This window comes from Heterodontus francisci, chromosome 3, assembly GCF_036365525.1.
Source record: "Heterodontus francisci isolate sHetFra1 chromosome 3, sHetFra1.hap1, whole genome shotgun sequence".
Classification (NCBI taxonomy): domain Eukaryota; kingdom Metazoa; phylum Chordata; class Chondrichthyes; order Heterodontiformes; family Heterodontidae; genus Heterodontus; species Heterodontus francisci.
In genome coordinates this window covers 81,428,004-82,581,436 of record NC_090373.1, presented here as the reverse complement: position 1 = coordinate 82,581,436, position 1,153,433 = coordinate 81,428,004, and the positions used below count along the sequence as shown (strand labels likewise).

Genomic DNA, 1,153,433 nt, shown 5'->3' with positions numbered 1-1,153,433 from the left:
CGTATACAAAATTTCCCATCTACACATAATGTACATTTTTTCAGGTTTCTTGAAGGGAAAAGAAATAACATGTTAATATATAATGTCTTCCATAATCTCAGGACATCCTAAAGTGCTTCACAAGTACTTTTGAAGCGTAGCTAATTTTCTACAGCACGGTCCTGTAAACAGCAATGAAATAAGTGACCAGTTTGTTTTAGTGATACTGGTTGAGTGATAAATGTAGGTCAGGACACTTTCCCTGCTCATGTTCAAATTGTGCCATGGCGCATTACATCCGCCTGAGAGGGCAGACAAGAAAGGTGGTACCTCTACAGCATTTCCTCAGTACTGCACTGAACAGTAAGCCTGCATTATGTAATCAAGCCACTGGTTCAGATTCAGAAGTGAGAATGCTTGAACTGAACTAAGGCTGGCAGTAGCTCCACTGAAGCTTTTGTCTAACCAGCAGGGATGATCATGTACGTTTCTAGATCATGGTGATCCATTTGTGCTTCCTTTGCTAATGTACTTCAGATTCAGAATTGCTTGTCCCTTTAAAAAGAAACATGAAACATAATATGAATGGTGGTTCCATTTTCCATTTTTATCATAACATTTGTCTGCCATCTGTAACTGAGTAATAGTAAACTGAGCTGTTTACTGTTTGTTTTGAAATTTGTATTTTCTTTATTTTCTGCCAATTTCCTCCTTGCTGAAGGTAGTTTTGAAGGTTAGGTAATATTCCCTGACTGCTTATCATCCTCTCGTACCTTAACCCAATGTTCAATGGCTATCCTTTATATGTGAACTAGAATAATAAATATCAGCAGCCAATTTGATTATGAGGGGCCAAAACGCCATCTGGAGTGCTCCAATATTGGATGTTTGCCAAAGAAGATTGATTTGGTTCCAACTTCCCATCACCAGGCATATTAGCTTTAATCACCTTTACTCTAAAGAAGCCCCAGTTGCCTCTCCTTCCCTTCTCTCAGGAGGATTGTCACTGGTTGTTCCTTGGAAAGCATGGGTTTAAGCCCTGGCTAGATTATCACAGCAGATCCCACTGACTTCTGATGATCAGCATGGTGAACAAACCAACTCACCATAACATTTGTGAGTGAATTACTACCGACTTCTGACTATAGGATAGACACATACCATATCCGTAAAGCACTGAGTCCACCAGTGGGCGATGATGAGCATCAGCAGTACTTTCTTGCCTATCTGCAACCCAACCCATGAGCGCATGATCTCAAACCAAGCCTTATAATCAGGCATTCCAGCAGCTATCGTGGCAAGTTTTTGTCTTATTTGTCCATGGGATGTGGGAATCGCAGGCAATGCCAGCATTTGTTCCCAACCCTAATTGCCCTTGAGAAGGTGGTGATGAAACAATTTCTTGAACCACTGCAGTCAGTGTGGTGTAGGTACACCCACAGTGCTGTTAAGAGGGAGTTCCAGGATTTTGACCAAATGGGCTGAATTTTACCAGCCCCTCGACGCCATGGGACGTGGCGGGGAGGCCCATAAGATGCCCGTGGGAGTGGCCCACCACGACCCATAACGCCAAGAAGGCCCCGCTGGATATTAGCGGTGGCGGCGAGGCCTCGGTGCAGCGCCCCCCCCCCCCCCACCACCACTTGGTGGCAGGGTCTTCATTGAAATATTTAAATGAGCATTAATAAAATTCAAATTAACTTATCTGCCGACGGTGGCCATCCCACACCAATTTTACAGCCAACCAGCCGCGTCTCATGCGCCTTCAGAACTCAGTTGGGGTTCCGAGGCGAGACACTGGTGGGGAGGGGGGAGGAGTAAAATTATCAGGGTGGGGGAGCAGGGAAAACACTCTTTATTGGCTGTGGAGATGGTGGGAAAGGATTGAAGGGCAAATGTGAGAAGGCTGGGGGGGGATGCTCGGGTGGGGAGTAAAGTAAGTTTTCTGAACATAGGGCAATGAAAAGACCATTGGGGGGTTGGGAAAGGGCCTCCATCTTCTAAATATTTATTAAAAGCAAATGAAATCCAATATCCCTATAAAAATGTAAATTTTTGCTAAGGGCTTGAAGCCCTTTAAAAGCCGGATGCCATTGCCGGGGACACGGTGGCCGCCCCCTTTATGTCATCGGGGGTGGCCGCTCTGCCGCCTCCATTTAAATCAGCCGAGGAGCACGGCATGCTAATAAAATTCAGCCCAATGACTATGAAGGAACGGCAATATATTTCCAAGTCAAGATGGTGTTTGGCTTGGAGGGTCCTTCCAAGTGGTGGTGTTCTCATGCACCTGCTGCCCTTGTCCATCTGGGAAAGAGATCACAGGCTTGGGATCTATTGAAAAGGAGCTTGAGTGAGTTGCTGCAGTGCATCTTGTAGATGGTACATTCTGCAGCCACTGTGCGCCATTGGTGAAGGGAGAGAATGCTTAAGGTGGTGGCTGGGGTGCCAATCAAATAGACTGCTTTGTCTTGGATGGTGTTGAGCTTCTTGAGTGTTGCTGGAGCTGCAGTCATCCAGGCAAGTGGAGAGTATTTCATCTCACTCAGAACCTGTGACTTGTAGATGGTGGACAGGCTTTGGGGAATCAGGTAGTGAGTCATGCTGCAGAATAACCAGTCTCTGACCTGCTCTTGGAGGCACAGTATTTATGTCATAGAGTCATAGAGTTATACAGCACAGAAACAGGCCCTTTAGCCCATTGTGTCTGTGCTGGCCATCAAGCACCTAACTATTCTAGTCCCATTTTCCAGCACTTGGCCCGTAGCCTTGTATGCTGTGGCGTTTCAAGTGCTCATCTAAATACTTCTTAAATGTTGTGAGGGTTTCTGCCTCTACCACCACTTCAGGCAGTGTATTCCAGATTCCAACCACCCTCTGGGTGAAAAAATTTTTCCTCAAATCCCCTCTAAACCTCTTGTCCCTTACCTTAAATCTATGCTCCCTGGTTATTGACCCCTCTGCTAGGGAAAAAGTTTCTTCCTATCTAACCTATCAATGCCCCTCATAATTTTGTATACCTCAATCATGTCCCCCCTCATCCTTTCCTGTTCTAAGGAAAACAACCCTTGACTATCCAGTCTCTCTTCATAGTTGAAATGCTCCAGCCCAGGCAACATTCTGGTGAATCTCTTTTGCACCCTCTCAGTGCAGTCACATCCTTCCTATAGTGTGGTGACCAGAACTGTACACAGTACTCCAGCTGTGGCCTAACTAGCGTTTTAAACAGCTCCATCATAACCTCCCTGCTCTTATATTCTATGCCTATGCTAATAAAGGCAAGTATCCCATATGCCTTCTTAACTACCTTATCTACCTGTGCCTTTAGTAATCTATGGACAAGTACACCAAGGTCCCTCTGGCCTTCTGTACTTCCTAGGTTCATACCGTCCATTGTATATTCCCTTGCCTTGTTAGTGCTCCCAAAATGGATCACCTCACACTTCTCAGGATTAAATTCCATTTGTCACTGCTCCGCCCATCTTACCAGCCCAACTATATCGTCCTGTAATCTAAGGCTTTCCTCCTCATTATTTACGACGCTACCAATTTTCGTGTCATCTGCGAACTTACTGATGATACCTCCTGTATTCACGTCTAAATCATTAATGTACACTACAAACAGCAAGGGTCCTAGCATAGATCCCTGTGGTACACCACTGGTCACCGGTTTCCACTCGCAAAAACAACCCTCGACCATTACCCTCTGTTTCCTGCCACCAAGCCAATTTTGGATCCAATTTGCCAAATTGCCCTGGATCCCATGGGGATCTCCCATGTGGGACCTTATCAAAAGCCTTACTGAAGTCCATGTAGACTACATTTTACCTCATCTACACATCTAGTCACCTCCTTGAAAAATTCAATCAAGTTCGTTAGACACAGTCTCCCCCCCTGACAAAGCCGTGCTGACTATCCCTGATAGCCCAAGTGGAGATTAATCCTGTTCCTCAGAATTTTTTCCAATAGTTTCCCAACCACTGATGTTAAAGGCACCAGCCTGTAATTACCTGGTCTATCCCTGCTACCCTTCTTGAATAATGGTACCACATTCACTGTCCTCCAGTCCTGTGGCACCTCTCCCGTGGCCAGAGAGGATCTGAAATTTTGTGTCAGAGCCCCTGCTATCACCTCCCGTGCCTCACACAACATCTCATCTGGGCCTGGGGATTTATGCACTTTTAAGCCTGCTAAAACCCTAATATGTTCAAGTATATCGCAATTCCCCTCCCTGATCTCGACACTTACATCGGCGCTCTCCACAGTGAAAACAGATGAAAAGTAATCACTTAAAACCTCACCTATGTCCTCCGGCTCCACACACAGATTGCCACTTTGGTCCCTAATGGGCCCGGCTCTTTCCCTGGTTATCCGTTTACCCTTAATATACTTATGAAACGCCTTAGGATTTTCCTTTATATTGACCACCAATGTTTTTTCATGTCCCCTCTTCGCTCTCCTAATTACTTTTTTAAGTACCCCCTTACACTTTCTATACTCCTGTAGGGCCTCCGCTGTTTTCAGTGCTCCGAATCTGCCATAAGCCTCCTTTTTTTTCCTGATCCAATACTCTATATCCCTTGACTTCCAGGGTTCCCTGGACTTGATGGTCCTACCCTTCACCTTAATGGGTACATGTTGGCTCTGAACCCTCACTATTTCCTCTTTGAATGACTCCCACTGGCCTGATGTAAACTTTCCTAAAAGTAGCTGCTCCCAGTCCACTTTGGCCAGATTCTGTTTTATCATATTGAAATCGGCCTTCCCCCAATTTAGTACCTTTATTTCTGGCCCGCTTTGGCCTTTTCCATAACTACCTGAAATCTTAGAGTTATGGTCACTATCCCTGAAATGCTCCCCCACTGATACTTCTACCACATGTCCAGCTTCATTCCCTAGGATTAGATCCAGTACTGCCCCTTCTCTTGTAGGACTTTCTATGTACTGGCTCAAAAAACTCTCCTCTATGCATTTTAAGAATTCCTCCCCCTTTAAGCCTTTTGCACAAAGACTATTCCAGTTGATATTAGGTAAGTTGAAATCCCCGACTATTATTACCCTATTATTTTTACACCTCTCTGAGATTTGCCGACATATCTGTTCCTCTATCTCTCCCTGCCTGTTTGGAGGCCTGTCGTAAACGCCCAGCCAAGTGATTGCCTCCCTTTTGTTCTTAAGTTCTACCCATATGGCCTCATTTGAGGAACCTTCTAAGATATCATCCCTCCTTACTGCAGTAATTGACTCCTTGATCAACAGTGCAATGCCACATCCTCTTTTATCCCCTCTCCTATCACACCTGAAGATTCTATTCCCTGGAATATTGAGTTGCCAGTCCTGCCCCTCCCTCAGCCATGTCTCTGTGATAGCAATAATATCATAATCCCATGTGCTAATCAATGCCCTCAATTCATCTGCCTTATTAGTAAGACTCCTTGCATTAAAGTATATGCAATCCAGCCTTGCCTTTTTCACTTGTGCCTTAACAGGTCTACATTTGCTCTGCCTTCCAGACTGACTCAGTTTCTCTTCTATATTTGGCTGTGCCTCACCCCCTACAGTACCTGCACCCTGTATCCCATCCCCCTTCCAAATTAGTTTAAAGCACCCCCCCCCCCCCCCTGCCAACAGCACTAGCAAACCTCCCAGCAAGGATGTTCTTCCCATTCCAGTTCAGGTGCAACCCGTCTAACTTGTACAGGTCCCACCTTTGCCAGAAACAGACCCAGTGATCCAGGAACCTAAAGCCCTCCCTCCTGCACCATCTCCTCAGCCACGCATTCATCCGCTCTATCCTCCTATTCCTGTACTCGCTAACACATGGCACAGGGAGTAATCCAGGGATTACAACTTTTGAGGTCCTGCTTTTTAATCTGCTACCTAGCTCCCTAAATTCTTGTTGCAGGACCTCATCCCTCTTTCTACCTAGGTCGTTGGTACCAATGTATATCACGACCTCTGACTGCTCACCTTTCCCCTTCAGAATGTGCTGCAGCTGCTCTGTGATATCCTTGACCCTAGCACCAGGGAGGCAACATACCATCCTGGAGTCTCGTTTGCAGCCACAGAAACGCCTATCTGCACCCCTTACAATAGAATCCCCTATCACTATATCTCTTCCTCCCCTTTTCCTCCCCCGCTGTGCAGCAGAGCCCTCCGTGGTGCCACGAACTTGGCTATTGCTGCTTTCCCCTGGGAGGTCATTTCCCCCCCCCCCCCCCCCCCCCAACAGTATCCAAAGCGGTATATCTGTTTGAGAGGGGGATGGGCACAGGGGACTCCTGCACTACCTGCTTTCGCCTACTACTCCACCTGGTGGTCACCCATCCCTTTTCTGCCTGTGCAGCCTTTACCTGCGGTGTGACCACCACGCTAAACGTGCTATCCACAATGTTCTCAGCATCGTGGATGCTCCACAGTGAATCCACCCGCAGCTCCAGCTCCGTAATGCGGGTAGCCAGTAGCTACAGCTGGATGCGTTTCCTGCGCACATGGTTGTCCCACATAGCGCAGGAGGAGCATATCACGGGACTGAGCTCTCCTATCATGACTAGTTTAGATTAATTAGTTACACCCTTAATTCAAAAATACTAATTACACTAGGGGCCTTGTTCTACCCACTGCAATCTAAAGTTCTTAATAAGTTACACTGAATTAAAAAACTTTAGTAGTACTCACCTTATCACTAGAGGTTTTTTTCAACAAAAAAAACTTTCCCTTTTTTTAAAGCTATTTAAATGCACTAACAGCTGCTACTCACCCAATGGGGAGGCGGTGGTTGCTCTGGGGACATGGGTTCGAATCCCACCACAGCAGAAGGTGGAATTTGAATTCAATTAATAAATCTGGAATTTAAAGCTAGTCTAATGATGGCCATGAAACCATTGTCAATTGTAGTAAAAACCCATCTGGTTCACTAATGTCCTTTAAGGAAGGAAATCTGCTGTCCTTACCTGGTCTGGCCCACATGTGACTCCAGATCCACAGCAATGTGGTTGACTCTTACATGCCCTCGAAATGGCCTAGCAAGCCACTCAGTTCAAGGGCAATTAGGGATGGGCAATAAATGCTGGCCTGGCCTGCGACGCCCACATCCCATGAATGAATAAAAAAAATAAATCACCTTGCAGATTTCCCGTGATGTCACTAAGTTTTTTTTTTCGAGTCTCAGCACGCGCCTAGAGGGAGAGCAGGTCCGCCAGCCGCCACCGCTCCTGTCTTCAGGTCAGTGAGGGCCTCAAGCCCCGCGCTCTCTTTTCCAGCTGGTCCAGTTAAGTGTCTGGTCAATGGCGACCCTCAGGATGTTGATGGGGGATTCAGCTATGGTAATGCCGTTGAATGTCAAGGGAGGTTATTAGACCCTCTCTTGTTGGTGATAGTCATTGCCTGACACTTGTGTGGTGCAAATGTTATTTGCCACTCACCAGCTGAAGCTCAAATGTTGTCCAGGTCTTGTTGCATGTGACCACAGACTGCTTCATTATCTGAGGAGTTAGGAGTTGCATATGGAACTGAACACAGTGCAATCATCAGCAAACATCCCCATTTCTGACCTTATGTTGGAGGGTATGTCACTGATGAAGCAGTTGTAGATGGTTGAGCTTAGGGCACGATCTTGAGGAGCAAAGCATCAATATCCTGGGGCTGAGATGATTGACCTACAACAACCACAACCATCTTTCTTTGTACTAGGCATGACTTCAGCCAGTGGAGAGTTTCCCCCTGATTCCCATTGACTTCAATTTTACAAGGGCTCCTTGATACCACACTTGGTCAAATGTTGCCTTGATGTCAAGGGCACCTCTCTCACCTCTCCTCTGGAATTCAGCTCCTTTGTCCATGGTTGAACCAAGGTTGTAATGAATTTTGGAGCCATTTGGTCCTGACAGATTCCAAACTGAGTATCGGTGAGCAGGTTATTTAGAGATACAGCACTGAAACAGGCCCTTCGGCCCACCGTTATTGCTGAGTAAGTGCTGCTTGATAATACTGTCAATGACACCTTCCATCACTTTGCTGATGATTAAGAGTGGATTGATGGGTGAAAGTTGGCCAGATTGAATCTCTCCTGCAATTTGTTGACAGAACATAACCAGGCGATTTTCCACATTGTCTGGTATATGCTAGTGTTGTAGCTGTGATGAAATGATTAGGAAAAATGCATGGTTGTTCTGGAGCACAAGTCTTAATTAATAAAATAGGATGTTGTCAGGATCCAAAGCCTTTGCTTTATATAGTGCACTCAGCCATTTCTTGAGTGAATCGAATTGGCTGAAGACTGGCCTCTGTGATGGCTCCATACCTCATAATAGCCTTGGTCCAAACATGGACAAAGGAGCTGAATTCAAGAGGTCAGGTGAGAGTGACTGCCCTTGACATCAGGGGGAGCTTGAGATGGATCATCCAGTCTGCACTTCTGACTGAAGATGGTTGTAAACAGTTCAGCTTTGTCTTTTGCACTCACATGCTGTGCAGTGCCATCACTGAGGATGGGGATGATCATGCAGCCTCCTCCTCCTCCTGTTAGCAGTTTAATTGTCCACCATCATTCACAATTTGATGTGGCAGGACTACAGATTTTTGATCTGATCCATTGGTTGTGGGATTGCTTAGCTCTATCTATCACATGCTTCTTTTTTTAGGATACATGTAGTCCTGCATTGTAGATTCACCACGCTGGCGCCTCATTTTTAGGTATGCCTGGTGCTGCTCCTGGTATGCTCTGCTACACTCCTCATTCAACTAGGGTTGGCCTCCTGGCTTGATGGTAGTGGCAGAGTGAAGGATATACTGGGCCATGAGATTATAGATTGTGGTTGAATACAATTCTGCTGCCAATGATGGCCCACAGCATCTCATGGATTCCCAGTTTTGCGCTGGCAGATCTGTTCTGAATCAATCCCATTTCACGTGGTGGCAATGCCACACAACACGACTGCCAGTGTCCTCAGTGTGAAGGCAGGGCTCTTTCTCCACAAAGACTGTGCAGTGGTCATTCCTACCAATGGATAGATGCATCTGCAACAGATTGATGAGAATAAGGCCAAGTAGGTTTTTTTTTCATGTTGGTTCTCTCACCACCTGCCACAAGCCCTATCTGGTAGATAGGTCATTCAGGACTTGCCCAGCTCTGTCACCTGAGCCACTGTCCAGGATGGACATTGAAGTCCCCCACGCAGAGTACATTCTATGCCCTTGCCACCCTCCGTGCTTATTCCCACTGATGTTCAACATGGATAAGTACTAATTCGTCAGCTGAGGGAGAGCGTAGCTAGTAGTCAGCAAGAGGTTTCCTTGCCCATATTTGATTTGATCCCATGAGACTTCTTGGGGTCGGTACTCAATGTTGAAGACTCCCAGGGTCACTCCCTCCCAAATGCATACCACTATGCCACCAGCTCTGGTGGGTCTGTCCTGCTAGTGAGACAGGGCATACACAGGCATGGTGATGGAGGAGTCTGGGACATTGTCTGATAGGTATGATTCAATGCATGTGGGACGTACCAATTTTGGCACAATTCCCCAAATGTTAGTAAGGGTTGACTGGGTGTGTCTTTGTCATGTCTAATGCCTAGGCCAAAGTCTGGTTTTATTCTTATTGTTTCCTGTAGTGCTTTGATAGAATTGAATGGCTTGCTAAGCCATTTGAAAGGGTAGTTAAGAGTCAGCCACATTTCTGAGAGTCTGGAGTCACATGTAGGCCAGACGGGGTAAGGCAGATTTCCTTTCCTAAAGGGCTTAAAGTGAACCAGATGGGTTTTTACAACAATCAACAATGGTTTCATGGCCACCACTAGACTAATTTTTAATTCCAGATTTCTTTTTATTTAATTAACTGAATTTAAATTCCCCAGCTGCCATCGTAGGATTTGAGCTTGTGTTTCTGGATTATTCAGATTACTAGTCCAGTAACATAACCACTATGCTACCATTCCCTTTTTCATGAAAAAGATAGCACAGCCATATCTGTACCTCATGTGGTAGTTGCATTGTTCCTGATATCGATGTTGCGTATTTTGCCAATTATCCAAGTTTTAATCGCTTCAGTTCTCCCTCACACCTCCCACATCCCTCCAAAAAATATGTCCAGATAAACTCGTGCTGGAATTTATGTCGATCAAACTTTACATGCTTATGAGACAATTAAGTTTCAGCACAATAAAGAAACTGCAATACATTAGATTTGTCAATGTAAATTATTATAAGTGGGATAAACCTCCACCTTTGGAATGAGCACTTGCTGTTTACCCTTTCTGGTACATTATCCAAATCAGATGCGTTCATACAGTGCAAGCTCAATTTTGCTATTGAAACCTTATTAACTGGATTGTTTATCAAGTTCTAATACATACTGTAAACCCTTCAGAATTAAATGACATAGTGGGAGATATTCTCCTTGGTACAATAGGTGTAGCGAAATTGTAAATGTGTTCTTTTTAAAACACTGTTACAACTTAGCGACACTACCACAAAGGAGGAAGATTTCTCCACCGGTCCCTTTCCAGTTGCTGAATCAACAATGAAAAATGCTTAACTCTAGCAATCACTTTGCAAATTTAATGGTTTGTATTCAACAAATTAAACGTATCTCAGCACAAAATCTACTTGAAGAAACATGAGAACTGTTGTCCTGGTTTGATTAGCTGGCTACTTGTTCAATGTGACTAAGCAGGGCTGTTTTCACTGTATTGGCAACTGCCATCTATCACAAAGTACTGTCACTTACCTGTCCTGTTTTTTCAGCAGATGAAGGGTGTGAGGATGAGGAAGAGGCAGAGAAACTGCAGAATGGAAAAGAAAGGAGTAAGTACATAAAAAACAGAATTGGGCTGTGCTTGAGGCTTTTCCATGAATAATGGTTTTAAAATGCTTTATTAACTTGATGTTTTGTGGAAATTTTGACATTCACTATCTACACTAATGAGCAGGCTCCTACAGGGAATGATAACTAATGCCTCAGAATATCTGGACTGGTTGGTTGAAATTGACCACAGAAATTATCAGCACAGAAAGAGGCCATCCAGCCTAAAGCGTGGCTACCCGACCCAAACTCGACCAGACCTGATGACATGTGTTGGGTTCAGGTCGGGTCGGGTCTCTCTTCCGGGTCCAAAATTCAGGCTCAGGTTGGGTCAGGCTGGGCTGGGCGTGGACAGTGCTGCCTTGCTCCGGGAAGTAATCTTCAAATGAACATTCAGGATGTCAAGGTGGGAAACGTGCAGTGCTCTGAAATCTGCACTATTTTTCCTGTTTGAAAACCTATCTCGGTAGCCCCCAAGTGGCTGCTGTGCTCTTATTACTGACACCCTCACATGAAAATCGAGGTGCTGGCCTCATAAGTTTCTTTCACCAGATATTTCATTTAGCCCATTTTAGTGCATGTGTGTGTGTTTTCTTTTTAAATTGAGCAGTTCTCTGTCCTTTCAAAGCCAGTGAGAGAGCACCAAATCGAGGAGACGAAAGAAACAGCTACAAGTTCCGACATAAAGCACCCGAATGAAATTAACCCAACCCTATACACTCTGAAATCTATCAAGTCCGGGAGAAACTGACAAGCCCAGAGAAGATACCAGTAACTGCACTAAGAACAGAAACATCAACTGAGCTCTTGCTTTAATCTATACTTGGTGACCAGTGATCCAATGCAGGTGCCAGTTTAGTTTAGTTTAGAGATACAGCACTGAAACAGGCCCTTCGGCCCACCGAGTCTGTGCCGACCATCAACCACCCATATATACTAATCCTACAGTTTTCCCATATTCCTACCACATCCCCACCTGTCTCTATATTTCCCTACCACCTACCTATACTAGGGGCAATTTATAATGGCCAATTTACCTACCAACCTGCAAGTCTTTTGGCTTGTGGGAGGAAACCGGAGCCCCCGGAGAAAACCCACGCAGACACAGGGAGAACTTGCAAACTCCACACAGGCAGTATCCAGAATTGAACCCGGGTCGCTGGAGCTGTGAGGCTGCGGTGCTAACCACTGCGCCACTGTGTCGTTGATGTGGCCGTGTTCAGTTAACATCATAAAGTTTAAAAAAAACAACAAACACTGATTTCAAACAGGTGAAGGCACCGTGACCCTGAGCACTTGCAGGGAAAAAAGGTATCCACTTCAGGAAATCATGCAATGTAACAAACAAGCTTCTGAACTGTATCAAGTTCTGATGTCATTAACAAAAAAACTCTCCGGGGAGAACTCCGATTGGGAAATTTAATCTCTCTATTTCCAGATAATTTTAAATCCTTGTGGGTCAAGTATAGATTAAAGCAAGAGCTCAGTTGATGTTTCTGTACTTACTGCAGTTACTGGTATCTTCCACGGGCTTGTCCATTTCTCCTGGACTTGATAGATTTCAGAGTGTAAGGGGTTGGCTTAATTTCACTCGGGTGCTTTATGTCGGAACTTGTAGCTGTTTCTTTCCCCTCCTTTCCCCCCCCCCGCCCCCACTCTTCTCACCTCTGATTAAAGCCTGGCTACCCGACCAATGTGTTGGGCTCGGGTCGGACATTTAAAAAAATTAAAAGACTCGGGCTCGGTTCGGGTTAGCTGTTGTCGGGTCAGGTTTTAATTTTATTAAATTAATCCAGCCAATATTGTCTGTGCCAAATCTTTGCCGGAGCATGAGTGCAAAAGCCAAATGTTGAAGTCTTTGCAATCATCTTCAACCAGAAGTGCCGAGCGTATGATCTAACTCAGCCTCCTCCTGAAGTCCCCACCATCACAGAAGCCAGTCTTCAGCCAATTGATTCACTCCACATGCACAGGATACAGCAAAGGATATGGGCCGCAGCAGCATCCTGGCTGTAGTACTGAAGACTTGTGCTGCAGAACTAGCTGAGCCCCTAGCTAAGCTGTTCCAGTACAGCGACAACGCTGACATCTACCCAACAAAGTGGAAAATTGCCTATGTGTGTCCTGTCCACAAAAAGCAAGACAAATCCAATCCGGCCAATTATTCTACCCTCAATCATCAGCAAAGTGATGGAAGGAGTCGTCGGCAGTGCTAACAAGCAGCACGTACTCAGCAATAATCTGCTCACCAATGTTCAGTTAGGGTTCCACAAGGCGCACTTGGCTCCAGATCACATAAGAGCTGAATTCCAGAGGTGAGGTGAGAGTGACTGCCCTTGACATCAAGGCCGCATTTGACTGACAATGGAATCAAGGAACCCCAGTAAAATTAAGGTTATTGGGAATTGGGGATAAAATGTTCCACTGGCTGGAGTCATATCTAGAACAAAGGAAGATGGTTGTGATTATTGGAAGCCAATCACCTCAGACCCAGGGCATCATTGTGTTTCTCAGGGCAGTGCCCTACACCTAACTATCTTCAGCTGCTTCCCTCCATTGTAAGGTCAGAAGTGGAGATATTCAGTATTCAGTTCCATTCGCAACTCTTCAAAAACTGAAGCAGTCCCTGCCCACATGCAACAAGACCTGGACAACTTTCAAGCTTTGGCTGATAAGTAGCAAGTAACATTTGCACCACAAAAGTACCAGGCAATATCTGTTGTCAAGAAGAGACTCTAAACACCTCCCTTTGCCATTCAATAGCATTACCATTGCCAAATCCCCCATGTCAACATTACCATTGGCCAGAAACAGAACTGGAACAGCCATATAAATACTGTACTAAAACAGCAGATTAGATGCTCGGTATTTAGCGGCGATTCCCCAAAGCCTGTTCACCATCTACAAGGCACAAATCAGGAGTGTGATGGAATACTCTCCACTTGCCTGGATGAGTGCAGTTCCAACAACACTCAAGAAGATCGACACAATCTAGGAAAAAGCAGCCCACTTGATTGGCACCCCATCCGCCACCTTAAGCACTCAATCTCTCCACAACCATGGATTCAGAGTGTATCATCTACAAGATGCTTTGCAGCAACTCACCCAAGACTTCTTCAACACCACCTCCCAAATGGAGACCTCCACCACCTAGAAGAAAAAGGGCAGCAGGTGCATCAGAACACCACCACTTGAATATTACCCTCCAAGTTGCACACTATCCTGGCTTGGAAATATATTGTAGTTCCTTCATTATCGCTGTGCCAAAATCTTGAAATTCCCTCCCTTATAGAACTATGGGAGCTCTTTTCTTTTATGGGATGTGAGTGTTGCTGATCCCTAATTTCCCTTGAAAAGGTGGTGGTGAGATGCCTTCTTGAATTGCTGCAGTCCTTGTGAGGTAGGTACACCCACAGGGCTGTTAGGAAGGGAGTTCCAGGATTTTGACCCAATGACAGAGAACGAACGGCGATATAGTTCCAAGTCATGATGGTGTGTGGCTTGGAGGAGAACTTGGTGTTCCCATGCAACTGCTGCCCTTGTCCTTCTAGGTGGTAGAGATCATGGGTTTGGAAGATGCTGTCTAAGGAGCCTTGGTGCGTTGCTGCAGTGCATCTTGTAGATGGTACACACTGCTGCCACTGTGCTTTGTTGGTGGCACCCCATCCACAAGCAATCAAGTGGGCTGCCTTGTCCTGGATGGTGTCGAGCTTTTTGAGTATTGTTGGCGCTGCACTCAGCCAGGTAAGTGGAGAGTATCCCATCACTTGTGCCTTGTAGATGGTGAACAGGCTTTGGAGAGTCAGGAGGTGAGTTACTTGCCGCAGAATTCCAAGCCTCTGACCTGCTTTTCTAGCCACAGTATTTATATGGATGGTCCAGCTAAGTTTACGATCAATGGTAACCCCCAGGATGTTGATGCTTCTTTACCACATGGACTGCAACTGTTCAAGACGATGGTTCACCTCCACTTCTCACGGGCAATTAGGGATGGGCAATAAATGCTGTCATTGCCAGCGATGCTTACATCAGATGAATGAATGAAAAAATTCCAAAATAATCCAATTACTTTGCTCTGTTCCCATAGCCCTGTGTTTCTCTACTTCAGATGATCATCTAATTTTGTTTTAAAGGTGCAATGGTCTCTACCTCAATTGATCTCTGTGGCAAAATATTCCTTGCTCTAGTTCTCTGCATAAAGAATTTTCATCTAAATGTTCTCCACACTCTTCGAGACAATTTTAAATGAATGACCCTTTTTCATTGACTTCCCAATCAGAGTAAATACTCTTTCCCTAAACATCCTATCAAAATTCAGAATTAAAACAAAATTACATCTCCCCTTAATCTTACCTGTGCCAATGTAAATAGTCCCCACATCTCTCCTAACAAAAGTTTCTTATCTTTGGTATCATCCTACGGGTGCTATGCTATACATGCTCTGTGGATTTAATGGAGTGCAGACTGCACATAAGAAACAAACTGTGGCCTAAACATTGTCTCCTAGAAATTTGTGACCTTTTTGCACTTATACTCGAAGCCCCTATTTATACGTCACAAAATGCTACTATATTTTTTGTGGCCTGATTTATCTGCATTCACATTTTCTAGGAATTTATAGACTAGAAATTTGAGTACACCACAACCATTTTTAAGACCTAAAACGGGCACCAACGGGTCCACTATGGCTGCTTCACGTCCACCTGTTCCACACCAGAAGTGTGCTGCTTGCCATATTGGTTTGAGCAGATGTCTGGGGTATGAGCTGGAATGATTCAGGAAGCTTCTTTATAATATTTCACCTATGCTGGCTGTAGGACTCGTTTGTGAAATTAGTCTGCCCCAGTGCCTGAGTCATTATATTCTCAAGCAGCACTTACCTTGCCTGGACTGTTTCCAAGGAGTTCTGCAGTGCATCATGCCCATGTTTCCATGTTTATGTGCTGCATGCTGTAGAACTTTTTTCTACTGAGGGACCAGCCTTTACTTTTACCTGGGCACCAATAAATGGAGGAGGAGGAAGAGCAGGAGCAGCATCGACTACGTTTGCCTTCAACTGCCAAACCTCTCAGAGAGCTACTCATCCAAAAGCAGTTCACCTGAATCATCCCTCCCATTCCCAATACAACAGCCTTGCTATCTTTATTACCATTGTTTTTACTACACTACCTGCTTGCCTTCCTTCAGTTCAGCCTCACGTGTCTTGCCCTTAACTGACCGCACGATTAACACCAACACCAAATCCAGAAAGCAGAAATTTTATTCAAACTCACTTTATAATTGAATAACTGTCAACTGGAATAATCAAGAATCACCCTGTGCAACCCCACATGCCTTTCTTGTGTGCTCGACCACCTATCCTTGTGCTTCCAGGAGGTATTCCACATGGTATATCCCCAGTGGCTATCTTTGGGAGGTGGAAGGCTGCTAAGCTACCATTGAGGGTACTTCAGAAGATTGTGGTGGGTGAACTCAAGCAGCTCTGGCTGTCTGAAGTGTCCAGCGATATCTCTACATTGGCTGGGCAGTCTAGTCCAGCTGGTAGTGTGGCACTAGCAAGAACACTGACGGAGTGAATGCGTGGGGAAACAGGCATGCTGTCATCCTGAGAGAGGACAGCAGGTGCCTCCCCCATGGACCCGAGGCTACCCTCCTGGGACAAAGACTCACAATTCCTACTGCTGTGTGAGAACAGAGTGTAAGAATGATGTGATTCTCTGCAAGCCCCTATCACTATTGGCTCCTGCAGCTAAGTTGACAGCTGTCTGAGTTTCTGTTTGTAGTAGAGTCAGCTGCCAATAAAGGTTCCATCATGGTGGCCCGCTTGTTGTTGAGGCTAGGGGCATTCCTGGAATTCTGTAGACTGCAGACAGGCTGCCCATAGTGGAGTGATTAAAATTGGGAATGCTGAAAAGGCCAGATTTGATCAATATCCAGGCACTTTGTAGGGCTGAAGGGTATTACGGATTTACAGATATAGAGAGAGGCCATGGAGGGATTTGAAAACAAGGGTGAGAATCTTAAAACTGAGGTGTTGCTTGACCAGGAGCCACTGTAGATCAGCGAGCACAAGTAAGATGGGTGAGTGGGACTGAGGGCAAGTTAGGACATGGCAGCAGAGTTTTGAATAACCTCAAGTTTGTGGAGGGTATAACATGGGAGGTGAGCAAGGAGCACATTGGAACAATCAAGTCTAGAGGTAACCAAGACGTGGCTGATGGTTTCCGCAACAGATAAGCTGAGGCAAGGACAGGAGAAACATAGAAAATAGGAGCAGGAGTAGGCCATTCGGCCCTTTGGGCCTGCTTAGCCATTCAAAAAAGATCATGGCTGATCGTCTAATTCAGTACCCTGTTCCCGCTTTCTCCCCATATCCCTTGATCCTTTTGGCATTAAGAAATATATCTATCTCCTTCTTGAATATATTTAATGACTTGGCCTCCACTGCCTTCTGCGGTAGAGAATTCCACAGGTTCACCACCTTCTGAGTGAAGAAATTTCACCTCATCTTGGTTCTAAATGGCATACCCCAATTCCTGAGACTGTGACCCCTGGTTCTGGACTCCCCAGCCATCGGGAACATCCTCCCTGCGTCTAGCCTGTCTTGTCCTGTTAGAATTTTATAGGTTTCTATGAAATCCCCTCTCACTCTTCTAAACCTTAGTGAATATAGGCCTAGTCGACCCAATCTCTCCTCATACGTCAATCCTGCCATCCCAGGAATCAGCCTAGTAAATCTTCTTTGGACTCCCTCCAAGGCAAGAACATCCTTCCTCAGGTAAGGAGACCAAAACTGCACGCAATACTGCAGATGTGGTCTCACCAAGGCCCTGTATAACTGCAGTAAGATATCCTTGCTCCTGTACTCAAATCCTCTTGCAATGAAGGCCAACATACCATTCGCCTTCCTAATTGCTTGCTTTCATCGACTGGTGTACAAGGACACCCAGGTCTCATTGCACCTCCCCCTTTCCCAATCTATCAACATTCAGATAATAATCTGTCTTTCTGTTTTTACAACCAAAATGGATAACCTCACATTTATCCACGTTATACTGCATCTGCCATGCAACTTGTCCAAATCACATTGGAGCCTCTTTGCATCCACCTCACAGCTCACTGTCACCGCCCCCCCCCCCCCCCCCACCCAAGCTTTATGTTGTCTGCAAACTTGTAAATGTTGCATTTAGTTCCCTCACCCAAGGTGAATAGCTGGAACCCAAGCACTGATCCCTGCAGTACCCCACTAATCGCTGCCTGCCACCTGGAAAAAGACCCGTTTATTCCTAATCTCTGTTTCCTGTCTGTTGACCAATTCTCAATCCATACCAGTATATTATCCCCAATCCCATGTACTTTAATTTTGCACACTAACCTCTTATGTGGGACCTTGTCAAAAGCCTTCTGAAAATCCAAATACACCACATACATTGGTTCTCCCTTATCTATTTTACAAGTTACATCCTCAAAAAACTCCAGTAGATTTGTTAAGCAGGACTTCCCTTTTGTAAACCCATGCTGACTTTGCCCAATCCCGTTTATGCTTTCTAGGTGTACTGCTATCACATCCTTTATAATAGACTCTAGCATTTTACCCACAACTGATATAAGGCTAACTAGTTTGTAGTTCCCTGTTTTTTTTCTCCCTCCTTTTTTCAATAGTGGGGTTACATTTGCCACCCTCCAATCTGTAGGAACTGCTCCAGAGTCTCTAGAATTTTTGAAGATGATCACCAATGCATCCACTATTTCCGGGGCCACTTCCTTTAGTACTCTGGGATGTAGATTATCAAGCCCTGGGGATTTGTCAGCCTTTAACCCCATTAATTTCCCTAGCACTATTTGTTTACTAATACTGATATCCTTCAGTTCCTCCCTCTCATTAGACCTTTGTTTCCCTAACATTTCTGGGAGGTTATTTGTGTCCTCCTCTGTGAAGACAGAACTAAAATATGTGTTTAATTGTTCTGCCATTTCTTTGTTCCCCATTATAATTTCCCCTGTTTCTGACTGTAAGGGACCTACATTTGTCTTCACTAATCTTTTTCTCATCACACATTTATCGAAGCTTTTACAGTCAATTTTTATGGTTCCCGCAAGTTTACTCTCAAACTCAGACAGAATAGGAACATGGAGAAGGTTAATTTGGTGACAACAGCAGAACCACGCCGTAATAGACAAAGCAACCAGTTGCAACGTATTCAGCAGGTATCATCAGTTATTTTATGACAGTAAAGTTTCACTGAATTGACCTGCAATATAATCTCTCACCCTCCAAAATGTCAGCCCATCTTTTTGCTCCATTTGTTTCTGCAACTTTGAGAACTTCACAATAGAATTTCAATTCTCCTGAATTTCTCAAAGATTTTTCTCCATTGTTTTTAGAATCTTCTCTTGTTCCCTGAGATCTCTGATTAGGCACTGCAGTTTTGCAGTGAAAATCTGGTGACTGAGTTACAGGCAAATCTGTTCAATCAGATTTCCCAGAAGCAAGTTAATGGGAATCTACCTCTGTTCCTGAGTGACAGGTGCTCTGCCTGATCCACTTCCCCAAGTGCTTCTCAACAGGCCAGAAACTGGCCAATCGGCACCGCTGGAAGGCTGGGCTTATGGAGATTATTTCATTTGAAAAAGGATTGCACTCAGAACGTGCTTGTTCAGATTACATTTTTTTTAAATTGGTGATGATCCTTGTCCTTCTGACAAGGTGACCCCTCAAAACCATTTTGTGGACCCCGAGTTGAGAATTCCTGCTCTAAGGTACACGTGATGCCATTTACTTAGTGGGTGCTTTCTATCTTCAGATCTTATGATGTTGCATCCTCAGGAAGGCCATCCTCCTCTTCCTGCACTGGCACAGGGGCATTGACATTTTAAGCACTTGAAATGAAAGAAAGGGACAAGGGTTAGCTTTTAGTTTGAAGGGTGAGCAGAAAGAGATGAGTGACTGCTCAAAGCAGCTGCAGTTTGTCAAACAGTGTGTGTAAGGTGAGACAGAAGTAAGAAAGGAAAAAGAGAATACAGTATTAAGAGATCCTGTGCAATATCCCTTTCATCATTGCCACTTGCTGGTGGTGCAGGATTTAGATTTGCAAATCACAGATACCCAAGGAAGAGGGTCGAGCTCATAACATGATTATAAAATAGTTTATTCAGCAATAGTTTAAATATAATGTATATCTAGAAGCAGCAGTTTAAGTACAATGATGCATAAGCTAGATAGACAGAAAACACATACGACGCATAACAGATTGAATGGATTACTGATCCCAGATCATACAGTGGGAGAGTGCGGTATTGCCAGTCTCCCCAACAGATGAGGCAAGCGGGGTGTTGGTGGTCTGTTCAGTCCTCAGGGTGTTCAGTTTTCTTGAGCTAACCAAAGTGTGAGGTTGGAGCCAGCATAGAACCACCTCGAGAAGCTCTTTTTCGTCCGATGATGACTAAAGTTTTCCCTCCCGAGCACCTGTTTATGTACTTTATTTCGAGTGGCTGGTGAGTGTTCCATGTCAATCACTTGTTCGATTCCAATTGCCCAATCATCAAGGGACAGGTACTCAAAGTAAATACCTCCCCTGCCTATCACTGTGGCCTCCCAAAGTCACTTTTCGCTTTATTTCGTGCTTGGTATAGTTTGTAAACTTCTGCCAGACACTTGTCTAGAGAGAGGACAAGGCTCCATCTTATCAGCTTTAGGAATATCTTGTTTCAGAGCCTGTGCTAGAGTCATTCCCTTGGCAGAGATAACAAGCCTACGCTGTCCTATCTGCCTGCTACAGAGTCTTTCTTAATAAGAGATAGAGGTATTATCGGATGCAATTAATTTCTTACTGTTTTATAAGGTTATTGGACAACCATTTCTCTCAGATCTCCCCCAACCCCCATTGGGAAGGAAATATCCTTATTGTCTTCTCACAATTGCCCCCTGACTAGCATAGTTACTTCTAAGCTGCCACCAAGAATAAAAGTAAAAGCTTTTCCAGTAAAATAGATTGGCGCTCCCCAGATCATCTCACTCAATTCTAAATTATTGACATGTCATAAATGCATATGGTTCAAACAAAAGATTATGCGTAGACTTAAAAGTACGTTAATTTTACTCCCTCTGACAGGTACCAATCTATCCTGATTAAAATCAGTTTCTCTATGGAGTATGTGTCAATGCCTTGATGTTTTAAAATGTCTCAATCTACTGGCCATATTAACCATTTCATATTGTCTGAGACCCGTCCTTCAGTGCAGATTTCCCATGCATTTCAGCATGTTAGTTACTTCATGTGCAACAAATCACATCTGCACACTTACACCGGTATCTCAGTATCATGCCACATGTTCCATCCAATACAAACCATTCTTGAACTTTCAGGTAATCTTATCAAAAGATCAAAGGGGTGTCTGTCTGAAGACCTTTGCTTATCTTCCCCTGCATGGTCCCAATGTTTCAGGTAGTGGCCAGACTACCAAATGCAAATTTTAGTAATCTACTTGTCAAATGCCTTCTAAAAATCCATAAACTGTATTCCCTTTATACGGTCAGTTGGTTCTTAAAAAAGCTTTTAAACTATTGAAACAGACCATGGGCTGCATTTCATTCTGGCGACAGGGATCCCAGCAGCGGGCTGGTCGGCTGGGGGAGACCCTCCGTCGGACCCCTGAAGCCATTTCACAGTGGGCAGGCAATTAATTACCCATCATTGGGGACACCAGCCCTTTAAGGGATGAGTTCCAACCTCCAGAGCTGCTGGCCAGTCGGAAGGCCAACAGCTCTGCAGTACTGGTAGCACCACTGGGAGCAGTGGCAACTGTCGGTACTGTAGGAGGCCCTGCAGTCCCAAACAAGAAGGAGACCTTGGGACAAGTAAGTGGGATTGGGGTCTAAGAGGCCATTCAGGCAGGCCCTGGTGACGGGGTGGAGGAGGGGGTTGGTGAGGATGGGGGGGGTGCGGGTGTCTTCCCACTGGGGCAGCAGTCACTGCCAGGGAGCCCCTGCGGGGTCCCTGGATTGCCCTCAAAGGAGGGACACCCCAACCCCGCTAGGAGGCTGCCTGGCTTCACCTGGTGGCATCTCCCCACAGCGGCGGACCCCTCTGCCTACCAAAAAATTCAGGTGGAGGCAGGAAGAGGCCCTTAAGTAGCGGTTAATTGGCCATGTAAGAGCCTCATTTGCCCTGGGGCAGGAAGGCCATCCTCAGCCTTCTTCTTCCCCGACAAAATCGGGCAACATCGGGACTGGTGCCCCCTGCCATTTTGCCTGCCTGCACCCCCTCCTCTGAGGCCACCTCCAAGGGCAGATAAAATTCTGCTCCGTCTTTATGCAGTCCTTGCTGCTATCCTTGACCGTAGAATCATAGAACCTTATAGCCCATTTGGCCCATCGTGTATGTGCCAGTTCTTTATTGAGCTGTCGAATTTAGTCCCACACCCCAACTTTTTCCCCATTACCCTGCAGATTAGTCCTCTTCAAGTACATGCCGAATTATCACATGCAGTTCTAAATGTTGACTAATTTGATCCCAAATTATGGATTCTGTAAGCGATTGACCAGAAATTATGTCAATTCACCAAATTTATTGGTTCACTACAGATCTTGTTTCCTAAAAACCAATCAATTAAATTATGTATACATCAGTTTCATGAATGTGCAGTAATGCTTTTGTGGTTTTTAAGACAAAAATGTTTATTTGCAGTTGTGCATCTGTTTGGGGGAATGTGTTTATTTATTCATGCGCTTTAACAAAGTCCTGTTACTGTATTTTCTCAAAGTCATACCTATTTATTTATAAATTTTCTCAATGGTGCAGAATCAAAATCCAAAATGGTTCAAATATATTTTTCAGTGTAAGTTCCGAATAGTAAAGTAATAACACTCAGTACAAAATGAAATAAAATCAACTTCAAATGTTGCTGTTGATACCAGGCATGTGTGTTTTTGATAGGCTCCATCATCATACATGTCCAGGCTGCTAATGCCTACATTTGTAGGAACCCTTACTCTTGTTTTATGTTGCTTAGTTCTCTTGATCATTAATCATCAAGTTCCTTACTTGATCTCACTTCATTAGAATTCTCAATTTATTTTCTCATAATGTGGGGTGCATTTCTTTTGGGCCTCCTTATCTCGAGAGACAATGGATACGCGCCTGGAGGTGGTCAGTGGTTTGTGAAGCAGCGCCTGTAGCAATAAGAGGCAACCACAGAAGAGGTGAAAACCATTAAAGGTGCAAACGGGCTAAAAACTGAGGATGAGCACACGATAGTAAATATTCTGAATGTCTACTTTCTCTAAGTATTCACAAGGAAGGCATGAGCAACACGCTGTCTCCAAATAAAGATATCACAAATATCATCTATCACTGCACTATAAATGAGACAGGCTAAAAGGGTTCAAAACAAATAAATCCCCAAGGATAGGTAGTATTTATTCAAGAGTGCTGAGAGCAACAAGGGTTCATCTGCTTGAGATGTGAGCAGCTCTCTTTATAATATCACTTAAACTGGGATCAGTCAGAAAGCGTTTGTGATGAGAATATGTTTCAACGAGGTTGAACTTGTGCCTTTATATTACTTGGGTCTGTAAATGACCTGCAACAAGGGAGATAGGATTTTCATGTAAGCTGGTGCAGAGTTGATCAGCTTCCTGAACAGAATAAGGAAACTTGTCTGAGAGAGAGAGAGATCTTAACCATACAGAGTTTTGTTAAAATGCTTTATCTTGTTGCAGGTTAAAGTGGCATACAGAAGGTGTGAAATAACTCAAGTAAGTAAGTTAATCATTCCCGGTAATTGTCTTTATTTTCAATAAAGTTATATGTCATAAGTTATAATAGTTAAAATGAAAGAACAGTTGTCAGTTATTAACTTCATTTGGTTTGTGACTGCAAATAGACTTTAAAACTGGCTACAGACATTGAATTCTGTTTCTGTAGACACAGGTATACAATTTAGATGTCAAGGCATATTTTCACACAGGCTTTTATCCTCACACATTTTTATCAACATACTATATATGATTTATGTTAAGTCTATATTGATGATATTCCACAGTTCAAGCAGATCTCTTATCAGCCTAATTTTGTCCTTTTTTTCGTAACAGTTTACTCTGATGTCCTTTGTTTGACTCCTTACTGACCTGTGATTCTTTAGGTACCTTCTGGTATCTTCCCCAATCATCATTATTCACGTCTGAGTCTTCAAAATTACTGGCCTATGAATTTGGCCACACAGCTCCTGTTTTTTGAGCACTAACTGGCCTGCTTAATCTCCCAGTATGATGGAAAGGAAGCATGTGTGCATTTCTGTCTGACAGTATGCTACCCGGGAAAGGAATAAAATAAACTTCCGGCACCCACGACTGAAAACAGGCATTAGGCTCTTTGCATATGCAAATAAAGGACCTAACACTTGTTTGATGCCGCATTTCTAGATTGGTTCCCCCTGAGGTGGCTTGTGCTAGCACCAGCTGCACTCAGTAAAACCAGACCTTGATCCCACAAGATAAACTTTTCACATTTATTTACCTGAACATGGAGCTGGGAGAAGCAGGAGTGCTCCTTCCAACCTCATGTTTAACAAAAGCTAACCACTGCTCCAAACTCCTGACCTCCTCTCCTCCCGACAGCTTCAACCCTAACACCCGATCAGCCCCCGACCCCAGCTTCTCTTCCGACCCATGGCCTCTGATCCCTCTCACCACTTGCCCCACCCTACTAACCTTGAAAATGGTCTCCGATTCTGAACACCTCCACTCCCCGCGCTCGCCCTGGTTTCACTTATCTGAAAGCCATGGTGACATCAGCAGCAGCACGATCTTGGTCTCCTCTTTGCTGGCTAGGTGTTCGCACCATGTTAGTTCCATTCTAATGAGGCCCAAGGCTCATTATCAGGGGCCTCACCATTCAGGCACAGGGCACATGCAAAATTGCAGCTCACCAAGTTTCTAGCCATTTTCTTCGGGGTCGTTACAGCCAAGAGGAATCTTATCCTCGCTTACTGTCCAAGTTAACACATTTCCAGCATCACTGAGGAATGAGCCAGATCCCTATCTTGGAGAACTGAGGTGAATTCACCCTTACCACCATCACCCTGGCTGAAATGATCTAACTCAGTTCAGAATGGGAATCTAACATGGAGCTTTCCTGGTATATAGGACTCAGGTACTCACTGGATAAACTCAACATTTGAGCATCATTTAAACGTTTGAGATTTACTTAACTATGTCCAATGTCATGTTTTAACTATCCTGGATGACAATTCCATAGTTGTATTAATCCATTTTTACTATTGTATTATCACATAGCAACTGACAAATGCATTTTTTTTTTACTTGGCTTCTTCTCCCCACTATTATATATTGCAGGCACAGTGACTATACAAAGAAACCAATCATACTTGACTTTTGTTCATCCATTTGAACCACACTTCTTTCAGCTGTTGAAGACACCATTATGTGAATGTAAAAGAAAACAAAAACAGAAACAGCCTTTTGCTGAGAAATAAAATTTCTTGTTCTGCTCATTGAAGGGCTTTGGCACAGGAACACATTCATACTTGTCTTCTAGATCTGTGCATGCTTTATTTTCATCTTGAGCAAATCCTTACTGTTTTCATCGTTATAAATTTGTTGTAAAAACCTTGATATTGTTTTTGTTATGTATAAAAATGAAAGCTTTGTCAACTCAGTGTTGGCAACTTAAGTAAATTAACTACTGAAACAGTGGTATTAATATTGTGTCTTTTGCTGCTATAATTTTCATATCTGTCCTCTGACAATTTATACTCTGAATTTGCCCTTTAACGCTTGGTATGCAAGATGGGTAAACACATTGTTTTAATTTAAGAATGATGCAGGCAGATATTAAGGGAATTCTTTTGAGCATTAACTAAGCCAACTGACTATGTTTACCTCCACAGTGTTGCCCTGCCATCTCGTAATTTCTGAGATTTGGGTTCAAATCCATTTCTATGATAATTGCATCCTTCCATTGATGTCCTAATCCATTACTCAGTGAAATTCAACCCTAAGCATGCAACTTCCTGAATTTGTTTGTTTCTGTGCTCAGAGACTGAGAATGGAGGATGCAGAGTGTGCAAGTACCAGACTTGGAAAATGCTAAAATTACTTGCTGTTCATGAGTAATTCTTTTCACTTGTCTAAACTAAAATAAGTGATTTGGACGTAATACCCAAACTGCACCTTGAACAAAACAGTGACTAAAATAGGTTAGAAACGCAAAAGGCCCTGTTATGCAGCAAGCATGGTAAGAGCGAAATGGAGAAATTCTCCTGAGAAACATAAATAAATGCGAAAATGTTATTTGGACCATCAAGTCCACTCCCACAGGCATGGACTCTCTCCAACTATTGTAATCCATTGAAAAAAGGGTACTCTCTCTCTGCCAAAGGTAAATCCAGCAATACTCCTGAATATTTAGCTAGCCTTGCATGTTGTTTTATTTATTTATAATCTGTTCCCTTCCTTAGCGTGACATTTCCATGGTGTCTTCCCTTCAAAGAACAATGTTTCACATGGTATCAGATTTTTCTGTATGTACTTGTTCTTATCACAGTGAGTCCCATTCCAAGCCTGGTGTTCGTTCAGGTTATTTGTAAAGCTGTAATCGCGAGATTATTTGAAGCTTTATCTGGGAGTCCATTCCACAGATTCATAACTTTGTAGGGAAAAATGTCTTTTAATCTCAAATTTTGATTGAGACTTGTTAATCTGCTTCTCATACTCTCAAATTCTGTGCTCATAGTCCAGATTAAATAATGTGCTGACTTCTGTGTTTGATTTGCAAGTTCACAAAATTAGTTTCTTTTTAAGTTCATAACAGCAGGAGAGAAACTAGCTCCAGACTAGTCAGCAAGAAGGTCTGGTACATACTGCTGGGATGAGCAGTTTACTAAGGCTGAAGTTGAATTTTTTGGAGAAACTTCTCGACACCCACATTGCCACTGAACTGCATCTTAACCAATCAACACTATGTGATAGATTGCACTGATTACCCAGGACCCAGAAATGTGGGATCTTTTGCATTGTTTGTGTTTGAAATGCCCAATCAAATGGCTGAATTTCTCAATTTTCCCTTTCTGATTTTACCTGCACTACCTCTTCACCATCTTTCCCAACTCTACTTCTGCCTCTGTAGTTAGACTCTTTGTCCGATATCCAATTGTGGATGAGCAGCAATTTCATCAGAAAGATGAAGACCATCAACTGCGGCCTTTGCAGCCAGTTCCAACCTGTTCCTGGCCACTGTTTCAGGCTAAAACCTGAACTGAGACTCTGATTCATGTCAGTTCCGAAGAAGGGTCACTGACCCGAAACGTTAACTCTGCTTCTCTTTTCGCAGATGCTGCCAGACCTGCTGAGTGGCTCCAGCATTTCTTGTTTTTATCTCTGATTCATGTACTGTCCATCACAAAACATTTGCTTCTTCCCTTCCTGAGGCAATTTTTTTTTTATTCATTCATTCGTGGGATGTGGGCATCGCTGGCTTGGCCAGCATTTATTGGCCATCCCTAATTTCCCTTGGGAAGGTAGTGGTGAGCTGCCTTCTTGAACCGCTGCAGTCCATGTGGTGTAGCTATACCCAGAGTGCTGTTTGGAAGGGAGTTCTAGGATTTTGACCCAGCGACAGTGAAGGAACGGCGATATAGTTCCAAGTCGAGATGGTGTGTGGCTTGGAGGGGAACCTGCACGTGATGGTGTTCCCATGCATCTGCTGCCCTTGTCCTTCTAGGCGGTGGAGATCGTGGGTTTGGAAGGTGCTGTCGAAGGCACCTTGGTGAGTTGCTGCAGTGCATCTTGTAGATGGTACACACCGCTACCACTGTGCGTCGGTGGTGAGGGGAGTGAATGTTGAACATGCTGGATGGGGTGCTAATGAAGCGAGCTGCTTTGTCCGGGATGGTGTCGAGCTTCTTGAGTGTTGTTGGAGCTGCACCCATCCAGGCAAGTGGAGAGTATTCCATCACACTCCTGACTTGTGCCTTGTTGGTGGTGAACAGGCTTTGGGGAATCAGGAGGTGAGTTACTTGTTGCAGAATTCCCAGCCTTTGATCTGCTTTTGAGCCACAGCATTTATGTGGCTGGTCCAGTTCAGTTTCTGGTCAACGGTGACCCCCAGGATGTTGATAGTGGGGGATTCACTGGTGGTAATGCCATTGAACATCAAAGGGAGCTGGTTAGATTCTCTGTTGTTTGAGATGGTCATTGCCTGGCACTTGTGTGGCGCAAATGTTACTTGCCACTTATCAGCCCAAACCCGGATGTTGTCCAGGTCTTGCTGCATCTGGACATGGGCTGTTTCAGTATCTGAGGAGTCACAAATGGTGTTGAACATTCTGCAATCATCAGCGAACATACCCATTTCTGACCTGATAGTGGAGGGAAGGTCATTGATGAAGCAGCTGAAGATGGTTGGGCCGAGGACAATACCCTGAGGAACTCCTGAAGTGATGTCCTGGGACTGAGGTGATTGACCTCCAGCAACCACAACCATCTTCCTTTGTGCTTGGTATGACTCCAACCAGCAGAGAGTTTTCCCCAATTCCCACTGACTCCAGTTTTGCTTGGGCTCCTTGATGCGATACTTGGTCAAATGTTGCCTTGATGTCAAGGGCAGTCACTCTCCCTCACCTCTTGAGTTCAGTTCTTTTGTCCATGTTTGAGCCAAGGCTGTAATGAGGTCAGGAGCTGAGTGGCCCTGGTGGAACCCAAACTGAGAGAGTCAGTGAGCAAGTTATTGCTGAGCAGGTGCCGCTTGATAGCACTGTTGACGACCCCTTCCATCGCTTTGCTGATGATCGAGAGTAGACTGAAAGGGCGGTAATTGGTCGGGTTGGATTTGTCCTGCTTTTCACGTGCAGGACATACCTGGACAATTTTCCACATTGCCGGGTATATGTTAGTGTTGTTGCTGTACTGGAACAGCTTGGCTTGTTCTGGAGCATAGGTCTTCAGTACTACTGCCAGATTGTTGTCAGGGCCCATAGCCTTTGCAGTATCCAATGCCTTCAGCCATTTCTTGATATCGTGAAGTGAATCGGATTGGCTGGAGACTGGCATCTGTGGCGCTGGGGACTTCAGGAGGAGGCCAAGATGGATCATTCACTCGGCACTTCTGGCTGAAGATAGATGTAAATGCTTCAGCTTTTTTTTTTGCACTGATGTGCTCGGCTCCCCCATCATTGAGGATGGGGATATTTGTGGAGCCACCTCCTCCAGTTAGTTGTTTAATTGTCCACCACCATTCATGGCTGGATGTGGTAGGACAGCAGAGCTTAGATCTGATCCGTTGGTTGTGGGATTGCTTAGTCCTGTCTCTCGCATGCTGCTTATTCTGTTCGGCATGCAAGTAGTCCTGTGTTGTAGCTTCACCAGGCTGACACCTCATTTTTAGGTATGCGTGGTGCTGCTCCTGGCATGCCCTCCTGCACTCTTCATTGAACCAGGGTTGGTCCCCCAGCTTGATGATAATGATAGAGTGGGGGATATGCTGGGCCATGAGGTTTCAGATTGTGGTTGAATACAATTCTGCTGCTGCTGATGGCCCACAGCATCTCATGGATGCCCCGTTTTGAGTTGTTAGATCTGTTCGAAATCTATCCCATTTAGCATGGTGGTAATGAACAACAGATGCCCCTCTACGTTGCTTTCATTGATCTCACCAAAGCCTTTGACCTCATCAGCAGACGTGGTCTCTTCAGTATACTAGAAAAGATCGGATGTCCACCAAAGCTACTAAATATCATCACCTCATTTTATGACCATATGAAAGGCACAATTCAGCATAGCAGCGTCTCATCAGACCCCTTTCCTGTCCTGAGTGGCGTGAAACAGGGCTGTGTTCTGGCACCTACACTGTTTGGGATCATCTTCTCCCTGCTGCTCTCACATGCGTTCAAGTCTTCAGAAGAAGGAATTTTCCTCCACAGTTGTTCAACCTTGCCCGTCGAACAGCGAAGACCAAAGTACGGAAAGTCCTCATCAGGAAACCCCTCTTTGCTGACGATGCTGCATTAACATCCCACACTGAAGAGTGTCTTCAGAGACTCATCGACAGGATTGCGGCTGCCTGCAACAAATTTGGCCTAACCGTCAGCCTCAAGAAAACGAACATCATGGGACAGGACGTCAGAAATGCTCCATCCATCAATATCGGCGACCACGCTCTGGAAGTGGTTCAAGAGTTCACCTACCTAGGCTCAACTATCACCAGTAACCTGTCTCTCGATGCAGAAATCAACAAGCGCATGGGAAAGGCTTCCACTGCTATGTCCAGACTGGCCAACGGAGTATGGGAAAATAGCGCACTGACACGGAACACAAAAGTCCAAGTGTATCAAGCATGTGTCCTCAGTACCCTGCTCTATGGCAGCGAGGCCTGGACAACGTATGTCAGCCAAGAGCGACGTCTCAATTCATTCCATCTTCGCTACCTCCGGAGAATCGTTGGCATCAGGTGGCAGGACCGTATCTCCAACACAGAAGTCTTTGAGGTGGCCAACATCCCCAGCATATACACCCTACTGAGCCAGCGGCGCTTGAAATGGCTTGGCCAAGTGAGCCACATGGAAGATGGCAGGATCCCCAAGGACACATTGTACAGCGAGCTCGTCACTGGTATCAGACCCACCGGCCGTCCATGTCTTCGCTTTAAAGACATCTGCAAATGCGACATGAAGTCCTGTGACATTGATCACAAGTCGTGGGAGTCAGTTGCCAGCGATTGCCAGAGCTGGCGGGCAGCCATAAAGGCGGGACTAAAGTGTGGCAAGTCGAAGAGACTTGGCAGTTGGCAGGAAAAAAGACAGAAGCGCAAGGGGAGAGCCAACTGTGTAACAGCCCCGACAACTAATTTTGTCTGTAGCACCTGTGGAAGAGTCTGTCACTCTAGAATTGGCTTTTATAGCCACTCCAGGCGCTGCTTCACAAACCACTGACCACCTCCAGGCGCTTATCCATTGTCTCTCCAGACAAGGAGGCCAAAGAAGAAGAAGAAGAATGCCACACAACACGATAGTGGGTATCCTCAATATGCAGTGGTCACACCTACCAATACTGTCATGGACAGATACATCTGGCTCAGGTAGATTTGTGAGGACGAGGTCAAGTAGGTTTTTCCCTCTTGTTAGTTCCCTCACTATCTACCGCAGACCGAGTCTAGCAGCTATGTCCCTTCAGACTTGGCCAGCCTAACCAGTAGTGGTGCTACCGAGCCACTCTTGGTGATGGGCATTGAAATTCCCCACCCAGAGTACATTCTGTGCCCTTGCCGTCTTCAGTGCTTCTTCCAACTGGTGTTCAACATGAAGAGGTACTGTCATCAGCTGATGGAGTGTGGTAAGTGGTAATCAGCAGGAGGTTTCCTTGCCCATGTTTGACCTCACTGTCTCCAGAGTCAATGTTTTGGACTTGCAGGGAAACTCCATCCCAACTGTATACCACTGTGCAGCCACCTCTGGTAGGTCTGTCCTGCCGGTGGGAGGGTACATACCCAGGGATGGTGGTGTCAGGGACATTGTATGTAAGGTATGATTCCATGAGTATGACTATGTCAGTCTCTTGCTTGACTAGTCTGTGGGACAGCTCTCCCAATTTTGGCACAAGCCCCCAGATGTTAGGAGGACTTTGCAGGGTTGACAGGGCTGGGTTTGTGATTGTAATTTCCAGTGCCAAGGTCAATGCCAGGTGGTCTGTCCAGTTTCATTCCTTTTCTTACACTTTGTAGCAGCTTGGTACAACTGAGTGGCTTGCTAGGCCATTCAGAGGGCATTTAAGAGTCAACCATATTGATGTGGGTCTGGAGTTACAGATGAGGACGGCAGATTTCCTTCCCTAAAGGACGTTAGTGAACCAGATGGGTTTTTACAACAGTCGACAATGGTTTCATGGGTCACCATTAGACTAACTTTTAATTCCAGATTTATTAATTGAATTTAAATTTCACCATCTGCTGTGGTGTGATTCAAACCCATGTCCTCAGAGCATTAGCCTGGGCCTCTGGGTTACTAGTCCAGTGATATCATTACACCACCGCCTCCCCCTTCCTGCTATTGAAACCCTTATCCATGCCTTTGTCACCTCCAAACTCAAATGCTTTAACATTCACTTGACTGGCCTTCCAATTTTCACTTTCTATAAACTTCAGCTCATCTAAAATGCTGCTGCCCAAATTCTATTTCACACCATGTCCTTATCACCCCTGTTCTTGCTGACCAATTGACCTATGTTGGCTCCCAGTCACCAAACGTCTCCAATTTAAATTTATATTCCTTGTTTCTCCTGCAGCCCTATAACCACCACCCCATCCACACACACACACCCGCCTCGAACTCTCTCTTCAGACTGTGCCATTTTATGCATCCCTCCTTTCCTTCACTCCGCCATTGAGGGCTATGCCTTTAGCTGTTTAGGCCCCTTGCCTTGAAGTTCCCTCCCTAAAACACTCCCTCTCTTCCTTTAAGACCCTCATTAAAACCCACCTCTTTGACCAAGTTTTTGGTAAGCCATCCCTAATATTTTATTGTCTGGTGTGTATTTTTGTCCAATTACACCTCTGTGAAACCTCTTGGGCCATTTTTCTATGTTAGCGGCACTATATAAATACAATTGTTCTCAATCTAAAGCATCTGACTTGATTTGGCCACCAATGTACAGTTCCCATACCATCAGGTAAGCTCACTGTCAATGGCAGTGGTGCTTTCTGCTTTTCACCCAATACAGCGTAACAAATGCTCCAACTTTAATGATCACTTAAGAAATATGGAATATTAAAAACCAAGTGCATTCCAAGGGCTGAAGGTTGTCAGGACAGGTTGAAGGAAGCATGATAAATGTTACTGTACTCTCAAACCTGCATGATTTATTGTTGAAGGGTTCTTATCTCTTTCAGATGCTTTCTACTATTTAGCTAAGACAGAGGGGCTTTAAAAACACAAGCAGAGTAGGCAGTGCTGTAGTTAGTTCAGTATTGTTAATAGAAAATGAATAATTTTAGAGGGATTCATATATTTTAAATCAGCTAGAAAATCTGTATAATAGTATTGTTATAAGTGAGGTCACTCTTCACATTGGAATCAACCACATTGTATATTATGTTGCTCTAAGTTAATTTGTACAGTATCTTAAATGTCTTACAAGTTTGAATTCGTGGTGCCTGACTATGGTTTAGCTAGTCTTGTGCAACCCACACTTGCCATCTGTGAAAGGTGTCTTAATGTTATGCTTTATTACATTACAATGTGAATTGGATATTTTCCCCCAATCGCAAAGAACTAATCCTAATGCAAAACAGAAACAGCGTTAAAGAACCAGAGCATTGTCTTCAAAGAAAAAAATGGATAAATTTGATTTTATTTTTAGAATTGATCGTCTTCAATTTCCTATTTATTATGTTGTGGTGCTGATCTTGTGCTGCAAAAAGTACTGAGTCCTTATCCTTGGTTCAATCATAAATAAAACTGAATTGTGTATTTGAAAGCAAGTGCTTCATAGAGTTTAATGTGTGAAAGAGTGGCATCAATGCCAAATTTGAAGCAGGGAAGTAGATAGAGGTCCATTTTAAGTCCTCAGTGTCACAAGCCCTGGGATTTAGGTTCCACTTTACACTAGCAGTTTAAAAAAAACACTAGGATAATACTTTACAATACTTTATTCCTCAAGTGTCGACCTGTAAAAATGTTTAAAGCAATTATTTAGAAGTTATGGTATTTTTCACCAGAAATGGTGCTTCCCTGTTTATAAAGTTTAAATATAGCATTACAGCCTTTTGCTTCTTCCAAAGACATGGCAGGGGCAGGATAAGATCAGAGTTTGAATTCTGAGTTTGCTTTTCTGGTGATAAAAATTCATTAAAATTTAATAAATTGTGCATCCATATCATAAGACATAAAAGTACAGAACAAATTGGCTTCTTTTGGGTTGTGTAGAAATTTCTAAAATGTAAACCAATCATAAACAGGACAAGGAATGGGAGCCCTGTGAAAACATGGATTTGAAAATTCTTCATGGTTTATTTACTAAAATGGAAAAACACAGGTTGTTCTGAAGCTATCAACATTTCGAACAAAATCTCAGGATTTCAACCTTTTTTTAAAAAAAAAGCCATTTAAGAATGCTCCTTTCAGGTAAATACTCAATGAGGATGTTTATGTAAAACAGGTGTGGTACCATATTAATACTGACCTTAATTTGCTGTGTGGGCCTCCTGTTTTTAGAAAAAGAAATTTCCTCAAATACTTGCTCCAAAGATTCTGTCTAATAGACATTCAATATTGATGCTGCTGTCAAGCCTACAACATCACTGTAGTACTCTTTGTGTTCTGTTTAAAACAAATATTCGGATCAGATATGTTTGTTTTAGCCCTGGCCCAGTGCTGAGCTGGAGTGATCTTATTCAAAGTCTAAAAACTAGCAAAATTCAGAAATGCAGTGATTGCACACAACCAAATTACGCAGAATATATCGAATCTGCAGCACAGAAATACACCATTCATACCAACTGGTCTATACTGGCATTTATGGTCCATATGTGCCTCCTCCCACTCTAATTTCCTCTCCCCATCCTTCACTTTTCATCTATTCCCTTCTCCCTAATGTAGGCATCAAGCCACTCTTCAATGCACCTACGCTATCTGCTTGACTCGCTCCATGTAGCAGCAAGTTCCACATTCATTGTGTTCAGAAATTCCTCTTAAATTCTTTATTTGATCTGTTAGTCTTATATTAACTTATATATTTTCATCCTTGTTCTGGACTTATTTTCCCACATCCACCATCCCACCTCCAAGCTGAAGTTTGTTATTGGGTTCAAGTTCTTAATGTTTCAAGTAAATGGTTATCAAGCTATTAAGTGCCACATTTCTTGTTCGGCCATGTGCCAGCTGAAACCTATCCTTGCTGCTTCAGTAGCCTGTGTTCATGAGGTGCAGACTTGTATAAATTTGTTACTGGTTTGTTTTTGGCATTACATGTGTGTTTCTAACCCTGCAGATATTCTTTGAATGATTGAAGATTTGTAGTTTTACATTGGCTGGCATCTTTTATTTTGCAATATCATTTCAAAGAACTGTTGCTGTTTCATTAAGAAAAAGACTAAGAGACTAGAAGTGCTAAGTGTCCTGTCTATTCAAGGTTACAAGAAACCATAGAAGCTATTCAATTCCCAGCAGTGGAATACAGGGAGTAATCAAGTCTGAGAATCCAGATGATGTCATCACTGATGACAATGAAGCTTAATTGGCTGGGCATCAGCTGCGGAATAAGTGGAAACTTGCCTTGCCTCTTATTTTAATGATCGAAATTATTTTAAAAACAGAAACTTACTCAACCCTGCAATTGACAACTTCTAATAAAAAAATCACAAGATTATGAAAAGCAAGGCAGTTTTCTTTTGGGCCTCCTTATCTCGAGAGACAATGGATACGCGCCTGGAGGTGGTCAGTGGTTTGTGAAGCAGCGCCTGGAGTGGCTATAAAGGCCAATTCTGGAGTGACAGGCTCTTCCACAGGTGCTGCAGAGAAATTTGTTTGTTGGGGCTGTTGCACAGTTGGCTCTCCCCTTGCGCCTCTGTCTTTTTTCCTGCCAACTACTAAGTCTCTTCGACTCGCCACAATTTAGCCCTGTCTTTATGGCTGCCCGCCAGCTCTGGCAGTAATAAGTTAAAAACAGTGCAGTTGATTCTGTTTCGTCATCCTTGCATATCTTAGTGATTAAATTTCCACATTACACTCGAGAGTTCTGAAAAGTTTCTGTTGCCTGTTAATCAGCAACTATCTTGTAAGGCAGTGGCATTTTGTTCTTCATTCAGGGTATGTGCGCATCACTGGCAAGGCCAGCATTTATTATCCATCCCTAATTGCTTTTGAGAATGTGGTGGGGAGTTGCCTTCTTGAACCCCTGCTGTTCGTGTTGTGTGGGTAGACCCACAGTGCTGTTGGGGAGGGAGTTCCAGGATTTTGGCCCAGCAACAGTGAAGGAACGGCGATATAGTTCCAAGTTCATGGGCGGCGCAGTGGTTAGCACCGCAGCCTCACAGCTCCAGCGACCCAGGTTCAATTCTGGGTACTGCCTGTGCGGAGTTTGCAAGTTCTCCCTGTGACCGCGTGGGTTTTCGCCGGGTGCTCCAGTTTCCTCCCACAGCCAAAAGACTTGCAGGTGATGGGTAAATTGGCCATTGTAAATTGCCCGTAGTGTAGGTAGGTGGTAGGGAATATGGGATTACTGTAGGGTTAGTATAAATGGGTGGTTGTTGGTCGGCACAGACTCGGTGGGCCGAAGGGCCTGTTTCAGTGCTGTATCTCTAAATAAAAAAAATAAAAAAGTCAGAATGATATGCAACTTGGAGGGAACTTGCAGGTGATGGTGTTCCCACGCATCTGCTGTCCTCGTTCTTCTGGATGATGAAGATTGTGGGTTTGGAAGATGCTGTTGAAGGAGCCTTGATGAGTTGCTGTAGTACATCTTGTAGATGGTACACACTACAGTCAAGGTGTGCCTGTGGTGGCAGGAGTGAATGTTTAAGGTGTCAATCAAGTGGACTGTTTTGTCTTGGATGGTGTCGAGTTTCTTGAGTGTTGTTGGAGCTGCACTCATCCAGCTAAGTGGAGAGTATTCCATCACAATCCTGACTTATGACTTGTAAGTCAGATGGTGGTCAGGCATTGAGGAAGCAGGAATGTGAGTCACTCACCGCAGAATTCCCAACCTCTGACCTACTTTGGTAGTCACAGTATTTATGTGTCTGATTCCGTTAATTGTCTCAGGCCCATGCATTGACTGTTGAATTATTTTTGGAATCAAAAGAAGTTGAAGTCATTTTTGTGGACACTAAATCTTTGGTAAGTGCAAGATCTATCATTATAATGTGGCATTATTTCATTTGGTTTATGATGTTGTGTAGAACTGGTTAGAAAGGAGTGAGCTACACTGCATATTAGTAATCCTATCCAGTAACATGCAGTGATTGGTTTGGTTCTGTAATAATACTTGCATTTATATAGTCCCTTAACACACTGAAATGTCTTGAAGCACTTCCCACAATGAATTACTTTTGTTAAGCATATGATTTGTTAGTCTAACATGGAAAGAATCATAGAATGGTTAAAGTACAGAAGGAGCCCATACTGCCCTTCGTGTCCATGCCAGCTCTCTGCAACAGCTAGTCCCACTCCTCACCCTTTTCCCACAGTCCTGCTATTTTTTTCTCTTCAGATAATTATCCAATTCCCTTTGAAAGCCAAGATTGACTTGCCTCCACCACACTCTCAGGCAGTGCATTCCAGATCCTAAATACACACTGTATAAAAACTTTTTCCTCATGTTGCCTTTGTTTTTTTTGCCATTCACCTTAAATTGGTGTCCTCTGGTTCTCGACCCTTCTGCTGATGGGAACAGTTTCTCCCTATCTACTCTTTTCAAACCCCTCATGATTTTGAACACTTCTATCAAATCTCCTCTCAATCTTCTCTTCTCCAAGGAGAACAGCCCCGGCTTTTCCAATCTATCCACATAACTGAAGTACCTCATCCCTGGAGCCATTCCTGTAAATCTTTTCTGCACTCTCGCTAAAGCCTTTCCTAAAGTTTGGTGCCCAGAATTGGACACAATACTCCAGTTGAGGCCAAACCAGTGTTTTCTACAGGTTCACCATAACTTTCTTGGTTTTGTGCTCTATTCCTCTATTTATAAAGCCCAGTATTCCATATGCCTTATTAACCACTTTCTCAGTCTGCCCTGCCACCCTCAAAGATCTGTGCACATCCATCCCCAGGTCCCTCTGCTCCTGCACCCCTTTTAGAATTGTATCCTTTTTTTATATTGTCTCCTCATTCTTCCTACCAAAATGTATCACTTCACACTTCTCTGCATTAAATTTCATTTGCCACATGTCCACCCATTCCACTAGCCTGTCTATGTCCTCTTGAAGTCTATTGCTGTCACCCTCACAGTTCACAATACATCCAGGTTTTAAGTCAACTGCAAATTTTGAAATTGTGGGCTGGATTTTAAGGAGCTGTCGATGTTGGGATCCTGAAGATGGCTCCGGATGAGGCCCACTACGGACCTCGACGCTGACAGAGCCCAGCCCGATCCTCTCGGCAGCGGCAAGGCAACGTGGTGCCCCCTGCTGCTTGGTGAAGGGACCACAATCAGCATGTGCAAATTCATAAAATTAATAGATTTACATATACTTATGTCTAATCTTGATGGCCCGCCACGATCTTCGGCCTAGCGGCCGGCACTCCTGCGCCTTCAGATCTCTGTCCGGGGAAACGAGGCACCATGCTGGTGGGGAGTGGGGAGGAGGTAAGTTTATCAGTGTGCGGGTTGTAGGGAATGGGGTCAAATACACGTAATGGGCATAGGGGATGGTGGGAAGAGTTGTACTTTAAACTTTGTGCAGTTGGGGGTGGGGAAGGTCAGATGGTAAAGAGAAGTGTTTTTTGGGGGGGAAGGGCAAATAGTTAATGTAATTGATATTGGGGGGGGAGTTGGGAGAGGGGCAAAAGAAATACATTGAATAAAATTAAATAAATATGTCTTTAAATATTTAAATAAGCCAGTCGGGCTGACTGCTCTTTAAAAATGGCGTCAGCACCTGTGCACAGGCAGTTGACACCATTGACGAGGACTTGGGATTGCCCACGCAGGCGGGCTGCCATTTTTGGAGCTCCAGCCCTGTGTCCTGCACACCCAAGTTTAGGTCATTAATATAGATCAAGAAAAGCAGTGGTCCTTGTTCCAACCCATGGGGAACATCACTGTATAGCTTCCTCCAGTACGATAAACAACCATTCACCATTACTATCTGTTTCCTGCCACTTAGCCAACTTCCTATTCATGCTGCCACTTTCCCTTTTATTTCATGGGCTTTAACTTTGCTGACAGGCCTGTCAGGTGGCACTTTATCAAGTGCCTTTTGGATGTTCCTGTACACCACGTCAACCGCATTACCCTCACTAACCTCTCTGTAACTTCATCAAAAAACTCAATCAAGTTAGTTAAACATGATTTACTTTTAAAAAATCTGGGCTGGCTTTCCTTAATTAATCGACAACTGTCCAAGTGACTGTTACTTTTGTCCTGGATTATCATGTCTAAAAGTTTTCCCCCTACCGCAGCTAAACTGACTGACCTTTAGTTGCTGGGCTTATCCTTGCACCATTTATTGAACAAGGGTGTAACATTTGCAATTTTGAATTCCTTTGGCACTATCCCAGTATCTAAGAGGAATTGGAATATTATGGCCAGCGCCCCCACAGTATCCATCCTTACTTCCCTCAGGATCCTTGGATGCATGTCATCCGATCCTGGAGATTCATCAGCTTTAAGTACAGCCAACCTTTCTAATATCACCTCTTCATCAATTTTTAGCACATCCAGTGTCTCAACTGTGTCCTCTTTCACTATGATTTTCGCAGCAGCATCTTCTTCCTTGGTAAAGACAGATGCAAAGTACTCATTTAATACCTCAGCCATGCTCTGCCTCCATGCATAAATCTCCTTTTTGGCCCTTACTTGGCCCCACCCCTCCTTTTACTACTTTTTTTACTATTTATATGCCTAGAAGACTATTGGATTCCTTTTTCTTTGTTGCTATTCTCTTCTCATACCCTCATTTTTTTCTCTCATTACTTTTTTCACTACCCCTCTGAATTTTCTATATTCAGCCTGGTTCTCACCTGTATTATTAACCTGACATCTGTCATCTACACGCTCTTTCATCTTGCATCTTGCATGTTGCATGTTGTGGGTTTGGGTGTAAATGAGACTATGAAGATCTCTCATCGAAAGACTACAAGTTTTTGGTACAGTGGATAGAGAAAGGAGGGAATGGAGCAGACAGTAAAATTCAAATATCCTTGCTAATTAATGCTAAAATCTTGTAAATGCAGAAATGTTCATTTTCTTCTAACTTTGCATTTGTTGCATGAGAAGGTGATGGCAAGCTGCCTTCTTGAACCACTGTATTCCATCTAGTGTGGGTACACCCACAGTGCTGTACGGCTGGGAGTTCAAGGATTTTGATGCAGCAACAGGGAAGGAACAAAGTTCCAAGGAGAATAACTCCAGCTTCTCCAACCTAATCTTGTAGCTAAATTCCCCCATCCCTTAAGGCATTCTGGTAAATCTCCTTTGCATTTTCTCAAGGAACTTCATATCCTTCCGAAGGTGGAGTGACCAGAACTGGACACAGTACTCTAATTGTGGCCAAACCAGAGCTTTATAAAGGTTCAGTATTACTTCCCTGCTCTTGTATTCAATACCTCTATTTATGAAGCTAAAGATCCCATATGCTCTGCTTAAATACTCTCAATATGTCCTGCCTCCTTCAAAGATCAATGTACATGAACCTCCAGGTCCCTCTGTTCCTGCACGCTCTTTATCGCTGTGCCATTAAGTCCATATTGTCTTCCCCTATCCCTTCTGCCAAAATGCATCACCTCACACTTCTCTGTCTTAAATTTCATCTGCCAATTGTCTGCCCATTCTGCCGGCCTATCTATGTCCTGTTGCAGTCAATTGGTATCATCCTCACTGTCTGCCAAATTTTAGAATTTTACTCTATTTCAAGATCCAAGTCATTTATATATATGTTCAAAAAAATTAATGATCCCAGCACTGACCCTTGGGAAACAACAGTGTGTACCATCCTCTGGTCTGAAAAACAACCATTTACCATGGCTCACTCTTTTTTGTCCTTAAGCCAATTTTTTTTATCCAAGCTGACAATGACCCTCCAATTCCATGAGCCTCGATTTTGGTTAGCAGCCTTTTATGTGGTACTTTGTTAAATGCTTTCTTAAAATCCATAAAGGCAACATTCACTGCATTCCCTTCATCAACCTTCTCTGATACTTCATCAAAAAATTCAATTTGATTGGTCAAGCCTGATCTGCCTTTTACAAATCCATGCTGGCTCTCCTTAATTAACTGAAACCGCTCCAAGAGCATGATTTTTTTCCCTGACTATTGTTTCCAAAGCCTTACCCAGCAGAGATATTAAACTGACTGGCCTGTAGTTACCAGGAATGTCATTTAACCCTTTCTTGAATAAGGGTGTCATATTTGCTACTTTCCAATCCTCTGGCACCTCCCCCGTATATAGGGAGGATTGAAAGATTATGACAAGCCCTTTCGCTTTCTCCACTCTTACTTCCTTTAGCAACTTTGGATGCAAGCCATCCAGACCAGGCGACTTATCCACTCTAAGCATAGCCAGCCTTTGTATTCCATCCTGCCTATCAATTTTCACCTCATTCATCTCTGCTTCTGCCGATATTTTGTCAGCATCCTTTTCTTTAGTAAACACTGATACAAAGTACTCATTAGGTATTCTAGTCTTGCCCTGCACCTGTAAGCATATATCACTCTCTTTATCCCTAATAGGACCCATCCCACCTCTTGCTACCCGTTTACTATCTACATGCCAGTAGAAGATTTTGGGGTTCCTTTTGATGTTGACTGCCATTCTATTCTCATTCTCATTCTCTCTTTGCCAGTCTTAGTTTCCTCTTCACTTCCCCTCTCAACTTATTGTAATTGGCCTGGTTGCTTCTTGAAGAATTCACTTGGCAGGCATCATAAACCCTCTTTTTTTTTTTGTTTCATCATATTCTCTGTCTCCCTCAATGTGCAAGGTGTCCTGGCTTTGGTTCCCCTGCCTTTCCTCCTTGTTGGAATATACGTAGCCTGTACATGAAACCTCTCCTCCTTAAAGATCATCCCGTGTTCAGTGACAGTTTTTCCTGTCAATCATTGTTTCCATTTACCCTGGCTAGATCCCCTTGAAGTTCGCCCTCTTCCAATTTAGAAGTTCTAAATTGGTTTCTTCCTTGCTCTTCTCCATTACTAATTTAAACCTATGGTCACTCTTACCCAGTTGTTCCCCCACAGACACTTGGTCCACTTGGCCCACCTCATTCCCAATAGTAACAACAATCGGGAGAAAAAAATCAACATTCCACAGCACCATATCCAGCAATGCCTCCATCCTATTTGGACTGAGAACATACAGGTCAAGGAAGTTCTCCTGAAGACTTTTCATAAATTCCTCCCTCTCTTTTCCCTTTACTCTAACATTATTCCCATCGATACTTGGGTAATTAAAGTCCCCGAATATCACCACTCGATAGTTCTTGCTCATCTCTGTGTTTTCCATACAGATTTGCTCCTCTATCTCTCACTATTTGGAGGCCTCTGCAATATCCCCAGTAGTGTGATCATCCCCTTTTTGCCTCTCAACTCTAACAAAATGGATTCTGTCCTTGCCCCCTCAAGGAGTTCCTGTCTTTCCAACAGTACAATGTCTTCCCTAATCAGTACAGCCACCCCACCCCCAACACCTTGATTCCTTGAATATTAAGCGACCAGCCCTCACTATTTTTAAGCCATGTTTCCATTATTGCCATTACATCATACTCCCATACCGCTATTTGTGCTTGTGGCTCACCAACTTTATTCACCACACTTTGTGCATTCACGTATGTGCATTGTAAACCTGTCTTTGTATTCCTCATAGTCCTTCGTAGTCTGCTCCTATCTTGTATGGAGCTACTCCCTCCCCGAGTACTATCCAACATACTCACTTTGTGCCCCTTATTCCTCATTTCTACTTTTATATGCAGGTGCCCATCCCCTTGCCAATTTAGTTTAAATCCTCCCCAACCACAATAGTGAACCTCCCCACGAGGATATTGGTCCCAGTCCTGTTGAGGTGTAACCCATCCCTTTTGAATAGGTGTCTCCTGCCCCAGAACTGGTCCCAATGTCCCAAGAATCTGAAGCCCTCCCTCCTGCACCATGCCTCAAGCCACACATTGCTCCTCCCTCTCTTCCTATTTCTGCTTTCACTAGTGCATGGCACTGGAAGTAATCCAGAGATGACTGCCTTCAAGGTCCTACTTTTTAACTTAATTCCTAGCGTCTGAAAATCCAATCATAGGAATTCCATCCCTGCCCTCTCCTATGTTGCTGGTACCAACATGTACCACAACTTCTGGCTCACTCTCTTCCCCCTGCAGAATATTCTGCATCCTCTCCATAATGTCCTTTTACTCTGGCACGAGGAAAGCATCACACCCCATGTGGTCCTCACGATGACGGTTACAGAAATATCTGTCTTTCCCTCAAATGATGGAATCTCCAATAACGACTGCATTTCTACTCTTTGCTGTTCCCTCCGTTATAGTCCCTTGCACATTCGTGCAATGGTCTGGACTGCACTCTTTCAAGGTGTGGCCACTCCCATTGCTCTCCAGTGCTGCGTACCAGTTTGAGTGTGTCACACACCCTGAAGACTCCTGCACTTCCTGCCTCTTCCTACTCTTCTGGATAGGCACCCATCTACTATCCTGAACTTTTAATGCCTGTGGGGTGACCATCTCCTGAAGCATACAATCTAGGAAATTCTCATCCTTCCTGATGCCCTGCAGTGACTCCAACTGCCCCTCAAGCTCAGAAATCCTGAGCTCAACTCAAGCAGCTGGAGACACTTCCGACACACGTGGTCCCCCAAGACACTTGAAGTGTCCCGAAATTCCCACATGGTGTAGGAATTGCAAGTGTTACAGTCAAGTGAGGAGGGGTCGAAGGGCTTCCCTCTTTTCCTTGTCCTCGTTTGACCACAACAGGTTTAATTCTTTCTTAAAGTGAATGTACTGGCCAATTCAGTAGGTGTTTGATTGGTTGTTGTTATGATCACAACAAGAACCAATTGGACAGGTTTTCTTGAGTTAACAAAGAAAGAGGTTAACTTTATTGTACCTAAACCAAACTAATAAAAATAATAAACAATGCTCCAAATTTCATACACACACACACATACACACACACACACTCTAGAGGTTTATACACACATAAATAGGTTACAGAGTGGGGAATGGTAGATTGGTTGAATTAGAGTCCATAAAAAAGTATACAGTCTGAGGAGTTTGCTGATTCAGCTGGCATTCTAGCTGAATGCAGTGGTCCTGAGGCTTTTAGTTTGAAGAGGTAGATGACTGGTTTGGTGAGTCACTTGGCAATAGCGATGTGGATGATTTCCTCCAATGGGGTTTCTGATTGTAGCTGTAGTATGCAAAGGTGGTCAGTCAGCAAGCAGAATTTGAAAGCTTCCAAACTGGAATGGAGAGAGAGAGAGAGCGAGAAGGGGGACGCCCACTTAGGATCTGCTCATGTCAGAGTACAGTTGCTTCTCTGCTGCAGAGAAAACACCAGCTTAAAACCACAGATGGAGAGGGGCTTGTCACATGATGGTCACTCTGATTCAAACATAGCAGTTAGCAGTATTTCTCTGCTTGCTGAAAGAACAGGTAGTTCCTTTAAACTTCCTGGGTCTTTTTAGCTTGTCTTTTAAAAATGTCTTTAAAAAATATAAAAATTCAGATCTCCAATCTGAAAATTATCTGAAAAGAAAATTATCACTGAACAAAGCACAATGGCGTAACACAAGCAACAGGTCTCATCTAAAAAATCTCGATTGCCTCTTTTAGATCTGAGTCACTACCTTGGATGAATTATTAATTTTAATTAATGCCTCTAGACCTGCTCTGTGCTCATACTCTTATAAATTCACATACTTACCCTGATTGAAATGTTATTCATTTGATTAACTAGCTAAGCTGTAAATTTAATAAAGTACTTTATAGATTCCTGGTCCCAGTTTAAACCACTGCCCTAGTTTGGAGAGAAAAAAACCCTTAAAATTCACCAACCAATCACCCACCTGTTGTTCTGTGATGTTGCCCCTTGCTTTTTTTTGGAAAACACCATGTAAGGTCTGCGCTCTTCCCCCATTCTGATTTATCAGCCACCGCTATTGTTGCCTCCAATCCGGATATGCCGTCTGAAAAATGTATCTAATTGCCTGACTTAATCAAGGTGCATGTCTTTGCTTTATTTCTGAACCTAGGTGTTGAAGTAGAAGCCTTAAAATTCCTGGCAGGCCACGGCATTGCTAGAAGTGATGTGAGCAGGATTTCCACCTGCCAGGCAGCCCTAGCACTGGCCCCATCCGAGGGACAGGGTCATTATAAACAGGGAATAATACCTACCTCATTTACAGTGCTCCCTGGGCATCTGCCTCCGAGGGCCCAGAATTTCAAAGTGGCACCTTGCCACTCCATTAGGGGGTCTTGATTTTAATGACGCTATATAAATGCAAGTTGTTGTATTTGTGTTGACAGGTCCTTCTGCTGAAGCGTAAATTTCTGAGAGAATTAATGTTTCTTTTGGTTGCTGTTAGGAGACCACTAGCTGGGCCCCCTTCTTCACATTGAGGATACCCTCCATCGTACTGTGTGGTACTTCCACCATGCTAAATGGGATAGATTTCGAACAGATCAAGCAATGCAAAACTGGGCATATCCTCCACTCTACCATTACCATCAAGCTGGGAGACCAACCCTGGTTCAATGAAGAGTGCAGGAGGGCATGCCAGGAGCATGTGCAAGCAGCATGTGATGGACAAAGCTGAGCGATCCCATAAGCAACGGATGAGAATTAAGCTGTGCAGTGCTGCCATGTCCAGCCGTGAATGGTGGTGGGCAATTAAACAACTGACTGGAGGAGGTGGCTCCACAAATATCCCCATCCTCAATGATGGGGGAGCCCAGTACATGAATGCAAAAGATAAGGCTGAAGCATTTGCAGCACTCTTCAGCCAGAAGTGCTGAGTTGATGATCCATCTTGGCCTCATCCTGAAGTCTCCAGCATCACATGCCAGACTTCAACCAATTCGATTCACTCCATGTGATATCAAGAAACGACTGAAGGCACTGGATACTGCAAAGGCTATGGGCCCTGACAATATTCCGGCAATAGTACTGAAGACCCATGCTCCAGAACTTGCCGCGTTCCCTAGCCAAGCTGTTCCAGGACAGCTTCAACACTGGCATCTACCTGACAATGTGGAAATTGCCCAGGTATGTCCTGTACACAAAAAGCTGGACAAATCCACTCGGCCAATTACTGCCCTATGAGTCTACTCAATCATCAGTAAAATGATGGAAGGTGTCATCGACTGTGCTATCAAGCAGCACTTGCTTAGCATTAAGCTGCTGAGTGACGCTCAGTTTGTGTTCCGCCAGGGCCACTCAGCTCCTGACCTCATTACAGCCTTGGTTCAAACATGGACAAAAGAGCTGAACTCAGGAGGTGAGGTGAGAGTGACTGCCCTTGACATCAAGGCAGCATTTGACCGAGTATGGCATCAAGGAGCCCTAGCAAAGCTGGAGTCAATGGGAATCAGGGAAAACTCTCCACTGGCTGAAGTCATACCTAGCACAAAGGAAGATTGTGGTTGTTGGAGGTCAATCATCTGAGCTCCAGGACATCACTGCAGGAGTTCCTCAGGGTAGGATCCTAGGCCCAACCATCTTCAGCTGCTTCAGCAATGACCTTCCTTCATTCATAAGGTCAGAAGTGGGGATGTTCACTGATGGTTGCACAATGTTCAGCACCATTCATGACTCCTCAGATACTGAAGCAGTCTGTGTAGAAATGCAGCAAGACCTGGACTCCAGGCTTGGGCTGATAAGTGGCAAGTAACGTTCGCGCCAGACAAGTGCCGGGCAATGACCATCTCCAACAAGAGAGAATCTAACCATCTCCCCTTGACATTCAATGGCATTACCATCGCTGAAACCCCACTATCAATATTCTGGTTACCATTGACCAGAAACTGAACTGGAGGAGCCATATAAATACCATGGCTACAAGAATAGGTCAAAGGCTGGGAATCCTGCGGTGAGTAACTCACCCCCTGACTCACCAAAGCCTGTCCACCATCGACGAGGCACAAGTCAGGAGTGTGATGGAACACTCTCCACTTGCCTGGATGGGTGCAGCTCCAGCAACACTCAAGAAGCTTGACACCATCCAGGACAAAGCAGTCCGCTTGATTGGCACTCCCTACACAACCGACGCACAGTGGCAGCAGTGCATACATGTAGAAGATGTACTGCAGCAATGCACCGAGGCTCCTTAGACAGTACCTTCCAAATCCATGACCTCTACCACCTAGAAGGACAAGGGCAACAAATGCATGGGAACACCACCAGATGCAAGTTCCCCTCCAAGCCACACACCATCCTGACTTGAACAATATCGCCGTTCCTTCACTGACAATGGGTCAAGACCCTGGAACTCCCTTCCTAACAGCACTGTGGGTGTACCTACCTCACATGGACTGCAGCGGTTCAAGAAGGCAGCTCACACCACCTTCTCAAGGGCAATTAGGGATGGGCAATAAACGCCGGCCTAGCCAGCAATGCCACATTCCATGAATGAATTTTTTAAAAGTATGCAATGCTGGCAAGTAATGTATGTACAAGAAGCGTTCATCCACCCCATACATATTCGGCTGACATTGCAAAAGGGACGGCCACCTGGCATAACTGGGTCCTGCCCAATAAATAAATTCAGGTCCCTTGCTCAGTGGTTTCAGGGCTCAGTTGCTTTTTATTCTTAATCTTGGCTCAATAACCCAGTTTAGGTGGGGAAACATTGGAGTAATTTTGATCTCCATTGTATTCGCAATAATCTGGCAGATCGTCCACTCAAGTTTCATTCCATTGATTTCAATACAATGAAATGCAGCCTAATTCTACAAAGAGTAGGTGATTTGCTCCACCAGATTACCATCTAGAGGTTGTGATGAAAATGTTTCCTGTTGAATTTTGGCGACGAAGACAGCAATCCTATCAGGAGTCCAGCCATCTCGTTGGGAGAGTTCTTAAAATTTTAATCTGTAAAACAATTAGATGCAGTGGTAATTTTCTTGGACACATTGTGGAGAAAAAGAATAGTTATAATATGGTCTTATCATTTAAAGGACATAGAGACAACAATAAATATTACGAATGGAGACGGCATATCCCTTGCCATAAATAGTAAGTACTTATCATTTGATGTAGCCTTAGCTGCTTTTGAGTTTCTTCTCCTTTTAACAACTGGTCCATTATAGGTTTAATGTTCCATGCTTCAGAAAATCATCCAATAGAAAAGAACACTGGCACCATTGTATGAGCAAAAGCTCCAACCCCATGAAGCCATACTCATGTTTTTATAGTGAGAACCATCCATTACAAAGCATTGAATTGTGTAATAAATGACATCAAACATCACCCTGTTGCAGACAATGATTTTGTTCAACTGTTATTTATTTTGAATCTCAATTTTAATTCATTGACTACTAAAGTTTTGGAAGCTATTGCTGATCTGTGTATTAAAAACACAGCTTTGACACTTGCATCAGTGAATTTCTGAATAATTACTGTTTTAAAGAAAATGGAACTTAATATGCAGCAGTTTAAATGTGCAGAAAATGCACATCAGTGCAGGATATCACCTTGATTAATAACGGTTAATTTCACTATCAGATACAAACATAAAAGGTCAAAATTGGAAAACAGAACTCCAGTTTTCATATAGAACTGTCTGGAATTAAGCTTGATGAGCTGGAAATTAAGAAGAATGTGGACTACAAACCACTTAATGGAATACTAGTTAATAGGTTTAGTAATTCTGCCATTATTCTTAATTCCAGTATGGTTACTTAATAGCTGTCAATCATTAATCCTTTCACTTAAACCAAAGCAGCATTTTAGAACGGAATGAATTACTTCTTCAGCTGTACTAGTTGATGCCCTTAATTAGAGTTTGCAGTTTATGCTCAGGGCTGCTACAGGAAACTCTTGAGACATTTCAGATCCTGTGAGTTGTTCAATTTGCTCTTTGGCAGCCTTTAGAATGGTTCTGCATCCTTAGAATGTAAAGGTTGTATCGGATTTTTGAATTGGAATTGCAGTTAAGTATTGTGGGTAATTATATTGCACACACCTGCACACATCAATAGCTTTTTAACTGCGTTCTGAGAACTATTATCACTTTGGGGGGGGGAGGGAATACTCACCTTTCACCCAAATTATCCATAGGATCAGTGGATGCTGGTTATCTACATGGCATTATATATATCTGTTAAAAAGAAAGAAAAAAATTTGGAAGATGAACAGAATGTTGCACCAGCTTTGTAGAATTTATTTCACTTGTGACAGTAATATCCTCATTCAGTTTATTGTTGCACTGGTGACTTCTTAGTTCCTTCTACTTGTGATTTGTGAATTTCTCATTCTCTTGGAAGTTCTGACAAGTGAATTTTGGGCTGCTTAAGTTTGTGGTTGGTGGATTCATGGTCTCTTGCACTTGTGGTTGGTGGTTTCTAGGTCTCTTGCACTTGTAGTCTATTTTCAATCATTTGTATTTATGACTCATGGATTCTGAGATTGTTGCAGTTCTGACCAGAGAATTCTGTCTCTGTTACACTTGCGAATTCTTTTCATCTTTTTACATAGGTAATGAATATTTACCAGTATGTAGCTATTAAGTAAGCACATTTGTGCCATACCTGAAATTAATTTCCACATTTTATTCTGTGGATTCAGAAAAAAAAATTCTGACAGCAAAATATTGTACTTCTTGACTTCACGTAATCTCTTAAGTAGCTAAATTTAAATGCTACTATTACAAAAAAAACCACTAGAACAAATTAAGTAAGGCAATTTAAATTTAGCAGCAGATCTTCAAGCAAGGAAAAGGTTATTTTGTTTTTCACTTGTACTGGGAAATCAGATTGATCACTTTGATGTCTAAAATTGGTGTAAACCCATGTAAAACAACTGGAAGCTGAAATATCAATGCACATCCTGCACATCAGGACCTGAGCATCATTGAATGATGTGCATGACCTTTGTTAATGTCGCATTGCATGAGATTTTGTGTCACAGGAAAAACTTTCACTTTTCCAGTGCAATGTATGTTATGCATTAAATAAGAAACCAAACAACTCCACTGCAAAAGAATGGCTTCTCATGTCATGTCTACTGTGTGTCACATCACACCACTCTTAGTTGCATATTGATACAAAATGCCAGCAGTGCTAGATTGTTAGCTATCACTGTTTCACCATTTTGTCTTTGGGGAATAGAAAATGCAGGAGCCATATGCTGCGTGAGCTACTAAAATGAGTAGCTGTTAAACTTCGTAAACCTCAAACTAGTCTTACTTGCCTACTTGAATAACAGTTTCATAACTAACTGGATCTTAACTATAGAACTGTGTTACAACCAGGTGAGAAAGGTATCTAGGGATTCTTTACTGTCTTCACCTGGTCTTATTGTAACAGGGTTTGATTTTAAAACCATGTTTTGAGCTCCCCCTTGGTGAATCTTTGTTCACCACTTTCCAATTATAAGGCAAAGAAATGAGCACACTGGGTTTTCTTAGGTTTAAAGAAGAAAAGTGAAATTTATTTAAACTTAAACTCTAATTCGGGTAACGCCTACAGATATACAACGGGTTCATGCAAGCATGCACACGTGTTACACACATGCAAATAGGGACAGAAAAGAGCAGAAGAAAAATAGAGAGGTTTGAGGCAATCAGAAGAGTTTCTTGTTTACTGTGCTTCGAGCTCACTGTCGTCCCTTTGCAAGTATTCTTGCTTTTCATTGGGGCCCAGTATTCTTCTTAAACCTTGTTCACTGCAGGAGACTTTTCTCTCATGGGGTTCCTGAGTCTTCAATGGGTCTTCAGTTCTGTGAGAAAGAGATGAGAGCAGACAGGAGAGAGATCTTCTCAGTCCAGGAGCAAAGAGCTTTCTGAGTTTCAAGCACTCTGTGGCAAGTTCAAATTCAAACAGCTAGTTAGTCATGTGACTAAACTGGCCTCACCAGGTCTTCTGTATATTGGAAAAGCAGGGACTGGATCCTTTGTTCCAACTCTGTCTGCCAGTATCCAAAAAAGGTCTTTCCAGCAAGGGACCTGGCAATTCCTTGTGACAGGCCCTCTTCCCAGCACCAATTTTAAGTGTTAATGTTCATGTGGTGAAATAATGTGTGCCTCATTGTTGTGAAGTTGCCTGCATGACAACTGTCTTTGGGGACCATACAAAAGCATATTATTAAGATGAGTGTATAGAAATGGAAGATGATTTTCCTATTGGTGAATGTGCCGTCAATGATGTATGTTAAATCAGACAGTGTTATCGTGAAGGAATGGCAGTACTTCATAGCTGATGCAACAATACTTTTACCATTCGACCTGTCACCTATGAGCACCAACTTCCTATCCTCAAGCAAAACAGTGTCTCCTTTTAATTATTACCTCCAAATAAATGGTGGTTAAAACACACAAATCAGAAAGAAGTCAGTTCTGTTTTTTAAAAACTCATACAAATATCCACACATTGGCACTCAAAAGCCATTTATGGCATGTGTTAGGCTGAAGTCAATGCCACATCATGCTGCTATGTGCTGAGTGCTCACCGTATGAAATTTGGTTTGCCGAGTTGTCTTGTATTTGTCTGCAATTAATAGAAAGTAAAAGCAATCAGTAACTTCCAAGTATTTATCTGAAGGAATGCTTTCCCTTTCTGTGTAGAAAGCTGTGTATTTTGGAATCCTATCCACGCCCAATAAATATTGTATTTTAATTAACTAATGATATTGTTGTCTCATTCACTTGAAATGGTTAAGCTACAACTCGGCTTGTTGTATTGCGCATCGTCTAAGTTATTCTGATTTTTTTCTACCTCATGTCTCAAATGTATTATGTCAGCATTCTGTTTTGCTGTTTTCTGTATTTCGTAAATTCTTTGAAGCTCAAATTTAATACATACCAAGATTTTGGGGTACAGAAGTAAACTGTTAAGTGCAACTGAATGGAACTAAACACATATTTTCAGCATATTTAATTTTACTTCATGAATTTTACTTGCATTCGGTTGCATTTAATAGTCTGACATTTTCCAGACTGTCTGTTCTGGTTGAGTGGTGTGGGTTAGGAGTTACCTTGCTGAAGATGTCCATAACACACTTGTCTACATTTAGGAATACATTGAGTCCGTGAAGGTAGCCACTTTAATAAATGAGGCTAATTTGTAAAAATTACATGTGAAGTGCCAAAGAACTTGGTTCTGTTTGTTTTCATATATCAGGCTAAGGAATGGTGCGCACCATAATTATAAGTGTAATTATAAAAATACTTGTCTGGAATCATTACTTATTTATCTTAATGATAAAAGCCTCAGATTGTGGAATATGAAAACTCCAGCACTGTGGAAGGGTAAGACTGAAGTGAGCTGTGCCACTGTAGGAAGGCATGGAGTGGATACCAAGCACTTTCCTATAGGAGGAAGGGAATCAGTCTAGGCCACTCTCATGCACCTCCTAGTGGTTGTCTTAAATATTGCTGGGGATTAGCAACAGATCACCAACACTTGTCCAATAGTGTGGGAAGTCACAGGTTGCTTTTTTCTCCTTTGTATTCCTAACGAGTGAACAAATGCAAGTATTTGTATTCCTAACGAGTGAACAAGTGGGCTGCTGAATTTTGCATTCTTATTTTGTAAGCATTTCTGTTGAACAACTAAGGATCCAGCGAGCCCCTTCCAGATCGACTTTTCAATACTTCTGTCACGAGACTAAGTGGCAGCAGCAATTGCATAACAACTGGAATTGCTGCTTCATCTAACAGCTCTTCACTCTGCAACATCTGGATTAAAGTGAAAATGCAGAAAAGTCAGCAACCAAGCAAGACTACGTCAAGATATCACAATATACATCTCTCCAGATCATCTCAATGCATGCACCCTGGTAAGCCTTTCTGAAATTCAAAAAAAATTGTGTCAATGTTTTGTAGAAACAATATTCATGCCAGGAAGCAGCAACTTACATGAAATATACCATTCCAGTAACAGCCAATGGAGCTTCTAAGTGCCACAATCCATAAGGAGTCGATCAGTCAATCTGATATTGTTCTTAGGTGACTATGAAAGCAGTTTAACAATATTGTTCTGGTCAATCACAACTCAAAAATTGCTCTGCCCAAAACGTAGTAAATATTAAAAGAAACCTGCATGCAGTAGTTTCATATGCTATGCAATGGTACAATTTAAATTATGTATAATTTCAATATTTTACTGCAGAATTCCCAGCCTCTGACCACCTGTTTGTAGCCACGGTATTTATGTGGCTGGTCCAGTTCAGTTTCTGGTCAATGGTGACCCACAGGATGTTGACAGTGGGGGATTCAGCGATGGTAATGCCATTGAACATAAAGGGGAGATTCTGTTTTGTTTGAGATGATCATTGCCTGGCACTTGTGTATTATTTGCCACTTATCAGCTCAAGCCTGGATGGTGTCCAGGTTTGCTGCATCTGGAGATGGGCTGCTTCAGTATCTGAGGAGCAGTGAATGGTGCTGAGCATTGTTCAATCATCAGTGAACATCCCCACTTCTGATCTTTCGATAGAGGGAAGGTCATTGATGAAGCAGCTGAAGATGGTTGGGCCTAGGACACTACCCTGAGGAACTCCTGCAGTGATGTCCTGGGGCTGAGATGATTGACCTCCAACAACCTCAACCATCTTTCTTTGTGCTAGGTATGACTCCAACCAATAGAGAGCTTCCCCCCGATTCCCATTGACTTGTTTTGCTAGGGCTCCTTGATGCCATACTTGGTCAAATGCTGCCTTGATGTCAAGGGCTGTAAATCTTACCTTACCTCTGGAGTTTAGCTCTTTTGTCCATGTTTGGACCAATGTTGTAATGAGGTCAGGAGCTGAGTGGCCCTGGTAGAACCCAAACTGAGCGTCACTAAGCAGGTTATTGCTGAATAAGTGCCGCTTTCCGTACTGTCTACGACCCCTTCCATCACTTTACTGATGATCGAGAGTAGACTGTTATGGCGGTAATTGGCCGGGCTGGATTTGTCCTGCTTTTTGTGTACAGGACATACTTGGGCAATTTTCCACATTACCAGGTAGATGCCACACCTTAAACATAACCTTAAAGCAGACAATTTGTCTTTAAATTCTCCTCTCAATATACTTCCTCACATTTTGTTTGGCTGTTGCCAGGAGGATATTTAACAGGCCTTCGCCCTCTTTCTATGATGATCTTTATGGTTTCTTTAAATCTACAAATCTTTGAGTCTCAATCCTTTAAGGTAAGGTATAATATCACTTTCATAGAAATGAATGTGCTTTATGAAGTCCAGTGCATGCTGCGCAGCGTTAAATGACTCAGAAATCTCTTTAGAGGTTACCCAGCATGTAATCATGGATCCAGTTTGTGAAGTTGACACATTTGTCTGGAAAGACTGAGAGTAATGGCAAATGCTACAAGTGATATGCCATGGCAGTAGCCCACCCACTGCACAAATCCAATCAGGCTGCTGTCATCCAGCCAAAGACAGTTAATTACATTACAGTTCTAGTTGAATTATCTGATATTTGTGAGGTTGGACAGCCAAGTTTAGAAAAGAAAGGGCTCGACTTTAAACGCCTGCACCCAATGAGAATGTGCAGAAATTCAAATAGGGGCAGTGTATTTACCTCCCTGTTTGCACTACACTCTCACTATCCACTATTTTAACTCTTGGGTTTCAGAAGGCATCTGAGGTCCCCATCACGGGCAGACAAGGGTGTTGTAAATATTCAAAAGCGAGAACCCAATGGAACCATTGGAACCTGTGAAAATTTAACCCCAAGCAGTGCACAGCACCAGGGAAGTTGAGTATGGCTGACATGAAATGGATCCAGAGCCAGAAAAGGCCCAGCAAGTTAATTATTTTCCAATTTAGACTGGTTTCCTTGTGGGATAGGAGGAGTAGGAGTGCCGCTTTGGGATCTATAACAAAACTTTTGCCTTCTCTGCCCCAGGTTTCCCCCCACCATCGACTGTAATCGGCTGCTATTTTTGTGGCAAAATCGTTCTCATACATACAATTCCTAAATGCACAAGTGGACAATGCAAAATTCTACCTTATTCTGTACTGTGGCAGAAAAAGAGAAGCAACTTGCATTTGTATAGCACCCTTCACAATTTCAGGATGCACCAAAGTATTTCATAGCCAATTAAGTACTATTAAAGTGGACTCTCTGTTGTAGGAAACTTGGCAGACAATTTTGTGCATGAAGATCCCACAAACAGCCATAACATTAATTGCCAGATAATGTTTTTAGGTGTTTTTGATTGAGAATAAATGTTAACGAGGCCACCAGGAGAACTCCTCTGCTCCTCTTCAAATAGTGCCATGGGATGCGAGCAAACAGATAATTAGTTTAACATCTCATCTGATATATGACACTTCCGACAGTGCAGCACTCCCCCAGCCTGGGTTACGTGCTCAAGTCTTTGGAATGGGTTTGACCTCATGGCTGCCTGACTCAAAGACAAGAGAGCTAAAACCATCACTAATATAGCTATAATTAAAGTAAAAAAACAGCATAGCTGGCACCATAAAGTCAGTCAAAAAAAAAAATCATGCCCTGTTAAGGAACATTATCTCATTGCAGAGATCCAATTATAGCTACTTGATTGAGATGGAGAAACATTTACATTGTAAGTCAAGTTTGAGTATATGTAATATATTTTTCTGTAAAAGAATATATGGAACGTTTCAATACACATCCGAGCTGCCTACAGATGAGATTTACTTTGTGTCATTTGTTTCCATATTTGAAGCTGACTATGCAACATGTGCAAAAAGTTACAAACAAGTAAAAGTTATGAACTTAAAACTGATTGCTTGTGCTGACTTCCATGTCATGTGTTTTATTTTCTTCTAGTTATAATTTGTATCTGTTCATAATTACCCTGACACTGATCAAAGTATATCTCAATCCTTAATCCAAAATTACATCAGTGTTTTGCAGAATATAGTATCCTGTACTTCAGGATACTGTTTGAATAGTCGAGGCATCTGAAATGCATTATCAAGATGCCGAAAGTCCTCTCAATCACCCACTGAGTGAAATAGTGCATAGTTTCATCTGTGTTCAGGAGTCTAAAGATCGGAAACTAAAATCAGAAGTAAGAATACTGTATGTGGAAGAAAAATAAAATACAAACTAGTTTACAGAAGTTAATAAGTATTTAATAGATTACTTGTATGTCATTTGAAGCCTTTTTATCATTGTCCTTTGCCTAATTCAGCAATTTTATATCTAAAGAGGAACTACTTAAACTGTCAGAAAAATGGCAAAACTCATTGATTTTCATTACTGTGACATCAAAGAACATGCAAATCTCTAAGATGAATTGCAAATGTCTTCCTTCTCTGAAGATATTCTAATGGCTACTGTATTGCCAATAGTATCACGAACAAATCATGTAATCATTTGACATGCTGCCATTGCTACATTTCTTATGTTAAAGGTACTATGCTGGATCAACTTCTGACCAATCACCTTGGGGTATTATCTCGCAGGGTGTGAGTGCTTCCTGACTTTCTCTTATCATCTTTCATTGGTAAATATCTGAGCAGATGTGTGTGAGTTGAACTTGCAGTGAGCATACTGCCTTTTACAGGCTTTGCAAAGCAGTTATAGGAATTTTGAAATGAAATTAAATATTTCTCCACAGATGGAGAATTGCACCAGAAAGATCTTTGGAAAATAATCCATGAGGATGAAATGTGTACAAACATTTTTGGAATTGTAGGAAAAGCAACTCTAGAGTTTTCAAAATATCACAGACTTGAAACTTTGCAACGCATAATAAAATGATGGTGATACTGTCAAACATTAGAAGTTTTGAAAATTAGTTTTTTTGGGGTAGAGTTTACATTGTAGACAAAATTGGGAAATAGTGCCCAAAATGCATTTAAAATTGCACTCGTTAGGTTATACTTCAAGTTTCTGCTAAAATCATTTTAATAATAAAAAACATAACATTTTCCAGGAACCAGTGCAATCGGGAAGCATAACAGAATAATTATTTTCTTCCCATTATAGAGTGTTCTTTGATGTACTTAAGAATGGTAACCTGGTGCAGTTGTGTTAATACAGTTGAGAATATGTTTATGACCAGAAGGAAAGCATTATTAATAAGTTATCTGCCTGTGAGTAACCAGATTTAAAATCACTAAAAAATGACTTAAAACTGTACCATTTAGAAGTTTCATTGGTGCACATTAGTCAGTTTATTTGTAAATTAAATATTTTTTCCTATGAAAAACTTTTAAAACTTGCCTACTTTGAGAACAATTTGAAGAGCCTTTCCTAACCAGTGCAATCAGAGGAATCTCTCAATTTTGATTTGGTGACATGGCCAGTTTTGTACGCAGGGCCTGATTCAGGTCAATTAAATCTTGAACCTGCATAAAAGTTTGCAGAAAACATGTGCGCAAGTGGTTTTGGGTGTAACTCACTTACATCTCAACTTTCCTGATTCTTGGCTCTGGTTCAGGCACTTGGGTCAGAACCTGGCTACAAAACTAGTAGAAACTCTACCCTTTAATGCCTAGCCATAAAATAATTGGTTAATATGTTGCTGCAGTTGTTTTATAAATGTAGATGACTTTAGCCCCTCAAAGTCTAAAATGTTTATATCACTTCCAGAAAATAAATATCACTTCATCAATAAACCAGAAATATAGATTCTTCCAAATCCCTGTTGAAAATTGGACCATACTGATTTATAAACAGCTACTGGTTTATGCAGGAGTCAGAAGCACATTTCCACTGCTGTCAGAGTGAATGTAATTCAAATCATACCTGTTGGACTTTATTTGTATTAAGATGATATTCTAGTTATCAAGGATTCACTAGGAATTATCTGAGAATAATCTGGGCATGTTGCTGAACTAGAATTTAAAGGTTAAAGGACTTAAGTCATCTAAAGGATGACCCCATTCTACAATTTTCAACATGGAACCAGCCATAAAACCTGTCATGAATTTTCTGATAACTATAGATTTTAAATTCTCTCAGTGGTTTCTGTAAGAAATAACTTTACACATTTATATGAAATTCGCCTGTGTGCTATTTCAAAGCATTGGTTTATTAGTTTAATTTGAATGGGTGAATGAATATGTTACAGTAGCACACATTAAGGTACTCACTGTAGATGACGAACACAAATTGAACGCTGATATTCTTGATCAGTAACAGAATCAGAGCACTACACTTTGAACTGTTTTAAAAATTGTAAATTTACAGTGGACTCCATACCTACTATTACTTTGAATATCCTTCATTAAAAAGTATCCCAAGTCGAAGAGTGGCCATCTAAATGTTTATAATTGAACTTCAAAACAAATTAAAAATATATCATTTTTATTTTCTCAGTTTAAAGAAATGGCCAAGACCCACCTAAGATCAGTCAATTGATAGAAATATGGTTCTATGGCATCAAAGGTCCAGAAAATAAAATTCCAGTTTGAGACTAAAAGTTCATGGTCAAATTTATGTTCTAATGATGTATAACAGCAAATAAAACTTGCTGTTTCATTGTAAAAATGCAAAGGCATTGACTATACAGTTCAATTATAATTTTTTTATTTGAGTTGCATGTGTGAGTAATGTTTTTTTAAATTTTGAAAGCTACTTTTCAGTTAATAAATTAACTAATATTTTTACATCAGTTAATCTTTTAACAGAAATAAACTGTATGCGGCAGGTTATATGAACCCACCAATCTTATGATTTCAATGCACAGTGGATTGAAGGCATCAACACGTATCGCGTGTAACAGCTATGTTTACTAAGTAGTATCACAGATTCCACTCTTAATTGACCATAGACAACCTCATCAATGGATTTGGCAGGATTTGCTCAGTGTAAACAGTCTGTTAAATTCATTTTATACAAGTTGATGTCCATCCATGATCTATAAAGAATAGAAACTATTTGGACAGCTGGCAGTCAAGCTACTGGCTGTCTGCTTTTACTGGCTTGTTGAAAAAATCCATACTTGAGGTCTCTTCAGTCATTGCCAGGAGTTGTACCTTAGTAGATCCACACACTATACATTTTATTTCATAATGCACACTAGTAATATAAATAATGTGAACATTAAAAGTATGTTAAAGAATCAAATAGGTATAACTGAAACTATGGCCAAAATTTTGTGGAGGTGGCAGAAGTCATGCTGCTGGGGCCAAGTGCAGGGGGAGGAGGGCAGCCCTGCTTTAGTGGGCGGCAGGGCCTGGGGCTGCATTTTGCTGGTGGCAGAGAATTAAGTAGCTGCCGCTGCAGCTGCCATCCTACTAAGGATGGCTGCCCAGCCCCAAGAGCTGCTGACCCAATCAGAGGGAGACCTGGTGCCTACAGCAGGTCGGAGCAAAAAAATGTTTCTGAAAATCACACGACTGAGTACTGGAGGGGAAACCCCTCAGAGGAAATCGTGGGGGCTGTCTTCCCTGCCCGCGGTCCCTTCTTTCTTCAGTGAAACGTTTCTCCCCCTCCCCCCCCCCCCCCCCCCCAACCCCAACCCCGGACTGTCATTGAGAGGCTGCCTCCATTCAGCTTAGCTGGTAGCCTCCTCACGCGGCAGGAGGGTTGACCTTCCGTTGGCAAGATGACAACAGCACCATAAAATAGCCTTTAATTATGGAAATTGGTTGCCTGCCTCCTCATCACTAAAATGCCCCGATGGTGGAGCCGGTCTGATGAGGCTCCCCATGATTTTACCGGCGCCTCCTGCCTCCCAGACCGCTGCTTGTCCAACACCCAGTCCTGGATAAGCATATGTTTCGTCGAACTAAATATTGGGAAGAAAGAAGTCATTATTGTCACACTGCACCCCTATCCCCACAACAAAGTCCATTCCCTAGCTATCGACCCCATCATTCTACTTGGTCACTGAGGCTGAACCAGACCATTCACAACATTGCTGTCCTATTTACCCCAAGATGAGCATCCAACCACATATACATTCCATTACTACTTCCTGTTCAAATAGTTATCGAAATCCCTTTTACTAACTTGAGTAGTCTGATCTGTTCCAAGTTTTGTTAGTGATCTGCAGCAAAGCCCTGGCACACTTCCCTAAGTTCCTAATGGTGGCATCATCAGTGAAACTCAAATGCCATTATCATGCCTATTTTTGTCAAATCTGTTATTTTGAACTGAAAGAACTGATCTGGGACAGGGTGACATATGGATACTATTCTGCCTGTACAGTCATTGGCAATCAGTAAGCTGATTAGTTGTATTTTTTTTCTCTGTGTATAGGCACCATTCATGTCTGTGCTCTGGGTAGGATGTGTTGATTTATTTCCTTAATATTTCATCCAGTGTGCAAAGCTAATGGAATTCCCCTCCTTTGTTTGTGGAGTACTGCACTGCTTCTCATAGTGTGATTGTGGTATGGTCCCTCTGTTAGCTTTTTTCAATCTAGCTGCACCTCTGTAATGCAACAACACAAACACTGTGTAAGGATTTGATTTACTAATAGCCCTAAAGTCAATGTTTGGCATCATGGAAGAGCTAAATATAAGCTTAACTCTCACGGGTTGATTGAATTTGTTCTGATGCAAGCAAATAGAATGAGACAGCCAAAAAGTTGTGAGCTACAGAGATGTAAGTGAATTGATAGAGTGTGGGGCATGTAATAAACTCTTGTGGTTTAGAAAGTTAACTGCACTATTCTTTGTCTGTAATATTTTTGTGTTTGTTTCATTGCTATATTCACCAATAAACAAAGCAATGGAGTCTAAATTGGACAGTCCCTCCAAAACAGGCGGAACTCACAATGCATGATTACCCCATGCCTATTCAATGTGATGCAGGCAGCATGCCAACTTCATGGTGCATACTCATTACCATGATTGCAGTGCACAGATAGCAGTAATCATGCTATTGAGTGGCTGCATATCTCAACAGGCTGCCCAAAATCGTAGAGGATTGCACAATTTAAAGCTAGCCTTCACTACTTAAAGGCAACCTGCCCCTTTTAAAGGGGAGGTGCACTGTGGCTGCAGCAAGTGGTGGAAGTGCTTGTACAAGTTATTCTGGTGTGAAAATAAACTAAATAATAGAACAACATGGCAGATAGCATGCTCCAAGGTTCTTGGATGCTGCATTGGAGGCCTTGGTGGAGTCGGTGGAAAGGATGAGAGAAGTGTTATATACAGAAGTTACAACATGGAAGTAGGCCATTCAGCTCAACCAGTCCATGTTGGCATTTACTCTTCATGTGATCAGATAGTCCTAATCACATCTATCCACCTAGATGCCATATTCCCATCATTCAGGAGTCGAGCCTTGAGGACCTGGAAGCAGTGACCTCAGACAAGTTGTGAAAATCAGTGAATTCATTTTCAAATGCCATATCCCACCAGATACACCACCATCCTCAAACACTGATCAATGTACCAAACCCCATCACTCACCTACCGACAATCTGTAGCAATTAGGCCTCATACCTGACATTTCTATGCTCCACTGAACCCTCACAGACTTTGCATTGCTGCAACCCACAGCTCACAGCTTGCACACATAGCCAGCTATTCAACCATGACAGCCACGTCACCTAAAGAGATTTCACCACACTCACTGACACACTTGCCTCTCTCTTGCAGGACATGCTGATGCACAAGTGAAGGCAGCAGAACCTAACTAACGGTGGACAGGCACACCTGCATGTTCTAACCCCCATGGAAATGGTGCTTGCCATCATTGGAATGGTAATCTGGGAGGCAGTGGCCAGTGGTGGGTCTGAAACCATAGAAAATGATGGTCTCCTCAAACCCAGTTCTCCTCCTCACATCCCACTTCCCTCACATCCCACTTCCCTCACATCCCACATTCTCTTCTGATTTTCACGCTGCAGATGGTGTAAGCATGTACCACTTGCAAGATGCCATTCCCCACCCCACCACCACCACCACAACCTAGCCTCTGCCTTTCTCTTTTCAGATATCCAAGAACTGTCACATGGCCAGGCAGTGGTGGAAGAGCCACAAGTGGAAGAGCAATAACACACTGATGATGAAGAAACATTGTCACTTGATTTAATGCTCACAAGCTACCAGTTCAGACCTGACACTGAGCGTACCTTCGAGGATAGCATAGAGGCAGGATCAGCACATGGTGAGATACCAGGCATGAGTGGCCGGCAGACAGCACAGGGGTCTAGGATTTCAAAGGTTCCAGCTCACCAGAGGGTGAGATCGTACATGAATTCTGATGCAGATGAGCACTTTGATGGTGCAGGCTTCAGAAGAAAGCTAATGGGTCTGCACAGTGAAATGCTTGGTGCATTGGCAGGCCTACCAGAAAGCCTGCATGCAATGTCAAGAAGCAATGAGGAGTCTGGCACTGGCTTTGCACAGGGCTATAGGCAGACCTTGGAATTCATCCGTTCCAGCATGAAAGTGGTGATCCACTCCATTTGCACATTTTTGGATCCAACTGTGAATTAGCATCTGATGCCCAATACCTCTGCTTCCATTGCAGCACAAGCAGCAGCCACCCAATGTCTCAGTGCTGCTGTCGAAGCTCAAACTGCAAGCTCAGCTTTCTGCACGCAATCGCAGACTGCTGCCATCATAATTGCGGATAACAGCATTCAAAGGAGTTTGCAGGATGTCACAGCGGTCCAACAATCTGCCCTCCAGCAGACTACGAGGAGTGCTGAGGTGTTGCCCAGGGGAGTGACAGTGGTTCCTTACGGTGTGAACCGGCTGTTCTCTCTCAGCGTTCAACTTCACACCACTGCCACTTTGCCTGTGGCCCTGCTGTTGCATGTTAGCCATACAGACCATATTGTTGCCGTAATAAAACCTGCAAGTGCTGGAAATACTCAGCAGGTCAGGCAACATCTGTGGAGAGAGCAGCAGAGTTAACGTTTCAGGCCTGGACCTTTCATCAAAAATGGCAAAGGTAAAAAAAGTATTAGGTTTTAAGCAAGTGAAGGGGAGGTTGATGGTGGTGAGGAAGAGAACAAAAGAGAAGGTGTGTGATAGGGCAGAGGGCAGGAGAGATTAAATAACAAAGATGTTATGGTACAAAGGCAAAGAGTGTTAATGGTTGTGGTGAAAGACAAAGCATTAGTCCAGAGAGAGTGTTAATGGCAAAGTAATGAGCAGCTCTGTCCAAAAGCACAACATGAAAAATCAGACACATGGTTAAAAATAAAATAAAATCATTTTAAAAAATACATTTTTGAACTCAATATTGAGTCCGCAAGGCTCTAGAGTGCCTAATCGAAAGATGAGGTGCTACACCTTGAGCTTGCATTGATGTTCACAGGAACACTGCAGCAGGACAAGGACAGAAATGTGGGCATGAGAGCAGACTGCTGCCGCCTATGCCAAGATTTTGCAGTCCAAACCTGGGCCTTCTCGGCCAAGAGTTGCTTGAGGTTTTCCTCCAGGTCCATCTGCAGTCTTCCTCACTGAAAGTCAGCAGCCTTCCACCAACCATGCAGCAGTCACTGGGGGTAACACTGTGTCGGAGCACGAGGACAGGCAAAGGGAAATAGAAGACAGGCAGTAAGGGACTGCACAAGTGTGATTAGTATACATTTGTATGCAATCGTGCATACTTTATCGGCATATTTAGCATGCTTAGATTTATAAATTTGGCTTGGAACGTTTATTTCATATTGGCTTTAATATTTGTATTGTAGCCAATTGGACGCTGTGATGTTGAGTGATGGAGTGAAGTTGAGGTGTGGGACCATTGGTGAGTGGGGAATTGGGGTTGTATTTACTGGTATCACAGTCCAGTGATTTGTTCACAGGCAACATGGCCAAAAAGGAGCTGTCAAGGTTGCCTTGTGAGTCAGTACTGGCTCAGTTAATAGCACTCTTGTCTCTAAGTCAAGAAGGTTGTGGATTCAAATCCCACTCCAGGACTTGAGCACAAAACTCAAGGCTGACGCTCCAGTGCAGTACTGAGGGAGTGCTGCACTGTCGGAGGTGCTGTCTTTAGTTGAGACATTAAACTGAGGCCCTCTTAATTGGACATAAAAGATCTCACCACACTATTTCAAAGAAGAGCAGGGAGTTATCCCTAGTCTTCAAGCCAATATTTATCCCTCAATCAACAATACAAAAACATATTCTCTAGTCATTATCACATTGCTGTTTGTGGGAATTTGCTGTGTAAATTGGCTGCAGCATTTCCTACATTATAGCAGAGTATTTCATTGTCTGTAAAGCACTTTGACTTGTCCAGTGGTCATGAAAGGTGCTATTTAAATGCAAGTCTTTTTTTTTTCTCTGTCCTCCTCCGACTGCTGCTCACTGTACAGCTGGTGGCAAGTGCTGTGTCCTCATGATGGCGAGGTTGTGCAGCATGCAGCAGACCAGCATGAATCTTGACACCTGCTATGTCGAGTACTACAGGGCTCCTCCAGAACAGTCCAGGCAGCAGAAGCGTCATTTCAGCATGCCAATGGTCTGCTCTATTGCATTTTATGTGACAGCATGGTTTTTATTGTATGAATGCTGCACCCACGTGCATGGGTTTCGCACCAGAGTCTAGCCATGTCATTCGTGGATAGCCCTTGTCACCCAGTGTCCACCCTTTGGTTTGCTGTGGTGATTCAAATGTAGCTGGCACAGCGGACAGCCACAGAATGAAGGCATCATGACTGCTGCCAACATACCGGGCATTGACCTGAATAATTCTCTGTCTATGGTCACACAATAGCTGGATATTGAGGGGGTGGAATCCTTTTCGGTTGCAGAGTTGACATGTGGCACTTGCCGAACAATGTCCCCATGGGGATGCCCACATTCCTCAGGCAGTCGTGTGCTCACTGCCTGCTGGCCTCCAGCAAGGGAGAATAAAATGTAGAGAGCCTCAGTGACATTCCTTTTGCAACAGTGGATGGCAAATTGCGAGATTTTGCACATATCTCCAACTCCAGCTTGGAAGGAGCCTGATGTTTAAAAGTTCATGGCCATGGTCATCAGCACAGCCAATGGCACTGCGTTTCTCAGCCGGCTCTGCAGTTGTAGTTGTGGCTGCACCAGGTGGCAGAATTCAGTGAAACTGTTCCTCACTGCGTTTCAGGTCGATGAATTGCTTCCTGAACATCTAGGGAGGATATCACCTCCTGGTGACAGCTCTTCTCCCCGTCCTCCTCCTCGCTCTTCTAGCATTCTCCAAGTCATGCTGCATTCCAAGGGGAATGCCTACCAGTGCATTCATGTCTGGGAGCAACGAGTTTGTACAGAATCCTTGAAGTCAGGACAAAGTCCTTCAGCACCTGCCACACCACTCCCTGTAGACTTTAGCTACTTTAAAGAACTTTAGAAAGTTCTTAGCAACGATCTTAGCAACAGCCAGTAGAAATCAATCAGCAACTAACCTGTAAGTAGTAGATGATCCCTTTAAATACCACTGGTCAGGTTGTTGGGGGAGGATGTCCTTCAGGCTACTGAATGCATGTTCAGCCATGTGTGATTAAGAGATGGTACTAGCTGGAGCATTGAGCTCCAAAATGGCGGTGGGCATCAACTCAACGTTGCATGTTGAATCACATCATGATGCGCCTACTCTACATACTCCCAGCAGACACTCACTGCCCATGCTAATACCCTCACCAATATGGCATCTGGTGCAACTCTCAGTAGAAGTATGCACACATGCCATGGATGCCATTTTGGACCTCTGAGGGCACTTGTAGCATGCAAAAAGTGGGTGATGTGGATCCAAATTTTTGCGCCAAAGTCTTCTCAAACAAATAAATTTAATAGCAGCCTTTACTTGGTAAAATCCCATGCAATTGCACATGGTCTGCTATCAAAATTTTTCTTATTCTATGCCTTTTTTATGTCCTTATTGCCTTAAAATTATGCAAGAGAATAATTGTTTCAAAGATCTCACACATTGTAATAAGTCATTACCACTTGCAGCCATTTGCCAGCACAGTCAGGTTCACCACATTGTAAAATTAATGGCCAATTTTTTTTAGAAATTTGTAGCTGACATCTTATCTGGCAACAAAGATTTTGCATTAATTAAAGGACTCTATAAAACTAAACAAAGAGACAGAAATTTGAAATAATGTCAAAAGTTAACAACACAGCAACATTAAAATTTTCAATATTAAATTTAGCTTGAGATTTGAAAGAGTTTGTAAATTATTGAAAATCGTCCTGTTGAACTTGGACCTTATTTTTACAGTATTTTCACAGTTTTTTTATATTGACTTATAATTCACACGTCATCTTTTCAATGAAGCTTAATTATAGTTTAGACATAATCACTATCACTTACGTTGTGTTGATACTTAATTCTGATAATCTGGACTGTATGAGAAAGTCTGGATAATCTTAACTTATCTGGTGGCAGATGGGCACTGAACTTTCAGAAGATGTTTGCCTAACTTTCACAATACTGAAAGATTAATTCTGCACTCAGCTACCAAGGGATAGAGTGTGAAAAGCTGCAACTGATCTTCTGATTAAAGTAACAGTTTTTGATCTCAATTTCCAACACTTAACCCTCAAAGGGGCGTAAAATTGAGTGGGAGGGGGGCGTTCCCAACCCCCACTCGCGCCCGCTAAAATTTTATGTGGGGCGGCAGTGGCAAGAAACAGTCTGCTAGCCCCAGGCCAATCAAGACCCTAAAGTGGCCAATTAGCTGGCACTTAAGAGCCTTCTCCTGCCGCCGTGGGTATTTTACCCTCGGCGGCCGGACGGTTGAAGCCTCGAACCCTGCCTGGTAAAACCAGGCGGCCGCCTTGCGGATTTGAGGGGTGCCCATCCTGATCAGGCACCCTGTGCCCCAGGGAGGATCACCCCCAATGCCTCAACCACCCCCAACAAGCAACACTAACCCCCCGCCCCCCCGCACCCTAACCAATCCCCCTTGCCTCACCGGGTCCTGGCCAATTGTCCCTGGCAAGACCCTAAAAACCTACCTGCCTTCCGAGGCCATCCTTCACCTTCCTTGTGATGGCTGGGTGTAGTCCCAGCAGTAGCCACCACTCCTGGTCTGCTGATTGGCTGGCAGCTCCATTAGGTGGGACTTCCTGCCTCAAGGATTTGAAGTCCCACCCAAGACCAATTGAGGGCCTGGGGAGCGAAAAATCCCGGTCTGGCTCCCCAAGCCTGGTGGAGGCAGGCTAATCACCAACATTTTGACCAGTGGGCGCGGCCTCCCACCCAACAAAGAATTCCAGCCATGGTCTCACCAAAGCCCTGTACAATTTTAGCAAGACTTCTTTATGCGTGTACTCCAATCCCCTTGCAATAAAGACCAACATGCCATTTGCCTTCCTAATTGCTTGCTGTACCTGCATGGTAACTTTTTGCATTCTTTGTACGAGCACACCCAAGTCTCTTTGAACAGCAACACTTACAAGTTTAACACTTTTTAAAATATACTCTGATTTTCTATTTTCACAACCAAAGTGAATAACTTCACACGTCCCTACGTTATACTCCATCTGCCATCTTATTGCCCACTCACTTAACCTGTCTATATCTCTTTGCAGCCTTTCTGTGTCCTCCCCACAGCTTACCTTTCCACTTACTTTTGTATCATCAGCAAACTTCAGCTAAGTCATTAATATAGATTCTAAAAGCTGAGGCCCCAGCACTGATCCTTGCAGCACTCCACTATTCACTGCCTGCTAACTTGAAAATGCCTCGTTTATGCCCACTCTTTGCTTCCTGTCTGTTAACCAATCCTCTATCCATGTTAATATATTACCCCCAATTCCACGAGCCCTTACCTTGCCTACTAAACTTCTGTGTCATACCTTATCAAATGCCTTTTGGAAATCCAGGTATACTACATCTACTGGTTCCCCTTTCTCTACCCTACTAGTTACATCCTCAAATAACTCTAATAAATTTGACAAACAGGATTTCCCTTTAGTAAAACCAATTTGACTTGTTCTAAACATACTATGCTTTTTTTAAGTGCATTGTTAAGACTTCCTTAATAATAGATACCAGCATTTTCCCAATGACTGATGTGAAGCTAACTGGCCTGTATTTCATTGTTTTCTCTCTCCCACCTTTCTTGAAAAGCAGTGTAACATTTGCCAACTTCCAATCCCAAATCTAAGGAATTTTGGAAAATCATAACTAGCGCGTCCACTATCTCTGCAGCTCTTTTCAAACCTGAGGGTGTAGGCCATCAGGTCCCTGGGATTTATCAGATTTTATTCCCTTAAATTTTTCTAATACTTTTCTCGGCTGATATGAATTTCCTTAATTTCCTCACTCTTTTCAGCCCCTAGGTTACTGTCTATTTCTGGTATGAAACTTATGTCTTCTATTGTGAAGACACACAAAATATTTGTTCAATGCCTCTGCCATTTCCTCAGTCCCCATGATACTTTCTCCTGTCTTTGCTGCTAAGGGACCAACTTTTACTTTAGCTACTCTGTTCCTTTTTATATACTTAGAAAAGCTCTTACAATCTTTTTATATTGCTGGCTAATTTACTGTCATTCTATTTTTTCCACTTTTATCAACTTTTTTTGGTTTCTAAAACATTCCCAATCCTCAGACTCGCTACAGTTTTTTGCAACATTGTAAGCCGCCTCTTTTATTTTAATGGTATCCTTAACTTCCTGAGTAAGCCACGGATGGGTCTTTCTTGTTGAGTTTTTGTCTTTCAATGGAATGTATTTTTGTTGAATATTTTGAATTGTTTCTTTCAATGTTTCCTAATGTTCATTTACTGCCATACATTTTAGTCTATTTACCCAATTAACCTAAGCCTGTTCTCCCCTCATTTATTTGTTCATTGGATAGGTATCGCTGGCAAGGCCAGTGTTTATTGACTTGAGAAGGTGGCGGTGGGCCAGCACCAACTGCTGGAATGAAATCCTGCTCTGACTTTTCCCTGGATAGATTCTATATTAATATGGTTTAAGTAGTCTCAACCCAATGCCCTGGGCTGAATTTTATGAGCCCTCTGGCGTCGGGGGTTGTGGTGGGGAGGCCTGGAAAATTCTTCTGGGTGAGGCACACCGCGACCCCCAATACCAAGAAGGCCATGCCGCATTTTACCAGTGGCAGCGTGGCCTCAGTGTGCACCCCCTCCCCCCACCACCTCCCCCCCACACCCCCCCCCCCCCCCCCCCACACTGCCGCTTGCTGGCAGTGCCTTCATTTCAATATTAAAAGTATGTTAAAAACATTCAAATGAACGTGACAGATGGAATATAATGTGGAAAAATGTGAGGTTATCCACTTTGGTAGGAGGAGCAGATGTGCAGAGTATTTCTTAAATGGTAAGAGATTAGAAAGTGCAGATGTACCAAGGGACCTGGGTGTCCCTGTCAATAAGTCACTGAAAGCTAACATGTAGGTGCAGCAAGCAATTAAGAAGGCTAATGGTATGTTAGCTGTTATCGCAAGAGATTTGAGTACAGGAGTAGTGAAGTCTTGCTTCAATTGTATAGAACCTTGGTTAGACCGCATTTGGAATACTGTGTGCAGTTTTGGTCCCCTTACCTTAGGAAGGATATTATTGACATAGATGGAGTGCAACAAAGATTCACCAGACTTGTTCCTGGATGGCAGGACTGTCCTATGAAGAGAGATTGGAGAAACTGGGCCTATATTCTCTCGAGTTTCGAAGAATGAGAGGTGATCTCATTGAAACCTACAAAATACTGAAAGGGACAGAGAGAGTAGATGCAGGTAAGATGTTTCCTCTGGTTGGGGAATCTAGAACCAGGGGACACACTTTCAAAATAAGGGGGAAGCCACTTAGGACAGAGATGAAGAGAAATTTCTTTACTCAGAGGGTTGTGAATCTTTGGAATTCTCTACCCCAGAGGTCTGTGGAAGCTCAGTCATGAAGTATGTTTAAAGCAGAGATTGACAAATTTCTAAATACAAATGACATAAAGGGATATGAGGATAGTGTGGGGAAAAAGGCATTGAAGCGGATGATCAGCCATGATCATATTGAATGGTGAGGCAGGCTTGATGGGCTGAATGGCCAACTCCTGCTCCTATGTTCCTATGAACCCACACAGATATTCTAGTTGCCGGCCAGAACTCCCGCACCTTCGGAACACTGGTGGGGAGGGGGGAGCAGTGAAATCGTCGGGTCAGGAGGGGTGTGGGAGTGGGGAAAACCTCTCCAATTGGTTGTGGGGATGGTGGGAAGGGGTTGAGGGTCAAATGTTCTGAAGGTGGAGGGGTTAAAGTTCAGCATTTTCAAAAGTGCTTTTTTTGGGGGAAATGTCAATTTACGAAATGAGAACTCAGTGGGGGGAGGGTGGGAAGAGGGGAATCAAAGATAAATAAAATTTTCTGCACTTTCTACCAAAACAGCACCTTTAAACATGTAAATGAATGTGAAGGGCCTGAAGTCCTTTAAAAATGGCGTTGGCCCCTGTATAGTGATGCCAGATGCCACTGCCTGGGACAGAGCACCCGCCCCCTCTGTCATCGGGGCCAGCCACTCTACCTCCTCCATTTAAATGAGCCCCTGCGTGAAATATCGCGGGGGGTCAGCAATGGCGGATCGGGGCGAGCGGACCGCCGAGAACAGAACCCACCACCGCGATTTGCAGCACACTCATAATATTCAGCACACAGTGTGCAGGGATCCACAGCACAAAACTGGTTCTAATTGGCAATCTCATTAAAAGAGAGCAAGTTTCCAGGTGTCATCTTTTAATAACCTTATTGTAAAAACTGTTTGTCAAGCTGCTCAACTTAACTAACATTCAGAAGGGAAGATTCAAATAGGTTTTTCCAAGAGTAGTGTAATATTCCATTTGGGAAACAATACCACGAAATCAGAGCTCAAATTTGATAATCATATTTTAATGCTGTGACATGTAAGATGCAAACATTTTAACCTCATATGCAATTAACTATCCGCTGATCTCAGATGTACTCATTAGAAACCTGAAAAATACGCCTCATGGAAGAGCAGATTTGCAAGCAAATTGCAGAAAAATGCAAGAACTACAGAGTAGTGATAATGGAGGATTTAAATTATTCTCTCAGAATCACAGAATTGTTATAGTGCAAAAGGAGGCCATTCAGCCCATTGTGTCCGTACTGGCTCTCTGAGAGAGCAATTCCATCAGTTCCATTCTAATATAGACTGAGAAAGTAACAGTGTAAAGGGCAAAGAAAGGAAGGAGTGTTTGAAATGTGTACAAGAGAACTTTCTTGCTGAGTATGCTTCCATCCCAGTGAGGAAGGAAGCAGTGCTGGAACTAGCTCTGGGGAAATGAAATGGGGTAAGTGGAGCATGTGTCATTGAGACAGCATTTGGGAAACAGTGATCACCATATGATTAGGTTTAGAGTAGTTATGGAAAGAGACAAGGAAAAATCAAATGTGAAAATATTTAACTGGAGGAGGGCTAATTTCAATGAGTTGAGAAGGGATCTGGCTAAGGTGGACTGGAATTAAAGTTTGGCAGGTAAAACCGAAAATGAGCAATGGGGAGGGCCTTCAAAAGAGGAGATAGTTTGGGGAACAGACTAGACACATTCCCACAAGGGGAAAGGAAGCACATCAAAAAACTAGAGTTCTCTGGATGACTAAAGATGTGGAGAGTAGTATGAAAGGAAGCTTATGATGAATTCTGTGTTCATAATTTAGTAGAGAACTGATCTGAATCCAAAAAGTACAGGGGTACAACTTGTGGTATTCATTAGTAGCAGAGTTTTGTTGTAGTAGGAGGGTTTACTTTTAATAGCAGGGTATATATTTTAATAGATAGAGGAATGGCAGAGCTGCTGCAACCTCTGGAGTGCACATCCTGCGCTATATGGGAACTCCAGGGCACTTCATGGGTCCTTGATAACCATATGTGTACGAAGTGTTCAGTTGCAGCCGCTTGAGCTCCAGGTCTCAGAACTTGAGCAGCAGGTTGCGTCACTGCTGTGCATCCATGAGGCTGAGAGCAATGTGGATAGCACGTTTATAGATGTGGTCACCCTGCAGTTTAAGAGTTTGTAGGAAGAGAGGGAATGGGTGACCACCAAACAATCAGAGAGAGAGCAGGGGACCAGCGATCAATGTAAAAGAGCAGCAGCAGAGAGTGAGAAAGAGAGAGCGGGACCAGCGAGCAGTGGAAAAGAGCAGCAGCAGAGAGAGAGAGCAAGCAGGACCAGAAAGCAGTTTAAAAGAGTGGTGGCAGAGGGAGAGAGCAGGCCCACTGAGCAGTGTAAAAGAGTTAGCCTAGCCAGCTCAGGCCACCAGAGCGAACCGATCTCATTTTGAGGAGAAAAAAAATCAAAGTGTGACAATACCAATACTGTCGTAGACAGATGCATCTGTAACAGGCAGATTGGCGAAGACAAGGTCAAGTATGTTTTTCCCTCTTGTTGGTTCCCTCATGTCCTTTACGACAAGGAAAAATCAAATGTGAAAATATTTTGACCGAGTATGGTATCAAGGAGCCCTAGCAAAACTGGAGTCATACCTAGCGCAAAGGAAGATGGTTATGGTTGTTGGAGGTCCATCATCTCAGCTCTAAGACATCACTGCAAGGGTTCCTTAGGGTAGTGTTCTAGGTCCAACCATCTTCAACTGCTTCATCAATGACCTTCCTTCAATCATAAGGTCAGAAGTGGGGATGATTGCACAATGTTCAGCACCATTCGTGACTCCTCAAATACTGAAGCAGTCTACATAGAAATGCGTCAAGACCTGGATATCCAGGCTTGGGCTGATAAGTGGCAAGTAACATTCGCGCCACACATGTGCCAGGCAATGACTATCTCAAACAAGAGAGAATCTAACCATCTCCCCTTGACATTCGATGGCATTACGATCACTGAAAACCCCACGATCAACATCCTGGGGGTTACCATTGACCAAAAACTGAACTGGAGTAGCCATATAAATACCGTGTCTACAAGAGCAGGTCAGAGACTAGGAATCCTGCAGTGAGTAACTCATCTCCTGACTTCCCAATGCCTGTCTACCATCAACAAGGCACAAGTCAGGAGTGTGATGGAATACTCTTCACTTGCCTGGATGGGTGCAGCTCCAACAACACTCGAAGCTCGACACCATCCAAGACAAAGCAGCCCACTTGATTGGCACCCCATTCACAAATGCTCACTCCCTCCACCACCAACACACAGTGGCAGCAGTCTGTACCATATACAAAGTGCACTGCAGCAAAGCACCAAGGCTCCTTCGACAGCACCTTCCAAACCCACGACTACTACCACCTAGAAGGACAAGGGCAGCAGTTGCATGGGAACACCACCACCTGCAAGTTCTCCTCCAAACCACACGCCATCCTGACTTGGAACTACATCACCATTCCTTCACTGTCGCTGGGTCAAAATCCTGGAACTCCCTTCCTAACAGCACTGTGGTTGTACCTACCCCACATGGACTGCAGCGGTTCAAGAAGGAGGCTCACCACCACCTTCTCAAGGGCAATTAGGGATGGGCAATGAATGCTGGCCTCGCCAGCAATGCCCACAATAACTTTTTTAAAAATCACAGGAAAACAGGTAGTTGAATGGTTGGTGAGTTTTTTATCGTTTATCTTTCAAAACTCGGGTACTTTTACTAGTTGTAAAGTTTTATTTACTAATACTAGTTATGCTTAATAGATTGGCTGAATATTTCCCATTCATTAATTCAGTAAATAATTAATTCCTTATTTAACACAAAATCAGGATGACAGGGCAGGTGATGTGTTGCGGCTGCAGTATATGGGAGCTGGTGGACACCAGTGTGATCCATGGCAACCGAGTCTACAGTCGGTGTCTACAGCTAAAGGAGCTTCGGCTCAGAGTCAGTGAGCTGGTGGTCGAGCTACAGACACTGCGATGCATCAGGGAGGGGGATAGTTACCTGGACACTTTGTTCCAGAAGGCAGCCATACCCCATAGGATAGGGTCTTCTGATTTGGTCAGGGACCGGAGGATGTGACTGTGAGCGAGGCAGGTAAGGGGATCGAGAAGGCAGAAGTGGAGGAGGCTCAGCCCTTGGAATTGTCCAACTGGTTTGAGTTTCTTTCAGCTTGTATGAGTGAGAGCGAGGACTGCGGGGTGGATGAACAAATTGACCATGGCTCTGTGGTACAGGAAGCCATTTAGGCGGGGAGAGTAAATAGGAATGTAGTAGTAATAGGGACAGTAGAGTCAGGGGGATAGATATCGTTCTCTGCAGCCAACAAGGAAAGTCCAGAAGGCTGTGTTGTCTGCCCGTTGCCAGGGTTCAGGACATCTGCTCAGGACTGGAGAGGAACTTGCAGTGGGAGGGGGAGGATTCAGTTATCGTGGTCTTCGTGGGTACCAATGACATAGATAGGACTAGGAAAGAGGTTCTGCATAGGGAGTATGAGCAGCTAGGGGTTAAATTAGAAAGCAGGACCTCAAAGGTAATAATCTCCAGGTTATTACTGAGCCACAAGGAAATTGGCATTGGGTGAATGAGATTAGACCGTTAAATGCATGGATCAAAGATTAGTGTGGGAGAAATGGGTTTTGATTCATGGGGCATTGGCACCAGTACTGGCGAAAGTGGGAGTGTACCGTTGGGACGGTCCACACCTGACAAGTGTTCTGGCAAGTCATATAACTAGGGAAGTAGAGAGGGCATTAAACTAAATAGTGGGGGTGAGGGATCAAGTGAGGGAAGATGTGATAATTTAAAGAGAGAGGAGAAGGCAAGAGAGCAAGATAGCAGTAAAGACAATGATAATCAGGGTGTGATAGGAAGTGACAGTGCATACAAGCTCAAGAGTGAGCCAGCAGATAAGACTAGAGGTTGTCAACTAACAGCGTGGGCGGGGGTGGTTTGGGAGAGGTGAGATTTAGAAATCCAAATATCGGAGCAGTATAGCATTGTTGGTAGACAAGCAGAATGGGACAGGAAGGGACAGAGTTTAACAGAAATTGTACATCAGAAAATAAAGTCATTGCAGGGAATAGAAGCAAAAAAATGAAATTATAGGTTCTATTTCTGAATGCATGAAGCATCTGCAATAAGATAGATAAACTAGTGGCACAAATAGAGGTGCAAGATTTAGATCTAATCACCATCACAGAGACGTGGTTACATGGTGATCAAGGTTAGGAAATATTCCAGGGTGCACAATATTTCGGAAAATAGCAAAGGAGGACGGGTAGTACTGATGGTAAAGGATGACATAAGGGTATTAGTGAGAAAGGATCTGCCTCAGAAGATCATGAAGTAGCATCAGTAAGGGTGGAAATAAGGAAAAGTAACAAACAGAATACACTGGTGGGAGTAGTTTGTAGGCCCCCGAACAGTAGTTATACCATTGGACAGAACATTGGAGCTTGTAACAAAGGCAATGTAATAACTGTGGGGGTTGTTAATCTTCATCTCGACTGGGACAATGAAATTGGCATGAGTGGTCCAGAAGATGAGTTTATAGAATGTTTTTGGGACAGTTTCTTGGAGCAATACTTGTGGAGCCAAATAGGGATAAAGCTATCTTAGATGTAGTATTGTGAAATGAAGCAGGGTTAATAAACAATGTCATAGTAAAAGATCCACTGGGAAACAGTGATCATAATATCATGGAATTCATAAGTTTGAAAGTGACATGCTCCAATCACAAACAAGAGTCTTAAACTAAGGTGCTGTCTAAGGAGCCTTGGTGAGTTGCTGCAGTGCATCTTGTAGATGGTACACACTGCTGCCACTGTGCATCGCTGGTGGAGGGAGTGAATGTTGAAGGTGGTGGATAGGGTGCCGATCAAACGGGCTGCTTTGACCTGAATGGTGTCAAGCTTCTTGAGTGTTGTCAGAGCTCCACCCATCCAGGCAAGTGGAGAGTATTCCATCACACTTCTGATTTGTGCCATGTAGATGCTACACAGGTTTTGAGGAGACAGGAGGTGAGTTACTCGCCATAGAATTTCCAGCCTCCTTTCTGTGCCATAAATGACGATGACGCCTTGACTCATATCCTCTGTCTGAGTTCTGTCAGACCACTACACTGAGACATTGAGTGGCTTCCACCTGTGCTGCAGTGGAAGCTGAGACACCAACCACCAGATGCTGCATCACAGGTGGTTCTGCCAATGCTGTCATGGAGTTAGTCACCACTTCCACATTGGGAAGGTTGCGCTCCAAACCCTGCTCAATGCCCTCTGCCATGCCAGAGCTGGATTCCACCATGCTCTTTTACAGTGACAGGAGGCTGGCTATCAGGCCAGACAATGCACCAAGCATCTGGCTGTGCATGTTCATCAGCATTCTCCTTTATGCTGCCCCAGAGGTCCTCATCTGAGTCCCCTATGGCAGAACCCGTCTGCGACCTCACCTTTCAGTGAGCTGGCACACAAGGTATCCTTACCCACTGGCATGGCTGCAGCTCACACGTGCCCAATGACTCACCACATGTGGATCCCAATACTATACTAACTGAGAAAGTTTGCACAATGCCAGTATCTGAGCTGAGGGCTGCAAGTGTCAGATCAAGTGATGGGGCTTCTTCATCAATGATGTGCTGTTGCTCTACCTCTTCCTCCTTAGGCGACTGTGGATAGGCAGGTGACAGTTCTTGGGCATCTGAAAGCAGAAAATCAGAAAGGGAAGGTTGGGTAGAGGCAAGGGGGTTGGGGTGAGAAGCAAAAGGTCCATGGTCACATCATCTGCAGCTTGCTCGTCATGCCAGATAGCAAGATGAGGGTGAGGTGGGAGTTGAGAAGGGACATAAGTAGGGCCCTACCAAATTCATGGCTGTAAAAAATGTGTCACGGACCACAAAATCTCAGGTCCTCTGTAAAATCAGCCATTTTACATTTTATTCATTGACACAAGGCTCAACTTGCTGATTGCTGGGCATGTTGCGAACATCATGTGTTTTATTGATTGACACAAGGCTCATCTTGTCTATTAATAGATGAGGGAGGGCTTCCAATGCAGTTTTGAGCATTAGCAGACAAGTGAGAATGCCAAAATGAGCAAATCGAAAATGGCTACAACCATTACTGCAGCATATCAAATGAAAGAATTTGGAAGACAAATTCTGCATGCCGATGGTGGTATAATGTTTTGTAGAAGCTTCAACGTTTCATTGAATCACACACAGCAGGCAACAGTTCAGCACGGCTTAGAGTCCAAAAACCATCACAGCAGAAAAAGAGCATCCGACACCGCACTGCCGGAAAACAAACATGCAAACAAACAAACAACGATTTCATCTCTTTTTCAGAAGTTGACAGACAGCTCAGAAAATCATCAGTTGGTTACAATGGAACTTGTGGATGCTTTTGCAAGTGCACACATACCATTGGATAAACCTGATCACCCAAAGCTGTGGGTATTCATTCAACAAAATGTGCAAAATGTTGGTTGCTTGCCAAGTGCAAACAAACTACGACAGGACTACCTACCAAAGGTTTTTGCTACACATTGTGGGCAGGTGAAGTCTCAGATTAACGCGTTTGAGTCTCCGTGCTCATATTCAGCCCCTGACTTAGTGAGTAAAGAATGTGACCTGTTTATAGTCAGCTTTTTACAATAGTTTTTGAATATACACTAAATGCCATTTGAAACCAGAAACCTCACTTGTCTTTTTTGTTTTAAATAGATCATTTTCATGGTTTGTCGCAACACCATGAAATTTACAGTTTAAATTCATGAAATCATAAAATTCACGATTCTTAAAATGCCGTGACTGTGAAATTTGTAAAATTTGACTCTGAATTGGTAGGGCCCTAGGCCGAGGGCAGGAACATCCCATCATCCTGAATATTCTCAGTGATGCTGGGTGCCACGGGCTATGTTGCGGAGAACTATTTCCTCCCGGAAGCAGTGGGAGGTGGGTGTGAGGCAAGTATCATTGGACGTTTCGTGAGGTTAAGGTGGAGCATCTGAATGGTAGGCATGAGTGATGTGTATTAGGGACTGCTGATAGGTGAGTGATGGAGGTGTGGTGCATTGAGCAGTGTGAGAGTTGGTGGTGTGGTGGGTTTGAGATGTCATCTGAAGATGCATTCACTTACCTAGACCATCCGTGTGAGGTCATTTAACTTCTTACAGTACTACTGCCAGGTTCTCGGGGTCAGACTCTGGGGAATAATCTCCCTGGCCACTTGCTCCCATTCCCTTCAGAGGGTGATCCTCCTCCCCACTTTCAGAATGTGACCTCTCTCTTCCTGTCGACCTCCAGCACTGCATCCATGAAGCTAGGCTGGTGCTCTATTTGTCAGTACAGGCAGTCAGCAGCAACTCCCTTCTACTGAGTGCAGTTCACCTTTAAGAGGAACAGGCTGACTGCACCATGTGCTATCAGTGCACACAGCTGGGCCACCCGCTGAACACTCAGCCATCCAGCAGTGCAGGCTCCGCTTGGCCCAACGCTACAATCATTTAAGGAAAAGGCAATGCAAACAATGTCCCCTCTAAGCTGCGCACTGCGAGGCAACCTGAAAGGTCCTGCGCAGGCCTAGCACAAATTAGTCCCTTTAAGTTACCACGCAAGCGCAATTGCGCAAAAAAAATTAATGGGACCGCACACTTAAACAAATTGCCTGTGCACTCTTTAAAAAAAAAATTAGATGGTTCGTTGAGCACGAACTTGCCTGCTGCCTGCCTCAATGGGAATGGCCACGGGCAGATCGCGAATTTGGCTCCGGGACCAAAACAAGTGCCAACAAATTTTTGAGTCCTGAATGTTAGCTTTATAGAATGGATCATGTGGCTGGGTGTAATTATGTTCTTCTGGCTGTGGACTGTGCAATAGTATCATGAGTATTTTTATGCCATAGACTAATTACTCAAACAAATAACCTCGCAGTTGGAAATAGCATTCAACTCTGCAGGAAGAGAATGGTTGAGAATGAAGGAGTCGTGTTTATTCTTGGTAATGTGCATTGATATGTACAGTCCATTGTGCATTGTAAACCATTTGTATGTTGAATAGAAGTCTTTGCAATTTATGTGCACCATTAAACCAAATGTGGGCACCCTGACCTGCACAACTGCAGTCAATCATACTCAATCTTAGGGAAGGCTTGTTGCTTAGAATTGTTGCAGTTTTTCCAATAGCTGATCTACACCTCTGTGTAAATGTCTGAAACTTCTTTGAAATAGCCCTTGCTTATCTCTTGAATCCAAACTAGCATAGTTCTTTGGCTACAGATTGACAAACTACCTACTTGAGTAATTGCCATCTTGGAGAGCTTTGATCTCCTTGGACATTACTATCTTGGTTGTCTTAAGATATAGCTCTGTATACCCCCTGCCTAGGAATAAGCCTTTTCATGAGTTCTCCAGTTGTGTGCTCCAATGTACGATTTGTTCTGTTCCTCAGGAAGGATAATAACAGCAAACTCGCTTCGGCAGCACATATACTAAAATTGGAACGATACAGAGAAGATTAGCATGGCCCCTGCGCAAGGGTGACACGCAAATTCGTGAAGCGTTCCATATTTAAAAAAAAAACTCCATGTTGTTGTTGCCCTTTTGCATCCTAGCTAAATATTCGTCCTGCACCCATGCCAAACTTAATACATGTGTGCAGGCCTCTTAAGTATTTAGAAACTGTGGCATAGTTGCATTTAAATGATCTGCTTAACAATTAATTGCAGTTTTCTCAAAATGCTCAAGAAATATTATAAACATAGGTCATAAACAAGTAACCTTTCTCTCCACCTGAACAACTATTTGATGGCATGTTGCACTGCCAATTCTAAGTGTCATCAAAACAACTACGATCTAAAAACATGCCATAAAATGGTTCAAAGGATGGCTAATTTGAAAGAAAGACAGACTTGCTTTAATACAGTGCCTATCATGACCTCAGGATGTTTCAAAGCACTTTATAGCCAATGAAATATTTTTGGAGTATCGACTTTATTGTTATGTAGGAAATGTGGCAGTCAATTTGTACACAGCAAACTCCCACACAGGGATGCAATAAAGACCAAAAAAATCTGTTTTTAATGATGTTGGTCAAGGGATGAGTCTTGGCCAGGACACCAGGGAAAATGTTCCCTGCTCTTCTTTGAAATAGTGCCATGGGATCTTTTACATCCACCTGAGAGGGCAGATAGGCCTTGATTTAGCGTTTCATCTGAAAGACAGGCACCTCCAATTGTGCAGCATTCCCTCAGTTGTGCACTGTGGTCTCAGCCGAGATTTTGTACTCAAGTCTCCTGAGTGGGACTTGAACCCACAACCTTCTTGACTCAGAAGTAAGGCCTTTAAGATGCTCCTTAAAACCTAGCTATTTAATCAAGCTTTTGATCACCTGTCCTAATATCTCTTTACGTGGCTTGGCATCAAATTTTGTTTGATAACCACTCCTGTGAATCACTTTGGGATGTTTCAGTACATTAAAAGTGCTATATGAATGCAAGTTGTTGTTGTTACCATAGAGCCATGGAAGTGCATAATGTCACAAGGAATGTTGTTCTGAGATTGGGGCTATGCTACGTTGCTGGAAGTTAATAAACATTTATCAAAAAGTAAATTTAAAATATTAATGCTTTAGGTTGCTAATGTACATATATCCAGAATTTGGTTTGCATCTTTTTAAAATTTTAACATTTTTCTTTTGCACTCACTGATATTTCAATACTGTTTAATGGAACATTTTTTCATGTTTTCAACAGGGAATCAACATCAAACACTACTACATTAGGCAGAGCTTGTGATAAATGCAGAGAAAAGGTTCTTTTGTGTTCCCTTGATGATTTTCTCTAACACTTAGCTCAAGAAAGCAGAAATCAAGCCTTTAGGCTATATCTGAGCCTCCCTATCTGGGGTATGGAGCCGCCAGTCTCCATCTCACTATCTGCATCTCCCTGGGTATTTCGGCTGCCGGGTGAGCGATTCTCCCCAAGCTTTACTCTGGTGCATCCTGTTGTATGATTGCCTTTAAGAGTGATGTCCTTTTAAGATCTTGTGTGAGGCAAGGGAGGAGATAGCAGGGGCTTTGACACAAATTTTCAGATCCTCTCTGGCCACAGGAGAGGTGCCAGAGAACTGGAGGACAGCGAATGTGGTACCATTATTCAAGATGGGTAGCAAGGATAAACCAGGTAATTACAGGTTGGTGAGTCTAACATCAGTGGTGGGTAACTATTGGAAAAAAGTCTGAGGGACAGGATTAATCTCCACTTGGAGAGGCAGGGAAGAATCAGTGATAGTCAGCATGGCTTTGTCAGGGGGAGATCGTGTCTGACTAACTTGATTGAATATTTTGAGGAGGTGATTAGATGTGTAGATGAGGGTAAAGTGTAGTCTGCATGGACTTCAGTAAGGCTTTTGATAAGGTCCCACGTGGGAGACTGGTCAAGAAGGTAAGAGCCCATGAGATCCAGGGCAATTTGGCAAATTGGATCCAAAATTGGCTTGGTGGCAGGAAACAGAGGGTAATGATCGAGGGTTGTTTTTGCTAGTGGAAGCCTGTGACCAGTGGTATACTGCAGGGATCGTGCTGGGACCCTTGCTGTTTGTAGTGTACATTAATGATTTAGACATGAAGTTAGGAGGTATGATAAGTAAGTTTGCAGATGACACGAAAATTGGTGGTGTCATAAATAGTGAGGAGGAAAGTCTTAGATTGCAGGACGATATAGATGGGCTGGTCAGATGGGCAGAGCTGTAGCAAATGGAATTTAATCCTGAGAAGTGTGAGGTGATGCATTTTGGGAGGACTAACAAGGCAAGGGAATATACAATGGATGGTAGGACCCTAGGAAGTACAGAGTGTTAGAGGGACCTTGGTGTACTTGTCGATAGATCACTGAAGGCAGCAGCACAGGTAGATAAGGTGGTTAGGAAGGCATATAGGATACTTGCCTTTATTAGCTGAGGCATAGAATATAAGAGCAGGGAGGTTATGATGGAGCTGTATAAAATGCTAGTTAGGCCACAGCTGGAGTACTGTGTACAGTTCTGGGCACCACACTATAGGAAGGATGTGATTGCACTGGAGAGGGTGCAGGGGAGATTCACCAGGATATTGCCTGGGCTGAAGCATTTCAGCTATGAAGAGAGACTGAAAAGGCTAGGCTTGTTTTTCTTCGAACAGAGAAGGATGAGGGGGGACATGATTGAGGTATACAAAATTATGAGGGGCATTGATAGGTTAGATAGGAAGAGACTTTTCCCTTAGCGGAGGTGTCAATAACCAGGGGGCATAGATTTAAGGTAAGGGGCAGGAGGTTTAGAGGGGATTTGAGGAAATGTTTTTCCACCCAGAGGGTGGTTGGAATCTGGAATACACTGCCTGAAATTGTGGTAGAGGCAGGAACCCTCACAACATTTAAGAAGTATTTAGATGAGCACTTGAAACACCATAGCATACAAGGCTATTGGCCACGTGCTGGAAAATGGGACTAGAATAGTTAGGTGCTTGATGGCCGGCACAGACACGATAGGCCGAAGGGCCTGTTTCTGTGCTATATGACTCTATTACTCTATCTTAGTATGCTAATGAGTTAAGTACCAGGATGCAGTCAGGTGACTACAGGTCAGAGTCACTCTGCAACTGTAACACCTAGATGAAGGTTGTGTAAGTAGTTAGCTTCATCAGCTCTGTACTGTACATACTAGCTTAGCTGTAATAAACCTGTTTTGAGATCTTCAATCAACTGCACGCAATGCATCTCATTTATGTTGCATCAGACAACATAAAAGAATTCATTATATGGTGGCAGCTGTGGTGAGAAGGCAAAGTATAAACTAAAAGACAATAGGGAACACAGCTTTAAAAACTACCTTCCTACAGTTAAGAGAGAAAGTTTAAAAAAAAATTCTGGCCCAAACAGGGAAAGAAGAAAACCTTTACCTCAAGCTGTAGAAGACAGAACACTGAACAACAGGCTGCAAATCAATCACTGCGATTGGGTCAATCATTGTCCCGACAGTCCAAGACTCCCCATTGAAAAAATGCTTTGAGGTGCTTGCAAAGTTGATTTTTTTTTTTAAAGGCTCAGTAAAAGGAAAAAAAACTGGGAAAACCCAATCCCTATTTCAGGCTGATAGATTGTTTTCAAAGGATCCCCTCTAAGTCTGATCGAAGTTGGCACCACAGGAGGTGCCCGACAGCAAAAAGCGTCAGACTCCTCCATTCAAGCAGCTTGCAGTTAAAGCTTTTTTTAAAAAATCATCAAAGCACTTGAGCGTGAATACCTTTCATTCACTCAGCCAAAGTGTAAAAAACTCATAAAACCACTCAAGTGTGAAGAATTGCCTATTGAACAGCTGTATAAACAAACTCTAGCAGAGAAAAACTAAACACGTGAAATGCTTATTGCTCAGCTGTGTAAACAGACAGACTAGAGTGCTGGAAGCTCAGTAAATGGACAAGCACTGCTAAATACCTGCTCCTGTCAATCAAAGCAGCCAAGAGAGTTTTTAAAGGGAAAGCAGTACAGAATCATAGAGCATCTTAAAGCAAGTTTTAAAGCACCTGTGGAAGAGCCTGTCACTCTAGAATTGGCCTTTATAGCCACTCCAGGCGCTGCTCCACACACCACTGACCACCTCCAGGCGCTTACCCATTGTCTCTCCAGATAAGGAGGCCAAAGATAAGGGTCTGGGAAACTCTCTTCAATATGTATCTCTCAACTTAAAGAAACACAGAGAGGGGGTTCTTGTAGTTGTATACAGAATGCTACATGAGATGATTTATTAACTTTCATATATTTATTAAAGAATTTAACTTGCAATACACTTTTAAGTGAATAAGTATACTATAATATCAAAGATTACTAAGAGATGTAAAACATAACCTTGTTTTAGTTTAGAGATACAGCACTGAAACAGGCCCTTCGGCCCACCGAGTCTGTGCCGACCATCAACCACCCATTTATACTAATCGTACACTAATCCCATATTCCTACCACATCCCCACCTGTCCCTCTTTTTCCCAGAAAAAGAACAACAGAAAGATGGATACCAAATTTCCCAGCATGAACTGGAAAGCCATGGATACCCTATCCAAGTTCCAGCTGTTTCAACAAAGAATGAAATTATGCTTTATATAGAAAAGACAGCAATGAATATACTCTGCAATCAGGAAATGGCCATAATTGTAACTTGCTCTGGTTTAAGTTGAAGAATATTTTTTTAAAAGTGGTTACACTGATTAAAATGCATTTTATCATAGGGTTAGCTATCCATGGGACTTCTGAATAAAAATTCTGCTGAATAGATAAGAACCTAGGAACTTTCAGTCAGTTATTGAATTATACTAATTAAACCATGAATAGATATTTAATTCGACAAAATGCTGCAAATAAATTTTACAATATTATTGTTCTCGATTGGCTATGGGTCAGTGCATGCAAGAGTGAGAGCAAGTGTACAAAGTGAGAGTGCAGAAAATGAAGTCATGTTCATTATCTTTTATTTGTATCTTGCTTTGATGATGGTTTCCAAGGTATCTGTTGTGATATTGCTTTAATACTAATTAACATGCTACTGAATATGTAAATAGTTTGGTATACATCATCGTAGGAAGTGATGCAAGTTAACATTTGATATAATAGTTGGAGCAGTGTTAGTCAGCAGAATCCTGTTATTATTCAATAACAAACCTATTTTAGTTTACCAATCATTGTTATGGAGTTTGGTACGTTTATGTTAAGAGCCAATAACACAATATGGTGGCAGTGATGCAGATTTGTGCAATGTGTTAGCAGCGTTGTTCGAGGTAGTGGCAGTGATCACAAGAGTGAACAATGGGAAAAGCCATAAAAGCCTGGGACAATACTGAAAAAAGTTGAAAGAAACACTGGTCGTGAGATTTTGGACTGGATTCGAAAATCCATCTACCACCCTGTGACATGGTGTAGCTGGCTCTATTCTGTCAACAAAAGTCATTTACAATTGTATTGCATACTATTTTGCTTGATAGCTAGCTAATATAGTTGTGCTGCTCTCCATTGATGTTTGTATGCTTAGCTACTTTATCTATAGGGAGAAATGTGTTTTAAATTGGACTGTTTTGATGGCATTAGATTGACTTTATAGACAAATTAATTGCCCCCATGTCTGTGGCTGAGTCAATAATTTTGTCAAATATCCGTGGTGCTACATGCCGGTTGCCTATCCTTGGTTATTCTTCAATAAAGAACACTTCATTTAGTTGCCTAATCATTGTTATAATGTTTGGTACATTTGCGTTAAGAGCCAATAACACAACACCAGAAAATGGTTAAGCAGTGGAAAGAAATGAGAAGCAACTGACTGTCCTGTTCATCACCTCCCACATCATAAAGTTTTATATTGGACACAGCACTTCCTTGTGAATTTTCCTGTTAATCATTTTGAAGTTACGAAGATGAGATTGACTGCCTGTGTTTAAAAACACCCAAGAATTCAAGACATAATCATAAAAATCTATTTGAAGAACATTAAATCTATTGTGCTGCAGTGACACTGTAGGGAAACAACAGAATGGGATATATAGTGGGAAATTTATGAGGTTTGGTTTGCATCTTGCGATACAGATTGCGTTGCAGACATGGAAATTTACAATTACTTCCACCATGTCCTGGAGGACAGAGAGGACTGATAATTTGAAAGAATTGTTTTCCAAATCAAGGTGCAAAACTAAATATATACCTGGTTTCAATTTGTATAATTTTTGGATTTCCATTATGTTTCGGTTTATAAGATCTATAAACCTGCTGGACTCCTCAGACACAATCATTAAATTTGAAAATTACAAAAATTACCTATAATTGACTTAGACTACCAAAGGTATTAGCAATGTTAATGGATATAAAAACAAGAAATGCTGGAATCACTCAGCAGGTCTGGCAGCATCTGTGGAAAGAGAAGCAGAGTTAAAGTTTCGGGTCAGTGACCCTTCTTCGGAACTCCTTTTCTGACATATGAAAATAAATACGATGAGGCCTTGGGTACCACCAGAATCGTGGTTGAATAGATTCTCCCGTCCTGTTTCCGTTTCCTGTTAGGTAAGCAGAAATCCTGCACTACAGTACAGAAAGGCTTTCAAGAATTACAGTGGTTTGCTGCATCCTTCATAATATGGCCATTACAAAGAGATTGGACGTACCAAGCAGCAAAACTGAAGAGGAAGAGTGGTCCAATATTTTCTTTATCTGCAAGCATATTTGTAATAATTAATTCAGTAGCTACTATACTGTTAGCTAGGAAATCCAAGGGTGAATGGTAGTCTTGAATGATACAGTTGAATGTCTCCAGTTTCTTGGCACAATGGGAAAACTTGCTGGGAACAAATGTTTGCCCAAGCTCTTTAATTGCATCACCCGTAAAGTTGAGCAGAAGAGTCAAGGACAGCCATGGAAACATATGTATATCAGACTTTAGGCCTTGTGAGTGATGTTAGTTGAACTTTGAGCCGGTAAGAGATGCAAAAACCACCAAAATGAATCAGTACATTGTGTAAACACTGTGAACTGCTGCTGAGGAATAAATACTACTCTTCAGCATATGTCCTATGTTGAAATGATGCATCAACGTTCATAATTTATTGTCCCTTTTCTCTTGCGTTTGTTCATCACAAGTACTGTGCTTGAATGAGTAACAGCGCACAAATGGGACATTGGAGCAACTCTTTACTGTTTACAAAGCAGGCTTATACACAACTACTGCCAAACCATTTCAAGCCATATAAAGATCAGCAACAACCACAATGGATATTTACTTACCACTTTTTTTTTCAATGCATTTCATCTGTTCATAATAAAGTTTCATTGCCTTAGAACACTCATTCTGTTACTTGATGCATATAAAATTACACAAACCACATTGCACCAAATTAAACAAAGCTTTATTTCAAAGAAATAAAGAATATTTCTACCCTGCCCGTTAATTTATGAAAGCCAGCCAGCCAGTAGCAGCAGGCTCAGCAGTAGGTAACAGAGAACTTCTGTTTTCAACACTAAACATCTTTAAAGTATATATTGTAGAAAAAAGGAAATACCCTTGAAGAAAGGAAGGCTGTACCTCAGTGAGCTCTGATTCATTCTTCATCATCATCAGAACTCTTCAATTGAGCTGTGATTTTATAATTTCCTCCCGGATATCAATTGCAATTATGTGTGTACAAGTTTCTCAAGGAAGCATCTTCCTGCTTTTTTTCATCCGTACCCTAAAGCTAAATTCATAAATTGCCTTTCAGTTGCACAGCATGATCTTCCAAACAATCTGTAATTAGATCAATTAGCCGATACATTTCTTGGCTTAAATATTAACCAAAGAAGAAACATGTTTTGATCCTGAGGCAACTGAGGTCAGAGGATTCTGTCTTCATGGGACAGGGTGTGGGTGTGGGGCTAGGGCAATAGGAGGAAAACAAATGCTTGGTAAGTCTTCTCTTTGTTTATGAAGTTGAAACTGAAACATGGCAATTGCAACAGGTGATATGTGGTCATTGTCTGAAATCTGACAAATCCCCTCTCTCACCCTATGAAAACCCAGACCATTCCCCGGACTGTATCCTGGCAAAGGATGATGACACAAACTTTAGGCAATTCATCCACATCGGCAAAATTTCTTCTGTCTACAAACAAGCTCAAACCTAGGACCATAACCAAAAACAACACTTTGCACTCAGCATTTGCCCAACCAAGCCAGCAATTCTAATGTTAATAATGTATTTAAGTAAATATCCTGTGTATAAATGTTTAAAAGACAAAGCATGATATAAAATATAAATCCTATCGAAAAGCATCAACCCATTACTTAAGAGTTATAACTAACTAATATGGCACATAGCTTTTGTGTTGTATTCAGACTAATTGTGGTTAATCTACACTTCCTTTGGTGAAGATCAACTAATTGAGCAGAAAGCGATGATCAAATCTGGGGCCATTTTAGTTTATATGAGTAGTTAACTTTATTAGACTACTTTAATTTTCTAACAATGTACACCCTTCAAATAATGAGAAAAGCTTTACCATGAAATATTCCTTCAAAGGAAAAAATAAATAGGGAGAGTATTTTTCACATCAAGTATTCATCCCATTGTGGTAAGAAAGAATACATTATTCAAAACTTCACCCTTTTGTAAACAGATTTTTAAAATTGTTCGTTATCCTACCTATGAACATTCTCCAGTTTGGATCTCAACAGTCAGCAATCATTTGCAATAAGACCTGACAGCAAGTCGCTCCAAATAGAATGCTGATTTCTATACAGCCATTGATTCCAAAAGGAAGATACATTACATAGTATACAAATAGGCCATTTGGACCAACAGTCCGTGCTGGTTGTTTGCTCCACACAAGCCTCCTCCCACCCCTCTTCACCTAATTCCATCACATATTCTTCTATTCCTTTCTCTCTCATGCTTCCCCTTGAATACATATATGCTATCCGCTTCAACTACTCTCTGTGGGAGTGCGTTACACATTCTAACCATTCTCTAGGTAAAGATGTTTCTCCTGAATTCCGTTTTGGATTTATTAATGACTATCTTATATTTATGGGCCCTAGTTCTGGTCTGTCCTGCAAGTAGAAACACTTTCTCTATGTCTACCCTATCAAACCCTTTCATAATCCTACAGACCTCTATCAGGTCACCCTCAAGCTTTGTTTTTCCAGGGAAAAGAGCCCCAGTTTGCTCAATCTTTCCTGACAGGTATAACCTGAGTTGAAAAACTGAAGTATGATCAGAGGGAAGTATTGTCCAGTTAGCTTCTGCCCAGTAATTAAACTAAGCAGTCTTCTGTTATGACCTGTTCCCAGCCTACCTAAAACTGATAATATTTAATTGGACATGATCTTGTTTGCAGGAAGAACATAATGCTTCAAAAGACAAGAATTTAATGTGCCACTGGCCCTACAACCCTTCTAATCTGATGATTTAAGTTAGCAGATACAACTGGCTTGGTTCCTAAGTTTTTGAGTCTAATCACAGATTTTCCATTTCATATTTTAGATCAGCTTCTTAACAAATCATTACACTGGCTGCTTGAAATAAACATGGCAAAATATAAAGCAGTAACAGAGCAGTCAAAGAAGATATGAAAACCTAAATATATTAATAGGACTGAAACTGAGGCTTAACATTAAATAAGAAATATATGAAATGGTTACAATTTGGTCTCTTTCCACCATTTGTTTCTTGTACAAACAGCTTGATAATAGCTTCTGTTAGCAGGCCATCTCTCCTGTGAACTGAAACCCAACTCTTTTCTCTCTGTCATTCTGAGTTAGCATAACCCATATTGAACAACCCAATTACATACATACGAACATACAAATTAGGAGCTGGAGTAGGCCACTCGGCCCCTCGAGCCTGCTCTGCCATTCAATAAGATCATGGCTGATCTGATTGTAACCTCAACTCCGATAACCTTTCACCCCCTTGCTTATCAAGAATCTATCTCTGTCCGCCTTAAAAATATTCAAAGACTCTGCTTCCACCGCATTTTGAGGAAGAGAATTCTAAAGACTCACGACCCTCAGAGAGAAACAATTTCTCCTTATCTCAGTCTTAAATGGGTGACCCTTTATTTTTAAACAGAAAATTGCTTACTGGAGAACATGTAGATGCTCTCTATCTCCTAAGAATTCTGAAGACACAAGTAGACCATTATGTACTGACTAAACTTTGGCAAACTTATTTACAAAGAAAATTTGATTCACGCAACCATAGAGGCAATAATATTGAAATACCCAATAGGTGTATTTAAGAACTGGGAGCCATTCATAAGCAGTTAGTGCACCCTTTTCAGAATACTGTTTTCATTTTTTTCGTTTCTTAGATGAGAACAATTTCCTAAGGTGAATCAGAAGTCCAACAATATGTTAAATCTTTATACTCTTGGTAAGTAATGCAACAATAGCCTGTTCCAGTTCTGTTTCCCTACTTGCATTCATACAGCACCACATGACAACATATGGAAATTAGGTATCTGTCTGAATGCTGCATTTATTAACATTTTAAACGCACTGCACTTTCGGCAAAGGAACCCTTAATTGCTAATATACAATCAAAGACCCTATCTGATTCTTCCAGATGAACTGTGGTTGGTCCATTACTTGGAAACAACCTCCACTTAAACCCTAATTATTTAAACGAATGACAGACATTCTCATCTTTGTCAACAAGGGATGATTGAAACATTCCCTCCTTAACAACCCTAGTAGAAGTAACAATTTTGGCATAAATGAAGAGTAGGCCCACAAAGGCTAAAAACAATAAATCACCAGAATATTTTCCCTCAAGTGCTAAGAGAGCCAAAGAATGAGATTTGTGAGTGTTGATGGTTATTATGAGCAAATGGATCAGTGCTGGAAAGGTATAACCAGAATAGAAGTAAGCTACTTAGGGGCACATTTTCAAAAAGGTTGCTGAAACAGACATTCACCAGCCTCACCAATGCCAAGTAAAGTAATAGAATTGATTAGGAGTAAACTGAGATGATAAGAACCAAGATCAGCATTGCCTTAGAAGGGGATGATCCTGTCGACAACGTCTTTGATAGATTGTGGTAAACCCTGGAATATTGCATATTTAGGGGTGATTTCATATGTTGTATGCATCAGGTAACTTGTGGGCGAAGTCTCTGATGACATCGGCAGATGGCCTGATCAATTTTCATTGTAAGACCTCATTTAAATTCAACGGATAATTCAATATTTAGAAGGGTGTGAAATCTAGTGGGCTTGCTGCTACTTCAAGTAAGCCTGCAGCCTTTAAAGTGGAGGTGCAGTTTTCAAAAGGAGTCACTGACAAGCACATTACTGAGGCAGCATGACATTCCATTTTCATTGCAATACTGCCCTGTTTGTAGGTGTAAATCGGTGTAGTGCCTTAAATATTTGTCCCTGAGACTATCAAAAGACATTGAACAATGTTCCATGTGAAAGGCTACTGGTTAAAGTCCACGCTGTGGAGATTCAGAGTAAAACTTGTGAATAGATAAGAAATGTAGAAGACAATGGTTACTCATTAGAGGAGTTATGCCAGGATACTAGGGAGATTGGGATGTCCCGGGCCCTGTTGAGATAACTACATTTTTACATTTACATCAAGACTTTAATTCAGAAGCTCAATTTGGGCGGCGCAGTGGTTAGCGCCGCAGCCTCACAGCTCCAGCGACCCGGGTTCAATTCCGGGTACTGCCTGTGTGGAGTTTGCAAGTTCTCCCTGTGTTTGCGTGGGTTTCCTCCGGGTGCTCCGGTTTCCTCCCACATGCCAAAGACTTGCAGGTTGATAGGTAAATTGGCCATTAGCAATTGCCCCTAGTATAGGTAGGTGGTAGGGAAATATAGGGACAGGTGGGGATGTGGTCGGAATATGGAATTAGTGTAGGATTAGAATAAATGGGTGGTTGATGGTCGGCACAGACTCGGTGGGCCGAAGGGCCTGTTTCAGTGCTGTATCTCTAAACTAAACTAAACTAAATTTGGCTAAATTTGTATATGATACAAAAATAGAAGGGACAGTGGCATCAAAGGAAGCAACCTAAAAATTACAGAATGACTTATCAAAATGTCAAGAACTATAGGTAGGAAAATGGGAAACACACATACTCCATGATGATGTTGAAATAGCTAAGAATGAAGTTCAAAGAGACCTAGGAGTCTTGGTAAACCCACTGTTTAACATATCCAACCAATATTGAGCAGCAATCAGATTCACCAGGATGATCTCTGAGTTAAATTTCTGACATTACAACAGTGACGACAAACTCAAAAGTACTTCATTGGCTGTACAGCACTTTAGGACATCCTGTGGTCATGAAAAATGCTATATAAATGCAAGTCTTTCTCTGTTTCTTTTCTGAAGGATTAAATTATGAGGACAGGTTGCATAGAAGAGGCTTCTATTCCCTTGAATGAAGTAGATTATATGGGGTGACCAAATTGAGGTGTTTAAGATGATGAAAGAAGTTGATAGGGTAGATAGAGAGAAACTATTTCTTCTTACTGGAGTTATGACCAGGTGAGAGGGGTCTAGGGGTTCCTTCTCAGCCTTTGCCTGGTTAACCGTAATAGGGTTTAATTTTTTAAAACACTGTGTTTTTAGCTCCCCCTTAGTGAATTCTTGTTCACCGCTTTCTAATTGTAAGGCAAAGAAATCAATTCAGACAGGGCTTTCTTAGATTTTAAACAAGAAAGGTAGAAGTTTATTAATTTTAAACTCAAATCCAGTTACCGAATACGAATATGCAATGCGACCACACGAGCATGCATATGCAATAAACACACACACAGATAGAGACAGAAAAGAATAAAGGGGAAAGGTTTGAGGCAATAGATGGGTTTCTATTTTACTGTCTTTTGAGTTTGCTGTAAAGTCTTTGGTTGCCGGTCGGACTTGCAATTAGTTGGGGCCCAGTGCATGCTTCAACTTGTTTCGAGGTCAGAATCTTTTCTCTCTTGAGGTTTACATGTCTTCCGTGGGTCTGGTGGCTCGGGAGAAAGTGAGAGAGAGAGAGAGAGAGAGAGGCTTCCTTGCTCCAGCTTCAACAGCCATCTGCCTCTTTCTCTGGTACAATTCAAAAACCCCAGGTTGCCCAGCAGGTTAGTCATGTGACTAGCTGGTTTGACGACTTCTGTTTGTGGATTCTCCCATCTTAGCAGTCATCCTGGAATGTGAGCGTCCTCACCTTGAACTGGGTTAACTGGACCAAGGAATAGTCCATTGTCTCTCAAAGCACTGTATGTTAGTATGCAAATGTTTTTCCAGCCAAGTGTCTGGTGATTTTATTTTAACAAGTCCTTTCTTCACTCCAGCAATGGTTTAAAATCATTGTTCATATGACAAAATTACGATGCTGCTTTCTTGGCAGGTGGGGGTCTGCATGACACTGGGGAGTCCAAAACAAGGGGGCATGACAAAATTAAACCTGGGCTGTTCAGGGATAAAGTCAGGTAGCACTTCTTCACACAAAAGAGGAATGGAAATCTGGAACTCTCCCCAAAACGCTGAGAGGCTAGGTCAATTAAAAATGTTAAAACTGAGATTGATAGATTTTTGTTAGACTAAGGTATTAAGGATTACGGAATCAAAGCAGGTAGATGGAATTAAGCTACAGATCAGCCACAATCTAATTGAATGGCAGGGCAGGCTTGAGGGGCTGGCTGGCCTACTCTGGTTCCAATGTTCTTAACTAAGCCAACAGAATGTTGAGTTACATAGTCCAGACATAAGGTCAAGATTCTGCTCCTGATCGCTATCCAGTGAACTGCTGGAAAGTATTTGTGTGTAGACATCAAGTGACAGCATTTGTGACATTCCCTTTCTCTCATCAACAGAATAGCCTATTGATACTGATGACCTTGTCTCACCCATGAAGAATGACCACGTGCAAGGTTCCAGAGGTCTGCTGCAACCTGTGGAATTGTAGTCCAAGGTGAGACCCCAGTCTCAGCCTCTGCTCTGCTCTTGTAGCCATGGTGTTGTTATGGTTGGTCCAGCTAAACTTCTGGTCAGTGGTGATTTCCCAAGATGCTGGGGAACTCAATGATGGTGGTGCCCTTGGAAGGTAAGGGAATGTGATTGATCCTTTTTCTAATTGGAGATGGGTAATTTTCTGACACTTACAAATTGCAAATTTTATCTGCCACTTGTAATCCCAAGCCTAAATGGTGTCCAAGCCCTGCTGTAGGCTGACATGGGCTACTTCATTAGCAGAGGAGTTTTGAATGCAGATGAACGGTGTAGAATCTTCAGTGTGCAGCTCCAGTCCTAATATGGTGGAAGGAAGGTCATTAATGAAGCAGCTTGGGCTGAGGACACTGTTTGAAGGAACTCCTGAAGAGATATCTTGTGATGGAGATGATTGCCTTCTGACATAGGAACATAGGACTAGGAGTAGACCATTCATCCCATCGAGCCGGCTCTGCCATTCAATCAGATCACGGTTGATCATCTACCTCAACGCTACTTCCCTGTGCTATCTCCATATCCTTTGATGCCATTAGTCTCCAGATATCTATTGATTTGAACATGCTCAATCATTGAGCTTCTACAGCACTCTGTGGTAGAGAATTCCAAAGATTCACTACTCTCTGAGTGAAGAAATTCCTCATCTTAGTCTTAAATGGCCTATCCCTTATTCTGAGATTATGTCCTCTGGTTCTAGACTCATCAGCCAGGGGAAACATCCTATCTACATCCACCCTGTCACGCCCTGTAAGAATTTGATAAGTTTCAATGAGGTCAGCTCTCATTCTTCGAAACTGTAGAGGATACAGGCCCAGTTTCCTCAATCTGTCCTCGTAAGACAATGGTGCCATCCCAGGGTATAGTCTGGTGGACCTCCATTGCACTCCCTCTATGGCAAGTATACCCTTCCTTAGATAAGGAGACTAAAACTGTACACAATGCTCCAGGTGTGGTCTCACCAAGGCTCTATACACTTGCAGCAAGACAACATAACTTCTGTACTCAAATCCCCTTGTGATGAATGCCACCACACCATTTGCCTTCCTTATTGATTGTTGTACCTGTATGCTAGCTTATAGTGACTCATGAACGTGGACACCCTTTGGACATCAACACTTCCCAACCTCTCACCATTTAAGAAATATTCTGTCTTTCTGTTTTTTCTACCAAAGTAGTTAACTTCAAACTTATTCATATTATATTCCATCTGCCATGTTATTGCCCATTCACTTAGCCTGTCCAAGTTCGCTGAAGCCTCCTTGCATCTTCCTCAATCATCTTCGATGGGAAGGTGATGGTGTAGTAGTATTGTCACTGAACTAGTAACCCAACGACCCAGGGTATTTCTCTGGGGACATGGGTTCGAATCTCACTATTGTCACAAAAACCCATCTGGTTCACTCATGTCCTTTAGAGAAGGAAATCTGCTGCCCTTACTGGGTCTGACATACATGTGACTCCAGACCCATAGTAACGTGGTTGACTCTTAAAATGCTCTCTGAAATGGCCTAGCAAGCCACTCAGTAGTACCTAACTGCTAAAAAGTTGATAAGGAATGAAACCGGATGGACTACCCAGCATCGACCGAAGCACCGGAAATGACAACAGCAAACCCAGCTCTATTGACCCTGCAAAGTACTCTTTACTTACATCTGGGAGCTTGTGCCAAAGTTGGGAGAGCTGTCCCACAGACTCGTCAAGCAACAGCCTGACATAGTCATACTCATCGAATCATACCTTACAATGTCCCAGACACGACCATCACCATCCCTGGGTATGTCCTGTCCCACCAGCAGGACAGACCCAGCAAAGGTGGCAGCACAGTGGTATACAGGCAGGAGGGAGTTGCCTTGGGAGTCCTCAACATCAACTCCGGACCCCATGAAGTCTCATGGCATCAAGTCAAACATGGGCAAGGAAACCTCCTGCTCATTGCCACCTACCGCTCCCCCCACCCCACCTCATCTGATGACTCAGTACTCCTCCATGTTGAACACCACTTGGAGGAAGCACTGAAGGTGGCAAGGGCACAAAATGTACTCTGGGTGGGGGACTTCAATGTCCATCACCAAGAGTGGCTTGGTAGCACGACTACTGTCTGAGTCCTAAAGGACAAAGCTGCTAGACTGGGTCTGTGGCAGGTGGTGAGGGAACCAAAAAGAGAGAAAAACATACTTGAACCCATCCTCACCAATCTGCCTGCCGCAGATACATCTGTCCATGACAGTATTGGTAGAGTGACCACCGCACAGTCCTTGTGGAGACCAAGTCCCATCTTCACATTGAGGATACCCCCAACGCCATTGTGTTGTGTGGCACTACCACCATGCTAAAAGGGATAGATTTTGAACAGATCTAGCAATGCAAGCCTGTGCATCCATGAGGCGCTGTGGGCCATCAGCAGCAGCAGAATTGTACTCAACCACAATCTGTAACCTCATGAACTGGCATATCCCCCACTCTACCATTACCATCAAGCCAGGAAACCAATCCTGGTTCAATGAAGTGTGCAGAAGGGCATGCCAGGAGCAGCACCTCAAAATGTGATGTCAACCTGGTGAAGCTACAACCCATGACTATTTGCATGGCAAACAACGGAAGCAGCATGCGATAGACAGAGCGAAGCGATCCCATAACCAACGGATCAGATTTAAGTTCTGCAATCCTGCCACATACAATCGTGAATGGTGGTGGACAATTAAACAACTAACAGTAGGAGGTGGCTCCACAAATATCCTCATCTTCAATGATGGGGGAGCCCAGCACATCAGTGTGAAAAAGGAGGCTGAAGCATTTGTAACGATCTTCAGCCAGAAGTGCCAAGTGGATGATCCATCTCGGCCTCCTCCTGAAGTCCCTAGTGTCACAGATGCCAGTCTTCAGCCAATTCGATTCACTCCGTGTGATATCAAGAAACGACTGAAGGATACTGCATAGGCCAAAGGCTATGGGCCCTGACAACATTCCAGCCATAGTACTGAAGACCTGTGCTCCAGGACCTGCTGCACCCCTAGCCAAGCTGTTCCAGTACAGCTACAACACTGACATCTACCCGACAATGTGGAAAATTGGCCAGGTATGTCCTGTACACAAAAAGCAGGACATATCCAACCCGTCCAATTACCGCCCCAGCAGTCTACTCTCGATCATCAGTAAAGTGATGGAAGGTGTCATTGACAGTGCTATCAAGCGGCACTTGCTTAACAATAACCTGCTGAGTGACACTCAGTTTGTGTTCCGCCAGGGCCACTCAGCTCCTGACCTCATTACAGCCTTGGTTCAAACATGGGCAAAAGAGCTGAACTCAAGAGGTGAGGTGAGATTGACTACCCTTGACACCAAGGCAGCATTTGACCGAGTATGGTATCAAGGAGCGCTAGCAAAACTGGAGTCAATGGGAAGCAGGGGAAAACCCTCCGCTGGTTGGATCGTACCTAGTGCAAAGGAAGATGGTTGTGGTTGTTGGAGATCAATCATCTGAGCTCCAGGACATCACTGCAGGATTTCCTCAGCCCAACCATTGTCAACTGCTTCATCAATGACCTTCCTTCAATCATAAGATCAGAAGTGGAGATGTTCACTGATTATTGCACAATGTTCAGCATCATTCGCGACTCATCAGATACTGAAGCAGTCTGTGTAGAAATGCAGCAAGATCTGGACAATATCCAGGCTTGGGCTGATAAGTGGCAAATAACATTCGCGCCACACAAGTGCCAGGAAATTACCATCTCCAACAACAGAGAATCTAACAATCACCCCTTGCCATTCAATGGCATTACCATCACTGAATCCCCCACTATCAACATCCTGGGGGTTACAATTGACCAGAAACTGAATTGGAGTAGCCATATAAATACAATGGCTACAAGAGCAGGTCAGAGGCTAGGAATCCTGTGGCAAGTAACTCACCTCCTGACTCCTCAAAGCCTGTCCACCATCTACAAGGCACAAGTCAGGAGTGTGATGGAATACTCTCCACTTGCCTGGATGTGTGCAACTCCAACAACACTCAAGAAGCTCGACACCATCCAGGACAAAGCAGCCCGCTTCATTGGCACCCCGTCCACAAACATTCACTCCCTCCACCACTTGCACACAGTGGCAGCAGTGTGTACCATCTACAAAATGCACTGCAGCAATGCACCAAGGCTACTCAGGTTGCACCTTCCAAATCTGCGACCTCTACCACCTAGAAGGAGAAGGGCAGCAGATGCATGGGAACACCACCACCTGCAAATTCCGCTCCAAGCCACACACCATCCTGACTTGGAACTATATCGCCGTTCCCTCACTGTCACTGGGTCAATATCCTGGAACTCCCTTCCTAATAGCACTGTGGGTGTACTTACCTCCCATGGACTGCAGCAGTTCAAGAAGGCAGCTCACTGCCACCTTCTCATGGGCAATTAGGGATGGGCAATAACTGCTGGCCCGGTCAGCAAAGCCCACATCCCATGAAACAAATGTTTCTCTATTGTCCCCGTATCAGGGCTCCTCAGTTGCATCAAGCTTTGATGTGTACAGCAGCTAGTACAGAGACTCTCCTCTGGCATTCAGCTCATGTCCGTGTCTGAAACAAGGCTGACATCAAGTTTTGAATTGTGCTATTCTGACAGAACCGAAACTGCTAATTGCCCATTGATGACACTTTTGTTGACTCTTTCAATAACTTTGTTTATTGGAAGGAAGCTGATAGGCTGGTAAGTGACTGGGTTTTTTTGTGGATATGACATACCTGAGCAATCTACCACATTGTCAGATGGACATCTGTGTCATATTTGCATAAGGGATTAGCTCACTCTGTTGCACATTTCTTCACTGAAGCCAGCATTTTGCCAGGGTACATAGCCTTTGCTGTGTTGCGTGCACTCAACCACTGCTTAATGTCACATGGAGTGAACTGAATTGGCTGGACACTGGTACTAATAATGGTGGGGATTTCAGGAACAAACCATTTAGGAAGATCTATTTGACACTTCTGTGAGAAACTAAGCTGAACTGTTTGCAAATATCTTTAGCTGCTCACATGGTGGTGAGTTCTTTTGCTTCGTTGCCTGATTGTTCATTGCCATTCTCATTGGATGTGGTATGGCTATACAGCTTTGCTTTAATCACTTGGTCGTAGGACCACTTAGCTTAGTTTTAGATCATGTTGCTCTTAGTACTCAGTATGCAGGTACCCCGTGTAATAGGTACTCAATGCAATGATAGCACTGCAGCCTCGTAACACAGGTAACTGAATCTACCAATGGTGCTCTACAGAGTTTAAAATAATTTTCAACCACTCAGTTTAGAAAGCTGGATCTCAGTGACAACCACTTCAGATTTAAGACCAGATTGTTCTTAAAATAAGATTTGGAGTAAGTAAGGCATTTTTAATCAGAAAATTCAAAACAATAAGGAGTTGGAGTTTCAAAAGAGTTTGGGACTTGTTTTACTTAAGTGGATGTTGATAGTAATTAGAGGAGTTTACTCTATCTTTTGGAACTTGGACATTGGGATTAAGATAAGAATGCACACCTGCCTAATTGGCTTAATGGGTAAATGTACCACCTGGTGTGCTGCTGAGCAATTTAGACCAGTTGTTACTAGTCTGGGATCTCAGTCAGAGCAGCAATATAAATGGCACAATTAGCCTCACTTTTCTGAGTTGGAGGCAGAGTTTCTGCTCCCGAGTGCTTTGTTGTGACTCCGTTCCATCCTCTGCCCCCCTAAATTAAAAATGGTGGTATGAGTGTTGAATATGGATAAGATCTGGCTTGACTATAATTATATAGCCTGTCAAAACTTAATGTGAAAAATGGCCATTTGTCAGGTTCCATCAAAAGACATTCAGTACCAGTTTAGGTTCAGACGTGAAGGATAGCTATTGCTACCTGTAGAACTACCCTTTAGGAGAGTCAGCAGAAAGGAGAAAAATGGAAGAAGGGTGAAGTAACAATACAAACCCTGAATAATAAGAGATAAAGTCACACCAAACAACACAGTTTATTGTGGAATTGCAGAGACATAGTATTATAGTTTTAATGTTTTTGTAGTCGAGCATATTTTGGAGTTGAGCCCATTCTGAAATAAAAAGTAAAAGCCCAGATGGAATTCCAGACTTAACAGATACCACCTGTGAATCTACTCACTTTGATAGTGTGTTTTAATTCTTTTTGCATCTGTAATTGGATAAAGTGACATTCCTGGGTGCAGCTAATGAAGGTCAGACATTTTTATTATAATACTAGAGTTCAAGCATTGTTATTTTATGCTCATTAAAAATGTAGGACGCTAACCGGAAATAATTTTTAAAAGAATTGACAACTTTTTCGACAGGATGATTATTGGTGTGGACTGCATGTGGCAAATATTTTAGATTATAAAATTTGACAACTATTTAAAGCAGAAAAAGAACCATCCAAAAAATGGCACTTCTGACAGTACTCCATCAGTCTGGCAGTGAAGTATTAGCCTAGAATATGTGCTGCATTCTATAATGGGGCTGAAGGCCACAATGCTCTACCTCAGTGGTATGGGTGCTACCAACTTGGGGAGTTGAGGTTATGATTGATTTCAATTTTGAAAGTAATGCTTTTGTGAATTAACAATAAGTATTGAAATTGAGTTTTAGCTATTTTAATGGTGGTAAGAGTTCCTTTGAAACTCATTTAGGGCATGACAGCCTGTTCAGTATGTTTGAAATGCAAAAAAAAAGTTTCCAATTTGTTTCACATCAGTGTAACTCTCTGGTGTTGACATTTATCTGACATGCCCTTTTAATATATTCATGTAGAATTCCTTAAAGGGGATTTTACGTCTTTGCCTTAAGCAACTTATCAATGTGCTAGTTCAAGATTTTTTTTTTGAAATATTGGCAAATGTTTTGGTCACCTACAACCCTTGGATGCAATGATGGTTTCCATTTACACCACAAATCAGTTTATGCAAAAACATTTGCCAACATTAATTCAAATCCAAGCTGTATTGAAGACCCCCATTGGGCCATTATTTGAATCCCAGAGGTGAACGAACAATGTAAGCCACTGTTGCTAAATCTCCAGAAATTATTCAATTTTCTTGTAAGCTTTATACAGAATAAAAAAAGCATTTCTTTAAAATTGTGTGAGAGGGTGTATATCATCTACAATTAAATCCAGATGTGTTGACATTCTTTTTTCAAAACTATCTGTTCAAATATTTGCTCCTATCCAGTACAGTAATTAATCAATGGTTAAGCTGACACTTGTTTACCTCAATTTTAAAAGAGGTGTTCAGGGCAAGTCTTGTACTGAAAGGTATTGAACAACAATGAACAATATATAGTGCCTTTAACAGAGTAAAACATCTCAAGGCACTTCACAAGTGAGCTATCGCACAAAATTTGACACTGAGCCACGTAAGGAGATTTTGGGAAGATGACCAAAAGCTTGATCAGAGGTGAGTTTTAAGGAGCATCTTAAAGGAGTGAAGAGCAGTAGAGAGGTGCAGAAGTTTAGGGAGAGAATGCCCAAAGCTTGGGGTCTCATCAATTGAAGGCACAGCTGCCAATAGTGGAGTGATTAAAATCAAGAGATGTGCAAGAGGATGGAATTGGTGGAGTGCAGAGCTCTGAGGATTGTAGGGCTGGAGAAGGAGGGGTAAGGCCATGAAGGATTTGAAAACAAGGATGAGAATTTTAAACTCGAGGCATTTCTGAACTTGGAGCCATTGTAAGTCAGTGAGTACAGGTTTGATGGGTGAATGGGACGGTGTGAGTTAGGATACAGGCAGCAGGTTTTGGATGAGCTCGAGATTACAAAGGTTGGAAGATGGGAGTTTGGCCAGGAGAGCATTGGGAATAGTTGAGGCTCGAGGTAACATCAGCATGGATGAGGGCTTGAGCAGCAGGGATGGAATTGGGAAATGTTAGAGATGGAAGTAAGCAGTCTTGGTGATGGCACGGAGATTTGGTTAGAAGTTCATCTCATGGTCAAATATGATATCGAGATTGCCAGCAGTCTGGTTCAGCCTCTCAGTTTCCAGGGAGAGAGATGGAATCAGAGGTTAGGAAATTGACTTTGTGGCAAGGACCAAAGACAATGGCTTCAGTTTTCCCAATATTTATTTGGAAGAAATTTCTGCTCATCCAACACTGGATGTCGGGTAAGCAGCTTGACAACTTAGAGACAGTGGAGGGGTCGAGAGAGTTGGTGGTGAGATAGAGCTGGATGTGTTCAGCATACGTGTGGAACCTCACTTTGCGCTTTTGGATGATGTCACTAAGGGGCAGTATGTAGATGAGAAATCGGAAGGATCCAAGGATAGATCCTTGGGGGGCACTCCAGAAGTAAGAGTGGGATGAGGAGCCATTGCTCTCTAGCTATGACTGACAGCTAAGAATGGAACCAGATGAGTGCAGTCCTGCCCAGCTTGATGATGGAGACGTATTGTAGGAGGATGGTATGATAGATTGTGTCAAAGGCTGCAGACAGGTCAAGAAGGGTAAGGAGGGATAGATCATCATCATTTTCACAATCATATGGGATGTCATTTCTTTCTTAGAGTCAATTCGGTACTGTTGCAGGGATGGAAACCTCATTGGAGAGAGTCACACATGCAGTTCTGGGAAAGGTGGGCACAGTTTGGGAGGAGAGAGGATTACTTAGGGTATATTGCTCAAAACAGGCCATTTTCTCCATGCAGTGTTTAAGCTCCACTCAAGCCGCCTCCCATCTTTCCTCATTTAAATCTCTCATCATAACCCTCTATTCCCTTCTCCTTCATGCTTGTCCAGCTTCCTATTTAAATGCATCTCAACTATTTGCTTCAACCACTTACTGAATGAATTCCATATTCTCAGCACCCTTTCTTTGGGTAAGGAAGTTTCTTCTGAATTCCCTATGGAATTTCTTGGTGACTATCTTATATTGATGGCCTCTAGTTATTCTCTACCCAGTAGAGTGGATACAAACAGAATGATTCCACTTATCAAAATCTTTCATAATTTTAAAGACCTCAGCCTTTTTTCAAGAGAAAAGAGACCCAGCATGTTCGTCCTTTCCTGATATGTATACCCACACATTTCTGGTACCATCCTTGTAAATCTTTTCTGCACCCTCTCCAGTGCCACTATATCCTTTCTATAATATGGTGACCAGAACTGCATGCAGTACTCTGTGTGGTCTAACCAAGGTTCGATATGGGTTTAGCATAACTTCCCTACTTTTCAATTCTATCCCTCTAGAAATACAGCCGAGTGCTTAGTTTGCTTTTATTTATGGCCTTGCTAACCCGTGGCACAACTTCTATTGATTGGTGTATTTGTACTCCGAGATCCCATTGTTCCTCTACACTACCTAGACTCCCACCTTGCACGTAATAAGTTACCTCCTTATTCTTCCTACCAAAATGTACTGCCTCACATTTATCTGTGTTGAACTTCATTTGCTAATTATCTGGCCATTCTGCAAGTTTATTAACGTCCGTGTGTAACTTATTGTAGTCCTCAATATTGACCATTCCCCTGCCAATTTGGTTCCATCCACAAATTTAGAATTTCTTTCGTTGACTCCAAAGTCCAAATCATTGATATACCTTGGTCCCAGTGCTGATCCCTGTGAAATACCATTTCTCAACTTCTGCCACTCTGAATAACAACCCTTTACTCCCACTCTCTGCTTTCTATCTTGAAACCATCCCGCAATCCATTCTGCCACTTGTCCCTAACTCTGCATTCTCTGATCTTATTCATTAGTCTATTATGGGGCACCTTATTGAATACCTTTGGAAAGTCCAGATAAATTGTATCCACTGCATTACCATTGTCTGTTCTATCTGTTACCTCCTCAAACATTTCAAAAGGTTTTCCCTTTTGAAATCCATGCTGACTATTCATTATTTTTCTTTTCTAGATATTCTATTCTCTTTAGCAGAGATTCCATTATTTTTCCTATCACTGATAAGCTGATTAGTCTATAATTCCCTGGGCATGTTCTGTTTCTCCCCCCCAACCCTTAAATAGAGGAGTTACATTAGCTATCCACCAGTCCTCTGGCACTACACCTTTTACTAAAATTAATATGTATAGTAATGCCTCTGCTATATCTTCCCGAGATTCTTTTAAAATGCATGGATGCAATCTATTTGGACCAGGGGTTTTATCCTCTGAGTGTTCAAGGACTTTGGAGAGGTTGGAGATGGGACAGTAGTTTGCAAGGTCAGAATGGTCAAGGGTTTTTTTTTAAAGGAGGGGGGAGGGATCAGTGCTTTTGGAACGAGAACAGGTAACAATATCCATTAACATGGCCAGGAAGGAAAGTTGAGTGGTCAGTGGTTTAGTGGGAATTGCGCTGAGGGAGCAGAAGGTGGGTCTAATGAACAAAGGAAGATAGAAGAGAAACTAGATAAAGATGTGAGTTCAGGGCTAAGGCGGTTGGGGGGGCAGGTGGTGCAGATGGGATGTGTGTTGGTGGTGGCGAGCCTGGGGGGATGTTTGTCCCTTTGGATTAGGGGAAGGCAGGGATGTGGGAGAGGCAGCTGAATGTCACTAAGATTGAAACCATCCAAAGACATGAATGAGTTCCTTGCAATTATAGTTGGAGGTGAGGGGAGCGGGGTTTAAGAAGACAGTTTGCAGTAGAGAAACAAAGCCAATAGTTATCTTTGCATTCCTGGATTATCCTGGAATAGTGAGCAGTGTTGTCAGACAAGAGCAGGACCTGATAGTGCTTTGTGGTCCAGCCAGAACTGACAGTGAACGGCTGAACCAGTTATCTGCCATCTCCATTCGAGTCTGTGTCCCTTGGACTTGGGAGCAGAGATGAGGACTGTACTGGGGGAACGGCCAGGGTGAGAAAGAGTAAAGGGGTCTAGGGGAATCAAAGGTGCAGGTGAGGGTGTGGTTGAATAGATCAGTAGCTCATAAATGTCACAGTGAATGGAGGTTCAAAGGCTAGACAGTTGGGATTATGAAAGTGCAGTTGTAAGTGAATTGGTAGAGCTTTTCCCAGGGGGGGATACAGAAGGAAATCTGGTTGGGAGGGGGAAGGGGAATGTGGGTGGAAGCAATAGAAGGAAGTGATCGGAGATGGCCTCATTCGTGATTGACACGATAGGAGTGGTGAAGCCACATGAGATGGCAAACTCAATTTTATTCCAAAAGCAGACTGTACTCTTCATTTACAAACTACAAACAAAATTATAGGAGAACACATTTTTCAATGTACTTACTAATTTCCATAGTGGTAAAATGAAAAGGTGGCAACCAATCATTGTGCACTTTTAGCCATTCTCAGAAACTAATGTTTGTTAGTTCATTGAAACGTAGGAACAAGAGTTGGCAATTCAGCCCTCAAATCTGTACTACCATTCAATTGGATCATGGCTGTTCTGTGCCTTGGTTCTGAAAGCCTTAATATCCTTCCCTAACAAAAATCTTACAGTTTTGAAATTTTCATTTGACACAGCATCAACAACATTTTGGGAGAGAGGAATCCAGATTTCCACTAGCCTTTGTGTGGGGGCAAAGTGTTTCCTGATATGACCACTGGTCACTAGCTCAAATCTTAACGATATGCCCCCTTGTTCTGAGGACCCCACCAGAGGAAATAATTTCCTCTACACCATCAATTCCTTTTTAATTGTCTTAAACAGCTCAATTAGGTCATTCCTTAATCTTCTATACACAACACAGTTCAACTGTGAATTGTGTGATTTATTATGTGATTTATGTGATAACGTGCACTTGAGGAAGTTCGTTTTTTTTTACAAATGTCTGTGTGTGCATCAGGCATCCACAATTTCTTGTTCAAGAACTTAGGCACAGTCATCCAGTTTCCAAAAATTTCCAGGAGTGTTTTCTGCTTCCTGCTCATGAATGCAATCTTATGGGTACCAGTTTAGATCCTATGGATTTTGTAACAACTGTATATAATGTAAATAATGGCAATGAACAAAATAGTATAGATCTTGGATGGTGTGAAAAGCAATACAAAAGTAAAATTTTAAAATCATCAGCTAATATAATACAATGATAGACTCTAAATAGCAAAGCGCAAGTGCATATAAAACACGACAGGAGTAACTGAATAGAATGCAGCAGCGAATTGTGCAGTCACTAAAATAATAAAATCCCAGAGACAATAATGAGATGCAAACAGTCTGTAAGATAGATATATCTGAGGCAGAGATGTATAATTGGGTAGAATATTATAAATAAGACTGAATAGAACAATTCAATGCAACAGTTGCAATGAGAAGCTTTTTTTAATGTCTGATGCAACATAAATGAGACGTGTGGAGTTCAGGTAGATAAAGATCTCAGAACAGGTTTATTAAACAGCTAACAACTATATACAGCACAGAGCTAACTATTTGCAGGTCTTGCCTCTTGGTGTTACTGTAGCGGGGTCAGACTGGCTTGTAGTCACATGACATGTCCTGGTACTTAGCTCATTAGCATACTAAGATCACAAAGGCAATCACGCAACAACAGTAACCATATAATACAAAATGATAATTACTGGAAATGCACAGGTCAGTCAGCATTGTAAAAGGAAAAGACCAGTTAATGTTCTGGGTGTAAGACCCCATCCTCTCTCTTTCTTGAATCAGTGCTTCTAACTTCCATTCCACTCCTCATGACTAATTTAATTTGCACAGTCGAAGAAAACAGTTCTGTTAAGAAATATTTTATGTTGTCGATTAGTAAATGCTGCAACTGTATGTTATTCTATGAGTAGAATGTAAACAAATTGATGTTGTTCCACAGTGATTGAAATTTGTTTTAATTCTAAAAGACAAAACCAAGTGAGAACAATTACCAAAATGAAAACAGCAATGAGTCCCAGCTTTCTTGCAACTCCTGTTACAAAATTTAATCTTTGCTGTGTTAATTTCAGAAGATTTGTGGTGCCATCAGAACATGTGTGACCAACTAAAATGAGCTACATTCCTTAATTGAAATTGGTGGTCGTAGGATTGCTGCTGCTGTGATTCCACTGGTACTAATATGCTCATTAGGCAAATGTGTATTCGCATCAGTATTCGTTCTTTTGCTGGCCTTGCTTTTTATAGACTGGGCTTGTTGAGCAGATGACGATTGTCACCCCCCCAGCTGTCTGACTCATTTATCAATCTCTTACTCAAATTCTTTCTCAGAATCTCAAAGCTGTGAAATCACCTAACTTCCCTCATGATGTTTTAGTATTGCTCATGACTGATGATGGTGTTACTGCCTGCTGACACATGAGCCTCACAGAACCAAAATAAACTTGCTGGATTTCATCAGTGGCTTGGAAGAGCTTGGTTTTACTTAGTCCAACATAAATGCTGTTTCAGTTTTCCCTTCCTCCTGCAGGCTGTTAAAGCCAACACTTGACATTACATAATCACTATTTCCTGATTTATGCAGTTTTCTCTCCATACAACTGGGAACACCCAACTCTACCTTGCCATTACTTCTCCATGGGTGCTACTGCAACTGCATTGTCAATTTGTCCGACATCCAGTCTTAAAGGAGTTATAATTTCCTCTGGTTCAACATTGACAAGGCCAAAGCCATTGTCCAAACTCAGTATAGTCACCACAGATTCCATCCCTTCCCTGGCCACTGTCTTGGATTGAGCCAGAATGTTTGCAATTTCAGTGGCCTATTTAACCCTGAGTAGAGTTTCCAATCCCATATCTTCATCATAAAGACTATCTCTAACATCACCTATCTCAGCCCATCTGATATCAAAGTCATCATCCATGCTTTTGTTACCTCCAGACTCTACTATCTCAATGCTTCCCTGGGCAGGTTCCCATTCTCCGCCCTCCATAAACTTCAGCTCATCCAAAACTCTGCTGTCTGTGTCCTATCCCACATCAACCTCTGCTCACCTACGGCTTGGAGGGGAACTTGCAGGTGGTGGTGTTTCCATGCATCTGCTGCCCTTGTCCTTCTAGGTGGTAGAGGTTGCGGGTTTGGAAGGTGCTGTCAAAGGAGCCTTGGTGCGTTGCTGCAGTGCGTCTTGTAGATGGTACACACTGCTACAACTGTGTGTCAGTAGTGAAGGGAGTGACTGTTGAAGGTGGTGGATGGGGTAACAATCAAGCGGGTTGCTTTGTCCTGGATGGTGCCGAGCTTCTTGAGTGTCATTGAAGCTGCACCCATCCAGGCAAGTGCAGAGTATTGTGTCACACTCTTGACTTGTACCTTGTAGATGATGGACAGGCACTGGGGAGTCAGAAAGTGTGTTATTTGCCACAGAATCCCCAGCATCTGACCTGCTCTTGTAGCCATGGCATTTGTGTGGCTGGTCCAGTTCAGTTTCTGGTTAACGGTAACCCCAGAATGTTGATAGTGAGGATTCAGCGATGGTAATGCCATTGAACATCATCAAGGGGAGATGGTTAGATTCTCTCGTTGGGGGTAGTTAGTCACAGCCTGGCACTTGTGTGGCGCAAATGTCGCAAATGTTACTTGCCACTTATCAGCCCAAGCCTGGATGTTGTTCAGGTCTTGCTGCATCTGGACATGTACTGCTTCAGTAGCTGAGGAGTCGCGAATGGTGCTGAACATTGTGCAATCATCAGCAAACATCCCCACTTCTAACCTTATGATGGAGGAAGGTCATTGATGAAGCAGCTGAAGATGGTTGGGCAGAGGTCACCACTCTGAGGAACTTCTGCAGTGATGTCCTGGGCTGAGATGACTGACCTCCAACAACCATCTTCCTTTGTGTCAGGTATGAGTCCAACTTTCTGCTGTGGTGGGATTCGAACCCATATCCCCAGAGAAATACCCTGGGTCTCTGGGTTACTAGTCCAGTGACAATACCACTATGCCACCGCCTCCCCATCGTGAAGAAAGAGATGAACTGGGTGTTTCTCTCTTGGCAGGCTGACCTCCAACTAACTCAACAGTCCACAACCCAACCAGAAAGCCAAAACAATATCCCAAAAGCAACCTCCTGATCATCATAAATCTTGACATGTCACTTCTCTTGTAAACATCTTCCCCAAGTCACCAAGGTTTCTGTTGTTTATTGAGCTTAAGGCATACGACTTCCAGTAAAGGTTGTTTTCAAGCAAGACCTCTCAGTGACACTTTTTTTGAAAAAAACACATCCATAGAATCTTTTCAGTTTTAAACACAAGTCCACAAAATTAAAAAATGGAAGCACTTTCATAACACTCCTCAATTTTTACCCTATCCATTGCCTCTACTCTGTCTGTCTTTACTGATATTTCATCAGATTCCTCTTCCTTAATAAACAGTGATACGAGGTGCTCATTAAGTATTCTAGCTTTGCCCTATACCTCCAAGAGTATATTACCCTCTTTATCCCTAATAGATCCCACTCCACCTCTTACTACCCTTTATGTTGACTACCATTCTATTCTCATATTCTCTCTTTGCTGGTGTTATTTTCCTCATCACCTGCCCTCTCAACTTATTGTAAATTCTTCTTGGCTTTCTGCAAATCAGCAATCACCTAAATGCTACCCCAGAAGCTGGATCCTGAGATAGACCAGCTGCTGACATGGCCCTGCATAATTTTTGCCATATGTAGACGTCAGAGGATGTAGATGGGAACGGCAATTCACGTTGTCATCCTGAGAAAGCACCACCAGCTGTTCTCATGGTGACTGATTTGTGTGAAAGCACATCTGTAATGGACAGGTATCTAAAGCCACTAATTGTACCTGCATCATACAGCTACATTAGATGGGAAGATGACAATGGTCAGAATGCATGTAATGATGTGAGTGAAGGAACATTTCAGGTGAAGACTAGATTAAAGTTGAACCCTTTTCCATAATAGGCTTGTGTGGGAAGCAATACAACCCTTTAACACAGTGTGAGGAGGAGGTAATTGTAATTACCAGACATAATTAGTACTGTACTAATATATAATGGTGCATTCTCCACTGAGAAAGATGATTAAACTTTGAGGGGAATTGCTTTCATTGTACTGGAATGGTAGAGCCAGTAATGATAGGAGTCATCTCTTCCTTCCTTTCTTCCTATACAGCTGTTGAGGCCCTGTGATTTATATTACAAAGGAGAACCCTCCTTCTCTGTTTGAATTCCTGCTGGTGATTTTTTTTGTGTGGCTCATCTGAGAAACATGCCATCTCTGCTTTCTTCCACTCATTACAAACAATTTTTGCTAAGCTTGGTTACTGCAACAAAGATTGCCTCTTGAAGTTTCTATAAGCCTTCAAATTCTATAGCAGCAACTGGTTTCTACCCACTAACTAATGAGCTCCCAAACAACTGTTCACAACACGATGATCTTTATCACAATGTGGACATGTGATCAAGTCCAGAAATATATGTGCAACCAACACCCTAAAGGGTGGGTAGGTAGGTACATTACCCAAGATCCTGGACTTGTTGGGAATATGCCCAATTAATTCCTTGTATCAGTCAAAAGAATTTTTTAAAGGGAAAGAAGCAAACTTAAAATGAGAAGACAGTTTTGCTACTCGTGCAGATCACGGACATACAAGTTCAGTGCCTTTGGGAGGACCTGAGAGCCCATCACTGCCCTGCACTTGATGGGTTGAAAGAGAAGAAAATAAGAAGCAATGAAAACAGAAGTTGCTAAATGAAAATCAAGTAAGTCCTTTTTTAATTCATAAGTTAGTTCAAAGATGTACATAAATCAGACAGGTAGTGATGATATAAATCTCCTGATCCTTTTTCTTTGTTCATAGAATGTGGGCATTACTGGCAAGGCCAGCATTTGTTACCGATCCCTAATTGCCCTTGAGTAGGTAGTGGTGAGCTGCCTTCTTGAACTGCTGTAGTTGGTGTGGTGCAGGTACACCCATCGTGGTGTTCAGGAGAAAGTTCCAGGATTTTGAGCCAATGGCGATGAAGCAACAGTGATTATATTTCCAAGTCAGGAGGCTATGTGACTTAATAGAATCATAGAATTGTTTACAGCAAAGAAGGAGGCCATTCAGCCCATCATATTTGTGCTAGCTCTCCAAGAGCAAATCAGCTAGGCCCAGTCCACAGCCCTTTACCTGTAGTCCTGCAGATTTTTTCACATAGGTGCTTATCGAATTCCCTTTTGAAGGCCAGGATTGGATCTGCCTCCACTGCATTTAGGCAGTGCATTACAGACCCTAACCACTCCGTGTGTAAAAAAATAAATAAATAAAGTTTTTCAACATGTTGTCATTGGCTCTTTTGCCATTCACTTTATATTGGTGTCCTCTGGTTCTCGTCCCTTTCAGCGATGGGAGTTGGAGGAGATTTTGTAAGTGATGGTGTTCCTGTGTGCCTGCTGCTCTTGTCCTACGAGGCGTCAAAGGTTGTGTGTTTGGCAGTTGCTGTCGGAGAAGCCTTGGTGACTTGCAACAGTGCACCTTGCTGATGGTACTCACTGCAGCCATTATATGCTGATGGTGGAGGGAGTAAACGTTTAAATGCTAACTAGGGTACCAGTCAAATGGGCTGCTTTGTCTTGGATGGTATTGAGCTTCTTGACTGTTGTTGGAGCTGCACTCATCCAGGCAAGTGGAGAGGATTCCATCACACTCCTGATGTGTGCCTTCTAGATGGTAGACAGACTTTAGGAAGTCAGGAGGTCACTTGCCTCAGCATATCCAGCCTCTGAGCTGCTCTTGTAGACAGTGTTTATTTGGCTGATCCAGTTAAGTTTCTGGTCAATAGTGACCTCCAGCATGTTACTGGTGGGGGATTCAGTGATAGTAGTGTTGTTGAATATCAAGAGGTGTTTAGACTCTTATCTCGAGGTAAAAAATCTCTAATAAGATAGATGAACTAGTGGCACTAGAGGTAAATGATCTAGATCGAATTGCCATTACCAAGACATGGTTACAAGGAGATCAAGATTAGGAAATGAATATTCCATGGTACACAATATTTTGGAGAGACAGACAGAATGGCAAAAGAGGAGGGGTAGCCCTGATAGTAAAGGATGACATAAGGACATGAATAAGAAGGGATCTAGCCTCAGAAGATCATGAAGTAGAGTCAGTTTGGGTGAAAATTATGAATAGCAGGAGTCAGAAAACGCTGGTGGAAGTAGTTTACAGGCCCCCTAACAGTAGTTATGTTATTGGACAGAACATTAAACAGGAAATTATTGGAGCTTGTAAAAAAAAAAAGTCATGTATTAATTGTGGAGCCTTTAATCTGCATATAGACTGGGACAATCAAATTGGGAACAGTGGTCTAGAAGATGAGTTTGTAGAATGTTTTCAGGACAATTTCTTGGAGCAATACATTGTAGAACCGACTAGGGATAACGTTATCTTAGATCTCGTATTGTGTAACGAAGCAGGATTAATAAGCAATGTCATAGTAAAAGATCCACTGGGAAATAGTGATCATAATACCATTGAATTTCATGTTAAGTTTGAAAGTGACACATTTCAATCACAAACAAGAATCTTAAACTTAAAGCCAATTGCGAAGGTATGAGGGGAGAATTGGGTAAGTAGACTGGAAGGTATGGTGGTAAATGAACAGTGGGAAATATTTAAACGAACAATTCAAAGGGTTCAACAAAATAATAATCTGTTCAAAAACAAAAACTTGTGAAGAAAGATCCATCCTTAGCTCACTCAGGAAGTTAAGGAGAGTATTAGACTAAAAGAAGAGGTTTACAATGTTGCAAAAAGTTGTAGCAAGTCTGAGGATTGCGTGTGTTTTAGAAACCAGCAAAAGGCCACCAAAAAGTTGATAAGGGAAAAAAATAGAATGAGAGTAAACTAGCCAGCAATATAAAAACAGATTGTACAAATTTTTATAAGTATATAGAAAGGAAGAGAGTAGTTAAAGTAGACATTGGTCTCTTAGAGGCAGAGACAGGAGAAATCATCATGGGGAATGAGGAAACGGCAGAGGCATTGAACAAATATTTTGTCTGTCTTCACAGTAGAAGACACAAGTTCCATACCAGAAATAGACAGTAATCTGGAGGCTAAAAAGAGTGAGAAAATTAGGAAATTGATATCAGCTGAGAGAAAGTATTGGAGAAACTTGGTCTAAAATCTGACAAGTCCCCTGGGCCAGATGGCTCACATCCTAGGGTTCTAAAAGGGACAGCTACAGAGATGGTGGATGCGCTGACTATGGTTTTCCAGAATTCCCTAGACTCAAGAATGGTCCCGTCAGATTGGAAGTTGGCAAATGTTACATTGCTTTTCAAGAAAGGGGGTAGAGAGAAAACTGGGAACTACAGGCTAGTTAGCCTAACATCAGTCATTGGGAAGATGCTGGAAACTATTAATAAAAAAGTCTTAATGTTGCAGTTGGAAAAGCATAGTAGTATTACAACAAGTCAGCATGGTTTTACTAAAGGGAAATCCTGTTTGACAAATTTATTAGAGTTTTTTGCGGATGGAACAAGTAGGATAAATAAAGGGGAACCAGTAGATGTTGTATACCTGGATTTTCAAAAGGTATTCGATAAAGTGCCACATAAAAGATTGATGGGCAAGATAAACGACTCATGGTGTTGGGGGTAATATGTTAGCATGGATAGAGGATTGGTAACCGACAGGAAGTAGAGAGTGGGCATAAAGGGGTATTTTCAAGTTGGCAGGCAGTGAATAATGGGGTCCTGCAAGGATCAGTGCTGGGGCCTCAGCTATTTACACTCTGTCTCTTCATCAAGGTCATTAATACAGAGAGTAATGCATCTAAGTTTGCTGATGATACAAAGCTCAGTGGAAAGGTAAGATGTGGGGAGGACATAAAGAGGTTGCAAAGAGATATAGACAGGCGAAGTGAGTGGGCAACAAGATGGCAAGTGGAGTATAATGTCGGGAAGTGTGAAGTTGTTCACTTTGGTCATCAAAATAGAAAAGCAGAATATTTTTGAAAGGTGTGAAACTGCTGAGTGTTGATATTCAGAGAGACTTGGGGGTACTCGTACAAGAAACGCACAAAGTTAACATGCAGGTGCAGCAGTCTATTAGGAAAGCAAATGGCATGTTGGCCTTTATTGCAAGGGGATTGGAGTACAGGAATAAAGAAGTCTTACTAAAATTGTACAGGGCTTTGGTGAGACCGCAGCTGGAACACTGTGCAGTTTTGGTCTCCATATTCAAGAAAGGATATACTTGCACTGAAGGCGGTGCAGTGAAGATTTACTAAATTAGTCCCTAGGATGAGGGGCTGAGTAAATTGGGCCTATATTCTCTTGAGTTTAGAAGAATGAGAGGCAATCTAATTGAGACATACAAGATTCTGAAAGGGTAGAAGCTGAGAGATTGTTTCCACTGGTCGGGGAATTTAGAACGCGGGGGCACAGTCTCAAGATAAGGGGCCAATCATTCAGGACTGAGATGAGGAGAAATTACTACACTCAAAGGGTTGCAAATCAAATGTACCTAACACTGATTGGTAAACTAAACAAAGGGCTCTTTATTGAATAATAACAGGATTCCAGGAGAGCTCTTCAATACATATGCTACCTGCTGACGAACACTGCTCCAACTACTGTATCACGTTAACTTGCATCACTTCCTGTGATGTATACTAAACTCTCCACATATTCAGTGGTATGTTAATCAGTTTTAAAGCAATATCACAACATCCTCTTTCCTTAAATAACTTATAACTTTCATTTTCTACATAGAAAGTTATGTAATAGGATAATTGTGAGCAGTATTTTATGACTGAGGTGGGAGGAGTGCACTGATTATTCTAGTTCCACTTCTCCACAGGTCACAACATAGATTTAAATTTTCCCACTTACCAATACAGTCAGTCACATACTCTCCTTTTTCCCAGAATAACACACACTCACCAGGTTTCTTTAATGAACAACAAAATTATAAAACAAGGCTTAAGTAATAAAGAAAAGCATAAAGACATAGATTGAAATTTCAAAGTTCCCTTTTTACCTTTGCACACAAATACGCATACAATGGTTAACTGGAAAAATAAAAGGGATTTTTGTTCAGAGCTCTGTTACAGACAAAAAACACTTGGGCTGAATACTTGCTCATTCTTGAAGAAAACAGCAGATCTGTTGTATTCCACAATTGGCATACAGTCTAGCCTCTGAGTACATGTAGACAGGTCACAGGGAGCTTTTAGAACAGTTCTTTTCAGGTGGCATTGAGAATTAATTTAGCAGGCTTTTTCTTCAAAGACAGGAGACAAGATGAGTTGACACAGTAGATTTATCAGTATCTTTTAGAGAGGTGCTGAGCTGGGTTGTGGTCTTCTCTCCTGCCTTGGGAATTCTCTTTTTCTGCAGGCTTGACTCTTTAAACATTCAGCAAGAATTTGGTCTCTTCCTCTGTGACACATATTCAGCGGGCTTTTTAAAGAGATAGAATAGGCTGGGCTGAGCTGGGGTTCTGTCCTGATACGGAGTGCATGACTGACATTTCTGCAGACCTTCCCCACTTACCAGGGTTTCTGTTCTATTTTTAACCTGTCATGTGACAACCAGTAAACGTTGTTGCCAAACCAGTTCTTTGTGTCCTCTTGATGACTCTCTTGGGGGAAAAAAACTGGTCCAACATTTCTTCAGTTGGACTATGAATTCCTCAAAAAATATTTTTAACAAAAACAATAAGGACTTTCATAACAATTTACACATGTATGGACTCTCATTAATTATTCAAGTGTCTCTGAAAATTACAGGTGATCTGACTCGACCTGATCGGGTAACAGTGAAACTTTACTGAGATCTGGAATTGTCAATTCTTTTCTCTTGACTCGCAGGTCTAGACTGACAATTATCTTGTACTTGACTGTTGTACGTGTCATCTTCCTTATCTCCACTCTCAGAACCTGAATGTGAACATGTTCTTGATGCTACAGGAGTATTAGTTATGATGCTGCTGGATAACACACTCAGCTGACATCTATTCCTCCTCAACATTGCTCCATTCAGAGTGGTTACCTTGTCTGAGCGTGGTTCAGTGCAGATCCTTGACACTTCCGCAGGGAACCATGTCTTATCTTGTGGGTGGATTATTCTGACCTTCCTTCCGACATGCAGAGGAGGTAGCTCTATGGCTGCATATTGTTCATGTGTGATTTTCATTTTCTCTTGCCTTGCCAATAATTTATCTTGGACTGACGATGATCCGATTAGATTATGACTCGGAAGAGTTGTCCTGACTTGCCTTCTGAACTTACCTGGGAGTCGGAGAGGCAGCGGAACTGTGTGAAGCAGACCAGCGTGGGAGGATGTGAATAGGAACCAAAACTCGAGGCCCACACTAACTTGGGAATCAGAGAGGTAACGGACCTGTATGGAAGCAGACCGGAGTGGGAGGATAGAAATTAGGGCTGTGGCTCGAGGCTCACGCTTACCTGGGAGTTGGAGAGGCACACCAGTCAGCTGCTTAGAATTGGCATGCACTGGGTTTGAAGGAAGAATGATTTTTTAAAAAAAAAGCAAACAGTGACATAACAGCAACATTAAGTTAATTGGTAAGTATCTACTGTAAGGGTCTGTGTGCAGATAGCTAGATTAATTCATTACTTTTCAGAAAGGTGTGTAAATAGCTGGAATATAGAATAATGTAAAAGCTGGTGAGTTTGCTTTTTTAGTTTAAGCACAAAGACTTATTGTATTACCAAGATTAGGTAAGTACAGCAAGTGCTGGTGAGTTGGGGCATTAATTTTAAAAACTAACAATAATTAACTTAATTAATGAAAACACATTAAGGATGGCAGGGCTGATGATGTGCTGCAGCTGCAATATGTGGGAGCTGGTGGAAGCCAGGGTGATCCACGGCAAATATGTCTGAAATAAGTGTCTGCAACTGAAGGAGCTTCGGCTCGGAGTCAGTGAGCTGGAGACTGAGCTACAGGCACTGCGATGCATCATAAGAACTAGGAGGAGTAGGAAATTCAGCCCCTCTGGCCTGCTCCGCCATTCAATACGATCATGCCTGATCTCATCTCGGCCTCAACTCTACTTTCCTGCCCATTCTCCATAACCCTTCAACCCTTTACTAATTAAAAATCTGTCTATCTCCTTAAATTTTCTTAATGTCCCAGCATCCACCACACTCTGGGGTAGTGAATTCCACAGACTCACGACCCTTTGAGAGAAGTAATTTCTCCTCATCTCTGTTTTAAATCTGCTACCCCTTATCCTAAAACTATGACTTCTCGTTCTAGATTGCCCCACAAGAGGAAACATCCTCTCTACGTCTACTTTGTCAATCCCCTTAATCATCTATATACCTCAATTAGATCTCCTCTCATTCTTCTAAACTCTCGACAGTAAAGGCCAAAACTGCTCAATCTCTCTTCATAAGACAAACCCCTCATCCCTGGAATCAATCTAGCAAACCTCCTCTGAACTAGCTCCAATGCAACTACATCCCTCTTCACAGGGACCAAAACTGTACACAATACTCCAGGTACGGTCTCACTAATGCCTTGTACAGTTGCAGCAACACTTCCCTACTTTTATACTCTTCCTTTAGCAATAAATGCCAAAATTCTATTTGCCTTCCTTATTATCTGCTGCACCTACAAACTAGTTTTCTGCGATTCATGCACGAGGACACCCAGATCCCTCTGCATCGAAGCACTCTTAGGTTTCTCTCCATTTAGATAATTTGCCTTTCTATTCTGACCAAAATGGATAACCTCACACTTATCCACGTTAAACTCCATCTGCCAGATTTTGGCCCATTCACCGAACCTATCCATATCCATTTGTAAATTTCTTATTTATTTATTGCAATGTACTATCCCACCTATTTTAGTGTCATCTGCAAATTTGGCTATAGTAGCTTCTATCCCTGCATCCAAGTCGTTCATATAAATTGTAAATAGTTGGGGCCCGAGGACCAAACACTGTGGCACCCCACTAGTTACATCTTGCCAACCAGAAAAGGACCCATTTATCCTGACTGGCGAACCAACAGAAAACAATCCTCTATCCAAGCTAATAAATTGCCCCAACTCCATGTGATCTTACCTTGTGTATGAACCTTTTGTGCAAAATCAGGGAGGGGAAAAGTTACCTGGAAACTTTGTTCCAGAAGGCAGTCACATCGCAAAGGATAGGGTTGTCTGATTTTGGTCAGGCACACGAGACTGCGACTGCGAGTGAGGCAGGTAAGGAGATCGAGAAGGCAGAAGTGGAGGAGCCTCAGCCCTTGCAATTGTCCAACAGGTTTGAGGTTCTTTCAGTTTATATGGATGAGAGCGAGGGCTGCAGGGTGGATGAGCAAACTGACCATGGCACCGTGATGCAGGAAGCCATTCAAGTAGGGAAATAAGCAGAGAAATGTAGTGGCAATAGGAGATAGCATAGTCAGAGGGATAGATGCAATTCTCTGTGGCCAAGAGCGAGAGTCCAGAAGGCAGTGTTGTCTGCCCAGTCCCAGGGTCCGGGACATCTGCTCTGGGCTGGAGAGGAACTTGCAATGGAAGGGGCAGGATCCAGTTGTCATGGTTCATGTGAGTACCAATGACATAGATAGAACTAGAAAAGAGGTTCTGCATGGGAAGCATGAACAGCTAGGGGCTAAATTAAAAAGCAGAACCTCAAAGGTAATAATCTCTGGATTATTACCTGAGCCACGAGCAAATTGGTGTAGGGTAAATAAGATTAGATAGTTAAATGCATGGCTGAATGATTGGTGTGGGAGTAATGGGAAGGCGATGGCGTAGTGGTATTATCACTGGACTAGTAACCCAGAGACCCAGGGTATTGATCTGGAGACATGGGTTCGAATCCCACCACAGCAGAAGGGGAATTTTAATTTAATTAATAAATCTGGAATTAAAAGCTAGTCTAATGATGGCCATGAAACCATTGTCAATTGTTGTAAAAACCCATCTGGTTCACGAATGTCCTTTAGGGAAGGAAATCTGCTGTCCTTACCTGGTCTCGCCTACATGTGACTCCAGACCCACAGCAATGTGGTTAACTCTTACATGACCTCTGAAGTGGCCTAGCAAGCCACTCAGTTGTACCTAACCGCTACGAAGTCAATGAAAAGGAATGAAACCGGACGGACCACCCGGCATTGACCTAGACACTGAAACGACAAAGGCAAACCCAGTCCTGTCGACTCTGCAAAGTCCTCCTCATTAACATCTGGGGGCTTGTGCCAAAGTTGGGAGAGCTGTCCCACAGACTAGTCAAGCAACAGCCTGACATAGTCATTCTCACGGAATCATACCTTAAAATGTCCCAGACACTGCAATCACTATCCCTGGGTATGTCCTGTCCCACCGGACCTGGAAAATATCCAGGTTTGGGCTGATAAGTGGCAAGTAACATTTGCGCCACACAAGTGCCAGGCAATGACCATCTCTAACGAGAGAATCTAACCATCTCCCCTTGACATTCAATGGCATTACCATCGCTGAATCCCCCATTATCAACATCCTAGGGGCTGCCGTTGACCAGAAACAGAACTGGAGTAGTCATATAAATACCGTGGCTACAAGATCAGGTCAGAGGCGAGGAATCCTGCGACAAGTAACTCACCTCCTGATTCCCCAAAGTCTGTCCACCATCTACAAAGCACAAGTCAGGAGTGTGATGAAATACTCTCCACTTGCCTGGATGGATGCAGCTCCAACACCACTCAAGAAGCTCGACACCATCCAGAACAAAGCAGCCTGCTTGATTGGCACACCATCCACAAACATTCACTCCCGCCACCACTGACACAATTTGGCAGCAATGAGTACCATCTAACAAGATGCACTGCAGCAATGCACCAAGGCTCCTTCGACAGCACCTTCCAAACCCGCGACCTCTACCTCCTCGAAGGACAAGAGCAGCAGATGCATGGGAACACCACCACCTTCAAGTTCCCGTCCAAGTCACACACCATCCTGACTTGGAACTATATCGCCGTTCCTTCACTGTCGCTGGGTCAAAATCCTGGAACTCCCTTTCTAACAGCACTGTGGGTGTACCTACCCCACATGGACTGCAGCTGTTCAAGAAAGCAGCTCACCGCCACCTTCTCAAGGGCAATTAAGGATGGGCAATAAATGTTGGCATAGCCAGTGACACCCACATCCCATGAATGAATAAAAAAAAATGGGTTTTGATTCTTGGGACACTGGCAGTACTGGGGAAAGTGAGAGCTGTACCATTGGGATGCTCTTCATCTGAACCATGCTGGGCCCAGTGTTCTGGCAAGTTTGTATAACTAGGGCAGTAGAGAGGGCTTCAAGCTACATAGTAGGGGTGAGGGATCATGTGAGAAGATAGGTTAAATTTAAGAGAGAGGACAAGGCAAGATAGCAATAAGGGAAATAACAATCAGAACATGGCAGGGGGGAACAGAATGTACAAAATTAAGAGTGTGTCAGCAGCTAAGGCTCGAGGTTGCATAATTATTAAAAAGATAAAACTGAAAGCTCTGTATTTGTGCATAGCATTCATAATATAAGAAATGAATTGATAACTCAAACAGGAAGCAATATGTATGATCTGATAATCATTACAGAGACATGGCTGCAAGATGACAAAGACTGGGACCTGAATATTCAAAGGTACATGACGTTTCGGAAGGACGTGAAACTAGGAAAAGGTGGAGGGGTAGCTCTGTTAATTAAGGATGACCGGATAATAGAGAGGGGTGACCTTAGTTCAAAAATTCAAGATGTAGCATCAGTTTGGGTAGAGATAAAAAATATTAAAGTTAGGAAGTCACTTGTGGGAGTATTTTATAGACCCCCTAATAGCAACCACACAATAGGATGGGGTATACAGGAAGAAATAATGGGGGCTTGTGAGAAAGGAAAGGCAATAATAATGGATGATTCCAATCCATATCTAGATTGGATGAGTCAGATTGGCAAAGGTAGACTGGATGATGAGTTCATAGTGTTTTCAGGACAGTTTCTTAAAGCAGCACATTCTAAAACCACCCAGAGAGCAGGCTATTCTAGATCTGGTAATGTGTAGTGAGACAGGTTTAATAGGATTAATAATGACCTCGTAGTAAAGGTGCCCCTAGGTAGCAGTGATCACAACATGATTGAATTTCGCATTCAGTTTGAGGGTGAGAAATGTGGATCGAAGACTAGTGTTTTAAATAAGGGTAGTTATGAGGGGTTGAAGTCAGAGCTGGCTAAAGTAAACTGGGAAAGTAGGTTAAGGGATAAATCAGTTAAAGATGCAGTGGCAGACATTTAAGGAGATATTTCATAACACTCTAAAGATACATTCCAGTGAAAGAGAAAGACAATCCCGGGGAAGGATGCACCATCCATGGCCAACTAAGAAAGTTAAAGATGGTATGAAATTGAAAGAAAAAACATACAATTCAGCAAAAAGTAGTGGCAGGTCAGAAGATTGGACAGAACATATTAAAGCAAAGAATGACTAAAAGAATAATGAGAGAAATTAGAGGATGAGAGAAAGCTAGCTAGAAATATAAAAACTGATGGTGAGTTTCTACAGGTATTGAAAAAGGAAAAGAGTAAGTAAAGTGAGTGTTGATCCTTTCGAGAGTCTGGGGAGTTAATAATGGAAAGTAAAGAAATAGTGGAGGAATTGAACAAATGGTTTGCATCTGTCTTCACTGTAGAGCATACAAATGACATCCAAAAATAATTGTGATTCAAGAGTTGAAAGGGAGGGAGGAACTTAAAACAATTACCATTACTAAGGAAAGGATACTGAGAAAATTTAGAACTAAAAGCTGACAAGTCCCCAGGTCCTGATGGACTTCATCCTTGGGTCTGAGAAACATAGAAAAAAAGGAGCAGGAGTCGGCCATTTGGCCCTTCAAGCCTGCACCGCCATTCAATACGACCATGGCTGATCATCCAAACTTAGTACCCTGTTCCTGCTTTCTCCCCATATCCCTTGGTCCCTTTAGCTCTAAGAACTATATCTAACTTTTAAAAGAAGTGGCTGCTGAAATAGTGGATGCATTGGTTTTAATTTTCCAAAATTCCCCAGATTCTGGAAAGGTGCCATCAGATTGGAAACTAGCGAATGTAGCTTCACTGTTCAAGAAAGGAGGAAGACAGAAAGCAGGAAACTACAGGTCTGTTAGCTTAACATCTTTAACAGGGAAAATGATGGAATCTATTAAGGAGGTTATAGCAGGTCATTTAGAAAATCTCAAGGCAGAGTCAGCATGATTTTGTGAAAGGAAAATAGTGTTTAATTTATTGGAGTTCTTTGAGGAAGTAACTAGTAATGTGGATAAACGGGAACCTGTGGATGTGGTGTACTTGGGTTTCCAGAAGGCACTTGACAAGGTGCCACATCAAAGGTTATTAAACAAAATAAGAGCCCATGGTATGGTGGGTAACAGAAACTAGCATGGATAGAGGATTGATTAGCTAACAGGAAGCAAAGAGTAGGCATAAATGGGTCATTTTTGGATTGGGAGCTGTAACTAGTGGAGTGTTACAAGGATCAGTGCTGGGGCCTCAACTATTTACAATCTATACCAATGACTTGGATGAAGGGACAGAATGTATGGTTGCTAAATTCACTGAAGACACAAAGATAGGTAGAAAAGTAAATTGTGAAGAGGACATAAGGAGTCTACAAAAGGATATAGATAGGTTAAGTGAGTGGGCAAAGATTTGGCAGATGGAGTAGAATGTGGGAAAGTGTGAACTTGTCCACTTTGGCAGGAAGAATAAAAAAGCAATCTTTATTTAAATGGAGAGAGATTGCAGAACTCTGAGATGCAGAAGGATCTGAGTGTCCTAGTACACGAAACGCAAAAAGTTAGTATGCAGTGATTAAGACGACAAATGCAACGTTGTCACTTATTGCAAAGGGAATGGAAGAGAAAAAGTAAAGATGTTTTGCTACAGTTGTACAGGACATTGGTGAGACCACATCTAGAGTATTGTGTACAGTTTTGGTCTCCTTACTTAAGAAAGGATATAATTGCATTGGAAGCAATTCAGAGAAGGTTCACTCGACTGATTCCTGGGATGAGAAGGTTATCTTGTGAGGAAAGGTTGGACAGGTTGGGTCTGTATTAATTTGAGTTTAGAAGGATGAGAGGTGATCTTATTGAAACATGTAAGATCCCGAGGAGACTTGACATGGTTCATGGTGAAAGGATGTTTCCCCTTGTGGGAAAGAATAAAACTAGGGGACACAGTTTTAAAAATAAGGGTTCTCCCATTTAGGACAGAAATGAGGAGAAATTTTTTCTCTGAGGGTCGTGAGTCTGTGGAACTCTCTTCCCCAGTGAGAGGTGAAGGCAGTCATTGAATGTTTTTAAGGCAGAGTAGACAGATTCTTGACAAACGAGGGAGTCAAAGGGTATCGGGGGTAGGCAGGAAAGTGGATTTGAGTCCACAAGCAGATCAGCCATGATCTTATGAAATGGCAGAGCAGGCTCGAGGGGCTAAATGGCCTACTCCTGCTCCTAGTTTGTATGAACATGATCTCTGCTGGGATGGTAATCCCGTATCCAGTGGTGGTGCTTGCAGGTGCTACATTACGATTTAAATTAAAAACAGTAAGTGCTGGAAATGCACAGGAGGTCTGGCAGCATCTGTGGAGACAGAAACGGAGTTAACAGAACTTCTGATGAAAGGTCATAAACCTGAAATGTTAACTTTGTTTCTTTCTCCAAAGATGCTGCCAGATCCGTGTTTTTTCAGCACTTCGTGTTTTTATTTAAAATTTCCAGCATTCGCAGTATTTTGCTTTTATTGCTATTTGAATGTCTTGATTGCCCACCTTGCATTTCAAGATTTGTGACTTTACCATCAGCATCATCCTTTCTGCTAGTCTCTTAGACCTCGGATAGTGTGGAGATGACAATGTAATTTATAGCCCACTTTGCGTACATGTCCTAGAATGGCTTACTGGTGTATTGTGGACCGTTAGCCAACGCTATCTCCTCCAGAGAACCAAAAAGACTGAAAACAGCAGTCATTGGGTTTCCTGTACCAATGTACTTGATGGGCTGGATTTTATGCCCCCTGGAGCAGGGTCAAAGGCGAGAGGGCATGGAGAATCATGAAGGATGGTGGGGGCCGATGGCCTATCGCCAAGTTGTCCAGAGGCCAATTGAGGCCCTTAAGTGGACTATTAACGGCCAATTAAGGGCTGCTTCCTGCTGGGATCTTGCAAGCGGCAGTTGGTGCATTGCCACGTGGGGAGGGTGCCTTGGAACACGAGGTGCACTCCCTGCGGCCTTGTGGGGGTTTGCCTCCACTGTGGACAATGGAGGACCCCTGCCAGGAACAACTTGACCCCTCTCCCCCTGGAATGCACAACCACTCTTCCGAACTGACGCCAGTGACCCCGCCTCACCTACCTGAGATGCAGCCTTCCAGTACTGGGCCAGTTGAAGGCCTCTGCAGTACTGGCAGTGGCCACCACTCTCTGTGGCATTGCTGATTCAGCTGAGTTGCCGACCCTCTGTTTGGGCGGCAGTTCTTCGAGACAGGATCCCCATCATTAAAGGGACAGGGATCCAGGCTTGGGAAACTTTGATTTAAAATTTAAAAAAAGGATTGCTCTGGGACAGCACGAAAAAGCAAAGGCAGGCTTTCGCCATCGTTTTGTGCCGCGCTGGGAACCCCACCTGCAATGCAAAATCCTGACCAATGTATTCCTCAGTTGGCAAATGATAGGAAATTTGGAGAAGTAGTTGGCCATAAGTAAGAAGCCATCACCTCTGACAGTAAATAATTCAGTAGCTGTTCTTGATGTCACCATGGAAGTGATGGAACATAGTGAGGATGGAGTGGCACTCTGTGTTGACTCGGCTGATGTTCCTGACGTGCATTGAACATCCTAATTGCCTGTTATATGTCATTATTGTTCCCTGGCCAATAAACTGTCTCACATGCACGTTGCCTTGATCTTTCAATGCCGATATGATTTTGATGCAATTGGGTAAGGATGTCTTAAGTCATACCATGTCTTGATGAAGCGGTTTTGGTATCAATACTTGTCTGCCTTTGAAAATGACTTAATATCCCTAATTCATCACAATATGGCCAAAAGGGTCTGTGGGAACCTCTTGCATTGTATCTGGCCATCCACTGATGAGCTGCCATAATGCTCTGAGGACAGGTCTCTGGAACTCACTTCGTGGAGCTCTTTGTATTTGTTCTGTCCAAATCGTATTAAATCAGTGTTGTACAGATCTTCTAGTTCCACATCTACTTTGTCCACTTGGACATCCAACAGTATACTTTCTGTCGTCTTGGGGTTGGGTAGCCAGCTCAATGTGTCAGACGTAACCATGAGGTTTTCAGGTTGGTGTCGGACCTCACAATCGTACCCCGTACTTTGATTAACAATTGTTGGAGTCGATGTGATGCAGTGGTGAGTGGTTTTTGCCAAATCATTGCCAACGACTTGTGATCAGTCTCGACAAAGTGTTCACTGAATAGATACATATGGAATCTAGTGATACTGAACACTAATGCCAGTCTTTCTCATTCTATGTTCTAATATTTCATCTGAGTGAGTGACAAACATTTCAAACTGAATGCAATTGGTTGACCTTCCTGTAACAGGCATGTTCCAACACCCTACTGAAGCATCTATTTCAAGTGTAGTTTCTTTCCTTGGGACATAATATTGTAAACATGCTTCTGCTGAAAATGTTTTAAAGAATTAAACACCTGCTGATGATCTTCATGTTACAAGAATGGTGTATCTTTCTTGAGAAGTTCATGCAGTGATGATGCTTTCTCAGACATTCGAGATATATGGTGCTAAGAAGTTAAACATGCCCAAACACCTCTGTAAATCTTTATCTTGAGGAGTAGGCATTGATTGTACATCCTCAACTTTACTGGGATCCAGTCATATTCCAGTGTCAGAACGGATTGAACCAAAGAATTTACTATGGCTCACATTGATAGCACATTTTATGCTATTAAACACGAGACCTTTTCTTCTAGCCGTCTCCATTAGAATGTGAAGATTCTTGTCATGCTCTTCCTTGTTACTTCCCATGACAGCTGTGTCATCCACAATGCAAACAAATCCAGGAACACTCTTGATAAGGTGATCCATATGCAGACAGAATGGTAACTGTAGAAAGCAAAACCTCCCAAATGGTGTTCTACATGTGGTTAGTTCCTGTGAATCCTCGGAAAGATGCACTGACCAATACCCATGTTTTGCATCCAACGTCGAAGAACTTGGCTCTAGCAAAGGTTGGGTTGAACCTCGAGTAGGAATCTTCTGTGGACACCTTTTGAGTGCTTGATGTAATCTTCTGGGATCCAAGCATACTCTGACAGTACTATCTTTCTTAATTACAGTGGTTAATCAATGTGCTTCTAAACACGGTGCATAATCCCTTGTTGTTCCATTGCGTCAAACTCAGCCTTTAATTTTCCCTTCTTGTGGACACTGCACTTCCATGGAGATCTATGGAGAGACCTGCATCGTCTTTCAGGTAAAGAACGGCATCTCCTATAAACTGTCCGCAGTGTCAAATCTATCCGTGTACTTGTGTTGCAGATATTGACTAGAGTCAATGGGGTCACATTTGTCTCGGTTATCTAGCATTGGTGCTTTACTGATCTTGTGAATCACCATGATCTGGAGTTCACTGTATGCTGGTAGTCCAGCTACCACTGGACCAGTGGTTTCAAAAACATAGAATACTTGTGGCAACCAGGCAGAACTTCCATATCTGCACTTCAATGCCAATGCTATGCTCTTGTTGGTTGTAGCATAGACTCCCACTTCGCTAGGAACATGACTGAGTATTCACAGTGGTAAAATGTTGGCACTTGCCCCTGTGTCTATCTTCAGTTGTAACTTGTGACAATGAAGGAACAGCTACAGAGTTCCAAGTCAGGATGGTGTGCGACTTGGGGAACTTGCAGGTGGTGATGTTCCTATACGCTTGTCCTTATAGCTGGTGGAGGTCACAGGTTTGGAAGGTGCTGCTGAGGAAGCCTTGGTGAGTTGCTGCAGTGCATCTTGTAGACGGTAGATACTGTGTGCCAGTGATGTGACATTCCAGTGGCACACAAGAAGTATGTGGATATATATTTTAGGTGAGATGTTTGTTGGGATGACTTTCCTTTTATTTTCGTCCCTCATTTTTCTTTGCAGTACAAGTGACCATGAACCATAGAGGTAGTGAGTGTTCTGTCATGCGATAACACCCCATAAACAAATTCCCACAGTTTTTTGTGCTGTAACCCAACTTTCTATCATTTTCTCTACTCTCTGGCTGTTTAGCACATTTTAAATTGCCAATATCCAGCCTTTCTCAGATTTTAGCTGGTTACCGTAATAGCTGCTTGTACAGTCGGCACCCACTCCGCTTACAAGCACTTTAATTCAAACTCTAATTTTAAACAATGCTGCTGAGTTGATCTCTTGCCAAGTGTATATGCAGCTATTACAGTGACCAGCTGGAAACTTCCTTTGCTTGTGTGCGCTAAAAGAGCCAGAAAAGCATGTCAAAACTTGCTGATTAAAATTAATTTCTTAAGATTAACGTGCTGGTGAAGAGAAAAAAAAGACAAAACGTTTTGCTGGGGCTACAGGTGGTTCCGGACAGGACGGGGAGTAATGAGCTTGAAGTAGGTTCTTACCGAAACAGCTTGGTTCAAATCATTGAAGTTATTCAAAATACTGCCAAGTAACTAGGTTACTATTTTAAAAATAAGGGGTCACCCATTTAACAGACAGGAGGTGAAACTTTTTCTCTCAGGGTCGTGAGTCTTTGGAATTCTCTTCCTCAAAAGGCGGTGGAAGCAGAGCCTTTAAATATTTTTAAGGCAGAGGTAGATAGATTCTTGATAATCAAGGGGGTGAAAGGTTATCAGGAGGTAGATGGGAATGTGAAGTTCAAGTTATAATCAGATCAGCCATGGTCTTATTGAATGGCAGAGCAGGCTCGAGGGGCCAAGTGGCCTACTCCTGCTAGTTCATATGCAAGTTCTAAGAGCAATACTACAGGCATTTACCTGCTCAATCATCTCTGACCATTGGACCTGTTACCAGTTGATGGCAGATGCTTTCTTGTGCTGAGCCTCTACAAGGACTTCTGTGGGATTTCTGAAAATTTGCTGGGGGGGGTGGGGGGGCATTGGGTGCAGTGGAGGCCTTGCATAACTGGTATTAACTGTGATATGTCTGAAGTTTGAAGTGTCAAGCATGAAGCACAGGCAAAGTGTAACTCCTGTTTAGAGGTGTGGGCTGCCTTTAAACGGTGTTAATTCCACTGCACTGCCCCCCCCCCCACCACCCCCTACAATCATGAGTAAGTTACCAAAGCCAGTGCGAATAACACCGAGCTCACACATCATAAATAAGTGAAGCACAAGCCTCACACATTGTAGATATCCTGCCCACTTCATGCCCTTTCTCGGCTTGTTGTGAAAATTTCCCCCATAGAGTTTAAATTAATCTGCATACAGCTCAGATATAAAAGTTTGATTTCTGCACAGTTACTTTTTTATAAAATCATTTTCAATGAGGCAAAATCTACTATTTTGAATGAAACTTTCCTTTTAAGACAGTCTTATTTCTTCAGGAAAACTGTCTTAATGTCATGCATTTAGTAAATAGTGATTGTGCTTCTGAAATACATTTAAAATGCTCAACTGAAACATATAAAGCATATTTCTGGAGAAATTCCTCAACTAATTAAAAGGTGAGTTTTTTTTTTAGACAGATGGTTGGATTGCAGAATATGCAGTGTAAACTAGCACGACCTAAGATGACCGACCAAGGAGAAGCACAGCTGAGTGAACAAAGATTGTATCCCCAGTACAATAAATAATAGTGGATTGTTGTACAGTAAGGGGTTAGAGTGAGGGACTCTGATGAGAAGTTCTATGAAACATGTCCTAGTTGTTCAACTTCTAGAGAATGGATAAAGATTGTAAATACTGAACATCATTTAGCATTTAGTGAAAATCAGACAGAATTGGCCTCTTTTAACTGAACAAATGTTTTGTGACTTGATCAAAATTGAATCAAACAGACCTAAATACAACTGTACATCAGAAACACATCTAGGAATTACTGTAGCTAATCTAATTAATGTCACTCTACTTTCTACTTAATCTGCTTGCAAAGGAATGACACATCTGCAAAAATAGTGGGCAAAAGAATGTCATACAGATGTCTTAAGAGTTCATCCACCAGTATCACCAACCATAATTTCTGGATTCATGTGTTACTCTTATTCCTCCACCAAACTGCACATACCATGAAAATCAATAATGTCCCAAATGCACAATACTTCATGTTCTATTCCAGAAAGCGAGTTGGTGAAGGACAGTACTGGAGCCAACCTTTACTCAGTCTAACATTCATTACAGGTATACACCTCCTAACTCAACCACAAGAACACCAGAAATAGGAGCAGGAGTAGACTATATGGCCCATCGAGCCTGCTCTGCCATTTAGTACAATCATGGCTGATCTTAGGATTCATATCCATTTTCCCGCCTGTTTGCTATGCCCCAGGAGAGACCAAAAATCTGTCTATCCCAGCCTTAAGTGTATTCAACAATGGAGCATCCACAACTCTCTGGGATAGAGAATTCCAAAGATTCACAACCCTTTGAGTGAAGTAATTTCTCCTCATCTCAGTCCTAAATGATCAGCCCCTTATCCTGAGACTGTGCTCCCATGTTTAAGATTCCCTGACCAGCAAAAATAATCTCAGTATCTACCCTAGTCAGCCCCTTTAGAATATTATGTTTCAATGAGATCACCTCTCATTCTTCTGAACTCTTATATGTGACTTCAGACCCACAGCAATGTGGTTGACCCTTAAAAGCCATTCAGTTGTATCTAACCACTACGATGTCAATAAGGAATGAAACTGCATGGACCACCCGACATCAAACGAGGCACTGGAAATGACCACAGCAAACCCAATCCTGTCAACCCTGCCAAGTCCTCTTAACATCTGGGGGCTTGTGCCAAAATTGGGAGAGCTGTCCCACAGACTAGTCAAGCAACAGCCTGACATAGTCATGCTCATGGAATCATACCTTACAGACAGTCCCAGGCACCGCCATCACCATCCCAAGGAATGTCCTGTCCCACCGTCAGGACAGACCCAACAGAAGTGGCGACACAGTGGTATACAGTCGGGAGGGAGTTGCCCTACTGATTACCACCTACCACCCTCTCTCAGCTGATGAACCGGTACTACTCCATGTTGAACAGCACTTGGAGGAAGCACTGAGGGTGGCAAGGGCGCAGAATGTACTCTGGGTGGCAAGAGTGGCTCAGTAGCACAACTACTGTCCGAGCTGGCCGAGTCCTAAAGGACATGGCTACTAGACTGGGTCTGTGGCAGGTGGTGAGGGAACCAACAAGAGGGAAAAACATACTTGACCTCGTCTTCACCAATCTGCTGGCCGCAGATGCATCTGTCCATGATAGTATTGGTTGGAGTGGCCACTGCACAGTCTTTGTGGGGACTAAGTCCTACCTTCAAATTGAGGATATCCTCCACAGTGTTGTGTGGCAGTATCACCTTGCTAAATGGGATAGATTTCGAACAGATCTAGCAATGTAAAACTGGGCATCCAGGAGGCGCTATGAGCCATCAGCAGCAGCAGAATTGTACTCAACCAATCTGTAACCTCATGGCACAACATATCCCCCAGTCGACCATTACCATCAAGCCAGGAGACCAACCGTGATTCAATGACCAGTGCAGGAGGGCATACCAGAAGCAGCATCAGACATACCTCAAATTGAGGTGTCAACCGGGTGAAGCTTCAGCCCAGGACCAATTGTGTGCCAAATTGCATAAGCAGCATGCAATAGACCGAGCTAAGCGATTCCATAACTAACGGATCAGATCGAAGCTCTGCAGTCCTGCCACATCCAGGCGTGAATGGTGAAAAATTAAACAACTAACTGGAGGAGGTGGTTCCACAAGTATCCCCATCCTCAATGATGGGGGAGCCCAGCACATCAGCGCACAAGATAAGACTAAAGCATTTGCAACAATCTTCAGTCAGAAGTGCCAAGTTGATGATCCATCTCTGCCTCCTCCAGAAGTCCCCAGCATCACAGATCCCAGTCTTCAGCCAATTCGTTTCACTCCGCGTGATATCAAGAAACGACTGAAGGCACTGGATACTGCAAAGGCTATGGGCCCCGACAACACTCCGGCAATAGTACTGAAGACCTGTGCTCCAGAACTTGTTCCATCCTTAGCCAAGCTGTTCCACTACAGCTACAACACTGGCATCTACTCGGCAATGTGGAAAATTGCCCACGTATGTCCTGTACACAAAATGCAGGACAAGCCCAACCTGGCCAATTACTGCCCCAGCAGTCTGATCTCAATCATCAGTGAAGTGATGAAAGGTATCATCGACAGTGCTATCAAGCAGCACTTCATTACAGCTTTGGTTCAAACATGGACAGAAAAAGCTGAACTCAAGAGGTGAGATGAGAGTGACTGCCCTTGACATCAAGGTAGCATTTGACTGAGTATAGTATCAAGGAGCCCTAGCAAAACTGGAGTCAATGGGAATCGGGGAAAACTCTCTGTTGGTTGGAGTCGTACCTAGTGCAAAGGAAGATGGATGTGGTTGTTGGAGGTCAATCATCTGACTCCAGGACATCACTGCAGGAGTTCCTCAGGATAGTGTCCTAGGCCCAACCACCTTCAGTTGCTTCAGCAATAACCTTCCTTCAATCACAAGGTCAGAAATGGGGATGTTCGCTGATTGCGCAATGTTCAGCACCATTCGTGACTGACGTAGTTTGTGCAGAAATGCAGCAAGACCTGGACAATATCCGGACTTGGGCTGATAAGTGGCAAGTAACATTCACGCCACACAAGTGGCGGCCAATGACCATCTCCAATAAGAGAGAATCTAACCATCTCCCCTTGACATTCAGTGTCATCACCATTGCTGAACCCCCACTATCAACATCCTGGGGGTTACCATTGACCAGAAACTGGAGTAGCTATATAAATAACGTGGCTACAAGAGCAGGTCAGAGACTAGGAATCCTGCGGCGAGTAACTCGCCTCCTGACTCCCCAAAGCCTGTCCACCATCTACAAGGCACAAGTCAGGAGTGTGATGGAATACTCTCCACTTGCCTGGATGGGTGCAGCTCCAACAACACTCAAGAAGCTTAACACCATCCAGAACAAAGCAGCCCACTTGATTGGCACACCATTCACAAACATTCACTCCACCACTGATGCACAGTGGCAGCAGTGTGTAACATCTATAAGATGCACTGCAGCAAACCACCAAGGCTCCTTTTGCAGCACTTTCCAAAGCCGCAACCTCTACCACCTAGAAGGATAAGGGCAGCAAATGCATGGGAACGCCACCAGCTGCGAGTTCCCCTCCAAGCCACACATCATCCTGACTTGGAACTTCATGGCCGTTCCTTCACTGTCACTGGGTCAAAATCCTGGAACTCCCTTCCTAACAGCACTGTGTGTTTACCTACCCCACATGGACTGCAGCGGTTCAAGAAGACAGCTCACCTTTTCGAGGGCAATTCGGGAAGGGCAATAAATGCTGGCATAGCCAGCGACGGCCATATCCCATGAATAAAAAAAAAATCCTTTTGATATATTTATAAAAGCTCTTGCCATCGATTTTTATGCTACTGGCTAGTTTACTCTACTACTTTTTCCTTTTTTTTAAATCAACTTTTTGGTGGCCCCTTGCTCTAAAACACTCCCAGTCCTCAGACTTGCTACTCTCATGATTTCAGTAAGTGCCTCTTTATATGTGCTTAAGTGAAACCTCAATTAATGCCCTCCACCTACATATAATTAAACACAATTGATACCCAATTAAGACCACGTACTAATTCCTTCTCACTGATGACTGTTATCAGTCACTTACTATTTAATCTATACTTAAGGCTACAGATTGTTCTGGTCAAAATCAAGTCTGTACATCCTCTTGGCCATGATATCAAGACCTGTCAAGTAGTCCAGTTCTTCCAAATCAGTACTCTCAGCTTCACTAGAATTCAAAACCTATTGCTGCCGATTCTTCCTTAGACACCACCAGCTCTTTTTGAAAGAGATTTCAGTTTTCATAATACTGTAAAATAATAGAATGGTAGAGCATGTTACAACTGCGATGGGAGCAATGCACTGTCAATTTAATCCCGTCATTCTACGGGTCGCAGCATATTATTAGGCTTTCATACCCAGTTGGAAAACAGACAAATTCAACACTCTGGTAACCCCAGAATAAAACAGACCAAACCAGGTATCTTTAGACAACAAATTAACTGTGCATTAAAAAAACTAAATCTTAAACACTATTAAGATAAACCTATGTCTAAAGACCTGATAACTTCTTATTTTAACCATCTCCTGCATTGTCTCACACACACTCAAAAACTAACTGTTAACTGGTTTTAAAAGTGGAGTTTTTAAAATTAGCTATCTCTTAAGAATAAATAAAATAAGTACGTTTTTGTAAGTTACGTACCTGATGGATGAGATTCTAATGTAGAAGTAGTCAAAGGTCACTCAAAGTCTTCACGTGGATTTGATGAAAATAGTCCTTCTGTAGATAGGCATTCAATCCTTCGGCTGCAGCAAGCATTAAACAGTTCTTTGAACAATGAGTGCAGCAATACAAACCGTTTCTTGAAAAAAAGGCTTTTCTTTACTCAGAATTAATTTGGCTTGTAGCTCTTTGGACAATAAAACAGCTCCTTTTTTCTTCAGTATGCCTCGCTGGGAAGTCTCTCAAACTAACTTGTTTCTGCCAGTTCCGCACACAGCCAAGTGGAAACATTATCATGTGACCCCTCTCTCGCCTGCTGATGCCAAGGGTAATAAAAATGCAGCTGCTGCACAGTGTCTCAGAAATTCCAGAACCTTCTACCTTAAAGGTGCACTGTTTTTAATAGTCTTAAAGGCACACACTGCTTTTTTAAATCTGAGGAGAAAAATGATTAAAAGTTCATGACACATGGGAAGAGGCCATTCAGCCCATCGTGTCTGTGCTGGCTCTTTGAGCTAACCAGTTAGTTCCACTCCCCTGCTTTTTTCCCCACAGCCCATCAAATTTTTCATTATCAAGTATCTATCCAATTCCTTGTGAAAATTCTGATTGAAAGGATGGTGGAAGCAGATTCAGGCAGTGCATTCCAGGTCATCATAACTCATTGCAAAGAAAAAAATGGCCCATGGTTCATTTGCCAGACTAACCCTTTCAAACTGCACAACAGCTTCTTCAGATAAATTGAGACCAAACCAAACAAGGAAATATTAGGAGGTGTGGCTAACATTTTGGTCAAAGAGGTGGGTTTTAAAGAGGAACTGAAGGTGGGGAGCCTAAAGGGACGAAATTCAAGAACTCAAGAATTCATTCTGCATGAGTGACCCTGAGCTTCAGGTCCCCTGTCATTTTAATTCTCCATCCCCACTCCCACGAAGACCCTTCTGTCGTCAGCCTCTTCTAATGAAGTTGATGAAACAGCCCCTGATCTTTCGATCAGGCATTTCTCTCCTTCCGGATTCAACATTGAGTTAAACAATTTCAGATCATAACCACTGCTTTATTCATCCAGCAACTACTGGTAATTGTTCTGCTGTTGCCATTTACAGTTCCTGTGGACACAATTTTTGTTTCTTTACTTGTCCAATTACCACCCACTTTTGCCTTGCACCATCATCTCTTTAATCATTTATGCCTTCCATCTTTATAACAGATCATTTTATTCTTTCCTCCCCTCCCACTTTCCCTGCCTCTGTACTTGTTTAAAACCTGTTACATTTCAAACCTTTTCCATGTCTGATGAAAGGCCTTCCACCTGAAAAATTAACTGTTTCTCCACTGATGCTGCCTGATCTCTGAATTATTTCCAGAATTTTCTGCTTTTATTTCATATGCAGACTAGTAAAATAGGCAGAAATGTGGTGGATAAAATTTAACACAGGGGAGTGTGAAGAAGAATGGAGAGGCAATATGAACTGAATATTCCTGCATCTTTAAAATTTACCAGAGACTCGGTGGTGTATGCACACAAATCTTTGAAAGCAGCAGGACAAGTTGAGAAGACTGATAAAACATTTGGGAGCTTTGGCTTTATCAATAGAGGCATAGAGTACAAAAGCAAGGATGTTGTGCTTTATTAAACACTGGTCAAACCTCAGTTGGAATATTGTGTTGAATTCTAGGCACCATACTTTAGGAAGGTTGTCCGGGTCTAAGGGTGCCTTATTGGAGATGTTGCCAGTGATGAGCGAAACTGGAAAATCTGAGGTTGCTGTCCTGATTGCAATGAAGGTTAAGAGGAGATTTGACTCTGTACAACATTACGACCGCTCAGGACAAAGCCCCCAATCAAAATATGATTCTCATCATGGTGGGAGCACTGTCAATTCAGTCCCGTCGCTGCACAGGTCGCATCATATTTCTTTAAGCTTTCCAAATCGAAGAAAGCAGCAACCAAATTGAACAATCTAGTAACCCCGTATGAAGCGAACCAAACCAGATATCTTTAGATATCAACAAGTTAACTATTTACTAAAAAAAACTAAATATCTTAAATGCTACTAAGATAAACCAATATCGAAAGACCTTTATAACTTATTTAAAGATCTATCTCCCGCATTCGCATACATATACTCAAACTAACAGTAGTTTGGTTTTTAATTAGCTGCCCAGAAAAAAACCAAAAAAAACAATAAAGTCTTTGCAGATTATGCTTCCGACGAATGGTCTTCTAATACAACACAAAGTTCACTTGCAGTCTTCTGAGGCCTGATGAACCCAAAGATCCTTCCAAAGATAGGAATTCAGCAGTTTAGTTCAGCAGTTCTAGCATGAAACTCTTTTTTTCCAGCGATGAATACAGCACATCAATAATTTGTTATAAAAGAATAAAAACCTTTTTTTCTTATTTCTTTAAGGAATTAATTTGGCTGGAAGCTTTGTAGAATTTTGAGAGAGAAACTACACAGGGTTTAAATTGACTTACAGAACTCCCCTATTTCCTTCACTTGCTGGAACAGTCTGTCGATGGAACAAACCAGTTTTTACCAGCTAGTTTCAAAGTCAAAATGGATATATTGAATTTCTGTTCTCTCTCTCTGTATCGTTGTTGCCTGGCAACCAGAATGCACTTTGGCTCACTGACTCTGGAGCTTGCTGCCTTAAAGAAGTACTGATCTTTTACAGCCTTAAAGGCACATCGCAATATTTCCTGAGGAGAGAAAAAAAACACAAGACCATTACAAGAAAATCAAATGGTTTTGATAGAGTAAATAAGGAGAAACTGTTTCTAGTGGCAGAAGGGTCAGTAATCAGAGGACACAGACTGAAGACACAAAAGAACCAGAGGTGATATGAGGAAACATTTTTTCAGACAATTAGTTGTTGTGATCTTGAATGTTTTTCTTGAAAGAGTGATGGAAATAAATTCTACAATAGCATTTAAAAGCAAATTGGATAAATACTTGATGGGAAATGCTTACAGGGTGATGGAGAAAGAGCAGGGAAGTGGTATTAATTGGATGACTTTACCAAAGAGCCAGCACAGGCATGATGGGCAAAATGGCCTCCTACTGTGCTATATCATTGTGATTATTCCTAAAATAATCTAACAAAACTCCAGGATATCAATCTAGCATCACAAACTGTTGAATCCGATTTGTCAAATGTCAGATCTTGTTGCATTAAGAGGAATAGCACTAACTTTAACTAGTATAGTGTTGGGCTGAAGCATAAAGGGCTTCCTTCCTCTTCACTAAGTGTGTGTGTTGCAAATAATGAACAGTTTACTTCATTCTATAAAAAGACAATTTCTAGCACCATTGCATCCCTTTCTGAATGTGCATTTCTGACATAAATCTGAAAGATAAACTATAAAATGTCAGTGGCTAACAGATTTTATTGTAAAGTCATATACTATATTCTATATTGTAGCCCATGGGATTAAAGCGTGGCAGTTAGATATGAAAATAGCTAAGAGACAGAAAGCAGAGGATAGTGCTGAATGGTTGTATTTTGGACTAGAAGGATAGTAGTGTCCCCCAGGGGTCAGTGTAGGGACCACTGCACTTTTGATGTATATTTAAGATATGAGGGGCCAAATTCGATTGCCCCCGATAACAGGTGCAGAGATCATGTTGCACAATTAACCCATACCCATTCTTCAGGATGCATGCGGTTACATTGCTCAGTGTTGTTGAAAGGCCACCAACTAGTGGGAAGGACGTGGAGGAACAAATCTGCAAGGAAATTACAGAGAGGTGAAAAAATTATAGGGTAGTTATAATGGGGGAATTTAATTATCCAAAAATATACTGGGATAGTAGTAGTGTAAAGGGCAGTGAGGGGCAAGAGTTCCTAGTGTGTGTTCAGGAAAATTTTCCACAGCAGTATGTTTCTACTCCAAAAAAGAAAGGAGTCACTGCTAGACCTGATTCTTGGGAATGAGATGGGCCAAATTGATCAAGTATCTGTAGGAGATTATTTAGGAGACAGTGATCATTGTATTATAAGTTTTAGGATGACTATAGAAAAGGACAAAGGACAATCCAGAATGAGAATGATTAACGGGGGAAGGCCAACTTCAATGGGTTAAGAATGCAGCTGGGGTGAATAAATTGGAGTCATAGGTTGGCAGAAAAAACGGCAGCTGAACAATGGGCTATCTTCAAAGAAGAGATAGTTTGGGCACAATCAAGGTACGTTCCCTCAAAGGGGAAAGGTAGGGTAAACAAATCCAGAGCTCCCTGGATGACGAGGTAGAGATTCAGATAAAGAAGAATAAGTGTGCTTGTGATGGATGTCAAGTAGAAAATACCATTGAGAATCAGGCTGATTATAGAAGGTCCAGAGAGGAAGTGAAAAAGCAAATAAGAGAAGCAAAGAGAGAGCATGAAAAGAGACTGGCAGGTAGCATTAAAGGAAATTCCAAAGTTTTCTATAGACATATAAATAGTAAAAGTGTGGTAAAAGGAGGAGTTGGGATTTATACATGGAGGCAGAGGGCATAGTTGAGGTATTAAATGAAAAATTTGCATTTGTCTTTACGAAGGAAGATGCAGCAACCCAGGCAATGGTGAAAGAGAAGGTAATACAGACACTAGAAGGGTTTAAAATTGATAAGGAGGAGATATTAGATAGGTTGTCAGTACTTAAAGTGGATAAAGCACCAGGACCAAATGAGATGCATCCAAGGATACTGAGGGAAGTGAGGGTGGAAATCACGGAGGCACTGGTCATAATTTTTCAGTCTTCCTTTGACCTGGGGTGGTGCCAGAGGACTGGAGATTGCAAACGTTACACCCTTATTCAAAAAAGGGTGTAAAGATAAGCCCGCAACTGCAGGCCAGTCAGTTTAACTTCGGTGGTGGGGCAACTTCTAGAAAGAATAATTTGGGGTGAAATTAATAGTCACATGGACAAATTCGGGTTAATTAATGAAAGCTAGCATGGATTTCTTAAGGGAAAATCATGTTTAACTAATTTGCTGAAGTTTCTTTGAGGAGGCAACAGAGTGGGTTGATGAGGGCAATGTAGTTGATGTACATGGACTTTCAAAAGGCCACACAACAGACCTGTGAGCAAAGTTATAGCTCATGGAATAGCAGGGATGGTAGCAATATGGATACAGAATTGGCTGAATGACAGGAAACAAAGAATAGTGGTTAATGGATGCTTTTCGGGCTGGAGGAAGGTTTGTAGTGGAGTTCCCCAGGGGTCAGTGTTGGGACCCTTGCTTTTCCTGATATATACTAATGACTTAGACCTTAGGGCACAATTTCAAAGTTTGCAGATGATTGGAAGCTTGGAAGCATTGTAAACTCTGAGGAGGATGGTGTAGAATTTCAAAAGGACATAGACAAGTTGGTGGAATGGATGGATAAGTGGCAGATGAAGTTCAATGCAGAGAAATGTGAAGTGCTTCATTTTGGTAGGAATAACAAGGAGAGACAAGATAAAATAAAGGGAACACTCAAAAGGGGGAGCAGGAGCAAAGGGACCTGTGTGTATATGTGCATAAGTCATTGAAGGTGGCAGGACAGGTTGAGAAAGCGGTTAATGAAGCATACAGTATCTTGCGCTTTATTAATAGGGGCAGAGAGTATGAGAGCAAGGAAGTTGTATTGAACTTACATAAGACACTAATTTGGCCTCAGCTGGACTATTGCATCCAGATCTAGGCGCCACACTTGAGAAAAGATCTGACTGCATTGGAGAGAGTGCAGAAAAGATCCACGAGAATGGTTCAAGGGATGAAGAACTTCAGTTATGAAGATAGATTGGAGAAGTTAAGATTGTTTTCCTTGGAGAACAGAAGGCTGAGAGGTGATTTGATGAAGATATTCAAAATCATGAAGGGTCTGCACCGAGTAGATGGACAGAAATTGTTCCCAATCGTCAAAGGATCAAGAACAAGAGGACATAGATTTAAAGTAATGGGTAAGAGAAGCAAAAGCGACATGAGGAGAAACTTTTTCACGCAGCGAGTGGCTAAGGTCTGGAATGCGCTAAGTTCAGTGGAGGAAGGTTCAACTGAAGCATACAGAAGGGAATTAGACTGTTTAATGAAAAGGAAGACTGTGCAGGGTTATGGGGAGAAAGCAGGGGAATGGCACTAAGTGAATTGCAGTTTCGGAGAGTCAGTGCAGACACGATAGGCCGAATGGCCGCCTTCTGTGCTGTAACAATTCTATGATTCTGAGCACGAGAACTTTGTGCTGCCTGTTCATTTACTTGATTGTGGCATTTAGCCAGTGCAAGTGTGCTGTTGAGTGGCTGCATACCTGAGCAGGTGGTGCAAAATCATGAGAGTCTAGCACAAGTTTAAGATAGCCACCATTACTTAAAGTCAGCTTGTCCCTGTTAAAGGGCAGGTGCTGAATGTTATTATAAATGCAAGTTTGACCTGAGAAAGACATAAGAATGGCACAACATGGCAGAGAGCATGTTCCAAGGTTCTTCAAAACAGCACTGGATGCCTTAGTGCAGATCGTGGACCGGAGGAGAGAGGCCTTCTATCCACAAGGGACCAGGAGGCCTTCCAGACAGATGCTGTGACAACAGTGGGAGCAGATAGCTGTCACAGTCAATGCCAACAGTGTAGTCCCAAAGATTTCCACAAGAAGTTCAATCACTACAGTGTCCAAAGCCAGTGAATGCATCTTTGAATGTCTTTGACAGAGTGTGACATTAAGGTGCCCCAGCCAAATTGATGTCAATGGGAATCCGGAGGGTGTGTGGGGAGTGTGGAAACTGGCTGGAGTTATAACTAGCAGAAAAGAAGATGGTTGTGATTGTTGGAGGCCAAATATCTCAGCCCCAGCACATCGCTGCAGGAGTTTCTCAGGGTAGTGTCCTAAGCCCAAACATCTTCAGTTGTTTCATCAATTAACCTTCCTGCCAAAATGTCAGAAATGGAGTTGTTTGCCGAAGATTGTAGCGTGTTCATGTCCATTCAGATCTCCCCACATACTGAAGCAGTCTATGTCTGCATGCAGCAAGACCTGGACAACATTCAGACTTGGGCTGATAAATGGCAAGTAACATTCATGCCAAGCAAGTGCCAGCCAGTGACCATCTCCAACAAAAGAGAATCTAACCATCTCCCTTTTGACAGTCAATGGCATTACCATCATCAAATCCCCCACCATCAATGTCCTGGGTGTTACCATAGACCAGAAACTTAACTGGAGCAACTACAAGAGCAGGTCAGAGGTGAGGAATTTTGCGGCGAATAACTCACCACCTGACACCCCAAAGCCTGTTCACCATCTACAAGACACAAGTTAGGAGTGTGGATGAGTGCAGCTCCAACAGCTCTCAAGAAGCTCAATACCATCCAGGACAAAGCAGACCCCATGATTGGTACCCCAGCCAGCTGTTTAAATGTTCCCTCCCTCCACCACTGATGCACAGTGGCAGCAATGTGTACCATCTACTAGATACACTGCAGTAACACACCAAGGCTCCTTTGACAGCACCTTCCAAACCCATGACCTCTATTGCCTATAAGGACAAGGGCAGCAAACGCATGGGAACACCACAACCTGCAAGTTCCCCTCCAAATCACACACCATCCTGACTTGGAACTACATTGCCATTCCTTCACTGTCACGATCAAAATCCTGGAACTCCTTCCTGAACAGCATTGTGGGTGTACCTACCCAACACGGACTGCAATAATTCAAGAAGGCAGCTCACCACCCCCTTCTCAAGGGCAATTGGGGATGGCCAATTAATTGCTGGCCTCTTCAGCATCGCCAACAGCCCATGAGCAAATAAAAAGAACAAAATGCCATACCCCCTCCCCCCAGGCTCTCACTGCTTAATTCATCTCCACCCCCTTTCACTCCCTTACCAACAATCGCAATCAACTACATTCACATCACCCTTACACAATTAGCACTGCTGCAAGCCTCATACCCACATCTCTCAGCCTGCACGCACTGCCAGCTATTCAGCCATTGCAACAGCATCATCCAAATACATTCAACTACATTCAACTGTATTCACTGACATAATTCACCCCCCTCGCAGGATAAGGTGATGTGCAACCGGAGGCAGCAGCACCTAACCGGCAGCAGATAGGCGTAACTGCCTGTTTTCACCCCGATGGAGGAAATGGTGCTTGCCATCATTGGAGTTGCCATTACTGAGGCCGTGGCCAGGAATGGGGCTGAAACCATTGAAGATGATATACCCATACCTAATCCTCCTTCTCACATCCCATGTCCCCCTCATCCCACAATCTCTTCTGATTTACAAGTGTAGGTGGTTTAAGCATGCTCCTCTTTTTTTTTTCATCCCCCTCACTGCAACTGTACCCTTGTGACTTTCTCCTTTCAGATACCCAAGAACAGACACCAGGCCAGCCAGTGGTGCAGGAGCAAGAAATGGAAGAAGAGGAGACTGATAATGAAGAAACACTCATACTTAGGACAGAATTTTATCAAGCCACTTGGAACATGTTCAGATGAGGGGTGGTCGTAAATGGGAGCGGAAAGCATTGGGTCAGCAGTCCAAAAACTTTACATCACTTCCAGATCTTACTAACGGTGGCAACCATGGAGGAACAAAGAAACATAGAAGCAGGAGTAGGCCATTCAGCCCATTGAGCCTGCCCCAACAATTCAATTAAATTATGGCTGATGATCTACCTCAATGCCACTTTCCCATGCTCTCCCCATATCTCTTGGTGTCATTTGTATCCAGATACCTATTGAATTCTGTCTTGAACATGCTCAATGATTGAGCTTCCACAGCCCTCTGGGGTGGAGAATTCCAAAGATTCACCACCCTCTGAGTGAAGAAATTCCTCCTCATCTCAGTCTTAAATGGCCTACCTCCTCTTCTGAGACTGTGTCCCCCCTGGATCTAGACTCACCAGCCGGGGAAAAACATCCTATCTCACCAACCCTGTCACGCCCTGTAAGAATTTTGTAAATTTCAATGAGATCACCTATCATTCTTCGAAATTCTAGAGAATGCAGCCTAAGTTTCCTCAATCTCTCCACAATAAGACAATCCCACCATCCCAGGGATTAGTCTGGTGAGCCTCCTTTGCACTCCCTCTTTGGCAAGTATATCTTTCCTTGGAAAAGGACACCAAAACTGTACACAATACTCCAGGTGCAGCCTCACCCAAGGTCTGTACAATTGCAGCAAGACTTCTTTACTCCTGTACTCAAAACCCCTTGCAATGAAGGCCAATATACCATCTGCCTTCCTAATTGCTTGCTGCATCTGCATGCTAGCTTTTAGTGACACATGAACAAGGACACCCAGGTCCCTTTGGACATCAACACTTCCCAACATCTCGCCATTTAAGAAACACTCTGCCCTTCTGTTCTTTTGTACCAAAGTGGATAACTTCACACTTATGCACATTATATTCCATCTACCATGTTCTTGCCCATTCACTTAACCTGTCCAAGTCCCCTTGAAGCCTCCTTGCATCCTCCTCACAACTTACGTTCCCACCTAGTTTTGTGTCATCAGCAAATTTGGAAAAATTCCATTTTGTCCCCATATCCAAGTTATTGATATAGATAGTGAACAGCTGTGGCCCAAGCACTGATCCTTGCAGTACCCCACTAGTAACAGCCTGCCATCCTGAGAATGAGCTTTTTATTCCTACTCTCTGCTTTCTGTCTGTTAACTAATTCCCATTCCGTACCAGTATATTACCCCAAATCCCACGTTCTCTTATTTTGTTTACTAGCTTACTTTGTGGGACCTTATCAAAAGCCTTCTGAAAATCCAAATACACCGCATCCACTGGTTCTCCTTTATCTATGCTACAAGTAACATCCTCAAAAAACTCCAACAGGTTTGTCAACCAAACTTAATGTACTTAATATTTGTGATAAGGATGAAGGCTGCAGGGAGGGAAGTCAGAATTCTAACCAAGGCACTGGGGCAGAAAGCAGTCCAAGGGAGAAAGGAGCAGCTGAGAAAGGTTGCAGGTTATCGGTTGTTTGATAATTACTGGGATAGATAGCGCCCTCTGCAGTTATGACTGAGAGCCCAGAAGAGAGTGTTGCCTACCTCATGCAAAAGTAAACTTTATCTCTCAATAATGGGAGAGAAACTTGGAAAGGGAGGCAGAAGGTCCAGTTATGATCCATGTTGGGACCAATCACATAGAAAAGAACAGTGAGGAGGTCTTACAAAGGGACTATCAGAATTTAGGAACTAAATTTAACACTTTTTTTTTAAAAAAAAGAACCTCACAGGTGGTTAGAAAGGAAATAGTGCCAGAGAATGGGGACAACTAATAATCCTATATTTAAAAAGGGAGATGAAACAAGTCTAGGCAACTATAGACCCAATTTGCTCAACATCACTAACAGGAAAGATAACGGAACCTTTACTCAAAAATGTAGTCGAAAAATATCTAGAAATAGAAAATATCCTAGAATAGTCAGCATGGATTTCAAAAGGGAAGGTCATGATTGACTAACCTGTCTGGAATCAGAGAAATCTATGGCACAGAAGGAGGACATTTGGTCCATTGTGTTCTTGCCAGCCCAAAAAAAGTTATCCAGCCTAATCCCACTTTCTAGCTCTTGGTCTGTAGCTCTGTGGGTATGGAACTGCAATTGCATATCCAAATACTTAATAAATGTGCTGAGGGTTCTACCTCTACCACCCTCTCCGGTAGTGAGATCCAGATCCCCTCAACTGTCTTGGTTAAAAAAAAAAAACTCAACTCCCCTCTAAACCTCTTACCAGTTGCTTTAAATGTATGCACCCTGGTTATTGACTTCCCTGCTAAGGGAAATAGGGCCTTCCTATCCACTCTATCCAGGCCCCTCATAATTTTATATACCTCAACGAAATCTCCCCTAAGCCTCCTCTATTCCAAAGAAAACAAACCCAGCTGATCCAATATTTCCTCATAGCTAAAATTCTCCAGTCCTGGCCTAATATCCTGGTAAATCTCCTTTATAATCTCTCGTGCAATCACATCCTCCTTGTAAGGCACTGACCAGAACTGTACCCTGTAATCTAGCTGTGGCCCAGCTAGTGTTTTATACAGTTCGAGGATAACCTCCCTCCTTTTATACTGTATGCCTCAGCTAATAAAGCAAAGTGTCCCATACACCACCTTAATCACCTTATCTACCTGTCCAGCTACCTTTCGGGATTTGTAGACATGTCTTAGCCTCCAAGGGGTCTGTAACGAATCCGTTGCTAAGGATCACCACTTGCATATCATCATCATGAAGCAGGTGAAGGATGATGATGAATTTTGGAGGACATCCATACTTACAGAATCTTCCACAATGCCTCACGATTTAGAGTCGAAGACCTTTGTCAAGTCAAAAAACGCAATGTATAGAGATCAATGTTGAAGCTGTGAAGGATCCTATCCAAAGAGATCGATTCCAACAATGCCTTAGGAAAAAACTTTCAAACTTCAGTCAAGAACAGAAGAGTGTCCACAGAGCTTGGGGTGTCCTTAAATCCAATATCATCAATGCCTGCAAAAATATACTTGGATTTTCTGTCAGGGAACATCAGAACTGGTTTGATGAAAATGATCAGGATATCAATGAACTGATTGATCACAAGTGCATGATTTTCTGTGCATGGAGGACTGACCCAAACTCAAAGTAAAAGAAACTGTCTTACCAACAAGCAAAGGCAGAGGTATAAAGGAGCACCCGCAACATGAACAGATGGTGGGCAGACAAGGCAAAGAAAATTCAACATCTCGCTGACATGAATGAAATCCGTGGCTTCTTCACTGCCACAAAGACCATTTATGGCCCAAATACTCAAGGACCAGCTCTTCTGAGGCCTAAGGATGAGGGAGATTGGATCAAGAAAAGGGAAGCTGTCAACGCCTGTTGGGAGCATTTTGAAGATCTTTCCAATCCAGAATTTATTGTTGATAGTGTTTTCAACTCCATCCCACAACATCCAGTTAGAGACGAGCTCAGAACTCCACCAATGCCTATGGAGGTGATGAAAGCCATCGCACAAATGAATAACAATGAAGCGGCAGGTGGTGATGGAATCCCCGCTGAAATCTTTAAGCAGGGAGGAGAGGAACTAACATTACAGCTCCACGCCCTCATCCTACAGATCTGGAATGGAGAGGAAGTCCCAAATGATGTCAAGGACACCATGATTATGACAATCTTCAAGGGGAAAGGGGATAAATTCAACTGTGGAAATTACAGAGGAATCTCCCTGCTCTCCATTGCAGGAAAGATCATTACAAAAACCCTTCAGAACTGACTCCTTACTCTTGCTGAAGAGCTACTCCCCAAATCTCAATGTGGGCTTCAGCCATCAAGAGGCACTGCTGACATGATTTTCACAGCTCGCCAACTACAAGAAAAATGTAGTTAATACAAGCGAAGAGTGCAACCATATACAAAAACATTTAATAAACTTGCAGAATGGGTATTTAATTGGAAAATTAATTTCAATGTAAATGAGTGTAATGTGGTGCATTTTCGTAGGAAGAATAAGGTTGCTACATACTGCTTGAATAATAGTCTGAATGGGGTAGAGGAGCAGAGGGAACTAGTGAGACAGAAACACAAATCACTAAAAGTAGTGATGCAAGTTAATAAGGCCATTTAAAAAAAAAAGCAAGCCAAGCACTGGGGTTCATTAACAGAAGGATAGAACTGAACAGCAGAGAAGGTGCAAAAAAGATTCAAAAGGATGATACCAGAAAGGAAAGAATATACTTATCAAGAAAGGCTAAAAAAGCAGGGGCTCTCTTTAGAAAAGAGGCAGTTGACCTGATTAAGGTCTTTAAAATAACAAAAGGGTTTCGTTGAACAGATTTGTTGGACATCTGGGAGAGTCAAGGGTTAATAAACAAGGTTTGCAGGGTCCCATTGACTGCACACACGTTACTTTGTGTGTGCCTCATGTCAACTCTGCCATATACCTGAAGTGAAAGGGGTTCCACTCCCTCATATGCAGCTGGTGTGTAACCATAGGCAGAACATCACGCAGCCTGATGCCCAGGATCCTGCAGCAGTCATGATCCATTCATTTGGCAGTATTCCTCCATGCCAGCTGTATTTCAACTACCAAAGGGTGGCTCCTGCACGACTAGGGCTATTTGATGCCAACGTGGCTCATGACCCAGTCCACAACCCGTGCACAACAGGCACACAAGAGCCATGCTGCCACAATAAATCTGAAAGCAGATGGCATGCTCAAGCAATGATTCCACTGGCTGGACTGCTCCAGAGGAGCCCTGCAGTACACCGCTGAGCCAGTATCAAGAATTGCCATGGCATGCTGCATGCTACACAACTTTGCATCATGAGGGATCAGCTACCAATCCCACACTTTTCACCTTCCCTATGTCACTGACCATCATGTCAACCTATTGTCCACAATGCAAAAATAAGAACCAACACAGGGCGGCACAGTGGCGCAGTGGTTAGCACCGCAGCCTCACAGCTCCAGCGACCCGGGTTCAATTCTGGGTACTGCCTGTGTGGAGTTTGCAAGTTCTCCCTGTGTCTGCGTGGGTTTCCTCCGGGTGCTCCGGTTTCCTCCCACATGCCAAAGACTTGCAGGTTGATGGGTAAATTGGCCATTATAAATTGCCCCTAGTATAGGTAGGTGGTTGGGAAATATAGGGACAGTTGGGGATGTGGTAGGAATATGGGATTAGTATAAATGGGTGGTTGATGGTTGGCACAGACTCGGTGGGCCGAAGGACCTGTTTCAGTGCTGTATCACTAAACTAAAGTACATATTCCTTGAAATTTATAAATTAATGCATGCCATATTGCATACAAAAATAAACTAATCACTCTTGTACAATCCCTTGGTGCCTCTTCCGGTGCCTTTGTTTGTCCCAATGCTCCTGTGAGGTGCCATCCCCCAGTGACTGCAGCATGGCTGGTGGAAGACTGCCAACTTTCAGTGTAGGAAACTGCAGATGGCCTTGGAGGAAGACATTGACCAGCTCAGGGCCCAGAAGGCACTGTTTCAGACTGCACCATCTCAATGTGAGTGGCAGCAGCCCCCTGGACTGGCTGATCGGCAAAAGCAAGGGCACTGGCATCATGGCAGGTATGTGAGCATGAATGCTGTCCTCCGGAGACAGGACAGCAGAGTCGAGCTCCATGGAGTCATGGCCACTCTCCTGAGGCGGCGCTCAGCAATCCCAGTAATCTGCTGGAGAACAGATTGTTGAACTGCTGTGATACCCTGGACGGCCCTTTGAACACTGGTATCCACAGCCATGATGGCAGCTGTCTGAGCTTCCATTGCAGCACCCTGATGTTGGGTGGCTGCTGCTTGTCCTGTAATGGAAGTTGAGACATCGGGATCATCTGATGCTGCATCATGGTTGGTTCCACGGTTTATTGATGGAGTTGGCCACCACTTCCATGCTGGAAATGATGAGCTCCGTGCTCTGTGCAAAGCCCTGTGCCCCAAGTTGGTGCCAGAATCCTCCATGCTCCTTGATATTGAACACAGACTTTCTGGTAGGCTTCCCAATGTACTGAGCATTTTGGTGTGTATGCCTATCAGTCCTTTTCTGCAGCCCGGCCAATCAAAAGGCTCATCTGAATCCTCTGCAGCAGAAGCCATGTGCAACCTTGCCCTCTGGAGAATTGGCCCCCGTGCTCTACTTTCTCCCTGCCCTGGCTGCAGCTCACTTGTGCTCAGTGTCTTACCACATGCGGATCTCTCCTCTATGCCATCCTCTAAATTACGCATCTGAGATGGTGACTGCGGCTGTGAAATCGAGTGACATTGCGTCGTCGACTTCGCTATCTTCCTGCTCTTCCTGGGCACGATGCAGTACTTGTGTATCTGAAATGAGAAAAGGATCCCACCAAAACTCGAGGATACAGGACATCTTTCTTCCTTTCCACCAAACCTGTACTCTCCCATGGTCAGCCATTCTTCTGTCTTTCCCTGGGCAGATTCATTTGCAGAATGAGTTCCAGCACCTGCTCCAGCCACAATGCGTCTCCTTTTAAGTAGTGCTGGTTAGCTTTAAGTAATGCAGGCTAGCTTTAAGTAGTGTACGTTAGTAATGATGTTGGGTCCCCTGCTGATACCTGCAGCCAATGAACTGTGTGGGGGAGCATTCGCTGTATGCAGAAATCATTATAATTAGTAAGCAGCACAAAATTGGCATGTTGCCTACATTCCACTCAACGGGTGCAGATTAATTGCGGGGGCTAACCAATTTAACCGCTGTCCTGTCACAAAAATAGGAATAGATTGCCTGTCTCCTTTCTGACCTGAGAAAGTTTGTGAAAGCCTAAACAGGAAGAGGGGGGAAAAAAGGCCAGAAAGTTTTTTTTTTTCTTTAATTTGCCATTTTCTGTTGATGGAAAAAGTGCTGCTTGTTTGGGAAGGGAAAATTTCTTCCCAAAATATCACTGATACATGTGCGTTTCTACTGGAGTTATATTAATTCCCCATAAGTTTGCAAACATGAAATTTGAAAAAGCTAGACATTTCTTCATGAAACAAAGCTACGATTGAAGGCAATGGTTCATACTGGGATACCATTCCACAGTTCTGATGAAAGGTCACAGTCCTGAAACATTAACTCTGTTTCTCTCTCCACAGATGCTGCCAGACCTGCTGAGTATTTCCAGCACTTTCTGTTTTTATTATCGCTAGTCTTTATGTTTGACTTCAGTTTTCATAGGCTCATCTGCGATGTCCTCTACAGTCAAAGTAGCCTATCACATCCATGTGTGTTTTCCAGCAGGATTCACTGAATAGTAATTGGGAGCAAGAATACTGGCTGACTATTCTAGAGCACAATGGTAGCATTGACTGGGCTGAGGTAAGCTAACTCAGTTGGGCCCAAAGATTGATTTTGGAATCATCTTTTTCATACATTAAAAAGAACATTTACCCATTGAGCTGTTGGGGGAGCAGTTTATAATATTGTTTGGAAAATGTCTCTTCTGACAGATTTGAATACTGTACTGAAAAAGACTGAAGATATGTTTGATACTCGGATTAAGAAAACCAAACTCCTGCACTTCCTTGTCTATGGCATACTTACTATTGCATTCATCTATCTCTATGGATTTGATTAAATAAAAGTTAGATTGTTTTAATACAGTAGCATGTTCATCAATTTCCAGGAGGAATTTAGTTTGCCAGCTAGACTATATGATTTGTCAGTTTTAATGATCCCCTTTGGACACTTTTGACAAATACCTTAATATTGTCATTCTATTTTGTTTGACCTCTGAAGGATTGGCTAGTTAGCAATGGTTTAGGTGCAAGATCTTCAGTTTCAGTAAGAGTACAATTGTCCAAGGCTAAGCCCTTGGCTCCTCAGAAGACCAGACTGCTGGCCTTCTCCACATACCTCGGTCCAGCAAGATTAGGTCCAATTTTCCCATGTGTCTATAAGGAAAACTTAACAGGGCAAACTTAACAATTAAAAGAAACATTTCTGACCAGTCTGTAAACAGTGTAATTGTGAAATCTATACTATCCATGTGGCACAAGCTAAGATCACCATGTATGAGATCAATGAGTACATTTACTTTTGATTAGAAATTTTCTAGGCCCTTAGCTGAGAATAGAAAACAGGACACTGCAGTTTCTCTTTTTTTCAGAATGTGAACACCTGAGGAGGTAAATACTTATACAGTAAATTCTGCAGTTACTATCTATTTTTTAATGTAAAAGTGTACTGTTAACACACTTTCAGATTAGATGAAGGAATAAAAGGGATCACAAAGCAGACTTGGATAAGAATATGCTTTGGCCATTTGACCTCACCCTTTCAGAATTCCAAACCTACCATATTCCCATTACTCCATTCTAAAATGAGTCCAGAGTCTTTTTTCAACCACCCTTCCTGGCAACCTGTTCCAGCTGTTACCCACCTACTATGGAAAGAAACACTTCCTGATGTTTGTTGTAAACTTTCCCTTGTCAACCCTGAACCAGTGTTGTCTTGCCCTGCTATTCTGTTGTATATGAAAGTCTTGTTTTGTGCTCATTTTCTTTATCCTATTAACTTTATAAAGTTTCCTATGAGATGTTACCTTTTGAGGTTGAAGACCCCTAAAGTTGTGTTTTATTGCCTTCCCTTCTAACACTGGCGATCTGTTCTTTTAGCTTTCCTCTGCATTTGCATTAGGACCTGGACGGTCCTTTATGTCACTAGTGGAACTGTGCACAGAACTAGTTAGAATAAAATACTGCTTCAGCATGACTCCTGGGAATTGAAATGTAAATAGTTTCACACTAATGATAAACATCCTGTTCATTTTTTTTTATTGTTACTTCACACTGTTTTAACGTGCTGGGTGAAAGTCAAGTGCCAGCTTGGCTAAGTTGGTAACATACTTGTATGTGAGTCAGAAGGTTGTGAGTACAAACTACACTCCAGAAATTGAGCACATAATCTAGCCTGCCACTTCAATATGGTAGTAAGGGAATACTTCAGTGCTGTTTTTGAAACATTAAACCAAGGTAATCTTTAGAAGAACGGCAGAGAGTTCTCCCATTACCTAGCTAACATTCAACCATCAAGCAACACGGCCAAAACAAATTAAATTGTCATTCATTGCATTGCTGTTTATGGGATGTCGCTGTGCAAAAATTGGCTTTTGTGTTTGCCTACAAAAACAACAGAAATTTAGTAATTTTGGAACATGCTGAGGATGTGAAAGAAACTATATAAACACAAGTCTGTCTTATTCTTTTAATATTCTTGGGTCTTGTTCAAACTGGCAAATTCTATCCTTTGTGCTACCAAGTGTCATTTTGACTCATTTGGTCGCACTCTTGCCTCTGAATTACATGTTGTGGGTTCACGCCAGGACTTGAACATCAAATCTAGATGGACATTCCAATGCAGGACTGAGGGAGAGCTGCATTTTCAGGGGTGTTAGCTCTGATAAGATGTGAAACTTAGAGGTGCTTGTTTTGATTTGTTGAAACATCACAACAGAGAGTTCTCCCTGGTTTTCAGCTGCTATTCCTCCCTCAAATTACTCTGTCATTCATCTGATTTTCTGTTTGTGGGACCCTATTATGTATAAAATTGGCTGCTACAACAACAGCTTGCATTTATATAGCACCTTTAATGTAGAAAAATGTCCCAAGGAGCATTAGCAAACAAAATGTGATACCAGGCCTCATCAGGATTTTGACCAAGCGACAGCGATATAGTTTCAAGTCAGGATGATGTGCGATTTGGAGGGGAACTTGCACGTGGTGGTGTTCCCATGCATCTGCTGCCTTTGTCCTTCTGGGTGATAGAGGTCATGGGTTTGGCAGGTACTATCTAAGGAGCCTTGGTGCTTGCTGCAGTGCATCTTGTAGATGGTACACACTACTGCCACTCTGCGTTGGTGGGAGTGAATGGCATCCCAACCACAAACAGTCAAGAAAACTGCTTTGTCCTGCTTCTTGAGTGTTGTTGGAGCTGCACCCATCCAGGCAAGTGGAGAGTATGCCATCACACTCCTGACTTGTGCCTTGTAGATGGTGGACAGGCTTTGGGGAGTCAGGAGATGAGTTACTCGCTGCGAATTCCGAGCCTCTGACCTGCTTTTGTAGCCACAGTATTTATATGGCTACTCCAGTTCAGTTTCTGGTCAGAAGCCCCTAGGATGTTGATATGAGAGATTCAGTGATCAGAATGCCATTGGATGTCAAGGTTGGATTCTCTCTTGTTTGAGATAGTCATTGCCAGGCACTTGTGTGGTGCGAATGTTAATTGCCACTTATCAGTCCAAGCCTGGATATTGTTCACGTCTTGCTGCATTTCTACACGGACTACTTCAGTATCTGAGGAGTTGCGAATGGTGCACAACATTGTGCAATCATCAGCAAACATCCCCACTTCTGACCTTATGATTGAAGGAAGATCGTTGATGAAGCAGCTGGAGTTGGTTAGGCCTAGGACACTACCCTGAGGAACTCCTACAGTGATGTCCTGGAGCTCAGATGATTGAGCTCCAACAACCATAACCATCTTGCTTTGCGCGAAGTATGACTCTAACTAGCGGAGAGTTTTCCCCTGTTTCCCATTGACTCCAGTTTTGCTCAGGCTCCTTGATGCCATACTCGGTCAAATGCTGCCTTGATGTCAAGAGCAGTCACTCTCACCTCACCTCTTGAGTTCAGCTCTTTTGTCCATGTTTGAACCAAGGCTGTAATGAGGTCAGGAACTGAGTGGCCCTGGCGGAACCCAAACTGAGCATCACTGAGTAGGTTATTGCTGAGCAAGTGCCACTTGATGGCACTGTTGATGACACCTTCCATCACTTTACTGATGATTGAGAGTAGGCCGATGGGGCGATAATTGGCCAGATTAGATTTGTCCTGCTTTTTGTATACAGGACATATCTCGGCAATTTCCACATTGCAGGGTAGATGCCAGTGTTGTAGTTATACTGGAACAGCTTGGCTAGGGGCATGTCAAGTTCTGGAGCACAGGTCTTCAGTACTATTACTTCAGTACTCATATTGTCAGGACCCATAGACTTTGCAGTATCCATTGCCTTCAGTCATTTCTTGATATCACGTGGAGTGAATCGAATTGGCTAAAGACTGGCATCTGTGATGCTGGGGACTTCAGGAGGAGGCCGAGATGAATCATCCACTTGGAACTTTTGGCTGAAGATTGTTGCAACTGCTTCAGCCTTATCTTTTGCACTGATGTGCTGGGCTCCCCCATCATTGAGGATGGGGATATTTGTGGAGCCACTTACTCCAGTTATTTGTTTCATTGTCCACCACCATTCACGACTGGATGTGGCAGGACTGCAGAGCTTAGATCTGATCTGTTGGTTGTGGGATTGCTTAGTTGTGTCTATTGCATGCTGCTTACACTGTTTGGCATGCAAGTAGCTCTGGGTTGTAGCTTCACCACATTGACACCTCATTTTGAGGTTTGCCTGGTGCTGCTCCTGGCATGCCCTCCTGCACTCTTCATTGAACCAGGCTTGATCCCCTGGCTTGATGGTAAAGTGGGGGATATGCTGGATCATGAGGTTACAGATTGTGGTTGAGTACAATTCTGGTTGCAGAGATGGCTAAGGGCGAGGCCATGGAGGAATTTGAAAACAAGGATGAGAATTTTAAAATCGAGGGGTTGCCAATTTGGCAACCCCATGTAGTATAGCGAGCATAGGGGTGTTAGGTGAACAGGTCTTGGTGTGAGTAAGGGTACAGGCAGTAGTTTACAGAGGGTGCAAGACAGGAGGCCAACCAGAGAACATTGGAATAATTGAGTCTTGAGGTAAGAAAGGCATGGATGAGTACAGGAGCTGAGACCTGGGGCAGATATATTTACTTATATAACAATGCCTGTCCCTCAATAATAATTTAATAGTTGTGAAGACTTCAGGGATGTCCTGAAGACATGATATAATGCAAGTTCATTCATTCGTTCTTTACCCATAATAGAAACACAATCTTTTTATTTCCATTCTGTATTTTATTTCCAATATATCGTTGTCCATATTGAAATGCATTAGCCACTGATCAGCTTTTGGCATGTCTTTGCTACAAGTCCATAAATCATCGAGTTTGGTGTGTTACAACCAAGGCGGGAGGAGTGCACTGTTTATTCTAGTCCTATTTCTCCACAGGTCACAGCATATATTTCAATTTTCCCACCTACCGATACAGTCAATCATATACTCTCTTTTTCCAGAATTAAACACACCAACCAGTTTTTTTTTAATAAACAACAAAATTATCAGTTTATTATAAACCAAGTCCTAACCAATAATGAAGTAAAACATACACACATTGAAATATTAAAGCCCATTTTATCCTAGCCAACACACACACACATACGTGTACACACACCAATTAACTGGGAAAAAATAGAACCATAAAAAAGTTACGGCACAGAAGGAGGCCATTCAGCCTATCGTGTCTGTGCCGGCTATATAAAAAAAAAACTAGCCGCCCAATCTAATCTCACCTTGCAGCACCTGGTTCGTTGCCTTGCTGGGTACAGCACTTCAGGTGCATGTCCAGGTACCTTTTTAAAGGGATTTTTGTTTACTGCTGTTGCAAAGAAATAGAAGGAATTTTTTAAAACCCTTAGGCTGAAAAGAAGGTATGGAAAGATGTCCTTTGTTTTGGGTAGGTGTCCCAAATGCGTGTCGACACCTGTCAATGGAATCTTCCTAGAGCAGTTCTTTCCAGGCAATGTTGATCAGTTTGGGTAGGCTTTCCAATAGATGCAGCTACAGAGGCTCCAAATAGGTCTTAAAGCAGGAATGCAGCAACAAAGGTTTCTTTCAAACATGCAGGGTTTCTTCAAATACAGGAGGAAGTAGGAAACTGCCACACTTGATGCAGGGTTTATTTTCAAGAGAGAGAAGTGAGTTGTTCTTCTGTTGCAGGCAAAACACCAACTGGCTTTTTTAACAGTTCAAATTGAAACTGAAAACATTCCAGAAGTTATGTCTCCTTGGCCCGTCATTCCTTTGTCAACATCTCCCCAAGTAAAAACAACCCCTGCTGGGTTATTTGAAAACAAGTGCCTTCCAGTAACTGTTTACAGCTCAAACTCAGTCCAAACCTTCTGGTGACCTTTTTTTTAAAAAAAACGCCCAAAGTTCCGGCATCTATGGAATCCTTTTCAGTTTTAAAACACAAATTCTCAAAATAAAAAAAAAAAATGGAAACCTTCTTAACAGGTGAAATCTCTTAATTTGGTTACCTTGCACTGAAGCTGTGAATGTCGGTCATATACTCGAATAGGGGAGATCCCAGCAGAGGCCCCTAAGGCAATCCACACAATACCTCCCTCTATTTTGACTTATCTATTTATGGCTGCCCTCTATCTTTACTTTAGCTCCCCAATGTTCAATGAAACTATTTTATACATATCTTGCCATATTAACTCTGAACCAAAATATTAAACAACTTAATGTTTTGAAAGCTTTGGATATTGGTGGCTAAAAGGAAATATTGATAGGCAGATGGCTCTTCAAAAAAAACTATTCATCTGATTTCCACAGTGATTGATCTCTCCAAAATATTCATTCTGGTAAGATTCTTCCTGATAACTCTTCTATACTAGCAATGTGTGGTCAAAAAAAAAAGGTTTGGGTAACCAGTGATGTGAAGCAAAAAATAATGTGCTTTACTAATGTGCGTGCCCAAATATCTTGTGTGCGCATTTACCACTGTTAATAATGATAACTATTGCTAATTAGTATAAGTTTCTGTTTTTCCACATACAATTAAGTACAGCTGTTCCCCAAAGACTCATGTTGACTGAAGCAGCAGTTAAGCAAATTGGGAGTAGACTACAATAAATTAGAATATAGTTTGCTATATATTTGAAATATTTTCTCTTTTTCACAATTGAAACAAAGTTAATTCTCCCCACTTTTGTACAGATTGTTATTTATAAGCATATTATAATTTTTCTTTAAAATAATTTGTTGAGTCACACTAATTATACTTCACGATGATGTAATGACTGTGCATCAAATATCGCATACAATATTTTATATTTTAAAACTACCAATTAAAGAGGCACTAACTATTTGTAGATATATTGTAATTGTACAATATTTAGTAAAAGGCACAAGGCATGTTATCCACATGTATTCTGGAAATGAGAAACCTGAGAGGGAGAAAAATACTCTAGAAATTCAAAATGCAGGCACTGCCTGGCCTTGTGGCTTAAGCTGCTGCATTTCTTTATTTTTAAACATGAAATACTAAATTGTGCCATTTTTACTTAATAAGGATTTTTAGGAGGAAAAGAATGAAACTCTGCTGCATATTTTCCAAGGCTTAAAATACTTAATTACACAGCAGACTTGATGCCAGAATGGCCTCCTTCTGTGATGTACTATTCAATGATTCTGTGATAAGTTCTATAATCCATCTCAATGCTATATGCTTCTCAACTTGGTTATCAGCCCACATGATTATTTCAACAAAGCACACTCCATAGGGTTACCCTCTAACTGAAATAGCACATCCAAAGCTACCCTTGCAATCTTGTCAGACTGTTGAAGACCGATAACATCTTTGAGCTCTATGAAGAACTGTGGCTGTTCTGAGCCAGTATAGTTAGCAGAGTTACTGCAAAATTGATCAACATTTTGTATCTCATTTCTGTACCCTGCTTCAGTGTAATTCTGGATCTGCAAATTTTTCAACAAAGTGAGAACAGTGATTTAATTTTTTTTCCAGTGTTTTTTCCTTCCTTCCCTGCTCCCATTTTGAAGAATTAAGTAATGTTTTAAAAAATACCATGAAGCTAAAATGCAACTGATCAAATGGGGGTTTGTGGCTTTCAGCCCTGTCACTCTCTGATTTTTTCCATATTAAATAGGAATGGGCTGTGATGCATGAATAAACAGGTCAGCAACTCAGGAACAAGAGCATGCCTGAACTCATTCACAGTATACTATGGGTTAAAATTACTTGCATAAGAGGATCCCAGTGTTTCTGTTTGCCTGTGCCAAAACATATCACAATAATAACTTTTTATTGCCTTTCCCGATATACATGTACATAGTACGAAAGTGAACTTGAGCTCTGTGGGCCATAAATAAAATGGATGGGCGTTGACAGTCCCCTCGTAGCATTTGCCGATACTGACTCAGCAGTTCTGAGCCTCAACCATTAGAGATCACTGTTTGTATCGCTTTGTCTGCTCCATGGTAACCATGGCAATAAATCATTTCTCTCCAATTCCACCTCTCTTGTATGTATGCAGAAAGGCAAACCTGTCATAATTGGTGGTCTTGTCTCCAGCACAGTGTGTCAGCTGAGCTTTTCATCACAATGGGTTTCTCACAGATTGCCTGATTTAGGTTATTTCTTTATCCTTCTTTTCCAGTTACTGTGTTTAGCTGGAAATAAAGTTAACAAAGCTACTCTACATCTTTCACCAAAATGTCACAATTACGTGAGATACGATATAAAGGCCTTGCCAGTGTACTGCAATAGAACATTTCACCTCTGGGGACTGGTTTCAATGCCAGTCTAGACAGAGGAAATAAAGATTTTTTTTCTTTCTGATAGCTGTTAACTAGAATGTAGCTGTCTTGATCCATTTTCTCTGAATCTGCAACTAACTAGGCAGTTAACAGTTTAAAGGACGTGAGTGTCAAACAATAGGGTTCAAGTTGTGTGCGAGATGAGGAATAGATTTGAAATAGTTTTCATGTTGTATGAGATTCTGACCATGCTAAAGCAACAGACAAGTCAAGATGTTAATTACTCAAATGAAATGAGTTGCGTAATGAAGGGCAGGAATAACTAATTAACCTTATTCACCCAATAAATTAAATACCTTACAGTTTTAAAAATATTTTTTCCCCTCTATCCTCCATTTGTTTTAATTTTCTGTCCTGCGTATCATTTTTCTACTGCGAGGGGTAGGTGAATGGCTTTTTTTCCACCAGAATGTGAATGATCACTGTGATTAAATGCGCCAAGTAAGTAGCACGAAGTCCAGTTCGACACAGTGCTTAAATCAGAAATTTGGTGAGTGTGGGAATTCGACGCAGTGAGGGAAGAAACTAGTGTTGTAAACTTAAATAAAGGCAATCACAAGGGTATGAAGACAGAGTTGACTAAAGTGGACTGGGAAAACAAGTTAAAAGGTAAGATAGTAGAGGGGCAGTGGCAGACATTTAAGGACATATTTCATAACTCTCAACAAAGATATATTCCATTGAGAAAAAGAGACTCAATGGTCAGGATTTTATGCAGGCGACAGGGGTCTCGACATCTGGAAAAACGCGCTGAGAACCCCACGTCGCCTCTTCCCCAGAAGGCCTGCCGAATCTAGTACTTGTTGACAGTGATGGGCTTTCCATGGGATCAAGAACCCCAGCGCTGGAAGTCCTGCCCTTGGAGAGCTGCCAGCCAATCAGAAATCAGCTTTTTCACTGTGCAGCACCACTGCGGAGGCGGCGGCTGCTGCTGCTGGAGGAGTGCCTACTGAAGGCCCAAGCGCAGCACTGGACCCAGGTCATGTGGTAGGTCAGGGCGGGAGAGGTCTTGTGAGGTGGGGGTCGGAGGGCAGGGGGTGACTCTCAGTGGCATGCCCCTCCTTCCTAATGCCAGGTCCCTCATTCAGGCACGAAGTACCTTTGAATGAGGGACACCCCCCCCCCCCCCCACCCCACCACCACCTGGAGCCAGGAAGTAGCCAGCAAGGTTTTTCATGCCGTGCTTCCTGTGCACAATAGGGCCACCCACCACGTGGCTAATTGCAGCGACTGTGGGATGAGGCCTTTAATTGGCCATTAATTGCCCAGTTAAGAATTGCAGTTGGCAGTGGGGCGAGAAGGCCATTCACCACCACCCCACCCCACCATCCCATCCAATTTTTATGCTCTCCTCACCTCCAAATCTTCCACAGGGGATGGGGAATAGCATAAAATTCCCCCCTATGAAAAGGATGCACCATCTGTGACTAACTAAGGATGTTCAGGATGGTATCAAATTGGTGTGCAAAGAAAAGGTGTGCAATGCTACAAAGAGTAGTGGTAGGTCAGAAGATAGAGAAAACTTTAGAAACCAGTGAAGGATGGCTTAAAAAAGGGAGAAATTAGAGTAAGAGAATAAACCAGCAAGACATTTTTAAAAAGAACAGTAAAAGCTTATATAAAAAGGAAGAGAGTAGTTTAAGTAAGCATCAGTCCCTTAGAGAATGAGATTGGGAAATTAATAATGGGAAGCAAGGAAATGGTAGAGACTTTGAACAAGTATTTTGTATCTGTCTTCATAGTAGAATACACAAAGAGCATCCCAAGAATAGTAGAAAATCAAGAGGCAAAAGGGAGGGAGGAACTTAAAACAATCAGTGCCATTAGAGAAAAAACATTAGGAAAACTAATGGGATTGAAGGTTGACAAGTCCCCTGGACCTGATGGCCTGTATCCTATGGTCTTAAAAGAAGTTGGTGCAGAGGTAGTGGATGGATTGGTTATAATCTTGCAAAATTCCCTAGATCGTGGAAAGATCCCAGCAGATTGGAAAACTGCAAATGTAAACACCTCTATTCAAGACTGGAGCAAGACAGAAAGCAGGAAAGTATAGGCCAGTTAGCTCAACATCTGTCATTGGGAAAATGCTGGAATCCATTCTTAAGGCAGTAGTAGCAGGACATTTAGAAAATCATAATGCGATCAGGCAGAGTCAATGTGGTTTTGAGAAAGAAAAATCATGTTTGACAAATTTATTAGAGTTCTTTGAGGATGTAACAAGCAGGATGGATAAAGGGGAACCAGTAAATGTAGTGTATTTGGATTTCCAAAGGGCATTCGATCAGGTGCCACATAAAAGGTTACTGCACAAGGTAAGAGCTCATGGTGTTGGGGGTAATATATTAGCATGGATAGAGGGTTGGCTAACTAACAAGAAACAGAGTTGGGACAAGTGGGTCATTTTCTGGTTGGCAAACTGCAACTAGTGGGGTGCCACAGGGATCAGTGCTGGGGCCTCAACTATTTATAATCGATATTAATGACTTGGATGAAGGGGCAGAGTGTATTATAGCCAAATTTGATGACGATCCAAAGATATGTAAGAAAGCAAATAAAAACTAAGTGCTGGAAATACTTAGGTCAGGCAGCATCTTTGGAGAGAGAAATAGAGTTAATGTTTCAGCTCAATGACCTTTCATCAGAAAGCAAGTTGTGAGGAGGACACAAAGTGCCTGCAAAGAGCCAAAGATAGGTTAGGTGAGTGGACAAAAATTTAACAGATGGAGTATAATGTGGGAAAATGTGAGGTTGTCCACTTTGGTGGGAAGAGTAGAAAAGCGGAATATTATTTAAATGGAGATAGACTGCAGAATGCTACAGTGCAAAGGGATCTGAATGTACTCGTGCATGAATCATAAAAAATCAGCATGCAGGTACAGCAACTAATTAGGAAGGCAAATAGAGTGTTGGCCTTTATTGCAAGGGGGATGAAATATAAAAGTAGGGAAGTCTTGCTACAAATGTACAGGGTGTTGGTGAGACCACATCTAGAGTACTGCGTATAGTTTTGGTCTCCTTATTTAAGGAGAGATATACTTGCATCAGGAGCAGTTCAGAGAAGGTTCACTAGGTTGGTTCCTGGATTGAAGGGGTTGTCTTATCAGGAAAGGTTGAGCAGGTTGGGCCTATGCTCATTGGAGTTTAGAAAAATGAGAGGTGATCTTATCGAAACATGTAAGATTCTGAGGGAGCTTGACAGGGTAGATGCTGAGAGGATGTTTTCCCTCCTAGAGAAATCTAGAACGCGGGGGCACAGTTTCAGAATTAGGGGTCTCCCATTTAAGATGGAGATGAGGAGGGATTTCTTCTGAGGGTCGTTAATCTTTGGAATTCTCTACCCCAGAGAGCAGTGGATGCTGAATGAAACAGATTTTTGATCTACAGGGGAGTGAAGGGTTCTGGGGGCAGGCAGAAAAGTGGAGTTAAGGCCATGATCAAATCAGCTATGATCTTAATGAATGGTGGAGCTGACTCAAGGGGCCGAATGTGAGGCAGCTTCTTTAATCCATTCAGCATCTCTCCTAATGGCTCAGCTCAGATCAGTAATTTACCACTTGGCGAATGGACAAAGAGACAGAGACTTACATTTATATAGCACTTTACACAACCAATGGATGTTTCAAAGTGCTTTTCAGCCAAAGAAGTACTTTTGAAGTGTAGTCACTGTTGTAATGTTGAAAACACCAACAAATAGTAATGTGATAATGACCAGATAATCTGTTTTAGTGATGTTGATTGAGGGATAAATATTTGCCTGGGCACCGGGGATAATTCCCTGCTCCTCTTCAAAATAGAGGCATGGGATCTTTTACACCCACCTGAGAGGGTATTCGGGGCTTCCAAAAGATAGTACCCTCATCAGTACTACACTGGAGTGTAAGCCTAGATATTTGTGCTCAAGCCCACAAGGAGTGGGACTTGAACCCAGAATCTTCTAACTCAGAGGTGAAAGTGCTACCAACTGAGCCATGGCTGACACTGGGGATCTCAAAGGAGAGATTGAGGCATGGAATTCCAGAGCAGAGAGTCTAGGCAGCTACAAGCACACTGCTAATGGTGGAGTGAAGGGATGGGGTGATGCACAAGAGGTCAGAGGCAGAAAGGGTTTTTTTGTTGGGGGGTGGGGTAGGGGAGGAAGTGGAGTAATTGTAGGTTACAGAGAGAGTCAGTTCATGGCCATGGTCAATTTAAGTACAAGAATGAGAATTTCATTGAAATATCAGGAGCCAATGTAGATCAGAAAAAGCTGGGATGAGGGAGCTGCAGGACATGGTGCAGGACAGGATATGGGCAGTAAAGTTTTGGATGAGATGAAGGCAATGATGGATGGGAGGACTGTCAGGATAGCATTAGAGTAGTCTAAATGTGAGAAATGCATGGATGAGGCTTTAAGTAGCAGCTGTGCTGTTAATTGTATATTAATTGTGTTTAATTGTATGTATGTAGTGGCATGAACTGGGAATTTGCTTGCACCCCTAGAAATAGATACAGACAAACTGTGTTGGCGGGTTAGAAGATGCATGTTTGTAATATGTAACTCCCAATAAATGCTTATTAAAGTGTATAAAGATTGGCTCCAGTTCTATCCTTCACTAACTAGCTTTCTGGAATCGAACATGGTAGCAGAGAATGGTTGTCTAAGAATGAAGGTTGAAAGCTTTTGGATTCGTTTTTCAGACAGTAACCTACAATTTCAGTAGCCATTATGAAAAATGGCAGAAAACAAGTGTGAATAGTTTGGGTATGATTACTCTCCAATTTCTTGGTGTCTGAATCATATTATCAGTGAAAGAATGAAGTGGATATGTGAACACGAGTCACAACCCTACCAAAGAGAAAACAGGGTATGGCCTTAGCATTGTGGCTTCCTAGAAGAAGTAAACAAAAAAAAAGTAAAATCAGAAGTAAAATATTTTGAGAGCTGGATGCCTGTCAGTTGGATAGTGATGAAGGTTTGTACCTTCTATTAGAGTTCTTGGATCAAATTTACATCATGATCTGTAAAATGCCTAGAAGAATGATAAAGTTTAATAGCTTTCAAAAAACAGATGGTCATTCCATGGAGGGGATCAGTCATAGGGTTGTCAACTCTGGACATATTCCTGAAGTTTTCTCACCTCTAACTCCCAGTCAAAGAACTTGTTCTTCTCCATCTCTGATAAGCTAATAAATGAAAAAGTTCAAAGAAAATGAAGAAAAAAACTTTTCTAACTTTTATGGTTTTTTTTGTTTTCATGGATTGTTGCAACAACGTTTTCAATTCCTGGAAAACTCTAGGGCAATTCTGAAGGGTTGGCCACCATAATGAGTAAAGCAGCAATTCAGCATTTAAAGCAGGAGGTCAGTGTGTATTACATAGGTAAAGACTATTAATAAAACAATTCTTAGTAAAACCATACCTAGCTAGTGACGTCCTGTGGAGTACATTGGTGATGGAGCTTTTACTTGAAAGTAATCAAAGCCACTGTTCAATACAATGTTGGCCAATTCATGCTCAGTAAGATCCTCATCTCATACCTTGAATAAACAAACCTTTTTATTGGTTTCTTGTATAGAGATGAGGAAAAGTTTTAAATTTAAAAGTACTCCTAAAAGTGTATTTACTAAATTATATTTATGCTTCCTTTCAAATTACATTTGTTTAGCATTTGCTTCACATGAGGATGAGAAAACCTTAGAAAAACAAAGCAAAGCTGTTTTATTGGCTACTATCCACAGGACAAAAAGCATTTGACAAATCTTTATTACAATGAAGAGACCCCACCTGGAAAACGAACCCTTTTTTTCAGTTGCTGCTGGAATTGCTGTTTACTTCCAGCATTTCTCCTTTTTTATTTGACAAATGTCTTGTTTTGAGCAAAGCAAAGAGCCACATGTGAGGTGCAAGTGGCATGAAGCATTTTGCATGCAAAGATTTGCAAATACCTTAACGATTATGGCATTTTAAAAGATACACCAGTGGCAACATTAATAAAAACCCACAAGGAATAAATGTTCTTTAAATGGGTTTGCCAAATCTGTAAGTCCAATTTTTTTAAATTGCTAAACACAAAAGATTGTAACAGCTGTAAACCAGAGTAGCTGGCTTGTGAATAGTTTTTAAAGGGAAAAGACAGACCAGGACTAACGATACTCACTCCAGTGCATGCACTCCAATCTTTATAGTGCTAAATGGGAGAACATAGAACTCCACAAAGGAGAACTGGAAACAAGGATATGATACAACGTAATCTATTTAAGCACATCGCACATTAGAGGGGAGATGAGAAAAGATTTTTTCACCCAGAGGGTGATAGGGGTCTAAAACTTACTGCCTGTAAGGGTAGTAGAGGTAGAAACCCTTAACTCATTTAAAACGTGTCTGGATATGCACCTCAGGTGCCATAACCTGAAGGGCTACAGACCAAAGGCTGGAAGGTGGGATTAGACTGAGTGGCTCGTTTTCTGGTTGGCACAGACATGATGGGCCAAGTGGCCTATTTCTGTGATGTAAACTTTCTATGATTCTATAAACACATTCAGTATTTGAGTCTAGGGACAGAAACTTAAAAGCTGTAGCAGATATTATCTTTTAACGAGTGTTATGACCGTGGTGTGAGAAGTGCACTGTCTTTTCTAGTTCCACTTCTCTGCAGGTCACAACATATATCTAAATGTTTACCCGGTTACCAATATGGTCAATCATATACTCTACTCTTTATTCCAGAATAAAACACACCAACCAGGTTTCTTTAATAAACAACAAAATTATCAGTTTATTATAAAACGGTACTTCTCCAGTAACAAAGCAAAGCATTAACACACAGATTGAAATATGAAAGTCCCCTTTTAAAATCCCACACACACAGACACCCAAAAAAATAAAGAAATTCTCTCTGCAGAGCTCTGTTACAAAAAGAAGACAGATAAAATTTTGACCAAATACTTGCTATTTCTTGAAGAAAAAAGAGAAGCTATGGAAGGATGTCAGTTGTCCCTTTTGGTCTGGGTATACAGGGACGGGTCACTGGGATCTTCACAGACGAGTTCATTCTGTAGATGTCGAGAAATAGTCAGGTAGGCTTTTCAGGAGAAATGCAGCGTCAGGGGCTTGCGCTATCACACTCTGGTTTCGCTGTTTTTTTTTCAGTGACAGGAGGGATGTGGAGCTGACATACTGGACCTCTTAGAGAGGTGCAGGAAAAATGAGCTGGGTTTCCTTCTTAGCAGGTTGATCGTCACCTGCTTTTCAAACACTGTCCACACCCCAACTGAACCAAATGATTTCTCAGAAGCGAAACCACAAACAGCCAGTCAGAGCCTCCTGGCCCTCGTAAATCTTAACATGTCACTTCTCTTCAAACATCTTCCCCAGGTCACCAAGGTTTCTGTTGCTTATTTATCATAAGGCATGTGACATCCAGTAAAGGTTGTTTTCAAACACAACGTCTCCGTGTCCTTCAGGTGAACTGTCAACAACAAAACAAAGTCTTGCATCTATGAAATCTTCAGCCTTCCAAAAATTAAATCCATTTCCACCATTTAAATATAAGTGTTCAAAAAAATTACAGAAAATGGAAGCACTTTCATATCAAGAGGATAAATATTGTGGGAGAAAATTAAATACAATAGTCTTCCTAGTAGATAAATTAGGGATCAGTTTAAAGGTAATAACTTTACTTGTTTTGCCAATCTGAGTTTCAGACTCTAGAAACTGCATCATCCCTTTTTTTTTTGGATGCTGATCAGGAGGTATCCAAGTCATGAAATTGATCTACAGTGCTCCCTATGGAGCTGCTACTGACCTGTCCTATAAGTAACATCAGCTGACCAGTTCCCATGCTGAGGCAAAGTTTGTTTCCACAATAAAATAAACTGGAGGCAAGTCAGATGATTATACTCGCATCTTCCGGGAAGCTGGATGAAGTGGTGTACTGGCAGAAACCTAGGAGTGGGCTACCTATATATCTGCTGTAATGTTGTGGGATTCTTTATTTTTTTTCATCAAAGAGAGGATTTTGGATTGAGGAATGGTGCTGTAAAAGAAAATTCATTTGCTCAGTTTTAAAGAGAAAGGCTGCAGACATTGAATATATGTATTGAAGCAACACATCATTTTCCAATCCTTTCTGGCATCAGGTGTGGTGCTGGAGGACTGCTAACATACCATTATTTAGAAAAGGATAGCCTGAGTAATTACAGGCCAGTCAGCCTAACCTTGAAGGTGGACAAATTATTGGAGGAAATTCTGAGCGACAGTATGAGTCATCATTTAGAGAGCGATGGATTAACCAAGGACAATAAGCATGGATTTGTCAAGGGAAGGTCATGTCAGACAAACATGATTGAAATTTTTTGAGGAGGTAACAAGGAGGGTCGATGATGGTGGTTTTTTTTTATTATTCATTCATGGGATGTGGACGTCGCTGGCCAGGCCAGCATTTATTGCCCATCTCTAATTGCCCTTGAGAAGGTGGTGGTGAGCTGCCTTCTTGAACTGCTGCAGTCCATGTGGGGTAGGTACACCCACCGTGCTGTTAGGAAGGAAGTTCCAGGATTTTGACCCAGCGATAGTGAAGGAACGGTGATATACCTGCAAGTCTGGATGGTGTGTGGCTTGGAGGGGAACTTGCAGGTGATGGTGTTCCCATGCATTTGTTGTCCTTGTCCTTCTAGGTGGTAGAGGTCGCAGGTTTGGAAGGTGCTGTCGAAGGAGCCTTGGTGAATTTATGCATTGCATCTCGTAGATGGTACACACTGGTGCCACTGTATGTCGGTTGTGAAGGGAGTGAATGTTGAACATGCTGGATGGGGTCCAAATCAAGCAGGCTGCTTTGTCCTGGATGGTGTCGAGCTTCTTGACTGTTGTTGGATCTGCACCCATCCAGGCAAGTGGAGAGTATTCCATCACACTCCTGACTTGTGCCTTGTAGATGGTGGATAGGCTTTGGGCATCAGGAGGTGAGTTATTCGCCACAGAATTCCCAGCCTCTGACCTGCTTTTTGTAGCCACAGTATTTATGTGGCTGGTCTAGTTCAGTTTCTGGTCAACGGTGACCCACAGGATGTTGATAGTGGGGGATTCAGCAATGGTAATGCCATTGAACATCAAAGGGAGATTCTATTTTGTTTGAGATGGTCATTGCCTGGCACTTGTGTGACACAAATATTACTTGTCACTTATCAGCTCAAGCCTGGATGTTGTCCAGGTTTGCTGCATCTGGATATGGGCTGCTTCAGTATCTGGCGAGCAGTGAATGGTACTGAACATTGTGCAATCATCAGTGAACATCCCCACTTCTGATCTTCTGATGGAGGGAAGGTCATTGATGAAGCAGCTGAAGATAGTTGGGCCTAGGACACTACCCTGAGGAACTCCTGCAGTGATATCCTGGAGCTGAGATGATTCACCTCCAACAACCACAACCATCTTTCTTTGTGCTAGATATGACTCCAACCAACAGAGAGCTTCCCCCCCGATTCCCATTGACTCGTTTTGCTCGGGCACCTTGATGCCGTACTCGGTCAAATGCTGCCTTGATGTCAAGGGCTGTAAATCTCACCTCACCTCTGGAGTTTAGCTCTTTTGTCCATGTTTGGACCAATGTTGTGATGAGGTGGCCCTGGTAGAACCCAAAATGAGCATCATTGAGCAAGTGCTGCTTGATAGTACGGTCTATGACACCTTCCAACACTTTACTGATGATCGAGAGTAGACTGTTATGGCGGTAATTGGCCGGGTTGGATTTGTCCTTTTTGTGTACAGGACATACTTGTATAACTTTTCACATTACCGGGTAGATGCCACATCTTGTGAGAAAGGAATCCCCAGACATGGGCTGTTTTAGTTGCAAGAAAAAATACATTGTTAACTACCATGCTCAAATCACTGGATGGCTGTCATGTGAAAGCACCCCCCCCCTCCCCCATAACTCCCCAATCTGTGTGTTTTAAGCTGGTGTTTCTCTGTAGCAGGCTGACGAGCATCAGGACTCTGACAAGTGCAGACCTAAGTGGGGTCCCTCCATTCTCTCTTTCTCTCCATTCCAGCTTGCATGTTGCTGACTCTCTGCAAACTCCAGCTGCAACCAAAGACCCCTTGGAGGAAATCATCCTCATCACTGTCTCCAAGAGACCCACTGAATCAACCATCGATCTCTTCAACCCGGAAGCTTCATGACCACCGAATATAGCTAGAAGCCAGCTGAATCACCAAATTCCACAGACTGTATATCCCCTTTTTCTCGGGCCTCTAATTTGACCAATCTACCCTTTCCCACTCTGAAACCTATTTGTGTGTGTGAGAGAGAACCTGAAATGTGTGTGGGTGAAAATTGGGGCATAGTTTATTCTTATTCTTAGATCAGTTTAAGTACTGTCATACAGGCCCCCACCTGCCAAGCATGAGACACATTAATTCCGCCACACGGACATTAAATTTCAAACTGTTGCTAAATTGCCAGATCTTGGCTGGAAATACATTTGCTGATTAACAGACAGTGTTTGGAAGGACAAAGCAGCCATTCCCTGACACATTCAACCCACAATGGACTTTTGATCACCAGACATTGAAGAGGGGTGGGGAAGGGGGGGAAGCTCACATTACAGGTTGACTGCTAAGATGGCCGAGTACACAAACCGACATGGTCAAACCAGCTAGTCACATGACTAACCTGCTGGGCAAACCTGAGTTTTTTGAATTTGTACAAACAGTTTTGGCAGAAAGCAAAATGCTCCTGGACTGAGAAGATCTCTCCTGGCTGACTCACCACTGCCTCTCCTGTCTGTCTGCTCCCATCTCTTTCTCACAAGCCTCTGAATCCACTGAAGACACATGAACCCCAAGAGAAAAAAGTCTCCGACAGCAAACAAGGTTTAAGAAGAATACTGGGCCCCAACGAAAAGCAAGATCTACCTACAATCAAGGACTCTACAGTGAGCTCGAAGAACTGTAACAAAAACTCTTCAGATATTGCATTAAACTTTTCCACTTTATTTTTCTTCTCTTTTCTGTCTCCATTTGCATATGTGTATCATGGATGCATGCTAGTGTGGGTGCGTCATGTATCCATAGGCGTCAACCACAGAGTTTATATTTAATAAATTTTAACTTCTTTAAAACTAAGCCTGTTTGTGCTGGTTACCTTGCCTTATAATTGGAAAGCAGTGAACAAGGATTCACCAAGGGAGAACTAAAAGGGGGTGTGTTTAAAATTAAACCCTGTTACAGTAAGACCAGGTGAAGGCTGAAAGGGAACCGTAAACCTCTTTCTCACCTGATCGTAACAGTACAATAAAGCTAACCTCTTTCTTTGTTAAACTCAAGAAAACCTGCCCAATTGGTTCTTTTTATGTTCATAACACATAAATAATCAAATACTCCCTGAATTGGCCAGTACATCTGCTTTAAAATAGAATTAAACCCTGTGGCGGTCAAAGAAGGAGAGAGACAAGAGGGGAGCCCTTTGACCCCTCCTCACCTGACCATAACGCCATTCAGCTTGAAAGTGGCAGATGATCTTGTTAAAAGGGAAGAGCGGTAACCAGTTTTATTGTTGGGTCTATTGGTTACAGGGAGGAAATCATGATTTTGGCCTTCCCCTGGCTGGGACTGGTTTTAAACTAGGCACTGAGAAACATAAGTCTAAGATTGGAAATTAGTGATCAAAAGTGCAGGAAGTCAGTTTTTGTAGTTAGAAGTAGCCTGAAAAGAAGTTGTCCGTTTCAAAAAATGAAGTAGGTTGGTCTACAAAACGGACCGGGCAGGTGGTTTGTTACATTTTTCTATGTTTGAGAAGAGAAGTGAGATTGAGCTCAAGCTGTGAAATTTGCTTTGACTGTTACTCTATGTTTTCTTGCTGTATGTGAAATAGTTCAACGTTCAACAATCTGTATTGCTTCATTTTACTGAGGACTTCTCGGTCCACTTCCAAAGAGATTGGCGAAACACCCTTGACAGTGAATGCAAAAGGCATGACATTTATTTCTGAATGCATTTGCGATCCTACTCTTACATAATGGCATGACTAGATATTGGGCAGCATGGGCACATACATAATTGTTTGATGCTTGGGCCACTTATGGGAGTGACCAATGGTGCTGTAATCAAGAGAACGTCTAAGGCAGATACTAAGGCTGCAACACCAGTTCACATATCGTGTGGTATGGAAGAATTTAAAAAGATGAGAAAAAAAACTTCAAAATGAAAAGGAAAGGCGTTTTTAAATGGGAAGGGCAATATCAAACAAAACGTAATTTTTTTAAATCATGACAAATAGCAAGTAAATGTTGTATTTTATAATTGCTGTATTTTGTTTTTTTACTTGAAAGTACAATATTAACCATGTCTCAACTCTTTTGCTTAATAACTCAAGAATTCTACAGCCCTGACATCTTCTATAACTTGACAGTGCAAATGTCCTGACTCTGATATTTGTAAATCCTCCTTTTCCTCTTGGGTCTGATGTGAATTGGTTGCATGGGATTGTAATTTCATACTGCTTTGGGGCAGAGGGGAGTGTAATTACCAAAGAGATCAAATTTAATTTGAATCAATGAAGTCTGAATCACACCTGATCCCTTGTGTAAACAAGCAAGGCTGCCTCTTTAAATCCAGCTGTGGACTGTTGTACCTTTAAACAAAGTGACTAGTTCTATTCCACTCCTTACGTTCTCTTTATTCACTTTCAACACTAACACTTTTACACCTCATCACCTCATTAGCAGCTCTGTTTAAATAGTATTACCTCTCACACCAAGGAACAAGTACTAATCCGATGTTAACATCTCAGCAGTAGATTGTCCAGAGCCCTAGGGAATGTTTAATGGCCTCTGCCCTCTGTGTTCAAATCAGTAGGGGGTTGTTTGTTTCTTTCGTTGTGCTCATCCATTCATTACAATTAACCCTTTGAAACACTCCTATTGAATTAATGGGTCACCGGGGGCCTCTGCACAGAAAAACTGAGTAACCACTTGAGGACCATGTACAATTTATTGAAGTGACAGAGACCAACCACTTCAGTGATATGCGGCACAAGTTCGAATGATGTATGATGGTATATTTCACAATGATTAATGCCTTTGTGGTAGGTGACCACACTTGTATTAGTAAGGTGCCTCTTCATCAAGAATCTCTACCTTGCTGGCTAGAAAATCCTGCGTAAATTAGCATTGGCATTAACGGTGCTTTATCATGAAGCAAAAGTTTCATCGAAGGTTCTATTCAACAGCAGAATCACCCAGTAATTAACAGGTACACTTAAAATTTACGTGTGTCTACTTAGTCAGTCTCCTGTGGTTTTGCACATGTGTGGGATGGGGACAGAGTGAGGGATTATATTTGTGATTTTACTACCTGGGTGATAGTCTGGTGGAGGGGGTTGCCCACCTGTTGTAGATTTTCAATCCATGGAATGAAAATTGCGTGGCTTCTGCAAAGGTCAGGCAATCTGCTCCCCCAGATTTCTGCCAGGCAGCGGAATTAAAAACTACCTCTAAGGAGTGGAAACTAAATCTGGTTTTCTGGCTGCTGAAGTGGGCAAGATTGCATTGACTTAATTCAGTCAAAAAGGAATGCTGATTCATACTCACCTGGTTTGCACTGCCACCAAAGTCCAGTTTCACCCTCATGTTATCCAGCTCAGATTGCAAGGTGATGATATTGTTAATCCCCCAGGTTGTGCTATTGTATCATTAAATATTGGGCAGTACGAACACAAGATGAATGTAAGACTCTCACATGAGTGTCCACGATCACTGTACTTGAAAGAATATCTAAGGCAGACCAGAAACTTGTAACAATGACATTGGAAATTGCTTGACCTTGTTTGTGTGCTCTTTAAAAGAATTTCCATCTAAGCTGCTGGGAGCTGTATAGAAGTATTAAAAAAATAACAGGACAAATACCACTTCATTGAAGTGAAGCCCCGATGCATTTGTCACTCAGCTGTGACTGCTTCACACTCTGGACAAGTTTGTATTTCATGTTTCCTTTACTCCACCTTTCTTCTCTGAAAGCAGGTGTGTTGAAGCAGGAAGGAGGTGGAGGATCATTGAGAACTTTTTTTAAAATGGTAGCCGTTCACTGTCACCTACAGATTTGACTCAATTTTCATACAGATTTTGGTATGTTCAGCCACAACAACACAACCATAAAGTAATTTTTTTAATTTCCCAGCCTTCGATCTAAAGCTATTAGTTTACCTATATTTATTTTTCTTTTCAAACGCATTTAATTATGTAGACCTAGTGCTGAATTGTTCATTATTCATAGTATCTTTTGTGTGTGTTTTGAAAAGATGATTAGTAGTATTTTCCAACAAGAAAGGAACTGGTTAGACTATTTGAATCGCAGTTTTGTGAACGCAAGATAATTTGTTTAATGGATCATTTGACTTGGACTATTTGAAGTTTTAATTTAAAAGAAAAATGCAATAATAATTGAAATAAGCCTGAAAATACTGTACTGGGAATAGAAAGCAAATCTATCAGGATCTGCAAAGGGAAAAGGTAGGTTAATTATTTCAGGAAGAGCTGGCTTTCTGTCTGGAAATATTAACTGACTTATAAGTATTGCCTGGATCAAACGTTATGGTTAAATGGCTCATTTGGGTTACCCATAGCAGATTTTTTTTGATGATCCATCAGATGTTGCAATTCGTATTATTATTTATGTTCCAAATGTTTGAGGCAGACAGTAATGAAAATTGTTTGCGTTTAAGCTGATGTAAACTATTGGAATTTGCAGTGGCAGCAGCTCCACAAGAAATAGGTTTAGTTTTTAGATGTTGCATGATTTATGGAAACTTGATAGTATTGACTTCGTTGATCTCAGCTGGAACCTGTTAAAATTGCCATCTGTGTCCATAGGCCAAGCAAGGGAAATATCAGCCATGGTTCCTACTTCTGATGGCTGGCCATTGCTTCCCCACTAGGAAGGGCATATGTGAATATTGGGTGAGGACAGTATAGGATTTGACTGTAATACCTGTCAGCAACGACTGTTAAATTCACACATGAATGAGATGAACCTCTGGGACACTGCTGTGTAACAGTATGCCAGCATAAGCCACTGCCTTCAGGTGAGAGAAAATTGAAACAAAAAAAATGAAACTAGATCATTCATGTCATTCTATAGCATGATTTGTGTTACAGCTGTATGCTGTTCTGTTTCTAAAGCAAATTCCTTGAAGCTGTCCATTTGCTGCTTCTGTTAAATTTTATGACACCTTTTGTTATGATATGGTTTGCAAACTAATTGTTGGATCCTGGCTGAAAGACAATGGAATGGAAAACTGGGTGTGCAGCGAATTCTGATGGGACCCATTGAAATGAAAATCTCTCTCTGCTGTCAATAAGTGTGTAATATTAAATTAGTTTGATAGTATTAGGCAAATTTCTCAAAGGCATAGGCATACGTTCACATAAAAAGTCGTAATTCTGTATGCCTTGGTCAAAATAATTATTCAGAGGAATAATAAGAATGTTATTTATGGAAAATAGAAACCTCCATGCTGGCGCAGCAGGGTGCGCAATTCAGAATTTTTTTTGTAATATGTGTTGCTTAATCAGATTAAATATTTTTACTCTGCAAATGACCCATGTTGCATCTGACTTTGGAATATGTGTTACATGGAAAGTAATTGCTAAAAGATCATGGAGCACTTATAATACCAGAATGCTACACCTATTCTTTTATGAGGGTAAAAATTCCACAAATCATAAGTTTTAATGGTGAATTCTGAATAATTTTCTTTGAAGTGAAAGGATACCTGCTGCAGTGGTCTCTTCGGTCACATGCCATAATTTTAAGTTCAGTCAGAAGTAATTCCAGGATGATTTGTACAGTGCAGACAGCAAGGTGGCTATGTCCACATTTTTATTAACAGAAAATGCTGGGAATACTCAGCAGGTCTGGCAACATCTGTGGAGAGGGAAACAGAGTTAACGTTTCAGCTCAGTGACCTTTCATCAGAAACAGATTGATTCACAGCCACATTGAGAAAAAGGCTCATACTCTGATAATAGACTAGTTGCCAAGACACCACATACCACTGTAAATTATAAAGACTGTCCTACGCACTTATCTATTATAAACAAAGCTTGCAGAACAGAGGCAAAGGCCAAAGAGATTATAAGCTTGGTAAATACCCCAAAAAAGTAGCCTCAGCTGAATGTGCAACCTGCCTGTTACATAGGTACAGGCCAAGGTTGTATTTGTATGTAAGCATGGAACCTGCTTTCCCCCTGCAAAGCAGCACTTTCCTGGGATGATCAGGAGCCAAGTGGATGTCCTTGGTTGGTTGCTTCACACCTTGGAAACACGGGATATGTGGGTTTATTATTTGCATGTCATTGTTATTTAACACTGTAGTACAGTTATATAAAATCTAATACCGTTAATCAATGTAAGAAAGCTTGTAGTTATAAAAATCACTAGAGGGCGAATCATGAGTAGAGTTATTGTCTCTGGACTAACAACCCTTTGTTGCAACAGTAACCATGGAGTAAATTCTCCAACACCATCAAGTGTTGGTCTTTAAAAATCAATGGTGCCAAAGGGGTGAGTTGATTCTGAATTAGGTATTTCATGAACCCTCATGTGTATTATTGATAACATTTACTTTAAAATAGCCCATGAATTCAGTAATTTAATTCAATATCATCATACCTAGAGGGACTCCTCCAAGAAGCTGGAGTCATAACTCACAACAAAAGTTTTACATTTCCCATGGGGTTAGGAAGAGTTTATAGTTTAATGCCTTTTTACATGAGCTTTCTGCTCAATAAGGTACTGTTGCCAGGATCAAGGATGTCACTGAGTCATTGCAGAGCACTCTGAGGCAGTTTGGGTTGGGGGGGGTGGGGGTGCATGGGGGCGTAGTTGGTGAACAGCCAGAGATGGTGGCCCATATCATACCAACGACATAAGAACGAAGGATGGGATCCTGCAGATTTTATGGAGCTAGGAAGGAGACTAGCAAGCTGGACCTCAAAAGTGGCAATCTCCGGATTACTCCTGGTGCCACATGCTAGTCAGTATAGAAATAAGAAGATAGAGCAGATGAATACATGGCTGGAGAAACAATGCAGGAGCAAGGGCTTTAGATTCGTCACGTATTGGGACTGGTTCTAGGAAAGGCGGGACCTATACAAGCCAGACAGGCAGCACCTGAACAGAATTGGGACCAATGTCCTGGTGAGGCTGTTTGCTAGTGCTGTTGGGGAGGGTTTAAAATAACTTAAAACAGGGATGGAAACAAGGATGTAGTATTAGAAAGGAGGATCAAGGGCAGGAAATTTACCGGCATGCTGTGGGTCCCACTGCTGGAAGCAAATGCAGGTCCGAAGCCCGTGCGGGTAATGGCGGGACCGTGGAGGGGATTTTACCGGCGGCAGCCAACTAAGAGGCATTTGTCGAGACTGCCGCCCAATTGAGGAAGACAGCCTGCATCTCCGAGTTGCCAATCAGAGGACCGGCAGCGGCACTCATAGAGGTGACCGCTGCTGGTGCTGCAAGGGGAAGGAGAGGACACCTCAATATTGAGAAACTCTTGAAGAGCCAGTAAAATGTTTTTTTAATGTATCGGGGACAGGCAGGCAGGCCCTGGCGATCAGAGGGGTGAACCTCCAGCAGTGGCATGGCTGCCCCTGTGGCTCCATTGTCGCTGGGTGGCCGCTCTGTGGAGCATGAAGTCTCTGGGAAGGAAGGCCTCTCGCCCTTTCGGGAGGCTCCTGCAGGCTGCCTTGTTGTACCTGGCGGGTCTCCCCATGTGTCAGGGAACTGTTCAGATGCTGGAAAAATCCTGGCATTGTGGTAAATTGGCCAGTAGGCCAATTAATTCCCTTAATTAGCCGGTTGGCAGGTGGCCGAGCCATTGCCATTTCTGCCTTGATATTCCATGGTTCCCCCTCGCAACACCAGAAATAAAGGTACTGAATTGGGGAAAGACTGATATGAGTAACATAAAATAGGATCTGGCCAAAGTAGACTGGGAGCAACTACGTATAGAAAGTCTACATCAGACCAGTGGGAGTCATTCAAAGAGGAAATAGTGAGAGGTCAGGGCCAACATGTACCCGTAAAGGTGAAGGGTAGGACCAACAAGTCCAGGGAACCCTGGATGTCAAGGGATACAGAGGATTGGATCAGGAAAAAAAGGAGGCTTATGGCAGATTCAGAACGCTGAAAACAGCGGAGGCCCTAGAGGAGTGTAGAAAGTGTAGGAGGTACTGAAAAAAAGTAATCAGCAGAGCGAAGAGGGGACGTGAAAAAGCACTGGTGGGCAAGATAAAGGAAAATCCTAAGGCATTTTATAAGTATATTAAGGGCAAGAGGATAAGCAGGGAAAGAGTAGGGCCCATTAGGGACCAAAGTGGCAATCTGTGTTTGGAGCTGGAAGATATAGGTGAGGTTTTAAATGATTACTTTTCATCTGTGTTCACTATGGAGAAGGAGGAAGTAGGTGTAGAGATCAGGGAGGAGAATTGTGATATATTTGAACACATTAGTATTGAAAGGGAGGAAGTATTAGCTGTTTTGGCGGGCTTAAAAGTGGATAAATCCCCAGGCGCAGATGAGATGTATCCCAAACTGTTACGTCAGACAAGGGAGGAGATAGCAGGGGCTCTGACACAAATTTTCAAATCCTCTCTGGCCACAGGAGAGTCATAGAGAGGTACCAGAGGACTGGAGGACAGCGCATGTGGTACCATTATTCAAGAAGGGTAGCAGGGATAAACCAGGTAATTACAGGCCGGTGAGTCTAACATCAGTGGCAGGGAAACTATTGGAAAAAATTCTGAGGGACAGGATTAATCTCCACTTGGAGAGGCAGGGATTAATCAGGGACAGTCAGCATGACTCAGTCAGGGGGAGATCGTGTCTAACTAACTTGATTGAATTTTTTCAAGGAAGTGACTAGATGTGTAGATGAGGGTAAAGCAGTTGATGTAGTCTACATGGACTTCAGTAAGGCTTTTGATAAGGTCCCGCATGGGAGATTGGTTAAGAAAGTAAAAGCCCTTGGGATCCAGGGCAATTTGACAAATTGGATCCAAAATTGGCTTAGAGCCAGGAGGCAGAGGGCAGATGGTCGAGGGTTGTTTCTCAGAGTGGAGGCCTGTGACCAGTGGTGTACCGCAGGGATTGGTGCTGGGACCCTTCCTGTTTGTAGTGTACATTAATGATTTGGACGTGAATATAGGAGGTAAGATCAGTAAGTTCGCAGATGACACGAATATTGGCGGTGTCTATTTTATTTTATTTATTTATTTAGAGATACAGCACTGAAACAGGCCCTTCGGCCCACCGAGGCTGTGCCAACCAACAACCACCCATTTATACTAATCCTACATTAACTCCATATTCTCTACCACATCCCCACCATTCTCCTACCACTAGGGGCAATTTACAATGGCCAATTTACCTATCAACCTGAAAGTCTTTGGCTGTGGGAGGAAACCGGAGCACCCAGCAGAAACCCATGCAGACACGGAGAACTTGCAAACTCCGCACAGGCAGTACCCAGAACTGAACCCGGGTCGCTGGAGCTGTGAGGCTGCGGTCGAACCACTGCGCCAAGGTGCCGCCCACTGTGTCGTAAATAGTGAGGAGGAAAGTCTTAGATTACAGGACAATATGGATGGACTAGTCGGATGGGCAGAGCAGTGACAAATGGAATTTAATCCTGAGAAGTGTGAGGTGATGCATGTTGGGAGGACTAACAAGGCAAGGGAATATACAATGGGCGGTAGGACTCTAGGAAGTACAGAAGGTCAGAGTGACCTTGGTCTACTTGTCCATAGATCACTGAAGACAGCAGCACAGGTAGATAAAGTGGTTAGGAAGGCATATGGGATACTTGCCTTTATTAGCCGACGCATAAAATATAAGAGCAGGGAGGTTATGATGGAGCTGTATAAAACGCTTGTTAGGCCACAGCTGGAATACTGTGTACAGTTCTGGGCACCACACTATAGGAAGGATGTGATTGCACTGGAGAGGGTGCAGAGGAGATTCACCACGATGTTGCCTGGGCTGGAGCGTTTCAGCTATGAAGAGAGACTGAAAAGGCTAGGGTTGTTTTCCTCAGAGCAGAGAAGGCTGAGGGGGGATATAATTGAGGTATACAAAATTATGAGGGGCATTGATAGATTAGATAGGAAGAAACTTTTTCCCTTAGTAGAGGGGTCAATAACCAGGAGGCATAGATTTAAGGTAAGGGGCAGGAGGTTTAGAGGGGATTTGAGGAAAACATTTTTCACCCAGAGGGTGGTTGGAATCTGGAACACACTGCCTGAAGAGGTGGTAGAGGCAGGAACCCTCAACATTTAAGAAGTATTTAGATGAGCACTGGAAATGCCATAGCGTACGGGCCAAGTGCTGGAAAATGGGATTAGGATAGGTAGGTGCTTGATGGCCAGCACAGACACGATGGGCCAAAGGGCCTGTTTCAGTGCTGTATGACTCTAACACCTTCTGCCATCATTTTATCCTCCCTCTTGCCTTCCAGCCCTTTTCTCAGAGGGCTGTTAAATTCAGCCCAAGGTGTGTAAACAATTGGAGAGACAGATAGCACTACAGTAAGAAATAGTAAGGTGGGGTCAGACTAAGAGGGAATGCAATTAGGTTTACAGTACATGTAGGTAACCCCACAAAGCGGGATAAATCAGATTGCTGAGATGTAAGCACAGATAGCCATGTGGAAATATGATGCCCTGGTGATAAGAGAGACATGGCTCAAAAAAGGGCAGGACTGGGTACCAAATATTCCTGGATACCAAGGTGTTCAGGAAAGATAGGGAAGGCAAAAAAGAAGACGGGGTGGCAGTATTGATTTCGGGAGCATATTAGTTCAATAACAGAATCTATTTGGTTAGAGGTACCATATACACTACTGGTTGTATTTTATAGGCCACCAACTGGTGGGAAAGATATAGAGGAACAAATTTGCAGGGAAATTGCAGAGGGGTGAAAAACTATAGAGTGGTGATAATGGAGGACTTTATTTATCCCAAAATAGATGGGATAGTAATAGTGTAAAGGGTAGAAAGGGGAAGAGTTTTTGAAGTGTGTTTAGAAGAATTTTCTTGATGTGTCCCAACAAGGAATGAAGCATTGCTGGATCTGGTTCTAGGGACTGAGGTGGGTCAAGTGGATCAAGTCTCCGTATGGGAACATTTAGGGAACAGTGATCATAGCATCTTAAGATTTTGGATGGCTATATGGAAAAGGACAAGAAGAAATCTAGAGTGAAAATATGTAATTGAAGGAGGGCCAATTTCAGTGAGGTGAGAACAGATCAGGCACAAGTAAACTGGAATTAAAGATTGGCAGGCAAAACTAACAGAATAATGGCAAAATACTGCGGATGCTGGAAATCTGAAACAAAAACAAGAAATGCTGGATTCACTCAGCAGGTCTGGCAGCATCTGTGGAAAGAGAAGCAGAGTTAACGTTTCGGGTCAGTGACCCTTCTTCGGAACTGACAAATATTAGAAAAGTCACAGGTTATAAGCAAGTGAGGTGGGGGTGGGGCAAGAGATAACAAAGGAGAAGGTGCAGATTGGACCAGGCCACATAGCTGACCAAAAAGTCACGGAGCAAAGGCAAACAATATGTTAATGGTGTGTTGAAAGACAAAGCATTAGAGATCAGTGTATTCACACCTAATCTGTACTAATGCTTTGTCTTTCAACACACCATTAACATATTGTTTGCCTTTGCTCCGTGACCTTTTGGTCAGCTATGTGGCCTGGTCCAATCTGCACCTTCTCCTTTGTTATCTCTTGCCCCACCCCCACCTCACTTGCTTATAATCTGTGACTTTTCTAATATTTGTCAGTTCCGAAGAAGGGTCACTGACCGAAACGTTAACTCTGCTTCTCTTTCCACAGATGTTGCCAGACCTGCTGAGTGATTCCAGCATTTCTTGTTTTTGTAACAGAATAATGGGCTGCCTTTAAAGATGAGATATTTCAGGTAGGGTCAAGGTACATTCCCACAAGGGGTAAAGACAGGACAAAGCCAGAGCTCCCTGGATGACGAAAGAGATAGAGAGTAAGATGAAGCATAAAAAGTATCCATATGACAGATGTCGGGTTGATAATACAAGTGAGAACCAGGCTGAATATAGAAAGTTCAGAAGGAAAGTGAAAACGGAAATCCGAGAGGCACAGAGTATAAGAGACTTGACAGCTAACATAAAAGGGATTCTAAAAGTCTTCTATTGGCATATAAATAGTAAAAGGGCAGTAAGAGCAGGGGTGGGGCTGATTATGGACCAAAAAGGGGATCTATGCATGGAGGCAGTGGGCATGGCTGAGGTACTAAATGAGTACTTTGCCTCTGTCTTTATCAAGAAGATGATGCTGCCCAAGTCATAGTGAAAGAGGAGGTCGTTGAGATACTAGATAGGCTTACAATTGATAAAGAGAAGGTATTAGAAAGGCTGAAATAAAAACAAGAAATGCTGGAAATACTCGACAGGTCTGGCAGCATCTGTGGAGAGAGAAGCAGAGTTAAACGTTTAACTCTGCTTCTCTCTCCACAGATGCTGCCAGACCTGTTGAGTATTTCCAGCATTTCTTGTTTTTATTTCAGATTTCCAGCATCCGCAGTATTTTGCTTTTGTATTAGAAAGGCTGTCTGACTTAAAGTTGATAGGTCACCAGGACTGGATGGGATGCATCTGATGATACTGAGGGAAGTAAGGGTGGTAATTGTGGAGACACTGGCCATAATCTTCAGCTAAAGGTCTGCAAAGGAAACCCGACCCGAGCCCAAATGCCGGACCCAGAAGTCCGACCCAACCCGACCCGGACCTGATGCATGTCGTCGGGTCCCATCGGGGTAAATGGGTAAAGGCCTGCTACCCAACCCGACCCCGATGACATGTGTTGGGTTTGAGTCGGGTCGGACTTCCGGCTTTTGGGCTCAGGTCGGGTTTCTTTTGCAGACCTTTACTTCCAATCCTCCTTTGATATCGGGATGGTGGCAGATAATTGGAGAATAAAAATCTTATACCCTTCTTCAAAAAAAAGAGTGCAAGGATAAACCCAGCAACTACAGGCCAGTCAGTTTAACCTTGGTGGTAGGAAAGCTTTTAGAAATGATGATTTTCTCCCAGACTGACTGACTTGGACAAGCATGGATTAATTAAAGAAAGCCAGCACAAATCTGTTAAAAGGCAAATCGTGTTAAACTAACTTGGTTGAGTTTTTTGATGAGGTTGATGTGGTATACATGGACTTCCAAAAGGCATTTGATAAAGTGCCACATAATAGGCTTGCCAGCAAAGTTGAAGGCCATGGAATAAAAGGGATTGTGACAGCATGGATGTGAAGTTGACTGAGTGACAGGAAACAGGGAGTTGTTTTTCAGTCTGGAGAAAGGTATACAGTATGGTTCCCCAGTGGTTGGTCCTTGGACCACTAGTCAAAAGCACGAGGTGATAGCCAAAGTTCTAATTTTTGCATTCCGTACACCATCAACATTCTGTCGAGGTTGTAATTATGCTGAAGTTTTTACTTTTCACTTTTTGTGATGTATGTTAATGACTTTGACTTGGGTGTGCAGGACACAACTTCAAAATTTGCAGATGACACAAAACTTGGACATATTGTGAACTGTGAGGAGGATAGTGATAAACTTCAAGAGGAGATAGACAGGCTGGTGGAATGGGCAGACAAGTGGCAGATGAAATTTAATGCAGAGAAGTATGAAGTGATACATTTTGGTACAAAGAAAAAGAAAAAGCAATAAAAAATAAAGGATACCATTCTCAAGGGGGTGCAGGACCAGAGGGATCTGGGGGTTTTTGTGCACAAATTGTTGAAGGTGCCAGGGCAGGTTGAGAATGCGGTTAATAAAGCATCCAGAATCCTGGGCTTTCAGACAGAGTACAAAAGCAAGGAAGTTATGATGATTAATTTATATGTAAAACACTCGTTTTGCCTCAACTGAAGCCTTGTGTCCAATTCTGGGCACCACACTTTAGGAAAAATGTGAAGGCAGTAGAGAGAGTGCAGAAAAGATTTACGAGGATGGTTCCAGGTATAAGGGACTTCAGTTACATGGATGCATTGAAGAAGCTCGGATTGTTCTCCTTTAAGAGACAGTTGAGAGGAGATTTGATAGAGGTATTCAAAATCACGAGGGGTCTACAGAGAGTAGATAGGGAGGGAAGAGTTGAGAACCAGAGAACACTGATTTAAGGTGAATGGGAAAAGAACCAACAGTAACGTGAGGAAAAACATTTTTATGCAGTGAGTGGTTAGGATCTGGAATGCACTGCCTGAGAATGTTATGGAGACAGATCCAATCATGGCTTTTAAAATTGCCAGGGCTACGGGGAAAGGACAGGGGAATGGGACGAGCTATATTGCTGTTGCAGAGAGCTGGTGGGGACACAGTGGGCTAAACTTCTGTGCTGTGACCATTCTATGGTTCTATGAAGATGTTCATGCCAGGAGCAGAACATTTTCCATTTTAGCATTCAGCATTCCCAAGTCAGGTATAACAAACTTAAATGCAGAGTAAAGCTTCGTTCTGTCCAATGATGAGCCTTGGCTGCAATCTCAGAAGAAGACTCCCTACTGCACAAGTGTGAAAGTTTGTATTTCTCACACCGTCCATCCAATGTCTTCTTTCGGGGCTGATTTTGTGCTGCAGGACTATACCCACTAGAAACTGGGTTGTGATAATCCAAAACTACAACAGAAAATAGTAGAAACACTTATTGAATGTACAAAGAACAAATAGACTGTTCATCAGAACTGGAAAAACCTTCAGAAGAACAGCATAGAACAAAAACAATGGAATAAAGGCAACGAGAAATAAATAAAACACATTTATGCATATGAAAGAAGTATTAGAATGACCCGAAAACTACTTAAAAGTAGGAAATAGTTGAACTGCTGAATTAATATTAGCATGGAACAAGAGGAGAGAAGCCTAATAAATTAAAGATGTGTAAGAAACAGCAACTCACATTTATGTACCAACTTTAACATGGTAAATTGTCCCAAGGTGCCTCACAGGAGCATTATCGAACAATATTTGGCAATGAGCCGCATAAGGCAATGTTAGGACAGGTGGTCAAAGGCTTGGCCAAATAGGTAGGTTTTAAGAAGTGTCTTGAAGGAGGAGGTAGAGAGGCTTAGGGAGGGAATTCTAGAGCTTAGGAACTGGGACGCTGAAGGCACTGTCAATAAATGGTACAGCAATTAAAATCGGGGATGCTCAAGAGGCCAGAATTGGGGATCTCAAAGGGTTGCAGGTCCAGAGGAGGTTACAGAGATGGGAAGTGAGATGCCATTGGGGATTTGAAAACAAGGATGAGAGTTTTAAAATCAAAGCGTTGCAGACCGGCAACCAGTGTAGGCCACTGAAAAGCCCAGATAATGGGCTGGATTTTGTGCTGGAGGCGGGGCTCCCGGCCCTGGGCTGAAAAGGCATGGGGAAATCCGCCACTACCTTTTCGTGCCCCCCGCCCCCAGCAACACCCACAACATGAACACCCCCCTCCCCCAGGCCCGGAGTGATACTCCAGTATTTTTAAATTAAAGTTTCAGGAGACTGAATCCCTGTCCCTTTTAAAGACTGGGATCCCACCTCCAGGAGCCGTTGAACAATCAGAGGGCCAGCAGCTCAGCAGTATCGGCAGTGCCACCAGGAGCAGTGGCCACTGCCAGTACTTCAGAGGCCTTGGACCCAAACCCAGCGCTGGAACCCCAGACCAGAGGTACGTGAGGCGGGGCCAGTCCAGAAGGTCCCCAGTGAGGGGGAGTGGGGATTGGTTGTGCAGTCCAGTGGGAGGCAGGTCCCAGAGGTAAAGTTCCTAGTGGAGGTCCTCCATGGGCCACAAATTGCCCATGAAGTAGGGATGACACCCCCCCCCCACCAAGCCCACAGGGAGGGCGCCGCATGTTTCAAGGCATCCTCCCCACACGGCAGAGCCTCCCCAAGCCACTGGTAAGATCCCAGCGGCGCCAGGAAGAGGCCCTTAATTGGCCATTAATGGGCGACTTAAGGGCCTCAATTGGCCTCTGGGCAGGAAGGCCATCGTAAGCCTATCCCACCCCCCAGGAAGATCACTTGCGACGGGGAGGCAATGGGCCCTCTGCCACCCCTCCCCCCACCACTTGCCGCCGCCTGTCGCAATGTTCTGTGCCTCCGCAAACCGCCCCCCCTCACCCCAACTCGGGGCCACACAAAATCCAGCCCAATCTGTGGATAGCTGAGGCAGGGGGGCACGGAATATCTTCTTCAGCTGTTGCTAGGGACCTTTTATGTTTACCAGAACAGGCAGAGAGGGCCTTGGTTTAACAGTAACTCTGAGAAACATCTCCAACAATGTAACACTCCCTCAGTATTGCACTGAAATGACATCCGAGATTACGTGCTCAAGTCCTAGAGTGGGGATAAACCCATGACCTTCCAACTCTGAGGGGTAAGTGCAGCCACTGAACCAAACTGACATCTCTATGGAAACTCCTATCTCCGTAAGCCAACTGTTTCATTTTTTCCATCTCATGCACTGTCACTCTTATTTTGGCGCTCGGAACAAGTTCAGAATAATTAGGCTTTCCTTGGCTGATGATATGTTTTTTTTAAAAGTCTTTTTTTTTCAGGCAATCAAAGCCAAGACTTGAAAGATTCTTTCTGGTTTGACTCACTTTTGAAGTGGAGGCGGTCCTGAATTATGTGTCATGTGGTGAGCCCTGGACCTGCCAAGTGCTTGAAGCAAGCTCAGACATGGCAGTGCAAGGGTTAATACATTTGTTCTTTGTTTAAGTATACCCTTGGTTATGAGGGTAAACACCTTGTTTTCAAGTTTTGTTTCCAGGTGTATTTGTGTGTTTTTTGTTGTTGTAATCAAATAAAGAAATTTAGAGAAGCATTGTTACTGATCTAAAGCAAATGCATAAGGTCATTATTAAATAATTGAAAAATAATGAAATTCTGAGTAATCTTGGGGCTATAAAGAGAGGAATGAGTGAGATTACAAAATTTGGATACTTGTTGGTTTTCGGTGGATGTAGTTTGTGATCGTGCATTGTATCTAATGTAAACTGAATAACCAGCTGAAATGCCATCAAAATTTATAGAGATTATTGCAAGCTGAAGCCATTTCTATTTAGGATTTGGAATTGTAATAGAAATGAGCTGTGCTTATTTTGATATTGCAGTGTAGAACTGTTGGGTAAAAGGATGGAGTATTTTAATGCTGACAACTATGGGGCCAACTTTCAGAAGCAATGCAATCCTGAACAGGCAGTCACAATTACCAGAGTAGTTGTGAATGCAATTTATTTTAAGCATGAGACTTGGAGGAATTATTTTTAAAAATCCACAATGGGTTTGACATTCAAAATCTATTGCATCACTTCCTCTTTTAAGATGTATCTGGACAGATACATGAATGGGCAGGAAGCAAAGAGATACAGACCCTTAGAAAGTAGGCGACATATTTAGATAGAGGATCTGGATCGGCGCAGGCTTGGAGGGTCGAAGGGCCTGTTCCTGTGCTGTAATTTTCTTTGTTCTTTGTTCATGCATAAAAGGTTGAAGAAGAGAAGGGTGTGGTATATAAAGTTTATGTTGACTCATACATACATTCAAGTTAAAGGAGCAGGTCATGTGCAAACATAAGTGAGCTTGCATTTAACAAATGATCTGTATGAGAAATTCCAAGAAGATCTTCACATTTCTACAGATTTTGCCACCCTGTAATCAAATAAGTTGCTGGTGCTTGCTGTCTATGCTCACGTGTGAAGAATGCTCACTTCCAAGAACAGTGAAAAAACATGCATTTATATAGCAGCTTTCACAACTTCAGGACATCCCTTTAGTTAATGAAGTACTTCTGATGTGTAGTCACTGCTGTAATGTAGAGAAATACAGCAGCCAATATGCACGTAACAAGTTCAATCAAACAGCAATGTGATAATGACCATTTTTTAAAATGATGGTTGAGCGATAAATATTGTCTAAGCTGTGTCTGGAAGAATGTTCATTTTCCTCCTCAAATGGTCGTGGTCATAGAATATTTTGCATCCATTTGATGATGCCTTGGTTTAAGATCCCATCCAAAAGACAGCACCTCTGATAGTGCTGAACTTGTACAGTTCTGCATTGAGCTGTCAGAGTAGATTGTGTGTTCAAGTCTCTGGAGTGACACATGAATGTATAACCTTTTGACTTAGCCGAAAGTGCTTCCACTGAGCTAAGGATGAGACGTGGATGAAATGGAAAACTATCTGTGGCCCATAATGTGACACCGGCTAATAATTAGGAATAACAAGAGACTCTTTTTGCACAAAGGGTAATGATTTGTGGAAAAAATGAAGAAAGGCCATTGCAATGGACAGAATAAATGGGTTCAAGAGCTTATTAGATACATTTCTGAAGAGAGAAAAGATTGAGGGTAAGCAGGAGTTTGGATGGATTGATCTAACAAAAAGGATGGGTCTTTTCCTTAAAATGTTTATGCCTATACACAGCAACAGTCACCACAGCCTATTTTCCCATCCCTAAGAAAGTTGCACCAGTGCGCTGTCACCTTCGTGCTTGCAGAAGTCTCAAACTGTTCACCAAGTTGGATCTTCCTGGGTAAGCTTCATTACATATTCACTATAAGCTCCTGGCTTGAATTCGACTTCAGCGAGACTGCAGAGGGTAGGAAATACCATGCAGCTTTAGGTGTTAAAGGTTGTAGCTGCACAATGGAGAAGAAAAGAGTGGAGTGTTGGTATTTGTTTGCAACAAAAAAAATGGCTAATCATTTTCACAGAATGCCTCCATTTCCAAATGAAGCTGTGGGTCTGCTGCTACATAAAGTGAACAAAAGAATAGTTAACCTATTTGATACAGGAAAGCCTCCTGGATTGCAAGGCAGGAGGCGGCACAAGAAAGCCTATTTTCTGAACATCAAATAGCTTCTTCTTATGCGCAAAATGTTTGGTATTGCACTACACTGTTGTTATAACTGAGGTGGGAGTAATGCACTGTCAATTCAGTCCCACTACTCCACAGGTCACAGCATATTATTAATGTTTCCCAGATACCAGAAAATAGCCAAATCAATCACTTTATTAACCCCCAGAATAAAACACACCAAACCAGGTATCTTTAAACAACAACAAATTAACTATTTATTAATAAACTAAATCTTCAAGCAATACTAAGATAAATCTATGTCTGAAAAGACTTTATAACTTCTTATTCCTCCGAACCCTCATGAACACACACATACATTCAAAAACGAATGGTTAACCGTTTTTCTAAGTTTTACATTAGAGCTCTTTCTTAGGAATAATAAAACAACTGGGTTGTAAGTCCTGGTTAGTTAGTTTCCTGGATCAGTGAGGTGTCCTAGATTCGAAGAGTCAGATGCCACTCGAAGTTTCCAGACAAGCTGATAAACAGTCTGTAATGGATAGGCATCCAAGATACTTTGGCTGCAGCAGGCATCATGCAGCTCTTTCAACAAAGCGCATAATAACAGGTCTATTTAGATTTTAAAAACAGCCATCTATCAGGAGTAACTTTACTGTGAATTCCAGAAACACAAAAGACAACAGAAAGTCACTCCTGAGGCAGAGACATCTTCGAGACAGAGTAAAAAGGAATTTGCTACCTCGCTCAATGCAAAGTTTCCTTGCCGGGGGTCTTTACCACTTTAGGTGACACACAGCCTGTAAGCCAATGTAGATTTTCTGCTGAGAGAGAGACAAATTTTTCCTTCAAGGAGAGTACGCTGCGCTGGTCTGCCAGATCAGACTTGTTCTAGCCAGTCTTTACACACAGTCAAACTGATGCAATATGGCACGCAAACTCTCTCTCTTGCTGTTGCCAAAGAAACAGGCTTGCAGCTCGCACACACTGTTCCCAGAGGGACAAACAACTCTCAGTCTTAAAGGCACACAGACCCCCTTTAGTTTTTAAACAACAAATAAAACACTCCCAAGACACAGTAAACAATGATAACTTGTGTCACTCACGTACACACCAGAAATAGTATGGGAATACAGTACATATTCATGATGTCTTTTAGTGGAAACCACATGCTAATGGGCTGCAATTCAGACTAAATTGCTAATTTGGGGTGATTGTAAGAAATTATACCGTTTCCAAAATAAATTAGCAGAGGAACCTAGAAAATACTGATGTAGGCCGGCCAATCAACCCCCGGAATCTGTTCCACCATTCAATTGGATTGTAGCTAATCTTAACTACATTTACCTGCCTTTGTTACATCCCTTAAAATCCTCGACTAACAAAAATCTATTAATCTCAGTTTTGAAACTTCCAATTAACCTAGCCTCAACAGCTTTTTAGGGGGAGTTCCAGATTTCCACTACGCATTGTGTGGAGTGTTTCGTGACATCACTCCTGAAAAGCCTATCTCTAATTTAAATGGGATGTCCCCTTGTTCTGGACTGTCCCACCAGAGGAAATTGTTTCTCTCTATTGACCCCATCAACACCTTTGATCACCCTGAACACCTCAATTAGATCATTCCTTAATCTTCTATACTCCCGGAAATACACATCTATTCTTTGCAACCTGTCCTCATAATTTAACTCCCTTTATCCCCTCCAAGGTTACTATATCCTTCATGATCTGCAGTGCCCAAATCTGAATGCAGCACTCCAGATGCAGTCTGATACGAGCTTTATAGAACTAACATAACTACCACCCCTGTACAAATCTGTACTTAACCATTCCAAAACAATAGAATGACTAAAGTCTCAGCAGTTGTCTTCAGTAAGTTTTGAACATGAGTCCATGATGAACAGCTTCTTTTGGGAAATGAACCTCTGAGATGTCATGAGCCACCAACAGATAAAGCAATAGAGCATAATTTTTTTTAAAAAACTGAAGAGTGTGAGACACTAGTTTGGCTATTTGTCTCTTTTTGTTTTAATTCCAAGCTGGCATAAAGGTATCCTTCACAACTAAGCAAAAATGTCCGAGCTTGAATTGCTTCTTGTAGTGACATGTCCAAAATGAGGAGAATTTACAAATGTAAGTAACTTTCAGTAACACAAAAAACTGACTAAACATGACTTGATTTGTTCAGACTTGGATTCAAGAAAAGTTCTGTATTTTCCTGTTCTGGCTGAAAAATGAATTATTTTTTTTAAATGCAATTGACGGTTGTGGTTGAGCTTGTACTCCATTCCAGTATAACTGAGGTGGCTGCCACAGTGGGAGGGGGGCAGAATTTTGTGTGCACCTAACTGCACGCAGGGCACTGAAATTTTATATTTGTCATTAATAAGCAATGCTTTGAGACTGAGGTGTATATTTTGCTTCACCTACTGCCTCAAACTAAGACTAAGGCTCCCTTTCTAAAGCATTCCAGTGCCTTGGGCAAGCCACAAATGCATAAAAAAATATCAAATATGAAATTTCATAGGAATTGAAATAGGCCTAGGATTTATTGGCAAAGTATATAAACAATTAATTAAGAAATTTATATTGCCCACACTTAAACAAAATTGAAAATAAAACAGGGACAAGAGATGGGGTGGAGAGAATATAGAATGTGGTATATAGTTAAACATGTTACATAGGGGCCATTATATCACTGAAGCAGATGGCCCTGAAATTCTCGGGGAGGCTTTGTGGGCATTGATCTCGTTATATATTGGAGGAACCTGTAAAAAAGGACAGACACCAAAATGGCCAGATCACGTGTTTTAATTATGTCACTTGGCACTGGCCTTGCTCATAACATAGGAATACAGTACACTGCTTCCCCCTTTTAAAAAAAAATAAACTATTTACAAGCACACTGACTTAACTTCCAAAACAAGCAAATCTTTGAGAACATGCACACTTGGCAGAATAACAGCTGACTCTTTTTCTTTAAACGATATCTATAAATCAAGTTTAACAACTGGTTTATGAAGTCTTCCTGATCTTCTCACTGGTTTTTTGTGCATAGTCAGGTTTTGGACTGTCCGGTTTTAGTTCAGGACTTGTAGAAGATCTTGTTTCTTTTTCTGAAACTGGTATTTCAGACACTAAAGTCTGAAATGGTTTACACTCTGGCAAAAGCTCGCTATCATGTAGTTCATAGTTAAGTTTTGGATCATTCCTCACTGGGATCTTGTAATCTACATAGAGTCTTCAAAGTGGTTGAGTTGCCCATGGCTTTGGTAGTAAAGGAGTTTTTGGCAGCTTAATCCTGCAGTTTTGACAAATGGTACATTTGCTAACCAGTGATTCCAGATCACCGTCTAGACCAGGCCAATAAACAAAACCTCTGGCTATGGATTTCATGCTAACTATACCAATGTGTGCAGTACGACGTTCTACCAGAACCTTGTCTCTCAAAGAACTAGATACCACCACTCTCTGACCCCATGTAATGCATCCCTACTCACATGACAACTCATTAAGTTGATTGTGAAAAGGTTTCAGTTCCTTGTCTGCACACCAGTCAAACTTTGTCCAACCATTCAAAGTAGGCTCTTTTTAAAACTAGATCTTTGAGTTTCAGCTGCAATTTCAGTTGCAGTGATTGGAAAGTCCTCATCCACAACTCCTATTGTGAAGATTGCACCTTCACCGTCTACTTTAGAGTTTTTATGCAGCAAACGTGACAGTGCATCAGCTATAGCATTGTCCTTTGAACTACGATATTCAATGTTGTAGTCATACTGTGCGAGAAGTACAGCCCACCACTCCATCCTTGATGCTGCTATTATCAGTATTACAGACCTTGGACCCAGAAAAGCTATTAGAGGTTTATGATCTGTAAGTAGCATAAAGTTTCTGCCCATCAAAAACTGGTGAAACTTTTTGATTCTGAAAATGATTTCGAGCGCTTCCTTTTCTACCTGCGCGTAGTTACGTTCAAACTTGGTCAGGGTACGTGACACGAATACTATGGGCTTCTCTTGATCATCATTCATGACATAACTGATCACTGCTTCAACTCCATAGTTTGAAACATCACATGCTAACTTCAGGTCACAATTTGTGTTGTAATAAACAAATAGTACATCACAGATCAAGCTTCTCCCACATGCATCATAAACATCTTGTGTTTTACACCATTCCCATTTCACATCTTTCTTCAACAATACATGTAGTGGAGCTAACACCATTGCAAGCTCAGGCAGAAATCACAAGTAGTATTGGACCATGCCGAGAAAAGATCTAAGCTCAGACCCATCTTTTGGCTTTGGAGATTGACGATTGCCTCTATCTTCTCTTTCACTGGTATTAGTCCTTTTTCATTGATTTTCAAGCCAAGGTACACTAGCTCAGATTGCACAAAAGCACACTTGATCTTTTTCAACTTCACATCATTGAGTCTTTTTAACACTTCGTCCAACACTTGGAGATTCTCTTCTTCTGTTGTGGTCACGATCAACACATCATCCTGATTGCACAATCAGCATGATACTCCTTGCAAAATCTTATCCCTTGTAACTTGGAAGATTTTTGGAGAAGACTCCACACCATAGGGCAGCTTTGTGTAGGAGTATAACCCATGTGTGTGTTTATTGTGAGATACTGCTGACTCTCTCAGTCTACATTAAGCGGTACAGAAGCATGTAACAAATCCAACTTTGTGAATAGCTTGGATCTTGCTAACTCTGCATGCAAATCTTGAGAAGTTAGTAGTGGATATGGCTTATCGGCCACTGCCTGGTTGATTGTGACTTTGTAGTCCCGCATAGTCTCATGGTTTTGTCTGACTTGGACATTATTACAATTGGGGTTGTGTGATTAGTTTCACTCGCACACCATTTCTCTTTAGCTTCTTTAGGTCCTCTTTAACCTGAGAGCATAAGGAACCAGCCTAGCCTTGCAATACACTGGATTTGCATCAGGCCTGATTCGGATGTGCGCTTTCACACAGATTATACCTTCATATCTATCCTCAAATGTTCCTGTAACTATTCAATAGCTGATCAAGCTTCTCAGTTGCCTCAACTTGGAAAACATGCTTCCAGTCTAACTTCAGCTTCTGAAGCCAGTCTTTGCCCATTAATGTTGATTTGTTGGCAAATCTCACTACAACAATGGGTAACTTGTACTTAAATTGAACATTGCACTCCATTTGTCCGCATGCTTCCAACACCTCACCAGACTATGTCTTCAACTGAACTGTGCTCTTCAGAGGTATGCTGCTGAATTTGCTCTCATACGTGTCTATACTCATAATTGAACAATCTGCAGTCATATCGATGCGCATGTTGATGTACAGTTGATCTACCAACACCTTTGTACAAAAGTCTCTCACTTGAGTGATTGTTAGTAGCATAAATGCTGCACAACCCTAGCTTAGGCACTCTGGATTCACTTCAAGATTGTGAACTCCACCCTTGTTCTTCTTTGGCCTCCTTATCTTGAGAGACAATGGATAAGCGCCTGGAGGTGGTCAGTGGTTTGTGAAGCAGCGCCTGGAGTGCCCTTGTTACACCGTTACTTTCTATTACTACTAGAAAGAGTTCTCTTTCCTGCTTTTGCCTTTGCTTGGCAAACAGTTGCAATATGGCCTATCTTTTGGCAATGAAAGCATTTGGCATTTCTATACTGACAAATCTGTGCCGTGCAGTTGCCCTTCCAATGATAACAATTCGCTAAACTTTTATCAACAATATTTATCTGATCTGGTGCCCCTGCTTTAGACTCAGCAGAAACCTTCTGACAGTGGACAGAAGCTGTACTCATCACTTACATAGGATGAAATTCCTGAGCATTCTTTGATGCCATCTCCATGCTAGAAGCAATCTTACACACTAACTCAAATGTAAGATTTTGTGTGTTTAGTAGCTTTGACTGGATTCTTTCATCAATCAATCCAGACACGAATCTATCTCATAATGCACGGTCTAAGAATGTACCAAAGTTGCAATGTAGTGACAAATTCTTCACTGCTACAATGTATTTGCCAAACGTTACGCTACTTCTCCAGTTTCTGGTTCCAAATTTGTAACTTTCTGCTATCTCTAGTGGTTTAGGATTAAAATCTTCCTCCAACTTGGTGACAATTATTTTGAACGGTACATCTTTTGCCTCATTGGAAGCAAGAAAGTTTGTTAGCGTGCCATACACTTCCAAACCAATCTCTGTTAGGAAAATTGCTTTCCTGTGTTCATGCATTATTCTGAGTCTGGGCCTCTTGACTTTCACCTTCGAGTTGTAATATATTCTTAGCTCTGAAGAACATGTCCATTCTTTCACTGTATGAACTGAATAGATCTCGAGCTCTATCATACATTCTTAGCCTTCCGATGTATCCTGTGGGCGCAGCCATTTTGTCCCATTTTCAAATGTAACAGTGGCCCAGTAATCACTTTACTGTGGCTGTCTGTAACACTGATACAGAAGCTAAGTCAGCCTAATCAGAACAATCTCAGCAAAGCTAGTGTAGTCGGTAGGTGCGTCGATGGACATTGGGAACCTGAAGAATCCAATGAGGCTCAACATAATCTACTGGAAAATTTTAACCATCTGAGCAGTTAGCTAACTGGGAGCTAGTTCATTTTGTTCATTATGGTCTCCACTGCCGTTTAAAGTGGGAATTGTTTTGCAGCAATCCCATTTTGTCACCAAAATCTGTTACATATTAGGAAGAACCTATGTAGAAGGACAGACACCAAGATGGCCAGAACACAAAGAACAGTACAGCACAGGAACAGGCCATTCGGCCTTCCAAGCCTGCGCCAATCTTGATGCCTGCCTAAACTAAAACCTTCTGCATTTCCGGGGTCCGTATCCCTCTATTCCCATCCTATTCATATATTTGTCAAGATGCCTCTTAAACGTCTCTATGGTACCTGCTTCCACCACCTCCCCCGGCAACAAGTTCCAGGCATTCACCACCCTCTGTGTAAAGAACTTGCCTCGCACATCCCCTCTAAACTTTGCCCCTCTCACCTCAAACCTATGTCCCCTAGTAAATGACTCTTCCACCCTGGGAAAAAGCTTCTGACTATCCACTCTGTCCATGCCGCTTATAAATTTGTAAACCTCGATCATGTCGCCCCTCCACCTCCGTCGTTCCAGTGAAAACAATCCGAGTTTATCCAACCTCTCCTCATAGCTAATGCCCTCCAGACCAGGCAACATCCTGGTAAACCTCTTCTGTACCCTCTCCAAAGCCTCCACGTCCTTCTGGTAGTGTGGCGACCAGAATTGCACGCAATATTCTAAGTGTGGCCTAACTAAAGTTCTGTACAGCTGCAGCATGACTTGCCTATTTTTATACTCGATGCCCCGACCGATGAAGGCAAGCATGCTGTATGCCTTCTTGACTACCTTATCCACTTGCGTTGCCACTTTCAGTGACCTGTGGCCCTGTCCGCCCAGATCACTCTGCCTGTCAATACTCCTAAGGGTTCTGCCATTTACTGTATACTTCCCACCTGCATTAGACGTTCCAAAATGCATTACCTCACATTTGTCTGAATTAAACTCCATCTGCCATTTCTCCGCCCAAGTCTCCAACTGATCTATATCCTGCTGTATCCTCTGACAATCCTCATCACTGTCCGCAACTTCACCAACCTTTGTGTCGTCCGCAAACCTACTAATCAGATCAGCTACATTTTCCTCCAAATCATTTATATATACTACAAACAGCAAAGGTCCCAGCACTGATCCCTGTGGAACACCACTAGTCACATCCCTCCATTCAGAAAAGCACCCTTCCACTGCTACCCTCTGTCTTCCATGACTGAGCCAGTTCTGTATCCATCTTGCCAGCTCACCTCTGATCCCATGTGACTTCACCTTTTGTATCAGTCTGCCATGAGGGACCTTGTCAAAGGCTTTACTGAAGTCCATATAGATAACATCCACTACCCTTCCTTCATCAATCATCTTTGTCACTTCCTCAAAAAACTCAATCAAATTAGTAAGACATGACCTCCCCTTCACAAAACCATGCTGCCTCTCGCTAATAAGTCTGTTTGTTTCCAAATGGGAGTAAATCCTGTCCCGAAGAATCCTCTCTAATAATTTCCCTACCACTGACGTAAGGTTCGCCGGCCTATAATTTCCTGGATTATCCTTGCTACCCTTCTTAAACAAAGGAACAACATTGGCTATTCTCCAGTCCTCTGGGACCTCACCTGTAGCCAATGAGGATGCAAAGATTTCTGTCAAGGCCCCTGCAATTTCTTCTCTTGCCTCCCTCAGTATTCTGGGGTAGATCCCATCAGGCCCTGGGGACTTATCGATCTTAATGCTTTGCAAGACACCCAACACCACCTCCTTTTTGATAATGAGATGACTGAGACTATCTACACTCCCTTCCCTATGCTCATCATCCACCAAGTCCTTCTCCTTGGTGAATATTGATGCAAAGTACTCATTTAGTACCTCGCCCATTTCCTCTAGCTCCCCACATAGATTCCCTTCTCTGTCCTTGAGTGGGCCAACCCTTTCCCTGGTTACCCTCTTGCTCTTTATATATGTATAAAAAGCCTTGGGATTTTCCTTAACCTGTTTGCCAATGACTTCTCATAACCCCTTTTAGCCCTCCTGACTCCTTGCTTAAGTTCCTTCCTACTGTCTTTATATTCCTCAAGGGATTCGTCTGTTCCTAGCCTTCCAGCCCTTACAAATGCTTCCTTTTTCTTTTTGACGAGGCTCACAATATCCCACGTTATCCAAGGTTCCCGAAACTTGCCAAACTTATCCTTCTTCCTCACAGGAACATGCTGGTCCTGGATTCTAATTAGCTGACATTTGAAAGACTCCCACATGTCAGATGTTGATTTACCCTCAAACAGCCGCCCCCAATCTAAATTCTTCCGTTCCTGCCTAATATTGTTATAATTAGCCTTCCCCCAATTTAGCACCTTCACCCGAGGACTACTCTTATCCTTATCCACAAGTACCTTAAAACTTATGGAATTATGGTCACTGTTCCCGAAATGCTCCCCTACTGAAACTTAGACCACCTGGCCGGGCTTGTTCCCCAATACCAAGTCCAGTACGGCCCCTTCCCTAGTTGGACTATCTACGTATTGTTTCAAGAAGCCCTCCTGGATGCTCCTCACAAATTCTGCCCCATCCAAGCCCCTAGCACTAAGTGAGTCCCAGTCAATATAGGGGAAGTTAAAAGCACCCACCACTACAACCCTGTTACCTTTACATCTTTCCAAAATCTGTCTACATATCTGCTCCTCTACCTCCCGCTGGCTGTTGGGAGGTCTGTAGTATACTCCCAACATCGTGACTGCACCCTTCCTATTCCTGAGCTCCACCCATATTGCCTCGCTGCATGACCCCTCTGAGGTGTCCTCCCGCAGTACAGCTGTGATATTCTCCTTAACCAGTAATGCAACTCCCCCACCCCTTTTACATCCCCCTCTATCCCGCCTGAAGCTTCTAAATCCTGGAACATTTAGCTGCCAATCCTGTCCTTCCGTCAACCAAGTCTCTGTAATAGCAACAACATCATAGTTCCAAGTACTAATCCAAGCTCTAAGTTCATCTGCCTTACCTGTTCTACTTCTTGCATTGAAACAAATGCACTTCAGACCACCAGTCCCGCTGTTCTCCGCAACATCTCCCTGCCTGCTCTTCCTCTTAGTCTTACTGGCCTTATTTACTAGTTCCCCTTCATTTATTTTATTTGCTGTCCTACTGCTCTGGTTCCCACCCCTCTGCCACACTAGTTTAAACCCTCCCATGTTTAATAATGTCATCTCACACTGGGCACGCTCATTACATAGAAATACATTTCAGATATGGGTAGAGCAGAACTTCTATCAACACACTTGCAACATGGCTAACCTTGTACAAAATCATGGAGACTGTCCAATTTAAATATGGTAAATTAGTGCAAAACTAGGATTCCTGTCCAAGTTATGGTCTTGGTGGGGGCAGGACGAGGCTGGGGAATTTGGTGCAGGACCTATTACTTTGCCAGCAGGCCCACAGGATACTGAGATTCAAAAGAAAAAGTTTAAAAAGGATTTTCCTGTTACAATCTTCTGCTAGTTGTTGCAGTGTAGTTGCTCACTCTACAATTGATTGCATTGCCAAAAAAGGCCTTTCCATTTTTAAACTCTCACCGCCCTTCATAGCCAAAGCAACATTGGGCACCAGAGGCTGATAGGTATTCAGTTCCATTAAAGGATAGCCATGGGAAAACACATCAAATATTTTTCTCAGTTACGTTAGAATATAATTCTTGTTATAATTTGTGATATTATGGGCCCCACACCAAAGTGTTTGGATTTCCAAAGGTGCCAAACTGTGCTGGGTCCAGTCTCCAGGACAAATTCCCTTACCCCCCACCCCACTCTCTGCCATTGCCCTGGAAAACTTCCTCCCAGACACAGGAATTTTGGTCCCAGTTTGGTCTTCTTATTTTTCCATTTTCATCATGAGGCATAAGGATTTTTAAAAACTATTTACAGCCAAAATGTAGTCCGAAGCTTAACTTGTTAGAAATTGTGCAAGTTTTGTCAGTAGTTTAGAAAGTTTGATGGCGTGTCAAGCTACACAAGAACAAACATAGACTGTGTTATTTGTTCAGTATGTGTCTGGCAGCCGGTTATTTTAGAATGCGATCGATAGTTATTCAAAATTCAGAGAATCCTGTTGATAGTTTCTGGGGATATGATATTTTAAGAGTTGGGTTGGAACTCCCAAAAGGAGGATAGTATTACACAGTATTTACAGCACAGAAACAGGCCATTTGGCCCAACAGCTCCATGCTAGCATTTGTGCTTCACATGAGCCTTGTCCTACCTTTCTTTATCGAATCCCATCAACATATTCCTCTCTTTCTTTTCCCCCAGGGTACCTTGACACCAATTTGGACCTGTTTATCTCACTTCACCTTAAAAGCATCTATGCTCATCAACTAAACTACTCCATGTGGCAGCAAATTCCACATTCTAAAACTGGATAAAGAAGTTTTTCCTGAGTTCCATATTGGAGTTATTAGTCACTAACTTGTATTTATGGCCTCTAATTCTAGTCTCCCTACCATGTGGAAACATCTCAAGATATATGCTTGAAATTTCCATGGGGTTGTCTGGTGGTAGATGGCCAGAAGCTCCCCTGTTCAGTATATCTGACTAAAAACAGTCTCTGTGGGAGATGAGAAGATCTCTTCTGGAAATCTGGATGATGCTCAGACCAGCACAACTCCTGGCAAGAAGAAGAAAAACACTTCCTAAGTCATTTACAAAAGAATAGCTGAACACTTCTGTTATGACTTTTTACCATTTTCTTTTTGTGCAGAAAGATGGAAAAAAACTATCTTGTAAAATCTATGTGTTACATTGTCATTACTTATCACCTTGATTTTTGTGTAATAGTTTCAATATAATACAAGATCTGGCGTTGTGATGCTCTACCACTTATCAAAAATAGGAGAAAACCCCAATAGAGGCAAATGATAATGCCAGGAGGAACAAGGAATTAACATTACTATTCTGGGCACATTAACAAAAGATTACCTACATACTGAGGCTAGCGATGATACGCTTGAGACTCACTAAAAAACATAATCTAAAACAGGGGTTCTCAACCTTTTTGCTTCTGAGACCCACCTCCAACATTATAAAAATTCCACCAGCCCCATAACACAAGTTTCTTTTTTGTATAAGTATTAGTTATCCATCTAAACAAAGAGCTGGCACAGACACAGTGGGCTGACTGGCCTCTTTCTGTGGTTCTATGATTCTATGAAAATGATCCATCATTTTGTCTTCAGGCAGTCCCTCAGGAATGAGGATGACTTTCTTTCACTCCAGGGTTGTGTGGTCCTTAGGTGACTGAATAGTCTTTTGATAAGGTCCCAGATAAGAGGTTAGTGTGCAAACTTAAAGCACCATGGGATTGGGGGTAATATACTGGCATGGATTGAGAATTGGTTGACAAACAGGAAACAGAGGTTAGGAATAAACAATTCTTCTGCTGGGTGGCAGGCAGTGACTAGTGGGGTATCGCAGGGGTCAGTGCTTGGGCTCCAGCTGGTCACTACATATTAATGACTTGGGTGAGGGAACTAAATGTAACATTTCCAAGTTTGCAGACGACACAAAGCGAGGGGGGAATGTGAGCTGTGAGGAGGATGCAAAGAGGCTCCAATGTAATTTGGACAAGTTGGATGAGTGGGCAAATGCATGCCAGATGCAGTATAACGTGGGTAATGTGAGGTTATCCACTTTGGTTGTAAAAACAGATAGGCAGATTATTATCTGATTGGTGATAGATTGGGAAAGGGGCAAGTGCAATGAGACCTAGGTGGCTTTGTACACCAGTCACTGAAAGCAAGCATTCAGGTGCAGCAAGCAGTTAGGAAGGTGAATGGTATGTTGGCCTTCATTGCAAGAGGATTTGAGTACAGGAGTAAGGATGTCTGACTGCAGTTATACAGGGCCTTGGTGAGACCATATCTGGAGTATTGTATGCAGTTTTGGTCTCCTTATCTGAGGAAGAATGGTCTTGCCATGGAGGGAGTACAAAGAAGATTTACTAGGCTGATTCCTTGGATGGCAGGATTGATGTATGAGCCGAGATTGGGTTGACTAGGCCTATATTCACAAGAGTTTAAAAGAATAAGAGGGGAGCTCATAGAAACCTATAAAATTCTAACAGGACTAGACAGGCTAGATGCAGGGAGGCTGTTCCTGATGGCTGGGGAGTCCAGAACCATGGGTCACAGTCTCAGGGTATGCCATTTAGAACCGAGATGAGCAATTTCTTCACTCAGAGGGTGGTGAAACTGTGGAATTCTCTACCGCAGAAGGCAGTGGAGGCCAAGTCATTAAATATATTCAAGAAGGAGATAGATATATTTCTAAATACCAAAGGGATCAAGGGATATGGGGAGAAAGCGGGAGCAGGGTACTAAATTAGACGATCAGCCATGATTTATTTTGAATGGCGGAGCAGATCCGAAGGGCCGAATGGCCTACTCCTTCTCCTATTTTCTATGTTTCTTTGGATCCATTCAACGACTCTCGGAAGACCGCCATTATTAACAATGAGACCAGTAGACTCAATGTGGACATGGCAGCACGTCAGGAGACACGTCTCCCTGCAAGCGGATCTCGAAGAGAGCAAGACTATACCTTCTACTGGCAGGGTAGGGATCCTGCAGAACCAAGACAGCATGGAGTGGGCTTCACCATCAGAAACTCTTTGCTCAGCATGATAGAGCCACCTTCAAATGGCTTGGAATGCATACAGTCCATCCAACTGCTTGCCGCCTCTGGCCCAGTACACCTACTCAGCATCTATGCTCCAACACTCTGCTCCCCACCTGAAGTTAAAGACCAGTTCTACGAGGAACTCCATAATATCACTAGTAGCATTCCTAATACCGAACATTTGTTCCTGCTGGGGTTGGGGTCAACCATGACCCATGGTCCTCCTGCCTTGGGCGCTATGACATTGGAAGGATGAATGAGAATGGACAGAGACTGCTGGAGTTGCGTACCTATCACAACCGTTGCATCACCAACTCATTCTTTCATACTAAACCCTGTCACCAGATTTCATGGAGACACGCAAGATCATGTCGTTGGCACCAGCTGGATCTCATCATCACAAGACGAGCTTCTATAAACAGTGTCCAAATCACACACAGCTTCCACAGTGCGGACTGCGACACCGACCACTCCCTGGTGTGCAGCAAAGTTGGACTCAAACCAAAGAAGCAGAAGGGCCGCCCACACATCAGCGCAACAGAATTTCTTATCCACAGCTGTTAGATAAGTTTCTAAATTCACTTGAAAAAGCCCTTCAAAACACTCCTGCAAGGGATGCAGAGATGAAGTGGGCCCAGATCAGAGACACCATCTATGACTCAGCAATGACCACCTTTGGAAAACGTGAGAAGCAGAATGCAGACTGATTTCAATCTCACTTTGAAGAGCTGGAACCTGTCATAGCCGCTAAGCGCACTGCACTGTTGAACTACAAGAAAGCCCCCAGCGAGTTAACATCCGTAGCACTTAAAGCAGCCAGAAGCGCTGCACAAAGAACAGCCAGGCGCTGCGCAAATGATTCCTGACAACACCTATGCAGTCGTATTCAGCTGTCCTCTGACATCGGAAACATCAGAGGAATGTATGACGGCATTAAGAGAGCTTTTGGGCCAACGATCAAGAAGATCGCCCCCTCAAGTCTAAATCAGGGGAAATGATCACTGACCAACGTAAGCAAATGGACCGCTGGGTGGAGCACTACCTAGAACTGTACTCCAGGGAAAATGTTGTCACTGATACCGGCTTCAATGCAGCCCAGTCTCTGCCAGTCATGGATGAGCTGGACGAACAGCCAACAAAATCGCAACTCAGTGATGCCATTGATTCTCTAGCCATTGGAAAAGCCCCTGGAAAGGACGGCATTACCCCTGAAATAATCAAGAATGCCAAGCCTGCTATACTCTCAGCACTCCATGAACTGCTTTGCCTGTGCTGGGATGAGGGAGCAGTACCACAGGACATGCACGATGCCAATATCATCACCCTACAAGAGTGACCCCAGTGACTGCAAGAACTACCGTGGAATCTCCCTGCTCAGCATAGTGGGGAAAGTCTTCGCTCGAGTCATTTTAAACAGACTCCAGAAGCTGGCTGAGCGTGTTTACCCTGAGGCACAGTGGGGCTTTCGAGCAGAGAGATCCACCATTGACATGCTGTTCTCCCTTCACCAGCTATAGGAGAAATGCCGCGAACAACAGATGCCCCTCTACGTTGCTTTCATAGATCTCACCAAAGCCTTTGACCTTGTCAGCAGACGTAGTCTCTTCAGACTAATAGCAAAGATCGGATGACCACCAAACCTACTAAGTATCATCACCTCATTCAGTGACAATATGAAAGGCACACTTCAGCATAGCGCTGCCTCATACCCCTTTCCTATCCTGAGTGGCGTGAAATAGGGCTGTGTTCTTGCACCTACACTGTTTGGGATCTTCTTCTCACTGCTGCTCTCACATGCGTTCAAGTCTTCAGAAGAAGGAATTTTCCTCCACGCAAGATCAGATGGCAGGTTGTTCATCCTTGCCCGTCTTAGAGCAAAGACCAAAGTATGGAAGGTCGTCATCAGGGAACTCCTCTTTGCTGACGATGCTGCATTAACATCCCACACAGAAAAGTGTCTGCAGAGACTCATCGACAGGATTGCGGCTGCCTGCAACGAATTTGGCCTAACCATCAGCCTCAAGAAAACGAACATCATGGGACAGGACGTCAGAAATGCTCCATCCATCAATATCAGCGACCATGCTCTGGAAGTGGTTCAAGAGTTCACCTGCCTAGGCTCAACAATCACCAGTAACCTGTCTCTCGATGCAGAAATCAACAAGCGCATGGGAAAGGTGTCCGCTGCTATGTCCAGACTGGCCAAGAGGGTGTGGGTAAATGGCACACTGACACAGAACACAAAAGTCCAAGTGTTTCAAGCCTGTGTCCTCAGTACCTTGCTCTACGGCAGCGAGGCCTAGACAACATATGTCAGCCAAGAGCGACGTCTCAACTCATTCCATCTTCCCTGCCTCCGGAGATTCCTTGGCATCAGGTGGCAGGACTGTATCTCCAACACAGAGGACCTCGAGGCAGCCAACATCCCAAGCATATACACCCTACTGAGCCAGTGGCGCTTGAGATGGCTTGGCCATGTGAGCCACATGGAAGATGGCAGGATCCCTAAGGACACATTGTACAGCGAGCTCGTCACTGGTATCAGACCCACCGGCCGTCCATGTTTCTACTTTAAAGACATCTGCAAAAGCGACATGAAGTCCTGGGACCTTGACCACAAGTCATGGGAGTCAGTTGCCAGTGATCGCCAGAGCTGGCGGGCAGCCATAAAGGTGGGGCTAAAGAGTGGCGAGTCGAAGAGACTTCGCAGTTGGCAGGAAAAAAGACAGAAGCGCAAGGAGAGAGCCAACTGTGTAACAGCCCCGACAACCAATTTTATCTGCAGCACCTGTGGAAGAGTCTGTCACTCTAGAATTGGCCTTAATAGCCACTCCAGGCCTGCCGAAGGGCCTGTTTCAGTGCTGTATCTCTAAATAAAATCAAGACAGACACAAAGTAATTATTTAGTCTCGCTGCCATTTCCTCATTCTCCACCACAAACTCTCCTGTCTCTGCCTGCAATGGACCCACATTCGTCCTTGCTAACTGTTTCTTTTCACATACCTAAAGAAGCTTTTACAGTCTGCCTTTATGTTTTTAGCTAGTTTACATTCATAATCTCTTTTCCCTTTCTTTATCAGTTTCTTGGTCCTCCTTTGTTTGACTCTAAATTGCTCCCAATCCTTGGTCTTTCGACTTTTTCTGGCGACCTTATAAGCCACTTTCTTTGACCTAATGCAATCCTTAACTTCTTTTGTTAGCCACTGATGATGCATCTTTCTTGTTGGGTTTTTGTATCTCAGAGGAATGTATATTTGTTGTTAACCATGTAATACTTCTTTAAATACTAGCCATTGCCTGTCTACCATCAAATCTTTGAATGTATTTTCCCAATCCACCATAACCAACTTGCCTCTCATACCCTCATAGTTTCCTTTGTTCAGATTTAAGACCTCAGTTTCAGAATCTACTATATCTCTTTCAAACTTAATGTAGAATTCTGTCATATTGTGGTGACTATTTCCTATTGGCTCCTTTACAGCAAGGCTGTTAATTAGCCCTTGCTCATTGCATAATACTAAATCTAAAATAGCCTGATCCCCAGTTGGTTCCTCAACATACTGCTCCAGAAACCCATTTTATACACACTCCAGGAATTCATCCTCCACAGCATTTGTGCTAATTAGGTTTGCCCAATCTAGATGGAAATTGAAGTTGCCCATTATTACTGTATTGCCCATGCTAATTTCCTTATTTATACTGTGCCCAACATTACCATTACAGTTTGGTGGCCTATAAACAATTCCCACTAATGTTTGCTGCTACTTTCCACCCAAACTAATTCTACATCTTGCTCAAAGAACAAAGAAAATTACAGCACAGGAACAGGCCCTTCGGCCCTCCAAGCCTGCGCCAATCCAGATCCTCTATCTAAACATGTCGCCTATTTTCTAAGGGTCTGTATCTCTTTGCTTCCTGCCCATTCATGTATCTGTCTAGATACATCTTAAAAGATGCTATCGTGCCCGCGTCTACCACCTCCGCTGGCAACGCGTTCGAGGCACCCACCACCCTCTGCGTAAAGAACTTTCCACACATATCCCCCCTAAACTTTTCCCCTCTCACTTTGAACTCGTGACCCCTAGTAATTGAATCCCCCACTCTGGGGGAAAAAGCTTCTTGCTATCCACCCTGTCTATACCTCTCATGATTTTGTACACCTCAATCAGGTTTCCCCTCAACCTTCGTCTTTCTAATGAAAATAATCCGAATCTACTCAACCTCTCTTCATAGCTAGCGCCCTCCATACCAGGCAACATCCTGGTGAACCTCCTCTGCACCCTCTCCAAAGCATCTACGTCCTTTTGGTAATGTGGCGACCAGAACTGCACGCAGTATTCCAAATGTGGCCGAACCAAAGTCTTATACAACTGTAACATGACCTGCCAACCCTTGTACTCAATACCCCGTCCGATGAAGGAAAGCATGTCGTATGCCTTCTTGACCACTCTATTGACCTGCGTTGCCACCTTCAGGGAATAATGGACCTGAACACCCAAATCTCTCTGTACATCAATTTTCCCCAGGACTTTTCCATTTCCTGTATAGTTCACTCTTGAATTGGATCTTCCAGAATGCATCACCTCGCATTTGCCCTGATTGAACTCCATCTGCCATTTCTCTGCCCAACTCTCCAATCTATCTATATTCTGCTGTATTCTCTGACAGTCCCCTTCACTATCTGCTACTCCACCAATCTTGGTGTCGTCTGCAAACTTGCTAATCAGACCACCTATACTTTCCTCCAAATCATTTATGTATATCACAAACAACAGTGGTCCCAGCACGGATCCCTGTGGAACACCACTGGTCACACGTCTCCATTTTGAGAAACTCCCTTCCACTGCTACTCTCTGTCTCCTGTTGCCCAGCCAGTTCTTTATCCATCTAGCTAGTACACCCTGGACCCCATGCAACTTCACTTTCTCCATCAGCCTACCATGGGGAACCTTATCAAACGCCTTACTGAAGTGCATGTATATGACATCTACAGCCCTTCCCTCATCAATCAACTTTGTCACTTCCTCAAAGAATTCTATTAAGTTGGTAAGACATGACCTTCCCTGCACAAAGCCATGTTGCCTATCACTGATAAGCCCATTTTCTTCCAAATGGGAATAGATCCTATCCCTCAGTATCTTCTCCAGAAGCTTCCCTACCACTGACGTCAGGCTCACCAGTCTATAATTGCCTGGATTATCCCTGCTACCCTTCTTTAACAAGGGGACAACATTAGCAATTCTACAGTCCTCCGGGACCTCACCCGTGTTTAAGGATGGTGCAAAGATATCTGTTAAGGCCCCAGCTATTTCCTCTCTCGCTTCCCTCAGTAACCTGGGATAGATCCCATCCGGACCTGGGGACTTGTCCACCTTAATGCCTTTTAGAATACCCAACACTTCCTCCCTCCTTATGCCGACTTGACCTAGAGTAATCAAACATCTGTCCCTAACCTCAACATCCGTCATGTCCCTCTCCTTGGTGAATACCGATGTAAAGTACTCGTTTAGAATCTCACCTATTTTCTCTGACTCCACGCATAACTTTCCTCCTTTATCCTTGAGTGGGCCAATCCTTTCTCTAGTTACCCTTTTGCTCCTTATATATGAATAAAAGGCTTTGGGATTTTTCCTTAACCCTGTTTGCTAAAGATATTTCATGACCCCTTTTAGCCCTCTTAATTCCTCTTTTCAGATTGGTCCTACATTCCCGATATTCTTTCAAAGCTTCGTCTTTCTTCAGCCTCCTAGACCTTATGTATGCTTCCTTTTTCCTCTTAGCTAGTCTCACAATTTCACCTGTCATCCATGGTTCCCTAATCTTGCCATTTCTATCCCTCATTTTCACAGGAACATGTCTCTCCTGCACGCTAATCAACCTCTCTTTAAAAGCCTCCCACATATCAAATGTGGATTTACCTTCAAACAGCTGCTCCCAATCTACATTCCCCAGCTCCTGCCGAATTTTGGTATAGTTGGCCTTCCCCCAATTTAGCACTCTTCCTTTAGGACCACTCTCGTCTTTGTCCATGAGTATTTTAAAACTTACGGAATTGTGATCACTATTCCCAAAGTAGTCCCCTACTGAAACTTCAACCACCTGGCCGGGCTCATTCCCCAACACCAGGTCCAGTATGGCCCCTTCCTGAGTTGGACAATTTACAAACTGCTCTAGAAAACCCTCCTGGATGCTCCTTACAAATTCTGCTCCATCAAGACCTCTAACACTAAGTGAATCCCAGTCAATGTTGGGAAAATTAAAATCTCCTATCACCACCACCCTGTTGCTTCTACATCTTTCCATAATCTGTTTACATATTTGTACCTCTATCTCACGCTCGCTGTTGGGAGGCCTGTAGTACAGCCCCAACATTGTTACCGCACCCTTCCTATTTCTGAGTTCTGCCCATATTGCCTCACTGCTCGAGTCCACCATAGTGCCCTCCTTCAGCACAGCTGTGATATCCTCTTTGACCAGTAATGCAACTCCTCCACCCCTTTTACCTGCCTCTCTATCCCGCCTGAAGCATCGATATCCTGGGATATTTAGTTGCCAATCATGCCCTTCCCTCAACCAAGTCTCAGTAATAGCAATAACATCATACTCCCAGGTACTAATCCAAGCCCTAAGTTCATCTGCCTTACCTACTACACTTCTTGCATTAAAACAAATGCACCTCAGACCACCAGTCCCTTTGCGTTCATCATCTGCTCCCTGTCTACTCTTTCCCTTAGTCACGCTGACTTCATTATCTAGTTCCTTACAGGCTTTAGTTACTACCTCCTTACTGTCCACTGACCTCCTCATTTGGTTCCCATCCCCCTGCCACATTAGTTTAAACCCTCCCCAACAGCGTTAGCAAACGCACCCCCAAGGACATTGGTTCTAGTCCGGCCCAGGTGTTGACCGTCCAATTTGTAATTGTCCCACTTCCCCCAGAACCGGTCCCAATGTCCCAAAAATCTGAACCCCTCCCTCCTGCACCATCTCTCAAGTCACGCATTCATCCTGACTATTCTTTCATTTCTACTCTGACTATCACATGGCACTGGTAGCAATCCTGAGATTACTACCTCTGAGGTCCTACTTTTTAACTTGGCTCCTAACTCCCTAAATTCTGCTTGTAGGACCTCATCCTGTTTTTTACCTATATCATTGGTGCCTATGTGCACAACGACAACTGGCTGTTCACCCTCCCCTTTCAGAATGTTCTGCAGCCAATCTGAGACATCCCTGGCCCGTGCAGCTGGGAGGCAACATACCATTCGGGAGTCTCGTTTTCGACCACAGAACCGCCTATCTACTCCCCTTACAATCGAATCCCCTATGACTATAGCCCTTCCACTCTTTTTCCCGCCCTTCCGAACAGCAGAGCCAGCCACGGTGCCATGAACCTGGCTACTGCTGCCTTCCCCTGGTGAGCCATCTCCCTCAACAGTATCCAAAACGGTATACCTGTTTTGGAGGGAGATGACCGCAGGGGATACCTGCACTGCCTTCCTGCTCTTTCTCTGCCTTTTGGTCACCCATTCCCTTTCTCCCTCAGCAATCCTAATCTGCGGTGTGACCAATTCACGAAACGTGCTATCCACGACCTCCTCAGCATCGCGCATGCTCCAAAGTGAGTCCATCCGCAGCTCCAGAGCCGTCATGCGGTCTAACAAGAGCTGCAGCTGGACACACTTCCAGCACGTGAGGGAGTCAGGGACATCAGCCGTGTCCCTGAGCTCCCACATTGAGCAAGAGGAGCATCACACGGGTCTGAGATCTCCTGCCATTTTTAATCTTAAGCTTAACTTAGTCTTAACTTGGATAAATGAAAAAGGAACGAAAAGTTTTTACCAATCACATGAAAAAAAATAAATAGAAAAAGTCTCACCTTATCTGCACACCACCGAGTCCTTTTATTTTGGTTAGAGGAGGAGGGCGGGTGGGAGACACTACAGGTGTAGTGTCTTGGGTTCAGCTGCTGCCCAAATATATAGGACTTACTTACCCAGCTGCCACCTCGCTCTCCCTGTCGCCGCCGCTGCTCCTTCGATTTGAGATCCTATCTCACTAATGTAGTGATCTCGTCCCTTATTACAGGCGCCAATCAACCTCCTTTTCCCCTCAGTCTATCCCTCCTAAATGACGAATATCATATTCAGTTCCCAGTCCTGGTCACCCTGTAACCACGTTTCTGTAATGGCAATTAAGTCATACTCATTTATTTGTGCCTTCAAATCATCTACCTTGTTGTGAATGCTGTGTGCATTCAAATAGAGTGCCTTAAATTTTTACTTAACATTATTCCTCATTCTGTTCCTATTTGATGTTTGCCTTCGCCTCGTCTGCCTTCCAAGTTCACTTACTACTTCTCTACTTCCTGTTACCAGTTTTGCTTCTCTCCAATCTGAACTCCTCTTAGGTTCCCAACCTCCTGCCAATTTAGTGCACCGCTTTCAAAATATTTACGTGCCGCAGTCACCTTGAGGGCAACTGCCATGAGGTTCTCATCAAAACCACGTGGTTACAGATCCCGCTGAATGATCCCACAAATCTCAGTGACCATTTCACGTGACATCCTTAGATGTCTTTGGCATTGCCTCTCTGATATCTGAAGGTAATTAGTCCTTGTCCTGAGGATGCATTGGCGCGCCAGCTCCCATCTTCTATGATGCCTTTCCTGGAGGGCTTCATTCTGAGCCATCTCCTCCCTCTCTTGTGCTGCCTGCTGCTGGTGTTGTGGCCTCAGCCACTGAGCAGCAAGAGCCCTTCTCAGTTGCATCCTCTGCTCTTGTTCCCAAGGCAGCAAGAATATTGGGTGTATGAGACCCATATCATTGCTACTTTATAACTGTTTGAATGGGACAAGAATTAAACCTAATCCGTGTTTGCACACAATGCTCAACCATTGAACTCATGAACAGATAGGTTGCATATGCCTCCCATTGTGCACAGCCGCAACTCCACCCACCCAACACTGGCCTCCTCCCACTTTGATCTGCAACCCTGGCATGTCCACATGATTTATTGTTTCATTTGGAAAAATGGTGCGCATCAGATTTGAGGCAAGTTCCTTCATCTTTCACACACCTCCTGCCACCTTCCAGTCTGTACCCATCTGACCCATCCAACATTACTTTGAACCTCCCTTGAACCTCCTTCCATTACCCTGGAATGCATCATTATTGATGTCTACATGCCATCTCTCCCTGTTGTGCCGACACCTGCCAACATCAATATGCCCACTCTCACCCTAGATCTTCCAGTTATCCCCAATCCCAGTCACCAAATCCCGTGTCCCGCCCTACGATTCCTTCCAATACCCAACCATGACTCTTGACCTGCAGCACCCCCCCCCACCGAATCCCACAGCCCCCTGTGACTGTGACCGTTCCTTCCGCCTGCCAGCACCCTGAGTTCGCCCCAGAGGACCCCGACGTTGACAGTACTCACCCTCCCTTTAGGCCCATCATGCACCTCACATACATTATCTGCTCCAACCACCTCCCCCACATCACCACCAGCACCACTGACTCCACACCCTGAATGCTCAACCACTCCCTCCTCTTCACCTCCAGGCACCCAATACCCCACCCTTTGCCCTCCCTGGCTTCCCTCCTCCTCACTTTCAGGTACCTGATAACCCACCCTCAGTCTTCCCTAGTTTCACAACTCTGCAACTCCAGGCACTGATACCCCACCCTCTGCAATCCCGCCCCCAGCCCAAAAAGAATCACCCTTGCTGGTCCCGAGCCTGGCGCCAAACATCCATTCCAATATTGCTCTTCTGTTGTGCCAAAAAGGTTAAGAAAGAAAACCACTGACCTCAGGCACAACTGCACAAAAAGGTGCATACCACTTTTAAACAAACGTGAACCATTCCGTGCGCCCCTGACTGAATCTGGCAGATAGGACTTTATTTCAATTAATTATAAGGTAATGAGTATTTATGGTATGCAAATGTATTTTAGAATTAGAATTAGAACATTACAGCGCAGTACAGGCCCTTCGGCTCTCGATGTTGCGCCGGCCTGTGAAACCATCTGACCTACACTATTCCATTTTCATCCATATGTCTATCCGATGACCACTTAAATGCCCTTAAAGTTGGCGAGTCTACTACTGTTGCAGGCAGGGCGTTCCACGCCCCTACTACTCTCTGAGTAAAGAAACTACCTCTGACATCTGTCCTATATCTATCACCCCTCAACTTAAAGCTATGTCCCCTCGTGTTTGCCATCACCATCCGAGGAAAAAGACTCTCACTATCCACCCTATCCAACCCTCTGATTATCTTATATGTCTCTATTAAGTCACCTCTCCTCCTCCTTCTCTCCAACGAAAACAACCTCAAGTCCCTCAGCCTTTCCTCGTAAGACCTTCCCTCCATCCCAGGCAACATCCTAGTAAATCTCCTCTGCACCCTTTCCATAACTTCCACATCCTTCCGATAATGCGGTGACCAGAACTGCACGCAATACTCCAGGTGTGGTCTCACCAGAGTTTTGTACAGCTGCAGCATGACCTCGTGGCTCCGAAACTCGATCCCCCTACTAATAAAAGCTAACACACCATATGCCTTCTTAACAGCCCTATTAACCTGGGTAGCAACCTTCAGGGATTTATGCACCTGGACACCAAGATCTCTCTGTTCATCTACACTACCAAGAATCTTCCCATTAGCCCAGTACTCTGCATTCCTGTTACTCCTTCCAAAGTGAATCACCTCGCACATTTCCGCATTAAACTCCATTTGCCATCTCTCAGCCCAGCTCTGCAGCCTATCTATGTCCCTCTGTACCCTACAACATCCTTCGGCACTATCCACAACTCCACCGACCTTCGTGTCATCCGCAAATTTACTAACCCACCCTTCTACACCCTCTTCCAGGTCATTTATAAAAATGACAAACAGCAGTGGCCCCAAAACAGATCCTTGCGGTACACCACTAGTAACTAAACTCCAGGATGAACATTTGCCATCAACCACCACCCTCTGTCTTCTTTCAGCTAGCCAATTTCTGATCCAAAGCTCTAAATCACCTTCAACCCCATACTTCCGTATTTTCTGCAATAGCCTACCATGGGGAACCTTATCAAACGCCTTACTGAAATCCATATACACCACATCCACTGCTTTACCCTCGGGGCGGCACAGTGGCGCAGTGGTTAGCACCGCAGCCTCACAGCTCCAGGGACCTGGGTTCAATTCCGGGTACTGCCTGTGTGGAGTTTGCAAGTTCTCCCTGTGTTTGCGTGGGTTTCCTCCGGGTGCTCCGGTTTCCTCCCACATGCCAAAGACTTGCTGGTTGATAGGTTAATTGGCCATTATAAAATTGCCCCTAGTATAGGTAGGTGGTAGGGAAATATAGGGACAGGTGGGGATGTGGTAGGAATATGGAATTAGTGTAGGATTAGTATAAATGGGTGGTTGATGGTCGGCACAGACTCGGTGGGCCGAAGGGCCTGTTTCAGTGCTGTATCTCTAAACTAAAAACTAAACTAAACCCTCATCCACCTGTTTGGTCACCTTCTCGAAAAACTCAATAAGGTTTGTGAGGCACGACCTAATCGTCACAAAACCGTGCTGACTTTCGCTAATGAACTTATTCTTTTCAAGATGATTATAAACCCTGTCTCTTATAACCTTTTCCAACATTTTACCCACAACCGAAGTAAGGCTCACAGGTCTATAATTACCAGGGCTGTCTCTACTCCCCTTCTTGAACAAGGGGACAACATTTGCTATTCTCCAGTCTTCCGGCACTATTCCTGTCGACAATGATGACATAAAGATCAAGGACAAAGGCTCTGCAATCTCCTCCCTAGCTTCCCAGAGAATCCTAGGATAAATCCCATCTGGCCCAGGGGACTTATCTATTTTCACACTTTCCAAAATTGATAACACCTCCTCCTTGTGAACCTCAATCCCATCTAGCCTAGTAGCCTGAATCTCAGTATTCTCCTCGACAACATTTTCTTTCTCTACTGTAAATACTGACGCAAAATATTCATTTAACACTTCCCCTACCTATTAAAAGTTGGAAACAAAAACAAGAAATGCTGGATTCACTCAGCAGGTCTGGCAGCATCTGTGGAAAGAGAAGCAGAGTTAACGTTTCGGGTCAGTGACCCTTCTTCGGAACTGACAAATATTAGAAAAGTCACAGATTATAAACAAGTGAGGTGGGGGTTGGGCAAGAGATAACAAAGGAGAAGGTGCAGATTGGACCAGGCCACATAGCTGACCAAAAGGTCACGGAGCAAAGGCAAACAATATGTTAATGGTGTGTTGAAAGACAAAGCATTAGTACAGATTAGGTGTGAATATACTGAATATTGAACATCAGCAAGTGCAAACCTGAAGAGAAACAACCTGAAAAAAACAGTGGGTGAGCAAACTGAACAAACTAAGATGAACTGAAATAAATACAAAAAAAGATTGTAAAAAATGTAAAAAGGAATGCCAAAAAAAAAAGGAAGAAAAAATAACTAAAAATGAAAGTAAAGTGGGGGGCTGTCATGCTCTGAAATTATTGAACTCAATGTTCAGACCGGCAGGCTGTAGTGTGCCTAATCGGTAGATGAGATGCTGTTCCTCGAGCTTGCGTTGATGTTCACTGGAACACTGCAGCAATCCCAGGACAGAGATGTGAGCATGAGAGCAGGGGGGAGTGTTGAAATGGCAAGCAACCGGAAGCTCAGGGTCCTGCTTGCGGACTGAGCGGAGATGTTCCGCAAAGCGGTCACCCAGTCTGCGCTTGGTCTCCCCAATGTAGAGGAGACCACACTGTGAGCAGCGAATACAGTATACTACATTGAAAGAAGTACAAGTAAATCGCTGCTTCACCTGAAAGGAGTGTTTGGGGCCTGGGATAGTGAGGAGAGAGGAGGTAAAGGGGCAGGTATTACACCTCCTGCGATTGCAAGGGAAGGTGCCCTGGGACGGGGACGAGGTGGTGGGGGTAATGGAGGAGTGGACCAGGGTGTCGCGGAGGGAACGATCCCTTCGGAATGCTGACAGGGGAAGGGAGGGGAAGATGCGACTGGTAGTGGCATCACGCTGGAGGTGGCGAAAATGGCGGAGGATGATCCTTTGGATATGGAGGCTGGTGGGATGAAAAGTGAGGACAAGGGGAACCCTGTCACGGTTCTGGGAGGGAGGGGAAGGGGTGAGGGTAGAGGTGCGGGGAATGGGTCGGACACGGTTGAGGGCCCTGTCAACCACAGTGGGGGGAAATCCTCGGTTGAGGAAAAAGGAGGTCATATCAGAAGCACCGTCATGGAAGGTAGCATCATCAGAGCAGATGCGTCGGAGACGGAGAAACTGGGAGAATGGAATGGAGTCCTTACAGGAGGTAGGGTGTGAAGAAGTGTAGTCGAGGTAGCTGTGGGAGTCAGTGGGCTTATAATGGATATTGGTAGACAACCTATCCCCAGAGATGGAGACAGAGAAGTCGAGGAAGGGAAGGGAAGTGTCAGAGATGGACCATGTAAAGGTGAGAGAAGTTGGAACCCACCATAGTATGATGTGAGGCCCAACACGCCAAAAAATGCCACTAATTTAATCTCTAAAATTGAATCCACCATCGGAAAATCGAAATATCATCTCCTGCCTAATTAAGTCACCCCACCGCCATGAAAGCCGCTCTTGCAGGCCCCATAAAACTCCCCTCCAATGTTTTCATGTGTGCCATATTTAGGACAGGTGGAAAAATCTGCCTCATGTTTGTTAAACTGAGTTGAAGGCTGGGTACCCCAGTAATAAAGGGATTATGTTTTAATACACAGTCACCCATGTCACCTTCAGGTTTATTTAAACTCGAGTGACATGAAGAAAACAGTCTGTTTTCCCCACTGTTTCACATAATTCTTTTCTGAGTGCTAAGTTGATAAAGGACTTTTTAAAAAAAATCATTGAGCAAAAAGGAAAATGGCTCCTGGAAAAATGTAGCTGGCCTGGCAGCTAAATGTGTAGAAGTTTGAGCAAGCACTGTACTGAAAACATAAAAAGATTAATTATGTGTATGTTGTAGACATTGGCACAAGGTAAATTACATTGCATGTATCTCTTCACAGAACCTACTTTGATACAGGATTGAAAAATAATATATTTGGATATACATTGTTTCAAAGCATAGTATGGGATTGCTTGCTACCACATGAAAGAGGAAATAAAAGGTTGAGAAAGGATATAATCGCACATATTGTCCCTCATTGAAAGCAATGGGAGTACAACAAAGCAGGAAATCATCTTGTCCTGCACTATTGTCCGCTTATGCTTCCATTGTTTTCAGTTGAACAAAGAAGCTACCATAATAAGCCCTACATCTCATTTGGAAAAAGGTGTTGCCTTTAAAATGATCAAAAATGCTTTCAAAAATATGTTAAAATGTTAACTGGGTATATTCTATAAAGAATAAAAGCTATGTTGGAGTCTTTTGTAAAGTTGCAACACAATCAAAGGATTCAGGTCATGCCACAAACATAAGTTCGACTGCTCATAAAAGTGCTCTGAACCCTGAGATTGTGTTAAGCTCCTGCAGTATATGGTCCTAAATATTTTTATTCATATCGTATATTTTATATTTTATTTCAACTGGTTAAAAGCCCAATTTTCCATGTTGTATTTGAAAAGTTTTAATCAAATGTATTGTATTGCACTGGAGTTAATTAACAACAATGAGAGTGACTGGCAGTCCCCAACCCTGGCTGGCTCAATTGCTAAACTTTTTGGCCAGTTTGGAACTGAGCATTATAGATCAGGGAGGTCACAGATTTGATCCCTGCTGAGTTAACCGGTCTAAGTAGGAGGGGTGCTACAATTTACATCCTTTTCCCTGGGTTTGGAAGGTGAATAATCGATTAGTGTTTAGTGCACATATGGGCTGTTAGATGAGGTCAGCTTTGAGCATGGTCATCAGGCCCTTATTAATGGAATAGCCCACTGACACTCAGTGGCAGCGCTCACACATGAAGAATACTATCTTCGGTGGGGAATGGGAGAAGGGTGCATTTCTGTGGAACCATACCCCAACATGAATTAGTACCTACAGGAAAGGAGGGGGAAAGCTGCAGGGGATAACAATTGCTGTGTTATACAACTAGAATGGGAGTGGATGTATTTATGATGCAAGCAGCATGTGACAGAGAAAGATTGTCATGCCAGAACAGGGTGATGATAGCATCGGCTAAAAAAATGTTTATTCTATAGAAAAATAATGCTAGCTTTATAACTTAGGTTATATTGCTTTTCTACTGAAATGGTGTCGGCCCGATTCAGAAGATCTGCAAAGAGTTAAAAGGGGTAAAAATTGATAATCATTGCTCCTTTTAAAGGCAAAATACAGGATAAAAAGGGTTATTTTAAGGCTGCAATGGCCCACATCCAATCTGCATTATGGATGCCATGATATTGGTAAAAGCAGCTTTGGATGTGTCATGGTGAGCTCCCAGGCATGGGCCTCTTGCTACTGAGAGGCCTAATGCCCATTTTTGGAACATTCTACCAAATAAGCTGCAGTGCCTGTTCAAGTTTTTCTTTCATAGATGCAGCCTAGTAAGTAGTCCTAATCAAAAAGCTTGATGTGGACTCCAGAGCACTCATGAGCGCCACTGACCATTTCCTTTCCCCTCTCACCCTCACCCCAACTTCCCCCCGTCGCCCCAAGAGACCTGAGGGCTGTCAATGAGGCATGTATCAGAAATTTGATCTTGTTTAAATGGGTGACCAAAGGCGATGGCAATGACAGCTTACTTACATTAAATTATATGAAGCTTAAGGCTGAATTTCAGATGTGCTTTGGGCCTCCCAGTTTAGGCATGCTCTGTCTGTGAGCCATTGGGTATGTGCCTGGAAACAGCTAATTTCTACCTTTTAGTATGTCTATTCTGCAGTATTTTTAAAGACAAAGAAGTAAGTTTATGGTAGAATTGCCAGTTCAGATCCCGAGGGGTCAATTTTCACTTTTGGGTAGCCAGTCAATTTCCCATATCCAAGATGAAGAGGTGGCCATGATTTTGAGCCACCAGCCTCCTTAACACAGGTGCAGGAACTAAGAGCATCCTGATGCAACTCACTGGATTAAGGCTTCCAGATATTGGGCCACCTGGCTGTCAACAATTAAGTGCAGGAAGTTGTGGAGGTTGGGGGTGGTGAGATTCATGATCACAGAGAGTGAGGGTCCCCAGGTAGCATCACCCAGATTATTTTTGTGGGAAATTTTTGTTTCTCCAGGCCCCCACAAAAATAATTTCAAACTTAACTTGTTTGGGCCTCTTCTCCTCTGTCACTGGTGGAAATGGTCGAAATGGGCAGTGCTCCAACCAGTTCTGACCTAATTTTGCAATTGGGGTCCTCGAATTCCATGTTAAAAGGGCCTATTGCCTGAGACGGGCAGTTGTTTAGGTCACCCACTGGTAGGGCCCTTTTAAAATGTCGCCAGCCTCTTCAGTGTTAAGATTACAAACTGCATTTCAAGTCTATTACCCATTAAAGCCAGGTGATAGAAGTCAGATTGACCCCATATTGTTCAAAGCCTCAAGATTTTCAGTAAAACTTCCCATGCTCTGTCCAGCAATTTCCATAATCTGATTTTTGGAACACTGGATAGGAACCTTCCAGGATTTGATCTAAGTCATTCAACTATGCAAACATTAGTTAGAAAATACTTACTTAGTCAACTTCTGTCACTAACAATTACACTTGGGTAAGTCCTCAGGGGCTGTGATTTGTTTACTTTGATGACCAGAACTCAGAATTAAAATTAACTGGTATATTCTGTAACAAAAAGAAATAATAAAACAAAATGTATCTGCATAGCTGTTAATGTTGTGCCCTGAGCTAAAATTAATTAATTTTCCATAGCCTACAGTTTATTATGATATTCCATATATTTAATATTTTATAATGTCATCTCGGGACCATAGGCAAATAATGGAAGAATCCATCTCCAACTGATCCTTAAGGCTGTAGCTTGAAATCATATGTTAACACGAGAGTTATGATATTGTTTAACATGGAGATATCCCAGTAAAATATCAGCTTTTAAACTAGAATTTGTAAAATATAATACATTTGTGAAAAACATTGACCAGAATTTTCTGGTTCTGTACCAGCCAGCCTGCAATTTCTGCCCATTAAAATCAATAGGTGTAAAGTTACAGGCTGGTGAGCAAAGAAGCAGAAAATTTCCGTCATTGCATCACAAATTTCGAGATTACTATTGGTTGTAGTTACAGATGAAAACCTAACCCATTTGTATGGCATTCTTCTGTTTGCAGCTTTAACAGCGGTACTAGGTTAATGTTGCCAATAAAACAACAAACAGAAATACATTGGCCCTGATTCTTATGGGGAGGGTGCAAGGGAGTGCATTAACAAGAAGGAGAAACCCAGCAATGCTAGGGATTGGGAGATTTGCCGAATTTAACAGCAGGACCTCATTTACAAATTTGGTCATCCATTTCCTGCCTGGCGACAAACCAAACTGACAGACTGGGAAAGCCAGCAGCTGGAGACCACAGCCTTGTGAACGGACCTTGGAATTTGGGAAACATTGGGGGTTGGAAGTGGGGTGTTGGGGTAGGACGGATATCACAGATTTGGATGATAGGGGCACGGGGTGGGATCGATCGTGATGAAGAGGAGAGGCCGTGATTGGCAGAAGGTTTGCTTAAGGGGCTGGGGGGTGCACTCCTGCTCCCTCTGGCCCACAGGGAATGCTCTAAATAGCTTTACTGTTGCATCCCGATGCTCCCATATATTTTGCTGCTAGATTTACCGAGCCCTGGAATACCCAGCCAGCTGCTGTTAAATTTAAATCAGACTCCCGATAGCACTGTGTGCACTGTGTAGGATTTATCTATTATAATGAAGCCTCTTCGGGATGGGACTCATGTACACCTCACAACACACGCTGCAAAATGGCTGCAGATTCACACACAGTGTTCCCTGATTTTGTTTTTAAATTTTAACTCTAAACCCTCTCCTGCCCATGATTAGGGGGGTTAATATTGTCCCCATTGCCTTTTGCGGTTATAATCAGTAGCAGTAATTTTATCTTATACTGCCTTTGCAATTACTGGTGCAAAGACTCTGTACAGGAAACAAATCCTTTACATGTAATCAATCTGCAGAATTTGTGTTTTATAAATGGAAGGTGAATCACATATCGAAATAAAAATGAGAAACATATGATCATAAATTGGACTGAGAATGCAAAGTGAGAAATTCTGAGTGGATTTTGGGTGAAAATTTGTTCATGTTAAATAGGCATGGAGTATGTTTTTACATTGTAAATCAGTTGGGTGACAATTACAAAATCACTTCAAATTCTAGTTTACTGCTACTTGGAGTTTATGTTGGATATTTAACTCTGTTTCAGTGTTACTAACTACTCTGTAGGCAGATCTCTCTTCCCTAATGAACTGGCGTATGTCCAATATCTAAGTAAACAATAGTAAGACCTAGAAATTGAACAAGGAACCCTTGTCACTGTATTCTGGCTTACTGAAATGTATAATGTGCCATCACATATTTCTTCATCTCGTCAGTAGGCAGTCTCTATTAGACTGAGACTCAAATTTGAAACCAAGATAATTTAATGAACCAAGAGCAGGTAAATAAGTCACAGTAATTATGAACACTATCATTTAAAATATTTTTTAAAAAGATGTTTCTCTACCCATAAATTGAACCTTCACATCACTTGTTCACTTCTAATGTAGCTAGAAAATATCACAGTCACTGATTTAGTGTAAACATGTCAGAGTGATAGAGATTGATAGATTTTTGTTCACCAGAGGTATTAAAGGATATGGGGCAAAGGACATGGGGAGTTAGGTTGCACATCAGCCATGATCTGATTGAATAGCAGAACAGGCTCAAGGGGCTAAATGGCCTACTCCTGTTTCTATGTTCCTAAGTGATAGGTTAGGCTGAGGTAACAGCACACCAAAACCCAAAAGGTGGCCCTGGCTATACTACCATCCATTAGAGGACTGAAGCCATCATTGACTTTGACAACTGTGGATTTATGAAAAGAAGCAATCAGGCTGGTTGGCTTGGTTCCTTGCTCTGTGCCAGATAAGTTGACTGAGCTATTTCAAGATCCTGTCAAGCCATGGCAAAACAAAATACATTAACAAACTATCTTCTTTCATTGCGAAGGTTGAACACCATTTTGCAGTATTCAAACACTGAGGGTGTTTGCTTACGCCATGAATGGATGAAAAAAATATAAAATTGCTTTCATGTGTTCTTTCATTTGCAACTTGCAAAGATATTTTTAATTTTTATAGTGATTTTTTATTGCAAAGATCAAGTATCTTCTAATGTGTTTCAATGTGCAAGTTGTGTTTTCAGTTGCCAGCAATACGGTCTAACAACTCTCTAAAATGGCAGGATTGGATACAATGAACTAGTTGTCTTAGTAACTCACTTGTAAAGCAAGGAGGTTTCCAATTTCTAATATAGGCTTCTGATGTTAGAAATAGTGAAGCTGCTGTGAATATCTCAGAAAGATTTGTGAGGCTACAGAATGCACCACCAGAGTTAGTAATTGAAGTAATAAGCAAAGGAATAATAAAAAAAAAAGTAAAGACCATGTTGGCTGAAAGAAAAAGGGATAGTGGGTCATTTGAACAGGGTGGGCTCATGGCATTAGGACGACTGCTCATGTGAAGGATAAATAGCACAACAGAATAGGTGGGTTGAATGATCTGTTTGTGTTCTATCAGGTAAACTCAGTTAAAAGTTAAAATGTGTGTGAATGGGGGGAAGAATCAAATGAAAGTAAACCATGCTGTAATTGATGATTATTGAGGGACCTATGAACAGGTTGCCAACCGGTCAATCTCCGAGCTGGCACTAATCAGAAAATTTTAGTTTTCTTTGTTCATCCACATTTTAGTATCTTGCATTACTATTACTGCAATACTATTATTGATCATCATTGCAAATGATGGTTTAATGAGGACAAGGTTGATGGGGTAGTCAAGCTTCAGGTGCTAATAGGATACGGACAATCAAATCTTGAACAAGCTGGGGTTTAGGGATGATGAGAGGCTAGTGAGGAAAGTATTGGAATGCTTGAGTCTGGAAGTGACAAAGACCTGCATGATAATTTCACCACTGATGGACTGTGTTAAGCACAGAGGTAGATAATGTTATGGAGATTGAAGTAGGGATAGGTTTTGTGATGAATACTGTCCATATCCACATTAAATTGTATCTGTTATCTGTCTGTTGATTCTATTAATTTGTGTGTCTTCCTGATGTCTTTTCAGTCCTCCTCAATGCTTGTCAAGCCTCCAACTTCTTCTGTCATCATTAAATGTTGTGCTTGTGCTCTGTATACTTGAGTAACAATCTATGTATACCAAAAACAAAAAAGTGGGCCCAGCGCAGACCCTTGGCATACACCATTTCCAAACCTGCTGCAGTCTAAGCAACACCCATTTACCCCAATGTTTTATATAATATAAAAGCAAGAAATGCTGGAAATACTCAGCAGGTCTGGCAGCATTTGTGGAAAGAGAAGCAGAGTTAACGTTTCGGGTCAGTGACCCTTCTTCGGAACTGGTAAATATTAGAAATGTCAAAGGTTATAAGCAAGTGAGGCGGGGGTGGGGCAAGAGGCAGTATTTTGCTTTTACCCTAATGTTTTGTTTCTTGTCTGTCAAACACGTTCCCATCCATGCTACTACATTATCTTTAATACCACAAATCTGAATTTTTTGAACAACCCTTCTGAAATGCTGCTATTCACACCGATGACCACAAGGGTTGGAAAGCATGTTGCTGTAAAAACTGAGCTTTGTTATAAAGTATATTAACAGATTCATTGTTTATATAAAGCTACAACAGTGCTCTATGGAGAACACATGTTATGAAGTGAATACAATTGAAATTTTGTCCAATCACTGCTTTTTTGATCAGCTTTGTGACTAACACAAATGGAAACACACCATCATGCTTAAGAGTCTTCAAACCAAATTGCTAAGATCCACAAAGATAAAAGCCAAGAGTTTAATCTAACCTGCATGCAGGACCTTCAATGGAGAGTAAAATTTGATGCAGTGTAAAATGAACACGTTGGGTGGGATGGGCTTAAATCAAGGCTAGAGTTTCTGTTTGCCTGATGGAGGGTGAAAACACTCTCCCTGTAAGGAAACTCTCGCTTGCCTAAAGCCAAAAAACTTGGATATAGTTTGAAAATAGCCATCAATTAGGGATCTAACTGTGCACAGAGATACTGCTGGAGCTTTAACAACTAGAACTGTGCAGCTTATAGCACAGATGAGCTCCTCTTCTTCAGCCAGGTCCAGTGCACCATTGGCACATTGGCTCACAGGGTTATCTGGAATTGAATAGAAAAAATTCAGCACCCAGTAACAGGTACATCCCCTTAGGTCTCGATAATAAGACAAGCTGGCTGGTCAATCATCAACACTTCCCAGAACAGGTAACACTGCCGCAGAGATTTGACTTGATTCCAATTTTCCTTTACCAAGCATACCTTGGAGCCAATTCAATTCAATCCTACTTACCTTAAATTACTCTGTGCTGCTAAAGTATTTGTAGAGTGTACCATAGTATTAAAGTAATTGCTTATTAATTATCCACTCCACCACAGAATTATTGTGCACAACTTCTCCAACATATGTCAGTGCATTATATTTCATGTGTATGTATTTCATTGCCCAGACCACACTGATGCAATGCAGTATGTTGTCTAGAGCATGTCTATTCTCAAAGTCCCTTACCTAATTCAGATAGAATAGCAGGTACTGTGTTTTCTTTTCCAGACAAGGTACAAAGACAAAAAGACTTTCATATGAAAGGAAGTCTGGCTCATTTCAACTTTTTTTAAGCAGTACAATGCCCTCCTCCAATATACAGTGAAGCACATACTGGTTTTAATGTACAATTATATATGATATCAAACACCAATGCCTCTGCACACTCAAGGGGGAATGCAATACAAAACTACATCCAAACAGACTGTCTGTGTGAGACCTGATTAATAACATATAGCATAGGATAGGAAAGAAAACAGCTAGATAGAATAACAGTTTATTTTTTCATTAATGCTATGGTTATTTTTCTGGTTTACTATTCAATTTTTGACAAAGATATCTCATCCTGCCATGGCAAGTTAAAGTAATATGATTTATAACCTTGCAATACTGGAAGCTATGCCAGGTACAGTGTTGTGCAATTAAAACCAGCCTCTGTCAACTTTCATGCTGTCAACTTCCATTGGTTGCATTGCAGCTCAAAACAAAAATCATGAACTTAGTGCATAGAATAGCCCTCCTAGTAAAATACTTTTTGTTCCTTTATAGCACCTAAATTCTTCATGTTTCCTAATAGTTCAGTTTAGCCTTACTTATACAGTCCTTTTCGATCCCACTTGGCTTCATTACTTGAAGCACCAGAGATAGCTAACAAACCATACATTTTTAAAGTTCTTTCCCTTTTCTTTCCAATACCCTCCATTATCTATACCTCCCCTGATCACCACCACCACCCCCCCACTAACCCCCCACCGAAAATGCTCAGTTACCAAAGATGCTGATTATTTTTCACCAGAGTAAATTCCAACAGCTGAATTTGTGAAGATGCATCATAACTTTGCTATCTACATCAAAATGGAGCTCTTCAATTTCCACAACTCTGAAAGCAATTCACTGTTCTGAAGAAAGTTATTCCAACTTGGGAAGTATGGTCCAAAGTATCCTGTTGTTCACTGACCTTGGCCTGAATTCTTGTTTCCTGTTACTACTGACAGGAACACTTTAACATGTTGTCATGATGATTTCCTTGCTTTATGTTTAACTTTTTTCTTATTTATCCTGGGGTTCTATGGGGTACCTGCAGTGGATTAAATAGAGTCGAGTCCATCCAGCAGAAAGCATGTGATAATTTGATCCATACCAATATTATATCCTTCTTCGATATTATTCTCATTTTCCTGCCTTGCCTTTTTTCGGCACTGCTGAAGGGGACTGATCAGTTGTTGGTATCTGATCTCCAGGTGGTACAACCCCACAAAATTAAACTAGTGGAAAGTTTGTAAATGGGATATAAATCAATACATTGCATCAGTAAATATAAATCTAATTAAGTTTCAATATTTTAAAATCATTTGTCTTTTCTTTAGAGCACCATTATTTTTTTTCAATCACTGTCCTTCCAGTATCTCAAATATCTGTTAAACTAGTACACAGTTGCTTTGTGTGGTTGAAAGGATGACGAATATTTTTAGTAAATGAACAGCCCATTTAAAATGTTATTTTTGTTTGCTGCTGCTGCTTGTAGCTACTCCTACCAGGAGATCTGCTGTCATGATATGTCACGCTTGTCTATCTTGCACCATCCTCAGATACCCACTGTAGCTTGTCTGCAACTGCTCTGTGATTTCTGTGATCCAATTACACCTAGGTCCACCCCTCTTTCTGCTGCCTTCCACTTTGCTCTCCAGAAGAAATCTCTGTAGCTTTTCAGCTCTGATCAAATAGCCGAAATACTGACATTTTCTTTTCTGGATGTCAATTTTAGAGTTCTTTTTGCTCTTGCAAATTCAAACACCTCTTCATTTATCTTATGGTCTGTATAAGGAATTTTAAGCATATGTCATAGCATCCATATTTCAAAGGCCTCTGTTTTATTCCACAGATCTTTACTTATTGTCCAGGTTTCTGAGACATACAGGAAACTGAATAGAATGTAGCATCTTATGAACTTTTTCCCTTGTTAAAAGCTTGAGCTTTCTTGTTTTTAACACATTGTTCATCTTTATAAAATTACTTCTAGCTATCTCTGTCCTTCTTCTGACTTCGGCATTGCATCTACCATCTTCTGTTATCATTTGTCCTAAATAGACAAACTTATCTACTCGTTCCAGTGTAACACCATCCACTTCAATCTTCATTCTGTTTTCTTCTAATGTATTCCATCTAACTATCATTGATTTTGTCTTTTGGATCTTTTCATACTCAATCCATACTCAATCCACCTTTAGATTTTACCATATCTACGATATTTTGTAGGGCCTCTTCTGATTCTGCAAGTTAGTGATGTGTTGTCAGCGTACCACAAGTTTGTTATGTTCTTACCACCATTTTTTACACCTGGAAGTACATCTAATTCTCTGAATATTTGTTCTGTGCACAGATTGAATAATTTTGGTGACAGCACACAGCCTTGTCATACTCCTATCTTCACTTGAAACAGATCCTATTGTCCATCTTTTAGCCTGATGCTTGCTATTTGGTCCCAATATAGGCTCTGGATAAATCTCACATCTTTACTGCCAATGCCACATTTCAGCAACATGTCTATTAGCTTTTGTTTACTGATACATAAATGCTAATCTACTTGAATTTAATGTTGGCTCTGTGTGACAACCCCTGAGGTTTGTTAATTACAAGTCTTGCTAATGTTTTTGTGAATTCTGCACCGAATGATTGCTGTTTCCTGAAGGTTTTCCTGGAAAAACCAACAGTTTGTGAAACTGCTTCTAGTCACAAAGTCTTTTCAAACTGGTTCAATCTGCACACTGTGGGAAATTACAATCAAGGAGCATTAAAGCCAGGATTTTGTGATCGGGGTAAAGTAACGGCGTTCACTGTTGATCTCTGGCACAGACTTCCCCTTTCCTGACAGCAGTTTAAATCTGGCACCAAGTCAAGGGAATCTCCATGCATGCAGCTGCAGTGATGTCTGTCAGCAAGGTAAACAGCCAATCATCTTGAAGTATTCTCACGGACAGCAAACCAGGAAGTTAAGAGCACTGAATCCCTTTACATTTAATTTAAAATTTCAGATAGTGGAATAAATGATTATGATTGGATTAAGATAGGAGCTAAACTAAAGAGCAATAAACTTTAAAAATAAGTGGTATTTTATGCCATCATAGAGTAATTTGACATTCTACAAATATAAATTAGCTTTGCAGGGCCAGTAAGGGTATTTAGCAGTAATTATGAGGTTAATATAGTGTCAAAAAAAACACTTACACCTTATTCAACAAGGTGTAACTTTTTCAAGGGCTTTTACAGTGAAACTAAAATACCAAAAGCACCAAAAGCTCGGAGATACAGAGAGAAGCAGCAGGAGAGGAGAGGATTTAAAAAGCACGCCAAAACCTGGTGACTTGGAAAGAATCAACGGGAAAGGAGAGGATTTAAAAAGTGTACCAAAAGCTCGGAGATTTGGAGAGAAGTGTCAGGAGAGGAGAGGATTTAAAAAGTGTGGCAAAACCTGGTGACTCGGAAAGAATCAGTGGGAGAGGAGAGGATTTAGAGTGCTCGGAGTTCGGAGAAGAAGCTAGCTGTTTGGTGAGTACCTGGTAAGTGGTTACGATCTATTCTAATCCTATGGTTTAAAATAATACAGGAACTGGTGGTAAGGTTAATAAAGTATATCAAAAAAGAAAAATATATAATTGAATAATATATAATTAAATAGTTAATTAAAACACATTAAGGATGGCAGGGCAGGTGATTTGTCATGGCTGCAGCATGTGGCAGCTCCTGGATGCCAGTGCGATCCAGGGCAAACGCGTCTGCAGTAAGTGTTTGCGGCTCGAGGAGGTTCGGCTCAGAGTCATTGAACTGGAGGCCAAGCTGCAGATACTGCGACACATCAGGGAGGGGGACACATCCTTAGAATGGGGTCTTCTGATTTGGTCAGTGGTCAGGGACAGGAGAGTGTGGCTGCATCTGAGGCAGGTAAGGGGACCCAGAGGGCAGAAGTGCAGAAGCCTCAGCCTTTGCAATTGTCCAAAAGGTATGAGGTTCTTTCAGCTTGTTTGGATGAGAGTGGGGGCTGCAGGATGGACAAGCTAACTGACCATGGCACCGTGGTACAGGAAACCATTCAAGAGGGGGGGCAAAAAGGAATGTAGTGGTAGTAGGGAACAGTATAGTGAGGAAGATTGACACTGGTCTCTGCAGCAAAGAACGAGAGTCCAGAAGGCTGTGTTGCTTGCCCGGTGCTAGGGTTTGGGACATCTGTTTAGGGATGAAGAGGAACTTAGAGTGGGAGGGGAGGATCCAGTCATCGTGGTTCATGTAGGTACCAATGACATAGGCAGGACAAGGAAGGCGGTTCTGCATAGTCTGTATGAGGAGCTAGGCACCAAATTAAAAAGCAGAACTTCAAAGGTAATAATCTCTAGATTATTACCTGAGCCACATACAAATTGGAATAGAGCAAATAAGATTAGAAATTAATGCATGGCTCAAAGACTGGTATGGTAGAAGTGGGTTCCGGTGCGTGGGTCACTGGTACCAGTACTGGGGAAAGTGGGGGCTGTACCATTGGGACGGTCTACACGTGAACCGTGCTGGGGCTGGTGTTCTAGTGAGCTGCATAACTAGAGATGTAGAGTGGGGTCAAGGGATCAAAGTTGGGAAGCTGTGGTAAATCAAAGAGTAGAGACAAGGCAAGAGAGAAAGGTATAACATGAGAAATGATAAACAGACTGTGACAGGAAGGGATCAAAAGTCAAATAAGAGTAAATCAGCAGTCAAGGCTAGATGTTACAAAAATAATAAAAGGACAAAACTAAAGGCTCTGTATCTGAATGCACATAGCATTCGAAACAAAGTAGACGAAGTGACAGTGCAAATAGAAATAATAAAGTACCATCTGATAGCCGTTACAGAGACATGGCTGCTGGTTGACATAGATTGGGACCTGAATATTGAAGGGTACATGGCACTTAGGAAGGACAGGAAGCTAGGAAATGGTGGCGGGGTGGCTCTGCTAATTAATGATGGTATTAGCACATTAGAGAGGGATGGCCAAAGTACAGGAAACCAGGATGTAGAAGCAGTTTGGATAGAGATGAGAAATGATAAAGGCAAGAAGTCACTTGTGGGAGTGGTGTACAGGCCCCCTAATGGTAATCACATGGTAGGACAAAGTATAAAGGAAGAAATAATGCGTGCTTGTCAGAAAGGTACGGCAATAATCATGGGGGATTTTAATCTACATATAAATTGGAAAAATCAAATGGGCAAACGTAGCCTAGATGAGGAGTTCATAAAATGCTTTCAGGATAGTTTCTTAGAACAGCATGTTCAGGAGCCCACCACAGAGCTGGTTATACTAGACCTGGTGTTGTGCAACACGATAGGATTACTTGATGACCTCATAGTGGAGGCGCCCCCTCGGTAGCAACGATCATAATGCGATTGAATTTTACCTTCAGTTTGAGGGACAGAAGAATGTGTTCGAGACTAGTATTTTAAATTTAAATAAGGGCAATTGTGAGGGCATGAAAGCAGAGCTAGCTAAAGTGAACTGGTAAAGTAGGTTAAGGGATAGGTCAAAAGAGATGCAGTAGTAGACGTTTAAGGGGATATTTCAGAATGCACAGAATAGATACATTTCAACAAGAAAGAAAAATTCCAAGGGGGAGGACCCACTATCCGTGGTTAACTAAAAAAAATTAAAGATAGTATCAGCTTAAAGAAAAAGTATATAATTGTGCAAAGATGGGTAGAAGGTCAGGCAATTGGACAGAATATAAAGAACAGCAAGAATGACTAAAAGATTGATAATGAGGGAAAAATTAGAGTACAAGAGAAAGTTAGCTAGAAATATAAAAACAGATAGAAGAGTTTCTATAGATATTTTAAAAGAAAAAAAGTTAACAAACTGAACATTGGTTCTAGAGAAAGTGAGTCCAGGGAATTAATAAGGGAAAATAAGGAGATGGAAGATGAATTGAACAGGTATTTTGCATCGATCTTAACTATAGAGGATACAAGTAACATCCCAGAAATAGCTGTAAATCAGGAAATGGAAAGGAGGGAGGAACTCCAGAAAATTACAATCACCAGGTAAGTGGTACTGAGCAAATTGTTGGAGCTGCGGACTGACAAGTCCCTGGGTCCTGATGAACTTCATGCTTAGTGATTAAGTGGCTAGTGAGATAGTTGATACATTGGTTTTAACTTTCCTAAATTCCCTAGATTCAGGGAAGATTCCACTTGATTGGAAAATAGCAAATGTACCTCCTTTATTCAAAAAGGGAGGGAGACAGAAATCAGGAAACTACCAGCCAGTTAGCTTAACATCTGTCTTAGGGAAAATATGAGAAGCTATTATTAAAGACGTTACAGCTGGGCATGTGGAAAAATTCAAGGTAATCAGGCAGAGTCAATATGGTTTTGTGAAAGGGAAACCATGTTTAACCAATTTATTGGAGTTTTTTGAAGAAGTAACATTTGCTATAGATAAAGGAGAACTGGTAGATGTGAAGTGATTTATGACTTTAACTCCTTATATGGACTAAACCAAATCAAGAGTACATCACCATGAATCTCCTTTAATCAAGTTCAAACCAAACAAATTCTCATAGACACTTATTTGGGTCCAAAGAATTGTACTAGCTTTCCCTCAAAGAAAGAAAACCAACAGAGAATATTACCATCTTTTGGATAGCCTATGTTTAATAATTATGGCTAAATCATAAATATCCCAGATATTACAAGGGTCTGGGAACTGTCTTCAATACATACCTCTCTGCTTAAAGAGACACAGAGAGGGGGTTCTTTGTAATTGTAAACAGAATGCTACATGAGACAATTTATTAAGTTTTATACATTTATTAAAGAATTTAACATGCAATACACTTCTAAGTGGATAAGTATATCACAATATCAAATATTACTAAAAGATGTAACATATAATCTTATTTCTAACATAGAATCCAAAAGTCTAACCTACTAATGTTACAGCAAAATCTCTTAGAAAATCCAGAATATCCACCAAAATTTAAAGTAAATATTTTACCTTTAATTCCCCGTAGTTGAGAAGCAGTGTTTAGGATTCAACACTTCTAATTTTTTGCTTCAGAACCTCTCATGTTTATACTGTTTCTGAAGTGTCATCTGACTTTTAGCATATAGATGTTACATTCCAGTGTCTGTTTTTCTTGCTTTTTAAAATCCATATCTTTAACTGCCATCTCTGCTTAATGTTTTACTGGAATTCTCTTGCTCTTGAAGTTGAGCATTTATCTGGATTTCCCAACTTGTTCCTGGTTCGTAAAAGGGACCTTGAAATTTTTAACTCTCCCTTCTTAAAGGGGAATGTCAGTGAGTCTTGTAAACCTGCCTATTTATTCGATCTTTAATTCTAAAAGGTATAATGTTTTAACTATTTTTAAATTCTACCTAATTAAGCCTATTATACCTACAATTCCATCACAGATGTACTGTCCTTAGATTTCCAGAAGGCATTTGATAAGGTGCCACATCAAAGGTTATTGCAGAAAATAAAAGCTCATAGTGTGGGGGGGGGGGCAGGGTAACATATTGGCATGGATAGAAGATTGGCTAGCTAACAGAAAACAGCGAGTAGGCATAAATGGGTCATTTTCTGGTTGTCAAAATGTGGTGTGCTTCAGGGATCTGTGCTGGGGCCTCAAATTTTTACAATTTATATAAATGGATGAAGGGACCGAAGGTATGGTTGCTAAATTTGTTTATGACACGAAGATATGTAGGAAAGTAAGTTGTGAAGAGGACATAAGGAGGCTACAAAGGGATATAGATAGGTTAAGTGAGTGGGCAAAGATCTGGCAAATGGAGTATAACGTGGAAAAAATGTGAAATTGTCCACTTTGGCAGGAAGAATAAAAAGAAGCATATTATCTAAATGGTGAGAGATTGCAGAGCTCTGATCTGCAGAGGGATCTGGGTGTCATAATGCATGAATTGCAAAAGGTTAGTTTGCAGGTACAACACGTAATTAGGAAAGCTAATGGAGTGTTATCATTTATTGTGAGGGGAATTGAATCCAAAGTAAGGGAGGTTATGCTTCAGTTATATAGGGCTTTGGTGAGACCATATCTGGAGTGCTGTGTATAGCATTGATCTCCTTATTTAAGGAAGGATGTAAATGCATTAAAAGCAGTTCAGAGAAGGTTTACTCGACAAATACCTGTAATGTGTGGGTAGTCTTATGAGGAAAGGTGGGACAGGCTAGGCTTGTATCTACTGGAGTTTAGGAGAGTAAGAGGTGACTTGATTGAAATATAAGATTCTGAAAGGTCTTGACAGGGTAGAAGTGGAAAGAATGTTTCCCCTTGTGGGAGAATCTAGAACTAGAGGTCACTACTTAAAAAATAAGGGGTCACCCATTGAAGGCAGAGATGAGGAGAAATTTTTCCTCTCAGAGGGTCATGAGTCTTTGGAACTCTCTTCCTCAAAAGGCAGTGGAAGCAGATTCTTTGAATATTTTTAAGGCAGAGGTAGCTAGATTCTTGTTAAGGAAGGGGGTGAAAGGTTATCGATGGTAGGCGGGAATGTGGAGTCGGTTACAAACAAATCAGTCATGATCTTATTGAATGGCGAGTGGCTTACTCCTGCTCCTAACTTGCATGTTCATTGTATGTAACATCTGATGAGATGCCAGAGGCTATGCGCAGACATGAACGTACAATGAAGGAATCCATCCATGCCCTATGAGCTGCCATGTCTCAGGCATGTGAGCGCATGGCTTTCGCCATCAAGAAGTTCGCGACTCTCATGGACAGCCAGATCCTACAGATGCACACAGACCTGCACACCATTGCCTTGGCCATGAGCTCAATGCAGCAGTGGCAAGGTGAGAGAAGGATGAGGTGGCTGGAGTCTTCTCCAGGGAGATTCAAGTGAGCCTTGAAAGGGAGGAAGAGAGGCTGACGTCCACATTTGGGGGCTCCCCTCGGGGTATTCGGTGTGGACCCCGGCTCCTCAGCCCCTATACCAGTGAGCCCAGCTCCAGTGCTGTGATGTCTGAGGAGAGTCCTGCATGTGTGCAGGAAACCCTCAGACAGCTCGGGCCCTCCAGGCCTCAGGTAGCCAAAGGACAGCCGCCGAAGCCATCACAGGCCAAGGGGCAGCCTGATCAGCAGCCTGCCTCCAGCCCCTCATGGAAACACTCAAACATAAAAAGAAAATCATCTAGAGACACTTGGGATTTCACGGGTGTTTGAAATTTGACATGTAATGCATCATATAAAGATCTTTTGCTCTTGCAATTAAACTTCATTGTGTGAAAATGATTATTCCATCATGCATTAATTGCGAGCTATTTACATCCCCCTTCCCCCTTGGTGGATACCAATGTAGGCACAACCCTTATTTGAATAGGCTCTCCCAAGGGCCACAGTGCATGATCCAGCACCAGACACTGAGCACGAATAAAAAGGAGGCGACAGCATGCACTGAGGTGAGTCTTTATTGTTTTCACTGAGTGGCCATCATGGTGGCTGGAAGCGGGTAAGTATGAGATTGTCTCTTGCCTTCTTGGCCTGTCACACAATCTGCTTGGCCTCCGGTGCAAGGGCTTCAACATCCAGAGCTGCCTGCTCATCACCCTCCTCCGCATCCTCCTCTTCAGTGGAAGAATGTTATTCGATCATGTCCTCGTCATGCAAGACCTCCCCCCTCTGTAGTGCTAGATTGTGCAGAGCGCAGCAGACCACCAAGATACCCGAGATCCTCACTGAGACAGACTCAGGGCTCCGCCGGATCGATCCAAGCACCAGAATCTCATCTTCAGCAGCCCAGTGGCCTGCTCGATGGTCGCAACTGTTATACCTCTCCTCCGCTGCATTGCAAGTATTCCTCATAGGCACCAGTAGCCAGGTCTTCAATGGGTAGCCCTTGTCCCTGAGAATCCACCCCTGAAGGCGATCGGGGGGCCTGAAAATCTGTAGCACCTGGGACTGTCAAAATACATGGGCATCATGGCTGCTTCCAGGGATATGGGCAACATACCTGCAGGAAATGCTTTTGGTGATCGCAGACCAGTTGCATGTTGATTGAATGGAAGCCCTTCCTATTGATTAAGGTGGCTGGCTGGTCCACTGGAGCCTTGATGGCCACATGAATGCAATCTATCACACCTTGCACCTGGGGAAATCCAGCGATGGCCCCAAATCTGATGGTACTCTCAGTCTGACTGTCAGGATTGGTCCAGTAGTGCACACAGTCACCAGCCCTCTTGAACAGGGCATTGGTCACCTTGTTGATCCAGTGGTGGGCTGTTGCCTGGGAAACCCCAGACATGTCCCTGGTAGATCCTTGGAAAGAGATGGGGCATAGAAGTTGAGTGCAATGGTGATCATCAGGGCCACGGGCATTGGGTGTTCACCAAAGCTTGCGGGTTGCAACTGGTCCTGCACATAAGTTGGTGACAGTCTCTCTGGAGAGCTGCAGTCTTTGGTGGCACTATCACTTGGACATTTAGAGGTAGCTAAATTGAGCCCAGTACACACACTGGCATGGGTAGGCCCTCCTTGGTGTAGCTGGCAGCTGCCACTCTCCTATTGGTGCTTCACAGGTGGGCACAGTTACATCCTGGCCCTCCCTCCCTTTGAGCCACTGCTGAGCAGCACAGGGATCCACAAAGACAGGGTTATCGAACTCATGCCAACTGATTAGTAGCCCTCTAGAGCACTGTCCTTGCAGAAATGAACTTGCCTTGGACCCTTTCACTTTGCTACTCCCCTCAGATTATGCACCAATGCCCCTCAGTGTCCACCCTTGCAGATAGCCCAGCACCCAAGATATAGCATAAAAACAAGAAATGCTGGAAATACTCAGCAGGTCTGGCAGCATCTGTGGAGAGAGAAGCAGAGTTAATGTTTCAGGTCAGTGACCCTTCTTCAGAACTGGCTTTTATCCAAGATATAGCAATCGGGCAGAGAGCCCAATACTATGCCCACCCGACCCTTGCACCCAAGATATACCCCAGCCAACCAGAGAGCGCAGCACCACTGACCAACAATAGCCTCCGCTCCCCTCCTTTCCCTTATCCACTGCTCCTATGGCCGCCTCCTGCAGTGTCACTGAGGCCTCTTCTCAGTGTCACCAACTTTAAAAGGCTGGGGATCAAAAGCCACGTGATCCCCGTAAGCTGTTGACAAAATTGAAAATGCCCCATAAAATCACGATCACTTGCTTGCAAATGTATTGAAACGAACTGTTCAGCATTTTAAATGGCAGTTCCGCCGTGTCAGCTTTCCCGCCACTGACAAAATCCAGAATCAATATTATGACGTCGGGTTTCCAGGCAAGCCCAATTTTTCATCCCCCCACCCCCCCCACCCACCTCCCCAACCTTGCCCCACGTCTCCACTGCTGCTCCTTTTGGCTGCGTAAACTCAGCCCTAACTGTGTGTAAGGATCATTCACACAATGAAGAAAATTTATATTAGCTGCTTTTTCATAATGTGATTGGAATTTCTGAGCAATAATTCAGCTCCACTACATCCATTTGGAACAATGAGGCACCAATTTTGAAAATTAAGCAGTCCTCTGCCTGGTGCCACATTGCTTTCTGTTCTTCCCTCCCTTCCCATACAAAAGTTGCGCCAGCACTGCAAGGGCAGCCAGTATCCTTGACTGACATGCTAGAGCCTGAAATTCCAGCTCTGGCTCCTGCTCTCCCTGGCAGTCCCAGCAAGTCATAAGTGATATCCTCAGAAAAATATTCAGATGATCTGATCTCATGTTGTTGAGTGAGGTAAGCTTTACATAGAAAACATGGAAACAAGCCATTCAGTCAAATATCTGCATTTTGTAGGACCTTGAAAATTGACCACATAAATATACTGAGTGCATCTGGAAAGTAATCCGATGATTGATATAATGAAACACTACATAAATGCAAGTTCAGTGCTTTTTATTCTTACATTTATTCTTATCTTTCTTCTTAATGCTGGATTTATATTATGTGCTGTCAAATTAAGTTATTTGTAATGCAGTGTTTTTATTAAAATAGAAGTTAGTTTGAAATCAAGCTGTACTTTCACACTCCCTTGTGTAATATTTTGCGCAATTTTAGTCATCATTTATTAAGCGACATGATCATATTTTTTATTTGCATTGGAACTTGGAAAATTGAATTTAATTTTATTACGACATTCTGGTTGGTTGTTGTAGCATTTAAAATCATTTTATGAGATCGTGATCTACATATTCTTCTTTTGAGGCTGGCAGCATGTATTTATTTAATATAAAAATAAGAAATGCTGGAAATACTCAGCAGGTCTGGCAGCATCTGTGGAGAGAGAAGCAGAGTTTCCAGCATCCGCAGTATTTTGCTTTTATTTTGTGTATTTATTTAATCCTGATGAAACCATTTTTGAATTTTATAAACTGTTTGACTAAAATATTGTGCTGTGATTTAGAAAGTGGTCATTGCTGTCTCCTTGATTTCACTTTGTACCTTTGTTGCCTTTACTGCCGCCAGTTTTCAGCATCATATCTGTTAATGTACATTAACATAAGCAAAGTGTCTTTAGAATAGATTTAAACAGTTCCAACTAACTAGTCATTGGTACATTTAATTTCCCACCAATAGAAAACAAATACATGTGTTAGAATTGTCGTGTTGCCTGGATGATATGTGAATGAACTTATCATACATAACATGTCTTAAAACTCTCAAGTCAGAAGATTTCCCTATAATATTTTTGGGACAACAACTTTCACTTATGAAGCATCATTCATGTACAAAATACCCCAAAGTGCTTTACAGAGAAATACAAGGAACAAATACCAGGAGAAAGCCTTCACTTAGCTTTGTAAACCGAAGTCAAAAAGATATTTAAAGGAGAACAGAGGAGTAAAGAGATGTAGAAAAACAAATTGAACAAAATTATTTTTATAGTCAATAAAAAGGAATTTGTAAGCTTGTGTGTGTGCCTTCAAATTTACTGTAGAGAACGGTGAAACTATTTTTGATTGTGTAAGATTTGAGTCTGCACTTGTCCTCTTGGCAAACGAACAGCAATTTAAAATCAATTAAAAAAGAACCTGAGCAGGAGTTATGCCACTGGTTAATGAAGGATGGAGACCTCTGCCTCACACTGGGATAATTAATGCACATCCAAACACGGAGCATGTCTAAATGCTTTCCCAATACTTTCACATATGGAAGTACTGTTGCATAGCTTTTCCTGATGTGTTCGTTTCTCAGCTGCGACATTCTAAGCCTCTTGAAGGCAATGGAATGAAAGTCAAGAGAGATGTGAAATGATCTGTCTATTTGCTATCCCCTATTTTACACTATCACCCAAAGTCAAAATTAGCCAAAACTTTTAAATGTGTGGATAGATGAAAAAGAAAAAAAATCGAGAAGTTTTTTTTACTGTTTGCTGGATGTAAATTTGTTGAAGGTGTTATTAATGAGTTGAACTCATAATAACCCCATGGGCAGTATTTTATGCTCTCCCTTTGGCAGGTTTGGAGGCGGGTAAGGCATTTAATTGGGTGGAATAGTGGTGGGAGGGACCCCGTCACTTTCCCGCCTCCATGCCAATTAGGTCCATGGCAGGAAGGCCCGTGGATGGAAGGCCTGTGGAAAAAAATGGCAACCCGCACACATGGGCCACACTTCGCGGGGCCGCCACAATTCCGAATGCGGCGGCTCATTTACATAGCCGCAACACCCGCCCACCCTATGACGTGGAGGGGGCAGGCTAAACAAAGCCATAAACGGCGTCAGCTGATGACTGATCAGATGTTGCCGCTATATTTAAATGGCAGCCAGCCCTGCATTACTTACAAAGGTGAACTCTAACCATTTTGTCTCCTGCTGCACACTGCCGAATCCAGAGAAACATCTTGACAACATCCCTGCGACTTTGAAAGATGTCGAGGTGTGATCTAGGATGGCCCCACAATTCAGCGATGCCTCCCTGCTCAGTCTCCTCCAGGCTGTGCAGACAAGGCGGGAGGTCCTGTTCCTCAGCGATGGCAAGAAGAGGCCCTCCCGCCTGACCAGCAAAGCCTAGATGGAGATTGAAGAGGAGGTAAGCTGTTGTGGGGTCCGCCGCGACTGGGTCCAGTGCCACAAGAGGATGAACAATCTCATTCGCTCGGCAAAGGTAAGTGGCACTTTTTTTGGGGTCTCATCTGACCCAGGTTTGCCCATACAGAGTGGCACATGGATACCACTGCCATTGTCAAACACAGGGAGTCCGGGCAGGGAGGATTGATGCCACATGGGTGTCTGCATGTATGAAAGAGTCAATCCCTCATTTGCACCCCAGAGCATAGCACCTACATGACAGGCTGAATCTGTCTGACACACTGTCACCCACCTTTTGTTGTAGCATCCCTGTTGTGCAAAGCGTCATGTGGTTGTATGTCAATGTTTAACATCTGCATCCTTGCTCTTCCTTGCAAAGTGTGTGTACAATGCGAGGGAGTCCTCCAGGACTGGAGGAGGGGTGCCAGATCTCCAACCACTGACCCAGGCTGAGCAGGAGGCCCTCAAACTACATGGTGGTCATGGAGGACATCCAATTTCAGAAGTGGAGCTAGGCTTCCTGGGTGAACATACATCTCTTTGACAAACGCAATTATTCTCAGAAATATTTTGTTGTTGGACGTTATGCTGTCATGTTAGTCTCCTCTTTAAAGACGTCTGCAAACGCGACATGAAGTCCTGTGACGTTGATCACAAGTCGTGGGAGTCAGTTGCCAGCGATCGCCAGAGCTGGCGGGCAACCATAAAGGCGGGGCTAAAGCGTGGCGAGTCAAAGAGACTTAGCAGTTGGCAGAAAAAAAGACAGAAGCGCGAGGAGAGAGCCAACTGTGTAACAGCCCCGACAACCAATTTTATCTGCAGCACCTGTGGAAGAGTCTGTCACTCTAGAATTGGCCTTTATAGCCACTCCAGGTGCTGCTTCACAAACCACTGACCACCTCCAGGCGCTTACCCTTCATCTCTTGAGACAAGGAGGCCAGAGATGGAGATGGTTAGTGATATGTACACCAGTGAAACTAAAACTGTGCTCTTCACATTGTATCTTACAGGGCGATGCTCCGAGGTGGCATCGGAGGCCCTGGAGAGTGCCAGCACCTCTGAGGAGGAGACAATTTCAAAGGCAGCAGTGTCCCATGACACTCCCGCACCTTCCACCAGCGCAGAGACACTCACCTCGGTGGGAATGCGTTCAGCTCTAGAATCTGGGTCACAAGTTGGTGAGAGCACCACATACCTGCCCGAGTAGCTGGCTGAGGCTGAGACAGCCAAGGCCTCTGACAGTCGGAGGACTGGGGGCAGCCAGGCCTATGCTGAGCCCCAGGTTGATGATGACCCTCTGGTGTCGACAGCACAGGGCATGCTGGAGTTGCAGGGAGAGGTAAGGCAACATCTGGCGGAGATGCCACAGGCCATGCGCAGCCATGAGCGGACGATGGGGGAGTCCATCCAAGCCATGACTGCTGCCATGTCCCAAGCAAATAAGCGCATGGCTTCCTCCATGGAAAGGCTGGTGGCCCTCATGGACAGCCTCATCCCACAGATGCAGGCTGACCTGCAAACCATCGCCTCGGTATGTGCTGCATGCAGCAGTGGCTAGGCGAGAGAGAGACCAGGGGCCTGGACGCTGTCTCTGCACCTGGTCCTTCTCAGATGAGCAGTGAGGTTCCCACGAGCCTTGAGAGGGAGGAGAGTCATCCATCCATATATGGGGTCTCCCCTCAAAGCGATTCGAATGTGGACGCCAGCTCCTCAGCCCCACCACCGGTGAGTCCAGCTCCAGCAGCCACAATGTCTGAAGAGAGCCCTGAACTGGTGCAGGAGGCCCTCAGGCAGCTCGGGCCCTCCAGGTCTCGTGCGCCCAGAGGATGGTCGCCCAAGTCATCCAAAGCCAAATGGCGTCCTGATCAGCAGCCTGCCTCCAGGCAAGCTGCTAGCACAGAGGTTGCACAGAGAAAGACCACCCACAAGCGGCTCTTGATGACACAAAGACACATATGGGTTATCATGGGTGCAAAGTATATGTTTTGTTAACTTCTCATTAAATGTGTTTCTCTAACAGGTGTCTCCTTTCTACTGTGTTAATGACGCATGCCAGCATGTGCCGACCATGTCTCCTCCCATTACATCATTGACCTGGAGCAATGCCAATGTATGGACAAACATCATCACCATGCCCATATGCTGCGTTCCATCATCGCATATATGGTATGGTATGACATCGCCCATACTGCACAGGTACAGTCACATGGACAATTGCTCAGTCATCTGCTGCCAGTAATAGTAGTGACACAGATGTCACAGATGTAGGAGACTGCCTACCAGATGCAGCACGGTGATGTGTGACGTGGGGAGCATATTCTGCACCTCAGTGATAGTGAAAGCGCTCAGCAATAAGGCGTTGCCGAGCATCCCTTGCTCTTTGCTCGCCCTGTCTGCGATGCCTCCATGATCTCCATCCTACCATGCGCCTATGCTGCTGCACCTCATCATCATCCCAGCATGTCTCCTGCTCCTGTCTCCACTTTTCCTGCAAGGCCTCCCCCCTCAGTATTGCAAAGTTGTGCAGAGTACATCACACAGCATCAATGCGCCCTACCCTTTCCAGTGAGTACTGTGGGGCCCCACCTGACCCATGCAGGCAGCGGATGCACATCTTCAGCAGGCCAATGGCCTGCTCGATGGTAGCTTGTGTTGTGCCCTGGCAGGTGTTGTATCTCTCTTCTGCATCACTGTTGGGGTTTCTCACCGACATCAGGAGCCATGTCTGCAAGGGGTCGTCCTTGTCCCCAAGAAGTCACCCCTGGATTTGAGACGGTGCAGTGAAGAGCAATGGCACCTGGGATCAGCGCCGGATGAATGAGTCATGGCAGCTGCCTGGAAAATGGACACACACTTGCATGAAGCATTTCCTGTGGTCAAATACCAGCTGCAGGTTGAGTCAGAAGAAGCCCTTTCTATTCAGGAATGTGGCTGGTTGTCTAACTGGAGCCTTGATGGCCACATGCGTGCAGTCGATAACCCCTTGCACCTGTGGGATTCCCGCGATGGCCCCAAATCCAACAGCCCTTTGGGGCTGACTCTCAGGGTCTGTGCCGAAGCACACACCAGCCCTCCTGTACAAGGCATCGGTGACTCCCTGATACAACTGTGCACTGCTGACTGTGAAATGCCACAGAGGTCGCAGGTGGGTCCCTGGAATGATGTGGAGGCACAGAAGCCAAGAGCTGCAGTGACTTTGAGGGCTACAGGCATGGGGTGTCCAACAAACCCCAACGGCTGCAGCTCATCATTCAGCAGGGCACAGAGATGCGTCACCGCCTCTCTGGACATCCGCAGCCGCCTTTGACACTGGCGCTCCAACATGTGCAGGTATGCCAAGCGGGGCCTGTAGACCCGCTGTCTTCTCAGGCTGCTGCTGCTCCCTTCCATGTGTCTGCCTGTTGGTTCGGCCTCCTGCAGGTATGCTCCTCACGGCACTTGGATCAAGAGGTACAAGATGGGCCAGCCCCATCTGAACACTGCATGTGAGCTCGATGCCTTCAGTGGATCGATGGCACCTATCAGGCCAGACGGTGACGTACGTTGGTGCTTCAGCTGCGTTCCATCATCGCATATATGGTATGGTATGACATCGCGCATACTGGCTTTGCACGAAAGCGGGGCAGCATGAACACGGTCATATTACTGACGGTGCGAGGATGCAACCATCGGACACATGACCTTCGACCCCATACCACTGTTTGCCCACACCCCCCACAGAAGGAGTCATGGAGTGATATTGCTCCCCCCTCCCTCAAACAGCGTTAGCCGATTGCAGGGTGAGCCCCCTTCACCCCCACGCCAAACGTTAGCCTGCTCAGAGTGACCCCCTTTATGGTAGAAGGGCATGGGGTCCCTCCCTGATTTCATGCAGAGTTATGTTCCGGTCATTAGAGACCCCAACCCACCTCCCTGATTTCATGCAGAGATATGTCCCTGTTGTCGGAGACCCTCACCCATCTTCGTCTACTCCGAGGACTGATGCTTCATTGCCGCGGGCTTTTCACGGACATGAACGTGAAGGCCCGTGAGTGCCACCACGTCCGAACCAAGATCGCAACCTGGTGCCTGAATCGCTGCAGCCTGCATGGGAAGTATCCATTTACATATTTTAATGCGGGTCCTGTCGCCGAGCGGCCGGGAAGTGGGGGGTGGGGTGCTGTCTTGGGGTTTCGCCGGCGCCATCGATCTTCATGCCCACCCCCGCCCCCGGTGTCGGAGACCCTATAACATCCAGCTCATTGTTTTTTAGTTTAAATTTAAGAAAAATTGGTTGAAGGGCTGACACTTCATTACCGCAGGCTTTTCACGGACGTGAACGCGAAGGCACGGAAATGCCACCACGTCTGAATGAAGATCGCAATCTGGTGCCTGAATCGCTGCAGCTTGCACATTAATGGGTGGTAGGTATCCAGTTACATATTTTAATGCAGGTCCTGTCGCCGAGCGGCACATCAGCCACAAGTGAAGCAAATGTTGGCCCCACAGAAAGGTCTTTGAATGACTGTAAGAACCTAGGAATAAGATAAAGCATGAATGCTGAAAGGACCACTCAGTTATTGCCAGTTCTGGTGAAGTATATCTTTCTCTTTTCAAATGCTGAATAACCATTTATAGCAATGTCCTTTTTTATTTGATAGTACTAGAAGTTGTGGAAACTAATAACTGTCATTTGCTGAATTATTGATGGAGTGTTCATTTAGTTATTATAAATGTGAAGATGCTTATATCTAAATTGAATAGGCTGCTCCCTTCCTCCAATGTCTGACCAGACAAAATGTCTGCATTCTGCAATTATTATTTCTGTTGCAACCAAGTGAAAAAGAGATCTGGGGTTCCTTTTCAGCCTTCACCTGGTCTTACTGTAACAGGGATTTGTTTTAAACACACTGTGTTTCAGCTCCCCCTTGGTGAATCCTTGTTCACCGCTTTCCAATTACAAGGCAAAGAAATAAGCACAAGCAGGCTTTCTTAGGTTTAAAGAAGAAAAGTGAAATTTATTAAAACTTAAACTTAAATTTTAATTTGGTTAACGCCCACAGATGAATGCCACGCCCCACACGAGCATGCATATGCGATACGTGAAAGTAGAGACAGAAAAGAGCAGAAGAAAAATAGTGGAAAGGTTTGAGACAATCTCTAAAGAGGTTTTTTTGTTACTGTGCTTTGAGCTCACTGCAGTCCTTGCTTGTAGGTAGATCTTGCTTTTCGTTGGGGCTCAGTATTCTTCTTAAACCTTGTTCACTGTCGGAGACTTTTCTCTCTTGGGGTTCATGTGTTTTCAATGGGTCTTCAGTTCCATGAGAAAGAGATGGAAGCAGGCAGGTGAGGCTGCGGCAAGCCAGCCAGGAGAGGTCTTGTCAGTCCAGGAGCAGACAGCTTTCTGTCTTCAAAAATTCTGTGGCAAGTTCAAATTCAAAAAACTCAGGTTGCCCAGCAGGTTAGTCATGTGACTAGGGGTGTGTGACCATGTCCGTTTGTGTATTCGGCCATCTTAGCAGTCAACCTGTCAAGCTCCTCCATCCTCAACGTTCGGTAATAAAAAGTCCATTGTGGATTGAATGTGTCAGGAAATGGTCTTTTGTCCCTTTTCAGCACTCTGTAATTATGCAAATGTCTTTCAAGTCAAGGGTCTGGTCTTTTTTTTAAAGCAAGTTCTTTCTTTACTCCAGTAACAGTTTAAAAATCAATGTTCATGTGGTGAAATTAATGTGCCTCATTCTTGGCAGGTGGGGGCCTGCATGACATATCATTTCCTATGAACAGATCATGTTTTTAAAATCCATACAGTCATTCCCCTATGGTGTTGCACGTGGCAAGTCGGAGAATATGGTCACTTTTTTAAACATCTGATTTCGTTGTGTTATGAATTCACTTGATTTTCTTGTCTTCTGGTTCCATCTCCTGTTTTGTCTTTCTTCTCTGCTGCTTCTCTCCTCTTAACTCGTTTTTTTCTTTCTTTCCATTTGGCTGGAGGGTGTGGTGGAGTGGAGAGAGGAGCCACAAATGGTTAACGATTGTGGGTTATGTGGAAAATAAGACCCTCAGTGACTCTCTTTCCACCCCACCCCCATGCTTTCATTGTATTTGATACCCATTGCATTCTCTTTACTACCAATCCCTCACTCACATCACTATCTCTTCCTCTTTAAATGATTCATTCAACCTCTGGATCCTCCCACTCCTTTTGAACAAAGAACAAAGATCAAAGAACAGTGCAACATAGGAACAGGCCATTCGGCCCTCCAAATGTGCGCCAATCTTTATGCCTGCCTAAACTAAAACCTTCTGCACTTCCGGGGTCCGTATCCCTCTATTCCCATCCTATTCATGTATTTGTCAAGATGCCTCTTAAACGTCTCTATGGTACCTGCTTCCACCACCTCCCCTGGCAACAAGTTCCAGGCACTCACCACCCTCTGTGTAAAGAACTTGCCTCGCACATCCCCTTTAAACTTTGCCCCTCTCACCTTAAACCTATGTCCCCTAGTAACTGACTCTTCCACCCTGGGAAAAAGCTTCTGACTATCCACTCTGTCCATGCCGCTTATAAATTTGTAAACCTCTATCATGTCGCCCCTCCACCTCCGTCATTCCAGTGAAAACAATCAGAGTTTTTCCAACCTCTCCTCATAGCTAATGCCCTCCAGACCAGGCAACATCCTGGTAAACCTCTTCTGTACCCTCTCCAAAGCCTCCACGTCCTTCTGGTAGTGAGGCGACCAGAATTGCACGCAATATTCTAAGTGTGGCCTAACTAAAGTTCTGTACAGCTGCAGCATGACTTGCCTATTTTTATACTCTATGCCCCGACCGATGAAGGCAAGCATGCCGTATGCCTTCTTGACTAACTTATCCACCTGCGTTGCCACTTTCAATGACCTGTGGAACTGTACGCCCAGATCTCTCTGCCTGTCAATACTCCTAAGGGTTCTGCCATTTACTGTATACTTCCCACCTGCATTAGACCTTCCAAAATGCATTACCTCACATTTGTCCGAATTAAACTCCATCTGCCATTTCTCCGTCCAAGTCTCCAACCGATCTATATCCTGCTGTATCCTCTGACAATCCTCATCACTGTCCGCAACTCCACCAACCTTTGTGTCGTCCGCCAACTTACTAATCAGACCAGCTACATTTTCCTCCAAATCATTTATATATACTACAAACAGCAAAGGTCCCAGCACTGATCCCTGCGGAACACCACTAGTCACATCCCTCCATTCAGAAAAGCACCCTTCCACTGCTACCCTCTGTCTTCTATGACCGAGCTAGTTCTGTAGCCATCTTGCCAGCTCCCCTCTGATCCCATGTGACTTCACCTTTTGTATCAGTCTGCCATGAGGGAGCTTGTCAAAGGCTTTACTGAAGTCCATATAGATAACATCCACTGCCCTTCCTTCAACAATCATCTTTGTCACTTCCTCAAAAAACTCAACTCAAATTCGTGAGACACGACCTCCCCTTCACAAAACCATGCTGCCTCTCGCTAATAAGTCCATTTGTTTCCAAATGGGAGTAAATCCTTCCCCGAAGAATCCTCTCTAATAATTTCCCTACCACTGGCGTAAGGCTCACCGGCCTATAATTTCCTGGATTATCCTTGCTACCCTTCTTAAACAAAGGAACAACATTGGCTATTCTCCAGTCCTCTGGGACCTCACCTGTAGCCAATGAGGATGCAAAGATTTCTGTCAAGGCCCCAGCGACTTCTTCCCTTGCCTCCATCAGTATTCTGGGGTAGATCCCATCAGGCCCTGGGGACTTATCTACCTTCATGCTTTGCAAGACACCCAACACCCCCTCCTTTTTGATAATGAGATGACTGAGACTATCTACACTCCCTTCCCTAGGCTCATCATCCACCAAGTCCTTCTCCTTAGTGAATATTGATGCAACGTACTCATTTAGTACCTCGCTCATTTCCTCTAGCTCCACACATAGATTCCCTTCTCTGTTCTTGAGTGGGCCAACCCTTTCCCTGGTTACCCTCTTGCTCTTCATATACGTATAAAAAGCCTTGGGATTTTCCTTAATCCTGTTTGCCAATGACTTCTCATAACCCCTTTTAGCCCTCCTGACTCCTTGCTTAAGTTCCTTCCTACTGTCTTTATATTCCTCAAGGGATTCGTCTGTTCCTAGCCTTCCAGCCCTTACGAATGCTTCCTTTTTCTTTTTGACGAGGCTCACAATATCCCGCGTTATCCAAGGTTCCCGAAACTTGCCAAACTTATCTTCCTGACAGGAACATGCTGGTCCTGGATTCTAATCAACTGACATTTTGCCAAAATGTCACTCAACTGACACCTCACCCTCCATCCATTCTCCCCCATTCCCTCAACCAGTCAGTGGGTTGGGATGGGTGTATTCAGGTATGAATGTTATTTTGCTGTGCCATCTAGAAATCACTGCTCAGAGGGTTGTAGGTTTTATGGGACGTTTGTGATTTTGCTATGGATCCACTGATTACTACTCATGGAAATGGGGAATGTTTGGGATTGATTAGTTTTTTTATGTGATCCTAGAATTACTGTTCTAGGGGAGTGGTTGTTCAGCATTCAATGTTCTATGCAGTGTAGGGTCTGCTAGTGAGTGAAGTGGGAGGTGTTCAGGATTATATGTTACTATGCTGAGGGACTCAGGATTTACTATTCAGTGGTGAGATAGGGTTCTCTCTGCCTTGAACTTCAAAGTTGAGGGTTAATGTGGGTTAGGTTTACTCTTAATTTTCACCCAGTGGGTGTAGCAAGGTTCTACTTTGCAGGTGGAGGAGGGATCAATTTCAACAGACTTTGGAGTTTTGGGGAATAATTTCTGGTCCTTGTGGGAAGGGTTGGAAAACAAGCTTCAAATGTAGCTTTATACCTTGTTGCCTCCACTTCCTTATTGTTGTGCGTCTCCCTCGTAATCAATACCTCCTTTGCTTTGCATGTCCTGTCTCATTGCTAAGTGCTTTGGCACAGTCTTCCATCTTCGCTCATGTTTCCCTGAGAGCTACAATAGCTTTTTCGGTGGATGTTATTCTTGCTTTCATTATTTCTCATTTGTTAAGCTGATTTTATAAACTTAACAGATATAGTCTGAGCAACATGCATTGTTTTGACAACTTTCATTTCACTCATTGGGAATGTTAGCATAGTGGTTATGTTATGGAATTAGTAATTCAGAGTCCTGCATTAATAATCGTGAGACATACGAACAACATACAAACATCTGAATTCGGAGCAGGAGTAGGCTACTCGGCCCCTCGAGCCTGCTGCACCATTCAATACAATCATGGCTGATCTGATTGTAATCTCAACTCCAGATTCCTGCCTACTTCCGATAAGCTTTCACCCCTTGCTTATCAAGAATCTGTCTACCTCTGCCTTAAAAATATTCAAAGACTCTGCCTCCACCGCCTATTGAGGAAGAGAGTTCCAAAGACACAGGACACACTGAAAGAAAAAAATTCTCCTCATCTCTGTCTTAAATAGGCGACCCCTTATTTTTAAACAGTGACCCCTGGTTCTAGATTCTCCCACAAGAGGAAACATCCTTTCCACATCCATCCTGTCAAGCCCCCTCAGAATCTTATATGTTTCAATCAAGTCGCCTCTTACTCTCCTAAACTCCAGTGGATACAGGCCTAGCCTGTCCAACCTTTCCTCATAAGACAACCCACCCATTCCAGGTACTAGTCGAGTAAACCTTCTCTGAACTGCTTCCAACACATTTATATCCTTCCTTAAATAAGGAGACAATACATTACACAGTACTCCAGATGTGGTCTCACCAATGCCCTGGATAGCTGAAGCTACTGGATTGTTGTCAAGCCCCATGTGGTTCCTTGATTTTCTTTCAGGGAAGGAAATCTGACACCCCAACCTCATCTTGCCTATATGTAACTCCAGATCCATAGCAATGTGTTTTGATTCTTAACTGCCCTGTGAAATGGCTGAGCAAGCCACTCAGTTGTCAAGAAGACACCTCACCACAACCTTCTCAAGGGCAATTAGGAATAGGCAATAAATGTTGGCCATTATTGATACTAGCTTTTTATTTCGGATTTATTTAATTAACTGAATTTACATTCCCCAGCTGCCAGGGTGAGATTTGTCTGCATACAATGGGTCCCCCATCCCTTGCAGTGGCACACTAACAATGCAATGCAGCTATGGCAAGTCAGCATGGATACCACAACCATTCTACCTTGTCGACACGAGTGGACCAGCAGTGGCTAGACTATCAGCGTGTGAGAACCTCAACATAGTGACCATCCATGAGGTCACCAAAGTACCCATTACAGCAGAAGAGACCAAGGGTACCCACATTGAGTCAGTCCACAACCTACAACAAATGTACCCGGACAGATTTGACGCGATAGGAGATTTCAAATGTGATGCCGTACTGCACCTCAGAGAGGATGCAATTCCATCAAATGACAACCCCCCCGCACCAGAAAGTGCAACGTGCACATACAAGAAAAGCTTAAGCGCGAGTTAGATGACATGGAATGCAATGGCATCACACAGACTGGTGCAGCTCAATTACATGCGTACTGAAGAAGGATGGAGCAATCAGGGTATGGGGTATGTCTAGATCTGAGGCATCTAAACCTCTCCCTAAAGAGATGCCCCCACAAGATTCTGACAGTAGAAGAATTGAATCCCAAGTTCACAGGAGCCAAATTCTTCTCCAAGTTGGATGCTAAACATGGATATTGGTCAATACACCTAGCGAAGGAATTTCAAGAAGTCACCACCTTCAGAACACTATTTGGAAAATATTGCTTCCAGAGACTACCCTTCGGCTTATCTGTCAGTCAAGATCTGTTTCAGTAGCATATGGTCAGAATTATAGAAAACGTACCTGGCTGCATCTGCATTGCTGATGACATTGCGGTAATGGGCAAAACCAAAGAAGAACATGATTGAAATCTCCATTCAATGATGGCAGCAGCTCATTGCGAAGGGCTCGCTTTTAACAGCAAGAAGTGCTCGGTGAATGTGAGTCAGATCAATCTTGTTGGGTCCATCTCTTCAGGTCATGGAATCCATCCTGACTCAGGCAAAATCGAAGATGTAAGGCATATGCCTACCCCACAAGACAAGGAAGACCTCCAGAGATGTCTTGGATTTTTCAACTTTTTGGCACCACACATTACAAATTTTTATGACAAAGCGTCATCACTGAGAGAACTCCTAAAGAAAGATGTACTATTTGTATGGCAGGAGGACCATCAGCATATGTTTGAGTCTTTCAAACAGGCATTGTCAGCAGAAACCTGTACCATATGGTACTACAACCCAAGGAAGAAGACAATCCTGGAAGCTGACACCTCATAGAAAGGGCTAGGAGCGTGCGTCCTACAGGATGGCAAGCCAATTGCATTTGGGTCCAAATGTTTATCCTCAGCACAGTCCAATTACTCAAACATAGAGCATTGAACACTTGCTCTGGTGTTTGGAATCACAAGGTTCCACACCTACCAGTTCGGCAAGCAGTTCATGGTGGAAACTGACCAGAAACCACTGGAGATGATCTGGTGCAAACCATCGACAAGTGCACCAGCTCGACTACAGTGGCTCTTAGTGAAAGTACAGGGGTACAACTTTGATGTATGCTACAACCCAGATGCCAACAAGATCACCTCGGATACACTGAGCAGATTGCCAAACCTGAACAGGAATGAAGAAGTTCCATTGGATCTACAAGTGGACAGCATGGACATCAAGATGGAAGATGTGCTCAAAGTCAATTTATTGCATTTTGGTCAGCACAAATGTGACCAACTACAATCAGAAACAGCAAGTGACCCACAGCTGAAGGCACTGTGGAGAGTCACCATAGAAGGTTGACACGGTAAAGGAGATACCAGAAACCTCAGATGCTTTTGACCTTAGAGATGAACTGAGTATCTCAAGAGGCGTCACCCTCAAGGGAAAGCAAGTGATTGTGCCCAAATATCTCCAACAAGACATCTTGTTACAACGTCAGCAAGGCCATATGGGCATAGAGCGAACAGGATGACTAGCACGAGACACTGTTTATTGGTCAGGCTTAAGCAGTGACATCGAGAGGTTAATGAGGATGTGCAAGGCATGCCAGAGCCACTAGCCACAACAACGCAAAGAATCTCTACACTCATGAGATTCCGTCAGTCTAAAATCTACACTGACTTGTTTTCTGTTAATGGAGACGACGTAATCTTAGTCACTGATTATTTCTTCGAATTTCCAATTATCCGATTGGTAAAAGACACTTCAAGCGCAGTCGCCACAGATACATTGGGCTGCATTTTACCAGCTTGCCGCCAATCTCTAAACTAAATTAAAACATTTAATAAAAGAGTCAAGTCCCTCCCCCACCCCAATGAATAAACAATTTATTAATTTCCCTCTCTCACCCCCCCAAAGTACTTACCATGTGATCCCGACCTCCCCCCCCCCCCCACCCCACAAAGTTTATGAACTTTTACCTTCAAACCCTTCTCACCATCCCCTCCACCAATCGCAATAGTCTTCCCTGCTCCCCCCACCCCCAACGCTGAAAACTTACCTGCTCCTCCCCCCACCCAACCAGTGTTCCACCTCCACGGGTATCCCGGCAACCTACCTGAATATCGGGAGCGAGTAGGCTATTCATTCATTGATTTGCATTAATTTAAATATGTAGATCCTGCTCCTGTTGCCGAGTGGTGGGGGGGCCGCCACAAGGCTTCACCGCCGCCGGTAATATGGGGTGGGGTCCTCCCAGTGTCGAGGCCCCTGGCGGGCCTATTCCGGAGGCATTTTCCGAGCCCCCACTGCCACGACCCCCAACATCAGGGGGCCAGTAAAATTCAGCCGATTGAGTGTCATATTCGGTCCATTCGGTGCACCTGAAGAAATCATTTCTGACAATGGGCCACACAGTGCAGGCAAACCTTTCAGGGATATGTGCACCAAATGGGGCGTAAAACTTGTGACGTCCTCACCACATTACCCTAGATCTAATGGTCTTGCTGAGCGAATGGTCAAGTCACTTCTCCTGAAGAGCAGGACAACAAAACAAGATTTTCATGTTGCCATGCTCCACCTCAGAGTTACACCTCTGGATATGGGCTTACAGTCACCAACAGAGATCATGTTTGGCAGACAAGTGCAGACCACTCTGCCAAGCCATCATCTGTCCAAATTCTCCAAGATGCAGGAGACATTGCTCAAAAAACAGGGTAGAATGAAGATGATGCATGACCAACACACAGGGCCGAAACTACCTCAGCTACACATAGCAGAAAAGGTCAGGGTCATACACCCCACAATGAGAACATGTTTATCCACAGAGGTATCCAAAATTTGCAGTGAGTCTAGGTCCTCTGAGATCACAACACCTAGCAGAACGGTGTTGAGAAGGAACCGTAGCCAACTAAGAGAAGTGTGCAATACCTCAATTGCGCACAGTGGACTCGAAAGAACGCACTCCGACGATGAGGGTGTGACGGAACAACAGGACAACAACCACAGAGTGACAACATGCCTGCAAACCTAAAAAAAACCAAGGATGACATCCGCTGAAGGTTATAACATAACCAGATCTGGAAGAGTTGTCAAACCACCGAAACGATATGTGGACTATTAAGCTTCTGCATGTGTAAAGTTCATAATCTCTATCCATGTATAAATAATTTTGATGTTACCTAATTTTATGTGTTTTTACTTTTAGCATATGAGGCTTATCTTTGGAAAGAAGAGGGATATTGTTGTATAATTGCCTTTAGGAGTGAAGTTCCTTTAAGATCTTAGTATGCTAATGAGCCAAGTACCAGGACACAGTCATGTGACTCAAAGCCAGAGTCACTCTGCAACTGTAACACCCAGAGTAAGGTTCTGTAAATAGTTTTCTCTGTACTGTACATACTTGTTAGCTGTTAATAAACCCGTTTGAGATCTTCAACCAACTGGATTCCATGCATACCATTTTTTTGCATCAGGCAACATAAAAGAACTCATTACATTCAGACTGCACATTTTTGAGATTTATTAGATTTGCTGGATGCTCAGTTATTGATTATATTCAAGGGTCAGATCGACAGATCTTGGAATTGTAGAATATCAAGGGATATGGTGAACGGGTGGGAAAGTGGAGTTGAGGGCAAAGATTAGTCATGATTTTATTGAATGGCAGAGCAGGCAACAATTGCAAGTATTTTCAGAAAAAAGTACATTGAGATAATTACAGGTACAGTTTGGGGCTGTTACTTAACATCAAGTGGTGCCTCATTATTGGTGATTGGTCACATAATGTTATGTTCACAATGCCACCTAAAAGTGATGAATCTTTGGAATCTTGAACCTACTCTCAATTTTTAATATATATAATGGAGAGGAGTAGCATGACAGCAAGATCAAAACTATGACTATGATGTCATCCATTTTTGTCGCTCCAAAATAATGCAATGACTGCATTTTGATCCTCGGGTAGGCAGAGTGATCAAAATGCTCGGCCAGTGTCATTGGCGTGAAGCTCAAAAGCATTTTGATGTTCAGGCCTTACTTAAATTCAATTGGCAAGCTGCCTGTGTATTTCCATTGCTGGCAGTCAGCTCACCACTTTGGGAGGGTGGAAAATCTGGCAGGGCAACCATGGAACTTCGGCATTCAGCCACACATCCGAGGCGAGAGCTGGACAGATTCAAAGGGGAGGAAGGGCTAATGGAAGATATTAGTAGTGGTGATGAGGATTTTGCAAATGGAACAGGGAAGCAATTAAGGTCACCCAATTAAGGCTGAAAATTTGCACATCCATAATTTTTTTATATTTCCAGACCTGCTTCCAATAGTCTCTTTAAAGTGATGCTGGCACTGGCTGCCTTCTGCTCTATACAGCGCATGTTTAGTGGGCAGGTTTACCTGAGTGGGCACCTCACTGATGACAACCAAAATGGCATCAGGGACATAACTATATCATAGACCACCTAACTGGCATAGATTCATGAGTCTTCTACCTGTTTCTGATGGGAATGCTGACTACCTAAATCCAGGTCCTCTCAGCAATGACAGTGGGCGGGCCTCAGTTGGGAAGTTGGAGGTAAGCTAATATTACCTATTTCGTCTCACTACCACCTTAAGCACACTGAAAAACATGGGCAGAAGAAAACCAAAAATCGAGGCTGATGTAGCTACATGCATATGTAAGAACACAAAAAGGAGCCAGGAGTAGGCAAAATGGTCCCTTGAGCCTGCTCTGCCATTCAGTAAAACTCCACTTTCCCGCCCGATCACCATATCCCTTGATATTCTACAATTCCAAGAATCTGTCGATCTCACCCTTGAATATAATCAACGACTGAGCATCCACAGCTCTCTGGGGTAGTGAATTCCAAAGATTTGCAACCCTTTCAGTGAAGACATTCCTCCTTATCTCAATCCTAAATAGCCGATCCCTTATCCTGAGTCTAAAGGCCCCTAGTTCTCAAATCTCTAGCCAGGAAAACAGCCTCTCAGCCCTGTCAAGCCCTCTCAGAATCTTATATGCTTCAATGAGATCATCTCTCATTCTTCTAAACTCCAGAGAGTATAAACCCTTTCTATTCAATCTCTCCTTATTGGACACCATCTCATCTGAGGTATGAGTCTAGTGAATTTTTGTTGCACTGCCTTTAAGGCAAATATATCCTGAGTACAGAGACCAAAACTGTGCATAGTTCTCCAAATGTCGTCTCACCAAAGCCCTTATAATTGCAGCTTCCTTACTCTTGTACTTCAACCCACTTGCAATAAAGACCAACATAGCATTTGCCTTTCTAATAGCTTGCTGTCCTTGCATGTTAACTTTCTGTGTTTTGTGTACAAAGACACCCAAATCCCTCTGAGCACCAATATTTCATATTTTCTCACCAAATAAAATATATATTTTTTTCTATTCTGAACAAAATGAATAACCTCTCATTTTCCCACATTCCATTCCATCTGCCACTTTCTTGCCCACTCAGTTAACCTATCTATATTTCTTTCATAGACTCCTTGAGCAGAATTTTCACCCCCATATGTGGGTGAGTACAGAGGCAGGCGGGCACGACAATTTGCACTACCGGCCGGCATGCTGATTTTCAGGCACTATCCCGCCCCTGAGCCGTTTTCCCAGAGGTGGGATCAGGGTCAGAAGGGCTACCCGCCAACAAGCGGTGGGCAGCAATTGAGGTGAGTAATTGGGCTAATAAGGCCAGTTGTCAGAGGCCAACTGGAATTTTCTGCAGGACCCCCTGAGTCTCTCTACCTGGAGGCAGCTTTCCAGCAGCAGACCGGAAGGGTGGGAGTGGGGGCCAGTACTCCAGGCAGGCTTTGAGGCCCTCCCTATCTGGCCACAACTGCAACAGCAGGCCACCCTGTGGAGGGTTTTCTTCTCCACAAATGTGGCCCAGCAGCTGTGGCTGTTTTTTTCAGCTTATAATTTTAAAAGTTGCTGAGAGGGCACCTCAAGATGGAGTCACTATTGGCCCTCCACCTTCGAGAGCCCGCCTGCTGAACTTAATTGGATGTTGAGCCTGCCCTCTAGCCACTACTTTGCCAATTCGGGGAAAATCACTGCCGTGACTCTTTCCCACACAGTGCAGGGTCGGGACCCCATATTTGACCCTGACGTCGGGATCCCAACACAAAATCCTGCTCCTTGTCTCCTCTTTACAACTTAATTTCCCACTGAGCTTTGCATCATCAGCAAACTTAAATACATTACACTGAGTCCCTTTATCAAGGTCATTGATCTGGATTCTCAGGTGGTAATCAAGGCAAAACTGTCAGCATTCGCAATCATTACTCCACTGAAACTGACAGCAACTTCAACAGTCCACACAGAATAACACAGAAATTCAAAAGTTGCTGTCAGTGATTCTATACTTCTCCAGAGGGTGTGTTGTTGAGGTTCCCCAGATGGCAATCAATGGGAAAACTATGAATTAAGAAGAACTTCCACTTTTACGCTGTTAGTCTCCCAATAAAAACCCTTGAAAAAGCTGCACCTTGTTGAATGAGGTGTAACTGGGTTTTTGAAGGTGTAATAATTTTATAATTACAACTAAACATGCTTAGAGGCCCTGAAGAGCTAATTTTATATATTTGTGGAATGTTAAATTTCTCCATTATGATAAAATTCCACATATTTTTACATTTTTACAAAATTTTATTTATTTTAGCTTCTATCTAAATATAATCATTCATTTCACGATCTGAACATTTAAATTAAAAGTGAAGGATAAAAATGCTTTTACCTTTCTAGTTTGCTGTCTGAGAATACTTCAATGTGATTGGCTGCTTACCCTGCTTGCTAACATCACTGCTGCTGCACACCAAGACATCCCCTTGATTTGCCGCCAGATTTAAACTGACGTCAGTAAAGGGGAAGATCATGCATTAGAGATCACTATATCTTTCTGGGCAACTTTCTCTGAGGTCAGTGGCAAGCCCTGTTGCATCTCTGCTGACTGCAAAATCCAGACTATTATTATAGATTGTAAATATCTGACGCCCAAGCACTGATCCTTGCAGCACCACACTAGTAACAGCCTGCCAACCTGAAAATGACTTGTTTATTCCTACTCTCTGTTTCCTGGCCTACAACATCCAATGTCTCCTTAATCTACTCTGCTAGCCACATCCTCTGCCTAATCACATTATTATTTTCTAAGTGCTCTGTTACCACTTCTTTGATAATGGATTCCACCATTTTTCTAATGGCTGATGTCAGACTAACAGGCCTGTAATTCCATGTTTTCTCTTCTTCCTTTCTTGAATAGCGGTGTTGTATTTGTTACATTCCAATTCACTGGGACCATTCCAGAATCTAGGCAATTTTGGAAAATCACAACCAATACATCCACTATCTCTGGAGTCACTTCTTTTAAAACTCACAGGCCATCAGGTGCAGGGATGTGTCTGCATTTAGTCCCATACAGTGTAGAAAGAGATCCCACATCTAGAACTCTGACTGTGACTTCAATAGGAAGGCTAAAGGGAAGCATCTAAATATACACTTATTTTATTTAGTCAGATAAAATTTTCAACCCATAATTGTAAAGGGGTATTTGTTTGAAAAATGGTACCGAGATAGTGATTCCTCTTTGGAGCTTCAATATTATAGCACTGAGTACTATGATGCTTATACAGGCACAGATAGTGCCTCATTGCAAATACATTTCGTGAAGGCAATTCAAAGCCAAGCATTTCGCTGCTGGCAAGGAAGATCAGTGGGTGGGTCAACCAAAACAGTTCTCATGCTCTTTGAGCTAGTTACAGAGCCCTGAGAATAGATTGTCTGCCCACACTTCAATTACATTATGTTATATGGCCTAGGGAGACCTTACTTTATAAATAAAATCAGTTAATTTATTGTGGTAGGTTCGCCAAAAGATAATTGCATCTCATGTCAAAAGCTTTTATGTACCAGAGTGTATTTTAATGTGAGTTGTGAGTGTTCTTGCTGTAAAACTTCAAGATTTTCTGATTATGATTCTTGCAGAATATGTATGCAGCTACAAAATGACCATCTGTAATGAATCATGTTTTTTTATGTTGAATACACCTTGGAATTATATAACATGTTAAATTATTAATTTAATACTAAAGTCAGACTATAGTGTATGACCCCCTATGGTTTGTGCTAAAATAAGGGACAGAGAACTAATTAAAGCAGGATCTGAGCGTCAAGTGCATTCATCTGAGCGTCAAGTGCTTGAGGTCCCTTATCGCTTACCGAAGTTATTAATGCACAATTGAAATATTTTTAAATAAAACATTTGTGTGCTTTCTTTTCTGATAATTAAGATTTGAATTTGTTTTTAGAAACTAACTTTGATACTCAGTTTATATCTGTCAACAGGAGTAGGGAATAATATTTGCTTTGAACCTTTTATGTTGACTTTGTGAATTTAAAATTGGTTCTTCAATCCTTCAGCACAAATTAATGACAGGCTGGCTGATTCAAATCTTGGATTCTGCTCAATTACGTATTAATTCGGTTATAATGAATGTTCCGGCATGTTTCCTGCTGGAATAGGCAATAGAGCTGATTAAAGCACAAGCTGTAGCAGAATGCTTTAATCAGCTCATGTTCCCTTGTTGCAACATAAAACAGACGAGAAAGTTCATTATTAACTGTAAAAAAAAATTGTATAACTACATTACACAGAAGGAGGTCATTTGGCCCTTCACTCCTTTGCCAGTTCTCTGAAAAACCTATCCACTATATTCCCATTCCTATGCCCTTTTTCCTTGTAAAAGTCATTTCTGATAGGACATGGAACATTAACGACTCTGCATAAAAGAAAATACTTGTCTTTGACAAACCTGTGCTGGCTGTCCTTAATTAAACCATGGGCTGAATCTTATACGGGTCTCGATGTTGGGATCCATGGTGGGGGTGGGGGGGCATGAAGATTGCCCCGGATGAGGCCTGCCACCAACCTCGACGCCGGCAGGGCCCATCCCCATCTTGACGGTAGTGGCGAGGCTTTGTGGTGCGATGTGACTGTCATTTAAATATTCAGATTAATTTACTTAACTGTATTAATGAAGTTCCCATCGCAGCCTGATGTTTCGCTGCTATCTTATTCCCTGTGGCCGGCACTGCCGGGCCTTCGAATCTCCATCCAGGGAATCGAGGCGCACAACCTGTGGGGAGGAGGGAAGTTTGTCAGAGCGGGGTCTGGGAGCGGGGTCAAACTTACTTGATTATTCTAAGGGGTGATGGGAAGGGGTAAAGGTAAAAGGTTCTGAACATTGCAGGTGGGGGAAAGTTATATATTCAAAACTCTGGAACAGTTCCAACGGATTGGAGGGTAGCTAATGTAACCCCACCAGTTAAAAAAGGAAGTAGAGAGAAAACCGGGAATTATAGACCAGTTAGCCTGACATCAGTAGTGGTGAAAATGCTAGAGTCCATTATAAAAGATGTAATAGCAGAGCACTTGGAAAACATTGACAGGATCGGACAAAGTTAACATGGACTTACGAAAGGGAAATCATGCTTGACAAATCTACTGGAAATTTTTGAGAATGTAACTAGTAGAATAGATAAGGGAGAACCAATGGATGTGGTGTATTTGGACTTTTAGAAGGCTTTCAATAAGGTCCCACATAAGAGATTAGCATGCAAAATTAAAGCACATGGGATTGGGGGTAACGTACTGACATGGATAGAGAAGCAGACAGGAAACAAACAGCAGGAATAAACGGGTCTTTTTCCGAGTGGCAGGCAGTGACTAATGGGGTACCACAGGGATCAGTGCTAGGACCCCAGCTATTCACAATATATATTAATGATACAGATGAGGGAATTAAATGTAATATATCCAAGTTTGCAGAAAACACAAAGCTGGGTGGGAGTGTGAGCTGTGAGGAGGATGCAGAGAAGCTCCAGTGTGATTTGGACAGGTTGAGTGAGAGGGCAAATACATGGCAGATGCAGTATAATGTGGATAAATGTGAGGTTATCCACTTTGGTGGCAAAAACAGAAAGGCAGATTATTATCTGAAGGGCGATAGATTGGGAAAGGGTAGGTGCAACGAGAGTAGGTGTCCTTGTGCACCAGCCGCTGAAAGTAAGCATGCAGGTGCAGCAGGCAGTTACGAAGGAAAATGGTATAAAAACAAGAAATGCAGGAAATACTCAGCAGGTCTGGCAGCATCTGTGGAGAGAGAAGCAGAGTTAACTTTTCAGGTCAGTGACCCTTCTTCAGAACTGGCAAATATTAGAAATGTAAAAGGTTATAAGCAAGTAAAGCAGGGGTGGGGCAAGAGATAACAAAGGAGAAGGTGTAGATAGGACAAGGTCACAGAATAGCTGACCAGAAGGTCGTGGAGCAAAGGCAAACAAGATGTTAATGGTGTGTTGAAAGACAAAGCATTAGTACAGATAGGGTGTGAAGAGACTGAAAATTGAACAGCCGCAAGTACAAACATAAAAAATAAACAGTGGGTAAGCAAACTGAACAAACAAAGATAAAATAAAATAAAATAAACACAAAAAACATTTTTTAAAAGGAAGAAGAAAAAATAACTAAAAATAAAAGTGAAATGGGGGGCCCGTCATGCTCTGAAATTATTGAACTCAGTGTTTACTTGTGGATAAGGATAAGAGTAGTCCTCGGGTGAAGGTGCTAAATTGGGGGAAGGCTAATTATAACAATATTAGGCAGGAACTGAAGAATTTAGATTGGGGCGGCTGTTTGAGGGTAAATCAACATCTGACATGTGGGAGTCTTTCAAACGGCAGTTGATTAGAATCCAGGACCAGCATGTTCCTGTCAGGAAGAAAGATAAGTTTGGCAATTTTCGGGAACTTTGGATAACGCGGGATATTGTGAGCCACGTCAAAAAGAAAAAGGAAGCATTCGTAAGGGCTGGAAGGCTAGGAACAGACGAATCTCTTGAGGAATATAAAGACAGTAGGAAGGAACTTAAGCAAGGAGTCAGGAGGGCTAAAAGGGGTTATGAGAAGTCATTGGCAAACAGGATTAAGGAAAATCCCAAGGCTTTTTATACGTATATAAAGAGCAAGAGGGTAACCAGGGAAAGGGTTGGCCCACTCAAGGACAGAGAAGGGAATCTATGTGTGGAGCCAGAGGAAATGGGCGAGGTACTAAATGAGTACTTTGCATCAATATTCACCAAGGAGAAGGACTTGGTGGATGATGAGCCTAGGGAAGGGAGTGTAGATAGTCTCAGTCATCTCATTATCAAAAAGGAGGAGGTGTTGGGTGTCTTGCAAAGCATTAAGGTAGATAAGTCCCCAGGGCCTGATGGGATCTACCCCAGAATACTGAGGGGGGCAAGGGAAGAAATTGCTGGGGCCTTGACAGAAATCTTTGCATCCTCATTGACTACAGGTGAGGTCCCAGAGGACTGGAGAATAGCCAATGTTGTTCCTTTGTTTAAGAAGGGTAGCAAGGATAATCCAGGAAATTATAGGCCGGTGAGCCTTACGCCAGTGGCAGGGAAATTATTAGAGAGGATTCTTCGGGAAAGGATTTACTCCCATTTGGAAACAAATGGACTAATTAGCGAGAGGCAGCATGGTTTTGTGAAGGGGAGGTCATGTCTCACTAATTTGAGTTGAGTTTTTTGAGGAAGTGACGAAGATGATTGATGAAGGAAGGGCAGTGGATGTTATCTATATGGACTTCAGTAAAGCCTTTGACAAGCTCCCTCATGGCAGACTGATACAAAAGGTGTAGTGACATGGGATCAGAGGGGAGCTGGCAAGATGGATACCGAACTGGCTCGGTCACAGAAGACAGAGGGTAGCAGTGGAAGGGTGCTTTTCTGAATGGAGGGATGTGACTAGTGGTGTTCCGCAGGGATCAGTGCTGGGACCTTTGCTGTTTGTAGTATATATAAATGATTTGGAGGAAAATGTAGCTGGTCTGATTAGTAAGTTTGCGGACGACACAAAGGTTGGTGGAGTTGCAGACAGTGATGAGGATTGTCAGAGGATACAGCAGGATATAGATCGGTTGGAGACTTGGGCGGAGAAATGGCAGATGGAGTTTAATCCGGACAAATGTGAGGTAATGCATTTTAGAAGGTCTAATGCAGGTGGGACGTATACAGTAAATGGCAGAACCCTTAGGAGTATTGACAGGCAGAGAGATCTGGGCGTACAGGTCCACAGGTCACTGAAAGTGGCAACACAGGTGGATAAGGTAGTCAAGAAGGCATACGGCATGCTTGCCTTCATCGGTCGGGGCATAGAGTATAAAAATAGGCAAGTCATGCTGCAGCTGTACAGAACTTTAGTTAGGCCACACTTAGAATATTGCGTGCAATTCTGGTCGCCACACTACCAGAAGGACGTGGAGGCTTTGGAAAGTGTACAGAAGAGGTTTACCAGGATGTTGCCTGGTCTGGAGGGCATTAGCTATGAGGAGAGGTTGGATAAACCCGGATTGTTCTCACTGGAACGACGGAGGTGGAGGGGCGACATGATAGAGGTTTACAAATTTATAAGCGGCATGGACAGAGTGGATAGTCAGAAGCTTTTTCCCAAGGTGGAAGAGTCAGTTACTAGGGGACATAGGTTTAAGGTGCGAGGGGCAAAGTTTAGAGGGGATGTGCGAGGCAAGTTCTTTACACAGAGGGTGGTGAGTGCCTGGAACTTATTGCCGGGGGAGGTGGTGGAAGCAGATACGATAGCGACGTTTAAGAGGCATCTTGACAAATATATGAATAGGATGGGAATAGAGGGATACGGACCCCGGAAGTACAGAAGGTTTTAGTTTAGGCAGGCATCAAGATCGGCGCAGGCTTGGAGGGCCGACTGGCCTGTTCCTGTGCTGTACTGTTCTTTGTTCTTTGTTTTGTTCTTTGTTTAGTCTGGCAGGCTGCAGTGTGCCTAATCGGTAAATGAGATGCTGTTCCTCGAGCTTGCGTTGATGCTCGCTGGAACACTGCAACAATCCCAGGACAGAGATGTGAGCATGAGAGCAGGGTGGAGTGTTGAAATGGCAAGCAACCGGAAACTTGGGGTCCTGCTTGCGGACTGAGCGGAGGTGTTCTGCAATGCGGTCACCCAGTCTGCGTTTGTTCTCCCCAATGTAGAGGAGACCACATTGTGAGCTGCAAATACAGTATACAACATTGAAAGCAGTACAAGTAAGTCGCTGCTTCACCTGAAAGGAGTTTTTGGGGCCTGGGATAGTGAGGAGAGAGGAGGTAAATGGGCAGGTATTACACCTCCTGCGATTGCAGGGGAAGGTGCCATGGGAAGGGGACGAGGTGGTGGGGTAATGGAGGAGTGGACCAGGGTGTCACAGAGGGAACAATCCCTTTGGAATGCTGACAGGGGAAGGGAGGGGAAGGTGCGTTTGGTCGTGGAATCACGCTGGATGTGGTGGAAATGGTGTAGGATGATCCTTTGGATATGGAGGCTGATGGAGTGGAAAGTGAGGACAAGGGGAACCCTGTCACAGTTTTGGGTGGGAGGGGAAGGGGTGAGGGGAGAGGTGCGGGAAATGGGCCGGACACGGTTGAGGGGCCTGTCGACCACAGTGGGGGGAATCCTCGGTTGAGGAAAAAGGAAGACATATCTGAAGCACTGTCATGGAAGTAGCATCATCAGAGCAGATGAGTTGGAGGCAGAGAAACAGGGAGAATGGAATGGAGTCCTTACATGAGGCAGGGTGTGAAGAAGTGTAGTCGAGGCAGCTGTGGGTCGGTGGGCTTATAATGGATATTAGTAGACAGCCTATCCTCAGAGATGGAGATAGAGACGTCAAGGAAGGAAAGGGAAGTGTCGGAGATGGACCATGTAAAGGTGAGAGAAGGGTGGAAATTGGAAGCAAAATTGATAACATTTTCCATTTTGGGGCGGGAGCAGGAAACTGCATCGATACAGTCATCAATGTACCGGAAAAAGAGTTGGGGGAGGGGTCCTGAGTCGGACTGGAACAAGTCCACAGATGCTGCCAGACCTGCTTTTTTTCCAGCATTTCTTGTTTTTATTTCAGTTTTCCAGCATCTGCAGTATTTTGCTTTTATTAAGGCAAATGGTATGTTGGCCTTCATCGCGAGAGGATTCGAGTACAGGAGCAAGGATGGCTTGCTGCAAATATACAAGGCCTTGGTGAGACCACATCTGGAATATTGCATGCAGTTTTGGTCTCCTTATCTGAGGAAGAATGTTCTTGCTGTGGAGGGAGTGCAGTGAAGGTTCACCAGACTGATTCCTGGGATGGCAGGACTGACGTATGAAGAGAGATTGGGTCGATTAGGCTTGTATTCGCTAGAATTCAGAAAAATGAGAGGGGATCTCATAGAAACCTACAAAATTCTAACAGGACAGGACAGACTAGATGCAGGAAGGACGTCCCCAAGGACGGGAGAGTCCAGGACCGGGGTTCACAGCCATTTAGGACTGAGATGAGGAGAGATTTCTTCACCCAGAGAGTGGTGAACCTGTGGAATTCTCTACCATGGAAAGCAGTTGAGGCCAAATCATTAAATATATTCAAGAAAGAGTTAGATATAGTTCTTAGGGCTAATGGGATCAAGGGATACGGGGAGAAAGTGGGAACAGGGTACTGAGTTTGGATGATCAGCCATGATTGTGTTGAATGGCGGAGCAGGCTCGAAGGGCCGAATGGCCTACTCCTGCTCCTATTTTTTTATGTTTCTATGTTTCGATGTTAGTATTTTGGGGGGGAATGGGCAGGAATGACATGTAATGCTATTGGGGGTGGGACAGGGGCTGGAAAGATTTTTTAAATTATTCTTAATAATTTTAAATTCATAGTTCCCTTAAAAATTTAAATTGTCAGTTAGGGCTCTAAGCCCTTTAAAAATGGTGCCCGCACCTGTGCAGTGGCGCCGGACGCCATTGCTGGGGATGGCTCACTCGACTCCTCCAAGCCATCGAGGGGACGGTCCGCCCGGCCATGTTAATGAGGCGCTGCATTTAAGATGGCGGTGGCTCCGCAGAATGAAAGCCGGGCGTGCGGTTCGCCATCTTTTATGGCCACAGCCGCACTTGGCGGCGGCAACATAAAATCCAGCACCATGTTTTTATAAGTGAGTGTTAACTTTTCTCTGTATTATGTACCAATATTAGGCTGGCTGGTAATATATAAATGCAATTTTTAAAATACTGAATTCAGTTCGCATTGTAATGAAAATTATGCTATTCCAGTTCTCCCCAATGTTCCTTCCAAATTTTCTTTGAGTACAGCCTGCTTATTCCAATGCGTGGTACCTTTAAATTTTCTGTGCGGCTCTGCACGCTCAATGTCTTACATGGAATAAACTTGTGAATGCCCAGCGCGATACCTTCCAAATTGCTGCCCATTTGTACATGTGCACAGCTTAGACGAAACATTGATTCTTACTAATATAAAACTAAATTCACGGGCCTCTTATTGCTAATTCTTACCAACCTGTAAATTTAATAACTGAAAGAGTCAGATTTTACAAATTCATGCTTTTATGGCATGAAACTCCATGCCAAGTGTGTAAATATGTGAACTGTATTGTAATTTCATCTTTAAGTAGATCCAGCTCTCTGCCTAAAGAAACTGAACTGGCATATTTGATGATTTGTTTCATATATCAAATTTATTTTAACAATATCAAATAAGTAAGTGAGTAATCTTAGGGAAAAGAATTTAGAAGAGCTGGCTGGCAGAGTTGCATCGCACACTGTGTTCTGGGCAGCACAGTGGCGCAGTGGTTAGCACCGCAGCCTCACAGCTCCAGCGACCCGGGTTCAATTCTGGGTACTGCCTGCGTGGAGTTTGCAAGTTCTCCCTGTGTCTGCGTGGGTTTCCTCCTGGTGCTCCGGTTTCCTTCCACATGCCAAAGACTTGCAGGTTGATAGGTAAATTGGCCATTATAAATTGCCCCTAGTATAGGTAGGTGGTAGGGAAATATAGGGACAGGTGGGGATGTGGTAGGAATATGGAATTAGTGTAGGATTAGTATAAATGGGTGGTTGATGGTCGGCACAGACTCGGTGGGCCGAAGGGCCTGTTTCAGTGCTGTATCTCTAAACTAAACTAAACTAAACTGTGCTGTCAGTTATGGAACATGGATTCAAGTCTAGGTTAAACAGATAGAGTCATAGAGTCGTACAGCATAGAAACAGGCCCTTGGACCCACCGCGTCCATGCCGGCCATAATGCCTATCTATACTAATCCCACCTGCCTGCATTAATTCCATATCCCTCTATGCCTTGCTCATTCAAGTACCTGTCCAGATGCCTCTTAAATGTTGCTACTGTTCCTGCCTCCACCACCTCCTCTGGCAGCTCATTCCAGATACCCACTATTCTTTGTGTGAAAAATTTACCACTTTGATCCCCTTTAAACCTCCTCCCTCTCACCTTAAATCTATGCCCTCTGGTTTTAGTCACCCCTACCATGGGAAACAGACTCTGGCTATCTACCCTATCTATGCCTCTCATCATTTTATATACTTCTATCATGTCCCCACTTTCTGGTGACTGAAATATCCTAGAAAAAATAGCTGGTATAGTCACAAATAAATTCCTCCTGTTTGTAAATCCAAAGTTGAAAAAATGCCTGCAGTTCAAAACTGAATTAGTAATCTCATTCAAAGATCAGCAGGTTGAGTGGTCTGGAAATAGACATATGGGACTGCAGCAGTTCCATGTTCTCACATCGTTATTTTTATACTTTAATGTAACAGGAAGCTGCTGCTAATTCTCAAATTGTGCATTATCCTGAATGTTCTGCCCCCAACCATTATCACCAGGATGGTTTTCGGCATGGCCATCCCACTGCTGATCTTAATGCCTATGCCATGCATCTCTGAATCGCTGAGACTGCACTTGAACATTGTGGTGAATCATCTGTCAGTACCTTGGATATTACCAAAGCATTTGGCAGGGCCCATCACTGTGTCCTTCTAAACAAGGTCTCAGCTAAACGTTTTCATTCAAATTTCTCTGGTTATGCTCACCATCATGGCTTATCCTCTGACTCATCTTCCTTTAACTGAGGGATTCCCCAGAACATGATACTCTCTAATTCTGTTCTTTTTCATGTAGATGACGCACCCCACTTACCATCTGATCCTACACAATCGTTCACTGATTAATACATTTTAATAGTTATTAATTTCCTTCAGACTACATGCCTTCACTACTCACAATCTCCATTCCAGCTGCACTGCAATTACTGAATCACTTGTGAAGAAACCACATCTGCCAAATGGAAACATATCAATTTTGTCATATGGAACACTATTTGAACTTTTACTGGACATTGAACATAACTTGTTTAAAAAGATCACACTGTTGAATGGTTGAAAGCATGGCTACACATTTGCATTCTGAGAGACAGTTGCATAGAGAGACAATGGGAGTGCTCCCTGATTCAATTAGCGAGATGGTGATGATGAAAAGACATTGAGAGCCATTGTCTGTGTCAGACCCAGCATTCCACCCCTGCCCCACCCACCCCCACGGTGTCTGGTAAACTTTGAAGAATCAGCAACCCTTGCAGGCGATGCTGTTTAAAACAAAGAGCTGGTTCCATGACTAACCTGCTGGCCAACCTGGGAATTGATTGAATTGTGCCTTACAGAAAGGTTTGGGGCAGACAGCAATCGAACTTCAAGAAAAAAGCACTGCTCTCTCCCTGTCTCTTTCTCTCCAGCAAGGTTCCAGGACCCATGGAAGCAACTTAAGCCTCAAGGCAGAAGACCCCTGTAGCCTCTGTACCAGCGAAACAAGTTTGATAGTGTGTACTGAGCCCCAACGAGAACTGCAAGACTTAACTCCAATCAAGGTCTTTACATCCAAACCAAAGACAATAACTGAATTCCATTTACTACTCCAACTGCCCCCCTAATTCTTTCTCCTACTCTGAATCTATTTGTGTGTGTGTTTATTGCCTATGCATGTTAGCGTGTTTGCATCACGTATTTTTAGTAACTTTAACTAAGTTAGAGTGTTAAGGTTAATAAACTTACATCTTTCCTGCTTAAACCTAAGAAAGCCTATCTGATTGGTTCCGTTACAATTACAATTAGAGAGCAGTGAGTAAGTACTCACTGAGGTGAAGCTAAAACAATGTGTTTTAAAAATTAAACCCTATTACGGCCAAACCAGGAAAGGGGCCAGAGGGGAGCCTAAGACCCCTTCCTCACCCGGTCATAACACATTATGTATTCATGCTTTCCATGCCATTTGATGTGGCAGCAAAAATGCTACTGTTCCAATTTGTTTCTTTCCCCCAACACTTTTCTTGTGTTCTCGGCTGGACTACAATTTCCACAATTAGACAATCTATTATGCACTACAACATACTTCTTTATAATCTGCTTGATATAGATTAGTGTAGCCCAGGTTTAACAATTAACAATTACTGAGGATTATGTGGAACATGTATCACGTTCTCCCATCATTTCAGAAGGCGGACCAACAATGCATTGGTGGATCATTGTGTAAAGGTTAAACTACTTGGTTAGGTTCATGTATAGATTAAATAATATGCATCGACAAAAAGACTTATCAAAATATTAATGCAATTAGCATATTTAGTCTTACTGTTAACAAACAAGAAAAAGTCCAAAATCCTAGCTCCTTTTCTCTGACACTACTTTTATCATAGCTGGTTATTAGAATATGGAATGCTTAGCTATAACTGAAACAGAGAATATAACATCATTTAAAAGGGAATTGAATAAGTATTATCCACAGATGAATATAAAAGGATATGGGGAAAGAACAGAGAAATAGGATAGCAGTAATTATCTCCAGTTGAAGAGCTGGAACTAAGACAGCCACAATGAAACTAATGGATTTCTTCTGTGCTGCAGCTTTTCTAATTCTATTAAAGAATTGATAATTTTATTGATTTGGGTTCAAAGCTTACTGGGGCTCTGATACAGACAAATGGCCTCTGGACAGCTTTCACATACTCCATCAGAAGCACTTGGGCTTCACCTTGAGGTTACCATAAACTAGAAAGTTTATGTTTTTCATTCTTCAAAGATTTTGGGGGTAGCTTTCAACTTCAGCGGAAGCAGAAAATGGCATTATTGGATTAGCTGCACGTATATACATCATGTTCGAGTTTGAAAAGAGAACTGGGTGGCCATTCCAATATCACCAGTTTGCTGCCTCTTGCTGAAGTTGAAAGTCGTCCCCATTGTTTCTCCTTTTAACAGTCCAGCCAATGGCCTTTAATGGTGTCAACCTTAATTGTTCCTTATTCATTAAAGTGCTTAACTTCACTACTTGCTGTGATCACTAATGGATTTTTTTTTCCATTGTTGATGTTGTCTCCATGATTTTTATTATGTGCAAAGGTTTTCACAACAATTTCTAACTGTCCATAAATCCCAAGTTATTTCAAAACTTGAATACTGCTCCTAAATCAGGTAAGTCTGGTCTGGATATTTGGAAAAATTTGTCATCCATTAGTTCATCATCCTATTCTCACTTCTCGCCTTCAACCCCTCTCCACAGCAACTGTTATTTTTGTTCTCTCATTCCTTATCTGAACTTTCTTTTCCTGTTCCTCTTAAGATGTGAATATGTTGACAAACACAGATGAAGATGATGAGCACCTTAGCTGAGGAATGTTGAAAGAACAAGTTTGCAAAAAGGACTATAGAATAACAGTGGCATGTTTAAAAAAAAACATTCCATTAAAAAAGAAACTGCAAGTAGTTTTAGGATTTCATAGATAAATAGAGGTTAGAAACAAATTAAAACTAAAGAGGGCCAATGAAAACACTGAAGGAGAATATGAGAAAATAAGAGGATAAGAGCCAGTTGAGGAAAGCTAAAAGGGAGAATGAGGAAAATCTTTCAAAAGGACTGTGAAGATTTGAATGTATATAATTAACAAGAGAATTGTTAAAAGTGAGATAGTTTCCTTGCAAAAAGATTTACAGATGACTGTCAAAAAATGGCAGCGATATTTAATAAGGATTTTGCATTGACCCTGACTATAGAGAAGGATATTGCAGAAGAGGGGAATCCTGAAGTGTTGGACAGTAAAATAAGTGACACTATGATAGGTAAAAGGAAAATTTTAGAAAGCAATTACTATGAAGCACAATAGAATTTCAGCACAAGAAGGACAATCTCCATCTTCCCAGGACTACTAGGGATTGGCAAGAAATGCAGCCTTACTAGTGTCACTTACATCATGAAACAAATGAAAACAAGCATGCAGAATACCCCTGCAGGGTTCCGAAGAAGGGTCACTGACCCGAAACGTTAACTCTGCTTCTCTCTCCACAGATGTTGCCAGACCTGCTGAGTATTTCCAGCATTTCTTGTTTTTTTTCAGATTTCCAGCATCCGCAGTATTTTGCTTTTATTATTATGCAGAATACCCCAGTCATTCTGTTCATTTTCTCTGAGCCATAGTGCAAAATCCAATCCCCCCCCCCCCACCTCACCACCCCCCTACAACCCCCACCAAAGAGTTGTCCCAGCATCAAAAAAATGTAATACCCAGAAGATCTGTTCAGCAATTCTCCTAGTCCTCCTTGTGCCTTGTAATTGGTGTTGACTTGGATCTGAAGATTAAGTTGGCAGAGTTGCAACAAATAAGCAAGACCTCCCATGAGCACAAACTGTGCATGTGCTGGAAATGCAACTGTATATTTTTAGTTAGACACCATCTAAAGTAAATGCATTCCACCTAATATTATCAAGAGGAAGGGTGGACAATTCTGCCAAATAGAGAAGGTGCTATAATTCAACAGTAAAACTCACTAGCTAATTAAAACAACACAAATTCTCCATGCAAACCAGGTGCAATATCTGTGCTCATTGACAGATGTCCCATTGGACTTAAAAATTATTGTTGATGACGTGAGTTGGCAGTACACCAAATACCACAAGTCTAAGGTAAAATTAAGAGCAAGAGCCAACTGCCCCCAGCAGACACTGAAATAGGAACTAACCTTTGTTCACCTATGAAGATTTGAAACGGACATGGGACAGAATTTTACCTTTTGGGTTTAGGACTTGGACGCGGGGTCAAATGGGGGTCACTACCCTGCACTGTGTGGGACATGGTCACCTGGCAGTGATGTTCCCCAAATTGGCTAATTAGTGGCCAGAGGGCAGACTCACGTCGGAAGGTGGGCTCTCGAAGCTGGAGGACTAATAGGAGGCCCCCCAGCTTGGAAGGAGATGAAGCCTGCAGCTCACATAAGAGAGAGAGAGGCACCCTCGTTCCAACTTTTTAAACTTGCAATTTTAAAAATGGCATCAGCAGCCAGGCCACTGTTGTGGAGGGAGAACTCTTCCACAGAGCAGCCTGCGGCCGCAGCTAAAACCAGACTGGTGGAAGGGCCTCAAAGTCTACCTGGAGTGCTGGCCCCCCCGGTCTGCTGCTGGGAGGCTATCTCCAGATGCTGGCCTGGTCCCTGACCTTTCGCGGTGGTGTTGGGGAGGGTGGGTTGAAGCTGACTGGAAAATTCCAGTCGACCTCTGACAAATAGCCATTAAGTATCCTCAATTGGCGACCCGCCGCTTGGATGTGGATAGCCCTTCAGTCACCAATCCCGCCTCTGGAAATATGGCCCAGTAGTCGGATGGTACTGGAAAACCGACACGTCGGTTGGCAGTGCAAATTTTCACAAACCCTGTCTCCATGCTTGCCCTATCAGGGCTTGAAAATCCTGCCCATGATTGCTCAGAATGAATGCATAGCATATACCAGATGGTTCACCTGAAAACACAGTGTCACTTTCCACTTGCACACTGACAACACACAGTTCTACTTCACCACCTTGTTGACCCCTTGACTGTTTCTAAGTTGTCAGACAGCTTGTCTGACATCCAGTACTGGATAAGCAGAAATTTCCTCCAATTAAATATTGAGAAGACTGAAGCCATTGTCTTCGGTCCCCGCAACTAACTCCATTCCCGTAGCCACTGATTTCATCCCTCTCCCTGGCAACTGCTTGAGGCTGAACTCTTGGCAACTTGGTGTCATATTCGACCCCCGAGATGAACTTCCGACCACATATCGATGCCATCAATAAAACTGCCTATTTCCACCTCTATAAAATCACCCAACTCCAGCCTAGCCTCAGCTCATCTGATGCTGAAACTCAGTGCAAATGGATAGGTTTTGAGTGCGTGAAAATCTCGCCCCACAACTTTTGGAAACAATATAAGTCAAAATACATTAATAAGTAGTAATTCTGTGACATCAAACTTGGAGTTTAAAAATTTGCAGAAGGAAGGGGATGTTTCACAGGTTTAAGATTCTGGGAAAGAATGAGGTCAACTTTATTGAGTAGAGAGAGAGAGCGAGAGGAAAAGTGGGGATCATCTCCAAAGCTATGGCCTTTTGTTCTATCTGCTCCATCAGTGCAGGAGAGCTATTGTAGCAGGATACCTTGATGTGAGAAAAACGTTTTAGTCTTGGGTACACCTCTCTCAACCCCACCTTTGTTTCTAAATTGTCAGTATGCTTACCTGACATCCACTACTGAAAGAGCAGAAATTTTCTCCAACTAAATATTGGAAAGACTGAAGCCGTTGCCTTTGATCCCTACCACAAACTCTGCTCCATAACCACCGACTCCATCAATCCCCCGGTGACTGTTTGAAGCTGATCCAGACTGTTTGCAGCCTTGCTGTCATATTTGACCTCGAGATGAGCTATCATAATTTCACCCGACTCACAACTGCCTTAGTTCATCTGCTACTGAAACCCTCATGCATGCATTTGTTACCTCCAGACTTGACTATTCCAGTGCATTCCTGATCGGCCTCCCACATTCTACCCTCTAAACTTGAAATCATCCAAAAATCTGACAAATGTGTCCTAAGGCACATCAAGTCCCATTCACCCATCACTCCTGTGTTCTCTGACCTACATTGGCTCCCGGTTAAGCAATGCCTTGACTTTAAAATTCTCATCCTTGTTTTCAAACCCCTCCACACCCTCACCCCTCCCTATCTCTGTAATCTCCTCCAGCTCCATCACTCTCTGAGACATCTGTGCTCCTCTAATTCTGGCCTCTTGAGCATCCCCTATTTTAATTTCTCCAGCATTGGTGGCTGTGCCTTCAGCTGACAAGGCCCGAAGTCTTGGAATTCCCTCCTGAAACCTCTCCACCTCTCTACCTTGCTTTCCTCATTTTAAGATGCTCCTTAAAACCTGCCTGTTTGAGCAAGCTTTTGATCATCTGTCCTAATAATCTCCTTATGTGGCTTGGTGTCATATTTTTCTTTATAATGCTCCTGTGAAGTGCCTTGAGATGGTTTACTACGTTAAAGGCAGTATATCAATGCAAGTTATTGATGAGTTAACATGCATGATTCTCATATTAGCATCACATACCATTTGAACATTCATGGAAAAGTCTGCATTACATTTGGAAATATGATGGAAAGAGACCATCTGGTCCATCAAGCCGGCCCAATCCAAGCAGAGTACAGCCACATAAAACATTGACATACGGTACTTCCTTAATTATACAAACTTCTGGGAGATGCAAAAAAACTGAAGCCAATTTAGGAAACATTCTCTCGGGAATTCCTCCTTGACTCACTCAGGCAATTGGGCAAAGTTCCAGGAAACCGTGGTAACCCGTAAATCGTTCTACTCTGGGTGGTTGAGAATCATTGACACACTCCCTCAAAAATGTTTTCACAATTTATTTCTCTTTGGACATTTCTTTATTCTGGATTATTCTCCATTACATAAGCTGTTTTAAAGTCAACAGAATACTGGCTGTGTATGTTTATCTAGGTACAAACACACCAGATTCCCTTTTCAGTACTTGGTCTATGCTTCGTGCTAAAACCTGCAGTAAATACTTACTTCATGCATTTTTGTCTAATTTGCAATTATTATTCTATGTGCTAAATTATGATGTATTCTCACAATTAAAAATAAAATTTAATGGGAATTATAAACTCAAAGATACAAATTTATTTTTGCCATGTGCCAGCATAGACCCAGATGTGATAAGCTCTGACAAATACTGGCTTCATGTATTTTTGCCTAATCTCTAATTATCAGCGTATGCAGCAAATTATGTTTTAATGCTGGCACAAACCTTTCTGGTGTTGATAATGGTGGTTGAATGAGCATCACAAAGCCAATAATTACCAGGCTACCCTTCAATTATATTATTTGTGTATTAAATACCGACAAAGCCTGAACAGACTTGAATAAGACATCTAATGGTTGTAACTGTAAATATTAATTTAATAAACAGTTATGAAGGTGCAAGATTGTACCTCAGATAAACAATTTTCAGAGCTGACGTTTAGGATTACAGTTATAGGTCAGCAACTCTTAACTCAAACCAGAGGCGAAATTTCCATCAAGAGAAGTAAGGTTTCTGCTACAGACTAAATGAAAAATTAGTGTTCCTTTCTTTTTTGTTCATTCAAGGCAGAATAAATGCAGATAATGTATGGTAGATATTGTGCATTGTTTCATATTAATAACTTTAGATGATCATGTTTATTCAATTAATAATTTTTTTTAAATGTACATAGAATTCTTTTGTCCATAGGAAATTACAAGGCAGTAATCTAATGACATCACAAGTCAAGAAGACAGAACTGTCTTTTGAATATCATTAAAAACTGGCATTGAATTATGTCCAACTGTTAAAAACGTCATTGCAAATCCTTTGCCCTCCATAAGATGCTGCTGTCTGCTCTACATAGTGGTGGTTTCACACATTTTGAGGCACAAACTTTTTAAATGTTGGCACTGCAAACTTTAAAGACAGCATGTATTTTTGTTAAAGGATCCTTCAGAAGGTTTGCCAGCTTTAAGATTTTTTTACTTCGTATTTCTACATTGTCGCTTGAAGGTAAGATCAAGACTGTTACCCTATTTATTCAGTACATTTTATGCCGACAGCCAACAGGTACTGACATGTCCTAAATTCTTCTGCATTTCAAAACCATAAAAAGCTCTGATATTCTTTGTGGATTTGAGCTGCAGAAGAAAATAGTTATATAATCACAATTTTGCCTCTGCAAAGTATATGTTTAAACCATCATCAAAACTTTACCTCCTATTAAACAAAAATATAGGTCATAAACTAAGTCTTCCATGCCAGTAATTTGCACAGGTGCAGCTTTATCAATACTTGAATGGAGCAGGTGGAGCTGAAGTAGGTTTCACAGGATTGAGGAAATTGTTGTTTGTTTCAATGATAGCACATGCATTTTCATTCAAAATGTATATAGTTGGATTAGTTCATCTTGTATATCTTCAACTTGCCTGAAATAATATCAAATATTTTGGCAGCTGTTAAGATATTTCACACTACAATATCCAAAAGAAACAGGCAGGTGAATCCAGATTAGGACATTGATAATGGATGAAAAGTGGTTAGAGCTTTTCATCCTGTTACCTCTATCATCAGCGATGACCTGTGGTACTATGGTACTAATAGTCTGTGCTGCATGGAACAAGGACATATTTTATAACTTTAGTAACTTTAGTCTGTGTTGCAGAATACTTGGAAACAATATCGAGACCCTGAGCATCTGATGAAACAATTGGGTAACCTCATAAATGTTATTAGTGATAGGTTATTCTACACATGATCTTATAGTTCAGGTAACTTATGAACAATGCTTTTGCGACCTACTGCAAAATCAATAAGTATCTATCTGAAAGACAGCACTTCCAGTAATGCCATGCTCTCTCAATACTGAACTGAACTGTTGGTTAGAAATTAGAATGAACATATATTTAGTAGTCAGCCTGAAATAGGTAAAAGAATAGATTACTGCTGTAAATTTCATTTTACTAGAAACTGCTTAAGGTTTTGTTTCTCTATAAACAAATCTAGTGGAATGACTATTCTTAGGTGGTGACAGCTGTACCTACCCGGAACGGAGTTATGATCCAACGAGGCCGCTGCAATAGTGGGAGAGCAACTGGGTAGATACTTAAAACAAAAACCCATACTACAAAACTGTGTTGGACATTTCATTTAACCTTGCCTAAATAAGATGCTTGCTGAAATACGTAAGTTAATCAGTGTGTGGAAACAGAATAGAAGTTACTTTAGTGAACAACCTGATAGTTCAACAGCCAGATAAGGAATTAGACCACTTAGAATGGATAGCCTTATGAACAGCACAAATAAAATGTATTAGACCAATATGAAAAATGGAGCCCCTGAAAGTTAGTCCAGGGATGAGATGGAAGGGAGTTATAAAACCAGTCATGGGAAAGAACCTAGGATGAGAAAAGGAAAGGATGATGTCAGGGCCTGATTGATCAAGGACAGAAGGTAAGTGCAAAGGCTCAATAAGTTAATGGCAGGTGGATAACATTAAAGGTGGACTTTTGCCAATGATTAAGACAAAGAACTTGACATTTCATTGGGTATTTCAAAATAATAAAGTAAAATCTTTATAGGGCAATAAGGTCTGTCAATAATCCATCCAGGTCCACCCCTGAAGAAGGATATAAAGTAAAAGACTTTAGGAGGCCTCAGTGCAGCAGGCGGTGAAGACAATCTCTTAACGGTAAGTCCATGCTAACAGTCTTACAGAGTTTGAGAAGTCATGAAGACGTGAGTCACTGTGAAGAAAAGCGAAAGAAGGATGAAAGAGCTGTTCACGCGTACCAGCCGACCTGCCTGACCTGGACCGGTACTTGCTATTTGTCATAGTTGTATGTTTTTGCTGTATAACTAGTGTGTTATATTCCATCTTAAACTCTGACTAAACGCAACATACCCACCACATTGGTTGCAATTGATCCTGATTGATTAGATATTGATAACATCATCTTTCAAGGATTAAAATTATTACAGTTCCCTACATTATATGCTCAATTTCTAGAGTTGGGCTTGAACCCGACCTTCTGACTCAGAAGTGGGAGTTCTGCCAACAAAGCTATGCTGATACTCAAAATGACTCAGTATAATGCAAACAATCAGATCCAAATTATAGACAGGCTTAGAAATCAGAAGAGGGAGAGGCTACCCTCGACATCCTCGCAAACAAAAACATGGAAGGATTAGATGATGAGGTCATTCAGCCTCAAGCTCATGGCTAATACCATCCCATTCATGTTTTGTCTCCCCTTATATTCGCTGCCACACAGGCAGGCACAGAACGTCGCAAACAGTACATTGCAGCTAAGCTCTGCTTCATGGTATCTGTTGCAGCTCACATTCTAATATTTGTTTTTTTTCTCTGCCTTTGTAGGCCCGGAAGAGCAACCTGTCAGCATTGGCACTGGCCCACAACAAACCAGCATCATCTCATCAGTGTTTACAAACAGCTATACACATCATGGAAGGTGCAGTTAGGTGAGATTGAAGAGCAAGTCAGTGCCCAGGTAAGGCATTGGGGGTGCAGGGAAGAAGCAGAAGCCAACTGCTCAGATGACTATGTAAATGTCATCTATTGTACCCTCGACAGTCATCTCGGCATCCAGACAAAATACAAGGCTCTCATGCTACTGGAAGCTTTCCCTGAGATGGGTGATCAAATAATTTGCCCTGGCAAACAAGGCACCATCAACACTTAGAATCCCCACCATCAACATTTTGTAGCTTAATTGGAACAGCCATATCAACAGCATAGTTATAAGAGCAGGGCAGAGACTGGGTACTTTATAACAATTGGCTCACATTCTGACCCCTCAAAGCTTCTCCATCATCTACAGGACTCAAGTTAGGAATGTGTTGGGGGAGTACTCACGACTGACCTGGATGGGTACAACCATAACAAGATTCTAGATGTGCAAAAACATCCTGGACAGAACAAGCAATTAATCAGCACCCCTGCCAGTGATTTCAGGACAATGCTTGTCCTTAGCTATGAAAACGCCATCACCCGAGAACTTCTATGCTGCCAGAGCATTCAGTGACATATGCCAAATCTGCTCATTTACATTGCACTGACCCGATCACCCAAAAAATCCACGAACGGCCTCCCGGCCGCAACTTCAAAGCGCCCGCGGGAGATGGCTCGGAGAGCATCTGCAGCGCACTGTCGGCAATGCTGCATGCCTTTATTTAAACCACTGGAAAAAAAACCCTTAGTGAATGCAATCACCTCTGTAAGTCTGCCAAAAGATGCTTCATCTCCTGAAGGACGTGGATGAGCTTTCCAGACGTCGATGGTGGGCACTAAGGACCTTATTACCTGCACCCGCTTTCCCCCCCCCCTTTTCCCCCCTTCCCCTTCCCTGCTCCACCCTCTAAGCTCACCCCCCAACAACCCCGTCCCAGCCCGCCCCCCCCTCGCACCATCTTCCCCCCACACCCCCTTCCCCTGCACCCCCCACCCCCTTACAGCCCCCTTCCCAGCTCCCCCTCGCACCTCCCCTCCCTCCACCCCTCCCCCTCGCATCCCCTCCTCCCACAGGCACCATCCTACACCTGTGTAGGGGCCCTAACAACCCCACTGCCTTGTGGGCGTCTCGGGAGAGACCAAGGCTAAGGGAGTAAACCCTAACATATAATCCGTAGGCGGTCATGTGTCACCTTTGGCATGTTTCCGACAGTTCCTGCAGCCATACCAGTGCCAAACATCGTGCTCTGCGCTCCTTTGGACCCCACCAGAAAGGCCAAGAGGGGGGTTTTGACGACTGGGCAACTCTCAACCTCCATAAACTTGCCCAGGCATGCGCCATGGAGAGGTCACTCCATAGTTGCCTCATAGCGACTGACACAACACGGAAGGCAGCAGTTACGGGTTATAAGTCCAGATAAATTGGCGTAGAAACTGGGTGCCACGGGTTGCCTTTGTCGGTGGGAGAGGTCATCACACCTCACTGGACAGCTACTGCCCGGGCAGCCCCCGGTCAATAAGGTTCTGTCCCGCCACAGTCTACCTGCTTCAATGGGTGCTTGGAGCTCAGGGTCATTGCCCGAAAGGTGGACTGATACACCGCACCAAACAACACGAAAAAAGGAAAGAAGGTACCAGCCCTTCGCTTTGCAAGCTGGAACGTCAGAACTATGTGTCCTGGCCTGTCGGAAGATCTTACACAAATCAACGATTCTCGGAAGACTGCCATCATTAACAACGAGCTCAGTAGACTCAATGTAGACATTGCAGCACTTCAGGAGACACCCCTCTCCGCGAGTGGATCTCTAGCAGAGTAAGACTACACCTTCTTCTGGCAGGGCAGGGATCCTGAAGAACCAAGACAGCATGGAGTGGGCTTCGCCATCAGAAACTCCTTGCTCAGCATGATAGAGCCTCCCTCAAATGGCTCAGAACGCATACTGTCCATCCGACTGCTCGCCACCTCTGGTCCAGTACACCTACTCAGCATCTATGCTCCAACACTCTGCTCCCCTCCTGAAGCTAAAGACCAGTTCTACGAGCAACTCCATAACATCATTAGCAGCATCCCCAACACCGAACACCTATTCCTGCTGGGGGACTTTAATGCCAGGGTTGGGGCCGACCATGACTCATGGCCCTCCTGCCTTGGGCGCTATGGCGTTGGAAGGATGAATGAGAATGGGCAGAGACTGCTTGAGTTGTGTACCTATCATAACCTCTGCATCACCAACTCGTTCTTTCACACTAAACCCTGTCATCAGGTTTCATGGAGGCACCCAAGATCGCGTCGTTGGCACCAGCTAGACCTCATTGTCACAAGGCGAGCCGCCTTAAACAGTGTTCAAATCACACGCAGCTTCCACAGTGCGGACTGCGACACCGACCACTCCCTGGTGTGCAGCAAGGTTAGACTCAAACCAAAGAAGTTGCATCATTCCAAGCAGAAGGGCCACCCGCGCATCAACACTAGCAGAATTTCTCATCCACAGCTGTTACAAAAATTTCTAAGTTCACTTGTAACAGCCCTTCAAAACACTCCCACAGGGGATGCTGAGACCAAGTGGGCCCACATCAGAGACGCCATCTATGAGTCAGCTTTGACCACCTACGGCAAAAGTGCGAAGAGAAATGCAGACTGGTTTCAATCTCATAATGAAGAGCTGGAACCTGTCATAGCCGCTAAGTGCATTGCACTGTTGAACTACAAGAAAGCCCCCAGCGATTTAACATCCGCAGCACTTAAAGCAGCCAGAAGCACTGCACAAAGAACAGCAAGGCGCTGCGCAAACGACTACTGGCAACACCTATGCAGTCATATTCAGCTGGCCTCAGACACCGGAAACATCAGAGGAATGTATGATGGCATGAAGAGAGCTCTTGGGTCAACCATCAAGAAGATCGCCCCCCTCAAATCTAAATCAGGGGACATAATCACTGACCAACACAAACAAATGGACCGCTGGGTTGAGCACTACCTAGAACTGTACTCCAGGGAGAATGCTGTCACTGAGACTGCCCTCAATGCAAACCAGCCTCTACCAGTCATGGATGAGCTGGACATACAGCCAACAAAATCAGAACTCAGTGATGCCAATGATTCTCTAGCCAGTGGAAAAGCCCCTGGGAAGGACAGCATTACCCCTGAAATAATCAAGAGTGCCAAGCCTGCTATACTCTCAGCACTACATGAACTGCTTTGCCTGTGCTGGGACGAGGGAGCAGTACCCCAGGACATGCGCGATGCCAATATCATCACCCTCTATAAAAACAAAGGTGACCGCGGTGACTGCAACAACTACCGTGGAATCTCCCTGCTCAGCATAGTGGGGAAAGTCTTTGCTCGAGTCGCTCTGAACCGGCTCCAGAAGCTGGCCGAGCGCGTCTACCCTGAGGCACAGTGTGGCTTTCGTGCAGAGAGATCGACCGTTGACATGCTGTTCTCCATTCGTCAGATACAGGAGAAATGCCGTGAACAACAGATGCCCCTCTACATTGCTTTCATTGATCTCACCAAAGCCTTTGACCTCGTCAGCAGACGTGGTCTCTTCAGACTACTAGAAAAGATTGGATGCTCACCAAAGCTACTAAGTATCATCACCTCATTCCATGACAATATGAAAGGCACAATTCAACATGGTGGCTCCTCCTCAGACCCCTTTCCTATCCTGAGTGGCGTGAAACAGGGCTGTGTTCTCGCACCCACACTTTTTGGGATTTTCTTCTCCCTGCTGCTTTCACATGCGTTCAAGTCCTCTGAAGAAGGAACTTTCGTCCACACAAGATCAGGGGGCAGGTTGTTCAACCTTGCCCGTCTAAGAGCGAAGTCCAAAGTATGGAAAGTCCTCATCAGGGAACTCCTCTTTGCTGACGATGCTGCTTTAAGATCTCACACTGAAGAGTGCCTGCAGAGTCTCATCGACAGGTTTGCGGCTGCCTGCAATGAATTTGGCCTAACCATCAGCCTCAAGAAAACAATCATCATGGGGCAGGATGTCAGAAATGCTCCATCCATCAATATTGGCGACCACGCTCTGGAAGTGGTTCAAGAGTTCACCTACCTAGGCTCAACTATCACCAGTAACCTGTCTCTAGATGCAGAAATCAACAAGCGCATGGGAAAGGCTTCCACTGCTATGTCCAGACTGGCCAAGAGAGTGTGGGAAAATGGCACACTGACACGGAACACAAAAGTCCGAGTGTATCAGGCCTGTGTCCTCAGTACCTTGCACTGTGGCAGCGAGGCCTGGACAACGTATGTCAGTCAAGAGCGACGTCTCAATTTATTCCATCTTCGCTGCCTCCGGAGAATACTTGGCATCAGGTGGCAGGACCGTATCTCCAACACAGAAGTCCTCAAGTCGGCCAACATCCCCAGCTTGTACACACTACTGAGTCAGCGGCGCTTGAGATGGCTTGGCCATGTGAGCCGCATGGAAGATGGCAGGATCCCCAAAGACACATTGTACAGCGAGCTCGCCACTGGTATCAGATCCACCGGCCGTCCATGTCTCCGCTATAAAGACGTCTGCAAACGCGACATGAAATCCTGTGCCAGAGCTGGCGGGCAGCCATAAAGACGGGGCTAAAATGTGGCAAGTCGAAGAGACTTAGTAGTTGGCAGGAAAAAAGTCAGAGGCGCAAGGGGAGAGCCAACTGTGTAACAGCCCCGACAAACAAATTTCTCTGCAGCACCTGTGGAAAAGCCTGTCACTCTAGAATTGGCCTTTATAGCCACTCCAGGCGCTGCTTCACAAACCACTGACCACCTCCAGGCGCGTATCCATTGTCTCTCGAGATAAGGAGGCCCAAAGAAGCTATGTCTAGCAAGTGTTCTTTTAATTTGTTCACTGGATGTGGGCATTGCTGTCAAATTTGCATCTCCCATGTAATTTGCATCACGACACCACTGCTGTTTCCTTAATCGCACTGTATTCTCTAGGGGGCAGGTGGCTGTGCTGGTACTTAGCAGACTTGGTGATTGTGACACAGTACTGTATGGTCTGGGGTTCCTCAGGGACACTGACTGTGCCAACACTCTTCCTCCATTCCTGAAAAATATAAGAGAAACAAGATAGCAATGTGCTACCTCAATTAACTACTTTCATTGTATGATGCTTTTTGTGATGTTATTCAAATTCACTGTGTGCCTGTGTGATAGCATGAATATTATAGTGCTCGCCATACATTTGAGGAAGCCTCTGACTTCATGGTTCCCCAGTGTCTTGATATGTGCCCACCCAATTACTCAATGTTTGCCTTCCTGAATGGGATCAGGTGCTTAATGTTTTTGTTCTCCATTGCTACAGACCTGCTACCATTTTGCCCTGCAAAGAGCACAGGTGATGTCATGTGGCTGACCAGCTTCAAGACAATTTTACTTACGACAAATCAAATGGCAATCATCTTGCTGGGTTGAGATACAGGCATTCTTTGTATCAAGCCCTTTTACAAATCACTGTTGTACACATGCGAACATACAAACATATGAATTCAGAGCTGGAGTAGGCCACTCGGCCCCTCGAGCCTGCTCTGCCATTCAATAAGATCATGGCTGATCTGATTGTAACCTCGACTCTACATTCCCGCCTACCCCTGATAACCTTTCACCCACTTCTTCATCAAGAATCTACCGACCTCTGCCTTAAAAATATTCAATGATTCTGCTTCCACTGCATTTTGAGGAAAAGAATTCCAAAGACTCACGACCCTCTGAGAGAAAAAATTTCTCCTCATCTCTGCCTTAAGTGGGTGACCCCTTATTTTAAAAATAGGTGACCCCTAGTCCTAGATTCTCCAACAAGGGGAAACATCCTTTCCACATTCACATGTCAAGACTCCTCAGGATCTTATATACTTCAACCAAGTCGCCTCTTACTCTCCTAAACTCCAGCGGATACAAGTCTAGCCTGTCCAACCTTTCCTCATAAGACAACCCACCCATTCCAGGTATTAGTCTAGTAAACCTTCCCTGAACTGCTTCCATAAGTTAATGTGTGCACTCGCTCAATGTCCTGGATTTTGTGGTCAGTGGGGAAGTAATGGCACTCAACTCTGACCTTGAAGAAAGCTGCTCACAATGACCTAGCGATTATATGTCACACGGCTTTCACTTTTCGGACATTAATTTCATTCCAGTATCAATCAAAGGGGATCTTTGGCATCCAGCAACAGTGATGCCATCAAGCAGGCTAAGCAGCCAATCATATTGAAGAATTATCAGACAGCAAATGAGGAAGCAAAAAGCACTGGTTATTCTTTACTTTTTAACCATTTTACAGAGAACAAAGAACAGTACAGCACAGGAACAGGCCAGTCGGCCCTCCAAGCCTGCGCCGATCTTGATGCCTGACTAAACTAAAACCTTCTGCACTTCCGGGGTCCATATCCCTCTATTCCCATCCTTTTCATGTATTTGTCAAGATGCCTCTTAAACATCTCCATGGTACCTGCTTCCACCACCTCCCCCGGCAACAAGTTCCAGGCACTCACCACCCTCTGTGTAAAGAACTTGCCTCGCACATCCCCTCTAAACTTTGCCCCTCTCACCTTAAACCTATGTGCCCTAGTAACTGACTCTTCCACCCTGGGAAAAAGCTTCTGACTATCCACTCTGTCCATGCCACTTATAACTTTGTAAACCTCTATCATGTCGCCCCTTCACCTCCGTCGTTCCAGTGAAAACAATCCGAGTTTATCCAACCTCTCCTCATAGCTAATGCCCTCCAGACCAGGCAACATCCTGGTAAACCTCTTCTGTACACTCTCCAAAGCCTCCACGTCCTTCTGGTAGTGTGGTGACCAGAATTGCACACAATATTCTAAGTGTGGCCTAACTAAAGTTCTGTACAGCTGCAGCATGACTTACCAATTTTTATACTCTATGCCCCGACCGATGAAGGCAAGCATGCCGTATGCCTTCTTGACTACCTTATCCACCTGTGTTGCCACTTTCAGTGACCTGTGGACCTGTACGCCCAGATCTCTCTGCCTGTCAATACTCCTAAGGGTTCTGCCATTTACTGTATACGTCCCACCTGCATTAGACCTTCCAAAATGCATTACCTCACATTTGTCCGGATTAAACTCCATTGCCATTTCTCCGCCCAATTCTCCAACCGATCTATATCCTGCTGTATCCTCTGACAATCCTCATCATTATCCGCAACTCCACCAACCTTTGTGTCGTCCGCCAACTTACTAATCAGACCAGCTACATTTTCCTCCAAATCATTTATATATACTACAAACAGCAAAGGTCCCAGCACTGATCCCTGCGGAACACCACTAGTCACATCCCTCCATTCAGAAAAACACCCATCCACTGTTACCCTCTGTTTTCTGTGACTGAGCCAGTTCTGTATCCATCTTGCCAGCTCACCTCTGATCCCGTGTGACTTTACCTTTTGCACCAGTCTGCCATGCGGGACCTTGTCAAAGGCTTTACTGAAGTCCATATAGACAACATCCACCACCCTTCCCTCATCAATCATCTTCGTCACTTCCTCAAAAAACTCAATCAAATTAGTAAGACACGACCTCCCCTTCACAAAACCATGCTGTCTCTTGCTAATTATCCTTGCTACCCTTCTTAAACAAAGGAACAACATTGGCTATTCTCCAGTCCTCTGGGACGTCACCTGTAACCAATGAGGATGCAAAGATTTCTGTCAAGGCCCCAGCAATTTCTTCCCTTGCCTCCCTCAGTATTCTGGGGTAGATCCCATCAGGCCCTGGGGATTTATCTACCTTAATGCTTTGCAAGACACCCAACACCTCCTCATTTTTGATAATGAGATGACTGAGACTTTCTACACTCCCTTCCCTAGGCTCATCATCCACCAAGTCCTTCTCCTTAGTGAATACTGATGCAAAGTACTCATTTAGTACCTCGCCCATTTCCTCTGGCTTCTCACATAGATTCCCTTCTCTGTCCTTGAGTGGGCCAACCCTTTCCCTGGTTACCCTCTTGCTCTTTATATACGTATAAAAAGCCTTGGGATTTTCCTTAATCCTGTTTGCCAATGACTTTTCATAACCCCTTTTAGCCCTCCTGACTCCTTGCTTAAGTTCCTTCCTACTGTCTTTATATTCCTCAAGGGATTCGTCTGTTCCTAGCCTTCCAGCCCTTACGAATGCTTCCTTTTTCTTTTTGACGAGGCTCACAATATCCCGCATTATCCAAAGTTCCCGAAACTTGCCAAACTTATCCTTCTTCCTCACAGGAACATGCTGGTCCTGGATTCTAATCAACTGACGTTTGAAAGACTCCCACATGTCAGATGTTGATTTACCCTCAAATAGCCGCCCCCAATCTAAATAACAAAATAAAGGATGGGAAATACACATGGGATTAAGATAGAAGCTGAAATATCATAAAGTCCAAAGTTTCCAGATTTTTAAATTTTTTCACAATGGAGAAATTTGACATTTCACAAATACAAAATAAGTCTTATAATTGTTCAGCAGTATTTGTAACTTATACGATTGAAAGCTCAGTTACAGCTCATTCAACAAGTTACAACATTTTCAAGGATGTTCATAGTGAGACAAATAGAATAAATAGTGGAAGTTCATGTCAAATCAAGTGATTTCTAATATTTCCATCTGTGAGGAATTCAGCAACATACTCTGAAGGAGCAAAGAAATTCAGAAGTTGGAAATCCAGACATTGCTGTCAGTGCTTCTGTGTTTAACTGTGCATGTATGGATGCCAGAAGTTGCTGTCAGTTTCATAGCTGTAATGATGCCGAATGTAAACAGTTTCGCCATCATTACTACTGCAAAACCCGGCACATTATATCTTTCCCATATACTGGTGTTTTCCTTCGCCAATAAGTATTCATTATCCTGCTTCTGTCATGCCAATACTCCTCTTACTGATTAGCATGATTCTGCAGAAGAGGATTTAAAGTTTGTCAGAGCAAACTTTCTTAAGATTTATTTTTTCAGATACCTGTCGTACATCTAGTAGTAATTTTGTTTTGTCTCACCAGATTTCTTCAGCTTTAACATCTTTTGGCTTACATCCTTCCAGGTCCAGTAGGTTTGGGAGACATGAATGACCTGTTCTTATTTTTCCTCCCATACCAGTTGCAGCGAGTTCTTCTAAGGAGATTGGGCAGACCCTGTCATAATTTTTTTTGTATTCCCATCTTCCCTTCATCCACCACAAAAGTGTTGCTAGCCCCTGGCCATTAACCCTCCTTTTCTCTATCATGTGGTCTTCTTAATACAGGGAAATTACAATGGTCTGCTGTGTATGACTGAAGGGGGTGAAACAGCTCCTTTGCTCTGTTAACTGATTGTGCTGTTCCATTGGATAGTCTGGTGTGGAGGTTGGGGGCTGGGGGTTATAGTAAATGATTTACTGCTGCTCAAGAAAACAGTTGAAATTCTAGGTTAACAAACATACTCTAAAAACTTAAACAATCCTCAGTTAACCCTTGAAGTGTTGTGAAAGCACTCACTATATTCATATCCTGAAAGATGTAGCTGTCAGTTCTTTCAAATAATCATGCCATATACGCTTCACAAACCTTCAGTAAAAAAGTACCATTTGCAAACAGAAACAATTTCAGTTCCATTCCTTTTGAGACAACTTACGGACTGCTTGGCGACTGACAAGTGGACCAGCGATGATATGAGATCATTATACAGGCACTCTACCTAATACATCTGTGTAGTGTTAAGGGGAAATCTCAACATTACATCACTTCAAATAGAAAGTCCCTTTTCATTCTGTGAAAAGAATCTTTTTCCAGGTAGATTGCTTTAATGGTCCTGAACTTTCCTCACTGCGATTAATGATGTGTTTTGTATAATTAACCTGCCCTTCACAAAACTCACCTTATATTAGTGTACCAAACTGGTTGAAATCAGTTTGCTGTATTTTCAAGATAATTAGAACTTGTAATGCTTGCTTTCCAAATGATCTTTATCTTTGTTTGGAAGGACAAAGTTCAGAGCCAATTTCATTGTTAGCAGAAGATATGCATTATTAACTTGATCTGATTATCCCCTTATAAAGCACGGAACTCAATCCATCAACCCCATAGGATTTATTGTTGGGCACTTATTTCTTCTATGAAAAGTGAATGTACTAAATCTTCCACCATTGTATTACTAGCATTAATAATTTAACATTGTTAAGCAAATTATTGCTTTCGGAGGTATTTTTACCAATTAAGTACAAAATGTCTTTAAAGATGCAGGGTGGGAAATTGGAATTGTTTGTGCCCATTTTGGGGTGCTACGAGTGCCCTTGGAGCTCCAAAATGGCCTCCTGGGACATGTGTACATACTTGAGTCATGTCTGGCACCATATTGGTAGGATGTGATTGTGCGTGCAGTGAACATCCACCAGAAGTATGTAGAGCAGGCAGATTATGTTGTTGTTATGGATGGGTGGGAAATAGCATAGCTGGTTTCTACTGATCACCTCCCAACTGACCACAGATAGTGTTTTTGTTTAAATTAGTGTTTCAGTCCCTGTGTTTTGTTGGCCAAATAAACAGACAGTGACAGATTTCCTCATGGGTTTAAACAGACGTTTAAATATTTATTGAACAATAATCACCCAAAATGTTCACAACAACACCCATGCACATATTCACTCTCATGCACACTCAAGAAAAGATAGATAGAAGGTAAAGGGTAAGAGGCGTTAAGAGTTCAAGGTGTAAAGGTCTGCTGTTTCCAGGAAAAAAACTGTGGGATCCTCTTGGAAGGTAAGTTTTAAAGTTTCTGGCCTGTTTGCTGGTCGTCTTGCCCTTGCTGGGTTGCTGAAGTCTCCTAGCAGTCAACACTTCAGTTTGAAGATGGTGTTGGTATTTCTTAGTTCAATTTTCATAGATGGAGGAGTTGTTCAAAAAGCATTCTCTTATTTCTTAGCTGCAGTTGGTTGTCAACTTGTCTCATCAGGGTTCAACTGTCTTAGCTGGAATTGATCTCTCTCTCAGCCTTGTGCTGGAATTCAAGATGGCTTTCGATGTTCTCTCTGTGGCTGGAGGTCTCAAACTGATGTTCTGATGTCTTGGTAACCGATGACTTAATGACTCTCTTTATTCTCCAAAAATGTTACTTTTAAAGATAAATTCATCAAGTGTTAGTTATGCCCATGTGACTTTAGGCTTTGGTACCTGAGGGGCTATACAATGGCTTCTGATTTTAGCCTACTTTGATAAGATGAGGGATGTTCACACTTTATTGTAGGGATTGCAGCTGGAGACGGTGCATCTGCTAAGGCTTTTGTTTTAACTCACTTTGTGGATAGCACACATCCATGTGTGATGAGCTGTTTAATTTCAATGTAGATGGTGTTAATGAGTTTCAGATCTAGCAGACATGGATGTATATTTCAGTGCAGGAGAAAATGTGTCATGTGATTTTGTCCTCCATCTTGTTGAAGGCAAGTGTACTAGTCTTTTTAAATTGTTCTTTTTTTTTATAACTCTTTGGTTTATTTTGTATTTCCATCGCTGCACTTCCCTTTAGCGTGCAATGCTGATTTGATGCCAGCGGTGCCATTTTGGAGCTCAACAGTTCAGGTAACACCCTCCCTAAACTTCACAAAGCTGAACATATGTTCAGCATCAGGAAGCACCCCACAAGTGCTATTTAAAGAAATCATCAACTACTTAGAGGTTAGTTACTGGTTGATTCCTTCTGGCAGTTGCTTCGATTCTACAAATGCTCAGTTCTTTCTACAGTTGTTTAAAGTTGCCATAGTCTGTAGGGAGAGGTGTTGCAGCAGGTGAAGGACATTTTGCTGATTTTAAGACAAAGCCAGTTACTCCCAGACTTTGGTGGAGAATGCTTACTTCCTCTTGGAATACAGTATAACTTAGAGGAGGAACAGAGGCCTTGCAGAGCAGGACAAGATACTGGAAGAGGGAGAAGGAGGGGGAGAACGGCTCTCAGCAGGAGATCATTTCCACCCAGGGTGTTCAGGGAGCAACTCTCCTACCCAAACCTCAGCAAAGAATAGTGTGTGAGACGTCCACGCTTCAGTAAGGACATCCTTGCTGAAATCTGCCACCTGCTGCAGCCACAACTGCAACCTCAGGGCAGTGCAAGGACTGCATTGTTAGTAGCTGTGAAGGTGACATATCAATGAACCTTTACGCATCTAGCTTGTTCTGGGATGGTGCTGGAGATATTTGCAACATCTTGCAGTTTGCTGTCAACTGTTGCATAAGGGAAGTCACTGATGCTCTCTACTCAATGAGAGCTAACAACATTTTATTCTCTCTTGCCAGAGACAAGCAGGTGGAGCCAGCACATTTCTTCTCTTTTAATTGCAGGATTCCCCAGGGTGTCATTGACTGCAAATACATCACTTAGTCGGCACCGCCTGCCAACTCTGCCCTAAACCAAATAGGATTCCACTTCCTCAATGTCCAGCTGGTGTGTCATTATATGCAAAGAAGGTCAATGCCTGGTATCTTGGCAGCTGTTGTGATGCCTTCATTCTACAGCAGTCGGCTGTGTCATCTGCATTTGAATGATCATGGCAAACCAAACACTGGCTGCTGGGCAGCAAGGGCTATCTGCTGAAGACATAGCTGATTATTCTGGTGCACAACCCACGCCCATGTGGGCAGCATGCATAAATGAAAGTCATGCAGCCACACAAAATATGATAGAACAGACCATTGATCTGCTGAAACAACAGTTCCGCTGCCTGGACTACTCTGGAGGAGCCCTGCACTACTCAGCAGATCAGGCATCAAGATTCATAGTTGTCTGCTGCATGCTGCACAACCTCATCATCATGCGGGGACATCCCTCGCCACCAGTTGTACAGCAAGCAGCTGAGAAGCAGAAGCATGAGGAGGAGGAGAAAGAGGGAGACAGCATCTCAGACAGGACCATTCTGCCTCAGCTGACCATGAAGAACTCGTTCGAGTGCGATACCAGTAACTGCAACTCCAACTCACATTCACCAACAGTTCCACACCTTCGGCTGGACTTTACCAGCCCCTCGACATCGGGGGTCATGGCAGGGGAGCCCAGAAAATGCCTCCGGGATAGGCCTGCCATGGGCCTCGATGCCAGGAAGGCCCCGCCCCATATTACCAGCGTCGGTGAGGCCTCGTGGCAGCCCCCTCGCCACTTGGCGGCAGGAGCAGGATTTAAATATATTAATTAATAAATTAATTACCTACCTGCTCCCGTCGGCCATCCCACTGCTATATTCCAGTCTGCCGCGCCTATGGATCTCCAACCAGAGATCCGATACGGGACACCAGTTGGGAGGGGGGAGGAGGTAAGTTTCCAGAGCCAGAGGGTGGGGGAGTGGGGAAAACTATTGCGATTGGTGGAGGGGCTGATGGGAAAGTTAATAAAGTTCGGGGAGGGGGAAAGGTCGGTATCGCAAGGTAAGTTGGGGGGAGAGAGCAATCAATAAAGTGTTTCATCACTGGGGGGTAGGAGAGGGGCTTGAATCATTTATTAAATTTTTCAAATTAAATTTCTAATGATTGTTCCCTTAAAATGTAAATTAAATGTAAGGGCTTGAAGCCCTTTAAAAGTGACACCGGTGCCTGCGCAGTGGCGCCGGACGCCGTTGCTGGGACCAAAGCACCCGCCTCCTCCACATCATCTGGTGGAGGGCACCCTGTCCATGTAAATGAGCCACGATGCAAAATATTGCGGCGGCTCTGCGGAGTACATCTTGCACATGTGCCCTGCCGTTTTTGAAGCTCGCCGCTGGAAAAATTCAGCCCCTTATCTTCCCTCTGTTACTGACCATCACAGTGTCCACTTGGCTGTAGCACAAAAATAAAAGCCACCACAAAATAAAAATACAAACCAAATATATAAATGAAATCACACTATATTGCATATAAACGCCAACTAATCATCCTTGTGAATTCGTTTAGTGCCCGACATCCATGTGCCTTTTCCTGTCCTAGTGTTCTGATACAGTGATACACCAGTGGCTGCAGCATGACTGGTGGAAAGCTGCTGACTTTCAGTGGAGGAGATTGCAGATGATCTTGGAGGAGCAGCTCTAAGCCCAGCTTCAGATTGCATCACCTCGGCATGGGTGGCAGCAGTCTCGGCTGGCTGGTTGGTTTATAGGCGACAGAGAAGGCACTGGTGGAGTGGAAGGGGTGGGTGGACAAATGCTATCTTCCTGAGAGAGGACAGAAAGTTTGTGCTCCATGGAGCCACTTTCACTCTATGGGGGCGGCGCCTCAGCAATGCTAGTAACCTGTTGGAGGACAGATTGCTGGACTTCTGTGATATCTTACAAACCCCTTTAAATACTGTATTCCACAGCCATGAGGGCAGCAGTCTGTGCTTGCATGACAGTAGTCCACTGCAACCCTCAGATGTTGATGGCTTGTGCTTGTGCTGCAATGGAATCTGAGACATCGGCCACTGGGCCCTGCATCATGATCCACAAGTGTGCAAATGGAGTTGGCCAACACTTCCATGCTGGAAAGGACGGGCTTCAGGCTGTGCACAAAACGCTGTGCCAACTTGGTTGGGGACTTCTCCATATTCCTTGACATTGACTGCAGGCTTTCTGACAGGCTTCTCAATGCAGCCAGCACTTTGTTGTGCATACCCATCATCAGTGTTCTTGTGTAGGCTGCCCCATCAAAGTGCTCATCTGAGTCCTCTCGTGCGACATCCGTGTGTGACCTTGCCTTCTGGTGGGCTGTAACCAATTTTCCCTCTAAGCTGTGTGGCCACATGGCCGCAGGATCCTTGGGGATCCTGCCATTTTCCATGCGGTTCACATGGCCAAGCCATCTCAAGCGCCACTGGCTCAGTAGGGTGTATATGCTGGGGATGTTGGCCGCCGCGAGGACTTCTGCGTTGGAGATACGGTCCTGCCACCAAGGATTCACCAGACGCAGCAAAGATGGAATGAATTGAGACGTCGCTCTTGGCTGACATATGTTGTCCAGCAAGGTACTGAGGACAGAGGCTTGAAACACTCGGACTTTTTTGTTCCGTGTCAGTGCGCCATTTTCCCACAGTCTCTTGGCCAGTCTGCCCTTGTAAACTGATGGTAACGTGTTGACTAATATAACCATTATATGCCACATTTTCTAACTACCTTTAGTATACTAAGCCTTTAGCAAAAATTAATCATATTTTAAATTCAGCAGATTGGTTGGACTTCAGGAATTATTTTTAACTATTACTTTCTCTAGTCATGGGATTATGACTTTATCCAGTGTAACTGAAGTTCGTTTAATATGATTCAGATCTTAATTCATCCTTTCTCTGTGTTACCCTTTTTAAATTGTTAATTATTTACCTGAAATCCTGTGGAATATCTTGAATTGTAGAAATGTTTAAAACTGTTCTAGATCATGCTTCTTGCAGATCAATCCCTGAACAGGTGGCATAATTTTAGTCCCAAAGTAAAAGGTTTCAGATTTGACTGTAATAAATGATTTTGATTGTGTAAGACATAGCCTTTTCTAGCAGTTGTTACAGTGTTGTGTTCTATTGTGATGGCAGCTGCTGATGCACGGGTTACTGCTGCAACAGCAATGCCTAAGTAATTCCAGCCGCTCAGTGCCTGGGAAGATTTTTTTTTACAAGCCTCCAATTTCACATGCAGCTCCCTCCTCTCCTCCATTGTCAAAGCTGCTGCCAAGATGTTTCAATTCCTCTTTCACACCATCACTTCTTTCTGCTCACCAATTCTTAACTCTCTGTGAAGTCCAAGTCCATCCAACAACAGCAACAACATAGATTATAACTTAATACAATGTCCCAAGGCACTTCACAGGAGCATTATTAAACAAAATATGACACCAAGCCACAGAAGGAGATATTAGGATAGATGACCAAAAGCTTGGTCAAAGAGGTAAGTTATAAGGAGTGTCTTAAGGACAAAAGCAAGGTGGAGAAGCAGAGAAGTTTAGGGAGGGAATTCCAACGCTTAGGGCCTAGGCAGCTGAAGGCATGGCCACCAATAGTGGAACAATTCATATCATGGATGCTCAAGAAGCCAGAATTAGAAGAGCACAGATATCTTGGAGGGTTATGAAGCTAGAGCAGATTACAGAGAAAGGAAGGGGCGAAGCCATAGAGGGGTTTGAAAACAAGGTTGAGAATTTTAAAATTGAGGCGTTGCTTAACCAGGAGCCAATGTGGGTCAGTGAGCACAAGGATGATGGGTGAATGGGACTTGGTGTGATGTTCCCGATGGTGGGGGAGTCCAGAACCAGGGGTCATAGTCTAAGGATACGGGGTAAACCTTTCAGGACTGAGATGAGGAGAAATTTCTTCACCCAGAGAGTGGTGAGCCTGTGGAATTCGCTACCACAGAAAGCAGTTGAGGCCAAAACATTGTATGTTTTCAAGAAGGAGTTACATTATAGCTCTTGAGTCTAAAGGGATCAAAGGGTGTGGGGCAAAAGTGGGAACAGGCTACTGAGTTGGATGATCAGCCATGATCATAATGAATGGTGGAGCAGGCTCGAAGGGCTGAATGGCCTACTCCTACTGCTATTTTCTATGTTTCTATGAGTTATTTATTATTTTTATTATTTAGAAATACAGCACTGAAACAGGCCCTTCGGCCCACCAAGTCTGTGCCGACCAACAACCACCCATTTATACTAACCCTACAGTAATCCCATATTCCCTATCACCTCCCTACACTAGGGGCAATTTACAACGGCCAATTTACCGGTCAGCGGGATTTTGGATGATGTCAAGTTTACAGAGTGTAAAATGCGGAAGCTGGCCAGGAGTGTGTTGGAATAGTCAATTTTGTAGGTAACAAATGCATGCATGAGGGTTTCAGCAGTAGATGCGCTGAGGCAGTTGTGATTTGGGCAATGTTACGGAAGCTCCTCTCAGAGCCAAATATGACAGCAAGGTTGCAAACAGTCTGGTTCAGCTTCAAACAGTCGCTAGGGAGATGCATGGAGTCAGTGGTTACAGAGCAGAGTTTGTGGTGGGGATCAAACACAACGGCTTCGGTTTTTCCAATATTTAGTTGGAGGAAATTTTTGCTCATTCAGTAGTGGATGTCAGGTAAGCATACTGACAATTTAGAAGCAATGGTGGGGTCGAGAGAGGTGCGCCCAAGACTAAAACATTTTTCTCACATCAAGGTATCCTGCTACAATAGCTCTCCTGCACTTATGGAACAGATAGAACAAAATGATCCCCATTTTTCCTCTAGCTCTCTCTTTCTTCTCAATAAAGTTTAACTCATTCTTTCCCAGAATCTTATACCTGTGAAACATCTCCTTCCTTCTGCAAGTTTTTAAACCCCAAGCTTGATGTCACAGAATTACTACTTCTTAATGTATTTGGTCTTATATATTTTCCAAAAGTTGTGGGGTGAGATTTTAAAGCACTCAAAACCTATCCATTTGCACTGAGTTAAAATTGGGCCCGTTTTGTCTGCACAATGGATTTTAACACTTTGCCTTGGTTTTTCAGCCAAATAAAACTGTAATTATATTTCCCAGCACTGACAATTGATAATCTCAAATATTCCTTCCCAATCAAAGTAAATTACCTGTCTTGGATACATGCATGGCTGTGGTAGGCCACTACAGTAGGAAGGTCCAAGGATCAGTCCCTGGCGCTGAGTTGACTGACCTCAGCCAGAGCAGTAATGTGAATATAACAACTATCTTTGTGATCCTATACATGAGAAGATTAAAAACTCTTCACTGCTCTCCAGTGACGCCTGCTGAAGTGGCTCTCAGGTGTAGCCAGTGTCATTTTCAGCTGGGATGTTTTTCATGGTCAAATAACCTGCCAACATTCAGGCCTAAACTTTACCAATTGTATAAAGCCTTGGTGAGACCGCACCTTGAGTATTGTGTACAGTTTTGGTCTCCTTACCTAAGGAAAGATATACTTGCCATAAACAGAGTGCAACAAAGGTTCCCCAAACTAATTCCTGGGATGGAGGGATTGTCCTATGAGGAAAGATGAAATAAGCAGCCTTTATTCTCTGCAGTTTAGAAGAATGACAGGTGATCTCATTCAAACATACAAAGTTCTTGTAGGGCTAGACACGGTATATGCAGGAAGGATGCTTCCCCTGGCTGGGTACACGAGAACCAGAGGACACAGTATCAGAATAATGGGCAGGTCATTTAGGACTGAGATGAAGAGGAATTCTCTGCCCCAGAGGCTGTGGAGGCTCAGTCATTGAGTATGTTCAAGACTGAGATCGATAGATTTCTACACATTAAAAACATCAAGCGTTATGGAGATAGTTCAGGAAAATGGTGTTGAAGTAGCAGATCAGCCACGACCTCATTGAATGACGAAGTGGGCTCAAAGGGCTGAATGGCCTACTCCTGCTCCAATTTCTTATGCTCTTTTTTTCTTATGTATTTAGGTGGATGAACCAATCTCAGGGTGAAATCTGAGTTGGTGGCATGCACGCACGGGCAGGTAGTGGGACTTCCTTGGCAATTTTATGAGTGTCATGCTAGGCACCCACCTGCCAAGAATGAGGTACATTAATTTTGTCATGAACATTGATTTTAAACTGTTACTGGAGTGAAGAAAGGACTTGTTAAACAGATCAGCCGTGGCTGGAAAAGACATTGGCATATTAACAGTGTTCAGAAGGACAAAGCAGCCTTTCCCTGACATTCAACCCACAATGGACTTTTGATCACCCGACATTGAAGGTGGGGAAGCTCGCATTCCAGGCTAATTGCTAAGACGGCCAAAAACACAAACGGACATGGTCAAACCAACTCGTCACATGACTAACCTGCTGGGCAAACCTGAGTTTTTTGAATTTGTACAAACAGTTTGGGCAGAAAGCAGAATGCTCCTGGACTGAGAAGATCTCTCCTGGCTGGCTTGCCACAGCCTCTCCTGTATGCCTGCTCCCATGTCTTTCTCGCAAGCCTCTAAATCCATTGAAGATACATGAACCCCAAGAGAGAAAAGTCTCCTACAGCGAACAAGGTTAAAGATGAATACTGGGCCCCAACAAAAAGCAAGATCTACCTACAACCAAGAACCCTACAGTGAGCTTGAAGAACCATAACAAAAACTCTTCAGATATTGCCTCAAACTTTGCCACTTTATTTTTCTTCTGCTCTTTTCTGTCTCTATTTGCATGTGTGTTTTAGGTATGCATGCTAGTGTGGGGCGCGGCGTGTATCCATAGGCACTTGCCAAATTAGAGTTTAAATTCAAGTTTAATAAATTTCAACTTTTCTTCTTTAAACCTAAGAAGGCCTGTTTGTGCTGGTTTCTTTGCCTTAAAATTGGAAAGCGGTGAACAAGGATTCACCAAGGGGAGCTAAAAACACGGTGTGTTTAAAATTAAACCCTGTTACAGTAAGACCAGGTGAAGGCTGAAAGGGAGCCCTAGACCCCTTTCTCACTTGGTCATAACAAAAATTTGGGTGCTAGTGTCTGGAATTGACCCACAGCCAAACGAGAGAAATTGGAAGTGGAAGCCAAATTGTTCCCAAGCAAAAAAAAAAGCAAGATTTCAATACAGGTTTTCTTATGGTTGTGTGTGCTTGAATACAAACACATCTGCAACTGAAGCTAGTAGCTCTCCAAGCCAGGGTGACATAACTTGGGATAAGTTAAAAGCACTGTCTATGGAGGAGTTGAGGAATTTGGCTGAGCAGTGTGGGATCACTGTATGTGGAAAGGCTAGGAAGTCTGAACTCATAAGGCTAGTGGCCAAATATTTTTCCCTTGAATCTGAAGAAGCAGAAACAGGGTTAGAAGCAACTCCAACAGTGTATTGTTAGCAAAGATACAATTGGAACAGAAGAAACTTGAATTTGAGGAGAGAGAGAGAGAGAAAGACGGGAGAGGGAGAGAGAAAGAATATTCTGGAAGGACTGCGAAGAGAGAGAGTTGAAGTGGCTTGAGTTAACTAGGAAGCGACAGAGTAACCCCAGTGAAAGCATGGCTAATATGGAGGAGCATAATTCAGGGCTGGGTACACAATTGTTAAAACTAGCTCAACTATTCCCAAAATTCATGAGGAGGATGTAGAAGAATTTTTGTGTCCTTTGCGAAACTGGCAAGGCAGCTAAAATGGCCAGCTGAGACCTGGCCTCTTTCACTACAAAGCAAGCTAACTGGAAAAGCCCATGAGGTTTATTCCATGTTGCCAGATGAGAGTTCATCAAATTATGAACTGAGCAAAAATGCTATCCCTGGGACACTCCAGCAGAGGGCTGGTAGACTGTAAGGGATCCCCGCCAAGAACAAAAGGGGACAGGCAGGCACATGGCTCGCAAAAGTTTAGACAGGGAAGGGGAAAAAGTGACCAAGAGGGCAGGTTAAAGGAAGTCCAGGAGGAATTCCGGATGAAAACCCCGACTGTCCAGTCAGCCAACCCAGAAAAATGTGAAAAGCTAGACCCCACATCCTCCTATGCATATGCAGACACGAGAAGCACCCCACCAGAGTTGCTGGCAGTATTTACAGGAACCTGCAGAGACAAAGAAAGACTTCTAGGGAGCAGAGAAACCATGAGGGTAATGCTTCACCTAGTCAAAGTGCCACAGGGGAGTGCAGTAGAGTCTGCACAAATACCTGCAGGCAGGAGTGTCCTCTGGGACAAAGGGGAGATTAGCAAAGAATCCTCCCCCACAGTCAGAACCAAAGAGAAACCACCCATCCCCCTTTTCAGACCTTAACAGGAACAAAGACCCTAGGCAGCCATGGAAATGGGCAAATGGAAGAGAAATTTCCCAAAACAAAAAGAACCACATGTTAATTGGGATACCAAAAAGTGGGCAATTAAAGCAGCACTGGCACCAAGAGAAGACAGGCTGTAATAAGTTTTAGGATTTATGAATGAATGGGAATGAATGAGAGAAATGCATGTTTCTTTCTGTATCTTACATTTTACTCTCGACCCTTTTAATGAAATGCGCCTTTTCTCAAATCACATTTCATTCCGCTGGATGTGGTGATGTCATGCTAGGCCACACCTGCCAAGAATGAGGCACATCAATTTTGTCATGAACATTGATTTTAAACTGTTACTGGAGTGAAGAAAGGACTTGTTAAACAGATCAGCCGTGGCTGGAAAAGACATTGGCATATTAACAGACAGTGTTTGGAAGGACAAAACAGGCATTCCCTGACATTCAACACACAATGGACTTTTGATCACCAGACGTTGAAATTGGGGAAGCTCACATTCTAGGTTGATTGCTAAGACGGCCGAATACACAAAAGGACGTGGTCAAACCAGCTAGTCACATGACTAACCTGAGTTTTCTGAATTTATACAAACAGTTTGGGCAGAAAGCAGAATGCTCCTGGACTGAGATCTCTGCTGGCTGGCTCGCCATAGCCTCTCCTGTCTGCCTGCTCCCTTCTCTTTCCCACAAGCCTCTGATTCCACTGAAGACACATGAACCCTGAGAGAGAAAAGTCTCCTGCAGTGAACAAGGTTTAAGAAGAATACTAGGCCCCAACGAAAAGCACGATCTACCGAAAACCAAAGACTCTACAGTGAGCTTGAAGAACCGTATCAAAAACTCTTCAGATATTGCCTCAAACTTTTTCACTTTATTTTTCTTCTACTCTTTTCTGTCTCTATTTGCATGTGTGTAGCATGTATGCATTGCTGGCATGAGGCGCGGCATGTATCCGTAGGCATTAACCAAATTAGAGTTTAAATTCAAGTTTAATAAATTGCAACTTTTCTTCTTTAAACCTAAGAAAGCCCCTTTGTGCTGGTTTCTTTGCCTTATAATTGAAAAGCGGTGAACAAGGATTCACCAAGGGGGAGCTAAAAACAAGGTGTTTTTAAAATTAAACCCTGTTATAGTCAGACCAGGTGAAGGCTGAAAGGGAGCCCTAGACCTCTTTCTCACCTGGTTATAACAATGAGGAAGAGCCAATTAAAGGCTGGCAGGTGAGAGAGCCGGCCAATTCAGGGTAGCGTGTGGGTCATAGTACAGGCAGCTCACACTCTGGCGCATTTCTAAACGTACATGTGCAGTATTCAGGCATGCTGCAGACACAGGCAAAAAAGAGGGGGTTACAGCAACAGAGGCATGCAGGAATGACTTCAGCACGAGGAAGGTTCACTCCATGATTCAGCAATGCCTCCCTGGAGAAAGCGGGAACAGGTTACTGAGTTGGATGATCAGCCATGATCATAATGAATAGCGGAGCAGGCTTGAAGGGCCAATTTTCTATATTTCTATAGAGATGCCCCTGCAAGCAGTAAAAGAAAGGAGAAATGTCCTGATTTCAGCAGATGGAAGGAGGAGGAGGAGGAGTCCAGCAAGCCTAACCAAGGCAGGGCTGGAGGTGGAAGATATGGACAGCAGTAAAGAGGTCATTGCAAGAACCTGGATCCCCATTAACTAAATAGTACTTTGTAAGTAGCTGATACGCCAGATTACAAAGAAAGGTATTTTCTTTACTTATTAAAATACTTGAAAACCTCACACCACACTTATGCGTTACACAGTCCTTTTAAATAGCGAAATCCTTTGCGATTAAAAGTCCCAAACTCCTCCCAATAGCAATGGGCTGGATCTGCCAGACCTTTTCAAAAATCTATGTTTTCTTCGCTCACTTCTCCGAGCACTTCTGACCTGGCCGACCGTGAATAAGGCAATTTCAGGTGATCCTGCTGGTCTTCTACTTCTCCGTAAGCTTCAACTTTCAAAACAGGTTCAAGTATTCGCAGCTTTTCTCTGTCTCAGGCTTCTAAGAGCAGGTATTCCCTCTCTCTTTCTCTTTCTCGAGGCCACCACTGCTGGTTGTCTTCCTTATAGCCTGTTTCAGTCTGCAACCGCTGGGTTCCCTTCTTACAGCCTACCTTGAGGCCATAACCACTGGTTTCCTCTCTTACAGCCTCTGCCTTTAGAAAATCTGTTACATTTATCTGGACTCAAAAGTCAATAAGCTTAATATCCTGCTCCAATATGCAAAGTCCCAGGTGTTAACAGCTGCTTGGTACATTTGCATCTTCAAAATCGACTCCTTGTTTTATGACCCGAAAGTTTGGGAGGGTGAAACCCATTGTTCTTTGGGCGTGAGCCCTGCAGTCTCATTTTTTTCAAAAAAAGTCTTTGATCTGTGTTCTCTGTTGTACTGGTATCCAAGACATCAGTCTTGTCCTTTTGCAGAGTGGATGCGAGGTCACCTGACTTTCCAGACTCCATCTTAAACTTTTTTTTTAAAAATCACAATTTTTAAAACATAATCACGTTACAAAGTCCAGTGTTCGTAACACCTCACCCTAAAAATAGAAAATTAATTGTCATAGTAATGATTTTTCTTACAATATAATCACATATAACCTTGTAAACATTTCCTTTATTAACATTTTACACTTTACAGAGGTAATAACAATATTTTATAGTTCTGCATTATTAGCCTCCATTATACCCTTTATTTAAATTCTGAACAGAGCATCGGCAATTACGTTGCTCTTCCCTGCAACATGTACAATCCTTAGAGTTTTTTATTCTTTCATGGGATGTGGGCATCGATGGCTAGGCTAGCATTTAATGTTCACCCCTAATTGCCCTTGAGAAGGTGGTGGTGAACTGCCTTCTTGAACCGCTGCAGGAAGGGAATCCCAGGATTTTGACCCAGTGACAGTAAAGGAATGACGATATAATTCCAAGTCAGGATGGTGTGTGGCTTGGAGGGGAACTTTCAGGTGGTGGTGTTCCCATGCATCTGCTGCCCTTGTCGTTCCAGGTGGTAGAGGTCGCGGGTTTGGAAGGTGCTGTTGAAGGAGCCTTGGTGAGTTGCTGCAGTGTATCTTGTAGATGGTGCACACTGCTGCCACCATGCATGGAGGGAGTGAATGTTGAAGGTGGTGGATGTGGTTCCAGTCAAGCTGCTTTGTCCTGGATGGTGTCGAGCTTCTTGAGTGTTGTTGGAACCATCCAGGCAAGTGGAGTGTATTCCATCACACTCCTGACTTGTGCCTTGTAGATGGTGGACAGGCTTTGGGGAGTCAGAAGGTGAATTACTTGCCACAGAATTCCCAGCCTCTAACCTGCTTTTGTAGCCACAGTATTTATATGGTTGGTCCTGTTCAGTTTATGGTCAATGGTAACACCCAGGATGTTGTCAGGGCCCATAGCTTTTGCAGTATCCAGTGCCTTCAGCCATTTCTTGATAACACATGGAGTGAATTGAATTGACTGAGGTAAATGGTTGTAACATTAAACTCCACTGAAATAATCTGGTTTTAGAAATGTTAATGGATTATGATCAGTGTAAACTGCTATTTACCCTTGGCCATTATTGACATATACTTCACAATGTTGAAGGGCTACTATGAGACCTAAAGCCTCCTTTTAAATAGTGGAGTACTTCTTCTGGTACTTATTGTGTTTTTTTAGAAAAATAACTGACTGGTCAGTCGTTTGATACCAGTATCATCATCCTGGATTAACACTGTTCCTATTCCTACATCACTGTCATCAACAGTCCCTTTAAAGGGCTTGCCAAAATTCAGTGCCACTAGAATGGGTTCATTTATTAAAATGGCCTTTAACTTTTCAAAAGCCATTTTACAGGGTCTGTCCACTGAATCTTTACAAACATTTTAAATAAATTTGTCAGTGGAATTACTACTGTTCTGGAGTTAGAACCCACACATTCCACAGTATCTCTCATTTTGTCTTGGGGACTGGAAAGTCTAGTATTACCTGAACTTTAGCTTCCCGAGGCAACACTTGACCTTGACCCACTACATGCCCTAAACAGCTGACCTTAGCCCTAGCAAACTCACTCTTCGCTAAGTTTACTACCAAATTGGCTCTCTCTAATCTGTCGAACAGAGCCTTTAAGTGTTTTTCATGGTCTTCCCAGGTGTTACTGTATACCAACAGATCACCAAGGTAAGCAATGCAATTGCTCAGTCCAGCAATCACCTGGTTGGTCAATCTTTGAAATGTGGCCAGTGCATTTTTCATACCAAACGGCTTAACCTTACACTGAAATAGACCATCTGGGGTCACAAAGCAGAAATGTCTTTAACTTGATCGGTCAGGGGGACTTGTCAATATCCTTTCAGCGAGTCAATTTTGCTAATCAAGACTGAATTTCCCACTCTGTCAATACAATCCTCATGGCATGGGATTGGGCTAGAGTCTGTTTTAATTACTGTATTGACGTTCCGATAATCAATACAAAATCTTTTGAAGCCATTCGGTTTTGGTACAAGCACCACTGGTGAACTCCAGCTACTTTGACTAGGTTAAATTATATTGTTCTTTAGCACATACATTGAACCTCCTCTCTGACCTGAGCCAATTTATCAGGATTGAGTCAATACAGGTTCTGTTTAATGGGTGTAGCTGCCCCCACATCATCCCCATGAATAGTCAAAGGAGTTCAATCTGGCTTATCTGCACATATGGCTTTAAACTCTTTTAATATTTCAGTTATATCCCTTTTATGCTGTTCAGAAAGATAGTGTCGAACTTATCTAGATTTCCTAATGCTTCTGTATTTGCCACTTTCACCACAGGGGTTGAATCTGAGAGTTCTCAGTCTCGGCCCCTTCCTCCAGTTTTTCAAAAGTAACACAATCTTTAACCTCCTCCTCTGTCATTTATCATACATTTACTGGCTGGCAAGATTCACGGTCATAGTATATTTACAACATATTCACGTGACACACCCTTTGACTTTTCTGTTTGTCTGGGGTACTAACCAAATAGTTCACCTCACTGAGTTTCCTCTTAATGAAGTAAGGTCCACTGAAACTAGCTTTCAATGGTTCCCCAGGCAAAGGCAACAAAAATAACACCTTGTCTCTAGGCTGTAAACTGTCCCTTAGCTGTTCTATCTGATTGGTTTTTCATCATTTGCTGAGAAATCTTGAGATGTTCTTTGCAGACCTCACAAACTTTTGTGAGTCTCTCTCAAAATTATGACACATAATCTAAGAGCGTAGTCTCCTCTTCCTGTGCTAAAAAATCTCTCTGGCAAATAATAAAAATGATATCCTGTTATCCAAATCATGAGGACACTCAGAACAATAAACCTTTATCAGCCTCTTTAGGGTTTGGTGATACCTTTCCAAAGCACCTTGTGACTGTGGGTGATAAGCGGACGATTTGAGTTGTCTCAGTCCCAAATTACTCATGACCTCTTGAAATGCCCCTGACATGAAAATTGGTCTCTGGTCTGACTAAATTTCTTTTGGTGATCCATATATAGTGAAAAACTGAATTAATCCTTCAATCACAACTTTCTCTGTGGTCTTTTGCAAAGGTATTGACTCTGGAAATGTTGTGAGCAAATCCATGATAGTTAGGAGAACCTTGTGAACTGAGTTAGTTGTGGTAAGGGTCTGACACAATCCACAAGAACTCTACTGAATGGTTCGTCAAAAGCAGATCAATGGAGCTGGCTTAATCGAAGGCTGTGGCTTCCTGACTACCTGACATTTATGGTAAGTTCTGCAAATGTAACCACATCTCTATGCAAGTATGACCAATAGAAATGCATTCTTATCCTGGGCTGAGCCTTTTGATTACCCACATGACTTACCATTGGGATCTCATGGGCAATTCTCAAAATTTCACTATGGTAACTTGGGGGAACAACAACCTGATGAACTACAACCTAATCCTCATCAGCAGGCCCTTGAGGAGGGTCTCCACTTTCTCATTAGAATGTCATTCTTAACATAATAGCACTCAGGGACCTTTTCAGCTTCTGCTTCAGAACACACCATTTGAGACAAATCTCTTAAGTCAGGGTCTGCCTGCTGTATCTCAATCAAAGATGATCTGCTAAACAATTTACCATTGTTAGCCTTGGAGCCTCTTTCACCAACATCTCCCTCCAAATCCTTGACAAATGTCTTCGGCAACCAAACATCCGAATTGTCCTCCACAACAACGTATCTTGTTTAATCTTATGAGCCTGGAATCTTGTCACTGCACAATCTGGGAATCTTACAGGAAATTTCTCCTGCAAAACTTTAGTTTCAGCAACCTGAAATGGCTTTTCTGAAACTACTGGAGACACCAATACCTTATCCACAGCTAAGTCATTCCCTAGCAACAAATCCACCCCTTCAATATGCAAATCTGGGACGATTCCCACTGTTACCAGACCAAAGACTAAGTCACATTGCAAATTAACCTTACGCAATGGAACAGATAAAACACCCCCCTCAATCCCCCACCCCATGACTTTTGCATTCAGAGCACTATTTGTTACCAACAATTACTGAGTTACCACTGTATCTCTAAGCAGTACAATTAGCTTGCCTGTCTCATCTGACAAATATGGGGGTCACTGTACCCCTGAGCACAAAGATTCTATACCCTTCAGGGACCTGACCTAACTCATTAGCAAACAATGGAAAACACTTCCGTTTACTAGCCAACATCGCCACTGGATTGTCAACAGTGCCACCTATTGGGGCATCCTCAGGACTTGCTTTTGGTAAACATACCCTTGCCCATAAACTTCCAGCATTCTGATTTTGCATGCTCTTTTTTATTACTAAAATAACACTTTTGTCCTGTTGATTCAATCCTAGTCTCCTGACTATCTTTTTTAACACTCTGAGGATGCCTGTATCCTTTCTTTCAATAAAACTGAATCTCTTCTCATTATCCACTTTCCTATCTTTCAAATTTCTCTGAAAGTTTCCAAACTGGGGCCTGTAACTACTTTTTTAACCACTCTTATGGGTCAATTCGTAATCATCCGCCATTTCTGTGGCATTCATTATTTAATCAACTTCATGTTCTTCTAGGTGGGACCTTATTCCTGAAGGGATACAGTTTTTTAAATTCCTCCATTAGGATTACTTCCCTAAGGCTTTCAAAGTCTTGTTCAAATATTCATGAACCAATAAAAATAATCAAATATAACTTCCTTCTCTCTAGCAAATTCCATAAATGTCTGGCCTTGTTTCTTTCTTAAATTCCTGAGTTTTTCCCTGTAGACCTCTGGTACCAACTCATAAGCTTTGAGTACTTCAGTTTTAACCACTTCATAATCACTTGACTGTCCCTCCGAAAGTGTTGAATATACCTCTAATGCTTTTCCCACTAACACACTTTGCAATAAAATTGCTCAACTTTCCTTTGGCCATTGCAACTTCATAGTAATTTTTTCAAAGGACTCAAAATACATTTCAACTCCTTCCTCACTGAATTTAGACACTACTCCTTGCCAAATCAAAACCAGGAGTTAAATCAGATACATCCTCAAACCTTCCTGTCACTCCCTGTCCATGTAACCTAAGCTTTACATTGTCCAGTTCAAACTTCCTGGCTTCCCTTTCTCTCTGTAACTCTTTCTTTTCCTTTCTCTTCCCTTTCATGTGCAAGCTTGCTCATCTCAAGTTGTAATTGTTTTGCTCTTTCCTTTCCTTCCCTTTCCAATCTCAGCTTCTCAGCTCAATTTTGGCTAGTTCCAGTTGAACACTAGCAGAAACATCCTCTTCTTTTACCAGCTTCAAGCAAGGAATGAATCCTTGGATTATCTCCGCTTTCCTATCCCCTGGGCTGCTATCGTGGCCAAATCAACATTTCTTAACTGTTGCAATATACTGAGAGTCAAATCGTCTCTCTTAAATTCTTGTACATTAATGGTACTCTTGTTGATTTCCCACTGAACGAACCAAAGTAAATGTGAAATTTTAAATAACAACAGGAAGTGCTGGAAATACTCAGCGGGTCTGGCAGTATCTATGGAGAGAGAAACAGAGTTAATGTTTCAGGTCTGTGACCTTTCATCAGAACTGGCAAAGGTTAGAAATGTAATTAGCTTTAAGCAAGTGAAAGGGGGGATGGGGGAAGAAGAAAGAAAGGAAAGATCTGTGATAGGGTGGAGGGCAGGAGAGATTAAATGACTGATGACAGGGAACAAAAAGCAAAGGAAGTAGTAATAGCCATAGTAAAAGATAAAATATTCATCCAGAGAGAGTGTTAATGGCAGAAATGTGAAATCTTGTTTGTTTCAAACTCTAGGAAATTCCAGAAAATCCATGTTACAGACTCTGAATTCATATCCTTGACATGAGCCCCCAATTTGTTACAACCTCAGTGAAACCGTTAACGTTAAAATATGAGATACGAACCCCCAGACCAATTTAAAGAATTACACAATATTTCATGTTTTAAGACTTTTATTATCACATCTAAACTAAAGGAAATCACCATTACCTAAATAGTCATTTGTAAGTAACTGATACACCAGATTACAAAGAAAGGTATTTTCTTTACTTATTAAAATACATCAAAACCTCACACGACACTTATACATTACACAGTACTTTTTGATGGGGAAATCCTTTGCCGTTAAAAGTCTCAAACTCCTCCCAGTTGCAATGGGTTGGATCTCCCAGACTTTTTCAAAAATCAATGTCCTCTTTGCTCACTTCAAGCACTTCCGACCTGGACAACCATGAATAAGGCAATTTCAGTTGATACGGCTGGTCTTCTATTTCTCCGCAAGCTTCAACTTTCAAAACAGGTTCAAGTCTTCGCAGACTTTCACTGTATCAGGCTTCCGAGAGCAGGTGTTCCCTCTCTCTCTCTCTTGAGGCTGCCACTACTGGTTGTCTTCCTTACAGCCTGCTCTCAAGCTGCAGCCACTGGGTTTCCTTCTTACAGCTTGCCTTGAGGCTGTAACCATTGGTTTTCTCTCTTATAGCCTCTGCCTTCAGAAAATCTGTGAAATTTATCTGGACTCAAAAGTCAATAGCTTATTGTCCTGTTCCAATAAGTAAAGTCCAGAAGTCTGGTTTCATGAACCACCTGGGCCTTCCATTGTTCCCAGGTGTTAACAACTGCTTGGTACATTTGCATCTTCAGAATCACTGATTCCTTGCCTTATGGCCTGAAAGTCTGGGAAGACGATACGCATTGTTCTTTAGGTGTTAGCCTGCAGTCGCTTTTTTTTTTAAAAAGGGTCTTCGATCTGTGTTCTCTGTTGTCCTGGTAACCAGGACTCCTGTCTTGTCTTTTGCAGAGTGGATGTGAGTTCACCAGACCTTCCAGACTCCAACTTAAACTTTTAAAAATCACAATTTTTAAAATATATCATGTTACAAAGTCTAGTGTTCATAACAGCCTGAAAGGCTGAGGAGGGGCAGGCTGAAGGCAATTGGGCTCCTCTCAAGGCGCTTTGATCGCTGAAGGCGGATCTTCAATTATGACAGCAACGTTGCCGTAAGCGAGCACATAAATGCATGGACTAGCACTTGGGGTTTCAATGGGCGATACTTATTTCTTAATTGCAGAAACCTTTAATGTCTTATGAGAGATAAAGTTCTTGACATTCAATGTGTAATGACTCGTTTATTTATTTTTGTACAACAGTTGGCAGTGACCTGATGTGGAATCAAATACATGAACGGTCTGTAACGGTGAGTTCCTCATGGGTACCTGTGTTGACAGAAGTCCTTGATATCTAGTGCTGATGGCTGCAAAGAGATGGTAAAGGCCTCCAATGAGAGGTCAACAAGGCCACCTCTGGAAGAGAACTTCTTGATTCAGTGGCCCCTTGCACGTCCTTATGAAAAGTGTCTGTGATCAGAGCATCTCCCTGCCACGCATGCCACTGTCCTGAGCTAGAACCCATGGTACCATCTTCATCAATTGTTGAGGCGCCTTCTGCTAATCCTCATCCTCTGAGGATGTGGCTCACTCAGTGACCTCCTCTGGCTCCAGCGTTACTTCCCTCTGGAGCGCCAGGTTGTGCAATGCACAGCAAACAACAATGATGTGAGATAGAGGATGCATATTGCAGGGCTCCCCCAGATCTATTGAAGCATCTAAACCTCATCTTTAAAAGGGAAGTCAATAGCCTGCTGGATAGTGGCCCTTGTAGTCATATGGCAGCAGTTGTATTTGTCCTGCCTGCATGTTGGAGTTGTACACATGGGTCAGAAACCATGTCTTCAGTCGATACCCCTTGTCTCCCAGTATCCAACCATGAAAGCATTTAGGTGGCCTGAAGAGCTGAGGCAAATGAGACTAACTAAGGATGTAGGGGTCATGGCGGCTTTTTGGAAACCTCCTGCAGTATCCAATTACAGTGTTCACAGCTGACTTAAACAATTAGGCAGTAGAACACCTGTTCCCAAAGGCACCCAGCTGCTCTGAGGGAGCCTTGATGGCCACATGAGTACAGTCAATGACCCCCTGCACCTGGGGAAATCCAGCCATGGCACCAAAGCCAACTGCCCTCTCAGCCTGTCTGGTCTGATCGGCATTGGGCAGCCCGATGGTACATGGCATTTGTGGCCTCTTTTATGCGATGGGCCGCTGACTGAGAGATGCCACCTAGATCTCCAGCCGATCCCTGGAAGAAGCCACAGGTGCAAATGTGCCGATGCCAACTTAAGGCAAAAGGCATTTGGTGTCCACCACTTCCCATTGGCATCAACTCCTGCTCTAGCATACCGTACGGCTCTGCCACCACCTCCTTGGAGATGTAGACATTGATGCTCGGTCATCTTCATGATGCTGAGCCTCTAATGGTACACCTTTGAGCTGGGTAGCACCTTCTGCAACCATGGGGCAGCCCTCTTGCCCCTATGTGCCCTCCTTGTCCATGTAGAATAGCTTCCTCAACCCGCTGGAGCTTCCCTGGCTGCTGCACAGGCACTCCATGTGTCTGCATCACCATCTTTATGTCACTCTCTTCCTCATTTGAGGAGTCAAAGTCTGAAAGCATTGACCCTTTAAACAGATGAAGCCTCCACTGCGATGAGCCTCTCAAGAACCTTGTCCTTCCTCCAGTGGCTGCTGTGGACCTGGGAGACATCCTTCGCCAAGCAGCACTTCACTTTGGCCCCAGCCTCTGCAGTGCCACCAAACTTGACTGCGTCGCTTCTTCAAGATACAATCTGCAGACAGCTTCATAGTTTGGCTGCCAGATCCCTCCACAACTCAACTCCCACTCAGATCTTGCCTCCTTTGAGTAGGTGAGCCTCTGAGCCTCCGTGCATTCCATGGGCCGTTCATAAATTCAGAAAATACTTGTTCATTGGCTGTTTAATGATCATAATTACCTGCCCTCTGTTAATATGTCTGCCACTAATCTGTCCCACCACCCACAACTTGTAAAGTTGCTCAGCAATGGGACAATGTCAGGAAGCCAGCCTGACTCAGGCCCCACATCCTTTTAAGGTCCCCGCCGCCTCTGTTCCCACAGCCTCGGGGCTGATCAAATTCTACCCAAGTGTCTGGGCTCATACAACTGAAATGAGGGCGGTTAGCACCCTCAGGAGAAGGGGAGACAAAAAGAGAGAAAACGTGCAATTTTTTTTATTCCTTTAATATGTTGATGCCATTTTTATTGGATTTTATCAACCAGGTGAATTCCATCTTCTTTTACGCTATTTTCTGCATCTCTTATGTTTTTGTCATTCTGTTTCTGTACCTATAGTGGATAGGATTTCCTCTGGTCATTATGTATGTTGATATTATAAATACAGTCAGGAAGAGACCAATTGTTTTAGGTTGCATTTATAATTTTTCTAGAAATACTGAAGAGGAAATCTTTATAAGTAGACTTACCACATTACTACACGTAGTGACCAAAATCCTATAGCAGCAAGGTGGATACAAAATTGGCTCAGTGGCAGAAAACAAAGGGTAATTGTTGACGGGTGTTTTGGCGACTGGAGGGCTGTTTCCAATGGCGTTCTGGGTCCCCTGCTTTTTGTGGTATATATTAACAATTTGGACATAAATGTATGGGGCATGATCAAGAAGTTTGCAGACGACACAAAGATTGGCCATGTGGTCGATAGCGAGGAGGATAGCTGTAGGCTGCAGGAAGATATTGATGGTCTGGTCAGATGGGCAGAAAAGTGGCAAATGGAATTCAACCTGGAGAAGTGTGAGGTGATGCATTTGGGGAGGTCAAACAAGGCAAAGGAATACACAATTAATGGGGAAAATACTGAGAAGTGTAGAGGAAGTGAGGGACCTTGGAGTGAATGTGCACAGATCCCTGAAGGTAGTAGGACAGGTCGATAAGGTGGTTAAGAAGGCAGTAGGAATCATTTCCATTATTAGCTGAGGTATAGAATACAAGAGCAGGGCAGTTATGCTGGAACTGTATAACTCATTGGTTAAGCCACAACTTGAGTACTGTGTGCCGTTCTACTCACCTCATTACAGAAAGAATGTAAATGTACTAGAGATGGTACAGAGGAGATTTACGAGGATGCTGCCAGGACTGGAAAAATGCAGCTATGAGGAAAGATTGGATCGGCTGAGTTTGTTCTCCTTGGAACAGAGAAGGCTGAGGGGAAATCTGATTGAAATGTACAACATTTTGAGGGGCCTGGATAGCGTGGAGGTGAAGGGTCTATTCACCTTAGCAAAGAGGTCAGTAATGAGGGGCATAGATTTAAAGTGATTGATAGAAAAACTAGAAGAGAGATGAGGAAAAACTTTTTCACCCAGAGGATGGTGATGATCTGGAATTCACTGCCTGAAAAGGTAGTTGAGGCAGAGACCCTCAACTCATTCAAAACGAGTCTGGATATGCACCTCAAGTGCCGTAATCTGCAGGGCCATGGAACAAAGGCTGGAAGGTGGGATTAGAATAGGTGGATCGTTTCTCGGCCGCCACAGACACGATGGGCCAAGTGGCCTCTTTCTGTGCCTTAAACTTACTATGATTCTATAACTTCAAGAAATGAATTCATCCTTCCTCATTCTATCTCCTCTACTTCATGGCATTTTCTGTATTGCAAAAATTGTTTATGATCTTTAAACACATACCCACCTCTCTCAAGTACCCCCAATGTAGGTTTAATTCACCCTCCACCTACTTCATTCATACGACTCACTTCTTCTTCTTTGGCCTCCTTGTCTTGAAAGACAATGGATAAGCGTCTGTCGTTTGTGAAGCAGCGCCTGGAGTGGCTATAAAGGCCAATTCTAGAGTGACAGACTCTTCCACAGGTGCTGCAGATAAAATTGGTTGTTGGGGCTGTTACACAGTTGGCTCTCCCCTTGCGCTTCTGTCTTTTTTTCTGCCAACTGTTAAGTCTCTTCGACTCGCCACACTTTAGCCCTGTCTTTATGGCTGCCCGCCAGCTCTGGCGATTGCTGGCAACTGACTCCCACGACTTGTGATCAATGTCACAGGACTTCATGTCGCATTTGCAGACGTCTTTAAAGCGGAGACATGGACGGCCGGTGGATCTGATATCAGTGATGAGCTCGCTGTACAATGTGTCCTTGGGGATCCTGCCATCTTCCATGCGGCTCACGTGGCCAAGCCATCTCAAGCGCCGCTGACTCAGTAGTGTGTATAAGCAGGGGATGTTGGCCGCCTCGAGGACTTCTGTGTTGGAGATACGGTCCTGCCACCTGATGCCAAGGATTCTCTGGAGGCAGCGAAGATGGAATGAATTGAGATGTCGCTGTTGGCTGACATACGTTGTCCAGGCCTCGCTGCCGTAGAGCAAGGTACTGAGGACACAGGCTTGACACACTCGGACTTTTGTGTTCCGTGTCAGTGCGCCATTTTCCCACATTCTCTTGGCCAGTCTGGACATAGCAGTGGAAGCCTTTCCCATGCGCTTGTTGATTTCTGCATCTAGAGACAGGTTACTGGTGATAGTTGAGCCTAGGTAGGTGAACTTTTGAACCACTTCCAGAGCGTGGTCGTCAATATTGATGGATGGAGCATTTCTGACGTCCTGTCCCATAATGTTCGTTTTCTTGAGGCTGATGGTTAGGCCAAATTCATTGCAGGCAGCCACAAACCTGTCGATGCAGACACTCTTCTGTGTGGGATGTTAATGCAGCATCGTCAGCAAAGAGGAGTTCCCTGATGAGGACTTTCCGTACTTTGGTCTTCGCTCTTAGACGGGCAAGTTTGAACAACCTGCCACCTGATCTTGTGTGGAGGAAAATTCCTGCTTCTGAAGACTTGAACGCATGTGAGAGCAGCAGGGAGAAGAAAATCCCAAACAGTGTGGGTGCGAGAACACAGCCCTGTTTCACGCCACTCAGGATAGGAAAGGGGTCTGATGAGGCGCCGCTATGCTGAATTCTGCCTTTCATATTGTCATGGAATGAAGTGATGATACTTAATAGCTTTGGTGGACATCCGATCTTATCTAGTAGGCTGAAGAGACCATGGCTGCTGACGAGGTCAAAGGCTTTGGTGAGATCAATGAAAGCAACAGAGGGGCATCTGTTGTGCACAGCATTTCTCCTGTAGCTGTCGAAGGGAGAACAGCATGTCAATGATGGATCTCTCTGCTCGAAAGCCACACTGTGCCTCAGGGTAGACACGCTCAGCCAGCTTCTGGAGCCTGTTTAAAGCAACTCGAGCGAAGACTTTCCCCACTATGCTGAGCAGGGAGATTCCACGGTAGTTGTTGCAGTCACTGCGGTCACCCTTGTTCTTATGGAGGGTGATGATATTGGCATCGCGCATGTCCTGTGGTACTGCTCCCTCGTCCAAGCACAGGCAAAGCAGTTCGTAGAGTGCTGAAAGTATAGCAGGCTTGGCAGTCTTGATTATTTCAGGGGTAATGCTGTCCTTCCCAGGGGCTTTTCCGCTGGCTGGAGAATCAATGGCATCATTGAGTTCCGATTTTGTTGGCTGTACGTCCAGCTCGTCCAATACTGGCAGAGACTGGGCTGCATTGAGGGCGGTCTCAGTGATAACATTTACCCTGGTGTATAGTTCTAGGTAGTGCTCCACCCAGCGGTCCATTTGCTTGCATTGGTCAGTGATTGTGTCCCCTGATTTAGATTTGAGGGGGGCGAACTTCTTGATGGTTGGCCCAAAAGCTCTCTTAATGCCATCATACATTCCTCTGATATTTCCGGTGTCAGAGGCCAGCTGAATATGACTGCATAGGTGTTGCCAGTAGTCACTTGCGCAGCACCTGGCTGTTCTTGGTGCAGCGCTTCTGGCTGCTTTAAGTGCTACGGATGTTAACTCACTGGGGGCTTTCTTGTAGTTCAGCAGTGCAATGCGCTTAGCAGCTATGACAGGTTCCAGCTCTTCAAAGTGAGATTGAAACCAGTCTACATTCCGCTTCACACGTTTGCCATAGGTGGTCATTGCTAGTCATAGATGGCGTCTCTGATGTGGGTCCACCTGGTCTCTGCATCCCCTGTAGTAGTGTTTTGAAGGGCTTTTTCAAGCAAATTTTGAAACCTATGTACTCACTATCCTGAAAATAAATACTTGTTAATCAAATGTATCAAGATAATATTTTTCTTTCTTGGTGCTTAATACATACCTTATCCAGCAATCTGAAGTATATTAGGATTATATATCTGTATTTTATTTATATGTAAAGTATATGTACACAACATCCTTTGGTATGTTTTTATCTATTTTCTATTTGCCATATTTCCATTTCTATTCCAATAGGTTAAACATAATATTGTAGGTAAGTACAAAGTTTACAAATCTACTGTCAGACATAACCAAAGAAAAATCATCAATGTATTTCCTGCTTCCAGATTATTGTCTGATCTCTGTTCTTTCTTATATTCTTATGTAGTATTTACATGGGTATTTTATAGTTACTTGCTACATAAACGCCAAAGCTCTGCAAGGGAAAACCACCTAGAGACACTTGGGGGTTCACAGGTGTTTGAAATTTGACATCTGCTGCATCATATAAAGATCTTTTGTTCTTGCAATTAAACGTCATTGTGTAAAAGTGATTATTCCATCATGCATTAATTGTGAGCTATTTACATCCCCCTTCCTCCTTGGTGGATGCCAATGTAGGCACAGCCCTGAATAGGCTCTCGCATTGGCCACAGTGTGTGAGTCAGCTGGGCACTAGGCACAGAACACAAATAAAGAGGTGACAGACTGCCTGCATTGAGGTGAATCTTTATTATTTTCACTCTGAGTGGCCATCATGGTGGCTGGAAGTGGGTAAGTATGAAATTGTCTCTTGCCTCCTTGGCCTGTCACTCAGTCTGCCTGGCCTCCGCTGCAAGGGCTTCAATATCCAGTGCCACTTGCTCCTCCCCCTCCTCTGCATCCTCCTCATCAGTGGAGGAGTGTCCTTCAATCATGTCCTCATCATGCAAGACCTCGCCCCTCTCCTGTGCTAGAGCACAGCAGACCACAACGATACACAAGACCCTTTCTAGAGCATACTGCAGGGCTCCACCGGATCGATCTAGGTAGCAGAATCTCATCTTCAGCAGCCCAGTTGTCTGCTTGATGGTCGCTTGAGTGGAGCCATGGCAGGTGTTGTACCTCTCCTCTGCTGCATTGCGAGGATTCCTCACAGTCGTGAGTAACCATGTCTTCAATGGGCAACCCTTGTCCCTAAGGATCCATCCCTGAAGGCAAATGGTAGGCTTGAAAAGCTGTGGCATCTGGGACTGTTGAAGTATGTTGGCGTTATGGCTGCTTCCTGGGAAGCAGGCACATACATGCAGGAAATGCTTTTGGTGGTCGCAGACCAGTTGCATGTTGATTGAATGGAAGCCCTTCCTATTGATTAAGGTGGCTGGCTGGTCCATTGGAGCTTTGATGGCCACATGGGTGCAATCTATCACACCGTGCACCTAGGGAAATCCAGCGATGGCCCTCTCAGCCTGACTGTTGGGGTCGGTCCAGTAGCGTACATAATCACCAACCCTCTTGAACAGGGCATTGGTCACCTCCCTGATGCAGTGGAGTGCTGCTGCCTGGGAGACCCCAACCACGTCCCCAGTGGATTCTTGGAATGATCCAGATGCATTAAAGTTTAGTGCCACTGTGAGCTTCAGAGCTACTGGCATAGGGAGACCCCCAAATCCCATAGGTTGTAACTCATCCTGCAGCACGGTGCATAGGTCGGTGATGGCCTCCATGGAGAAGGCATAGTTTTCGTTGACAATGCCGCTCAGGTATTTGAAGGTAGCTGATTCAAGTCCAGTACACTCTCTGACGCAGGTGGGTCCTTCTTGGCAAGGCCGGCTGCTGCTGCTCTCATCATGGAGCTTCACGGGCAGACGCAAAAGCCTGTTGTCCCTCCCTTCGTCAGAGACGCCGCATCACACCACGGGGGTCCAGAAATACAGGGTGTATGAGACCCATGCCGGTTGATCAGTGGGCCTCCAGAGCACTATCAATACAGAGACGATCCTGCCTTGGCAGCTATGCTTTTGCTACTTCTCCCAGCATACTCCCTGATGGCCCTCAGTGCCCACTCTTGCTGATAGCTGATCCTCTTACTCAGCCATATGAGCACTCAACCCTTTCCCCCAACAGTTTGGACACCAAATACAGCCACCCATAACCAAGCCCCCCTCCCTTGCAGACCACCCAAGACCCTATTCAGCTGGCACTTCCCCCCAGGACCATGACCCCCTTGCAGACCACCTCAGACCACAAGCCCCCCTTGCAGACCGCACAGCGCTGAAGGCCAATAATGGCCTCTGCTCCCCCACTTCCCCTAAGCAATGTTCATCATGGCTGCCTGCCCATCACAGCATTGAGGCCTTGCTTTGGTACCACTGGCTTAAAACGGCCAGGAATCCGGAGGCATGTGAGGGCCACCAATCGTCCACTTAATTCTAAGACCCCATTGAATTGCAATGAATCTTTTGCTAACGTAGTAAAACAAAGTGCTCAGCAGTTTAAACTGCATTCCTGTTGCGTCAGAGTGGCTAAGCCGCCTTGGTGCTTTCCCACCATTGATTAAATCTGGAACTAACATCACAACATCGGATTTCCGGGCGGATGCATCCAACGTGATTCTGTGGCTCCCCCATGGCCCCATTGCCGCTCCAAACGGCCGCACTAAATTCAGCCCATTGCTAGTTATTTAAGCATGACTGCCAGTTCTCACAGCTTGTACACACTGTTAACTATACAAATATATGAATTAGGAGCAGGACTAGGCCATTCGGCCCCATGAACCTGCTCCAACATTTGATAAGATCAGGACTGATCTGAATGTGGCCTCAACTCCACTTTCCTGCCTGCCCCCCGCAAATACTATTGAACCATTACAGCCACATCACCTTAGCAGATTGTACCGCATTCACTGACAGACCTCCCTCTCTTTTGCATGCCAAAATCAGAGGCAGCAGGAGCTAACTGGTGGTGGTCAAATGCACCTGTATTTCCTCACCCCCCCATGGAGGAGATGGTGCCCAGTGGTAGATCTGAAACAATAGATGTCGGTAACCCCATATCTAATCCTCCTCCTCACATCCCACATTCTTTGTCATCCCACAATCTCTTCTGGTTTATAAGCTGCAGATGGTGCAAGCATGTATTTATTGTTTTCGCCCCTCCCCTCAACACAACCCGGCCCATGTGCTTTTCTCTTTTCAGATACCGAAGAACTGCTACCTGGCCAGGCAATGGTAGAAGAGCAACAGGCCAGTGATGATGAAGAAAACCATCCTTCGATCTCACATTCACAGCCACCAGCTCTGATTCTGGCACTGCACATAATTTAGAGGATAGCTTCGAGGTGACAGCTGCACGTGGTGAGATACAAGGCATGAGTGGCCTGGAGCCCAGGCAGCAGGCAAATGTTGTACAGGTGCAAGCTCACCAGTGGGTGAGATCGCAAATGAGTTCTGCTGCAGAGGATTCAGTTAAGCACTTTGAAAGGGTGGACTACAGAAGAAGCCTGATCGGTATGCACAATGAAATGCTTGGCCCATTGGCAGGCCTGCCAGAAAGCCTGCATGCAATTTCAAGAAGCATGGAGGAGGCCAGCACAAATTTTACACAGGGCTTGGCTCAGAGCTTGGACCCCATCCTTCCCAGCATGGAAGTGGTGGTCAACTCCATTAGCACATCAGTGGGCCCAACCATGATGCAGCATCTGATGAGCAATGTCTTGGCTTCCATTGCAGCACAAGCAGAAGCGACCCAATGAATGGGTGCTGCAGTGGAAGCTCAGATTTGTCATGCAAGATTAGCTTGCTGCCTTGGAAGCTCATACTACTGCCATTATGGCTGTGGATTGGAGGATTGCAGTGTTCAAAGGAACTTGCAGGGTGCCACAGCAATCCAGCAATCTGTCCTGCAACAGATTACATAGGATGTCTGAGGTGCCACCCCAGTGGAATGGCCATGGCTCCACAAAGCACAAACCCGCTCTCCTCACTTAGGATGACAGTATTCATGCTGTCACTACTGCCGCTCCGCAAGAGCCCTTGCTTTTGCGTGTCAGTCAGTTGTCACGTGTGCAAGTTGTAAGTGTTGACGTTCAAAGAGACTTGAGTGTGCTTGTACAAGGAATGCAGAAAGTTAACAAGCAGGTACAACCAGCAGTTAGAAAGGCAAATGGTATGTTGGCCTTTATTGCAAGGGGATTGGAGTACAGGAATAAGGAAGTATTGCTACAATTGTACAGGGTTTGGTGAGACCACATCTGGAATAATGTCTGCAGTTTTGGTCTCCAAATTTAAGAAAGGATATACTTGCATTGGAGGCGGTATAGCGAAGGTTCACTAGATTGGTTGCTGGAATGAGGGAGTTGTCCTATGATGAAAGACTAAATAAATTGGGCCCGTATTCTCTGGAGCTCAGAAGAATGAGAGGTGATCTCATTGAAACATATAAGATTCTAAAGGGGCTGGATAGGGTAGGCACTGAGAGATTATTTCTGCTGTTTGGGGAATCTAAAACACGGGGACACAGTCTCAGGATAAGGGGCTGATCGTTTAGGACTGAGATGAGGAGAAATTACTTCTCTCAAAGGGTTGTGAATCTTTGGAATTCTCTACCCCAGAAGGTTGTGAATGCTCCATCATTGAATACATTTAAGTCTGGGATAGACAGATTTTTGGTCTCAGGGAATCAAGGGGTATGGTGAGCAGGTGGGAAAGTGGAATTGAATCCTAAGATCAACCATGATTGTTTTGAATGGCGGAGCAGGCTCGATGGGCCATATGGTCCACTCCTGCTCCTATTTCTTGTGTTCTAGACTCCTGCCGCCCATGCAGAGATGGTGTAATCTTCTAGGAGCTTCTAGGCCCAGAGTTGCTCGAGGTCATTCTGCAAGGCCCTCTGCACTTTAGGTCAGCAGCTTCCAACAGCCATGCTGCAGCCACTGGGGTAGCACTGCACAGGAGTACTAGACCAAAGGCACTTGTAAGACAGGTACTAAGGGAATGCGAAAGTTTATTCCATAAAGATTAGTTTATGTTTGTATGTTATAAGGCATGATTTACTTTGTAAATTTGGTTTGGAATATTCATTTTGTGTTTTTGTTTCATTTTTGTATTGTTGCCAGGTAGATGTTGTGATGGTCAGTGACAGAGAGATGGCAAGGTGTGTTGGTGAATGAGGAATTGGGGTTGTTTAGGGGTATCACAGTATTATGAGTTGTTCATGGACAGCCCAGTCAGAATGGGCCTGTGTAGGTTGCCTCCTCCATTTCTCTTCATCATCCTCCTCCTCCTCCTTGTGCCCCTCAGCTGTTCATCATACAGCTTATGCTGGCGAGGTGGGGCAGCATGTAGCTGACCACCATGAATCTTGACACCCACACTCCCAAGTACTGCAGGGTTTCCCCCAGAGTGGTTCAGACAGCGGAATTTTTGTTTCAGTATGCCAACGGTCTGCTGTATCACATTGCGTGTGTCAGCATGGCTTTTATTATGTGCATTCTGTGCATGTGTTTGTGGGTTCTGCACCAAAATCATGAGCCCTGGCATCAGTGGAGAGCCCTTGTCATCCAATAGCTACCCTGTAGTTTGTCATGGTGCTCAAATGCAGATGGCACAGTGCACTGATACAGAATAAGGGCATCATGACTGCTGCCAGGATACCAGACATTGCTTGCGGTCACACAACAGCTGGACGCTGAACAAGTGGAATCCCTTTTACTTCTGGTACCTCTCAGAGCTGACATGCAGCACCTGCAAACTGATGTATGTGCAGTCAATGGCACCCTGCAATCCTTGCGAAGCCTGCAATCCTTGCGAAGTCACGTATTTGTTCTGCCTGCTTGTCTCTGACAAGAGAAAATGAAATGTAGTCAGCTGTCTTTGAATACAGAGCCGCAGCCTTACGCAACAGTGGAGGAAAATTGCAAGATGTTGCAAATATCTCTAGTTCTAGCCTGGAAGGAGCCAGCTGCATAAAAGTTAATGGCCACAGTCATCTAGCAATGTGGTCGTTGTCCTACGTGAGGTTGAAGTTATGGCTGCAGCAAATGGCAGATTTCAGTCAGGACATCCTTACTGTTTCGCAGCCATCTCATACAGTGTTCCTCACTGATATTCAGGTAAAATTGCTCCCTAAACTCCCTGGGTGTTTATGGCCTCCTTCTGAGAGCCCTTCACTCCCTCCTCCTCTTCCCTCTTCTTGCAGTTTGTCCTGCACTTCATGCCCTCTGCTCATTTTCCCAGTCATGCTGTATTCCAAGAGAAATCCCTATTACTCCACCCATATCTTGGAGTCAGGACCAAGTCCTTCAGCACCTGCCACACCACTCCCTATAGACTTCAGCAACTTTAAAGGGCTCCAGAAAGCACCAAACATTTATACAATCATAGCAGCAGCCAGTCAAAATCAACCAGCAACTAACCTGTAAGTAGTTGATGATCCCATTATAGAGCACTGGCGGAGAATCTTTCAGGCTGCTAAACACGTGATCAGCCATGTGTGATTAACAGAGGGCATTAGCTAGAACATTGTGGTCCAAAATAGTAGCACTGGCACCAATTCAGTATTACATGCTGAATGACATAATGATTTGCCTACTCTGCATACTTCTAGCAGGTGCCCACGAAACATGTGCTAACACCTGCAATAATATGGCATCCAGCACAACTCGCACCAGAAGTCTGCAAGTGCACTGCAGACGCCATTTTGGAGCTTTAAGGACACTCGTGACCCCCCAAATGGGTGCCACATATCTGAATTGTGTGTCCTAAGCATCAGAAAACTTTTTCTGGCTTTTAATCAATATTCCTGATTTGTGAATGCAGGTTATTTCACTTAACATGAACTGAGTCCATAGGAACAGATATTGTCCAATTACAGAATGAAGAATTATTCATCAAGCTGTGATTTTACTTCTATTGATGAGTGATGCATTTTTTTGAAAATAAAGCTAGTATCACTGCAAATTAGCTTTCTTAACCAAACTCAAGAAAACATGACTGTCCAACTATCTGTGATGAGCTTTGCAGATTCGAGATGCAATTAAGAAGGTATTTTAGGATGGGACCTGACATCCACTTGCTTTGAACTTGATGTCACAGGATGACATCACGCAATAGAGTTTCCATCAGTGCAGTCTCTGGTGCTCCCAACATACTGTACATTTGTATGGATCAGACAAACCATATTTTCAAATTGGTGAAAATGTGACCCACCAAATTCAGAAAGGCTGGTTTTCTTACAGCTGCTGGTTGCAAAGTGATTGACTTCTGTAAACAAAGTAGCCTTGCTGGAAATGGAACCTTTTTTAAAAGTTTCTTTTTTTTCATCTGGACCTGCTCACACACAGCCCACGAGGCTTTTGCATTTTGTAATTTTCACCCTTGCCCGCCAAGCAGGTAAGCACAGTTACATATTATTGGCATAAGCATCTGCCCACTTAAGTTGCCTTACCTCAGGTACTCCAACTGTGCCAGTCATAGGGGAAGTCCTGTTCTGCTGCTGAAATGGCAAAAAAAAAATTAGGATTCCAGATTTTCAGGGGGTTTTTAAATTAGGAAACAACAAGGTGCAAATACTTTAATTACATCTCCAGTCTGTTCATGTAATTTTACCTGTTTCCTGTTAGTTGAACTTTCAATCTAATTAACCTCTTGTAAATGATATTTTCAAATATGACAGTTTGACAGGATCCCAGATGAAACAAGAATTCAGTAGGAATTTGAGATTTAAATCCCAATAATCCCCTATGCTACTGAACCAACTAGAACAGCTTCCTTTTTTTTAAAAAAGCGACACAATCTGAAATTATCGAGAATTGCACAGCATGACTGTTGTATTAATTGGAACTGATTCTGTACTAATCAACAAATACACTGATCACCTCTTTTTTTCTTGTGGTGTCCTTTGTTATATATTACCCAGAAGATTTTCAATGGTTTATGTGCCAGTGTAGTATACTGAGTTTTTAAAAAAATCAGTACGTTTTGTAAAATGCTCTAAACAATTAGAGCATTGCAATTAACCAGACAGTGCCAATATGAAAGTTTGATTTTAGATTTTCCCTCTCTGGCAAATACTCAAATCAAAACAGTAACTATCTCTTTCTGACATATATGCAGACCAGGACCTTTGCATGTGTTCATTTCACCTCTAAAATTACGAAGATGTGGGGCTGTTCTTATTTTTATTTAGAACGATCCACTTCACGTGTTCTAAAGCCTGTCAAGTATGTACACTTTCGGGTGAAACCTCTCCTTACTCCGCGATAATGGACTGCAGCCTGTTTTGTCATTGTGGGTCAATCCTTCAATAGTTGAGGCCATATTCTAGCCCGCTTGCTTTCAAAGGGGCATCATTAAATAGGAAGAAAATGTACGCAGAGTTCTCTACACATGACGCAATGTAGAGAACCAAAATTTAAAAAAAACTCGTACATTTATGTATCTGAATTCGTACAGAAAGACCACCAAGAAATCCATATGGTCATAAGGAAGCATACGAATCAGTTAGACCTTCAAGTTAAACTGCACCGTGCGCTGCTTTAAAAACGCCCTTTCCCCCTCATCCATTGGAGTTTATGTTAATTTTACAATGAATCTACAGAGGGGCTCGCCTCAGCCGTCAGTGAAACCTGAACAACAAAGGCTGGAGCTGAAGGTAACAGAAAGGGCTGGGGATTTTCCACAACGCCATTTTCTACAATGTGATCCGGCTTTGCAAATCAGGCCAGAGCAGGTTCCGAGGTTTGCAACAAAAATAAATCAAAGGGCGGAGCAGGGAGAAAATTACAAGAAAAGGGGAATGGTGACTCCATCTCACCGGGATGGTGCTCACCGAATAGGGCGGCACAAAATAGTGGGAATCTGGGCTTTCCGAAAGCGACACGTAATTCCCCCGTGATGATCAAATATGCAAAAATAAATGCTTAAAAAAATAAAAGCTGGGGGTTGGGGGCAAGACAAGCCTAATGATTTATGGAGCAAGGGTGGTTGGAATTTGACTAATCCTCCCCTTCCCTGGCCCCGGATTATCTGCAAATTTCTGAAATTGGGAAGTCGCAGGTAAAAAAAATAAAATAAATATTAATGTTAAATGACACGTCATATGCAGATTGGGTCCTGGGTGAAAGCAGTACTTGGCCCCGGGGATGCTGACGTCCCCTGTCAGCTTGAGAAACCCAAACGCCAGATCAACCACCCAGGCGTTTTCATTTACTGCGGCAATTTTTTTTTACGGGGCTTGGCGGAGAATCGCTCGTTGGTTGTTTTCTGGTTAAAGAAGCAAAAGCATGACGCAGTTTTTTTTTAGAAAAGACTGATGCAATGTTTTGCTTCTTGCTATTTTAGATCAGCCACTGCAGAACTTTTACGTTTAAACAAAAATGATGAAAATGGCCTCACATGAAAATTTATATTTTTTGTGACTTTTTTGTAGTGAAGGGGAAACTGACAGTGCTTCTTATCTGGATCAGCTGTTAAAAGTTAACGCGCCAACCTTCATTTTAGGGCAAATTTCCTCAGGTTAATCTTGCTGTGAACGGTTATTCGGAAACATAATGTTGCACATTACTTCCCATCCTGAAATCAGTTGACAACACCTGACCTTGACCTTTGGGTGGGGCAGGTGATAAATACATGATCTTCAGCCAACTGGTCGCAGTCATTTATTTGTGTGGCTATTACAGTCGCTGTCTGCTACTAAATTGTTGTCCAATTCTACGTAAAGAAAGGTGAAAGTAGGGGACTGGATTAAACTTTAATCCTCAAATTGGATTTTTTAAATAACAGAAATGCAACTGGATTGTTCTCCGTTAACATTTGCCCTTTTCCAAAGTGATCGCCAGGTGATTGGAGTTATCAAACCAAAAGTTTAAATGCTACGTACGAATAGATCGAAGATTGCGACAAATGCAAACTAAAATTCAAGATTCAAAATTCATTGTTTGGAAATGACCCAAGAGGCAATGACGATCAGCCAAGGAAACCACTGCACATCTGCAGGGCCCTAAAGGCGGTTCGTGGTTAGGTGCCCGTGCTTAGTTCCAGTTCTCACACCACGAAGGAAAGACATGTAAATCCGAGAGATGTTTTATGTTTCCATTGCGCATTTTGTAAAGAATTTTAAACGGATACATCAGGGATAGCAATGACTATGTAAACAAGGTTAGTTACGTTTGCAGGGAGCTTTTTTACATTAGCGCTGTTTAGGTTAAGCCATTATGTGGTCATAACCTGATTTCATGTTGTCTTTGGTAAGAGCCTTGAAGAAAGGAAAAGTTTTTGGCTTTCAAATACCCACGCAAGGGTAAGCCAGATAGTACAATAAAATTAAATCTGGCAACATATAGATTCTGAATCCCTAATAGGCAGATTCAGGCAACCTTTTCCTTTTACGATCTATGCTACATCACTCCTGGGAGTTAGATTGCAATTGATAGGCAGATGGGATCGATTTCTTTGAAGAGTTTTACAACGTTAAAGGCGCTACTAACATGCACGTTGTTATTGTTATTTGTATCCTTCCCTATAAAGTGCTTGCAATGAGTGCGAGTGCACAGTAGAAATTCGCTTCAAGGTACGGGAGAATGCTTCTTTGGGAATCAGCAGTTGACGGGTGCTCTTTTCGGATTGATTTCGAGAGCGATCACGCGATATACTTCAATGCTGAAAGAGCGCCCCCTAATTTGGAAACGTTGCATCACAGCGTATTCCTCTCAGCTGACATGAAATATGTAATACTGTCACTGAGTGAACAGTGGGAAAACGTCTCATTCCCCCAGCACTGACGTCCCTCATCTTGATTAACTCATATTCATGTCTGTTCCCAAGAGAATACGTTGCGGATGCAACGCTGCATTGCATCGGGTTTGATTGTTAGTCTATGAGCACCGTAATTGAATTGACTGCTGTTTGACTATGGAATGCATATTGAGGTCATGCTTTTGAATAAATGTTTTTTTATTTGCCGGATATTTCAGATGAATTACACTCTAATCGGCATTTATGCAGTCTTGATGGAATCATATCACCGACGATGTCCTGATGCAAATTGCCAAGTCACAAGTTTGTTTTTTCACACAGTAAGCACAGTTTTAGCCCCTATGCTATACACAACACTGACTATAACCAACTTCTTGTGTCTAACCCGACTTATCACACGTAGTGATATATGGAAAAAAATGAAAATTGCATTGTCCAAATGAAAGGTAGTTCCAAATTGTGTTTTGACAATCTAGTTTTCACACGTGTCAAATACCAAGACACACCTGTGTTAAATCAGAGATATTCAGTGCAGGCATCATGTTTATGTTTGCTGGGGTTCCAAACATGCAATATGTTGGTGCAGGATTTCTCACAACTTTTAAACTAGCCGTGTCCCCCATCAGATAAGACATGGTAAATATGTAAGTTTGTAATATTGTACAAATGTTACTCATTCTCTTTTAGGTCACATGCACATTTGAGATTGAGGGTGTTAATTTTGTACACTGACGATCCGCCATGATTTTTGATTATTCCTGCTCTCAGTGTTAATATGTAAACGTGTCTACATGCACGCTTTGCTACTTACGACTGTACAAATGCGTTGGTGCTAAGTGTCCCCTAGAACTGAGTGTTAATACAAATGTATGTAACATTTTCTGATTTGTTCACTATTTTTGCAAACATAGCATTATAGAACACAACTTAATGTTGTCCAATGGGGAAAAACATAATTGCAAATTTTACAGTGAACAAAGTGTTTAGTTTTATTTGATACTTAGCGACTAGAATATTGGATTAAATATACACCACTTGGATGAAGTAAACTTAACACACGAACTGTCTCTGAAACTTACACCCTTGAAGTATTTGTTTCTAAAACAAAAATCACATTAGTGAAGTTTCCATGCTTGCAAACTTTAGAAATGCTTTCTTGAGATTGTAATAAATGGAGACACAGTCTAGTGATGAGGTCATACAATCTACCTGGAATTAAGACCTGCAACCAAAATTTAGAACGGTAATTCCGTAACCAGTGACTAAAGTCTATTACTGTAAATACGCGATCATTTATGATTGTAATATATACTTTCAGAATTACAATCTTGTTAGTTTCACAAACGTCTGCAACCGTAATCTTTGGATTTAGGGAGTGTTTTCAAAAGAGGCCTGTCACCTGAGTGGTTTTCTTTAAAGCTAGTCTCAAAAAATTGCAGCTGACTGCATTACCCTGTGTTTTGGGGAAAACTGGTGCAGAGGTCTTTACGTTTGCTTTGATAGACGTCAAAAAACGATCCAGGATTTCCTTTGCAACAGGGGTTTAATGGAATTTTTGAGATTGTTCAAAAGACACTAATGGCTGCGCTTCTCAAAAATTGTCCATAAGCCAGGGAGTAATTAATTTCAGCCAAAACATAGCAGGATTCACCAGTTAATCACAAGTTAACGCAGATTTTAGTTTAAATGGTTGTGAAATTTGATAGTTGTTATGCAGACACACAAACGTGTGCAGAAGGTTTATAAACCACATATTGGTTATTCTAAAGTTTATTAAAGTTAAGTTCCAAGGTGTGGAATTAATCGTACTAAAAAGCAAAAAGTAATTAGTGATAAATCTTCATATTTTCTTTGTGATACTTTGGCCAAGCGTTTTAAAAACTATATTTAATTGATTTTGAATTAATGTGAAATGATTTTATGGTGTCAACAGATAGTCTTGATTTAAACTATTTTACTGTCCTAGTATTTAATATCTTTCAACAAGAAATACATAAATTACTATGAAATTTATTTGTGATTTCGATTCGAGTTTCCATATGGTAATGCTATGATTTCTGTGGTAATCGTAAAATTAAGATTAGTTATTGAAGACACTTTGTAATAAACCCATAACATCGCAAAATATGAAATTGTTGTATAATTTGCTGTTTATCTCACTAATTTTGAAATTCGGCCTTCCTAAAAGTGCTGGCAGTAAATATTCTGTCACCAGTTAAGTTAGTGGAAATAATCACATTGGAGGATTGGCATCGTGTGGAAGCGAATGAGTGCCGTTAAATCAAAAGATGTCTGAAATCGTGCCGAGCCACGATGGCAGATAGTTATATTCCATGCGCCTACCTCGAATTGGAGTTCCATTACAGAAGCTCAGATAAAGAGCTCAAAATTACACGAGACTCCCATACGAAGTTTGTAATAACGAGGCTTGGATGCACTTTAAAAAAAAAGTTGCTGACTTCAAGTTATATTGGTCGCAAAGATTGGTAGAAAAAATTGACGTGTTAAGGGTGTAAATTGAGCCGTGAGTATAATCAAATACGTTATGCAGGAGGTGGATTATACTTTGCAGATACCTGCAATTTAATTCAAAACAATATGAAGAATGTCTTGGACACACGTTAGTTATTGCATGTTCAGTCACTTAAGCAGGTGACATCGGCAAGTTTGTTGGGATTCACTGTTTACTGGACCCTGGGAAGAGGTACAAGAGTGAAAGAGCCGTGTTGAGCATGTCGGGCTTTAGGACTCCGCGGAAGCCAGGCTGTACCCGGTAGGACTCTGCAGTAAGTGTAGAGGACCTCAAGGAGGCCGCGCCGGCTGGGGAGGACGCTGGAAGAATCAGCCGAGGGAAAGGTCCAGGCCTGGATTGGCAACGGGTAATTTACACTCGGATCACTATGAAACTCATCAGCTAATCAATATATTTTCCGATCGTCAACTTTTCGAACGGCGGTTGCAAACCTAGAAGCAGTAAAAGATGGTGATGTTTTTCCTTTAATGGGGGCTGAAGTAGGGCTGGGGGGGTGCGGGGAGAGGTTCCATCAGAGCTCTCTGCAGATGTGTCCTCCTATACATTTTAACGATTGTTCACTTTCACCGTGAACTTGGGAGGTTTTAATGGGGGAGAGCTGCGTCTTCCGATTAAACGAAGGTGGTGGTTAAAAGCTGAAATATTCTGTTCAGTGTAATCTGGCCATGTCTGTGTGTGATTTTTTTTTTAAAGGCTTACATCGAACAAAAATGTAGCTAAGCCTTGGTACGTGTTAGTATTCACTGCAGCTAAAGCTAGTTTATCATCTGAAGCTTGGCTGTCTTCCAAACTCCACTTCTATAGTCAGTCTCTGGCACTTCCATTGCTCGCTTTCTGATAGCGCCGGGAAACCAAAATGGCATCAAATTCTCCATCCGTGTAGCTCATTTGGAGAATTTTGTTTTCTAACTGTGCAATAGTAAATGATCCCCCGAGAATTATTTAATGTGCGTGTGAAATCACGAAAGATCGTACCTTGCCCCACCTGCACGCAAATCTGGGGCTGATATATGTAAACTATTTGCTTCCTTTAGTAAATACATTTTTACATTAGCCGCCTCTACTAAACATGTCACCGTGTGTTTTATTTTCTGCTTCTCAAGTGTCACTGTGATCTGTGGCAAAGTATGGTAGTTGTCACTTATATATGTTACATAATCAAGTCCTAACATCTTCAGTGTATCCCGTTATCATAGGTATCAGCATCTTGGGATTTCTATGCTTCCGTTTACTTTTAAAGTTGCCACATTTAAGTCGATGAATTTCTTGCAATTGTATATCTGCTGCACTATAAACATGTAGATAAACCTGTTTGAAGCAGCCAGCAGTAATTGACCTTCATAATGGTGGCACATGGATAATTTTGGGGATGTCACTTTGTGAATGCACCTTTATGTGGTTATTTGTAGTGAAACGGTCTATGAAGGTTAACCTGAAGTTTAAAGGCAGCAGACGCCATGTTAGCGAGCTATTCCCAATGATTCTAGATGAAGGACTGGGGGGGGGGAGTTAAAGCAATGGAAGGCTCCAGAAAACCTCGCTCACTGCCAAGTACAACATCACACATGGCAAATGCATGTAGGATTTTCCATAGCAACAGGTGCTCAGTCCCTTATTTTGACGGGGCGTTATTTTTTTTTCATCCTCCATCGCTGCTGTTATTGTACGACTGATAGACAGTAATCAGTTCTAGTACAGTCAGACTAGCTGAGGTCACCGTTTCTGAGTCAAAACACGGAGCAAAGCTCTAATTATCAATCAGATCACACTCGGTATTTCGAGGAAACAGGCCATATTCTCGGTCTTTTTTTAAAACAATGACGTATGGGACTTCATACACATGCTAAAATATGTTGTTTCCCAATCAATTTCAGTTTATATTATTTTGCATCAGATGTGTCAACCTACGGGCCAAGGTCAAACACTTTTATTCTGGCTGTTCTTTTGAATGGCACGGATCAACACAAAAAAACGAGTCGTTTCAGAGAACATTTAATCCAGTAATGTAGTACGTAACACACAATATGATAGGCACATCGGATATTTCAATGCGATCTGGAAGTATCACTCGAGTTTATTGTATATCCAATTGTTTCCACATGTATGAAGATTAGTTTCCATCAAGGATCGAGCGAAAGAGATTTTTTTTAAATGTTGGATGAGAGATTCTTGCCAGTGAGGTATCTAGCAAACGGGGATCTGGGCTGATTTGAGGTGTTGCTGACATACTTGACGAAGATGAAGGGAAAATGAAAAATGCTGACCGAGCAGAACGTGAAAATGAAAAGCTGCTAACAAAATAAAAAAAAAGATGCATTTTAATTTGTAGAAAAGGGGTCTCTCTCTCTCCTCTGGCCAAAGCGAGTAAAGCAACAAAATGCGCATTTTGGCACCATGTCAAAACCGCCATGTTATAACACAGAGAAAGAGAGGAGAGGGAAAAACTCATTCAATATAATTGTGATCTGTGACGGATATTTTTAAGAGGAGGCATATATGACAATAATGCCCGACTAGTTGTCCAACTGTGGGCGAGCTGACGATTAGTGACGATCAGCAGGGGAGATATATACGATGCTAAATGTGAAAATGGTTGTCAACAACTGTCCAGCTCCTAACTGCTCCACTGCCTGGAACGGTTATCATTTTCGCTAAGGTGGCAAGAACCCCGGACTGCTAAATAATTGAAGACATTAAGAAATCGAGCCTGGATTTGACTGTTCCAAAATCATAAATTGTTTTTATTTTGCTTTTTGCAGACAAGGAAAAGCTGAAGGACAGAAGACACCACTCCGCTTTATTATATATAAAATCTAGTAATCTATTATTTCTGATCCCATGATGCCGTCCAATACCAACACAAACCCTGCCCTGGAAGAAGGAGTTGACACACAGATGGTAAGAAATGATCCTTTCAGATTTTAGCACTTTATTCTTTGCATTTCTTTGTTTTGTTCCGTGACAGGGTCGGCAGGAGCGGGACTCGATCGTCGCCAAGCCTCGGCCACCTTAGGGCCACAATCTGACATCCGTCTCCTGTTCCCTCCGGCTTTCCCCCCTGAATTCTTACTCTGGCTCAGCTCTGGGATCTTGCTGATTGGGGCTGCTTTTCTTTTGCTGCTGAACTGCCATGCGTTGCATTCTGGGATTGTCGCATAGCGTAGGCAAAAGTCAGTGCAAACTTTGAACTCTTTGCACACAGGGTGTAGCCCGCACTGCCATCCATCCCCGCCCGCACCCCGCCAGCGTTCCCTCCATCCCTACCCGCATTCGCTCCATCCCCCGCCCGCTTGCCCGCCCACAATCCAAATCAGCTCAGTGCTCCACTCCCGCCACTCGGCGATAGCCGAGGGAGGAGTGCGCTTGGTGCTCGTGGGGTCTTATTTAAGTAGTCTTTTTTAGTCAGACCACCTCACTCCAAACATCACCGTGCTGCATCAAGTTGACATCAAGGTCAAGTGGTTTAAGGTCATGGTAAACACGGCCAGGCTGCACCCAGTTCACGAACCTCTCACCTCGCCCGTTTGAAGGGAGAGTGGGTCACATTTGCAGTGTGAAGTACAATTGGCTCTTGACTTGATGGAAGGTCACTTTAATCGACTGCCGGCCTACAGCAGCTGGCCGGTTGTTATGGGTCCGTTACGCAATTGCTAGAAACTTCTGCTGTCGCCTCCGCCGATTTAAAGCAGATTTAAAAAGTGGTGCAAGAATCATCTGCTCCAACTTGCTGATCATCTTGACGGAGGTTTGGCAGGGAACTACCACCCCTGAAAGCAATGATTCTTTGATGCAGGTTTTAAAACTTTCAAGAAAATGGGCCTGGGAAATATTAGACCCAAGATGTTGTAATTCAGTGGGCCCATTGAGAGCTGTTTACAATCGAGGTGTTCTTGTTCTCGTCATCGACGTGTTAGCAATATTAATCCAGATGGCTGTATTCAAAATAAACCAATCTGGAATTCTGCACTCAATGCAAAATGGGTTTGTTAGTACTGAAGTCCTTTTGTAAAGATAAATATTAATTTTAAACAAGAAATGCAAACAGTATATTTTCCTAGATTTAAATATTGGAACAAATTACCAGTATCTTTTTTTTAAATGGCTTTAGTTCCCCCAAATTGTCTTCATCTGAGTTACTCCCTTCACCATAGAGTTAGGTTCATCTATGCCTTGAATTTTTTTCTGCCATTAAAGTTAGTCAACACAGGTTTGCTTGTGGCAGGGTGAGTAAATGGTGAGCATTTCTAACCACTGGTATAGTGCACTTCACTTCTATAAGGCTCAATACAATGAAAAGGACTGAAGGTACACCTCATTTAATAGTGTCACCTGAGTCTAAATAACTGACAGTACTGGGCCTTTGTTGGCAGTAAGTTCTTGTCGAGCTCTCAAAACTGTCAATTAAACAATAACTTTTAACTAAAAATAAAAAAAAATACCACTTTTAGTAATTTTCCTTCTCTCTTAAATACCTGTGCACCACAAATCATTCCTTCAGATGGTGCCACTCTCAAACCAGCCACTGAAAGGTAGGTTGGAACCTTACCAAATCCATGACTGAAAGTGCGATCCCAGGCAGGATTTTACCAGCGGTGGCCAATTATGAGACCATTTCCGGGACTGCCATCCAATTGAGGATGGCGGCCCGCCTCCCAGAGCTGCTGGCCCAATCAGAGGGCTGGCAGCTTGGCAGCACCACTGATAGAGACAGCTGCTGTTGAGGCTGCAGGGAGAGGAAGAGGGCGCCTCCATATTGTGGTGCCCTCAAAGGCCAGGTGAGTTTCTTTTTACTGTGTTGGGGCCAGGCAGGCCCTAGTGGTCAGAGGGGTGAACCCTCCAACAGCAATGTTGGAGCAGTGGGGATGGCCATTGCTATTGGGGGGGGGGGCAGCTCTTCGTGGGCTATGGCCATTAAGGAAGGCCCCCTCCCCGGGAACCCACTGGGAGACTGCCACGGTTTACCTGTGGTCTCCCTGCATTATGGAGGCTCATCCCAATGTCGGTAAAATGTCAAGGGGTGAGAAGTAGCCATAATTGGCCAATTAATTGATTTAATTGGCTGGCTGTCTTTGGTTGGCAGGTGGTTGTGCTGCTAACATTCCCACTGTTGAGAATATCCCTGGGCGGTGGGACAAAGTCATGCTCCCCTCTAAATGCCTTCTGCCGCCATTTTACAAGGCCTCTGGCCTCCCAGCCTGTCTCCAGAGGGCTGGTAAAATTCAGCCCGTAGCTAAGACTAGCGTGGGTCACCTCATGACCTGATTTTCCCTCCCTTGTGTGCAAGTGCCTTCTCTCAGCTCAGTATCTTTCCTTGTTAACCTGCACACAATTGGAAGTTCACTGAGCAGGTGCCAAGCTGAGTATTTTCATTGTCAAATCATCTTGGTGCACTAACAGCTTATTCCATTGACCAAGCTTTAATGGTATTCAGTCTTAAAATAAACCCTTTGTAGAGTATAATCTTACCAGAAGGAGGGAAGACCTGAAGTTGGAGAGTTTCTCGGGTGGCCAGCATGCTCTAGAGGGAGGCTGGACTTTGCATGCGATAGTGCCAGGATGAGGCGATCAAGAGCCAGCAGGTGGAGGAGGCGGTCAATTAAAGAAGGCAGGCGGGCCTTCCACCTTGCTGGCCCAATCAGAGGGCTGGCAGTTCTGCAGTCTTGGCAGCGCCACGGAAGGTGAAATGTGAGGGTGTCTCCATTTTGAGATGCCCTCGCAGGGGTGACAGAGAGTTCTTATTGCCGAGGCTAACAGGCAGGCTCCGACGGAAGGAAACCCCTCAAGTGGTGTCGGGCTTGCGGGGTGGCATTTGCCATTGGCGGCCCCCTCCTTAGGCCATGGAGCCTCTTGCTCCAATGGCCTCCCCAGGAAGCCGATGGGAGGCTGCCTCCCTACAGCTGATTGGCTCAATTTATAGATACTGTACAAAATATATTACTCCACAAAGGAACTGAATGTGTTTTACATTATTGGTAACCTCTATTGGAAAATATGAGCGTAATTTACTTGGATACCGTGTAAATTGATTACTTTTGCTATCTTTATGGAATTTGCCTAGTCCCAAGGTTTAAAACTGAACAAAGTGGAAGAATCCCAATCTAAAGTGAGACATTGCTCCACTAGCCCCATTTACAAACTGTCTCTATTCCCTGCTTGCCTGTCTCTTTTTTGACTCCTCAGCCTCACAGGCTTTCCCTTTTTTTTTCATCTGTCCATCTATATTTCTCTATCTGAATACTTTACCTCACAGGTTGTTCCTGTTTCTCTGACTCCATGAACTCCTTCTGTCTGTATTTCATAGGACTATAATTCTTTTTGTAAATATATGCCTTCAATCATGCCCCTTTGTAACTGTCATCCTGGTTACCATAAAGGAATCATCTATCTTACACACAATGCTTATCAACATAAATGCATGTGCATTAGCTTGATTGCTGCTGCTATTGTGACACTACAGTTACAGCTGTTGCTGCTCCCACCTTTATCACAGTCCCATATTACACAGAATTAAAATGTTTCTCTTTATTTCAAATGTGTTAAAATGACTGATAACTGTCAAAATAAGCAGTTTTATTTTGTGCCACCTACACTGAATCAACTCTTGAGGGAACTAATTTAATATGCAAGTCATTCAACACTGATACAGCCATTGTGATACAGAGGCAGATGATCAGGGCAGCTCGATAGCAGATGCAGTACAACAAAGTAAAGATGTTGGATACAGTTTCAAATTCTTTTAGAATTTTCTGTCAAATATGTTGTACTTTAAATGTAATTGAGGTTATGCTGAAAATAGCACAAGTCATTACATTCAATGAAATGGCTACTGCATTACTCAGCATGACTATTTGGCTTATCTGCACAAATCAAATATAGAATTCTACAGTAGTTGTCAACAATTTTTGCTACTCGTATTAGTATTTTAGCCTTTGCTGTCGTAGTCCACTACTTGCACCCGTATGTAAGTACATTAGTTGAGTTTGAGTTGTCACACAGATGGTTAGGAGTGGATCAATTTGTCACAAACTGATAACATAGATCCTCAGTAAATGTCATAGATCCTCCAATACAAAAGCAAAATGATTATTTCCAATACTGCCAGACTTGCTGAGTATTTGCAGGATTTTCTGTTTTATATCATAGATCCTCCATGCTTGTTTGGAGTTGCTTTTGCATTAGAAAATGTATTTGAGTTCTTACTGGAAACCAAATGGGTGCAAAGTCAAATAGACTCATCACAGATTTCATATACATTCCCATGATATTTGCACTGAACTTAATGGTACTGATGTAATAATTGTTGCGAGCTGGTAACATGGATGCTTAGTAAAAGTTGTAGCCGCTGCATGCTTGTTTGATCCCTCATGTGTAATTCCCAGCATTTGAATGTTTATTCCCTGTAGGCATTTTACAAAGTTTATTTTAATTTGGGTAAAGTTGGGTGCCAGTGTAGAAGATGTTTTTTGTCAGAAGCGAAAACCTTTGATTTTGCTAAAAGTAAGAGCATTGTTTATCAAAGTATTGCAATTATGACTTGTACTAATGGTGCCAAGGTATTTTCAAAGTAACATGCCTTTACCTAGAGCAACAAGCAGAATTCTAGATAGAAATTGTATTGGGAACACAAATTGCAAGACTCTGGCTTTTTGGGCTCACGTTTGGGTGAAGTTTCAGAATAGCAGTTTATGGTTAGTCTTTCCTGCAAATTTATCAGCTTCGAAACTTGCTAACCAAAGACGTAAATAATTTGTGCAAAAATTCTAACTTCAGTTGTACTCAATTGTGATTTGTAACATTGTATTGAAACCACACTAATGCAGAGTGAAGCAGACACAAATAATTAAAGTTGTAGCCAGTGGCTATGAAATAATGTAGATCTTGACAAACATTATCTCTTTAAAGTTGTATTACTTTGTACTGCCAATAAGATACAAAATGAAGCAATTATAGTTTTAATAGATTTTACTCAGACTTTTTAATTTTCCAGAGAGTATTACAAATTGTACAACTATCACATTCCTTTGGCAGGTTTGCCATCTTTGGGAAAAGATATATATTTCATGGAGTTGAGTTCTCCAGTAGTGCCAATTAGCAGTTTATCTCACCCAGCAGGTTGACCATATCTCCATAACAACCAGCATGTTAGCGTCAAATGCAGCTGGCTGACTACTAAATTTAGTACTAAGCTTGACCTCAGATGTCTTCGGATCACTGTGTCTTGTATCGCTTTAATTTTATTTTTAAGGCAGAACCAGCAAGGTGAAGGAAAGTTGATTGACCAACTGGTGCGGTAGTTATCTAAAACATATATTATAAATATAAATCACACAAAATTAAAATAAAATAAGAATTAAAGCAGCTTTGAAGGACAGGAGTGCAAAATTACTCATTGTCATAAATGGTTAGTCATCTGTTGTTCTTTGACTATTAAATTCCTTTTCTGAGTTCGAGATAAAAGTACATTATTGGATCAAAATCGTGGGAAAGCTATCTTGCATCTAGTCCATAGCATTCAGTATTGATACTGGTGCAAAAATGGGAGAGCAGGAGTGTTCTCCCAGTGTCTTGCCCAACATTTATTTCTCAAATATTACAACCAAAAACACATTTTCCTAGTCCCCCAGAGGTGGGTTAGGAGGCAGGACTGGGAGCAAAGTTGTAAAATAGCACATTGGGTTGGCCATCCAAAGGGTTCCCGCCTCCGAGGTGGTGGGGTCAATATGGCAAAAACTACCTGCCCGGCAGTGGTGGGTAGCCAATTAGGCCCATTAATGGGCCAATTGGAGGGAAAGGTGATGGCACCGCCAGGATCTTACCAATGGCGGACTGCACCGCCCCCCCCCCCCCCCTTACTGAGGCTGGAGCCTGGCATTTAACTGGAGGTGGCCTTCCGGCGGCAGGCTGAGTACCATTGATGCCTCCTTTCAATGTGCATAAACCTACTAGGATCTGACAGCCACAGCTGTGGCCATAAACCATCCTGTGGAGGAGCTTTCCCTCCACAATGGTGTCATCTCAGGTGTGGCCAGGTGTGTTTTTTCATTCTTTCTCAATGCTGCAGAGAAAACCTCCATTTTAAGGTGCCCTCGTGCTCTGCCGACCTCAGCAGCACCCACCGCTCTTGGTGGGGCTGCCAGCCAGACATTGCTGTAGGCCCTCCTATTGGGCCTCCGACTTCCCTGGTCCGCCTGCCATCATTAATTGGACGAGGCTCCCAGAGGTGGCTTTGTAATTGGTCACCTCAGGGAAGATTGCAACCGACGTCCATCATGGCCATTTCTTGGCTCCGACCTGGAATTGAGACCAATGTCAGGAACGTGACCCAACTGGGAAATTTCAGCCCTTTATCTGATCATTATCTCATCACTGTTTGTAGGACCTTGCTATCTGCAAATTGGCTGCTGCGTTTTCTTACATTACTACAACGACCACATTTTAAAAGTACTTTATTGGCTGCAAACACTTTGGGATGTCATGAAGTTGTGGAGGTCTTTTTTATAAGTGCAAAATTTTTTGATTGTTAATCAATTGTGGCTGAAAGGTAATATTTTAACCAATATTTTCTTTGTTTGAAATATCTTTTTTCCCGCAAGTAATGGGATAAATTATCATTGACTTCAAAGAGGTTCTTCATAACAGGTGATGTGGACAAATACTAACATTGCATTTGATACCTCCTCAGTTCGTATTGGCTGTTCAGGAGTTTTGCAGCAGAGGATATTGTTTTACTATAGTCACTGATGCATTTGATTTTTGTTGAAGTAATATCATTCACCTGGCCAGGCATCTAAATTCCCCTTAGTGATCATATAGTAAATCACTTGGTCTCACTTGACAATGGTTATGGCATTCTGTTCTAACTCTACAAATACATTCTCTCTTCCCCTCCCCAAGGTATTTGGACATTGTTAACTACTCTTCCTGTACCTTGAAGACTTTTCATATTTGATATGCTATCTTTAATGATAGATCATCTTTGCATCAAATGAATTTTTGGCAATTCGTGCAGTTAGTAGTGAATTAGTCAGCGACCATCTTTGCTGCAGTTTAGAGAATGTAGAAATTTTCTGATAAGTTATTTGCTTCTGGTACCCCTGTAACTACTCCATTAGTATCTTGCTTCACTAGTTTCTCCAACAGATAAATAAGCAAGCATTTGCGATCTGGTAAAATAGCATATGTAAAACTGGTCAACATTGAACTGTAATATAAAAGTGTCTGAAGATTTTATTATGAATAAGGTGATATGGTATCACTTAAGTTAGGATGTCACAATTAATGTCAGACAATTATCCTCTGTGCTATCACATTGTTACGACCAGGTGAGAAAGGTGTCTAGGGGTCTTTCTCACCCTTCACCTGGTCTTATTGTAACAGGGTTTTGTTCTTAAACACACTGAGTTTTGAGCTCCATCTTGGTAAATCCTTGTTCACCGCTTTCCAATTATAAGGCAAAGAAATGAAAACAAACAGGCTTTCATAGGTTTAAAGAAGAAAAGTGAAATTTATTAAAACTTAAACTCTAATTTGGTTAACGCTGATGCATACACGCTGTGCCCACACTAGCATGCATATGCGATTTGTACATGCAAATAGAGACAGAAAAGAGTAGAAGAAAAATAGTAGAGAGGTTTGAGGCAATCTCTGAAGAGGGGTTTTTGTTTACTGTGCTTTGAGCTCGCTGTAGTCCTTGCTTGTAGGTCGATCTTGCTTTTTGTTGGGGCCCAGTATTCTTCTTAAACCTTGTTCACTGTAGGAGACTTTTCTCTCTTGGGGTTCATATGTCTTCAATGGTTTTCAGTTCCGTGAGAAAGAGATGAGACCAGACAGGAGAGAGATGTTCTTAGTCCAGGAGCAAAGAGCTTTTGTCTTAAAGCACTGTTTTTCCAATTTAAAACTCCTCTAGTTGGCCAGCAGGTGGTCACGTGACCGACTGTTTTGACCAGGTCTCTTTTGTGTATTGGGGAGCAGGGACTGGTTCCCTCGTTCCAACACTGTTTGCTAATATACAACAAATGTCTTTCCAGTCAGGGGCTTGGCAACCCTTTGTAATAGGCCTTCTTTTCTTCCCAGCAGCAATTTTTAAATTTAATGTCCATGTGGTGAAATTAATGTGCCTCATTTTTGGTGTGTGGGGGCCTGCATGACACGCATTAAGGCTGCCATTGACTTTATTAGCTCATTTTAGTTCCTGCTCATTATTAGATAGAGGATCTGGATCAGCGCAGGCTTGGAGGGCCGAAGGGCCTGTTCCTGTGCTGTAATTTTCTTTGTTCTTGTTCTTTGTTCTATTACCCTCCTCAGTTAAATTCACTGGCACTACAACTTAAGAGAAATTTTCAGTGTATCAAGTAGAGTAAGAAATGCATCCCATTGCTCAAGTTTCAGTGCTGCAGTTTATAACTTCATCCAAATTCGTTGGTGTATTACAAGCCTCTTGCCAACTTGCAGCTATCACCTTGTAAGGTAGAAATCTGTAAATTACTAGAAAACAAATACTTAGCTTGAAATTGTCTACCCATAGATCCTAAGTTACGAATGATAAAATTACCTTAGGCCATGTATCATGTAGCACTGCTTTCATCTCAACCACCTCCATGGAAATTTGTTACCTCAAAGAACTTGTCATAATATTTCAGATTTACCATGAATACTTGAAATTGTTCCTCAAACTGCCCTCAAATTGCAAAAGCTGGCCAAAGAAAATCATTGATTTTCAACTGTATTTACACCTCTTGTTCCCCTGCAGATAGATTTAATGAAAAATCCAGGACTAGATGGAACATTTTTGTTTTAATCTTCCAAAACTCAAAGTACATCTGTATATATAAAAAATGCCTTGCATCTACCAAGCATTCTGTTCATCACACTTTCGGCATCACACTTTTTCATAAGCACATTTTTCAGCAAACCTGATAGACTCAGATTCCATATTCAGAAAATAACATTGAATCATAACTAATGTACTGATCATATGTAGCCAAAATGGGGAGATAAACTTCCAATGACAAGCTACTAAGGATGTATGAATACAACCAATTTAGTAACAAAACTACCAATCTTAAAAGAAAGCGAACCAGTGAAATCTTTGAAAATATTTTTCAAGAACCATTTTTGGCTACCATAATTTGTTTCTCCATCAAGCTTTGGACTTACTTTTGGAAAGAATGTTTTCAACATAATAGTGAATGAATTTACAAGGAAATGATTAATAGAATAAAATAATAGAATTCTCCATGTTCACAATGCCAATTTTCCATTGGAGGCCTTTGCCCGTCTCAGGAGCCTGTCTTTTGTTCATAGATGCTTTCGGACCCATTATTCTAAGCTGAATAGACTCAATAATGTAGCAGCTTACAGCTCCTAGCATTCTTTGAACCTGCAGCTCCCAGATGTTTTATGGTTGATGGCAAGACTTGCTATTCACTGAGCATGGCAGATCTTGTTTATAAGCCCTATGCACTATTCCAGTCATATGTATCAAAAATTAATGAAGATTAGAACGCCAAAGGAAATTATTTTATCAGCAATGAAGGGAACCAGAATTCATACTTTTTGCATAAAACTTTGAAACAAGGTATAATATGAACGTTTAAACTTTTTGCTGAGGTAACTTGAAAAGCAATATATAGTGTACATTAGCTGATCTACAGAAACTATGGTTCACAAGTGCAGCAAGGAGAACAGCTGATGAGTGGGAAGGATTAGGCAGGACAACTCGGAGTGTCTTTATGTCACATAGTGCATTCTAAATACCTACCAGCTGCATTTCTTGTATTTATGTTTACCTCAGAACTTAAACAACCAGGAGCACTTAATTATTTATATGAACAATACCTATCACACGGTCTTGGAAAACATGGATGGCAGATTTATCTATTTTGCCAGCATGTGGAGAAACCACTGGGCAGTCAGCAAGGATTTTACACCAAAGCTAGCTAGTGCAGTTGTTGGATGTGGCTCACTGCGTGGAATTGGAGTTATGAGTGCATCACATTCAGTCCAGTGGTGTACATTAAGGGTTTTTATTTCCTCCACATGCTGATGGATTGCAATTCCCAGATTTCATTGTATAACTACTTCATCCTCTGCCAGTCAAAAGTATCTGGTTTATTTAAACAAGATCGACAACTACAAAGTTATCTTTTGGTGGATTACAGCAGTCCAAAACTATGCATCATGGTCTTGTTACACAAATGCTAGCAGAATATATATACAACCAAGCACAAAAAGCGGATTGATCAGAGGATGCTTTCCAGTAGGCTAGGAAAAGTGTTCAAATTCTTTGTGGTACTCTCCAGAAGCTCACCAGTCAGGGTCCACCCACCTAGATATCAACAAGTTAGGGTCCCAGGCTCAAGCAATGAATGACAAAGCACTTCCAACAGCCTGCACTGCCAGTAATTGGAAATGTAGTTTCTATTTTGTTCTTATTTCAGAAAGGACGGTTTATCTTTCCAGTGCAATTGCAGTCAACTGGTTCTTCCCATTTAATGAATTCTGAATTATTTGCCACTTGATCAGTGCCCTTTTTTGCATATATTTACATTTTGATGGACATTTCCTATTTTAATCAATGATTACACTTGAAAAAGTAACTCATTTGCTTTTGGATATCCTGAGGTTATGAAAAGTGCTCTAAATGCAAGTTCTTTCTTTATCTGCTATCTAAAAGGGTCACATGTTTTATGAAACCTTGTTTACAGACATTCTATTAGTGCTTCTGTGTGTATACTTGTTTTGCTCTACTAGACTCATATTTCTCATCACTAGTTTCTTAGGTGTTTCTACCTTTTACAATCCTCTTGTAGCTATACCACAGGAGGAAGAAGTCATATCCTACTAGGGATTTATAATCGTGGGGAGAGATTAGTAGCACTCGCTAATGTCCTTACATCAGAGTAATAAATATATAACCCATTGCCATGGTGGGTTCAATATATTCAATGTGCCCTCGTTGGATGTGTGATTTGAGATGTTTTAGGAAACAAGATCCTGGGTCTGATATATCAAGCTTTGATCTGTCATGTTCTTTTGTTGTTCCAGATGACTACCTGTCTGGCTTAATTTTCACCAATGTGCATTTGTGTTCACCATAGATGATGGATAAACCTTATGTCAAAATAAAGCCCTGAGTACTTCAAATTGATGTGTCAATGGAGGTGAAATTCTGCATCTCACAAATTTGGGCCTCTACCTGACCTAATGCCTATTACTCTTAATTACATTTGCTTAATTTAAATTATCTGACAATTCCAAATTTTTAACACTAAGTTTCCATTTTGTTGTGTAATGTTTAATTGAAATTATTGAATAAATTAATTTTTAGTGCAAAAATGGCTTTGAAGCATTGGAGTAGAGATTAGCTTTCACCAGTGGATGGAAATCTGGCTGCAGCAATTTATATCACCTAGTTTGTTATACATCCTGTCACATGTTCCCTTCTATTGACTTCATTGGAAAGGAAAATCAGGCAGGTGTATGATAGGCAGTCGATTCCCTATAGCCAGTTTTACTCGTAGCAGTGAAAGTTACAATCTACTCTTATGTGTTGTCAAATATATTTCTTAAACAGGTAAGAATGATGCACTTTGCTCTTGGAACCTCCTTGCTGCCTGTTGTGCATAAGTTTAATTGACAGCTTTGAACTAATTATAACACATTGTCAATTATCAGAGTTTACTACCTTAATTAGACACAAACAAGGCCTTCACTCCAGTAGAAACTAGCAGTTTGAGGAAAAGCAGCACACAGGTAAATCTTATTGCATAAGATATATTGATGAAGAAGATAGAAATGTTCAGCTGTGGTAAACGTCCCCCATCAGCCCTACTCCTACCACCAATCCATATTCATGAAAGCAAGCCAAGGAGAAGATCATTAGCTGGTTCAAAATCATATGCAGTACCCATAACAGTTGGCAAGAGGTCAGGAAGAGATTTAATGGTATTAAGGAAAATCGAGAAGAAAATATCGCTTTCAATCAACAAGCATAAAAGGTTAGAGGTGGCGCTGACAATAGCCAAAAAAAAGTTACTGTAAATTCTGGAGAGAATAAAAAAGGCGACATCAATTTATTAGCCAGGACGTCTGGTCTTTCTGTCCATCTATGCCTACGTAACCTATCAGGTAAGGAATTTAGGGGGAAAGTTTACCAGGCCCATGGAGGAGAGGGGGCAAGCAGAATTAGAGAACCATTCGTCGGGCTGGTTTGCCGACGTGTTGCTGCCTCTTAATGCTGTTCCCAGGAACGGGCTGAGTGCGAAGTCGGAAATCCATGTGTTAGTGGCGGGAAACCAACTAAGGTCATTTAGGATGCAATTATCAGCAATTTACTGAGGGCAATGGCATTTTATCAGTGGCATACGAGACCCCTGCTGTCAGCAGCAAGTCAACTCACAGGAGACGAACGCACAGCAGGAGATTGGAGCGCCATGACTATAAAATGCAATCTACCTGTTAAAAGCGAATATTGACAAGTCTGAGGTCATCCGCAGGCAGAGGCTTGCAATTTCATTATTATCTCCTGGAGACTGCTGTAACAAATAGAGCTGGTGGATAGGAAGTGGTTGCTGTTGCTCCCAGCCTTTTTACGCCTGCATTTTGTCCAGCCCTCTCATGACCTACTTGCATCAACAGCAGTCTCACTGAACGCACAGTGAAGGCTGCCGACCCTGCAATTGCACATGCTGAATTGACCCCCACCACCTCAACCCACTTGTCGTCCCTAATTGGACAGTGATCCCGGAGGCACCCTCTTAATTGGACCCCTCCCGGAGGATTGGACTGTTGCTGTGGCAGTTGGGTTCACAACCTGAAAATGGTCCCGCCTTCAAGAAAAAAAACCACGTTGGGAAAATTCACCCCTTATTCTTTGATCCTGCTGAGCATGAGTCATCTCACACTGCACATGCTGTCATGCACATATAGTTGTAACTGTTGCAATGCACCAACGACCTGGGATAGTACGTGTTGAGAGTCATACTAATCCTGTGTGTGTACTGGCTACCCTCTCCTCTTCCTGTCCTCCACCTCTGCCTGGTGAACTGCATAGTACTCACCAATAATTTCAAGACCCATTCTCTTGAATAGAAAGCTTCTTTGTGCCACTCACTTCTCTCACTTCTGTGGTGGTAGTTTGATACTTTTCCCTTTGTTGAAGTTATCAACTCCATTTCTCACCTGGAGTAAATTACTCATTTTACAATTTGAATCTGCATATTGCAGCACAAATTATCATTATGTTAATAAAAATTACTATTTTTCTTTTTGAATACCTTTTTGGAAAGATCAGACCAATGATAAAGATCCATTGATATGAAGAACCATCCTTTGGTATGGCCTCCTGATATTTCGCTACTCATTTATGTTTACTTTATTTTTGCTAAAATTAGTGAGTGGAAGTGCAGACACTTTGTGATATCTCTTCTAAACAAGCTGCACCTTCCAGCCATCAGAGCACACTTGCATCACCTACCACACGGGAAGACAGTAAGATAGGGGGAACAGGCTTGAGGGGTTGAATGGCCCACTCCCTGTACCTATGTTTCTATGTAACCAAGATTAATATACAAGGCAGCAGCACAGAGACCGAGCTAACTGCATCTCCACAACTTGGTGAGGCACCAGCACAGGAGTGAACACAGCCAGGAATAGGTAGCATCTCCACTAGCTGAATGTGTTTTGGAGATGCCACAAAGGTGATAGACCTGCGATCAAATAGAGGGACTGGCATGAACAGAATCATTAGCCCAAAGTTTCAAACTGAAGGTAGAATACTAATGCTCAATTGATTAGAATGGGAATATCCATTTTAATGACCTCCATTATGAGGACCTCCACCAATGACATTCACAAACAGTTGCCTAAATATTGATTCAGGAACTGAGCAACAGAGAGCCATTACTGCAACAGATTATCTGATCATTATCACATTGCTGTTTGTGGGGGCTTGCTCTGTGTGAATTGGCTGTGTGAAGGGACACTAATCCCTTCCATAATTCCTTGTAAACAGTCTGAAGTTTTATTGTTGGAGAACCAACTTTTCTGATTGGTGGCTGTACCACTGGTGCAGTTATCAGAAAGGTGGTACATAGCCTACTACCAAAGGCAAATATGCAGAAGAAGAACTATATGGTTTACACAGGACAAAACCATGAACTATATACAGTACGTGCATATTGCCCTGATGCAAAACGTGTTTATAGATCAGTTTCTATGCTCGTGTTCCCTCTATTACATGTATTTATAATTGAGCACAGAGCAATTGTAAGTTCACTTATTTGGAACATTTGCTGGCATGACAAAAGGAAAAAATAGGCTTAGCCATGCTGATGTTTTTGTACCTTGTAAACTACAATCCTGTCTCTAATACTTTCTTTGGATGATAGGTTATTTTGATGCATGAGTTTGTATGGCCTGGCATGAGCTGGGCCAGTATATGGTGTTGATTGTTGGAGCACGGAATTTTTTTGCTGAAAATTTTGCCAACTACACTGACTGGAACATTCCATCGGTCCTATTCATTTGAAAGGATGCTGGTAACTATCAAAGAACATCCTTCAAAGTTGCTGTATTGCTGCTGATTTGACAAATATTTCATCCACTTCGTGCTAGCTGTTTGCTGAACTTTTGAGTGATAGGTCTGTAGGCTTGTAAGTATGAGGAAATTGCAATGGGGTCCATTTAAATTAATCAATTCTCAGTTAATGAGTCACTGGTGACATTGGATATCATTTCCTCCATGATGGATTGAAGTGCAGCCAATCATTAGTCCAACATGCATGCCAGAGAGGGAGTTGTGCATTTCAGGCTTAGAATCATCATCCAGTGCCAGTGCCACTGTGAATTTTTGACTGTTGCTTAAATGTTGCTACCTTGCTGACCTCTGTGTCTGCCCTCTCCTCTGATAATACCTCAACCTTTGAACAACAGCTCTTCTTTCTAGATCACCACTGACCAATGGAAAGGCCAGACCATTCAAGCCAGGTAAGTGCTGGAACATTGTCTAACTCAATACTGGCAAAATTGAAGCCATCCTGTTTGACTCTGATGAGAAACTCTATATATTTTAGCCTCATTCCATTTTCATCCCCAGTTATCTCGTAAGGTTGAAGAATTTTCAATGTCCTCTTTGATCCTGAGTTGAGTTGAAATTTCATATCTAGTCGGTAATCAAGACTGCTTCCTTCCATTTTTGGATCATCACCTCCTCTTTGCAGAAGTGACTCAGCCTTACCTAAAACTCTGACACCCACATCATAACCCATACCATATCTCATTCAGCTCTCACTGTTATCTCTAGCTATCTCTACTCGTTCCCAGGCTGATTACAACATTGTTCTCATTTACAGATCCATAATGGTCTTTCACCAACTTTCCTCTGCATACTAACTTTTTGTGATTCATGCATTAGGACACTCAGATCCCTCTGCATCTCAGAGCTCTGCAATTTCTCACCATTTAGATAATATGCTTCTTTTTTATTGTTCCTGCCAAAATGGGCAATTTCACATTTTCCCACATTATACTCCATTTGCCAGATCTTTGCCCACTCACTTAACCTATCTATATCCCTTTGCAGCTTCTTTATGTCCTCTTTACAACCTACTTATCTTTGTGTCATCAGCAAATTTAGCAACCAGACCTTCAGTCCCTTCATCCAAGTCATTTATATAAGTTGTAAAAAGTTGAAGCCCCAGCACTGATCCCTGAGGCACACTACTCGTTACATCTTGCCAACCAGAAAATTATCCATTTATACCTACTCTCTATTTACTGTTAGCTAACCAATCTTCTATTCATGCCAAAATGTAATCCCCTACACCATGAGCTTTTATTTTCCGCAATAACTAAGATGATTCTCAGTGAATTAGAGACAGTAATCTAAGCTTATGGTTCAACTTTCAGTTGCTGAACAGACAATGAGTTTTGCTTTTGTAGTTAACAATATCATCCCAGCCTCCTCTAAATGGACCTCTGCTTAATAATGCACTAAACAACCACCCAGTATCTCAATGTATGTGTTGCTATGAACAGGGCTGTAGGTTGGTAAGTCCATTGATCATTGTTGTAAACCATCTGACTAATCATGAAAACCATACTGAATAGTTTATTCATACAAAACCTAGCACTTCCAAAAATATCATACTGTAGCACAATCACATGGGGCTGGATTTTGAAAGCCTGTTGGGAGCATAAGTAGATGCATACACGATTTGAAGATTACATTCTCGGAGGCTGGCACTGGCTCCTGCCACCTTTTGAATGCAAAACGATTTTTAAAGGGATGCCTGGAGAGAGGGAACAGGAAATCTGAATGCCTCCAATTGATCGCCTGTTGAGCTCATTGTGGAGCTCACTTAAAGGCTGGTCAGGAACAGTTTGTGAGTTTCAAATGCAGGGCACGGGGAAAACGCCATGTCTGGAACATGGCAGGGTGTAGAATAAATGAACAATGCGGAGGTCCATGAGGGCTATGAGAAGGGCTGATTAACATGATGCAGAGGTCCAAAATAAAGCTCAGCTGCTTCAAAAGTTCCACAGAGTAGCCATTGCTAAAGCTGTAAGACTTGTTTTTCTCAGTGGTTAGTGGTGGGAATCTGGAGATGGATGTAAGCCCATTGACATCACTTGGACAGCTGGGGTTGGCAGGGGAAGGCCTGGTGAACGAACAAACCCCAGATGAGGGAGTTTAGATGGGAACAGGCTACTCTGGCATTGGACAGAGCAGCTAGGATGAACTTCAGCAGATGCAACATCCAAGACAGCAGGAGGCTAGAGGAGCACAGCGGGGGGGCCGCAAGGGGATGAAGGTGCTATCCAACACATCAGGTCTACTGCCCAAGAGTCAGCTACCTGTAAATGACAGACCGACAGCCATAGGAGGCTGCGCCTACCCAGGACATTTGTGCTCTGATCCGCAGTGAGCGGAGGCCTCATGACCCCCATGGCAGTCCCTTACCTGCAGCCATCAAGGTCACCATCGCGTTGAATTTTTATGCACCGGGTTGTTCCAGGGATCAACGGTGGACTTAGGTGGCATCTCCCAATTGACAGCTCATCACACCATCAAGCAGGTCACGATGCTGTATTCAGGAGGTGGGCCTGCCCAGGCACAGAGGGCTTTGCTGCCATCGATAGGTTCCCTCCGATCCAGGGGGTCATCGATTGCACCCACGTAGGCATCAAGGCACCGACGGACCAGCTAGTCAGATTGCTGAACAGAAAGGTTTACCACTCATTGAATGTCCAGTTAGTCTGTGACCACAGGAAGTGAATTTTGCAGGTCTGTGCCCAGTTCCCAGGCAGCTGTCATGGCTCCTTCATCTTGCGAGAGTCCCAGGTGCTACACTGCTTCAAGTCCACATCCAGACTTCGTGGGTGGCTGCTGGGTAAAAGGGTTATCCCCTGAGCAGCTGGCTCCCGATGCCCATCCAAAACCTTGACACGGATTGGGAGAGACGCTGCAACCAGAGCCATCTACTGACACAGACCTGCAGTGAACAGGCCATTGGCGTCTTGAAGATGCACTTCCGTCGCCTTGACCAGTCAGGTGGTGTCCTCCACTACGAGCCATCCAGAGTGTCCCATATCGTCATCTGCTGCATCTGCACGACATGACAATGCAAAGAGGCCTGGAGCTTGATGAAGAGAAGCTGGACCGCCACTCCACCTCGGAGGAGGACTGGGAGGAGGAAGAAGAGGAAGGAAGAGGAGGATGAAGGGCTCTCTCAAGAGGTGGCTGGCAACCAGGCAGTGGAAGATGCCGGGTGATGCTGTCTCAGACTTCAGGGTGAACTGCAGGCTGGCATGGCAGCAAGGGCCACACTGATTCAGCAGCGCTTTACTAGATTGTCCCTGAACCCTTGCAGCTGATGACACCAAAACTCACCTTCCCGCCTAGAGAACTACCAGACCACTATGACCCATAACTGCGAGGTCCCATTGCCAGCTAACATTATCCAACATCACAAAACATGGGCACATAACATTCCCAGCACCCAACGTCCCTCCACCTGCCCCACTATGGTACATCCCCCTTCTGAGATGAAACATCAATAACACATATCAGAGTGATAACATGAACAGGTGATATTGTGATGATAACAAAAAACCAGACAAATATGCAGAACAGTACCCGGTGACCCATTTAGTGAAGTCAGCAGCGTGTCCCCATTTCTTTCCCTAATACTTATATGGGTGCTCCCTCTGTTGCAGAGGATGAGGTGGAGGCTGTCTGCTCCTTTGTCTCTGCCTCTGGCTAAGATGACTGGTGAAAGTATGAGTTCTCAGGAGGATGCAAAGACAGTTCAAGGGGATTTGGAGAGGCTGTGAGTGGGCAAAAATTTGGCACATGAAATATAATGTGGAGAAATGTGAGGTTATCCACTTTGGTAGGAAAATGAGAAATACAGAGTGTTTCTATAATGATGAGAGGCTGGGAAGTGTTGAATTTCAAAGGGACTTGGGTGTCTTTGTTCATGAGTCACTGAAAGCTAACGTGCAGGTACAGCAATCAATTAAGAAGACAAATGGTATGTTGGCCTTCATTACAAAAGGATTTGAGTGTAGGAATAAAGATGTCTTACTGCAATTATATAGAGCCTTGGTGAGACCGCACCTGGAGTATTGTGTGCAGCTTTGGTCTCCTTACCTAAGGAAAGATATACTTGCCATAAAGGGAGTACAACTAAGGTTCACCAAACTAATTCCTGGGATGGACGGATTGTCCTTTGAGAAAAGATTAAATAGACTGGATCTTTATTCTCTGGAGGTTAGAAGAATAAGTGGTGATCTCATTCAAACATACAAAATTCTTACAGGGCTTGAAAGGATAGGTGCAGGAAGGATGCTTCCCCTGGCCGAGGGGGCGGGGGGGGGGGAGGTGGTGTGGTCTAGAACCAGGGGACACAGTCTCAGAATAAGGGGCAGGCCATTTAGAGATGAGGAGGAATTTCTTCACTCAGAGGGTGGTGAATCTTTGGAATTCTCTACCCCAGAGGCTGTGGAGGCTCAGTTGTTGCGTATGTTCAAGACTGAGATCGATAGATTTCTACATATTAAAAACATCAAGGGCTACGGGGATAGTGTTGAAGTAGAAGATCAGCCATGATCTCATTGAATGGCGGAGTAGGCTCGACGGGCTGAATGGCCTACTCCTGCTCCTATCTCTCATGTTCTTATGCTGCATGGATAGAGGTGGCCACAGCACTCATCAGCCAAGGACTCAGCAGGAAGACTTGGGTCCAGTGTAGGAAGAGGTTCAATAAGCTCTTGTGGTCTGGTAAGGTGAGTAACCAGCAGCACCCAGTTCATTGGATACCACTCTCAAAGCACCAGAATGCAAGCGAGCTGCCCTCACAGAATGTCCATAGTTCTCTCTAACACTGTCAGTTCAAGTGAACAGTCGCAACACTGTGATGGCAGCCATACTCCCATACTTCTCCATTGCCTGCCCATGGCTCTTCAAGGCCTCAGGGAACTCCGACTAACAGGAACTTATCTGCCTCTGGTTCTCGAGGAAGACCCTCCTTGTTTGTGACACCCGAGGCCCAGCATCTTTACCCAATGAAACATCGTAGTGTCTGTCCTCCGTCCTCTGAGGAAGATTGCCCACAGCTGACTCTACCTCACCCTCCTCCTCACACGTGATATGAGGTTCACCCAGTGCTCCCCTTTCTACACTAATTTGGGCCCAAAATGAGGTGAGTGTATCTGTGATGGTGGAAGGTGCCGAGGTATGATGTGATGGTGCTGGTTCCTTGGAGTTTTCCCCCGCCGAGGATGGCGGCACTGATTGGGCAGGTGTACCCAGCCTCCCCTCTGCAACTGGCCCTGTGTGAAACACAAGAAAATGGAAATGAGGACTCTTCCTACTCAACAGGTGCCCCAGCACAACCATCCCTCAGATGACAGCGATCTAAGATCCACAACTCGCATTGGCCAGGAGTCTCTTCCATGTCCATCTCAAGAAAGAGCCATCCAATGGCCCTGATGCTCACGGCCTCCGATCTCTTATTGAACCTCTTCCTACACTGGACCCAAGTCTTCCTGCTGAGTCCTTGGCTGCTGAGTTCTGTGGCCACCTCTGTCCAAGCCCTGTTGGTCTCTCTGGGTGGGTTTCTCCTTCCTGAAGCTGGGAAGAACATCTCTCTCCTCCCTGCAGCTGCATCCATCAATGCCTCAAGCGTGTCATCAGAAAAACATGGTGTTGCCTGGGGGCGCATGCCTATGCCAACGCTGGCCATCCGATCTCCCTGCTGCTGCGTCCTGACAGCAATGGCAAGTCCCTTCATGGCTGCCGCTTGCCTTTTAAAATTGCCTTCTGTAATCTGGCCCCACCTCCAGGATGCTTGTGCCGGATCTGCCCCTGGGCCAGTTAGGCCCTTTTACATTTGAAAATTTTGTTGCATCACTGATGCTGGTGCAGTGCGGGGTTGGGACCTGGAAATGTTCCGGGTGTCGGGTTCTTGACCCTGGAACGAAAATTCGGGCCATGATGTCATACATCAGCAGTTTCAGCAACATTATTAACTTTAAAACTTTTTCACCTACTTTGTTCCATCTCTGCTGTGCACATATTCTGATGTACAATGGTAAGAAATATTGAAATAAATATAGTTAAAAGAAAAAGTACCTTTTGTGAACATCAAAAATAGCTTTCAGTGAACTGAATACAATAGTTTAGCATGAATCTTTGTACTTAAATTCATGAACCAGAACCAACACAGCTCAAATCAATTGCTGCTTTGCCAACATCCATTTTTCCAAGTATACAGTACCTTGAAAACAATTGAAACATAATTTACACTTCCACAACTTTATAAGGTCAGTCCAACATTTTTCCCAAAGAAACATAATTAGAAAAGAAAGCAAATGAAATAGTTTGAGTCTGCCAGACTAATTTTGACCATTAGAAACCAGTTAATGCTTTGTTTGTGAATACATGCATGGTAGTGGTGTACCTGATTCGATACAGCTTTATTGTTTACTTAGTCCAGTTGACTGAAGCTTAAAAAGGCGATTTCAGATTTGGAATCATGCCAGTTGGTTTGAATGGACTGTCTACGCCTTATTTTGGCCAGATTTCTACAGCTGCTTGAAAAAGGTAAAAGATTGATTGTCAAATGCACAGACTGGGAAACAATCTTCAGACAATTTCCAGCATTCTGTTGTTGATTATCTTTGGATGTCGTACTTTTTTGTGTGAGTTGTATTTAAAGTCACGTTACAGTGAAAAATTATATTTTTCTTGTGCTTTTAAACATTGCTTGCATGAGTCAGAAGTACATTTTCATTCATTTAATTGCAAATTAAAATTGGGCAGTTTCTATGATGGTCAGCCAATCCACAATGCCAATTTTATGCCCAGCAGTAAATTCAAAATCTATCTCACTATCTCTTTTGATCGCAAGTGAAATTCCCATTTCTCCTTCATTGCTAAAGGCGCATATTTTTTCACACTAAACATTTCTCCGCTGAACTCTCTACAAAGTTCAAGTCTATCCAAGTGGGGTCGGGGACTAAACAGGACTGTCCTTTCAGAGTGAAATCTTCTCAGTCCTGCAGAGCAAGTTTGAAGGCAGGACCGGGAGAAAATTCACATGTCTGAGCGTCAGGTCATCAGACTAACGCATTCGCACCTCTGGGCAGCAGCGGCGGGTGGCCAATTTGAGTAATTAACTGCTTATTTGTGGGCTGATGGGGGATGCCACCGCGATGGGCCTCCCACTGAGGCCAAAGCTCAGCAGGTGCCTGGAGGTGGCTAGCCTCTTGCTCTTGCCCCCCCACCCCACCTCGCTGGAGCAGCATTGATCAGCGGGCCACAGCTATGACAGCTGGCCATCCTATGGAGGGGTTTCCACTCCACAGTCGTGGCCTGGCAGCTGAGGCCAGAGTTTATTTTTTTTAAATTCAAGCCTCTTCAGAAGGCGCCTCAAGATGGAGGCGCCCTCATGGTCCTCATCCTGGAGCAGCAGCACACACCTCTGTCTTTACAAGGCTGCAAGCTCTCTGACTGGGTCTACAGCCTCAGCCACAGGAACCCACCCACTATCCTTAATTGAACAGTGAACCCGGAGGCAGCAAATTAGGAGGTCGCAGCCAAAAGATCACGCCAGCAGGCATGTTGCCATCAAGTGCGGGGTTGGGATCTGGACATGTTTCCGCCTCTTGATTATTTTTTTAATGGGGATAAGATTCTGCCCTCAAAGAGCCAGCATAGACATGATTGACTGAATGGCCTCCTTCTGTGCATCTCTGCAGATTAGACCCCAATTGTAAGAACCTTAAACTTAGCAGTATATTAATTATTGTAAATCCAGAAGACCCGTGCTTCTGAATTTCTATGATTCCATGAGTTTATGAAGAATTTTATGTAAAAAAGGCTATTACGTGTTTCCTTTCTCATCTTTTAACCTCCAGCTTCACTATTTTCATTGCAGACTTTCTCAGCTGCCTCTATTCTTGTGACTATCATCAATATTCTTTGAACTTTGCAGTCTTGTTCTATCTAAGCTGTAAATGTGCCATCCAGGCACTCTTTTCTTTACATTTGAACTTTGTTGAAATTAACACTTACCACACTTTAACTCATTCCTTCCCAAGACCTGAGAACTGTGGAACTCCTTACCTCCCTTAATCGCCTTTTCTCTCCAAATTGCTTGCTTTTAAGACTCAAGGTTAGTGTCACCCACTCATTACTGTCTAATTGATATTGTCCCTGCTATTTTTTTGATATTGGTGGCGCCTTGAAGTATAGGCTTTGGTCTTTAGCCTTGCCTTCTCAGTTTACCCATTCGCAAAAGTGGAAAAGTATTTAAGTGTAAATATTCACCATTCAATCAAAGTATCCAGTTAGTCTGAAGCTACTATTCACGCTGCTAATTTAATGTAACGCGATGCGTCTCAAGACCATTTGAATACAAGTCAGAAAAAGCTATTCCAATCTTGTGTAGATTGGCTGCTTTTGGAATACTAGGATATATTTTGCAAGACGTACTTGCAACATGGAGCCATACTGGCTGAGTGTACAGAGCATTAACTTTGAGTACATCTTTTCTGGCATGGAAGTGATGGCCAATGCTGCTCGCACACTTTGGACTCAACCATGATGCAGTGTCAGATGATGTCCAATGCTGCAGCTTCCATTGCAGTAAAAGCAGCAGCCACCCAGCGTCCAAGTGCTGCAGTGGAAGCTCAGACTGGTCCTGTCATGACTGGATTACAGTGTGATAAAGGGCTTGCAGGGTATCAACTAGTCCAGCAATCTGTTCTCCAGCGGATAATTAGCATTGCTGAGGCATCATCCCAGTAGAATGGCACTAGCTCCATGGAGCACGAATCCGCTGTCCACTCTCAGGGAAACCGCATTTGTCCTCCCAACACTGCAATTCTGCCAGTGCCTTTGTTGTTGCTTGTCAGCGAGCCAGCCCAGACTGCTGCCCCATATGCTGAGATGGTGCAGTTCGCAACTGTGGCTTCTAGGCTCAGAGCTGCTTGAGGTCACCTTCCCATGTCATCTGAAGTCTCCTTCACTGAAAGTCAGTGACCTTCCACCAACCATGCCACAGCCACTAGAGTCATACTGCATAGGAGCACGAGGACAGTCAAAGGCACACAGAAGACAAGCAGGAAGGGAATGGACAAGGCTGATTAATTGAGTTTTGTATTCAATATGTCATGATTTCATTTAAAACTTTAGTTTGGAATGCATAATTTGTAGTGGCTTTTATTTTTGCTTTCTGTCCAAGGGAATGCTGTGATGGCCAGTGACAGAGGGAAGGTAGAGTTTGGTGAATGTGGAATTGGGGTTGCGTTTACTGATATTGCACTTGGATAAGTTCTTCACAGACAGCCTGGGTAGAAAAAGGCTGTCTATGTTACCCCTCTTCCTCTTCCTCCTCATGTCCTCACCCTCAGCTGCTCACCGTATAGCTAATGGCAAGGTCTGTCCCCTCACAATGGTGAGGTTGTGCAGCATACCGCAGGCCATAACGAATCTCAACACCCATTCTGCCATGTACTGCAGGGGTCCTCAAGAACAGTCCAGCAGTAGAAGCCTTGATTCAGCAGACCAGTGGTCTGCTCTATCACATTTTGTGTGGCAGCATGACTTTCACATTCACTCCCTCCACCACCAATGCACAGCAACAGCATGTGTACCATCTACAAGATGCATTGCAGCAACTCAGCAAGACTCCCTCAACAATACCTTCCAAACCTGTGACCTCTACCAACCAGAAGGACAAGGGCAGCAGATGCATGGGAACACCACCACCTGCAAGTTCCCATCCAAGCCACACACCATCCTGACTTGAAACTATATCACCATTCCTTCACTGTTGCTGGGTCAAAGTCCTGGAACTCCCTTCCTAACAGCACGGTTGGCGTACCTATACTCCAAAGACTGCAGTGGTTGAAGAAGGCAGCTCACCACCTTCTCAAGGGCAATTGTGGATGGGCAAGAAATGCTGGCCTAGCCAGCAATGCCCACATCCTGTGAATGAATAAAAAAAATGACTTTCATTGTATGCATGCTGCTCATGTGCACATGGATTGCACAATGGGGTCATGAGCCACATTGCCAGTTGATAGCCCTTCTCACCGAGTATCCACCCTTTGTTTTGCTGTGGTGGCTAAATGCAACTGTCACAGTGGACTGCTGTAGAATGAAGGCATTGTGACTGGGCTTTGACCTGCCTTTGGTCACACACCAGCTGGATGTTCATGGAGTAAAATCCCTGTCAGGTCTGATATAGGGCAGAGTTGAATAATGGCGCCTGCAAATCCACCTGCGTGTAGTCAATGGCACCCTACACCATGGGGAAGCTTGAAATAATAGTGAAGCCACATGCTGTCTCCACCTGCTTGTCTCTGGCAAGAAAGACTGAAATGTATTTAGCTCTCATTGAATAGAGAGTCTCAGTGATATCCCTGACACAACAGTGCAAAACTAACTGCGAGGTGCTACAAATATCTCCAGCTCCAGCTTGGAAGGTACCAGACACAGTAAAGTTCATTGCTATGCTCACCTTCACAGCCACTGGCAATGCGGTCCTTGTCCTGCTCTGAGGTTGCAGTTGTGGCTCTGGCTGCAGCAGGTGGCAGATTTCGCTGAGGTCATTCCTACTGAAGCACAGATATCTCGCACACTGAGTTTCAGGTAAGAGAATTGCTCCCTAAACACCATAGTTGAATATGGCCCCCTGTTGAGATCCCTTCTCCCCTCCTCCTCCTGCTTCTCCTCTTCCCTCTTCTAGCAGCTTCCAGCAGCCTCTCCTGCTCTGCATGACCTCTGTTCCTTCTCCAAGTCATGCTATATTCCAAGAGGCATGCCAACTACTACACCCATGTCTAGGAGCAACTGATTCTGTGCAGAAGTTGCAAAGTCAGCACCTCCCAAACCTCTTCGTGTAGACTTTTGCAACTTGAAACAACTGTAGAAAGCACCAAACACTTGTAGAATTGAAGCAATAGCCAGAAGAAATCAATCTGTAAATAGTTGATGATCCCTTTATGACGCAGTTGATGTTGACGGGGGAATCCTTCCTGCTGCTGAATACAAGTTTAGCTGTGCGAGGTTAAGAGAGGGCGTTAGCTGGAGCATTGAGCTCCCAATTGATTGGTGTCAAATATGCATTGCGGGCTGATTGACTGCAAGAGCTGCCTGCTTTGCATACTTCTGGCAGCTGTTCACTGCATGCACAGTAATGCCCTCACCAGTATGGTATCTGGCACAATATGCCCACAAGACTCCATTTTGGAGCTCCAAGGGCACCTGTAACACCCAAAAACGTTGCAAATGAGCCCAATTTATCAACATTTGATTTTTTTTGCACTTATTAGCTAATTTCCTGTTTTTATTGCTCCAATACTTCATATCTCTGTATTCAGCTGATTTTCTTTTTTACATTGTAAGGCTTTCATCGTCATTCCTTTCCCTACACAGTTTTATCTGCAATTGTAACTTTACTTGCAGCAAATAAGGTGCTCAGGATGGGAATTCTTTTGGGGTTCCAATGGTGTTCCAGGATTTGGAGGAAGAAGATAAATTCACATCGAGTGCATATTGAAAGGCACAAGTGTGATTTTACCTTTGCTGTTATGTACACATCTTTCCTTACTCCAGGATTTTCAGCTGCACCTGGTCATCACAGATGGGACTTGTGTTTGCCACCTCTGCTTCAAAGGTAAGCTGCTACTGAACTATGCCATATCCTTGAGGCAAGTCTGCAGAGAAGTTTGCAGCAACAGTGGTCCCAGCCATAGCTCTGAAGGTCACCACTGCATTATGCTTTTATATGGCTGCATCCTTCCAGCCATCACAGAGCACATAAGTCAGATCTGCTATCTGGTCATCAGTTGTTGCATCAAGCAAGTGATGGAGGCCATGTTTGCAAGGGGCAGCACCATCAGCAGTTTTCCTGTAGGGAAGAGGGCTCAGCTCAACAAGGTGCAGAGGTTATCCTTGGTGGTAGGAGTCCTGGCATCACACAGAAATATTGAAAGTGAATTGTAAGTCTCTGCAGCTGAAGTTCGTTTTACTCTACCCAAGAATGTACTTTAATGTAACCAGTGTTGTAGTTCCAATAACAACTATACTTATTTTCTCTCTGGTTAAAATTGCCAATCAGCAGCTTTATGACATGGAACTGCATCCACTAGAAAAGGGACCTGAACAGGTTTTACATGAGTTCTCTACAACCAAAATAGAGAGGCTTTCTACCGATCAAAATCAATGCCAAAGAGTCTGTGTAAGCACAGAATGCAATGGGGTAGATTTTCAACGCGGTTTATCAGCAATGGCAGAATTATGCCTTGGCAGCAAGATGAAAATCTACCTCAATAGCACAAGTTGGTCTTTTCCGGCCACAACATTATGCCATTTGGTGCTTGGCTCATATATATTTCCCTCTTAGCATCTTGTTAACTGTAAGTTTGTGTCTATTTCCCTGTTAAGGCCTTGTTTACAGCATTAAATATTGGCATGCCCATATTATTGTTATTATACCATCTTTTTCAGTTAGATTCGAAACTTCGTCCTCGCCAAGAATGGCCACTGTTCGAACCTGTGTCGCCTTGTCTATGACTACACAAGCGGCCATGTTTGCATTTTTTTCTGGATGAAACAAGGATGCAGTCTTTTAAATATTATAACATCATGGCAGATTGCCTAAAAATGGTTACAGATGTATCTAAGCAGACTGGCAATGAGTGAAATATGACTTGAAGCAGATGCCAACCTGGATCTCATCAAAGTTATGAAGCCACCTACAACAGTCCAGTATAACAAGGATAGATTTTGCAAATTTCCACTCCTAATGCAGAGATCTATGTGCCACAAATACACATCAAGAATTCAGGTGCAGGTTCAGCAGAGGATTAATTTTAATGGATGGAAAATGCTGTGGAGCATGCTGACTGCTGCTCCCAACTTCCTGATATGCACTCCCAGCATGCGATATTCTATTCCGGGAGCACAAATTCATAATTGCTACCCTTTAATCCCAGCCCAGGAAATGTAGCATCATCTGTGTAACACAAGTAGTAGTTTATGCTATAAGCCAAAGGAGTAAAGTCTTCTAATACATTCATATCTCGCTGTCATTTTGTAACATGTTTTCACCAATATGTTGAATTTAATATTATTTGAACCTCAAAGCCTGAAATTCATGTCATTTAATGCCAAGCTATTATAACTGCCTACCAGTACACATTTAGGGTATTAGCTCAAATGGTAGAGCGCTTGCTTAGCATGTGTGAGGTAGTGGGATCGATGCCCACATTTTCCAATTGCTTTGTTTGACTCTATTAAGAAGTATTTAGATGAGCACTTGAAACGCCATAGCATTCAAAGCTACGGGTCAAGTGATGGAAAATGGGACTAGAATAGTTAGGTTGAAGATGGGCCGAAGGGCCTGTTTCTGTGCTCTATGACTCGATAGTAACTATTACTCTGAATAGTCCATGAGCAAAGATGACTTCATAATCACAAGTAGCTCATACTTGGAGTGAGTTATGAAAGTCCTGGTCAAGAGTGAATTCATCCTCTGTTTTTCATTGTGTATCTCATTTGTAATGTAATTATAAAAAGTAACAAAATCTCTTTTTGAAATATTTTGATTATAGTTTAGTGAAGAATGCTCTGATTCTCCCCATGGTCTCATGAAGTGACTTTTCATGGCTGTGTGGCCAATGTATTGGCATTTCCTATTTTTCCCAGATTTTTTCTTCTTTAGGCTTTTGAGTCATTGACTAAATCAAAGGCTGAAGGATTCAATCAGCTGTATGAAATTATGAAAATAATTTGTATTTTGGGCTCCAACATTTTTTAAACCATATCATCACTTGACAGCTTTTCAGTATTGTGTTGCCAAGAGCTGAAGAGGGCATCCCAATCAGCAAGTTATTCAGTGGCTATTGTGGTCACATGAGCAGTATAAATTACAGAATGACATCACAAACAGACTTCTGATGATCAGTGGCTTTTTCATCATGTGTTTCAATTGATTAAGCACCTGTATCTCAGTAAATTGCTTGATCGTAGAATTCAGAACTCAGTAATCACCTTTATTTTATTCATTTTTGTATTTTTTCATAATACGTAACATGAATGCACCCAATAGCTCAATAGGTAGATGTACCACCAGCTGGTGGTATGATACTGAACTGTAAAGGCATGGAAGGTCCCAGGTTCAATCCCTGGTCTGTGGTCATTTGGCTGGTCTCACCTGGGATGGCACTAATGGTATGGGTTGCTTTCATCATCCTGGAACTAGGGAGGAGAAAGTCAGTTTGAATTCAAGCTCCTGATTGCTATCCTGTGGTCCATCCTGGAAAGTGCATGCATATGTGAGAAGAGAATCGAGCTTGCCTCTGATAGCTTCTCATACTTGAACAGCTTGGCACACTTTACTACCTAGGCTCACACATGAAGAGCAGCCACTTTGACAAAGTAGAGGCCCTGTGGACATGTAACCAACATTGGTCAGTACCATCAGCAGGAAAGGGAGGGGGGCTAGGAGAAAAGAAATTAAAACGATTAGTCAGAAAGCTATTGAAATGAGAGATTTCACAGACTGTAGCTTTAGTACTTATCTGATAAACAAAAGTTGTTTATTGTTATGTCCAACATTTATCATTTCAAGGTCTAAACTTTACGTAACATTCAATCGAAAAACAGTCAAGCAAATTTAATATCAAGAATGGAACACAGAATTATTAATAATCCTAACCTTTCATTTGAAATTATGCATTACAGATTTAGACTGACAAAAAAGCATTTTTTACAGAGATCTTGTTTTCATTTGCTGCAGTTATTAGAAACAATTCCCTCTCTATTCATGTGTTAGTGGTCACCCATATCAGATCTCAGCTGGAATTTTCCAGGCCCTTTGGGGACAAACTGGGAGGCAGGAGGGCTGGCAAAATGGTGGAGGGAGGTGTTGGGAGGGGAGCCCGATGTCTTCACACTGCAATGCCATATTGCCAGTGGCGGGAAAGTTGGCAGTGTGGTCCCCAACCCGGTGGCCAATTAAGCCACTTTAAGTGGCTAATTGAGGGCCATTTTCCACTTCCACGGGCATTTTGCTCACATCGGGAATGCCCGCCACCATAGGGGGAGACCACCCAGTGAAATCTGAGGGCCTCTTAGTGGGCTCTGCGTGGGCCCTTCCTTTTATTGGCACTCCATGACCCATGGAGGCCCCATCCCCAACGCCCCCGGCGGCAATGGCCACCCCCATTCCTAAAGCCCAGGACCCCCACCCCCCGATCGCCATGGCCTCCCTGCCTGGCGCCAACTTCCCCCAACAGAATTTACCCCTCTTCAAAGGTGCCCCACCATTGACGTGCCCTAGAGGTGGCGCTGCTGAGCTGCTGGCGCTCTGGGCCGGCAGTTCTTGGGAGAGGTCGCCATCCTTAATTGAACGGCGGCCACCTAATTGGCCACCGCCGGCAAAATGTTGCTCTGGGTACCACACCCACCAAAGCAGAGTCGCCCATTGCATTTGGCCCCCGGCAGTGGGACATCTGCCCTCTTCACAAGATTCAACGCCTTATTTTTCTGCTAAATTGCAGTCTTTTCAAACCTTATTCTTTTAGTCATTAAATTTCCTCATGCGATCTAAAAGAGATAATCTCCTTTGTTATAATTGCAAAGTTAATAATTACAAAAATTACTAAATTTCCATTGCTTGATAAGAGTATTTTGTAGTGATTCCATTACTGTACCCTGAAATACTGAGGTGGCTAAATAACGTGACCATCTGTAAAGAGCAATTGCAAAGGCATTTGCGTTCCTTTCCTATATCTTAGTAAATATATCAAGTATTTTCAATCCTGCAATGTAATCTGTGGAATAGATTGAGTCTATAATTTAAACTAAGTGATTTGTCCAGTCATTTGTGTCACATTATTCATTTATTTTGTTTATGATTTTGACCATTTATTTTAAATTCTGAATTGGAATTATTTTGAATTATCAGTAAAATATGCATTTCAATTACCAGTTTACCTTTGCCATGCAGCTTAAAAAGGGACTCCTGAATGCTCTTAAAAAGGGAAAGGTTAAGCTCTTCATTACTAAGTTTTTCATTGCACGCCAAATCTCCAGATATTAACATCTGTCCATATGTTTTGTGATTAAGACTAGTTGATTTCATGTGGTATTGCTCACATTTTTTTAATATATAAAAGATCTTTCTCTTCCTGCAATTAGCTCATTTTTTTTCTACTCTCTAATTCATTCAATATCCATCTCTCTGTCTTTCTGTTTTGCTTCAACGCTGTGTCTTTTTTCTCTCTCTCCTTCCCTTCCCCCTTTCATTCTGGCATTTTGTCAATATTTGTCTATTTTCCTCATTCTTTTTCTTAGCCTTTGTGTAAGATGCTTTTTCATGTCTCTTAATCTTTAATCAATGACATATGCTTTACAAATACGTTCAAAAAAATTTCTTATTTGAAAAGCAGGATACTCTTGAAGATATTAACTAATATGTACCAAATTGGTGTTGGGCACTGGGATGAGGGAGAGACTGTCTAGGAACTATTGGAGTGTACATCAACGAGAAATAAAGTGTTGGTGCCTGACTGGCCAGGTTACATGTAGCTGAGAAGCTGGGTCTGGGAGAAAGTGCAGGGAGCACAGTTTGGCACATGGAAGAGAATAGGAAGAGGGAGCTAAGTCTTGGATGAACAGGAGGAAGTTCTAATACTTAGAAGTACTCATGGGGAGGGAGTTTCAAACATAGAAACATTCGGCCCTTCAAGCCTGCTCTGCCATTCATTATGATCATGGCTGATCATCCAACTCAGTAACCTGTTCCCGCTTTCGCCCAATATCCTTTGATCCCTTTAAACCCAAGAGCTATATCTAACTCCTTCTTGAAAACATACGATGTTTTGGTCTCAACTGCTTTCTGTAGTAGCGAATTCCACAGGTTCACCACTCTCTGGGTGAAGAAATTTCTCCTCATCTCAGTCCTGAATGGTTTACCCCGTATCCTTAGACTATAACCCCTGGTTCTGGACTCCCCCACCATCAGGAACATCCTTCCTGCATCTACCCTGTCAAGTCCTGTTAGAATTTTATAGGAGCAGAACATAGGAGCACTGCTGGACCTGGGCAGTGGTAGCACCAGGATGTGCCTGAAACAATTGGTGGGGGAAAGGGGAAGGTTTGTGGGTCTGTTAAGTATTTAGGGAAGCTGAAGTTTGGGAGCACCATGACTGGAGGCAGTCATGAACTTCAAATACTCCACCCATGTACTTGAAGACTGCATTGTGGAAGCAGTGGGGTGTTACTGAAGCCTGAGATGACTTGTGGACTTCTGGGATCATTGTGAGGGGCTTGCATCTGGGAAAGGGTCAGGGAGGAGAGGGGTTTTAGGGTGTGAGGCTGGCCTCAGTGTTTCCTAGGTGCGGTGAAGAGGAAACCCTCCTCCCTTTCTCCTCTAACCTCACTTCATGCCTGGTTTGTGTTCCTTGATTTGATTGATCCATCATAGCCTGGTAGCTTGAGCCATTCATATAAAAACTGTGATGACAGCAAGTAGAAATATTTCTCCCTTTTATTCCTTGTTTAAGATCATTGTTATCAATGTATTAGTCATCACTTTGGGAGACCCATACAGAATTCTGATTGACAAAATAAGCTATGTGCAATTCATATTGATTTAGCACATCGCACATTTTCTCCACCTTGTCAAATGTATTTTCTGCATCAGAAGAAATGGCATCAATTGATGTTACATAGAATTATGTAGAATATATAGCACCGAAACAGGACATTCAGCCCAAGCAGTCCGTGCCAGCATTTATGCCCCACTTCAGCCTCCTGACATCCTTCCTCATCGAACTATATCAGCTAACTCTCTATTCCATTCTGATTCATACGCTTATCTAACTACCCCTTAAATCCATCCATACTATTGGCCTCAGCTAATCTGCATTCTCACCACTCTCTGTGTAAAGAGATTTCTTCTGAATTCCCTAGTGGAGAGGAGCTGGGTGGCTTTGATACCCGAGTGACAGACCCTGGCAGACGGAAGGTTTAGGCCTGGATTATTACTCAGCCCTGCAATAGCCGTTATCAAAAGGGACTGGGCTATATCATTTTCCTTGTTCGTAGTTAGTTGGAGTTTGCTCAGGTTAATAGATATTCAGCTAAGAGATTCAAACCTCCCTCCCCACCCTTCACCCATTTAAAACCACACTCCGAGGTCCTGCTGCACCTGTGATTATCAGCTCTAACGCCTTGCAGGTAAAAATCCATGCAAGCAAATAGCCAAAATTCTCATACAGCTGGTCCCTGCCGCTTTAAGGATCGGAAAGGCGGGACCATCAGCGTACACTCCATTGAGGTGCGCTGCAGCTTCTCGGTTCTGGTGAAAGTGTGATCGCCAGCAGTTGCAGTGCTGTTGCGGCCCTCAATGACGGCTAACGCCTCAGGGTTCGTAGCTATTGGGAAATGAAAATCCGGGCCAATGATTCTTTAAATGAAAGGTTTAAAGAGAATTGAGTGGTGCAGCCGGGTTAGCACACTGTTCTTTAAACTCTGCAATCTGGGTTTAAATCAATTCAGCTGGACTGCTGGGATGAAAACTGTCTGGTGGTAAAACTGATTGATTGAAATGATGAAAATAATTGTTTGATCTGTACTGTCCTAAACTATGTACGTTAAAAAAAGGTCCTCATGTTGTTTAAATTTACAGGAATCCATTTAAAAGAATTTTGTTAAGGTTTAACTGTGAGTTTTGAGGTCCAGTGGGCACTGCTCTCATTGCAGTTTTAAATGGTTTCATTGAATCATTAATAAACTTTAGTTTATAGGCCTTTGAGTACTTCCCATGCATAAATGTTCAGTTTACCTCAAATGTGTGTTCATTGTGGGCTGAATTTTAAGGGAATGATGTACATGGGTGGGGGAGGACATAAAATTGGAAGTCCGCATCATGGCATTCCATCCTGATTTTGTCCATGGCAGCAAACATGGAGGGCGGAGATCGACGGCGACACGGCGGGCAGGTAACTAAGCTAGTTAGACGGCCAATTGAAAGCGATTTTTTTTTTTTTTTGGTGTCAGATGCAATTTTATAAACACCCCACAGGGCACATGGGGGCTTCAGAGACTCACCTCCTTGAAGGAGGTGACATCGAGGTGGCAGATCATGCCTACCTGGAAGGGGAGGCTATTGGAAAGGCAAACATTGAGGGCCTGGAGGGGCCACAAAGGGAGGGCTGGGCTTAGCATGTCAGGAGTGAGGGGAAAGTTGGCTGCTGTGCAGGAGGGCCAATTCAAGAAAACAACAAGCATGTGACACCTCAGCAAGGGTCACAAGTGTGGGCATCAAGAAGGGGACACTGGCAGGAGAAGACTGCCTTTAAAGGAGAGGCCACTTATCATGGGCCTCATTCACCTAGGCTTCGGGGACCCCATCGAAGACGAAGTGCATCTGAGCAGGAGGGAGGGCCAGGCACCCTCAGCGGCACTGCAACGAACAATGAGCCCACAGGAGGGACCTCAGCGGCCTCTGGACGTGGCAGAAGGACGAAGAGGAGAGTGAGAGGGAGGTGGCTGGTGCAGAAGGAGGTACCCTGTAGAAAGAGTGTATAGATCGAGGCTAAACTACCTGCAGATATCCGAGAGGCAGTGCCAGTGAAGGCTACAGCTCTCCAGTGAGGCTGTCAATAACCTGTGTGCAATGAGCTGTGCCCCCAGAGACTCAGTGGCAATCCAATGCCTGTGGCTCTGAAGATTACCGTGGCACTGAACTTCTATGCCACTGGATCGGTCCAGGGATCCACAGGGGACTTTTGTGGAATCTTGCAGTCCGTGGCACATCGGTGCCTCAAGGAGGTCAGCAATGATCTGCTCAGGAGGGCCAGAGATTATGTGCACTTCCGCATGGATCCCAACTCAGAAGCTGAGCCAGCCATTGGATTTGGGGCCACCTCTGATTCCCCCAGGTGCAGGGGGTTATTGACTGCACTCTTGTGACCATCAAGGCTCTGGAACACCACCCAGCAGCCTTCATCAACAGGAAAGGCTTCCATCCCTAAATGTACAATTGGTATGCGATCTCCGTAAACCAGTCCTGTAGGTTTGTGCACGCTTCCCAGGAAGTTGCCACAATGCCTACATTTTGAGTCGTCCCAGGTTCCTGAACTTTTCCACCCTCCCTCCAGCCTTCAGGCATGGATCCTTGAAGTCAAGGGCTGCTCACTGAGGACATGGCTGCTGATGTCTGTGAGGAACCCACAGATTGATGCAGAGGAGAGATACAATGCCTGCCATGGGACAATGCGAGCTACCATTGAGCAGGCCATTGGTCTGCTGAAGATGAGATTCAGGTTCCTAGATTGGTCCGGGAGAGCACTTAAGTATGCCCTGGCGACCGTCTCCTGTATCATTGTGGTTTTCTGTGTGCTTCAAAACCTTGCCCTGCAGAGGGAGGAGATGATGAGCAATGAGGAAAGTGAGGAGCGGACTGCCTTCTCAGATGATGAGGATGTGGAGTGGGAAGATGGGTAAGCTAGGCCAGATGACATTGGACATGAGAGATGCGCAAGGGAGACTCATGATGCCCTTATACATTCATGTTTCATTTGATCCTTTATGGCTATTGTACCTTATCCAATAAAGAGCTTCCTTTATGCAGCCATCTTTAACCATTCCTTCCTTAATGATGCATTATCTTATTGAATAATTGCGTAGAGCTGATCTGGTGAGGCTCTAGAGTTGAGCCCTCACAGCATCAGCGATTGTCTCCAGATTCTTACTAGAGGCTGGAATGCAGTGAAGGATCAAGCCCTTGATGGAGGAAAAAGGGAGCGAGTCCATGCCTAGCAGTAAAGATTTATTTAGAGTCTCAATGGAGGCAGACAGTGTAATGATAGACAAAATGATCACCCTTGAAAACCTAGTGATTCTAAGTGCACTTGTTAATTCATTTACGTGAACCCCTACACAGTGCAGCCCCTGCGCTGTCAGCGAAGGTGGAGGCTGCCTGCTGACCTTAGTGCCCCGTGGCTGCGGATGACCTTGGCGGCCATCCTCAGGATGCCTTGGGCCTGGAGAGCCCCGGTATGCTGTGGGCCTCCTGCACAGAAGCAGTACCGCCCTCTATCGGCTGGGATGTTGGATGAACTGGCGACACTGGCAGAGGGAGAGAGGAGCTGCTGTACACAACAGGAGCACCCTGAGAGGAGCACCCAGCTGCAGGGGACAGCCACTGCTCCTCCCTATCAAGGCAGACTTCTGCCTCCCTGCTGACCTGAGAGGACAGAGGACCTAGTGGTGACTTAAGGTCCCCTGTCCCCCTCTCGCCTTGCCACTGCTGCCTTGCGCCCATTGTCAGGACGAGGGTATGGAGATCTGCATGAATATCTAGCAAACACTGAGTGTGGCTGTCCATTAGATCCGCCAACCTCCCAATGGAGGAGGCCACTCATGCACCCAGTCAGAGACAATGTTGAGGTCAATGCCTGAAGACTTGGATAGTTTCCTCCATCGACTGCGTTAGGGCATGCATCACCTCTGACATCTCTGCCAGATGTTGTCGCACCTCTGGCTGCAGCTCCTGCATTTCCCTTGTAGCTGCCGAAACAAGAGACAAGTCATGAGCCTGGGCCTGGTCTCCCACAGTCCTCCGACTGTCAGGCCTGGGCTGTCACCGCCTCCGACAGCTGCTCAGATGCGTGTGTGCTGTGCTCACCAGATTCTGTGCCCATATCTAAACACTCTCTCAAATCCACCAAGGTGCATTTATCTGCGCTGGTGGAGGGTGGAAGAGTGTGAGGTGCTGATGGACCCACTGAAGCTCCTTCCTCCCCTCAGAGGTGGCAGGATCCGCAGTATTTTCCACTGGTGTTTGATTTGGCACAACTTGACCTGTATAACATAACAAAGACATGGAAGGGTCAAGGGCCTGCCATTCCTCCATTGTAGACACCCCTTCAATGCAGATTTATTTTTTATTAGTTCATGGGATGTGGGCATCGCTGGCTAGACCAGCATTTATTGCCCATCCCTAATTGCCCTTGAACATTTCAGAGGGCATTTTAAGAGTCAACCACATTGCTGTGGATCTGGAGTCACATGTAGGCCAGACCAGGTAAGGATGGCAGATTTCCTTCCCTAAAGGACATTAGTGAACCAGATGGGTTTTTACAACAATTGACAGTGGTTTCATGGTCACACCAGACTAGCTTTTTTTTAAATTCCAGATTTTATTAATTGAATTCAAATTTCACCGTCTGCTGTGGTGGGATTCGAACCCATGTCCCCAGAGCATTAGCCTGGGCCTTTGGGCTGCCAGTCCAGTGACATTACCACTACGCTACCGCCTACCCCCCCAGCTTGGCTCCATCATTGCAGACACACAAGTGCCAGTCAATGGCCATTTCAAACAATAGTGAACCTAACCATCTCCCCTTAATGTACAATGCCATTACCTTCGCTGAATCCGCCTCAATCAACATCCTGGGGGTTGTCAATGACCAAAAACTGAACTGGAGTAGCCATATAAATACTGTGGCTACAAGAGCAGGTCAGAGACTGGGAATTCTGAGGTGAGTTACTCGCTTCCTGACTCCCCAATGCCTGTCCACCATCTGCAAGGCACAAGTCAGGAGTGTGATGGAATACTCTCCACTTGCCTGGATGGGTGCAGCTCCAATAACACTCAAGAAGCTCAACACCATCCAGGACAAAGCGGCCCACTTTATTGGCACCCCATCCATCACCCTCAACTTTCACTCCCTCCACCACTGTCGCACAGAGGCAGCAGGATGAAGGGATTAAATGAGACTCACTTTCACAGCCGGATGAGGTTATTGAGCCGCTTGCGGCACTGTATCCATGTGCGCCTGGTTACGTCATGGCTGCTGACCTCCTCAGCGATCTGAAGCCAGGCCTGCTTGGTTTGGCTTGCCTGTCTCCTCCTCCCATCCCTTGGGAACAAGATGCCTCTCCTCTCCCTGACAGCCTGTAGTAGCACCTGGAGGGAGGCAGCAGGAAAGCGTGGGGACGCACAGGGTCTCCTGTCAGCCATCTCTAATCATCTGATGTCACCTCCTCCTCTGCCAGGCCTTCCCAATGCAGAGTTCAATGCAGGGCTGGCAGCCTCCCTCTGGGCCCAACTCCGACCACACAATTGGTCAGAGTTCATGGCTCATTAGTCTTAATTGGCTGGCTGCCGCTGAATTGCATGTTTCCGGCCGCTCCATCTCCCAACATGCCTTGTGCCCAACTCCGTGCCCAATGGCGGGACTGGCCTTCAATGAAAAGCAAGAATTATCTGTAAAAGGACTGCAGTGAGCTCGAAGCACAGTAACAAGAAACTCTTCTGATACTTCCTCAAACCTCTCCATTTTATTTTTCTGCTCTTTTCTGTCTCTATTTGCATGTGCGTATCACGTATGCATGTTAGCGTGGGGCGCGGCGTGTACCCATAGGTGTTAACCGAATTAGAGTTTAAGTTTAAGGTTTAATAAATTTCACGTTTCTTCTTTCAACCTAAGAAAGCCTGTTGATGCTCATTTCTTTGCCTTATAATTGGAAAGTGGTGAACAAGTGTGTTGAAAATTAAACCCTGTTTCAAGATTCAGCCATATGTTTAACATCTGCTTTGGATAGGTAGCATTGACCTTTAGTAACTGATACATGAAACCTTTTTTCTTTTGAAAAGATGCTGATGTCTTCAAGTATAACTTCTTATTTAAAAAGAAATCAACACTTCCTTCATCAAAGAATTCTTGCTATACTGAGATAGAAAGTGATGCTAGTAAGTCTGTCTGGTCAGTTTTAGCAAAATGAATTTACTATGTGTGTTGCCTTGTGACATTTTCATATTGTTGGAATGCTGGCGATTATGCTGCTTTCTTTCCTATTAATTTATAAGGGAAGTAGTGTGGTCTTCTGATCATATTTTGATTTCGAAGTATAAGTTCTTAATAAATCTTTCTGAAAGTGTTTAGGTACTGATTTATTTTGTTGGAGTCTTCATTTTAATTTGAACTTGTAAGTTGTGTTGTCAGAAGTGATGGGATGTCACTTCCTTGTTCGGGCAGAGCAGTTATATCTAGAATTGCCAAAACAATATTTTTAGACCAGCAAAAGACACATGGATTCTGAACTTCTGGAAAGAGCATTCATTTGCAGCCATTTATCAACTTTTTATAGTACTGTTGTTTATTATGAGCATTCAAATCTAAACAGATGCTCTAAGTGTGATCAAACTGTTTGGACTTTTATAGAAAACTGGGCTGTGTTTTCCTCTTCTCAAACACAAAATGTAAATAAAGCATTGGGATTAATTTCCAGAGGAATAGAATTGAAAAACAACGAAGTTATGTTAAACTTACATAGAACCTTGGTTAGACCACTTTAGCAGTGCTGTGCACAGTTCTGTTTTCCATATTTCAAAATGGATATGGAGAAGGTTCAGAAAAGATTTATATGGATAATTCCAGAACTGAGCGACTATAACTATCAAGAAAAACTGAGCAGGATGGGGCTCTTTTCTCGAGTAAAGCGAAGGCTGAGAGGTCTTCAAAATTAAGAAGGGGTTTGATAGAGTAGACATAGAGAAGATTTTTAATTTGTGAGGGAGACCAAAGCTATGAATGTGTGATGGTCACCAATAAATCTAATAAGCAACTCAGGAGAACCTTGTTTAATCAAAGAATGTTTAGACTGTGGAATTTGCTAACACATGGAATAGCTGAGGTGAATAGCATAGCTGCATTTAAGGGGAAGCTAGATAAGTACATGAAGAAGAAAGGAATAGAAGGATATGCTGATGGGATTAGATCAAGTGGAGTGGTAGGAGGTTCATGTGGAGCTTTAACTCCAGTATGGACCAGTTGGGGAAAATGGCCAGTTTCTGTCCTGTAAATTCTATATCGGCTATAGTTCCACTGTTCAACCTATATCTTTTGAGGAGCTAGCAATCCATCCTGCTTCTCTTTCAAAGGACATTGCTACATTTGATTGCCATAGGATAACTGGACATTAGGCTCAATGCAATGTGCTTATGTTGGACGGGCTTAAAATGTGCACAACATTCTTCCTGTTGCCTCTGTCAACATTGTGGATATTTTACTGCTATATGCCTTCATTTGGCATTGTTGGTGGTAGAATTACTAGCATTGTCTTTTGTTAACCTTTAATTGCCACGTGAAAAATGGTGCAAAAAAAGAGACATACTACTTAAGCAAGGACTGCTATTTTAGAAATAGTTAAGCTGAACATTCTGCACTGAAGGCACTGAGCAGTGAAAATGCTGAGAGTTGAGACAAAGTGCTGAAAATTCATTCTTAATCTTTCCCTCTGTGCATTAGTTTTAATAATTCAAAAAAAGTTAAACACAACTACCTGGATGGACCATGTGGTTTTCCAGCCGGACGTTCGTGGAACCTCTGGAGGAACAGTTTAAATGGCAAAAAGCAATTGTTATGCCATTTCTTGCGAGGTTTTGCCAATCTCCTGCTGCAGTTACAACAGGGGTTTGATAGAAACCTGTGGAAATTCAGGGCCAATGGTTTTATGGATTTGTTATAATTAAAAGAGAGGGGAAAATACTTTGCAGTCAGCCTAAAAAAAATGTGAACACGTGATCGCAATATGTATGTCAACTACCAAGACAACTTATTTAATTTGAGCTTTCTTGTTGAAAAGCTAAGTATGGTGGAAAACATTTTTGTCTCATTACTCCTGGAAAAAGGCCCTATAAGATCTTTTCCTGAAGTATTCCTTCCACTGTTCTGGAAGTCTAGTTTCAAGTACCTCATTCTGCTTAGGAAATGCTTTTGGTGAGACTAGTTAGAAAGTTCACTTAAATAATTCTTCTAATATCCTTGAAGATACCAGCATTTACTGTACTCTTGGACATTCCTAACCTATATGTGAGTGATCCCCTCATGCCCCAAATTCTCCAAATATTCTTCAGAATCTGTCAGTTCAAATCTTCTAATTGTGTATGGGCTATTAAGAAGCAAAACATAGAGTTTGTGGAAAAGAATTCCATATTGAAACATAGCTTTTATTTATCGTCTGTCTCAGATCACTTTCCCCAATGCTTCTTATGCCTTTTATGTCATCTTATGCAGATGAACAAAAGTCTTCTCGTCTTGTTTAATGCCTGCGGCTTCTGTTGTGTTTTGGTCCGCATTGTTATTTATGAATGAGATGTTGTGGGAGCTCTGGACATAACTGGCAAGGAGCCCATATCCATCAGCTGTCTGATAGAAAGTCATCAACATGAAATGTTAACTCTTTTTCTCTCCCCACAGATGCTGAGACCTGCTGAGTATTTCCAATATTTTCTGTTCTTATTTCAGATTTCCAACATCTGCAGTATTTTGCAGTGTTTCCATCAGGTATGGTTTGTGTAAAAATTATGATGATAGTCTTGGTGACTTGAAAGTTGGTTTCAGGATCAATAGAAAATTGTTAAAACAGTCGAACTTGCACCAGGAATACAGTGCTGATTGTACATTCAAAAGACAAATTGCAAGAGATGTTGAAGAAGGCAAGTTAGACAAATTTGTAATATAGATTGACAATAAAACATAAGATAAAGTATATGGTAAGGGAGCTTCCAGAAATTTAGCATGAACAATATCGATATAATGAGTAAAACAAAAGTGTTGAAGCAGTGAAAAGGTTTAATGAAGGCTAATGATTATAAAATAAGTTTCCAACAATTTGAAGTTGTTTGTGTACAATCATGAAGTCAAGCTGATGATAAGAAGTAGAGTGCTTGAGGCACATTTACATTCCAATTTTGGCATGAATGTGAAGCATTTTTAGCTTCACCACGACAGTAAACTTGTGTAGTATAAAACTGCTTGTTAGATCTGACCTAACCCTGGACCAGTGTTCCCTCTAATTTTTTTTGTTATTGTGCATGGCCCGTTCATTTCATTGCACAATACCTTTAGGTTTTTTTTACGTGGGCTGCACATATGTATTATTTTAAATTGCACAGCTTATGAGCAGCCTGCATGGTATCTTCCAGTTTCCATGCATGCATCTGAGAGGGAACATTGCTCTGGACCAAAGTGAAATGAGACTCCCCCACGCCCCCTCTACTTTAGTGACATCATCTGAAAACACATCAGGTTCGACATGTTCGCTGATGAACCCATCTCTCCTTCGTCATCACCTCTCTCAACCCGTCCACTGTATCTGATTTGTCACGTTGCTTCTTTGACACCCAGTACTGGGAAGACCAAAGCCAATGGCTTCAGTCCTTGCCATAAAGTTTGTTTCCGAGCAATTCCTCTACTTGGCAGCAGTCTGAGGCTGAACAAGACTTGCTAGCATATTTCACCTTGAGATGAGCTTCCCACCACGTATCCATTCCCTCATATGACCATACGAATTAGGAGCAAAAGTAGGCCATTCGGCCTTTCGAGCCTGCTCCATCATTTAATAAGATCATGGCTCATCTGCTTGTGTTTTGAACTCCACACTCCCATCTACCCCCAATAACCCTTGATTCCCTTGCCTAACAAGAATCTATCTACCTCCGCCTTAAAAATATCCAATGACCCCGCCTCCATCACCTTCTTAGGCAGAGAGTTCCAAAGTCGCACAACCCTCTGAGAGAAAAAATTTCTCCTCATCTCTGACCTAAAAGGGCGACCCCTAATTTTAAAACAGTGCCCCCTAGTTCTGGACTCACCCACAAGAGGAAACATCCTCTCCACATGCACCTTGTCAAGACTGTTCAGGATTTTATAAACTTCAATCAAGTCTCCTCTCACTCTTCTGAGCTCCAGTGAAAACCAGCCCAGTCTGTCCAACCTTTCCTCATAAGGCAACCCACTCATTCCAGGTATCAATCTAGTAAACCTCCTCTGAACCGCCTCCAATGCATTGACATCCTTCTTTAAATAAGGAGACCAAAACTGAACACAGTATTCGAGATGCGGTCTCACCAATGCCCTGTACAACTGAAGCATAACATTCTTACTTCTACTTTCAATTCCTCTTGAAAGAATAGCATTCCATTAGCCTTCTTTATTACTTGCTGTACCTGCATACTAACTTTTTGTGACTCATGCACTAGAACACCAAGATCTCTCTGCACTTCGGAATTCTGCAGTCATTCTCCATTTAAGTAATGCTCTGCTTTTTATTCTTCCTGCCAAAGTAAAGAACTTTACATTTCCCATATTATACTCCATCTGCCAGATTTTTGCCCAATCACTCAACCTATCTACATTGGTCTGCAACCTCCTTATGTCCTGTTCACAACATACCTTCCTACCCATCTTTGTGCCATCTGCAAATTTAGCTACCATGCCATCGCTCCTTTCATCCCAGTCATTGATATAAATTGTAAAAAGTTGAGGTCCCAGCACAGACCCCTGCAGGACTCCACTTGTCACATCCTGCCAATCAGAAAAGGACCCATTTGTGCATATTCTCTGTTTTCTGCCAGCCAGCCAATCTTCTATCCATGATAATATGTTACCCCCTACACCATGAGCTCCTACTTTGCACAATAACCTTTTATGTGGCACCTTGTCAAATGCCTTCTGAAAATCCAAGTACAGTACATCAATGGACTCCCCTTTATCCACAGCACATGTCACTCCTTCAAAGAACTCCAACAAATTCAGAGAAGGGAAGAGTTACCTGGACACTGTTTCAGGAGACAGTCACACCCCTTAGATTAACTACCTTGAATTCGGCCAGTGGTCAGGGACAGGAGGGTGCGACTATGAATGAGGCAGGTAGAGGGATCCAGGAGGTAGTGTTTCAGGAGCCTCATCCCTTGTCCTGCTCCAACAGGTTCGAGATTCTTGCTCCCTGTGTAGCCGAGAGCAGAGACTGTAGGGAGGATGAGCAAACTGACCACAGCACCGTGGTACAGGGAGCCATTCAAGTGGGGGGAGAAAAGTGAAATATAGTCGTATCGGGGATAGTATAATTAGGGGCATAGACACTGTTCTCTGTGGCCAGGATCGAGAATCCCGAAGGTTGTGTTGCCTACCTGGTACCAGGGTTCAGGATATCTCATCTGGGCTGTAGAGGAACTTGGAGTGGGAGGGGAAAGATCCAGATGTCGTGTTCCACGTAGGTACCAACAATACAGGTAGAACGAGGATAGAGGTTCTGCTGAGGGAATATGAGCAGCTAGGGGCTAAATTAAAAAGCATAACCGAAAAGGTAATAATCTCAGGATTACTACCTGAGCCACGAGCAAATTGGCACAGGGTGAATAAGATTAAAGAGGTAAATGCATGGCTCAAAGATTGGTGCGGGAGGAATGGGTTCGAATTCATGGGACATTGGCACCAGTACTAGGGAAGGAGGGAGCTGTTCCGATGGGACAGGTTCCACCTGAATCGTGCTGGGACCAGAGTCCTGGCGAATCGCATAACTAGGGCTGCAGATAGGGCTTTAAACTAAATAGTGGGGGGCAGGGTTCAGTTGCATGGAAAACTAGGAAGTCAAAGCTAAAGGAGAAGGTAGCAGTGCAGGTTAGTGATGAGGCTGATTGTTACCAGAATATAAATGGTAGGGACAGCATGTCATATTGCACCAAGGAATTGTACAATAGTAGGGAAGTTTGATAATAGAACAAACTTAAAGGCTTTGTATCTGAATGTAAGAAGCATTTGGAATAAAATTAATAAGTTAACAGTGCAAATAGAGACGAATGGGTATGATTTAGTGGCGATTACTGATGCGTGGTTGCAGGGAAACCAGATTTGGGAATTGAATATCCAAGGGTACTCAGTATTTCGGAAGGGTAGGCAGGAAGGAAAAGGAGGTGGTGTAGCTTTGTTAGTGAAGGAAGAGATGAGTGCTGTAGTGAGAAATGTTATTGGCACTGGAGATCAAGACGTAGAATCAGTCTGGGTAGAAATAAGAAATAACAAGGGAAAGAAGACCCTGGTGGGAGTAATCTTTCGGTCTCCAAACAGTAGTTCTGCAGTGGGCACAACATATACTAGGAAATACTGGAGGACACTAGTACCATCCCAATAGTAACAAGTAATGCAGAGGTTATAGGAAGGGAGGAACTTAGAACAATCATCATCACTAGGGAAAAAGTGCTGAGCAAACTATTGGGATTGAAGGCAGACAAGTCTCCAGGGCCTGATGGGCTACATCCTAGGGTCTTAAAGGAAGTGGCAGCTGAGATAGTGGATCCATTGGTTATAATATTCCAAAATTCCCTGGATGTGGGAAAGGTTCCAGTGGATTGGAAAAATGCTAAGAAACACTGTTATTCAAAAAAGGAGGGAAGCAGAAAGTAGGAAACTATAGACCAGTTAGTTTAACATCTTCTCCTTCTTCTTTGGCTTCCTTGTCTCGAGAGACAATGGGTAAGCTCCTGGAGGTGGTCAGTGGTTTGTGGAGCAGCACCTGGAGTGGCTATAAAGGCCAATACTAGAGTGACAAACTCTTCCACAGGTGCTGCAGATAAAATTGGTTGTTGGGGCTGTTACACAGTTGGCTCTCCCCTTGCGCTTCTGTCTTTTTTCATGCCAACTGCTAAGTCTCTTCGACTCGCCACACTTTAGCTCCGCCTTTATGGCTGCCCGCCAGCTCTGGCGATCACTGGCAACTGACTCCCACGACTTGTGATCAATGTCACAGGACTTCATGTCGCGTTTGCAGATGTCTTTAAAGCGGAGACATGGACGGCCGGTGGGTTTGATACCAGTGGTGAGCTCGTCCTTGGGGATCCTGCCATCTTCCATGCGGCTCACATGGCCAAGTCATCTCAAGCGCCGCTGGCTCAGTAGGGTGTATATGCTGGGGATGTTGGCCGCCTCGAGGACTTCTGTGTTCAAGATACGGTCCTGCCACCTGATGCCAAGGATTCTCCGGAGGCAGCGAAGATGGAATGAATTGAGACGTCGCTCTTGGCTGACATACGTTGTCCAGGCCTCGCTGCCGTAGAGCAAGGTACTGAAGACACAGGCTTGATACACTCGGACTTTTGTGTTCCGTGTCAGTGTGCCATTTTCCCACACTCTCTTGGCCAGTCTGGTCATAGCAGTGGAAGCCTTTCCCATGCGCTTATTGATTTCTGCATCGAGAGACAGGTTACTGGTGTTTGTTGAGCCTAGGTAGGTGAACTCTTGAACCACTTCCAGAGCGTGGTTACCGATATTGATGGATGGAGCATTTCTGATGTCCTGTCCCATGATGTTCGTTTTCTTGAGGCTGATGGTTAGGCCAAATTCATTGCAGGCAGCCGCAAACCTGTCGATGAGACTCTGCAGACACTCTTCAGTGTGAGATGTTAATGCAGCATCGTCAGCAAAGAGGAGTTCCCTGATGAGGACTTTCCGTACTTTGGTCTTCGCTCTTAGACGGGCAAGGTTGAACAACCTGTCATCTGATCTTGTGTGGAGAAAAATTCCTTCTTCTGAAGACTTGAACGCATGTGAGAGCAGCAGGGTGAAGAAGATCACAAACTGTGTAGGTGCGAGCACACAGCCCTGTTTCACACCACTCAGGATAGGAAAGGAGTCCGAGGAGGCGCCGCTTTGCTGAATTGTGCCTTTCATATTGTCGTGGAATGAGGTGATGATACTTAGTAGCTTTGGTGAACATCCGATCTTTTCTAGTAGTCTGAAGAGACCACGTCTGCTGACTAGGTCAAAGGCTTTGGTGAGATCAATGAAAGCAATGTAGAGGGGCGTCTGTTGTTCGCGGCATTTCTCCTGTAGCTGACGAAGGGAGAACAGCATGTCAGTGGTGGATCTCTCTGCTCGAAAGCCACACTGTGCCTCAGGGTAGACACGCTCGGCCAGCTTCTGTTTAAAGCGACTCAAGCGAAGACTTTCCCCACTCTGCTGAGCAGGGAGATTCCACGGTAGTTGTTGCAGTCACATCTGTCATTGGGAAATTGTTGGAATCCATTATTAAGGAAGTAATAACAGGACATTTAGAAAGTCAAAATGCAATCCATCAGAGTCAGCATGGTTTTATGTAGGGTAAGTCATGTTTGACTAATTTGCTAGAGTTCTTTGAAGATGTAACAAGTAAAGTGGATAATGGGGATCCTGCAGATGTAGTATATCTGGACTTCCAGAAGGCATTTGATAAGGTGCCGCACAAAAGGTTAATATACAAGGTAAGATCACATGGGTTAGGGGCAATTTATTAGCTTGGATAGAGGATTAGCTAACCAACAGAATACAGAGTCGGGATAAATGCGTCCTTTTCTGGTTGGCAAGATATAACTAGTGGGGTGCCACAGGGTTCAGTCCTCGGGCCCCAAATATTTACAATCCATATTAATGACTTGGATGCAAAGATAGAAGGTACTATAGCCAGATTTGCAGATGACACTAAAATAGGTGGGATAGTAAGTTGCAATAAAGAAATAAGAAATTTACAAATGGATATGGATAGGTTAGGTGAATGGGTCAAAATTTAGCAGGTGGAGTTTAACATGGATAAGTGTGAGATTATCCATTTTGGTCGGAAGAATAGAAAGAGAAATTATTATCTAAATGGAGAGAAACTTCAGAGTGCTTCGGTGCAGAGGGATCTCGGTGTCCTCGTGCATGAATCACAGAAAACTAGTGTGCAGGTACAGCAGGTGATAAGGAAGGCAAAAGGAATTTTGGCATTTATTGCTAAAGGAATAGAGTATAAAAGTAGGGAAGTGTTGCTGCAACTGTACAAGGCATTAGTGAGACCGCACCTGGAGTGTTGCGTACAGTTTTGGTCCCCTTAGTTGAGGAGGGATGTAGTTGCATTGGAGGCAGTTCAGAGGAGGTTCACTAGATTGATTCCAGAGATGGGGGTTTTGTCTTATGAAGAGAGATTGAGCAGTTTAGACCTTTATTCTCTAGAGTTTAGAAGAATGAGAGGAGATCTAATTGAGGTATATAAGATGATTAAGGGGATTGACAAAGTAGACGTAGAGAGGATGTTTCCTCTTGTGGGGCAATCTAGAACAAGAGATCATAGTTTTAGGATAAGGGGTAGCAGATTTAAAACAGAGATGAGGAGAAATTACTTCTCTCAAAGGGTCGTGAGTCTGTGGAATTCACTACCCCAGAGTGCGGTGGATGCCGGAACATTGAGTAAATTTAAGGAGGAGATAAAAAGATTTTTAATTAGTGAAGGGTTGAAGGGTTATGGAGAACGGGCAGGAAAGTGGAGTTGACGCCGAGATGAGATCAGCCGTGATCGTATTGATTGGCGGAGCAGGCTCTAGGGTCTGAATTGCCTATTCCTGCTCCTAGTTCTTATGTTCTTATAAATTGGTTAAACATGATTTCCCTTTCACAAAACCATGCCGACTATTCTCAGTTATCTTGAGTTTTTCTAAGTGCCCAGCTACAGCCTCCTTAATGATCGATTCTAACACCTTTCTCACGACAGATGTCAAGCGAACTGGCCTATAGTTATCTGTTTTCTGCCTCCAGCCCCCGACCCCCCCCCCCACTTGAATAGAGGGGTTATATTTACTTCTTTCCAGTCTGATGGAACCTTTCCAGAATCTAGCGAACTTTCAAAAATTAACACCTAACTCATCTACTACCTCATTAGCCAACTCTTTAAGACCTCATTTAAGACCGCCTTCTTCCAAAACCGTAACATCACCTGACTCTGCACCGCCTCAGTTCATCTGCTGAAACCCTCATCCGTGCCTTTGTTAGACTTGCCTATTCCAATGCACTCTTGACATCTTGCACACCACATAAAATTGAGCTCGTCCAAAACTATGCTGCCTGTATCCTAACTAGCACCAAGCCATTTTTTTTCATTCGTTCATGGAGTGTGGGTGTTGCTGGCTAGGCCAGCATTTATTGCCTATCCCTAATTGTCCTTGAGATGATGGTGGTACACCGCCTTCTTGAACTGCTGTAGTCCATGTAGTGTAGATACACCAATAGTGCTGTTAGGAAGGGAGTTCCAGGATTTTGACCCAGTGACAGTGAAGGAACGGCGATATCATTCCAAGTCAGGATGGTGTGTGGTTTGGTGGTGTTCCCATGCATCTGCTGCCCTTGTCCTTCTAGGTGGTACAGGTCGTGGGGAAAATGTCAGAAGCTATTATTAAAGATGTTATAGAAGGGCATTTAGAAAAATTCAAGGTAATCAGGCAGAGTCAACATGGTTTTGTCAAAGGGAAATCATGTTTAACCAACTTATTGGAGTTCTTTGAGGGAGTTACATGTGCTGTGGATAAAGGGGAACCGGTGGATGTATTGTACTTAGATTTCTGGAAGGCATTTGATAAGGTGCCACATCAAAGGTTATTGCAGAAAATTAAAGCTCATGGTGTAGGGGATTACATATTGACATGGATAGAAGATTGGTTAGCTAACAGGGAATAGAGAGTAAGCATAAATGGGCCATTTTCTGGTTGTCAAGAGTGGTGTGCCACAGGATCAGTGCTGGGGCCTCAACTTTTTTCAATTTATATAAATGACTTAAATGAAGGGACCTAAGGTATGGTTGCTAAATTTGCTGATGACACAAAGATCGGTCGGAAAATAACTTGTGAAGAGGACATAAGGAGGCTACAAAGGGATATAGATAGGTTAAGTGAGTGGGCAAAGACCTGGCAAATGGAGTATAATGTGGGAAAGTGTGAAATTGTCCACTTTGGCAGGAAGAATGAATAAGAAGCATATTATCTAAATGGTGACAGATTGCAGAGCTCTGAAATGCAGAGAGATCTGGGTATCCTAGTGCATGAATCGCAAAAGGTTAGTATTCAGGTCCAGCTAATTAGGAAAGCTAATAGAATGTTATCATTTATTGTGAGGGGAATTGAATACAAAAGTAGTGAGGTTATACTTCAGCTATAAAGGGCATTGGTGAGACCACATCTGAAGTACTGCGTGTAGTATGGGTCTCCTTATTTAAGGAAGGATGTAAATGCGTTGGAGGCAGTACAGAGGATTTACTTGACTAATACCTGGAATGGGCGGACTGTCTTTTACGGAAAAATTGGACAGGCTACTTGACTTCAATCAAGGTGACTTGATTGAATCATATAAGATCCTGAGGGGTCTTGACAGGGAGGATGTGGAAAGGATGTTTCCCCTTGTGGGAGAATCTCAAACTAGGAGTCACTGTTTAAAAATAAGGGGTCGCCCATTTAAGACAGAGATGAGGAGAAATTTTTTCTCTGAGGGTCATGAGTCTTTGGAATTCTCTTCCTCAAAAAGCAGTGGAAGCAGAGTCTTTGAATATTTTTAAGGCAGAGGTAGATAGATTCTTGAAAAGCAAGGGGGTGGAAGGTTATCGGGGTAGGTGGAAATGTGGAGTAATCAGTTTAGCCATGAACTTATTGAATGGCGGAGCAGGTTCGAAGGGCCGAGTGGCCTACTCCTGCTCCTATTGGTATGTTCTTATGTTTGGAAGGTGCTTTCGAAGGAGCCTTGGTGAGTTGCTGCGGTGCATCTTGTAGATGGTACACACTGCTGCCACTGTGTGTTGGTGGTGAAGGGAGTGAATGTTGAAGGTGGTGGATGGGGTGCCAATCAAGCAGGCTGATTTGTCCTGGATGATGCCGAGCTTCTTGAGTGTTGTTGGCGCTGCATTCATCCAGGCAAGAAGACAGTATTCCATCATACTTCTGACTTGTGCCTTGCAGATGGTGGACAGGCACTGGGGAGTCAGGAGGTGAGTTACTCATCGCATAATTCCCGGCCTCTGGCCTGCTCTTTTAGCCACTGTACTCATATGGCTGGTCCTGTTCAGTTTCTGGTCAGTGGTAACCCCCAGGAGGTTGATAGTGGAGGGTTCAGCAATGATAATGCCATTGAATATCAAGGGATGGTTGCATTCTCTCTTGGAGAGTCATTTTCTGGCACTTATATGGCATGAATGTAACTGGCCACTTATCAGCTCAATCCTGAATGTTGTCCAGGTCTTGCTGCATCTGGACACAGACTGCTTCAGTATCTGAGGAAGCGCAAATGGTGCTGAACATTGTGCAATCATCAGTGAACATCCTCATTTCTGACCTTATTATTGAGGCATGTAGCTGAAGATGTTTGGGCCTAGGACACGACCCTGACGAACTTCACCAATTATGTCCTGGACTGAGATGATTGAACTCCAACAACCACTACCATCTTCCTTTGTGCTAGGTATGACTCCCCTGATTCCCATTGACTGCAGTTTTGCTAGAGCTCTATGATGCTCGGTCAAATGCTGCCTTGATGTCAAAAGCAGTCATTCTCACCTCTTGAGTTCAGCTCTTTTGTCCATGTTTGGACCAAGGCTGTAATGAAGTCAGGAGCTGAGTGGCCCTGGCAGAATCCAAACTGAGCATCAGTGCGCAGGTTATTGCTGAGTAAGTGCACTGTCGACACCTTTCATCATTTTACTGATGATTGAGAGTAGACTGATGGGGAGGTTATTGGCAGGGTGGAATTTGTCCTGCTTTTTGTGTACAGGACATAGCTGGGCAAATTTCCACACTGTCGGGTGGATGCCAGTGTTGTAATTGTACTGAAGCAGCTTGGCTAGGGGCGCGGCCAGTTGTGGAGCACAGGTCTTCAGTACTATTGCTGGAATGTTGATAGGGCCCATAGCTTTTGCAGTATCCAGTGCCTTCAGCCATTTCTTGATATCATGTGGAGTGAATCGAATTAGCTGAAGTCAGGCATCTGTAATACTAGGGACCTCAGGAGGAGGCCAATATGAATCATCCACTCGGCACTTCTGGCTGAAGATGGTTGCAAATGCTTCAGCCTTATCTTTCACACTGATGTGCTGGGCTCCCCCATCATTGAGGATGGGGATATTTGAGGAGCCACCTCCTCCTGTTAGTTTAATTGTCCACCACCATTCATAACTGGATGTGGCAGGACTGCAGAGTTTAGATCTGATCCGTTGGTTGTGGGATCGCTTGGCGCTGTCTATTGCATGCTGCTTCTGCTGTTTGGCATGCATGGAGTCCTGTGTTGTAGCTTCACCAGGTTGACACCTCATTTTGAGGTATGCCTGGTGCTGCTTCTGGCATGCCCTCTTACACTCTTCATTGAATCAGTGTTGATCCCCCGGCCTGATGGTCATGGCAGAGTGGGGGATATGCCGGACTTCGAGATTACAGATTGTGATGGAGTGCACTTTTGCTGCTGCTGATGGCTTACAGCGCCTCACGGATGCCCTGTTTTGAGTTGCTGGATCTGTTCGAAATCTATCCCATGTGGCACAGTGGTAGTGTCAGACAACAGGATGGTGGGTATCCTCAATGTGAAGACAGGACTTTGTCTCCACAAGGATTGTGTGATGGTCACTCCTACCAATACAGTCATGGACAGATGCATCTGCGACAGGTAGATTAGTGAGGATGAGGTAAAGTAGTTTTTTCCCTCTCGTTGGCTGCCTCACCTCCTGCCACAGATCCAGTCTAGCAGCTATGTCCTTTAGGACTCGGCCATCTCGGTCAGTAGTGGTGCTATCGCGCACTGTTGGTGATGGACATTGAAGTCCCCCACCCACAGTACATCCTGTGCCCTGACCACCCTCAGTGCTTTTTCCAAGTGGTGTTCAACATAGAGAAATACTGATTCATCAGCTCGAGAGGGCAGTAGGTGGTAATCAGCAGGAAGTTTCTGCGCCCATGTTTGACCTGATGCTGTGAGACTTCCTGGGGTCCGGAGTCAGTGTTGAGGACCCCAGGGCAACGCCCTCCTGACTGTTTACCACTGTGCAGCCACCACTCGTGAGTATGTCTTGTCCCATCGATGGTGATAGGGCGTCTGGGAAATTGTCTGCAAGGTATGATTCCGTGAGTATGACTATGTCAGGCTTTTGCTTGACTAGTTTGTGGAACAGCCCTCCCAATTTGGACACAAGCCGCCATATGTTAGAAAGGACGACTTTGCAGGGTCGACAGGGCTGGGTGTGCCATTGTCGTTTCCGGTGCCCAGGTCGATGGCGGGTGGTCTGTCCGGCTTCACTCCTTTTAGACTTTTCTCTCGTAGTTTGGTTCACTAATGTCCTTTAGGGAAGGAAATCTGCTGTCCTTATCTGGTCTGGCCTACATGTGACTCCAGACCCAGAGCAATGTAGTTGACTCTTACATGCTCTCTGAAATGACCTAGCAAGCCACTCAGTTGTATCTAACTGCTGCAAAGTCAATAAAAAGGAATGAAACCGGACGGACCACCCGGCATCAACCTAGGCACTGGAAACGACAACAGCAAGCCCAGCTCTGTCGACCCTGCAAAGTCCTCCTTACTAACATCTGGGGTCTTGTGCCAAAGTTGGGAGAGCTGTCCCACAGACTAGTCAAGCAACAGCCTGACATAGTCATACTCACGGAATCATACCTTACAGACAATGTCCCAGACACTGCCATCACCATCCCCGGGTATGTCCTGTCCCACCGGCAGGACAGACCCAGCAGAGGTGGTGGCACAGTGGTATACAGTAGGGAGGGAGTTGCCCTGGGAGTCCTCAACATCGACTCCAGACCCCATGAAGTCTCATGGCATCAGATCAAACATGGGCAAGGAAACCTCCTGCTGATTACCACCTACCACCCTCCCTCAGCTGATGAGTCAGTACTCCTCCATGTTGAACAGCACTTGGAGGAAGCACTGAGGGTGGCGAGGGCACAAAATGTACTCTGGGTGGGGGACTTCAATGTCCATCACCAAGAGTGGCTCGGTAGCACCACTACTGACCGAGCTGGCTGAGTCCTAAAGGACATAGCTGCGAGACTGGGTATGCGACAGGTGGTGAGGGGAAAACATACTTGACCTCGTCCTCACCAATCTGCCTGCCGCAGATGTATCTGTCCATGATAGCATTGGTAGGAGTGACCACTGCACAGTCCTTGTGGAGACGAAGTCCCGCCATCACATTGAGGATACTCTCCATCGTGTTGTGTGGCACTACCACCGTCCTAAATGGGATAGATTTCGAACAGATCTAGCAATGCAAAACTGGGCAACCATGAGGCGCTGTGGGCCATCAGCAGCAGCAGAATTGTACTCAACCACAATCTGTAACCTCATGGCCTGGCATATCCCCCACTCTACCATTACCATCAAGCCAGGAGACCAACCCTGGTTCAATGAAGACTGCAGGAGGGCATGCCAGGAGCAGCACCAGGCATACCTCAAAATGAGGGGTCAACCTGGTGAAGCGACAGCACAGGACTATCTGTGTGCCAAACTGCATAAGCAGTATGCGATAGACAGAGCTAAGCGATCCCATAACCAACAGAACAGATCTAAGTTCTGCAGTCCTGCCACATCCAGCTGTGAATGGTGGTGGACAATTAAACAACTAACTGGAGGAGGTGGCTTCACAAATATCCCCATCCTCAATGATGGGGGAGCCCAGCACATCAGTGCGAAAGATAAGGCTGAAGCATTTGAAACAATCTTCAGCCAGAAGTGCCGAGTTGATGATCCATCTCGGCCTCCTCCTGAAGTCCCCAGCATCACAGATGCCAGACTTCAGCCAATTCGATTCACTCCGCGTGATATCAAGAAACGACTGAAGGCACTGGATATTGCAAAAGCTATGAGCCCTGACAATATTCCGGCAATAGTACTGAAGACCTGTGCTCCAGAACTTGCTGCGCCCCTAGCCAAGCTGTTCCAGTACAGCTACAACACTGGCATCTATCCTGCACTGTGGAAAATTGCCCAGGTATGACCTCTACACAAAAAGCAGGACAAGTCCAACCCTGCCAATTACCGCCCCATCAGCCTACTCTCAATCATCAGTAAAGTGATGGAAGGTGTCATCAACAGTGCCATAAAGCGGCACTTGCTTCGCAATAACCTGCTCAGTGATGCTCAGTTTGGGTTCCGCCGGGGCCACTCAGCTCCTGACCTCATTACAGCCTTGGTTCAAACATAGACAAAAGAGCTGAACTCGAGGTGAGGTGAGAGTGACTGCCCTTGACATCAAGGCAGCATTTGACCGAGTATGGCATCAGGAGCCCTAGCAAAACTGAGGTCAATCGGAATCAGGGGGAAAACCCTCCGCTGGCTTGAGTCATACCTCGCGCAAAGGAAGATGGTTGTGGTTGTTGGAGGCCAGGACATCACTGCAGGAGTTCCTCAGGGTAGTGTCCTAGGCCCAACCATCTGCAGCTGCTTCATCAATGACCTTCCTTCATTCATAAGGTCAGAAGTGGGGATGTTCGCTGATGATTGCACAATGTTCAGCACCATTCGTGACTACTCAGATACTGAAGCAGTCCGTGTAGAAATGCAGCAAGACTTGAACAATATCCAGGCTTGGGCTGATAAGTGGCAAGTAACATTCGCGCCATACAAGTGCCAGGCAATGACCATCCTCAACAAGAGAGAATCAAACCATCTCCCCTTGACATTCAGTGGCATTACCATTGCTGAATCCTCCACTATCAACACCCTAGGGGCTACCATTGACCAGAAACTGAACTGGAGTAGCCATATAAATAACGTTGCTACAAGAGCAGATCAGAAGCTAGGAATCCTGAGGTGAGTAGCACACCTCCTGACTCCCCAAAGCCTGTCCACCATCTACAAGGCACAAGTCAGGAGTGTGATGGAATACTCTCCATTTGCCTGGATGGGTGCAGCTCCAACAACACTCAAGAAGCTCGACACCATCCAGGACAAAGCGGCCCGCTTGATTGGCACCCCATCTACAAACATTCATTCCCTCCACCACCGACGCACAGTGGCAGCAGTGTACACAATCTACAAGATGCACTGCAGCAATGCACCAAGGCTCCTTAGACAGCACCTTCCAAACCCGCGACCTCTACCAACTGGAAGGACAAGGGCAGAAAATGCATGGGAACATCACCACCTGCAAGTTCCCCTCCAAGTCACACACCATCCTGACTTGGAACTATATCACCGTTCCTTCACTGTCGCTGGGTCAAAATCCTGGAATTCCCTTCCTAACAGCACTATGGGTGTACCTACCCCAAATGGACTGCAGTGGTTCAAGAAGGCAGCTCACCACCACCTCAAGGGCAATTCGGGATGGGAAATAAATGCAGCCTGGCCAGCGATGCCCACATCCCATGAATGAATTTTAAAAAAACTGAGTCACTTGCTGGGCCATTTCAGAGGGTAGTTAAGAGTCAGCCACATTGCTGTAGGTCTGGAGTCATATGTAGGCCAGACCAGGTAAGGATGGCAGGTTTCCTTCCCTGAAGGACATTAGTGAACCAGATGGGGTTTTACTACAATCGACAATATTTTCAAGGTCACCATTACTGAAACTAGCTTTGTCCACCCTTTACCCCTGGTTTCCAATCCAGCAATACCCCCATTTTCAAATTCTCATCCTTGTTTTCAAATCCCTTTGTGGTCTCACCCTCCCTATCTTGGTAACCTCTTCCAGCCCTGCAACCCTGCAAGATATTTACACTCCTCCAATTCTGGGCTCATGCCCATCCCTGATTTTAATCACTCCACCATTGGTAGCTGAGCCTTAAATTGCCTAGGCCCTAAGCTCCAGAATTCCCTCCCTACACATCCATCTCGCTACTTCTCTTTCCTTCTTTAATATGCTCCTTTTAACCTATCTCGTTGACCAAGCTTTTGGGCATCTGTTCTAATAGCTCCGTAAGTGGCTCAGTGTCAAATTTTGTTTGATAACTCTCCTGTGAATCACCTAGGGATATTTTTATGTGTTGAACCCACTATACAAAGGCGGATTGTTGTTGTTCCCTCCAGAGTCAAGTCATCCCTGACTATATTGAGGTAGAGCTATAACAGTCATCTTGCTCGTGGTGTAAATCCAGCCAGAGTGTTTTATCTGCTCAACAGCATTGTAGAGATGTGAAAAACGGGCCTTGAAGTAAGAAGGCTACTGGGGAGGGGGGGAGCGGGGGCGGGGGGGGGATTTGAGTTATGGCGCTACAGAAATATATTGAAAATCAGTTGAGTGAGGAAAATGACTAATTGGAAGATTTTTGAACTGAAATGGTGAGAAGTGGTACACTATGAGCAATATTGTTGGAGTTGTTTCTGCCTGGAAAAATTGAAAATAGATTAAGAGGCAGGCAACAAAGAAAATGGCTGGATGATGCTGTGTTTGTCAAATCCATCACATCAGGGATATTATAACATTTTTGTTCAGCAGAGATCAAAACGTATTGAGTGCACTGTTAATCAAACTTTAAAGCAGAGAACATACATACAGTATGTAAGCAATTCAGATGGATGTTTAATAAAGTTACTAAAACTTATCTATTGAGCAATTATTGAATTGAATTGGGTTTTCACTTGCTTGTTCTTTATGGCTCTCAGAATTTACTGAATGTATATTTTGGTTCCCATTTTCACTTGTTCAGGTTCCACTGTTCTAGGAGCAGCAGGTTCATTAGAAAATCTGTGTTTACTTGAGTATATGCTTTTCAGTCCAGCGGGTAGAGTTTGCTAAAGAAGCTTCAGTTTCTAATTTTCTTGCATGAACTGTTGTTATAGAATAATTTTACAAACTAGTTCTTTGTATTGGCCACTTTTGTTCCTGTTGTCATAGCGCATGTGTCAGATTTGGTCAGTTTTGTCTCCATACTTGTCAGTATCAGTTTGACTCAATTGATCCCATCCATGCTGCTGAATCAGATGGTTGTGGGTTTTTCCCTTTCACTCCATGGCTCGACCACATAATCTCAGTTGACATGTCTGTGCAGGACCGAGGGAGTGCAGCATTGTCAGAGGTGCCATCTTTTGGATATAATATTAAGTTGGGTCCTAATTTGGTGTAAAGATAAATCCCATGGCACTATTTGTACAAGAGCAGGGTGTTATCCTGACTAATATTCTGTCTAAATCACTAAAACCAATTTAATAGGTCATTCATCTCATTTTCCGTTTGTGGGATCTTGCTGTGTGCTCATTTGCTATCAGGTTTGCTTACTTAACAACAGTTCTTCCACCTCAAAAGTAATTGGTTGGTGGTGAAAAACTTGGGGATGCTCTGAAGAAATGATATGGCACTATATAAATCCAAATTGTCTCTGTAATAAATCTTAGAGAATCACATAACTGGAGATTATTTTCTTTGCGATTCTAGGATTACAATCTGATTTTTTAATAGCATAAATATTTATGATGTTTGTTTTAAGTCACATGAAAATATAGATCCTTTGAACATAGTCTTGATCTTCTGTCAAATTTGTGCACATCTGGGGTCGTGTAGAAGAAAGATTCTTATTTAGCTGTATCAGTTCATGATTAGTTCAATGATATTGAAGGGCAGGTACAGTGGCGCAGTGGTTAGCAGCGCAGCCTCACAGCTCCAGGGACCCGGGTTCGATTCCGGGTACTGCCTGTGTGGAGTTTGCAAGTTCTCCCTGTGTCTGCGTGGGTTTTCTCCGGGTGCTCCGGTTTCCTCGCACAAGCCAAAAGACTTGCAGGTTGATAGGTAAATTGGCCATTATAAATTGTCACTAGTATAGGTAGGTGGTAGGGAAATATAGGGACAGGTGGGGATGTTTGGTAGGAATATGGGATTAGTGTAGGATTAGTATAAATGGGTGGTTGATGTTCGGCACAGACTCGGTGGGCCGAGGGGCCTGTTTCAGTGCTGTATCTCTAATCTAATCTAATCTAATATTAGAAGGTAATTTGGACTTGTTGATGCAGTGAATTAGAACATGTCTCAACACCTTGGAGGCTTTGGGTTTAAATACAGCCCTAAGTAATTGGACTAACATGCTCTCTTTGCAAAGTGTGAAATTGTGAAATAAGTTTGAGCAGTCTCAACCCGATTCCTTAGTATAGGAATGCAGTACATTTCATTGTGCACTATTTTTATGCAGCTGCTAGCTCCTAGATAAACACAGGAATGTAATATGTGCAAAATAAGCAATCAAACATGAAACTTAATTGACTGGAAAAGTTCCCTTTGCTTCTCTTTAGTTGCATGAAACATTACTGGAAGTAATATAACCCATGGATAGGACTAAATCATATTCTACTCTTGTGTTACACATTTAACTGTAGTTTAGTAAAGTTTCTTGCTCAATTAAAACTATCTGAAGTCATAAATGTAACTTTTCGATCCAAAATGCATTCACTTATTTGCCGATTAACCATTGTATTGGCTTTAATCAGTGGTTTGATTGATTAATCAATAGTTTCCTTAAGGGAACTGCTTCTAGGTGTGTTGGGAGAATTCAGTTCTTAAGTTACTTTGCTGGCAAGGCTCTTCTGACTTGAATAGTTGTATTGGGACGTAACATAACTGAATGTCACTTTCTCTTATTCCATACTCTGCTAACAAGTTCCATCTGCCATCTGAATTGGCAAATATTCTAGCAAATCAAAACAGCACAGTTTGATAAGCACTTCATGCAAGAAAATGAAAACTGTACATCAGAGTATTTTTAACTCAATGGTCACCTACATTTGAATTTGCCAGAAAGTTTTGTCTTTGTGCAGAAAAGTAATATTTTAGGCCAAAATTACCAAGAATTTAATACTTCAGCCTTGCCAAGAGGACACTAAAAAGAGAAAAGGTAACTCACATCGCATCATAGAAAATACTAGGGCAGTCTCAGTGCCCCTACAATGCAAAATAAGAAATAGTCTGAGGTTAATTATTTTACTGCAAACCAAGTTTTTGCAACTCACAGTGGGAAACCATGGAACATCTAGTTTATTGCACTGCTTCCCTTCAGGTATCCTCTGTACAAAATTATGTTGTTGGCCTCCTCGTGTGCAGTATGATTTCTTCTAAATTTATCATCTTTGGCCATTGAAAAACTCCTTTGCCTGCTGGGTGCACGGAGCCAGAAGAAGACTACCCACCAAGATGGAGTGAGCCCTGTGGCGTGGATTTTCCCTTTCCCAATGTCATTTTGAATCTGGCACTAAATCAAGGGGGTCTCCTGGTGTTCAGCAACAATGATGCTATCAAGCAGGGTAAGCAGCCAATCACATTGAAGTATGCTCACAGACAGCAAACCTAAGTAGCCAACCGCATTGTAGTATTCTCACAAACAGTAAACCAGGAAGTAAAATGCACTGAATTTCACTTGAATTAAAATTTTGCAGAGTGAAGTAATTGAATGGACATAGACTTGGGATTAAGATCGAAGCTGAAATATAATAAACATTTTTTAAAAAAAGAACATTTATTATTTCAAAAGTGAATATTTTTATCTTAATTGTGAAATTTGACATTCCACAAATATAAATTTAGCTTTTCAGAGTCAGTGAGGGTGTTTAACAGTAGTTATGAAGTTAGTATGCCATTAAAAACTGAGTTGCACCTCATTCAACAAGATTTATATTTTTGAGTGTTTTTACAGAAAGATCAGTAGCATAAAAGGGCAAGCTCTCATCAGTTCAATGATTTCTACTTGAGTCTGCAGGGACCTCAATAGCACACCCTATGGTGAAGTATAGAATCACTGACAACAGTCTCTGGATTTCTGTGTTATTTTGTGCATGTGCAGACTCCAGAAGTTGCTGTCAGTTTCAGAGTTTCGATAGGCCAAATAGCAGTTTCTTGCCCTTGCCCTTTTTTGTATTCTTAATATGTGGATTAACTGAATTGAGTGTTTCTAGTGTTGTACAGGTCATTGTACAATAGTACAGTCCTCTAAAGTCTACCATCTACTGGCTTCTGCAACCTGGATGGCAATTCGACTGACTGGATTGCGTTTTATCGAACCTGCCTGATTTCATTCAGTGATTTCAACGGAATGAAAGTAGGACAAGTTCTATAAAGGGTAGCAATCTGCATGCCGGTTGCCTGAGTTTACACTGTTAAAACTGGCTCCTTTTTCCTCATTACTTTTCATGGGTCTCAATATGGGAGATGCTTTTTGCAGTATCAATGCAAGTAGCCAGTATTTTGACATTGCTCTCTTGCAATCTGAACACAAGCATTAATGTGAAAGTGCCTTCAGATGAAGAGCCTTGGCCTGTATATGGTGTTTCCCAATCTTAATTTGTTGAGGTATTATACTATTAAATTATATGATTTGATATCTATAGCCCAATTGGATTGCCCAGTTTTTATCTTTAGATAATTATCTTTCATTTCTGTTATCAAATCTTCATATAATATAATAGAATTCCACAAAATGCGGTTAGCCATTAATTATTAATGTAACTTCAAAAATAATCCTCCATTGCAATATAAACAAAGATATTGAATGATAGATACGTTGGAGTGTGTTGTTGGAGTGTGTTGCAAGACCAAGAGCCTAATGGGGAAGTCATAAGTTGCAAGAGTGCAATTTTATAAATATGGAACCACAGGATTAGACATGATCCTTTAACTGACTTCATAGTGTCTGTTACTATTGGCAGAAATCCTCCCATATTAAAGGTGCCCTGACACTTCAGCGAAAAGTACCAACATTTTCAAAATGAGAATGTTGAAGGTAAACTATGACACACTAGCCTCAATTCTCCAAGTTACTCTCCTGTCTGACAAGGCTCTGTTCTGGAATCATAGCTGCACTGAATTTTACCTGTTGGACACGTATAGGAATATTGAACTTTTAAGTGAATAGAAGTTACCCGTGCGTAACAACAGATGGTGCACTCCAAGAGTAATTAATTGTGTCAATGAGGTTGGAAATATTTTGATGACATGATAAGGTGTTACATAAATAGATGCCTTTCAAACACATATCTTTTCTTTTGTATTAACCTCTTTTATCCAATATGTATCATTTCTACATAGGTGGATCTCAAAAGGGCCGCTTAACTCAAGGTCAACACATTTGCTCAGGATGTGTCACTAATGATGTGCTGCAAGCGCCAGTACTGCAGTGTTGGACATCAGCAGCAAGTGAAGGACCACGAGCTTGGGGAAGGGCACCAGACATGAATCGTAGGGGGAACAGCACTTGGATGATGGAGATGGGGGCAAGAGGCAGTGGTGGCTGGTTATTTTTCAATAATACAGATTCCCATTCGGTCCACAATCCAAGTGGGTACTGTGTGGCTAGAGTGCTACTCGGGTGCTGCAACTGCATTAGAGGGCCATTGCCTAATTTAAATGAATAGCAGGGACCTAATGAGCCTAGCACAGCGCTGCAGCTTAAGCGCTTCAGTTGTCTACGTCATAGATCTCCTCCCAAATTCTTTTTGATCTCGACAGTTGCTAATGTAGTAACAGCAGTTACTAAACTTAAATCTGTTTGTAAGTAATAGTGAACCACCTGCATAAAAGTTCAATGCCAGGAATATAATAATGTATTCTCTTCTCACTTCTGATTTTCTCCTCAAGGCTCTGACATCCTTCTAGTTACTGACTTATTTCCAATTTCTCATTCTTTCCTAATTCTGACTCTACCCTCTTATTTGCTTTGTTCTCCACTCTTTCCTCTCCATGTAACCCATCCCTTCATATAACTCACCTTACTTCGTAATCTCTTCGCACTACTGATTCTCTGCTCTAGCACCTGACATCTCAGTTAACACTCTCTTGCTCTTGATTATTGTCAGCTTTTGTCTTTGCTGAGGGACATGAATAAGCATTACTATTATTTTAAAAGTTGTTTCAGGGCAAATAGAAGCAAAGCAGTGTGTACTATCTATAAGATGCACTGCAACAACTCACCAAGTCTCCTTCGACAACACCTTCTAAACCCACGACCGCTACCACCTAGAAGGACAAGAGCAGCAGATGCATGGGAACACCAGCACCTGCAAGATCCCCTCCAAACCACACACCATTCTGACTTGGAACTATATCGCCGCTCCTTCACTGTCGCTGGGTCAAAATCCTGGAACTCCCTTCCTAACAGCACTGTGGGTGTACCTACCCAACATGGACTGCAGCGGTTCAAGAAGGTGGCTCATCACCACCTTCTCAAGGGCAATTAGGGATGGGCAATAAATGCTGACCTAGCCAGCGACAGCCATTGCCCATGAATGAATTTTTTAGAAAGACAGAAACTAAGAATGAGCCTAACTTAAATGATGAAAGGTCATTGTCCTGAAACGTTAACTCTGTTTCTCGCTCCACAGATACTGCCTGACCTGCTGAGTATTTCCAGCATTTTCTGCTTTTATTTCAGATTTCCAGCATCTGCAGTATTTTACTTTTGAATGAGCCTAACCGATTGAATGCAACCGGTAGAGAGGGAGACAGTCATTTCAGCTGCATTTATAAAACATGGATACATTTGGAACAAGTAAAGTTGTCATTTGAACTAGTTAGCTGGGCCTCTTCCAGTAATTCCGTGTGCAGGACCAAATGGAATCAGTGCAAATACATTAATAATCCATGCTCTTTTATAATTTCCATATGGTACCTCATGGTTTACTTTACTTTGGCCAACAATTATATACTATGAAGTTTTAAACCTTTACTGGCCAGTTTTATTGGTTGAGACGTGACTGAATTTAATTTGGAGTGCTTTCTTAAACTTATCTGTGCATTACTTGGGGAATCACAAATACCTGAAAGTGAGCTAACAAAGTGTAATCTAATCGACAGGTGCTAAACATATCATAAACTATAAGATCAAAACTTGATTACCTTCTGTCAACAAAACCGCACAGATTAGATTACAGCACAGCCTGATAACTCTTATAAATGAAAAAAATTATCCTTTTTACTCCTGTTGTCAGGATGGCTTGCAGTTGGCAGTGTGCACCTTAAGATTTGACGACATTCATAAAACAAGATGTATTACACAAAAGTTGACCAGCATACAGTGTATTTTGTATGTATCACTGTTAATTATTTTACAGCTTTACTAAAATATTTGATTAATATGTATTTCATTCATAAAATATTATGTGGGTGTGACATTTCATTGTTTATATTCAAACAGTAAAGATAGCAATACAAACAGAAGTCCAGGTTAATGCCATCTGGAGTGCCATCTGTTTCATACAAAACCTATATTTAGGTTTAGAGAGTGGGTGAAGTAGTAGTTGTTACTGTTTTGGTGAATGTTCCAATGTGTTTTGCAGCTCAGTTGAGCATTCCAGAGTCTCTGTGCATTGCTGCCTGGGTTTCACAGGTGCATCTGATATTCCTTTCTGATATTATTGTAAATTTCTTGCAATATAATTTGCAGTAGATTTACAGAGGCATTCTGTGTGTGGTATATGCCATACTTAGGGCTGACCAATGAGCAATTTATTAGTGGATTAATTATATTTGTTATAAGGTTTCAAGTAAAATTATTCAGTGCACCAGAATCCTTAGTGTTCAATTTATTGACAGTGTTTCATTGATTAATAGAATTTGCAGCACAAAAACTGGCTGCAGGCGTTACTACTTTTAGTAATTTGTGTATCTATACATCTCAATCACATTGCTCCTGTACCACATTTAGACTTTTGCATTCCAAACAATATGTGGCCGACTTATTCTTCCTTCCAAAATGTAACATCCTACATTTATCTGTATTGAAATTAATTTACAATTATACGCCCATTTTGCAAGTTTACTCATGGCCCAGATTTTGCAGTTGTATTGATGGCGAGACTGTCAGTGCTTTCCCTCTTAACTCTGTGAAACTGTCAGCTACTTCTGGCGTCTACACATGTGAAGTTAAATGTAGAAATGCAGAAGTTGCTATCATTGATTCCCCACTGCTCCACAGAGTGCATTGTTGAAGTCCTCACAGATGGAAATCAATTAGAAATCACTGATTTGACATGATCTTCCACTTTGTACTATTATTATAGATTATACAGAGATACAGCACTGAAACAGGCCCTTAGGCCCACCGAGTCTGTGCTGGCCAACAACCACCCATTTATACTAATCCTACATTAATCCCATATTCCCTACCACATCCCCACCATTCTCCTACCACCTACCTACTACACTAGGGGCAATTTACAATGGCCAATTTACCTATCAAGCTGCAAGTCTTTGGCTGTGGGAGGAAACCGGAGCACCCGGCGGAAACCCACGCGGTCACAGGGAGAACTTGCAAACTCTGCACAGGCAGTACCCAGACCTGAACGCGGGTCGCTGGAGCTGTGAGGCTGTGGTGCCAACCACTGTGCCGCCCCAAAATCTTGCTGCAAAAACCTTTGAAAACATTTATGTCTTGTTGACTGAGGTGTAACTGGGTTTTTAATAGCGCACTGAGTCATAGCTACTGTTGAACAACCATTCTGGTCCTGAAATCTAATTTTATATTTGTGGAATGTCAAATTTCTCCATTCATGCTAAAAATTTCATAGATTTTTAAAATACTACAACAAATTGAAGTTTCTTTGTTATTTCAATTTCCACTTTAATCCCATGTTTATGTGCCAATAGTTATTTTGCTTTTTAAAAAAATTATCTAAAAGTGAATGATGACAGATCTGCTTGTGATTTCCTGTTTTGTATCTGTGAGAATTTTCAATGTGATTTTGGTGACTTAGCCTGCTTGATGACATCACTGTTGCCGGAAGCCAGAGAATGCCTATAGCTGGCACCAGAATGAAATTAATGCCAGGAAAGTGATATCCACCCCGCAGAGCTTATTAGATCCTTATGGGCAGCTTTCTTAGAGGTCACTGGTGAGCGCTGTCACTTCGCCTCAAAACCCTGACCATGGTCGTCTTGTGTTTAACACAATTATTATAAAAAATAATAAATATTTTGTTGAACGAATGATTGCATATGTGATAATGTGCTTGGCAATGGAATGGCAACTGAGTGGTGCATGTAGCTTAGGGGCAGTGTGCACAACTACGGGGCAGCATACATGATTCTGACTGTGAAGCAGCTTGTGTAGCTGCAAGGTAATCGGCATGGCTTGAACATGTTTCATATGTGGTCCAGTGAGGAACAGTTTCAAATTATTGATTTAATTAGCCATAGCACAGTGGCTCAGTGGTTAGCACCGCAGCCTCACAGCTCCAGCGACCCGGGTTCAATTCTGGGTACTGCCTGTGTGAAGTTTGCAAGTTCTCCCTGTGTCTGCGTGGGTTTTCGCCGGGTGCTCCGGTTTCCTCCCACCACCAAAAGACTTGCAGGTTGATAGGTAAATTGGCTATTATAAATTGCCCCTAGTATAGGTAGGTGGTAGGGAAATATAGGGACAGGTGGGGATGTGGTAGGAATATGGGATTAGTGTAGGATTAGTATAAATGGGTGGTTGATGGTCGGCACAGACTCGGTGGGCCGAAGGGCCTGTTTCAGTGCTGTATCTCTAAATAAATAAATAAAAATAAATAAATATACATTTGACTAGTGACAGGGACTGACCCCATGGATCGGAGAGAGTGGGGATAAAGTATCAATTTTTTAAAAAGGGCAGCATTTCAGAATTAGATAATTATAGACCCATTAGCTTAACTTCAGTTATTGGAAAGTCATGAGAAGGAATGATAAGAGATCCCTATTTGATCACCTGGACTGGGTAGGCAGTTATCAGAGACTCACAGTATGGCTTTTGGAAAGGAAAATCATGTCTCAAAAACTTGCTTGAACTATTTAACGAGGTAACCAGGTTCATGATAAAGATAACTCTGTCAACATTATATATTTGGACTTTTAGAAAGCGCCTTGTCGAAAGCTGAACAATAGATGACTTTCCAAAATGGAGTCGTAGTTCTTGGGCATATGGAAGGATACGGAAGGACTGGGTTGTAGGGAGGGGAGGGGAGGGGGAAAACAAAAGGTGCATGCGCACACCATGTGCAGATCGTAAACTAGAAGAGATTGTGGGATGAAGGGGAAGTGGGATGTGAGAAGGAGGATTTGGTATGAGGATACTGTCATCTTCCTGTGGCCACGGCCTCAGCTATGGCCGCTCCAGTGATAGTCCCCTCCATGGGGGTAAGGACATGCAGTTGTGCCTGTCACCTGCTAGTTAGGTGTTGCTGCTGCCTCCGGTTGTGTGCCACCTTGTCCTGCAAGAGAGAGGGAAGTGTGTCACTGAGTGTGGTGCAATGTGTTTGGGTGATGTGTCTGTCTTGGTTGAATAGCTGGCAGTATTTGCAAGCTGTGAGATCTTCTAAGTGTGTGAAGGTGAGGTGAAGTTTTGAATGTTAGGTATGATTTGTAATTGACAGAGATTGTTGGTAGTTGACTGATGGGGGAGTGGTGCATTGAGCAGTGTGCGAGGCTGGTGTTGCAGTTGGTGGTATATGGCATTTGAAGGTAGATTTACTGATCTTGACCACCTGTGTGAGGTCATTGAACATTTTGTGGCACTGCATCCAGGTCCTCGGGCTTGACGCCTAGCATTTACTGCCAATGCTATCTGTTCCCACTGCCTTCGCAAAGTTTGTCTGGAGGGCCTCCTGGCCCCTCGTGGACATCTCTCTTCTTCTCCACCTCCTGCAACAAGGCCTCCAGTGCAGTGTTGGAAAATCTCTGCCCGCTCTATTGTGTTATTATTCAGTGCTGCCCATGTCAAAATCTGTTCTAGAATGACTTCTAGCTCTTGCTGCAGCCACAATGCACTACTCCTTTCAGAGGTGCAGGCTAACTTTAAATCATGCTAGCCTCTCACAATTTCGTCCACCTGATCAACCACTAAACAGCATCTGAGCATTGGCTGCAAGCTGCAATTATTTAAATTAGCAGGCAGCACAAAGTTTGTGTGCTGCCTGTATTGGAAGCAACGGTCACAGGATAATCCTGCATTGTGATTCCCGCAACCGTTTTTGGGCCCTCATCAGTTTTGCAGCCAAGGTTTCTAATTTTAAAGTGTTACTGCAGTAGTTCATTGGAGCAGCTTCAACTTTTTACTGTTCAAAAAGTACTTTCTGGTCTCACTAAAAGTAAACAAATAAGTACAAGTGTGAAATTAAACCCTTGAAACAATAGTTTCAGATCCATCCTGAAGTTTTGGCTCAAAAGAATGTCCTAGAGACCTGCTATTTGTGTCGCTCTAACCTAGCTGTTTTTATTGATAATACACACAACAGGCATGCAGAAATGATACATCAGGTTTTTGTGAACCTGTAAAACAATTTAAAGCCACCAAAACCTGTTACAACAGAAAAACTTTGAGAATGATTCTTAAGGTTGTCTAATTGAGGATTTCTTTTGAGGAGTTGCTATGACTTTATTAATGCCTAAAGAACACCTGAATGAGTTTTTTGACATACCCAGATCGAGTGGGGTGACGCCAGCTTCGGTTCCAATTTCAAGGAGACTGAAAAAGCAACAACTTTATGAACACTGAGGAACTTGATGATCATGTATTGATTAATAAAGCCAAAACCCACCTGTCCAGGAGAGTTTACCCTGTAAAGCTTACATTTTCAGTCAGCGCACATAGAAGTGCAGAGAAAGAGCTTGTGTATTTGTAGCAGCTGATACCACGGGTAAAATGTACTCACTTCAGTATTCTGTGAAACCATAGGCAAACTATATTTTGATTCTAACAGACATCTAAACTATAGATAAAACTTTATTAGTTGGATTTCAAGTCTTCCTCTCAGGCAGTCCCTCGAGAACAAGGATGACTTTCTTCCGCTCCAGAGTTATCGGTCCTTAGGTGACTGAAAAGTCTAATTCTGGATCCGCACACTCTACCACAGGTGGGGCAGATGATGTTTGATGAGGAAGGATGTTCCCGATGGTGTGGGAGTCCAGAACCAGGGGTCATAGTCTAAGGATACGGGGTAAACCTTTCAGGACTGAGATGAGGAGAAATTTCTTCACCCAGAGAGTGGTGAGCCTGTGGAATTCGCTACCACAGAAAGCAGTTGAGACCAAAACATTGTATGTTTTCAAGAAGGAGTTAGATATAGCTCTTGGGTCTAAAGGAATCAAAGGGTATGGGGCGAAAGCAGGAACAGGTTACTGAGTTGGATGATCAGCCCTGATCATAATGAATGGCGGAGCAGGCTTGAAGGGCCGAATGGCCTACTCCTGCTGCTATTTTCTATGTTTTTATGAGGCGTGTGAATGGGATGCTCGAATTTCTGAACACTCCTTCTGCTGTTTGCAGTTGGTCGCTGCCTGGGCATGTCGATGTTATTTGAACTGGCTGGCACCGTCGTGGATGCTTCTTCTCCATTTTGGGCGGTCTCTGGCAAGAGATTCTCACGAATCAGTGGAGATGTCACATTTTTTCAGGGAGGCTTTCCTTTGCCCTCCTGATAACCTCTTGCTGTGACAGAGCTCAGAGTAGAAACCTTGTTTTGGGAGTCTTGTGTCAGGCATGTAGACAATGTCTGCCCAACATAACTAACTAGCCGTGACCAGTGTCTTAATACTGGGGATGTTGGCCTGATATCGGATGCTGATATTGGAGCACCTGTCCTGCCACTGAATTTGCAGGATCTTGCGGAGGCACCATTGGTGATATCTCTCCAGAGCTTTGAGATGTCTGCTGTACAGTGTCCATGTTTCTGACGCATACAGGAGGGCAGGTAACATTGCGGCCCTGTAGACCATGAGCTTGGTGCAAGTTTGACAACATCAAGCATTCTTTTTCTCAGATGACTGAAGACTGCGCTGGCACACTGGAGGCAATGCTGAGTTTCATCATAGATGTCTTCCCTTGCTGAAAGAGGCTCCCAAGGTATGAGAAGTGATCCACATTGTCCAGTGGTTTGCTGTGGATCTTGATAGTTGCGGGGGCTGTGTTGTGCTGCAGGAGCAGGCTGGTAAAGGACCTTTGTCTTCGTGATGTTTAGCTTAAGGCCCCCCATTCTTTCATACGCCTCTATGAATGCATCAACAAGGGTTTGAAGTTCGGCTTCTGAGTATGCACATTCGCAAGCGTTGTCAGTGTACTGCAGCTCAATGACAGAGATTGGGGTGACCTTGGTTCTGGACTGGAGGTGATGTAGGTTAAATAGTTTCCAGCTCGACCTGTAGAGTAGATCTACACACGCGGGGAGCTTCATGGAGAGGAAGTGGAGTGTTGTGGTGAGGAAGATGGAAAAGAGCGTTGGTGCGATGACACAGCCTTGCTTAACCCCAGTTTTCACTCGAATTGGGTCAGTGGCAGATCCGTTGGCAAGGATTATAGCTTGCATGTCATAGTGCAGTAGGCGGAGGATGGTGACGAATTTCTTCAGGCAGCCAAATTTGAGGAGGATGTTCCATAATCCCTCTCAGTTGATAGAGTCAGAGGCCTTTGTGAGGTCAAGGAAGGCCATGTTTAAAGGTTGCTGTTGCTCCCTACATTTTTCTTGGAGTTGTCTTGCTGTGAAGATCATGTCCACTGTGCCTCTTGATGGACAGAATCCACATTGTGATTCCGGTAGGAGCTCTTCAGCCACCGGGAGGAGGTGGTTGAGAAGAACTCTTGCGATGACCTTCCCTGTGGCAGACAGCAGGGATACCCCTCTGTTGTTACCGCAGTTGGTCTTATTGCCTTTTTTGAAGATGGTCACAGTTACGGCGTCTCAGAAATCCCCTGGCATGCTCTCCTCCTTCCAGATGAGGGAAATGAGACTATGTATTTCTGTCAAGAGTGCCTCTCCGCCGTATTTTAGAATTTCGGTGGGAATTCCATCAACGTTTTTTAGCTGTCGGATGGCCTTTTCAATCTCATGTTGGGCTGGGAACATGCTGAGGTTGTGGCAGGTAGCATGCTGTGGAATGTGGTAGAGGGCGCTCGTATCAAGGACTGAGTTGCGATTGAGGAGATCTTTGAAGTGCTCCTTCCAATGAGAGCTGACTGCCTCTCTGTCCTTGATCAAAGCCGCTCCATTCTTTGCTCTCAGTTGGGTCCTAGGGTGCTTAGGCCATAAATGGTCTTGACCGCGTTGAAGAAACCACAGATGTCATGGCTGTCAGTGAGCTGCTGTACTTTCTGTGCTCTTTCAGCCCACCAGCTGTTCTTTAGTTGACAGGTTTTTTTGTTGAGCCTCGTCCTTCAATTGTCTGTATACTTGCTTTTTTTCCCTCGAATTTTGGTGGTGCTTCCAGTTCAGGAACACCTTGCGCTTGCAATTTAGTAGCTCCTGGATCTCCTGGTTGTTCTCGTCAAACCAGTCTTGATGTTTCTTGGTTGAGAAACCAAGAGTATTTTCACTTCGGATTTCAAGTACTGTCTGATTTAATGATATAAAATTTCATAATTCAAATTTAGTTTGCATAAAGCCCATCATTTACTTTGGTAGAGTGTGTAATTGTTAAATATATGGAGTAATTTCCTTTGACTTACTGTCCATATATTTTAGAATTAGTTTTCAGACTTCTCAATAACAATAAGGAGCTTTGATCATCAAGCGCACATTTCAAAAATTCCAGTTAACACTGCATGTGATTTTTTAAAAATTACTTTAGATGGTTGGAGAATCATGTGCCATGAGGCAGAATTTCCAACAACTGGCAAGGCTTCTCACTGAAAGCACAATGTCAGAAAATGAATACTTTCAGCTAGCTAGCTGCGTGTTTACATTCTCTTCTGAGGAAGGACTGAACTTATTTCCACAGCTTTTGTGTAATTATACAATATGACATTGTCATTCAACACCTTGAAATTCAGAGTATAGATGATCCTTCATCTGCTCAAGCTATTTATACATTATCTTCTTCTTCTTCTTAGGCAGTCCCTTGGGAACGAGGATGACTTTCTTCCACTCCAGGGTTGTGGGTCCTTAGGTGACTGAATAGTCCAATTCTGGATCTGCACACTCTGCCACAGGTGGGGAAGGTGGTGTTTGGTGAGGCGAGTGAATGGGATTCTCGAAATTCCGAACGCTCCTTCCGCTGTTTGCAGTTGGTCGCTGCCTGGGCATGTCGATGTTATTCGAACTGGCTGGCACCGTCGTGGATGCTTCTTCTCCATTTTTGGGCGGTCTCTGGCAAGAGATTCCCACGAATTGGTGGAGATGTCACATTTTTTTCATGGAGGCTTTAAGGACATCCTTGTTAGTGTTTCCTCTGCCCTCCTGGTAACCTCTTGCCGTGACAGAGCTCGAAGTACAAAGTTTGTTTTGGGAGCCTTGTGTCAGACGTGCAGACGATGCGGCCCGCCCAGCGTAACTGACTAACCATAACCAGTGTCTCGATACTGGGGATGTTGGCCTGAGAGAGGACACTGATGTTGGAGCACCTGTCCTGCCACTGAATTTGCAGGATCTTGCAGAAGTATGCAAGAACTGGGCCCAAATATTATTGAATTCAATGAAATCAGTTAAATACATGTAAATGCAAATCATTGAAATGCTGAATTTAAGACATGTTGCAATTTAACACTGCAGGCTATGTGCAAAATCAGTGGAGGTGATGTTTCAGCTCAGAGGTAGGCATCAGTTTTGTGAGGGGACAGGGCAGGTGAGAGAACTTTTCCCATTCTCTAGGGAAAAGTGACAGACACAAAACTTAAGCAGTGAATTTATTCTGTGTTTATGTATTTGGCTGTGAGAGTTAACTGATTAGCAAACTGTGTGTTGATGCCATTTAATGCTTTAGTTTTAATGAAAAACTAGTTTATTTTCACTTACGTTCTGAAAATCCCTCTTTAACACGGAGTTTGCTTTCATTGGAATTGTGGGAAGATATGTACATTTTCGGTCTTGTTGCTGGGGTTTCTTTAAAGGGCATACCAGGAAAGTATTCCTAAAGATTTATTTGACATTGAAATAATAACAATGTTGAATTCACAATAGTTAATTGGAATTTAACAAGCATGTAATCATTGCTGCAGAAATTTTACAGAATTGCATTAATTATACTTTTTCTAATATATTCTCCTCTTTTCATGTTTTCCTTGGCTATGACATCTAGTCTATATTAATATCCATACATTATTAGGTTTGTCCTTTTATGATTGTGTGCAGTAAAGAATTTTTGATGAACATGAGCAAAATGTATCCATAACGTACCTTTGTCAAGCTGTCTGAGAGTGTTGCGAATGTCTGGTGGTGTCATGACCTTACATATTTCTTTAAAAGTCTTACTGGCCATGAAATTTTTCAGACCATTATCCCTGCAGTTGCCACTGGTTTGTGCCCAATGGTGCCCTGCGGCACTTCTTTCTTCTTCTTCTTTTGGGCCTCCTTATCTCGAGAGACAATGGATACGCGCCTGGAGGTGGTCAGTGGTTTGTGAAGCAGCGCCTGGAGTGGCTATAAAGGCCAATTCTGGAGTGACAGGCTGTTCCACAGGTGCTGCAGAGAAATTTGTTTGTTGGGGCTGTTGCACAGTCGGCTCTCCCCTTGCGCCTCTGTCTTTTTTCCTGCCAACTACTAAGTCTCTTCGACTGGCCCCACCATAATGTGCAAGGTCAGTGGGAGGGTACCTCAGTTGCACAGGTCACTCAATCACTTGGGGTGCTTCTCTATTTTTTCCCCAAAAATAATCTTTATTTATAAAATTTGAAAAAATACATTACAGTTCAAATTTGGTATTACATAAAGTGCAAAACAGATCAATTTCTTTCAATACAGTACATGAGGTACCTCATTGTATTTGTCATTACAGGTTATATTTACAATAGACATTTACATTTCATGTCACATATTCTCTGGTGCATACAGCCCGAGGGGTTTTACCGGGGTTCCAGCCACTCAGTATACTATGGTGGAAGGGTCTTACACAGTGGCCTTTCCCCAATGAACCTTTGCGACGGCTGCCCCAAACTTTAGTGCGCCCCTCAGCACATAGTCTTGGACCTTGGAATGTGCCAGCCTGCAACACTGAGTCGTTGACAGCTCTTTGCACTGGAAGACCAGCAGGTTTCAGGCAAACCAAAGTGCGTCTTTCACCGAGTTGGTGGTCCTCCAGCATCTCTGCTTCCCAACTGCCCATACCTGCTTGAAACTCTGGTGCTCTCCCATCCATGAGGGGAAGGGTTGGCCAAGTCCCCCAATCCCTTGAATCCCACCCGTGGGGCCCACACATTGACCTGGGGAAGTTTTATAGCTCTACTCAGCATATTGGCCAACACTATAATGCCCGGGATGTGAACAACTGGTTTAAGGAGACCATGCCCTCGCTCTTCCCCTGACATCATTTGCCTTGTAAGGGCAGTCAAAGATTCTATCCCATACAAGACAGTCAGGAAACTCCAAGAAATGACAAAGATCTAATATAACTGGGACTCTATCGGCCTCCACCTGAGGAATCTCTGGAAAGTGTATCTAATTGCAGTTGTGGCCTCCTTTCAGAATGTAGTCAGAACTATGTCCATACCTTATGCATTTATTTATTATTGCTAGATTCACAAACTTTCAGGTTCACATGCAAGAAAATTATATTTAAGCGGCTCTACATAGCTAATTACTGTCTTATTGCTGTCATTTATAGGAAATTATGTTAAACATTTTTAAGATTCAAAGAAACCCCATTGCAAACAATTGTAAAATAAAATCATCTTACTGCACGTTAATAAAAATTAACCATCAATTAAAGAAAAGTCATCAAGTTTCAGAAACCAGAAATTTGTGTGAAATGCGAGAGATAAATGCAGTTTTAACAATTTATTTCGAGAGTATTGTGATATGGAATGTAATAGATATCAATTAATCCTTCTAAGGACTATGTTAACATAATTTCACCAAATCTAGAACCAGTTTGCCTACATAGGAACTATGACACTACAAAGTAATTCATTGTGAAATGTTTCTGTGAGATTTGATAAGGTGTCATATAATTACAAGTCTTTTCTTTCAGGTTATAATTCATTAGTTTGCGCAAAGAACAATAGACTAGAAATGTCTACATTTTTCTTTTTATTTCTACTTTCAATTAATCATCTTTGGAAAGTTATACTTTTGAAGACATGCAACACCTCAAACTTAATTTAATTAAATGCATTGTGCAAAATGGCAGATGGTGTTGAGAATAATCTTCAATTGTTCACTTTTATAAAGCTGCCGCAACAGTTTGTTGTTCATAAAACATCAAAGCAGCCACAGTTTGTTTGCCTTTGCTGGAAATAAACATTCTCCTATCAGCAGACCAAAGTGCTACAGGAAGCATGGATTTATGTTCTGTCTACTTGTGAAAGGTAATGGGGTCGCTTTTAACTCCCAGGTGGGAATGCAGCCTAGCGAGTGGTTGGCACCTCCAGGAGTGACAGTGGGGAGGCTCAGACAATTTTAACGGTTGAGTCTCATTGACATGCCACTGGCCAACGTCCTGAACCAAAGCAGGTGGGAAGTCAGTGGAAAGCGGCTACTCAGCCATTAAAATCAGGCAGCAGGAGATCGCTGCTGGGAACCAGAAGGAAAAGTTCCTGGCAGTAAGGTAAGTGCTAAGGAGGGGATAAGATTGAGGAGGGGGAGGACTGCAGTGGAGGCCCAAGTTTTCCTTGTGACCCAGAGGAGCACTCACTTCTCCAGGCCTGCAAGGAAACTACAAACATTTAAAAATAACTTAACCATGCTGGGCCTCTTGTGGTCCTGGATCCACTACCTAACATGTTTGCCCTGGGGGGTAGCCACCATGTAGATTGCTGGAGATTGGAATCAGGCGCCAGTGAGTTCTGATGAAAGATCACATACATAAATGTGATGCTAATTTAAAATGGAAGAAAGTAAAAATCTGTAAAGACCAACAGGAAAGCACAATATGCTCTTTGTAACCTTGGAAATTAATGCTCTTTTGTTAAGCTGTGATATGTTTCACCCTAAGGAAATCAACTCACTTTTTCCAGATATTGAAAACTGAATTTTTCACAGTTTGTAATATTTATTTCTGGAATGATCTTTAAATTCACAGGTTTTAAAAAGACTCATAAAAATACAAAATTATTTTAAAGGCCTATAAGTCTACAAAACACAATGCATTCATGAGCTGATTGATCATGTATGGTTTGGGTATGGCTTTGTGGGTCAGAGACTAGTTGGGGAAAATAAATGTTTATTTTTTTGAAGAGTAAATGACCATTCAGCATATAAACATTTCATCCAGAAACTGAACTGGAGTAGCCATATAAATACCGTGGCTACAAGAGCAGGTCAGAGGCTAGGAATCCTGAGACGAGTAACTCGCCTCCTGACTCCCCAAAGCCTGTCCACCATCTACAAGGCACAAGTCAGGAGTGTGATGGAATACTCTCCACTTGCCTGGATGGGTGCAGCTCCAACAACACTCAAGAAGCTCGACACCATCCAGGATAAAGCAGCCCGCTTGATTGGCACACCATCCACAAATAATCACTCCTTCCACCACCAACGCACAGTGGCAGCAGTGTGTACCATCTACAAGATGCACTGCAGCACTGCACCAAGGCTCCTTAGACAGCACCTTCCAAACCCGCAACCTCTACCAACTACAAGGACAAGAGCAGCAAATGCATGGGAAAACCACCACCTGCAAGTTCCCCTCCAAGTCGCACACCATCCTGACTTGGAACTATATTGCAGTTCCTTCACTGTCGCTGCGTCAAAATCCTGGAACTCCCTTCCTAACAGCACTGTGGGTGTACCAACACCACGTGGACTGCAGCGGTTCAAGAAGGCAGCTCACCACCACCTTCTCAAGGGCAATTAGGGATGGGCTATAAATGCTGGCCTAGCCAGTGACACCCACATCCCATGAATGAATTAAAAAAAATCTTTTCAATTGGCTCTCTCACCCATCTACACAATACCCACGCCTTATGGGACCAGGGCACGTATAATCAATGGAGCTTTAAATTAAACTCAATCCCATTTTATTAATGTAAATAACAAAACTATACTCTATTTTTTTCAGGATATTAGATCAGCTTGATTCAGTGGTGCCACTGTCACCTCTATGTCAAAATGCAGTAGGTTCAAGCCCCACTCCCAGACTCCCAGTCTGGGCTAACACTTCAATGCAGTACTGAGAGAGTACTTTGTTGGTGGTGCTGTCTTTTGGTTGAATCATTAAAATGAGGGCCCATCTGTTTAATTAGGTAGACATAAAAGATTCCATGTCATGTTCAAAGAAGGGATAGGTGGTGGGCGGGTGGTGGGCTGGGAATCCCGATGGTGGTCAAGCGCAGCAGATGGTTTTCATGGGTTCTGATGATGGGAGTGGGGAATAGCAGACAGATCACAGTGGAGTGGTTTACTAGCTAGCATGTTGTGCCTGGAGGAACCACTCCTGCCCATCCTTGCCCACAGGCAGTGCTTTAAAGACACTTCCCTTATGGATTCATCTCCTCTTGCCTTCTTTCAGCTGCTGAGTTTCCTGAAGCCGCGGAAACCTGACCACCTATGGTTAAAGATAAATAAAGGCGGCAGACAGCCTTATTATACTATTTAAATAACCAACCTGCTTCCTGCCCCTCCCTCATTTCCATTAAACCAGAGATAGGTGGGTTCGACTTTTTGCATTTTAACTTCTGATACAGCCCCAACCCTCCCTTTTGAGGGAGTTAAAATTCAGCTGATTGTCTGTACCATGTTTTCCCACACATGTGACTCTGCTTCATAAAAGTAATATATCGTCTGTGAAGCATTTTGGGATGGTCTGAGCAATTTATTTCTTTCTGTTTCTCTTTATCATACAAAGCTTTATGTTACTGCATAGTTGTTATTTATAAGTATTCATCTCTTAAGCAGATGGCCTCAAAACAGGGCGCCTCTCCCACTGTTTGAATCTCTCTAATCTGGTTTCCAACCGGTTTAAGGCATCAACATATCCTGCTCAAAGTCACAAGGACTTTGTCCTTTATTGTATTCCTCTTGGCCTCTCCACCACAATCAACATGTTGACAATTCCATTTTCCTCCTCTACCTCTCAGTCACAATCCATTTCCTTGTCACTCTGCTCTCCTGATTCTATTCATATCTATTACATCTCTTCAGATGGTTTCTCCTTATATGCTCAATCACTTCTTGCATGTCTCAAGTCTTCATCCTTGGTCCCCCTTCTTTTTAATTGCCACTACTGTAGACATCAGGCACAAATATGGGGCAGCTACTGCTAACGTCACCAAAATACCCAGCAGAGCCATTGATTCTGTGTTGCTGCTGGATCATTAGACTGCCTGTCTGATATCAAGTCCTGGGTTAGTCTTATCTTCCAGCAGCTCAACGCTGGTAAACTGAAATCCTCCTGCTTAAATTTTGTTGGTACCTACGGCCCTCTGGCATCAACTTCCCTTATTGCCCGCAAACTGAGCCCCATGGTGTGCAACATTGGCTTTTTCTTCAAACCTGAACTGAGCTTTCTATCTCATGTTTGACCCATCACCAAGACCTCTTTCTTTCATTTACAGTATAATGTCACTTATGTCCATAGCTCACTACTGCCATATTGAAAGCTTAATCCACACCATCATCTTGAGGACTAGGTTCTTATTTGCACCACCCACTGAACTTTCTGCTTCATGCTTTATAAACTTTAGCTAATCCACAAGTGGAGCCCTCTCTATACAAAGTTGCATACACCCTTGAACCAGCTGTAGTGAGTTGGTGTCTCCCAACAAATTAACTTCAAGCTCCTTCTCTAGGTGGGCAGTCTTCTCCAGTTATACATGTCAACCTGCATCCTCTATTCCTCAAACTCTGAACTGCTGCTTGTTCCTTAACTCTCCACTCTACCATCAAAGGCTGGCCTTCTAGCCACTATCCTTTGGAACTCTCAAAACCACTTTGCATTGCTACCTCTATGTGTCTCCAAAGAATTCTAAAGAATATCTTTTACTATGGCCTTAGTATTCCACCCCCTCCCCCACCCCCCATTCACCCACACTTCCAATTTTTTATTCCTGCTTGGTGTCCACTGTCCTTTAAAATTCACTCTGAGATGTTCTTTTATATAAGGAACACCCTATAAGCTTGGTGTAGGTGAGATACCCTAGTAGTCCATTTACAGTATCATTTAGAGATGAATGCTCACATCCACCACCGTAACAGAAAAATGTTCATATCTTGGAAGAAATTCTGTCAGAATTAACAGGTTGCCAAAAAATTTAATGAATTACGGAGAAGAAAATGTTAATCAAAGATAACTTCAACTGTCCATGAGAGTGCGTAATGAAAATGGCAAATCAAAGATTTTTGCCCTGCTGATCATTCTAATAACCTGGCACATCATCGTTTATTAAAAAAATCATATGGTTGTCTGTACCTTGTTTTTATGATACAGAATGATGAGCAGCCCGAGAAAAATAGAAACAAGGAGAAAAGACGAGGCAGGCCAGGGAGAAAACGCAAGCAAACAATGGTAAGCACAGATCCTATTGTTAAATGTCCCATGATGTTCAAATACAGTGAGTCCTCTGGTTGCTGGTGGGGATGCACTTTTGGAATGCCAACATTCTAATAAGAACATGAATTGATTGGCTGCCTTTGTTCCCCTCAACTGATCCCTTTTTTAAACAGTCTTTGTTCCAGTGACTGTTTTATGTTTAGCTCTTTCTTCATAACGCAATCCAGTTGTTGGTTGATCGACTGCCTCAAATGGCCAGGCACCAGGACACAGAATTTGAAAGGGATCATTCCATATGGCCCTTGGAAGCTTTTCTTTCCCAGATCTATATTTAATTTTTTAAGATGTTGCGAGCTTGTTTCTCTCATTCCTTCCAATTTTTCCCATTAGCCCCACACCACTTTTTGAATTAAGTTTCAGCAGCAAGCATTTTCCAGTCTAGTGCTGAAAGGCCATTGCAATGTCCCAATTATGTGTTTTAATCTAAACCAAAAAGTAGCACATCTACTTCACCAACTTGGGGGATATTTCCTCATTGTTCTCCATGCAACAAAATCATAACGCAATTCTTTTTAAGTACATTTATAACTTTGTTACACATAGCGCACAGAGGAAACCTACCCATTCTTTTCAAGTTTTCCATTCCGCACACCAGCAAGTCATTTTGGCATATGAATATGGCTGCCAGTTTAACACTAATTAGTGCAGAAGAATAGGTTGTGGAGCTATTCCTATTAGGAACCAGGTTGATACTATCCAAATGCTTTTCTTTTGAGGTTACTGCTCAGAGAGGGCAGACATTTCAGCTGAGTAAACACAATCCCAGAGATTTTCAAACTCATTGCACCATCTATTTGCATAATTTTGTATTACAATTATATTTTAGAGATACACAAGAGACATATCACTATTTCTTGTTTCGGGGAGACATTTAATGTTATACATCAATTATTTATATTTAAGATTGGAAATGCTACCTATGGAAATCATCAGAGCTTAAAATAGTCATATGACTAAACTTCAGTGCCTTCAATATATAGTTACAGTTACAATAGCAGCTGGCAGTACCCAGCACTTGTTATTGTTGTCCATACGTGTGTTGAGTCAATCTTCCTCGAGACCGTTCTGCACATTTATAAAAATGTTGAATGATCCTGAAAGTTAACTAAATGCATTTATTATTTCCAAATTCTAATTACTTATTTTCCCAGAGACAACCAGGCACTTTAGTGTTAGCGTTTGTGTCCAAATAAATGATTTGGCCAGCATCTCAACAGCAATACCTGAACATTATAGTTAAAAGCAGAATGCTACTTGCATAGAAATTGCGCTTTGTTCAACTGTGCCCATCATACTTAATAGTACCCTAAGCACTGCAGCAGACTTTGAAGAGTGTATATACATAAATACATATTTTATGGAATATAAATTTAATTCACTTTCTAAATAGCTTCTCAGAGTTAATGTCAGTAATTTAATCATTGCTTACATTGTGCTTTATTTTGCATTGTGCCAGCAGTCACATAGGTGATAAATTTCAGAAGTTCTTGGGCCGCCTTTAGATACTTTAAGAAGAAAAAAAAGTGTGCTTGAGAAAAAAGGTTAAAAACATTTTGGCTGAAACATCACACATTTCAAACTCTAAACAGCTTTCCATTTTACACAGATGCTGCCTGACCTGCTAAGTGTTTCTAGCATTTTCAGTTTTCCTTTTTACTTCACGGGATTTCAGAGTCCTGCTCTTGTCATATTTGCCATCCTAGTAGCTTGGAATACTTTTGTGCATGTTTATTCAGATTATTTATCTGGTGAGTTAAAAGCCATAACCATCCTTCTGTAAAAGCTGACTTGCATCAGTTATCTAGGATTATCTTCCAAACTCAGTCTGAAAGAATGCATGCAATGATTAAATCAACTATACCTTATATTCAGATACAGATTTATGATAGCCATAATATTTTGGGCTTTGAGTTGGCTTAGCGCTTTGCTCAGGATCATTAAATTAAACTGGAAAACAGTTTTGATGTTTGGAAAGTAGTATCCTTTCTTGTTAGGAACCAGTTATACAGTTGGTCAGCGCTGCCAAGCTGCAACTTTAGCAAAGAAGTCACTCAACTGCTACATACTTAGTCAGACAGTAGCATTTGGACAAGTAGGCAATTACCCACAAAAGTCATTCAGATGTGAATTATCTCTTGTTTCAGTAACTTGCCTTATCAGTTTTAGTGGGGTATAAATGCAAAAAAAAATGAATGGGACTTAATGTTCCAAATTGCTTGAGTCCTACGAACACCTCATAATTATGAAAATATATTTGTTATTGCAGAAGAAAAGGTAAGAGTTTCTTTTTAACTTTCATGTTTCATGAGAGTGTGGTATAGATGAAGTGTTTTTCTGCATCTGATAAAAGGTTGAGCAAGGGAGAAGATGGAAGGGAAAAGCCAGGTTGGGAATTCAGAGAATTTTAAGTGGCTCTGATTTATGCTAACAATTCATCAGTTGCTTCCTTCAATCCATGTTTTAGCTCAGTGCTGCACAAGCACTTCATGAAATAACCATACATACATACAAACGTACACAACATTGGATGGGAAAAGACCAGCTGCTCTGTTGAACCTAGACAGCCCAAAATCTTTGAACCTTTGTTAATATCCAAAACTTCTCATTTGTGGTATAATTGTGATGAGTTTTTTCTGAACATTTTCCATTATTTTACTATATTTGCTGTAATTGGGTGCCCAAAACTACATGTATTATTCCAATGTGGCCGAACCAATGTCTCACAGAAATACAACATTATTTATTTGTTTTTATGTTTGTATAAAACCCAGAATCTCATTTGCCATTTTATAGGCTTTTCTACCCATACTTCCACCTTGAAAGATCTGTGTTTCTCCATTCTTGACCTTTACCATTTAGGGGACACTTCCTTTCACTGTTCTTTTCTCCCCACCCCTCCCACCCCCAAATAAACGACTTCACATCTCCTTGTATCCAACTACACCTGACCATTCACTAATCTGTCTATGTCTTCTTGCAGTCAATGCATTCCTCCTCAGTTGGCCGTAATTCCTAAATTGAGTAAGATTGTCAAACATTCAATATCATTCCTCTTCTGCCCAGGTAGAAATAACTTGTATAAGTAGAACATTAAATTGCAGCACCATTCTTTACAAACATACAAACAATGATGGATAGGAGAAGACCCTCTAGACCAGGGTGTCCAGACCTTTCACGTGAGGGGCCACAATACAATTTTTGTCCGACATAGGAGCTGGTGAACAAATTTTGGAAAGATAACGGCATGAGAAATTTATCTTCCTATTAATCAAAACAACAAAAAATGTGTATTTTTGTGAACAAGCTTTAAATGAGAAGACTAATTTATTAACTTACTTTCTCGTCACTATGTTGAACACTGATTTAGTGAGATACCTGGCATTGTTTTTGCTTGTCCAAGTAGTCAGTGTCTGCCTGCACACTTGATGTAGCGATGCGGAGTATTTGGATTGATGTCCATCTATCAGGAGTGATCGTGATCTCTTTCTCTCGCCTCTCTCGCCCCCCTCCCTGTGTCTCTTTCTCTTCCCTTTATTTCTCTCCCTTCTCTCTCTTCCCCTCTCTCTCTTTCCCCCCTCTCTCTTCCCCCTCTCTTTCTTCCCTCGCTCTCACTGAGACTCTTTCCCTTCTTTCTCGCTCCCCTCTCTGTGTATATCTCACTCCTCCCTCTCTCTCTCCCCTCTTTGTCTATCTCTCTCCTCTCTATCTCCCCTCCATGTGTCTCCCCATTGTATCTGTCTCTCTCCCCCCCTCTTTCCCCCCCCTCTTTCCCCCCCCTCTTTCCCCCCTCTCTCTCCCCCCCTCTTTCCCCCTCTCTCTCCCCCCCCTCTTTCCCCCTCTCCCCCCCTCTTTCTCCCCTCTCTCTCTCCCCTTTCTCTCTTCACCCCCTCCCCTCTCTCTCTCTCCCCTCTCACTGTCTCTCTCCCTTCTCTCTTCACTCTGTCTCTATCTCTCTTCCCTCCTTCTCCCCATCCCCTCTCCCGCTCCTTGGGCTGGTGCAGGTTTAAAGGATTACCTGACTCTCTCTCTCCGTGCTTCCTCAGTGCTGCTCCACCCCCGCCTCTGACTGTCTACCTCCTGCTCTCCCGTCGGCTTCGCCCTCACAGCAGCCATTCCCATTCACTTGCTCACTCCCTGAACTGCCTGAAAACAGCAGGGGCTACCTACCCCAGTGCACTGTGAAACGCCAATCAGCGCACACCCAACCTGAACAGCTGTCAGTCACAGACAGTGACCAATCAGAGACAGGTGTCTGCCATCCGTCAGATGCAGGTCTCGCCTACCCTTTCGCCTGATATACGCTTGAATAGGAGAGCCATCAATCAAAGCCAAGCAATGCCCCTCCTCCAATAGCTATTGGCCATTCCCAGTGATCCTGCCGTCAATCAAAGCCGAGCCACGTGCAGCCCTTTGTCAGTCACACAGGATTGGCAGGCCGGATTCTGGCTCACGGGCGGCATGTTGGATAACTGTGCTTTAGTTCAGCTAGCCAGTCCCACACAATTGTGATGACTTGTGTATCATAATATATACACTTTCCACCCACCCAAAATCCACATGATTTCCAGGGAGAGACAAAAAAATCAGTTAAAAAGACAGGTCAGTCGGGAGAATAATATCTGATAAATTCCTTTGCGATCCATCTAGGTGATCAAAGCTAGTGCAGGCGATCACACTGGCCCTGAATTCATTTATGCAACATCTACTGTAACACATTTCTGAATAGTGCCAACTATCTGTTGTGCTGAAATGTAACATAACTTTGTACTGTTAATGAATGCCCCTGACATTGCTGCTTAAACTGCCAAAGTTCCATTTGCTTTGCAAGAGTTTATTTAGGGGACAGGTATTGGTGCTACAGCATTAAAGCCTTTAAACTGCACTGTGGGATTGTTATAAACAGATATATTCATGTGAAATTTCTTCCCCTGCTGTTTTAACAGAGGTATTATATTATTTCAAATAAACAGATTAAGGTCTCTATTAAAATAGTGCAAACTATTTCATACAAGTGCTTTTAGCATTTGTGCACAACTGTTGCAAAGCACAATTACAGAGCCTGATTTTAAAAAGAGTTTCCACTTTATGTCAATTGACGAAGTGAACGATGCACATTCTTCAACCTAAGTACACCAGGCATTGAACATATGAGGGGCAATTTAATGATCTGGAGCTTGCAGAGGGAAACAGCGCTCACAAGGAATATACATTGGGAAATTACACAAGGAATGCAGCCAGCAATCTTCCATCCATTAATTTTAACAGATGGAATATCAGAGCATTCCTGTCTCCAATTTCTAAGATAATATTCCTGTCAACACAGCTTCCCACTGAACCGATTGCATTCAGTAGCAGTGAATACAGATAAATATTCTTATTCCACAGTTAGATCTTACTATCTAGGTCACATGAGCTATTTAAGCTTTCCGTCTCCTATCGAAACTCAGGAGACTTTTGAAAAATGTGAAAAGAACATTGAGTGTGATTTGAAGTTTCCAGGTCTGGTTTTTTGCTTGTCTTTTCTCTTTCCCACTTTAATCATTCTGAAATCTCTTAACAATCTCTTTTAACTATTTTGTGATGGCCTTTCCAGTGTATTTTAACTGCCTAATGTTGAAAATCTAAATTGTCTCTACAAACAATATTCTCTGTGAATGTGATCATTATGCATTATCCCTCCTTTTCCTCCTTGACCTCTCTGACCACACCATCCTCCACCAATTCCTCACTACAGGGGTGGGATTGTCCTTTGTTTTTATTCTTATCTATCTGATCATTGTCACAGCATCTCGACCAATGGTCTCCCCTCCTCCCCCCCCACACTATCACCTCAGGAGTTCCTCAAAGAGCTATCGTTGGTTCCATCCACTTCCTAATCTACATGGTGCCCCTTGGAAGTTTTATCTGCATATATGGGAGCAGCTTCCATATGTAAACAGGTGACATCCAGCTCTACCTCGCCACCACATCTCAGCCCTTCACTGACTCTGTGATGTCAGAGCGCTTGAACGACATTCAGTCTTGGATGAGCTGCACTTTCATTCAGCTAAATATTGGGAAAACCCTGCTTCCTCTCCATCACTACGACTGCCTACTTCTATCTGCCTCACGTCGCCCCGAACTTGTCCGGTCTGCTGCAGAAATCCTCATGTCTTTGTCAACTCCAAACCCACCAAACCAGTGCTCTCCTGGCAGGCTTTCAATCATAGAGTCATAGAGTTATACAGCACAGAAATAGGCCCTTCGGCCCATCATGTCCATGCCAGCCATAAGCACCTATCTATTCTAATCCCATTTTCCAGCACTTGGCCCGTAACCTTGTATGCTATGGCATTTCAAGTGCTCATCTAAATACTTCTTAAATGTTGTGAGGGTTCCTGCCTCTACCACCTCTTCAGGCAGTGTATTCCAGAATCCAACCACCCTCTGGGTGAAAGTTTTTTCCCTGAAATCCCCTCTAAACCTCCTGCCCCTTACCTTAAATCTATTATCCCTGGTTATTGACCCCTCCGCTTAGGGAAAAAGTTTCTTCCTATCTAACCTATCAATGCCCCTCATAATTTTGTAAAAACATCCTGCACGAAGTTTAGCTATTTCAGAACTTTGGGGCTAAATTTTCTGAGCCATTCGGGGTCAGGCTGGGAGGCAGGAGGGCTGGCAATATGGTGGGGTAAGTCATCAGGAGGGGATCCGACATCTTCGCACCGCTATAGCACATTGCCATCGGCAGGGAGGTCAATGGCTCAGCCATTTGCCAGGCTGCCAAATGAACCACATAAGTGGTCAATTCATGACCACTTCCCAACCACCACCTCCGCCCACCCCACCCCACCCCACCACCAGGAATTTTGCCTGTGTCGAGAGAACCTGCCGCCAGATGGCGAAACCATCACCTAAACCCTAGCGTCCTCGCCGTGGATTCCCAGGGGGTGGCGGGACCCTCCTTTATGGGCACTCGCTGGCCCACAGAGGGACCCCTCACCGGCAATGGACAACCCCCCTCCCTCCCCGCGGCAATGACAGCATGGGGTGCACTGTGATGCAACCCTCTGATCACGCCAGGAATTGCCTGCCTGCCTGACCCCAGCTTCCCTACAATAAAAAACACCTTCTCTTCGAGGGCGCCCACCATTGAGGCGCCCTCTCCCTGGTGATGCAGCCTCAGCAGTGGTGCTGCTAGAGGGCTCTTGGGGTGGGCTGGCATCCTCAATTGGACAGTGGCCCCAGCAGCAGCCTGTTAAATGGCCCCCACCGGCAAAATGCCGCCCCAGGGTATCGCTGCCGGCCAAAGTGGGGGCGGCTCCCACTTGCAGCCCCAGTGGCAAGACTTCACCGTGCAGATTTTGCCCTTGATGTCTGTATCCTATCTGGCATAAGGTCCACTTGTTCATCATTCTATCCTTGCTGATCTACATTGTGTTCTTGTCCCCCAACATTTCAAATTATCATCCTTATGTTTAAATCCCTCCATGGTCTTGCCCCTCTCTAAATCTGTAACCCCTTCCAATGCTATAACCCCACATCACCACAGACTCTATTCTTCTGACCTTAGTTTCTTGTGGATCCCACCTTCCTTCACCCCACCATTGGTGGCTTTAGCTCCCATGGATCCACATTTTGGAATAAACTTCCTAAACCCCTCTTCTTTTAAGACCCTTCACAAAACCAATATTTTTTTCCTCCTAATACCACCAGTGTCTCAGCAAATATTTGTTTCTTTACATCGCTGTGAAGCATCTTGGGATGTTTCTGTATAGCCTGACATAAACATGTTTTTATTGTCGATTAAATAGTCTGCCATTCAGCCATTTCATTGCCTGTCTTCGCCGCTGCCTCAGCTCATCTGCTGCTAAAACCCTCATCCATAACACTGTTACCTCTAGACTTGACTGTTCCAATGCTCTCCTTCCTGTCTCCCATGTTCTACCCCCATAAACGTGAGCTCATCCAAAACTCTGCTGCCCGTGTCCTAACTCATACCAAGTCCCATTCACCCATCGGGCTGAATTTTACACTGCCCCAGCGAGTCATTTGGTGGCATGGGGGCGGCGTAAAATTGAGCAGGAGGCTCCGGGAGCCCTACCCGCCCTGCCTCTGCCTCTGGTCGACTTTACAGTGGTTGGGCGTGGGAGGGAAATGGCCCGCCCACACGAGGCCAACCAAGATCCTTAAGTACCCACTTAATAGCCACTTAAGGGCCCCGCACCCACCTCCACGGGTATTTTACCCATGGCAACCGGGCGTTCTGGGGACGTGAAAGGCTGTCCTGCGATAGCTGCCGGCCTTTCCACGCCCCGGGGGGGTGCATGCCAGTCGGGCACAGGGTACCTGATTGCAACCCACCCACGGGTCCCAAGACGCCACCCCTTCCCCCAAACTACCAATCCAGCCTCACCAGGGAAGGATCGATTCCCCCTGGTGAGACATGCCCAACTCACTTACTCTCCAGGGTCCATGGCGTCGGCTGGGCTGCAGTCCCAGCAGTGGCCGCCGCTCCTGTTGGCGCTGCTAGGACTAAGAGCTGCTGGCCCGCTGATTGGCTGGCAGCTCACTGAGGTGGGACCTCCTCCCTCAAGTGGGTGGAAGTCCCGCCTCGGGACAGTTAAAGCCTGGGGATCCGTAAAATACGGGACAGATGCCCAGGCTAGGCGGTAGCGGGCTCGCCACCGACTTTCACAGAATGCGAATTCCCGTCCGTCCAAGGTAAAATTCAGCCCATCACCTCTGCACTTGCTGACTATATTAGCTCCCAGTCCAGCAATGACTTGATCTTAACATTCTCATCCTTGCTTTCAAATCCCTCTATGGCCTTGTCCTTCCCTATCTCTAATTTCCTCCAGCCTTTTAATCCTCCGAGATCTCTCCACTCCTCCAATTCTGGCCTCTTGCGCATCCTGATTCAGCTGCCAAGGCCATAAGCTTTGCAATTCCCTTCCTTAAATCTCTCAACCTCTGACTGCTCCTTTGAGATGCCCCTTAAAGCCTCCCTCTTTGACCAAGCTTCTGGTCATCGGTCCTAATATCTCCTTATGTGGATTGGTGTCAGATTTTGTTTGATAATGCACCTTTTTACGATATTAAAGGAGCATTATAGTTTGGTGTTACTGGGTAAATTTATTCATACTTCTCACCACGAGACTTTACAGAATATTTTGCGTGGACACAAGTGATTCATATGGATGACCTTGTTCAAGCAGCAATCTTCAAAACAGGCTCTGTGAAGTCAGATCCATAGGCTTTTCATCAGAGGCCCTCCTGGCCTTTTTTTATTAATTCATGGGATGAGGGTATCGCTGGCTAGCCCAGCATTTATTGCCCATCCCGAATCCAGGATTTTGACTCAGCAACGGTGAAGGAACGACGATATAGTTCCAAGTCAGGATGGTGTGTGGCTTGGAGGGGAACTTGCAGGTGGTGGTGTTCCCATGTATTTGCTGCCCTTGGCCTTCTGATTGGTAGAGGTCGTGGGTTTGGAAGGTGTTGTCTAAGCAGCCTTTGTGCGTTACTGCAGTGCATCTTGTAGATGGTATGCAGTGCTGTCACTGTGCATCGGTGGTGGAGGGATTGAATGTTGAAGGTAGTGGATGTGGTGCCAGTCAAGCAGGCTGCTTTGTCCTGGATGGTGTCGAGCTTCTTGAGTATTGTTGGAGCTGCACCCATCCAGGCAAGTGGAGAGTATTCCATCACACTCCTGACTTGTGCCTTGTAGATGGTGGACAGGCTTTGGGGAGTCAGGAGGTGAATTACTCGCCACAGGGTTCCGAGCCTCTGACCTGCTCTTGTAGCCATGGTATTTATATGGCTACTCCAGTTCAGTTTCTGGTCAATGGTAGCCCCTAGGATGTTGGGGGATTCAGTGATGGTAATGCCATTGAAGGTCAAGGGGAGATGGTTAGATTCTCTCTTGTTGGAGATGGTCATTGCCTGGCACTTGAGTGGTGCGAATCTTACTTGCCACTTAGCCCAAGCCTGGATATTGTCCAGGTCTTCCTGCATTTCTGTACAGACTGCTTCAGTATCTGAGGAGTCACGAATGGTGCTGAATGTCCCCACTTCTGACCTTATGATTGAAGGAAGGTCATTGATGAAGCAGCTGAAGATGGTTGGACCTAGGACACTATCCTGAGGAACTCCTGCAGTGATGTCCTGGAGCTCAGATTATTGACCAACAACAACCACAACCATCTTCCTTTGCACTAGTTATTACTCCAATCTGCGCAGAGTTCTCCCCCTGATTCCCATTGACTTCAGTTTTGCTAGGGCTCCTTGATGCCATATTCAGTCAAATGCTGCCTTGATGTCAAGGGAAATCACTCTCACCTCACCTCTTGAGTTCAGCTCTTTTGTCCATGTTTGAACCAAGGCTGTAATGAGGTCAGGAGCTGAGTGGCCCTGGCGGAACCCCAACTGAGCGTCACTGAGCAGCTTATTGCTAAGCAAGTGCCACTTGATGGCACTGTTGGTGATACCTTCCATCACTTTACTGATGATTGAGAGTAGACTGATGGGGTGGTAATTGACCCGGTTGGACTTGTCCTGCTTTTTGTGTAGAGGACATACCTGGGCAATTTTCCACATTACCGGATAGAGGCCAGTGTTGTAGCTGTACTGGAACAGCTTGGCTATGGGCGCGGAAAGTTCTGGAGCACACGTCCTCAGTACTATTGCCAGGATATTGTCAGGGCTCGTAGCCTTTGCAGTATCCAGTGCCCTCAGTCATTTTTTGAAATCTCATGGAGAGAATTGAATTGGCTGAAGACTGGCATCTGTGATGCTGGGGACTTCAGGAGGAGGCTGAGATGGATCATCAACTCGGCAGTTCTGGCTGAAGATTGTTGCAAATGCTTCAGCCTTATCTTTCACACCGATGTGCAGGGCTCCCCCATCATTGATGATTGGGCACCTTTTCTTTTAGTTGTCTCCACTCGTTCCTTATTGGTTACACCCAACAATTCATCCAGTAGTACGTTCTCAGGCATGTGTAGCTGGGCTGTTGCTTTGTAAAAGTAGAATAGAGTAATACCAGGTTTGATAAGGTACACCTTGCTTGGGACCCAAGCTGCACTGTCACTTTTCTCTTGTGGTCTCTGAAAAAAAGAACCTTTTAAGCTCTACTTTCGTTATAATGTACTGTGTGTAAGATTACTGGAGGCAAAGGTATGTCTGTGTGTCAATGACTGAGCATGTGAGGGAACTAGATGCAGGAAGAAAAAGATGGTACATGGCATGAGTTTGAAGGAGGCCTCCAACTTCAGCATCATCTACTCCCATGATGCTCTCCTGCTCAGTAGTATTCAGAGTAGCCTCCTCAAAAGGAGTCAAGGGCTTTAACTAGCAGGTGAGGGCCAGACAAAATGGTATGGAGTGGTGTCGGGTGGCATGCCGAAAGATGTCCTGCCCCGTGCCATTTTGTCCGATGCAGGTACCTTGGTGGACGGGAAGTCTGCTGGGAGGCCAGTGAAGCCACTGACATGGCCCATTAAGAGCAACTTGAGGGTCGCCTCCCGCTTCTGGCATTTAGCCAACGTTGGAGGGGCCCGCCAACATGTGGAGACACTGCCAGGTGAGACCTGGTGGCCTCCTACCAGGCTCAGGGGGTCCCTCCTCTGGGGGAAATCCATGGCGCATGGAGGCCCCCCCCCACCCCCCCCCCCCCCCCCCCCCCCAGAGGCAATAGCTGCCCCCCACCCCCCCAAGGGAGACCCTCATAGCCCTCACCAACTTCCCCCTCACTCCCTTGCCAGGGTCTGCCTGACTGGCCCCAGCAAAACTGACTCGACTTACCTCAATCCCAGGACCTCCTCCATCTTCACTGCTCCAAGCCTTCTGCAGTACCAGCAGTGGCCACTGCTCCCAGTGCCATTGTTGGGACTGCTGAGCTGCTGGCATAGCCCTCTGATGAGCCAGCAGCTCTTCGGGGCCAGATCTTGTCCCTTAAAGGGGATGGCATCCCTGGTGGCAGGCAGTTAATTGCCTGCCTGCTGTTGAATTTGGCCAGGGATTCGATAAAGGGCTGAGATGGATCACTCCCCCTGCCCACTTTCCGGCCTGTCACCAGGACCCCTGTTGCTGAATTAAAATACAGCCCATAGAGTCACAAAGCTTTTCCTCCTCTAGGTCATCAAGTCTGACATCAAAAAACATACATCATGCAACTAGCCTGTTTTATAATGAGTTCTTGTGTAGAAACATAGGAGCAGGAGTAGGCCATTTAGCCCTTTGAGCCTGCACCGCCATTCAACATGATCATGGCTGATCATCCAAACTCAGTACCCTGTTCCTGCTTTCTCCCTGTATTCCTTGATCCCATTAGCCCTAAGAACTATATCTAACTCTTTCTTGAATATATTTAATGATTTGGCCTCAACTGCTTTCCATGGTAGAGAATTCCACAGGTTCACCACTCTCTGGGTGAAGAAATCTCTCCTCTTCTCAGTCAAGCACCTTGAAAGAATTTTGATGCTCACAGTTTGATTCATATTCAAGCTTATTGGAGGTTAATTTGGATAACCAAGAAAAGCTGCGCAAAGATCACGATGCACAATTAACCTGCACCCGTTCAATGTAATGCAGGCTGCATGCCGATTTTGTGCTGCCTGCTTATTTGAATGACTGCTATGTGCAACCTGTACTAAATGCACTGTTCATAGGCTGCACGCATCAGCAGGCAGCCCAGAATTGTAACTTCCTAGCACTATTTAAAGCTAGTCTGCACTACTTAAAGGGGAGGGGCATTGTGGCTGGAGCAGGTGTTGGCAGTCATGCAGGCACTGAATCCTGCCCTGGGAAACAGTGAAGAATGGCATAACATGGGAGAGAGCGGGCTGCAAGCTTTTTGGATGCTGCACTGGAGGCTTCAGTGGAGGGGGTGGAAAGATGTCCTGTTCCTTATGCTTAAAAGGCAGTGGGAGCAGATGGCCGTGGCGGTCAATGCCTGGAGTCAAGCCGTGGAGACCTGGAAACAGTGCTGCAAGAAGTGAAATGACCTCACACAAGTGACCAAGGTCAGTGAATGCATCTTCAAATGCCATATCCGATCAACTGCACCACTAGCCACAGACCCTGCTCAATTCACCACACCCCATCATTCACCTACCAGCAATCTCTATCAATGTTCCCTTTTAAATTTTGTTGTGCGCGGCCAGTTTGTTCAATACATGGTGGATTAAAATTTTTTGCTGAGCTGTGAAAGCTTGTTACTGTGTGGTACCTTCCAGGCAGCTGTATGGCTGTGCATGTGCACAGCTTAGCAGAAACATTGATCAAGATTCATACCTATTATTTATATGCTTCACTTCACCCTCATGCATTTTGTACTGATTAGATTGGAGAAGTTGGGACTGTTTTCCTTAGAGAAGAAAAGGCTGAGAGGAGATTTGATAGGGGTATTCAAAATCATGAAGGGTCTGGACAGAGTAGATAGGGAGAAACTGTTCTCACTCGTAAAAGAATCGAGAAAGAGAGGGCACAGATTTAAAGTAATTGGGAGAGGAAGCAAAAGTGACAAGAGGAAAATCTTTTTCGCACAGCGAGTGGTTAAGGTCTGGAATGTGCTGCCTGAGAACATGGTGCAGCATTCAAAAGGGAATTAGACTGTTATCTGAAAAGGGGGAATGTGCAGGGCTGTGGGGAAAAGGTGGGGGAATGGCGCCAGATGAATTGCTCATACATAGAGCTGGTGCAGACAGGATGGGCTGAATGGCCTCCTTCTGTGCTGTAATTCTGAGCACTGTGGCAAGCCTGACACTTACATCTCACATCTTGTACATACTGCCAGCTGTTCAACCATGACAGCTACATCAACCAAACAAACTGAGACCATGGCCAATGGTGATGCTGAAACCATCGATGATAGTATCCTCATACCTATCTCTGCTTCTCACATCCCAGGCTGAAATTTTCCACAAGGGAAGAAGTCCCACTGCTGGGACCGAAAGCGGGAGCCGACCCTGTGCTGCCGGCTGGAATTTTACTGGCAGCAGCCTCTTAATTGGCTGCGGGCAGGACTGGTGATGAATTGAGAATGGTGGCCCGCCTCCCAGAGCTGCTGGCCCAATCAGAGTGCCAGCAGTTGGGCAGCCTTGGCAGTGCTACTGATGGAGGTAGCCACTGCTGAGGCTGCAAGATGAAGGAGAGTGCACCTCTTTGGCGACACGCCCTCGAAGACAAGTTTTTCTTTCAGCAAGCAAGCATCAAGCAGCCGGCCACAGCGATCGGGTGGGGTGGGTGGTGCACCTTCAAGTGGCAGCGCCATAGCCACAGGGGTGGCCATTGACACCAGGGGGCCCTTCTGTGTGCCATGGAGCGACTATATAGGATGCAAGGATGCCCCACCCCCCCACCCCCCGTCGCAGCCGGAACCCGCTGGGAGGCTACCAGGGTTACCTGGAGATCAGCCACCACCCGCCCCCCCCCCCCCGCCCCCGAAAGTAGCCTCTCCCTACATCGGTAAAATGGCAAGGGGGCCAGGAGGTGGCCCTTAATTGGCTGCCCGGTGGGCGGGCGTGCCACTGAGTTTTCCACCATTGGTAATATGCCATGGTGGTGGGAAGACATCGGGCTCCCATTCTGCTGTCTTCTGTCACCATTTACTCCCACCTCCTAGCCTGTCTCCAGAGGGCTGGTAAAATTCAGGCCCCCACTCATCTCATCCCACACTCTCTTCTGATTCACAAGCTGCAGATGGTGTAAGCACGCACCTCTAACTTCCCTTGCATACTGCATCACAGCTTTACCTTGTTCCTTTTCCCTTTCAGATACCCAAAAGCTGCAAACTGGCCAGGTCATGGACAAACACCAAGAAGAGAGTGATGATGAAGACACAGCACTGTCACTTGATTTCACACTTGCAGCCATGAGCTTAGAAACTGACGCTGCTCATAATTTAGAGGATAGTTTCGAGGCAGGATCTATGCATGGTGAGACATCGAGCATGACTGGGCTGCAGCCAGGGCAAGGAGCAAGGATAACATAGGTGTCAGCTCAACAGAGGGCAAGATCACGCATGCTTTCTGCTGCAGAGGACTCGGATGAGGACTTCGATGGGGCAGCCTACAGAAAAACACTCATGGGTGTAGATGACAAAATGCTTGGTACATGGAAAAACCTGCCAGAAAGCCTGCAGTCAATGTCAAGAAGCATGGAAAAATACAGTACTAATTTAGCACAGGGTTTTGTGCAGAGCTTAAAGCCCATCCTTTCCAACATGGAAATGGTGTCCAACTCTGTTCACACATTGTGGGCCCAACCAGGATGCAGCGTCTGATGGCTGATGTCGCAGCTTCCACTGCAGCACAAGCAGCAGCCACCCAACGACTGAGTGCTGCAGTGGAAGCTCGGACTGCTGTCATGCAAGGTCAACTTGCTGCCATCATAGCCTAGGATTACAGTGTACAAAGAGGCTTGCAAGGTGTCACTGCAATCCAGCAATCTGTCTTGCAACAGATTACTAGGATTCTTGAGGTGCGGCCCTGGGGGAGTGGCAGTGACTCCATTGGAGTACAAACCTGCTATCCTCGCTCAGGAAGACAGCATTCTTTCTCCCACCTGCAGACACTCAGGCAACAACAAAGGCACTGGCAATCAGCCAACCAGCCCAGACTGCTGCCTCCCATGCCAACATGGTGCAGTCCGCAGCCAGGCTTTCTAGGCCCAGAGTTGCTCCAGGTCATCCTGCAAAGTCCTCCACTGAAATTCAGCAGCCTTCCACCAGCAGTGCAGCAGCTACTGGGCTCAGACTGTGTAGGAACACTAGGAGAGGTAAAGGCACATGGAAGACAGACACTAAGGGAATGCACAAGAGTGATTAGTTGCCTTTCATATGCAATATGGCATGATTTCATTCATAAATTTGGTTTGGAATCTTCATTTTGTGGTGACTTTTATTTCTGCATTGTGGTCTGGTGGATGCTGTGATGGTCAGTGACACGGGAAGGTAAGGAGTTGGTGAATGGAGAGTTGGGGTTGCATTTACAGGTATCGCACTCCGATACGTTCTTCAGGCAGAAAGGAGCTGTCCAGTTTGCCTCCTCCCTTCCTCCTCCTCCTCTTCCTGCTCCTCCTTCTGCTCTTACTCCTCCTCTTCCTGCTACTTAGCTGCTCACCATATAGCTGGTGGCGACGCTGTGAACTCATGATGGTGAGATTGTGCAGCATGTAGTACACAACCATGAATCTTGACACCCATTCTGCCGAATACTGTAGGGCTCCTCCAGAACAAGATGTTGTTTCCACCCACCAGTGGTCTACTGTATGACATTTTGTGTGGCAGAATGACTTTGATTGTATGTATGCTGCCCACATGTGTGTGGATTGGGCACTGGAGTCATCAGCCATGTCTTCAGTGGATAAGCCTTATTGCCTAGTAACCACCCTTTGGATTGACATGGTGGCTCAAATTTAGATGGCACAGTGGATTGCAGCAGAATGAAGGCATCATGACTGCTGCCAGGATATCGGGTATTGACCTACACAATTTGCTGCCTATGATCACATACCACCAGGACGTTGAGGGCATGGAATCCCTTTCAATTCGGCTGTAGGCCAGCATAGCGATGTTTGTGGAGTCAGTGGCACTCTGCACCATGTGGAAACCTGCAATCCTAGAGGATCTGTAAGCTCATTCCACCTGTTGCTCTCTGCCACGAGGCAATGAAACATCATTAACTCTCACTGAATAGGAAGCCTTAGTGGATGGCAGACTGCAAGATATTGCGAATATCTCTAGCTCCAGACTGGAAGGAGCCAGATGCATAAAAGTTCATCACCATGGTCACCTTCACACCACTGTCAAGGCAGTCCCTGCTCTGAGGTTGCAGTTGTGACTGCAGTATGTGACACATTTCAGTGAGGATGTCCTTTCTGATGCACAGACGTGTCTCACGTTTTCCTCACTGACGTTGAGAGAGAACTGCTGCCTGAACGCCCTGCGTGGATATGGCCTCCTGCTCCTTTCTCCCCCACTTGCTCCTCCCTTTTCCAATAAGTTTTCCTGCTCTGTGTGCCCTCTGCTCATTCTCCCTGTCATGCTATATTCCAAGGGGAATGCCTACTAGTGCACCCATGTCTGGGAGGAATTGATTTGTTGCAGAAGCCTTGAAATCAGCAAGAAGTTCTTCAGCTTCTGCCACACCTCGCCTTGTAGACTTTTCAATTTGAGGCAACTATAGAATGCACCAAACACTTGTAAAATCGAAGCAATAGCCAAAAATACAGGAACTAGCAGCAACTAACCTGTAAGTAGCTGATGATCCCTTTATATCGTGCTGGTGGGCATTCTCTTTTCTGCTGCTGAATGCATGTTCAACTATGCAGGGTTAAGAGAGGGGGTTAGATGAAGCCTTGCATCAAATCAATATTGCAGGCGGACTGATGTCATGATCTGCCTGCTCTGCATACTTCCAGCTGATGTTCACTGCTCATCACTAACATCCTCACCAATACAGTGTCCTTTGCAGTTCGCTCCACTAGCGTGTGTGCATGATGCGGATGCCATTTTGGAGTTCTATTGACGCTCGTATCGTCCAGAAAATGGGCACTAAATGAGCCCAATTTCTCACCCATTGTAGTTCTCCCATACTGCAGCATAGATACATATGATAAACACTCAATAGCCTGATTCTCTAATGACAGTAATGCATGGCTGAGCTTTTTGCTTTTGATTATCATAAGTCAGCACAAGATGATTTACAGTTTTTGAGGATACACTTTGTGGCATCCATACTTAACCTTAGATGTTTGACAAGCAAACTTTGATTTCTTGAGGTCAGTCATCTTTTTGCTTACACCTCTTCAGGCCTCCTGGATTCTTGAGTCTATATTTACCTTATCTGGTATTTATTCTTCAGTCTGTTGCATGGAGCCCTCTGGGCAGAATGCCCACTCCTTACAGTCTATGCATGACTACTTCAACCATTGGCTTCCCAAGATCAGCATCTGTAAAGAGAAAAGACAAGTTTTGGGTGTGTACCCTTCAGCAGAAAATCAGATTCTGATAAAGAGCTGTACATTGGAAATATCCTAACTGTTTTTTGTAAATGTCATAGTGAACCTAGATTTTTTGTTGTAATTTCAAAACACTGGCTGTTCTCCAAGAAAATAGGCACTGACAATTCAGTGACATCAATGTCATAATGCCTGAATGTTACTTTAAATATGAAACTCCTGATCTCCTTGTTCCTTTGAAATAACATACCATTCTATTCTTGAGATGATTTTCAAAATGGTGATGTAATCAGTAACCTGTCCCTTGAGAGAATTACCGTTTATACTTGAAGATTACTGTAGTGTTAATAGACCAGATTCTCTTACTTCTATTGGTAATATACCTGCTGTGCATTGCTTTCTGGGTGTATATACCTTACACGCCTAGTAATATGAGATTGTAGGCTTTGGAAATTTTTAACTGCTCCCCAAGTTTATCCAGGGAGTAAATGAGTGATACAGGCCAGGAAGGTTGAAGGTTTTAATCCCTGGTCTGTGCTGAGTTAGCTGATCTCAGCAGAGACACAGTATGGATGCTATAATTAGCCTCAATTCTATAAATTGGGAGTTAGGTTTGGCCAAGGTTTTTGCTTTTGCTTGTTATCAATTGTCCCACCTTGAAGCATGCATATGCGCATGTCAGATGAGGTCAGAAGCTGTCTTGGCTGTGATGCTGCTGCAGTCGATCAGCCTGTGAGCACTCACTGTAAGACTTACAGATAAGTAACAGCCATTTACTCACAGTTCTGGAGGAATGCAAGATCTCATGGAACTGTATCCAACAAGGAGTCTACACTTCATGACAGGAGGGAGAGGGAAAAAAGTAAATATATTTCACATTGAAGCCAGGCTTATTGGTTCATAAGGATGTTTGTCTAGGAGCTGTCTTTTGAAGAGAAGAGTATGAGCAGCATTGTATTATTTGCAGTAAGCAAGTGTGTATTTTGGATCAAAAAGAGTTTCAAAAGTTGAGTTTAAGATGAGTATTACAGAGAATAAAATATATAATCTGAGGCATTGGGCTTCACCACTAAAAACAATGACAGCTTATTAATGATGATTTACTCATTGAATCATTTTAATATACTGTGATATTGGTGAAATAGCTGCAATTATAAAATGTAATAATAATGGAATTTTCTTTAAAAACAAAATGTCAAGGCTTTGTCATTGTGTTTGAATTCACAATTGGGAAAAAGTCTCAACCTTGTTATTGGCTTGTAAGCACTTTGGAGAAATTAATCTTTTGTGTGGCAAAATTATTGTTTTTACGAACAGTTCTTTCTCAGACATGTAAAAAGCTAATCGGATTCAAAGGCAAATAATTACAGTGTTTCTAATTTACCATCATTAACAAACAAATTAAATGCATAAAACAAAAGCAAAGTACTGCAGATGCTGGAAATCTGAATTAAGAACAGAAAATGCTGGAAATACTGAGCAGGTCAGGCAGCATCTGTGGAGAGAGAAACAAAGGTAATGTTTAGGTCAATTACCTTTCATCAGAACTGGAAAAGGTTATAAATATACAGGTGTTAAGCAAGTACCGAGGGAGAGAAAGCAGGTAGGGGAGGAAAGAAAAAAAGGAGGGCCTGTGATAGGAGTGATTTAATGACAAAAGGGATGATGGTGCAAGGCAAAAGGTGTGGGACATGGGACAAGTAAAGAAACAAAAGATGGATCTAGAGAAGTTGTAAATCATGAGAATCATGATCCGTACCTGCTATCTGAAATAATGGGAGTAGTGGTTATGATCTGAAAATGTTAAGCTCGATATTGAGTTGGGAAGTTTGTAAAGTGGCTAATTGAAAGACAAGTTGCTGTTACTCGAGCTTCCGTTGAGCTTTATTGGAACAGTATAGGAGGCAGAGGTCAGAGTAGGAGTTGGATGGAGAATTAAAATGGCAAGTCATAAATGTTCTATTCCAGAAAGCCAGTTGGTAAAGGACAGAACTGAAGCCTATCTTTACACACTTGTATATTTATTTACATAGTTACACATTACAAGTATACACCGCCTAACCCAACAACCACGGTTTTATTCTGTGTCTATTTTTATAGGGGTCTCAGGTGAATCCCCAGTTGATGTCCACCTGCATTACAATTAAATACAGTTAATATACAATTAACAATATACTTCTGTTTCCATTTTCTTGCCAACATTACAAAAACAGTCAGGTAAGTATTGAATTCTGCAAATCCCTGACACAACAAGCTCTCCCAATTTTCAACAGTTCTGACAAAAAGTCATCGACCTGAAAGATTACCTGGAATTTAACCGACAAGAGTGAAGTCACTGTCAGGACAGAAAGTGGGTCCCAAACCCAGGTGGGTGGACATTGGGACACCGGTGCAATTTTACCAGCAGTGGCCAAGTAAGAGGCTGCTGACGGGACTGCCATTTAATTAAGGACGGCAGCCCACCTCTCTCAGCTGTCAGTCCAATCAGAAGGCCGGCAGCATGGCAGCCTCGGCAACGCAACTGATCGAGGTGGCCACTGCTGAGGCTGAAGGGAGAAGGAGAGGACGCCTCCATTTTGTGGCACCCTTGAAGGGTAGGTAGGGTAAGCCCCAGTGATCAGAGGGGTGAACCCTCCAACAGCGGTGTCAGAGCAGCAGGGGTGGCAATTGCCACCAAGGGGCCTCTCCATGGGCCATGAGTCACCCGGAAAGGAAAGCCCCCCCCCACTCCCAGGAACCCATGGTTTACCTAGTGGTCTCCCTACGCGACAGGGACCCATCCTGATGCAAGTAAAATGCCAGTGAGGACGTAAAGTAGCCATTAATAGGCTGCTGCCCTTCTCGCTTCTGGGAATATCCGTGGTGGCGAGAAGATGTTGGGCTTTCGTCCAGACACCTTCCGCCACCACTTTTCCAGCCCTCCCACTTCCAAGCCCGTCTCCAGAGTGCTGGTAAAATTTAGGCCATTAATTCTGTTTCTCTGTCCACAGGTGCTGACTATTTGCTGAGTATTTCCAGCATTACTGTTTTTTTTAATTTTTTTCCCAATTGAAATACGTTTTAGAATACACATGTAGAGACTTGCTTATCAAACAAAAATATTAAGTGACGAGTTCTATGCTTAGACTTGAGAGGCAGTTTATTTTTTGGTATGTTTTTGTGTCATCAATTGTTAATTTTTTAAATGACTATTTTAATTCAGAGGGAGGGTGGGTGAGGGAGGCACTTTCTATTACTGAGATGTGATGCAGCTATCCTGAAGAAGGTTTATCATTTGCCTGATAAACTGCAGGAACTTCAGTCGACTGAGATCTGTGCCATTAGACACAAGTTGGAAAGGCTTCAATAGGATAAATCAAGTTGGTAAAGTCTGAACTCTGAAGAGTTTCATGCTGAGGCAATGAAGGTTTAAACTGTAATAAGAAAATCCTTAGATTGAGGGAAAAGGGGAAGAAAATTAAAGGTGTAATAAGAATTGGGTTGGAATGTCAGATTCATAAATTACATTTTACAAAGTTAGTCTTAAAAATTACATCGTAGTTTATACCGAATACCGAGCAGTAACTTGTTGATTCTGCATTCTCTACTCCTATAAAAGTGTGTAAGCTATCCTTCCAAACTCCATTTAGAATACGGTAGGATTTTAGAACATTAGGGAGGGGGCGATTTGAGCTTCAGAGGTGGCCAAGATGGGGTCTTGACCTGCAATGCCAGTTTAGCCCATCTTTAGCGCAAGGTACCATCTTGGTATAGAGGAGTTGAAATGTGAGCCAAGAATGGCCACCCTGTGGAACATTAAAGGTCTGATTGACAATTAAATTGCCTGCTGGCGTTCATTTAAAGAGGCTGCATGATATTTTCGTGGCCAGTGCTTTAATTAATGACCTTTCTGAACAGCGACCAACTGAACAGGAGTAAGCAAGTCGTTGCTGAGGATTTCGAGGACTACTTAAAGCCATGCTCATCTTTCACTGTTCACATGCTGCTAAAGATCTGAAGAGGACTTTTGAGACATATTGCGAGACGTTCTGGGACAATTTCACCAACATTCTATCAATTCTCTCTTAAGGCTTTCACCTTAAGAGGGTGAGTACTGTGCTACGCTACCTCCTTCTCTTCTTTGGCCTCCTTGTCTCGAGAGTCAATGGGTAAGTGCCTGGAGGTGGTCAGTGGTTTGTGAAGCAGCGCCTGGAGTGGATATAAAGGCCAATTCTAGAGTGACAGACTCTTCCACAGGCGCTGCAGATAAAATTGTTTCTCGGAGCTGTTACACAGTTGGCTCTCCCCTTGCGCTTCTGTCTTTTTTCCTGCCAACTGCTAAGTCTCTTCGACTCGCCACACTTTAGCCCCACCTTTATGGCTGCCCGCCAGCTCTGGCGATCACTGGTAACTGACTCCCACCACTTGTGATCAATGTCACAGGACTTCATGTCATGTTTGCAGACGTCTTTAAAGCGGAGACATGGACGGCCGGTGGGTCTGTACCAGTGACGAGCTCGCTGTACAATGTATCCTTGGGGATTCTGCCATCTTCCATGCGGCTCACATGGCCAAGCTATCTCAAGCGCTGCTGGCTCAGTAGGGTATATATGCTGGGGATGTTGGCCACCTCGAGGACTTCTGTGTTGGATGCCAAGGATTCTCCGGAGGTAGTGAAGACGGAATGAATTGAGACGTCGCTCTTGGCTGACGTACGTTGTCCAGGCCTCGCTGCCGTAGAGCAAGGTACTGAAGACACAGGCTTGATACACTCGGACTTTTGTGTTCTGTGTCAGTGTGCCATTTTCCCACACTCTCTTGGCCAGTCTGGACATAGCAGTGGAAGCCTTTCCCATGCACTTGTTGATTTTTGCATCGAGAGACAGGTTACTGGTGATAGTTGAGCCTAGGTAGGTGAACTCTCGAACCATTTCCAGAGCGTGGTTGCCGACGTGGGGCACAGTGGCACAGTGGTTAGCACCGCAGCCTCACAGCTCCAGTGACCTGGGTTCGATTCTGGGTACTGCCTGTGTGGAGTTTGCAAGTTCTCCCTATGACCGTGTGGGTTTCCGCCGGGTGCTCCGGTTTCCTCCCACAGCCAAAGACTTGCAGGTTGATAGGTAAATTGGCCATTGTAAATTGCCCCCAGAATAGGTAGGTGGTAGGGGAATATAAGGACAGGTGGGGATGTGGTAGGAATATGGGATTAGTGTAGGATTAGTATAAGTGGGTGGTTGATGGTCGGCACAGACTCGGTGGGCCGAAGGCCCTGTTTCAGTGCTGTATCTCTAAATAAATAAAATAAATAAATTCATTGCAGGCAGCCACAATCCTGTCGGAGTCTCTGCAGACACTCTTTAGTGTGAGATGTTAATGCAGCATCGTCAGCAAAGAGGAGTTCCCTGATGAGGACTTTCCGTACTTTGGTCTTCGCTCTTACACGGGCAAGGTTGAACAACCTGCCATCTGATCTTGTGTGGAGGAAAATTCCTTCTTCTGAAGACTTGAACGCATGTGAGAGCAGCAGGGAGAAGAAGATCCCAAACAGTTTAGGTTCAGGAACACAGCCCTGTTTCACACCACTCAGGATAGGAAAGGGGTCTGATGAGGCACTGCTGTGCTGAATTGTGCCTTTCATATTGTCATGGAATGAGGTGATGATACTTAGTAGCTTTGGTGGACATCCGATCTTTGCTAGTAGTCACAGTCTGCACTGTGGAAGCTGCGCGTGATTTGAACACTGTTTAAAGAGCTCGCCTTGTGATGATGAGATCCAGCTGGTGCCAACGACGTGATCTTGGGTGCCTCCAAGAAACCTGGTGACAGAGTTTAGTATGAAAGAATGAGTTGGTGATGCAGAGGTTATGATGGGTACACAACTCAAGCAGTCTCTGTCCATTCTCATTCATCTCATACGCTACCTTATTGGACACCTTATAGGAGTCACTGGGAAAAAGGAGTGTTTGATAATGGGCATCTTGCTAGGGATCCTCCTTTGTCTGCAGGAAGCAAGGGAGGAGGACATGAGGCTAGGCAGAGCAGCAGCAGCTACTGCAGATGAGAGGGACAGGGGATGAGGTGGACTCATTCATTCCTCCAGGCCCCCCTCCTGTGGGTACAGAACATCTGTCTGGATGTGCTCCACCAGGACCTCCAATGCCTCAGAACTTGCGCACATTTTCTCTTGATCCCTGAGCTATCCTGAAACATTCATTGTGTGTCAGCCATGGCACTCCACACCTACAGTGGAAGTGGATCCATGGAAGCTCCGTATACTATTCCACAAAAATTGCTTCTAATTAGCGCTTGAGTGCTAAATCTGAAGGTGTCAGTTTTAGCATCTCCAGGCAAGTTTACATCATGGTAATCTGCAGTTAGCCCCCAAATTGCGGGCTAAAACCAGACTTCCAAACAAGGTGTTCAGTAAGGTGGAGTAGCACAGCACTTACTCTTTTTGGTGAGGTCATCAAGAGAACTTTGGAGTAAATGTTGCTTGAGTGTTGTTCAAGTCTTGACAGAGTGTCCCAGAAAGTCTCTCGATGTGTTTCAGAGGTCCTCTTCACAGCTCCAGCCCAATGACCATGAAATGGTGAGCATCCCTTTAAGAGGTGAGTACTCCTTTAAGTAGTGCTTGAAATCAACAGCTGATCACTGTTAGGAGACACCGTTAGTTTCTTTCGTTCTTGATGGGATGTGAGCGTCACTGGCAAGGCCAGCATTTATTGCCCTTCCCTAATTGCCCTTGAGAAAATGGTGGTGACTGCCACCTTGAACTGTTGCAGTCCATGTGGTCCAGGTACACCCACAGTGCTGATGGGAGGGAGTTCCAGGTTTTTGACCCAGCGACAGTGAAGGAATGATATATTTCCAAGTCAGGATGGTGTGTGACTTGGAGGAAAACTTGCAGGTGGCAGTGCCACTCCAAGTAGCTGAAGCTCTCGCCATCAAAAAATGCCATGCAGCTTACTAAATGAGCACTAGCAGACATTTTAAGTAGCAATGAGCTGTTTAACACGCTTTTGGGTGGCAATTTCTAGCACTGGCTTCAACCTGTTTACCAAGATGGGCTAAACTGGCATTTCAGCTTAAGACCTTATCTTGGCCACCTCTTTATCTCATTAGCACCTAAAGTATTTGGCAAAAATCACCTCACAAGTCTAACCTGCTCACAGAAGCTCGCCAAGGTAAATTTCATCAGACGTCTATATTTGTTCCAGTTATCTCTGCTTGCTTTTTGATATGCCAGTGGGGCTACAAGAACATTCAGTATTGAGACAAACTTTGCTGCCACAAAACATTGCTGACTCACAATTTCAAGCCTTTTTTTCAATCAGGGGCTTAGGGAAATCTGCATTAATCTGGCAAAAAGTACACATATATGCTCGAGCAATGTAAATTGCACTAGGCTGCTGTGCTGATGCTTCTAGCAGCACAAGGGATGTAGTGAGAAATTAAATGATCTCCTGGCTTTAGAAAGTGTGTGCTGGAAATTGTCTGTACAGCAGATTGTACATTTCAAACCATTTTGACAGATTTATAATCTAATCATTTTGAAAAAGAAAAACACTATTTTTCATATTTCTGTGGGAACAAAACTCACCATAGACCATAGGTTGACTTGGTCAAGGTAAGTTGTTAGATTTATAATGGACACAGGTTTGCTGATATGCTTATGAATTATATCTTACTGACCTCTCATCTTTTGAAGCAGTATATTTGCCTCTTCACATTACCTTAGTTATGTTGATTTAATGAACATTTGTGTTTAAGGGATGAGAAAGGTTTGAGTAAATTGTGCATTGTGAGAATTTCAAACTATGACGACAGTCATGTGTTTACATCCAACTTTCATCTCAGCACAGATGAAGTACATCTTGAATCATTCCCAGAATCTTCTCAATTCTGCTATTAACAAGTTAACTGTTTTGTGACACTACACATTTGCAGTTTGTTAATCTTTCATACCTTTTTAAAAATTCATCAATGGCACTTTAATAAGATAATGTGAAGTGTAATGCAAATGAAATATTTTGGGTGTGGCACCAGGATTATGATTGATGTCCATTTTTAAGTCTGTTGTCCATGTCTGTTGCAGATTCCATTGTCTCTAGCTCAGAATTGGCAGTTGTCCAGAAAGCAGAGCATATTTTCTTTCATTTATACATAACCAGAGTTACTCATCCCAGTGAAGCTTTGTATTAAAGCACAGTAGATGCAATACAGTAAACTCAATTCACATGTTACTGAGGTTACACAGGATTGCCAGAAAGCTTTATTCAGAGCCTGAGATATTTTTTAATCTGGAAAATTGAAAATCTCCCTAATCCTGAGATTTGCTTGCAAAATGAAATTTAAATATAATTCTTGTGAAAATCACATTTTAAGTAGTCTGACCATTTTCGTGCTGTATTTATCTTGTCGTCTTGGCAGCAGTAGCAGCCTGATTTCAGTGGCAGTGCTGTAAGGTAAATGATATTTTTCAGCCTCATTAGGTTAGAGAGGGAAAATTGGTCAGGGTCCTAATCTCTAATCACTATGCATCAAATGGATAGCCATCAGATATGGACAGGACCAGGCATGGCTTTAATGTTTCACATGGTCAATCAGTTGGCAATGCTAACTGACCAACCTTACAACTGATCAGTGGCTACTTGCAAAAGATACTACAAAGTTTCCAGCACCTATATCCTAGCATGAGCCATTCTTTAATAAGAAAATGACAAAAGACATTTTGTCAGAGGAGAAAAAAATGGAAGGAGAAGGTTAGACCTAACAAAGCATATAACTGCAATTGTGTTTTGGTCATGCCTTGCACCTCCAAGACACCAGCACCAGAGACTAGTGTAGTATAAGGACCTGAAAGGGTTAATGTTGGAGACAATGAGTGCAACCCCTCCCACTGTAGGGATGATGATGGAACAGTCACATGGTATTGGGCTTTGGGAAGAAGAGAGTAGCAGCATGAAGGATGTTAGCTAGAGAGGATTGAGGAGAGCGTAAATAGAGATGTGTAAATAATGAGTTCTTAATTGACTTTATCCAGACTCCGAGACTTTATTAAGAACACCCTAACAACACTACTACCACAACAACACACAACTAGTAGCACATAGTTTCTTCACTGCAATTCCGTATCCACTAGGTTGAAGGACATGCAGAATGCATGGTTGGTGGGACAGTGGAGGGATTTTAACCTAACCTGCCAGTGGGAAGATGACAGGATTAGTTCTGCTGCCTGTTTTACAACCTGCCCAATTTTACTCTCCATTGAAGTAAATGGGTGTAAAATGGGTGGCCAAACTGATCCTGTCAACTTCTTACGAGGCAGGTTAAGATAAAATAACCCCCAGTAATTCCTGTTTCAGAGCAACACCAGCAGAGGCCTAGAGGTATTTGCCTTGTTTGCTGGGAAGTGACGTACAGCTGACAGTGGCAGGGGGAAAGGAAGCTAGGAAACTACAAAAATAAATTTACAAAGAGGGGGGACAAAAAGATCCTCAGTCACACTCCTGACGCTGGATTCCTGATTAGAACGGAAATCATTTTCTCTCCAGTAAGCGGATAGTAACCTTCAAGAGTATCGTGCAGCAGGTGAAACAGACATGGAATTCTTTCATTAACTTTCCATTGAGACTAGTGATTGTTACTATTCAAAGCATCTTTGAAGGAAAAATTTAATGCACACAAAGTCCAAACTGTCATATTTTCTCTATAAACAGACTCATGACTAAATATTTTTTTTTTATGAGTCAAGAGTTGATTGACAGAATATCATACAATTACCAAGTCCTCTAGCTGTCGAGCCAGTAGGTTTGGGCATATCACAGACATGTTTTGGTATAATCCTTGAGATCATATTTCACAGAGGTCCACTGACCTCAATTTAATAACAAAAGAAACCCTCAAAGGTATTTGTAGTTCTTAACTAGGCAATTGACATGGATCAGCTGAAAAATGTAATCCAAACAAGCTGGGACCACTCCAAATACACCCTGACAACCTCAGGGTTATGAATTACAGCACATTTTCACCATGCAAAATCAGGCCCAAGTATTCAATGAATTATTTTAGTCATCAGTACAATAATGGATGCTCACAATGGCACTGAATCTCCTCAAGGATTCTGTTGGGCTCACAACATAATTCCAATTTTGTTAATTTTAAGTTATAAAATTTTAAATTTGAACCTTTGGTGAATCCAAAGGGTATGCATGTGCAGCATGACTTAAGTTTTAAAAAAAACTAATTAAACCATTAATGAAATGTGAGTGAGTGGAGGCAGCATATTTTAATTTTTTTATTGCTAATGGTGATTGTACCAGAATATCATGACTCCGAAAATCCATGAGATTTGACTGCACTCCCATTGTACCTTTAATGGGAGTCCAGTAGAACCCACTGGAAAATTGTGATGGGGATGGGGCAGGGGGATCCTTTCGGCCTTTGAAGGGCAGAACCACTGCTGTCCCCTTACTTGGGAAATGGTACCAAGAAGGCAGCCATGAGGGTGATCCAGGTCAGATATGAATGGGCAGAATTTATTTTTGAAAAAAAATCGAGTTGGCCTCTTTTTACAAGGGATCAAGGGAATGTTGCATGGTGTTGTGCGGTGGACTGCAAAGGCAGTCAGATGCCAAACTTTCTGACTGCAAGGGGCAAATGGACACCATTCCACTGTGTTAGCGTCAGGTAAATCTGGTCCTCCATAAACCTGGCAGGGCCAGCCATCAGATGCGATCCCAGCGTGCTGTGGATTTTTGGGGCCCAATTATTTATTTAGCTTAGAAAATGCTGACCTCAAAGTTTATGCGCTCAATTTTTTTTTATGTGAGTGCTGCCCGCCAAGTAGGTAAAGGTAGAAAAAGAGGCACCCAAGGCTTGTGCCTGAAACAGATGTTGGGCCCTTTGCATAACCTAGCCCACAAGGATACTACAAAAAATTACAAGTAATTTAGCTTGCTGGGTTTCAACTGGTCCTGGAGCCTCTTCCCGACAAGCTTGGCCTGTTGGGGAAGACATCAGGAGGCTAGTTGTTGCATCTCCTGCTCCATTTTAACTGTTTCCCCGCACAGTTTTCTTCGGATAGGGAAAGTTTAAATACCACCCTTACTTCTCTCTGCTTCTTTGTTCTTCTAGGTCCTGTGGGGAGAAAAAGGCAAAGAAATGTGCTGATTTTTCTGCTATCTGTACTATCTTGCCAATGTGCTATTTAGTATTGAATGAGGAAAGTAGACTCTGGGTCAAAGTAACTGGAATTAATTTACAGGGGTCTTCTTACTAGAGTATCTACATGAACACTGAGTAGCATGAGGTACAGACTCGTGACATCACTTCCTGTGATGCTGCTTAAGGTCTATATCCATAATCTACCCAGCAACAGCGTATGTACGCTATACTACATCTCCCCTCAAGTCTCTGAGTTCATTCATAAGGTCTGTAATGCTGTGGGGATCTCACAATTCTGCCATAGCATGTCCTTATTTCACTTGTTTGGGGAATTGAGTCTTTCGGTGGTTCTTCACTTTCCTGTGGGTGAGTGGAACTATCAGATGACTCATTTTCTCTGTCTTCACTGTCGTCTGGGTAATCTATTGTTGTTTGTGTCACCGGTTCATCAGCTCTCTCTGGTAGCTGATTCTCTTGATCTTTCATCAATTCTTTATTCGAATGTGCCACTAGCAAAAATCTTCTATTTCTCCTTATTCATCCTTGGTCTGTCTGGATTATGTATGGCTGAGGATATGGTGATTTCTCCATCACTTCCCCATATTGACCCTGGTCTTTAATGCAAACCAAATCTCCAGGTCATAGGTCTGTTTGATTCTTTGCTCTGTAAAGCCTATTTGATTCTCCATCTTAGATGACCTTTTTTTCTCTTCTCTCTCCCTCACCCTTTCCCAGTTCTCAGCACCAACTCATGGCTGAAGGGTTCTTGGGAGTGTGGGTAGTTGTGTCTTCAGCCTCCTACCTATTAACAACTCACATGGAGCCAGCCCCTTCTGGAATGGTGTTGATCAGTAATTTAACAGTGCTAGCTGAAAATCCTCATTCTTTTTAGTAGCAGTTTCATGGTTCAAACACCTGTCTGCTTCTCCATTGCCCTGGGGGTACCTTAGAGAACTTGTAAAATAGGAAAACTCATACATTTCTGTGAACTGCTGGAAGGCCACATTTGCAAATTGTGGACCATTACCAGAGATCACTATGTCTGGAATCCCATGTGTGGTGAAAATCTCTTTGAGTGACTTTATTATGGCTTCAGAACTCTGGCCATATATTGGTTTGTCTTCAACCCATCTAGAGTAATAATCCATGACAATGAGGAAAATCTTCCATCTATATTCAAAAAAGTCCATTCCTAGGTGCTTCCATGGCCTGGACGGAAACAAAGACGACATCAGTGGCTCTCTGGAGTCCTGTCTGGTTGTAGCACCTATAATGCAATTGGAGATCATGTCTTCAATCTCCTTGGAAATCCCAGGCCACCATAGTGAGTTCCTTGCTCTTGCTGGACACTTGGTGATTCCTAAGTGCCCTTGGTGTAGTTTCTCTAAGACTTCTAATCTTAAAGCCCTCAGAATAACCAGTCTTTCGCCGTGAACTAGTAAGTTGTCGATAATAGTAAGATGGCTTCGTTACTCATAATACTTTCTCAGGATTAAGTTATTCGGCATGTATTCTGGCCAACTTTCTTGGCAGAACTGCCTTACTTTTTCGCAGACTTCGTCCTCTTTCTGTAGGTTTCTAATTTGGCGTAACCTTTGAGTAGTTGCCTGCAAATCTTTGGTTATAGCTAAAGCAAAGACTTCCACTTCCTCCAGGTATGAGACATCTCCCAGTTCTGGTAGATAGTTTGATGCTCTCGATAATGCCTCAGCTGTCACCTAATGTTTCCCTGGGACATATTCAGTTGTTGTGTCACATCTTATAAGTTGTAGTTGACTTTTCTGTACCCTTGGGGGTAATTTTGCTAACTCCTTTGAATTAAGCAACGTCACTAGCAGCTTGTGGGGTCATTTTCGATCTTGACCTTGAGGCCCAGTACATAGCCCGAAAACTTTGCGCAAGCCCATGTTGCTGTTAATGCTTCCTTTTCAATCACTGCGTACTTTCGTTCTGTCTCTGACAGTGAACGAGAAGCAAAGTTCACAGGCCTGCACCGTTCATCTTTTAAAATTTGGAACAGGACTGTACCTAATCCTGTCGATGCATTTCCTGCAATAATGGTCACTAGCTCCGGATCATAATGTGCCAAAACCTCTGGTGAAGTCAACATTTCTTTGATCTTCTCGAAAGAATTTTTCTGGCCGTCTCCCCAGCACCAGGCATTGCTGCTCTTTAGCAGTTGTCACAGAGGCTCATTAATAGTTGCTCGATTTGGTCGGAATTTCCCTACCTGGTTAACCATACCCATGCTGTAGATCTGTTATATTCTTTGACTCTGGGAAATCTTTTCTTGCCTTCGTCTTCTTTGGATCTATTGTGAATCCAGATCCATCAACTATGTGGCCAATTGACCTCACTGTCAACTATGAGAATACACACTTCTCATTTAATGTGAGCCCTGCCTCTTGTACTCTGTGTAATACTGCTCTTACCCTTGTGTCGTACTTATTTTGGTTTGCTGCATGAATCAGAACATCATCCATGTCGCAGATAATACCCTCCAAGCCTTCTAGGATTGTTGACATTGTCCGCCGGAATATCTCTGGTGCTTACGCAATACCAAATGGCAATCTGTTGAAGCAAAATCTGCCGAAGTGGTTAACAATTTAGACACCTCATCTAAAGCTAACTGCCAGAATCCGCTATTTCTGTCCAACTTTGTGAATATGGAGCTTTTTCCCAATTTGGCAAGGCTGTCGCGAGTTCGCCATCGGGTGAATTTCTCTCTCCACCGCTTTATTGAGTTGTGTAAGGTCCACACAAATCCTAATAGACCTGTTTGGTTTCCTTATTGGGATCATCCCAGAGCACTACCTAGTGGGTTTAGTTACTGCGGAGATGACTCCTTGGTTTAGCATGGCATCAGTTTCCTTCTTTGCGCAGCTAGGAGTAGACCTTTCTGGGTGTGAACAAGCATACCGGTTCTGCCTCTTTATTGAGGGCAATATAGTACTCTGTTTTTAATTTCCATAAGTCCTCGAATAGTTTGGGCAATTCCGCACTAAAATCACTGAGCTGTCTCTCCTGTCCCTTAATCTCTTCCACTCTGCATACCAGCGTTAAGGCTAGGCACACTTTTATATTAAGGAGCAAACAAGCTTGGTTCCTAATTATATATAGGGTTTCTGGGATCGTGTTGTTTCTGTGTGTTAAGGTTGTCTATATTTCTCCTAGAACCTGCAACTGAATTCCTCCTGGCCCGTATAATTTTTTGTTGGCTTTCCTAAGCCTTTCTTTCCTCAGCCAAGGTGTTTGATCAGACAGGATACGCTGCTCCCGTATCTAATTTAAAAGTAGTTTTATGTTCTTCCACTAGAATTTCTGCTTCCCAGCAATCTTCAGTTTTTCCCCTGTAAATGTCCTAGGAAGGGAATATTAATTGTTTGACCCACCTTTATTTCCTGTCTTCTTTTTCCAGTCTTCAGCATTTGTTTTCTGCTGCAACAGAGTTGCTGAAAATGCCCCTTTCTCTTGCACCAGAAACATTCAGCTTCCCGGGCTGGGCAATTTTCCCGTCGGTTCCAATCCCAGCCATACCTCCTGCAATTCAGTGTTGTTGCCGGTCTTACCCGCCTTTCAGGTTTTCTGGCGCCATTTCTCTGTTTTCTCAACAGACCAGACTGATTCCAGAATTTGGGGCTGGATTCTCCTGATTCCCCCCCAAACTAGCAGTCGATTACTCTTTTGTACTTCTGTCTTTCTGCTCAATAAAAGGGCTTTTTTCAAAGTCAGATTTCCGTTTGAAGCTAACCTGACAACGCTTCGACTATAACCCAACTATTCTGTCCTGAATCAGTTCCTTCGCAGACACCCATAGAAACCATAGAAAAGTTACGGCACAGAAGGAGGCCATTCAGCCCATTGTTTCTGCACCAGCTGAAAGAAAACTAGCTGGTCAATCTATTCCCACCATCCAGCACCTGGTCCATAGCCTCCCGTAGTTACAATCCTCTGCTACTTTATACTCTTTCTTTTTTTTTCTTACAGGTCATTAATAAACGAAGTGATACTTTCACTGACTTTTTGAGTTTGCCTGTTGAACTTAGCTCATTCCACGGTTGCATTTTTCCTGATCTGTAGGTAACCTTCGAATGCTTTGATCACCTTGCCGTATGGGGTTTCTTTTTCGTTGATCCGCAGAGTAGTCGGTATATTGTCCGCATTGTCTCCCATGCGTAAAGCAAAATGCTGACCTGTTCTTTGTCTGATCGTGCTGTCTAACTTGATGCAGAACGGTACCTGTCAAATCTTCGAATCCATCTCGGCCATGCTTCAGCCTGGTTGGGCCCCACCGCTCATTTCAAAGCTTTCTGGTAATGGTATCAATTTTTCCATGTTTTTTCAAAGTCTTCAATCGCTTCTGCTTTCTTATGCTGGGAAAGTCGTTTTTCCCGCTGCCAACATGTACTATCATATCAATGTGCTATTAGTATTGAATGAAGAAAGTAGACTTTGGGTCAGAGTAACAGGAGTTTATTTACAGGGGTCTTCTTACAAGGCTATCTACATGAAAACTGAGTTAAAGCCTGGCTTGCTGAACCGAACCCGACCAAACCCGATACATGTATCGGGTTTGGGTCGGGTCGGGTCCGTATTCTACGTCCAGCATTCGAGCTCGTGTCAGGTCGGGCTGAACTGTACTGTTTTGTTTTGTTTTGTTTCCGTTTTAATCTACATTTGATCTAATATGTTGGTTATTTTCGGATCGGGTTGGGCATTTAAAAAAAATTAAAGCACTCGGGCCCGGATCGGGTTTGGGTTGGCTGTTGTTGGGCCGGGCCCGGGTCGGGTTTTAATTTTATACCTGAACCAGGCTTTACACTGAGCAGCATGAGGTACATCTTGTGATGATGCTTAAGGTCTATATACATAATCTATCCAGCAACAGCATATGTACATTATACTACACTATCCACTTTTTTCTTATTGTCTGCTGTTTTGAGCCTTACCCCAGAGCATGAATGTCAGAAGACACTTTTTTTTGTTGATCTTTGATCATTAGCACTTTCTCTGCACAAACCAGCTACAGATGCAAGCTGCACCAAGTTCCATTCACCCATCACCCCTGTGCTTGATGACCTGGCTCCCTGTTGAGTAACACCTCAATTCTAAAATCTCTGATCTAAGATCTCTGCACTCCTCCAATTCTGGGCTTTTGTGCATCCCTGATTTTAATTGCTGCACAATTGATGGCTGTGCCTTCAGCTGCTTAGGCTTTAAGCTCTGGAATTCCCTCCCTAAATCTCTCTGTCTCTTCTGCTCCTTTAAGGCACTCCTTAAAACCTCTTTCACTAAGCTTTTGGCTACCTACGGTCTGTCCTACATTGGGGAGGCCAAACGCAGATTGGGTGACTGCTTTATGCCACACCTCGATTCAGTCCGCAAGCATGACCCCCAAGCTTCTGGTCACCTGTCATTTTATTTCTCCACCTTGCTATCATGCTGACCCCTCTGTTTTTGGCCTCCTGCACTGTTCCAATGAAGCTCAACGTAAGCTTGAGGAACAGCACCTCGTCTTTCGATTAGGCACTTTACAATCTTCCAGACTCAACAGTGAGTTCAACAATTTCAGACGCTAACCTTTTCCCCCATTTTGTTTCCTTTTTTCTTTGCAGGTTTTGGTTTTACACTTGTTTTTCTCTTTTTGTTTTTGGATGGCAGCTGTTCATTATCTTATCATTCACACCTCCTCCAGACACATCTTTTGTTTCTTTGCTTGTCCCATTACCACTCCCTTCGGCCCTGCACTACCAACTCTTTTGTCATTTAACCTCTCCTGTCTTTCACCGTATCTCAGAACTTCCCTTTTGTTCTTTTTCATCCTCACCCCTCTCACTTGCTTAAAACCTGTTACATTTCCAACTTTTCCTGGTTTTGATGAAAGGGCACAGACCTGAAATGTTGTGCTTTCCCCTGCGGCGGGTTTGGAGGCTGGAAAAGCATAACATTGGGTGGGATGGTTGTGGGGGGTGGTGCAGGGGTTTTTTGCCACCATCCTGTTTCCGACAAAGTTTAGTCCGGGGCAGGAAGGCCTGTGAACGTCCTTCCAGCCCTGCCACCAATTGAGGCCCTTAACTGGGCATTTAACCCCAATCAAGGGCCTCACGCTGCCGCAGCCACAATTGGCCATGTGGCAGGCAGCCCTTGCTGCCCACCACCAACCCCCTTGACCCCCACCCCATGAGACCCCTCCCGCCCTGACCTACCTGAGGCCTGGGTCCAGCGGTGCTCCTTGGCCTCCAGTAGGTGCCCCTCCTGCAGCAGCCACCACCTGATCGGTCGGCAGCTCTCCAAAGGTGGGACTTCCGACAACAGGGTCCTTGATCCTGTGGAAAGCCCGCTCTGTCCACTTAAGTGCCTGATTGGCACTAGATTCGGTGGGCCTTCCAGAGAAGAGGCAACACGGGGATCTCGGTGTTGCTTTTTCAGGACGTCGAGACCTCCACTGCCAGGATAAAAATCCCCTTCCAACTCTGTTTCTCTCTCCACAGATGCTGCCAGACCTGTTGAGTATTTCCAGCATTTTCTGTTTTTAATTCTGAAAGAGAAAGAATGGTGTGACTAATTATTAGAACTGCAGGCTCTGATGAAGGATTACCGACTGAAAAGTTAACAATGTTTACCCTGCCTTGTATTTCCCTTTTCTTTCCTGCATTTTGTTTCATCTTTCAAGCGTTCTCATTTTTTTCTTTGTAATTTTCTATGTGTTATATGCAGCAAAGTGATGTCACTGCAGTGTCTTGCTATCTTGCCTGCTGGAAACTCTCAGAGCTGCAGAGAGAGATGGCATGGAAGAGTGTTACGTCAGGATGCTGACATGAGTGATGTCACAGTGCCCTGATCAAATCAAGTGCACTGACCCCATAGACACAAAAGCTACTACTGTCTTCTTTATTATTTACACACTGGGCACAAAGGCTTTCAGAAAAGCAATTGCCTCTGTGTAACTTCTTTGTCAACAGCATACCGGCACAGCATAGTACAAGCTTGCTCTTTCCAGTAATTCTGATCTCCAATGACTGCTTTCTTTGGCCAGGTGCACAGCAGGTTTATAGCCTGTTAAGCACTGAGACAGCCTGAATCCTTTCTGGCAGCTAATCACATTCTAATCCTTACACCATTATTTATCAATGTTTCAGAGGGTAACGCCATCGCACAGGCTCATCAAATTGCCCGAACATTTACAACATCAATAAAAGGGAAAATTGACCAGAAGATAGAAGGAACTGTGTTGAAAGCAGTTTCTAGCTATTTCTTCACATTGATTATTTTAACACAATACATTCCTGTTACCTAAACACTTCTGCATCTTCCTTGCCCTCCAAGATTCTCAGATGCCAAAATATTTTCAGATTCCCACTTTAGTTTTTGTCTTCAATGTGATCACCAAGTGTGAAAGAAGTGTATAGTACAGAGAGAAACAATAATGTCAACCTACAAAAGGCCTCAGAGCATTCTTTTCTTTGATGCAGTTATTCTTTATTTGAGCCACTAATATCTGTCAGCCTGTCCAAAACACCTTTTAGATGCCAAAAGGACAATGAAAAACAAATAATAGCATCTGTATTTTATATATTGCTAAACCAGGAGAGAGACTGTTAGTGAACTGCAGATTTTATTGCAGTCTTTAATCTTTTTTCAATTTATTTTTGATTTTTCCTTTCTTTGATTTATTTTAATTAGTTTAGATTTCTCTTCTTTTTCCTTTGTTTTCTCATTTAATTTTTGCTGTTATGTCAGGTCTCTTTTTAGCTTTTCTCCACAATTTCCTCTCACTTTCTTAACTCTTCACATTTTTACCTTATGTAATTTAGTTTCTTTATTGTTTATATTGCATCACCCTTTCAGCCATTTTCTCTTGCCACATAATAATTTGCATCAATGTAGTGTCTTTAACAGAGTGAAACGTCTGAAGGTGCTTTGCAGCAGGGTATTCAGACAAAAATTGACACTGAACCAAAGAAGGATACATTTTTTCAGTGCAGAGTTTGATAGATTTATCATTCTGTGCTCAGCAGTAGTTTCTTTCATTGCCTGTGCCAGTGATCAGTTCTGATCAGTTGGGTTTCGTATTTCTCTTCCATCCTTTGAAGCATTGCACAAAAGGCCAACATGGTGACTCAATGGCAGATAACTGGAAAGAGGCTCAAACAGGGACATATAAAGGTTTTTTTTTGTTCATGGAGTTGGGTGGCACTGGCAAGGCCAGCATTTATTGCCCATCCCTAATTGCCCTTGGGAAACAGGTGGTGAGCCGTATTCTTGAACCGCTGCAGTTCATGTGGTGCTGATACACCCACAGTGCTGTTAGGGAGGAAGTTCTAAGATTTTGATCCATAGATAGTGAAGGTCATAGCTGGTGCTCAGGGCTGGGTAGTGTGTCTGATTTTTTTATTTGATCTTTTTGTAGCGGTTTGATACAACTGAGAGGCTTGCTAGGCCATTTCAGAGGATAGTTAAGAGACAACCACATTACTGTGGGTCTGGAGTCACATGTACACATTGCCAGACTGGATAAGGACAGCAGATTTCCTTCCCTACATGTGAGGCATTCATAAAGAAAATAGCCAACGAGGACTGTCTGTGAGTCAAAATGACTATCTGTCCATCCTTTTCAAAATAGATTTGCTGAAGTGTTTTGACAAGAAACTAAGGAATATAATTTTCCTTAAGTTTAATCTTTATCAGGTATATTTGGATTGTCATTTTCTGGCATCGTCGTATCATGTATGCCATATTTTCTGATTGATTTGAAATTCAAGTGACGTTTTGTGATGAACCGATGATGTAAATGTAACCTTTCAGTACTGAAAGCTTATCCAAATTTCAAGATACAGACTTTGACTTATTTAACACTGAGCTGCAAATGAACTGTTCGGTAGCTTGACACTGCACTAGGTATTGGATAATTAGAATGCACTGTGTGTATATGCAAGAGAGCTGAAAGCAAATCCAAGACAAATATTGATGCTTAACTAAACTTAATTGAACAAAGTGAGAATTGACTATCATTGAAGATTTAGGGTAATAGTGGAGTTCTCCATTTTTATCAAAAACCTGAACTCTACCCACAAAATAAATTAAAAACCCTGAAGTTTGACCAAGCTTCACTTTTACCATTGCTCGTGAGTTAGTGTGATCAGCCACACCTATTCAGTGGCAATATTGTGCGCATATCTTTCCTCACACACCAGGCTTTCACCGAAAAATGGAAAAATAAGACATCAACAAAGTGCTATAGATGTTTCCACCAGTTTATAACCACAATTCCAAAACTGAAAATTGATTTTGCATCTGCACAAAATAGCAATCACGTAGAAAGTGATCCTGAAGAAACATGCAAGTATAAGGAATAATCTTGGCTACAAGGCTTTTGAATTCAGTGGTTATAATATGCAGTTGTTCACTGTGTAGTGAACTGAGTTAGTCAGATAGTTGCTGTAGTGAGTGTTAGTCCACAGTGTGTTCCAAATTGCTTGTGGTGTGTTGTACGACATAAAATAAAGTGTAGAATGGTTCCCCCAGGCCACTCATAAAACCCGGGTGGGTATACATTCATTCGAATACTTATTTTTAAAGCAGCTGTTTGTGTGTTGCAATGTGTCTGTTCTTTTAAACACTTGTAAAAGATCATAGACGCTGAGAACGTTTAAGAAGGGCTCCAGGAACATGCATTATTGCCTCACGTTTTACCAGCTGTCATCGGAAGTAAGCATTTAACGAGAGCTGCTGTTATAACAAGTTGTACCTTTACAATTGCACCAAGAACCAATTCACAAAGGAAAGTAAAGATGTTTATAGAGGTCTTAAACTTTTGTTGGTGTTACTGTTTAGGAAAGGGAATCTGTTCATTTACTTGACCACATTTTGCAGGGCAGTTGACTAAGAATCAAATGTTTTGAAATAACAGGACACAACAAGGCAATATTTTGGAGTTCCAGAACTAACGTAGGCACATTTTTGCCATCAGATTGGCAACCCAGTACTCTGCATCTCCCTTTCACATATGTAATCCATGGCCCCAGCCATGATCAGCATCTGTTACTTCCTGTATTGCTTTTATTAATAGAGTCCACGTGACCTGTTTAGAAACCAGAACTCTCATGTGTAAAACTGAGGTCTGTGGGGAAAGGGGTGAAGAGAGGAGCTAGTAAAGATACCGTTTTACAGAAGATGTATGACTCAACATGGCTTTCCTGTTCCAGAATAAGTGTTAATGAAGACATTATCCTTCCTACCAGAGTGCAGATTCAGTAACTATTTCAAGATGAGAATGCTACCACATTGTTACTTTATTGGAGGAAGGAAACTTTAACCCTTGTCTGACAGTCACTTAAGTGTGAGGCTAGTTTGATAGGCACTTTGTGGCTCTTTTTTTGGCCATTTTTGGGCCCAGATTCAGTGCTGCTCTAGCAGTGTGAGCCCACATAGAGAGAGCTGAGGCCAGTCCGAAATTAAGTTTCGGACTTCATCTCAATATTCCAAGCGAGCTGTCGGTGCCTATCAATGATCTCCACCGGCAGTTTGCATCTCTGCATTTTTTGAAGTGAAGAAAGCTTCATTTACTTCTTGCATCTTGTTTGTTATATGTTTCCTGAAAATGAATTGGACAATGCTGTCCAGCATATGGCTGGTGAGAAAAACTTTCATACTTGTATGAAGTCAGTTTTATTGTAAATAGCAGTGGAGAACCACACAGACAATAGATTTACAAAATGTGCCTTTCAAATTTGGGTAATTCCTGCTTCCCCATTTAGCCTGTGAATGAAAAACATGAGACAAATCTGATTGATAAAACATCCCAGCACATGGTGAAAAGAGAACAGAAAGTTTTTTAAAAAAAAGCCTATCCTGTAGCAGATGACATGAGAAAATTTGCATTTTTTGCTATGAAATGTCAAAGCTTTTATGACCATGCTCTAGCTTTCAGACAGCATCAGGGACTTAAAAAAAAAACTGTGATCCTTACCAAATCAACTGAGCCTATGGCTTAAATCAGCCAAGTGCCTCCAGCAACTTCGCAGACTACAGGGAGCAAAACTAATTCAAAAAGCAAGAACGTAAAAAAGATCAATGGAATAACCAGAAATGCTTTGCACCAATTGTATGCCGGGTGAATAGTTCTCCTTTGAATGTTTAATAGATCTATTTTTAAAACCAGTATTTCAAAAAGGTTCATGTTATAGTTTGGCCTTATGGCTAAATTTTTGTAACAGTGCATTTTTGAACCTTTGATTTAGCCAGTACAATGTATATTTTTACCTGCATAACTGTTCGATTAAAATGTTGCATGTATCTTTTTAAAAAACATTTCATTCACAAAGTTAGGCTTTAATGAAACAAATTAATCTTATTACTGTTACAAGATTATGATTAAAAAATATTGCTGCATAAAGTGGGAAGGTCTATATCAGATCCAGGTAATCTCCATTCATCTGTCCAACAATTAATATAAAATTTTCACTGTAATAACTCACTTTGTTAAACAAAATTAGTAAATTACAGCAGACAGTTGAATATTTTTTTGTTCTCTGTGTGGGAAACTATCTATGGTTCCAGCTTTGTCATCAAAATAATTTAGTCCAATGAATAATGTATGTCTTGCCGTCATGGCAGTGAACTACAAACCTATATTGTGTACAGGTGTAGATATATTACTTCGCTATAAACAAAAATGTCTGCACTACACCCCAGATATAACAACAGAAGGTAAGTTTTGCAAATTTGCTCTCAAGGCACATAGCTTTGCATGCCAGGAAAGCATAAGGGGAATTCAGGCATGGAAGTCAACAGGCTTTACAAGATTTTCCAACCATTAATTTTAATGGCTAGAGAATCCTGTGGGAACTGCTGACCTCTGCACTTCAACTTTTGATATACACTCTGGGTGAAGGGACCATGAATTTCTAATGTTTGCCATATAATGTTGCAATAGAGAGTGCATGTGGTGCAAATAAATGTCAAATTTGAAAAGTGGCCAATTGATCGGTATAAGGAAGGTTGATAGCATTCAGAAAAATGAGGATCAATAAAGGAGATGAGCAAATTAACTTTTGTGTGAATAATTGAAAGGCAATGTTTATTAGAACAATAACATCTACAAAAGGAGTAGTAGTTGGGGAAGAGGAAAATAATGCAAGTGTCATTACTGGCCAATCTTCACTCAATGTGTTGCTTTTATTATCAAGGTTGGCAAAAAAAATTGGGATGCACCAAAAGAACATTTGATCATAAAACAATGTATTTGAATCGTGTAGAAATTCGATGATTTTAAATTTTTGGTATTGCATTTAGTTTTGGGTATTCACATTCGATATTTAGCATCCTAGAGCTCCACGTGTAATTATTCTGCTACATTTTTCTGTTGATACAAAACAGTTTTGCATGTGCATCAATGAGAAAAGTAGCAGCATAAACTCAGGTATTGGGTGCCAATCTGACACCCAAATACATCAATGTCAAGTCTCTAAGAGGTGCCCATATGACTTCATGTTTAGACCAGAGCCTGTTGTGAAGCTGCATTTCAAAAATGCCCAACTCCCAGAAACTTCTAAAACTTTTTGTATGGAATGTTTTGCAAGTTAGCAGAAAAGGGGCCAGGCCACCCACTCTCCTCTAGCATTAAAATGAGCTGTTGAGGAAGAGCTCCTTTGTCACTCTGCATACTGTGCTGTACGACAAGTGTCACCAACTATGTGTCAGGTTGTTGGATGCAGTATGACTAGGAGGAAAGACTGAAAGGATCAAAAAGACTGATAAAGATATGATCTAGGTGTTTAGAATACTGAGAAGAATAGCTAATATTGATGTAAGCAAGCTATTACAATTTGATTAAGAGTCTAGAACCAAAGGGCACATGTCCATCATTAACAACGTACAAGACCACCACAGAAATCAGGTGACACCAACACATGTACGATCACCAGAGATAATCAACCACTTACCTAACAATTACTTCTTAAGATGCATACATACAAGCAAGGACAAGTTGATTTGATTTAGAGATACAGCACTGAAACAGGCCCTTCGGCCCACCGAGTCTGTGCCGACCATCAACCACCCATTTATACTAATCCTACAGTAATCCCATATTCCTACCACATCCCCACCTATCCCTATACTTCCCTATCAATAACCTATACTAGGGCCAATTTACCTATCAACCTGCAAGTCTTTGGCATGTGGGAGGAAACCGGAGCACCCGGAGGAAACCCACGCAGACACAGGGAGAACTTGCAAACTCCACACAGGCAGTACCCAGAATTGAACCCGGGTCGCTGGAGCTGTGAGGCTGCGGTGCTAACCACTGCGCCAATGTGCCGCCCCAAGTTGTTTTAGTTCATGGCTGAGCAGGTAGATCAAGCACTTTTCAGTGGCAGACCACTGTACCTTGGGGTAGAGATAAAATTGTAAGGATCAATTTTGATATGGTCGAAGTACATCTTTTGTCTCAGTTCATAGTTCTAATTATGCAACCATCTTGCTGTGAGCATTGTTATCATGGTGAGATAGAACAGCTGTGGTACGAGGGGAAGCAGGTTAATGATACATGTCAGAGAAATGAAGCAGCTTCTCTGTGCATCTGAGCTGTGGTAAACAGTATTAAGAGTGCTTGAAGTGGATAGTTCCATTTCTGAGCATTCGTATCCTTCATATTTATGAGCATAAATCAAAAATATAAATTGAAAAAGAAAAAAATCAGGAATAGTTTATAAGTAAGTTAATTTTAAACACTACAACAACTTGAGTTTATCTAAAATAAAAGAAAAATACTGCGGATGCTGGAAATCTGAAACAAAAACAAGAAATGCTGGAATCACTCAGCAGGTCTGGCAGCATCTGTGGAAAGAGAAGCAGAGTTAACGTTTCGGGTCAGTGACCCTTCTTCGGAACTGACAAATATTAGAAAAGTCACAGATTATAAACAAGTGAGGTGGGGGTTGGGCAAGAGATAACAAAGGAGAAGGTGCAGATTGGACCAGGCCACATAGCTGACCAAAAGGTCACGGAGCAAAGGCAAACAATATGTTAATGGTGTGTTGAAAGACAAAGCATTAGTACAGATTAGGTGTGAATATACTGAATATTGAACATCAGCAAGTGCAAACCTGAAGAAAAACGAGGGGAAGCAGGTTAATGATACATGTCAGAGAAATGAAGCAGCTTCTCTGTGCATCTGAGCTGTGGTAAACAGTATTAAGAGTGCTGTTGTTGAATCAGGTTGTTTTTCTTCAGGTTTGCACTTGCTGATGTTCAATATTCAGTATATTCACACCTAATCTGTACTAATGCTTTGTCTTTCAACACACCATTAACATATTGTTTGCCTTTGCTCCGTGACCTTTTGGTCAGCTATGTGGCCTGGTCCAATCTGCACCTTCTCCTTTGTTATCTCTTGCCCAACCCCCACCTCACTTGTTTATAATCTGTGACTTTTCTAATATTTGTCAGTTCCGAAGAAGGGTCACTGACCCGAAACGTTAACTCTGCTTCTCTTTCCACAGATGCTGCCAGACCTGCTGAGTGAATCCAGCATTTCTTGTTTTTGTTTGAGTTTATCTAGTACCTTTCACATAGTAAAACTTCCCAAGGTGCTTCACAGCAGCATTATTGAACAAAATTTGTCACCAAGCCTCATAAAGAAATATTAGGACAGGTAACCAAAAGCTGGGTCAAAGGAGTTGGTTTTATGGAGCGTCTTCAAGGAGGAGAGAGAGGGAGAGGTTTAGGGAGGGAATTCCAAAACATAGGGCCTAGGCAGCTGAAGGCATGGTCACCAGTGGTGGTGCAATTAAAATCGGGGATCGCAATTGGCCAAGAATTGGAGAAGTGCAGACATCTTGGAGGATTGAAGGACTGGAGAAGATTACAGGGATAGGAAATGGCAAGGCCATGGAAGGATGTGAACCAAATGAAAATTTAAATACAAAGCACACTACAAATTTGATGATGTGACTTTCTCATCATATTCAGATCATTCACAACTCCTCGGATACTGAAGCAGTTTGTGTATATATGCAAAAAGACCTAGACAACATCCAGCCTTGGACTGATAAGTGGCAAGTAACATTAGTTAATGGCCATCTCGAACAAGAGAGAATCTAACCATTTCCCCTTGACGTTCAATGGCATCATCATCGCTGAATTCCCCACTATCAACATCCTGGGGGTCACTATTGATCAGAAACTGAACTGGACCAGCCACATAAATGCTGTGGCTACAAGATTCGGTCAGAGGCTGGGAAATCTGCTGTGAGTAATTCACCTTCTGACTCTCCATTGCCTCTCCACCATCTATAAGGCACAAAGTCAGGAGTGTGATGGAATACTCTCCACTTGCCTGGATGGGTGCAGCTCCAACAACACTCAAGAAGCTCAACACCATCCAGGACAAAACAGCCCACTTGATTGGCCCCCCATCCACAAACATTCACTCTCTTCACCACTAACGCACAGTGGCAGCAGTGTGTACCATCTACAAGATGCACTGCAGCAACTCACCAAGGGTCCTTCGACAGCACTTTCCAAACTTGCGACCTCTACCACCTAGAAGGACAAGAGCAGCAGAAGCATGGGAACATCACCACCTGCAAGTTCCCCTCCAAGTCACATACCATCCTGACGTGGAACTATATCACCGTTCCTTCACTGTCGTTGGGTCAAAATCCTGGAACTCCCTTTCTAACAGCACTGTGGATGTACCTACATCCCAAGGACTGCAGCGGTTCAAGAAGGCAGCTCACCACCACCTTCTCAAGGGCGATTAGGGATGGGCAATAAATGCTGGCCATGCCAGTGATGCCCACATCCCATGAATGCATAAAAAAAATCTGTGAAATGTGGGCATCTTGGGCATTTAGGGGTCAATATAAATCCCTCAACAACGGGTGGGTGAGACTCAGGTGTGTGAGGGGGCGGGGGGTTAAAAATTTAAATTTGCGAAGACCAAAACAAAATTTAAAAGGAGTATTTGTTGTATTGTCCTGAGTGATAAATGCTAATTCCTTACATGTGGATGAGCACATATTCAGTAATATCATTCATAACACAAAATGTTTATTTACATCACAAATCTTGACAATTGTGTGTATACATCATATTGTACAGTTCCTCATTTTTTTTCTCCCCAAAAGAGACAGTGAGCTTTTAAATTATGGGTTTCAAAAGACTGCTTCCTAGAACTATGTTTTCCTCCTACAGTGGAGCAAGAACATTACAGCAACATTTGCAAGAGATTCCATTTGGGGTACATTGGTGCCATTGGATTTGCTCTGAAAGCCGACTATTCACAACCCAGTGATTTGTTGCCATTTCTTTCAGTATTGCTGCAGCTTATGTGCAAAAAAGAACAGGATACTTAGTGAAGACGGAGAAGAAAAAAAGACACAAGTACTGTTAACTCATTAAAAGAAATGAATACAAGAGGCTCTTGTGTTCTGTCCTGCCACAATATAGACAAAAACTGCAATTCCTGGAAATATAAACCAAAACAGAAAATGCTGGAAACACTCAGCAGGTCAGTTAGCCTTAGGGGAGGGAACAGACAAGTCGATGTTTCAGGTATAATACCTTTGTGGGAACTGCACTATACCCACTAAATTGAACAGGAGAAGTTAATGATCATCCATCACATTAATTAAACACAAAATACAATTTTTAAAAATTGTCTGACACTTGGGCTTATGTTGACACTATGATTTGATAATCTGTATTTGCAAGCATTGGCGCCAGCAAGTGTTAATAGCACAAGGCACTTTGGATGTGTAAATTGAATTGATAGTGCCCATTGTTTGGACACTGCGCTGAGGATGCGTGCGTGTGCACACTTCTGCTGGATGTCATCTTGGTAAAGGACAAACAACAGGCATCCTTTACCAGCATCCGAAGTAGACTTTATTCATCTCCATATGCAAATAAGGGAATAGCGCCTCTTGCTGGTCCATGCTGTAACTTTGATTTACCCTGAGACAGCCAGTGCCAGTACTGCTTGCCTCCAGGAAAACCAATGCTAAACACCACATAAGTAAAAAAAAGTATTTACCATAATGAATGCTGCTCCTGGTCCTGAGATAGCCAGCCTCCAGGATACCCAAATTTCCCCCTGCCACCAACTGTGACCATCTAACCCTCGACCCCAACAGCACACCTGACGCCCCCCCCAACGTATTTCCGAGATCTGCAATCTTCCCACTCGACCACCCAACAGTATTCCCCCAGGTCCGCAATCTTCCTACCAGACACCCAACAGTAGTCCTGAAGATTGTGGTTTTCCTACCCGATTCCCAACACTATTCCCGAGGTTTGTAATCTTCCTACCTGACCCCCCAATAGTGTTCCCGAGGTCTACCCGATCCAAACAGTATTCCCGAGGTTTGTAATCTTCCTACCTGACCCCCCAATAGTGTTCCCGAGGTCTACCCGATCCAAACAGTATTCCCGAGGTCTGTGATCTTCCTACCTGATCAACCAGCAGTATTCCCGAGGTCCGCAATCTTCCTACCTGACCATCTAACAGTGTTGCCGAGGTCTGCGATCTTCGTATCCAGCCACCCAACATTGTTCCCAAGGTCTGCAAGCTTCCTACCCAATCCCCAACAATATTCCCAAGATATGCAATTTTCATACCCGACCACCCAATAGTATTCCTGAGATGTGCGATCTTCCTACCCAATTCCCAACATGTGTTTCCGACGTCTGCAATCTTCCTACCAAATCCCCAACAGTGTTTCCGACATCTGCAATCTTCCTACCAAATCCCCAACAGCGTTCCCGACATCTGCAATCTTCCTACCCAATCCCCAACAGTATTCCTGACATCTGCGATCTTCCTACCAAATCCCCAACAGTGTTTCCGAGGTCTGGGATCTTCCTACCCGATCCCCAACAATGTTCCTGACATCTGCGCTCTTCCTACCCGATCCCTAACAGTATTCTCGAAATCTGCGATCTTCCTACCGAATCCCCACCAGTATTCCCGAGGTCTGGGATCTCCCTACCCGAACACCCAACAGTATTCCCGAGGTCTGTAATCTTCCTATCTGATCCCCAAAGTTTTCCCAAGGTCTGTGATCTTCCTACCCAAACCCTAATAGTATTCCGAAGGTCTGCGTTCTTCCTGCCCAATTCCCAGCAGTGTTCCCGAGATCTGTGATCTTCCTAGCCGACACACCAACAGTATTCCCGAAACAAAAACAAGAAATGCTGGAATCACTCAGCAAGTCTGGCAGCATCTGTGGAAAGAGAAGCAGAGTTAACGTTTCGGGTCAGTGACCCTTCTTCGGAACTGACAAATATTAGAAAAGTCACAGATTATAAACAAGTGAGGTGGGGGTGGGGCAAGAGATAACAAAGGAGAAGGTGCAGATTGGACCAGGCCACATAGCTGACCAAAAGGTCACGGAGCAAAGGCAAACAATATGTTAATGGTGTGTTGAAAGACAAAGCATTAGTACAGATTAGGTGTGAATACACTGAATATTGAACAGCAGCAAGTGCAAACCTGAAGAAAAACAACCTGAAAAAAACAGTGGGTAAGCAAACTGAACAAACTAAGATGAAATGAAATAAATGCAAAAAAAGATTGTAAAAAATGTAAAAAGGAATGTAAAAAAAAGGAAGAAAAAATAACTAAAAATGAAAGTAAAATGGGGGGCTGTCATGCTCTGAAATTATTGAACTCAATGTTCAGTCCGGCAGGCTGTAGTGTGCCTAATCGGTAGATGAGATGCTGTTCCTCGAGCTTGCGTTGATGTTCACTGGAACACTGCAGCAATCCCAGGACAGAGATGTGAGCATGAGAGCAGGGGGGAGTGTTGAAATAGCAAGCAACCGGAAGCTCAGGGTCCTGCTTGCGGACTGAGAGGAGATGTTCCGCAAAGCGGTCACCCAGTCTGCGCTTGGTCTCCCCAATGTAGAGGAGACCACACTGTGAGCAGCGAATACAGTATACTACATTGAAAGAAGTACAAGTAAATCGCTGCTTCACCTGAAAGGAGTGTTTGGGGCCTGGGATAGTGAGGAGAGAGGAGGTAAATGGGCAGTTATTACACCTCCTGCGATTGCAGGGGAAGGTGCCCTGTGACGGGGACGAGGTGGTGGGGGTAATGGAGGAGTGGACCAGGGTGTCGCGGAGGGAACGATTCCTTCGGAATGCTGACAGGGGAAGGGAGGGGAAGATGCGACTGGTAGTGGCATCACGCTGGAGGTGGTGAAAATGGCGGAGGATGATCCTTTGGATATGGAGGCTGGTGGGATGAAAAGTGAGGACAAGGGGAACCCTGTCACGGTTCTGGGAGGGAGGGGAAGGGGTGAGGGTAGAGGTGCGGGGGATGGGTCGGACACGGTTGAGGGCCCTGTCAACCACAGTGGGGGGAAATCCTCGCTTGAGGAAAAAGGAGGTCATATCAGAAGCACCGTCACGGAAGGTAGCATCATCAGAGCAGATGCGTCGGAGACGGAGAAACTGGGAGAATGGAATGGAGTCCTTACAGGAGGTAGGGTGTGAAGAAGTGTAGTCGAGGTAGCTGTGGGAGTCAGTGGGCTTATAATGGATATTGGTAGACAACCTATCCCCAGAGATGGAGACAGAGAAGTTGAGGAAGGGAAGGGAAGTGTCAGAGATGGACCATGTAAAGGTGAGAGAAGGGTGGAAATTGGAAGCAAAGTTGATAAAGTTTTCTAGTTCGGGGCGGGAGCAGGAAACGGCACCGATACAGTCATCAATGTACCGGAAAAGGAGTTGGGGGAGGGGTCCTGAGTAGGACTGGAACAAAGAATGCTCGACATATCCCACAAAAAGACAGGCATAACTAGGACCCATGCGGGTACCCATAGCGACACCTTTTACTTGAAGGAAGTGCGTGGAGTTGAAGGAGAAGTTGTTCAATGTGAGAACAAGTTCAGCCAGGCGGAGGAGGGTGGTGGTGGATGGGGTCGAGGCCCAACCAGTCCCCATCCACCACCACCCTCCTCCGCCTGGCTGAACTTGTTCTCACATTGAACAACTTCTCCTTCAACTCCACGCACTTCCTTCAAGTAAAAGGTGTCGCTATGGGTACCCGCATGGGTCCTAGTTATGCCTGTCTTTTTGTGGGATATGTCGAGCATTCTTTGTTCCAGTCCTACTCAGGACCCCTCCCCCAACTCTTTTTCCGGTACATTGATGACTGTATCGGTGCCGTTTCCTGCTCCCGCCCCGAACTAGAAAACTTTATCAACTTTGCTTCCAATTTCCACCCTTCTCTCACCTTTACATGGTCCATCTCTGACACTTCCCTTCCCTTCCTCGACTTCTCTGTCTCCATCTCTGGGGATAGGTTGTCTACCAATATCCATTATAAGCCCACTGACTCCCACAGCTACCTCGACTACACTTCTTCACACCCTACCTCCTGTAAGGACTCCATTCCATTCTCCCAGTTTCTCCGACGCATCTGCTCTGATGATGCTACCTTCCATGACGGTGCTTCTGATATGACCTCCTTTTTCCTCAACCGAGGATTTCCCCCCACTGTGGTTGACAGGGCCCTCAACCGTGTCCGACCCATCCCCCGCACCTCTACCCTCACCCCTTCCCCTCCCTCCCAGAACCGTGACAGGGTTCCCCTTGTCCTCACTTTTATCCCACCAGCCTCCATATCCAAAGGATCATCCTCCGCCATTTTCGCCACCTCCAGCGTGATGCCACTACCAGTCGCATCTTCCCCTCCCTTCCCCTGTCAGCATTCCGAAGGGATCGTTCCCTCCGCGACACCCTGGTCCACTCCTCCATTACCCCCACCACCTCGTCCCCGTCCCAGGGCACCTTCCCCTGCAATCGCAGGAGGTGTAATACCTGCCCATTTACCTCCTCTCTCCTCACTATCCCAGGCCCCAAACACTCCTTTCAGGTGAAGCAGCGATTTACTTGTACTTCTTTCAATGTAGTATACTGTATTCGCTGCTCACAGTGTGGTCTCCTCTACATTGGGGAGACCAAGCGCAGACTGGGTGACCGCTTTGCGGAACATCTCCTCTCAGTCCGCAAGCAGGACCCTGAGCTTCCGGTTGCTTGCCATTTCAACACTCCCCCCTGCTCTCATGCTCACATCTCTGTCCTGGGATTGCTGCAGTGTTCCAGTGAACATCAACGCAAGCTCGAGGAACAGCATCTCATCTACCGATTAGGCACACTACAGCCTGCCGGACTGAACATTGAGTTCAATAATTTCAGAGCATGACAGCCCCCCATTTTACTTTCATTTATAGTTATTTTTTCTTCCTTTTTTTTACATTCCTTTTTACATTTTTTACAATTTTTTTTGCGTTTATTTCATTTCATCTTAGTTTGTTCAGTTTGCTTACCCACTGTTTTTTTCAGGTTGTTTTTCTTCAGGTTTGCACTTGCTGCTGTTCAATATTCAGTGTATTCACACCTAATCTGTACTAATGCTTTGTCCTTCAACACACCATTAACATATTGTTTGCCTTTGCTCCGTGACCTTTTGGTCAGCTATGTGGCCTGGTCCAATCTGCACCTTCTCCTTTGTTATCTCTTGCCCCACCCCCACCTCACTTGTTTATAATCTGTGACTTTTCTAATATTTGTCAGTTCCGAAGAAGGGTTACTGACCCGAAACGTTAACTCTGCTTCTCTTTCCACAGATGCTGCCAGACCTGCTGAGTGATTCCAGCATTTCTTGTTTTTGTTTCAGATTTCCAGCATCCGCAGTATTTTGCTTTTATAACAGTATTCCCGAGGTCTGTGACCTTCCTACTCGATCATCGAACAGTATTCCTGAGGTCTGCGATCTTCCTACCGAATTGCCAACAGTATTCCTGAGATCTGCGATCTTCCTACCTGATCCTCAACAGTATTCCCGAGATCTGCGATCTTCCTATCCGACACACCAACAGTATTTCCATGGTCTACATTCTTCCTACCCGATCCCCAACAGTATTCCCAAGGTCTGCGAACTTCCTACCCGACCATCAATAGTATTCCTGAGGTCTGTAATCTTCCTATCCGACACCCCAAAAGTATTCCCAAGGTCTGCGATCTTCCTACCCAATCCCAACAGTATTCCCGAGGTCTGCGATCTTCGTACCAGATCCCCAACACTGTTTCCGAGGTCTGTGATCTTCCTACCCAACCATCCAACAGTGTTTCCTATATCTGCGATCTTCGTACCCGTCCCCAACAGTATGCCCGAGGTCTGGGATCTTCCTACCCGATCCCCAACAGTATTCCCGAGGTCTGGGATCTTCCTACCCGATCCCCAACAGTATTCGTGAGGTCTGCAATGCTTTTACCCAACCCCCAACAGCACTTCAAGCTCTACAATCTTCCTACCCATCCCCGCAGACAGAACCCCTGAGATCTGTGATCTTCCTGCCTTATCCTCGACAGCACTCCTGACCCTCCTGACAGTATTCCTGATTGTCCTGTCCAATTACTCATTGAGCCCCGATCACAAACTCCAAGATTCACTGTTCCCTCTCGACCCTACTATCAAATCTACGATCTGTTACCTGGAAATTGGAGTACTAACCTGTGCAGGCTTCTGCCACAGGGCCATCTGCATTATGATGAGGTCCGAGACCCAAAATCCGGAGCTCCACAGACCTCCCCATTTAAGTGTGGGCTGTTAATGCTGTATGGATAAATCACCTAAAAATAGGTGCGCCTGCATTTCTAGTCCTTTGGCATCTGTGTATTTTGCTCGGAAGAAGCTTTTGTCACACTCCAAGGCAATGTACTCTGTTTGTCATTAACTTCAGCTTATCAGACAGGGATGGAATGTCACAGATGATGGGGATTTAGGCCAGATGAGGGAAAGGGGTTTATTAAAGAAGAAAAATTATAAAGACTGATTTAATTGTAAATGGCTTGATTGCAAGTTGAGACATCTAAGATGGATTTCCTCCAATGAGCCTAGTTTGCTTACATTTCTTTTTGTGTCTGGAGATGGCTGAAAATTATAGGTAGTGTAAATTTACATTAGAAACATAGCACACAATATAATGTGTGAACAACAAGGGGCATCAGGTCAAACAGCTGTTCACTGAATAAAAAAGCATTAGATCCTGTTTCCATAACTACTTGGCAAATAGGGAGAATGTTGTAGTGTTAGTAGCACTTTACTAGACATGAAAAGAAAGCATTCTTCTCTATTAACCTTGTGCAAATTAATGTGCATGTGGTTAGTCAGAATTCTCCCAATGTGGTATTCTTCTAGTTGACTGCTCAGAAGGAACTGGAGGGTGGTGAAATTGGTCTTCGCCAGTAGTTTACTCACAGTGAATCGGCAGCCTGTTTTATACGGTGCTTGATTTTCTTTTGATTAACTTTAATGGAAAAGAAAATTAGACACTCTGTAAACTGTAAGACCAATTTCACCCCCTATGTGTGTATATTATTAGGGGCAAAGGTAGGAATGGGCAATGTGCCTTTGGTTCTTCACACTATGAACTGCTGATTGTACTAATTTCTTGAAGAATGAGTTGATGATCTCAGGGAAGCATGGGGATCAGTAATCCTAGGCTGCCCTCATGTATTCTGGAGCAGTTGACTCTTGGCATAAAACTGCGAAAAGCAGGTTTCCAGACTGTCCTGTTGACTAGGGATAGTGCTTTAATTAGGGAAAATCTATCATAAGTTACATTAAAAAAGAGCATTCAGATGAATCCAGACTTGGGACTCAGAATCCAAAGGTTTAGATACATTAAATTTTGGTTATTAAATATGTTGCAAAACCATCAAGAAAAGCATCCACTAAACCGCTATGGATTTAGGCATATTCCCTCAAGAACTGAGAGCTTGGAGGCTTACCCACAACTAAATTACGAGGGAAACTATATATTCTGTGCTCCCAACCCCCCAACTTGTCCTCAAGAGGTCAAACTCAGAGCTAACCCCAGACTACCAAGGAATTTTATATATATGCTAGAGCACATGGGCATTTATTAACATTTATGAAAAACTGAGAAATGATCACATAAATTTAATCATGCCGGCGAAACAGTCATAAAAATGGGTACTATAATGACAAATACCTGGAGTGCACAGACTCATCACTGTATTTTTAAAAATTATTTCATTTGCATTTTTTTAAATAAAGGTCTTCCAGCACCACACAACTGCTCTTTTCTCTGACAGTTTGGTTTACATTGTGTAATGGAGGCAATTCAGTGGCCCCTAACTGCATTTAAACTTAATTTTGTATTATTACTGTAGTTAAGTCACCATGATCAACCTGAGCTGCAAAAGTTATCCTGGATAATATCAACGTAAAAGCATCACTATAATACTGTTTAGAAAAAAGGACCTCAAACCACATGATTATAGTACTATAGTACACAGTGCACAGTGGCTTTGCTGATGACTGCAATCAACTACATATTTATCACATATATGACAAGCATTACAGACCTACTAATTATTACCACAGTTATACTCATGGCAGCCACAGCTGGCCAATAACAACAAAGCTGCAAGAAAATTATTATAATAATCACATATATCATGTAATTGCACCATTAACCTTTATTTAAACTTCTAAGTAACCACTTGGAGACAGTTAATAATTTTGCTGAATAAACGAAGTGATTTTTCATGGCTGTTACTGTTGGAATTTGGAGAGCACTAACCTCAGGGGAAAGTGATATTGAGTATTGTATAAGTGAAGGTGTGTCATGACAAGTGTGAAATACCTAGACCATATTTGGTTGTTATGCAAATTTGACTTGAAATTGTTTCAGTAATTGCTTTGTGGAGGCCGTTATATGATAATTAACAATAGTGCTCAACAGACATATGGCTGATATTAAAAATTTCAAGGCTTGATTTTAATCCAGCCTGCCTGGTGGGCGAGTTAAAATCAAGAGTTTGAACTTCCTGCCCCATTCGCAACACAGGCCCTTTTTACTGGTGATTTTCTGGCTTTGGGACGGCCACCTGCCCTAGATATGCAGGGGCCTAATCACAAAGGCAAATTTGCCATCATTGTGGTGTGCTTTGTGATTTTAACTCTGGATGTGGCCTGCACAGACACGGATACGCCAGCAAAAACTGACAGCAAGTGGGACTGTGGCCAGAAGATGCCACATTAGTCTTTTTTTTTGGATTTTTAAAAAAGTTCCTTGTGGGACACGAGGAGCAGAAGTGTTCTTCCTGCCCTACAAGTAGACCGTGGGCCTCCCCAGCCCAGGGCTTCCCTCCCCATGCTCAATTGCCTAGCTTAGGACTGTAGGCCTGCGGCCATATGATTTCCTACCGACACCTGCTGGCCTGTCAGTCATCCCTGCCAAATTCAGATAGAGTCCATGAGCAAACATTAAAATGAGGCCAGCTTCAGACCCCGCATTCCTTTCCCAGGTTAAAATCGGGGCTATAGTGACAGTAGTCAGCAAGATAAATACGGGCATGCATATAATTAGTTTACGTGCAAACTTGTAATAAGGTGGCCAATTAGCTGCATCGCAGGAGTCTAACCCAGTATTTTAATATGACTCACAGAGGGCTTTCTTAACAGTTTAAATTTGTTGGTCAAATTATCTGGGAAAGGAAAAAACTATTTGGGTAAGGGTTTGAGTAAGAACTATTCCTGCTATTAGCATCTGGCTCAAACCATTAACTCTGGGAATTTAAATTGCTCTTTTGTCCATTCTTCCAATGATTATGGGAAAATAGGAGAAAAGTATAAAATTTATGCTAAAATTCCACATGTATAATTAAAGTTTTTGCATCTGTTGCACCTTTGTAACATTATAGTTTTTTAACAGTCACATGTCCATTAGGGAACAATTGAAATTGACCCATGTATTTGATGAACTAAATGCAAATCAATCAAAAATTACATTAATGCACTAAACTATTAAGAAGAGTTTTCAACCAGCCAGCAACCGGCCGAAACGCAACACAATTGTTGAAACAGTTTTACTCCAACTTCTTTTGGTTACTATGTTGCTTTTTGAGCCAATGACTTATAATAATAAGCACATAAAAATCAAATAATTCTCTTAACATATCATTAAACATGCCCATATTATTTTATTTTATTTTAGAAATCCCAATAACAATTTTCCTCTGCATAGGTCTTCTCCTTTCTCTGGCACCGGGCCAGCTGCGTTCAAGATAACCGTGTCTACATGCGGCCTAACCAGCAGTCCTTAAAGGGACCGCTGGAGGCCGCCACCATAAAGGTAAGTTTTTGAAAAAATACTTACCTGAATGTGAAGCTGGGAGGAGAAGGAGGGCTCCACCTGGCTCCACAGCAGTCCTGTAGACCATTGCCGGCCCCAGCTCGGCCCCCTCCCAATCATTCCCCTAGCCTTCCCAGTCGCTCACCCTCTCTCTCGATCAACCCATTCCTTCCCTCTCCACCCACTTCCCAGGATCTACCTGAGGGCCGCTGCTGGGGAGGGGGCCAGCCCAACTTTGTCCTTGTGAAACTGGCGAGCTGCCTCTGGACACCCAGTTGGTGTCCGCAACTCGCTGATGAGACTCGTGTCTCAATTTTGGGTGGGCCATGTGACAGATGTCACTGGAATCGCTCAGTTGTGTTACAATTAGTAACGCATTGCCATGCATATTTTCTATACAGTTCAACCTGTAGAATAATATGTTTGTTCTTTGGCCATAAACATGTGTATGTGTGTGTGTGTGTGTGTGTGTGTTATCCTCTGTGTTTGGGTAATGACAAAAGTCATCATCTGTGGACATTTCTATCCACCATATTATGCTATGTATACACTAATCATACAATCAAGTTACCTTATGGCTTGTGGTGAGACAAGAGATTGTGCCTTTGGTCTGGATGATCTGAAGTAAGTACCCAAGAATAATCTCAGGCAGAGAGTGAACGAGGCTGCAGATTTCTGAAGTGATTGAGTGGTTTGGTACAAATAAAATAATTTGGGTTGTGATCAGCTTGGCCTTGTTACTCAGTGAGCCATCCTTTGGTAACGTATAGCCTGGCTCAAACGTCAGCAAACCCTCCTGGACTTTTCTGACAAGCTATCCGTACTGCACTGAATATTCTGCTGAATAGGAGGGGGATTTTCCAGTATTGGCATCAAATTAGACTTAATGAGGTATATAGTAATTATTAGGCACAAAAGCGTTGGAATTTAAACAATCTCTCAGAAGAAAATTTGTTCACCACACCTCTCACCTTCTGAAAAAGTTAATAATAGTTGACTCTGTTTTGCTGAACAGTTGAAAAAGGGTTCTTTTTCAGTCCTTATCTGCTAGAGGAAAATTGATCTTCTGAATAATTTGATCGAATTAGATTGTTCTAGTATACATAATGGAAAGAACATAAATGTTGCTGAACTGCTTGATATTGCTGTTTCATTGTGTAAAGGCACTTCCTGATCTTAATAATACTGTGCAGATTTATTTTTAATATCTACTGACTGCATGAATGTGTTATTGTTGTCTGAATATTCTTTAATATTTATTAACATAGTCTGTCTTTTTTTGTGCCTTGGTTCATACCATCTGATAAAGTATTAGATTTGATTAGCAGACAATAAGACGTCATGCATAATGAGCATGAGCCAAAGCTTTTGTTTTAAATACAGTGAACAATTGATTAAATATAGATATTTATCTTAATATTTTAAAGACATTAATCATATTTTAATTTAATAGAAATGGTTCTTTGTCTTTAATGTTTTCAATTGTAATCAGAATTTGACCTTGGAGTTTTAGGTTGGGCATGCTTTATGTATCAATAAATAATTTAAGCAGAATATGCACTAAGTATGAATCAATTTAAAAAGTTACTTTTGAAAGCATTGTTTTCATCAAAATACACATCAAATAACTAAAAACAAAAAAGCACCTCATATTCTGTTCACCCTATTTATATAAGTAATCATTATTACTACAAAAAACTCATAAAATGTGAGCAACTCTCATCCCCTTGAGGTCTGGCTGCTGCAGTCTCCTTAATGTTGATTCTTAATTCCCAGACATACAGAACAATCCTACAGTAAGGCTCCACGCTCAAGTTGGAGGTAATTCTCCCAGTCAATGGTTCCTCTTTGATGACAGTTGTATAGAAATGTGGCTGAGTTTTTGACCAAAATTGAAAATTCATATGATGTGAAGTATGTTCTTTAAGTATTTGAAATAGCATTGGGAAAGCAAAGTTGGTCAAGATTTATCCCTCAATCAACTCCCCCAGAGCCAGGTTAACTGGCCATTCAGATCATTTGTTGTTTCCATTTGCTGGACCTTGCTATACACAAATTGTGTGCAGTGTTGCCAAAAAGCAGTAGTAATTGCACTTCAAAATTAATTAATTAAGTGTAGAATACTTTGGGATATCCGAAGAATGCAAAAGGTACTATATAAACGCAAGTTCCTTTCCCTTTCGACCAGTAAGGGCATAAAATTTAAGGATGGGCAGTCACTTTGTACAGCTGAGAGAGCTACAATGAGATTTCTTCAGCCAAGATTCAAACTTAATTGTCAGTGTGTCGCTGTACAGTCAAAGTTTTCTTGATTTGATAAATGCTATTCCTATCTTCCTGTTCATAACATACATAGGACAAAGAATTTGAGGTAATGATGCCACATGTGTTAATGTTTTGTGTGAACATTATCACATACCAGGAGCACAAAGAAGATTGTTACCAGCACAAAGAATGACTGAAAACAGAATGGCAATCCTAACTAGCACTAAAATAAAAATTCTGTTCGAAATGACAGGCTGCAGAAGCGTTAACTGAGTTTATAATCTAATCTAATAAAGTTTCCAAATGGCAGTTATATAATGCTTAAACTTTGTGATTGCAGTTTACAGTGGCATCTGAATCATTTAATCAGATTAGAGCCTTGCAATCATTAGCAGCTATCTAATATTAATACCACTCAGATTGAATTTTAAAGGAATAATAATTTTATTTGCTGTTGTGAGTGGTAGAATCACTAATGGTGCGATTCTACCACCAATAATCTGGCAATAAAAGAATCTGTAATAAAAAAAAGTATCCTACAAAATAATTCTCCAACAACCTTAATAGGCTTGCCAATTTAAACGGAACAACCAGCAGATTGCAACTGTGAATTCCTAACTACTGGCAGCCAAACATCTTTCCACAGGCTTGTCACGTGATAGTTGTGAACATGTTGTAGACAGTTATTATTACATCTGTTACTTTCATCTGAAAGAAGCTGGCTTATGTGCTTGATGGAGGTACTAAGAAAAATTAATTCTACTTCAGAAGTAAGTTCTGGAGGAATAGGGTTATAGTGTTCACTTATTTCACAATAAAATGTTCTATATTTTTTAGGAAAACATTATGGAACTTTCGCAATAATGGAAATAATAGGCCATTTGGTTAAAGAATTAATAAATATTTTTGCATTTCATTTTGTTCTAGTTCACTTATGGAAGTTTCTTGACTGTAATTTCCAGAAATGTGACATAGGATAAATTGCAAGTTCTGTGTTTCCAGATTGAAAAAACAAGCGCAACCCATACAACGATGAGTACTGACAGAGTGGCAGATTGATGGTGTCTCACTCGTGTGTATCTGCACGCACTCTCACACGCTCACTTAAGTCACACACTCATACAAACACACTTACACCAGGCTGAATTTAGTGAGCCTGCCAATGGATATGGGCGCTGGTCCCATTTGTGACATGGGCAGCCACCTCACCGTGATCCCCAGCTGGCAGCCATTTTACATAATGGAGGCGCGGGGCCCCTCCCAAACACGCTGTGGGGGCGGGAGACGTCCAATGACACTAGAGCAGGTACTGGCACCATATTTAAGCCCTGCCAGCCCTGCTTGCATTGATATATTGCAATCACTTGCTGCTGGCTGCTCAAAAATGTGACTCATTCTGTATTGACTCTGGACCCCCGCAACCCCCCGAGGTGGACCCCGCAGGATGGCCAAGCCAAGACATTGGGTGGCCCCATGGTTTAGTGATGCCTTCCACCAGATTTTCCTCCAGGCTGCAAGGGAAGGGCGGTTGGCCCTCTTCCCCAGTGATGGCAAGAAGAAGTCCTCCCGCCTGACCAAGCAAGCCTGGATGGAGATCGCTAAGGAGGACAGCAGCCGTGGGGTCACCCCCTGCCTCCCCTCCCCCCCCAGCCAGCAGAACTGGGTACAGTGCCGCAAGATGGTCAACGACATCCTTCGTTCTGCCAAGGTGAGTGCTCTACACCTCTCTTTTAGAGATTGCAAGTGGCTACACAGGAGGAAATGGGGCATGGGGAGGGTGGCACTACAACGGCTATGGCAGAGAGGTTTCAGCATCAACTCATCCTGAGCTGCATGGCTGCCTATCGGTCGCAGGCTACCTTCTTTCACAGCTCACCCCATCAACGCACTCTCCCCGCCCCCCCCCCACCGCCCCTTAACTCTCCTGAGAGCAGATGATAGCATGAGCTATATGTGAAGCCCAGTAGGGAATGAGGCGCTGACACCAACAGCACTGTCATGTTGCTCTCTCTGTGAAGTATGAATTTCTCCATCTTTCCTCTTGCAAGACAAGAACACCCACAAGAGGAGGGAGACTGTCCGAACTGGCGGAGGCATTCTGGATCTTTGGCCTCTCACCACAGCCGAGGAAGAGGTGTTAGAATTGGCAGGGACCCAGGGCAGCTGCACCATATCAGATGGAGAGACTGGAGTCTCCACGGAAAAGAGTGAGGATTGGCTTCCATCGACATACAGTTCACTTCTGGAGACCCACATCACATATGGTTGGCATGACGACATCTGCACAGCTTAACCCACACATGTTTTTGTTCTCTTATGCAGGTTGGCGACCGCAGGAGACTCCGCCAGAAGGGGGACAGCTGCCAACCTCTGAGGAGGAGGAGCACTCAGAGGAAGCACCATCCCATGATTCTCCTACACCCTCCACCAGTGCAGATATTTTCACCTCGATGGGTTTCCGTTAGGTTGTAGAATCGGGGTCACAAGTTGGTGAGAGCACCTTATACATGCCCAAGCAGTTGGCTGAGGCTGAGACAGCCAAGGAGGAGAACTGTGGGTGGCTAGACCCATGCTGAGCCTCTGGTGTCGACAGCACAGGGCATGCTGCAGTTGCAGAGAGAGGTAAGGCAACATCTGGCAGAGATGCCAGAGGCCATCCGCAGCCATGAGCGGACGATGGAGGAGTCTATCCATGCCATGAGTGCTGCCATGTCTCAGGCATGTGAGCAACTGGTTTCCTCCATTTAGAGGTTGGTGACCCTCATGGAGAGCCAGATCCCACTGATGTGCGCAGACCTGCACATCATCGACGTGGCCAGGAGCTTGTCGCAGCAGTGGCAAGGCGAGAGAAGGGCATGGTGCCTGGAGTCTTCTCCAGCTCCTCGTCCTTCTCTCATAGGCTGGGAGGTTCAGGTGAGCCTTGAAAGGGAGGAGGAGGAGATACTGGCCTCCACAGCTGGGGGTTCCTCTCAGGGCACTCCAAGTGTGGACAGTAGCTCCTCAGCCCCTCCTCCAGCAGCCACAATTCCAGAGGAGAGCCCTGCAACTGTGCAGGAAACCCTCAGACAGCCGGGGCCCTCCAGGACTCAGGCAGCCAGAGAACGGCTGCTGAAGTCTTACGAGGCCAAGGGGCACCCTGATCAGCAGCCTGCCTCCATCCAAACTGCTAGCACTAGCACTAGGATGACACCTCGTAGAAGCACTCATAAACGTAAAAAGAGAAACACCGAGAGATACTTGGGGATTCATGGGTGTTTGACATTTGACATGTGATGTTTCATATAAAGTTCTTTTGTTCAATCCATTAACGTTCATTGTGTAAAAGTGATTATTCTATCATGCCTTAATTGTTTGCTGTTGACTTCACCCTTCCCCCTTAGTAGAATGTCAATGTAAACACAGCCCTCACGGGCACTCGTGCGTGTTTCAGCTGGGCGCTAGGCACGGAACACAAATGGAAAGAAGGCGACAGACTACATGCGTTGAGGTCAGTCTTTATTGGATTCTCTGTGAGCAGACATCAGGGTGGCTGGCAGCGGGTAATTATGAGATTGTCTCTTGCCTCCTTGGTACGTCACTCAATCTGCCTGGTCTACGGTGCAAGGGCTTCAATGTCCAGTGCTGCTTACTCCTCTCCCCCCTCTGTGTCCTCCTCGTCAGTGAAGAAGTGTTGCTCGGGCATCTCATTGTCATGCAAGGCCTCCCCCTCTACAGTGCTAGATTGTGCTGAGCACAGCAGACCACCATGATTTGCAAAACTCTTGCAGGGGCATACTGCAAAGCTCCACCAGATCAATCTAGGCAACGGAATCCCATCTTCAGCAGCCCAATGGCCTGCTCGATGGTTGCTAGGGTGGAGCCATGACAAGTGTTTTACCTCTCCTCCGCTGCATTGCAAGTGTTCCTCACAGGCGTGAGCAGCCATGTCTTCAATGGGTAGCCTTTGTCCCCGAGAATCCATCCCGGAAGGTGACCGGGGGGGCCTGAAAAGCTGTGGCACCTGGGATTGTCGAAGTATGTAGGCATCGTGGCTGCTTCCCAGAAACGGGCATACATCTGCAGGAAACACTTTTGGTGGTCGCAGATCAGTTGAACGTTGATGGAATGGAAGCCCTTCCTGTTGAAGGTAGCTGGCTGGTCCCTTGGGGCCTTGATGGCCACATGTGTGCAATCTATAACAGCTTGCACCTGGGGGAATCCAGCAATGGCCCCGAATCCGATGGCCTTCTCTGGCAGACTGTCACGGTTGGTCTGGTAGCGCACATGGTCACCGGCCCTCTTGAACAGGGCATTGATCACCTCCTTGATGCAACAGTGGGCTGTTGCCTGGGAGACCCCATACATGGCCCCAGTGAACCCTTGGAATGAGCCAGAGGTGTAAACGTTTAGTGCCACAGTGATCTTCAGGGCCACAGTCATAGGGTGACCCCCAAATCCCATAAGTCGCAACTTGTCCTGCAGCAGGGTGCATAAGTCAGTAACAGCCTCTCTGGAGAGCCATAGTCCATGCTGACGTTTAGAGGTAGCTGATTTGAGCCTGGTACACTCTCTGGTGCAGTTGGACCCTTCTTGGCATGGCTGGCTGCTGCTGCTCCTGTCGTGGAGCTTCATGGGCAGGCACAGCTGCCTCCTGGCACTCCCTCCATCGGATCACGGGGGTCCATAAAAGCAGGGTGTATGAGACCCATGCCAGATGATCAGTGGTCCTACAGAGCACTGTCGAGGCAGAGACGACCCTGCCATGGCAAGTGAGGTTTTGCCAATTCTCCCAACAGACTGCCTTATGGCCCTCAGTGTCCACCCTTGCTGATGGCCAACCTTCTCATCCAGCAATATTGGCATACACACATCTTACCCAACAGTTTGTTCACCAGATACAGCCACCCAAACCTATGCATCCCCCTTGGAGAGCCCCAGAGACCCAACCCCCCCCCCCCCCCCTTGCAAAGCCCCAAAGGCCTGGACCCCCTTGCAGAGTCCCTCAGACCCTGACCCCCCTTACAGAGTGCACAGCTCGATAGTCTGAAAATGGTCTCCACACCCACCTCTCCCCCTATGCAGTGCTGTCATGGCTGCCTCCCTGTCGCAGCACTGAAGTCTCAGCTCGGTGCCACCAGCTTTCAACGGTCATGAACCTGAAAGCACGTGAGTGCTGCCTGCTGTCCACTTAATCCAAAGTCCCCCATTAAATCATGATGAATGATATGCTAATCTATTGGAAACAAGTGTTCTACAATTTAAAATACATTCCCATCACGTCATGGCATCAATTCAACCTTCGGGCTTTCCCGCCGCTGACTAAATTTGGAACTGACGTCATGATGACGGATTTCTGGGTGGATGCTTCCGACCTGATTCTCCACCTGCTCCCCCTCCCCCCCCCCCCCACCTCCCCCCGCCATGCTGCCATTGCAACTTCAAAAGGCCGCACAAACTACTGCCCACAGACACCATTCATCCTTTATCAGTCAAACATTAGCAGGGGAACTAATATCAGTACGATAAAATAGCAAAGAGCTCTCACCACTGGTGGCATTTACAATGGTCAAGATTGACATAGATTGCAAATCCATTCAAATAGATGGAGCTGCCTTTGTTTAGCAATGACATAATTTGTGGCCTCAAGGGCTGGCTCTATCATTGTAATTTAGTTTAAAATAGAATTAACACTGAGGGCAGAATTTGCTACTTCAGTTGGGACCTAAAATGGGTGATATTAGATTGGCCACCCATTATGCACCCTGCAATGAAAAGGAAAATTGGACAGGGTGGATAACGGGCGGGGTGTATAATGGACATACCATCCAATGTTGCCCATTTTATGTTTTCACCAAAGTTAAAAGTTCGGGAGTGGGATTTCTAATTTTGTGCTTGTATCAGATGTCATATTCTGAATGAAAATGTTTTAACAAAATTGACTGATTTGTCATCCCAATGAGTGATAGTGAGCAGACTTTCAAATCCAAAATGATCTTGATTTTAAGAATATTACATAGCAACAGCTTGTATTTATAGAGTGCCTTTAATGTAATAAAAAGTCCCAAGGCACTTCACATTAGCGTTATAGAACAGAATTTGACACTGAGCCGCATAAAGAGATATTAGGGCAGAGGACCAAAAGCTTGGTCAAAGAGATAGATTTTAAGGAGCCTCTAAAAGGAGGAGAGAAAGGTGGAGAAATAGAGAGGTTTTGGGCCTTGGCAGCTGAAGGCACAGCCATCAATGTTGGACCAATTAAAATCAGGGATGCTCAAGAGACAGCATTAAAGAGACACAGATATCACGTAGGGTTGTGGGGCTGCTCTGATCACATATCCATGCGATCAATAAGACCGCCTATTTTCACCTCTGGAGCACCACCAGCTCCGCCCCTGTTTTAGCTTGTCTGCGGAAACCCTCATTCATCCTTTGTTACAGCTACACTTAACTATTCCAACATACTCTTGGGCGGTCTGTCACATTCTACCCTTCATAAACTTGAGGTCATCCAAAACTGTGCTGCTGTGTCCTTACTCGTGCCAAATCCCATTCACCCATTATTCCTGTGCTCGATGACCTACATTTGCTCCCAGTTATGTAATGACTCAATTTTTAAAATTCTCATTCTTGTTTTCAAATTCCTCCATGGCCAATCCCCTCCCTATCTGAAGCAAAGCATGTAGATATTTTCAGAATAGGACTTAGCACTGTCCCACTGAATAACACAAATTGGAGTCGAATCTGACTCATAAAAAGTAAAAATCATCATCGTACAAGGAACTGGGAAGTAGAAACTTTCCAAATTTACCAGATATCTAACAATTAGATACCCACTGCAAGCTATCAAAGAAAGAGTTGTTGAGAACACAGCCCTCTCCATAACCATCATGGAAGCCTACCTAAAACAAATACCCCTTGCAATTGAAAAAAACGGAGACTCAGAGATCTTCATTCTGCTGCATGCGCCATTACACTGACCACAAAGTAAGTGGATGTTTGGTGCAGTGCATTTTTTCTCCCAAATTAGGAAAAAAACAGATAGCAAGATGTAAAGCCATTCCTCCTACATCTTTACAAAAATAATAGCAAGTTAACCATATAGCCTAGCCCCCAAACCACAGGGAACTAGACAACCTGCAATGAAGTTCCTGCTTCTGATGCCAAATAGGACGAATAATTCATAGGTAGTTGCTCAAAAGCCTTGAAGTGCAACAGAACAGGCTCATACAACAACCACAACCTTAATGCATAACTCTCAGTTGCTTCCATTAGCTGGCAAACACAAAAATATAGAGGTCCACAACATTTCATCCATAACTGCCAATGTCATTTGTGCACAGATTTAGGGGGAAAATATATACACACATATAATATATATTTTTGTGTTCATATGCCATTCATGAATGTTGATTTCTTTTGCTAAAAAAAAGGTCCATCTATACTAGTTAAACTGGCTAAAATTCGCAGATATAGTAATTTTCTTCAATTCTGATTTCAAAAATATTGTTCATGTAATTCAATAAATACCAGTCCCACATACAGGAAGGATCTGATGAAGCCTAACTTGCTAACAAGAATTGATAGCATCAACTAATTTGAATTATCCAGTAAATTACTCCTTTCACACATGTCACCAGTTTAACACTTAATTTTATTCCAGAGGAACATATCCAAGCCTAGCTTTTCCAGTTTTGGTTTAGTTTTTGTTGCCATGGTTATTTCTAGATTTTAGATCTTCAAATAGAAGTCTCCTATTTTCATCTAATGTTCTGTGGTCAACTCATTAGTATAACTTCAGATTCAGGTTTGGACAACAACAACTTATATTTGTATAGCACCTTTAATGTAATAAAAGGTCCCAAGGTGCTTCACAGGAGCATTCTAAAACAAAATATGACATCAAGCCACCTAAAGAGGTATTAGGTCAGATGCCCAAAAGCTTGGTCACCGAAGTAGGTTTTAAGGAGCGTTTTAAAGGCGAAAAGAGAGGCAGAGAGGTATAGGGAGGTTATTCCAGAGCTTAGGGCCTAGGAACTGAAGGTGCGGCCACCAGTGGTGGAGCAATTACAATTAGGAATGCTCAAGAGGCCAGAATTAGAGGAATGCAGATATCCCAGAGGGTTGTGGTGCTGGAGTAGATTACAGAGGTAGGGAGGGGTGAGGCCATGAAGGGATTTAAAAACAAGGATGAGAATTTTAGAATGAAGATGTTGCTTGACTGGGAATGAATGTAGGTCAGTGAGCACAAATGATAGGTGAACGGAACTTGGTGTGAGTTAAGACACAGGCAGCAGAGTTTTGGATGACCTCAAGTTTACGCAGGGTAGAATGTGGGAGACCAGCCAGGAGTGCACTGAAATAGTCAAGTCTAGAGGTAACGAAGGCATGAATGAGGATTTCAGTAGCAGATCAGCTGAGGCAGCGGTGAAGTTGGGCAATGTTACAGAGGTGGAAATAGGTGGTCTTTGTGATGGCATGAATTTGAGGTCGGAAGCTCATCTCAGGGTCAGATGTGATACCAAAGTTGCAAACAGTCTAGTTTAATCTCAGACTGTTGCCAGGGAGAGGGATGGAATCGATAGCTAGGGAGTTTGCAATGGGAACCATAAACAATGGCTTCAGTCTTCCCAATATTTAATTGAAAGAAATTCATGCCCACCTAGTATCGGATGTTGGATAAACAGTCTGATAATTTTCCAACAGTGGAGAGATTGAGAGAGGTGGTGGTGAGGTAGAGCTGGGTGTCATCAGCATATTTGTGAAAACGAACGCTGTAGTTTTGGATGATGTTGCCAAGGGGCAACATGTAGATGAAAAATAGAAGGGGGCCAGGGATAGATCCTTGGCAGACACCAGAGGTAACGATGCAGGAGCAGGAAGAGAAGCCATTGCAGGTGATACTCTGGCTACAATTAGATAGATAAGAATGGAACCAGGTGAGAGCAGTCCCACTCAGCTGGATGAAAGTGGCGAGGGGTTGGAGGGTGATGTGGTCAACAGTGTCAAAGGCTGCAGACAGGTTGAGAAGGACGAGGAGGGAAAGTTTACCTTGGTCACAGTCACATTGGATGTCATTTGTGGCTTTGATGAGAGCTCTTTGGGTACCGTGGCAGGGCGAAAACCCGGTTGGAGAGATTCAAACATGGAGTTCCGGACATGTCTAAACAGCACACCAGCAGTATCAGCAGAAATTTGTGCATATATGAAATTTTAAATGATGGTAGGGGATGGCGGGGCATGTCACAGCAGAGTGTCAAGAATACTGAAAGTTTTGGAGCTGGCAAGCCCATAGGCAGCCTTGCCAAGGCCGAAGGAGCAGGGAACTTTAAGAGAAACAGGCAAAAGTGAAGGTGAGTCTGTAAGCTAGTGGCAGAGCAACCCAGCAGCCAAACCCCCTACTTGATGACTGCTGAGTAGAAGTGTTGCTGTATGAGGTAGTTGTGAGGATGGTGTGACATTTTTTTATGACATTGATTCTTCACCCCCTTTGTGTTGCATGGGGTTTCCCAGAACAGGTGCGAGCTTTGTAATCAAATGGAATTGAGGTGTAGTGACGCCACCATGCCTTCTACCTTGTTATCACTTGGCGGAGGCCTAAATGAAGCAAGCCAGCAGGCTGACTGTCTACAGTACACTGCACAGTGATATTAGTGTGCCTGACTGCTTATATCCACCTCCTTCAGATGAGGGGACCGGAAACACGGAGGGCTCAAAAATGTATCTTTCCCTTTAACCGAACCAGCTGAAGGATCATTGGGACTGGAGGCCTATTGATTGCTATTTGTGGACAGCAGCCAGAGGTTGCCTTTACTCCCTGGTTTCTGGTTGAAAGTTCCTGTGAAGGCAGATGATCTGAACCCAGAATTGCACTCTGGCTTAGGTCAGGTCAGGCCCAGGTGAGTGCATTTTGGGTGCACTCTGCCTGACTTGTGCCACAGCTTAAAGAACACGATAAACAACCAAGTGTCTTGGTAAAATACATGGCTATTGATCGCAAGGTATTACTTAGAAGAGTATATTTTATCAACATTAGATGACTCCAAACATAGGAATCTCTATTTTGTGCACATTTATTTTCTCACTCAGTTTAGTCACCCTTTTCACACTGACATAATTTTCACTAAATTTCAGTTCATTAAAAAATAATCCTACTTGGGCCATTATATTCAGTATTTTTAATGTAGGCAACAGGCTGTAAAATTGTCCAGATTGATTGATAGTGAATTAGTGAACTCATCCATTTCCAAGTAAGCAGGTCCAGTATCAGATTTAGTTAACACAAATAAAATGGATAGATATATTCAATATTTCCCAGCAATTTCTGCTCACCATGACCTCAGACTAGTATCAGCTGACTGATAAGAGAAGTAGAAGTTGAATGGTTTAGTGACCAGCATGAACTTCCATGGTGTGATGAAGGATATTTTGAGTATAATTATGTTTAAATATAGAAATTTGACTAATCGAAGGTAATAGTTTTTAATCAAGCACAGGATTTGATAAGAAACATTTGAATGTTGTTTAACATTCTCTGCAGGTGAGATTATTGAGAGCTTCTGGATGAGCAAGAAGGAATTCTGAAATCAAAGTCAGGAAGAGATCCATGTTGTGTTCATCTTCTACTGGAGAGTAAATGGAGGGAATGAAATCATGAGAAAGAAAGTATAATTACATAAATATTTAGATTAAGAAATACAATGAAATTAATGAAATCTCCAGTTGAAAATATCAGCTATGAGGGGGGAGGGAACAAAGATTTTAATATAAAATGTGTGTTCTGATGGCTGAGTGAACTGGAAACTCCCATAGACCCAGTGGTCTCAAATCATGTAGAAGCTGGTTTCATCTGTGGTCTACAGTGTAACTAATATCGTAAGGCCTTGTTTCCCCGACTCGTGCTGAAAACAGGAAGTGGGGGTGGTTTCTGTAAATGACAGAAGAATGCATATTTGAAATTGACAGGAAATGCAGAACTACTTTGAAGTGTAGGAAAAAAAGGCAGCAAAGAAGTGTGCACCTTTTGCATCATCTTCAGGGAATTGTCTTTATCGGTGAAAATATTTGGGCTTCTGTTCCGTATAATGGTATGTCAGACCTAACTATTGAGCTTATTTTAGTTACTATGAGCACTTTTAATGTATGTTTTTCCTGATACAGAATTTTAACTAAAACTCTGTCAGTAGTAGTGCTACTGCGAGCTTTAACCATCTCTCTGGTTTCTAACACTTCCATTCTTAAAACAGTTAAGGTCAGGCCTGATACCTTTTGCAAAATGTAAGAAAGCCACTGCTTGACCAGTGAAGGCACATTAAAATATTTAAATTTTCAAACCAATTACCAGTCATGCTGAAATCTAACGTATTCAGACTCAAGCTGGATGGCTGAGGCCCAATTGAATTGGAAATGTATATATATATGTGTGTATTTGTGTGTGCGTATGCACGTGTTCAGCACAAGCACTGAACGCTGATCAGATGCACACACTTCTCTCTTTTGACTATCTCATTGAAGGCTAAGATTACATTGATGATTTAACTTGTGTTTTTTTTCATTAAGCTGAGAATGGAAAGGTTATTATAGGCAGCACAATACTTGTACAGGACAGCATGTGTGCAGTTACTATGTGATAGAAAATGTGTGTATTATGAAAGCTGGAAAGAGGTTTAAGTGGCACCATGTGAAGATTTACCTAGTTTTGAACACAAGAAAAGAATTACCAATCTGCATTGGAGTGTGAAGAAAGGTAGCCTTGGTCCATTTTATTGTAAACTTCAAAATGTTGAATACATTTACTTATTGTATTACAGATATATTAAAAACGAAATCATATTGAGTGTTTATTACAAGTGGCAGTGATAACAGTATGTATTTTTATGTGGCTGAGATTATTTTCACTGTTTCCAATCTAACACCTCACTGCAATGAGAGTAAATTGAGAATGTGAATTGTGTCATCCTAGTCCATTGTTATTCCACTGACTTCAGAAATTATTTTATTTTCCTACTAGTTTGTGTTTGTTTTATGCTTTCTGGTTGTTCCCAACTAGGAGGGTAGTCTGACAGGCTGCGCTAGGCCTCTTCTAATATCACTCTCAACCAGTTGTTAGGAGATGCAGAAGAGTGGTGTGGGTGGTCTTGTTCTCCGATTTTGTTTTACAGCTCTACTTTCTAACATGTGCCCCAAGCACACCCTCCCCAACCCCCAGATGATGATATTAGGAATTCTATGTAGGAAGAATCATTGTGGACAATTAACCTCTCATTATGCATTTATTAACTTATCATGGTACCAGTGCATGCTTCCACTGGGGTGACTATGCAAGAATGTATTAAGTTCAGTCTAAAAAATGATCTTTTGAATAACTGAGATGTCGAAACGTAGCATCATAGAATAATACAGCACAGAAAGAGGCCATTCGATCTATCCGGTTTGTGCAGGTTCTTTCGAAAAGCATCCCAGTTCGTTCCAGTCCCTTGCTCATTCCCCATATCCTTGTAATATTTTTTCCCCGTCAAGTATTTATCCAGTTCTGCTTTGAAGGCTGGTATTGAATCTGTATCCACCACCCTAACAGGCAGTGCATTCTAAATCCTAACCACTCGCTATGTAAAAAAAGATTTTCCAATTACAGGATTCTTTTGCCAATCACCTTAAATCTATGCCCTCTGATTATTGGAAACAGTTTCTCTTTATTTACTCTGTCTAAACCCTTAATGATTTCAAACACCTCTACCAAATCTCCTCTTAACCTTAGTGCCATAGAGTTATACAGCACAGAAACAGACCCTTCGACCCATCGTGTCTGTGCCGGCCATCAAGCACCTAACTATTCTAATCCCATTTTCCAGCACTTGGCCCATAGCCTTGTATGTTATGGCATTTCAAGTGCTCACCTAAATACTTCTTAAATGTTGTGAGGGTTCCTGCCTGTACTACCCCTTCAGTCAGAGTGTTCCAGATTCCAACCACCCTCTGGGTGAAAAGTTTCTTCCTCAAAATCCCCTCTAAACGTCCTGCCCCTTACATTAAATCTATGGCCCCTCCACTGAGTGAAAAAGTTTCTTCCTATCTAACCTATCAATGCCCCTGATAAATTTGTATACCTCAATCAGGTCTCCCTCAGCCTTCTCTGCTGTAAGGAAAACAACCCTAGCTCCAGCCCAGGCAACATCCTGGTGAGGTTCCTCTGCCCCCTCTCCAGTGCAATCACATCCTTCCTATAATGTGGTGACCAGAACTATACACAGTACTCCAGCTGTGGCCAAACTAGCATTTTATACAGCTCCATTATAACCTCCCTGCTCTTATATTCTGTGCCTCGGCTAATAAAGGCAAGTATCCCATAAGCCTTCCTAACCACCTTATCTACCTGTGCTGCTGCCTTCAGTGATCTATGGACAAGTACACCAAGGTCCCTCTGACCTTGTGTATTTCCTAGGGTCCTACCATCCATTGTCTATTCCCTTGCCTTGTTAGTCTTCCCAAAATGCATCAGCTCACACTTCTCAGGATTAAATTCCATTTGCCACAGCTCCTCCCATCTTAACAGCCCATCTATATCATTCTGTAATCTAAGGCTTTCCTCCTCACTATTTACGACACCACCAATTTCCGTGTCATCTGCGAACTTACTGATCATACCTCCTATATTCACGTCTAAATTATCAATGTACACTACAAACAGCAAGGGTCCCAGCACTGATCCCTATGGTACACCACTGGTCACAGGCTTGCACTCGCAAAGACAACCCTAGACCATTACTCTCTGCCTCCTGCCACGAAGCCAATTTTGGATCCAATTTGCCAAATTACCCTGGATCCCATGGGCTCTTACCTTCTTAACCAATCTCCCGGGAGATTGCGGGACCTTATCAAAAGCCTTACTGACCTCCATGTAGACTACATCTACTGCTTTACCCTCATCGACACATCTAGTCACCGTCTCGAAAAATTCAATCAAGTTAGTTAGACATGATCTCCCCCTGACAAAGCCATGCTGACTTTCCCTGGTTAATCCCTGCTTCTCCGAGTGGAGATTAATCCTGTCCCTCAGAATTTTTTCCAATAGTTTCCCAACCACTGATGTTAGACTCACCGGCCTGTAATTACCTGGTTTATCCTTGCTACCCGTCTTGAATAATTGTACCACATTCACTGTCCTCCAGTCCTCTGGTACGTCTCCTGTGGTCAGAGAGGATTTGAATATTTGTGTCAGAGCCCCTGCTATCTCCTCCCTTGCCTCACATAACAGCCTGGGATACATCTCATCTGGGCCTGGGGATTTATACACTTTTAAGCCCACTAAAACAGCTAATACTTCCTCCCTTTCAATGATAATATGTTCATGTATATCACAGTCCACTTCCCTGATCTCTACACTTGCATCGTCTTTCTCCATAGTGAACACAGATGAAAAGTAATCATTTAAAACTATGCCCTCCGGCTCCACACACAGATTACCACTTTGGTCCCTAATGGGCCCTACTCTTTCCCTGGTTATCCTCTTGCCCTTAATATACTTATAAAACACCTTAGGATTTTCCTTTATCTTTCCCGCCAGTGTTTTTTCATGTCCCTTCTTCGCTCTCCTGATTACTTTTTTAAGTGCCCCCTACACTTTCTATACTCCTCTAGTGCCTCCGCTGTTTTCAGCACTCTGAATCTGCCATAAGCCTCCTTTTTTTCCTGATCCAATCCTCTATATCCCATGACATCCAGGGTTCCTTGGACTTGTTGGTTCTACCCTTCAGCTTAACGGGTACATGTTGGCCCTGAACTCTCACTATTTCCTATTTAAAAGACTCCCACTGGTCTGATTGAGACTTATCTCCAAGTAACTGCAACCAGTCTACTTTGGCTAAATCCTGTTTTATTGTATTGAATTCGGCCTTTCCCCAATTCAGTACCTTCATTTATGGTCCATCTTTGTCCTTTTCCATAACTACCTTAAATCTTACAGAGTTATGGTCACAATCACCGAAATGCTCCCCCACTGACACTTCTACCACTTGTCCGGCTTCATTCCCTAGGATTAGGTCCAGTACTGCCCCTTCTCTTGTAGGACTTTCCACATACTGGCTCAAAAAGCTCTCCTGTATGCATTTTAAGAATTCCGCCCCCTTTAAGCCTTTTGCATTAAGAATATCCCAGTTGATATTGGGGAAGTTTAAATCTCCTACTATTATTACCCTATTATTTTTACACCTCTCTGAGATTTGCTACATATCTGCTCCTCTATCTCTCCCTGACTGTTTGGAGGCCTGTAGTACACTCCCAGCCAAGTGATTGTCCCCTTTTTGTTTTTAAGTTCTACCCATATGGCCTCATTTGAGGAATCTTCGAAGATATCATCCCTCCTTACTGCAGTAATTGACTCCTTGATCAACAGTGCAATGTCACCTCTTTTATCCCCTCCCCTGTCACGCCTGAAGATTCTATACCCTGGAATATTGAGCTGCCAGTCCTGCCCCTCCCTCAACCATGTCTCTGTGATAGCAATAATATCATAATCCCATGTGCTAATCAACACCCTCAATTCATCTGCCTTATTAGTAAGACCTTCTCTGCTCTAAGGAGAACAACTTCGGCTTCTCCAGTCTGTCCATGTAACTATAATCCTACAATTCTGTACACTATCCAAAGCCTTTCTAAAGTGTCATGCCCAAAATCAGACACAATACTCCAGCTCGGGCTGGACCAGTGTTTTATGCAGGTTTAACATATCTTCCTGGCTTTTGTACTCTATCCTTTGACTTATATAGCTCAGGATCCCATATGCTTTATTAACTGCTTGTTACCCTGTCCTGCTACTTTGAAAGATCTGTGCACAAGCACCCCAGATGTCTCTGCTCTTGCACCCCCTTTAAAATTGTGCTGTTTAACTTGTATTGTCTCTCCTCATTCTTGCTACCAAAATGTATAATAGAACACTTCTCTGCATTGAATTTCATCTGCCATGTATCCATTAATTTCACCAACCTGTCAGCGTCCTCTTGAAGTCCATCACACACTTTCTCACTGTTTACTACACTTCTAAGTTTTGTGACATTGACAAATTTTGAAATTGTGACCATAGCCCAAGTCCATCGATGGTATTGCAGTTTTCCACTCCTAAGAAAGACCTATGGAAATGCTGGTGCATCACCAAACAATATTAACACAGTGTCATTGTAACACACTTATTACTTCTACAGCCCACTTTGGGGGCAGTAAATTGGTGAGTTAGATTGTCTTGTTATAGAGCCCACCTGATTTTCATTTCCATTGAAGGTGAAAATGATGTCCTACATTTTTTAATGCTGTGACTAAGAATTTTCAGAGAACTATATTTTAAAATATTTGTATTTAATATTTTTCTTCCTTTGTAGATTCCTTAGCTTCACACAATGTTGAAGAGATAGTTAGAATGTTGATTGGCACCCAGTATCGATGCGCAAAGGGCAGAATGGTGACTAACCTTAGGGCTGGGGTAAGAGGATAGTGCCCAGTAGCAGCACTGATAGGACAGGATAGTGATCAGAGTCAGTACAGATAAGATGGATGAGAGACCATGACTGGAATTTTACAGCCACCCCCAACGAGTGGGCTGATGGCAGGGAGTGGCGGCGGGGGCATAAAATTGAATGGGAGGCGAGGGGCCTTTCGCGACCTCCTCCTGCCCTCTCTGCAATTTTATGCAGGGTGGCGGCGGTGAGAAATGGCCCACCCGGCCAGGACAATCAAGGCCCGTTAATGGCCAATTAACTGCCACTTAAGGGCCTTCTGCCACGGTGGGTATTTTACCCTTGGTGGGCGGATGGCAAAGTTCCTAAGAACACTGCCAGGTAAAAGCTGGCGGCCTTCTTGCGGGCTGGGCAGGGCACTCCTGATCGGGCACCCTGTGCCCAATGGAGGGCTGCCCTTGAAGTCCCATCTGCCTTCACTGGACAACACTCATCCCTCCCCCCCCACCACCCCCCAACCTATGTGCCTTGCCTCACAGGGGCCCAGCCGATTGTCCCCGGCGAAGCTCCAGAAACTTACCTTTATTCCGGGACTGTCCATCACCTTGTGTGTGATGGATAGGTATAGTCCCAGCACTGGCCATTGCTCCTGGTGGCGCTGCAGGGACTAAGAGTTTCTGGCCCGTTGATTGGGCTGGCAGCTCTATTAAGTGGGACCTCCTGCCACAAGGAGGTGGAAGTCACCCCTAAGACCAGTTTAGGGCCTTGGGAGTAAAAAATCCCGACGTGGCTTCCCAGGCCTGGCGGAGGCGGGCTCGCCCCCGGCTTTTCGGCTGGTGGGCAGCGCCTCCTGCCCAATGTAAAATTCTGGCCTATTTTCAACAAAGATAGGACAGGATAGCGAACAGTGTCAGTACAGATAAGGTAGACTAGAGAACAGTTTTAACACAGATAAGGTAGGATAGTGACCAATGTCAGTGGGATGGCAGAATAGTAACCAAAATTAGTGTTGTGAGGAAAGGAAGGCAATTGGTGTTAGTGCAGTGCACCTCGGTTTCAACTGGGAATCAACATGGAGAAACAAGGATGCTAATCTGGATCAGGAGTTGCCCAGTGCTCTGGAAATCCCAGGTTTCCTCATTTTGCTTTCAACCAAATCAACAGTTCAAGATCAATATATAAATATAATAAATGTCTGCTCTGGACTAGCAAAGACTGAAGAGGGATACCCACCAGTTCTGTGTACATCAACACACTAGCAGGGCCTCAGATCATGTTGTACATGGTCTATCAACCAGAAATGGACAGCACTGTCATGCAAAGTTTCAGATGCGAACCCACTAGTAGAACAAAGATCAAATGCATATTGTAATTCACACCCCACAGATTGACAAGGAAATTGGGTGTAAATCACTAAGATTGCCACAGAAAATGCCACAAACCACTAAAATCACCACAAAAATGTCAATAAAGCACTAAACTTAAACCAATTACCAAACTGATGAAAATTGGTGCAGGAGTTGCATAGACACAAACCAACCTTTCAAAGTAATAGCCAGAGCAAGTAGCCATCGGCCATCATGGAAACATTTTAATACAACACAAAGTAGTCTGTCCATGTGTGGCACTGAGGATGATTTACAAAGGGGCAGACAGTTTGAAGCACAGCCAGATAGGCCCAATTTAGCATTTTTTTTCTTAATTGCTTGTTTTAGATTTGCTTCTCAGTCATTATTCCTGCTGTAGGCTCTTGACAGCTGAAAAAAAGGCATTGCCTTCATGAAGAACGTGGCTGGCAATGTCTTTGAGCAGGAAGAAGAACCATATGATTTTTGTTACATTAAGACTTTATGATTAACATAATATGTTTCCGTGTTATTCACAGAAATTAAATTGCCGGTTTATAAACAAAAGACAACAGATTCATCAAATGCTTCATAAATATGACACTCTTTAACTTAGCAGTAGATTTGTCTGGTCACCTGATTGAATGGATGCAATTGACATTTCTAACCAAATAGTACTTACTTAGCTATCTGATTAGATATTTAGAATGTAACAGTGAGATTTACCAACCTGTAGTTAATTATTCTTTCTTAACCAAAATTAATTCTTTCCAGTTAGTAACTTGCAAAAGCCATATTTAATAAAACAACCAATAGTTGGAGTTTTAAACATGCAATGATATGAATAATAACTCAAACTACAGAAGCAGTTCACATGTCAATAGCTACATGAAAATATCATCCTTGGCCATGCACAATACCTCAACAGTGGCATCAAAGAGCTCAGAAATTTTGACAAGTGGAGCAAAAACGATCAGAGAGAAATAAGATGGACTCTTGCCAATCTACAAGTGCTATTCACTCTCATTGTGTGTATGCCTTTCATCCACTTTTTAATTTTGTAAATCTTAGTACTTCTATACACTCCCTTTCTTGTCTATGTGTTACAGATCAAGTACTTTCAACATTTTCAGAAGCCAATAATGAACCATTTGTCTTGTATGAAGAATGGTTATCTTGGTGAAGTATTGGACAGGGTGATGCTTCTGGAATTTACCTCTGCATAAGCCATCTTCTTCAGGACAGAAGGGGAAAATATTGGTCTGGAGGGAACTGCGGGGAGGAGAGTGGGAAATGTTCATAATACCGGAGAATCATTAAATTAGGAACACATTTTAGTATAAATTAACCACACCAGAGTAGGTTTTCAAGGTAGTTCCTATTTAATATAGATGTTATTCAGCATTATCATAGATCTGTATACACTTTCTGAGGTTACCATATTTCCATTGCGTTCTGAATGATTTCCATTACTCGTTGTTCCACTGGTGGTTTTCTGAGTGATTTTTGTTTTCCTAGCTTGGCAACATGTAAATATTGATATTAATACAAGTGTATTTTTTCCAACATTACTTGAAGACCTAAGAATGAGAAGGGTTGTACACTTTGGCCTGGATTTTTGCTGACTTGACCGCCAGGAGGGAGTGGGTCAGAAAGTCGCAGGGAACCCGGAATCGGGATTCTCCTGCATGCTGCACAGTTTTAACTCCCAAGCATGTGTATGACGTCATTGAGCAGCTCCATGCCCGAATGTCAACCTGGCGGGCTCGATCTTGGAAGTGGGGGATGATCTGGGGGCAGGAGGGTCGATCCTGGGGAGGTAGGTGGGGGCAGAGGAGGGTCAGTCAGGATGGAGGTGGGGGGGGTGTGTGCAATCGTGGGAGCTGGCTGTGGGGGAGTTGGAGGCTGCTGTGGTGGGTGGGGGAGGGGTGTCAGTGGCCTGGGAGGTGGGGAGTTGATGGCCAGGGTGGATCAATCACTGAGGGTGCATTGGTTAGGTGGCTTCGATTGGGGGTGGATCGGCAGCCTGGGGGCAAGGTTGGAAACTTTGGAGTTGTGGGGGAATCAGAGGCCTTGTGGAAAAGGTCATGTGGGGTGGACCGCAAAGGTACCCAAACTCGGGGGTTCCTCAGGCAGGCATGCTAGTTTCTGGAAGTAGGTCTAAAGGTTTACATACTCCTGGATCCCCAAGTCATCACCTGGATGCAGCTGCCGGGTTCCTTGAGGCTCGCAGCCTCATTATCATATTTAAAGTCTCAACCCGCATTCTTGGAGTAGGTTGGTCTCCTGCCCATCTTCCTGCCTCAGTTAAAGCCGGAAGTGGGCGGATTGGAGGCAGATTTGGGTCGGGAATATAATTTTTAAGATTTTAACCCCCCACCACCTGATCCAAACCTGCTTTATCTTTTGGTTAAAATTCCCCTGGTTATCTCTCTGTCCGCTCGGTAACTCACCTGTCATGTGACAACAAGTTTAAAAAGTTCTCAGGTAACCCATTGAATCACCTGAGCACTTTATCCAATTACTGGAAATCTGCTTAATATGATGATAAAAGAGATGCTCCTGTCCATGATCTGCTCACATTAAAACACTAAGCACCAAGAGCATAAACCTAAGTCTGCAGCGTTCTCTTCTGATGACCAGAGTGTTATTTGTAGTCTTCAGCCTTCTAGCATGGTTCTGACCAGCTGTACTTCACTCTTACATGATGAACTCTGTTGTTCACTGGCTGTATTACAATGTTGAAATGAATAATTTTGTGATCTATAGATCAGCTTATTGCAGGATCAGCCAGTTAAGTCATAATTTTAATTTACACAAGACAACATAGTAATAAATGAAGTGGTGGAATTAGTCAACAACGGATTTTTTTCCTGTTTCCAAGTTGTGGGCAATTAAATAAATGGCAGCAGGTATCATTCGAGGCTTCAAGTGGTGATAATGTCATGCTTTCCATGCAGTTAATCGCTGTTCAATGTGTTAGACAAAATTTCTGATATTGGTGCAGACTCAAGATTAGTTGTCACTTCTTGAACAATTCATTATCAACTAAATATCAAAGTAAGTTAGACAATCACAAGTTGCATTTGGGTTCACCAGACCACTCCAGTCAGCAACATCAGCATGTTTAACATCTTTCTGTTTATGTAACATTCCCATTGGGTCATTGTTACTGGAATACAATATTGAAAAAATGTAGGTTTATTCAAAAAATGCATAGCTCTATTCTGATGGCATGCACATTGTGATGGTTTGATTAACTGCAAAATGATGGCTGATTCTGACCAACACATTTCTGATTTGTTTGTAATGGGAGGAGGGAGGAAAGGAGGGAGAGAGAAGACAGGGAACTACCAGCCAGTGAGTCTAACATCAGTCATTGGTAAAATGCTGGATTCTATTATTAAGAAAGTCTTAACAATGCACTTAGAAAAGCATAGTATGATAGAATGGTTTTGCTAAAGGGAAATCCTGTCTGACAAATTTATTGAGATTTTTGAGGCTCTAACTAGTAGGGTAGATAAAGGGGAACCAGTAGACGTAGTTTACCTGGATTTCCAAAAGGCATTCAATAAGGTGCCACACAAAAGGTTAATAGGCAAGATAAGGGCTAATGGAGTTGGGGGTATTATGGATAGATGATTAATTAATGGACAGGAAGCAAAGAGTGGGCATAAACAGGGCATTTTCACATTGGCAGGCAGTAAATAGTGGAGTGCTGCAGGGATCAGTGCTGGGGCCTCGTCTGTTTACATATTAATGACTTAGATGAAGAAACAGAGAATAATGCATCTAAGTTTGCCGATGATACAAAGGTAGGTGGAAAGGTAAGCTGTAGGGAGGACCCAGTGAGGCTGCAAAGAGATATAGACAGGTTAAGTGAGTGGGCAACAAGATGGCAAATGGAGTATAATGTAGGGAGTGTGAAGTTATTCACTTTGGTTGCAAGAATAGAAAAGCAGAATATTTTTTGAAAAGTGTGAAACTTGTAAGTGTTGCTACTCAAAGAGACTTGGGGGTTCTTGTACAAGGAACACAAAGTTAGCATGCAGGTACAGCAAGCAATTAGGAAGGCAAATGACATGTTGGCCTTTATTGCAAGGGGATTAGAGTACAGGAATAAGGAAGTCTTGCTACAATTGTACAGGGTTTTGGTGATTACACATCTGGATATTGTGTGCAGTCTTGGTTTCCACATTTAAGGTGTCATGAAGACCCCCACCTTCCAAGAATGAGGCATATTAATTTCATCATAAGAACATCAATTTTAAACTGTTGCTGGAGTAAAGAGATGACTTGTTTAAAGAGATCAGCAGTGGCTGGAAAAACATTTGCATACTAAGAGACAGTGTCTGGAGACACAAAACAATTGCTCACTGATTCAATTAACAGAGATTGGTGAAGTACACCACCACCCCTTCCCCCCCACCCCACCCCCACTACAGAGAGCTTTGAAATCCACAAGTGCAGGAGTTTGTTTAAACAGTTAGTCACATGACTAACCTGCTGGTCAACTTGGAGTTTTGAATTGTGCTCACAGGACAGTTTGAAGATAGACTGCAGATTGCAACTGAACCTAGAACAAGAGAGCCTCTCTCCTGGCTGGCTCTCTCTCTCGTAAGCTTCCGGACCCAATGAAGTCGCTTAAACCTCAAGAAAGAAGACTCCTACATCAAAACAAGTTAAAGCATGCACTGGGCTCCAACGAACAGCAAGACTTACCAGCAACCAAGACTCCACATCGAACTCTAAGGACTGTAATTACAACCCAGCTATTGCCTCAAGCATTTTCCCCTTTATTCTTTCTACTTTTTCTGTCTCTACCTGTGTGTGTGTTTATTGCATTTGCATGCTAGCGTGGTCGCATTGCATACTCGTAGTCATTAACCGAATTAGAGTTTAAGGTTAATAAACTTTCAGCTTTCTTGTTTAAACCTAAGAAAACCTGTCTGATTGATTTCTTTGCCTTGCAATTGGAAAGCGGTGAACAAGGATTCACTGAGTGGGGTGGGGGGAGCTGAAACACGGTGCTTTTAAAATTAAACCTTGCTACAGTTAAACTAGGCAAAGGCTGAGAGGGAGCCCCTAGACCCCTTTCTCACCTGGTCATAACAAAGGATATACTTGCATGGGAGGCCATACAGCAAAGGTTCACTAAATTGGTCCCTGGGATGAGAAGATTGTTCTTTGATGAGAGGCTGAGTAAATTGGACCGATATTCTCTGGAATTTAGAAGAATGAAAGGTGATCTCATTAAAACACATAAGATTCTGAAGGGGCTGTATAGGGTAGACACTGAGAGATTGTTTCCACTGGTTGAGGAATCTAAAACACAGAGACACAGTTTCAGGATAAGGGGCCAATCATGTAGGACTGAGATGAGGAGAAATTACTTCACTCAAAGGTTTGTGAATCTTTGGAATTCTCTACCCCAGTGGGTTGCGGATGCTCCATCATTGAATACATTTAAGGCTGGGATAAACAGATTTTTGGTCTCTCAGAGAATCAAGGGATTTAGCAAGCAGGCAGGAAAGTGGAGTTGAGGTCTAAGATCAGCCATGATTGTTTTGAATGGCGGAGCAGGCTCGATGGGCTATATGGTGTATTTCTGCTCCTATTTCTTGTGTCCTGGTCTTGTGTTCTTGTGAGATGTCATTTTCTTGGGAATCGTTGTACTCATTAAGGCAAGTGACGTTCATGCTGAAGAATGGGTTCCCCATTCCAAGGAAGAGTGCCAAGATCAAATATTCCCAAGTCAGGCATTGCTTAGTTAGAAGTAGAGAAACGTTCCCTCTAATCTGCCACAACAACATGTTCAGCAACAACCTCAAAAGATCACTCTTGTTGCACCAATATGATAATTTTTCCTTTCCCACACTAGTTATTTTTGTGGAGTCTGCCTGGTGTGGGCCCAAATCCGCTATGCTTATTTTTCGAAACACTGACTCTTTATTGCAAGAAAAGTGTTTTGTTGTTGAAAGTGGTTGACAGTTACTATGTCATAACTGAAATGGCTGCATGATCCTTATTACCAAAGAAATACCCATGGTTCCCCCTTTACTGTCTGGATGAATACATTGCAACTGAACTGTGGCTGACTGGTAGCACTTTCACACCTGGGTTAGAAGGTTGTGGGTTCACTCCAGAGACTTAAGCACATAATCCAGGCTGGCACTGCAGTGCAGCACCAAGGGAATGCTGCACTGTCAGAGGTTTTGTCTTTCAGACAAGATGTTAAACTGAGGGACTGTCTGCCCTCTCAGGTGGAGTTAAAAGATTTCAAAGCAGTGTTCCAAAGAAGAGCAAGGGGGTTGTCCCCATTGTTCAGTGTTTATCCCTCAACAAATATACTGGTCATTAACACATTCTTGTTTTGGGAATTTTGCTGTACTCAGATTGGATGCCACATTACCTGCATTATAACAGTGACAGCTCTTCACAAGTACTTGCATTGGCTGCAAAGTACTTTGGGACATATTGAGGTCCTGAACTTTAACTTTCCCTTCAACTTTCCCTTCCTTTACGATAGGCTGACAGCATATATTTTCAGGAAAAAAATCAAATAACCAAACTTTATCAGTTGAGATTGTAAGTTGGCACTAGTATTTTTGTGAAAGACAGGATAAATCATTTAATTCTCAGTAGTTTCTTAAAACATGGCTTTGATTCCGTGTTTAGAGCTTTTTGATATCTTGTTTTGCATGTCGCAGGGCTGGTGTAAACTCAGCCCTCAGTTACTATGTCATAACTGGACTTTTAACTCCAATCTCTAAAGAAATCACGATACTAACAATATGATGTCCCAAGTGACTAGTATACTGATAGGATTAGATAATGTAGCGTAAAAGGAGTCTTGTGTGGAGCATAAACACTGACATAGACCAGTTGGGCCTAATGGCCTGTTTCTATGCTGTAAATTCTATGTAATAACATATGACCTTTAAAATAATGAAGTTCTTCGGATACAACATGGTTTCCTGTCTGTGAAAGGGACTTAAGAGACGAGATAGTGTTTGACCTTTCTATATAACTTGATATCAGCTTGTGCAGAATTTGGTGTAGAATTTTGAGCTTTAAACTTAATGACTTCCTCAGATCTTTCCAAATAACAACTTGTAGCAACATCAGGATCTTGGTGTTGTGGCAGGATAGTCAGCAGAATTATCAGATCCAGAACGATGGTTAACAATCAACCTTGTCCCCTAATTTAAGATGCTGCCTTTAACTGTTGGTGTTCACAATGACTGCAATTGTAGCCAAATTGGGTATAAAACACCTAAAACACAGCGGACCGCTGACGCATTACTTCAAACTGCGGCATTGTGGATTGTACTGGCCTTCTTGAGGAGTGATATCATTCCCTGTTTTAGGGTGTAAGCGACGATATTTTGATAATGCGCTTCCAGCCAAGGAGAAGATGATGCATGACTCCACAGGTTACAAGAAAATGGCCAAAATATTCTGGGTGTTCCTTTTCAAATTCACAATCCTCATGTGTGAGTGTAAGGGCATTTACAATGATTTGTATTAGTACCCCACGTTACCTTGTTGCTGATCGCCAAATCAGTGGTGTACAGTTCTGATATGCTGAATAGACATGTGATCATCTCCAAAGCTACACACAGTAGGTTCTATTTCAGTAACTTGCTGCACATTATGATACTTTCACTGGCTGTATTTTTGTGGTCATTTCATTTGATTTTATGCAAAAGCCTACAATTCAATGATTAGCACTACTAGGAAGTGATTTTGTTTCCTGTGTGCACAAGATCATTTGCCCTTTGCTGGAAAATCATCAGTGTGGGTTCATTTCCACCACAGTACATGATTCAAGGGGTTTCATCTTGGCATGATACAATTTATATTTGACGGTTATCTGATTTCTAGTGACTTGTAGTTTAGTTTCCAACATTCACCTAGATTATGTGCTCTTGGTGCTTGAATAAACTCTTCTAATGTTTGCTCATTCTTGGCAGGGCAAAATTTTAGATGAACATCCTTCTATAATCTTGGTTTTAGTTTCATGACCTCCATCAGTAAAGTTACATTTTGCTGCTTATTGATATAAACATGTGAAAATAGCATCTATAGATTCATTATTATATTGTTCAACCTATTGAAATATGATTAATTCACATGTTGTATTTACTTGGGTGTGAAATGATTAGCTGGGATTTTAGTGCCTTATCCTAGCCTGCATCATTTCTGCCTGACTGTTGAATCTGTCTTGCAACTATAATTGAAAATCAAAGCCCTTTTAAACATATATTAAAACCTGTCATAGCACACTAAAACTATCGCACCACCTTCTCTCACCTTGAAGGGACTGAAGTGCTTGTTGTATAGGTTGAATATAGGTATCTGTTATCCTGGTAAAATATTACCGAGATTGTTACTTGTTACTGTATTTGTTACCGAGACTCGTATAATCTTGGGATACACTGCATCTATTAATCTACATCCACAGGAGCCTACATAGTTCAGAGATCAGGGCTGAAGTATGAGGGGCTGTGGTGTGGGGACTGTCATCAAAAGAAGGTGACAGAGACAGCCATGTGGATGCCTCAAACTTCAAAATGAAAAAGCCCATGAGGCCTTCATATTTGTTGTTGGGAGAGAAAAGTGGAAACAGAAGGAAGGGATTGAAGGCCATTAAGAAAAGGAGTTTGGCATCCTAAATGAGCTAAATGGGATAGATGTTGAATAGATTTCGCAGCTCAAAACAGGGCATCCATGAGGCACGGTGGGCCATTGGCAGCAGCAGAATTGTATTCAACCACAATCTGTAACCTCATGGCCTGACATTACCCTCACTCTACCATTACCATCAAGCCAGGTGATCAACCTTGGTTCAATGAGGACTGCAGGAGAGCATGCCAGGAGCAACACCAGGCATACCTAAAAATGAGGTGTCAACCTGGTGAAGCTACAACACAGGACTACCTGCATGCTAAACAGCAGAAGCAGCATGCAATAGAGCGAAGTGATCCCACAACCAATGGATCAGATCTAGCTCTGCAGTCCTGCCACATCCAGTTGTGAATAGTGCTGGACAATTAAACAACTAACCAGAGGAAGAGGCTCCACAAACGTCCCCATCCTTAATGATGGGGGAGCCCATTGGACAAATCCAATCTGGCCAATTACTGCCACATCAGTCTACTCTAAGTCATCAGCAAAGTGATGGAAGGTGTCGTTGACAGTTTTATCAAGTAGTACTTAAACAGTAACAACTTGCTCGCTGATGCTCAGTTTCGGTTCCGCTAGGGTCACTTGGCTCCAAACCTCATTACAGGCTTGGTCCAAACATGGACAAATGAGCTCCATTCAAGAGCTGAGATTGACTACCCTTGATATCAAGGCAGCATTTGACCGAGTATTGCCCGAGTGGTTAACAGTGAGGTGGAGTGTCTTAGGTTACAGGAAGATATAGATGGGATGGTCAAATGGGCAGAAAAGTGGCAGATGGAATTTAACCCTGAAAAGTGTGCGGCGTTACACTTTGGAAGGAGTAATGTGACATGGAAGTATTCAATGAATGGCCTGACACTGGGAAGTTCCGAGGAACAAAGGGACCTTGGCGTGTTTGTCCATAGATCTCTGAAGGCAGAAGGGCAGGTTAATAGGGTGGTGAAAATCAAGGCATAGATTACAAAAACAGGGAGGTCATGTTGGAGTTGTACAGAACTTTGGTAAGGCCACAGCTGGAGTAGTGTGTGCAATTCTGGTCGCCACATTATAGGAAGGATGTGATTGCATTGGAGGGGGTGCAGAGACTATTCACCAGGATGTTGCCTGGGATGGAACATTTAAGCTATGAAGAGAGGTTGGATAGGCTTGAGTTGTTTTCGCTGGAGCAGAGAAGACTGAGGGGTGACCTGATCGAGGTGTACAAGATTATGAGGGGCATGGACAGGGTGGATAGGGAGCAGCTGTTCCCCTTAGTTGAAGGGTCAGTTACGAGGGGACACAAGTTTAAGGTGAGGGGTGGGAGGTTTAAGGGGGATTTGAGGAAGAACCTTTTTACCCAGAGGGTGGTGACTGTCTGGAATGCCCTGCCTGGGAGGGTGGTAGAGGCAGGTTGCCTCACATCCTTTAAAAAGTACCTGGATGAGCACTTGGTACGTCATAACATTCAAGGCTATGGGCCAAGTGCTGGCAAATGGGATTAGGTAGACAGGTCAGGTGTCTTTAATGCATCGGTGCAGACTCGATGGGCCGAAGGGCCTCTTCTGCACTGTATTATTCTGTGATTCTGTGATTCAAGGAGCCCGAGCAAAACTGGAGTTAATGGGAATCAGAGGGAAAAACTTTCCATTGGCTGGAGTCACAAAGGAAGATGGTTGTGGTTGTTGGAGGCCAATCATCTCAGCCCCAGGACATTACTGCAGGAGTCCCTCAGGGTAGTGTCCTAGGCCCAGCCATCTTCAGCTACTTCATCAATGACTTTTCCTCCATCATAAAGTCAGAGGTGGGGATAAAAGCAAAGTACTTTGGATGCTGGAAATCTGAAATAAAAACAGAAAGTGCTGGAAATATTCAGCAGGTCTGGCAGCATCTGTGGACAGAGAAACAAAGTTAACATTTCAAGTCAGATATGACTTGATTATTGCCCAAAATACAGTGTCCAACATTAGATGTGATTCCGCGATTGGACAGCATTTGCTAAATAGTCCTCAGTGTGATAAGAATTACGCTAACAATCAATTTAAGATTGTCAGTAGGGCTCGCAGTGTGGTGCATTTGCGCGTATTGGAAGTTACATATATTAATACATGCGGCCATGTTCTTTGCAGACAGAAAGAACATGTACACACATTGTGCCTGTTTTAGCTAAACAAAATAAATGACAGCCATTCACTGGTTCATTCCTCAAGGAAATGCCGTGACCAATCAGAATCAAACTGCCTGGTTTAAATTTCAAACAATGCTTGGCAGTTAACTGTCAGTCACCATTAACTGGTGAATTCTCCATGGCAATGCCTCTACCAATCAGAGTTCACTTGCCAATCAGCACTCTTTTCTCATACAGTATTAAGTTGTTGCTTTCCCTTACATTGGTATTCTTTCAGATTGTCCTGATGAGTGCAAGACGAAAAGCTCCAACATGTCTCTATTTTCAGCAATACTCAAGTTCTGTACTAGCAAACAATTATTTCAGATATGATTCTTCAAAACCCAATTATTTCAAAAGTGGTGATGTTTGCTGATGATAATTGTAATGTTCAGTATCATTTGCAACTTCTCAGATACTGGAGCAGTTGTGCCCATATGCAGCAAGACCTGGACAACCTTCAGGCTTGGGCTGATAAGTGGCAAGTAACATTTGTATCACAAAACTGTCAGGCAATGACTCTCTCTAACAAGAGAGATTCTAACCATCTCCCTTTGATGTTCAATGGCATTACCATCACTGAATCCTCCACTATCAACATCCTCGTGGGGGTGTGGGGGGCAGGGGTGGTTACCATTGACCAGAAACCTAACTGGACCAGCCACATAAATACTGTGGCTACAAGAGCAGATGTGAGGCTGTGTATTCTGTGGTGAGTAACTCACCTTCTGACTCCTCAAAGCCTGTCTACCATCTACAAGTCAGGAGTGCATTGGAATACTCTCCACTTGCCTGGATGAGCGCAGTTAACCAACACTCAAAAAGGACGACACCATCCAGGACAAAGCAGTCCACTCGATCGGCCCCCATCCACCACCTTAAACATTCCCTCCCTCCATTATTCATGCAGAGTGTACCATCTACAAGATGCACTGCAGCAACTCGACAAGTCTCCTTTGGCAGCACTTCTAAACCTACAACCTCTACCACATAGAAGAACAAGGGCAGCTGACACATGGGAACACCACCACCTTCAAGTTCCCCTCCAAAGCGCACACCATCCTGACTTGGAAATATATCACTGCTCCTTCATTGTCACTGGGTCATAATCCTGGAACTCTCTCCCTAATAGCACTGTCGGTGTACCTACATCACATGGACAACCGTGGTTCCAGAAGGTGACTCACCACCACAACCTCAACGGCAATTAGAACCTAAGAAATAGGAGCAGGAATTGACTGTATGGCCCCCCGAGCCTGCTCTGCCATTCAGTATAATCATGGCTGATCTTCTGCCTCATCTCCACTTTCTTGCCTGCTTCATATATCCCTCGATTCCCTGAGAGACCAAAAATCTGTCTCTCTCAGCCTTAAATATATTCAACAATGGAGTATCCACGACCCTTGGTGATAGAGAATTTCAAAGTTTCACAACCCTTTGAGTGAAGAAGTTTCTCCCCATCTCATCCCTAAATGATCAGCCCCTTATCCTGAGACTGTGTCCCTGTGATCTAGATTCCCCAGCCAGTGGAAACAACCTCTCAGTGTCTACCCTGTCAAACCCTGCAGAATCGTGTATGTTTCAGTGAGATCACTTCTCAATCTTCTAAACTCCAGAAAGAAAAGCTCAATTTACTCAGCCTCTCGTTGTAGGACAAACTGCTCATCCCAGGAAACAATCTAGTGAATCTTCGCTGTACCGCCTCCAATGCAAGTATATCCTTCCTTCAATATAGAGACAAAACCTGCACACTGTATTCCAGATGTGGTCTCACCAAAACCCTGTACAATTGTACTAAGACTTACTTATTCTTGTACTCCAAAGTCCTTGCAATAAAGGCCAATATGCCATTTTCCTTCCTAATTGCTTGCTGTACCTGCATGCAAACCTTTTGTTTTCCTTGCGCTAGTACACCCAAATCTCTCTGAACATCAACATTTACAAGTATCACGCCTTTAAAAAAAATTCTGCTTTTCTGTTCTTACTGCCAAAGTGAATAACGTCACACTTCACCACTTTATACTTCATATGCCATCTTGTTGCCCATTCAGTTAACCTGTCTATATCCCTGCAGTTTTTTTGTCTCCTTCCCACCTAGCTTTGTATCTTGAGCAAACTTAGATACATTACTCTCAGTCTGTTCGTCTAAATCATTAATGTAGATTGTAAAGAGCTGAGGCCCCAGCACTGATCCTTGTGGCACTCCACTAGTTACAGCCTGCCAACTTGAAAATGCCCCGTTTATCCCTACTCTCTGCTTCCTGTTTGTTCACCAATCCTCTCTCCATGCTAATGTATTACCCCCAACTCCATGTGCCCTTATCTTGTGTATTAGCCTTATGTGCGGCATCTTATGCCTTTTGGAAATCCAATTATACTACATCTACTGGTTCCCTTTATCTACCATACTAGTTACATGCTCAAAAAACTCGAATAAATTAGACAAACATTATTTCCCTTTCATAAATCTGTGTTGACTTTGGGTATTGGGTGTTAAGTATGGAAACAAATGGTGGCATTGCTAGCTCACACCCCATGACCGAATATTTAAAAAATCTGATGAATAATGTTGAAATATTTACCATGAGAATTTGGCCATGGAGAGCGAGTCATGCGGCTGGATTTTGTTCCCAGCCTGACGTCGGGTTCTGTGATGGGGGAGGGGGGCTGAATTGGAGCGGCAGCGGCCACCATGGAACCTGATGCTGGGATTTCCAGGTCGGATCTTCCTGGGGGTGGGAACAGCCGCCGTCGGCCTTCTCACTCAGAGGCCAATTGAGGCCCTAAATCGCCTATTGACAGCCAATTAAGGGCCTCTTCCCACGGCTGCTGGGATCAGCTGTAGCTTCTGCCATGCGGGGAGGATGCCTTGGAAAATTAGGCGCCCTCCGTGGGTGGGGGATCCTTCATGGGCAATTTGTGGCCAATGGAGGACAGCCCCCCGGCAACCACTGTACCCTCCGGGACGCCCCTCTCCTTGGACCGAACGCCCACCCCTCCCTTGCTGGGGCCTTCCGGACGAGCTCCAGCGACCCTGCCTCCCCTACCTCGAGTCCAGGGGTCCAGCACTGGGCCTGGGTCTGAAGCCTCTGCAGTACCGGCAGTGGCCACCGCTGTTGGTGGTTCTGCAGATACTGTTGTGCAGCTCTGATTGGTCAGCAGCTCTTGGAGGCGAGATTCCTGTCCCTGTTAAGTGTTTGAAGGGATGGGGATCTTGCCTCCTTAAACATTGATCCCAAAATACCAGTGGATTGCTCTGAGGTCAGAAAAAATGCAGAGGTGGGATTCCCCCCATCTTTTCAGCCTGGTGCTGGGAGCCTGTCTCCTGCATAAAATGCAGCCCATGGTTTTGTTAAAGTTGGTTGCATCTGTTTGGGTGCTGCACAATTTGCCATCCCTTCACCAGATGTGCATGCCAGTGGTCCTCAGGCTTAAAAGTGGTGATTGTTTGAAAGTGGAATGGTATGACTGGGAGGGCCTTAGAGGCAAAAGTAAAATGAGATGTTGAGTAGGTCAACAGTGACAGCGTTGTCCTGGTGGGTGGAGGGCTGGAGGAGAGGAAGTTAAGAGTTTAAAAAAAAGTGTTTGAGAGTGAGCTGGAGGGAGTAGTTTTGTTCACATCTGGTAAATGTTGGTGGAGGGTTTAAACTTGGATGGAGTGATTAAAGCCTGGTTCGGGTATAAAATTAAAATGAACCCACGCCCGACCCGACCTGACACGAATACCGTTCATCCGTTCTGGCAGCAGGCTATTCCTGCAGCTGGAGTTGTGGGGAATCATGGGTAAGCCTGATCCCGTGACTTCCCGGAAGCAGCACTGTCCAGCCCGACCCGACCCGAGCCCGAATGTTGGACTCCGAATTTCAACCCGTCCCGAACCCAGCACATGTAGTCGGGTCTAGTTGGGTTCGGGTCGGGTAGCCAGGCTTTCGGAGAGATGTGGATGTTGGTGGAAATAAAGAAGTGATCAGTGATTGAATGAACAGCAGTGCCAAGGCGTTGTGTGTTGACAAGAATGTGAGTTTGACCATGGATGTGGTTGGGAAATTTATTCATAGGCTTAGGTTACAGGAGTGCAGATAAACCAGAGCAGAATGGATAAGGATAATTTAGCTTACAGTTGAACTCATGGAAGAAGAGGGAACACTCAGTTGCAAAGGTTAAATGAGGAGCAAAGGAAGGAAATTACAGTAATGAAACTGCCAAAGGATTTGTGAGGGTGGTAAACAATAAAGAGTCTGAAAGAGAAGTGGGAAATAAGTTACTCAAAGGAAGATTAGGTGCAAAAGGAGTAAAGGAACTGGTCAAAGTGAAAGCTGTGGACGATTGTGGCTTAGACTGCCACTGGCAGTGCAGTCCCTCTGCTAGTGGTTGCCTGCAGATGTATTTGCAGAATCTGTTGTGCTGTGGAAGCTGTTTAGAAGAGGACCTTTGTTTACTGAGTGTTTAGTGAAAGACCTATTTTCTCACATGCTTTGGAGAAGGAATCGACAATGATCTGGAGCTCAGTTTCAGAGCGAGGGCACACTCAAGTATCTGCATACTGAAGCTCGACAACTGAGGTTGGAGTGATTTTGGGTTTGGATTGAAGGCAGTGTAAGCTGAACAGTTTCCTGTTTGTCTGTGGATTATTGTCCATGCCTGTGGGTAGTTTGCTGGAGGTGAGGCGTAGCATCGCAGCAAGGAAAATGGAGAAGAGGGTTGGTGTGATGACACAGCCTTGTTTGACCCCGGTCTTAACTGAGGTGGGGTCTGTGGTGGTTCCGTTGGTCAGGATCACAGCTTGCATGTCCAACAACACTCAAGAAGCTCGACACCATCTAGGACAAAGCAGCCCACTTGATTGGCACAAACATTCACTCCCTCCACCACCAATGCACAGTGGCAGCAGTGTGTACCATCTACAAGATGTACTGCAGCAACACACCAAGGCTACTCAAGGCAGCACCTTGCAAACCTGCAAACTCTATCAACTAGAAGGACAAGGTCAGCAGATGCATGGGAACACCACCACCTGCAAGTTCCCGTGCAAGCCACACACCATCCTGACTTATATCGCCATTCCTTCACTGTCGCAGGGTCAAAATCCTAGAACTCCCTTCCTAACAGCACTGTGGGTATACCTACCCCACATGGACTGCAGCGGTTCAAGAAGGCAGCTCACCACCACCTTCTGAAGGGCAATTAGGGATGGGTAATAAATGCTGACCTTGCCAGCGATGCCCACATCCCAGAAACGAATAAAAAAAGTCTGCACATCACGCATTGGACTTAGCAGCCATCTCAGAACCCACTGAACCGGAGTGGAAGCAATTCATTATTGATCTTGAGGGACTGCCTAAGAAGAAGGATTTGCAGAAGATGGAACAGCCTTTCTGCTGACCTTGAGCCTGCAAAAGCAGTTCTCAAACAATGTCATGCAGCTGGGCCAGGGGCTTGTAAAGGTAGTTGCTTCAGTGCTGATAGATATGGACAGTCTGCCTCACATGCATTCAAGTTAGTCACCTTTGTCCTTCTGGCATGAAATTCAAAAAGAGAAATGTAAGATGCAAATTTTTCAATACCTTTCAATAACTTGCAGTGAGTGGTAGGGAACAGCTTGTTTTACATAAAAGCAGAAAATGCTGAAAATACTGAGCAGGTTGGGTGGTATCTGTGGAGAGGGTAACAGTTAATATTTCAAGTCTGATGTGTATATCATTGGGACCAATGTACAACTTCAGGTGCAGCACTGTGCATGTTCCCAATATTTTACCCTATAGTCTGAAAGCTTTTAAGTGGTGTTGATCAGTCAGAGGTGGGTTTGTTAAGCCTAATTACATTTTTGTTGGTTATATTCCTCTGTCCTTAACTGAAGATGGTGACATTTTAGGATAACTTCCAAACTAAATATGTGACTATGCATTGACTAAAAATGCTAGAATCAACATTGAGAAAAAACAAATGTTATTACTGGAAGATGAACTTTCAGAGATTCTTCATAGTAACCTTTGACAAATGTGAAGATCACCTCTGCCTTCTGAAAGGTTTATTCTCATTGTCCTCTCACTTAAAATGTATTGAAAACTGTATGTGCAATGAAGAAACTTTAAAAAAGGATGATACCACTAATAAATTTTGTTTAAACAGCATGATCAACTTCAGAAAATGTTTCTCAGTTCAATAATGTGGGAGTTTTAACTGAAAATGCAATATTTAATTTTTAAAAATTGTATCTCTATCATTTCATCTATTCACGTGAGGGTGACTTAGCATCACAAAGTATCATTTCAAAAGATCCAACCTTGGGCTGCTTCCCATTATGATTCTCGCACCAGGAAATAGCTGTTGCTTGACTAACAGTGTGGTCTTTATTTTATAGTTTTGTTTAAATTTCTTCACATGAAGGCAATGCCTCACAGAAGAAAGGAAAAGGAGTAGGTTAACAGTGGAAGTAGAAGTATTTGCATAAGCGGTATTTTCAAATTATACCAAGAACTGCTACTTGAGAGGGCTTTCAAAACCTCCCACTAGTATTGGACATGAATATTTAGAAATAACATCTAGAAAAGGGACTTTTAACTTAAAAGTTTTACAGATGCTGTAAAATGACAAAGTATTTGCAAATTCCCAATGTCAAAACTAGAAAACCAAGGCTCCTGCCCAGGCCTCAGTGAGAAGATTCACCATGCTGTATATTATTGATCCATGGTTTGTGTTGATTTAGTTGATGTGAACTGGGATTGAGATTGGTGACAGGGACACTTCACTTAGCATTCTTATGCTAAGATGGAGAAAAAAAAAAACAATTCAGCGTTTCCATGTTGCTACTGCTCAGAAATATGGGCTAGAATTTTACGCCACCCCGACGAGCCAGATGGTGGTGGGGGGGGGGGGGGGGGGGGTGGGGGGGTTGGTGGTGGCATAAAATGAAGTGGGAGGCTCCAGGAGGCGTTCCCGACTTGCTCCCGCCTCCGCCCCACTTTATGTAATGGGGGGGGGAGCAAAAAACGGGCCGCCCACTCAAGCCAATCAATGCCCTTAAGTTGCCAATTAACAGCCACTTAAGGGCCTTTGCCCATCTCCACACAGATTTTACGTGTGGCAAGCAGGCGTACTGGAGCCGGGAAAGGCCGTCCGGTAAAAGCTGGCAGCTTCTCAGTGCCCCGGGGTGGGCCCTGACAATCGGGCACAGGGTGCCCAATTGAGGGCTGCCCCCGCTTCCCCAACCACCCCCAGGAACCAAGACTCCCCCCTTTCCCCCAAATGACCACCGTTGCCTCGCCGGGGCCCGAATGATTACCCCCAGCGCGGCAACTAAAACTCACCTTGGTTCCCGGCTCCCAGGCATCCTCTTTGGTCAGCTGGGCTGCAGCTCAGTGAGGCGGGACTTCCTCCCTCAAGTGGGTGGAAGTCCCACCTCGGAACAATTAAAGCCTGGGGACCCGTAAAATGTGAGTCAGACCCCCAAGCGAGGCGGAAGCGAGTTTTATGTTGGTGGCCCGTCCGCCCAACGTAAAATCCAGCCCATGATGTGTGAGCATCTGTTGAGGAAAGGGGGGATGTTTTGCTCTGACGCTTCCTGCATTCAAATAGTCCACTGATCCTGTGGCCCTGATTTTGAAGTGGCAACATGAATGTTTATGCACGAGCCTCAAAACGGGTGATGCACCGCGAACAATGGAGATGTCAAAGCCAGACATCAAGACCACATCCACTAGCTGGCTGATGGACAGGGGCAGGTGGCTAGAGGCTGTGGCTGGGGATCCCTGAGAACAATCCCTGTAGTCAGATAAATGGTGGGGGCTATCATGGTTGTGGGGGGAGCACAGGGAAAAGGAGAGCTGGAGCAGAATTCTATTCATTCTGGCTCAAAAGGAAACTTAAAAGAAGTTTAAAAACGTAGCTGCCTGGCCTTTTCTAGCCCATGATGCCCCTCTGGAATGTTTGGCCTGACGGGACATTCGTTGCTGCTCTCTTGCTCAGGCCTGTGAATAATAAAGCATGTTTAAATAACGACTCCACTGCTTTCATGCTGCCTTCTGCTTTGGCTGCTCAAAAGAGCAGGTTAATATCAGGAAGGCAGTGGGATCCAAGGGGGGCAAGTCACTGTCCATGTTTTAACTGCTGAGACATACTGAAACAAGATAGCTGATGGCTGCCACGTGTGTAACTAATATTGGAGCAGCGGTTACTGCTTTCAGGGAAGAGGGAGAAGGAAGAGGAAAGTAAAGGAGAATTTTTTCTTTTAAAAAGCAAACAGAAAACAGATAAACCTTATAGCAGAAGAAGGAAGTGTTCACTTTGACTCAGCAGTCTGTATTTCATTTTTATTCCTAAGTCTGGAACACTTCTAGAGGGTTCGTGCAAGTGTTTCAGAAGTATTCCCCTTCTGAAAATTTGTTCATCAAATATAATAAAATATAATTTTTACTCTTTTCAATTACTTTACTTTTACATTATAGACTTCTTGCAAGGCACCTTTTAGCTGTCAGTGTTGCCTGTCAGTGAATGGATCTTGTCATCACACACTTGGCAGTGTTAATGAGGAATAACAAATATGTCTTTTACTAGTTTTACAGGTGAAGGCTTACTCAATTGGTCAGGAGTGATTAGTAACAACAGAGAGCATGGATTTTTAATTCACCTTGAGCATCTCATTGTCTGTCAAAGGCACAGCACACAAAGTTTTATCAAAAAGTGTGTATGAAGCATAATTTACCAGACAAAGCAGCACAAGTGATAATTTAATTTCCAGATAATCTCTAATTTTCTTTAATCTACTGTGATGTTAAGATAGTCCATAAACACCTGCACAGAAAAATCCCATCCTAAGGCTGGCGTAGTAATTTGCAAAGGTGAACACTGTCTGGTTCATATGCGTGTGTCCCTGGATAATGGGTTACTAATACACAACAGAAACAACTTGCATTTATATAGCGTTTTTAATGTAGTAAAATATGCCAAGGTGCTTCTCAGGAACCTTGTCAAACTGAGCCACATAAGGAGATATTAGAGCAGATGGCTGAAATCTTGGTCAAAGAGGTGGGCTTTAGGAAGTGTCTTAAAGGAGGAAAGAGAGATAGAGAAGCATAAATGTTTAGGGAGCGAATTCCAGAGCTGAGGCCCTAGGCAGCTGAAGACGTGGCTATCAGTGGTGGAGCAATTAAAATCAGGGATACACAAGAAGCCAGAATGGGAGGATTGCAGATTATCTTGGAGGGTTGTAGGGCTGGAGGTGGTGTGAGAGAGGGGTGAGGCCATGGAGGGATTTGAAAAGAAGGATGAGAATTTTAAAATCGAGACATTGCTTAATTGGGAGCCAGTTTAGGTCAGCGCACACAGGGTTGATGGGTGAATGGGCTTGGTATGAGTTAAGATTCAGGCAGCAGAGTTTTGGATGAATTGAAGTTTACAGAGGATGGGACGCTGACCAGGAGAGCATAGAATAGTTGCATCCGCAACAATAGATGACAAATGCATGGATGAGGATTTTAGCAGCAGATGGGCTGAGGCAAAGACTGGGGGTGATACAGTGGTGGAAGTAGATGGTCTTGTGAAGGAGTGGATATTGGATTGGATCTTTAAATTGGGATTAGATTGGACACTGAGGTTGCCAATAGTCTGGTTCAACACAAGACAGTGACCTAGGAAGTGATGGAATAGGTGGCAAGAATGCAAAGTTAGTGGCAGGGGCTGAAGGTCATGGCTTCAGTCTTCCTTTTGTTTAACTGGAGGAAACTGCAGCTCATCCAAGAATGGATATCGAACGACCAGCCTGATGAGACAAAGGCAATGGAAAGGGTGAGGGAGGTAGTTGATAGAGTTGGGTGCCATCAGCGAACATGTGGAGGCTGACTCTTAAGTTTTCGGATGATTTGCCATGGTGCAGCACGTAGATAAGAAATAGGAGAGGGCAAAGAATAGATCCTTCTGGCACTCCAGAGGTAACAGTGCATGGGCAAGAAAAGGAGCCATTTGTGGAGATACTGTGGGTCTTATTGGATAGGTAAGAGTGGAAACAAATGAAGTTGACCACACTGAACTGAGAACGGAGAAGAGACATTGGAGGATGATGGTGTGATTGATAATGTTGAAAGCAGTTGAGAGGTTTAGGAGAGAAGATATATCATGATTGCTTTTACAGAGGATGTAACTTGGGACCTTGGTTAAGGCCATGTTGGTGCAATCACAACAGCAGAAACCTGATTCAAGAAATTCAAACACGGTGGGCATGCACTTGGTGACAACGTAGAGTGATTGATTGCAAGGGCAGAGGAGTCAAGGGTGTTTTCTTTGAGAGGTGATGGTGGTTGTTTTGAAAGGGTTGCTAAATATTTTAAATTAAAGACAATAGCAGCTCCCCTGCTCTCAGGTTTTCGCTAGGCTTTGCTACAGAAATAAATCAATTGTTCCCGTTGCCCTGATGGTGCAAAATTGATGGCAGGATGGGAACAATGGCACTGCAATCTAGAAAGACACGTTTAGGTGGTGTACTATGTACTTTCAAAACGATGCATCAACATAACTCAAAGCAACCCCAAGTGGGAAAATGTGGGTATTTACAAATTAATGAACCCCAGTAATTATTCAGTCAGATCTGAACAGCACTGTCATTTACAAGTGTAAACATTTTTTCATCAATAAAATGAAGTGAATATAGCACTTTATTTTGGAGTACATCCAAATATCATGACTCGGATTTTGTGGTTGTAATGACAGCGAAACTGTCACAATTTCCTGACATTACAACTATGAAATTGACAGCAACTTCTGGCGTCTGCACATATGCAGTTAAATTCTGAAGTTGCTGTCAGTGACTCCCCACTCTTCCACAGGTTTCATTGTTAAGGTCTTGCGAATGGAGATCTTAGATATGGCTTGATTTGACATGAAATTCCATTTTATAAGCTACCAGGCTTGCTATAAAAATCTTTGGAAAAGTGTTGACTTGTTCAGTGAGGTTTTTAGCAGTGCACTATGTCATAAGTGCTGCTGAACAACCTCTGTGACCCTGAAAAGCCAAATTTCTCCATTATGATAAAAATCCATAGATTTATAAATAATTATTTTTTAAATATGTTTATGATTTTTCAGCTTCTATCCTAATCTTACGTGTATGTCACAATCTTTATTTTGCTGTCTGTAAAATGATTAAAAAGTGAAGGATAATCAGTGCTTTTTACTTCCTGGTTTGCTGTCTGTGAGAATTCAGCAATGTGGTTGGCTGCTTAGCCTGCTTGGTGACATCACTGTTGCTGGCTGCTAAAGATCCCCTACAGCTGACTCTGGAACTAAATTAATATCAAGAATGGTGAAACATATGCCACACAGATTGTTAGATTTTTGTGGGCAGCTTTTTTTGAGGTCAGTGGTGAGTGCTGTCACTCCCTCACTGGCTGCAAAATCCAGGTCCATGCTTTAAAATAAGTTTTTTCTTATGTTGTGACCTCGGCCTGAGAGACGGAACAGTAAATAAATTGGGCTGCTTCAGTGCTTGCCATAGTGTTATGATTTTATCATGTATGTTGGTTTCTGGAGTATTTCACAGACTCCAGCTATGGTCCTTGATTAGACACTGCTCTAGTCTAGAGTTTGACCACTTGCTTTGGAAAGGTCTCATTGGAGGTGGCAACGTCAATTCAGAAAGCAGTTTGCTGCCATATATGATGATTTTAGTTATAAGGATAGATTTTACAAATTTGAGCTTTACAGGGTTTAAATTGTACCCTGGGGCAAAGTGTGAATTCAGAATAACTATCCTGCAAAGTAACAAGTCAAAAGGCAGTGTCAAGTCACTTTTACATTCATGTAGTATGGTGCTACCCAACTTTGGCATGATTGGTTAAGATTTTTTTAAGTCACTAAAATCCTAACGGTTGGTAAGACAAACCAAATAGTAAAATCATAATAACCCAAATCAGTGCTTAAGTCTCTTGAAACTACATGGAAATGTCTCTCTTCCCTCTCATTGTTTAGTTTAGTTTAGTGATACAGCACTGAAACAGGTCCTTTGGCCCACCGAGTCTGTGCCGACCATCAACCACCCATTTATACTAATCCTACACGAATTCCATATTCCTACCACATCCCCACCTATCTCTATATTTCCCTACCACCTATCTATACTAGGGGCAATTTATAATGGCCTACCAACCTGCAAGTTTTTGGCATGTGGGAGGAAACTGGAGCACCCGGAGGAAACTCACGCAGACACAGGGAGAACTTGCAAACTCCGCACAGGCAGTACCCGGATTTGAACCCAGGTCACTGGAGCTGTGAGGCTGCGGTGCTAACCACTGCGCCACTGTGCCGGTTGATCAGATCAGCACCAGTAAAAACCATTCACATAGGGGCAGATTTTGGTGTGAAAATAAGCTTCACCATTATTTATGCACTAACCAGACAGTGACTGCATATGTGCAGTTAAATGAGAAAATCTGGAAGTTGCTCTCGAAGATACGGAACTCCTCTGTAAACTGCATGAAAACACCATCTTGCCATCTGGCTCCCTATTCAAATGTACTGAACAGCGTTGATGGGCCAGTACTGCCATTATATATAAGGACTAAACTTACCACAATGAGTTAACTGGTCATGCCAGTCTACCCTTTCAACAGCATGGTGAGTCTCAATTATTGCCAAGCAACCTCCAATTAACTTTAACAAATGTGGCGCTGCAGTCCTTCAAATTTTAATTATTGTTGAAGATTTTTAAAGGAAAAATAAAGAAAATTGAAGTATAATAAAATGAAATATTCTTAAAATTTTTCTTCCTGCCTTTTATCTTTCTCTCTCAATGCAATCTTTCTTTCCCACTCTTTGGGCTGGATTTTATAGAGGCCTTGATGTTGGGATCCGTGGAGGGGAGGCATGAAGATTACCCCAGATGAGGCCCACCCGGGACCTCGATCCTGAGGGTTCTTGACAGGGTGGATGTGGAAAGGATGTTTCCCCTTGTGGGAGAATCTCAAACTAGGGGTCACTGTTTAAAAATAAGGGGTCACCCATTTAAGACAGAGAAGAGGAGACATTTTTGCTCTCAGAGGGTCGTTCGTCTTTCGAGTCAGAGAGAGATACAGCACTGAAACAGGCCCTTTGGCCCACCAAGTCTGTGCCGACCATCAACCACCCATTTATATTAATCCTACATCAATCCCATATTCCCTACCACATCCCCACCTTCCCTCAATTCTCCTACCACTGACCTACACTGGGGGCAATTTACAATGGCCTATATACCTATTTACCAAGTCTTTGGCTGTGGGAGGAAACCGGAGCACCCGGCGGAAACCCACGTGGTCACAGGGAGAATTTGTAAAGTCCGCACAGGCAGTACCCAGAACTGAACCCAGGTCGCTGGAGCTGTGAGGCTGCGGTGCTAACCACTTTGGAATTCTCTTCCTCAAAAGGCGGTGGAAGCAAAGTCTTTGAATATTTTTAAGACAGAGGTAGATAGATTCTTGATAAGCAAGGGGGTGAAAGGTTATCGGGGTAGGTGGAAATGTGGAGTAATCAGTTCAGGCGTGAACTTATTGAATGGCAGAGCAGGCTCGAGGGGTCGAGTGGCCTACTCCTGCTCCTAATTGGTGTGTCTGACGCTGACAGGGCCCGTCCCGATATTGTCGGGGGTGACAGGGCCTCATGGGGGCACCACACCCCCCCCCCCGCCCCCGCCCCCGCCCCCGCCGCTTGGTGACAGGGCCGTGATTTACATATTTAAATTAATTTACATACCTACATGAATAACTTTCCTATCACCTCCTGAAGTGTCGCCACGATCTTCATCCTGGCAGCCAGCACTGCCGCGCCTTCGGATCCCCGTCCGGGGAAACGAGATGCAATACTGGTGAGGAGGAAGGGGGAGGAGATCGATTTCTCAGTGCAGGAGGGGGGTGGACGGAGTGAAATGAATGTCACGGGTGTAGGGGATGGTGGGAAGGATTATAGTTTAAAGTTTGTGCAGTTAGGGGGAAGGTCAGATAGTAAAGATAAGTGTTTTGGGGGGAGAAGGGCAAATATTTAATTTAATTGTTATGGGGGGGGTGGTTGGGAGAGAGGTAAAAGAGTGGTATTTATTTTTTGAATGCCATTTCTCTTTAAATATTTAAATTTACTGGTAGGGCTGACAGCTCTTTAAAAATGGCGTCAACGCCTGCGCGCAGGCAGCTGATGCCATTGCCGAGAATGGACAGTCTTCCCCCTCCACGTGACTGGGTGGGGGGGAGGGGAGGGGGGGGGGGGGGTTGCGGCCTGCCCTGGCTATTTAAATGAGCCGCTGTGCTTGGAATCAACATTTTTTTCGTCCGCTGCTGATTTTGGTGGCGGGCCTATAGAATTCAGCCCTTTCTTTAACTTTCTGGGCCTGATTTGACATTGAATTAAATATTATAACTTACACTTCCTGGTTCACTCAGCTGCTATTAAATTGTTCTTTAATCTGATTGGTTAAGGAGATCCACAGTTGCTTTCCCTGTTCACACTGTTCTCAGATGCACTGTGGAAGGTGCCAGGCCATTTGACAGCAATTTGCAGATCAAAACCGCATGGACACTTCGCACAAGTTTAACAACCGACAGGTTCTGTTCATCACTGCACACAGCAAATTCTGACACATTGGACTAAATTTTATGTGCACAGCGGGCGAGAAAAACAGCGGCCCGTCCGTGTGGGCTGCGTGTCGCGGATCCGCCACAATCTTCCATGTGATGGCTCATTTAAATAGCTGGGGCGAGCCGCCCACCCCGATCAAGTGGAGGGGACGGTCTGTCAGTCCCCGACAATGGCGTCAGCTGCCTGTATGCAGGCGCTGGCGCCACTTTTAAAGGGCTGTCAGCCTACCAGGAAATTTAAATATTTAAAGGTGAAGTGAATAAAAATAAATAAATAGATTTATTTTGCCCCTCTCCCACTCCCCCAATAACAATTAAATTAATTATTTGCCCTTCCCACCCCAAAATACTTACCTTTACCACTTTACCATCTGACCTCCCCCCCACCCCACCCGCACAAACTGTACATGTTCAACTCCAACCCTTCCCACCATCCCCTACACCCATGATGTTAATTTGACCCTGTTCCCCCCCCCTCCCCGCACTGATAAACCTTACTCCTCTCCACTCCCCACCAGTGTGGCGCCTAGTTTCCCAGGACGGGAATCCAAAGGCGCGGGAGTGCCGGCCACCGGGCCAAAGATTGCAGCAGGATATCAGGGTCATCAGTTCATTCATTTTAATTTATTTAAATATTCAAATTGAGGTCCCATTGCCAAGTGGTGGGGGGGCCGCCACAAGGCCTCACTGCCGCCAGTAATATCGGGCTGGGCCCTCCTGGCGTCGTGGTGTGTGGAGGCCCTCTCCCGGAGGCATCTTCAGGCCTCCTCTCCACCACGGAACCCGCACCCGGGCAGAACAAAATCCAGCCCATTATCTTTTCATTAGATTCAAAATGCTTAATCAGATGACTGGATTTTTGACTGTTTAGATATATACATGTACACTAAAGGATCCAAATTTTCACAAGCTTAGGATCAAACAGTGAACATGTACATGTATACTAGTTGAGTTGTTACATAGTATTGACCATTAGGTTTATAAACATACTTTCCTCCCCTATCAAAGCAACAGAATTTAGAACCGTTGACGTTCATAGCTCTTTGGTAGAGCAGCCCAAAATTAATCCCACTGTCCTGCTCTACTCTATAACTCGATATCCATCTTTGCCTCAAATGCTCCTTCATATTTTCCTTAAAAGATGCAGTGGTCTCTGATTCAACTGTTGTCATTGGCAAAGCATTTCATGTTCCAACAAAGCTTTGCTTAAAATGTCTCCAACCTTCTCTTGTCACTCTTAATGACAATTTTAAATTAATGACCCCTTTCCACTGACTCCCCAACCAGAGAAAACAGTGTTTCCCTATTCAACCAGTCAAAACTAGGGATGATCAATAAAAATGGCCTTGCCAGCATTACCCACATCATAGGAACAAAAAAGATCCTTCACAATTGGCAGCATTTTCACCATCAGATCCTTAGAGATCCACCTTACAACCTACACTGCATCAAAAGAGTGTCAAGAACTGGACAGCCCCATTTTAGGATTAGATTAGAACATTAAAAAAGATAAAAATATTTTGAGTAATGATTATTGTTGTGATGGCAGCTTGCAAATAACCTGCCATCGATTTCAGAACACATAATATGACATTGTGCATGTGTGGAGCAGCCAGTCAAGGTGCAGTCAACCTGAGTTAATAGAGTTCCAATCTAGGTATCTGTGAACAAACTGATGCATTTGTGTTCAGACCTGGTATAATTGAACTGCTTTTAGTGTTGGTAGATTCTAAACATTTACACATTTTAGTCCATGATCAACAAAAATTCAGCCTTTTCATTATATTTCCTTTGGTATTTTTACATCATTTGGAAAATTGCAACAGTGTTAACTGTGATGGGTTTTTTATGATTTGAATGAAATATGAAATTACTAAATGGAAATATCTGTGGTTTTAAAATCACTCCACCCACATTATAGTGTACTACTTCAGCATGAAGTGTTTTATACATTTAAATAAAGTTGTAAGAAACTTCCAGCAACAGAATATAAAATGTAATATTGAGATCCCAAGGTGCATTAGCCTTTTATATAGCTAACAGGTTTAGAATAGGGTGCAATTAAAAAAAAACATGTTCTGTGGGGGAGGGTTTAAGCTAATTTGGCAGGTGGAGAGGTGCCAGGGTAAAGCATTAGAGAAGAGAAACAAAGTGCACAGAGGACTGGGCGAGATAAACACCATTAGAATAAAGATTAATTCAGAAATACGAGGGACCAGAAGGTGCTGGGTGGTGGGGGGAACAGGTAGAAATGTAAGGCAGATGAATACGTATTTAGAATGCATGTGCTTAAATGTCTGGAGCGGGGTAACTAATGTTGGTGAACTGCAGGCACAAGTTACCACCTGGGATTGTGATATAGTGGCAATAATGAAGACCTGGCTCAAGCAGATGAGGAATAGGCACTTCATATTCCTGGCTGCTTGTATACAGGAAAGATAGAGAAGGACAAATGGAGAGGTGTGACAGCATTGCTCAAATATATCCAAAAGTTATAGCATTAGAAATGGATACTGTGCCTGAAGATTCAAAGGCAGACTCTATTTGGTTGGAATTAAGGTACAGCAGAGGAACTATTATGCTGCTGGGTGTGTACTATAGGTCACCAACTAGTGGAAGGAAGATGGAGGAACAAATTTTCAGGCAGGTTGTAGAAAGATGCAAGAACTACAGAGTAGTGATAATGTGAGACTTCAATTATTCTAATATAGACTGGGAAAATTGCAGTGTAAATGGCAAAGAAAGGGAGAAATTCCTGAAATATGTACATGAGAACTTTATTGATCAGTATGGTTTCCAGCCCAACAAAAAAGGAAGCAATTCTGGAACTAGTTCTGGGGAATGAAGTGGAGCAAGTGGAGCATGTATCATTGAGAAGCATCTGGGAAACAGTGATCACGATATATTTGGTTTAGAGTAGTTATGGAAAAGGACTAGGAAAAATCAACTGTGAAAATACTCAACTAGAGGAGGGCTAATTTCGGTGAGTTGAAAAGGGATCTAGCCCAGGTGGATTGGAATCAAAGTTCAGGAGATAAAATGGTACATGAGCAATGGGAGTCGCAAAGAAGAGATAGTTAAGGTACAGACTGGACTCATTCCCATGTGGTAGAAAGGTAGGCCGTGCAAAGTTAGAGCATCTTGGATGACTAATGGTATAGAGATTACAATGATACAGGCAAAGGAAACTTTATCATAAATGTCAGGTTCATAATTCAGTAGAGAACCAAGCTGAATACAAAAGGTACAGGGGAGAATTGAAAAAGGAAAAAAGTTATGTCGTATCCAAGGGGAATATCTACTACTGCACTTCTATATAATATTCATAAGAATATGTGGGTGAGGCCTACTTTTCTATAAAACACCATTGTTCATAAGGCTGCTAAATTGGGTAGAATCTAATTCTGCAGCTAATTAGTTTTAAGTAAGACAGTTGTCTAAAAAACCTAACTTGAGTAATGATATTTCTCTCCAAACTATTCTTTGCCTTTAAATTCTCAATTACTGCTTCAAAAAAGGAACAATTCTTTTCCTCAGCAAAAAGCAAAATCAGGCTAAGTTTGCTTTTCTTCTAAGTCTGTATGAGTTGTGTCATAACTCGCATTTCATAATTCTAGACAGATAATAAGCTACAAAATAACATTTGGCCAGTTGGAAGGAGGGTTGTGAAGCATGTGCCAAAAGCAGTTTGGAATATAGGTCAGGAGGTCTGGAATTTCATGCACATCTGTAAATATAGCTTTCAACATCTGTTTAGTAAACCTCGATCAATGGTGTGGAGGTTTAGAGTTCTGGGAAGCTTCGAAACTTGGGAAGCCTAAAAACATTAGGTTTAATAGTCTTCTGTATTTTCCTTCATACATTTCGTGCCATAACAGGTGCAGCTGACTGTAATAGTCTTCTTACTAACAAGATTAAAAAGGAACCTTTAAACCTCTCACTATCTTGGATAACCACTCTAATTAAACTGTGAAGCCTAGTGGAATAATGTGCCCTTTGCTTGCCCAGCTGACTAATTAGAAGAGCAGCTGACTTTTTAACACTCGTGGGCACATGCAGCTCAAAATATGTCACCGTGTCTTTCTTCATAATTCCATTCTGCCACTGTCTGAGGAGTTTATGTTCCAGTTACATCTTAAGATGGCAGAAGCTATTCTGAAAGACTGGACATGTAAGAATGTATGTTTGGCCTGATGAGGCCTGTTTCGCTAGCTGTAAGCACTATCTATTGATTCAGATTCAAACCAATTCAACAGCCCAGCCTGTAGAAGAAAAATACAAAAACATGCTGATCCAAAAAAGCACATTTGGTCTTTTTGGCTCAGAACTGTGTTTTGCCTTTGAATGTTTAATTTTGTGCCTTAAACAGAAAATTGTGGGCCTGATTTTATTCAAGCGACGGGGATCCTGGCGGTGGGCCGGAAGGCTGCTGGGCGGGGGTGGGTGGTGGTGGGGGTAAGGGTGGTGGGAGAACCGGCCTAGGCTCTCTGTAGGACCTCCGTTGCTATTCCACAGTGGGCAGCCAATTAGCTGCCCGCCATTGGGGACGTCATCCCTTTAAGGGATGAGCTCCCACCTCCAAAGCTACCGACCAAGCAGAGCCACCAGAGCGGTAGCCACTACCGGTATGGCAGGAGGCCCTGCAGTACCGAAGAAGGAGAAGACCCCAAGACAGGTAAGTGGGGTCGGAAAATCTTCACTGCCCTCTAAAATACCTCAAGGGAAAGTCTTTTTGAACCACTGCATTCCATGTGGTAAAGGTACGTCCACAATACTGTTAGGTAGGGAGTTCCAGGATATTAACCCAGCAACGATGAAGGAATGGCAATGTATTTTCCAAGTCAGGATGGTGTGTGGCTTGGAGAGGAACTTGCAAGAGGTGGTGTTCCCATGCGCCTGCTGCCCTGGTGCTTCTGTCCGATAGAGGTTGCAGGTTTGGGAGGTGCTGTCAAATAAGCGTTGGTGAGTTGCTGCAGGGCATCTTGTAGCCGTAGTGCACAAGTGGTGGAGAGTGTGAATGTTTAAGGAGGTGGATGCGGTGCTTTATCCTGGATGGTGTTGAGCCTCTTGAGCATTGTTGGAGCTGCACTCATCCAGGTGAGTAGAGTATTCCATCACACTGCTGACTTGTGCCTTGTAGATGGTGGAAAGGCTTTGGGGAGTCAGGAGGTGCGTTAATCGCCACAGAATTCCCAGCTTCTGACCTGCTCTTGTAGTCACAGTCTATTTATGGCCGGTCCAGTTCAGTTTTTGGTCAATGGTAGCCCCTAAGATGTTGATAGTGGGAGATTTATCGATTGTAATGCCATTGTGGCGAGTCGAAGAGACTTAGTAGTTGGCGGGAAAAAAGACAGAGGCGCAAGGGGAGAGCCAACTGTGCAACAGCCCCAACAAACAAATTTCTCTGCAGCACCTGTGGAAGAGCCTGTCACTCCAGAATTGGCCTTTATAGCCACTCCAGGCGCTGCTTCACAAACCACTGACCACCTCCAGGCGCGTATCCATTGTCTCTCGAGATAAGGAGGCCCAAAAGAATGCCATTGAATGTCAAGGGAAGATGGTTAGATTCTCTCTTGTTTGGGATGGTCATTGCCTGACACTTGTGTGGCGCCAATGTTACTTGCCACTTATCAGCCCAAGCCTAGATATTGTCAGGTCTTGCTGCATTTCTACATGGACGACTTCAGTATCTGAGGAGTCATGAATGCTGCTGAACATTGTGCAATCAGTGAACATCCCCACTTCTGATCTTATGATGGAGGGAACGTCATTGATGAAGCAGCTGCAGATGTTTGGGTCTAGGACACTACCCTAAGGAACTTCTGCAGCAGTATCCTGGGGCTGAGATGATTGACCTCCAACAACCACAACCATCTTGCTTTGCACTAGATATGACTCCAGCCAGTGGAGAGTTTTCCTGCTGATTCCTATTGACTGCACTTTTACTAGGGCTTCTTGACCACATTTGGTCAACTGCTACCTTGATGTCAAGGGCAGTCACTCTCACCTCACCTCTTGAGATGAGCTCTTTTGTCCATGTTTGAACCACAGGCCCAGTCTGGCAGCTATGTTCTTCAAGACCGGGATCTGTAGCTGAGGGGTCCTGGTAGAATCCAAACTGAACATCGGTGTGAAGGTTATTGCTGAGTAAATGCCACTTAATAGCACTGTCAATGACACCTTCCATCAGTTTGCTGATGATTGAGAGTAGACTGATGTAATTGGCTGGATTGGATTTGTTCTATTTTTTGATGGTAATGGTAGAGCATGGATATGCTGGGCAATGAAGTTGCAGATTGTGGTGGAGTATAATTCTCCTGCTGCTGCTGGCCCACAGCACCTCATGGTTCCCAGTTTTGAGCTGCTAGATATTTTCTGAATCTATCCCATATGGAACAGTAGTAGTGCCACACCACAGAATGGAGGGTGTCCTCAGTATGAAAAGGGATTTTTGTCTCCACAAGGAGCTGAATTTTAAGGGACCCCGAGACGGTTTCGGAGGTGGGAGGGGCCACAGAATTGCGACGGAAGGCGGGGGCGGAGGGCCCGTTGCCTCCCTGTCGCATTACAGTTTTGTTGGGGGGGCGGGATAGGCCGATGACAGCCTTCCCGCCCAGAGGCTAATTGAGGCCCTTAAGTGGCCTATTAATCGCCAATTAAGGGCCTCTTTTTGGGATTTAATCAGTGGTGGAGGGCGCCACCGCTACATCGGGAGGTCACCCACACAAATGAGGTCTCCTTCCTGTCAGCTTGAGGGGGTGGCAATCTGTGGCCCACAGAGGGCCCCTGTGGGAAAAACCTGCAACTCCCTGAAGCACCCCCCCCCCCCCCCCCCACTCCCACCAATGCACTTAACACCCACCCTCCCTCTCACCGGTGCCTTCTGGACTGGCCCCGGCGACTCTTAACTTGAGGTCTGAGTCTCCAGCACTGGGCCTGTGTCCGAGGCCTTTTCAGTACTGGCAGTAGCCACCGCTCCCGGTGGTGCTGCCGATACTGCTGAGCTGCCAGCCCTGTGATTGGCCAGCAGCTCTTGGAAGTGGGATCACCGTCTTTCAGTCGCGTCGGGGGGCTCCAGCTGGCCGAGGCGGGATTCTGCCCACCTTTTCGGCTTGGCATCGGGCGCACCCCATGGGCACAAAATCCAGCCCAGACTGTCCAGTGGTCACTCCTCCTAATACTAATAGATGGCTGCAGGTAGATTGGTGAGGATGAGGTCAAGTAGGTTTTTCCCACGTGTCAGTTTTCTCACCACCTGCCACAGGCCCAGTCTGGCAGCTATGTTCTTCAAGACTTGGCCAATTCAGTCAGTAATGGTGCCACTGAGCCACTTTTGGTGATATACACCCAGAGTATATTCTGTCCTTGCTATCCTCAATGCTTCTTGCAAATGGTGTTCAACATGGAGGAGTAGAGTCATAGAGTCGTACAGCATAGAAACAGGCCCTTCAGCCCACTGCGTCCATGCCGACCATAATGCCTATCTGTACTAATTCCACCTGCCTGCATTAATTCCATATCCCTCTATGCCTTGCACATTCAAGTACCTTTCCAGATGCCTCTTAAATGCCTCTTAAATTTCACGAGGTGAAACATCCTCTCAGCATCTACCATGACAAGCCCCCCTAAGAATCTTACATGTTTTAATAAGATCACCTCTCATTTTTCTAAACTCCAATGAGTATAGGCCCAACCTGCTCAAACTTTCCTCATAATACAAAAACCTTTCATCCCAGGAATCAGCCAAGTGAACCTTCTTTGAACTGCTTCCAATGCTAGTATATCTCTCCTTAAGTAAGGAGACCAAAACTGTACACAGTACTCTAAGTGCAGTCTCACCGACAACCCTTACAGTTGTAGCAAGACTTCCCTACTTTTATATTCCATCCCCCTTGCAATAATGGACAGCACTCCATTTGTCTTCCTAATTACTTGCTGTACCTGCATACTAACTTTTTGTGGTTGATGTACAAGGATACGCAAATCCCTCTGTACCACAGCATTCTGCTGTCTCTCTTCATTTAAATAATAGACTGCTTTTCTGTTCTTCCCACCAAAGTGGACAACCTCACATTTTCCCACATTGTACTTCTGCCAAATTTTTGCCTACTCACTTAACATATCTATATCTCTTTGCAGACAATTTTTGTTTTCCTCACAACTTGCTTTCCTACCTATCTTTGTATTGTCCGCAAATTTGGCGACAATACACTCGGTCCCTTCATCCAAGTTATTAATATAGATTGTAAATAGTTGAAACCTCAGCACGGATCCTATCCTAAAGGTACAACTCCCACTTTCCCCAGTACTGGTGCCAGTGCCCCATGAATTCAAACTCATTTCTCCCACACCAATCTTTGAGCCATGCGTTTAACTCTCTGATCTTATTTACCCTACACCAATTTGCTTGTGGCTCAGGTAGTAATTCATAGATTATTAGTGAATCTGCTTTTTAATTAGCCCTTAGCTGCTCATACTCCCTCAACAGAACCTCTTTCTTAGTCCTACCTATGTTGTTGGTACCCACATGGACCATGCCAGCTGGATCCTTCCCCTCCCATTCCAAGTTCATCTCCAGCCTCAAGGAGATGTCCCTAACCCTGGCACCAGGCAGGCAACATAGCCTTTGGGACTCATGCTTTAGGCTGCAGAGAACTGTATCTATCTCTCTAACCATACTGTCCTCTACTACAGCTACATTCCTTTTTACTCCCCCCACTTAACTGGCCCCCTGCACCATGGTGCCATATCAGTTTGCTCATCCTCCCTGTAGCCCCTGCTTCCTTCCTCACAAGCTGAAAGAACCTCAAACCTGTTGACAAGTGCAAGGCTTTGTCCAGTGCTACCTTCTGGATCCCCATTCCTGCCTCACTCATCGTCACGCCCTCCTGTCCCTGAGATTAGCCCAAATCTGAAGTACCTAGCCTAAGGGGTGTGACTGCCTTCTGGAACAAAGTGTCCGGGTAACTTTCTCCCTCCATCATGCATCGAAGCTTGGACTCCAGCTCATCAACTCTAAGCCGAAGTTCCTTGAGCTGCTGACACTTACTGCAGATGTGATTACAGTGGATCACACTGGTGTCTAGACGCCTGTTACCCGACCCGAACCCGACGGGACCCGACAACATGTGTCGGGTTCAGGTTGGGTCGGGCCCATCTTCAGGGTACAGCTTTCAGGCTCGGGTCAGGTTGTGCCAGACACACATGGTAATTACTCTGCTGGTATGTATTGAAATTAAAAAACTTACCTGAGCTGGGAGTCTGGGACGAAACTGAGTCTGCGTAGTGAGCGAGTGACATCACTGTGACATCATCACGCATGCGCTGCAGCTTCTTGTAGGTTTGGTGTCAGGAAGTTAAGCAAACGGATGGTCGGGTCGAGTCGGGGTGGGTTCGGGTCAGGTCGGGCTCAGGGCAAAATCGGAGGGACTCGGGCCGGGTTGGGCTCGGGTCCGCTGTGGTTCGTTCGGGTTCAGGTAAGGTCGGGTTCTTTTTTCCTGACCTGAGCAGACCTCTACTGGTGTCCACCAGCTTCCACATGCTACAGCTTCAACATATCACCTGCCCTGCCATCTCTATTAAGTTTTATTTAACTAATTAGTTTTCGAGGTCAGATTCACACCCTGCATAACTGCTCGCACCTGGTCCAGCCACAATGCACCTTCCCTTTAAGAGATGCAAGTGAGCTTTAACTAGAGCTAGCAAGTTAAAATTTCAGTGCCTTGCTGATGTATACAACCAAAGAACCGAGTAGGTAGTGCTGTCTGCATGTAGTATTCATTCAAATTAGCAGATGGCATGAAGATTGCGTTCTGCCTACATTACATTAAATGCACGTGGGTTCATCGCGCATTGTGATTCCCATGCTCTTTTTTTGGAGTCTATCCAATTTAGCCCCCACTATTCCAGCCAGCTTCAAAGTGTAATCAAAGGTAAGCTTAAAAGGTGGGGTTATGTGCATTTTGTAGATATTGTTTTAATTTGATGAATGAGGAACCTTGTGGTAGCTTTTTCATTTGGCTGCTCGACATTATATTTCCTGTTTAACAGTCACGTGCTCCGACAGAGAAACTAAAACTAATTCAAGTGTGAGTGTTTTTTTTGTTCGTCTGCACAGAGTATTCAAAATGATCAAAAATGGTAACTTTTACTTACTGCAAAGAAAATAACCATCAACACGACTGATGTTTCTGTTTTATTAATGTTAAAAATTACCCAGTTTACTACATAGCTTCACCCAGTAGTTAAGCAGTGTGCACTTGCTATGCAAGAGTGGTGAGAGTTGAATATGCTTCATATTTAACCCGTTTCCTGACAGCCTGTCTGAGATTGAGGGCTTGTTATGTGAAGAACTTCAAACAAAAGCCACCATTGTCCTGCTGTGTAATGCAGTGCCCTCTACCTGGACTGATCATGTAGATTTTATGAGAACTGAAAATAAAGATAAAGATCAATATTCTGTTGTCGTACTGTCATCACCTTTAAATTTAGATCAAAGACCTTGAACATTACAACAAAGCTGGAAGATTTAAAAGCCTTGTTATGTGAGTTTGCTTGTTGGAATATAATTAGCCATAAAACTGCAGTTGGAGTATGCTGAATTCAGCAGTACTTTTCATAGTAAGTTTGGAATGTAAATGAGTCTAATTTATTCCATTTTGATCCAGAGACCTAAACAGCTAAGTTTGTTAAATTGAATTAACCCTATACTGAAGGCAAGTTTTCCTATGATCAACTGAAAAAAAATTTTTCTACTCAGATCACTCAATTTAACAGGATTGCCATATTTGCTGCAGCAAAATGGAATAAGATTGCATGGCAGTCTGCACCATTCCACCTTTGACTGCCAGTTAATAGATTATTCCCTGGACATCTACTAGGCATCTTCTTTACATTTGCATTCAAACCTGAGGAAGTGTTGTAGCTTTGGATTCACCAAATGCATTTCTATATTGTCATGTGATTTGTTTTTAGAACCAGCGTGAAAGCAAAGTATGGCAGAATTGTGGTTGTGGTGGCATTAACACGTGTATTTGAAAAATGTACTGAACTCATTCTAAAAAATGTGGTTAAGTGGTTAACCTTAGAAGCCCTGGATTTTAATTTAGATGTCAGACACTGACTCTTGGGAAACTTGAGGAGTAGTTCCATGATTAGTAGCCCAGATATATCCTTTGGTTACACAGGTTCCTGCCTCTCAATTACAAACAGAAACCACCAAGTCAATTGTCCAGGGGAAGCTTAGTCTCTGTGGCACATCTTTATTGCAAGAAGAGAACAGATCTACTAAATGTTGAAAACTTGTTTGCTCCCCGCTCCGCCCCACACACCCAGTGTGTCTCCCATTGTGCGCAAGCAGCTACCATCAGTCAGGACAGGCTTTTTCAATGCTAAAATAAAAGCAAAATACTGTGGATGCTGGAAATCTGAAATAAAAACAGAAAATGCTGGATACTCAGAAGGTTTGGCAGCATCTGTGGAGAGAGAAACAGAGTTAACACTTCAGGTCTGTGACCTTTGCCAGTTGTGATGCAAGGTTGCAGACCTGAAATATTAACTCTGTTTCTCTCTCCACAAATGCTGCCGGACCTGCAGAATATTTCCAGCACTTCCTGTTCTTATTTATCAATACTAAATTTTTTTTCCATGCTAAGTGGCCACCGCAAATTAAAGAGAGCAGCTTGGGTAGAGGCGCATAATTGACAATCAAAGATTCCCTCAAATACTTTTGATTGAAGTTCAGAATGCTTCAATACAACCTGCCCAATGCTTCAGTGTTCACCTTTTATCAAAAAAAAACCTTAAGTGCATGCATGAGGATTCATATATATGCAGGGTACATCTTCTGTGATCTTGAGAAAAGTCTTAAGTGTCAGAAAGCTTAGTTGCAATGCAATGTTATCTTATACCAAACTTTCATGAAGTTGAATTTCTATTTTTAGTAAGTCTGCAAAACTATTGCAGTCTGTGATCTGGCTGAACATTCCTGATAAGTATTGAAGTTGTAATATCACAGCTACATGGATAATTGTTTTGAAGTAGTAAATCGCCCAAATAAAATGTGGTCTGAATTTGAGTGTTCTGACATAAGGATTTTATCCAAATAAACATTTGTATCCTGACCATGCTGACATATTAGGTGTGAAGAAGACTTTATGACACTCATCAAATAGCAAAAGGATATTGACCATTATGAAGTCGATATTGAAAGCTAACTGTCTACAGGAAGCAGACGCTTTTTTTGGCAATCACTAATAAATAATTTGGACTAGAAGTCTCCCTCAGATCATCAGACTAAAAAACAGCTCTAGTGTTCCAAAGGTGACCTCATGCTGCAGAATTTTTTTTCACTACTCCATTCCATTCTCTTTTCATGCTTCCTATTTGTCTCTATCTGGGTTATTACATTACTGCAGCAGATGAGTATGCCGTGGACTCCAGACAGTTTCTATTTCTGGTCGATTGGAGGCCATAGGGAGCTTAATTAGTTGCTGCCACGCCCCCAACTACACCTCTTGTGTCATGTTCCACCACCACAGGATATCCTTTCTAGCAACGTAGCCAAGAAGCAACGCAAAATATCCGAAGCACAATGTGTAGATTCAAGGGTCAGACTGTACTAGGAATGAAAGCCATGATCGCGGGGTTGCCAAGTTAGTGTCTTAACCTCTGTGCTACTTGGCTGCTGATAGTTGATTTCTGATGGTTGCCTCTTTGAATCAGATCTTATATTTATTGTTGTACTAATTAAATTTAATTACCGACAAATTCAATTTTACATTTTTATGCAATTCAACGTATTCAGCCACATATGTTATTAATATGCTAATGATTCAATACTACTGACAAACAAATGTCCTGTTCTTAAAAGATGAGGCCTAGAAGGATCGCTAGGTACTAGAGGTAACATAGCTGTGGAGATCGAGAATACCCATGAGCATTCAACTTGTAAAATGTTAGAGAGACTGCGAATGCCTGGAACACCCACCCCCAGCCCAGTCGTGTGAGATCTAGTATGTCTGTTTAACTTAACTTCCGTATGGCAAATGGAGTATAATGTAGGGAAGTGTGAAGTTGTTCACTTTAGTCGTAAAAATAGAAAAGCAGAATATTTTTTAAAAGTTGTAAAACAGTTAAGTGTTGATGTTCAGAGAGACTTGGGGGTACTTGTACAAGGAAAGCATAAAGTTGACGTGCAGGTGCAGCAGGCCATTAGGAAGGCAATTTTTAAAAAATTCATTCATGGGATGTGGGCGTCGTGACCAGGCCAGTATTTATTACCCATCCCTAATTGCCCTTGAGAAGGTGGTGAGCTGCCTTCTTGAACCGCTGCAGTCCAAGTGAGGTAGGTACACCCACAGTGCAGTTAGGAAGGGAGTTCCAGGATTTTGACCCAGCGACAGTGAAGGAACGGCGGTATAGTTTCAAGTCAGGATGTTGTGTGACTTGGAGGGGAACTTGCAGGTGGTGGTGTTCCCATGCATTTGCTGCCCTTGTCCTTCTAGTTGATAGATGTTGTGGGTTTGGAAGGTGCTGTCTAAGGAGCCTTGGTGCGTTGCTGCAGTGCATCTTGTAGATGGTACGCACTGCTGCCACTGTGCGTCGGTGGTGGAGGGAGTGAATGTTTGTAAATGGGGTGCCAGTCAAGTGGGTTGCTTTGTCCTGCAAGGTGTCAAGCTTCTTGAGTGTTGTTGAAGCTGCACCCATTCAGGCAAGTGGAGAGTATTCCATCACAGTCCTGACTTGTGCCTTGTAGATGGTGGATAGGCTTTGGGGAGTCAGGAGGTGAGTTACTCGCCTCAGGATTCCTACCCTCTGACCTGCTCTTGTAGCCACGGTATTTATATGGCTACTCCAGTTCAGTTTCTGGTCAATGGTAGCCCCTAGGATGTTGATAGTGGGGGATTCAGCTATGGTAATGCCATTGAATGTCAAGGGGAGATGGTTAGATTCTCTCTTGTTGGAGATGGCCATTGCCTGGCACTTGTGTGGCGTGAATGTTACCACTTATCAGCCCAAGTCTGGATATTGTCCGGGTCTTGCTGCATTTCTACAGGGACTGCTTCAGTATCTGAGGAGTCACGCTTGGTGCTGAACATTGTGCAATCATCAGTGAACATCCCCACTTCTGACCTTATGATTGAAGGAAGGTCATTGATGAAGCAGCTGAAGATGGTTGGGCCTAGGACACTACCCTGAGGAACTCCTGCAGTGATGTCCTGGAGCTCAGATGATTGACCTCCAACAACCACAATCATCTTCCTTTGCACTAGGCATGACTCCAACCAGCGGAGAGTTTTCCCTCTGATTCCCATTGACCTCAGTTTTGCTAGGGCTCCTTGATGCCACACTCGGTCAAATGCTGCCTTGAAGTCAAGGGCAGTCACTCTCACCTCACCTCTTGAGTTCAGCTCTTTTGTCCGTGTTTGAACCAAGGCTGTAATGAGGTCAGGAGCAGAGTGGCCCTGGCGGAACCCAGGGCATGTTGGCCTTCATTGCAAGGGGATTGACGTACAGGAATAAAGAAGTCTTACTAAAATTGTACAGGACTTTGGTGAGACCTCACCTGGAATACTATTTGCAGTTTTGGTCTCCACATTTAAGAAAAGATATACTTGCACTGGAGATGGTACAGCAAAGATTTACTAAATTGGTCCCTGGGATGAGGGGCTTGTCCTATGATGAGAGGCTGAGTAAATTGGGCCTCTATTCTCTGGAGTTTAGAAGAATGAGAGATGATCTAATTGAGACATACATGATTCGGAAAGGGCTTGATAGGGTAGAAGCTGAGAGATTGTTTCCGCTGGTCGGGGAATTTAGAACACGGGGGCACAGTCTTAGGATAAGGGGCCAATCATTCAGGACTGAGATGAGGAGAAATTACTACACTCAAAGAGTTGTGAATCTTTGGAATTCTCTACCCCAAAGGATTGTAGGTGATGCTGCATCGTTTGAATACATTTAAGGCTGGGATAGATAGATTTTTGGTATCTCAGGGAATCAAGGGATGAGGAGTAGACAGGAAAGTGGAATTGAAGCCCAAGATCAGCCATGATTGTATTGAATGGTGGAGCAGGCTCGATGGACCATAAGGTCTACTTCTGCTCCTATTTCTTGTGTTCTGATGTGATTTTCTCATGCAGCAGTTTAATGTGTGGCAATGACAGTAACAAGCATGCATTTCACATGATATGATGTGATGCTGATGGTGCCCAGCAACACATCCTTGCATACAGTAGAGTGCAGGTCACAGTGAGCTGCACAGGCTCGAATGCTCCATTCACTGCTCACTATTTTGCAGTGAAATAAATCGGCCAACTTTGTGGAGATTGAGTTCCATCACAAACCTCATTGTAATTGAAAAACTGTTAATTGGTCCCACACTAGATTTCACATTGTTCTACCAGTTCCTCCTTCATAGTGGAGCTTGCCCTTATAAGATAAACATTTTATTATTTTGCTGATCAGAGTTGCTTCTTAATGTTGTACAGCTGTTTCCATTTTTGGTTGCAATATTTAATTATTTTTCAGTGGAAATTTAGTTCATTCTGCATTTTCCTTTGCATATGAATTCCTGTTGTTTTATACCATACATTTTTGCATTTCAAGATTTTTATTTGCAACTTTTTTCAGTACATCAATCTTGCTTGCGGTTGTAACTTTATTTGCAGCACTCAAAGTTCTCAAGTTTGTGGGGGGAGGAATAATGTGGTGAAATGTTGCTTTTGCACAATTGGTTTGAATATAGGTGCAGGGTATAACTATATTATTTTGTGAGTACTTACTTATTAGCTTGTTTAGGTGCAGTAAAGGTGTTCCTTTAAAAGAGTGATAAGAATAATCTGTTGTATTGGTTTTATGGTTGTGGAACTTTTCAGAGCAAGATGGTATAATGCAATTGATTTATTTGTTTAATAAGTCAACAGTTAATTGGCTGACATTAATTGACTTCTATTTAATGCATTCTAATTTTAGTGCTGTGAAATTATTGCTTTAAGCATTGTTTTTACTATGTTTTTGGAGGGCTTGAAATCAGCTGCATCATACATGGAGTTTGGGCCTGGAGTGGGCAGGGAGGTACATGCGGGCTGACAATGGGCTGGGGTGTATTTTTGGAGTCAGGAGTAATCCTGCTTCTTCTGACCAATAATAAAAATAAATGATTTTGGGCTGTTTTTGAGTGGCTTCCATGTGTCCCTTCAGGGAACTGCTGGTAAGGCCCCTTGGAGTTATAGAAGAATCATAGAATGGTTACAGCACAGAAGGAGGCCATTTGGCCCATTGCATCCATGCCAACTCCCTGCAAGAGCAATTCAGTTAATTCCACTCCCTGGTGCTTTCTGGTAGCCTTGCAATTTTTTTTTCCGTTCAGGTGCTTATCCAATGCCCTTTTGAAAGTGACAATTGAATCTTTCTCCACCATCCACCATCAGGCAGTGCATTCCAGATTCTAACCACTCACTGTGTAAAAAAAAAAATTCCCTCGAGATGTCACCTTTGGTTCTTTTGCCAATCACTTTAAATCTGTGTCCTCTGGTTCTTGACCCTTCTGTCAAAGGGAATGGTTTCTTCCTATCAATTCTGTCCCTTCCCATGATTTTGAACACTTCTATCAAATCTCCTCTCAACGTTCTCTTCTCTTAAGGAGAACAACTCCAGCTTTGCCAATTTATCCATGTAACCGAAGTCCCTCATTCCCGGAACCATTCCCATAAATCTTTTCTGCTCGCTCTCTAAAGCTTCACTTTCTGTCTAAACTGCAGTGCCCAGAAGTGGACACAATGCTCCACTTGAAACCAAACCAGTGTTTTATAGAGGTTCATCATAGCTTCCTTGCTTTTGTTCTCTATGCCTCTATTTATAAAGCCCAGGATCCTGTATGCCTTGATAACCACTTTCTCAACCTGTCCTGCCATCTTCAACGACTTGTGCACATATACCCCCAGATCTGTCTGTTCCTGCAACCTCTTCAGAAATTTATATTCGTTTATATTGCCTCTCCTCATTCTTCCGACCAAAATATATCACTTTGCACTTCTCTGCATTAAATTGCATCTGCCACATGTCTGCCCATTCCATCAGCTTGTCTATGTCCTCTTGAAGTCTATCACTATCCTCCTCACAGTTCACAATACTTCCAAGTTCAGTGTCATCCACAAATTTTGAAATTGTGCCCTGTACACCCAGTTCTAAGTCATTGATATAGATTAAGAAAAAGAGTGATCAGAATACCGACCCCTGGAAACACTACTTTATACCTTCCTCCAGTCCAAAAAACAGCCGTTCACCACGACTGTCTGTTTCCTGTCACTCAGCCAACTTCAAATCCATGCTGCACTTTCCCTTTTATTCTATGGGCTTTAACTTTGCTGACAGACCTATTAGATGGCACTTTTTCAGATGCATTTTGAAACTCACAATACCCTCACTTACCTCATCACAAAACTCAATCATGTTAGTTAAACATGTAACCGTGTGGTTGATGGTCGGCACAGACTCGGTGGGCCGAAGGGCCTGTTTCAGTGCTGTATCTCTAAATAAATAAATAAATAAATGATTTGCCTTTAACAAATCTGTGCAGGCTTTCCTTAATTAATTCACACTTATCCAAGTGACTGCTAATTTTGTCCCGGATTATTGTTTCTAAAAGTTTTCCTATCACTGAGGTTAAACTGACTCGTCTGTAGTTGCTTGATTTATCCTTTCACCTTTTTTGAACAAGGATGTAACATTTGCAATTCTCTAATCCACTGGCACCACACCTGTATCTAAGGAGGATTGGAAGATAATGGCCAGTACTTCCACAATTTCCAACTTTACTTCCCTCCGCATCCTCGGATGCATCCCATTCGGTCCTGTGTCATCTTATTGAACCATTTCAGCATGACAAATGATCGTATTGTAGAAACTTGAAACACAATTCAGTATCGCAGTGATGGACTTCCAAATTGTCAGCCTCAGCTATGCAAATGATTGTCCTTGATGCAGTTAAAATTGTGATTCTTGACATATTTCATCAAAATACACACCTGTAAAAAGCTGCTTTGGGTATAATGTAGACATTTTTTTGCATTTATGGTTCATTCAGTCATTTTGTTTCCTGCTCAGGATGTTGCATTGATTCACTTATTCCATTTTATGTTGTGCACTTTGCCCCTTTATGTTCTGCTTGGTTTTTTAAGCTGCTATATTTATACTGTTCACGTGCTGCCAGCTACAACTAAACACTTAAACTCATCAGAATTTTTAAAGACTGCTGGCCGGTATAATTTTTTTTAAGTGAGTCTTCTCAATTGCCATTGGTATTCCTGGAATCTGTAAATGCCAGTGTGGTCTTAGAGGTTTTGATCTGAATACCTATGGTTGAGAATACCAAAAGCGCCAAGTTGTAACTATTCTCCATTCAGCCTTCGGCTTCAATGATTGTCTCACATGTTTCTGTCATTGAGCGATGGGGGAAGGTTAAATTGGATAGCTCCCCTCAAAATGGGTGCAGAGATCGCAATGCATGATTAACCTGCACCCGTTCAATCTAATGCAGGCAGCATGTGAATGTCATGCTCCCTGCTCATTTTGAGTGATTGCTGTGTGAAGCCAGTGCTAACTGCACTGGTCATTGGTTGCATGCATCAACAGGGGACCCAAAATCGTAATTTGCTAGCATGACTTTGAGCTAGTCTGAACTATTTAGAGCTAGCCTGCACCTCCTAAAGGGTGAGATGCACTGTGAGTGGAGCAGGTGCTGGCAGTCATGTAGGAAATAACTTTGGCCTGTGTAAGCAGGCCTTTGTACTTTCCTCCTCTCCCCACACCACAGCCTTACTGTCGTCCCTTTTCCCTTTTGGATATCGAAGAGCTGCAACCTGGCCAGACAGTGGAGGAACACCTAGAAGTGACTGATTATGAAGACACAGCACTGTCACTTGATTTCACACTTGCAGCTATTAGCTCAGATACTGACATTACACGTATCTCAGAGGGTAGATCAGAGGCGGAATCTGCACATGGTGAGACACCAGGCACGAGTGGACTGCAGCCAGGGCAGTGCTGAGCAGGGAGCAAGGGCTACACAGGTGCTAGCTTGCTGGAGGGCAAAGCCACCAGTGGGTTTGGCTGAAGAGGACTCAACGAGCACTTTAGTGGGGCAGCCGAGAGAAGGACACTGACATGTATGCATCAAAATGGTTGATGCATCGTGAAGCCTTTCGGAAAGCCAGAGCAGTCCAGCACCACCTTGGCGCTGGGCTTTGCACAGAACATGGAGCCCATTATTTCCAACTTCCACCCCATTCTTACACTTGTGGACAAAACCATGATGGCCAATGTCACAGCTTCCATTGTGGCACAAGCTGCAGCCACCTAATGTCTGAGTACTGCAGTGGAAGCTCAGAATGAAGTCACACAAAGTCAGCTTGCTGCCATCATTGCTGTGGATTATGTTATTACATTGTGCAAAAGGTCATACAGGGTGTCACAGCAGTCCAGCAATCTGTCCTCCAACAGATTACTAGGATTGCTGAGGTGCCATCCCAGGACAGTGGCAGTGGCTCTTTGGAGCTCCAGCATTCGTGCTCCCACCACTGCCATTCTGCCAAGGCCCTGGCTGTCATCAGTCAGCCAGCCAGTCCAGACTGCTGCTGCCCATGCCAAGATGGTGCAGTCCGCAGCAGGGCCATCAAGGCCCAGAGCTGCTTGAGGTTTTCAAGGCCATCTGCAGTCCCCCAGTGAAAGTCAGTAGTCTTCCATCAATCATGCTACAGCCATTAGGGTAGCACTACATAGCACTAGGACATTTAAAGGCACAAGGAAAACAGGCAATAAGGGAATGCAGAGATATGATTAGTTAACTTTTGTTTGCAATATAGCATGACTAGAGTTAGATTAGGGCCAATCAAGGATAGTAGTGGGAAGTTGTGTGTGGAATCAGAGGAGATAGGGGAAGTGTTAAATGAATATTTTGCGTCAGTATTTACAGTAGAGAAAGAAAATGTTGTTGAGGAGAATACTGAGATTCAGGCTACTAGGCTAGATGGGATTGAGGTTCACAAGGAGGAGGTGTTATCAATTTTGGAAAGTGTGAAAATAGATAAGTCCCCTGGGCCAGATGGGATTTACCCTAGGATTCGCTGGGAAGCTAGGGAGGAGATTGCAGAGCCTTTGTCCTTGATCTTTATGTCGTCATTGTCGACAGGAATAGTGCCGGAAGACTGGAGGATAGCAAATGTTGTCCCCTTGTTCAAGAAGGGGAGTAGAGACAGCCCTGGTAATTATAGACCTGTGAGCCTTACTTCAGTTGTGGGTAAAATGTTGGAAAAGGTTATAAGAGACAGGATTTATAATCATCTTGAAAAGAATAAGTTCATTTGCGATAGTCAGCACGGTTTTGTGACGGGTAGGTTGTGCCTCACAAACCTTATTGAGTTTTTCGAGAAGGTGACCAAACAGGTGGATGAGGGTAAAGCAGTGGATGTGGTGTATATGGATTTCAGTAAGGCGTTTGATAAGGTTCCCCACGGTAGGCTATTGCAAAAAATACGCAAGTATGGGGTTGAAGGTGATTTAGAGCTTTGGATCAGAAATTGGCTAGCTGAAAGAAGACAGAGGGTGGTGGTTGATGGCAAATGTTCATCCTGGAGTTTAGTTACTAGTGGTGTACCGCAAGGATCTGTTTTGGGGCCACTGCTGTTTGTCATTTTTATAAATGACCTGGAAGAGGGTGTAGAAGGGTGAGTTAGTAAATTTGCAGATGACACGAAGGTCGGTGGAGTTGTGGATAGTGCCGAAGGATGTTGTAGGTTACAGAGGGACATAGATAGGCTGCAGAGCTGGGCTGAGAGATGGCAAATGGAGTTTAATGCGGAAAAGTGCGAGGTGATTCACTTTGGAAGGAGTAACAGGAATGCAGAGTACTGGGCTAATAGGAAGATTCTTGGTAGTGTAGATGAACAGAGAGATCTTGGTGTCCAGGTGCATAAATCCCTGAAGGTTGCTACCCAGGTTAATAGGGCTGTTAAGAAGGCATATGGTGTGTTAGCTTTTATTAGTGGGGGGATCGAGTTTCGGAGCCACGAGGTCATGCTGCAGCTGTACAAAACTCTGGTGAGACCGCACCTGGAGTATTGCGTGCAGTTCTGGTCACCGCATTATAGGAAGGATGTGGAAGCTATGGAAAGGGTGCAGAGGAGATTTACTAGGATGTTGCCTGGTATGGAGGGAAGGTCTTACGAGGAAAGGCTGAGGGACTTGAGGTTGTTTTCGTTGGAGAGAAGGAGGAGGAGAGGTGACTTAATAGAGACATATAAGATAATCAGAGGGTTAGATAGAGTGGATAGTGAGCGTCTTTTTCCTCGGATGGTGATGGCAAACACGAGGGGACATAGCTTTAAGTTGAGGGGTGATAGATATAGGACAGATGTCAGAGGTAGTTTCTTTACTCAGAGAGTAGTAAGGGCGTGGAACGCCCTGCCTGCAGCAGTAGTAGATTCGCCAACTTTAAGGGCATTTAAGTGGTCATTGGATAGACATATGGATGAAAATGAAATAGTGTAGGTCAGATGGTTTCACAGGTTGGCGCAACATCGAGGGCCGAAGGGCTTGTACTGCGCTGTAATGTTCTAATTCTAAAAAAAAAAGTTCACTTATGAATTTGGTTAGGAATGGTTATTTTGTGGTGGGTATTATTTTTGCACTGTGACCAAGTGGATGCTGTGATGGTTAGTGACAGAGGGAACAGAAAGTTTGGGACTGTTGGTGAATGGGGAATTGGGGTTGTGTTTACTGGTATTGCACTCAGATGAGTTCTTCACAGACAGTCCAGGCGGAAAGGGCCTGTCTGGGTTGCCTCCTCTCTTCCTCTTCCTCCTCATGCTTCTGCTTCTCACTGCTTGCTGTATAACTGGTGGTGAGGGCTGTACCCACATGAAGAGCTGGATTTTCTTCTCCCCCAGGTGTTGAGGTTCATGGCGGGTGGGGGTGGGCCTGAATATGCCTCCGGGAGAGGGCCACCATGCACCCTGACGCCGGGAGGGCCTGGCCCGATATTACCAGTGGCAGCGAGGCCTCGTGGCGGCCTGCCCACCGCTTGGCGACGAGACCTCCATTTGAATATTTAAACAAATTAAAATTAATGATACTCATGCTGCCGCCTGATCTCCTGCTGCGATCTTCAGCCTGGTGGCCGGCACTCCCATGCCTTCGGATCCCCGTCCAGGGAAATGGGACGCAACACTGGTGGGGAAGGGGGAGGAGGTAAGTTTATCAGTGTGGAGGGTGGAATGGGGTCAAAGTAATGTCATGGATGTAGGGGATGGTGGGAAGGGTTGGAGGTTAAAGTCTGTGCAGTTTAGGGGGGGAAAGGTCAGATGGACAAGGTAAGTATTTTGGGGGGAGGAAAGGGCAAATAATTAATTTTATTGCTGATGGGAGAGGGGCAGAAGAAATGTCATTTTTTAAAATTTACCGTACGTCTAAATATTTAAACTTCCTGGTAGGGCTGACAGCCCTTTAAAAATGGCATCAGCGCCTGAGCAATGCTGGGGATGGGAAGCCCACCCTCTCCATGTGATCGGGGAGGCCTCGGCTATTTAAATAAGCCACTGCATGGAAAATTTCGGCGGCTCCCCAACATGCGGCCCGCACAGGTGAGCCGACGTTTTTTTTGCGTCTGCTGCTGATGGCGCAGAAGATTCAGCCCGATGGCATGGTTGTGCATCATGCAGCAGACAACTATGAATCTTGACGCCAACGCTGCCGGGTATGCGGGGCTCATCCAGAGTGGTCTCGGCAGCTGAAGTATTGTTTCAGCCTGCCAATGGTCTGTTCTATCATATTTTCTGTGGATTGCGCACCAGAGTCATCAACCATGTCGTTACCGGATAGCCCTTGTTGCCCAGTAACCACCCTTTGGTTTGTTGTTGTGGCTCAAATGCGACTGGCACAGAGGGCTGTTGCAGAATGAACGCATTGTGACTGCTGCCAAGATACTGGGCATTGATTCACTGCCTATAGTCCACACACCAGCTGGACGTTGAAGGAGTAAAGTTCCCTTTAGTTATGGTATAAGGCAGAATTAACATGATGTCCCCACAAAGTAATGTGTGTGCAGTCTGTGGCACCCTGCATCATGGGGAAACCTGCAATCCTAATTAAGTTGCTTGCTTGCTCTACCTGCAGCTCTTTTGGCAAAAGGGAATTAAATGTAGTTAGTTCTCATTGAATAGAGAATCTCAGTGACCGTTTAGACAACTGTGGATAACCTTCGAGATGTTGCAAATTTCTCCTGCTCCAGCCTGGAAGGAGCTAAGTGCATAAACGTTCATCACCACAGTCACCGCCACAGTCACTGGCAATATAGTCCCTGCTCTGAGATTGCAGTTGTGGCTGCAGCAGGTGGTAAATTTCACGCATTGTCTCAGACATTATTCCTCACTGAGTTTCAGGTCAGGAAATTGTTCCCTGAACACTCTGAGTGGATATGACCTCCTACTGAGAGCCCTTCTCTCCCTCCTCCTCCTCCCTTTGACAACATCTTGTCCTACTCTGCATGACCTTTGTTTCTTCAAGACTTGCTGTATTCCAAGAGCACTACATATCAGTGCACCCATATCTGGGAGCAAGTGGTTTGAGTAGAAGCCTTGAAGTCAGCAACAAGTCCTTCATCATCTGTCACACAAATCCCTGTAGATGTTTGCAACATGAACCAGTTATAGAAAGCACCAAACACTTGTAGAATTATAGTGACAGGCAGAAGTAATTGACTAGGAACTAATGATGATCCCTATAAAAAGACCTCTAATAAAGATCTAAAATCTCTGGCATGGATTTCCCCTTTCCTGATGTCAGTTTGAATCTGGCGACAAGTCAAGTGGTGTCAGGCGCCCAGGAACAGTGACATCTCAAGCAGGGTAAGCAACCAATCGCATTGACGTATTCTCACAGACCGCAAACCAGGAATTAAAATGCACTGAATGTTTCACTTTTATTTTTGTCCTTGGTAAAATTTTCATTAAATCATTGGGATATACACATAGAACTAAGTTAGAAGCTGAAATATCTTAAACAAGCTTAAAAGTATTTTAAAAATGTAATGTTTTTATCATAATTGAGAAATTTAATATTCCACAAATGATGGTTTTTCAGCCCAGTGAGGCTGTTCAACAATAATTCAAACTTTGTATGCTGTTAAAAACCCAGCTACAACAACAACTTACATTTATATAGCACATTTAATGTAATAAAAGGTTTAAAGACCCTTAACTAGACCAACATCAATAAAACAACATTTTTGACATTTTTTGACACTGAGCCATAGAAGGAGAAATCAGAAAATGTGACCTAAGGCTCAATCAAAGAGGTATGTTTTCAGGAGCATCTTAAAAGAAGGAAGCGAAGTAGAGATGTGGAAAGGTTTAAGGAGAGAATTCCAGAGCTTAGGGCCAGGGCAGCTGAAAGCATAGCTGCCAATGACCAAGCAATTAAAATCAGGAATGCACAGACGGCCTGAATTGAAGGAGAGCAGAAACCTCAATTCTCATTCAACAAGGTGTAATTTTTTCAGGGGATTTTACAGTGAGACTAATTGTGTAAAAGTGGAAGTTCTGATCAGTACAGTGATTTCTTCTTGATTATGGACTGGGGGACTTCAACAGCACACCCTGTGGAGAAGCATAGAATCACTGACAGCAGTTTTTGGATTTCTGCATTTAACTGCACATGTGCAAACTCCAGAAATTGCTGTCCGTTTCAGAGGAGTAATGACGGCCGTTTCGCCATCATTACTACCAGAAATTCTGGGCCATCGTTAACATAAAAGGCACTGCAAAACAGGATGAAGATAACAGTATCCAAAAAATTATGCAAATAACATATTCAAGCATACACAGGTAATTTACCTAACAATCGCATACAAAAGGCCTCAATTTTGAGGTCAGCAGCACAGGAACACTGCCTGCTGCTGACCTCGCAAAAAGCTGCACACAAAATTTTAGTGGGCTCAAAGCTCAGGCTTCCTCTATTCCGAAGTCACTTTGAATTTGTGCCCTCCACAGGGAATCCAGCAAAAGAGCAGGCAGCAGGCAGGCTGATAGGCCAATCAGATTGAAGAATTCTCCCAGACGCCAACGCTGGATGTAAAAAGCAGAGAATATAAATCTCATTTAAATAATTGTAAAGAAAATGGAATAAAGATTGGAACATACATATGGGGTTAAGGGAGAAATGTAAATATCAGAACACAAATTTAATTTTAAAAACATATCTACACTTTTAAATGTGCTTCTGAGGGAATGGAACTCCACACTTGTAAGATCAGTTTTTCAGGGCCAGAGAGGCTATTCAGCAGTAATTATGATGTAGTATGCCATTAATAACTCAGTTATACCTGATTGAGCCAGACATAATTTTTTCATCGATTCTTAGTGAGTAAAGTGTGTAAGTAGTTGAACTTCATAACAAATCTATGATTTCTAAATGATTCCATCAGTGTTGACTGCAACAGTGCACTCCATATAGAAGCAGGGTATCACTGACGGCAACTTTTGAATTTCTATATTTAATTGTGCTTCTGTTCTGCCAGAAGTTGGTGTCAGTTTTGCATGGTAATAACGGCAAGTTTAAACATTATTACTGCAAATTCTAGGTCATTAATATAGTTGGGCACAATTGCATAAGAAAATAATTTTAAAATTAGACAAGAATTCATCAATTACAGCAAATTTGTGAAAACAATATAAAAGTGATGCTTCAAGTGGTATTTAAAAACACACCTGCACGTACATTTAAAAACAGCAGGATAGTAAGAATGATATCTTAGAACTGTAGAAACGCATGCACATGAATGACTCAACAGATAAATTCATCTTCTTGATGTAGTCCCAAGCTGCAGACACCAGAAGGGTCCGTGGTTTGATCCCACGTTTATGTGAATAACCTGATTTCAGGAAGGGCATTAATGTTTGTGCTGCTGATTGGTCATTGAACTTGGGTTAAAGAAGTGTCCCATTCTTTATTCTTATCTAGCTGCTTGGGCATCAAGTGATTCTGTTGGTGCTAATGTTTTAAAAAGTTGAAAAGCCTGGTGATCCTCAATGTCTAGACTTCTGAAGAATGGTCACAGTGAGGTACGAGAGGGCAGGAAGCTACAAAAGAGCAGTTGCTTCTGTTAGTTTGTACCTTACAATGACTTGATGCCTTTAAGAGGGGGGAAGAGGAGAGGATTTCTCTTAATTAAACTGTTAAATTGTGATGTAAACCCTATCAGTTCCAGTACTTTTCTAGATTTATTATAAGTATATAAATGATAATTATAAAACTTCATACGTTATTGATGTATTAAACGCACAGAGACATTTAAAGGTTTCAAGTCAGCACTTTCCGAAACTCTGTTAAAAACAGCCCAATCAAGCCTATTGTGCCTTGCACTTCCAACAGAATTATTACAACATTTTTATTTCTGGAGAGCAAAAAATCTGAAATTAAAACAGAAAACATGGTATTTATGTCCCTATAGTCCTGCAAATGTTTCCTTTCCAAGTATATATCCAATTTCCTTTTGAATGTCACTATTGAATCTGGTGACATTGCTGTTCCTGGCAATTTTATTCCAGATCATGACAATTCGTAATAAAAATTCTCATCTCCACTCTGGTTCTTTTGCCAATTATCCTGAACCAGTGTGCTCTGATTACCATCCCTCCTGCCAGTGTAAGCAGTTTGTCCCTACTTGCTCTTTTGAAACCTTTCATAATTTTGAACACATCTATTAAAACTCTGCAACCTTCACTGCTCGATGGAGAGCAAATCCCAGTTTCTCCTGTCTGTCTGCATATCTGTCCTTCATCCCTAGTACCATTATAGTAAACCTCCTCTGCACCTTCTCCAAGGCCATGACAGCTTTCCAAAAATGCGGTGCCCAGAATTAGACACAATACTCCAGATGATCAGTGATTTATAAAGGTTTTGCATAACTTCCTTGCTTTATACTCTAGCTAAAATGGTCAGCTGTGAGTATTTATGTAGGAGTATTCAGACTGACTGACAGGTGCCAGTTCTTCTGATATCAAATAGAAACTCTGTTCAGAAGGGTTAAATAGCCTGAGAAAGTGTGTGAAGCTGTTTCAGAGCTTTCTGCAGTTTTAACATGAAGCTTTGGATTCATGTTTTGTCTTAAACAAACATGTAGTTTCACAGATTTCTATACAACATTGCTCAGTGTAGCAATGTGCTGTCAGGGCAATTAGCCAGGTTGGCTTAGCTGAGCTGTAGCTAGTTTGATTAATACACATGGCTGTTTGTACAGAAGGTATCAGTGTAGAAACAGACAGAATAAAACTGCATTGAATTTTAGTTTATATACTGAACGAAAGTTTTGATATGTGTAGATCTCTGCAATGTACTTACACTGATTACAGTAGCAGTCAATATCTCCTTTCTTAAAATGGTATTTATGCAGGAATATTATGATTGGCTGTTAGACATAGGATTTGCCTTGGTTGCTGCTGAGGTAGGGGAGAAAAGGAAATCACAATTTTAAGACTTAATAGACGTAGAGTCAGCAATAGGCTTCAAGTTGTAGACCTTTTTTGGTTTGCACACTTCTGGGTTGAAATTGTAATGGGTGATACTAGTTGAAATTTGTGATTTTAATGAAGTTTCTCACCTATATAACTGGTTACTAATATTACCCATTTGTGTTTTGGGTAGACCACTCTAAGTTGAAATGACCCTAACCCATTAAACTAAGAGCTAGAACTAAGTATTTGAAGTTGTAGGAATCTGACACCCCAGTTATACGCTGTTTAGATTTCAGCTTGAACTTGAAACTGACCGAATCTGTCTGTAAATGCATTGATTTCATGCCAATATATAGTAGTAAATAAATATTGGTGTAAAGAGCGGATTATTTCATATCAGTGGAGAATCGGCACACCGTATTAAAACGTTCTCTCCCATTGCATCCACGACCTTCGCCTACCACACACAATAACTACACTGGTGTTAGTTTAATGTACACATGTTGGCAATGTACGTGCACGTGCTAGCAGAAAAACAAAAGCATGCGTTGTTAACGAGCCAATTTTATTCCCTTCCAATGTGTGGAACTACTACACCAAGCTTACACTATTGAGTATAACCACAGTAATAGTCAATGGTACAGATGGAATCTTGGCTCAGTTCTAAAATTGTGGTCAGGCTAGTTTGAATTTCTTGCAGAACAGAGAATGCTGCCAAAATGAATGAAGCACTTATCTAGGTCAGTTGAACTGGGCACGTTAGCTTTAGTTTGATTTTTAAACCATGATTACCACCTGGTTTTACTTTGTACCAAATTCATAGTACATCTTGGTGCTTTTTGTTACCATCTGGAGTCTACTAATAAAAACAAATATTTTGTGTTCTTGTATTTTCCTTCTCCCATCTATATATATATAATGTGACTTTCTCCTGCTACAAAGAAAAAATAAGTCATCTACTTAAGTATCTGATGCCTCATAGTGAATGCTATCAATTAAATCAGTTTTTCTGGTAATAGGATCGTTTACCTTCCTTCCCAGGCTTATGCCTTTACAGTATTTGTAGACCATGTTCCAGGGCACAATTATGGGCATTGGAGTGAGTGAAAAAAATCCAGTCCCCCCATATATGAGTCAGATCAGTTGGAGAGAGTGTTGTCATATTATGTGGGTACATCCTTCGGGTAAATAACTCACGCAGGGTACTGGTTGCCAGGGTAGTTGGTACATTGTTCTTTCCTCAAAGAGTAGGCTCCTAGAACTTAATGGAGACCATAAAGAAGATGCAGTAAAATTAATAATAAGGGAAAGCACTCCATCCATTAGAGAGGATAGTTGAAAAAATATTTCTCTGTATTTGTGGTCTACATCCCTGCTATTGTTGCAGATACTCAGGGATTATCTTTTCATCACCAATGGCACAGGGGATCCTGTAAACCATCTACTAGAAGGGAGAGTACTTCTCAAAAAAATTATACCTAATTTAAGTGGAGAATATGCATTACTGTCACTGTCTGGTCTATTCAACAAATGCTTCTGAAATCATGTCGTCTGTGCTAGCCACTCTTTTGACAGTACTGTCTAGCACCACAAGACAGACAGAACTCGGTATTGGCACTCAAGCCAGAGGCAAGAAGCAAACTTTTTGTAACTGCAGGAGAAAGCACAGTGAACACGTGAAGGTTCCAGCTCAGTGTCTCTTTATTCCACTGGCACAAACCATGAAGATACACTCGTGAAGACTAAAACTTATCTTAGAGAAACAAACTCATTACAGTGGACGACCTTTGCTTGTCCCCCGAAGCAGGAAAACTGTTGAGAGTTTAACTCATTGTTTAGAATCAGCAGTGTTGCAGTCTTGTTTATTAAACTGTGGGATGCAGGAATGTTCCACTTCAGCAGGAGTACAGGTTTGTGATCCTGAACCTTTCTCTCTTGACCTCTTAATCTTCACAAGGGGTTTTTAGACTTGAATACTGTACTTGAAGCACCACCAGAACAAAGTTGAGAGCAAGCGCACTGGTGGCCCTCCTGGTGCTAGTTCCACTTGAACCCCTGAGCCACAGATTACCTTGATATCCAGATCACCAGAGGCCTATTCAGCATCTCAGGGCTTCTCTATCTCTGGGGCTTTCATACTCCCTAGCTAGTCCTCCATGACCCTTGGTAGCTGGATGCACACTGCAATTCCCCTTGCTGGCACCATTTCCCACAGACTTTAGGCTGACTCTTTCTGACTCTTTCTTCTCCAGCCCATGCCTTATGCCTGTGGCTCTCTGACTCCGCTCCGAACTCGCCAAAGATACTGCTGCACTTCCCGAATGGACGTCTGGGTGCCGAAAACTGCCCCAACCTGACGCTCTCCACTGCCACCTACTAGCCCAGAGGTGCGCACCCTAAGGAGAATGTCCGGTGAAGCAGAAGCTGTTCCAAACGCCAAAGAAATACTTGCTCATCAGTTCACAGCAGCTGACGAGGAGACAGCGTGACCCTCCTGCTACATTTTCAAGGACTCCCAGAAAACACTGAAGCAATTTGGGTTTAAAGAAATGCCTGTGATATACTTGGCTTGCCTTAATATTAAAGTGCAGAAGGGTTGGAAGATGCTGTCTCCAACACATGTTAGATGTAATGGAGATTCTACCGGTGGAAGTATACTGCTGTGTGTTAAATATGGAACAAGATTTTTAATTGCCTCTTTCCAAAACTATTGAATATTTGCAGCTGAACAGATGGTTTCCTATATTTTCCGTGTAAACAGCTAGCTCATTTCTGTAGCACAGCCCTCACTCAAATTATTGAAATAACAATGGAATATATACGGGTTAAGTACTTTTTCACGAAATCCTCTCAAGATTTTAGATCAGGAAATACATGTATTCAGACCTTTGCATTTGTCATCGTGTGAAGCTGGAGCTCTTACTACTTCCAGGCCATAGAAACATATGCATATCACATGGGACCGCTGAGCCAAGGTTCACTGCTAGACCTTGGAAATTTGACCAGTGATAAGGCTCAGCATTGCCCTGCTAGGGAAATTGAATTTATTGCCTAACTACAACATGAGAGATAAGACACAAACTTGCAAATAGACTATCAAAGATTTATGACTCATTTTCTCCCTCTCCCGACCCCACTTTCTCATTAGATTCAGATGCACATTGACCATTAAATTACTAGTGGAACACTACAACTTAAAAGAATGGACCTTTGCTGCTGTGCTGAATCCATATATACTATCTGACAGTATATATTTACAGAGGGACAGTTTGCCACCTTGATTATAAATGTCACTATAGTATGACAAGAAAACTTATGTCATACACAACATGCCAAAGTTTATATTTCTCTGCTTGTGTTTTGCTTTTCTCTCAGTACTTAATAATAGTCAGTCTTATTTCCTGTGGTGATACTGTCCTCTGTCCTGCCTAATCTGCCACTGATTGTTCAGCAGATTACTCTGCTCAGGACTTTCCTCTGTCACTAGGGTCTGTCTTCTGTGCAACCAAAACTTTGGGTTAAATCGTAACTCCCAAAAGCGGGTGCGCTGGGGTCAGGTCAGAAGTGAAAATGCAAGAAATCTGGAACAAGTACCAAACCTGCCTTGAGCCACTACACTTTCGACTTAACGCAGGCTGGATGAGGGGTGGGGGACCAATTACTCGTGGGAAGCTGTTTGACCATTTAAATATTATAATGTCTGCCTTCATTTTGACAGCCTTTCTGTTTTCAACTTCAGATGGGTGGGTTTCCCAGCCCTTGGGATACTCGGCAACTGAAAGAAGATGAGGTGGGCTGAATCCATGAGTAAGTGCCGTTACAACACTGCTTGTGGGCCAGGAGGAGTAGGGGTTTTTACTTTAGGCCCAACAAGCTACGCAGTAACCTACCCCTTCCTGCACGAACTGTCTACTCCTCCCTGATCAGACCCCCTGACCACCATTGGAACCCCTGATCACCATCCTGACCCCACCCAGACCACCAATGCACCCACCACACCTCCCGGGAATTCAGGCCCTGATCGATCGATGCTTTTTGGAAGCAGACCTCCAGCCATTAGACCTTCAGCCAGTCAGTCAGGCTCTCTGTGGGCAGGAATCCAAAGAAAAAAATTTAAGGGAGCCCTGCTGTTAACTTCTGCAGGGCATTCTGGGTTTTACAGACCTCAGCAGTTCCCTGCTGCCATCCCACCACACCAACCCCTCTCCGCACAGAGCTTTCTTCCAGGCTAAAATCCTGGCCGTCTCACTTCTGCTTTTACCCCATACTTTCCTGTTAATGGTTCCCAAGGACCCCATGCAACTTGACTGGTAACTCAAAGCTGCAATTTTATGTCATATGTATTGCTTTGCGAAGTTTAATGTGTGTATTTTGTGCCAGTGTTGCATCAAAAAAAACTTATTTTCCCATATAAGGTATATCATATGTAGATAGAAATGTTCTCCCTCTGTGTGCATGCACAGTCATTTCTTTTAAAGGATAGGTTCAACCTAGGGCAAATTACGTAAAATTTGGGTATTGATGAATCGGTTCAAAATGATGTGTCATTTCAGCTTCTCCATATGGTTCACCACTCATTACTGTAGTAGTATAGGTTTTAGTGTAATCCTGTGTGACAGTTTCAAATCCTGGTTGACTGCGAACTGAATACCCACTCGTCATATTACCTTGCACCTCAGGCAGTCACCAGAAGGAAATCAAGTGGGCTGTACTGCAGAGTGTGGTGGGATGTGGGGATTATTTCTATGCAGTATGATGGAATTTGTTACTGGCAGGAATGTTCTCACCGACATGGAACAGACTTGTTGGGGATGGGAAATAACACACCGATTAAATTTGCCAGCTCCACCCTGATTGAGAGAAGTGCTCTGTTTTCCATAAATGAGAAATGGCTAGGATAATTTACTCTTTCATAGAATGTGTGAGAAGTATAATTTAAATGCTCAATTTTATGTAAGTGGGATTATAATGAATCTGCTTATGAAATTCTGTTTTTGACACACAGATTGTGCAATTTGCCCACCATGTCTATGTATAATGGGCATTATTGTCAGGACTTTCAGCAAGTTATGTATTTTTGATTGCAGATATTTGAAATTGAAAGTGGGTACTGCATTGGGTGGTCCTTCCTCCTTGAGTTTTCTAGAGATACAAGACTTGAATGAATGGAGATACAAGAGCAATTTGATGGCCATTCAAGGCATTATCTATGGAGTTTCGTTTACATTTGCTAAGAGACCAAAGAGAATCCCAATCACAAACTCAGGTTCACCAGGAAGGCAGTAATTATGTTGTAATCTGACCTGCATCCTTGACCAAAGGAGTGGTGATCCTAGTGATATTTAAGGTCACCACCTTGTATGCTTCCAGCTCATTCTAAGCCAAAAGAGCTGTGCAATACACAATGCCTCAAGCAGGTTCCTGATACTATGTTCAGCAGGGAAAACTTCTTCTTCATTTTCCTGATGGAGGAACAACTGCAGAATGATGAGGCAGTGTGATTCTACAAAGTCCAAGGGCTAGTGTTGGTATTCTCATGGTGCTAAGGCTCATGATCAAAATGCTACAGTTTTCACGAACCATGCTGCTTTCATGCCAATAGTGTCCAGTTAGTCAGTGACCAGCAACACAGGATTTTACAAGTCATTGCCTACTTCCCAGATTGCTCTCGACTTTGTTTTATTTTAAGGCAATCCTCTGTGCCTAATTTATGTGAAAGGAAGGAAGGCTTGAAGAATGGTGCCTAGGGTACCAAGGCTACCCTCTGCAGCCCTGGACTTTGAAATCCTTGCCAGAGTCACAACTAGAAGGTAAACTCAGATGCGGCAAGACCAGCGAAGCCATGAAGCTACCAGTACAACAATAGAACATATACTTTGTTTCTTGAAGCACCACTTCAGATGTCTTTACTGATCAGGGTGGCCTTACAGTTCAGTACAGTGCTGCCAAACGCTTGAAGAGCATTGAACCATAGAATCATAGGTTACGGCACAGAAACTGGCCATTCAGCACATCGTTTTTACGCTGGCTGAAAAAACTAGCCACCCGTTCTAATCCTACCTTCCAGCACCTGGTCTGTAGCCTTGCAGGTTACAGCACTTCAGGTGCATGTCCGGGTGCCTTTTAAATGAGCTGAGGGTTTCTGCCTTCACCACCGATCTGGGCAGTGAATTTTAGACACCCACCACCCTCTGGGTGAAAAAGCTTTTCCTCATGTCCCCTCTAATCCTTCTACCAGTCACCTTAAATCTGTGCCTCCTGGTGATTGACCTCACTGCTAGAGGAAACAGGTCCTTCCTGTCTATCCGGACCCCTCATAATTTTGTACACCTCAATTAAGTCACCCCTCAGCCTCCTCGTTCTAAGGAAAACAACCCTAGCTGATCCAAACTTTCCACATAGCTGCAATTTTCAAGCCCTGGCGACATTCCTATAAATCTCCTCTCTCTCCAGAGCAATTATGTCCTTCCTGTAATGTGGTGTGTTTGCTGCATGTTGCATAACTTCCTAACTCATGACCCCTAATGATGGAAAAGGATGCCTAACTGCAGGTAAAGCTAGATCAGGACACTGAAACAGCTTTCCAGCCTGGAAGAGTTGTACACAAACTCTCATCGTGAGACATACCTGAGTGGCTCAGCCTCCTATTTGAATAATCATCTGTCCCCATGTGCATTATGCAGTGACCCAATACACTATTTACAACATTATTCTCTGCACTACCTCATCTATCATAGATGCCCATTGTTTGATCTATTGCTACCTTACTTTGCACCCTCAAAAGTAAACTCTCCAAAGTTGAAATCAACTTAAACCAGTAATACATTTTTATTTGTTTCCCTCAGTGACAGAATATGGGTGTGTCTTTGAAAACCTCATTACTTTATCTGGGTGCTCCTCCAGTGCATGGAGTAAGTGGGGTAGTTGTCTTTGGGAGCTGGTTAGAATTGAGATGGTCCTGTACTACCTCCTGCTAAGTTGTGAGATGGCCCAACTGGTGTGCCACATCTGTCATTTGAGCAGGGGTAGGGCTAGATGAGCCAGTTAGGTAACATCAACAACTTGCATTTATATGGCAGTGTTACCTGCGCCAACTCAATTACATCTCTGCTATTGGACACCTCTTCATCAAGTCCAATGATCTGCATGAGACCTCAGGATAGCAATGACGTTAGTGAAATCCTGCTTTACGGACTTTTCCATCTGATTTTGCAGTAATTTGCAGCCAGACAAGACGCCTGTTGTACATTTAAGCTCAAGGTCTCCTTAGCGGCCTGATGAGGATTCATGAGAGGTATTCCCACTGTGCTTTGAACTTCTGCCACAGAGACTCAGCTACAAATGTTGACACACATTTCTTGTTGATTTATAGTGACATTGTACTACCCCGCACTGCCCTGTAAAAACAGGGCCATAGAAATTGATATGCATCTATATGATAAAGGGGAAAAAACGGATTAACTCTTGAGGTGTAGGCCCATTGTCAGAACTATACTTCTGAAAAATCTGCATTTGATTTGCTTGCAATATAGACATTTTTCCCTTTCAAAGGCTGGCAAAAGCAAACATAAATTACATCTTATGCTGGGTGAAATAAAGCATTATATAAAAGTATGAAATTCCATTCCTACTGAATTAGATACAGAATTGTATGTGCGGGTCTGAGGTAGTTAATTCATGACACAACACGTCATTGTAGCCCCTGAGGGAAGTGGTTAAACCGGACAAGTGAATTTGTTTCGGCCTCCAACCACTATAATCATTTCTTTCAGAAAATTTATTGCAAAATGACATTTCTCTCAGTGGAGCCAGACATTTTATGGCCTTGCTTTATAGTGCCACCAGTTAACCTTTAAATGCCCAGGTTACAATGCTGGTAATAATTTATTTGCTGAACAGTCTAGTGGGGCTATTTATTACAAAGGTGAAAAGGAGAATGAAGAGTCCTGATTGACATTTCATAAATGGATGCATTGCAATATTTATAGTTAATATTGCTATGGACTGAATGTTTAGATACTTGTGTAATAAAATGGGAAAAAGCTATAGGCAAAAAATAACTCATTGTTAATATGTCTTGGAGTTTGGGCTGCTTTGATGAAATGGGCTCAAATTTTGCTGGGAAAATAATGGTGAGTTCACAACGCACACTGTTGTTTATATACAAATCGGCCAGCAAGATCAGGCTACAAAAAGATATGTATTGAGTTGCAAATCACCATAACTTGCTGGCCAATTTACACTACTCCGCCATTAGCCTTGCACAAACAGCAGTTTGCCCTCAACCTCCCCATTACTTTTAGAATTTACTGGATATGCACATTAAACTCGAAGCAGAAAGTTAGATGTGATATTAAACTGTGCGATACCCTTTTCACAACATGACGGGCTGGATTTTATGATCTACGGCAGGCTCAAAAAATGGCGGCCCGCACGCCAAATAGCCGCCGTGATCTTAAGTGTGGTGGCTCATTTAAATAGCCTGGGCGGCCCCCCGACCCCCAATCAACTGGAGGGGGCAGGTTGTCCATCACAGGCAATGGTGTCAGCTGGCACCATTTTTAAAGGGCAGCCAGACCTGCCAGTATATTTAAATTTTTAAAGAAATATCCTCCCAACAGTAAATAAATACATTTCTTATGCTCCTTTCCCACCCACCAATAACAATTACAATAGCTATTTGCCTTCCCCTGCCCCAACACACTTACCTTTGACATCTGACCTTCCCCCCCCCCACCCCCACCCCACCCAAACTGCACAAGGTTTAAGGTTTAACCCTTCCCACCAACCCCGTCCCCTCCCCTCCGACACTGATAAACTTCCCTCCTCCCCCCCTTCCCACCAGTATTGCGCCTTGTTTCCCCGGACGGGGATCTGAAGGCATGGGAGCGCCGGGTGCCGCGCCAAAGATCAGTGGGCCATCAAGTTCTCAGGTAAGTGTATTTAAATGTATCTATTTTATTGATTTGAATATGTTAATGGTGGTCCTGTCGCCCAGCGGCAGGGGGGGCCACCATGGAGCCTCGCCGCCGCCGGAAGGATCAGGCCGGGCCCCTGCCACCATCGAAGCCTCTGGTGGGCCTTATCTGGAGCCATCTTCAGGTGCCCCTGCACCCCCCCCCACCCCCACCCCTGCCACAAATCGCGACATCGGGGGCTTGTTAATATCCAGCCCGATAAATGTTAATGCAAAGCCAATCAACCTATTTGGCCCAAAAAGGGAAGTTTAAACTTTAGAGTCATATTTCTGCATGCAGTAGATTCTTGTTAGAAACTTAATTTTTTTTTAAAACTTCAGTTTTACTTTTTGTCTTTTTTCCCTCTTTCTTAATCCAATTTTTCTTTCCTTCTCTTTCTGTACCTGATTTTGCCTCTAATCCACCCTCCTTTTCCATTGTTCCTCTGTTTCAGTTTCAATCTTTAAAACTTACTGGTGAATAATGGAACAAACAATGTATCTCCTAAACCAAAGTCCCAGATGTCCCATTGCCCTTGTTATCAGTCTCTACTTCCAGAAACTTACAAAAGTTTTCCAAGCTGCAGGGTACAGGAAAATGAGTAACGAAAGCGAATTTCCCTGCTCCAGCAAAATCTAGGCAATTATATTTTTCTGTACGTATTGATGGGAACAGCAAAATACCTGCCTGCTAGTCAGATGGCATTTAGTTTAAGAATAGAGTTTTCTGCCATTCAAGATTGTCTGTCTGCTTTTATAAAGTTGTGAGTTTTGTCAGTTATTTTTCCATTAGTACTGTATCCCTGAGGAAAGAATAGAACTGAAACAGAAAATGGGCCTCTTCTCTCCACCAAGTGAACATCCTCTTGCCAGATCCATGTCACAGAGTTGCTTACGGCACAGAAGGAGGCCAATTGGCCCATCAAGTCCATTCCAGTGTTACTGTAATATCCTGGAATTCCCTTCCTGACACCATTGTGGGAGCACCATCACAGAAAGACTGTACTGGTTCACCATCTTCTCAGGATAACTGCAGATGGGCAATGAAAGTGGCCATATATTGAGGACAAACTCAAATCATCCTTTTTGCTCAAAAAAATTATGTCATTCAATAATAATTCTAGCCAAAATTACATACCCACTAAATACACTATGATGTAAAGCAATGGAATGAACTGCGGCAAAGGTCCTTCTAAGTGAGAAGGGATGGTGGCAGGAGTGGATTTTTGAAGAAATAAAGAGAAGCAAAATTGGGCTATAAAGTTTTAATAAGTATCAGTAGATGCCAACAGTGAAGCTGGTTTGTTATTGTCGATCTGTGTCTACTGATGGCTTTATTCAAACTCACATGATTCTGCCACGAGAAGGAAAGATTTATTCATTTACAAAAATAGTTCTAACATTTTGAGTATTTCTGCCAGTCTGCCCAAGGCACATTCCATTCTCCAGATGAGAGAGTGAGCCAGCTATCTGTTCCCAGGACTCTGCCAGCACTAGGCTCCAGGAGCTATGTGTGAGAGCCATAATTTGCCTTTACTTTTCCCATTCTACTAGTAGGAATGCATTTTGTTTCCCTGAGGATCTGTCTGAGATTCAAAACTCACTTGGTGGGCTAAAAACAGAAAATGCTGGAAATATTCAGCAGGTCAGGCAGCATCTGTGGAGAGAGAAACAGGATTAATGTTTCATATCTATGACCTTTATATCCACAAGGCAGTGCATGCCAGTGTTATGCCACTGTCCCACCTTAAATGAACTGTCTTGTTAGCAGCCAGTCTCTTTGCTATTTTAGGAAACAACTTGTTACATTATTTATATAACTGAAACTACAGAAAGCCAAGAGGAGAATCGAAAGTTGAGGGGTGAAATCAAAAAGGAAATTAGGAAAGCAAAGAGAGGACATGAAAGAATATTGGCAAGCAAAATCAAGGAGAACCCAAAGATGTTTTATCAATACATTATGAGGACGAGGATAACGAAGGAAAGAGTAGGGCCCATAAAAGACCAAAAAGGTAACCTATGTGTGAGTATGGTTCTTAATGAATGTCTGTCTTCACAAAAGAGGGGGACGATGCAGACATTGTAGTTAAGAAGGAGGAGTGTGAAGTATTGGATGTGATAAACATAGGGAGAGCAAAAATATTCAGGGGATTAGCATTCTTGAAAGTGGATAAATCACCAGGGCCGGATGAAATGTACCCTAGGCTGTGAAAAGAAGCCAGGAAGGAAATAGAGAGTCTGTCCATCATTTTCCAGTCCTCACTAGATACAGGTATGGTGCTGGAAGATTGGGGATCTGCTAACGTTGTACCTTTGTTTCAAGGGAGTGAGGAATAGACCGAATAATTACAGGCCAGCCAGTCTAACCTCAGTAGTGGGCAAATTATTGGAATTAATTCTGAGAGACAGGATAAACTGTCACTTAGAAAAGCATGGATTAATCAAGGATAGGCATCATGGATTTGTCAAGGGTAGGTTGTATCTAACTTGATTGAATTTTTTTGAGGAAGTAACAAGGAGGATTGATGAGGCTAGTGTAGTTGTGTGGTCTGCATGGATTTTAGCAAGGCTTTTGACAAGGTGCCACATGGCGGACTGGTTAAAAAAATAAAAGCCAATGGGATTCAGGGAAATGTAGCTAGGTGGATACTAACTGTCTCAGTGGCAGGAAACAGAGTAATTGTTGAGGGTGTTTTTGCGACTGGAAGGCTGTTTCCAGTGGCATTCCACAGGGCTCAATACTGGGTCTCTTGCTTTTTGTGGTATATGTTAATGATTTGGATGTAAATGTAAGGGGAACAATCAAGAAGTTTGCAGGTGACACAAAAATTGGCTGCGTGGTTGATAGCGAGGAGGATAGCTGCAGACTGCAGGACGATATCAATGGACTGGTCGGGTGGGCAGAAATGTGGCAAATGGAATTTAACCCAGAGAAGTGTGAGGTGATGCATTTGGGGAGGTCAAACAAGGCAAATGAATACACAATAAATGGGAGAATACTGAGAGGTGCAGAGGAAGTGAGGGACCTTGGAGTGAATGCCCACAGATCCCTGAAGGTAGCAGGATAGGTAGATAAGGTGGTTAAGACGGCATATGGAATACTTTCCTTTATTAGCTGAGGCATAGAATATAAGAGCAGGGAGGTTATGTTGGAACTGTATAAAACAGTAGTTAGGCCACAACTTGAGTACTGTGTGCAGTTCTGGTCACCTCATTACAGAGAGGATATAATTGTACTGGAGAGGGTACATAGGAGATTTACGAGGATGTTGCCAGGACAGGACAATTGCAGCTCTGATGAAAGACTGGATAGGCTGGGGTTGTTCTCCTTGGAACAGAGAAGGCTGAAGGGAGATTTGTTTGAGGTGTACAAAATTGTGAGGGGCCTGGATAGAGTGGATAGGAAGGGCCTATTTACCTTAGCAAAGGGATCAGTGACTAGGGGGCATAGATTTAACATGATTGGTGGAAGGATTAGAGGGTAGATGAGGAAAAGAATTTTCACCCAGAGGGTTTTGGGGTTCTGGAACTCACCGCCTGAAAGGGTGATAGAGGCAGAAACACTCAGCTCATCTAAAAGGTGCCTGGGTGTGCACCACAAGTGCCGTAACCTGCAAGGCTATGGACCAAATGCTAGAAAGTGGGCTTAGGCTGGGTGGCTCTTTTTTTTTCAGCTGGCACAGACACGATGGGCTAAGTGGCCTCTTTCTGTGCCATCAACTTTCTATGATTCTTTTGGACCTGCAGCATGAGACTACCATCAAGAGTTTGCAGTTGAAGGCCAAGGTATGGTGACTGCTCTCCTTGATGTCGCTCTCTCACCAAAGCTGAATAGATTTTGAAAAATTAGTGTGCATAGGACAAAGGGGAGACAAGCTGCTATAATTCTATGAAGATTTGGTTACACTTCTTTTCAGAACCCTGCTGGATTGATCCTTAGGAAAGCATTGAGGATGGTAATGAATAATGTAACATTAAATTGGTCTAGTGCCTGTCTGCAAGGCATGGGGAAGATATGCTCTCCATATAGTATATATTTTTTGAAATAGCTTCTTTGTGTTTCATCCAAATGCATAATGTTATCACTTCTGTTACAATTTGTTTGACGTAAAGTAGAACAAACTCATCATGACCTAGAACGCCTGCTGAGAATTGATTTTGTGAAAAGGTGGTTGAAATTTATTTTTTGCCCAACCTTAAAGTTAAAACCTTATTTACCAGAGCAGTAGGTCTAAATGTACAGGGTGTTCAGAGAAGCGTTTCCACTATGAGGGGCCATAAAAGGACAACAGTTACTGCAAAAGGCTACAGTGCAACTCTGCACAGACAGTAAATGCACATTTCTCTCGAGTTGAACATCATGAATAACATAGCACCAGTGTACTAGTGTGATGTGTGTGTGTGTGTGCAGGTGTTCAAACACACAGGGTGATATTCCCATTTTTAGCTCAGATTTACACCCTCTGCATATTTGTAGGCAAAAGGCTCTACCTAGTGCCTTTGTGCCATTTTGCAGGAGGTAACCTAATCATTATATTCCGTCCCTGACTCAGATCAGACTCACCAGTTGACTAGAACTGAATAAGTAAAATTCCAATTTTATTATATAGTATACAGGAATTTTTGTTGTTGTTTTGCCAATCACCTTTCACAATTCCACCCATTTTTTTTTCCTGTGTAAAAATGTAAGTTAATGTTGAGGTTTGTCATTGTGAACTGAGTGAAGTGTGAATTTGTGTCTGAGGTTCTGCAAACACATTATTGTTTACTTTTGGGGGATGTGATAGCTCCACTGACTCCTGCATATGCAGTAAAAGTGATATTGCACTGCCATTTTGTTTGTATATTGGAATAAAAATTGTGAACCTCCAGGCTCCAATGGTTCCAATGTTCTTGAGGTTATTTTTATTCCTAGTTAAAAAAAAACACTTCACACCTGATTGGAAGTGGCACCTTTGAAACAGTTGTGTTGTGTGAAGTAATTTCTTTCTAGGGCAACAATGCTTTAATGTGCTGGAATGCTTTGAATATTTGAAGGTAAAATGGTTAATATTAAATTCAGCAATGTGCAATTTGTGCTGCTATACCAAATGCACTCGAATAGATTTGTCACAGACATGTGGGTCAAGAAATTATGGCACTCAAGGATTCGATATGGTGGGTGGTGTGTGCACGTTCATTCCACCTTGGAAGTGTGCCACCCACCATATTGGTAAAAGATCTGCATAAACATCCAGGGCTCACACCTCAATCAAGCGTTAGGCCCTTTGCATGTGCAATTATGAAGACTAACTCCTGTTTGAGGTATCCTCTGCAAAATTGTCTGTGACTGGCCACAGCATGCATCATACATGCTACGGTAATTATTCTTAACCCGTTGGCAGCCAAGCCAGCTATTCTAAGGGGCCGCTGGAGGCTGCCTCTGGAAAGGTAAGTCTTAATTTTTTTTTTACTTGCCTTAATGTGAATCGCCTTCCAAATCAGTATTAAATTAATGGACCACTGCTGGCTACCCCTCCCTCCACCTCCCAATTGCCTCCCCCACTTCTGGACTTTGCTTAGTACCTCCAGACAATTTTGGTGTCGCCTGGGACCTGCGAACTGTCTCTGGAGTCGCGCGGGTACCTGAAACTGAGGCTGGTGAACCAATTTCCTGTGGTCCTGCCACCGACCTCATTAAGCATATGCGGCATGCACAGCACAGGGCACAATCCAATTTCTAGGCGATAGAATTCTTTTCTGTGCAACTGACACTGCTCAAGCTGCAAAAACTAGATCTCAGTGGAAAGTAAGGTTAGAATTCGTCTGGTTTGCAAGTAGAACAACAATTATAAGTGGGTTTGTAAAAATTTCCTCTGAGTATTTGAAGCAAAGTCATGAACAACTTCTAGCAGAGCTAATTGACCAAACCAGTATACATAGAAACCAGACAGATTCTAATACCAGTTCTTTTTTAAGCATGATCTTCAACGTGTATTGTATGAGGAATTCATAAGGGTCTACTTCACAAGTTACAGTTCACAGCATTGACAAGAAAACCTCTACATGGTCATAGAGTCATTTATAGCATAAAAGGAGGCCATTCGGCCCATCGAGTGCATCTGTGACATATTTTATTAAAGCAGGTCCTAAGCCACAATGTGAATTGACTGATAAGCGGTCATATTTAAAATTAGAATTTCCATTTTAATTTCTAGTTCACCAGCACCAACTTTTATTAAAGACCATTAAATAGTAGGGATGGTGCAGGTAAATCGAAATATGATGCTGAACTATGCAATATTTTTTTATTTAATTTGTGGCAGACATTTGGCCTAAAGATTGTGGCAGACGAATGCTATTGAATTTACCTGGTACAACTCTAATATGAACATAAGAAAGCATGGAACAAGAAACGCATATTTATCCTATCGTGCCTCCTGTTCCCAAAGATCATTGTCATGCAGGCCCCCACTTGCCAAAAATGAAGCATATTAATTTTGTCATATGAACATTGATTTTAAACTTGCTGGGAAGAAGAGAAGACCTGTTACAAGGGTTGACAGACACTTAGCTGAAAGAAATTTGCCTACTAACAGACAGTTAGAAAAAGGACCATTCCCTGACACATTCAACTCAAAATGGATTTGATCACCAGACATTGAAGGTGTAAGGAAGAGCATTCCAGAGACGGCTAAGGTGATACAATCCACATAAGTCAGGACTGGTTAAACCAGCTGGTCACGTGACTAACTGGCTGGTCCAGGGTTTTTTGAACTAGCTACAGAGTTTTTGAACTCAAAGACTGTTTGCTGCTCTTGTCTGCTCCCATCTTTTTCTCACAAGCCTCTGAACCCACTGAGGACCCATGAACTTCAAGAGAGAAAAGTCTCCTACATCGAACAAGGTTTAAGAAGAATACTGGGCCCCAACGAAAAGCAAGACCTACCTACAATCAAGGACTTTACAGCAAGCTCAAAGAACAATAACCAAAACCATCTTTAGATATTGCCTCAAACTTTTTCACTTTATTTCTTCTGCTCTTTTCTGTCTGTATCTGCATGTGTGTATCGCATATGCATGCTAGTGTGGGCACATCGCGTATCCGTAGGCGTTAACCGAATTAGAGTTTAAGTTTAATAAAGTTCAACCTTTTTTCATTAAACCTAAGAAAACCTGTTTTGGCTAGTTTCTTTGCCTTATTATTGGAAGTTAGTGAACAAGGATTCACTAAAGGGGAGTTAAAAAAAATGGTGTGTTTAAAATTAAGCACTGTTATGGTAAGACCAGGTGAAGACTGAGAGGGAAACCGAGACACCTTTCTCACCTGGTAGTAACACCATAAATAATCATGTGCTCAAGGGAAAGATTTGTCCGTGTATAATCCCAAATTTAGAATGGTATTCAAGTTAAAATTCCTGAATATTAGTCCATGTCCCAGCCACAGTGAGTTCACAGCCTTGGCTGTCAGCCAGAATAACGTGGAGAATTGAACAGAAACAAACCTCAGTGAAGGAAAACTATTTTGGTCATTAATTCCTTAACAATGGAGTGGTACTAAATACATATCCAGAATAAGTCAGCTAGCCATTCAGATGGTTATCATCATATTAAAAAACAAAACAGTGCATATGGATGGTAACCTTAACCCATATCCAGTCAGTCTTATCTACAAAACAAATGTATTGCTATGAATCCCTATTTGTACCCCACACCAAATTTAAAATGGGGCCTCCTGTTATAAAGTTGATGTATATTAATCGGAGAATAACAAATTTTCAGAATTCACTGTTGGGGGGGATGACCTATCCTGGGAAAGCAGCAACAGCCAGGTCTGTGGCACCAAGGAGGGCTCTGCTGCACAGCAGGGGAGAAATAGGAGTGGAAGACCTATAGCGAAAGGTGGTTTCTATCGTAAGGGGCACATATAGGCGTTCCTGTGGCCGCAAACGTGACTCCAGGATGGTATGTTGCCTCCCTGGTGCTAGGGTCAAGGATGTCATGGAGTGGCTGCAGGACATTCTGAAGGGGGAGAGTGAGTAGCTAGAGGTTGTGGTACACATTGGTACCAATGACGTAGGTAGAAAAAGGGATGAGGTCCTGCAACAAGAATTTAGGAAGCTAGGTAGCAGATTAAAAAGCAGGACCTCAAAGGTTGTAATCTCTGGATTACTCCCGGTGCCACATGCTAGTGAGTTTAGAAATAGCAGGATACAGCAGATGAATGCTTGGCTGAGGAGATGGTGCAGGAGGGAGGGCTTTAGTTTCCTGGATCACTGGGTCTGTTTCTGGCAAAGGTGGGACCTGTACAAGTTGGACGGGTTGCACCTGAACCGGAATGGGACAAGCATCCTTGCTGGGAGATTTGCTAGTTCTGTTGGGGGGGGCGAGGGTTAAACTAATTTGGCTGGGGGATGGGATACAGAGTGGTGGTACAGTAGGGGGTCATATAGAACAGAAAGTGAGTCTGCCTGGAAGGCAGAGCAAATACAGACCTGGTAAGGCACAAGGGAAAAATGCAAGGTTGGATTGCATCTATTTCAATGCAAGGAGTCTTACTAATAAAGCAGATGAATTGAGGGCATTGATTAGCACATGGGATTATGATATTATTGCTATCACAGAGACATGGTTGAGGGAGGGACAGGACTGGCAGCTCAATATTCCAGGATAGAGAATCTTCAGGCGCGACAAGGGAGGGGATAGAAGAGGAGGTGGCATTGCACTGTTGATCAAGGAGTCAATTACTGCAGTAAGGAGGGATGATATCTTAGAAGGTTCCTCAAATGAGGCCATTTGGGTGGAACTTACAAACTAAAAGGGAGCAATCACTTGGTTGGATGTCTACTACAGGCCTCCAAACAGTCAGGAAGAGATAGAGGAGCAGATATGTAGGCAAATCTCTGAGAGGTGTTAAAATAATAGGGTAATAGTAGTAGGAGATTTCAACTTCCCCAATATTAACTGGGATAGTCTTAGTGCAAAAGGCTTAAAAGGGGCAGAATTCTTAAAATGCATACAGGAGAGCTTTTTGAGCCAGTATGTAGAAAGTCCTACAAGGGAAGGGTGTGTACTGGGCCTAATCATGGGAATGAAGTCAGACAAGTGGTAGAAGTGTCAGTGGGGGAGCATTTCGGGGATAGTGACCATAACTCTGTAAGATTTAAGGTAGTTATGGAAAAGGACAAAGAGAAACCAGAAATAAAGGGACTGAATTAGGGGAAGGCCGATTTCAATATGATAAAACAGGATCTGGCCAAAGTGGACTAGGAGTAGCTACTGGTAGGAAAGTCTACATCACATCAGTGGGAGTCATTCAAAAAGGAAATAGTGAGAGTCCAGAGCCAACATGGAACCGTTAAGGTGAAGGGTAGGACTAACAGGCCCAGGGAACCCTGGATGTCAAGGGATGTAGAGCATTGGATCAGGAAAAAAAGGAGGCTTACGGCAGATCCCAAGCACTGAAAACAGCGGAGGCAGTAGAGGAGAATAGAAAGTGTAGGGTGTCTCTTAAAAAAGTAATTAGGAGAGCGAAGAGGGGGCATGAAAAAACACTGGCAGGCAAGATAAAGGAAAATCCCAAGGCTTTTTTTCAATATGTTAAGGGTAAGAGGATAACCAGGGAAAGAGTAAGGCCCATTAGGGACCAATGTGGCAATCTTTGTGTGGAGCCGGAGGACATAGGTGAGGTTTTAAATGATTACTTTTCATAGGTGTTCACTGTGTAGTAGGACAATGTAGGTGTAGAGATCAGGGAGGGGCATTGTGATATATTTGAACATATTGTCATTGAAAGGGAGGAAATATTTGCTGTCTTAGCGGGCTTGAAGGTGGATAAATCCTCCGGCCCAGATGAGATGTATCCCAGGCTGTTATGTGAGGCAAGGGAGGAGGTAGCAGGGACTTTGACACAAATTTTCAAATCCTCTCAGGCCACAGGAGAGGCACCAGAAGACTGGAAGACAGCGAATGTGGTACCATTATTCAAGAAGGGTAGTAGGGATAAATCAGATAATTACAGGCAGGTGAGTCTAACATCAGTGGTTGGGAAAATATTGGAAAAAATTCTGAGGGACAGGATTAATCTCCATTTGGAGAGGCAGGGATTAATCAGGGATAGTCAGCATGGCTTTGTCTGGGGGAGACCGTGTCAGACTAACTTGATTGAATTTTTCGAGGAGGTGACTAGATGTGTAGATGAGGGTAAAGCAGTAGATGTAGTAGACATGGATTTCAGAAGGCTTTTGATAAGGTCCCGCATGGGAGATTGGTTAAGAAGGTAAGAGCCCATGGGATCCATGGCAATTTGGCAAATTGGATCCAAAATTGGCTTCGTGGCAGGAGGCAGAGGGTAATGGTCGAGGGCTGTTTTTGCAATTGGAAGCCTGTGACCAGTGGTGTACCACAGGGATCAGTGTTATGACCCTTGCTGTTTGTAGTGTACATTAATGATTTAGACGTGAATATAGGAGGTATGATCAGTAAGTTCGCAGATGACACGAAAATTGGTGGTGTTGTAAATAATGAGGAGGAAATCCTTGCTTTGCAGGGAGGTATAGATGGGCTGGTAAGATTGGTGGAGCAGTGGCAAATGGAATTTAATCCTGAAAAGTGTGAGATAATGCATTTTGGGAGGACTAACAAGGCAAGGGAATACACAATGGATGGTAGGACCCTAGTGACCTTGGTGTACTTGTCCATAGATCACTGAAGTAGATATGGTGGTTAGGAAGGCATATGGGATACTTGCCTTTATTAGCTGAGGCATAGAATATAAGAGCAGTGAGGTTATGTTGGAGCTGTATAAAACGTTAGTTCGGCCACAACTGGAGTACTGTGTACAGTTCTGGGCACCACGCTATTGGAAGGATGGTGATTGCACTGGAGAGGGTGCAGAGGAGACTCACCAGGATGTTGCCTGGGCTGGAGCATTTCAGCTATGAAGAGAGATTGAAAAGGCTAGGGTTGTTTTCCTTGGAGCAGAGAAGGCTGAGGGGGGACATGATTGAGGTGTACAAGATTATGAGGGGCATTGATAGGTTAGATAGGAGGAAACATTTTCCCTTAGCGGAGGAGTCAAGAACCAGGGGGCATAGATTTAGGGTAAGGAACAGGAGGTTTAGGGGAGATTTGAGGAAACCTTTTTTCACCCAGAGGGTGGTTGGAATCTGGAACGCACTGCCTGAAAAGATGGTGGAGGCAGGAACCCTCAACATTTAAGAAGTATTTAGATGACCACTTGAAACGCCATAGCATACAGGGCTATGGGCCAAGTGCAGGAATATGGGATTAGAATAGTTGGGTGCTGTATGGCCGGCACAGACACGATGGGCCGAAGGGCTTGTTTCTATGCTGTATAACTCTATGACTCTATTGGGAGCAGTTTAGAATTCAGCAAAGGAGGACAAACGGTTTGATTAAGAAGGGGAAAATAGAGTATGAGAGTAAGCTTGCAAAGAACATAAAAACTGACTGTAAAATCTTCTATAGATGTGTGAAGAGAAAAAGATTAGTGAAGACAAATGTGGGTCCCTTACAGTCAGAAACGGGGGAATTTCTAATGTGGAGCAAAGAAATAGCAGACCAATTAAATACATACTTTGGTTCTGTCTTCACAAAGGAGGACACAAATTACCTCCCAGAAATGTTGGGGAACATAGGGTCTAGTGAGAAGGAGGAGCGGTATGAAATCAGTATTAGTAGGGAAATGGTGTTAGGGAAATTGACGGGATTCAAGGCTGATAAATCCCCAGGGACTGATAATCCCAGAGTACTTAAGGAAGTGGCCCTAGAAATAGTAGATGCATTGCTGGTCATTTTTCAAAATTCTGTAGACTCTGGACGGATTGGAGGGTAGCTAATGTAACCCCACTATTTAAAAAAGGAGGTAGAGAGAAAACAGGGAATTATAGCCTGACATCAGTAGTGGGAAAAGTGCTACAGTCCATTCTAAAAGATGTAATAGCAGAGCACTTGGAAAACAATGACAGGATTAGACAAAGTCAACATGGATTTACGAAAGGGAAATCATGCTTGACAAATCTACTGGAATTTTTTGAGGCTGTTACTAGTAGAATAGATAAGGGAGAACCAGTGGATGTGGTGTATTTGGATTTTCAGAAGGCTTTCGATAAGGTCCCACATAAGAGATTAGCGTGCAAAATTAAAGCACCTGGGACTGGGGGTAAGGTACTGACATGGTTAGAGAACTGGTTGGCAGACAGGAAACAAAGAGTAGGAATAAACGGGTATTTTTCCGAGTGGCAGTAAGTGACTAGTGGGGTACCGCAAGGATCATTGCTAGGACCCCAGCTATTCACAATATATATTAATGATATATTTGAGGGAATTAATAGATAGATTGGGAATGGGGGAGGTGCAGCGAGACCTGGGAGTCCTTGTGCACCAGTTGCTGAAAGTAAGCATGCAGGTGCAGCAGGCAGTTAAGAAGGCAAATGGTCTGTTGGCTTTCATTGTGAGAGGATTCGAGTACAGGAGCAAGGATGTCTTGCTGCAATTATACAAGGCCTTGGTGAGACCACATGTGGAATATTGTGTGCAGTTTTGGTCTCCTTATTTGAGGAAGGATGTTCTTGCTATGGAGGGAGTGCACCGAAGGTTCACCAGACAGATTCCTGGGATGGCAGGACTGACGTCTGAAGAGTGATTGAGTCGATTAGGCTTGTATTCGCTAGGGTTTAGAAGAATGAGAGGGAATCTCATAGAAACCTACAAAATTCTAACAGAACTGGACAGACGAGATGTAGGAAGGATGTTCCCGATGGCGGGTGAGTCCAGGACCAGGGGTCACAGTCTAAGGATAAGGGGTAAGCCATTTAGGACTGAGATGAGGAGAGATTTCTTTACCCAGAGAGTGGTGAACCTATGGAATTCTCTACCACGGAAAGTAGTTGAAGGCAAATCATTAAATATATTCAAGAAAGAGTTAGATATAGTTCTTAGGGTTAAACGGATCAAGGGATATGGGAAGAAAGCTGGAAAAGGGTACTGAGTTTGGATGATCAGCCATGATCGTATTGAATGGCAGTGCAGGCTCAAAGGGCCGAATGGCCTACTCCTGCTCCTGTGTTTCTATGAATGGTCATCTCATTGACCCTGACACTATGACTTGTGTTCCATAGCCACATGCAGCTCTAGAGAGCTTGTTTCTCATTGGTAGTTTATCAAATCAGTTGACTCACTTATTGTTTGGGGTATGATTTTGTCCAAAGCGAGCATGAACATAGCCTCATTGGAGCGGTGGTGGTGGGGGGGAGCCTGGGAAAATGATTTGAGGGAGAGGGTACTTTCGGGGGAGATGTGCCACAGTTTTTAAAGCTTTAAAGTTCTCAAATGAGAATGCCTGCATGAAAAGTAAATGAGGATTATCCACGGAACTTCTGTGTTCTTTGGACATGTCCTGTTATTCAGAAATACTAAGGATGTACTTTGAAGTGGATAACAGCAATTGCAGCAGTCACAAGTGATGTCCTCAAGGCTTAAGCACATTTGTCACTCAAATCATTTATCCAGACCCTCATTCCCCAACCTCAAGATGTTCATCCTTGTGGATAAAATCATGCCGTACAATGAGTGAATCAATTGATTTGATAAACTACCACCAAGAAACAACTGCTTTACTCAATGTTCTGTTTAACTGATCCCAAACATTCATGACTATGAGCTGAATTTTGTTAGCGAATATCAAGTCCCGCTGCCGTGGCCGAAAGCAGGAGGTGATGCTGTGCCAACGGGCAGCAGGACCCTGGGGCAACAATTTACCAGCAGAGGCCAATTAAGAGGCTGGTGCCTGGGCCGCCGTCCATTTGGCCACCAGGGATTGGGCACTTAACTGGCTTAACTGGCCATCCAGCGGGTGGTCAAGTTACTGAGGTTCCTGCCACTGGTAATATGCCATGGTGGTGGGAAGACGTCGGACTCCCCTCCCAACACCTTCCCCACCATATTACCAGCCCTCTCACCTCCCAGCCCATTGCCATCGGTCTGGTGAAATTCAGCCCTTTGTCTCCTCCTTGATTTCCCCACCTCCATGTGCTAAACTTATTTTGTTGTTTGCAATTAGGGCTGGATCTCGGCGGTGAGGGGAAAAAATACCAGCCTGCCTGCGCCGCCTGCACGCTAAAGAGCTGCCACGATCTTTAAACGCGGCGGCTCATTTTAAATAGTCAGGGCGGCCCGCACCCAATCCCATGGAGCGGGTGGGCTGTCTGTCCCCAGCAATACGTCAGCTGCCTGTGCACAGGTGCAGATGCCGTTTTTAAAGGGCAGCCAGCCTTGCTGGGATATTTACATTTTTAGAGAGCTATCCCACAGAATTAATTAAATAAAGTTCCGCTGGGAGGATCGGGCCAGGCCCTGCTGGCGTTGAGATCCGTGGCGGGCCTCATCCGGAGCCATCTTCAGCCTCCCCACCCCAGCCACGGATCACGACATCGAGGGCTCCTTAAAATCCAGGCCTTACTCTGTACTCTCGAGCTACAGGACCGATGGGGCAGTCTTGGGTGACAGTACTGTCAAGGATGATCCAATTTAATTAATCTGTTTTTCTAGCTGCGGTACTAAAAATTACAGAATGTTCGAACTAGTTTTTCTATGACCAGTGGATAGTGATGAATATTGATTTTATATCTCTACAGCTTTACTCAGGAATGTAAAGTAACTTGCATTTGTACATTTTATCTTTTACATTCTTTTATCATGGATTTATTTCCATCTGTTATTTTTAGGAAAGAATTTTAGTTTAGCTTAAATATACTTTAATGTCATCAATGTGTTCCTGTTTTAAAATAGATGTTTCAATTGTTCACTTACTAATGATACCAAATTTTTACCAAGTAAAACTCAAAGAAAAACTAGTACTCAATCTCACTGCCTCTTCCAAAGTTTGAAATGTGTTAAACTTAAGACAGCAATTTATTTGTGTCATGCCAGGCCCCCATCTGCCAAGAATGTGGCACATTAATTTTGTCGTGAACATTGATTTTAAACAGTTACTGGAGTGAAGAAGACTTGTTAAACAGATCAGCCGTGGCTGGAAAAGATATTTGCATATTAACAGACAGTGCGTGGACGGACAAAGCAGCCATTCCCTGACATTCAACCCACAATGGACTTTTGATCACCAGATGTTGAAGGTGGGGGAGCTCGCATTCCAGGTTGACTAAGGTGGCCGAATACACAAATGGACATGGTCAAACCAGCTAGTCACATGACTAACCTGCTGGGCAACTTGAGTTTCTTGAATTTGTACAAACAGTTTGGGCAGAAAGCTGTTTGCTCCTGGACTGAGAAAATCTCTCTCCTGTCTGCTCCCATCTCTTTCTCACAAGCCTCTAAGTCCACTGAAGACACATGAACCCCAAGAGAGAAAAGTTTCCTATAGCAAACAAGGTTTAAGAAGAATACTGGACCCCAGCGAAAAGGAAGATCTACCTACAATCAAGGACTCTATAGTGAGCTCCAAGAGCCGTAACAACAACTCTTCAGATATTGCCTCAAACCTTTCCATTTTATTTTTCTGCTCTCTTCTGTCTCTATTTGCATGTGTGTATCGCGTATGCATGCCAGTATGGGGCGTGGCATGTATCCGTAGGCATTAACTGAATTAGAATTTAAGTTTCATAAATTTCAGCTTTTCTTCTTTAACCTTAAGAAAGCCTGTTTGTACTGGTTTCTTTGCCTTGTACTTGGAAAGCAGTGAACAAGGATTCACCAAGGGAAGCTAAAAACACCGTGTGTTTAAAATTAAACCCTGTTCCAGTAAGACCAGGTGAAGGCTGAAAGGGAGCCCTGGACCTCTTTCTCACCTGGTCGTTACATTTGTTAGAGTAAATGTTCTGCTTTTCTCCCAAAGTTGCCAGCCAACGCAAAAACATACAGTGACGTTGGTCTAAACAACCTGATGCAATAATAAATTTGATCCCAATTTTACCATGTTTAACAATTTCTCCACACTGCTGCCTTGAATATCCAAAATAAATACAAACAGTGCCAGTTCCTGAATATCTCCAAGACTTTTTCAATGTGAATACATTCTGCATTGGTAGCAAAAAGCAATACTATATTAAAAAGAATACTGTGAAAATGGTTGGACCATGCTAGAACAGCTTTAAAACAACCTAGCCCATTGCTTTGTACTCTCATCCTCTGTTGGTGATCTGGAAACTTGCAAATATTTGGATTATGTGAAATCATGTACTCTCTCTTCTATGAAGAAAATGCCACATAGTCCAAGCATTTTATTTGAAGAATGGGATGAGGGATTTTAGTTACAAGGTTAGGTTGGAAAAGCTGGAGCAAAGAAAATTGAAGGGAGATTTAATAGAGGTGGACAAGATTATGACATGCTTAGGTAAGTTAGATAAGGAAAAACTGTCCCCAGTTACTAATGGTACAAGGACTAGGGGACACAGATTGACAGTTTGGGCAAGAGATGCAAGGGGAATTTGAAGAAAAGCTTTTTTACACAGCAAGTGGTAGTGACCTGGAACTCGCTGCCCATGTGGGTGATAGAAGCAGAGATGAATGATTTCAAAAGGAAATTAGATGGGTACTTGAAGGAAATAAACTTGCAGGGCTATGGGGATCAAATGGGGGAGTGGGACTGACTGGATTGCTCTGCCATGAGCTGATATGGACTCAGTGGGCTGAATGGTCTCCTTCTATGCCTTAAGTGACTCTGTGACTCTATAACTTGATTACTGTTAATTCAGTTATGTTTCTTCAATGTAGGTGGACATCAATGAAGCTTCTAGTGAAATGGTGGCAGCTCCAAAGTGCCAGTCTTCCCAGGAGTCATCAGCACAGGTGCACAATGGAGATGTGGAAAGTAACCAGCAAAACATGGGGAACTCCCAGCAGTTTGGAGAAAGGAGTGTTCCTGAAAATGGTGACCGTGGAAAATCTGCCCTTGAGGCTCAGAACTTAAAAGATCAAGAGTCCAATGAAGAAAGCACAAGTCTGGATGGAGATATTGAAATAGATTTGGAGATGGAGAATGGATGTTATACCCCAAAAGATGGACTGGATTCTGAAAAGGGAGAAATTGAGAAGGTACCATCTGCTCTCAGAAAGAAATACAAAAAGCGACAACTTGAAGCTGCTGAAAAAGGTTTGAAAACTTTTTAATAAATCTATATCCTTACATCTTAAGTATTGCAACCAGAGCTCAAAATTAGCTATGGCTCAGATACCCTATATAAAATCATACCTGAAAAAGTCACAAACAGCTCAAGTTTTTGGGGTTTCTTAGATCGTTTTTATTAAGTTATTTCCAATTGAAAGGTCTGCCCCCATTGCCTCAGTGTAACCTGGAACAGGGCTTCTAAAACAAGCATTAAACTTTCTAAAGCAAAATTGTTTTTGAGACAAAAATCTGAGCCTGAATATACTCACATGGAGAACTGATGCGACTGAGTTACGCTTAATGTTTGGGAAAATAATGTTTATACAGTTAAGTAATTCTTTTGAAAAACTAACTCTCGAAAGTCTGTGTTGTTGCTACTAGAATTAGCAATGAATAACTGGGATTAGTTTTTGTTTTCATCGTAATTGTTCATCCCAGAACCAACAATCATCAGGCACAGTCTCTAGATAAACTATTATAGCTAACTTGTAAGGTGGACCACAATAGTATGTTTTTGTAGTACAGTGTCATCAGGACCCATTGATTTAAAAGGCTCTCACTGTCAGCCATGCACGATACAAAATATGTTTCTGCCTTACATAGAACAAGATTGTGCTAATGTATATTCATTGCTTGTCAAACATTTTCTGGGAACGGAATATATTACATATCTGAAAAACAGATCTGTTATGGCTTAGTGCAAGTTGTTATGCATTGTCCTTTAACTTTAACCAAGGTTCTTTTTCACCTAAAAGTTTACTAGTATACCTTCAACTACTTTACGACAGGGAGGAGTTTGGTCTAGTAAAACTCCCTCACTATTGGAAGCAATGCAGGAAAGCTCCTTTACACAAATTGAGACATAACATTTCTCAGTAAGCAAATGTGAATAATGGTAACCCACGAAACAACAATCAGTACATCATAAGAAGGAAATATCCTGCCTGACCAAACACATTAATTTTCTTGGCGAAAGTGACATCCCAAGTGGTCTGTGTAAAATGACATGGATCACTTGGACTGCCAGAAAATCTTTAACAAAGTTATTTACACAAGACATATAAGCATAAGCTGATAGGAATTCAAAACAGACAAAAAGGTCAAGAAATTAGCTGAAGGAAAGAATGATGATAATACACTGGGCAGGTGCAGTCGAATCTGATGAGGCAACCAAGGACCTAAAGAATGAGCTGGCAATAAAAATCTGCAAGTGGACGGCATAGTCATTTAAAATTCAGTCCTAATTGGAAGAAAAAATTGGCAATATGCATGGGGATAATTTGGATCCGTGCAGAATCACAGCTATTTTGAGGCTCAGGACACCAGTGAGTTGTGTACCGTGAATGGGTGTCCCACTACAGCTCACTGTTCACCAGTGGAGGATCCTGAGCCAATCGCTAGGCAGATTGGCCCAACAGGGAAAGGATCGCAAAAACTGGGTGAGCACAGGATGGCAAGCCTCCAATGTTAGTCACCAAGACAGAAGGGAGACACTCGAGAGTGGAAATGCTGTAGAAAATAGCTACCAAGAGTGATCTCTAGTGTCCTGAAAGATTGGAGAAATCTGGGCTCTTCCTCCTTGAAAGATGACTGAGGGTGATCTTATAGAAATATATGATGGTACATGATAAAATTGCCTACCACTGGGACATACACTTGTAACCAGTACCTTGCTGAACACCAAGAGTGCAAGGAAGAGAATAACTGCATAATTACTTTTTTCCACCTTAATTATATTATCTAAATATGAAAAGATGAAGTTTCCACATTTGATTAAATTCCATTACTGTATGGGACCAGAAACAAGTTGGCCTTTGACAATGATACTTTAATACAACCCCATGGAAAACAAAATCGAAGAAAGTATAACTGTCTCACTTCTGGTAAGATTCTTTCTGCTTGGACAAAGTCACAAAAATAATGGCGATGAAATTCCTCCTGCTGATAATTTCACCCCATGCAGAGGCTGTGGTGCCAAAATATTTTCCTGAATGACAGGCATTGTGTGATATTCAATTTTAGATTAATAGGTTAAGAACTTGGCTTTAGGTATACATTTCATTAGAGTCACACCCATAGACAAAAATTTAAGTAAATTTGTGTGACTGACTGGGAATTTTAATTCCTGGAAGCAACCTTTAGACGAGTGATGTAATACCTTTAGAGATTTCCACTACTAGCAGTTTAATTCAGTAATTGTATTATAGTTTGGTGTGGAAATTTATTTACATTTAAACAAAAGAAGCAGAGTAACCCTGTGTGAAATGAAATGTTTTTTGGATTCAGAGTATATAAGTGTTGGCAGTGTGCACAATGTTCATCTTAGCCATTCCCCAGATTTATGTCAGTTAAGAGCTAAATGTTGAGATTGGATTGGTCACTATGAAACGAATAGTTTTTAAAATTCATTCTCAGGATATGGGCATCGCTAGTAAGGCAGGCATTTATTGACCATCCATGGTTGTCCTGAGGAGCTGATTGTGAACTACCTTCTTGAACTGCTACAGTCTATGTGGTGAAGGTCCTCCCACAATGCTGTTAGATAGGGAATTCTAGGATTTTGACCCAGTGTTAATAAAGGAACAATATATGTCCAAGTTAAGATGGTCACTTTCATCTCACCTCTGGAGTTCAGCTCTTGTGTCCATATATAGTTCGGAGCTGAGTAGTGCTGGCAGATCTTCAATTGAGCATCGGTGAGTAGGTTATTGGTGAGCATGTCGATAGCACTATCGATGACTCCTTCCATTACTTGGCTGATGATTGGAAGCATGTTCATAGGATGATAATTGTACCTGAGGATTTCTTTTAATTTTTTAATTTTCATGGAGACATATATATATATCGCTTTTATTTCCAGCTCCAGCTGAGCAGTGCCAATTGTGTCTATTGCACCAGTGATATAGGGAATGTAATGAGTTCTTTATGTTCTCTGATGCAACATAAAAGAGACGCATGGAGTCCAGTTGGTTGAAGATCTCAAAACAGATTTATTGGAGCTAAATTATTATATACGGTACAGAGCAAACTATTGACAGAACCTTACTTTGGGCATTACAGTTGCAGAGTGACCCTGACTTCAAGTCACATGACTACATCCTGGTACTTCACTTATTAGCATAGAAAGATCTTAAAGGGACATCACTCTTAAAGGCTATCATACAACAGGGAAAGGGCACATACAGGCAGGAGCTGGCAGCCCTGACAGGAGAGCAGCAGAGTCATGTTAGAAATTCATTTGTGGGTGTCAATTTTAAGGGTTCCAAAATTATGCCAATTACCTGGTGGTGCCATTTCCCATGTTCAGCAGTGGGAGCACATTGAAGAAATTGAGAGCCCACAAAATACGAGTGCTGCATTGAAGACACTTTTTCAGGCATTTTGGAGATTGTTTTCTGAAAGGGAAATGCCATTATCAGTATAGCAGAAGCAATTTAGTATAACAGTAGCTTTATTTTGTTATAGTACTTTTTTACTGCAATTGCCACCAATTTCATTTGTGGCCTATTATTTGCAGTTTTTCAATTTATTTTCAACCTTTTTTTTAAAGCAGTGTCTTGTGTCCACCTCAATTTAAATTGACAGAACCACCGAAATGAAGCTCGGTCTCCTGCTAGGTATCGCTCTTTATTTGCTGGTTTTGGAGGACAAAAGAGTGGACGTGAGAAGGCAGCTTCCTGCTCCAGCCGTTACCATACCACCTACAGACCAAGGCGCACAAATACCTATGCATGTCTGAGAAGATCTGCCATCATCAGTCATCATCATTCAATAGGAAGGTAGACAGTGAAATATTAGGAGGGTAAAAGCAGCTACCAGGATCATGGTCTAACATGCTGTTGAAATGTTAGAACAAAGACTCACGTGCTTGACCAGTTTAGGAGTTGGTGGGGGTGAGGGGAGGTGAGGAAGGTGTTGATCTCAAAAGAAGACACTGAGAACAAGTGAAAGGGGGAACTATAATGGCTGCTGCAGAGTTTTAGTGCATGCCTCCTGGAATGAAGGTGATCCACTACTTCCTTGGTCTGGATCATGAGATGGCCCTGGAACTCCTGGCAGCACATCTAAAACTGTGATGGCTGCCTGGAACATCGAATGTCATCTGTAGCACCTCTAGAGTAAATCTTCCAGAATTGTGCCCTCAAAAAGAACAGTCCTGATCTGTCCCTTCTTGCTTCCATCCTCAAATGGTAACATGACTTTAGGTTTGTTAATTTGCATCCCTGTTTTAACTGCACTCAGCAGCTTTTTAAACAGCTGGTGATTGGTCAGATTACCGCCGCACGTGCACAGTGTGCTCCTGCCACATTTGCCAACTTGTAGAATGGAGTACGGTAATTATTAAAATAAACTGATGACACAGTATCAGAGACGACCAGCTTGCTATGCTACTTGACCACTACCTGTGCCATGCATTGAGGTTCCATTAGCACTGTGGCAGGTGCACATAATTGGCCTTAATTCACAATTCATGTAAGAATCAACAGCTCAGAACTGGAAACTATTCAATTAGTAGACACATAGTATACTTTAAATTGGCAAATTGTTGGTGAATGAATCACAAATAGTGATTGTACTGACAACAATATAAAATAAGGGATATTGCTGTTGTAAATGGACATTGTGCCTGATTAAGACAGTGAGTAGCTGAACCACACAGACTGGGAAACTCACAGCTTTTGATTCCAAGTCTACACCAAGTTAACTAATCCCAGTCGGTCCCAGGGGCTTTGTATTGCTAATTGCTGTTCAGCAGCCTTTGCTGGAAGTGTACACACATTGACATCATGTGAGCACAGGATTGGGCTCAGCTGTAATACCCACAGAGTCAAATAGGCTGTCAAACTTTACTGTCTCGGCTACAAAATGAAGATATGCTGTTTGCAGTGAAACTATCCCAGCAAGGAGTCAATGCCTTCAAGAAAAGGAGAGAAAATTGACAAGGAAAAGCCAGAAAAAAGTGCATTCTTTTCAAAACTGCTTGCCAAATCTTCTATGCCTATTTGTAAAACACTGCTGCATGATTATACAGTGAAAAATAATGCAAGGGTGTTTCAGTAGTTCTCCCTTCCCATGACAAAGACAGTTCCCTTTAAAGACTTAGTGTTGCTGTGTTTTATGGATACTTCTGATTTCTGAATGCTCATAAATAATGATTTTGCCTGGTGCTACCCTAATTTTGAAGGCAAGTTACACATCAGTGACAATAGATAAGCCAGACTAAGATACATTGCAGTTCGTTGCTAATTATTGTGCAGAAACCAATCATATGAAACCAACTGATCTCTTTTTAGAAATAAATGCTGGTAAGTATAAAGAAAACTCACAATAATGATAGGCAGTAATACTACAAAGGGAGAATGTTTCCAATTGGCATACTGCTAGTAACATGAGTTACATCAGGAGTCTGTCTACCCTCAATAGAGAATAACATGTGTTCCAAATCTTTCCATTCTCACCTCGTCTTTTATCACTAGTGGCAAGAAGGTATCGTTTAGGTTTCGTAGAGGATGTGTGCTCGTCTTCGTGAGGGTAGAGCAACAATTTAGTATGAAAGTGCTGAAACTATATGAGTGAGGTCAGGTTAATGCCATCTCATTTGCAGTTATGTTATATTTACCTGCCACTGTGAACTTGGGATGAACTCCCAACATTTACCATAGAGACCAGTACAATTATACCGGCCTGAGTAGATTGTAGACATATTGTGTCAGCTCCAGTGGCTTGACTTAAACTGGAGCAGAAAATGCACTTGCAACCACATTTTTGAAGGATCTGAGGACCATTTCCAGGGAAATTATATGTGATAGTGCTATGCTACTGATTTAGTGCCAGATTTATACCAGTAATTGCACAAACCTGCCACAAAAAATTTGTATTATAACAATATAATTGATGCAGTTTTAGATGTTTCTCTCTTCGTGGAGCAGCAACCCATGGCCTAGATAACTTCAGATAGCCACAAGGCATGCACCTGCTCTAAATGGTAGCCTGCAGCAATTTTTTAAAAAGTTGATTGGAAAATTAAGGCTCATCATATTTTGAATTTCATTTTTAAACCCTGAAAGTCTTCTTCAGAAGCTTATGCCTCCACAACAGTTTGGGCTGATAAGTGGCAAGTAACATTCACGCCACACAAGTGCCAGGCAATGACCATCTCAAACAAGAGAGAATCTAACCATCTCCACTTGACATTCAAGGGCATTACCATTGCTGAATCCCCTGCTATCGACATCCTGAGGGTTACCATTGACCAGAAACTGAACTGAACCAGTCACATAAATACTGTGGCTACAAGAGCAGGTCAGAGGCTAGGAATTTTGCAGTGAGTAACTCACCTCCCGTCTCCCCAATGCCTGTCCATTTACAAGGCACAAGTCAGGAGTGTCATGGATGCTCTGCACTTGCACGGATAGTGCAGCTCCTACAACATTCAAGAAGCTCGACACCATCCAGGATAAAACAGCCCAATTGATTGGCACCCCATCCACCACCTTCAACATTCACTCACTTCACCACTGACATACAGTGACAGCAGTGTGTACCATCTACAAGATGCACTGCAGCAACTCACCAGGGCTGTTTTGAACAGCACCTTCTAAACCTCTGACCTCTACCACCTAGAAGGACAAGGGCAGCAGATGCATGGGAACACCAGCACCTGCATGTTCCCCTCCAAGCCACCATCCTAACTTGGAACTATATCGCCGTTTCTTCATTGTTGCTGAGTGAAAATCCTGGAACTCCCTCCCTAACAGCACTGTGGATGTACCTACCCCACATGGACTGCAGTGGTTCAAGAAGGTGACTCACCACCACCTTGTCATGGGCAGTTAGGGATGGGCAATAAATGCTGGCCTCGCCAGCGATGCCAAATCCCATGAATTAATAAAGAAAAAGTCATGTGCAGATACTCCGGGAGGATGCTGAAACTGGGAAACTAAGATACATAATGAAAATTATTAAAACTCAATGCCAGAGGGAAAGTTAACATTTCTTAGAGCAGCAGTTTTATTATTAGGTTGCAAAATTCAATTGCCAAACAATGGGAGAGAGAAGGAAAGGAAGAAAATAATGATAATATGTCATATCATGGATATATTATTAATGAATCAGATTATGATTCAGGCTTTGTCCCAAGACTTTTTACTTGTGTTCACAACAGAAAGGTAATTTCCATAAGCATACCAAGTGTCTAATGAACTGAAAAGCATATAATTATTTACGCCATGAATGTGAAATAATGCCAGTCATATAGTCATAGAGTTATGCATCATAGAAACAGGCCCATTGTGTCTGTGCCAGCCATCAAGCACCTAACTATTCTAATCCCATTTTCCAGCACTTCGCCCGTAGTCTTGTAAGCTATGGCATTTCAAGTTCTCATCTAAGTATTTCTTAAATGTTGTGAGGGTTCCTGCCTCTACCACCTCCTTCAGGCAGTGCGTTCCCGATTCCAACCACCCTCTGGGTGAAAATATTTTTCCTCAAATCCCCTCTAAACATCCTGCACCTTACTTTAAATCTATGTGCCCTGGTTATTGACACCTCCACTAAGGGAAAACGTTTCTTCCTATCTAATCTATCAATGCCCCTCATAATTTTGTTTACCTCAATCATGTCCCCCCTCAGCCTTCTCTGCTCTAAGGAAAACAACCCTAGCCTTTTCAATCTCTCTTCATAGCTGAAACTCTCCAGCCCAGGCAACATCCTGGTGAATCTCCTATGCACCTTCTCCAGTGCAATCACATCCTTCCTATAGTGTGGTGCTCAGAACTGTATACAGTACTCCAGCTATGGCCTAACTAGCGTTTTATACAGCTCCATCATAACCTCCCTGCTCTTATATTCTATGCCTCAGCTAATAAAGACAAGTATCCCATATGCCTTCTAAAAATTGTTCGTGTATTGACAATTATCTTTTATTTATGATATACACTAGGCAATAAATGGGATACTTAACATGTTCCGCTGTCAACTCCAAAAGTCTATATATATAGATATATAAATAGAGAAAGATATTTTGCAATAATTTATGATTTATGCTGAGATTCTCACACCTCAAACTGAGATCCTAACGACACCACAATCAGCTTGAAAGACAAGTGGAAATTCGGTGTGACGTGTGCATGCTCCAGCAATTCTAGTTAAGTGTAGATGCAGTTTGCTAGAGAAGGTACAGGTTAATCCCTGAATGAGAGTAGGGAATCCTCCAGATATTAATTCCTACCACAGGAAACTGCACTTGGAGCTGTAGTTCATTCACTAGAATAAACTGGCACTGGCGATGCTTAGTACAGAATGTGCCAATTGGCATGTTCAAACTCCTAATGGCTCCCAAAGGAATGTACATTGGAAAATCAAACTACTCTCACTCAGCAAGACTTGCATCTAGATTTTTATGCCTTGTATTAATGAATAAGAAAGCTTTTCCAAAAATATCAATGCTTGCCAAATTGTGTACCTCTTAATCCCTGTCATATTTGTCACATCTTGGACATGTTAGAAAGCACTCTTCTCTGCAACGTTTGGGCATAAAAATGACATCAGAACCATTTCACTGTGAGATTATCCGGGGATTCATTTCTGCAAATTTAATCTTAAACCTATTTTCACAGCCGAGTTATCAACTAAGATGCAAAATACAAAGGTTTTGGTTCTCTATTGCTGGACAACCAAATTAAAAGTGAGTGCCCATTTTCTCCTAAACGTTTTACGTTTTTACCAATGTACAGTTAGCATCATGACTGAAAAAATGCTCAAAATTACTTGAATTTTTTGATAAACATTGCCTTTAGTGATTTCTAATAAACTCATTTAAAACATTTTGAAGTCCATTAATGTCTTTTGTGGCAGTTCAAAAATTCTTCTAAAGGCAGTTGTTGTTCGTACAATGCTAATGTGCATCATTTCCTCAAGGTTGGAAAATGAACATTCTTGTTGTGCAAATAGAAGATATTGGGAAGAATTGGTGGTTTACTGGAAAATAAACCACTGAATGGTGTTAAGCAGATATAGTGAGAGTGAGTGATACCCACTGACTGATTTGCTGTTCCATTCTTTACCAACTCCAAATATATATCTTCTTGAATCCACATTAAGGCTTATTTGATAATTTCATTGAAGTTACTTTTCAAAGAGAAACAGCCTAATTGGGTAGATTTCCTACTTGTTAACGGGATGTAAAACTGGTATTGCGGATTGGCCGCCCATTATAGAAACTTCCAATTTTTTTGTTACCTTTCTAAAGCTTCCTATTATTTTACCCCTCTCCATTAGTTCCCACCCACCCTCCACCCCTCACCCCCACTCCAATTTTCTGTCTCTTTGGAGTCCATCTTCTCTTATCTGTCCTGTAAAATATACCCTTGAATGTGGTTCTGGAAAGATCAGATTATTTGCTGAAAAGCTGGATAGGTGAGGTTGATCTAATAGGCCTTGTTGGTCCTCATGGCCTTTCTTCTTCCTAAAATAAAAATCTTTTGTTTAAAGTAGCTAGAGATAGATGTTGTAACAAAGATTTCAAAATTATAGATAAAAAGGAAAACATCTGCAAATGCTGGAATTCTGAAATAAAAACAACTGTTCCATCAACATCCATAAAAAGAAAATACAGATTAATGTTTCTGATGTGGATCATTTCAAAATTGTAAATACTGGAAAATATCAGCCGGACGCTTTAAAAGCTGCCCTTAGGAAGCATTAAATTGGCACAAACAAGGAGAGAGAAGGCTCCAAGTCTTTCAGAAACTGCACTGGAGGCCTCGGTAGAGGAGGTGGAAAGGAGAACATATGTCCTGTATCTGCAGGGGGCCAGTAGGCCCTCCAGACACATGTTCAGGAGGTAGTGAAAGCAGATAGCCATCGAGGTCAATGCCAGGAGTCAAGCCCCAAGGGCTTCGATGTAGTGCTACGAGAAATTCCATGACTTCACACGAGTGGTCAAGGTCAGTGAAAGCATCTTCAAATGTTATATTCTACCAGTTGCACCACTGGCCTCAGACATTGGTCAATTTACCATACCCTCATCACTCATCTACCAGCAATCTCTATCAATCAGGACTCATACCTGATATTCATGTACTCCACCCCACCCTCACATTCCGAGCATTGCTGTAAGTCTCACATCCACATCTCATTGCTTGTATATACTGCCAGCTATTCAACCATGGCAGCCACATCAGCCAAGCAGATTGCATGACACTCACTGACACACTTCCCTCTCTCTTGCAGGACAAGGTGGCACATAACCGGAGACAGCAGGATAACTGTAGGGGGATAGATGCATCTCCCATGGAGGAGATAATACTGGCCCTTATTGGGGCATCCATTGCTGAGGTTGTGGCCAGTGGCAGGGCTGAAACCATAGAAGATGATGATATCCTCTAACATAACCCTCCTTCTCAAATCCCAATTTCCCCTCATCTTACACTCTCTTTTGACATACAAGGTGCAGATGGTGTAAACATGTACCTCTTACTTTCCCCACCTCCCCGCACCACAACTTGACCAGTGTGCCTTTCTCCTTTCAAATATACAAGATGTGCAACCTGGCCAGGCAGTGGAGGACCAGCAAGAAGACAGTGATGATGAAAATGCATCATCACTCGATTTCACACTCTGATCCATACAGGATAGCATACAAGCAGGATCTGCCCATTTTATGACACTGGGCACGAATGGCCTGCTGCCAGGGCAGGGGGAAAAGATGGCACAGATACCAGCTTGCTGGAGGCTGAGGTTGCATACAAGTTCTGCTGCAAAAGACTCAGATGAACACTTTAGGGCAGCCTGCAGAACAATGTTGATGCACAACAAAATGTTTGGTCCATTGGGAAACCTGCCAGAAAGCCAGCGGTCAATGTCACAGTACATGGAGGAGTCCAGCACCAACTTGGCACATGGCCTTGCACAGAGCTTGCCCTGCTCTGAGGCTGCAGTTGTGGCTGCAGCAGGTAGCAGATTTCATTGAGGATGTCCTCACTGAAGCGTAGCCAACTCACAAATTGTGCCTCAGCTTGCAATGCTGATTTAAGCCAGAGCTGCCATTTTAGAGTTCAGTGCTCCAGCTAACACCCTCTCTTAACTTTGCACGGCTGAACACACATTCAGCATGGGAAATTTCTCCTCGGCACCCTAGGTGGCTATGGCCTCCTGTTGAGAGCCCTTCTCCCCTGATCTTCCTCCAGCTTCTTTCAGCAGCTCGTCTTGCTCTGTGTAGCCTTTGCAAGTCATGTTGCATTCCAAGGGGAATGCCTACTAGTGCATCCATGTCTGGGAGCAAACGATTGTGTCCAGAAACCTTGAAGTCAGCAAAAAGTCCTTCAGCACTGCCACAGTACTCCCTGTACACCTTTGTAACTTCAAACAATACAAACTATACAAAGTACTAAACACTTGTAGCACCAACAGCCGAAAGGAATCAACCAGCAACTAAACTATAAGTAGAACATAAGAACATCATAAATAGAAGCTGGAACATGCCATTTGGCCCTTCGAGCCTGTTGTGACATTCAGCAAGGTCATGGCTGATCTTCTACCTCAACTCCGCCTTTCCGCACTATCCCTATATTTCTTAATTCCTTGAGTACCTGTCTTGAATATACTCAACGTCTGAACATCCACAGCTCTCTGGGATAGAGAATTTCTCCTTATCTCAGTCCTAACTGGCTGACCCCTTAGATTCCCTAGCCAGGGAAACATTTTCTCAGCATCTACCCTGTCAAACCCCTTAAGAATCTTATATGGTTCAATTAGATCACCTCTTATTCTAAACCCCAGGGAATATAAACCTAGTCTACTCAATCTCTCCCCTTTTGGACAATCCCCTCATCCCAGGTAAAATAAAAGCAAAATACTGCAGATGCTGGAAATCTGAAATAGAAACAAGAAATGCGGGAAATACTCAGCAGGTCTGGCAGCATCTGTGGAGACAGAAGCAGAGTTAACCTTTCATGTCAGTGACCCTTCTTCAGAACTAGTAAACCTCTGTTGCACTCTCGAGAGAGCAAGTATGTCTTTCGTTCGATAAAGAGACCAAAACTGTACACAGTACTCCAGGTGTGGCCTCACCAATACCCTGTATAATTGTAGTAAGACTTCTTTACTCTTATTCTCCAATCCCTTTGTAACAACAGCTAATGTACCATTTGCCTTCATAATTGCTTGCTGTCCCTGCATGTTAACTTTCTGTGATTCATGTACAAGGACGCCCAGGTCCCTCTGAATGTAAACATTTCCCAGTCTCTCTCCATTCAAAAAAATGCTGCTTTTTTATTCCTACCAATGTGGATAATTTTACATTTCACCACGTTTTATTTCATCTACCATGTTCTTGCCCACTCGCCCAACCAGTCTATATCCCTCTGCAGCCCCTTTGCGTCCTCCTCACTAGTAGCTTAGTATAGTCACCAAACTTGGATGCGTTACATTTATTCCCCTCATCTAAATCATTAATATAGTTTGTAAATAGTTGAGGCCCAAGTACTGATCCATGCGGTACACCACTAGTTATAGCCTGCCAACCTGAAATGTCCTGTTTATTCCTGTGCTCTGTTTTCTGTCCATTAACCAATTCACAATCCATGCTAATAAATCACCCTCCATTCCATGAGTTATATAATAACCTCTTGTGTGGCACCTTATCGAATGCTTTTTTGAAAATCCAAATACATTCCATCCACTGATTTCATCCTATTCATTACATCCTCAAAAAATTCTCAACAGATTGTCAAAAGTGATTTCCCTTTCATAAATCTGTGTTGACTCTGCTTAATCATCTTATAATTTTCTAAGTGCCCTGTTACCACATCCCTAATAATAGATTCTAGCAGTTTACCTAATACTGATATTAGGGTAACTGGCCTATAGTTCCCCATTTTTTCTCTCTCCCTGCTTTCTTAGGGGTTATGTTGATTACCTTCCAATCCTTGGGAATTGTTGTCGAATCTAAGGAATTCTGGAAGATCAAAACCAGTGCATCCACTATTTCTGCAGCTACATCTTTTAAAACCTTAGGATGCAGGTCATCAGGTCCAGGGAATTTGTTGTCACTTAGTGCCATTAATTTCTCCAGTAATGTTTCTTTACTGATACTGATTTCTTTAAGTTCCTCATTCTCAATTCTCAACCCTTGATTCCCCATTATTTCTGGAATGTTTCTTATGTCTTCTACCGTGAAGACAGATGCAAAGTATTTGTTTAATGTCTCTGCCATTTCCTTATTCCCCATTATAATTTCACCTGTCTGTGCCTCTAATGGGCAGAACTCTTCCTATTTAAATACCTATAAAAATGTTTACAATTTGTTTTTATGTGCCTTGCTAGTAAACTCATATTCTCTTTTCCTTTATTTATCTCTTGGTCCTTCTTTGCTGAACTCCCAACCCTCAGGCTTACTGCTATTTTTGGCAACACTACAAGCCTCTCCATGGGCTGAATGGCCTCCTTCTATGCTGTAAATGACTCCATGAATCTATGACTCTTCCTTTGATCTAATACTATCTTTAACTCCTCTTGTGAGCCACAGTTGGACCACTTTTTCTGTGGTGTTTTTGTGCCTTTAAAGGAATGTATATTTGGTGCAAACGAAGTGTTAATTCTTTAAATGCTAGCCATTTCTTGTCTACCATCATAGCTTTTAATGTAGCTTCCCAATCTACCTTAGCCAACTCACCTCATGTACAGAGGTAGATTGCTTTGTTTAGATTTAAGACCCTAGTTCCATCCTTAACTAAATCACTTTCAAACTCAATATGAAATTCCACATTTTATGGTCAATCTTCTTTTGATGCTACTTTACTACAAGGTTATTCATTAACCCTTTCTCATTGCACAATACTCGATCTAAAATATCTTGTTCCTTAGATGGTTCCTCGACAAACTGATCCAGAAAAATATCTTGCACACATTCCATGAACTTGTCCTTCACACTATTACTGCAAATTTGGTTTGCCCAGTCTATATGAAGATTACAATCCCCCATGAATACTGTATTACTCTTATTACATGTGTCTTTAATTTCCAGATTTATACTCTACACTACAACTGTTGTTAGGGGAGATAGAAACAATCCCACCAATGTTTTCAGCCCCTTGCTGTTTCTTTGCTCCACCCCAACTGATTCTACTTCTTGATTTTCTGAACCAGGATCCTTTTTCTCTACTGTCTTTATCTCATCTTTAATTATCAGGGCTATCCCTCCTACTTTTCCCTTTTGCCTGTCTCTTCTAAAAGATAAGTATACTGGAATATTTAGTTTCCAAGTAGTTGATGGTCCCTTTTTAAATAGCACTTCCTGCTACTGAATGCTTGTTCAGCTGTGCAAGGTTAAGAAAGATGTTAGCTGGAGCATGGCGCTCCAAAATGGCAGTGCTAGCATAAATCAGCATTGCATTCTGATTAATGTTATGATCTGCCTACTCTGCATATTTCTGGCAACCGCTCACTGCACTCGCTAATATAGCATCCGGCGCATCTCACAGTAGAAATGTGCATGTGTGCAGTGGAGGTGATTTTGGAGCTCTAAGGGCACTTAATTAGCCCAAAAAGCATGGGCAATTAATTGCAATTTCTCACTCCACATTTTAAATTCATTGCACAAACTTTTATTTAACACAAAAATATGACGTTCTTCTATAACAATAAGCATGAGACTTCATCCTGTCCAATAGTCAAGTAACCATTGTACCTACGGAAATGACTGTGTTTGGATATGGGCGCTTGAAAGCCGAAAGCTAGTAGTCATACAGGTATGATTCACTGGACTTCAGACAATATGGAATATCTGTAAACATAAGAGTGTATTGTGAATGCCGCTTTCAGAGATATAAGTTTCATAAAATTATCCAATAATGTTTTGCAGTGTTACTTTTTTTCTGAGAAAATGCTGAATCTTTTATAAAAGCAAAATACTGCGGATGCTGGAAATCTGAAATAAAAACGAGAAATGCTGGAAATACTTAGCAGGTCTGGCTCCACAGATGCTGCCAGACCTGCTGAGTATTTCCTGAATCTTTTATATTCCCTCAAAGCTATTGGAGGGATGTTTTGAGTTTTTTGGGGGTAACAAAAATTTAGAATATTAGAACAAGTGCTTTATTGAATGCGCTATGCAGCGATGAAGCATGTTATTAAAGAATAAAGAATTCACAGGGAAATTTCCACGTATAAAGTTTGAATGACACATTAAGGATGATATATTGAATGTCAAAGAGGAAAATGAGCATTGGCCTCAAGGAAGTCAAAATTATTCTGATTGTAATGTTTCCATCAGACTTTGTAGTTATCTTTCAGGTCTCTCCTGATAGCTAAAGGAAATCGGGATATGCCGTTTTGGTTAAAATTTCTGTAATTATTTCTTCTTGGGGAACTATTTTTTTCTCCTTTCAATGTCACATTCCCCATGTACCAAACCTCAACTGAAGACATTTAAATAACCTGCACTCAGGCTTCTGTGACTGTTGCTCCACAGAACATCTCGAGAATCAGCTGCTTTACAATATACATAATTAAGAAACTCTCTGAATCCCTGTGTCACTAAACTTGATATTATTAGTTCAGCAGCAACCAACAACAGCAGCTGCACAGGCAGCAAGCTTTTCTTAATTGTCGACTTGCTGATATTACAGGACATTATCGACGCATGCAGCCAACATTGTCTATCGAAATAGGAAGAACTATTATTATCATGAATTTGCAAATAGCATATGAAGAAAATAATGATGAATAGTTCCAAGGTGGTACGTATAATGCCTATGTTCTGGGACAATCAGCTGTGACACCAAGTGAGAAAGTGAGCCTTTGGCTTAGTGATAGCATTTATTCCTGAGTCAGAAAGTGCAGACCTTAAAACCTGCTCCAGTTAGTCGTAGTATGTGATTTTACAATTACAAAACTACGATTTTATTTATTCTCTTTAGTTTTTACAGCGAACCACATATGTTATGTTGGGTTTACTTTCGGACATGAAATAAAAGAATGATAGGTTTTAGGGTATAGTAAAAATGAAGTCAATTTATGCAGTTCAGTAAATTTAAGTAAAGTAAATTTAAGTAAAGTTAATTCATATGCCATTAATCCAGGTAATCCTTTGCCTGCCTCTGTGGTCAGCACAGCAATAGATGTTATTGTGAATATAGAATGCACTGGAAATATTGTGCATTGTAAATGGTTACATTTCATGAAATAACATGATGGGCTAAAATTGGATGGCTCAGCACCCAGTTTTCAGGCACAAACCGAGCACTTAAGCAAGCAATATGCCAGGTGCAATCATTAAATGCCTAAAGTTGGTGAAGGCCAATAAAGAGGTATCCAGGACCCATGCCTGAAACAGGCATTAGCCCCTTTGCATATGTGAGTGGAAACCTGTTTGAGGCTGTCAATGAAAAATTGGGCTGCCCTTTACAAAGTCAGTGATGGACAACGTGCTGTACATGTGGCCTAACCAGCGGTCTTTAAAGGGATAGGTCAACTCGGATTATAGCACTAATAGATACCAAATATATTAATAAAAAAAGTACTCAAACATAAGTAGCATTATCACTCTAAAAATAAGCCTGTATAGTTGGAAAAATAAGTAATTAGAAATAGCCATAAGTTTCAAATAAATTAAACACATCTGCTCACGTTAGCTTCACTTATATTCCCTCACCCTCTCCATTCTTTATTAATAGCTTTGGGTTGTGGTTTTATTATTTAGTGCCAGCAAAAAATAAGCTACCTGTTATCCACTGCAATCTTCCATCCTAGTGCTTCTGATATGTCTCCCTTCTTCACAACTGAGGATTTGCCCCCTCACAGGGCTCTCGACTGTGTCCATTCTATTTCATGCACTTCTGCTCTCACACCTTCCCCACCCTCCCAGAACCACGATAGGGTTCCCTTTGTCTGCACTTTCCACTCCACCAGCCTCCATATTTCCGCCACCTCCAGCGTGATGCCGCCACCAAACACATCTTCCCCTCTCCTCCCCTTTCAGAATTCCAAAGGGACTGTTCCCTCCACAACACCTTCGCCACTCCTCAGTCACCCCCCCAACACCCCCCGCTTTCATATGGCACGTTTCCATATAAGCGTAGGAGATGAAACACCTGCCCTTTTACCTCTTCCCAGCCCACTGTCCAAGGCCCAAGATGCTCCTTCCAAGTGAAATAGTGATTTACTTGTACTTAGTTCAATTTAGTACACTGTATTTGCTGTTCATGATGCTGTTGAATGTAAAGGAGACCACAGTCCCCCATTATCAACATCCTGGGGGTTACCATTGAGCAGAAACTGAACTGGAGTAGCCATATAAATACTGTGGCTACAAGAGCAAGTCAGAGGCTAGCAATTCTGCGGCGAGTAACTCACCTCCTGTTTCCGCAAAGCCTGTCCACCATCTACAAGACACAAGTCAGGAGTGTGATGGAATAATCTCCACTTGCCTGGATGGGTGCAGCTCCAACAACACTCAAGAAGTTCGACACCATCCAGGACAAAGCAGCCCGCTTGATTGGCACCCCATCTACAATCATTCGCTCCCTCCACCACCGACACACAGTGGCAGCAGTGTGCACCATCTACAAGATGCACTGCAGCAACGCACAAAGGCTCCTTGGACAGCACCTTCCAAACCCGCAACCTCTACCAACTAGAAGGACAAGGGCAGCAGGTGCATGGGAACACCACCACCTGCAAGTTCCCCTCCAAGTCACACACCATCCTGACTTGGAACTATATCGCCGTTCTTTCACTGCCGCTGGGTCAAAATCCTGGAACACCCTTCCTAACAGCTCTGTGGGTATATCTACCCCACGTGGACTGCAGCGGTTCAAGAAGGCAGTTCACCACCACCTTCTCAAGGGCAATTAGGGATGGGCAATAAATGCTGGCCTGGCCAGCGACGCCCACATCCCCATGAACGAATGAAAAAAAAAACACAAACTGGGTGACCACTATGTGGAACACCTGCGTTCAGTTCGCAACCGTAACCCCGAGCTTCATTTGCCTGTCATTTTAATTTCCCACCTTGTTCACACTCTGACCTTTCTGTCCTTGGCCTGTTACAGAGTTCCGATGAAGCTTGATGCAAGCTCGTGGAACAGCACCTCATCTTCCGAATGGGCACTGTACAGTCTTCTGGACTCAACATTGAGTTCAACAATTTTAGATCATAACCTCTTCCCCCATTTGTCCGTGCTTGTTTTTTTTTCTCTTGATCCTCTCTTATTTCCTTTTCTTGGCATTCTGACGGCATACCTGCCATTCACATCTCCTCCAGATGCATCTTTTGTTTCTGTTTCATGAAACCATTTGTCATTTATTCTCTCCTGTCCTCCACCCTATCACAGACCTTTTTCTTTTTTGTTCTTATTTTCCCTCTCCACCCTTTCAGTTGCTCAAAACCCATTACAATTCCAACTTTTCCCAGTTCTGATTAAAGGTCACAGACCTGAAACGTTAACTCTGTTTCCATCTCCACAGATGCTGCCAGACCTCCTGAGTATTTTCAGCATTTTCTGTTTTTATTTCAGATTTCCAGCATCTACAGTATTTTGCTTTTGTAATGGCAAATCCAAATTACCATTGTTTCACTAAGGTTGTACCACCACTATAGACAGGAATGCATTGAGAAAGGAACACTCCTCACCGCTAATTATATTTGCCAAAAAACTGTTCTTTTCTTGCTGATTTGAAGTAGTGTTTGAACTTTGCATTTCCTTGTTATCTGGCTGACTGAATGTTTAAAAAGCTGTTAAACCTTTTATTAGGCTATGTTTCTTGTGTTATTGATTTACAGAGTGTCACAATGAAGAACACTACTGCATAACTAAATGTTTAGATTTATGGGGACTGATTTTAACTACCTCTGCCTGCAGTAAATTGAATGGCATTGATCTGAAAATGGCGTTGGGTCACTTATCGCTTCATTTGCGCTGACACTCTGGCCTCTGCCACCTTGAGTAGCGTCCTCAGGATAGCTGGAGCTGCTGCCTGTTTCAGGTTCGAGGCCCCTTGTAATCTTCAAATTGAATTCCTATGATGCACATGGGACCCCAATTGCAATTTTAGGTGCAAATAGTTGGATCGTGCACTGCCAACATCCTGCTGATGTGCACCAGTATTGTGTAGCCTAACCAGCAGTCCTTAAAAAGGCTACTGTAGACACTCAAAAATGGTTGGAAGAAATATTTAATGTTATGTGGGACCAGGGTGGACTCTAACTTGCAGCTTAGTGCACTTGGGGGGGGGACTGATTTCTTGATCCTCCATAACCAGCGATCTGCCTCACTGGCTGCATGCAAAGGAGGCCTGAGCTGCAAAATAGCTTGCACCTCACAGGGTTTACAACAGGTGGGCAATGGGTACACTCCAACTGCCCGCTATGTGCCAAAAATTAAAATCAGCCCCACCATAATCATCTGGCCACTTCATTCAAAGCTGTTCATAGGTCTTTAATAAATTAGTTCATTTTTTTTCAAACTTGGTTGAGTGATAATGGAATAAAAGCAACATCTCTAAACTTGGAATATTTCTTACAAAGTCAGTGGAAGCAGATGTCTTTTTTCCTACATTAATTAGCCTTATCAGTGCACAAGCATTATACACCCTTACGTGCCAACCATTTGTGCTTTAACAGATTCCCAACATTCCGCCTGCTTTCTGCATTGTCTGTGGTTTCACTTTAGAATCACCATAAAACCAGGTCTGAGCTGTTGCACCTTACAAGTTTGGGTTTTTTACACTTCCGAGTATGCTATGCATCATATCACAGTTTATGTGTGGAAGCATATGGTTCCTTGAGATGGCTCATGTATTTGGTGGTAACTGGAAAAGGACATGAGGTCCATCAATTCCATTGCTTTTTCACCTACCATAGCCAGCAATGCATTCTCTCCCTGCAAACATTGTCTTTCAAACACTTTTAGATTAACTGCTTCAATTGCCTCCCTTCCCTGGTAATTAAATTCTCAACTCTTGGGGAAGATTTTCATATTGAAGCATATATGTCAACTCTGCCTGTAATTTACGCAGTTAGTGTTTGAGCCTTGTGACTGCACTGCAATTTAAAATCAGTATGGAGCTGGGGCTGAGATGTCTTCACTGAAATTTCTGGGTTCTGAACTCTGGTGTTATTCGTCTCTCACTGCGGCTCCGATAAAATGCCAAGGCACCCATTGTTTCTTGAGGTGACTTCCATACTCAGCAAGATAGCTGGAAGTGAAGATTGATTTTGGACTTCTGTGGCATGGCTGTAGGTAAGGTAGGGCTCGGGCTGAAAAGTTCAGTGCCTGATTTTATCAGCTTTAATAGTGAAGAGGAAGTTACAGATTGATATAAAAATGCATTTTAGGCTCTGGATTCTTGGCACACGTAATGTTTGTACAGGCGTGGAGTCTGTCTCAGCTGCTTTGAGTGGATGATATTGGCAGGCAGTCAAAGGCAGAGAGAGAGACAAAACAGGCAAAGATGAAGTTCTTCCAAATGCTCAAATATTTGGACGTGGGAACAACAGCTTCAAGGTGTGGTAGAGGAGGCCTCGGATACGCAGCTGGTGGTGTCATCTGAGCACTAGTACAGAAAGCAGGCAAGGTCACAGGTGAGAGCCAAAACAGTGCCTGCAACAGACTGCCTCCTGCCGAGGAACAGTTCCCAGCTGCAGGGAGATGGCTATTTCCCCACCAGGCAAAGCTTATTCCTGGGCATTGAGCACAGGCTGGTGGGGTGAAGAAGGAGTTTCCCCTGCTAACATGCCACACCCATTCAGTCCTGTCAGTAAGAAATACTTAACCAAACAAAATAGTTTTCTATCAATATTTAATTAGACTGGCTGCAAATTGTAACAAAGTAATTGAAGGGGAACAATAGATCTCGTATATATATTTTTAATTGCTTGTTCTTCAGGTTAATGGTGATTTTCCTTTAAGGTGTTTTATTTTGGAAAATACTGGCTTAATTAAAACTTTATTAATGCTTTTAATATTTTACACATCTACTTTTGTAGAAATACAATTTAATTCCCACTTATTTATTCGTAGTAACGTTTCTGCTCTGGAAGACTAGGGAGAGGGATTTCAAAGGTGGAGTAGGAGTAAATTGGCTGGTCGATTGTAGGCATCAAACTGTTGGAAAAATCACCAAATACAGTGTAAGAAGACTAAACTTTCTGGGGATGGATGGACTCGAACTCATTTGGAAAGTGAATCTTGGCCTAGGAATTCCATTCTATTCTGGACTTGAAAGCAAATCAGTCTCTGTGTGAGATGTGTAAAGCATCCTTGACACTTCCTTGGAGTCTCAACAAATACTAGAAGGGGAAAAAAAACTTGTATTTATATCAGGTCTTTTATGGCCTCAGGACATCCCGAAAGGCATCATAGACAATACTTTAGCAGTGTTGATATCGTTGTAATGTAAGGAAAAAAAATTACTGTTAGCTCACTGGAATCCCAATGTATCTCTGCAATATATCTCTTGTTGTTTTCTGAATTCTCAGTATAATTTCTGTACAACACTCAGAGTGAGCACTGTATCATGTCCCTGCTAGCTCAAGGGGTCTCAGTCGGAGTTCTGTAGCACACCCCTGCTTGTTTGTTGGATTCTCAGCATGAGTTCTGTATAATATCCCTGTCAACCATCTAAAGTCTCAGCATGAGCTCTGTAGAACATTCTAGGGGCACATGATAGTGAACTCCTTAATTCCCTTGTTGAATAACCTGATCAACATAAGTCAGGAATTTTAAATACTGCATCAGGATTGCAAATGTTTGTAAGATTTGGAGTCGATTCATATTTTTTGTCCTTTCCTCATGACCTCTGAAAGCATAAATCATGTGTTCTTGTTTATTTTTGTGTACCACAAAATCTGGTGCAAGTTGGGCTTTCAGACAGGTTTTTCTAACCTGTAAACCTGAGATGGACATTGCACAAGTCCAGCGTTTCTCCAGTGTGATGAGTATGCAGATGTACATTGAACAATAAAACAAAGAAGTACTCTTTCTACTCAGAGACATTTACAAATTGCACCTGAATTAAGTTGTAAAAACAATTTAATTACACAGTTTACGATAAAAAGGGAATTTGAAGCAAAAAAGAGGTTTCACTAAAAGACAGGAAAATGTGTTTTTATTTCTAATTGACCTTATAGAATATTGTTGATATTCAATCATGAGGGAGTTTGAAGAAAGGCAAAAGGCATAGTTCTGGCATCTCAGATTGTACTACAGTGGGCCACAATGATTCTGTTAAGGATGTAGGTCATTATAGAAAGGACTGTGTAATGTAATTAAGGCTCTGGCTATAGCATCCATGGATTTATTCCAAAGCAAACTGAAATCATTTAGAGCTTGTATTTATACTGTATGATAAACTGCAATGTTAATGTTGGTTGTACACCCAAGAGAGATGCCATTTTAACCTGTTTATTTTTGAATGTTATAGTCATTTCTAATGATTGTGTATGATGATCTGAAATGTTAACTTCACGAAATGTGTGGCCAAGTTATTGCCTTCTCTGTCCGTTGTTCCAATTTTGAGATTTAATCGTTATTTACAGTAACATATTGAAAGAACTCTGCAGAAGCTTAAAACCACTTACCCAGAACTCTCCTCCTCCCTCCTCCTGAAGCCTTGGAAAAGTGTTTTCAAAGAAGCTATAATTGTATGAAACATGAGTTCAACTTTCATGCTAAAAACTGAGATGCTAGTCAAGAATATTTTCAAATCACGGCACTTTTATTTTATATCGCCTGAAGAAAGGGTCTTTTGTTATTTAAAGGTTGTCTGTGTTACCGCTGTGTACATTTCTTCACAGTTGTCAGTCCAATAAAGAATGGTAGCTTTAATATAGCTATTCATCAAATCCTTTCTGACTTTTTTTTCTTAACAACACCAGTATTTTCAGAGATCTTTCAGCCTATTTCTGAAATCTGGGTTATATAACATAAAAGGTTTTATTTTAAACTGTGCTCACAATTTGTTCTGTCAAGAAAAATCAAAATCCATGAATTTTCAGTTTGGCACAGGAACATAAATACAACCTGTGCCAATGCAAATCTGCTTTCAGATTGTCTTATTGACATGAAGTGCTTTTTCCATGTGGTGTACTTTCCTTGTCTGGAACTTTGTCCTGGTTGGAAGGTTTTTCTCTGCATGCGAGTTTGGCTCAGACAACAATAATGAGGATCTGTTTCAATGGTAGTTGTGAAGCAAGTATTTTGAGCGTTAAACTGAAGCTGAAAAATGCGTCTTAGAACAACAAATTTCTAAAAGGAAGGACAACATAAAAGTGGTGGACTTATAAAGAATAGCTTTATGCAAGCTGGTGCTTTTTCTGTTGGAGAAGCAGAGGAAATTGTGAAGACTGAGGAGATGTCCTTCAAGATCAACTGTGGTGTAATTTCCTGACCATGTCAAAGAAATATAGAAACATAGTAAATAGAAGCAGTAAATTAGGCCCTTCGAGCCTGCTCCGCCATTCAATACGATCATGGCTGATCATCCAAACTCAGTACCCTGTTCCCGCTTTCTCCCCATATCCCTTGATCCCTTTAACCCTAAGAACTATATCTAACTCTTTCTTGAATATATTTAATGATTTGGCCTCAACTGCTTTCCGTGGTAGAGAATTCCACAGGTTCACCACTCTCTGGGTGAAGAAATCTCTCCTCATCTCAGTCTTAAATGGCTTACCCCTTATCCTTAGACTGTGACCCCTGGTCCTGTACTCCCCCTGCCATCGGGAACATCCTTCCTGCATCTAGTCTGCCCAGTCTTGTTAGAATTTTGTAGGTTTCTATGAGATCACCTCTCATTCTTCTAAACACTAATGAATACAAGCCTAATCGACCCAATCTCTCTTCATATCTCAGTCCTGCCATCCCAGGAATCTGTCTGGTGAACCTTCACTGCACTCCCTCCATAGCAAGAACATAAGGAGATAAGGAGACCAAAACTGCACAAAATACTCAAGGTGTGGTCTCATCCAGGCCTTGTATAATTGCAGCAAGACATCCTTGCTCCTGTACTCGAATCCTCTCGCTATGAAGGCCAACATACCATTTGCCATCTTAACTGCCTGCTGCACCTGCATGCTTACTTTCAGCGACTGGTGGACAAGGACACCCAGGTCTTGCTGCACCTCCCCCTTTCCCAATCTATCACTGTTCAGATAATCTCCCTTCCTATTTTTGCCACCAAAGTGGATAACCTCACATTTATCCACATTATATTGCATCTGCCATATATTTACCCACTCACTCAACCTGTCCAAATCACACTGGAGTTTCTCTGCATCCTCCTCACAGATCACACTCCCACCCTGCAAACTTGGATATATTACATTTAATTCCCTCAAATATATCATTAATATATATTATGAATAGCTGGGGTCCTAGCACTGATCCCGGCGGTACCCCACAAGTCACTGCCTGCCACTCGGAAAAAGATCCTTTTATTTCCTACTCTTTGTTTTCTGTCTGCCAACCAGTTCTCTATCCATGTCAGTACCTTACCCCTAATCCCATGTGCTTTAATTTTGCATGCTAATCTCTCATGTGGGACCTTATCGAAAGTCTTCTGAAAGTCCAAATACACCACATCCACTGGTTCTCCCTTATCTATTCTACTAGTTACATCCACGAAAAATTTCAACAGATTTGTCAAACATGATTACTCTTTCGTAAATCCATGTTGAGTTTGTCTAATCCTGTCACTGTTTTCCAAGTGCTCTGCTATTACATATTTTATAATAACTCTAGCATTTTCCCCACTACTGATGTCAGGCTAACCAGTCTATAATTCTCTGTTTTCTCTCTACCTCCTTTTTTAAGTAGTGGGATTATATTAGCTACCCTCCAATCCGTTGGAACTGTTCCAGAGTCTATAGAATTTTGAAAAATGACCAGCAATACATCTACTATTTCTAGGGCCACTTCCTTAAGTACTCTGGGATGTAGGTTATCACGCCCTGGGGATTTATCAGCCTTGAATCCCGTCAATTTCCCTAACACCATTTCCCTACTAATGCTGATTTCATACAGTTCTTCCTTCTCACTAGACCCTATGTTCCCCAACATTTCTGGGAGGTAATTTGTGTCCTCTTTTGTGAAGACAGAACCAAAGTATGTATTTAATTGGTCTGCCATTTCTTTGTTCCCCATTATATATTCCCCCGTTTCTGACTGTAAGGAACCCACATTTCTCTTCACTAATCTTTTTTTCTTCACATATCTACAGAAGCTTTTACAGTCAGTTTTTATGTTCTCTGCAAGCTTACTTTAATATTCTATTTTCCCCTTCTTAATCAATCCCTTTGTCCTCCTTTGCTGAATTCTAAACTGCTCCCAATCTTCAAGTTTGCTGCTTGTTCTGGCCATTTTATATTTCTCCTCCTTGGATCTAATACTAGCCTTCATTTCTTTTGTAAGCCACGGTTGAGCCACCTTTCCTGTTTTATTTTTGCGCTAGACAGGAATAAACAATCGTTGTAATTCATCCATACGCTCTTTAAATACTAGCCATTGGCGATCCACTGTCAACCCTTTAAGTAACGTTACCCAATCTATCATAGCTAACTTGCACCTCATACCTTCATAGTTTCCTTTATTTAGATTCAGGACCCTAGTCTCGGAATCAGCTCTCTCACTCTCCATCTTAATGAAGAATTCTTCATCATGTTATGGTCGCTCTTCCCCAAGGGACCCTGCACAACAAGATTGTTAACTAATCCTTTCTCATTACACAATACCCAGTCTAGGATGGCCTGTTCTCTAGTTGGTTCCTCAACGTATTGGTCCAAAAAAAACACACGCACTCCAGGAATTCCTCCTCTACAGTATTATTGCTAATTTGATTTGCCCAATCCAAATATAGATTAAACTCACCCATAATTACAGTTAGACCCTTATTGCATGCGTCTCTAATTTCCTGCTTAATGCCATCCTCTACATCACTGCTGTTTGGGGGTCTATATACAACCCCCACCAACGTTTTCAGCCCGTTGGTGTTTCTTAGCTCCACCCATACAGATTCCACATCAGGATCCTTCCTCACTAATGTATTGATTTCCTCTTTTACTAACAACGCTACTCCGCCTTGTTTCCCTTTTTGCCTGTCCTTCCTAAATATTGAATACCCTTGGATGTTCAGTTCCTATCCTTGGTCACCCTGCAGCCATGTCTCCGTAATCGCAACTATATCGTATCCATTTACATCTATTTGCACGTTTAATTCGCCTACCTTATTGCGAATACTCCATGCATTGAGACACAATGTATTTGACTTGTCTTTTTAACATTCTTAGTCATCTTAGCATTATTTCACACAATGGCCCTATTTGTTTCTTGCCCTTGATTTCTATGCCTTCCACTTTTGCCATTTTGTTTCCTGTCTTTTGTTTCTACCTTTGCTTCCTCCTCCTCATTCTCCTTGCTCAGGTTCCCATCCCCCTGCCATTCTAGTTTAAATCCTCCCCAACAGCACTAGCAAACGCCCCCACGAGTACATTGGTTCCGGTCCTGCCTGGGTGTAACCCGTTCCGCTTGTACAGGTCCCACCTTCCCCAGAACGGGTCCCGATGTCCCAAGAATCAAAATCTCTCCCTCCTCCACCATTTCTCCAGTCACGCATTTATCTGGTCTATTCTCCTGTACCTATACTCACTAAAACATGGCACAGGAAGTAATCCTGAGATTACTACCTTTTGAGGTCCTGCTTTTTAATTTAGCTCCTATCTCCTTAAATTCATCTTGCAGGACCTCATCTCTTTTTTTTCTACCTATGTCGTTGGTACCGACATGTACCACGTCCACTGGCTGTTCACCCTCCCCCTTCCGAATGTCCTGCAGCCGCTCCGAGACACCCTTGACCCTAGCATCAGGGAGGCAACATACCATCCTGGAGTCTCGTTTGCAGCCACAGAAATGCCTGTCTGTTCCCCTTACAATTGAATCTCCTATCACTTTGGCTCTACAAGTCTTTTTCCTCCCCTCCTGTGCAGCAGAGCCATCCGTGGTGCCATGAACTTGGCTGTTGCTGCTTTCCCCTGGGAGGCCAACCCCCCCAACAGTATTCAAAGTGATATATCTGTTAGAGAGGGGGATGGCCACAGGGCACTCTTGCACTACCTGCCTGCACCTACTACTCCGCCTGGTGGTCACCCATCCCTTTTCTGCCTGTGCAGTCATTACTTGCGGTGTGACCACATCGCTAAACATGCTATCCATGACGTCCTCAGCATCACGGATGCTCCACAGTGAATCCATCGGCAGCTCCAGCTGCGCAATACGGTCAGCCAGTAGCTGCAGCTGGACACACTTCCTGCACTCATGGCACGGGGCTGAGCTCTCCTACCATGATCTACCCTTAGATTAAGCTCCTTCGTTACTCTCTTTAATTTAGAGTACTAATTACGCTAAGGACCTTATTCCACTCCAAATACTACCTACTACAATCTAAAGTCCCTACCTTTACTTTTACTTCAGCCACTGAAGTTGTAAAAAAGGGTAGAAATACCCACCTGTTCCTACTTACCAATCAGCTGCCTCCCCTTGCAACGCGTCACTTTCTGAACTGTGACATTAGTCGTGGAACTCTCTCGCTGTCCCTGTGAGAGTGTGTGAGAGTATACCTCTTTTAAGTCACTGGAACTCCCGCTTGCCGGTGCGCCTCAATCTCACTCTTTCCCAGGTGTCTCGCAGCCTCTTTTAAGCTGCTGGAACTCCTGCTCGCCGGTGCTTGTCCCCTCGCATGTCCGCCTCGCTCGCCATAGGTAGTTCTGTATTCTATTTAGTTATTGCCAATTAGATGTATAATTTGGGTGTCGATGGCAATTGCAAGTGAACTTCAGAGGCAAAACTGCTTGATTCATTGAATAACATGGCAATCTAAATTCTTGGGCATTATTCTTGCTTTCAGCCAGACACATATTGCTGGTCGCATGGTTTGCTGCTCATGTTTCCCAAACTCCACAGTGGTTGATCATTCTGTTCTATATAATTACTATTCTGAATTAAACTTTTCCATATCTTTTAAGTTACATACCTCAATTAGATGCCTCCTTTCCAGACTTAAAAGCCCAGGGCAGAATTTTTGGAGGCTGACAGGCACAAAAATTCGCACCATCGGCCAGCGTGCTGCTTTGCCTTCACCATCCCACCCCCCAGGCAATTTTGACAGAGGCGGGATCAGAATTGCCAGGGCTACCCACTCAAAGTGGCAAGTAACCAATTAAGGATAGTTAAAAGCCAAATAAGTCAGTCTGCAGGAATTCCCCACCCCCTGCCCCATCGAGGTGTCGGGTTCTAGGACAACTGCCTGGAGTCGGCCTCCCAGCAGCAGACTGGGGGGCCAGCTCTCCAGGCAGGCTTTGAGGACCTCCCCCTCCACAGTGGTGGCCCAGCTGCTGAGGGCATTTTGAAATTTAAAAGTTTAATAAGTTGGAGAAAGGGCGCCTCAAGATGGAGGTGTCCTCTCTCTCACTCTCACTCTCTCGCTCTCTCACTTTCTAACCTGAACTGCAGGCTGCAGCTTCTTCCATGCTGGAGAGCCTCCTAATAGCCCGACATCGTTAATTAGATGGTGAGCCCAACCTCTGGACAATAATTGACCAATTTGTGGAAAATCACCGTCGGGTAACTATTTACCTCAGAGTGCGGGATTGTGACCCCATTAGACTAAAATCCTGCCCTCAGTTTCTGCTGTTTTTCCTCATAATCCAGACTACCAACACTAAGGATACACCTCATGGTTTTTCACTGCAATGCCTCCAGTGCTCAAATGGTCTTCTTTGTTTCTTGACAGCCAAACTGGACATAATGGGCTGGATTTTACAGCCTCCCTCACCCCGACATCTGCTGCTGGGAGGCTAGGCTTGTATCCACTGGAGTTTAGAAGAGTAAGAGGCGACTTGATTGAAACATATAAAGTTCTGAGGGGTCTTGACAGGGTGGATGTGGAAAGGATATTTCCTCTTGTGGGAGCATTTAGAACTAGGGGTCACTATTTAAAAATAAGGGGCCACCCATTTAAGACAGATGAGGAGAATTTTTTTCTCTCAGAGGGTTGTGAGTCTTCGGAACTCTTCCTCAAAAGGCCGTGGAAGCAGAGCCTTTAAATATTTTTAAAGCAGAGGTAGATAGATTCTTGATAAGCAAGGGGGTGGAAGGTTATTGGGGTAGGTTTGGAATGGAGTTGAGGTTACAATCAGATCAGCCATGATCTTGTTGACTGGTGGAGCAGGCTCAAGGGGCTGAGTGGCCTACTCCTGCTCCTAATTCGTATGTTAGTATGTAAAAGTAGAGGCTTACAATGTTGCCAAAAAGAATAGTAAGCATGAGGATTTGGGAGGGTTTTACAAATCAGCAAATAATGGCCAAGGAATTGATGAAGAGGGAGAAAATAGAATAGAAAATGCAATTTCACTAACAAGAAATATAAAAACAGATTGTAAGAGCTTATTGAAGTATGTAAAAAGGATGAGATTAGGAAAAGTAAACATAGATCCCTTAGAGACAGAGACAGGAAAAATTATAATGGGGAATGGGAAATGGCAGAGACGTGAACAACTATTTTGGACCTGTCTTCACAGTGGAGGACACAAAGAGCAATTGTTGGGATCCAAGGATCCAGTGAGAGTGAGGAACTTAAAATAATTAATATTAATAAAGAAAGAGCACTGGAGAAAAGAATGGGAATGAAAGCTGACAAATCTCCTAGACCTGACGGTCTACATCCCAGAGTTTTAAAAGAGGTGGCCGCAGGGATAGTGGATACATGGGTTTTGATCTTCCAGAATCCTAGATTTTAGAACTAACCACGTGGATTGGGAGGTAGAAAATGTTAACACTGCTGTTCAAGAAAGGAGGGAGAGAGAAAACATGGAACTATAAACCAGTAGCAAGGGAAATGCTAGATCTATTGTTAAGGAAGTGGTAACAGGGCACTTGGAAATTCATGGTTTTAGGAAAGGGAAATCTTATTTTACAAATCAATTAGAGAGGACGTAAATAGCTGGCTGGATGAGGGTGCACCAGTGGATGTAGTGTATTTGGATTTTCAGAAGGCATTTGATAAGGTGCCACACAATAGGTTGTTACACAAGATTGGAGTTCATGGATTGGGGGTGATATATTAGCATAGATTGAGGATTGGTTAACGGACAGAAAACAGAGAGTAGGTCATTCTTGGGATGGCAGGATGTAACTAGTGGAGTGCTGTAAGGATCAGTGCTTGGGTCTCAGCTAGTTACAATATCAGTGATTTAGATGAGGGAACCAAGTATATATGTATCCAAGTTTGCTGACAATGCAAAACTAGATGGGAAAGTAAGCTGTGAGGAAGTATGCAAAGGGATAGAGGCTGGTTAAGTGATTCAGAAATAACGTGGCAGATGAAGTTTAATGTGGGGATGTTTGAAATTATCCACTTTGTTGGAAGAATGGAAAAGCAGAATATTTTATTAAAAGGTGAGAGACTAGTAAAAATGTGCTGGTATTCACAGAGGTTTGGGTGTCTTGGTACACAAATCACAGAAAGTTAATAAGAAGGTACAGCAAACAATTCGGCAAATGGCATGTTAACCTTCCTTGCAAGGGGGGTTGAAGTAGAAGAGTAAAAAAGTCTTGCTGCAATTGTGGTGATTCTACACTTTGGAGTTCTCTGTACAGTAATGGTCTCCTTACCTAAGGAAGGATATATTTGCCTTAGAGGGGGGGTGCAACAAAGGGTCATTAGATTGATTCCTGGGATGAGAGAGCTGAAACTATGAGGAGAGATTAATTAGAATGGGCCTAGATTCTCTGGAGTTTAGAAGAATGAGAGGTGATCTCATTGAAACGTATAAAATTCTTAGAAGGCTTAACAGGGTAGGTGCTGAGAGGCTGTTTCCCTTGGCTGGAGAGTCTAGAACTGGGGGTTGTAGCACTATATTTAGCACTGAGATGAGGAGAAATCTCATCACTTACAGGGTTGTGAATCTTTGGAATTCTGTACCCCCAGGAGCTGTGGATTGAGATAGATTTTAGGGCACGAAGGGAATCAATGTTATTTTTTTCTTATATCTCGGAAGGTTAAATTCCGGAGCTGTGGATTGAGATAGATTTTAGGGCACGAAGGGAATCAATGTTATTTTTTTCTTATATCTCAGAAGGTTAAATTCCGCTCAATGAAAGATGAGAAAATGTCAGTTTTTCTCTGTTAATAACAACCCATGAACAAAACTGTAGTTTAGAAATTGCAAATTTCAAAGTTGCCCATTTATGTAATTTCCTTAGATTTTCATTACAGGAAAAATTGTATTACTTTTCTTCATAAAAAGAGTAATTTGGGTTCAATAAAAACTATTGGTTGCATTAATTTCAGTCATTTGTTCTTTGGATCAATGTAACAGCTAGTTTCCAAGTTAATGGTAGTTCTGAGTGATATTACAGTAAGCACTTCAAACTGGGCCTGAATGTGGCATTCTATCCATAGAGGTCAAAGTTCAGAACAACCAAGCTGCTTTCCCTCACTGGCTAATGACTGCCCTTTAAAACTAAATTATTTCTACTCAAAAAAAAAACACAGCTAAAATAACCACCTGGTTAATAGAGTAAATACTGCAGTAAAAATTGGCTCTGATTTCTTGACCTAAGGTTAATATTTTCCAGATATTGAACTAGGAGTACAAGAGCTTGTTATTGACGAAAGGCTGCCATAGAACCATAGAAATATTAGGGCACAGAAAGAGGCCATTCAGCCCATCGTGTCTGCACGGCTGAAAAAACTAGCTGCCCAATCTAATCCCACCTTCCAGCACCTGGTCCGTAGCCTTGCAGGTTACAGCGCTTCAGGTGCATGTCCAGGTACCTTTTAAATGAGTTGAGGGTTTCTGCCTCCCCCACCGTTCCTGGCAGTGAATTCCAGACACCCACCACCTGCTGGGTGAAAAAGCTTTTCCTGATGTCCCCTTTAATCCTTCTACCATTCACCTTAAGTCTGTGCTCCCAGTAATTGACCTCTCCGCTAGGGGAAACCGGTCCTTCCTGTCTACTTTATCTAGGCCCCTCATAATTTTGTTCACCTCAATTAAATCACCCCTCAGCCTCCTCAGTTCTAAGGAAAACAACCCTAGCTGATCCAATCTTTCCTCATAGCTGCAAATTTCAAGCCCTGGCAATATTCTTGTAAATCTCCTCTGTACTCTCTCCAGAGCAATTATGTCCTTCCTGTAATGTGAACAGAACTGCACGCAATATTCCAACTGTGGCCTAACCAGTGCTTTACTCAGTTCCAGCATTACATCCCTACTTTTGTATCCTATACCTTGGCCAATAAAGGAAAGCATTCCATATGCCATCTTCACCACTCTATATACCTGTCCTTCCACCTTCAGGGACCTGTGGACATGCACACCACGGTCTCTCACTTCTTCTATCCCTCTCAATATCCTCCCATTTATTGTGTATTCCTTTGCTTTGTTTGCCCTCCCCAAATGCATTACCTCACACTTCTCTGGGTTGAATTCCATTTGCCACTTTTCTGCCCACTCAACCAAATCATTGATATCATTCTGGAGTCTACAGCCATCCTCTTCACTATCAACTACACGGCCAATTTTTGTGGCATCAGCAGATTTCCCAATCATGCTTCCCACATTTAAGTCCAAATCATTAATATATACCACAAACAGCAAGGGATCCAACACTGAGCCCTGTGGAACACCACTGGAAACAGCTTTCCATTCTCAAAATCATCTGTCGACCACTGCCCTTTGTTTCCTATTACTGAGCCAATTTTGGATCCAACTTGCCACATTCCCCTGTATCTCATGGGCTTTCATTTTACTGACCAGTCTGCCATATGGGACCTTGTCAGATGCCTTATTAAAATCCATGTAGACCACATACACTGCACTACCCTCATCAATCCTTCTTGTTACTTCCTCAAAAAACTCAATCAAGTTAGTAAGACATGACCTTCCCTGAACAAATCCATGCTGACTATCCCTGATTAATCCATGCCTTTCTAAGTGGCAGTTTATCCTGTCTCTCAGAATTCATTCAGACTGACCGGCCTATAATTATTTGGCCTATCCCTCACACCCTTTTTAAACAATGGTATAACGTTCGCAGACCTACAATCCTCTGGCACCTCACCTGTATCCAGTGAAGATTTGAAGATGATCCTCAGTGTATCCGCTATTTCCTCCCTGGCTTCCTTTAACAACCTCAGATGCAATCCATCCGGCCCTGGTGATTTATCCACTTCCAATGATGCCATTCTCTCTGGTACTTCCTCTCTCATTATGCTTATCATATCTAATATTTCACACTCCTTCTCTTTTACTACAATGTCTGCATCATCCCTCTCCTTTGTGAAGACAGAGATAAAAGAACTGATCAAGAACCCTGCCCACATCTTCAGCATCCACACATAAGTTCCCTTCTACATCTCTGATAGGCCCTACCCTTTCCTTAGTTATCCTCTGGCTCTTAATGTACTGACAAAACATCTTTGGGTTTTCATTGATTATACCTGCCAATAATTTTTCATGTCGTCTCTTTGCTCTTCTGATTTCCTTTTATACTTCATCCCGGCGCTAATGAGGCTAATGATGTTATAATCTCCCTGCCTTTTTTCTTCACTCATTCATTTTTGGACATCATAATGACTAACCGTACGATACAAACACACTGCATGGGCATCTAGCTTGATGGAAGCCCCTGATCACTTACCATCTGGTACAAATCTGAGTCATACAAATCAAGAAAGCCTCAGATTGATCTAAGCTACGTTAACTGATCTTGGTTGGGCAACAGTGGAAGAGTTAGGAACGGGATGCAACAAAGGGTCATTAGATTGATTCCTGGGATGAGAGAGCTGAAACTATGAGGAGAGATTAATTAGAATGGGCCTAGCTTCCCTGGAGTTTAGAAGAATGAGAGGTGATCTCATTGAAACATATAAAATTCATAGAGGGCTTAACAGGTAGGTGCTGAGAGGCTGTTTCCCTTGGCTGGAGAGTCTAGAACTAGGCATAATAGCACTATATTTAGCACTGAGATGAGGAGAAATGTCTTCACTTAGAGGGTTGTGAATCTTTGGAATTCTGTACCCAGGAGCTGTGGATGCTCAGTTGATGAGTATTCAACATTGAGATAGATTTTTGGGCACTAAAGGAATCAAAGTTATTATCTTATATCTAGGAAGGTTAAATTCCTCTCAGTGAAAGATGGGAAAATGTCAGGGATTCTGCTCTTGATCACCATTCAGTGACCCTGCTGGAAACTTCATATGCAAAGGTCAGCTAAAAATAGTTTCAGGTATGTCTTTATTGTTCCCTACAGTTAAGTAATCTGCTGATAATATCAAGCCTGACATATGAAGAATTGCCACTTAGATTAGGGACTGGAGGACTGAGGGGAAATGGTGCAAAAGGCCAACAGGTAAAAGCGGCGTCACAGTGGCAGCAGTGTGTACCATCTACAAGATGTATTGCAGCAATGCACCAAGACTCCTTCGACAGCACTTGCCAAACCCGCGACCTCTACCACCTACAAGGACAAGGGCAGCAGATGCATGGGAACATCGCCACCTGCAAGTTCCCCTCCAAGCCCACACCATCCTGACTTGGAACTATATCGCCATTCCTTCAATGTCGCTGGGTGAAAATCCTGGAACTCCCTTCCTAACAGCACTGTAGGTGTACCTATCTCAAATGGATTGCGGAGGTTCAAGAAGACCACCACCTTCTTGAGGGCAATTAGGGTTGGGCAATAATGCTGTCCTAGCCAGTGATGCCCACCTCTCATGAATGAATAAAAAAAGGCAGTGAGCGTGATCAGTCAGAGCGTGAGCTGAATATGGAACACTGAGAAAGAAATTCAAAAGTGGCGGCACTGTCGTGGCAGGAGCAGATTGTATCTCAATCTTTCAGACTTCAGTTTCTATGAAAGAAAGAATCGCAGAGCTGGGAGGTAAGGAAACTCGGAGCTGTGAGAATTTGGGGGTGGAGCAGCAGAGCGGTGGGAGAGCGACATGGGCTAATGTGTACAGAATTAGGAAGATAGTGCAGATGAATGCATTGCTTGAGACATGGTGCAGGAGGGAGGGCTTTAGATTCCTGGGGCACTGGAACCAGTTCCGGGGATATGGGGCCTGTACAAGCCAGACGGGTTGCGTCTCAACAGAGCCGGGACCAATATTGTCATGGGGAAATTTGCTGATACTTTTGGGGAGAGCTGAAACTAATTTGGCAGGGGGATGAGAACCTGAACGTAGATTTAGAAGGGAGAGAAGCAAAGTTGGAAATGGATAGCAGAAAATGTGTAAGCAAGTGTGGAAGGCAGAGGAAACAAAGGTGAGAAAATAGACAACAAAGAAATTTGACTGTGTTTAATGATACTACAATGCACGAGTCTAGTGAATAAGGCAGATGAGCTGTGGGCACAGATAGACACTTAGAATTATGATATCTTAGCTATTAACTGAAACATGGCTGAACATGGCAGCTCAACAGTACTGGTTACAGGGTTTTCAGATGGGATAGAGAGGGGGATAAAAAAGGAGGGGGGTCGCAATATTGGTTAAAGAAACGATTACAGCTATAAGAAGGGTTGATATGCTAGAAGAATCATCAAATGAAGGCACTTCAATTGAACTGAAGAACCAAAAAAGGACAACTACACACTGGGTGTGTAAATAAAGAGCCCCAAACAGTCAGAGGGAGGTAGAAGAGCAAACAGTTAGGCAAATTTCTGAGAAGTGCAAAATCAATAGGGCAGTAATAGTAGGGGACTTCAATGACCCTGATATTAACTGGGACAGAATCAGTGTAAAAAGTATAGAGGACACAGGATTCTTTAAATGCTTTCAGGAGAACCTTTTCAGCCAGTATGTACAAGCTCAACACGAGATGGGCAGTTCTCGAAGGGCTGTCAGTGGGAGAGCATTTTGGTGGTAGTGATCATAATTCAGTTAAATTTAGCATAGTTATGAAAAAGGACAAAGAAAGACCATGAATTAAAGCTCTCACCTGGGGAAAGGCCAATTTTACTAAGCTGAGATGTCATTTATCAAAAGTGAACTGGAAACGGTTATTCAAAGGCAATTCAATATCAGAGCAAATGGGAGGCGTTCAAGGAAGAGATAGTGAGGGTTCAGAGCAAAGATATTCCCACAAAGAAAAAGGGTAGGACTCCCAAATCTAGAGCCCCTTTGATATCAAAGAGCATACAGGATAGGATAAGGCAAAAAAGGGAAGTTTATGCCAGATACCGAGAGCTCAATACTACAGAAAGCCTAGCGAAGTATAGAAAGTGCTGGGGTAAAATGAAAAAGGAAATTAGGAAAGCAAAGAGAGGGCATGAAAAAATGTTGGCAAGTAAAATCAAGGAAAAAGTGGAGGTGTAAGAGATGGGCATGATACTTAATGAATATTTTGTGTCTGTCTTCACAAAAGAGGGTGGAAATGCAGACATTGTAGTTAAGGAGGAAGAGTTTGAAATACTGGATGGGATAAACATAGTGAAAGAAGAAATACCAAGGGGTTTAGCATCTTTAAAGTTGATAAATCGCCAAGCTTGGACAAAATGTATCCCAGCCTGTTGAGCAAAGCAAGGGAGAAAATAGCTACAGGCATGGTGCCAGAGGACAAGAGGACTGCTAACGTACAGTTGTTTAAAAAGGGGGAAAGGGATAGACCAAGTAATTACAGGCCAGTTAGCCAAACCTTGTTTGTGGACAAATTAAAAGAAAAAATTCTAAGAGACAGTATTTATTTTCATTTCGAAAGGCATGGACAGTCAGCATGGATTTGTGAAGGGAAGGTCATGTCTGACTAACTTGAATGAATTTTTGAGGCTGTAACGAGGAAGGTCCATGAGGGTAGGCTTTAGACAAAGGTGCACATGGCAGACTGGTCAGAAAAATAAAAGCCAATGGGATCCAAGAGAAAGTGGAAAGTTGGATCTAAAATTAGCTCAGTGGCAGGGAGGATTGGTTAATGGTCAATGGGTGTTTTAGACTGGAAGCGGTTTTCTGTGTGGTTCTGCAGAACTCATTATTATTATTATGTTTTTTGTGGTACATATCAATGATTTAGACTTAAATGCAGGAGGCATGATTAAGACTTTTGCAGATAATACAAAAATTGTTCATGTGGTTGGTTGCGAGGAAGAAAGCTAGAGACTGCAGGAAGATATCAATGGACTGGTCAGGCAGGCAGAAAACTGACAAATGGAATTCAATCCGGAGAAGTGTGAGATGCAGCATTTGGAGAGGACAAGCAAGGTAAGGGAGTACACAATAAAGGGTACGATACTGAGAAGTGCAGAGGAGCCGAGGGACCTTAGAGTATGTGTCCACAGATCCCTGAAGGTAGTAGGACAGGTAGATAAGGTGGTTAAGAAGAAATATGAGACACTTTCCTTTATTAACAGAGGCATCGAACATAAGAGCAGGAAGGTTATGCTAGAACTATATATAACACTAGTTAGGCCACAGCTAGAGTACTGTACACAGTTCTGGACACGTTGCAGGAAAGATGTGATTGTACAAAGGTGATTTACAAGGATGTTGCTAGGACTGGAAAATTTGGATAGACTGGGGTTGTTTTCTTTGGAACGGAGGAGGCTGAGGTGTATAAGATTATGAGGGGCTGAGATAAAGTGAAAAGGAAGGACCTATTTCGCTTAGAAGAGAGGTCAATAACCAGGGTACATAGATTTAAAGTAATTTATAGAAGGATTAGAGGGGAGTTGAGCCATCATTTCATCCCGAGGGTGGTGGGGGTCTGGACCTCACTGTCTGAAAGGGTGGTAGGGGCAGAAACTCTTATTGCATTTAAAAAGTACTTGGATATGCACTTGAAGTGCCGTAACCTAGAACGGACCAAGAGCTGGAAAGTGGGATAAGGCTTGATAACTCTTTTTCAGCCAGCACAGAGACAATGAACCAATTGGCCTCCTTCTGTGCCATAAATTTCTGTAATTCTATGATCCTACGACTGCTGTGTCAGTCTAATTGAAGTTGAACATTAAACAATACTGACAGCTGAAGGGAGGAAATGCAGGGAGAAAAGTTTGTAATTTTTTTTGATTCTTTCATGGGATGTGGGCGTCATTGCTAGGTCAGCATTTATTGCCCATCTATAATTGCCCTTAAGAAGGTCGTGGTGAGCTGCCTTCTTGAACCGCTGCAGTCCATGTGCGGTAGGTACACCCACAGTGCTGTTAGGAAGGGAGTTCCCGGATTTTGTCCCAGCGACAGTGAAGGAACGGCGATATAGTTCCAAGTCAGGATGGTGTGTGACCTGGAGGGGAACTTGCAGGTGGTGGTGCTCCCATGCATTTGCTGCCCTTGTCTTTCTAGTTGGTAGAGGTCACAGGTTTGGAAGCTGCTGTCTGAGGAGCCTTGGTGCGTTGCTGCAGTGCATCTTGTAGATGGTACACACTGCTGCCACTGTGTGTCGGTGGTAGAGGGAGTGAATGTTTGTGGATGGGGTGCCAATCAAGGGGCTGCTTTGTCCTGGATGGTGTCGAGCATCTTGAGTGTTGTTGGAGCTGCACCCATCCAGGCAAGTGGAGAGTATTCCATTACACTCCTGACTTGTGCCTTATAGATGGTGGACAGGCTTTGGGGAGTCAGGAGGTGAGTTACTCACTGCAGGAATTCTAGCCTCTGACCTGCTCTTGTCACCACAATATTTATATGGCTACTCCAGTTCAGTTTCTGGTCAATGGTAACCCCTAGGATGTTGATAGTGGGGGATTCAGCTATGGTAATGCCATTGAATGTCAAGGGGAGATGGTTAGATTCTCTCTTGTTGGAGATGGTCATTGCCTGGCACTTGTATGGCGCGAATGTTACTTGCCACTTATCAGCCTAAGCCTGGATATTGTCCAGGTCTTGCTGCATTTCTACACGGACTGCTTCAGTATCTGAGGAATTGCGAATGGTGCTGAACATTGTGCAATCATCAGCGAACATCTCCACTTCTGACCTTATGATTGAAGGAAGGTCATTGATGAAGCAGCTGAAGATGGTTGGGCCTAGGACACTACCCTGAGGAACTCCTGCACTGATGTCCTGGACATCATCTCAGATGATTGACCTCCAACAACCAAAACCATCTTCCTTTGCGTTAGGTATGACTCCAACTAGCGGAGAGTTTTCCTCCTGATTCCCATTGACTTCAGTTTTGCTAGGGCTCCTTGATGCCATACTCAGTCAAATGCTGCCTTGATGTCAAGGACAGTTCACTCTCACCTCACCTCGAGTTCAGCTCTTTAGTCCATGTTTGAACCAAGGCTGTAATGAGGTCAGGAGCTGAGTGTCCCTGGCAGAACCCAAACTGAGTATCACTGAGCCGGTTATTGCTAAGCAAGTGCCGCTTGATGGCACTGTTGATGACACCTTCCATCACTTTACTGATGATTGAGTGCAGGCTGATGGGGCGGTAATTGGCCGGGTTGGACTTGTCCTGCTTTTTGTGTACAGGACATACCTAGGCAATTTTCCACATTGCTGGGTAGATGCCAGTGTTGTAGCTGTACTGGAACAGCTTGGCTAGGGGCGCGGCAAGTTCTGGAGCACAGGTCTTCATACTATTGCCGGAATATTGTCAGGGCCGATGCTTTTGCAGTATCCAGTGCCTTCAGTCGTTTCTTGATATCACGCGGAGTGAATCAAATTGGCTGAAGTTTGGCATCTGTGATGCTGGGGACTTCAGGAGGAGGCCGAGATGGATCATCAACTCAGCACTTCTGACTGAAAATTGTTGCAAATGCTTCAGCCTTATCTTTTGCACTGATGTGCTGGGCTCCCTCATCATTGAGGATGGGGATATTTGTGGAGCCACCTCCTCCAGTTAGTTGTTTAATTGTCCACCACCAGTCACGGCTGGATGTGGCAGGATTGCAGAGCTTAGATCTGATCCATAGGTTATGGGATCGCTTAGCTCTGTCTATTGCATGCTGGTTATGCAGTTTGGCACGCAGATAGTCCTGTGTTGTAGCTTCACCAGGTTGACACCTCATTTTGAGGTATGCCTGGTGCTGCTCCTGGCATGCCCTCCTGCACTCTTCGTTGAACCAGGGTTGGTCTCCTGGCTTGATGGTAACGGTATAGTGGGGGATATGCTGAGCCATGAGGTTACAGATTGTAATTGTAATTCTAACCATTGTACCCTCCCGTACATCAGCATTTTTTACTGGCAAGATACACTTTTGCTGAGACTTAACATCATCCTACAGGCAATGTGGATCACAATAGCCATTATATGTTCTTCAAAATATTTATGTTGGATTTTGACACAACAATTAATTTAGATGTTTTAAGATATAAATTCATTGAAAGTTACAATTTGCTTTATCTGCTGAATCATTGATGCTTCACAAATGGCAACAGCCATTTTCCAATGACAACCATGGCCCATTTTCTAACCTATTTAAAAAAATTAGAAGGCTGGTTGATATATACTAATTCCCATAATTTTAGCTTAATCCCATAACACACCATTCTAAAATAGATATGTTATAATCAGGTTGACGAAAATTAGTAATTACTACTTAGTTATGTTTCAGTAGATATGTTGAATTTCTTGTTTTTATTTGAGGCAAAAATAGTCACCACAGGAAGTCCCACTGTTTTACTTTAAGTAGAGATACTTCCAGTTTCTCAAAAATGCAAGGAAATACATTGAATAACCTATCAACAGAAATTTTCTTTGAAAGAAGAATGCTAAGTTGGATTATGTTATAAAACCTTTCTCACGACCTTTAGTAGACATCAACAAGAGAGCTTTATCTTTTTCATCTGGACAGGATTTGATTCTAGGGCCAAGAATTGTAATCCAAGCCACTCAATCATACAATAACTACCTTATAGTGTCGGCATGCAGGCCCCTCACCAGTATTCAGAATTGACTAACACCCACAACTCAGGATAGAAGGCAAAATATCAATCAGAATGATTCCAAAATGTACAGACTGGATTGCCATCCACTCCTCCAGGTCTTTTCACTGAAACAAAGTTTGTTGCGGTTGCCATACTGTCACATTTATGCTTCTGCAGGACCATTGTAAGCATCAAAAACTGTGCTTGTGACCAGCATCTCAGGAGATAACAATATTCTTCAAATAAAAATAGACAGAAAACCATCTACTACTAACGTAGAGTAAATATTGTTTAGTACAGATACCCCCTATCAAGTTAGTAACCAGTTTCCCATTGTATACTTGTTCCCTTATAATGAATAATCTCTTCCTTACCACAAATTTACAATGAAGTTTCGTAAGCATTTTCCTCACAGTTGAAACATGAACAGGATATTTAATCAGAAGCAATTAGCACCTGAGATGAACAGTGAAGAGCAAAGCTCCCACCTCTCTGGAAGTTAAGTAAGCAATAGGGGCCATACAAAGCTGTAAAGCCTCAGAAGTGATGTAGTCCCCACAGATTTACGCAAAAACCGGGCACCAGAATCGGCCTCTTTCTAAATCAGATGCTTCAGCATGTGATTTGCATCAGCACATTTCCAAGCAGGTAGGAAGAAGTAAATATCTTGATTAGCTACAAGAAAGACATGACCCATTTAACTGTGAACCTGGAGATCCATTTCCTTGTTAAACTGTAATGCCAAAATCCCAGCAGTTTGCCTAAACTATCTAGTTTTTAAATCAACACAAAGGCAGGCAAATCTTTGTCCACAGGAGACACTCAGTAGACTATGTCCAGTATCTCCACATCGTCCTATATTACAGTTTTTCACTTCGATACTGGAAAAGCATTTAATGAATAAATTGGTCGACCTGAAGAATGTGCCTGAAAGGAATCTGCTTCAGGGTAAGATTCAAAGTTATTGCAATAGCCACTAGTGCCGTAATATTTACCTTACTGGGAACCCAACAGACATGCCTATTGTCCTCTTTGCCCTTACCATAGTACCATGTACAATTGAAATTCGCTCCAACCACAAGAATACTATATCAAGTGCTGAGCACAAAATTTCACTGTGAGCTAATGACATCCACCACAATACCTCAGATTCCCTCAAATGTAATACCGCTATTCAAGAAAGGAGGAAGAGAGAAAACAGGGAACTACAGGCCAGTTAGTCTGACATCAGCCATTGGGCAAATGCTGGAAACTGTTATGAAGGAAGTCTTAACAAAGCACTTAGAAAACCATAGTTCGATCAGATAAAGTCAACATGGTTTTACAAAAGGGAAATTGTATTTGACAAATTTATTAGAGTATTTTGAGCATGTAACTAGTAGGGTAGAAAAAGGGGAACCAGTAGATGTAGCATAATTGGATTTCCAAAAAGCATTCAATAAGGTGCCACACAACAGATTAATATGCAATATCGAAATGCTCATGGAGTTGGGGGTAATATATAAGCATGAATGGAGGATTGGTTAACAGACAGGAAACAAAGAGTACGGGTAAACGGGGCATTTTCAAGGTAGCAGGCTGTAACTAGTGGAATGCCGCAAGGATCAGTGTTGGGACTGTTTACAATCAATATTAATAACTTAGATAAAGAGACCGAGAGTAATGTATGCAAGTTTTCTGACGATGCAAAGTTGGATGAAAATGTAAGCTGTGAGGAGGACACAAAAGGGCAGGATTTTGCCATAGCAGTGGAGGTCCCGTTATTGGGGTGGTTTTTGGGTGGCCGGCACACTCGAGTGAGATATGGGACTTCCCTTGTGATATTGCCAGGACGAGGCAATTAAGAGGTGGCAGGTGGGGGAGGTGGCCAACTAAGGATAGCAGGCGGGCCTTCCACTCTGTTGGCCCAATCAGAGGGCTGGCAGCACTGGGGCCTCTGCAGCGCCACTGAGAGAGATGGTGGCTGATGAAGGAGTGAGGAGAACACCAGGGCACTTCCATTTTGAAGTGCCCTCAGATGCGTGAGCACTAAATGAATTTTTACATGAGCCAAGCAGGCAGGACCCGAAGAAGGGAGGGGAAACCCTTCCAGTGGCAGCATTGGGGCCGTGGGGGTGTCATTTGCTGCCAGTTGTCCTATCCATGTGCAATGGAGCCTCTGACCCCAATGGCCACCTATCCCCCCCTATGCAGTTGGAAGCCACCCAATGTGGCGGGAGTGTGGGGGGGGGGAATCACTGGCAAAATGCCAGCAGCTCAGGAAAATTGCCCTTAATTGGGCCATTAATCATTCGAATTAGCTGCCCGCTTCCGTTCCGCCGGCAGCCGAGCTGCTGCCGTTCCAGCCGCTGGGAAACTACCCCGGCAGCGGGACTGCGTAGGGGAGCTTTCCCGATGTGGCTCCTCAGTATTTTAGCGGTTCCCCGCCTCCATTCACGCCACCCAGAGGCCAATAAAATTCTGCCGAAAGAGGCTGCAAAGACATATAGACAGGCTAAGTGAGTGGCAGATGGAGTATAATGTGGAGAAGTGTGAGGTTATTCACTTTGGTAATAAGAATAGAAAATCAGAACAATTTTTAAAAGGCGTGAAACTTTTAAATGCTCATGTTCAGAAAGACTTGGGTGTACTCTTCCAAGAAACACAGAAAGTTAACTTGCAGGTACACCAAGTAATTAGGAAGGCAAATGGCACGCTGCCTTTATGGCAAGAAGTATAAGAATAAGGAAATCGTGCTACAGTTGCATTGGGCTTTGGTGAGACCACACCTGGAATACTGTGTGCAGTTTTGGTCACCATATATAAGGAAGGATACACTTGCCTTGGAGGCAGTACTTCAAAGGTTCACTAGATTGCTGGAGAAAGAAACAGAGTCAATGTGTCAATTCAATGACCTTGCTTTGGAGTTCTGATGAAAGACCATAAACCTGAAGCGTTAACTCTGTTTCTCTCTCGACAGATGTTGCCTGACCTGCTGAGTATTTTCAGCATTTTCTGTTTTTATTTCAGATTTCTAGCACCTGGAGTATATGCGGGCGCACAATCTCAGGATAAGGGGTTGATTATTTAGGACTGAGATGGGGAGAAATTTCTTCACTGAAAGGGTTGTGAATCTTTGGAATTCTCTACTCCAGATGGTTGTGGATGCTCCATCGTTAAGTATATTTAAGTTTGAGATAGACAGATTTTTAGTCTCTCAGGGAATCAAAGGATATAAAGAACAGATGGGAAAGTGGAGTTCATGCAGAAGAACTGCCATGATGGTATTGAATGGCAGAGCAGGCTAGATGGGCCATATGGTCGACTCCTGCTCCTATTTCTTATGTTCTCACTTCAATCACCAACTACATCAAAATATTACACAAAAGCACAGCTATATTATTATACACAACAGAAAATGCTGGAAATGCTCAGTCGGTCAGACAGCAGTTGTGGAGAGTGAAACAGAGGTCAGAGTTTTCCCCTCAGCGGTCGGGAGCCGTCCGCCGACCGAAAAGTCGGTGGCGATCCCGCCTCCGCCTGGCCTGGAGATCCACTGCTTTTTACGGTACCCAGGCCCTTAATTAGTCTGAGGCGGGACTTCCAGCTCATTGAGGCTGGACGTCCCGCTGAATGGAGCTGCCGGTCAATCAGCAGGCTGGCGGCTCTCTGTCCCTGCAGCATCACCGGCAGCGGTGGCCACTGCTGGGACTGCAACCCAGCTGAAGACAGAAGATGTTGGGGAGCCCTGGCAAACCAGTAGGTTTTTGGGGCCTCGCCGGGGGCAATCCGTTGAGCATCGTCAAGGCAAGGGTGGTCGATTGGGAGGACGGAGGGCGTGTTGGGCGTTGGGGGGGGGGGGGGGGGTTTGAGGCATCGGGAGTAGCCCTCTGTTGGTCACAGGGTGTCTGTTCAGGAGGGCATCCCCCCAGGCTGTCAGAAAGCCACCTACTTTTAACAGGTGGTTTTTCTCAGGCCTGGGCCACCCGCCAGCCAAGGGTAAAATCCCCGTGGCAGCGGGCGGAGGCCCTTAAGTGGCCGTTAACTGGCCACTTAGGGCCTTGATTGGCCTGGGGCAGGCGGGCTGGTTTTTACCACTGCAGTCCTGCGTAAAATGTCATCGGAGACAGGAGGGGGTCGGGAACGGCCCCCTGAGCCTCCTGCTCCATTTTACACTCCCCCACCACCACCCCCACCCCCCCAACCCAGCCACCATCACGCTCTTTGGAGGGGGGGATGTAAAATTCTGGCCAGAATTAACATTTCAGGTTAGGTCATTGACCTTTCATCAGAACTGGAAAAGGTTAGGGATGTAATAGGTTTTAAACAAGTACAGAGACAGGGAAAGGGGGGGGTGGGAAGAAAGAACAAAAGGAAAGGTCTGTGATAGGGTGGAAGGTGGAAGTGATTAAGTGACAAAAGGAATGATAGTACAAGGCAAAGGGGGATGGTAATGGTTCAAGAAAAGAAACAAAAGGTAGGTTGAGAGAAGGTGTTATTGGCAACAGCAGAACCATTACCAGCAGTGGTTATGATCTAAAATTGTTGAGCTCACTGTTTAGTCTGGAAGGTTGTAAGATATCTAAACGATAGATGAGGTACTGTTCCTTGAGCTTCTGTTGAGCTTCATTGGATCAGTTTAGGAGGCCAAGGACAGAAAGGTCAGAATTGGAGCGGAGCAGAGAATTAAAAGGAGGGCTGAAAACACTCCTTCTAGGTGCAACATGATTTACTTGTACTTCTTTCATTTAGGTATATTGTATTCACTGTGCATGTTGCAGTCTCCTATCCATTAGACAATCACTTTGCTGAGCATCTCCATTCAGTGCGCAAGCATCCAATCATTTGCCATTTCAGTGCTCCGCCTCATTCCCACTCTGACCTCTCTATCCTTGGGTTCTTACTCTATTCCACTGAGGAAAAGCATTTCATCTTTTGATTAGGCACTTTAAAACCTCAATAGCAAGTTCAAAAATTTGATCATTATCACTGCTGGTATTTTTTCAGACAGCAGTTTCTGGTAATGATTCTGCTGTTGCCCATTACAGTTTCTTTAGATCCATCTTTTATTTCTTTATTTCTCCTGTTACCACCACTTTTGCCTTGCACCATCATCCCTTTTGTCATTTAACCACTCCCGCCTTCCACCCTAACACAGACCTCTTTTGTTCTGTCCTCCCCTCCCCCTTTCCCTGTCTCTGTATTTGCTTTAAACATCTGTATGGTTTCCAATTTTGGTGAAAGGTCCCTGGGATAGCACTAGGTAGGGGCACTAGGACAGGCAAAGGCACACAAAAGATAGGCACTAAGGGAATAGACAGAGTTGATTAGATGACTTTTGTGTGCAATATGGCTTGATTTGATTTATAAATTTGGTTTGGGAGATTCAGAGAGAAGCAGCGGGAGAGGAGAGGATTTAAAAAGTGTGCCAAAACTCGGAGATTTGGAGAGAAGCAGCGGGAGAGGAGCGGGAGGTTCGGAGGTAAATCAAAAATTAAAAAGTGGTGTCACAATCAACAAAGAGAAAGGGGAAAAGAAAGCAGCCAGTGAGTATACCGGTAAGCATTTTATTTAATCTAAGTTAATCAAATATTAAATCAGACTACATCGATTCATCAGTATAAAACTAAAAACTAAGGCGGATTTTATAATTTCCCATATATAGTGGGAGTGAGACCAGCAGGGGGAGTGTATTGGGTCAAATTAGGAGCTGGGAATTTTTTTTTCAATGGGGTGATGTAACAGTAAATGTTGTAATAAGAGTATAAACACAGAGCAGGACCAAAGGTATTAATTACAATTGATTATTTATACAAGCTACTAAATAGATTGTTTAAAAAGGGAATAGAGGTTTTTAGATCAGATCATGGATGGGCAGCTGCAACATGTTGCTTGCAATTCCTGTGCTATGTGGGAACTTCAGGACACTTCATGTGTCTTGGGTGATCACGTGTGTAGGAAGTGTCTCCAGCTGCTTCAGCATGAGCTCAGGATTTCCGAGCTTGACGGGCAACTGCGATCACTGCGGAGCATCAGGGAGCAGGAGAGTTTCCTGAATCGCACATTCCAGGAAGTGGTCACCCCACAGGCAGAAGGAGTTCATGATAGTAGGTGGGTGGCCATCCGGAAGAGTAAGAAGAGGCAGGCAGTGCAGGATTCTTTGGGGTGTGTGCCACTCTCAAACCGGTACTCAGCATTGGAGACTGCTGAGAGTGACAACTCCTTGAAGGAGTGCAGTCCAAATCTTGGCACCAATGGGCAAGGGAGTGTACTGGACAGAGCAGCAAAGTGCAGAAATACAGTTGTTCTAGGTGATTCCATAGTCGGGGGACACATAGGCATTTCTGTAACTTTTATTGTGAGTCCCACATGGTGTGTTGCCTCCCATGTGCCAGGATAAAGGACATCACTGAAAGGGTGCAGGACATTCTGCAGGGGGAATGGAGTAAGCCAGAAGTTGTGGTGCATGTTTGTACCAATGAAATAGGAAGGGCGGGTATTGAGATCCTACAGTCAGATCTTCAGGAGCTAGGGAAGAAATTAGAGAGCAGGATCTCAAAAGTAGTAATCTCTGAATTAATTTCAGTGCCATGTGCTAGAGAGAGTAGAAATAGGAAGATAGGGAGGATCAATGCATGGCTTGAGGCATGGTCCAGAAGGGAGGGCTTCAGATTCCTGGGGCATTGGGACCAGGTATGGGACAGGAGGCACCTATTCAAAAGGGATAGGTTGCACCTCAACAAGACTGGGACCAATGTCCTCGCAAGGAGGTTCATTAGTGGTTGGGGAAGATTTAAACTAAATTGGCAGGGGATGGTCTCCAGCATATAGAGTGAGAGTGTTAGATATTACTACCAAGGTGCATTGAATACTGGGAGAGATAAATAGCGCTAGAGTAGGGAATAGTAAGTTATTAAGTGGGGGCAAAGTAAGGGAGGAAGTAATAAAGTCTAAATCAGGGTTAATGTGCATGTGTGTGAATGCATGGAGTGTAGTTAATAAAACTGGTGAGTTACAGGTGCAGATTGACATGTGGAAATATGATGTCGTGGTTATAACAGAAACCTGGCTCAAAGAAGGGCAGAACTGGGTGTTAAATACTCCTGGATTTAAGGTGTTCAGGAAAGATAGAAAAGGAAGACAAAGGAGAAGAGTGATTGTATTGATTAAGGAGAGTATTACAGCGCTTGAGAGACATGATATCCCAGAGAGGTCAAGGACAGAATCTATTTGGCTAGAGCTAAGGAACAAAAAAGGTGAAATTATATTGCCCGATAGGCCACCAACTAGTGGAAAGGACCTAGAGGAACAAATTTGCAGAGAGATGCAAGAATTATAAAGTAGTTATAATGGGGGACTTTAATTATCTGAATATAGACTGGGATTGTAGTAGTGTAAAGGGTAGAGAGGGGCAAGAGTTCCGAGAGTGTGTTCAGGAAAATTTTCTACAGCAGTATGTTTCCAGTCCAATGCGAAAGGAGGCACTGCTGGGCCTGGTTCTTGGGAATGAGGTGGGTCAAGTGGATCAAGTGTCAGTAGAACAACATTTAGGGGACAGTGATCATTGTGTCATAAGGTTTAGGTTGGCTTTGGGAAAGGACAAAAAACAATCTAGAGTAAGAATAATTACCTGAGGGAAAGCCAACTTCAGTGGGGTAAGAATGGATCTGGGCCGAATAAATTGGAATCAAAGGTTGGCAGGAAAAACCATAGCTGAACAAAGGGCTACCTTCAAAGAAGAGATAGTTCGGGCACAGTCAAGGTATATTCCCTCGAAGGGGAAAGGTAGGGTAAACCAATCCAGAGCTCCCTGGATGACAAACGAGTTAAAGATGAAGATGAAGAAAAAAAAGTGTGCTTATGACAGATGTCGGGTAGATAATACAATGGGGAACCAGACGGAATATAGAAGGTTCAGAGGGGAAGTGAAAAAGCAAATAAGAAAAGCAAAGAGAGAGCATGAAAAGAGACTGGCAGCCAACAAAAGGGAATCCCAAAGTCTACTATGGGCATATAAAGAGTAAAAGGGTGATAAAAAGGGTTAATGCCGAAGACAGTGAGAGCAACCCATACCACTGTAAGAGTGATGGTGTCATAGTCGCATGAGGTTGGACTGGAGAGAAGAGAGAGGAGCACAAAGATTGCTAGCTTAGGAGGCTTGATGAGTGTCTATATAGTATTATGTAAATAATGAACAGTTCTTAGTTGACCTTATCCTGAGTCTGAGACTTTCTCCAGAATACTACTAAATATAACAACAATGCCCAACAGTAAAAGGTAGAGTAGGGCTAATTAGCTATTAAAAGTGGGATTTGCTCATGGAGGCAGGAGGAATAGCTGAGGTATTGAATGAATACGTTGCATCTGTCTTTACCAAGGAAGAAGAAGCTACCCAGGCCATGGTTAAAGAGGAGGTAATTAATACACTAAAAGAATTTAAAATTGATAAGGAGCAGGTATTAGATAGGCTGTCTAAACTTAAAGTTGATAAAGCATGAGGACTGGATGAGATGCATCCAAGGATACTGAGGGAAGTGAGAGTGGAAATTGCGGAGGCACTGGCCATAATTTTCCAGTCTTCCTTAGACTCAGGTGTGGTGCCAGAGGACTGGGGAATTGCAAATGTTACACCTTTGTTCAAAAAAGGGTGTAAAGATAAGACCAGCAACTACAGGCCAGTCAGTTTAACTTCGGTGTTGGGGAAATGTCTAGAAATAATAATTCGGGACAAAATTAATAGTCACATGGACAAATGCAGGTTAATTAAGGAAAGCCAGCATGAAAATCATGTTTAACTAACTTGCTGGAGTTTTTTGAAGAGGTAACCAAGAGGGTTGATGAGGGTAATTATGTTGATGTGGAGTATATTGACTTCCAAAAGACATTTGATACAGTGCCACACAACAGACTTGTGAACAAAGTTATAGCTCATTTAATAAAAGGGACAGCAGCAACATGGATACAAAATTGGCTGAGTGACAGGAAACAGAGACTAGTTGTTAATGGATGTTTTTCACGCTGGAGGAAGGTTTGTAGTGGAGTTTCCCAGGGGTCAGTGTTGAGACCCTTGCTTTTCCTAATATATATTAATGACTTAGACCTTGGTGTACAGAACACAATTTCAAAATTTGTGGATGATACAAAACTTGGAAGCATTGTGAACAGTGAGAAGGATAGTATAGAACTTCAAAAGGACATAGACAAGCAGTGGAATGGATGGACATGTGGTAGATGAAGTTCAATGCGGAGAAATGTGAAGTGATTAATTTTAGTGGGAAGTACATGGAGAGACACTGTAAAATAAAGGGTACAATTCTAAAGGGATTGCAGAAACAGAAGGACCTGGGTGTATATGTGCATAGTCAGTGAAGGTGGCAGGACAGGTTGCGAGAGCAGTTAATAAAGCATGCAGTATCCTAGGTTTTATTAATAGTGACAGAGAGTACAAGAGCAAGGAGGTTATGCAGAACTTGTATAAGTCACTAGATTAGCCTCAGCTGGAGTATTGTGTCAGTCCTGGACACCGCATTTAAGAAAAGATGTGAAGGCATTGGAGAGAGTGCTGAATAGATTCATGAGAATGGTTCCAGGGATGAGGAACTTCATTTCTGAAGATAGATTGGAGAAGTTGGGACTGATTGCCTTGTAGAAGAGAAGGCTGAGAGGAGATTTGATAGAGTTGTTCTGGTAGAGGGGCCTGGACAGAGTGGATAGGGGGAAACTGTTCGCACTCGTGAAAGGATCAAGAATGAGAAGGCACAAATTTAAAGTGATTGGTAAAAGAAATAATGGTGACATGAGGAAAAACATTTTCATGCAGCGCGTGGTTAGGATCTAGAATGCACGACCAGTGAGTGCAGTAGAGGCAGGTTCAATCGAGGCATTCAAAAGGGAGTTATATAGTTACCTGAAAAGGAAGAATGTACAGAGTTACAGAGAGAAGGCGGGGAATAGCACTAAGTGAATTGCTCACTCGGAGAGCTGGTGCAGACATGATGGGCTGAAGGGCCTCCTTCTGTGATTCTTTGAATGTTTATTTTTTGGAGGGTTTTATATTTGTGGCCAGGTGGGCATGGTGATGCTCAGTAACAAAAGAAAGGTAAGCTATGAGACTGTTGGTGAATGGGGAAGTGGGGTTGCAGTTACTGGTATCACACTCGGACGAGTTCTGCCCGGGCAGAAAGGGGCTGTCTAGGTTGCCACTACCTTTCCTCGTCTTCCTCCTCCTCTTGCTTCTTCTCCTCAGGCTGCTGCTTCTCAGTTGCTCTTCATATAGCTGGTGACAGGGGCTGACCCCTCATCATGGTGAGATGGTGCAGCATGTAGTAGACCACCACGAATTAAGCTCTGCCAAGTACTGCAGGTCTGCTCCTGAACGGTCCAAGCAGCGGAAGTGTTGTTTCAGTAGGCCTGCTTTATCACATTTTGTGCGGCAGCATGGCTTTCATTATTTGCATGCTGAGCATGCCTGCATGGGTTGCTACGTCACCAGACGATAGCCTGATATGGCCCAGTAGCCACATTTTGGTTTATCATGGTGGCTCAAATGCAGCTGACACAACGGACTGCCAAGAATGAAGGCATCATGATTGTTGCCAGAACACTGGGCATTGACCTACCTGATACTCTGCATATGGTCACTCACTGGCTCCACTTCAGTTCCATTATAGGGCAGAGCTGAAATGCATCGCCTGCAAAGTGATGTGCAGGCAATCAGTGGCATCCGGCACCATTAGGGAAGCCTGCAATCCTGGTGAAGCAGCGTGCTGTCTCCACCTGCTTGGTTCTGGCAAAAGAGAAAGAAATGCAGTTAGCTCTCATTCAATAGAATACCTCAGAGACCTTGCTTACGCAACAGTGCACGGCAAACTGCAAGATGTTGCAAATATCTCCAGCTTGAGCCTGGAAGGAGCCAGACTCATAAATGTTCGTCACTACAGTCACCTTCAGAGCCACTGGCAATGTGGGCCTTGTTCTGCTCTGAGGTTGCAGATGTGGTTGCAGCAGGTGGCAGATTTCAGTGAGGGCGTCCTTGCAGAAATGCAGAGGTCTCACACATTGTTCCTTTTTAGGTTCAGGTGAGAGAATTGCTCCCTGAACACCTTTGGCAGACATGGCCTTCTGCTGAGAGACCTTCTGTCCACCTCCTCGTCCCTGTTAAGCACATGAGAACGTAAGAAATAGGAGCAGGAGTAGGTAATTTAGCCCCTCGAGTCTGCTCTACCATTCAGTAAGATCATGGCTGATCTTCAGCCTTGACTGCACCTTCCTGCACCAACTGTATATCCCTTGCTTCTCAGTATCCAGACATTTATCAACCTCTGTCTTGAATGTACTCAATGGCAGAGCATTCACAGCCCTCTGGAATAGAGAATTCCAAAGATTCACAACCTTTTAAGTGACAAAATTTCTCCTCATTTCAGTCTGAAATGGCAGACCACTTATTCTGAGACTGTAACCCCCAATTCTAGACTCCCCAGCCAGTGAAAATATCCTCCCAGCATCTACCCTGTCAACCCCGTAGAATTTTATGTCTTTCAATGAGAACACCTCTTGTTTGGTTGGCCTAGACATAATGGGCTGAATGGCCTCCTTTTGTACTGTACATCTTTCTATGTTTTCTATGTTTCATTCTTTTAAACTCTAGGGTATATAGGCTTAGTCTATTCAAGTGCTTCCAACAGCCTGTCCTGCTCTCTGTGGCCTCTACTCATTTTCCCAGGCATGCTGTATTCAAAGAGGAAGGCCTGCTAGTGCACCCGTGTCTGCGAACAAAATGTTTGTGCAGAAGCCTTGAAGTCAGCAAAATTTCCTTGAGCATCTGCCAGACCACTCCCTGTAGACTTTTGCAACTTTAAACAACAATAGAAACCAGCAAACACCAGAAGAAATCAACCAGCACCTAACATGTATGTAGTTGATGATCCCTTTAAATAATGCTGGTGAATGTCCTTCCTGCTGCTGGATACAATGTTCAACTGTCAAATATTGAGAGGGCGTTAGCGGAGCGTTGAGCTCTGAAATGACACCCCGATGTCATATCAATGTTGGACGCTGATTGATGTCATGATCTGCCTGCTCTGCATACTTCCAACATTCACTATGCATGTGGCAGAAATATGGCGTCTGGTACGAAGCATCCCACAAGTATGCAAACGTATCACAGACACCATTTTGGAGCTCCAAGAGTGTTCAAAATGCCCAGAAATGGGGTGCTAACAAGTGCACTTTCTTACCAGCTATGTCCTAGACAGCAGTTCTTAAAAAAAATTGCAGGTTTGGGTGCTTATTCTGCTCTGACCGGTTTTAGGACTATCGTGATTAATGTAAAGAGTGCCACCTGAAGGAGCAGAACATACTGATTACTGTTTTAGAAAGCTATTGCGCTTTTCTGAAAAACACAGTACATTATAATTTATTTTTAAAATGTTTGTACATTTAAAAATATGATGGGATCGGACAGTTAAATAGAAATCAAGGTTTTCTGTCCATTGCATTGTGAGCAGCACATATTGGAAGCTGTATGTGGAAGCTATGCATGAAATTTGATTGAAGATATCACTAAAGGCTTTGTTAACTACATTTATTTGCATTAATCATACCATGACTGTCATTATTGTCAGGTTTCATCACAGCTTACCGAGTGTTCCAAGTTTTAGTATTACAGTTGGCTGATGCGACAGTGAGAGTCAGAGCCTAGAATTGTTTAATGTTGTAGCCATATGGAATAAACAGGTAGCCAACAATTGAAAGTCAGAAGAGTACTATTAATGCGCAAAACCTGCCTGATGCATTTTTCAGGAGGACCAGTAACTGGGCGAGCAGGTCAAAGGCTGCTTAAATACGTAAATTGAGAATCTCACTGGGTGTAGGATCACGACTGAAATTTTCAAGCATGAAAAGGTGCAGCATACACCATGCAGGATCTGCCATTTTACCAAGGGCTGAGCGGCCTAACCCGCTGTCCTTAAATGGTCCACTGGAGCCTCTCAAGAAATGTCCCAGGAATTGTATTTTTATTTTTTTGGTGGATGCAGGAGCAAAACAAGTATCCTGCGCACCCCCCCCCCCCCCAAAAATTCCAGCCCCCTGCCAGCCTGTTCAAGGATATCTGCCACCCCTCCCGGGTAGTATATGAGCTGACTGATCTAGCAGATTTACTGTTCTCTCACAACTGGTAAGCTGCAGCTGGTTATCTGCTTGTTGCCCATAGCTTGCCAGCAGCATATAAAATGGCTTGGGCTTCATGCCAGTATAAATTGTCTGCAGACTTGTCACTTCGCCAATTTTGCACCTGTTTCTTTAATATCACTCAATGAATTTAGCTCAGTAAAATGCCAGTAAACTCTCAGTCAATTGTGTTAAGTCAGAAGAAATGACATGCATGTAGTTGATGATCCCTTTAAATAATGCTGGTAAAGGTCCTTCCTGCTGCTGAATAAGTGTTCAACTGTTGAATGTTGAGAGAGCGTTAGCTGGAGTGTTGAGCTCTGAAATGGCACCCCTGATGTCAAATCAACGTTGGACATTGATTGATGTCATGATCTGCCTACTCTGCATAATACCATACATACATGTTTTTTCACTGCTCGGACAGGTGAAGAAAAGATATTTTAAGGAAATTGTGTACTATATCCTCATACATTGTCATGTATCCTTGAATAATGATTGCCTAAAATGTTGCCACATAAATGATTTTCCTGTGAATGATCTATCAATGGATTGATTTTATCCTCCGGGCTCACTCCCTCAAAAGAAAATTACTGAAAATGCTCAAAGTCAAAAAGAAAATTGCCATCGGTAAAGAGAACCAAACAGGTTAATGATTCTGTGCAGAACCTTCAACAGAACTTGAAACTGGAAAATAAGCAAGCTGCTATATCAAACTGAAGATAATGAAGGGGTGAAGGGATAGAGGAAAACATGTAAAGCATCAGGAATACTGACATCTGTCCCAGAGAGGAGTTAATGGATTTAATGGTCTGCAAAAAAATAGGTTCCCTTAAACAGCCAGAGGTGAAAACTGGTGAATGAGATTCAAAGTAGGCTTATTAACTCTGTGTAATCTTCTTACAATATATAGGTGAGAATCAGATAAAGGTTATGCCACAACAAACTTTACAGCTTTCACACCAGATGCACATAATTGAAGTGGAGCTGGTGTGGCTCACCTACTTGGTATATACAAACCTGGCAATCTTCCCTCATTCAGAGAGAATCTCATCCACGAGACTTGCAGTCTCACACCCCAGTAATGTGGCACAAGAAAGAAAATAATCTGGACTACTGGCGGCTCTGCAGGCATTTGGGAGATCCCGATACCAAACAAAGCTTTCTGAAGACATCAATCATTAATACCAGATTCATTTTCAGTTATCAAGTTGCTTCAAAAGATAATTGTAAAGCTAGGAAAGGCAGTTCCTTTCATAGAAAACTCTACAGACTTGCCAGAATAATCCTCAAAACTAATGTGGTTAAACATGGTCACAGATTTTTCATAGGTTCCATCCCATTTCATTCTTATTACTGTAACCTGAGACTTGGGGAATGTTAAAGTACCTTTTGTGTAAGCCAGCTGTGAACTATGACCATGCTTCTGACTTTAATTAAAGAAAGCAGCTGGCAATTTAAACAGTCATGTGCCTGTCATGAGTTTTAATTAAGCCTGCACAATACTGTAGGAAATTGTTTAAGCATTAGCACAACAGTGCAGTTGACTTTTATTTTTGATTTACACTGGGTATATTTAACCCAGGTAACCCAGTGAGACACATCTTTTATCTCTGAGGCTACGGGTCCTGTGTCTTGTCAAGCATGCCATTTTCTACCTATTATTAATTAACCGTTCAGGCTTTCAGTGTACAGAACAGTTTCCATCACTTTACGTGAAACAGTATTTGGTCATTCTTCACTTAGAATCACTGAAGTGGCTCATCATTGTGAGATGGTCTTAAGGCTTCACATAGAATCATAGAAGAGTTACAGCACAGAAGGAGGCCATTCAGTCCATCATGTCTATGTCAACTCTGTGCAAGTGCAACTCAGCTAGTTCCAGTTAAAGCTGAGAAAAATCCATTTATATTAATATTGGGAAAGCACTGGCACTGACAAGAATCATCTCACCACCATTCTAATGCTTCTGGGCAGAGTGCAGTTCACACATTTAAGCACACATAAACTGAGCACAGTTTTGCTCAAGCATAGAGTAGTCCAGAACTGGCAGTATAATTCACTGCTTCTTAAAAAAACAGAAAATCTATTTGTATCAGTAACAACACCGTCAATTTACATTAAAAAACATGAGGATTTAACAGAAAGCATATGGAGAACAGATGTTCATCCAGGAAAGAAATGATTAGAAAAAGATGGCTAAAAGCTTGATAGAAGAGATGGGTGTTGATGTTTTCAAATTCTTCAAATGGAGAGAGAAGGACAAGACAAGACCTCACCTGTTTCAGCCAAAAAGGTCGAGCCTTCAGTTTGCTACTGCCCCTTTAAGCTCCTTTGCTGCCTCTTTGGAGCTGCAACTCCATTGGGATCTTCCCACACCACACTGGCAAACTCCCTCTAGCTGGTGTGATTCCCACTGGGAGCTGCCATGCAGATGTAAAACAAAACAAAAAACAAGCATTTATGTAATGCCTTTAAGGTAGGAAAATCTGTCAAGGCATATCGTAGAAGCGTACACCAAGCCAAAAGCTAGATTAGGAGGTGTACCTAAAAGCTTAGTGGAGAGAGGTTTAGGGATTTATGGAGGGAATTCCAGAGAGTGGGACACATGTGGCTACCAATGGTGGACTAAAGAAGAGGGGCATTCACAACTCGAGTTAGCGAAATGGAGAAGATTTAAGAATAAACGAGATTGCAGCGATAGCAACAAATGAAACCTTAGAGGGCTTTAAACATGACTAGGAGGATTTTAACTTTGAGGTATTGGTGACAAGGAGCCTGTATATTTTGGGTGACGTCTTCATTAGGTTCAACAGAGTTTTTGATAAGTTGGAGATTTTGGAGGGTGGAGAATGGGAAGCCAGCAAGAAAAGAGTTACAGTCGTTGAGCCTGAAGATGATGAATATATGCATAATGGTTTTAGCAGCTGAAGAAGGGGCAGAGTCAGTTGATGTTGTGGAGGCTTATGGGAATAGTCCTGTAATGCACAGGGTTTTAAATCTCAAGCAATCAATGTGTACACTAGCACTCAGAAGAGCCGATATAGGACACTGAGGAACAGACTGCCACAGGGTTCTTCCCCAATACCGTTGTTATTCAACATTTATGCCAGTGATCTGCCCAGAACAGAGGCCTGTACCTTCGTATATGCTGATGACAATGCCTTGGCCACACAAAATAAGAATCTGTCTGCCGCTGAGGGGACCCTGACCAGCGATTTATCCAGGATGGAGCCCTACTTCCATCGATGTCGGCTTCGGCCAGTCCAGCAAAAAAAACCATCACATCGACATTCCACCTCCACACCGTAAAGCAAACTGAACTCTGAAAGTCTTTTTTTTGCAGAGGTAAACCGTGCCAAAAACCCCTCCTATTTAGGAGTCACTCTCGATTGCACCCTGCCATATAGACAGCATCTCCAGATTCTCAGAAAGGGTAGGGTCAGGCTGACCCAGAAACTTGCTGATCCATATGGGGAGCAGATGCTCAAACCCTTTGTAGGACAGCACTTTCTACACCAGTGTACTGTTGATGTTCAGTTGAACTCTACCATGAGAATTATCACCAATATGCTTTTATTGACACCAACACCTTGACTGCCTGAGCTTGCAAACATTGCACCACCAGATCTACACTGCGAATATGCAGCCTCCAGAGAATACAACTGTTACATCAGCAAAGACTTGCCAATCCAGACCGACTTGACCAACCTACCACCAACCTGTCCTAAATCCAGGTCATTTTGGACCATTGCCGAAGCTCTTCAGTGATTTTCCCTCAGCCTTGGTGATCGATGGCGTAATGCTTAGAAGAACTGCGACATACCAAACAGATTCCTTATAGAGGAGCCTACTGTACAGTCAGAAGGATCAAACTTTCCTCTGAAACAATGGACAACCATCAATCACCTCAGCACTAGTCATGGTATAAGCTGCCATCGTCTCCATGAATGGAAGATTAAAGCATCCCCATCATATGTCTCCGGAGCTCCAAATCAGACCCTGGACCGCATCATTGAACACTACCAACAGAGCAAACTTGTAGGTAGCCTACAAGATATCCACGCCATTACACCACAAGCTTTGGCTGGATATCAGACTTAGACACTGATATTTGGTTTGTTTTTTCCTACTGTTATATGAAAGAAGATGTCTCAAGATCAACTCAAGGTTGAACAGACTGAGTTATGAGCAGTCCGGTTCAGCCTATGAAAGTAACTTGGGAGTGGGATAGAATTAGTGGAAATGAATTGCTATTTGTGGGGGGAGCAAAAGATGATGGGTGAAAAATTGGGCTCATTTTTTAGGCTTATGAGTGCCCTTAGAGCTCCAAACTGGCACCTGCAGTGCACGTACACTGGTGAAGCGAATTGTGCCAAATGCTATATTGGTGAGGGCGTGAATGTGCGTTCAGTGAATGTCTTCCAGAAGTATGCAGAGCAGACAGATAGTGACATCAATCGGCGTGCAATGCTGATTTGATGTCAGCAGTGCCATTTTGGAGCTCAGAGCTCCAGCCAATGCCCTCTTTTAAATTTTGACAACCGAGCATGCGAACAGCAGCAGGAAAGAACCCCCCTGCCCCCACTCACTTCTCTGCCCCTGCCAACAGCTCTATTTAAAGGTATCATCAACTACTTACAGGTTAGTTGCTGGTTGATTCCTTCTGGTTGCTGCAATTCCACTAAGGTTTGATGCTTTCTATATTTGTTTCAAGTTGCAGAAGTCTACCAAGAGAGGTTTGACAGATGCTGAAGGACTTTTTGCTGATTTTACAGCTTCTGCACAAGCCAGTTGCTCCCGGACATGGGTGTGCGAGTAAGAATTCCCATTGGAATACAGCATGATTTTCAGAATGAACAGAGGCCATGCAGAGCAGGACAAGCTGCTGGAAGAGGATGAGGGGGAGAAGAGCTTTCAGCAGGAGGCTATATCTGCTCCTACCAGAACACAAGATGTAGGAGCAGGAGTAGACCATATATCCCATCGAGCCTGCTCTGCCATTCAAAACAATCATGGCTGATCTTAGGATTCAACTCCACTTACCCGCACTCTCGTCCTATCCCTTGATTCCCTCAGACACCAAAAAATGTCTGTCGCAATCTTAAAAGTATTCAAGGATGGAGCATCCACCGCCCTCTGGGGTAGAGAATTCCAAAGATTCACAACCCTTTGAGTGAAATAATTTCTCCTTATCCCTGTCCCAAATGATCGGCCCCTTATCCTGAAACTGTGCCCCCGTGTTTTAGATTCCCTGACCAGCGGAAATAATCTCTCAGTGTCTACCCTTCCAGCCCCTTCAGAATCTTATGTTTCAATGAGATCACCTCTCATTCTTCTAAACTCCGGAGAATACAGGCCCAATTTACTCAGCCTCTCATCATAGGACAACGCGCTCATCCCCAGGACCAATCTAGTGAACCTTCGCTGCACCACCTCCAATGCAAGTATATCCAAGCTCAACACCATCAGGACAAAGCAGCCCGCTTGATTGGCACCCCATCTACAAACATTCACTCCCTCCACCACCGACGCACAGTGGCAGCAGTGTGTACCATCTACAAGATGCACTGCAGCAACTCACTAACGCTCCTTAGACAGCACCTTCGAAACCTGCGACCTCTACCAACTAGAAGGACAAGGGCAGCAAATGCATGGGAACACCACCACCTGAAAGTTCCCCTCCAGGTCACACACCATCCTGACTTGGAACTATATCGCCGTTCCTTCACTGTCACTGAGTCAAAATCCTGGAACTCCCTTCCTAACAGCACTGTGGGTGTACCTACCCCACATGGACTGCAGTGGTTCAAGAAGGCAGCTCACCACCACCTTCTCAAGGGCAATTAGGGATGGGTAATAAATGCTGGCCTGGCCAGCGACGCTCACATCCCATGAATGAATTTTTAAAAAACATTTCTTAAATGTGGAGACCAAAACTGCACACAGTATTCCAGATGTGGTCTCACCAAAACCCTGTACAATTGTAGCAATACTTCCTTATTCCTGTACTCCAATCTGCTTGCAATAAAGGCCAACATTCTATTTGCCTTGCTAATTGCTTGATGTACCTGGATGTTAACTTTGTGTTTCTTGTACAAGCACACCCAAGTCTCTTTGAACATCATGATTTACAAGGGCGGCACAGTGGCGCAGTGGTTAGCACCGCAGCCTCACAGCTCCAGCGACCAAGGTTCAATTGTGGGTACTGCCTGTGCGGAGTTTGCAAGTTCTCCCTGCGGCCGCGTAGGTTTTCGCCAGGTGCTCTGGTTTCCTCCCACGGCCAAAGACTTGCAGGTTGATAGGTAAATTGGCCATTATAAATTGCCCTTAGTATAGGTAGGTGGTAGGAGAATATAGGGACAGGTGGGGATGTGGTAGGAATATGGGATTAGTGTAGAATTAGTATAAATGGGTGGTTGATGGTCGGCACAGACTCGGTGGGCCGAAGGGCCTGTTTCAGTGCTGTATCTCTAAATAAATAAAAAATAAGTTTCACACCTTTTAAAAAATATTCTGCTTTTCTATTCTTATAACCAAAGTGAACAACTTCACATTTCCCTACATTATAATCCATCTGCCACCTTGTTGCCCACTCATTTAATCTGTCTATATCTCTTTGCAGCCTCTCTGTGTACCCCCACAGCTTACCTTTCCACTTACCTTTGTATCATCAGCAAACTTAGATACATTATTCTCTGTCTCTTCATCTAAGTCATTAATATAGATTTTAAATAGCTGAGGCCCCAGCACTGATCCTTGCGGCACTTCACTATTCGCTGCCTGCTAACTTGAAAATGCCCTGTTTATGCCCACTCGTTGTTTCCTGTCCATCAACCATTCATCTATCCATGCTAATTTATTATCCTCAACTGCATGAGCCCTTATCTTGCCTATTAACCTTTTGTGTGGCACCTTATCGAATGCCTTTTGGAAATCCAGGTATTCAAATCTACTGGTTCTCCTTTGTCTACCCTACTAGTTACATCCTCAAAAAACATTAATAAGTGTATCAAACAGGATTTCCTTTTAGTAAAACCATGTTAACTTGTTCAAACCATTTTGACTTGTTCAGCAAGGAACAGTGTGAGATGTCTGCGTTTCAGTATGGACATCCTCACTGAGCTCTGCCACCTGCCAGAGCCTCAGAGTAGGACAAGGACTATATTGCCTGTGGACTGTGAAGATGACATGGCAATAAATCTTTATGCATCTGGCTCCTTCAACATCTCAGAATTTGCTGTCCACTGTTGCATAAGAGATGTCACTGAGGTTCTCTATTTAGGGAGGACAAACTACATTTTATTCTTTCTTGCCAAAGACAACCTGGTGGAGCGAGCACGTGGCTTCAGTAGGATTGCAAGTGTCCCAATGGTGCAAGGTGCCAGTGACTGCACACAGATTGATTTGCGGGCGCTGCATGTCAACCCTGTCCTATACCAGAATTGAAAGTAATTCCACTCCCTCAACGTTCAGCTGATGTATGATCATGGGAAGCAAATCATTCAGGTCAATGCCCAGTATCCTAGAAGCAGTCATGATGTCTCTATTGTGAGGCAGTCCACCTGCCACAACAACAAACCTGAGCTACTGGGCGACAAGGGCTATTGGCTCATGACATGGATGATGACTTCGGTATGCAATCCACATGCACATTTGCAGCATGTATCCAATGAAAGCCATGCTGTGACATGAAATGTGATAGAACAGACTATTGATGTGCTGCAGCAATGCTTCCGCTGCCTGGACCACTTTGGAGGGATGTTGCAGTACTTGGAAGAGCGGGAGTCAAGATTTGTGGTGGTCTGCTACATTCTGCACAACCTTGCCATTATGAGGGGAGAGCCTTTACCACCAGTTATATGGTTAGCAGCTGAGGAGCAGGAACTTGAGGAAGAGGAAGGAAGAAGGCCACCTCGACAGCCCTTTTCTGTCCAGGATCTTCATGAAGAACTCATCCGAATTCAATATCTGTAACTTCAACATCAATTACCCATGCATTAACCATCCCACACCTTATCTTCCCCCTGATACTGAACAGCACAGTGTCGCTTGGCCACAATGCAAAAATAAAACACTCCAAACAAAACTTAACAAATGAAATCATTCCATAATCGCATACAAAAGTCAACGATTCACATTTGTGCATTCCCTCACTGCCTGTCTTCCGTGTGCCTTTGCCTATCCTAGTGCACCTGTGTAGTGCTATCCCAGTGGCTGCAAATGGTTGGTGGAAGGCTGCTGACTTTCAGTGGAGGAAAGTGCAGATGGCCATGGAGATTGACCTCGAGCAGCTCAGGAACTAGAAAGCCCAGCTTGGACTGTACCATCCTGGTATGGGTGGCAGCAGTCTGCTCTGGCTGGCTAATAGGCAACAGCAAGGGCACTGATGAAGTGGCAGAGGTGGGAGGATGACTGCTGTCTTCCTGAGAGAGGACAGTGGGGGGTTTGTGCTCCATGGAGCCACTGCCACTCCCCCAGGGCAGCGCCTCAGCATATTTCTGTATGGCTGTGACACCCTGCAAGCACTATTGCACACTTAAATCCACAGCCATGGTGGCAGCAGTCTAAGCTTCCACTGCAGCACATTGGGTGGCTGTTGCTTATGCTGCAATGACAGCTGCAACACTGGCCATCAGACGTTGGAACATGGTTGGATCTATAAGTATGCAAATTGAGTTGGCCAACACTTCCATGCTGGAAATTATGGGCTTCAGGCTCTGTGCAAAGCCCTGTGCCAAGATGGTGTTGGACTCCTCCATGCTCCTTGGGATTGGCTGCAAGCTTTGTGGCAGTCTTCCCAGTGCAACAAGCATTTTGTTGTATATACCCATCATCATTCTTCTCCAGGCTGCCTCATCTAAGTTCTCATCTGGGTCCTCTGAAGCAGAACACCTGTGCAACCTTGTCCTCCAGTGAGCTGGGACCTGTGCTATGCTTACCCCCTGCCCTGACTGCAGCCCACTCATTCGCAGTGTCTCACCATGTGCAGATCCCACCTCTGATTTAACCTGTAACATATGCAGAGTGTCAGTATCTGAGCTAGTGGCTGCGAGTGTGAAATCAAGTGATGATGCTGTGTCTTTATCATCACTCTCTTCTTGGTGTTCCTCCAATGCCTGGCCAGGTTGCATCTCTTGCATATCTGAAAGGGAAAAGATGCTGTGGTGTGGGGAGAGTGGGAAACTAAAAGGTGCATGAAGACATGAACTGCATGCAGCCTGTAAATCAGGAGAGATCCTGCGATGAGGGAAAAGTGAGATGTGAGAAAGGTTAGGTATGAGGAGACTGCTGGCCAAGGCCTCAGCAGCGGCCATCCCAATAATGGCCAGCATTCTTTCCTCCGTGGGAGTTGAAGATGCAGGTGTGCCTGTGTATCTCCAGTTAGCTCCTGTTGCTTCTGGTGGTGCAACACCATGTCCCACAAAGCAGAGGGAAGTGTGTCAGTGAGTGTTATGCAATCTGTTTGGCTGATGTGGCTGTCATGGTTGAATAGTTGGGAGTGTGTGCAAGCTGTGAGATGTGGGTGTGAGGCTTGCAGCAGTGCAAGTGTGTGAGGGTGAGATGAAGTGTATTATTGTTCGGAATGAGTCCTGACTTGATAGAGATTGTTGGTAGGTGAGTGATAAGGGGTGTGGTGACTTGAGCAGAGTCCAAGGCTAGTGGTGTAGTTGGTAGGAAGTAGCATTTGAAGATGCATACACTGACCTTGACCACGTGTGAGCTCATTGAGATTCTTGCAGCACTGCATCCAGGTCCTCAGGGCTTGAAAGCTGGCATTGACCTCCACAGCCATCTGCTACCACTATCTTTTGAGTATGTGTCTTTCCTCCTTTCCACCTCCTCTGCCAAGACCTCCAGTGGAGTGTCTGAAAACCTTGGAGCCTGCTCTCTCCCTGTTGGGCTGTTCTTCACTGTTTCCCATGTCAGATTCTCTTCAACCACGACACCCAGCACCTGTTCCAGCTACAATGCACCTCCCCTTTAAGAAATAAAAGCAAAATACTGCGGATGCTGGAAATCTGAAACAAAAACAAGAAATGCTGGAATCACTCAGCAGGTCTGGCCGCATCTGTGGAAAGAGAAGCAGAGTTAACGTTTCGGGTCAGTGACCCTTTCGGAAGAAGGGTCACTGACCCGAAACGTTAACTCTGCTTCTCTTTCCACAGATGCTGCCAGACCTGCTGAGTGATTCCAGCATTTCTTGTTTTTGTCCCCTTTAAGAAATGCAGACTAGTTTTAAGGAATACAGGCTGACCTCAAGTTGTGCCAGCCCCTCATGATATTGGCCCCCTGCTGATACATCAAGCCAATGAACAATGTGGTTAGCTGTTCAGCTATGCAAGGTTAGGAGAGGGTGTCATCTGGAGCGTTGTGCTCAAAAATAGCAGCACTGGCGTCAAATCAGCATTGCATGCTAATTGACATCAGGATCTGTCTACTGTGCGTACTTCCAGTGGCAGTTCACCGCACACATGCTAACACTCTGACCAACATGGTGTCTGGCATGATGCATCCCACAAGTATGTGTGCGTGCCGCGGACAACATTTTGGAGCTCTAAGGGCACTTGTAATGCCCATGAAAAGGGTGCTAACAAGCCCAATTTCTTGCCCAAAGTCTTCTGTTCAATTGATAAAGCTTTTCTGGCAGAATGTCATTTTAAAAAGCCTTTTGTAAACAGAGACAATGACTTGTAGGATATTTTCCACAAGGGACTGAACTCAAATCCAATATACTGTAACAATAGAACAGTTGCACAATGTAACTCAAGTGGACACTATCTAATATAAAAGATTGTGGAGGACTTTTCATAATAGTCGATTCAGTGCACAGAGAGATATCAATTTCATTGATGGAATAATGGCCATATTTTGGAGAGAATATTGAAGTTTGTAAGTTTGGTTGATGAACAGGTTCTCAAACTGTACTTTAATTCACAAATTCAGAAATAAACCACCCACCCAGTCATGTCATGTCTTTGTATTTTAACTGAATTTCTTAATTCTGAAGAAAGTTGCATTGGAGCATGCAAACTGTTGCACTTGAATATGAGGGAATTACTATGCAGTGTTAACTTTCTTCAGCAAATGGCCCCACCCTGCATCCTGAGCATCATGTCGAAGTTATAATCTGCAGGATGAGGAGAAGCCTGAATGAGCAACAGATGGGATGTCAGCAAATGGATCGTTTCCAATTTCAAAGTATTCACTTCTGTCATTACTGTGGTTCTTCCTAGTCAAAAATTTAATGAACAGCAAGTCTGTCCTAAAGTTTCATGCTTTCCCTTTTGATCATTTTCCCCCCCAACCTCCACATAATTCTGCATAAATTGTTCCTGTTTAACTTTTAACAAGAAAAAAAAATGCATTGTTTTTAACTTTTTGGAGTACTCCTTACAGCAGTGCTAAAAAAGATGAAAAGGCAGTTACAAATTTTGCCCGGATGGCATAAATTTTTTCTCAGTTTTTCACTTTTGACGAAATTTGCGAACAAAGGGATGTTTCCTAGTGTGACATTGCAATGATACAGCATGGATTGAAAATACTGAGATGTTACCATTAAGATATAAACAAAAAATGCAGTTTACATGGTAATGCCCACAATAGAAACAGTTTGGAATTTAATATTGCTGTTAGATCACTCGTTACTCCATGAATAGAAGAAATTCCACAATAAAATATAATTGAATCAGAAAATGTTGAGTACTTATTATTTTATAGCTGTCAAATCTGATCTTAAGATCTCAGTTAAAGCGCCATTATATGGGGATCAAAAAGGAGAAGTCTGTAATGATTGGAACATAAGAAAGCATGGAAAAGAAAAGACCACTTAACACACCAAGCTCAGTGTTCCTGCAGACTATTTTGGGTACTGACAACTCGTGAAAGGCTGATAGCTGTTCATGGAGCCAGCCCATCATGTCACGCCAGCTTTTTGCTGGAAAAATCCAAAACTACTTTACTGCCCCGCTTGCTTCCCATAGCTCTGTTTCTTCCTTTGTTTCAAACTGTTATCTATCATGCACTCTACCCAGCTGAATTGTCTGAGCAAATTCTTCCGTATAAATGCCCCTGATGCTCAAACTTCTGCATCAGCTTTAAACTCTGGCCTGTTGTCCTCCAGAAAACATTTGTCCAACAACAATTTGCATTTTATATAGCGCCTTTAACATAGTAAAATGTCCCATAGCCCTTCACAGGAACATTATCAAACAAAATTTGACATGGCCCACATAAGGACTTATCAGGACAGATGACCAAAAGCTTGGTCAAAGACAGAGGATTCAAGGAGCGTTTTACAAGGAGCAGAGAGAGGTAGAGAAGGTGGAGAGATTTAAGGAAGGAATTACAGAATTTTGGGCCCAGGCAACTGTAGGCACGGCCGCCAATGGTTGAGCGATGAAAATCTGGGAGGCGCAAGAGGCCAGAATTGGAGAACAGAGATCTTGCAGGGTTCAAGGGCTGGAGGAGGTGACAGAGATAGGGATGGGTGAGGCCATGAAGGGATTTGAAAACAAGGATAAGAATTTTAAAATCGAAATGTTGCCAGACTGAGAGCCAATGTTGGTCATTGAGCACAGGGACTATGAGTGAATGGGATTTGGTGTGAGTTAGTCTATGCGCAGCAGAGTTTTGGGTAAACTTACTCCTGATATACACTTATGCTGCTCCTTTCTGAAGGAGCTAATCAATTTAGCCTCAGTTACTTTTTGCTGGGTGTCTCTTCCATGGAATCTACTGATTTACGGGAATAAATGTTTCTTGCAATCTTTTAAAAAAACAGAATTTGCATTTCTACAGCATCTTATCTCTGAATTCTCCCAGTGTTTCACAAATACAATTAATGCTGCCAAAAACTGTTGAAATTGTCAGTCATCTTGTTGCTATTTGAATATTATTGATGCACAGCAGTTGCTATGCTTGCCTGATAGCAAAAGCCGTTGTATTTCAAAGTATTGCAAAAGGTGTCGAGAGACATTTCAATGCTAGATAAGGACAAGTATTGTTGACTTTTCAGGATTTATGACACTTCGGGCTCAATCTTCTACCTTTAGGCTCTAAGTGTGAGTCAGGACCATTTCCATGTCCAGAACCCATTCTGCCTGTCAGGGCACCCATCTGTGAAATTTTCCCAGATGCAGCAAATTAAGAGGCTGCCTCCGGGTCCACCATTTGTTAAAGACAGCACGCAGGTATCCTGAGGCTGCAGGCCCAAATCAGAGGACCTGCAGTCTTGGAAGGACAGGTGCTACCACTATCGAAGGGGGAACATGAGGGCGCCTCCATCTTGAGCTGCCCTCTGAAGAAGTTAGATCTCAATAAAAAAAAATCTCTGGCCACTTCTGTGACGCCACCCCTGATGGCTGTGGCTCAGATGGGGGAGTTAAAACAGGAGGCCTCACAGGCACCACCACCCGCCCCCCCCCCGCCACAGGCCACCTGCTGGCAAGCTCCTGCCAGGCTTGGCTGTGGTGGCAGCAAAGTGTTTTTGAATAACACAACAATGTCAAGGCTACACATCTCATTGGTCCATCTAGTCCATTTTTCTGCATTTGCAGCAGTTGTAACTGATGTTTCATTTCTTTTCAAAATACTTGTCCACTTTCACCTTGAAGAAATTTAAACTTAACCCAAAAATATCCCATAATAAAATGCTCAACCAGCCCCCTCAGTGAAGTCTAGAAAGTTACTAACATCATATTGTACAAATTGCCCACCTCCCATGTTATTGTGCAATTATAAATAATGATAAAAATAGCTATTTATAAACAAAGAGGATTATATTTATTTGATTTACTCTGGGGAAAATAAGGAGAAACTCTTTTTAAGATCAAATAACATTTTCATCTTTTCTGACAAAGTTTCTTGCGCATGCTTTTATTCACCCAATCCATTATTTTTACAAATGGTTTCACTTGAAACTCTAGAAAGTAAAATATTGATCACAGGCAAAGAACTTCCAGGGTGCAGTGAATATCAGAAAATCAGGTGGGTTAGAGTGCACAACTGTGAAGGATTCACCTTTCGTTATGTTGATGCACTATGCTTGGGCACAGACCCTGGAAAAATTCCCCTCATATATTTCATTGTATGTTCATTGTGTTGGAGGATTAATTTTTTTTCACAAGATTAGCTTGTATAGCGATTGACTTTGCAGTTAACAGGCATGACACAGGGGTCGGCAATGTGTCCGTACACGGCCACCAGTGTCTGTGGTAAAAGATTTTGAGGACTGTGACTGGTAATTTCAGGGATGAGCAATTTCCCATTGGCTTCTTTCTGATCAGAGCAGCTATAAAAACAATCGTACTGTCAGTTTCACAGCTGACAGGTGCTGAGAGTAGGAAGAGCACTTCCGAATTTTGGACAGCTTCAGGGTTTTCTGGCGGATTCCGATTTTATTTTTTAAAAGCCTGCCAGAAGACCCTGAATCTGCCCGAAGTTCGGAAACCACTGTTCCCGCTCAACTGTCAGAGGTGGGGGGTGGGGGGCGGCAGAGAGAGAGGGGGCAGAGAGAGTGAGGGGAGGGGAGATATATATAGAGAGAGAACACAAGAAATAGGAGTAGAAGTAGACCATATGGCCCATTGAGCCTGCTCTGCCACTCAGTACGATCATGGCTGATCTTGGGCTTCAGTTCCTTTTTCCTACCGCTCCTCACATCCCTTGATTCCCTGTGAGACTTAAAAATCTATCTATCCCAGCCTTAAATGTATTCAACGATGGAGCATCCACAACCCTCTGGGGTACAGAATTCCAAAGATTCACAACCGTTTTAGTGTAGCAATTTCTCCTCATCTCAGTCCTGAATGATTGGCCTCTTATCCTGAGACTGTGCCCCTGTATTCTGGATCCTCTGACCAGTCAAGTCAATTTCCCAGCTTCTACCCTATCAAGCCCTTTCAGAATCTTGTATGTCTCAATTAGATCGCCTCTCATTCTTCTAAACTCAAGAGAATACAGGCCCAATTTACTCAGCCTGTCATCATAGGACAACCCCATCATCCCAGGGACCAATTTAGGAAGTCTTTGCTGCACCGCCTCCAGTGCAAGTATATCCTTTCTTAAATGTGGAGACCAAAACTGCAAATAGTATTCCAGGTGCGGTCTCACCAAACCCCTGTACAATTTTAGTAAGACTTCTTTATTCCTGTACTCCAATCCCTTTGCAATGAAGGCCTACATGCCATTTGCTTTCCTAATAGCCTGCTGCACCTGCATGTTAACTTTGTGCGTTCCTTGTACGAGTACCCCCAAGTCTCTCTGAACATCAACACTTACCAGTTTCACACCTTTTAAAAAATATTCTGCTGTTCTATTTTTTGACCAACGTGAAAAACTTCACACTTCCTGACATTATACTCCATTTGCCATCTTATTGCCCACTCACTTAGCCTGTTTATATCTCTTTGCAGCCTCTCTATGTCGTCCCTGCATCTTACCTTTCCACTGAGCTTTGTATCATCAGCAAACTTAGATACATTACTCTCTGTCTCTTCATCCAGGTCATTAATATAGAGTGTAAATAGCTAATGCCCAGCACTGATCCTTGCGGCACTCCACTATTCACTGCCTGCTAACTTGAAAATGCCCCATTTATGCCCACTCTCTGCTTCCTGTCTGTTAACCAATCCTCTATCCACGCTAATATATTACTCCCAACACTATAAGCCCTTAGCTTGCCTATTAATCGTTTATGTGGCAACTTATCGAATACCTTTTGGAAATCCAGGTATACTACATCTACTGATTCCCCTTTATCTACCCTACTGGTTACACCCTCAAAAACTCTAATAAATTTGTCAAACAGGATCTCCCTTTAGTAAAACCATGCTGACTGATTCTAATCAGACTCCTAGGAAGTTATTGGAAAATGAAGGTGACAAAGGTGTAGATGAAAGTTTTAGCAGGAGTAAAAGGAAGGGACAGAGCTGGGTGATGTGGCACAAGGGTCTTGAAACTAAATGTAATGTTACCACCAAATTAAGATCAGCTAGCCTAGCACAGTTGAGAATCTAACCTGAAACTTTTCTGTTCTGAATGGCACATCTACTCATTGGAGAAACTCACTGAGCCACTAAAAGAGCCCTTCCCATTTAAATAAGCGATCCCCAGAAACCTAGCAGAACATGTTTTCGACAACTGATTATTTTTTTCTGTAAAGAGACCTCAAAAACCATGTGAAATCATCAGAGTCCAGCAGCAGCTGCTATTCAGATTCTGTATAATACTATCACTAGCAGACCGAGACTAGCAGTCTCCAGCATCCCCTCTTCTGGCGGTGGAAATTACTATTAGTACACTCATTAGCCCCTTACTGAAAGCATCATGTTGTCTCATAATATATTACAGCTTTAAGTGTCTGTTGACTGGCAGATAATATGGAACTCAGTTGCTCCTCTACAAGTATATACCCTTTCGTCCACCGCCCACGTTCAACAAATTAGATTCAACTCTTTACTACTGACCTTGTGAGGTTTAAGGTTATCATGCTTGCAAAAGCAGGTTAAAGGTATGTGCATGTTGCGCAGGCAGCCTACAACTGTAACTCAAAGTAATGTGCACTGAGCATTTGGGTCTATCCATTTATTAGCTGAAGGAATGCAGGAATGAGAGGCCTAGATTGGGACCTTAGGAGAGGATTGCAGTTTGTTGGAACAGTGCCAATGCAACAGAAGGCCTGCTATTGCTGAATTAGAAAGTTTCATATTAGTGTAAAGTAAATGTGCTGGCGGGATCCTAAAGCAGTGCAAGATATTTATCGAGTCAGTCCTGTGACAGTCTCAAAAATCAGTCTGTATCTCGTGATATCTTGTGATGTTGTTTTTCTTGTGGGATTTAAATACATAAAATGGTAATCAAACGCAATACATATGTCAATAACAAGTATCCTGCTATGTAGTCTTACAGCTGACATTAAAAATAACAGGGGTTCCTCTGACTGTGCCAAAGATAATGGAACTCTGCCTTCACATAGATTAAGTTACTTTGAAGTGCATTGACTGTTGATATTTAGGTAAATGGAACTGTCAGTTTGTGCACAGAAAGATCCTACAAGCAGCAATAAAGTGAATGACCAGTTAATTTTTTTGGATGGTACATGGAGACAGCATTGTTGGACAGGACCTTAGGAGAGCTGGTTCTTCTTTGATTAGAGGTTCTAATTTTGCTTGAACTACTGGAACAGGAAGACTGGACCTTGGTTTAACATCTCATCGGAAGGAATGTACCTCCGACAGCAGTTTTTCAGTCCGACACTGAAATGACTGCTTAGATCATGTGATTGGAGCTTGATTTCCCCACCTTTTAACTCAGAGGTGAAAGTATTGTCAACTGAGTAAGGGAAAAGTGCATATGTACATATATGATATGCAAGAAAAAGAAGTGGATGGTTGAACCTAATTATATATTTGTCAGAGTTTTTCATTATTATGTTTTGATGCAGTTATCCCTTTGCCACCTTTATTGAGGTATATTTCACTGTGGGCATGGCTGGCAATATTATATTGATACTCATTCCTAGTTGCCCGAGGAGTGATAGTGGGTGTTTACTTTGAACCATTGCAGTCCATATGGTTATAGTGCTCCCACAATGTTGTAAGGTCAGGAATTTGAGGATTTTGACCCAGCAACAGTGAAGGAATGGTGATATATATTTTTGCGTCAGCATGTGGTGTGTGGCTTGAAAGGGAACTTGGAGGTGATGATGTTCCCATGATGTTGCCTCTCTTGTCCATCTTTGTGGTCGAGGTAGAGGTCACAGGGCTGGTAGGTGCTGTAAAAGTAAGTAAGCTCGATGAATTGCTACAGTGCATCCGGCAGATAGTAGATATAGCAGCCACAATGTGCTGGCGGTGGAGAGGCTGGAATTGGCCTGGAATTTCTTCCGAGCTTCTCCCACTCTACTGCTGTAACTTCCCCAGAAGATAGGTTGAGTGATTGGGCAAAAATCTGGCAGATAGAGTATAATGTGGGAAACTGTGAAGTTGTTCACTTTGGCAGGAAGAATAAAAAAAAAGCAGAGTATTACTTAAATGGAGAACGACTGCAGAATTCCAGGGTGCAGAGGGATCTAGGTGTTCTAGTGCATGAGTCATAAAAAGTTAGTATGCAGGTACAGCAAGTAATAAAGAAGGCTCATGGAATGCTATCCTTTATTATGAGAGGAATTGAAAATAGAAGTAAGGCTGTTATGCTTCAGTTATACAAGGCATTGGTGAGACCATATCTCAAATATTGTGTTCAGTTTTGGTCTCCTTATTTAAGGAAGGATGTAAATGCGATGGAGGCAGTTCAGAGGAGGTTTATTAGATTGATACCTGGAATGAGCGGGTTGTCTTATGAGGAAAGGTTGAACAAACTGGGCTTCTTGTCACTGGAGTTTAGAATAGTGAGGGGAGACTTGATTGAAGTATATAAGATCCTGAATGGTCTTGACAAAGTGGATGTGGAGAGGATGTTTCCTCTTGTGGGTGAGTCCAGAACAAGGGGGCATTGTTTTAAAATTAGGGGTTGCCCTTTTAGGACAGAGATGAGGAGAAATTATTTCTCCCAGAGGGTTGTGCAACTTTGGAACTATCTGCCTCAGAAGGTGGTGGAGGCTGGGTCATTTGAATATTTTTAAGGTGGAGGTAGATTTATTCCTGTCAGGCAAGGGAATCAAAGGTTATTCGGGGGTGATTGGAGTGTGGAATTCGAAGCACAAACAGATCAGCCATGATCTTATTGAATGGCGGAGCAAGCTTGAGGGGCCGAGTGGCCTACTTCTGCTTTTAATTCGTATGTTTGTGAGTGTGGAAGAAACCTGGTTAATCTTCTGATTAATGGTGATCACCAGAATGTTGATGGTGGAGGTTTCCATTACTGTTGCTATTGAAAGTCAGGGAAGGTGGTTGGGCCTTTTTTGTTCGAGACTTATGCAGCATGAATGTTGCCTGACACTTGTTAGTCCAAGCATGGATTTTGTCCAGGTCCTACTGTAGGCCGGCACTGGCTGCTTCATTATTGGAAAAAGTTGTGAATGGAGCTGAATACTGTAGAATCACTGGCAAACAGCTTATTCCAGACCTTATGACATAGCAAAGTTAATTGGTGAAGCAGCTGAAGACGGTTCTGCCAAGGAACTCAGAACTTTAGCACTGCCTTGCATGAATCCTGTGTGCATCTCAATATTGCAAAAAATAATTGCAGTCCAACAGCTCTTGAGGCCCAGCATATAGGTAGGAGACTGCAATTTCACAAAAAAAAAACCCAAGATGGTTAGCAGGCCTGAAGAAATGTAAAGTATAAGAGAACTCATGGACATGTGCAGAGGGGTAAATTTTAGTCAACAAGATCGGTTTGTCGTATATTTAGGAATTCTGTTTCAGTGTATGAAACACATGCAGGACTCATGTCAGTGCACTAAGGGAATGCCTCTGATATGTAATAAATAAAGCACACATGCGGGATGGGTTGGAGGTCAGTGGAACTCCCAGAGAAGTGACATAAATGACTGAACATGGCAAGAGATTTGGATATGAGATTCAACAGTCAAATATTTAATGTGCTAGACCTCTAAATCTAATGTTCGTTCATTTCAAGTATAGTGACACAATCCTACAATATCACTCCAATCCAGTGATCTACGTTCTAAAGCAATTGGGGTAAGCCTAATAAAATAGAAACCTAGGTCACAAAATTTGGCTCCATAGCTCCGGTAGTTTTGGTGTTTTGATGCTCTATGGGTTTCAAAATGGTGTCTGTGCCACTTCTGCTCACTTCCAGTGTGGGTTGTACTGAACACCACCTTGGTGGGATGTTAGCACATGCGTTATGTGCATTCACTGGAAGTATGCTGAGGAGGCAGATTGTGACATCAGTCAAACTGCTCGTCGATGGCAGAGGAGGAGGGGGTGAATGCTCTCAGCAGGAGGCCTTACCCACCTAGGGACATCCAGGACTTATTTTCTTACCTCCAACTAAACCAGGAGCAATGTATTCAGTTGTGTGTTGTGCAATTCAAGAAGGAGGTGGTCACAGAACTCTGCCATTTCTTGGAATCAGACCTGCAGCCTCAGAGCAGGGGGAGGACTGTGCTGCCAGTGGCTGTGAAGATGACCGTGGTCCTGAATTTCTTATTGTGGGGATCATTCCAGATGGAGCAGGTGACATATCTAATATCTATCAGTCCACCGTCCATTGCTGCATCAGAGAGATGACAGTGGCTCTGTATGCCATGAGAGGGGGCTTCATTATGTTCCTTATGAACAGAGAGAAGCAGGTGGAGCATGCATGTGGCTTTGCCAGGACAATGGGCTTCCCCATGTTGCCGGGTGCCAATGACTGCACACACGTGGCTTTTTAGGTGATGCATCTCAATGGTGAGATGTACCGAAAACGCAAAGGTTACCACTTACTGAATGTGTAGTTGGTGTGCAACCACACTCAGCACATCATGCTGGTGAACGCCTGCTATCCTGGCAGTAGACAAGATGTATTTAGTCCACTGTTGCAACCATTTTTCAGCCATCATGTCCAGTTGCTGGGTGGCTGCTGGACAACAAGGGCTATCCACTCTATACCTAGCTAGCGACTCGCCTCTACAACCCAACTACATGTGGTCAATATTCATATGAGAGCCATGCTGCCACGAGAAACACCATCCAGCAGACGTTTGGGGTGATGAAACAATAGATTTACCGTCTTTGCTGCTGTGGAGGAGCTCTTCACTACTTTCTGGAGAGGGTGTCCCAATTCGTGGTGGCCTGTTGCATCTTTCACAATCTGGCCATCATGAGGGCACCGCCCTTGCCACCAGGGATTCAGCAAGCATCTCAGGAGGAGGAGTACAAAGAGGAGGAGGAAGGGAGGAGGGAGCTGGCACATCCACATTCCAGACAGACTGTCCATGAATGCAACATTAAACTCTGGTTCCCTTGAATACAACCCCAGATCCCCACTGGACAACAGTCACACACCTTACCATCCCTCAGTCATGGGCCATCACATCATCCTTTTGGCCACAATCCTGAAATAAATGCCAGCACAAAACAACCGTTCCATACCAACTTTATTCAACACACCAGCCAGAATTCTATATAATACTCAAGCCTTTTGCATTCCCTCAGTGCCTGTCGTCCGTGTGCCTTTGCCTGTCCTAGTGCTCCAACGCCGTGCTACTCCAGTGGCTGCAGCATGGCTGGCAGAAGGCTGCTGACTTTCAGTAGGGTAGACTGCATATGTCCTTGCAGGACACATGGAGCTGCTCTGGTCCTAGAAGGCTCAGCTTCAGACTGCACCATCTCAGCATATGCAACAGGCTGACCTGGCTGACTGACAGGCAACAGCAAGGGTACTGGTGGAGTGGCAGTATTGGGAGGATGAAAGCGAGCCAATGTTGTTCCTTTGTTTAAGAAGGGTAGCAAGGATAATCCAGGAAATTATAGGCCGGTGAGCCTTACGTCAGTGGTAGGGAAATTATTAGAGAGGATTCTTCGGGACAGGATTTACTCCCATTTGGAAACAAATGAACTTATTAGCGAGAGGCAGCATGGTTTTGTGAAGGGGAGGTCGTGCTTAACTAACTTGATTGACTTTTTTGAGGAAGTGACGAAGATGATTGATGAAGGAAGGGCAGTGGATGTTGTCTACATGGACTTCAGTAAAGCCTATGACAAGGTCCCTCATGGCAGACTGGTACAAAAGGTGAAGTCACACGGGATCAGAGGTGATCTGGCAAGATGGATACAGAACTGGCTCGGTCATAGAAGACAGAGGGTAGCAGTGGAACGGTGCTTTTCTGAATGGAGGGTGACTAGTGGTGTTCCACAGGGATCAGTGCTGGGACCTTTGCTGTTTGTAGTATATATAAATGATTTGGAGGAAAATGTAGCTGGTCTGATTAGTAAGTTTGCGGACAACACAAAGGTTGGTGGAGTTGTGGATAGTGATGAGGATTGTCAGAGGATACAGCAGGATATAGATCGGTTGGAGACTTGGGCGGAGAAGTGGCAGATGGAGTTTAATCCGGACAAATGTGAGGTAATGCATTTTGGAAGATCTAATGCAGGTCGGAAGTATACAGTAAATGGCAGAACCCTTAGGAGTATTGACAGGCAGAGAAGTCTGGGCGTACAGGTCCACAGGTCACTGAAAGTGGCAACGCAGGTGGATAAGGTAGTCAAGAAGGCATACGGCATGCTTGCCTTCATCAGTCGGGGCATAGAGTATAAAAATTGGCAAGTCATGCTGCAGCTGTACAGAACCTTAGTTAGGCCACACTTAGAATATTGCGTGCAATTCTGATCGCCACACTACCAGAAGGATGTGGAGGCTTTGGAGAGGGTACAGAAGAGGTTTACCAGGATGTTGCCTGGCCTGGAGGGTATTAGCTATGAGGAGAGGCTGGATAAACTCGGATTGTTTTCACTGGAACGACGGAGGTGAAGGGGCGACATGATAGAGGTTTACAAAGTTATGAGTGGCATGGACAGAGTGGATAGTCAGAAGCTTTTTCCCAGGGTGGAAGAGTCAGTTACTAGGGGACATAGATTTAAGGTGCGAGGGGCAAAGTTTAGAGGGGATGTGCAAGGCAAGTTCTTTACACAGAGGGTGGTGAGTGCCTGGAACTTGCTGCCGGGGGAGATGGTGGAAGCAGGTACGATAGCGACGTTTAAGAGGCATCTTGACAAATACATGAAAATAGGATGGGAATAGAGGGATACGGACCCCGGAAATGCAGAAGGTTTTAGTTTAGACAGGCATCAAGATCGGTGCAGGCTTGGAGGGCCGAATGGCCTGTTCTTGTGCTGTACTGTTCTTTGTTCTGTTTTCTTATAGTAAACGTCTTTAAAGCTAAGGTAGATATCTTTTTGAACAATAAAGGAATTAAGGGATACGGTGGGAGCGCGGGTAAGTGGATCTGAGTCCACGAAAAGATCAGCCATGATCTTATTGAATGGCGGAGCAGGCTCGAGGGGCTGGACGGCCTACTCCTGCTCCTAGTTCTTATGATCTTCTTCGACAGGACTGCAGGTCTGTGTTCTACAGAGCCACTACCACAGCCCCTGGGCCAGGACCTTAACAATCCAAGTAATTTTGGAGGACAAAGTGCTGGACTACAATGACGCCTGAACAGCCCCTTTGAGCACTGGTATCCGCAGCCATGATGGCAGCAGTCTGAGCATGCACGGCACCAAGCTGGGCTTGCATGGCAACAAGCTAAGATTTCATGACCTCATTTGAGCTTCCAGTGCAGCACTCAGACTTTGGGTGGCTTCTACTTGTGTTGCATTGGAAGCCAAGACATTGGCCATCAGATGCTGAATCCTGGTCAGAGCCACAAGTGCTCTCGTGGAATTTGTCACTGCTTCCATGCTGAAAAGGATGGGCTCCAAACTCTGTCCAAAGCTTTGTGCCAAGTTGGATCAGGACTCCTCCATGCTCCTTGACATTGACTGCGGGCTTTCTGGCAGGTCTGCCAATGCACCAAGCATTTCTGTGTGCATGCCCATCAGCCTTTTTCGATATGCTGCCCCCTCGATGTACTCATCTTAGTCGTCTGTAGCAGAACTCATCTGCAACTTCACTCTCCATGGAGCTGGCACCTGCATTATCCTTTGCTCCTGCCCTGGCTGCAGCCCTTGTGCCTGGTGACTCACCATGTACAGATCCCGCTTCTACACTATCCACTAAAATTCCAGTATCTGAGCTGGTGGCTGCGAGTGTGAGGTCGAGTGATGGTCTTTCTTCCTCATCAGTATCTTGTTCCTTGAACACTTCATCATACCAAACCACTGCCTGGCCAGGTGACAGTCCTGAAAGAAGAACAGCAGAAGGATAGGATTGAGGTGAAGGAAGGGGAGGAAATCAAGAGGTGCATCTGACACCATCTGTAACTTGTAAATCAGAAGAGGTTGTTGACTGAGGGATGGCCGGGGGCGCGGTTTGCTGGGTGCAATGTGAGAAGGTGGATCAGGTAGGATCATGTTGCCGTCCTTGGTGATTTCAGCCCCGCCACTGGCCATGGCCTCAGTCATTGTCATGGCAATGATTTCCAACACTGTCCCTTCCAATGGGTGAGGCTGTGCAGCTATGCATGGCCCTCACTGGTTGGTTGCTGCTGCCTCTGATTGTGTGCCACCTTGTTCTGCATGAGAGTGGGAAGTGTGTCAGTGAGTGTGGTGCAATGTTTTTGGGTGATATGTCTGTCATAGCTTAGCTGGCAGTGTCTGCAAGTAGTGAGTGTGAGGTTTGCAGCAGTGCCAAGTGTGAGGGTGAGTTGAAGCTATGAATGTGAGGTGTGAGTCGTGGTTGATGGAGATTGTTGGTAGGTGAAGCGGGTATGGTGAATGGAGCAGTGTATGAGGCTAGATTTGTAGTTGATAGGATATGGCATGTGAAAATGCTTTCACTGACCTTGACCACTCATGTGAGGTCATTAAACTTCTTGCAGCACTGCATCCAGGTCCTCAAGGCTGGACAACAGGTATTGGTGGCAATGGCTACCTGTTTCCACGGCCATCTTAGTATCTGCCTTCAGGACCTTATGGGCCCCTTGATGGAAGAGGCCCTCTCTACTCCTGTGCACCTCCTGCACCAAGGCCTCCAGTGCTGCATCAATGAACTTGAACACATTCTCTGGCCTGTTGCACCATTTTTCACATTTCTGTCTGGTCTCCAACTCCTCTTTCACAATTTCCAGCCCCTGTTGCAACTAGAATACAATTCGCCTTTAAGAGATGCAGGCTGAATTTAAGTACGACCTCAGGCCCCTGCAACATCGCTGGGCTGCACACGACAACCATCATAACTAGCAGGCAGCATGAAGATTGCATGCTGCCTGCAAAACTTTGAACATGCGCGGGTTAATCATGCATCACGATTCCCGTGCCCAATTTCAGGAGCTATCCAATTTAGCCTCCCGAGAGATTTACAGGAATGGAAATTAAGATTCGCCTGGTTAGTCCCAGAGTTAGGAAATTGATCCCGCAATACCCCTTACACCACTTTATCAAATCTTTGTCAGATATTTATCAAACTCTGTCTTGAATTTGCTGATAGAATCAATTTCCACTGCCTTCTTTGGCAATCCATTTCATACTGCCTCTGAGTGATTAAATGTAAACTGATTTTAATCCCCTCCACCCTTTCTCTGACTTTGAGTTGTTGCAGAATCTGTGATTATGTGAAACATATCCCAGTAATTTCAGCAGGTATTTTTCTGAATGTCCACTGTAACTTCAACGGAAACCCTGGGAAAAGGTGGATATAGACATTTATCTGGGAAATACTATCCCATTGGCATTGTCTGTAACTTGTAGGATCTTGAATATTTCAATAAAAACACGCCTGAGCAGTGTAAACATTCCCAGCTAGTGCAGCCTATCCTCAAAATTCAAGTATCCAAGCCTTGTTTATCAATTTAGTTGCCCTTAGCTCATAGAATCATAGAAATTTACAGCACAGAAGAAGGGCATTCGGCCCATCATGTCTGCGCCAGCTGACAAGTAGCCATCCAACCTAATCCCACTTTCCAGCACTTGGTCCATAGCCTTGTAGGTTACGGCACTTCAAGTACTTTGTAAATTTTATGAGGGTTTCTGCCTTGACCACCCTTTCAAACTCTCCAATGCCTGGATGTCTGGTAACCAGAGTTGTACATAGTGCTACATGCGAGGCTAGACTCACACTCTGTACAAACTCAGTCACTTCCTCAGATTTGTGCTCTGCTCCTCTGCCCATACTGCCACGATCTTATTTGCTGTTATAGGTTCAGCACAAATGAATTGTCTTTTTTAATTCAGTTACTCGGCTCTATATTGTTTTCAAGAAACAGTTAATCATTTGTATTATTATGTTAGAGCATTTGCGTGTCTATGTACCAAAAAAGATTGTGCTGAGACATGCCTAGTGGTGCCGTTAATTGAAGGAATCTGCTTTACATTTGACGGGGGATGAATTATGACTTGAATTAAGGTTGATGTGCATAAAAGACTATAACAATAACTTAAATGGCTCAGGAAGAGTACTTTGGCAGGGGAAAGAAATGTTGACAGTTAATCTTACAGATTTACTTACAAGCAGTTCTTTTGTGTGTTCCAGTCACTTCATGAACTAATAATGACCAAGGTTTTGCCTACAATTTATATCTGGTAGACAAACGTCTGAACAATATTGCGGGTGTGAGGAGAAAGTAGTATGTGATTTAATTTTGAGACAGTGAATGCCAGTTGTGAAAAATGCTGACAAATGCAAATGATCCCTTAAATTATCCCCAGTTATTGACTAAAACTTGGTCCACTGAACCAAGATTGCATTTGCCTAAAATTGCAGAATTATTCGTTGGAACTAGGTTGAATTTCCTCAGTTCACCAATAGATTATTAAATGAAGTAATGGAATTTTTGAGGAGAGGCAGAAGAAGAGGTACAGTTGAAGAAGAGGTACAATCAAGGAGCAATCAAGATAAATAACATTAGATTTTTCACCTTCGCAAGATGGAAAACTTCAGTGCTGTGAGCCACTACCTGCAGCAGCCCAGCTGTGACCTGACTGAACCCACTACAAATGATGCCCCTAGATTCAAGTGTTAGGCAGTCATGCTAGGGATTTTTCCTGGAGGAGTTCTTGTGGACCTGTTTCCTGCCTCTCACTTCAGGGGTACTGAACAGGAACAATGCACCTGAAGTGTACTGCACCTGGAAATGCATGGAAGCAATCCTAGCAGTTATTGCACCCACAGTGCCCTCCTGGACAAGCCCCAGCAGAGTTTGTGGGGCCAGTGAGAGAGGACATCTAATTTGCATGGAGTTGGTGGGCACCTGCATCATCATAGTGGATTTTGGGCATCAGTCACATGGTCCTGGAAAGTCTGTCACTTGATGACCATCAGGGGGCTCTCAGACCCTCCTCAGAGACCCAGTAGTTTCCTCCACAGCTCCCTATGTCAGGATTAGATCCATAATTTAAAAAAAAAATGTACGCACATTTTGAAGTTCAGACTGCACGCCTGGTTAGGTCCACTTCCAAACTCTGCCACCACTCCCCCTCCCCCTCCCCCAGAATGAGCCCCCTTCAATCAGTCTAGAGGGTGCATGCCTCTTGTCACAGGCATACTGGCCTCCAGTGTTATGTTGGGTGCCTTACAGGCTGGGGTAACAGCAGCTCCAGTTTATGGAGGCCCCAGAGCCAGCCTGGGCCTGCTTCCTCTGTAAAGGGCAGGCATAGACTCCAACCCCGCACAAGGCTGAGCCAAAATTCTAACTAAAGTTGGGACTTGCCATATCTGGGCCTCTGCTTTTTTTCCCCAAGTTGTTCTGCTGGATTCTTGTTGGAGGTACAGTGGGAGTCCAGAGGAAAGTCAGAGGTGATTTGACCCAGACATGAACAACTAATGCCCACTCATAATATTTATGATGTCACCTGAACTTTTTAGATTCAATTACTGCCATGTGTCACGCTCCTTGAATCCAGGTAGCTATTAATATTGTTACTAGATTCGTGTGAACCGCCAAAACCTACTGATTTTGTGCTTGATATATTAGATATTACAGAAATCTATGGTAAGATTGTAATATAACAGTTCCCTGCAAACTGTGCTGCAATATCTCAACAATTCTGACACCATATGCATTAGTTTAGGAAAGTGCTAATGTTGTATTTGTGGAATTGCCCATGTTATAGTTACATGTGTTTGAATCACAGCCAGAATGAAACCAACTCCTGAGCTGCGCCTGGTTTATATTGGCACTAATTCAGCACTCATGCCTCAAGTGGTTTATTATTATTCACATTTAAGGTCAGATTGCGACCACTGTTGGAGCCCTATTGTGCAATATAATCATGATATAAATAGCTGGCTTAGAAACAAAGGAGATCCATCTCTCTCTTAGCAACAAATATTAAAAAAGGCAACAAAGTCATCACTGTGTCTGGCAAATTACAGAGCTGAGGCGAATTCGAAAAAGGCAGCACAGGAGAACATTGCCCATTCTAACTATAATATAGTGACTCAGATGCCTAGACATTGGATCACCTGATACTGGTGCAGCACACCCGCTATATGTGCCTAAAGAGACTAATAGCATGACCATGGCAAATTGGTCCACCGGTCTTCTTTATTGATCACGGGTGAGCTGTATCCACCAGTCACGGCCCCAGAGGCAACTCACCAGTTGTAGGAGGACAGCAGATCGACCAGCTGGGCCGTCAGTTGAGGAACTATTGTGAGCTTGGGTGGAAAGCACGAGGGCCAGGGCAAATGCCAGCAGAGGCTAACACTAGCACTCCAACTGCTCCAGCTCTACATTCAGATAAGTATATTCATTTAAAAATGTACCTTTTTGGTGGCAGCCTTTTAATGTTAGGCTGCATGAAGATCTGGTAATTTAAATCACAGCAGACCCAATGTTTGCTGCATTCAGAATGAGAAGAAAGATTTGCTATTATATAGTGCCTTTCACGACCTCAGGACGTCCCAAGGCACATTACAGCCAATTAGCTATGTTTGCAGTATAGTCACTGTTGTAATACACTGTTGTCCAATTAGAAAGAAAAACTCCAAGGGGACGATCCACCATCTGTGGTTAACTAAAAAAGTTAAAGATAGTATCAAACTTAAAGAAAAAGCATATAATTGCGCAAAGATGGGTAGCAGGTCAGAAGGTTGGACAGAATATAAAAAACAGCAAAGAATGACTAAAAGATTAATAAGGAATAAAAATTTAGAGTACGAGAGAAAGCTAGCTACAAATATAAAAACAGATAGTAAGAGTTTCTATAGATATTTAATAAAGAAAAGAGTTAACAAAGTGAGCGTTGGTCCTATAGAAAGTGAGTCTGGGGAATTAATAATGGAAAATAAGGAGATGGCAGATGAATTGAACAGGTATTTTGCATCAATCTTCACTTGAGAGGATACAATAAACATCCCAGAATTAGCTGTAAATCAGGAAATGGAAGGGAGGGAGGAACTCAAGAAAATTACAATCACTAGGGATGTGATATTGAACAAATTGTTGGAGCTGCGGGCTGACAAGTCCCCCGGTCCTGATGGACTTCATCCTAGGGTGTTAAAAAGAAGTGGCTAGTGAGATAGTTGATACATTAAGTTTTAATTTTCCAAAATTTTCAAGATTCGGGTTAGTTTCCATTGGATTGGAAAATAGCGAATGGAACTCCTTTTTTCAAAAAGGGAGGGGGACAGAAAGCAGGAAACTGCAGGCTAGTTAGCTTAACATCTGTCTTAGGGAAAATGTTAGAAGCGATTATTAAAGACGTTATGGCAGGGCATTAGAAAAATTCAAGGTAGTCAGGCAGAGTCAACGTGGTTTTACGAAAGGCAAATCATGTTTAACCTATTGGAGTTATGTGAGGGAGTTACATGTGCTGTGGATAAAGGGGAATTAGTGGATGTATTGTACTTAGATTTCCAGAAGGCATTTGATGAGGCGCCACATCAAAGGTTATTTCGGAAAATAAAAGCTCATGGTGTAGGGGTAATATATTGGCATCGATAAAAGATTGGTTAGTTAACAAAAAACAGAGAGCAGGCATAAATGGGTAATTTTCTGGTTGGCAAGACATAACGAGTGGTGTGCCACAGGATTCATTGCTGGGACTTTTTACAATTTATATAAATGACTTGGATGAAGGGACCGAAGGTATGGTTGCTAAATTTGCTGAGACACAAAGATAGGTAGGAAAGTAAGTTGTGACGAGGACATAAGGAGGCTACAAAGGGATATAGATAGGTTAAATCTGTGGGCAAAGATCTAGCAAATGGAGTATAATGTGGGAAAATGTGAAATTATCCATTTTGATGGGAGGAATAAAAAAGAAGCATATTATCTAAATGGTGAGAGATTGCAGAGCTCTGAGATGTAGAGGGATCTGGGTGTCCTCGTGCATGAATCGCAAAAGGTTAGTATGCAGGTACAGCAAGTAATTAGGAAAGCTAATAGAATGTTCTCATTTATTGCGAGAGGGATTAAAGACAAAAGTAGGAAGGTTATGCTTCAGTTATACAGGGCATTGGTGAGACCACATCTGGAGTGCTGTGTACAGTATTGATCTCCTTATTTAAGGAAGGATGTTAATGCATTGGAAGCAGTTCAGAGAAGATTTACTAGATTAATACCTGGAATGGGCAGGTTGCCTTATGAAGAAAGGTTGGACACGCTAAGCTTGTATCCACTGGAGTTTAGAAGAGTAAGAGGTGACTTGATTGAAACATATAAGATCCTGAGGGGTCTTGACAGGGTGGATGTGGAAAGGATGTTTCCTTTTGTGGGAGAATCTAGAATTAGGGATCACTGTTTAAAAATAAGGGGTCACCCATTTAAGACAGAGATGAGGAGAAATTTTTTCTCTCAGAGGGTTGTGAGTCTTTGGAACTCTCTTCCTCAAAAGGCAGTAGAAGCAGAGTCTTTGAATATTTTTAAGGCCGAGGTAGATAGATTCTTGATAATCAGGAGGTGAAAGGTTATTGGAGGTAGACGGGAATGTGGAGTTGAGGTTACAATCAGAACAGCCATGATCTTGTTGAATGGTGGAGCAGGCTCGAGGGACCGAGTGGCCTACTCCTGCTTCTAATTCGTATGTTCGTATGTAATGTAGGAAACATGACAGCCACTTTGCACACAGCAAGTTCCCATAAACAGCCATATGATAATGGCCAGATAATCTTTATTAGTGATGTTGATTGTGGGATAAATATTGGCTGGAACACCGGGGATAATTCTCCTGCTGTTCTTCGAAATAGTGCCATGGGATCTTTTACCTTAGAGAGCAGTCTGAGCCTAATGGCTCAGTTTAATGGCTCATCTGAAAGATGGTCCTCTGGCAGTGTTGCATTTCTTCCATACTGCACTGAAGTGTCAACTTTGATTATTGGGCTCAAGTCTCTGGACTGGGACTTGAACTCACAACCTTCTGACTCAGAAGCAAAAGTACAGAAAAGAAGCTCAGTATCATGAATCTGATGAATATCAGCCCCCCTCCATGATTGCTTACCTGAGCCTTTCTTCTTTTGCTAGATCCAGAACAGAACTTATGCTGTCAGTTGGTGAGAGTTGCATTGGGCCTTACAAGGGTGTAATTAGAGGTATTCCTCAGGTAACACAGGAAATCCCCAGACATGTTTCTCCTCTTCCACCTCTCCAATGTGATATTGGAATGGGAAGGGAAAGATAGGTGAGAAAAAGAGGACTGCACCTCATGTCAACTGTATGTGGTGGCTCAGGAAAGAAAGATCCTGCTTTTGGAAATATCTGTGATAGCTTAAGTGCCGAATGTGGAAATACTGCATGACACATGTTGCACTGGTTGCTAGCTCAACTCATTCTCTGCGCGTGATGTGCAGTACCACATCCTCGAGTGGCAACAGGACATGGATATAGGTTTTCCCTCATCCTGTGCACATTTGCTCCCTTGCATTATGTGCTAGCTTGCCCTGCAAGAAAGAGATGCTCCCAGCACTATTGTGTTCGTGGTGAGCTAGTGAAATATTTTGAGGATGTGCATGTCATTTTTTTATAAGGGGAAAGGTGCCAGAGTTGTGGGGACCTGAGGGAAGAAATAGTGAGGAGATTAGCAGGTTTGTGAGTGGCAGAAGGAGTTGTCGTGAAATGTGATTCAGCGAGTGAAGGGAATTGGGGGAAAGAAAGATTGTGAGTAATGGTGCTACAAGTGGTGCAGAACTTAGGAGAGTAACACAAGATCTGACTCTATCTTAGCAACCCAGCTCAGATCATTGAACATCTTGTGGCATTGCAGCCATGTACTGGGTACCACCTGCTTGGACACTTGTCTGGAGACTGTTTGGCCTCTCTGCTGAGAACAGCACCTCACGCCTGTGATGGATAGCCTCCAACAGGACCCCCTGCTGTAGCATCTGAGAACCAGAGGACAATTCATAGCATCAAGCCTCGGTATGTTTGAAGTATCCATGGCAGAATCCAGGATTCAGCCAAAGTGCACCTCTCCTCTAAGAGTTGCACGGTTCCTTTTAAATAACACCATAGTCACGGCATATTCAGGGGACCGATGAGGCAAGCTGCCAGTGCACAGCTTGATTACTGCTGGCACTCAGACTATTCAATGTTACTGAGGGATGGGGACCAGTTTCTTCGCTTAACGCACCCACATGTTCAGGCGCAGTGCCAATTCGATGCCCAAAAAGTCGTGGACCAATGCAATCCAACTGCTACATGTAATTCCCTGAAAGTATGAGCACAGCTCGAAAGCAATAAAAAATACCTATAGAATTCTGGGATTTATAGATTTGGTGCAAAGTGTACAAGAACAAAGAGACTATGGTAAACTTGTACGACACAGTGGTTAGACTATATTTACAGTCCTGTTTGCAATTTTAGCCAGACTAAAAAGCTCGTCTAATGATGACCATCAAACCGTTGTCGGTTGTTGTAAAAACCCATCTGGTTCACTAATGTCCTTTAGGGAAGGAAATCTGCCGTCCTTACCTGGTCTGGCCTACATATGACTCCAGATCCACAGCAATGTGGTTGACTCTTAACTGCCCTCTGAAATGGCCGAGCAAGCCATTCAGTTCAAGGGCAATTAGGGATGGGCAATAAATGCTAGCCTAGCCAGCGATGCCCACATCCCATGAATGAATAAAACATGCACTTAATGCAGAGGGGGAGGAGTAGGAAAATTCACTGTGACTTGAATTTTGCGAGTCGATAGGAAATAAAATTGAGTCGGCGGTAAAACATGCAGCAGCTTCCAATCCTGTCAGTTTCATGCCAGGCAGTAAAGGTTAAAATTATGCCCACATGATAACCTTAACAAGTTACCTCATTTCTACTGTTTTCTGTTTTGTTCATTGGCATATACCCAATACCTTGGGATGATTTTTCACCACAAGTAATGCTGGTGGATATGCTGAAGTCTTGTTATTTAAAAAAATAAGGCAGTGTTACGGACAGATGAGCGATGATATGGATGTTTCCCCCTTTTCTCCTCTCACTGAACAAAGACAGCTTTTTTTTTAAAGAAAAAGTTTTAAACCCTGAGTGCTTTAATTATCAAGAACCAAGGCAGGTTTTCTTGTAAGTGTAAAGAAAGATGAATGTTTATTATACAACACTCGAAATATTTGCAACAACACCCAGTCTCAGAATCATACAGATACAAACCCACTCTCACACTCATGCAGATACAAACACACTCAAGAAAAGATAGAGATTATTAAAGATAACATGCATTAGGTGTGATGATTTTAAAGAGTCTTCTGTTAAACTTGCTTTTCCCCGGGATGAAGACTTGAAACGGTGGAGGCCTGTAATCTTTTCCCTTGTTCACTGAAGAAAGACCTGTGAGGTTCAGAAAGATGGATGCATTGTTGCAGACAGTTCTTGTTATATTCCAGCCAAAGGTCAATGGCAAAGTCCCAGCACAATTTTTCAGGTAGGGAGTGCAAGGCCAAACTCCATCACTGCCTACATTTAGTTCAAAGCAGCGTCCTATCTCTTCAATGGCAGAGATAGATCTCCTTTGTAGCCCAGAATATACCTTTATTAAAGCTCCTTATCAGAAACCGAGTTTATGTCAAGTGACTGTAGTTTCTCTTTCCATTGTCCTCATAAATGGTTTCTGATGCTGAGGCCATTGTCAGGCAATGGAGTCTGGGTCTCATTCTTCCTCCTCTCATCTTGATAAAGTAGGGCTTTTCACACCCATTCTTTGGATTTTGAACTTGGAGTCACTACTGTTAACCAAATCAGTTGGAGAGAAGCAGCCATCACCACAGAAAAAGTCATTTACATTTATTGATTTCTCAGGGATGTGTCCAGAAAGGTTGTTTGTATTTTAATGACTTCTCCAAGAATTGTTCAGACATGAAAATTAGCTCAGGGTTCTTGTAGTTCTGTGTGTATTGGCAGGTAAGGGAGAGTCACAAAAAAATTTGTTCATTTCGGGTTTACTGCATAAGTTAATTTTACAGTTCATAAGTTCGGGTTGCGAGGGCGTGACAGCAGGAATATAATGCTGTGTTCTTCACTGGCCTGAACAATCTGTTTTTATCCCTTTTTAGCTTCTGTAAGCTCTTATAGTGGTACAGATTGAAACTTCAAGCCTCCCACAAAATTCCAGGCCTTCCAACTGGCTTGTATTTTTAAAGTCAGAATCACCCTTAGATCTGAACAGCCACCCTCTCACCCACATTTTAATTATGCGCACACACTTACTTTATTATTTAATTTTTATTTAGAGGTACAGCACTGAAACAGGCCCTTCGGCCCACCGAGTCTGTGCTGACCAACAACCACCCATTTATACTAACCCTACAGTAATCCCATATTCCCTACCACCTACCTACGCTCAGGGCAATTTACAACAGCCAATTTACCTATCACCTGCAAGTCTATGGCTGTGGGAGGAAACTGGAGCACCCCTCGGTCACAGGGAGAACTTGCAAACTCCGCACAGGCAGTACCCAGAATTGAACCCGGGTCCCTGGAGCTGTGAGGCTGCTGTGCTAACCACTGCGCCACTGTGCCGCCCTATTGGTATATTTTGTATCAAGTTGAATAACCAAAGAGTTTATAGTAACTATTACAATTTGCCAAGGCTCCTTCAGTAGCACCTCCCAAACCTGCAACCTCTACCACTTAGAAGGACAAGAGCAGCAGGAGCTCTACCACCATCTCCAAGTACACACCATCCTGACTTGGAAATATATCATACCTTCATTGTTGCTTGGTCAAAATCCTGAAACTCTCAACCTAACAGTACTGTGGGAGTACCTTCACCAGATGGACTGCAGTAGTTCAAGGAGACGGCTCACCACCACCTTCTCAAGGGCAGTTAAGGGTGTAAAATAAATGCTGATATTGGCAGTGATGGCCACATCCCATAAAAGAATAAAAAAACTTACTGTGGGAACAGCTATGATCACAAATTATTGATTCATGATCATGACTCACACACACATGGGGCTGGATTTTGTTCCCACCTAACATTGGGTTCCGAGGCGGTGGGGGGGGGCGGGGTGCGGGCACCGAAGAATCGGAGTGGCAGCAGCCGCCATAGCGCCCGACCCTGGGATTGCAGGGCCTGATCTTCCCAGTGGGGGGTAGCTCCGTGGTGGTGCCTCCGCTGCTCTGCGATGGGACCCGAGTTAGCATGTTTAAGTTACCTTTCTGCAATCATTTATACGGAATTCCCCACGATCCTACCAGCCGTTTCCAATCTTGAGCTCGATGTGTGGTATTCATGTGCCTTCACTTTCCCGTCCTTGAAAAACTGGCGCCACCGAGGCGAGAGTCCTTGGTGCCTGCAAACGTTGGTAAGTAATGCCCTGCTGTTATTCTTTTCTGTAGCAAACTTGGACATTTGCAGTGAAGTGAAATCACCAGAAATGAGGGGGTTGGAACTCTGCATCCATTTTCCATGTATCAGCAAGGGGAGGGGGAGGGGGTCTATTCTGCATTTGTCTGTCGGCAAGGGGAGGGTAAGGGGGTCTATTCTGCATTTGTCTATCGGGAAGGGGAAGGGGTCTACTTTGTATTTGGATAAACAATTTTGGGGGGACAACTGGGAACTGTACAGGTTGCTATTGTCGGTGGTCCAGTGCAGGCAAATGAAATGATTTGCTCGCACCTATCTAAAGTTTGATCACGAAGGTCATGCCATAGCATAGACCTCATGCTGGAACACTGCTAAAGCAGGAATTAACACAAATCTCTGCCCAGATAGGTGAGAGTGACCTTTTGGAGGAACTCAAAGTGACTAGGAGCATAGAGATGGGTGTGATCCACACTGTGTTCCTGAATCCCCTTGCCGTGATGAGGCATCTCTGCCGCAGACAGGCCCAAGAGACAGGTGCGGCCCACAAGGAACCTCCCAGATGTGAGCAGCAGCAGCCACCGAGGTACAGAGTCGCCCACACACTCCAGCAAGTCTATAGGACTGGCATGACATACCTCCTGATGTCTGAGCGCCGTGTCAAAGATGACTGCAGATGACCAGAGAGGTAGTCACACAGCTGCGTGCACTGCTGAATAATGACCTGCAACTAATGGGCTTTGGTGGTCACCCTGTGCCTGTGGCCCTCAAAGTGGGGTCTCTCAATCTGCAGTGCACCGCTGCATACAGGAGGTTACTGATGCTTTGTACAGGAGGGCTAGGGACTATGCCCATTTCAGGATGGACCCTGAGAGTCAGGTCGAAATGGCCGTTGGATTTGGGGCCATTGCTCGATTCCCACATGTGCAGGGTGTCATCGACTGCACGCATGTGGTCATCAAGGCACCCACGGAACAATCATCTGTGTACCTAAACAAAAAGGGCTTTCAATTCGTCAATGTCCAACAAGTGCAACCACAGGATGCACTTCCCAGGCAGCTGCTATAACTCGTTCATACTGTACCAGTCCCAGGTGCCACTGCTGTTCACTCTCCCTGCTCAACTTCAGGTGTGGCTTCATGGGGATAAGGGCTATCCCTTGGTGACATGGCTTCTGATGCCATGAGGAACCCCAGTAACGAGGCTGAAGAGTGCTACAACTCCTGCCATGGTTCCACCTGAGCTACTATTGAGCAGGCCATTGGCATGCTGAAGATGTGCGTCCGCTGCCTCGATAGATCTGGTGGAGCCCTACAGTACGCACCAGACAGGGTTGGGCGCATTGTTATTGTCTGCTGCAGTCTGCCCAACATGGCAGTCCAGAGTGGGGGAGACCTTGCAGGATGTTGAGGTATGGGAGCAGGACACATCTTCTGACGATGAGGACAGAGAGGACAGAACAACTACTCATGGGAGCACAGAGAACAGTAAGGGAGGGCAGATATGGTGAGCAGCAAGCAAGGGAGGCAAGGCAATATCTGATAACTTGAGTGCTTCCACAATCCCTGAAGTTCAACACATGTTCCTCAGAGTACAAACCACCATCCTGCAGCTCGTCTGAGGTTTTCTGCCTCAGTAACCTCCGTCTCTCCAGCATGACTGGCAGCAGCTAACTGAGCCATTGCCCAAGTCACTTAATCCGTGCAGTGTCACATCATGCACGTCGGCATGACAAGGATGTTATTGTTTACGTGGCAGTTCTGTCAGGCTTGTAATGGAAAGACATATAATCAGTTCATTCAGACAATGAAGGCTGATGATTGTCGGACAACACATTTAATCAGACATGACATGACATAGTCATCTCACCTGTGAATGCCCATATGTGTCAAGGTGTCTTTTTAAAAGGTTTGCGGGTACTCCTTCACGGTGCGACCTCTGTGCTGGCAGCTGGATTGGAGGCAGGTTGCTGATTAGGCTGCCCTTGGCTTGGGATGACTTTAGCAGTCGTCCTCTGAGCACTTGAGACCTGGAGGGCCCCAGATGCTTGAGGGTCTCCTGCACCAGTGCAGGGCTGTCCTCTGTTGTCGCGGCGGCTGGAGCTGGACTCACTGATGGAGAGGCTGAGGAGCCGGTGTCCACACTCGAATCACCCTGAGAAGAGACCCCAGATGTGGAGCACAGCCTCTCCTCCTCCTTCTCAAGGCTCGTTGGAACCTCCCCGCTCTCCGGAGAAGGACCAGGAGCGGAGGCGGGGTGCCTGACCTGAGGCTGCTGTCACAGACTGAAGAAGAGGTGCTGGAGCTAGCTGGTAGACAAGGAGCACTCTCCATGCTCCTGGTCCTCCTCTCGCCCAGCCACTGCTGCGTTGTAGTCATGCCAGAGGTGAGGGTTTGCAGGTGATTGAGCATCTGTGGAATGTGACTCACCAAGAAGTTCACCATCCTGTCCATGAAGGAAGCCATGTGTTCATATGCCTGGGATATGGCAGCACTTTGTCTTGGATGGCTCCCTCACCATCCACTAAAGGCTGCGCATGGCCTCTGGCATCTCTGCCAGATGTTTAGTTTAGTTTAGTTTAGAGATACAGCACTGAAACAGGCCCTTCGGCCCACCGAGTCTGTGCCGACCATCAACCACCCTTTTATACTAATCCTACACTAATCCCATATTCCTATCACATCCCCACCTGTCCCTATATATTTCCCTACCACCTACCTATACTAGGGGCAATTTATAATGGCCAATTTACCTATCAACCTGCAAGTCTTTGGCATGTGGGAGGAAACCGGAGCACCCGGAGGAAACCCACGCAGACACAGGGAGAACTTGCAAACTCCGCACAGGCAGTACCCGGAATCAAACCCGGGTCCCTGGAGCTGTGAGGCTGCGGTGCTAACCACTGCGCCACTGTGCCGCCCTGCAGCCTGGGCTCAGCATGGGCCTGGACACAGGCACTTCTCCGACTGTCAGTGGCCTCAGCTGCCTCAACCTCAGCCAGCTGCTCGGGCGCGTGTGTGGTGCTCTCACCAGCTTGTGACCCTGATTCTAATGCCAATTGGATCCCACCCAGATGAAAGTATCTGCGCTGGTGGAAGGTGCAGGGGACATGTTGCTCATCTTCAGAGGTGGTCCCCATTTTCTCAGTCCCTGGGGACATTGGCGAGCGTCGCCCTGAAAGATACAATGAGAAGAACAGACATTTAGGTGTTGTGGCACACATGTCACAATGATGGCAGCATAAGAGATGAAATTTTGAATCATTCTGTGTTTGGCAGTAATCACTCTCATCACCTGGACCCCGAGCTCCACATCCGAAATAACACATGCTCCTTGTCTCCTGGATAGCTCCAGCACCTCTTCTTCAATCTGTGACAGCGGCCTCAGGTCAAACACCCCACCTCTGGTCCTGGGTGCCTCCCTGCTGTTGTGTTCCCTGTTCTGAAAGAGCATGGGTGCAGATATAGAACATTGGCAAATGTCAACATCACGGCTGTACCAACATAGGTGCTTCATCAACACCTGGGGATGCTAGATCTGGCATACAGACTCACCCTGTCATGGGTCTGATGTGCTCTCAGGTACTAACAAGGGGGACTTGATTCACATATGCAGCCAGTCATGTGCCATCAACCCTCACTGATCTCTCTGTCTCTGAAATGGCAGTGGCACCCATGTGGCATACCATGTAGAGACAACCAGATCACACCGAGCAATTTGGAAACGTGCCAGTTACCTTGGCTGAATGAAGGAGGATATTCACCCTCTTATGACACTGCACTCAGTCTCATCAGGTGACCCCACGGCTGTTCACCTCCTCTATAATATCCGTCCAGGCTTTCTTGGTCAGGCAGAAGGACCTCTTCTTGCCATCGCTGGCGAAAAGGATCTCCCCCGTTCTCTTGCAGCCTGGAGGAGAATAAGCAGGGAGGCATCACTGAACCATGGGGCCGCCTTTGCTCGGACCTTAGCAATCACACAAAGGTTGGTCAGTGGGGCCGCTCGCTGAGTTTGGGATTTGCTCAACAGTGCGTCTGACTGCAATGATGCTCCTGCATCAGGTGGCGCCGTTCACGGCATCGCCGAGACTGCCCCCGCCATGTGATTGTGGGGATAGCCGCCACGAATATGCAAAATGGCCACCCGCCACATAATCGCAGCGGCACGAGTCCCTTGGGGGACAACTGCCATGTTCCGCACCTGCCGCCGCTCCCGGCGGGAATACAAATTTCAGCCCATGGTTTTACCCTGCCCTTATTCCCACTAGTTACATTGTCAACCATTTAAGCAATAAAGAGCATTGGTCCTCTGCAATTCACAAAATAGATAGAGGAAACCTGCTAAATTCCATGGGAACCACTGCACATAATTTAAAAAGAGTAAAGAGAAGGATATATCTCTGAGTTCCATGTGTGTCTCAGATCATATCTGAGGTCATCTAGACTTCAAAGGTTCTTGGATCCTGAAGCAGTCAATGATTTTATGGCTGATTTGACCTCGCCTCATGCCTTAAGCATTTGGATGAGTCTTCATCGTCCTAAGTGTACTCAGGCTGGAAGTTCTAAAATAAGTTTAGAGACTCATATGTCCATCGCTCCTTCTCAAATATTTAACCATAGTGTGACCATAGTATGCATTTTCATTTGAAAGAAAATTCCTCAATTGTCATTTTGCCCTGTCCATTTCATCCCAGTTTCCTTTCTTTTGGAAACGTAAAACCTACACATCAGAATTTAGCATAATTTTTTTTCTGATGAGAGCAAATACTTAAAAGGATGTCTATTTATTCCAGACCTGATTCACATTTTTTCACAGAATGAGTATGGCCAATAGGTAGAGGTGAGAACCCTTCTTGTTTTGTGACTTGACAGTGAAAGGTTTGAAGATAATCACCTCGCCCATTGAACAGACCAACAAACTGAGGCAAAGGTATTTCTTTATACCTGGAATTGTGTGTGGCAATTTAGACTATATCCCAAAAATAAAGAAAAAACAATTGTCTTGCATTTTGAGCACTAATAGTATCTTAGGTGTGTGGTAGCAGGCTTTATTTTATAATGGGAATATGGTGAGAAGGCAGTATGTTTTTGTTAAGTCTCAACACATAGGGATTATTTTCTTTCCTAATATTAGTTGAGAATCTGCCACAGAATGCTTTGATAAACTTTGATGACTATTTTTAAAATCTAATCACATTTTATCCAGCCTTTAACATAACATTAATATTGTGAACATTTTATCAAAATATGTAAACATAGACAATTATCAAGCTCTTGCCACTGAAGTATTACCATTCCAGACTGATTGATATTTAGTTATGCTTAGTTAATATCAAAAATAATAATTCCAAGGCAAGCGTTGGACACAATGAAGCGTTCATCTGTACTGAATTGAAAGATAATTGTGATATTACTTAAAGAAAAAAAAGGTCTTGCATTTATATAGTGCCTTAAACAAGCTCAGGACATCCCAAAGCGCTTTATAGCTCATGAAATATTGTTGAAGTGTACTGACTTTGGTAATGAAACATGGCGGCCAATTTATACAGCAAGGTCTCCCAAACAGCCATGTGATAATGATCAGGTTACCCATTTTACTGATGTTGGTTGAGAGAGCACCATTGGCTATGTTATATTGTTATGTTATCCCAAAATGATTTAGGAACTATATTGTTCATGTGTATGTATACATGTATATCCAGAATATCACATCAACCACAACTGCACTACAGTCTGTGTACCAAACACATTGTATCATTCTGCCACACGGGTAGAGATGTTTAAAATACAAGAGTTGCAAGCTTCAGTATCTTTGTTAAAAAGTGTGATTATTTCGGAGCTCAGGGAGCCACAAGACATAACACGTTGGCAACAAGGTGTTTATGAGTAGAACTCAAACCCTATGAGCTATGTAAATGCTGAATTTGATTGTGAAAGAAAACGAGTTGGCCTCCGCAGCAGTGAACACACAGTTCCAGCCCATGATGAATTGGGAGGCTGACGTGTAGTGGTGGCCTTGGAAAGGTTGAAGCAAAAGTGCAAACTGACATTCAGTAGTTTTCTGAAAGGCATTAGTGAGGAGGAAAAGGTCAGCTACATGCTTTTCTGGATGGGAGAGAAAGGATTAGATCTTTTCAATAACTGGGGAATGAATGACGATGACAATAAAAACCTAGAAGAGATTTTTGAGAAATTCAGAACACATCTTCAACCAAAGTCAACCATAAAATTCCACTATTATGAATTTCAGAGCCTGAGACAGGAACCAGGTGAGCCTGTTGACAATTTCTTAATGAGATTGAGAAATGTAGCTAGCAAATGTAAATTCAAGGACACAGATGAAAGGCTGATAGAGCAGCTCATCTGCACACCTTGATGTACAAAAAGCTCGAATTGGAAAGGACAAGCTGACAATATCACAGACTGTAGATACTGCCAGAGCACATGAAGCCATAAGTAGACATATGAAGATGCTGATTATTCAAAAGCTAGTCTTCAGTTAAGTCAAGGGAAAAGAAGCAAGGTTGATGCAGTGAAACAGTAACAAAGGAATACACACCAGACAGCGAGAAAGATTTGCAAGAGATGTGGATGTCTACATGGGTTCACAGACAGAAAGAAATGTGCTGCAAACAGATCAAACTGCAGAGCTTATGGAAAGCCAATCGCTGGGAGAACAGACCTACAAGAACAATCTGTATAGAGCACCAGAAGATTACAGAGGTTACTCTTGAGGCTGTAAAGTTACGATCTCACTCTGAAATACACGCCAGGAAGAGAAATGGTGCTGGTGGATACCTATCTCATCTGTCACATCATGAGAAACATGAGACAAAAGATCTAGGTGTAAAGATACATCACCTCATGAACATGACACCACAGAAATTGAGTCAAATCAGAGATGAGACCAGTAGAGACAAAAGAGTTACAGATGCTCTCTCAGCTAGTGATCCAAGGATGGCCAGATAAGATGCAGCAAACACAGCCAGCGATACGGCAGTACTGGTCTATCAGAGATGACATCTCACTGGAAGATGGTGTTCTGCTAGACACATGAAGGTCACATCGGAATGGAGAAATGTAAGCTCAGAGCTGGGTCAGCTGTGTACTGTAAAGGCATCTACAAAGACATTGAAAGAATGGTACCTACATACAGTGTATGCCAGAAATATAGAAATACACAGCCGAAAGAGGAGACGATGGTTAGTGAGGTACCACTCAGACCATGGCATAGTATGGGAGCTGACTTATTTATGTATAACCAAGATTGGTATCTTATAGAAGCAGACTATTACTCAAAGTTCCCATTCATCAGAAAGGGAAAAGATTTGAGAGCTACAACAATCAGCACAGCAGGACAGGACCTGTTTGCTGAGCAAGTAATTCTAAAAAGGGGGATATGTGATAATGGAAGTTAATTTACCACGAGAGAGTTTAAGGAGTTTGCTAAACAGTATGAATTCAACATCATAATTTCATCACCACATTATCCAAGAGAACACTTTTATAGAAAGACACATGCGGATGGTCAAGAAGACCCTCATAAAATGCCAAGAGACAAGGGAAGACCCAAACCTTGCCTTATTGTCACTCCAAGTTGCACCGCTCAAGGCCGATATGAAATCTCCTGCTGAAAATACAAGACAACTCTGCTGAGCAAGATACATCCTCCAAATGACCATGAGGAAGTAAGATGACAAATTACAGGTAGATGGCACTTCAGTAAACATGCCAATTCATTGCCTGGGTTGTTGAGAGGACAAATTGTTCATGTACAGGACCCAATCTCGAAAACCTGGAACCGAACAAAGATTGTTGGTAAAGCTGAGTCTCCAAGATCATACATCGTCAAGATTGAAACTATAAGCAAATGAGAAGGAACAGTGTCTATATTTGGTCTAAACCAGAAGTGGCAAAGCAGAAAAGATCATCAGCAACATCACCAACAAGCAGTGCAACATTAGCAGCATCATCAGCAAGTGGCACAACATCAAGCACAACTTCTACAACTTCAGGAGCAACACACATAACATTGCTAGTACAGCACGACAACTCATCACAGTGATGTTGACAATAAAATCTATGAGCTGAAGGCACAACTTCTTAGTACTGGAACAATATTGTGAATAATGCTTTGAAAGAAAATGAGCTAGTGATAAGTTTTAAGGTGTTCAGAATTATAAGCTTGATTGTAAAAGTTGATTGTAAATTTTCTTTCGTAGACAGAGAAAAAAAAACTTGGAAAAATTATGCTGATAGTAAAAGGCATAGCTTTTTCTTTTGAAAGAGGGATGTTATTTTGTTATATTATCCCAAACTTATTTTGGAACTATATTGTTCATGCTTATGTATACATGTGTATCCATAATACCATATCAATCACTACTGCAGTATAGTCTGTGTACCAAATGTATTGAGAAACTTTTTATGTTGCCTGATGCAACATAAATGAGATGTGTGGAGTTCAGTTGATTGAAGATCTCAAATAGGTTTATTAACAGCTAACAAGTATATACTGTACAGAACTATCCATTTACAGGACTTGCCTCTTGGTGTTACAGTTACAGAGTGACGCTGGCTTCGAGTCACATGACTGTGTCCTGGCACCTAGCTCATTAGCATACGAAGATCTTAAAGGGACAACACTCTTAAAGGCAATCACACAACATCCCCCCCCCCTTTCCAAAGATAAGTCTTGTATGCTAAGAGCAAAAACATATAAAATTAGATAACATCAAGACTATTTACACAGGTATACAGATTATGAACTTTACAAATATGGAGGCTCAAAAGTCCATATATTGTCTCGATGGTTTGACAATTCTTGCTCGGGGAATTTGCATCTCATTTGTTGCTGTTCTTTCTGAAGTTTCTCCCTCTCTGCATTCAGTTTCTATTGCTCTGCCTTCAGCCTGCGAACATATTCTGTTGCTTTTCTCAAGATAACCACTTTTGGGGCTTTGTCATTCTTGGAAAGTTTCAGCACCTCATCTCGAAGAGCCAACAGACAATGCTTCAACTCATTCCTCCTCTGCCTCTTCAGGACATTGCATGTCCTTTGCCTCTCCTCATCCTCTGCACCTGAAGGCCTGGGCTCAAGCTCAAGGATTTGTTGGGGGAAGAGTACTTGGTCTCATGGAGATACCTGTCCATTCTGGCTTGTTGTGGTGCTGGCAGTTCTGTAGAGAGCAGAAGTGAAGGCGCGGCATAGATGTGCTGTTGCTGCGTTTCCAGACTGTACGGTTTGATGCTGGTTAGAATTCGCGAGCGGGTTCCGGTCCTTGGAGATTTCCCCTTGGTAATGCTCTCATGGATAGTTATGATTTTGAGGTCCTTACACGTTGGTAGTCCTGCCACTGCTAGTCCGCTCGTGAAAACTAGGTAGAATGTTTGTGGTTTCCATGCCGACTTGCCATAGCTGCATTGTAGTGTTAGTGTGGCACTGCAAGGGATGGGTGACCCATTTTATGCAGATAACTTGGCAGTTGTTGGTTGTATCATTGAACTCCAACAACTCCAGTACATATCTTTGAGGATTCGGACTGGGAGGATATTTACACTAGCGCCGGTGTCAATCTTGAGCTTGAGTGCATGTTTGTCAGCTTTCTTTGAGCAGATGATGTTAATAGTGGCGAAAGCTTCCAGTTGTTGAACTTCATCAACGTGATGTGTCAGATTCACAATGTGGAATGCCTGTTTTTCTTCTGTCTGAGAACTACTTCTCTCTGAGCCTTGTCTCAGGTCTGCTTTGTTGTGGACTTTGTGTATCAGCTTGTGTTTATACAGGTCTCCAGCACTTTCCTTGCTGTTGTTGCCCTTTTATCTGTTCATTTGCATGTGACTGTGATATCTGGCTGCATCTTTGGAGCCAGAATTCCTGGATAGGTGGGCCCAGTGTCCTTTTGCACCACATGCCTTGCACAGGCCATGAAATGCAGGACAACGTCGCCGTGAGTGGGACCAACCACACTTATCACACAGCATGCTTTCCCTTTTTGACCTGGTTATGGTGCTGATACTTCTGACTGCACAGAAGCTCAGCTTCTGAGAAATCCTGGAAGGTGGAGAAATGCTGGAAGGTGGGATTAGAATTGGTGGAACGTTTTTCTGCTGGCACAGACATGATGGGCCAAGTGAACTCTTTCTGTGTCGTTAACTTTATATGATTCTATGATTCTATGAAATTGCATTCGCTGCCCTTGCTATGGCATCTGCTGATGAACTGATCTATCAATTCCTGTGGCTGTTGCCTAGAGGACATCAATTGCAGGTGGTGAATTCAAAAATTCACTCTCAGTTGGAGCTGATCTTCCAGCACTTTCCATATCTATGTTGGATCTTTCGGGTTCTGTTCAGATAATCCAGAGGTATTGATTCTGTGCAATCCCTCATTTCCAGTCACTATCATTACTTTTACAACCTGTTTTTCTGGTTCTACAATTACTTGGTCTGTAAAGCATAATTGCATTTTCTGTTGGAACAATTTGAACTCGGATAGGATATTCAAGGTTTTCCAGTTCACTTTGGGAAAATTGGTATCCATGTTCCTGCTGTTCCCTTGCTTTAAAAATTACTTTAAGACTTGGTTGTATGACTCTGTACTGTCTTCCCTTTAAGAAACTCTCTTGGCTGCTTTGATTGACAGGAGCAGGTGTTTGTAAGTACTTTCTATTTTTTCTAAATTCCGGCAATCTAGTCTGTTTGTTTATACAGTTGTGCAATAGGTATTTCAAGGGTTTTTTTTCTTAAAGTTTGTTTATGCAGCTGTTCAGTAGGCAATTTTTCAAGCTTGAGTGGTTTGAGTTTTTTTTAACTCATATTACATGCTCCAATTCCAACCCAGGTCCAGTTGCTATGTCACAGTTGCACCATAACTAACTGATATGCCACCATCAGTCTCTTGGAACAGTAACCTGATGGCAGATGCATTGTGGCAAAGAAATTCTGAACTGAGATTTCGAACAGATGGGGAGTGTAATATTTTGTGCCACCTTCTGCAGCAATGGCGTTCCATCAGTTTTATGCTGTATCCTGTAAGTTGCTGAATATTTAGCATTAACGCAAGGAAAATCTCTTAGTTTTCATGTTGAAAGATTTGTGTAATAATTTTTTAAAAATCAATGGGGGTAGAAATAGCTTTGCATTGCGCCTCTTTCTTAGGCATAAAATGGGGTAAAGCTACCAAATTAGCAGTGGAACAGCCTGCTAAATTTATGGGGGCCTTGACCAATCATTATACCCCTTAAATAGCGAAATTAGGAGCCAAATACCGGTTGAAGGAACTCATTGAGAAATTAGTTAGTGATAACGCTCAGGATTCTTCAGTGGACCTTGCACCTGCCAACTCATGGTAAACTAAAATATTAAATGAAAAATAGTGGTCAACTAAATTCATAGGTGATGCAATCAGTTAAGGACCACTCCTGGTGAGGCAAATGGCGCAACATTGATCTCTTTGCCTGGGTGAGCTGCCTGTGGAAGTATGACCAGCACCTGCAGTATGCGGATGAGGCCTGGGGAGAAACTTCCATTGATCCTTAGGCCTCTTTATTTATTTTTCATGGCTTGTGGACATTGCTGGCTAGGCCAGCATTTATTGCCCATCCCTAATTGGTCTTGGGAAGGTGGTGGTGAACTGTCTTTTTGATCGGCTGCAGTCCATGTGGGGTGGGTACACCCACAGTGCTGTTAGGAAGGGAGTTCCAGGATTTTTACCCAGCGACAGTGAAGGAACGGTGACATAATTCCAAGTCAGAATGGTGTGTGACTTGGAGGGAAACTTGCAGATGGTGGTGTTCCCATGCATTTGCTGCCCTTGTCCTTCTAGGTGGTAGAGGTCGCAGGTTTGGAAGGCGCTGTCTAAGGACCCTCGGTGCATTGCTGCAGTGCATCTTGTAGGTGGTACACACTACTGCCACTGTGCACCGGTGGTAGATGGAATGAATGTTTGTGGATAGGGTGCCAATCAAGCAGACTGCTTTGTCCTGGATGGTGTCGAGCTTCTTGAGTGTTGTTGGAGTTGCACCCGTCCAGGCAAGTGGAGAGTATTCCAACATACTCCTGACTTGTGCCTTGTAGATAGTGGGCAGGCTTTGGGGAGTCAGGAGGTCAGTTACACACCACAGGATTCCTAGCCTCTGACCTAATCTGGTAGCCACGGTATTTATATAGCTACGGCCGTTTCTGGTCAATGGTAACCCCCAGGATGTTGATAGTGGGGGATTCAGCAATTGTAATGCCATTGAATGTCAAGGGGAGATGGTTAGATTCTCTCTTGTTTGATATGGTCATGGCCCGCCACTTGTGTGGCGCGAATGTTACTTGCCACTTATCAGCCCAAGCCTGGATATTGTCCAGGTCTTGCTACATTTCTACACGGATTGCTTCAGTATCTGAGGAATCGCGAATGGTGCTGATCATTGTGCAATCATCAGTAAACATCCTCACTTCTGACTTTATGATTGAAGGAATGTCGTTGATGAAGCAGCTGAAGATGTTTGGGACTACCCTAGGACATTACCCTGAGGAACTCCTGCAGTGACATTCTGGAGCTGAGATGATTGACCTACAACAATTACAACCATCTTCCTTTGTGCTAGATATGACTCCAACCAGCTGAAAGTTGTCCTCCTGATTCCCATTGACTTCAGTTTTGCTCGGGCTTCTTGATGCCATACTCAGTCAAATGCTGCCTTGATGTCAAGGGCTGTCACTCTCACCTCATCTCTTGAGTTCAGCTCTTTTGTCCATGTTTGAATCAAGGCTGTAATGAGGTCAGGAGCTGAGTGGCCCTGGTGGAACCGAAATTGAACATCACTGAGCAGGTTATTGCTAAGCAAGTGCCGCTTGATAGCACTGTTGACAACACCTTCCATCACTTTACTAATGATTGAGAGTAGACTGATGGGTCGGTAATTGGCCAGGTTTGACTTGTCCGGCTTTTTATGTACAGGACATACCTGGGCAATTTCCCCATTGCCAGGTAGATACCAGTGTTGCAGCTGTACTGGAACAGCTTGGCTAGGGGCACGGCAAGTTCTGGAGCACAGGTCTTCAGTACTATTTCCGGAATATTGTCAGGGCCCATAGCCTTTGCAGTATCCAGTGCCTTCAGTCGTTTCTTGATATCATGCGGAGTGAATCGAATTGGCTGAAGACTGGCATCTGTGATGCTGGGGACTTCAGGAGGAGGCCGAGATGGATCATCAACTCGGCACTTATGGCTGAGGATTGTTGCAAATGCTTCAGCCTTATCTTTTGTGGTGTGTAAGTATTTACTTTTCCTGGAGCCTCACTCAACAGAACAAGCAGGCATATAAGTCTGTCTGCCTTATTTGTGGTATTATCAATTTTCTGCTCATTAATTTTAATAGCTGGAAAATTGGGAGTGCTATAAATTGGCCATAATGACCTTCATTCCCAATTCTCCAATCTTTATAGGGGTCTCGAAAGTTGCACTTTCAGGGCTTGTATGTATCTTCAACATACCTCTTATTAGTATTACATGTCCAATTGTCATTTTCCAGTAAGTACTTGGTGAAGAATGGATAATTTAGTCAACCTGCTTTGTTACTGCTTCGATGCACAATTCAGAAATAGAAAGCATTTGTTGAGTTTACACATTGATAAAGTATTCTGGAGGAGAGCTGTTTTAATTCTCTCCACATAAAACAGTGAGTTAACATGTACTGTAACAGAATTCACTGGCACCACTGGGCCGACTTTGGACATCATTATATTTTCAATCTCTCAAGTAAATATATTATGGTGGATAGTTTTCAAAGTTTCTGAAAAAGTTAACATTTTAATAAGCAGAGTAGCCCTGAAAAATCAATGCACATACTGACATGCAGAAATATTATGAACAGCCTAATTGTGATTGAAGTCTTTTTCTTGGCTGAGACAAGAAGCTTTCCATTTGTTTCCTGTCACTTAAAATGGCATTGAAGAAGTGTGGATCAGTAAAAGAAGGCAGGTACAATTTCAAACTATTTGCCCTGATAACATCTTTGAACACTGCTGACTGCTTCCTTCACCTCATGGGAAAAAAAATACCTTGTAAACTTTCAAGAGGCCTGGATTATATGTCCCTTGTGGCCATTTTCCATGTATGTCCATTTGTAACCTACACCATATGCTGAAAAAAGGATGTCATTCAGAGTTATAATCTATAAATACCTGACAGAGAAAAAAGGAAATACACATACACGGTAACATTTAAAATAGAATCGAGAGCCAGAGAGACTTTGATGCGCAGATAAAAAAGATTGTTAAAAGTGGCAGCATAATTGATAAAGGTTATAAAAAGGCAAATTTAATCCTTGGTTTTGCATATAGCAACTTAGAATACAGAGGCAAGGAAATAATGTTGAATTTGTACAAGACCATAGCTATACTGCAGTTATAGTATTGTGTACAGTTTTGTGCACTTCATTATGGGAAGAACATAAAGGCAATGGAAAAGGTTTAACATAGATTCACTTGGAGAGGGGTCTGCAACCTGCAGCTCTGGAGCCACATGCAGCTCTTTTTAACATTTTATTTATGGCTCCCAACCTTTTCCAGTTGGATCACATTGTTACGACCAGGTGAAAAAGGTGTCTCGGGGCCTTTTGCTGTCTTCACCTGGTCTTATAGTAACAGGCTTTAATTTTAAACACACTGTGTTTTGAGCTCCCGCTTTGGTGAATCCTTGTTCAAGGCAAAGAAATGAGCACACCAGGTTTTCTTTAGGTTTAAAGAAGAAAAGTGAAATTTATTAAACCTTAGACTTAAACTCTAATCCGGTTAACGGCTTTGAATATAAGACGTGCCCACACTAGCATGCACACGATGTACACATGCAAATAGGGAGAGAAAAGAACAGAAGAAAAATAAAACGGAGAAGTTTGAAGCAGTCTCTAAAAGGGGGTGTCTTGTTACTGTTTCTGTGCTTCCAGCTCACCGTAGAGTCCTTGATTGTAGACAGCTCTTACTTTTCGTTGGGGCCCAGTATTCTCCTTAAATCTTGTTCACTGTAGGAGACTTTTCTCTCTTGGGGTTCATATGTCTTCAATGGTTTCCAAAGCTGGTGAGAACGAGATGAGCGCAGACAGGAGAGTGATGTTCTCAGTCCAGGAGCTAACAGCCTTCTGATTTCAAATTCCTTGTTGGACGTTCAAATTCAAAAAACTCCAACAGTCAGTTAGTCATGTGAACAAACTGGCCCGACCATGTCTATTTGTGTATTCGGCCATCTTAGTAGTTAAGCTGGAATGCTTCAATGTCTGGTTATCAAAAGTCCATTGTGGATTAAATTGGAGCAAGGAATAGCTCCTTTGTCCTTTGAAGTACTTGTCTGTGGATATGCTAATGTCCCTCTCCAGCCAAAGTCTCCAATTGTTTTTTTAAAGCAAGTTCTTTCTTCACCATCAGCAGTTTAAAATCAGTGTTCATGTGGCGAAATTAATTTTCCGCATTCTTGGCAGGTGGGGGCTTGCCTGACAACATTAACATGAAAAAAGCCTAAAGAAATTAAGTCAAGAAAAGTAAGAGCCATGTTTTTATTGTGGGGATTAAAAAATGAATCATTATGCTGCACCTTACAGTTTCAAATGATTACTTTGATGAAAAACAACATCATGTTCTAAATAAACCTGTTTTAGTGGCATAGCCACACTGTGGTTGTAGGTCATGCCATCAGTTTGAGGAACAGGTTTTACAGTTGCGACCATTATTGTTTGCAATATAGCTGAGACAATAAATTATTTGCAATGTGCTATTAGAAACTTTTTTATCATGAGAATCAATAGCCAAAAAAACTGTCTTAATTCTATGCATCTTAAGTTAAAGTTTGTTTTAAAGATGACCTTACTGACAAAATTATGGTTAAAAAGGCAAAAAATGTGTTAATTCAGAGTTAGGTCTATTTTGATGTTAATTTGTTTTCTATTGATACATAAGTTCAGTACATATTTATTGTAGAGTGCATAATTTGCATATATCAGAGACATTTGGCAATTTGTTAAGTATTTGGTTTAGAAATACGAAAATTTCGTCTTTCTGCTCCTAATAGTTTTTATTTCCAACCAACTTTTTAAAAAAGGCTCTTCAGGTAAAAATGGTTGCTGTCCCCTGCACTAGGATATTGCTGGGGATGAGAGATGTGAGAAGTTGAGGTTTTTTCGATGAAACTAAGAATGTTAAGGGATGACCTGATGGAGTTATGAGAATTAAGGTAAACAGTGATAGATTATTCCTACTGGATAGTGAGATGGTAACAAAAGAGCACAAATTTAAGTAATTTCAGCAAAAAAGAAATTCAAAATGAAGTTGAAGAAATATGCTTACACAGAGGGTCGTTAAAAAGGAGATTGTGATAAAAACCACACCTGCCAAGAATGAGGCATATCAATTTTGTTATATGGAACATAAATTTTAAACTCTTACTGGACTGAAAATATGGTGGCACCTGCATTCTAAAAGGACAGTGGCTGGAAACATTTGCATTCTAAGAGACAGTTGCCTGGAGAAGACAATGGGACTGCTCCCTGGTTCAGTTAACTAAATTGATTTTGATCACGAGACATTGAATGTGTGAAAGTCAGCATTCCAGCCCCCAACTGAGGATGTCTACTAAGATTGAAAAAACCCACAAAACCTCACCAGGCAGGTTGTCCCGAAAAAAAGCTAGTCACATGACTGGCCTGCTGGCCCCGGTTTGGTTTGAATTGTGTTCACAGAATAGTTTGAAGTCAGACAACAACTGAACTTGAAGAGAGAACATCTCCCTCTCTCTTTCACATGAAAAGAAGAAACTGCAACTGGATTTCAAGAAGACAGAAAACGATCGAAACAAGTTTCAAAGTGTGTACTGGGCCCCAACGAGACAGCAAGATCAAACTGCAATCAAAGATTTTATATCAAACTCAAAAGACAGTAAATGAACTCCAGCTATTGCTTCAAACCTTTCCCCTTGATTCTTTCTCCTTTTCTGTCTCTATCTGCGTGTGTGTTTATCGCTTATGCATGCTAACATGGTGGCATCATGTATTTTAGTGGTTTTAACTGAATTAGAGTTCTAAGGTTAACAAACTTACACCTTTCTTGTTTAAATCTTAGAAAACCTGTCTGGTTGATTTCTTTGCCATTACAATTGGAGAGCAGTAAACAAGAATTCACTGAAGGGAAGCTAAAAACACGGTGTTTAAAAAAGTAAATCCTGTTATGGCTGAACCAGGGAAAGGCTGAGAGGGAAACCCTGGTTCCCTTTCTCACCTGGTTGTGATAAAATGCTTACTCAGAACACTTTCTAAGGATGGTTCCTAACCAATACGAATTGGAGATTTTTGATTGATATGTTTGATAGCAGATTGGAAAATAATTGACAGTTTCAGACTATAGCTTGGAATTGTTCAGAATTAAGTAAGCGTCCTTTTCTCCCTCTTTAAAGATGGTTTTGCATTTGTGACATGGGCCAGAATTTTCTGGGCCCTTTGAGGTCAGGGTCGGAGGCAGGAAGGCTGAAAAAATGGCATGGAAGGTGTTTGGGACGTGCCTGATGCCTTCCCATCACCATATAATTTTGCAGTTGACGGGAAAGATGGTAGATGGCCTGCCTGGCGGAACCCAATTGAGCCACGTAAGTGGCCAATTGAGTGATTCTTCCTGCCTCCGCTGACATTTTACCAGCAGTAGGGGCCCTCCGCCGCATGGGCAGACTGCCAGGTAAACTCTGGTGGCCTCCCAGCAAGCTCGGCGAAAGGGGAAGGCCCGCCTTTTTGGGCACTCTTTGGCCCACCGGGTGCCCATCAGGGCCTGCCTGACTGGCCCCCAAACCCCACATACCTGGTTATGAGGGCACATGTCCATTGATGAGCCCCCATCCTCCAGGTGCAACTCCTGCAGTGGCCACCACTCCCAATGGCATTGCTGAGGCTACTGAGCTGCCAGCCGCTGATTGGGCTGGCAGCCGTTGAGGGCGGGCTGCCGTACTTAATTGAATGGCAGGCCCGACAGCAGACATGCCTGCATGGGGTGGAGTTTCCTCTTTGGGCCCAATCAGCGAGCTGGGTGCAAACTGCACCCATTTTGAGAAGTTTTGTTTGAGCTTCCAATCAAATGCATTTGCAAGTCGCCGAATGCAAAATCTGCCATGAAGCAAGGTAATCTGGCACTGTATTAAAACATTTTTTTCAAAAATCTGTTTAAAAAATATATTCCTTAATTTATTTAAGAATGGCAACTTGGTGCAGTTTAATTAATACAGCTCAAAATAAGCTAATCACATTAAATAAACATTTTTAATCACAGTGTCAAACCACCACTTGTGAGTACCCGATTTTAAATTAAAAGTTACATTCAAAAGCTTTTAAATGGTGCTGTTTAGTGTACTTGTGCCCCCCCCCCCCAAAAACTTAATTCTAAGTCAGCGTAAAAGATCATGGAAATGCGATTTGTGCTGAATGTAATTTGCGCTTAAAATTCCACAATCTTTTGCATAGGTTACGCTGATTTCGGGCAACAATGCAACTGAATGTAAACTCTACTCCATTATTTTTAATGTATTAAAAACTGATGTCCTGTGGGTTTTAACAGGATGAGGCCTTATAAGAACAAAGATGTTATGTTATGTTTTATATTGTGTAGTTATGTTAAATGATGTTGTGTCATGTCCTCAGGGCAATAAAAGGCCATCACGCCCATTTGTCCTCACCCCTCTTCATACCAGACTAATTCCCATATCCCAATCTTTCACTCTGCCTCACTCACTTCCTGGAATAGGCAAAAAACACAGAAACCAATAGCCAACTCAGGAGAATGGTGTCAATAATTCCTAACTTATCCCATAAAAGGTGATCAGGGGTGAGAGAGTAATATTTATCCTGAGCACAGATATTATCATCACAGCCACATCGAGAATCACTCGAGGAAGGTCCCAAGGTTTGGAAGTAGAGGCAATCCAAAAGAAAAACACTTTCATTGTAACAGTCAGCACTGAATTTTCATTTGATAGCACTAACTAAAAAAAACTAAAACATTTTTTTCTGCCACTCACATTTCATTAGTAAACGTTCTGCATGGTTTTCACAGTTCAGTCCGAGTAGTGTAATTCCATGTGAGCAGCTTGATTGCAACTCCCATGTCTGCCAAACAGAATTTTGCCCCAGGAGGTGAAAATCCCTGGTCCTCTCCAGCACATTGTCATGTGACATGAGTTGCTGTGGTGCACTTTTCATATTCTAATTCATAAGAGTTGGGCATCTCTTACAAATACAGAACTTGTCCACAGCAGCTGGAAAACCCCTAAAAGGCCAAGCGGCATTTTCAATCCCAGCCCAGATGGCAACAAAAACAACAACAACTTTTATTCATAGAACCCCTTTAATGTAATTAAATGTCCCAAGCCCCAAATGAAGAACAGGCTTATATGGGGGAAAATTCTTGCCTGCATTTTTGCTAATCCTTACAGATGCCTGACCCATTGTGGGCTAATAGCTTAAGATGTAAGACTTTTAAAGTGTGATGTATTTTGAAAAAAATTATTAATGGTTCTTGGGGCGTGGATGACAATAGCAGAGCTGCACTTATTTCCTATCGCAACTTGCCCTGGGATGGTAGTAGTCGGCATTCTCTTCAAACTGCTGCAGCCCTTGTGGTTGTGGTGTTCTGATGTAGGTGATAGGTAATGAATTCCAGGATTTTAACTGAGCAGCAATGAGGGAGTGGTGGTGTAACTCCACGCTGGGATGGTGTGTGACTTGGAGGGGAACCTGGAATTGATGGAGTTTTCATAATATGAATGCTGTGGTCCTTCTTGGTGGTAGAGGACAAGGAGCTTGGAGGAGCTATTGAAGTAACCTTGGTGAGTTGCCGCTTTGTATCCCATGGTGCACACAGCAGCAACTGCCTGCCAATGCATATTTTCAGGTCTGATGCCTTTGAAAGGCATAATATCGATGGATGGATGCTTTTAATTGTAAAGAATACAGATAGAGGGCCATTAGAACAATTTTACTTTCGCTGCTCAGCCCAGTCTTCCTGCCCTCTCTACCCTTGGCATTTGGTCTAAGCTCAGTAGTAAACGAGTAGGACAAAATATTTTTACAAGTCTTAAATATAATCTGATGGGCAAAATCACATACCCAATATTATTTTGCCCTTAAGATAAATGCAATACACAGTAGAATTTTCCAAATGTTGATTTCAACATGTTAAATCAATATATGTTCATAGTGCAAATATGTAAAAAGTAGTAGGCCAGATGATTTAGATTTCATTTAAAGACTATTCCTGACTGCTGAGTGGAAAAGTCAGAGCTGGGGGGCAAATTTTAACCTTACCTGCTGGCATACACCAGGCAGGTGGGCAGTTAAAATTTCCTGGTTTACTTACTCACCAGAAAGCCGCCCAGAGTCTGCCTGTTCTGGTTGTGATGTGGACTGTCAGCTCATTAATGTGGCAGTTAAAGTCCCCGTGGCCTCATATTGCCGCATGGTTGGTTGGAAGCTAATGGGAACAATCACTTTATGCCAAAAAACTGCTGGGACTTAAATTCCTCCCTGAAGTCTTCAAATCCCACTCTTTTTGGGTTATTGTGGGTTAAATAAAGTTCTTTTAATGACCAGGTTTCCAAGCAATGAATTTCTTTAACCAATAAATCCTAATTCCATATCTTTGATCTTGGGAATTCTGTAATTACCATCTCTGTTTGATAGTATGTAAAGTATTTGAAAAATACTTATGTCTTCCTGCATTGATATTGCGCTGAGATAGATTGTTGTACAGCTGTTTGGTTTGGCATGAGAGTTTTTGTGCAGATTTGCTAATGGAATGGGTTGAAAGGCCTTCATGGAATAGATCATAGATATAAAATATCCTTCTTTATTGGTCACCTGTACGTTTCCTCTTTAACATCATTTATCTATGAGCTGCTAGACTGAAAGTCTTTCCTGTGTGGTGAAAGTAAACCAGCATTTAATTCAAAATAAAGCTCTGCAATTTAATATTCATTGTTAACTAAAACCTGCCCAACATTCTTCCACAGTGATTAGGAAGTACATATTTTAAAGTGGCATAGTCTTTGTGGGAAAAGCATCTTGCCAAATACTTGGATGATCTCATGTAATCCACACCAAAGCTTGATCATGACAAAAATAAAACGTCTCTATTCTCTCCACCCAAACTCAGAACCTCTTCAAAATGGTTGGGTTTGACTGTGAAAATGGATGGATTTCCATGTTTTGTTTGGTTATTATGGTCATATCAGTTGGAATGGCATCATGTTTGGGCTTTCCTCAGTTGTCCACCTGCACAAGTAGGAATGTAAATCATAACACCTTTCCAAGCTTATAAATAGCATTTACTAACTTGGCAGCAAAACAGCAATTAACTTTTGAAAGTAGGTGGTAATGCTAGGTATCTAATTTTGGAATCAGCACATAATAACAGGTTTTGATTTTTTTTTGGCACGAGAATTTAACGAAATAGAAAGTGAAAACCCTAAAGCTATATTTATAAATGAAGGTTTCCCTGGGTCTGTGCCCAGCCATTCTCGATTACCTTGGTGTTGTGGATACCAGAAAACAGTGAACTTTTCTGTAAAGATACCCCTTAGTTTTCCACCCATTTAAATTATTTGCATAGTTGCTCCACTATGAAATGTATTTACTGTAAACCAATCAAACAAGGCGATAATTACATTTAAGGTATTTAGTTTTTAAATCTTATTAGGATTGTTTACTGAAATTATAAGGACAACAATTTTTATATCAAAAGGAAATCTTTGGTATATATGTTTCATAACTGTCTTAATAAATTCAGTTCAGGTCTTTTCTGACTGCAGTAGAATGGAGATAGAGGTTGGACTCTGTGAATAGCCAAGTCCAAATACAAGCTTTTCCTTCTAGTGCGTGTTCCATGTGACAAGAATTACCAAGTTATTGAGATATATTATTATTTGGAAATGGACTTAAAGTACTGGTGATAAATTGAGTATTCATTTATTGTAATCTAGGAAATTTGCTGTCTTTGCCTTTGTTTCTTTTTAATTTATTCGTAGTTTGTAGCCAGAGATAATCATCAGCCAGAATGTTAGTTGTCCAACAATTGGAGAGGCCGTGGGAATACCAGACAACAGATTTAATTTTCAGTGAGCTCATTGGCACGGTAATGGGTTTACTATTTACTTCCAGGCATGCTGTATAATCAGATATGTTGTACATAAGATCCTGCTTCGATTCATGAGCAGCAAAGGCTTGCTTATGGGATTGGCCTTTTGCACTTGGCTCAAGAAAAGCATATGTGGTGAAAGCCCAAATTGTAACGATTTGTATAACAAAGATCAGCATTGTTACATAACACTAAATCCTTAACTACTCATCAAGTATGAATATGAATGCATTTTATTATTTTGATGATTGCTTTCTAACCTCATCAGTGACTTACTGTTAGTTAATACTGTTAGTTTAGTGGATGGTCTCAAAATGATGGATGGCATCCTGCCAGTCCTATGGGATTGGCTTTGGAGGTTGGGGTCTGGGAAAATTTTGAAAAAGATTGGCAGTGGCTGGTAGCTAATTAGCCCAATTAAGGTCCCATTTCGGGGCAAGTTTCAGATGCCGATGATCTTTTCCCGGTGTTGGACTGGTCCCCACTGAGTCCGGAGGCTGGCAGCAACTTGGAGGCAGCTCCTGGTGCCTCCTGTCACTGGCCCAATGAGTGAGCCGCAAGAAGGTAAAGGCTGCAGACTTGGCCATAACCATTTCCGTGGAGGGGTTTCCCTTCCAAACTGATAGTCCTAAGAGCTGTGGGACTTCCTTATTTTAAAATTTTTTAGCAGGTTTCTGAGAGCTCCTCCATTTGGAGGCATCTACGCACTACTCTGCCTGCCTCAGCAGCACCCGCCTCTCCCAGTGGGGCTGCCATCTGTCCTGTGCTGCAGGCACTCCTATTGGTCTCCCAGTTCGGGAACATGGGCTTAATTGGATGGCGAACGTGGAGGCAACCTGTTAATTGGCCGCCTCCCAAAAGATTGCACTGGACGGCACACTCCAGAAGCGAGTGGGGTCAGGACCCGCAATTGGTCCCGACGCCTGAAAATTTTTAATGTTCTAAAATTCTGCCAGTGTCACCTGTAGAGGAACAAATAGCGAAGACAAGCACAGTGGTTACCACCGCAGCCTCACAGCTCCAGTGACCTGGGTTCAAATCCGGGTACTGCCTGTGCGGAGTTTGCAAGTTCTCCCTGTGTCTGCGTGGGTTTCCTCCGGGTGCTCCGGTTTCCTCCCACATGCCAAAGACTTGCAGGTTGATAGGTGAATTGGCCATTATAAATTGTCACTAGTATAGGTAGGTGGTAGGGAAATATAGGGACAGGTGGGGATGTGGTAGGAATATGGAATTAGTGTAGGATTAGTACAAATGGGTGGTTGATGGTCGGCACAGACTCGGTGGGCTGAAGGGCCTGTTTCAGTGCTGTATCTCTAAACTAAGCTAAACAATGATACTCCACAACATCGCCTAACTATGGCATTGCTAAAACAATAATCCTACCTTTACCCCCACCTGATTTATATGCTAGTCCACAAAAATTAAGCATCTCATGAACTGATAATCATTTTATGGGATCTGCATGTAAATAGGTCAATTAAAGGATTGAAAATGAAAGTACAAGCTATTCCTCTAATGTTACTGACACACAATTGTGTCATTTTGCTTCTCAGCTTCTTACTGCTGGAAAATAATTCAGCCACTGACTACATCCAGAGCCAGTATGCAATCAGATCAGCATTATGAAATTAACAAATGGCCTGAAATGAGTTCAAGTGCTGCACTGTTGTGTTTGAAGGACAATCAGATTTACATATACAAATGAAGTGTGATTGAATTATCCATAGCAATCAATGTTTAAAATTACCCGAATGCTCAACCATCCAGTTCCCCGACTCCTTTAAAGCAAAACTTCAGCAATTTTTAAAAGGAATCTGAATCTATCAAGCCCTGAATTTATCAAAGCTTAGTATTGCCTCAACTTGAGTCCACTGGATTAGCTCAGATTTCTGGCCCAGACTTTGTCAGTACATGAAAAACTGGTGATGTGTTATTTCTGGTACCACACCACAAGCAAAGTACACTGATACCACCATGATTCAAGGTCATGTAATCAGAACACAGGAGGTAAGGCAGATAAAAATATTTATTCTATACACATGGGCTGAATATTATAAGCTTGCCGCTGTTCTCAGCAGCAAGCTTGAAAGAAGGCGCAAGCGCGACTTGTGCACCGCTGAGCCCCTGCAATATTTCGCGCGGTGGCTCGTTTAAATGGAGGGGGCGGAATGTCCGCCCTCGATGACATAGAGGGGGCGGCCTCTCCGTGCCCAGCAATGGCATCCGGTGCCACCGCGCAGGTGCGGCGCTCTTTTTAAGGGGCTTCAAGCCCTTCAGGTAAATTTAAATTTTTAAAGGTCCCGCCACACTGATATTAGAAATAAAATTTTATTTTAACTATGCATACCCTCTCCCACCCCCACTGAGTTCTCAATAAATAAAATTACCTGTCCCCCGAGAAAACCACTTTTTAATATGTCAAATTTTCAACCCCCAACTTCAGCACCTTTAACCCTCAATCTCTTCTCACCATCCCCACAAGCAATCAGAGTGGTTTTCCCCGCGTCCCCCCGCCCTTCAGATTTCACTCCTCCCCTCTCCCCACCAGCATCACACCTCAGACCTCCGTATGGCGATCCAAAGGCGCAGGCATGGGCCGGAATATCAGCAAGGATGGCAAGTCTTTATTCATTACATGTAATGATTAGCATATGCAGATAAAGGCTGCACCGCCGAGCGGCGGTGGGGGGGCCACACCGAGGCCTCATCACCGCCGGTAAAATATAGCGGGGCCTTCCCGGCGTCAGGGGTCATGGTGGGTCTCTCCTGGAAGAATTTTCCGGGCACCCCCCCGCCACGACCCCCGACTTCGGAGGGCTGGTAAAATTCAGCCCATGGTTTTTGTTTGAACCAGACAGACAAGCATAGCAAAAAAAATGAATATGGAATACAATTGAAGAACTCACTGAAGTGGTTCTAGTAGACTGACTACATGGTGAAATTGTAAACAAAAAACGATAAAAATTTTGCTGTAAAATTCATTTTTTCTTGCATGGCTTTGTGTTTTTTTATCTTCTATCTTTTATGCATTTCTTTCCTTTTACACCCCCCCCTCTACCCCCCCCCCCCCCCCCCCCAACCACGCACACACATATTGAGGGCTTTTTTGGCTTTCCACCGTTCCTTTAAGATTATTTTGTTTTTTTCTTGTTTTTGTGTTGCTTATGGATCTGATGAAAGAGGAGTTACAACAGGAGTTTACACTTTAGAATGGCAATTGAGCCATTTATCCTGGGACGAAGGGTCCCTGGTGATATCTGCAGTTCAATCATTAAAACAGTTTGAGAGTATTACGGTTCAAAGAAATAGCAGCACTAGAGGAGCAGCTAAGAAAGAAGTTCAGCTGCAGAGACAGAACATATTACCAAAGGAGATTTACTGCAGATAGGAGTCTGAAAATGAAAAGCACAAAAAGTCAAAAGTCAAGGATCATCTGAGGTAAGATCCACTACCAACAATAGTGTTAGCTGGAATTAGCCCTTGGCAATGGCAGACATTAGGCCTAGCCTTGGCCAGCTCAGTGGCGTGAACCTAGGCCAGGGATCTGCAACCTTTTTTTTTACCTGAAGAGCAGATTCTAAAAATAACCTAAAATAAAAATGATTGAGAGCCACAAAATGAAAATTCAGCATTTCTGAATTAAATACTTAGTAAATTGCCAGATGTTGCTGCGAGAATGCATAATTTGCACATATAAATAAAATACACATGTTGAATTTATGTATCAATCGAAAGAAAATTTTTAATCAAAATGGACCTAAATCTGAATTATCGTGTTTTTTTGACTTTTTAAAAAAATAATTTTGTCAGTAGAGTCATCTTTAAAATAAACTTTAAGATGCGTAGAGCTAAGAACATTTTTTCAGCTATTGATGCACGTGATTCAAAAAAAGCTTCTAATAACAGTTTCAGAATTTTTTATCATCTCAGCTATATTCGAAACAATAATGGTTGCAACCATAAAACCTATTCCTTGAATCAAAGGCATTATCTATAACGAGGGCCCGACCAAATTCAGGATCAAAATTTTACAAATTTCACGGTGATAACATTTTAAGAATTGTGAATTTTACGATTTCACATATTTAAATTGTAAATTTCATGGTGTTGCAACAAACCATGAAAATGATCTAGTTAAAACAAAAAAAAAGACAAAGGAGGTTTCTAGTTTCAAATGGCATTTATTGTATGCTCAAAAACTATTGTAAAAAGCTGACTATAAACAGGTCATGTTCTTTACTCACTGAAGTCAGTGGTTGGATGTGAGCATGGAATAACCTGTAGCTATCTCTCCCTTCATACCCTGTTTCTGCGCTGTGAACACCTATCTGTGGTTAGACACAGCTCTCTCTGCTTTCACAGAGTTTGTTGGAATTGTGCTCACAATCTGGAGCAAAAACCTTCGGTCAGTAATTCTGTCGTAGTTGATTTGCACTTGGAAAGTGACCACTATTTTCACATTACGTTGAATGAATACCCACAGCTTTGGGTGAACAAGTTTTTCTAATGGTGGTGTGGCATGAGCAAAGGCATCCACAAGTTCCTTTGTAACTAGCTGATGATTTTCTGAGCTCTCTGTTGACTTCTTAAGAAGAGATGAATTTGTTGCTTGTTTTTTTGCATGTTTGTTTTCCAGCAGGATGCTCTCTTTCTGCTACGATGGCTTTCGGATTCTAAGACGTGCTGAACTGTTGCCTGCAGCGTGTGATTCAAAGAAACATTGCAGCTTCTACAAAACAGTATACCACCATCAGCATGCAGAATTTGGCTTCCAAATTCTTTCACTCGATGTGCTGCAATAATGGTTGTGACCGTTTTTGATTTGCTCGTTCTGGCATTCTCAGTTGTCTTAACACTTGAGACTGCTGCTCTCAAAACCGCACCGGAAACCCTCTCTCATCCATCAATCAGCAAGGTGAGCCTTGTGTCAATCAGTAATATGCGTGATGTTTGCAACTTGCCCAGCTATCGGCAAGTTCACAAGAACACGAGAAATAGGAGCAGGAGTAGACCATATGGCCCATTGAGCCTGCTCCACCATTCAAAACAATCATGGCTGATCTTGGGCTTTAACTTCACTTTCCCACCTGCTCGCCATACCCCTTGATTCCCTGAGAGACAAAAATCTGTTGATCCCAACCTTAGGTTTAATCCGGACAAATGTGAGGTAATGCATTTTGGAAGATCTAATACAGGTGGGAAGTATACAGTAAATGGCAGAACCCTTAGGAGTATTGACAGGCAGAGAGATCTGGGCGTACAGATCCACAGGTCACTGAAAGTGGCAACGCAGGTGGATAAGGTAGTCAAGAAGGCATACGGCATGCTTGCCTTCATTGGTCGGGGCATAGAGTATAAAAATTGGCAAGTCATGCTGCAGCTGTACAGAATTTTAGTTAGTGCAATTCTGGTTGCCACACTACCAGAAGGACGTGGAGGCTTTGGAGAGTGTACAGAAGAGGTTTACCAGGATGTTGCCTGGTCTGGAGGGCATTAGCTGTGAGGAGAGGCTGGATAAACTCAGATTGTTTTCACTGAAACAACGGAAGTGGAGGGGCGACATGATAGAGGTTTACAAAGTTATGAGTGGCCTGGACAGAGTGGATAGTCAGAAGCTTTTCCCAGGGTGGAAGAGTCAGTTACTAGGGGACATAGGTTTAAGGTGCGAGGGGCAAAGTTTAGAGGGGATGTGCAAGGCATGTTCTTTACACAGAGGGTGGTGAGTGCCTGGAACTTGCTGCCGGGGGAGGTGGTGGAAGCAGGTACGATAGCGACGTTTAAGAGGCATCTTGACAAATGCATGAATAGGATGGGAATAGAGGGATACGGTCCCCGGAAGTGCAGAAGGTTTTAGTTTAGACAGGCATCAACATCGGCGCAGGCTTGGAGGGCCGAATGGCCTGTTCCTGCGCTGAACTGTTCTTTGTTCTTTGTTAAATGTATTCAGTGATGGAGCATCCACAACCCTCTGGGGTAGAGAATTCCAAAGATTCACAACCCTTTGAGTGAAGTAATTTCTCCTCATCTCAGTCTGAAATGATCGGTCCCTTATCCTGAGATTGTGCCCGTGTTTAGATTCCCTGACCAGCGGAAACAATGGCAGGAACTTTACCTTGAGAAATCAGGGGTTCTCTGAGGCGGGTGGAGCATAAAATAGTGGGTGATGATGTCGGATCGGGTCCCCAATATCATGACGCCAGAACGCCACTTTATGCTCATCGGACGGCAGGCATGATGGGAACTCTGCTCGCCATCTGATTAAAGCCACCTAAAGGCCAAGTGTGATAATTAAAAAGACAATAGACTGCAATTTTACGTCCCTGCGCCATTGTACGGTATGCTCACAGGCCACACGGGGCAGGGGCGGGGCGCTCAGAGACTCGGCAGGTTTAAATGAGCGTCAACGATTTTCCCAATGAGTGCGTTTGAGGTACTTGCTTTTGTGATTTGTGTGTCTTTAAGCAAACATTGCATTTTAAGTTCTGGTCTGATATTGCTGGGTCGCCGGGCTCACTTGAGCAAGTGATACTCCTGGCATGGCCATAGCTGGTGCGATTTCTACCAGGGGATGAGATTGCCTTTCCTCACAGTAATCAATTCAAAGCTCCCCCCATTACAGTTTTTGCACACTGCTGTCATGGACATTGTCCATTCTGGAGGAGGGTCCTGCTGCGAGGAAGAGAACCAGAGAAGGAGGGACAGGCAGGCCAGCGGCCAAGAACATCTGCAACCGGCTGGCCACCTGAAGGTGCAGCCTGGTGATGGGGAGGGGCAGACAGTCACAGAGTGGACCGGACACAAAATCTGCGAGCAGATGAGGCTACCCAGTAGGCAGGGTGTACCGGCAGCAGTTGAGCTTCCTACAGATGTCTTGAGTGCCAGTGTCTTAGAAGACTGTGTCTGTCTCGAGAGACTGTGACATCTCATGTGAAATGATGGCAGCAGAGGTCAGCTCCAACTGTGTGGGTGGCCATCCAATGCTGATGGCTCTCAAGGTCACAGTCGCTCTTAACTTATATGCATCAGGCTCATTCCAGGCTTCCACAGGAGACATGTGTGGTATCTCCCAATCATCTGCACGTCACTGCATAAAGGTAGTAACTGATGCCGTATTCAGGAGGGCCAACCAGTACATCCAGTTTAAAACCGATGTGAACCGTCAGGCTGCGAGAGGCAGAAGCTTCAGTGCCAGGGCCGGATTCCCCATGGCCCAAGGAGTCATTGGCTGTACTCATGTGGCCATCAGAGTTCCAGCAGGCCAGCCGGAAGGGATTTCCCTCGTTCAATGTCCAACTTCTCTGTGACCATTGCAAAAGTATATTGCAGGTGTGTGCTCGCTACCCTGGCAGCAGTCACGATGCATTCATTCTCCCACACTTCCAGGTGACACAACTTTTCAACTCCCCTGAGTGCTTGCAAGTATGGATACTTAGCGACAGGGGTTATCCGCTGAAGAGAGGGCTGATGGCATCTGTGAGGAACCCACAGACTGAGGCTGAGGCACGTTACAATATGAGCCATGCAATGGCCAGAGCCACCATTGAGCAGACCATCGGTCTCCTGAAGGTGAAATTTAGGTGCCTGAAGATTACACTTCAGTATCCATCAGCAAGAGTCTCTCGGATTGTGGTTGTCTGCTGCACCTTCCATAACCTGGTACTGCAGAGGGGGGAGGCCCTGGCTGCTGAGGACATGGTAGATCATGAAGCATCCTCAGACGAAAAGGGTGAAGGGTTTGATGAAGAGGAGGTGCAGCCACCTGTACGTCCTGGGGAAGCACTTGGAGGTTCTCAGGAATTGGGTGCCAGGGACGCTCAGGAATCTCTATAACCCGGGCGTTTCTCCTGACCTGCAGTTCATCAGCCATCTAGTCTGGCATTGATGGACATGTAAATCTCACTGTAGGCATTCATATCTTCTGGAACCCCATAACCAATCACCCATCAGCGCTTAGCACATTGGTGATGGTCCATCTTTTCATCTCACACACCATGGTTCACGGCTGCAACCCCCCCCCCCCAAATCTCCATATCACACAAATAAATATCGCTGTGTACATCATCACTTAATTGAGACATTCATAAGCAAAAAGAGAAATTTAACAAAGCTTATGTGAGCTTATCAAATATTAACTTAAATCAAACTTACACCAGTGAAACCAAAGTGCTGTTACAGTGATTTCTTAAATCTTTTCTGAGTGCTCCTACATATCGATCCCCCTTCGCCACCAGCTATGGTGGAGGCAGGTGGCTGATCAGGCTGCCCCGTGGCTTGGGATGACCTTGGCAGCCGTCCTCTGGCTGCTTAAGGCTGTGAGGGCCCTGGCATATTGAGGTGCAACTGAGGAGTCTCAGGAGCACCCTCTGTCATCCTGGCAATTTGAGGCACCAGTGTCACTGGCAAAAGGGCAGAGGAGCCGCAGTCTGCAACAGGAGCGCCCTGAGAGGAGCCCCCAGGTGCAGACTGCTGCTGCTCCTCTGCCAACATGAGTCACATTTGGGCCTCTCTGCTGACCTGAGAAGGATGGGAACCTGGAGGATACTCCAGGTGCCCCGTCCTCCTCTCGCATTGACACTGATGCATAGAGCTCACTGACAATGTGATGGTGTGCAGGTTTGCACGTATCTCCAGCAGCCACTTGTTGGTCTGCTGGAGCTGGCTCTCCATAAGAGCCTCCAATCTCTTAATGGAGAAAGCTAGACACACAGACGAGAGGGACATGGCAGCACTCATGGCCTGGATGGACTCCTCCACCATCCGAGCCAGTGCACGCATACCCTCCGATAACTCAACCAGTTCTTCACACACCTCACGCTGCACCTGCAGCACCTGACACCCAGCAGACGACTCCAGAGACTCATCATCAACCTGGAACTTAGCACTGGCCTGGTCTCCCACAGTTTTCCAAGTATCAGAGGCCTCGGCCAAAACTGACTCTGACAGCTGGTCTGGCCCTCGTGCGGAGCTAGAACCAGGTTGTGACCACGTATCTGTACGTGCAGTTTGCCCAACCGAGGTGATTGTATTTGAGCTGGTGATCAGTGCAGGGCGAGGATGTGTCACTGCACCCTCTGAGGTCACCTCCTCCTCCTCCTGCTCCTCAGAGGTGGACAGACGTCCCCCGGAGATGTCGCTTGGCAATATTTAGGATTCACCTGCGGCAGAAAACAGAAAGATCACGTCTATGTGACATTCTGGACTGAAGGACATGTCTTTGACTGCAGTTTGGCCACGTATCTGTGACTTTTAATGTGCAACCAACCTTCATGATAGTTTGCTGCTCCCTCTGCCCCCCACCCCCCACCCGCCATGCCCATAATCTGAAGAACTCACGCTACTTGCCAAGTGCTCCAGCCTCACTGTCTGCAACTGACAGGCCTCCGTGCTCACCAGCCAGTAGCAGTGCCTCCTCCTCCACAGCTTTAAGAATGGCCAGCATGGGAACGCCACCAGCAGTCCGTGTCCTTTCTCAGGCACTCTGGGCCCTCTTCTCCTGTAGAGACACATGAGAATCATTTCAGTTATTGGACCTGAAAGACCACTTGCTCATCGCTCTTGCTGCATGCTGCCTGTGGGGCCATTGTCACACATGTGTTAGACTGGCACACATCTGCACCCTTGTGTGAGTCAGATGTGCCAAGCACATGCCCCATGACAGAGCTGCAGCCATTCACTCCATCTGGAAGGCTTCCACTTTCCAACATCAACATCTGTATGCCCACCCGTCTGGGTACAAAGTAACAAGGAATGAAGTTTGCCATTCCCTGGCAGAGCTGAGAAGGTCGTTGACCCACTTGCAGCACTGCATCCATGTTCTCCTCACAGCCCCATGGCCGTTGACCTCCTCTGCAACCTCCATCCGGACCTTCTTGGTGATCTGGGGAGGTCTCCTCCTTCTGTCCTGTGGGAAGAGGACCTCCAGCCTTTCTTCATTCACCTGGAGGATGACATGCAGAGAGTTGTAGGTGAACCGAGGGGCTACCTGGGTTGTCCTCTCTGTCATGGCCACAAGTTGGTACTGGTCCTCCAAAAGGATCTGGTGGGTTGCCAGTACAGTCTAAAGCAAGTTCAGTTATGAACAAATTGGTTCAGACTGTCCTTCCTTCTGCTTCCTGTTGTTCATATTTTCCTCCGAGCCTACAGTATTCTCAGAACCACTGAAGGTGCTGGCAGCCCTTTAAACTGGCTGTCAGCAACTTCTTCTGGCTCTTGCCCCGCCCCCGCCGACGCCAACCTCCCTGCCTAGGCGCACCTTTTTTGTCAAAAGTCTGCTGGCAAGCCGCTAATTGGATAGTTAGCGCGTGATTGCAGCGGCAGCTGAGGTCAGAGCGGGAGCGCCTTTGCCACCCGTGTCCACTTCCTGGACCAGGTCCCACAAAATTCTGGCTAATCTCTCAGTGTCTACCCTATCCAGCCCCTTCAGAATCTTGTATGTTTCAATGAGATCGTCTCTTATTCTTCTAAACTCCAGAGAATACAGGCCCAATTTACTCAGCCACTCATTAAAGGACAACCCCCTCATCCCAGGGACCTATCTAGTGAACCTTCGCTGTACCACCTCCAATGCAAGTATATCCTTTCTTAAATGTGGAGACCAAAACTTCACACAGTACTCCAGATGTGGTCTCACCAAAACCCTGTACAATTGAAGCAAGGCTTCCTTATTCCTGTACTCCAATCCCCTTGCAATAAAGGCCAACATTCCATTTGCCTTGCTAATTGATTGCTGTACCTGGGTGCTAACATACTGCGTTCCTTGTAGAAGCTCACCCAAGTCTATTTGAACATTGACACTTACAAGTTTCACACCTTTTAAAAAATATTCAGCATTTCTATTCTGACCAAAGTGAATAACTTCACATTTCTCAACATTATACTCCATCTGCCATCATGTTGCCCTCTCACTTAGCCTGTCTATTACTCTTTGCAGCCACTCTGTGTCCTCCCACCTACCTTTGTATCTTCAGCAAATTTAGATACATTACTCTCTGTCTCTCCATCTAAGTCATTAATATAGATTGTAAATAGCAGAGGCCCAAGCACGGATCCTTTCAGCAGTCCACCATTCTCTGCCTGCCAACTTGAAAATGCCCCGCTTATGCCTACTCTTTGCTTCCTGTCCATTATCCTGTCCTGTCCTCTATCCATGCTAATATATTACTCCCAACTCCATTAGCCCTTATCTTGCTTATTAACCTTTTGTGTGGCACCTTATCGAATGCTTTTTTGAAATCCAAGTATACTACATCAATTGGTTCCTGTTTATCTACCCTGGGTATCCATGAGGTGCTGTGGGCCATCAGCAGCAGCAGAATTGTACTCAACCACAATCTGTGACCTCATGGACTGGCATGTCCCCCACTCTACTGTTACGATCAAGCCAGGTGACCAACCCTGGTTCAATGAAGAGTGCAGGAGGGCATGCCAGGAGTAGCACCAGGCATACCTCAAAATGAGGTGTCAACCTGTTGAAGCTACAACAGAGGACTACTTGCGTGCCAAACTGCGTAAGCAGTATGCGATAGACAGAGCTAAGCGATCCCATAACCGACGGATCAGATCTAAGCTCTGCAGTCCTGCCACATCTAGCCGTGAACGGTGGTGGATAATTAAACAACTAACTGGAGGAGGTGGCTCCACAACTATCCCCATCCTCAATTATGGGGGAGCCCAGCACATCAGCGCGAAAGATAAGGCTGAAGCATTTGCAACAATCTTCAGCCAGAAGTGCCGAGTTGATGATCCATCTCCTCCTGAAGATCCCCAGCATCACAGATGCCAGACTTTAGCCAATTCGATTCACTCCACATGATATCAAAAAACGACTGAAGGCATAGGATACTGCAAGGGCTATGAGCCCTGACAATATTCCGGCAATGGTACTGAAGACCTGTGCTCCAGAACCTTCTGCACCCCGAGCCAAGCTATTCCAGTACATCTACAACACTGGCTTCTACCCTGCAATGTGGAAAATTGACCAGGTATGTCCTGTACACAAAAAGCAGGAAATGTCCAACCTGGCCAATTACCGCCCAATCAGCCTACTCTCAATCATCAGTAAAGTGATGGAAGGTGTCATCAATGGTGCCAACAAGCAGCACTTGCTTAGCAATAACCTGCTCAGTTTGGGCTCCTGACCTCATTACAGCCTTGGTTCAAACATGGACAAAAGAGCTGAACTCGAGGTGAGTTGAGAGTGACTGCCCTTGACATCAAGGCAGCATTTGACCGAGTATGGCATCAAGGAGCCCTAGCAAAACTGAAGTCAATGGGAATCAGGAGGAAAACTCTCCACTGGTTGGAGTCATACCTAGCACAAAGGAAGATGGTTGTGTTTGTTGGAGGTCAATCTTCTGAGCTCCAGAAAGAACATCACTGCAGGAGTTCCTCAGGGTAGTGTCCTAGGCCCAACCATCTTCAGCTGTTTCATCAGTGACCTTCCTTCAATCATTAGGTCAGAAGTGGAGATGTTTGCTGATGATTGCACAATGTTCAGCACCATTCGCGACTCCTCAGATACTGAAGCAGTCTGTGTAGAAATGCAGCAAGACCTGGACAATATCCAGGCTTGGGCTGATAAGTGGTAAGTAACATTCATGCCACACAAGTGCCAGGCAATGACCATCTCCAACAAGAGAGAATCTAACCATCTCCCCTTGACATTCAATGGCATTACCATCGCTGAATCCCCCTCTATCAACATCCTAGGGGCTACCATTGACCAGAAACTGAACTGGAGTAGTTATATAAATACTGTGGCTACAAGAGCAGGTCAGAAGCTAGGAATCCTGTGGCGAGTAACTCATCTCCTGACTCCCCAAAGCCTGTCCACAAGGCACAAGTCAGGAGTGTGATGGAATACTCTCCACTTGCCTGGATGGGTGCAGCTCCAATAACACTCAAGAAGCTCAACACCATCCAGGGCAAAGCAGCCCGCTTGATTGGCACCCCATCTACAAACGTTCACTCCCTCCACCACTTACACACAGTGGCAGCAGTGTGTACCATCTACAAGATGCACTCACTAAGGCTCCTTAGACAGCACCTTCCAAATCCACGACCTCTCCCAACTAGAGGGACAAGGGCAGCAAATGCATGGGAACACCACCACCTGCAAGTTCCCCTCCAAGCCACACACCATCCTGACTTGGAACTATGTCGCCGTTCCTTCACTGTTGCTATGTCAAGATCCTGGAGCTCCCTTCCTAACAGCACTGTGGGTGTACCTACCTCACATGGACTGCAGTGGTTCAAGAAGGCAGCTCACCACCACCTTCTCAAGGTCAATTAGGGATGGGCAATAAATGGTGGCCTGGCCAGCGACACCCACATCTCATGAATGAATAAAAAAATACCCTTCTAGTTAGACCCTAAAAAAATTCTAATAAAGTCGTCAAACAGGAGTTCCCTTTAGTAAAACCATGTTAACTTGTTCTAACCCTACTATGCTTTTCTAAGTTTATTGTTAAGACTTCCTCAATAATAGATTCCAACATTTCCCAATGACTAATGTTAGGCTAACTGTCCTGTAGTCCCCTGTTTTCTCTCTCCCTCCTTTCTTGAAAAGCAATGTAACATTTGCCAGCTTCCAATCTGATGGGACTGTTCCTGAATCTAAGGAATTTTGTCATTCATAGCTACTGTATCCACTACCTCTGCAGCTATCTCTTTTAGAATCCTAGGGTGTAGGCCATCAGGTCCCAGGGATTTGTAGGATTTTAGTTTCTTATGCTTCTCCAATACTCCTTCTCTGCTGATATTAATTTCCTCACTCTTTTTAGCCGCTCGGTTACTGCCCATTTCTGATTTGAAACTTATGTCTTCTACTGTGAATACAGACACACAATATTTGCTCAATGCCTCTTCTATTTCCTCATTCCCCATGATAATTTCTCCTATCTCTGCTTCTCTGGGACCAACATTTACTTTAGCTGCTGTCTTCCTTTTTATGTACCTATAAAAAAGTTCTTACAATTTGTTTTTATATAACTAGCTAGTTTATTCTCATATTCTATTTTTTCCTTTTTTATCAACTTTTTGGTGGCCCTTTGCTGATTTCTTAAATACTCCCGATCCTCAGACTCTTTTTTGCAACATTGTAACCCTCTTCATTTAATCTAATACTATTTTAACTTCCTAAGTGAGCCACGGATGGGTCTTTCTTGCTGAGTTTTTGTTTTTCAAAGGAATGTATTTTTGTTGAATATTTTGAATTGTTCCTTTAAATGTTTTCCAGTGTTCATTTACCGTCATATCTTTTAGTCTCTTTGCCCAGTTTACATGCCTTCGTAATTGGTTTTGTTTAAGCTTAAGCTTCTTGTTTGTGATTGGAGTAGGTCACTTTCAAACTTAACATGAAATTCAATGGTATTGTGATCGCTATTTCCCAGTGGATCTTTTACTATGACATTACTAATTAACCCTGCTTCATTGCACAGTAGTAGATCTAAGATGGCTTTATCCCTTGTCGGTTCTACAACAGATTATCCAAGAAACTGTCCCGAAAACATTCTACAAACTCATCTTCTAGACCACTCCTGTCAATTTCATTGTCCCAGTCTATATGAAGATCAAAGTCCCCCACAATTATTACATTGCCTTTGTTACATGCTCCAATAGTTTCTTGTTTAATGCTCTGTCCAACGGTGTAACTACTGTTAGGGGGCCTATAAACTACTCCCACCAGTGTTTTCTGATTCTTGCAATTCCTTATTTCCACCCATACTGATTCTATTTCATGATCTTTTGAAGCCGGATCCTTTCTCACTTGTCATCCTTTATTATCAAGGCTACCCCTCCTCCTTTGCCATTCTGTCTGTCTTTGAGATATTGTGTACCCTGAAATATGTATTTCCCAACCTTGATCACCTTGTAACCATGTCTCTGTAATGGTGATTGGATCTAAATCATTTACCTCTATTTGTGCCACTAGTTCATCTATCTTATTGCAGATGTTTTGCACATTCAGATAAAGAACCTTTAATTTCATTTTTTTACTTCTATTCCCTGCAATTTCCTTATTCGCTGATGTACAATTTTTGTTAAACTCTCTGTCCCTTCCTGTCCCATTCTGCATGCCTTTGCCCACAACACTATACTGTTCTGATGCCACAACCTTTCTCTTCCGATTTCTAAATCTCCCTACACCTGAACCCTCCAGCACCCCCATTAGATCACAACTTTTAGCCTTATCTGTTGGTGCACTTTTAAGTTTATATGCTCTGTCCCTTCTTGCAACACTCTGATTATCATTATCCTTATTGCTATCTTGCTCTCTTGCCTTCTCCTCTCTCTTTAAATTATCACATCTTCCCTACCTTGATCCCTCACCCCCACTATTTAGTTTAAAGCCCTCTCTATTGCCCTAGTTATACAACTCGCCAGAACACTGGTCTCAGCATGGTTCAGGTGTAGACCGTACCAACGGTATAGCTCCCACTTTCCCCAGTACTGGTGCCAGTGCCCCATGAATCGAAATCCATTTCTTCCACACCAATCTTTGAGCCATGCATTTAACTCTCTAATCTTATTTACCCCATGCCAATTGGCTTGTGGCACAGGCAACAATCCAGAGATTATAACCTTTGAGGTTCTATGTTTTAATATCTCCCCTAGCTGTTCATACTCCCTGCAGAACCTCGTTCCTAGTCCTATGTATGTCGTTGGTACCCACATGGATCATGACAACTGGATGCTTCACTGCCACAGCAAATTCCCCTCCAGCCCTGAGCAGATATCCTGAACCCTGGCACCAGGCAGGCAATACAGCCTTTTGGACTCTCTCGGCTGCTGAGAACTGTGTCTATCCCCCTGACTATACTGTCTCTTAGTACCACTATATTCCTATTTACTCCCCCTACTTGAATGGCTTCCTGTACCACGGTGCCCTGGTCAATTCATTCATGTTGCAATCAATAAATCAGTAAAAATCAGTGAGATTCGCACAATGGCCGATTTCACGGAGGACCTGAGATTTCACGGTCTGTGACGCATTTTTCATGGCAATGAATTTGGTAGGGTACTATTTGTGTCCATGATGTAACTCTACCACTCGAACAGGTTTATTTAGAGAACCATGATTTTTTTGTTAAAATAATCATTTGAAATTGTAAAGTGTAGCAGAATGATTCACCTTTTATACCCACAATAAAAACATGGCTCTTTTCTTAACTTTTTTTGGGCTTTCATGATGTTAATGTGATCCAACTGGAAACGTTTGGGAGCTGCAAATGAGATGTCTGCGGCTCCAGAACCGTAGATTGCAAACCCCTGACCTGGGAAAAAGCAACCAGAAATGCTCTTTGCAGAATGAAAGAGCACAGATTGATCCGTGGTAAACGTTTAATTGATTCTGGGAACAATCATGTAATTTCCATGGGTCAGTCAAAATACTCGATAAGAAATGAAGGCATAGGCCACATGATTTCTACATACCAATCACAAGATAATTATATATGCAGAAGGTCACTCAACCCACTAGAGTTCCCATGCCACCCCTGCTTCCTGTCATATCCAGTTTCTGAAATAATTTCGAAACCTTTTCCTTCAAAACACAGATTGAACACTCTGTGTGAACAAAAATTTCCTGATCATCCTAGAGATACCTTTTATTAATTTGAAAATGTGTCTCCTAGTTCTACTTCTGCAATTCAATGTAGAGTAATATTCAGGGTTAGCTTTTTCTAAAGCTCCTACCATCCCATGAACCTCAATTGAATCACTTCTGAGTTACCTCCTTTCTTGGGTGAAAACTCAGTTTATTCAGTTTTTCTTCACAATGCAGCCCTGGGGATCAGCCTAGTGGCTCTTCTCTGCATTGCCTCTAGCATTTGAATGTCTCTATTATTTCTTGGTGATCTAAAATGGATGCAATATTCAAGCTTTGGTCTACTCATCTACAAATTATAAAATTTGATCATTACCTCCTCTAACTTCTATTCTACTATTTTGGCTATGGATCTATATCTTATTGGCTTTGTTAATTGCAGCTGTGCCTTGGTTGGACATACTTAGTGTGGAATCCACACAGACTCATAAGTCTGTTTCAACTTTGTCTTTATCTATTTGAACACCATTCATGAAGTAATTGTTGTTTATTTTTTTTCTTCCTATGTGTAGCACTACACGTTTTCATTAAATTTCATCTGCCACTGTTCTGTCCATTTGGATATTTTGCCCAAATTTATTCTGCCTCCTCCAGGTCTAGTGCTTCTCCTAGTTTGGTTTCAGCTGCAAATTTGACCACTTTGGATTGTGTTATGCTCACAGAGGGAACAGTGCTGAAATATGAAATGAACTGGAGGAATTATGAAATAAAAGCCAACTGTTGAAATGAAATACAAACAAGTGGACACATTTGTGCCACAGACAAACTGGAGTAGAGGTCAGGTGACCCCCTCCTGTACTGTCAATAAACATGTTTGTTGAAGACGAATCCATTATCCATGTCTGAGTTAGCTTTGGGGAAAGCACATTGAAGTGGAAAACAGCCCATTCCATGCTAACAACACCTGTCTGCAGGAATGAAGCTAACAAAGACTTCTGCAGACAGACTGATTCCAAAGCCAAGGCCAAAATAACACCTATTTATCAGAATGGACCAGATTCAGAAGCCATCATGTAGCAATGGTTTCCATATCCTAGAACATTGTATGAATCTCCCCAGGGGAGAGAGCCCTTAGGCACCTGACAAGCACACCAACCTGGCATTTTCTACCTTAAAAGGTATCTCTCTGGAGAGAGAGGGGGAGAACAGCCAGAGAAGGTCTTTTCCAGCCAGAACAGCTGTGAGACAGTTCAAGCTAAGTAGGAACCCTGCTGATAACACCTTTTGACTACTGCAGCAGAGAAATTGCAAGGTGACTTTGGAACTTCCCATCTATGAAAATGAACCTGAATTTCCACCATTGGATTGAGGCTTAACTACAAGAAGCCTGCGATGCTTCATCCTTTTGAAGACAAAGAACATTCATGCCTGCAGTGCTCAAAGATTTCCTCCCAAAAAGCTTTTACAGTTTTTCTTAAAACAATGAACATTTTTACAGCAATTGCACTCTAATTGCATGCTATCCCCTTCTCTCTATCTTCTATGTGTGTGTGTGCATGTGTGTGTGTGTAAGTGAGAATGCGTGAGTGGGTGAAGTCATGAATATTTTTCAGCTATTGGGTAAAAATATTTATCTTTTTTAACCGATGAGAAAATCTGTCGTTTGTCTATTTATTTGACCCCTAAAACTTTCGGGGACCAAAACATTATTTTTAAAACACTATCTGCGGTCTGTTGAGAGGTGAAAAGTGGAAGTCACCCGCACCACTTCCCACCTGTCTATAACAACTGAGTTTCCAACTGCAGAACATTTGTGTAATTTAGAAACAGTAATACTCCCAGCTGACCCTCACAACATTTAAGAAGTATTTGGACGAGCACTTGAAACGCCATAACATACAAGGCTACGGGCCAAGTGCTGGAAAATGGGATTAGAATAGATAGGTGCTTGATGGCCGACATGGACACGATGGGCCAGAGGGCCTGTTTCTGTGCTGTATATCTCTGACTCTATGAACTCTGGGACACTGCATCTATTGCTCCTTCCACTCCAACATAACTCCTCTAATGAGTACTTATTGTTTATTGTCTGTCATCCATTCCCACGGTTTACCCTGAATTGCCATAACTTGCAGTTTAATCAGTATCTTTACAAGAAGTTAATTCAACCATAAAGATGAACTTCACCCTCCTTAGATCACTAAATTTTTGAGTATGATAAAAATTACTTTGCTGTCAGTGTTTCAGCTGCCTTAACTTTTTGTGGCATTAAACTTCATCAAAAACCTTTTCAAAGTTGAGGAACACCACATCATAGGGCCTATCACAGCCCACTTGGGTTGTCACTTTCTCAAAGAGATCAAGGGGGTTGATCAAGCAGGGTTGTCTCCTTTTGAATCCATGCTAACAGCTATTAACTAGATTGTTGTTATTACAGATCATCCTCAAGTTTATTCCTGATAATCAATGCATCACCCTATTAATGTTTTGTTAAATTTTTTACATTCATCCCAATTGACCACATCTACTACCTTGCAGCAGGATTGGCTCAGGATATTTTATTTCTTTAACTCACTTTTAATATGTATATTAATCCGTTTAGCATCACATTTGCCTACTCTTTTATTAGTTTTGAGAATGTATTTGTACTGCTTGTTTAACATTGTAACCCAGAATTCCCTTAGGCATTCTCCCAAATGATTGCCACAACTTCTGTGAAAGGTCAGCTGAAACCCTGTTTACACACCTATCCAGACATTCTGCTGATCTTCTGCTGAAGTGGCAGTGGCCAATTGGGAGATCTCCCCCCCACCACTCCCCGCCCCCCTCACTCTTCCAAGGAAATTCACAGTGTAGATCTTAAAAGATGTTCCTCCTGCCTTGTACTGAATGTCCCCAGTTTATTTTTTTTAGTTGCTCCCTCATTTTGTCAAATTTTTGTCCTTTTACAGTTATGTAGTTGGCTTCTTTTCTTCAATATTTCTGATTACAGGAAAATTTTAACTTTATCACTTTATGGTTGTTGTCCCCTAGGAGTGGGGGTGGGGGTTTGGGGGGATGGTGGCACAATATCCAAATTTTGTACATTTTCTGAGTTAGTGAATTCATTCAAGAATATCAGGTCAAGATGAGCATTGCCTCTTGTGAATTCTTTGATGCACTGGATCAAAAAACAGACATGCTTTACACCTACCAATTCTGATTCCAAGCTACTGAGATCTTTCCAGTTTATATGAGGTCATTTGAAAGTCATCCATTACCTTCCTGTTTGCACACACCCTTTCATCCTCACAGAGCAAATTGTCTCGATCTCTAGAGGGTGAGACATCATGAATAGGTCCATCAGATGACCAGAAGAAACTCTGAATGTATTTAATTGTTTAGATTGAAAAATGCCGATTCATGTAAATTCAAGTAAAATTTAGAAATAGATTGCTCAGCCTTGTGGAAGATCTAGAATTAATATACTTCTGCACCATCAAAAATCTAATTCCATGAACTAAATATACCTGAGGTAATGTCATTAAATCTCTTACAAAGCAGACATGGTTGCTTGATATTAAAGGTGCATTTCGCTTCTAGTCAAATTTTAGGCTTGCTAATTGTTAGTTAATATTTGAAATTTTTGTCAGCTGAAAAATAAATGCAGAACAGAGGAGAAAACGTTCCATTGAATGTACTCTTTTAATTTTTTAAGTGCCTAAGGGAGTTATAAAACCAGCATCTTTGTGTCGATGTACTTAACTGTGTATGACATGTCATCAGCACTGCAGAATGGAACATCTTTAACTTCCAGCAAACACCTTCCCATCCCATACAATCAGATCCTTTCAGCTGAGAGAGCCAGATACAATCAACAACAGCATGTCCTTCATTTCCATTACACATGCTTTTCTCTAACCAATACAGTTAAATGAATGCTAATTAAACAGCAGAATTTGTTTTTGGATTGTGGTTAACTTTTGTAATTGTTTTTAGAAGGAGTCCATAATTGTGAACCTGGTCGTTTGGAAGGAATTAGAATGAGCTAGCTGAGCTTAAGACGTTAATATGTCATTAACTTAAGAGCACAGTCATACGGAACAATGTAAAAGACACTAAGACTTTCTTTGGTAGGATTTTTCCTTTGTGTTACTTCTTTGACTAGTGTTGTATGCCCCCCTGAGCAGAATTTTTTATTCCTTGGTGGGATGTGAGCATCACAATCAAGGCTAGCATTTATTACCCATCCCTAATTGCCCTTGAGAAGATGGTGGTGACCCATCTTCTTGAAATGCTGCAGTTCATACGGTGTAGGTACACCCACGGTACTGTTAGGGAGGGAGTTCCAGGATTTTGATCCAGTGACAGTGAAGGAGCAGCGGTATAGTTGTAAGTCAGGATGCTGTATGACCTGGAGGGGAACTTGCAGGTGGTGTTGTTCCCATGCAAATGCAGCCCTTGTCCTTCTTGGTAGTAGTGGTTGTGGGTTTGGAAGATGCTGTCGAAGAAGTCTGGACAGGTTGCTGTGGCGCATCTTGTAGATGGTATACACTGCAGCCACTGTGCGCCAGTGGTGGAGAGAGTGAATGTTTAAGGTAGTGGTTAGGATGCTGATCAAGTGGGGTTGCTTTGTCCTGGATGGCGTCGAGCTTCTTGAGTTTTGTTGGAGCTGCACTCATCTAGGTAAGTGGAGAGTATTCCATCACACACCTGACTAGTGCCTTGTGGACAGGCTTTGGGGAGTCAGGACCTCAGTTTAGCATTTCATCTGAAAGATAGCATCACCATTTGTGTAGCCTAGATGCACTTCTGGCTCATGATCAACCTTTGTTGAACCATTCACTGGAAAACAGGCAGAAAACTGGAGCTTAGCAGGAGGCTTGAGAGATTTGAAACTATCTTCCTGGTTTGTTGGCATCAAGAACTTTTGGCTGCTGCTGTCCTCAGACCCTTGCACATGCTCTGGTCCATGGGTGTCTTGGCAGATTTATTCAATTACCCTTCTGCTGGAGCTTTCAACACTTACATAAAATGCAATATGAGGCAGAAGGCTGGGAATACCCCCTTCTGCCTCATCAGTATTGTAATACTGGGCTTGTGCCAACTTCACGAGCTGGTCTACTAACATAATTTGAGGAAGCCCCAGGGAATTAGTGGGTCCCATTATGTCAGGTCTCTGTTCCCTTATCCTTCTTGCTGCACCTGGAAACTAAATATTCCCCAGCAAGGAAATTGAAAATTGACCTTCATGGATTCAACTGAGAAGGCCACTTCTAAAGAAAGCAGTTCAGTAATATAAATATGGCATGAGCCTCAGAATCCTGAAGAGGAAAACGTCATCGATCCAGTCAGACAAGATTCAAACCAAGTTCTGTAACTGCAAGTATAGCTGCAATATTTTTCTGGAGAATTTCAAGTGTCATTTTCAGCTTTATATTGAATCCAAGTTAAATTTAGGGAGAATGTTGTGGGGGAATAAACTTTGATCTGCTAATAGTTGGCTCTTTGACTGCTTCCTTCAGAAACACTCTCTGGTACAGCAAATGAATACATTTACCAATACATCAAAAAGTGCACGAGGGTAGTCACTATCGATGTATGGTATATTTTCACAGGTTAACTGTCAATTTCTTCAGCAACTCTAATGTGATACTTTGCGACTAAGGTTGTTGCTGTAATTTTAGCATGTGCTACTTTGGTGCAGTAATTTGATAACATCCAATCATTGTACCTATATGTCTGAAATGTGATTGTTACTTTTTAGACAGCTGAAAGTTAAAAATTTGTTCAGTTGCTTGAGATGTCAGATAATGGGTTCACTATTCTCAGAATAGTTAATGTGAGCGTTCCCATCACTTTACTAGTGGTTATCATGTAATTTGATGATTTACTCAATGTTACTTACAAATTAAGGCACTTAAGAATTCTTTGAGGGTAAGACTTGTCTTTGAATTTCCTTATATGAATATTTTTGAATTTTAATAACGGTTTTGGATCAGAGCCATCCTTAGCTGAGATAACACCTAGCCTTAACCTCTTCTCCACTGCACTACTGAGATTAGTGAAGCATCTCTCAGCCAGAAAGAAACTTGGTAACAAACAACTTATAAAGCAGGGTTGTCCAACCTTTGCGGGCAGAGGGCCGCATTGCGATTCTTGCTCAGCCTGGGAGCCCGGTGAGCAAATTTCGAAAGATAAAGGCATTAAAAATTTATCTTACTCATAAAAACAACAACAAATGTGCATTTTTGTGAAGAAGCTTTAAATGAGAAGACTAATTTATTGACTTACTTTCTCGTCACTATATTGAGAACTGATTTAGTGACATACCTGGCATTGTTTTTGCTTTAATAAGTAGTCAACCTCTGCCCGCACACTTGATGCAGTGATGCAGAGTATTCTGGATAGATGTCCACCATTCAGGAGAGACCTTGATCTCTCTTCCCCCTCTCCCTGCGCTGTGTCTGTGTGTGTGTGTGTGTCTCCTCCCTTCCCTCCCCCCTCCCCTTTATGACGAGGGGACACAGATTGAAAGTTTTGTGCAAAAGATGCAGGGGGAATATGAGGAAGCATTTTTTTATGCAGCAGGTGGTAATGACCTGGAACTCACTGTCCACAAGGGTGGTGGAAGTGGAGACAATCAATGACTTCAATAGGAAGTTGGATGGCAGCTGAGAGAAATAGACTTGCAGGGCTACGGGGATTGAGCCAGGCAGTGGGACTGACTGCATAGCTCTGTGGAGAATCTAAAGCAATTTGTAATCCATTTGCAAAACTATTAGATTCAGACTTTATGGTACTTCCGAAGTTGGAAATTCCTTGAGTAAGTCACAGAATTTTAAAATTCATTGGTCATTAATTTTAATGAGCCATATTGAAGTCTGGATACAAACATACTTAATGTTTTATTTAACAGTATAAAATAGAGAATGAGATTGAAAATTAAACTAGGACTACAGAGGCAAATACTGAGCATAATGTGGGTAGTGGTGAGGAAACAACTCATGATTGGCCTGTAAAGACCTATGGCACTGACAGCAACCTTAAGAAGTGTGCAGCTTCTGAGGTTTGTGTCACTCCAGTCCAGCGCATCAGCTGTTGGCTTTGAAATGTGAAATATAGAGGACAGTACATAACAGTAGAGCTTGTCCTGGCTAAAGGCCTGCTCGGGTCTGCAAATGAGACCCGACCCAAGCCGACAGAACCCCGTCTGACCCCGACCCACGAGCCAATGCAAGTCCTTCCATTTTTTCCCATGCCCGACCCGACCTGACCATCAGTTAACCGACCTTCCGTTTTTCACTTTGTTCCTTACCTTCACAAGCTTAAATAAACCGTAACAACACCCCCTTTAAAGTCCAAAAAGTAAATTAACATTAGAGTCACTTACCTGAGGTGGTGATAGAGTGTGTCCGATCCGGCCCGACCCGACCTGAGCCCGAATGCCGGAACCGGAAGTGCGACCCGACCCGACCTGGGGCAGGTCGGAATGTATGCCTGCAAAGGAAGGCACCCAATTCTCCATCCAATTCAATTAGTAAAAGGAAAGTGAAGTGAGTTCCTTTGCACGTATGTGCTCTGACCCACCGATTTTCTGATATTCACTGCACTCAACTGATCCAGTTGGCCTGAATGGAGCCGCAAAAAAATCTCCCCTCGTTGTATTTTTATTCATTCATGGGATGTGGGCATCGCTGGCCAGGCCAGCATTTATTGCCCATTCCTAATTGCCCTTGAGAAGGTGGTGGTGAGCTGCCTTCTTGAACCGCTGCAGTCCATGTGGGGTAGGTACACCCACAGTGCTGTTAGGAAGAGAGTTCCAGGATTTTGACCCAGCGACAGTGAAAGAACGGCGATATAGTTCCAGGTCAGGATGGTGTGTGACTTGGAGGGGAACTTGCAGGTGGTGGTGTTCCCATGCATTTGCTGCCCTTGTCCTTCTAGTTGGTAGAGATCACGGATTTGGAAGGTGTTGTCTAAGGAGCCTTGGTGCATTGTTGCAGTGCATCTTGTAGATGGTACACACTGCTGCCACTGTGGGTCAGTGGTGAAGGGAGTGAATGTTTGTAGATGGGGTGCCAATCAAGCGGGCTGCTTTGTCCTGGATGGTGTCGAGCTTCTGAGTGTTGTTGGAGCTGCACCCATCCAGGCAAGTGGAGAGTATTCCATCACATGCCTGACTTGTGCCCTGTAGATGGTGGACAGGCCCCGGGGAGTCAGGAGGTGAGCCACTCGCTGCAGGATTCCTAGCTTCTGACCTGCTCTTGTAGCCACAGTATTTATATGGCTACTCCAGTTCAGTTTCTGGTCAATGGTAGCCCCTAGGATGTTGATAGTGGGGGATTCAGCTATGGTAATGCCATTGAATGTCAAAGGGAGATGGTTAGATTCTCTCTTGTTGGAGATGGTCATTGCCTGGCACTTGTGTGGCATGAATGTTACTTGCCATTTATCAGCCCAAGCCTAGATATTGTCCAGGTCTTGCTGCATTTCTACACGGATTGGTTCAGTATCTGAGGAGTCGCGAATGGTGCTGAACATTGTGCAATCATAAGCGAACATCTCCACTTCTGACCTAATGATTGAAGGAAGGTCATTGATGAAGCAGCTGAAGATGGTTGGGCCGAGGACACTGCCCTGAGGAACTCCTGCAGTGATGTCCTGGACATCATCTCAGATGATTGACCTCCAACAACCAAAACCATCTTCCTTTGCGCTAGGTATGACTCCAGCCAGCGGAGTGTTTTCCCCCTGATTCCCATTAACCTCAGTTTTGCTAGGGCTCCTTGATGCCATACTCGGTCAAATGCTGCCTTGATGTCAAGGGCAGTCACTCTCACCTCACCTCTTGAGTTCAGCACTTTTGTCCATGTTTGAACCAAGGCTGTAATGAGGTCAGGAGCTGAGTGGCCCTGGTGGAACCCAAACTGAACGTCATTGAGCATGTTATTTCTAAGCAAGTGCTGCTTGATGGCACTGTTGATGACACCTTCCATTACTTTACTGATGATTGAGAGGAGGTTGATGGGGTGGTAATTGACCCGGTTCGACTTGTCCTGCTTTTTGTCTACAGGACATACCTGGGCAATTTCCACATTGCAGGGTAGATGCCAGTGTTGTAGCTGTACTGGAGCAGCTTGGCTAGGGGTGCGGCAAGTTCGGGAGCACAGGTCTTCAGTACTATTGCCGGAATATTGTGAGGGCCCATAGCTTTTGCAGTATCCAGTGTCTTCAGTCGTTTCTTGATATCATGCGGAGTGAATCGAATTGACTGAAGTCTGGCATCTGTGATGCTGGGCACTTCAGGAGGAGGCCGAGCTGGATGATCAACTTGGCACCTCTGGCTGAAGATTGTTGCAAATGCTTCAGCCTTATCTTTTGCACTGATGGGTTGGACTCCCCCATCATTGAGGATGGGGATATTTGTTGAGCCACCTGCTCCAGTTAGTTGTTTAATTGTCCACCACCATTCACAGCTGGATGTGGCAGGACTGCAGAACTTAAATCTGATCCGTTGGTTATGGGATCGCTTAGCTCTGTCTATCGCATGCTGCTTATGCAGTTTGGCACGCAGATAGTCCTGTGTTGTAGCTTCACCAGGTTGACACCTCATTTTGAGGTATACCTGTGCTGCTCCTGGCATGCCCTCCAGAACTCTTCATTGAGCCAGGGTTGGTATCCTGGTTTGATGGTAATGGTAGAGTGGGGGGCTTGACGGGCCATGAGGTTACAGATTGTGGTTGAGTACAATTCTGCTGCTGCTGATGGCCCACAGCATCTCATGGATGCCCAGTTTTGCATTGCTAGATCTGTTAGAAATCTATCCCATTTAGCATGGTGGTAGAGCCACACAACATGAAGGAGTTGTGTGGAGTCCTTAATGTGAAGGCGGGACTTTGTCTCCACAACGACTGTGCGGTGATCACTCCTACCAATACTGTCATGGACAGATGCATCTGCGGCAGGTAGATTGGTGAGGACGAGGTCAAGTATGTTTTCCCCTCTTGTTGGTTCCCTCACCACCTGCCGCAGACCCAGTTTAGCAGCTATGTCCTTTAGGACTCCGCCAGCTCGGTCAGTAGTAGTGCTACCGAGCCACTCTTGGTGTTGGACACTGAAGTCCCCCACCCAGAGTACATTCTGTGCCCTTGCCACCCTCAGTGCTTCCTCCAAGTGCTGTTCAACATAGAGGAGTACTGACTCATCAGCTGAGGGAGGGCAGTAGGTGGTAATCAGCAGGAGGTTTCCTTGATCATATTTGATCTGATGCCATGAGACTTCATGGGGTCCAGAATGGAATTTGAGGACTCCCAGGGCAACTCCCTCCCAACTGTATACCACTATGCCACCACCTCTGCTGGGTCTGTCCTGTCGGTGGGACAGGACATACCCGGGGATGGTAATGGCAGTGTCTGGGACATTGTCTGTTAGGTATGATTCCGTGAGTATGACTATGTCAGGCTGTTGCTTGACTCGTCTGTGAGACAGCTCTCCCAACTTTGGCACAAGCCCCCAGATGTTAGTGAGGAGGACTTTGTAGGGTCGATAGGGCTGGGTTTGCCGTTGTCGTTTCCGGTGCCTAGGTCGATGCCGGGTGGTCCGTCCGGTTTCATTCCTTTTTATTGACTTCGTCGTGGTTAGATACAACTGAGTGGCTTGCTAGGCCATTTGAGAGGGCATATAAGAGTCAACCACATTGCTGTGGGTCTGGAGTCACATGTAGGCCAGACCAGGTAAGGACAGCAGATTTCCTTCCCTAAAGGACATTAGTGAACCAGATGGGTTTTTACAACAATTGACAATGGTTTCATGGCCATCATTAGACCACCATCATCCACCCACACTTCCCTCAGTATCCTTGGATGCATCTCATCTGGTCCTGGTGCTTTATCCACTTTAAGTACAGGCAGCCAATCTAATACTTCTTCATTTATCAATTTTAAACCCCTCTGGTGTCTGACTTACCTCCTCTTTCAACATTACTTGGGTTGCATCTTCTTCCTTGGTAAGACAGATGCAAAGTATTCATGTAATACCTTAGCTATGCCCTCTGCCTTCATGTGTAAATCCCCTAATCCTCTTTCTAGTCGCTAATCGGCCCCACTCCTCCTTTTACCACCCTTTTACTATTTATATGCCAAGAGAAAACTTTGGGATTTCCTTTAATGCTAGCTGCCAGTCTCTTTTCATGCTCTCTCTTTGCTTCTCTTATTTGTTTTTTCACTTCTCCTCTGGACCTTCTATATTCAGCCTGGTTCTCAATCGTATTTTCTACCGGGCATCTGTCATAAGCAGACTTTTTCTTCTTTATCTTAATCTCTACCTCTTTTGTGATCCAGGGAGCTCTGAATTTGTTTGCCTTACTTTTCCCTTTCGAGGGACTATACCTTGACTGTGCCTGAACTATCACTTCTTTTGAAGGTAGCCGATTGTTCATTTACCAGTTTTCCTACCATCTTTTGACTCCAATTTATTCTTCCCTGCTCCATTCTTACCACATTGAAGTTAGCCTTCCCCCAGTTAATTTTTCTTACCCTTGATTAAAGTATTGCTCAGGTCAGGAAAACGAACCCGACCCAAACCTGACCAAACCACAGCGGAGCCGAACCGGACCCGGCCCGAGCCTCTCCGATTTTTCCTTGAGCTCGGCCCTGACTCGACCCAACCCGAGCCCGACCTGGACTCGGCCCGACCTGACCTGAGCCCGAAAGCCAGATCCAGAAGAGGGGCCCAACCCAACCCGAACCCGACACGTCATCGAGCTCGGGTCGAGTAGCAGGCCTTTACCCTCCTCTTTGTCCTTTTCCATAGTCAGCCTAAACCTTATGACACGATGATCACTATTCCCTAAATACTCTCCTACTGATACTTGATCCACTTGGCCCACCTCATTCCCAAGAATGAGGTCTAGCAGTGCTTCCTTTCTCATTGGGCTAGCAGCATACTGCTGTAGAAAATTTTCCTGAACACACTCTAGGAATACTTGCCCCTCACTGCCCTTTACACTACTATTATCCTCGTCTATGTTTGGATAATTAAAGTCCCCCATTATAACTACCCTATGATTTTTGCACCTTTCTGTAATTTCCTTGCAAATTTGTTCCTCCATGTCCTTCCCACTAGCTGGTGGCCTGTCGACAACACCGAACAATGGAACCGCACCTTTTTTGTTCTTAGCTCTAGCCAGATTGATTCTGTCTTTATTCCCCATGGGACATCCTTTTTCTCCAGCACTGCAATGCTCTCCTTAATCAATACTGGCACTCCTTTTTTTCTCTTTCCTATATTTCCTGAACACCTTGTATCCAAAATTATTTAAAACCCAGTCCTGCCCTTCTTTGAGCCAGGTCTCTGTTATAGACAAAACATTATATTTCCACATGGTAATCTGCGCCTGTATCTCACCAGTCTTATTAACCACACTATGTGCATTCACATACGTGCACATTAACCCTGATTCAGACTTTATTACTTTATCCATTACTCTGACCCCACCTAATAACGTACTATTCCCTACTCTTGTGCTATCTATCTCCCCCAGTATTCTGTGCATCTTGGTATTCCTCTCTAACACTTGCTCCTGGTTCCCATACCCCAGACAAGTTACCAGTTTTGCTTTCCTGCAATCTGAGCTCCCTCTCAGGTTCCCATCCTCCTGACAATTTAGTTTAAACCTTCCCCAACAGCACTAGCAAACCCCCCGCGAGCATATTTGTCCCAGTCCTGCTAAGATGTAACTCATCCATCTTGTACAGGTCCCACCTGCCCCAGAACCGGTCCCAATGTCTCAGAAATCTGATGCCCTCCCTCTGATACCAGTTCTCAAGCCACGTGTTCAATCGCTTAATTCTCCTATTCCTATGGTCACTCGCACGTAGGACCGGGGGTAATCCTGAGATTTTCCTGCTTTTGAGGTCTTGCTTTGTAATCACCTTCCTAGCTCCCTATAATCTGCTTTCAGGACCTCGGCCTATGTCATTGGTACCGATGTGGACCATGACCTCCGGCTGTTTACACTCCAGGGACCCGGGTTTAATTCTGGGTACTGCCTGTGCGGAGTTTGCAAGTTCTCCCTGTGACCGCGTGGGTTTTTCGTCGGGTGCTTCGGTTTCCTCCCACAGCCAAAGACTTGCGGGTTGATCGGTAAATTGGCCATTGTAAATTGCCCCTAGTGTAGGTAGGTGGTAGGGAATATGGGATTACTGCAAGGTTAGTATAAATGGGTGGTTGTTGATCGGAACAGACTCGGTGGGCCAAAGGTCCTGTTTCAGTACTGTATCTCTAAATAAAAAAATAAGAACGTCCTGCAGTCGCTCTGTGACATAGATAATAGATTGGTCTTTGACATCCATTTGGCGGTTCTTGAAACAGGACTTCAGCTTTGTTAGCAGGACATTGTTCACATCTGTGGGTCTTTCTGGCTCCACAGCGCTGGCAGGGTTTCACGGCGTCTTGCTCCTTTCCCCCTGAGTGGATCTTCTTGTCTGCAGTGTGCTTTTCCGTCTTGAGCTTCAGGAACTGTACTGTCATCGGATTCTTTTCTCTTCAGCCTGCCGGATGGCTCTATTTTGTCTTCTGACGTCTGCCTGTTGCACCATCTGAATCATTTTCTCAAGAGTGAGGTCATCTTTTGACTCTGAGAGATTTGATAAAGACTCGTCAGCTATTCCCAGTATTATTCAGTCCCTGATCAACTCGGACTTCAATTCTCCATAGTCACATCCCTCAGCCAATCTGTTCAAATCAGCAATGAAACTGTCCACTGATTTGCCCTGCTTCTGGATCCTTTTATTAAGCTTTGCTCTTTCCAGGATCTTATTGCTTCTTAAATTAAAGTATTTGTCGAAGGCATATAACACATCATCAGACTTGTCTGAAGCCTCATTTATGCCTTGTCTTATGATCACGTCATCAGCAATTGCACCCATGGAGTGTAGTTTAGTTTAGTTTAGAGATACAGCACTGAAACAGGCCCTTCGGCCCACCGAGTCTGTGCCAACCATGAACCACCCATTTATACTAATCCTACACTAATTCCATATTCCTACCACATCCCCACCTGTCCCTATATTTCCCTACCACCTACCTATACTCGGGGCAATTTATAATTGACTTGCAGGTTGGTAGGTAAATTGCCCCGAGTATAGGTAGGTGGTAGGGAAATATAGGGACAGGTGGGGATGTGGTAGGAATATGGGATTAGTGTAGGATTAGTATAAATGGGTGGTTGATGGTCGGCACAGACTCGGTGGGCCGAATGGCCTGTTTCAGTGCTGAATCTCTAAACTAAACTAAACTAATGGCCAATTTACCTATCAACCTGCAAGCCTTTGGCATGTGGGAGGAAACCGGAGCACCCGGAGGAAACCCACGCAGACACATGGAAAACTTGCAAACTCCACACAGGCAGTACCTAGAATTGAACCCGGGTCACTGGAGCTGTGAGGCTGCAGTGCTAACCACTGTGCCGCCTTTTACTCTGTAGTAGAGTATTTACTTGCTATGCTTCCGATTTGGTGTATAGCTGAGAAGTTATTCTAAATCTTCGAAATCTTTTTCTCCACATCCGCCAATTCTGTATCTGATTGAATCCTTCTGAATTCTGGAAGCTTTCAGGCCTTGTGTATGTCAAATACATTTTTCCTAACTCTTCAGGATTTCTCTTTCTTTTCAGAAATTTTTCTTTACTTTAATGGAGTTGTTGCTGCTCTTTTTGGAGGTTTCCCGTTCCTTTCAGGATTTCATGCGCTTTTCTAAGGTTTCGCGCTCTTTTCAGGTGTTTCCGCACTTTTTCTCTGCAGTCTGTTCCAGTATTGGCCACCAACTTCGGATTCGCTCTCGCACGGGATTGACTTTTTTCCCTGTCTCGCCTGCCCAATGCGCCGTTAAACAATAAATGCACCTTTTCCAAAAGGTTTCTCACCCGATCCCTGACCATTGCTTGGTACTATGACTCACAGCCTAATTGCTGAACCTGGTTTCTGCTCGTAGACCACCACGCTTCTGTGGTGCAGCCTGAATGCCTGCACAGCTGACTCACCTACTGTCCATCTCTTCCTTTGGCCATAGAGCAGCTCTGAAGCTCTTTGCAGTCTGCCTTCGAGATCTGCCATCTGCTTGGCAATACTATATGAGGTGAGGTCTTTCAATAGTTTCTGGGTGTTCTCACCATTGCCGCCATATTGTATATTGTTGTTAGCATAGTTCGAGCATTGTTTACAGATGTCTCGAAGTTTTTGTACGGCTAAATAGTAACTCGTTAATTTTATATACATAACTATTTACATTCTGATTAAGCATGTCCAGCTAGCACCTCTCATGATGCTTCTAGCTTCTTCCAAGCCTAATACCCATGTGACTATTACATTATCACGACAGTGGGAGGGGTTACTCTCACTGTCTCAAACATTAATCGTTTCAGACCCTTATACTACACTTATCACTAGAATAAATCAGGTATTTAGAAAGTAAAATCTTCCCCCTCTCCAAGAAAATTAGTTACTTGGCATATATCCAGAGGGATTGGGGCCAATTTTCTGGTTGCTGAGCAGGTTCTCACTGATGTGGTATGTGTGAGCATAGGCAAGGAAATTAGGCTTCAACACAATCCCTGCCCGATTTACACTGAAACAGTTTTTCCCTCTGGCACTTTGATTCGATCCTAAAATGTTCTTGCATGAACTGTGCAAGATCTTACTTAAGGCCTGGAAATTATGTAAATGTGAATAAAGTACCCCGTGGCAAGATTTTCTGTTTTGCCTCCCTGGAATTCTCTGTGTTGGACTAGCCTGTATAAAATAGTTGATGAATTGGAGGCTTGTTATAGAATCATAGAGTCGTACAGCATAGAAACAGGCCTTCGGCCCGCTGCGTCCATGCCGACCATAATGCCTATCTATACTAATCCCACCTGCTTGCATTAATTCCATATCCCTCTATGCCTTGCTCATTCAAGTACCTGTCCAGATGCCTCTTAAATGTTGCTACTGTTCCTGCCTCCAGCACCTCCTCAGGCAGCTCATTTCCAGATACCCACTATTCTTTGTGTGAAAATTTTACCCCTGTTCTGGCCTTCAGGAGATGACTTCTTTTGGCTGTTGTGGAACTTTTTGTCCTGGAATTTACGTTGCTACTGTTTTGCTTTGTGCATTAGTTCTGCTATCTTTTTTGTTTGCCTATCTTGAACCACTTCTGAATTTCTGACAAATGCAATTATTGTTGCAGTAGTCAAATTTTAGAATATAGGTTTCTACCCCTCTAAGTAATTTTGAGGTGAAGCGTGAGGATCTAAGGAGGGATGAGAGGCAGCTATGTTTACACCAGAGGTGAATTGCCCGCACCTGGCCTTACCAAATATAGTTTTATCTGCATATCCAGGAATGTCTGAGGAAATCAGACTTTACAGGTGCCAATTCACCAGGGAAGCAGTGGCAGAATGTCATAGCCTCAAGCCTCAATTGCAGTCAAGATTAACCACACGGACAGCTCTGCCACTGGCTGTAAAGGTGACTACAGCACTGAACATTAATGCCTTCAGATCATTTCAAGCCAGCACAGGGGCTGTGTGTCAAATCAATCAGCAGTGCACTGGTGTATACAATAGAACTGACAGATGTGTTGTCCACCGGAGCTAATTCATTCCTGTTTTCTCACATAAGGCAATCACTATCATGAAAGAGGACTGCATTTTTTTCATGTGGCAGTATTCCACAAATTGTAGGCATTATTGATAGCACTCATGCCCATCCAGACCCCTGCACTGAATAGGAAAGCTTTCAAGTGCTTAAAGGGCGTCCTTTGCATGGATTTTCAGGTGGACTATGACCATCTGCACAAGAGCGTAGAAATTAAAGCCTATTTCCCTTGCAGTAGTCATGATATATTCATTTCAATGCATTTGCTGAACTTTATTTGAAGCTGAAGAGAGACGGATAATCAAGTGTATGAAAAATTTAAATCCAGAATATTGCATGAAATTAAGTTACAGAAGTTGAACAAGGAGTTTCAAGATAAATTTACAGGGCACAATTTCAAAATTTGCGGATGACACAGAACTTGGAAAAATTGTGAACCGTGAGAAGGACTGGTTGAAAAAGTGGTTAATAAAGCATACGAGATCCTGGGCTTGATAAATAGGGGCAATAAGTACAAAAACAAGGAAATTAGGATAAACAAAACAGAAAATGCCAGAAATACTCAACAGGTCAGGCAGCATCTGTGGAGAGAAAAACAGAGTTAATGTTTCGGGTCTGTGACCTTTCATTAGAATAAAAGAGGATAGCATCGGTTTTACCAACATTTAGCTGGAGCACGTTGTGTCTTATCCAGCTTCTAAAGTGAAACAGACAGTGGGAAATAGTGATGGCTTTGGAGCTGATGGAGCAGGCAAAGAGGTTGCGCTGAGAAACATTCATGTACATGTAGAAGTTGATATCATGCTTCTAGTCAACATTGCCAGAGGCTAGCATGTAAATACTGAGGAGGAATGATGAGGTAAACCACATGTAACCATGGGGACATGGGAAGAGAAGCTTTTAGAGAAGTTTAAAGGGTATCTTTGTGAGTCTGTACTTGCAGCATGGAACTTTGTTAGATGAGAGTGTGGATTGAAGTATCAACCCTATCGTTACCGCTCGACTAACAGATGGGAGTGGAGTCATGAGGTAGTAGTGCCATAAAGGTAGAGTGTGGAGGAGAGACATTCAAGGAGGACAAAGTGGTCAATGGTATTAATGGCAGCTGACAGGTTAAAAAGGTTAAGGAAGGAAGGAAGCGAGCTGCAAACACAGTTCCACAGGATATTATTTATGATTTAGTGCAATGGGATGGTAGTGCTTTGAGTGAACTGGAAGCCCGATTTGAGGGGCTTAATTATGAAATGTCGGAAAAGGTAGGAATATAATTGGAAGGTCTCCACATGTTCCAGGGCTCTGGAAAGAAATGAATGGTTAAAATCTGCCCGAAAGTGTGGTGGAAGCAGATTCAATCGAGGCGTTCAAAAGTGAATTGGATAATTATCTAAAGAGAAAAAAATTGCAGGGCTATGGGAATAGGTGGTTGAGTGGGATTAGGTGAGTTGCTCTTGCAGAGAGCCACATGAACATTATGGGTTGAATGGCCTCTTTCTGTGCTGTAACAATTCTATGATACTATAATTCTATTTTATGAATAACAGCAGCATAAATTTGTATAGCACCTTTAACATAGAAAAAGGACCCAAAGTGCATCACAGTGGCGTAAGGAAAGAATGAACAGCAAGCCAAAGAAAGAGATATTAGGATAAAAGAAAAATGCTGCAGATGCTGGAAATCTGGAATAAAAACAAGAAATGCTAGAAATACTCAGCAGGTCTGGCAACATCTGTGGAGAGAGAAGCAGAGTTAACGTTTCAGGTCCGTGACCCTTCTTCAGAACTGGCAGATATTAGAAATGTAATAGGTTTTAAGCATGTAAAGCGGGGGTGGGGCAAGAGATAAAAAAAGAGGTGTTGATAGGACAAGGTCACAGAGAATAACCGACCAGAAGGTTATGAAGCAAAGGCAAATGGTATGTTAATGGTGTGCTGAAAGACAAAGTGTTAGTACAGAAAGGGTGTTAATTGACAGAAAAATGAAGAGCCCTGGCCTCAAGCACAAACATGAAAAAACACAGTGGGTAGGCACCGTAGAAACAAACTAAGCGAACCAAAACAAAATAAACAAATCAAAACGTAAAAAGAAAAAATAAGTAAAAATAAAAAGGGGGGGCCCGTCATGCTCTGAAATGATTGAACTCAGTGTTCAGTCCGGCAGGCTGTAGCGTGCCTAATCGGTAAATGAGGTGCTGATCCTCGAGCTTACGTTGATGTTCACTGGAACACTGCAGCAATCCCAGGACAGAGATATGAGCATGAGAGCAGGAGTTGGGGAGGGGGGTGTTGAAATTGCCTGCAACCGGAAGCTCGATGTCATGCTTTTGGATTATTATTAAATAATTAATATAATTATTATTATTAAAGATAAGGTGACCTAATGCTTGATAAATGAGGTGGATTCTTAAGATGGTTTTAAAAGAAGATAGGTAAGTGGAATGACAGAGGGTTTCAGGGAAGGAATTCCAGAGCATGTGGTATATATGGCTGACAGTCCGGCTGCCAATGGCGGGGCAGTGGCAGGAGATGATGTGTAGAAGTTCAGAGTCAAAGGAACAAAATGTTCAGGGGTGGGAACATAGTAGGGCTGGAGAAGAGATAGGGAGGGTCAAGGCCATGAAGGGATTTAATCACAAGAAAGAGACTTTTAAATTGGATGTGCTTGGGAGCCAGGAGCCAATACATGTCAGAAATGAGAATGCTGGTGGGTGAAAGGGATTTGATGCAAGTTAGGAGAGTTTTGGATGAGCTTCCAAAAAGTGGGAAAAAAATGGCCGACCAGGAGATCATTGGAATACTCAGGTCTGGAGGTGACTAGGACATGTATGTGAGTTTCAGCCACAGTTGGGCTAAGGTGAGCCACGTTCTTCACAGGAAGAGTGATCAACACCTGGAATGGACAGTCAGCTAATTTGACCTTTGCCAGTGAACCATCAGGGAATAAGGACAGACCTATGGTCGAAAGCCAGTCAATCATAAGGGACTCCAAATAGACCAGGGATCGGTGCCTTTGTCCAATAAAATATCAAGGGATCAAGACAGATCAGTGGAGGCAGAAACCTTGGAATTACTTAAAGAGTTGTTTTTATATAGCACCTTTCATGGCCACCAGATGTCTTAAAGCACTTAACAGCCAATTGAAGTACTTTTTGAAGTGTAGTCACTGTTGTAATGCAGGAAATGCGGCAGCCAATTTGCGCCCAGCAAGCTCCCACGAACAGCAATGTGATAATGACCAGATAAGTTGTTTTTTTGTGATGTTGGTTGAGGGATAAATATTGGCCTGGGCACCAGTGATAACTCCCCTGCTCTTCTCCAAAACAGTGCCATGGGATCTTTTACATCCACCTGAGCAAGCAGATGGGGCCTCGGTTTAACATCTCATCTGAAAGATGGCACCACCAACAGTTCAGTACTCCCTCAGTACTGCACTGGGCACCGGAGTGTCAGCCATGATTTTTGTGCTTAAGCCCTGGAGTGAGACTTGAACCCAGAACCTTGTGACTCAGAGACGAGAGTGCTACCAACTGAGCACAGTTTTTGTCTAGATGGATGAACTCAGATGGGATAAATGGCTTTTCTCATCAATAAGTATCTTTGGCTATTGAGGACAAATATTCATCCCTGGATCATGACTATATTAAGACAGACTACAATATGAAGTGAACAGTGATATCAAGAGTCACACGTGGCCATCAGGATATTTGTGCAGCATGTTATCTGTCTGTTGAAGCCGTGCTTCAGCTTTCGGGACAGAATCTGGGAATATACTGCAGTCTGAGTCAACCAGAGTGCCAAAGAATATACTAATCTGCTGCAGGTTACATAACTTCACTGCACAGCGAGGCCTTCCAAAGGAACAGGTGGACAAGGAGAACCAGATGAACCAGCAGCAAAGCGGGATACTGTTGTTATGTAGATGAACAACTTAAGAGCTGTTAACTTGTGAAAATAACCCATTCAGTATGGTATATGCTGACTCAGTTCTGTCACTGAAAGGGAAAACAGCATATTCTTAACTCATTAGGCAGTGGAGGGAACGGGGCTTGATGCCTATCCAGGAGAGAAATAAAAATGATCTTGACAAGTCCTGAAAGAGACAGCTTGACATGGATGAATGGAAGGCCTTATCTTATTCCTATTTCTTAAGTGCTTAGACTGTAAATTGGATAGAAAAGCACCCAATGTTGCTCTTAAAAGTCTACGCGGAAAATCGGGTACCTATTTTGCAAAAGAAAATTCAGATTTTGTCAGTTTTCACTCAAAATCTATATTTTACTATTTTCACAAAATAAACCAAAATATTTCAAGTAATTTTTTTGGCAGTGGTTCCGCATTGATGATATTAAAAAAATTATATCAAAACTTCAAAAAAATATTTACTGTTGCTTTAAGAAGGTTACAGTGTAATTTTAGATAAAATCAATGAGAGCTCAGAGAGCTGCTAAAGTCTAGAGACCATGTATATACAGACCCTTGTTTGCACTGTACTAACAGCTGTGCTGCTGTATTTCTCTTGGATGGAATCCAGGCAATAGGTAGGACTCCTATCAGCATTACAAAGTACAAAGCAGGAAATGGAGGGTGAGTTTTCTAGTATACAGCACCACTTTGTGCAGTAGAAACTTCATGAATTTTCACTACTGACTGAAAATACATTCTCTGCAGCAATAATACTTTCAATTATGTATCATTGAATTAATGCTTAGCTGACCCTTTAATTATCTCGCTGCATTCTGTTGTTTTAGAGATGTTGAGGGGAAAATATCACATACAGAACTGTATGTAACTCAATTTCAATGATCTTAGACAATAAATAAACCTATCATTTTTATCATTATCAACAGCACTGTAGAAATTGAGCCATGAGTTAATAAAGAAAACAGAAGGAGAAGATGTAGAGTTGGGGGCAGGTAATGTTTCAGCAATGAATAAAAGCTTTCTTGCTCGTGGAATGGAGGAAGCTGAGCTTGAGGTTAAGTTTTAAGGTTTTACACCTCTGGGCAGCTGGTGAGGTTGTCGGAATCAAGACTAGAGGTGCATAGGTGTTTGTGGGAGCCAAAGAGGATAGCATCAGTTTTACCAACATTTAGCTGGAGCACGTTGTGTCTCATCCAGTTCTTAAAGTGAAACAGACAGTGGGAAATAGTGATGGCTTTGGAGCTGATGGAGCAGGCAAAGAGGTTGCACTGAGAAACATTCATGTACATGTAGAAGTTGATATCATGCTTCTAGTCAACATTGCCAGAGGCTAGCATGTAAATACTGAGGAGGAATGATGAGGTAAATCACATGTAACCATGGGAACATGGGAAGAGAAGCTTTTAGAAAAGTTTAAAGGGTATCTTTGTGAGTCTCTACTTGCAGCATGGAACTTTGTTAGATGAGAGTGTGGATTGAAGTATCAACCCTATCGTTACCCCTCGACTAACAGATGGGAGTGGAGTCATGAGGTAGTAGTGCCATAAAGGTAGAGTGTGGAGGAGAGACATTCAAGGAGGACAAAGTGGTCAATGGTATTAATGGCAGCTGACAGGTTAAAAAGGTTAAGGAAGGAAGGAAGCGAGCTGCAAACACAGTTCCACAGGATATTATTTATGATTTTGCTCAGTGAGATTGTAGTGCTTTGAGTGAACTGGAAGCCCGATTTGAGGGGCTTAATCATGAAATGACAGAAAAAATAGGAATGTAATTGCAAGGTCTCCACATGTTCCAGGCCTCTGGAAAGAAATGAATGGTTAGTGATGTAGTGGAACAAGTAACTTAATGATTATGTGCTTCCAGAAAGAATATAGCCCCGACACTCAGACCTCCACTCCCTTTCAAAGATAACTCCTCTCTGGGAGCGCAGGATCAGTGAACTTATCTAAAATATAATTTGGAGCAGCAAGCTGTGGAAGCACACAAAAAATTGTTACTATTATGTATATAAGTGAGAAAATCAGGAGTTACCAAGCATTGAGTACTATTGTGTAAATTGTAAATCCCACAATATTATGTGAATCACAGTTTTCTCTAAATCTAGATTATTGAATCTGGAAATTGAGTTTGTGCAATGATTGCATACTGGTAAACTAGGGAAAAATATATTGTAGCAAAACATATAGTTAAATATAATCTTCAAATAAACACTGTATGCAGCCTAATCCCACTTCATGATATGGTATGAACTATGTAGCAACCACCTCAGCAGCAACCAATGTGTCAGTGGTTATCTTAAATGCAGAGATTAGAATCTAAGTATATGCTTGGTGTAAAGTAACCATTCCTTGGGAATGTATAACATAATCCTGGGATTCAGATGATAAGTATAAACTCTTCTGAACAATTATACAATTTGTACCCCTACAATTCTTTTAACTGTCCAGCTTATAATGCAGTCCTGTATACTTGCTGTTTGCTACCATTAGAAAGAACCATTTATTGTTTATGCAAATTAGGAATGCCTTCCATAATTTTTGCAAGAGTGTAATATTCTCACCTGCTTCCTTTAAAATCTTGGGATGGAAACCATCTGGTCCTGGGGATGTGTCACTCATTAATGTCATTGGGCTGGATTTTAAAGCCCCTCCGCCATTGGGAACGTTGGCGGGGGGCAATGAAGATCGGTGTGGCGGAGATCCACTCCCGACCCCGATGCGACAGGCCCCATGCCAATCTTGGCAGCGGCGACAAGTCTTGTGGTTGCCGCTCGGTGACGGGACCCCCATTTAAATATGTAAACTAATTTATATACCTGATTTAATGAGGGTCCCGTCATCTCCTTGATCGCTGCACTGATCTTCATTCAGGCAGCCGACAATGCAATGCCTTCGAATCCCCGTTCGGGGAAATGTGGCGCGACACCTGTGGGGAGGGGGGAGGAGGATTGTTTCTTTGTACAGGAGTGGGGAAGTGGGGTGACATCGCTGCAGATTGGTCAGGGGGGAGTGATGGGAAGGGGTAAAGGGCAAAGGTGCCAATCTTTGATGGGGGTGGGGGGGAATGTCAAATTCTTAATCAACAAATTCCGGGAGGGGGAAAAGGGCAGGGATATTTAGAAATGCCATTGCGGGGTGTGGTGGGAAAATGAATTTAATGGTAATTTAATTCTTTTTTTTTAGTCATTGAACTGACCTAGCCCTTTAATTTTAAAATCTCCATTAAGGGCTGGAAGCCCTTTAAAAATGGCGCTGGTATCTAAGCATTGGCGCCGGACGCCATTGCCTGCGATGGCTCGCCCGCCCCCTCCATGTGATCACGGGGGGCGGGCGCCATGGCCATGCAAATGAGCTGCTGTGTTTGAAATCGTTATGGCTCTGTGACGTGGTGCCTGTGCGGGTGGGGTGCATTTTTTTACATCAGCCGCCTACTTCAACAGCGGACTCTTAAAATGCAGCCCATTATTTTCTTCATTACTGTTGTTTGCTTGCACTAATTTTGGTGTCCTTGATTCATTATTCGTTTCCTTGGTATGTATGACATGCTGACCTCTTCCTCAACAGTAAATACTGATGTAAAGTAATTATTCAACATGTCTGCCATTTCCTTATTTTCGTTGACAATATCACCATTATCAGTTTTCAAGGGTCCCACATTGCTTCTGACCATTCTGTTTTTACTAAATATAATTGTAAAACTATTTTGTGTTGATTTTGATATCCCTTGCAAGTTTCTTTTCACGCTCCCTTTTTGTAGCTCATACTATCTGTTTTGTCACCGTTAGCTGTTCTTTGCATATTTCACATTTGCCAGCATCTGTGCTATTTTTTGCACTTTTGTATGCTTTTTCTTTTAGTTTTATATTGTCTCTTATGTCTTTAGTCATCCATGGCTTTTTTTTTGCCAAGTAGCGCTTTTGCCCCTCGGGTATAAACTGCTTTTGTATCACGTTAACTTCTTTTTTGAACACTCCCCCCCATTGATCCTCTGTCATTTTACCTATTAACAAATTTGCTCAGTTTACTGTGGGCAGTCTTTGTCTCATCGCATTGAAGTTAGCCTCACCTAAATCTAAAATCTTAGGATCTGTTTTGATCATATTATGATTTTTGTTAGATAATTGTTCATGAACCATTAGTCTGTTAACTAAATCTAGCTCATTACTCATTGCTGAATCTAATATGATCAGCTTCCTTGTTGGTTCTAGGACATATTGTTGGAGAAAACTATTCTGGACACACTCAAGAAAGTCTGATATGTGATACTCTGCTTAATCAAATCTATACAAAAGTTAAAATCCTCATTATAACCACTCTGCCTTTACTGCATACTTGTCTAATCTCTGCATTCATAAACTACCACATCACTGCTGCTACTAGGGGGCCTATACACAACTCCCACTGCAGTTTGAAATCCTTTTCTATTAATTCTAGCTATAAAGTCTCCACTGCCTGTTTACCTCTTATTAGGTCCTCTCTTATAATTGAAGAAATTTCCTCCTCAATCACTAAGGCTGCTCTGTGCCTTCTACCATATTCCCTATCTTTCCTGTAGACTTTATAACTTGGAATATTTAGTTCCCAGTCCTGACCATCTTGCAGCCAAGTCTCAGTAATGGCTACCATGGCTGGGATTTTACCCAGGTGACAGGGGTCTCGCCACCGGGGCCAGAGGCGGGGGTGGGGGTGGGGGGGGGGGGTTGAAACCCCCCCCTGTGGCGAGTGGTGGGACCCAGGGCTGCATTTTATGGGCGGCAGCCAAATAAGTGGCTGCGACAGGCCTGCAATCTAATTAAGGATGGCGGCCCACCCCCAAGAGTTGTCAGTCCAATAAGAGGGCTGTTAGCCTCGGCAGCACTACCAGGAGCAGTGGCCGTTGCTGGGATTCACCTGGAGGAAGAGACGCAGCGATGGGCATGCGCCCTCACAACCGGGTGAGTGCGGTTTGAGGGGGCAATGGGGGAGTAAGGCAGGCCTTGGCGAGGGGGAGGAAATTGGGCCGCTGAGGGCAGGCGGCACATCTCACAGGGGCAGCCATTGCCACCGGGCCGGCGGGGGGGGGGCCCTTCCGTGGGCCAAAGAATGCCCAAAAAGCAGTCCCAGCCACCTCCCACGGAGCCCACTGGGAGGCCACCAGGGATTACTCTGGTAAAATGCCAGCATAGGTATGAAGAGGCCCTCAATTGGCCACTTAAGTGTCTCAGTTGGGCTCCGTGCGCGCGAGCCATCTGCCACCTTGCCTGCCGCTGGCAAAATGCCTTGATGGTGGGAAGGCATCAGGCACATCACCTCAGCCTCCCCACCTCTGACCCCATCCTCAAGGGCCTGGGAAATCCTGGCCCATGTCTCTGTAATGACTACCATGTCATAACCTCCAAGTTGAATTTGTGTCTGCAAGTCATTCAATTTGTTTCTTATACTCTGATCATTTGTATAAAGAATGCTTCTTTGGGCCACACACTCTAACCCAGGGGTGTCCAGATTATTTATATCTTTTTAGTTTGTAAGTTTTTTTTCTTTACTGCACACTAATTTGCACTAAGCACTAAAACACTGGATTAAACTTTTCAATACTTATTGCCTGAAGCTTACATGAATCAGTGCAAATATAGAATGCAAAAATACAGAACCTCCTTCCCCTCTGCAACGATTTCCACTCTCACCAAATTTCCAACTTTTACTCTGTATTTACGATGTACACCTTTTACGACCACTCTGTGCAGCAGCAGATACTGTTCATGCTATACACCTTTTTAACCACACCCAAGTTACAAGTCCTCACTCAGATTCTTGCACACAGTAATTAGCGCCTATTCAGGCCATCACTTACAGCTGATTGTCAGTTTCTGATAACTAGTTTGCAATTTCTTTTACAGTTTTCAAAGTGCTAATTTAAATTCAAATGTTAAACTAAATTTTCAGCTTAAGATATACTCGCCAGTACTTAGCAGGGAATTCCCACTCTTACTAACTTCCCAACTTCTGCACTTTCTTTACCATGCATTGCTGTGCGACCACTCTGTGTATCAGTAGATACTGTTTACTTAGAATGTCCTCTTCTGTAGTGTCTCCCACTGCCACAATGTGGACATACATAGGTTGTAAACTGAACAAGGCTGGGCTAGAATATACATTTGCACCTCTAATATGTAGCTCCAAATATTACTGCTCTGATACCTGAGACTTAATTGTAACTCCCAGGCACACAGAAATGCCATCAGTCAGGGAAGGCTCAAAGTTTCTTTGTGGGACTCCTGCTCCTCCTGGCCCACGAAGAAACCTGTAAAAACAATTATATAAAATGTACCTTATTGAGCCTTCTCTGCCCTAAATGCTATAATTTCCATCTCTTTTTTCTTCCTTCTTCCCCGAAATGCAATGACTCACACTGGGAGGCACTTTCATTAGCACTAGCAGCTCGACAGTACTCCCCTCAAGTGACCATTCTTTATGTGTGAACCTAAATATTGAGTGTCAGTAGGCAATTAGGAGGAATCACAGAAGAGCTTGATACTGTTCATACCTAATATCTACATATGAACACTTTGCAGCAGGGGTCAGTGAATGGTGAACAACAGCTGGAACCCTTCTCTGTTAAGTTTCTGTGAGGTCAATTATATTGTCCTCATTACCACCCGAGTTGGCATCCCAGAATTCAGCAAGGATCAGGGACTTTCCTAACCAGAGTAGGCAATTAACTTCCCCACTGAACCACAACTCATCCTTTTTAAATTAAGGAAGTTAAAAGCTTTTGATATAAATTGTATGGTTATTAGTTAATTTGGTTCTTCCATTCTGTGAATTTTTGAGACTTTATTCATTTAGAGGCACTGTCTTGAGAAGTTTTAAGAAAAGCAAAGGGTAACTGAGGTTAGAAGCACAACTCTTTTTGATAGATGAGTGTCACCTACATCCCTAGTGTCAGTTTTGGCTCAGTGGTAGCTCTCTCATCTTCGAATCAGAAGGCAATGGCTTCAAGTACCATTCCGGGATTTGAGCATTGACATAGGCTGGTGATTTAGTGCAGTAGAGAGAGTACTGTATTGTCAGAGCTGCCATTTTTCAAAGGAGACATTAAACCACAGCCTCATCTGCAAGCTCAGATAGATACAAAGGATGGGACAGCACTGTTCAAAGGAGAATGGGGGAGTTCTGCTAGAATCTTGACCAATGTTACTCCCTTAACCAACATGCCAAAAGCACATTAACTGCTGCTTGTAACTTCTACCGTGTGCAAATTGGCTGCCAAAGTTGCCAACAAAACAACAGTCACCCTACCTCAGAAGTATTACATTGGTTTTGGGATGTCCTTAGGATGTTAAAGGTGTTGTATAAATCTGAGTGTTTTCTTTTATCCATGTTCCTCAATTCCTTCTCTTCCCAGGAACACTTCTCAACGGTATTTAGAACCCATTTCTACTGGACACTTCAGTTGTTTTCTCCAGCAACATTTTCCACATCTCCACTACCTTTTCATGAAAAAAGTGTTCAGCATGCATTTTTTAAATATTTGTGGAAGAAATGATGCCAATGCTGCTGCCAGACATTTCCATTACAATGTGTTAGTGTATTTTGACATGTCAACGCAATACATTTTTGTAAAAAAAAAGGTTTTCCAAATACTTCATGATAACAGCACCCTTTGAGAGGTGCTAAACATTAACGGCACTTCTTTTCATTACATTCCTCATTCTTTAAGTCCTAGAATTTTATTCCCTTATGTTTCTTATTTCTCTGCAAAATGTCTCTATGTTTACACTTGATCATTTAGGGCAGCTGGATTGCCTTGACAGCCTTTTGTTGCTTGGAACTCTGGGAAAGTGATGTAATTGTGAATACACAGATGCAATATAAATCCTACCACCTTTTTCCAGCTGAAAAGGCCTACTTCCAAATCTGCCAATGTCTCTATGTAAGGGGCCACTTGAAAGTCTTGCAGGAGCAACCCATACTGACTTGTTTTGTGAACTGCTTAGAACGGGAGAGGGAAGAAAAAATAATTTTTGAATTGGTTAGGAAAACTCCCTCTAGCCTTATTCCCATGTAAGTAGTGAAGATGATATCCAAGATATAAGGCTTATTAAGGAACTATGAGTCCTTGATTAGCAAGTCACCCATATTTCTTTGTAGCAAAGTTATGTAGTTTCACCACAATAAGAAATAAAGCTTTCTTGAACAATCTGAAATGTTAAGAAAGTGCCTGCTGTTCATCTCGTACCTAGAGGAGCACATAACATTTTGAATAAGTTTATAAGTAAAGCCAAACTGTCTATAAGCCTTTGTCAGAATCCTAACCTTATTCTATTGTGTTTCTTGTGCTTATGTCTCATATATCAAGTGATATAGTTTTAAAGAATGATAAACGTTTTTGCACTTTTTTAGGATCTGAGGAAAACACCACATCAACACAGGAATCAGTAAAAGTAGAGGTAATACTCCTTTTATTTTATATATAGCATAAACATATATATATATATATATATATATATACACACACAATGTAGTGACTATCCTTGGAGCACTACTTCCAATCACATGCTGTAGTACAACAGGTTTTTCATCACAATGTTTTTGTCACCCCCTTCCGATTAAATGATGCAATATCATAGTGGATGATTCCAGGCAGAGTAGAGGATAGTGGACCAACAGTCCTTTTTGCAACGAAACATCCCATTATGTACAAAACAACAGCTTGTAAGAAATGCAGTCAAATACAATCTGAGGATTCATATAAACATTTAAAACTTTGTAGCATTGTCTTGAACTGCTTTGTTTCTTTAGACATTTGTAATGCAAATATATACTTTTTTATAAAATAAATTCTGTAATTTTCATATTATGTCAGGGCATGCATTAGAATAAACCCGTTATTTTTATCCGGACATTATTCACCCATTTTTGTTAATTGGAAACATGAATTATCTGATCACACTTATGACAACAATTTATTCATGTATAGGTTCTGTATGAAACCATCACATTTCATCAAAAGTTGTGTATGCCAGTTATATATAGAGCCAATGCTTCAATTTTCTGTTTTAAATCACATTCTTCGTCAAAAAACATTGAGTGCCATATCAGGTATTTTTCTTCATTCATACACCAATTATCATCAGTCACTGTTGTACATTGTAACTGTATAAATACACTTTTAGCTTTCAACACTGTATTGAGGCATATAGTGAAAGAAAGCTGGCACTTCATTGATAAGCTGCATACTGTCTTTTGCTAAGTAGTCTGGGTGGATTGGAATGCTCAGAAAGTAACCAGAAGGAATGAGCATTGAACTCACGAAGATCTAAGTACCCACATTTCATGGGTTTAACTGACCAAATAAAATCTTAATCCTAACACCTAATTTTTTTTTCTTAAAAACACCCAGCAAAATCCTCACCTTGTGCTCAAGAGTGATTCTTCTTTAATTTGAAAAAGTTTAACCTCATTTTCAGTTTTGTTTGTCACTGTTCAGGAAAATTTAAAACTCTTTACATTTTAATCATATAACCAAGCCAAACATGGTTGGCTAACCCTTTTCAGAATCACTCAAGATACTGTGTAAATCTTTATAGCTGTAATTTGATATTGACTTTCACCTTCATCCAGCAGGAACCTAGCTGCTGGTAGCACTTCGAACTGCATATTCACACTCAGCAGTTGTTAACTTAGTATTGAAGTTAGTAATGAATAAAAGGTGAATGAATAATAGATTTATGTTTTCTAATATTGTCAACAATATCCATCCTGTTCACCAGGGAACAAGGGGACGACGTCGTGGCCAGTCAGGGTGGGAGAGTAGCCTACGTCAGAGACCTATGCAGCGAATAACTTTCCAGGCTGGTGATCCTTATTATATCAGCAAAAGGAAGAGAGATGAGTGGCTGGCAAAATGGAAGAAGGAGGTGAGTTGATGTTTGAATAAAACTCGGCCATCATTAGGACAACAACAAAGATCCCAGTCCCTTTAATAATACAGTTAACATTTAAATAAAGGAGGAAAATGGTAATTTGTTTTCAGATAAACTCATTATAATTTGATAATTTCACATACCCTTTGCTATCATGTTAAATTATAGGTACTCAGGACATACAAGGCTCTGACACAATCAAGAGAGTTCAAGTACATCATAGATTCGGTCTGACAAAATACTGTATTAATATATTTTAATTCCCTTCTTCCTACTGCTTTTTAAAAGTTTATGTACAATTTTAATTAATTGAATTTGGGCATTTCTGGTGACTAGGCAGAGTTTCCTTGTATCTTAGTGCTGTGGAAAAGGGTGATGTCAGTGAGTACCAATTACAAACATCTTGGCATAAGTAATTGGAGGTATACTGATCACATGATCGTTAGAAGGGTATTACAAGGATCTTAACAACTACAAGGTATTGTGTTATTGATTTGGTTGACTATATTGCATGAGACCTCTTTCTCCACTATGTTGTATTCTGGTGTAAACCTGGCTGAAGTCCAACTTTCACGTAAAATCTGGAGTATATGTTAACACTCATTACTTGCAGATTTGCTTTGCTTGAATATGACATCAGCACCTTATAGGTGATCAAGAAAACTCCAAATTCCACTTTAAACGTTTCTTATAAATATAACAGTAAAGTAGAAGAAGGAGGGAACACCAGTAGACACTTGGCTTGTTGTCTGTATTTTGTACCTCCATAGCTTAGATCTTTGTTCCTTAACTTCACTTCTTTGCAAACCCCTCATAAATCTGAGCGCTAGTAGAGTAACATGAATTTGAATCTGTGGAGTTGCTGTGGTTTAGTCCTGGAAGTGCAACACAGATTATTGCATTTTTCTGGTAAAATTCTGCATAATTTATTTGCTTATTTGAACGTAAGAAAGCAGAAAAAGGGAACTGTTTTAAGTTGGCAACAAAATAAAGTATCATTTCATTGTCCAAGCTTGCAGGTGTGGCAAAATGTGGAAACTAACAGTGTCCTGTAACTAAAGTTACTCAGGAACTAAGCTAAAATGTCCTGGAACTACTCAAAATAGCTAGCAGAATGACACTAGCCATTTAAATAAAGAGTGGGATCAAAACAACAGAAGCGATTTTAAATTATTCTGATTCCAATTAAAATCTTCAACATTTCCCTCATACAATTTCAGATATTAAAGTCGATGTTATTTTCCCAAAAAACACTTTTGTAGCAGCATCTATTTAGCCTTCAAGCCTGTGGCTTTGTTGGAGATGTTTTTGTGGAGTGTTATATACTTGATAGTTTATGTGATGTGAAGTTGCAGTGTGCTCAGTGTATTCTGGAAATCAGGACAGCTATGATGGAAACGACTGTTAGTTAATGGCTTTATACTATCTGGACACCATCTACATATAGTCACGCCCCCACTGTTTACATCATTAAGGAGAGACTTACAAAGCTGAAATAGTTTTAGAAAAAAAGAAGGCATGATCTTCAAAACATTGGGAAGAATAGGCAATATAGTTGTTAGCAGGCTTTTTAACTTGGACTTTGAGTGCAAAACTAGAGGACATAACCAGAATACTAACAAATCTCAATTAAAACTAAAGGTTTGATTTCCCCCCCTCCTCCCCACAGCAGTGAATTAATAGGAGCAGTTAGCAGGTTAGCAAATTGGGTAGATGGGTGCAGATGCAGTTCAATGCAGAAAAATGTGAAGTATTATATTTTGGATAGGAGATCTTAACTGATAATATTGTTAGTGGAGCAGAGGAACAGTAAAAACAGTAAAAGCCTGGTCCTGGAACACCATCAGTGCCTGTTTTCAGTTAACCATTAGTCTAGCATGGTGGAGGCTCCCAGGGAGGTGCTTGAACACTGTCCTCTTAGAAAGCTATGCAACCACATGTGCCCCACTAAATTTTAAAGTTTGCAAAAAATTGGTCAGAAAAGGTTCACGCTGTGACAGAAAATCTGCAGCCATACAATCCTCACATGAAGTCCAACCGAGAAGGGCTTTTAGAAACTCCATTATCCTGACCTGACTGCTGACTGAGTCTATGCATTCAGACATGGAGAGAAAGCATTCCTGATCTTGTCAGGACAGGAGTTCAGGAACCATTTCCCAGATATATATGTGTGTGTGTTGTTTGGTTGTGGTTGAAAATAATTATAATAAAATGGATTTGGAGGTGGTCAGATCCTGCCTGATGTGGGGAAGGGGTGAACTCTGCACTGTGTTGGGTATGGGGGAAAGGGTGAACTCTGCACTGTGTTGGGTATGGGGGAAAGGGTGAACTCTGCACTGTGTTGGGTATGGGGGGGAAAGGGTGAACTCTGCACTTTGTTGGGTATGGGGGGAAGGGGTGAAATCTGCACTGTGTTGGGTATGGGGGGAAGGGGCGAAATCTTCACTGTGTTGGGTATGGGGGAAAGGGTGAACTCTGCACTGTGTTGGGTATGGGGGGAAGGGGTGAAATCTGCACTGTGTTGGGTATGGGGGAAAGGGTGAACTCTACACTGTGTTGGGTATAGGGGGAAGGGGTGAACTCTGCACTGTGTTGGGTATGGGGGGAAGGGGTGAAATCTGCACTGTGTTGGGTATGGGGGAAAGGGTGAACTCTGCACTGTGTTGGGTATGGGGGGGAAGGGGTGAACTCTGCACTTTGTTGGTTACAGGGGGAAGGGGTGAACTCTACACTGTGTTGGGTATGGGGGGGAAGGGGTGAACTCTGAACTCTGCACTGTGTTGGGTATGGGAGGAAGGGGTGAACTCTGCACTGTGTTGGGTATGGGGGGAAAGGGTGAACTCTGCACTGTGTTGGGTATGGGGGGAAGGGGTGAACTCTGCACTGTGTTGGGTATAGGGGGAAGGGGTGAACTCTATACTGTGTTGGGTATAGGGGGAAGGGGTGAACTCTACACTGTGTTGGGTATAGGGGGGAAGGGGTGAACTCTGCACTGTGTTGGGTATAGGGGGAAGGGGTGAACTCTGCACTGTGTGGGTATAGGGGGAAGGGGTGAACTCTGCATTGTGTTGGGTATGGGGGGAAGGGGTGAACTCTGCACTGTGTGGGTATAGGGGGAAGGGGTGAACTCTGCATTGTGTTGGGTATGGGGGGAAGGGGTGAACTCTGCACTGTGTGGGTATAGGGGGAAGGGGTGAACTCTGCACTGTGTTGGGTATGGGGGGAAGGGGTGAACTCTGCACTGTATTGGCTGGGGGGGAAGGGGTGAACTCTACACTGTGTTGGGTATGGGGGGGGAAGGGGTGAACTCTGCACTGTGTTGGGTATGGGGGGGAAGGGGTGAACTCTGCACTGTGTTGGGTATGGGTGGGAAGGGGTGAACTCTGCACTGTGTTGGGTATGGGGGGGAAGGCGTGAACTCGACACTGTGTTGGGTATGGGGGGGGAAGGGGTGAACTCTGCACTGTGTTGGGTATGGGGGGGAAGGGGTGAACTCTGCACTGTGTTGGGTATGGGGGGGAAGGGGTGAACTCTGCACTGTGTTGGGTATGGGTGGGAAGGTGTGAACTCTGCACTGTGTTGGGTATGGGGGGGAAGGGGTGAACTCTGCACTGTGTTGGGTGGGGGGGGAAGGGGTGAACTCTGCACTGTGTTGGGTATGGGGGAACTCTGCACTGTGTTGGGTGGGGGGGGAAGGGGTGAACTCTGCACTGTGTTGGGTATGGGGGGAAGGGGTGAACTCTGCACTGTGTTGGGTCGGGGGGGAAGGGGTGAACTCTGCACTGTGTTGGGTATGGGGGGAAGGGGTGAACTCTGCACTGTGTTGGTTATGGGGGGAAAGGGTGAACTGTGCACTACGTTGGTTGGGTACGGGGGGCGGGGGGAAGGGGTGAACTCTGCATTATGGTGTGCTATTTGCAGGGCTGGCAGCCTTTTAAAATGGTGCCAGCACCTGCTCCTTCAACAGGTGACGCTGTGAATGGCGTCACCGAGGCCAGTCCCGCCACGTGATTGGAGTCGGCAGCTGTCGTGAATATATAAAATGGCGCCGCAGGTCCCGTGGTTCACAGCCACCATTTTCTATGCCCGCCACTGTTCTCAGCAGCGAGAATACAAAATCCAGTTCCCTATTTGTAACAAAGACTACCATATTCTACCACTAACAGCATCTATTGTGACCACAGCCCATCTTCCTCTGAAACGCTCATTCATCCCTTTGTCACTTTCAGACTTGACTATTCCAGTACTCTCCTGGCTTGCCTTCCATACACCACCATCTGTAAATTTCTTTTGCTCTCCATAACCTATCCAGTACTCATCATCCCCAGCCTTGCTGACCTACATTGGTTCTCCCAATGTCTCTAATTTAAAATGTTAATTTTCATGTTTAAATCTCTTCTTGGCCTTTCCCTCTCCCTATCTCTGTAACCTCTTTCAGCCTTATAGCTCCCCACCTGAAATGTCTGTTCCTCCAACTCTGACCTCTTGTGCAACCCCCTCCCTTTGCCCCACCACTGGCAGATATACTTGCAACTGCCTCAGCCCAGGCTCTGGAATTCCCAAGCTAAGCCCTTCCACCTCTCCACCTCCCTCTTTAAGATCCTCCTTAAAATCCACTAGGATTTTGAGGAAAATAAAACTGGCAAAGAGAGAATATGAGAATAGAATGGCAGTCAGTATAAAAGGGAAGCCGAAAATCTTCTACCAGCATGTAAATAGTGAGCAGGTAGTAAGAGGTGGAGTGGGCCCTATTAGGGACAAAGAGGGTGATATATGCTTAGAGTAGCCGGGCAAGGCATGATATACTTAATGTGTACTTTGTATCAGTGTTCACTAAGGAAGTGGAATCTGACAAAATATCGATAGAAGTGGAGAGAGTAGAGGCAATGGCTAGGCTAAAAATTGAGAGTGGGGAGGTACTAAAAAGGTTAGCTATGCTTTGGATAGATAAGTCACCTGGTCTGGATGGCTTGTATCCCAGGTTGCTAAATGAAGTGGGGATGGAGATAGTGGAAGGGCTTGCCATAATCTTCCAGTCTTCCCTTGATATAGGAGAGGTGCCATAGGATTGTACAGTGGCAAATGTGACACACTTATTCATGAAAGGGTGTGTTACGACCAGGTGAGAAAGGTGTCTAGGGGTCTCTTTCAGCCTTCACCTGGTCTCATTGTAACAGGATTTAATTTTTTAACACACTGTGTTTTGAGCTCCCTCTTGGTGAATCCTTTGGTACCACTTTCCAGTTATAAGGCAAAGAAATAAGCATAAACAGGCCTTCTTAGGTTTAAAGAAGAAAAGTGAAATTTATTAAAACTTAAACTCTAATTCGGTTAACGCCTACGGATGCACGCCGCGCCCCATGCTAGCATGCATACGTGATACGCACATGCAAAAAGAGACAGAAAAGAGCAAAAGAAAAAATAAAGTAGAGGTTTGAGGCAATATCAGAAGAGTTTCTTGTTACTGTGCTTCGAACTCACTGTAGTCCTTTTGTAGGTAGATCTTGCTTTTCGTTGGGGCCCAGTATTCTTCTTAAACCTTGTTCACTGGAGGAGACTTTTCTCTCTTGGGGTTCATGTGTTTTCAATGGGTCATCAGTTCCGTGAGAAAGAGATGGGAGCAGACAAGAGAGCGATGTTCTCAGCCTAGGAGCAAAGAGCTTTCTGAGTTCAAATTCTGTGTGGCAAGTTCAAATTCAAAAAAACTCCAACAGCCAGTTAGTCATGTGACTAAACTGGTCTGACCACCTCTGCTTGTGTATTCAGCCATCTTAGTAATTAACCTGGAATGCTAGCCAATCCACCTTCAAAGTCTGGTAATCAAAAGTCCATTGTGGATTAAATTGGAGCAAGGAATGGCACCTTTGTTCTTTCCCAGTACTGTCTGTTACTATGCAAATGTCTTTCCAGTCAGGGACTTGGCAACCCCTTGTAATAGGCCTTCTTTTCTTCCCAGCAACAATTTTAAAATTTAATGTCCATGTGGCAAAATATCTGTGCCCCATTCTTGGCAGGTGGGGGCCTGCATGACAGGTGTAAGGACAGTCGTAGCAACTACAGGTCAGTTAGTTTAACATCAGTGGTGGGTAAGGCTTTAGAAACAATATCAGGAAAAAAATCAACAGGCACTTGGAGAAGTTTGAATTAATTAAGGAAAGTCAGCACAAATTTGTAAAAGGCAGATCAGGCTTCACTAATCTAATTGAATTTTTTGATGAAGTAACAGAAAAGATTGATGAAGGGAATACGGTGGATGTTGTTTATGTGGATTTTAAGAAAGCATTTGATAAGGTACCAGATAAAAGGTTGGTTAACAAAATTGAGGCTCATGGAATAGGAGGGTCAGTGTCCAATTGGATAAAAATAAATTGGCTTAAGGACAGAAAACAGCAAATCATAGTAAATTATTGTTTTTCATACTGGAGGATGGTATACAGTGATGTTTCCTAAGGGTCATTGCTGGGACCACTGTTTTTTTTGCTATATATAAATAAATTGGATCTTAGAATACAGAGTAGAATCTCAAAATTTGCCAATGACACCAAATTTGGAGGTGTGGCAAACAGTGAGGATGATGTGAACCACCTGCAACAGGACATAGATATGCTAGCAGAATGGGCAGACAGGGGGCAGATGGAATTTAATACTGACAAATGCGAGGTGATGCATTTTGGCAGAAGGGATAGGGAGAGGTAATATATACTTAATGACACAGTTCTAAAGTGTGTGCAGGAACAGGGGGACCTGGGAATGCGTGTGCATCAATCTTTGAAGGTGGCAGGACATGTCGAGAGAGTGGTTAGTAAAGCATATGGGATCTTGGGCTTCATAGAAAGAGGCATTGAGTACAAAAGTAAAGAAGTTATGCTGAACCTTTATAAAGCTCTGGTTAGGCCCCAACTGGAGTATTGCGTCCAGTTCTGGTCACCACCCTTTAGGAAGGATGTGAGGATCCTTTAGAGGGTGCAGAGGAGATTTACTGGAATGGTTCGAGGGATGGGGGTTTTTAGTTACAAGGTTAGGTTGGAAAAGCTGTTGTTGTTCTCCTTAGAACAAAGGAGATTGAGGGGAGATTTAAGAGGTGTACAAGATTAGGTCAGGCTCAGATAGGTTAGACAAGGCAAAACTGTTCCCATTAACTGATACTACAAGGATTCGGGAACACAGATTGAAGGTTTTGGGCAAGAGCTGTAGGGGGAATATGAGGAAGAACTTTCTTAAGTAGTGGGTGGTAGTGACCTGGAACTTGCTGCCCACATGAGCGAGGGAAGCGGAGACAATCAAAGACTTCAAGAGGAAATTGGATTGATACATGAAGGAAATAAACTTGCAGGGCTGTAGAGATCGAGCAGGGGAATGGGCTGACTAGATAGCTCTGTGGAGAGCTGGCATGGACACAATGGGCCGAATGGCCTTCTGTGCCATAAATGACTCTGAGTCTATGACTTTTGCCTCGCTTTTAATCTCCCTTCCTGATATCTCCTATTTTGTCTCAGCACCTATTTATTTCTGATTATGTCTCTGTGAAGAGCCTCGAGATGTTTCTCTCGGTTAAAGGCATGACGTAAATCCAAGTTGTTGTTAGTGAGTGCAAAGTGGTAAACCAGTAGAGTTTTCACAAAAATTATTAACATGAAGAACTGGACTTTCTCTACTTTGTAATGAAAACAAATAGTCAATTGATAGAAGCATGTCAATAAGAGAGTGAGTTGACAGATGAGGAGAAATCCCTTTACATAGATTATTTGAGCATGGAATGCCTTTCCACAGGATTGATTGAGATAGAAACCATAGCATCTTTAAACGGAAAAATGGCTAAATATTTGAAGTGGAGGAAGATACAAGGCTGTGAAGCAATAGCAAGAAAGCGGGATTCATTTTGGATTGCTCTACCAAAGAGCTGGAATTTTACGTCAGGCCGGAGGCCCTGCCCACCGGCAGAAAAAGTTGGTGGCGAGCCTGTCTCCGCTGGGCTGGAAGCCACTCGGTGATTTTACGTGGCCCAGTCCCTTAATTGGCTTCGGGCGGGACTTCTGCCCCTCTGATGAAGGAAGTCCCTCCTCCAAGAGCTGCCAGCCAGTCCGCAGGCTGGCAGCTCTTCAGTCCCTGCAGCACCACCAGAAGTGGTGGCCACTGTTGGGACTGCACCCTGCCAGGACCAGAAACATGGATGAGGCCGCAGAATGCAGGTAAGTGTATGGGGCCTTGCCGGTGACAATTGACTGCGCCCTGGCAAGGCCAGGGGAGTGGGGGGGGCTGGTCGCTGGAGAGGGAGAGGAGAGCTGCTGCAGTGGGGACGGCTTATGCAGTGGGGTGGACCCTCTGCCGGGCACAGGGTGCCCGATCAGAAGGGTGCCCCCACAGCTCGCAAGGAGACTGCCAGGTTTTAATGGGCGGCCTTCTACACTGCTGAACCACCTGCCTGCAGGAGGAGGCCCTTAAGTGGCAATTAAATGGCCACTTAAGGACCTTAATTGACCGGGGGCAGGTGGGCCATTTATCACCTCCGTCGCTGCTCGTAAAATTCCAGTGAGGACTGGAAGCAATGGGAATGGCGCCCCCTGCCTTCCACTCAATTTTACACCATGCCCCCACCTCCAGCCCACTCCTGGAGGGGGTGCATAAAATTCCGACCAATGAACTGAAGGTCGCCATCTGTGCTGTAAAGTTTAATGGTTCTATATATGTAAGGGAAATTCATATGTACACTGAATATGCTATACCTTAGAGGATATCTATCACTGTCTTTTTTTGTTCAAGAGTATATTTTATTTACTTCCCTCTCTCAAAGGTAAATAGATCAAAATTGATCATTTTCTATGTGCACGCATATTATGCCATGGCCACTCCTAACTAACCTTTGCACTCTTGTGAAAATTGTTACAATTATAGGCACGTCTTTACATAGCACTGGGGACATACTTCTGTGAATAAAAAACAAGACATATATGGTTGGTGAAAACCATTTTGTACTTCTTCCTGTCTGCTGGTTCAGGCTCATACTGCAAGCACATCTTTCACTGGCATCTACAGTAGTGAGAAGTAACACCCATGTCTGCTATCGTCACAAATAATGGCCATGACCCTTTAAAATGTTTACTTTCCATAGAAACTTGCTGCATAACAACACTTTTATCTTATTCTGCTTACAGATGTTTGTCATAAAACTGGATAATTAGAATTTCCTTTGAAAGAACAACATGACCCTAAGTATCCTTGAGGATGAGTTGTCATATTATCACTGAACTAATCATTTCTGTCCAACTGAAGAAGGTAGTTTTTTTTTTAGAAATGTAGGTAACTTATCCATGCTTGTGAAGGCTAGGGTGGCTCCATTCACCTTTTTAGAGGTATTAGTGATGTGGTCTTCTGACATATCTCAAGGCAGGAAGAATCTATGTCCTCACAACATTAAACCAAAACTATTTCTTAATGGCATTTAAAAGTTATATTTACTTACTGTAGGATTGCAAGAACATTGTCAGAGCTTTTACTTGCCTCATGTCTGAATTTTATCCTCTTTTCATTGCATTGACTTTCAACAAAACCAGTTGAAATTGTGTCAATTCACATCTTCCAAGAACCTGGATAAATGTATGTTTAGGAATAGTATTGAGAGTTATAAGGTTAAGTATAGATAAGATTGATTGAATCCTCTGTGAAACTTAAGTCTCCCGTAGGTGCTGGGATCATGAATATGTAATGCCAGGGAAGGTAACCAGTTAAAGATGTGAGGTTAGATAGATCATCTACAATTGTGCTTGATGTATCTTTAGATGTGTGCAAGAAACTTCACAGAACATTTAATTGGGAGATTAAATGAGTTGCATTGAACCTGTGAAAGAGTAGATTATATTTATTTATTTAGAGATACAGCACTGAAACAGGCCCTTCGGCCCACCGAGTCTGTGCCGACCAAGAACCACCCATTTATGCTAACCCTACAGTAATCCCATATTCCCTACCACCTACCTACACTAGGGGCAATTTACAATGGCCAATTTACCTATCACCTGCAAGTCTTTGGCATATATCTGTGAAAGTAAAGTATGTGATGGGCTGAAGAACTGTTCTTATTCCTTGTTTTTTTATATCCTTAAGGGCCACCGGTGAAAAACTATTTTTTAAGTTATTGCAAGTTATTCTGGGTCATGACTGTAAAAACTCTGAAATCTGACAAAAGTGACCAAATTTAGTTAATGCTGTGCTGTGAGAAGCACATAGCCAAGCATGATCCTGTTTTCGCCTGACATCCACAGTCATGCATTTTGCAATAGGAGTCACTGGACAGGGATCAGGATTGTAAACTCGAGCTGATGTTCTCTTCCACCTTCCTTTCGATAGTCTATTCTAAAAGTGGGTTCTTTAGATAATTACTGCGCCTGCTTTCCCTTAAGAATTTGAATCATAGGGAGACTGCATCAGTTACTTAATTTTGAACTCTGCGTCTTAAAGCGAAGTCGATCAAAACTGTCCCTTTAATATAGGAATGAGAATCATTCAGTACTGCTGAGTTGCATATCACAGCACTGTATAGCAGGTCCTGATTAGATAAAACATGTTTGTCGAGGCTGGATAATTATTAAACCCTGAAAGGACAGTCTTGTTTTTATTTCCTGAGGAATTCAGATGTGTTGTCTGATATCGATTGAAAAGCTTTATAGTGAGTGGCTGCAGATCTGAGGTTCCTGTCCATTGATTTAATTGTGCAAAGGTTCCTCAGCACCATTGTCTGTCTTTTAAATAAATCCTGAACTTTAACTGTCTGTGCCATGTTGCCACAAACAAACTTGTGAAACTGATATTCTTCCACCAGTGGCTCTTTAAAGACAACTGACAGAATACCTCCTAAAGGAGGAAGCGATCTCAAAATGAGAGATGGCACAGAAAGCTGTCTTTAATAGAATGTACTTTTTTGAGCATAGACTAATTTGCAAAATATTAAGTTCAGTGTAAACCCAGTTAAAGTGGGACATTCAGATTCCGTAAAAAGCATTTCAGTTTCCAGGACATTCACAGTGGATTTAGTTCAGATCTGGCTTCAAGTAAATGGTGACAAAGTTGACTAAAAGTAGCAAAATGGACACTGGGGTGATGCTGTGCACTGATGTCATGGTGCTCAGTTGTAAAGTGATTCTAAGAGTTGTGGAGCAATTGCACAAGCTCTAATCTCTGGAGAGCTGCCTTGTAGGAAAGAGTGATAATATTTTAAATATTTCTTAATGGATTGCCGACATCCTGCGTTAACTTGGGTGATTTGGTTGATCAGGGTGGGAGTAGCAAACCATGTAATACACACATTGGGCTGAATTTTACAGACACCCCGATGTCGGGGGTTGTGGCAGAGGTGGCTGGAAAATGCCTCCGGGAGAGGGCCACCACGCACCCCGATGCCAGGAGGGCCCGGCGCGATGTTGTCGGCAGCGGCGAGGCCTCGTGGCGGCCCCCAACGCTCAGCAACAGGACCGCCATTTAAATATTTCAATGAATTAAAATCAATAAATTAATGAGACCTACGTTCCCGCTGTCTGTCCTGGTGCAATTTTCGTGCCACTGCCTGGCACTCCCGCACCTTCGGATCCCCGTCCAGGGAACCGAGGCTGAGCACTGGTGGGGAATGGGGGAGGAAGTAAGTTTTTCAGTACGGGAGAGGGGGGAGTGGGGTCAAAGTCATATCATCGGTGTAGGGAATGGTCATAGTTTAAAGTTTATGTACTTTGTGTTGGGGGGGGAGGAGAAGGTCAGGTGGACAAGGTAAGTGTTCTGTGGGGGAGAGGGCAAGTAATTAATTTAATTGTTATTGGATGGGCGGGAGAGGAGCAGAATAGATGTATTTAATTTTTTAAATTAATATTTAAATGGAATGGTAGGGCTCGAAGCCCTTTAAAAATGGTGTCAGTGCCTACGCACAGCCAGCTGATGCCATTGCCTGGGATGGACAACCTACCCCCCTCCACATCATCGGGGGTAGGGGGCAGCCTGCCCCGGCTATTTAAATGAGCCGCTGTGCTTAATATCGCAGCAGCTCCACGACATGCGGCCTGCACAGGTGGGCTGCCATTGTTTAAGCCTGCTACCGATTTCGATGGGATAGTATAAATTTCAGTCTATATTGTTCTGCTACCGATTTCGATGGGATAGTATAAATTTCAGTCTATATTGTTCTGCCCCTTTCGGACCACAGAGTCTAACTATTATTGTACAAACCGAGGCACAGGCCAATTGGAGCTTAATTGCTCTGCGGTCTACAAGTTAGAAGCAAAAATTAAAAGTTTGGAGTTTTCTAACCTGGAATAAATTTGTCAAAAAATTAAATGTGTCAAAGCAGTGCGATATAGGATGTGTGTGATGGACAAGAAATGTGTGCACATATACTATTAATCACACAAATGTTGCCAGCATTGACCTGTAAACTACAGAGAATGAATGGAGTCATCCCATCTTAATAATATTGGTGGAAGTCAGTAATCACAGGTGCAGAGGGGCTAAAAACAGGAGGCTGTGTATCTACCCTTAATTGCTGCACTGCTTCTTCCACCTATTCCTCTCTGTCCTGACATCAGTTTTGGGAGTGTGGAGTGGAAGGGCTACCAAATTATCCTAGAAATCAAGCCAAGATATGCCATCAGTGTAGCTGGTGATAACTGCACAGCATGTGGATCCCAAAAAGCAAATTTCAAACAACAGTTGATCTTGGGATCTACAAATTGTTACCTGAAAAACTCATGTAGCCCTCAGCCTTTCCTTGGACCCGCAAACCACCCAGGTTTAACCAGAAGTAGGTATGTTTGCGGGGGTGGGGTTTCCCATTTTTTTTATAACTTAACCCACCACTGTTCTGCCCATCCTGGTAGGTTAAAATTCCCTCCATTGTATCTGAGTAATGTTCCAGTAATTAATACATGTGATTAATGTTTATGTCTCTCAAAAACTGTCTAGTATGTTGTCCCATAAAATCAGCTGTGACTTGACATTTTTTTTAACCATTTTCTTACATTTTAGAAATCCGGGCCTCAATTTCACAATAGCAGGGGATGGATTGAGGCCTGATTGTTAACATATGTTTTCCAGTTTTGAACAAAACCTTGGTCACAGGGTCCCCTGGTGGCTGCTCTGATTCTCAGTTATTATTTGTTCCTGCATTCCGAACAGCAAACAGCAGCAGAAAAGTACATTGCAAAAATGTTAATTTTAAAAATACATTTGCATATTTTTTTGGCAGCTTTATTTCCCTTCCCCTCAACATTTTCATTAGTTTGCTTGTGTCCTTAGTAAAGGTGATAGGAAATTCCTGCCCCACGGCATTGGGCCAATATTAGATATGAAAGTTTCAGTCACAATTCAGCTCCATACCTGATGTGTCACCTCATATCAAAACATATATGTATAGCTTATAGTTAACCATGCCACACTGCAAGCATCATGTGAGGTTCAGGAGGCAGCTTGTGTATGCATAAGTCTGAGTTTACTGTTCTGCTAATGAGATCACTCATTTTACCATCAGCTGCTAAGTTGTGTTTCCTGATCAGTAGAGGAATAGGTACTGCGGTCAATCACCTATCAGAAATTATCTGGAAAAGGTGGCTTCACATTGGTAGTGATGAGCTGGTGCAAAGCCCCTCTAAAAAGTAATTTTTTTAAAGTTTAAATGAACTCTGGCTGTGTCAGTATTCTGGTTTATATGTTTGAAAAGTACTGACTTTTTCAGCAGCTGTTTTCCATCATTAAAAATCACAGTGACAACAGGAGGCCAGCAAACAGGTGCTCCTCATCCATCCTGCTTATATAGTGATAGTGAAAATGTGCTTTATGCTTACATTGGTGTGGAAATAGAGCACGACTGCACCCTTTGTGGCAACATAAACATGGCATTCATATATTTGTCTCGCTTACTTCTGCTCCTATCTCCTTCCTCTCTTACATTTTATCCATATTTTTCTTCTGTCTATTTTGTACCAGCAGGAGTTGGTTGTTAGCATTATGTTGTTGTCTCTTTCTTTCCTTTCCCCTCAATAACAAGAACTTGCATATGTATAGTGGCTTCAGAATAGTAAAATGTTTCAGGGCACATCGCAGAGACATAAAAACAAAATAGACAATAAGCCAAAGGAGATATTAAGATGAGTGACCAAATGTCTCGTCAAAGAGGTGGGTTTTGAGGATGATCTCAAAAGAGGAGAAAGTGATGGAGAGGCTGACGGTTTTAAAGAGAGAAATGCAGTATGTGCGGTGTAGGTGGTTGAAGGCAAGGTTTCCAATGGTGGGGTAGAGGGGAGCTGTACAAGAGGTTGGAGTCAGAGGAACTGATGAATGAGGGGAGGGAGAGAGGCCATGGAGGAATTATATACACAAATTTGATATGTTGGGGGATGAAGAACCAGTACAGGTCAAAGAGGACAGGATTAATAGACGAAGAGGTCATGGTAAGAGATTGAATTTGGGCAGCAGAGTTTTGGATCATTTGGAGTTTACAGAGAGCCAAGTGTAGAACACCATCCAGGGGAGCATTAGAGCAATGGAGATGAAAAAGGCATACATCAGGGTTTCAGTGGCAGATAGGCTGAGATAGGGGCGGAAGTAGGCAATCTTTATGATGAAAGTTGTTAGAAGCTCCTTTTCAAGCAGTTGACTAGAATGTCAAGGTTGTGAATAATCTGATTCAGCCTCAGAAGATAGTTTCAGAAGGGGATGGAGACAATTTTTTCAAGAATGGATATCAGACAAGAATTATGACAGCAAAAAAGGCAAAGGGAGGTTGAGAGAGGGATATAGGGTCAGAAGTTCAGTTTAGAGACGAATAGGACTTTGGGGTTGAGAACAGTATGGTTCAATCTGAGATAGTGTCCAGCGAGTGGCAAGAAATTGATTGCTAGAGTTTGTGGCGGGGTCCAAAGACAGTGGCTTTGGTATTATCAATGTTTAATTGAAGGAAATTTCAGCTGATCTAAGATTGGTTGTCAAACTGACATTGGAAGGGTCGAGAGAGGTTTAAGTGCCATCAAGGTATGTGTGGAACTTATCATATTTTTGGATGATGTCGCTGAGGGGTAGCATGTAGGAGTGAAATACAAGGGGACCAAGGAGAGATAATCGAGGAACTCAAATGGTAAACGTGTGGGGCCAGAAAGAGAAGCTACTACAGGAGATTACATGGCAATTTTGAATAGGTTAAGAGTGGATCACAGGTGAGGGCAGTCCCACTCAGCTGGACACCATAGGAGATGCTTTAGAGAAGGATGATGTGGTCAAATGTATCAAAGGCTGCGAACAGGTCAGAAAGGATTAAGAGAGATAATGAACCATGGGCACAGTCACAGACAATGTCATTTGTGTCTTTGCTAAGAGCCATTTCAGTGCTGTGACGAGGCAGGAACCTGATTGGGGAGTTTCAGGGAAAATGCACACAGATTTGGGAGGCAGCAACATGGTCAAGGATTTTGGAGAGGAAAGGGAGGTTGGAGATCGGCCAGTTGACTTCATTTATATTAAAATGGGTCTTCAAGATATTCTGATGTAAGTGATGATAATGCATTGACTGTTCCCTCCCCTCGACTTTATCCATGAAGATAGTTCAACTTTAAGAAAGCTTCAGCAACACTGCAGATTGACAGGTCTCGATATTAAAAGGGAGATGGGGAAGGAGGGACCAGGGAGGCACTTTTACAGGTCTGGAAAATCAGAAAGATGGATTTCCCTCAGCTCCTGCTGAATTTAACTACAGGATCTGATTACCATTTTTGAAATTCGTTTCCTGTTTGCAGCCAGCCAGATTGAGAGGCTGTATAGCTGTCAGACTGGTAGGCCATCGGAAGGGAAATATTGGGGCTTTGTGGGGGGCATTGATGGGGCGGGGGTGTCCTTAAGAATCAGAGGGGGTAACCTCGGTGGGGAGCCCGGAGAAATCGAGGGTTGGGGAGGGGATATGGACAGGGGCGGAGGGGGGGTGGTGTGATGGCAGAGAGATTGGGGATTGGGAAAGGGACATAATTGGGGGCCCAGAGAGATATGGGGTCAGGAAGGGGATATCAATGGGGGGGGGGGGGGCCCAAAGAAATCAGGTCGGGGAGGGGATATCGATGGGGGGCCCTCAGAGATCAGGGATTAGGTGTGGCGGGGGGGGGGGGGGCGTCATCAATGGGATTTCAGAAAGATTGGGGGTCGCGGGTGACCTCGATGGGGAGGGCCCAGAGAGATCGGAGGCCAGGGGGAGAAGGTCATGGAGGCCAAAGAGATTGTGGGGGAGGGAAGATCGTGGCGGGGTTGTTGAGAACATGGGGTGTGACGGGAAGAGATTGAGGGCCAGTGAGGACATCAGGAGGACATCGGATCATGGGGGTGGGGGAGGGGTGGAGGTGGTGGACCTATCACTGGGAGTGTTAACAGGTTTGCTTGATGGGTCCCGGAAAAGCATTCCTGCTGCTCCGGCCTACAGGCAGTGCTGGCCTCCATTTAGCTGCCTGGCCAGACATCTGGTATTAAAGCTGGAGTAGAGATAAAAAATCTGAGGCATCCAACTTCATCAAAATAGTTACGAGTAACCCGCCTGCTGGGAGCAGATTGTCAACCAGTTAATGATAAGCTTTCTGTTTGACTTCTGTAAACAGCTTTTAACTGGGAATTCCTGCTAAATGTTGAAATAGTATAAGTATTTTTGTTTTACTAGCCAGTAAAGGAGGCAATTGTTTCCAAATTGTGAGGGGTGGATGGCTTGGTGCTGTACCATGGAATCATGAAACATGGGTTTGTGCATGTAAAGAGTAAATTGTACAAATGTACACTCCAGGTGTCTCGGTTTGCTTGCTGGGAGAGCATATCGAGTATTCCACCACAATAATTTTAATTAACGTAAAATTATGAGAGCATGTCCTCAACTTACACTCCTCGGGCCGAATTTAATGTGGCAGTTTGGAGTGGGAATGCTGGCGTGGGTGGGGCTCAGAGCATTAGGTTGGAAGCGTCTGCCCGGAAATCCGGCATGGTGACATTGGTTCCAGATTTAGTCAGCATCGGGAAAAGCATCAAGGCGACATTGCTGCCCCAAGGCGACAAGAAAGTAATTTAAATTGTGCAGCACTTACTTTTAATACATTATCATATAATTCATCGCGAATCAATGGGGGCACTTGGGATTTAAGTGGATGATGGGCGGCCCTCACGGGACTTCAGATTCTCAACCATTAAAAGTTGGCCTCAGTGCCATCCACTGTCAGGTAGGCAGCCATGATCAGCACTGCATAGGAGGAGAAAGTGGAGCGGAGGCCATTGTGGACATAGGGCTGGATTTTAAGTGGCGAGCTCAGAAAGTGGCAACCCGCACTTGCATGCCGCAAGCCAAAGAGCTGCTGTGATCTCCTATATGGCGGCTCATTTAAATAGTCGGGCACCCCCCCTCCCCCCCCCCAACAATCATGTGGAGGCTTTCCGTCCCCGGCAATGGCGCCAACTGCCTGTGCGCAGGTGCCATTTTTAAAAGGCAGCCAGCCCTGCCGAGAGATTTCAGTTTTTAGAGCTACACCACCCCAAAAGTTCTCAGATAAATTTCTAATGCCCCTTTCCCACCCCCCAATAATAATTACATTAACTATTTGCCCTTCACCCACCCACCAAAAACACATATCTTTTAAATCTGACTTTCCCCCAGCTCCAGACTGTACAAAGTTTAAAGTTCACCACTCCCACCATCCTCTACAACCCATTATGTTTATTTGATTCCGCCCCCCCACACTGAGAATCTCACCTCCTCCCCCCTCCCCACCAGTGTCATGCTGGCTTTCCCCAGAAGGGGAATTGAAGGCACGGAGTGATGGCCGCCATACTGAGAATCGCAGCTGGCCCGGAAGATTAAAGATATGTTTATTTAAATTTATTCTTCCCATTCATTTAAATATTTTAATTCAGTTCCCATCACCCAGCGGCATGGGGGCTGCCACAGAGCCTCACTGCCACCGGGAGGATCAGGCCAGGCCCTCCAAGTGCCAGCCTCCGTGGCGGGTCTCTGCCAGAACAATCTTTTGCACCCCCTCCCGCCACAGAGCCCAACATCGTGGGCTTGGTAAAATCCAGCCCATACAGTGCTATTTGTCCTACAGTGGGGGTTGGAGCCTTGGGTGTTCTGCAAGTGGGGGTGGTTGGGGTCTCAGGTGCTCTGCAAGGGGGGTCGGGGTCTTGTGTGGGTGTGCCTGCTGAGCAGGGTCTCGGGTGGTCTGCAAGGTGGGAGGGGTGGTGCTTGGGTTTGGTTGGCTGTACTGACAGTGCTCTGGAGGCCCATTGGACACCTGGCATGGGTCTCATACACCCTGTCTTTTTGGACCCCATGGCGTGATGCAGCACCTCCGACAGAGGGAGGTCCAAGAGGGGGTTGCGTCTACCCGTGAAGCTCCATGACGAGAGCAGCAGCAGGAAGGGCCCAGCTGCGCCAGAGAGTGTACCAGATTCGAATTAGCTACCTTCAAATGTCCGAGCATCTTTGTCAGTGAAGACTACGGCTCTCCGGGGAGCCCGTCACCGACTATGCACCCTGCTGCAGGACGAGTTGCGACCTATGGGATTTGGGGTCACCGTGTGCGGGTGGCCCTGAAGATCACTATGACACTTAACTTTGATGCATCTGGATCATTCCAAGATCCACTGGGAACATGTTTCGTGTCTACCAGGCAATAGCACACCGCTGCATAAGAAGGTGACCAATGCCTTGTTCAAGAGAGCTAGTGACTATGTGCGCTGCTGAACCGACCCTGACAGTCAGGCCGAGAGGGCCATCAGATTCGGGGCCATCACTGGATTCCCCCAGTGCAATTTGTTATAGATTGCACACATGTGGCCATCAAGGCTTCAACGGACCAGCCAGTCACTTTCATCAACAGGAAGGGCTTCCATTTCATCAACCTGCAACTGATCTCCGACCACCGAAAGCGATCCTGCAGCTGTGTGCCCACTTCCTGGGAAGCAGCCACGATGCCAACATACTTGGACAGTCCCAGGTGCCACAGCTTTTCAGGCCCTCCCCTCGCCTCAGGGATGGATTCTTGGGGACAAGGGCTACCCATTGAAGATATGGCTATTCATGCCTGTGAGGAACCCTTACAATGCAGCGGAGGAAAGTTACAAAACTTGCCACAGCTCCACCCAAGCGACTATTAAGCAGGCTATTGGGCATGAGATTTCATTGCCTAGATCTATCTGGTAGAGCTCTGGCAAGGGTCTCGCGTATCATTATGGTCTGCTGTGCTCTGCACGATCTAACACCGCAGAAGGGGGAGACCTTGCATGACGATGAGATGCCTGAGCGACGAGGATGTGGAGGAGGGTGATGAGCAGGCAGCACTGGATGTTGAAGCCCCTGCAGGCAGATTGAGCGATGGGCCAAGGAGGCAAGAGACAATCTCATACTTACCTGCTTCCAGTCACCATGATGGCCATTCAGAGTAAAAACAATAAAGACTCACCTCAGTGCATGCAGTCTGTCGCCTCTTTTCTATTTGTTTTCCGTGCCTAGTGCCCAGCTGAAACACACACTAGTGCCCATGAGAGACTCTACTCAAATGAGGGCTGTGCCTACATTGGCATCCACTAAGGGGGAAGGGTGAAGTCAGCAGCTCACAATCAATGCATGATAGAATAATCACTTTTACACAATGAAGGTTAATTGCTAGAACAAAATAACTTTATTTGATACAGGAGATGTCAAATTTCAAACACCCATGAAATCGCAAGTGTTTCTAGGTGGTTTTATTTTTATGTTTACAGGTGCTTCTACGAGGTGCCACTATAGCGCTAGCAGCTGATCAGGCTGCCCCTTGGCCTGTGATGATGTCAGCGGCCGTCCTCTGGCTGCCTGAGACCTGGAAGACCACGGCTGCCTGAGGTTTTCCTGGCGCAGGACTCTCCTCAGGCGTCACGGCTGAAGGAGCTAGGGTCACTGGCAGAGGGGCTGAAGAGCCGGTGTTCACACTTGGAGTGCCTTGAGGGGAGCCACCACATGTGGAGATCAGCCTCTCCTCCTAGCTTTCAAGGCTCACTTGAACCTCCCTGCTAACCTGAGAAGGACAAGGAGCTGGAGAAGACTCCAGGTGCCTTGTCCTTTTCTTGCCTTGTCACTGCTGCGTTCAGCTCATGGCCAAGGCGATGATGCACAGGTCTGCATGCATTTGTGGGATCTGGCTCTCCAAGAGAGTCGCCAAACTCTCGATGGAGAAAGCCATGAGTCACAAGCCTGAGACATGGCAACACTCATAGAACAGATGGATTCCTCCATCGTCCGCACATGGCTGTGCATGGCCTCTGGCATCTCTACGAGATGTTGCCTTACCTCTCTCTGAAAACTCCAGCATCCCTTTGCTGTCGACAGCAGAGGCTCGTCATTAGCTGGGGCCTCAGCATGGGCCTAGCCACTCACAGTCCTTCGACTGTCAGCGGCCTTGGCTGTCTCAGCCTCAGCCAGCTGCTCAGGAGGGTGTGCAGTGCTCTCACCAGCTTGTGACCCTGAATCTACAGCCAAGCAGAAACCCACCGAGGTGATGGTATCTGCGCTGGTGGAAGGTGCAGGAGAGTTATGGGATAGTGCTTCCACTGACTGCAGTTGCTCCTCAGAGGAACTGTCCCTCTTCTGCTCGAGCCTCCTGCGAATGGTGACCTACATGAGAGAGCACAAATATGTGTGGGCTAGGCTGTGCAGATCTCGTCATGCCAACCATGTGTGGTGTGGGTCTTCAGAAGTGAACTGTATGTTGATAGAAGATCATCCTCACTCTCTTGTGCGGAGATTTCAATCTCTTCATTGGATATGGAGCGGCCGCCTTCGGTCCCCACGAATTCTAGTGCCTCCTCCTCTGCTGTGGAGAGAGGCCGAAGATCTGGGATGCCTCTGCCAGTCCGGGATGTCTCCCTCCTGTTCTGGGCTTTCTTGACCTGCAAGTGGAAAGAGGGAGATAGTCAGTAATGGGGGTAATCTATGAAAGAAGGTGGTCTGTGGCCGAGATGCAGCCATGCATCTGTCAGGATGAGGTGATGCCTAACAACCTCTGCCTGCGCAGTTGTAATGCCTCCCTCCTCTTGTCCCACTTCATCCTGCATAGCCACTTGCAATCCCTAAGGAGGAGATTTTATGGAGCAGTCACCTTGGCAGAATGCAGGAGGTTGTTGACCCTCTTGCGGCACTGTACGCATTTCCGGGAGGGGGGGTTGTGGGTGCGGGTTTGGGTGACCTCACAGCTTCTAACCTCCTCAGCTATCTCCATCCAGGCTTGCTTGGTCAGGCGGGAGGCCCTCTTCTTACCATCGCTAAGGAAGAGGACCTCCCACCTTTCCCATGCAACTTGGAGGAGTATCTGGAGGAAGGCATTGCTAAACTGTGAGGCCACCTGGCGTCTTGCCTCTGCCATCCTGTGCGGTCCATCCCTGGGGAGGGTGGACGGGTTCAGAGTCATTGCAACACCAGTTGTAATGAGCTAGCAGCAAAAGAGTGCAAGGCAGCAATGCAAGCAGGGCTGGGAGGGCACTAAATATGGCGCCAACAGCTGCTCCAGAGTCATTCACGTTGTATTTGGTGTCTCACATTCCCCCCCTCCGCCCCCCCCCCACCACATGATTGACTGGATCCCACATCTCCATTATGTAAAGTGGCCACCCGCCGCATGATTGCAGTGGGCCAGCCGCCCACATGACTAGCGGGAACAATGCCAACTTGCAGGTCTGCCGGCAGGACCCACAACGGGCTAACTAAATTCAGCCCCTAGTGGGCAAAACTTGGCAATTTATTCTACTCTTCCTGCACACAGAATTTCAATCTCAGCTGTGTTGCCATAGTGTGATTGCAAATAAAGTGCTTTTTCACAGCGAAGAAAGGTCAATCTCACACAACCAGTTATGGCTGATTTCTGAGTAATATTGACAGAGGCCTGAGACAGATGTCCAGGTGGTGAAAATTCATATACATTTGTTCACATAGACTTCCAAGCACAAACACACACAAATATTATCACATACAATCTCCATTTCAAAACTTTTAGCCTTGTAAGCAAATGTTTGCATACCTCTTCAAATGAGACTCCTTATTACTAACAGTGTATATTTCTAATAGTGTGCAGTCATTTAAAGGTTATTTTTATTGCATCTCTTTACTGATGAACCCCAGAGGGTTATGAATGCTCCATTATTGAAGACATTTAAGGCTGGGATAGACAGATTTTTGGTCTCTCATAGCCTTCCAATGCTTTCTTTAAACATCTTTTGTATCTTCTCCTGTTCTCCCTTGTACACTCTTTACATTTTGCAACGTCGGCTAATGTTTCTCTTAAGCTGACTATTTGGAGGCACTCACAAACAACCTGGACGAGTTTTCCTTTGATTGTACTGCCCTCCTTTTTATTTCTTATTCTACCTCCCTTTCTGTAAATATCTCAAGCCAAAAGGGCTGGTGACCTGCTGTGGCTCTTGAATTGATTGCTGGATGGCACACAAGAATAGCCTGTATGCTATCCAGCTGTACTGTGTGCAGTTTTGGTGTCCCCAAAAGGAGATACTTGCATTGGAGGCAGTGCATCGAAGGTTCACTAAATTGATCCCTGGGATGAGGGGGCTGACCTATGATGAGAGGCTAAGTAAATTGGGCCTGTATTCTGTGGCGTTTAGAAGAATGAGAGGTGATATCATTAAAACATACAAGATTCTGAAGGGGCAGGATAGGGTAGACACTGAGACACTGTTTCCGCTGGTCAGGGAATCTAAAACACGGGGGCACAGTCTCTGAATAAGGGCTAATCATTTGGGACTGAGATGAACAGAAATTACTTCACTCAAAGGGTTGTGAATCTTTGGAATTCTCTACCCCAGAGGGTTGTGGATGCTCCATCATTGAATACATTTAAGGCTGGGATAGATAGATTTTTGGTCTCTCAGGGAATCAAGGGATATGGGGAGCAGGCAGGAAAGTGGAGTTGAAGCCGAAGATCAGCCATGATCATATTGAATGGCAAAGCGTGCTCGATGGGCCGTATGGTCTACTCCTGCTCCTATTTCTTGTGTTCTTCTTGTGTCCCTGGTTCTTAATGGAACATTGCTACCCTATCCCAATGCTCCCATATTGGTGTGGCAGATGTAGGAATATTGGCTCAAACCCTCTAGAATTGAACAGGTCTCTTGCTGGATAATACTGTTTGACTTCAATTATATGCAAATATTTTCTATCCAATAGCATCCACTAAGTTGAGTGATACATTTAACATTGTGAAACAGAACAGAGACTTGCTAAGACAAACAATATTCAGTCATTGACAGAGCACTCCAAGCACTCTCAATGCACAGCCATAACTGGAAAGTTATGTAGTGTTATGCCATTAGTGACAGCTTGGCTCAGTTGGTGTTACTCTTGCCTCAGAATCAGAAGATTGTGAATTCAAACTTCACTCCAGGACTCATGCACATAGACAGACACTTCTATTCAGTACTGAGGGAGTACTACATTGTCAAGAGTTGCTCCCTTTCATTGAGAAATAAAGCAAGACTACAAACTCAGATGATCATGAAAGATCCCATAGCACTTTTTATGAAGAAGAGCATTCAGTTCTCCTGGTATTCCCAGGGCCTGATAATCTACATCCCAGAGTACTTAAGGAAGTGGACCTAGAAATAGTAGATGCATTGCTGGTCATTTTTCAAAATTCTATAGACTCTGGAACAGTTCCAACGGATTGGAGGGTAGCTAATATAACCCCATTATTTTAAAAAGGAGGTAGAGAGAAAATTGGGAATTATAGACCGGTTAGCCTGACATCAGTAGTGGGGAAAATGCTAGAGTCCATTATAAAAGATGTAATAGCAGAGCATGTGGAAAACAATGACAGGATCAGACAAAGTCAACATGGATTTACGAAAGGGAAATCATGCTTGACAAATCTACTGGAATTTTTTGAGGATGTAACTAGTAGAATAGATAAGGGAGAACCAGTGGATGTGGTGTATTTGGACTTCAAGAAGGCTTTCGATAAGATCCCACATAAGAGATTAGTATGCAAAATTAAAGCACGTGGGGTTGGTGGTGAGGTACTGACATGGATAGAGAACAGATTGGCATACAGGAAACAAAGAGTAGGAATAAATGGGTCTTTTTCCGAGTGGCAGGTAGTGACTAGTGGGGTACCGCAGGGATCAGTGCTAGGACCCCAGCTATTCACAATATATATTAGTTGAGGGAATTAAATGTAATATATCCAAGTTTGCAGACAACACAAAGCTGGGTGGGAGTGTGAGTTGTGAGGAGGATGCAGAGAAGCTCCAGTTTGATTTGGACAGGTTGAGTGAGTGGGCAAATACATGGCAGATGCAGTATAATGTGGATAAATGTGAGGCTATCCACTTTGGTGGCAAAAACAGGAAGGCAGATTATTATCTGAACGGCGATAAATTGGGAAAGGGGGAGGTGCAGCGAGACCGGGGTGTCCTTGTGCACCAATCGCTGAAAGTAAGCATGCAGGTGCAGCAGGCAGTTAAGAAGGCAAATGGTATGTTGGCCTTCATAGCGAGAGGATTCGAGTACAGGAGCAAGGATGTCTTGCTGCAATTATACAGGCCTTGGTGAGACCACATCTGGAGTATTTGTGCAGTTTTGGTCTCCTTATCTGAGGAAGGATGTTCTTGCTATGGTGGGAGTGCAGCGAAGGTTTACCAGATTTATTCCTGGGATGGCAGGACTGACGTATGGAGAGAGATTGGGTCGATTAGGCTTGTATTCACTAGAGTTCAGAAGAATGAGAGGGGATCTCATAGAAACCTACAAAATTCTGACATTACTGGACAGACTAGATGCAGGAAGGATGTTCCCGATGGTGGGGGAGCCCAGGACCAGGGGTCACAGTCTAAGGATAAGGGGTAAGCCATTTAGGACTGAGCTGAGGAGAGATTTCTTCACCCAGTGAACCTGTGGAATTCTCTACCACAGAAAGCAGTTGAGGCCAAATCATTAAATATATTCAAGAAAGAGTTAAATATAGTTCTTAGGGCTAAAGGGATTGAGGGATACGGGGAGAAAGCGGGAACAGGGAACGGAGTTTGAATAATCAGCCATGATCATATTGAATGGCGGAGCAGGCTCGAAGGGCTGATTGGCCTACTCCTGCTCCTATTTTTCTATTTCAATGTCAATGAATGTTAACGTCATTTGTTATTACATTTATTGGACTGATACAAACTGCATGAAAAAAGAGTCCGATGTAATTTATGTTGCTATGCCTCATGCGCAAACAATGAAAGAAGTTGCAGCGAACAATATTTGTCTGAAAACAATACCTTTTCAATGCCCTTTGTTATTGGTTCACAGTTTTCCAACTTCTGCTTAGAAAGTGCACTCCTTGGACTGTATTGGAAGTATTTTAAGTTCTTAGGGCAGAAATGCCAGAGCAACATTGCCCCTGTAGATATGTTGAGGGACAGAGCTTCTGCCCCACTACTTTAACCACCACTAAACGCTCCCCAATCCCAGCAAATGGGGTATTTAAAAACTTCAATGGACTGTCCATTCTTTTCGCATCACAACTGGTGTCGATCCACAGAGGCAGCCAATTTCAGAAGGGCATTCTGGGCCTGAGGCCCAGATCAAACCAAAGTCCTCTCTGATAATTCAGGGATCACTGTTTAATGGTAATCAATTACTGATGCAAAGGCTTTTGTTGAGTGTGGAATGGAACTTGTGCCTGCTTTCCGTAGATGAAGGTCCTGCTTGATATCCTGGGTGCTTCAGGCTGACTTACCAAAAACACCCAGGAATATCCCTTAAAATAACAAACTGCTGTAATGTGAGATAGCAGAATTGCCTGCAGCATTCTTCCCCAAAGTGCAATTGGCTGGGGATTTTAAGAAGGGTGGGAACCTGAGAGATCAAGGTTTGTTCCAAATTATGGCCCATTGCCCCCTACCTTTGCTGCGTGAGTCATACAGATCCTAGACCCTTTCCACTTAGTAATATCTTTATAGCTTTTCCTGAAAGAAATTCTGCTTCAATTCTTTGGGCCTCCTTATCTCGAGAGACAATGGATACGCGCCTGGAGGTGGTCAGTGGTTTGTGAAGCAGCGCCTGGAGTGGCTATAAAGGCCAATTCTGGAGTGACAGGCTCTTCCACAGGTGCTGCAGAGAAATTTGTTTGTCGGGGCTGTTGCACAGTTGGCTCTCCCCTTGCGCCTCTGTCTTTTTTCCTGCCAACTACTAAGTCTCTTCGACTCGCCACAATTTAGCCCTGTCTTTATGGTTGCCCGCCAGCTCTGGCGAATGCTGGCAACTGACTCCCACGACTTGTGATCAATGTCACACGATTTCATGTCGCGTTTGCAGACGTCTTTATAGCGGAGACATGGACGGCCGGTGGGTCTTGATACCAGTGGCGAGCTCGCTGTACAATGTGTCTTTGGGGATCCTGCCATCTTCCATGCGGCTCACATGGCCAAGCCATCTCAAGCGCCGCTGACTCAGTAGTGTGTATAAGCTGGGGGTGTTGGCCGCTTCAAGGACTTCTGTGTTGGAGATATAGTCCTGCCACCTGATGCCAAGTATTCTCCGAAGGCAGCGAAGATGGAATGAATTGAGACGTCGCTCTTGGCTGGCATACGTTGTCCAGGCCTCGCTGCCGTAGAGCAAGGTACTGAGGACACAGGCCTGATACACTCGGACTTTTGTGTTCCGTGTCAGTGCGCCATTTTCCCACACTCTTTTGGCCAGTCTGGACATAGCAGTGGAAGCCTTACCCATGCGCTTGTTGATTTCTGCATCTAGAGACAGGTTACTGGTGATAGTTGAGCCTAGGTAGGTGAACTCTTGAACCACTTCCAGAGTGTGGTCGCCAATATTGATGGATGGAGCATTTCTGACGTCCTGCCCCATGGTGTTCGTTTTCTTGAGGCTGATGGTTAGGCCAAATTCATTGCAGGCAGACGCAAACCTGTCGATGAGACTCTGCAGGCACTCTTCAGTGTGAGATGTTAAAGCAGCATCGTCAGCAAAGAGGAGTTCTCTGATGAGGACTTTCCGTACTTTGGACTTCGCTCTTAGACGGGCAAGGTTGAACAACCTGCCCCCTGATCTTGTGTGGAGGAAAATTCCTTCTTCAGAGGATTTGAACGCATGTGAAAGCAGCAGGGAGAAGAAAATCCCAAAAAGTGTGGGTGCGAGAACACAGCCCTGTTTCACACCACTCAGGATAGGAAAGGGCTGTTTATAAGGCAGAGGTTTAGTATCAATTTGGAAGGAAACACCAAGAGACGAAGGAACTGAAGCTGATTTCTGGCCTGATTAACAACTTCTTGGGTCAGAGAATGCCCTTAATATGTTAACTGCTCAGATTACTAAGTATTCACATGGTTTGTGTCTTGGTAGTACTCAGTGCGGTCAGTATATTGATTTGATTTTGATGCATACTGCTATACTTTTCAAAGGGTTTAGGAATGGGCTCTGGATATAATGTCTCAGTGTATATTTAAATCTAATGACTTTCAGGTTACAGTCATTAAAAAAAATACTTAACCATGTCATTTGACTGTCCGTCTGTCATGCTAATTATCCTGAGACAGTTTCTGCCCTAACTGCCTGACCTAGACACCTCATGGCAATGCACAGCACTAGCAATTGTTTAACCTTTTAACCTGGCACATTCCTAACACTGGCATATCATAGCACATGTTCAAGTGTAGAATAGAGTTCCTGGTAAACCAGGAATGACAGAATGCTCTAATTAGCTTCTCCCTTGTAAAGCAAATAGGAAATCTTTTTTTCATTACTCCTCCTCTGCCTCCAGCTTAAAGGCACAAGCCCAGTAGTTGTAAATTGTCAAAGTACTGTTTAGACCGTTGTCACCACTAGCCTCAATTTCTGCATAGCTGTTGCCGCTGTCCTTCTGAAAAGTTCCCTACACAAACTCCAATTTATCAAGAGCCCCTGTACTCGCAACCCAAACCACAGCATGTCCTGATCACCTGTTACCCTTAGCCTTGCTGACCTCCATCCTCCATGGCTTCCCATCTCCCAATGTGTTGACCTCAAAATACTGTTCCTTGTCTACAAATCTCTGCATGGCCTCACTGCCCAACCTCTACGAGCTCATGTAGCAGCACATTCCAGCCCACACCCTCTGCTCTTCTCAGTCTGTGCTGCTGTTAATGCTGCTTTCCTTCTGTTGTATCATTAAAAGTACTTCTACGTTGTGTTGCTGCTTTTATTGTAGACTTATATTTGCATATGTGTTACATCTACATTTCTGGAGTATGATGTCAGCTGTGGAACTCAGTTTTGATCTGGATCACTAGTAGCCAGCATGTCAGAGCCTCTGGAAATGAAGTAGGAGCCTGGACACTTTCCAAAATAATGCCACCACCACATCTGCTAGTAATCTGGCCCATTTGCACTACCATGAGGCTATATAGTACAAACGCACAATTTAATTATAGGGAAATTGTCAGGTTGCACCAACGGGTTTTTTAAAAATAACTGTCTTAGTGGCACTTATCTTTATTGTTATGGTTATTGCTGAAGGCGGCATCCACATTGCTTTGAAATACCCATGCCAATTGGGATATAAATCAAAGATATACAGTTTACACAGAGAAAGAATGTTTTGGGATTTATTGTTTTATTTCATAGATCACCAAATAATCAGGCAGCGCTGGACAATAAACAATGCTTCAAAAAAAGGCTGCCAACTCTGACATTCTCTGAGATTTACAAACTGTTTGATCATATGACATTTGCCTATAGTTTGCAATTGTTTTTGTCGTTTCCATTGGAAATGTTGTGTCCCCTGTAGTTTGCTTGTGCGCAACAGTATTTTTGAAATAAAATGCAATAGCTAAATTTTGTGTAAAAGTTGACTCATATATTCTAATTTTTTTGGTTCACTGGCTATTAAATTTGCTTTTCTTTTTGAATTCTGACAAAGAACCTCTACCCCAAAATATTAACCCATCTTTATCATTTTCAGATTTTCATAACCTGCTGTCTATTTCCAGCACTTTTTTTAAATTTAAAATTTCCAGCATTCTTTTGCTTTTTTCAACCCTTTTTCAGTTTGCTGAATATCTTTTGCTCTTCTGAAACCTCTCCACCTTGTCACTTCTATGATTTCCTTCAACAGACTTCTCAAAACCAACCTCTTGGACGACATCTTCAGTCACCTCACCTAACCTTTCTCCTGTCATGGCTCAGAATCTGATTCTTACTTTCATGAAGCCCTTTGGGATATTTTATTTTACTAAAGGCATGATAAAAATGAAAGTTATTATTGGAAGCATGAATAATACTCCATTGGCTGTGAAGCAGTTTGGGACGTCCTGCGGTCATGAAAGGTCCTATATAAATGCAAGTTCTTTTTCTTTCTTTATGTACCTGTTGCAGCCTATTCCTACTGTTTGTTTGGGTCAGTTAAAAACAAACATCCCCATATCTCTCGTTTGTAGACAAACCACTGAATACTGCTGAAGATAACTCTAGCATGCATGAAGACATACTTACCATAACTCATAACACCACCATAGCGTACACATAGCTGCATAGGTCCAAATTTATAATCCATACTCAGCCAGTCCCTCTATCCGATAGCTTTAGCAACAAGCTCTTCCCTCTCCCTTATGTTTTCGCTAATCAACCTTTTCTTTGAGAACTTACCCAGCTAGCTGGTTGAAACAGACTCACAGCTGTTCCTGAATAGATACCTATTCAAGTAATTCTTGCACTTATTTTTAATAAAACTAGCAACATTTTTTGAGTGCTTCTGTAAAGGGCTTATCCCTACTTGGCAACTTGAAGAACTAGAAAGACTACCTTGTTTGATTGGTGCCATCCAATTAAAAGCATCCACAGAGTTGGTGTTGAAATGATTGTGAAGATTTTTGCCACCTATTAGGAATGATTTTAACTCTACGGTCTAATAGCAACTGAACGAGCAGGCAGTTAAAGTTGGCCGGCAATCTTACCCACCGACGTCCAGCTTTGTGACTGCTATCTTCTGTTCAACCTGCTCTTCTGAGCAGGTGGGTAAGACATCTGCCTGAAGCTGTCAGAGTTCTGCTTTATATTTAAAGTCTCCTGTTTTAACTGGTGGCCAGAGCGGCAAAGCTGTTGTGCCTTTCCTGTCAGGTGAAGCTAGCGGGAAGATTGGCTGGAGCCAGAAGAGGCCTAAACAGATAACTTTTCAAACTTCTTTTAAACTTTCCTTAAAGTTAAAGTTTACAAGGAAAGTTTAGGCCTCGTCTGCCCAGGCTATCCTTCCTACCTGAATGGGAGACCCTTCCCTCCACAGCTTATCTTTGGACCAACACTGTCTCTTTGATTCCAGCCTCCTGCTTGTCTGACATTCCACTCCTGCCTGCACGACAGCTGCTGCTTCCCACCCATTTCAGGTGGGTAACTGACCTGGGGTGTGCAGATAAGGCCTGGGAGTTAAAATTGCTTGGGCCTCACATTGCTGATGTCAGGGGTTTTTCACAGTTACCTTAGCCCAAGCCCACGCCACCAAACCACCCTCCCCCCACCCCACCCCCCCGCCCCCCACCACAAGATACCGAGTTTGAGTTAAAAGTGAGGCTATTGTTTTTCAATTCGACTGTCTGAAAATTTTCAAAACAAGACAAATTACTTATCAAAATACAGTACATAGTAGAACCTCTGTTATCTGCAGTCCAATAATTCGCTATTCCAATTTTCACAGGATAAACCTTGCACAAGACAGCAAACCTATAAAGTATCCTGCAAGTCCTGAATGCACCCAAATTGTACATAAATGAGACAGTTTGAGTGTTTCTGGGCCTGCTATCGCCTGGCCATTTACTTCCGATGTTTGAGATTTGAATAAATTAATTATTCACTGTGAGGTTTCATCCACATTATGGATTACAATAACAGAATGTTTTCACAAGCTTCAAAGCAGACTTTCATTTAAAGGTGTCTCATTTGTGTGATTGATATGGTTGGCTAACTGTTCAAACAAGCAAGGTTTAAAATGTACTGGACACTATAAATACATGGCCCTACTACATTTTTCATTCATTGTCTTTCTGCGCCCTGACCTGGCAGCAACAGTTGATGCATCTGCAAATAAACATGCATTTCATAAAGCATTTTACCTCAAGCCCAAATGAACAGATAAGTAAAATTTGCTTTGTGAGGTACTTTGACATGCAATTAAAATGAGGGAACAATAAGTGGGCAGCACACCTGGTCTTGTGATAATGGAGCATTGACTATCTTACCTCAAAGGCCAAAATTGAAGACCTAGTTACATCTTCTCTAGAAAGGATTATCGGTATCACAATCTGTTCAAAGTAAAGTGATTTGTTTCTTCATTGTTTCCAAGTCAAGAATATTACTTAATTTTTCATTCAGGTATGGAGCTCCAATGTTAATCAGAAATGAAGTGATCACCAGGTCATCTGCCAAATGTTATATCATAAGTAATTAGATGCAAAGATTGACTCCTTCTGGGGTGTCCAAATTACGTCCTGTGCCCTGGAAATCTAGCCCATAAAATTCAGGCAGCTCAGTTTCTACCTGTGCTTATATTTGTCACTAGTTATTCCTGTTTGAATTTTGAGGGCCTGGAAGTTTGGAGAGGACTGATTTTAGTTCAGTTGCCTCATTGATAGATAAACAATAGATCATAACACTTCGATCTGCTGCTTTTTGCAGCTTGAAATGAAGAGAACTTAATTGAAACATCTCTTTAAGCTTTTCATATTGCCCTTGAGACTCCACGGTAAGCATCGAAGGAACCCACAATGACTAAAAGCGTAGAAACTGCTGAATTACTGTATTTGAGTCGTTCATTTAGTCTGGCCCATGATAAGAAAGAGATAGTTGATTAAAGTAATATCTCTGTTTTACATTTTGTGCTAATAATAATAATAATTAGTACATTGCTTTGATTACTTTATTTAGCTCCTTGGTCATGATGTGGTGAAGCTTGGACTTCTTTTGGAAAGACTGAACCATTCTTGCCTGTGATCTTGTGAAGTCTTTTTCCATAATCAACGTAATTATCGGGGAGAAAGAGAAAATGTCTAAATTATAAGAATAAAAATCCTATTAATGTACGCAGCAAACAGACAAAGGGCTTATTTTGCAGCATTACATACAAGTCAGGGCATGTCACAGACAGTTCTTTTACTGGAATATAGAAAAAAACGTTCATGCATTTTAAATTTTCTGATATTTACATCGCTGCTTCATTTCTGTTCTAAGCATAAAATGTGCTTGGCCTCTTCTATTCAAGCCATAAATTGTCTCTTTCAAAAATGAATTTGAAACACTAAACAATACCCAGTTCGATAATGACCTGTTGTCATGGTAACCAGAGTACGGCCTGTTTCCTCCCAAAGCCTATGTGTGTCCGTATGTGTTATATAGGCCCCTGCAGTGAAGGGACACCACCAGGCAATAAATAAGTCTAGGACGAAGAAATCGTGCAGAAACACAAGGAAAATCTGACAGTATTGTTATAGATAGTGTGTTGCCAAAAATAAACAGATGCCCCAGTTAGTTTAACAATTTAGCTTTGGTTTTTATACATCTGTAACTGCTGAATAGATAGTGTCAGGGTTTAAAAGCAACAGGGAGAATGAAAAAATATATACCGAATGTTCAGGCTGTAGCCAGCAGTCTTTGGCTCCTTGCCAGCTTTTCAGATGTTAGCCAACCAGAATTCTTGACTAGAATCATGTGGTCTTGAGTTCCAGACAAAGGAAATATCAGCTTGTTTCTGGGTTTCTACTCTACAAGAGGGGGGTAAAACTCAGTGGATTTTTAAAAAATGTACTGTACCTGGTATGTCCCTTATTTACTAGTTCATATAGCACTGCAATATTTTTGTCCTGCACTTCCTATACTATTGTAATACATTACAAATCCTGCTAAACAGGCTAGCTGAATGAGTCCTTGCATGCAGACATAAGCCCACTGACTTGAGGCGGGGGGGGGGGAAAGCTTTATAAACCTCCTAGGAAAACTGAAAACAAAACAGACGTGTTTAATAACTTTTACGGCACAGGTAGATAGCAAGTTATGGAAAATATGTGTTTATTGAGATGTTATTTCCCATATGTTTAATCGTAAAGATGCTATAAGCTAAAAAGGTTTTTTTAAATTATTCTTCCTTTGAATTTATATCCCAATTAAGTTCGAAACTGGTGTCAGATTTGTTTTATGGTTTTAAAGTCAAGTTCTATAACTGTGCAAGTTGTTCAAATCTCAGTGTATTCACTAATTTTCAAAAACTTTAATTCATACCAGATTCTTAAAAGAGACATTTTAAGTAGGTTACTTGTGACACTGTTATCATAGTTCTGTTTTCTAGATTGACATAATTTAAGTTAAAAGGAAATATAATGTATGTATTTGTACACACACAAATATATCATGATGTTAGTTTTCAAATGGCATTATTATGAAAGTGTCATGCCAGGTGTTGAAATTTCAAAATTATAAATTATATTTTCACGTTGCAGCAGTGTAACTGTGCAGTGCTAGTGTATGGTGTAAACCACCTCTTTAATACCCTTTTTTATGAGCCTGTGGCCTAATCAGGGAAAAAGCACGACTATTTAAAAAAAAAGGCCCATTTAATTCCAAAATGGTAAAAATCCATCTTTTATTAGGGTTTGGCTTCAGATAATGTCTTGAGCGTAACCTTTTAATTAGATGGGACATTTTCAGCAAATGGATTGATAAAGTAAGTGTGTTACTGGTGTGAAAGAGAGGTAGCAGGCTTTGAAAAAACACACCACCTTTCTACTTTTTATTGCTGCTGATTTTTTTAAAATTATGTCAGTAGCAGAATAAAACAAAGCAATGTGAATACCCAGTTACTTCATTGTACTTTATTGGGTGTAAAGCGCTTTGGGGTGTTCAGAGGTCATTAAAGGCACTATATAAATGCAAGTTTTAATTCCTTACTCATGGGAACACTAGCTGGAATACTAAAGCAGCTCATAAAACTTATTTTCCATGAGAGCTCTTTTTGATTTAAAAAAATGCCTCTTCTAGTTAAAAGGCTATTTCTGATATTTTGTCTGCCCATGACAGTGATGTAGCGGTTGGTGGAAGGGGTTTAGGGATAAGGTGATGGAGGAGGAGATAGCAGTGCCGTTCTATTCAGGAAGGGTGTAATGCTGGGTACATCATCTTTGCTTGTCTCAGCACGTGTCCTTGAAAAATGGACACATTTTCTGATTTAAGGACAATTCCTTTGCTGCGCTCAAACTGCCATTAACAAATTGAAGTAAGATTAGACCTACAGCTAGGCCCTTGCCACATAAATATCCCACTCCCACTGGCATCAATACAGGGAAAGCAGAAATTTAAAAAAAGAACCACAGGCAATAAAAACAAATCTGGGAAAATACTGGCCACCTTCAACAAGTTGTTAGACTTGTTCACAGTACAATATTGGTAGGAGGGTATGGAGTACAGTACTCAGCCAAGACAATGAGCTGGATTTTACCGCCCCTCAACCACCACCACCACTGACGTTGGGTTTTGTGGTGGAGGAAGGGGGGGTGGAAAATGCCTCTGGGGGTGGGCCACCACCCACCCTGACGCCTGGAGGGCCCGGCTTGATATTACTGGTGGCGACGAGGCCTCGTGGCAGCCCCCCTGTCGGTTGGCGACAGGACCCCAATATGAATATTTAAATAAATTAAAATGATTGACTTAATGAAGCTCATGTCGCCGCATCATATCCCACTGCGATCTTCGGCCCAGCAGCTGGCACTCCCGTACCTTCGGATTCCCATTCGTGGAAACGAGGCGCAGAACTGGTGGGGAAGCAAGTTTCTCAGTGCGGGATAGGGGAATGAGTTCAAATTAATGTCAAGGGTGTAGGGGATGGTGGGAAGGGTTGTAGTTGAAAGTTTGTGCAGTTTGGCGGGGCGGGGGAAGGTCAAGATGGTAAAGGTGTTTTTGGGGAGGAAAGGGCAAACAATTAATTTGATTGCTATTGAGGAGGTGGGAAAGGAGCAAAAGAGATGTATTTATTTATTTTAATTCAATTTACCTTGAAATACTTAAATTTAAAAATGGCGTGAGCACCTGCGCATAGGCAGCTGACGCCATTGCTGAGGACATTCAGCCTGCCTCCTCCACGTGATGGGGGGGGGGGCAGGGGGGAGGAGGCCCACCCCGGCTATTTAAATAAGCCACCGCATGGAAAATTGCAGTGTCTCTATGGCATGCAGCTAGCGCAGGCGGACTGCAGTTTTTTCAAAGGGCAAGATTATAAAATCCAGGCCAATGTTTATGAATGTGATTCTTTGAAGTTTTTTTAATAGGATAGGAAATTGGTGAAGTGCTTGTAATGTGGGAAGGTTCTCTTTACAAATAATGCACGGTTTAGATATTCTGTGCATTGGGTATTAATAATAACATCCCAAGGTGCTTCACAGAGGTAATATGAAACAAATATGGAACTGAGGGAGTTGCTCTTTCAGAGATCCAATGCAGACATGATGGGCCGAATGGCCTCCTGTTCTGTAACGATTCTGTGAAATATGACACCAAGGCACATAAGGAGCTATTAGGGCAGATGACCAAAAGCTTGATCAAAGAGGTAGGGTTTTAGGAGTGTCTTAAATGAAGTAGAGATGGAGAGGTTTAGGAAGGGAAATCCAGAGCTTAGGGCCTAAGCAGCTCAAGTCACGGCAACCAATGGTGTAATAATTAAAATCATGGATGCTCAAGAGGCCAGAATTAGAGGAGTGCAGATATCTTGAAGGGTTATAGGGCTGGAGGAGATTACAGAAATAGGGAGGGGTGAGGCCATGGAGAGAGTTGAAAACAAGGATGAGAATTTTAAAATCGAGGTGTTGTTTAATTGGGAGGCAGTGTAGGTCAGCGAGCACATAGGTGATGGGTGAATGGAACTTGATGTGAATTATGACATGGGGAGCAAAGTTTCGAATGACAAGTTTACAGAGGGTGGAATGTGGGAGCCTGGCCAGGATAGAACAGTCAAGTCTGGAGGTAACAAAGGCATGGATGAGGGTTTCAGCAGCAGGAGAGCTGAGGGAGGGGCAGAGACAGGTCGGGGGGGATTTTATGTTCTCTCCCAGAGTGGGGTTGGAGGAGGGGAGCACATATAATTGGGTGGGATGGTGGCAGGGAGGGAAAGGTTCTTGCCACCATCCCACCTCTGGCAAAATTTAGTCCAGGTGTCATGCAGGCCCCCACTGCCAAGAATGAAGCATATTAGTTTCGCCACATGGACATTAAATTTCAAATTATTGCTGGGAAGAAGAGAAGGCCTGTGACAAGGGGTTGCCAGACCCCTGGCTAGAAATACATTTTTGCGTGTTAACTAACAGCATTTTGGAACAAAGGAGCTATCCCCTGCTCCAATACAATCCACCACCTGATGTGGTTGGACTGGTTGGTCACATGACTAACCTGCTTGATAGTCTGGTTTTTTTTTCTGAGACAGTGTTTGAACTGGCAGAAAGTTGTATGCTCCTGGACTGAAGAAGATCTCCTGCCTGTCTGTCTGCTCCTATCGCTTTCTCATGGAACCCCCAAAAACCCACTGAAGACACATGAACCCCAAGAGAGAAAAGTCTCCTGCAGCGAACAAGGTTTAAGAAGAATACTGGGCCCCAACAGATCTACCTACAAGCAAGGACTCTACAGTGAGCTCGAAGACCCACAACAAAAACTCTTCAGTTATTTGCCTCAAACTTTTCCACTTTATTTTTCTTTTCTTTCTGTCCCTATCTGCATGTGTGTATCACGCATGCATGCCCGCCTAGGTGCGTCATGTATCCGTAGGCGTTAAACGAATTAGAGTTTAGTTTAATAAATTTCACGCTGCTTCTTTAAACCGAAGAAAACCTATGTGTGTGCTCGTTTCTTTGCCTTATAATTGGAAAGTGGTGAACAAGGATTCACCAAGGGGGAGCTAAAAACACGGTGTGTTTAAAATTAAAGGCTGTTACAGTAAGACCAGGTGAAGGCTGAAAGGAAACGTTGGACCTCTTTCTCACCTGGTTCTAACAACAGGGGCAGGAAGGCCTGTGAATGGCCTTCCCACCCCACTGCCAATTGAGACTCTTAACTGAGCAATTAATCCCTGATTAAGGGCCTCTTCCTGCCGCAGCCACAATAAGCCATGCAATGGGCAGTTCCTGTCACCGCCTGAGAAGCTTGGCATGGAAAACAATGCAGCCCGGCTCTGTGGAGGGGCCCTCGTTTAAAGGCACTTAGAGACTAAGCGAGGGACCCGGCAATGGGAAGTGGGGGTGCCTGCTGAGAGCCAGTCCCCTGCCCTTGCTGTCGACCCCCTCCCCCATAACCCCCACCCTGCGCGATCTCTCCAGCCCTGATCTACCTGAGGCCTGGTTCCAGTGATGCTTCTCGGCCTCCGGTAGCTTCTCCTGCAGAAGCAGCCACCGGCTCCAAACAGAGGCCGGCAACTCTCCATGTGTGGGACTTCAGGTGATGGGGTCCTTGATCCTGTGGAAGGCCCGCTGCTGTCCATTTAAGTGGCTAATTGGCACTGGATTTGGTGGGCCTTCCAGAGAAGAGGCAACACGGGGATCTCGGTCTTGCTCTTTCTGGACGTCGAGACCGCCACTGCCAGAATAAAATTCCCCCGTGATATTCGGGAGGTGGAAATAGGCGGTCTTAGTTTTGGCATGGATATTTGGTCGGAAGCGCACCTTGGGGTCAGATATAACACTGCGGTTGGGAACAATCTATTTCAGTCTCAGACAATTGCCAGGGAGACGGATGGAATTGGTGGTGAGGGAGCGGAGTTTCTGGTGGGGACTGATGACAATGGCTTCAGTCTTCCCAATACCTAATTGGAAGAAATTTCTGCTCATCCACTACTGGATGTTGGATAAGCGGTCTGACAGTTTAGAGACAGTGGAGGGGTCGAGAGAGGTGCTGGTGAGGTAGAGCTGGCTGCGTCAGTTTACATGTGGCAACAGACATTGTGATGAATGGAAAAAATTGTCCTTGCTGGCAAAAGGTTGGAAGGGGTCAAGAAACCTGTGCAAGCAATAATAGAATCATTGAAGTCTATTAAAGCTGCACGTCTTTGATTTTCTAATAGTTGGTATGTTACAGGCCTTAAGGGAGAGGAGTTGTCAAGGTTGGGTTCACTCTGACCTAATTTTTACTCAATTGTTCCTGGTCATCAAGACATTGAAAATTTATTACATTTGAATTAGAGCAAGTTCCTATCTCTGAGATAAAAGGTTGTCAAAGAAAGTAAACTACAGATTTATCATTTTTAATGTAAATTGTGTACATAATTTTTTTGTCTTTACTCATTACGAGGCCACAGGCTGACCAAAATTTCAAACCAGGAATGATTTTATAAGTCTATTTGGGGTCTGATCTGCAGTTGTTTTTCTTCTAGGATTCTTCACCTCAGTGCAGTGAACATTCAGATTAAAATGGTCTCTGCTTTTCCCAGTTGCCTGTCTGTTTTGGTCCTGCATAGGATGTTTGTAATAGCACATAATGGCAGTTTGTGAGCAGCCTGTGAGTTAGCATGCTTTGGTACTGAATGCCGTGCTGCTGGTTTTTGGTTCTGTGTGTTTTTTCTTTGATAAAAACTAAAATAGAATTGATTAGATTCCATATGCTTTCTATTCCCTGTTGTGGGTCGGCTTTTGCCTTTTAGGAATTAGTTATGCTTTGAAGATACAACTGCATTTTGTTATTCATGGAATGTGGCTCATAGACGTTAAAATGAATTTATGGAAACATATTTTTGAGATACTAAATACTGCGTTTTATATTAAAAATATATGATTTCTTCAGTGGCAAAAATCCTGTAAGATTTCAAAATTGTAGTTCACTGGCATTCTATCACAATATTATTGCTGTGTTTCTATATGTCCTATAGGACTCTATGGAATATACTATTGGAAAATCAGTATCCTAAGAGACTCATTAGCTGTGACACAAATGCTCATGGAAAGTAAATCAGTCTTTAAGGAAATCTTAATATGTGGAAATATGATACATTAAATCATCTTTGGACAGCTGGGGATTCATTATTTACTGTGCAACAGTGTTATTAAGAAAAAAACAATTTTTACTGCCCAGTTAGCTTTTATGAATTAAATATTTTGAATTTTGTTGTAGTGAAAATACGCTTTACATAAATTTGTCAGAAATGCATTTACTGTGCTTACAAGTCTGGTAATGACCAAAGATTATGAATATCCCAAAGATAGTATTTGCTGACAAAGCTAAACATTTATTTTCCATGTATATGCATGTGTGTATACCTGCATGTATGTGGATATGTATGTGAAGGTTTGGGGATTGTTTTGTTTATTTATTGTGCTGGTTTTAAAGGGAAGGCTTTGAGTTCAGTATGCTGTAGGCATCTGTCTATTGGAAACTAGAGCATCTGTCCAAATTCGCTTAAATTCAGAAAATTTACTAGGTAAAAGTGTGATTGGCCTACATTTCATGGAGATTCTTCGAGCCTTCACACTTGTTCTTATTCACAAAGCTTTTGTTGATCTAGTAAGATGTAGATTAAGGCTTCCACAGTATATGCAGAAATATTTACACAGAAATCAGCCATTTGAAGATAAATTGTGAAAAGGTGTAGTTTTGTAGACAAGTATGAGCTATGCATGTGACAGTATTCATTTCATTGTTGGATCTGGGTTTTGCAGAACAACTGGGGCCAGGTTCAACATTACGGTTGGGGTTGGAGAACACTTGTTAATATGCTGATTTATGGAGCGTTGGGTTCATCTTTGTTTTGTGTGTGGTTTTGTTTCATTTTATTTTACAATTTATTTTTGGCAGAGTAGGAAAAGTGTCAGTACATTGCAGTCATCTCCAGTATGTCTGTATCAAACCAATTCAATCTTGAAAATAAACTGCATACTTCCCAATAATATCATCAGCTGCTGGTGATGTTGTGTAATAGGGTGCACTGTAATTTTTCAATTTATTTTTCCTTTAAACTTAGAGTTGGGAGTGGCCATTAGGAACCTGAAGAAATGCAGGTACAGTTTAATACTTAAAATCAATCATCTGGTACTTCATAGACTGCTACAGTTTGTAACATAACCAGTTTATAAGGTTGACAGAATGAAAAAAATGCAATACCCTATGGATAACTGGTACTGATTCTGGACAGGTAGTAATTTACTCTGCAGCTAAAATACTGCATTCTATTTTAGTGTGATTTAAAAATAGCTAAATGTTATCTAAGTAATACTGTTAATCATTCTTAGCAATAATATGATCTGCTATCATAAAAAGGTTATGGTGACATTTAATTTTCAGTACCATACTTTCCTTGACTTGTTCTGAAGTCATTGCCATAAAATATTTGGTCCCTGGGGGCTGTAGATAAAAGTAGCCACATCTATCAAGAGACAGTGGAATAGAGGAGGGACACTTTGGGTGAATTTTAACATGGAGGAGAGCACTTGGGTTTGGGAGTGGGTGGAGGCTAAAACTGAGGAAATTGACAGTGGGTTGGGAATCTGGCTCCAACCTGCCAGCTTCTGTATTTCAGTGCAACCCTTTAGGATGTGTGTATGCAACCCCCTCGGGAGAGGCAGGTTGCCAATTAACATAAGTTAATCACTCAATTATAATGATATTTTCACAGACTTTTGACTTTAACAAAGGGTCCATGGGTTTCCCAAGCTTCTTGAAATTTTCCAGTTGAAGCAAGGCGAGAACACAGCAGCAATTCAAGGGGTCAATCCATCTCATGGAAAAATAGCAATAAATACTTCGTACTCACAGCAGCTTTCTTAGCTGCTCGAGGGAAAGGGTGTTCAAAGTACTTTCATTGAAAGTTTACTTTCTACACTTCGGAAATTTGTTCTATCACATCAGGGTGGATGGCGCTTTGGCTGCCTTAGATTGGACGTCAGGTGAGGAGCAATATGACCAGCAGGAACAGCCTGCAAAGACCTGTAACTGCACAGGAGATAGGGGAGCAACATAGAGGAAAACAGATGAGATGGCAGCAACAGAGAGGTGCAGCTCACAGGAGGCACTACCAATGAAACGGGGTCTACAGGCCGAGGCTCTGTTTCCTTGACATGCATGAATAGCTAAGTTTTGGAGGCTCAGGTTGTCATGTTAGAAGGTGGTAGATATCTGCAGTCTCCTAGAAGAAAGCAAGAAGAAGAGGATAAGAATGAGGAGGAGCAAGGTGATGATAGCAATTCACCCTGAGCTGCTCACATTGCTGCCTACAATGCCAGGGATGACTTTATAATGCATGGTTTATTTATATTGCACCAGTAGACCCATGTCACAAGCATAGGCAATAGCCACTCTTCCCACCCTCCCCATTGCCATTGACACAAAGCAGTCCTGCAAACAACCAACTTGAACAGCACTGCTTGAACATCCCCCATTGGTCCACATCAAGCCATGTCTTCCCATTTATCATCAAACAAGATAAAAAGTGACATGCCAACCAATGCCCAAGAATGGAAATGATGAGAAAGTGGTGCAAGAGAGTAATATTTATGTGACCTAACTAAAGAACAGAAACTTAACAAAACATTTTCTCATACACCCACATGTATACCCTTGTGCCACTATAAAGCCTTACCCTTCCTTTTCTTACAATTCCTACATGGTGCAATCTGTGAGGTTCGAGCAGGCGGGGTGCTCAGATCCCTGCTCTGACTGCTGAAATGCTCTTCACCAATGCCTTCTGAGTTTTGGAGCTGTGAGAGCCCCGCAAAAGACTGCTCCACCTGCACCGGTGCAGCGGCAGACTCAGTTGTCAGGAGCTGAGGCAGCACGTTGGTTTGGGTGCTGACGGCAGTGGGGAGTGGGAAGGGGGGGGTGGTGGGCAGTGGGGGTTGGTCAATGGGTGAGAAATGAAAGTGCTATGAGTGGAGTCCTCAATTACGTGTCCCTTTTGCCATCATCCCCCTCATGGCCCCGCTGCATTTCGCTGCTGTCACGGTGCTGGAGAACATGTTGGTGCAGATCAGTGAGGCATTGTAGGGCCAAGGCGAAGGTGTCTGTCATCTTATCTAATCTTAACAGTTGTGGTCAAGGTGGACTCTTGATTGAAGCGTTTGATATTCCACAGCACTGGTCACTCTATTCATGGAAGAACACATCATCTCAATCAGAGCATCGCTACCCAACTTGAACCCAACCGGGCCCGACGCCATGTGTTGGGTTTGGGTCGGGTCGCTCTTCTGGGTCCAGCATTCGGGCTCAGGTCGGGCACAGTGACGGCCAGGACGTCAAGGCGGGAAATGTGCATTTGGACTCCGCACTTGTCTGCAATGAGTGATTCCATTCAAGGTAGAGCACAACCTCTTCAATGAAGTTGTTTATATTCTGGTGGTTGGGTCGGGTCAGGTCGGGCGTGGGAAAAGCCAAAGGACTTGGGCAGGGTTGGGCTTGAGTCGGATGTGGTTCTTGCGGGCCTGGGTCGGGTTTCATTTGCAAACCTGAGCAGGCCTTTAATCTCAATGGCCTGTGACGTCAACTCACTCAGTCTTGAGGTAGACTGTGCTATTCTCTGTGCAAACATGATGACTGAATTTTACCGGCCTCTCGACGCCGCGGGTCGCGGTTCGGGGGTCGGCAAAATCCTGCAGGGAGAGGCGTGCCTGCTGCATATTACCAGCGGCGGGGGTACCAAGGTGCGGCTCCCCTGCCGCCAGGCAGCGGGCCCTTCATATACATATGCAAACTGTACCAAATGAGATGCAAATAAACTTACCTGCAGGCGGGAGCCAGCCCATACCGTTATTACGCCACTGTTTGTGCTCGGAGCGCCTTCGGAACTCCGCATGGAGTTCCGGGCAAGAATCTGGTGGGGAGAGGGGAGCAATAGAATTTTCAAGGTGGAAGGGGTGGAGGAGCTGGGAAAACAATTTTTACTGGCTAATGGTAAGGTGGGAAGTGGTTGAGGGTCAAAGGGAACAAATTTTGGAGAGGAAAGTTCGGAATACTGTTAAAGGTTTATTGTGGGTGAAGAATGCGATTAATGTTTAATTTACCCATGGGGGGGGGGGAGGCGTGGACAGGAGAAGTGATTTCTATCTGACATGACATTGTATTGTTACATCCTGGAGATCGTGACCTTTAAATTTTAAAAGGCTACTGAAGGGCTTATAGCCCTTTAAAAATGGCGCCAGGGCCTGCGCGGTGGTGCCGGACGCCATTGCTGGGGACATAGTGGCCACCCCCTTACGTCATCGGGGGGCGGCCGCTCCGCCTCCTCTATTTAAATGAGCTCCGCGTGTAATATGGTGGGGGCTCAGGGACGGCGCATCTGCGCATTGGCGCACTCGTAAAATTCAGTCCGATGAGTATGCTTGGGAGGCCTGTCAGTGCATCGCACATTATCTGCTGCTCAATGATTCTCATCAACAGCCCTAAGGTACAGCATCTGTGTCAAACTGAGCAGAGCTTGGTGACGGCTGTACCCTCTGATGCGGACTCTGCACTGCTGTCCCTGCCACTGCCATCTGCTTTTGCTCACTTGTGAAGTGTGAGTGGTTAGGTGAAAACCCAACTATCTGTCTAACTGATCCCATTGACGTCAGAGTATCTGAGCTGGTGCATGGACTGCATGAGCCCTGTGATGGTGCACCTTCAGAAGGATTTAGCTCTTCAGGAATCGTCATCTGCAAGCTGCAGCAACACCTGCTGTAAGCATGAAGGCCTTATAGGAGACTCCACTGATCTCTACTGCCTCCTTCTTTGCAGTTGTTAATTGTAAGATGGCTGGATTTCCCCTTCCAGTTCTCTCCCTGGTGTTCTGTGCTCTCTTCTACCCATGAGTGAGTGTAATGGCATGTGTTCAGCCAATGGACAAAGTTCATTTGGTGAGGGTGAGTATCAGAGAGAGGCATCAAATTGCATGAGGATGAGTGGCAGTGGTGAATGGATAGATAAGGAAGCAAGTACTCAGAGTAGGATGGGTCCACCTGCAAGGTAAGTGGGTGTGAGGAATAATGTGATGGATATGTTTGAAAAGACAGTGTGTGGGTCGAGGTGATGCACACAGCAGGCTGTAGGTGAATGTGCAGCTGTACTCATCTTCCATGAACAGGTTAGGTCATTAAACTGCTTCCTGCACTGCATCCAGGAGCGTTGCACTTTGCTCCTGCTGCTCACCTCTTGGGCAATTCGCAGCCATGCCTTCATTGTTTTTGCCCCAGGTTTCTCTCTCCTGTTGCTGGGAAGTTGTATATCTCTCTGGCTCCTCACAGCCCCCAGCAGTATGTCAAGGAAGGCATCAGTGAACATTTAGAATACATTTGGGAATTTCCTCTTTTCTTCCCAACAACTCCTGCAACTTCCATCTTTGTACAGGCCCTTTAATTACAGGAGTTGAGATAGTGTCATGCAGGCCCTCATCACACCCACTGCTGCTGATTGGATAGAAACCCTGAAGTAAAATGATAATGAGGTGGCTGCATTAAAAATCCACAGACGGACGCACTGAACATACGTTTGGGTTTCCCACACAATATTAGACCTCAACTCCCAGCACGTCTTTCAATTAGTATTGATGCCATTGTGGCAGCAAAGATCCAATGACTTGGTGACTCTGAAGGGGATTTTCAACTGACAGCTACCAGTTTTCTCTCTGAAAATGGGTGACTGGCAGAGAAAATTCTGGCAGGAACCATGGACTCCCATTTCCCTGCCTACTACAATTTTCAGGGAGAATTTTAAATGATCATCCAGTATTCCCACCCAAGATAGGCAGGAGGCTGTTTAAATATACAAATCAGACTCCTGCATTGGATGTAGGACCCCAGTTGCCATTTACAGGGAGAAATAGCCAGAGCATGTGAACTGCAGCCTTTAAACCAGGTGTTGAGCAGTCTGAAGAGCTTCTGCAAGCCGTTCCGAAAAGTATCTTTGCATTTAATTTTGAGATCTTTTCAGGGCAAGGGGGAGCATTTCAAAAATTTTTTGGCCTTCTGTCAGCCATTTCCCCAGCCTTCCCGCACCAAGATCCACATTCACCCCATCAGCCTGCTGGCTGACTCCATTCAGAAGCACGCTGATTTTTCACCGCACTGGCCTGATGAGCTGCAGTGGAACACCCTTTTAGGCACTTGCAGCTCACTGATAAGCTTCAAATGAGGCCTGAACCTTAAAATGGTTCAGTTTTCCTGACTGTGATCTTGGGCGGGTGCCTCTGAGCACACCACGAATATTGTACCCATTTTGGGGCCGACTTAAAAACCTTCCTGTCATCTTTGGCCATAAAGTCATTTTTAAACAATCCTTGAAGCTATGTATAAAAATGTCACACATCTGGTACCATATGCTCTCCAGTGAGGCCCATCTCAAAAGAAGGGTTAGCTCAGAGCTGGTGTTATGGTTAGAATCTCACATTTCATATACATGGGTCTTAGTTCATGTTAATTTATTGTGATGCAGAGGGAATTCTGAACTTTGCAACTCAAATCATGTTTCTCTTCAGGTTTGTACTTGCAGATGATTTAATACAGTGTAATCATTACAGTGGGTTTGTCGAGAGCAGGACTGGTGCCAGGAAATGGAGTAAGCCAGCATCAAATCTCATGCAACTTCAGCAAAGCATTTTTCAGCATAAAAACAGCAGCCTCCATTCAAGCCAAGAGAAAAACAGACAGGGTCAAGCTATGAAGCCAATTGCCCTCTTGTCTCTATACACATAAACATACTCAGAATAAATCAATTGTAAAGAAGTAAAATGCAGAGGAGATTCTCTCAAACAAATCTATTTTTTTTTGTCTTCTTTGTCTTGGATAGGCATTTAAAAATGAACAGAGCATAGTAAGGAGGAGAGCTCCTTTAATTCAATGATGGGTGCTCTCATTGCCTTGGCATTGTGAAGCTGTAAATTTTTTATTTAACCTGATAAGGTGTTGCCGTTGGCTCTTTCTTCTTCTTTCTTCTGAGTCAGAGAGTTGTGCGCTCAAGACCCACTCCAGAGGTCCAAGCGTCTAATCTTTGCTGGAATTTCAGTGTAGAGCTGAGGGACTATTCCCGTTAACAAATGGTACAAGGACTAGGGAACAGAGATTGAAGGTTTTGGGCAAGAGGTGTGGAAGAACTTTTTTACGCAGCGAGTGGTAATGACCGTAACTCGCTGCCCACGAGGGTGGTGGAAACAGAGAAAATCAATGATTTCAAAAGGAAATTGGATGGTCACTTGAAGGAAATAAACTTGCAGGGCCACAGGGATTAAGCGGGGGAGTGGGACTGACTGGATTGCTCTGTGGAGAGCCAATGTGGATTTGATGGGCCAAATGGTGTCCTTCTGTGCCAGAAATGACTCTATGGGCTGGATTTTAAGAGCCCTCCGGCGTCATGGGTCGGGGCGGGGTGGTGGGGGAAGGCCTGTAACATTCTTCCTGGAGAGGCCTGCCACGACCTCTGATGCCGAGAAGGCGCCGCTGCATTTTACCGGCAGTGGTGAGGCCTTCATTTCAATATTAAAATTAAGTAAAATAAATGCAAATAAACTTACCTTGTCCTGGCGGCTGTCCCACGCTGACATTCCGGCTGTCGGCCGGATTTCATGTGCCTTTGGAACTCCGTTCGGTGTTCTGAGGCATGACACTGGTTGGGAGGGGAAAAGAACAAAATTATCAGGGCAGGTGTGGGGGGGGGGGGGAGTTGGGAAAACACTTTCTATTGGCTGAGGGGATGTTGGGAAGGGGCTGAAGGGCAAAGGTAGCAAAGTTCAGGGGGGCAAAGTTGGTGATGGGAATAAAAGTTTTATATGTGTCTTAAATACATTTGATGGTCATTGGGGAGGTGGCAGAGGAGCTTCGATCAGTTAGTAAAGTTTAAGATTTTAATTTGCCTCCTATGTCCTTTTAAAAATTGAAATTGCTGGTAAGGGTTTCCAGCCCTTTAAAAATGGCGCCGGTGCCAGCACCTGTGCGGTGGTGCCAGACGCCATTGCCAGGGATGGAGTGGCCACCCCCGATTACATCATCGGGGGCAACCGCTCGGCCCCTTCCATTTCAATGAGCTCCCGCCACAATTTGCAGCACATTCTATGACTGCTGCACTATAAGAAGAGCTGAGACCTTAAACTTCCTGCCCTCTAAGGTGGATGCAGAAAATCCCATATGCTCATACTTCTCAAGCTGACTGGTGGAATTCAGCACTACTAGGAAAGCTGTAAGGAAAGGGGGAAAGGCAAAACTGATGGAGTTTGTTCACACACTGTAAATGTTAGCCTTTCAGTCAAAAATAAAACAACACTGAACATTGAGGAGCAGCAGTCTGTAAGCCAAACATCAGTCCTATGAGATGACAAAGGCTGCAGGGAGATTAGTTTTAATAAAAGGAGCAAATGGGTGATGGTAATTTGTTTTAAAAAATATTTTCAGTAAATAGAAGGACATTAATCTACCTCATGCCACCGAACTTTCACAATACCCCAACATACACTATACTTAATCAACACAATGTAGATTACCATCTTTACTGGAAAGGTTTTATTGGTTATGTTGAATTAAATTCTGTTGTCAGTTAATGACGTCTTCACTTTTTTTCTCAGGCAAATACAGACAAATTGGAAATCTAGGACTGAGATGCTTGAGAATGTAATTCCATTTCTAATAACAGTGTTGCCTAAAACAAACATTCTGCTGTGCTGTGCCTTGTCCAATCAAGGCAAGTGGGCAAAATAGTTTGCTTTCCAAGATGTCCATCATCCAGATTAACTCTTCCAGCACTGCACATCTTTTAATGGCCTCTGGATATAGACTCATAGAGTTATACAGCAACTTGTCCTGGAGGCCGTCCCACGCTGACATTCCAGCTGTCGGCTGGATTTCATGTGCCTTTGGAACTCCGTTCGGTGTTCCGAGGCATGATACTGGTTGGGAGGGGAAAGGGCTGCAAACCCTTACCGGCAATTTCAATTTTTAAAGGGATATAGGAGGCAAATTAAAATTTTAAACTTTACTAACTGATCGAAGCTCCTTTGCCACCTCCCCAATGACCATCAAATGTATTTAAGACACATATAAAACTTTTATTCCCATCACCAACTTTGCCCCCCCGAACTTTGCTACCTTTGCCCTTCAGCCCCTTCCCAACATCCCCTCAGCCAATAGAAAGCGTTTTCCCAATGCCCCCCCACCACTCCTTCCCTGATAATTGTGTCCATGCCGGCCATCAAGCACCTATCTATTCTAATCCCATTTTCCAGCACTTGGCCTGTAGCCTTGTATGCTATGGCGTTTCAAGTGCTCATCTAAAAAATTCTTAAATGTTGTGAGGGTTCCTGCCTCTACCACCCCTTCAGGCAGTGTGTTCCAGATTCCAACCACCCTCTGGGTGAAAAATCTTTTCCTCAAATCCCCTTTAAACCTCCTGCCCCTCACCTTAAATCTATGCCCCTTGGTTATTGACACCTCCGCTAAGGGAAAAAGTTTCTTTCTATCTAACCTATCTATGCCCCTCATAATTTTGTATACCTCAGTCATGTCCCCCCTCAGCCTTCTCTGCTCTAAGGAAAACAACCCTAGCCTATCCAGTTTCTGTTCATAGCTGAAATGCTCCAGCCCAGGCAACATCCTGGTGAATCTCCTCTGCACCCTCTCCAGTGCAATCACATCCTTCCTATATTGTGGTGACCAGAACTGTACTCAGTACTCCAGCTGTGGCCTAACTAGCATTTAATCAGTTCCATCATAACCTCCCTGCTCTTCTATTCTATGCCTCGGCTAATAAAGGCAAGTATCCCATATGCCGTCCTAACCACCTTATCTACCTGTGCTGCTGCCTTCAGTGATCTATGGACAAGTACCCTCTGTACTTCCTAGGGTCCTACTATCCATTGTATATTCCCTTGCCTTGTTAGTCCTCCCAAAATGCATCACCTCACACTTCTCAGGATTAAATTCCATTTGCCATTGCTCTGCCCGTCTTACCAGCCCATCTGTATCATCCTGTAATCTAAGGCTTTCCTCCTCACTATTTGCGACACCACCTATTTTCATGCCATCTGCGAACTTACTGATCATACCTCCTATATTCATTCGTGTACACTGCAAACAGCAAGGGTCCCAGCACCGATCCCTGTGGTACACCACTGGTCTCAGGCTTCCAATTGCAAGAACAACGCTCAACCATCACCCTCTGCCTCCTGCCACTAAGCCAATTTTGGATCCAATTTGCCAATTTGCCCTGCATTCCATGGGCTCTTACCTTCTTGACCAATCTCCCATGCGAGACCTTATCAAAAGCCTTACTGAAGTTCTTGTAGACTACATCTATTGCTTTACCCTCATCTACACACCTAGTCACCTCCTCAAAAAATTCAGTCAAATTTGTTAGACATGATCTCCCTCTAACAAAGCCATACTTACTTTCCTTGATTAATCTCTGTCTCTCCAAGTGGAGATTAATCCTGTCCCTCAGAATTTTTTCCAATAGTTTCCCTACCACTGATGTAGACCCTTCTTGAATAATGGGACCACATTTGCTATCCTCCAATCCTCTGGCACCTCTCCTGTGGCCAGAGAGGATTTGAAAATTTGTGTCAGAGCCCCTGCAATCTCCTGCCTTGCCTCACATAACAGCCTGGGATACATCTCATCTGGGGATTTATCCACTTTTAAGCCCGCATAATACCTTCTCCCTTTCCATGCTAATTTGTTCAAGTATATCACAGTCCCCCTCCATGATCTCTACACCTACATTGTCCTTCTCCATAGTGAATACAGATGAAAAATAATGATTTATAACCTCAACTACGTCCTCCGGCACCATACACAGATTGCCACTTTGGTCCCTAATGGGCCCTACTCTTTCCTTGGTTATCCTCTGGCCCTTAATATACTAATAAAACGCCTTGGGATTTTCCTTTATCTTGCCCGCCAGTGTTTTTCATGCCCCCTCTTCGCTCTCCTAATTTACTTTTTTAAGTGCCCCCTACACTTTCTATACTCCTCTAGGGCCTCCGCTGTTTTCAGCCCTCTGAATCTGCCATAAGCCTCCTTTTTTATTTCTGATCCAATCCTCTATATCCCTTGACATCCAGGGTTCCCTGGACTTGTTGATCCTACCCTTCACCTTCATGTCTTGGCCCTGAACTCTCACTGTTTCCTTTTTGAATGACTCCCACTGGTCTGATGTAGACTTTCCGACAAGTAGTTGCTCTCAGTCTACTTTGGCCAGATCCTGTTTTATGTTACTGAAATGAGCCTTTTCCCAATTCAGTACCTTTATTTCCGGTCCATCTTTGTCCTTTTCCATATTTACCTTAAATCTTATACAGTTATGGCACCATCCCTTGAAATGCTCCCCCACTGACACTTCTACCACTTGTCCAGTTTCATTCCCTAAGATTAGGTCCAGTACCGCCCCTTCTCTTGTACGACTTTCTACGTGCTGGCTCAAAAAGCTCTCCTGGATGCACTTTAAAAATTCCGTCCCCTTTAAGCCTTTTGGACTAAGACTATCCCAGTTAATATTGGGGAAGTTGAAATCCCCTACTATTGTTACGCTATTATTTTTACACCTTGGTGAGATTTGCCTACATTACTCCTCCTCTATCTCTCCCTGACTGTTTTGAAGCCTGTAGTACACTTCCAGCAAAGTGATTGCCCCCTTTTTGTTTTTAAGTTCTACCCATGTTATATCCCTCCTTATTGCAGTAATTGACTCCTTGATCACGTACAGTTTTGGTCCCCTTATTGAGAAAGGACGTAGTTGCATTGGAGGCAGTTCAGAGGAGGTTCATTAGATAGATTCCAGAGATGAGGGGTTTGTCTTATGAAGAGAGATTGAGCAGTTTAGGCCTTTACTCTCTAGAGTTTAGAAGAATGAGAGGAGATCTAATTGAGGTATATAAGATGATTGAGGGGATTGACAAAGCAGACGTAGAGAGGATGTTTCCTCTTGTGGGGCAATCCTGTGGGAGGTCATAGTTTTAGGATAAGGGATAGCAGATTTAAAACAGAGATGAGGAGAAATTACATCTCTCAAAGGGTTGTGAACCTGCAGAATTCACTACCCCAGAGTGTGGTGGATGCTGGGACATTGGGTAAATTTAAGGAGGAAATAGACAGATTTTTAGTTAGAAATGGGTTGAAGGGTAATAGAGAACGGGCAGGAAAGTGGAGTTGAAGCCAAGATGAGATCAGCCATGATCGTATTGAATGGCGGAGCAGGCTCGAGGGGCTGAATTGTCTACTCCTGCTCCTAGTTCTTATGTTCATATGATCAATAGTGCAATGCCGCCTCCTCTTTTACAACCCCCCCCCTCCCCCCCCGCCGTCGTGCCTGAAGATTCTATACCCTGGAATATTGAGCTGCCAGTCCTGCCGTTCCCTCAACCATGTCTCTGTGATAGCAATAATATCATACTCCCATGTGTTAATCAAGGCCCTCAATTCACCTGCCTTACTTGTAAGACTCTTTACATTAAAACAGATGCAATTCAGACTTGCATTATTCACTTGTGCCTTAACAGGTCTATATTTGCTCTGTCTTCCAGACTGACTTAGTTTATCTTCTATATTTGGCTGTACCTCCACTCTGTATCCCATCCCCCTGCCAAATTATTTTAAACCCCCCCAACAGCACTAGCAAACCTCCCTGCAAGGATGTTGGTCCCATTCTGGTTCAGGTGCAACCTGTCCAACTTGTACATGTACCACCTTTGCCAGAAACAGACCCAGTGATCCAGGAAACTAATGCCGTCCCTCCTGCACCATCTCTTCAGCCATCTGCTTTATCCTCCTATTCCTATACTCACTAGGACGTGGCACTGGGAGTAATCCAAAGATTACAACCTTTGAGGTCCTGCTTTATAATCTGCTACCTGGCTCCCTCAATTCTTGTTGCAGGACCTCATCCCTCTTTCTACCTATGTCGTTGGTACCAATGTGAACCACAACCTCTGACTGTTCACCCTCCTCCTTCAGAATGTCTTGCAGCCGCTCCATGTTAGTGGTTGTTGGTAATTGAGATTAAAAGCAGCTGTTACATCTCACCTAAACATACAAAATTCTGGTAAATTGATACATTAATACAAGTAAAAGTGATGTTGACATTTCAAACGCTGCAAGGACTTACATTAAGTAACTGTTGTTTAGCTTACTCTACTTTTCTGCTTTTGCTAGAACACAAAATGGTGTATAGTCCTTTGTGCAAAACCTTTAAAAAAAACTTTTACCAACTTGTATTACAAACAGTGATAGTTTAGTAAATAGTTTTTTCTTGAACTTTATACATGAAAATGTATTTAAGGGCAGCAGTCATGGCAACTTCTAACAGGGCCATGACATTGTTATTTTAGTAACAAGGCATGAGTCATTATGACATTAAATTAGCAACAGCAACTTTATATAATGTCATCTCAGCAATACAACTAATCATAGAATATTAATTGCAAAACCACTTTTGGGTTGAAATTCCTCCTGTCTCTACATTTAGTGAAAAATAGCAGTGAATACAAAACAGAACAATTTATTTTGTGTTGATTTTATACTAAATCTATCACTCGGAGGAATTTAAAACTCTAGTTTTGACTGAAATACAAACTACAGACAAGTTTTGGCTGTAAGGTTTATTTGATTCATCCAGAAAGCTACACGCTTTTTGCTACTTATTTTTCTGCAGTCCTGCTTACAATAATCACGTGCCTAGTTGTAAAAGCTTGCCTTAATTGCCATGAGTTCAGGTACCAACACCGCTAGCCATATGTGATAATATTAGGCTGTCTCTGTCAGACTGCCAAGTGGGATGTAGGCCATCTTGTCCTCCATCCAACATTCCTACTGTTGGTTGAATCAGAAGAGGAATATCATCACAACTTGCATAAGTCAGCTCATCACATTTCCAGCTGAAGGAGGCACAACCCCATGAGACACATTCATTTCTTTTTCTTAATGTTACTTTATCCAGGCAGTGCCTAAGAAACCAGAAACAAATTTAGTCAGCTCTCAAATGTGTAGTATAAATTTCAGTATGTCAGTTAATATTCTCTGACAAAATGTTCACTGTGTCAAATCAGTGAGAAAATACAGAAATATCATGTGACATTCGAGGAGGCCCCTAGTAAGTAATGGTCTCTGCATTTTCTCAAAGCCTTACCAAAGCAAAATGACATAGTTTTCTTTATAACAGACCATATTGTAGCACCGATTAGCAACAGCTGTGAGAACAAGCCATAACGAATAAAAACAATGGCACAAGTTAAACATAAAGGGCATATGTTTTAAAAGATAAACACTTAAAGCAAAAATGTATCATCACCCATTTATTCACTAGTAGATTAGATAACTCCAAAAAAAATTCCCCTCCAATTTTACTTTCTGCCTTTGCTCCTGATGACATGATGGCGACAGCTTACATCTGCCTACTGCCTCATTCACAATGGTAATGGGACAGCAGGCAGACAATGTTTTTATTTAAACCATGGCCTACTGACTACATGAGGTCTGCCTGAATCAATTTTTGAGCAGGACTTGACCAGTGGTCTAACTTGAAACAGCGAAGTTCCTAAAAATTCTGTCACATATCTTTTCCAGCACGGCATTATTTGGTGAAAATATAATGAGGATATATATAATGTAGAACACCCTGAACCATGGAGAGCATACCTCCTTTCACCAAGCACTCTGAAAAGAATGTAAGAACTCTGCTATTCCTGGGCCTGTTTGGGCACTCCAGTGGTGTGGATACATCAAAGGTTATTGTGGATAATAAAAGCTCATGGTGTAGGGAGTAACATTTTGGCATGGATAGAAGATTGGCTAGCTAACACGAAACAGAGAATAGGCATAAATGGGTCATTTTCTGGTTGGCAAGATGTTACAAGTGGTGTGCCATAGGGATCAGTGCTGGGGCCTCAACTCTTTACAATTTATATAAATGACTTGGATGAAGGGTGGTTGCTAAATTTGCTGATGACACAAAGATAGGTAGGAAAGTAAGTTGTGAAAAGGATATAAGGAGGCTACAAAGGGATATAGATAGGTTAAATGTGTGGGCAAAGATCTGGCAAATGGAGTATAATGTGGGAAAATGCAAAGTTGTCCATTTTGGCAGTAAGAGTAAAAAAGAAGCGTATTATCTAAATGGTGAGAGATTGCAGAGCTCTGAGATGCAGAGGGATCTGGGTGTCCTAGTGCATGAATCGCAAAAGGTTAGTATGCAGGTACAGCAAGTAATTAGGAAAGTTTATAGAATGTTATCTTTTATTGCAAGAGGAATTCAATACAAAGGAGGATATGCTTCAGTTATACAGGGCATTGGTGAGACCACATCTGGAGTACTGTGTACAGTATTAGTCCCTTTATTTAAGGAAGGATGTAAGTGCGTTGGAAGCAGTTCAGAGAAGGTTTACTAGATTAATACCTGGAATGGGTGTATTGTCTTATGAAGAAAGGTTGGACAGGCTAGGCTTGTATCCGCTGGAATTTAGAAAAGGAAGAGGTGACTTGATTGAAACATATAAGATTCTGAGGGATCTTGACAGGGTGGATGTGGAAAGGATGTTTCCCCTTGTGGGAGAATCTAGAACTAGGGGTCACTGTTTAAAAATAAGGGGTCGCCCATTTAAGACAGAGATGAGAATTTTTTCTCTCAGAGGGTCATGAGTGTTTGGAATTCTCTTCCTCAAAAGGCAGTGGAAGCAGAGTCTTTGAATATTTTTAAGACAGAGGTAGGTAAATTCTTGATAATCAAGGAGGTGAAAGATTATTGGGGGTAGGCGGGTATGTAGAGTTGAGGTTACAATCAGATCAACCATGATCTTGTTGAATGGCGGAGCAGGCTCAAGGGGCCAAGTGGTCTACTGCTGCTCCTAATTCATATGTTCATATGTGTGTTCATATGGACTAGCCTGGGCACATCATTAGTTTTTAGATATGGTACTAAAATTATGTAATGTGTAACAATAACATTTTACATTTTGTGCTCAGTGGACTTCCCCTTTAAATTGCAGTCACAATCTGTGATGAGATATAGATTATTATTGAACAAAATAGCAGGCTGAAGCTTATGGACACCCTCAGGACGGGAACAGAAGCAGGGTGGGGGGGCCCATAAAATTGCATCGGAAGGCAGGAGATGGAGTGCCCGTCACCTTCCAGATACTTTACAATTTAGTCCAGAATGGGTAAGGCCGAGGATGACCATCATGCCCCAGGCCAATTGAGGCTTTTAAGTGGCCAATTAATAGCCACTTAAGGGCCTCTTATTGCCTCTGCCTCAATTTAATGGAAGGCGAAGGGGCCCACTGCCGTAGGGAAACAACCCCCATCCCAGCAAGACCCCGCCGAACTCTCACTAACCCTATCCCCCAACCCCTCGCAAGGACCTGCCTGAATGACCCCGATGACCCCAACCCCACTCACCTCAACTGGGGCCTCGCCATCCCTCAGTACTGAAGGGCTTCCTGCAGTACCAGTGGTCGCCACTGCTGCTGGTACTGCAACACTGCTGATTGGCCAGCAGCTCTGGAGGTGGGAGCTCATCTTAAAGGGAATTGGTCCCTGACAGCGGGCAGTTAATTACCTGACTGTCGTTAAATAGCACCAGGTATCTGATGGAGGGCTAAGGTGTGGTCTCCCCCCACTTTCCGGCCCACCGCTGGGACCCCGTCTCCATGACAACATTTAGCCAAGCATTGTTAAAAGATTATTCCTCATTTTCCAGTTCATGGTGTCAGTATGGCACCTCCTCTGAATCTGCTGTGGGCTCTTAATGCTGTGATGAGTTTATATTATGCATCGCAGTCATCTTTGTAAATTGTCCTGTCAATAACAATAATTGTTTTTGCTTCAATATTATTCTGTATCTTTCAGTAGTTTCAATGCAACAATTTTCCTCTAGTAATTGAGTCAATCACTAATTAATATATAATTGTGCTTTGGAAGATTTCTCTAGTCAAGTACCATGGGTTGATATTGACTGTTGTTTACCAGTTAATCATAATCACTGTGATAACCATTCCATCAAACAAGTATATTTAACTGCTATAAATGTATATTTTCCTTTGTTAATTTTTCTGTGAAAAATTTCCAGGTGAATGATGTCAGTGCTGCAGAATGGAATACTTTTCAGTAGCCTTTGTCAATACTAAATGTTCCCAGTGAGATACAGCAGAGCAAACAGTCTCTGTTCAACCCAACAACTGCCTTAAACTCAATATCAGAAGACTGATCCATACCGCATGAGTGTGAATTAATCTACTTCCACATGCATTTAATTTAGAACTCTTACAGCCGTCGGAAAGAAAGAGACTCTGGTTGAAGTTTTATGCCCCACCTTCCCCCCGCACCATCACCCCCCAGGAGTGGGCTAGGAGGCATTACCCTCTGATTGGCCAGCAGCTCTTCGAGAAGGGACCTCCTGCCTCAGAGGGGCGGAAGCCATGACTGCAGGCGAATAATTGCCTGAGCCACGCAAAATATGGTCGTGGCTTCCCGGGCCGGTGGAGGCGGGCTCGCCCCTGGCTTTCCAGCCGATAGGTTCATCAAGATTCGTACTATGAAGGCAATGCAATGCAATAATTTTAATTTTAAGAGAAATGATTACATGCAAAGAACAAGAAGATGTACAATACAAAAATCTTGAGGCAGTAAAGATGCAAAGAATTCTTGAGGAACAGTAAACTTATGTATAAATGTATAAATTACACTAAGGCACTAGATGTAGAAGGTGATGGGACAGAATCTGTATTGAGTCTATGGCAAGCCCTGGAAGCTTTCTTCTTGAAAAGATTTCAGATATCACCCTCCTCACAGTTCACAATGCTTCCAAATTTCTATCATCCACAAATTTTTAAATTGTGCCCTGTACATCAAGGTCTAAGTCATTAATATATATCAGGAAAAGGAAGGATCCCAACATTGCCCCCTGTGGAATTCCACTACAAACCTTCCACAAGCCTGAAAAACATCCATTAACCACTACTCTCTGTTTCCTGGCACTTAGCCAATTTCGTATCCATGTTGCTACTGTCCTTTTTATTCCATCAGCTATAAGTTTGCTCACAAGTCTGTTGTGCGGAACTATACCAATTGCCTTTTGGAAGTCTATGTACAGCACATTAACAGCATTGCCCTCATCAACCCTCTCTGTTACCTCTTCGAAAAACTCCAGTAAGTTAGTTAAACATAAGTTTTCCTCAATGAATCCATGCTGGCTTTCCTTAATTAACCTGCATTTGTCCATGTGACTATTAATTTTGTCCCGAATTATTGTTTCTAAAAGTTTCCCCACACCGAAGTTAAACTGACTGGCCTGTAGTTGCTGGGCTCATCTTTACATTCTTTTTGAACAAGGGTGTAACATTTGTCTAAATGATTCCTAGTTGTCCTTCATTATGTTTCCATGGTATTGTACAGCATCGTATACTGAGTGCATGTTACCTTTGTCTCTGAACCAATTGTTTTTGTACACATAGGGCTGAATTTTACAGCCCCCCCTGATGCTTGGGCTGTGGTGGTGGGGGGTGGGGGGTGGGGGGGGTGGTGGTGGCGGGCCAGAAAATGCTTCTGGCAGAGGCCCGGCATAGGCCTCGATGCCGAGAAGGCCTGGCCCGATATTGCTGGCGGCAGCAAGGCCTCGTGGCGGCCACCACCCCACCAACCACACCCCCCCCCCCCCCCCGCCCCCCCGCACCACCCACCGTCAGGAATCTCATTTAAATATTTAAATTTATTTAAATAAACAAACTGATTACTTACCTGCCCCCGCTGTCCGTCCCAGATATTGGTGCTGGTGGCTGACACTCACGCGCCTACGGTTCCTCGTTTGGGGAACCGAGGCGGAACACTAGTGGAGAGTGTGGAGCAGGTAAGTTTTTCATTGCAGAAGGGGGGAGAGTGGCAACAGGGTAATTTCATTGTTCTAGGGGATGGTAGGAATGGGTAAAGTTTAAAGTTGAGGCACTTTGGGGGTAAAGGTCGGGAGCACAAAGTAAGTGTTTTGGCAGGGGAGGGGGCAGGTAATTACTTGGATGCTTATTGGTGGGTTGGGAGATGGTCAGGATCACTTTATTTAATTTTTAATAATCAGTCATTCTTTAAATATTTAAATTGCAATGTAGGACCCGAAGGCCTTTAAAAATGGCGTCAGCACCTGCGCAAAGGCAACTGACGCCATTGCCGGCGACGGACCGTCTGCCTCCTCCACTTCATCGGGCAGGGTGGGGGGTTGCGGTCCGCCCCAACCATTTAAATGAGCCGCCACGTTTAATATCATGGTGGCTCCTTGATGTGCGGTCCGCACGGGTTACGTGCAGCGGAAATGTAAAATGCAGCCCATAGAGTTAGCCAGCTATGACTCTCCAGGTTGGCTTGACATGGTACGCTCAGGGGTTCTGTTTATATTGGAGGTAGGAGTCGAAACTATACATTGATAGATTCAGTTGGATAATTCTTGTCTCAGTTTATTTTCAGAAAGCTACAATCTGTATGTTTCAGGTATTACAGAACTTAGATCATCCCTCAAGTCAGGCCTTGCATTAACTCCAAATCAGGGCTGTTACCCTCAGCTCTTGGAGGGAATTGGAGTTTTTCCTCTACTACCTCACACTTATTTACTTCTGACCTTTCGTTTTGGCCAACTTTCACACCTAAAAGTCCATATTCTGGATCATGGATCTGCATTTGGATCTCCTCCAACAGCATTAGTAGAAATTTTGTAGTATGCAGTTTCCCCTGCCAAATTCAACTGGTTGTAGCTCAAGTTCCCAAATTGTATACATTTTAACACCATTAAGACATTTTGCAGTGGTATCAGTTCAGCCAATTTTTGTCTCTTAAGACACCAGCAGTTTTCTGTGTAAATTTTAGGAGTGCTTCTACACTAGTTCTCGTGTTCCTAGGTGACTAGTTCATAATGCAAAACCACATTAGTTCTAATGATTCTCGTAGTAACACAGAATACTAGTTTTTATAAAAAAACAACCATTTTAACCACCCACCCCAAGATGTGACTGGACCACATGAAACTTTTGTTGTCCTCTTGGTAAATTAGGATTTTCTCGGAAAGCAAAGAAAACTGTAGCTCTTTTTTTTGTCACTATCAGCCATCTCCTTAGACTCCTTGCTCACCCCCAGCCTAAGATCTATCAATGCGAGGAGCTCATTTACTTCTTTGTCATTTAGATTGAGGCTACTGGTTCAGTTCCCTCTGCAGCATTCCTCCTTTCACTTGACCACCAAGCCAAACCTTCCCTAAGATGCTCCCTGCCCGAGACCTGAAACCACGGGCCGGATTTTTACAGCCCACTGAATGTAAGTGTGGAGGCGAGCGTGATTTGAATATCGTGTTGTCGAAGGTCGGCACTGGGACCTGCTGCCTCAGGAACATGGCGCCATTTTTAAAGGGACGCTGGGAGGGAGGGAACAGGTTAGGCACACGCCTCTAATTAATTGCCTGTTGGGCTCATTGAAGAGCTCATTAACAGGCTTGTCAGCAGCAGTTTTTAACTTTCAAAGGCTGGGAACATGGAGGACACTATGTGAGGAACATGGTAGAGTGTTTAAGATGTGAACACTGTGGAGGGGGTTATGGGAAGGACTGATTAAAATTCTGCAGCGGCCCCCCCCAAAAATAGCTCAGCTGCTTCAAAAGTGCCACAAGACTAGCCATTGCTGCAGCTGTAAGACTTGATTTTCTCAGTGGTGAGTGGTGGGAACCCGGAGAGGGACGCGAGCCCACTGGCATCATTTGCGCAGTTGGGATTGGCCGGGTAAGTCCTGGTGAACACACAAAGCCCAGCTGAAGGAGTTCAGATAAGAACAGGCTACTGTGACATTGGACAGAGCAGCCAGGATGAGCTGCAACAGATGCAACTTCCAGAACAGGAGGAGGCCAGAGGAGCACAGCGGGGATCTGCAAGAGGAGGAAGGTGCTACCCAAGACATTAGGTCTACTGCCCAAAAGTCAGCTCCCCACAAATGACAGAGCGTCAGTACCACAGGAGGCTGCGCCTATCCAGGCAGATGGTCTTGGTCTTGTGTGCTGTGATCCACAATGACCTGAGGCATTACGGCCCCCCCCGTGGTAGTCCACTACCTGCAGCCATCAAGATCTCCATCATCCTAAATTTCTATGCAACCGGCTTGTTCCAGGAATCAGCTGTGGACCTAAGTGGCATCTGACAGTTGGAAGCTCATCAGGCAGGTCATGGATGCCGTGTTCAGGAGGGTGGGAGACTACATCCACTTTGATACAGATCGACCTGCACAGGCACAGAGGGCATTGGGTTCAGCATCCATCTCTGGCTTCCCCCAGGTGCAGGGCATCTTTGCTTGAGCCCATGCGGCCATCATGGCACCCAGCAACTCGCCAGTGAAACCTATCACAGGAAGAGCTTCCACTCCATCAACATTGAACTGGTCCACCACCACAACAAGAAAGAGCTACCTGTATGTGTGCACTCACATTCCTGGCAGCTGACATGACTCCTTCATTCTCCACAAGTCCACGCTGCCTCAGATCTTCACTCCATCCCCAAAAGTGCGTGAGTGTATCCAAGGGGACAAGGGCAATCCCTTGAAGAGATGGTTACTGGCCCCCTCTATGGGAGCCCCAACCAGAGGCAGAGAGTCAAAATAACCAATGCCACCTTCTCAGCAGGACAACCTTGAACAGAGCATCGGGCTTCTGAAGATGTGATTCTGGTGCCTGGATGGTCAGGTGGCACCGTCCAATGCTCTCCTACAAGGGTCTCGGTCATTGTGATGGTCTGCTATACTCTCCAGAGAGCTGTGGACCTTGAGGCCCTGGAAGGAGACAGCTCATTGGGGGAGGAGCAGAAGGTAAGAGAGGAGGAGGAGGAAGAGGGGACAGAGGGGAATAACACTGAACTGAAAGTTGTCCCTGCTGCATGATAAGGTGACCTTTTTTTATATTCTGTTACGACCAGGTGCGAAAGGTGTCTAGGGGTCTCTTACTATCTTCAGCTGGTTTAATTTTAAACGCACTGTATTTTGAGCTCCCCCTTTGTGAATCCTTGTTCACAACTTTCCAATTGTAAGGCAAAGAAATGCGCACAAACAGGCTTTCTTTGGTTCAAAGAAGAAAGATGAAATTTATGAAAACTTAAACTTAAATACGGTTAATGCCTACGGATACACGACGCGCTCATGCTAGCATGCACATGCGATACACATATGCAAATAGGGACAGAAAAGAGCCGAAGAAAAGATAAGTAGAACAGTTTGAGGCAATATCTTGTTAGTTTCTCAAACTCGATGTCGACCTTGATTGAAGATATGGTCTTGCGTTTCGTTGGGGCCTAGTAGTCTTCTTAAAGCCTTGTTCACGTAGGAAACCTTTCTCTCTTTGAGTTTCACATGTTTTCACAAGATTCAGGGCCGTGGGAAAGAGATGGAGGCAGGCAGACAGGAGAGGAGATGTTCTCAGTCCATGAGCACACGGCGTTCTGAGTTCAAATCCTTTATTGGAAGTTCAAATTCAAAACCTCCAGCCAGCTAGTCATGTGACTAAAACTGGTTTGACCACTTTTGTGTATTGGGGAATCAACTACTGGGTCCCCATTGTTTCAACATTGTCTGGTACAATGCAAATAGCCTTCCAGTCAGGGCTTGCAATTTTAAGTTTTTGTTCATGTGGCTAAATAATGTATGCCTCAGTCTTGGCAGGTGGGGGTTTGCCTGACAATTCTTTCATGGGATGTGAGCATTGCTGGCAAGGCCAGCATTTGTTGCCCATCCCTAATTGCCCTTGACAACTTAGTGACTTGCTGAGCCATTTCAGAGGGCATTTAAGAGTCAACCACATTGCTGTGGGTCTGGAGTCACATGTAGGCCAGACCAGGTAAGGACAGCAGATTTCCTTCCTAAAGGACATTCGTGAACCAGATGGGTTTTTAACGACAATCAATGATAGTTTCAAGGCACCATTACTGAGACTAGCTTTCAATTCCAGAGTTTTTAATTAATTAATTGAATTTAAATATCACCAGCTACCATGGTGGAATTTGCACCCATGTTCCCAGAACATTAGCCTAGTCCTCCAGATTGACATTACCACTACGCCACCATCTCCCCTGCCACTCTCTGGGAAGAGAACCTCCCTGCTCTCCCTCATGGCCTCCAGCATTATATCCAGGTGGGCATCAATGAAGTGAGGGTCTGTCCTGCCACTAGTTCCAGATCTCCAGGTCCCCTGTGACATCTCGCTTACCTCTGGTGATGTGGAAGGCAGATCTCCCTCAGGACAACAAGCAGCCTCAGTGATGACTGCCATGGGAATGTACATGAGCTCCACACTTAATCTGACTCACTGCCATTTTCAATCCCATTGGTTCTAAGAGGACAGGAAACCTGTCTCCACACAAATTAAGGGCTTACCCATTTGAAAATTGCAATCTGAATCAGCTTCCCACAGGAGGCAGGTTTCAGACCCAAAACCAGACTTGGTTCCTGTTTCCCACCTCCATAATGAAAATCCAACCCCACATCTTTTTCTAATTTCTTTCCTATCTCCCTGCCCCCGCCCACCCCCATGCCCTCTCCAGGCTTATCATCTTCTCTGAGAGCGGCCTCCTTCCGTCTTGACCCCATTCAAGAGAATGGGGGCAGATTGCTGATCATTTCAGTGTTCAGCTTGTAATATAAGGGTTTAAAAGGATTAATGTCTGGGACAGTGTGAGTTACAGCTCCCACGATAATGATGTAAGAGATCACATGAAAAACAGACTTGAAGACAAGAAGAAGCAGCATGGCACCAGTGGAGTTAGATATATTTATGTAAAGCTATATATAGTTCTTTAATATGTCATAAACTAGTTATTGTTAAACTTACTGAAGACTTAGTAATCTCTCCTAGCTAGACTATCCAAATATGCAATATGGTGAACAGAAGTGGTTCTTGCCATGCAACACCCAGAAAACTTGGAAAAACTAAAGAAGGTTGGAAAGTCAGATCCGAAAAATATGACACCAAAACTGTAGAACTCAAAGAGGCTGTGAGGAGCTCCAGAATTGCTCCTTGGCGAAGTGGAGGCACGGAGAGTCGAGGAGTTGGCTTGCCGAGGCATTCAGGTTTCATCACAGAGGTGTGGTGGTTTGTGAAAGAAAAATCCCGGTCCAGCGATCGCAGGCTTCGAGTCGGAGAACCAAGCAATAGTCGGGGATCTGGTGAGCAACCTTAAAAAAGGGTAGAAAATTGTCTTTAACTGCGCACTAGGCAGGCAGCACTGGAAAAACCAAATCCCTAGCAAGGGCAGATCTGAGGTTGGTGCACATGGCAACAGCGAGACAGAACGAGAAAAAAAAAGCGGCTGCAAACACTCGATACTCTAGGGGAAGGGAGTGAAGAGATTATTGAAATAATGCTGCAAAGCTGCGTTCAAAAAATAAATACCTAGTCCAGCAGAAAGATTTCCAGGGAAAGTCAGTAACCGCAGTGGAGTCAGTGTGAGGCCGAGCAGCGCGGGAAAACTTCCAATACTGGAAGGCAAATTTAAAACAGCGAGTAAACTACCTCGAAAGCTTAGAAAAGCTATGGAACTTAAATTTACACTACCAGAGAGAGGTATGGACAGTTGGAAGGACCAGATCAAACTCAAAACTGGTCACTTTGGAGAAAAAGATTTTTGAGGTATGGGATTGCTTCAAAATTAGACAGCAAGTCTGAAGCAGAACAAGTCAATACATTACTTGATTCCATAGGCACAATAGCAGACAATGTTATTGCAAGACAAGGCATTAATGAGACATCAGATAAATTTGAAGATTTCTTAAAAGCCTTTGATAATTATTTCAACCTGAAGAGCAACAAGATTCCAGCAGGGGCGAAATTCAACAGAAGGGTCCAGAAACCAGGTGAACCAGTAGATGCTTTTATTAATGACCTTTACAGGCTAGTTGAAGGATGTGAATATGGAGACCTAAAAGCAGAATTAATGCAAGACAGCATTATAGTAGGTATTGCTGATGAATCCCTATTAGATTTATTGCAGACTAAGTAAGACCTCACCCTAGAAAAAGCCACACAGCTGGTGAGACAAGCAGAGGTCCGTAAACAGAACGGAGAAATCCTGAGAGGTGACAAAAAATCTTGGTTCAGGAAATCTCCAATGACCACACAGTTCCTGAGGCACAGGATGGTAAAAGAAGCATCACAAAAAAAAGGTACATTTGAGAAGCCACCATGAAACTCTGCCAGTGCTGTGGCACCAATAAGACCCGCAGGCACGAACAGTGTCCTGCAAACAAAGCAGAATGCTTTCACTGCAGGAAAATTATCCACTTTGGGAAGATGTGCCAAAGTAAAACTTCTACTTTCACAGGTTCTAAAGGAAAAATCTTCATGCATAGAGCTATTAATGAAGTTGTGTAATTTCCATCAGAAGAGAAATTAGAAAACTTCCTTGGTAAGCTGAATGACCCTAATAATACATTCTGGAGTGCAGATATAGATGTCAATGGACATATCACCAACTTCAAACTAGATACTGGAGCAAGTGTAGCAGTTTTGTCTGACAATGAACAAGAGTTTAGAGAAAGACTACTGATCTTCTGCGTCTGACAGCAACACGATCAGGGAGAGTTGTGAAGCCTACTGACAAATTGAATTTGTGATGTCAGAGACTTGAGGGGAGATGGGGTAATATGTAAAAGTCAAAATGAATGTATAAATAAAAAAATATACGGACCGAGACTTGAGGGGACATGTAGTATAAGGGTTTGAAAGGGTTAATGTCTGGGACAGTGTAACACTGTGATGATGTAAGCGATCACATGAGAAAGAAATTTGAAGAGAAGCAGCAGCAGCATGGCATAAGAGGATTTAGACCTATTTATGTAAAGCTGTACATAGTTCATTAATATGTAATAAACTAGTTATTGTTAAAAATTACCAAAGACTCAGTAATCTCTCCTAGCTAGACTAACCAAACATACACAATTCCTTAGATGATGAAGCAGCTCATGCCTGTATGCATGGGCATCCAGTCCTGGGTGATGAGTGACAAGTAACATTTGTACCACATAAGTTCCAGGCAGTGCACCTCTCCAACAAGAGACAATCTAACCATTTCCTCTTGATATTCAATGGCCATTGCAAGTTCGCACCATTGACCAGGAACTCAACTTGATCAACCATATAACTGCCCTGGTTACTAGAGCAGGTTAGAGGCTGCGTATTCTGCAGCGAGTAACTCATCTCCTGACTTTTCAAGGCCTTTCCATCAAGGCAGGAGTATGATGGAATACTCCCTACTTGCCTAGATGGGTGCAGTTGCAATAGCACTTAAGAAGATCAAACACCATCATGGATAAAGCAATCTCCACTAGCCTAAACATCCATCACTGGTAATCCATGGCTGCAATAAGTATATTCACAGGATATGCTGCAACAACTCACCAAGGTTTCTTTAGCAGCATCTCCCAAATCTGTGACCTCCACCACCCAAAAGGACAAGGACAGTAAATGCATGGGCATAGCATCAGCTCCAAGTTCCCTTCCAAACCATGCACCATCCTGACCTGCACTTTTTTGCTGTTCCTTCATTGTCACTGAGTTGAAATCCTGGTAATCCCTTGCTAACACCATTCACCACATGGATTACAGCAGTTCAAAGGAAGGCTCACCTCCGCCTTGTTAAGGGCATCTTAGGATGGGCAATAAATAACTGCTTTGCTAACGATGCCCATATCCCAAGAATTTGTTTTTTTAAAGGTAAGATCAAGTTTGGCTGTCGATGCCTGCCCATTTATATTGGAATGAAGTGATGACTATGATCCTTCCTTTATCTTTGTTCTCATCAGTAGCAAGGATTTAGGTCACAGTACTCCAGTAATGTTTTTCAACCCTTTTCAAAAAGTATTCAGTCATGGGTCCTTTCTCCAGAAAAAAACGTCTAGTTTAATTTACCATGCATCTCCAGTTTTAGTTCTATTTATTAGATTTCCTGGGGGGCTCCTGATCATTTTTCCCTTATTACTGTATTGCCTTATCCTTGAGCTGCTTCTCTATATTTTTGGTTAATTGATTGTGGTTACTTTTGTAGTCTACATGAAATTTTAGAATTGTTTTCCTAAAAACAAAATAATAGGACTTGGAATTATTGTGAAAAGTTATTATTTTTCCCTCTTTGCTCTTTTATTGATTGCTGTTCAAATACAGCCCCCAAAAATGAGCTGAAAGCTTTTTCTCTGCTGGTTGTAACTGTCCTATCTATGCAGAGCTAGTTTGGCTGGTCTCAGCCCAGTTGCAAAGCACACAATTACACAACTGTCTATTAATCTGCACTAATCAGCATGAAATTTACATTTTTGGTCATAAAGGGCACAGGGATGGCTGTTGCCAGCAATGGAAGATGTTATACTGTTTTAGTAATCGTTTTGATGCTGGAGTTAAGGCATATAGATAAGACAATGCCGAGGAAGTTTTCTTTTTCATTAGAGTATCCTATATTCAGGCTACACCGTGAAAGGCAGTATGTTCAAAGCTCCAGCAATTATGTGAAGGAAGAACATGTATAGCGATTTATCACATCCTCAGGACATCCCAAAACAAAGAAATTCCTTTTGAAGTTATAATGTAAGGAAATGCAGCAGCCAATTTGCATATAAGGACCCACCAAGAACAAATGAGAAGGATGACCAGTTGATTTCCTTTTTGGTTGTTGTTGGTTGGAGAGCAATGTTAGCCAGAACACCAGGAGAACTCCCTGTTTTTCTATTAAGTAGTGACTTTGAACCAAAGGAAGAAGCAGACGAGGCCTTGGTTTAATATCTCATCTGAAAGATGATACCTTGAACATTGCAGCTGTCCTTCATTACCGTTTTGAAATGTCAGTCTAAATTATGTGCTCAAGTCCTGAAGTGGGGCATAAACCCATAACTTTCTGGCTAAGAGGGATGAAACCAGACAGCTGAACCAAACTGAAACTTAAGGGCTGGTTTTGCAAATGCACAATGTGGGCAAGCATAATCCCTTTTCATCATTCTCCTGCACCATACACTTTCACTTCACTGGAACTCCACCTTTCATATTAAATTCCCATCCTCAGCATCTTCTTCTCAATCTCTTATTTTATTTCTTCCTTCCACATTTTTAAGTTCTTGTTCTTTTTTGCTCATTGTTGACTGTACACACATATTCTTTGCTGTCCAAGTGTTAGGGTATGTTTTGTTTCATAATTAATATGTTAAAGTTCAGGTCTTTTTCTAATGGATCCACCCTTTAGTCTTTATGCCATACTTCAGTTAATTCCAGTCTGTCTCAGGAGCAGTGTCACTGACAGATGGTCAACATTTGGTGAGTCCCTGCTTTCAGCTCCCTCCAGATCACCTCTTGCTCTGTCCAGTTGTGTCTGTCACTGGGATCTGAGAACATGCCCTCACTTATCAGCCCCTTTGTGATCACCATTTCTAGAATCCAAGACCCTCTCAAACCACGTGCATCGCAACATGTCCGAGTGAAAAGAGCAAACTAATTCCTACAGAGGGCTGATCCCTGACACTTTCACAGACCTGTCCTGTCTTACATATATCAATGCTGATCCTTAGCACAAAACCAGGCAAAGAGGTATTTCTCTCTCAAAGAATTAGGCAGGAAAGGGTTAGCTTGGCATTACTGATGTTTATGCTTTGCTCAGGATGAGGGGAATTAGGAAATGGGAAGGGGTTTATTAGGGTAGAGCACTTAGAGTCGCTTTTAAACATATTTCCCTGCTCTCATCACTCCATGCAGTTGTGATACACATGGAGCTGTGGTAGGAGATAATTTTATGAATCTTCCCTGACAATGGGGAACCTTGCCTGTCAGATGCACAAGTTGGAAATTCAGGTGTGTGCTGCCCACAATTTCCAATTATTCATCACAAAAATTGCACGCAGCACCTGCTTCAATATCCGATATGCACTGCCAGCAAGGCACACCACCGGTGGATTAGAGTCATAAAAGCAGCTCTATCTTATTCAGCATTATTGCAAAGAAAGGTGTCAGACATGGGTAGTTGCAACAAGGTGGGAAAAGAGTTACAAAAAGCAAAATGCTGCAGATGCTGGAAATCTGAAATAAAACCAGAGAATGTTGGAAATGCTCAGCAAGTCAGGCAACAGGTATGGAGAAAGAAACAGAGTTAACGTCTGTGAGCTATCATCAGAAGTGGAAGAAGTTAGAAATGGAACAGATTTTAAGGACGTACAGAGGCTGGGAAAGGGAGAAGTGGAGGAAAGAACAAAAGGGAAGGCCTGTGATAGGATGGAAGGCAGGAGAGATTAAACAACAACAATAAAATGGCAATAGGGATGACTGGGCAAGGCAAAAGGGGTGGTAATGGGACATGTAAAGAAACAAAAGATGGCTCTCAAGCAAATGGGAAATAGCAGAATCATCAACAGCTGCTTCCCAAAAAAAATGGAGCAGAGGTTATGATATGAAATTGTTGACCTCATGTTGAGTTAGGAATGCTGTAAAATGTCTAATCGAAAGATGTGGTGCTGTTCCTTGAGCTTCCATTAAGCTTCATTGGAACAGTGTAGGTGGCCAAGGACAGAGGTCAGAGCGGAAGTGGAGTAGAGAATAAAAATAACTGGCGACCAAAAGCTCAGGGTCATGCTTGCAGACTGAAATAAGGTGTTCCACAAAGTGGTCATCCAATCTGCATTTGGTCTCCCCAGTGTAGATGAGACCACTTCGTGACCAGTGAATACAGTATACTAAATTGAAAGAATTACAAGTAAATCGCGATTTCACATGGAAGGAGTGTTTGGAGCCCTGGATGGTGAGAAGGGAGGAGACAACAAAGCAGGCGTTGCATTTCCTGCTCTTGCATGGGAGGGTGCGTGTAAAGGGGAGGGGGTATTTGGGTTTGGTAGAGGAGTGGACCAAGGTGTCGTGGAGGTAACGGTCCCTTCAGAATGCTGACAGGGGAGGGGAGGGGAGGGAAAGATACATTTGGTGACAGAGTCACACTGGAGGTGGCGGAAATGATGGTGGTCTTATCTGTTGAATGTGAAGGCTGGTGGGGTGGAAGGTGAGAACACGGGGAACCTTATCATGGTTCTGGGAGTGAGGGGAAGGGATGAGAGCAGAAGTGTGTGAAATGGAATGAACCATAGTCACGGGTCTTGTCAACCACGGTGGAGGGAAATCATCACTTAAGGAAAGAGGAAGGCCCATCTGAAGCACTGGTATGGAGAGTAGCATCATCGTAACAGATGTGATGAAGACGGAGATACTGGGAGAATGGAATACAATTCTTACAGAAAACAGGGTGGGAGGAAGTATCGTCACACTGGCTGTGGGAGTAAGTGGGCTTGTAGTGTATATTGGTTGATAGCCAAGCCCCAGAAATAGAGACAAAGAGGTCAAGGAAGTGATGTGATGTGAGCATGTGATGGTGAGGGAAGGATGGAAATTTGAAGCAAAATTGATGACGTTTTTTAAGTTCAAGGTGAGCAGCGAAAACAACTCTGATACAGTCATCAATGTACTTGAAAAAGACATGCGAGAAGGTCCTGAGTAGGACTGGACCAAAGAATGAGCCCACATATCTCACGAAATGCCAGGCATAGCTAGGACACAAACGGATGAACTTAGGGCTTGGATTAGTACCTGGGAGTGTGATGTTATTGCTATTACTGAGACTTGGTTGAGGGAAGGGCATGATTGGCAACTAAATATCCCAGGATATCGATGCTTCAGGCGGGATAGAGAGGGAGGTAAAAGGGGTGGAGGAGTTGCATTACTGGTCAAAGAGGATATCACAGCTGTGCTGAAGGAGGGCACTATGGAGGACTCGAGCAGTGAGGCAATATGGGCAGAACTCAGAAATAGGAAGGGTATGGTAACAATGTTGGGGCTGTACTACAGGCCTCCCAACAGCGAGCATGAGATAGAGGTACAAATATGTAAACAGATTATGGAAAGATGTAGGAGCAACAGGGTGGTGGTGATAGGAGATTTTAATTTTCCCAACATTGACTGGGATTCACTTAGTGTTAGAGGTCGAGATGGAGCAGAATTTGTCAGGAGCATCCAGGAGGGTTTTCTAGAGCAGTATGTAAATAGTCCAACTCGGGAAGGGGCCATACTGGACCTGGTGTTGGGGAATGAGCCCGGCCAGGTAGTTGAAGTTTCAGTAGGGGACTACTTTGGGAATAATGATCATAATTCCGTAAGTTTTAAAATACTCATGGACAAAGACGAGAGTGGTCCTAAAGGAAGAGTGCTAAATTGGGGGAAGGCCAACTCTACCAAAATTCGGCAGGAGCTGGGGAATGTAGATTGGGAGCAGCTGTTTGAAGGTAAATCCACATGTGATATGTGGGAGGCTTTTAAAGAGAGGTTGATTAGTGTGCAGGAGAGACATGTTCCTGTGAAAATGAGGGATAGAAATGGCAAGATTAGGGAACCATGGATGACAGGTGAAATTGTGAGACTAGCTAAGAGGAAAAAGGAAGCATACATAAGGTCGGGGTGGCTGAAGAAAGACGAAGCTTTGAAAGAATATCGGGAATGTAGGACCAATCTGAAACGAGGAATTAAGAGGGCTAAAAGGGGTCATGAAATATCTTTAGCAAACAGGGTTAAGGAAAATCCCAAAGCCTTTTATTCATATATAAGGAGCAAGAGGGTAACTAGAGAAAGGATTGATCCACTCAAGGACAAAGGAGGAAAGTTATGCGTTAAGTCAGAGAAAATGGGTGAGATTCTAAACGAGTACTTTGCATCGGTATTCACTGAGGAGAGGGACATGAAGGATGTTGAGGTTAGGAACAGATGTTTGATTACTCCAGGTCAAGTCGGCATAAGGAGGGAGGAAGTGTTGGGTATTCTAAAAGGCATTAAGGTGGACAAGTCCCCAGGTCCGGATGGGATCTATCCCAGGTTAATGTGGGAAGCGAGAGAGGAAATAGCTGGGGCCTTAACAGATATCTTTGCAGCATCCTTAAACACGGGTGAGGTCCCGGAGGACTGGAGAATTGCTAATGTTGTCTCCTTGTTTAAGAAGGGTAGCAGGGATAATCCAGGTAATTATAGACCGGTGAGCCTGACGTCAGTGGTAGGGAAGCTGCTGGAGAAGTTACTGAGGGATAGGATATATTCCCATTTGGAAGAAAATGGGCTTATCAGTGATAGGCAACATGGTTTTGTGCAGGGAAGGTCATGTCTTACCAACTTAATAGAATTCTTTGAGGAAGTGACAAAGTTGATTGATGAGGGAAGGGCTGTAGATGTCATAGACATGGACTTCAGTAAGGCGTTTGATAAGGTTCCCCATGGTAGGCTGATGGAGAAAGTGAAGGCGCATGGGGTCCAAGGTGTACTAGCTAGATGGATAAAGAACTGGCTGGGCAACAGGAGACAGAGAGTAGCAGTGGAAGGGAGTTTCTCAAAATGGAGATGTGTGACCAGTGGTGTTCCACAGGGATCCGTGCTGGGACCACTGTTGTTTGTGATATACATAAATGATTTGGAGGAAAGTATAGGTGGTCTGATTAGCAAGTTTGCAAATGACACTAAGATTGGTGGAGTAGCAGATAGTGAAGGGGACTGTCAGAGAATACAGCAGAATATAGATAGACAGGAGAGTTGGGCAGAGAAATGGCAGATGGAGTTCAATCAGGGCAAATGCGAGGTGATGCATTTTGGAAGATCCAATTCAAGAGTGAACTATACAGTAAATGGAAAAGTCCTGGGGAAAATTGATTGTACAGAGAGATTTGGGTGTTCAGGTCCATTGTTCCCTGAAGGTGGCAACGCAGGTCAATAGAGTGGTCAAGAAGGCATATGGCATGCTTTCCTTCATCGGACGGGGTATTGAGTACAAGAGTTGGCAGGTCATGTTACAGTTGTATAGGACTTTGGTTCGGCCACATTTGGAATACTGCGTGCAGTTCTGGTCGCCACATTACCAAAAGGATGTGGATGCTTTGGAGAGGGTGCAGAGGAGGTTCACCAGGATGTTGCCTGGTATGGAGGGCGCTAGCCATGAAGAGAGGTTGAGTAGATTAGGATTATTTTCATTAGAAAGACGGAGGTTGAGGGGGGACCTGATTGAGGTGTACAAAATCATGAGAGGTATAGACAGGTTGGATAGCAAGAAGCTTTTTCCCAGAGTGGGGGATTCAATTACTAGGGGTCACGAGTTCAAAGTGAAAGGGGAAAAGTTTAGGGGGGATATGCGTGGAAAGTTCTTTACGCAGAGGGTGGTGGGTGCCTGGAACGTGTTGCCAGCGGAGGTGGTAGACGCGGGCACGATAGCGTCTTTTAAGATGTATCTAGATAGATACATGAATGGGCAGGAAGTAAAGAGATACAGACCCTTAGAAAATAGGCGACATGTTTAGATAGAGGATCTGGATCGGCGCAGGCTTGGAGGGCCGAAGGGCCTGTTCCTGTGCTGTAATTTTCTTTGTTCTTTGTTCTTTGGATACCAATAGCAACACCTTTTATTTGGAGGAAATGCGTGGAACCAAAGTAGAAGTTGTTCAATGTGAGAAAGAGCTGGCTTATATACGACTGAATTCAGTCTGTGGCAACTCTGCTCAAGGCACAGTAATATCCTCAGACAATACAAATGTACTGTACTTCAGCAAATTTTTAAATTTATGGTTGTCATGGAGATATCTTATAGTAAAAACAATTTAAAGTTGAGAAGTTGAAGCTATCAGACCTTTACGTTAGAAATCATGCAAAGATTGTGTCATAAGGCAGGATCTTTGGCATGATTTCTCTGTTAATGAAGGAAACAATGCATGTTTGGTCAGAGATTGGTTGTCAGTGTTACAAAGACAGTATGCTAAATATTTTATCTTTATAAATGGAAGGCATTCTTCAATCTGATGTAAATCATTTTTAAGCTAAATTACATGTCTCAGTGTGGCCGCTGGTGATTACACATATTACCAATCTCTGTTCAGGAAGGAAGTAATTAATCAACAAATGAGCATCTGTTATGACACCACCATTTTGGTAAGCAGGAATGATCCATTGTAAGAAGAAAAGACTAGTAACAAGAATAATGAGTAACATTGCTGTGCTTTGCAGTCATACAGGTCTTATTTATGAAATGGTGTTAGACAAGCTTGTATCTGCAAAAGCATAAGCTACTTCATTTGAATACTTCATTCTTCCCCCTCCATCACTCAACCTCACCCACCACCCCCCCCCCCCCCCCCCCCCCGCCACCGCCACACACACACAACCACCACCACCCACCAGGGAAAGGTTTTACAAAAGTACAGGCTTTTAATCTCATCTTTCACCAGATAGTCTATTCAAATGCCTGAAACAGCTTCGTTAAAATGGTGCAACAAAATTACAGAAATGTTAGAAAATGCTATTGTGTTCTACATCCTAACCAAATGAGCAAATGTACGAGTAAAAGATCAGCTGTGTACTTACATTGCACAATGGTTCGGAATTTTAAGAGTGTGTTGGGGGGCTTCTCCAAAGGTCAGACGTAAGCAGGGTGAAGGTACTTTAGCTTGTTGCTTGGTTAATTGCTGATCAATTTACAAGAATGTTGCCAGGGCTTGAACATTGCAGCTATGAGGAAATATTAGATTGGCTGGGGTTGTTTTCCTGAGAACAGAGGAGGCTGAGGGATGATTTGATTAAGTTATGAGGGGCCTAGATAGAGAAGACAGGAAGGACCTGTTTCCCCTAGCAGATCGGTCAATTCCCAGGGGGCACAGATTTAAGTTGATTGGTAGGATTAGAGGGGACATGAGGGTCAAGAGGACAAGAGGGTGGTGGGTGTCTGGAATTCACTGCCTGGATCGGTGGTGGAGGCAGAAACCCTCAACTCATTTAAAAGGTACCTGGACCTGCACTTGAAGCGCTGTAACCTGCAAGGTGCTGGAAGATGGGACTAGATTGGGTGGCTCGTTTTTTCAGCCGACAGACACGATGGGCTGAATGGCCTCTTTCTGTGCCGTAACTTTTCTATGGTTCAATGTAGCCCAAAAAGGTGATGTCACAATGGTAGAATTTCTAGTTATGCTAGTGTATGTTTATTTATAATTGTAGGTAAGAAACACCAAATATTTATTAATGTTGTCCCCGTTCCATAATGGGTGTTCTTTTCATTTACTTATATTTTTCCTGTTTTTGTCTTCTTATTCCTTCACTTTAGTCTCTCACCTCCATGCATCCTTCTCCCGCTAGGAGGGTGAGTAAAAAGACTGCAGACCCCACTGATGCTTCTCACTTGAATGCCACTCCATTGCTTAGCCAAGAGGAAGCACTCTTACCGTGGGGTGAGATGGAAAGAATATCATATTTTCCCCGAAGTGGGAACCTTCACCCCCTCCCCCAGACTGAGGTACAGTGTCTAAACCATTACACTACTGGGTTACTTTGTTTCAATAAATAATTTTGTCACCCAGCGGATAAAGCAGGGGTGCGTAGAGTAATCGCACAAATTCCTGACTGTATGATCAGGACATTTCTGATTGGTTGTTGCCATGGGATGCCTTGATGATGTCATAATCTTGTTACTAAGGATACCATCTTGTTGTCACTAACTGAATGATCGAACATATTGGCAGCAGGTATTGAGTAAAAACTAATAGGCTGATTCCCTAACCAGATTCTCCAAGTTTGGAATGTCTCTCACAGGGAATTTTAATCAGAAAATCACATCCATAACAGAAGTAGTGCTGGCCTGCAGTTTCCTGACCAGTGCTCTTGGAAAGTGCTGCTCTGCACCAACAGCATCTTGGAATTTGCAGAGATTGGGGAATCATCCCTTGAGGTAGATTGGTATCGTTCCAATCAGATAGGTAGACATAGTTTCCCATTATGGTTCAGCAAGTTTACCAGAGACAGATTGAGCCATATGGATCAGAAAGGTTCAATCCACTGTCCATGAGTTAGCTGACCTCATCCAGGCAGTGTTAAAGGGCACTACAATTGGCAATTGGCCACAAAAGGCCATTGGGTTCAGGAGGGAAGAATGAATCACAGTTCCCACTCCTGATTGCAATCCAGAGATCTTTACTGGAAGTGCTTGTGAGTTGATGTTAGTTGAGGGAAAGATACAGCTTAGCTGTGTTGCCGTTCTCCAGCTTTATTGTCAAGAAACTTACTGACACTCACTGGCTAGACTCACAAATTGATAAGTTCAGCAGCGAGTCAGCATCATCAAGAAAGAGGAAAAAAATCTGGTGAGGTGAAAAAGAGAAAGATAAAAGAAAAATGTTTGAAAAAGATAGCAAAAGTAGGGTCATCAGTATAAAAGGCAGCTCTTTTTCATGAGCTTTCAGGGTATTTTGGAATTTTCAAGGTAAACAGTGTTTGTTAGTGGAACAATTGTCCACATTGCCACTCCATTGAGAGAATCAGGCACTCCCTGATTGGGTATGGCATTGGTCATATACAATGCAGAGCATTCTCTACACAATTCTGACATTATGTTAACCTTTAACCTCAGAAAATACGCTGTTGACTGGGTATGACCTTCCAATTCCCCAATCCTTAGGACTGTTTCCAAGGGTATTGATTAAGTGATAAATTTTAGTGCTATGTTATGCTGTTAAATCCATAGCCACTTCCCAAACTTAAGACCATTAACGAAAACTTTGGAATAAAATTTCTCAGGCCACTCTGTGTATCAGTAAGTGAAGTATAATGAAGATGTCCTTTGTTGAGGGAAATGGTAAGCTGTTTATTTTAAATTGTGCTTATGATTTCACTTGAAGTAGTGAACAGAGATATATTTACAATGTATTTTTTTCACATGGTAACCAGAGGAATCATAACCTGCTTGAATATGTGAAATCATTCTTTATGTTACAGAATTTTTTTTGCATTGTTATTTCTGTAAGGACTGTGGGTAAAATCAATAAATCTTCCAGTAATACTCTATCTTGACTATCAGGAAATCAATCAAAGCAAAATGTACAGAGTGGTTACAGATTTGATGTATTTCGAACACACCCTGTTTTGCACTCCCACTCCCACCCAGCCCTCCTTTCTCCCTCTTTCCATTCATTCTGCAACAACTGGGAGACTGACGAGGAAATCATAAGACTTCCTCATCACTCCAATAGCAGTGCATTGTATACTAGTTGATCAGAGGGCTATGAGGTGAAACACAATAACAGTTTAAAGTGTGAACCTGCTACCACAACAGTCATTTTTCCGTTCCCCACCCATCCCCAGTGAACACGGCCACCTCACCTCACCCTTCCCCCCACCAACTTCTCTGCAGGGATGGAAAAGTGTCTTCAGTGATGGGCCAGCAAATGAAAGGCTAACAGTTTGGAGGTATCTCCCTATTTCTGAAATAAAATGCACGATTTCCAAAAAAAAAATGTTGTTGTCTCAACGTTCAAAATATGTAACTTTGTCTCCATCTAGTGGCTAAATATAATTTTGTGACATAATTCTTTGCGTCAATGCAGTTGCAAAATCTCAAAATTGAATACTACATGTAACATCTATCATTAAAGTTAATCGCTGTTCAACGATGAAGTTTGGAATGATGCATTTGTATGAAAATTTCTTTGGCAGCGTTTTGCATCACCATTACAAATGGTGACCGTGCAGTGCACAACACCTGAAATTGTTTAGGGTTTGAAACATGTTAACTTTATAACTTAGCAGTAACAGAAAGTTTAGTCACAATTGTGCTGAATATTCATTGAACTGTAGTTAGATTCATGTTCAAGTCACATGTGTTAGAGTTTTTTCTACATATAATGGTGGCTTTACTTTCAACTATACTGTAAATTTTATGCGTTATAATCCTAGAATAGAGCTTTGTACACCATGTGTATGTAGCAGGATTTTGAATGGGGAGATCAGTGGGCCTTGTTGGATTTTCTCTTCGTTCTGGTTAATGGACAAAAGTCTGTGAGGCCCCCTGATCTCCCTTTCTAAATTCTCCACGTGTTCCTGGTATGAAGCTTGATGTTGGGAGTATAGTTTCATAAAACCTACCCTTTCTATTACATGACAGATCATTTGCTCCTTAACAAACAATAGAAACGTGCATGGAACTGTTCCTGCTTTTCATAAATTAAATTTTTTATCAGTTTTGATAATCTACTTTCTTGCTGACCAGTAGGAATTGGTATGAGCTACAGTTTGGACTGAATTCCACCAAAACTAGCTGAATTAGTTACTTCAAAGTTAGTGGCCAAATCTAGTAACCATTTCAGTTGCTTTGAATAGTTTAACTGATCTGAAATAGCCTAACACAGAAGTTTCAGTAAAAATGATCAACTTTACCTGACTGATATCAAACCGCATTGCTCCATTCCAAGTGACAGTAGTAGCTGTGACGTTATAAAATGCACAGTGTCATCACAGCTTATTTACTTGGGATGTCATAAAGAATCTGAAAGAATTACATACAATTTCACAGATTTACAGAGTCGCAGAATTGTTGCAGCACAGAAGTAGGCCATTCGGCCCATCATGTCTGCACCAGCTCTCCGAATGAGCAGTTCACCTAATGCCATTCCCTGCCTTCTCCCTGTAACCCTGCACATTCTTCCTTTTTGGATAACAGTCTAATTCCTTTTTGAATGCCTCGATTGAACCTGCCTCCACTACACTCTCAGGCAGTGCATTCCAGACCTTAACCACTCGCTACGTGATGTTTTTCCTCATGCAGCTTTTGCTTCTTTTGCCAATCACTTTAAATCTGTGCCCTCTTGTTCTCGATCCTTTCAGTTTTCCCTATCCACTCTGTCCAGACCCCTCATGATTTTGAATATCTCTATCAAATCTCCTCTCAGTCTTCTTTTCTCCAAGGAAAACAGCCCAGAAACAGGCCATTCGGCCAACAGTCCCATGCTGATGTCTATGCTCCACACAAGTCTTCTTCCAGCCTACTTCATCTAAACTTATCAGGATAACCTTCTATTCCCTTCTCCTTCATGTGCGTATCTAGCTTTCCCTGAAATGTATCAATCTTAATAGAGTTAAAATGTTTCTCTTCCTTTATGTGTTTCAGACATTTTTTGTTTATAAGCGATGTCATAATGCAATTCAAGTTAACACAGTTTGGACGAGAAATTGGGCTTGTTAGCACCCATCTTTTGGGCTCCAGAAATACCCTTAGAATTCCAAAATGGCATCCATAACAGGATGCACACTTGCGGATTGAATTGCACCAGGCACTATATTGGTACAAGCATTAGCACACATGCAGTGAATGCCCGCCAGAAGTATGCAGAGTAACAGATCATGACGTCAACCAGCATGCAATGCTGATTTGACACCAGCGATGCCATTTTGGAGCTCAACGCTCCAACTATCATCCACTGTTAACCTTGCACAGCTGAACACATGTTCAGCAGCAGGAATGAGCCCCCATCAGCAACTTAGAGGGATCATCAACAACTTATAGGGTAGTTGTTGCTAAATTTCTCTGGCTGCTACTATGTTTCTACATGTGTTTGGGGCTTTCTATCATTGTTTCAAGTTGGAAAAATCCCACAGGGACTGGTGTAGAAGGTGCTGGAGGATATTTTGCTCACTTCAAGTTTTCTGTACACACCAGTTGCTCGAGGCATGGGTGGTGTAGTAGGCATTTCCCATTGGAATACTGCATGGCTTAGAGAATGAATAGAGGCCATAGAGAGCAAGAGATGCTGAAAAAATGAGGAGGGCAGTGGGACTGTAAGCAGGAGGCTGTATCCGCTCAGTGTTTTCAGGGAGCAATTCTCCCACTTGGAACAAGGTGTGAGACGTCAGTGCTTCAATAAAGATGTTCTCACCAGAAATCTGCCTCCTGCTGCAGCCACAACTGCAACTTCAGTGCAGGGCATGGACAACATTGCCAGTGGCTGTGAAGGTGACTGTGGCAATGCACTTTTATGCGTCTGGCTCCTTCCAGGCTGGAGACAATGTCTCTCAGTTTGATGTGCACCGTTGCATAAGGGAGGTCACTGAGGCTCTCTATTCAAAGAGACCTAAAGACAGTTCGTTCTGTCTTGCCAGATGCATGCGGTTTTGCTAGGATTGCAGGCTTCCCCATTGTGCAGGGTGCCGTTGACTGAATGTACATTTCTTTGCATGCCAACTCTGCCCTATAATGGAACGGAAAGGGATTCCACTCTCGCAGCATCCAGCTGGTGTGTGGCCGTAGGCAACAAATCATGCAGGTCAATGCCCGGTATACTGGCAGCAGTCATGATGCCTTCATCCTGCAGCATTCTGCTGTACCAGCTGCATTTGAGCTACCACAGCAAACCTGCAGCACAATAAAGGCTATCCACATAAGACATGGCTGATGACTCTGGTGCACAACCAACTCAACCCAACTTACGATGAAAGCCATGTTGTCAAACGAAATGTAATTAAGCAGACCAATCGCATACTGAAACAACGCTTCTGCTGCCTGGCCTGCTCCAGAGAAGCCCTGTAGTACTCAGAACAACAGATGATGAGATTCGTCATGGTCTGCATAGCTGGTATAAGGCTGATGACTTTCAGTGGAGAAGTCTGCAGATAGTTTTGGAGGATGAGCTTGAGATTTGGGCCTAGAATGCCCTACTCCAGACTGCACCATCTCGGCAGGGGTTAGCTGACAGGCAAAAGCAAAGGCACTGGCGGAGTGGTGGTGTTGGAGGACGAATGCTGTGTTCCTCAGAGAGGACAGCAGGTTTGTGCTCGCGGAGCCACTGTCACTCCCCTGAGATGGTGCCTCAGAAATCCTAATAATTTGTTAGAGGGCATATAGCTGGATTTCTGTGACACCCTGCAAGCCTCTTTGAACACTATCATCCACAGCCATGATGGCCATAGTCTCAGCTGGTATGACAGCCAGCTGAACTTGCATATCAGCAGTCTGAACTTTCATCAGACACTGCATCATGTTTGGATCCACAAGTGTGAGAATGGAATTGCCCACCACTTCCATTGCTGTAAAGGATGGGCTCCAAGCTCTGCACAAAGTCCTGTGCTGAGTTGGTGCCAGACCCCTTCACGCTCTTTGACATTGGCTGCAGGCTTTCTGGCAGGCTTCCCAATGCACCAAGCATTTTGTTGTGCATGCCCATCAGCATTCTTCTGTAGGCTGCCCCATCAAAATCCTTAACTGAATCCTCTGCTGCCGAAACCGTGGGTGGCCTCGCCCTCCATGAGCTGGCACCTGCACTATCCTTGCCCCCCTGCCCTGGCTGCAGCTCACTCATGCTCGGTGTCTCACCATTTGCACATCCTGCCTCTAATCTAGATTCTAAGATGCGCGCTTCTGTCAGCATATGAGCTAGTGTCTGCAAGTTTGAAATCAAGTGATGGTGCTGTGTCTTCATCATAACTCTCTTGGTTTTCCTCCACTGTCTGGCCGGGTTGGGTATGTGAAAGGAAATAAGCAGAAGAATAAGGTTGTGCTGTGGGTAAGTGGAGAATATAAGGTGCAAGCTTACACCACCTACAGCTTGTAAGTCAGAAGACAGTGTCAAGAATGAGGGGAAAATGGGATGTGAGAAGGACGATTAGGTATTAGGATATCGTGACATTTGATGGTTACAGCCCTGCTGCTGCCACAGCCTCAGCAATGACCTTCCCAATAATGGCCAGCACCTTCTCCTCCATGGTGGTTAGCTCCTGCAGTTTCCAGTTGTGCGCCACCTTGTCCTGCAAGAGAGTGGGAAGTGTGTCAGTGAATGTCATGCAATCTGTTTGACTGATATTGGCAGTGTCTGCAGGCAGTAAGATGTGGGTGTGAGGCTTGCAGCAGTGCTAAGTGTGTGAGGGTGAGGTGAAGTATATGAATGTTAGCTATGAGTTCTGATTGATAGAAATTGTTCTAGATAATTGATAGTGGAATGGTGATTTGAGGAGTGTCTTCAGCTGGTGGTGCAGTTGGCATTTGAAGATCCATTTACTGACACTTGACCACTTGTGTGAGGTTATTGAACTTCTTGCAGCACTGCATCCAGGTCCTCGAGGCTTGACTTCTGTTATCCCTATCTGTTCCCACTGCCTTTTGATTGTGTGTCTGAGAGGGTGCCTCCTGGCATCCTGAAGATACTCCTCTCCTTTCCACCTCTTCCACGAAGATCTTCAGTACTATGTCTGAAAACCTTGGAGCCGGCTGTCTCTCTGTTGTGGCATTCGTCACTCTTTCCCAGGTCAAATTCACTTCAACCATGAAACAGCACCTGCTCCAGTCACCATGTACCTCCCCTTTAAATGGTGAAAGCTAGCTTTAAGCAGTGCAGGGTAGCTTGAACTGCTGCTAGCAAGATACAATTTTTGGCACTCTGGTGATGCGTTCACCCAATGAACCATGTACTTACTGCTGGCTGGTTGCAGAGATCATTGAAATGAGCAGGAAGCAGGAAGTTTGCATGCTGCCTGCAGTGCAATTAATGTGCATGTGTTAATCACACCTTGCTATCCCCATGCCCATATTTTGGGGCGATTCGATTATATAAAAATTGGAACAAGAAAATAAGCAATTGATTGCAAACTATCTGTGTTGGCATTTATCCTCCATATGAACAGGTGTGCTAATTTCACATGTTGCCTTGTTCTCAATTTTTTTTATTTCTTGTTCTGTCTACCACCTAATAGAAGATTATGTATGTCATCATGATGAAAATGATGCGTGGTTCAGGTCAATTTATTTGAATAGAATGAATATCAGGTAGTTCTACAACAGGCAGGCAATCTGCTCTGCCAGAATACTGCCCAGGTGGTGGTGTTTAAACTTTACCCCAAAATCCCTTAAACTCCCTATTATGTGCCAGCACTTTCACATCAATAAAAATAATCTCTTTGGATAAATTCACCACTTGTAAAGCAATTTTTGCCAGGGACCGAATTACATGGGTGTAATTCATTATGAGGTAAGTTGTTCATAAACATTAACAGCAAAATTTCAAAGCTTTTTGAAATCCATCATGCCTTAGTATTTTATATTCCTCTTTAACTCACTCCATGGCTATGCAATCCAAACTAAGTTTTTTTTGGCCGGGAATATTCTATGTGAATTGAACAATGGGTTTACATAATATAATACATATGGTTAATGCTGCAGCGGACCTGTTGGAGAACAGCACCATGCTATTAATGTAGTTTGGACAGCAATTTAACCATTTTCATAGAATAAAATCTCGACATTCAACCTTACAATCACCACTGCCATGACATATGACAAATCTCTGCATGTCTGGTAGTCATAACTACTTTAGATGGAGAAATGCTGTATTGAAACCAAATTGCTGACCACCTCATCACATAAACAAATGTATATGATTAAAACACCCAGTGCTAATACAAATATTTCTTTAAAAATTGCACTTCTACTCCTGTTCAGCCTTTAGAACAATAGTCACAGCTCCTGTTATATTACATACATGAATTTTCAATATACTTAGCACAATACCATAACTAAAATGTAAAAGAAGAGACATGCGATGTTATTCACTCAGTGTACGATTTGAGTGACAAAATATGATGATCTGAGTTTTTGGTACATAGTCTCAATACATTGTATTTAAATACTTTTTGTTGACGGCTGTAAATAATTTTGATTGAGACCAAAAGGCACAGGTAACACTCAGCAGGTCGGGCAGCATCTTTGGAGAGAGTAACAGAGTTAATGTTTCAGATTGATGAGCTTTCATTAGAATGTGTGAACATCATACTGCACCAAGGAATCGTACAAGAGTAGGGAAATTTAATAATAGAACAAACTTAAAGGCTTTGTATCTGAATGCACAAAGTATTCGGAATAAAATAAATGAGTTAACAGCGCAAATAGAGACAAGTGGGTATGATTTAGTGGCGATTACTGAGACGTAGTTGCAGGGAAACCAGGTTTGGAATTGAATATCCAAGGGTACTCAGTGTTTCGGAAGGGTAGACAGGAAGGAAAAGGAGGCGGTGTAGCTTTGTTAGTGAAGGAAGAGATCAGCGTGTAGTGAGAAACGATATCGGCACTGGAGATCAAGGGGTAGAATCAGTCTGGGTAGAAATAAGAAATAACAAGGGAAAGAAGTCCCTGGTGGGAGTAATCTATAGGTCCCCAAACAGTAGTTCCGCAGTGGAGCACAGTATAAACCAGGAAATACTGAGGGCTTGTAAGAAAGATACGGCAATAATCATGGGGGATTTTAATATGCATATAGACTGGATTAGTCAAATTGGCAAGGGTAGCCTCGAGGGAAAGTTCATTGAATGTATTGGAGATTGTTATTTGGAGCAATATGATGTGGAACCAGCCAGCGAGCAGGCGATTCTAGATTTGGTGTTGTGTAATGAGGTGGGATTAATAAATGATCTCATTGTTAAGGATCCTTTAGGAAAAGTGATCATAGCATGCTAGAATTTCAAATTCAGTTTGAGTGCGAGAAGCTGGAGTTCCACACGAGCGTTCTGGAGTTAAACAAAGGTAATTATACAGGCATGAGGACAGATTTGGCCCTAGTGGACTGGGCAGGAAGACTACAAGGTAGGACAGTTGACGAGCAGTGGCAGATGTTTAAGGAGGTATTCAATTTATCCCAACTAAAATATATTCCAGAGAGGAAGAAAGATTCTAGGAGGGGGAAAAAACATCCATGGCTAAGTAAGGAAGTTAAGGATAACATAAAGACAAAAACTAAGGCATACCATATTGCAAATGCCAGTGGCAGGCTGGAAGATTGGGAAACTTTTAAAGATCAACAAAGGGTTACTAAAAAAGTAATAAAAAGAGCAAAGGTAAATTATGAAAGAAAACTAGCACAAAATATAAAAACGGATAGCAAAAGCTTCTGTAAGTATATAAAAGGGAAGAGAATAGCTAAAGTGAATGTTGGTCCGTTGGAGGATGAGACTGGGGAGTTAATAGAAGGGAACATAGAAATGGCAGAGACACTAAATCAGTATTTTGCTTCCGTTTTCACAGTGAAGGACACTAGTACCATCCCAATAGTACCAGGTACTGCAGAGGTTATAGAAAGTGAGGAACTTAGAACAATCATCATCACTAGGGAAAAAGTACTGAGCAAACTATTGGGATTGAAGGCAAACAGGTCCCCAGGGCCTGATGACCTATATCCTAGGGTCTTAAAGGAAGTGGCAGTGGAGATAGTGGATCCATTGATTATAATATTCCAAAATTCTCTGGATACGGGAAAGGTGCCAGTGGATTGGAAAAAAGCTAATGTAATGCCCTTATTCAAAAAGGGAGGCAGAAGGTAGAAAACTATAGACCAGTTAGTTTAGTTTAGAGATACAGCACTGAAACAGGCCCTTCGGCCCACCGGGTCTGGGCCGACCATCAACCACCCATTTATACTAATCCTACACTAATTCCATATTCCTACCACATCCCCACCTGTCCCTATATTTCCCTACCACCTACCTATACTAGGGGCAATTGCTAATGGCCAATTTACCTATCAACCTGCAAGTCTTTGGCATGTGGGAGGAAACCGGAGCACCCGGAGGAAACCCACGCAGACACAGGGAGAACTTGCAAACTCCACACAGGCAGTACCCAGAATTGAACCCGGGTCGCTGGAGCTGTGAGGCTGCGGTGCTAACCACTGCGCCACTGTTGTTGGGAAACTGTTAGAATCCATTATTAACAAAGTAATAACAGGACATTTAGAAAGTCAAAATGCAATCCATCAGAGTTAACATGGTTTTATGAAGGGTAAATCGTGTTTGACTAATTTGCTAGAGTTCTTCGAAGCTGTAACAAGCAAAGTGGATAATGGGGATCCTGTAGATGTAGTATATCTGGACTTCCAGAAGGCATTTGATAAGGTGCCGCACAAAAGGTTAATACACAAGGTAAGATCACATGGGTTAGGGGCAATTTATTAGCTTGGATAGAAGGTTGGCTCACCAACAAAAAACAGAGAATCGGGATAAATGGGTCTTTTCTGGTTGGCAAGATGTAACTAGTGGGGTGCCACAGGGTTCTGTCCTTGGGCCCCAACTATTTACAATCTATATAAATGACTTGGATGCAGGGATAGAAGGTACTATAGCCAAATTTGCAGATGACACTAAAATAGGTGGGATAGTAAGTTGCAATAAAGAAATAAGAAATCTACAAATGGATATGGATAGATTAGATAAATAGACCAAAATTTGGCAGATGGATTTTAACATGGATAAGTGTGAGGTTATCCATTTTGGTCGGAAGAATAGAAAGGCAAATTATTATCTAAATGGAGAGAATCTTCAGAGTGCTTCGATGCAGAGGGATCTGGGTGTCCTCGTGCATGAATCGCAGAAAACTAGTTTGCAGGTACAGCAGGTGATAAGGAAGGCAAATGGAATTTTGGTATTTATTGCTAAAGGAGTAGAGTATAAAAGTAGGGAAGTGTTGCTGCAACTGTACAAGGCATTGGTGAGACCGCACCTGGAGTATTGCGTACAGTTTTAGTCCCCTTGAGAAAGGATGTAGCTGCATTGGAGGCAGTTCAGAGGAGGTTCACTAGATTGATTCCAGAGATGGGGGGCTTGTCTTATGAAGAGAGATTGAGCAGTTTAGGCCTTTGCTCTCTGGAGTTTAGAAGAATGAGAGGAGATCTAATTGAGGTATATAAGATGATTAAGGGGATTGACAAAGTAGATATAGAGAGGATGTTTCCTCTTGTGGGGCAATCTAGAATGAGAGGTCATAGTTTTAGGATAAAGGGTAGCAGATTTAAAACAGAGATGAGGAGAAATTACTTCTCTCAAAGGGTCGTGAATCTGTGGAATTCACTACCCCGGAGTACAGTGGATGCCGGGACATTGATTAAATTTAAGGAGGAGATAAACAGATTTTTAATTAGAAATGGGTTGACGGGTTATGGAGAATGGGCAGGAAAGTGGAGTTGAGGCCAAGATAGGATCAGCCGGGATCGTATAGAATGGCGGAGCAGGCTCGAGGGGCTGAATTGCCTACTCCTGCTCCTAGTTCTTATGTTCTTATGAAAGGTCCTTGACCTGAAACGGTAACTATGGCTGGGATTTTATCTGGCCCCCTGAGGCGGGATCGGAGGCAGCAGGGCATGGAGTATTTCGACGGGTGGCCGGGGTTACGGGGAGGGAGTTGTGGAGGGCCTGTCACCTCCCCGTCGACAAGCGATTTTCACAGTTGCGGGATAGGCCAACGACGGCCTTCCTGCCCAGAGGCAACTGTGGCTGTTGTGGCCTATTAACGTCCAATTAAGGGCCTCTGCCTGCTGCTGCAGCTGAGATCTTGCCAGCAGTTGGTGGACCTCCGCCACGTGGGGAGGACACCTTGTAACACGAGGCACCCTCCCTGTGGGCTTGGGGGGTGGTCCCTCTGTTGTAGGCAGGGAGGATTCCCTGCGGGAACAACTTTACCCTCTGGGAACCACCCCCCCCCTCCCCTTGGACTGCACGACCAGCCCCCACCCCCTCGCCGAGGCCTTCTGGACTGGCCGCACTTCACATACCTCTGGTTTGACTTTCCAGCGCTGGGTCAGGGTCCAAGGCCTCTGCAGTACCGGCAGCGGCCACCGCTCCTGGTGGCGCTGCCAATACTGCTGAGCTGCTGGTCCTCTGATTGACCGACAGCTCCTGGAGGAGCTTGTCTTTAATGGAACGGTGATCCTGGCATGGGAAACTTGAAGCTTAAAAGACCGGAGGATCGTTCCAGGGGCCGGGGCACAAGTGCGAAAAGGCCGAGGCGGGGCTACCCCTGCCTTTTTGGCCAAGCACCAGGAGCCCCACCTCCAACATAAAATCTAGCCTTATGTTTCTCTCTCCACAGATGCTGCCTAACCAGCTGAGTATTTCCAGCATTTTCTGTTTTTATTTTAGAAAGGAAACATCGGTGGAAGAATGTCACTCATCATCTCAGTCAACTAATAGGCAGAAGCATTAAATCATAAATTAAAAATGAATGTTTAAATATCTAAGGAAATGGGAGGCTTGGGAAATAGGTACAAACAAAAATTGGAAAACCTAGGGGTCAATTAAAACCAGTTTGAAAATGAAGATACGTTTAAAGTCTAAAGTTACTCAAGTCAGTGTTCAGAACAGAGGGTTGCAGTGTGCATTGGAGAAAATAATTTGAATTGTCCACTGGCCTGCAGAAGCCATCTATTTTGAGACCTATCCAGGTAAATACATTTTCTATTGCAGCTTTTGGACTATGCAAATATTTCTATTAATTGAGAAATGATCGTTCCTCATCAAACCTAAATAAGGCAGTAATTATGCAGTTCATGGTTAAAGGCATAAACATCTTTATCAAACAGCTAATTTCATTCCCAAACTTTACAAATGACTATTCCACATTATTTGGTTCCGTATGGATTTCTTTAACATATGTGAAAATTGATCAGTTGCTCACAGACTTCTCCACCAAAGAACTTACATGTATGGAACAGAAGTCAAATCCCCAGCTACATCTCACAACATTATTTAGATGAATGTGTTTCATCCTTAAGAGGAAGCTCTATGTGGGCATAAACATCTTATTTATTTAGAGATACAGCACTGAAACAGGCCCTTCGGCCCACCGAGTCTGTGCTGAACATCAACCACCCATTTATTCTAATCCTACACTAATCCCATATTCCTACCACATCCCCACCTTTCCTATATTCCCCTACCACCTACCTATACTAGGGGCAATTTATAATGGCCAATTTACCTATCAACCTGCAAGTCTTTGGCTGTGGGAGGAAACCGGAGCACCCGGCGAAAACCCACGCAGACACAGGGAGAACTTGCAAACTCCACACAGGCAATACCCAGAATTGAACCCGGGTCACTGGAGCTGTGAGGCTGCGGTGATAACCACTGCGCCACTGTGCCGCCCTATTTTCCGAACTACTTTCTGATGACTATCAGTTTGTCCTAATTTAATGACATTTAAGTGCATAGTAATGAAGTCAAGTGTGGATTCATTTTCAGAGATTAGCACCGAGTTGGAGAATAATCCTTCCTGTGCTATTGCATCATAAAATGTTGTAATTTAATTTTTCTAATGGTTGACTTCTGTAAATTCAATCTAAGCCATACAGACCAGAAAGTCTCAGGTTCCATCCCTGGTTATGTGCTGCTTAGCTGATCTAAGCCAGACTATGTTGGACTATGAAGTGGGAAAATATACATCCAGAGTTTCTGTCCAGTGACTCGTGTTGGGAAGTGTAGGTGGGTGGAAGTTAGTATCAGGCTGAGCTGGAATGCCACTTCACAGTCAAATATCCTGCCAACACTCACAGTCTAAGCTCATAGATGAAGAGAAGATACTTGGGTGAGGTACCAGAGGATGGTAATATTACAGGAAAGGATAAAAAAGAACAGTAAAAAATGTTCTTGTGTGTGCATCAGTGCAGGAAAACACAGCTGTTCATGGTTTGCCTATAGTCTAGTCATCAATTGACACTTACATGAAAACAGGTTTCAAGTAAAGAGAAACTTTGAAGGAATCCTTGCATTTCGAAAGTTTGGATCTTATGAAACATATCAATATATCAAAAAACATTTCCAATGTAAAAGCAGAACAGTGAAACACACCTGGAAAATAGCTAACAAAATAAAACAGCAGGACAGTGGCTTACTCTTGTATTTAATGTATCTTTCTTGGGGATGAACAGAAGCAGATTGGTGGGATAACATCTGTTCTTATTTAAATTTAATTTAAGGCATTAATTTAAAGGGTAGGTATGGCAGGTGGGTATTTTGATATGGCCTATAAATGAATAGTCCTTCGGAGCATGCTGTTTCCCAAATGGCAATTCAGGAAATCTTGTGTGTGTTATGGATTGTTTGAGTGTATAACATTTCCATACTGCTTTGTACTGCCTCATTTTGCCTAAAAGAACATTTAATGACAAATTTCAGCACACTGTGCACACTACATATATTGCATCAGTTTAAAAAAAGTTAGCTCTTTTCAATAAGGTCCCATTTATGCTTTACATTCATTTCCAGATCCAGGTTTTTGTGTAATTATACGGCATCCAATTTAACATTTCTACAATTAAAAATACTTTATGGGCATCGCCAGTATTTTCCACTTGACTTAAAATTATCTGTTCTTCTCCACTCTAGTTTTCAGATACCCTTCCAACATGATTTTTTTTCATTCTTTATGAATTTTTTGTCATTGTGGCAATTGGTGTTAGTGCTGGAGAATAGAATACTTTCCATTATGGGGAACCAAACGTATAGCCTGGTTCAATGCATATCATAAAATATTGTAACTTAGTTTTGCCAATGGCAAAATTTGATCTAAGTCATACAGAACAGAAAGTCTCAGGTTCAATTCCTGGTATCCCTGTATTCTATGCCAAGTATAGCTTGAACCCCAAACTCCTAAGAGCACTCTTTATAGTATCATTGTGACGTATACCTTTCCCACACAAGCCATCGTGGCTTCTCCAATCAAGCCTGGCAATTTGATACAAGTTAGTGCTAAATTAAGGTTAACTTCCTATCCGGAAAGGAACTGAAATTGCCCAAACTCAATTTATTGAATTTTATTGGGCTAGGTTGAATTTGAAGCCAAGTCCAGAGATGCATGTCCATCACATCACTGCGAGTTGAATTTTATTTTGGTGACAGGGGTCCTGGCGGGTGGGGGAGGCGGGAGGTGGTGGTGGTTGGGGGCAACCCCGACTTGGCCCTCTATCGGACTCCCAGCCGAATTCAGCGACGGGCAGGTAATTCACTGCCCGTTGTCAGGGATGCCATCTCCTTTAAGGGATACGATCCCGCCTCCCGTCAAAAGAGCTGCTGGCCAGTCAGAGCGCTAACAGCTCAGAAGTACTAGCAGTGACTGGGAGAGGTGGCTACTGCTGGTACTGCAGGAGGCCCAGAGCAGCAAAAATAGAGGAGGCCCCAGGCCCAAAGCAAGTGGGGTGGGGATTGCTGGGGCCAGTCATGTGGACCCTGGCGAGGGGTTGGAGGTGTGGTTGGTGAGGGCGGGGTTTGGGTCTTGCTGTAAGTGCAGCCATCGTCACCGGGGGGCCATCTGTGGGCAATGGGATTGCCCCCAGGGGAGGGACTTGCCATCCCCACTCCCGAGCCCACTAGGAGGCTGCTAAGTCTCACCTGGTGGTGTCTGCACATGGTGGCGGGCCCCTTCAATGTTGGCTAAATGGCAGCGAATGTAGGAAGCGCCCCTTAAGTCAAGTGGTTTAATTGGCCTCTCAGCAGACTTCTTGTGCCCTTTGCAGACAAAATGGCATGGAGGCAGGACAACATTGGGCATGCCATCCCATGCCATCTTGTGTGCCACACCCTCCCAGCCCATCTCCAAAGGCAAATAAAATCAAGCCCCAAATCTGGTACAGCATTACCTGACAAGAAGGCAGGCAAGTTCCATACTCCTAGATCTCTGCAATACACTGTATAACCTTCCACTTGGAGATACGCAAGAATTCATGGAGTTGTTCTGCCTAATTTCCATTTTCCACTTGTGAGATTAACTTGACCTTAGGGATGTTTTAGGCATCCAACTTTGGTCTTAACAATCTATGGAGCACAGCTGCTTGCCTTCGTTGAACCTGTTGAATATTTTTAGACAAACAGGAAATGCTTTTCCCACAGACTTACTCTTTCATGTCTTATTTTTTTCAAAAGAAAACAGCTTGAAAAATTTGCACAATGCACAATTTAAATGGTAATATCTCTAAGGAAAAGGCTCACATCAATAGAGTTAATATTTTATACAATTAATGTACTGCAGTTAAAAAAGAATTGCTAAATAGTTATATTTCACAATGAAGCTCCATGTTAGAAAGTACAAAGTATATTTTTCTCTCAGTCGTGCAGACATTTGTTAAAGCCCTCACTTATTTATATTTATTCTAACCGATACCCTTCCTTCCCCATACTACCACCCCTTTCCTATCCGCAGGCTGAGAAGAGGGCTAAACTTGTTGCTGTGATGGAGGCACAGGAAGATACTCCAGCTCAGAAGGAGAAAGAAACAAGCACAATCATTTCCCAGCAGTCCACTGATCCAACACCTCCCAGCATTGCAACTACTCCAGAACCCACAGTCATTTCAATTGAGACAGCTGAGAAGACCACATCCAAAGTGATAGATGAGGAAGCAGAATATGAAGTAAGTTAATTGTTTTATCCTCTGATGTACATTGGCCAGGTAGTTTACCAGTTTTATGAAAGATGCCATGCTCAGTATTTCAACATTCAGAAACATATAACGAATAAAACACAGAAATGTCATCCTGGTGACATTTCTATGCTGATTGGTTAAGGGATCATTGTGCAATGCTGATTCCTATATGATATTCCTTTATAAGGTATTGAAACATCAGTGCATAACACCAAGTGGAGAGATGCAAGTTTGATTCCTCCACTCTGCTAGTTAGCCAAACCTAGCTGTGCTGCGACTGTGGCTGAGACTAGAGACCAAGCATCTCATTGTGCGAGAGGAAAAATAAGCACGTGTATCTCCACTGGGCTGCTCTCACACTAGACTGAATAGACAGACAGAGACAGCATTCCTGGTACAAAAACAAGAAATGCTGGATTCACTCAGCAGGTCTGGCAGCATCTGTGGAAAGAGAAGCAGAGTTAACGTTTCGGGTCAGTGACCCTTCTTCGGAACTGACAAATATTAGATAAGTCACAGATTATAAACAAGTGAGGTGGGGGTTGGGCAAGAGATAACAAAGGAGAAGGTGCAGATTGGACCAGGCCACATAGCTGACCAAAAGGTCACGGAGCAAAGGCAAACAATATGTTAATGGTGTGTTGAAAGACAAAGCATTAGTACAGATTAGGTGTGAATATACTGAATATTGAACATCAGCAAGTGCAAACCTGAAGAAAAACAACCTGAAAAAAACAGTGGGTGAGCAAACTGAACAAACTAAGATGAACTGAAATAAATACAAAAAAAGATTGTAAAAAATGTAAAAAGGAATGCCAAAAAAAAAGGAAGAAAAAATAACTAAAAATGACTAAAAATGAAAGTAAAGTGGGGGGCTGTCATGCTCTGAAATTATTGAACTCAATGTTCAGACCGGCAGGCTGTAGTGTGCCTAATCGGTAGATGAGATGCTGTTCCTCGAGCTTGCGTTGATGTTCACTGGAACACTGCAGCAATCCCAGGACAGAGATGTGAGCATGAGAGCAGGGGGGAGTGTTGAAATGGCAAGCAACCGGAAGCTCAGGGTCCTGCTTGCGGACTGAGCGGAGATGTTCCGCAAAGCGGTCACCCAGTCTGCGCTTGGTCTCCCCAATGTAGAGGAGACCACACTGTGAGCAGCGAATACAGTATACTACATTGAAAGAAGTACAAGTAAATCGCTGCTTCACCTGAAAGGAGTGTTTGGGGCCTGGGATAGTAAGGAGAGAGGAGGTAAAGGGACAGGTATTACACCTCCTGCGATTGCAAGGGAAGGTGCCCTGGGACGGGGACGAGGTGGTGGGGGTAATGGAGGAGTGGACCAGGGTGTCGCGGAGGGAACGATCCCTTCGGAATGCTGACAGGGGAAGGGAGGGGAAGATGCGACTGGTAGTGGCATCACGCTGGAGGTGGCGAAAATGGCGGAGGATGATCCTTTGGATATGGAGGCTGGTGGGATGAAAAGTGAGGACAAGGGGAACCCTGTCACGGTTCTGGGAGGGAGGGGAAGGGGTGAGGGTAGAGGTGCGGGGAATGGGTCGGACACGGTTGAGGGCCCTGTCAACCACAGTGGGGGGAAATCCTCGGTTGAGGAAAAAGGAGGTCATATCAGAAGCACCGTCATGGAAGGTAGCATCATCAGAGCAGATGCGTCGGAGACGGAGAAACTGGGAGAATGGAATGGAGTCCTTACAGGAGGTAGGGTGTGAAGAAGTGTAGTCGAGGTAGCTGTGGGAGTCAGTGGGCTTATAATGGATATTGGTAGACAACCTATCCCCAGAGATGGAGACAGAGAAGTCGAGGAAGGGAAGGGAAGTGTCAGAGATGGACCATGTAAAGGTGAGAGAAGGGTGGAAATTGGAAGCAAAGTTGATAAAGTTTTCTAGTTCGGGGCGGGAGCAGGAAACGGCACCGATACAGTCATCAATGTACCGGAAAAAGAGTTGGGGGAGGAGGCCTGAGCAGGACTGGAACAAAGAATGCTCGACATATCCCACAAAAAGACAGGCATAACTAGGACCCATGCGGGTACCCATAGCGACACCTTTTACTTGAAGGAAATGCATGGAGTTGAAGGAGAAGTTGTTCAATGTGAGAACAAGTTCAGCCAGGCGGAGGAGGGTGTTGGTGGATGGGGACTGGTTGGGCCTCTGTTCCAGGAAGAAGCGGAGAGCTCTCAAACCATCCTGGTGGGGGATGGAGGTGTAGAGCGATTGGACGTCCATAGTGAAGAGGAGGCGGTTGGGACCAGGAAACTGGAAATTGTCAAAATGACGTAGGGCGTCAGAAGAGTCACGGATGTAGGTGGGAAGAGACTGGACCAGCGGAGAAAAGATAGAGTCTAGATAGGAAGAAATAAGTTCAGTTGGGCAGGAGCAGGCTGACACAATGGGTCTGCCAGGACAGTCCCGTTTGTGGATTTTGGGAAGGAGGTAGAAGCGGGCTGTCCGGGGTTGCGGGACTATGAGGTTGGAAGCTGTAGAGGGAAGATCTCCAGAGGAGATGAGGTCAGTGACAGTCCTTTGGACGGTGGCTTGATGTTCGGTGGTGGGGTCATGGTCCAGAGGGAGGTAGGAAGAGGTGTCTGTGAGTTGGCGTTGAGCTTCTGCAAGGTAGAGGTCGGTACGCCATACAACAACAGCACCACACTTGTCTGCAGGTTTGATGACCATGTCGGGGTTAGACCTGAGAGAACGGAGTGCCTCAAGTTCAGAGGGGAACAGGTTAGAGTGAGTGAGGGGGGCAGAGAAATTGAGACGACCAATGTCTCGCCGACAGTTTTCAATGAAGAGATCAAGAGCGGGTAAGAGGCCAGGGTGAGGGGTCCAGGTAGAGGGAGAATGCTGGAGGCGGGTGAATGGGTCTGCTGGTCGGGGGGAGGACTCCTGGTCGAAGAAGTGAGCCCGGAGGCGGAGGCGACGGAAGAAGAGCTCAACGTCATGCCGAGCGCGAAATTCATTAAGGTGGGGGCGTAAGGGGATAAAACTGAGACCTTTGCTGAGTACAGAACGCTCAGCATCAGAGAGGGGGAGGTCAGAGGGTATAGTGAATACACGGCAAGGGGTCAGATCAGAAGGGGTGGGGTCAGAGGGAAGTGAAGCGGAAGGAGGATCTGGAGGGGCATTAGTCCCCATCAGCTGCTGGAGCTTGCGTTCCTTAACACCTGAAAGGAAGAAAAAAAGTTTTTTGTTAATGCGTCGGATGAGACGTAAGATGAGATGAAACTGCGGAGTAGAACAAATTTGAGATAAGGTGAGACGGTGCTGCTGGAGAGAGAGGTCCAGTGTGTGCATATGGCGGCGCATAGCACTGAGAGTGGATCTCAGGATGCGGCGAGACTAGCAGTCCGAGGAACGTTGTATTTCTCGGAGATACCTGTGATCCTGGGTGGTTTCAAAGCATGATGGGTGAAACTGCAGTTGGAATCCACGTGGAATCAGTCGGAGCCGGAGACAGTCACTGAGGAAGGAGATGTGGCTGTGAAAACGGGTTTTGGTAGATACCTTATCAAACACCAGGAGGGAAATAGAAAGCAATGAAGGTGAACAAGGTAAAAGAGACAAACGAAAATCCCGTCGGAGAGAAGAGCAGAACTTCTTCAAGGTAGGCATTCCTGGAAGAGAAGTGGCAGTGAATTAAACACTAAAATAAAAGCAAAATACTGCGGATGCTGGAAATCTGAAACAAAAACAAGAAATGCTGGATTCACTCAGCAGGTCTGGCAGCATCTGTGGAAAGAGAAGCAGAGTTAACGTTTCGGGTCAGTGACCCTTCTTCGGAACTGACAAATATTAGAAAAGTCACAGATTATAAACAAGTGAGGTGGGGGTGACAGCATTCCTGGTAGCCTGGGAGTAAACTATCTTAGCAGTCAGGAGGACCTTGGCCCTGGAAGCAGAGAAACCAACAAAAAGAGGGCAGATGCTCTCATAAAAGGACATATGCACTCATTTTCTTTTCTAAGTTGTGTGATTTACCCAGGGATGAGGCTCCTCTCGAGCTTTAGTAAGGTGGCAAGATTTATGATGAAATCAGTTATGAAAGAAAATTGATACTTGTCTTCTACGCATTGCATTGTGGAGTGAAATGAGCTGTACTATAATGGCTAGTTAATTATTACTTAGTTTGCTACCACTTGCAGTAAATAATACATGTTTACATATGTGGCACAACGCACTTGCAGTTTTTCTGTTCCAGAGTAGCAAACAATACTGAAAAAGGTTTCACCAATGAACAGTTAAATCATCTGGCACTTCTAGACACGCACTAGTATTGTGGTTGCACCCACCAAGATGATTTCTTTGCTGGTTTCAATTACAATGACCAGCTGAATCTCAAACAGCTTCATCTGTTTCCTAACTCAGTTATAAGGTTTAGAGGCACCCTGTATTGAAAGGAACCTGCAAAAGATTTTGAACTACCATTCAGTTAATTAGGGAAATTCTTCAAAGATCAGGGGAGTAGAGACAGCCCTGGTAATTATAGACCTGTGAGCCTTACTTCGGTTGTGGGTAAAATGTTGGAAAAGGTTATAAGAGACAGGATTTATAATCATCTTGAAAAGAATAAGTTCATTAGCGATAGTCAGCACGGTTTTGTGACGGGTAGGTCGTGCCTCACAAACCTTATTGAGTTTTTCGAGAAGGTGACCAAACAGGTGGATGAGGGTAAAGCAGTGGATGTGGTGTATATGGATTTCAGTAAGGCATTTGATAAGGTTCCCCATGGTAGGCTTTTGCAGAAAATACGGAAGTATGGGGTTGAAGGTGATTTAGAGCTTTGGATCAGAAATTGGCTAGCTGAAAGAAGACAGAGGGTGGTGGTTGATGGCAAATGTACATCCTGGAGTTTAGTTACTAGTGGTGTACCGCAAGGATCTGTTTTGGGGCCACTGCTGTTTGTCATTTTTATAAATGGCCTGGAAGAGGGTGTAGAAGGGTGGGTTAGTAAATTTGCGGATGACACTAAGGTCGGTGGAATTGTGGATAGTGCCGAAGGATGTTGTAGGGTACAGAGGGACATAGATAGGCTGCAGAGCTGGGCTGAGAGATGGCAAATGGAGTTTAATGCGGAAAAGTGCGAGGTGATTCACTTTGGAAGGAGTAACAGGAATGCAGAGTACTGGGCTAATGGGAAGATTCTTGGTAGTGTAGATGAACAGAGAGATCTTGGTGTCCAGGTGCATAAATCCCTGAAGGTTGCTACCCAGGTTAGTAGGGCTGTTAAGAAGGCATATGGTGTGTTAGCTTTTATTAGTAGGGGGATCGGGTTTCGGAGCCACGAGGTCATGCTGCAGCTGTACAAAACTCTGGTGAGACCGCACCTGGAGTATTGCGTGCAGTTCTGGTCACCGCATTATAGGAAGGATGTGGAAGCGATGGAAAGGGTGCAGAGGAGATTTACTAGGATGTTTCCTGGTATGGAGGGAAGGTCTTACGAGGAAAGGCTGAGGGACTTGAGGTTGTTTTCGTTGGAGAGAAGGAGGAGGAGAGGTGACTTAATAGAGACATATAAGATAATCAGAGGGTTAGATAGGGTGGATAGTGAGAGTCTTTTTCCTCGGATGGTGATGGCAAACACGAGGGGACATAGCTTTAAGTTGAGGGGTGATAGATATAGGACAGATGTCAGAGGTAGTTTCTTTACTCAGAGAGTAGTAGGGGCGTGGAACGCCCTGCCTGCAACAGTAGTAGACTCGCCAACTTTAAGGGCATTTAAATGGTCATTGTATAAACATATGGATGAAAATGGAATAGTGTAGGTCAGATGGTTTCACAGGTCGGCGCAACATCGAGGGCCGAAGGGCCTGTGCTGCGCTGTAATGTTCTAATTCTAATTCTAATCTTAGAGTATCTTCTTGTAGTTACCTAATAATAGAAACCAGTGACTATTCAGGTTGTTTCAAGGACTAGAGAATACAAGCCAGGGAACATACAATTGAAAGATCTTTTTAAGGCTGAGTTGTTAATTCATTTTCCCACCTATGGCATGATTACTCTGTCCCCCAGAAATGAATGTAGCTCAGAGCAGCTGCTATTTAATATGCAGTCTAGTTATTTCTTCCCAATTTAATGTTTTGTGAGGTCTTGTTATAGACTAATGCATGTGGGAGGAGGTTGGTCAGATGTTATGGTATTATCAGAGAAGCAGCAGAGTGAATTAGGAGTTGGTTAAAATTGTGTAAGTAAAAAGTGGTTCTTGACGGGAAGTGGAAGTGTTCAGATTGGTATCTGATGGTCAGTGAAGTTTCCTAGGGCTGTGCGCTGGGTAGTTTAATGTGGATAATTTGAAGTAATTCAATTTGAGAGGGAAAACAAGGAATGGGAGTATACAACCAATAGAAAGATGCAAAAGGGTGTGGGTGAACACAGACCTAGAGGTTTAACTATATATTTTTTGAAAGTCTGGATACATTTAGATATAGCAATAAAAAGCCCAACAGTATTTGGGGTTTTATAAATAAAACCATAGAATATAAAAGTAAGGACATACATTTGTACAAAACATTGGTTGGAGTCCTGTGTGCAGTTTGGGCACCGCTTTACAGAAAGGACATTAATACCATAAAGATTGTACAACCTAGTTTCACCTAGATGATGATAATATTGGAAAACTAAAGTTGTGAGGAGAGACTTAAGATACTGGGGCTATTGCCATTGGAGTAGAGAAGGCTAAGAGGAGGTTTAATATACTGTAATGTAATGAGTTCTTTATGTTAAAGGCCTACTACCCGACCAGAACTTGACGGGACCCAGCAACATGTGTAGGGTTTGGGTCCCGTCGGGTCGCTCTTCCGGGTCCGGCTTTCGGGCTCAGGTCGGGCAGGGTCTGGGTCGGACACACAGTTCTACCTTTTGCTCTGCTGGGAGGAAAAGAGAAGTTGAGTAAGTAAGTGTTAAAATTTGAAAAGCCTGCCTGAGCTGGGAGTCCGGGATGTCAAGGAGGGAAACTGTGGAATCCGGACACCACAGACTCTGAGTCTGCGCAGTGAGCGAGTGAATGTCTCTATGACGTCATCGCGTTCATGCTGCAGTTTCCTTCCATTCCATCCAAGCAGAAGAGGTAAGTACAGTGAGTGCACTATGGATGGAAAACGAATGCTGTCAACTGGAGAAAGTGAACATTCGGGTTGGGCTCGTGTCAGGTCGGGCGCGGGAAAAAATGGAAGGACTTGGCCCTGGTTGGGCTTGGGTCCAATGTGGTTCTGTCGGGTTCGGGTCGGGTTTTTCTTTCCAGAGCCAAGCAGGCCTTTACTTTATGTTGTCTGATGCAACATAAATGAGGACCGTTGGTTAAAGATCTCAAACAGGTTTATTACAGCTAAGCTATTATATACAGTGCAGAGCAAACTATTTACAAAACCTTTCTCTAGGTGTTACAGTTGCAGAGCGACAGTGGCTTCGAGTCACATGATTACCTACTGGTACTTAGCTTATTAACATACTAAGATCTTAAAGGGATATCACTCTTAAAGGCAATCATACAACATATACATTACTAAAATTATGAAAATTTTTAATAACGGTGAGTAGGAAAAGACTTGGGTCTTCATCTGGATTTCTGCTAAGGGATCTCAGCATGCCATCTTGGCACGGGCAACAGCAGTCTGAGCTGACTGGCTGACAAGCAACAGCCAGGGCACTGGCAGAGGTGGGAGGACAAATGCTGTCATCTTGAGAGAGAAGAGTAGGTTGGTACTTCATGGAGCCAGTACCATTCCCGCCAGGTGATGCTTCAGTAATGTCATTAAACTGTTGGAGGACAAATTGCTGGACTGCTATGAGACCCTGCAAGTCATTTTTAGCACTGGTATCCAGAGCCATGATGGCAGCAGTCTGACCTTGCATGACATGAATGTGAGCTTTCACTGCAGCACTCAGACTTTTGATGGAAGCTGCTTCTCCTGCAATGGAAGCTGAGTCATTGACCATCCGATGCTGCATTATGGTCGGTTCCACAAGTGTGTTGATGGAGTTGGCCACCACTTCCAAGCTGGAAAGATGGACTCCAAGCAGTACACAAAGCCCTGTATCAAGTTGGTGCCAGAATCCTCCATGCTTCTTGACGTTGAACACAGATTTTCTGACAAGCTTCCCAAGGCACCAAGCATTTTGTTGTGGACACCCATCTGCCGCCTTCTGTCATTAAAATGGAAAATGCTGGAAATACTCAGCAGGCCTGGCTGCATCTGTGGAGAGAGAAAAACAGAATTAACGGACTGGATTTTCAAAGCGAGGTCGGGACCCCAACACCATGATGAATTCCAGGTCCCGACCCTACGCTTCAGCTGCGTCTCTCTCACAAAGCCTAATTGAGCAGGAGGCGCTTGGCGCCCAATTTGAGGTGTCAAACCCTTAGGGCCAGCAGCAAAGGCAGGCGGCAACCATGTCAGGCCTGCTGCTCCTTGCTGAGGAGAGCAGGCAGCTCATGAAAGGCCAGTATGAAAAAGACAGAGGAAAGTGCCATGGACGCCAAGTGGAGGTACAGCACTCGGCCCGGTGCTAGTTGGCCCTTCAAATTTAATTTCAACACTCATAGAAACAAACTTTCTTTTGCCCCACGGCAACCCTGACAACTATGCACTAAGGTGCAACAGACTGGTCGCGATTATCGAAATTAGATTTAAAAATTGTCTTCCCGAACGCCCCGGCCCCAGTGAGCATAATGGGCTGTTAATTGATGGCATGCATGTTCCCAGTTCCCTTCTTCCTGCCAGTACTTCGAAAATTCAAATCTCTGCAAGAGGCATTGGGACCCTGAGATGACCTCTGGGACCGCGATTTTCAAATGGCGGCAGCACTGAGTCCCAACCCCATGGATTTTGAAAATCTGGCCCAATGTTTCAGGATGGTGACCCTTCATCAGCTGATTCCAACATTTTCTATTTTTATTTCAGACGTCCAGCAGCCACAGTTCTTTGCTGTTGAATTAGCCTTCTTCTGTAGCCTGGCCCATCATAGTCCTCATCTGAGTTCCTTGCAGAAGAACTTGTGTGTGACCTCACCCTCCGGTGAGATGACACCAAAGCTATCCTTGCCCTCTGCCCTGACTGCAGTACACGTGTGCCCAATGTCTTACCATGTGCAAATCCTGCCTCTGTGCTATCCTCTAAGACATGCTCGGTGTCAGTAACTGAGCTGGTGACTGTGAATGTCAACTCAAGTGACGTTTGTTTTCATCATCACTAAATTCTTGGTCTTTCTCCAGTTTGTGGAGAGGTTGCACTTTTTGGGTATCTGAAAGGAAAAAGGCATAGAGGTAAGTTTATGGTCAGGGGAGGTGGGGTAGAAAATAAGAGGTGCATGTTTACACAATCTGCAGCCTGTAAATCAGAAGAGATTGTGGGATAAGGGGGAAGTGGGATGTGAGAAGGAGGATTAGATATGAGGAAACCATCATCTTCATTGGACTCAGCCTCGCCGACGGTCACGCCTTTCCGAGAATAGCCAATTCCATTTTCTCTATGGGGGTTGGATCATGCAGGCTCGCCTGTCCCTCTCCAATTAGTTCCTATTGTCTCCAGTTGTGTGCCACCTTGTCCTGCAAGAGAGAGGAAAGTGTGTAAGTGAGTGTCATATAGCTTGTCTGGCTGATATGACTGTCATGGTTGAATAGCTGGCAGTGCAAACTGCGATGTGAGTGTGAAGTAGCTTGCGATGGTATTAAGTGTGTGAGGACAAGGTTATGTTAGGTATGAGTCGTAATTGATAAAAGGATTGTTGGTAGTTGAGTGATGGGAATGTGGTGAATCGAGCAGTGTCCGAGGCGAGTGGTGTAGTTGACAGGATATAACATTTGAAGATACATTTACTGACCTTGACCTCTGATGTGAGGTCATTAAACTTCTTGTCACACTGCATCCAGGTCTCAGGCCTGAACTTCTGGCATTGATCTCCATGGCTATCTGCTCCCACTGCCTTTTGAGCGTGTGTCTGGAGGACCTCTGCCCCTCCCCCACACCCCACAATGGAAGCAGGACATTTCTCCTCCAATCCACCTCCTTCACAAAGACCTCCAGTGCAGCGTCCGCAAACCTTGATGCACACTCTTTCCCATGGTCAGCCATTGTTCTGTGTTGTACAGCACTATTATGAATGATGTCAGCACCTCCAGCAACGACAATGCACCTTCCCTTTAAGCGGTGCTTTAACTGGTGCTAGCATGTATTGATATTGGACTCCCTGCTGATGCATGCAGCCAGTGTACAACATGGTGAGCATAGCTGTGTGCAGAAATCATTATAATGAGCAAGCAGCACTAAAGATGATGGATGTCTGCATTGCATTGAACGGGCGCAGGGTAATCGTGCATTGCAATCCCTGCCCCCATTTCCAGGGGCTATAAAAGATAGCACCCATAGAGTCTTTAAACGGAAAATTGGATAAATATTCTGAAATAACGGAAGATGCAGGGCTTTGGAGAGAACACAGAGCAGTGGGATTAGTTTTTGGTTGCTCGAGCAAAGACCTGGCACAGACACAATGGGCAGAATGGCCTCTTTCTGTACTGAAAGTCTTTATGGTCCTTTACTGCTTACTTTTTTAAATTAATGAACTTCAGGAGTGCATTAGTAGTATAATAAAAGCAAAATACTGCAGATGCTGGAAATCTGAAAGAAAAACAAAAAGTGCTGGAAATACTCAGCAAGTCAGGCAGCATCTGTGGAGAGAGAAGCAAAGTTAACGAATCAGGTGTGTGACCTTTCATCATTAGTAGTAATTTTGTCAAATCTGTTGAAGATATGAAGTATTTCCAAGCATTAACAATAGGGTGGAGATTAGTATATTGCAAGCTGATTTAGATACGTTAAATGAATGGGCTCATGGAGAGTGAGTGTTACATGATATCGAGAGGAGCTGGATTATATATATGTGCAGCAATGCAACTTGACCACTAAAAGTAAAGAGCAGAAAAAGACTTGGAATTGGTCAGTGAGCAGATACTAAAGGGTCACAAATAATATGAGGTGGTTTTAGAGAAAGGAAGTATGGCTTCTGGAAGTGTCTCTGGATCAATAAAGCAGAAAACTAGAAGTACTGTATTTAGGTTATATCAGCCTGTGCTCTAGCTACACATGGAATTTTGCGAGGCAGCACTTAACTCAAGAAAGCTGAGCGAATCATCAGAAAATGTAACCACTAGAAAATAGGTAACACCGACATCTGTGCCCAGCTCCCTGAGCCTTGCAAAATTTACTGAAATTGCTCCAATATTGGCCCCTGGTTTAGATTTTGAGGCTCTGGAGAGGGTGCAAAAGATGATACCTAAATGTGAATCTCCTTGTTACAAGCATAGGCTCAGAGAGGTAAGGTTTAGAAAGGTATAGGCACAGTGGGAATATGATTCAGGATTTCAATGTTTAGAAGGATTAGATGTAATGGACTTGAAATAAGATATTTGAAATAGATAGTGGTACTAAGAGACAACATAATGGGCTGAATTTAGTGTGGTCGTTTGGAGCAGGAATGGTGGCGTGGGAGGTTGCAGAATTACATTGGAAGCGTCCACGTGGAAATCTGACGTAATGACGTCAGTTCCGGATTTAGGCAGCGGCGGGAGAGCACCAAGGTGGCCTTGCCAAACTTGGGCGCAACAGGAATGCAATTTAAATTGCTGAGCACTTAGTTTTCAAACATTAGCATCTAATTTGTTGCGATTCTATGGGGGGCTTGGAATTAAGTGGATGACGGATGGCCATTTCGGATTCCCAGCCGTTGAAATCTGGCAGCACCGGGGCGACGCCTCAGTGCCGTGACGGGTAGGCAGCCATGACCACACTGCATCATCACATAGGGGAAGAGGGGGGAGTGGAGGCCATTGTCAAACTGCTGTGGTGCGCACTCTGCAAGGGGAGGTCGTAGTCTCAGTTTCTGTGCAAGGGGTGTCGTGATCTCGGGTGGTCTGCAAGATGGGGGACTTGGCTTTGGGTGGCTGTATTGGGTGTCCAAAACATTGGTTGAGAGGGTTGAGTGCCCATACTGCTGGATGAGAGGATCGGCTATCAGCAAGCGTGGGCACTTAGGACCATCAGGGAGTCTGCCAGGAGAAGTAGCAAAAGAACAGCTGCCAAGGCAGGGTCGTCTTTGCATCGACAGTGCTCTGGAGACCCACTGATCACCTGGCCCGGGTCTCATACACCCTGTCTTATTGGACCCCATGGTGTGATGCAGAACCTCCGATGGAGGGAAGGCCAGGAAGTAGCTGTACCTGTCTGTGAAGCTCCACGATGAGAGCAGCAGCAGCCGGCCATGCCAAGAAGGGCCCACATACGCCAAAGAGTGTATCAGACTCGAATCAGCTATCTTCAAATGTCCGAGCGGTGTTGCCAGAAAAGACTACTGCTCTCCAGGGAGGCAGTCAACAACTTATGCGCCCATGATGCATGATAAGCTGCGACCTATGGGATTTGGAGGTCACCCAATGCCAGTGGCCTCGAAGATCATAGTGGCACTTAAATTTTACGTGTCCGAATCATTCCAAGGGACATGTGTGGGGTCTCCCAGGCAGCAACCCACCGCTGCATCAAGGAGGTGACCAATGCCCTATTCAACAGGGTTGATGATTATGTGCGCAACTGGACTGACCCTGACAATCAGGGTGAGAGGACCATCGGCTTCGGAGCCATCATTGGATTCCCCAAGATGCAAGGTGTAATAGATTGCATGCATGTGGCCATCAAGGCTCCCACAGACCAGCCAGCTGCCTTCATCAACAGGACGGGCTTCCGTTTCATCAACCTGCAACTGATCTCCGACCACCGAAAGCAGATCCTGCAGGTGTGTGCCCACCTCCAAGGAAGCAGCCACGATGCCTACATATTTCGACAGTCCCAGGTGCCACAGATTTTCCATCCGCCAGCTCGCCTTCCGGGATGGACACTGGGGGACGAGGGCTACCCATTGAAGACATGGCTTCTGTCGCCTGTGAGGAACCTTCGCAATGCAGTGGAGGAGAGGTACAACACTTGTCTTGGCTCTACCCGAGCGACCATTGAGCAGGCCATTGGACTACTTAAGATGAGATTCTGGTGCTTGGATCGATCCAGTGGAGCCCTGCAGTATGCTCCAGCAAGGGTATTGCATATCGTTGTGGTCTGCTGTGCTCTGTTCAATTTAGCACTGCAGAGGGGTGACGTCTTGCATGACGAGGACAAGATTGAGTGACACCTTCACCAACGAGGAGGACGCAGAGGAGGGGGATGAGCAAGCAGCACTGGATATTGAAGCCCTTGCACCGGAGGCCAAACAGATTGAGCGACGGGCCAAGAAGACAAGAGACAATCTCATAATTACTCGCTTCCAGCCACCATGGGTGGCTCCTTTTCTTTGGCCGGTGCCGACACGACGGTCTAAGTGGCCTCTTTCTGTGCCGTAAACTTTCTATGATTCTACCATGATGGCCACTCAGAGTGAAAATAATAAAGACTCACCTCAATGCATGCAGTCTGTCACCTCTCTATTTGTGTTCTGTGCCTAGTGCCCAGCTGAACCACACACTGTGGCCAATATTCAAATGAGGGTATGCCTACATTGGCATCCACCAAGGAGGAAGGGGGATGTAAATAGCTCACAATTAATGCATGATGGAATAATCACTTTTACACAATGAAGTTTAATTGCAAGAACAAAAGAACTTTATATGATGCAGCCGATGTCAAATTTCAAACACCTGTAAACCCCCAAGTGTCTCTAAGTGGTTTTCTTTTTATGTTTACGAGTGATTCTATGAGGTGTGACCCCTGTGCTAGCAGCTGGGCTGGAACCAGTCTGCTGATTACCCTGCCCCTTGGTCTGTGATAACTTTGGCGGTCATGCTCTGGCTGCCTGAGGCAGCCTCACCTCCTCCCTCTCAAGGCTCACTTGTACCTCCCTGCTGACCAGAGAAGGACGGGGAGCTGGAGATGCCTCATCCTTCTCTCGCCTTGCCACTGCTGAGTTGAGCTTATGGCCAAGGCGATGGTTTCCTTAAGAGTCGCCAATTTCTCGATGGAGGAAGCCATGCACCCACAAGTCTAAGACATGGCAGCACTCATGGCATGGATGGACTCCTCCATCATCCACTCATGGCTGCAGATGGCTTCTGGCATCTCCAGCAAATGTTGCCGTACCTCTCTCTGCAACTCCAGCATCCCCTGTGCTGTCAACATCAGAGGCTCGTCATCTGTCTGGGGCTCAGCATGGGCCTAGCCACCCACAGTCCTCCAACTGTCAGGGGCCTCGGCTGTCTCAGCCTCAGCCAACTGCTCAGGTGTGTGTGCAGTGCTCTCACCAGCTTGTGACCCTGATTCTACAGCCAATCGGAAACCCACCGAGGTGAGAGTATCTGCGCTGGTGGAAGGTGCAGGAGAGTCATGGGATGCTGCATTCTCTGTCTGTGATTCCTCCTCAGAGGTTGCCAGCTGACCCCTTCTGCTTGAGACTCCTGCGGATGCCAATCTGCATGAAAGAACACAAACATGTGTGGGTTAGGCTGTGAAGATCTCATCATGCCAACCATGTGTGATGTGGGTCTCCAGAAGTGAACTATGTTGATGGAATCTCTTGTCTGAAGACTCCAGTCTCTCTGCCTGATATGGAGCGGCCACCCTGGGTCCCTGCTAATTCTCATGCCTCTTCCTCTGCTGTAGAGAGAGTCTGAAGATCCAGGATGCCTCCACTAGTCCGGGTGTCTCCCTCCTATTATGGACCCTCTTATCCTGCAAGTGGGAAGAGGGAGATGGTCATACTTCGCAGAGAGATCACCATGACAGTTCTGCTAATGTCAGCCCCTCGTCTCCTACTGGGTTATCACATGTAGTTCATGCTGCTGTCTGCTCTCAGGCAGTTAATGGAGGTGAGCTGTGAAAGAAGGTGGCCTATGGCCAAGATGCAGCCATGCATCTTTCAGAATGAGGTGATGCCTAACAACCTCTGCCTGTGCAGTTATAATGCCTCCCTCCTCTTGTCCCACTTCATCCTACATAGCCACTTGCAATCACTAAAAAGGAGAGAATTATGGAGCAGTCACCTTGGCAGAACAAAGGAGGGGGCCGTTGACCCTCTTGCAGCACTGTACCTGTGTTTGTGGGGTGACCCTATGGCTGCTGACCTCCTCAGCTATCTCCATCCAGGCTTGCTTGGTCAGGCGGGAGGACCTCTTCTTGCTATCACTGGCGAAGACAACCAACCACCTTTCCCTTGCAACCTGGAGGAGAACCTCGAGGGAGGCATCGCTAAACCGTGGGGCCACCCTGTGTCTTGCCTCTGCCATCCTGCGAGGTTTGTCTCCGGGCGATGGGGGCTCCAGGAGTCACTTCCAATGAAGAGCAAGCAACAAATCACTCCAAGGCAGAAATGCAAGCAGGGCTTGCAGTGCTTTAAATATTCTGTCAGCAAGAACCTTGTACCTAGTGGATAAGGACATTGGCTGAGGCTCCTCCAAAGCTAAATTCTGGATCCCCATCTCGCAGTCACACCCTCCTGTCACTGGCCATGGTCCAAATTGGATGCAATTATTCTACGGGGTATGACTGTCTCCTGAAACACAGTTCCTCGAGCAGCCAGCACTTGCTGCAGATGTGATCACCATGGATCGCACCGGTGTCCGCCAGTTCCCACATACTACAGCTGCAACACATCGCCTGCCCAGCCATCTCTATTCTATTTAATTAGTTAATTTGGATCACATTAATTTGAAGAAAAAAAACTGTTTAAGTGTACTCTTAACTTGTAATCACGTTGCTTGATTTAAATTACTTGGCCAAAACCAAGAAAAAACATGAGACACGGAAGAAGTAAAGAAATACCCACCAATCAGTTGTAGTTTTGAAGAAGGGTCACTGACCTGAAATGTTAACTCTGTTTCTCTCTCCACAGATGCTGCCGGACCTGCTGCGTATTTCCAGCATTTCTTGTTTTAATCCCACCAATCACTTACCAGCCCTCCTGTGACATCACAGTTCGATTTTTGCTAGTCAAGTAGTTCCACTGAACAGAAAAAAGCGCTCTCACCGCGGCACCGCTGCTTCTGGTGTCGGGCCTCACTCTCCGCTCCTTTTATACCCCGGCTCCTCTCACCGCGGCACCGCTGCTTCTGGTGTCGGGCCTCGCTCTCCGCTCCTTTTATACCCCGGCTCCTCTCACCGCGGCACCGCTGCTTCTGGTGTCGGGCCTCGCTCTCCGCTCCTTTTATACCCCGGCTCCTCTCACCGCGGCACCGCTGCTTCTGGTGTCGGGCCTCGCTCTCCGCTCCTTTTATACCCCGGCTCCTCTCACCGCGGCACCGCTGCTTCTGGTGTCGGGCCTCGCTCTCCGCTCCTTTTATACCCCGGCTCCTCTCACCGCGGCACCGCTGCTTCTGGTGTCGGGCCTCGCTCTCCGCTCCTTTTATACCCCGGCTCCTCTCACCGCGGCCGCCGCTGCTTCTGGTGTCGGGCCGCGCTCTCCGCTCCTTTTATACCCCGGCTCCTCTCACCGCGGCCACCGCTGCTTCTGGTGTCGGGCCTCGCTCTCCGCTCCTTTTATACCCCGGCTCCTCTCACCGCGGCACCGCTGCTTCTGGTGTCGGGCCTTGCTCTCCGCTCCTTTTATACCCCGGCTCCTCTCACCGCGGCACCGCTGCTTCTGGTGTCGGGCCTCTCTCTCCGCTGCTTTTATACCCCGGCTCCTCTCACCGCGGCACCGCTGCTTCTGGTGTCGGGCCTCACTCTCCGCTCCTTTTATACCCCGGCTCCTCTCACCGCGGCACCGCTGCTTCTGGTATCGGGCCTCACTCTCCGCTCCTTTTATACCCCGGCTCCTCTCACCGCGGCACCGCTGCTTCTGGTGTCGGGCCTCGCTCTCCGCTCCTTTTATACCCCGGCTCCTCTCACCGCGGCACCGCTGCTTCTGGTGTCGGGCCTCACTCTCCGCTCCTTTTATATCCCGGCTCCTCTCACCGCGGCGCCGCTGCTTCTGGTGTCGGGCCTCGCTCTCCGCTCCTTTGATACCCCGGCTCCTCTCACCGCGGCCGCCGCTGCTTCTGGTGTCGGGCCTCGCTCTCCGCTCCTTTTATACCCTGGCTCCTCTCACCGCGGCCACCGCTCCTTCTGGTGTCGGGCCTCGCTCTCTGCTCCTTTTATACCCTGGCTCCTCTCGCCGCGGCCACCGCTGCTTCTGGTGTTGGGCCTCGCTCTCCGGTCCTTTTATACCCCGGCTCCTCTCACCGCGGCCGCCGCTGCTTCTGGTGTCGGGCCTCGCTCTCCGCTCCTTTTATACCCTGGCTCCTCTCACCGCGGCCGCCGCTGCTTCTGGTGTCGGGCCTCGCTCTCCGCTCCTTTGATACCCCGGCTCCTCTCACCGCGGCCACCGCTGCTTCTGGTGTTGGGCCTTGCTCTCCGCTCCTTTTATACCCCGGCTCCTCTCACCGCGGCCGCCACTCCTTCTGGTGTCGGGCCTCGCTCTCCGCTCCTTTTATACCCCGGCTCCTCTCACCGCGGCCGCCGCTGCTTCTGGTGTCGGGCCTCGCTCTCCGCTCCTTTTATACCCCGGCTCCTCTCACCGCGGCACCGCTGCTTCTGGTGTCGGGCCGCGCTCTCCGCTCCTTTTATACCCCGGCTCCTCTCACCGCGGCACCGCTGCTTCTGGTGTCGGGCCTCACTCTCCACTCCTTTTATACCCCGGCTCCTCTCACCGCGGCACCGCTGCTTCTGGTGTCGGGCCTCACTCTCCGCTGCTTTTATACCCCGGCTCCTCTCACCGCGGCACCGCTGCTTCTGGTGTCGGGCCTCGCTCTCCGCTCCTTTTATACCCCGGCTCCTCTCACCGCGGCACCGCTGCTTCTGGTGTCGGGCCTCGCTCTCCGCTCCTTTTATACCCCGGCTCCTCTCACCGCGGCACCGCTGCTTCTGGTGTCGGGCCTCGCTCTCCGCTCCTTTTATACCCCGGCTCCTCTCACCGCGGCACCGCTGCTTCTGGTGTCGGGCCTCGCTCTCCGCTCCTTTTATACCCCGGCTCCTCTCACCGCGGCCGCCGCTGCTTCTGGTGTCGGGCCGCGCTCTCCGCTCCTTTTATACCCCGGCTCCTCTCACCGCGGCCGCCGCTGCTTCTGGTGTCGGGCCTCGCTCTCCGCTCCTTTTATACCCCGGCTCCTCTCACCGCGGCCACCGCTGCTTCTGGTGTCGGGCCTCGCTCTCCGCTCCTTTTATACCCCGGCTCCTCTCACCGCGGCACCGCTGCTTCTGGTGTCGGGCCTTGCTCTCCGCTCCTTTTATACCCCGGCTCCTCTCACCGCGGCACCGCTGCTTCTGGTGTCGGGCCTCACTCTCCGCTGCTTTTATACCCCGGCTCCTCTCACCGCGGCACCGCTGCTTCTGGTGTCGGGCCTCACTCTCCGCTCCTTTTATACCCCGGCTCCTCTCACCGCGGCACCGCTGCTTCTGGTGTCGGGCCTCGCTCTCCGCTCCTTTTATACCCCGGCTCCTCTCACCGCGGCACCGCTGCTTCTGGTGTCGGGCCTCGCTCTCCGCTCCTTTTATATCCCGGCTCCTCTCACCGCGGCGCCGCTGCTTCTGGTGTCGGGCCTCGCTCTCCGCTCCTTTGATACCCCGGCTCCTCTCACCGCGGCCGCCGCTGCTTCTGGTGTCGGGCCTCGCTCTCCGCTCCTTTTATACCCTGGCTCCTCTCACCGCGGCCACCGCTCCTTCTGGTGTCGGGCCTCGCTCTCTGCTCCTTTTATACCCTGGCTCCTCTCTCCGCGGCCACCGCTGCTTCTGGTGTTGGGCCTCGCTCTCCGGTCCTTTTATACCCCGGCTCCTCTCACCGCGGCCGCCGCTGCTTCTGGTGTCGGGCCTCGCTCTCCGCTCCTTTTATACCCTGGCTCCTCTCACCGCGGCCGCCGCTGCTTCTGGTGTCGGGCCTCGCTCTCCGCTCCTTTGATACCCCGGCTCCTCTCACCGCGGCCACCGCTGCTTCTGGTGTTGGGCCTTGCTCTCCGCTCCTTTTATACCCCGGCTCCTCTCACCGCGGCCGCCACTCCTTCTGGTGTCGGGCCTCGCTCTCCGCTCCTTTTATACCCCGGCTCCTCTCACCGCGGCCGCCGCTGCTTCTGGTGTCGGGACTCGCTCTCCGCTTCTTTTATACCCCAGCTCCTCTCACCGCGGCCGCCGCTGCTTCTGGTGTCGGGACTCGCTCTCCACTCCTTTTATACCCCGGCTCCTCTCACCGCCGCCGCCGCCAATCCTGAAAAACAACCATTCACCAATATTCTCTGCTTTCTGACCTTCAACTAAATTTGTATTCACACTGCCACTTTCCCTTTAATGCCATGGGTTGAAATGTTGTTTATTATCTCTATCGCATGGTGCTTTGTCCATATACACATCAACCATACCACCATCATCAACCCTTTCCGTTACTTCATCAGAGAATTCATTAAGTTAGTCAGACACAATTTTGCCTGGAAGAAATGTGCGTTGTCTTTTATTTATTGGCCCAACATTTTCCAAGTGCCAATTAATTTTTTTCCAGGTTATGATCTCTAAAAGTTTTCTCATCACCAACGTTAGGCTGACTAGCTGTAATTGCTGGGTTTATTCCTCCTTTTGTTTTGAACAGGGGTGTAACATTTGCAATCTTCCAATCCTCTGGCACCAGTCCCATAAGTAGGATTGGAAGATTGACTTTATAGTTTCACCAGGGCTTCTTGATGCCACACTCGGTCAAATGCTGCCTTGATGTCAAGAGCAGTCACTCTTGCCTCACCACTACAACTCAGTTCTTTTGTTCACCTTTGGACCAAGGCTGTAATGAAATCTGGAGCTAAGTGGTCCTGGTGGGACTTAACCTGAGTATCGGTGAGCAGGTTATTAGTAAGTAAGTGCCAACTGATAGCACTGTCGACAACCCTTCCATCAGTTTGCTGATGACTGAGAGTGGCCTACAGTAGGGGTACAGTAGCCTAGTGCTTATGTTATTGGATTAGTAATCCAAAGGCCTAGACGAATGATCCAGAGACCAGAGTTCAAATCCCACCACGGCAGCTGAAGAATTTAAATTCAGTTAATTAAATAAATAAATATCAGTAATGGTGACCATGTACTGACAAGATTGTCATAAAAACCCATCTGGTTCATTAATGTCTTTTGGGGAAGGAAATGTTCCATCCTTTCCTGGTATTTATTTATTTAGAGATACAGCACTGAAACAGGTCCTTCGGCCTACCGAGTCTGTGCTGACCAACAACCACCCATTTATACTAATCCTACATTAATCCCATATTCCCTACCACATCCCCACCATTCTCCTACCACCTGCCTACACTAGGGGCAATTTACAATGGCCAATTTACCTATCAACTGCAAGTCTTTGGCTGTGGGAGGAAACCTCAGCAGCCGGTGGAAACCCACGCGGTCACAGGGAGAACTTGCAAACTCCGCACAGACAGTACCCAGAACTGAACCCAGGTTGCTGGAGCTGTGAGGCTGCAGTGCTAACCCCTGCACCACTGTGCCACCCTAATGGTATGGTCTACTTGTGACTCCAGGCCCACTGCAATGTGGTTGACTCTTAACTGCATTCTGGTCTAGCAAGCTACTTAATTGAACCAAATCGCTGTGACAAAGTATAATAAGAATAAAACCGGATGGGCCATCCGCCATTGACCTAGGCATTCGATTTAGACATGGCACAGGCACACCCAGCCCAGTCAACCCTGCAAAGTCTTCCTTACTAACATCTGAAGACTTGTGCCACAAGTCCCACAGACTAGTCAAGCAACAGCTGACATAGTCATGCCCATAGAATCATTCCTTTCAGTCAACATCCCAGAACCCCCCATCACCATCCCTAGGTATGTCCTGTTCCACCAGCAGGCCAGTCACACCAGAGGTGGCAGAACTGTGACAAACCATCACAGCAGTCCATGTCCATATACAGCTAGACCTGGACAATATTCAGGCATGGGCTGATAAGAGACAAGTTACATTCATGCCACACAAATGCCAGTCAGTGACCATCTCCATCAAGAGAGAATCCAACCATTTCTGCCTGGCGTTCATGACATTACCATTGCTGAATCCCACACTATTAACATCCTGGGAGTTACCATTGACCAGAAACTGAACTAGACCAGCCACAAAAATGCTGTGGCTACAAGAGCAGGTCAGAGGCTGGGAATTCTGCTGCAAGTAACTCACCTCCTGTTTCCCCAAAGCTTGTCCACCAACTACAAGGCATAAGTCAGGAGTGTGATAGAATACTCTCCACTTGCATGGATGAGTGCAGCTCCAGCAACACTCAACACCATCCAGGACAAAGCAGCCCACTTGATTTGCAACCCATCCACCACTTTCACATTCACTCCCTCTACAACTGACGCACAGTGGTAACAGTGTGTACCATCTACAAAATGCAGAGCAGCAACTCACAAAGACTTCTTGAACTGTACCTTCCAAAACCGTGACCTCTACCACCTAGAAGGACAAGGGCAGCAGCTTCATGGGAACGCCACCACCTGCAAGTTCCCCTCCAAGCCATACACCACCCTGACTTGGAACTATATCGCCGTTCCTTCTCTGTTGCTGGGTCAAAATCCTGGAACTCCCTTCCTAATGGCACTGTGGGTGTACCTACACCTCAAGGACTGCAGCGGTTCAAGAAGGCAGCTCACCACTACCTTCTCAAGGGCAATTAGGGATGGGCACTAAATGTTGGCCTGGCCCACATCCCACGAACAAATTTTTAAAAAGTGCTGTGTTTTGCCATCATGGATGTTCATGGAGCTTCCTCATCCTGTTAATTGTTTAATTGTTCAGCATCATTCATAACTAGATGTGGCAAGACTGCAGCGCTTTGATCTGATCCATTGGTTGTCGGATCGCTTCGCTCTGTCTAACGTCACCAAGTTGGCACCTTATTTTGGGGTAAACCTGATGCTGCTCCTGGCATGGAGTTCTACAATCCTCATTGAACTAGGGTTGATCCCTTGACTTGATGGTAATGGTAGAGTGAGATATACACTGGGCCATGAGGTTATAGATTTTGGTGGAATACAATTCTGTTGCTGCTGAAGGCCCACAGTGCCTCATGGATACCCAGTTTTGAGCTGCTAGATCTGAATCTATCCCATTTAGCAGGTGGTAATGCCACACGACAGGATGGAGGGTGCCCATAGTGTGAAGACGGGACTTGGTCTTCACAAGGACTGTGCAGTGGTCACTCCTATCAACACTATCATTATCAGATTGCATCTACAACAGGTGGTAGATTGGTGAGGATGAGGTCACATAGGTTTTTCCCTCATATTGGTTCTCTCACTGCAAGTCTAACAGCTGTGTCCTTCAGGAGTCAGTCAACTCGGTCAGTAGTGGTGCTGCTGAGCCACTCTTGGTGATGGACATTGAAATCCCCCACCCAGAGTACATTCTGTGTCCTTGCTACCCTCTGTGCTTCTTCCAAGTGGTGTTCAACATGGAGGAGTACTGATTCATCAGCTGAGAGAGGGCGGTAAGTGATAATCAGCAGGAGGTTTCTTTGCCCTTGTTTAACCTTAACCCTTGAGACTTCATGAAATCTGGAGTCAATGTTGATGACTCCCAGGGCCACCTACCTCTCGCTGCCCCTCTCTATCTCCCTCTCCGGATTTAGCCCTCAGGCCGTATGTTGGACAACCCTGATCTAAATTTATCATTGTAGTTTTATATTCCCTTCTCCCTCATATGCTTGTCTAGCCTCCCCTTAAATGCATCTGTACTATTTGCTTCAACCACTTTCAGTGGTATCAAGTTCCACATTCTCATCACTCTTAGGGCAAAGAAGTTTCTTCTGAATTCTTTATTGTATTTCTTGGTGACTGTCTTATATTGATGGCCTCTAATTATGTTCTTCCCCACAAGTAGAAAAATTCTCTCTGTATCCACTCCATCAAGACCATCCTTTTTTGAATAGAAAAAAGACCCAGCCTTTTCATTCTTTCCTGATATTTATATGCATGCATTTCTGGTAATCTTTTCTGCAACCTCTCCAGTGCCTCTATATCCTTTCTATAATATGGTGACCAGAACTGCATGCAGTACTGTAAGTGTGGTTCAACCAAGACAAGGTTTCATACAGGTTTGGCAAAATGTCCCTACTTTTCAATTCTATCCCTCTAGAAATAAAGCCTTGTGCTTGCTTTGCCTTTTTTATGGCCTTGCTATTCTCTGATGAAATTTTTAGTTATTGGTTTATTTGTGCTTCAAGATCTCTTTGTTCCTCTACCCCACCTTCCAAGAAGTGTGACTACCCTATTCTTCCTAATAAATGTACTACCTCACATTTATCTGTGTTGAACTTCATTTGCCAATGTTTTTCCCATTCTTCAAGCTGCTTAATGTCCTTCTGTAAGTTGTTGCAGTTGTCCTCAGTGTTGACTATCCCCCCACCAATTTGATGTCATCTGCAAATTTAAAAATTGTGTTTTTGATTCCAAAGTCCAAATTAATTAGTCCATTAATTAATTAGTTCACTAATTAATGGTCCTCTGCTATACTGCTCTGTCATAGAATCATAGAATGGCTACAGCACCAGCCCATCGAGCCTGTTCTGGTTCTCTGCAAGAGCAGCTGTGCTAGTCACAATCCCTGGCTTTCTCCCTGTAGCCCTGCAAATTCTTTCCCTTCAGTTGCTTATCCAATTCCTTTTTGAAAACCATGGCTGAATCTGCCTCTGCCACCCTTTCTGGCAATGCATTCCAGATCGTAACCACTTGCTGCATAAACATTTCCCTTCATGTCACCTTGAACTCTTTTGCCATTCATTTAAAATCAGTATCCTCTGGTTCTCAACTCTTCTGCCAATGGAAACAGTTTCTCTCTATCTACTCTGTTTAGACCCCCAATTATATAGAACACCTCTATCAAATCAACTCTCAACCTTCTCTTTAAGGAGAGCAATCCCAATTTATCCTTGTAACTGCAGTCCCTCATCCCTGAATCCATTCTTGTAATTTTTTTCTGCACCATCTCTCAAGGCTTCACATTCTTCCTAAAGTATGGTGTGCAGAATTGCACAAAATACTCCAATTGGGGCCTAACTGGTGTTGTAACTTCCTTGCTTTTGTACTCTATGCCTCTATCTATATAGCCCAGGATCCCGTAGGCCTAATTAACTGCTTTCTCAACCTGTCCTGCCATCTTCAATGACATGTGCATATATACCCCCAGGTCACTCTGTTCTGCCCCCCTTTTAGAATTGTATCCTTTAGTTTATATTGCCTTTCCTCGTTCTTCCTACCAAAATGTAGTACTTCACACTTCTCTAAGTTAAATTGCATCTACGACATGTATGCCCATTTCACCAGCCTGTTTATGTCCTCTTGAAGTCCATCACAATTCTCCTCACAATTCCAAGCTTTGTGTCATCTGCAAATTTTGAAATTGTGCCCTGCACACCTAATTCCAAGTCATTGGGGAGGCAGTGGCATAGTGGTAATGTCACTGGACTGGTAGCCCAGACGCCCAGGCTAATGCTCTGGGTACGTGGGTTCGAATCCCTCCACGGCAGATGGTGAAATTTGAATTCAATTAATAAATCTGGAATTTAAAAGCTAGTCTAGTGTGACCATGAAGCCATTGTCGATTGTTGTAAAAACCCATCTGGTTCACTAATATCCTTTAGGGAAGGAAATCTGCTGTCCAAGGAAATCTGCTGTCCTTACCTGGTCTGGCCGACATGTGACTCCACATCCACAGCAATGTGGTTGACTCTTAAAATGCCCTCTGAAATGGCCACTCAGTTCAAGGGAAATTAGGGATGGGCAATAAATGCTGGCCTAGCCAGTGATGCCCACATCCCATGAACAAATAAAAAAAAAATATAGATCAAGAAAAGCAGTGGTTCTAGTACCAACTTCTTGGATTCCCCACTGTATACCGTCCTCCAGTCGGAAAAACAGCCGTTCAGTACTACTCTGTTTCGTGTCACTCAGTCAACTATGTATCCATGCTGCCACTGTCCCTTTTTCCCCCCATGGGCTTCAACTTTGCTGATAAGCCTGTTATAAAGCACATTAACAAATGTCTTTTGGAATCCAAACACACCATGTCAATCTCATTACCCTCATCAGCCGTCTCTGATACATTATCAAAAAACTCAATTAGATTAAAAACCCTCCGCTGGCTGGAATCATACCTAGTGCACAGGAAGATGGTTGTGGTTGTTGGAGGTCAATCATCTGATCTCCAGGACATCACTGCAGGAGTTCCTCAGGGTAGTGTCCTAGGTCCAACCATCTTCAGCTGCTTCATCAATGACCTTCCTTCAATCATAAGGTCAGGATTGGAGATGTTCGCTGATGATTGCAAAATGTTCAGCACCATTCGTGAAGCAGTCCGTGTAGAACTGCAGCAAGACTTGGACAATATCCAGGCTTGGGCTGATAAGTGACAAGTGACATTCGCGCCACACAAGTGCCAGGCAATGACCATCTCCAACAAGAGAGAATCTAACCATCTCCCCTTGACATTCAATGGCATCACCATCGCTGAATTCCCCCACTATCAACATCCTAGGGGCTACCATTGACCAGAAACTGAACTGGAGTAGCCATATAAATACCATGGCGACAAGAGCAGGTCAGAGGCTAGGAATCCTGCGGCAAGTAACTCACTTCCTGACTCCCCATAGCCCGTCCACCATCTACAGGGCACAAGTCAGGAGTGTGATGGAATACTGTTCACTTGCCTGGATGGGTGCAGCTCCAACAACACGCAAGAAGCTTTACACCATCCAGGATAAAGCAGCCCGCTTGATTGGCACCCCATCTACAAATATTCACTCCTTCCACCACCGATACACAGTGGCAGCAGTGTGTACCATCTACAAGATGCACTGCAGCAATGCACCAAGGCTCCTTAGACAGCACCTTCCAAACCCGCAACCTCTACCAACTAGAAGGACAAGGGCAGCAAATGCATGGGAACATCAGTTGGAGTTCCCCTCCAAGTCACACACCATCCTGACTTGGAACTATACTGCCGTTCCTTCACTGTCGCTGGGTCAAAATCCTGGAACTCCCTTCCTAACAGCACTGTGGGTGTACCTACCCCAAATGGACTGCAGCAGTTCAAGAAGGCATCTCACCACCACCTTCTCAAGGGCAATTAGGGATGGGCAATAAATGCTGGCCTAGCCAGCAATGCCCACATCCCATGAATGTACAAAAAAAAATTAGTTAAACATGATTTTTCATTAACAAAGCTGTGTTGGCTTTCCATAATTAACCAACACTTGTCCAGGTTTTATCATTACTAAAAGCTTCCCCTCCCCACCTCCACTGAGGTTAAACTGACTGGCCTGCAATTGCTGGGTTTATCCTTACATCCTTTTTTGAACAAGAGAATCACATCTGAAATCCTCCAGTCATCTGGCACCACCCCCATATCTAAGGAGAATTGGAAGATACCACTGCAATTTTCACGCTTACTTCCCTTAGCATCGTCAGATGCATCCCATCTGTCCTGGTGACTTATCAACTTTAAGTACAGACAATCTAATACCTCCTCTTTATCAAATTTTAGCCCATCACGTGGGCTTGATTTTAAGAGCCCGCCGTCAATCTTGACAGCAAGGGCCCACAAGCCAAAGAGCTGCTGCGATCTCATGTGCAGCAGCTCATTTAAATAGCCAGAGTGGTCTGCACCACCCCACCCCCACCCCAAACTCATGGAGGGAGTGGGCTGTGCGCCCCGAAAATGGCGTCAGCTGCCTGTGCGCAGGCGCTGGTGCCATTTTTAAAGGGCAGCCAGCCCTCCCGGTCAATCTAAATTTTTAAAGACACACCCCCACAAAATGTATTAAATAAATTTCTAATGCCCCTTTCCCATCCCCCAATAACAGTTACATTAACTATTTGTCCTTTGCTCCCCAAAACACTTTAGCTTTTAAATCTGATCTTCCCCCACCCCCGCAGACTGCATAAAGTTTAAAGTTCACCCCTTCCCACCATCCCCTACACCCATTATGTTTATTTGACCCCATCCTGCACTCCCCTCCCCCCCCCCCCCCCCCCCCACCCCACACTGAAAATTTTAACTCCTCCCCCCTCCCCACCAGTATCACACTGGCTTTCCCCAGACGGGGAATTGAAGGCACTGAAGTGCCGGCCGCCGTGCTGAGGATCGCGGCGGGCCTGGAAGATTGAAAGTAAGTTCACTTAAATTTATGCATGCCATTGATTTAAATATTGAACTCCAGGTCCCGTCGCCCAGCAGTGGAGGGGTGGTGGGGGTGGGCACCACGGAGCCTCTCTGCTGCTGGGAGGATTGGGATGGGCCTTCCCAGCGTCAGCCTCCATGGCTGATGGCTGCCAGCCACATCTTTTGCCCCCTCCCCCTCCCTGCCACAGCGCCCGACATCGAGGATTTGGTAAAATCCAGCCCAGTGTGTTAACTACCTCCTCTTTCACTATGACTTCTGCAGCATCTTCCTTGGTAAAGATAGATACCAAGTGTTCATTTATTACCTCAGTCATGCCCTCTGCCTCCATGCATAGATCCCCTTTTTGGTCCCTAATCGACCCCACATCTCCTCTTGTATTATTTATATGTTTACAGAAAACTTTTGGATTCCCTTTTATGTTAGCTGTCAGTCTCCTCTCATACTCTTTGTCTGCTTCTCTGATTTCCATTTTTACTTCCCTTCTGAACTTTCTTTACTTGGCCTGGTTTTCACTTGTGTTATTAACCTGACATCTGTCGTACACCCCATTTGTCTGCTGCATCTTACTCTCCATCTCTCTCATCATCCTGGGAGCTCTGGCTTTTTTTGTCCTACCATTCCCCTCATGGGAATGCACCTCAACTACATCTGCAGCATCTCCTCAAAGGCAGACCGTTGTTCAATTGCTGTTTTGCCTGCCGATCTTGGATTCCAATTTACCCAGGACAGAACCTTTCTCAACCCATTGAAATTGGCCCTTCTCCAATTAATTATTTTTTCTATGGATTGCTTCTTGCCATTTTCCATAGCTAATCTGAACCTTATAATACCATGATCACTGTTCCCTAAATGTTCCCCTACTGACACTTGATCCACTTGACCCACTTCATGCCCCAGATCTTCCTTCGTTGGGCCAGAAATGTGCTGCTCAAGAAAATTCTCCTGACCACACTTCAGAATCTCTTGCCCCTCTCTTCCCTTTACTCTATTACTATCCCAGTCTATGTTAGGAGAATTGACATCATTTGTCCACAGCATCCACAATGAATTTCCTTTCACTTATTTCAGCATGACATTACCCCCACCCCCACCCCTCCAGTTTTAACCAAGTCTGACATATTTAAAATTTGTTTTAAAGTTTTATAAAGGCTATATCAGTAGGATAATATTCATCACCCTCCCGCACTTCCCTCCCCCAGGGCTTTGACACTACTCAAGTCTAATACACTCCACCTAATGTGACCTGAACCCACCTGTATTCCTTGGTCTCCCGGTAACTGTCTAGTGGAAGCAGGCTGTTCACAACTTTGGTGTCATATTTGATCCCAATAGGAGCTCATGACCACATATCAGCGCCATAATTAAAACCGCCTATTTCTACCTCCGTAACATTGCCCAACTCCAACCCTGCCTCAGCCTTTCTGCTGCTGAAACCATCATCCATGCCTTTGTTACCTCTAGACTTGTCTATTCCAACACACTCTTCCCACGTTCTATCCTTCTGTGTCCTCACTCACACCAAATCCCATGCACCCATCACCCCTGTGCTCGCTGACCTACATTGACTCCCGGTCAAGTAACGCCTAGATTTTAAAATTCTCATCCTTGTTTTCAAATCTCTCCATGGCCTCACCCCTTCCTATCTCTGTAAACTCCTCCAGCCCTACACCCTCTGAGATATCTGCACTCCTCCAATTCTGGCCTCTTGAGCATCCCCAATTTTAATTGCTCCAATATTGGTGGCCGTGCCTTCAGCTGCCTAGGCCCTAAATTCTGGAATTTCCTCCCTAAACCTCTCCACCTCTCTACTTCTGTAAGACACCCCTTAAAACCTACCTTTTTGACCAAGCTTTTGGTTATCTGCCCTACTATCTCCTTATGTGGCTCAGTATAAAATTTTGTTTGATAACACTCCTGTGGAGCAGCTTATGTTAAAGGTGCTATATAAATACAAGTCGTTGTTCGTGTTGTTGTGGATTCAGGGCATTTCAATAGGAGTGCCCTGGGGACACAGCTTCAAATCCCAACAGGGCAATCAATAAAACAATCTGGAATTTTAAAAAAAGCAGTCTCAATAATGGTGCCATGAAACAATCATTGATTGTTGTAAAAACCCATCTGGTTCACTAATGTCCTTTCGGGAAGGACATCTGCTGTCCTTACCTGGTCTGGCCTGCATATGACTCCAGACCCACAGTAATGTGGTTGCCTTTTAACTGCCCTCTGAAATGGCCTAGCAAGCCACTCAGGTGTTAGGGGCAATTAGGGATGGGCAATAAATGCTAGCCTTGCCAGTGACGCCCACATCCCATGAAAGGATTAAAAAAAAGATGCCCCCCAGTGCACTCCCCTGCCAAGGCCCACCACCTCGAAGAAGAGGAGGAAAATCTGTCAGCTGCCACTGTAATAGTGCCTAAAAGCTTGCCTATTTTGACAAAAGGGCAGGGAATTGGGATTAGAATAGATGAGTCCATTTGAAAAGCTATCACTTGCACAGTTTTGATGAGTCGAATGACCTCATAAGTGCTGTAATTTCTAAGGTTCTGTAATATTTGAAAGTGAACGATTCAGAAAAATGGTTGCAGTAGTACCTGGCTGGAACCAGAACCAGAGAAATAGAGATTGGTGCATAACGAGTATTTGTCCAGTTTTTCTGTACCTGACCCAGTACAATTTCACCTGCCAGGAGTACATTTGGAGAATTCAGCCATGAACCTCATTCAGCCCCATAGGTTTTCTGTCAATTAAAACTAATCAATGAGTATAAAACTTCCAAAATACTGAATTGTTAGAATATTCTTTCACGGTTAAGCAATGATCAAAGGCTCTTTGATGCCACGACTCAATCCTCGCACCTCTTGTATTTTTGCAATGAAATATCAAATTCCTTCATTAACATTTTCCATCTGAACTTTCAGGATGGACGTGGATTTGGCATTGGTGAGCTCGTCTGGGGGAAATTGAGGGGATTCTCCTGGTGGCCTGGTCGTATCGTGTCCTGGTGGATGACTGGCCGAAGTCGGGCAGCTGAAGGAACACGATGGGTGATGTGGTTTGGAGATGGCAAATTTTCTGTTGTAAGTCTAATATCTTGGCTTTCAAAAAAACTTGCATATACTTTCTTATTGTGGTTGGGAGAATAGAAATATTTGACCTCAATGAACATTCCTTGTAATCTAGGCTCTTTTTAAAAATAAAACCTTTGTTACCCCTTCAAAGTCAGCTTATTTTCAAACACTATGATTAAAAAATCATTATGTATCACTACTTTTCTCCTGTTCATTTGATAATGCTTTGTTGGAAGCTAGCACTGCAGTCCTCAAAGTGTGAGTTGGTGTCTCCAAAGTGGTGGCAATGATAATCCTAAAAAAATCCCTATGTAGTAACATATTACCTCAAAGCACCTGCATCATGGAATGAAGCAGTATGGTAGCAAAGCACATTGAAGCATCAACATGCAGTGCTACAGAATGGCAATATGGAAATATAAGTCCAAGCCACTAATGCTAATGAGTTCTAAATCTTAGCAATGTCATTATGTGAGATCAGGTATCGGCCCTGAGGGAGGGAAGATCAATTAGACAGTAATTCCTTCACATGAGCCTCTTGAAAATCAGCTCAGAGCAGAATCAGCAGTGAAATGAGAACCGGTCACCCACTTGCCTATTTGCAACAGATAATACATGGTCCAAGAAGACCAAAGGAAGTTGGTGTGGAAATGATGGGATTTCACACTTTCCAAAGAAAAGTCTTACCGACCATATAGGAGACTATGGTTACAAATTTAATGTCTTGGTATCTGCGCCAGCTGACTCCTGGTTATTTACAGGAAAGTACAGTATAAATAAAATATGGTGGTCGCCTGCACTGTGAGTGGGGGAAACTGAAAGAAGAGCTGGACAAACAGGGGATAAAAATAGAAACAGGAGAAATAGAGAAAAATAGGAAAACCATGCAAAGGGAGATACGGGGGAAATAAAAGGGGAAAGATAAAGAATAGGCAGAGGGAGAAACATTAGATAAGTAAAGGGAAACTGAAATTTAGGGAAGAGGAGACAGAATACAATCAAAAGGAAACAGCTGATGGAAAAAAAGAGTAAGAAAGCTGGAGCAAAGAAGGGAAACAGTAAGAAAAGATACACCTGTAACTTATTGGATGAACCCTTTTGTGCTGCAAGCCGATAAGAGAACATAACAAAGATGTACAGACTATTGGATGCAGGAGAATCTAAGACTTATTATTCTGTTTTCATACTTTTCTAGTTGTTCTCTAATTCATTTATACAGAAGTACTCAGGCAAATCACCCAAAATACACCGGGTAAATAAGGAGAAAGTAAACAGAAAAAAAAATCTGTTCATGATATGGAACACTGTTTTCAGTTCTTTTGTTCTTCATGTTTATGGACTAAATAATTCAAGTGCTCCTCTACTTGAAGTGTGCAAATGAAACATTGCAGGTCTTTCTGCTGTTGAGGTGTGGAAATTAGACTTCTCAAATGCTTCGCCTTTTGAGGGTTGTGAACAAAGTGCTTCAAATCCCTCTGTTCCTGAGGTGTGTGAAGGACTTCTCCAGTGCTCTCGATAACATTCCTCCATCAACCAACAACACTAAAAACAGAATAATTGGCCATTCATCTCATTGTTGTATGTAGGATTTTACTGTGGACAAAATGGCTGCTGCATTTGCTTACGTAACAACACTCTGTGCATTTTAGAATAATTCACTGTATGTAAAGTGCTTTGGGGTGTTTCTCAGAGACATGGCAAAGTCCCATGTAAATATGTGTCATTATTTCCTTTCTTCTTTCTTTCTACTTTTCCACTTTGTCTCGGATACATTGGTCTTGAGGTATATGAATGAAAAGTCATAAGTACTTCTCTCAATGATTACCACTGAGTTCAGTCTTCTCTGGTTTGACAGGTCTGTGTAGAAAAGCTGATGCCTTTGAGTTCTTTTTCTACTGCCTTTCACCAGCCAACCTATAGCAAACAGCCTATGTATAGGAAAGCAATTTTTGAAGTCTTACAGGTATGAGATTCCTTCATTAATCTGTTCTTTAAATGCCTGTTCATTATTAAGATATGACACCAACTTCAATGTGTTCATTTTGATTGAGTTGATCTCAGTACAAGTAACTCTTTGTCCATTTTGATGTTTACCTGAAGCATTAAGAAATGTATTTCAGTTCCAGCACTGAAGCAGGAAGACCAGAGTGTCCTCATGAATCGCCCATCCGGCTGGATTTTCTAGAATCAGCCTTATTATCTATCCACAGCAAATTGGATTAGGCTTGCAACATGGAGTTTATTGAATGCAGGGAGCAGAAAATGTCACATGATTGCAGGTCATAAATAACAACACATTACAACAAAGCAGAAGGAATGGGGCAAAAGGGTGCACTGGACAAATCACAGAGCACGAGTGAGCAGAAGCACATAGCAGCAGTGGAGGGGCTGGAACCTGATAGTCAGAAGACCAGCTCCTGTCTTTCCTCAGCTGTACAGCTGCAATTTGGTCCCCATAGGTCATATATTCAAAAGAATGATCCTATCAACAATATTTGGTACAGTATTTAAGAATATGTCAAACACCCTACAGCGTTTGGTTGTGAGTCTGGAAGAGTCTACTGCCTACATCAAGCATTTATGCATGACCACGTAATTGAACTGTAATGCAGCATGAAGCACAGGGTAACTCCCTGGTAAGCTGCAGTCAAGCCTTCAGAAGTCCTTTTCACAGAAGTATTCCTTGTGAATACTCAGACTGCTGGTATGGAGCTCTTGGGCTTCAATCTCTCTTCTCAAGCTCCAAGACACTGGAGGATCAAATGGAGAGTACAATAGTGCATTGATTTTCACTGCACTCATTGTTGACCAGATGTCTGCTCTCACACAAGTCACTAGAAATGCTGAGGGAGTATCGAGCAGCAGGGCTATAGCTTGAGTTGGCATGGATGTGGGTGCTATCTCCTTGGCTAATGCCATCTCCAGCCATCTCCTTTACATTACAATGGACATGCTGGAAAGTAGGCAGGACCATCTAATCACAGCAGGAATGGACTTGGCAGAATAAGTTCTTTGCCATCTCCTAAACCAATATAAAGAGGCACAAGCAACCTCAAACCCAAGAGGTTACCTCTGAGACCAAGGACACAGCTACCTTAATTACTCCTGCCACTGGAAAAATACCTAGAATAAGCAATAAGTTAGTTCTAGAACACATATTTCATAAGGGGAGAATTTCCTGGTTCTGTGTCCAGGCACACTGGAATGCTTGAGTGCAGCAAATATCAGCTTAACAGGGTGGGCCAGAGTGCATGTCCGTGAAGAAACGCACTTGATTTTCTTCCAGTGATTTAAATGGAGCAAAGTTGGGAAGACTGCTTTACAGACAGGCACTCTGACCCACTTAATTTTCCAATATTTGCAAGTGATCCAGTGGACCTGGACACAGACTCAGGAAAATCTACCCTGTGCACTGTCACCAAGGGGAAACGCTGGTGTAAAATACATGAGGGCATTCAATCATCACATTTAGATGATAACATTAGTTGTATTTTGTTTCAGCTCTGTGTAAAGAATAATGGCTCAAATTTTACGTTGGGCAGGATGACCCGGCCACTGGCCGAAAAGTCGGTGTTGAGTGTGTCTCCGCCAGGCCTGGGGAACCAGGCAGGGATTTTTCACTCCCCAGGCCCTTAATTGGTGTTGGGTGGGACATCCACCCCCTTGAGGCAGGAAGTCCCACCTAATGGAGCTGCCGGTTAGTCAGTAGGCTGGCAGCTCTTAGTCCCAGCAGTGCCACCAGGAGTGGTGGCCACTGCTGCGACTACACCAAGCCATCAAAGGCAAGAGCAAGGACAGCCCCAGAACTGAGGTATGTTTTTGGGGCCTTGTCGGGGACAATTGGCCGGGCCCCGGTGAGGCAAGAGGGGGTCGGTTGGGGGGGTGGAGGGTAGTGTTGTACGTTGGTGGCACAGGGTGTCCAATCAGGAGGACCCCCCCTCAGCCTGCAAGAAAGCCGCCTGGTTATACCAGACGACGTTCTTGGGGGCCTTTGCCATCTGGCCACCGAGGGTAACATAGCCGTGGCGGTAGGAGAAGGCCCTTAAGTGGCAGTTAATTGGCCACTTAAGGGGCTTGATTGGCCTGGGGCAGGCGGGCAGTTTGTTGCCACTGCCGCCCTGCATAAAATTGGAGCCGAGGCGGAGAGGGTTGTGAACGGCACCCTCCCCCCAAAACCCGGACTCCCACTCAATTTTACGCCCCCCCCACCACCACCAGCCCACTCATTGGCGGGCCGTAAAATTCCGGCCAATGTCTTATCAAATCAAAAGACAGGCACTCATGAGAGCTAAATTAGTTTTTAAAAATTCTTTCCTGATATGCGGGCGTCACTGGCCAGGCCAGCATTTATCACCCATCCCTAATTGCCCTTGAGAAGATGGTGGTGAACCACGTTCTTGAACTGCCGCAGTCCATGTGGGGTAGGTACACCCACAGTGCTGTTAGGAAGGAAGTTCCAGGCATTTTGACACAGAGACAGTGAAGGAACAGTGATATAGTTCCAAGTCAGGATGGTGTGTGACTTGGAGCAGAACTTGCAGATAGTGGTATTCCCATGCATCTTTTTTTTTATTCATTCATTCCTGGGATGAGGGTGTTGCTGATTGGGCCAGCATTTATTGCCCATCCCTAATTGCCCTTGAGAAGGTGGTGGTGAGCTGTCTTCTTGAACTGCTGTAGTCCTTGGGGTGTAGGTACATCAACTGTGCTGTTAGGAAGAGAGCTACAGGATTTTGACCCAGTGACATGTGAAGGAACGCCGATGTAGATTCAGTCAGGGTGACATGTGGCTTCGAGGGGATCTTGCAGGTGGTGGTGTTCCCGTGAATCTGCTGCCCTTGTCCTTCTAGGTGGTAGTGGTCGTGGGTTTGGAAGGTGCTGTCGAAGGAGCCTTGGCGATGTGCTGCAGTGCATCTTGTAGATGGTACACACTGTGCATCGGTGGTGAAGGGGGTTAATGTTGAACCTGGTGGATGGGGGGGCTGCCAGTCAAGCGGGCTGCTTTGCCATGGATGGTGTCGAGCTTCTTGAATGTTGTTGGAGCTGCACCCATCCAGGCAAGTGGAGAATATTCCATCACACTCCTGACTTGTGCCTTGTAGGTGATAGACAGGCATTGGGCATACAGGAGGTGAGTTGCTCGCCACAGGATTCCTAGCCTCTGACCTGCTCTTGTAGCCGTAGTATTTATGTGGCTAGTCCAGTTCAGTTTCTGGTCAATGGTAGACCCTAGGATGTTGATAGTGGGGATTCAGTGATGGTAATGCTATTCAACATCAAGGGGAGATGATTAGATTCTCTCTTGTTTGAGATGGTCATTTCCTGCCACATGTGCAAATGTTACTTGCCACTTATCAGTCCAAGCCTGGACATTGTCCAGATCTTGCTGCATATGGACATGGCCTGCTTTCGTGTCTGCGGAATTGCGAATGGTGCTGAACATTGTGCAATCATCAGCGAGCATTCCCACTTCTGACCTTATCATGGAGGGAATGTCATTGATGAAGCAGCTGAAGATGGTTAGGCCTATGACACTACCCTGAGGAACTCCTGCAGTGATGTTCTGGGACTGAGATGATTGACCTCCAACAACCACAACCATCTTCCTTTGTGCTCAGTATGACTCCAACCAGCGTAGAGTTTTCCCCCTAATTTCCATTGACTCCAATTTTTCTGGCGTTTCTTGATGCCATACTCGGTCAACTGCTGCCTTGATATCAAGTCTGGGGTTCAGCTCTTTTGTCCATGTTTGGACCAAGGCTGTAATGAGGTCAGGAGCTGAGTGGCGCTGGTGGAACCTAAACTAAGCGTCAGTGAGCAGGTTATTGCTGAGCAAGTGTCACTTGATAGCACTGTCGACGACCCCTTCCATCACTTTGCTGATGATTGAGAGTGGACTGATAGAATGGTAATTGGCTGGGTTGGATTTGTCCTTTTTTTTTGTGCACAGGACAATGTTAGTCAAGCGGGATTAGACCACTGCAATGTACACATGTGTATTGGGTGACTGAAAATTCCAGGAAACCACCATACTTACAGATGTATGGCAGTGCTCAAGACTGGATGTCAGAATTTCCCTCAACATCTTTCTTTGCAGAGCATGAATGGGAAAAAAAAATCTCCATAAAAAGTTAAGAGGACTATATGTCGTCAATGTAATAATTGAAATTCATATCACTGTGCATTTATGCAGTCTATTCTCAATCACAAAAACATTATGAATTCTCTTTTATATTGATGAACTCTCAGTTTCGACCTAAAGTTTATAATCTTATTCCATTTGTAATAAAGATAATTTTTCAGTGAAAAACTATAGGAAGGTGTCTTTGTTTTAACAGAAAGGAGTGGGAATTTGAAATGGTTTTCTTTGTAATCTTGAGAATGACCTAAGGTGACTTAATTAAGCATCCACTCCAAGAGGCATACAAAAATAATACATGTTGACTTACCTTTCATATGATTTTTCATAATTTCCTCCCATTTTGATTTGGAAAACTCATGATACAGGTATCATGGGCCTGGACTTGAACCTGAATTCTATCAGGTACACCACAAACACTAATTAAGAAAACTAATCCTGCATTTGTGTCTTGCCCATTATTACACCTGTTGATGCCTTGTCAGTTATGATAATATGAGTAGACCGAATAATTTATACATCATTTGATAAAACTGTATGAAACTGAGTTTTACAAATAATTTGGCATTGTGACTTATACTAACTTTATACAAATAACCTCATACAGTTGCAACCCAATGCGTGTTGTTGCCTGAGACTTCTACAATCAGAGATGTAAGCTGCACCTTCAAATACCAAAGTACCAAAAGATTACCCTGACTCTTCAATTTACAAATTTGAACTAGGTGGCAAGCAACAGAGCAGGAAAACTGTTTCCACCACAATCTGGGAATGATGAGTTAGACACTGCTAAAAGTGTGGAAGCCCAAACCAAGCAAATGATCGAATGGGCTTTGGAAGGATTTCTGCCCTTGGGGCCAAAGGGTTTGGAACCACCAGAAGGTAAGGTTGAACATATAATGGGACAAACTCCAACTTAATTGGTATCTGCATGTAGAAATTTTTCCTTTCTTTAAATGACAGTGTTGCCACAAAAATGTTGGGATGAGAAATTACAACTGAGAGTTACACTTAAAGGAGAAGATAGCCTGGAAGAATAAGCATCATTGTGGTAACCTGGAAATTTCTGTTTCTGTGCTGTTGAAGTTAATTTAGGAGTTTGACTTTTTGAACAGAAGAAACATTGCTTCGTTCTAAACTGCAATTTGGAGGCATTTACATAGTTGAACTAGTGGAATGGGCAATATACATATTAACTAAATGAAACTGCTGAAAAGTAAAGCACCTGGAATTAGTGCCTGATGCAGCAGTCTTCTTTGTACTGTTTGTTCTACAGCTAATTTCTCATTGGCAGCTTAAACTCATTTGCTCTGTCACAGCTTTGCCATCCTGTAACTCAACTTCATACTGAGGACTTTTGTAGGGTAATGGCACATAGGAGGTGACAATTTTTCCTGAAAAGCTGGGTGAGTTGTACTCTAAGCTATCTCCCCGTCATTCAAGGCATATGAAGTGCTTATTCAGAATTAGAATGGTATGTTGGATAATTGTTCTGGCAGTAGAATAAGATTAATTGTAACAGTGTGATGCCTGTGCCCACAAGGGTCTTATGAGAAATGGTTGCAGACGGTACCATTGTCTCCCAGAAACCATCCTTCTACTCTTTGTTCTTCCAATAAATATGACACAGAAAATTGCTTTAAAATGGCTGAATGGGAATTCCCAGGAATTATGCATTCACCTGCCTTATTCTGCCCTTAAGGTCACATTCCAGTTGGACATTGAAAGAGCAAACTTCTTTACAATTTATGTAGTGCATAGCATTACATGCAAAGGGCCAACAATCAATAATTCTGCAGACAACTCTCGGAATCATATTACCTTCTCACTTTGCTGCTGTTGATCATTAGGAAAAGTGATGAAATTGTTTGCCCCACTGCATAATGCAGGTAACTTGCTGTCTCATATGGGAGGAAGTAAATGGACATGTGTTGCATTTGCTATAGTTGCTTGGGAAGAGCAGTGGGCATGATAGAAAAATGAACTAATTCATTGTGGAGGGTACAGCACGTCTGCAAAGCAGAGACTCGAGGAGAGAAGAAAACATGCTTAATAGTGCCATTGTCTTGTAGTTGGTGGAAATGGCAAGAGAGCATCTGGCAAATGTGGAGGCTGTGGGGTAGAAAGTGAAAAAAGGGGGGAAGGGCTAAGCTGAGTGGCCCAGGAAATGGAACAGACACAGGCAATTTCAACTGACAAAAAAAAATACATTTCCGAAGCTTTGGTAATGAAAGTGGAGTCATCAGAAAAAATGCGACAGAGATGGAATAACTGGGAAAATCAAAGAAAAGTGGAATGAAGCATAACCTTTGTCCCTGTTGGCTTGTAATATAACAGCTCCTACCTTTAGAAGCATATTAGCTGATAATTGATTTTATGTAATATTAATGTACAGATGCTGAATCCATATGATATTTTTTTGCTGGTTTCGTAGCAGCCTTTTAATATATCTACATTAACATACCAGACAGAGGAATCTCTGACGTGTTCAGCATTCATATGCTAATATTGCAAACAATAATTTCTAGGCTACCATTATTAAATCTGAAAATATTATCAACAGGCAGCAGGTCCACCATTAATTGAAAACTGAAAGGTTAATCATTTAAGTTGACAACGTTCTATTATAGCTCGGGCTTTCCTCTAATACTTCTGTCTTGTGCTTATGGTAAAAAGACAGTTTCCGTAAGGGCAGGCTGAATCTCTAATAATCCAAAAACTGCACCCTATAAAATGAAGACAAGATGGCTTGGAAAATCCTAAGGACTGCGATCCCAGTGCTCACTAGTATTTACAGACCAAGGAGGTCCTACTTAAATTTCCCTGAACATCAGTGGCAATTTTATGTAAATAGCAGGATAACAATGGGATAATAGAATTTCTGATGGATTACATCACTCCACCAGAGCTGCCCCTGACTGGACTCATCCCTATATAAATCAGACTGGAACTGCAAAGAGTTGCTCAACGTAATGACTATCATGGCATTTTGATTTTTCATCTTGGTCCTGTGCTGCTAATGAGTGTTTATTTGCTACCTTTCAATGATTTTAGGTAGGATTTTTTTCCAACTTTCCTTCATTGTGCCCTTACTGTGGGGTTCCCTCAGGTATTCCTATATATGACCTGATTATGGAGGTAGAACAGGACCCAAATGTAGAGAAAATGAGAGAAGCACACAAGATGATGCTGCAACCACTAGGAAGAAGGCTTCCATCTGAGTTTACAGACTGCGCTGCTTCTTGGAGGACATGTCCAAGGGGGTCTGCTTAATAACACTACAGTTCAATAACGTGGCCTATGTCTTGTTGCAACCAGACTTCAAAACCTTTTTTTAAACACTCAATGCACTCACCATCTAGGTGACAATCACAACAATCCTCAATTTCTTTGTGATGGGGTCCTTTCAGGCTGCAACCTCTGACTTCAGAAACATTACTCAATTTGAAACCCATTACTGTATGTATCAATTTCCTTCTCTTTTAAGCAGGATATACAAATTCATAGCCTTTGGAATGTCAGCCTTTGGAGTGTCAGCCCAGGAAAGACATCGGGCTGGACTTTGTGCAGGAGGCAGGTCTCCCGGCACTGGCCAAAAGGGCAGGGGAAAGCCCTTTTGTGCCCCTCCCCCAGAGCAATCCTCCCATCTTTTTAAATCCAAGTTTCAGGAGCTGGGATCAACAACCCAGGGGATCCCACCCCCAAGAGCTGCCAGCCAATCACAGAGCCGGCAGCTCAGCAGTGTTGGCAGTGCCACCAGGTGCGGTGGCCACTGCCGGTACTGCAGATGCCTCGGAGCCAGGCCCAGTACTGGAACCCCAGACCCAAGGTGAGTGAGGTGGGGTCGCCAGGGCCAGTCCAGAAGGCCCTGGTCAAGCGGGGTGGGGGCTGTGGTTGGGGGGTGGGGGGAGTGCAGTGGGGGTGGTTGTGTAGTCCAGGGGGAGGGGAGGACCTGGAGGTAAACTGATTCCCAGTAGGGGGTTCTCTGTGGGCCACAGGTTGCCCATGGAGGAGGGACTGGCCTCTCCAAAGCCCACAGGCAGGACGCCTCATATTACAAGGTGTCCTTCCCGCGCAGCGGAGGCACCCCCCACCGCTGGTAAGATCCCAGCGGCAGCAAGAAGAGGCCCTTAATTGGCCATTAATAGGCCACTTAATGACCTCAATTGGCCTGTGGGCGGGAAGGCCATCATCGGTCTCAGGAAAATCGCTTGCCGACAGGGAGGCGATGGTCCCTCTGACACCCCGCGCCCCTCCCCTGCCTCCCGTTATGATACTCCATGCCCCGTCAGCTCTGACCCCGCCTCAGAGAGCCTCACAAAATCCCAGCCATCATCTTTTTTATTATGTAACTGTTGGCTGGCCTTGGATGCAAACCCTCGGACAGCAACCAAATTGCAATACTGGTTCCATCTCACAACTACTGGAACCTTTTAATTGCAAGGAATTCCATTCCCTTGTTCTTCAGGTGATACTTGATCAACAATGTAAGATTTTGTATGTAAATGCCAAATATTCTAGAAACTGCCACAATACATCCATCCTGAGGAAGTAGTACCAGGAGGAAGAAGCAGAGGCAACAGCTGTTAAATATAGGACAAAGTTGCCTGTTTGATTGGCACCCCATCCACCGCTTTAAACATTCACTCCCTCCACCACTGGTGCCCAGTGGCAGCACTGTGTACCATTAATAAGATGCACTGCAGCAACTTGCCAATGTTCCTTCTACATCACCTTCTAAACCCATGACCTCTACCACCTAGAAGAACAAGGGCAACAGACGCACACGAACACCACCACCTGCAAGTTCCTCTCCAAGTTACACACCATCCTGACGTGGTACTATATTGGCATTCCTCCAATGTCGATGGGACTCCTTCCCCAACAGCTGTGGATGTACCTACATCACAAGAACTGCACGTATTCAAGAAGGTGGCAGACCACCACCATCGTAAGGGCAATTATGGATGGGCAATAAATGTTGGCCTTGCCAGCAACGCTCGCATCCCATGAACGAATAAAAAAAATTGTGCTGCTTAATCAGTAATGAAAAATTAGCCCTTGCACTGATATAAATAACTTTGTCTAATGGCAGACCGACACCTTGCCCTTTTCCTTTCCATTATTTGTCAGTCAGACAATTTCAGTTCTCCTGGTCAGTTCTCTAAGTGAAATCCTCATAAGGGCATAAGCAATAGGAACAGGAATAAACTATACTGCCCCGCGAGCCTGCTCTGTCATTCAGTACAATCATGGCTGATCTTCTGCCTCAACACTTTCCCACCCGCTCGCCATATCCCTTGATTCCCTGAGAAATCAAAAATCTGTCTTTCATAGCCTTAAATATACTCAACCCTCTGGAGCAGACAATTCCAAAGATTCACATCCCTCTGAGTGAAGAAATTTCTCTTCGTCTCAGTCCTAAATGATCAACCCCTTATCCTGAGACTGTGCCCCATGTTCAGATTCCCCATCCACGGGAAACAACTTCTCAGTGTCTATCCTATCCAGTGCCTTCAGAATGTTGTATGTTTCAATGGGATCACCTCTCATTCTTCTAAACTCCAGAGAGTATAGGCCCAATTAACTCAGTCTCTCACCATAGGGCAACCCATGCATCCCAGGAACTAATCTAGTGAACCTTTGTTGTACCACCTCCAAGGCAAATACATCCTTTCTTAGATATGGATATTAAACCTGTACACAGTACTCCAGGTCTGGTCTCCCCAAAAACCTAAGCAATTGTCGCAAGACTTCCTTGTTCTTGTACTCCTGTCCCCTTACAACATAACATTTGCCTTCCTAATTGCTTGCTGTACCTGCGTGCTAACTTTCTGTGTTCCTTGTACAAGTACACCCAAGCCTCTCTGAACACCAACATTTGATAGTTTCATGCCTTTTAAAAATATTCGGCTTTTCTATTCTTACTACCGAAGTGAATAACCTCACATTCTACTCTATCTGCCACCTTGTTGCCCACTCACTTAACCTGTCTATATCTCCTTGCAGCCTCTTTGTGTCCTACTCACAGCTTACATTCACAACTAGCTTTGTATCATCAGCAAGCATTGATATATTACTCTCGGTCTCTTCATCTAGGTCATTAATATTGATTGTAAAAAGCTGAGGTCCCAGCACTGATCCTTGCAACGCTCCACTAGTTACAGCCTGACAACTTGAAAATGCCTTGTTTATCCTACTCTCTGCTTCCTGTCCGTTAACCAATCCTCCATCCATACTAATATATTATCCACAACTCCATGATCCCGTATCTTGTATATTAACCTTTATGTGGCCCTTATCAAATGCCTTTTGGAAATCCAAGTATACCACATCTACTGGCCCCCTTTATCTACCCTACTAGCTATATCCTCAAAGAATTTTAATAAACTTGTCAAATATTATTTTGCTTTCATAAAACCATGTTGACTCTGTCTGATCATACTGTGATTTCCTAAGTGCATTGTTAAGACATCTTTAAAAATAGATTCCAGCATTGTCCCAATGAATGTAGTTCCCTGTTTTCTCCCTCCTTCCTTTCTGGAATAGCAGTATCACATTTGCTAACTTCCAATCCACTGGGACCATTCTAGAATCTAGGGATTTTTAGAAAATCATGACCAGTGCATCCATTATCTCCGCAGCTACTTCTTTTAGAATCCTAGGTCGTAGACCCAAGGCTTCGGGGACTTGTCGGCATTTAGTCCCTTAAGTTTCTCTAGTACTTTTTCTCTGCTGATATTTACTTTATTTTCCTCTTATTAGCCCCTTGGTTACCCTCTATTTCTGGTATGTATTTTGTGTCTTCTACTGTGAATACAGACATGAAATGTTTGATCAACGTCCCTGCCAATTTCTTATTCCCCATGATAATTTCTCATGTCTGCCTCTAAGGGACCAACATTTATGTTAGCCTCTCTCGTTTTAATATACTTGTAAAAGCTCTTACAATCTGTTTATATATTCCTGGCTAGTTTACACTCATTCTGTTTGTTCCATTTTAATCAACTTTTTGGTCACCCTTTGCTGGTTTCTTAAACTCCCAATCTTCAGGATTACTACTATCTTTACAACATTATAAACCTCTTTTTTAAATCTAATGCTATCCTTCCATAGTAAGGCATGGATGGATCTTTCTCACTGAGTTTTTTTAATGGAATGTATTTTCGTTGAAAATTTTGAATCATTTCTTCAAATGTTTCCCACAATTTATTTACCACCATATGTTTCAGTCTATTTATCCAATCAACCTTAGCCAGCCCTCCCTCATACCTATGTAATTGGCTTTGTTTAAGTGTAAGATTCTTGTTTTGGACTCAAATATGTTGCTCTCAAACTTAGTATGGAATTCATATGTATTTTGATCACTTTTTCCCAGAGCACCTTTTACACTGAGATTACTAATTAAACCTGCCTCAATACACAATATTAGATCTAAAATAGCTTTGTCCTTAGTTGATTCAATAATGTATTGTTCCAGGGAACTGTCGTGAAAGCATTCTACAAACTCATCTTCCAGACTTCTTTCTTTGGCCTCCTTGTCTCGAGAGACAATGGGTAAGCGCCTGGAGGTGGTCAGTGGTATGTGGAGCAGCGCCTGGAGTGGCTATAAAGGCTCTTCCACAGGTGCTGCAGAAAAATTTGTTTGTCCGGGCTGTTACACAGTTGGCTCTCTCCTTGCGCCTCTGTCTTTTTTCCTGCCAACTGCTAAGTCTCTTCGATTCGCCACACTTTAGCCCCGCCTTTATGGCTGCCTTTATGACTACCTTTACCAATTTGATTTATCTATCATTTATATGAAGATTAGAGTCCCCCAGGATTATTGCATTGCCTTTGTTGTAAGTTCCAATTATTTCTTGCTTAATGTTCTGTCCAATGGTATAACTACTGTTAGTAGGCCTATAAACTACTCCCAGCAGTATTTCCTGACCCTTGTTATTCCTAATCTCCATTGATTCTACTTCCTGATCCTCTAAGCCAAGATCCTTTCTTACTACTCTCCTTATGTCATCCTTTACTATCATGGTTACTCCTCCTCCTTTTCCATTCTGCCTCTCTTTTTGAAATGTTACTTACTCTGGAATATTTATTTCCCAACCTTGGTCACCTTGCAACCATGTCTCCGTAATGGTGATTATATCAAATCCATTTATCCCTATTTATGTCACTAGTTTGTCTATCTTATTACAAATGCTTTGTGAATTCAGATAAAGAGTCTTTAATTTTCTTTTTTTTTTACCACTATTCTTTGCATAGACCTTATTCACTGGTGCACTATTATTGTTAAACTCTCTGTCCCACTCTGCTTGTATTTAACCAAATCGCTGCACTGCTGTATTGCCTAAAATTTTCTCTTTAGATTTCTAAATCTCTCTTCGCCTGACCCCTCTCCCCGTCTTTTTGTTTAAAGCCCTATCCACAGCCCGAGTTATACGATTCGCCAAGGCGCTTATCCCAGCCAAATTTATGTGGAGCTTATCCCAACAGAACAGCTCCCTCTCTCCCGAGTACTGGGGCCAGTGCCCCATGAATCAAAACCCCTTCTCCCACACCATTCTTTGAGCCACATACACTCTAACACTCCAAATATGCTGAAACATAAAGCCCAATCAAAAAAAAGACAGACTTCAAAACACAGGCTATATATCAGCAATTGGTTTACTGTATGTGTTTACATTTTCAACCTATGTTTAGGGGTTGCGGTGTGATCCAAGAGATTCTATCAAGCATTGAAACACCATACACATGAATTTTAAAATCCTGCACACAAGTTGTCATGTGATGAAAGCTGGTAGGCACGCTACACAATGACTCCAATAATCTTTCATAATCAGAGAACATTGTTCAAAAGCTGCAATTTCCACCTGCCCGCCCCAACAGCTACCCCTACCCTACTTTATTTCCCCTTTAATTGTACCTCCGCCTTCCCCAACTGCATTTCCCAGCAACACTACCTCCCCACACCACTGGCTGCTATTCTCTCCCCCCAAGCGGCTGGCTGGCTATTGCCTCAATCTCCATAACTCATTTCTCATAACTTCAATAAAGTCAGGGATTCTGAAGCTGAAGTAGATTATGCATCTCAGTTGTGAATCAGAATTCTCTGTGCAAATTAATGATCTGTTGGTAAAAATAAACTGATAAAAAGTAGGTCGTCAATGACTTTTAATTGTTTTAGTAATTTATAATTTCCCTTTTTCATCTTTTTGGTTCAAACATGCTTCTTTCTTCATACAGGAAAGTTTAGATTGTGAATATCAACAACATCTACCAGTGTTGTCATCAGATTGGCTAAAAAGATTTATGCTTCCTTCAGACAACAGCAGACAGTTTTCCTGCCCCCTTCCCATTGGTACACTATACTGTAGCATAGCACTTCAATTGATTATATAGTTGAGAAATGATGAGACATTCCAATGAATTTAAGACATGTTCTAGGCTGGAATTTTCACAATCCTGTTATTGGGACTTCACTCCTCTAAGAATTACCAGGCAAGTAATATTTTAGTGACAAGAATAGCTGCTGTGTTTCAGACAGAATGTTCTGCTACATAAAGCATTGATAAATACTGACATTGTAGAATGTTATTTCTATTTCATTGACCATTCTTTAAGCACTCTCTCATGCTGTAATGTTGATTAACTAGTCATTTGACACCTTGAAATGTCATTGCATCAGAGTTAGCTTCAAGAATATCTGCTCAAAATGAAGGTAAGAATTTGCAAGGAGCTCCTGGTAAAATGAAACAATATTTTTAATCCAACTAGATCCCATTCAAACATTGAAGCTGTGGAAAGTTGAGTTTCACCAATGCTACCTACATGAAACCATTTTAGACTCAACCATGGACAGCATAAACAGCAAAACATTTGGTGAAGATATGTTATTAATTTGATGCCTCGGCCCCCAACATAGGAGAGCACCGCAGTCCACCAGTGCATACCATTTTCCCATCTCCTACATCAGTTATCCTGTTCCTTCCCTGATTAAGATTGACAATTTTGTGCTGAGTCCCATGTCCACAAAAGAATTTGGTTGAGACTGGCCAAACAAATTTTATATAGGACCTTCACAGCTACCAGAAAGATGCGTTTCAGTCTTCAAGATATCGAAATTCAGCAAACTTTCTCAGATGATGTGTAACGTAGTTAGATCCAGAGTAGAATTTTATGCCACCCTACACTCGAAAGAGCATTGCCTACTGCACCAGTGTGACATTTCACAACCAGTCATCAGGCAGCCTGTCTCAGTGAGATAGTCAGGTCAGTAGCAGCTAATGCCAAATTACAGGCACTTTTTGCTACTGCCCTGTGTTCATGCCAAAATTCTTTCCAAGTGGGACTCTTACAGCTTTCAGAGAAAGAATACATTTATCCCACAAGTCTGTGCTGGTTTTGAACTCTGCCCTTCAAAACTGCCTTAAAAGAAGAAAAGATTGGAAATATAAAAATCTATAAAGTGGGATTGAATAACATTACCAGAAAGTTACACAATATCTTTACCAAATTTGAGGATAGATTCTTAGACTATTGATGGACACTGCCATCAGTTACATTTTGTAACTAACCAACCATCTAATCAGAAAGACAAGGATATGTGGAGGGTAAAATTCGACTTTCGAATTCGCACAAAACACCCACCAATGATTTCAATGGAAGAAAAATCAGACAGAGTGTATAACAGGCAGCCAATCCACTATTGACCATTGAAATTTGAATTTTACCTACATGATTATGAATAATCACCAAACCTATCAGTATGCCACAGCTGTGCAATTACTGCTCCTTGTAGTGTTTGCATTAGAATGGTGCTGCATCTAGTAACAACAATGTTCTTTGGTTTTCAGAGGAGCGAAATCCTTACAAAGAGGTTTATACAGAAAGTTGGGTGGAGCCTGAAGCTGCTGCTTACCCTCTGCCTCCCCCAGCCAAAAAAGCAAGAAGAAGCACAGAGAAGCTAAAAGTCAAAGAAATCATAGATGAACAAACTCGAGGTATGGACTTGTTGTTCAACTGATTTATTTAACAAGTATGGAATGGATTGCAAACAGATACGGATCATAACCCCGTCAGAAAAAAGAAAATATGGGAAGTTAGTTTTGAATATTCAAACGAATTCTTGGAACTGTCTATCTATATAAGAAATACGTTTGTTGCAAAATTTCTCCTTTTGACACCTATTATGAAGACTTTGATATTTTCACAATGGAGGGGTCATTTGCAGGCATGCAGTTTGTACAGTCATAGCATGACCTCTGCTGTTTGGTCTTTGTCTATATATCGCAAGTAGACCAACCAACCTCCACGCAAATACCATGGCTGGATTCGACAAGGAATCATTGATTGCACCCATATGGTCATATGTGGTCTCTTGCACAATGCTTAAACTTACGCTCACAAGAAAGTATTCCACTCGCTTAATATGTGGTTCATTTGTGATCAGCAGTGTTCCATAACACCGCCACATAATACCTTCAGTTTAAGATAGCCTACTGTGGGAGCACTCTATCACCCAGAAACACACGTCACTAGGTAGCTTCTGGAATATCAAAGTTAGTGTCTGCAGCCAGGGTTAATCATACCTGTGCACTTTCCCATGTTTAAATTCTTACACGTCACCTTGAGCTACCTTTGTCACTGGAGTACATGAGGTGACTGGTTATTGTGTTCCAGTAGGAGCCTGAGGAACTAAGGTGGCTCTCATTTCATGACAGCTAAATACTGTGATGGACCTGCTGCAGGCTACACCTCCTCTGCTTCTGCATGAGCAGCACTACACTGCTTCCTTTCAGCCACATGCAGGCTTCAGAAATGCGCATGTGCACAACCATCCTGTGAGATAGCACCATTATGCATCCTCATTCCTCCTGTGGCACTGGTACTGTGCAGTGCACCCACATGGCTGTTGATCTACTGGAAAGCAGACTTAATATTACCAGTGAGATCAGCGAAGCTCTGTGTGATGCCAATCTGTAATCCAGCCTGAATGCCTTTGAGGCCAGAAGAAGACAGCTCTCTCCATTCTAGCACTTAGATATGTACAGCAGCAGCATTCATGGAAGAAGTAAACTGTCCTTCAGCCCTCAGTGCAAATTGTTCAAATTTGCAGATGATACCATCTAGGAGGGGCATTAAAAATGAAGGAGACAGCCCAGAAATAACAGAGTTAAAAAAAAATCTCCTGATGAAATTTCATTTAAATTTAAAGCTACGAGGAGAGATTAAACATACTAGGGTTGTGTTCCCTGGCATTTCGAAGGTTAAAATGTGATTGGATCAAACCTTGCAAGATATTAAGGGGAACAGATAGGGTATATTGCGATAAACTAGTTTTGCTAGTTGAGGACTTGGGCAGTGGTTCACAAAGTGGGTCAGACTGATCCAAAGTCCAGGTCACTGACATGCAATGCCATGGCCGTGCGAGAGAACAGGCCAGAACTCCCATCCCTGCCACTTGTGTGCCATCACACAACCAGACTGACTCTGTGTGCATGGCATGATTCATCGTAAGTGCAAGCAACAACAATGTAGTTTTATAAGCAAGATTTATGTTACCATTACAACATACAGTTGCAAGATCAAATTTTCAGCACTCGAGCAGCTGAAAACAAAGAGGAATTGACTGAGCATGGAGCCTGACATGAGACTGAGCTCTCCAGCTTGGAACCAGACATCACCTCATTTATGTCTCATCAAAAGCAACGCCATTCTTCCCATTAATTCTGATGAGATTTTTTGCAGTGGCAAGCGAAGGCTGGTGGTTTAGGACCGATAGGTGTTCAACAGGGTCTTTTGTCCTGCCTAAGTGGTCCTGGGGGGAAAACATTTGAGAACCACTGAACTAGGAGGCATAGTCAATAGGTTAGAGCCAGACCTTTCAAGAGTGAAATTAGCAAACACTTCTTGATGCAAAGAGTTGTAGAAGTTTGAAACTCTTGCAAACAGCAATTAATGCTAGATCACTTGTTAATTTTAAAACTGAGGCTGGTAGGTTCTTGTTACCCAAAGGTATTAAGGAATATAGGGCAAAGGCAAGTGTATGGAGTTAGGTTGCAGGTCAGCCATGATCTCATTGAATGGTGCAACAGGCTCAAGGGGCCAAATGATCTACTCCAGGTTCCTTTGTTTCTAATGCAGACAAATGCAAACATCTGCCGACAGGAAGAAAAATTGAGTGGCCAACATACTCATACATATACTCCATGATTAGTGGCTACGGGTAGCTACGGATGACGTTGAAAGTCTTTGCAGACTCGATGCTAAACCCGTCCAACCAATGTGCAGTGAACGACGCGGATATAATGATGGACTACATTGACAAAACAATAGAATATAAGTCATTGGAAATCATCATCAAACTGTAAAAACGCTCTGGTCAGATCACACCTTGAGGGCCGAAAAACAAGATAAACATTGGAGGCTGTGCAGAGAGGAGCCACGAGGCTGATCCTTTGTGACAGGGGTCTTGGTTATAAGGAAAGACTGGAGAAACTTCAGCTTTTCAGTCTGGAAAGATGGCATCTGAATGGTGACTTTATAGAGTCACATAAAATTGTTGAGGGAATGAGAAAGGTAAATCTGGAATACGACCTTAATTTAAACTGTGAATAAACTAGTTCAAACTAGTAAGATGTGATTTTAGGAATGCCACTTGGAAGCTCAACTTCTTGCAAAGAATAATGATCACTTAGAATGGACTTCAGATAGACGAGTAGATGCAAAAACTAGAATCAATTAAATGCAACAAAGGGTAGTGTAGGGTCTTTCTGAACAGATATATTAATGAAACAAATGGCCTCCTCATCTGGAGGTAGCTTGTAATCTTTTGATGACAGGTGCAAGCAGAACACATGAAGTAAATAGATTCCGGGGTGAATTTTGAGACCCCCGCCCCCCCCCCCCCCCCACCCAGTGAAGACAGGGTGATAGTGCCCTGAAAATTGTCAGAATAAAATGACCACCCATTGTCCATTGACAGTGCCATCTTCCTGTGGTCCTCAACGTAGGCCATCTGGGTGGCTGATTGGACACAACAATAGTCGAATAAATACCGTTGTGCAAATTGGAGCCCTGTGAATTGAATAGGTGACTGAAAGGGAAGTAGGGCTGAGGGGTTGGACCACCCAGTACGACTTGGCGATTATGACCACAATCACCAAATAAAAGCTGTTTTAAAGGGGGAAGCAGCTGCAGAAAGAATTGTGGGTACTTCTGCTGAAATTCTTCGTTGAGTGGTGTGGAAGGATTTGCAACTTCATTACCAATTTTGGCAGAGAGTTTTTTTTTAACAATTGTGGCAAAATTAATTCTTTGCTTTCAGGGAGGGTGAGTAAGGAGAGCTGGCATGGGAGTGATTTTGGGGACATGTGGGCAGATAAGGAGGTGGAGGAGCAGCATCAACAGGAGCAGTAAGGAGAGTACGCTAGAGCTGCAGCAGGTGCTGTCACAGCACATGTGGAGATGGGGATTCCTGGTGGCAACCCTAATCTTTTTCCGAAGTTACAGTGGCAGAGCAGGAGATTTCTTCAATGAAATTCCCAGCAATAATATCTGATTGATGGGCCTTCTCCAGTGACGGGGTGTTTGAATTGTCCTTTAGGGAAGGAAATGTGCTGTCCTTACCTGGTCTGGCCTACATGTGATTCCAGACCCACTCTTACATGCCCTCTGAAACGGCCTAGCAAGCCACTCAGTTGTACCTAACCGCTACGAAGTCAATAAAAAGGAATGAAACCGGACGGACCACCCGGCATCGACCTAGGCACCGGAAACGACAACGGCAAACCCAGCCCTGTCGACCCTGCAAAGTCCTCCTTACTAACATCTGAGGGCTTATGTCCCACAGACTAGTCAAGCAACAGCCTGACATAGTCATAGTCACAGAATCATACCTTACAGACAATGTCCCAGACACTGCCATCACCATCCCCGGGTATGTCCTGTCCCGCCGGCAGGACAGACCCGCCAGAGGTGGCGGCACAGTGGTATACAGTAGGGAGGGAGTTGCCCTGGGACTCCAGACCCTATGAAGTCTCATGGCATCAGGTCAAACATGGGCAAGGTAACCTCCTACTGATTACCACCTACCGCCCTCCCTCAGCTGATGAGTCAGTACTCCTCCATGTTGAACACCACTTGGAGGAAGCACTGAGGGTGGCAAGGGCACAAAATGTACTCTGGGTGGGGGACTTCAATGTCCATCACCAAGAGTGGCTCGATAGCACCACTACTGACCGAGCTGGCCGAGCCCTAAAGGACATAGCTGCTAGACTAGGTATGTGGCAGGTGGTGGGGATCCAACACGAGGGAAAAACTTACTTGACCTCGTCCTCACCAATCTGCCTGCCGCAGATGCTTCTGTCCATGACTGTATTGGTAGGAGTGACCACCGCACAGTCCTTGTGGAGACGAAGTCCCGCCTTCACATTGAGGATACCATCCATCGTGTTGTGTGGCATTATCACTGTGCTAAATGGGATAGATTTTGAACAGATCTAGCAATGCAAAACTGGGCATCCATGAGGCGCTGTGGGCCATCAGCAGCAGCAGAATTGTACTCAACCACAATCTGTAACCTCATGGCCCGGCATATCCCCCACTCTACCATTACCATCAAGCTAGGAGAACAACCCTGGTTCAATGAAGAGTGCAGGAGGGCATGCCAGGAGCAGCACCATGCATACCTAAAAATGAGGTGTCAACCTGGTGAAGCTACAACCCAGGACTACTTGCATGCCAAACTGCGTAAGCAGCATGCGATAGACAGAGCTAAGCGGTCCCATAACCAACGGATCAGATCTAAGCTCTGCAGTCCTGCCATATCCAGCCTTGAATGGTGATGGACAATTAAACAACTAACTGGAGGTGGAGGCTCCACAAATATCCCCATCCTCAATGATGGGGGAGCCCAGCACATCAGTGCGAAAGATAAGGCTGAAGCATTTGCAACAATCTTCAGCCAGAAGTGCCGAGTTGATGATCCATCTCGGCCTCCTCCTGAAGTCCCCAGCATCACAGATGCCAGACTTCAGCCAATTCGATTCACTCCGCGTGGTAGCAAGAAATGACTGAAGGCACTGGATACTGCAAAAACTATGGGCCCTGACAATATTCCAGCAATAGTACTGAAGACCTGTACTCCAGAACTCGCCGCGCCCCTAGCCAAGCTTTTCCAGTACAGCTACAACACTGGCATCTACCCTGCAATGTGGAAAATTGCCCAGGTATGGCCTGTACACAAAAAGCAGGACAAGTCCAACCCGGCCAATTATCGCCCCATCAGCCTACTCTCTATCATCAGTAAAGTGATGGAAGGTGTCATCAACAGTGCCATCAAGCGGCACTTGCTTAGCAACAACCTGCTCAGTGGTGCTCAGTTTGGGCTCCACCAGGGCAACTCAGCTCCTGACCTCATTCGAGCCTTGGTTCAAACATGGACAAAAGAGCTGAACTCAAGAGGTGAGGTGAAAGTGACTGCCCTTGACATCAAGGCAGCATTTGACCGAATGTGGCATCAAGGAGCCCTAGCAAAACTGAGGTCAATGGGAATCAGGGGGAAAACCCTCCGCTGGCTTGAGTCAAAACTAGCGCAAAGGAAATGGTTGTGGTTGTTGGATGTCAATCATCTGAGCTCCAGGACATCACTGCAGGAGTTCCTCAGGGTAGTGTCCTCGGCCCAACCATCTTCAACTGCTTCATCAATGACCTTCCTTCAATCATAAGGTCAGAAGTGGGGATGTTCGCTGATGGTTGCACAATGTTCAGCACCATTCATGACTCCTCAGATACTGAAGCATTCCGTATTGAAATGCAGCAAGACCTGGACATTATCCAGGCTTGGGCTGATAAGTGGCAAGTAACATTCGCGCCACTCAAGTGCCAGCCAATGACCATCTCCAACAAGAGAGAATCTAACCGTCTCCCGTTGACATTCAACGGCATTACCATCGCTGAATCCCCCACTATCAACATCGTAGGGGCTACCATTGACCAGAAACTGAACTGGAGTAGCCATATAAATACCATGGCTACAAGAGCAGGTCAGAGGCTAGGAATCCTGAGGCGAGTAACACCTCCTGACTCCCCAAAGCCTGTCCACCATCTACAAGGCACAAGTCAGGAGTGTGATGGAATACTCTCCCACTTGCCTGGATGGGTGCAACTCCAACAACACTCAAGAAGCTCGACACCATCCAGGACAAAGCAGCCCGCTTGATTGGCACCCCATCTACAAACATTCACTCCCTCCACCACCGACGCACAGTGGCAGCAGTGTGTACCATCTACAAGATGCACTGCAGCAATGCACCAAGACTCCTCAGACAGCACCTTCCAAACCCATGTACCAACTAGAAGGACAAGGGCAGCAAATACATGGGAACACCATCACCTGCAAGTTCCCCTCCAAGTCACACACCATCCTGACTTGGAACTATATTGCCGTTCCTTCACTGTCGCTGGGTCAAAATCCTAGAACTCCCTTCCTAACAGCACTGTGGGTATACCTACCCCAAATGGACTGCAGCGGTTCAAGAAGGCATCTCACGGGCAATTCGGGATGGGCAATAATTGCTGGCCTGGCCAGCATCGTCCACATCCCATGAATGAATAAAAAAAAATTGACACTTACTGCCCCAGTTACATCCTTCCAGTGTCCTGGAGCAGCTCTCCTTCAAGATCGACATCATTCTGTTCCAAACAGTGCCTCTTTCCTCTGCCTGCCTTGGTCAAGTGGCACATCTGCAGCTACATAGGCAAACCTGTGGGATTCTCTGTGCTCCTGAAGGCCTCACAGATATTACAGACTTTTCTGCTCTTTTCCCAATCAGTTTTCCTGGATGCCATCCCCATTATGCTGCTGCATGTCTGTAAATCCTTAGGAGTTCACATCCTCCATGGACAAACTTGCAAACAGTGGCAGTCCTGATGCCTGGTGCTCATCCTGATTATTTAAGTTAGGCTTTACCTCAGAAATTATGCAGGTAAAGTGTGTAATTTACTGGATATCTGGGCATTCTGCCCTACTTTTGGCTGGACTTCAAGCCAGTGGGAAGACTAGGCTCAAATGTTTAATGCTGGTCAACCAGCATGAAATTGGCAGTGTGGAAGTGGGTTTATACATAGCCTGAGAGTGTATGATGCTTGCACTAGTTGCTGACAGTGGAAACATGCTTCAATTCCACAGCAGTGATATCTAAAGAAAACATCAGAAACTTCAACCATATCTTTTTCATAAATGTCTTTTGTTTTTCAGAGAGGCTAGTCTATGATGTGAGGCAAAATAGCAGAAACATTGAAGGTAAATACATTCACATTTCATTAAGAAATTACTTTATGCGACAAGCTTAAGTTTAGCTTAAGCTAATTAATTTTTCTTTACTGTTTGCAGATATCTGCCTTGCCTGTGGAAGTCAAAATATTTCTCTTGAGCACCCTCTCTTCATTGGAGGCATGTGCCAAAGTTGTAAGGTAAGGGAAAATCTGTCTTTTTTCTTCTGGTTTACAGTATCGCTGGTGATGATTTAGATCAGCAGTACTGCCAGCATATTTTTTATCGACCCGATGACAGCATGAAACCAAGCTATCACCAGGTTTGTGATTCAACCCTGTATTACCAGGGGTCACTCAGGGCAGGGGGCTAGCCGGTCTAAAAGGTGATGGGTCAGTGGAACTACTGACACAACACCTGATTTTCCCTTTTTTGTGATTGAATGACCAGAGGCAGAGATAAGATTGTTAGGAAACCAGTCTTATCTCGGCCAAGTATGTCATTCGTGTTTCCTGGGTGCTTCATGCAATGGACATGGCTGCAGTCTTGTTGCCAGTGGAACAGGACTTCAGCTACATGTTGCAGAACTAATCAGTGAGGCCTGAAGAAAAATGGACAGAAGACGTTAAATTAAGCTATGGCTGATGTTAACTTTTGACAGTGCCAGAATACGGGTGGTAGCAGATCGACCGCCCATGATTAGTTGAAGCCAATGGACAGGAAAATTGGGTGAGGTGTGCCACAGATGGCCATTGTGCTACAGCCCACTTTCCACCACTGCTAAAAGTTAAATTCAGCCATGTTTCTTTCCCAATCCACTTCAGCAACAATCCAGAAAAATCAGTGGATGAAACATGTTCACAAATAAAGCACAACCTGGAAGGGAAAAATTGGTGGGAGAAGAATCTTTTCTTCTGAAAACTCATGCTCAGTCAACTTATGAAACATCCATTCCCTTCTGTTTGGTTCTAAAGGTGATTGCTCAACATTGGATTTACTGGAGATATATCTGTGTCTCTGCGTTTATTTACCTACCTAGATACCTATTGATCCAAATGTGTATATCTAATATTGGGCTGAATTTTATCAGCCCCCTAGGGACTGGCTGGATGGTGTGGGAACCTATAAAATAGCGATGGAAGGCAGGGGGTGGAGTGCTCGTTGCCTTCACAATGCCATTCAATTTTGTCAGGGGCCGTGAAGGTCGAGAGTTCAATTGAGGTCCTTAAATCGCCAATTAATGGTCACTTAAGGGCCTCATCCTGCTGCTGCTGGCATTTAACTAACGCTGGCAGTGGGGGTGGGGGAGCTTCCGCCACATGGGGAGGCCGCCCAGTAAAAACCAGGCTGCCTCCGTGTGGGCTGGTGCGGGGGGGAGGTGGTGGTGGTCCTCCTGCTTGGGCAATCTATGGCCCACTGAAGGCCCCCAGTGGCAAAGGCCACCCCTGTGCCAATAACTGCACCCCTGCCCTCAACAATCCACCCTCCCTGACCTGGGCCTGCTTGACCGGCCTAGGGAAGCCTGTTCCCACTCACCTCCTCTCTGAGCCTCCATGATTGCTCCTGTACCCAGGCCTATTACAGCACCAGCAGTGGCCACCACTCCTGGTGGCGCTGCTGGGACTGCTGAGCTGCCAGCCTTCTGATTGGCTGACAGATCAGGGCGGTATTCCTGTCCGTAAAGGGATAGGGGCCCTGGCACAGGGCAGTTAATTGTCTCAGCATCGTTAAATGCAGCCGGCTGTCCCCAAAACAGCCAAGGAGGCGTTCCCCTCCCCTTTCTGGCCCTGCATCGGTTCCTCCACCAGGTGCATAAAATCCAGCCCATTGTCTCTCATGCACATTTTGTCTGGCACATTACACTTCCTCTGTCACACGTCAGTGCCAAATGAATATCATTGGCCTGTTTTTCACATTTATAAAACTGCAACAAATCAGAATTGGAGAGGTATGGAATGCATGAACCAAAGGCAAGGAAAACAACCAGTAAGAGTTACCAGTGAAGAGCCACTAAGGACATACAAAAGCAATGATTGAAGCAAAACCAGTCAGCAAACTCGATCAGTAAAAGGAAGGAGAAAGTGAACAAGTGAAATTGCTCCAAATATTTGTCACAGCCTTTCAGCTGCCATCTTGTTTTCTCCGCTAAACTGAACATGTACTACTGGGAATAATGATTATAGCATAAGAACATTAAAGAAGTTCAAAAAAATAGGAAAACATGGGCTGTGAAATATTCAGGATTGCTCCCAGTTCACCACATTACCTCACTGGACCTGTGGCGGAAATCCCGTCTACACTTGTAGACCAGACCTTTGACTAAGTGACATGAACAAAGTAAAAGCAGCTCCAAGAATTTTCTGGTCATTATTAAAATTACCCACATGCTATCCTTTTCTATGTTTCCTTTGAGTATTTGTGTGAGTTGACTGAATCTTGCAAGTTGTCAGACCCATCATTGTTAGCTGAGGAGGCTCAAACTAACAGATCCCAGTCTACTCTCATAAGAACTAGGAGCAGGAGTAGGCAATTCAGCCTCTTGAGCCTGTTCTGTCATTCAATACGATCATGGCTGATCTCATCACAGCCTCAACTCCACTTTCCTGCTCGTTCTCCATAACCCTTCAACCCATTTCTAATTAAAAATCTGTCTTATCTCCTCCTTAAATTTGCTCAATGTCCCGGCATCCACCACACTCTGGGATAGTGAATTCTACAGATTCACGACCCTTTGAGAGAAGTATCTCCTCATCTCTGTTTTAAATCTGCTACCCCTTATCCTAAAACTATGACCTCTCATTCTAGATTGCCCCACAAGAGGAAACATCCTCTCTATGTCTACTTTGTCAATCCCCTTAATCATCTTATATATCTCAATTAGATCTCCTCTCATTCTTCTAAACTCTAGAGAGTAAAGGCTCAATCTCTCTTCATAAGACAAACCCCTCATCTCTGGAATCAATCTAGTGAACCTCCTCTGTACTGCCTCCAATGCAACTACATCCCTCCTCAAGTAAGGGGACCAAAACCTTATGCAATACTCCAGCTGCGGTCTCACTAATGCCTTGTACAGTAGCAGCAACACTTCCCTACTTTTATATTCTGTTCCTTTAGCAATAAATGCCAAAATTCTATTTGCCTTCCTTATTACCTGCTGTACCTGCAAACTAGTTTTCTGCGATTCATGCACGAGGACACCCAGATCCCTCTGCACCGAAGCACTCTGAAGTTTCTCTCCATTTAGATAATAATTTGCCTTTCTATTCTTCCGACCAAAATGGATAATCTTACACTTATCCACATTAAACTCCATCTGCCAAATTTTGGCCCATTCACCTAACCTATCCATATCCATTTGTCAAATTCTTATTTCTTTATTGCAACTTACTATCCCACCTATTTTAGTGTCATCTGCAAATTTGGCTATAGTACTTTCTATCCCTGCATCCAAGTCATTTATATAGATTGTAAATAGTTGGGGCCCGAGGACCGACCCCTGTGGCACCCCACTAGTTACATCTTACCAACCAGAAAAGGACGCACTTATCCCGACTCTCTGTTTTCTGTTAGTTAGCCAAACCTCTATCCAAGCTAATAAATTGCCCCTAACCCCATGTGATCTTACCTTGTGTATTAACCTTTTGTGCGGCATCTTATCAAATGCCTTCTGGAAGTTCAGATATACTACATCTACAGGATCCCCATTATCCACTTTACTTGTTACATCTTCAAAGAACTCTAGCAAATTAGTCAAACACGATTTACCCTTCATAAAACCATGCTGACTCTGATGGATTGTGTTTTGACTTTCTAAATGACCTGTTATTACTTCCTTAATAATGGATGCTAACAATTTCCCAATGACAGATGTTAAACTAACTGGTCTATAGTTTCGTACTTTCTGCCTCCCTCCCTTTTTGAATAAGGGTGTTATAATAGAATTTTTCCAATCCACTGGATCCTTCGCCGCATCCAGGGAATTTTGGAATATTACAACCAATGGATCCACTATCTCCACTGCCACTTCCTTTAGGACCCCAGGATGTAGGCCATCAGACCCTGGGGACTTCTCTGCCTTCGATCCCAATAGTTTTCTCAGTACTTTTTCCCTAATGATGATGATTGTTCTAAGTTCTTCCCTTTCTATAACCTCTGCATTATCTGGTACTATTGGGGTGGTACTAGTGTCCTCTACCGTGAAAACTGAAGCAAAATACTGATTTAGTGTCTCTGCCATTTCTGTGTTCCCCACTATTAGCTCCCCAGTCACATCCTCCAAGGGACCAACATTCACTTTAGCTATTCTCTTCCCTTTTATATACTTATAGAAGCTTTTGCTATCTGTTTTTATATTTTGTGCTAGTTTTCTTTAATAATTTACCTTTGCTCTTTTTATTCCTTTTTTAGTAACCCTTTGTTGATCTTTAAAAGTTTCCCAATCTTCCAGCCTGCCACTGGCCTTTGCAATATGGTATGCCTTAGTTTTTGTCTTTATGTTATCCATAACTTCCTTGCTTAGCCATGGATGTTTTTCCCCCTCTTACAATCTTTCTTCCCCTCTGGAATATATTTCAGTTGGGAGGAATTGAATATCTCCTTAAACATCTGCCACTGCTCATCAACTGTCCTACTCTCAATCACCAGCAAAGTGATGGAAGGGGTCATCAACAGTGCTATCAAGTGGCACTTACACAGCAATAACCTGCTCACCGATGTTCAGTTTAGGTTCTGTCAAGGTCACTTGGCTCCAGATTTCATTACAGCCTTGGTCTAGACATGGACAAAAGAGCTAAATTCAAGAGCTGAGATGAAAGTGACTGCCCTTGACTTCAAGGCATTTGACTGAATGTGGCATCAAGGAGCCCTAGCAAAATTGAAGTCAATGGCAATGAGGGGGAGAACACTCCACTGTTTGGAGTCAAACCGAGCACAAAGGAAGATGGTGTAGTTTTTGGAGGCCAAACATCTAAGCCTCAGGACATCACTGCCGGAGTTCCTCAGGGTAGTGTCCTAGGCCCAACCATCTTCAGCTGCTTCAACAATGACCTTCCCTCCATCGTAAGGTCAAAAGTTTGGATGTTCGCTGTTGATTGTACAGTGTCCAGCAGCATTTGTGAGTCCTCAGATATTGAAGCAGTCTGTACCCAGATGCAGCAAGACCTGGACAACATTCAGGCTTGGGCTGATAAGTGGCAACTTACATTCGCACCACACAAGTATCAGGCAATGACCATCTCCAACAAAAGAGAATCTAACCATCTCTCTTTCACATTCAACGGCATTACCATCGTTGAAGTTCCCCACTATCAACATCCCTGGGAGTCACCATTGACCAGAAACTTAACTGGACCAGCCATATAAATACTGTGGCTACAAGAACAGGTCAGAGACTGGGAATTCTGTGGTGAGTAACTCACCTCCTGACTCCCCAAAGCCTGTCCACCAACTACAAGGCGCAAGTCAGGAGTCTGATGGAATAATCTCCACTTGCCTGGATGAGTGCAGCTCCAACAACACTCAAGATGCTTGACACCATCCAGGACAAAGCAGCCCACTTGATCAGCACCCCATCCACCACCTTAAGCATTTACTTCCTCCACCATTGATGCACAGTGGCAGCTGTGTGTGCCATCTACAAGATGCACTGCAGCAATTTGCCAAACCTCCTTCAACAGCACCTTTGAAACCCGCAACCTCTACCACCTAGAAGGACAAGGGTAGCAGATGCATGGGAACTTCACCACCTGCAAGTTCCCCTGCAAGCCACACATCGTCCTGACTGAGATCTGTATCGCTGTTCCTTCACTGTAGCTGGGTCAAAATCCTGAAACTCCCTTCCTAACAGCACTGTTAGTGTACCCACACCACATGGACAGTAGTGGTTCAAGATGGCAGCTCACCACCACCTTGTTTAAAAAAAAAGGGATGGGCAACAAATGCTGGCCTTCGCAGCGATGCTCATATCCCATGAAAGAATTTTTTTAAATTCGGGTGATGTATACAACTTCAGGAATCTTTTTATGATTGACAGTAAGACTGGATATTCACACTGTGGCAGAATTTTGTAGGCCTTGTGAAATGTGAAGTGACCAAAAATGAAAAACTCCAGGGGAATATGAGGGTCAGTGTCCAATTGGATGAAGGTTTTTCAAACTGGAGGATGGTAGACAATGGTGATCCCGAAGGGTCAGTCCTAGGTCTACTGCTTTTTTTGCTATATATAAATGACTTGGATCTTGGAATACAGAGTAAAATTTCAACATTTGCCAATGATACCAAACTTGGAGGAATGGCAAATAGTGAGGATGATACGAACCATCTGCAACAGGACATAGATAAGCTAGCAGAATGGGCAGACAAGTGGCAAATAGAATTTAATACAGACAAGTATGAGGTGATGCATTTTGGCAGAAGGGATAGGATGAGGCAATGTATACTTAATGGTGTAGTTTTAAAGAGTGTGCAGGAACTAAGGGACCTGGGGGGTGCATGTGCATTGATCTTTGTAGGTGACAGAACATATTGAGAGAGTGGTTAGCAAAGCATATGGGATCTTGGGTTTCATAAATAGAGGCATTGAGTACAAAAGGAGGGAAGTTGTGCTGAACCTTTGTAAAGCTCTGGTTAGGTCCTAACTAAAGTATTGCATCCAGTTCTGGTCACCACACTTCAGGAAAGATGTGAGGGTCCTTGAGAAGGTGCAGAGGAGATTTACCAGAATGCTTCCAGGAATGGATCATTTTAGTTACAAGGTTAGTTTGGAAAAGCTGGGGTTGTTCTCCCTGGAGCAAAGGAGATTGAGGGGAAATTTGATAGAATCACAGAATAATACAGTACAGAAGAGGCCCTTCGGCCCATCGAGTCTGCACCGATGCATTAAAGACACCTGACCTGTTTACCTAATCCCATTTGCCAGCACTTGGCCCATCGCCTTGAATGTTATGACGTGCCAAGTGCTCATCCAGGTACTTTTTAAAGGATGTGAAGCAACCTGCCTCTACCGCCCTCTCAGGCAGGGCATTCCAGACCATCACCACCCTCTGGGTAAAAAAGTTCTTCCTCAAATCCCCCTTAAACCTCCCGCCCCTCACCTTAAACTTGTGACCCCTCGTAACTGACCCTTCAGCTGAGGGGAACAGCTGCTCCCTATCCACCCTGTCCATGCCCCTCATAATCTTGTACACCTCAATCAGGTCACCCCCTCAGTCTTCTCTGCTCCAGTGAAAACAACCCAAGCCTATCCAACCTCTCGTCATAGCTTAAATGTTCCATCCCAGGCAACATCCTGGTGAATCGTCTCTGCACCCCCTCCAATGCAATCACATCCTTCCTATAATGTGGCAACCAGAATTGCACACAGTACTTCAGCTGTGGCCTTACCAAAGTTCTATACAACTCCAACATGACCTCCCTGCTTTTGTAATCTGTGCCTCGATTGAGAAAGGCAAGTGTCCCATATGCCTTTTTCACCACCCTATTAACCTACCCTTCTGCCTTCAGAGATCTATGGACAAACACGCCAAGGTCCCTTTGTTCCTCGGAACTTCCCAGTGTCAGGCCATTCAATGAATACTTCCGTGTCACATTACTCCTTGCAAAGTGTATCACCTCACACTTTTCAGCGTTAAATTCCATCTGCCACTTTTCTGCCCATTTGACCATCCCATCTAAATCGTCCTGTAACCTAAGACACACCACCTCACTGTTAACCACTTGGCCAATCTTTGTGTCATCCGCGAACTTACTGATCCTACCCCCCACATTGTCATCTATGTCGTTTATATAAATGACAAACAATAGGGGACCCAGCACAGATCCCTGTGGTACGCCACTGGACACTGGCTTCCAGTCACTAAAACAGCCGTCTGTCATCACTCTCTGTCTCCGACAGCTAAGCCAATTTTGAATCCACCTTATCAAGTTACCTTGTATCCCATGTGCATTTGCTTTCTTGATAAGTCTCCATGTGGGACCTTGTCGAAGGCTTTGCTGAAATCCATGTAAACTACATCAACTGCACTACCCTCATCTACACACCTGGTCACATGCTCAAAAAATTCAATCAAATTTGTTCGGCATGACCTCCCTCTGATAAAGCCATGCTGACTATTCCTAATCAAATTTTGCCTCTCCAAGTGAAGATAGATTCTCTCCTTCAGAATTTTCTCCAATAGTTTCCCTATCACTGACGTGAGACTCACTGGTCTGTAGTTCCCTGGCTTATCTCTACAACCTTTCTTAAATAGTGGGACCACATTAGCTGTTCTCCAGTCCTCTGGCACCTCCCCCGTGGCCAGAGAGGAATTAAAAATTAGGGTCAGAGCCCCTGCAATCTCCACCCTCGCCTCCCACAGCATCCTGGGACACAAATCGTCCGGACCTGGAGATTTGTCCACTTTTAAGCCTTCCAAAGCCTCCAATACCTTGTCACTGCCTATGACAATTTGCTCAGGAACCTCACAGTCTCTCTCTCTCTGAGTTCCATATCTACATCCTCTTTCTCTTGGGTGAAGACAGATGTGAAGTATTCATTCAACACCCTACCAATGTCCTCTGGCTCCACCCACAAATTTCCCCCGTTGGTCCCTAATGGGTCCTACTCTTTCCCTGGTTATCCTCTTCCCATTGATATACTTATAGAATATCTTGGGATTTTCCCTACTTTTACCAGCCAGAGCTTTCTCATATCCCCTCTTTGCTCTCCTAATTGCTTTCTTAAGCTCCATCCTACACTTTCTATACTCCACTAATGCTTCCATTGATTTGCTTTCCTTGTATTTGCTAAAAGCCTCTCTTTTCCTTCTCATCGTACCCTGAATGTTTCTGGTCATCCATGGTTCTCTGGGCTTGTTGCTCCTACCTATTATCCTAGAGGGAACATGTTGGGCCTGTACCCTCCCCATTTCCTTTTTGAATGCCCCCCACTGCTCTTCTGTAGATTTCCCGACAAGTAACTCTTTCCAGTCTACCTTGGCCAGATCCTGCCTTATTTTACTAAAATTCGCTCTCCCCCAATCCAAACCTTTTTTTGCAACTTGTCTATTTCTTTCTCCATAACAAGCTTAAATTGTACCATGTTGTGGTCTCTATCACCAAAATGCACCCCCACCAACACATCAACCACCTGTCCGGCTTCATTCCCCAGAATTAGGTCCAGCACTGCACCCTCCCTTGTTGGATCCTCTCCATATTGAGCTAAAAAGTTCTCCTGTATACATTTTAAGAACTCCACTCCATCTGAGCCCTTAACACGATGACTATCCCAATTAATGTTGGGAAAGTTGAAATCACCTAATATAATTACCCTATTATTTTTACACACCTCTGCAAATTGCGCACATATTTGCTCCTCAATTTCCCACTGACTATCTGGGGGTCTATAATAAACACCTAGCAATGTGGCTGTCCCTTTTTATTCCTAAACTCTACCCATAAAGCTTCATTTGATGCCCCCTCCAAGATATTATCTCTCCTTACTGCAGTAACTGACTCCTTAACTAATATTGCAATGCCCCCTCCTCTTTTACCCCCTCCTCTGTCTCGCCTGAAGATTCTATATCCCAGGATATTGAGCTGCCAATCCTGCCCCTCCCTCAACCATGTCTCCGTGATGGCTACTATATCACAATTCCACGTGTCAATCCTTGCCCTTAACTCATCCGTTTTACCTGCAATACTCCTGGCAATAAAGTAGAGGCCTTCCATCCTGGTCTTACTCCCTTGAAACTTACTTCCGCTGTATTCCCTCTGACTTGTTCGCTTTCCTGTGTTTCGCTGTGTCCCTATTCTGTTAGGAGTCTGCATCCCCTCCCCCGCCAAATTAGTTTAAACTCTTCCAAACAGCACTAGCAAACCCGCCAGCAAGGATGTTAGTCTCCCTCTGGTTCAGATGTCGACCGTCCCGCTTGTACAGGTCCCACCTTCCCCAGAAACGGTCCCAGTGGTCCAGGAATCTAAAACCTTCCCTCCTGCACCAACTCTTAAGCCACGCGTTCATCTGTGCTGTTCTCCTATTTCTATACTCGCTAGCACATGGCACTGGGAGTAATCCAGAGATTACAACCCGAGAGGTCCTTCTTTTTAGTCTGCTGCCTAACCCACTGAATTCTTGATGCAAGACCTCATCCCTCTTTCTACCTATGTCATTGGTACCAACATGTACCATGACCTCTGCCTCATCACCCTCCCCATTCAGGATGCCCTGCAGCCGTTCACTGACATTCCGGACCCTGGCACCAGGGAGGCAACACACCATCCGGGAGTCACGTTGACGGCCACAGTAGCGCCTATCTGTTCCCCTGACTATAGAATCCCCTATTACTATTGCTCTTCCTCTCTTTCCCCCTTCCTGTACAGACAGGCTGCTTGCGGTGCCAGAAGCTTGGCTCTGTCCGCACTCCCTGGAGGAACCAGCCTCATCAGCCTCCAAAATGGAATACCGATTTGCAAGCGGGACTCCAGGGGACTCCTGAACTACTTGCCTGTTTCTCTTGGACTGCCTGGTGGTCACCCATTTTTTCCTTCCTCAACTCCCTTCAACTGCGGTGTGACCACCTCTCTATACGTGCTATCCACAATGCTCTCAGACTCGCGGATGCTCCACAGTGTTTCCAGCCGCCATTCCAGCTCTGAAACCCGAGCTTCCAGGAGCTGCAGCTGGACACACTTCCTGCACACATGCTGGTCCAGGGGAGTGGAAATGGTCCCGGATTCCCACATGCAGCAAGAGGAGCAAACCACGGCTTTAAGCTCTCCTGCCATGACTAAACCCTTTAAATTTAAAACTTTAGAAGACTATTATAATTTTTTTAAAACAACTAAGTCTTGCTAAAACAATGACGTATAATTCAATCCAGTTTGAAAAGTACCCACCAAGACTTACTCATCAGTCAGCTGTGCTCTTTGGAAACTCTCGGCTCCCCTCACTCTGAGGACAGGGAGGAAATGAAAGGAGCTCCTCGCTCCCTCCTCACCGAACTTCCTCAGTCACCAAACTTCCACTTTAGCACTCTAATGCAACCCAAGTTAGCACTCCAGTGAAAACAAGGTCAGCACTGTCAGCACTGATAGAGGTGTGCAAGATTATGACAGATTTAGATAATGAAAAACTGTTGCTATAAACTGATGGTACAAGGACCACAGGACACAGACTGAAGGTTTAGGGCAAGTGATGTAGGCAGAATATGAGGAAGAACCTTTTTTTGCAGCGAGTCTTAATGTTCTGGAACTGATCGCCCACAAGGATGCTGGAAGCGGAGACTTTCGATGATTTCAAAAGGAAATTGGATGAGCACTTGAAGGAAATAAACCTTCAGAGTTACAGGGATCGAGCGGGGGTGTGGGACTGATTGGATTGCTCTGCGGAGAGCCGGCATGGACTCATTGGGCTGAAAGCCCTCCTTCTGCGCTGTAAATGACTCTGTGGAGCAATTTATTGGATAGTAAAAGTAATCAAAATTTGAGGATGAGGGCTGTTTTGCATAAATATCAAAGAAAAGGCATGGAGTCTTCGATTTTAACTGCGATAATTTAAGTTACTATATTGTTACGGTCAAGTGAGGAGGAGTCAAAGGGCTTCCCTCTTTTCCCTCTCCTTGTTAGACCACAGCAAGTTTAATTTTTTTCTTAAAGTGGATGTACTGGCCAATTCAGTAGGTGCTTGATTACTTACTTGCTTTGTTTTTTTAAAAACTGTACACACACACTCATCATGGCCATGCTCTCGTTTTTTTAAATCTGAGATTGTTCTGTGCTGAGCTAAACCCGAGATAAAGCGTCAGTTTTCACATTGTTTTTCCCTGCAATGTGGATAATCTTTAGGTGGTAAGGTTGCAGTAGCAGGCTCCAACGAAAAAGCCTTGCATTGTGGGTTTTGAATTTTTCTATAAAGGTCAAAGGATTGTGGTCGGTATAAGCTCCGGTCTCTCTATATCCATTTTGGACATGTACCTCAAAATGTTTGAAAGCAGCAACAGTCCCAGGGCTTCCTTCTCCACTGTAGAGCATCTCCTTTGATGTTTGTTTAATTTTTTGAAGAAATACCCAACAGGTCTCTCAATGCCTCACTCATCATCTTGGAACAGGACAGCACCTACCCTTCGGTCACTAGCATCCACTGCTACTTTAAATGGTTTGTTAAAGTTTGGAGCTGCCAGCACCAGTTCATTGGTTAAGATGGCTTTCAGCCTCTTGAAAGCTGTTTGGCACCTCCCTGACCACACTACCTTTGCTTTTTTCTGTAATAACTCTGCCATTGGGGCGGCTGTAGTGCTGAAGTTTGGGACACACTTGTGGTAAAACCGACACATCCCCAAAAAACACATTATTTCCCGTTTGGTCATGGGGACGGGAAAATCTATCAGCACCTGTACCTTTGATGATCTGGGCAACACTTGCCCATTACCCACAACATGCCCTAGGTAGGCTACTTGAGCTTTAGCAAGCTCGCTCTTTGCAAGATTCACCACGAGGTCAGCCATCTGAAACTTTCAGAAGAGGGCTTCTAACTGGTCTAGATGGTCCCCCCAGGTATCACTGTACACTAACAGATCATCCAGGTACTCTACACAGTTGGGCAGGCCAGCCACTACCTGGTGCATCAGCCTTTGGAAGGTGGCTGGGGCATTTCTTAACCCAAAGGGCATCACCCGGAACGGGAATAAGCCGTCTGGGGTAACAAAAGCTGAGATTTCTTTAGTGCAGGGGCTAAGGGAACCTGCCAGTACCATTTTGACAAATCTATTTTGGTTATGTAGGTGATGTTTCCTACTCTAAAATACTGGCTTCCAGGCGGGGAATTGAGTAGGAATCAGTTCTAGTCACTGCATTAATCTTAGGCAGAGCTTTGTTGAGCCATCGGGTTTGGGCCTCAGCAAAAGTGGGGAACTCCAGCTGCTCTGACTGGGCTAAATCAGCTTGTGCTCCAGAATTTCTGAATTTCCTCCTGAACCTGGGTCAGTCTCCTGGGACCTAGGCGATAGGAATTTTGTTCTATGGGCGGGGTCTCTCCTACATCTACATCATGTAGGGTGAGGGTTGTGCACCCTGGTTTGTCCCTGTGAGCAGCTTTGGTAGGTCTCCTCTCTGTCCTGCATTTAAATAAGAGAACAGTGTCTAATTTTCTTAATATTTCACTGTTAGCTAACCAGACGGTAGGTGGTTTGTTTTGGAAATCCTCCAGGCCTTCCTCTAACTCGTCCTCACTGTCCCTTTTGCCTTCCTTTTTCCTGACGGCCTGACAGACTTGTGTTTGTTTGTTCCCTTCCCAGCTGTCATACTGTTCTAAAATAGTGATGTCGCACAGCATTTGCCCATTCCTATGATCTGGGGTGTCAATTGTATAATTCACCTGGCTAATTCTCTTTACTATTCTGTACGGGCAACTGAATCGGGTTTTCTATGGTTCTCCCTGTATTGGTAATAGCACTAACACATGGTCTCCAGGCTGAAATCTTCTGGCCTTAGCATGTTTATCCCCCTGCCTTTTCATTGTTGTCTCAGAGGTTTTTAGGTGTGCCTCAGCCACCGCACAGGCTTTCGTGAGCCATTCCCAGAACATGAAGATGTAGTATAACAGGGAAGATTCTTTCCTGTGTCCCAAAAATCTCTCCTTGATTAGTTTTAGAGGACCTCTCACCTCATGTCCATAAACTAATTCAAAGGGACTACAGGCAGTGGACTCATTGGGTGAGTCTCTGGTAGCAAACAGAAGAAATTCCAGCCCTTTGTCTGAGTCATGGGCGTACTCATAGCAGTATGCCCTGATCATTGTCTTTAGTGTCTGATGGTACTGCTCCAAAGCCCCTTGTGACTGTGAGTGGTAGGCTGAGGACTTTAGCTGGGTTATGCCCTGATTACCCATGATCTTTTGAAAACTACTGGACATAAAATTTGTTCCCTGTTCTGACTGGATCTCAGCAGGCAGCCCATGTGTGGTAAAGAATTGGGTTAACCCCTCCACCACTACCTTGGCAGAAATCGTTCTTAGAGGGATGGCCTCTGAAAATCAGGTAGCCACATCCATAATGGTGAGAAGACAGTAATAGCCCCCGTTTGTTTTCAGCAGGGGTCCCACACAGTTTACCAGCTAAACTGTTCCTCAAAAGCCAGTATGGGAATTAGGGGTGCAGGTTTTATTGCAGGTTGAGGCTTCCCCACAACCTGGCACATGTGGCAAGTCTTAAGAACTCCACCATATCCTTGTGGAGTTGTGACCAGTGAAAATGCTGTCTGATGCAGGCTTCGGTTTTTCTGATACCGAAATGTCCAGCTATTGGAATCTCTTGGACTACTCTCAATATTTCCCTACAGTACCTCGGCGGCACTACTATCTGGTGAACTACTGTCTACTCTTCATCTGCAGGTCTGTGAGGAGGTCTCCACTTCCTCATTCGCACTTCATCCTTCAAATAGTAGCACTCTGGAACTCCCTTTGCTTCGGCTTCAGTTTGGGCAGTCTGTGCTAACTTTTTTAAGCCTGGGTTGGCTTGCTGAGCGTCGAGGAAGGAAGACTTGTTTAACCCATCCTCTGGGTCCTCTGACTTCCCAAAGAAGGTTTCAGATAACCAGACAGTAGGGCCATCTGTCTGCAGTGCCAGTTCAGCCTCCTGTGACAGAGCTTGTTTGACCATGGAATGGGTCACCACACAGTCAGGAAAAGTGCCAGGGACCTTTTCCTGTAACTGCTCTGTCTCCCTGACCTCTTTCGGTCTCTCAAACCACTGGGGAAGCTACTACCTTTGCCCTGCCAGATCATTACCCTGGAGAAGGCAACCCATCCACAGGTAAACTAGGGACAATCCCCACGGTTACCAGTCCTGAAACAAGGTCGCACTACAAGTGTAAAGGAATGGGCATATACTTCCCTTCAATTCCATTTACTAGCACTCTAGCATTCAATGCACTCTCTGGGGGACAGTCATGCCTTTTCCCAGCAAAAGGGATTGGGTGGCCCCTGTATCCCTAAGTATGACTATGAGCTTACTTGCCTCACTTGAGGGATATGGGTCACTTTTCCTCTGGGCACAAAATCCTGGTAACTCTCAGGGATTTTGTTAAGTTTTCCCACACTCTCAATGGTGGATTTACTGGGTTTTACTGCCGCAGTTAAAGCCACAGCCTGGTCTGCTAATCTTTCCATCAGGGCCCCTTTTCCTGCACGGGTCTGGTGTACCCTGACTAAACCTATGGGTTTTCCCCGTAACTTCCAGCAGTCAGCTCGAAGGTGACCTTCCTTGATACAATGGAAACATACAAGCTTCTGGGTGTCACTCCTGTTCTCAGCATCTTTCTTTTTGGCCTGAGGAGTGCACCCTGTGTTTCCAGCTCTCCCTTCTCACTCATGGCTGTTCATCCTGCTATCACTCTCCCACCTTCTATCCTTTTCAGGTTTTTGGAGGTGACTAGGAAGGGTTTCCCTTGGGGTAATGGCATGTGAATAATTCTATAATCATTAGCCAGGATTGCTGCCTGCCTGGCTCTTGGAACCTTTTGTTCTTCCACGTGGTTTCTTATGGAAAGGGGTAGCGAGTTTTTGAACTCCTCTGAGGTTTTCATAGGTGTACTCTATCTTAAGTACTCATTTCCATTGGTCGAAAGCGAGTTGCTTACCCATTTTGAACTCGATGTAAGTTTGTTCCAGCTGTTTTCGGAGAGTTCGGAATTTTTCTCAATATGCCTCCAGTATCAGCTCGTATGCACTCAATATAGCATTTTAGTCATCTCATAATCTGATGAACTCTCATCAGGCAACAGTACATAAACTTCGTGGGCTTTTCCTGTTAGTTTGCTTGGCATTAACAGTGTCCAGCTGTCTACTGACCACTTCAAACGTTTTGCAAGCTTGTCAAAACAGATAGAAAATGCTTCCACATCCCGCTCATTGAACTTTGGTATCAGCTGGGAGAACTTTAAGAGCTCAGCAGCCAGTCCTGAGCTAGGGGTAACTCCCTCACTAGCAGTGCCTTCACTGGTTGTATTGGGTCTTCCCCTCGTTAGTTCAAGCCACCTTAACTCCCTTTCCTGCTTCTCCTGCTGGAAAGCTTTTTCCCTTTCCTGGAAAGCTCTTTCTTTCTCCTTTTCCGAGAAAGCTCTTTTTCCCTTTCCTTAAACTCTCTCTGCTCTTTCTCATTCAGGAATTCTGATTTTAGTCTCCTTTGTTCTAATCGTACCTTAACTAATGTTAATTTATCTGTTTTAAATTGTATGCCTATCTCTGGTTCTTCAATGTCAATTTTAAAATGGTTGGCCACAAGTTTTAGGATTTCAGTCTTCATAGCTTTTGGACGGATAGTAACCTTTAACTGTCCAGCTACATTCCTCAATTCTTCAACAGATAGGGCTTTTAACCTGGCCCAAGTTAAATCACTCTGTTCTAGGAAGGTACTCGCCTCGAATGTGAACATTTTGGTACTGTAGGACTGAAAACCAAAAGAAATCCTGTATTGAAGTTTTTAAATTATTGCTAGGGATCAATTGGGTTTTCCACTTCCAATTTCCTGTTTGTCTTTGGGTTTGATCCCAGATAGGAGTCCCCAAATTTTTGTTACGGTCAAGTGAGGAGGAGTCGAAGGGCTTCCCTCTTTTCCTTTTCCCTGTTTGACCACAACAGATTTAATTCTTTCTTAAAGTGGATGTACTGGCCGATTCAGTAGGTGTTTGATTACTTACTTGCTAACAAGTAACAAGAACCAATCGGACTGGTTTTCTTGAGTTAACAAAAAAAAGAGGTTAAATTTATTGTACCTAAACCAAACTTAATAAAATAATTAACAACACGCCAACTTTCACTCTCTCACACACACACTACAGGATTGCACACACACACAAGTAGGTTACAGAGTGGGGAAAGGTAGATTGGTTGAGTTAGAGTCCATAAAAAAAGGATACAGTCTGTAAAGTTTGGTGATTCAGCTGGTTTCTAGATAAATTCAGTGGTCCTGAGGCTTTTAGTTGGAAGAGATAGATGACTACTAGCCAGAGTATGCAAAGATGGTCAGTCATCAAGCAGGATTTGAAAGCTTTCAAGCTGGAATGGAGAGAGAGAGAGAGGGACTCCTCCCTTAGGGTCTGCTCATGTCCGAGTCCAGTTGCTTCCTCTCTTCTGCAGAGGAAACACCTGCTTAAAACCACAGATGGGGAGGGGCTTGTCACATGACAGTCAGTCAGTGATTCAAACATAGCATTTAGCAGTATTTCTTCTTCTTGCTGAGAGAACAGGTAGTTCCTTTAAACTTCCTGGGTCTTGGTTCTTGCTGGGGACTTAGCAGACATTCTGTGTCTCTCCTCACAAGCATTGCAGTATAGTATACAGTGTTGCAAATTAGGTGATCATCTTAAGCTGAAAGGATGAATTTGCTGGCAGCTTGCCTTTTAAAAATGTCTTTAAAAAAATATATAAATTCAGATCTCCAGCCAGTGGATTAAAGAAAATTATCATTCAACAAAACACATTGGCATAACAAAATTCTAAAGTGCACATACTACTTATAAGAGCATAAGAACAGAAGAAATAGGAGCAAGAGTAGGCCATTTGGCCCCTTGAGTCTGCTCCACTATTCAATAAGATATGGCTGATCTGATTGAGGCCTTAACTCCACTTTCCTTCCTACCTGCATAACCCTTTACTGTCTTGTAGATCATATGTTCAATGACCCAGCCTCCACTGCTCTCTGGGTTACAGAGTTCCAAAGATTAATGACGATCTGAAAGAAGAATCTCCTCCTCATTTCCATCTTAAATGGGAGACCCCTTACTTTGAAACTGAACCCCTAGTTCTAGATTTCTCCATGAGGGGAAACATCTTCTCAGCATCTACCCTGCCAAGCCCCCTCAGAATCCTATATGTTTCAATAAGATCACTTCTTAATTCATCTAAACTCCATTGAGTATAGGCCCATCCTTTCCTCATAAACCAACCCCTTCATCCTAGGAATTAATCGTGAATCTTCTCTGAACTGCCTCCAATGCAAGTATATGCCTCCTTAAATAAGGAGACCAAAACTATACGCAGTACCCTAGGTGTGGTCTCACCAACACCCTGTGCTGTTGTAGCAAGACTTCCCTACTTTTATACTCCATCCCCCATGCAATCAAGGCCAACATTCCATTTGCCTTCCTAATTACATGCTGCACCTGCATGCCAACTGTTTTGTGATTCATGTACGAGGACACCCAGATCCCTCTGTACTGCAGCATTCTGCAGTATCTCTCTCCACTTAAATAATATTCTGCTTTTCTATTCTTCTGACCAAAGTGGACAACCTCACATTTTCCCACATTGTACTCCATCAGCCAAATTTCTGCCCATTCACTTAACCTATCCATATCTCTTTGCAGACTCTTTGTGTCCTTCTCACAGCTTGCTTTCCTACCTATCTATGTTTTGTCCACAAATTTGACTACAGTACACTCGGTCCCTTCATTCAGCATTAATATAGATTGTAAGTAGTTGAGGCCCCAGCACTGATGCCTGTGGCACCCCACTAGTTACAGTTTGCCAAACTGAAAATAACTCATTTATCCTGACTCTCTGTTTCCTGTTAGTTCACCAATCCTCTATCCATACCCCCAGTACCATGAGCTCTTATCTTGTGTCAGAACCTTTTATGTGGCACCTTTTCTCTAATACATTTGTCAATCATGATTTTCCTTTAGAAAACCATGTTGACTCTGCTTGATTGTATTATGATTTTTTAAGTGTCCTGCTACTACTTCCTGAATAATGGATTCTAACATTTTCCCATTTTTGAGCATGTTTGAGCTGTTTACAATGTATTACAAGTATGGCAAATCAACTTTAAACAATGCAAAATTTGAAAGAGAAATTTTAATATTTTGTAATGTATTCTGAATGGTTACAGCAGTAGCTTTTTATTTGTTTTTACTGAGAACTGAAAATGATTGTTCACATAAACAAGTAAGGACATCACCATTATTCAGTTCTATAGGGAGGTGCTAAATAAAAGTTCTAAAGTTTACATACTTTACCAAAAGTTTGTGCTAAAATATGCTAAGTACTGTTGCAGATATATTTAGTAAAGACTTCTAATAAAAAGGTTTAACTAAAGTTTTATATGTTTTTTTGGCCTTCACTATAAAAGCCACACCTTAAAGAACCATTAAGAATAGAGTTGTATTCCCCCATGTTACCCTCAGAAATGTTTCATGTAACTGATGTACCTGAATGGGTTAGGAAGATACCATTTATTTTCCTCCTTTATTCCAAAGACCCTTGTTTCACTGTCTCTGGGCAGGATCTCTTTTTTTCTCCCCACCCCCAAATTCTTTCATCAGAGGTGTGCAACCCTGCGCAACAATATAATCTCTGATTCTCCATGAGAATTGCCAGTTGTATATGCACAAAATGTTGTATCCAGCACATATTTTTCTCTGTCATATTTCAGCATGACCATGGCCATACATTTCTGTGCTATTTACACCATTTCTCCATATGTTCCACTAATCTCCCATTGGAGAATTCCTGCAGAAATTCCAGGTGGTGATTATTAATAAGATATAGATAGATAAAGAAGTCTTGCACCCAGCAAACGTCTGTCATATTCCAGATGCCAAACTTTGCTACAAATGTAAACCAACCTTAAAAAAGAGAAGTAAGCCAGTGACAATGCCAGATTCAGGTGACCAGTAGCTGAAACTTACAAGCATATTCTGAACTGCAAAGTTCCTTCTCCTTCTAACAATTAAACTCTGACTTCAGTTTCTGTTTATTTAGGACCAGTTAGAATGTATGGCTGGAGTTTCTGCTTCAGATATAATTGATGATCTAGGAGCAAATTGAACCCAAAATTGTACTAGTTTTGAGAAGTGTTTTTTTCCTCAAGTTTCTGCTGAAACACACTTGATGATCACTGAATGTAAAATTCTGCTTTGGACCAGCACAATAGGGCAGTGTTTTAGAATTTTTAAAAATTTGCTTTAAGAAATATTCCTTAGTAAATCTAAGAGTGGTAACTTGGTGCAGTTTGATTAATACAGCTGAAAATGGATTTATTAAAAAAAAGTAAACATTTTAATCAGGGTCAGGTCCATCACCTGTTAGTAAATTTAAGAAATAAGATATACATTTTAAAATGTGCCTATTAATGTTCGTGCGCCTAAAAATGTCAGCTTAATTTTAAGAGTCACCTATCCTATGGATGCAAAATTCTGTTATGCTGGCAACATTTACTGCTCTCACATATGGGACATCATCATGGCCCATGTGAACACATGCTTGCATCATAGTGCAATTTTGCATCATGATACAAGCATGGAATATGTGTTAACTGTGGCTCAGCAGATATGGAAAGCCATCAGGAAACTTATAGTTCTGGCCACACTGGATGAATGGCCCTCGAAAGAGTGTGTCTGCGCTGTCATTGGTTATCTGGAGGATGTTTAAGGTTCCAATTGCCAGATTCATTGATTCTGCAATATCTATGTGTCAGCAGTCAAGGACAATGGAGAAAGGAGAATGTGCCTAAAGGATAAGCCAAGGGATTCCATTTTGATAAAGTCCTTTCAATGCATGTATACAATTAATGTAAAGTAGCTACACCTTACTGAAATAATACAGCTTCAAGAAATATTTGTCTTTTAAGAGTTCATGCTGCCTGTGGGAAGCCTTGCCTTCCAGCAGTGCATATTGGAATCTTAGTCAAGTTCCATTTACAATTGTCTGACCATAATAATCAGAAAGTCATTGGTAGTGTGAGCCTGAATTTCTGATATGAATACCACTGTTTGTAGTGTAGACGTGAGATTGGCCTATAATTTCTCCTTCCCCATTTGGGGGCAATTATCTCTGTCTTCATCCAGCACTGAGTGCCCTGCTGGTATAAAGATTTCCACCCAGCTCTCTGAGGAATGAATGGTGAAACTTATTCCATGAGTTTGTGAGCTTAAATGCCAGTCAAAGTTGGGATTTGAATTTGAACTCAACTAGTAACTCAAGTGGTACACATTGGGTCATCACATTTTCAGAAAATCTGTTCTCCCCCACATGGAGAGTATCATAGATTCATAAAATGGTATAGCATTGAAGGAGGCTTTTTGTTGCATCATGTCCATACTGATTCTCTGTAAGAGCAACTCAGTCAGTCCCACTACCCTGCCCTTTTCCTGTAGCCTGCAATTTTTTTCTCCAGATAATTATCCAATTCCCTTTTGAAAGCCATGATTGAATCTACCATTACCACATTCTCAGGCAGTGCATTCCAGACCCTAATCATTCACTGCAGAAAGAGGTTTTTACTCATGTCGCCTCTAGTTCTTTTGCTAATCACCTTAAAACATGTCCTCTGGTTCTCGAATCTTCTGCCAATGGGAACAGTTTCTCCCTATCTACTCTGTCTAAGCCCCTCATCATTTTGAAAACCTCTATCAAATCTCCTCTCAACCTAGTTGGGTGGCACAGTGGCGCACTGGTTAGCACCGCAGCCTCACAGCTCCAGCGACCCGGGTTCAGTTCTGGGTACTGCCTGTGTGGCGTTTGCAAGTTCTCCCTGTGTCTGCGTGGGTTTTCGCCGGGTACTCCGGCTTCCTCCCACCTCCAAAGACTTGCAGGTTGATAGGTAAATTGGCCATTGTAAATTGCCCCTAGTGTAGGTAGGTGGTAGGAGAATGGTGGGGATGTGGTAGAGAATATGGGATTAATGTAGGATTAGTATAAATGGGTGGTTGTTGGTCGGCACAGACTCAGTGGGCCGAAGGGCCTGTTTCAGTGCTGTATCGTTAAATGAAATAAATAAAATAAATAAGATAAAAAATAAACCTTCTCTCCTTGAAGGAGAACAGCCCAGCTTCACCAATCTATCCATATAACTGAAGTCTCTCATTTCCAGAACCATTCTCATATATCTTTGTTGCACCCTCTCCAATGCCTTCACATCCTTCCTAAAGTGTGGTGCCCAGAATTGGACACATTACTCCAGTTGAGGGCGAACCACTGTTTTATGCAGGTTCACCATAACTTCCTTGCTTTTGTACTCTATGCCTCTCATTATAAAGCCCAGGATCCCATATATCTTATTAACCACTTTCTCAACTTGCCCTGCCACCTTCAATGATTTCTGCACATATACCCCCAAGTCCCTCAGTTTCTGCACTCCCTTTAACATTGTATCTTTTATGTTATATTGCCTTTCCTTGTTCCTCCTATCAAAACGTTATCACTTCACACTTCTCTGCATTAAATTTCATCTGCCATTCCATCCATTCCATCTCTACGTCCTCTTGAAATCTATCACTGTCATCCTCACAGTTCACAATACTTCCAAGTTTTATGTCATCTGCAAATTTTGAAATTGTGCCCTGCACACCAAGTCAAGGTCATTAATATAGATCAAGAAAAGCAGTGGTCCTAGTACCGGCCTCTGTGGAACCAACTATATACCTTCCTCCAGTCCAAAAAAAAATTCACCACTACTCTCTGGTTCCTGCCACTCAGCCAACTTCATAGCTATACTGCCACAAGAACACAAGAATTAGGAGCAGGAATAGACCATTCGTCCCCTCAAGCCTGCACTGCCATTCGATAAGATCATGGCTAATCTGATTGTGACTTCAACTCCACTTTCCTCTTTGCCCCACTGTCCCTTTTATTCCATGGGCTTCAATTTTGCTGACAAGCCTATTATGTGACAGACCTATGTGGCATACTGACTAAAATTAATCGCCTTGCACCAAATGCTTCTTTCATTCAAGTAACGGTGAGGATCACAGTGAATTTTATAACTCTAATCACCCTGACCTCCAGCTCGGGAGCACAAGGATACAAGTAGAACCATAGAACCATAGAAAAATTTTGGCACAGAAGCAGGCCATTCAGCTGGTCATGTCCGTGCCGGCCGAAAAAACTAGCCGCCCAATCTAATCCCACCTTCCAGCACCTGGTCCGTAGCCTTGCAGGTTACAGCACTTCAGGTGCATGTCCAGGTACCTTTTAAAAGAATTGAGGGTTTCTACCTCCACCACCGTTCCTGGCAGTGAATTCCAGACACCCACCACCCTCTGAGTGAAAAAGTCTTTCCTCATGTCCCCTCTAATCCTTCTACCAATCACCTTAAATCTGTGCTCCCTGCTAATTGACCTCTCCGCTAGAGGAAACAGGTACTTCCTGTCTACTCTATCTAGGCCCAACATAATTTTGTACACCTCAATTAAGTCACACCTCAGCTGTCACAAACGTTTCTCAATTAGCTTGAAAAAGCCCTTCAAAACACTCCTGCATGGGGATGCAGAGACCAAGTGGGCCCACATCAGAGACGCCATCTATGACTCAGCAATGGCCACCTTTGGAAAACGTGAGAAGCAGAATACAGACTGGTTTCAATCTCACTTTGAAGAGATGGAACCTGTCATAGCTGCCAAGCGCACTGTACTGCTGAACTACAAGAAAGCTGGTTAACATCCTTAGCCGCCAGAAGCACCGCGCAAAGAACAGCCAGGTGCTGTGCAGACGACTACTGGCAACACCTATGCAGTCATATTCAGCAGGCCTCCGACATCAGAAACATCAGAGGAATGTATCATGGCATTAAGAGAGCTTTTGGGCCAACCATCAAGAAGATCGTCCCCCTCAAGTCTAAATCAGGGGAAACAATCACTGGCCCAAGCAAGCAAATGGACCGCTGGGTGAGGTATTACCTAGAAATGTACTCCAGGGAAAATTATGTCACTGATACTGCCCTCAGTGCTGCCCAGTTTCTGCCAGTCATGGACGAGCTGGACGAACAGCCAACAAAATCGGAGCTCAGTAGCGCCATTGATTCTCTAGCCAGCAGAAAAGCCCCTGGAAAGGACAGCATTACCCCTGAAATAATCAAGTGTGCCAAGCCTGTTATACTCTCAGCACTCCATGAACTGCTTTGCCTGTGCTGGGATGAGGGAGCAGTACCACAGGACATGCGCGATGCCAATATCATCACCCTCTATAAGAACAAGGGTGTCCGTGGTGACTGCTACAACTACCGTGGAATCTCCCTGCTCAGTATAGTGGGGAAAGCCTTCGCTTGAGTCATTTTAAACAGACTCCAGAAGCTGGCTGAGCGTGTCTACCCTGAGGCACAGTGTGGCTTTCGAGCAGAGAGATCCACCATTGATATGCTGTTCTCCCTTCGCCAGCTACAGGAGAAATGTTGCGAAGAATGGAAGCCCCTCTATGTTGCTTTCATAGATCTCACCAAAGCCTTTGACCTCGTCAGCAGACGTGGTCTCTTCAGACTACTAGCAAAGATCGGATGTCCACCAAATCACCTCATTCCATGACAATATGAAAGACACAATTCAGCATAGCGGTGCCTCATCAGACCCCTTTCCTATCCTGAGTGGCGTGTTCTCGCACCTACACTGTTTGGGATCTTCTTCTCACTGCTGCTGTCAAGTGTTAAGTCTTCAGAAGAAGGAATTTTCCTCCACACAAGATCAGATGGCAGGTTGTTCAACCTTGCATGTCTTAGAGCGAAGACCAAAGTATGGAAAGTCCTCATCAGGGAACTCCTCTTTGATGGACGATGCTGCATTAACATCCAACACAGAAGAGTGTCTGCAGAGACTCATCGACAGGCTTGTGGCTGCCTGCAACGAATTTGGCCTAACCATCAGTTTCAAGAAAATGAACATCATGGGACAGGTCGTCAGAAATGCTCCATCCATCAATATCGGTGACCACACTCTGGAAGTGGTTCAAGAGTTCACCTACCTGGGCTCAACCATCACCAGCAACCTGTCTCTCGATGCAGAAATCAACAAGCGCATGGGAAAGGCGTCTGCTACTATGTACAGACTGGCCAAGAGGATGTGGGAAAATGGTGCACTGACACGGAACACATAAGACTGAGTGTTTCAAGCCTGTGTCCTCAATACTTTGCTCTATGCAGCGAAGCCTGGACAACGTATGTCAGCCAAGAGCAACATCTCAACGCATTCCATCTTTGCTGTCTCCGGAGAATCTTTGACATCAGCTGGCAGGACCGTATCTCCAATGCAGAAGTCCTCGAGGCAACCAACATCCCCAGCATGCACGCCCTACTGAGCCAGCGGCGCTGGACATGGCTTGGCCATGTGAGCCACATGGAAGACGGCAGGATCCCCAAGGACATATTGTACAGCGAGCTCGTCACTGGTATCAGACCCACTGGCCGTCCATGTCTCCGCTTTAAAGACGTTTGCAAACGTGACATGAAGTCTTGCAACATTGACCACAAGTCGTGGGAGCCAGTTGCCAGCGATCGCCAGAGCTGGCGGACAGCTATAAAGGCGGGGCTGAAGAGAGGCGAGTCAAAGAGACTCAGCAGTTGGCAGGAGAAGAGACAGAAGTGTAAAGAGAGAGCCAACTGTGTAATAGCCCCGACAACCAACTTTACCTGCAGCGCCTGTGGAAGAGTCTGTCACTCTAGAATTGGCCTTTATAGCCACTCCAGGCGCTGCTCCACAAACCACTGACCACCTCTAGGCACTTACCCATTGTCTCACGAGACAAGGAGGCCAGAAGGAAGGAAAAGGAATTAAATCACCCCTCAACCTCCTCTCTTCTAAGGAAAACAACCCTGGCCAATCCAATCTTTCCTCAAAGCTTCAACTTTCGAGCCCTGGCAACATTCTTGTAAATCTCCTCCGTACTCTCTCCAGAGCAATTATGTCCTTTCTGTAATGTGGTGACCAGAACTGTATGCAATACTCCAACTGTGGCCTAACCAGTGTTTTATACACTTCCAGCATTACATCCCTGCTTTTGAATTCTAAACCTTGGCCAAGAAAGGAAAGCATTCCATATGCCTTCTTCACCACTCTATCTACCTGTCCTGCCACCTTCAGGGACCTGTGGACATACACTCCAAGGTCTCTCACTTCTTCTACCCCTCTCAGTATTCTCCTGTTTATTGTGTATTCCCTTGCTTTATTTGCCCTTCCCAAATGCATTACCTCACACTTATCTGGATTGAATTCCATTTGCCACTTTTCTGCCCACTCAACCAAACTGTTGAGATCTTTCTGGAGCCTACGGCTATCCTCTTCACTATCAACTACACAGCCAATTTTTGTGTCATCAGCAAATTTCCCAATCATGCCTCCCACATTTAAGTCCAAATCATTAATATAAACCACAAACAGCAAGAGGCCCAACACTGAGCCCTGTGGAACACCACTAGAAACAGCTTTCCATTCACTAAAACACCTGTCGACTACTACACTTCGTTTCCTGTCCCTGAGCCAATTTTGGATCCAACCTGCCATATTCCCCTGTATCCCATGGGTTTTCATTTTTCTGACCAGTCTGCCATGTGGGACCTTGTCAGATGCCTTACTAAAGTCCATGTAGACCACATTCACTGCACTACCCTCATCAATCCTTCTTGTTACTTCCTCAAAAAACTCAATTAAGTTTGTAAGACATGACCTTCCCTTAACAAATCCATGCTGACTATCCCTGATTAATCCGTGCCTTTCTAAGTGGTAGTTTATCCTGTCCCTCAGAATAGATTCTAACAATTTACCCACCACAAAGGTCAGATGGCCTGGCCTATAATTATTTGACCTATCCCTTGCACCCTTTTTAAACAATGGTAAAACGTTCGCAGACCTCCAATCGTCTGGTACCTTTCCTGTATCTAGTGAGGATTTGAAGATGATCTTCAACACATCGGCTATTTCCTCCCTGGCTTCCTTTAACAACCTGGGATGCAATCCATCCGGCCCTGGCGATTTGTCCACTTTCAAGGATGTCAGACCTTCTAGTACTTCCTCTTTCATTCTGCTTATCGTATCTAATATTTCACACTCCTCTTCTTTAACTACAATGTCTACACCAACCCTCTGCTTTGCGAAGATAGAGACAAAAAACTCATTAAGAACCCTGCCCACATCTTCTGCATCCACACATAACTTCCCTTGTACATCTTTTTCCTTAGTTATCCTCTTGCTCTTAATGTACTGATAAAACATCTTTGGGTTTTCCTTGATTTTACTTGCCAATAATTTCTCCTGTTCTCTCTTTGCTTTTCTAATTTCCTCTTTTACTTCACCCCTGCACTTTCTATATTCCTCTAGGCTTTCTAAAGTATTAAGATTTTTGTGATCGTCATAATCTTTCTTTATCTGTTTTCACTTACCCTGTAAGCTTCTAGATAACCGGGGGTTCGAGATTTGGCAATGCCACCCTTTATCTTAGTGGGGACATGCCTACACTGTGCCTGTAGTATCTCGCTTTTGAATGCCTCCCACTGGTTTGCCACTGATTTTCCTTCAAGTAGCTGTGTCCAGTCCACTTTCACCAGGTCACCTCTCAGCTTCTTAAAATTTGCCTTCATCCAATTTAGAACTTTTACTCCTGTTTTATCTTTGTTCTTTTCCATGATTATGCTAAAACTTACTGTATTATGGTCACTAACTCCAAAATGGTCACCCACTGTTACTTCCTGCACTTGCCAGCTTCATTACTGAAGACTAAATCTAGAATTACGCCCCCTCTCGTTGGGCTTGTTATGTGATAGCTAAAAAGGTTCTCTTGAACACAGCTTAAGAATTTTGTCCCCTCTGTGCCCTTCACACTGTTCGTATCCCAGTTGACATTGGGGTAGTTGAAGTCCCCAACTATTGTTGCACTCAGAAATTTGTCTACATATTTGTTCTTCTACATCCCTCTCACTATTTGGGAGTCTGTAGTACATTCCTAGTAGTGTGGCTGCCCCTTTTTTATTTCTGAGCTCCACCCATATCGCCTCATTTGATGATTCATTAGCATATCGTCTCTCCTCAAAGCTGTTATTGATTCCTTAACCAATAATGCTACACCCCCTCCTTTTTATCTCTCTCTCTATCCCGCCTGAAAACTCGATATCCAAGGATGTTGAGTTGCTATTCTTGCCCCTCTTTAAGCCAAGTTTCCATTATAGCAACGATATCGTGTTGCCATGTGTCTATCTGTGCCCTCACTTTATTTACTATTCCCCTTGCATTTCAATAAATACCCTTTAACACTGCTAAATTCCTGTGCTGCACACTTTTTAACCTTTCCTTCTTCTGTCTTTCAGAGTCACTTGCTAATTTTCTGCCTCCTGTTCCCTGCCCTGAAATTGTCCTATCTAAGACTGCACTCAGGTTCCCATCCCCCTGCCAAGCTAGTTTAAACCATCCCCAAATCTTCCTGAAAGGATATTTGTGCCAGTCCTGTTCAGGTGCAGACCATCTGGCTTGTGCAGGTCCCACCTTCCCCAGAACCGGTCCCAATGCCCCAGAAATATGAAGCCCTCCCTCCTGCACCTTCTGAGCAGCCACGTATTCATCTGGTGTATTTTCCTATTTCTATACCCACTAGCATGTGGCCTTGTGAGTAATCCAGAGATTACTACATTTGAGGTCCTGCTTGCCAATCTCATTCCTAACTCCCTAAACTCAGTCTGCAGGACCTCATCCCTCTTTCTTCCTGTATTGTTGGTACCAATGTGGACTCCGACCTCTGGCTGTGCACCCTCGCCCTCCAGAATGCCCTGTAGCCCCTCGGTGATATCCATGATCCTTGCACCAGGGATGCAACATACCATCCTGGAATCATGTCTGCGACCACAGAAACACCTATCTGTTCCCCTAACTATTGAATCCCCTATCACTATTGCTCTCTTGTCCTTACTCCTCCCTGCCTGCACAGCTGAGCCACCCATGGTGCTCTGGTCGTGACTCTTGCTGCACTCTCCAGAGGAACCCTCTCTCCCATTGGTACTCAGAACTGAATACCGGTTAGAAAGTGGGATGCTTGCCGGGGCCTCCTGCACTACTTGCCTTGACCTTCGTGTCTGTCTGGCAGCCACCCAGTCCTTCTCTGCCTGTGCTCTCTTAAGCTCTGGGGTGACTACCTCCTGAAAAGTGCTATCCACATAGTTCTGTACCTCGCAGATGCGCCACAGTGACTCCAGCCGCCGCTCGAGTTCCGAAACCCAGAGCTCAAGCTTCTGCAGCCGGTAACACTTGCTGCAGATGTGTTTGTCTAAGACACATGGTGCGTCCACGACTTCCCACATGCCGCAGGAGGCACATTCCACTTGGTCAAGCTGACCAGCCATTATTTAGCCTTATAAACAAACTGTTGCTAATGTAATAAGTGGAATAACTTACCAGTTACTTGCCAATCAGCTTCTTTCCCTGTACCGTGGAGGCTGAAAAGGCAAAAAAGAAAAGAAAGGCTGCAAAGAGCACCTCTTTCCCCTCGTCAATAAAATCTCTCACACAACTCACAGCCTGACTTTGTCCACAGAGCACTATTCTAATTAGTAATTATTAATAAATTACACTAATTAAAAACCTTTGTAATACTAACCTTGTCACTTACAAGGTAGCTATTTGAGGATTTCAAAAAAAGAATTTGTTTCCACATACAGAAAAGTAAAACATGTGTAGACACAAATTAAGGAAAACTATGTTTTGTTTGAGATAACTGAATGATAGGATACCTTACTGAAGATGGACATATACAGGTATATGGAAAAAGAAGTCACTGAGACATATCAACAATACCTTAAAAGTCTTGCATATAGCTCACATTTCCTGTCACACTTTTTTGTCACATTTTCTGCCATACTTTGTTGATAATACCCTTATTGCTGTAAAACAACATATCTTTGACTTGGCATGATTGATGTCACAGATACTGTACTGGTTAGTTGTATAGCTAGAGAATAACTCACTGGAGACAGTCACATACAGGCATACATATACTTGTTATGGATATTACTGCATAATATTGTGCATGTGTCCTTACTGAATTCTATAGTCCTTTATTTTGATGGAGGCATTAACCCAATTAGAATACACCTCACTGTGGAAACACAAAGGTGGATATCATCCAGTATCAACGTCATAATGGATACATGCATCTATCAGAGTATCTCTAAAGCCCGTGAAACATTTATTTGAATAGAGCAGGTACAATATATCCGACAACAATAGGAGGAAATGTAATAATAACATGTGGGATTTTCCCATCTCTCTTAGTGGCACATGGCCATTTCATATCTGCTTTACTCAAATACGTATAATACAATAGCTTCAGTTTGTCAGGTGCAGATTTGCTTTATTTTAGTATTATTGTACAAACAAATATAAGGCAGAGTTCACATAAATTTTGGGTTATGCTGTTTCCACTAATATAAAGTTAAGGAACTTTCACAGGTGGTAGCATATTCTGGATGGAGAACATGTGGAGGAGAAGCTGTTATTAAGAGAAACCAACCCTTTGAGGACTGTTGAATATATTAGATATATGTGAATAAAAATAACAATTTATGAAAGTTTTGGTTTATTTGGATGAGAATATGAACAAAGACCTGATGCATGCTTTCACACAGTTTTCTTAATTATATACTACTCAACAATACATTTTCACATGTGAAATGTGATGGGCCCTATTTTCAATGGTTTGCATTTTTGTTTGCGCAATGACTGCTCAGCTTGCAGAGTTACACTGCAGAACATTTGTGAAATTTTCCTTTTGAAGGTTTTTGGGAAGTTTCCAAAATTGCACACTGTTGCACATTGATGAATCAAGTTTTAGCTCAGAGGCATATTTTGCGCTATCAATTGTCAATCGTTTTATTGGAGAAAATCAAAAATGGCACTTTTTACTCTGGTGAAACATTTGGAAAGATGACCCCCTCAGAGTGAGAAGTTATTTCTTGTGCATTGTTCTGTTTCCCAAGACACAATCACATGCCTTGTCATTTGTAAAACAAATTCGCATTTTTTTTTTATTTTAATGTATGTTTCTTGTTTCTGCAGGGCTTACGGCAAGTTAAAACTGGGGTAAGTCATTTTCACGCAAACCTGACAATTTGCGGCAGTTTATGGGATTCGAATATCGCATCCTCAGTGCGATAATCCTACGGGAATTGCCTCCAAAAACTGCAGAAAACCTTTGCAGAAGTTTTTTTTGTGCGACTGCCCCAGACAAAGGGGAGAAAAATGAAAACCTTTGCAAGCGCAACTTGCCCAAAACAAACACTCTGTGAATAACATTTCAAAACAGCAAAAGATTTGAAAATAGGGCCCAAGGAGCATATTGTGAAAGCTGCAAGGCACAGCGAGTACTCAAAGGGTTAATGGGGACTATATTGGGTGGGGGAGGGGGGAAGAGGAAGTACTTTAAATGTAAAGTATCTTCCACTTCCCCACCACAGTGTGTGCCACACAGTATTGGGCTTAAAACAAGATTAATTAAAAACTAATAACTGGTTGTGAGCATCTTCCATAGATTGTAGTAGACAGTTACTTGATTGAAACAGATGTGAAATGTAAGGTGAAAGGGGGAAGTTACTCATGATGTGTAAGATTCTTCCCTTCTTCATGTCTATATTGCATCTGCTTGTGTCAAATCACTGCAACCGAGACAAACTGTTTATTGATTATTCTTCTGCTGTAGTTTCAAACCAATCTCTGTGGGACACACACATGTAAAATACAACCCCTCCCCTTTCCACCACCACCATGGGCATATCCCTTTAAGCGAATTATTATCTACTTTCAGTCCTCTTTTCTTCCTTTCTCTAGGTCATCGCCCACCATTTTCTGACTGAGAGGACGGGCCGGTAGCCTGTTTCAGGCCTCTACCAAAGTCACTCATTGAGTTGGCTTCTAGGAAGTGCTTGAGAGCACCACAGATTTACTTAACTTCTGATTCTCCCTCCCTGCTGGGAAGCATCTTGTCTCTACTTACCATCTCAGATACCCCAGCAGGTTAGCAGGCCTGAACCCATATCCTTAAACTCTGTAACATGGCATATTGGTACCTCAAAGCCACCCCAGGCTATCCCAACAGAATGTTATTATTTGGTCAGATATTTTTAAAAAATACAAAAATAATTTGGTATTACAACTTAATGTGGTGGAAGAGTTTGTAAATGTATGAGTGAAGCCATTTGAAGGTATGCTCCAAGCACTGAGTGGCACAGATAATCCAACAGCCAGCACCATTGCACTAGCTCACAATGATTTTGAGGTGCAGCGAACGGCTAAAGAAAGTACAACTGAATCATTGGTTGTGAAATTCCAAATCATGTTGTGGTTGTTTGCAGAATTGCTTCTTGGAGTGTGCATACCAATACGATGATGACGGTTACCAGTCCTACTGTACCATCTGCTGTGGGGGCAGGGAGGTACTCATGTGCGGAAACAATAATTGTTGCAGGTATGAGCAATTTTGATTTTACAACTGGGAAAAGGAGAAGAAATGCAGAATGCAATATCAGCTTATTGGATACTTATTGTAACGCAATGTGACTTTATATGGCACTAGTAGACCCCATCCTATGTAATGTGCGCAGTTCTTGTTACCAAGACATAGGAAGAATAATGTTGCTATTGAGAGGATCTAGCATTGGTGCAACAAAGGTGATACATTTTTCAAAGTTTGTGACAGACTGCTCAAGAGAAAGCCATATCCCTCATGATCCAGCAGTGTATAGTTCATTAACAATTGGGGCCATTTTGCAGTAAAATTGTACATTGGATTTTACAACTTTGTTTGATTTGAGTTTGGAAATATCACTTATTGCCAGACTTTAAACACCAAATTATGTACTTAGCTTTAAATTATATATACAGATGATTAGGAATTAGGTAATATTGAGACATGAGGCAAATTTATATATATAAATGCAACTTAGAAATGTCCTCTTAAAAAGCCTTCCACAATAGAAAAAGTATTGTGTAACTGTAACTTAATGACACAGATAGTACAATAAACTATACTCTAGTGATGTCTTTTAGTTCGTTGAGGTTTCCCCCTCTGAGTATACTGATAACAGTTCTTATAATGAAGTTTTCATTATGGCATACTCAGATTATACAATCACAGCAAAACTAGAGGCACAATCCTACTTTGAGGATTTTTTTATTTTGACATTAAGATTGCCAATGAATTAAATGGAGTATCAAAGTAGCAGTACTATTTTTTATACATAATAAAGATAGGGACTCTCAAGATTAAAATATAATAGAAACAAATTGTTCTGATATCAAGGATATAGTTCCTACAGATCACTTGGAGAGGGGATCTGGGTGCACTGAGCAGGGACGTCCCAGGGTCTGGGAGCATTAGGGATGGGCTCAGAGCTTTGGAAGTTAAAGTCTAGCAGTATTGGGCATTAATAGGGTCTGGTAATAATGGAGGCAACAGGGCATGGCAAACTTATGGGGAAAGAGAGCCCACGAGAATGGGATGCAATTATTCTTGGTCTCTTTCCAATCATCAAGACCCAATCTATGCTTGAATCTGCTTTCCTGCCCTTAGGTACATTCTGCCCAGCCACTGATTTGCCCGTTCTCAGCCAGTTTCTGCCTTTATGTACTGAGATAAAGCATTTAAGTGTAAATTTTCTCCTTCTTAAAGTTAATGTATGGGTGTGTAGTTGCCTGAAATGTATTTCCAGAATATTTTAGGTTGGAGTGCGATATGGCGAGCGACCTCTGTGTTGCCATGACTCTACTCTTGGTTGGTTCTTCTCTTACCTATCCAATCATAGCCAGAGCATCTCTAACAATGGCTTCTCTTTCCAACTCTGCACTGCCACCTTTGGAGTCCCCAAGGATCCATCCATGCCCCATCCTCCTCTCCATCTCCATGTTATCTCTTAGAGATATCATCTGTAAGCATGTTGTCTTCCCAGTCAAGATCCTTTCCTTGTCCCACTACTGACAGCCACTTTCAAACAACTTGGTTCCACACTCTGGCATTCCTTCCTGAAACCCCTCCACCTTTCTCTAAATCTTATTACCAGGAATATTAAATTTCCAGTTCAAATGCTTTGTGCATTAACAATCTTACGAATTAATCTTGACTCAATTTTTTGAAACCTGGAAGTATGAATTTCCCAGATGTCCTGCAGATATTTACTGCAGGATGTCTTTTAAATGTTTTCACCAGGTTTCTGTCTAATTGACAGATTGCCATCCTGTTGGGTGGGAGAGCCTCTAGCACAAGGCTGCAACCGAGGAGCAGAGAGCAGGTTGGGAAGGAGGGAGAAATTGTGGAGAATAGTGCCTCCTGGTTGGAGGAAACAGATTGTGATGATGTGGGAGAAGAGATTGCAGGGTGCAAGCAAAGCATGTTGACTGGGGTCTGAGATCACTGAGGGGAGTTCAGGGGTTGGGGGGTCGGGGGACATGGAGGTTGTGGAGGTAGGGGATCGGGGGATTGCGGGAAGTGAAGCAAGTATGCATGGTGGTCCATTGCTGTTCAAACACAGAGATTCTTTGCCTTATATCAGACAATGAAACCTTTATGGATGGGTTTTAAAAAAAAGCTTGTGGCCTCCAGGCATTTCTCTAGTACCCTCAGGTATGTTCCCTCTCTGTCTGTTGTTACGAATGGGTGAGAAAGGTGTCTAGGGGTCTTTTGCTGTCTTTACGTGGTCTTATTGTAAAAGGGTTTTATTTTTTAAACACACTGTGTTTTGAGCTCCCCCTTTTTGTGAATCCTTGTTCACAGCTTCTAGAGTCTGCGGGGATTTGGGGTCTAACTTTTCACATTTTTCTGGGTTGGTGGACCAGACAGTAGGGGGTTTCATCTGGGTTTCTTCCCAGACTTCCTTTAGCCTGCCCTCTTGGTCACATTTTCTCCTTCTCTGTCTAAACATTGCCAGCTGTGTGCCTGCCTGTCCCCTTTTGTTCTCGGCGGGGTCCCTGACAGTTCACCAGCCCTCTGCTGGAGGGTCCTCCTAACACCGGTACTTGACTTAGGGGTGCAGATTTCACTGTAGGTTGGGGTTTCCCCTCAACCTGGCACATGTGGCAACTCCTACAGTACTCCAGCACATCTTTGTGGAGTTTTGGCCAGCCGAACTGCTGTCTTATGCGGGCTTTGGTCTTTCGTATACCAGCATGTATAGCCACTGTAGTCTCGTGTGCCCTTCTTAATATTTCTCTCCGGTACCTCTGTGGCACCACTAACTGGTGAACTACTGTCCACTCCTTGCTCTCAGGTTTGTGAGGAGAACTCCATTTCCTCATCAGTACCTCATTCTTTAAATAGGAGCACTCAGGGACTCCGTCTGCTTCACTTTCAGACTGAGCAGCCTGTGCTAACTCTCACAATACTGGGTCAGCTCACTGAGCCTCAGCTAGGGAAAATCCATTTAATTCATTCCCTGGGTCTCCTAATTATCCAAAGAAAGTCTCGGACAGGCAGACCTCTTGGTCATTTGCCTGCAGTGCTAATGCAGTCTCCTCTGGGGGAGCTGGTTTGATCATGGCATAATCCACTACACGTTCAGGGACTCTGCAGAGGATCGTCTCCTACCACTGCCCTGTTTCTCTGACCTCCTGCGGTCTTTCTTTCACTACTGGGGGGGTCTATCATCTTCACCCCTGCCAGATCATTACCTAGGAGCAGGTCAACCCCATCCACAGGCAAACTAAGGACAATCCCTGCGGTCACCTGTCCCGAAACTAGATCGCACTCCAGGTGCATCCGGTGGACAGGTACAAGCATACACTGCCCTATAATACCACCATTTTGTTGTTTCACTGCACTCTCTGGGGGCAAGGTCAGGCCTTTTCCCAGTAAAATGGATCTGGTGGCCCCTGTGTTCCTGAGAATTACTATGGGCTTGCTTGCCCCACTCGAGGGATATGGGGTTACTTTCCCTTCAGACACAAAACCCTGATAACCTTCAGAAATCCTATTAACTTTTGCTGCACTGGCCGTAGTAAGCTTCCTGGGTTGCACTCTTACTGCAGTTAATGCCACAGCCTGTTCTGTGTTTTCCATCAGGCCCTCGTCTTCACTGAGTGGGTGTGCTCTGATTAACCCGACCGGTTTCCCCTTTAGCTTCCAGCAGTCAGCTTTTAAATGCCCCGCCTTATTACAATGGAAGCACACAGGTCTCTGGGTATCACTCTTGCTCACAACACCTTCCTTTTTGGCTGGAGGAGGGCCCTCTATGTCTTCTGCTTTCCTTTCTCTTCCAGGACTGTATTGCAGATATCACCTTCCCACCCTTTGTCCTTTTTGGATTTGTGGTTGTGATTAGGAAAGCTTCTCCCCTGCGAAACCGACTTATAAATTAAAGCAAACTCATTGGCCAGAACGGCCGCTTGCTGGGCCCCATGAATCCCATGGGTCTTTACTGAGAATGGGAGAGAGTTTTTAAATTCCTCTAAAAGGATTACTTCTCTGAGAGACTCATAGCTGAGCTGTATTTTTAAAGCACTCAGCCACTTGTCAAAAGCCAGCTGCTTGCTTCTTTCAAACTCCAGATAAGCTTGATTGGCTTGCTTTTTGAGGGTTCTAAACTTCTGCCGATAGGTTTCGGGTACTAATTCATATACCCCCAGGATAGCATTTTTGGTCAGTCCATAATTTGATGAACTCTCATTTGACAACAAGGAATAAACATCATGGGCTTTTCCAGTTAGTTTGCTTTGTATTAAAAGGGACCCGGTCTCAGCTGGCCATTTTAGCTGCCTTGCTAGTTTCTCAAAAGACGTAAGAAACGCTTCCACATCTTCCTCATTGAATTTTGGAATTAATTGAGCGAGTTTTAGCAATCTTGTACCCAGCCCTGAATTGTGCTCCATCATATTGACCATACTTTCACTCGGGTTACTCTGTCGCCTCCTAGTCAACTCAAGCCGCCTCAACCCTCTTTCTTCGTATTCTTTCCCGAATATTCTTTCTCTTTCTCTCTCCTGCCTTTCATTTTCTTCACGTTCCTTTTGGAAGGCTCTCTCCTTCTCCCTCGCTCTTTCCTCCTTTGTTCAAATTATTTGTTTGCTAACAATACCCTGTCAGATTCTGCTTCTAACCCTGCTTCTGCTTCTTCAGATTCAAGGGTAAAATAATGAGTCACTAGCCTTAGGAATTTAGACTTTCTAGCCTTGCCATGTACAGTGATCCCGCACTGCTCGGCTCCTCCATAGACAGTGCTTTTAACTTATCCCAAGTTACCTCACCCTGGCTTGGAGAGCTGCTCACTTCAGTTGCAGACATGTTAGTATTCAATCACACACAACCACAAGAAAACCTGTATTAAAACCTTGCTCTTTTTGATTGGGAACAATTTGGCTTCCCACTTCCAATTTCTCTCGTTTTGTGGGTAAAATTCCAGACGCTAGCACCCAAATTACTGTTATGACCAGGTGAGAAAGGTGTCTATGGGTCTGTAACTATCTTCAACTGGTCTTATTGTAAAAGGGTTTTATTTTTTAAACACACTGTGTTTTGAGCTCCCCCTTTTTGTGAATCCTTGTTCACAGCTTTCCAATTATAAGGCAAAGAAACTAACACACCAGGTTTTCTCAGGTTTAAAGGAGAAAAGTGAAGTTTATTAAAACTTAAACTTAAACTCTAATACAGTTCACGCCTACGGATATACGACGCATTCACGCTAACATGTACACGCGATATACACATGCAGATAGGGACAGAAAAGAGAAGGGAAAAATACAGTAGAGAGGAGTTTGAGGCAGTATCAGAAGAGTTTCTTGTTTACTGTGCTTCGAGCTCACTTGACTGTAGGTAGTCTTGCTGTTTTTCGGGGCCCAGTGTTCTTCTTAAACCTTGTTCATGCAGGAGACTTTTCTCTCTTTGAGGTTCACGTGTTTTCACAAGATGCGCCTCCATGGAAAAGAGATGGAGGCAGGCAGGACTGAAGAGGTTCTGCTTCAGTTCCAGGAGCACACGGCTTTCTGAGTTCAAATCCCTTGTTGGAAATTCAAATTCCAACAGCCAGCTAGGCATGTGACTAAAACTGGTCTGACCACTTCTTCTGTGTTTGTGGATTCTGCTATTTTAGCAGTCAATCTGGAATGCTGGCTCCCCCCACCTTCGACATCTGGCAATCAAAAGTCAAATGGGTCAGGTCATGGTCCTTTGTCCCTTGTTCTAACACTGTCTGTTACCATTGTTACGACCGACCGCTCCTGTCAAAGCCCTGAATCAAAATATACGATTCTGATTGTGGTGGGCCAAATGCATTGTTAATTCAATCCCATCATTCCACAGGTCGGCTAACATATCATTTAAAAACTTTCCAAGTTAAAGTAAGACCCATCCAATTGTACCATCTATTAACCCCCAAGTGAGTCTAACCAAACCAGGTGTCTTTAAATCAACAAATTAAGTCTTTAATTAAAAGAACTAAATTCTTAAACACTATGAAGATATAAACAACAATTAAAATAGAAAAAATTAGAATCCTTGCAAATCTACAGTCCAAGGTTGCTTGAAGTCCTCACAGTCATCAGATGTGGGAAAAAAGGTTTTTCCACAGTAGAACAGTCCATAACCTAACTTCAGTAGGTGATGTTTTCCTTCTCTAACGAATTTCAACAATTAACAACTTGCAAACACTTTCATTGTAATCAATCTGACTTTAGAGTTTTTTAAGGGATAAAGGATTGTCACAGTCTAGCTTTCCTTTCTTCAATTTAAATTACCAGAGATCTCTGTCTTTGCTTGATGTTTTTCGAATTTTGAGAGATAATAATAATCAGACTAAAATCCTCTTCCTTTCGTTTAAATTGTAGAGAGCTCTTTTTCAGGTGTGCTCATCACAGCTGTATCCTCTGTGTCTTCTGTCTGTGTTTTCAAACTGTCTTACTAACTGCCAGCTCAAACTGAATTGTAACAAATGTATCACATCAGGCTCACTCCCAGTGGCTGTTTCCATGGTATCGAGAATGCACCCTTTGAATCGCAGTCTCCAAATGGCTGTTTCTAAGGCAACAAAAATGCACCTTCTTATAACTCTTGAGGCTTGCCGGCTCTTAAAGCAATACTGATCCCTTGCAAGCCTTAAATGCAAACCGCATATTCCGGGAAAAAAACACTACAGGACCATGATACCTCCGCCCCTAGCGGAATAAACACCGTTCCTGAAATGCGTTTCATTACAATGGGTAAAAAAATTACAAACTGAAAAAACGCTAACGTTTTCCTTTCCACACATTTACAGATATACACATTTCAAAACGTTTTCCCTTCCACACATTTCCAGATATACACATTTCAAAACAAAATGTTTAGACTGCAGCAACAAGTTCCACCAGAACATTTTGGCTTTAAATTTTCAAAAAGGTTGTTCCAATTAACCCATTTCAAATTTACAAGCATAGTCTTCCAATTGTTTTGTGTTTTCCTTCCAAGTGTCCCTCTTGTCCATCACCTCAGCCAGGTGAGCTGCACAGCTAGGAGCACTACTGGGTTCACTCTTCTCTGAGAGGTTTCTCGAGTACCCCTTAGCCTATATGGCCTCACTTGACACTGTGTAACAGAAGCTGATTTTTTCTTACCCTGGGGTGTCAAAGGAATTTGACAGTATCCCTCCAACACATCTGTCTTTTTAAGACATATTGTGTTGCCCACTTTGTCCTTACAGTCCTTTAAATGAGAATTTGGGTAGGAGTCCACCTTCTTTACCACAGTAACTTTTCTAGAGTCCATGCAAGTCCTACCAGGTTTAGTCATCAAGACCATCTGTGAATTCCAGCTGTCCTGACTAGGTTCATCTAAGCTGCCCTTCAGCAAGCATTGTACCTCTGCTTCCACTTGGGCCTGTCTGTCTGGACCTAAGCAACAAGGATGTTGTTTTAAAGGAATGGCTCCCCTTATAGCCACATCATGTGTGGCTAAGGTTATACATCCTGGCTTATCCCTACAAACCTTTTGAATCATTGTACAAACCCTGGTTAGGACTTCACGCTGTTTTGCCTCTTAGTGTAAAAGCCTATTGTTTAATTTTCCTAGCCATTCTGCATTTGCTGATAAGATAGTTGGAGGTTCAATCTGAGAATTTCCTACACCTACTTCTGCCTCATCCTCACTATCCTTTTCCTTCTCCACAGTCCAGATTACCTGACATACCTGTACTGGCTTATCCCCCTCCCTGCAGTAATATGATTTGAGCAAATTAGTGTGACACAACCGGTTCTTCATCTGGCAATCAGGAGTGTCATTCAAGTTACCCACGCTTTTGATCACTCTATGTGGGCCACTGATCCGTGCTTTTAATGGTTCTTCTTGTGATGGTAACAACACTAATACCTCATCTCCTGGTTTTATGGTAGGTTGTGGTTTTCCCACCGTTTGACAGGTGTGGCATGCCCTACATCCTTTGTAAGACCTGGCCAGTAATAATGCTTGCTTACGTGAATTCCCCTATGTCCTGCAAAAGGAATGTCATGTGCTAACCTTAATAATCCTTGTCGATATTTAGCTGGTACCACTATCTATTCAACAACTGTCCAGTCTTTGTCGGCGGGTCTATGAGGCAGTCTCCTCATTTCCTCCTCAAAACCTCATTTGCCATATAAAAGCTTTCCAGAACTCCTTTCACCTCAGCTTCTGACAGAGCTGTCTGTGCTATTTGGTAGATCTCTAGATCAGCTTGCTGTGCTGCAGTGATAGATGATCTGTTAAACATCTCATTTAAATTATCTAAATCCCCAAATAAGGCTTCAGATGCCTGATTATCTATTTGTGGTGCCCCTTTTACCTCTGACAGTGGATCCTGTTTAACCATTGCTCGGGTAACTACACATGCAGGAAATATTCCCGGAACTTGTTCCTGTAATTGCTCCGTTTCCTTAATTTCACATGGTTCCTCTGTAACCATAGGAGAAACTGATATTTTTGATCCTGCCAAATCATTTTCTAGGAGTAGATCTTACCCTTTACTGGTAAACTGTGGGCAACACCTGCAGTTACTACCCCAGTTATTATTCACTTTCTAGGCATACTTCATACAAAGGTATGGATATACACACCCCGCCAATTCCATTTACTAAAACTTTAGCGTTCAAGGCGCTCTCTGGTGGAAACCTCATATCTTTCCCCAGCAAGAGTGTTTGGGTCGCTCCAGTATCCCTGAGTATAATGATTCCTGCCTCACTTGCAGGATATGGAGTTACTCTCCCCTTTGACAAAAAAGTCATTACATCTCTCAGGTATTTTATTCTTAATCTCAACACTCCTCTTAGTTTTAGTATCTGGTTTCACATTCACAGCTGTCGTTAAAGCCTGGTCTGCTATACTTTCAGTCAGAATCTTTTCCTCTGCACTAACTTTGTGTATCCCAACAAATCCTATGGGTTTACCTTGCAATTTTGAGCACTCTGAACGAAGATGACCCGTTTTGTTGTAATGATAACACTTTGGCTTGCGAATCTCATTTCTACCCTCAGCTCCTTCCTTTCTGACCTGAGGAGGTGATCCTAGGGCATTCCCAGCTGTTCCTTCTTGTCCCTGGCTACTAACCTTCCTTTCACTCTCCCACTTTCTATTCTTCTCGGGTTTATGGGGTGACAGACAAAATAGGTTGGCGTATTCACAAGCTCAAAATCATCAGCAATCTCTGCTGCTTGCCTAGCTTTCAAAACTTTCAGGTTATCTATATGAGATCTCACTACTGAAGGAACGGAGTTTTTAAACTTTTCTAAGAGAATTAATTCTCGAAGATTCTCATATGTGGTTTCTATTTTTAATGCCTGTATCCAACAGTCAAAATTAATTTGCTTCACCCTCTCAAATTCTAAATATGTCTGGCCAGCCAATCGCCGTAAGTTCCTAAACTTCTGACGGTAAGCTTCAGGGACTAACTCATACGCAGGGAGAATAGCCTTTTTTGCCATCTCATAATCTGCAGAAGCCTCTTCAGAAAGCATGGCATAAGCTTCATGAGCTCTGCCTACCAGCCTGCCCTGCATGAGCAGTGTCTAGCTTTCTTTTGGCCATTTCATCTGTTTGGCTATTTTTTCAAAAGATATGAAAATGCCTCTATGTCCCTTTCCTCAAATTTAGGAAGAGCCTGTATAAATTTAAACAACTTCTCGCTGGGTCCCGATCTAAACTCAGATTCTTCCTGACCCGTATTTTCCCTGGATTCAAGACTACTCCTTTGTCTTAGTTCCGTCTCTTTTAGCCTAAATTCCCTCTCTTTCTCCCTTTCCTCTTTTTCCAATTCAAGTTTTCTTAATTCTTTTTCCTGCTGAAGCTTCAGTTTTTTCATTTCTAACTGAATCCTAGCCAATTCCACTGCATCACTCTCGGACCTTCATGTCTCGCGTATTCCCTTTCTTGTTCGTCATATTGCCCCTCATCTGTATTACCCTCATCATCTTCTTCTGCCAATTCCAGATGTTCAGCTATTGTTTCAGTTATCTCTGCTTTTTGGCACCTTATTTCAATTCCAACCCCAATTTTGCTGCCAATTCTTTTAATTTGTTCTTAGTTAAAATTATCAAGTCACTCAGGGAAACATTCTGCTTTCCCCAAAACTCTGCTACAACCACTAATGCCATAACAATGATATAGACTGTACCTTATTATGCAAGAGACCTGGTTCTTTTAATTTCTTTGTAATTGGTGTCAGATTTAGATCCCAACAATCACGTTTCCAATTGATAAGATCCCAGACTCGAGAACAATTAATCTGATGCCAAACACAAGACCCCAATTTAAATATGTTATCCCAGAGATGAGTAATTATTATGGTTCCAAATGCGAGCCCTCCAAATTAGTCTGATTCTGATCCCAGATGCGAGCCAGCAAATTAAATATGATTCAACTGCGAGCGAGCCGCCAATTAAGATATGATTCAAATCCAGAAACCCAATTAATATGTGATTCAAATCTTGAGTGAGCCACCAATTAATATGTTATTCAAATTCCAGGACAAGCCCCCAATAAATATGTTACGACCGCCCGCTGCTGTCAAAGCCCCGAATCAAAATATACAATGCTGATTATGATGGGACAAATGCACTGTTAATTCAATCCCGTCGTTCCATAGATCGGCTAACATATCATTTAAAAACTTTCCAAATTAAAGAAAAACCCACCAAATTGTACCATCTATTAACCCCCAAATAAGGCTAACCAAACCAGGCGTCTTTAAATCAGCAAATTAACTCTTTAGTTAAAAGAACTAAATTCTTAAACACTATTAAGATATAAACAACATTTAAAATAGAAAAAATTAGAGTCCTTGCAAATTTACAGTCCGAGGTTGCTTGAAGTCCTCACAGCCGTCCGATGCGGGAAAAAAGGTTCTTCCATAGTAGAACAGTCCATAGTCTAACTTCAGTAGGTGATGTTTTCCTTCCCCAGCGAATTTCAACAATTAACAACTTGCAAACACTTTCAATGGAATCAATCTGACTTTAGAGTTTTTTAAGGGATAAAATATTGGCATAGTCTAGCTTCCCTTTCTTCAAGTTAAATTACCAGAGATCTCTGTCTTTGCTTGATGTTTTTCGAATTTTAAGAAATAATAATAATCAGACTAAAATCCTCTTCCTTCAGTTTAAATGGTAGAGAGCTCTTTTTCATGTGTGCTCATCACAGCTGCATCATCTGTGTCTTCTGTCTGTGTGTCCAAACTGTCTTACTAACTGCCAGTTCAAACTGAATTGTAACAAATGTATTGCATCAGGCTCAGTCCTAGTGGCTGTTTCCATGGGATCAGGAATGCACCCTTTGAATCGCAGTCTCCAAATGGCTGTTTCTAAGGCAACGAAAATGCACCTTCTTATAACTCCTAAGGCTTGCTGGCTGTTAAAGCAATACTGATCCCTTACAAGCCTTAAAGACAAACCGCATATTCCGAGAAAAAAACTACAGGACCATGACACCATGCAAATGTCTTTCCAGTCAGGGGCTTACAATTTTAAGTTTTATTGTTCATGTGGCAAAATAATGTGTGCCTCAGTCTTGGCAGGTGGGGGGGTTCGCCTGACACTGTAGTTAAATGCCTTGCTTCCAGATAATTGGTGGCCCGCCCCTTTAAAGGTGTTTAAGGCCGAGAGTTAAGTTTCCATTAAAAGTCCTAAGTAGTACTGTGAGCCCACCGCTGGAACCCATTATTAAAGTTAACTAACCACTGAAAGATGTTGTGATCAGAGTGGGATGACAGCGTCCGGTAGAAATGGAATTGTGATACACTTTTGGCAGGAAACCTATTATAGAGAAAAATCTAGCCCAGTGGCTTCAGAAGGCATCTTAATTTCCCTGTTAGGTTAGCTCACAACAAAAACAGCAACTTGTATTTATATAGCGCCTTTAAAACAATAATATGTCTCAAGGTGCTTCACAGGAGCATTATAAAGCAAAATTTGGCACCAAGCCACAGAAGGTAATATGAGGGTAGTTGGCCAAAGGCTTGGTCAAACGGGTAGTTTTTAAAGAAGCTTTTTAAAGGAGGAAAGAGAAGTAGTGAGGCAGAAAAGTTCAGGGAAGCAATGCCAGAGTTTAGCACCTTGGAAGCTGAAGACGCAGCCACTAGTTGTGGGGATTTAAAATCGGGGATGCTCAAGAGGCCAGAGTTAGAGGAGCACAAAGTGTTGCAGGGCTGGAGGAGATTCCAAGGATAGGGAGGGGCAAGGCCATAGAGGAATTTGAAAACAAGGGTGAGAATTTTAAAATCAAGGCTTTGCTTGACCAGGAGCCAGTATAGGTCAGTGAGCAAGTCATGATGGTGCATGTATGGACTTGGGAAGCAGAGTTTTTGGTGATTTCAATTTTATAGAGGGTAGAATTTGTGGGAGGCCAGTCAAAAGTGTGTTGGAATAGTCAAGTTTGGAGGTAACAAAGGCATGGATGCCTTTCAGCAGGAAATGAGCTGAGGCAGCAGTGGAGTCGGGTAATGTTACGGAGGTGGAACTAGGCGGTTTTAGTGATGCCATGGATATGTAGTCAGAAGCTTATTTTGGGGTCAAATATGACACCAAGTTCAAGCCAGAGAAATTTGCTATGTGCTGTTGTATGCTAACAGCACTAAGTAATTTGCAGGCTATTAAGTTTGTTTCTTCACAGAACATTTGCTAAAAGTACTTTATTATTTCTCAAAAATCAACACTAATATTTGCAAAGCCATATTATGATGTAGTGCAGCTGGTAGAAAACAGATGTTGTCAATTTTTAATTTCTTGCTCCAATAATGGGAATTACGTATTATTCACTCTCACTGTTGAGAACTGTCAAAACTTCATTTTATTATTTCAGTTATATTGGCCTTGCCTTTAAATAACAAAGAAAATCTTCATTGAATTTTTTGCTGGAAGTACTGGTGCCAGCAGTTTCTTCTCCCACCAAAGCTGTAGTGTCCAGCAATCTTGTCACTGAGTCTCGATCTTGCCTCCAAATACAGTGTTGATGCTCCATTTCCTGTTCATCTAGGTGTTTCTGTGTGGAATGTGTGGACCTACTGGTTGGACCAGGTGCTGCACAGGCAGCTATTAAAGAAGACCCCTGGAACTGTTACATGTGCAATCATAAAGGAATCTTTGGACTGCTAAGGCGGAGGGAGGATTGGCCAGTTCGGCTACAACAGTTTTTTGCAAATAACCACGACCAGGAATTTGTGAGTATTATTTTCATGAGCTTTCTTTTCAAAGATATGCTGACATGTAATTGAGTCATTTAAAATGATTACAGGAGTCGATAGGGTATATAGAGAGAAACCATTTCCACAGGTGGGAAAGGCTAGAACAAGGGGGCATAATCTTAGAATTAGAGCTAGACCATTCGGGGATGATGTCTGAAAAAGGGAATGGATATCTGGAACTTTCTGCTCTAAAAAGCTGTTGAGGCTCGGTTGAGAAAGTCCCGCCTCATTGAGCTGCCTGCCTGCTCTTAGTCGCAGCAGCGCCACTGGGAGCGGTGGCCACTGCTGAGACTGCACCCCAGCCTACTGAAGAGGATGCCTGGGAGCCGGGATCCAAGGTGAGTTTTGGTTGCATCGCCGGGGATAATCAGTCGGGCCCCGGTCAGGCAAGGGTGGTCGTTTGGGGGAAAGGAGGCTTCTTGGTTCCTGGGGCTGGTTGGGGATGCGGGGGCGGCCCTCAATCGGGCACCCTGTGCCTGATTGTCAGGGCCCACCCCCGGGGTGCTGAGACGCTGCCAGCTTTTACCGGGCGGCCTTTCCCGGCTCCAGGACGCTCGCTTGCCATGCATAAAATCCGCATGGCGGCAGGCAAAGACCCTTAAGTAGCTGTTATTTGGCCACTTAAAGGCCTTTGCGGCCTGTTGCCCCCCTCCCCACCGCCCTACGCCACCCCCCCTGCCACCATCCGGTTTGTTGGGGTGGCGTAAAACTCCAGCCATGGTGTCAAAATCCCATTCCTACTTCCATTCAATAAAAATCATCTTAACTTATTGCACCTCTGAAGTGGTCACTATACATGTCAACTATCAAGATTTTGGTGTATCATCGGTACTGAGAGGATTGCACTACCCAACTCCTGGCCCTCACCAAATGATAATACACAGGACAAGGTTATTGGGTGAGAAATTGGGCTCATTTCTTTTGGTGCAACGAGCACCCTTGGAGCTCCAAAATGGCGTCCAAGGCATGCAGACATGCTTAAAGGGCAATTCATGTCAGAAGTCTTATTGGTGCAGGCATCAGCTTGTTGGGCGCTATTTTGGTACAGTGAACGTCTGCCAGAAGTATGCAGAACAGGAACTTTGATGCCCGCAGTGCCCTTATGCAGCTCAATACTTGAGTTAATGCCCGCTCTTAACCTCTCACAGCTGAACAGGCATTCAGCAGCAGGAAGGACCTACCACCAGCGCTATTTAAATGGATCATCAACTACTTACAGGTTAGTTGCTGGTTGATTTCTCCTGGTTGTTGCTACGATTCTACAAGTGTTTGGGGCTTTTAGTAGATGTTTCAAGTTGCAAAAGTTGAGACTTCACTATGATTCTAAGCTTCCCTATGGTGCAGGGTGCCATTAACTGCACACACATCACTTTGCAGGCTCTGAATGTCAACTGTGCCTTATACTGGAACCAAAAGGAATGCCACTCTCTCTCAACGTTTAGCTCGTGTGTGACCATAGGCAGAGAATCTTTAGGTCAATGCCCGGTATCCTGGCAGCAGGAATGATGTCTTCATTCTGCAGCAGTCTGCTGTGTCAACTGCATTTCAGCCACCACAGCAAACCAACGGGCGAAAGGGGTTGTCAAGTGATGACATGCTTGATGATTCCGGTGCGCAACCCATGCACACATAGGTAGCATGCATACAACGAAAGCTATGCTGTCACACGAAATGTGATACAGCAGACCATTGGCAAGCTGAAATAAAGCTTCCACTGCCTGGACTGCTCTGGAGAAGCCCTGCAGTACTAGGCAGAGCGAGTATCAATATTCATGGTGGTCTACTGCATTCTCATAACCTCACCATCATGAGAAAACAACCCTTACCACAAGCTATATGGCAAGAAACGAGGGGCAGGAGCATGAAGAGGAGGAGGAAGAAGAGGAGGAAAAAGGGAGAAGGCAACCTAGACAACCCCTGCCTGCCCAAGCTGTCAGTGAAAAACTCAAACTGGTGTGATACCAGTAAGCGGGACCCCATTCACCAACTGTCCCACACCTGCAATCCACAGCCATGATGGCAGCAGTGAGCTGACATGACAGCAGTCGGATGTTGGGTGGCTGCTGCTTGTGCTGCAATGCAAGTTATGACATTGGCCATTAGATGCTGCATCATGGTTGGGTCCAGAAGTGTGAGAACAAAGTTGGCCACCACTTCCACTTTGGAATGTTTGGGCTCCAAGCTCTGCAGCAAATACTATGTTAAGTTGGTGCTGGACTCCTCCGTGTGTCTTGGCATTGCACACAGGCTTTCTGGCAAGCCTACTAGTGCCCCAAGTATTTTGCTGTACATAACCATCAGCCTTCTTTCAGCTTCCCCATCAAATTCTTCATCTGAGTCCTCTGTAGCAGCTTTGGTGAGCTGCACCTGCACTAAAGTAAACATTGGTCCCTTAGAAACAGAGACAGGTGAAGTTATCATGGGGAATGAGGAAATGGTGGAAGCATTGAACAAATATTTTGTGTGTGGCTTCACAGTAGAAGACACAAATTCCAAACCATAAATAGACAATAACCGAGGGGCTAAAAAGAGAGAGGAAATTAAGGAAATTCATATCAGCAGAGAAAAAATATTGGAGAAACTTAAGGCACTAAAATCTGACAAATCTCCTGGACTGGATGGCCTACATCCTAGGGTTCTAAAAAAAAATAGCTGCAGAAATCGTGGATGCGCTAGCTATGATTTTACATAATTCCTTAGATTCGGGAACAGGCCCATCAGATTGGAAGTTGGCAAATGTTAGACCTCTTTTCAAGAAAAGAGGGAGAGAGAAAATAGGGAACTACAGGCCAGTTAGCCTAACATCAGTTATTGGGAAAATGCTGGAATCTATTATTAAGGAAGTCTTAACAATGCCTCAGAAAAGCACTGTATGATTAGAACAAGTAACATGGTTTTACAAAAGGGAAATCCTGTTTGACAAATTTATTAGAGTTTTTTGAGGATGTAACTAGTAGGGGGTAGATAAAGGGGAACCAGAAGATGTAGTATACCTGGATTTCCAAAGTGCATTCTATAAGGTGCCACACAAAAGGTTAAAAGGTAAGATAAGGGCTCATGGAGTTGGGGGTAATATATTAGCATTAAATAGTGGGGTTACGTTAGCTACCCTCCAATCCGTTGGAACTGTTCCAGAGTCTATAGAATTTTGGAAAATGACCAGCAAGGCATCTACTATTTCTAGGGCCACTTCCTTAAGCACTCTGGGATGTAGATTATTAGACCCTGGGGATTTATCGGCCTTCAATCCCATCAATTTCCCTAACACCATTTCCCTACTAATACTGATTTCATACAGTTCCTTCTTCTCACTAGACCCTATGTTCCCCAACATTTCTGGGAGGTAATTTGTGTCCTCCTTTGTGAAGACAGAACCAAAGTATGTATTTAATTGGTCTGTCATTTCTTTATTCCCCATTATAAATTCCCCCGTTTCTGACTGTAAGGGACCCACATTTGTCTTCACTAATCTTTTTCTCTTCACATATCTATAGAACCTTTCACGGTCAGTTTTAATGTTCTCAGCAAGCTAACTCTCATGAATGGTGGAGCAGGCTCACTGAACCATATGGTCTACTCCAGCTCCTATTTCTTGTGTTTGTGTTCTATCCTGGCCCCTTGCCCTGGCTGCAGGCCACTAGTGCCTGGTGTCTCATAATGTGCAAATGCCACCTCTGTGCTATCCTCTAAATTACGCCCAGTGTCATTATCTGAGCTGGTGGTTGCGAGTGTGAAATTGAGTGAAGGTGTTCATAACGTCTTGCTGTTCCTCCACAGCCTGGCTAGGTTGCACTTCTTAGCTATCTGAAAGGAGAAAGACACAAGGGTGCAGTTGTGATGAGGGGAGGGGAGTAGAAAGTAGAAGTGCATACTTACACCATTTTCAGCTTTTAAGTCAGAAGATATTGTGGGTTCAGGAGGAAGTGGGATGGGAGAAGGAGGTGTGAGGATACTGTCATCTTCGATAGTTTTAGTCCCACATTGGCCACGCCCTCAGCACTGGACATTCAAATAATGGCCAGCATCGTCTCCTCCATGGGGGTTAGGGTATGCATATGTGCCTGTTCCCCCCACAGGTGGCCCCTCCTGCCTTCAGTTGTGAGCCACCTTGTTCTGCAAGAGAGAGGGAAATGCGTCAGTGAGTGTCGAGCAGTCATTTGGCTGATGTAGCTGTCATGGTGGAATAGCTGGCAGTGTGTGCAAGCTGAGATTTGGGTATGGGGCTTGCAGCAGTGTGTGAGGGTAAGCTGAAGCAGGTGAATGTTATTTATGAGTTCTGATTGATGCAGTTGCTGGTAGATAAGTGATGGGGATGTGGTGAATTGAGCAGTGCCTGAAGCTAGTGGTGTAGATGGTAAGATATGCCATTTAAAGATGCATCTACTGACCTTGACCACTCATGTGAGGTCATTGAAGTTCTTGCATCCAGGCCTTGTCAGGGCTTGACTCCTGGCTATCTGCTCCCACTGCCTTTTGAACATGTGCCTTGACTCCTGGCACTGCAGATACATGATGACTCCTCCACAAAGGCCTCCAGTGCAGTGTCTGAAAACCTTCGAGTCACCTTTCTCCCATTTTGTGCCATTCTTCATTGTTTTCCAGATCAGATTCATTTCCTACATGACTGCTTTAACCTGCACTAGCCACAATGCAGCTTCCCTTTAAGTAGTTCAGGTTAGCTTTAACTGGTGCTAGCAAGTAACAACTTTGGGCCCCCTGCTAATGCATGCAGGCAATCAACAGCATGGTTAGAACTGGCTACACATAGCAGTCATTCAAATGAGTAGGCAGCACGAAGTTGGCACAGTGCCTGCTTCGCAATCAACAAGCATGTGCTAAGCATGCATCACGATCCCTGCGCCCATTTTCGGGGACTATCCAATTTAGCCCCCATTGTCTTCTCTTAACATCACTCCTATGTAACTGACAGGGTTATTGGACTTGTTGTGTTTTCTTAACCTCGGTGTTAGTGATTACTACACAAAATGCATTTATATGAATTGGAAAGGCAAGGTCTGATTGGGGATACTCAGCATGGCTTTGTGAATGGGAAATCATGTCTCATGAATTTGATTGAGTTTTTCGAGGAGGTGACCAAGAGGATTGACGAGGGCAGGGCGATGAACGTTGTCTACATGGACTTTAGCAAGGCCTTTGACAAGGTCCCGCATGGTAGGTTGGTCCAGAAGGTTCGAACACATGGGATCCAGGGTGAGCTAACAAATTGGATACAAAATTGATAGGAGGCAGAGGGTGGTAGTGGAGGGTTGATTTTCAGATTGGAGGCCGGTGACCAGTGGTGTGCCGCAGGGATCGGTGCTGGGCCCTCTGTTGTTTGTCATATATATTAATAACATGGATGTGAATGTCGGGGGCATGATTAGTAAGTTTGCAGATGACACCAAAATTGGTGGTATAGTGGACAGTGAAGAAGGTTGTCTAAGGTTACAACAGGATATAAATAAACTGGGAAAGTGGGCAAAGGATTGGCAAATGGAATTTAATGCAGACAAGTGTGAAGTGATGCATTCTGGGAAGTTAAACCAGGGCAGGACATATACAGTGAATGGCAGGGCCCTGGGGAGTATTGTTGAACAGAGAGACCTTGGGGTGCAAGTACATAGTTCCTTGAAAGTGACAACACAGGTAGACAGGGTGGTGAAGAAGGCATATAGCATGTTTGCCTTCATTCTCCAAGGCATTGCGTACAAAAGTTGGGACGTCACGTTAAAGTTGTGCATAATGTTGGTTAGGCCGCATTTGGAGTACTGTGTGCAGTTCTGGTCGCCACACTGCAGGAAAGATGTGATTAAGCTCGAGAGGGTGCAGAAAAGATTCACAAGGATGTTGCCTGGTTTGGAGGGCTTGAGTTATAAAGAGAGATTGGGTAGGCTGGGTCTGTTTTCCCTGGAGCAAAGGAGGCTGAGAGGGGACATGATAGAGGTATATAAAATTATGAGAGGCATAGATAGGGTAGATAGCCAGAGTCTGTTTCCCATGGTAGGGATGACTAAAACTAGAGGGCAGAGATTTAAGGTGAAAGGGAGAAGGTTTAAAGGGGATCAAAGGGGTAAATTTTTCACACAAAGAATAGTGGGTATCTGGAATGAGCTGCCAGAGGAGGCGGTGGAGGCAGGAACAGTAGCAACATTTAAGAGACATCTGGCCAGGTATTTGAATGAGCAAGGCATAGAGGGATATGGAATTAGTGCAGGCAGCTGGGATTAGTATAGATAGGCATTATGGTTAGCATGGACGCAGTGGGCAGAAGGGCCTGTTTCTATGCTGTACGACTCTATGACTCTGTGACAAGGCGCAGACCACTCAAGACAGGATCGGTAACACAGTAACTTGGGTTCATTATTTAAGGATGGTTCTGCATGTACACACAGTTCTTCAATGTACAGGTACTTTCTTCAGACTGCCCTCACACCAGAAGTCACATAGTATGTTACATCACATCTCTTACATTGCTGTGCATTATAACATGACCACATCTCTTAAAGATGTACCACAACATATCCCCCTCAAATAGATAAAAACTAACTATGTACAATTCAACAACAGTAATCGGAGTTAAACATACATGGTACAAAACAGTAACAGAGACCTGTCGAATCATCAGTCACGATAACGTAAAGGGCGTTTGATCAAATGGCCTGATCTAGAAACAGGATAAGAGTTCTTGGAGTCCGGAACAAACAAGACTCTTGCCTATGGGAGTAGAATGCGTAGATTCTGCCCAAGTCTCTGTATTCGATCTCGTCCAGTTTGCCACGGAGTCTTCCATCATCTGGGATCATGGACTGTTCTGATCTGACCTCTATTCCAACACAATGTAGCACCAGTAGAAGTAGTAACTTTGAACAAACATGGTTCTGGTCAAACCCTGGAGACTTGTGCAGTATTCCATATACCAGTTACAGGATTCTGTATCGTGACCTGTTGTTCTACCACTAATTTGGAAAGCTTGTTTCCAGCATGACTATCGTGTACCTCTTTCATCTTCCCCTGTTGCTTCAAAAGAGCATCCCTAACTTCAGGGTAGATGAATGATGGAAGCTAGGAAGAAATGCTATTCACAATATACATTAATGATTTAGATGAGGGAACTAAATGTAATATCTCCAAATTTGCAGATGACACGAAACTGGGTGGGAGGGTCAGTTGTGAGGAGGATGCAGAGAGGCTTCAGGGTGATTTGGACAAGTTGACTGAGTGGGCTAATGCATGGCAGATGCAGTATAATGTGGATAAATGTGAGGTTATCCATTTTGGTAGCAAAAACAGGAAGGCAGATTATTATCTGAATGGCTATAAACTGAGAGAGGGGAATATGCAGCGAGACCTGGGTGTTCTTGTTCACCAGTCGCTGAAGGTAAGCATCAGGTACAACAGGCGGTAAAAAAGGCAAATGGTATGTTGGCCTTCATAGCGAGAGGATTCAAGTACAGAAGCAGGGATGTCTTGCTGCAGTTATACAGGGCCTTGGTGAGGCCACACCTGGAAAATTGTGTGCAATTTTGGTCTCCTTATCCTGAGGAAGGACGTTCTTGCTATAGAGGGAGTGCAGCGAAGGTTTACTAGACTGATTCCTAAGATGGCTGGACTGATGTATGAGGAGAGATTGAGTCACTCAGGATTATATTTGCTGGAGTTCAGAAGAGTGAGGGGGGGGGATCGCATAGAAACCTATAAAATTCTAACAGGACTTGACAGGGTAGATGCAGGAAGGGTGTTCCCGATGGTGGGGGAGTCCAGAACCAGGGGTCATAGTCTAAGGATATGGGGTAAACCTTTCAGGACTGAGATGAGGAGAAATTTCTTCACCCAGAGAGTGGTGAGCCTGTGGAATTCACTACCACAGAAAGCAGTTGAGGCCAAAACATTGTATGTTTTCAAAAAGGAGTTAGATATAGCTCTTGGGTCCAAAGGGATCAAAGGGAATGGGGCGAAAGCCGGAACAGGCTACTGGGTTGGATGATCAGCCATGATCATAATGAATGGTGGAGTAGGCTCGAAGGGCCGAATGGCCTACTGCTGCTCCTATTTTCTATGTTTCTATCAGTATGCATCTTGCCCCCAAACATAAGCTCGGCTGGGGATGGAATGGTAGAACTCAACGGAGTTGCATGTAGGTGGAGCATAGCAAAGTGCATGTCTTGAGCCATCTGCTGGCATTCAATAATTAGCAATTTAACTTTGCAAATCATACATTACTGCAAGACCATTGGAACACGGATAATGTGGTGAAGATGTGGTATACTTACACCCTATTTCTGGCACATGTCCACGATTTCCCACTGCACTGAGGCCCATTATCGGAAATCACCTCCTCAGGTGCCCCGAATAAACTGAAAATAGCATTGAGTGTGCTTGCTACCTTAGAACTTGCTGAATAATTGAAACATCAAAAAATAATGGGCTGAAATTTATTGCCTCTGAAATTGGCGGTGGGCAAAAACAATGGCGGGCATAGCAGCTCATTCAAATAGCTGGGGTGAACCACCCCCCCCCCACCCCCACTGATGACAAGTCTCCACCAATATTGTGGAGTGGGCGGGCTGTCCGTCCCCAGCAATGGCGTCAGCTGCCTTTGCGCAGGCACTGGTGCCATTTTTAAAGGGCTTCGAGTCCTACCATTCAATTTAAATTTTTAAAGAAACATTGTTTTTAAGAAATGAAATAAATTTATCTTGCCCCTCTCCCACCCCCCAATAACCATGGAATTATTTACTTGCCCTCTCCCATCAAAAACACTTACCTTGTGCACCTGACCTTTCCCTCCCCAAAATGCAACAACTTTACACTTTACCCCTTCCCACTATCCCCTACACCAACGAAATGGCCATGACCCCACTCCCCACCTTCCCAGCTATTTGAATGAGCCGCTACGCCTGCCATTGTTTTTGCCCACCGCCAATTTTGGAGGCCATAAATTTCAGCCCATTACCCCCAATAACCTTTGATTCCCTTGCCTAACAAGAATCTATCTACCTCCGCCTTAAAATGATTCAATGACCCCGCCTCTACCACCTTCTGAGGCAGAAAGTTCCAAAGTCACACAACCCTCTGAGAGAAAAAATGTCTCCTCATCTCTGCCCTAAAAGGGTGACCCCTAATTTTAAAACAGTGCCCCCTAGTTCTGGACTCACCCACAAGAGAAAACATCCTCTCCACATCCAACTTGTCAAGACCATTCAGGATCTTATATACTTCAATCAAGTCTCCCCTCACTCTTCTAAACGCTACTGAAAACAAGCCCAGTCTGTGCAAATTTTCCTCATAAGACAACCCGTTCATTCCAGGTATCAATCCAGTAAACCCCCTGTGAACCACCTCCAATGCATTTACATCCTTCCTTAAATAAGGAGACCAAAACTGCACACAGTATTCGAGATGTAGTCCCACCAATGCAATGTCCTGTATAACTGAAGCATAACATCCTTACTTTTATTTTTAATTCCTCTCATAATAAAGGATAGCATTCCATTAGTCTTCTTTATGACTTGCTGTACCTGCATACTAACTTTTTGTGACTCATGTACTAGAACACCTAGATCCCTCTGCACCTCTGAATTCTGCAGTCATTCTCCATTTAAATAATACTCTGCTTTTTTGTTCTTCCTGCCAAAGTGAACAACTTCACATTTTCCCACATTATACTCCATCTAGCAAATTTTTGCCCACTCACTCAATCTATCTATATTGGTCTGCAACCGTCTTATGTCCTCTTCACAACATACTTTCCATTTAATTCATTCCCTGAGTTTCCTAACTTTCCAAAGAAAGTCTCGACAGGCAGACCTCATTGTCATCTAGCCTGCAGTACCAATGCAGTCTCCTCTGGGAGAGATGGTTTGATCATGGCCTGATCCACAACACATTCAGGGAACGTGCAGGGGTCCGTCTCCCACCACGGCCCTGTCTCTCTGACTTCCTATGCTCTTTCTCTCACTACTGGGGGTGGGGGGAGCTACCACCTTCACCATCGCCAGATCATTACCTAGGAGCAGGACAACCCTGTCCACAGGCAAACTAGGGACAATCCCTACAGTCACCAGTCCTGAAACTAGATTGTACTCCAGTTGTACAGGTACAGGCATGTGCTGCCATCCAATACCTATCACCACCATTTTGGTGTTCACTGCACTCTCTGGGGGAAAGGTCAGACCTTTTCCCAGTAAAAGGGATCTAGTGGCCCGTGTGTCCCTGAGAATTGTTATGGGCTTGCTTGCCCCACTCGAGGGGTATGGGGTTACATAGAAAATAGGAGCAGGAGTAGGCCATTCAGCCCTTCGAGCCTGCTCCACCATTCATTATGATCGTGGCTGATCATCCAACTCAGTAGCCTGTTCCGGCTTTCGCCCCATACCCTTTGATCCCTTTAGACCCAAGAGCTATATCTAACTCCTTTTTGAAAACATACAATGTTTTGGCCTCAACTGCTTTCTGTGGTAGCGAATTCCACAGGCTCACCACTCTCTGGGTGAAGAAATTTCTCCTCATCTCAGTCCTGAAAGGTTTACCCCGTATCCTTAGACTATGATCCCTGGTTCTGGACTCCCCCACCATCGGGAACATCCTTCCTGCATCTACCCTGTCAAGTCCAGTTAGAATTTTATAGGTTTCTATGAGATCCCCCCCTCACTCTTCTGAACTCCAGCGAATAATAATCCTAACCGACTCAATCTCTCCTCATATGTCAGTCCCGCCATCCCAGGAATCAATCTGGTATACCTTCACTGCACTCCCTCTATAGCAAGAACATCCTTCCTCAGATAAGGAGACCAAAACTGCGCACAATATTCCAGGTGTGGCCTCACCAAGGTCCTGTATAATTGCAGCAAGACATCCCTGCTTCTGTACTTAAATCCTCTCGCTATGAAGGCCAACATACCATTTGCCTTTTTTACTGCCTGTTGCACCTGCATGCTTACCTTCAGCAACTGGTGTACGAGAACACCCAGGTCTCGCTGCATATTCCCCTCTCTCAGTTTATAGCTGCTCAGATAATAATCTGCCTTCCTGTTTTTGCTACCAAAATGGATAACCTCACATTTATCCACATTATACTGCATCTGCCCTGCATTAGCCCACTCACTCAACTTTTCCAAATCACCCTGAAGCCTCTCTGCATCCTCCTCACAACTCACCCTCCCACCCAGTTTTGTGTTATCTGCTTTCCCTTCAGAGACAAAACCCTGATAATCTTCAGGAATCCTATTAACTTTTCCTGTACTTGCAGCCGTAAGCTTCCTGGGTCTCACTTTTACTGCAGTTAAAGCCACAGCTTGTTCTGCTGTGTTTTCCTTTTGGTTCACCTCTTCACTGAGCAGGTGTGCCCTGATTAACCCTACAGGTTTTCCCTTTAATTTCCAACATTGAGCTTTTAACTGCCCTGCTTTATTACAATAGAAGCACACAGGTCTCTGGGACTCACTCTTGCTCACAGCACCTTCTTTTTTCGGTAGAGGAGGGCCCCCTGTGTCTGCTGTTTTCCTTTCTCTCCCAAGACTGCTTGGGCTCCTATCACCTTCCCACCCTTTCAGATTTGTGGGGGTGACTAGGAAAGGTTCTCCCCTGGGAAACTGACTTATAAATCAAAGCAAATTCATCAGCCAGAACGGCCGCTTGCTGGGCTCTCTGGACCCGCTGCTCCTCTCCATGGGTCTTTATGGAGAGCGGGAGAGAGTGTTTAAATTCCTCTAACAGAATTACTTCTCTGAGATTCTCAGTTGACCTGTACTTTAAGAGCCCTCAACCACTCTACAAAAGCCAGCTGCTTAATTCTTTCAAACTCCAGATAAGTTTGATTAGCTTGCTTCTTGAGGGTTCTAAACTTTTGGCGATAGGCTTCAGGTACTAATTCATATGCCTCGAGGATAGCACTTTTTGTCAGTTCATAATTTGATGAACTCTCATCTAGCAACAGGGAATAAACCTCATGGGCTTTTCCAGTTATCTTGCTTTGCAGTAAGAGAGGCCAGGTCTCAGCCGGCCATTTTACCTGCCTTGCAAGTTTCTCAAAGGACACAAAAAAATTCTGCGACATCCTCCTCATTGGATCTTGGAATTAGTTGAGCTAGTTTTAACAATTCTGCACCCAGCCCTGAATTACACTCCTCCATATTGGCCATGCTTTCACGAGGGCTACTCTGCCACCCCCAATTAACTCAAGCCGCCTTAACTCCCTTTCTTCGCATTCCTTCCAGAATACTCTTTCTCTCTCTCTCTCTCTCTCTCTCCTCTTTCTCTCATTCCTTCTCCTGTCTTTTCCTTCACGTTCCTTCTGGAAGGCTCTTTCTCCCTCTCCTGCCTCTCTCTTTCGCTTTCTCTTTCCCTGTCTTCTAATTCAAGTTTACTTTGTTCCAATTGTATGTTTGCTCGCAGTACCCTGTCGGAGTCTGCTTCTAACCCTGTTTCTGCTTCTTCAGATTCAAGGAAAAAATGGTTGGCCACTAGCATTATGAGTTCAGACTTCCTAGCCTTGCCATGTACAGTGATCCTACACTGCTCAGCCATTTTCCTCAACTTCTCCATAGACAGTGCTTTTAACTTATCCCAAGTTACTTCATTCTGGCTTGGAGAGCTTCAGTTACAGTTTAATATTCAATCACACACAACCACAAGAAAACCTGTACTTAAATTTTGCTCTTTCTTTGCTTGTGAACAATTTGGCTTCCCACTTGCAATTTCTCCCGTTTGGCTGTGGGTCAATCCCAGACGCTAGCATCCAAATTTCTGTTATGATCAGGTGAGAAAGGTGTCTAGGGATTCCTCTCAACCTTCACCTGATCTTGCCATAACAGGGTTTAATTTTAAACACGTGTTTTGAGCCCCCACTTGGTGAATCCTTGTTCACCGCTTTTCAGTTATAAGGCAAAGAAACCAGCACAGACAGGCTTTCTTAGGTTTAATGAAGAAAAGTTGAAATTTATTAAAGTTAAACTCCAATTTGGTTAATGCTGACAGATACATGACGCACCTATGCTAGCATGCAAATACAATACACACCTGCAAATAGAGACAGAAAAGAGCAGAAGACAAATAAAGTGGAAAAATTTGAGGCAATATCAAGAGTTTTTGTTACTGTTTTTCGAGCTCACTGTAGAGTCCTTGATTATAGGTAGATTTTGCTTTTCGTTGGGGCCCAGTATTCTTCTTAAACCTTGTTCGCTGTAGGAGACTTTTCTCTCTTGGGGTTCATGTGTCTTCAGTGGATTTAGAAGCTTGTGAGAAAGACATGGGAACAGAAAGACAGGATAGGCTGTGGCGAGCCAGCCAGGAGAGATCTCAGTCCAGGAGCATTCTGCTTTCTGCCCAAACTGGTTGTACAAATTCAAAAAACTCAGGCTGCCCAGCAGGTTAGTCATGTGACGAGTTGGATTGTTCATGTCCGTTTGTGTATTCGGCCATCTTAGCAGTCAACCTGGAATGCGAGCTCCTCCACCTTCAACGTCTGGTGATCAAAAGTCCATTGTGGGTTGAATGTGTCAGGGAATGGCTACTTTGTCCTTCCAAACACTGTCTATTAATATGCAAATGTCTTTCCAGCCAAGATTTGCCAATTTTTTAAAGCAAGTCCTTTCTTCACTTCAACAAGTTTGAAATTTAATGTCCATGTGGTGAAATTAATATGCCTCATGCTTCGTAGTTGGGGGCCTGCATGACACTGCCAATCAGAAAAAGACTTCCTGTTTTCTGCCAGGCAGCCAGTCTTCTATCCATGCTAATATGTTACCCCCTGCACCATGTGCTCCTAGCACCTTGTCAAATGCCTTCTCGAAATCCAAGTATCGAACGTGATTGGGCTCCCCTTTATCCACAGCGCATGTTACTCCTTCAAAGAACTCCAACAAATTGGTTAAACATAATTTCCCTTTCACAAAACCTTGCTGACTATTCCCGACTACCTTGAGTTTTTCTAAGTGCCCAGCTAGCCTCCTTAATGATCAATTCTAACACTTTCCCTATGACAGACGTCAATCTAACTGACCAATAGTTACCTGTTTTCCGCCTCTCCCACTTCTTGAATAGAGGGGTTATATTTACTTTCCAGTCTGATGGAACCTTTCCAGAATCCAGCGAATTTTGAAAAATTAACACAGACGCATCTACTACCTCATTAGCCACCTCTTATAAGACCCTAGGATGAAGTCCATCAGGACCCGGGGACATCTCAGCCTACAGCTCCATCAGTTTGCTCAGTAATTCTTAAGGGGCTTGACAGGGGAGCTGCGGAGAGGATGTTTACATTGGCAGGAGAGTCTAGAATTAGCAGTCATGCTCTCAGGATCAGAGAGTGGCCATTTCGGACTGAAATAAGGGCCATAATTTTACCCTTGGCAGACGATAGCTATCCACTGACTGAAAGGTTGGTGGCTCACCCGCCACTGCCTGGCCTCGGGGTTCGACCCTCATTTTGTGGTCCCCAAGCCTTCAATTGGACTGAGGTGGGACTTGCACCCCATTGAGGCAGGAAGTCCCGTGTAATGGAGCTACCAGCCAATCAGAGGGCCGGCAGCTGTCTGTCCCAGCAGTGCCACAGTGTGCGCCAACTCAGCCATCACAAAGATGATGTCGGGAAGCCCCAGAAGCAAGGTAAATTTTTGGTGCCTTGCTGGGGGTGATCAATCAGGCCCTGGCAAGGCAAGGGTGGTCGATTGGGGGGACAGGGGGTGTAGTGGGTGCCAGGGATGGTTGGAGCAGCGGGGGACAGCCATCCGTCGGGCACAGGGTGCCTGATCATGAGGGCCCCTTCCCCAGGCCATCATAGAGTCGCCTGCTTTTGTCTGGCGGCTTCTCTCGGACCTGGGCCGCCCGACCGGCCATGGGTGAAATCCCTGTGGCGTTGGGCGGAGATGCTTAAGTAGCCGTTAAGTTTTTTGCCACCACCGCCCTGCGTAAAGTGGTGACGGAGGCGGGAATGGGTCTTGAAGGGCCTTTGTGGGGAGGGGCATAAAATTCCGGCCCAGGGATAAATTCCTTCACTCAACTGATTGTGAACCTTTGGAATTTGTACCCCATGGACCTGTGGATGCTCAGTCAGTGAGTGCATTCAACAGAGAGCAATGAAATTTTGCATACTAAGGGAATCAAGTCAGCAAGGTTTTGTGAAAGGGAAATTATGTTTAACCAAGGGGATAGGGCAGGAAAGCGTAGCTGTGATGAAGATCAATCATGATCTTATTGAGTGGAGAAGCAGGCATGAAGGGCTAAATGGTTTACTCCTGCTCCAATTTGTTATCTTCTTATAGCAGGTCTCAGTTAGTGTACAGAGACCTACATCGCTGCTGTTAGCACTGTGAGTGCCAGGAGAAGTGTGAGGAGTCTAGTCTGATGCAATAGCAGTCAGACCCGAGTGAGAGTGAGTTGGAGGCAGACAATGGATGACAATGAGAGGAAAGTAGTTGGCAATGAAAGGGGGACAGTTGAGGAAATGAATGGCAATACAAAGGGGGCATAAATAGAACTGGATGGTAATAAAAGGGGGAACTGGGTGCAAGTAACAGGAACAAACAGATTGCAATAATAAGAGGAAGTGGATGACCATGAGGGGAAGGGATACGCAATAAAAGAAAAAGGATGGTAATGACAGGTGAGAATAGTGGGAGCAGTGTGTACCATTTGCAAAATACACTGCAGCAACTGGCCATGTCTCCTTCAGCAGCACCTTCCAAACCCGCCTACCTCTACCACCTAGAAGAACAAGGGCAGCAGACGCATGGGAACACCATCACCTACAAGTTCGCCTCCATGTCACAGACCATCCTAACCTGGAACTATATTGCCATTCCTTCACTGTTGCTGGGTTAAAAACCTGTGGGTGTACTTACACCACATGGACTGTAGAAGATCTCAAGAACAATTGGGGATGGGCAACAAATGCTGGCCTTGCCAGTGGCACTAACATCCCAAGAACGAATAAAAAAAAAAAGAGGCAGAAGCCGGGATCAATGTTTTGGGATGTAAGAGAAAGAAGAATTAATGGAGAGGAAGTAGAGAGAAAGTAAGGTAGATTGCACTGTAGAAGTAAAAGCAGAGTAACAGATTAATTGGGTTGAAGGGATCTATGTGTGATGCCTTGAAACACTTGATCCCTATAGAGATTTAAAAAACGCCAGAGTAAATCATCCCTGTCCACATCTGATTGTAGAGTTTGTCCATCACACCTCTGCAAATTTCTGCCTCACATTTAAAAAAAAATTAGCATGAGAAAGAATACCAATTATTTGCAATTCATAAAGTAATTAACTTGGCCAAGGGGGATGCACGAGTGTAATCTGGTATGTCAAGGGATTTTTCTAAAATGTCATGCACTAGTTTTAAATTCTGTTAATATTTTTATTTGCTTAAATTTGCAGGACCCACCAAAGTTGTTTGCACCCATTGCTGCTGAGAAGAGAAAACCAGTTCGAGTACTGTCACTTTTTGATGGCATAGCCACAGGTAGTGTACACAACCAAATATACATATTAAGTGTTAATCTGCATACCATTTTGATATTTGTAAATAAAATTGACTTTCTAACTTTTGTGCCCCCTCCAATTCTGTCAGAGTTTTATAAAATACTATTGTTCCCAACTTTTCCTCCATTTCAAAGGCTTATATGTCTACAGAAAAGGATGCTAAAAATGTTAACATTCAGTTAAGAATGGCTGTTTTATTTCTCTCACTTTCCAGGTTGGGCAGGTAAATCCTGCAACTCGCCCTTATTCTCTTGCTGAACTTGTCCCGTTGGTTTCCTTTAGCATCGTTTTACTCTCCTCAGATATGGTAGTCATGAAATAGCTGAATTCAGGAGTTTTCAGTTCACCTGTAACCTTCTCTTTATTAAATTGCACTGGTTTGATAGGCCTGTTGAATTATTGTAATATAAAATTAATGCCAAAAGTTAGCTAAATAAAGGCAATTTGTTACCTAACAAATTATCTTGGAATGCATATAGTCAACCTTATCAACAGAGGAATTTTCAGAATATGATTAGCAGTACTGTAAAGTATTGCATGACAAAGTTAATAACTTTACCCAAAACAATATCTTTATAAATGTTTAAGCTAAAATACCATCTGCTGTAGTTCCTACCCAATCATCAAACGGGAGCATAGAACAATGTCGAAAAAATGCTCCATTAAAAACAGCGTACCCTCAGTACAGCACTCAAGTGCCAGTCTAGATTGTGTACTCAAGTCTCAGGAGTTGGATTGATCAATGCAGTTCATGTGATAGGCCTTTCTGGATGTATAAATTAAGATTAAGAGTGGCCTCACTCATCTATAAGTACCTTGTGATAATTAGTACCTTCATTCAATGGGCCATAATTTGTTGTCGGAATGAATCTAACAGCATTTGCCCTTAGTTAGACTTACTTTTCTGCATTTAAGTTTTTAAATTTTTGCATGGCAAGTTGTTAAAAATGTGAACTGGTAATGTCACAGGGAGGGAAACTGCATATGTGGGATCTGAGTGAACAGGCAAGCAACTGTGAATCTCCTTAACTAATTAGATTGAAGGATTGTGAAATTAACAGCACAAGGACGAGGAAGGAAGTGTAAATTAAACAATGCCAAATCAGGTACAGAAAGAGAAATAAAGAGTGGGAAAGTAAGATTGGATTAAGAGAAAATGAAACATGTGACAAATGGAAAAGTAAAAATAAATTAGTAAGTTACATTTTTACAATCTCCAACAATGATTATTACCTGAAGAAATGAGACGCCACACTTCTAATAGTTAATTTTCAGTGTCAGAGATGTTGACTGGCAGTAATTAACAATTAACACACTGTGCTGAATTTTATTCGGGCACCGCGCTGTGTGGCGGCGGCCTTTGAACTTGGCGGGGTGCCTGCATTCAGCAGCCACTGCAGAGCTCCCACAATATTACCCGTGGGGGCTCATTAGCAGCACAGTGCCAAGCTGTCCCTCCCCCCGCCTCATATTACATGGGGGGAGATGGGACATCTGGCGCAGTGAATAACCTTTTGACAGCTGTGCAGCAGGTGCTGGGGCCCTATTTAAAGTGACCCAGCACCTGCTTCCTGATGATTGTCAAAGAAATACTTACCTCACTGTTGAAGAGTGGGGCTGCTGTCAATCAGACCATAATGTGCTGCACCTCATAGATCAATGGAAATTGATGCCTTCATTTTAATCTTTTCCTCTTGTGCTGTATTTATAGTACTTTCTGATTAGGTAGTTCCATTGCAGATCTACCTGCAAACCAGAAGCTCTCCAGATTCTAAGTAACAGTATAAATGGAATATTCCATTTTTAAAAGTATTCATTCCAGCGTAGTTACAAGAAATAGCCTGTTGACTGTAATCTTTGTCTTTTGATGTGCAGTTTACGCTGACAACCAGATTGATGTGAAAAACCACAGAATGTGCTGTTGACAGTCTTTAAATTATTAGGAGTGATGAAGCAACTTCAAACTTAAGATGTAGTGCAACTAAACTTGACCTGGCTGTTTTTGCCAATTTTATCACACTACCAGTCAATAAATTGCAGTACATGTTCAGTCAACTGGGTCTTGATCTTGGGGGAAAGGCAAATGAAACTGAATGATAAGAAAGTACATATTAGTTTGAAAGAGATTTCAGTGTTGAAAATATCATTATATAATAGCTTCAGGCTGGAATGTAATTGTTCATACATGCTTGTATAGATTGCATATTTACTACTTGGAATGCTACATGTGAGTTAAGAGAGATGAAGTTTACACTGTTGTGGTTTCTGACTTTCCCCCTCCCTGATTGTTTAGGCCTATATGTTCTGTGTATAATTCTAATATTTTCATGTGTTCTAAAATGAAACAGATGCATTCTCTTGTACAAATTACATCATGAGTTTTGGTACAGATCTCGATCTTACAAAACATTTTGGAGTAAGCTGTAAACACTTAGCTGTTTTAAGTGTTAACCTACTTTTCAGGTCTCTATGGCCCTCTGGGAATAGAAGTAGCTAATTGACGCAGATGATTCTGGAAATTTCCCAACTCTTGATAATATCATGTCTACAAGCCTTTTATTTATTTGTGAGACCCCCTTCCAGTATGCAGAGTGAGACCCCTGAAAACGGAACTTACCTTCCATAGCGAAACCTTCTGCCTCTGATGACCCGCCGGCTTTTCTGTTTGGGAATGGGACGGCACGTGACGGCCGCCTGTTCAATGTAAAATCCGAAAGTGCGGAGCGAGAGGCGGCAGGCTACATAATCTGCAGAGGTAAGTACCACTTTACATATTCTAAATGGGGTGCTGCCGCTAAGCGGCAAGGGGGCCGCAGTGAGGTCCCTCACCACCGGTAATTTGTGACGGGCCCTTCTTGAGGTCGTGGGTCGAGGCGACCTTTCCCCGTAGAATTTTACCGGCCCCCACGCTGCAACCGATGGTGTCAAGGGGCTGGTAAAATTCAGCCCCTTGTTAAAAGTTATGTTGACTAAAATAGACAAGACTAAACTTTCTGTGGTGAGCTTAGTTCATATCTACTACGCAAATACAGCAACTTTACACCATTCAATGCATTTCAATGGTGAGGCAGACAGCAAAATGTCATTTTTACGAAGCTAATGGCAGAGCGGTGCATCACAAACAATAGCTTTTGGATCTCTATGTTCCCTCACCTAAAGTAGCATTTGTGCATAAATAATGGCCAGTGACGTTAGCCTCAGTGTTATTTTGACAGCAGATTATGAGCTTTTATTATTCCCTAGAGATTTTTAATTATTATTGTTATTCAAAATGTTCTCATGAATCAAAAGCCAAAATTTCATCTGTGGGAAAGATGTTTCAGGTTGCTAATCATCAAGGTCATGACCATCATTTCTCTTAACTCCAGTGTCTTGTTTACACATAGGTTGCCTAAGTCCATCGACCAGGAATCATTTTCTGATTTCTTGTCTGAAGCACCAACCTCATACACTGAAGTTGACCGAAATGCCCCTTCAGTTTTCAACTATTTACATCCACCTCATAAGTTTCTTAATCATTCTCAAAGTGAATTGGTTTTTGCTGTCCCCTTCATCCTGTTTTTTTTTTACCTGAACTAGCCAGAGTGAAGGATTCAGCTTGTCATATCTGGCACCATGTCTGTGTCCTGTTGCCACTTTTTAAATAAGGCTCAGCTTTAACTAGCAAGAGGTTATTGTACAACAATAGAATGTAGAATGTTTCAATTAATATGAATTTAAAAATGTCCCCTGATGCCAGAAATAAAATCTTTTCCAGTCTTAAAATGTATGCAAGCCATTGCACCTCACATTTTAAAGTAAAATAACATGAAATACTTTTAATGTACTTCATATCATTGAGCAAAAGAGGGAAATTTCTTCAGGTTTATCAAAGCAACAGACTGTTTTGCTGGAAGCTGTGGACATTGCTAATACTCTGGACATCTGGAATAGCGTCACTAACAATAAAGTAACTGCATTTTCAGTGAGCTTGCTGTCATTGTTGATAGGCCCATTTCCAAGGATGATACAGAGTAACAGCTGGAGTATTTCAATTTGGCTGATACATTTATCGTTGCTTACACAAGCTTCATTATCTACAATTAATTTGAAACATTGAGTCAATTTTTTTGTTTTAACTATGCCAGAATATTTCTCATGTGGGCCAGATAATCATCTTGGTTGTGAGTTTAAAGATTATCACACGTGATCCGCATCGTGCATAAAGGTTGGTCTGAAAAATTCTACAACATAGTGAATACGTAACGTGGTTCTGAAAAATTTGCATTTCGCTTTCTGTAACTTGAGGCAATGGGCAGGATTTTCCCACAGGCTGCAGGGTCCCAGGATTGGGACCAAATGGGAGTCCTGAAACTACACTTGCCGGCAGCAAGACCAGCACTACAATATTCCCAGAGGCAGCCTCCTAATGGACTGTCTCTGAGCTCACTCTTATTAAGGATGGAGGGCAGGCCCCCGATGCTGCCAGCCCAGTCAGAATGGCAGCTCTGAAGCTTCGGCAGCTCCAGCAGGAGGGGTGGACACTGCTGAGGCAGATAGGAGACCTCGAGGGCACCTCAAAATAGAGGTGACCTCAGAAGGATAAAATTAAATATTAGGAAGCCGATAGGCCCCTGGGATTGGAGGGGAAACTCTTCTGGATGGCTTGTTGGGGCTAGGGGTCAGCCTTTCCTGCCCACAGCCTCCTCTTTGAGGGATGGAGCCTATGGCTCCAAAGGTCCCCGGGATTGCTGCAGGGAGGTCGCCTCCATTAAACTGGCAGTCTCCGCATGCTGCGGGGGGCTGTTACACCACCAGTAAAATCGCCCCTAATTGGGGCTGTAATTATGTAAATTGGCTGCCTCCTTCCACGGTGCGAGCAGTTGATCCGCATTCCTGCCCACTCCGGGAAAGATCCCCAGCAGCAGGAATGCATCAGAGAGCTGTCCAGACACGGTTCACTGTACTGCTGTACATCTATAGATTAATGGTCACTTTATGGTCCCTGCAAGTCCTCACACATTATAGACACATGCAATAGACACTATGGGCTGGATTTTACCAGCCCATTGGAGAAGGGCTGGGAGGCGGGAGAAGTGGTAATATTGCAGTGAATGGCTTTGGGAGGGAAGGCTGCGCCTTTATGTTGCAATTGGATATTACCGAAGGCAGCGGGCTGGAGGGAGGAGATCATGCTGGAAGACAGCAGGATGGTAATTAAGCCTTTTAAACAAACAATTAACTGCGATTTTACCAGATTTTTCTAATTTTACAACAGGCGCATGGGAACAGCGGGGCTTCAGAGCCTCGCCAGCTATAAGGATGTGGTAGATTAGCGAGATGTCAGTGCTGGCTCCGTACAGCAGCCATTGTGAATGGTAGCATGACTTGGCAGGGAGGGTGGAACTGAGTGGACAGCGAAAGTAGCAATCAGGAGCTGGGACAAAATAGCACAGCGGTGCATACGGCGTGAGTGCCATCTTGCACTTGGCACGTGTATGTACAGAGCAAGGGGGTAGGGGAGGTGAGAGGCCCTGAAAACTGAGTCCAGCTATTTGCTATGGGCCTCATTCACTCAGGCTTCGAGTCCTCCATTGAGGAGAAGCATCGGGGAGGGAGAGAGCTGCAGCCAAAGGCGTGGGGCAGCAGCAACCAGAGGGGCACCAGGTGCTTCAGCCTTAGAGGGAGCATGGACAAAAAGGGCACAGTCACACAACCAGCCACTTGTTTGTAGAAGAGGTTACCCATCAGAGAAGGTCTTCTGCCAGAAGCTCAACTTCCTGCAATTTCTGGAGCAGCAGTGTCACTGAAGACGATGCGTCTCTAGGGAGGCAGTCACCGAGCTGCATGCAATGATGGAGGATGAGATGAGCCCTATGGCGTTGAAGGTCACAGTGGCATTGAATTTCTACACCTCAGGATCATTCCAGGGATCCACTGAAGCTATCTGTGGGATCTCCGAGTCTGCGGCTCATTACTGCATCAAGATGGTCATCAATACCATCTTCAAATGGGCCAGCCAATACGAGTGCTTCAGACCGATCTGGACAGTCAGGCTGAGAGGGCTATAGATTTCAGGGCCATTGCTGGATTCCCCCAGGTGCAGGGTGTCATCGACTGCTTATATGTGGCCATTAAAGCTTCCACAGATCAGCCCACATCCTTCATCAACAGGAATGTACAACTGGCCGGTGACCACCACAAATGGATCCTTCAGGTCTGTGCAAGGTTACCGGGAAGCTGTCACGATACCTTCATACTAAGACAGTCCCAGCTGCCCGACCTTTTCCAGCCCCCCCCCCCCCCCATCGTACCTGCAGGAATGGATACTCGGTGACAAGAGCTTTCCACTGAAAACATGGCTACTGATGCCTTTACGGAACCCAAGCACAGATGCAGAGCAGAGATACAACAGGCGCAACAGGACAACTCGAGCGACCATTGAGCAGGCCATAGGGCTTCTGAAGACGTGGTTCAGATGCCTCGATAGATCTGGTGGAGCCCTTCAGTATACCCCAGCAAGGATCTCACGTATCATGGTGGTGTGCTGACTACTCAACCTGGCACTACTGAGGGGAGAAGCTTTGAACAATGAGGACATCCTGGAGCACAATGCCTCCGTCAAAGATGAGGATATGGAGGAAGATGCTGACCAGATGCTGCATGATGAAGAACCCCATGGACCACAGGCAAAGCGCAATGAGATATGCACAAGGGAGGCTCGCAATGCGCTAATACATGCACGTTTCAGATGATGTTTGCTAACATATCCATTCAATCCAATAAAGCTACAGCCTTCTGCAGCCCTGTTGCTGCTTTCTTGATTTTCCTTTCTATTTGCATAAATACAGCAGATAACAGCATGGGAAATGCATTGACCTCACTAAGTATGGTCTTCCCCACCACACCCTGTGTAGGAGCCAGAGAAATCTTAAAGGCCCAGCAGTTAGTAGAAAATTAAAGGATTCCCCTTGTGTTGCACCATTCCAGATTTAATTTCAAACACTTACATAGCAAGGTCACATGCACTGACAAAAAATAACCCCATGCTGCTAGGTGGTCTTTTTGAAGTGCTTAGGGGTTCTCCTATGTTGTGCTGCCCCTACACTGTAAACTGAGGTGGAGGCATTCTGCTGACCTTTTGCCCCATGGCTTTCGATGACCTCTGGCTGCCCGAGGCCCGGAGGGCCCTAGCATATTGATGGCCTCCTGCCCAGGTGCATGAGCCATCTCTGTCTCCGTTGCTTTGTGAGGTAGAGGGGATGAGGACCTGCCATCCACACCAGGAGCACCCTGAGAGGAACCCTTAGATGCTGCAGGCAGCCTCTTCTCGACCCTTTCAGGGCACATGGCACTCCCTATTCACCTGAGGAGTTCCAAGGACTGGCAGTATTTCTAGGTGCCTCAACCTCCACCCAACCCCTCGCCCAACCATTGCTCCACAGAGCTCATGGAGCCGGTGATGGCCACAGGTCCACATGCATCTCTGGCATCCACTGGGTGGTTTGCTGGATATGGCTGTCCATGAGATCTCTCAATGAAGGAAACCATGTGCTCATGCACCAGAGTTATGGCTGCACTCATGGCTGGGATGGACTCCTCCTTCGTTCTTGCATGGGTGCACCTAGTTTCTGGAAGCTTTGCCAGATGTTCACAAACCTCATGCTGCAGGTCCAGCATCTGGCAAAGCTTCCAGAAGCTCCAGAGGCCTGTCATCAGGCTGAAGCTCAGCATTGCCATGCCCTCCCACAGTCCTCTGAGTGTGAGTGGACTCGACTGTCACAGCCTCTGTCAGCTGTTCGGGTGTATCTGTGCTCACCAGATTGTTATCCCCCATTACTATTTGAGCATGACTACCCACCGATGTGAGAGTATCTGCATTGGTGGAGGGTGCGAAGGAATGATGTGACGTTGCACCCACTGAGGTCCCCTCCTCCTCGTCAGAGATGGACGGCTGTCCCCCAGTCATGGCAGCTGTCTGTTCTTTTCGTTGCCCTGCGAGAGAGAGGAGTGATTCAAGAGTAATACGCACTCCATCACATCCTTCAGACTACTCCTGGTCTAGAGCTTCATGTGATCAGTGATGGACACATGAACACTATGCCTCATGCTGATCAGAGGCCCTCGTGTGCTCATCCATTAGGCCACTTACTCTCTCGGCTCCACTCCCATCTCACCTTCAGTTAGGACTGGCCCGCCTCCAGACCTCCCAGCTCCAGCTCCTTTTCCTTCATCAGCGTCAGGATAGTGATGTATGGGACACCTCCACCCATCTTTGTTGTCACTCTTGTGTTGTGCACTCCCTTCTCCTGCAAGTACAGAAATCTCCATTGTTAGTCACCCATCAAAGACATGCACAATGCCTATGCTATAGGTAGTCTGACTGCCCTTCATGGCTCCACAGGGATGCCTCCTTCCTGTAGTCACTCAGTATCTGCAGTGCAAGAGTCAACTCTGACTGGCCGGGGCCCTCCACAGAGAGGCTGACATGCCTCTGACAGCCAATGCTGTTGCCTGGGGATTGCCGGTGACTGCGTGGGCAACCCCTTTCTACCAGTTTCACATTCATCCTTAGTCACGTGTAAGACAGTAAAGTTAACAATCTGTGCTGCACTCACCTTGCCAGAACGCAGGAGGTCATTGACCATCTTACAGCAAAGTAGTCATGTGAGAAGGACGACCCCATGGCTGCTGACCTCCTCTGTGATCTCCATCCAGGCTTCGTCTGCTGGGCCGGTCTCCTGCTCCCATTCCAGGGGAATAGGACCTCCCTCCCTGCCCGACCAGCCTGGAGGAGCATGTGCAGGGAGGCGTCACTAAACCGTGGGGGCACCCTGGATCATCCTTCCAACATCACAATACATGCTTTGGCTTCCAGGGCTCCCTGTCTGCTCTCTCTGGGGCTGTTGCCATTTAACTTATGCTGACTGCCCTTTAAATAGGGTTCCAGCGCTGCTTGCAGAGTGACTTTACACCACCCTCGCTGCCTCAGTGGATGACTTCCCCATTTGCCGGAAGTTAATTGGCTAACTCTGACAACAGGACCTCAGGCCTTCTGAGAAAATTCCAGCATATCAGTTCCAGTATTTTGTTGTAGCTGATTATAGTGTGCATAAATTTTTCGGCAGCAGTTTTAAGAATTAAAGTTTAAGTGGTTGGAAAATTGGAATGGCTGCACTGACATCTTTGTCTGATTCTCTAATGTGTGTTTCCATCAAATGAGACTCCAGTTTGGGAGTCGAGTTCCACAATTTCAGGGCTAGAGGGAACGGGTCTTATTTTAAGGAATTTAGACATTACGTTTTCAACTACCTTGATTTTCTCTTTCAGGCTGTGAATCAACCCAGTTCATGTGTGAGCATAGTGTGATATTTCTGTTGCAACTCCTGTGCAACATACTATACTTCATTCATGAGGAAGTATGCCAAGTTATTTTTTCCAACCAATTTCTTCCTAGCAGAGAATGCTCATCACCTTTCATTATTAACAAATCTAGTGTTAAGACCTGACTGTTGTCTACCAGTTTTAGGTACCAAGTTAACAGACTGCAACTTTAGCTTTGAGTGGTAATTCTGTGAGATCTGCAGAATGGAGGGGGAAGGGACATGCAGGAACTGCAAAGAACATTGTGGTATTTAGAGTGCGAGTAGAATAATCAGGAATGGCAATTCATGAGTTTGGCACTTTTGCAAGATAGGCTGCTTTCTTTAAAATATATATATATTTATTTAAAAATAGCCAGCTGATAATTTATAACTTTTGGAAAATATTTAGACACAAACATATGAATTAGGAGCAGGAGTAGGCCAAATAGCCTGCTCCACCACTCAACAGGATCATGGCTGATCTGATTGTAACCTCAACTCCACATTCCCGGCTACCCCTGATAACCTTTCACCCCCTTGCTTATCAAGAATCTATCTATCTCTGCCTTAAAAATATTCAAAGACTCTGCTTCCACCACCTTTTGAGAAAGAGAATTCCAAAGACTCGTGACCCTCTGAGAGAAAAAGTTTCTCCTCATCTCTGTCTTAAATGGTTGACCCCTTATTTTTAAACAGTGACCCTGAATATAGATTCTCCCACAAGAGGAAACATCTTTTCCACATCCACCCTATTAAGACCCCTCAGAATCTTATACATTTCAATCAAGTCACCTCTTATTCTTCTAAACCTCAGCGGATACAAGCCTAGCCTGTCCAACCTTTCCTCATAAGACAACCTGCCCATTCCAGGTATTAGTCCAGTAAACCTTTTCTGAACTGCTTCCAAGCATTTACATCCTTCCTTAAATAAGGAGACACAGTACTCTAGATGTGGTCTCATCAATGCCCTGCATAGATGAAGCATAACCTCCTTACCTTTGTATTCAATTCCCCTCACAATAAATGATAACATTCTATGAGCTTTTCTAATTACTTGCTGTACCTACATACTAACCTTTTGCGATTCATTCCTAGAGCCGGGAAAAGCCGCCTGGAAAAACCAGGCGGCTGCTGATTGTCCCGGGGCGGACCCTGCTCATCGGGCACAGGGTGCCCAATGATGGGCTGCCCCCGCTACCCCAACGACCCCCAGCACCCAACATGCCCCCCCTTCCCCCCCATCCGACAACTATTGCCTTGCCGGGGCCCGACCGATTACCCCCAGCGAGGCTACCAAATCTTATCTTAACTTCCGGCTCCATGTCTTCATCTGCGGTCAGCTGGGCTGCAGTCCCAGCAGTGGCCACTGCTCCTGGGACCCGCAAAATATGGAACGGATCCTCAGGCGAGGCGGAGGTGGGTTCGCTACTGACTTTTCAGTCGGTGGCCAGCTCCCATCTGTCCAATGTAAAATCCAGGCCAACGTGTTACTTTCTTTTTCCAATTGCCACCTAACTCACAGTTTTAGTATTTTCTGTTTCAGAGGTACAGCATTTTGTAGATACCTCATTCCAGGAAAAAACAGCATTCTGCAACCTAACTTAGAGGAAAACAAAAAGTTATTAAAGATTTCAAGAATTTCCTCAACAATCACAGCGTTGAAATAATGACATCAAAAATGTCCCTGTCAGTGAAATCCTCTTTGATTGAGGATTACTTCTTTAAGTTATTATATTAACTGGTTAGCTTGCCTAATTGTGCCATTGAAAGAGCTAACGATTGATGTTTTTTTGCAAAGAAGTAACGTCACCACATAAAGTTATTAGGGAAAAGCTTCTGCTTTGTAATGATAAACATGAAGAGCTGATATTGTTTACTTTGAAAAGGCTAAACATTCTAAAAATTGTGTAACTTGTGTTACTTGCATCATGATGCTTTGTCCCTCCTCAAAATATTAAAATCTTTTAGATGTTAAAATCTTTCCTTACTCTAGGTTTCATACAAGTTAATTTTTAGGTAATACTGTACAAATAGTTTAACAAAGGAAGATTTTAGATTGTACTTTTGAGGGCGCTCACAATGAACTCAATGACCTATTATTTATGAGTAATAAAGTGTTTCTTACAAGTGGTAGGAGCGTTCTTTTGCATTGGTATTCTGCTTGTACTACATTTGAGTACATATTGAAAAATTCTGAGTTTTTAAAAAAAGTTTTGAGATATCCACTGGAATGATTCAATATGAAGGATGGTATACCATAACATGTAATGTGCGGCCCTAAGTATGGGAAGTAGTTGATGTATGTCTGATGTAAGTAGAATGCAATTACCAAAATACTACCTGGAGCTTAACAGGATAATCAAGTAGTTCTTACAATGTAAATAAATTGTGATCTGTTACTGTTATTAACATATTCTGAAATTTTAGGTATTATTCCTCTAAAGTTAACTTCCCTCTTCTCGTTACCTCAACAGAGGTTTGTGTCCTTCAGCTGCCTAACCCCATAGTCTGGAATTTTCTCCAAAACACACTGGTCTCTGACTTGCTTCCATTCTGTAAGTCCCTCCTTCAAGCCAACCTCTTGGAACAAGCTTTTGATGACTCCTCCACATATTTTCTTCTTTGCCTAGCATTCATTTTTTTGATTGTACCGGTGGTAAATGCGTTGGGGTGTCTTTTCATGGTAAACAACAACAACCTGTATTTAGTTAGTGCCTTTAACATAGAGTGCACTTAATTAAAGGTGACAAATAAACTCAAATTGCTATTGTTTCCAACATATTCATAACTTGCATTTCTGATGTTATTTTTTCATCGTGGAATAGATCACATCATTGTTTAAACTTCACATAATTTTATAGAAAATAAGGTTTGATCTTGTCATTTGATTGAAAGGGACAGTTTACAGAAAACTAACACATTGTAGTTTTCCTCTGTGTGCATATTTCATAAAAAGATAAGATAAGAAATTGGAGCAGGAGTAGGCCATTCAGCCCCGCCATTCAATAAGATCATGGCTGATCTGTCCCAGGCCTCAACTCCTTTTTCGGGCCTGCTCCGCCTAACCCTCGACTCCCCGAGATTTCAAACATCTATCTACCTCCTCCTTAAATACATTTAGTGACCTCGCTTCCACAACTCTCTGAGGTAGAGAATTCCAGAGATTCACCACCCTCTGAGAGAAGAAATTCCTTCGCATCTCAGTTTTAAAAGTGTGACCCCTTATTTTGTAACTATGTCCCCTAGTTCGAGATACCCCCACCAGTGAAACATATTCTCAACATCTACCCTGTCAAGCCCCCTGAAAATCTTATATGTTTCAATAAGATCAACCCTCATTCTTCTAAACTCCAATCAATAAAGGCCTAACCTGTTCAGCCGTTCTTGATAAGACAACCCCTTCATCCCAGGAATCAGCCTAATGAACCTTTTCTGAACTGCTTCCAATGTTAGTATATCCTTCACTAAATACGGGCACTAAAATTGTACGTAGTACTCCAGATGTGGCCTCACCAACACCCTGTACAGTTGGAACAAGACTTCCCTATTTTTAAACTATAACCCCCTAGCAATAAAGGCCAAAATTCCATTTGCGTTCCTAATTATTTGCTGTACCTTCACGCTAACTTTTTGTGTTTCATGTGCAAGAACATCCAGATCCCTCTGTACTGCAGTATTTTGCAGTCTTTCTCCATCTAAATAATAATCGGCCTTTTTATTCTTCCTACCAACGTGGATGATCTCACCCTTTCCCACATTGAACTCTATCTGCCAAGTTTTTGCCCACTCACTTAATCTATCTATATCCCTTTGCAGATTTTTTGTGTCCTCATCACAACATGCCTTCCCACCTATTTTTGTGTCATCAGCAAATTTGGATACACTACACTCTGTCCCTTCCTCCAAGTTATTCATATAGATAGTAAATAGTTGAGGCCCTAGGACTGATCCTTGTGGCACAGAATTGATAGAGTTATTAAATTTAAAATCTCTCAGTGGTTGTGATTATGTTTTTAGTGCTACTTCAAAATTATCTTATCTTCCAAAATTCCCTAGATTCGGGGAAGGTTTCATTAGATTGGAAAACAGCCAATGCAACTCCTTGGGCTGAACTTTGATTGTGCGCCATGCTCCGTGATGGTGCGCTTTCCAACACGTAAGTGCCGCCGAGGAGCCCCTGCAATATTACTCGCGGGGGCTCATTTAAATAGAGGAGGCGGAGCAGCTGCCTGTGATGACGTGTAGGGGATGGTCGCTGCGTCCCCGGCAATGGCGTCTGGCACCACCGCGCAGGCACCGGCGACATTTTTAAAGGGCTTTAAGCCCTTAGAATTAATTTTAATGTGTACATCTACATAATTTGAAATTTTTTATGAACAATTAATAAAGATGTGGAGGCCCTTCCCCAACCCTCCCTATGGTCATTTAAGTGGCACTTATTGTCTTAAAATACTTTATTCCCTTCCTGAACTTTCCCCCTCCAACCTTCTAACATTTGGCCTCTAACCCCTTCCCATCATTCACACAACCAATTAAATTTGTTTTCCCCACTCTCCCATCTTGAAAATTTCATTCCTACCCCCTCCCAACCAGGTTCTCGCCTCAGAACTGCATAAGGAGTTTATTTGCATCTCTTTCCTGTTAATTTGCGTATGGTGATGAAGGGCCCGCTGCCAGGTGGTAGGGGGGCTGCATCGAGGTCCCCCCGCAGCTGGTCCTTCTCGACATCGCGGGGTCATGGTGGGCCTCTCCCCGCAGAATTTTACCAGCCTCCGCACCGCGACTAGCAGTGTCGAGGGGCGGTAAAATTCAGCCTGTTAAGTTTAAAGAGACCATATGTAGAAACCATTGAGATGCAAAGTATTTTTTAAAATGTTCATATTTTTTCTGCTCATTTAGTAATTGCTTTCTACTTAATTTAATTGACATTCGTAGAATATCAATGAGAAAGAAGAAAAACTTGCATTGATAAAGCATCTTTCATGAGCTTAGGACATCTCAAAGTGCTTCGCAGCCAATGTATTACTTCATTGCAACAATGGTTACTGTTGCAATGAAGGGTAATCTGGCAACCAATTTGTGCACAGCAAGGTCCCACAAATAGCACTCAGATAAGCGACCAGATAACCTGATTTTGGTGGTGTAGGCTGAGGGATAAATATTAATCAGGGCACCTTGGAGAACTCCCTTGCACTTTTTTGAAAAGTGCTGTGTGATCTTGCACATCCAACTGAGGATGGTGCAAAGCTAGGAGCAGTGAAGTACCCAGATCACTAGAATGTAGTAATCAGATACAACAAATAATCAGAAAAGGCTAATGGAATGTTAGGCTTTACAACTAGAAGGCGAGAATATAAAATGGGTGAAGTTTTGCTGCAACGCAAAAAAGCTGTAACAAAGCCCTGGTTAGCCCACATCTGGAATATTGTGTACAGTTCTGGGAACTGCACCTTAGAAAGGATATATTATCTTGGAAGGAGTGCAGATTCACCAGAATGTTACCAGAGCACCCAATTATGAGGAAAAATTACATAAATTAGACTTGTATTCCTTGGAATATAGAAGGTTAAAGGGTGATTTGAGGTTTTTAGGATTTGGAAAAGAATTGATAGGGTAGATATAGAGAAACATTTTCTGCCAGTGGGCAAGTCTAGGACAAGGGAACATAACCTTAAAATTAGAGCCAGGCTATCAGGAGAGCAGTCAGGAAACATTTCTTCGTGGAAAGGTTGGTAGAAGTGTCGAACTCTCTTTCACAAAAATGAATAGATGTTCATTTTTTAATAATTTTCAATTTGAGATTGATCTTTTTTTCCAGACAAGTGTATAAATGGATCTGGATCAGCCATCATCTCATTGAGTGGCAGAAGAGATTCGAGGGGCTGAATGACATATTGTTGTTCCTATGTTCCAGTTGGGCCCTTGTTTAACATTTCATTCAAACGTTACCACCTCCGACAATGCAGCAGTCCCTCAACACTGCACTTGTTCATGGGATGTGAGCAGTGCTGGCAAGGTCAGCATTTGTTGCCATCCCTAATTGCCCTTGCGAAACTGAAATGTCAGCATAGATTACATGCTAAAGTCTTTGGAGTGGGAATTGAACCTTCTGACTCAGAGGCAAGAATATGACCACTGAGGTTTGGCAGACGCCGTTTAGTGTGATGTAATTCAATGGTGTGTTAAATTAAACATTTTTTCTTTTCCTGTTGTACATTGGACTGTTTACTGCAGATAGATTTGTCTCCACCAATATTAAAGGTATTTCTCAGGGGGACCCCCACTGTCAAAACTATTTTTGAGGACAATTCCACCCTACATTGAGTTATGAAAACGTTACAATAGCTTATTCCATAATAGTTTTTTTTCCAAAAGAGACGTTCCTTATGTCTCAACTGAGAGGTTTAAGTTTGGTGTGGAACTTTTCTGGATGTTTCAGAATGATGCCCAGGACGTTCTTCTGTATTGCTTCATGTAATGATAGATCTGATTCCAAACATTTTCAGTATATAAACTTGGTCAATGAATATGTGTATAAGAATAGCAAGATAATGAATTAATTATTCTCCCTGATCATTATGGGTAACAGTTTCGGTGGTTGCTAATTACCTAAAATAAAAACAGAAAGTGCTGGAAATAGCAGCAGGTCAGGCAGTATCTGTGCAGAGAGAAGCAGAGTCAATGTTTCAGGTCTGTGACCTTTCATCAGATGTTTGTCAGTCTGAGTCCGAACCAGACTGTTTGCAACCTTGATGTCATATTTGACCCTGAGATGAGCTTCCGACCATATATCCGTGCCATCACTAAGACTACATTTTTCACTCTGTAATATCGCCTGTCTCCACCCCACCCTCCGCTTATCTGCTACTGAAACCCTCATCCATGCCTTTGTTACCTTTAGACTTGACTATTTCACTACACAACTGGCCGACCTCCCATGTTCTACCCTCCGTAAACTTGAGATCAGGCAAAACCCTGCTGCCCGTGTCCTAACCTGTACCAAGTCCCGTTCATCCATCAACCCAGTGTTCAGCAGCCCACTTTGGCTCTCGGTTAAGCAATGCCTCGATTTTAAAATTCTCATCCTTCATTTCAAATCCCTCCATGACCCTATCTCTGTAATCTCCTCTGTGATATCTGTCCTCATCTACTTCTGGCCTCTTGAGCAGCTCCAATTTTAATTGCTCCACCATTGGTGGCCTTATCTTCAATTGCCAAGGCCCTAAACTCTGGAATTCCCTCTCTAAACCTTTCCACCTCGCTATCTCTCATTCTGCCTTTAAGAAGCTCCTTAAAACTATCTCTTTGACAAAGCTTTTAGTCATCCACCCGAATATTTCATGTGGATCAGGGCCGCAATTTGTTTTATAATGCTCCTGTGAAGTATCTTGGAACATTTTATTACATTAAAGGCGCTATATAAATATAAGTTGGTGTTGTTGTTTACAGGCTTCTGTTTCTCAAGGCCCTTTACATATTCCAATAGTTTTTTCTTGGGCCTTTTTTCTTTTACATACCTGTTCTCTGCAGTCTTTTGATAACGTTCTGTGCCCCAAACATTTCTTAACGTTTTCCCTATAGTTTTTTTTTAAAGGCGGTTGGTCACTGTTGTTAAATTCCTTTCCCTGCTATTCCAACAATGATCCCACCCCATGGCCGGAATTTTTCGTTGGACGGGAGGCCCCGTCCACTGGCTGAAAGGTCGTTGGCAAGCCCACCTCCGCTGGGCCTGGGGAGCCAGACCGGGATTTTTCGCTCCCCAGGCCTTTAATTGGTCTTGGACGGGACTTCCACCTCCTTGAGGCAGGAAGTTCCATCGAATGGAGCTGCCGGTCAATCAACGGGAGCAGTGGTCATTGCTGGGACTACATCCAACCATCGGAAGATAGAGGAAGGACGGCCCCGGAACTCAGGTAAGTTTTTAGGACCTCACCGGGGACAATCGGTCAAGCCCTGGCAAGGGAGGTTGGTTATGGGGGCGGGGGGAGTGTTGTGCGTTGGGAGCAGTTAGGGCTTCAGGGGCAGCCCTCCGTGCCCGATCAGGAGGACCCCCAACCGCCCACAAGAAGGCCACCTGGTTTCACCAGGTGGGGTTTTGGAGGCCTCAGCTGCCCACCAAGCAAGGGTAAAATACCCGTGACAGCGGACGGAGGCCACTTAAGGACCTTGATTGTCCTGGGGCGGGCAAGCTGTTTTTTGTCCTCGCCACGCCACGCCACATAAAATTGCAGCGGGGGCAGGAGGGGGTCAGCCCCCCACCACCACCACCACGACCACCAACCCACTCATTTGGGGGACGTAAAATTCTGGCCCACGTCTTTTTCTTTTGTTAACTTGCATTTGTCATTTTCTACTTCTTCCAGCCAGTCCAAACTCTTACTATCCCGCTCCAGTACACCAGTCTTTACTCATGCCAGTTAAGGATGACATTTTCTCAAAAGAACATTGGAAGGTAGCAAATGTAACCCCTCTATTCAAGAAAAGAGTAAGAGAAAAAACAAAGAACTATAGGCCATTTATCTTGACATCAGTTGATGCTAGAATCTATTATTAGGGGCGTGGTAACAGCACTTAGAAAATCATAACATGATTAGGCAGAGTCAACACAGATTTATGAAAGGGAAATCGTGTTTGACAAATCTATTCGAGTTTTTTGAGGTTGTAACTAGTCGGGTAGATAAAGGGAGCCAGTGGATATAGTGTATTTGGCTTTTCAAAAGCTTTTGGTAAAGTGCCACACAAGAGGTTATTACAAAAATTATTTGGGAGTAATAAAATTAGCCTGGATTGAGGATTGATTAACAGACAGAAAAGAGAGAATAAAGGGGTAATTTTCTGGTTGGCAGGCTGTAACTGAAATACCGCAGGGATCAGTGCTTGAGTCTCAGCTATTTACAATCTATATCAATGACTTTGTTGAGGGATTTAGGGTTTTGAGTGAAACATATCTAAGTATTCTGATGATACAAATTTAAGTGGGAAAGTAAGCTGTCGGGGGACACAAAAAGGCTACAAAGGAGTATAGACAGATTATGCGACTGGGCAAGAATGTGGCAGATGGAATACAGTGTGGAGAGGTGTGAAGCTATCCAGTTTGGTAGGAAAAATTGAAAAGCAGAATATTTTTTAAATGGCAAGAGACTGGGAAATGTTGGTATTCAGAGGGACATGTATGCCCTTCTGAAAAAATCACAGAAAGTTAACATGCAGATATAGCAATAATTAGAAAAGCAAATGGTATGTTAGCCTTTATTACAAAGGGATTGTTGCATAAGGGTAAATAGGCCTGACTGCAATTATATAGGGCCTTGGTCCATCATGTCTGGAGTACTGTACTTAGGTGATGGGGAAACATCAAGAAAAAAAATTCGGGACAAAATTAATTGTCACATGGACAAATGCAGATTAATTAAGGGAAGCCAGCATGGATTTCTTAAAGGAAAATCATGTTTAACTAACTTGCTGGAGTTTTTTGAGGAGGTATCAGAGAGGATTGATGAGGGCAATGCTGTTGATGTGGTGTACATGGACTTTCAAAAGGTGTTTGATACAGTGCCACACAACAAACTTGTGAGCAAAGTTATAGCTCATGGAATAAATGGGACAGTTGCAACATGGATACAGAATTGGCTGAGTGACAGGAAACAAAGACCAGTGGTTAATGGATGTTTTTCGGGCTGGAGGAAGGTCTATAGTAGAGTTCCCCAGGAATCAGTGTTGGGACCTTTGCTTTTACTGATGTATATTAATGACCTAGACCTTGGTGTACAGGGCACAATTTCAAAGTTTGCAGATGATCCAAAACTTGGAAGCATTGTGAATTGTGAGGAGGATAGTGTAGATTTCCAAAAGGACAGAGACAAGTTGGAATGGGCGAACAGGTGGCAGATGAAGTTCAATGCAGAGAAATGTGAAGCGATTAATTTTGGTAGGAAGAACATGGAGAGACAATATAGAATAAAGGGTACAATTCCAAAGGTGGTGCAGGAGCAGAGGGACCTGGGTGCATATGTGCATAAGTCATTGAAGGTGGCAGGATAGGTTGAGAGAGCAGTTAATAAAGCATACAGTATCCTGGGCTTTATTAATAGGAGCATAGAATACAAGAGCAAGGAAGTTATGTTGAACTTGTCCAAGACACTAGTTCGGCCTCAGCTGGAGTCCAGTTCTAGGCGCTGCACTTTAGGAAACTCATGAGGGCATTGGAGAGAGTACAGAAAAGATTCATGAGAATGGTTCCAGGGATGAGGAATTTCCGTTATGAAGATAGATTGGAGAAGTTAGGACTATTTTCCTTGGAGAAGAGAAGGCTGAGAGGTGATTTGATAGAGGTATTCAAAATCATGAGGGTCTGGGCAGAGTAGATAGAGAGAAACTGTTCCTACTCGTGAAAGAATCAAGAACGAGAGGGCTCAGATTTAAAGTAACAGGTAAGAGAAGCAAAAGTGACATGAGGAAAAACTTTTTCACACAGCAAGTGGTGAAGGTTTGGAATGCACTGCCTCAGTGTGTAGTGGAGGTTCAATTGAAGCATTCAAAAGGGAATTAGAATATTATATGAAAACGAAGAATGTACAGAATTAAGGGAAGAAGGCAGGGGAATGGGAACTGAGTGAATTACTGTTACGGAGAGCTGGTGCGGACACAAAGGGCCGAATGGCCTCCTTCTGCACTGTAACAATTCTGTGATTCTATGTAGTTTGGTCTCTTTACCTAAGGAAGGTTGTATTTGCCTCAGAGGGAATGCAACAAAGGCTCATGAGACTGATTCCTGGGATAAGTAGATCTATATACCAGCCTTAATCGAGAAAACCATTCTAGACATTTCTCAGACGTAATCCACAAAATAAATCAGAAAAATGAATGTCAAGCTAAAGGAGAAGTGACCAAAAGCTTGGTCAAAGAGGTAGGTTTCATTTCCATGGGTCAACAAAATTGTCAGTTGGTTCTGCTAATTGTCATTCCGTATCATATGACAATAGTGTCCCACCACAGCCAATGTGTGTTCTGTGAATGCTGTGGTTTAATTTAATATATCTAGTACTTTTTTGTTGAGATTAATTTTTTTTAAATTCTAAGTAATGAAACAATGTGAAAAGTTGCCTCATTCAAACATAAAGAATGTTAATTTGGAAATGTCCTTATTCAGCTGTTGTATCAATAATGTTACCTGGTACCTGGGATCTCGATGTTGTGGCCATTTCGGAGACATGGGTAGAGCAGGGACAGGAACGGATGTTGCAGGTTCCGGGATTTAGATGTTTCAGTAAGAACAGAGAAGATGGTAAAAGAGCGGGGGGTGTGGCATTGTTAATCAAGGAGAGTATTACGGCGGCAGAAAGGACGTTTGAGGACTCGTCTACTGAGGTAGTATGGGCCGAGGTTAGAAACAGGAGAGGAGAGGTCACCCTGTTGGGAGTTTTCTATAGACCTCCGAATAGTTCCAGAGATGTAGAGGAAAGGATAGCGAAGATGATTCTCGACAGGAGCGAGAGTAACAGGGTAGTTGTTATGGGGGACTTTAACTTTCCAAATATTGACTGGAAATACTATAGTTCGAGTACTTTAGATGGGTCAGTTTTTGTCCAGTGTGTGCAGGAGGGTTTTCTGACACAGTATGTAGACTGGCCAACCAGGGGCGATGCCACATTGGATTTGGTACTGGGTAATGAACCCGGCCAGGTGTTAGATTTAGATGTAGGTGAGCACCTTGGTGATAGTGATCACAATTCGGTTAGGTTTACCTTAGCGATGGGCAGGGACAGGTATATACCGCAGGGCAAGAATTATAGCTGGGGGAAAGGAAATTATGATGCGATTAGGCAAGATTTAGGATGCGTAGGATGGGGAAGGAAACTGCAGGGGATGGGCACAATCGAAATGTGGAGCTTATTCAAGGAGCAGCTACTGCGTGTCCTTGATAAGTATGTACCTGTCAGGCAGGGAGGAAGTTGTCGAGCGAGGGAGCCGTGGTTTACTAAAGAAGTTGAAGCGCTTGTCAAGAGGAAGAAGAAGGCTTATGTTAGGATGAGACGTGAAGGCTCAGTTAGGGCGTTTGAGAGTTACAAGCTAGCCAGGAAGGATCTAAAGGGAGAGCTTAGAAGAGCGAGGAGAGGACACGAGAAGTCATTGGCGGATAGGATCAAGGAAAACCCTAAGGCTTTCTATAGGTATATCAGGAATAAAAGAATGACTAGAGTTAGATTAGGGCCAATCAAGGATAGTAGTGGGAAGTTGTGTGTGGAATCAGAGGAGATAGGGGAAGCGTTAAATGAATATTTTTCGTCAGTATTTACAGTAGAGAAAGAAAATTGTCGAGGAGAATACTGAGATACAGACTACTAGCCTAGATGGGATTGAGGTTCACAAGGAGGAGGTGTTAGCAATTTTGGAAAGTGTGAAAATAGATGTCCCCTGGGCCAGATGGGATTTATCCTAGGATTCTCTGGGAAGCCAGGGAGGAGATTGCAGAGCCTTTGTCCTTGATCTTTATGTCGTCATTGTTGACAGGAATAGTGCCGGAAGACTGGAGGATAGCAAATGTTGTCCCCTTGTTCAAGAAGGGGAGTAGAGACAGCCCTGGTAATTATAGACCTGTGAGCCTTACTTCGGTTGTGGGTAAAATGTTGGAAAAGGTTTTAAGAGATAGGATTTATAATCATCTTGAAAAGAATAAGTTCATTAGCGATAGTCAGCACGGTTTTGTGAAGGGTAGGTCGTGCCTCACAAACCTTATTGAGTTTTTCGAGAAGGTGACCAAACAGGTGGATGAGGGTAAAGCCGTGGATGTGGTGTTTATGGATTTCAGTAAGGCGTTTGATAAGGTTCCCCACGGTAGGCTATTGCAGAAAATACGGAAGTATGGGATTGAAGGTGATTTAGTGCTTTGGATCAGAAATTGGCTAGCTGAAAGAAGACAGAGGGTGGTGGTTGATGGCAAATGTTCATCCTGGAGTTTAGTTACTAGTGGTGTACCGCAAGGATCTGTTTTGGGGCCACTGCTGTTTGTCATTTTTATAAATGACCTGGAAGAGGGTGTAGAAGGGTGGGTTAGTAAATTTGCGGATGACACGAAGGTCGGTGGAGTTGTGGATAGTGCCGAAGGATGTTGTAGGTTACAGAGGGACATAGATAGGCTGCAGAGCTGGGCTGAGAGATGGCAAATGGAGTTTAATGCGGAAAAATGTGAGGTGATTCACTTTGGAAGGAGTAACAGAAATGCAGAGTACTGGGCTAATGGGAAGATTCTTGGTAGCGTAGATGAGCAGAGAGATCTTGGTGTCCAGGTGCATAAATCCCTGAAAGTTGCCATCCAGGTTAATAGGGCTGTTAAGAAGGCATATGGTGTGTTAGCTTTTATTAGTAGGGGGATCGAGTTTCGGAGCCACGAGGTCATGCTGCAGCTGTACAAAACTCTGGTGCGGCCGCACCTGGAGTATTGCGTGCAGTTCTGGTCACCGCATTATAGGAAGGATGTGGAAGCTTTGGAAAGGGTGCAGAGGAGATTTACTAGGATGTTGCCTGGTATGGAGGGAAGGTCTTACGAGGAAAGGCTGAGGGACTTGAGGTTGTTTTCATTAGAGAGAAGGAGGAGGAGAGGTGACTTAATAGAGACATATAAGATAATCAGAGGGTTAGATAGGGTGGATAGTGAGAGTCTTTTTCCTCGGATGGTGATGGCAAACACGAGGGGACATAGCTTTAAGTTGAGGGGTGATAGATATAGGACAGATGTCAGAGGTAGTTTCTTTACTCAGAGAGTAGTAGGGGCGTGGAACGCCCTGCCTGCAACAGTAGTAGACTCGCCAACTTTAAGGGCATTTAAGTGGTCATTGGATAGACATATGGATGAAAATGGAATAGTTTAGGTCAGATGGTTTCACAGGTCGGCGCAACATCGAGGGCCGAAGGGCCTGTCCTGCGCTGTAATGTTCTATGTTCTATTACTCCAAACCAAACCTGAACTACAACTGAAAATCAGTGTTACAACTAAATGACAAAAAAGCATAAAGAACCAGGATAGTGAATTGTATCATTCACATCTGTTTCATGCACATTTAAGTTTGGATCTGAACATAGAGATTTTGATAATACCTTAGGATTTCTAGGGACAGCTCCTTGAATAACGTTGTTGATCCATTGCCTTACGTTTACCTACAGGCAGCAGCAATTTGACTTTTGCACAAGGGAGATGTCTGATCAGAGATCTTAACATGAATTAAAAATATATATGTCACAATGGTAAAATATTTTTCAATTTAATATTTAAATTGTTAAAAGAAGGAATGAAGGCTACAACATCTTGTTTATCTGTGGTCTGCAGAAGTGGTGACTAAGCCAAAACAGTTTTTGGCAAAGTGTGCATTTACCAGAATTTACCTGTGTCAACAAGCATTATCTTTACATCATTTATCACTGAAAGGTGAGTCAAATGGCAGGCTGAACCTTTATTTATTCTTTGCAAGTTAAACTATATTTGTCTATTTGCAGGGCTCCTAGTGCTAAGGGATCTGGGGATCCAAGTGGAACGCTACATTGCATCTGAGGTCTGTGATGATTCCATCACGGTGGGTATGGTCCGACACCAGGGGAAGATCATGTACGTGGGAGATGTTCGAAATGTTACTCGCAAACATGTACGTGAATACTTTTAAAATTGGTTCCATGCATCAGAATCTGGAAGTAAATTGATGCAGATTAGTACCTGCTAATAAATAGATCTAGTTTTACAAGTATTTTAATAATGTTTTATTTTTATTACCTGATTCTCATTGTTGCTTCAGTTTTTCTTAACACACTTTTTTGTAACAAAATTTGACACTGAGTCACATAAGGAGATACTAGGACAGGTGGCCAGCCAAAAGCTTCGTCAAAGAGGTCGGTTTTAAGGAGAGTCGTAAAGGAGGAGAGAGCGGTTTGGAGAGGAAGTTCCAGAGTTTAGGGCCCAGGCAACTATATGTACAGTCTATTCCTGTTCATTTGAACTTGTTTCCACACAAAAAAATCAACTATCCAGTAATTCAAATTGTGCAATTAAATTATAACAGCAATGTGCTTGAGAAAAATCAATTTAACAGATAATTTAAATTAAGTGTCTTTGAATTAAAAAGAGCAAAACCGTAAATTATTTGGATACTATGAATCCAAATCTAAAATAATCCAAATTGCTTCAAATTAAATTTATTTGAATTTCAGATTTTGTTTCAAGATCATCCTTTCTCAGCTGGTTTATTAAAGTATTGGAAGCTCTAGGAATTCAAGGCTATAACAACAACACCTTGTTTTTATATAGCACCTTTAATGTAATAGAACATCCCAAAGCATGTCATAGGAGCATTATAAACCAAATTTGATACAGTGCCATATAAGGCAATATTAAGGAAGATGGCCAAAAGCTTGGTCAGAGGTTGATTTTAAGAAGCATCTTAACTGAGGAAAGTGACATAGAGAGGGGCAGAGTTTTAGAGAGGGAATTCCAGAGCTTAGGGCCGAGGCAGCTGAAGGCACGGCCACCAATGGTGGAGTGATTAAAATCAAGGATGCCCAAGAAGCCAGAATTAGGGGAGCACAGATATCACCGAGGAGATTACAGATATAGAGAGGGGCAAAGTCATGGAGGGATTTGAAAACAAGGATGCAAATTTTAAAAATGGAGGTATTGCTTAACTGGGAGCCAATGTAGGTCAACGAGCAGTGAACGGGATTTGATGCGAGTTAGGACGACAGGTAGCAGAGTTTTGGATGACCTCATGTTTATGGAAAGCCAGCAAGGAGTGTGTTGGAATAGTCAAGTTTAAAGGTAATAAAGGGATGAATGAGTGTTTCAGCAGCAGCTGAGTTGAGCAAGGGCAGAGTAGCACAATGTCATGGAGGTGGAAATAGGCAGTCTTCCTGATGGCGCGTATATGTGGTTGGAAGCTCATCTCGGGATCAAATGTGACTCCCAGGTTGTGAACAGTCTGGTTCAGCCTCAGACAGTTGCCAGGGAGAGGAATGGAGCTGGTAGCTAGGGAACAGAGATTGTAGCAGGGACTGAAGACCATGGCTTCTGTTTCCCAATATTTACTTGGAGGACATTTCATCCTGGATATCGGACAAGCAGTCTGATAATTTAGCGACAGTGGAGAAATCAAGAGAGGGGGTGATGAGGTAGAGCAGGGTGTTGGCCATGTATATGTGAAAGCTACTGCCGTGTTTTTGGATGCCATTGGACAGCGTTGATGAGAAATAGGAGGGGACCAAGGATAGATGCACGGGTGACAACAAAGGTACTAGTGCAGGAATGGGAAGTGAAGCCATTGGTAGTGTTACTCTGGCTACAATTAGATAGATAAGAAAGGGACCAGGTGAGTGAAGTCCCACGCATCTGGACAATGGTGGAGAGGCATTTGAGGAGGATGTTGTGAACAACCATATCAAATGCTGCAGACAGGTCGAGAAGGTTGAGGAGGGATAGTTTACCTTTGTCACAGTCACATGGAATGGCATTTATAACTTTGATAAGATCCATTTCCTTACCATGGCAGGGGCAGAAACCTGATTGGAGGGACTCACACATGAAGTTCCAGGAAAGATGGGCACGGATTTGGGAGGCAAAACATGTTCAAGGAATTTGGAGAAGAAAGGGAGATTGGAGATGGGACAGTAGTTTGCAACAACTGTGGGTTCAAGGGTTAGTTATGGCAGATTTAAAGGAGAGAGGGATGGGACCTGAAGAGAGTGAACCATTAACAATATCAGCTAACATGGGAACCAGGAAGAGAAGCAAGAGAGATGTGAGGTAAATGATAATTTTAAAGCTGCCTCTTCAATTATAGTTGGAATCTCTGACCTTGTAAACGCCTGTCTCAATTTTAGAGAATAATTGCAAAAAACTTAAAAGTGAATTGAAATAGTTGCTGCTAATCTTGTTACTCCCCCAGTGGGAGCTGACTGATATTTCACTGCAATTCAGTCAATCCAAATACATCTTTACAAACATTGATATCAGTCTCAGCTTGTGTTTTTTTCTGATGAAAAAGAGTTCATACCAGGAGGAAAAACTTAAAAAAAAAATTGGCAGCTTTGTCATGATTTTGGAAACACAATACAGACCAGCAGTGTTTTTTTTATTGAAAACGAAACTGTGCTTGTATGGGCGTGATGGTACAACACAGTGGTGCTTGAACATGAAGTGCCATGGACTAGTAATGCATGGTTTTACACCCATGAAAGGAGCCAAATTCATGCTTAGATTCATAATATTTAAAGTCCTTTTTCATCCTGCTTTTTAAATGTTACATTGCACCCCACATTACACATTGCACTATTTTGCAGCGAAGAGGAAAGAGCCAAGCAAACCCAAACCACTCCTCGTCTGCTGCTATGAGTTTCTATTGATTTTCCCTTTCCTCCACCCATCTGCTGATGGAAGTGCTTGAATTGGGAGAATATAGGGAATCATGGCTGTGAACCCATATCTCACTATTCCAAGGCACATTGGGGACTAAATTGGATAGTCCTAGGAAATAGACGCACAGATCATAAATAAAAACAAGAAATGCTGGAAATACTCAGCAGGTCTGGCAGCATTTGTGGAGAGAGAAGCAGAGTTAACGTTTCAGGTCAGTGACCCTTCTTCGGAACTGATCAATATACTGTTTAGGGCACAGATCATGATGTGCTTTCAGCGAGCGCCCTTTGGTTGCCATGCCGGTGTCAAGCTAACTTCATGCTGCCTGCTCATTTGAATGATCTCCACGTCTAGCCAGTGCTAACCACGCTTCTCATTGGCTGGGACACATCAGCAAGGGGCCAATATCGTGAGTGACTAGCATCACTTAAAGCTCGCCTGCACCTCTTAAAGTGGAGGTGCATTGTGGCTGGAGCAGGTGCAACAGTTGTAGCTGAAGAGCATCTGACCTGGAAAACAGTGAAGAATGACACAAAATGGGAGAGAGCAGGCTCCAAGGTTTTCCGACACTGTACTGGAGGTCTTGGTGGAGGAGAGATATCCTGTATCCACTGCAGAGAAGGAGGCCCTCCAGTCAATTGGCGAAAGGGAGAGGGAGCAGATAGTCGTGGCAGTCAATTCCAGGGGTCAAGCCCCGAATGCCTGGATGCAGTGCTGTAAGAAGTTCAGTGACCTCACATAAGTCGTCAAGCCAAAGAATGTATCTTCAAATGTCATATCATACCAACTGCACCACTAGTCTCAGACACTGCTCAAATCACTACACCCCCCTATTACTCAGCTACCAACAGTCTCTATCAATCAGGACTCATACCTAACAGTCGTATGCTTCATTTCATCCTCACACACTTAGCACTGCTGCAAACCTCAGACCCACATCTCTCAGGCTGCAGTTATTCAACTGTGACAGCCACATCAATTTGCATGATATTTACTGACACACTTCCCTCTCTCTTGCAGTGCAAGGTAGCACACAACCAGAGGCAGCAGGAGCTAACCAGAGGGCAACAGGTGCACCTGCATGTCCTGATCCCCATGGAAGAGGTGGTGCTGATCGTCTCTGGAACAGCCATTGCTGAGGCCAAGGCCAATGGTGGGGCTGAAGTGATCGAAGATGATGGTATCTTCATACATAACCCTCCGTCTTAAATCTCACTCCCTCCTTATCCCACATTTTCTTCTGATTTACAAGTTGCTGATAGTGTAAGCATGCACCGCTTACTTTCCCTCTCTTCCCCCACCGCAAGCCTGCCCTTGTGCTTTTTACCTTTCAGTTTCACAAGAGGTGCATCCTGGCCAGGCAGTGGAGGAACACCAAGAAGAGAGTGAAGATGAAGACACAGTATTGTCACTTGATTTTACACTTGCAGACACCATCTCATACTAGCACTGTGCTGATATAGGAGGATAGATTTGAGGCAGAATCTGCACATAGTCGGCTGGAATTTAACAAGCCCTCGACGCAATGATCCATGGCGGGTGGGGGGGCCTGAAGATGGCCGTGGATATCGGCAGGGCTCGGCCTGATCCTCCCGGCAAAGCTCTGTGGTGGCCCCCCCCACGGCTGGGCAACGGGAAACTACTGAACATATGTTAATCAAGTGAATAAATAAATTACAATACACTCACCTGCAATCTTGAGGGCTTTCCGCGTCTTTGGCAAAGTGGCCGGCACTCCCATACCTTCCATTCCCATCCAGGGAAAAGCAGCATGTCACTGATGGGAAGGGGGAAGGAGGTAAGATTTTCAGTGCAGGTGTGGTGGAGTGGGGAAACGGGGTCAAATACACGTAATGGGTGTAGGGGATGGTGGGAAGGGTGGAATCTTAAACTTTGTGCGGTCTCGGTGATGGGGGGTGGGGGGTGCGGGGGAAGGTAACTTTTAAAAATTAAGTGTTATTTTGGGGGGAGAAGGGCAATTAGTTATTGTAATTGTCATTGGGACTTGGGAAAGGGGCATAAGAAATTTTATTTCGTGTTTATTTCGTGTTTGCTTTTATTTTTGCATTGTGGCCGTGAGGATGCTGTGATGGTTAGTGACACAGAGAAGGTAAAGTGTGGGACTGTTGGTGAATGAGGAATTGGGGTTGTGGTTATCAGTATTGCACTTGAATGAGTTCTTCAGCCCAAGCAGAAAGGGGCTGTCTGGGTTGCCTTACCCTTCCTCTTCCTCCTCGGACTGCTGCTCCTCTGCAGCTCACTGTATAGCTGGTGGCAAGGGCTATCGATGATAACAAGGGTTATCGATGATAACAAGGTTGTGCAGCATGCAGCAGACCTCTGCGAATCTTGGCACACACACTGTCGGATGCAGACCTTATCCAGAGTGGTCCAGGCAGCGGAACTGTTGTTTCAGCACCCAGTGGTCTGCTCTATTATAGTTCGTTAGGCCGCATGTCTTTAATTGTGTGCATGCTGCCTACATGTGCATGTGAAAGAATGAAATGTAGTTATAGAGAGTCTCAGTGTCCACTATGCAATAGTGGACAGCATACTGCAAGATGTTGCAGATATCTCCAGCTCCAGTCTAGAAGGAGCCAAATGGATAAAAGTTCATCCCATGGTCACCTTCACAAGCACTGGCAACGTGGTCCTTGCCCGGCTCTGAGGTTGTAGTTGTGGCTGCAGCAGGTGACAGATTTCAGTGGGGACATTCTTACTGAAACACAGATGTTTCGCATATTGTTCCTTGCTGAGGTTCAGTTAGGAGAATTGCTCTCTGAACATCCCAGATGGCTATGACCTCCTGCTGAGAGCCCTTCTGCCCCTTCCAGCAGCTTGGCCTGCTCTGCTTGATCTCTGTTGATTCTCCAAGTCATGCTGAATTCTATCATGTCTGTGAGCAAGTGATTTGTGCAGACACCTGGGGCTGAATTTTACCAGTCCTTTGGCCACAGTCTGGGAAGCAGGAAAGCTAGCAAAATTATGCGGGAAGGCATCGGTCAGCAGGCTACCCGACGCCTTCCCAGCACCATGCTATTTTGCCAGTGGCGGGAAAGCTGGCAGACAGCCTGCCCACCTGAAGCCCAATTGAGCAACTTAGGTGGCCAATTAAGGGCCTCTTCCCTCCTCCGCTGGCATTTTACCAGTGGTTGGGGGTGCCTGCTGCCACGTGGGGAGACCGCCAGATAAACCCTGGCAGCTTCCCAGTGGGCTCCTGTCACGGGGAGCGCCCCTTTTTGGCACTCTTTGGCCCACAGCAGGGGTCCCGGTGCACCCCGGACCCCACTTAACTGACTTTGAGGGCACATGGCCATCTGTGCGCCCTCATCCTCCAGGCAGAGCTGCAGCAGTGGCCACTGCTAATGGTGGCTCTGCTGAGGCTGCTGAGCTGCCAGCCCTTTGATTGGGCTGGCAGCTCTTGAGGGTGGGCTGTTGTCCTTAATAGGAATGGCAGCCCCAATCGCAGCCACTTAATTGGCTGCCGCCGGCAAAATGCAGCCCCGAGAACCGCTGAAGCGTTTGTTCCATCCTGCTACTGAACACGCGTTCAATTGGGCGAGGTTAAGAGAGGGTGTTGGCTGGAGCGTTGAACTCCAAAATGACAGCACTGACGGCAGATCAGTGTTGCATGCTGATTAATGTTGTGATCTGTCTGCGCTGCATACTTCTGGTGGACATTCACTGCGCGCGCACTAACGCCTGTACCGTTATGACATCCTGGGCATTTCACCCCACAAGTGTGTGCTTGTGCCACTCTGAAGCCCTAAGTGCACTCGTAGCACCCAAAAAAGGGCGCTAACAAGCCCAGTTTCTCACTCATCGTACTTTGCACCAGCTTGTTGTGCTGTCGTGTCATATGGGCACATTTGCTTTGTTTAAACCAAAAGAGCTGTTAGTCTGTGTTGTACTTCTCGAAAATCTTTACACCTCAAAATAAAATAGGGACCAGAAAATGATCCATTTGGTAGTACAACATCTGAATAGTTCAGTTTCGTCAGCTATTACGAATTAAACTAACATTTTGGCTGTAGTATTTAATGATAGCTCAGTAATTGTGCTTGAAATTATACTAAAATTATTTTTGTCCTTCAGCTATTGGAATGGGGACCATTTGACCTGGTGATTGGTGGAAGTCCCTGCAATGACTTGTCCATAGTGAATCCTGCCAGGAAAGGACTGTATGGTGAGTGAGTTATATAATTGCTACGATTCCCATTTTTCCATCTCACTCTTTACCCAGTTGTTTGAATTCATTGTTATTCCATCAATTCAACCTCCTGGCATCACAGCTTGCTGAGTGGGATGATTAACTTTTCAATCCAGGCAACGCTATGGTTTGCAATTATGTTGTGCTTCTATGGAATAGTAGAGTTTGTTTTTTTCCTTCCTTTTTTAGTTCGGATACTAACACCTACTAAATAGAGAAGAGACTTTCATCCTCTCGGTTGATTAGGATTTTAATCCAGTACCAGAAGTGATAGAGCAATGGTTTAACCATCATTACAAGTCAAATTGAATGCATCTGAAAAGTCCTGTCAGCAGGCTGTTGTTTGTAGAGCTCTGTTGTGTTGAACTTTGACAATGCAGCAAATATTCATTGTTTTTTTTAAAAATGTACATTATCAGAAAATTATCATTTGATATTTTTTCCCTTAACTTTTTTTGTCAAGGAAGAAAAGATGGTATATCCGCTCTACTGGTGATATTATGTTCTAAGAAGTATGCAAACACAAACAATGAAAGTTTGAGCAGCGTTAGTGCCTTCGTTATTTCAAATAAAAAATAAGAATCGGAAGAATTTTCTGAGCTCAAGATTTCAGTATGCACAATGGCAAATCAGACGCTATCGGTTAGAATAAATCTGCTGTTTATGCACTGCAGCTAGAAATACTGGTCTTAAATACCTTAGGGGGTAAATTCAATAGCCCCCAAAAACAGGCATGGAGATTGCAAAGTGATATTAAATCACAAGATTTGCTTCTCATGCAGGCAACATGCCAACTTCAGCCTGCCTGCTGTTCAACAGAATTGGAGTGTGCAGCCAAAATCGTGAGAGGCTAGCACCAGTTAAAACCAGCCTGCACTACTTAAGTCAGCCTGAAACTCTTAAAGGGGAGATCCACTGTAGCTGTAGGAGGTGCTGGATGTCATTCTACAACTGATTCTGACCTGGGAAAGACAGAAAAATGACACAACATGGCAGACAGCCGGCTCCAAGGTTTTCCAACCCTGCACTGGGGGCCTTGGTCGAGCATGTGCTCTATCAGAGGGGGCCAGGAGAACCTCCAAACAAATTCTCTGCAGGTATTGGGGCTAGGTAGCCATGGTGGTCAATACCGGAGTCAGGGCCCAAGGACCTGGATGCAGTGATGCAAAAAAATGTAATGACGTCATGTGAGTGATCAAGGTCAGTGAATACATCTTGAAATACCATATCCTACTAACTGCACCACTAGCCTCAAGACACTGCTCAAATCACCTCACCTCTTCCCCCCACCGTCACTCACCTACCACAATCTCTATCAATCAGGACTCATACCTAACAGTCGTATGCTTCACTTCACCCTCACACACGTGGCACTGCTGCAAACCTCGACCCATATCTCACAGCTCGCTCACACATTCAGCTGTTCAATTATAACAGCCACATCACCCAAATAGATTGCACTACATTCACTGGCACACTTCCCTGTCTCTTGTAGGACAAAATGACACACAACTGGATGCAGCAGGTGCGAACAGGCAGTGGACAGGCATGGCTGCATGTCCTAACCCCCATCGAGGAGATGCTCGCCATCATTGTAGTGACCATTGCTGAGGCCATGCCCAGCTGCGGAACTGAAATGATAGATGACAGTATCCCCTTACCTAATCCTTCTCCTCACATCCCACTTCCCCCTCATCCCACAATCTCTTCTGGTTTGCAAGCGGCAGATGGTGTACAATAGTAGAGGCTTTGGTTATAATCTTCCAAAATTCCTTATATTTTGGAAGGGTCCCAGTAGCAAATGTAACACCTTTATTCAAGCAAGAAGGGAGATAGAAAGCAGTAAACTATAGGCCAGTTAGCCTAACATCTGTCATAAGGAAATTACTAGAATCCATTATTAGGGAGGTTGTAGCAGGAAACTTAGAAAATCATAATTGGATCAGACAAAGTCAACATGGTTTTGTGAAAGGGAAATTATGTTTAACTAAATTATTAGAGTTCTTCAAGGAAACAACAAGCAAGGTGGATAAAGGGGAACCTGTAGATGTCATAGAGAGATACAGCACCGAAACAGGCTCTTTGGCCTAACGAATCTGCGCCACCCATTTATACTAATCCTACATTAATCCCGTTTTCCCTCTCACATCCCCACCTTCCCTCAATTCTCCTACCACCTACCTACCAGAGGGGCAATTTTTACAATGGCCAATTTACCTATCAACCCACAAGTCTTTGGCATGTGGGAGGAAACGGGAGCACCCGGACAGGCAGTACCCAGAACCGAACCCGGTCGCTGGAGCTGTGAGGCTGTGGTGCTAGCCACTGCTGGTGTGGTGTATTTAGATTTCCAAAAGGCATTTGATAAGGTGCCACATCAAAGCTTACACACAAGTTGAGAGCCCATGCTGAAGGGGGTAACATAGCAGCATGGATAAAGGACTGGTTAGCTAGCAGGAAGCAGAGTGTAGGGATAAATCGGTCTTTTTCGGGTTGGCAAGCTGTAACTAATGGAGTGGCGCAGGGATCAGTGCTGGGGTGTCAACTATTTACAATTTACATCAATGACTTGGATGAAGGGATCGAATGTATGGTAGCTAAATTTGCCGATGACACCAAGATAGGAAGGAAAGTAAGTTGTCAAGAGGAGGTAAAGAGTCTACAAAGTATATTGATAGATTAACTGAGTGGGCAAAAATTTGGCAGATGGAGTATAATGTGCGAAAATATAAATTTGTCAACTCTGGCAGGAAGAATAGAAAAGCTGTATACTATTTAAATAGAGGGAGATTGCAGAATACGGTGGTACAGAGGGATCTGGGTGTCCTGGTGCATGAATCACAAAAGGTTACAGGTACAGCAACTCATTAGGAAGACAAATGGAATGTTGGCATTTATTGCGAGGGGAATGGAGTATAAAAGTAGGGAAGTTTTACTACAGCTGTACAGGACCTTGGTGAAACCACATCTGGAGTACTGTGTACAGTTTTAGTCTCCTTATTTGAAAAAGGATATTATTGCATTAGGAGCAGTTCAGAGAAGATTCACTCGACTAATTCTGGAGGTGAAGGGCTTATCTTCTGAAGTAATGTTGAACAGGTTGGGCCTATACCCATTGGAGTTTAGAATAATGAGAGGTGACCTTACTGAAACATATAAGATCCTGAGGGGACTTGATAGAGTGGATACCCGGAGGATATTTCCTCTTGTGTGGGAGATTAGAACCAGGGGACACAGTTTAAGAATAAGAGGTCTCCTGTTTAAGATGGAGATGAGGAGAATTCTTTTTCTAAAAGGGTCCCTAGAAAGCAGTGGAGGCAGGGTCATTGCATTTATTCAAGGCTGAGTTACATAGATTTTTGATGGACAAGGGAGTCAAGGGTTATAGGGGGCAGACAGGAAAGTGGAGTTGAGACCACAATGAGATCAGCCATGATCTTATCGAATGGCGGAGCAGGCTCGAAGGGCAGAATGTCCTACTCCTGCTCCTAAGTCCTATGTTCCTAACTATGCACCATTTGCTTTCTTCCACTTTTCTCACCACACCCTACCCTCGTGGCTTCCTCCTTTCAGATATACAGGAACTACCATCTGGCCAGGTAGTGGTGAAAGAGCAAGAAGACAGTGATGATGAAGAAACACCATCACTCAATCTTACAGCCGCATCCAGCAGCTCAGATACTGACACTGCATGTGATTTAGAGGAGGAATAGGCACATAGTGAGACACTGGCCACAAGTGGACTGCAGCCAGGGCTGGTGCCAGCTCCCCAGAGGGGGTGGTTGCACACGAGTTCTGCTGCAGAGGACACGGATAAGGATTTCGATGGGGCCACCTATACAATAAGGCTGATGAGTATGGACACTGAAATGCTTGGTGAACTGGGAAGCCTGTCAGAAAGCCTGCATGCAACGTCAAGAAGCATGAAGGAGACCAGTACTAACTTTGCACAGGGCTTTGTGCAGAGCTGGGGCCTATTCTTTCCAGCATGGCAGTGGTGGTCAACTGGATCAACACACTTGTAGACTAACCATGATGTAGTATCTGATGGCTCATTTCTCAGGTTCCTTTACAAACAGCAGCCACCCACTGTCTGCTTGCTGCAATGGAAGCTCAGAGTAAAGTCATGCAAGCTCATACTGTTGCCACCGTGGCTGTGGAATACAGCGTTAAACGGGGCTTGCAGGGCATCACAGCAGTCCAGCAATTTGTCTTCGAACAGATTACTAGGATAGCTGAAGAGTTGCCCCGGATAGTAGCAGTGGCTCCATGGAGCACAATCCTACTGTCCTCTCTCAGGATGACAGCATTCATCATTCCACTGCTGTCACTCTGCCAGTTCCCATGTTGTTGCCTGTCAGCCAGCCAGCCCAGACTGCTGCCCCCATGCTGATCTGGTGCAGTCTGAAACTGGGCTTTCCAGGCCCAGAGCTGTTCGAGGTTGTCCTCCAAGGCCATCTCCAATCTCCCATTCTAAAAGTCAGCTGACTTCCACCTGCCATGCTGCAACGACTGGTGTAGCATTGCATTGGAGTACTAGGACAGACAAAAGCACGAAGGGAATGCACGCAAAAACACAAGAAATAGGAGCAGGAGTAGACCATATGGCCCATTGATCCGGCTCCTCCATTCAAAACAATCATAGCTGATCTTAGGATTCAACTCCACTTTCCCGTCCGCTCGCCATAGCCCTTGATTCCCTGAGAGATCATAAATCTATCTATCCCAGCCTTAAATATATTCAATGATGGAGCATCCACAACCCTCTGGGTGGAGAATTCCAAAGATTCACAACCCTTTGAGTGAAGTAATTTCTCCTCATTTCAGTCCTAAATGATCGGCCCCTTATCCTGAGACTGTGCCCTCGTGTTTCAGATACCCTGACCAGTGGAAATAATCACTCAGTGTCTACCCTATCCAGCCCTTTAGAATCTTATATGTTTCAATGAGATCACCTCTCATTCTTCTAAACTCCTGAGAATACAGGCCCAATTTACTCAGCCTCTCATCATAGGACAGCCCCCTCATCCCAGGGATGCATTGCCTCCAATGCAAGTATACCCTTTCTTAAATGTGGAGACCAAAACTGCACACTGTATTCCAGATGTGGTCTCACCAAATCCCTGTACAATGGCAGCAATATTTTCTTATTCCTGTAATCCAATCCCCTTGCTATAAAGGCCAACATGCCATTTGCCTTCCTAATTACTTGCTATACCTGCATGTTAACTTTTTGCATTCCAAGTCTGTTTGAACATTGACACAAGGTTCTCACCTTTGAAAAAATATTCTGCTTTTCTATTCTTACGGCCAAAGTGCATAACTTCACACTTCCCTACATTATACTCCATCTGCCATTTTATTGCCCACTCACTTAACCTGTCTATATCTCTTTGCAGCCTCTCTGTGTCTTCCCCACAACTTACCTTTCCACCTACCTTTGTATCATCAGCAAACTTAGATACATTATTCTCTGTCTCTTCATCTAAGTCATTAATATAGATTGTAAATAGCTGAGGCCCCAGACTGATCCTTGTGACACTCCACTATTTACTGCCTGCCAACTTGAAAATTCCCTGTTTGTGCCCACTCGTTGCTTCCTGTCTGTTAACCAATCATCTATCCACGCTAATATATTACCCCCAACTCCATCAGCCCTTATCTTGCCTATCAAACTTTTGTGTGGCACCTTATGGAATGCCTTTTGGATACTACATCTCCTGTTTCCCCGTTATCTACCCTACTAGTTACATCCTCTAAAAACTCTAATAAATGTGCCAAACAGGATTTCCCTTTTGTAAAACCATGTTGACTTGTTCGAATCATACAGTGCTTTTCTAAGTGCATTGTTAAGACTTCCTTAATAATAGAATCCAGCATGTCCCAACAACTGATGTTAGGCTAACTGGCCTGTAGTTCCCTGTTTTCTCTCTCCATCCTTTCTTGAAAAGAGGTCTAACATTTGCCAACTTCCAATCCGATGGGCCTGTTCCTGAATCTAAGGAATTTTGGAAAATCATAGCTAGTGCATCCCACTATATCTGCAGCTATCTATTTTAGAACCCTAGGATGTAGGCAGTCAGGTCCTGGAGATTTGTCAGATTTTAGTGCCTTAAGTTTCTCCAATACTTCTTCTCTGCTGATATGACTTTCCTTAATTTCCTCACTCTTTTTAGCCCCTAGGTTACAGTCTGCTTCTGATATGGAACTTGTGTCTTCTACTGTGAAGAAAGACTCAAAATATTTGTCAGTGCCTCGGCCATTCTCTCATTCCCCATGATAATTTCTCCTGTCTCTGCCTCTAAGAAACCAATGTTTACTTTAGCTACTCTCTTCTTTTTGATATACCTATAAAAGCTCTTACAATCTGTTTTTATTATGGCTTGTTAACGCTCATTCTATTTTTCCTTTTTTATCAACTTTTTGGTGGCCCTTTGCTGGTTTCTAAAACACTCCCAATCCTCAGACTTGCTACACTTTTTTGCAACATGGTAAGCCTTTTCTTTTAATCTAATACTATCCTCAATTTCCCGAGTGAGCCATGGATGGGTCTTTCTGGCTGAGTTTTTGTTTTTCAAATGAATTTATTTTTGTTGAACATTTTGAATTGTTTCTTTAAAGGTTTCCCACTGTTCATTTACTGCCATATCTTTTAGTCTATTTACACAATTTACCTTAGCCAGTTCTCTCCTCATGCCTATGTGGCTTTATTTAAGTTGAAGATTTTTGTTTGTGATTGGAGCATGTCACTTTCAAACTTAACATGAAATTCAATGGTGTTATGATCATTGTTTCCCAATGGATCTTTTACAATGACATTGCTTATTAACCCTGCTTCATTACACAATACTAAATCAAAGATAACTTTATCCCTAGTTGGCTCCACAACGTATTGCTCCAAGAAACTGTCCTGAAAAGATTCTACAGACTCATCCTCTAGACCCTCCTTCCAATTTCATTGTCCCAGTCTATATGAAGATTTACGTCCCCCATAATTATTGCATTGCCTTGGTTACAAGCTCCAGTAATTTCTTGTTTAATGCTCTGTCCAATGGTATAACTACTGTTAGTGGGCCTATAAACTACTCCCACCAGTGTTTTCTGATTTTTGCTATTCCATATTTTCACGCATACTGATTATACTTCATGATTTTCTGAGGCCAGATCCTTTCTCACTAATGCTCTTATGTTATCCTTTACCATCATTGTTACCCCACCTCCTTTGCTATTCTGTCTGTCTTTCTGAAACATTGAGTACTCTGGAATATTGATTTCCTAACCTTGATCACCATGTAACCATGTCTCTTTAATGGCAATTAGATCTAAATCATGTACCTCTAGTTGTGCCACTTGTTCATCTATCTTATTGCAGATGCTTCCTGCATTCAAATATAGAACCTTTAATTTCATTTTTTTGCTTCTGTTCCCTTCAGTGACCATGTTTGTTGATGTACAATTTCTGTTAAACTCTCTGTCCCTTTCTGTTCCATTCTGCTTGTATTTACCCACAACGCTATACTGTTCTGATGCCTTGGCCTTTCTCTTTGGATTTCTAAAACTCACCTCTCCCGAACCCTGTCCCCACTCTGTTAGTTCACAACCTCTAGTCTTATCTGCTGGCTCACTCTTGAGTTTGTACACACTGTCCCTTCCTGCCACACTCTGATTATCATTATCCTTATTGCTATTTTGCTCTCTTGCCTTCTCCTCTCTCTTTAAATTATCACATCTTCCCTCACTTTATCCCTCACCCCCGCTATTTAGTTTGAAGCCCTCTCTACTGCCGTCGTTATACGACTCACCAGAACACGGTTCAGGTGTAGACCATCTCAACAGTACAGCTCCCACTTTCCCCAGTACTGGTGCCAGTGCCCCATGTATCGAAACCCATTTCTCCCACACCATCTTTGAGCCACACATTTAACTATCTAATCTTATTTACCCTACGCCAATTTGCTTGTGGCTCAGGTAATAACCCAGAGATTATTACCTTTGAGGTTCTGCTTTTTAATTTAGCTCCTAGCTGCTCATACTCCCTATGCAGAACCTCTTTCCTAGTCCTGACTGTGTCATTGGTACCCACATGGACCACGACAACTGGATCCTCCCCCTCCCACTGCAAGTTCCACTTCAGCCTTTTGGACTCTCGCTCTTGGCTGCATAAAACGGTATCTATCCCCCTGACTATACTGTCCCCTACTACCACTACATTCCTATTTACTCCCACCTCTTGAATGGCTTCCTGTACCACAGTGCCATGGTCAGTTTGCTCATCCATCCTGCAGCCCTCGCTCTCATCCATACAAGCTGAAAGATCCTCAAACCTGTTGAACAATTGCAAGGGCTGAACCTCCTCTACTTCTGCCTTCTCAATCCTTTTACCTGCCTCGCTCACAGTCACATCCTCCGGTCCCTGACCACTGACCAAATCAGACGACCCTATCCTATGCGATGTGACTGCCTTCTGGAACAAAGTGTCCAGGTAACTATCCCCCTCCCTGATGCATCGCAGTGTCTGTAGCTCGACCATCAACTCACTGACTCTGAGCCGAAGCTCCTTTAGCTGTAGACACCGACTGCAGACGCGGTTGCCATGGATCACATTGGTGTCCACCAGCTCCCATATACTGCAGCCGCAACACATCACCTGCCCTGTCATCCTGATTGTGTTTTAAATAATTAATTAATTATTTGCTTAATTAATTAATAGGAAATATTCACCAGCCAATCTATTAGGCTTTAGTACTATTAGTAAATAAAACCTTACAATTAGTAAAATTACCTGCATTTTGAAAGATAAACAATCAAAACAATCACCAACCAATCAACTACCAGTTTTCCTGTGATGTCACACATTAATTTTAAAAAAAAATTATATATATTCTTTCATGGGATGTGGGCGTCGCAGGCCAAGCCAGCATTTATTGCCCATCCCTAATTACCCTTGAACTCAGTGGCTTGCTAGGCCATTTCGAGGCCATGTAAGAGTCAACCACATTGCTGTGGATCTGGAGTCACATGAAGGCCAGACCAGGTAAGGACGGCAGATTTCCTTCCCTAAAGGACATTAGTGAACCAGATGGGTTTTTACAACAATCGACAATGGTTTCATGGCCATCATTAAACTAGCTTTAAATTCCAGATTTTTTTATTAATTGAATTCAAATTCCACCTTCTGCTGTAGTGGGATTCGAACTCATGTCCCCAGAACAATACCTGGGTCTCTGGGTTACTAGTCCAGTGACAATACCAGTTCGCCCCAGAACAAGATCAGTCTGCTCTGGTGGCCTAGACAGGCTCGGCATTTACGCTGCCCTCTGGGCCTGCTGTCCCTCTCCCTGCCGCGACTCTTTTACACTGCTCTCTGGAGTTGCTCTGTCTCTCTCTCTGCCGCCATTCTTTTACACTGTCCTCCAGACCTGCTCTCTCTGCCGCCAATCTATTACGCTGCCCTCCAGACCTGCTCTCTCGCTCTCTGCTGCAACACTTTTACACTGCGCTCTGGACTTGCTCTCTCTCTCTCTCTGCCACCACTCTTTTACACTGCCCTCCGGACCTGCTCTCTGTCTCTCTCTCTGCCTGCCGCCACTCTTTTACACTGCCCTCTAGACCTGCTCTCTCTCTCTGCTGCCATTCTTTTGTACTGCTCTCTAGACCTGCTCTCTCTCGCTCTCTCTCTCTCTCCCTCTCTCTCTCCCTCTCCCTCCCCCTCTGCCGCCACCCTTTTACACTCCCCTCCGGACCTGCTCTCTCTCTCATTGTCTCTCTGCCGCCAATCTTTTACACTGCCCTCCGGACCTTCTCTCTCTCTCTCTCTCTCTGCCGCCACTCTTATACACTCTCCTCCGGACCTGCTCTCTCGCTCCCTCTCTCTCTGCCGCCACTCTTTTACACTCCCCTGTGGACTTGCTCTCTCTGCCGCCATGTTTTTACACTGGCATCCAGACCTGCGCTCTCTCTCTTTCTTTCTCTCTCTGCCGCCACTCTTTTACACTGCCCTCTAGACCTGCTCTCTCTCTCTCCCACCACTCTTTTACACTGTCCTCTAGACCTGCTCTCTCTCTCTCTCCCTCTCTCTCTCTGCCGCCACTCTTTTGCACTCCCCTCCGGACCTGCTCTCTCTCCCTCTCTGCCTGCTGCCACTCTTTTACACCGCCCTCTAGACCTGCTCTCTCTCTCTGCTGCCATTCTTTTGTACTGCCCTCTAGACCTGCTCTCTCTCGCTCTCTCTCGCTCTCTCTGTCGCTCTCCCTCCCCCTCTCCCTCCCCTTCTGCCGCCAATCTTCTGCACTGCCCTCCGGACTTTCTCTCTCTCTCTGTCTCTCTGTCTCTGCCGCACCCTTTTACACTCCCCTCCGGACCTGCTCTCTCTCTCATTCTCTCTCTGCCGCCAATCTTTTACACTGCCCTCCGGACCTTCTCGCTCTCTCTCTCTCTCTCTCTCTCTGTCTCTCTGTCTCTGCTGCCACTCTTTTACACTCTCCTCCGGACTTGCTCTCTCGCTCCCTCTCTCTCTGCCGCCACTCTTTTACACTCCCCTGTGGACTTGCTCTCTCTCTCTGCCGCCATGTTTTTACACTGGCATCCGGACCTGCACTCTCTCTCTCTTTCTCTCTCTGCCGCCACTCTTTTACACTGTCCTCTAGACCTGCTCTCTCTCTCTCCCACCACTCTTTTACACTGTCCTCTAGACCTGCTCTCTCTCTCTCTCCCTCTCTCTCTGCCGCCACTCTTTTACACTGCCCTCCGGACCTTCTCTCTCTCTCTGCCACCAATCTTTCACACTCCCCTCTGGACCTGCTCTCTCTCTCTGCCGCCACTCTTTTACACTGCCCTCCGGACCTTCTCTCTCTCTCTCTCTCTGCCACCAATCTTTCACACTCCCCTCTGGACTTGCTGTCTCTATCTCTCTGCTGCCACTCTTTTAGACTGTCCTCTAGACCTGCTCTCTCTCTCTCTCTCCTCTCTCTCTGCCGCCACTCTTTTACACTGCCCTGCAGACCTGCCCTCTCTCTCTCTCTGCCACCAATCTTTCACACTCCCCTCTGGACCAGCTCTCTCTCTCTTTCCCTCTCTCTCTGCCTCCACTCTTTTACACTGGCCTCCGGACCTGCTCTCTCTCTGCCACAAATCTTTCACACTCCCCTCTGGACCTGCTCTCTCTCTCTCTCCCTCTCTCTCTGCCTCCACTCTTTTACACTGGCCTCCGGACCTGCTCTCTCTCTCTCTCTGCCACCAATCTTTCACACTCCCCTCTGGACCTGCTCTCTCTCTCTCTACCGCAACTCTTTTACACTTCCCTCTGGACCTGCTCTCTCTCTCTCTACCGCCACTCTTTTACACTCCCCTCTGGACCTGCTCTCTCTCTCTCTGCTGTGACTCTTTTACACTGGCCTCCGGACCTGCTCTCTCTCTCTCTCTGCCACCACTCTTTTACACTGCCCTCCAGACCTACTCTCTCTCTCTCTCTCTCTCTCTCTCTCTCTCACTCTCACTCTCTCTCTCTCTGCCACCACTCTTTTACACTGCCCTCTGCACCTGCTCTCTCTCTCTGCCTCCACTTTTTTACGCTGCCCTCTGGACCTGCTCTCTCTCTCTCTCTTTCTGCCACCACTCTTTTACACTGCATTCTGGAACTGCCCTCTCTCTCTGCTGCCGTTCTTTTACGCTGCCCTCTGGACCTGCTCTCTCTCTCTCTGCCACCAGTCTTTTAAACTGCTCACTGATCCCACTCTGTCTCTCTCTCCTTCCCGCCGCTGTTTTAAACTGCTCGCCAGTTCCACTCTCTCTCCCTTTCTCCTTCCCGCTGCCACCGATCTTTTAAAATGCTCATTCGTCCCACTCTCTCTATCCTTCCTGCCGCCACCGCCAGTTTTCTAAACTGTTCACTGGTCCTGCTCTCAGTCTCTCCTTCCCGCCGACTGCACAAGGACATGCTTTGATTTGGAATTTTGATTTGGAATATTTATCTTGTGTTGGCTTTTATTCATGCACTGGACACTGTGATGGTCAGTAATAGCAGGAAGGTAAGGTGCAGGATTGTTGGTGAATAGGGAATTGCGATTGTGTTCACTGGTATCGCAGTTAGAGAAGTTGTTTAAGGACAGCCAGGCAGAAACGAGCTGTCTGGATTGCCTCCTCTCTTCCTCTTCCTCCACCTCCTCCTTATGCTCCTCAGCTGGCCGTCGAATAGCTGGTAGCTCGGTCTGTCCCCTCATGATGGCATATTTGCGCAGCATTCAGCAGACCACCACAAATCTTGACACCTGCTCTACCAAGTACTGCAGAGCTCCTCCAGAGTGGTCCAGGCAGCGGAAGTATCATTTCAGCACCCCAGTGGTCTGCTCCATCAGATTTCATGTGGCAGCATGACTTTCATTGTATGCATGCTGCCCAAGTATGCATTGCTTCTGCACTGTAATCATGAGCCATGTTGTCAGTGGATAGTACTTGTCACCCAGTAGCCACTTTCTCGTTTGCCATGATGGCTCAAATGCAGCTGACACAGTGTACTGCCATGGAATGAAGATATCATGAGTGCTGCCAGGATACTGGGCATTGACCTGCATGATTTGCTGCATATGGTCGCACACCAGCTGCATGTGGAGAGAGTGAAATCTCCTTCTGGTCTGGTACGTCTCAGAGATGACATGTGGTGCCTGCAGTCAATGTGACCCTACACCATGGGAAGCCTGAAATCCTTGTGAAACCAAGTACTCATTCCATCTGCTGCTTTTTTTGGATAGAGAGTGTCAGTGAACTCCCTTATTCAACAATGGATGGCAAACTGTATGTTGCAACTATCTCCAGCCTGGAAGGAACCTGACACATAAAAGTTCATGACCACGGTCACTTGCACAACAACTCGCAATGCGGTGCTTGCCCTGCTCTAAGGTTGCAGTTGTGGCTGCAACAGGTGGCAGATTTCAGTGAAGACATTCTTACTGAAGCACAGATCTCACACACTGTTCCTCACTGAGGTTCAGGTAAGAGAATTGCTCCCTGAGTACCCTGAACGGATATGGCCTCCTGCTGAGAGCCTTTCCCTCCCTCCTCTTCCTCCCTCTTCTAGCAGCTTGTCCTGCCCTGCTTGTCCTCTGCTCATTCTCCAAGTCATGCTGTATTCCAAGGGGAATGCCTACCAGTGCATTCATATCTGGGAGCAACCGGTTGGTGTAGGAGCCTTGAAGTCAACAAAAAAATCCTTCAGCACCTGCCACACCACTGACTGTAGATTTTAGCTACTTGAAGCAACTGTAGAAAATACCTGTACAATCATAGCAACAGCCAGTAGAAATCATTCAGCAACTAACCTGAAAGTAGGGCCTCCTTCCTGCTGCTGCTTGTGTGTTCAACAGTGCATGATTAATCAAGGGCATGAGCTGGAAAGTTGAGCTTGAAAATGGCACTGCAGGCATCAGATCAATGTTACATACTGCCTGCTGTGCCTGCTTCCCGTGGGCACCAACTGTGCGCCAGCCAAGGCCCTCATCAGTATGGTGTCCAGCGTGACTTGCACCGCAAGCACCTGAACCACAGACGCAATTTTGGATCTCTAAGGCCACCATTAATGCCCAAAAAAACAGGTGCTACACATCTGAATTTTGCGCCTCTTATTTCTATTTTAATTTTTCTTTCGGCCGTGGGGGAGTGACATTCTACATAGTCAGCTGCACAACAGCTACAGCAGTAAACATGGCTAATAGTTGGAATAAATTAGTACAGACATTAATACTGTCATTGAGCCTGGTTTTGTTCTTTGTTCAGTCTTTTTATCTATGGCCAAAATCCTCCATGATCTCCGGCTATTTGAGACAATGAAGGTTAAACCAGCAACTGTGATTGCAGCTTTGGCCCCATTATGGGGAGGGAGGAGGGGCACGTGTGCTTGGGATGAGGGGGGAATCCCAGAAATGCTGGGAACGTGAAGGTCCTCCGTAATTTAACAGCAGGACATCATTATCATCTTTTACTCAGTTTCTTGCCTGTCATCCAGCTAAATTAACAAGCTGACTGGCTGCCAGGTGGGAAAGCCAGCGGTAGATGTGCACAGTCAGAGTTGAGTGCTGTCTCCAGCAACCAGTTTGCCTTGTAGGTTGGTGGAGGGGGTTTGAACTGACAATCAGGAGGGAGCAGGGAAACGGGGGAGATTGCAGCATTGGCAGGAAGTGGACTGGCAGTTGGGAGGGAGGGGGAAACAGGAGAGACTGCAATGTTGGAGGGGAGAATTAGACTGGCATTTGGGAGGGAGGGGGCAACTGGCAGAGATTGCCGGGTTGTTTGAGGGTGTTTGGACAGCAATCAGGAGTGAGGGGGTTACTGGGAGAGACTTCAGGTTGCTTAGAAGTTGGACCGGCAATCAAGAGGGATTAGGGACTGAGAGAGAACATAGACCAGCAATCAGGAGTGGGGTGGTAACCAAGAGAAAAAACGAGGTTGGTGGTCAGTGGGGTCAGGAAAATTGATTGAAGGGATGGGGGTAATCACTCCTGCTGCTCCTGGCCCACAAGCAGTGCTCTAAACAGCAGTTAACTGCTTGATCTGACTACTCCTCCTTCCCTCTAGCTGCCAGCTTTCCTGGGCTCTGGGAAACCAGACCAGCCAAAATTAAATTTAAATGGTTGTAAAAATCTGAGGAACAGAGCCTTGTTAGCATATTATAATCACAGAACCACCTCTCCAGATTGGGTCACTTGAACATCCCAAAACTCGCCACTGTTAAAACAGAAGTAGATCCACTTGTGCTGATTTGGAGTCGGGTTTTGCATGTTTGCTGATTTAACCCCTCCACCCCCACCCCAATTAGACCCTCTCCTGCTGGTCGTGGGGGTTTTAAATTCACCCATTTATATTTGCAATATGCCCTGGTGGTCGATATAGTAGATACCAGTTCAGCCGAGAACTGATGCTACTTGGAACAATTAGCTGTTAAGGGCTACAAAATTCGACTGCATTGCACCCTATTTTCAGCATACAGGTGCCATTTTGGGTCCAAAATGGCATTCGCACACACTTCAGGTGTTGGCCATGCCAGACACCATTTTGGTGAGGGTGTTAGCACACACAGGAAGTGTGCACTGAAAACATGCAGCATAAGCAGATCATGATGTAAGTCAGCACACAGCGCTGATTTGACTCCAATGGTGCCACTTGTGACCTGAACACTCCAACTAACACCCTCGCTTAACCTCACACAGCTGAACATGTGTCCAGCAGCAAGAAGGATCCCTCCCATCAGCGTTATTTAAAGGGAGAGGCAAAGTAGGGTGAGGACCTCATTGCCAGTGGCAGTAAAGGTGACCAATAGCCATGAAATCTTATGCATTCTCTTCCTTCCAGGCTGCAGCAGATGATATTTGCAGTATATTGCACTTTGGTGTTCACTGTTGTATAAGGGAGGTCATTGTGGTTCTCTATTCAAAGAGAACTGTAAAGTTTCACTCTGTTGCCAAAGACAAGAAAGCGGCTGGAGAATGCGACATAACGAGGATTACAGGATGCCTCATGGTGCAGGGAGCCATTGACAACACGCACATTGCTTTTCGGGTGCCACGTACCAACTCTGAGATGTACAGTAACCAGAAAGGATTCCACTACCTCAGTGTCCAGCTGGTGTGCGACCATATTTAGCAAATCATGCCTGGTATCCTGGCAACAGCCATGGTGCCTTCATTCTGCAGCAACCCACTGTGCCATCTGCATTTGAGCCACCAGGACAAAGCTACTGGACAACAAAGTCCATCCATTGACCGCATAGCTTACTCCGGCGCGCAACCCACACACATGTGGCAGTCTGCTAATAACACCAGCCATGCTGCCACACGAAATGTCATTGAGCAGATTATTGTGGTGCATAAGCAACGCTTCTCCCCTCTGGATCACTCTGGAGGAGACCTGCAGTACTCGCCAGAGCGCATGTTATCATTTCTTGTGGTCTCCTGCATCCTGCACAACCTTGCCATCATGAGGGCACAGCCCTTACCACCAGGTATATCATGAGCAACTGAGAAGGAGGAGGAGGAGGAAGAGAAGCAGGAGGAGGATGGGAGGAAGCAACCAACACATTCCCTTTCTGGCCGGGCTGTCCATAATCGACTCATCTGTCTGCGGTAGCAGTGAATGCAAACCCCAATTTCCCATTCACCAACAGTCCAACACCTTATCGTCCCTCTGTTACTGATCATCACAGCGTCCTCTTGGCCAGGATGCTGCACATTCCCTGATTGCTTGTCTTCCATATGCCTTTTCCTGTCGTAGTGCTCTGACACAGTGCTACGCCGGTCACTGCAGCATGGCTGGTGGATGGCCACTGACTTTCAGTCAGAGAGACTGCAGATGGCCTTGCAAAGTGACCTTAAACAGTTCAGGCTTGGAAGGCCTGGCTTCAGGCTCCACCATCTCAGCATGGGCTGCCTAGTTGACAGGCAACAATAGCACTGATAGCAGGGTTGGGAGGCCGAATGCTGTCATCCTGAGAGAGGACAACCGGTTCGTGTTCCACAGTGCCACTGCCATTCTCTCGGGGCAGCGCCTCAGCAACCCTAGCAATGTATTGGAGGATAGATAGCTGGATTACTTTGAGACCCTGAAATCCCCTTTACACACTGGTATCCAGATCTCTGATGACAGCAGTCTGAGCTTTCCTGATTTCAGTCTGACCTTCCAGTGCAGCAGCCAGGAATAGCATGTTTGTGCTGCAGTGGAAATTGAGAGATCAGACATTACATCATGTTGGGTCTACAAGTGTGCTAATGGATTTGATCGGCACTTCCATGTTGGAAAGGAAGGGCTGCAAGCTCTATGCAAAGTCCTGTGCAAAGTTGGTGCTGGACTCCTTCATGCTGCTTGAGATTGCATGCAGGCTTGCCTTCTTCTGTAGGCCACTCCATTGAAGTCTTCATCTGAGGCCTCTGCAGCAAAACTCATGCGAAAACTCACCCACCAGCAAGTTGGCACCTGCTGTAGCTTGTCCCGTGCCCTGGCTGCAGGCCTTTGATGCTCAGTGTCTCACCACATGCAGATCCCACCTCGAAGCTGTCGACCAAAGTATACACAATGTCAGTTTGGAGCTGGTGTCTGCAAGTCTGAGTAACAGTGTTTCTTCCTCATCAGTGTCTTCCTGCTCTTCCACCTCCTTCTCTTCCGCCGCTGCCCGGCCAGGATGCAGTGCTTGGGTATCTGAAAGGTGAAAACCACACGGATAAGGTTGTGGTAACGGGGACAGGGAAAGTAAGACGTGCGTGCTTCCACAATCAGCACTTTGTAAATCAGAAGAGATTGTGGGATGAGGGGAATTGGTATGCGAGAAGGAGGATTAGGTATGAGGATACCATCATCTTTGATGGTTTCTGCCCTGCCGCTAGCCAGGGCATCAGTCATTTCTGCTTCAGTGATGGCAAGCACCGTCTCCTCCATGGGTGTAAGGAGAGGCAGGAAAACCTGTCTCCTACCAGTTAAGCTCCTGCTTGTCCTGTAACAGAGAGGAAGTGTGTCTGTGAATGTGGTACAGTCTATTTGGGTGATGTGTCTGTCATGGTTGAATAGCTGGTAGTGTGTGAAAGCTGTGAAATATAGGTGTGAGGCTTGCAGCAGTGCTAAGTGTGTGAGAGTGAGGTGAAGCATATGACTGTTAGGTATGAGTTGTGATTGATAGAGATTGTTGGTAGATGAGTGTTGGGGTGTGGTGCAGTTTGTAGGATGTGGCATTAGAAGATGTATTCACTGACATTGACCACTCATGTTAGGTCATTGAATGTTTTTTAGCACTGCATCCAGGTCCTTGAGGCTAGACTCCTGTCATTGACCACCACAGCTATCTGGTCCCACTGCCTTTTGTGAGTTTGTCTAGAGAGCTTCCTGGCTCCCTGTCGATAGATGACATCTCTGCACCTCCTCAACCACGGCCTCCAGTTCTACTTTGGAAAATCTTAGAGCCTGCTCTCTGCCATGTGGTGCCATCATTCAGTGTTCTTCGAGCTCACACTCCCTTTTGCAATCAGTTCCAGAACCTGCTGCAGCCACAGTACACATTTCCTTTAAGTGGTGCAGACTGGCTTTAAATAGTGGTGCTGGCCTCTCTCAATTTTGCACCTCCTGCTCAGGCAGCAGGCACTCAACAGCGCAGTTGTTGCTGGCTGCATGCCAAAATCATTTAAATAAGAAGGCAGCACAAAATTTGCCTACATTGGAAGCAATGGGAGCAGGTTAATTGTGGATTGCGATCACCGCGTCTGTTTTCAGGCCTTATCGAATTTCGTGGCCAAGGTGTCCAAAAGGACAGCTTTCACTGTGTTATATCCTGTTTACTTTACAGAAGGCACAGGCCGCCTGTTTTTTGAGTTCTACCGTCTTCTGCATGAAACAAGGCCCAAAGAAGGAGACAACAGGCCGTTCTTCTGGCTGTTTGAAAATGTGGTGGCAATGGGAGTCAGTGACAAGAGGGACATCTCCCGCTTTCTAGAGGTAAATTTCTTCAAAGCAACAAGTCTAAACAGAAATCGTTATTTCCTTGAACACTATCCTCTCAGTCCTGAAGAAAGACATAACAAATCATGAAATCAGAATTTCTGTAGACTCTATCCAAAAAGTCAATTTGCAATATTTATACTTCACACCATTCATATTTTTTTCTGCAACTGGATCTGAATTGAAATGCAAACCACTTATAATAAATACACTATGTAAATAGATAAAATTGGAGAGCTAGTCACCCTGGTCTATTCTGCATTTCCCAGCTGCTGTCTATGATGTTGCATTAGCAGAGTTCTGGGGTGTCCCAGCCAATTACCTTCTTAGCAGTTGTATTGTGGATGCTACAGAAAGACTGTAAAGAAACTAAGTAGAGACAAAAAGTGGGTACATAGTTTATCATCTGTGCTTCAGCGCAACTGGGAGGAATCGCATTATTAATTTTCAAGTGTATTTTTGTCAGAAATCTCAAGCCTTAGTCCATTGCTAGCATTTAGTTTCAATCAGAATGGAAATGTACATTGTAACTATGATCTCTATTAAGGTAAAAATGGTGATCAAAGATGTGTGAGGAATGAAATCGGTATCCTCTTTCATATAAAATTAAAAACGTAAACAGGAAAGCAGGGAACAAACAAACTGATCAAAGCAAACAAATGATTGCATTAATAACCTATAGATGTGGAAAAAAACAAAATACCATAAAACCATAGAAAAGTTACGGCACAGAAAGAGGTCATTCAGCCCATCATGTCTGCGCCAGCTGAAAAAATTAACCACCCAATCTAATCCCACCTTCCAGCACCTGGACCGTAGCCTTGCAGGTTACAGCACTTCAGGTGCAGGTCCAGGTACCTTTTAAACGATTAGATTAGATTCGAGATACAGCACTGAAACAGGCCCTTCAGCCCACCGAGTCTGTGCCGAACATCAACCACCCATTTATACTAATCCTACACTAATCCCATATTCCTACCAAACATCCCCACCTGTCCCTATATTTCCCTACCACCTACCTATACTAGTGACAATTTATAATGGCCAATTAACCTATCAACCTGCAAGTCTTTTGGCTTGTGGGAGGAAACCGGAGCACCCGGAGAAAACCCACGCAGACACAGGGAGAACTTGCAAACTCCACACAGACAGTACCCGGAATCGAACCCGGGTCCCTGGAGCTGTGAGGCTGCGGTGCTAACCACTGCGCCACTGTGTTGAGGGTTTCTGCCTCCATCACCGTTCCGGGCAGTGAATTCCAGACGCCCACCACCCTCTGGGTGAAAAAGCTTTTCCTCAAGTCCCCTCTAACCCTTATACCAATCAACATAAATCTGTGCCCCCTGGTAATTGACCTCTCCGCCAGGAAAAACAGGTCCTTCCTGTCTACTCTATCTAGGCCCCTCATAATTTTGTATATTTTGCATAATTAAGTCACCACTCAGCCTCCTCTGTTCTAAGGAAAACAACCCTAGCCTATCCAATCTTTCCTCATAGCTGCAATTTTCAAGCCGTGGCAACGTTCTTGTAAATCTCCTCTGTATTCTTTCCAGAGCAATTATGTCTTTCCTGTAATGTGGTAACCAGAACTGTACACAATACTCCAGCTGTGGCCTAACCAGCATTTTATACAGTTCCAGCATTACATCCCTGCTTTTGTATTCTATACCTCGGCCAATAAAGGAAAGCATTCCATATGCCTTATTCACCATTTTATCTACCTGACCTGCCACCTTCAGGGACCTGTGGACATGCACGCCAAGGTCTCTCACTGCCTCTACCGATCTCAATATCCTCACATTCATTGTGTATTCCCTTGCTTTGTTTGCCCTCCCTAAATGCATTACCTCACACTTCTCCGGATTAAATTCCATTTGCCACTTTTCCACCTACTCAACCAAACCATTGATATTATTCTGGAGTCCACAGCTATCCTCTTCATTGTAAACTACATTGCAAATTTTTGTGTCATCTGTAAATTTCCCAATTGTGTCTTCCAATTTAAGTCCAAATCATTAATCTGTATCACAAACAGCAAGGGACCCAACACTGAGCCCTGTGGAACGCCATCGGAAACCACTTTCCATTCGCAAAAGCATCTGTCAATCATTATCCTTTGTTTCCTGTCACTGAGCAAAGTTTGGATCCAACTCACCACATTCCCTAAATCCCATGGGCTTTTACTGTTCTGACCCATCTCCATGTGGGACCTTGTCAAATCCCTTATTAACATCCATGCAGCCAAAATCCACTGCATTACACTCATCAATCCTCCTCAATTAAGTTGGTAAGACACGAACTTCCCGAAACAAATCCATGCTGACTATCCCTGATTAATCCATGCCTTTCTAAGTTACAGTTTATCCTATCTCTCAGAATTGATTTTAATAATTTGCCACCACCGAGGTCAGACTGACTGGCCTATAATTATTTGGGCAATCCATCGCACCCTTTTTAAATAATGGTACAATGTTCGCAGACCTCCAATCCTCTGGTACCTGGCCTGTATCTCGTGAGGATTTGAAAATGATCCTTAGAGCATCCGCTAGGGCAGAATGTGTAAACGTCATATTGCACCAAGGAATCGTACAAGAGTAGGGAAATTTAAAAATAGAACAAACTTAAAGGCTTTGTAACTGAATGCACAAAGCATTCGGAATAAAATAAATGAATTAAGAGCGCAAATAGAGACGAATGGGTATGATTTAGTGGCGATTACTGAGACGTGGTTGCAGGGAAACCAGGTTTGGGAATTGAATATCCAAGGGCACTCAGTATTTCGGAGGGATAGGCAGGAAGGAAAAGGAGGTGGTGTAGCTTTGTAAGTAAAGGAAGAGATCAGTGCTGTAGTGAGAAACGATATTGGCATTGGAGATCAAGGCGTAGAATCAGTGTGGATAGGAATAAGAAATAGCAAGGGAAAGAAGTCCCTGGTGGGAGTAATCCATAGGTCCCCAAACAGCAGTTCCACAGTGGGGCACAGTATAAACCAGGAAATACTGGGGGCTTGTAAGAAAGGTACGGCAATAATCATGGGTGATTTTAATATGCATATAGGCTGGATTAGTCAAATTGGCAAAGGTAGCCTTGAGGGAGAGTTTATTGAATGTATTAGAGATTTGTTTTTTGGAGCAATATGTTGTGGAACCAACCAGGGAGCAGACTATTCTAGATTTGGTGTTGTGTAATGAGGTGGGATTAATAAATGATCCCATTGTTAAGGATCCTCCAGGGAAAAGTGATCATAGCATGCTAGAATTTCAAATTCAGTTTGAGGGCGAGAAGCTGGAGTTCCACACTAGCATTCTGGAGTTAAACAAAGGTAATTATATAGGCATGAGGACAGATTTAGCCCTAGTGGACTGGGCAGGAAGACTACAAGGTAGGGCAGTTGGCGAGCAGTGGCAGATGTTTAAGGAGATATTCAATTTAGCCCAACTAAAATATATTCCAGAGAGGAAGAAAAATTCTAAGAGGGGGAGAAAAAACATCCATGGCTAAGCAAGGAAGTTAAGGATAACAAAAAGACAAAAACTAAGGCGTACCATATTGCAAAGGCCAGTGGCAGGCTGGAAGATTGGGAAACATTTAAAGATCAACAAAGGGTTACCAAAAAATAATAAAAAGAGCAAAGGTAAATTATGAAAGAAAACTAGCGCAAAATATAAAAACGGATAGCAAAAGCTTCTATAAGTATATAAAAGGGAAGAGAATAGCTAAGTGAATGTTGGTCCCTTGGAGGATGTGACTGGGGAGTTAATAGAAGGGAACACAGAAATGGCAGAGACACTAAATCAGTATTTTTGCTTCAGTTTTCACTGTGGAGGACACTAGTGCCATCCCAATAGTATCAGGTAATGCAGAGGTTATAGAAAGGGAGGAACTTAGAACAATCATCATCACTAGGGAAAAAGTACTGAGCCAAACTATTGGGATTGAAGGCAAACAAATGCCCAGGGCCTGGTGGCCTACATCCTCGGGTCTTAAAGGAAGTGGCAGCAGAGATAGTGGATTCATTGGTTATAATATTCCAAAATTCTCTGGATACGGGAAAGGTTCCAGTGGATTGGAAAAAAGCTAATGTAACGCCCTATTCAAAAAGGGAGGGAGGCAGAAAGTAGGAAACTATAGACCAGTTAGTTTAATATCTGTCATTGGGAAATTGTTAGAATCCATTATTAAGGAAGTAATAACAACACATTTAGAAAGTCAAAACACAATCCATCAGAGTCAGCATGGTTTTATGAAGGGTAAATCGTGTTTGACTAATTTGCTAGAGTTCTTCAAAGCTGTAACAAGTAAAGTAGATAATGGGGATCCTGTAGATGTAGTATATCTGAACTTCCAGAAGGCATTTGATAAGGTGCCGCACAAAGATTAATACACGTGGTAAGTTCACATGGGGTTAGGGGAAATTTATTAGCTTGGATAGAGGATTGGCTAATCAACAGAAAACAGAGAGTCGGGATAAATGGGTCTTTTTCTGGATGGCAAGATGTAACTAGTGGGGTGCCACAGGGTTTGGTCCTCGGGCCCCAACTATTTACAATCTATATAAATGATTTGGATGCAGGGATAGAAGGTACTATAGCCAAATTTGCAGATGACACTAAAATAGGTTCGACAGTAAGTTGCAATAAAGAAATAAGAAATCTGCAAATGGATATGGATAGATTATATAAATGGGCCAAAATTTGGAAGATGGATTTTAACGTGGCTAAGTGTGAGGTTATCCATTTTGGTCAGAAGAATAGAAAGGCAAATTATTGTCTAAATGGAGAGAAACTTCAGAGTGCTTCAGTGCAGAAGGATCTGGGTGTCCTCGTGCATGAATCGCAGAAAACTAGTTTGCAGGTACAGCAGGTGATAAGGAAGGCAAATGGAATTTTGGCATTTATTGTTAAAGGAATAGAGCATAAAAGTAGGGAAGTGTTGCTGCAACTGTACAAGGCATTAGTGAGACAGCACCTGGAGTATTGCATACAGTTTTGGTCCCCTTCCTTGAGAAAGGATGTAGTTGCATTGGAGGCAGTTCAGAGGAGGTTCACTAGACTGATTCCAGAGATGGGAGGCTTGTCTTATGAAGAGAGATTGAGCAGTTTCGGCCTTTGCTCTCTGGAGTTTAGAAGAATGAGAGGAGATCTAATTGAGGTATATAAGATGATTAAGGGGATTGACAAAGTAGATATAGAGAGGATGTTTCCTCTTGTGGGGCAATCTAGAATGAGAGGTCATAGTTTTAGGATAAGGGGTAGCAGATTTAAAACAGAGATGAGGGGAAATTACTTCTCTCAAAGGGTCGTGAATCTGTGGAATTCACTACACCAGAGTGTGGTGGATGCCAGGATATTGGGTAAATTTAAGGAGGAGATAGACAGATTTTTTAATTAGAAATGGGTTGAAGGGTTATGGAGAACAGGCAGTAGTGAAGTTGAGGCCGTGATGAGATCAGCCATGATCGTATTGAATGGCGGAGCAGGCTCGAGGGGCTGAATTGCCTACTCCTGCTCCTAGTTCTTATCTTCTTATGTTCTATTTCCTCCCTGGCTTCCTTTAATAACCTGGGATACAATCCATCCGGCCCTGGTGATTTATCCACTTTCAAGGATGTCAGACCCTCGAGTGCTTCCTCTATTATTATGCTTATCATATCTAATATTTCACACTCCTCCTCTTCAACTACAATGTCTGCATCATCCCTCTCCTTTGTGAAGATAGAGACAAAGTACTCATTAAGAACCCTGCCCACATCTTCTGCATCCACACTTAAGTGCATCTCTAATAGGCCCTACCCTTTCCTTACTTATCCTCGCTCCTAATGTACTGATAAAACATGTTTGGGCTTTCCCTGATTTTACCTGCCAATATTTTTTCATGTCCTCTCTTTGCCTTCCTAATTTCCTTTTTTACTTCACCCCTGCACTTTCTAAACTCCTCTAGGCTTTCCAAAGTATTAAGTTTTTTGTGACTGTCATAAGCTTTCTTTTTCTGTTTTATTTTACTCTGTATGCTTCTAGATAACCTGAGGGCTCCAGCCTTTTTCTTTGTGGGGACATGTCTACACTGTGCCCATAGAATCCCGCTGGTTTGCCACTGATTTTCTTTCAAGTAGCTGTATCCAGTTCACTTTTGCCAGATTACCCCTCAGCATCGTAAAATTTGCCTTCCCCCAATTTAGAACTTTTACCTATGAGATTGTGTCTAATTAGATAGATTCATGTCTCTTAGATAACTTCTTTTTGTATCATTAGATTATGCAATACAATGATAAAACTGTCCTCATTTTGCTCGGCTGTATTCATCTTGGAATTCACACATACAAAATGGAGATTTGGGAAATTATTTTAAATCCTCAATGTTAACTGTATTTGAGAGTTACATTACTTTCAAGCAACAAGGTATCCAAAGCAAACAGTGCAGTGTGGTGGGTCCATCAATTCATCAACTGCAGTGCACACTTGTCATATCGTGTTGATTTTGCTTCAACAGTCTGGCTATTTTCCAGTGATTGGTAATGTTCTCTCTGTGGAGAAGCATTTCCTGATAGCTACATATTGTTTCCACACTGCAATTCAGTTTCCATGAATATCCACTGCATTATATGTGGCTATAAAGATGACAGCTACAATATTTCTAATACCATAGAATGCTTTTTAATATCGTGACATTGCCCAGTCTGCCATATCTATCTGTCTTCACAAGTTGACAGATACACCAATCTGTTGAATGATTTTGTTCCTTTGTGTTGATTTAAAATGGGACATATTGCAGTTAAAAAGAAAAGCTTGCTACAGCAGACGTGATGTAAGACACCATAGTATGTATCAGAGAAACATGAATATTGTGACATATCAAAGACAGCGGCATTAATTCAATTGAAATTATCTTTCATTTTTGGAAGTGACATATTGGGGAAAATTTTGAGAGTTCATGCTCTTGCCATTGACCTTTGCCAGCAAGGAATGTTTGTTGGGAATACAGGTGCAAGCCCCTCATGACAATCAAAAATCATCGGGACAGCATGCCAAAATTCCTATAATGCACTACCAATTGGCAAATCTCCATGCCAGAAGCACAAATTGATAAAAATGTTCCTTGTAATTCTAAACCAGGTGGTCAAGGATTTCATGTGGGGAGGTGGTGGGATGAGAGAAGATTCTATTCAAAACATATTGTCCAGCTTCATGAAATAATCTTTGCTTTTCCTCTTTTTCTGCTAGTGTAATCCTGTGATGATTGATGCCAAGGAAGTCTCTGCTGCCCATCGAGCCCGTTACTTCTGGGGTAACCTTCCTGGTATGAACAGGTTGGTGAAAGAACGGTGAGGGACCCATACTGAGAATTAGCCAGTGGACAGCATAACACAGTGAGAATCAGCACAGTATTTTGTCAGTGAGCATAGAACTTTCTGTGACCAAGGATAGACGTCCTTACACTTACCATTTGATCCCAGATTTTATCCCTTTTTGTTTCTTCCACACGGCTCCTTTCAGGAAGAAGCATAATGTGGTCCTGGTTGTAGTAGTCTTACATTATGATTGGTTGCAGGATGCGACCTTTGTCAATTTTTCTTATTTCTGAGGAGGAACTCCATCTCTGCAGTGTATTCCATCTGACCAAGAACTGGTGTAATTTATAGACATATTGAAAAGACGGCTCAGAAACTTGAAACTATTGACTATCCATTGGGAGACAGATAGACTGTTATTATGCTAAAGTTAAACAATTCTAAATTGTCAGTATTTTATTTCTAATTATTGTACCTGATTTTGTCCTTTTATATTTTCTTCCATTATATTTTATTCCACACTTTCAATTCCTAAAGCATTGTGATATAAATATAACATCACAGTATATTTGTTGGAAAAATTGAAAATCTTCAAATAAGCATATTATGTGAACCCTTATTGAAGTTCATAACTAATATTCTACTATCCAACAACATATATTTAGTGCCACTTCCCATTCCCACCAGCTACATTCTGATACTTTTCATAGGGAACATTTTGGCTTATGAAGGAAAAGCTGATAGGGTAGATGGTGTACAGTGGTGACAGTAATTGTGGAAAAGTCTGCTGCCTTCCCTCCTGATGAAAAGAAGATGCTGGGGAAAAGTGAAAAGATACAGATTGAAAACGGTATATGTTCTACTAATTTTCACATTCTTTAATTTACTACAACCACCTGATCCACAGAGTCAATATCAGATAGGTGAATAACCTGATAATGAAAACACCAAAAAATACTCAGACCACATAATTTAGCTCCTTAGCACCAGATTTTGGCACTATAACTGCCATTTTGGTGACATTTCTGGTGCAAGCCATGCTGGATGGCATAATGGAGAGCGTTTTTGTGCATGTGCGCAGCGACTGGCTGCTGGAAGTATGCAGAATAGGCAGATCATGACATCAATCAGCATATAACTCTGATTTGATCATGCCATCTGTGAAACACACACAGCTGAACACGTGTTCAGCAGCAGGAAGGATCCCCCACCCACACTATTTAAAGGGATCATCAGGTTCATTGTTGATTAATTTCTTCTGTCTCTTGCTGCAATTGGAAAAGTGTTTATGTTTTAATAGAAACAGAAAGATTTACAGCACAGATGGAGGCCATTTGGAGAGTTTTTTAAATTTGCTCCCTACAGGGAGTAACGTGGCATGTGCTGAAAGACTTCAAAAATTCTGCACAAACCACTTGCTTTCAGACATGGTGCTGTAGTATGCATTCTTCTTAGACAACAGCATGACAGGGAGAATAAGCAGAGGTAATATGGAGGAAGACAAACTGCTGGAAAAGGGAGGAAAAGGAGAGGGAGATGGGCTCTCAGCAGGAGGCTATACCCATCCAGGGTGTTGAGGGAGCAATTTATCATCCTGAACCTCAACAACGACATTTTTGACATAATAAAACATCTCAAGGTGTTTTACAAGCGTTATGAAACAAAATTTGACACTGAGCCACATAAGCAGATTTTAGGCCAGATGGCCGAAAGGTTGGTCAAAAGGATAGGTTTTAAGGAGTGTCTTAAAGAAAAAAAGAGGTAGAGAAATGAAGAGATTTAGGGAGGAAATTCCAGAGCTTGGAATCTTGGCAGCTGCAGGCACGGTCACCAATTGGTGAAACGATTAAATAAGGGTATGCTGAAAAGACCAGAGTTGGTGGAGTGCAGAGCACTTGGAGGTATTGTGAGGCTGGAGGAGATCACAGAGATACAGAGAGGCGAGGCCGTGGAGGGATTTGAAATTAAGGATGAGAATTTTAAAATCGTGGCATTGCTTAACCAGGGGCCAATGGAGATCAGAGAGCACAGGGGAGATGGGCGTGCAGGACCATGCGAGTTAGGACACGGGCAGCAGAGTTCTGAATTACCCAAAATTTGCAGAAGGTAGAACTACAAGGCCAGCAAGAAGTGCATTTGAATAGTCAAGTCTAGAGGGAACAAAGGTGTGGATGAGGGTTTCAACAAATAAGCTGAGGTAGGAGTGGAGTCAGGCAATGTTACGGAGGTGGAAATAGGTGGTCTTAGTGATGGTGGGGATATGTGGTCAGAAGCTCATCTCGGGATCAAATATGACACCAAGGCTGCGAACAGTCTAGTTCAGCCTCAGACAGTTACCAGGGATAGGGCTGGAGTCGGGTAGCTAGGGAATGGATTTTGTGACAGGAACCGATACAGTGGCTCTGACTTCCCAATATTTAATAGGAGGAAATTTCTGCTCCTCCACTATTGGATGTTGGACAACGGTGGAGAGGTTGTGAGAGGTAGTAGAGAGGTAGAGCTGGGATTGTTGCTGTACAGGTGGAAACTGACGTCGTGTTTTCTAATAATGTCGCCAAGGGGCAGCATGTAGATGGGAAATAGGAGAGAACCAAGGGTAGATCCTTTGGGGACACCAGAGGTAACGTTGAGGGAGTAGAAAGAGAAATCATTGTAGGTCATTATTTGGCTATGACTGGATAGATAATAATGGAACCAGGTGAGTGCAGTCCCGCCCAGCTGGACAACAATGGAGAGGTGCTGGAGTGGAAATTTGTGGACAACTGTGTCAAATGCTGCAGACAAGTTGAGAAGGATGAGGAAGGATAGTTTACTTTTGTCACTGTCACAAAAGGTGTCATTTGTGATCTTGATAAGGGCCGTTGCGGTACTATGATGGGGTTGGAAAAACAATTGTAGGAATTTAAACATGAAGTTCTGAGAATGATGAGCACAGATTTGTGAAGCAACAACAAGGACTTTGGAGAGAAAAGGAAAGGTGGAAATGGGCAATAGTTTGCAGGGATGGTGAACTCAAGGGTTGTTTTTTTGAGGAGAAGGTCGATGATGGCAGGTTTTAAGGAGAGGGGAAGAGTACTTGGGAGAGAGAAGCATTAACTATATCAGCTAACATAGGAGTCCTTGTAGGTATAGGGGCTAGGGAGTGGGCCTCATCGACAAGCTGAGCTTAGAGAAGACATGAGGGGCTTTAGGAAAGAAACTAGAGAAAGATATGAATTCAGGGTCATGGCGGGGGGGAACCTTAGAGGAAGTTTGTCCCGGTGGGCTAGGGGAAAGGAGGGAAGTAGCAGCGGCAGCTGACTGAATGGTCTCACTCTTTGTACATGAGCTCCTCGCACTTAGTGTTGGAAATGAGGGTGGAGGAGGCAGGGGAGGGTGGTTTAAGAAGACTGTTGGTGATGAAGAGAAGCTGGATGTTATCTTTGCCTGCCTGGATAATCTTTGAAAAGTGGGCAGTATTATCTATGGAGAGCAGGACCCGATAATGCTTTCTGTGATCCAGCCAGATAAAAACAGTTGTCTGCCAAAGACAGTCAAATTTGTTTCCCTTAAACTTAAGGGAGTGAAGTTAGAGTATATACCAGGGGAATGACTACAGTGAGAGAGTGTATGGTTTTACTGAAGACAAGGGCATCAAATTTAGTAGAGAGGGTGATAATTAGCCAATCAGTACCTGCAGAAATATCATGATGAATCATAGGCCAAAGATAGATAGTTGGGAATTTGAAAGTATAGTGGTAGGAGACTTGACGAAAAGTTTTTTTCCCAGGGTGGACACAGAAAGAAATGGGTTAGGAAGGGGAAAGGGAAATATGTGTTGAAAGAAATATAAGGAAATGATTAGAGATTGCCTAATCAGTTGTAGCTACAATTGGATTATTGAGGCCACGTGAATAACCTCAGCAAGGAACAGCACATCAGAGGGCACACTCACTGAAATCTGCCACCTTCTGCAGCCGTAACTGCAGCCTCCGAGCAGGGTGAGGACAGCATTGCCAGTGGCTGTGCAGGTGACCGTGACCATGAACCTTCATGTGTCTGGTACCTTCCAGGCTGGAGCAGGTGATATTTGCAACATCTCCTAGTTCACCACCCACTGTTGCATAAGACTGGTCACTGAGACTCTGTATCAGCAGACTGCTGAAATATATTTCATTCTCTTTTGCCAGAGAGAAGTAGGCAGTGATGGTGTTGGACAGCACCATCTTGGTACAAGCGGCAGGTCTGTGCTGGCTGGCTGGCAGGCAACAGCAGGGACATTAAAGGAGTTGCAGTGGTGAAAAACCAAATGCTGTTATCCTGATAGAGGACAGTAGGTTTGTGTTCCATGGAGACACTGCCATTCCCTCACGGCTGCACCTTAGCCATCCTGGTAATCTGTTGGAGCACCGATTGCTGGACTGCTGTGACACTGTGCAAGCCACTTTGAACACTGGTAACCACAGCTATGATGGCAGCAGTCTGAACTTTATGACATCAAGATGGCCTTGCATGAGCTCAGTTTGAGCTTCCACTGCAGCATTCAGATGTTGGGTGGCTTCTGCTTGTGTTACAATGGAAGCTGAGACATTGGCCATCAGACTCTGCATATTTGGGACCACAAGTATGCTAATGGAGTTGGCCTTCCCTTCCACTCTGGAAAGGATGGGGTCCAATCTATGCTCAAATCCCTGTGCCAAGTTGTTGTGGACTTCTCTGTGCTCCTTGATATTGCTTGCAGGCTTCCTGGCAGGCCTGCCAATGCACCAATGCATACCCATCAGCTTTCTTCTGTAGACTGCCACGTTGAAGTGATCATCTGCATCCTCAGCGGCAGAACTTGTCTGCGATATCGCCCTCCAATGAGCTGGAACCTGAGCTAACCTTGTCCCCTGCCCTGGCTGCAGGCCACACATGCCCAGCATCTCATCAGGTGCAGATCCTGCCTCTAAGCTATCCTCTACAGCATGCACCATGTCAGTATCTGAGCTAGTGGCTGCGAGTGTGAGAGCAAGTGATGGTGTTTCTTCTTAATCATTTCCTGCTCTTCCATCTCTATTGTTCCACCACTGCCTGGCCAGGTTGCAGTTCATGGGTATCTGAAAGTAGAAAGGCATAAGAGTGGGGTTGTGGTGAGGGAAGAGGGGGAAAATAAGATGTGCATCCTTACAGGGTCTGTAGCTTGTAAATTAGACGAGATTGTGGGATGAGGAGGAAGTGGGATGTGAGAAGGAGGATTAGCTATGAGGATACCGTCATCTTCAGTGGTTTCAGCCCTGCTGTTGACCATAGCTTCAGTGATGACCACTCCAATGATGATGAACACTGTCTCCTCAATGGGGGTTAGGACATGCAGCTGTGTGTGTCCCCTGCCGGTTAGATCCTGCTGCCTCCAGTTATGCACCAACTTGTCTTGCAAGAGAGAGGGAAGTGTGTCAGTGAGTGTCATGCAATCTGGTTGGGTGATGGTTGAAAAGTTGGCAGTGTGTACAAGCTGTGAGATGTGAGTATGAGGCTTGCAGCAGTACTAAGTGTGTGAGAGTGAGGTGAAGCTACGAATGTTCAGTTTGAGTTGTGATTGTTAGAGATTATTGGTAGATGAGTGATTGAGGTGTGATGCATTGAGCTGTGTGTGAGGCTACTGATGCAGTTGGTGGGATATGGTATTTGAAGATAGATTCACTGACCTTGACCACTTGTGAGAGTTATTGAACTTTTTGCAGCACTGCATCCAGGTCCTCAGGGCTTGACTCCAGGCATCAACCTCCACAGCTCTCTGGTCGCACCACCTTCGCAGAGTTTGCTTAGAATTGCTCCTGGCCCCCTGTGGATCTCTCTACTGCTGTCCACGTCCAGCACCAAGGCCTTTAGTGCCGGGTTGGAAAATCTTGAAGCCCTTGTCTGCCATATTGTGCTATTATTGAGTGTTTCCAATATCAAAATCACTTTTCAAACGGCTTCCCAGTACCTGCTTCAGCCACAATGCACCGGTGCAGACTGCCTTTAAGTATTGCAGCGTGGCATTAACTCATGCTAGCCTCTCGCGATTTTGCGCTTCCCCGCTCAGGCGTGGGGTGACTCAACAGTGTGCTTATTGGTGGCTGCACACTGCAATCATTTAAATTGGCAGGCAGCACACATGTTTTCGAAAACAATGACTGTGAGTTAATCGTATATCACAATTGTGGTGCCTATTTTCAGGCCTTGTCTAATTTTGCCTCCTCAGGCTTTAAGCAAACTATTAATAATTGGCTCCCCTCCTATATTTTACAGGCAACAAACAAAATTGAGTCTCTCTTCCAGTAACTTGCTGCTTGTTTCACACTGCTGATTTTTGTATCTTTCTCGTCTTTTTATGTGCCTTTCTCTCTCTCAGGGTAATTTTAACTTTTGCTGATAGTGTAAATGGGCCAATATCAGATCACCTGTCCATTATGCACCTCTTCTAATTGAAATCAATGGATGACTCTCACATACTTTTGTTGTTATCTCTGTACTTCTCAATATATTTTTGACCCTTTTTCATTCTTCTCTAGCACCCTTCCCTTAACAAAAGAGATACACACACATTTCCTTTTGAATACATACATATTACCTTGCTACATCCAGTTTGCATTGCTTTGGCAAATATTGTGAAAATTTCCATGAAGGTTTTGGCTGCTAAGAACACATTTGCACAATTGTTGCGTTGCTTAATTTCAATCCTGGACATTTGTAGACCAGTCACACTGTGGAATTTACTAGAGGAAATCTACTTTGCAGCAAACTGTGGCACTTTGTTTTTTTCTTGATAATAATATCCATTTCCCACATTATATTGCATTATTTAAAGTATCAGTCACAAGATCTCTCCTTCTCACTGTATTCCCTGTTAGGGAATGGCGATGGCGTAGTGGTATTATCACTGGACTAGTCACCCAGAGACCCAGGGTATTTCTCCAGGGACATGGGTTCGAATCCCACCACAGCAGAAGGTGGAATTTGAATTTAATTAATAAAAAATCTGGAATTAAAAAGCTAGTCTAATGATGGCCATGAAACCATTGTCGATTGTTGTAAAAACCCATCTGGGTTCACGAATGTCCTTTAGGGAAGGAAATCTGCTGTCCTTACCTGGTCTGGCCTATATGTGACTCCAGACCCACAGCAATGTGGTTAACTCTTACATGCCCTCTGAAATGGCCTAGCAAGCCACTCAGTTGTACCTAACCGCTACGAAGTCAATAAAAAGGAATGAAACCGGACGGACCACCCGGCATCGACCTAGGCACCGTAAACGACAACGGCAAACCCAGCCCTGTCGACCCTGCAAAGCCCTCCTAACTAACATCTGGGGGCTTGTACCAAAGTTGGGGCTTATCTCACAGACTAGTCAAGCAACAGCCTGACATAGTCATACTCACGGAATCATACCTTCCAGACAATATCCCAGACACTGCAATCACTATCCCCGGTAGGACAGGACAGACCCAGCAGAGGTGGTGGCACAGTGATATACAGGAGGGAGGGAGTTGCCCTGGGAGTCCTCAACATCGACTCCGGACCCCATGAAGTCTCATGGCATCAGGTCAAACATGGGCAAGGTAACCTCCTACTGATTACCACCTACTGCCCTCCCTCAGCTGATGGCTCAGTACTCCTCCATGTTGAACAGCACTTGGAGGAAGCACTGAGGGTGGCAAGGGCACAAAATGTACTCTGGGTGGGGGACTTCAATGTCCATCACCAAGAGTGGCTCGATAGCACCACTACTGACCGAGCTGGCCAAGTCCTAAAGGACATAGCTGCTAGACTGGGTCTGCGGCAGGTGGTGGGGGAACCAACACGAGGGAAAAACATACTTGACCTTGTCCTCACCAATCTGCCTGCCGCAGATGCTTCTGTCCATGACTGTATTGGTAGGAGTGACCACCGCACAGTCCTTGTGGAGACGAAGTCCCGCCTTCACATTGAGGATACCGTCCATCGTGTTGTGTGGCACTATCACCGTGCTAAATGGAATAGATTTCGAACAGATCTAGCAATGCAAAACTGGGCATCCATGAGGCGCTGTGGGCCATCAGCAGCAGCAGAATTGTACTCAACCACAATCTGTAACCTCATGGCCCGGCATATCCCCCACTCTACCAATACCATCAAGCCAGGAGACCAACCCTAGTTCAATGAAGAGTGCAGGAGGGCATGCCAGGAGCAGCACCAGGCATACCTCAAAATGAAGTGTCAACCTGGTGAAGCTACAAGACAGGACTATCTGTGTGCCAAACTGCATAAGCTGCATGCGATAGACAGAGCTAAGCAGTCCCATAACCAACGGATCAGATCTAAGCTGTGTAGTCCTGCCACATCCAGCCGTGAATGGTGGTGGACAATTAAACAACTAACTGGAGGAGATGGCTCCACAAATATCCCAATCCTCAATGATGGGGGAGCCCAGCACATCAGTGCGAAAGATAAGGCTGAAGCATTTGCAACAATCTTCAGCCAGAAGTGCCGAGTTGATGATCCATCTCGGCCTCCTCCTGAAGTCCCCAGCATCACAGATGCCAGACTTCAGCCAATTCGATTCACTCCGCGTGATATCAAGAAACGACTGAAGGCACTGGATACTGCAAAAGCTATGAGCCCTGACAATATTCCAGCAATAGTACTGAAGACCTGTGCTCCAGAACTTGCCACGCCCCTAGCCAAGCTGTTCCAGTACAGCTACAACACTGGCATCTACCCTTCAATGTGGAAAATTGTCCAGGTATGCCCTGTACACAAAAAGCAGGATAAGTCCAACCCGGCCAATTACCGCCCCATCAGCCTGCACTCAATCATCAGTAAAGTGATGAAAGGTGTCATCAGCAGTGCCATCAAGTGGCACTTGCTTGGCAATAACCTGCTCAGTGAAGCTCAGTTTGGGTTCCGCCAGGGCACTAAGCTCCTGACCTCATCACAGCCTTGGTTCAAACATGGACAAAAGAGATGAACTCAAGAGGTGAGGTGAGTGACTGCCCTTGACATCAAGGCAGAATTTGACCGAGTATGGCATCAAGGAGCCCTAGCAAAACTGAGGTCAATGGGAATCGGGGAAAACCCTCCGCTGGCTGGAGTCATACCTAGCGCAAAGGAAGATGGTTGTGGTTGTTGGAGGTCAATCATCTGAGCTCCAGGACATCACTGCAGGAGTTCCTCAGGGTAGTGTCCTAGGCCCAACCATCTTCAGCTGCTTCATCAATGACCTTCCTTCAATCATAAGGTCAGAAGTGGGGATGTTCGCTGATGATTGCACAATGTTCAGCACCATTCGTGACTCCTCAGATACTGAAGCAGTCCATGTAGAAATGCAGCAACACCTGGACAATATCCAGGCTTGGGCTGATAAGTGGCAAGTAACATTCCCGCCACACAAGTGCCAGGCAATGACCATCTCCAACAAGAGAGAATCTAACCATCTCCTCTTGACATTCAACGGCATTACCATTGCTGAATCCCCCACTATCACCATCCTATGGGCTACCATTGACCAGAAACTGAACTGGAGTAGCCGTATAAATACCGTGGCTACAAGAGCAGGTCAGAAGCTAGGAATCCTGAGGCGAGTAACTCACCTCCTGACTCCCCAAAGCCTGTCCACTATCTACAAGGCACAAGTTAGGAGTGTGATGGAATACTCTCCACTTGCCTGGATGGGTGCAGCTTCAACAACACTCAAGAAGCTCGACACCATCCAGGATAAAGCAGCCCGCTTGATTGGCACCCCATCTACAAACATTCACTCCCTCCACCACCGACGCACAGTGGCAGCAGTGTGTACCATGTACAAGATGCACTGCAGCAATGCACCAAGGCTCCTTTGACAGCACCTTCCAAACCCGCGACCTCTACCAACTAGAAGGGCAAGAGCAGCAAATACATGGGAACATCACCACTTGCAAGTTCCCCTGCAAGTCACACACCATCCTGACTTGGAACTATATCGCCGTTCCTTCACTGTCGCTGGGTCAAAATCCTGGAACTCCCTTCCTAACAGCACTGTGGGTATACCTACCCCAAATGGACTGCAGCGGTTCAAGAAGGCAGCTCACCACCACCTTCTCAAGGGCAATTAGGGATGGGCAATAAATGCTGGCCTGGCCAGTGACGCCCACATCCCATGAATGAATAAAAAAAAGTCAAGATACCACCCAACTGCTGTAATCTTCCACTGTCATATCACAATGGAAAGGGGACATTCGACAGTGAGGCGGATGGATAATTGCTGGCAAATGATATCCAGCAGGACAGCTTTTAGAGATTTTCTGACAGTTTCCATGTGGTGAAAATTTTATTGCTACCTGATTGACGCATGCCCAACCCTGACAAGTCTTCCAGGACAGACATAATTACATATTCCAGGCAAGTACCTGAGACTGAATTAGAGAACTACCTGTGACGGGGCAAGTGCTTTCAGCTACTCGTGCTCAAAGTCAGATGCCAGGACATGCATGATGCAATTTTAACTCCTAACCCAAGTTTCCTTTGACCTTGTGTGAAGGCTCTTGCCTCACCGATAGTGGCTTGTCTGTGATTGGGAATTCAGCAACATTCAGCAACCCAGCCCTCCACATCACCACATGTTTCAACACACTGGGCTGGATTTTACCAAGCCCACGACGTCGGGCTCCGTGGCGGGGAGCGCCGGAAGATGGTTATCTTCACTTTGCTGATTGGCGTAAAGGTAAATCAGACAACATTTGAGCTAACTTTGGGAAAGAGGGTGACAGCTTTTTTATCAGTCTGTTAATTAAAGAATCATCATTCAATAACTAATATAGTCACAGGTACCCAATTGACTCCAACGTCTCCCGTTAATTGTACATTATTAAACACAACCTATTTCTGAAGTGCCCTGAATTGGCACATTTTTGGGATGAAGTACTTTTAACAATTCATAAGACTAGAAATATACAGGTTTCTTTACAATTCATTCTCTGTCTACTGGGCCATTCACCTGTGGGCCTTAATTTTAGGCGTGGCTTAAAACTATGAAAATATTGATTTTTGCTATCCAGAAATCTAATTTGTGCATCTGAAAATTCCAGAAAGCTCCGTCATTGATCTGTGTCAGAATTTGTTTACCAGCCATAAACCTTTTGGAACACAAACCTATTTGATAAGGCAAATCATTGAAAAATGCCACAAAATCTGTTTTTGTTAATATATGGAAGCAGTGTTTCAATGAGGTTGGGTGTTTGATTCCCCTGCCATCAAATAGTAAATATTATTGTGTGTATGGTTCACATATGCCTCAATAGACAATTGTTTAGAGGTTTATGTTTCAGTTTATACGTGGATTACTTTCCATGTTGGGTAGCCATTTTATGTTCCGAATAAACTCTTTACTCCTGAAATGATGCCCTGTTTAATGTGTTCCTCTTACCATTATGTTTAGTTTAGTTTAGAGATACAGCACTGAAACAGGCCCTTCGGCCCACCGAGTCTGTGCCGACCATCAACCACCCATTTATACTAATCCTACACTAATCCCATATTCCTACCACATCCCCACCTGTCCCTATATTTCCCGACCACCTATCTATACTCGGGGCAATTTATAATGGCCAATTTACCTATCAACCTGCAAGTCTTTGGCATGTGGGAGGAAACCGGAGCACCCGGAGGAAACCCACGCAGACACAGGGAGAACTTGCAAACTCCACACAGGCAGTACCCAGAATTGAACCCGAGTCGCTGGAGCTGTGAGGCTGCAGTGCTAACCACTGCGCCACTGTGCACTCATTTTAAGAAGGTATTGACCTGTTTAAAATAATGGTTTAATGCGTCCATTATGTATGTTAGTTATTTAATAGTGTAATTTCAGGGGCATTGTTTTAAATCTTTTTCATTTCACATGTTGAAATAATGTATGTTTAACTTTAAAATGATGAGCACTAGGTTTGATGGCTTAACCAGGTGTTTGACAGGTTTTAAAGAAGTAGCAGTGACCTAGCAGTTCTAGAAAGAGACATTGGGCTCCCATGCTGAGCGCTCAGCAATCAAACAGCACTACTCATTGCCAACCATAGCCAGATGTATGCACAGTACAAATGTGTGTAGCTTTTGTCTTCTGGGGTTGCAAATCAACCCTTGCAGCCTTTGCTCATGCTACGTGCAGATTTACAGCTCGAAGGGGCGTGGCTGGGGAGATCAATGCTCTACCACCTCCTAATGGACTAATGATACAGCAAGAACTCCCGTCTATAGCACACAGTATGGCCCTACAGTGATGTGGCTGTACAAATATGAGCTGCAGCCAGGAACAGAAGTGAGAAGAATATCAGTTAGGGAGAGTGCTGCTGTGAACTGGATTGTTAGAACACATGAATGTCTATCTGGATCTCTATGAATGTGAGGAGAGTACCTAAAAAAAAGTGTGATACTGATTGCTTTTGAAGAAATTAACATACAGCCATACAAATTAGGAGCAGAAGTAGGCCATTTGGCCCATCGAGCCTGCTCCGCTATTCAATAAGATCATGGCTGATCTGTTTCTGTCTCAAATTCCACACCCTCATCGACCCCCGATAATCTTTGGTTCCCTTGCCTAACATGAACCTATCTATCTCTGCCTTAAAAATATTCAATGACCCCGCCTTCACCTTCTGAGGCAGAGAGTTCCAAATTCGCACAACCCTCTGAGAGAAAAAATTTCTCCTCGTCTCTGTCCTAAAAGGGCGACCCCTAATTTTAAAAAAGTGCCCCCTTGTTCTGGACTCACCCACAAGAGGAAACATCCTTTCCACATCCACCTTGTCAAGATCGTTCAGGATCTTATATACTTCAATCAAGTCTCCCTTCACTCTTCTAAACTCCAGTGAAAACAAACCCAGTCTGTCCAACCTTTCCTCATAAGACAAGCGGCTCGTTCCAGGTATCAATCTAGTAAACCTCCTCTGAACCGCCTCCAATGCATCAAAACTGCACACAGTATTTGAGATGTGGTCTCACCAGTGCCCTGTATAACAGAAGCATAACATCCTTACTTTTATTTACAATTCCTCTCGTAATAAAGGATAGCATTCCATTAGCCTTCTTTATTACTTGCTGTACCTGCATACTAACATTTTGTGACTCATGCACTAGAACACCTAGATCACTCTGCACCTCGGAATTCTGCAGTCCCTGTTTAAGAAATACTCTCCTTTTTTATTCTTCCTGCCAAAGTGAACAACTTCACATTTTCCCACATTATACTCCCTCTGCCAGATTTTTGCCCACTCACTGATCCTATATATCATTCTGCAACCTCCTTATGTCCTCTTCACAACATACTTTCCTACCTATCTTTGTGTCATCTGCAAATTTAGCTACCATGCCATCGCTCCCCTCTTGCAGGTCATTGATATAAATTGTAAAAATTTGAGGCCCCAACACAGACCTTGCAGGACTCCACTTGTCACATCCTGCCAATCAGAAAATGATCTATTTATGCATACTCTCTGTTTTCTGCCAGCCAGCCAGTCTTCTATCCATGCTAATATGTTACCCCCTACACCATGAGCTCCTACTTTGCACAATAACCTTTTATGTGGCACCTTGTCAGATGCTTTCTGGAAATCCAAGTACAGTACGTCAATGGGCTCCCCTTTATCCACAGCACATGTTACTCCTTCAAAGAACTCCAATAAATTGGTTAAACATGATTTCCCTTTCACAAAACCATGCTGACTATTCCCGATTACCTTGAGTTTTTCTAAGTGCCCAGCTGTTGCCTCCTTTTTGATCGATTCTAACACCTTCCCCATGACAGACGTCAAGCTAACTGGCGTATAGTTACCTGTTTTCTGCCTCTCCCCCTTCTTGAATAGAGGGGTTATATTTGCTACTTTCCAGTCTTATGGAACCTTTCCAGAATCTAGCAAATTTTGAAAAATTAACACGACCGCATCTGCTGAAGAAACAGAGTTGTATTTCCACAGGTTTGGAGTTGCTGAAGGAGACTTAGCGAGTTGCTACAGTGCATCTTGTAGATGACACACACTGCTGCCACTATGTGCTGCTGGTGCCCCCTCAGCATTAAATTTGCCATGTGCATCTCTGATTCTTTCTCTGTCCTGAAGTTGGCTCATAAATCTGACAATTAAACTGGCTGCTACCCAAGCCTAGGAGATAACATCACAGATGCTGCCTGACCTGCTGAGTATTTCCAGCGCTCTTTGCTTGAAACTAACTCCTGTGATCCTCACACCATCATATATTCCAATCTTTAATGTGTAAACATTTATGAGAAGTATTTAATGTGGTAACTTATCGATTTGTCTCAGTCTGATAAAGTTTTATTGGCTGACTCTTTAACTATTGGGTGAATCCTTCCTGGGTATGGTAGCTTATGATTCTGTTGATGGATTAGGTAATCCAGAAAATGCGAGTTCAAATCCTACTGTGTTAGTTTAAGAATTTGGATTTTAATTTTTTTAACAATTTGGTATCAGTAACAATAACCATGAAGCTGTCAGATTGTTGTAAAAACCCAACTGGTTCACTGATGTGCTTTAGGGAAGGAAACTTGCTGTCCTTACCCAGTCTGAACTATATGCCGGCCTGGTCACCAACATAATCGACTCTTAACTGCTCTCTGAAGTGGCCTAGCAAGCCAATTAGTTGTATTAACCCTTGCAGATGTTCAAGAAGAAGGCTCACCACTACCTTCTTGAGGCAACTACTGGTGGGCAATAAATGCCAGCCTTGCCTGTAACACCCACATCATTAGCCACCTCTTTTAAGACTCTAGGATAAAACCCATCAAGACCCGAGGACTTGTCAGCCCGCAGCTCCATCAGTTTGCTCAGTACCGCTTCCCTGGTGATTGCAATTTCAGCAAGTTCCTCTCTTCCTTCCACCTCTTGATTTATAGCTATTACTGGAATGTTTTTTGTATATTCTATAGTGAAGATGGAAGCAAAATATTTGTTTATTTCATCTGCCATTTCCTTATTATCGACTATTAACTCCCCATTCTCACTCTCTCGACGACCATCACTCACTTTACTTACACTTTTCCTTTTTAAATACCTGTAGAAACTCTTGCGATCCGTTTTTGCATTTCTATCTAGCTTCCCCTCATACTCTAATTTCTTTTTCCTGATTAACCTTTTAGTCATTCTCTGCCATTCTTGATATTCTGACCAATCATCTGACCTGCTACTCATCTTTGCACAATTATATGCTTTTTCCATAGTTTTGATGCTTTTCTTAACTTCTTTAGTTAACCACGGATGGTGAGTCCTCCTCTTAGATTTTTCTTTATAGTCGGAATATACTTATATATATTGAGTATTCAGAAATATCCCCTTAAATGTTTGCCACTGCTTCTCTATTGATCTATCTCCTAGCCTAGAAACCCAGTTCACTTCAACAAGCTCAGCTTTCACAGAGTCATAAAGTCATACAGTATAGAAACAGGCCCTTCGGCCCACCGTGTCCATGCCGACCATAATACCCATCCATACTAATCCCACCTACCGGCATTAATTCCATATCCTTCTATGCTTTGCTCATTCAAGTACCTGTCCAGATGCCTCTTAAATGTTGCTACTGTTCCTGCCTCCACCACCTCCTCTGGCAGCTCATTCCAGATACCCACTATTCTTTGTGTGAAAAATTTACCCCTTTGATCCTCTTTAAACCTCCTCCCTCTCACCTTAAATCTATGCCCTCTAGTTTTAGTCACCCCTACCATGGGAAACAGATTCTGGCTATCTACCCTATCTATGCCTCTCATAAATTGATATACCTCTATCATGTCCCCTCTCAGCCTGCTTCGCTCCAGGGAAAACAGACCCAGTCTATCCAATCTCTCTTTATAACTCAAGCCCTCCAACCAGGCAACATCCTTGTGAATCTTTTCTGCACCCTCTCTAGATTAATCTCATCTTTCCTGTAGTGCGGCGACCAGAACTGCACACAGTACTCCAAATGCGGCCTAACCAACATTATGTACAACTGTAACGTGACGTCCCAACTCTTGTACTCTGCCTTGGCCAATGAAGGCAAGCATGCCATATGCCTTCGTCACCACCCTATCTACCTGTGTTGTCACTTTCAGGGAACTATGTACTCGCATCCCAAGGTCTCTCTGCTCAACAACACTCCCCAGGGCCCTGCCATTCACTGTATATGTCCTGCCCTGGTTTAACTTCCCAAAATGCATCACTTCGCACTTGTCTGCATTAAATTCTATTTGCCAATCCCTTGCCCACTTTCCCAATTGATCTATATCCTGTTGTAACCTTAGACAACCTTCTTCACTATACCACCAATTTTGGTGTCATCTGCAAGCTTACTAATCATGCCCCCTACATTCACATCCAAGTCGTTAATATATATAACAAACAACAGAGGGCCCAGCACCGATCCCTGCGGCACACCACTGGTCACCGGCCTCCAATCTGTAAAACAACCCTCCACTACTACCCTCTGCCTCCTATCACCAAGCCAATTTTGTATCCAATTGGTTGGATCCCATGTGTTCGAACCTTCTGGACCAGCCTACCATGCGGGACCTTGTCAAAGGCCTTGCTAAAGTCCATGTAGACAACGTCCACCGCCCAGCCCTCATCAATCCTCTTGGTCACCTCCTCAAAAAACTCAATCAAATTCGTGAGACATAATTTCCCATGCACAAAGCCATGCTGACTATCCCTAATCAAACCTTGTCTTTCCAAATGCATATAAATCCTGTCTCTCAGAATCCCTTCCAACAACTTTCCCACCACTGATGTAAGGCTCACCGGCCTGTAGTTCCCTGGCTCATCCCTGCTGCTCTTCTTAAATCAAGGCACAACATTAGCTATCCTCCAGTCTTCCGGTACCTCACCTGTGGCTAACGATGATACAAAAATCTCAACCAGGGCCCCAGCAATCTCCTCTCTTGCTTCCCCTAACAGCCTAGGATACACCTGGTCAGGCCCTGGGGATTTATCCACCTTAATGTGCTTCAAAACCTCCAACACCTCCTGCTTTGTCATGTTGATATGCTCCAGGATATCGCTGTTTCCTCCCTTGAACTCACTAGCTTCCATGACCTTCTCCACGGTAAATACAGACGAGAAGTATTCATTTAAGACCTCGCCCATTTCCCGTGGCTCCCCACATAGATTACCACACTGATCCTTAAGGGGACCTACTCTCTCCCTAGCTGCCCTTTTACTCTTAATATACTTATAGAATCTTTTAGGATTCTCCTTTATCTTATCTGCCAGGGAAATCTCATGGCCCTTTTTCGCCTTCCTAATTTCCTTCTTAAATCTACTCCTACATCCCTTATACTCCTCGAGGGACTTGTTTGATCCCAGCTGCCTATACCTGACATATGCCTCCTTCTTTGTCCTGACCAGACCCTCAATATCCCTCGTCAACCAAGGTTCCCTAAACTTGCCAACCTTGCCCTTCAATCTAACAGGAACATGCCAGCCCTGAACTCTTCCTATCTCACTTTTAAAAGCCTCCCACTTGCCAGACGTCCCTTTACCTGTAAACAGCCTCTCCCATTCAACTTTTGAGGGTTCCAGTCTCATGCCATTGAAATTAGCCTTCCCCCAATTTAGGACTTCAACCTGAGGACCAGTCCTATCCTTTTCCATAATTATCTTGAAGCTAATAGAGTTATGGTCACTGGTCCCAAAGTGCTCCCCCACAGACACATCAACCACCTGCCCAGCGTCATTTCCTAAGAGAAGGTCGAGTGTAGCCCCTTCTCTAGTAGGGCCATCCACATACTGCTTCATGCCCACATAGTTGCCCTTATTTAAGTTTAAGATACTAGTCTTAGACCCACTCATCTCTTTCAAGCTGGATGTAAAATTCAATCATATTGTGGTCGCTGCGACTTGGAGTTGTCTTTACTCTGACGTCATTAATTAATCCTGTCACATTACACAATACCTAGTCTAATATAACCTGCTCTCTGGTTGGTTCCAGAATCTGCTGCTCTAAGAAACTATCTCGAAAGCATTCTATGAACTCCTCATCCAGGCTACAATTGCCAATCTGATTTTCCCAGTTTATATGTAGATGAAAATCACCCATGATTACTGCCGTCCCTTTATCACAAGCACCCAATATTTCTTCTTGTGTACTTCGTCCTGCATTACGGTTACTGTTAGGCGGCCAGTAGACCACTTCCACTAGTGATTTCTTTCCCCTACTATTCCTCACCTCCACCCAAATTATGATGTAATTCGTGTACTAAATATGGATAAACACAAATTTCACTTATTTTTCCTAATTTTAGATATAATATATCAATTGTGGAATTAGTGTGTTTAAAATTAAATCATTTCTAAATTCTAGGACCCCCCTCTAGACGTGCATGCACCAATAGGCATTAGTGTGGGGAGGTAAAAGCACTGAGAAGGAGTCTAAATACGAACATACATACGAACATATGAATTAGAAGCAGGAGTAGGCCACTTGGCCCTTCGAGCCTGCTCTTCCATTCAATAAGGTCATGGCTGAACTGATTACTCCACATTTCCACCTACCCCCGATAACCTTCCACCCCCTTGCTTATCAAGAATCTATCTAACCCTGCCTTAAAAATATTCAAAGACTCTGCTTCTACTGCCTTTTGAGGAAGAAAACTCCAAAGACTCACGACCCTCTGAGAGAAAAAATTTCTCTTCATCTGTCTTGAATGGGTGACCCCTTATTTTTAAACAGTGACCCCTCGTTCTAGATTCTCCCACAAGGGGAAGCATTCTTTCCACATCCACCCTGTCAAGACCCTTCAGGATCTTATTCGTTTCAATCAAGTCACCTCTTACTGTTCTAAATTCCAGTGAATACAAGCCTAGCCTGTCAAATCTTTCCTTATAAGACAGCCCACCCATTCCAGGTATTAGTCTAGTAAACCTTCTCTGTTCTGCCTCCAACGCATTTACATCCTTCCTCAAATAAGGAGACCAGTACTGTACACAGTACTCCAGATGAGGTCTCACCAATGCCATGTATGGCTGAAGCATAACCTCCCTACTTTTGTATTCAATTCCCTTCGCGATAAACGATAACATTCTATTAACTTTCCTAATTACGTGCTGTACCTGCATACTAACCTTTTGTGATTCATGCACTAGGATACCCAGATCCCTCTGCATCTCAGAGCTCTGCAATCTCTCACCATTTAGAAAACCATGCTTCTTTTTATTCTTCCTGCCAAAGTAGACAATTTCACACTTTCCCACATTATACTCCATTTTACAGGTCTTTGCCCACTCACTTAACCTATCTGTATCCCTTTGCAGCTCCCTTACATCCTCTTCACAAGTTACTTTCCTACCTATCTTTGTGTCATCAGCAAATTTAGCAACCATACCTTCGGTCCCTTCATCTAAGTCATTTATATAAATTGTAAAAAGTTGAGGCCCCAGCACAGATCCCTGTGGCACACCACTTGTTACATCTTGCCAACCAGAAAATTACCCATTTATGCCTACTCTCTGTTTCCTGTTAGCTAGCCAATCTTCTATCCATGCCAATAAGTTACCCCTACACCATGAGCTTTTATTTTCTGCAATAACCTCTGATGTGGCCCTTATCAAATGCCTTCTGGAAATCTAAGTACAATACATCCACCCGTTGCCCTTTATCCACAGCACATGTATTTCCCTCAAAGAAGTCCAAGAAATTGGTTGACTCTGCCTGATTACCTTTAATTTTTCTAATGCCCTGCTATAACATCTTTAATAATAGCTTCTAACATTTTCCCGAAGACAGATGTTAAGCTAACTGGCCTGAAGGTTCCTGCTTTCTGTCTGCCTCCCTTTTTGAATAGAAGAGTTACATTTGCTATTTTCCAATCTAACGGAACCTTCCTCGAATCTAGGGAAATTTGGAAAATTAAAACTAACACATCAACTATCTCCCTAGCCCCTTCTTTTAACACCCTAGGGTGTTAACTTGCGTTCCTCCCTCCCTCCCTTCCATTTCCTGACTTACAGCTAATACCGGTATGTTACTTGTATCCTCAATAGTGAAGACCGATACAAAATATCTGTTCAATTCATCTGCCATCTCCTTATTACCCATTATTAATTCCCCAGACTCACTTTCTGTAGGGCCAGCGCACACTTTGTTAACTTTTCTTTTTTAAATATCTATAAAAACTCTTCTCTCCCTCAAACTGAATGTAAAATTCATCATATTGTGATCGCTGCTACCTAGGGGCACCTTAGCTTTGAGGTGATTAATTAATCCTGTCTCATTGCACAATACCAGGTCTAGTATAGTCTGCTGTCTGGTTGGCTCCAGAACGTATTGTTCCAAGACGTTATCCCAAAAACATTCTATGTATTCCTCATCTAGGCTACCTCTGCCTATCTGATTTTTCCAGTCTACATGTAAGTTAAAATCCCCCATAATTATCGCTGTACCTTTCTGACAAGCTGCCATTATTACTTCCTTTATACCCCATCCTGCGGTGTGGCTAATGTTAGGTGGTCTGTACACCACTCCCACAAGTGACTTCTTGCCTTTATGATTTTTTATCTATACCCTCTTCTAAAGTACGTGCGGTCTCAGTATCAGCGCTAGTGACTGTGAGTGTGAGAGCAAGTGATTGCATCATTAGTCTCTTCTTCCTCTACCACTTGTTACTCCTGGAACTCTGACTGGCCAGCATTGCAGTTCTTGGGTATCTTAAAGGAGAAAGTCACAAGGCTAGGGTGGCAGTGAGGTGAGGAGGACTTATGCTTATACCGTCTGCAGCTTGTAAATCAGAAGAGTTTGTGGGATGAAGGGGAATTTGGATAGAAGACCAAGGATTAGGTACAAACATACCATCATCTTCATTTGTTTCGGCCCTGCCGCTGGTGGCAGTATCAGTCATGGCCACTCTAATGATGACGAGCACCGTCTCCTCCATCAGGCTGAGGACATACAGCTGTTCCTGTTGCTCCCTAGTTAGCTCCTGTTGCCTGTAGTTGTGCACCACCTTGTCTTACAAGAGAGAGGGATGTGTGTCAGTGAGTGCCTGTCATGATTGAAAAGCTGGCAGGATGTGCAAGCTGTGAGATGTGGTATGAGGCTTACAACAGTGCTAAGTGTGTGAGCGTGAGGTGAAGCTATGACTGTGAGGTATGAGTTATGGTTGAAGAGATTATTGGTAGGTGAGTGAAGTGGTTGTTGTGAATTAAGCGGTGTTTGCGAGACTAGTGGTTTAGTTGTAAAGATATAGGGCTGAATTTTGTCAGCCCCGAAAAAGTCCTCCTGCTGGGGCAAAAAGCGGAAGCCAACCCTGCTGCAGTGAGTGGTGGGACCCTGGGCAGCATTTTGCCCATGGCGGCCAATTAACAGATGCCGCTGCGGCTGCTGTCCAATTCAGAACGGTGGCCCACCCAATCCCCCCGACCCCAAGAGCGGCCGACTCAATCAGAGGACAGGCAGCTCAGCAGCCTCAGCAGCGCCACCATTAGCAGTGGTCACTGCTGGTGCTGCAGCTCAAAGGAGAGGATGCCTTAATGTCGAGGTGCCGTCGAAGGCACAAGTGTTGCAGAGGAAGCTGGGGCAGGTAAGTCCCAGGGATTGGGATGGGAGGTATGGCTTATTGAAGCAGCGGTGAGTTAGGTGCGGGGGAGGCCATTGCCACCGGGTATCCCCAGGCCAGGATGGGCCCTCCTTATGTTAGCAAAATGTCCGCGAGGGCTGGAAGTGGCCCCTAATTGGGCCCTTAAGTGGCTCAATTGGCCATCCAACAAGCAGCTGGGCAGCAAAGGTTCCCGATACTGGCAATATGCCATGGCAGGACAAGGCATTGGGAGGGGACCCTCCTGCCTCCCACCCCATCTCGAAAGGGCTGGGAAAATTCAGCCCATGGTATGTGAAGATGAATTCACTGACCTTGACCTCTTGTGTGAGATCATCAAGCTTCTTTGTGTGCTGCATCCAGGTCCTTGGAACTACACTGATTGCATTCACAGTAATGTAATCTGGTCCCACTGCCTTTGCAGAGTTGGTCTGGAGGGTTTTCTGCACCCTCCACTCCCCCTATGGATAAAGGACCTCTCTCCTCCTGTCTACCTCATGCACCGACCTCCTATGCTGTATCAGAACCTGGGAGCACACTCTCTGTCCTGTAAGCCATATTCACTCTTTTTGCAGGTCTTCCCTCTCACTCCCAGCACCTGCTGCAGCTGGAATGCACCTCCCCTTTAAGAGGTGCAGGCTGGCTTTAAGTAGAGCAGACTAGCTGTAAGTTGTACTTGCCTCTCATGAACTTGGGCTCCCTGCTAAGCCTTGCACCACTCAGCAGAATGCTTAGCACTGGGCTGCATGCTACTATCATATAAATTAGCAGGCTGCCTGCATCATGAAACGAGAGCTGGTTAATCCTACATTGCGATCCCCACATCTGTTTTCGGGGGTTATTGAATGCAATGTGTCTACAGTACCATATTTAGCAGCTTTCATCACTGATGCAATGTATTTTTATGGATTTGGGATTTGAATGCTCTAAGTCAGTCAATATCATGCAATATCTCACTTCTAACTTTATCTATCCTGTACCTGGCCTTTGGCAATGATGGAAGCGAGGGAAATTTGCTGCATTAAAAATATAAAATTCTGATGTAAAAGATGTGATTATATTTATAAATCAAATAATTAGGTCCTAACTGATTAGAATAGCTCTTTCAGCAGTTCTGATGAAAGGTCACAGACCTGAAATGTTAACTCTGTTTCTCTCTCCACAGATGCTGCCTGACCTGCTGAGTATTTCCAGCACTTTCTGTTTTTTATTACAGATTCCCAGCATCCACAGTATTTTGCTTTTGTACTGCTATTAATAGATTTGGGAAAATCAGCTTTTGGTCCAAGCTGATCCCAAGTCAGCTCAGGCTTGGTTCACACAGCCAAAACTGGAGTTGAGCCATTGGACATTTTTTTTAAAGTGTTTTAAAGGGTGGGTGTGACTACTGTGTATTTCACAGAAGGATCAGTTAGATCACCAAATAGCTTTTCTCATCTGTACTTTATCATTGTGATCTGGTAATTTCAAGGGGAAATTGGTTTGAAATGTTGGATACAAGATTCATTGAATGGTAAATGCTTAAAAGTGCTCAGTAGAATGATCTATCTGTTTGGATGTGCTGATCTATATGCCCATAATAACTCACCAGCTCAGAATTAAAAATTAAAAATTATAAGAATGTTTTTACTTCCCTTTTTTAACCAATTTTTCTCCACTCTCTATGCCTCTGTTAAAAGCATTGACTCCTTACTGAGTTACAGTTTTGCAGTGCAAAGTGGCCTCTGGTATGTCACCCAATGAGCCATCCTTCTCGTATGAATGTAGACAATGAGTTTCAGTATCTTTCAACCAAAGAAGCATCACAGGCAAGTCTAATCTCTATCTTCACCCAACATCCATACTCACGCTTCTGTTAGAGGTCACTAGATAAGGTCTCTAACCTCGTGACATTGAGGCTGATTGTCATGTCTCCAATGCTATATGGCTGAGATGTTCTAACTCAGCATTAAGCAGAGATTGAACCTGGAGCTTTGGCTCAGCTACTCACTGCCTGAACCAACTGAGTCAGAAAAACAGTTGCTTTATTACATTTTTAAGAAAGTTCTTAAATCATTTCTTGTTATCAGACAGTGGATTGCTTTCAAAAATAGGTATGGAGCCAGGGACCTCTCCAAATCCATGCTCAAATTTAATTGGGGTTTTAGATTCGTACAGTTATCTCTTGACCAAAATGAGGCAGATGCGACAGTACTTTTACATTGACTATAACACCTTCATCATGTTGAAAACAATTGTAGTGAGAGTTCTGTAATTCCAAATACCAAAGTGACCAGGAGTGAGTGGTCACTGAAGCAGAAAGCCACTTTAGTTGCTTTCATTTCTTGAGGTTTTCATTTTTCTTGGGAGATCTTGATATTTTTATTTTCTGTTTTTAATTTTTCATTGGTGAACACCATATAGATATGAAGATTTATTAGTTATAGCAAAAAACAAGATAGCACAAAACCCAATGTAATATTGTATCATCTTGGAGACATGTAATTGAAGTTCAAAGAGGGCTAAAAGAAAAAGTTTGTTGAAGAACAACAGCTATCAATAACAAATTGCACTTATGTCGTACCTTTAATGTAACAAAGCATCCAAAGGTGCTGAACAAGAGGGATATCAATATAACATTTTTGACATTGAGCCACAGAAGGAGCTATCAAGACTGATGACCAAAAGCTTGGTCAAAGAGGTAGGTTTTAAGGAACATCTTAAAGGAGGAGAAAGGTAGCAAGGAAGAGAGGTTTAGGGAGGGAATTCTAGAGCTTCCGGCCAAGGCAATTGAAAACATGGCCACCAGTGGTTGAGTGATTTAAATTGGGGATATGCAAGAGGCCGGAATTAGAGGAGCACAGAAGTCTCAAAGGCTTATAGGGCTGGAGGAGGTTATAGACATAGGGAGGGGCGAGATCATGGAGAGACTTGAAAACAAGGATAAAAATTTTGAAACTGAGGCGTTGTTGGACCAGGAGTCAATCTAGGTCAGTCAGCACAAAGAAACAAATCCAGATAGGAAGCTTTCTTCTAGTCTTGGTTACAAACTCTTGGCCTGTGAAGGCAGAAAGGTGTTTAGAACTACATTTAAAACTTATGTTCATCTGTACAATGTAATCTAGTTTAATTCTGAATGTGTCAGACTAAGTAACTGTCCTTTTTCTTTTAGACCACTGGTTGCCATGTATAATGATAAACTTGATCTTCAGACCTGTCTGGAGCATGGCAGGACAGCAAAGGTTAGTGCAAATAATCTTCATAATAGTTTTCTGTCCACTGCATAATAATGAATCATTGAGGGAGAGCTTGAAAAATGGCTCAGCTGTTGTCAATTTGATAGCTATTTTGAGATGATAAAATTTGAAATCATGTATGGTATTAAATTTTTTCTACCTATTTTAAGTGTCACTCCCCATACATTTTTATGCAATAGAAAAATAGGGCACACGGCCTGTTCCGCTTGCCAGTACTATATATAACTGATTGCTAGAAGCTAAGCACTGTAAATCAATTTCCTCCTCTTCTTTGCAGAAAGACTATATTTCGATTCACTGATTACCTAATAACATACCTGAGCTTTCCCCTCCTTCCCTGTGGGGAATCCCTGGCAGGAAACAATCATTCCTATTTTTAAAAATTACATTGTCTATGGACTAAAAGGATATAGGATCAAACCTACATGCTACTGAGTTTACTGCCTCAGAAACACTGTACTGGGAGGTGCTGCACAGAGACCTTATTTGGGGTCATTTTAATTTAACCTGCCTGATGCCAAACTAATGCCCAAATTTACATGTTATACTACAGAAAGCTTGTTATTGAAGGATTATGTTGGAGCCAATCTTTACTCAGTCTTGCATTTATTTTACAAAGTAATAAGATTACAAATATGCAGCTCCTCAGTCAAACCGTCACCCAGTTTCAGTAAGTGTCTCCTTATATATACTCAAGTAACACCTTAATTAACACCCTCCACCATATGATTAAACACAAATAACATTACACTCCACCCAATTTTACTTTCCACTGCCGTACAATGGCCTGAATTTTATTAGTGCTCCTCGGCAACGCACTTTGAACTTGGCAGCCTTCTAACACGGAAGTGCCACCGAGGAGTTCCTGCGATATTACGCACGGGGGCTCATTTAAGTGGAGTGGCCACCCCCGATGACATGTAGGGGCAGCCGTAGTGTCCCCGGCATCCAGCATCACCGTGCTGGCACCGGCGCCATTTTTAAAGGGCTTTAAGACCTGAGAATTAATTTTAACTTATACAGGTAGATAAAGCGAAATTTTTTATTAACAATTAATAAAGATGTGGAGGCCCTTCCCCAACCCCCACAATTGGCACTTATTGTCAAAAGATACTTTATTCCCTTCCCGAACTTCCCCCCCAACCTTCTAACATTTGGCCTCTAACCCCTTCAAACAACCAATTAAATTTGTTTTCCCCCGCTCCCCCACCCCTCCCACCCTGAAAATTTTATTCTTCCCCTTCCCCACCAGGATCTCGCCTCAGAACTCCATATGGAGTTCCAAAGGCGGCGAAGCATGAATGGCGGCTGTAAAATCGGCGTGGGATGGCTGCCGCCTGCAGGTAAGTACATTTACATATAATTAATGTTAATTTAAATATGCAGATGAAGGCCCATTGACGTTGTGGGCCGAGGTGGGCCTCCCCCTGCAGAATTTTACTGGCCCCCACACCGTGACCTGCAATGTCGAGGGGTCGGTATAATTCAGCCCAATGGGTAATACAATTGAGTGGAGTGTAACATGGGCATCCAGTCTGATCCTGTCAGTTTCCCATCAGGTAGGTTAGGTTAAAATTGCCCCCACCTGTCTCTCTCCCCTTGGCCATAAAGTTCCATGAACCCAAGGGGATCTTGTACAGAGAGAAAAATGTGAAGGGGTTGCATAAATTCTCTGCAGAATAGCATATCAGGATATCAAAGAAAAATAAATATTTTCTGTTTCTATTTTTTAAACTAAAAGCAAATGTAATCTTATAATTGTCCCAATATTTCCCATTGCAAAATATGCTGTTTTGTAATGCTGACTGGAATTCTCAACCATCACCATCATAGAGTTGATAAACTGAACAATGTGTATTAAAGAGAATATACGGGGTTTCATTTTCATTTTCGGCATCTCAGTTGCAGAGCTTCACATGTCCACCCCGCATCCCCGCCAAAGATTTTCTATCAGTGAATAGTCTTGTCTGTTGAATTGCTGGATTACCCTGTAAGCAGAAATGTTTTAAAGGAAAGTGTCTGTAGTTACCCATGTCTTTCAGTTTGCTGTTTTTATTTAGATCTGCTGCTTAGAAGCACATGTTCTGAGTAAAACTTCCCTTCTAAGGCATCATGGATTTCTCCTCCATGACATCGTGAATAACATCTTCTGTTTTCATTCAAATTGTCAAATCAAAGACGTTCTGCACACTTTTAAAGTCTTCTCTCGTGCTGTTCCCACCACTTCTGTGAGGGCAATGAAAAGCGAATGAAAAACAATACTAAATATACTAATAACATCCTTGATGATTAAATAACAATGAATTAATATACACTTTCCTTTTTGTAGTAGATCAGACATTATCAGTAAGGGAAGCTAAGATCTGATAATGCTGAATGCTGCTGAAAGAGATTGAGGTCAAACTTTGTATGAAATTAGAGATTCATATTTCATCAGTGGATTGTTATCACTCGTCTCTGTTCCCTTCCGAAACAGACTTAAAGTCAGTGATTTAAAAACTCATATACTTTGCAGCTGTAAATTATAATCTATTCTGAGCCACATAAAAAATACTTTTTACTGATGCTACTTCAAAGGCAGTCAGCTGTACACCAAAACTATTTGAATTTAACTGAACCAAATATTTCCTGCCCTTTGTTTATAAGACTTAGATCAAATACCACAGTGTATGCAAGCTGAGAGGAGAAATGAGAGCTGAGACCACATCTAATTCATCCAGTGTCATAGTGTTGCAAAACAGAAAGGAAACTTAGGTTACAGAGTATCTAAATGGTCTGTAATTTCCTAAATAATGCAGAACAGAAATGTCATAATTTCACTTATAAATCGTCTATAAGTCTACTCCATAATGGTTCTATTGGAGATAAAAGAAAAAAGACCAGGTTCGGCTTTTAAAATAGCATCTTATATGAACTGAGTGCAATTTGTAAATGTTAAAATGGGTAATAACTAGGAAAAGTTCTGAGTTTCGGTATGGTTACGTTGCTATGAAATGACAAAAGAGGACGTGAAAGAATTAAGCCAAGAAAACATTGTTAAAGTATTTGGAAATGTCTACAAAGACCATTTTGTCAGTCGACATTGTACGACTGTGTAACCTGTCTCACTATGTGGGCACCTTTCACATTGTTTATGGGGACATGTTATTCTTTACTGTGAATCACCATTTCTAGCACCTGGGTGTTTCTCCTGTGTAGAGTGCAGTACTTACTGTGCTTTACAACCTTTGGGATCATGTTGAAGCAAAAAAAAAAATTAAATAATTGGAAGAAATGCATTTGATCCTTTGTAACTTGTTGCAGCTCTTCACACTGCCTAGGTTGCTTGTTTATACCATTCTTTGGTGTCAGTGTGTATCATATGTTTTTAAAAAGAAATCTTCTCAATAACCACCGAGATTTTGCTAAAATTATAACTAGAAGTTTACATAGACTAACAGTGACACCAATCATAGGAAATGAACATGCACCAAGGCAATTCTCCTTGCCTGGTGTCACCCAATCATGCCTGCTTTACTATATATTGATGAAATATATAGCCTAGGTCACACCAAGGGGTTACCCTTGGATTTCCTTGTCCTTTAACTTTGCATAACACATCCTCGGTTGTCAAATAAAGAACTAATTGGTATTGAATCATGTGTTACTCCAGGAAGGTATGCTATATTCCCAGTGTCAGCATCCTTAGATTAATATCAGTATGCACTGGTGTTACATTGCATTCCTTTGTCACTGTGAGAATGGATGTTTCTAAAACATTTTTTTCCACCACTTTTACTGGTCTGGTAGTGCACAATGATGTCTAATCTCAAGAACATTTTTGAAAATATGAAAAGAACTTTCCCTGCCTTTCCAATTATAGTTACTAAAAGCATCATCTTTTTAATGCGCAGTAATACAATTTGAATCCGTAGTTTTGGTTTCCAAGCTCTCCATTCCAGAAGAGAGTGTTTCATTAGCTATGGGTTCAGCTATTTATGTAACCCATTATCAGCAGTTTGAATGTGGCATGGTACTTAATCCATACTTGATCAAAATGGCTGAAAACAACCAGAAGTAATATCCATTGTTAACTTCTTATGATTTGTTTTTTGGCCAGTATCAACTTTTTATCACCTTTAACTGCAGCTTTGTCACTACTTCTTGCAAGTACACATTTGAAGGAGCATTAGGGCTGATTCCATGATTAGGCACAGCCTGCCGGGCAGCGCTCACTACAGGTTTTGCATCGCTCGGCATTCCGTCTTGTTCGTTTAACAGGACAAAAAAGTAAGGTTTGCAGCCTACAATTTCTCAACCAGTTCTCCCTGAAATCACCACTCATTACCAGAAGCACTTATTCTGAAATTCAGCCCTAATATGTCTTAATTAAAATCATAAAAGCTCATTAGTCCCTCACAGTGCAAAGATCAAAATATATGTTTAGCTGCTGATTTGTCTATAAATTTATTAACATTGCAGTTTTCTTATAGCTTAATGAGAAGGGCCATATTTGGTAAGAGAATCATACTTGCTTCACCCTATTAACTAGCTTGAACTTCTATCAGCCAGGCCTCCATTTTTCGGTACTGGAAAAGAAAATCACATTTTATGTCACAACATGAGCTAAAACCATAGAAGTAAGAATGTAAGAAAACAGTGAAGAAAGGCCATTTAGCCAATTAAGTTCTCTCCTACCTGGGATCATGCATAATCAACCATATCATGGGCTCCATCTCATTCATTTAATCTCCTTATTATGCAGAAATACTTCCTGATCCTCAAAGGATATAAAGCAATATTCCAGAACATTTCATCCATTCCAACATCTTCACTTTTCAATCTTAGTCTGTTGCCCTCCCTAAACATTTCCTCTCCAACCAGCATACACTAGAAACAGAGAATCTTTGTGCCCTATGGACAACTTCATCATGAGCTAATCCAACTCACTTTTGAAAGAATTTTCCCTCAACTTTCTGTTTCAATCCCTTCAGTTGGGTTTCTGCCCCTTCCACTATATCAAGTAAGCCCTAACCAAATGATATTCTCAATGGCCATGATGCATTATCCTTCATTTTTCTCCTTGTTGGCATGGGCTATGCTGTCCTGGTTCCAGAAAAACAATTGCATTTATTTTTTTTTAATGTAAACGCAAATTCAAGCACGCTGTGTGTTAGAAATTCATTTTGGGCAGGAGTGCAAAATGGCCTGTATTTTATTGGCCACCTGTGATACGCCCAGCATGCTATTCATTTCCATTGACTTCAGTGAAACTCAGTATCAGGTGGGATGTATAACAGGTGGCCAATTCAATACTGCCTGTTTTGCATTACCCCAAGGCTAATTTCTACCCCTACTTTTAAGGTATGTTAACACTGGAAATGTTACCTTCCTTCCTTCCCATGAGAACCATTGGATTGTGCAGGAGGGTGGACTTGGACAACTCTCCCTCCAATTGTCTCCAGTCCCTCTGGAGAGTTAACTATCCTCTAGTTTTTTCTTTGTACATTGGGTGACACAAAAACAGGTGCAGCTGTAGCAAGGACGGATGTCTCGCGAATTTGACCATGATGGTTGCTCAGAGTACAAAAAAGTATGGAAATTTTGTACTGGGGTACTAATTGCCAGATCAGAAATTTCTGATAGTCTATTGCAACCCTGGTTCAAGAAGTGATGGTTACTTTTGCATTTGAAGTTCTGCATACAAGGAATGGAGCTCTAGATGACCACTGTCTGGAGAGGCAGGAGAACCGGTGTGTTAAGCTTCGCCGCTGGTATTCTGTGCAAATTTTTTTGAATTGATACAGAATATTGAGGTGCAAATGCAGCAGATCTTATGCTCCTGGCTTAAACTTGGAGTTTTGGCTTGAGCTCTCATAACTCTTCTGGGGCTGGGCTGGGTAGAAGACTGACAGTCTGGCCACATCCTTCTAATATGGTGGAAGATGGACTCTGGTCTGGAATAAGCCATTCTCATTCTGTCCCCTGGTCTGAATGGCTTTGGACTGATCTAAGTCCAGGAACAGGCAGTACATTTTGTCTGTAGCCTCCCAAATGAGACAATAACATTCCATCACTCGGCAGATATGAGCTTTGTAGAATATTGAATTTGCTGATGGTGACAAATAGCGCTGAGCTTTCTTGAGGAACCCCAGTCTGCCAGCTTTCCCACCCATGCTCACATTCTTCTCCCAGTATAGATTTGACTGCAAAACCAAGGAGCTGAGCTGAGTTTACAATCTTGTACAGTAGAGGTGGGTGGGCTACATTAAACCTTCTTGACCGAGTAATTGACTTGATCTACTTAGCGTTGAAGATAACACACCGTTTGTCCGCCCACTGTCCAATTCTGTCTATTCCTGCAGTGATTCAGTCGCTGCTTGTCTTTCAGATGGGGAGTTAACCACTCTGTAGAGGGTTGTGTCATCAGCAAAGAGAACATCAATTTTGATGACATCCACCAAGTCACTGACGAAGACAAGAAATAGAGTGGGGCCAAGCACACTTGCCTGAGGGACCCCTGCGTAGGTGTTGAGATAAGAAGATGAGCATCCAGCATGTATCCAGTTAAGCAGCTCATCAGATATACCACATGAGGCCATCTTCTCAGTGAGGGAGGGATGCCACACCTTCTCGAAGGTCCAACAGTGTCAAAGACTACCGCACTAATTTCATACTGGACAACAAGAGAATCATTCCATTTTTGGATCTTGAGGATGAGGGCATTGGGAGTCAACTGCTTTTTTCTAAAGCTAAATTATCAAACAGATAGTAGGTTACAATGATTGAGATGTTGTAATAGCTTCTCATTTACCATGGTTTCCATGAGCTTTAATACTTTTGCCAGTAGAGATGCTTCCTTGCTTTTACTGGGGTCTGACTTTGATCCCTTCTTGCTGATAGGCGCTTGGTGCCACCCATTGTTGCCCATGGCGAGGTTGTGAACTCGACATGTAGAGAAACACTGACTAGAACTCATGTCTAGCAACTCTGTGGCATGGGGCATTTAGGTACCAATTTACTGTGCCACTGAGCCGTTATAATGCTTCTGAACATTGGCTCTTGACTTTTCAGGTTATATTTTATGATTCATTCAAGAGGATGGACATTTCATTATATGTAAAATGCAGTGAGTTCACAATCTCAGGAGTGGAATCAAAAGGACACACCAATTTTAGGATAGAAGCTTCCACACAATGTGGACCTTTTCCAAGCACTTCTGGCTAACTTATGAGTAGAACTGTGGATTGGGAGCTGGTCACCTTTCAGCCCTCTTGACCAGGGAGAGGTATGTGATATGAGACACGAAAAAGGATAAGCAAAATCACATTTTTAAAGAGTTTTTTAAAAAACTTGCAGATATTTGCATATTACGATTTTAATTTTTTTTTATGAAAGTTGAATGAAATGTATTTGCAGCAAGTTTCTGTAGCTGGCCATAAACTTAAGAAAATTCCCTCTCTGATTTTGGGTTAAATATAAGCTACTTCACTTCAGTAAAAAAAAAACTTAAATACTATTCATTTTTAAGTCCAGGAGTAGCCTTTGTAAAAAACACCATTTCCTAAACAGTAAATCAAGCCAATCTAAGCTTGCACCCAACAAAACCAGCCAAGTGCTTGCAAGCTTGGATTTGGGGGCTAGATTTGCATTAATTCCTAGCCCATACTGTACCATATCCAAGTAATTCTCTGCAAAGAGACCAATCACATAGGTGTTGGTACAGTCTTTATTACTTGCTAGTCAAAATGTCAAATTGGGATGCAAATGCTCAGCTTTTGGCTTTTCCAAAACAGGAAGATGAGCACCTTGAATTTCCTTTTGAGGCCTTTTGAGTATGGCACAGGGCAGAATTTTGCCCACATTATGGATGTTCTCCTGACTACTCCTCAAAGTCTGTGGTCAGCAGCATTTGAATGTGTTGAAAGGATGCCTACACCATTATACCTGCAACTAGGACGCTGACCTCAGGAAATTCAGAAGATGGACTGGCTGTGCCACTAGTGGGCTGCTGTGATGAAATTGATGAGAAAACTTAGTTTCTTTTATTCAATGAGCTGATTTTCATACTGCAGTAGCTTGTACAGACATCTCTGGCACTCAGGGTTATTTAGGGAACAAATACAGGAATGACTTCATAAGATATCATTCCATTCTTTGGATACACCTGCCTATTTGCGGCAGTCATGGCACATGCTTGCCCACAAATGGAATGAACCTGGCTATATTGGGTCCTGTCCCCATTTATGCCCTAGATATTTCCTGCCTGTCCCAAACATGGCAGAAAGAATAAGGAAATTTGGCTCTGAAAACTCTACTGTTTTGAAACAATTGAGTAACATTAGATATGCTGAAAAACTGGTTTGTTGTTGTGTCCTGGAGACAATTTGCCCATTGAAGTCTACAGTAGTATATTTGTGGTCAAACATAAAATATAAAAATAATACATGGTTTAAGTTATTCAGATATTAACATTGAAAAAGTTATTCTTTTGTTTAATATAGGCCAATTGTACAACAGAGTGTGGTAATTCATTTCCTATGTGTCTGCAGTTTCCCAGCATTTTCTCCCCACAGGGAGCAAGGACCATGGAATTGGCCCTTATACTTATAGAATGTGATTTTATTCAAATCAACTTTGTGAATTTACTCATTCACTCTGCTAGATGTTATTTTATGTGAATTATTCCTGAAATTGGAATAGATTTGACAAGATGAATACAGTATGATAAGAAGTTAAGAAATAGGAGCAGGAGTAGGCCATTTGGGGATTCAATCCTGCTCCACCACTCAATAAGTTCATGGCTAATCTTCTACCTCAATTTCACCTTCCAGCACTACACCCATATCTTTTGAAATCTCTTGATCTTTGTCTTGAATATATGCAACAATTGAGCATCCACAGCTCTCTGGGGTAGATAATTCCAAAGATTCACAGCCCTCTGAGTGAAGAATTTTCTCGTCACCTCAATCCTAAATGGCTGACCCTTTATTCAGAGACTGTGAACTGTAGTTCTAGACTCCCCAACTAGTGAAAACATCCTTCCAGCATCCACCCTGTCAAACTACTTAAGCATTTTATGTTTCTATGAGATTACCTCTCATTTTTCTAAATGCTAGGGAATATAAGATTCAAGCTCTTCTCATAAGACAATTCCCTCATCCCAGAAATCAATCTGGTGAATCTTTGTTGCACTCCCTGTAAGGCAATTATATCCTTCCTTCAGTAAGGAAATTAAAACTGCACACAGCACTCCTGGTGTGGTCTCACAAAGTCCTTATATAATTGCAGTAGGATGTTTTTGCTCTTATACTCCAATCCCTTTGTAATAAAGGCTAATATACCATTTGCTTTCCGAATTGCTTGTTGTACCTGCATGTTAGCTTTCTGTGATTTGTGTACAAGGACATCCAGGTTCTTCTGAACACCAACATTTCCCAGTCTCTCATATTTAAAAGAAAATCTGCTTTTCTCTTTTTCCTACCAAAGTGGATAACTTTTCCACATTATATTCCATCTGCCACATTTTTGCCCATTTGCTTGACCAGTCTATATCTCTTTGCAATCTCATTGTGTCCTTCTTACAGCTTATATACTTATATATTTTCCCACCTAGCTTTGTATCATCAGCAAACTTGGATACATAACACTTAGTCCCCTCATCTAAGTCGTTAATATGGATTGTAAATAGCTGAGGCCATAGCACCGATCCCTGCACTACTCCACTCGATACAGCCTGTCAACCCAAAAATTACCTATTTATTCCTACTCCTTGTTCTCAGTCTGTTAACCAATCCTCAATCCAAGCTAATATATTACCCCCAAACCCATGATGCCAACTTTTGTGTAATAGCCTTCTTGGAGTAGCTTAATGATTTTTTTTGAAAATCTAAATACACTACATCCACTGGTTCCTCCTTATTGACCCTGCTAATTACAACCTCAAAAAATTCTAATAGATTTGTCAAACATGATTTCCCTTTTCATAAATCTGTGTTGACTCTGCCCAATCATGTTATGATTTTCTAAGTGCCCTGTTACCACATCCCTTATAATAGATTCGAGCATTTACTGATGTCAGGTTCACTGGCCTGTCGTTTCCTGTTTTCTCTCTTGTTCCTTTCTTGAATTTGCTACCTTCCAATACGATGTTGGGTCACAGAAAAGAATGGAAATAATCATACTGAGTGGTGTGTTAACTATGTTCAAATCATTCCTGGATATACAGAATGGAACATCTTTGAACTATGTATTACTTAAGTCTGGTGTAAAGTGCCAGTAGACTCACATTGACGGGCGGAAATAATATGCAATTATGTAAGTTAGGCTGCTCAAGTTCAGTCCAGTGGTGTGCAACATCAGTATTCTGTTCAGTGCTGAGTTTCAAATGTCACATTCAGTTCATGTCCGTGACCTCCTTCAAAATACTTTCCTTACCTCACCCCACAGTTGTTGAAACCCACGTCTGTGCCTTGGCTACCTTGAGACTTTTTCTTGTGCTCAGCAACCTCCCCTGTGCCACCCCATGTACTTTAACTCATCCTGAATGTTACTACTCACATCCTATCTTGCATGTATTCTTGATTACCTGTCAACCCACCCTGTTCCTGTTGAACGCTGCTGGTTCCTGTCCTTCATCCGGCTGACTAAAGAACTCTCTCTCTAAAGACCTGCACTTTGCTACATTTTTTCATACCCTCAAAAGCTTGCTTAAGATTTACTTCTTGGCAGTGACTTCCGCTGGATCCCCTAATTTGTGCTCATATTCAGACCTGAACTCAAAATGTAAAATGCCTTGTGAAATTTTCCAACATTGAAGTAGGCAAGTTATTGTAATAGTCATTATGCTCAGATTATTTGGTCATTCATCTCATTTGCTGTGATTTTTCTATTTGTAAATAAGCTGTTTTTTTCCACTTAACAGTAACAGCACTTCCAAAAATTAATTAATTGGTTGTAAAGCATTGTATATAGTGCTGTTACTTATTGCTGGCTGCTTTGGTTTCCTGTAATGCTTAGCGCATCACTATACATGTAAAAATGCTTATATGATGCTTGGTAACACGTGTGTGTTGTTCTGAATTTCAGAGGAAAGCAGATTGCTTTGTGTGCAGAAAGTAGAACCTGGTTGGTGATGGGGACATCTGCTCAGGGCTGGAGAGGAGCTTACAGTGGGAGGAGGAGGATCCAGTCATCATGGTCCATGTAGGTACCAACGACATAGGCAGGACAAGGAAAGAGGTTCTGCATAGTCAGTGTGAGGAACTAGGTGCCAAATTAAGAAGCAGAACCTCAAAGGTAATAATCTCTGGATTATTACCTGAGCCACATGCAAATTGGCATAGGGCAAATAAGATTGGAGAAATTAATGCATGGCTCAAAGACTGGTATGGTAGAAGTGGGTTCTGGTTCATGGGGCACTGGCACCCATACTGGGGAAAATGGTGGCTTTACCGTTGGCACAGTCTACACCTGAACCGTGCTGGGGCTCGTGTTCCAGCGAGCTGCATAACTAGGGAGGTGGAGAGGGTTTTAAACTGAATAGTGGGGGCAAGGGTTCAAATTTGGAAGATATGGTAAATCAAGGAGTAGAGACAAGGAAAGAGAGAAAGGTATTAATATGGGAAATAAACAGACTGTGAAAGGAAGGGACAGAGCGTACAAATCTAACAGTAAATCAACAGATAAGGCGAGAGGTTACAAAAATAATAAAAGGACAAAACTAAAGGCTCTGTATCTGAATACACATAGCATTCGAAACAAAACAGATGAACTGAGAGCGCAAAAAGAAATAAATAAATGCGATCTGATAGCCATTACAGAGACATGGCTGCAGGATGACATAGATTGGGACCTGAATATTGAAGGGAACGTGGCATTTAGGAAGGACAGGAAGCTAGCAAAAGGTGGAGGGTAGCTCTGTTAATTAATGATGGTATTAGCGCAATAGAGGGGGATGACCTAAGTTCAGGAGATCAGGATGTAGAAGCAGTTAGGGTAGAGATGAGAAATCATAAAGGCAAGAAGTCACTTGTGGGAGTGGTGGACAGGCCACCTAACATTAACCACACTGTAGGATGGGTATAAAGGAAGAAATAATGGTAGCTTGTCAGTGACAGTGATAATTATGGGGGATTTTAACCTCAATATAGACTGGAAAAATCAGATGGGCAGAGGTAGCCTAGATGAGGAGTACATAGAATATTTCCAGGATAATTTCTTGGAACAATATGTTCTGGAGCCAACCAGAGAGCAGGCTATACTAGACCTGGTATTATGCAATGAGATAGGATTAATTAATGACCTCATAGTTAAGGTGCCCCTAGGTAGCAGCGATCATAATATGACTGAATTTTACATTCAGTTTGAGGGCGAGAAGAGTGGGTCCAAGACTAGTATTTTAAACTTAAATAAGGGCAATTATGAGGGCATGAAAGCAGAGCTAGCTAAAGTGAACTGGCAAATCAGATTAAGGGATAGGTCAATAGCAATGCAGTGACAGACATTTAAGGGGATATTTCAGAATACACAGAATAGATCATTTCAACGAGAAAGAAAAATTCCAAGGGTGGGACCCGCCATCCATGGTTAACTAAAACAGTTAAAGTTAGTATCAAACTTAAAGCAAAATCCTATAATTGCACAAAGATGGGAGGCAGGTCAGAAGATTGAACAGAATATAAGAAACAGCAAAGAATGACTAAAAGATTGATAAGGAAGGTAAAATTAGAGTACAAGAGAAAGCTAGCTAGAAATATAAAGACAGATAGTAAGAGTTTCTACAGATATTTAAAAAAGAAAAGAGTTAACAAAATGAACGTTGGTCCTATAAAAAGTGAGTCTGTGGAATTAATAATGGATAATAAGGAGATGGCAGATGAATTGAACAGATATTTTGCATCAGTCTTCACTATTGAGGATACAAGTAACATCCCAGTATTAGCTGTAAGTAAGGAAATGGAAGGGAGGGAGGAACTCAAGAAAATTACAATCACCAGGGAAGTGGTACTGCGAAAATGTTTGGAGCTGTGGGCTGACACATCCCCGGGTCCTGATGGTCTTCATCCTAGGGTTTTAAAAGAAATGGCTAGTGAGATAGTTGATGCGTTAGTTTTAATTTTCCAATATTCCCTAGATTTGGGGAAGGTTCCATTAGATTGGAAAATAGCAAACGTATCTCCTTTATTCAAAAAGGGAGGGAGACAGAAAGCAGGAAAATACAGGCCAGTTAGCTTAATATCTGTCTTCGGGAAAATGTTAGAAGCTATTATTAAAGATGTTATAGCAGGGCATTTAGAAAAATTCAAGGTAATCAAGCAGAGTCAACATGGTTTTGTGAAAGGGAAATCATGTTTAACCTATTTATTGGAGTACTTTGAAGGAGTTGCATGTGCTGTGGATAAAGGGGAATCGGTGGATGTATTGTACTTAGATTTCCAGAAGGCATTTGATAAGGTGCCACATCAGAGATTATTGCAGAAAATAAAAGCTCATGGTGTAGGGGGTGGCATAGATAGAAGATTGGTTAGCTAACAGGAAACAGAGTGTAGGCTTAAATGGGTCATCTTCTGGTTGGCAAGATGTAACGAGTGGTGTGCCACAGGGATCTGTGCTGAGGCCTCAACTTTTTACAATTTATATAAATGACTTAGATGAAGAGACCGAAGGTAGGAAAGTAACTTGTGAAGAGGACATATGAGGGCTACAAAGGGATATAGATAGGTTAAATGTGTGGGCAAAGACCTGTCAAATGGAGTATAATGTGAGAAAGTATGAAATTTTCCACTTTGGCAGGAAGAATAAAAAAGAAGCGTATTATCTAAATGTTGAGAGATTGCAGAGCTGTGAGATGCAGAGTGAACTGGGTGTCCTCGTGCATGAATCGCAAAAGGTTAGTATGCAGGTACAGCACATAATTAGGGGAGCTAATAGAATGTTATTGTTTATCGCGAGGTGAATTGAATACAAAATTAGGGAGGTTATGCCTCAGCTATACATGGCATTGGTGAGACCACATCGGGAGTATTGTGTACAGTAGTGGTCTCCTTATTTAAGGAAGGATGTAAATGCGTTGAGGCAGTACAGAGAACGTTTACTGGACTAATACCTGGAATGGGTGGGCTGTCTTATGAGGAAAGATTGGACAGGCTAGGCTTGTATCTGCCGGAATTTAGAAGAATAAGAGGTGACTTGATTGAAACATATAAGATCTTGATAGGGTGGATATGGAAAGGATGTTTCCACTTGTGGAAGAATCTAGAACTAGGGGTCACTGTTTAAAAATAAGGGGTCACCCATTTAAGACAGAGATGAGGAGACATTTTTTCTCTCAGAGGATCGTGAGTGTTTGGAATTCTCTTCCTCAAAAGGCAGTGGAAGCAGAGTTTTTGAATATTTTTAAGGCAGAGGTAGATAGATTCTTGATAAGCAAGGGGGTGGAAGGTTATCGGGGGTAGGTGGAAATGTGGAGTAATCAGTTCCGCAATGAACTTGTTGAATGGTGGAGCAGGCTCGAAGGGCCGAGTGGCTCCTGTTATGCTCTCCCAGCAATGTGCCTTAACTCCCACCTCAGTCGTGCTGCACCAATATGAATATTCCTACTTACCACACAAACCTCTCTGAGGTTGATGGACAGTTTTGGACTGTAAATTCCTTTGTGAACAATTCTTACCACATTAGCTGCATTGTTTGTATAGAAGTCCTGTGTGGTCTTTAAATGAATCCACAAATAATTCGCAAAAAATGTGAACCAGCTCATTAAAACATAAAGAATTTCAACCTGTGATGTTAAGGCTGTTTTTGTACTGACAGCTTGCACCCACTAGGAACTGGGTTAGCGCAATACACACATGGCTGTTACAGCCAACAGAGAAAGGAAACTTTCATCCCATAATTCTGGGTGAATTCAAAGCCAGCATCCAAAAGTGAAAACACAGTGTGCCAAACCACAGTCCCGCCCAGCTCCACATGGTTTCATTCTATTCTTCCAAATTCAGGAAAGGAAATTGATATTCTCACTCTTTATCCGATCTGCTATTTTGACTGTTTGGAATGATACACAAAACCCCATCAACAGCCCTTTTGCCATTTATTGCAGCTTAATCTTCAAGTATTTACAGGCTACAAAATGTCAAATAATCTACTTATAACGATGTGATTGAACCTGGACTAGAGTGTAGAATAATGTTCTATTTCGTTTGGTCCAACTGTTAGAACGTTTTATTTGAATTGGATTAGTTCTTCAAAACTGCTGATTTTATTCCTTTCCCATTTTTTTCAGCCCACTGCTAGCTCCTATTTAATGCCAATTCCAGTAAACTGTTTTCAAAGCTTGGTGGGCTGGAGTCTCCATTTAGTTTGATGTGACACCCCCACTTTTAATTTTTCTCTGCTGCACCATTCAAAGGCACATCCCATAAAAAGTTGCTTTTCGCAGTGAACATAAACTGACATTGTATTGACCCCCACCCCCCCTCCCCGCCCCTTTACAGGAAGTATTTTTTTGAAGATTGAACATAGAATTGCATTTTTGACATTGTTGAGAAGTCCATAGTATTTTTCAATTGATTGGGTATATGTAAAAGTCTTGCATCTGGCACATATGTGTTCTACTCCAATCAATGCACTCCCAAGTGTCACACTTTATTGCAGCTGCAAAATAATCTTAGAAAAAGAGTTCAAGCATTGATTTCAGGCCTGCAATTTACAAGCAATTTACTGACATCCATTTGATTTCACCGACAATATGCTACAGTTACAAGTAGTTATCATTTCCTGGATTCCCACTAGATCAACTTGTGCAGTGGCCTTAAAAGCAGAAGCTAAGCTAGTAGCTAAAACCTCCTCAGTGGTGCTCCATACTACATGTGAGCAACACAAGAGATCATTTATATAAAATTCTGAGATTACACTTAAGACATTATACTTCGTCACAATTGCAAAAGGAAGTCAAGAATTTACAAGCAGTTGTCAATCCATAGAGAAACAATTATCCTCAAATTGACTTCAAGATTTTCTGAGCCTCTAATTGACCTCAATATCTGCATATTTCACATTATTATTAAACTTTTTAATGTTATAGAGACAGGTCATGTTACACAGAGCTCCATCTCACTAACCGTTGTGCAGTACATAGTATTACGTGCATGTCCTTATAAAGCGGTATATCCTCTGACTTTGAGAAAAGACATTTGTTCTGGACTAGATTTGCTTGCAGCTTACAAGGGTTTGATGTTTTTCAGTCTGTCAGGCTTCTTCTGTCCATGCAAATGAACTGAATTCGGTGTGAAATAGAAAATGAATCGTAGCCCCTGGCACAAGAGTTTACAGGATTAATAAAAATCCCATAGATGACCTCAGGCAAGACCAGGAAACGCTATATCCAGTTCCTGGCAGAGTTGTGGCCTCTTCAGTGGACTCCTGCTCAAGTCGCAGCGAGAGTTGGCCACAAATGCTTGAGGAATTTGAGACCTAAATATCCCATTGAGCTGACCAGTCTTGGAAAACTTCCAGTACATACTGCCAGTGTTCCAAGGTCATCAAGGGTATGCTCTAGTGTAACGTTGAAGAAACAATTAATTACTGAAGTCTGAAACAGCTTTAAAAAAAAATGTTTTTGTTTCAATGAGTTCCAGAAAGACCAGTTGAAAATGATTATTAAACTGAGTAACCTCACACCATTTAGAAATTACAGCAGTATTAACTTGTTACCTGAGTATCTTAAAAACGTAAATATGCATCATTAGATCCCAGCTAATTTTGTATATTTCCAGAGGTGTCAACGTTGGACGTCTTATGTGAGATTTGAGCACAAGCCATCAAAATATGGGAAACTTTTTTTCAGAAAAAGATAGCTCAAGATTGTTTACATTTTAACCGGGATGAGTTAGCTTCATTCCAATTTCTTGAGTCTGGACAGTTGTGCTTTTGTCACATTAGAGTTCTGTATCAAACGTGGGCTAAATATTGCAGTGTCATGTACACCCTAGTATGGCAGATGAAACAATAGATACCTAGCCAGAGAATTCCAGTCGATGAAGGTCAGCCTCTTTGCCAGCAATTCTTGCTTTACAGGCACTAGTTATGATAGAGACAGAATCATGACAGAGGAAACTGCTTCAACTCTAACTATAATGTTTTTTCACTTTTTTTGATATTCTGAATGATATGGCAAAGTGTACTGCATTTGATGATAAAAGCACTTATTTCATGACTGCTTGACAATGGGTAGAATCACAGTCTACTGCTGCTGTGAGCAATTAAACTACATGGTCATAGTAACTCATTTTAGGTGGAAGATCATCCACTTTTTCAGTACAAGTGATTAATTCTTTTCTTTTCTATGACTTATCTCTATATTCTTTATTGCCATATATCCCTTCAGATACCAGAACTTCAAACTTCCTACAGTTTTACGTACAACCACCTACACTTCATCCTATTTCACCCTTGAATACAAAATTCTGGCCTATTTATTTTAATTTTCCTTATCTTGAATCTAAGGTTCTGGAATTCTGTGTCACCAGAAAAACTTAGCTGCTTCAAACTTATATCATCCATTCACAGTCTTTAAAATTCAATCAAGTCTCCCAAGAAAGAAAAGCCCTTGGGTGCTCAATTACTCTTGATAGTTAAGTCCTCTGCGTGCTTCTATTTAATCCTGTACTCCTCTGTTGAGTCGTCTCTAATAATATGATATTCCATTTGAAGGAGGGGATTAAAAATGGACTCACAAAGATGTGGTCCCACCAAGGTCACACACAACTTTAAAATAACCTGTTTCAATTTATATATTAAATGTTTTATTATGTTGCCCAATACTTGCCAGTTTTCCTTACCACCTACATCTGTGTTTAAACTACATCTTTGTTTCATAATTCATTGACCTAGATATTCTGATCAGCATTGTTTTAACACTGGCGTCAACCCATTTAAAGTACGTCAGTTAATGTCCATAAAATAACACTGGTTGGCAAATCCAAGCTGTTCATTTTTAGTTAGGATGACTCAAACTGGCTTCAAGCTCAAGCATTCCTTCCATTTGGATCATGTAACTGGCATTAAAAAGGCAAACTATGGAACATACTGATTTTTTTCTTGTCCACTGACACTAGAACGGCTTGTATATACAATAGGCTATTATAGGTATTTTCAAAAATGTCTCCAAGCCCTTCACAAAGGATTGCTTTGAAGCATGGTGATTCCTCTTGTGTATGCAAACACAGCAGCCATTTTACATGCAGCATGATCTGAAAACAGTGAGGTGAACGATCAGTTAATCTGTGTGGTTAGTTGAGGGGGGGGGGGGTGTGCGGGGGGTATAGGCTACAGTACCAGGAAAACCATTCCCAGTTCTTTGAATAGTAACAGCCATGGGATCTTTAATAATAGTAACTTAAATTACTACAATAGGCACACGGTACCTTTGTTTAAAGCCTCATCTGAAGGACAGCATCTCATACAATACAGCAATCCCTAAGTGTTGCATTGGAGCATCCAGGGGGTGTGTGCAAATCCTGAAGACAGCTTGAAGCCACAACCTTTGATTCAGGCACGAAAATACTAACAAATGAAGCAAGCCAGCAGGAGATTTAAGAACAGTTGTTTATATCAGACCTGTCAAGATTTGCTTTTTGTACCAGCCTCATGCAAACATTGTGCTTCACAGAACAACAGCAAAAGTTGGGAGATTAAAATTCAAATTTTATTCACTAAATTAATAGGAATTTGTTCTTGAATTCAACACTAAATTTATTCATTATCAACAGAAAATTCAATATAAATTTGAATTTGTGCATCAATTTAACTGTTAATCAAGAGAATGGTAATTTAAAGTGATAAATATAAAAATAATATTTCATTTAGCATGTTATCAGACCATCACTATGAAGGTCACCTGCATACAATGACAAATGAAAGTGCAGTCCTCCAGGATGCTGAACTGGAAAGGGTGATTTTAATCCTCCCCACCCAGCATGAACTATTGAAACAATATTTAAAGGAGAACTACCTTGCACGTAATTGGATCAAAGGATCTGTGTACCATTGTGCTTTTTGGATAGCCAGGAGACTTTCCACCTTCCATATTGCTTATTTCTCACCATTTTTGCCTTATATATCTTCGATAAGCTTTATCTACTTATCATGGGTGCTGTTCTTGCCAGAGAGATGGATGGAGGGATTGGGCCATGCAGCTGAATTTTCCTGGCCCCATGATGATGAGCTTGGAGGCTGAGACACCCAGGAAATTGGAGGTGGGGTGGGGGGAGCCACGTCAGGATGACTCACCGACGCATTCCCATCACTTGGGAAGTTTCCCATGGGCGGGTTGGGATGCAGATCGGCTGCCTGCACCATGGAGGCAGGCAGGCAATTAAGCAGATTATGAACCCAATTTGGTCCAATTTTGTGGGCGAGTTGGCAATATGCTGCCAGCAGAACGGCCCCAGCACCACATGTGGGGACCACCATCTCCACGGAGGGTGGCCTCCATGCGGCAAGCTGGGGGCCATTGGAGCCAGATGCTCCATATCCCAATGGTGGGGCTGCAGGCAGGAAAGACCACACACGTGGCCCAAACAATGCACATGGGGGGGGGGGGGTTCCCTCCACTTCAAGGGCTTAATGCCTTCTTCCCCTAATAGTTTAACTTTAAATATACAGCTCCAAGGCGCCTCAATGTTGAGCAGCCCTTGAGGTCATTGACATACCTCAGCAGTGCCCACTTCTCCCAGTGGGGCTGCCAAAGCTCCAGAGCTGCCAACCCTCTTGTTGGGCTGGCAGCATTAACAGCCCGCCCGGATGGCCAGTGGAGTCAGCCAATTAGGAGGCCGCCTCTGGGAACATTGCTCCATTTGTTGCTCTGCTGGTGAGTGCAGGCTTAGGAAACCCCTTTGATCCCAACGTCAGGGTCTTGAAGTCCGTAGGAAAATCCAGCTCAGAGTATCAGCAGTAGCCTCAGCAAACGGAAACAGCTAGGCCAATTAAAAGACAGCAGGTAAGAGTGGTGCTGGGGGCATGGGGGCAGTGATGGGAACTCATAGGAGAGCATACAGGGTGTACAAACCAAAAGTCAGTTTCTTTGCTCTATCTGATGAGCAGTGCATCGGGGGCCATGCTGCTCCAGGCAGGCTATTGCAGACCTATGCAGCCTCCTGCAACAGGACTTCTGCCTGCTGGACCAGGAGCCATACTTTGCCAAAGTCGCCACAGCCCTTACCTTCTTTGACATTGGCTCCTTTCAGTCTGCCACAAAATCTTTATGCACACCTCCCAGTCAGCAATACATAGCTGCATTAAGCAGGTTATCAATGCCCTGTTCATCAGAGTTAACCAATACATCACCCTCCCTCATTGCCCTCAGCAGTCAATATGGGAAAGATTGGGTTTTGCGACAGTGGCTGGTTTTCCTCCTGAGGGTTCATCATTGCCATGAGGGTACCAGAACACTAGCCAGCAGCATTTGTGAATAGGAAGGGCTACCAGTACATTAATGTCCAGCTGGTCTCTGATCACAGAAATAAGATCATGCAGGTTTGTTTAAAGTACCCAGGTAGCTGACACAATGCATTTATCTTGTGACATTCAGCCACTTCCTCACCCCACCCCCCAATTTTTGACCTTCTGTGATGATCTTGGGAAGAAACTGTAATATTCAGTCAGAATTAATCAGACACAGAACTGCTGCATGCTGTTAAAAATATGGATTACTTTATTCCCTTACAGACACCCTCTGCTGGTAAATGTGTGTATGGTAGCCTTAAGTGGACAAAATGCACAATACAATTTTCAAAACACTACATCCCTCCTCTTCTGAGTAAACAAGAAACATAGCATGTTTCAATGGTTTGTTTCCAAAAGTGTAAACAATAAACCTAAGCATAACTTGAACATTCAGCTTCACCAGTAACATTATTACATATTCCAACTTTTGCATTAATTTAAAATACACTGTCATATACAATGAGATGAAAGGTTTGTTCACTAATTGACAATAGTCCACTTTGTAACATAATCACTTAAGTATGGTGGACATTTTCTCTCACAAGGAGGATATTGTCTGACATCAAATGTAATCTCATTTGACTCATGTTCTTCATCTGAGATGTCAATGTCAAAATCGGATTCAACGTTTACAAGTGGTGTTTTCAATGCTTTGAAGAATGCTGCGTTTTATGTGATGATTCGCAAACCGCATTTAGCAGTGAATCCTTTTGTGTTGGTCACAACAAATAATTGGGGTTGTTTGCTTTCCAGCATGTGGTGTAGCTCTAAATTTCATGTTTTGCTCTGCATTTACTTTCATTCTGTTCTTGATCACGTTAGCGTACTTGTTGATCATTAGGTCCGCGGTGTAGCTCAGGAAGACGTGTGCGCATTGGATGTGCAAAGATGAGTGTAGCTGGAGGTTTTCCAGTAGTCAAGTGAGGATTGATCTGTAATAACGAAGAAAGCGATTTAGCCCTTGCTTCTATGACTTACTCCCAGCTGTAGCTGTACGTATCACTTTTTACAAGGTACGTATAAATCTCTCAACTTCTCCATTAGCTCTTGGCCAATGGGGTGAGTCGCATGTGTGGGTTCATACCCCATCTCCGTCGCCATTGTGATGTTCTTGGGACTAAACAGTAACATTCAGTCAAAGTTAGTAAGACACAGAACAGCTGTATGCTGTTAAAACATGCATTCCTTTCTCCCCTTACAGACAACTTCAGCTGGTATGTGTGTGTATGGTAGCCTTAAGTGGACAAAATGCACAATGCAATTTTCAAAACACTACACCTTCCATCAACATAACAGGATGGCTGCTGTGGGGGAAGCAAAAGGATACCCACTACACACGTAACTCATGACACCCACCTACAATCCCACCACACTTGAGCAATGCAGGGATTATCAAAGCGAGGGGACCACCAGGATCATAACAACCCTATTTTCCTACGGTATTAATGCTGGTATCTAAGAGAAGGGCAAAGAATATTAACTGCTGGAATGTAACACCTACATTGATGAAATTTGGAAAGTATTATGACATTGAGATAAATTAATCATGTTGCAATCCTAGCTACTAAAATCTTGGGAAAATTTGTACAAATGCTGCTATTTAAATTCACTAGTTACAGCAGTGCAGGTCCATAGTCTCATTTCGTACCCCCTGCAGTTGACTCCACTCTCAGCAATTGAGGCTATGCCAATGACAAGTAGGTTCCCATGTTATCTGGTGCCAGACCAGTTTATTTTGTTCCTGTAAAGTTGTTTGCGGTTCCATACCAGGCGGCATTTTTGTGTTTTCATTACTTTCATTGTAGTCGCTTGTCATGCTCAATTGTCTGGAACTATCCATTGTTTAGTAAGCAGTAGAAATATTCCACTGTGGGAATGAAGCTAATACATGTTTGCTATCTGCAACAATAGACTATGGTAGTTATCACAAAAATAATCATTCATGATATTTTCATGATTTTTGGTTTCTTTGTGTGAGATAAGCATACTAACAGTGTAATATATACTCGCAAAAGGCATATAGGAATTTGAAAAAGATTCTCTATAAATATTTCAAATTCTACTTGTTTGCCTCTCCCACATCCATGCGCTCTGTGCACTAGGTCACATTTTGGGTTGCGCTGTGACATGTGACTCAGTCAGAAAGTTGTTCTAACAGGAGCTAAGCTTAACTTTTAAATATCTTCAGATCTCAAACCTATAACTATTTACTTGGCTATTTGTTCAGATTTCATCAAAGTTTTTAGATGGTCTGAATCCCACTTTCAGTAAGCCATGTTTAAATTTTCCAACATTTCCCTTTTCTGCATAAAAAGGATCCAAAGCCTACCCATAATGTAAAGCAATCAACAAGCAATACTAATCATTTTCCTGCATCCTGATTTAATGGTTCTAACTATTATTATGTACAGTATACCATTATTCTCAAAATTATAGTTGGGCAAACTTATTATTGACAGTATATTATCCTTTACCCACCAATGAGAATTGATTATGAGTGACCATTTTACATAACATACCAGGCTCGAAAATATCTGACCATAGAAAATATCTAACCCTAGACTATATTTTTATTTAAACTATGTGCTCAATTCCAGAAAGACTCTGTTTAATTGCTTTATATTTGTGTCTGAGTGTGTGTGTGTGTATGTAACAAGAAACTAGTATGAAACCTAAAGATCATGTTGGATTATGGAATATAAAGAAAATCATATGTGTATATATATTATAGTTCCTCAGTAACTTTTTGTATAATGAAAACTTCCATTAGTTTGGGAATTTTATTATTTTGATTTTTTGGGCTTAAGCATAACTTTTTTCTTTTAGTTCAACAAAGTGCGAACCATCACCACTAGATCTAATTCTGTCAAGCAGGGCAAAGACCAGCATTTCCCAGTCCTAATGAATGAGAAGGAAGACATTCTCTGGTGCACTGAAATGGAAAGGTACATTTGTTTTTCTCATACCTAATCTCAGTTTTTCATTTCCAACTACTGGTAAAATGCTGGCCTCTCACCATCAATACAGCATGATTGAGCACTGATGAGGCATGTTTTAATAAAATATTCTTTTGTTGGACAGCATCACCAAATTTTCTATGAGAGCAGTCAGTTGAGAGATGGAGTCCTAAGCAGATCCACTATTTATGATATGGATAATTCCACCTGCTCTTCCCCTTTGTACTATATATTATGCATTGTCTTTTTAATATGGCCAAAACTTTTTAAAAATTGACTTTGCCCATACTTATACAATATTTGACTCATTTGCTTAAGCACAAATGTTTTCTCCCTTAACTATATCTGTAATTTACTTTTTAAAACTTCTTATGGGTCTTTCTATAGTAATCTAGCTTTCCAGCAATTTCTGAAATCTTGAGTTTTGGCAAGTCTACATACAGCTAATAGATATTTTAGTGTGTCACCGTGGTCGGTCACATGCTCTGTGGGCAGTAATTAGCATGCAAATTCTGCAGAAACAATTAGAAGATAACTTCTTGAATATCACCAGTAAATAATTCAATCCAACTTTACACAGGAATAGGAATTCAACCTACTGAACCTACTTGCCATTTTGTTGATCATAGCGCTTTGAATTGGAATTTACTCTGCCAAAATTGTTCAATATAGTGAAGGAACATTGGTCAGAGAGGACTACTGCCATATCTCTGCCCAGAACAAAATTTTCATCCCCCAACTGAGCAGTGAATGCCCCATATTAGTTGACAGTAGGGAGTTGGAGCCTGGCACCATGGCTGATTTCCCTACTTTCAGCCACTGAACCCGTTGACCCCAGGATGCCAGGAAGGACTAGTGATGATAGTCCCCAGGGCAGCAACAGAAGGCCCAATCATGTCTCAGTTGAAAGGAGGGAGCCCAATAGTATGCACTTCTACCTCCCTTAGACTCCAACTACTCATTGTATAAAGGTGCAGCCCAGTCCAAGATCTAATACTAAAATCACCCTTTCCATCTTCGGGATGGTTCTATCTCCTTACATTTGGCCTCCTCCTTTCAAGATGCAGTGGAGGACCTGCAGGTAGATAAGTCATGATCATCGTGGGTTTGGGGTGACAAGCAGATGTCCCACATAAGAACATGAGAAATAGGAGAAGAATTAGGCCATTTGGCCCTTGAGCCTGCTCCCCATTCAATAAGATCATGGCTTCAACTCCACTTTCCTGCCTGCTGCTCATAACCCTCGACTCCCTTGTACATCAAAAATCTGTCTAGCTCAGTTTTGAATATTTTCAATAACTCAGCCTCCAATGCTCTCTGGGATAGAGAATTCCAAAGATTCACCACCTCCTGAGAGAAGAAATTCCCCCTCATTTATGGCATAAATGGGAGACCCCTAATTCTGAAACTGTGCCCCCTAGTTCCAAATTCTCCCACAAGGGGAAACATTCTCTCAGCAGCAACCCTGTCAAGCCCCCTCAGAATCTTACATGTTTCAATAAGATCAGCTCTCATTCTTCTAAACTCCAATGAGTATAGGCCCACCCTGCAGAACTTTTCCTCAGAAGACAACCCCTTCATCCCAGGAATGAACCTACTGAATCTTCTCTAAACTGTCTCCAAGGCAAGTATATCCCTCCTTAAATAAGGAGACCAAAACTGTACGCAGTACTCAAGGTGTGGTTTCAACAACGTCCTGTACAGTTGTAGCAAGATTTCCCCATTTTTATACTCATCCCCTTTGCAATAAAGGCCAACATTCCATTTGCCTTCCTAATTACTTGCTGTACCTACATGCGAACTTTTTGTGATTCGTATACGAGGATACCCAGATCCATCTGTACCACAGCACTCTGCAGCCTCCCTCCGTTTAAATCATAATTTGTTTTTGTATTCTTCCTACCAAAGTGGATACCCTCACATTTTCCCACATTACATTCCATCTACCAATTTTTAGACAGATCTTTGATCGACAAGGGAGTAAACAGTTATGGGGAGCAGGCAGGAAGGTGGAGTTAAGGCCACAATCAGATCAGCTATAATCGTATTGAATGGAAGAGCAGATTCAAGGAGCCAAAAGACCTACTCATCCTTCTGTTTCCTATGTCCTTATGTTCTTTTTGCCTACTCACTTAACCTGTCTATATCACTTTGCAGTCTCAAATGCCTTTTGAAAATCCAAATGCACTACATCAGCTGGTTCCCCTTTATCCAACCCGCCGTTATATCCTCGAAGAACTCTAATAAAGCTGTCAAACATGATTTCCCTTTCATAAAACTATGTTGACTGTGTTTGATTGTATTATGATTTTCTAAATGTCCTGCTGCTACTTCCTTAATTATGGATTCCATCATTTTCCCAACGACAGATGTTAGGCTAACTAGCCTATAGTTTCTTGCTTTCTGTCTCCCTTCTTTCTTGAATAGGGGTGTTATATTTGCAGTTTTCCAATCCACTGGGACTTTTCCAGAATCTAGGAAATTTTGGAAGATTACATCCAATGCATCCACCATCTCTGCAGCCACTTTTTTAAGACCCTAGGATGCAGGTCATCAGGTCCAGGGGACTTGTCAGCCTTTAGTCCCATTAGTTTTCCCAGTAATTTTTCTCTAGTGATAGCGATTATTTTAAGTTTCTACCTCCCTTTTGCCCCATGATTTTCCAATATTATTGGGATGCTTTTAGTATCTTCTACTTTAAAGACAGATACATAACATTTGTATAAAGTCTTTGCCATTTATTTGTTTCCCATTATTAATTTCCCAGTTTCATCCTCTAAGGGACCATCATTTACTTTAGCTCTTCTCTTCCTTTCTATATATTTGTAAAAGCTCTTACTGTTTTTTACTGTTCCGAAGAAGGGTCACTGACCCGAAACATTAACTCTGCTTCTCTTTCCACAGATGCTGCCAGACCTGCTGTGTGGTTCCTGCATTTCTTGTTTTTATTACTGTTTTTTATATTTCTTGCTAGTTTGCTCTCATATTCTAATTTCTCCCTTTTTTTTAGTCATCCTTTGCTGGTTTCTAAAATTTTCCCAATCTTCTGGCCTACCACTAATCTTTACAGAATTGCACACCTTTTCTTTCAATTTAATACCATCCTTAATTTCTTTAGTTAGCCACGGATGGTTCATCCTTCTCAGAGAGTCTTTCTTTCTCAACGGAGTATATCTTTATTGAGAGTTATGAAATATCTCCTTAAATGTCTGCAACTACTTGTCTACTGTCTTATCTTTTATCTATTTTCCCAGTCCACTTTAGCCAACTCTCTTCTTATCTTTGTATTGCCTTTATTTAAATTTAAGACACTAGTTTCAGACCCAAGTTTCTCACCTTCAAACTGAATGTGAAATTCCATCATGTTACGATCACTCTTCCCAAAATGATCCCTTACTCTAAATTATTAATTAATTCTGCCTCATTACACATTAGCAACTCTAATATAGCCTGTTCCTTGGTTGGTTTCACAGCATATTCTAAGAAATTTTCCCAAGTACACTCTATGAACTCATCCTCAAGGTTACCTTGCCAATTTAATTTGTCCAATCTATATGAAAATCAAAATCACCCAGATTATTGCAGTATCTTTCTTGCAAGCCCCATTATTTCGTGATTTATAATCTGTCCTACAGTGTAGCTACTGTTAGGGGGCCTAAAAACTACTCCAACCAGTGACTTCTTTCCCTTGCTATTTCTTATTTCTAGCCAAACTGATTCTACATCTTGATCTTCTGAGACAAGATCATTTCTCACTACTGTACTGATCTCAACTTTTATTAACAGAGCCACCTCCTTTTCCTTTCTTCCTATCTTTTCAAAATGTCAAATAGCCTTGAATATTCAGTTCCCAGCCTTGGACACCTTGCAACCAGTGTCTGTAATGGCTATCATATCAGCCCATTTATTTCTATTTGTGCCATCAATTCGCCTATCTTGTTACAAATGCTGCATGCATTCAGATAAAGAGCCTTTAATTCTGTCTTTTTACCATTTTTCCCTACTCTGACCCTTTTTGCTGGTGCACTCTTGTGTTTGTACGCTCTATCCCTTCCTGTCACACTCTGGTTATCATTACCTATATTGCTATGCTACCCTGCACCATTGCCCTGTCCTTTCTCTTAAGCTTTCTATATTTACCCTCATCTGAACCCTCCCCTCAACTAAAGTTATAGACCTCTCTACAAACCTAGTTATTCGATTTGCCAGGACACTGGTCCCAGCTCAGTTCAAGCGTCCCAACAGAACAGCTCCCTCTTTTCCCAGTACTGATGCCAATGCCCCATAAATTGAAACCCTTTTCTGCAACACCAATCATTGAGCCACGCATTCCACCCTCTGGTCTTATTTATCCTATGACAATTTGCTAATGGCTCAGGTAGTTATCCAGAGATTATTACCTTTGTGGTTCTGGTTTTAATTTAGTCCCTAGCTGCTTATACTCCCTTAACAGAACCTGTCTCTTAGTTCTACCTCATTGGTGCCTATGTGGACTACAACAACTGGATCCTTCCCCTCCAACTCCAGGTCCCTCTCCAGCCCTGAGGAGATGTTCTTAACCCTGGCACCAGGCAGGCAACACAACGTTCAGGACTCATGCTTTTGGCTGCAGAGAACAGTATCTGTCCCCCTAACTATACTGTCCCCTACTACTACCACCACCCTCCTCTAGCAAACATGGGATATTCAGCCCTTTTTCTTTTTAATCCCAATTTCCCACCCTTTTCTATATCCCTTAACATTCTTATTTCCCAAGTGTATACCTATTTCCCTTTTAAATACCTCAATTGACTGATTCTGTGGTCTTCTGAGTTGATGCATTTCATATTTTCACAATCTTGTGTAAGAATTAAACAGATTTTTCTGCTGTTCTATAAATTTACCAGCCAACAATTTCTTCCAACTCCATTGCTGTCAATTCCTTCCTATACACTTCACAGGTAGCCTTGCTAAAAGTTAAAATCTGAGTTTGTTACTCTCTTTTCTTCCCTTCAAACATACTGTTGAATTCAACCATATTACGGGCACAATTCCCAAGATGTTCCCTGACTGGATCATGACTCATAACTGAATGAGTAGTCCCTGTTGCCAGTTGGCTTAAGGATACGCTGCTTTAAGAAATGACCTTGAATGTATACAGTAAATCTATTCCATTTTCTATTTTATTCTGTAATTTCTCTCTTAATCTTTATGTAAGTTGAAATTTCCATTTTATCTTCTTATAGGCCTCCCTGATCTGCATTCATTTTTTAAGTCATCATGGTAAACTTGATAAATCGGTGTTTTATATCCTTTTCTTTCCCTTAGCTCAACCTATTCTGGTTCCAGTTGCTGATGACACTCAGATCCCTTCCTTCTATTCCCACAATGGTGCTCTCTTACATATATTCCCAATTATTTCTATATATCCTATATTTTGTTGTATTTAGTTCACAATCTAAAGAAAGAAAATGAAAGACTTGCATTTATATTGCATCTTTCACGATCACAGGATGTCCCAAAGTGTTTTACAGCCAATGAAAAACTTTTGATGTGTAGTCATTGTTGTGATGTGGGAAACACAGCAGCCAATTTGCGCACAGCAAGCTCCCACATACAGCATTATGATAATGACCAGATAATCTAGCTTTGTGACGTCGATTGAGAGACAAATTTTAGCCAGGACACCATGGCTAGCTCCCCTACTCTTCTTCAAAATAGTGCTATGGGAACTTTTACATCCACTTGAGAGGGCAGACAGGGCTCCAATTTAACATCTTATCTGAAAGATGGCACCTCTGACAGTGCAACACTTCCTCAGTACTGCACCAGCGTGTCAGCCTTGATTTTCAGTCCTGGAGTGAAACTTGAACCCATAACCTTTTGATTCAGAGTTGAGAGTGCTACCGACTGATGCACAGCGTAGGTGTCCTGGCTGGTCACCTAAAACAGCATTATGCCACTTGAATAGGTTAATGAGGAGCCAACGCCAGTCAAAGAACTCTTTCTGGCCCAGGGCTTTACTTAGGATTTCTGGATGTGCATTCAGCCTAGATGGTGGCCATCACTGAAAAGGTAGGTAAAAGGTATTTACATTTTTAATGTGGAGCAAGGGGAAACCGGAGTGCTTCTCCTCACTCTCCAGTACTCCCAAAAACCACAAACACATAAGTCATCACCTATGCAAAGATCAAATTAGGAGAATTGCTCCATCCCAACTACTTAGTGCTTTCTCGTTGTGTGTCCTCCTCCCTCCCCAACAGTGACACCAGTGCACAGCAACAGCTCCCATGAGTTGATTGAATGTGTAGAGTCTTACAGCCTCACACTGAGCAGCTATATGCAAAATTCTGAACTAACTGAGCAAAAAGGAAACACCTTCCCTCATGCATCAGAATTCTGGGCTGTGAACAATATAGGGGGCTAGCAACAAGTTTAAAGTGGTAGTCAAGTGACTGCAAATTGATCATCAGAGGAAATTGCAGCTCATCCAAGTCAGACAAGCAACCTGATAAAAAGAGGCAGAAGAGGGGTTGAGAGAGATTGTGGTACGGTAGAACTGGGCATCATCAGCGTATATGTGGAAGCTGAACCCATGTCTTTGGAAGTTGTTGTCAAGGCATGTAGATGAGGAAGAGGAGGGGGCCAACAACATAGCTTTCAGGAATCCAGAGATAATAATGTGTGCAGGAAGAGAAGCCATTGCTGGAAGTTATCTGGCTATGATTGAATAGGTAAGAGTGGAACCAAACAAATGCAGTCCTACTGAACTGTACAAAAGACGTTAGGCATTGGAGGACACTGGTATGATTAACTGTTCAAAGGCTACGGGGAGGATGAGGAAGATAGTCACAGTGACAGATGTAATTTGTGACATTAGGGCTATTTCAGTGCTATTGCAGGGGCACAAACCTGATTGGAGAGATTCAAACATGGAGTTTCAGGAAAGATTGGCATAGATTTGGGAGGCAACAACACATTTAAAGGCTTTAGAGAGGAAAGAGAGGTTGGAAATGGAGTGGTAGTTGCAAGGACAGAAGGGACAAGGGTGAGTTTTTTGAATAATTTCAGCTTTCTCTTTAAGCCCCTCCATTTCATCACACCAACCTACCTCTGTAGTCTCTTCCAGACCTTTATCCACTTTTCACAGCACAAGTGCATCGGTAAATTGCAGTTTACGGCAAAAAATAATGTTTTAGCCTCACATCATTACAAAATGCAAAAAATGCAATAATTGCTACTTCTCAGTATCAAATCATGTTATAACCTGGTTATCTGCGACAGTTAGAGATATGGAAATATTCAGCATTCTCTTAGTTTGTGAAATGTTCAATCTACTGATGGGAACACACTTTCTAGAATAACTAAGCCATTTCTTCATGCTAACTGGGGTTCCCAAGCCAGCTGCTTGTAGTGAAAGGCAATACAAATTCAAACTTTTCTTGTTTAAATCTGACAATTTCTCAGGTTGCATCCAGAAGTGACATTTTGCACATGTTCTCCATATCAATAAATTGATTTACAACTACATACATATATGTACATGGATATAGGCATTTTATAGCACTGAGGCAATACAGATCTCATCAGAATGAGATTTCATTGTAATGCTGTTGAACTATCGATGTTTTTCACTTTTTCTGCAGGGTATTTGGTTTCCCAGTCCATTACACAGATGTCTCCAATATGAGCCGTCTTGCCCGACAAAGACTTCTCGGGAGATCCTGGAGTGTTCCTGTCATACGCCACCTGTTTGCACCACTGAAAGAATATTTTGCCTGTGTTTGAAAACAAAGGAGACAAAGGAACTTATTAAAAAAAGGAAAGAAATTAATTTACTCCAAGGAAAAATGTCGCATTCTGTTAGATGTTACTTAATTTCACTATTTTAAATATCATCCTTTTTATCCTATTTAATTTTTTAAATGTTTTTAATTTTCAGCTATTTTAATGGGTGATTTTGTAATTCTTGTTTTTGTTGTGTTCAAGCTGTACTTGAGATGAGGCTGTTCAATCCTTTGCAGCACTGGGAAAAAGACAATTTTGCCTTGTGTAGGTGGATAGGAGCACCAAGAAGAAGCTGGATTTGAACAGAGCCTGGAACATCAAGTCAGCCAGCTGAGCCTTACCTTACCAGCACCATTTCTGGTATCTATCTCGAGCAAAAAAAATCAAAGCTACATACAAATACTGTACAATATTTCAGGTGCCTACAACCAGAAACCATGAAGAAACAATAAATCAGCTAACAGTACCTCTTATTTACTATACACTGATAGTTGTTCGAAAAAGGTACTACTGTGCAACAATTTCTGCAAAGGTGCTTTTACAAAAGGTGATTGAAAACATCAGCTCTGATGTTGCCTTACCGTTTACAAGAGGCAGAATTGTAAAATAATCAGGAAAGAGCAACATTTAATGTTGTCGAGGTGGTCTTTAGTGGCTCGAGTGTGAAAATGTAGTAATGTTTTCATATGCTCAAGAAGTCGCTTTTAAGGACTTTTGCCATGACTAATTTTTCTATCATGTTTGTATAATAAGAAAAAATATATAACAGAAAATGGTGCTTTTTTCTTAAGCTTTCATCCTTGGGCTAAGGCCTGGTGCTTACTTAACAGGTCACTTATAGGCAGCACAAATAGCCAGCCAACATGCAGTGATGTATTTGGTCATCCAAAACTAAATGACAGGCTGCAGTTTTTTACTGAAGGACTGATGAATTTTTTACATCTGTGTTTTCCTTTTATTTTGGTTGATTTTTTTTTCAATTTCCTAAGGGGTCTCTTTTATACCAGGATATACCCCTCCTTGTAGCTGCATATAATCAGGTACAAGTCAATACAGTGCAGCTTGATGGTGTAATGTTGCCTCTTTTTCTTCTTTTGTTCCCATTTCCTTCCTTATTCTTTCGCTTATACTTTTTGTTAATCTACGTTTTTTTGTTGTTTATAAGTTGTTTATGCGAATCGTATTTCTGCTATCAGTACTTGATCAAACACAGCCATCAGTTTTCCTTGAAGCAGTTGTCGATTCATATGGTGCTACACATTTTTTTTCTGAAATATTGAAAGAAATCTGCTATCTTGACAATGATTCATTAAGTTCTCATAGTCAAGGAAGAGCACTATTATTTTACTCTTTTAAGAAAAGAAAAAGGCATTTTAACTTTGTACTTGAAAATAAAAAAAATCAGTTTCATGTGTTTTAGCCTAGACAGTGCCGTAGTTGGTGCTTATTTGTGGGAATCATGTATTCATATTGAAGACAATGTAGTAAATTTGCTAATACTTTTACTGTTACATATGTATTTGCTTGATCCCCAGCAGCAGTGCATTTTCTTTCCACATTCCACGCAGCAAACAGTATTTTTGGTTTTATTTCTTCATTTTACTGTCATTATAACTTTGATAATATTTATTGACAAAAATGTGCATTTCAAAGTTAAGAGATTTCACTGAAGGTTGTATTTCGGTGAATATTGTATTACTGTGTATTGCTCGTGACATAGCTGTTAATGGAAAGGTCAGTACGTGCAGCAGATGTAGCAGTCAACCTCCACCCCATTTTCAATGCCCAAAATGCTCTTTTCTTATGTACTTGTGCTGGAGAACACTTGAATAAATGTATTGTTTTTTTGTGCAAAGTGTACACAGTTGTGTATCGGTTTGTTGTGTATTCTTTTGTTCCTCTAGTATATTGTTTCTTTCTACTGTAGATCCAGTTGGTTGACATCTAGGAGAAAAAAAATCACACCTTTATGTGACCTGGTTCCCACTAATTAATCAGTTAGTTGTTGAGCAGGTGGTTTGCTGCTGAGGAGCTGCTTACTTTTTAAAAAGAAAATTCCAGTAGTTTAATTCAGAAACAGCCAGCTTATTACATTGGCACACTAGAAAAAAACAGTTTCTAGTACTGTATGTGAATGTTTTCAGATGCCTGTATTTCCATTTCTCATATGATGAAGGAACTCTGCTGTCCTGAAAGCTAATGTATTTCAGATGTGTGCATCTGGTCCAATAAGAGGAATCATATGCAACACTTTGGCAAGTTTACACAGAAACCAATCCTCTGCCTAGTGTTCTAAACTGTGTGCTGCTGTGTTGTGGGGAAATTAAGCTTGTAACACTGCATTTTTTTCACCACATGGGTGGCCACATTTTGCCGCCTCCTTGCTTACCTGCTGACTTCATTGTGGACATGTTTCCCAGTACAAATGGTCCCAGGTGCGTCACATTATCCAGAGTACTGAGTTGCAAAGTGCTGATATTATTAAACAATACACTTATTGTACAATCAGCATAAAATTAAATAATGAAATGTTAAAGATAACCTGTGCGAATCTGTTCCATTTGGAGCAGTGTTAGCCTATAGTTGGGGAAGCACTTTTAACTGGTAACAACTTGAAGGACTAAACAGCTCTTTGTTTTCTCTCCTCTTCTGTGACATCTCGTTTTGTTGTCAGAAAGGAATGTTTATACGAATAAGACTAAGAGCTTCTCATAAAATGTAAATCCAAATAACATCCCAATTAGGACAATTAGTACAGATTAGTAACTAATTACTAATACGTTAAGTTCAAAAAAAGTAGGGCTGGGGGAGCTCTTGATACTCCAGTAGCCAGCAGATAAAAGGTCCCCTCCCCTTAATGATATATTTTTCTATTTATATTCTCTCCCAATTTTTACCATTTTCCCTAACATGACTGCTCACCTCTATGCTGCTTTTCTTCAGCTAGGACAGTGGAGAGCTCCAAGCTGTGGCTTTCTCCAAAAATTACACTACTATTCCTTTATCTTCAACTAATAGTCAATGTGCAATTATAATGGGACAAATTGTCACTTAGTCCTCTTATAAAATTGAAAATTGTACTTCTGTGAACACTCACTGAGCTACCAGGTGAAAAATGGTTGAATTCATCCCAATTTAAGGAAGCAGATTCAAGTGATATCGATGCTTGTGATTTGAACTTGCAGACTCTGCATTTTAATGTGCTCTAAACATTATAGTGTTGTTAATATATTGAACATATCTAGCACATAGCTGGTAAAGCAGCCCATTTGCTGTAATGGTAGAGTATTTGTCTGAGGGCAAGTTTGAACAAAAGTTTTGTTTGCTTGTGATTGGGCTGCTCAATATGGAATTTTGGAGCTGCATTAAACTCCACCTCAATGGAGGAGAAAAGAAGCACAAAACTTGCCCTACTCAAGGTCCCCTCCACAGCTTGAAACCGTCCCTTCCTCCCCACTGAAGAATGAAGCATAATGGTGCTAAAGGGTGGCAACTGTAAGGATTTAATGGGGGGAAAGAGGTACAAAATATTTTTTTAAATGCTTAAAAAAGTACTCAGTACATAAAAATCTAGCTGTGATAAATTTGGAGTCCATTCTGGAGCACATTGTATCACACCAGGGTTAATGGCAACTCCAGTGCACAGAAAAACTATCTTAAAGGGGCACTGAAGTCACAAAAAAGTATTTTGAGGAAACTTTTTTTGTTTACAAACACATAATGCAATTATGTTAATTGTTCAAAAAAAAATCATTGGATCATTCGTTCATGATATCATTATGATTTTAAATGGTGCACACCTATTCTCTCCAAACAAAAAAGGTTTGTCAAATACTTTTTCATGAAGACAGTATCCCTTTAAATATTAAAATGAGGTATTCTCTCATCTCTTTCCTTTAATATATATACCCCACACCCATCATTGATATTATGATTATATAAGGTGTAACCCTGCTATGTGACTGTTACTGTAAGGATGGTTAATGTAACTGCTCAGAATTTATACTGGTACATTTATTTGTGACTGTATGTCTGTTAAACCTCAATAAAATGTTATACAAAATTGCACTGCTAAGCAACAAATTGTGCCTTCAGTTTGTTAGTTCTATGGTGACTACACTTATTGCACTAATTTTATTAGTGAGAAAAGCACAATGAGCTCATAATTCATGCATATTTTCTCTATAATTCACTGAAATTATGACCCATCTTATACAGAAAAAATGGACCATACAAGATTTCATTGGAAGAAAAGCTGTTACAAAATCCTATTATTTTGCAGGATAATTACACATTACAATGATACAAAGGTTTGGAATGATTTTAGTAAGTTATATATATATAGTAATAGCAAATTAAATAAAAAATGTAAGTGAAAGCTAATTGGTTAAACTATTTTGAAAAAGTAGACTTACCTTCAATAACTGGTTGTCTCCACCAAGCTCTTCTGCAGTCCAACAGCATACAACTCTTTTCTAAGATTATCAAGCCAGAATCTGTATTTTGTTCTGTTCAACAGCACCTAGTTATAGTCAAACACCTTATAATTAGAGGTTTATAAATGGCTGACCCATGTCCAAATAATAACACAAGAAAGTTTAGTCAGAAAAAATTTACTCCTTCAAGCCCTCTCCTCTCAAAGCATAAATAATCTCCTTACTGACACTCAATGGTAATCAAGCAACACTCCAGAATATCTATTTTTACTGTTCAATCATTTGATCAACTTAAGTTCACAATTTCTATTTACTTATATTTACTTAATACAGCTTCAGCTGTTAGAAAATTACAATTATCCCTTAAGGTACATTTTCATTGCTGGATCGAACATTGCATTGTCTTTGAGAGATGGTATTAATTAATGTACTGAAAAACAATTGTGGACATCAAACAAAAGTATCCATAAAATATCACAGTTTATTGTAGGCCACCAAACTGAAATTATGTGTCCCTACTTTACACCATGGCTTTACATCAATTTCAGCAGCAGTACCATACAGTCTGACCCAAGTGTGATACCACTTTTCACAGGACAACATTTCTTCCATATAAATGCAACTCAAGCCCAATAATGCAATCAGGTTTGATAGACGCCATAGTGCTTTGTGTGTGAACAAGGAAGCTTTGCTTAAAATTTGATTTACAACAGGTCAAATCCTATTTTTTTTTTCAAATGCCAATCAAGCCGAGTTCTCTCTCAGTGTATCAGAGTATTCTAACCAGGAAGCATTGAGCTATGATTCATTGGGAAGGATGCTATTTTTTCAGTATCAGAGGTTTAAAGCCATGTATGAGTGCAGTAGAATATTTTGGAGGTGGTCAGAATCTGGGAGACCCAGATACTGCAAGCCCATCACATAACGTTATGTTTTACAACATATTAGGTATGTAAAAAACCACCTATACAAATGAAAATACAACACACATCATCCAAAAGGCATTGGGCTGGATTTTATAGAGCCCTCGATGTTGGGATCTGTGGCGGGGGAGGCACGAAGATTGCCCCGGATGAGGCCCACCATAGCCCTCGACACCGGTCCAATACTGCCAGCAGTGGTGAGGCCTCATGGCGGCACTCCCCCACCCCCGCCGCTTGCCTTGGGACCGCCGTTTAAATATTTAAATAATATACCTGAATAAATGAGTTTCCCGTCGCCTCCTGAAGTCCTACCACGATCTTCACCCTGGTAGCCCACACTACCGCACCTTCGGATCCCCGTCTGGGGAAACGAAGTGCAGCACTAGTGGGGAGGGGGAAGGAGGTAATTTTCTTAGGTCCGGGCGGGGGGGGTGGGGGGGGGGAGGGATGGGGTCAAATGAACGTCATGGGTGTCAGGGATGGTGGGAAGGGTTATAGTTTAAAGTTTGTGCAGTTTGGGGGGGAAAGGTCAGATTGTGAAGTTTTTTGGGGGGAAAGGGCAAATAATTAATTGATATTGAAGGTTTGGGAGAGGGGCAAAAGAAATGTATTTATTTATTTTAATTCACTGTCACTTTAAATATTTAAATGTCCTGGTAGGGCTGACAGCCCTTTAAAAGTGGCATCAGTGCCTGTGCACAGGCACCTGACACCCTTGCTGGGGACAAACAGCCTGCCCCTTCCACGTGATCAGGGGGTGGCCTGCCCTGGCTATTTAAATGCGCCGCCACACTTGGAATTGTGGTGATTCTTTGGTGTGCGGCCACCATTTTTTCACCTGCTGCCGATTTTGGCAGTGGGCTTCTAGAATTCAGCCCACTGTCTCCATATACTCTGTGCAGTAGTACATAATGTTGCTAATCTTTGGGATTTTTAACAGCTACTTCTTACCCCCATCAGTTTTCTTTCAATGTTGATGCAAAATTAAATTTGCATTGGTTTCAAAAGTGGAAACCAGCCCTTCAAACCTTAAGCTCACACACAACTTTCCCACGTTGTCACTTCAATCCCCAAGCCACAGGTCTTTCAACACTTTACAATTGAGGGAAAACCATTTCAATGCTTTGCACAATGTCACAAATGTTTTCTTCCAATGGAGCAAGTTGATGCCTTTCATCTACATTGTGTAATATATTGGAGTTTCAATGCACTGCACAACAATGATGTCAGAAACAAAAACTTGTAAAAATCCCTACAAAGATTTTATGTAACACTAAATTCAGTTCTTTTAGCCACTTTAGAATTGATTGGATGGAAACATAATTGTGAACTTTGTCGCCCTTTGTTAGGCAGTTGTCCTTGGTCTGTTAATATATTACAACTTACCAGGATTCATTTGTTATTCTCTTGGCATACATATCCATTACACACTCCTCAGTGAAGCATAGAGAATATCTCCCCAACACATTCCACACTTCCCATGACTGGAACATGCAGTTCAGCATTTCAATATCTTTTGATGAAAGAAGTTCTCACCTTGTACAAAAGAATACTAAGGAAATGAAAAAACAGAAATAAAGACTATTTTCCTTTCATTCTTTTCATTTCTGAGTGACAAATTCATTCTGAAGTTAAGAGCACAGCCTGAAGTCCTACTTCTAGGCTTCTTCCATAAACTAGGACCTTTGCTCTGCATGATCTCACAATGAAACATTTCAGATCAGGAACACAATTTATGAATGCTGTAGCTGCAATACCACTTTCTACTGAAATGTAGTTTAACATGTTGTTGTGCCAATATTCAGTATCAAAAAATAAAACATTTCGAAAAGTATTCTTTTTTTTCACTAAGCACTCTACCTCTTAAAATTAATCCCAAATTCTGTTGTTTGAATTCTGCAACATGATGAGCATATTTTGGTGCAAATCAGGGTACACACTTTATTTTCCCCTACCAACTCTTCCCCTATCATGTGCCATTTGTACCAAGAGAATTGACAGCCAAACAGCTCTTGGATATCTGGTTACTACTGGGTGGCACAGTGGCGCAGTGGTTAGCACCGCAGCCTCACAGCTCAAGCGACCTGGGTTCAATTCTGGGTACTGCCTGTGTGGAGTTTGCAAGTTCTCCCTGTGTCTGCGTGGGTTTCCTCCGGGTGCTCCGGTTTCTTCCCACATGCCAAAGACTTGCAGGTTGATAGGTTAATTGGCCATTATAAATTGCCCCTAGTATAGGTAGGGAAATATAGGGACAGGTGGGGATGTGGTAGGAATATGGGATTAGTGTAGGATTAGTATAAATGGGTGGTAGATGTCAGCACAGACTCGGTGGGCTGAAGGGCCTGTTTCAGTGCTGTATCTCTAAACTAAACTAAACTACAGCTTGAAAGTTATATGAATCAGCTCAGGGATGATTCTTCCTCGTAGTTTCCTTTCTAGGGAAGTGTTAGTCTTTTATCTAATGATGAAATGAAATAATACAGCTGAAATTGGGAACTCAGCCATGTGGTGGATCTTAGGCATTAGTCCACATCTCACTCTGTGATGCTATCAGATACAGCTCCAGTATGGATGTGCACCATGGATTTGTTACCGAGAGATAAAAAAGCAGTATAAATGCGACATGTGGATCTGTCCCGATCAAGTCCACTGTAAACCAACCACAGCTCTAAAAGTTCTACTTCTGATCTAATTCCAAGTACTACAGCAGACTTTAAAAACATACCTAATATTTTTTCTGAATAAATAATACTTCAGAATGAATGAGACAAAAAATTGTATTTCTTTAATTTTACTAACATTTCCAGATTTTACATTTTCCCTTCTATCTTACATATCTCTAATATTTGCAAAGAACCTCAGAAAGACTGATATATTAGTTAATTCTTGCTCTGCACTACACACTAAACATTAAATTAACCTTATTTTTCACTGATATTGTAGTTCCGATTCCAGTCATGTTTAGGGAATTCACTGGATGATCTATGAGAACCAGTCTCCAAAGAACATCAACCAGCCTGCATATCTCTAATAGTGATCCACTAAAAACTTAATTTCATTACCATCACTAAGATTAATAAAAAAAACTAATTTTGATTCACACAAGGTTCATATTAAAAAGCCGATAGAAAGATTTTGCGGTGTTTAATCTGGCTCTAATATACAATGTAGGGAATTTAGCTTCATGAACACAAAAGGTAAAGACAGTCATTGGATTCTGATCTGCTTCACCTCTCATATTAAACTGCTAGGTCAATTCATGGCTTTCTCCAAAACAGTATGAATTGGCAAAAGTAAATTGGAAAAAAACAATAGTCCAGTAATGTTAAAGATCATGAGTTGCCTCATATCTCTGTCAGTACTGGCAATGATTGATGTGTCAATCTATTTGACACTATATTAGCCATGAGATGTTGCACAATCTAAAAATAAAGATAAACCACAATCCTCAGATATTCTGTACCTTTGACTAAGAAGCCAGCAGTTCTTCTACTTCATCTTATGGATAGAGTCCAAAGTTGAGAAACTATACTTCAAATGAACAATCCATAAACACTATTGGGCACTGCATCATAATGCTCATTCAGTGGTCTGTTCCACCACTCTGCCAAAGAACTGATATTAAATGACCAAGACGAAAAAAAAGTAATGCATAGCATTAGTTTAGAGCAATAACTTTACAATTTGGACTTGAGTCCAGCATAGCTTGAAGGAATGAAATCTCTCCTTGCTGGCTGCAAAGGTGCAATAAGGAATGAACCTTTGTGGCCTGGGTGAGGTCTGTGTATCATATCTACATGGAATGTGAGAGTTGCAACCTAATTTCACAAATTGAAAGGTCAGCTCCTCGACTTCGGACTCCACTTCAATCCCATTCTCATGTTCTTGAAGAAAGTGGCTGCAGAGATAATGGATGTTTTGGTTGTAATCTTCCAAAATTCCCTAGATTCTGGAAATGTTCCAGCGGATTGGAAAACCGCTAATGTAACACCCCTGTTCAAGAAAGGAGGGAGACAGAAAGCAGTAAACTGTAGGCCAGTTAGTCTAATGCCAGTTGGGAAAATGCTAGAATCCATTATTGAAGAGGTAGCAGCAGGACATCTAGAAAATCAAAATACAATCAGGCAAAATCAACATGGTTTTGTGAAAGGGAAATAGCGTTTGACAAATTTATTAGAGTTCTTTGAGGATGTCTCAAGCAGGCTGGATAAAGGGGAATCAGTAGATGTAGTGTCTTAGGATTTCCAAAAGGCATTCAATAAGGTGTCACATAAAACGTTGCTACACAAAGGTTCATGGTGTTTGGGGTGATATAGTAGCATGAATAGAGGACTGGTTAACTAACAGCAAACAGAGAATTGAGATAAATGGTCATTTTCAAGATGGCAAACTGTAACTAGTGAAGTGCCACAGGGATCAATGCTGGGACCTCAACTATTTCCGATCTATATTAATGACTTGGATAAAGGGACCGAGTGCATTGTAGCCAGATTTTCTGACAATACGAAGATAGGTAGGAAAACAAATTGTGAGGAGGATGAAAAGGGATATAGAAAGGTTAATCGAGTGGCAAAAATTTAGCAAATGGAGTATAATGTGGGAGAATGTGAGGTTGTCCGTTTTGGTGGGAAGAATAGAAATGCAGAATATTATTTAAATGGGGAAGGAAAAGAGAGGCTTTTAGCAAATACAAGGAGAGCACATCAACGAAAGCATTAGTGGAGTACAGGAAGTGTAGGATCCAGCTTAAGAAAGCAATTAGGAGAGCAAAGAGGGGATATGAGAAAGCTCTGGCTGGTAAAAGTAGGGAAAATCCCAAGATATTCTATAAGTATATCAATGGGAAGAGGATAACCAGGGAATGAGTAGGACCCATTAGGGACCAACGGGGAAATCTGTGAGTGGAGCCAGAGGACATTGGTAGGGTGTTGAACAAATACTTCACATCTGTCTTCACCCAAGAGAATGAGGATGTAGATATGGAACTCAGAGAGAGAGACTGTGAGGTTCTTGAGCAAATTGTCATAGGGAGTGACAAGGTATTGGAGGCTTTGGCAGACTTAAAAGTGGACAAATCTCCGGGTCCGGACGATTTTTGTCCCAGGATGCTGTGGGAGGCGAGGGTGGAGATTGCAGGGGCTCTGACCCAAATTTTTAATTCCTCTCTGGCCACGGGGGAGGTGCCAGATCACAGCTAATGTGGTCCCCCTATTTAAGAAAGGTTGTAGAGATAAGCCAGGGAACTACAGACCAGTGAGTCTCACGTCAGTGGTAGGGAAACTATTGGAGAAAATTCTGAAGGAGAGAATCTATCTTCACTTGGAGAGGCAAAATTTGGTTAGGAATAGTCAGCATGGCTTTGTCAGAGGGAGGTCATGCCCAACAAATTTGATTGAATTTTTTGAGCATGTGACCAGGTGTGTAGATGAGGGTAGTGCAGTTGATGTAGTTTACATGGATTTCAGCAAAGCCTTTGACAAGGTCCCACATGGGAGACTTATCAAGAAAGCAAATGCACAGGGGATACAGGGTAACTTGATAAGGTGGATTCAAAATTGGCTTAGCTGTAGGAGACAGAGTGTGATGACAGACGGCTGTTTTAGTGACTGGAAGCCAGTGTCCAGTGATGTACCACAGGGATCTGTGCTGGGTCCCCTATTGTTTGTCATTTATATAAACAACATAGATGACTATGTGGGGGGTAGGATCAGTAAGTTCGCGGATGACACAATGATTGGCCGAGTGGTTAACAGTGAGGTTGAGTGTCTTAGGTTACAGGAAGATATAGACGGGATGGTCAAATGGGCAGAAAAGTGGCAGATGGAATTTAACCCTGAAAAGTGTGAGGTGATACACTCTGGAAGGAGTAATGTGACACGGAAGAATTCAATGAATGGCCTGACACTGGGAAGTTCCAAGGAACAAAGGGACCTTGGCGTGTTTGTCCATAGATCTCTGAAGGCAGAAGGGCAGGTTAATAGGGTGTTGAAAAAGGCATATGGGACACTTGCCTTTATCAATCGAGGCATAGATTACAAAAGCAGGGAGGTCATGTTGGAGTTGTATAGAACTTTGGTAAGGCCACAGCTGGAGTACTGTGTGTAATTCTGGTTGCCACATTATAGGAAGGATGTGATTGCACTGGAGGGGGTGCAGAGGCGATTCACCAGGATGTTGCCTGGGATGGAACATTTAAGCTATGAAGAGAGGTTGGATAGGCTTGGGTTGTTTTCACTGGAGCAGAGAAGACAGAGGGGTGACCTGATCAAGGTGTACAAGATTATGAGGGGCATGGACAGGGTGGATAGGGAGCAGCTGTTCCCCTTAGCTGAAGGGTAAGTTACAAGGGGACACAAGTTTAAGGTGAGGGGTAGGAGGTTTAAGGGGGATTTGAGAAAGAACTTTGTTACCCAGAGGGTGGTGACGGTCTGGAATGCACTGCCTGGGAGGGTGTTAGAGGCGGGTTGCCTCACATCCTTTAAAAAGTACCTGGATGAGCACTTGGCACGTCATAACATTCAAGGCTATGGGCCAAGTGCTGGCAAATTGGATTAGGGAGACAGGTCAGGTGTCTTTAATGCATCTGTGCAGACTCGATGGGCCGAAGGGCCTCTTCTGCACTGTATTATTCTGTGATTCTGTGGAGACTGCAGAATTCCGCAGTACAGAGGAACGCGGGTGTTCTTGTACAAGAATCACAAAAGGTTGTCATGCAGGTGCAAAAAGTAATTAGGAAGGCTAATGGAATGTTGACCTTTATTGCAAGGGGAATGGAGTATAAAGGTTGGTAAGACTTGCTACAGCTGTACAGGACATTGGTGAGACTGCACCTAGAGTACTGTGCACAGTTTTGGTCTCCTTATTTAAGGAGGGACACACTTGCATTGGAAGGAGTTCAGAGAAGGTTCATTAGGCTGATTCGTGGAATGAGGAATTTGTCTTATAAGGAAAGGTTGAGCAGGTTGGGCCTATACTCATTAGAGTTTAGAAGACTGAGAACTGATCTTATTGAAGCATATAAGATTCTGAGGGGGCTTGACAGGGTAGATGCTGAGAGGTTGTTTCCCCTTGAGGGGGAATCTAGAACTAGGGGTCACAGTTTCAAATTAAAGGGTTTCCCATTTAAAACGTACATGAGGAGGAATTTCTTCTCTCAATAGGTCATTGGTATTTGAATTCTCCTTCCCAGTGAGCAGTGGAGGCTGAGACATTGAATATATTCAGGGCTGAGTTAGACAGATTTTTGATTGACAAGGGAGTCAAGGGTTATGGGGGCAGGCAGGAAAGTGCAGATAAGGCCACAATCAGATCGGCCATGATCATATTGAATGGTGGAGCAGGCTCAAGGGGCTGAATGGCCTACTCCTGTCCCTATTTCTTACGCTCTTACCTTTAGCCACCCGGTGAAGAGGGGGACTAACATGTCAGAGGATCTTCTCATGGATCATCACCTAGGCCTAGCCAGGGCAGCCATCCACATTTCCAGGTTGGATTCAGCCTGTGAGGTGGTCTCTCTGGCTACTTGCCTCTCTTCCATGGCTTTGTCCACACCTGTTGGCCCTGCAGAAGGAGCACACGGTGTCCATCTGTACGCTTGCGGCTTTCCACAGTGGACACTACATGAGCTGGAGTGCATAGTTGACACGGATGGAAACATTATTTGTTAATTTTCCTCTTTTATAATTTGTGTTTGTATTAAATGTGCCCCTATAAAAAGGGGGCACTTTTGTTGTTTTTTTTTACATGGATGACACTGGAGCAACTCTGGGTATCTTTGTGGGTTGATTAGAACAGGCAATGAGGAATGAGGTTCAGCAGTGCCAACCTAGTGATCAGAGGAGATGGAGACAAGAGTTGGACAAGGATCACATGAAATTAAGGTGTGCAGTCTAAGATGGAGGGATCAGTGATAAATTTTAATATCTGCAAGACCATAACGAAAGGATGCATTGGATTCTAATTAAATTTCTTTACATATTTCATCCACGCGGCAGTGCACTTCGGTGATATAATAAATAGAAAAAATAGATTTGCAACGGCAGTCCTCCTTATTCGTGACGGCATGTGTGGTGGATTTATATTTAGAAATGTCTTCCCTAGACTACCTGTAATCAGCAGCTGAAATCAAAAACATGGATAAAACTGAAAATCCTGATGTGTCAGTGGAGAATATATTTCAATTTAAAGTTATATTAAGCCTATTTTTTCAAAAAAGGTTTTCCTGCCAACAGTATTGCATTATTTCGTAATCAATTTTTCATTAATTTGTGCAATAATGCAAATAGCAAAATAAATGTCACCAATCAGCGTTATTGTAGCAGCGTGGATAAAACTGAAACAATGCTAGGCGATGCGGTCTTTCATCGCTTCTCCTTGGACCTGACATCAGATTCCAGGACCACGCCAAGGTGCCTCGCAGTCCTCTGGGGCATGTAGTTCACTCGCAGAGCCTTTCGCCGTTTTCCGGACGTCACGGCCTTTGAGGCGGAGACTACATCTCCCAGAGGCCATTGCGCTGCGCTGTCCGCTGGCTTGCGCCAGGCTGATTGGTTGATTGGCGACAATCGCGCGATCGCCACTTGGCAACCGGCGCCGAGACGAGAGGGAGAGGGAGTCGGCTGTCTCCAACCCAAATACTAATAACACGAAGAAGGAGGGAGCCCCCACAATCTTATCGTATTTAGCCTAGTAACAGGTGGGAGCTTGTACTGTCAGTGAGTCGGGCTTTGTTGGAGAACAATGCACGCCAGCGCCCTGCGGACCCTGATCAAGGGGGGCCGGGTGGTCAACGACGACTGTACCCAGGAGGCCGACGTCTACATCGAGAACGGCGTCATCCAGCTGGTCGGCCGGGAGCTCATGATCCCCGGCGGGGCCAAAGTCATCGACGCCACTGGCAAGCTGGTCATGCCGGGCGGCATCGACACCAGCACCCACTTCCAGGAGACCTTCATGAACGCGACCTCGGTAGACGATTACTACCACGGTACCAAGGTAAGGAGGGAGCAGCGGGCATTGTGTCCCACCCACACCACCTGCCTCCTGCACACAAGAAAGGGGCGACTTGCAAACTTCGGGCAGAAGGGAGGAAAGACATCATTGCAGCGAACCTGCCAGCTCTACCATTAGTTCACCGATTATTAATTCGAAGCATTCAGTCCCGTCGCCAGTTTAGCATTGGAGCCTTTGTTGACCGGATTGCTGCTGGTTTCACAATGTTCGGGGTGGAGCTGGCCACAGTTCATCTGACAATGATGTTGGGGGAGGGGGAGGACAGAAAGAGAAGCAGGTGGATTGAGAAGGATCATGTTGGCGAAGGGAGGTGAATGCAATACTATGGGGAAATGTGGTTGGGGATGAGAATGCAACGATTATAATGCGGTAGGAGAAGTGAACAATGTATTTCCAGCCGAAAGCCAACCTCCGCCACTCTAGATTTTTTTTATTGCAGTTATACTGATTAGTGGTCCTAGGGATGATGCGCTGTGAATCTGTCTCTCCTCTCAGGAGGAAGCACTGTACAGGCTTGCCCATGGGTCAACCACTTGAGCAGTTTTGTAAACCCAACTTCACACTCTAAGGTGCTGAGCACAAGAGGTGCAACACTGTCCTGGAGAGGTTCATTCATACCTTGGCATTTTGTATCAATGTGAAAGTGATCATATAACTGCAACCTGATATAAAGATAATGCATTTCTGTATTTTCATAAGTTACATTGATTTGGATGACAAGGTTGCATATTACAAGCAGTTTTTAAAATCATACGAGGATTCAATTGTCAGGAATCACGCTGTTTATGTAACCAGTTAGCGTTGCAGTTGAGGATAATGCTATGCTTTTTGCTCTGCAAAGAATATTCTATTTCATGAACTAGTTATAAAGGTTCACTTGCACCATCCATTAGATTTTTTTCAAATCATTTTATTTGGATGATGAACTGAGGTGGGCACCTGTGATTCTCAGATCCTCATCTGTGATTATCTTGTGACGAAAAAGACAGAATCTGCATGTAACTGTTTCTTTAACAATTTTTCTCTGTGGGTAGTTTATTTTGGGTAATAATTGATGCTGATACCCTTGAATCAGAGTAGTATTAATATTGGTGAAGTATAAACTATCCATGTGAGTTTAAATTGTTTCAAAGTCGTTGACAGTATTGGAAGAAACTTCAGATTATATATAACGTCACCACCAATGACAATATTGAAACAAAAAATAAACAGATGTATAGAAGTATCTGTTTTATGTCCTAGTTAGGAGATATTGTTTATCTAGAATCTATCAGCAATTATTTAAGTTTCTGAAAGAGCTCTTTGCCACAGAGTTTAACTTGCACAGGATCGCCAGTTCAACTTTGTAATAAGCTACGAGGAGACATACTTGTTGGCTCATATAATTGCGCTTTTTCACAGCATTGCTCTTTTGAGGCCCGTGCTACTATAGACTCATAGCGTCTTAATTATTTATCCGTCAACCATGGTTGTTTTACTCGAATGTCAAGCAGCCCTGATACCCAGCTCTCAAATATTCAGCATCGGGTTGTAAATTCAGACCTGCTGGTGCCAAAAAGCAAAGTTGTTGCATCAAAACAGTTGGGAAAACTTTCAACTTGGGCAGAGGCAGGAAACGGGCAGCAATAGATATGCCGTTCCCATATATACACCGCCCGATTTTCCTTCCATTGAAGTAAGTAGAAGGGAAAATCAGCCGGGGTATATAAACAACCAAAAATGTTTTATATAGTTGGGATTACTCTTCAAATTTTTGAATATGAAAAATGTTGATAAATTTATGGAAGTTTTACCATGTAAAAATGACAAGTGCTTCAGTTTATTAATAATGAGGAGGATTAGAGGAGGCAATGCAGAGTTAGATCAGAGATGCACTGCTGCCATAGATGAGCTGAAAGACATTTTGTATGTGTCAATCAGCAGCAATCCTTTAAACAATTGCAATGCCAAAATTATTTCTGAAAGGGATCATGCAATGGTGCTGTATTCCACCCAAATGACGGACTGTTAGCTTACTAGGATATGTCTAGCAATGCTATTGTCTCCAGGCAGTATTATAGCTACTTGGATTGATTTACGTCTCTCCCCTCTTAATTCCGCCCTCAAGGTAAGGAATTCTCTTCATGGGAGCTGCTAGGCAAAACTATTGGTATATTATCCAATGGAGGGGTAGGTGACATGTTCATTATATGATACTGATCTTATCTATTTGAAATGTGTTTTGACATTTTTAAAATTCATTTTGGCGGTAATGCTGTTTAGATAACCAAGGGTTGTGTCTCATCAGTCTACTTGTTAGAGTACTTAATGATTGTAAATTTGAGCTTTCCTAATCCAGTATTATTGTTGCTGGTTCTATTCATCTGCAGAATAACTAAAAACCAGCTCTATTTAATCGAGAGCATTTGTTTCAGTCCTCAAAATGGCCACCAAGTTTGGCATTGTTTATGTTGCTGGAATGCCTGGCATGTCCATTGTTTTTGCTGGTAGAGGGCAGAAACCGTAGGAAGTATAGTATTGAAATCCTAGAAACAATCAATACAGTGTAATTGTATCTGTTGTGTTCTCAAAAGAATGTTTTGCAAAAATGATCTGGTATGCATTGGTTGATCTGAGGGAGATAGAAATCAGCCAGCTGTTTTCTTGTGTCATATTGTCATAGTTGAGTAGCTCAGCCAGGATCTGTCTGCCAGCCAGAGAATGAAAATCCCCCAGCCAAATGCTGCATTTGCATTACGAAGTAGGTGTGATTGGTGTTAAAATGATTGACAACCCACTCTCATTTAACAGTATCAGTATTGATTGAACTGATCATTAATTTTAAAATTATAGATAAGTTCATGAAAATGTCTTGTGGACGATATCAACCAATTATAACATCTTTAATGTCTGCTTTGAAAGAGGCTGCCAGCAAATAAAATGAGTATTGAGCAAGGCTGCAGTGCCACCTTGAATGGTTTATGATGGCATCATGATGCACAGTTGATGCTTAATCTTTATCCAAGTTCTTATAACAATGTAGTGGAGCACAAATGTGCCAACTCTACTAAATTGCTGATTTCTGCCAGTATTGCCACTTAGATTTTCTGTAAAGGGCAGTCATGGGCATGTGAAATTTTCATACTTGTTCATTTAATCGTAGCGTTTACGCTTTCAAACTTATGTTGTTAGGGGAAACTTTTTTTGAGCTGTATAATGTTAGCATAAAGTTCAGGTTAGGAAGTGCATTTTTCCCTGTGCCAAAGTCATTCATTTTCAGTTTTCATAGAAAAATGGACAATCACCAAATCAATAGTTTTAAAAAAAATCTGTGAATCCCATTTAATGAGTAGTAAATACTCTTATTCAGGCACAGAAAATCATTAACCCTGTAAATGTACCTACTTCTAGTCCCGGTTTATATATTGGCTGTAATTATGCTAACTCTACCTCATATACAGTCTATAAAATGATGTACCATTTTGTAAGTGCATAGTTAGTGCAAAGTTGCATTTGCGATCTACTTCTGTTTGTGACCCTTCCCTGATGCTGGAGGACAATCAGCAAATGAACAATGTTGTAAGTGCTCATACATATTAGAGAATAGATGTCAGGATTGTTAATGCTGTAGGCCTGCCTCAGACCTTCTTTCTTTAGCCTCCTTGTCTCGAGAGACAATGGGTAAGTGCCTGGAGGTGGTCAGTGATTTGTGCAGCAACGCCTGGAGTGGCTATAAAGGCCAATTCTAGAGTGACAGACTCTTCCACAGGTGCTGCAGATAAAATTGGTTGTCGGGGCTGATACACAGTTGGTTCTCTCCTTGCACTTCTGTCTTTTTTCCTGCCAACTGCTAAGTCTCTTCGACTCGCCACGCTTTAGCCCCACCTTTATGGTTGCCCGCCAGCTCTGGCAATCGCTGGCAACTGACTGCCATGACTTGTGATCAATGTCACAGGACTTCATGTCGCGTTTGCAGACGTCTTTAAAGCAGAGCCATGGACGGCCGGTGGGTCTGGTACCAGTGACGAGCTCGCAGTACAATGTGTCCTTGGGGATCCTGCCATCTTCCATGCGGCTCACATGGCCAAGCCATCTCAGGCGCCGCTGGCTTAGTAGGGAGTATATGCTGGGGATGTTGGCCACCTCGAGGACATCTGTGTTGGTAGTACAGTCCTGCCGCCTGATGCCAAGGATTCTCCGGAGGCAGTGAAGATGGAATGAATTGAGACGTCGCTCTTGGCTGATGTACGTTGTCCAGGCCTCGCTGCCGTAGAGCAAGGCACTGAGGACAAAGGCTTGACACACTTGGACTTTTGTGTTCTGTGTCAGTGCGCCATTTTCCCACACTCTCTTGGCCAGTCTGGACATAGCAGTGGAAGCCTTTCCCATGCGCTTGTTTAATTCTGCATTGAGAGACAGGTTACTGGTGATAGTTGAGCCTAGGTAGGTGAACACTTGCACCACTTCGAGAGTGTGGTCGCCGATATTGATAGATGGGGCATTTCTGATGTCCTTTCCCATGATCGTTTTCTTGAGGCTGATGGTTAGGCCAAATTTATTGCAGGCAGCCGCAAACCTGTCAATGAGTCTCTGCAGACACTCTTCAGTGTGAGATGTTAATGCAGCATCGTTAGCAAAGAGGAGTTCCCTGATGAGGACTTTCCGTACTTTGGTCTTCGCTTTTAGACGGGCAAGGTTGAACAACCTGCCACCTGATCTTGTGTGGAGGAAAATTCCTTCTTCAGAGGACTTAAATGAATGTGAGAGCAGCAAGGAGAAGAATATCCCAAACAGTGTGGGTGCAAGAACACAGCCCTGTTTCATGCCGCTCAGGATTGGAAAGGGGTCTGATGAGGCACCGCTATGCTGAATTGTGCCTTTCATATTGTCATTGAATGAGGTGATGATACTTAGTAGCTTTGGTGGGCATCCAGTCTTTTCTAGTAGTCTGAAGAGACCACTTCTGCTGACGAGGTCAAAGGCTTTGGTGAGATCAATGAAAGCAACATAGAGGGGCATCTGTTGTTCACGGCATTTCTCCTGTATCTGGCGAAGGGAGAACAGCATGTCAATGGTGGATCTCTCTGCTCGAAAGCCACACTGTGCCTTAGGATGGACCGCTCAGCCAGCTTCTGGAGCCCGTTTAAAGCGACACGAGCGAAGACTTTCCCCACTATGCTGAGCAGGGAGATTCCACGGTAGTTGTTGCAGTCACCACGGTCACACTTGTTCTTATAGAGGGTGATGATATTGGCATCGCGCATGTCCTGTGGTACTGCTCCCTCATCCCAGCACAGGCAAAGCAGTTCGTGCAGTTGGGCCAACCGTCAAGAAGATTGCCCCCCTCAAATCTAAATCAGGGGACACAATCACTGACCAACGCAAGCAAATGGACCACTGGGTGGAGCACTACCTAGAACTGTACTTCAGGGAAAATGTTGTCACTGAGACCGCCCTCAATGCAACCCTGTCTCTGCCAGTCATGGATGAGCTGCACGTACAGCCAACAAAATCTGAACTCAGTGATGCCATTGAAAAGCCCCTGGGAAGGACGGCATTACCCCTGAAATCATCAAGAGTGCCAAGCCTGCTATACTTTCAGCTCTGCATGAACTGCTTTGCCTGTGCTGGGATGAGGGAGCAGTACCACAGGACATGCCTCAGACCACTTAGAGAAAATCCTGTAAGATTGGGCAATTTTAGATGAGCAAGGCTAAACGGTATATTTATTTTGGCTTGCAGATTAGAATTAAAACTCCACACTTTCTAACTGGGGCAAACTTACTTCAGTTAAGACCCAACCATCTTTATTTTGCTTTCTTTTTGATTTGTTTGCAGTCAATATTGCTCCAAACTGGTTACTGGGGAGTGTAGGGATGAATAGCTCTTGGATGTTTCCCTCCTCTTATCAAGGAGCTGAGATTGATAATTGTTTTTGTGTTTGATGAGAAGTCAGATGCGAACTCACCCATTGCCATTCCATTACACAGTACTGTATGGTGTCCCTACCAATATAGAATGGAAAGATGTCAGCACTTTTGGTTAGATAATATCACTTCTCACACTGGCTGTTCCTAAACAGCTGAATGGTTGGTGTAATGGACATGAGTAAAAATTCTGCCATCAAAAAAAGGTTTGCCTGTGAAAAAGACTGACCTAACTGCCGAGAAAAATAAATGTCTGCTGTTACTGCAGTATGAATTTAATCAATTATTCCTGTAACAAAATTTGAAGTTCTAGTTGAAGGTGCAAATTTTCTGATTTAACAGACATATAAAGCTCAGCATAGAATGTATTATGTGTATCGTTAGGTACTCAATGTTGCGGCCTATTAATTTCAAAAGAATGAAAAGCAAACAACTTGAAACTCTGGTGTCATATGATAGAATTGTACTGAAGGAGGCCATTCAGCCCATCATGCCTGTGCTGGCAGTTTGAAGAGCTATCCCCTGCTCTTTCCCCATAGCCCTGTTTTTTTTCCTTTTCAAGTATATATCCAATTCCTTTTGAAAGCTACTCTTGAATGTGCTTCTACCACACTTTCAGGCAGTGCATTCCAGATCATCATAACTTGCTGCATTAAGATCAATTAATTTCCCCTCTGCTTCTTTGAAAATTGCGTTATATCTGTGCCCTCTAGTAACCATTTGCAGGGATATTATAAGAATTTTTAATTCTCAGATTAAAACTCCTTTCTTTTAGCTGACACTAATTACAAGAGCCTGTCACTCTAGAATTGGCCTTTATAGCCACTCCAGGCGCTGCTCCACACATCACTGACCACCTCCAGGCGCTTACCCATTGTCTCTCGAGATAAGGAGGCCAAAGAAAAATTACAGCAGATCAGGGATGGAATAGATATGATCCAGTTACATGCCAAAAGTCTGGCATGATGACAGGAGTAGCAGTGTTGAAAGAAAAACTGATCAGTAGACCAAAAGAAAGAAGGTTGTATGTATGTTGAAAAGAATAAAGTAAATAAAGAACATTTAAATATGTATTTCTGCTTCTCATTTGAGATCAGTGAGCTGAGAGATTTTCATGAGGGGAAATGGTATTTCTCTGTTTTTACCTTCCTGTACTCAGCATTCCAGGTCCTGTGTACAACAATGAGGCAGAGTATCATTTCTCTACTCTGCCCTAACAATGAGTTTTAGCCCCAAAATTCAGAAGTGTATCCCTGACTGTAATGGTGTAATACCACTGATTTCCCACACCTGACATTCTTCGACTTCTGTGTGAGATTGTCCATAAGGCTGCACAAATAGACAGTCTTTTGATGTGGCTCTGTGTGGCCTCGAAATGGGTTTAAAATTGCTCAAACAAATTTCATGTAGGAAACTTGAAGAGACAAAAAACAGACTTCATCTGAGTCCAATTTGAATCCGGCCCTAGAGATCTGAAGCTAGACAGTTGTACTGTTCATGACCTATTCATTGAAGGTTAGCTGTTGTGGAAAGATATGGTATCTATAACTATTCAAGTACATTATAGCTTATGACATGCTTTGACAGTTCTGTTTTGTTTCCACTTGAGCTATTTTCTTCTCCCTTTTTCTGTCATCAGCACATGAAACAAGACAATTTGCTTTCTCTTCTCCCCCCCCACCTCCCCCCAAATTCCCCCAGCTACTATTGTAACAGTTTTCTAAGAGCAGCAAGTTTATTTTCCCTCCCCCTGCACTCCTACCAGCAAATTTCTAGATACTGTTCCATGCGCTGATAGTAATCACAAGGCAGGGGGAAGGGTGGTACGGGAATACCACATTCCTCCCAATTAAAGCTGATTGAAACTGTTGAAAAACTTGTTAAAATCTTGTCAAGGTTTGCAGTTTGAATTTTTAAAGAGGCACATATGTTACCTGCACCTTCAGAAACAGATCATCTGAAGGGAGTCAGGACAGAGTGGCGTCATACTCACAGCTGACCTGGGCATTACCCCAGCCCCATAAGAGGGAAGGCGAGGCAAAGGGGGACTGGGCACTTGGTAAAGGGGTGCCCTTGGTGCTGCACAGGTGGCCACTCAGCGCCCGGGCTTTGCACAGTGTTGGCACCCCCTGGCGTCGCAGCGGCAGAAGAACAAGAGGAAAGGCTGCCAAGGACAGTTGGGCAACAATCTGCCCAGAAGGAAGGCTCTAGATTGCAATGTGGGCACGTCTGTCAGATTTTGAGCCCAGTGGCGATGCTCCGCAAGAAGGGCAGAACTCTCAGGCATTGGGGGCATGGGAAAGGAAAGAGGAGCAGGAAGGCAATGGAGACCAAACCCTCAACACAGGATCTACCGCTGCAGACGGAGCTACCTGGCAAGAACCATTGCTGTGGGAGACTGTGACTCTCCAAGCAGATGGTCAGAGACATCTGTGCCCTCGTCGCCAAAGACCTCGCATCTTGCAGCATTGGTTGCCATGACCAGCCAATAGCCATCAAAATTACTGTGGCATTAAGCTTCTTCGCTTCTGGCTCCTTCCAACGATCCGCTGCGGACCTTAGTGGCATCTCAAAAATGCTACACATCACTGCGACTTGCTGGTCACTGATGCTCTCTTTGCCAGAGCAGGACAGCACATTCATTTAACAACAGACACAACCTGGCAGGGACAAAGGGCATTGGGTTTCACTTCCATTGCTGGATTCCTCCAGGTGCAGGGCATCATCCATTACAGCTATGTGGCCATCAAGGCAGCAACGACCAGCCAGTGAGATCCATCAACAGGAAAGGTTTCCACTCCCTCAACATCCAACTGGTCTGCAACCACAGCAAGATCTTCCTCCATGTGTGTGCTCACTTTCCCGGCAGCTGCCATGACTCCTTCATCCTCTGCGAGTTCAGGCTGCCTCAGATCTTCACTCCAACCACAGTGCATGGACGGATCCTAGGGGACAAGGGAAATCCTTTGAAGACATGACTATTTCCCCCCCCCCCCCCATGGGAGCCCCAGACAGAGGAGATACCACCTATGCCACCTGCTCACTGGGCCAACCATTTGAGCAGGCCATTGGGCTTCTAAAGATGCGATTCCAGTGCCTAGACTGGTTGAGTGATGCTCTCCAATACCCTCCTGTAAGGGTCTTGGTCATTGTCGAGGTCTGCTGTGCTCTCCATAACATGGCCCTCCAGAAAGGTGTGGACCTAGTGTAGCCCAGGAAGGAGACAACTCATCGGGGGAGAAGCAGGAAGTGATAAAGGAGGTTGAGGGAGATGATGCTGAACAGAGAGGTTCCCCTGCTGCACAATGAGGTGGTCTCCTCCTGCCGCCCTCAGGGAAGACAAAAGCCCTCCTCTCCCTCATTGGCTTCAGCATTAAATCCAGGTCAGCATCGATGAAGCGAGGAGCTGCCCTGCCCTGGGCATCAGGCCTCCAGCTCTAGTGACATTTTGGTGCAGTGGAAGGCTTTGGCACAATCAACAGATTTCTCCCTCAAGACAACCAGCAGCCTCAGTGGTGGCTGCCGTGGGGTGTCTAAATGAGTCCCACACTTTATCTGACCCATCTCTGTTCCTGTCCCCACTGGCTCCAAGTGGACAGGAAATCCATTTCCATACCAAATAAGGGCTCATCCCCATGAAATACGAGCCAGGTTCCTGACCTGAAAACAAACCCAACTTCTGTTTCTTGCCTCCGTGGCAAAAATTCAGCTGTTGATTTCTGCAGCACGTGTCTTTTGAAGGATCACTTTCACTGCTTCATGGTCTGTCTTGGCTCCATTGTGTGCATTGAGTTTTATTTTGGTTTATTTGCTGTTAAGAAATTGAAGGTGCAGATGCAAGTGCTCCACAATTAATTACACTTGTGTTTTGAGACTCTTTACATAGGTCCAGTTGTGCAGTGCAACGTTTTGTAATAAGGTATAAGCTTGTTCTTGTAGCTTTTGTTTCACCAGAAGGGAGTTGAAAAATTGGAGGAATTTGTCATTTTCCAATGAAATTATTATGGACTGAGAAACAAATCCCCTTTTTAGAAATGCTGTTTGGTACAAGAGGATTGAACAAAGAAGAGAGAGATTATTTTGAAATAGACAATAGAATTCTGTTCTACTTTGACAGCTATCTAGCTGTCTGTTAACAAAGGTTCACTTTCTATTCTGGTGATTAAGTAGCTGTCTCTGATTGTGAGGGGGAAATATTTCAATAAATGGAGATGTTGGGGACAGCTCGATAAGGAAAAGGATTTCACCTTGTTTTTGTAAACCTTAGATCTTGTTAAGTTGATCCGGTTTTCTGGAAAATTAGTAGTAGTATTAATTAAAATTAAGTGTGTTATTTATCAATCTGATTTTCTTGTGCTATGTAATACACTTCAGGGAATACTGACTGGAAATTTGAAACCTAGCCTGAGCTTGTTTGTTTTTGAGGGGATTATCTTAAAAACAATAGTGGTGATGCAGTTGTAGCATATCAGTGGTTCAGTTAATACTGGTGACATCCTGAACTATGTATTTTCCATTGCAGCTATCTCATCTGTGATATGTCGTGGTCTTTGGGAATTTTGTTAGTGACAAATCAATGCTTTGGTCATTTATTACGATATTCTTTTTAAACTGGAAAAAAATCGGGGAGATGAGACCATTCTGTTTATTTTTTAAAAATTAGAGTGTTTGAAATATGGACTTCCAGTGCTGATGGGTTCAAATGAGAGGTTGAATGCAAATTTTTTGGAAGTGGGTGCAGAGAGCTGAAAAAGCTACAGGGAACTCTTCTAGAGGGCAAAGTGGAGGGCGCAGCAAGAGGGGTCAACTTAGGCGTGATTGGATGATGGATGTCACATAGCGATTGCAGACGAGCTACAGTGGATGTGTGAGGATGGCGTAAGATAGACAAGTGTGACATACCATGACAGCATATGATCTGGTAGGAGTAGCTACAAGTGGCAGCAGAGTGTCAAAAGTTAGAACTAGGTAGATAGTGTCAGAACTAACATTGTGTATAAATGTGTAAATGCTTTTGTGTGTGCTGGACTAGTGTAAACTTAAGGCTAGTATGGACAAGGAACAAGCTCAGCTCCAACATACCTAGTTTATAGAAGATGGCTTTTGTCTTCAACTTCCACAGTACTGATATATTCATTATTTGCAAGACCCACCTGTGAATCATTCAACCTGGAAATGGGGGGAATATCAGAAGAGCTTTATCAGAACATTGGGTTATCTTTAAGGAAGAGACGCTTCAAGTACAGGCCAGGTACATTCCAAAGAAGTTGAAAGGTGTGGGAACCAATAACAGGGCTCCTTGGATAATGAGGGAGATAGAGATTATGATGAAACAAAAAAAGAGGGTGTATGATTTATGTCAGGTGAATTCTTCAAGTGAGAACCAGGCCATATACAATAGGTTGAGAGGGGAGGTGAAGAAGAAAATAAGACTGGCAAAGAGAGAATGAGAATAGAATGGCAGTCAACCTAAAAGGGAACCCAAAGATCTTCTACCAGCATGTAAATAGTAAGCGGGTAGTAAGAGGTGGAGCGTGGCCTATTTGGGATAAAGAGGGTAATATTTGCTTAGAGGTGCAGGGCAAGGCTAATATATTTCATGAGTATTTTGTATCAGTGTTCACTAAGGAAGTGGAATCTGACAAAATATTGGTAGAAAGTGAGAGTAGAGGCAATGGATAAAGTAAAGGTTGAGAGGGAGGAGGGACTAAAAAGGTTGGCTATGCTTAGGGTAGATAAGTTACCTGGTCCAGATGGCTTGCATCCCAGGTTGTTAAAGGAGGTTGGGATGGAGATAAAGGGCTTGCCATAATCTTCCAATCTTCCCTAGATACAGAGGAGGTGTCAGAGGATTGAAGAGTGGCTAATGTGACACCCTTATTCAAGAAAGGGCATAAGGACAGTCCTAGCAACTACATATCAGTTAGTTTAACTTTAGTGGTGGGTAAGGTTTTAGAAACAATAATTAGGGGAAAAAATCTACGCACACTTAGAGAGGTTCGAGTTACTTAAAGATAGCCAGCACGGATTTGTAAAAGGCAGATCAGGCTTGACTGATCTAATAGAATTTTTAACAAAGTAACAGAGAAGGTTGGTGAAGGGAATGCAGTGGTTGTTGTTTATATGGATTTTAAGAAAGCATTTGATAAGGTACCAATCGCAATTGCAGGAGGTGTAATGCCTGCACTTTTACCTCCACTCTCCTCACTATCCAAGGCCCCAAACGCTCCTTTCAGGTGAAGCAGCGATTTACTTCTACTTTCAATTTAGTATGTTGTAGTCGCTGCTCACAATGTGGTCTCCTCTACATTGGGGAGACCAAACGCAGCTTGGGTGACCGCTTTGCGAAATACCTCCGCTCAGTCCGAAAGCATGACCCCGAGCTTCCAGTTGCTTGCCATTTCAACGCCCTCCCTGCTCTCATGTCCTGGGCTTGCTGCATTGTTCCATTGCCTGCCCACTGTTTTTTTCATGTTTGTGCTTTGGACCAGGGCTGTTAATTTTTCTGTCCATTAACACCCTCTCTGCACTAACACTTTGTCTTTCAACACATCATTAACATACCATTTGCCTTTGCTCCATGACCTTCTGGTCAGTTATTCTCTGTGACCCTGTCCTATCAACACATAGCCTTTTATTATCTCTTGCCCCGGCCCTGCTTTATTTGCTTAAAACCTATTACTTTTTTAACTTTTGCCAGTTCTGATGAAGAGTCACTGACTTAAAACGTTAACTCTACTTCTCTCTCCACAGATGCTGCCAGACCTGCTGAGTATTTCCAGCATTTCTTGTTTTCATACCAGATAAAAGGCTGGTTAACAAAATTGAGGCTCATGGAATAGGAAGGTCAGTACCAATTGGATAAAAAAATTGGCTTACGGACAGAAAGCAGCAAGTTTTAGTAAATGGTTGTTTTTCAGATTGTAGGATGGTAGGCAATGAAGTTTCCCAAGGGTCAGTGCTGGGACCACTGCTTTTTTGCTGTATATAAGTGATTTGGATCTTGGAATACAGAGTAGAATCTCAAAATTTGCCGATGATGCCAAACTTGGAGGTGTGGCAAACAGGATGATATGAACTGCCTGCAACAGGACATAGATAAGCTAGCAGAATGGGCAGAGAGGTGGCAGATGGAATTTAATACCGACAAGGCTAAGGTGATGCATTTTGGCAGAAGGAATAGGCTGAGGCAATGTATACTTAATGGCAGAGTTCTAAAGAGTGTACAGGAACAGAGGGACCTGGGGGTGCATATGCATTGATCTTTGAAGTTGGCAAGACATATTGAGCGCAGGCGTCAAAAACATGCATTGAGTACAAAAGCAGGGAAGTTATGCTGAAACTTTATAAAGCTCTGGTTAGGCCCCAAGTGGAGTATGGCATTCAGTTCTGGTCATTTATTGTATGTGAAGGTCCTTGAAAGGGTGCAGAGGAGATTTACCAGAATAATTCCAGGGATGGGGGATTTTAGTTGGAAGGTTAAATTGGAAAAGCTGGTGTTGATTTCCTTAGAACAAAGGAGATTGAGGTGAGATTTAATAGGCATGTACAAGTTTATGACCGCCTTAGATAAGTTAGACAAGGTAAAAACTGTTCCCATTAATTAATGGTACAAGGACTAGGGGACACAAATTGAAGGTTTTGGGCAAGAGATGCAGGGGGAATATGAGGAAGCACTTTTTACGCAGTGGGTGGTAATGACCTGGAACTGTCTGCCCACAAGTGTTGTGGAAGTGGAGACAAACAATGACTTCAAAGGGAAATTGGATGGCCATTTGAAGGAAATAGACTTGCAGGGCTACGGGATCGAGCTTGGGGACTGACTGGCTGTGCGGAGAGCTGGCACATCCTCCTCCTGTGCCGTCTGTGGCTCTGTATAATCTATTTGTATGCATTCTAGGCAGTTCAAAGGTGAATGGGTCATCTAAGTCTATGGGACTGAGATGGGTAGAAAGGGAGGGATTCAACCACAGTGCAGCTCTGAGATAATTAGAACTGAAAGGTGCATTAGCTTGTGTTTCAGTCCAATGGTTAAAATGCTTTCCTTACAGCCACTGCTGTTTGAGCAAACTAGTTTCAGAAGATCAAGTGAGGTGTGTCTTCTGGGACTGACTTGAAGAGAAATAAAATGCAGGGAGCACAAGACCTAATAGATCGGGTGATGTCTTTGCAGGATCGGAAAGGTGCAGGTTTTGGTTTATGGGGAAAACCAGGTCTGCTTAATGAGAAGTACAGCACACTGTTCTAGGAAGAAAAGGCACATTAAATACGCTAAATAAAAGCTTACCATAAATTTACAAAATACTGATGGGCGAGTTGTGCGAGTGTGAGAGAGACGTGTCCATCACAATTCCTGTTTCTAGAATTCATGTTCAAGGTGAAATTTTGATTTTAAGATTGTAACACTGTAGAATTTTCACTCTTAACCCACCTTCAAGACAATCTTGCCATTCAATAAAAATAATTTAATTTTGTTTATCTACTCAATTGGTCATTTTAATTTTATTCAAGAAATGTTAACCTTTTATCGTTATCTTTGAATCCTATTTTGAACCAAATAAATGCTTTTTCCTAATTGGGGCCAGATTTGCTGGGAAGGTTAAGAGTTAATGGGAACTCTGAAGTGGTTAGCATGTCTGCTGTGACTATTTGAAGGTCAAACCTAATTCTGTGATTTTGTTCAAAGTGCAGTAAAGCTGAGAGCGCTGTTCATTAAATGGTGCTGAAATTTGTGCAGATTAACTGTGGGCAGATGCAGCATACAACTGAGCAGTTGCACAGCTCTCTAGGGAAAAATTGTATGCATTCTCACATTTTGAATGGAATTATAAATTAAAAGGTTGTGTAATGGAGCCCAACCTGAGTTGTAGTTTCTTCTGTTTTTCTAAAGTTATTTTATTTTGTCACTTGTTTATGTTTTGTTACTTTTTTTGGCTTTTGTTTGGAAAGGTGTAAAGAAATAATAACACATTACGCTGTGGCAAAGTTGAAATTCTTGAATTTTAACTGCCGGTAGCAACAAATACAAATATCATATTTAAGAACCAACAATCGACGGTCTGGATTTTAAGGAGTCCTCGACATCGGGATCGGGGGCGGGGGGGTGGGGGGGTGCCTGAAGATGGCCCTGGATGGGGCCCGCCATGGATCACGACACCGGGCCTGGCCCAATCCTCCCAGTGGTGGTGAGGCAGTGTGGCAGCCCCTTACCCTGCCCGGCGACGGGACCACAATTAGCATATGCAAATGAATAACATTATTATATTTACTTGTACTTACCCTTAATCTTAATGGCCTGCTGTGATCTTCGGCCCGGCGGCCAGCACTCCTGCACCTTCGGATCCTCATTTGGGGAAACGAGGTGCAACACTGGTGGGGAGTGGGGAGGAGGTAAGTTTATCAGTGCGGGGTGGGGGGTTTGTGGTTGGTGAAACGGAGTCAAATTAACGTCATGGGTGTAAGGGATGGTGGGAAGGGTTGTACTTTAAACCTTGTGCAGTTTGGGGGCGGGCGGAAGGTCAGATGGTAAAGGTAGGTGTTTTGTGGGGGGAAGGACAAATAGTTAATTTGATTGTTGGGGCTTGGAGAGGGACAAGAGAAATATATTTATGTAATTTTATTGAATATTTCTTTAAATAAGCTGGCTGAGTGCCCTTTAATAATGGCATTGGCACCTGTGCACAGGCAGCTGATGCTATTGCTGGGGACGGACGGCCCGCCCCCTTCACGAGATCGAGGGTGGGATGGGCCCGCCCCGGCTATTTAAATGAGCCACCGAGCTTGAGATTGCAGCGGCTCTTTGGTGAAGCTCGCCACCGATCTACTTATAAAATCCTGCCCGATGTATATATTTTGATTTTCACAGGGTGAATATTATGTTTGTGCTTTCTGAGCTAGTAAAGACTATAAATTTTAGTGATCTTATCTGGTAAAGGGGAAATTGAGGTAATAATGATTTCAAATTCACAGGATTATTGAGGTTTTGATAAGTACATTTATAGCTGATTGACACAAAAACCAGGTCAAACTAAAATACGGTGTACTGAAGCACCTTAACCATTAATGAAGGATGCCTTAAAACATTGATGTGTGATTTTTATGAACAACCCAGCATATCAGTGAATTTACATGCTAATCATATTGATTATTGTGCATTTTGAACCACCCTTAAATGAAAAGTGCAATGCCATTATGATCTGCTCTTAAGGTTAAGATACAAGACATAAGTATCATCCTTGGTGCAGTTTTCTTATTTGTGAACAGTCAGATATTAAGCTGTTTATTTTTTTTAAATGTTGAAAGGAATACCTGCATTACATTTACGATAGCACAATAACACGTTATGCAAAGCATTTAAGTTGTTTCAGTAGTGAACTACTTTGAGTTCAGTGACTGACTGTTCTTGCATAGGTAAAAGCTGCTCTACTTCACTGAAGTTCCACAAATCAATCAAGTTAATGCCCAGTTCATCTGTTGTTTCGTTTGACGGCATTGGTTGAGAGAGGAGTGTTGGCTAGAGCACCAAGAGAGTACATCACACTGTAGGGACCTCTGTTTAATGTCTACATGTGTATATAATCTGCATTTCAGCATGTTTGACAAAACAGTGAATGTTCCAACGATAGCACAGTTAAAGTTTTGGTGCGGGTGCTGCTTTAATATTAAGTACAACAGAAAAAGTGTCTTGATCATAAGGTCTTTTGGAGCTGTGTCTGATGGAGATCTGCTTAATCGATTGATGAATCCTAATCTGCTTCATTTATTCATAAATCCAAGAATGTCAGCCTTTCAAGTTTGCTTTTATACTACATCCAGAATTATGTGTCTGGATTGTCTTTCGTAGATTTTTGTTGCTGTTTGTGCAATCATGTTTCTAGAAGTGATGATGAATCAGTAATAGTTAGGGAAATACATGACCCATTCCTGTTTCAGCTGCCCTGCTGCCTCTTTATAGACATCAAATTAAATTCACAGACATGGGAGGGAGGATGTGTAACATGTAAAGAGCAAATGTGCCCTGGATATCAGAGGTGGCACACAACCAACTAAATTTGTCAAACTGCACATTTGTGTCAGCGTAACAAAGCCTATTTTTTAATAATCAGCATAAGGTATGTACAATAGGTTGTCAGTGAAAAGATATTTGAAATGGAAATGTTTAAATAATTTGGTTCTTGCCCCAAAATTACAAATATCTCTTATTTTACTTATTTAAATGATCTTCCCAATTACTGTTGATCATTAATATGGCAGTGCCATTAATCTTTCTGCAAAATGACTATTTCTGTTGTCTTGTCATTGTAAAAGGAAATTTGAGAGCTTTGAAAGCTATAAACCTGAATCAATCATGATAGTACTTTAATTCATCATTTTTTTAAAAATTGCATGCAAAAACAAACCTATCTGTAAACCATGACAATTACACACTACACACGTTGGGCTGAATTTTACTGGCCCCTGACACAAGGGTTGGTGGCGGGGGGCCTGGAAAATGCCACTGGGAAGGCCTGCCACACGCCTGAATGCTAGGAAGGGCCCACCCCATATTACCGGCGGTGGCGGCAAGGCCTTGTGGCAGCTGCCCCACTGCTCGGTGATGCGGCCGAAATTTAAATATTCTAATATATGCTAATTAAGGAATAATTACTTACCTTGTCACGCTGGCAGTCCCGCTCCCATATTCCGGTTGGTGGCTGGCACTCACGCGCCATCCGATCCCCGACCAGTGAAGCATGGCGGAACATCAGTGAGGAGGGGGTAAGTTTTCAGCGCGGGGGGAAGGAGGGAAAACTATTGTGATAGGGGAAGGGGTTGAATGTGAAAATTAACCTTCGGGGAGCGGGAAAGGTCGGGATCGCAAGGTAAGTTTTTTTGCGGGGCTGGGGGAGGGCAATTAATAAATTATTTAGTCATTGGGAGAGGGGCTTGATTCATGAAATCTAGAACTATATTTGTATCATGAATATATCTTTAAAAATTCAAATGTAATGAAAGGGCTTGAAACCCTTTAAAAATGGTTGCCAGGGATGGAGTACCCATCTCATCCATGTGATCGGGGGAGCGGTCCGCCCCGTCTATGTAAATGAGCCGCTGTGTCTAATATCGCGGCGGCTCCACCGAGTAAAAGCCGCACGTGCAGGCCACCATCTTAGAATCTTTCCGCTGAGATCGAGGGCGAGCTAGTAAAATTCAATCCATCATATCCTGTGATAATTATTTTCTATTTTACTCTTGCCATGTGGGCATTGCTGATATGCCAGCATTTATTGCTTGTCTCTAGTTGTCCAAACTGTGTGGCTTGCTGGCCACTTCAGAGGGAATTTAAGAGTCCACCATATTGGAAATGGAGGATTTGGTGGCATAGTGGTAATGTCACTGACCTAATATTCCAGAAGCCCAGTGTAATGTCCCTGGGACACAGGTTCAAATTCCACCATGGTGGCTGGTGGAATTTGAATTCAATGAATTAATTTTTTTTAAAACCTGGAAATACAGGCATAAGAGTACAAAAACAAGGAAGTTATGCTGAACTAGTTCTCCCTCAGTTTGGAGTATTGTGTCCATTTTCAAAAATGTCTATTCAAAAACTTGTAACAGAGCTCACTATGTAGTCTTAGAATTCAAAGTTACTTAATTCAGTTGTGTTGGTTAACTTGTTATTTCAAGCACAAAAGAGTTGTGTTTTCGCTTAGTTGCTTACTTTGAATTACTGAAAATCTTGATTATTTGGTACAAAAATTACTTTGAATTGATAAAGAGCAGACTTCAATGATTGGCAGTAGTTTAGTTCTCTGGATACGGGAAAGGTGCCAGTGGATTGGAAAAAAGCTAATGTAACGCCCTTATTCAAAAAGGGAGGCAGAAAGTAGAAAACTATAGACCAGTTAGTTTAGTTTAGTTTAGAGATACAGCACAGAAACAGGCCCTTCAGCCCACCGAGTCTGTGCCGACCACCAACCACCCATTTATACGAATCCTACACTAATCCCATATTCTGTCCCTATATTTCCCTACCACCTACCTATACTAGGGGCAATTTATAATGGCCAATTTATCTACCAACCTGCAAGTCTTTTGGCTTGTGGGAGGAAACCGGAGCACCCGGAGAAAACCCACGCAGACACAGGGAGAACTTGCAAACTCCACACAGGCAGTACCCAGAATTGAACCCGGGTTGCTGGAGCTGTGAGGCTGCGGTGCTAACCACTGCGCCACTGTGCCTTAGTGCCCAATTCCCCTCCAAGTCATCATTCAACAGGCAGGTCAAATACATCCGAAAAGGTTTTGGTTCAAGGCTCCTTATAAACTAAGGGCTCAATTTTACAGCCTGCACCACCTCCCCCCGCCCCCCCCCCCCCCACCCCACCGACATTGGGGATCGTGGCGGGGTGATGGCCGGAAAATGCCTCTCACAGAGGCTCGCCATGGGCCTCAAAGTTGGGAAGGCCTGGCCCAATATTGCTGGCAGCGGCCAGGCCTTGTGGTGGCCCCCCCTCCGCCGCTTGGCGACAGGATCAGAATTTACATATGTTAAATTATTAAAAGAAAGAAACTAATTACTTACCCGCTCCCACCATCTGTTCCGGTGCCATATTGGGGCTGGTGTCTGGCACTCCTGCACCTTCTCCGACCAGAGATATAAGGCAGAACACTGGTGGAGAGGGGGGAGCAGGTAAGTTTCTCTGTGTTTGTGGGTGGGGTGGGGGTGGGGGAGCAGCATCAGAGTAATTTAATTTGTCTATGTGTAAAGTTTAAGGTTGATGAACATTGTGGGGGGGAAAGGTCAGGAGTGTTAGGTAAGTGTTTTGCAGAGGGAGAGGGCAGATTTTTAGTTCCATTGTTATTGGGGGGAGTGGCAGAGGGTCAGGATGAACTTCTTTCATTTTCTACAAACACTAGCTTTAAAAATTTAAGTTGTAATGTAGGGCTCGAAGCCCTTTAAAAATGGTGTTGGCGCCTGTGCAGTGTCACCTGACGCCACTGCCAGGGAGAGACTGCCCGCCCCCTCCACGTCATTGGTTGGGGTGGGGTTGAGGGGGCGATCAGCCCCGGCCTTTTAAATGGGCCGCCGCACTGAATACCGTGGCGGCTTTGCGACATGTGGTCTGCATAGGTGGACCGCCATTTTTGAAACTCGCCACCGAGATTGGCGGCGAGCTTATAAATCTTAGCCCCGAAGTGTTCAGGAATCTCTCTTAATCATTATTAGAATTTTATGTATATTAAATGTTTGTATTTCTTCTTTAGGCTATGCATTTTATTTTTACGTGTCAAAATGTCTGCCTTAAATGCTTAAAGAATGTTGGTTTTATTTTCCTAAATAAGACCAGCATTATTAAATTATTCAGAATATTAAATTTTCCTCTTTTTCTTCCATAGGCTGCTCTGGTCGGAGGAACAACAATGATAATTGGCTACGTATTGCCAGATAAAGAGATTTCGCTTCTGGAGGCCTATGAAAAATGTAGAAATCTAGCAGATCCCAAGGTCTGCTGTGACTACTGTCTTCATGTTGGTGTAACTTGGTGGGGACCACAGGTAGGGGTGTATTTTACACTCTATATAGTCTAGTTTTTCAGAAATGTTTTTGTGGCTGAAGATCAACTAATAAACATAAATAAAAACAGTAAGTGCTGGAAATACTCAACAGGCTTGGCAGCATCTGCGGAGAGAGAAGCAGAGTTAACGTTTCAGATCTGTGACCTTTCATCAGAACACAATAAACAAACAATCTGGGAAGCAGAGCTAATGCTGAAGGTGTGCTACAGAACACTAGATCAGAATAAGAAGGCAGGCTTAATTCTATGAAGAGATAAGAGTATGTTACAATAAGATTAATAAAGAACGTGAAACAATTTAGTGTAAATGCCAAAATAGTTTAGGGTTTGAGTTTATTAATGTAGTCAAGTCCTGCCTCTTTACTCAGGACATCAGAGAAGTCACAAAAGCAGCTCACATCTTGGCTTGGTAATAGTTTTTAACTTCAGATTCAGTCTTTCAAGCTGCTTCTGTATGTGCATCCTTCTTTGCGTGCTAACTAGGTAATTTCTAGTGAGCTGAGGTATTGAACAGAAGACTTACTGGTTCTTTCAGGTGGCCTCAGGTTGACTCCGAAACACGGTAAAGACTGGCTTATGACTGGATATGAAGAATCACAGGAGATGGGACATGCTGACAGATAACAAGAATTAGTCAGACACTGAAAGTCCTGATAGATTGAAAGAAAACTAACATGCCATCCATTTACAAAAATATAACAAAATTGAGTTGAGCAATGACAGACATACTAGGTTTTCTTTATTACCTAACAAAGTAGTGGAATCAATTTACAGGAGTAAACTTCAGGATTACCGATATGATCTCAATAACTATAGAAGTCTAAAGCACAGAATGAAACCATTCAGCCCAGTGTGTCTATGCTAGCTCTTTGTTAAAGCCACCCAAAAGTAATGCCACTGCCCTGTGATTTCCTTATATTCTTGTGTATCCTCCGTTCAAAATATCTTTCCAGTTTCCTTTAAAAGATGCAGTAGTCCCTCCCTGAACCACTTCCTATTACAAAACATTCCTTGCTCCCAATAAACCCTCATCTCTTATTTAACAGCTTTTAAATTGATGATACTCCAACCAAAGAAAATAGTATTTCCATTTTGACTCCAATAAAACCTTCATCAGTTTTGAAATTTTGATGAAATTTCCCCTTAACCATCTCTATTCAAATGGAAATAGTCCCATTATCTTGTCTCTTATAACAATATGAACCTGGTATCTAAAGAAACATCCTGCCTGGCCAATCTGCTTCACTATTTTCTTAAAGTCTCATTCCAAGGTGAAAGCTGTGTGATTCAGTATACCTAGATTTTCAAAAAGCTTTCAGCAAAGTTCAAAATGAAAAATTGTTACTGGGAATTTTTTTAAAAAAGTATGGAAGTAGAGAAGAAATTGGCTGAAGGGTAGCAAGTTTGGTTGATGAAAACAGAATGTGCTGGAAATACTCAGCAGGTCTGGCAGCATCTGTGGAGAGAGAAACAAAGTTAACATTTCAGGTCTGTGACCTTTCATCAGAACTGGCAAAGGTTAGAAATCTAATAGGCAAGTGAAAGGGGGGTGGGGTGGGGGGGAAGACGAACAAAGGGGAAGATCTGTGATAGGATGGAGGACAGGAGAGATTAAAAAACAAAGATGTCATGGAACAGAAGGCAAAAGGAGTAGTAATACCCATAGTAAAAGATAAAGCATTTGTCCAGAGTGTTAATGGCAGAATAGTGAACAGCTCTGTCTGAAAGCAAAAACATGAAAAACAAGTTTAAGACTGGCACATGTAAACAAAAAAAATGAAAATGGCAGTCATGGGCTGAAGTTGTTAAACTCAGTGCTGAGTCCAGAGGGCTGTAGAGTGCCTAATCGGAAGATGAGGTCCTGTTCCTAAAGCTTGTGTTGAGCTTCACTGGAACACTGCAGCAGCCCGAGGACAGTAATGTGGGTGTGAAAGCAGGAAGGATGAAATGAAACTGCAGAGCAAGACAGCTTTGAGCTAAAGTGAGTCAATGCTGCTGGAGAGAGAGGTTGAGTGTGTACATGTGGCAGCGCATGGCACTGAGTGTGAATCTCGGGTTACGATGAGAACAGCAGTCCGAGGAACGTTATATGTGTTGGATATACCTATAATCCTGGGTGTATTCAAAACATGAGGGATGGAACTTCAGTTGGATCCACATGGAATAAGTGGGAGCCAGAGACAGTCACCGAGGAAGGAGATGTGGCTTGGAAAGCGAGTTTTGGTAGACACCTTATCGAACATCAAGAGGGAAATGGAAAGCAATGAAGGTGAGCAAGGTAATGCAAGTTTGGTTACTAGTTGGCGGAATTATGTCAAGGAGGTGGAGAAAACAGTGTCCCAGGGATCTGTTTTGAGAACCTTAGTGTTTCAAATTTACAATCACAACTTGGATTCAGAGTCTCACTGCAAGCTGGCTAAATTTTCAAACAGTGCCAAAAGGGTCGCAAGTGGAAATCAAATCTGAAAGGTCAGTCATAGTACTATTGTGAGGTAAGTAAATTATATGTCAACTGTCAAATGGCACATGAAATTCAGTACAGATGGAATTAAAATAGTGCAAGTGGGACAAAGATAAATCATATGCACTCCGTAAATGGGGCTGAATTTTATGAGTGCGCCGCAAATTGCGGCGGGGCTGTCTTCAGGCGTGGATGCGCCGTTGCTGAGCCCCCGTGCTATTTTGCACAGAGGCTCATTTGAATGGAGGGTGCGGCCTCTCAGGCCATGGCAACGGCATCCAGCATCATCACGCAGGCGCTGGTGCCATTTTTAAAGGGCTTCAGGTCCTTCAGATACACTCAAATTCTTAAAGGTGCCGGCGCCCAGAAATGACACACAAAATTGCAGAGATACTTTCAATCCCCTTTCCAACCCCCCACTGAGTTATCAATAATATAATAACTCATCCCACCCCCCAGAAAACCAATCCCCTTTCCAACCCCCCGAACCCCCCCCCCCCCCAACTTCAGCAACTTTGACCCTCAAACCCTTCCCACCATCCCCACACCCAACTGGAGCAGTTTTCCCCCTCCCCCCACACACCCCATCCTGAAATTTTCACCCCTCCCCACCAGTGTCATGCCTCAAAACTCTGAATGGAGTTCTGAAAGCGCATGAGTTGTGGCCGGAATATCGAGGTGGGATGACCGCTGGGACAAGGTCAGTTGATTTGCCTTTATTTTACTTCATTTTAATATTTAAATGAAGGCGCCGCCACCGAGCAGCAGGGGTGGCCGCACCGAGGTCTCGCTGCCCTTGGTAAAATGTGGCAGGCCCTTCTTGGCGTTGGAGATCCTGGCAGGCCTCTCCCAGAAGAATTTTCTTGGCCCCAGATGCCAGAGGGCTCATAAAATTCCGCCCATGATGTTTGAAATAGCTACGGGTGAATTTGAATGATCTGACATGCTAGCAGATTCTGTGCATAGAGGATTGGAGTAATAATAAAGCAAATAGAATTCCGATCTATATAGACAGTATAGTTGGAAACAGGCAAGAGGAAATGACCATAAGCCCCCTTGACAACTGCTCAGGCCATTTACTTGGCCCTTTCCTGGATCATAAACTGCTGTTCCCGTACCTCAGGAAGAATCCCCTCTCCCTCTTACCATACTGCTGTTTCATATCACCTGGAATAGAGAAGACTCCTCCTCGTCCCATGGTAGGACTCCTTTGAAGACCACCAACATGCAGATTTAAGCTACGAGCAGACATAAATATATTTAAAAACAAAAAGTGTTTCTTCAGAAGTAGTCAAGTTAATAATTCTGGTCCCACAGACTTATTCCTGGAACTTCCATTGTCTCTAGACAGCTCTGGGATGAGATCGGCATTGTTTTGCTGCACACAAGAACAGGACCAAAAGAGTGCCTATTTTGAGTGTGTCTATTTTGTAATATTGAGTCCTGGCAGCAAAGATGTTAATGTCACGGAGCAAATTTCTGGCTGTATCTTGTCCCACTCAATCATGAACCCTGTCTTCACTGACTTACACTGACTCCCATCCCCTACATGTCCAATTTAGCATACTTGTCTTTAAATCCTTGCATAGTTTTGCCTCCACTCTATCTATCAGCTGCACAGTCATCCTTTGAATACTCTTCGTCGGACGCTGGCCTCTGGTGCATCCAAACACTTGCAACAAAACTTTCAATTACCTTGGTCTTACTCTGTCCTTACTTGGCTTTGTATCCATCTTCCAAACACCTATCTGTGAACGATGTTTTTTACATTAATAGTGCTATGTAAATACAGGGTGTTGTTTTGTCCTTTTTATATTAACAATGAACATTTTACTCAAACATAATAGTTATGAAATCTATCGATGTGTTGAAAAATAAAGCTTATTGTAAATTTAAAAAATCATCTGCTTCGCTCTAGTAGATTTGGGGAAGAGTGATGTTCCTATACCCAGGTTGCACTCTGAATGTAAAGAGATCTGACTGAAATGACCCTGACCCTGGTAGTCCCATCGTTTCAGCCTATTCTTGCCCAACAGATCTTTTTTTTTGTCCCATCTTGACGTTTTTTTCCCCTCGTCCAGTCTCTTCCAACCCACTTCAGTGACTCATAGGAAAGTAGAAACAGGAGTAGGCCATTCAGCCCATCGAGTCTGCTGCGCCATTCATTGTGATCATGGCTGATCATGCACTTCAATGCCTTTTTCCCACACTATTCTCATATCCCCTTATGTCATTTATATTTAGAGATCTGTTAATCTCTGCTTTAAACATACTCAATGACTGAGCTTCCACAGCCCTCTGGGGTAGAGAATTCCAAAGATTCACAACCCTCTGAGTAAAGAAATTTCTCCTCATCTCTGTCTCAGTGGCTTCCCCCTTATTTTGAAATTGTTTCCCCTGGTTCTAGACTCCCCAGACAGGGGAAACATCTTGGTTGCATCTACCCTGTCTATCCCTTTAAGTATTTTGTAGGTTTCAATGAGATCACCTCTCAATCTTCAAAACTCTAGAGAATACAGGCCCAGTTTCCCCAATCTCTCTTCATAGGACAGTCCTGCCATTCTGGGAATAAGTCTGGTGAACCTTCGTTGCACTCCCTCTGTGGCACTAATATCCTTCCTAACGTCTTCTTCTTTGGCCTCCTTGTCTCGAGAGACAATGGGTAAGCACCTGGAGGTGGTCAGTGGTTTGTGGAGCAGTGCCTGGAGTGGCTATAAAGGCCAATATTAGAGTGACAGACTCTTCCACAGATGCTGCAGAAAAAATTGTTTGTCGGGGCTGTTACACAGTTGGCTCTCCCCTTGCGCTTCTGTCTTTTTTACTGCCAACTGCTAAGTCTCTTCGACTCGCCACACTTTAGCCCCGCCTTTATGGCTGCCCGCCAGCTCTGGCGATCGCTGGCAACTGACTCCCACGACTTGTGATCAATGTCACAGGACTTCATGTCGCGTTTGCAGACGTCTTTAAAGCGGAGACATGGACGGCCGGTGGGTCTGATACCAGTGGCGAGCTCGCTGTACAATGTGTCTTTGGGGATCCTGCCATCTTCCATGCGGCTCACGTGGCCATGCCATCTCAAGCGCCGCTGTCTCAGTAGTGTGTATGTGCTGGGGATGTTGGCCGCCTTGAGGACTTCTGTGTTGGAGATACGGTCCTGCCGCCTGATGCCAAGGATTCTCCAGAGGCAGCGAAAATGGAATGAATTGAGACGTCGCTCTTGGCTGGCATACGTTGTCCAGGCCTCGCTGCCATAGAGCAAGGTACTGAGGACACAGGCTTAATACACTCGGACTTTTGTGTTCCGTGTCAGTGCGCCATTTTCCCACACTCTCTTGGCCAGTCTGGACATAGCAGTGGAAGCCTTTCCCATGCGCTTGTTGATTTCTGCATCGAGAGACAGGTTACTGGTGATAGTTGAGCCTAGGTAGGTGAACTCTTGAACCACTTCCAGAGCGTGGTCGCCAATATTGATGGATGGAGCATTTCTGACGTCCTGTCCCATGATGTTCGTTTTCTTGAGGCTGATGGTTAGGCCAAATTCGTTGCAGGCAGCCGCAAACCTGTTGATGAGACTCTGCAGACACTCTTCAGTGTGAGATGTTAAAGCAGCATCGTCAGCAAAGAGGAGTTCCCTGATGAGGACTTTCCGTACTTTGGTCTTCGCTCTAAGACTGGCAAGGTTGAACAACCTGCCCCCTGATCTTGTGTGGAGCAAAATCCCTTCTTCTGAAGACTTGAACGCACGTGAGAGCTGCAGAGAGAAGAAAATCCCAAACAGTGTGGTTGCGAGAACATAGCCCTGTTTCACACCACTTAGGATAGGAAAGGGGTCTGATGAGGTGCCGCTACGCTGAATTGTGCCTTTCATATTGTCATAGAATGAGGTGATGATACTTTGTAGCTTTGGTGAACATCCGATCTTTTCTAGTAGTCTGAAGAGACCACGTCTGCTGACGAGGTCAAAGGCTTTGGTGAGATCAATGAAAGCAACGTAGAGGGGCCTCTGTTGTTCGCGGAATTTCTCCTGTATCTGATGAAGGGAGAACAGCATGTCAATGGTCGATCCCTCTGCACGAAAGCCACACTGTGGCTCAGGATAAACGTGCTCGGCCAGCTTCTGGAGCCTGTTTAAAGCGACTCGAGCAAAGACTTCCCCCACTATGCTGAGCATGGAGATTCCACGGTAGTTGTTGCAGTCACCGTGGTCACCGTTGTTTTTTAAGAGGGTGATGATATTGGCATCGCGCATGTCCTGAGGTACTGCTCCCTCGTCCCAGCACAGGCATAGCAGTTCATGGAGTGCTGAGAGTATAGCAGGCTTGGCACTCTTGATTATTTCAGGGGTAATGCCGTCCTTCCCAGGGGCTTTTCCGCTGGCTAGAGAATCAATGGCATCACTGAGTTCCGATTTTGTTGGCTGTTCATCCAGCTCATCCATGACAGGCAGAGACTGGGCTGCATTGAGGGCAGTCTCAGTGACAACATTTTCCCTGGAGTACAGTTCTGGGTAGTGCTCCACCCAGTGGTCCATTTGCTTGTGTTGGTCAGTGATTATGTCCCCTGATTTAGATTTGAGGGGGGTGATCTTCTTGATGGTTGGCCCAAAAGCTCTCTTAATGCCATCATACATTCCTCTGATGTTTCCGGTGTCTGAGGCCAGCTAAATATGACTGCATAGGTGTTGCCAGTAGTCATTTGCGCAGCGCCTGGCTGTTCTTTGTGCAGTGCTTCTGGCTGCTTTAAGTGCTACGGATGTTAACTCGCTGGGGGCTTTCTTGTGGTTCAGTAGTGCAATGCGCTTAGCGGCTATGACAGGTTCCAACTCTTCAAAATGAGATTGAAACCAGTCTGCATTTCTCTTCACACGCTTGCCATAGGTGGTCAAAGCTGACTCATAGATGGCGTCTCTGATGTGGGCCCACTTGGTCTCAGCATCCCCTGTGGGAGTGTTTTGAAGGGCTTTTACAAGTGAATTTGGAAATTTCTGTAACAGCTATGGATAAGAAATTCTGCTCGTGTTGATGCGCGGGTGACCCTTCTGCTTGGAGTGATGCAGCTTCTTTGGTTTGAGTCTAACCTTGCTGCACACCGGGGAGTGGTCGGTGTCGCAGTCCGCACTGTGGAAGCTGCGTGTGATTTGAACACTGTTTAAGGAGGCTCGCCTCCTAAGGTAAGGGGATCAAAACTGCACACAGTACTCCAGGTGCGGTCCAACCAAGGTTCTATACAATTGAAGCAAGACTTCACTACTCCTGTACTCTCATCCTCTTGCGATAAAGGCTAACCTACCATTAGCCTTCCTAATTGCTTGCTGCACCTGCATGTTAGCTTTCAGTGACTTATTGACAAGGACACCCAGGTCCCTTTGTACATTTACACTTTCTAATCTCCTACCATTTAAGAAATACGCTGCACATCTGTTCCTCCTACCAAAGTGAATAACCTCACATTTTTCCACATTATATTCCATCTGCCATGTTCTTGCCCACTCACTGTCTGTCCAAATCCCCTGAAGCCGCTTTGCATCTTCCTCATAACACACTTTCCCACTTAGTTTTGTGTCATACGCGAACTTGGAAATACTATAATTGGTCCCCACGTCCAAATCATTGATATGTATTGTGAACAGCTGGGGCCCAAGCATTGATCTCTGCGGTACCCCACTAATCACAGCCTGCCAAAGCGAGAATGACCCGTTTATTCCTACTCTCTGCTTTCTGCCTGTTAACCAGTCCTTAATCATGCCAGTATATTACCTCCTATCCCATGTGCTTTAATTTTGCTAACTAACCTCCTGTGGGGGACTTTATCAAAAGCCTTCTGAAAATCCAAGTGTACCATGTCCACATACCCTTTTATCAATTCTGTTTGTAGCACCCTGAAAAATCTCCAACAGGTTTGTCCAACATGATTTCCCATTCTTAAATCCATGTTGACTATGTCCAGTCAGATCATTATTATCCAAGTGTCTATTTATCCAATTCCTTTCGAATAGATTCTAGCATTTTCCCAACAACTGATGTAAGGCTAACAGATCTGTAATTCCTCATTTCTCTCTCCCTCCCTTCTTAAATAGTGGGTTAGTGAGTGATATTTGCGACCTTCCAAACTGCAGGTACTGCTCCAGAATCTATAGAATTTTGAAAGATGATCACCAATGCATCCACTATCTCCATAGCTACATCTTTCGACACACTGGGATGTAGAATATCAGGTCCTGGGGGCTGATCAACCTTCAGCCCCATTAATTTCTCCAATACAACCTTCTTACTAATACTAATTTCCTTCAATTCCTCATTCCCCCAATCTCTTAGATCTCTAGTTCTGGGAAATTTCTTGTATCTTCCTCAATGAAGACAGACACAAAATAATCACTTAGCTTCTCTGCCATTTCTCTATTCCTCATTATATATTCTCCTGACTCTGCCTGTAATGGACCCACATTTGTCTTAGCCAAACATTTCCTTTTTACATACCTGTAGAAGCTTTTACAGTCCGTTTTTATATTTATTGCTTGTTTGCATTCATATTCTGTTCTCCCTTCCTTTATCAGTTTCTTCGTCCTCCTTTGCTGTATTCTAAAATCCTCACAACCCTCAGGTTTACTCCTATTTCTGGCAACTTTATACGCCTTTTCTTTTTATCTTATAGAATCCTTAACTTCCTTTGTTAGCCACGGTTGATTGCCTTTACTTTTGGGGTTTTTGTGCCTTGAAGGAATGTATAGTTGCTGTAAACTATGTAATATTTCTTTAAAGATTATCCATTGCCTATGTGCTGTCATACCTTTTAATGTATTTTCCCAATCCACCTCAGCTAATTTGCCCCTCATACCTTCATAAGTTCCTTTGTTCGAATTAAACGCCCTGGCTTCAGATTGTGCTACCTCACTTTCAAACATAATGTAAAATTCTATCATATTATGGTCACTCATCCCTAAAGGTTCTTTTACAACAAGAATAATAATTCACCCTTTCTCATTACATAAAACTAGATCCAAATTAGCCTGTTCTCTAGTTGGTTCCCCAACATACTGCTCAGAAAACCATCCCTAACACACTCCAGAAACTCGTTCTCCACAGCATTAGTGCTCATTAGGTTTACCCAGTCTATATGCAGATTGAGGTCACCCATGATTACTGTATTACCCATGCCATGTATTACCTATGCCCCACACTACCACTATTATTTGGTGGCCTATAAACAACTCCTAGCAATGTTTGATGCCTCTTGCTGTTTCTTAGCTCCACCAAAACAGATTCTACAGTTTGTGCTTCCGATCGGAGATCTTTCCTTACTAATTGTACTGATCCCATCCCTTATTTTAAGCGCAACACCACCTCCTTTTTTCCAGTCCTTCCCTAATGTCGAATATCCTTGAATATTCAGTTCCCAGTCTTGGTCACCCTGTAGCCATGTTTGTGTTATGACAATTAGATCATACCCATTTACCTCTGTTTGGGTCTTTAAATCATCTACCTTGTTGTGAATGCTGTGTGCATTCAGGTAGCGTGCCCTTAATCTTGTCGTCTTGACATTAGTCTGCATTCTAAGCCTAGTTGATGCTCGCCTTTGATTTGCCTGCCTTCTAATGTCACTTGCTACTTTTCTACCGTGGAATCTCCCTGCTCAGCATAGTGGGGAAAGTCTTTGCTTGAGTCGCGCTGAACAGGCTCCAGAAGCTGGCCGAGCGCGTCTACCCTGAGGCACAGTGTGGCTTTCGTGCAGAAAGATCGACCGTTGACATGCTGTTCTCCCTTTGTCAGATACAGGAGAAATGCCGTGAACAACAGATGCCCCTCTACATTGCTTTCATTGATCTCACCAAAGCCTTTGACCTCGTCAACAGACGTGGTCTCTTCAGACTACTAGAAAAGATCGGATGTCCACCAAAGCTACTAAATATCATCACATCATTCCATGATAATATGAAAGGCACAATTCAACATGGTGGCTCCTCATCAGACCCCTTTCCTATCCTGAGTGGCGTGAAACAGGGCTGTGTTGTCGCACCCACACTTTTTGGGATTTTCTTCTCCCTGCTACTTTCACATGCGTTCAAGTCCTCTGAAGAAGGAATTTTCCTCCACACAAGATCAGGGTGCAGGTTGTTCAACCTTGCCCGTCAAAGAGCGAAGTCCAAAGTATGGAAAGTCCTCATCAGGGAACTCCTCTTTGCTGACGATGCTGCTTTAACATCTCACACTGAAGAGTGTCTGCAGAGTCTCATCGACAGGTTTGCGGCTGCCTGCAATGAATTTGGCCTAACCATCAGCCTCAAGAAAACGAACATCATGGGGCAGGACGTCAGAAATGCTCCATCCATCAATATTGGCGACCACGCACTGGAAGTGGTTCAAGGGTTCACCTACCTAGGCTCAACTATCACCAGTAACCTGTCTCTCGATGCAGAAATCAACAAGCGCATGGGTAAGGCTTCCACTGCTATGTCCAGACTGGCCAAGAGAGTGTGGGAAAATGGCGCACTGACACGGAACACAAAAGTCCGAGTGTATCAGGCCTGTGTCCTCAGTACCTTGCTCTATGGCAGCGAGGCCTGGACAACGTATGCCAGCCAAGAGCGACGTCTCAATTCATTCCATCTTCGCTGCCTCCGGAGAATACTTGGCATCAGGTGGCAGGACCGTATCTCCAACACAGAAGTCCTTGAGGCGGCCAACGTCCCCAGCTTGTACACACTACTGAGTCAGCGGCGCTTGAGATGGCTTGGCCACGTGAGCCGCATGGAAGATGGCAGGATCCCCAAAGACACATTGTACAGCGAGCTCGCCACTGTTATCAGACCCACCGGCCGTCCATGTCTCCGCTTTAAAGACGTCTGCAAACGCGACATGAAATCCTGTGACATTGATCACAAGTCGTGGGAGTCAGTTGCCAGCGTTCGCCAGAGCTGGCGGGCAACCATAAAGACAGGGCTAAAATGTGGCGAGTCGAAGAGACTTAGTAGTTGGCAGGAAAAAAGACAGAAGCGCAAGGGGAGAGCCAACTGTGCAACAGCCCCGACAAACAAATTTCTCTGCAGCACCTGTGGAAGAGCCTGTCACTCTAGAATTGGCCTTTATAGCTACTCCAGGCGCTGCTTCACAAACCACTGACCACCTCCAGGCGCTTACCCATTGTCTCTCGCGACAAGGAGGCCCAAAAGAAAAAAAAGAAAGAAAATAAGACCTCCTGTTACCAGCTTACTTCCTTCCAATTTGATCTGCCCCTCAGGTTCCCATCCCCTTGATAAGCTGGTTTAAACCCTCCCCAACAGCACTAGCAAATCTCCCTGCGAGGATATTTGTTCCAGTCCTGTTGAGGTGTAGTCCATCTTGTACAGGTGCCACCTGTACCAGAACTGGTCCCAATGCCTCAGAAATCTGATGCCCTCCCTCCTACACAAATTCTCCAGCCATATGTTCAATCAATCAATCCTCCTATTCCTATGCTTAATAGCACATGGCACTGGGAGTAATCCTGAGATTACTGCTTTGGAGGTCCTGCTTATTCATTTCCTTCCTAACTACCTAAAATCTGCTTTCAGGACCTCATCTCTCTTCCTACCTATGTCATTGGTACCAATGTGGACCATGACCTCTGGCTGTTCACCCTCCCCCAGAAGGATGTTCTGCAGCCACTCCGTGATATCCTTGACTCTGGCACCATGGAGGCAACACACCATCCTGGAGTTATGTTTACTGCTGCAGAAACGCCTGTCTGATCCCCTGACTGTCGAATCCCCGATCACAATTGCTCTTCCACTCTTCTTCCTCCTTTTATATGCAGCTGAGCCACCCGTGGTGCCACAGACTTTTCTCTGGCTGCACTCCCCTGAGGAACCATCGCTCTCGCCAGTATCCAAAATGGAAGATTGATTAACAAGCAAGATAGACTCAGGGCACTCCTGCACTGCCTGCCTGGTTCTCTTAGACTGCCTGGCAGTCACCCATTGCCTCTGCATGCATGTTCCTAACCTCCGGTGTGACCACCTCCCTAAACGTGCTATCCACGTAGTCCTCTGCCTCCTAACCTGGAGCTCAAGCTTCTGCAGCTGGTGACACCTCCTGCAGATGTGTTTGTCTAGGACACATGGTGCTTCCATGACTTCCCACATACCGTAGGACGTACATTCCACTTGGCCCATTACCTGTCGTAATGTAACTTTAAAAACTTTTTATTACAATGAGAAGTAAAATAACATCAGTTACTCAACAATCAACATTTTCCCCTATACTGAAGAGAGAGGCAGCTACTGGAGGCTGAAAAAAGGTAGAAGAAAGAAAGAAAGGAGCCCCTCCATGCACCAAACTTATACTTTACACTCTGTGCACTCAAAGTTATTTTCTTCTTAATTTATAGTTCCCCTCCTTACCGAACTCCCTCAATTACCAAATTCCCTTCTTAACACTCTGTGCCCTCCAGCAGCACTTAATGCAGACCTCATCTGACGCCGTCCATCACTTTAGGTTTCCTGACCCAAACTGTCTTCTTTTCACTCGGGGCATTCTATCCCTCTGCACCTCCATCGCCCACCAGGACGTCCTGAGGGACTCCGTTTCTTCCTTGACCTTAGGCCCAACTAGATCCCTATCTACCACCACCCTCCTCCGCCTGGCTGAACTTGTTCTCACATTCAACAATTTCTCCTTTTAATTCCTCTCACTTCCGCCAAATAAAAGATGTTGCTATGGGGACCCGTAAGGGTCCAAACTATACTTGCCTTTTCATGTGGCATGCGGAATATTCTCTGTTTCAGCCCAACGCGGGTCCCGTCCCTCACCTGTTTTTCCAGTGCATTGATGACACTATCAGTACCGTTTCCTGCATTTGCCTTGAACTTGAAAATTTTGTCAACTTTGCTTCAGATTTCCAACCTTCCCTTGCCTTCGCATGGTCCATCTCTGACTCTTCCCTTGCCTTCCTCTACTTCTCTGTCTCCATCTGTAGATGAGGTTAAGAACATAAGAAATAGGAGCAGGAGTAGACCATACGTCCTGTTGAGCCTGCTCCAGCATTCAGTATGATCATGGCTGATCTTGGGCTTCAACTCCACTTTCCTGCCTGGTCCCCACATCCCTTGATTCCTCGAGAGACCAAAAATCTGTCTGTCTCAGCCTTAAATAAATTCAGTGAAGGAGCATGCTGGAGCTCTCTGGGTTAGAGAATTCCAAAGAGTCACAACCCTTTGAGTGATGAAATTTCTCCTCATCTCAATCCTTAATAATAATCATCTTACCTTGAGCCTGTGCCCCATGTTTTAGAGTGCCCAGCCAGAGGAAACAACCTCTCAGTGTCTACCCTGTAAAGCCCCTTCAGAATCTTGAAAGTTTCAATGAGATCACTTCTCGTTCTTCTAAATTCCAGGGAGCATAGGCCCAATTTATTCAGCCTCTCATCATAGCACAACCCTCTCATCCCAGGGATCAATCTAGTGAACCTTTGCTGTACCACCTGCAGTGCAAGTATATCCTTCCTTAAACATGAGACCAAATCTGCGGGCACTATTCCAGGTGTGGTCTGACCAACACCCTGTACAATTTATTCTTGTACTCTAATCCCTTTGCAATAAATGCCAACATGCCATTTGCCTTCCTAATTACTTGCTGTACCTGCGTGCTAACTTTCTATGTTGCTTGTACGAAAACACCCAAGTCCCTCTGAACACCAACATTTAGCCGTCTCATGCCTTTTGAAAAATATTCGTCTTTTATTTTTACGACCAAGGTGAATATCCTCACACCTCCCCACATTATACTCCATCGGCCAACTTGTTACCCACTCACGTAACCTGTCTATATTTTTGTGTCCCCCTCAGCTTGCATTTCCACCTACCTTTGTATCATCAGCAAACCTAGATACGTTACTCACTGTCTCTTCATCTAAGTCATTAATATAGATTGAAAATAGCTGGGCCCCAGCACTGATCCTTGCAGCACTCAACTAATCGCAGCCTGCCAACTTGAAAATGCCCCATTTATGCCTACTCTCTGCTCCTGTTTGTTGATCAATCCTCTCTCTATCCATGCTAATATATCACCCCCAACTCCATGAGTCCTTATCTTGCTTATTAACCTTTTGTGTGAAACATTATCAAATGCCTTTTGGAAATCCAGATAAACTACACCTACTGGTTACATCCTCAAAAAATTCTAATAAATTTGTCCAATACAGTTTTCATTTTGTTAAAACCATGTTGACTTTGCCTGATCATGCTATGATTTTCAAAGTGCATTGTTAAGACTTCCTTAATAATAGATTCCAGCACTTTCCTGACGACTGATGTCAGACTACCTGGCCTGCAGTTCTCTGTTTTCTCTCTCCCTCCTTTCTTGAGTTGCAGTGTTACACTGACTAACTTCCAATCTGCTGGGACTATTTCAGTATCCAGGGAATTTTGGAAAACCATAGCCAGCACATCCACTATCTATGCAGCTATCTCTTTTAGAACCCTGGGATGCAGGCCACCAGATCCTGGGGATTTGTCGGATTTCAGTCCCTTAAGTTGCTCCAATATTTTTTCTGTACTGATGTTAATTACCTTAATTTCCTTGCTCTTTTTAATCAGGTCTTTTTAGCTCCTATGTTGCCCTCTATTTCTGGTGTTCAATTTGTGTCTTCTATTTTGAGTAGAGACACAAAATACTTAGAAAGTTTCATAGAATTCATAGAAAGTTTAATGCACAGAAAGAGGCCACTTGGTCCATTGTGTCTGTGCCGGCCGAAAAACGATCCACGCATTCTAATCGCACCTTCCAGCGTTTGGTCCGTATCCTTGCAGATTACAGCACTTGGGGTGCATATCCAGATTCCTTTTGAATGAGTTGAGAGTTTCTGCCTCAACTACCCGTTCAGGCAGTGAGTTCCATTTCCAATGAGCAAGCTTGCGGGGAACATAAAAACTGACTGTAAAAGTTTCTATAGGTATGTGAAGAGAAAAAGATTGGTGAAGACAAATGTAGGTCCCTTACAGTCAGAAACAAGGGAATTTATTATGGGGAATAAAGAAATGGCTGACCAACTAAGTGCATACTTTGGTTCTGTCTTCACAAAGGAGGACACAAATATCATACCAGAAATATTGGGGAACACAGGGCTCAGTGAGAGAGAGGAACTGAAATAAATCAGTATTAGTAGAGAAATGGTGTTGGGGAAATTGATGGGATTGAAGGCCGATGAATCCCCAGGGCCTGATGGTATGCATCCCAGAGTACTTAAGAAAGTGGCCCTAGAAATAGTGGATGCAGTGGTGGTCATCTTGCAAGATTCTATAGACTCTGGAAGAGTTCCTACAGGTTGGAGGGTAGCTAATGTAACCCCACTATTTAAAAAGGGAAGTAGGGAGAAAGCAGGGAATTATAGACCAGTCAGCCTGACGTCGGTAGTAGGGAAAATTCTACAGTCCATTATCAAAGATTTTATAGCAGAGCACTTGGAGAACAGTGGTAGACTTGGGCAGAGTCAGCACGGATTTGCGAAAGGGAAATAATGCTTGACAAATCTACTAGAATTCTTCGAGGATGTAACTAGTAGAGTTGATGAGGGGGAGCCAGTGGATGTGGTTTATTTGGACTTTCAGAAGGCTTTCGACAAAGTCCCACAAGAGATTCTTTCTTTCTTTGGCCTCCTTGTCTCGAGAGACAATGGGTAAGCGCCTGGAGGTGGTCAGTGGTTTGTGAAGCAGCGCCTGGAGTGGCTATAAAGTACAATTCTAGAGTGACAGACTCTTCCACAGGCGCTGCAGATAAAATTGGTTGCCTGGGCTGTTACACAGCTGCCGTAGAGCAAGGTACTGAGAACACAGGCTTGATACACTCGGACATTTGTGTTCCGTGTCAGTGCGCCATTTTCCCACACTCTGTTGGCCAGTCTGGACTCTGTTGCCTCAGGGTAAACACGCTCAGCCAGCTTCTGGAGCCTGTTTAAAGCGACTCGAGCGAAGACTTTCCCCACTATGCTGAGCAGGGAGATTCCACGGTAGTTGTTGCAGTCTTCACGGTCACCCTTGTTCTCATAGAGGGTGATGACTTTGGCATCGCGCATGTATTGTGGTACTGCTCCCTCATCCCAGCCCAGGCAAAGCAGTTCGTAGAGTGCTGAAAGTATAGCAGGCTTGGCACTCTTGCTTATTTCAGGGTAATGCCGTCCTTCCCAGGGGCTTTTCCACTGGCTAGAGAATCAATGGCATCACTGAGTTCCGATTTTGTTGGCTGTTCGTCCAGCTCATCCATGACAGGCAGAGACTGGGCTGCATTGAGGGCAGTCTCAGTGACAACATTTTCCCTGGAGTACAGTTCTGGGTAGTGCTCCACCTAGCGGTCCATTTGCTTGCGTTGGTCAGTGATTATGTCCCCTGATTTAGACTTGAGGGGGGTGATTTTTCTGATGGTTGGCCCAAAGCTCTCTCAATGCCTTTAGCGTGTAAAATTAAAGCGCATGGGATTGGGGGTAGTGTATTGCGATGGATAGAAAATTGGTTGGTGGACAGGAAACAACGAGTAGGGATAAATGGGTCTTTTTCCAAATGGCAGGCAGTGACAACTGGGGTACCGCAGGGATCGGTGCGAGGACCCCAACTATTCACAATGTACATTAATGATTTGGATGAGGGAACTAAATGTAATATCTCCAAATTTGCAGATGACACAAAACTGGGTGGGAGTTGTGAGGAGGATGCAGAGAGGCTTCAGGGTGATTTGGGCAAGTTGAGTGAGTGGGCTAATGCATGGCAGATGCAGTATAATGTGGATAAATGTGAGGTTATCCACTTTGGTAGCAAAAACAGGAAGGCAGATTATTATCTGAATGGCTATAAAACGAGAGGGGAATATGCAGCGAGACCTGGGTGTTCGCGTACACCAGTCGCTGAAGGTAAGTATGCAGATGCAACAGGAGGTAAAAAAGGCAAATTGTATGTTGGCCTTCATAGCGAGAGGATTCGAATACAGAAGCAGGGATGTCTTGCTGCAATTATACAGGGCCTTGGTGAGGCCACACCTGGAATATTGTGTGCAGTTTTGGTCTCCTTCTCTGAGGAAGGATGTTCTTGCTGGAGAGGGAGTGCAACAAAGGTTTACCAGACTGATTCCTGGGATGGCAAGACTGACATATGAGGAGAGATTGAGTCAGTTAGGATTATATTCGCTGGAGTTCAGAAGAGTGAGGGGGAGTCTCATAGAAACCTGTAAAATTCTAACAGGACTTGACAGGGTAGATGCAGGAAGGATGTTCCCGATGGTGGGGGAATCCAGAACCAGGGGTCATAGTCTTAAGGATACGGGGTAAACCTTTCAGGACTGAGATGAGGAGAAATTTCTTCACCCAGAGAGTGGTGAGCCTGTAGAATTCGCTACCACAGAAAGCATTTGAGGCCAAAACATTGAATATTTTCAAAAAGGAGTTAGATATAGCTCTTGGGTCTAAAGGGATCAAAGGGTATGGGGCGAAAGCCGGAACAGGCTACTGAGTTGGATGATCAGCCATGATCATAATGAAGGGCGCAGCAGGCTCGAAGGGCCAAATGGCCTATTCCTGCTCCTATTTTCTATGTTTCCAGACCCCCACCACCCTCTGGGTGAAAAAGCTTTTCCTCATCTCCCCTCTAATTTTTCTACCAATCACTTTAAACCTCTGCCCCCTAGTCACTGACCTCTCTCTGCTAAGGAAATAGGTCCATCAAGATTTTGTAGATTTCAATCAGATCTCCTCTCAGCCTTCTCTGTTCCAAGGAGAACAATCCCAGCCTATCCAATCTTTCCTCATAGCTGCATTTTGCCAGTCCTGGCAACATCCTTGTAAATCTCCTCTGTACCCTCTCTAGTGCAATTTACATCCTTTCTGTAATGAGGTGACCAGAACTGGACACAGTACTCAAGTTGTGGCCTAACCAATGAGTTATACAGTTCCAGCATAACCTCCCTGCTCTTATATTCTGTACCTCAGATAATAAAGGAAAGAATTCCATATGCCTTCTTAACCACCTTTTTGACCTATCCTGCTACCTTCAGGGATCAGTGGACATTCACTCCAAGGTCCCTCACTTCCTCTACACTTCTCAGTATTTTCCCATTAATCCTGTATTCCTTTGCCTTTTTTGACCTCCCCAGATGCATCACCTCACACTTTTCCGGGTTGAATTCCATTTGCCACTTTTTTGCCCATCTGACCAGACCATTACTATCTTCCTGCAGCCGACAGTGATCCTCCTCGCTATCTACCACACGGCCAATCTTTGTGACGTCTGTAAACTTCTTGATCGTGCCCCCTACATTTATGTCCAAATCGTTAATATATACCACAAAAAGCAGGGGATCCAGTACTGAGCCCAGGAGAGGCGGTGGAGTAGTGGTATTGTCACTGGTCTAGTAACCCAGAGAGCCAGGGTATTGCTCTGGGGACACAGCAGAAGGTGGAATTTGAATTCAATTAATAAATCTGGAATTAAAAAGCTAGTCTAATGATGGCCATGAAACCATTGTCAATTGTTGTAAAAACCCATCTGGTTCACTAATGTCCTTTAGGGAAGGAAATCTGCTGTCCTTGCCTGGTCTGGCCTACATGTGACTCCAGACCCACAGCATTGTGGTTAACTCTTACATGCCCTCTGAAATGGCCTAGCAAGCCACTCAGTTGTATCTAACCGCTACGAAGTCAATAAAAAGGAATGAAACCGGACGGACTACCTGGCATCGACCTAGAACTGTTGACCCTGCAAAGTCCTCCTTACTAATATCTGGGGGCTTGTGCCAAAGTTGGGAGAGCTGTCCCACAGACTAGTCAAGCAACAGCCTGACATAGTCATACTCACGGAATCATAACTGACAGACAATGCCCCAGACACTGCCATCACCATCCCCGGGTATGTCCTGTCCCACCGACAGGACAGACCCACCAGAGGTGGCGGCACAGTGGTATACAGTAGGGAGGGAGTTGCCCTAGGAGTCCTCAACATCAACTCTGGACCCCATGAAGTCTCATGGCATCAGATCAAACATGGACAAGGAAACCTCCTGCTGATTACCACCTACTGCCCTCCCTCAGCTGTTGAGTCAGTACTCCTCCATGTTGAACAGCACTTGGAGGAAGCACTGAGGGTGGCGAGGGCACAGAATGTACTCTGGTTGGGGCCTTCAATGTCCATCACAAAGAGTGGCTCGGTAGCACCACTACTGACCGAGCTGGCCAAGTCCTAAAAGACATATCTGCTCGACTGGGTATGCGGCAGGTGGTGAGGGAACCAACAAGAGGGAAAAACATACTTGATCTCGTCCTCACCAATCTGCCTGCCACAGATGCATCTGTCCATGACTGTATTGGTAGGAGTGACCACCGCACAGTCCTTGTGGAGACGAAGTCCCGCCTTCCCATTCAGGATACCCTCCATCGTGTTAAATGGGATAGATTTCAAACCGATCTCGCAATGTAAAACTGGGCATCCATGTAGGCCATCAGCAGCAGCAGAATTGTACTCAACCACAATCTGTAACCTCATGGCCCAGCATATCCCCCACTCTACCATTACCATCAATCCAGGAGACCAACCCTGGTTCAATGAGGAGTGCAAGAGGGCATGCCAGGAGCAGCACCAGGCATACCTCAAAATGAGGTGTCAACCTGGTGAAGCTACAACACAGGACTATCTGCGTGCCAAACTGCGTAAGCCACATGCGATAGACAGAGCTAAGCGATCCCATAACCAGTGGATCAGATCTAAGGGCTGCAGTCCTGCCACATCCAGCCTTGAATGGTGGTGGACAATTAAACAACTAACTGGAGGAGGTGGCTCCACAAATATCCCCATCCTCAATGATGGGGGAGCCCAGCACATCAGTGCGAAAGATAAGGCTGAAGCATTTGCAACAATCTTCAGCCAGAAGTACCGAGTTGATGATCCATCTCGGCCTCCTCCTGAAGTCCCCAGCATCACAGATGCCAGACTTCAGCCAATTCGATTCACTCCGCGTGATATCAAGAAACAACTGAAGGCACTGGATACTGCAAAAGCTATGGGCCCTGACAATATTCCAGCAATAGTACTAAAGACCTGTGCTCCAGAACTCGCTGCGCACCTAGCCAAGCTGTTCCAGTACAGCTACAACACTGGCATCTATCCTGCACTGTGGAAAATTGCCCAGGTATGTTTTGTACACAAAAAGCAGGACAAGTCCAACCCGGCCAATTACCACGCCATTAGCCTACTCTCAATCATCAGTAAAGTAATGGAAGATGTCATCGACAGTGCCATCAAGCGGCACTTGCTTCGCAATAACCTGCTCGGTGACGCTCAGTTTGGATGCTGCCAGGGCCACTCAGCTCCTGACCTCATTACAGCCTTGGTTCAAACATGGACAAAAGAGCTGAACTCAAGAGGTGAGGTGAGAGTGACTGCCCTTGACATCAAGGCAGCATTTGACCGAGTATGGCATCAAGGAGCCTTAGAAAAACGGAGGTCAATGGGAATCGGGGAAAACCCTCCGCTGGCTGGAGTCATACCTAGCGCAAAGGTTGTGGTTGTTGAAGGTCAATCATCTGAGCTCCAGGACTTCACTGCAGGAGTTCCTCAGGGTAGTGTCCTAGGCCCAACCATCTTCAGATGCTTCATCAATGACCTTCCTTCAATCATTAGGTCAGAAGTGACGGATGTTCGCTGATGATTGCACAATGTTCTGCGCCATTCGCGTCTCCTCAGATACTGAAGCAGTCCATGTAGAAATGCAGCAAGACTTGAACAATATCCAGGCTTGGGCTGCTAAGTGGCAAGTAACATTCGCGCCACACAAGTGCCAGGCAATGACCATCTCCAACAAGAGAGAATCTAACCATCTCCCCTTGACATTCAATGGCATTAACATTGCTGAATCCCCCACTGTCAACATCCTAGGAGCTACCATTGACCAGAAACTGAACTGGAGTAGCCATATAAATACCGTGGCTACAAGAACAGGTCAGAGGCTAGGAATCCTGAGGCGAGTAACTCACCTGACTCCCCAAAGCCTGTCCACCATCTACAAGGCACAAGTCAGGAGTGTGATGGAATACTCTCCACTTGCCTGGATGGGTGCAGCTCCAACAACACTCAAGAAGCTGGATACCATCCAGGACAAAGTAGCCCGCTTGATTAGCACCCCATCTACAAACATTCACTCCCTCCACCACTGACGCACAGTGGCAGCAGTGTGTACCATCTACAAGATGCACTGCAGCAATGCACCAAGGCTCCTTAGACAGCACCTTCCAAACCCGTGACCTGTACCAACTAGAAGGACAAGGGCAGCAAATGCATGGGAACACCACCACCTGCAAGTTCCCCTCCAAGTCACACACCATCCTGACTTGGAACTATATTGCCGTTCCTTCACTGGCGCTGGGTCAAAATCCTGGAACTCCCTTCCTAAAAGCACTGTGGGTGTACCTACCCCACGTGGACTGCAGCGGTTCAAGAAGGCAGCTCACCACCACCTTCTCAAGGGCAATTAGGGATGGGCAATAAATGTTGGCCTGGCCAGCGATGCCCACATCCCATGAATGATTTTTTTTAAAAAAAGGAGCGCCACTGGAAACAGCCCTCAAATCGCAAAAACACTTGTCATCAATTACCATTTGTTGCCTGCTACTGAACCAATTTTGTATCCAGCTTGCTGCATTTCCCTGGATCCCATGGGATCAATTGTTCAATATCTTTGCCATTTCCCCATTCTCCATAATTTCTCCAATCTCAGCTTCCAAGGGACTAATGTTTACTTTAGCTACTTTGTTCCTTTTTATTGTAAAAGCTCTTGCAAATTGTTTTAATTTTTCTAGTTAGTTTACTCCCATATCCCATACTTTTCCATTTTTTAAATATAGCTTTTTAGTGGTTTCCAAGAAAATTCCCAATCCTCAGGCTTGCTACTATTCTTTGAAACAATATAAACCCCTTCTTTTAATCTAATACTATCCTTAACCTCCTGAGTAAACTATGAATGGACCTTTCGTGAGGTATTTTTATTTTTCAATGGAATGTGTTTTGTTGAACATTTTGAATTGTTTATTTGAATGTTTCCCACTGTTATTTATTGCCATACCTTTTAGTCTACTTAGCCAATCAACCTCAGCCAGCTCTCTCCTCATACCTGTACAATTTGCTTTGTTTAATTTTAGGATTCTTGTTTGTGATTGGACTATGTCACTTTCAGACTTAAAATGGAATTCAGTGGCAGTTTGATCGCTATTTCTCAGCAGATCGTTTACTCTGAGATTACTAATTAACCCTGCCTCATTACACAGTACTATATCTAAAATAGCTTTATTCCTAGTTGGTTCCATAACACATTGTTCCAGGAAACTGTCGTGGAAACATTTCACAAACTCATCTTCTAGACCACCCTTGCCAATTTGATCGGTCCCGTCTATCTTAAGATTAAAGTCCACCACGATGATGACATTGCCTTTGTTACAAGCTCCAATAATTTCTTGTTTAATGCATGTCCAACGTTATATCTACTGTTAGGGGGCCAATAAACTACTCCTACCAGCGTTTCCTGACTCTTGCCATTCCTGATCTCCACTCATACTGATACTATTCCCTGATCTTCTGAACCGAGGTCCTTTTTCACTAATGTCTTTAAGTCATCCTTTACTATCAGGGCTCCTCCTTTGCCATTCTGTCTCTCTTTTCGGAATATTGTGTACCCTGGAATATTTATTTCCCAACCTTGGTTACCTTGTAACCATGCCTCTATAATGGCGATTAGATCTAAACCATTTATTACTATTTGTGCCACTAGTTCATCTACCTTATTGTAGATGCTTTGTGCATTCAGATAAAGAACATTTAATTTCATGTTTTTACTGCTATTCCCTGCATGGACCATACTTGCTGAGGCACAATTACTGTTAAACTCTCTGTCCCTTCTGGTCTCACTCTGCCTGTCATTACCCACATTGCTGGACTGTTCTTCATCTCAACTTTTCTCTTTGAATTTCTAAATCTCCCTTCACCCGAACTGCGCCACCCCACACCCCCCGCCGCCCGCCACCCCCGTTAGTTTAAAGCCTCATTCACAGTCCTAGTTATACGATTCACCAGGACACTGGTCCTAGCCTTGTTTAAGTGGAACCCATTCCAAAGGAACATCTCTCTTTCCTGTGTACTGGTGCCAGTGCCCCATGACTCAAAAGCCCTTTTTCCTACACCACTCTTTGAGTTACGCATTTAATTCTCTAATCTGCTTGACCCTATGCTAATTGGTGCGTGGCTCAGGTAATATTCCAGAGATGATTACCTTTGATGTTCGGCATTTTAATTGGACCCTAACTCCTCAAACACTCTCAGCAGAACATCATTCCTGGATTTACCTACGTCGTTGGTTCCTAAATGGACCACAACAACTGGATCCTCCATTTCCACTCCCAAGTTCGTCTCCAGGCGCAAGGCAGGCAACGCAACCTTTGGAACTCCCAGTCGCAGCTGCAGAGAACATTTCCTATCCCCATATACTGTTCCCTATCACTATCACATTCCTTTCCGCTACCTCCGTTTGAATTAGAGGCCTGCTCAGGTCGGGAAAAAGGAACCTGACCCAAACCACAGCGGACCTGAGCCCGACCCGGCCCCGACTTGACTCGACCCGACCTGACCATCCATTTACTTACCTTCCTGGCACCGAACCTGTGTGATGACATCATAGTGATGTCACTCACTCACTGTGCAGACTCAGTTTCGTCCTGGACTCCCAGCTCAGGTAAGTTTTTTAATTTCAATATTTACCAGCAGATCACATAGCGTGTGTGTCCAGCCCGACCCAAGCCCAAACCTGACACATGTCGTCGGATCCCGTTGGGCTCGGGTCAGGTAGGCCTGTAGCTTGAATGGCATCCTACACCATGGTGCCATGATCCATTTGCTCATCCACCCTACAGTCCTGGTTTGCATCTGCACAAGTAGCAAGCACCTCGTACCTGTTGATCAAAGTCAAGGGCTGAGGCTCCTCCATCAATACTTGCTGGGGCCCTATACTTGCCTAATTTGCAGTGACAGCCTCTAAAGTTCTGTTTAACCGAAGGGGTTTGACTGCCTCTTGAAATAAAGTGTGCAGGCACTCTTCCCCCTCCCTGATGCTCTGCAATGTCTGCAACTCAAACTCCAGCTCAGCAACTCTAAGCCAGAGGTACTCCAACTGCAGATGCCTACTGCAGATGTGGTTGTCCAGGGCTGCAATGCAGTCCAGATTCCCACATGTTGTATTCATGGCACATCACCATCCCTGCCATGTCTGTCTATTCTTATTTATTTAATTAGTCAATTAGTTATGAATTTACTCAGCCAAAATAATCGTAAGTTAGAGCCCTTAGCTTGCAGATTAAAGAACACTCACCAACTACTGAAGGTTGAACAAAAAGGTAGAAAAAGCATCACCTCGTTCCCCTATTGCAACAAATTCCCGACGTAGCACTCAGTCCTCGAAGCACTCTGTCATCCGCTTACTCTATGCGGTAGCAAAACCAGTCTACTTTTATAGAGAACTGATGACTCACACCCAAAGTGCAACTGCTAACTCAGCTTCCTGCTACAGTAATTGCCACCTATTCAGGCAGCCACTTTCAGCTGATTGACAGATAACTGCCACTGCCAGGGGATAACTACAATAAGCCCACCAACTCTCAGCTGCTATTGATGACACTTCCTCCCACCCCGCTTCCTGTAAGGACTCTATTCCATTCTCCCAGTTTATCCATCTCCATCACATCTGTTGTGACGATGCCACCTTCCACAACAGTACTTCCAATATGTCTTCCTCAATCGAGGATTCCCCACCAACGTGGTTGATGGGACGGACATGATCAAGGGTCCTTTTTTAAAAGATGAGAGACTGAAAGACTAGTAAATGTTGTTTTACTGAAGGATTTGGCTGTCCTTGTCCATGAATCCAGAAAGTTAACATGCAGGTACAGCAAGCAATCAGGAAGACTCATGCTATGTTAATCTTTATTGTAAGGGGGTTGGAGTACACAGAAATGTAGGAACAGGAGTAGGTCATTTAGCCCCTTGAGCCTGTCCACCATTTAATGAGATCTTGGCTGATCTGTGACCTAACTCCATATACCCACCTTTTCCCCATATCCCTTAATACCTTTAGTTAACAAAAATCTATCAATCTCAGTTTTAAAATTAACAATTGCTCTAGCATCAAATGCAACTAGCAGAAGAATGTTCCAAACTTCTACCACCCTTTGCAAGTCGAAGTCTTTCCTAACTTCTCTCCTGAATGGTCGGGCTCCAATTTTTAGACTATGCCCCCTAGTTCTTGACTCCCAACTGACAGAAATAGTTTCTCTCCCTCTCTGCCTGATCTGTTCCCCTTAATATCCTGAAAACTTCGGTCAAATAACCTGTTAACTTTAAATTCTAGGGAGTGTGAGTAAGGAAGTCTTGCTGCAAATATAGGCTTTGGTGAGACCACACAAGAAGTATAGTGTTGGTCTCTTTACCTAAGAAGAATATACTTGTCATAGAAAGGGTGCAACAAAGACTTGCTGGATTGATTCCTGGGATGAGAGAACTGCCCTGTGAAGAGAAATTGATTAGATGGACCTATATTCTCTGGAGTTTAAAAGAATGAAATGTGATCACGTTGAAACATATAAGATTCCTAGAGGGCTTGACAGGACAGATTCTGGGTGGCTGTTTACCCTGGCTGGGGAGTCGAGAACTAGGGGTCACAGACTCCAGATAAGGGGTAGGCCATTCAAGACTAAGATGAGGAGAAATTTCTTCACTCAGATGGTTATGTGTCTTGGGAATTGTCTACCCCAGAGGGCTGTGGAGCACTAAGAGAATGAAGGCGATTGGACATAGGGCAGGAAAATGGAGTTGATATAGAAGTTGAACCATGATCTTATTGAATGGCAAAGCAGACTGAAGGGGTCATATGGTCTTCTCCTGCTCCTATTTATGTTCTTCATATTATTGATGAGTTTTAAATAAATAAGGGTAAAATAAGTGCATTTTGAGGTCAAATCTTAATGCTTTTTTATTATACAGGTGCAACTTGAAATGGAGGAACTAGTGAAGGAGCATGGAGTGAATTCATTCCAGGCATACATGACCTACAAGGACCAGTACATGCTGCGGGACAATGAGCTTTACCAAGTTTTTCGTGCATGTAGAAGCCTTGGTGCCATAGCTTGTGTCCATGCTGAAAATGGAGAGCTAGTAGCAGAGGTAAATGCTCACATTTAAAAACTGGCTGACAATGAAAACAATGAAAAATGTTTGAAATGGTGCCATGAGTAGTGTTTAAAATGCAATTGAAAGATGATTTCAGACAAGGGCACAACAGCATATAAGGGTGCACTCAAAATTTTAATTAACTAAATATATGTATACTATGCAGTAGGACTTCCAGTAGCATCAGAGTCAATCCTAGTGAGCTAATAGGAATTAAATATTGCTCCCTCCAAATTTAATTCTGAGATTTAATTCATTATTTCTTCCTTTGTTTTTCAGGGTGCAAAAGAAGCCCTGGAACTGGGAATAACTGGGCCTGAGGGAATAGACATCAGCAGACCGGAGGAGGTTTGTCCTCTCAAAATGGTTAAGGCACATTAAGTGCCTGTAATAAATATGAAATTATATTTACTATAAATCTTGTGTATACTGATAATCTAAGGTAATTTGCTTTAATTTCAAGTAAATAGGAGCCCTTTCTGTAAAGTAACAAGCTAAAAGTGAAAACATACAGTGATGAAAGCAAATAGTTCATTAGGGAACAATACCGTTCATAAATTTAAACACATTATTCCATCCACTAATTGTGGAATTCTGTCTGTACCTCTGCTTTATAATCTGCAAAAGCTAAATAAAGTTTTTTTTTAAATTCAATAATCATATCTTGTTTACTGTAAGACTCTGTGCTGTATTGAAACACTTTGGACAAGTTGAAAGAACTAATCTGTTTTTCCAACAGATACTTTTGTTTCTGTGTACAAAATGTTTAAAATACTTCTTGCTTTCTTCATACAGCTTGAGGCAGAAGCAACACATCGTGCCATCACAATTGCTAATCGTGTGAGTTTTTCTGTTCACCGTGTATTTTAAATATATATTCTTCAGTGTTTCAGCTGAGCTTCGTAATCTAAATCTTCCCACTAATTTTCCCCTCAGACTCAATGTCCATTATATTTGGTTAATGTCTCGAGCAAATCTGCAGGTGATGTCATTGCTTCTGCGAGAATGCAAGGTAAGGTTAGTTACTAGATTACGGAAAAATCAGTTAAATCCAGTGCATTTCCTTTCTAACACTCCACAGATGATCAGATTGTTCTATGAAAGTGTTCTACTTTCACTGGCTAGGATGCTGTTACCATTCAGGGAATCTGTTTTTGTTAAATAAACATACGTCTCTGTTTGCGGAGTTCTCTCTTGTAAGAATGAACCAAAGAGCCAGATTACGTTATTAATATCTAGTCTGGGAAGGAGGTTATACCTCAAGTGACAAGTCCTTTCTTTACCTAAGCCAGTTTTTTTGAAGAAGTCATGGATCTTTTCTCAATGAGTTTATAAACAACTTTTTAATGCATTGTATCTTCCAAGCTGATAGAGCAAGTACTGTTGGCTTTTGAAACCTAGATGTTTTTGAATCTTGAAACAAGTTGATGGGGGTTACAAATATCGTTGTTTTCTATGTGACCATTATATATCTTTTCTCACAGTGACAGCCTTGCATAGATTCACATTTCACAAGCCTGAGGGTTAAGGACAACCAACTATCTGGATCTTGAAGAGTAAATCTAGCAGGCAAAAAACATAAACAAAGGGCGGCACAGTGGTGCAGTGGTTAGCAACGCAGCCTCACTGCTCCAGCGACCCGGTTCAGTTCTGGGTATTGCCTCTGCGGAGTTTGCAAGTTCTCCCTGTGACCACATGGGTTTCCACCGGGTGCTCTGGTTTCCTTCCACAGCCAAAGACTTGCAGGTTGATAGGTAAAATGGCCATTGTAAATTGCCCCTAGTGTAGGTAGGTGGTAGGAGAATTGAGGGAAGGTGGGGTTGTGTTAGGGAATATGGGATTAATGTAGGATTAGTATAAATGGGTGGTTGATGGTCAGCACAGACTCAGTGGGCCGAAGGGCCTGTTTCAGTGCTGTATCTCTCTATGACTCTATAAAAGGTAAGAACTCAGACATCATGTACGTATTCATTCACCCCTTAAGCCAGGGGTCAACAATCTGTGGCTCTGGAGTCGCATGTGGCTCTTTAACATCTCATTTGCGTTTTCCAGTTGGATAACATTACCATGGAAAAGGCCTAAAAATCAATTTAAGAAAATGACATTAAAGAACTGGATGGCAGCACAGTTTTCCTCATTGAGTTATTCATTCGCTTAATCAAAAAATTTAGTTTCTACGGTGCTGAACTTCAAAATAGCATTTTTAGAGATTATTTCAGAAAATAAATGGTAATTGTGATCTTAAAAAGATAATTTAAAGGTTCAAACTGCTCTTAACAGTGTGATCTCCTAGCTGTTGACAGTTTATTTCATGATTCAGTTGATAGGTGTTAAAAGAATTTATTATTCACAATTATTTAATGCTCGAATTTAGTAAATTGTATAAATGATATTAGGAAAAATATCACACACAGGGGATCTGTCTCATTTGTAGATTTTGTTTTGCTACCAAGCCAAACAGGACTCAGGTATGTCTGATATGGAATGAAATGTTTCATGTTAACAAAAAATTGAATTCTGCCCGGCAATTGTTAGCAAAGCTCAAAATCTTTGCCAAAAAATATCCACCTAGAAGTGAAAGAAAGTGTGCTGTTATGATTCTCCAGGAAAAAGGTGTTAAAGCCAAATGCAAATTTTATATTTTGGTAGCATCGAAATTCAACTTTATAAAACTATAATAACAGTTTTTTACCTATTCCTGGGACGTAGAAACTGCATTTTTGCCTGACCTATATACAAGATTGAAATTACATGAAATTCAGGAGTGACTACAGTCATTCTAATAAGTGCCAAGAGAAGTTAAAGCAAATGACTTTTTTTATAGCATTGAGTAAATGCATAACAATCCTTAGATTCTCGATAAACAATTTTTTATTCTTAAGGTATGCTTATGCCTTTACTCTGTTTTTCAATATTTTTCGCCTTGCGGCTTCCAATAGTTTATTTTAGGCAGTTTTTTAAAAAATAGCTCTTCAGGTGATAAAGGTTGCCGATCCTGTCTTAGGCACACAAAGTAAAGGTCAGAGGAAATCTCATCAGAAAAGAGCCATAATTTACATTTTAAACTTGCAGCGCCTACCATTCAGATGAAAAAATACAGTGCAGAAATACATTAGAATTTGAAATCAGACAGAGTGCTATTTCCATCACAAGCACTATTTCTTGCTTCAGGAAAGGAGCTAAGACAGTTCAGTTATTTGTTTGATTTATGTAGACCTAATCACGTTCTCTGTGCTTTGAGTTTGTCATCTGGTGGCAGGCATCATGTCATGGTTATGACAGCTACATTTCGTTCTTTGTCTCAGTACATTAAGTCGCAATTATTTGGGCACTCATTGTAGTTTATTTAGCACTAGAATCAGGTTCATCTTGCATCTTTTTAGCAATTTTTTGTTCCACCGCTGTCAGAAGACTAGTTCATTCAAATTCTTTTCACCATTTCATTCCTCAAATCTAGTTCAGAATATATAGCATAGTTTCATTCAGACCTCTCCCCTCCTCCTGCTCTCTGTTGCTCTCCCCTTGGTGCATACACTCTGCATTTCTTTCTTTCCCTCTTTTTTTCCTACTACCTCATCTCTATCTCTCCTCTTGCATTCTCTTGCTGACTCTCTCTTTTCTCTCTCTTCACCCCCTCTCTTTTTTGTATCTGTCCACGCCCCAGACTCTCTGGTCTGCTCATTGGGGCTAACCCGCCACTTTTACTGTAGTCTATGAGCCCTGTACTGCTTTAGCTCCTGCCTGCCCCAGACCACAGTTTAAAAGACAATGGGCTGGATTTTACTATGGGCAGACAGGAACTGGCCACCGACGTAAAAGTAGGTGGCGAACCCGCATCCACCCAGCCCGGGGATTTGACCTGCATTTTACGGGTCCCCGGGCTTTAATTGTTCAGAGGCAGGACTTCCACTCACGAGGGAGGAAATCCCGCCTTATTGAGCTGCCGGCCAATCATTGGGCCGGCAGCTCTCAGTCCCAGCAGCGCCACCGGGAGCAGTGGCCACTGCTGGGACTGCATCCCTGCCGAGGACATGGAGCCAGGACCGAGGTAAGTTTGGTTTGCCTTGCCGGGCAGATTGGTCGCGGCCTGGCGAGGCAAGGGTGGTCATTTGGTGGGAAGGGTGAGGCATCTCGGGTCCTGGGGGTAGCCCTTAATCGGGCACCCTGTGCCCGATTGGCATGCCCCCCCCCCCCCCCCCCGGTGCGCTAGAAGGCTGCCAGGTATCACTGGGCGACCTTTCACATCTACTGGATGCCTGCTTGCCACGGGTAAAATACTGTGGAGGCAGACGAAGGCCCACAATTGGCCTGGGGCAGGCGACCCGTTTTTCTCTCCCCCCCCCCCCCACCCCGCCATGGCACACGTAAAGTGGGGCGGAGGTGGGAACGGGCCGGGAAGGCTACCCGGAGCCTCCTGCTCCATTTTACGCCGCCCCCAGCCACCATCCGGCTCGCTGGTGTGGCGTAAAATTCTGGCCACTGTCAGTGGAAAAGGAAACATTTTTGTGATTTCAATAACAAGGTCTTCCTGAATTCACAAAGAAATATTTTAAAAACCTTCTCTTTCTTAAGGCCAGGAACTAGATTTTGAATGATAACCCCTTTAAGGAATTTACATATACATTTTGGTAGCTCCTATTATTTAATCTTAAAAGGGTGCTCAATAATGGGGCCTTCCTCAAATTTGAGGCTGGGTGGAATCAATATGAGCACCTATTCTTGCTCTGTTCCACATTCCTTCTGCTGCATCTTCCATAACACACACCCTGTATTTACCACTGTAACATGTGACCAGTGCTATAGCTCCTGTTCTTCTCCTTTCCTGACTGCTCCAACATATGACTTTAGCTACCTGCTAGCCTACAACACTATCCAAATACCAGCAGACCTGAGCCCATCACTTCTATTTCCCTTTTCTCAAAGAATAAGCTTTTGCTCACCTGATTTTAATATCTCTTTATGTTTTACCCAGTGTCAAATTTTGATTGATAATGCTCCTGTGAAGCATCTTGGGATGTTTCACTATATTAAAAGCACTGTGTGCAAGTTTTTGTTGTGCTCCCGTGTGCCTTTGATCTCCCTTCGACCACTTTACATTCTGAGCACACTTCCTCCCGTACCTCCTCTCCCCCTCCTCCTCCCCCCCCACTCCTCCCCCCCAACTCCTCCCCCCCAACTCCTCCCCCCCAACTCCTCCCCCCCCAACTCCTCCCCCCAACTCCTCCCCCCCAACTCCTCCCCCCCAACTCCTCCCCCCCCCAACTCCTCCCCCCCCCAACTCCTCCCCCCCCAACTCCTCCCCCCCCAACTCCTCCCCCCCCACCTCCTCCCTCCCCCCCCACCTCCTCCCTCCCCCCCCACCTCCTCCCTCCCCCCCCACCTCCTCCCTCCCCCCCCACCTCCTCCCTCCCCCCCCACCTCCTCCCTCCCCCCCCCACCTCCTCCCTCCCCCCCCCACCTCCTCCCTCCCCCCCCACCTCCTCCCTCCCCCCCCACCTCCTCCCTCCCCCCCCCACCTCCTCCCCCCCCCCCCACCTCCTCCCTCCCCCCCCACCTCCTCCCCCCCCCCCACCTCCTCCCCCCCCCCCCCACCTCCTCCCTCCCCCCCCCACCTCCTCCCTCCCCCCCCACCTCCTCCCTCCCCCCCCCACCTCCTCCCTCCCCCCCCCGCCTCCTCCCTCCCCCCCCCGCCTCCTCCCTCCCCCCCCGCCTCCTCCCTCCCCCCCCCACCTCCTCCCTCCCCCCCCACCTCCTCCCTCCCCCCCCCACCTCCTCCCTCCCCCCACCTCCTCCCTCACCCCCACCTCCTCCACCACCCCCACTCCTCCCCCACCCCCACTCCTCCACCACCCCCACTCCTCCACCACCCCCACTCCTCCCCCCCCCACTCCTCCCCCCCCACTCCTCCCCCCCCCACTCCTCCCCCCCCCCACTCCTCCCCCCCCCCACTCCTCCCCCCCCCCACTCCTCCCCCCCCACTCCTCCCCCCCCCACTCCTCCCCCCCCACTCCTCCCCCCCCCACTCCTCCCCCCCCCACTCCTCCCCCCCCACTCCTCCCCCCCCACTCCTCCCCCCCCACTCCTCCCCCCCCCACTCCTCCCCCCCCACTCCTCCCCCCCCACTCCTCCCCCCCCACTCCTCCCCCCCCCACTCCTCCCCCCCCACTCCTCCCCCCCCCACTCCTCCCCCCCTCACTCCTCCCCCTCCTCCCCCTCTTCCCCCCATCCCCCTCTTCCCCCCCCTCCTGCCCCCCATCCTCCCCCTCTTCCCCCCTCCTCCCCCTCTTCTCCCCTCCCCCCATCCCCCTCCTCCCCCCTTCCCCTCTCCCCCTCTCCCCCCTACCCCTTCCCCCTCGCCCCCTCCTCCTCCCTCCCGCCCTCCCCCTCATTCCTTCCCCCTCTCCCTCCTCCCCTCCCCACCCCGCCCCCTCTCCCTCTCTCCCCTCCCCCCCTCCTCCTCCTCTCCCCTCGCCCCTTCCCCCATCCCCCATCCCCCTCTCCCCTTCCCCCATCCCCCTCTCTCCCCTTCCCCCATCCCCCTCTCTCCCCTTCCCCCATCCCCCTCTCTCCCCTTCCCCCATCCCCCTCTCTCCCCTTCCCCCATCCCCCTCTCTCCCCTTCCCCCATCCCCCTCTCTCCCCTTCCCCCATCCCCCTCTCTCCCCTTCCCCCATCCCCCTCTCTCCCCTTCCCCCATCCCCCTCTCTCCCCTTCCCCCATCCCCCTCTCTCCCCTTCCCCCTACCCCCCCATCCTCCCCTTCCCCCTACCCCCCCATCCTCCCCTTCCCCCCCTTCCCCCTTCCCCCTTCCCCCCCTTCCCCCTTCCCCCCCATCCTCCCCTTCCCCCTTCCCCCCCATCCTCCCCTTCCCCCTTCCCCCCCATCCTCCCCTTCCCCCCCCATCCTCCCCTTCCCCCCCATCCTCCCCTTCCCCCCCATCCACCACCTCCCCCTTCCCCCCTTCATCCCCCCACTCCCTCTCCCCCCTCCCCCCACTCCCTCTCCCCCCTCCCCCCACTCCCTCTCCCCCCTCCCCCCACTCCCTCTCCCCCCTCCCCCCACTCCCTCTCCCCCCTCCCCCCACTCCCTCTCCCCCCTCCCCCCACTCCCTCTCCCCCCTCCCCCCACTCCCTCTCCCCCCTCCCCCCACTCCCTCTCCCCCCCACTCCCTCTCCCCACTCCCCCCCACTCCCTCTCCCCACTCCCTCTCCCCCTCCCCCCCACTCCCTCTCCCCCTCCCCCTCACTCCCCCTCCCCCCCACTCCCTCTCCCCCTCCCCCCTTTTCCATTATGAATTCCTATTTGGCTACTTATGAAGGAAACTGCCAATGTAGTACTTCAATTTTGCAACTCTCAACTCCTCAACCTGTACTGCAGATAAACTGTAATTAATACAACTGTTGTTAACCTAAAAATAATATAAAATTGAAGTATAATGTTGACTTTATTACTTTGAAATGGGAACTGAATTACATCAGCGCACCCTGGTCCAGTTGTCTGATATGCTTAACTTTGTTTCACTTAAAAACTGCACATGGTCTTGATCTCCCCAAGATCAGTGTGTGCAAATGTGCTATTCTTTGAGGTTGTTATTTTTAAGGAATAAGGGAAGTCCTCTATTTTCTTTATATCCAAGACTGATATCGCCATTTGATTGAGTCTTTTAAAGTGGCATGAAGTTACACTGTCAAGACTGGAGGTAAATGGTGATTGGTTTCATCTGTAAAACTAAATTGCAAATTAAATCAAAGAACCCCCAAGCCCCCCCTTGCCCCACCTCCAGTTTTGTAGAGAAAAATAGTACCTTGAGGAGAATTCCTTACTAAGATAACTTTTAGGTCATCCCTTCTAGGACAACTACAGGTCAACCTGATTGCCTATCTGCAACCCAACCTACAGTATGGTTTCCCAGGTTTAGACGGTTCAGGCCTGTCCAAGTCACACCCCATCCTGCTCCATCCTTTAACTATTTATAATAAGTACTCACTGTACAGTCTTCATCAATAATGTCAGAGTAGCAAAAAGGAATGGCGACTTCGTTGAATGGTTTATTACTTGGTATAACTATTACCATATGTACTCATTTAAAAGTCGACCCATGACTTCAGGCCAAAAAATCTTGAATTTTTCCTCTATCTTGTGTAAAGCTCGACCTCATCTTTCAGAGCGCAGACAGAACATTCTGATCATGCACTAGTATAAATACCCGAATGTTTAGCTAGGACGCCCACATTTTTTTAATATGGCGTCAAGGAAGAACAACAAATACACAACGCAGTTTAAACCAAAAGTCGTTGCGTATGCAGAGAAGGTGAATAATTGTGTGGCAGCAAGAGATTTTATATTAACCTAAACTGAAATATGCTTCATAGAAAATAGGGGAAACTCTGACAAAAACAGAATGAAAATTAACCGGAGCATCTGTGTATACATGACAAATGTGTATTTAACTGGTAACCTATATTTAGGTGAATAAAGTATACATTATGGTGGCTGTTTTTAATTCCTAATTCAGTCTTTTTTTAAAGGCAAGATTATATATGGGGAAACAACCCTAGCGCACACAACTCTCAATGGATCAAGCTATTACCATCCAGACTGGTCTCATGCTGCTGCTCATGTTACTGCACCTCCTCTCCGATTGGATGCTAGTACACCCAACTACCTCATGAGCCTGCTAGCCAAGTGAGTTTCTGTAACGAGCTGAAAATATTTTTTTTTCCTTAAACTGCCTGCCTGAAGCTGAAACTATTTTTGACTGAGCTGTGATCAAATATATTACAAGATTGTGGGTGTGTATTATGATTTGTTCTACCTGAGTGATTACAGTAGTAAGAATTCATAAATTGGCAACTGCATTTTTAAAATTCTGAATCTTGTATAAATGTAACATTGATTAGAATTTAGAGTTTAAATTTAAAAATCTAAATATCTGCATAATAACAAATAATGCCAATGGCCAAAAACCAAGCAATCAAATCCCTCTATTTTTACTGACATTGCTTCCAGTTACAAACCAGCAAATGCCACACAAACAACCATAATTTACACTGTTTTTGGACACCATTTTCTAATTCACTCCATTCAGCATGTAGATAATATTCACAACTCCTTAGATAATGAAGTAATCCATGCCTGCATGTAGCAAGACCTGGGTAACATTCAGGCTTGGGCTGATAAGTGACAAGTAACGTACATGCCACACAAATGCCAACTAATGACCATCTCCAACAAGAGAGACTCTAAGCACCTCCATTTAACATTCAATGGCACTATCAATGTCAAATCCCCCACCATCAACACCTGTGGTCTGGCGGGGAGGGCCGGAAAATGCCTCTGGTAGAGGCCCGCCACGGGCCTCAACGCCACGAAATCCCGACCCGATATTGTCGACAGTGGCGAGGCCTCGTGGTGGAAGCCCCGCCCTCGCCCCCCCCCCCCAACCAAACCCAGGGCTTCTTGGCGACGGGACCAAAAATTACATATGTTAATTTATTGAAATAAAGGAATTAGTTACTTACCAGCACTCCTGCCATCCGTTCCGGTGCCATATAGCGGCCAGTGGCCGGCACTCCTGCGCCTTCGGATCTCAGGAGGGGGTAGCAACTAAGTTTCTCTGTGCAGGGGTTGGGGGAGCGACGTCAGTTATTTATTTGGCCTAGGGGATGGTGGGAGGGTGTGGACTTTGCGGAGGGAAAGGTCAGGAGCATTGGGGGTGTGGGGAGAGAGCAGGTTTTTATTTTCATGGTTATTGGGGGCGTGTGAAAGAGTCAAGATAAATTTATTTCATTTTTGAAGAAAACTGCATCTTCAAAAATTTAAAGTGTAATGTAGAGTTCAAAGCCCTTTAAAAATGGCGTCTGCGCCTGTGCAGTGGTGCCTAATGGCATTGGAACTCCCACCCCCTCCATGTCATCTGAGGGGGTGGGGGGTGCGGCGGGCAGTCCACCCCAGCCATTTAAATGAACCGCTATGTTTAATATTGTGGCAGCTCCACAAGCTTGGCCCGCACAGGCGGGCTGCCATAGTTTACAGCTGCTGCCGATTATAGCAGCGGCAACATAAATTACAGCCCTGTGGCTACAAGTGCATATCAGAAGCTGGGAATTGTCTGGCAAGTGAATCACCTCCTGACTCCCCAAGCCACAAGTCAGGAGTGTGATGAAAAACTCTCTACTTGCCTGGATGAATGCAGTTCCAACTAAAGGCCTGCTACCCGACCCGAACCCGCCGGGACCCGAAGTCATGTGTCGGGTTCGAGTTCGAAGGTCATGGGTAGCAGGTGCATGTGAACACAGTCACCTCCAAGTCTTACACGATCCTGACTTGGAAATATATCGCCGTTCTTTCATTGCCTTTCAGTCAAAATCCTGGAACTCCCTTCCTCAGCACCGTGGGAATACCTTCACCTCATGGACTTATAGTAGTTCAAGAAGGTGGCTCACCACCACCTTCTCAAGGGCAGTTATGGATGGACAATAAATACTATCCTTGCTAGTGATGTCCACATCCTGTGAATGAATTTTAAAAAACACAAATTTTCTTAGAAAGTTGTGTAATTTGGAAATTTCCAAACCTGATTTTTAAAAATGACAGATATTTGAAAATGCCTGTAAAATGCATCTGACTTGCCTTTTTATCTGAACACCAGGGCTTGAGCATTTGTCTTTAGCTAGGGATTTTCAGGTGCTTGGACAAATTCTGTGAGAGACAGATGCATCAGAGAGAGCTATAATTTTTTCCCTACTCCTGTGAAATTATAGTGCCCAGAGTTCATCTTAGCAACTTGGCTCATGCACACTGAATAAAAAAATCTACAAATAACTGAAGTGCAGGCAGTAGAAAGTAACAGAACTTCTCATCATTGTGTGCAGTAAGCCATTAAATAAGAATTCAGAGCTAACGCTATTCTTTGGAATGAGATGGTACTGATGTTATTCAGGTGACATGCTGAAGACTTGTTTGATACTGATGTTAGACATTGCAACAGGTGGGAGTCGACTACTGGCCAGACCTATCCCCTGTCAAATGATCATTTGTTCAGCTGCTGGTTGTTGGAGTGGGAAAATCCCTGAGGGCCGTTTTATTTAAAAAGCTTCAACGAGAACCATAAATCTTCTGTGGGAAGTCAGGAGAAGAAAAACAAATTTCATAACAGAGTTGTGAAATATCTTTTGTGCCCTAACTAACCTTAAATTGAAATGACCAGAACATGAATCCAATAGAAAATCTGTCATGGCAGAAGTAGCTAATATCAAGATTTCAATGGAACACTGGTCAAAAATTATTTTTGTTTTTTGTTTTATTTTATTTTTCCTAGTGATACCATTAATGTTGTTGCTTCGGATCATCGTCCATTTACTACCAAACAAAAAGCTATAGGAAAAGAGGATTTTACCAAAATTCCTCACGGTGTTACTGGAGTGCAAGACCGAATGACTGTTATCTGGGAGAAAGGAGTGGTATGTTTGACATTACTAGGATTTTTTTGATGTTGCTTACTATTACATCTACATTAGGGAGTCGAACATAAATTTTGTTAACAGCACTATTAAAAATAGCGTTTTGATATGTAAACTGTAAATTGTGGAATGTTAGCAGACCTGTTAATCCTATGCTGTTGCAGTTGTTTTATTTTCTTAACTTTTTCTTATGAACTTGTGGACCTCAGAATAAGAGGTTGCCAATGCTGTGGAATGGACTGTTCGATTTTTTTCCCCCCCATTCCATGGTCTCTTGTACAAATCTAACAATAACAGCAATTAGATGCAACCGACATGACCCCACCCCCCAAATTGTCAAGTAAGGCATCTTAACAAATATTAGAAAAGCATCCCTGCTACATTTGTGCCTTTTTTTTTCTCTCATTCTTCTGGAATTCCTGAAGAAGATGCTTTTGAGTTGTGCTGAGTTTATAGGCTTTTTTTGTGCCACCGATTAATTCTCACTCGAAACGTGAATGGAACTGTAATGCACTTAGCAGATAGCAGAGAAAAAAAGACTCCAGCCTCACCCCAAATCAGTCTGTGTTTGATTCAAACATAGTACCCATACATAGAAAAACTGTGTTTTGTGTCCGAGGTTTCCTTTCCTTTCCCTTTAGAACACTTCCCAATGAATTTCCAGTTCAAAAATTTGGTTCTATGAGTTCTACCATTTCCTTAAAATTGTATTGTGCTGTTTGTCTTCCTGAAAAGATAGCTATACTTTATTAGTAAGTGTTTTTTATTATTTTGGTTTATTTAATTGGGGGAAAGTGAATACTTTTGTGCATCTTAACATTCTTAGATGATACTGATGCTTCCCTGTTCCAATTTATCAGATTAATTGATAACCATTACTGTTAGAGGTAACCAATTTAAAGCAATCGTCTGTTATAACGAGATGCTAATTTTTCTTCAGTTGCATGTATGAGGATTGCACAGGTGGTACATTCAGTCAGTCTGCAAATTATCATCCTCACTTGAGGGGAGAAAAGTCATTTTGGGGTGCTGCCCCGTTAAGAATCTTACACCAGGCTGTCTGTTCAAAGCTTAATCTAGGTCAAGTACCTTCACCAGTTTCTGCACCATTTTGTTTACTCTTATTGGGACAGATTTTCCTGCCTTGCACCTGGGTGCGGCCCAAAGAGGAAAATTGAGCAGCAACATGGGTCGGCCATTCAGCCATTGTGCCTGCTTCACCATTCTGTTAAATATTAGCTGATGTGTACCTCAACTCCATTTATTCACCGTAGCTTCTTATACCTTGATACCCTTACCTAGCATAATTCTATGAATCTCGGTCTTGAAAGTACCCATTGTCCCAGTGTCCACAGTCTCTCCCTCTCAACTCAAGGGAATTTAACCTTCTAAACCATTCTGTTGAAAGTGTGCTACACCCCCTGCCGAGGATCAGTACATATGAGGTGCAGTGCACAAAGCTGAGCATCAGTGTATAGTTAGATGGTGGATGAAGTGTGTTGAGGTTGGTGTTGTTGAAGTTATTGAGCAATGTGTTTATGAGATGGGATCTTGCCTTCATCACTGGTGTCAAATTTGTTCCAGCATTGAAGCCATTTCCTGGGGGCAGGACTCCTGCTGTCAACTCCCAGGCGATCTCCTCCCACATCCACCACATTGTTTGTCTTTAAGGCCTCCCTCCCCACCCCTCTCCTTCTGCACCTCCTCCACCTCCTCCACCAGGACCTCCAATGCCACATCCTAGAACCTGTATGCCCTCTCTCTCTCAGTGTCCCCGAAACATCCTGCAACACTCGCTTCTCTCCCAGCAAGAATATTCCACGCCTTTAGTGAAAGTGAATTTTATATTGGCGACAGGGTTCCCGGCAACAGGCCGCAAGACGGAGTTGACCCTTAAGTGGGACCTCCATTGGACCCCTGCCCAAATTCAACCTTAGAGCTGCTAGCCAGTCAGAGGGCAGGCAGCTCAGCAGTACCAGCAGCAACAGTGGGAGCTGTGACCACTGCTGGTACTGCAGGATGCCTGGAGCAGCAAGAATGGAGGAGACCCCCAGACCAAGGTAAGGCAGGCCCCACTGGTGGGGTGGCTGGCGAGGGTGGGGTAGTCATTGTTGTTGGGGGGGTGGGTGGTGGGGGAGAGGGCCCTCCATGGGCCATGGATTGCCCCTAGAGGAGGGACCTCCCCCAAGGCTGCCAGCTCTCTCACCTGGCGACGTTGCCATGTGGCGGTGGGCCCATCCGACATTGCTTAATGCCAGCAGAGTGCCCCTTAATGGACCACTTAATTGGTTTAATTGGTCTCCCAGTGAACCTCCCATCCACCACGGAGTTTTGACAGTTCATAAGAACATAATAAATAGGAGCAGGAGTAGATCATTGAGCTTCTCAAACCTGCTCTACCGTTCAGTACAATCATGGCTGATCTTCTACCTCAGCTCCACTTTCCTGCCTGGTCCCCTATCCCTTTATTCCCTGAGAGATCAAAACTCTGTCGCTCTCAGTCTTGAATATACTCAACGATGGAGCACCGGAACCCTCTGAGGTAGAGAACTGCAAAGATTCACAACCCTCAGAGTGAAGACTTCTCTTTATCTCAGTCCTAAATGTTCGACCCCTTATTCTGAGACTGTGCCCCATGTTCTAGGTTCTGTAGCCAGGGGAAACAACCTCTCAGTGTAACCATGTCAAGCCCCTTCAAAGTTTTGTATGTTTCCTTTCTGTCCCTTTTGCAACTTGACTCCCTTTCTCTTCCACAATCTGATGATTCATTCTATATGTTTCCAGAGTTGACAGTAGCCGGGAGGAAGGGAAAAGTTGGAAAGATAGGTCATGTTGGAACATTCTCCTGTACCTTCAGCCAGTTCTCCCAGTGGAGGGATTGGCAAAGGACTGGGTGCAAGTGCTTATTAAACCAGTTGCTGGAAAATGATATTACATGTTGGAAGATTTAAGTGGATGACATAATTTAGTGCAATATAAAAACAAAGTTTTAATTCTCCAAGCAACTGTTATCACAATTTGATATTTTCAGGTCGGTGGCAAAATGGATGAAAACTGCTTTGTTGCTGTGACTAGTTCAAATGCTGCAAAAATTTTCAATCTGTATCCCAAGAAAGGAAGAATTGTTCCAGGAGCTGATGCTGATATTGTTGTGTGGGATCCAGAAGCTACAAGGTATGTGTCTTGAACCATGTGAGTTTTGATAAAAATGTGGTTGAGACTTTTGTAGAAGCTGCAATATAGGAGGTCAGCCCCTATGTTTTAGCCCATGATTAGAAGGCCAGTCTGCTCCATAATACTATTAATCCCAGTTTCAAATTGTCAAATATTTTGACAATATCATCTGGATTAGGAAGTAAGAATTTGTGGATTTCTGTACAAGGCCAATAGTCGAAGACGGGCAGCGATTCACAAGACCAGAGTTTTTCATGTCTCTGTCTCAGTGGGACACAGTGTACAATGAGGCATGCCATGCTGCCAAATAGCAGAAGTAGGCCTCATCTCAGGTGCCAGATCAGGATTGTAGCCTGCAGCACTGAAGAAAATAATTGTAATTTGCTTTAATGTAGATATAAAAGGAGCAGTTGAGGGCACATTTTAAGTTCTGTAGCAGGGAAGAGAACTGGCACTCCTGGAATTGGCAAGTTGCACCAAACTTTCTAGCGTGCTGGTACCAGAGGGATTGCCCTAGATGTGCCCCTATTGGAGGTCTTACTATTCACATGTGAAACAGGGACCTACCTCAACCCTGTGAACTTTAGCGGGATCAGAAACAAAGGTGTGGGTGGGTGTGACCCAACTAGGTTGTACTGTTCCCCCAACCCTCTGGTGTAGATTTTTGGCCTCATTATATTTGGAAAATGATCATGGATTTCTCCATAATGGATATCCTGAATTAGGATTGGGGAAATGGAAATTCATGTATCTAAAAGTAAATCGTGTTATTCTTCTTATCCTTCCTTACCTTGTGTTCCTAGAGACAGTTACATCCTACTATAAACTTTGACCAATGGCCTTATATCTTTTACAAAGTATATTTAAGATCAGCTGATGCAGAATTCTATTTGCATTGAGAATTATTTTTTCTTCGATCTCCTTCCCCACACACGTAAGACAAGTTTGAGCAAGGGGCTTGGATGGGGCAGAATTTGTAAGGAGCATCCAGGAGGGCTTCTTGAAACAATATGTAGATAGTCCAACTAGGGATGGGGCCATACTGGACCTGGTATTGGGGAATGAGCCCAGCCAGGTGGTCGAAGTTTCAGTAGGGGAGCATTTCGGGAACAGTGACCATAATTCCGTAAGTTTTAAGGTACTTGTGGATAAGGATAAGAGTAGTCCTCGGGTGAAGGTGCTAAATTGGGGGAAGACTAATTATAACAATATTAGGCAGGAACTGAAGAATTTAGATTGGGGGCAGCTGTTTGAGGGTAAATCAACATCTGACATGTGGGAGTCTTTCAAATGTCAGTTGATTAGAATCCAGGACCAGCATGTTCCTGTGAGGAAGAAGGATAAGTTTGGCAAGTTTCGGGAACCTTGGATAATGAAGGATATTGTGAGCCCAGTCAAAAAGAAAAAGGAAGCATTTGTAAGGGCTAGAAAGCTGGGAACAGACGAAGCCCTTGAGCAATATAAAGACAGTAGGAAGGGACTTAAGCAAGGAGTCAGGAGGGCTAAAAGGGGTCATGAAAAGTCATTGGCAAACAGGATTAGGGAGAATCCCAAGGCTTTTTATACATATATAAAGAGCAAGAGGGTAACCAGGGAAAGGGTTGGCCCACTCAAGGACAGAGGAGGGAATCTGTGTGTGGAGCCAGAGGAAATGGGCAAGGTACTAAATGAGTACTTTGCATTAGTATTCACCAAAGAGAAGGACTTGGTGGATGATGAGTCTAGGGAAGGGAGTGTAGATAGTCTGGGTCACGTCGTTATCAAAAAGGAGGAGGTGTTGGGTGTCTTGCAAAGCATTAAGGTAGATAAGTCCCCAGGGCCTGATGGGATCTACCCCAGAATACTGAGGGAGGCAAGGGAAGAAATTGCTGGGGCCTTGACAGAAATCTTTGCATCCTCATTGGCTACAGGTGAGGTCCCAGAGGACTGGAGAATAGCCAATGTTGTTCCTTTGTTTAAGAAGGGTAGCAAGGATAATCCAGGAAATTATAGGCCGGTGAGCCTTACGTCAGTGGTAGGGAAACTATTCGAGAGGATTCTTCGGGACAGGATTTACTCCCATTTAGAAACAAACAAACTTATTAGTGAGAGGCTGCGTGGGTTTGTGAAGGGGAGGTCATGTCTCACTAATTTGATTGAGTTTTTTGAGGAAGTGACAAAGATGATTGATGAAGGAAGGGCAGTGGATGTTGTCTGTATGGACTTCAGTAAAGCCTTTGACAAGGTCCCTCATTGGCAGACTGGTACAAAAGGTCACACGGGATCAGAAGTGAGCTGGCAAGATGGATACAGAACTGGCTCGGTCATAGAAGACAGAGGGTAGCAGTGGAAGGGTGCTTTTCTGAATGGAAGGCTGTGACTAGTGGTGTTCCGCAGGGATCAGTGCTGGGACCTTTGCTGTTTGTAGTATATATAAATGATTTGGAGGCAAATGTAGCTGGTCTGATTAGTAAGTTTGCGGACGACACAAAGGTTGGTGGAGTTGCGGATAGTGATGAGGATTGTCAGAGGATACAGCAGGATATAGATCGGTTGGAGACTTGGGCGGAGAAGTGGCAGATGGACTTTAATCCGGACAAATGTGAGGTAATGCATTTTGGAAGATCTAATACAGGTGGGAAGTATACAGTAAATGGCAGAACCCTTGACGGGCAGAGAGATCTGGGCGTACAGGTCCACAGGTCACAAAGTGGCAACGCAGGTGGATAAGGTAGTCAAGAAGGCATACGGCATGCTTGCCTTCATCGGTCGGGGCATAGAGTATAAAAATTGGCAAGTCGTGCTGCAGCTGTACAGAACTTTAGTTAGGCCACACTGAGAATATTGCGTGCAATTCTGGCCTCCAAATCGCCACACTACCAGAAGGACGTGGAGGCTTTGGAGAGGGTGCAGAAGAGGTTTACCAAGATGTTGCCTGGTCTGGAGGGCATTAGCTATGAGGAGAGGTTGGATAAACTCGGATTGTTTTCACTGGAACGACAGAGATGGAGGGGCTACATGATTGAGGTTTACAAAGTTATGAGTGGCATGGACAGAGTGGATAGTCCAGGGTGGAAGAGTCAGTTACTAGGGGACATAGGTTTAAGGTGAGAGGGGCAAAGTTTAGAGGGGATGTGCGAGGCAAGTTCTTTACACAGAGGGTGGTGAGTGCCTATAACTTGCTGCCGGAGGAGGTGGTGAAAGCAGGTACGATGGCGACGTTTAAGAGGCATTTTGACAATTCCATGAATAGGATGGGAATAGAGGGATACGGTCCCCGGAAGTGCAGAAGGTTTTAGTTTAGACAGGCATCAAGATCGGCGCAGACTTTGAGGGCCGAATGGCCTGTTCCTGTGCTGTACTGTTCTTTGTTCTTTGTTTGTTGTTTGCCTGCACTGTAACCACAACAGGAATAGGATTTCTGAGCATCTGGAAAGACACTGCTTGATTCGGGACAGTCAGCACGGTTTTGTGAGGGGTAGGTCTTGCCTCACAAGCCTGATTGAATTCTTTGAGCAGGTGACCAAGCAAGTGGATGAGGGTAAACCAGTGGATGTGGTGTACATGGATTTTAGTAAGGCATTTGATAAGGTCCCCCATGGTAGACTTATGGAGAAAGTCAGGAGGCATGGGATAGTGGGGAATGTGGCCAGTTGGATTAAGAATTGGCTAACTGATAGAAGGCAGAGAGTGGTCTTAGATGGTAAATACTCAGCCTGGAGCCCAGTTACCAGTGGCATGCCACAGGGATCAGTTCTGGGTCCTCTCCTGTTTGTGATTTTTATTAACGACTTAGATGAGGAAGTCGAAGGGTGGGTCAGTAAATTTGCAGATGATACAAAGGTTGGTGGAGTTGTGGATACCGAGGAGGGCTATTGTCGTCTGCAAAGGGACTTGGATAGGTTGCAGTGCTGGGCTGAAAAGTGGCAGATGGAGTTTAACCCTGAAAAGTGTGAGGTCATCCATTTTGGAAGGACAAACACGAATGCAAAATACTGGGTTAACGGTAGGGTTCTTGGGCATGTGGAGGAGCAGAGAGACCTTGGGGTCTATGTGCATAGATCGTTGAAGGTTGCAACTCAAGTGGATAGGGCTGTGAAGAAGGCATATGGGGTGTTAGCGTTCATTAGCAGAGGGATTGAATTTAAGAGCCGTGAGGTGATGATGCAGCTGTACAGGACCTTGGTAAGGCCTCATTTGGAGTACTGTGTGCAGTTCTGGTCGCCTCATTTTAGGAAGGATGTGGAAGCCTTGGAGAGGGTGCAGAGGAGATTTACCAGGATGTTGCCTGGAATGGAGAATAAGTCTTACGAGGAAAGGCTGAACATTCTAGGCCTCTTCTCATTAGAACGGAGAAGGATGAGGGGTGACATGATAGAGGTTTATAAGATGATCAGGGGAATAGATAGGGTAGACAGTCAGAAACTTTTTCCCCGGGTGGAGCAAAGCGTTACAAGGGGTCATAAATTTAAGGTGAAGGGTGGGAGATATAAGGGGGATGTCAGGGGAAGGTTCTTTACCCAGAGAGTGGTCGGGGCATGGAATGCCTTGCCTGGGGAAGTTGTTGAGTCAGAAACTTTAGGGACTTTCAAACGGCTTTTAGATAGGTATATGGATAAAGGAGAATGATGGGGTATAGATTAAATTGTCCTTGACAGAGGACAAAGGATCGGCACAACATCGTGGGCCGAAGGGCCTGTTCTGTGCTGTATTTTTCTATGTTCTAACAGTATGGTCATCCTTTCAAACCAAAACACATGGACATTTTAAAGAGCATTATTAAAAGGCTATAACAAAATAAAGAACTTGCATTTAAAAATGTCTTCAGGGCATCCCAAACTACTTCATAGATAATCAGTTACATACGAAATGCGGTCACTATTTTGTCGGCAAATGTGGCAGCCAGTTTCCTTGCAGAAAGTTCCCACAAATAGCAGTGAAGTGATTGACTGGTTAATCTGACTTGTTGGCGTTGGATGAAAGATGAATAGTGACCAAGGCACTGGGCTGTTCAAATAGTGTCATAGAACATGATCTTTTGCTTTCATGTGAACAGTCATCGATCTTGGTTTAACCTGTCATCTAAAGATGGTGGGTATCCAGCAATCCCTCAGTACTGCGTGAAAATGTTGGCCTAGATTAAGTGCTGAAATCCTGGAGCAGAACTTGAGCCCGCAACCTTCTGAGTCAGCAGTGTATAGGAAATGGAATGAGAAAGAGTATCAGCTCTGCTACTAATTGAACCAAGCTAACGTTCTTTCTCATTCAGATTTCTTTAACTGTTAAATATGATGCATAATTAGCCCAACCAAGGTTCTATTGCAACAAAAAAGAATTGCTTAACTTAAACAACCAAGGTTACCATCAGATATTCAGGAGCATTAATTGGTCCACATTTTATTCGGAGAATATAGGTTTGAAATTTAGAACTTGTATATTTTCATCTATAATATATTTCAACGGTTTATTTCTGCATGTGTAGTAAGAATTAAATGATTGATTGTTTCAGAACAATCTCCGTGAGCACGCAAGTACAGGGTGGTGATGTAAACCTTCACGAGAATGTACGATGCCATGGCGTTCCACTGGTGACGATCAGCCGTGGGCGAGTTGTCTATGAAGATGGCATCTTTACTTGTGCTGAGGGTACAGGGAAGTTCTGTCCACTTCGACCCTTTTCGGAGTTTGTGTACAAGAAGCTAATCCAGAGAGAAAAGGTAGAGTTGACTGTAGTTATGCTTTTCTCCACTGTCATGTACAATGCAACATTTTTTCATATGCTTGTTTTTAATCCTTGGTTTGAGATCATGAGGCATTTGATATTTTACAGTAATGATTCAGCATTCAAGGTAACTGATGTGCAACTGCCACAATCCTTAATTCTATTTGACTTTAGTTTTAAAATATGTTAGAAGGAAATTTGAAACTGAAGACAGATTTTCTAAAAGGTTATTGGAATGATCCTGGAATGTAGCAATAGCTCAGAAAACCTCACCAAATTAAATATGTTACAAATGGTACTATTGCTTTAGTATTGGGATGCTTAAATTAGTAAGTAGATACAATTGTTGGAATCTGTGGCATCTTGATACAGCGCCATTTAACAGTTGTATTATGTATACCCTTAAGTGATGCAATAATAAATGCTGTAAGTTGAGCTGGATCATTTAAATGAAATATTTAATGTTCGTGACTCATTTTTCCTTCCTGCACACTCTGTTTATGATCTTCCCTCCATTTGGTTCTGCCTCCAATTTTCTTTCTCTCATTTTTCAGTTGTCTTGAATGCATTATCACATGGAAAGAGTGTAGAAGAGGTTCACTAAGCTGGTGTAGGAGGGAGGACTTCAGTTATGTGGATCATTGGGATACCTTCTGGGGAAGGTGGGACCTGTACAGGAAGGACGGGTTGCATCTGAACTGGAGGGGCACCAATATCCTGGGCGGGAGGTTTGCTAGAGATCTTCGGGAGGGTTTAAACTAGTTTGGCAGGGGGATGGGAACTGGAGCTACGGAACAGTGGATGGGGTAGCTGTTGAACAGGCAGATACAGAGTGCAGAGAGTCTGTGAGGAAGGTTAGACAGTTGACAGGGCAAAGTAGCAGCCAGTATGATGGGTTGAAGTGTGTCTATTTTAACGCAAGAAGTGTGAGGAATAAGGGTGATGAACTTAGAGCATGGATCAGTACTTGGAGCTACGATGTTGTGGCCATTACAGAGACTTGGATATCACAGGGGCAGGAATGGATGTTGGATGTTTCGGGGTTTAGATGTTTCAAAAGGAATAGGGAGGGAGGTAAAAGAGGTGGGGGAGTGGCATTGCTAATCAGGGATAGTATCACAGCTGCAGAAAGGGAGGTCGTCGAGGAGGGTTTGTCTACTGAGTCATTATGGGTGGAAGTCAGAAACAGGAAAGGAGCAGTCACTTTATTGGGAGTTTTCTATAGACCCCCAAATAGCAACAGAGACACGGAGGAACAGATTGGGAGGCAGATTTTGGAAAGGTGCAGAAGTAACAGGGTTGTTGTCATGGGTGACTTCAACTTCCCTAATATTGATTGGAACCTCCTTAGTGCAAATAGTTTGGATGGAGCAGTTTTTGTCAGGTGTGTCCAGGAAGGTTTCCTGACTCAATATGTAGATAGGCCGACTAGAGGGGAGGCTGTGTTGGATTTGGTGCTGGGCAACGAATCAGGCCAGGTGGCAGATCTCTCGGTGGGAGAGCATTTCGGTGATAGTGATCACAACTCCCTGACCTTTACTATAATCATGGAGAGGGACAGGAGCAGACAGGATGGGAAAATATTTAATTGGGGGAGGGGGAATTACAATGCTATTAGGCAGGAACTGGGGAGCATAAATTGGGAACAGATGTTCAGGGAAATGCACGACAGAAATGTGGAGGTTGTCTGGGGAACACTTGCTGCGACTGCTGGATAGGTTTGTCCCGATGAGGCAAGGAAGGGATGGTAGGGTGAAGGAACCTTGGATGACAAGAGATGTGGAACAGCTAGTCAAGAGGAAGAAGGAAGCTTACTTAAGGTTGAGGAAGCAAGGATTAGACAGGGCTCTAGAGGGTTACAAGGTAGCCAGGAAGGAACTGAAGAATGGACTTAGGAGAGCTAGAAGGGGACATGAAAAAGTCTTGGCGGGTAGGATTAAGGAAAATCCCAAGGTGTTCTTCACTTATGTGAGGAACAAGAGGATGGCCAGAGTGAGGGTAGGGCCGATCAGGGATAGTGGAGGGAACTTGTGCCTGGAGTCGGAGGAGGTAGGGGTGGTCCTAAATGAATACTTTGCTTCAGTATTCACCAGTGAGAGGGACCTGGTCGTTTGTGAGGACAGCGTGAAACGGGCTGATATGCTCGAACAGGTTGATGTTAAGAGGGAGGATGTGCTGGAAATTTTGAAAGACATGAGGACAGATAAGTTCCCAGGGCCAGACGGGATATACCCAAGGATATTAAGGGAAGCGAGGGAAGAGATTGCCGCGCCTTTGGCGATGATCATTGCGTCCTCACTGTCCACTGGAGTAGTACCAGATGATTGGAGGGTGGCAAATGTTATTCCTTTGTTCAAGAAAGGGAATAGGGATAACCCTGGGAATTATAGACCAGTCAGTCTTGCGTCGGCTGTGGGCAAATTATTGGAGAGGATTCTGAGAGACAGGATTTATGATTATTTGGAAAAGCATAGTTTGATTAGAGACAGTCAGCATGGCTTTGTGAGGGGCAGGTCATGCCTCACTAGCCTTATTGAATTCTTTGAAGATGTGACAAAACACATTGATGAAGGAAGAGCAGTGGATGTAGTGTATATGGATTTTAGCAAGGCGTTTGATAAGGTTCCCCATGGTAGGCTCATTCAGAAAGTAAGGAGGCATTGGATACAGGGAAAGTTGGCTGTCTGGATACAGAATTGGCTGGCCCATAGAAGACAGAGGGTGGTAGTAGATGGAAAGTATTCAGCCTGGAGCTCGGTGACCAGTGGTGTTCCGCAGGGATCTGTTCTGGGACCTCTGCTCTTTGTGATTTTTATAAATGACTTGGATGAGGACGTGGAAGGCTGGGTTAGCAAGTTTGCCGATGACACGAAGGTTGCTGGAGTTGTGGATAGTGTGGAAGGCTGTTCTAGGTTGCAACGGGACATTGACAGGATGAAGAGCTGGGCTGAGAAGTGGCAGATGGAGTTCAACCTGGAAAAGTGTGAAGTGATTTATTTTGGAAGGTCGAATTTGAATGCAGAATACAGGCTTAAAGACAGGATTCTAGGTAGTGTGGAGGAACAGAGGGATCTTGGGGTCCATGTCCATAGATCGCTCAAAGTTGCCACCCAAGTTGATAGGGTTGTTAAGAAGGCGTATGGTGTGTTGGCTTTCATTAACAGGGGGATTGAGTTTAAGAGCCGCGAGGTTATGCTGCAGCTCTATAAAGCCCTGGTTAGACCACACTTGGAATATTGTGTTCAGTTCTGGTCGCCTCATTATAGGAAGGATGTGGAAGCTTTAGAGAGGGTGCAGAGGAGATTTACCAGGATGCTGCCTGGACTGGAGGGCATGTCCTACGAAGAAAGATTGAGGGAGCTGAGGCTTTTCTCATTGGAGCGAAGAAGGATGAGAGGTGACCTGATAGAGGGGTACAAGATGATGAGAGGCATAGATAGAGTGGATAGTCAGAGACATTTTCCCAGGGCAGAAAGGGCTATCACCAGGGGGCATAATTTTAAGGTGATTGGAGGAAGGTTTCGGGGAGATGTCAGAGGTAGGTTCTTTACACAGAGAGTGGTGGGTGCGTGGAATGCACTGCCAGCGGTGGTAGTAGAAGCAGATACATTAGGGACATTTAAGCGACTCTTGGATAGGTACATGGATGATAGTAGAATGAAGGGTATGTAGGTAGTTTGATCTTAGAGTAGGTTAAAGGTTCGGCACAACATCGTGGGCCGAAGAGCCTGTACTGTGCTGTACTGTTCTATGTTCTATGTCCTAAGATTTACCAGGTTTGAGAGGCTGACATGAGACCAGAGAAACTGGGGCTCTTTTCATTCTAGCAAAGAAGGTTAAGTGTAGGTGTGATGGAGGTGTTCAAAATTGAGAGGTTTTGCTGAGGCAAATAGGAAAAAACTACTTGTACTGGTTAGTAAATTGATGATTAGAAGATATAAATTAAAGATCACTAAATTGAAAAAGTACATTGGAACAATTCTTATTGTACAGAAGATTGTTAGGATAGGGAGTGCTCTACCAGAAACTATGTCTGAAATAGTTTAGAAAACAAAAGTAGATAAATATTTGTAAAAGAGCATTTCGAAAAGGTCGGAAATGGGACTAAATGGGTGATGGACTGAAATAACCTCTTCCTATGCTGTAATATTCTATAATTCGTAATGAAGTGCTGTTTTTCCCTGTTCTCACTATTGCAGCAGGACATTCAAGAAGGACTTTTGAAAGGCTGCAAAAGCCTGAATTCTTAAGTGACCTTTTGCTGGTCTCAGGTACTGTTAGGTTGGTGGGGTTGCTTTAATGACCCATCAAATCATTTCAGTTGTCTGCGGACACTGCCATCATGTCCTATCTTTGTGGAGAATTTCAGTTTCACTGAGGTGCTGTGATTGTGCTCGGAGAGAATTTTTCTTTCTGTGATCCCAGTTCTTAGGCCTCATTGCATTTCTAACCTGCTTGTAGATAACTGCAGCAGCGTGAGAGTACATATTTGGCTGGAGCACCTTGGGGCAAACAACTCAAGTGACACATATGATTACGTTTCAATGAGATCATCTCTCATTTTTCTATGCTCCATACAATATAGGCCTATTGTACTCGATCTCTCCTCATAGGACAGCCTTCTCATCCCAAGAATCAATCTAGTGAACCTTCGTTGCTCCCCTTCTAAGGCAACTATATACTTCCTTAGGTAAGGAGACCAAAATTGTCACCAAAGCTCTAAATAATTGCAGCAAGACGTCCATATTCCTCTACTCAAAACCTCTTGCAATAAAGGCTGGTGAGTGTACCACTGTAACTTGCTTGTTTTTTCCTTGCTTCCATCCTGATACCTCTAGTGTGACTGCCAGTTTTTTTTTTGCTCCTGGTAAACTAGTTAAAACTAACATGAATTACTGTTGCAATCACTGCTGCAGGGGATCCTAAGAAAAATTTTCTTTCAACACTGGTATATAAATACACAAGAGCTTTGTATTGCATTTGTAATCCTACGCTTATAACCTCGCAGCCTTCAATTTGGGCTGATATCTGAAGCATGCTTTCCTTTATTGGAAACCTAACCCATAAAAACTTATTTAGAAATCACTTTAAACTAAGGTTGCAGTTAATGATGTTGGAATAGGTATATGAATTTGATGTAGTTTGACAACATAATTTTATGGCAGCAATTAATTACTGTTAAAATAAACCAAGCAAGTTATATCACTTTGTCCAACATGACTTGCTCGATGAAAATTATATATTTTTTTGCGGATTGATTGGAAAGTAAGTACATAAGAAAGAGGAGCAGGAGTAGGCCATTCGGCTCCTTGAGCTTGCTGCGCCATTCAGTAAGCCCATGGCTGATCTGATTGTGGCCTTAGCTCCACTTTCCTGCCTGCCCCCCCCTCAGAACCCTTGACTCCCTTGTAGATCAACAATCTGCAATACTCAGCCTTGAATATATTCAATAACCCAGCCTCCACTGCTCTCTGGGGAAGAGAATTCCAAAGATTAAAAACCCTCCGAGAGAAGAAATTCCTCTTCATCTCCATCTTAAATGGGAGACCCCTTATTTTGAAACTGTGCCCCTAGTTCTCGATTCCACCACAAGGGGAAACATCCTCTCAGCATCTACCCTGTCAAGCCCGCTCAGAATCCGATATGTTTCAAGAAGATCACCTCCAATTCTAAACTCCACTGCATATAGGCCCAACCTGCTTAACCTTTCCTCATAAGACAGTCCCTTTATCGCAGGAATCAGCCTAGTGAACCTTCTCTGAGCTGCTTCCAATGCAAGTATATCCCTTCTTAAATAACGAGACTAAAACTGTACACAGGACTCTCGGTGCAGTCTCACCAATGCCATGTACAGTTGTAGCAAGACTTCCCTACTTTATACTCCATCTCCCTTGCAATAAATGCCAGCATTCTGTTTGCCTTTCTAATTACTTGCTGTACCTGCATGCTAACTTTTTGTAATTCATGTACAAGAATTCCCAGATCCCTCTGAACTGCAGAATTCTGCAGTCTCTCCATTTAAATAATATTCTGCTTTTATATTCTTCCTACCAAAGTGGACAACCTCACATTTTCCCACATTATGTTGCATCTGCCAAATTTTTGCTCAGTCACTTAACCTATCTATATCTCTTTGCAGACAATTTGGACCTGATTTTATGAGCTGGCTGCCAATGGCGGCCCACACGCCAAAAAGTCGCCGCAATCCTCCATGCAATGGCTCGTTTACATAGTCGGGTCAGGCTGATTCCCCCCCCCCCCAACCCCCTCCAAATCACGTGGAGGGGGCGGGCTGTACATCTCCGGCAATGGCGTCAGCTTCCTGTGCGTAAGCACTGGCGCATTTTTAAAAGGCAGCCAGCCTTGCCGGCATGATGGATGATGAGCCTAGGGAAGAGAGTGCAGATAGTCTCAGTCATCTCATTATCAAAAAGTGTTGGGTGTCTTGCAAAGCATTAAGGTAGATAAGTCCCCAGGACCTGATGGGATCTACCCTAGAATACTGAGGGAGGCAAGGGAAGAAATTGCTGGGGCCTTGACAGAAATCTTTGCATCCTCATTGGCTACAGGTGAGGTCCCAGAGGACTGGAGAATAGCCAATGTTTTTCCTTTGTTTAAGAAGGGGAGCAAGGATAATCCAGGAAATTATAGGCCGGTGAGCCTTACGTCAGTGGTAGGGAAATTATTCGAGAGGATTCTTCGGGACAGGATTTACTCTCATTTGGAAACAAACAAACTTATTAGCGAGAGGCAGCATGGTTTTGTGAAGGGGAGGTCGTGTCTCACTAATTTGATTGAGTTTTTTGAGGAAGTGACAAAGATGATTGATGAAGGAAGGGCAGTGGATGTTATCTGTATGGACTTTAGTAAAGCCTTTGACAAGGTCCCTCATGGCAGACTGGTACAAAAGGTGAAGTCACACGGGATCAGAGGGGAGCTGGCAAGATGGATACAGAACTGGCTCAGTCATAGAAGACAGAGGGTAGCAGTGGATGGGTGCTTTTCTGAATGGAGGGCTGTGACTAGTGGTGTTCCGCAGGGATCAGTGCTGGGACCTTTGCTGTTTGTAGTATATATAAATGATTTGGAGGAAAATGTAGCTGGTCTGATTAGTAAGTTTGCGGACGACACAAAGGTTGGTGGAGTTGCGGACAGTGATGAGGATTGTCAGAGGATACAGCAGGATATAGATCGGTTGGAGACTTGGGCGGAGAAGTGGCAGATGGAGTTTAATCCGGACAAGTGTGAGGTAATGCATTTTGGAAGGTCTAATGCAGGTGGGAAGTATACAGTAAATGGCAGAACCCTTAGAAGTATTGACAGGCAGAGAGATCTGGGCACTGAAAGTGGCAACGCAGGTGGATAAGTTAGTCAAGAAGGCATACGGCATGCTTGCCTTCATCGGTCGGGGCATAGAGTATAAAAATAGGCAAGTCATGCTGCAGCTGTACAGAACTTTAGTTAGGCCCCACTTAGAATATTACGTGCAATTCTGGTCGCCACACTACCAGAAGGACGTCGAGGCTTTGGTGAGGGTACAGAAGAGGTTTACCAGGGTGTTGCCTGCTCTGGAGGGCATTAGCTATGAGGAGAGGTTGGATAAACTCTGATTGTTTTCACTGGGACGACGGAGGTTGAGGGGGCGACATGATAGAGGTTTACAAAGTTATGAGCGGCATGGACAGAGTGGATAGTCAGAAGCTTTTTCCCAGGGTGGAAGAGTCAGTTACTAGGGGACATAGGTTTAAGGTGCGAGGGGCAAAGTTTAGAGGGGATGTGCGAGGCATGTTCTTTACACAGAGGGTGGTGAGTGCCTGGAACTTGCTGCTGGGGGAGGTGGTGGAAGCAGGTACGATAGCGACGTTTAAGAGGCATCTTGACAAATACATGAATAGAATGGGAATAGAGGGATATGGTTCCCGGAAGTGCAGATGGTTTTAGTTCAGGCAGGCATCAAGATCGGCGCAGGCTTGGAGGGCCGAATGGCCTGTTCCTGTGCTGTACTGTTCTTTGTTCTTTGTTCATATTTAAATTTTTAAAAGTACACCCCCCAGATTTATCAAATAAATTTCTAATGCCACTTTCCCACCCCCCAAAACAATAACATTAACTATTTGCCCCCCCACCCCCAAAACACTTTCCTCTGTTTTCCCCCCCAGCCCCCACCACCCCAACCAGACTGCACAAAGTTTAAAATTCACCCCTTCCCACCGTCCCCTACACCCATTGCGTTTATTTGAACCAGCTACTCCCCTGCACTAAAATCTTAACTTCTCCCCCCTCCCCACCAGTGTCATGCTAGCTTTCCCCAGACATGGAATTGAAAGCGCGGGAGTGCCAGCCGCAGCACTGAGGATCGCGGCGGGCACGGAAGATTAAAGGTAAGTTTTTAAAAATGTATTCATCCTGTTCATTTAAATATTGCAATTCAGTTCCCATCGCCCAGCGACCGGTGGGCAGCCAAGGAATCTCGCCACCACCGGGAGGATCGAGCCAGGCCCTCCTCCCGTCGGCCTTCCATGGGCGGGCCTCTGCCAGAACAATCTTCTGCCCCCCACCCTGCCACAGAGCCCAACATTGTGGGCTTGGTAAAATCCAGCCCTTTGTGTCCTCCTTACAGCTTGCTTTCCTAACTACCTTTTGTATTGTCTGCAAATTTGGCAACGCAACATTTGATTCCTTCATCCAAGTCATTAATATAGATCGTAAATAGTTGAGCCCCCAGCACTGATCTCTGTGTTACTGCACTAGTTACAGTTTGCCGGCTTGAAAATGCTCCATTTATTCCAACTCTCTGTCTCCTATTAGTTAGCCAATCCTCTGTCCATGCTAATATATTACCCCCAACATCATGAGCTCTCGTGTAGAAACCTTTTATGTGGCACCTTATCGAATGCCTTTTGGAAATCTAAATACATTACATCTGCTGATTTCCCCTTTATCCACCTGCTTGTTACATTCTCAAAGAACTCTCATAAATTTGTCAAGGACAATTTCCCTTTCATGTTGACTCTGCCTGATTGCTTTATGATTTTCTAAATGTCCTGCGACAACTTCCTTAATAGAATGACAGGCTTATAATTTCCTGCTTTCTGTTGCCGCCACCCTCCCCCCTTTCTTGAATCGAGGTGTTACATTAGAGGTTTTCCAATTGACTGGGATCTTTCCAGAATCTAGGGAATTTTGGAAGATTATAACCAATGTATCACTATCTCTGCAGCCACTTCATTTAAGACCCTAGGATGCAGGCCATCAGGTCCAGGGAACTTAGTGTTTAGTCCCATTAGTTCTAGTCCTTTTTCTCTAGTGAAAGTGATTTTTTTTAAAGTTCCTACCTCTTGATTTTCTGCTATTCTTGGGATGCTTATTGAGTCTTCTCCTGTGAAGACAGATACAAAATACTTGTTCAAAGTCTCTGCCATTTCCTTGTTTCCCATTATTAATTCCCCAGCCTCATCCTCTCATGGAACAACACTTACTTTAGCTACTCTTTTTTAATATATATATTTGTAGAAGCTTTTACTGTCTGTTTTTATATCTCTTGCTACTTTACTCTCATCCTCTAAATTTCTCCCTCTTTTTTATTGTTTGTCATTGTATGCTTTTTTTTCAGTTTGATACCATACGTAACTTCCTTAGTTAGCATGATGCATCCTTCTCAGAGCCTTTCTTTCTTAATGGAACATATCTTTGTTGAGAGTTATGCAATATCTCCTTAAATGTCTGCCACTGGTTCTCAACTGACTTACCTTTTAACTTATTTTCCCAGTCCACTTTAGCCAACCTGTCTTCATACCCTTGTAATTGCCTTTATTTAAGTTTAAGACATTAGTTTCAGACCTAAATTTCTTACCCTCAGACAGAAGTAAAATTCTATCATACTATGATCACTCTTGCCTAGAGGATCCTTTACTATGAGTTCATTTATTAATTTGTCTTATTACACATTACCAAGTCTAAAATAGCTTGCTCCTGGCCTGGATCCAGAATTATTGTTCTAAGAAACTGTCCCTAATATACTGTATGAACTCACCTTCTAGGCTACCTCTATCAATTTGATTTTTCCAATCTATATGAAGATTAAAATTGCCCACAATTATTGCAGTACTGTTTCCACGAGCCCCCATGTTTTCTTGATTTATATTCTGTCCTACAATGTAAAACTGTTAGGGGGCCTATATACTACTCCCACCAGTGACTTCTTTCCTTTGCTACTTCTTATCTCCACCCAAACTGATTCTGCACCTGAAAAGTAAAATACTACAGATGCTGAAAATCTGAAATAGAAACAGAAAGTGTTGGAAATACGCAGCAGGTCTGGCAGCATCTGTGGGGAGAGAAACAGAGCTAATATTAACTCTGTTTCTCTCTGCAGAGATGCTGCCAGACCTGCTGTGTATTTCCAACACTTTCTGATTCTACACATCGATCTTCTGAGCCAAGATAATTTCTCACTACTGTACTGATCTCATCCTTTATTAACAGAGCTACCCCACCTTCTTTTCCTTTCTTCCTATCCTTCCGAAATGTTAAATAGCCTTGAATGTTTAGTTCCCAGTCTTGGCCACCTTGCAACCACCTCTGTGTTAATGGCTATCATATACTGATTTATTTCCATTTCTGCTATCAATTCAATACTGCATGCATTCAGATAAAGAGCTTTTAATTCTATCTTTTTACCATTTTTCCCTACTCTGCCTTATTTGCTGGTGTACTCTGTTTGTATGCTCTGTTCCTTCCTGTAACATTCCATTTATCATTGCCCCTTTTGCTACACTACACTATTGCCTTGTCCTTTCTCGTTAACTTTCTGAATTTGCCCTCACCTGAACCCTCTTCCCCCCCTCCCCCCAACTATTTAGTTTAAAGCCCTCTCTATAGCCCTAGTTATATGATTTGCCAGGACTTTGGTCCCAGCGTGAAGTCTGTACCAGTGGTACAGTTCCCTCATTCCCCTGTACTAGTGCCAGTGTCCCATGAATCGAAACTCATTTCTCCCACACCAATCTTTGAGCCACACATTCAACTTTCTGATCTTATTTACCCTGTGCCAACTTGCTAGTGGCTCATGCAGTAATCCAGAGATTATTATCTTTGTGATTCTGCTTTTTATTTTAGCCCCGAGCTGCTCATACTCCTTCAGCAGAACCTCTTTTAGTCCTACCTATGTTGTTGGTACCCACATAGACCACAACAACTTGATCCTTCCCCTTCCAATCCCAAATTCCTCTCTAGCCCCAAGGAGATGTCCTTAACCCTGGCTGCAGAGAACAGCATCTGTCCCCCTAACTATACTGTTCCCTACTGCTACTACATTCATTTTTACTCCCCCCACTTGAATGGCCCCCTGCACCACAGTGCTTTGGTCAGTTTTATAATCCTCCCTGCAGTCCCTGCTCTCGTCCACACAAGCGCAAGAACCTCAAACCTGTTGGACAAGTGCAAGATCTGAGGCTCCTTAATTGTTTCTTTCTGGATCCCCATTCCTGCCTCATTCGTAGCCACACCCTCTTGTCCCTGAAATTGGACCAAATCTGAACTACTTAGCCTAAGGGGTGTGACTCTCCTGGAACAAAGTGTCCAGGTAACTTTCCCCCTCCCTGATGCATCGCAGTGTCCGAATCTTGTACTCTAGCTTGTCAACGCTGAGCTGAATTCCTCAAGCTGCAGACACTTACTGCAGATATGCTTGTACTGGATCACAGTGGTGTCCGCCAGTTTCCACATGCTACGGCTGCAACAAATCACCTGTCCTGCCATCGTTATTGTGTTTTATTTAACAAATTAGGTTTCAAGTTTCAAACTATCACATAATTAGTAGTTATATTAAGTGATTTAACTAGTTAAGCTACAAACTTAATTCAGTACTTATATCTCCCCAGTACCAGCTTAAACTACTGCCTCAGTTTAGAAAGGAAACAAACTTTAAAACTCACCAACCAATCACCTACCTGCTTATCTAGTTAATGCCCTAGGCTTCAACTCTCAGGTCTTACTCTTGAATCACTGCTTGTTCTGTAAAAGACCAGAACAGCACCTTCTCCCTCGCTGCACCAAATTCCCGAGTTAAGCACTCTGTCCCACAGGGCTCAGTCGAGCAGAACGTCATGCTACTTACTTGGTTGCACTTGAAAAGAATTTTATAAAATACCATATTTAGCATAAAATAAAGCTTGAGCAATGTGATCAATTTAAAGATTTATTTAAATACTGTAACTTTACAGACAAACTTGCAGAATGCTTGACAGATTTGGGAGGCAACAACACATTCTCGGAGAGGAACAGGAGCTTGGAGCTGAGGCGGTAGTTTGCAAGGATAGAGGAGTTAAGAGTGTTTTTGTTTGAGGAGAGGGGTGATGTCAGCGGATTTCAGGGCGAAGGGTCAGTACCAATGTTCCTGCTAAGCTGCGCAGGCGCGTGGCAAACTGGAAGTTCCCCGCAGGCTGCGCATAAGTCAGCTTCTTTAAGTTACCGTGGCTGCACAAAATAAAATTAAAGGGCCTGCACACGAATCGGCCGCACACCACAAAAAAATTCAAGGGTACATTGGTCAGTACCTGAGAAGAGGGACCCATTAATGACAGCTAAAAGGAACCATGAAGAGATATTTTGGTTTGGTGGGAGTAGGATCAATGGAGCAGAAGCTGAGTTTCATGGACAAGATGAGCTTGGAGGAAGCACAGCAGGAGATGCGATAGTATCTAGCGAAAGATGTGAGTTCAGGGCTAGGGCAACAGGGAACACTATGGGAAGTTTGGTCTGATGGGCTGGGCAGGGGAGGGAAGTGGCAGAGGCAGCTGAACAGATGGTCTCGACCTTTATCACAAAAAATCCATGTGCTCCTCACATTTGTTACTGAAGATGAGGCACGGAAGGATGGTTTAAGAAGATGTTTAATGGTGGAGAAGAGAAGTTGGGAGTTATCTGCATTCCAGAATGATCTTTGAATAATGAACAGGTTTAGCAAAGGAGAGAGTTTATATGGAGGGGAGAGATTTAGGGAGGAAAGGAGGACCATGAACTCGAGAGAGAGAGAGAGAGAGAGAGAGAGAGAGCAAGCAAGCAAGCAAGCAAGAAGAGTTCAAATGGAGGTTGAAATCTCTGAGGATAGAAACATAGAAAATAGGAGCAGGAGTAGGCCATTTGGTCCTTTGAGCCTGCTCCGCCGTTCAATATGATCATGAATGATCATCCAAATCAGTAACCTGTTCCCGCCTTCTCCCCATATCCTTTGCTCCCTTTCGCCCCAAGAGCTATATCTAACTCCTTCTTGAAAACATACAATGTTTTGGCCTCAACTGCTTTCTGTGGTAGTGAATTCCACAGGCTCACCACTCTCTGGGTGAAGAAATTTCTCCTCATCTCAGTCCTGAAAGGTTTACCCTGTATCCTTAGACTACAGTTCTGGACTCCCCCACCATTGGGAACATCCTTCTTGCGTCTACCCAGTCAAGTCCTGTTAGAATTTTATAGGTTTCTATGAGATTCCCCCTCACTCTTCTGAACTCCAGCGAATATAATCCTAACCAACACAATCTCTCCTCATATGTCAGTCCCGCCATCCCAGGAATCAGTCTGGTAAACCTTCGCTACACTCCTTCTATAGCAAGAACATCCTTCCTCAGATAAGGAGACCAAAACGGCACACAATATTCCAGGTGTGGCCTCACCAAGGTCCTGTATAATTGCAGCAAGACATCCCTGCTCCTGTACTTGAATCCTCTCGCTATGAAGGCCAACATACCATTTGCCTTTTTTACCGCCTGTTGCACCTGATGCTTACCTTCAGCGACTGGTGTACGAGAACAACCAGGTCTCGTTGCATATTCCCCTCTCTCAGTTTATAGCCGTTCAGATAATAATCTGCCTTCCTGTTTTTGCTACCAATGTGGATAACCTCACATTTATCCACATTATACTGCATCTGCCATGCATTAGCCCACTCACTTAACTTATCCAAATCACCCTGAAGCCTCTCTGCATCCTCCTCACAACTCACCCTCCTACCCAGTTTTGTGTCATCTGCAAATTTGGAGATATTACATTTAGTTCCCTCATCTAAATCATTAATTTATATTGTGAATAGCTGGGGTCCTAGCACCGATCCCTGCGGTACCCCAGTTGTCACTGCCTGCCATTCGGAAAAAGACCCATTTATCCCTACTCTTTGTTTCCTGTCCACCAACCAATTTTCTATCCATCGCAATACACTACTCCCAATCCCATGCGCTTTAATTTTACACGCTAATCTCTTATGTGGGACTTTGTTGAAAACCTTCTGAAAATCCAAATAAACCGCATCACTGGCTGTCCCTCATCACCTCTACTAGTTACATACAATACCAGGTCTAGTATAGCCTGCTCTCTGATTGGCTCCAGAACATATTGTTCCAAGAAATTATCCTGAAAACATTCTATGTACTCCTCATGTCGGCTACCTCTGCCCATCTGATTTTTCCAGTCTATATTGAGGTTAAAATCCCCCATAATTATCACTGTCACTGACAAGCTACCATTATTTCTTCCTTTATACCCAGTCCTACAGTGTGGTTAATGTTAGGTGGCCTGTACACCACTCCCACAAGTGACTTCTTGCCTTTATGATTTCTCATCTCTACCCAAACTGCTTCGACATCCTGATCTCCTGAACTTAGGTCATCCCTCTCTATTGCGCTAATACCATCATTAATTAACAGAGCTACCCTCCACCTTTTGCTCGCTTCCTGTCCGTCCTAAATGCCACGTTCCCTTCAATATTCAGGTCCTAATCCATGTCATCCAGCAGCCATGTCTCTGTAATGGCTATCAGATCATACTTATTTATTTCTATTTGCGCTCTTTGTTCATCTGTTTTGTTTCGAATGCTACGTGCATTCGGGTATAGAGCCTTTAGTTTTGTCCTTTTATTATTTTTGTAGCCTCTAGCCTTATCTGTTGATTTACTGTTAGATTTGTATACTCTGTCCCTTCCTGTCATAGTCTGTTTATCATTTCCCTATTAATACCTTCCTCTCTTGCTTGTCTCTACTCCTTGATTTACCATATCCTCCCAAATTTGATCCCTTGCCCCCACTATTCAGTTTAAAACCCTCTCCACTTCTCTAGTTATGCGGCTCGCTAGAACACTGGCCCCAGCATGGTTCAGGTGTAGATCGTCTCAACGGTACAGCCACCACTTTCCTCAGTACTGGTGCCAGTGCCTGACGAACCAGAACCCACTTCTACCACACCAGTCTTTGAGCCACACATTAATTTCTCTAATCTTATTTGCCCTATGCCAATATGCACGTGGTTCAAGTAATAATCCAGAGATTTTTACCTTTCAGGTTCTGTTTCTTAATTTAATGCCTAATTCCTCACACTGACTTTGCAGAACCTCTTTTCATGTCCTGTCTATGTCATTGGTACCTACATGGATCCTCCCCCTCCCACTGTAAGTTCCTGTCCAGCCCTGAGCAGTTGTCCCGAACCCTGGCACTGGGCAGGCAACACAGCCGTCTGGACTCTCACTCTTTGCTGCAGAGAACAGTCTCAATCCCCCTAACTATACTGTCCCCTACTACCACGACACTACATTCCTTTTTTTCTCCCTCCACTTGAATGGCTTCCTGTACCATGGTGCTCATCCACCCTGCAGCCCCCACTCTCATCCAAACAAGCTGAAAAAACCTCAAACATGTTGGACAATCGCAAAGGTTGAGGCTCCTGCACTCCTGTCCTCTGGGGCCCCTTACCTGCCTCAGTTGCAGTCACACTCTGCTGTCCCTCACCACTGACCAAATCAGAAGACCCTATCCTAAGGGATGTGACCGCCTCCTGGTACAAAGTATCCAGGTAACTTTGCCCCTCCCTGATGTGTCGCAGTGCCTGCAGTTCGGCCTCCAGTTCAATGACTTTTGAGCCGAAGCTCTTCGAGCCGCAAACACTGCCATTCTTAATGTGTTTCAATTTACTTAATTATTTGACTCAATTATTTATTTCATTTTCCTTTTTTTTTATATTTTATTAAGTTTACCTCTATTTCCTTTACTATTTTAAACTTTAGGATTAGAATAGACCTTAACCACTTACCAGATACTCACTGAACAGCCAGTTTCTTCCCCAACCAATCACCTATCTGCTTGCCTATGACATCACACTTGATTTTCTTTGAAGGGCTCGTTCCACTGAGCTGGATAGGTCAGAGGACTGGATAGAGGATAGGATAGAGGACTGGCTAGAGGACTGGATAGCCTCACAGCGCTCTTTTCAGTGAAACCTCTCCCCACTCTCCGCACACTTTTTGAACAGAAGCCTCTCCCCACTGTCTGCACTCTTTTTGAAGTGAAGCCTCTCCCAGCACTCCATGCTCTTTTTGAAGTGTAACCCAAGGTTAATACATTACTGTAATTGTCTTTAGAATTTGACTGCAAAGCCTGTAGATCGTGCTCCATACGTAGGTGATGTGGCGATGGTGCTTAATGCAGGAAAGGAAATGCCAGCTCATCCAGACATCCAATCCCGTACTGTGACACGCCACAGTGGAGTGAGGGATTTGCATGAATCTAGCTTCAGCTTATCAGGTAAGACTTAACTAAATCTTATGGACTTTAGAAATTTCTACTTTTTAACTATAAACTGGCATTTGCTAAGCTATTTTTATTGGTGTGTGTTTGAAGTTCTTGACTATTAAAATTTAATGTGTTGAAGACTCCGGATTAATGATTGTGATTTCCACAGGGAAGTGTCAGTAGATGTCAATGGCGGTAGGGAGTGGCATTAGTAGAGGTTGGAAAGCAGGTCGTCCACCCACTGTTTTTAAATGGGCTTCAAAAATAAATACATTTTGCCATTTCCCATTATCATAGCTTCAACAGTTTTCTCAGTTACTTGCCTTTAACTTCACTTGCAACATTCCTGGAAATGTGCATAATACTTAATGCAACTGAATAACCATGTGAATCAGTGAAAGTCTATAGATCTTAGTTTGAAATTCAGTGGACCTTTCTAATGTGTTGGACTGTCATAATTTGCTTCTACTTATGAATACTGACCACTCCTAAAGTTATATTATGTTGGTTAAGCATAACTGCAATCTTCTAAATTGAGTATGTAGCAGTCATCTTAATACGGTTTCAGTAGTTATATTGCTATTCCATCTCCTGTGGAGTGTGGTTCAATAGATAATGGGAGAATTAGTGGATAATTCTTTGATTTTACAGAATATTGATCTTGCTGTATATGGTAATATTTTAATATTGGTTTCTTAATTTGTTGGAGAAAACAGTTTCATATATTTTGCTTTTCATTCTGTTCTTTGCAGGATCCCAAGTTGATGATCACCTGCCAAAGCGACCTGTATCTAGAGTTCTGGCTCCACCTGGTGGCCATTCTAATGGCATTTGGTAAAAGAATAACAGGGTATCTCAGTACTGCCAACTCTTACCATCAAATGAAAACAGAATATGAATGACTTAGACCCATGACACACTGGAATTTACTACATAAGCCTCAGCGACACCATATCCATATCATATGAATGAACAGACAAGCAACCTTTTGGTCATTTTAAGACTTTTGTAAGATGTATGAGAATGTTACATCAACACTATAGGAAGTTGGTCATACCTGAAAGTAGACTAATATTACAAATTGTAGATCCTTTACTAAAGATCGTATGTTAGGCTCTGCTGCTGTAAGTACAGAATCTGCATAATTCCGCCACAGTAAATTGTGCACAAATAAGTGAACTGTATTGTAGTGTGTGCATGATGCAAACTGACTTCATACACCCCAAAAAGTTTCTTAACTGATCACCTCAAAAATGTACGAAAACTTAGAACTTTAAAAGGCAATGTTAATAAACAAAATCAAATACTTATTAATTTCTAGCGCCTGCACACAAGTAGTACAATGGTTTAATTTAACACACTCTGGTGGTTTTTATACTTAGTGGTTCATGCTGCTGTCAGGACAAAATTGTCCTTTTTTGTGTAAACTGATAATTACTGATGCATCCTATTATATTTAACTTGTGCTGATTTTGGGCAGTTTGACTGTTCATGGTCTCTAAATCAGCCTTGGAAAGGCTGTGAAAATTTTGAGCGAAACCCAATTAAATTCTTTCAGTAAGTTGCAAATTGTTTAGTGCATAAGTGCATACCACTAATGCATTGTGTGGTTGTCACCACTTAGTTTATTTTGGATAAGTTACCAAACCCTGGTGTGGGTCGCCTGCTGAAATATAAAGTGGGCTTTTGAGCAATTTAGCTGTGATTATTTAGCAGTTTCCTTTTTTCCAATACTAGTCCTTTGAAGTTTTTTTTGCATTTTACTGTGGAACATTAAAGGAACTATGTTTCTTGCACTTTTGTAGAAAACTTTCATGTTTGCCAACAACCAGTCCTCCCAGAATCTTGATTTCTAAGTCACTAATAAATCCAGTGAGGAATTCAGGAGAAACGCCTTTACTCAGAGTGGTGGGAAAATGGAATTTGCTACCGCACGAGTGGTTGAGACGAATAGCATAGTTGCATTTAAGGGAAAGCTACATGTGTTTGAGGGAGAAAGGAATAGAAGGATATTTTGATAGGGTGAGATGAATTAAGGTGGAGGGAGGCTCACTTGGACCATGAATACCAGCACAGATCTATTGAGCCTAATGGCCTGTTTCTGTGCAATAAAATCCTGTGTAGCCGAAGTCCCCAAATACATCTATGTGGCCTCCAAGTTGATTGTGATGTTTTGTAGTGTAGAAATTTTGAAGTAATTGCAATGGGTGTTGGTCTTTGATCTTCCTGAGATATATTTGCTGTATGTGTGTGCTGATGTGATAGGAAACATCATGTATATACACTGATAAGGCTATTACTTCTCATATCAAAACTCCTGCAACATACAAGTTTACGTAACTCCTTTAATGTGTCTGTATTTGGCTGTTTAAAAATTATTTTATTAATTTGTCAATTGGAGATTTCAAGAAATGTGAAATATTTTTACCTAAAAATTAAATTTTAAGAAAAATGGTGCCCCATCATGTAACTATAGCCCAAAGATAATTGTAAACAATTACAGTATTATGACCAAGCAGTTTAGATAAATCTATTGCACTTGGATTTAATGTTGATCCAAACTATTAAAAGTGCAGCCATCCTGAAGTACACAAATTAATGAGATAAAGGAGCCTACTGAAATTTATGCAGTTACAGCATTTAAAAAATTGTTCTTACCTTGCCATTCTTCTTTCTCTCTTCCCTGTCCGTCTCCCCAGTTATTATTTTTAGGATTGCATGCAGCTGATTTTAAACTTGATGAAAGAAAATAATAGGTATACAACAAATGGTCGTTACAAGCAGTATAATAAGTTTGAACTCATCTAAAATATGAATATTTGAAAATCTGATTTATATGTATGTTACAGTATTTCAGGCACTTTTCTGCATTTAACTTAAAGTGAAGTTATGCTTAGATTGTTTCCATATTCATAAATTTAATTCCCAATCTCTTCTGAAATTCACTCAACTGCCCTTTTGGATATTTTGTCAGCTGGCAATTGAGACACAAGATGACTGGAGATGACATCTTAATCGGTTGCCTAGTTTTTAGTTTTTTCTAATTGATAGCTGCCACTAGTATGAAGGAATCGCATAGTTTCATCAGTATCTATGCATTTGTCCCCCGGCATTCCTAGAGCATGCAGTACCTACCACGCTTCGAAGTCGCATTGGGGAACTATTATTTTTGCAAACTATAAAAGGATTTCTGTTAAACTATGATCAGGGATCAATAGTACCAACTTTTTTCCCCTTCGTGTCTTAAATATATCTACTGGATTAAAATGTTTTCCTCTTTCTACGGTGTGATGTAACCAGACTGTAACCAGAAATCTCAATGATGATATCTTTCATATCAAATGAAAAACTATAGAATTCCAGCTGTAATTTTAAAAAGAATAACTAATTTATTTCTTGTGTAGAAAAGCCTGTTTTGAATTGATTTTTTTAATGCAGGTGTGCATTGCTGGAAGCAACTACTAGGCTGGAAATTATTTAAAAATCCACATTTTTAAAAAATCAAGCATTGTAGCATGTAAACAGTTTTTTATTGATGACTTTTTCCCATGGCCTGTGTCAAGCTAAGGTTTGTGATAAATGGATGATTGTTAAATACTGTGTTGTTAGGGTTGTTGGTTGGCAAGTTGATCCTAAATTTTGTTAAAATTTTGGATCTTTATTCCATCAAGTATACATTATGATTTAATCAAGACTAATATGCTCCTGACCCTTGATTGATTTTTCTTGGGGATTATCTCCTTTCCTAAAATCCCATGTCATTTATTTTTCCCTATAGAAATATAATATTTTTTTCAAAACCTAAGAAGGATCCTATAAAAATTCTGATATGTTTCTGACCAATTACTCTAGAAGGCAGGACAAATGTTATAATTGTGAGCAAGAGTTCTTGTGTAATTTATGAATACATTAGGTTTCAATGTCTAGGATAAAGTTTGGTAGCTAATATTGTCTTAGTATGTTGTAGCATTTTGTGTTTTGTAGACACTTGTAGTGAGGCCTGTGAATGTATGTGTTGTCTGTAATGGGCATTGTTAACTACCATAACAGCTCACCAACATTAATTAACTTTGCCTTTATGTTGGACATTATATTGGACATTTGCAAAGAATAATTTGATCTTAAATTGAGGCTGCTTAAACACTGAAATATTTTAATTGTGCCATTGTAATGCTATGCTAATGATCATAGCCTTAGTGCATTGCTGGTATATGTGGAGAGTGCACATAGTCTGCAAATCTATGTTGTGCCCACTGGAAGGAAGGGAATGTAATTTTATACACGTCTCACTATAGTTTGCTGCTGACTAGCAATTGATGTATGTAGTAGGAGAAGAGCAGAGAAACAGTGTCATGTGTTTGCTTTAGCTCAAGCTTAAACTAGGCCATTGGTATTTTCCACTCTAATTGAATGTACAAAAGAAATTACAAACACCAGAAGTACAAGATTTTTATTTTATCTTGATAATACTGTGAATTGTTTATGGAAATGTCTAGGACCAGAAAAGACCATTAAGGTCCACTTGGCCAGTCCCAGTATTCTATAACTATCATATGCCAGGATATCCATCATATCCTTATATCAAATGTTTCTCCAGATACTTATCCAACTTTCAGTTCAGTATTTCTCAAACTTTACTTCAGTATTTAATGTTGAGCAAATGACTCATTGATTGGAACTGAAAAGAAACTTGTGTCTTTTTTTTTAAAGCAACAAGAAAAATATTGAAGTCTTCATATTTGATCCTAGGTTTTATTTTGTATGTGCTTGATTTATGTCTTCTTTAGGTAACCATATTCTGCCACACGTTACTTTTAGACAACTGTGAACATCAGATATGGTTGCATTGATCAAGTTTGAACCAGTTTAATTTTTGTAAAACTCCTTGGAATTGGTGCTAACATTGGACAGTGTATAAAATGCCATTTCTCTATACACTATAATCCTTTATGTACACTGGAAAAAAATTAGAAAATGAAAGTAACTGCAGATTTTTATCTGTGAATTCTAAATAGGCAGGGACATGATAGCATAAAGTTTTGTTTTTGTGTATGTGTTTTTTCACTTTTCTGAATGAACAGCTTTCTAATTCTATAAATAGGTCCTGCGTCCAAATAAAAAGCCATTTGTTAATGTGGTCACCATCTGATTAAAAATGGTAAAAAAGCAATAGAACTTAATGGAACCTTCTTGCGGTTTCAACAAGCCTTAAAATTATCAGGGTCACTGTTTCACTTTATCACTGGTTGTTTTAGTTTAGGGCAGGCATCAAGCTCTGGTATTAATCATCTAGATTGAAACAGCAGCCATAAGAATCGGTACGAATGGCCATTAAATTTCTTTTATAATAGGACAGCAGGCTTTACTGTAAACATAGAATGCATTTGCACTATAATTTCAAGGTCAGTTGAAGAGGCTTCTAGGTGCTGAAACTTTAATGTAAATCTGGAGTTGCAGCCCACCCTGACTCTTGACAGAAATGGTGGGAGACTTTCTGCCGGCTACAGTCAGGCACTGAATTGAATTTGAAAAGAGTGTCCATGGGATCCCTCAGGCCTCTTGAACAAATTTTAAACCGATCTAAAAATAACATGAATGTTCAGAGATTGTGCACACTGCTACTGCTGTCTTTCGAAATATTTAAAATGCAAGTCCCAGGTAAAAGGATCTCTGAACATACTTCTAAGCACAGAGGCAGAGAATTTTTCTTGGGTGGAAGAATTGGACTTCCAGATCGGTGAACTCTGGCTGGAACCCACAAAGCAGCTATTAGCCTGAGACTGGTGATTAGTGTAAATGAAGCATTTGTCTAATATATATCTTACTGCAACTGTACAGCCTTTTAAATGAGTTTTACCTGCAGGTATTCATTATCCCATGATTTTCTGCTGAAGGGGGAAAGGGGTTCTAGCTGCATTATAGTCAGAATAGAAAAGGCTGTATTACTGTGTCTTGTATATGTGTGTGAAAAATTAGATAATCCACGTCATTTTTAATAAAGCATTTTAATCTCTACCCTTGTAAAATGTTGATTTTATTTTCAGAGGCTTATTCCATACTAAATAATTAAGGGCTATATATATGACATTGATGTACTGGCAACTTGAGAATTAACTGTTTTTGAATCATTCTTTGCAACCATGCTGGATTTCCCATGCAAATGGAATTTTAAAAAAAATGAAAACAAGACTCTAATTTTTTTAACTTTCAGAGCTACCCTGCAACTGTTCTAGGTTAACAACGTGGTGCTGTCTTTACCCAGTTCTTAATAGCCAGATGTCGACACTCCTGTGCCTTGATGATTTCCTTTCTCATTCATTATTTATTTCTAAGGTGATTACTGAGTGCACAGGGAAAATTAATTAAGTCTTAAGTACCATTAAAGCAGTAATTTTGAAGGCTGTCTAATATGAAACTTAGAATGTACCGTAGATTGCAGCATACAAGTTAACCCGGTGTATATGATGACTCAGTTTTTCCGGCCCCAAAAGTCATGTTTTTGCATATCCTCAGCATATAAATCGACCCCCCCCCCCACTTTCCAGCCACGACGTGCTATACTCTCATTAGTAGTCGGCCTCAATTTTTCACTCCACAAATGTATGTTTTACCTTATAACTGGGCGCAAGGGATCAAGCAGGCAATACGGGCTCTGTTGCGAAGATGCACGGGGGTTTAAGACATACCCACATACAGAGCAGATCTCACATGGCAAACGATGGAGAAATGGGTCCTCCAGCAAAACAAATGAAATATGAAGCTGGTGTCAAGCTAGAAGTCATAACATTTGCTAACTCATCAAATAACTGCTGCAGTGAGGGAATTTGGTGTTAGTGAAAAACTGGTGTGAAAGAAGAAAGAATCTGCCCCAAATGTGCCATGAGAACAGGGACTAGTCACTGGCCTGATCTTGAGAAGCATGTGTTGGAATGAATCCTCGAAAATCATCAGAATGGTTACGTGGTCACCAGAAATGCAGTGCGTATATAGGCATTTTATGTGGGCCAAATCAAATCCTGAGTCCAGCAAAGTTTGAGAGCATCAGCTAGTTGGTGTAGCCGCTTTATGGAACAAAAATGTCTAGTGTTGAAGCAGGAGACCAAGATTGCTTAGGGACTTCCAAAGACCTCGATGCCAAAGTTACCAGTTTCCAGCAATTCTTCATCAGACAGCGGCAAAAACATGAGTATCCATTATGCCACAGTGGCAACATGAATGAAATGCCCAGCAGCCGAACTGTGGAGTGGAAAGGTTCAAAAACAGTTCTAGTAAAAACTACAGGACATGAGAAGACAAGATTCACAGTGGTACTAGCCTGCATGGTTGACGAAGCAAAATTAAAGCCTATAGACATTTTCAAATATAAAACCATGCCGAACATCAAGTTCCCTGCAGGTGTTTTTGTGCATGTTCATGACAATGGTTGGATGGATGAGGATGCAGTGAAATTATGGATTGATAATGTGTGAAATAGGCATCTCGGTGGCCTACATAAAGAATGGAGCCTATTTGTGTGGGACAAGTTCAGATCCCATATTACTGATGAGATCAAGAGGTACCCGCGAAGAACTAACACCCACATTGCAGTTCTACCAGGGGGTCTAACATCCATAGTTCAACCTTTGGATATGTGCTTCAACAAGCCATTCAAGAATCATGTTCTCGCCGAATGGATTGGTTGATTGTTGACGGAGGAAAAAACCTTCACAATGAGTGGAAATATGTGCGCTGCTCTGCTTGATGATTTGTGTGGTTTCGTCATCAAATCGTGGGATACTATTAGTGCACAAACTGTCATCAGATCGTTCAAAAATGCAGAATATCCAATTCAATGGATGGAGAGGAAAATGATTTGTTATGGAAGAATGATTATGAAACTGAAAGCACCACATCTGATCCAGAATGGGATCCTTACGATGATGCCATAGCCAAAGTGACTCGGAATGAATTCTTTGCACCTGATGCCGAAGATGATGAATTTGACGGGTTTTTAAATGCTTTGATTGTGGTTAAAGGTATCTTTGTAGAATTAATTTACTCAATAAACCGTGCCACGTTAATATGGCTTACCGGTGTTATGTTTTTTTTTACATTTAAATGGCGACCAGCCACACCAATGGATCACATTTTATACTCTACATACAAGTCAACCCCCATTTTTGGAACAATATCTGGAGGCTTCAAAGGTCGACTTATACACTGCGATCTGCGGTAGTTTAATCATTACTGTTACTAAATGTGAAGTGGAAAATTCTTGCATTTTGCAGCACAGTTCTTTAGTAAGTGCATAGGAATAGTACTAGACCATTTAGCCCCTTGAACCTGTTCCGCCATGGCAGATCTGGACCTCAACTCCATTTACCTGCCTGTGATCCATATCCATTTTTACCCTTGTTTAACAAAATTCTATTGATCTCAGTCCTAAAATGTTTATTGGCCCAGCATCCACAGCCTTTTAGAGAGCATTCAAAATTTCTACTACCCTTTATGTGAAAACGTGCTACATGATTACTCTCCTAAATGGACTGGCTCTAGTTTTATGATTATGCTCCCCGTCTCCATTAGGACTTGCAGTTATACTTTTGCTATGAACTTTTCTGGACAACTAAGTCATGGGTTCCTTCAGTTATATATGGGATAGCGCGGGAAAGTGGCATTGAGGTAGATGATCAGCCATGATCTAATTGAATGGCGGAGCAGGCTCGACAGGCTGAATGGCCTACTCCTGCTTCTATGTTCCTATTTTAATCTATAAAATATGATTTTCCAGTTGGGAGAAATTATTATTTCATATTTAAGCCACAAATGCACTTTTGGAATGGAAACAAAATGGTTTTAAGCTGCAGAAATATAACTCCAGATAAGTACTTACAAAATTCAAGTTTTCCCATAGGGCTGGATCTTATGGGTCTCCCTGAGGCGGGGTCGGAGGCAAGGGGACCCATAGAATCACAACGGACGGCGGGGTTAGAGGGCCCGTCTCTGCCCCTTTGCCAAGCGATTTTGTTGAGAGCAGGGTAGGCAAACAACGGCCTTTCCACCCAGAAGCCAATTGAGGCCCTTAACTAAAACGAGGCACCTTTCCTGCGGGCTTGGTCATGTGTGGGGTCCCTCCTTTGTAGGCAATCTGTAGCCCACAGAGGACCCCCATCAGCAAAATCTCCACCTCCATGGACTGCCGTCCCCTTCGGACTTCAAACCCATCCTCTCGCCAGGGCCTTCTGCACTGGTGACCATGTGTCATTTACCTGAGGTCCAGGGTTCCAGCGCTGGGCCTGCGTCCAAGGCCTCTGTGATTGGCTGGCAGCTCTTGGAGGCGGGAGCCCCTTCTTAGAAGGGACAGGATTCCCAGCGTGAGACACAGGCAAAAAAAAGAGGATTGCTCGGGGCGGTGGGATGCGGACACACGAGAAGGCCGAGGCAGAGTTCCCCCTGCCTTTCGGCCAGCAACGGGAGTCCTGCCTCCTACACAAAATCCAGCCCTTAGTATAATGTCACAGAGTCTTTTGCTATAAATTCCCCCGCCACCACAAAACCCCCCCAGTAGAGAAAAATTACTCATTTTCTTTCTGTTGGTTCCTGTCAAATTCTTCACGTATCTTTATCAATATGTCTGATCTGAAAAATTTGCAGGGCACCTACTTATTGTACTTAGGTTGCAAATAGTGCAAGACTGTTACACCAGATTTCTGCTATTTTTAATAAATTGCAGTATTAGCAGCAACAGCAGATTAACATAGCTATGAGAAACATCTTGAGTATTGCATAATTCCTTCACTGCCCCACCTCCAGCAGCTAAGCTAATTAAGACAAGGAAGGCATTGCTGATAGTAAAGAAGGCAGAAATTGTGTAAATATCTGAAAATTATGAATGGTCAGAGCTATATCATGGCTCTAATACAGTATTGCATTTGAAATTAATTGTTTTTGTAAATTCCTGAGATACCTTTCATATCCCCATTATAGTATATTCAGTGAAGCGCATATTTACCAACAGGAGTAGCATAACAATGTCAGATGTTCTCTGTTTTACATTACACCAAACTCAGCTGTTTCCTAACTTAATTTTCATTTGGTCAAATTCACAATTTTTAGATTTGGATATTGTGGCGACTGTTTGGGTAGGTGGAATCCGTTTTAACTAATATCAGCTGTTTTATGCACTACAACATACATCTTGGAAGATTAGAAATCCTGATTTAGAAATTGTGTACTTGTTGCCTTGTTATATACAACCTCTCAGAATATGTCTGAAAATCATGGAAACATAGAAACATGAGCTTACAGTATAGAAGGAGGCCATTTGACTCACAATTTCTGTTCCTGCTCTTCACTAAAATAATCCAAAACTGACCCCTTTATCTTGCTCTCTTCCTATAGCTTTGTATTTTCCTGTACTTCAGATCTGTATCTGCAAAATATTCAATGGTCTCTGTCCCAGCCACGTCCTGCATAAAAGCATTCCATGCTTTACGCATAAAGACATCTCTCCTTAACCTCTCTGCTTACTCTGAGTGAAAATTTTAAATTAATGACAATTGTTCCCTTTAATCTCCCTTCACGGTGCATGGCTTGTTTGTTGCCTTTCAGATTGATGTGCATGTCTTAAAGGGACCGCTGCTTGTGCGCAGCCTGTTTGTCCTCTGCATGGCACATTCCCGATGGATGTCAGAAGCTTTTTCCCAGGGTGGAAGAGTCAGTTACTAGGGGGGCATAGGTTTAAGGTGTGAGGGGCAAAGTTTAGAGGGGATGTGCGAGGCAAGTTATTTACACAGAGGGTGGTGAGTGCCTGGAACTTGCTGCCGGGGGAGGTGGTGGAAGCAGGTACGATAGCGACGTTTAAGAGACATCTTGGATGGAAATAGAGGGATATGGTCCCCGGAAGTGCAGAAGGTTTTAGTTTAGGTAGGCATCAAGATCGGCGCGGGCTTGGAGGGCCGAATGACCTGTTCCTGTGCTGTACTGTTCTTTGTTCTTTGCTGTGCAGCTGGGCATCAGTGCAGCATAGAGGGAACATTGTTGATGACCCCTCATCACTGACTGTCCAACCAATGAAAATGGTCTTTCCTATTCACCTTATTTAAAATCTCAGTTAAATCTCTTTTTTAGCTTGCTCTGCTTCATTGAAAATAGTCTCGGTATCTATCTCAAGTTCCTCCTCATAACTGTAGCCTCTCATTTTTATACAAATACTGCATTCAACTACAGTTTGCCAGTTTGCATTGAACTATACTGTTTTGATTTTCAAGTTAAACATTTCAATAACAATTACTGACCTACATAATTTAGTCAGCCCTGCAGACTAATTTTAGAACCATTGTTAGAATAATTTAATAGGTTGAATTGTTTTAAGAAGCTTTGTTTCAAGTTAACTGTTGTAACACAATAGGGTGTCTTTCTAAGGTCATTATGATTCTTCTTAAGACAAAGAAATTTGTATGGTCTGCTCGGAAACTTTTACCTGTGCTAACAGAATCAATACTTGTAATGGAAAAAAGTAGTCATGAAATAGGAAGAGCAGCCTAAAGGAAAGATTCGGGCCGATACTTCACTGGTGAAGTATTCAAATACATTCCTCTTTCCTGAGCCTTCTCTTGCATGCATAAGCATGCATATGCAGACCACTGACCACTTGTTGCTGAAAGACACCTGTCCTCTTTACTCCACTCTTTAAAGCTCATTTGTGAAGGGTGTCTTTTATTCTCTTTTCCCTAAATAACGGTTTACAACTTTCTCAATGAATCATAGAAAGTTTACGGCAGAGAATGAGGCCACTTGACCCATCGTGTCTGTGCCAGCCGAAAAACCATTCACCCAGTCTAATCCCACTGTCCAGCATTTGGTCCATAGCCCTGCAGATTACGGCACTTGAGGTGCATATCTAGACAGCTTTTCGATGAATTGAGAGTTTCTGCCTCAACTACCCTTTCAGACAGCAAGTTCCAGACCCCCACCGCCCTCTGGGTGAAAAAACTTTTCCTCATCTCCCCTCTAATCTTTTTACCAATCACTTTAAATCTATGCCCCCTAGTCAGTGACCTCTCTGCTAAGGTAAATAGGCCTTTCACCTCCACTCTATCCAGGCCCCTCAAAATTTTGTATATTTCAATCAGATCTCCCCTCAGCCTTCTCTGTTCCAAGGAGAATAACACCAGCCTATCCAATCTTTCCTCTTAGCTGCATTTTTCCAGTCCCGGCAACATCCTTGTAAATCTCCTCTGTACCCTCTCTAGTGCAATTACATCCTTTCTGTAATAAGGTGACCCGAACGGCACACAGTACTCAAGTTGTGGCCTAACCAATGATTTATATAGTTCCAGCATAACCTCCTTGCTTATATTCTATACCTTAGCTAATAAAGGAAAGGATTCCATTCTTAACCACCTTCTCGACCCATCCTGCTACCTTAAGGGATCTGTGGACATTCACTCCAAGGTCCATCACTTCCTTTACACTTCTCAGTATTTTCCCATTAATCTTGTACTCCTTTGCCTTGTTTGAAGACTGATATGGGCCAGACATGATGTTACTTATATAGTTGGCACTAATAAAACCATGTGTAAGTATTAGTCATAATTAGATAATGGACTTCCAGTTCTTTTGTACTTGTATTGAGCCAAGCTGATATTGACACCAAACCAACATTTTTTTTAAATTTTCAAATGTATATTTTTCTCCATTCAGTTTCACATCAGTCCTATGTTACAATGACACTTCTAGGATATCTTGATTTTTGAACTGTATTTGACCGGTAAACTAATTTAAAAAAAACTCATTTTACAGTATAAACATTGGAAAACAAGAAAATTAATTTTGTAGGTATTTTCATTCTACACACCCAGTCCATGAAAGAAATTGTAATTTCATAATTTTTAAAATTCATTTAGGGGATGTGGGCGTCGCTGGCTAAGACAACCTATATTGCCCATCCCTAATTGCCCTTGAGAAGAAGGCGGTGAAGCACCGCCTTGAACCGCCACAGTCCATGTGGAGTAGGAAGGGAGTTCCAGGATTTTGACCCAGTGACAGTGAGGAAGGGCAATATAGTTCTACGTCAGGATGACGTGTGGCTTGGAGGGAAACTTGCAGATGGTGGTGTTCCCATGTATCTGCTGCACTTGTCCTTCTAGGTGGTAGAGGTCGTTGGTTTGGAAGGTGCTGTCTAAGGAGCCTTGGTGTGTTGCAGCAGCGCATCTTTGGCACACAGTGCTGCCACTTTGCGTCAGTGGTGGAGGGAGTGAATGTTTGTAGATGGGGTGCCAATCAAGTGGGCTGCTTTGTCCTTGATGTTGTCGAGCTTCTTGAGTGTTGTTGGAGCTGCACCCATCCAGGCAAGTGGAGAGTATTCCATCACACTCCTGACTTGTGCCTTGTAGATGGTGGACAGGCTTTGGGGAGTCGGGAGGTGAGTTACTTGCCACAGGATTCCTAGCCTCTGACCTGCTATTGTAGCCATGGTATTTACATGACTGCTCCACTTCAGTTTCTCGTCAATGGTAACCCCCATTGTTGATAGTGTGGGATTCAGTGATCGTAATGCCATTGAATGTCATGGGGAGATGGTTAGATTCTTTCTTGTTTGAGATAGTCATTGCCTGGCACTTGTGTGGCGTGAATGTTACTTGCCACTTATCAGCCCAAGCCTGGATATTGCCCAGGTCTTGCTGCATTTCTAATGGTCCAATTTACAGAATGTCTCCTTGTTTAAATCATAATTAGACTAAATGGGAGGTTCTGACATCTAAAAAGATGGCAAATTTGATGGAATTCTGCACTGTTTAAATTGAAACAGGTCGAGAGTATGCATTCTGTATGTATTACTAAAACTGAGTTGTCGCTCTAAATAGAAGTTGTCTCAAGTAGTTCATCCTACTACTTAAATGATTTCTGTACCTGTAATGAATACTGAATTTGACAAGAATGTAGTCTGCATGAGCTAAATTAAGTAGAGATAGAATGTACTTTTTTCGGTTACCGTTAGAAATCTTGATTATAACAATAACTATTGAATACAAACAGATATATTCTAGTGACAGCCCACTATTGTGGTTATAGTGAGGTTACTGCAGAATTGTTTGAGGCTTGATAGGATTATTTGGTTTTATTCTGTACAGTGATGTTAAAATTGGCTAAATATGAATAATGTTTCAATTCATATTGATTAGTAGCCCAGGCTTGCTTATTTTAATCTGAACCTTTGAGGATGTTCGTTTGCTACAACAAATTGGTGGTAAGTTATCTCTTCAGAGCAAGCCTAACAATTTTAAACAAATACTGTGGGTTATAATCTATCTTGCTACCCGAGATCTTTCAATAGAATCTGTTTTTGTTTACGTTTTGCAGTCGTCCCTTATTTTAATTATTTCAAATAATCTAAACCTGCATATTTCTGCTGCGTTTCAAAATGCCCCATTCATAATGCATCAGTCAATGATATATAATCTCCCACATCTACGGTTCTATTTCAGCCATATTGGATTTTAGGAGACAGATTATTTGAAGCATGTATTGTATTGTTTAACTGAACTGTTATTCCCATGGTTCTAGTGAAGAAAAGATGAAGATCTGTACTTTACCTGTAGGATTATTTCAGTGATGTCAAATATGAGATGTGTAGATTTTGGAAAAAAGTTGCATTTTTGTAATGTAATGTGTAGAAATATACCTTTGACACTTTGTTTAGAAAGTAAATAAACTGCTGTCAGTGTTGGAAAAGAAAACAGTTTTGATTTGGAAAAATAGTCAGTTTTATTATAATTTTTTTCTGTAATGATCAAGCTATTCATTGTGTTTGTGTGTGTGTATATATGCATATATATAAAATTTGTGATAATTTATGCAAAACAACATTAAACATGTTTTGGAGTGCATGTTTGTTTACAAATTAAATTTGTGTGTGATCTCTTCATACTATAGAACAATTTGTTTCCAAGGGAAACATGACATTACTTGTGCACTTAGAATAAGAGAATGCTACTTATTTGTTTTGACATGTTGCTAGTCTTTAAAATAAGGAGTTTTTCACATCAAACTGTACCATTTGACTTTTTTATGGTAAGTGACAGGCTTTGAAAGTGTAAAGTTTAAACACATCAAATTCCCTTTGGTGTTCTAGTAGTAGCAATAAAGCTAACAGCACCAAACTGAAATTTCTGCCCCCCCACTACCATCTTCAATCCCTCACTTGAGCGTATCTGGTGCACAACTGACTTAGCCTTTCATCATCAGATCTCAGTGGACCACAACAAATCTCATCTTGTCCATGAGACCCACCTCCTGAACCCTTTGCACCATTCCAGTAAACTACTGATGACAGTTTCTTTTCCAGACACCCATGATAGCTGGCATTATGTCTTGTTCCTTCTCCTTATGCCCCCACCTTCCAAATCCATTGTCATCAACCCCCTCTTTAAAAATCACATCCATGACTTCTCTATCTTTGTAAATTACCACCCCATCTCTAACCTTCCTTTCCTCTTCAACATCCTTGAAAATGCTCTTACCTCCTAAACTATGCCCTCTCTGCAACAATTCCGTTTGATTCTCTCCTATTTGGTGTCTGCCCCTTCTACAACACCAAAACAGCTCTAATCAAAGCCACAAACAATATTCTGACTGCAGCCCCTTAGAGTTGCTCATTCCATCCTCCTCCATTGATGAACTGATGAGATTGCCCTCACTTCGTTCCACTCTTCCTATCCAGTCAATGCCAGAGCATGTCCAGCAATAACATATTCTCTTACATCCCTTGCACTTGAACAGCTGGAATTTTCCCCTACAGCCATTTTGGTTTGAACATTAAATGTAATTCAACTTTTAACTTCATGACAAGCATATAAAGTTACAGCTGTACTGTTTAAAAGTGGTTTAAGCTCATAAAGTCAGCTTTTACTGCAAGTGAATAAGTGAGCTGCAGAGAAGCTGCAGACTCATTTCCCCCCATACAATGAGTTCTTCCAGCATACACCATTTTTCAGCTTGTTCTTGAAAACAAGGAATATCATAGTGACTCACTTCATACATTCATCTGTCAAATTACAGTGCCCACGATAAATCTGCTCTGAAGAAGCAGAACCATTTGAGTGGATACAGTTTCTCCTTTCAGAACTACTTGTAAATTCCTCTGGCTCAGCACCAGGTTAAGAAACAAAAGTAGAGCTACAGAGCCTGCCCCAACATTGCAGTCTGCTATGGAGAAAACTGCAGGTGTAAGTTAAATTTGGAGGGTGTTAGCTATTACTGTGGTGTGACTAAGACAGTCAGGATTGGGTACTAAACATATCAGGTCATAGGGGGCTGAATTTTCCTGCTGGCGTCAGGAACCCGATGTTGGGACCATTTCCATGTCCCGACCCCCAGCATTTCAGTATCACGGCTGCCAGCTTCATTTTACGGCAGAGGGCCAATTAACAAGCCATGTCCACTGTTGCTGTCCAGTTAGGGATAGTGGTGGCACAAGGACCTAGGAAGGCCAATTAATGGGGCCGAAGGGAGGACTGGCCGTCAGCCCCATGAGAATGGTGAGCACTTCTCAGGCAGACAGAGCGAGAGGGCACCACAGGATGGAGGCACTCACATGATATTCGATGACTAACTGGTAGAACCATCTGGGGGTTCAGTGCTCAGGGGTAACACCTTCAAATGACTGCATTTGTCTGTAGATGTGCTGCACAAGACCTTTCCGGTCCTTTAAACGAGTCCGAAAACTCAGGTAATGGCATTCCAAACCCCCTCTGTCACCCTCCACCCCCCCCCTCCCCCCGCCCCTGCTGTGTTCTCACCTCCTGTGAGGAGACAAGCTGCAGACACAACAGTGATCCCATTCACTTCCAACAAACTGGCATTGGCATCCTACCACTGCTGGGTGGGTTGCCGTGCGTGCACTCGGTCTGCCCTGAAAAAAGAGGCCGGAGATAGGACCTTGTCAAGCAGCTGACCCAATGCACTTTTCCATGATTTTCGTGGCCCCACCCCAACCTCCAAACCTGCTTCCAAGGGACTAGGAAAATTCTCCCCCAAGTTCTCCAGGAAAGAGGGAAACTGGTAGAGGGGAGGAGTCATCTTAATGATTAAGGATCAAATTAATTCAATGATTAGTGATGGTATAATAAGACGCAAACAGGCAGTGGAGCGTTTATGGGTAGAATTACGAAATAGAAAAGGATTTAAGACGAGTTGAAGTTGTGTATGGGCCCCTGGTAGCAGCTGTGAAGTGCAGAATGTATTAATGCAGAGATTAGACAAGCATATAGCAAGGACAGAGTTTTTAATGGGGGGATTTTAACTTCCATATAGATTGGGATAATCAGATAAGCATGTCAGAAAGGTAGAAAATTTCTTGGTGTTCAGGATAGTTTTCTATAACAATATGTCCAAAAACCAACAAGGGGGCAGGCTATTATTAGACTTAACAAAATCTGGCTCATTGCTCATTATTAACAGCCTAACTATGTGTGAACATTTATGTAATATCAGCCATAATATGATTGTTTAATGTTGTTTGAAAGGGAGAAATGTGAAAAAAACTGTGATGAAACATAGGTATAATAGGCTTAATTAGGTAGAATTTAGATATAATTAATACATTATACCTTTTAGAATTAAAGATTGAATAAATGGTCAGTTTTCAAGATTCACTGAATTCCCCTTTTAAGAGCAGAATTAAAAATTCATAAACATCCCTGTTACAATAGAATGTGAATCAGAAACACATTTTAAGTTTTTAAAAAAAATCCATTCCAAGGTCTCTGCTACAATGGAATTAGAGGATGAAAGACACTGGGATATCTTATGTGAGGTCGGTACTGATAACCATAAACTTAATTAGTTGATAGTGTTAGTGATATAGACAGACTGACTCAAGAGGATGGAACAAGGTACCATAAAAATACAATTAAAAATAATAAATTACAAAATGAAATGGTACTTACAAAAACAGATGCCAAGTAAACCCAATTACAAACATTTTGACCAGATAAAAACTCACAACTTCAAGAGAAGGTAATTTCCAGCAAATATATTGGCTGGAATTTTACCTACCTTAATTGGGTCCGTTCGGAGGCGGCTGGGTGGTAAAATGGCGTCTGATGATATCGGGTCGGGTCATCAAGCACAGACGCCATTTCATATTCCAGGAAGTCGGGCGCGAACGAGTCGCCACTCGCACGCCCGATCGCAAGTAATTTCAAGGCACTTAAAGCAATTGAGAATCCGATTGACTGGAAATTTACGTGGCCGTTTGATTTTACGGCCGTAAATCGGGTCACTGATCGTGTCGGGGACCCGGCAGCTTTAAAAGGGCGGAAGACAGGCAATTAGTGAGGGTGTTGGAGGTAAAGTTTTTGGTGCGGCTTATCTGTGAGAGTTTTTGTGTGTCATATAAATGTTGACATTTGTAGCTTGTGCAGAGGGCTCCAACTGAGTCTGATTCACTGCAGCTCGGGAACTATCCGTCCTAAGTCAGTGAGTGGAAGGAAGGGGGTTGTGTGTTCCTGTCCTGACAGCTGGAGCTCAAGAGATTTAAACATTGAATCTAGTAACCAGTCCAACGATAGGAATTGTGCACCTGGAGGCAGCACTTCAGAGGAGAAGGACCATGCCCCAATCATGGAAAGAAGAACATCTGGGCATGGGCATGCGCAAACAGATGGTCAAGTGGCATCCCATTATGTGGGAGGGAGAGCAGGTGGCAGAGTCGGGTGAGAGCGATCACATCAGGAGACACGCCTACCCAACAGGCAGGGTATACTGACCGCGTCTGAGCTACCTGCAGCTGTCGGAACGCCAGTGCAGAAGAAGGCTGCGTCTGCCACGTGAGGTCGTGACATTGCTCTGTGAGATGGTGGCAGTGGATGTAGCTTCAAACTGCCTCGGTGGCCATCCAATGCCAGTCGCTCTAAAGATGACCATCATCCATACCTTTTATGCGTGTGGTTCTTTCCAAGCATCGACAGCAGACCTGTGCAGAGTCTCCCAAGCAGCTGCACACCTGCATGAAGGTTGAGACTGATGCACTGTTAGACGTGCTAACAATTTCATTAGTTTCACCACCAGCCAGGCTGAATGAGCAAGAGGATTCAGCGCAATAGCTGGGTTCCCAATGGTTCAGGACGTGATAGACTGTGCGCATGTGGCAATTAGATCACCAGCAGGTCATCCTGGGCCATTCATCAACCAAAAAGGCTTCCATTCATTGAACGTTCAGTTTGTATGTGATCATTGGAAGAGAATCATACAGGTTTGTGCACGGTACCCAGGGAGTTGCCACGATGCATACCTTCTCAGAAACTCTCAGGTGCCTGCTCTTTTCAGTCCCCCGGACAGACTGGAATATCCTTGTACACCAGTTGCTGAAAGCAAGCATTCAGATGCAGCAAGCAGTTAGGAAGGCGTATTGTCTGTTGACTTTCATTGCAAGAGGATTTGAGTGCAGGAGCAAGGATGTCACTGCAGTTATACAGGACCTTGGTGAGACCACATCTGGAGTGTTGTGTGCAGTTTTG

The 1,153,433-nt window shown here is 43.5% G+C and overlaps 4 protein-coding genes and 1 non-coding gene across 24 annotated transcripts in view; all 5 read left to right on the top strand.

Moving 5' to 3' along the window:
- The window catches only part of LOC137357516 (dystrobrevin beta), a 580,754-nt gene extending 545,593 nt beyond the window's left edge, over positions 1–35,161 (top strand). For 12 of the 14 annotated variants that reach the window (XM_068023985.1, XM_068023970.1, XM_068023952.1 and 9 more), the window contains 3 exons: positions 10,720–10,779; positions 23,499–23,534; positions 25,134–35,161. In XM_068023985.1, the coding sequence (XP_067880086.1) occupies positions 10,720–10,779; positions 23,499–23,503 (65 nt within the window). In that variant the 3' untranslated portion in view covers positions 23,504–23,534; positions 25,134–35,161. The remainder of the gene's footprint in view (positions 1–10,719; positions 10,780–23,498; positions 23,535–25,133) is intronic. The other 2 variants (XM_068023871.1, XM_068023881.1) reach the window with 2 other exon arrangements.
- A 41,291-nt stretch (positions 35,162–76,452) lies between these two features.
- Positions 76,453–77,004, top strand: LOC137367117 (CGG triplet repeat-binding protein 1-like). The gene has a single exon (XM_068028554.1). The coding sequence runs from the start codon at positions 76,453–76,455 to the stop codon at positions 77,002–77,004; it is 552 nt and encodes a 183-aa protein (XP_067884655.1).
- Positions 77,005–78,815: 1,811 nt separating this feature from the next.
- Positions 78,816–78,918, top strand: LOC137368125 (U6 spliceosomal RNA). The gene has a single exon (XR_010974354.1). It is a non-coding gene; the product is annotated as a U6 spliceosomal RNA (small nuclear RNA).
- Positions 78,919–321,462: 242,544 nt separating this feature from the next.
- On the top strand, positions 321,463–1,039,608 carry dnmt3ab (DNA (cytosine-5-)-methyltransferase 3 alpha b). Of its 7 annotated transcripts, XM_068023814.1 has the most exons (26): positions 321,463–321,570; positions 323,984–324,122; positions 402,577–402,654; positions 457,861–457,968; positions 556,622–557,000; positions 713,927–713,973; positions 715,297–715,443; positions 789,510–789,698; positions 806,172–806,381; positions 836,482–836,640; positions 838,487–838,594; positions 843,496–843,652; positions 853,618–853,764; positions 861,024–861,068; positions 861,159–861,238; positions 891,807–891,830; positions 893,099–893,211; positions 906,199–906,382; positions 922,774–922,858; positions 946,713–946,858; positions 953,710–953,800; positions 972,138–972,286; positions 979,510–979,610; positions 1,004,252–1,004,321; positions 1,027,644–1,027,762; positions 1,035,400–1,039,608. In XM_068023814.1, the coding sequence occupies exons 2-26, from the start codon at positions 324,063–324,065 to the stop codon at positions 1,035,539–1,035,541; spliced, it is 3,138 nt and encodes a 1,045-aa protein (XP_067879915.1). In that variant the 5' UTR covers positions 321,463–321,570; positions 323,984–324,062; the 3' UTR covers positions 1,035,542–1,039,608. The 7 variants fall into 7 exon arrangements, with proteins under 7 accessions (XP_067879915.1, XP_067879931.1, XP_067879923.1 ...); XM_068023830.1 differs by lacking the exon at positions 891,807–891,830 and having other exon boundaries at positions 979,510–979,595; XM_068023822.1 differs by lacking the exon at positions 891,807–891,830.
- A 9,897-nt stretch (positions 1,039,609–1,049,505) lies between these two features.
- On the top strand, positions 1,049,506–1,134,968 carry LOC137352415 (dihydropyrimidinase-related protein 5-like). Its single transcript, XM_068017788.1, has 12 exons — positions 1,049,506–1,049,894; positions 1,070,198–1,070,356; positions 1,096,860–1,097,039; positions 1,097,325–1,097,393; positions 1,097,841–1,097,885; positions 1,097,982–1,098,057; positions 1,105,573–1,105,729; positions 1,108,365–1,108,506; positions 1,111,538–1,111,680; positions 1,117,169–1,117,376; positions 1,133,781–1,133,943; positions 1,134,684–1,134,968. The coding sequence occupies exons 1-12, from the start codon at positions 1,049,640–1,049,642 to the stop codon at positions 1,134,767–1,134,769; spliced, it is 1,683 nt and encodes a 560-aa protein (XP_067873889.1). The 5' UTR covers positions 1,049,506–1,049,639; the 3' UTR covers positions 1,134,770–1,134,968.
- The last annotated feature ends 18,465 nt before the right edge of the window (positions 1,134,969–1,153,433 follow it).

What these genes read in the sequence shown, in the direction of transcription:
- LOC137367117 (XM_068028554.1), top strand. Translation starts at nt 76,453, where the DNA reads ATGGCTACAACCATTACTGCAGCATATCAAATGAAAGAATTTGGAAGA.
- dnmt3ab (XM_068023814.1), top strand. Translation starts at nt 324,063, where the DNA reads ATGATGCCGTCCAATACCAACACAAACCCTGCCCTGGAAGAAGGAGTT. An exon ending in ATGAGGAAGCAGAATATGAA is followed by an intron (nt 806,382 to 836,481) that starts GTAAGTTAATTG and finishes CTGAACTTTCAG; the next exon opens with GATGGACGTGGATTTGGCAT. An exon ending in CAATTTTTGAAGTCTTACAG is followed by an intron (nt 838,595 to 843,495) that starts GTATGAGATTCC and finishes AATTTGAACTAG; the next exon opens with GTGGCAAGCAACAGAGCAGG.
- LOC137352415 (XM_068017788.1), top strand. Translation starts at nt 1,049,640, where the DNA reads ATGCACGCCAGCGCCCTGCGGACCCTGATCAAGGGGGGCCGGGTGGTC. An exon ending in TGCTTCTGCGAGAATGCAAG is followed by an intron (nt 1,098,058 to 1,105,572) that starts GTAAGGTTAGTT and finishes CTTTTTTTAAAG; the next exon opens with GCAAGATTATATATGGGGAA. An exon ending in CTCATGAGCCTGCTAGCCAA is followed by an intron (nt 1,105,730 to 1,108,364) that starts GTGAGTTTCTGT and finishes TATTTTTCCTAG; the next exon opens with TGATACCATTAATGTTGTTG.